This window comes from Bos mutus, chromosome 20 (assembly GCF_027580195.1).
Source record: "Bos mutus isolate GX-2022 chromosome 20, NWIPB_WYAK_1.1, whole genome shotgun sequence".
Lineage (NCBI taxonomy): Eukaryota > Metazoa > Chordata > Mammalia > Artiodactyla > Bovidae > Bos > Bos mutus.
In genome coordinates, this window is record NC_091636.1 from 169,424 (window position 1) to 1,278,588 (window position 1,109,165).

General features: G+C 44.9%; 2 protein-coding genes, 1 long non-coding RNA gene and 1 other non-coding gene across 9 annotated transcripts; 1 reads left to right on the top strand and 3 right to left on the bottom strand.

Moving 5' to 3' along the window:
• Window positions 1-12,861: 12,861 nt before the first annotated feature.
• SLIT3 (slit guidance ligand 3) lies at window positions 12,862-730,656 on the bottom strand. Its single transcript, XM_070357383.1, has 36 exons — window positions 730,018-730,656; window positions 674,736-674,807; window positions 665,393-665,464; window positions 598,377-598,448; window positions 257,340-257,411; window positions 211,341-211,412; window positions 186,684-186,755; window positions 179,213-179,376; window positions 169,374-169,515; window positions 156,160-156,231; window positions 150,044-150,115; window positions 146,352-146,423; window positions 130,755-130,898; window positions 129,176-129,339; window positions 117,634-117,784; window positions 116,367-116,441; window positions 108,934-109,077; window positions 107,922-108,065; window positions 104,656-104,819; window positions 103,368-103,500; window positions 80,136-80,204; window positions 78,149-78,220; window positions 77,277-77,348; window positions 67,686-67,757; window positions 65,170-65,333; window positions 63,028-63,152; window positions 55,356-55,453; window positions 51,376-51,515; window positions 49,130-49,223; window positions 41,967-42,104; window positions 40,231-40,471; window positions 38,118-38,248; window positions 22,446-22,600; window positions 21,529-21,814; window positions 20,079-20,287; window positions 12,862-17,482 (listed from the first exon to the last, which is right to left on the bottom strand). Exons 1-36 carry the CDS (start codon window positions 730,212-730,214, stop codon window positions 17,247-17,249), a joined length of 4,572 nt encoding a protein of 1,523 aa, XP_070213484.1. The 5' UTR covers window positions 730,215-730,656; the 3' UTR covers window positions 12,862-17,246.
• On the bottom strand, window positions 119,346-119,418 carry TRNAW-CCA (transfer RNA tryptophan (anticodon CCA)). The gene has a single exon. It is a non-coding gene; the product is annotated as a tRNA-Trp (tRNA).
• Window positions 730,657-777,234: 46,578 nt separating the features above from the next.
• LOC138984236 (uncharacterized) lies at window positions 777,235-1,042,073 on the bottom strand. Its single transcript, XR_011461505.1, has 4 exons — window positions 1,041,986-1,042,073; window positions 1,040,318-1,040,364; window positions 967,782-967,859; window positions 777,235-777,456 (listed from the first exon to the last, which is right to left on the bottom strand). It is a non-coding gene; the product is annotated as an uncharacterized lncRNA (long non-coding RNA).
• A 52-nt stretch (window positions 1,042,074-1,042,125) lies between these two features.
• Window positions 1,042,126-1,075,326, top strand: SPDL1 (spindle apparatus coiled-coil protein 1). Of its 6 annotated transcripts, XM_070357387.1 has the most exons (12): window positions 1,042,126-1,042,281; window positions 1,050,489-1,050,664; window positions 1,052,201-1,052,377; window positions 1,056,473-1,056,664; window positions 1,058,983-1,059,132; window positions 1,059,233-1,059,331; window positions 1,059,408-1,059,518; window positions 1,061,644-1,061,784; window positions 1,067,441-1,067,544; window positions 1,068,357-1,068,544; window positions 1,071,846-1,072,188; window positions 1,074,592-1,075,326. In XM_070357387.1, exons 2-12 carry the CDS (start codon window positions 1,050,506-1,050,508, stop codon window positions 1,074,737-1,074,739), a joined length of 1,812 nt encoding a protein of 603 aa, XP_070213488.1. In that variant the 5' UTR covers window positions 1,042,126-1,042,281; window positions 1,050,489-1,050,505; the 3' UTR covers window positions 1,074,740-1,075,326. The 6 variants fall into 6 exon arrangements, with proteins under 6 accessions (XP_070213488.1, XP_070213489.1, XP_070213485.1 ...); XM_070357388.1 differs by lacking the exon at window positions 1,056,473-1,056,664; XM_070357384.1 differs by lacking the exon at window positions 1,074,592-1,075,326 and having other exon boundaries at window positions 1,071,846-1,073,483.
• The last annotated feature ends 33,839 nt before the right edge of the window (window positions 1,075,327-1,109,165 follow it).

Sequence of the window (1,109,165 nt, forward strand, 5' to 3'; positions counted from 1 at the left end):
TTTGGTATCTCTGATTTTCTTGAAGAGATCTCTCGTCTTTCCCATTCTGTTGTTTTCCTCTATTTCTTTGCACTGATCGCTGAAGAAGGCTTTCTTATATTACTTCATTTTGTTCCTCTTCTGAGGTTTTACATTGTTCCTTCATCTGGAACCTCTGCCACTTCATTTTGTCTAAGTTTCTATCTGTATTTTTATGTATCTAATAGGTTAGTTACATTTTCCAACCTTGTAAAAATGGCCTTCTGTAGGAGACATTCTATGCATCCCAGCATTGCACTGCCCCCTAATCACCAAAGCTGTATGCTACAGATGTTCCCCCATAAAGTCTGCATGGGTCCTTCTCTAGTGTCAGGCTGACTATGTGGGTGATGTGATAGGCTTTGCTGGCCCCCAGCCTGCTTGGACGCCAGGCCCTGCCTTCTGCAGTGGCTGCTGGTTAGTAGTACATGATCACCTGGCAGTTGACTGCAGAAACCCAGGGCCCAGGGGCTAGTGCTGGCTCCCTGGTGGGTGGAGTCAATGTCCAGAAGGCTCGAGGGCTGTTGCCCACCCAGTCCTAGGGTTTGTGCTAGACTGTTGACAGGCAGAGCTGTGTCCTGGAGTCTGACTTTGGGGCCCAGTGATCCCAGGACCCAGTGTCAGATTGCTGGTGTGGGTGTTCCGATATAGGTGGTTTGGCATGTCTAGGATGTTCTGAAGCATATGTTGACCTGTCAGTGGGCAGGGATGAGGCCCAGCTGGTCCCAGGGAAGGGTCTGGCCTGCTATGGTAACCTGGTCTCCAGGCTGCGGGGTTGTGCTTTCCTTGCACCTGGTGCCTCCCCCGGTGGGTGAGGCTGGTCTAGAGGCTAATGCAGGCTGAAGCCTGCCCATTGGTGAGTTGAGTTGGGTCTTGGCCCTCTAGTGAATAGGGCTGTGCGTTCAGAAAGTCTTTAGGCATCCTGTTGCTGATGGGTGGGGATATAAATAATTAGTTATTTGGCCTGAGATATCCCAGCACTGGCACCTACACACTGTTGTGTGGGGCTAGGTCTTGGCACTAAAGAGCTAGAGTGAGGATTCCACAATGTTGCCCACACATACCAGGGTCCATGAGATAGAAGGCGCTCCAAAGTATGGCTGCCACCAGTGTCTGTCCCCAGGGCGAGCCACAGCCACTCGCTGCCTCTCTGGGGGACTCTACAAGACCAGCAGATGGCTGTCTCCTATCAAATTATTGCTTTTGCCCTAGGTCTTGTGTGTGTGAGATTTTTGTGCATCCTTTAAGAGTGAAGTCTATTTCCCGCTGTCCTTTTGGGACTCCCAAAGCTTTGCTCTCCATCAAAGTCAATTGCTTTGTTGGCTTGTCTTCCTGGCTCAAGACCCCCAGGCTCAGGAGCCTGACATGGGTCTCAGAATTCACTGCTGTGGGGGAACCTGTCTAATATAATTATTCTCCAGTTTTTGGGCCACCCACCCATACCACCCAGGGGGTATGGGACTTCATTGTATTGTGAGCCCCTCCCTCCTACCTGTCTCATTGTGGTTCTTTCTTTATGTCTCTAGTTGTAGAAGTTCTTTTTTGGTAGGTTCTGCAAATACTTGTGATTTTGGTGTGCCCATGAGAGGAAGCAAGCTCAGTCAGGGTCTTCATACTCTGCCATCTTAGCTGATCTCTGACTACGTTTTCAAAAAGTGGTTTCTCCAATTTTCTTTTTAAACAGACATTCTTTTTTTTGGTAATTTTTTATAACCATGTTATTTTAATAAGCTCATAATTAGACATTCTTTTAAAATATGTTTCTTTATTTTTAATGGAAGGATAATTAAAAATTGTGTTGTTTTCTGCCATACATTAACATGGATCAGTCATAGGTATACATATGTCCCCTCCCTCGAGTGCCTCCCTCCCACCTCCCACCCCATCGCATCCCTCCAGGTTGTCACAGAGCCCTGAGTCATTCAGTCCCATTGGCTATCTATTTTATTTATATTAGTGTATATGTTTCCATGCTACTCTCTCCATTAGTCCCACCCTCTCCTTCCTACCACCCTCCCTGTGTCCATAAGTCTGTTCTCTATGTCTGCATCTGCATTGCTGCCCTGCAAATTAGCTCATCAGTACCGTCTTTCTTGATTCCATATATATGTGTTAATGTATGATATTTGTCTTTCTGACTTACTTCACTCTGTATAATAGGCTCTGGGTTCATCTTTCTCATTAGCACTGACTCATTCATGTTCCTTTCCATGGCTGAGTAATATTTCATTGTATATATATATACTACAGCTTCTTTATCCATTCATCTGTCGATGGACATCTAGGTTACTTCCATGTCCTAGCTATTGTAAACTGTGCTGCAATGAACATTGGAGTACATGTGACTTTTTCAGTTTTGGTTTTCTCAGGATATGTGCCCAGTGGTGGGATTGTTGGGCCACATGGTAGTTTTATTCCTAGTTTTTTAAGGACTCTCCGTACTGTCTTCTCTAGTGGCTATATTAGTTTACATTCCCACCAACAGTGTAAGAGGGTTCCCTTTTCTCCACACCCTCTCCAGCATTTATTGTTTATATATTTTTTTAATGATGGCCATTCTGACCAGGGTGAGGTGATAATCTCATTGTAGTTTTGTTTTGCATTTCTCTAATAATGAGTGATGTTGAGCATTTTTTCATGTGTTTACTAGCCATCTATATGTATGTCTTCTTTGGAGAAATGTTTAAGGCCTTTGCTCACTTTTTATTAGGTTGTTTGTTTTTCTGGCTTTGAGTTGCTAAAGCTGCTTGTATATTTTGGAAATTAATCCTTTGTCAATTGTTTTATTTGCTCTTATTGTCTTCTGGAGAAGGCAATGGCACCCCACTCCAGTACTCTTGCCTGGAAAATCCATGGACAGAGGAGCCTGGTAGGCTGCCGTCCACGGGGTCGCTAAGAGTCTGGCACAACTGAGTGACTTCACTTTCACTTTTCACTTTCCACTTGCATTCATTGGAGAAGGAAATGGCAACCCACTCCAGTGTTCTTGGGGAGAATCCCAGGGGCGGGGAAGTCTAGTGGGCTGCCGTCTATGGGGTCGCACAGAGTCGGACACGACTGAAGCGACTTAGCAGCAGCAGCAGTAGCAGCATTGTCTTCCATTCTGAGAGCTGTCTTTTTACCTTGTTTATAGTTTCCTTTGCTGTGCAAATGCCTTTAAGTTTAATTAGGTCCAACTTGTTTATTTTTGTTTTTATTTCCATTACTCTTGGAGGTGGATCATAGATCTTTCTGTGATTTATGTCAGAGAGTGTTCTGCCTATGTTTTCCTCTAAGAGTTTATGGTTTCTGATCTTACATTTAGGTCTTTAATCCATTTTGACTTTATCTTTGTGTATGGTTTTAGGAAGCATTGTCATTTCATTCTTTTATATGTAGCTGCTCAGTTTCCCCAGCATCACTTACTGAAGAGACTATCTTTGTCCCATGGATATACTTGCCTCCTTTGTCAAAGGTAAGGAAACCATAGGTTTGTGGGTTAATCTCTGGACTTTCTATCTTGCTTCATTGGCTTATATTTCTTTTTCTGTGCCAATACTATACTATCTTGATGACTGTAGGATTGAGGTGTAGTCTGAAGTCAGGAAAGTTGATTTCTTGAGCTCCATTCTTCTTTCTCAAGTTTGCTTGGGCTCTTTGGGGTCTTTTGTGTTTTCATACTAAGTGTGAATTTTTTTTTGTTCTAGTTCGGTGAAAAATGCCATTGATAATTTGATAGGGATAGCACTGAATCTGTAGATTGTATTTGGCAGTATAGTCATTTTCACAGTATTGATTCATCTAACCCAAGGACATGAAATATCTCTCTGTTTTGTTGTCTTTGATTTCTCTCATCAGTGTCTTATAGCTTTCTGCATATACCTCTGTTGTCTCCTTAGGGAGGTTCATTCCTAAGTATTTTGTTCTTTTTGTTGCAGTGGTAAATGGTATTAATTCCTTAATGTCTCTTTCTAATTCTTTGTTGTTAGTGTATAGGAATGCAAATGATTTCTGTGTATGGATTTTGTATTCTGCAACTTTACTAAATTTATAAATTTACTGATGAGCTCTAGTTGTTTCTGATAGTATCTTTAGGGTTTTCTATGTGTAGTATCATGTCATCTACAAACAGTGAGAGTTTTACTTCTTTTCCAACCTGCATTTCTTTTATTTTTCTTCTCTGATTGCTATAGCTAGGACTTCCAAAACTATGTTGAATTATAGTGTCGAGAGTGGGCACCCTTCAGGCATTCTTTTTTAAAAAGTAATTTATCTTATTTATTTTTGGTTGTTCTGGGTCTTCTTTGCTGCGGGTGGGCTCTCTCTAGTTTCAGTGAGTGAAGGCTACTCTGTTGTGGTCCATGGGCTTCTCACTGCAGTGGCTTCTCTCGTGGAGCACAGGCTCTAGGTGAACAGCGTCAAGAGTTGTGGCCCGTGGGCTTAGATGCTCCTCAGCATGTGGAATTGAACCTGTGTCCCTTGCATCAGCAGCCAGATTCCTATCTACTGCACCACCAGGGAAGTCTGGTTTCTCCAAATTTTAATGTTGTTTCAATTAAGAAAAAAAATTAGACAAACCAAACAAAGCATGTCTATAGACCATTCTCAGTCTGTGGATTCCTGATTTTCCAGTTCTAAGAGTCATTGCTGTGAAGATCTGATTGACCCAGTTGATTCAGTGTATAAGCTGCTGATAAGATATGTGGTGATTCTTTTTCACACTGAGGATCAGTTAAACCATAAATAAAACTGAAGGTGGTGTTAGCTATACACCTAACATACAGTAGACTACCATCATTTAATGCTAGTTTATGAAAGGTGCTTTGCTTACATTATCTCATCTATTCCCTACAACAACCGTGCAAGACAGGACTATATATTTTTGTGGCTTCCAGTAGTTCAGAGCGTCAGTGTCACAAAGGGGAGGATTGTAGTTAGCATCTGGATTCAGGCTGATTGGAAGCCGCATCTTCAGGCAACAGCTTTTAAAGTATGCTCATATACCTTTTTCAGGGAAGACTGGAAGACTGACATTTCTGTCCAATCCCTGTGCACTGAGCCCTGCAGTGATGGCCAGTTGAGAACTGCTTCTTACTTTGCTACCGTTTTGTTTAACCCATGCACACAAGCACCATTTGCCAGCAGAGCTGGGCTGTCAAGGGGTATTTACTCTTGGTGGCAGCCCCAAAAACCAGGGTCCTGGGCATATGCTAACTTCTTTCTTGGAGTCACCAATGATCTGGGGCGGAGCATAAGGAGAATACTGAAGATGGCACCTGCCAGGTCTCCTGGGTCTTTGGAGAGGGCTGTAGTCAGGTCCTTGATGCCTGTTTAAAGAAAAGCCTCCCCTCAGTTTCTGACTATGGATGTAAGCCAATAGGCCTCTTCCAAAGAAATGCCAGAGTTATGTTTCAGTCTGCTGGCTCTGCACAGTGTCCTGGGGTCAGGGTAGCCAGAAAAGAACTGTTGTTATTTTTGTGATGATCCCGTAGGACCCATGGATGTGAGCCCTGGCTGGCCACCAGACCTAGGTAGAGTAAGTCCCCTGTGTACAAACCTTCAAGTTATCAACTTGATGCAAACATGCATTCTTTCGTCAGGTGTGAGTGAAATTTCATTTTGCCCTCCATCTCCTATTTCTGATGGTCCTTCGGCTCTACCGTCTCCGACCTCCTCTCCCTCTTCCGGTCAGTAACTCTTCTTGCCTGTTCACTCAATGCCAGCCCCTGTATGCCAGCTGTTATACTGTACTACTGTACTGTACTATAAGATTAAAAATGTTTATTTTTGTGTTTGTTTGTCATGTATTATCTATGTGAAAAGTACTATAAACCTGTTACAGTACAGTGCTATACAGCTGATTGTGTTAGTTGGGTACTTAGACTAACTTTGTTGGACTTATGAACAAATTGAACTTACAAATACAGTCTTGGAATGGAACTGGTTCATATGTAGGGGACTTACTCTAATTTAAAAACTAAGGAATGTCCCTTGGGCAGCAGCTCCTAGAACTGGGACACTAGATGTATGGACAAACTCCTTTCTGGGAGATGCTGGGAGGATGACAGAGGAAGAACACAAAGATAGCACCTGTCCCTCTGAGGCTTCTATATAGGATTGTGGTTGGTCCTTAGACATGTGTTCAATCAGAAGCCTGCCCCTCTGTCTGCAGCTATAAAGATAAACTCATAGGAGCTTTTCCCAGAACGACTGGGCACCTCCATCTGTTGCCTTGTGTTTTGGTCTCGGGTGTGGCTGGTGAAGAACTCTCTCTCTCTCTCTGTTTCAGTCCTGTGGGACTCACAAACACAAGCCCTGCTGGCCTCCAGAACCAGCTCATCAAGGGGTGTTCCCTGGGTGGCAGCAGCAAAAATCGGGCTGCCAGCTGAGTGCACAAGCTCCTTTCCAGGAGATGCCAGCAACCTGGAGTGAGGAAGAGGGAAAATCCAAATATGGCTTTGTTTTTGGAGACTATTCTAGTAGGTCCCTAGATGTGTGTTAAATTCGATGCTTTCCCCTCAGGCTGCAGCTTTTTAATTTTATTTTTGTAATTAAAATTCTTTTTCAAATTAATTTTTTATTTTTGGGTGTGCTGGGTCTTCATTGCTGTGTGTGGGCTTCCTCTGGTTAGGGTGAGTGGGGACTGCTCTTTGTTGTGGTTCATGGGCTTCTCACTGTGGTGGCTTCTTTTGTTTCAGGGCATAGGCTCTAGGCGCATGGGCTTCAGTGGTTACAGCATGTGGGCTCAATAGTTGTGGCACTTGGACTTTCATTGACCATGGCATGTGGAATCTTCTCAGACCAGGGATCAAACACATGTCCCCTACACTGGCAGGTATTTATTATCCATTACACCACCAGGGAAATCCCCAACTTTTAAAAATAAACAAATAGGCCTCTTTCACAGAAAGATAGCACTTTGTACCCGTGGCCTTTGTACCACTGACTTTCTCATTTTGCCACAGCCTCATTGGTCTTGAGGACACAAACCTCACTGGCTTTTCAAAGCTAGATGTTTTGGGGTCGTGTACGTCAGGTGCAGATCTTAAAAGCTGGAGTCCCAGATGTAGGCTTCAAGCCCTTTGCTTTTGATGGAGAAGCTCAGGGTTGTGAGTTCCCTCCTGATTGTGGATCACCACATGGGGTGTGGGGTTTATGGTGAGATTTGATGTGAGATGACGTTTTTGACATAGGATGGCCATGATATTCTTTAGACTCCACAGAAAACTGGTTAAATGAAATTTGTTTTTCCTTTGAAACTGCAAAACTGGCTCTTTTTGCATAAGCAATTAAAAACATCTAACTTGTCAAAAAAGGCCTGCCTAGAAAAAGCTTCCCTGGTGGCTCAGATGGTAAAGAATCTGCCTGCAATGTGGGAGACTTGAGTTTGATCCCTGGGTTGGGAAGATCCCCTGGAGGAGGGCATGGCAACCCACTCCAACATTCTTGCCTGGAGAATCCCCATAGACAGAAGAGCCTGGCAGGCTACCGTCCATGGGGTTGCAAAGAGTCAGACGTGACTGAACAGCACAGCACAGAGTATTTTTAATTTCAGAGTTTGTGTTATTCATCTCTCATCTCTGTTTGCTTTGTCTTTATTTCTTCTATGTCCTTGGTAAGTGTGTTAACTGTGTTTCTTGCATTTTCTCCATTCTGTTTTCAAGGCTTCTGAACATCTTTACTATCATTATTCTGAATTCTTTTTCAGGTAGATTGCTTATTTCCTCTTCGTTTATTTGGTCTTGGTTTCTACCTTGTTCTTTCATTTGTGCTGTATTTCTCTGTCTTTTCATTTTTTTTCCCCCCAAACTTACTCTGTTTGAGGTCTCCTTTTCCCAGCCTTTAGGGTTGTATTCCTTCTTCCTTTTGGTTTTTTGCCCTTGGAGGGAAAGGTTGGTTCATTGGTTTGTGTTGACTTCTTGTTAAAGGGTGAGCTATGCCTGCATTCTAATAGAAGGAGATGAGGTTTTTTTTTCTTTTTCATCTGATGGGCAGGGCTGTGTGAAGCTGTATATTTTGGAGTCTGTGGGACTCCTGTCTGTTGATGATTGTTTTTGTGTTTTTGTCCAGCTTGTTGTTTGGATAAAGTGTCCTGGAGTGGATGCTGTCAATAGCTGGGTGATACTAGGCTTTGTGTACAAGTGTCAAAGTTCTCAGTAATCAATATCCCCTCGGGTTAGGAGTTATTTGGCAGTCTGGGATCTTGGACTTAATGTTCCCACGTCAATGATTCAGGTGTGATCCTTGGTCAGGAGATCGGGGCTCCATAAGTCATTTGTTTTGGCATCAAAGGGGGTTAAAGCAAACATACCAAGACAAAAAGCAAAATGTGACATGAAATAAAAGATGAACCCAGATAGATGGTAAATACAAGATCAGACAGGTAATTATAGAAATAATGCACACACTTCCACACACACAGATATAACCAAGGTATTCTAAAGAACAGAGTACAGGAGATTGATTTGGTGAGCAAAGGAAATCAAAATTGATGTCCACCAATTAAAAGCAGAGCTAACGAATGCTCAATATGGAAAACAGAGACTGAGCAGAGTGCCAACTGGAGAAAAAAAAAAAGAAAAGAGGGAGAAAAGGAAAGGGTGGAAGAGAAGGTGAAAAAAAAATGAGAGAAAAAAAGAAAAATAGAAAGGCAAAGATAAATAGATATATGTAAAAAAGATTTATATATATTCAGGAATAGCTACAGCCAGTAAAGAACTATAAAAGCAGTCAAACATAACAAAAACAAAATAAAAGAAATTACAAAGGAAAAAATTCTTAATAAAAGGAAAATGCCACAGCACTGCAAAAGGTTAATGCCAAGGTAGAAACATGTAAGGGGTGTAAACAGTGTGATTTAAAAGAGAAGAAAAAAGAAAGTTCTCGCGATCATAATTCTCCTTGGTTGTGGAGTCTGCCCTGGGGACGGGTTTGGATTAGTGTCCTGTGGTGTTTTCCTGGTTGGGGGAGCTTGTGCCTGTGTTCTGGTTGGTGGAGTGGATCTCATCTCTGAAGGGCAGCACAGTGTCCAGTAGTAGGTTTGGGCTGTCTGTGGGTTCGGCATGTCCATGGGCAGCCCTCCTGGCTCCGCAGTGGTGAGCACGTCTGTTTCTGCAGCTGCGTCGGGGCGGCCCTCTCAGCATACCCTCACTGCATCCGCCCCCTGTCCCTGGGATCTTTGCTGGTGCTTCTGTCCCTGGTCGAGTCCTGCACTGCAGGCCGAAGCTTGCTGCTGCTGCTGCTGCTAAGTCACTTCAGTCGTGTCCGACTCTGTGCGACCCCATAGATGGCAGCCCACCAGGCTCCGCCGTCCCTGGGATTCTCCAGGCAAGAACACTGGAGTGGGTTGCCATTTCCTTCTCCAATGCATGAAAGTGAAAAGTGAAAGTGAAGTCACCCAGTCGTGTCCGACTGTTAGCGACCCCATGGACTGCAGCCTACCAGCCTCCTCCATCCATGGGATTTTCCAGGCAAGAGTACTGGAGTGGGGTGCCATTGCCTTCTCCGGAAGCTTGCTAGGTGGGGGCTTTGTGTGGATCTTTTCTCAGCTCCCCAGCCCTGCCCTCTGTGTCATGGAGACTTGTGTGGGTCTCCCTCAACACCCTGAGCTCGTCCTCTGTGTTGCGGGGCTTGTGCGCTCCTCTCTCCGCGCCGTGGGGCTTCTGTGTGTCTTTCTGGGTTCTCCAAGCCTGCCATCTGGTTGGGGTCATGGTCTGTGAGCTGCTTATAGGTTGAGAAGTGCAGCTTTCTCTGTTTTCTGCCCTCTGGGTCCCTGCTCTGCCACAACAGCTAAGATTCTGCAGCTCCCCACTTAGTCCCACCTATGAGGGAGCCTCCCAGTGCACCGGGCCTCTTCCTTCTGCGCAGCTCCCCCACCCCCTGGGGGCACAGGCTCCGTCCTGGAGTTCTCGGTCTCTTCCCTTTTTGTGTCTCCATCCTCTCTCCAACCTCATTCCAGGGAGCTTAGCCTGCCCTCCTGGAGGCCTAGGGTCTTCTGCTGTCGCCTAGAGGTTGCTTTGAAGGAGTTGTTCCATATCTTGATGAGTTTTGATGTATTTGTGGGGAGGTTGACGATCTCCCTCTCTTACTCCTCCATCATCTTCTTCCACCTTCAAATGTTGCGTTTTAAGCCAGCTTTTTCACCCCTCCTTTTTCATTTTCATCTAGAGGCTCTCTAGTTCCTCTTTGCTTTTTGCCATTAAGGTGGTGTCATCTGCATGCCTGAGTTTGTTATTTCTTCCTGCAATCTTAATTCCAGCTTGTACTTCATCCAGCTCAGCGTTTTGCATGGTGTATTCTACATAAAAGTTAGATAAGCAGGGTGACAGTATACAGCCTCAATGTACTCCTTTCCCAATTTTTAACCAGTTTCTTGTTTCATATGCAGTTTTAACTGTTGCTTCTTGACCTGCATACAGGTTTCACAGGAGGCAGGTAAGGTGGTCTGGTATTCCCATCTCTTTCAGAATTTTCATTTTCCATAGTTTGTTGTGATCCACACAGTCAAAGGGCTTCCCTCATAGCTCAGTTGGTAAAGAATACACCTTTTCTGAATCCAGCTTGAACATCTGGAAGTTCTTGGTTCATGTACTGTTGAACCCTAGCTTGGAGAATTTTGAGCAATGCTTTGCTAGCATGGGAGATGAGTGCAATTGTGTGGTAGATTGAACATTCTTTGGCATTGCCCTTCTTTGGGGTTGGAATGAAACTGAACTTTTCCAGTCCTTCGGCCACTGCTGAGTTTTCCAAATTTGCTGGCATATTGAGTGCAGCACTTTGACAGCATCACCTTTCAGGATTTGAGATAGCTCAGCTGGGATTCCCCATCCCCCATCAATAATGACGTTATAAATGCAAGTATGATCATCAGCCTGCTATGTGTTCTGACAGAGAGACCATCCTCCCCTGAAGAGGCCACTATTTGTATCTATTTAGCACTCCTACATCCTTCCTTTCTCCATGATTCCAGCCAACTGTTCAGTGAAGGATCCAATTAGTCCAAGCCAGGGTTTCTCAGTCTTAGGACTACTGATATGTTGGGCAGGATAATTCTCAATTGTGGAGGCTGTGCTGTGCATTTTAGGATGTTGAACAGCATTTATGACCTCCACCCGCTCTGTGCCAGTGGCACCCCCTGCCCTGGTCACACAATCTAAATGTGTCTAGACATCTCCAAATGTCTCCTGGCGGGGGTGGGGTGGGGGTGCAGGCAGAGTCCTTCCCAGTTGAGAAGATCTGCAATGGATGGATACAAACGGGAACTTGAGAGGAAATAGATCTATCAGTTCCAAACCTGGAAGGAAGGGCTCTTTGTTTTAAGCATGGAAAATGGAGGCTGTGGGCTCCTGACCAGCAGCTCCTCCTGGCAGGGATGCCCAGGATGTGTGACTGTGTGTGTGTGTGTGTGTGTGTGTGTGAGGCTGTGTGACTATGTGTGTGTGTGCCAGGCTGTGTGACACAGTGTGTGTGTGAGTCAGGCTATGTGACATGATTTGTGTGTTTTGGGCTGTGTGACAGTGCATGCCACACAAAACCTACCTCCTCCCCATCCCCCACCCCCACTCCCAATTTCTTTCTTTCATGCTGAGAGGTGGGACGCTCATGTCAAAGGTGTGTTGATGGGGGCTCAGAGCACCTGGCCTGTGCAGCTCTCTCTTGCTCAGGAAATAGCAGGCAAAGGAGTGCCTGGGTTATTTGCTGATGCTTGGTGAATCTGCTGCCCACCAGAGTCTTTTTCCCAGTGGGGTTCGTCACAGGGGAGATAAAAGCCATCTTCCAGGGAAGTGAAGGTGACCTGCATCCAGCCAGTGGTGGCCTCCAGACCCTTGGCATTTCTCATTCAGAGAGGCCCTGGGCCCCCAAGGAAGCCTCTTGGCTGGAAGCCGAGGGTGGGGTCTGCCCCCTCCCCTCACTCACTAGTCCTCTCCTAGTGCTCTCTTGCTCATGGCATCAGCTCTGGCCTCCTAAGGATCTTGGGCTATCCACCTCCCTCAAATGAGACCTGTGTGAGGGCAGACAGGTAGGGAGGGCTGCAGGGCTAGGCTTCTTCTGTTTCTTCTTTACCCCACCCTGGGTTCACATTCTTCAGAGAGGCCTTCCTCAAATTCGCTGTGTAAAGTACCCACCAGCTAATGTGCCAGCCCATCTCTACTTTTTAAATATTATCTGATGTTTCCTTTGGTTGATTTCTTGTTTTATATGTTTATTTATTTACTTGTTTGCTTGCACTGAGTCTTAGTTGTAGCATGTGGGATCTTTGATCTTTAGTTGTGGCTTGCAAACTTTTAGTTGTGGGATGTGGGATCTCGTTCCCTGACCAGGGACTGAACCTGGACTCCATGCGTTGGGAGCTCAGCGTCTTAGCCACTGGACCACCAGGGAACTCTCTTTTTGATTGTTGATTGACACTCAGTTGAAAGTTAAGCTCCAGGAGAGGAAGGAATTTGTCTTGGTCATCTTTGTAGTCCTTACTGCCTAGATCAGAACCTGGCACAAAGCAGATCTTCAGTAACTGCTTATGGAAGAAATGATGAAAGGAGGGGATTTAATTAATTGGAGTGCCCGGGAGGAAATCTTCCTTCATATCATGTTCTCTGTGCTGGAGTGGCTTCCTCTTCTGTGACCCTTGGCATCCAGTATGTGAGCACACGCCCTGCAGACCCTATGCCATGTGGCCATGTGTTCGGTTTTCTCTTCCATATCTCTGGGGAACTCTGGATCCATTTTTCCCACGTCATGGTGCAAGAAGCCAATTTTTTTCACTTATTCCACACCAGACTTGCCCCAACCATGAATGCAGTAATCTTTGCCCCAGGGAGTGCGAAGGTCAGGAGTAAAAATAAAACACACATCACAGAGGAGGGCTAAGCTTCTGGTATTCACAAGAGCATCTGATGGCTCTCTTATCCATTTATTTTAATGATATCAGCATATGACAGTCTGTTGAAAAAAAAGCACATTATTTATCCCGTACTGGTGAAGTAGCCCTATTACATTGTTTTTAAAAAAAAAAATCTTAAAAGTTTTCTTTTTAGAAACTTATTGAGTTAGAGAAATAAGCTTTGCCAAATGCCCCATTCTGTCTTTGCTGGCCCTGCTAGCTGGCATCTCTCGTCAACTTTCCCCAAGTGTTTCCTATGGCACTGTCTAACCCAGACTGGGAAGCGTGGTTAAGCGTTACCAAACCAGACCATGCCCCAGCTTGCAGACCACCTGAGGACACTGGGAGACGGCTGTGAGGGAAAGTGCAGACACTTTCCTGGCCACTAATTGGAGAGTGTTTCAGGCTTTGCGCTGCCTGGATGCCCCTGGGGAGTCGCAGGAAGAACTTTAGCCTGGGTAGTCTCTACCTGCCCCTGGTGTTGATTTCCTGGATGACCTTGGTCTCTGGTCTAGAAGTGCCATTGCTCTGATTATCGGTGTTCTAGCCACCAAGGGCCCCTATGGGTTCCTCCCACTCTGATATCTGGGATCCTTTGTTTTTGGGGGCAGATCCACTTATGCCAGGGGCTTCTCTCCTAGCAAAGGCAGTGGCTGGCTGCTCAGCCTAAGGGTTTTTAGTCTGTTGATAGCTTTGTATCTGGCGAAGGGCAAGGTTGGCTCAGTTCCCATTCTGGCCACCTCTATGTTCCTGAGGGTTGTCCTGGGGATTTTCGCCTCTTTCCCTGGCCCTCCGGGATCTCCCTCCCTTTCCTTGCCTCTTTCCCACTTTTCCTCCTCTCTGTCATCTTTCTGAAGTTTCAGACTCAGTTTCTTTTCAATGAAATTGAAAAGGCAAAGCCATCTTGTCTAAAGGGCCTTTTGGCATGTCATTAATAGCAACAACAACAGTAATAATAACAGTAGCATCTTACATTTAAAGTCTTTAGTTTATACTTTACAAAGAACTTTTAAGTACATTCTCTCATTAGGGTCCCTTGGTTGAGTTAAAAAGGGACGTTTCCTTCCATTCCCCGAGCCCTGCTCAGGGGGGAAACAGCCTGAGCTGCTGCTTCTGTGCATGTGTGCATCCTCACACACAAGCATTGAACCACTGAATGTGCAGGTTAACTGAATTGCTTCTGCCCCATGGGACTTTCTAGAATTTGCCTGCTCCACTAAGAGTTTTAACCTCCATTTGTTAGAGAAACTTCATTTGGAGAGAATTTTCTTAATGGTACTGAGTTTGGCATTTCATAAAGTCAGGGCTTCCAAAATTGAGGAGGGAAGGCTCAAAATCGCCCCCCACCCCAGCAGCCGCCCTGAGAGAATCTTGTCCTTTTGGCTGTCTTGGCTGACTGTGACTGATTAGGTATTGGTCCCAGGGGGTGGCTGGCAGAGAAAGGCCTCAGAATGCTTAGGGCAGATGAAGGGAAAGCTGTGAGCTTGGCGAGTCCTCTGAGAAAGTCAGGGACTCTGGGTGGGGCTCTCAAGATGGCGAGCTGGGTGGGCTTTGTGCTGGGTGGGGAGAGCTGGGTAGGAATGTCGGTGGCAGAATAAGGCTCAGGACCACCTGCATGCATGAGGAGGGCTGGGAGTGTGTGGGGTTGGGAGGGGTACTGGGGAGACCCCTCCCAGGGCAGAGCTTCTGAACCACCACAGGGACTTTGTGACCCATTTGGAAATGAGTGTTGTCTAGCCTCAATAAACCAAAGTCAGCAACTAGGGGGAACCCCAAGGCCATTTTGGGTGGCAAAGCCCTGTCTTCTTCTCCCAGACCTTTCTCTACTTTGCCACCAGCTCTTTTCCTAAAACAGAGCTTGTTCTACTTCCCCTGCTCAAAAACCTGCTGGAGCCCTGTGGTCTAGCCTGCTACACGTGGCTTTTTGTGGTTAAACTCCTGCCTTCCTGTCTTCCCCATTTACCCCTGCCCCCCAGTATGCAGCCACACTCCTACCACTCCAGATCTCTGACTGCCCCCAAACATGCCAGGTCTTTTCACATTTCCCTGCTTTTTAACAGAGAATCATGGAAATTTCAACTCCCTTCCCTGTGTCCTGGCAAACTCCTATTCATTCTTGAAGACTCAAGATTCGGAAATTCCTTACTCTGGACAGCTACTTCCATATACTAAAGCAATTATCTATTTCCATGATTGTTTCTGCCTCAAACTGTAGAATCCTTAGAAGCAGGACCTGTCTCCTTCCCATGAAGAGAAAGTCCTGGAGTCAGGCTGGGCCTAAATCCCGGCTCTGTAATTTACTAGGCATCTGTTCTTGTGCAAGTTAACTTTTCCATGATTCAATTTGTTGAACTGTAAGATGGGTTAGCAGTGTCTTTACTACAGAGTTGTTTAGAGAATTAAATGTATATTATATGTTAATATATATAAATTAGAGTGGTACCTGATGTATAATGTAGGAAGCACTAAGCCAACCTAGCCATTAATACGTAAAACAGTCATCATAAGGTACAGTAAGTACCTGGAACATGATGTATATTATATACACAAATTTTAAAGAAAATGCCCCATCTTATCCCTCTCTCCTCTTCATCATCTCTTCTTTGTTCTCTTTCTCCCTCAGTCCCCCTTCCTTCCCACTCCTCCTCCCTCCTCCTATTTTTCTTCCATCCTCCTTTCTTTTCTCTCCCCTTGGACTCTTTGAGCCTTCGGCTTGCAAGAACCTCGAGGCTCTTCTGGGGATGCTCAGTGCTGACGGTCCACTGCACTCCGCTCTCTCTTCCCTGATGCTTCTGCAGGGGAGGCTCCTGGGGGAGGCAGCGATGGTTGTGGGCCCAGAGGCTGGTGTGAGTGGCTGGCCCCTGGGCCGTCTGGCCTGATGGGGGTGGGAGGGGGTGGACAGGGATGGGGCAGGGACAAGTCTCCTTCAGCAGTCTGTGCTGAGTGGGCTGGCCTTGCTCACACTCCCTGATACGTAAGTCTCTCAGTCTAGAGTCTTTCTGGATATTAAGGAAGCAAAACGAGAACAGGAAAAATACCAGAAAAAACTGACTTTCTCTTCCTGGAAGGGCTTCTCTGACGACTTTAGCTGCCTGATCCTCCTGCATTTATGCTACTCTGGAGACGGAAACCAGAGTTTAGAGTTTGGGCTTTGGTCTTCCACTTATCATAGATGAGGCATAAGGTGAATTACTGGGGTAAAAGAGGCCTCAGTTTCCTCATCTATGAAACAGGAATACGTTCTCAGGGGCAGGGGATATGTGGACAGAGTAGGGTGCATTATGGCTATGCGTGGAAAAGTGTTGCAGATGGGCACGGCGTCTTTGTCATAAAGATAACGACCTGTAGGATGAGGTCTCAGAGGCCTATCTGTCCCATGGCAGGAGCCTTCCAGAACTTTCCAGAGCTGTGGGCAGGCTTGGCCCCTGACCCTCCTCATTCCCAGGAGCCCTGGCTGCCTGTTCTCCTGATTTTGCCTTCCAATATGAGGTGACCGAGGGAGGAGAGTGGCTCAGAACTTCCAGAGGAAGGGCCAGGGCTAGGGCCCGAGGAGACAGGTGAGCACCGTGCCCCTGGGGGAGCCACAGGGGGACTGCCTTTCTGGGGACAGGCAGGAGAAGGGGTTCTATTTTCAGATTTGGCCAAACAGGCTCAGACTAAGCCTGTGGCAGATTCAGACAGTCCCAGAATGGAGTCAAGGGCAGCCAGGAAGGGGCGGGGCTGTGAGCTCTGACCCTGCAGGACCCAGGGCTCAGCGGTTTTTCCTGGAAGAAGTGCACACCCTGGGCCTCAACCACCAGGGCTGAAAAGCTGGGTGCTTCCAGGGAAGGAAGAAAAGTCAGTAAAGGTCAGAAGAAACAAAGGAAAATCTCTTCCTTTACTGTCTTCCTCTTCTCATTCTGTTTCCTGAGCTCCGTAAGCAGGTCCTCCTTTCTGCCAACACAATAGTGTTACCTAAACATTTAAGCCTCCTCCTTCTGCCTCAGTCAGGCTGTCACTTCTTTGTGTTCATCCTTTTGTTTTAAAACATTTTTATTAGTTCTTTTTTCCCTTAAAACTTTTAACAGCTGTTTATAAAAACATGACAATTACACAACATGGAACAAAAAATCTGGTAAAAATAACTCACTATATGGTACATATACTCAGACGGTGTGATATATTTATATAATAAAAGATGAAAATAGTCACTTTCCATAATAAAAATAAGTTCTATTTTTTGTTTATTTTACAATATACTTAATATTCTTTTCTTCTTTTGCTTCCTCTCCGGTTCCCACTTCTTCACTCCAGGCCTCGCAGGCGGGAGACCGGTGGCCGTCCCCATCCGCCCAGCCGGAGCCCAGGAGGCAGAGCGGGTGCAGGGGCCTTAGGAACACGGGCGGCAGCCGCACTCTAAGTGTCTCTCCAGCTCTTCCACGAACGAGGAGCCGTCTGTGCACTGAAAGACGTACTTCCGCCGCTTGCTGCGGGTGGGCTGGCAGCACTGGGGCCCGCAGCCCCCACGACACTCCATGACAGGTATCTTGGAGGCCGTGGCACATGATGCATAACCCTTCTGGCGGCGGATCACCTCTCGGACCACCTCTCCGAGGCAAGGCGTTTCTGCAGAGGGCACAAGAGGCAAGGACACGGCATTGGTGGTGCAGGTGGCGGGCCAGGGTAGGCTGCTCCAAAACACTTGTGGTCTGAGGACCATATGTACTTATACATTCTCTCCTCCTTCCATCCATCTGTCCACCCGTTATCCCAGAGGTCCCCAACCTTTTTGGCACTAGGGACCAGTTTCACGGAGGACAATTTTTCTATGGATGGGGTAGGTAGGGAGATGGTTTTAGTTTTGCCCGCTGCTCACCTCCTGCTGTGCCTGGTTCCTAACACGCCACAAACCATCCTGTCCATGGCGCAGGGGTTAGGAACCTCTCCATTAACCCGTCTATTTCATGAAAGCTTAGTGGCTTTTCTATGCCAGGCTGTGTGTGTGCGTGCGTGCTCAGTTGCTCAGTCGTGTCCAACTCTTTGTAACCCCATGGACTGTAGCCTTCCAGGCTCTTCTGTCCATAGGATTCTCCAGGCAGGAATATGGAGTGGGTTGCCCTACCCTCCTCCAGGGGATCTTTCTGACCCAGGGATCAGACGCTTCCTGCAGTGGCCGGCAGATTCTTTACCACTAGCGCCCAGTGTAAACTAAGCCCTGAGGATATAAAAGTGACAAGATCAGGCTTGGTCCCTTCCTTCAGGGAACTTAAAGACCAAAGTAGATGTGGCAAGTTGGTGGACTGAGGGCTCAACCCCATCTCACACCCCATCCCACACATGTTGATTGCACCATAGGTGCTTAACAACCAAATTAAATGCCAACATAAAAAAACCCCTGAATATTTCATCTAAACGTTGGGATATCTGGTTTCTTTGAAAACCAAGGGGTCTGGGAAGCCAAGCCTGCATCCCTGCATGGCAGTGATGGGCTGAAGCTGAGAGCTTTAGACAGGACAGGAGATATCCAGTTTGCCCCAGTCCTCACTATTCACAGTAGCCTGTCTCCACTGGTGTAGAGTCTAGACACTATATAGTCATTTAAATACATATATTTGTAATGATCAACTGAGCTGAAGAAACAGGACAGGTTTACACAAAATACTTAGTAAAGGAGCCTGACTAGCCTAGGGGCCAGATATTGTCTTTCTGGGAAGTGATGCTGGAGTTGAGGTGTGAAAGAGGAAGAGGAGTCAATGAGCCCGAGGGTATGCGTGTGAGCTTTTGTACAAGTTGTAGAAATGAGAGGCGGGAACCCCGAGGATCTGCTTAATCCTCTGGTTCCTGACCCAGCTTCTCACCTTGACCCTGCTGCTGTCCTCAGTCCACTGGGAGGGCATGTGGAGCAAGGCAGTGAAAAAGGGAATAATGCACCTTGGCCACACGGGGTCTTCGGCCTCTCGGCCTTGGACCAGTCCCTTGCCATCCCGACCCTCAGTTTCCTTGTCTGGAAAATAGTGACACATTTCCTGGTCCTTCCCGCCTCTTCATGGGCTCTTATGAGCATCAGAGGGATTGTGAGTGCATTTTAAAGCTTTAGGTGGTTAATGTGATGTCATGTGAATTTTGTTAAGCTTGATGTAGTTTTTCAAAATTATGAGATTGTTAAAAGGATAGAAAAGAGACTCATGATCACAGGTGTGTGTGATGTGGGGAGGGGTGGAACGCAAACTCCGCACACTGGGCCATTGAGTTGAAGGGCACAGGGGTGCTGTTTGTATTGTTCTGGCAACTTTTCTGGTAGATCTGAAATTATTTCAAAATACATTATTTAACAAAGTTAGTTAAGAATGGTATTTTAACAAGGTATAAAATGTGAAAGAGTCCTCTAGTGGGGGGTGACCCGCCTGGGATTCTGGTGACAGGGAGGGAAACAAAGACTCAGGTTCCGTGTCAGAGAAAAACCTCCAAGAGGAGACAGAACCATTTCAACTGTAACATAATTTCAACTTTGTTTTTTTGATTAACGCACTAAAGGGGCCACTAAGGGAGGTAAGTAATTTAATGTTTTCAAAATGGGATCAGACCAAGGAGCTGTCTTCTGTTGACCCAATAATGGCAGGAGGATTGGAAGGACACTGCAGAGCAACAGCTGAAATATTAGTGTGTGTAAGAGTCACCACGGGCTCTTATTAAAATGCAGGTTCTGATTCGAAAGGTCTGGGCAGGACCTGGGCGTCTGCATTGCTAATAAGTTCCCCGGTGAGCCAGTGGTGCTGCTTAGAGGGCTACGCTAGCAGCTCAAGGGCTGGCAACTGGAACAGGATAAAGGGAGGGGAGAGGGGAAAAAGGGTGACCAGACAGCTCACCTAGTCCTGGCTGTTTGTTAGACAGTTTCAGTTTGGGTCCCTCAAGGTTGCCAAGCTGTTTCTGAATCTTTGACCTACAGGAACCATGTGGGATAGAGCACGTTTAGTGCAGTTCTGAACTGCTATGTTCTGGTGCTAATTTATTATGCAGCAATGGATAGCTCATACAGGAAGGTACAGCGTTGCTCCCATATTCAAAGTGAAGGAATCTGAGGCTCAGTAGGTGACTCAGTGAGGGTCGCGCAGCCTCTAAGTGGCGCAGCTAGACCTGGAACTCAGGCCGCGGGATGAAGGTGGAGTCTGACCCTGACCCCTGCATCCCTCTGAGGCCCCTCCCCTGCGCACACTGGACCCACCTTGTTCACAGTGCTCCCCACTAAAGCCAGGCCGGCACAGGCAGTAGGGCTCCCCTCGATCTGAGACGTGGCACTGTCCCTGGTGACATTTGAAGGTTGAGCAGGCGCTGTTGGAGTCATTCTTCTGGTCGCACAAGGCCCCTCCATAGCCTTCGGTGCACCTGCACACGTAGGAGGTTCCGGATGCCACACACTTCCCCTGGATGCAGCTGGGGGCAGAGGTAAGGGTGAGAGGGGAACCAGGCAGGCAGAGCAGCTGCAGGCTTTCTCTGTCCACCCCAGCCACTCCCGGGCTCGGACCAGGGGTCTTGGAGCCGCGATCCTAGGCCTGCTCCATCACATGGTCCGCCCTCTGCCAGCCCAGTGGCCCAGTATCAATCAGCTGGAGCTCGTGAGTATCACCGAAGACCACTGTCAGCTGTGAGTGCAACAAGGCTGGCTTATTGGCTGTTTCATACCCAGACATCAGAGCCCACCAGTCTTGGTGGCAAGTCACTGCTCAGAGAAACCTAAGCAGTCTCCAACCAGTTTAACTGTTCTGCCATCTTAACTGTTAACATGACTATTCCTACCACTACCACCAGCTACCACCTGCCCTGTGTCAGGCATTAGAGCACGTACTTTACCCCCAACATCAGTCTTATTTTCTACCATCGCCTCTCCTCTATATACCTGTGCAGTAGACAGTCTTATCTACATCTCACAGAGGACAAAGTGATGCCACAGCCTGGGTTCTTAATCATGCTGCAGCATTCTCCCTACTGGGATGATGTTCAGAGCCAGGCTTCATTGTGGACATATTCACTGTAGAGTCAAACATGCACACACACTTCAGAGCGACCCAGGAGACCCTGCCCCCTTCCAGCTGTCCTTCGCTTCCTATTCACAATATCAAGTCCCAGCTTGCTCAGCCACGCCAGTTACCAGGCATGGCTCCAATGTTGGTTTCGGTTGATTCAGATCTCTGAACACTGAGGACGCTGGACGTCTTAGGTTTGGTACAAGGTCCGACACATCGTAGGCCCTCAGTATTTGAATGCATAATGAATGCCAGAGCTAGGCCATGATTCATCTCTGTCTGGCTATACACCCCTGGTGCCTGCATGGGGGGGCACTGCTGAGAGGCGAGCTGAGTTGGGGCTGAAATGCACCCACCTGCCATGGCATGTGTGCACTGGTGCCCCATTCCACTTGGCTCGGAGGCACGTGGGGGCTGCTGCAACTCTAGGCAGGCTCTGACGGTCATTTGACAATCACTTTTCAGCCAGGCCCTTGCACACTGACATCCCTTCTGAGCAAAACCTGCTCTTTGTGTAAGTGCCTGACCTTCTGAGCAGCCCCCCACAGGTCCTGCCTACAGTCTGACTGCAGTCCTTCCAGCTTCCATCTGTGCTCACTTCCTGCTGGGGCGGGGGTGACGGGGGAGCGGGGAGGGCGCGAGAACACAGACCTGTGGCCAAGGCAGGGGTCGCGGGCCTCCTGGTCGCACAGCGGGCCGGTCCAGCCCGGGTGGCACTCACACACCACGCTGTCCTTCTCCACGGCTCGGCACAGGCCGTGCCTGCACACGCTGCAGGACTTGCAGCCCGGCGAGACGCCCAGGGCCTGTGGGGGGAGGGCCTTGAAGTCCTGGAGCTCGTTGTTGATGCGCACCTCGTGGATGCAGCCGTGGAAACCACCCAGCGGCCGGTCCATGCCCTGGCGCAAGGCTGAGAGGCCGGTGGAGGTGGGGATGCCTGCGGGAGGGGCACCAGACGGCAACCTGAAGACCCGCCCTGCCCACCCTGCACGCCCACATCCCAGCCCTCGGAGGTGGACTCTTGGGGACAAGCCTTGGGAATCTCAGTGTTGAACAGCCTACTCTGGTCCTTTTTGGGTTTTTTTGGTACATAACCCTTTGAGAACTACGAGCGCAAGGCTGTGCTTCAGGCCCAGGCTCTGCCAGGCTGGTCGCTTCTTCTCTCTTTGGCCTTTGAATGCCCTTAATTTTAAACATGCTCCTCCATACACATCAGCTGAGCCTCAAAGCATCAGAGGAGGTGGCAGAGCCGAGGTGAGCCTGCATATTGGAGGGCCTGCACCCTGTCTGCATCTCCTCCCTCCCCATTTCATCTTCACCTTCTCCCAGCCCCTGAACAACTTGTAGTTTCTCAGAAGGAGCCCTGCCCTCTCTCCTTTTCTCTTCTCTTCCCCATGACCTGGCTAACTGTTCACCCTTTAGGAAGCAGCTTGGCCATCACTTCCTGCAGGAAGCCTCCCTTAATTGGCTTTGACAGTGGGTGCTGAGATGAGAGTTGTGAGCCCCACCAGTGGGCCTGGGTGTGGGCACCAGAGTACAAGGGACAGGTGGGAGGAGATGGGGTTTACCTCCAAGGTATAGGGGGCTGTTGATGCTCACTGCTGGCTGCTTCTGGAGCTTTCCCAGGCTTTTGGGGGCTCCTTTGTCCACCACCAGGTTCAGGGTCTGGTTTAGCATCACTAGCTCCACGCTGTGAAACTGCCCGTCATTCACAGTCTCCACGCTGGGCAGGAGAGAAGGGAGAGAGACAGAAAGTTTGCTGAATGCCTTCCACAGCCTGTACCATGTGTGAACTTGACTGGGATTCCTTGTGTTTTATCTTGGAGTAATTCCAAACAACATAAATCACAAAGATAAAAACAGTACATAGAATTCTTAATACCTGTTACACCTATAGCTTCTCCACTTATTCATTTCATCTGTCTTATCTATCTATATAGATATACCTCAGAGATAATGCAGGTTCAGTTCCAGATCACCTCAGTAAAGTGAGTCACTTTTCTAGTTTCCCAGTGCATATAAAAGTTAGGTTTATTAAATACTCCATTAAGTGTCAATAGCATTTTGTCTAAAAAGCAATGTACATACCCTAAAAATACTTTATTGCCAAAAAATGCTGTCACTTGAGCCTACAGGGAGTCAATTTTTGCAGTAATAACATCAAACATCACTGATCACCATAACAAATACAAAAGTGAAAAAGGTTGAATAGTGTTAGAATCACCAAAATATGACACATAGGCATGAAGTGAGCAACTGCTGGAAAAATGGCACCAATAGACTTGCTCAACACAGGGCTGCCACAAACCTTCAATTTGTAAACAATATAATATCTGTGAAGCACAACAGAGCAAAGTGCAACAAAACGAGGGGTGCCTTTAAGGGTATTGAATCAGTTATCAAAAACTTCCCAACAAATAGAAGTCTAGGGCCAGATGGCTTCATAAATGAATTCTACCAAAAAAATTCGTTTTACTTTTTTTCTACCAAACATTTAAAGAAGACTTAATAACAATCCTTCTCAAACTCTTCCAAAAGTAGAATAGGAATGAATACTTCCAAGCTCTTTTTACAAGGCCCGCATCACCCTGATACTGAAAAACAGGAATACCATAAAAAATGAAAATTACAGGCCAATATCCCTGATGAAAACAGATGCAAACATTCTTAATAAAATATTAGCAAACCTAATTCAACAGTACATTGAAAGGATCAGACACCATGATCAAGTGGATCCATCAGTGTGATATACCACATTAACAAGGATCAGAATCAAGTAATCAGCTCAATAAATGCAGAAAAAGAACTTGACAAAATTCAACCATCTATTTCTGATAAAAACCCTCAACAAGTGGGTGTAGAGGGAACATTCCTCAACATAACAAAGGCCACACATGGCAAACCCACAACTAACATTATACTTAGTAGTGAAAAGCGGAAAGCTTTTCCTTTAAAATTGGAAACAAAACAAGGACGTCCGCTCTCACCACTTATATTCAACATAGTATTGGAAGTCCCAGCCTGAGCAACTAAGAAAGAAATAAAAAAGGTATGAAAAAAAGTGAAAGTAAAAGCCGCACAGTCTGTCCAACTCTTGGAGATCTCATGGACTGCAGCCTGCCCAGCTCCTCTGTCCATGGGATTCTCCAGACAAGAGTCCTGGAGTGGGTTGCCATTTCCTTCTCCAGGGGATCTTCCTGACCCAGGGATCGAACCCAGGTCTACTGCATTGCAGGAGGTTCTTTACCAACTGAGCCACTAGGGAAGCCCCAAAAGGTATACATATCACAAAGAAGTAGAACTGTCATTACTTGCAATGAGATGATATATACAGAAACATCTAAAGTTTCCACTGAAAAACTGTCAGAACTAACAAATTCAATGAAGTTGCTAGACATAAAACTATAAACATCAGTTGCATTACTCCACTTACATCAATGGACAGATCATCCAGACAGAAAATAGGGAAACACAGGCCTTAAATGACACATTTAGACTAGATAGACCTAATTCATACCTATAGAGAGTTCCATCCAAAAGCAGAACACCACACATTCTTCTCAAGTGCACATGGAACATTCTCCAGGATAGATCACATGCTGGGCCACAAAGCAAGCTTTGGTAAATTTAAGAAAACTGAAATCATATCAAGCATCTTTTCTGACCACAACACAGTGAGATTAGAAACCAACGGTAAGGCGAAACTGCAAAAAACCCCACAAATACATGAAGGCTAAACAATAAGCTACTAAACAACCAATGGATCACTGAAGAAATCAGAAAGGAAATAAAAAATGCTTAAAGACAAATGAAAATGAAAGCATGACTCTCCAAAACCTCTGAGATGCAGCAAAAGCAATTTCGCTTTTATAGGGACGTTCATAGCAATACAAGCCTACCTCAGGAAACAAGAAAAAACTCAAACAACCTAACTATATACCTAAAGCAACTAGAGAAAGAAGAACAAACAAAATCCAAGCTTAACAGAAGGAAAAAAAATCAAAGAGCAGAACAAACGAAAAAAAAAGAAGAAGAAGAAAAGAAAATACAAAAGATCAATGAAGCTAAAAGCTGGTCTTTGAAAAGATAAACAAAATTGATAAATCTTGAGGAAAACTCATCAAGAGAAAAAGGGAGAGGGCCTAAATCAGTAAAATCAGAAATGTAAAAGGAGAACTTAAAACCAACACTGCAGAAATACAAAACACCATAAGAGACCACTATAGGCAGCAGTGTGCCAGTAAACGGACAGCCTAGAAGAGATGGACAAAAACTTAGAGAGGACAACCTTCCAAGATTGAACAAGGAAGAAATAGATGATGTGAGCATACCAGTTATAAATGCTTAACTTGTATCTGTGATTAAAAGACTCCCAATAGGGACTTGCCTGATGGTCTAATGGTTAAGAATCTGCTTCCCAATGCAGGTGACATGGGTTTGATCCCTGATCAGGGAACTAAGATCCCACATTCTGCTGACTAAACCCATGCACCACAGCTACTGAAGTCCATATGCCTAGAACCTGTGCTCTGCGACAAGAGAAGCCACTGCAATGAGAAGCTTGCACATTGCAAAGAAGAGTAGCCCCCACTCTCTACAACCAGAGAAAACCCATGCAGCCAAAAACAAGGTTTTTTAAAAAACTCCCAACAAACAAAAGTCCAGGACCAGATGGCTTCGTAGGAGAATTCCATCAAACGTTTAGAGAAGAGCTAACACATATCCTTCTGAAACGATTCTAAAAACTTGCAGAGGAAGGAGCGCTTGCAAACTCATTTTGTGAAGCCACTATCAACCCAATACCAAAACCAGACAAAGATATCACAAAAAAGAAAATCGCAATCAGATCACTGATGAGCATAGACACAAAAAATTCTTAAGAAAAATTAGCAAACCAAATCCAACAATACCTTAAAAAGATCATATACTATGATCAAGTGGGATTTATTTCAGGGATGCAAGGATTTTTTAATATTTGCAAGTCAGCTGATACACTATATTAACAAATTGAGGGAAAAAACCATATGGTCATCCCAATAGATTTGAAGCTTCTGACAAAATTCAGTATCCATTTATGATAAAAGCTTTCTAGAAAGTGGGCATAGAGGGAACCAACCTCAATATTGCAAAGGCATGTGTCACAAACCCACAGCTAATATCATATTCAACAGTGAAAAGCTGAAAGCATTTCCTCTAAGATCAGAACAAGATAAGGGAAGTCCACTCTCACCACTTTCATTCAACATAGTTCTGGAAGTCCTAGTCACAGCAATCAGGAAAGAAAAAGAAATTGAATGTGTCTTTTTGAATTAAGATTTTAAAACATATATATGAATCAAATATATAATAGAAACAGATCTGCAGACACAGGAAACAAACTGACGGTTACCAAAGGGGAAAGGGGGGTGGGGACAAATTAGGAGTTTGAGGTTAATGCATGTACCCCAATATTCATTGCAGCAGTATTCACAGTAGCCAGGACATGGAGCAACCTAGATGCCCGTTGCCAGATGAAGGGGTAAAGAACATGTGGTACATATATTCAATGAACTGTTACTCAGCCATACAAAAGAACAAAATCGGGTCATCTGTAGTGATGTGGCTGGACCCAGAGTCTGTCACACAGAGTGAATAAGTCAGAAAGAGAAAAATATCACAAAGGAACGCATATATATAGAATCTAGCAAAACGGTACAGATGAACCTATATGCAGGGCAGGAATAGAGATGTAGATGTAGAAAACAGGTGGACATGGGGATTAGAGGAGGGTGGGATGAACTGGGAGAGCAGCTGACATATATACACTACAACGTGTAAAACAGATAGCTAGTGGGAAGTTCCTGTCGGCACAAGGAGCTCAGCCCGGAGATCTGTGATGACTCAGTGGGGTGGGTTGGGGGTGGGCGGGAGAGAGGCTCAAGAGGGAGGGGATACATATATATGTATAGATGATTCACTTCATTGTACAGCAGAAACCAACACAACATTGTAAAGCAATTACACTCCAAAAATAAGATCTAAACAGATATTTCTTCATAAAAGATTTACAAATGGCCAACAGATATACAAGATGCCCAACACTGCTAATTATTAGAGAAGTGCAAATCAAAACCACAATGAGGTATTATGTCACACTGGTCAGAATGGCCATCATCAAAAAGTCTACAAATAATATAATAAATGCTGGAGAGGGTTTGGAGAAAAGGGGACCCTCATACACTGCCAGTGGGAATGTAAATTGGTATAGCTATTATGGAGAACAGTATGGTAGTTCCATAAAAAACTAGAAACAGAGTTACCATATGATATTGGAATCCCACTCCTGGGCATATATCCAGAGAAAACCATACTTCAAAAAGATATTTGCACCCCAATGTTCACTGCAGCACTACTTACAATAGCCAAGACATGAAACAACCCAAATGTCCATCAATAGATGTGGTACGCATATACTACAATACTACTCAGCCATAAAAAATGAAATAATGCCATTTGCAGCAACATTGATGGACCTAGAGATTATCACACAAAGTGAAGTAAATCAGAGAAAGCCAAATATCATACGATATCATTCATATGTAGGAGCAACAAAATAATACAAATGAACTTATTGACAAAACAGAAATAGAGTCACAGACGTGTTACGAAAGGGGAAAAGTGGAGGGAGGGATAAATTAGGAGTCTGAGAGTAACATAAACACATTACTATATATAAAATAGATAAACAACAAGGACCTACTGGATAGCATGGGGAGCTATACTCAGTCTTTTGTAATCACCTACATGGGACGAGAATCTGAAAAAGAATATATACATAAATACTCTGCTGTACACCGGAAACTAACGTAACACTGTAAACTATATTCAACTATACTTCAATTAAAAAAAAGTTTCATTTCTATACAGTAATAATTTCTATCAGAGAAATTAAGAAGGGGAGGAATAAGATGAGAGTTTGGGACTGACATATAAACACTACTATACATTTCCCAGTAGTCATGTATGGGTGTGAGAGTTGGACTGTGAAGAAGGCTGAGCGCTGAAGAATTGATGCTTTTGAACTGTGGTATTGGAGAAGACTCTTGAGAGTCCCTTGGACTGCAAGGAGATCCAACCAGTCCATTCTGAAGGAGATCAGTCCTGGGATTTCTTTGGAAGGAATGATGCTAAAGCTGAAACTCTAATACTTTGGCCACCTCATGCGAAGAGTTGACTCATTGGAAAAGACTCTGATGCTGGGAGGGATTGGGGGCAGGAGGAAAAGGGGACGACAGAGGATGAGATGGCTGGATGGCATCACTGACTCGATGGACGTGAGTCTGGGTGAACTCTGGAAGTTGGTGATGGACAGGGAGGCCTGGCGTGCTTCAATTCATGGGGTCGCAAAGAGTCGGACACGACTGAACGACTGATCTGATCTGATACATGAAATAGATAACTGATAAGAATCTACTGTACAGCATGGAGAATTCTACACAATACTCTGTAATGACCTATATGGGAATAGAATCCAAAAAGAGTGGATACATCTATAACTGACTCACACTGTTGTACAGCAGAAACTAACAGAACATTGTCAGTCAACTATATGCCAATAAAAATTAATTTAAAAAAGAAAGAGAAATAAGAAAACAATCCCATTTACATTGCATCAAAAAGAATAAAATACCTAGGAAAAAAATAATTAAGGAAGTAAAACACCTGTACACTCAAAACTGCAAGACACTGATGAAAGAAACTGAAGACGACAAAAATAAATAGAAAGATGCTCAGTGCTCAGGGACTGGAAGAATTAATATTGCTAAAATGTCCATACTACCCAAAGTAATCTACAGATACAATGCAATCTCTACCAAAATTCCAATGGCATTTTTCACAGAAATCGAGTAGTCATCGAATTTATATGATACCATAAAGGACTGTGAATAGCCAAAGCAATCTTGAGGAAGAAAAGGCTGGAGCCATCGCTCTTCCGGATTTGAAACTGTATTACAAAACCATAGTAATCAAGATAGTAAGATATTGGCATAAAAACAGACACATCAATAAATGGAACTGAGAGGGTAACAGGCAGGAAGGCCAGTGGTCTCCAAACGGAGGAAATAGGCTATAAGTGTCAGACGTTTTTTTTCTCTCTCTTAAGCGGCAGGAGGAAACAAACTAGGGTGTTTTTTTTTTCCCCTTCTCTATACAAATTTACGGAGACGGCAATGGCACCCCACTCCAGTACTCTTGCCTGGAAAAATCCCATGGGCGGAGGAGCCTGGTGTGCTGCAGTCCATGGGGTTGCTGAGTCAGGCACGACTGAGCCACTTCACTTTCACTTTTCACTTTCATGCATTGGAGAAGGAAATGGCAACCCACTCTAGTGTTCTTGCCTGGAGAATCCCAGGGACAGAGGAGCCTGGTGGGCCGCCGTCTATGGGGTCGTACAGAGTCGGACACGACTGAAGTGACTTAGCAGCAGCAGCAGCAGCATACAAATTTAGGGGGCTTCCCTGGTGGCTCTTAAAATACTGTGTTGTCATAATGACACCTGGTTCCACCTGAATTTACTTTTTCTCAAATCTTGAGTTAACCAATGCATTTTTCATATGGAAATGTTTGTCTTAAGCTATGCTAATGTACCACGAATTTACCCCAGTCTCTGTCTTCAAGTCAGTTCCGCCTAATGGCTCAGAACCGACTTGACAAACCAGTATGTTATACTCAAACACTGTTCCCCTAATCTATGTAAATTAAACTATTTGTATGGTAATCTGCCTTTCTACAAGACTCAAGTCAATCATTTTACAGCCCGGGATGACTCCTCTGGTGCCAAGATTATCCCAAAATACATCTTATGGGTGAGGGGCCTGGTGCCATTCTCTGAGTTTTAAGACATTCCTTTCTTTCATTCACAGACTGCTAGTGACTATATAACATCCAGCTAAAAACTAGCAGGCAGGTATTCTTTCTGCCCCCTTCTGATGTCTATGTCAGAAGCTTTCTCTATCTCCTTTAAACTTTAATAAAACTTTATTACACAAAAGCTCTGAGCGATCAAGCCTCGTCTCTGGCCCCGAATTGAATTCTCCTCTGGAGGCCAAGAATCCCGGCGTCCTTTTGTGGTTCAGCAACAACTTTTCAGAACTAAACGGAAAGTCCAGAAATAAACTCATGCACATGTGGTCAATGAATTTCCAAAAGAGGAACCACCAATATAAAATGGGGAAAGGACCGTCTCTTTGACAAATGGTGCTAAGAAGAGTGGGCAGTCACATACAAACGTATGCAACTGCACCACTGTCTTACACCATACACAAAAATTAACTCAAAATGGATTAAAGACTCAAACATAAAACCTGAAACGTAAAACCCCTAGACGAGCACAAAGGTGGTGATCTCCTTGACATCATCTCGGTGATGATTCTCTGGATTTGACACCAAGAGCACAAGAAACAAAAAATAAATGAGACCACATCACGGTGAAAAGCTTCTGGGCAGCAAAGGAAATCATCACACAATGAAAAGTCAACCTACTGAAATGGGAGAAAATATTTGTAAATCATATATTTGATAAGGGGTTAATATCTAAAATATACAAAGAACGCATACATCTCAATAGCAAAACCCCAAACAATCTGATTTAAAAATGGGCAAGATATTTGATATTTGGCAAATATTAGTTTTGCCAAATATCAAATATTCATTTTGATATTTGGCAAAACTAATACAATTATGAAAGTTTAAAAATAAAATAAAAAAAAAAAAAAAAAATAAAAAATAAAAATGGGCAAGAAATCTGAATAAACAGTTTCCCAAAGAATACATACATATGTCCAACATGCACATGAGAAGGTGTTCAGCATCACTAATTGTTGGGGAAATATAAACAACAACCACAACAATACGTCGCCTCACACTCGTTGGAATGGCTAGTATAAAAAGACAGATCACAAGAGTTCATGTGGACTAAAGGGGACGCTTGTGCATTATTAGAATATAAATTGGTGCAGCTACTATGGAAAACAGTATAAAGGTTCTTCAAATAGTTACAACTACCATATGATCCAGCAGGTCCACTTTGAGATATTTATTTGAAAGAGACAAAAATTCTTGTGAAATATCTATGCTCTCACATCCACTGCAACGTTATTTACAGTAGCCAAGACATGGAAGCAACCTAAATGTCTATTGATGGATGAACGGATAAATGTGGTGTATGTATGTGCAGTGTAATATTATTCAGCCATGAGACAGAAGGTCACACACTTACTGTACAGCACATGGAACTCTGCCCAGGGTTATGTGGCAGCCTGGATGGGAGGGGGGTTTGGGGGACAGTGGCTACATGTATATGTATGGCTGAGCTCCTTTGCTATTCACCTGAAATTATCACAACATTGTTAATTGTCTATATCCCCAATACAAAGGGCTTCCCTTGTGGCTCAGCTGGTAAAGAATCTGCCTATAATGCGGGAGACCTGGGTTAGATCCCTGGGTTGGGAAGATCCCCTGGAGAAGGGAAAGGCTACCCACTCCAGTATTCTGGCCTGGAGAATTCCATGGACTGTATAGTCTATGGGGTCGCAAAGAGTCAGACACAACTGAGCGACTTTCACTTTCACTTCCCAATACAAAATAAAAAGTTAAAAAAAGAAGATCATACAATACGACCTAACTTATATATGGAATCTAAAACAAAGCAAAGTGAAAAAAACCTGAGCTTGCAGATCCAGAGAGAAGTCTGGTTGTTACCAGGGGTGGGGGATGGGTGGGTGACCATGGAAGTGGGTCAGGAGGTACATCCTTCCAGTTACAAGCTAAGTAAGTCCGGGGGTACTATGTACAGCATGGTGACTATGGTTAATAATATTCTATTTTTGGAAGTTGCTAAGAGAGTAAGCCTTAAAATTTCTCATCATAAAGTTAAAAGAATTATAACTAGGTGTGGTGATGAATCTTAACTAGACACATCGTGGTGATCATTTTACAATATATACAAATATCAAATCATTATGTTGTACACCTGAAACAATATAATGCTATATGTTATATATAACATATATGTGATGTTAATATCTCAATTAAAAAAAAAAAAGTAAGGATTCACTCCAAATCAAACCTCCCATAACCTTGCCTGTGCCAGTAGGTACTCATCGGTTAATACGCAGCCTTCCTGCCCATCCTAACCACGGTCTCCTGGAAATAATGCCTGAAGCTGGTGGTTTTCAAACAGTGGGTCCCTGAAGGTTTGGGATTGGCAGTGCCGCAGGTTCTGATTTTTTGGCACCACCTTGTGAATCACAATGGTTCCATTTCTACTTCTTTTTTTTAAATCGTGGACTTTGAAGTAAAACACAGATGGGAAAAATGGCTCTGCTGCTACAAAAGATGAGAAAAAAATTGGAAAAAAACAAAGCCAAACCCCAAACAACTTGCTGTGAACTCTAAAAGAGAAAATCCTACTATGGGTCCGAGGCCCAGTGAGTAGTTTCCTGGTCATCTATTTAGGAATTTCAGAGGAGAAAGGGGCTCTGACATTCTTCCTCATTATCCACCAAGCCCACTGAAACACCACGGAGTAGGAGGTGGGAAGCCCTGGCCGCATCAGAGCCAGGCTGGGAGGTTCCTGTCGGGACTGGCATGAGAACTTGTGTCGGCAAAGAGGGGCCCGTAGCGCTCTCTCCGTTTAGTAAAAGTTGTGGCGGGGAGACGGGAAGAGGAGAAAGCTTGTGTTGAGTGGTTAACTATGCTAAAGCACTCGCATTGTCTCATTTAACCCTAACACTTGTACACGGGATGTACAATTTTTCTCCATTTTAGAAGTGAGACCTAAGGCTCAGAGATCGAAGGTGTCCAGATTGAAATCTTAAAGTGTGGGTGGTGGAAGCAGGACTCAAATCCAAGTTCCCAAGGCACAGGACTGTACACCACAGTGGGTGAACGGTCATCCCTCTTCTGTGCTGGAAGCATGCACCTGGATGCCCAGGCATGGCCACTAGGTGGCGACAGAGCCTCACAAAGAATTCCTGGTGCTCCAGCTAGGCAGCAGCCTGAGACCTCAGCCTGCACTATAGCAACCCTGGGCTCCCAGACCATCAGAGCGGGACCACATGCTGTCTCTTGGCCCACCTTTCTCCCTAGCATGTTGGAGAGGGGGTTCTGATAGGCTGGTCTGGCTTCGAGTCCCAGCTCTGCCACTTACTGGCCTCTGGGCCAAGACTTCATCTGAGCATCAAAGTTCTCACCTCTAAAACTGGGGTGATGACGCTCGCCTGGGGCCTGCAGTGAGGACTGGATGAGATAAAGACTTGGCAGTGGATGGGTCTGTGGTAATTAAGACTGGAGGGAGCACGCACTGGTCACCAAAGAGGGATCTCAGGGGCTGTTCTAAACTTGGAATTCCCGTGGAAACCCTGAATTGCTAGCTTCTTTTGAGACTCTGGGGCTTCCCTGGTGGCTCAGAGGTGAAAGCGTCTGCCTGCAATGTGGGAGACCTGGGTTCGATCCCTGGGTCAGGAAGATCCCCTGGAGAAGGAAATGGCAACCCACTCCAGTATTCTTGCCTGGAGAATCCCTTGGATGGAGGAGCCTGGTGGGCTATAGTCCACGGGGTCGCAAAGACAGGACTGAGCGACTTCACTAAGTAACTCTGAGCCTCTGCCTCCCCACACAGCTGCATCTGTTGGCACTGTGCCCTCCGGGCTACCACGGTCTCCAACACTGCCTGCTGGGACCCGCTTCCCCCAAGTCTGTCGCCTTACAGGTCCCTTGGACCTTGCATGCAGGTGAGTCTGCTCCTCAGACAAGTCTTAGAACAGAGGAATAGTGCAGTCCGCCTCCATTCTGGGGCAGGGGGGACTTGGGTGGGTTTTTGTAGCTTGGGTATTATGTATCTGGGCCTGGAACAGAAATCTCTCTACTTGCAACTTCAGCTGGGAACCTGCACGGAACCCAGCTGCTCTGGGCCTGTACTTCCCTAATACGGTCTGCAGCTGCCCCCTCCCGGATCAGATCAGCTGTGGTTTGCCTTCCTGTGAGGAGGCTTGAGGAGCCACGGCAACCCACTCCTGCATTCTTGCCTGGAGAATCCCCATGGACAGAGAAGCCTGGTAGGCTGCAGCCCATGGGGTTGCAAAGAGTCAGGACACGATTGAAGCAACTTAGTGGGCCCTGGCTCTGAGGCTGAGCAGGTCAGAGTTTACTGCTGTGACTCGGGGGAGGAGATCTTTCTGAGGCTGGTATGGCTTCCCGGTTCCATCAGCTGCTGTTCAGCTCCTCCCAGCCTGGCTTGCATGCATACAGATGGGGTCTCCCCTTCCCCAGAGTCTCCTTGTTTCTCAGCCTGTGGAAACACTCATCAGCCATAGCTCATGTCTCAGCTCAGACATCACCTTCTCCTCCAGGGAGCCTTCCCTAGTTCTCTAAGCAGAATCAACTGTCTGTTCCTTCTTCATTGTCCCTACAGCAGGCACTGGTGTCTCCTGTGAGACCTTTTTTATCCTGCTCCTACAACACTTGCTTATTTACACATCTGCCTTCCTCCCTGGACTGTGTTCTTCTGAACACTGTGGCTCCAACCCCTAGCACAGGTCCAAGGTGAGGTACTGTAAGCAGCTTTTGGCAGGAAAGAGCTCCCTGCAGGAGGCTCTTGTGTCTTTTCACTAACCTTACATCAGGCACCCCCATGCTCTACTCATCTCTACTCAGATCTTTGGATTGCACAATACTTTGCCTGATCTGTTCTTTCTATAGATCAAAGTAGAACAAATGAGTAAGTAATTAACAGATGACCAGATCTCTTCCCCAGCTTCCCCTTTAGTCATCTCACAGACAAACTCTGTGAGCAAGACAGCGTCTAAAGAAGAGTCACAAGAAGTTGACAGGTCTGCAGAGTGGGAGAGGTGACGACTCTGAGTCCCTGTCTCAGTGATTAACTCAGACTTCTTCTCTTTCCTCTTTAAAAGCTTTCATGGCAGTACAGAATCTTCGGAGGTGGTTTCTGGGGGACACTGAGTCCACCATCTCCCCAGATTGCCAGCATTCTGATTAAAAGCAACTTCCCTTTCTATCAACATTTGCCTTTCTCTTGAGTTGAATCAGTCAGACCTGATTCAGTAACAGTGCCTGAGAGATGTTCCTGAGTGAATGCACTACTGGGGAAAAACCAGGGCTACCTAGAGAAAAGTATTTGGAAGTACAGCCACTTATGTTTTGGCCACACCTCATGGCATATGGGATCTTAGATCCCCGACCAGGGATCAAACCTATGTCCCTTGCACAGGAAGCATGGAGTCTTAACCACTGGACTGCTGGGGAAGTTCCAGCAAAACCATTTTTTAATACGAGATTCTTAGAGTCTTGGGCCTTTAGGATTGGGGGTTGAAGGGCACAAAATATGTCACCAGACTTGGCATGAGGATCCTGGCAGGGACATTATTTACTTGGTTCCTCCCAGAGGTAAGAAAAGGGCCCTGGGGTCTCCCAAGGGCCACGTGCTAACTCTCGCCTGACTCCCTGACAAGCGAGTAGCCATTCTATGGGTTCCTGATTCATGCCTGATTCATTCCTGCCCTAAGACACCAGCAGAGTATTCCAAATTTGTATCAACAGCACACCACTTGACCAAACCAGCAGCTGACCTCAGTGTGGGAAGGGCAGTGGAGTCCCTACGCTTTGGACCAGCCCAGCCACTCCGCAGTCTGGCTGTCACCTTCTGTCCTGCCCCGTCCGTGTACAGGCCCCCAGGAACACACCTGGAGGGACGCAGGGCTGTCATCCGCAGTACACGGGCGAATGTCGCGGAGACATGGGAGAACTCAGCCGCACCTAGATGCGTCAGACACTTCAGGCTCTGGTCAGGCAGCCCTGGACCTGGTCTCTGTCCCTTGGACTTCACCCATGGCCAGCGGCCCCAGGAACACAGACGGTGGCAGCCCCTGGCTCCAGGGAACTCTGAGGCCACTGGGACGTTCACTGAACCTGCTGGCCAAACCTGCCTGGTCTCCTCTCCAGCCACCCCCTCTGCTGTGACTCTTCATGGCCACTGCCTTTTCATGGTCCCTCAGGCTGGTGGCTGCTGTTCTCCCAGCCTGCTGGCCCACTGCTTTCCCTGCTCACACACCTTCTTCAGGACCCACTGCAAATGGCTCCCCCTCCAGGAAGCCTTCATGGGTAAGCAAGCACTTCTCAGTATCTCCTACAGGTTCCTTAAAACTGGTGGCTGGGTCGGACCCCAGAGAGCTTCAGGCTTGGGTTGGCAGGTCCAGGCTGGGGTCTGAAAATGTGCATTTCTGACAAGCTTCCAGCTCTGCAGCTGCTCTGGGACTTTACCTCAAGAACGACTGCTTTGGGACTTCCCTGGTGGTGATCCAGTGGTTAAGAATCTGCCTTACCAGTGCAGGGACACGGGTTCAATCCTGGGTCCAGGAAGATCCCACAAGCTGCAGGACAACTACTCCAGTGCACCGCAACCACTGAGCCCGCACCGTAGAGCCCACAGGCCCTGATTACTGAAGCCCACAGGCCTAGAGGCTGCGCGCCACAAGAGAAGTCCCTGCTCTCCACCACGGGGAAAGCCTGTGCGTAGCAACAAAGATGGGGCACAACCAAAAATAAAAGCAAATACATAAATCTTAAAAGAAAAAATCCGCCTTGCAATGCGAGGGACACAGGTTCGATCCCTGGTTGGGGGGCTGTGATCCCACATGTCATGGGGCAACGAAGCCCCAGCTCTGCAACTGCTGAGCACAGGCGCCGGAACGAAATATCCCACCTGACACAGCGAAGATCCCACACGCCACAACCGAGACCTACACAGCCAAACAATACACGCTGCTAAGTCGCTTCAGTCGTGTCCGACTCTGTGCGACCCCAGAGACGGCAGCCCACCAGGCTCCCCTGGCCCTGGGATTCTCCAGGCAAGACCACTGGAGTAGGTTGCCATTTCCTTCTCCAATGCAGGAAAGTGAAAAGTGAAAGTGAAGTTGCTCAGTCGTGTCCGACTCCTAGAGACCCCATGGACTGCAGCCCACCAGGCTCCTCCGTCCATGGGATTTTCCAGGGAAGAGTACTGGAGTGGGGTGCCATTGCCTTCTCCAAACAAATACATAAGTTTTTAAAAAAGAACCACTGGTTTGTGCCGATGGTTTTCAGCTGGGATTCGTGGGAGGTGGGCTGGGGCCTCCGTGAGGGTGTGTGTGAAGGAGGAGACTGCTCCTCCAGCTCTGCAGGGTGGCTGTGCTCCTGTGTGTTTAGCATGATTGAATTCCACGTGAAGTTTTGATTGAAGAAAGGATTTAGTTACTGGGAAAAACGTTGCCCTTCACTCATCGCGACCAGACGTGCTCTTGCTTCCAGAGGGGAAGGGCCGGGCTCTGGATGGGATTTGCTCTTACATTTTGTGCTTTCTCCAAGGAACGGCTCTCCTTCCACGGGGAGGTTTTATGTGATTTTAAGTGTAACACAGACAAACATGTCTCGTTTGAGTAGTTCCTTTTATACCTATTATAAAAATATTTGTAACTAAAATAGTTTTTAAATGTTCCTAGTTGAGAATTCATTTGACTGAGGAAAAAAATATAGCATGGCGAACTAGCAGAGCTGTAATGTCACAGATGCTATCACTCAGGAGGAAGCTAAGTTTAAAAAGTGAGCAGATTTAAAGCTGATGTAAGGGAGGGCATTAAGTAATAGCCCAGCTAACATACAGATAATGTAAAAATCAGGGTGATGGTTGGAAAGACTGAAGTTTAGGAAATACTGTCCTTTAGAACAGTTTGAAAGTCACTTAAGGAGAAGTCCTGCTCTCTCCATGCTCTGGAATTTCTTCCCCTTGAGTTCCAAGCTCATCTCGCCCTGTTTTCTTTCTTAAACTAATCAAAGATTGGGATGACATTTTTAAAAGGGCATCTCATTAAGCAGCCTCGTCTCCATTGGAGCAGAGGCTCCTGCCCAGGAGCCAGCTGGCCATTTATCTTATGGTAATGAGGTGTCATCTCCCCGTGGGTCTGCCTTCCTCCCTTCCTCCAAGACCGCCTCTCTGGCTCCCACCCGCCACTCTGTGACTGTGTGTGTGTGTGTATGACTGTGTGACTGTGTGACTGTGTGTGTGTGTGTGTGTGTGTGTGTTGGAGGTGGGGAGTGGGGAGAAGCAGAACCAGAGCCTCTGGCAGCTTCTCACAGTGCTGGATGCAGGCTGGAAGGTGCTGGGGTGGGGGGCGCTCGTGCAGCGGGGGCGGGACTGTGGTCCTCACCTGTACACTGTGGTCGGCGGCGAGCTCAGGCTGTCGTAGACGAGCCTCACGTGGCCCTGGTACAGCTCCAGTGCCAGGGGGTCGTTGTCCCCCTTGTAGAGGAGGATGCCGTTGTCCTTGTCCGTGGCCACCTGGAGGGAGGCATGAGAGTCAGGGCCGCCCCGAGGCACCCCCCCACCCCCAGAGCCCTCTTTCAGGTGGCATATCCTGAACAAACCCTGGGTCTGAAATCATGTCCTTGTTTCCTCTTCCATCTAGTCTGTGTATTTCCATAAGGAAGGCCTGTGCCTAATACTCAAGCAAATGCTGATTGATCAATTCCAAATACTTATGGGGTATTCAATATGCGTGGCTATTGTTTTTATGTTGTGTGTGTGTGTGTGTAAGTGAACACATATTTAAAAATGCCAGGAACCATGAGCTCTGATCTAGCCTCTCGGGGCCTTCATCTCTTTGTATATAGTAATAATTATAAACAAAAGACTAACCACTACTATTTAATTCAGTGTTGACTATGAACTCAGGAATTTTTTAAAACACCAGTGTCTGGGCTTCACCCCAAACCGATTACATGCAAATCTCTAGAGGTGAGACCCAGGCAAAGATAAGGTGCCCCGGGAGATTCTAATGTGTTGCCAAGGCTGAGAAGCCCTGGTTTCAGAAGCCGCTGCTCAGAGGGCATGTTCACCAGGCACTGGGCTCAGGGCTGGGCTCTCAGCCAGCCAGTCAGTGCCCACTGCCGGGCACAGGGGCAGTGGAGAGAGGGGGTGTGGGGCAGCTGGTTGGATAGAACACTGGGGTGTTTGGGGCCCGGGGCCCCATTAGTTGGGATGTAATGCTTGGGTCTCTGGGTGAGTAGCACTAAGGGAGGAAGGTAGGAGGGCAATGAAGTGACCGGGACAAGGGATGATGGCACCCAGAGCTTCTGTCCTGTACGTGCCAGTGGTCCACCCCCATCTCAGAGGCCTGCTTATGGACTGGAGGCTCCGCGAGGTGAGGCCATGGGAACATCTGTGCATCTCTGCAGCCCCAGTCTCTAGAATGGTACCTGGCAGGTATAGATGGCCAGTGGATCTTTGTTGAATGAATATTTTTCTCCATAAGCTTAAACCCAGGCTAGTGTAACCATAGCCAGAAGGAAGAAGGGGCCTCGGTGGATGCCACATGGCAGGGCTGCTAACTGGCCTGCACCCTCTAGCTGTGCCTCTGGGTTCCCACTGCTCACCAAGCCTGCTCTCTAGGCAGAGTCCTGCTCTATGTCATGTGCGTGCATGCTCAGTCAGCTGCGTCTGACTCTTTGTGATCCCGTGGACGGTAGCCCGCCAGGCTCCTCTGTCCATTGGATTCTCCAGGCAAGAATACTGGAGTGGGTTATCATGCCCCCTCTTCTCCAGGGGATCTTCCCAACTGAGGGATCAAACCCACATCTCTTACATTTCCTGCATTGGCAGGTGAGTTCTTTACCACGAGTGCCATCTGGGTCTCTCGATACCATATCCCTTGCCTTCCCCTCTGCCCCCAACAGCACTGACAGCATCTGGAAATGTGGTTTGGAAGAACTACTCAGATCCACAGGTTAAGGAGCCTGACAGAAGTTAGTTGGAAAAGAATCTAGTTCACACTGAACAGTTTCCTGCTCCCTGAAAGATGCCCTGCTCCCTCCTGCCTCTGGGCCTTTGCACATGCTGATCTCCCAGGCTCGAATGCACCCCTCTTCACCCTGCATCATCAGCCCTTCCACCCTTCTCCATGCCAACTCCTACTCATCCTTCAGACCTCAGCTTAGTTATCATTGCCTCTGGGAAGCCTTCCCTGATTCTTCCAGGCAGGCTGGGATCACAGCCCCACCTGCATGCTCCCACATCACCAAGGGTTATCATTGACAATTTTCTTGTTCTCCTGCCCTGGGCAAGGGGCTTGGCTGTCTTATCCCCCACTGAATCCCCACTGCCTGCTTGGCACATAGTAGTTGAATGACTGTTCCCTAGAGGAGTCAGGAGCTGTCTGTAGAAGCCATGGAGTTGGCCAGTACCCCCCACCCCAGCTGTTTCCAGAACAGTCAGAGCTTAGCGGCAGGTCAGGGTCCTTCCAGGCTGAGTCGGGCGGGGCGCACCTGCAGAGAGATGTTGGCCTGGGGCCGGACCTTGGCTGAGGCCAGCTCCACGTAGGAGTCCTTGCCCACGAAGTTGACGGTGATGAGCTTCTCGCACCTCGGGCCGGCAAAGCCGGGGGGGCAGCGGCAGGTGGGCTCCTGCTGCACCACAATGCACTGGGCCCCATTCTGGCACTCGTACTGGTCACAGGGGCTGGTCTGCAGCAGGACCATGGGCGGGGGGTGCTCACAGTGGAGCCCACTGGGAGGGCAGAGAGGACGGTGGGGAGAGAGGACAGGGGAAGGTGAGAGGAGACGCCAGGTCATTGAGGCCAAAGAGCTGCCTGGGGAGAGGGTGGCATGAAAGGGAATGGGGACTGGTTCCAGCCCTGCCAGAGATGGGGGGAGGCCGGTGCCTTCTCTAAGCCACAGATTTCCCACTTTTAAAATAATGCGGTTGGACTAGAGTGCAGGTCCTCAGTTTCTGTGTCATCAGAATCACCTGCGATACATTTGCTAACGGTGCAGACTCTCTTCGAGCCATGAATGAGCGGATAAGCAGCATGGCATGTGCACACTATGCAACACTATTCAGCCTTGAAAAGGAAGGGCATTCTGAAGTATGTGACAATACGGATGGACCTTGAGATGACATTGAGCCAAAGCAGCAGTTACAACGAGACAAACGCTGTCTGATTCCATATGAATGGAGGTACTGATTCCATATGAATGAGGTACTCAGAGGGGTCAAACTCATGGAAACAGAAAGTAGAGTGGTGACTGCTGGGGCTAGAGAAGGAGGAATTGGGAGGTACAGTTTCAGTTGGAGAAATAAAAAGATTTCTGGAGACGGACGGTGGTGATAGCCGCACAGCAATCAATGTACTCACTGTACATTTAAAAACGCTCAAGATGGTACATTTTGTGTTATGTGCATTTTGCCACAATTAAAAACATTTTTTTTTAAAGTGTGGGTTTCCAGCTCCTTCTCCCCACCCCTGATTCTCATTTCATAGCCCTGAGGTGGGGCCCTGAAATTTATATTTTCATAAGCCTCGCTTGCAAAGGGCCTCAGTCAGCCTTTGGAACCAACTGCCTTGAGAACTCATGGTTCCCTCCAGGCTCATGTTCTCAGTCCATGACCAGGGCTCATCTGCACAGTTGGCTCTATGCTTCCATGAGACCTGACATGTATACAGAACACATCCCCCAGGCTGATCCCCTTGACTGCAGTCCCCGGCCTCCCCTCCGGGACCCCCTGTGCCCTTCCCTTCTGGTCAGAGCTGGAGCTGCCACCCATACACTGCGTCCATACACCCCACAGACATCTGACCACCTGGCCAGCGCCTCCTGTCTCCCTTTTCTCACCCGGCTTCAGGGACTCCCCAAAATCCTCCCATCCACCTCCATTTTCCTGCCACTAGGGAATCCATAATGGTTTATTCTCCAGCTTAGAGAGAAGATCCTGCCAGTGTGACCATATGGCTACCTCCACCGTGCAAGCTGGGCTCGAAAATGGTATCATCTTTCGTTACATGGCATCATGCCCAAGTTTGACTCTAAGTCCAGCTGCCACAGGGTTGCCCTGGGTACCTCCTTTTTCCATCTACAACACGGGGTTAACAATGTCTGCTCTGGGACTTGGGGGCGTGAGGAAGGTTTGGGAAATAAAGACACCATGGAGATGAAGGGCTAGGGTCGCCTGGGCCCCCCAACCCCCACCCTCTGCCGCCTGCCCGGCAGCCCCTCAGCCCTACCTGAAGCCCTGGGGGCAGACGCACGTGTAGCCATTGACCGCGTCCACACACTGGGCCCCGTGGCGGCACCGGTGGGCGGCGCAGTCATCATCGTCCACCTCGCAGAGCTTCCCGCTGTAGCCAGGGGGGCATTCGCACCTGCAACACGTCAGAGCGAGGCTGCTCCAGGCCCGGCCAGCTTCCAGGCAGCCTCTCCTGTATCTCCCTGTGTCCTCAAGGCCCCTCAGCCCCCACGAGCTCCCCAAAGCCCGGCCACAGCCTGTGAGTCGGTGTCCGCCTGGTTTACACGGGCACCTTAGAAACTAGTTCCATGAAGACAGTGGTAGATCCCAGTCAAAACCTTGTCAGCTGCTGGCTGGGGGGCTCACGTTGTGGTCAGACAGGTTTTGGCTCGGATCTGCCACTGTCTATGTAGAACTGGTATTCAGCCTAGCCCTCCTTCGCGCACCTCTCACAGAGCACCTTGCTGAGGTCTCTCAGCACCCGGTGAGGGAGGGTCTGTCCCCTCCAGGATCAGGAGCAGACCTGGGCTCTGGGAGAGCGGACTGGACTTCCCCGAGGCCCCCCAGCATAACGATGTTTCGTCTATGCATACGTGTGTCAGATGCTCTTCTCCATGTGTCTGCTACTAGGTGCCTGTTTCAGTGTCTCCACCCATAAATGTGGCTGACGATCAGTACCTTCACCTCTTACAGCGGCTTAAGAAACTAAGTGATCCACTCTGTGCGGGGCACTAGATCCACACTGAATAAACAGCGTGATATGCAGAAGGAGCTGATAAGGATGGTGAAGAAATGATGCTCTCGGCACTGCCTTTGATTCTTCTCTATTGTTTATTCATTTTCTCCCCCAGAGATTCAGGCTGATATAAGAACTGGGATAGATAAAGAAGATGTGGTACAGATATGCAATGAAACGTTACTCAGCCATGAAAAGGAACGAAATTGGGTCATTTGGAGAGATGTGAATGGACCTAGAGTCTGTCATAAAGAGTGAAGTAGAAGGAGAAAACCAAATATTATGTATTAATGTGTACATGTGGAATCTAGAAAAGGGGTGAAGATGAACTTATTTGAATCTAGAAAAGGGCCAGAATAAAGGCGCAGACGTGAGAACAGACGTGTGGACACAGTGGGGGAGAGAAGCACTGACATACATGCACCTCCGTGTGTGAGACAGTTGCTAGCGGGGAGCTGGGGTGCAGCACAGGAGCTCAGCCTGGTACTCTGTGATGGCTCAGATGGGTGGGACTGGGTGGGGTGGGAGGGAGGAAAGTGAAAGCAGAAACCAACACATTGTAAAGCAATTATACTCAAAAAAAAAAAAAAAAAAAGAAAGAAAGAAAGGAAAGAAAAAACAACACTAAGCTGGAAAAAAAAGAGAGAGAAGGGTGAATCCCTTTGCTTTCGATAGATGCCTCTGGTCTCCAGGGGAGAGTATGGAGCTGTGGTTCAACCCAGGCCTTGCGGGCCTGCCCCGCCTCTCCCAGAGGAGCATGGTGTCGGCAGCTCCATGGTGTCCCTGCAGGCCCAGGCTTCAACCTGGCCAGAGGCAGTTGCTATGGCCAGCCTCCCTGAACATGGGCCAGAAACATGCATCTCTGGGCTCCTCTGTCTGAGGTGACAGTGTGTCAAAGTCCCAGCAAGAAACAGACCACAGGTACCACCTTACTCACAGGGGCTCAAGCACACACACAGGCACTTACGAACACAGATCCTTCCTAGCTCCTCTCCCTCCTGCAGGGCCTTCAGCCTGCACACCTCTCTGGGGTCCCTGGCTGAATTTTACTGGGCAGACTATGAAAAATAAACACAGCCTGTGCAAGTCAGAGGAGGAAGCTGGTACAGAGGAAGGTGTGCAATAGGTGGTGAGGTAGGAAGTGAGACCTTGGAACACTTACATGATGAAGGAGCCCGACTGGGGAAGCATCAGGACAAAGGGATGGTCCTCCCTCCCTACTCTCCTTGCTCCACCCGCTCTAGGATGGAGAGAAGTGGGCTGGAATCGCAAGTAGATCCTGATGCTGCTGGGGTTGCTGCGTGCTGTGGATTCGTGGTATGGTATGATACTCAGGGGACCTGGGTGTCCCTGGAGCCAGCAAGTTCTAGAATTTGAGGACTTACTGGGCCTGCGCCCAAAAGCTGTGACATCTCTAAGATCTGACCTGTTCACCTTTACTTATATGATGGATACATTTGAAACACGTGACCTACTGCTGCACCAGCAAGTGCAAACTTTCACACCTTTGCCCCCACCTCATCCTAGTCTTTGAAAGCGTCATCCTGGGGATGACTTTGTGGGAGTGCATGCTGCATATACTGCAGGCCAGGCCTCTGCGAGGGTTAAACCTGGCCCCGGTAGGTATATGTGCCTGTGTCTCCTGAATTCTATGTACCTGCAGAGCAACTCAAGCTGTATGAGCTTCTCCGAGGCAACAACAGCTACTCACTACTTACAGGGGCAAACCCAGCCTGGTAAGCACAGAGTTCAGGGCTGCTGAAGTCTTTAGGAGGAATGAGGGAAGCCATGCTCCCTTGCAGATGAAGCAGTAGAGGTCTGGAGGCAGATGTGTTTATGGCCTTCTTTTCTTTCCAATGCTACAGCCCTCTCTACACGTGTGCTTCCTAAACAAAACCCCCAGAGTCTTGTAAAAGTAGAGCTTCTGATTCAGGGAGTCTGGGTGGGGCCTGGGAATGAGCATTCCCAATAAGCTCCCATGGGATGCTGACACTGCTGGTTCATGGACCTCATCTCTAATGGCAAGGATCCCTACAACATTTCTTTATTGGCTAAAGACAAGCAACTGGTGGTATACCCTGCATTCCGTGTTTTCAAATGTTTTGCCTTTTTTTCCTAAAGCATAAGGTTAATGCCATTTTGATACGCATTTAACCTACTGATTCTGACACAGAGGAGTAACCAAGTGACATCCTTGGTTTCAGGACATCAGGAGTCTCCAGACTGAGCTAAGGAATCAGTCAGACCTGGGTCAGCTCTCATCCCCTTCCACGCACACGTGTCGGCCGCTTGCTCCACCTCGCTGTGCTTCAGCCCACACAGAAAGTGGTAACAGTTTCTACATCCTAAGGGTGCTGAGTGTCAAACGTGGTCATACCCAGTGCCTGACACAGAGGGAGTGCTGGCCACCGCCATCTCTGTTTCTGGTTCTGTTGCTTTCAGGGTGTAGTGGCAGTTACTTTCAGGCCTTCAGTATATTATTTCAGCGTTCACGTCACAGGTACTGATATAGTCCTCTCTGCTTTGTTGAGTTGAGGCCTCATTAGAACAGCATATAAGGAAATCCCCAAGGATAAACACCTTCAAACTTGGGCAAAGGCTGCAGGGACTGCGCGTCTCTTTTGTTAGTGTCCCTGTGGCCCGCCTGGGGATGTGAGTCATTATGGTGATGGTGGGGGGTGGGGGGGGCATTGTGGGATAAAGTGAAAAATGTTGCACTGGGAGAAGGGGCTTTTGATTTAAATGCATCTTAATTCAAAAAAAATCAACATTATTGAGTTGGCCTGTAGACTTCATCAAGATTCTAAGAGACACTGTGCATAAATATATTATCTCAAGATTTTGAAAGCTAGACTGGTTTCTTTCTATTCTATTTTGTCCTTGAACTCAAGGAGGTCTTGGTTACAGTACAGAGAGTTTCCAGGGACAGGGAGCAGAGAATCAAGGTCTGTGGTCCTAACTCCCTAGCACCCCAGCCCCAGTCCAGCACCCTGGACCACTTCTGACCAGCCTCCATGCTCGCTGTGCTCATCCAAGCCAGCCTCCTCTGAGCCTGTTGTCCACTTGGCTGGGAACACCACTGATGTCCTTCCGTCCATGGATATTCTACCCAGTCTTCCTAGCTCAGCGACCACCACTACCCCTTCCTAGGCATACCCAAAGCACTCTGCCTGTCAGTCCAGCCGCCGCAGCTTTGGGTTCAAGTCTGTGCTTTAAGCCTCTCCTCCCAGCCCTTTGCTCGCCCCTCAGTTAAAGAGCAGCCCTGGTCTGAGGTCTGATCCTGGAGTGGGAGAAGCAGGGCCAGGCGGCAGAGGCATCGCTCGCTCTTCCTCACGCTTAGGTAACTGGTTACCCGAGAACGTATTGGCACATCTCGAGGGGACACAGCCGGCAAGGCAAACCTGAAGGGCCTCAGCTTCCTCTGTTCCCTCTGAGGCCAGAGCCCTGCACTCCTCTTAACATTTTCCTGGTCACGGGCTCTAGGCTTCATATGTCCAGATAGAAAAGGAAAACTCAAGCAGGCCTGCTCATGGCCCTCGGTCACCCTTACGTACATAGACTCTGCCCGCCTGCAGGGCCCTGCTTCTCTCAGCCCATCCCAATGCCACCCATTCTTTGGTGGTCACCTCCAGTCTCACCTCCTAGAGTAGAGGGCTTCCCTCTCTACTCCAGGAGGTTCTTCCCCCTCCTCAGAATGCAAGCAGCACCCAGGGCCCGAAACTAGGGCCCCAGGAATTCCTTCTTTTCAAACCTCTGTGTGGTGTCAAATTTCCCTCCCCCAGGTCCATGGCAAGAGCCTCAGATGGAGGAAATAAGAAACCTCCTACACTACCCACCACCCTCACTGCAATGAGGATTTGGGGACTGCGGTGGGTTGGCGGGAGGACAGCAACTGGAACCCATCGTTATTACGTTCTAGGATTCCAAGAGTTTACAAGTTCAAGTTTTGGAGAATCCATGAATCTAAGAGTCCACAGTTCTAAGACCCTGTGATCTCATGATGTCGGGTGCTTTCTAAGATCATGGGTTTGCATGAAGTCCTGAGCTTGCAGTACAGAATCAGAGTCTCAACACCCCCAGGTCTGAGAACTCTCTGCCACGTGGCTGAGAGCTGAACAGACTCTGAGTGGTGACAGCTCCTGGGGACATCTAGACCACAGTCTGAGCTTGTGTCCTGAAGCGGCTGGGGATGCCACTGGGGACAGGCTGGGCAGAATTCTCTTTCAAGGCTCGTGAGCACAGGCACCGAGCTCCAGACCCACATCCCTTATCTCTGCAGGTGGCTGTGAGGGTCACGTTGGGTGTCTTTGCTGAGGGCTTGTCTGGGGTTCCCCCACAGCTGCTCTGGTCTCTGTCAGATCCCCCAACCCTGATTCCTTGGTGTCAGAGGACCCCACTTTCCCCACTCAGTGCAGACAGAGCCTACCGGAAGGAGGGGAGGTAGGTGTGTGGTCAGGGATAGGACAGTGCTCTTGACCAAAGGGTTCTGAGCTGTCCCTCCCAATATCAGAAAATCCCAAGACCTGAAAGCCAGGATCTTCTCCAGAAGAGGCAACGGCACACTTTCACAAAGGAGTGTGGAGGGAGGAGGTGGGGACAGTGCCCAGGAGTCCCCAGGGGCGCCCTTCGGTCTGCAGGCTCTAGAGCTGCTGTCTCCTCCTGAGGCAGCCTCTTGTGTTCCCTTAGAACAGCCCGAGCGTGCCCCTGCTCCCCCGGAGACGCTACCCCAGCGGCCACGTTGCCGGGCCCGTCAGAGCCCACAGCCTGCCTCCTCCTTGCCCACCCCCACCACGCGCAGGCACACAAGCTGGCGGACTTGCTGGAGCCAGGGGGCAGGGCGGGCTGCATCTGGGGAGTGGCACCAGATGCCCTCTGGCCTCTGCTTCCTCTGTGGGGTGGCTCCACCGCACTAGCTCTGGAAAGAAAAGATGTGGTGACAGCAACGTCGTTTTCATTTCCCAGAATAATGGAAATAAAAGCAAAAATAATAAATGGGACCTACTTAACCTCAAAAGCTTTTGTACAGAAAAGGAAACAATAAACAAAACAAAAAGACAACACACAGATTGGGAGAAAATACTTGCAAATGATGTGACTGAGAAGGGACTGGTCTCTAAAATTTACAAACAGCTTATGATACTCAATAGCATCAAAACAAAACAATCCACTCAAAAAACGGGCAGAAGACCTGAAGAGACATTTCTCTAAAGAGGACACATGTGTCCACAGGCACGTGAAAAGATGTTCACCATCACTAGTTATTAGAGGAACGCAAATCAAAACCATAATGAGATACCACCTCACACCAGTCAGAATGGCTAGCATCAAAAAATCCACAAACAATAACTGCTGAAGGTGATGTGGAGAGAAGGGAACCCTCTTGCAATGTTAGCCGGAATGTAGGCTGGTACAGCCACTATAGAGAACAGTATGAAGGTTCCGTAAAAAATTAAAAATAGAGCTACCATATGAACCTGAAATCCCACTCCTGGGCATATATCCAGAGAACTGGCCCTAAAAGATACACGAAGCCCAATGCTGACTGAAGCACTGTTTACAACAGCCAAGACATGGAAACAAGCTAAAAGTCCACCGGCAGAGGAATGGATAAAGAAGACGTGTTACATATACCATGGGATATTATTCAGCCGTTAAAAAGAGTGACATAAGGCTATTTGCAGCAACATGGATAAACCTAGAGAATGCCATACTGAGTGAAGTGAGTCAGACAGAGAAGGATAAATATCATGTGCCATCTGTCATATGTGGAATCTAAAAAGAAATGATACAAATGAACTTATAAAACAGAGACTCTCAGACTTAGAAAACGAGCTCGTGGTTGTCACGGGGAAGGGACAGGACTTTGGGAATACACAGGCTATATTTACAAAGGATAACCAACAAGGACTGCTGCAGACCACATGGCGCTCTGCTCACTGTTAGCGTCAGCCTGGACGGGAGGGGAATCTGGGAGAATGGATACACGTGCGCGTATGACTGAGTCCCGTCACTGTTCACCTGAGACTATCACAACATTGTTAATTAGCCGCTTTTGGCGTTAAAATAAAGAAATGCATAGAACTCAAGCGTTCTAACAGGAAAAAGAAAAAGAAAACATGTGCTGAGAGGGAGGGACGGAGGAAAGAGAAGGAAGACTAGGGAGGGGTCAGAGAAAGGGGCTTGCTCGCTCTCTCAAGACAGGAGAGAACAGGGAGGGCAGACACAGAGACTCATAAAGAAAGACACGGACAAAGAGAGAATTAGACCGTGACTAGTCAGAGGTACAGAAAAGCACATGCTAGCAAACTAACAGAAAAAGAGAGAGTGAAAAAAAAATATGGAAAGAACCCCAGAGCTTCTGCCGCAAACCCAGGCTACTGGAGCCAAATCCTCGGGACCTGGTGCCAGTCATGAATGAGCCTCACCTGAATCCTCTGTCCAGGGAGATGCACTTGGCCTCATGCTGACAGAGGTTCATCCCCGGCACACAGTGGTCAATGACCTCGTCGCACAGCTCACCTGGTGGGGCGGGTAGAGAGCCCAGGCGTCAGGGAGGAGACAGGGGGATGCCCCGGCTAGAAGGTCAGGTTCATCCAGTCCCTGGTCAGGAGCCTGCCATTTATTCTCTAGGCATCTCCTTTCTTCTGCACCTCTGTCTCAATTTCCCTGGCAGTGACCACAAGAAGACCCCAGGACCTCTCTTGGGCACTGTTAGAGCTTTGCCATTTGGCTGTTTCACTTGATTATCCAGGGGCTGCAGTAGCCGAAATCACCCCTGACTTGGTGAAAGTCGCTCAGTTGTGTCTGACTCTTTGCAACCCCATGGACTATTCAGCCCATGGAATTCTCCAGGCCAGAATACTGGAGTGGGTAGCTGTTTTCTTCTCCAGGGGATCTTCCCAACTGAGGGGCTGAACCCAGGTCTCCCGCACTGCGGGCGGATTCTTTGCTGCCTGAGCCACCGGGAAGCCCACCCCTGACTGTGGGCTGTGCTTATCTGTCTTTCATTCTACACTCATTTATGGAGCCCCTCCTGTGTGGTAGCACTCTGCCAGGGGCCAGGGACACCGCAGTGATCCAGTCCCAACCTCCCCCGTGGTGTGTGTGTGTTGGGTTGGGGGAGCAGATCTACAAATAACCAGGCAATTATAACACACAGCTGTCAGCGAAATGATGGGAAAACCTGTGGAAACTCAGGGGTTTCCTGGAGGGGCAGCCAGGGCTTAGCAGTGCAGTCCACCTGTTACAGATAAGTAAGCCCCGTGGGTTTTCTCAGAGAAGAAAATATGGAAAGAATTTGAAGTTCTGGTCTCTGGCTACATCCCCTTTGAAATTCACAGGGCCAGAAAAATGCCAAACAGGTCATAAATACCCAAAGATATAAGGCCTGCCGATAAGCCCTGGAAAACTCACACCACCAGAAAGCAGAATGTGGGAGGTCAGACAGGCCTGCAGGGGTCAGGTTCCTGGAAGACACACCACTGATAACTTCCTTGCATTCCACCCAGTCAGGCCACGTGCAGAGTGATGGAGAGAAACAAGCTTGCAGCCAGAGCGGCGTGGGGCAGGTGTGCCCGGGGCAGGGTGAAGGAGGGTCCGAGGGTGGCTAGGTGGAAAAGTGTGGCAGACACAGCCCCAGAGTTGGCTCTCTGCTGTGGTGGGGGCAAGCGGACCCCACCCTGCCTTCACCGTGTCCCCAGCCTCTCGAGACCACAGAGGGTGCCTGTGTGCCTTCTCAGCCTCTTCTGCTTCTTCTCCATCCGTGACACTGAGAGAAGTGTATTCTCTGTGGGACACTTCCGACATTTTCTGGCACAGACAAAACCTCGATGTCCCATTCTCAGGAACAAAGTACAAAGAGTCAGAACTGCATCCTGGTCAATGGAAGAGCAGGCAGGAAACTGCCTTCATAAGTGTTTGCTCGGCAACCTCCCCGACCCCCTGTCCATTCTCCCACCATCAGTTCAGACCTGAATGAAGCATGAGTGCAAGGCAAGTACCTCTCAGTTGGCCTCAGACACCACTGGGGAGCCCAGGGCTCCCGAAGGAGGGGATGAACATGAACTAAATGAACAGAGAGCTGAAAGCCGGGGACCTGATCAAAGTGGGGAGGAGTGAGTGATTTGTGGGGGTGGGTGGGGGAGGGGTAGACAAACTAAGGGAGAGGGTCTTTGGGAAGCCCCTCAGGGCATATTATGGGTTTTTTTTTTTTTTTGGATTCAAGTCTTTGTCCAGAGCGGGAAAGAAGATGGAGTTTTTGGAAGAAGCCTAGAAAGTGGTGGGCTTCCCAGGGGGTGCAGTGGTAAAGAACCTGCTGGCCAACGCAGGAGACGCAAGAGACGCCGGTTTGATCCCTGGGTGGGGCAGATCCCTGGAGGAGGAAATGGCCACCCACTCCAGTATTCTTGCCTAGAGAGTCCCACGGACAGAAGCTGGCAGGCTACAGTCTGTGGGGTCTGCAGAGTCAGACTTGGCCGAGCACACATTGGTCTCCTCTAATGCACGCCAAGCCCACCCAGGCCCGCACGGCAGCCTGCCCCAGGGCGTCGGGAGCACCCAGGCCCCGCACGGCAGCCTGCCCCTGGGCGTCGGGGACTCACGCCAAGCCCACGCAGGCCCGCACGGCAGCCCGCCCCTGGGCGTCGGGGGCACCCGGGCGTCGGGGGCTCACCCGTGTAGTTTGGCGGGCACACACACACGTAGTTGTTGACCCCGTCCACACAGGTGGCGTTGTTCTCGCAGTCGTTGTCCTCGCAGTCGTCTGCGTTGATCTCACACCGCTGCCCCTCGAAGCCCAGAGGGCAGGAGCAGCTTTGGGGATGCGTGGGTGGGGTCAAGGGTCAGGGAGCGGCAGAGGGGAAGGCGGGGGTGGGAAATACAGTCAGTCAGGTTTCTCCTCTGGCTGGGAGTCCGAGGCCGTTCTTGGGGCACACAAGGCCTGGAGTTCTGAGCAGGAAGACCTTTAGGAGCCTTAGGGGCATTTCTGATAGCCCCCTGCCTCCAGTCTCTCCTGGCCCTGGGTGGCTGCCTTGCCTGGGGGCAATCCTACGGCAATGCCTCCTTCAGGGCTCCCCCAGCTGGCAGTGGTAGAGCTTTAACTCTTGTCTTCTAAGCGACCCTTCAGCTATGTTCTATGCCTAGTCTCTTTTGTAGACAGAGAGAGAAACAGCGTAACAAACTCTACTTTTTTTTGTGACTCAAGGGCAGCTTTTTAATCCGGAGCAGGAGCAGGACTTAGTGGCTAAGATCAGGCTTTGCAACCAGGTTTCCTGGGTTAAATTTCGTATCTGTTTCATCATCTGTTGACTGGTGGTACTACCTACCTCCAGGGTGGTTGTAGGCATTAAATGAGATTATACAAGGAAACACTTAGAGGGGTACACAACACAGTAAACCATGTCAGCTAGATTTTGTTCTAGACAAAACCACACACGTCCTTAACCTTCCCTCAGGGACACTGTTCCTTCTCATACATCCCTGCTACTTCTGAGCCCCCTCCTGCTTCTGGAAGATGAGGGAGTCGGGTGGGAGGACACCTTTCCTGCCAACGCTTTCTGGTTAAAAACACCATAGACCAGCATGACACAATTCCTTAACGTGTCCCTGCAGTGTTAAACCTCTTGGATATAAACCTCATTCCCTCTCCTCTGCCTGGCCTTGGCCACAGCCCCAGGGTCAGGCTGCACTGCCCGATAATAAGTCAGAAAAAAAATCAGTCAATATTGATGAAGGCTGGGCAGATGACAAGGGGTGAGGGGAGTTGAGAGGGTGCAGGTGGAAGATGAGAGTCTGATTAAATGAAATTAAATGAACGATGCAGGAATCTCACTCTTCCTGTGGGCCACCCCCCTCATCAGAGACCAGGGTCCTGTGTTCCAGCTCAGACCAAGAATCCCAGGCCTCTCTCCATTTGAAACTAAACTAATAGAAAGTGGATTTTTGTGGTCTTATTTTTTTTGTTGTTGTTTTTTCCCTGCACCATGTGGCTTGTGGGCTCTTAGTTCCCTGACCAGGGATCGAACCCAGGTCCATGGCAATGAAAGCCCAAGTCTTAGTCACTGGACCACCAGGGAATTCCCTTAGAATCCAAATTAACATCCTTTTTTCTATGACCTGAAAAGTGGGTCACATTTTCTACAAAAGGCAGGCAGAAGGATTCTTGGGTCTGAGCTCTTCAACTCTTCATGGAGCAAAATAAATGACTCTAACTCCTTTCTTTTTTCTTCTTCTTCTTTTTTCTCTTAGGGACCCTGGGCATTCATGAAGAAGGTCATTTCTTCAGAGCCACACGGGGGCGGGTTTCCGAAGATCTTAAACCATAGCGTTGTCTATTTTCCTGATATGAGTTATTTTCCTCTGACTCTCCCCGGAGAGCACTTAGGACTCTTAGGACTGCGTGAAAGTGGGGTAAGAAGGGGCTGGTTCAGGGAGCGGAGGTTGCTCATGGACTGGACCAAGGGTGGAAACGAGGTTAAAGTCTCTTTTGTCCTCACCGGAAACCTGGTGGGAGGTGGGGGGAGGAAGGAGGAGGGGATGTCAAAGATATCTCAAGAGCAATGTGTTAGCTGTGTGGACAGACAGCAAGTCACGCCTGTCCAGCCAACCCTGCCAGCCTTTGCCTGTTTTGTGAGCAGACAGTCAAAGCGTCAAGACTGGAGAAGCATCTGGATTAAGAGGTAGGTGATGCTTCCAGAATTCTGACTAGTCAGAGGCATCATGGATTGAATTGTGTCCCCTCAAAAAGATATGTTGACATCTTAACCCCCCTCCCCCGAGCCTCGGAATGTGACCTCATTGGGAAACAGAGTCATTGCAGCTGTCATGAGCTAACTGAAGATGAATTGACATTGGAGTGGCGTGGGCGCCTAATCTCACATGACTGGTGTCCTTATAAGAAGCCGGTCATGTGGACACAGACCCAGGGAGAAGCCTGTGTATGCAGCTGAAGGCAGAGACTAGAGTGACACAGCTGCAGGTCAAGAAACACCAGAAACTGCCAGCAACCATCAGCAGCTAGAAGGCGAGAGAGGAGCCCCCGCTGGGTTTCAGGGGGGTGTGCCCCTACTGCCTGAGCCGTGTGAGAAGCCATGCTTTGGTTCCAGGCCCTTGAGCCTGTGGTCCTCTGTTATGGCAACTCTAGGTCACTGAATAGAGGGACACGGGAGCAAAGCCACCTGACAGGGGCCCTCCCTGTGCCAGCCTACCAGGTGCTGCCCTGGGTGGTGGGGTGAGGTGGGGGATCCCACACAAGCTATGCCATCCCAGGATGAGGGCCTCATTGCCTGAGCCCTGCATCCCATTTTCCAAATCCTGTAGGTCTGGGCTGTTTTCCTTGAAAATTAAGTCCTAAACAATCCAGTTCATTTGGATTTCCTCGGTGATGGAGAGTGCAGACAGACCTTCCGCATCCCTGCAAAGAGGGCAGTGACACCTGCAGGGGCGCCCCTGCCTCTTGCGGACGACGACGTGGGTCCCGGGGCTGCGGGTGGGGATGGGGCCAGGCTCCCCAGGCCTGGAGGAGTGCTTCCTGACTGAGGCCACGTGGCCACTGCTGCGCGAGCTCTGGGTGGCTTCTCACGTCCACTCTCAGTGGGGGAGAGTTTGGCCCGCTGCAGGCAGGAAGATGAGCTCTGCCTTGAATTTCGCTTTTCCAGAGTTGAGTTTGATGGGGCTGACTTGGCAGATGGCTATGTGGGCGGCTGTCTTCCCCAGGGAGAACCCGGAGCCCAGAAGCTGAATTTCTTCCACAGACCACATAGTAACCCAGCCAGGGGGCCTGTGGTTGTTCATTGTTTGTGCCCTGAGTGCTCCGACCTCCTCACACAGCACAGCACCCAGTGCCCCTTCCTTTGCTGCCTGGCCCCCTGGCTCTTTGGGGGTGCCCCATGGGCCCGCTCCCCCTGATCTGCTCTTGCCAGGGTAGGGCCCAGGGAATGGCATCAGCAGGCAGCAAGGGGTGGGTGGGAAGCAGGAAGGGGCCAGAGGTTTGGCAGAGGCCCAGAGGGCCAGCTCCAAAGACAGGGATGAGAAAAATATCTAAGTGGCTTTTACCTTTTTTCTTCCTGAGCTCTTAATGCCAGGGAGGAAACAGGCAGGGTTGGAAGACTCAGGAATGAGTGTCAGGATATGTGACCCAGAGCAAATCAATCTCCGTGCCTCAGTTTCCCCATCTATTAAACGGGGACAGGAACTACCTGTACTGGATACGGTCCTTGGGAGGATTTAAATGAGATTTAGAGTTAAGTGCCCGGCACATATGAAAACGTAATCAACACAGGAAAGAATAGTGGAATTTCCAGGCCGGCAGGTTTTTTGAGCTATTGATTATCCTATCCTGCTCTGACTTCAGCCAGCAACTGTAGCTTCCCTTGGAGACCTCCTGGCTCTGGAGACAGACTCCCTGAATTCAGATGCCAGTCTGAACACTTTCTGTGCAACTGCAGACGAACAATTTATCCCTTTGATGCCCTAACTTCCTTATCTGTACAAGAGGGATAGCAGTAGCTGCCTTATAGGGAAGGCAAAGCCTTAAAGTCCTTCATATCGAGGGCTGGGTGGAGTGCAGCCACAGGAGGCGTGGAGCTGGGTTTCCTCCGCCTGCCGCAGAGTCGCGGGGCAGACTGAGGAGGGAGGCCCAGGGCAAGCTGTTACCTGAACCCACCCTTGTGGGTCTCGCTCAGGTGGCAGGTGCCTCCGTGCAGACAGGGGTTCTGAATGCAGGTGTTCATGGGCACGGTGCAGTCTCTGCCCTGAGGAGAAAGAGAGAAGCACATGGTGAGGGAGGCTCTCCACGGCCGCCGTGAAGAGGAGGCCCTGTGGGCTCCCAGCTCCCTCTGGGATGAGGGCGGGGGAGGTCGCCTGGGGCTCTGGGACCAGCGAGCTGGCTGTGTGCCCTGGGGAAAGCCCAAGGGAGGCCCTGCCTTGGGTCGCTCCATGGTGCGTGGCGCGGGGAGGAGCGCCGAGCTCAGGACCGTGGCCCCCAGCCTCACTATTGCCCAGACTTCAGCCCCTCCCCACCGTCCTAACCCACAGGCCGAGAGCAGGGTCTCTGGAGCCAGGAAGAGCTGGTTCACCTCCCAGCTTCACCTCTTCCTAGTTGGCTGACCTTTACTTTGTATTCGCTTTTTAACTTCTACACGCCTACCTCATAGAGCTGTTACCAGAGTTGACTAGATCTTTCCATAAGGAAGTCCTTAAAATATTACATAACACATCTAGCACATAGTAGGCACTCTATAAATGCCAGTAGGTGATATTACCACTAACCTCACTGAGGCATAACTGTAATCTACAACTTGGAGGGTAGACTATGGCTGAAGTGCAGACCTTGGCCCCCAAAAGTGACAAGCTTGTCTCTGATTGGTCCAGACGTGAGCATGGGTGTTGCTATTTGCTCTTAAGTTCTGCGGGTGGTCCTGATGGTAGGCTACCCCAAGACCCCCTGTGAGAGAAATTTGGGGCAGAGTGGGATTCCTTTGTACCAGGCACCCTGAAGGGGATGTGAGCTAAGAAGGTGCCCACTGTGTGCAGGTGGGGGGAGCATGCCAAGGAGGAGGACAGTGAGGGCAAGGCACCGCAGAGCCAGGCCTCCGTCCCAGGGAGTCGCCCCCGGCTTGGCCCTCTGCCACCAGCTTCTCCCGTGGCACCGACAGACCAGCACTGCACCCAGGTTTTTGCAGCCAGTTCCCTGGACGACCTGCGTGATCCTGGGGGGGAGGCCTGCTGTGTTTGCTTCTGGTCTGTGGGCTCAGTGTGGGCGCGGGGCCATCATGGGCGCCCTCCCACCGCCACACCACCTGCTCACCATCTGCCCGAGAAAACCCTCCTTCCCGCTCTGCCACTGCTGCCCGCGCCCGCAACGAGAGGCACTGGGCTTCCTGGCTGGACCCTGCTGTGCTCTGCCTTCTCCCACTGCCTCAGCGCTGCAGCCTCAGGTCCCGCCTCCAGCAGCCGGAAGGCAGGGCTGCGTCTGTCCACTGCTTTTCGAGCCTGGCACAGTTAAAGGGCCCGTCAGAGGTTTCTCGGAGGGGAGGAGATCTGGGGTGCAATCTGGGCTTATCCTAAACCAGAGCAACATGAGATCCCTTTTGGCAAGCCCATGTGTCGATGGAAACTGCAGTGCTCATTCTCACTCCCATATTCGGAGTACGGTTTCTGTTCCAGGACTCATGCTGAGTTTCACATTCACAATGGTGTATAATGTTCATAACACCCCTACCATATGGGTGTGGTTGTTATTACCCTCATTCTTACTGAGAGGGAAGATGGACTTGGAAAGTGAGGCAATATGTCCACCATCGCACAGCAGTATGTGGAACCAGCACAACTGAACCCAGACATCCAGTCCAAAGCCAATTTTGGGAACTGCTTGCTGGGTGCTTACTCTGCCTCTCTCAAAGCACAGGCTCCGCAGGTACACAGATCTGAGCGCACATGCTGGTCTGGCTGCTGCTGCTAAATTGAGGAAATTACCAGTTCTCTCTGAGACTTGTTTTCATTATCTGTAAAATGGCAGTAATAATACCTATTGTATGGATTTAACAAATGATTAGAAATCACACTCATCTAAGGCACCTGACCCTGGCAGGTAACATAGCTCTATAAATAAGAGCTATTCAGATACAGATCATGATGATTATGGGGGTCTGAGATAGATTTTTGGGTCTCCCTGGTGAGTCAGATGGTAAAGAATCCACCTGCCATGCAGGAGACCTGAGTTCACTCCCTGGGCTGGGAAGATCCCCTGGAGAGGGGAATGGCACCCCACTCCAGCATTCTTGCCTGGAGAATCCCATGGACAGAGGAGCCTGGAGGGCTGCAGTCCCTGGGGTCGCAAAGGGTAGGACACCACCTAGCGCCTGAACAGCAACAGCAGCGAAATAGTCCAGGTATGTGTTGTGTGTGTGTCTGCGTCTGTGTGTCGGTGGATAAATGGGCCTGGAGTGCAGGACACGAGAACCCTGAGCAGGTCAAGGCGCGGCCTCCCTGCTCCCTGCCTGGGCCAGTGTCTTTGCTCTGGGGACTTGCAAGTACCCGGGCTCCGGGGGATTCCTCCCCTGGGGTGCGGGCAGGGGTGGAGGTGGTGTCTCCTCTAGCCCCAGATGCCACAAGGCACCAGAATCCAGGAAGCAGAGCCTGCATTCGGTAATGTGGTGCCTGGGCCCACAGGTGGGGCTTTCTGTCATTCACAGGCTCTTCAGAAACAATCACCATTGTTAGCACCTGGCCAGTTAGCGTAGTTCCACGCTCTTGAGCCTCATTTTGCTCAACCCACTAGATCTGTAATGCTCCTTGGTTGTCTCCTGTGACCCCCTCCCTATGGCGTGTGTGTGTGGCAGAGGGGGGACTGGGACTTGGCCAGGCCTTCTAGGTTCCTTTACAGGACCTTGGAAACAGCTAACCCCACTGGGATCCTGTTTCTGAGACGGGACCAGCGGGGTGGCTCTAAGACCTTCCTACTCCAAGTGTGGTCCTTGGACTACCAGCCTGGTGGCCCCAGGAAGCTTGTTAGACATGCACAGCCTCAGACCCAGTCTCAGATCTAATGAACCAGAGCCTGCACTTTAACAAGGTCTGCAGGTAGTTCCTGCACACCTTAAAGTGTGAGAAGCACTGTTCTGAGACACTGGACATATGTGCGTGAAGCTAAATGGCTGCAAAAAATCAGCCAAAATTTCAATTTTATGTTCTCAAATCTTAGAATCATGGTAAGAGTTACGCTTTGTTAAGTGTCTACTGAATGCTGGTACTGAGGGAGGCCAAGACACGTGTGGCCCCTTTTAATCCTTACAACAGCTCTGCAGTCAGTATGGTTATTCCCATTTACAGGTGATAAAAGTGGGGCTACAGACAGTCAGTTACTAGTGGAGGGCTTAGTATAGTCTCTGCAGCAAGAGAGAGCTGGGTTCTGGGTTTAGTGAATGTGCCCCCGGGGTGTGTGAGCTTGGGTATGTTTTCCAATTTTTCTGAAACCTCGGTTTTCTCATCTATCAAAAGAGATCGTCCTTCTTTTGGAGGAGTATTAAGTGAGATAATGTACTTCAATTGCTTCTCAGGGACCTGGCATTATAACAGATGCACAGTATTAAGTGAGATAATGTACTTCAGTTGCTTCTCAGGGACCTGGCATTATAACAGATGCACAGTAGCTGCTACTAAACATTCAGCCGTGGCTGCCATGCTCTTTCTACAATACTGTGGCTTCTCAAGGTCACTCACTAGTCACTGGGAACATGGAGATCTCTGGGAACAGCTAGATAAATGCTTGAACTTTGAGCTGCATTTTGCAGCTGTCTGGTAACTGTTGTCATCTTAGCAATTCACCCAGAATTACTGTGCCAATCACTCTACTGGCAGAAAGGACAGGCGTAACCAAAAAGAGTGTGATCAGTATGCGGTTAAGGGACCCCTCTGGTTCAGCCTGCTGCATTTCACTGTTGAGGAGCCTGAAATGGGCGGGGAGGAGAACCAGAGCTGTCCAAGGTCATGTCAGGTAGAGGCAGGCTCCAGAGGGTCCCAGTGGGTTCTTTTTACCACCACCCTGTGTATCTCCCTGTCCTGGAGATTTAGGCAGGTTATAAATGGCCAGGGACCCTCATCTGCAGCCCCTGCTGTCATGGTGCTTGCCAATGGACAGTGAATGCACTGGCAGAGGGCATGGATTCTGGAACCAGTTGATTTTGAGCTTTGAATCCTGGCTTGCTCACCTCCTGTGTCCTGTTTCCTCAACTGTAAAATGAGGGTCACTTTAGGACTGGCTTCCTAAGGCTTTAATGAGGACTATGCAAATCAAAAGACGCTTACTCCTTAGAAGGAAAAGTTATGACCAACCTAAATAGCATATTCAAAAGCAGAGACATTACTTTGCCAACAAAGGTCCGTCTAGTCAAGGCTATGGTTTTTCCTGTGGTCATGCATGGATGTGAGAATTGGACTGTGAAGAAGGCTGAGCACCGAAGAATTGATGCTTTTGAACTGTGGTGTTGGAGAAGATTCTTGAGAGTCCCTTGGACTGCAAGGAGATCCAACTAGTCCATTCTGAAGGAGATCAGCCCTGGGCTTTCTTTGGAAGGAATGATGCTGAAGTTGAAACTCCAGTACTTTGGCCACCTCATGCGAAGAGCTGACTCATTGGAAAAGACTCTGATGCTGGGAGGGATTGGGGGCAGGAGGAGAAGGGAACGACAGAGGATGAGATGGCTGGATGGCATCACCAACTCTATGGACATGAGTTTGAGTGAACTCCGGGAGTTGGTGATGGACAGGGAAGCCTGGCGTGCTGCGATTCATGGGTTCTCAAAGAGTCAGACACGACTGAGCGACTGAACTGAGCTGAACTGAACTGATGCAGGATAATGCATGCAGCTTGTTTGGGATGCTGCCAGCAGTCAGTAAGCACTCAGTAAATGCCAGCTGCTAACAGTACTGTCATGGCTACCACCACCACTACCACCATCATGCTATCACCAGAATCATCACCACCACCAGCACCATAAGCAGTAGCAGCAGCAATGTACTCTATACCTGCCTGGGCCCTTCAACTTCCTAAACATCAAAATCTCTGTTCAAATTCTTCCAAAATCGACAAGATGTTCAGGATCTTATAAGCAAAACCCAAACACATAGCAGTATCCTGCAGGAACCCCAGGGGTGCACTCCCTGCTCTGACACCGAGGGCCAGGCAAGCTTCACATTGTCCTCAAGTGTGATGGGAAGAAGCCTGGGGCTTTGAACCTGGCTCCAGTGCTGTCAGACTCAGGCCAACTTTAAAGTGAGGGAAGTGAGACTCAAGAGTGTGACGTAGTTATCTTTAACATAGGGATGACACCACCCACCTCACAAGGTGATTATAAACAGCAGAGGAAGGAATAAATGCATGAGGTCCAGGTGCTTGGTGCATAGTCGATGCTTAAAAAGATGACTATGCATGTACAGAACGGGGGATGTATAAATATACATGTCACAGCTCTAGGAAAGCAGCAGACACTCCTTGGGAGTTCAGTGTCACAGACTGAGAATCCTCGGTGAAATCACCTGTTCCCGACAGCCACCACCCTGGCATTAGGGACCGGCATGTAGGGTGAAGGTAAAAGGCAGCCATATATCAGCTCTTGAGTACTTACTGAATGCTGGGTACTGTTCTAGGTACACTGTGTGTGTTACTGTACATCTGATTCTCACAGAAAGACTTTGGGACGGGTCCTATCCTAGTGTGCAGATGGGAAGCCTGGGGTTATCACCACACAACTAGGAAATGACGAAGCCGGGATCCACACCTGCTGAGCAGGGTAAATCCATAGCCTGCGTTTTCTCCACTGAACATAAGGGAATTTGAGGATCCAGGTCTCTGGAGCATGTCTGCTTAACTTCTCGTCTTCCCCGACAATATGTATACATATGTGGTGCAGTGGTAAAGAACCTGCCTGCCAACGAAGGAGACATAAGATACATGGGTTTGATCCCTGGGTTGGGAAGATCCCCTGGAGGAGGGCATGGTAACCCACCCCAGTCTTCTTGCCTGAAAAATTCAGTGGACAGAGGAGCCTGGCAGGCTACAGTCTATGGGGTCACAAAGAGCTGGACATGACTGAGTGACTAAGCACATGTATGCTGCTGCTACTGCGGCTAAGTCACTTCAGTCGTGTCCGACTCTGTGTGACCCCATAGATGGCAGCCCATCAGGCTCCTCCGTCCCTGGGATTCTCCAGGCAAGAACACTGGAGTGGGTGCCATTGCCTTCTCCGAAGCACATGTATATAAGTATGTATATGTGTGTGGGGCGGGGGGGCATGAGTCTGGGACCACCCTGAGTTTGAGGTCCTGGAGTTGGCTGCACAACTGGGCGACTGAGCACACATATGTAAGTGTGTGTGTGTCTGGGACCACCTTATGTGCATATGTGTGTGTCTGGGATCACCTTGTATATGTGTGTATGTGTGTGTGTGTGTCTGGGGTTGGCTGCCTGGGCAGGGAGGGCCGTCTGCCCAGCTTCAAAGAAATCCTTTGGCTGTCTTATCTCAAGCCCATAGATGGCACTCTGACACTGTCTACCGGAGGCATGGATACAGCAGAGAAAGTCACCCCGGAGGCCTGCTGCCCAGAGCCAGTCTGCCTGTCAAGCTTGTCACCATACCCACAGACCCCCGTGGGGACAGAAGACCAGGGCTGCCAGCTCCTCCCACTCAGCTCGGACCAGGTGTGGGCATCAGATGGGCTGGGCACGTCTACAGACTCTTGGCTCGCCTAGAGCCTTCTGATGGGGGCCCTGGGATGCTGGAATCTGGGAAGCTGGCAGTGTTGTGGGGAAGAGGACCCAGTCATGGCTTTGCTGGCCTCTGTGAGGCATGCTGAAGGGCTTAGTTATCCAGGAAACCCTCCAGGGGAAAGGGGGCGGGCTCAGGAATCATGTAGCCCTGGGTCCTAACCCAACTCTACTGCTTACAAGCTTGGGACATTGAGTCAAGCCCTTTCAACAAGTCTGAGGCTCAGTTTCCATGTCTGTAAAATGAGAATTCATAAATCCTTCCTCACAGAGGAAAAGATTAATAAAGTGCCAAGCGGAGTGCGTAGGACCTTTTCCATTTTCTCCAGAGATTAATGTGCTCTAGATATGGCAGGGAGAGGAGGAAGGAGGCAAGGGTTATTCTGGAATTAGCCTGGGTCTCCAGGGAGGACAGGAGAGCTGGAATGTCCATCCCCGGCTTGGCTGAGCTGAGCCTGTCAACAGGGAAGGCTGGCTTGGCAGCCTGTAGGCCTGTTAATCCCCATCCCTGAACCTCCTCAAGCTGGAACCAGTGCTAAAGCAGAGAGGGGTCAGGGGTGGGGGAGACTCAGGAGTCCCCCTGTAAGGAAGTCAGGATGGTGGTGGGTTCAAGGGATGTCTCTCATTGGAGGCAAATTAGCTCTTGAGACAATCTGCCCACGTTCGAGCAAGAAAATACAAGTATTACATTTCCTCCTGCATCACGATCAAGACTACAGGGGCCCTCCACTGCACAGCACAGGGGTCTCTGCTCACCGTTATGTACCAGCCTGGATGGGAGGGGGGTTTGGGGGAGAATGGATACACGTATATGTATGGGTGAGTCCCTTTGCTGCTCACCTGAAATTATCACATTGTTAATTGGCTATACCCCTATACAAAATAAAAAGTTTAAACTTTGGAGAAAAAAATACCACTGGGAAGGCCCCACCAGTTCCGGGGTTTGCTGACAACACGGCTTCAGGGTGCGCTGTAAAGTGGACTTATGCACTGCCCTTGGAGAAGGGGTGGTCAGCGGGGTGCAGCGCCCCAGCGGCCGGAAGGTGGGGGCGGCCTGCGTACCTTGTAGCCTTGGGGGCAGGCGCAGCGGTGTCCCTCCACCGGGTCCTGGCTGCATGTGCCGTTGTTCTTGCACGGGCTGGAGAGGCAGGGGTCACACTTGGCCACGATGCCGATGTCCACTGGCCCTGGTGGCAAACCACAGAGAGTTGGCGGGCGGGCCCTGTAGGCTCACTGCCACCCCTCCCTTCTCTGCCCTGGCTCCCTCCTCGGTCAGCCACAGGCTCTCCTCATCTGTCCAGATGGCGGCTGGCCCTCTCCAGCCAGCGCATCCAGTCCAGCTAGAGTCCCATTAATTCAGTCATCGTCCAGAGAGGAAAAAAGTCACAGCGGGACATCATTCAGAAGCACTTCTCAGTCAAATCAATTACTGTAATTAGCCTGATCCGATTTTGGTGCTAATCTGCAAACAATGCACCATAATTAGAAACCCCTTGTGTATCTTTTTATATTCAGGAAGCTCCAGGCCCAGGCTCCACTGGGACCTCCCATTCCTCCTTCCCCAAACACCTCTCCCCACGGAATAGTCTGTGCCAGGCTAAAGAGGGCACAGATCCTGGGCCAAAGGCACACATAGGAAGTCCTCCTTACAGAGCCCTTGAGTCAGCAGGAAGAGGTAAGAAATGGCCCTGGAAGACACAGCAACGGTGCTGACGGTGGCCAACTGGGCTTAAGTATATTTTGCATCCATGACAGTTTCAACCATGCCCTGTTCTCCTTGGCTATCAGGGCTGGAAGCAGGGAGGTCATGTCCCTGCACAGAGCTTTCAACAGGGGCTGTGCTGCCACTGCTGCCAGCGTTGATAGAACCCTGGATAGTCACGCCGTGTTTCATGTCAGGACTTTCAGTTATCCTGGGGTGACAGTCATCAGTTTGGAGACTGGGTTGAGATTGACCCCAGGGTGAGTCTGACCATCTGTGGGCGGAGTGAACAGAATGGCCTGACTGAGAACCAGTGCCAGTTGGCTCAATCTTGGCTTCACTGAAGAACAGGGACATTGTCTGTTCTTGGGACAGTGTGTTCCAGGGACATAATGAAGTTTTAGAGGTAAAGTTTATCTGTAAATCGAAATAAACATTGCGACCTTAGGATATAAGCAAAGGACTTTAACAAACAAATCTGTAGTACAAATGGAAAGTAAGTTTTTGAAAAAAAAAAAAAAAAGTCCCCCTATAACCAAAGGCAAAATATAAAGGTATATAATATTTTACCTGTTGAATTAGCAATAATTACAAAATAAGATAAAATAATGCAAGGGTCTGATGAAAAATGTACTCCAACGATGCTCCTGGGAGTGAAAATTGATTACAACCCTTTCTGGAAATCAATTTGGCAATAAATGTGAAGACCTTTGTAATGATCGTATACTTTGGCTCAGTAATTTCTGTTCTCTGAATCTTATCTAAGGATGTAATTTTAAAGAGAGACAGACTTTTATGCAGCCATGGTAAGGGAAAAAATGGGAAATACTCTAAAAGTTCAAACTCAGAAACTGGCTGAAGTTCCTGTGGAGTTATGGTGGAGTGGTACAGCTTGGTGATCAAGACCATGCTCTGGGATCAGAAAGACCTGGGGTTCTCTTAGCTGTGTAATCTTGGGAAGTCAACCAACCTCAGTAAGTCTCAGGTTTCTCATTTTGGGGAATTAAATGACTCCGTGGAAAGTGAGAATTAAATGAATAATACATGAAAAACTGCTTAACAGAATGCCTGCCACCGAATAAGAACCTAGCAGTAGTTTGTTATGATAACCATGCAGTCCATCAAAATCTCATGAGATCAAAGTATGCTATAGTAAAACGGGAAAATGCTTATGCTCTAAGAATGTTGGGTTAAAAATTAAGGTTAAAGATTTTCCCAGCTATGCAAAAATAGGTAGAGTAAGAAGTCAACGAGGAATACATAGAAACAGCAGCAAGGGACTCAGGGGGACGAAGGACAAATGGACACGTAGGTGCAGGTCTACATTGGTTTCAGCATCTGAGTCTTTGTGTGGCCCATGGAAGAAATGGGACAATGGTTTTAGAAGTCACACTTGTTGAGATGCCTAGCTCTGACGGGCTGTTGGAGACAGAGCAGACCCTGCGGAGGCAGGCGGGGGGAGGTGCATGCAGAGATGGGTGGAGGGGTGAGTCAGCACCTACCTTTGCACTGGAAGCGGTGGGTGGGCGTGGTGAGCAGGAGCCGGTCAGCCATGGGCTCAGGGCTACTGCAGCGGGCGATGCCAGGCTCCTTGTACCCAGCTTTCACCCACTCTGACAGCCAACGGAGGCTGCAGTCACAGTGGAGCGGGTTGGTTCCCAGTGCCCTAGGAGGCAGAGCAGCAAATCAGGGTCCCCTGCCCAGCCTGGCCCATAGGCTCCAAAATCCCTTGAAAAAGTAGACTATTTAGACTTTGCCTAGATTGGGGGTGTCCAACAGGAGGACCAGCAAAGACATTATTCCCACTGGGGTGAGGTCATGACTCCAGACTCTATCTCCAATTCCCGAAGATATTCCAACCCCACAGAAGCTCCTCCGCTCTCTGAGGCGTGGTCTCACCTACCCTGGTGAGATACCATCCTCAACTCATCCCCAATTCCAGCCCCTCTGGGAGGCTTCCTGGGCCTTCTGCCAATGACTACCTGACTCTCTTGCCCCACTAAAAAGTGCACTAGAGGATGTACTCAGAGAGAAGGTTTTGATACCCAGCAACCTAGGAATCAGCTTCAGACCACCAAAAGGGGCTCAGAGGATGCCAGCTTCAAATATGCTGCATTGGCTAGTGACTGTTTTGAGTTGAAGGCACTTAAGAAACATGAGATGCTGTTTCTGCCTAAAAGCAGATCATATTTCCTATGAGAAAGGACCCCCCTGCACTAGAAAGAAAAGAACATTCTTATCACCAGAGACTGGGAGTTGACACCAGAATGGATCTGTACAAATAAACCTACTAAAATATTTCCTAGTCACTGTCCCATGACTTACTGCCTCTCACCCAGGCCCCTCTGTCTTGTCACGTGGGTGCATGGTAACTTAGCTGTGTCTGACTCTTTGCGACACCTTGGACTATAGCCCATCAGGCTCCTCTGTCCATAGGAATTTCCAGGCAAGAATACTGGGTGGGTTCCCAGGCCCTCCTCCAGGGGATCTTCCCAACCCAGGGAGCGAATCCCCATCTCTTGCATCTCCTGCACTGGCAGGTGGATTCTTTACCACTGAGCCACCAGGGAAGCCCTTAGCCCCACACTGTATCATTCTTTCTGTAAAAACAAATACAGGAATTCCCTGGTGATCCACTGGTTAGGGCTCTGCATTCTCACTGCTGTGGGCCCAGGGTCCATCTCCAGCTGGGCAACTATAAAACTAAAAATCCCACAAACTGCACAGCACGGACAAGAAAAAAATCAAAAACAGATAACGTCTATCAACTTTGGGGCTCAATGGTATCTTTGGATTTTCAATTTCCTTTTGAAGACTCCCATGTACACATAAAAATATTAAATGATTTGTATGCTTTTCTCCTGTTAATGTGTCTTATGTCAGGCTGGCCACAGAACCAAAGAGGGTATAAGGAAATTTTTCCTCCCCTAAACCACTCAGCTTTAAAATGCAGGGGAGGGATGCCTCCAAAGAAAGACACCTCCAGTGCAGATACCTCCAAAGTGCTGTCTGGGAAGAAAACACGAAAACTTCCACTGAGTTTTAATCATAGCCTTTCCTGGGCTTCCCTGATAGCTCAGTTGGTAAAGAATCCGCCTGCAATGCAGAGACCCTGGTTTGATTCCTGGGTTGGGAAGATCTGCTGGAGAAGGGACAGGCTACCCACTCCAGTATTCTTGGGCTTCCCTTGTGGCTCAACTGGTAAAGAATCCGCCTGTAATGTGGGAGACCTGGGTTTGAGCCCTGGGTTGGGAAGTTTCCGTGGAGAAGGGAAAGGCTACCCACTCCAGTATTTGGGCCTGGAGAATTCCATGGACTATATAGTCCATGGGGTTGCAAAGAGTCAGACACGACTGAGTGACTTTCACTTTTAATTTTCTAGTTTTTGAATATTTTATAATATGCATGTATAATATATCAGTATTGTAGTATATATGCACAATATGAAAATAATTAAATATACAGAGAGTCGATATACAAACTCAAACATGTGCACTGGGAGAGATATGCAATACCTAATATTCAGGGGCCTCAGTATCCCTGTGTGAAATGGGAGGGGCTACCTGCTACTGGGCTCGGAGAGCATCTGTGTTTTGGCATCAAGGCAAACCTGGATTGAACCAGGTCTTTGCCACCTACTAGCTGCGCAACCCCTGGGCCAAGTCTTCAGCTTTCTTAACTTCAGTTTCACCATGTCTCATAATGGGATAAAAATGCCTTATTTGCTGTAAGAAATACATGAGATAATTCATTTAAAGTGTTGAGCACATAGTAAGAGTTTTATGTGCACTCTTATTAAACATTTATATTGTTTACATAATTGATGCTGATGCCCATGAAGGCATCTGAAGCTGGGAACACACAAGGTACTCAGCGTGGGTATGTTTCTGTAAATAAAACATGCTCCATACATACGGGAAGAATCACGCTGCAGTGGTAACAGTGACCCTATCACCCCTGGCATTACAGTCTTTTCTGTTTTGAGTGATGCATGAGGGGGAGAAACAGGGCTACTTACAGATGGGAAAGAGATGTCAGGTCATTGAAGGAGCCTTCGGGAACACTGGAGATGTCGTTGCCGTGGAGGGTGCTGAAGCAGAAGCACAGGTCAGAAGGTCAGCCTGCAGCAGGAGCTTTGAACTCACTACCCTCTCCTGGTGTCCCAGGCTGGCTAGTCACGCCTCTGAGCACACAGAGCCCCACCACCAGCAGCAGGAGGGGGCATCTCCTTTAAGTCACGAGCATGCATGCTTCTGCACCCAGCTCAGAAGCAGGAATGCAGTGGGTAGAGGGTTTGGGAAAGACCAAGATGGATTAGACGTGGGATGGAATCAGAAATCAGTCCCTTTCAGCTGTGGAACACTGGGTGAGTTATTTTCCTTTTCGGAGCCTCCATTTTTACACCTGAAAAATGGAGAGAGAGAGAGCGATCTAAAGAAGACATTGGAGTTTCAGAGATAATGGGAAGAACTGTGGTTGAGATGGGACGTTCTGGAGCTGAGCTGCTTGTATTCAAACTCTGACTCTGCCACCTACCAGCTGTATGACTGTGGGCACAGTTACTCACGCTCTCTGTGCCGTGGTTTCCGACTGTAAAATGGGAATGAAAGAAAGTAAGGAGATTTGGCATAGCAGGTAGCTGTGGGTGCATGAGTCCATGTGGAGCCTGGCATTTTCTAAGTACTAAATGGTTAACCATTATTAATATTCATAAAAGGTCTTGAACAATGTCTGGTAGAGATCACAAAACTGGTTCCCTTCATATTTACCTAGAGAGATTTAAGGGAGATTGAGAAATGCTATCAATCCCAGCTCAGGAGACAGAAGGAAGGGCTGTATATTTAACTTATTTAACTTATATGCAGAGTACATCATGAGAAAAAATGGGCTTGATGAAGCACAAGCTGGAATCAAGATTGCCGGGAGAAATATCAATAACCTCAGATATGCAGATGACACCACCCTTATGGCAGAATGCAAAGAAGAACTAAGGAGCCTCTTGATGAAAGTGAAAGAGGAGAGTGAAAAATTTGGCTTAAAACTCAGCATCCAAAAAACAAAATCATGGCATCTGGTCCCATCATTTCATGGCAAATCGATGGGGAAACAGTGGAAACAGTGACAGACTTTATTTTGGGGGGCTCCAAAATCACTGCAGATGGTAACTGCAGCCATGAAATTAAAAGACGCTTGCTCCTTGGAAGAAAAGCTAGGATCAACCTAGACGGCATATTAAAAAGCAGAGACATTACTTTTTCAACAAAGGTCCATCTAGTCAAAGCTATGGTTTTTCCATTAGTCATGTATGGATGTGAGAGTTGGACTTAAAGAAAGCTGAGCACTGAAGAATTGAACTGTGGTGTTGGATAAGACTCTTAAGAGTCCCTTGGACTGCAAGGAGATCAAACCAGTCAATCCCAAAGGAAATCAGTCCTGAATATACATTGGAAAGACTGCTGCTGAAGTTGAAACTCCAAATCTTTGGCTACCTGATGCGAAGAACTGACTAACTGGAAAAGATCCTGATGCTGGGAAAGATTGACGGCAGGAGGAGAAGGGGATGACAGAGGATGTGATGGTTGGATGGCATCACCGACATGATGGACTTGAGTTTGAGCAAGCTCCAAGAGTTGGTGATGGACAGGGACGCCTGGCGTGCTGCATCCATGGGGTCACAAAGAGTCAGACACCACTGAGCGACTGAACTGAACTGAGAACTGCTGTCAACCCCAGCTGAGGAGACAGAGGGAAGGGGGCACTCGGCCCCTGGAGAGACTCCCTGGAGCTGGACATTCATCTTTATGGGAAAGGGTTTGGCATCAACCACACACATATGTGGGTCTCACTCTTACGTGCATCATCTGACAGTGTGTCTGAGGGGCCAGGCAACCTGCTTGGCATTAAACACACCTCTGTCCACTCTGTGGTGCAGTAACTGGGAGCTATTCTCACCTGCAGGGTGGGGACACACACTGAGCTTTTAATAAATTCCGGAGAACAGGTCTGTGAAAAAGCTGAAGGAACATGGTTTTGCTGCTCAAGTAACAACACGAGTGAATCCCCAATTCATGGGCTGTCTCCCCATGGAGGGATGCATCATCCACTGCAAAGAAAAAAATCCCCATGCTGATGACTCACTTAGGGTCTGGCCTGGGAAACGCAAGGTGGAGGATATTCACAGAAACTCCAAGGTTTCCTTAGTGACTGCTGGGCACCATCCCCTGGGCTGTGAAGGGAGCCCTAGTTTAATGAAGGGGTGATTAACATTGACTGTGGAAGTGTAAACAGGATAATAACTTAAGAACCTGCTCTTTTGTTTTCCTGTTAGCTGATGTTAGCCTGCCCTGGGTCTTCAGCTGGAATATAGATGTGAGCTTAATTACACTTAATAACAAGTAAAGCATCTTGAGCTGACTGAGCACTGGGGCTAATACACATGCATGTTTCTGAACCCCATTCCCAGAAATTCTGATTCCGTGGATTCTGCGTTTCTAACACGCTCCCAGGTGATGCTGCTGCCCTGGTCCTCCGGACCACACGTGGTTGTCCTGGGTTGCTCTCCTCATTACCATAAGCCCCTTCCCCTCCACCCCTGGTCTCCCTGAGTAGTGGTCCTCGATGCTTGGGCAGCCAGGAGAACAGGATGAAAGTGCCCAGTCCTCTAACCAGTGTTCGTGCTAGCTTCTCACCTTCCTGGATAAGAAGGGGCTGAAGCACTGCCTCACACATTTATCAGTATCATTTAGTCTCTAATCCATGTGGTCACTTATGAATCAGAGTGGCTCCCGACTGCTATTAACTTGGATGACTTCATGGCTGCTTGCTGTTTGCAAGCAAATGCACCCAACCCCATTGTTAATCATTTCCGAATGCGGCTTGGGCCCCTGGAGAGGCACAAAGCTCTAATTTAAAAACACCAAATGACCCAAAGGCAGCTTTGGTCCTGTGACTCCTGCAAGTCACACTCCCATTTATTATGAGCTGAGCCGCTGAGATCTCTATAAACGGCCATGCAATGGGGCTGTAATTTACTGGGATGATGCTAAAGAAATCTGCCCACGCTGCAGGTTCTGGCTTCTGGTTTGGCCCCCAAAGAAGGACTCTCGCATGTCCAGTCACCCTCTTAAAGGATGCCAGGGGAGAGGGACCAATGCACCCTCCTGGGAAGCACTTTTCTCTCTTCTTTTCCCTTATACCTCACGGAGGTGGGGAGGGCAGGGAGAGGGTGATGCGGCAAGCAGCTCTGAACTGCATGACTCATCTTCAAGTGCCTGGTACTCCCTTTTTCCACCTGACTCTCAGGTGGTGTTCAAGCAGCCTAGGGAACTCCAGGATGCACGTGAGAACATCATGAGAGCAGCAGGAGGGCGTAACCATGCCCTGTCAGTTCTCGGTTGCCTGAACCTGGATCTGAATAAGTAGGTGATGCTCACGGCTTGTACAATAGGTGACATGAACTGCCCTTGTCCTAAACGTGGGATGGGGTGGGTGAATTCTCTTTTGAGCAAACTAGGCAACTCCCAGGTGACCTGGGGGCTGTCTAGAGCCAGAAAACATGGGTTCAAATCCTCATTCTGATAATCAACGCCTGTGTAACTTAGACAACTGATGTATTCTTTCTGTGCCTCCGTTTTCTCATCTCTAAAACGGAGGAGTTCTTAATATCTACTTCCCTGGTGGCTCAGTGATAAAGAATCTGCCTGCAACACAGGAGACACAGGTTTGATCCCTGGGTTGGGAAGATCCCCTGGAGGAGGAAATGGCAACCCACTCCAGTATTCTTGCCTGGAGAACCTCATGGACAGAGGAGCCTGGAGGGCTACAGCCTACAGCGTTGCAAAAGAGCTGGACATGACTTAGCGACTAAACAATTTGTAGTAGATACTTTTTTGGGGTATGGGTTGATCGACATCAAGCACCTCTTTTCTGTTGACAGCTCCTCCCTCTTCCATGGGGACTCACCCCACCCCACCTCTGAGTCCAAGCGGTTTGGCCTTGTGGGCAGAGCTATGGGCCAGGTCTGCCCAATCAGAGTCATGGTGATTGCTCTGAGGTTGAGCATGTGACCTAAGCAAGTCAATGAGAGACATTTCTGGGGTTTTCCTTGGAATTATGAGGACAGAGGCAGTTTCAGTCTGTGAGGCAGAGAGAGGCGCATTTCTGACAGTACCCCCGGGGTACTGGCATCCAGCCCTAGAACCTAATACCTACTATTGCATTTTTCAGTTCCCTGCATTGATACAGTCTCTATTTCTGTCTAAGGTAGTTTGAACTGGTTGTCTTTGCCTTCATTTGGGAAGGGATCTCATACACTGCTTCCTAAGCTAGGTATTTACGGATGGTTCAGCTGATGCAGGGCAGGCACGCGGTGAGCCCTCCCTCGCATCAGCCAGGATTACTGCAAACACTCTCCCAACTCCTCCCTTCCCTGTTCCGGGACACACTGGGGCCATTCTTCTCAAGGCATTACTCACCCAGGGTGGAAGCCTGAAGCCTTGCAGCCTATTGTTCCCAAGGGGCCCCACGTGGGGTTCCAGCAGACACGGTGACTTCTGGCAGAGCGCCCCAGGTGCCTTACCTCTCTGCCCATATCTTTCATGCCACCCCACTCTTTAATTCTTATCCCAGCCCTCTCTGGGTAGGAAAAAAAAATCTATTTTTAAAGAGGCCACATACCCTCCCCTGCCCCCAGTCTTCAAGAACAGTCTGAATTGCGAGGCAATAAAAATCGATGATAACCAGGACTTCCTGGTGGTCCAGTGGCTAAGATGCCGTGCTCCCAATGTAGGGGGCCCGGGCTTGATCCCTGGTCAGGGAACTAGATCCCACATGCTGTGACCAAAGATTCCACACACCACAACTAAGACCCCGTGTGGCCAAATAAATAAATAGATGGTAACCTACAATGGAGCAGGATGGAAGGTGGTGGACAGAGCACTAGGCTAGAAGCCAGGAGACACGGGTTCCAGCCTTGGTCCTGCTCCCACCTTATAACAGTCAGCAGTCTCCACCCCTGCCCCCATCCCCAGAAGCCACATTCCAGCTGTGCATGGAGCTTCCTGTATACACTCCTCACACACATGCCCTTCCTGACTTCCAGGCTTGTCCAGAGAATTTATATTTCTCCTGCCTAGAATGTTCTTTACTCCATCCCGATTTAGGTGACTCCTTCTGACATTTCAGACTCAGCCTTCAGGACAGAAGTTAACAGCAGTGATTCAGACAGCAAACAGTCTTGGGTTCAAATCCCAACTTGACTCTCCTGGTTCTGTCACTTTGGAAAAGCTACTCAATCTTGCCAAGCCTGTGTTTCCTCATCTGGAAAATGTGGATAACAGTGGAACATTCTTCCTAGAGTTGATGGGAAGAGTGAATATGATGATGTAACAGAAGCATCTAGCCCAGTGTGCAGTGCATAGTCAGGGTTAAGTAAATGTCAGCAGTGAGAACTGTTTTTAAATCAGAAAGTCTCGCTGGTGACCAGCACTGGCTGCGTGCCTCTCTCGTACTCCTGTGGCTCTTTTACAGGCATCACCCAGCGCTGCAGTTGCTCTGCTTCCCCTTTAGACTATGTGTTCTCTGAAAGCATAAACTGCTCCCTTCACTATTTCCACCCCCTTCCTCCCAGTGTTTAGCATAGCATTAACTCACAGAGGGCATTCAGGAAAGAATGAATAAATGAATGAACTTGAGCAAGGCATCCAACATTTCTGAATCTGTCTCCTTGTCTTATAAATGAACGGTTTGGACAGGATAATTTCTGAGACTCACTCCTGATTTCTAAAACTCATAATTAAACTTATTTTTTTTTTTTTTGTGGCACCAAAAAGGGCCAAACTAGGACCATGGTTTGAAGGTCACAAGGAGTCACCTTTTGGCTCTCCAGGACTGTCTGATATTTAATATCTGGTCACCAGCCGGGGGCTTCCCTGGTGGTCCAGTCGTTAAGACTGCACACTTCTACTGCAGGGGGCAAAGGGAACTAAGATCCCACATGTCACATGGCCAAAAGCTAGGAATATGGTTGTCTGGGAAGGGAGTGAGTTCTTGGTCTCCGAGGGTAATCAAGCAGAGGGCAAATGGGGCCCTTCCCAGAGATGTTGCACGGAGGGTCCATACAGTGACCTGACAGGGAAGAACAGCCCTGGGTGCATGCGCAGCAAGCACAGGGACCTACTTCAGGGACAGGAGCTAAAAATACAGAGGATGATGAATGACAATAGCCCGCTCGCTCCCTCACAAGCCCACACTGACACAGTCCTCCCGGCGCTGAATCCAGGTGGCCCTCCTGCGACTGGGGATGACAGCTGGGACCACACGCACGCATGTGGCTCGGCGTGGGGCAAAGATCAGGGAACAGGCGGATCCCCAAGGTCTAGAATGTCTGGGGGGAAGTTCTCTTCCAGCTATTTTTAGATTAGGAGTCAGGTAGGAAAAGCATATTTTCACACAGTATTTTGTACTCCAAAGCTCCTTGACCAACATACTATCTGAAATATATTCATATCCACCTGCCAACACACACACAAACTCCGTCTCTCACCTCGCCTCTCTCTCTCCCCTCTCTCATAAATGTCAGGTCTTTCTTCCTGCTTTCCAGAACACTTTTTGGCCTTTTTCTATAGCTAGACCTTACCACTCATCCTCCTCCTTCATCCCAAACTGCCAGTATCCCTGGGTCTCGGATCATTTCTGAAATTTTAATCAAATTAATGAAATCCTTTAGATATGAAAAAGGAATATACAAATGTCCACAAGCAGCTACTGATACTACAATTACTTATTTTAAAAACCCTATCTGGGACTTCCCTGGTGGCACAATAGATAAGAATCCATCTGCCAAGGCAGGGGACACAGATTTGATACCTAGTCTGGGAAGATTCCACGTGCCTTGGAGCAACTAAGCCTGTGCACCACAACTTCTGAGCCCTCACTCTAGAGTCTGTGAGCTGCAACTGCTGAGCCCATGTGCTGCAGCTACTGGAGCCTGTGCCCCCTAGAGCCCGGAAATGACTCGATGTTACCGAGTTAGCCTTCGATGGTTCTCTTCATTCACCCATGCTCCGGTATAGTCCTGTGTGGTTATCAACATTTATCAGTTATAATTGTAACATATACACAAATTAGGTTTATTTTTTCACATAATACTGTATAGTAAACAGGCTCCCACTCTGCTCTCTAGTTTTCCTCTTTACCTCTTTTAATAATTGTACTTCATCGACCGGTTGCACCATGCTTTCCTTATATTCCCACTGTGGCCCTTCTGAGTAATATTTAAAATTTAGGTTAAAAATAACAGTGCAACTAAGATCTTAAGGCAGAGAACCTTTCTCTCTTTTTGGATTTTTTTTTGTAAAAAATTCCTAGGTGCCCAATTACTGCAAGAAAGGATACAAATATTGTAAAAGAAATGTAGCCCATAAACATTTAATTTTTCCTGCTTTGGCCCTTATGCAGACGGTTGCTCCCCACTGAGGTAGGCAGTTTGGATGAGAGCCTCTAAGATCCCCGTTTCTGTACGAGAGCCCATCATTCTAAAATGATGCTGCGAAAAGCCTACGCGTTCTGAATTCAAGAGGCAAGCATAAGTGTGTTGGACGTGTCTGTGGACTCCTGGTGAACCAACGACAGCTCTGGTCCTGGGATGACACCAACGAGGTGCTGAGGAAGCAGGAAATCCTGGGCAGGGGGTGCTGTGCACCCCACCACCCTGGTTGACAGACAGATGGACACGTTAAGCTGCCCCAACTAGAATGGCTCTAATTATGAACACATGTACACAGACCCCACTGAGATGGTGGGTTCCACCCCTGGCAGCCCATCTATGCCCAGAAGTAGAAGACTGGTGGTGGTAGGGGGGTCAATAAGCTGGGATTGAGGGGTGGTGGGGGAGCAGGTCCAGCCGTAGCCCCGGCCAGTGAGACAAGCCCAATTGTATTCAAGTTGAAACAGGGAAATGGTTTTGCTGATGTTTGTATTCTCCAGTTCCCTTGAGAAGCTGGATAATAAATAAGTGACAATAACAGATTGCACACTGTCAGCTCGGGTACTTTTTTGCCCCTAGAGAATTGATCTTTAATAACAGCACAGATGACATGTGGTGGGACTTGTCGCTGACACGGGTGTTTTGTGGGCCTCAATAAATCACATCAGCTTGGACGCTCATGAACGGACCCACTTGTTGGGTGCTGTCTGCTGACCATTACTGGGTCCTGGGAAGGATCCTGGGGCTCTGAGTCAGAAGGCTTGATTCTGCAACCTCCTGATCGCTGAATTTTGGTCCAGTGATGTTACCAATCAGGGCCTCAGTTTTCCTGTCTTTAAAATGGATATAATTCCCTCACTCTCACAACATTGTTTGCAGAAGATTCCGTGAGGCAATGACCACAAAAAGTCCTGTAAAATATGGCTCTGACTATTATAGTTGTAATAGTCCAAAAGGGTAAGAAGTTGATAGGTTTGGGAGCAGAGTGTTTGGCATCTCTCTTCTCACAGGAACATCATTCAAAGGATCCTCCCTTGCCAAGAAAACAGGTGCAACATGGCAAAGCACAAAAATCAGGTGGCAGTGAGGTGCCACTCCTGCTGTTGCAAGTGTTGATGTGAAAACAGCCATAACAAATGCATATAAAGTGTTTCTCATGGACAGAGCTGTGCTGAGTGCTTTACACACAGTATCTCATTTAATCCTCATAAGACTGTGAGGCAATTGCCCTCATTACCTGATTTCATGGATGAGAAGACACACATCTGGGGAGGGGCAGAGCCATGCCTGGAAACCAAGGGACCCTATGGCCATCTTGCTTTTGCTCAGAGGTCACCTGCCTCAGCTGGCTGTCCCCTACCCGTGCATAGCCCGGCCAGGCTACGGAGCTAAGTGGGGGGAGGCGGGGCGTTGGTGTGGAGGCTGCTGACTGCAAAGCTCAGTTCAAAGGAGCGAGACTGCTCAGCCCTGCAAGGACACAGAGGGGAAGCTGGGAGGGCCAGGTCTCTCCATTTTCCAAGAGCGTATATAGAAGTCAGAATTGATAGGAAAAAACTTCATGATATTTCAATGTTAACAACTGATTAAAACTTTGAAGAACTCTGTGAGTCGACTCCATTCCAAACAGACAGCTGTGTGTGCATGGGTCCTGGCCTCTGGCTCCCAACTTGGGCTCTCTGAGGCAGGAGCTCAGTTTCCTTGTGGAGGTTTGCATTGTTAACATGGCCCTTCTGAAGCCAAGGGGACCGACTGTGAAATAATGACCATCAGAAGAGAGGCCGAGTGCTGCCTACTGGGCTCTGCTGGGATGCGGAGTATAATCACACGTAACTACAGATCCTAATCCTCGCAAGGGAGGTGCTACGGATCCCGTTTTGCACATAAAGAAGTAGGAACTCAAGAGGGGTTAGTGATGTGCGCCAGGTTGCTCAAGAGGAAGTGGGCTGGAACCAGGAACGACTGACTCCTAAGCATGAGCTCTCTCTGCCCCATGGCACAAATTTTGAGTGTTGGGTGGGGAGGGACGTGGGCTTTGAGTAAAGGCAAGCAGGGAATAGGAGTGCTCAGTCCCGTCTGCCGTTACCAGCGAAGTGTAAGTCAAAGGCGGCTCACTGGGGTACTCACAGCACTCGGAGGGACCGCAGCCCGTTGAAGGAGTGGACGGGGATGCACCGCAGCCGGTTGTAGCTCAGGATCCTGTGGAAAAGGACACACAGGCTCTGCTGGTCCCTCCTAGTCTCAGCTATTGGCGCATGCATGAGTCCACACTGTGCACCAGCCAAAGCAAACGGTTTCTTTACCTTCTCCAATTTAATAAACTGGCAGAAAGCACCCTGAGGATAAGGGGAGAGAAACATCCCCTGCCACTCCAGGAAGCTCATGGTTTCATCTCCCCATTTCCTCAGAGGCTCCTTAGCAGGTTGGCTCCCTGGCCAACTTTGCTGTCATCTCCCTCTATTGTCAAATGGTGAGTGCTCACAGTGCACAGAGCTAATGGGCAATAAATGGGTCTGAAAGTGAAGTTGCTCAATCGTGTCTGACTCTTTGCGACCCCGTGGACTGTGGCCTACCAGGCTCCTCCGTCCATGGGATTTTCCAGGCAAGAATACTGGAGTGGGTTGCCATTTCCTTCTCTAGGAGATCTTCCCGACCCAGGGATTGAACCCAGGTCTCCCACATGGTAGGCAGACGCTTTACTGTCTGAGCCATGAGGGAAGTCCAAATGGGTCTGAGCAAAATATAATTGAGTAGGGAAAATTCACAAATCACAGAAGGTATTGCAGATATGAACTTCAGAAGCAATTAGGGGCCAACCCCTTTCTACCTGCCCACAGTTATGACCTGTGTTACTTCCCTTCTGATGATGAAGGTCTGCCCTGTGCTGGGTCAGCCACCGTCCTGAGGGTCACTGGAGCAGAGCACATAAGCCTGAGGGACAGGGGAAGGACACACTTTGTGCCAAGCCCATGTTAAACACAGTAGCTCTCTGTACTCACAGGGTGGAGAGGTGAGACATGTTGCTGAAGGTGTAGTTGGTCAGCATGCCGATGCTGTTGTTGCTCAGGTCACTAGGAAAAGAAAACAGAAGGGTCACATTGTACTGTTAGTTGCGTGTGAAGGGGGTCTTCACACTTCCACTCATGCACATGTGCCTCCCAAGCATCCATCTATTCATTCATTCACCCACTCACCCATCTCTCCATCCACCCATCTTCCCACCTCATCCCATGTTTATCCACCCATCCATCCATCTACCTGTCCATCTGTCTATCCACTTATCTTCCAATCCATCCATGTATCCAGCCATCCATCCATTCCTCCATCTTCCTATATGTCCATCAGTCCATCTGTCCATTAGCTCATCCATCCATGTGTCCATCTGCCCATTCATCCACCCATCTGCCCATCTGTCTGTCCACCCATCTGCTCATTCACTGAGCTGTCCATCAGTCCAACCTTCTGTCTGCCTATCCATCCATCTGCCCAACCCATCCATCCACTCATCTATGCATCCTCCCATCTGTCCATCAGCCCGTCCATCCATCAGCCCGTCCATCCATCAGCCCATTCGTCTGTCCATCTACCTGTCCACTTCTCTGCCCATCTGCCCATCCATCCATCTATCCACCCATCCATCTATTCACCTATCCACTCATTAGTACAAATGTTCATTTTTAATTGAAGATTTATTCAATCAGTCATTCAAGCAACTGCCATTTATTCATTCATCCATTTATACAGCTGTCTACTCATCAGATTTATTCTACCAGCAAAACATAACACACAAGATAACAATTTCTTCTTGTTCTAGAGCTTTTTATTCCCCTTGATCAATTCTTGCTTTCACAGTCCCTCCACCTTCCCTCTCTCCCAGCATTCATTTTTTCCCATCTTATCACATTCTTTCTTAGAGGGAATGAAGTTGGTGGGAGTGTGATCCTCTGCCAACTACAAGCTCCAGCTTCTCACCAGGGATACATATCCAGAGCAGCGGTTTTCAGCATCAGCTGTACATTAGCATCACCTGGGGAGTTTTATGTCCTCCGAGACCTGAGTTTCATGGCCAGATATTCTGATTTAATTAGTCCAGGGTGGGCTTGAGCATCAGTATTTAAAACAAAACCTAAAGTATTGTGATGATTCCTATAATCTGCTGAAGTCCAGGGCCATTGCTCCAGGGCTCCCTGCCCCCTTAGCACATGGGGCATCTTTCAACTACCACTTGCCCAAGGATCCCGCTTGCCCTCCTGGCAAGGCAGTGAGGCTGCTGAGAGACAAAGCTCATGGACCAGCCAGCTTCCCGAGCCTCACTCATGCCTAGCAGCCCTGCTCCTCACTCAGGGGTTTTCCTGGGTTTTGGCAGACTTGGAGACAGTGGCAACTCCCACCTGAAGGAATCTCAATTTGAACTATCTCCCTGGGTCGAGAAGATGCCCTGGAGAAGGAAATGGCAACCCACTCCAGTATTCTTGCCTGGAAAATCCCATGGACAGAGGAGCCTGAAGGGCTACAGTCCATGAAGTCACAAAAGAGATAGACATGATTTAGCGACTATACAACAAACACCTTAGAACATTCACTGAGTAACTAAAGAAGTAGGAAGAAGAAAAGGCAAATTTATGCTTTTGGCCATCCTGAGTGCAGCCACTGCTTGCAAGAAACTGAAGACTAAGGGATCTCAGGAATTTAACTGGGAGCCTGGAAGGTCAGAGGCTCCGAAGGCAAGGAGGGAGGTGATGCGGGTGGCTACCGAGGCTGGGCTCTGGGTGCTTCTGTGCGCAGTCCTCACTGGGTGAGGCCCAGCCTATCTGGTTGGCCTGTTCTTCCTAGCTGTCTCCTGCTGTTCCAACCAGGGGTAGAAGGGCAGGAATGCCCCAACGGCTGCAGTGCCATCCTCCCCTTCCTCCGCACCCATTTCTTAAGCTCCCCTAGGAGAGAAAACTAAACATCCCACTGATGTCCCACTGGTGTGGGGCTCCTTACATGAGTGTCAGATGTCGGAAGCTGGATAGCTCCTTGGGCACGGCTGTTAAGTGGTTTCCTTCCAGGTACCTGAAAGAGAGGTGCAGAGTCATGCTGGGCAAAGAGATGCCTGCTGTGATTTCCCAGGCTGGACTGGGTCTCTGTTTTGCTCTCTCATAGTTATTTCCCACCCACTTCAAAGCACAGACTACATTTGTCATCTAATATTTATTTGCATGATTGTTCAACTAAGGATGCTTTTCCACTGGGCTGCTAACCTCCATGATGGCAGGGCTCTTGTCTAGATCTCTTCAAGAAAATGAGAGATAACAAGGGAACATTTCATGCAAAGAAGGACACAATAAAGGACAGAAATGGTATGGATCTAACAGAAGCAGAAGATATTAAGAAGAGGTGGCAAGAATACACAGAAGAACTGTACAAAAAAGATCTTCGCGACCCAGATAATCACAATGGTGATCACCAACCTAGAGCCAGACATCCTGGAATGTGAAGTCAACTGGGCCTTAGGAAGCATCACTATGAACAAAGCTAGTGGACGTGATGGAATTCCAGTTGAGCTGCTTCAAATCCTGAAAGATGATGCTGTGAAAGTGCTGCACTCAATACACCAGCAAATTTGGAAAATTCAGCAGATGCCACAGGACTGGAAAAGGTCAGTTTTCATTCCAATCCCAAAGAAAGGCAATGCCAAATAATGTTCAAACTACCACACAATTGCAAGGATCTCACACGCTAGCAAAGTAATGCTCAAAATTCTCCAAGCCAGGCTTCAGCAATACGTAAACCGTGAACTTTAAGCTGGATTTAGAAAAGGCAGAGGAACCAGAGATCAAATTGCCAACATCCGCTGGATCATCGAAAAAGCAACAGAGTTCCAGAAAAACATCTATTTCTGCTTTATTGACTATGCCAAAGCATTTGATTGTGTGGACCACAACAAACTCTGGAAAACTCTTAAAGAGATGGGAATACCAGACCACCTGACCTGCCTCTTGGGAAATCTGTATGCAGGTCAGTAAGCAACAGTTAGAACTGGACATGGAACAACAGACTGGTTCCAAATAGGAAAAGGAGTACATCAAGGCTGTATATTGTCATCCTGCTTATTTAACTTATATGCAGAGTACATCATGAGAAATGCTGGGCTGGAAGGAGCACAAGCTGGAATCAAGATTTCCAGGAGCAATATCAGTAATCTCAGATATGCAGATGACACCACCCTTATGGCAGAAAGAGAAGAATAACTAAAGAGCCTCTTGATGAAAGTGAAAGAGGAGAGTGAAAAAGTTGGCTTAAAGCTCAACATTCAGAAGACTGAGATCATGGCATCTTGTCCCATCACTTCATGGCAAATAGATCGGGAAACAGTGGAAAGAGTGACAGACTATTTCCTTGGCTCCAAAATCACTGCAGATGGTGACTGCAGCCATGAAATTAAAAGACGCTTACTCCTTGGAGGAAAAGTTATGACCAACCTAGACAGCATATTAAAAAGCAGAGACATTACTTTGTCAACAAAGGTCTGTCTAGATAAAGCTATGGTTTCTCCAGTTGTCATGTGTGGATGTGAGAGTTTGGACTGTGAAGAAAGCTGAGCACCAAAGAATTGATGCTTTTGAACTGTGGTGTTGGAGAAGACTCTTGAGAGTCCCTTGGACTGCAAGGAGATCCAACCAGTCCATTCTGAAGGAGATCAGTCCTGAATATTCATTGGAAGGAATGATGCTGAAGCTGAAACTCCAGTACTTTGGCCACCTGATGCGAAGAGTTGACTCATTGGAAAAGACCCTGATGCTGGGAAAGATTGAGAGCAGGAAGAAGGGGATGACAGAGGATGAGATGGTTGGATGGCATCACCGACTCAATGGACATGAGTTTGAGTGGACTCCGGGAGTTGGCGATGGACAGGGAGGCCTGGTGTGCTGCGGTTCATGGGGTTGCAAAGAGTCGGACACGACTGAGCAACTGAACTGGACTGGACTGGAGGCCCCAGACAGTATACAGAGCGGCACACAGTAGGTGTTCAAGAAATCATTTGTTGAATAAAGCATGCACATTGGACCTGGCCCTCACAATACCCTTACGTGGCAGGGATTTACAGATTCTGACAGAAGTTCAGAGAGGTCACAACGTGAGCAATGGCTGAGCCAGGACTTGAACCCAGGCCTCTCTGACTCCAGTCTTTACCACAGTTCCCTCTGGCCTCTACTTAGCTACTGGAGGGTGTGGAGAGCTGAGTCAGGATTCACTTTCAGAACCCTAATTCCATGTTGAGCATCTCTGATGTGCATCTCAAAACTGAGGGAACAGGCATGTACCTGAAACCCTGGGCATGGTCCGCAGCAGGATGACCACACAGGAAGGGCCAGGGTTCAGAATGAGGGTGCATCAACAGGAGACTCCTCTTGGACAGACAGAGGCTGAGCCTAGACCTGCCTGGACTTTGGGGTCCTGTCCCACCCTGCTCATCAGACACAAGAGTGTGGCTGAAGACAGAGAAGGCAGTCTTGTTTGAGGATGAATCACAAAGGGCCCACGTACCCTCACACTACCCTTGAGAGGGGACGTGGGCCAATTCATTCATTCCCACCCTTGCTGTAAACCCTTTTCCTTGAGATTCCTGCTGCTTTAAGGACAAAATAGCAAAACTTTTCAGGTGGTTTTTAATGCCTGCTCTGATCTCTTTGCAGCCAAATATGGAGAAGCTCTATACAGTCAACAAAAACAAGACCTGGAGCTGACTGTGGCTCAAATCATGAACTCCTTATTGCCAAATTCAGATTTAAATTGAAGAAAGTAGGGAAAATCACTAGACAATTCAGGTATGACCTAAATCAAATCCCTTATGATTATACAGTGGAAGTGAGAAATTGATTTAAGGGCCTAGATCTGATAGATAGAGTGCCTGATGAACTATGGACTGAGTTTTGTGACACTGTACAGGAGACAGGGATCAAGATCATCCTCATGGAAAAGAAATGCAAAAAAGCAAAATGGCTTTACAAATAGCTGTGGGGAGGCCTTACAAATAGCTGTGAAAAGAAGAGAAGTGAAAAGCAAAGGAGAAAAGGAAAGATATAAGCATCTGAATGCAGAGTTCCAAAGAATAGCAAGAAGAGATAAGAAAGCCTTCTTCAGCGATCAATGCAAAGAAATAGACGAAAACAACAGAATGGGAAAGACTAGAGATCTCTTCAAGAAAATGAGAGATACCAAGGGAACATTTCATGCAAAGATGGGCTCGATAAAGGACAGAAATGGTATGGACCCAACAGAAGCAGAAGATATTAAGAAGAGGTGGCAAGAATACACAGAAGAACTGTACAAAAAAGATCTTCATGACCCAGATAATCACGATGGTGTGATCACTGACCTAGAGCCAGACATCCTGGAATGTGAAGTCAACTGGGCCTTAGAAAGCATCACTACGAACAAAGCTAGTGGACGTGATGGAATTCCAGTTGAGCTATTTCAAATCCTAAAAGATGATGCTGTTAAAGTGCTGCACTCAATATACCAGCAAATTTGGAAAACTCAGCAGATGCCACAGGACTGGAAAAGGTCAGTTTTCATTCTAATCCCAAAGAAAGGCAATGCCAAAGAATGTCAAACTACCACACAATTGCACTCATCTCACATGCTAGCATTAAAGTAATGCTCAAAATTCTCCAAGCCAGGCTTTAGCAATACGTGAACTGTGAACTTCCAGATGATCAAGCTGGTTTTAGAAAAGGCAGAGGAACCAGAGATCAAATTGCCAACATCTGCTGGATCATGGAAAAAGCAAGAGAGTTCCAGAAAAAAATCTGTTTCTGCTTTATTGACTAGCCAAAGCCTTTGACTGTGTGGATCACAATCAACTGTGGACAATTCTTCAAGAGATGGGAATACCAGACCACCTGACCTGCCTCTTGAGATATTTGTATGCAGGTCAGGAAGCAACAGTTAGAACTGGACATGGAACAACAGACTGGTTCCAAATAGGAAAAGGAGTACATCAAGGCTGTATATGATCACCCTGCTTATTTAACTTCTATGCAGAGTACATCATGAGAAACGCTGGGCTGGAAGAAGCACAAGCTGGAATCAAGATTGCTGGGAGAAATATCAATAACCTCAGACATGCAGATGACACCACCCTTATGGCAGAAAGTGAAGAGGAACTAAAGAGCCTCTTGATGAAAGTGAAAGAGGAGGGTGAAAAAGTTGGCTTAAAGCTCAACATTCAGAAAACTAAGATCATGGCATCTGGTCCCATCACTTCATAGCAAATAGATGGGGAAACAGTGGAAACAGTCTCAGACTTTATTTTTGGGGGCTCCAAAATCATTGCAGATGGTGACTGTAGCCATGAAATTAAAAGACGCTTACTCCTTGGAAGGGAAGTTATGACCAATCTAGATAGCATTTTCAAAAGCAGAGACATTACTTTGCCGACAAAGGTTCGTCTAGTCAAGGCTATGGTTTTTCCAGTAGTCATGTATGGATGTGAAAGTTGGACTATAAAGAAAGCAGAGCACCGAAGATTTGATGCTTTTGAACTGTGGCATTGGAGAAGACTCTTGAGAGTCCCTTGGACTGCAAGGAGATCCAACCAGTCCATTCTGCAGGAGATCAGTCCTGGGTGTTCTTTGGAAGGACTGATGCTAAAGCTGAAACTCTAGTACTTTGGCCACCTCATGTAAGGAGTTGACTCATTGGAAAAGACTCTGATGCTGGGAGGGATTGGGGGCAGGAGGAGAAGGGGACGACAGAGGATGAGATGGCTGGATGGCATCACTGACTCGATGGACGTGAGTCTGGGAGTTGGTGATGGACAGGGAGGCCTGGCGTGCTGTGATTCATGGGGTTGCAGAGAGTCTGACACAACTGAGCGACTGAACTGAACTGACTGAACCGATCTCCTGGGTGAGTTTCCCTTGATATAAAGCTCTCAGTTTTTTTTCTTCTCTCATTAATACCTCCAGCTGTTGCTGTTCACTGATGCTCTGCCTGCCTTGGGCTCCATGAAGGTAAACATTGTGTCTATCTTTTTCTAGACCAGGACTTCTCAACTTGCAGTGTACACGTAAATCACCTGGCATCTTCCTAAAAGGCAGATTCTGATTGGGTAAGTCTCCCATCAGGTTGGAGAGTCTGCGTTTCTGATAGGCTCCTGGGAGATGGCGGAACTCCTGGTCTACAGACCACATCTTGAGTAATGAGGTGCTAGCACGCTGCCAGGCTTCCAGTAGACCCATCACAAAATGAATGAATGGGACAAAATAGGGTAAAACAGGTACAGGTGAGTTTGTCAATGCTTCCCAGGTAGCTCAGTGGGTAAAGAATCCACCTGCAATGCTGGAGATGCAGGGGACACAGGATCAATCCCTGGGTCAGGAAGATCCCCTGCAGGGAGGGCATGGCAACCCACTCCAGTATTTTTGCCTGGAGAACCCCATGGACAGAAAAGCCTGGTGGGCTATGGTCCACGGGGTCACAAATAGCTGGAGACAACTGAGCAAGCAGCATGCACATGCCGGTTTGTCAATGACCAAATGGGGCTTAGCTTTTAGGACAAGTTGAAATGGGTAGTACCATAATTTAAGGCCAAGTGACTTTATCCCCCTGACTGGCCCCAAGGGATCCTCACAGCACAGAACACTAGGGAGGGCCCCACATGGTCTCTGGTCGCCACGGCATGTTGGGTTAATGTCCCTTTGATCCTCAGTTTCTGCTGTGTATCTATTCTGTGCTGAGAACTCCACTAGATGCTGGGGAGATACAAACATGAACCAGACCCCATTTCTGCCTCTGGAAGCTTGCCCATCTGCTTAAAATTCAGCCCCCCACACACGCCCCCCCCCACACACACGTGTGCACATGCACACACACATTTAGATTCTGCCCTCAGGCAGAGGAGCTAAGACAAACGTATTCACTGATGTCGTTATTTATTCAGGCAGAAATATTTACTGGGAAACTGAAATGTACCAGGTACTGTATATACTGGGGAATAAGGCTGAGGTGGTGCCTGTTTTCTGGCATTTAAAAATTTAACATGTGTATGGGGTCATGGAAGAGGTGAAGGGGTTGAAGGAGAGACAGAAAGACACACACACACACAAAGTAATGAATATTACAAGCTGCAATGTGTGCTCTAAAGGAAAGGAACAAGATGCTACGGTAGAGAATGCCGCCGGCTTATTGCAGAAAGACGCAGCCAAGGATGTGGTGCCCACGGGAGCGTAAAGCCTGGGGAGGGCCCTGAAGCTGAAGGGAAGAAGGTGGGGGAGGACAGTCTGCGGTGGGGCAGATCACAAGGCAGTCAGTTCATCCACCTGTCAGAACAGCCGCTACCAAACAGGCCAGGGACTTCCTCGGTGGCCTAGTGGTTAAGAATCCTTCTGCCAGTGCAGGGGACATGGGTTCAGTCTCTGGTGCTGGAAGATTCCACATACCACAGGGCAACGAAGCCCGTGTGCCACAACTGCTGAGCTGAAGCACTGCAATGACTGAGAGCTCTTCGCCTGTGCTCTGCAACAAGAGCAGCCACGGCAGTAAGTCTGTGCACCGCAGCCAGAGAACAGCTCCTGTGTGCCGCAACCAGAGAAAACCTATACACGGCAACAAAGACCCGGAGCAGTCAAAAATTAATTAATTAAAAATTGTAAAAAAAAAAAAAAGTCAAGAAACAACAAGGGTCAGAAAGGATGTGGAGAACAGGGGTCACTCGTGTGTGCCCAGTTGCTCAGTTGTATCCAGCTCTTTGCCATCCCATGGACTGTAGCATGCCAGCTTTCTCTGTTCATGGGATTTTTCCACTCAAGAACACTGGAGTGAGTTGCTGTTTCCTTCTCAAATGGATCTTCCCCACCCAGGGATCAAACCTAAATCTCCTGCATTATCAGGCAGGTACTTTACCATTGAGCCAAATTAAAAATAGAATTACCATACGTTCAGCAACTCCACTTCTGAGTAGTTATTGAAAGAAAAGAGAAACACTGATTTGAAAAGATACGGGTATCGATGGGCACAGCTACCTTCTTTACCACAGCGAAGACACGGAAGCAAATTAGGTGTCCACTGACTGGTTATGGATGAAGCAGAGGGGGTATGCATACACAAGGGATACTGCTGCTGCTGCTGCTAAGTCGCTTCAGTCGTGTCCGACTCTGTGAGACCCCATAGACGGCAGCCCACCAGGCTCTGCCGTCCCTGGGATTCTCCAGGCAAGAACACTGGAGTGGGTTGCCATTTCCTTCTCCAATGCGTGAAAGTGAAAAGTGAAAGTGAAGTCACTCAGTCGTGTCCGACTCTTCGTGACCCCATGGACTGCAGCCCACCAGCTCCTCCATCCATGGGATTTTCCAGGCAAGAGTACTGGAGTGGGGTGCCATCGCCTTCTCCGCAAGGGCTAGTACTCAACCATAAAAGGGTGAAATTCTGCCATCTGAGCAGCATGGATGGCCCCAATAGATATTATGTGATTAAAAGAAGTCAGACAGAGAAGGCCAAAAACTATGATTTCACTTAAATGTGGGATCTAAAAACCCAAACAAAGAAAACAGAAACAGACTCAGAGATGCAGAGAACTGGTGGCTGCCAGAGGGGAGGAAGCTAGATGAAGTAAGCGAAGGGGCTTAGGGGACATGCATTTCTGACTATAAACAAAAAGTCACGGGAAGGAGATGCACAGCATAAAGAACATAGTCAATAATATTGTATATGAGGATGGACGGTAAGTGGCCTTACTGGGGTGATCATTTCATAATGTATAAAAATACCGAATCACTGTGGTATACACCTGAAACTAATACAGTATGTTAATTATCACTCAATTAAAAAAAAAAAATCCAAGCCTGGGACTTCCCCGATGGTTCAGTGGTTAGTACTCCACATTCCCTTTGGGGAAGAATGGATACGTGGACATGTGTGACTGAGTCCCTTTGCTGTTCACCTGAAGCTATCACAGCATTGTTAATCGGCTCTACCCTAAAGCAAAATAAAAAGTTTATATAAAAAGAAACTCCAGACTCAGATCAAGCAGAGGGCTCAGGTTCGATCCCTGGTCGGGGATCTAGATCCCACATGCCACAGTGAAGATACTGTGTGCTGCAATGAAGACCCAGCGCGGCCAAGAAACAAAACGTAAAACCACCCTCCACCCCAGACAGGAGCCCCGAGGTGGCTACAGAGAGACGCCTGAGAGTCCAGTCAATCTGAAAGGAAATCAGTCCTGAATAGTCTTTGGAAGGACTGATGCTGAAGCTGAAACTCCAATACTTTGGCCACCTGATGCAAAGAGCTGACTCATCTGAAAGGACCCTGATGCTGGCAAAGATTGAGGGCAGGAGGAGAAGGGGACGACAGAGGATGAGATGGTCGGATGGCATCACCGACTCGATGGACATGGGTTTGGGTGGACTCTGGGAGCTGGTGATGGACAGGGAGGCCTGGCATGCTGCAGTCCATGAGGTTGCAAAGAGTCGGACATGACTGAGCGACTGAACTGACTGACTGAAGACAGTTAAAATCCAAAGTGCAAGGAGACACCATGATTGCAGACAGGTGCAGGGGCTGGTATTTGGGGAAACTTCCCGAATGCCTCTTCCCCAGCATCACCTGCAAGGCATTTACAGTCTGTGGACACTGACCCTGCCCCTCATCAGGTGATGGCAGCGGAGAGGCAGGCAGGTGAGATGAGGCTTCCAGCTTTCTCTGCGGGGCAGGGCGGCTGTGGGGTGGTGGGATCCCGGGGTCTGCTCACGCTGAAGGAGGGGAGACAGGCTGCACTGGGCCACCCCCGCTCCCCTGCAGGAAGTGTTTTGTGGATAGTGTGGCACAGAGGGAAGCTGGGAGGCAGGAGCTGGGCAAGTGAGCAAGGCTGCTGCAGGCGCTGGGCCAGAGGCCGTCTCTGCGGGAGGGAGACCAATGAGCCCTCAGGGAGGGCGAGGCTGGGGGGAGTCTGGCCTCGCCTGGCAGTGATCTCCCACCCTCTTCTTCAGCTCATTCTCTCACTCTCTTCAGTTGTTTTGCTATAATTACTTAGCAAACTCGAGGCATCTAAGATGAAACCCAGACTAAGATACCCAAATACTCCAAGCCTCCTTGCTGGGGTCTTTACAGTAGGCCCTGGGGCTGGCACATTGGAGGGTGGGCCTATGGCTTGGGTTTGCTGTGTGGCTCCCGGAAAATTACTTAACCTGTGTTATCTTGTCACAGGTAACACAGTGACAAGACTAACAAAACCGAAACAAACCTCACCAGCATTTGCTGAGATGTGCACCACAGTGCTTTGGGATAGAGACTCTGGTCTATTATCTCATTTGTCCTCTGAAGCTGGGGGTGTGAATGTGTGTCTTGCTGGGTACTTTTGTCCATTTTGTTGGTGAGAACACGAAGGCTCAGAGAGGTGAGCAGGAGGTGCAGAAACCAGGATCTGCTGGACTCTGGAGCCTGAGAAGTTGCACTACGTACTTGACCTCTCCACTCTGTCCTCTTATTTTCAGTTTTGGCCACCTCAGCCCAACAGGCTATGTTCGGCCTGATAACACTGGTCAGCTCGGTCAGCGGCCCTGGTGGCGTCCGTACGCTGCATGAAGCGGGGTTTTGCCAATTTTGTTTCCCGCTATATCCCATAGCGTAGTGTTCAGCTCATGGTACAGCCTCCAATATTTGTTGAATGAATGAATGTAGAGGAAAGGCTGTTGATAGGACCATAGTCAAGGAATGCCCTGAGCCCAGCCCATTTCGGTGGGTAGGGCAGGCCACGCTCCATAAACACGTGCATCTGCCAAACAGCTGAATAAACACATGAACGACCACTGGGATCTGGGGGTGCCAACAGTACCCTCACCTGTCAGAGAGAGGTTCAGGACCCTGCAGGATGGGCAACATGACAGATGATGCTGGGCCCTGGAGCCCACCACGCCTGGCCCCTGGGTTCCAGCCTGGCTCTGGGCAGGACTGTGTTGATTGTTTCAGCCTCTCTCCCTGCAAAATGTCCTCTGTCTCCCATAGCTTGTTGGAGAAGAGCTACCCAACTTAGCCCAAATCCTGCAAAGCCTTCTATGGTCTGTCCTGTGTCAGTCAGGATTCTCCAGAGAAAGTGACCAATAGGGAATATGACCATATTATATGCACACATACACATACGTGGAGGGAGAGGGGGATGAGAGAAGTTATTTTAAGGAAGGTCAGGCAAGCAGACTTAAAGCAGGATTTTTATGCTATAATCTTGAGGCAGAATTCCCTCCTTTCCAGAAAACCTCAGTTTTCCTTTCTTAAGGCCTTCAGCTGATTTTGTGAGGCCCACCTCCACATTAGAAAAATAAGAATGGCATTAAAACATGTATAATATCATATAAGAAACAAATTGCCAGTCCAGGTTCGATGCAGGATACAGGAAGCTTGGGCCTGGTGCACTGGGATGACCCAGAGGGATGGTACGGGGAGGGAGGTGGGAGGGGGGTTCAGGATGGGGAACACGTGTACACCCGTGGTGGATGCATGTTGATGTATGGAAAAACCAATACAATATTGTAAAGTAAAAATAATAATAATAATAATAATAATAAAATTTAAAAAAAGAAAAATAACCTCCTTTACGTACAAAGTACACTGATTGTAGATGTTGATTGTATCTACAAACTGTCTTCATAGCACCATCTAGCTCATGTTTGCTCAAACAACTAGGCAGCGCAGCCTGGCCAAATTAACACATGAAATTCACCCCTGTAGCCCCTGCCTGCCTCTCTGGTTCACCTTACAGCAAACTCTTTGACCTCTGGTTTGACCTCTGCTGACCTCAGCCCTCCTGGAACACCCCCTGCTCTGTCTGGTGGGGCAGTCAGGTCTTCGCACCTGCTGGTCCCTCTTCTCCCCCCGTCTGGTGAATTCACACTGCCGCTAAGACCGCGGCTCAAGCACTGCTTCCCTGACACCACCCAGCACCCCCACGCTGACTGGCATTGTCCTTTGGTTGACTGTGAAGATGGGGGCAGAACGCTGTCTCTTTCGCTCACTGCAGTGTCCCGCATGCTGGCAGACAACAGTAGATGCTCAGGAAACCTCGTCTATGTGATGAAGACCCCAGAACTCCCAAGGCGTCACTGCAGTTGGCACTGTGGAGCTGAGTGGGAGCTGTGAGGGAGCTGTTTTAAGTACAGAATATCCCTGGTGATCTGGCACTGAGGCTCAGAAGATGCAGAATCAAAAGGTTTCCCTTAAGAAATGCAGATGCGGTTGTGTGGGAAAGCACTCTTTGTAGCAAGCCCTTCATGAACACTCTGAACTCCAAAGTTGCCTGTAGCCTGCAGCCTGGGCCCCAGAGGGACCCTTTAGAAGACTGCACTCTTGCCCTGCCAGCCTTAGAACTACCAGAGCATTTCCAGCGGGTCAACCTCTGCATTGATCTGCATTTAAATGCTCTGTTTCAGCCCCAGCACTAGCGAAAGCACACATCTGCCGCGCATGAAAATCCGCACGGAGCTCTGTCAAATGGATGGTTCCCCATCTCTACTCTGAGCTTTGTGGTGCTGATAAGGGCTCCTCGGAGAACTCTCGGACCTACCGAATCACGGTGGAGGATGAGGAAGGCGGCCACCTTCCAGGAACCCCAACTCTAGACCAGGAGTCCATAGGGGCCCTCTGAGTGAGCACAGGCAACTCAGGAGTCAGGAAGCTGAGGCTCATATCTTGGCTCCACTAGCTAATAGCTGTGTGACCTTGGACAATTTACTTACCCTCTGTGAGTTTGTGTCGCCTCATCTGTAAAATGGGGTTGATAACTATTTCACCTTGAAATGACTATGATGATTAGATGAGAGTTTTTGTGGAAAGCCTTGGAGCAGTGCCTGGCTCCAATACCTTTGAATTGTTCAGTACATTTTGAACATATAGAGAAGAAGATAGAAGTGTTAGCTGCTCAGTTGTGTCCAACTCTTTGCAACCCCATAGACTGTAACCTGCCAGGTTCCTTTGTCCATGGAATTCTTCAGGCTAGAATACTGAGTGGGTAGCCATTTCCTCCTCCAGGAAATCCTCCTGACCCAGGGATTGAACCCAGGTCTCCCGCACTGCAAGCAGATTCTCTACCATCTGATTACATATGTATATACCTCACCTCTCCGAGCTTGCATTTCACCTGTTTCCACATGCAGATACATTCATACACACATACATACACACGTCTGTCTCCCCGTCCGACAATACATTTGATTACTGAAAGATAGATAATGATCCTCTGGCTGCCTATTCTCCAGAGTCTGCTTCCAGAGTAATATTTCTAAAATGAGAATCATATCATGTCACTTTCCTGTTTAAAAATTGCTCCTTGGCTCTCGCGTTTCTCCTGGGATAAAGAGGCAGCCCTCCACACAGTCTACAAGCATGCACACGGCCCTGCTCAAGTTTCCAGGACGCACCAACCCCTGAACCACTCTGTCTGCGGCATCTCTTGGTCTTCTCAGTTTCTTGCTTTTAAGATCTTTCCTCCTTGGGGGTCTTCATGGAACACTTTCTTCCCACTGCTTCCTGTCCTTTGCTTTCCTGGGAAACGCTACCCCCATACCTGAAAGCCTGATTCACTGGGGAGCTTCGGCACTGTTTCTCTGCCCGCTGCTAAGTTTCTGACATCAGGGGTCTTATCCGTCGTGGAAGCTGCTGTGTTCCCAGCTTCCGCAGTGGGATCTGGCATGAGAAACTCCACGACCACGTGACTGAGCAAAGGGGGCTTGCTCAGGCCTCCCTCAGTCCCCCCCTCAGATGGCCGTGCCTGCCTGCCGGCTGAGAAGCATCTTCTCCTGCAGTCATCTGCTGAGGTCTCCTCCGGGCCAGGGTCTGTGCCAGGACTCCTGCGTGCCGCTGTGCCCACAGCCAGTCTGCTCTCCAAAGATGCGGTCAGCTCCCTCCAGCTGGCTGTAGGCAATTTCTGCCCCTCTTGCTGGGCCAAATAAAGGCAAGGACACAGTCAGAGTTGAGCAGCTGCTTTAGAAAGTGCTCAGAGGAACCTGCCCAGGACAGGGGGTCACAGAAAGCAGCAGCCTCTTCTTGGGCAGCAGCTGGCGTTGCTAGCGCAGGTCCAGCTGTCAGGACGGACCCAGCTGGAATCACTGACAGGTCCCTACTGCCTCACAGCGGGAGTGCTGTGCCTGCCCTCTCCCTGCTTGAATGCAGGTGGCAGGTCCCCAGGAGACTGTGGCTATCTTCTGCAAATGCCCAATAAGCTGGGCCACTGGGCTGGGCACACAGGGACCTGTGCTTCTGCTACACAGGAGTACAGTGGCTCAAGGATGGGTCTGTGGATCAGACAGACCTGGACCTGTGTTTGTGTTCTGCTGCTTCTTGGCAGCATCATTTCACAAAATTATTCAGGGACTTCCCTAGCGGTCCAATGGCCAAGATGCTGTGCTCCTAATGCAGGGGGCCTGGGTTCCATCCCTGGTTGGGGAACTAGATCCCACGTGCTGCCACTAAGAGTCCTCATGTGGCAATGAAGTTCCTGCGTCCTGCAACTAAGATTCAGCACAGCCAAATTAGAAAAACAGAAAAAGCAAGAAATTATTCAGCCCTGCTGTGTCTCAGTTACCTCATCCGCAAAATGGAAATAAGTCCTACATGCTGCCTTGTCGGACTATGGGGAGGATTAAACGAGATCACATCTGAAAAGATCTGGCACAAGTAAAGCTCTATAAATGACAGCCCTGGTGGATTTTACACAGTCAGGGCATTTTCCCTTGCTTTCCTAATGGTTTCAGTGGGCAAAACTTCCTGGATTCCTCCCTGGTCCAAAGCACATCTGTCCACGCTACTCATCTGTGCTCACCACTTGGCTCCTCCTCCTCCTTTTTTTTTTTTTTTTTTGTTTTGGCCATACCATGCAGCACTTGGGATCTTAGTTCCCTGACCGGGGATTGAAACTGCGCCCCCTGCATTGGAAGGTGGATTCTTAGCCACTGGACCGCCATGCCATGGAAGTCCCTTTTCTCCTGGTTTTGCATGCATATCCATTACCTAATTAGGTTGGAGATGAGGAGAAAGTTTCACCTGAGCTACCTGCTGTACCCCAGACCCCCATCCTCTAACCCCTCGGAGTTGACCAGTGCTGGGCTAGGTCCTTCAATCAATGCATTCTTGTCATCGCCTCCTGCTACATTCACTCCCTAAGAGCTGTGTCTTAGCCCTGTGCCCTCCTGGTTGAGCTCCAGCCCTTTTAAGTCTCCTGTCAGTGTGTGTGTGCGTGTGCGTGTGTGTGCGTGCGTGTGCTTCTGTACTGCTGTCCTGCTTCCCATGATCCCTCAGATCCCATCTCCCTATAGAAATCCTTTCTTTCCACAGTTGAGATGGGGAGGTAGATCATCCCTCCCTTCCTCTCTCTGTGGGATGTCAGTGGTAGGACACCAAGAAAAAAATCAGGTCCTCCTACCAAAATTATTAACAACACTTCCTTGATACTGACCAGGAGTGGACCATGCACGAACTCCCTCTACCAGCACTAGATTCCCATCCTCCTCTCTAGCCCTTAGGAAGATGTAGGCTTGCAAAGTTTGTTTCCAGAACCAAGAAGGCCTGATGTTAGTAACATTCCCGTAAGTGGAAGCAAGCCGATTTTAGGTATAAGTTTTCTCAGACTGGTAAGTCTGAGTCTAAAAAGTTCATGGATGGAGTAACAAAAATTTCTGAAGCCAATGAGTCTCCACCTTTGCAGAGAGTATTTGAGTCAGTGACCTTGGCAGCTCAGATGCCCCACGCTTGTTTCTGCTATGCTTGTTTGTTTTCGGCAGCACCGCGTGGCTTGTGGGATTTTAGTTCTCAAATCAGGGACTGAACCTGGGCTCTGGCAGTGAAAGCACCAAGTCCTAACCACTGGCCTGCCGGGAAATTTCCCTGCTCTACTTTTAATAAGACTTCTCAGGAGTGCTTTTAAATCAGGAACTCCATGCTGACTTCTAATGGGTGGCTGTCTGTATTCTTTGCCTGATAGTATGTAACAAGCTGAGTGGTTCTTAAAGTGCAGTCCCTAGACGCCTATGTGGATCCTGCTTCAGGGGTCTATGAGGCTAAAACAACTTCTGCGATAAGATTAAAACATTGTTTTCCTTTTATGTTGTGTGAGTAAAAGTGTTGGCACCTCAGGATGAACTAAGGCAGCAGCACCCAATGATATTAGTAGTCACTAATCTACACCTCCGGAGGTGGTGATGGACAGGGAGGCCTGGCGTGCTGCGATTCATGGGGTCGCAAAGAGTCGGACACGACTGAGCGACTGAACTGAACTGATTCTACACCTCCACGCCATTTGAAGGTCAAAAAACAAGGCCAGTTTCACTTAAGAATGCCCTTTTGGAAGCAGTAAAAAGTTATTAATTGAATTAAACCTCGACTTGCGCACACAACGTCTTAGTGCTCTCTGTGGCCACATGGGAGGTGTGCCTGAGGCCCTTCTGGGCTACAGGAAGGACAGTAGTTTTCTGGGCTACAGGAAGGACATTAGTGGTCTTGAGGAAAAGCACCTGGGAAACTGAGTTACAAGCAGAACTGCTTTTTTATTCTTTCATAAAACACCATTTTAACTTAAACGAATTACTAGCAAACAGATGATTCAGAGTTGGGTATTTAGTAGACAGTTTCTTGACAATGAAGAGAGTGAGCCTGGCACTTCAGGTAGAACAACTGACAAGACTTTGTAGAAGATGAGAAAATCTGAGCTTCCACATGAAAATTAAAAATTTAGAAAGCTTGTAACTGCCACCCAGGACTTAAGAGGGTCCCCTTAATTCAAGACTTTCCTGATGAGGTCAGGGATGACCATTAATGGCTATCACATTTTTTTTTTTATTGTATAATGCCATGTGTCAACATTGAGAAAAATCTGCAAAACTGAGCAAAGCAATATTTTCCAAATGACCAGTGTGTTATAAGAACATGAATCAGGGGGAAAGTCACATTCAAAATGCAAGACAGATCAGTGGATTTTAAAGTAAAAGTATAAAGAGCCCATTGATATGGTTTCAAGTTTCACACTACAACCAGCCTTTAAGAAATGACCACCATGTACTGGGTACATGTAAACCAATGAAGTTAGAACACACCCTCACCCCGTACACAAAAATAAACTCAGAATGGCTTACAGGCTTACATATAAGACAAGACACCGCCAAACTCCTAAAAGAGACCACAGGCAAAACATTCCCTGATATAGATTGTACCAATGTTTTCTCAGGTCTGTCTCCCAAGGCAATAGAAATAAGAACAAAAATAAACAAATGGGATCTAATCAAATTTATAAACTTTTGCACAGCAAAGGAAACCACAAACAAAACGAAAAGACAACCTAAGGACTGGGAGAAAATAATGGGGAGAAGATATTTGCAAATGATGTGAATGACAAGGACTTAATTTCCAAAATATACAAACAGTTCCTATATTTCAATAGCAAAAACGCAAACAACTCAATTGAAATATGGACAGAAGACCTAAATAGACATTTCTCCAAAGAGGATACAAAGATGGCCGAGAGACGCATGTAAAGATGTCCATCACCTCTAATTGTTAGAGAAATGCAAATCAAAACTACAATGAGTTACCACCTCACACGAGTCAGAATGGCCATCAGTAAAAAGTCTGTAAATAATGAATGCTAGAGAGGGTGTGGTGGAGAAGGCGATGGCACCCCACTCCAGTACTCTTGCCTGGAAAATCCCATGGACGGAGGAGCCTGGAAGGCTGCAGTCCAAGCGGTCGCTGAGGTTCGGACACGACTGAAGTAACTTAGCAGCAGCAGCAGCACAGAGGGTGTGGAGAAAAGGGAGCCCTCCTACACTGTTGTGGGAATGTGAATTGGTACAGCCAGTGCTGCTGCTGCTGCCAAGTCGCTTCAGTCGTGTCCGACTCTGTGCAACCCCATGGACGGCCTCCAACCAGGCTCCTCTGTCCCTGGGATTCTCCAGGCAAGAACACTGGAGTGGGTTCTCATTTCCTTCTCCAATGCATGAAAGTGAAAAGTGAAAGTGAAGTTGCTCAGTTGTGTCCGACTCTTAGCGACGCCATGGACTGCAGCCCACCAGGCTCCTCTGTCCATGGGATTTTCCAGGCAAGAGTACTGGAGTGGGGTGCCACTGCCTACTCCGGGTGCAGCCACTATGAACAACAGTATGGAGTTTCCTCAGAAAACTAAAAATAGAATTACCAGCAATCCCACTCCTGGGCATATACCCAGACAAAACTATAATTCAAAAAGATACATGCTTCTGTGTTCATAGCAGGACTATTTACAATAGCCAAGGCATGGAGACAGCCTAAGTGTCCACTGACAGATGAATGGATAATGAAGATGTGGCACATATATCCAATGGATTACTACTCAGTCATTCAAAGGAATGAAACCACGCCACCTGCAGCAGCATGGATGAACCTAGAGATTACCACACTGAGTGAAGTCACAAGAGAGAGACAAACGCCATGTGATGTCACTTATACATGGGATCTAAAATAGTACACGGAAGAACATGTCTATGACACAGAAACAGACGCACAGGCACAGAGAACAGATTCGTGGGTGCCCAGGGGGGCGTGGGGAAGAGAAGGAATATGAGGTTGGCATTAGCAGATGCAGACTAGTATAAATGGACTGGATAAGAACAAGGCCCTACTATGTAGCATAGGAAACTATATTCAATATCTTGTGATAACCATAATGGAAAAGAATATGAAAAAGAATATATATATATGTATATATAACTGAATCACTTTGATGTACAGTAAAACTGAGCGACTTCACTTTCACTTTTCACTTTCATGCATTGGAGAAGGAAATGGCAACCCACTCCAGTGTTCTTGCCTGGAGAATCCCAGGGACGGGGGAGCCTGGTGGACTGCTGTCTATGGGGTCGCACAGAGTCGGACACGACTGAAGCGACTTAGCAGCAACAGAAATTAACACAACACTGTAATCAACTATGCTTCAATGAAATTCAAAAGAAAAAACAAATGACTACTATGCTGTTTTGATATATTATCAGAGAAGAATGTTCACAATTATTTGAGAAAGCTACCAAAATTCTTTTTCTAACTACACATCTGTGTGAAGTCAGATTTTCTTCTTATAGTTCACCCAGAACATATCACAACAGAGTGAATGCTGAAGCAGATATAATAATCCAGTTTCTTCTATGACATTTATAAAACATAATGTCATTCCTCACAATGAAATTTCTTTTAGTTTGTTTTCACAAAAGTATGCTTTTTATAGAAACATGTGATGGTATATTGTCATTTTTAAATGAAATTAAAATAAATATTTTAAAATATAATTTAAACTACAACTACTCAGTTGTAGTTTCCAATATGGTACATATCAATAGATAAAACCCACATAGAAACACTGGTTCTTAGAGTCCCGGAGGCTTCTACAAAATGGAAAGGGGTCTTGATGGCGGTGAAGAATCTGCTTGCCAAGGCAGGAGAGGTGGATTTGATCCCTGGGTTGGGAAGATCCCCTGGAGGAGGAAAAGGCAACCCACTCCAGTATTCTTGCCTGGGAAATCCCATGGACAGAAAAGCAGTGGCCACAGGACTGGAAAAGGTCAGTTTTCATTCTAATCCCAAAGAAAGGCAATGCCAAAGAATGCTCAAACTACTGCACAACTGCACTCATCTCACACGCTAGTAAAGTAATGCTCAAAATTCTCTAAGCCAGGCTTTAGCAATACATGAACCGTGAACTTCCAGATGATCAAGCTGGTTTTAGAAAAGGCAGAGGAACCAGAGATCATATTGCCAACATCTGCTGGATCATTGAAAAAGCAAGAGAGTTCCAGAAAAACATCTATTTCTGCTTTATTGACTATGCCAAAGCCTTTCACTGTGTGGATCACAATAAACTGTGGACAATTCTTCAAGAGATGGGACTACCAGACCACCTGACCTGCCTCTTGAGAAACTTATATGCAGGTCAGGAAGCAACAGTTAGAACTGGACATGGAACAATAGACTGGTTCCAAATAGGGAAAGGAGTATGTCAAGGCTGCAATATTGTCACCCTGCTTATTTAACTTATATGCAGAGTACATCATGAGAAACACTGGGCTGGAAGAAGCACAAGCTGGAATCAAGATTGCAGGAGAAATACCAATAACCTCAGATATGCAGATGACACCACCCTTATGGCAGAAAGTGAAGAGGAACTAAAAAGTCTCTTGATGAAAGTGAAAGAGGAGAGTGAAAAAGTTGGCTTAAAGCTCAACATTCAGAAAACTGAGATCATGGGATCTGGTCCCATCACTTCATGGGAAATAGATGGGGAAACAGTGGAAACAATGTCAGACTTTATTTTTTGGGCTCCAAAATCACTGCAGATGGTGACTGCAGCCATGAAATTAAAAGATGCTTACTCCTTGGAAGGAAAGTTATGACCAACCTAGATAGCATATTCAAAAGCAGAGACATTACTTTGCCAACAAAGGTCCGTCTAGTCAAGGCTATGGTTTTTCCAGTAGTCATGTATGGATGTGAGAGTTGGACTGTGAAGAAAGCTGAGCGCGGAAGAATTGACGCTTTTGAACTGTGGTGTTGGAGAAGACTCTTGAGAGTCCCTTGGACTGCAAGGAGATCCAACCAGTCCACTCTAAAGGAGATCAGTCCTGGGTGTTCTTTGGAAGGAATGATGCTAAAGCTGAAACTCCAGTACTTTGGCACCTCATGTAAAGAGTTGACTCATTGGAAAAGACTCTGATGTTGGGAGGGATTGGGGGCAGGAGGAGAAGGGGACGACAGAGGATGAGATGGCTGGATGGCATCACTGACTTGATGGACCTGAGTCTGGGTGAACTCCGGGAGTTGGTGATGGACAGGGAGGCCTGGCGTGCTGTGATTCATAGGGTCGCAAAGAGTCGGACACGACAGTGACTGATCTGAACTGATGTACAATAGTGTATTAGTTTCAGGTGTACAACACAGTGATTCAACATTATAGCTTCAGTTCAGTTCAGTCACTCAGTCGTGTCTGACTCTTTGCTACCCCATGGACTGCAGCACGCCAGGCCTCCCGGTCCATCACCAACTCCTGGAGTTTACTCAAACTCATGTCCATTGAGTCAGTGATGCCATAGCTTACACTTCATTTAAAGTTATGATAAACTGTCGGCTATATTCCCTGTGCTGTACAGTATATGCTCGTAACTTCCTTATTTTGCACATAGTAGCTTGTGCCTCTGAAGCCCCTTCCCCCACCTGGCCCCTTCCCTGCTTTTCTCTCCCCAGCGGTGACCACCAGTCTGTTCTCTGTATGTGTGAGTCTGCTTCTGTTCTGTTACATACGTATACATTCGTTTTGATTTTTAGATTCTACATACAAGTGAGCTCATACGCTATTGTTTTTCTCTGACTTCCTTCACTAAGCATAACACCCTTCACGTCCATTCACACTGTTGCAAACGGCCTATTTCAACGACAACGTGGGGGCACTGAATGAACAGGTGCGGGTGGGGCAGAGAGGCCTCTGTTTAGCCCGACTCACCCAAGAGGAGAGGACAGAGGAGACCCACAGAGAGCAGGGCCATGGGGTGCCTGCCCTGCTCTCTTGTGCTGGTTGCAGACTCCTACACTGTGACCTTTGGAGAAACACTGTATAACTTGTTTTTTTCTCCTTCTCAGTGAATTAAGCTTAATTTTGTTTTGTAAGTTGGCAGCTCTGCCCAATATAACTAAAGATGCCGAGGGAGCTGAAAAGCCAACCTTGGAAACACTGACTCTGGACTCAGCCAATGTCCCTGACAAGAGCCCTCCGAGCCCCGGTGTTCTGGGCCTGTCAGCTTTCCCTTTCTCTGGAGGTTGTTCCCCTGCCTCCCCTCCCCACTCCTCCCTAGACACTCTCCTTCCCCTCCAGGAGATGGCTGGTGACAGAGGTGAGGTCTGCCCTCATTGGCGAGCTTTGGATCCCACGTCTGGCAGAGAGCAGTGCCGTCATTTCCAAAGCAGGAAATCAGGTCTCCTCCCAAAGCTCTCAAGTTTATAATTACGACCAATTATGTTTGTTATTTCAATCTCTGTTTCATGAGCTTTTGGGGAAAAACATTTGAGGGCCTGTTTTCATGGCATTTTCTTCTCTTTGACATGTGCTACTTGGCACTTAATTGGCTCAGGGAGGAGGCGTAAACCTGGCTCATTTTCTGCAGCCCCCACCCCCCAAGTAGCCCAGCCAGGAAAGCATGGAGCTCTCCCCATTGCTCATGTGCATCTCCAAGGGTGCTTCCCAGGTGGCACAACGGTAAAGAACCGGCTGGCCAATGCAGGAGATGCAAGAGACGCAGATTTGATCCCTGGGTTGGGAAGATACCCTGGAGTCGAAAATGGCAGCCCACTGCAGTATTCTGGCATGGAAAGTCCCGTGGACAGAGGAGCCTGGCGGGCTACGGTCAAAGAGTCGGACACAACTGAGCGACTGAACATGCGCACACACACATCTCCACAGGCACATCCCCTGCCCAAACCCAGGACTGACACAGGCTTTCTGTGACTATCCCAACCTTCCTCCATTGGGCTGGCAGCGCAGGGACAGTCTCACTGAGTCTCAGGACATGCCAGGAGCCACAACACACACAGGAACCGCTCAGCTACTCTAGAGCAGTGCACACTCAGGCTCCACCCCGCGAGGCGCTGGCAGAACCCAGCAGAGAAACATCCCCCCAAGGGCATTTGCTAAGCTCAGCCTCAGGACCGGGTGTGCCTGGGGCCCCGGGCAGGGACAGCCAGCCTGACCTGTGGGTGGTACAGTGGCCCCAGAGGGCCCGCTGGGCTTCCACCAGCCCTCTCCAGCTCTGCCTACCCGCCACGATGGCCTCAGCTCGGGCAGCCCCCCTTCTCTTTATCGGCCCCTTCCCCTTTAGAGTCCAGCTCCAGCCCCTATCCTTACCTCCCATCCCCAGAGCAGCTTTCTCCAATCTTCACATCCAAGTCAAATCTCCCTACTTTTGGATGTCATAAGAATCTGGTTCCTCTTCTTTGTAGCACTTTTCATGGTTGTCACGTCACATGTGTGTCTGAGATGACTGAGCAAATGTCAACCTTCCCCATGAAACCAGGAGCCACGCGGGTAGGGGTCACATCTGTTTCATGCACCATCACCTCCTTGGTGTGAGGAGAGTACCTGACACACGAGGTACCCAGCAAACATGCATGGAGGCAATGACGAAGGGATGGGAGACAGCACGAGGCTGCCGTGTCCATCCCGCAGGGGCTGCCCGCCCGGCCGTGCCCGCGCTGCGACGTGGCCATGCCCGCGAGGCCTTCCTGCCTGTGAGACCCTTTCAGCTTCCCGGGGGGCAGACAGAAGGCTTTTTCCCACAATAGTAAAACCCTTCATGAGGGGAACGGTCTCGCTTTCATTTAACTGGGAGCTTCTGACGAAGGAGCAACCCCCAGAGACTTAGTGTCAGGAGGTGGGGTGTAGAGTAAGAAGGCTCCTGGGTGGAGACTGAGCGGAACTCAGAACTAAGATTTCCTCTGTAAAATGGGTGGTTTTAAGTTAAAATAGGACCATATTCGAAGATGTGCTTGCTAAGCCGTAATGCCTGCTGGGCTGTGTTTTGACCATTACGTGCTATTTCTGGGGTCAGACTGAGAAATTGTGGGGGGTTGTGACCAAAAAGAAGAATGAGCACCGAAGAACTGATGCTTTCAAACTGTGGTGCCAGAGAAGCTCGTGAGAGTCCCTTGGACAGCAAGGAGATCAAACTAGTCAATCCTAAAGGAAATCAACCTTGAATATTCACTGGAAGGACTGATGATGAAGCTAAAGCTCCAATACTTTGGCCATCGTGAAGATGTGAAGAGCTGACTCACTGGAAAAGACCCTGATGCTGGAAAAGATAGAAGGCAGGAGGAGAAGGGGACGATAGACGATGAGATGGTTGGAAGCCATCACCGATTCCGTGGACATGAACTTGGGCAAACTCCGAGGGATGGAGGCCTGGCGTGCTGCAGTCCATACGGCTGAGAAGAGTTGGACACGACTTAGTGACTCAACAACAACTACAGAGTGCAGAGCAGGGGCCTAGGGGTGTCAGAGAACACGAGACAATAGCCCTCCCACTTGTATTCTAGAGGGTCGTCACCGCCAGGCAGAGGTTTGGGCGGGAGAGCTTCCTGTGCCACGTGCAGGATGCCGCCTGACCCTGGCCAAGGCTCCCGCTTTGCGGGGATGCCTTCGGGGAGGGCATCTCCAGGTCGTCGTGGTGGCAGGGTACTCACAGCTCCGTCACGTCCTTGGGGATGCCTTTGGGAAGGGCACGGAGCCCCCGGTTGCTGCAGCGCACCACCGTCTCCACACAGGTGCACTGCTCGGGGCAGCGCGGACCCAGCTGGCAGCTGCTCTCATCGTTGCCTGCGGAGAGCCGGCAGTGAGCGAGGCAGGAGAGGGCCCCGCCTGCCCGGGTGAGCTCAGCCCGCTCCCTGACCCAGCTGCTAATATGACAGGGGAGCCTTCAGCTTTGAGCCAGAACGGGATAAGGAGCTTGCTGGTCTCCTCCATGGCTGAAGGGAAAGGAGAGGCGCCTGGGTTGGGAAATAGGGTTGTCTATCTTCCCCCATGTTTATCATAAAACAAAGATGCTAAAAACTCGATTAACCAGATACTAGAAAGGGAAGCGGTCACTGTTAACCAGTTCAGGAGTAAGCCAAATGGGGACTTCCCTGGCAGGCCCGTGGTTAGGACTCCGTGTTTCTACTGCAGGGGCGTGGGTCAGACCCCTGGTAGGGTGACCAAAGGAGTAAGCCAAGCTGACCGAAGGGGTGGTCCTGGTGGGGTGGGCCTGTGTCCTCCTGTTCTCCACATCTTCCACTACACAATCCCCCTGGGGTGGTGACTGTGTCCCCAGCCCCCGTTATACCTGAACTTCTGTTAATTTACAAACCAGGTTGTCCATCTCTAGTTACCTAAAGTTGACCCAGTAAAAACTGTGCTGGCCTGAATTTATGCAAAGAAACATGTGTCTAATCCTAACGCTCAAAGCCTTGGATCTGCAGGTGTGTACTGCCTAGCCCAGGACAGGAATTTCCCAGAAGCTCATCTGGAAATCTGTTTCTCATGAGCACCTGCTCTGAGCCTCATGAGGATACAGGCAGGAAAATCAAGCCAGGGCTCCCTGTTCAGCTGTGTAGGTGGCGTACTGCTCAAAGGTGCCCCATCACCCAACGGGCACCAAACTCGCTGTGGATACAGCAGATTAGGATATGTGGTTCAAGAGTGTCTTCAGAGATGGCCACAAAGTATCTTGCTTTAACAAAAGCAGTATCTTACAACAGATTTCTAACTGATGGAAGCCTTAAGGTCTTCCTTAAGAGGAACTGTTTTTAATTTGCATGATGGAGCTGTGTGGGCCAGCAAGCAGGCCTGCAGAGTCCTTCGGAGCTCCGGCTGCCCACCGAGGGCAGAGGAGACTCAGGTTTAAGGGGTCCTGACCTGCAGTTACCCCTGCCCGCGCCTCCCGTTTCTCCTCGCTTCCTTGCCTGGCCCGGCCCTGCCCCCAAGCGTCCTCACCGTCACAGGTGAAGTCCTGGATGGCCACGTCCTGGATGGGAATCTCTTTGAGGAAGAAGGGCTTCTGGCACCGGGGGTTCCCGCTGACTATCCGTCTCTTCCTCAGCCACTTCCCGAGCCAGGCCAGGTGGCAGTTGCAGTTGAAGGGGTTGGATAGCAGGTTTCTGGGAGGAGAAAAGGGCCCCCTCTGAGTGCTCAGCATCTCTCCTGGTCCCAGGGGGGTTGGTCCTGGGATCCAGGTCTGCAAGCCTAGAACCTGGCTCTCCAGAAAGGTCTGCTTCCAGTGCAAGGGAATGAGGAAAGAGGAAGAAAGTCTGGAAAAGGAAGCCAGACCCTCTTCTACATCCCAGGGGCGGTCTTTGCAAGGATCTTATGCTAGACCTCTGCTGACAGACAGGACCCCATCCCTGCCATGCCCTCCCTTGTTCAATGGGCTCTACCTGTGTGAGCCGACTCAATTTCTCACACTCAGAGCCTTCACTCAAAGCTGCTCCTCCAGTCTGGAATGAAGTTCTTTACCGTGTGCCTGGCTGGCCCTCAGCTTAAATGACCCCTCCCCAAAGAAGCCCTGGGCTTCCCAGGAGGTGGGAGTGATAAAGAATGCATCTACAACGCAGGAGATGTGGGTTTGATCCCTGGGTTTGGAAGATCCCCAGGTTTGGAAGATCCCCTGAAGGAGAACATGGCAACCCACTCCAGTACTCTTGCCTGGGAAATCCCATGGACAGAGGAGCCTAGTGGGCTACAGTCCATGGGGTCGCACAGAGTCAGACACGACTGAAGCGACTTGGCAGTAGCAACAGCAGCAGCCCTGTTCTGTTCTCGCTTTAGTCGCCCGCAGTTCCTCCACAGCACACGTCGGAGCTGCTAACGCCTCCCTCCTCAGACTCGCTGTGAGGAGGGACCAGGCCTGTCCTCCTGCTCTGAGCCTCGGGAACCAGCAGGGTGTCAGCACGGGCACTGGACACATATCCGTCAGATGCGATGATGGACGGATACGGGAGTTTCCCAGAGGGCTGGAATGGGGCCGAGTGCTTTATAAACCCATTCTCTTATTCAGACTTGTCATAGCAACCCTAGGAAGGATGTGACATGATTCCCACTTCACAAATGAGGGACACAGAGCGTAGGAAGGTTGAAGAACAGGGCCAGAGAGCCCACGAGGGGCTGTGGTTTGACATGGCAGTTGAGGGCTTGGGAGTCCTTCCTGGGGTCGACTCCGGCTCTGAGAGTCAGCAACTGTGAGAAGGCGGCTAAGTTCCTCCTCCTGATGGAGTCTGTTCCCTACATGCTCTGTGGCTCTAGCCCTCTGGGTTTTGGATTCCCAGGGTGGAGGCATCCAGGAGAGGTAAGAAGTGGGCTGAGATAAACCGACCCACCCATACTGCTAGTTCCTTACCCATTGTCCTCCATGCTGATGTCACTCATTCATTCAACTCATCCACTTGTTCAGCAATTATATAAAGGTGGGACTTCCCTGGTGGCTCAGATGGTAAAGCATCTGCCTATGATGCCGGAGACCTGGGTTCAATCCCTGGGTCAGGAAGATCCCCTGGAGAAGGCAATGGCAACCCACTCCTGTACTCTTGCAGGGAAAATTCCATAGACGGAGGAGCCTGGTAGGCCCCAGTTCACGGGGTTGCAAAGAGTTGGACACAACTGAGCGACTTCACTTTCACTTTCTTTCACTGAGTGCCAGGCTCAGATGTACGCAGTGGGGATAGAGCAGTGAACAAAACAGTCATGTATCCCTGTTCTTCTTCCTTCTGGAACTTATATTCCAGCTGATGGGAGGCAGATACTTTCTAATTAAGAATACTGGAGTGGGTAGCCATTACCTTTTCCAAGGGATCTTCCCGATCCAGGGATTGAACCCGTGTCTCCTGCATTGCAGGTAGATTCTTTACCCTCAGAGCCGCCAGGGAAGCCCAACAGCAAAAAGTGTAGTATGTTAGGGAATGGTCAGTGATATGGAAAACAACTAGAAAAGCCGGGCTGGAAGAACTGGGGGAGAGGCAGAGGTGGAATGGGCTGAGGCAACTGACACTGGAGCCAACGAAGGGAGGAGGGGAGGGAGCGGGAGAAGGGCTTTGCAGGCAGTGGGTGCAGCCGTGCAGAGTTCTCAGGGGGGAGTGGCCTGGGGCATGCACATAACAGGAAGGCTGATGGGGCTGAGGGACTCGATGCAGTGGGGCCTTTAGCACATTCTGGAACTTTGGCTTTTATTCCCAGCGAGGTCAGTGTCTGGGATCATGAACATGGGCAGCAGCTACAGGAGATGCAGAAATAGCTTTCGCTTCTGTCTACCAAAGGGTCTTTGGAGAAAAGAAGAGAGGGATAAAAAAGCGAGCAACTAAGGGTAACAGAGCCACACGGAAATATGATGGACAGCCATAAAAGCTGACACACGCTGAGCACTTTCCCTATCTCAGGCCCCTGCTGTGCACTTTGCAAAGATTCAGGCCTCAAAACAATCCCATGAGGATTATGAGAAGTGACGGCAAAAGCACAGAGAGGTGAAGTAACTTTTCCAAGGTCACACATCTAACACGAGGTACAGCTAGGATTTGAAGCCAGAAAACTTGGCTCTAGAGCCCAAAGTTTTCACCATTATTCTAGGCAGCCTCCCTTAGCAATGCAGTGAATTTTGTGGGCAGGAACACTCGTCCAGAGAGCTAGACTCTAACTGGTTCTGATATACATTTAAGCAGTCAGTGACATTGCTTAAAAAAATCCCCACTGGCCTGCTTAAAACCTTTGCTGGATTCCTAACATGCTCTGGTTAGAAACCGAACGGCCCACGGCTGTCCTGCAGCCTGGCCCTGGCCCCCCCTCCAGCCTTGCCCGCTGTGTGTGACCACGTTAGGCACTGCTCGTCCTGCATCTCTGCCCTGCTTTAACCCAGGGCCTTTGCACATGCTCTTCCCAGTGAAGGAATGCACTTTCCACTTTCTTGAACAAGCTAATTCGCCCTCACCTTCCAGAACATAGCTCCAGTGTTCCTTGACAAGGCCCATGTTAGGTTTTCATATCACTGTGGGCCTCTATTCTGTGGCAGCTCGCTATGCTCTGAGCTCCAGGAAGCGGGGCCCACGTCTGTGCCTCCTTAGCATTTAATGGTGCCTGGCACATGGAGGGAGCCTGATACATGTTTAAGTTGACAGATGGAGAGATGACTTTGGGTCAAAGACAGTCAGGCGCTGAGAGGGCAGAGGGCTGCCGGAGAGGTACCCAGAGTGAGTGTGCGGTGGGTCCAGGGGACTTACATGGTAGACAGAGAGACAAGCGTGGTGAAGGCTCCAGGGGTGATGGTGGTGATCCGATTGTCATAGAGAGAGAGCAGCCTCACTGAGCTCAGGCCAGCAAAGGTGTCATTGCTCACACAGCTGATCAGGTTACTTCTCAGCATCCTGCAGGGAGAGGGGTGCAGGGAGCAAGCACAGGTGTCATCTCTTCCCTCCCATCCTTTCCGTGTGTGTGTGTCTGTGAGTGTAGGGTGCCCCTTTCTCCTGCCCCACGGGTGTGTGTGTGAGTGTGGGGTGCTCTTTTTGCCAACTCCATGCTCAGACCTGTCACGATGCTGAGGTCTGCCATGGCTGGACCTGGGGCTGCCTGTAAATGTGTGCGCACATTCTTGGCTGCGGATGCTTTACTTATAGTAGAAGCAGGTGTCACGTGTGTATACGTATACACATGCGTATTGTATGGTGGTTAGTGTATGTGTGGATATTTTGGGGAGGGGCGGAGAATCAAGACGTGGCTCTGGACATCAGTTTGTGTGCTGATACACACATGCCTGTTTGTGTATGTGTTTATCTGCGTGTTGCATGTATGTCTCTATGTCATTTTATGTACGTGTGTCACGCCTATGTTTGTGTAAATGTGTGCCTGTTTCGGGTATGAATCTGCATATGAGGCAAGTGTGTGTGTGTGTTGGGGGTGCGTGCTAAGTTCTTTCCCGTTCAGGGCTGGGAAATGCCTGACATCTCTCTGGCGAAAGGAAGCAAAGGATTCTGCCGCCCAGGCCGGCCCCACCCGCCCCCGCCAGGCCAGCCCTCACTGGCCCCTCCCTGCCTCCCCAGCCCCCCTCCGTGGGCCCAGGCCTCCTGCCCCCCAGCCCCCTCCGGCCTGGGCCCAGGGCCCTGCCCCCAGCCCTCCCTCCGGCCGTGGCCCAGGCCCCTCCCTGCCTCCCCAGCCCCTCCCTCCGGCCGTGGCCCAGGCCCCTCCCTGCCTCCCCAGCCCCTCCCTCCGGCTGTGGCCCAGGCCCCAGGGACTCACAAGGTCTTGAGGCCGCTGAGGCCGCGGAACGCGCGCCCGTGCGCCGTCTCCAGCTGGTTCCCCGTCAGCACCAGCTCCTGCACGCTGGCCGCGCCATCAAAAGCGCCCTCTTTCACCTCCTTGATTCTGTTGTTACTCAAGTTTCTGGAGGGAGGGACAGGATGGGTCAGGACTCAGGGCGGGGACGCCAGTTCTGCAGCCACGTGGTGACTGTGGGGAGCCCCCAGGACTGAGGACTGCCTCGGGGAGGCTCCATCTTGGGCTTTCTGACCTTCAGTCTTCAGCACCCGTGCCCCAGGAAGCAGGGAGCCCAGACCCACATGGGGTGGGTGGGGAGGTTACCTTCGTGGAACAGACTGTGTAGTGTTTGAAGTCTTTCAGTACAATTCTCCTTTCTGTGCCCTGCGGACTGGCAGATTTAAAATGGTTCTCAAACTTATTTTCCCTCTTTAAAAGATCCTCTCACTAAGTAGTGATGCTCAAGAGGAGAGCAGGAGAAAAATTCCAAACGTGCCTACTCTCTATGGGGGTGAGGCATTTGTAGAACCTTCCGCTCTTCATCATGTGAGATTCCCGATATAAACGGACCCTTTCTAGTTACTACTTCTTGCGCACTTATTATGTACTAGGCACCATGCGAGGGCTTTGGCCAACAGAATCACATCAGATCCTCAAAACAACAGCCATCAGATGGATATTATTTTTATCATTGTCTTGTTTTATGGATGAGGTGACTGAGATTCAGAGAGGTTAGGTACCTTGCTCACAGTCACACAGCTGAGAGCGCTGGGATTGAAGCCCAGGGTTTTAAGCACATAGAAAAGCCTCCAGTGAACTGCTTTTCCTAACTGGATATTCCTTTGGAGATGTGGGTGCCCACCCCTTCTATCAGGGCTCTGAAGGATTCAGGGTTTGGGACGCCGTGTTTTCCTAACTGGGCTCAGTCCTATTAAACCACTTCCGATTCCACTTTGGAGCTCAGACAGCAGGCTCTTCCCTGCCAGGGCCAACACCACATGGCAGGCTGTATGGGAGAGCTGAGTGGCAGGCAGGTGCCGTAGAGCTGTAGGTGCTGTGAGGGGCAGGGGGTCCCCACAGACCACTCAAATGCTCAGGCCTGAACAGCAGCCCTGGCTGGCTGCCTGGAATGGAAAGGGATGGGTTTAAAGGAGCCAAATGAAGAATCCAGCCTCCTCCGCAAACAGCCTGGGGGACCTTATTCTATGACCGGGAGCCTCGTAGGTGGACGTGGAGTTGCTGACTGGCTGAGTGCCTTGAGCTTATTAGAACCAAGGGCTCATGAGAGAGACAGCTGGCCCACTGTCTTGCTGGACGCACTGAGGCCCAGGGCAGGGAGGGCACTGCTCCTGGGCCCAGAGCACCGAAGGGTAGATAGCACTCCATGCGTCCCTGGTACTACTGCTCCTCTCAAGAGCCCTCCTCGCGGAGCCTGGGGCGGACTCACGGCCCCCCACCCTATAGGGATGTGTGAGTGCAAGCTAAGTCGCTCTGTTGTGTCCGACTCTTTTCGACACTATGGACCGTGGCCGGCCTCTGCCCATGGGATTCTTCAGACAAGGATACAGCAGTGGGTAGCCATGCCTCCTCCAGGGAATCTTCCCGACCCAGGGGTTGAACCCGCATCTCTTTTGTCTCCTGCACTGGCAGGCGGGGTCTTTACCACAGACCACCTGGGAAGTCCCATGGGGATGGTTCAGGGCAACTGAATTTCACCTGGGCACCCCGGGGCTCAGTGCAGGCTGCTTGCCCCCTTCGCACGTAGGCCCTGGGTTTGCCAGGGGTGGCAGTGCCCACAGCCATGCGCAGGCGTCAAGGAAACAGTTCCCACCATGGCAGCATCTGCTTCCTCCGTGCTCCCAGTCAAGGCCTTCCTCACTTCCCCTCTTCCATCCTGCTGAGAAAACAGGTTCCAGTGCGCCTCTAACCCCTCCCCCAAGATCTGAGCCAGCTGGGAGATTCTCAGACTAGATTTTTGCTCCCTGCCTGACTCTTCTGAAACTCAGCTGGATTCCTTATAAATCCTGGCAGTCTTGGTCCACAGGAACACGGAAGTGAAAGTCACACACAGGGGAGACTTCAAATTACCCCCAAATTTGACATGGGAGGAGAGAGAAAGGCTCTCCCAGCAGCTATAACTCATCCAAATGCTGGAGCTTCTCCTCCAGCTCGAGAGAGTTAGGTTTCTTGGGGAACTGAAGCAGACGGGGCGGGCAGTGGAGATGAATTTGGGCAGCTAGCAAGCGGGAGGTTCCTGCTTCCTGACGTTTGTTTCTTTAAATGAGCAGAATTAATATCACGCTACTGTAAGGTTTGCGAATTGGATTTCCTCAGGTTGGGAGAATGGAAAACATAAGGGCAAAAAAGGAGGATAGAATTTTCCAAAAGACCTGGATGCTGCCCTCTCTCCATCCAGGCAGCTTGGGCTGAGGGACAGAGACAGAGCAACGCAGGGCAAGTGCCGCAGTCAGCCAGTGCCTCAGGGCTTTGTAAGAGCTCCATCTTCCCTGGTGGCCCAGACAGTAAAGAGTCTACCCCCAAGGTGGGAGACCGAGATTCGATCCCTGGGTCAGGAAGGTCCCCTGGAGAAGGACATGGCTACCCACTACAACATTCTTGCCTGGGAAATACCATGGACAGAGGAGCCTGGCGGGTTACAGTCCATAGGGTCGTAAACCCTGTTGTAAAGTCCAGTCCTCCGTGGAAAAGCAGTAGGGAGAGTGCTACGTGGATTTTTCTGGAAGCTGAGTATGCCGGGTCATGATTGAGCAGTACATTGGCACTGTGCTGGGTTGGTGAGGTCCTGTCCACCTCCTTAGGGATGTCTCCCTTCTCCTGATGTGGAAATTCTACTTCAAGCTGGGGTTACAAGCTCAAATGTCCCAGGGCCCAGGCAAGTGATGTAAAGTTAGAAACAAGCCCTGTGGGGACAGCGATGATCAAGAAAGCATGTGCCCCAGCTAAGGGGGCAGCCACTCCTCAACTCAGCTCAACTGGAGCCATTTGGGAACATGGGCTGTTTTGCCAGATCTTCTGGTTTCCCAAAGGATGCTAGAAATCCACATTTATTTTTCTGTGGAAACTCTTGATTTTTAAAAGAGGGTGTGCATATATGCTAAGTCACTTCAGTTGTGTCCAACTCTTTGCGACCCTATGGACAGTAGCCTGCCAACCTCCTCTGTCCATGTGATTCTCCAGGCAAGAATACTGGAGTGGGTAGCCACGTCCTCCTCCAGGGGATCTTCCCAATCCAGGGATTGAACCCATGTCTCTAGCATCTCCTGCACTGTCAGGCATGATCTTTACCACCAGCACCACCTGGGAAGCCTAGCAATTACTTCTTATTAAAAACACAATCAGCACCACCAAGTCCACCCATGGGGAACTGATTTTGGCTAGAGGGGTGCTGGTTTCAGTCTCTGCTTGAGATGTCCCTTCAGTGTAAGAACTGACCTGAAATTCAGTGTAAGAACTGACCTGAAATTCATCTGAGAGAAGCCGTGACCCTGCTCGGAAGGGGAGGTCACTTGAAAAGCTTCTTTGAGTTTCCACAGTCCTGATAACCCTTGTGGGGAACAGCTCACAGCTTTTCTTTGCATCCCTTAGCACAAGTGATCCTTATGAAATCTCATTTTCCCCACAAGATAGGAGAGGACACGGAGGTTCAGAATAGTTTGGAAAGGCACAGCAGAGTCCAAAGTCCTGGCTCTGTGTCGATGGTCCTTTGCCCTCATGCCCTGTCAGGATGCTCCCGTCCAGACCGTAACCTGAGGGCACTGGTCCCACAGACCTTGGGGAAGCCAAGCAGACTCAGTCACAGACACAGCTGGCTGCAGCCACTCTGATGGGCAGAATTCTAGCTGACCCATAGCCTCATCGGGGTGTAGGGGTGATGATGGGTCCCAGCAAATGAGGTCTGTTTACTTAAAAAGAGCTGCCATCAGGACTTGCCTGGTGATCCAGTGGTTAAGACTCCACACTCTTAATGCAAGGGGCCTGGGTTTGATTCCTCATCAGGGAACTAGATTCTATATGCTGCAACTAGGAGTTCTCAGGCCTCAACTAAAGATCCTACTATTACTACTACTACTAAGTCGCTTCAGTCGTATCCGACTCTATGCGACCCCACAGACGGCAGGCAGCCCACCAGACTCCCCTGTCCCTGGGATTCTCCAGGCAAGAACACTGGAGTGGGTTCTCATTTCCTTCTCCAATGCATGAAAGTGAAAAGTGAAAGTGAAGTTGCTCAGTCGTGTCCAACTCTTCGCGACCCCATGGACTGCAGCCCACCAGGCTCCTCTGTCCATGGGATTTTCCAGGCAGGAGTACTGGAGTGGGGTGCATTGCCTTCTCCAGAAGCTCCTACAGGCCTCGACTAAAAGGCCCCATGCACCACAACTAAGATCCAAAGAAAAGGAAAGAAAATACCCATCACATAAGCTTTGTTCAGCAAGACTTCTATGCTATTGGTTATGAGTGCAATAAATAAATAAAGTAAAATAAGGGTCACCATCAGGTTATATGAAATAAGCGGTTGCAGCTGGTAGTCTTTGGGGCCAGATCTGCCCGACTGGGACATTCGCTTGGTTGGCTGGCACTTACACGTACATGGATTTAGGCCCACACGCATGCACACACGGGCGTTTCCTGCCTTGAGACAGTGCTCGCGTACATGGAGTTAGGCCCACACGCATGAACACACGGGCATTTCCTGCCTTGAGACAGTGCTCGCGTACATGGAGTTAGGCCCACACGCATGCGCACACGGGCATTTCCTGCCTTGAGACAGTGCTCGCAATCCCAGCTGACCTGCACTGTTACCACTCTTGGCTCCCGGCTTGATTTGTAAACTTGGACAAGTTTCTTTCTGTGTTTCAGCTTCCTCGTTTGGGAAATGAAGCAATCTCAAAGCTGTTGTGTTTCTCCCATGAGGGGTAAACACATGAATATCAGTACAGTTTGGCACAGAGTACAGTGATTGGTAACTGCGATCGGCCATTATTATCATTGTTGCCTTGCACCCACCGCCTTTTCACAGGGGGTCTTAAGTACTCGAGTTTGCAACGCCTGTTTTAACCATGTGCTCCAGGTCACTCAACCCAGATGTCCTCTTTCTGTCTCCCAGCACCTTCTCACCACAGTCCCATGGACAGAGGACATGTCTTTCCCCTTATCTTTTACACTTCTTTTTTAAAAATTAGTTTTTATTGGAGTATAGTTGCTTTACAACGTTATGTTCATTTCTGCTGTACAGCAAAGTGAATCAGCTCAACGTATATATATATCCCCTCTTTTTTTGCATTTAGGTCACCACAGAATACTGAGAAGAGTTCTTTGTGCTATACAGCAGGTTCTCATTAGTTAACTATTTTATACATAGCAGCCTCACACTTCTGATCCTCATCATAACTTACAAGGAAACTGGATTTATTTCTATTATGTAAATAAATACATTAAAGTACAGAAAGGCTAAGGGTATTCCTGGAGTGACATAGCAGGGGAGGGGCAGTTGAACTCAGAACAAATGCAGGTCTGCCTGCTCTTCCCCTACACCTGGATTTCTGGCTGTTCTCAGGAAGGGAATATTTGGCAGCCCCAACCCTCCTCCCAGCATGGGAAATGCCAGGATGAGCTGTGTGCCACCTGTCTCCTCTGATGAGAGCTCGGCTCACATGAAGCCACAGTCCCCACCCCTCCCTTTTGCTGCTTGGACACTGAGGCTGTGCCGTGTCTTGTGGTACGTAAACTCTTTGTTGCAGTATGTGGGATCTAGTTCTGCGAGCAGGGATCGAACCTGGGTCCCCAGTATTGGGAGCACGCAGTCTTAGCCACAAGACGAGCAGGAAGTTTGGGGTTGAATTTGAAAGGACATGTCCTGGCAAGCGATGGGTGATGTCTGTGCTGCGTTCCTGAAGCTAGAGGCGGGCCTGACCACCCGGACAGCCACGGTCCTCCCCAGGACCCGCGTGAGCCCTCCCTCCTCTGCCCCTTCAGCTCCTGTGCTCGCCACTGCTCCCAGTCAGAGGGCGGTCCTGAAGCCATGTGGTGCAACTGCAGGCAGGGAGGGAGGGACAGAGCCTGACCGGCTCTGATGGGACTCAGATGCTGCGCAGGGCAGGAAAAGGCTCTTTCCTTCTTCCTGAAGGGGACTGATGTGATGGGTGGAGAGCAACGTAAAATAAGGGTTACAATTAGTTCTCATTATTCATTGTGCTTCAGTTCTACAAAGTCACTAGGCAACATGAATTAGTGAATGCTAAACCATCGCTTCTAGGGGAAATTGAGGGTTAGGTCCCTGTGAGCCCCTGGTCATGATATTTTTGTTAGTCAATCAATACATAACCTTGCTTGATGCGTGTTTCTGTTTAAAGACTATTGTTGATTTGTTTACACTGTACTCACAACCAATAGTACTATAAGTCTCGCCTGAACAAAGCTTATGTAACAAGTATTTTCTCCGTAAAGCACACAGCCCTTCTGGACTATGCTTTAGGTCCATTTTAAACAGTGAAATCACCTACAAAAGCACAAATATGCAAAAAAATGTGGCACGAAATACATTGTGGATTGGACACTTGTTTACAGTCTGGGAGCTGAAACAAGAACTCAGAGCGTGGCCTTGTTCTGTTTCAGCTGAGGGCATGCATGTAGGTGACTCAAATTTTTTGCTGCTCTGTGTTTAGGAAGACCATGAAAACACCTGAGTATGGATTTTGAGATTACAAATAAATGTTAGCAAATACAGGGTCTGTGAATAATGAGGCTATGACCGTATTTCTTTTCTTCCAGAGGCAGACCCAAACTCGGGCTGGGAGATGTGGAGGATGTGGTGCAGGTGGGGAGCAGGGTCAAGGAGAAGGGAATTAGATGGTGAAGGGGTCCCTGTCCATGCCGGCACGTCTACTGGGGTACCTGGGGAAGGGAAGGCGGGGGGAGTGCGTCCAGCTGTGTACCAGTGTGATTACAGATGGAGGAGGTGAGGCAGCTGGTGTTTCTGCTCCAATGGGTCACACCCACATGGAGGCCTTTAGAGTCTATCTAAAAGCAGACCTTCCAACTGTCATCTCATAAAAATTACTACAGCCCATGGGGTTGCAAAGAGTCAGACATGACAGCGACTAACACATGCAGCCTAGGTCCCCTTATCTCACTGCTGGTGCTCAGTAGAGTGCCTCCCACCAGCCCTTGGGCGTAGAGGATGAGTGTGGAGTAGGGGGCAGGGATGAGCAGAGGGGAGAGGGGCTGAGGCTCAGGGCTTGTGGAGAACGCATGCTCTGGCTCTGCATGGCCCTGTCTCAGTGTCCTGCTTCCTGGGTGTGACAGGGGAAACTGAGATGGGCCAGAGCAGAGGGAGATGAAGGCACCGCTGCCCCGATGCTCTGCTCCAGTCTACCAAGGTCCTGAGGCTGACTTACATTTTCCGCAGGTTGGGCAACTTCTTGAAGATGCCAGTGGCCTCAAGAACAGATATCTCATTGTCGTTTAGTCGCCTGTGTGGAAAGCAAGCGAATGAGGGGGTGAGTGAGCTGTGGAAGGGACACCTCCCCCACCGGCCCCCCATCCTCCCAGGCCTTCAGCTGAGCTGACGCCCAGACCTCACTCAGCCCAGGTCCATAGCACCGCAGAAACCGTCTGTGTGACTCCTTAGCACAGGGCACCCAGCAGTGAGAGGAGGGGTGTGCGAAGGGCGGGAAGGGAGGCCAGGCTCCTCTGAGTGGAGGAGCCCCTGTGATAGGGCCTGTGCAACTTGCTGAACACTCAGCACTTGAACAATCAAGGGCCAGAGATTTGCCTTCATTTTGTAGGGATACCAATGGCCACTTAAACTTCCTGGGAGGGCTCCCCAGATTCTTCCAACTCTGCAAGCCACTCAGCGCTTTCCAGACCACGTCCCTCTGCTAAGGGCAGCTCAGGGACTCCACGCTGAATGTTCATACAAACCCAGGGAGAGCAGGAGACAAAGAAAGGCCCTACTGTGATTTGTAAAGTCAAAGAACATAATAACAACAACAACCATTTACACAGGGCTTACTCCATGCGCACATTCAAGATGAAGCCTGTGCTCATCTCCTCTCACCTCATCTTTCTCACCCCTGTGGGAGGGAGGTATCATCACCTCCATTTTACAGCTCAGGATCTGGCACTCAGATCTAAGAAGCAACTTGCGCAATCTCAGGAGAACTGGAAAAGGCAGGAGTCAGGCCCAGGTGTGTCAGCCCCCACCGCTGCACCCTCGTCACCCCGCGCTGGAATTTTGAGCTCTCTCACTTCTGGGTAAACGCCTCTTTATTAGCAGAGATAGCTGGAGGCTCAGATACACCTGATGGTTCTTGCTGTTTTCTCACTTCAGGTCGTATCCATCTTTCTGGTTATGTTGTAAGCATCCTAAGGGCCAGGAAGGGTGATCTGCCTTATTCATGTGGAAATGGGTGGGCCTGGCAGTGCCTGGCTCCCAGCGAGTGTTCAGAGAATCTTTGTAGAATGAATGAACGGTTTTTATTTGCAAGTAAACAGTCCCCAGTGGAGGCGTGAGGGTCTGCACTCAGATGGGAAGTAGCAGACAGCAAGGAGCACCCGGGTGACTGAGCTGAGGGGGTCGCCTCTAGAAGCCCACCCCTGCCCTGGCTGGCTCAGGGAGATGGGTGTGGGGACGTGCGGGGGTCCTGCCCCCGTAGCACTCACAGGTCGGTGACGTATTCGGGGAGGTGGCTGGGGATGCGGGCCAGCTTCTGGTTGGAGCAGTCCACGATGGTGCCCTCGCAGCGGCACCTGTCCGGGCACACGAGGTCCATGAAGCACTCGCTGCTGAACCTGCTGCGGTAATCCTCCGAGCCTGGGGGGCCAAAGAGGGGCGTCAGCATCACCAGCCCGGGCCGGGGCAGGGCTGTGGGGACGGGGGACATGGATGGGGGTGGGTTGTCCAGGGCCAGAGGCAGCGCTGCCCTCAGGTTATGGGCGCCCGGCCGTGCCTCCCGCCCCTCAGCCTCCAGGCTGCTTGCTTCCCTTTGGTCTTTGTGATTCAACACTTTCAGGTCTAACAGCACAAGCTCTATGAGTTCTTAAGCTTCCGTGGGTCACACAGACCTTTTTCCACATCGGGAATTTGGTGTACAATTTAGGGGTGTCTTAGTCCGTGATGCCCACCATCTATGGACCCTCTAAATACATTCTGAAGACATTTTGAAGGGGTTTTGATGAAAGCTATACCAAGGGTGGGAATGAGGTCAGGGAAGCGGGTAACAGACTCAGCTGTCTTCAGGGACAAAGCAGGGACTGAACGATAAAGGGGCCCAGCACACGGCAATCAATACCACTGACACGCGATTTTATTATTGGGAAGTAATCATGAGAGTCGGGGTACTGGGGAATTGATGCCTGCTGCCCTAATGCTTGGGAATTTGGCTCAGGGTTGCCTGACAATTCTTTAAAAAAAATACTGGTAATGAATTCATACTTAAAACACTGTGAAATCAAGCACAACTCTTGTGAGGGTTAAATGTACCTGCTGCCTTTGAAAGGAAGCTCTGTTTAACTACAGTCAAAAGCCACTTACAATAAGCTAAAAGTAGTTGGAGCTAAGATTAATGTTTGGAATTGAGTTTTTCTTGAGGTTGCACAGCGATGGTAACAGGGCCAGTGATGCACTGTCTTGAGACATGCCCTTAGGAGCTGCTTTAATGATCAGAAATGATCCCCTGGCACCTGGGCGAACCTCTGTAAGACCACAAATCTTGCCTGAGATAAAAGGGAAGTTCTGATTCTCCTATCAGACATGAGCCAGCTGATTGGGGTTGAGTCTCTTATTTTCACCTTCAACATATCATCAGCACAATGACAGGCACAAGAGCTTGGCTCACATTTGTCCAGTGCATAAATGGGGTGTCGGCACATAAACTGTCCACAGTGCTTCAGGGAATGGGAATGTCACTTATTTGGCTAGCTGAGGTGGGCCTTCGCCAACTTACGTATATTAGTAGTAGAATGGGGCACCTGCAGTACAGAGATTTGGGCAGTAGAGGGCGCAGGTTTGCCCAGACTTCGCTACTTAAACCTCAATCTCTCTGCCTGTAAAATGGGAATTATATAGTTGCCCCTATCTCACAGGGGTTGTCATGAAGATTCAAGGAAGATCAAGATGGTGGAGAGCTTCTGGGAAAGGGTCAAAAGGGTCCAGAGTTCTACAGATGTTTGTGATTCTGTTTCTTTTTTCCCCTAGGACGTAGTGGAGCATGTGACATGTCGGAGGCCATTACCATCAGCATGTGAAGTGAAGTCGCTCAGTCGTGTCCGACTCTCTGCGACCCCGTGGACTGTAGCCTGCCAGGCTCCCCTGTCCACGGGATTCTCCAGGAAAGAATACTGGAGTGGGTTACCATTTCCTTCTCCAGGGGATCTTCCCGACCCAGGGATCGAACCCTGGGTCTCCTGCATTGGAGGCAGACGCTTTAACCTCTGAGCCACCAGGGAAGCCCAATCAGCATAGCGAGTGATAATAGCTGACACGTATGGAGCATGAATCACGAGCCGGGCACTATTCTGGGCACTTCAAACAGATGACTCCATTAAATCCGTCCCACACTCTGGGACTATTACAACTCCATGTTACAGATGAGGACACTGAGGGCTGCAGGTCATTCAGGACGTGGCAGAGAAACAAACCCAGGCAGACTGCCGCCAGGGTCTGTGTGACTAATACCATGCTTACTGCAGATCTGCTTTTGGACAAACCTTAACCTCAGTCCTGCGAATGGTAATACGGTCAAGTGGAGGTGAACTGAATGGCATTTTCTGCCAGCGGGCTTTGGGGAGACAGGAGGAAGGAAATGTCTCCACTGACTGCTTTATTTTTCACTCCTCAAATTTTCTGCCCATGGTAATGCCTGATTAGGGAGAGACTGGGGAGGGGGGTGGTCTCTGATTCTGAAGGGACATCATCTACCTAAAACAGAAGGTCAAGGCTTGGACCTATTTCCTTTCCCTCTCCGCTCCTTCCCCATCCACCTCCTTCACCCCATTTCATCCCAGGCTTGTATAAGCAAAATTCATGCAGGTATCCCCGGTTATTTGGATGGCTTCCTGGTCCAATGTATTATGCAAATCTCTTGCCCTTGGCTTGCCAGCAGCCATCCCACTGAATAACTCTGACCTGGGCCATTTTCTCCCAGACACATCAGTGTGCTGAGTCTTGGGTAAATCGCATCGTGCAGACCCTGCCGAATGACAGCGCTCTCTTATTCCCTGACAGGGGTTCCCCACAGTCGTAAAGAAGCTTTTCGTGTATTTTTCCTTGAGAGGGTGTCTACAGTGGGATCCTTGCAAATGGAGGAGCCCTGTATGATCAAAGCCAGAAAGACAGGAGGGAGGACAGTTTGCTCGCCAACACAATGAGCCTGAAGATGTGCACGGCTGGGCCGCAGCCAGGGACAGCCACTGATTAAATGCGTTTTCGTTTTAATCAAGGTGAGAGCATGTGTGGTTAGCGGGAATCGCTCTCTGTAGTATACTTAGACTACAACTGGCCGACCTCTGCAATGGAGCCGCCGACCCATTTTAATGAAATGATTTTGCAATTAGATTCGATAGACTAATATGTTCTTCCCAACATTTTTTCCCCTGCTGTTTTTGTTATTGCCCTGGTTTATAATAACGAGGGGGTCGGAGTGTGATATTTTCTATGAGCGGGAGCCAGAAATGTTAATAACGGTGTACGCCCGAGACCGAAAGGGTGCGTGCCCCAGCCAGGGCCAGCCTGAAATGCCACCTCCATCACTTCATATTTCATTACCCAAATTACCCAGGGTTTCTCAGAGCCATTTGTTATGCCTAATGTTCATAACTACCCAAAAGTATTTTTAACTTTTCTAGAGCTTTAAAAGTCAATTTCAATCTCCATGCATATTCGTCACTGACAGAAATACTTAGTAGGAGAGGAGTAACTTAAATAGGCTGTCATTTCTTCTCTTTGGGAGAGTTCAGAGAGGAGAGATCTCAGAGGATTTGAAGAAGGGCCATAAAACTAGACCCTGGCTGAAACGGGCTCTTGGGGGAACTGACATCAACTGGCATTTCACCAGCTTCTGCCCCCGGAGCCCTCCTCCCCCTTGGCAGGCAGTTCAGAACGACGACACTTGGAACATGAGCACAGAGAAACTCTAAGAGACCAGGGGAGTGGAATGCACAGCAATGTGACTTTATTATGAACCCCTGCCCTGCCGCCACTTCCCAGGAGAGAATGTGTGCCACGCTGGCATGGTTTGGGCCTGGGGCAGGTGAGGAGCCAGAGCTCCCACTCTTTGGACGGACTCAGCTCTGAGGCTGGCGCTGGGCCCAGGGTGGCTGCTGTCACGAACAGTCTGCATTCCGCACCATCCTCTGGGCAATGAGTTTGTTGAACAGAAGTCATGGATGCACCATTATCAGAGGACCAAGGAAAGGCCAACGCACAGAACTATCCTCTTCTAGCTCCCTAAGGTGGGTGGGATGAAAGAAGGAAAGGAGCAGAAAGAGGAACTAGGGGGAGCAGGAGGCTTGCTGGGGCTCTTCGGCTTGAAAGGACAAGCAGAGGTCAGAGGTAATGAATGGAATCAAGAGAACATTGCTAGGCATACAGTTATCCACTCATGGGCAGAGGCTGGGGGACCAGATATCAGTTGCCTGGTCACCAGGAAACACCAACTGTTCACCAGGAACTTGGAGACTGGTTGGGCAGACAGCTGTCCTAGTGAGCTCTGCCCCTCAGAGTCAGACATGAGTCAGCCATCTGCCTGGCAGCAGAGGGAAATGGCCACAGCCTGCAGCTGGGTACTTCCTGGTCATAGTCAGCTGAGGGCCAGGAAAACTCGGCATGCCCCCTCTGTTCAGAGGGAAAGGGAGTTTCTCTGGGCCCGAGGACTTGTTCTGTTCCAAATGGGTCTTGGTATGGTATTCATGCTAGAGAGGAGGAGCCGTGTAAACAGGGGTGTTTGCTCTCTTTCTTGCTCAAGCCTTTTGCGGTTAACAGAAGGAAGCTTGAAAGGGGGTGTTAAAAGATTTTTTCAATATCCTATCAAGTCAAGTCAATGTCTTTTTGATTTTGTAATTCAAGGCAAAGGGCCTTGTTCATAGCTGGGAAGTCTGAGGATTACAGCTGTAAACAGCATTCATGTTGGAATCTGATGACCCTGGGCAAGTGAGTTGACCTCTCTGTGCCTCAATATAAAAAAAAAAACTGTTAGTCACTCAGTCGTATCCAACTCATGTGACCCCTGTAGCCTGCCAGGCTCCTCTGTCCATGAGATTCTCCAGGCAAGAATACTGGAGTGGGTAGCCATTCCTTTCTCTAGGGGATACTTATCTGCAAAATGGGATTTATAGGGCTGTTGTGAAGACTGAACAAGGTGATGATGTAAAATAGCTCAGCACTGGGTCTAGTGTAAGCACTCAACCCATAGTAAAGGAATCCAGATTTAAACAGGATTCTCCATGGCTCAGCAATGCTGGGCCCTGGATCTGGGGGGTAACTTGAGAGAGAGAGAAGACAGTAAGAGCCGCACATTGCCACAGGAGCCCAGAGCTCAGCTCCTGGCTCAAGCCAGAGCCGTCTCGCATGTGGGCCAGGATACAGACTGCAGGGTATGAACCAACACCACCATCTTCTGGTTATGCTGGGTCTAGGGTTTATCAAGAAATAAACAGGATGGGAGGCCCCAAGACCCCTCTCTTTATTATCAGAGGCAGGAGGGTCTACATGGTAGTCAACTAGAACCACTGAGCAGCCCAGCACTTTGGTCTCATGTTAACTGTGCTTGACAACTCAAGGAAAACAGCCTGGACCTTAGGTTGTGAGGGGACCAGGGTCAAAGTCCTCATGAGGAGCGGGGTCAGTTCCAGGAGAAGCCTCAGGCTACACCCAGTGTCTCAGACTCACGGATGTTTCATCATTCTCATGCTCACATTAATTCCTAATGCTCCTGGTAAAGATGGTGGGTGAGGGGTGGGTCACCACCAGTATGACATTGGGGTTAAACCAGTTGAGAAGATGACCTTGGTCTGGGGCTCTTCGATGAAGCAAATGGCATATGCCTTGGGTATACATTTTCCCTTCAAACGGAAGAAGAAAAGCAGTGGTCTCAGACCTAAAGACCTTCTTCCCCTTGGCTGGCACTTGGACTAGACTTGGGGAAGAGCGACTCCCTTGTGACAGAGACATGGAGGCAGATCTGGGCTCGCCCCGCCCCGGTGGGCTTCTGCAGCCCCCCTTTCAGCCCGGATCTGCTAGCTGGAGGGGGAGGGGCACTCTGTGTCCCTCTCTGAGTCCTTCGCGACTGCTCCCCGCCCCTGGACCCCCGCCCATGGTGAGGCTGGCCCGGGAGAGGTGGGTCTGGCGGAGGCGGGTGCGGTGCTCCAGAGCAGAGAAGAGGTGTCCGGCGTGGCGGGCCATGCTGCAGGAGAGCGCGGTGCTTTCCGCGGTGCTTGACAGAACCATGTTCCGTTTCCATCGTTCCACCACATGGTTAGATCAAGCACAAAGGAAAGCCCCGCGGCGACTGGTCAGAGTCAAGGTCAGGAAGCAGCGTCAGAGAGAGGACAGGAGCGCTCAGAGGAAGCAGCGTGGAGCAGCGGAAGGCAGAGCAGGCCCCCACCGAGGGTGATTAGTACCGGGGGCGGGATTCCGCAGGAACACGTCCAGAGACCGGGAGCTGCTGCCCTCTCGCCCCGCCCACAGGGGAGACAGGAGGAAGGGAGGAGAACCGACGGGAGGCCACTGGACACTCCTAACTCCGGAGTTTCCGGGCAGGACACATCCTTCCCAAGGGAACTAAGACCGCACACATCTGTGATCACGTCACAGGCCTGAACTGAGACTCTGCACCCCACTCAATCATCTTCTCTGTTCTCTGCTGCCGCGGCCCGCCCCTTGGCCGGGTGCCTCTGTAACCTGTTCCCCTGGCACCTTCAGTAAAGACACAGGCCATGCTTCCCAGTGGTCCGGCAGAGCTGCGATGCTCTTCTTTAGTACAAGTCCCTCTGCCGTCTCCTCAGTATCCTTCAAGGCCCCAGAAGCTCTCTGGCGTACGGACCTTCATCCCAGATCACTCGGGTGTGGCACGGAGACACGGTGTGTGTTCCCAGCAGGGGGAGTCAGGGCCAATCCGGGGCCTTGGGTCTGGGGCTGAGAAACCCACAGTCCAACCATTATGGCGGGGTGCCTCTCTCAGACGGAGAGAAGGAAAGGAAGTGCGAGGTACCAGACTCGAGGGTCCTTCCTGATTTCCTCCTTGACTGTGAATCAGGAAGTGGGTTGGAGAGACCAACAACCAATCGTTTTGTTTGCCATGGCCCAGATGAGGGTGCTCAGCCTTTATACCCTTGTCTGCACTGGATTGGGGGTGGTGTTCATGAACTCCCGCCCAAGCCACAGGGAGGAGAGGCGTGCATCCTGAAGAGACCAGAGTCAGGGCTAGGTGACTGGGACCCTCTGTGTCCTGCCCTCTGACAGGAGGGACAGGGTCACTGTTCCTCCACAGTATGATTGTAGGAAAGATGGCGGCAATATCTTGACAGCGTAGAGGTTATCTGCATTGACTGACTGGTTAGTCCAAGTCACTCTACAGCTCCGCACCTGGTTCCGCCTCTTGCTAAGCCCTCTCTGACTGGCTGGAGTTGGCCACTGTCATTTAGACTCAGCTCTGCTTTTGTCCCTCCCTCTCCCCTCCGCCAGTCAGGCAGAGCTCTGCAAACACTCTGGTCTGAGGATTTCATACTCAAGTTTGATCAGGCCCTCAGTGCCCAAGAAGGGAAAACCCATCCGTTCACGCCCCTGCCCCCAAGCCTTAAAATCTCCTTCTGCTTCTCCTCCCAGACACAGCTGGGAAGCCAGACACCCAGCCTAAGGAGGGCCTCTATGCTTTGCAACAGCAGCCCTCAGATTGGTTTGGTTTGATTCTCTTTGGTTTCCCTCAACAGAAGGAAATGGAGGGACCCAGGAGAAAAGTAATCAAGAATCTTCTCAACATTAGAAGGCCTAGGTTACAGATCTTGTCCTGAGAATGCTGTTATTTGTTTAGTTGCTCAGTCGTGTCTGACTCTTTGCGACCTGATGCACTATAGCCCGCCAGGTTCCTCTGTCCAAGGGATTTCTAAAGCAAGAATACTGGGATGGGTTGCCATTTCCTCCTCCAGGGGATCTTCCTGACCCAGGGATCGAACCCGCATCTCTACACTGGCAGGCAGATTCTCTACCGCTGCGCTATCCTGAGAGTCCTACTCTGTAATCTCAGATAAGACTTTCCGCTGCTGGCTTCAGCTCTCTAGCATGGCCTGAATGGCCCCCAGGGGCTCCAAAGCTCTGTGGTGCCCGGAGAAGTGTCCTGCTCTGTGCCATTTCTGCACAGACAAGGACACAGAGGATGCCACTCTGTACTTTTCACCAGGAGTTTCTTGCCCACTGAATCTCCACACACAAAGTGGAGGAGGCAGGTCAGAAGACAGACAGCATTTTCCAACCTCCAAATGCTCCCCTGAGGATGGGCGTGGGGTCTCAGGCAGCCAGACGGTGCCTTCTGAAGACTTAATCTGATGGTCAGATTACTGCAGCAGGCAGCACTCACCTCTAACCCGATCTTGCTGCCTCGGGCATCGGATGTGGCTGATGGAGGCAGACACAGGGCAGCTGGGAAGCCAGACGGCCCAGCCTAAGGAGGGGCTTTATGCATTGCAATAGCAGCCCTCAAATTGGCTCCTAATTACATCAGCTGTTTTTGCAATGGGGGTGCTTTTAGGGGAAAGTAAAATGCAGACTTGTTATCTGTCAAATTCAGTACATATCACCTGCCCCTCCCTTCTTTCTTCTTGAGCTTCCAGGCAACAGAGCTTCAGAGCCACGGCTGCTGCGTCCCTCAAGGCTGAGCATGTCTGGGTCCCAGTGTCTCTCAAAGCCAAGGCCTTCGGAGTTCACCAGGACCTAGCTTTCTCAGCCTCTCTTGTCTGTAGCTGTCAGGATTACCACTGCTCTTTCTCTATCTTTATAGGAATCATCTTTCTGCTTAGTATTGATGAACAAAAATATTTTAGACAAGGTGAGTCAAAAAACCCTGTCCCTTTCTCCTATTTCTTTTTTTTAATTAAAAATATTTTTTTCAGTAGTTGTGGCTCCTGGGCTTTAGAGCGCAGGCTCAGGAGTCATGGCTCCCAGGCTCAGTTTCTCCGAGACACATGGGATCTTCCTGGATCAGGGATAGAACCCATGTCTTCCGCATCAGCAGGTAGATTCTTACCCCTGAGCCACCAGGGAAGCCCTCCCTAATTGTTCCTTTTCAAAAGTCCCAATCATTCCTACCCCACATAGGAAAAGAAGCCAGGGTTCCTCACAGCGGTCCCCAAGCTTTTTGGCACCGGGGACTGGTTTCATGGAAGACAGTTTTCCCACTGACTGGGACAGGGTGGATGATTCCAGGATGATTCAAGGGCATCACATGTATTGTGCACTTTATTTCTAATCTAATGCTGCTGCTGGTCTGACAGGAGGTACAGGTCTGCGACCTGGAAGTTGGGGACCCCTGTGTCCAGTGTGAACGCAGGTAGCTGGTGGCAGAGCTAGAGTTAGAACTAAGCTCTACTGTTTCTAGGTCTGCTGGCTGATTCCTCTTTCTCCTAATTAGTTCTGTCTGTACCTCATCCCCAGTCCCAGCCTACAGTCATTCTGAGCCAATGGCTGACCCCTGGGCTGGTTCCACCCTGCTCTATGCCCCAGGGTCTTGGGGTCAATCAGGATGTTGAGATCAGGACCGGACCCCCGTGAGACTGAGGGATTGGGGTGGGTAGACCACACCCTGCCTCCTTGGCATCTTATCACCCCTCTTCTTGGGCACAACTGCTTGTCAGAGCTAATTAGCTCAGCCCTGGCTAGACATGGGTAGGAACAGAGTGGGTGGGAGGGATGAAGGGCGTAAGTCATGAGGAAGGGGCCTGGGGAAAAGATGGCTGTGCCTCAGGGCGCAGAGACAGAGAGCACACTCCCCCCGACTCGCTGAGGGCCCCAAGGAAGGACCTAAGGAAGGAGTTCAGGGCCTGGGGCTGGGGCCACAGGCTGGGGAAGGTAGTCACCGCAGCAGTGGGGCCTCCTTCCCAAAGGCCCTGCCCTGCCACGTGCTCCACGGTGTGGCGGGGCGAGCCAGCCCTGGGTTCAAGCCTGCCCCTACCGTTCGCTTGCTGTGATCATGGCCTGCCCCTTCACCTCTGAGCACTCAGCGCCTGCTGCTGCAGCAAGGGGACCGCTCTTGCTGCTTTTGAGGGAGGAGACAGATGGGCCCCTGGGCTGGACACCTGATGTTTGTCAAGCAGAGTAAAATCGAAGCTTTATTCTCACCTAGACACATCAAGGACAAAGCTAGTGGCAGAAGCTGAGCTCTGCTAAAGAAAAGAGATTAAGTGCCCAGTCCTGAGGTCAAGGAGGACTGCCCTGTCTGCACATGCACAGGAAGGTTCCTTTGGGGTCAAAAATGGAGGGGGCACCACCCCATAATTAGTGTGGATACCCATCCATAGACCTCTGTGGAGGGATCCATCTAGGCAAAAATTTGCACACACATCTTGGTCCAAGAATGAGTCCGGTGTAGAGAAAGAAACAAGATAATGAGCCAAAGGTAAACAAAGACCTGGAAAGACTGTCTGATATAAGTGATTTAAATCCTTTCTTTACTTAGCTCCTCACTCAGGACACCTGCACTCCTTTCTGGGTATGTATTTCTGTCTTGCTTCCAACTTAAATAAATAAACTGTTTCTCTGTGTGTTCTCCCATATGTTGTGCTGTCTCTAATAATAAACTTTGTACCTGTTTTGCAGTTTTTACCTCCTTGAAACAGTTTTGCTTTCAAACTGGGGTAAGAATCAGGGAACTTGGCTTCTGGATGCTAGCCCCTGGCGGACTGGCAAGTAGGTTCAATCCCTGGACAGGGAAATAAAATCCTGCTTCAAGACCCCTGTCCCTCTGAGAACAATCTCACCTGACTCCTGGAAGAAGCAAGCCCAACGAGGAGCCCTGAGCACAGTGCTCCTCAGGGGTGAGAGACTGCTCTGTAATCAACACTTATTCTGGGGAAGACAAACTGAGATCAGTGTCTCAGACTGCCACAGAGTCCTTGGGGTCCCTCCAAGCCCTCTCGAGGTATTGGCTTCTGCTGAAAAAAATAAGACAGCCCAAGTTTATCATTCTGGAGACACAGACTGAAGAATCTGACTTAGAGGATAAGAACAACAAGAAGAGGCGGAGGCTGGCCTGCTGCTCTCCTCCTGGCGACTAGGATCCATGCCGGCTTTCTCCCCAGGAAAACCCACCTACACACGGTGCTCAGGTAGGGGAAGAAGACCGGTTCTTGATGACACACAGATGGCCAGGGTTGGCTTCACCCCTCCTCACCACGTCATACTATCAACATCTCACCACTGGGAGCACAGAGCAGCTTGGTGATTTTTTTTTTTCTTCAGTAGCAAACAGCAGAAATGACAGCCATTTCTAACTGCCTGTTCATCCAGCTCGTGGGTCAAGGAGAACAAGTTCTGTCTCCAAGATGAACTGAGAACTCGCCTGCCACTCACCCCCTGCTTCATTTCCAGGTACAGCAGGGAGGAAGGTTTCTAGAGAGAGCTTGAAAACTAGAGAGCAAGGCTGTGCTTTCTTCCTGAGCAACACTCTCTGTGGTTCTCTCCAGGATCAGTAAGCACCCGTCTAGGGTGGAGGGGAGAGCAGACATGTCTGTGAAACCTACACTCTGGGTTAAGGGCTGTTCCGAAGGTGGCTTTCGAGGGCAAGAGGAAGCCCCCAGGACTGCATGTTTCCCGCAGCCTGGCCTGGGGTAGATTTAATTTCTCTATCTGCCACTTGGGGAGCATGGTTAGGAAACTAAAAGCTGAGGAAGTCAATCATATCCTCTAAGAGCACATGTGTCCAAGCTGCCTCATGGCCTCGCTTCCACCTGGCTCTGGAGATCTGTGGCTGCCTGGGTTCTGTCTCTCCAAAACCGCGCCCCTCCTCCCCCCAGTGCTTGTATTGTGTGTGTGTGTTTTATTTTAAATCCATAAGCTAATTGGTTTTCTGCAGGGCTAACTGAATTTCCCCAATTTAATTTGCAGAGATGCTCCCCAGGAGCCATTACAGCATGCGATGTCCTCCAGATTGGATTATCGGCCTCTCCGGGGCTGCTGTACTGAGTCGGAAGGTGGGGCCCAGCCCCGTAACCTGATTACCTGAGCAGCGGAACTTCTTGCTCTTGATCTGGCTGATGCGCTTGTTGGCCAGCCGGCGTGGGCTGCTGCAGCGGGCCCCGCTGGTCTCAATGGGGTTGTCCTGCAGGTAGTCAGCCAGCCACCTCAAGTGGCAGTCGCACACGAACGGGTTTTGGGCCAAGTGGCTGCGAGAGGGACAGGAGTTCATTAGGGGGGCCCTTGGGGCTCGGTTCCGCCACCGCCCCCCTGGCACAGGCGCTGACAGTACAGCTCCAGGCTCCCGCCCTCAGTGCCCCAGGAGGCCTCGGGGGGTGCCGGGGCTGCTAAGACAAGACCTCCAGACAAGACCTGGATGGGGGCCTGAGGCCTGCTGTTGGCAAAAGCCAGTCAAGGTGCAGCTGGCACCCAGTCTGGGGCATCAGCCTTCCAAACCCTCCCCACCTGGGGCAGGACCCAGGTCTCGAACCTCACCCATGACACTGCTGACGGGCATAGTAAGTTGCAGGCTTAGGGTTTATGCGGAGAGCAGACTGAATTTTGTTTTCCAAGCTCAGGAACACCCAGTGCATAAAGCAGCTGGTGTGGCATCGGGCACAGGGCGGCTGTTCCATTTACAGTAGCAGGTTTTGCTGTTATTATCCTCAGCATCATGGGGGCGTCAGCCCAGTGGGCTCACTGAGAAAACCCTCCACAGCGCCGCACAGTGCTTAGCACGCAGTTGGGCTTCAGTGTGCGACAGCTGTCCTTACTTTCTGTGGCTCCTGTCTCTGGCTCCAGGGGCAGTGAGTGCTAGATGACTCAAAAGGCCTCCAGAAACCCCCAGGATCGCGGTCAGGCCTGGCGCTGGGGCGAAGGTCTAAGCTGAGGGGTGTAGCCATCGGAAACACAGGCTGAGATCTGTCCTCAGGTGTCATCTGTCTAATGGAACTGTTTATGAACATCTGATATTCTTGCCTGGAGAATTCCGTGGGTGGAGGAGTCTGGTGGGCTGTGGTCCATAGGGTCGCAAACAGTCAGACATGACTAAAGCAACCTAGCATGCACGTATGCCATGCTTGGAAGTGAGGAACTCCTCTCAAAAGAGGGAGGTGAAATACCCCTGCATTCTGGTACGAGGTGCCTGTCCCAGAGACTTGGCTTTGTGGTGTGGACAGGGACAGGTATTAGTGGGCAGGAATGAGTTTTCAGCAGAGACAGAGCCTGCTCAGAGAGAATATAGCACCCAGAGTGGTTAAGACAGCAGGTGAACCAGCCACTTGGGCTGGATTCAAATCCTGCTGCTTAGTAGCTGTGCAACCTTGAATAAGTTACCTCACCTCTCTGTGCCTTGGTTTCCTAACAAAAATGGGGCATCATAGTAGCACCTACCTCCTAGGGTTGCTGTGAGGCTTAGTGGTTTGGATACAGGGAAGCCATCCCGTGGGGCAGCGAGCATGGCGTGAGTGCTCAGGACAGGCCCTCTAGCACTGTGACTGGTGCTCTGCTCGGGCTGCAGGCTCCGGGGCTCCTCTGGGACGTGCCCGCTCTGCCTGGGTTGTGAGTGCTCTCTGGGACCGCCGGCGGCGGCCTGGGCCTGTGCTGGCACTCCTGACATACTCACAGTGTCTGGATGGCCTGCAGAGGGGCAAAGAGCCCCTTGCTGATGGTCTGCAGCTTGTTGTCATACAGGGAGAGCAGGCTGAGGCTCTGCAGGTCCTGGAACGTGTTCACCCGCAGGCAGTTGATCTTGTTGGCATTGAGGAGGCTGCAGACAGAAGAGAGGCCACTGACTGCCTCATCCCGGTGAGGCCTGCGGAGCAGGGGCGGGGCTGCTGGCCTCCCAGAACCCTCCTGACGGCCAGGCCCCCCCACCAGAGAAAGAGGGGACCTGCGGGCCTCCGGCCGCGCGATCTCCTACCACACCCGGGCACTGGCAGCCACGCAGCACGGACGCCGTGTGGCACATCAGCCCCTTGAGCCTTCCCCTGCACCCACGCCCTTGGAGGAAGACTGGAAATCGCACCCTGCGTGTTCCACTTTCTACTGTAGAAGGCAGAGCCTCCAGGTCTCAAAAAAAAGAAAGAAAGAAAGAAATCTTTGGCACAATTGCTTGTAAGCTGTAGCTGACTAAGAGGTAATTTTGATTCAGAAAATTCCTCAGAATTCTTCTGGATCACTGATCCCATTGGGAACCTGCTGAAAGCCGTAGGTCATCCTCCCAGAAAAAATTCAGCCACAGGAAGGCATGAGTGCACACACACACGCAGTCTCAGTCTCACACACACAAACACGGAAGGAGCCCTCGCGATTCTGCAAATACGCCACGAGCTTTGGTCCAGGCCTTCTGAACATACTCTCTACCCCTTTCATCTGGAGACTCCTCCTCCTCCTCTGTATCTCAGCTCAGATGCCACCCCCTCAGACAGGCCTACCCTGACCACCTCATTTCCAGTGCAGCCCCACGACTGCCCGTCATAACCCCCGTTTACTCCCCTCACAGCCCTTCTCTCAACTTGTGATCAGAAGATATTTGCCTCCTACTCAAGACAGTACACAAATGATATATACTTTATTCTTGCCTTTATTCCTAGTACTTAGCCCAAGCATTTATTAGGAAATACACCTGGCTCCAGCTCTGACTCCAGGGGATCACACTCATCTAAGGTGACACCCATCCCCCAGGGTCAGCCTTCCTATCCACGAGGGCTGTGGCTTTAATTCTTCAGAACCCTGCCCCCACCAAAAACAAAGCTGTAAAAGAAAGCTTTCTGGCGAAAGGCTGGCCCAGCGAGAGTGAAGCCTTGAGGGTTACAGGAGTGTTTCCAGGATGTGGCTGCCAAGGCAAGCACTTTGGGTCCTAAAAACCCTTTATGATCCTAGACTGATGAGCTGTGCCCTTCAAACTCATGTGAAACTATTTCTATTTCTCACTTGCTCTTGAATGAAAGTGAGGGGCTACTAAACTAACCAGCAAAAATCTTGAATTATAAAATTTTCTCTTTTTAACACTGGCTCAGAGCTTCCCTCCCAGGGAAGGACCCGAGAGATACATCATGGCTGGCTTGCCTCTAGAGTTCCTGGTGCCAAGGTCCACAAGACTGGAGTTGGTAACGGAGGGACTGCCATGGGAGCTCAGCCATCCATGCCACCTCTCCATGGCTGCAGCTCTGTCCTCACAGGGGCCCCTGAGCATCCTGTGCGAGGTAGGCAGCTGCGCTGGTGACAAGAGGAAGCACTGCCTGTTTAATCTGGCTAATGATGGGCAGGGGTCCCAAGGGTTCACACAGGTGGCCTCCTGCCTCTAAGTGGAACAAAAAGCTCACGTTATTAGAAGACTTTTCACGTTTTCCAACGTGCTTTCCTGACATCCTGTTATTCTCACAGTCACCTGGGCAGAGGGGCAGAGCCAGCCTCACATGTTAAAGGCGAAGAAACTGAGGCTGAGAGTTGGGGGAGAGAGAGGGGAGTTGTGCAACGTCATGCATTTCCAAGGAGTATGCTGGAAGCAGTTATGGTGACTGAGGTCTCTGGAGGATTTCCTTCTTCTTTATGAGTGCTTTATCTACCCTGCCCATATGTCTATCCCTTTGCAGCATTTTCCCCCCAAGAATATCCTATGCTTTGTATATTAAATTTTACTCAAAGTCACTCCATTTGTCGGTGGCAGGAGGCGGGGGGGCATTCCAAGGAAGATGCTATGGAACAGAGAAACAGGGAGAAAAGAGAGAGAGCCCAATAGGGCTAAACCCCTATGAGTCAGGAATAGATGCTTCACACAACTATTTTTTGGTTTTCTTGTTAAAAAGAAAAATAAAGTAAATGGTAAATGATTTGTTCCAAAGCTGGATATTCAGGGCCTTTTGAGGGAAAAACTGAATGAGGTAAAGAGACCAGGTCTGAGGTGCTATCTCATGACCTAAGGACAGACCCTCTCTGCAGCATCCTGCAACATGCCACATGCAACTCTTTTCATCCAGCCCTCCCAGTGTGCTGAAGGTGGGGACAAAGCTACCCTGAGGTGTCACCTCATACCAGTCAGAATGGCCATCATTAAAAAGTCTATGAATAGTAAATGCTGGAGAGAGTGTGGAGAAGAGGGCACCTGCCTACACTGTTGGTTGGGAGCATAAATTGGTGCAGCAACTATGGGGAACAGCATGTAGGGTCCTCAAAAATCTAAAAATAGAACTACCATATGATCCAGCAATCCCACTCCTGGACATATGTCCAGACAAAACTTGAAAAGATGCATGCCCCTTAATGTTCATGAGGCATTCTTTACAACAGCCAACACATGGAAGCAACCTAAATGTGCATCAGCAGATGAATGGATAAAGAAGATGTGGAATACACATATATGTACACAGTGAAATATTACTCAGTCATAAAAAGAAGGAAGCAATGCCATTTGTAGCAAGATGGATGGACCCAACGGTGATCATACTAAGTGACGTTAGTCGGACAGAGAAAGATAAAAACATGATATTACTTACATGTGCAATCTAAAATATATACAAATGAACTTATTTACAAGACAGAAACAGACCCACAGCAGAGAGAGCAAATTCATGGTTATAAAAAGAGAAAGCGGGGTGTGGACTGATAAATTAAGAGTTTGGGAATAGCAGATACCAACTACTGTATATAAAACAGATAAACAGCAAGGTCCTACCACATAGCACAGGGAACTATATTCAATATTTTGTAACAACTTATAATGGAAAAGAATATGAAAAAGACCATATGTACATACACACATACATATGCACAGACATGTGTGACTGAATCGCTCTGCTGGACGACAGAAACAAACACAACACTGTAAACTAACTATACTTTAATTTAAAAAATCTGGATATTTCTGTCTGTCTCTCTCTGCCACACACACAGACCATAAAAGATTTTTATTTTCTCCTGGAAAAAACCCAAAACAGCTCTCCTAGTCACACTGGGTCTCCGGGAGGCGGTCACGGAGCAGCTGCTCTCTGTAGATAAGACCTGTGCTCCGTGGGCCACCATCCTCACCGTTCCCTACTGCTTGCCCCTCTCAAGGGGACTGATGCCGAAGCTGAAGCTCTGAGACTCTGGCCACGTGATGTGAAGAGCCAACTCATTGGAAAAGACCCTGATGCTGGGAAAGACTGAACGCAGAAAAAGAGGAAGGCAGAGGATGAGATGGTTACATAGCATCATGGACTCAATGGACATGAATTTGAGCAAACTCTGGGAGATAGTGGAGGACAGAGGAGTCGGGCGTGCTGCAGTCCATGGGGTCTCAAAGAGCTGGACATGACTTAGCAGCTGAACAATAACAGCAACAACAACTCAAGCTTATTCTCCCTACCTTGTCTGAGTGCTGCTGCTGCTAAGTCACTTCAGTCGTGTCCAACTCTGTGTGACCCCATAGACGGCAGCCCACCAGGCTCCCCCGTCCCTGGGATTCTCCAGGCAAGAACACTGGAGTGGGTTGCCATTTCCTTCTCCAATGCATGAAAGTGAAGAGTGAAAGTGAAGTCGCTCAGTCGTGTCCGACCCTCAGTGACCCCATGGATTGCAGCCTACCAGGCTCCTCCATCCACGGGATTTTCCAGGCAAGAGTACTGGAGTGGGGTGCCATTGCCTTCTCTGACCTTGTCTGAGTAGGAACTGAAATTTGAGACCTGAGGGCACATTCACAAAGACAAACTGCAGAACTGGGTTCTGGGGAATGCTAGACACCAGATAGGGAGGGTGGCCACGGGGAGAGTGGAGTGGCGTTCCGATCCGCCTTGAAAGGGCATCCAGATCGCAGGCCACTCTGGCAACGCTCCTCACCCATCAGGACTATCGAGGCTTCTTGTTTTGATCCAGATGCTTTCTTGTTCCCCTTTGCTCCTAGACCTCTCAGCATGGGATGCTATCGCAAAGATGGAAGGCATCAAAACAACCCAGGCTGGCACGATTATGAGGCAAAGATAGCGCGAGCAGCAGGAGCAGAAAGAAACACAAAAGGGCAGCGCCTCGGGGTCACTTATTCTCCCCAGGAATGCTTGGCTCCCTAAGGCAAGACACATAGGTGCAGGGAGAGATAAAGCTAAGCTGCTTATCCAGATTTAGATGCCCAGGACCGCCTCACTGATTCCCAGCACCGGCAGCATCCAACAGCCTGTCCTTCTGTCCTGTCTCCTCTGGGAGGAAGGTTGGCAGCTACTCAGCTCAGTCTGGCTTCCATAAAAGGATCTCTCAGCTATCTGGTACAAGAGGACAAGAGCTGCAGGGGAATTAAAAAAAAAAAACAACAAACACCCTAAAAACACTAAATAAAAAAACCCCACTCTATGATGGAGCAAAGAGACAGTAACTAACTATTTGAAATAGGGTTCAGCAATTCTGTAAGAAGTTCGGAACACAAGCCTTCTTCCTCTTTCAATGGAGGGATTGATTCTGTCCCCATTCATCCCCCTTTGAGGAGCAGTGGTATAACGGCTGTGCGAATTAATAATAATGTAGCATTGTCTCGAGAGACTGCAGCTTTGTGAGCAGCCCTGTGTGAAAGGTTTTCCAAAGCGCTTTTCATGTAGTGTCTCCTTTCACCCTCACAGTAGCACTGCGATTGTCCTCATTTGGGGGATGAAGAAATTGAGGGTCAGAACGGTGGTGGATTTAACCAAGGTGATAGTGCAGCTCCAGTCTACCTGAGTGCAAAGTTCATCTCTCACCCACCACATGGAGAGAAAAATCCGTATTCTGCCCCTGTCCTTGGTGGAAGGTATTCCCTGTCCCTGGGGAGCTATTTTTGCCAGCTTGGGAACCGACCTGGGCACGCTTCAGGTTGATGGAGGTCTGGCTGGGTCTGGAAGACTGCTTGCCTCTTGGCTGTGAAGAGGCATCAGGAGTCCCGCTGGCTCTTAGGGAGTGCCCAGCACCAGGTGGGTGGGATGGGATGCCCTCTGAAATGCTCACTAAACCTCCATGGGCACGATGGCAGGCTCTTCCTTGAGTGGCCTGCACCTGTGCAAAGCAGGGTCTCAACCTTCAGAGCCCACTGACTAAATGCTGACTGGGGAGCTGGTATGCTTGGCCCTGTACTCCCCTCAGCCTGGGTTCTCACATGAGGCAGACCAGGGGAGAGCGAGGAAGCAGAGACAACAGCTTCCCTTACGCAAGATGGGACGCTCTGGTCCACCTCGCACAAGAGACAGCCTGGTACTCAGGGTCCAAACTTTGATCCCCAACTAGGTCTCAGCTTGACGGCCTGGTGGATCCAGTGAAGGGGAAGGGAGGTATATTCTGTTCATAAATATTTCCCCGGAAGCAGATCCAACCATCTATCGGGGCCATCTGCTCCCAGACCCACCTCCCAAAGGAAACTCAGAGGCCATATAAACAGAAAAGATATGGAGGTTGGTGGGGAGGAGGGTTTGAGAGGATCCTGTCAGGTGAACCTGGGGCCACATGACCTAACAGGTAATAAACACTGTGTGTGGCCGGCGCTCTCCCAGCCCTTTACAAATAATAACTTGCTGAATCTCCCGACAGCCTCAAGAGGTAAGTGCCCCTCCGTCCGACAGATGATACCTCTGGCACACGCAAAGTGTAAGTATCTTTGACTAAACTGGCACAACTAGTAAGTGGTAGGTCGAGATCTGGATCCATGCTACTTTAGTTCAAAGACTTTGCTGCTATTCCGACTGTGGGAAGTGCCTGCAGCTTCTGGGAGGAGGTGGAAGTTGGTTTTTTGTAGCTACTCCCATTGGCTTAGAGATGATTCTACAATGAAATGAAAGCACAGAGCCATGCTCCCCTCAGAGGAGATCAAGGAGAGTGGAGCACGCACACATCCCCTTCTAAATTTATGTCTAACCGTTAGCTCTGTGAGGCACTCTGCTACCCCGCTCTTCACCGAGCATTTTCAGCTTCCACATATGTTCCATGTCAAGAGGTATTAGCACTCAGCCCATTGACTAACCAACCTAACAATGCTGCTGAGAGATTATCCTTTCCAGAAGTTGTTGCCTTCAGAAAAAGCAAAGTGGGCAACAGAATCCATGGAGAGTGTCAGAGCTGGAGCCTGGGGTGGAGAAAGGTGGAATAAAATATCCAGACTCCTGGGTCTGGGCTGAGGAAGGGCCCCTGCCTCCAGGCCTGCTGCAGGATCAGGCCTTGCTCGACCGGAAGAATCCCAGGGGCTTCCATCACTCACAGCAGCTTGTAGCCTCCTCCACTCAGGGTCCAGGTAACAGGAGGAGATGGGCCACAGAAGGGAAGAGAGGTTCACCCTGACCCCCACCCCCAGTCTCCCAAAAGAGGCCACAAGTTCGGGGTTCACTTGGCAGCAGCTGTTCTTTCTCATGACTGGCTCTGCTCCCGTCTCTGGCTACAGGGGCAGTAATGGGACAGAGGGCCACTAAGGCCCCCTTTCTAGCTACTGCCCTTGCCCACATCCCCCACTCCATTAAGATTCCCCCGAGCTTACAGCCTTAGCCACGAGGTTGGGAAAACACCAACATCTGGAGTCAGGTTTAATGATAAATTGCATCAAAATCACCTTGGCAACGCCAGTGGTTCACACATTGATTCAGTGGCCTGAGCTCTCATTTGAATGATATTTATATTCTCCACATCTGCCCACAGGTCTGCGGAAGACAGCAGTTTAAGGCTCTTCCTCCTACTTACACTGTGTTTGTCTGCACATGCCAAAAGCATAATGCAAACCCCGATGCACAAGGTGTTCTTAGGAAACTGATGTCAAGAAAGAGGGTAGCGGCCACGTTCTGGAGAGTAAGTGAAGCCCTCCCGGGAAAGACCACGGGACAGGAGGATGAGCCCAGCTTCCTGCCAGGAACTTGGGTGCTTCATGGAACCTCCTTTTCTTAAGTGAGGCTGAGGGGGGCGCGTGGTCAGCTTCTGTTTCATAAACACTCAGATGTTTATCATGCTATGGAGGGGAAAGATGGTACCGACAACCTCAGGGCATAACCGTTTCTCTGCCTCCTCCAGTAGGGGAATCATTGTTCAAGAATAGGTTACGGGGTACATGCCCAGTGGTGGGATTGCTGGGTCATCTCTGTATGTGGCTGGACCTAGAGCCTGTCATACAGAATGAAGTAAGTCAGAAAGAAAAAAACAAATACTGCGTCTTAATGCATATAAATGGAATCTAGAAAAAATAGTACAGATGAACCTATTTCCAGGGCAGGAAAAGAGATGCAGACATAGAGAATGGAGATGTGGACACAGTGGGGGCAAGAGAGGGTGGGGAGAATTGGGAGATTAGAACTGACACGTCTACGTGTACGCATGCTAAGTCACTGTAGTCACGTCCGAGCTTTAGTCCTGTCCAACTCTGCGACCTTATGAACTGCAGCCCTCCAGGCTTCTCTGTCCAAGGGATTCTCCAGGTGGGAATCCTTGAGTGGGTTGTCATACCCTCCTCCAGGGGATCTTTGCAACTCAGGGATCAAATCCGCGTCTCCTGCATTGGCAGGTGGGTTCTTTACCGCTGAGCCACCTGGGAAGCCCCGGACATGTATACACTGCACGACCACAATAGACAGCTAGTGCGACGCTGCTAAAAGGCACAGAGAGCTCAGCCCCTGTGGGATGCGATAACCTGGAGGGGTGTGACGGCGTGGGTGGGAGTGAGGTTCAAAAGGGAGGGGACATATGTACACCTACAGCTGATTCACTTCACTGCACAGCAGAAACTAACACAACATTGTAAAGCAATTTTATTCCAATAAAAAAAGGAATGGGTTGCAAAGGCTCTGTTATGAAAGCACACTCACTGTGTGTCCCTGTGAGTATTTCCCACTATTAAGCACTGGCATAAACTATTAGTGAGGATGCCAATTAGGGGAGCCATTCTGGACCCCTGATTAAGCTGCAGTATTTAGAGTTGACCCCTTTGTATCTTCTCTTTTAAATTTTTTCCTTTAGAATTAACCCTCTGCCATCCTGAAACTCTTTATTTACTAAGTGCAATAAGGGCCACTCTTGTCTTAGAATAAACATGCTCTCATCCCTCCCATATGAAATATGAGGGATTTATTTTGACCTTTGGTAACCTCCTGAGGCTTCCCAGGTGGCTCAGTGGGTAAAGAACCTGCCTGCAATGCAAGAGACACTGGAGATGCGGGTTCAATCCCTAGATTGGGAAGATCCTCTGGAGGAGGAAATGGCAACCCACTCTAGGATTCTTTCCTGGGAAATCCCATGGACAAAGAAGCCTGGCGGATTACAGTCCATGGGGTCCCAAAGAGTCACAAGACTGAGCATGCATGCAAGGCAACCAGAGGGAAGCTGAGATACTGACAAATCAGACAAGGGAGCCAGCACCTGCTCTCAGGAGATGGAGGGCTTGTGTGAGCTGGCTTGCTCCTTTCTTCCCCAACAGCTACTAGGGTCACATTTGCCTATCTGATTGCTACCTGGTTCTGAATCAGTCCTTTAAGAGGGATAAGCCCTTTAACAAGGATAAACCATCCACTCAATGACCAAAGCATGGAATGATTCCAGAATTTAAGTCTCCCTAAGAGACTCAGCTTCCCTTAGGAAGCTCCAGATACACAAGAGAGGGAAGAATTCCTCCCTCAAGAATGCATGACAAGGCTTCCCTGATGACTCAGTGGTAAAGAATCCGCCTGCCAATGCAGAAGTCACGGGTTCAATCCCTGATCCAAGAAGATTCCACATGCTTCGCAGCAACCAAGCAACCGTGGGACACAACTACTAAACCCATGTGCCGCAGCTACTGAAGCCATGTGCCCTAGAGCCTGTGCTCTGCAACGAGAGAAGCCTGTGCACCACACCTAGAGAAAGCCTGTGTGCAGCAAGGAAGACCCAGAGCAGCCAAAACCAATGCATGACACGGGCTTTCCTGGCTAAGACTCCACACTCCCAATGAAGGAGGCCTGGGTTTGATCTCTGGTCATGCTGGAGAAGACTCCTGAGAGTCCCTTGGACAGCAAGGAGATCAAACGAGTCATTCCTAAAGGAAATCAGTCTTGAATATTCACTGGAAGGACTGATGCTGAAGCTCCAATACTTTGGCCACCTGATGTGAAGAGTTAACTCATTGGAAAAGACCCTGATGCTGGCAGATTGAAGGCAGGAGGAGAAGGGGGCACCAGAGGACAAGATGGTTGATGGCATCACTGACTCAATGGACATGAGTTTGAGCAAACTCTGGGAGATAGTGAAGGACAGGAAAGCCTGGCGTGCTGCAGCCCATGGGGTCACAAAGAGTGGGACACAGCTTAGCAGCTGATCAACAATAACAGGGAACTAGGCTACTAGGAGTTCGTATGCCACAACTAAAGATCCCACGTGCCTCAGTGAGGTTCTGCACTTGGCAACAAAGATCTCGCTGCAACGAAGACCTGGTGCAGACAAGTAAATTTTAAAAAATAGTAATAATAAAAGGAATGCATTACAAAGTAAGTCTGCTTCTACTTCTGGAGAGAATTCTCATCATCTCACCTCAGCCCAGTCTTTAAAAACAAGCAGCTTCTTGATTGTCCTCTCACTGAGTTCAGGGCAAACTCTAGTGGGGATGAGGACAGTGAGCTCGAGGAAGTGCCACAGGAGATAGTGGGCCCCTGATTTAGACTGAGGCTAACAAGAGGAGCTGAGTAACTATCAGTTCCATGGTACTTCCTCCTTGGCTTGAGCCAGTGAGGAATTCTTGTTTCGTGTATCACCAAACTAGCTCTGCAGATTGACCCATGACTGGGTCAGACGCAGATGTCTGGCAGGGACTCCACGTTCAGAGTGCTTGGGTTCCAATGCTCCATCATTTACACACTGAGAGACAATGGCCAAGCTACCTACATCATCAGTTGCTGAGTTTCTACATCTGTAAAATGAGCCTCTCAACAATACCTTCCTCTTGGCATGGTTGTAAAGGTTAGATGAGGTGATGTACATGAAATTGCTTAGCACAGGTTCTGGAGCATATTAAGTCTTCAATAAATGTTATTAGCAGCAGTAGCTATACTAGTGAAATAGCTGGTGAGGGAAAGTGAGCTATAGGGAGTTAAGTTTTGCTCACTGCCCTGTAATTGGCAGGTTGCTTGGAAAACTCCAAGACCCTTCAATGGCCTTGTCTGCCTTCCAAGGAAATCAAACAACAGGCGCCTGGGTTGCCTTAACTCCTCCCAGCCCCAAGACGGTCTGGCTTGGGTTAAGACCTCCTGGAGCAGGTTTAACATCGACTGGAGCCAGGATTTATGTGAAAGCTTCCACCTCAAATGACTGCCCACCCCACCTGAGTGTCTCTCCCATGTGTGCCATGCAATCAGTGAGCACTAACTGAATGCACTGACCCCCGGAGAGCTGTAACACTGCAGCCTGATACCGCCCATGCAAGGAAGAAGTGATGGCTCTGGAGACATGCTCGCTGCTTGCTTCCCTGCGTTAGACAGGGCCAACTGCTGAGCTGCAAAGTCACAAATCTGGGGGCATTTTGGCTGGACACACACTCAGGCTCACAATCTCCAGGAGCCCAGGAACCAGGGTGGGCAGGGGAATGGTGAAGATCTAAGCCTTCACACTAAAGTTTCCAGTGATAAAGAGGGTGGATGGAGCCTTGGAGAAGAGGACAGGTCACTTCTCAGGTGATCAGAGTTGGGAGTGCACATCCAGCGGCATGTCCTGTCCTAACCGTGATTCTGAGATGTCTCCATGTGGGAAGTTTCAGTTTCCTGCAGCTTACAATGGAATCTCTCAACACGCTTCTTGCCCAACTGGGCCCCTGACTTGCATCCTAGCAGCCTGTCTCAAGGAAGAAAGCTGGCAGATTCGTTCATACCCTCAAAGATCATAAGGGTTGTTCGAACTAAACAACAAATGTGTGTTTAGACTTACAGATGTAAGTCTGTACTTCTAAGTCTGTAGTCAGTATTTATGCAGATGGAAGTCTGCAGGAACTGAACCTTTTAGGATTAATTACGGGGAGACATACTATTTTCAAACACGTGAAGAATATGAGAATAGCCTTTTCTGAGTTTTGCAGAAGCCATGACTGAAGTTTAGTACAAGAAATAGCTGGAGCCCCTTTGCCGTCCACCTGAAACTATCACAACATTGTTAATCAATTATACTCCAATATAAAACGCAAAGTTAAAAAAAGAGAAAGCACTTCCTGACCTTTTCAGTAAGCCGAATTCACCACAGAAACCATCAGCACAAGAGCAGCAGGGTTTGTGCCAGTGTGTGTGGGACAGGATTCTACACCAGCTGGGACAGAAGCTGTCCGGGAAGCGCTAAAAATTTTGGAACTCCAGCTAAAGGAGGTGACTCTTTCGAGGCTGACACCCAGAAGACAGGGTACTGGACTTGTGGTCCCTTCCCAGGACTGCTGAAGCTTGTTCATGGAGACCTGTTGGCTGCAGCCTCTGAGAAGCCCTGACGACTGAGTTTCCCGTTAGTGTTGGCCATCTGCCCGAAGCAACAGGGCATGAAGATGACCCGGGAGGGATGGGTACCTAACAGGCTGGCCTAGTGTAGTAGGGTGGCTGAAAAGTTTGGGGACACGGGGAAAGAGGGGATGGGCAGGCAGGACAACCAGCTACAACACACCTGCTTTATTATGGGCTGAGTACAAACTCTGCTTATTGTAATACAGTGGGCTGGTCATGGAACTAGAGCGGCTGTCTCTTGTTTGCTGCTGCTAAGTCGCTTTAGTCATGTCTGACTCTGTGTGACCCCATAGACGGCAGCCCACCAGGCTCCCCCATCCCTGGGATTCTCCAGGCAAGAACACTGGAGTGGGCTGCCATTTCCTTCTCCAATGCAGGAAAGTGAAAAGTGAAAGTGAAGTCGCTCAGTCGTGTCCGACTCAGCGACCCCACGGACTGCAGCCTACCAGGCTCCTCCATCCATGGGATTTTCCAGGCAAGAGTACTGGAGTGGGGTGCCATTGCCTTCTCTGATCTCTTGTTTACAGCCATCTTTTTACCCTAATTTGATGTGTACAACATGAAAAGTACAGGCACATGGGAATTTATAAAGAAGTGCCAGCTATATTTAAAATGGTTAACCAATAAGGTCGTGCTATATAGCACAGAGAACTCTGCTCATTGTTATGTGGCAGCCTGCTTTGAAAGGGAGTTTGGGGGAGAACGGATACATCTGTTTGTAAGGCTGAGTTCCTTTGTTGTCCACCTGAAGCTATCACAACATTGTTAATCAGCTAGACCCCAATATAAAACAAAAAGGTTTTTGTTTGCTTTTTTTAAGTGCCAGAAAGGAAACATCCAAGATCATTTTGGGCGACAGAGACAGCTTGGCTTTTTGCTGTTGTTTTTCAGTCACTAAGCTGTGTTTGACTCTTCGTGATCCCTGTGATCTCTGGACTGGTACTGCCAGGCTTCCCTGTCTTTCATTATCTCCTGGAGTTTGCTCAAACTCATGTCCGTTGAGTCAGTGATGCCATCCAACCATCTCATCCTCTGTCGCCCCTTTCTCCTCCTGCTCTCAACCTTTCCCAGCATCAGGGTCTTTTCCAATGAGCTGGCTCTTCACATCAGATGGCCAAAGTAATGGAGCTTCAGCTTCAGCATCAGTTCTTCCAACGAATATAGTTGCTTTGTGATGCGACCATAGTTTGAGAGATGGAGAGAGAAGAAAAAACAAAACCCTTGCAGAAAGCTTTCAAGTCAAAGGAAAGGAAATTTCTCAGACTAGCAGGGTGTTCTAATCAGAGCCTTATCGGAATGTCTCCAGTCTAACAAGGAGAAAGCCAATCTACCGAGGGCGGAATGCTACATTAGATCCAATCAGAATCTGCTTTCTAATTGTTCAACACCAGGTCAGAGCCCAGTGACAGCTACAGTTGCTGGTTCTTTCTGGAAAGTGAGGAACTTGAGTTGTGTCAACTCTTGGTCTCAAGGGAAGGGAAAAGCTTTGTCTTCACTCCCAGATATTCAGCTCCATCAGCTCAAAATAATGAGACACAACCAGAGTTTTTTCCTGGCCCATGCAAAGCTCTAGTCATCTTACGACTGCTGTCAGCTGGGAGCTGGAATCTATTTCCTTTTTTAAAAAACATGCATTCAGGACTTCCTTGATGGTCCAGTGGTTAAGAATCTGCTTTCCAATGCAGGGGACGGGGGTTTGATCCATGATCAGGGAACTAAGACCCCACATGCTGTGGGGCAACCAAGCTCAGGCGCCACGACCAGAGAGAAGCCTACACACTGCAACGAAACTCCTTAGTGCTGCACCCGAGAGCTGACACAGCCGGATAAAACAGCAGATACATAAACAGAGCGAACGGCAAGAAACACGGCCCCCGAGCGTGCATTTATGATACTGTTGCTGTATGCCCTGCACCGTGCTAGGCACTTTGATGCGTGCTATGCTTCTCCCTAATGCCTACAAGGGCATATAGCATTCAACAATCAAAACATGACTGTTACAGGATATCTACCCCAGCCCAGTGAAACACGACACCTCCGAATCTCCCTCTAGGCCATCCTATTGTTGTCTTCTGGCAGGGGATTAATAGGTACAGTCAACTGGCCTTCTGGTGGCAGTTATACCTTACATTTTCTTTGCTCCAAGCAAAGAATACCATCTGTGAAACCCCCCAGCTCACTGCAGAGCCCTGACATGTCCTTCTAACAAATAGCCACAAAGGCCCACCGAGGGCTGCGACCCTTGAACACTGATAGGTACACAGAGCCACACAGAGAGAGACAGACACAGAGACAGAGGTGTGCAGGGCTGGACAAAGAGGAAGCAGAGAAAAAGACACTGAATTTTCTTTCTCTGGCTTTCCTCTTCACTGAAACAAGCCTTCCCGGTGCTGTGATGGATGTCCTGTCTGAAAACTAGCTGGCCACCTCATCTAGGCGTGATTCATGTGCTGCTACTGTGTGAGGAGACTCTGTCCAGGGCTGAGTCTTACAGGGCACAGAAAGGGTAGAGAGCAGAGATGTGGGAAGAAAAGGCTAAAGGAAAAGCCTCACTTCCTTTTTCTTGAAGAGTCCTGGGCGTCCCCGTGTGAGACGCACTGTGGACCTTCTTCCGTCCACCCTTGTTCCTGACTGCCCACCCATCCGGAGATAAAACTTGACTACGTTGTCAGCAAGCTCGTGACGGAGCTTCACTTAACAGCACACAGGAGGCAGGAAGGGCCCAGGCTGCTTCTGTAAGGGGCCTGCGACTCGGAGGTGATTGTACAAGGGAGCATGTATGAGTGCGTGTGCGCACGCGCACACACACACACACACTCACACACACACTCATCTGTACTCAGATGCATGCCTCTGGTAACATACATCTTGTGGTATTCAGAGGTGTGGGGGCCTTCTGAGCCACAGGACCATGTAAGCTCTTCTCCAGCTTCCACACCCATTTTCTGTATGATTGAGGGCAAGTCATTTACCTCTCTGAAACTTGGTACTGTCCATTGCTAACAGGATACTCAAGATCATTTCCTAATACCAATAGGAATTATGATGTGCAGACATGGATGTGTACACACACACTTCCCACACCCACAGTACATGCGTGTAGATGCTACGGCTACCTGATCACAAACCAGGGATAATTCTAGCCTGATCATAAAATCTTAAAATACAAGATGAGCTAAATTCCTTTCCTTGTCTCTCCACATCAGAGTTCACTTACTTTCTTCAAACATTTAAGCTCAAATGACCAGAATGAAATAAAAGCAAATAAATAATCCCAGAGCTTAAAATTTGAGGCAAGAAATCCTCCTTTAAATTAAATAAACACTTCCCCCCTCAGCCATATCTTTCCCAGATAGAGTCACAACAGTGACTGATTATGCTCCTAATTATTTCACAGACCCACCCCTACCTCCTTCAAGGTCACATGTCTACCGTCAGCTCTGTTTCAGCTTTAGTATTGGAATACAGTGTATGAACATTTTAGTTCCCTAAATTCTGAGCATTATCGCGGATTTGACTCTGGCTTAATTTCTAGCCCCCCAAGCCTGAGGGTGGTGATTCTTGCTCGGGTCAGGCTCCCAAGCTGCCTCACCTAGCTTGTTCACACTGACTTTAGCCTTCCTCTGCCAACTCCCCAGCTCTATTTCCACCAACATGAGGCGGTGGAGGTGAGGGCTGGACAGCTCAAAACAATTTCTTTTTTCTATTTAATGAGCACAAAGTCAAAAGACGAACTCTACAGAGCATGGCTCAAAGTTTGCAAAAAAGAGCCTGTTAACAGTTCTAGAGACAATATTAGTGACAAAGTTCCTACTCACAGCAGCTGCAGGGACACCAGCCCATCAAATAGTCCCTTGGGAATCTCCGTGATCTTGTTCCCATAGAGCACCCTGGAAAAGAGCAGAGGGGACAGTGGTCACTGCGGATGAGAGGTCACTGTCACCCCTTCACGCAGGAGGTCACCACCTCGGCCCACTCCGGTGGGATCTCAGCATCGCCTTCCCCAGCCTGCCTCTTCCCTCCTCCTCACCAGTGAGACAGGGGGCTCGCGCCTCTGAGGCTGGAGGGGCAGGCCGCCTGAGAGGTGAGGAGGAAAGGACTCCATCCTCATCTCCTCCTGGGCAGCCCCACTCAATAAGTAATCCACAATAGCAAGACACGATCCCTTTGTGGTGTCTCCCGGAGCTGCTAATATGACTCACACCCTGGCAATAAATAAGACATGTGGGAAGCCAGCCAGCCCTGTGTTTTCTTGTCTTCAATGGGTATTGATCAGGCTGAGCCCAGCCTACAGAATGTTTCCTTTTAATATCCTGTTCCATCCTAAGGAATTCCTGAACTGAGTCCTTTAATCATCCATCTAGACAGGGCTTTGGATATCTGGGGTCCTACCCAGATGGCTCAAGGACTGCTGAGTCAAGGACCGGCTCTTTGGAAAAACTAGGGAGCAAGGAACTGTTATTGCAGTAATAGCAGCTTCTATATTCCAGCCTCTTTTTCCCATTCTCTGAGCTCCAGGAACCAAGGAATTCTTTTTACCCTTCTGTCTTCCAGCCTCGGAGTCCCTCACACTGGGTCTCCTATTTAAGGGCTGGTCTCTGGTGACTTCTGACGCACCAGAAGTGTGGGGAAGAAGTCTCCTGAGTCTGGCTCTTCCGTAGACACTGCTGGCTTCTCTTCTCTCATCCGTGGCACAGACTTTGATGATCTCTTGAGTCCAGCCTCCTCTGAGATGGAGGGAACTTAGCTAAGAAAGATCTTTTAAAAAAATGTTTCCCTCTTGAGGCCTGGAGCACACTGAATTAAGTCAAGATTTGATTCCCACTCAGATTGCAAATCCAGGCTGTGACGTGTCTTTGAGGAGGCAAAATATTAGGATGAGGAAATGGTAAATGGAAGTGATAAACCCACCCCCATTTTCCAGACACCACCAGGAGAGAGTAAGTGTCCCGCTCAGCCTGCGGGTGTGTTTCATTAATGTTTCAACAAATTAATGACTAAATAAAAGTCAGCATGATGGCTCAGGCTCCCATTTGTAATTCATATGACTGTCTCACTGCTCACTGTGGCAAATGCAGTGCCATCACCGTCTGCTCGGCTTGGCAGATGGCAGAACCTCCAGTGCAGCAGGGGCTGGTGGGATGACGGGCAGGGTGGGGAAAGGGGGTCCTTGAATCACAGGTCCACGTGGGGTGTGCCTAAGCCTCAGTGGGTCGAAGCCACTCTGGTGGCTGAGGGGGGCTTCTGGGCATAGACGTGTCTGCCTGTATCCTCAGCTCTTTCCTGGACTTCCCTTCCCACCTTTCGGATCTGGCCTTAAACAACTCATCCTTGGAAGGTTCTCTTGAATATCTCAGTCAACATTTTCTGTCTTTCTGCATTTGATTTTTTTAAAATTAAGTAACAATTTACATACAGTAAATTTACATACATACAGATAGATTTTCTATCACCTATTTTTTTATTACCTCACCCCTTTTCATTATGTCACGTTACATTATTACATATTTATTCATTTTAAACATTTTCTGTGTCTCCTCTACAGCCCCCTTTAATAGATGAATAGATCCCATGTGTGTGATGACATCATGTGGACTGTTCACGGCTGGCTCCCTAGAGCTGAAAACTGAACAGGATCTAACACGGTGAACGCCTGTTTGAGAGAACAGTGCACAGGTATGGGGTAAGGCCTTCTTGCCCTTTGCTTTGGCCGCTCCTCACTCTGGGCAGGGGGTGTTGTTCTTCGAAGCCCCTTGAGGCCAAGACTTGCCTGTCCAGTCACGGCCACTTTCTCAGAGCCTGTGAGGCTGTTCAGCATGTGGTAAGCGTCTGTTGAATGGATGATGCGTGTGCTGGGGATGAGAGCACTTCATTTAAACAATGCCCTGATGGAGTTCAGAATTGGCTAGTGGCATGCCAGTTTCCCATTGGGCAACCAGATTGTGAATTTCTTTTCCTGTAAGACAGGAAGCGTCTCACGGTCCTCAGCGGGCTCCCAGACCCCGGCAAAGGGAAAGCAGCCGGGGACAGGAGGGTGGGGGCAGGGAGAGGATCCTGGTGGCAGACGGCCACTCTCCCTCCTCCTCTGTGATCTTCAGCACAATAAGCAGACACTAATCTTACGCACAATCCTGTCTTTGATATCCCAACCAGATGTTCTACCTGATAAATGAAACTAATTTACTTCGCCAGCAGCAGGCAACAGCTGAATCAAGAGACCTCCCTGTCTCCAGCCCCTTCCCAGCGGGATAGGGCCAGGTGGGGGAAAATGTGTATCTTGTTACCTGCCCACTCATCAATTAAACAAATAGGTTGCACAGAGAGACAAAGCACGGACAGCTTGCCTCTGAGCATCCTTTCCCCTGCCAAGTAGGGCAGGTCACCAAATAATACAAATATCAACTGATGACACCTTAGCTGTATCTTGTACTTTTCACGTTATCTCAGGATGCAGTATAGATGGGGATCAAGAGCATGGTTCTGGAGTCAGACTGCTTGTGTCTAAATCCTGCCTTTCTCACTTGTTACTGTGGACTCTGGATATCCAAAGTTACATTGGTTTATTCAACATGTCTTTTTTTTTTTTTTTGCACAATCACTACATGCCAGGTACTGTTTGAGGTACCAGAGATTCAGCCAGGATCAAAAGAGACAAAAGCCTCTGTTTGTGTGGAGTTTAGATGACCCAGTTTTTAGATGAACTATCAAAGACAGATGAGGACAGGTTTCCTATTTTAGGTCCTTGTGAGGATGAAGTTTGCAAGCCTCCTAGAAGAGTACCAGGTACACAGTAAGTGCTCACTAAGTACTGCCAGGGATTGTCGGGACTGCAGTCATGAACGCATTTCAGGCAGGAGAGGTGCCACTGTGCCATTTTGCCTGTGAGGGAACATGCACACCAGAGGCAAGTGATGGTCCTTGTGCCACAGGGCAAGTCTCCGGCAGGGTCAGAACAAAGCTCTATGCCTTCCTGCCCCAGAGGGTCTCTGAGCCCCTGGTAGGCACAGCTTTGGTTCCATCCAAGAGCCTGCTTTCAGGTTTCAAAATCAAAGAAAGGCTTATAGGATGGGGTTGATGCATTCTCAGAACAATAGCCATGAGATTGGTTTGGAGAAAAAGCCTTAAAATCAGAGGAAGAAAATGAGATACTCCCTAGACAAGGCCACATGCATGGAAAACATGGCACATGGTACTAATCATACATTACAATCCTCTCTCTTCATCTCCCCGGACAGTGCTGCCGAGGTGGGGGAATGCAGTTGGAGGAGAAGATGCATTCGAATTAGAAGCCAATAACTGGGAAGGCTGCTGGGCACTTAATCAATAAAAATAATGCATTTGGGTTGTAGAAATATTCCCCAAGATCAATTTCCCCTGAAGAAATATTTGTTTCTTTTACCAGGTTGCCACAAGTGCGTAAGGGAACATAAAACCTTGATAAACACCGCCTGGAAAATATGAATGCATCCCTCTCCCACTCCCACCCCACATGCCTCTGCTCCCCACTTACAGTGACGTGAGCGACTTCAGACCCTGGAAGGCATCTGGAGCAATGTCTGAGATCTGATTCTTGCTGATGTCTCTGAAAAATTAACAGGGAAGTCTGAGAACACAGCTCAAAGGTATAATATGGCCATATCTGAGGGGTGGACCAAGCATTGCAGGTATGCAAAATGGTGAGGATGAATTCATCAATTTATTTATTTATAGTGCGAGAGCAGGTCTTAAAGATCATTCAATTCAAATGCCTCATGATACAATGCGCTATATATGTGTATCCCTCTTCTTGGCTTTCAAAGCACGCTTACTCGTGGCATCTTGACTTTGACATACGGCCATGCACATGGCAGCCTTCGCTCTGCAGGTGGGAAATGGCACCCAGTTCGATGAGGGCCTTATTGTAGGTTGCAGAACCAGGCAATTATAGCATAAAGGAAGCAAAAGCCAGCTTCGCCCAAACATAGCCCAGGGTTCCTGTGAGCCTCACCTTCTTGTGTAATGTCTTGGCAAATGCTTATTTTTCTCCCCCAAAGTCCTGAGTCATTTTGCCTCCCCAGCGACTTCTCCCTGACCTGAATGGAGGTTTTGAGCAGTGACTGCAGTCTCTGTCTGGTTCAGTGCATCTTCAGCCGTGTGGTATAAAGACATCATGAGAGCCTCACGGTGACTTTCAGACATGTGATTGACACTGGCAATACTCCTTGGACGGAAGCAAGCCCAGGGTGGTGAAGACCAGAAACAATGTGAGTGAGAAGGATGCTGTGTGTTAGAAGCAGCTAACCCAGCCTTGGGGCATTGGGATCTCCCCGATCGGGAGGTTGCTCACTCCGCAGTACCCCAGTGACTTCCGAACACCCACATCTAGTTCTCACTAACGACATTTCCCTGAGTGCAGAGATGTCTCTTAGGAGTCATTAGCTCAGAGACAGCCTCTGGGCTCCTGTCCCTGGATGTGGAGATGCTCCAATTTCCAGCTACAATGAACTCTGGTGCCTCTTCTTTAACAAAATAAATCAATGGGTCTTTGCTTTTGTGAAAAAGAGGGGAAGTTGGGGGCCTTGGAGGGTCAACAAGGAGGAGATGGGAATATTGAGAAGAAAGCATGTCTAAGCAACTGCTTCCAGCGAGGTCAGACGCCCGGCTCTCCTAGCCTCTTAAGTGCATTCCTTGAGCCTGTTTCTCTACTCCTTCTGCATGTGTGTGCTAAGACACTTCGGTTGTGTCCGACTCTTTGCAACGCTATGGACTGTAGCCTGCTAGGCTCCTCTGTCCATGGGATTCTCCAGGCAAAGAACACTGGAGCTGTTTGCCTATTATCTCCTCCAGGGGATCTTCCTGACCCAGGGATTGAACCCCTGTCTCTTATGTCTCCTGCATTGGCAGGCGGGTTCTTTACCACTAGCACCACTTGGGAAACTAGCCTTCAGAAGGGCTGCCCGACAACTTGCGCTTAGGTCTCTGCTCCCTTCGCTCCCTGTTTCCATGGCTTGTGAGTTGAAAGCTACTTCTCAGGTTAACGTTTCTTAGCACAGCTGGTGGGCTTATCCCTTGAGCAGGAGAGAGCGCCTCTAACAAATCCACAGATTGTGCTCGCAAACTCATCAGCTTATACCAGGCTTTTCTTCAGAGCTCTTTTTTTGTATAAGGGTCTTAACAAGCAAATGCCCCAGATTACCCTAATCTTGCTGGGCCTCAGTATGGCTGCCTAGTAAGGCACTTCAGGCAAGTGCACAGTCTGTACTTAGATCATTCCAGTGAGAAAGCCTGTTTTGTTTGGTGATTTTTTTTTTTTTTGGTGACATTCCTAGTGGGATGTCCCTTCAAGGTCCTGAGCCCTTTACCATGTGAGAGAAAATTCTGTGACCAGTGGGGAAGCCCTCTTTAGCCTTGTCAGTGCAAATTAGTTTTAAGTTCACAACTAAACTTCTGGAAGCATTTTTCTCTAAGGACAAGGTGAGATGTCTCATGATTTGAAGATGCTGGGGAGTAGACCTGGGATTGCTCCCCCCGCCCCCACAGTGGCTCAGCTGGTAAAGAACTTGCTGGCTAATGCAGGAGACGCAAGAAATTTTGGTTCGATCCCTGGGTCAGAAGATTCCCTGGAGGAGGGCATGGCAACCCATTCCAGTGTTCTTGCCTGGAAAATTCCATGGACAGAGGAGCCTGGTGGGCTACAGTCTGTAGGGTCGCAAAGAGTCGGACATGACTGAGTGCTCAGGCATGCATGCACGCAGACACTGGAGAAGTGATAGTTTAGCTGGGAACTGACTGTGGTGGTTCTTAATTCTGTAGGAAGGAAATAAGCAGCCATGGGGGGTAAAGGACCAGGAGTGATAAGTGATCAGACACAGCGATTTGGGCACAGAACTGGCATCTCCAGTCTCCTTTCTATTTCATCGAGTTGGGTGCAGAGGGTGGTGGCCCTGGACAGGAAGGCAGCCTAGGAAGGTTGAGTGCCCACCCATCTCCACGCCTGACCCCCCCCCTCCCCCAGTCCACATCAGGTGGTCCCAGAGCTGATTCCTGGTGTCTGGGTCACCCTTGACTAGTGGTTCTCAAACCCCATTAGAAGTTTATTAAAATGCACCCACAAGGGCTCCCCTGATGGTTCAGTGGTTAAGACTCCATGCTTCCAATGCAGGGAGCCCAGGTTTGATCCCTGGTTGGGGCACTAAGATCCCACATGCCACGAAGTGAAGCTAAAAGATTAAAAAAAAAAAATTAAACACACCCATAGAAAGTCTGATTTGGCCAGCTGGGGAACTGGGGTTAGAAACCTGCATACATAACAAATCTCCAGGTGATTCCAAGGCAGGTGGTCCCTGAGTTGTACTTGAGATCAGTATTTCAGAATATGGTTAGTCTCAAACCTACCCCAGTCCCCTGGATGATGGAGAAGAAGTGGCCTTTGCAAGCTGTTCAGAACAGAGGTGGTAATTTCCAATGCTGATGAGGGTCAAGTGGGGAATATGAGCTTAAAACACTAGAAGTTGGTGGAACTTGTGGAATATTGCTCTGCCTAAGAGCATGGGAGGGAAAGAACTCAACATCTTGAAGGTGTGGCCTTTAAGTGTCAGTGCTCCCGCTTAACCAGCCCTGTAAGACTGGCATCCTCCCTAATCCCTCCTACTCTTTATTTTCTTGGGCTCCAAAATTACTGTGGATGGTGAGCACAGCCATGAAATTAAAAGATGCTTGCTCCTTGGAAGAAATGCTATGACAAACCCAGACAGCATATTAAAAGACAGAGACATCATTTTGCCAACAAAGGTCTGTATAGTCAAAACTATGGTTTTTCCCAGTAGTCATGTATGAATTGAGGGTTGGACCATAAAAAAGGCAGAGCACTAGAGAACTGATGCTTTCAAACTGTGGTGCTGGAGTAGACTCTTGAGAGTCCCATGGACAGCAAGGAGATTCAACCAGTCAATCCTAAAGGAAATCAAAAAAAAAAAAAAAAAATCCTAAAGGAAATCAACCCTGAATATTCATTGGAGGGACTGATGCTGAAGTTGAACTTCCAATACTGTGGCCACCTGATGCGAGAGCCAACTCATTGGGAAAAAACCCTGATGCTGGAGTCTTTTCCTCTCCTGACGAGGGTAGGAGGAGAAGGGGGCAACAGAGGATGAGATGGTTGATGGCATCACTGACTCAACAGATGTGAGTTTGAGCAAAGTCTGGGAGATAGTGAAGGATAGGGAAGCCTGGCATGCTGTAGCCCGTGGGGTCGCAAAGAGTCAGACATGACTGAGTGAGTGAACCACAGAACAACCTTTATACTAGATTTTACCTGGAAATACTTTTTTTACACTAAGCTGACCACTTGAAATTCATTCTATTCAGGGACAAAGCCATTCTATCAGGAAAACTTTTATTTTGTCATTGGAATGGAGATAAGAAGAGGATGTGGTTCATTCATTGTTGGAGGAAAACATCCTGTGAGATAGTAGAGATAAACTGGTCACATATTCCTGGGAGGAATTCACCCTCTGTGTTTTAAAATCTGTTTTCTCCAGGGACCCTACATCTCCCAAGCCCTTGCACTTCAGTCTAGATTTCTGACGTTAGTCAGAAAAAATTTTAAGTGCTCTCTCTTTCCTACCACCATCCTCTTGGGAAGGAAAAAAAGAGCATCATAGTAAATATCAATAGCATCAAAATGATCAAAAATGAAATTCACTCCCCAGGTCATAACTGAGAAGGTCTTATGAATTTTGAATGCACAGATCGTGGCAGTTCTAAGCGGATGGAGAAAGGGCAGTAAAACATAGCCATGTTCTAAATTACCTGGACTTCACAAAAAATTAGAGTAGTCACTTAAATCATGCAAGAGATAGAGGTTGGGGCAGTGAATGAATTTGTCATTTTTCACTGAAATTACTATCTGGCTGCATAATCAAGCTGGGCTTTAAAAATGAATTGGGAGGGTGGGGATGGAAAATGAGCTGGGAAAGCAGGGAGACCGGGAGATGAATGGCCTAAGATTTTAAATATTAAGGCCTATATTTATACAGCCCCTGCAACAGGAATGCTGCCTAGTGGGGGGAAGGAGAATGTGCTCAGGGCTGGCACATTATATTGGTTTCTACTTCTGGAACTATACCAGGAGAAAATCTTGTTTGGTTTGGATTTCCAGGGAGATGGGAAGTTGGTTTCCTGATATCTGAGGGTAAAGCCTGACAATGCCACTGTTTCTCAGGGGTGTTTATTTTTAACATAAAAGGAGCCAGCAGACACTTAACCTCTTTAATGTAGGCCCTCCTACTCAAGGGAGACTGATGAATCAGCCTGCGGTGGAAGGGAACAAAACCAAGCCCATGCCTATTTCTACCTGCTCTCTCTCCTTCCTTTGTCAGGGCAGAGAAGGAAGCAAACGCAATGAAAATAGCATCGTGATTACTGGGCTATCATAAATGATTTTTTAGGTTGGAAAAGGGATGAGAGCCCCCTCCCAGGTTCTTCGTGTGTATGATGGCAATGGTTGCGGATGTGTCTGAGTGCTACTAGCCTCCCTTCAGAGTGCCCCACTCTGACGGACTCACAGAGAAGTGCTCATGGCAGTCGTGTGAAGGGGAGGGGCGGTGCTGATGACGTTGCCACGATGGTGGGGATGAGGGCAATGAGGCTCAGATGCTGTGAGTCACGCTGGTGTCACCAGGTCCTGGTAGGATGTTGTGATGGCATAATACTGGATGTGGTGGTAATGGCAATGATTCGGATCATCACAGCTGAGTGTGATGATCTAACCTTCTTATCTTACTTAGAAAGATTAGAAAGTCCTGACCATGGGTCTAAAGGGTCCATAGGACCTGGCCCTTACCTACCTTTCCTGCACAATCTCCGCCACTTTCCTTTTCATTCACTCCATTCTGCCTCACTATTGTGCAAACCATCCTGAGAACTCATCTAGACTCCCTCCCTTCCTTCCTTCAGGTCACCCACACACAGAGGGTTTCATGGGCCAACCCTCCTGGGGATGGCCTCTCCATGACTCCCTTCCTTTCTTTTATTTTATTCCATAAGATGGTACAGAAAACCCCAAACGAACTTTTTGGCCAACCCAATAGTTTCTAGTACTGATCAATTTCTGATATTTGCCCTCCCACTCGAATGTGTAAGCACCATCAGAGCAGACTTCATCTTAGTGTCTTCTACCCATAGATGCCAGCACAGCTCTCTACACCCAGTGGACACCTGCTAAGCATTTGTCAGCTGAATGTGTGCATGGTGGTACGGGTGTTGGTGATGGTGCTGTGGGATGATACGGAGTCACTGTCACATCTCTACTGAAGCGCCTACTTGAGGTCCACATCCCCAAAGCCAGAGGGCAGTAAAGAGTGAGATGGGACCTTGTTTAGGCCAATGCAGTCCCACCTCCTACCCAGATAACTTTACCGCATTGTAGCTGGAGACGCCTAAGCTCTGAGATGCCTGAACCCATACACCTCCCCATCTGAAGGCAACACTCAGGCCGTACCTCCCAGTCTTGGGAGACATTCCAGGCCTAACACTGAGCTCTCCCGAGCATGGTCATGCAGCTCCTTATCTGGGGAGATTGCCCACTATACCTATGACCCCCCAAACTGAAAAGATCTGGCGTCCTTTCTCGCTGGGGAGACTCACATGCGCTTCAGTTTCTTGTACTGGGTGAAGGCTCCGGCTGGGATGGATTTGATGGAGTTCTGTTCCAGGCGTCTGGGAAACAGAGCAGAGAAGAGTCGATCAGCCATTTATTAATCAACCAGTGGTTGCCGGGGGCCTTGAGAACAGGATGGTTTCTCCCATCAATGGCACACCTTCTTGGACAAGAGAGACTCGGTAAACGCTGTCCAAAAGCCAGAGACTCATGTTCTGGTGTCTGGGAGTGCCCAGCCCAGGGTCTAACTCCCCTGGGAGAAAGCTAGGAAAGATGACTTCTCCTTGAGCACATTTGGTTCTTGCTGATGACAAGCTGTCTTTGGGAAGCAGTTGTCATCTTCAGGAAAGGTTGTAGGAAGTAACCAGAGGGCTGAAAAAGCCAAAGCGATAAAGAGAAGGATGAGCAGAGAGAGATGGACAGATAGCATTGCCTGTCTATGCTGGAAGCAAGTCACCATTCAGTTAAAACCTCAAGTACCCTACTGCTGGCATGCTGCACAGGCAGACATGACCAAGGCTGACTTCAGTTCTGGGCTTTTCTTTTCTTATTGGAGGTATAATTGACATAGAACTTAATATTAATTTCAGGTGTACACCTAATGATTCAATATTTGTTTCTGGGTTTTTAACTGGCTGTTCTAATATGATGGAGTCTACCAGTCTTTAAGCTCCCAGCCTGACATTCCCCAAACTGGCTCCTGGACATCTGGAGGGCCCCAGGGGCCCAGAATGGACCATTCCCCTGGGGCGGCTGCTGCTGCAGTCTGTGGCTTTACTGTCTTACAGACTTTGCTGAAATGCTTCCTCCTCTATTACTCTAGAAAGAACAAGAGAAGCTGCAGGCTCAGGGTCCACAGGTTCCTCGGAAGAGAAGGAGCGTAGGGAGTGAGCATGCTTCTCCGTCCTTTATTCTTTCATCTCTCAAATGACTTCCCGTCACCAAGAACAGGTGTGGTGGGAAACGGGCATGAGCGGGAGGCAGGGCCGTCTATTAGAGGTGATGAATGAGGGCCTGGCCCAGGCTGAGGACTCAGCATCTCCTCCTCATCCATCTCCCGTCTCTCCGAGGTGCGGATCTTTTCATCACCTCCTCATTTGGCATGGATGAGCCCCCAACCCTTCGCTGGGAAGACACACAAAAAGATATGTGTGTGTGTGGAGGGGAAGGCTGGGGGAAGCAGAAGGAAGAGACAGGAGGAGCTGGCTCCCTTGGAGGCTACGTCTAGAGGAAGCACATTTCTGGCTGGGATGAACCCATTCATCTTGAAGAGTAATCCCCACTGCGGAAAAGGGGAGACAGTCATATTAATTCGTGCCCCTGCAATCTCGTCTTCAGTGGGGGAAAGAGAGTATTTGTTACTGGAGTCACTAATGGAGCAGTTTGCCAGCGATTTTCCCATTTCAAACAACATCTTAGCTGCTAATGTGGAATGGTTAGTCAGGCCTACCCATAACACAGACAAATCACTCTCCAGGCGGAAGGAAGCGGGTGAGGGGTGGGGGCGGAGAATGAGGAAGGGCGGGTGAGAGGAGAGAAGAGCATCAGGACAGATCATTCCTGGCTGCCGGATGAATCAAGTCTACAAATGAGACTGCCACAGTCTATTAAGAGAGCCTTTGTGGGGCTGGAGCGGGCGGGGGTGTGCTCTGCTGGGCTCGTGGGCACAGGATGGCTGGACAGGGGCCTGGTTGGCTTACAGTGAGCCAAAAAGCATGCCACGAGGTTGCAGAGGCTGCGAGCTACAGGATACAGCCACCCACAGAGGCGGCAGATCTGGGCAGGCCGCCTTGACTGAGAGGGTCCAAGGACATTCTCATCTTCCAGCTGAGCAGAGTTTAGGAATTTCTCAGCCAAGGCAGCAACTCTGTGGACCACTGGGGTGGCCAGTCGGGTGGCAAATGCTCTCCAGGAATCCTGGGATTCACCTGCCACTTTGGCAGGGGGCTGGGGGCTGGAGGATGCCTCTGGAGAGAACCACTCACTGTAATGATGGCAACCCCTTCCACTCCTGCAAGAGGACCCACCGCTCCCGGCTGAGGCCAGGAGCACATGCAAGTCAGGTCAGCCGGCTGCCTGCGCAGAGTGTAAGAAATAACGTCCACCTTAGTGAGGGGTGCCAGAGCTAAGATTTTATTGCTAATATAACAAGAAGAGCTGTCCTTTATGGAATCGAGTTGGTTTACGTCTGTTTCTCTCTTTGAGTCCTTACACTGTGCAGGCAAGCTGTGTTGGTCCTATTTTGTGGATGAGGAAAATAAAACCTACAGGGACCCAATAGCCTATCCAGGGCGACAGAGCCTTAAGAGCAGAGATGGCATCTTTCTTTTTCTACCCAGTGGAGGCTCTGCCTTCTCTGAAAACATGGAGGAACTGAGGCCCAGGGACCAAGGTAGCTTTCCCAAAGTCCCAGAAAAGTTTAAGCGGTGAGGATCCCAGTTGTCATCCAGAGACATCATGTACCCTCTGAAGTAGGTATTTTGTCAAAAAGGCTGTAGAAGTTGAGGGAAGGTGGAATATAGATGTGTGTGTGTGTGTGTGTGTGTGTGTGTGTGTGTGTGTGTGTATGGGGATTTCCCTGGTGGCTCAAATGGGCTGGATCCTTGGGTTGGGAAAAGTGTGTGTGTGTGTATATATATATATATATGCGTGTGTGTGTTTATAAAATGTATGCAGAGTGCAAAGGTGTGACGTTGAACAAAGAACAAAGAATTCTGATCTTAGTCTGTTAACCCTGGCTGGGACGTTGCTGTGTATCCTGTACTCTTTACCCTTGCACACTCTGGGGAGGGTCTTTATCTCTGCAGTCTCTCTGCCTCTTACGCTGCTGTGGGTACCAGCTGGACATCCAACGCCTTATAGAGTGCCAAGGCCAGGACATGATGTGGGTTAGCCTTGCCTCAGGGGGCTCCAGAGTTGGTCAGTGTACTTCAGATGTAAAGTTAAAGCCAGGGTGAGAATGATAACAACAGTAAGAGCTAATATGTATCAGCCTGTACTTATTAAGTCAGGCATCGGGCTAAGAGCTGTGCACAGGTTGGTCTAAATATTTACACCTCCTGGAGGCAGGTCCTATTCCTTATCACTGTTCACACTTTAAACATGAGAACATTGAGGCTCAGAGAGTTTAAGTCACTAGTTCAAGTTCACAAAGCCAGGAAAAGCTACAGCTGGGACTCAGACTCACGTTCATCCAATTGGAAAGCCTGCACTCTCAGTCACCAGTTTGCTGAATACCATTTGCAGCGAGGCATCGCCATTCCTTTAGTACTGCCTGTTCATCCTCAGGAAAACGGCCCCTCGGTCAAGGGGGGAATTCTGGGGGGTGTGTGTGCCCCGCGGCCACAGGCTCTACACGGTAGGTGCCCTCTGGTGGGTTTTACACAGCTTGGAACAAGCATGCAAAGGTCCATGCTCCCGTGACAAAAATTCAGTGTGACGGACAAAGAGAAGCATGAACATTAGCAAAAACTGTCACATTTGGGATGTCTGAAGCCAGCGGCTGTCTTCAGTCTCTCTTAACTGGCACGTGTGTCTTTCTTTGGCAAACATTCTTCAGGCTGCAAACTGATTTAATAGAACTAGCATAAAAACAAACATACAAATCAAACATCTGAGCATCTTCCGGCACCAGAAACAATGGGAACATCTGATGGGGATTTCAGCCATTTGTGCGCTGTATTGATTTGCCCTAGTTCCTCGGTGCTTCCTTAATGATCTGTCATTTGCAAACACTCAGCTGAGCACAATACATTTCTCGCAACACAGAAGTCAACGTGATGCCAGAGGGATTGGCAGGGACACAGCCAGAGCAGGGCCATGGCAGCAAGTCACCTGATAAAGAGGTTTTGGAGCTGGGTTAGAGCATTGGCTGCGATGATGATGGACAGCTACCATCTACTGAGGGCCTGCTGTACGTCACACGCCGTCCTCTGCACACTGGCTCGTTGTGTTCCTTCAACAGTGCTACAAAGCAAGTCGTATTATGAAAGTAGAAACAGCATGGGACTCCCCTGGTGGTCCAGTGGTCAAGAATCTGCCTTGTAACGCCGGGGGATGCGGGTTTTACCCCTGGGTGGGGAACTAAGATCCCACAGGCCACAGAGCAACCAAGCCTGCACGCCCCAACCAGTGAGCCCGTGTGCCACAATGAAAGACCCTGCATGTCACAGCTAAGGTCCAGCGAAGCCAAATTAACAAATAAATTAAACAGATATTAAAAAATAACAACAAAGATGAAGCATGTGGGCATATGTGGCATGAGTCATTCCTAACCAACTGTGCAGAGTTCCTGGCATTCCCTACAGAAACCAGAGGTGCCGACACAGGGTCAGGTTTGCCCTTATTATGATGCATATTCTCAGACGCCTCTAACAGAGAAACCTTTGTCATCAATGCTGAAAAAAAAATGAGAACTTGAAACTAAAGCCTTCTATCACGTCACATATGTGACACGAGAATCAGCTTTTCCCTTTCGGATTCCATTTAGTAGTTTTCAAACACTGTGCTAATTTCCCACACAAGTATGCTATTTAACCCTCATGGAGAATCTCTAGTGGGGATGATGAGCCCCACTTTGCAAAGATGGGAACTGAGAGAACCCTGAGCTGTTAAGCGTGCGTGTGCGCTAAGTTGCACAGTTGTGTCTGACTTTCTGTGACCCCATGGACTGTAGCCCTTCAGGCTCCTCTGTCCACAGGATTTCCCAGGCAAGAATACTGGTTGCCATTTTCTCCTCCAGGGATCTTCCCAACCCAGGAATTAAACCCGCATCTCCTGCATCTTCTTGCTTTGGCAGGTGGATTCTTTACCACTGAGCCACCTGAGAAGCCCTGAGCTGTTAAGACAGGTACCCAAAGAGCCAGAAGCAAGATTCAAACCCCAGGACTGGACTTCCCTCATGGTCCAGTGGTTGAGAATCTGCCTGCCAATGCAGGGGATCCAGGTTTGATTCCCAGTCTGGGACGATTCCACATGCCAAGGAGCAACTAAGCCTGTGTGCTGAAAATATTGATCCCTCACTCTAGAGCCCTCTAAGCCACAACTACTAAGCCCATGTGCTGCAGCTACTGAAGCCCACATTCCTTAAAGGCCATGCTCGCGACAAGAGAAGCCGCCACAATGAAAAGCCTGTACACCACAACTAGAGAGCTAGCACCTGCTTGCTGCAACTAGGGAAAGTCCTTGCAAAGCAACAAAGACCCAGCGCATCCAAATATAAAGAAATAAAATAAAAAACACCCCGGGGCTATTTATCTCAAGGCTCTGTTCTTAATTATTCTGCTGCCTGATTGGCTTCCCCTTTATTCCGCCTGTCCCCACCCACCCCATCCCCCTCCTTCCACATGGCAGTCCCCCAGAAACCCAGTGTCCTCAGAACGTTGAAGAATCCAAGATGTTGGTGATGCCCAGAGTCCTCTAACCCTTTTGTTCTGCTGGCTGCTTTTTAAAAAATTTCTCTAAAAATCTCCCTGGTGACCAGTGTTGTAGACACACACTTGCTTTGTTAAGCAGATAAACCACTGTTTATCTCTCCACTGTGGATAGACAATAGGGCCGAGGTGAGGCCAGGTGCAGAGTGGGGCTACCTTTCTCCCTAGATGCCCTGATTTATGAGTTGGCATCTGAGTCCATCCACAACCTTTCTCTGGGCTTGGTGGTAAAACAATCTGCCTGCAAATGCAGGAGACATGGGTTTGATCCATGGGTTGGAAAGATCTCCCAGAGGAGGAAATGGCAACCACTCTAGCACTCTTGCCTGGAAAATCCCATGGACAGAGGAGCCTGGCAGGCTACAGTCCATGGGGTTGCAAAGAACTGGACATGACTTAGCAACTGAACGACAATAATCTTTCTTGAGAAGCTGAATTTATTTGTTAGAGCTGAGGGCATGAGACAGGAATGACACTAAGTGGGGTAAAAGAGTAAAAATGGAAGGAGATGGGACAGAGATGAAGAAGGAGCTCTAGGTACTGAGAGTCCCTCTCAATCCTTGAGGACCTAGGAGGGTGGAATAAGGACCACAGAACGAAGACCGTGTGGGCCTCTCGCTCTTCCCAGAATCATCCCTGCTGGAGGCTGGAGTGGGTTCAGAGAAACGACAGGGAGCAGCTCAGTTTCGAGGAAAATCTGCAGTGAACTGTCTCGCTGTGGGTTCTCTGAAAGAAAGCTATTTTTAGAGGAATTGGCTCTGCTATGTGGGGAGACCAGCGCACACTGTGAACTGCTCTGGCTTTGAAAAACAACCGGAAAGAGTCTGCCAGGTTGCTCCGCATGAGAGACAGCCCTTCCGTCCCCCAAATGCTGGGGAGTGCAGATCCTTCCCAAGGTTTAAGAGCATCACGACCAGCTCAAGACTGGGCAGATAGGGAACAGAGAACTGGATGTAGTGCAAATTATCCCGAAGGAGAAGGAGATATCTGGGTTATACGAGTGGCCAAGGACGTAAGACGGAATTTTTTTTCTTATTTGGCTACGCCAAGGTCTCAGTTGCAGCATGTGGGATCTAGTTCCCTGACCAGGGATTGAACCCAGGTTGCCTACTCTGGGAGCACAGAGTCTTGCCACTGAACCACCAGGGAAGTTCTGAGGTGAATTCTTTTTTTTTTTTTTTTTCTGAGGTGAAATTCTTGATGGTAAGAAGAGGAGCTACATTCAGATGCCTTTGGATGATGAAGCAGACACTTCCTGTGCATCTTGGGGTGCATGGTATGATGTCCACTCTCTGCTCCTTCTTTCCCATCTTTCGACCTCTCCCATCTTCTGGTCTCTCATTGATTAAGAATATGAATTTTAACTGCTCTAAAGACAGGTCAGCACACAGATCTCCAGCAACAGGCTTTGTTGCCTCAAGGAACAAACAGGTTTCCTCTGCAAAGTTCTCTCAGTATCCAGTCAGAGAGCCTTGCCTCAACTGCTTTGATGTTTCAGCTTCATTTTATCATGAGGAGAAAGAGTAAAGCATACAAGAGAAGTCCCAGGCAATCTGTCTGGTGGGTCATGGGTGCTGGGTTAGCAGGGGCAGCCTTATTTCCATGTCTGCATATATTTGCATGAAAATGAGCTACTGCCAGCCTCAATTCATAATGCAAGTGGCTAGCCTAGTTTTTTAACCTATTCTCTCTACCATAATCTTCAAAGAACTGAACGAGCTTTAGGGAGGAATCTAATGCAGGTAATTCCAGCTCCTGTGATGTGGTTCCCAACCTCTCTTACCATGGCTAAGATAAAAGTGGTGGAAGTAGTAGCTGCAGTTATAGCAAAATCATGCCAGTCACTGCTAACACGGTATATCTTATGTGCCAGACCCAGTGCTAAGCATTTGATAGCATATATTCATCTAACTTTCACATGAACCATTAAGAAGATACCACTAGCCTCTACATTTTCAGTTGAGTAAACCAAGATGCAGAAATGTTATTTGTCAATGGTTAAAAGGCAGGGAAGAGCTAAAATGTGGGTCTGTCTGAATCCACAGTCTACAGTCTTAAGAACATGCTTGTTGTTTCTGGCTGCTTATTTTTAGAGGTACTCTAGCTAAGATGGCCATTTCCAGGTTTCTAGATTTCATGGGTGAATTTGATCCAGATGACCATTACATCTACTACTGTGGGCAAGAATCCCTTAGAAGAAATGGAGTAGCCCTCACAGTCAACAACCCAATATGCAGTACTTGGGTGCAATCTCAAAAATGTCAAAATGATCTCTGTTCGTTTCCAAGGCAAACCATTCCATATCACAGTAATCCAAGCCTATGCCCCAACCACTAATGCTGAAGAAGCTGAAGTTGAACGATTCTATGATGACCTACAAGACCTTCTAGAACTAACACCAAAATAAGATGTCCTTTTCATCATAGGGGACTGGAATGCAAAGTAGGAAGTCAAGAAATACATGGAGTACCAGACAAGTTTGGCCTTAGAGTACAAAATCAAGCAAGGCAAAGACTAACAGAGTTTTGCCAAAAGAACACACCAGTCATAGCAAACATGATCTTCCAACCACACATGAGACGATTCTACACGTGGACATCACCAGATGGTCAATACAGAAATCAGGCTGTTTATATCCTTTTCAGCCAGCCGAAGATGGAGAAGCTCTATACAGTCAGCAAAAACAAGACTGGGAGCTGACTGTGGCTCAGATCATAAACTCCTTATTGCCAAATTCAGAATTAAATTGAAGAAAGTGAGGAGAACCACTAGGCCATTCAGCTATGACCTAAATCATATCCTTTATGATTATATAGTGGGAGTAAAGATAGATTCAAGGGATTAGATCTGATAGAGTGCCAAAAGAATTATGGATGGAGGTTCATAACATTGTATAGGAGGTGGTAATCAAAACCATCCCCAAGGAGAAAAAATGCAAAAAAACAAAATGGTTGTCTGAGGAGGCCTTACAAACAGTTAAGAAGAGAAGCTAAAGGCAAAGGAGAAAAGGAAAAATACATCCATCTGAATGCAAAGTTCCAAAGAATAGCAAGGAGAGATAAGAAAACCTTCCTAAGTGATCAATACAAAGAAACAGAGGAAAACAATAGAATTGGAAGGACTAGAGATCTCTTCAAGAAAATTAGAGATACTAAAGGAACATTTCATGCAAAGATGGGCTTACAAAGGACAGAAATGGTATGGACCTAACAGAAGCAGAATATATTAAGAAGAGGTGGCCAGAACACAGAAGAGCTATCCAAAAAAGATCTTAATGACCCAGATAACCACAATGGTGTGATCACTAACCTAGAACCAGATATCCTGCAGGGCAAAGTCAAGTGGGCCTTAGGAAGCATCATTACGAACAAAGCTAGTGGAGGTGATGGAATTCCAGTTGAGCTATTTGAAATCCTAACAGATGATGCTGTGAAAGTGCTGCACTCAATATGCCAGCAAATTTGGAAAACTCAGCAGTGGCCACAGGACTGGAAAAGGTCAGTTTTCATTCCAATCCCAAAGAAAGGCAATGCCAAAGAATGTTCAAATTATCGCACAATTGCACTCATCTCTCATGCTAGCAAAGTAATGCTCAAAATTCTCCAACCTAGGCTTCAACAGTAAGTGAACTGAGGACTTACAGATGTTCAAGGTGGATTTAGAAAAGGCAGAGGAACCAGAGATCAAATTGCCAACATTCGTTGGTTCATAGAAAAAGCAAGAGAGTTCCAGAAAAACATCTATTTCTCCTTTATTAACTAAGCTAAAGCCTTTGTCTGTGTGGATCACAACAAACTGCGGAAAATTATTAGAGAGATAGAAAACTAGACAACCTTGAGAAACCTGTAAGGAGGTCAAGAAGCAGCAGTTAGAACTGGTCATGGAACAACAGACTGGTTCCAAACTGGGAGTACGTCAAGGCTGTATACTGTCACCCTGCTTATTTAAGTTATATGCAGAGTACATCATGAGAAACGCTGGGTTGGATGAAGCCCAAGCTGGAATCAAGATTGCTGGGAGAAATATCAATAACCTCAGATATGCAGATGACACCACTCTAATGGCAGAAAGCAAAGAGGAACTAAAGAGCCTCTTAATGAAAGTGAAAGAGGAGAGTGAAGAAGCTGGCTTAAAACTCAACATTCAAAAAACGAAGATCATGGCATCTGGTTCCATCACTTCATAGCAAATAGATGGGGAAACAATGGAAACACTGACAGACTTTATTTTCTTGGGCTCCAAAATCACTGCAGATGGTGACTGCAGCCATGAAATTAAAAGACACTTGCTCCTTGGAAGAAAAGCTATGACCAACCTAGACAGCATATTAAAAAGTAAAGCCAATACTTTGCCAATAAAGGTCCATCTAGTTAAAGCTATGGTTTTACCAGTAGTCATGTATGGATCTGAGAGTTGGACCATGAAAAAAGTGAGTGCCAAAGAACTGATGCTTTTGAACTATGGTGTTGGAGAAGACTGTTGAGAGTCTCTTGGACAGCAAGGAGATCAAACAAGTCAATCCTAAATGATATCAACTCTGAATATTCATTGGAAGGACTGATGCTGAAGCTGAAGCCCCAACACTTTGGCCATGTGATGTGAAGAACTGACTCATTATAAAAGATCCTGATGCTGGGAAAGATTGAAGGCAGGAGGAGAAGGAGATGACAGAGGATGAGATGGTTGGATGGCATCACCGTCAATGGACATGAGTTTGAACAAGCTCCGGGAGATGGTGAAGGACAGGAAAGTCTGGCGTGCTGCAGTCCATGGGGTTGTGAAGAGTTGGACATGACTTACTGACTGAACTGAACTGAACTGTGATGATTTAGACCTCTTATTTACTCAATTAAGGCAATTTCTGTGTGTCTATTATACATACTATTTATATACAGACATATATTTATAATTATATAATAATCACACATATAATTAAACACATTTCTATTAGACACACATATTCTTCTTTGAGTGCCCATCATTTTATAAAATGAAGAATATTTTTGACAATAATGGTAATGGAATAAGGAAGTCTAGAATGTTAAAATAAAAGATGCTTCTTTAAATGGAATCTTTTTGCTCAATGGAAAAATATCACATTGTTCTTGTTATTTTTAATTTACCTCACTTAAGGAAAAACTCAGTAATAATCAGACAGGCTTTCAGAAATAACTAGTCTAGCCTGTCCATGTTCCTTTTAAAATTCAATGTTCGGGTGTGAGCCCAATGGCCTAGGTATGGTCTGGCTCCATGGGCTTCCCCTCCAATGTGGATGTCTGTGATTTCTCTCCTTCATATGCCTGATCTGTGAGCCTGTAGAGCCTGAGCTGGAAGTGTAGGCACATGGAGCAGGAAAGGAGGGTGAGCAGGCCTGAGCTCCTGAACCAGGGCTGTTGTGGGGGTCAATGGTTGCAGCGTGATTATTAGACTGGCCTTTTCCATCATGCTATGGTTTGAGACCTGGCCAAGGGAAGCTCTGTGGCTGCCAAAGAGAAAAGATAAAACCCGGCAGATGGAAGGGGAAAGAAGTGAGGCAGTGCAGAGACAAGAATGTTCAATGTGAATCTGAACTGAGGCATGAATTGGCAGGAATTCTGTCTTGACATCCACCTTTGGAGGATCAGAGTCCTACTCTGGCCTGGATGGAAGACGAGGGGCGGGCTCCTGTAACGAGGAGCACAGGGTGAACCAGGTGGAGAAGGAGACCTGGCTGACAAGGGAAGTGGAAAGATCACGGGTGCAGAAAAGGATAGAAGAGGGCAGGGGAATGGATCAGGAGAGGCAGAGAGGCTGGGAGGGGCCGAGAGGGACAGGTGGTGAGGTCTACGTGAGGCCCGTGGAAGGAAGGGTTCTCCAAGGCTGGGCAATGGACCACGAGGAGTGAAGGCACATCCCAGTGAAGCACAAAGGGAAGTCACTGTTGTTCTTGCTGAAAGAAGACTGAGTCAAGGGGGGGGAAGGCACAGGAGGTACAGATGCCAGGCCAAACCCACCCTTGGCTAACGCGTTCCTGCCCTCAGGAAGGGTGTGGAGGCACAGATCCACTGGGGCTGGGTGAGAATGTTTCAAAGGGAATCAGAGAAAAGTTAGCAAAGCAGATGAAGAAAGAAGAAACTAAGGCCCCCGTGTTGTAAGCTAGATGTTTCTTCTCGTCTCAGTGGGTGAAACCAAAGTCCCTAAAATGCACCATGATCTGGCCCCTCATGACCCCTCCGACCTCAACCACTAACACTCTCCCTTGTGCTTACTCCACTCCAGCCACACTGGCCTTCTGGTATACCTGGTACAGCCCTACCTCAAGGCCTTTGCACACACTGTCCTCTCTATGGGCAACACTCTCCTCCAGATAGCCACTTGCTTTTTCTCGCTTACTTCTTTGCTTTTCTCCACAGAACCTCCCATCTTCTACCATATTATCTGACTTACTTTGGTTTGTTTACTGGTCGTTGCTCTCTTCTCTCCACGGCAATGCAAGCACCATAAGGGCAGAAACTTGGTCTGTTTTGTTCATTGCTGCTCCCTAATCACAGATTACCATTGGACCACAGTGGGCTCACAAAAGATGTTTGTTGAATGAATCCGTGAATGAATGAAAGGTCAACTTGGTCACCCACTGGAGTGCACTGGCAATAGAAGGGTGTACGTAAGAGGAGAAACAGGTGGCAGAAGAGGGGAAAAGGAGAAGGAGCGGGAAGGAGGGGGAGTAGGGGGAGCCGAGGTGTAGCAGAGAGGTGAGGGAAATGTGTACCATATCTTTTATTTGGAGGGATTTTTTCTAATGACGTTTTCAGTGAGAGGGGTTCCATCTAACCAATGTTTAATAAAGCCATCTAAAAGTAAAGGTGAATATGTTATCAGTTATTGTCATGTAAGGAGTGATCTTGAGGTCAGTGTTCATTGACCTTCTAATCCAGAATGAGACACTGGCCATTTTTTAACATATGAGAGAAGAGTCGACAAGATTGAGCTACATGGACAAATGAATTTTCTTGGAATTTTGGACATCAGTGCACACACAGACACACACAAACTTGTCTTGTTACCTAAAGGCCTAATCTGGATGACGATAATCTGATTCAGAATGATGAAAAGCTCAGTCTCTTGCTCTATAACAGTACCTATAAAATTAGTGCATTATTCATATACTTTGTACCACCACCATTTTATGGAAGACTTGCCCTTGTGTCAAGGGCTGTATTAAGTGCTTTCCATGTGGTATTTCATTCACTTTTCATGACCTGTTGAGTAATACTATAATTATCACATTACTATAAGAAAACTGGAGATGAAAAAGAGCAATTATTTTGCCACAATTATACAGCCAGTGCATGGTAGAATTAGGATATAATCACAGAGAGACTTTAGGGTAGGGAATGGTGAACCTTTACTGTAAAGGACCAGATGGAAGATACATTAGGCTTCGTGGGGCATAAGTTCCTTTGTCATTGCTACTCAATAATGCCCAACAAGAACAGCCATACGTAATATGTAAATGAATGGGTGTGGCTGTGTTCCAATAAAACTTTATTTACAAAAATAGGTGGTGGACATATTTTGTCTACGGGTTGTCATGTGCTGACTGTGCTTGAGAGTCTATGCTTTTGACCCCTGAGCTGTAATACCTGGGAAAGTGTGGGAGGAGGGCAAAGAGATGGCTGAGCATTTTCAACAGTCAGCTCTAACAGCCCAACATGCTGCCAGTCTGCGGGGATTGGCCGAGACCACGAGGTGAACTCACCAGGGACAGATGGTGGCAGGCAGGCACTTACATTTCAACGATGCCCTCTGGCAAGTTGGCGGGAATCTCTGTCAGGCCCTTCCCTCGACAGTCCACGATGTTATTACTGCAAGTGCAGGCTGAAGGGCAGGAGATGGAGTTGGCATTGCAGGCTGGAGGCTCTGAGTGGGGGCCTGTGGGGTCAGAACACAGTGGTCAACTCATGTCAGTGTGAGGAGCTCCCTGGGCTTCTGTGATCCTTAACCAGCTTCCCAAGAAGGCAGCGCTACCTCATCACCTACCTGAAAAATGATCGCCAGCTGACATCACCCCTCATCTGGGAGTCACAGGTGCTACTGGCTAAATATTCAGCCAGGAGGAGATAGCCTGACCTTGACCTATTTCTGGATTCTTCCACCTGCTCTGTCATCTGATCGTGCCAGCTCTTCAGTCACAGAGTTGCTCTCAGAGTCAACTGCACATGGAAATACACCACTGGAATGCACAGCACATACCCGGGGACTGCTTTTTCAGGGGCCCAGAGTCTGAATGGCACCCCGAGGTTTTGATCTTTTATCTGGGGCTTGGCTACTGAGTTTAGATACACTTTCATTCCTTTCTCAAACCCAAGTGGGAGGAGAAAAGGTGCCATTTGGGGCACTAATGGCCGAATGTCATCAACAGCAACATTCAAGGCCTGTTCAAATAGCGTTTCTGTCCAGAGATCACGCAAATAAAACTTATCTCATGAGAGAAAAAGGTGAACAAGTTACTCCACATTTTGGGGCCTTAATTTTGCTTGAGGTGAGAACCCATGTGAATGTAATGCAAAGTGGTAAAAAAAGAAAAGAAAATGGTATGGAAGGTGCTTCCCTGGGGGTCCAGTGGTTAAGACTCTGTGCTTCCAACGCAAGACCAGGGAACCAAGATCCCACATCCAGTGAGGTGTAGCCAAAAAATTAAAAAAAGAAAGAAAGAAAGAAAGAAAGCCAAGTGAAAATAAACATACACACTGGCAAACTAACTCAAGATTCAGAGAGTCATAAGAATCTTAATCAGTTTCTCTGGTGGTCACATCAAATCACTAACAGAAGTAAATTCCAATTTAAAAGACGGTGTATAAGTTTTCGTATTATGACTGTTTCTGCAAAGTGAAGTAAGACTCTCAAACCTGTGGTTAGTTTCTCAAATGTGGACAGGATGGTCCAAAGGGTAAATTCAACCCAATGGGCTCCTCAGGACCTTACCACCCAGGGATCCAGCCAACAGGGACAGTTTCAGTGTCTTTTCAGGCCCCCCTCTCAGAGCAAAGGGCCATTGGCTGAGAGCAGATTCAGACCAACTCTGCAAATATCCTCACTGTTCAGACATGGACTATCTGGTCGGGGGCTCTTGGCCAAAGATAAAAGGTGAAACATGGAAAATGTCTGTAGAGAAAGATGATTTTGGTTTGGCCCCTGTTCACTGCAGAAGCTGAGGCTGGGAAGCCAGAGCAAGTCTAGCCACAGATGTTGAATCGGAGGACGGACTGGGCCCGGGGCCAGTCCTTGTTCAGACATTGAATGAGCCTTCCAGTGGAAGGCCCCCCACTGCATTCAACAGTCCCTGTACCTGGGGGCGGTCCTTCTTCAAGACTCAAATCGATGCCTGTGGCTCACTTAGGAACATTTGCTTTGCTAGAAAGTGCTAACTCAGTGACCAAAGCTTCTTACTTCCCTTGGCTTCACTTTCACACACACACACACACACAATTTCAAAACATCCTCTTAGATGGAACATTCAAGAAAATATTCTTGTGTAGGGTACAAGGACTTCAAACTCTCCAGTATCACACTGGTGGATCTAACAGAGACCATGGACAATGCCAGTGAGATGACAATGTACATTAAAATCCCCAAGTGAAGCATTCCCTTAGAGAGCGAGGTGGTGCTGGCTTTGTTCCAAACTGGTAAAGTCTTTACACTTCTGAGAAAATGACAAACCCAGAGGGCTGGCCTGTAAGAAACTCAGGTCAGGAATGAGATTATCGTGGCCAAAAGTGTGGGCTCTGAAGTCGCATGGGCTCAATTTGAACCCTGATTCTATACTATTATCCTTAAGTCCTCCTGTCTCAGTTTTCCCCATCTTTAAAATGGGCGAAAACAACAAACCTTACTTCATAGCATGGCTTTGTTGTGAAGGTGAAATTAATGCATGTGAGGTATTTAGAAGAGTTTGTGGAACACAGAGCTCAGCCGTGTTATTTGTTATTGTTATTAACAATGGGTCTGGCTCGGCCACAAATTGTCTGCAGGATGTTGGGGGAGTCACACACCCACGCTGAACTTTTCTGCTGCCATCTCAGTGAACAAGAAGCCCCGACTGCACCACTGACACCCTTCTGAGTCTAAAGGTCAACCACTGCTCTTCAGACAAATGGGAGCAGGAGGACTAGAAACCTGACCGCCTCCCTCCTCTGCTCCCTCTCTTTGCAGCTGGCAAAGAAGATCTATTGTGGGCAGGGCTCTCGTCCCCTCACCCACATCCTCCCAGGGAGGCACAGAGCAGGAAGGCTTCAGATGTCAGGGCTTCTGAAGTGCAGTGGTGCCCAGCAGAGAAAACCGCCATGCCTGGCCCTCCACATCAAGGGGCTCGGGCGCCTGGCCAGCCAGGGAGACGCGCCACGCCCTGCCCCTTCCTGGAGGGCAAGTGTCAGGGGCTGCATGGAGCGCCCTGAGCCTGAGCACTTGCCTTTCCATCCACTGAGGCACAGGGTCTCTGGCGGCCGTGCCTCTTTTGATCTGTCAAACTGTGATGTAGAGGGGGTGTGTCAGAAAAGATGGAAGAAAGACATTATGTTCTGGTACTCCTATGGGCAGAAGGAGGTTCTGAAATGGAGTTTCTTCAAAGGGACCCCTTCTGACTTGTAGGCTGAAATGAATTCTGTTTAAAGCAGATCCAGACTGCAGCCTTGAGTCCCTCTGTAAACAAGCTGGGTGTTTCATGGGGTGGCTCTGATTCGGAAGAAAGGCTGTGCTGCATTGTAAGGGATGTTGTCAAGGCAAAAAAGCCTTTGAAAAGATTCCTTAACCAGGTCAGTAACAACACCTTTAATTACACAGAGGGAAACACTGGTAATTATAGCCTCTGTCAGCATCCTGGGCTGGCAGCTCCCCAGCCAGGTATTCACACGTGGTGAGGGTGCTCCCCTCTTGTAACAAAACACGGTCTAAGCCAGGCTTGAAAGATGAGTTCACTTTCCCTGCAAACACTTCCCCTGAGTCAATGCTGGAGGGGACCAAGCCCATTTCCCTTTGGGTCTCTGAATCCTGTGCTGGCAGGAGTCTCTCCCTTAGGCCTTGTGTCTCTGGACAGATGGATGTTAAATTCTACAAGGGCAGCAACCTTTTCCACCTTCTTCACGATTACATCTTCAGTGCCTAGAATAGGGCCCAATACAAGTCAATAAACACACCTTAGGTGAGGGAGAGGATGAATCCATGAATGAAATTGGCTCAGAAGCCTTAGAGAGGTGGGGCCTGAATGTCACCAAGCTCTGGAAGGACCCTAGGGGCAGGCTCCCTGAGTTCCGAGTGCCCTGGGCTCTTGTCCATAGGATCAGTCCCAGCGTGGGGAGACGAGCGGCTCTGGGGAAACAGGACACTCAGGCTGACGCGCAGGTCGTCTTAATCACATTGAAGGCCACTGGTCTGGTCTCCTGAGGCCCCATCTGAGCCGAGACCCCCGCGCGGATCAGCAGGGACGTCCAGGCCCTGCGCCAAGCTCTGTCTGCAAAGCCACCCCTCCCAGCCTTTCCTGTCCACACACACGGAGGCCAAAGAGAGTGGTGCAGGGGACAGTCGATTTCCAAGGGGGACTAAGCGCGGAAGCACCTACCTCTCTACGCAGCAAAATCTATGACTACAGGCTAGGAAGCAGAAAGGAATGGGAACAGAGTTTTAACACTGGGATAGGAGTGTGTACAGATCTTCAATGGGAGGGTCTCTCTAGGTATGCGCCTGCTCCATGCACATGTGTCCCCATTGCATGATGTGTTCTCTGGGGACCCATGAGTCCTCAGGGTCCTCGAGCGAGCCTGCTGATGGGTACCACCCCCTTCCCTCCCTGGCACAGCAAAGGCCTTAAATCAGAGCATAGTGATGGACTAGCGGGTAGACCTTCTGTCACCTACTCTCTAAGACATCCTCTCATAAACTTAGCAGTGCACAGGGACTTGCTCTTCCTTTCCTCGTTTGAAAGTGAGTGCCCGGGCTCCTCTGCTCTTGGACCTCTTTCAGGCCCAGCGTGAACACGCTACTGCCCTGGGGTGGAAGGATGTGCTCATCAGAGCAGGCAGACGGGCATGCGGCCCAGGTGCCTGCCTCTGCTCTGGGGTACCATCTCACCTTTCCTCAATCACTACCAAAGCTCGAGAATTGCAATAAGGAGTCAAAGCTACCTCAGAGGTACTTCAACGAGGGAGCTGAGATGTCCAGCCTTCAGAGATCTCCTAAGACTACCGGCCTGTGGTCCAGTGTCTGGAGGGAAGGCAGGGCAGAGCTCGGGGGGAACAGACACGTTGGCCCTTCCTGATCTTACTGGTCATCAAGGGAGCTGCTTCCCAGCCCTGGGAGCCCTCATCGAGGGAGAGGGCAAGAATGCGTTCCCAGCTAGAACTCTCACAGGGTGAGAGCCTGTGGGTATACCCGCATGGACACTGCACAAATTCTCCTCCCTCTACTGACTACAAGCTGCCCTCCAGTTCTACAGGAGAGGAAAAATGGAGACGTGACCAGGGCAGTGATCAGCGTTGACTCCTGCTCAGCGCTCACCGCATTTTTGTTCTTCTCCTTGTTGGCAAATGAAGGTGATCATCATCCTAAAAGCCCAGATGAGTGGGGCTGAAGTCACTGAACTTCAGATCCAGAGAGGGCCATGGAGATGGGGTAAAAACAGAAGTCTTGAGAGAGGAGCATGCGTGCCCAGGGACACAGTTGTGCCATTCTCCCAAGAGTAGCTAACGTTGGCGGGGTACTACCTATGCGCTGCCTTAAGTGCTTTGGATGTGTCATCTCACTTGACCCTCATAAAACCCCTGATGTAGGGACTTCAGTGGTGGTCCAGCGGTTAAGACTCCACGCTGCCAATGCAGGGGACTTGGGTTCTATCCCTGGTCAGGGAACTGAGATCCCACATGCTGCACAGTATGGCCAGGAGATTAAAAAAATTAAACTAAAAACAAAAAAATACCCTGACATAGATCCATTATGTTTATTCCCATAATAGAAGGGCTCTTCTACCATCTCCTCTGCCAAGAAGACACCCACCATGCTTTTCTATTGCCCTGAAACAGAAAACTTCGAAGTCCTGAAATCTTGGGCGGCAGGAAGAGAAGGCTCAGGGGCAAGACTCAGACTGTGTCAGCCACACTGGAGACTGCTTGACATGCTTGTGTTAGAGCCGGGTTTCTTTCTGTCTGTCTTTAAAAAGAACTTCACCCAGTAGAATGAATATAGTTGGAAAATCCAATGGCCTGGTGAGCGTGTAGAAATAAATTAATTCCAGTATTCAAATTAAGCATCCCTGTTGCCCTCTGGCCTTTCAAAAGCCAACAACAGACTGAATGACAATGGGACTCAAGCAATTATGATGAGAATATAAATGAACGTGATTTAAATACCAGAGGCATGATCATTTGGGGAATGACTAAATAAACCTAATAATCTCATTCCTGCAATGTCCAATTATGGTGTTTTAATTAAAACCTCCTAAGGAGATGGGCGGCTAGTCATGGCTTACCTTAATTATCTTTATACTTAGTAACTAGTCTCAAATTTTAAAAAAAAGGAAGTAGAAGGAGAAAGTTTCTCGTTTCCAAGGAGACACACCTATTTCATTTTAATAATAACTGAGGAAGAGTTTGTTGAGAGGCTGTTAGGAACCAGCAGTGCTCTAGGTGATGGGGCACCTGGAAAAAGTAAGACATGGCCCTTTATTACTAGAGACAGGATCGATCTTCATGAAGAGATATCTCACATTCAAAGACACATTAACAGGTTCAAAGATGCTCAGAGGATGGTGGGAAGGGTTAACTAGGGAGTTTTGGATCCACATATACACACTACTATATTTAAAACGGGTAACCAACAAGGAGCTACTGTACAGCACAGGGAACTCTGCCCAACGTTAAGCGAAGCCTGGATGGGAGGGGACTTTGGGGGAGAATGGACGCACGTGAATGTACGGCGGACCGGCTCGGCTGTGCGCCTGAAGCTGTCACGTTGTTAACTGGTCAAACTCCAGTTTAAAATAAAAAGTTTTAAAAAGATGTTCAGAGGAAAGAGATAATTAACTCAAGAGGTCAAATATTTAGCTAATACCCTTGACCATATTAAGGCACCAGGAAACTGACACAAGGAAGAGAAAACCTAGAGTTTAAACTCCAAAATAAGCCCTTTACGTAAGGATGGGAAACAAAATTCAGCAACTTGCAACTCACATGAGCCTAAACATGGCCAAAGCAGAACCTTTTCTCCGATCTATCGTATGAACTCATAAAGTCCATTCAGGAACTCTTCCCGTCCTATGGCCCTAAGCTTTCTCTTAAAACAAGGGAAATTAACAGACAAATCCTTTCAGCAAGAGCGAAAGGAGACCAAGCAGTCCCACTGTATATCATAGAAAATCATTAATAATAAATAAAATAGCCTCCCACCCTTGTGAAAGAGTCCCAGTTGTCTCCCCAGGGGAGTAAACTAAACGCCTTTGATTGAAGGGGACCGTTGACAGAGGAGATGAATTTTACCCAAGTGTGCTGCTAGCAAATTTCTGGGTTAACTGGCATCATAAGAAGCCTGTAGCCAGGGCTTCTGGGGAGAAGAGGCTGGGCTCCAGACAGCCAGATTTAATTCAGAGGGAGCTATCAGGGACTCGGGCAGGCAGGGCCCTCGCAGGCTGAGAGAGATAAAGCTCGTTTCTGTCTCTGGGGTCCTGTGTCAGGAGAATTTTTTGATACCGCATAGGGGCGCAGGGAGCTTTCTCTTAGGCTGCCTGGGGAGGGACCTCTGGTGATGAACACTCAGAGGGACGGCCTAATTGCTGCCCTAAGCCTTCTCTCTCCTCAGCAGACGACTTCATTTTTTTAAAGAAGTGTTCACGCCCCTTCTTTCTTGACGGAAGTCCGTCTCTTGCGGGTTATGGGAGGAACAGCTTGGAAGAGGCAGAAACCCTGGTGGTTTTGCAGCTTTAAACAACCGCCATCAGGTCTGTCCCAGACCGCCTCCTTCAGATGCCGTGCTGGGCTCTGCCGTGGGGCGGGCCTGCCCCCTCAGAGGTGGGCTTCACTTCACAGGGCTCGAGTTATGGTGGCAGGTACATAAGAACAGCCCATCTCTTTGACCTCCTGCATGTACACAGGCTGAGCCTTGCTCCACACTGCTTCCCCTAGCACCCCCCTTTTTTTAACAGTCTCACCAACTACCTTGAATCATTATTAAAGATATAATACTTTTTGGAGGGGCTGTTCCTCCTGAGCCCCACTAATGAGATGCTTCATTCATCATGATGTTCAACTCACCAGTTCCCCTGGCCATTGTATCTGATTGACTTTTCAGAAAGTAACCCAGCACAGCATCCTGTTTTTAATTCTTCAGAACCTGGGAAAAACATCTAAAAAATCCCCCATGCATAGGGGCTCCAATGTGTCACTCCCCTAAATTTATACTATGAGCGAGAAGGTAGAGTACAATAGCCTATTCATGTCTGGAGTCTGTGGATTAAATTCTCATGTCCTTAAAAGACACTTGGCTTTGTATTAAGAAGCTATAGGACCATCACAGCAATAAACAAGATTGCTATAAGCAGGGGATGTGATAAAGGTAACAGTCACCTATATAACTATTAACCCACCTGTGAGTCCATCCTAAAGGAAATCAGTCCTGAATATTCATTGGAAGGACTGATGCTGAAGCTGAAGCTCCAATACTTAAGCCACCTGATGCGAAGAACTGACTGCTTGGAAAAAATCCTGATGCTGGGAAAGACTGAAGGCAGGAGGAGAAGGGGATGACAGAGGATGAGAGGGTTGGATGGCATCACCGACTCAATAGACATGAGTTTGAGCCAACTCCAGGAGTTGGTGGACAGGGAAGCTTGGTGTCCATGGGTTACAAAGAGTTGGACACGACTGAGCAACTGGACTGAACTGAAATCCAGCCTTTTCAGAGGAGGGAGACTTGGGGCAGCAGCACCCTCGGGATCCAGGAGGATCAGCCTTCCCGCCCTGGGTTTTGGGTCCTGACTGCTGCTGGGTAAGCAACGTCTCGGCACTTCTCTGATGGGAAGGTGCTTTTGTGACGAAGTGTACTCGTGTTGGTGCATAGCTTTAAACTTGGCACCCACCTATAATGATGTGCTTTACCATTTTCCCTAATTAGTTTTTCTCACTAGCTCTTAGATGACTCCTGCACTCTATAATTATTTCTTTCACTGGCACTTATGCTGATATTGTACCCTTTGCCTAATAATTACTGTAATTACAGTCACTATATTTGAGTTTGGTGCCTGTGTGATAAACGGTTTTATTATGTGTTTGATGGAAAGTGATTTCTAAGTGGGTGTCTATAGGAAATTGTTGAGGTACTGCTCAGAGACATGTTAAAATGTTTTTGGATAATAAGGAATTTGATGAAGCTGTAACATGACAGGGGAAAGCAGCAGAGTGTGAAGTTAAATTCAAGGGAAATTCCTACATATGGCAAATGCAGCCTAAGAGCCAGAGAGGACCAGCCTGTACTCCTGGCCACTTGCGGTCCCTAACATGTAGTCGGCTTCTGTACTGAGAAAGCTCCTTTTTCCTTATTTCTGCTCAGTGTTACGCGGCAGCCTGGATGGAAGCAGGGGACTAGGGGAGAATGGAAACATGCACATGTATGGCTGAGTCCCTTCACTGTTCACCCGAAACTATCACAACATTGCTAATTGGCTAGATCCCAATACGAAAAGTTTTTGGTGTTGAAAAAAATTAAAAAAAAGTTTCTTTTTCTACACATCAGCACTCCAAGATCAGCCTTTAGAAGCCACTGGACCCAATTGCAGGACTGAGCTCCTGAATTTCAGGAATACCTCTTTGGGGATCTCTCCAACTGAATACTCTCTGTTTTTGAGGCAATCAAGAGATTAGCTCTACATCCTTGTCACTGGAAAAGGGAAGACTTGATGGGATTGGAGAATGTCAATGAAAGTAAAAACAAATGAGCAAATAACGTTTAGGACCCAAGGCAAAGGTAACCTCCTCTGAGAAGCATTTCTCAGGTCACTCAGTCACCTCGCACCCTGGGGACCTAGGCTGCCTTCAGTTACGCTCTGTTTTTTGTCCTATTACACTTCAATTACCCACAGATCAAACTCTTGTGTTTGTTCGGCACATTCTGTGGGCCCACTAAACTCTAATAATTAAGCTCCACTCATTAGCTCTCACCAAGTGCTGTGTATCATGCTTACTGCTTCATATGATTATTTCATTGGATCCTCCCACCCGTCCCTTGAGTTATAGATGACGATTATTTCCATTTGGCAGACATGCAGCAACTTACCAAAGTCACACACCACTAAGGGACAGAGCTAAGATTTCCAAGCAAGCAGATTTGGAAATAGCCTCCTTTAGCCTGGGCTTAGGAATGCATTTGGCCAATGTTAAAGGACCTAACGAATGTTAGCTTCTCAGGACTGATGGACTCTGAGGCTTAACAGAAAGGGATCCATGAGTTCCTTCAGTAAGAGCTTCTTTCCTGGCACACCTGGAGGCACACTAGAGTGCTCCACACCAAGCTCTGGGCATGTGTTCATGGCTGAGATGGGCTCACAGGTGGGCGAGTGGCAGGACAGGAGGGGAGGGGAGCCACGCCATCTCACCTGGGCACACGTACTCCTTCTTCTGCACGTCTGCCACGTTGAAGCCCCGCAGGTGCACAGGAGCCATGCAGAGAGTGAACGGGCCGACGGTCCGCCGCTGTCGCAGCCAGTCCGAGAGCCAGGCCAGGTGGCAGTCACAGTACAGGTGGTTGGAGTGGAGGCGCCTGGGGGCGGGGGAGAGGGGGAAGAGGCTGTCACCACAGGAAGTGGGGAGGCTGCCTCTGGCAGAACAGGGTGCCGAGCCTCCACGCTCCTTTGCCCAGCATGACCATCCTCGGGATCCCAGGGAAGAACTGCCCTCTGCACTGCGAACTGCCACAGCAGCCTCAACCCTCCTATTGCTAAGCCACGAATGACACTCATCTTCTCGTGCCAGCCACATCCAATGGTGGCCTTCAGGGTTCTGAGCAATTTCCATTTCTTAATAGTAATTCCACCCTTTCATTTCCACCAGGGAAAGCCTCAGCATATAGGAGAGGGAGGGTGGCGTTACCACACTGACAATCCTGATTCAGGTCCAAATTCCAAAAGGGTGACTGGGTGCAAATGTCGGTACTTTAGCTAACTTGAGTTACAGATGGCTTGCAACAGCTTCCTCATGGCCATGCCCTAGTCTATAGTGAATTGTGGCCAAGATTTGCCACAATCTTTTCTCTCCCTCCTTCATTTCCACTCTAAATCTCTTTAATGGACCCCCTTCAGAATGTCACGCTGGGCTTCCCTGGTAGCTCAGCTGGTAAAGAATCCACCTGCAACATAGGAGACCCTAGTTTGATTCCTGGGTTGGGAAGATCCGCTGGAGAAGGGCAAGGCTAGCCACTTCAGTATTCTGGCCTGGAGAATTCCAAGGACTGTATAGTCCATGGGGTCGCAAAGAGTCAGACACGCCTGAGTGACTTTCACTTTTCCTGTCACACTGGTGAGCCTAAAACACGACTGTGTGCACTAGCCAGGGTAAGCAGGTCACAAAGAGAAGGGGGCTTTCTGAAGAAAGCATCTTCTCTCCATCCTCCTATTTAAATAAGGTATTATGCATACAGACTCCTGCAAACCAGAGCAATCTCTCCGGAGCGCCTTTTATCGCCTTCCCAAGTTCAATTCCACCCGGTGTATTTGCTCTTCTAACTGCTTCCGGGCTTCTGAAAAGGCTTTCCATTTGTTTTCAGGACTCTTGGGCTTTCTCCCTCTAGTAGCTATAATTTCAGGTCGATTTCTCATTCTGGACTAAGATTCCTGAGAGGGATCTGCAGAGTCCACATCTGAGGGGAACCCCAATTGGTTAAGTGGAATTTCATTTCCACTGACTGGAGGGCAACCTAAGGATAGCCAGGGCTTCTAAAGGTTCTTCCCAAGGTTCTGTATCAGGGGTTTCCAGTGTCCACATTCCCTACCAACCTCGGTCATTACAAGTAGCCCGCGGGTGAGTTCTAGTCACGACAGTTCATCATATACTTGGCTTTCTGATGTCAATTTCAATGCCCCATCCTGCACATGCTAATCAGCCACCCATATCTTGGGGTTTTTGAGTACTCTGTGTTATGCCAGTTAATACTGCATGGCAGCCCAAAGCAGTTGGCTCGGGCTACATCCGTGCCTGATGTGGAGAGAGCTGAAGGGCTCTTGACCACACTCCACTTAGTACAAGGTCAACACTGCTAAACATTGGCTGAGTGCAGCTCATCTATGCTGCCTGCAGGCAGAGACTCCCTGCCACTGCATGGGTGCAAACCTTGGGCAAGCCAGGGCCACTGAGGAACTCGGCAGCCTCAGGGTGGGGCCCCCAGATCCCACTGTATCCGACTGACTAAATGAACCCATATCCCACCCAGAATATAATTTTTTTTGCTGAAAAATATTTGAATTTTTTTTTACAATTTTGTTTAAAAGTGATGAATTGTGATGTTATAATTTTCTTTTCATACTTCAGAGCCAATACTTTAAGGTCAAAGTCAGTTGCGCGAGGACAGAGACTGTGCCTATAATGGGCCCAGAGCAAATCTCACTTCTGAGCATCAGGTCCTGATGCTGTGGAAGTGAGCCTGGCTTCCTCGTAGGCTGGCACTCCAGGAGAGAGGGACAACAGGAGGGAAGGGGGAGGGGAGGAAAAACCCTAAGCTTGGGGGAAGGACCTCAGCGCTAAGGAAAGCAAGACATATGTGTATTCAACAAAGATGACTCCACTTTGTGCCAAGGACAGAGCAGAGCCTGGTGAAAGACCTAGAGTTGGTTATTCTTTCCTAAAGAGCATGAAGGGGAGAAGGGAATCCCTTTTCTGCACTGGGACCTGTTGGGAAATTGCAGCATGAGGGAAAATGATCTGTCTCCTGACCCATCAGTGAGCTGTTGAGAGAGAGAGGAATGGCCAGGAATACACCACCAGCTCTAAAGGCTACCTATGAAAATGGTGATGGTGGAACAGCTCTTGGTGACAAGGTGGAGCAGAGGTGGGCTACACTGGCACACATAGGCTGAGGCACCAGAGGTTTTTTTGTGTGTGCCTTTCAATGAATTTGGCTTTTACTGGGAAAGGCGGTTGCCCTCTTTGGCGCTGAGGTATGGAAGGTAAGGAAACAAGGTGGATCAATGCAAACAAATTCCCATCAGTTCCAATGAGAAGGAAGAGATCAATGAAACAACACAAATGAGATTTAGGTAAGTCAGATCCTTATTGAGCTGATAAATTTCTGGGATAATCAAAATGTCAGAGGTTTTCCTTTTGGAAGATTATATTAGGCTGTTTCTTCCTGAATCCCCACTGGCCAGTCCTAAGCCACTTGTCTTCTTAAGCCAGCTATAGATGGCCCTTACCCTTTTGTCTGTTTCTGTAGGAATTTCTCCTCTCCCAAGTAGGAACATGGAAAAGCGGAGACCCAAACTGTCTTTGAAGCCATATGAAGGCCCTTGTCAAAAGCCGAGGGGCATGGACGGGCTCAGGCCTCCCCTCTTGGAATTTTACCTGCCTGGAGAGCTAAGCTGAGCTGAGTCTTTCAAGATGCCTTTTACGTCACGTTTGGGAGATCCAATTGAGCAATATCATCCCAAACACTAATATTAAAAGAAAAGAATAATCATGATGATCTTGAAACTTGAGCCCAGACACGGCCAGGAGTATTCTTAATTTTCTTGAGTGAGGAAAGAAATGATTTTGATTACTTTCAGTAACTTTTGTGATGGTGATGATATAGGGGAGAGTGGCCTCCTGTGGCCCTTCAGCAACGTGAGAGCTCAGGTCTCCCCTTTCTCAACTCACCTGATGCCCTTCTGCTTTTGTTCCTAGAGCTTAGCTCTAGGAGGTCAGCTTCTGAGAAGAGCTCAGCTTCTGAGGTCAAAGTGTTGGAATCCGACATGGGCTCTGTGCTTTTTTGAGTTTGACCGTGGGCAGTGATTTAACCCTGGTTCTCGGTGTTACCAGGCTTCCCACATGATGCTAGTGGTAAAGAATCCGCCCGCCAATGCAAGAGACGTAAGAGACACAGGTTTGATTCCTTGGTTGGGAGGATCCCCTGGAGGAGGGCGTGGCAACCCACTCCAGTATTTGTGACTGGAGAATCCCATGGACAGAGGAGCCTGGTGGGCTATAGTCCATAGGGTCGCAAAGAGTCAGATATGACTAAAGTGACTGAGCACGCAAGCATGCATGCTCAGCGTTATCATCTATAAAATGGGAATATTAATGGTGCCTTCTTCCTAGAGCTGTTGTGAGGGTCAAAATGATCCACGAAAAGTGCTTAGGGATTTCCCTGGTGGTCCAGTGGTTAAGACTCCACGCTGCTAATGCAGGGATTGTGGGTTTGATCCCTGGTCAGGCAACTAGGATCCTGCATGCTATGCAGTGTGGCCAAAAGATTAAAAAACAAAAGTGCTTAGCGCTCAATTTGGGATACCATAAACTCATGAAGACATATTTGCTATTATTATTCTTACTGTACGGAGACTAGCTCCAGACTTCAGGCTCTTCTCAACCCAAGGTCCTGCCTGTACAAGGTTATCACCTCTTATCCACCAGAGCATCAAGGCAGCTAGATGGTTCCTGCCACTTGCTCTGTGGTCTCTTCCTGATGGAAACGCCATATTGCATGTTGGCAAAACCACCTTTACAGGAGATAAGGTGAATGAATACAAATGCCAATTTGTAGAAGGTGCCTTTTAGCCACAGACGCTAAATTAAATTTCCAGCAAATCCTTTTAGAGAGGGTCAGTGTTCATTTTCTATAAAATGTGGCTTTCTGAATTCAATATAAAAGCTTTCCTTTAGAAATCCCATTTATGACTTCCTTCCTCTCCCCTCTTCCCTCCTTCTTCACCACCAGCACACCCCCCCCCCATCCCCACCACGCTTTAATTACAGTGAAGGGGGATTAGTCAGCTCAGGTCTCCAGGGAGTTCTTTGCAGAGCCATCTCTGAAATTAAACTAAAGAGAAAATGGCAGCAGGCAGGGAGCAAAGAGAGCAGACGAGATTGATTGATTGATCTGAGCTCATCAGATGAGTGTTCAGGACCACAGGAAAGTATGACCACAGAAACAAGCAGAAGAAACTCTCCCGCCCCTCCCCAGCACCTACAACACCCACACAGAGCGCCCAACATCCAGACCTGGCCGGCTTCCCTGCCTCCCAGGGCCCCTCCCGGCTCTGACTGATTTTCCCACAAAAAAGTAACAGGAGAGGGAGTGGACATCTCAGAGGAGCAGCCCACAGGAGCTGGGCTGCTGGTTTCTGCAGGTGAAAGCCGTATTTCTTCTACTCAACCCACTGTCTGGGGAGATGCACTCCAAGGCTCACTTCCGCTTCCCGGCCGGAAGCCCCAGGCCATGCTCCATCTGTGGCTCACTCGTGGTTTGCTGTGGACTCCGAAGAGGCCTTGGAAGACCCCATGGTTTCTCCGGCATCATTCCCTTTTAAAAGGGAAGGAAGAGGATAGATTTTCTTGACTGAATTCTGCCATCCCAGGAGGGATCAAAGGAAGAAGCGGGGCACCATGATGGAACCTGAGCTCGGAGCCCCCTTCATATTGGGTGGCCAAAAAGTTCATGTGGAGTTTTCGTAAGATGGCATGGAAAAACTTGAATGAACTTTTTGGCTAACCCAATACTAAAAGGTCAGTGTTCATTCCAATCCCAAAGAAAGGCAATACCAAAGAATGCTCAAACTATCACACAATTGCACTCATCTCAAAAGCTAGTAAAGTAATGCTCAAAATTCTCCAAGCCAGGCTTCAGCAATACATGAACCGTCAACTTCCAGATGTTCAAGCTGGTTTTAGATAAGGCAGAGGAGCCAGAGGTCAGATTGCCAACATCTACTGGATCATTGAAAAAGCAAGAGAGTTCGAGAAACACATCTATTTCTGCTTTATTGACTGTGCCAAAGCCTTTGACTGTGTGGATCACAATGAACTGTGGAAAATTCTGAAAGACATGGGAATACAAGACCACCTGACCTGCCTCTTGAGAAATCTGTATGCAGCTTCAGGAAGCAACAGTTAGAATTGGACATGGAACAATAGACTGGTTCCAAATAGGGAAAGGAGTACGCCAAGGCTGTATATTGTCACCCTGCTTATTTAACTTATATGCAGAGTACATCAGGAGAAACACTGGGCTGGAAGAAGCACAAGCTAGAATCAAGATTGCTGGGAGAAATATCAATAACCTCAGATATGCAGATGACACCACTCTTTTGGCAGAAAGTGAAGAAGAACTAAAGAGCCTCTTGATGAAAGTGAAAGAGGAGAGTGAAAAAGTTGGCTTAAAGCTCAACATTCAGAAAACTAAGATCATGGCATCTGGTCCCATCACTTCATGGCAAATAGATGGGGAAACAGTGGAAACAGTGGCTGACTTTATTTTTGGGGGCTCCAAAATCACTGCAGATGGTGACTGCAGCCATGAAATTAAAAGACGCTTACTCCTTGGAAGGAAAGTTATGACCAACCTAGATAGCATATTCAAAAGCAGAGACGTTACTTTGTCAACAAAGGTCCGTCTAGTCAAGGCTATGGTTTTTCCAGTAGTCATGTATGGATGTGAGAGTTGGACTGTGAAGAAAGCTGAGCACCAAAGAATTGATGCTTTTGAACAACTGTGGTGTTGGAGAAGACTCTTGAGAGTCCCTTGGACTGCAAGGAGATCCAACCAGTCCATCCTAAAGAAGATCAGTCCTGGGTGTTCATTGGAAGGACTTATGTTGAAGCTGAAACTCCAGTACTTTGGCCACCTGATGCAAAGAGCTGGCTCATTTGAAAAGACCCTGATGCTGAGAAAGATTGAGGGCAGGAGGAGAAGGGGGAGACAGAGGATGAGATGGTTGGATGACATCACCAACTCGATGGACATGAGTTTGGGTAAACTCTGGGAGTTGGTGATGGACAGGGAGGCCTGGCGTGCTGCGGTTCATGGGGTTGCAAAGAGTCGGACACGACCAAGCGACTGAACTGAATACTAGCTAGTATTTGTTGCCTGGACACCATGACTCTCGGGGCTGACTCTCCTCTACTCCTGTGATGTAAATTCTGCTGAGGCTCCATCAACAGAAGAAAAGCATCAAGTACCAATCTCTTAGATCAGCAGAGTCCATTTGCAGAGAAACTTTCAAAAGAGTTTCTGGCTCAGTGAGGGGACCTTCCCAGGTAATAAAGGCACTAGACATGTTCTCGGTATGGGCTGTTAAGTGGGGATTTGCTTCTTGAGTACGTACTTTGGAGGGCTTGAGCCCACCCAACTCATTACAGATAAAGCATAACTGCATTCTGATACCAGAATATCATCCAGGGAGCAGGAAAGCATGGTGGGTGGGGACTAGGAGGATGGGGTGAAGGAGGAGATAAGACTCCCTCTCCTCCATTGATCAGTGTGCATGTGTGTGTGCTCAAAATTGCTAAGTCATGTCTGACTCTCTGTGATCCCATAACTGTAGCTCTCTGTCCATGGGGTTCTCCAGGCAAGAATACTGGAGTGGCTTGCCATTTCCTCCCCAGGGGATCTTCCTGACTCAGGAATGGAATCCATGTCTCCTGTGTCTCCTGCATTGGCAGGCAGGTTCTTTGCCACTGAGCCATCTGGGAAGCCCCCACCAGTCCCAGAGGGGAAAACAGTCGTAACCCTTGACAGTACAATAGAACGGCCAACAGTACAGGGCATGAGCTAAACAAATGATGAACCATCACACCTCTATTCTAATGGCAGCGTAACACTAACAAACTTTTCCAACCAGTGAGAAAACACAAAGATTTCCCCAGTCAAGGAAGATTCCCAGGGTGAAGAGAAATGAGCCGGCCCAGAGCAAGAAGGTGGAGAACCATGCATGCTCCGTGACCCTCCCCCAACACTAACACACCACTTAGTCAATAGCAGAGGGAGGAGGCATTTGGATGCAGGAACCGGGGGCAGTTTTACAAGCAGCCGAGAGTGCTGCCCCATGGGCCTCCTAAGGGCGGGAGCAGGTGGGGGAGGAAGCAGGGACCTCTACTCACAAGGTTCGAATCTTCGGCATGTGGTTGAAGCTGGTGACCAGGATGCGGCTGATGTTGTTGTTGTTGAGGGTGCTGCGGACAGAGAGGAGAAACATGTCAACAAAGGAGCATCATGGGAGGTGCCAGGATGCTTATGGATGGTGGGGGAAGGATGGATATGACTGCAAGAGGGACCATCCCTCAGCAGCCATGTGTCAAGCAGCAACCAGTGGATGGGGCTCCAGATGAGACGAGAATCTCTGTTTCCTTTTTACAGGTGGATCCCTCCTCCCCTCTGCTGCCCTCTTGGTACTTACTACCTGGAACAATAAGGCTGCCCTTGTGAAATCCTGTTGTGAGGGTTTCATTACAACGTCACTAATTCCCACAACTATAATACAAAACCAATTAAATATTGTCCTCATTTCAGAGAGAAGGAACCAGATACACAACACCTTGCTCAGTTACACATAACCCTACAGGGCAGCCTTTAACCTTGCATTATAGATGGGGGTCCTGAGCTTCAGAGAAGTGAAATCATGCTTCCAAGGATACACAGCTGTTAAGCTGTGGACACTGGATCTGAACCCAGCACTGTTTTTTAAAAAACGTATTTTTAATTGGAGGATAACTGCTTTACAATGTTGTGTTGGCTTCTACCATACACCAGCGTGAATCAGCCAAGGGTGTGCATAGTCTCCTCCCTCTTGAAGCTCCCTCCCACCTCCTCCTCCTCCATCCCAGCCCTCTAGGTTGACACAGAGCCCTGGTTTGAGCTCCCTGCCTCACACAGCAAATTTCCGCTGGCTGTCTATTTTACTACGGTAATGTAGATGTTTCCACGCTACTCTCTAAATTCACCCCGCCGTCTCCTTGCCCCACATGGCCCAAAAGTCTCTTCTCTATGGCTGTGTCTCCACTGCTGCTCTGCAAATAGGCTCATCAATACCATCTTCTAGATTCCAAACATATGTGTTAGTACACGATGTTTTTCTTTCTGACTTATTTCACTCTGTATAATAGGCTCTAGGTTCATCCACCTCATTAAAACTGGCTTAAGTGTGTTTCTTTTTATGGCTGAGTAATATCCCACCATATATATGTACCACAGCTTCTTTATCCATTCATCTGCCAATGGCCATCTAGGTTACTTCCCCACCCTAGCTATTGTAAATGGTGCTGCAATGAACCATTGTGAGTACATGTGTTTTTTTCAATTATGGTTTTCTCAGGGTACATGCCGAGTGGGATTGTTGGGTTAATGGTACTTTTATTCCCAGGTTTAAAGGAATCTGCATACTGCTCTCCATAGTGGCTGTATCAATTTACATTCCCGCCAATAGTGCAAGAGTGAACCCTGCACTATCTTGCTCCAAACTCCTTGCTCTGCCCATTACACACACTGCCTCACAAGATGCTATGTGGAGAGGTTATTTTACGAGTAGTTTCCAGGCATCTTCTGACTCTTCAAGCACATCCTAAGTGAGCCTGTGAGCTCTGTGGGGACGGGGATTAAGTCTCTCTCTTGCGAAGCCCCACGACCATGGATGGGGACTCCTCTGGTATCTTGGTGCATGGGGGAAAAGGGAAGAGAGGGATGTGAGCTCCATCAATGGAACAAAATGAAATAGAATGAAATCAGGCTATAGGTAACTATAGTCCAAGGCTTACCCTTCTAGAAGGACTTACTATGGGAGCCCAGGGAAGCATGGCAAAGGAAATGGCAACCCATTCCAGTATTCTTGCCTGGAAATCTCATGGACAGAGGAGTCTGATGAGCTATAGTCCATGGGGTTGCACAAAGTCAGACACAACTTAACAACTAAACCACCACCATCACAGGGAAGCATGGCAGCCAAGGAAGCCATCACGTGGCTGGAGGTGGAACGTGATGGAGCAGGAGGGCCTTTCTGGGTCAGTGAGTTGAGTGGCTATGCAGACAGAAGCAACCATCTGTGGAAAGACTGGACCTAGCTCTCAGCTCTCTGACCCACACCTCCCTCACTCTGGATCCCAAAGAGCAGGAGTTGGATCCAGCCCATGGTACACTCCTTGGTGACGGACCCTTGTTCCTGGGCTCCTCCAAGGTCACATCAGATACCCCCTCTCATCAGCCCCACTCCTCTTACGCTCTCATGGGACCCCACTGGCCCAGGAAGCAGCCTTCCCTGGAAAGGCTTCACTGGTTAAATGGACTTCTTTTGCCCTTGGCTCTTGATGAATACGTTATCTTACTCTTAGAATACCCTCTAACATTTTCCATCTTGTGTGTTACCACAGTCCATACATGGTTCAGATTGAGTCACATATACCCTAGTTGTGTGGTCTTGGGCAGATTATCACCATCACTTAGCCATAGACTCTTCACTGGCAGAAGAGGGCAGGCAATGGTATCTACCTCACAGGCTGGTGAAAGGCTTAGCAGACAGTATGTGCTTGGTAGGTGGAGGCTACCATTTAACTGACTGGTGGAGAGAACCTAGCCCTGTCGTGGTCATTCCTGTTTCCCTCACCCAACCCCAGACCCCAAGGGAATATAAACAGAGCTTTATCCTGCACACAGAGGCCCCTGTGCCCACCCCACCCAAGGGGTCTGCACAGATGCCTTCTCCCCTGGGGACCCTAGTCCACAGCAGGATTCCGGGGACCACATCCCCTTCGACCCAGGCTATTTCTCAAGGCCTTTGGCCAATAAGACCCAGAGGAAATCTATTTACACAAAGGCACAGAACCTAATACGTTTTCCTCCCTCCCCTCATATTTCTTCTGCACCTACTGGCATTCTTCTGGCATTCTTTCAGGCATTTGGTATTATGATAAAGTGGAATCAACCCAATTTACATTGCCAGCTTCAGCCCACTCAGGGAATTCATTAATGCATCAATTCTGACACCTGGCATTTTATGATCTTGAACCTATTCTGCTGCCTGTGGCTTATCTTTTCTATAGATGTGTGTGTGTGTGTTGGGGGTGTGTGAATCCATCCTATTTTCATCCACCCAGGAGATGTTCAGAATACGTCATCAGATAGGGCGCAAGAACTTGTCACTCCCATCAGACCAGGCCGTCCTGCCTTGACAGGGAGCTTCCCCGGAGTGAGGGTCATGCTTCCTATCCCACCCCTTCTCCAGCAGATTAGGAATGCCTCCGGGGTGGAAGCAATGCCTTCATCTTTCTTCTATCCATCCCAGAGTTCCAGGCTCCACACCTGGGGGAGACCTAATTAGAATCGTTGACTCACTAATCAGACAAAAATCTGTGTCCCCCTTATCTCTCAAAAGCAAAGAGCTCAAGAAGCCTTTGCAGAAAAGAGGCTGCCTTCCAAACATGCCCAGACACTCGACATCAGACTGAGTTCACAGCCAGCCCTAATTTAGCTGAATATACAGTGCAGTTATACACAGGACTTGGATTGTAACTGCATCCGGCAGGCGTCCGGCAGTGATGACTTATTAATGTATTACTACACTGATATTTAAATGTGAGCCGTAATGAGGGCAATAAAACATTTATGATAATAGCAATTATTCCAGAACTAAAATGACTAAACACAGTATTCAGACTTCCATGATTTGCTGGCCCAGGGACCTCAGAGGGTTGGTAACCTCTTGGACGTGGTTCTCCATGGAAGCTACAGTTTCTTTTTCCCTAATAAGCCCAGATTTATTTGATTTCCAATCTTGGTGGCTTTTGCCCATGCAGGCAGCACTCTCTGGTTCTTGTGCTTAGGTCCAGCAGCTGGCATTTGATGAAGGTGGCGTTATCATAACCCTGATGCAGAGGAGCAGAGTGGGGGCGTGTGTGTGCTCAGTCGCTCAGTTGTGTCCGACTCTTTGTGACTCCACGGCCTGTAGCCCACCAGCCTCCTCTGTTCTTGGGATTTTTCAGACAAGAATACTGGAGTGGGTTACCATTTCCTCCTCCAGGGGATCTTCCTGACCCAGGGATCGAACTCGTGTCTCCTGCATTGGCAGATGGATTTGTTACCACTGTGCCATCTGGGGAGCCCAAGAGTGGGTGAGCATGGCCTCAAAGGCAAAGCCTTTGTTAAGATTCTGACTCTCCTACTTACAAGCTGTGCAACCATGAATAAATTTTCTTAATCTTACTAGGTTTCCTCCCATTTAACATGCAGAAACTAGCAGCATTGATCTCATCGAGCTTTGTTGGTGGTTCAAGGAGATGGTTCTAATAATTGCCAACATTAACCAAGAGCTTATTGTAGGCCAGGCAGGTATTGGGTTGTGGGTTCTACTTGTACCATCTCACTTAATTCCTACAACCACCCGATGAGGCAGGCACTTTCTGTCATCTCCATGTCAAGGATGAGGCAAGTAGTGGTATCAGAACTTGACTCCAGAAATGATGCCCGTCTTCATTGTCTATTGCTGCTGTAACAGATTACCACACTTTCTACAGTTTAAAGCAACACAGACTTATCTCATACAGTCTAGAGATCAGAAGTCTGAAATGGGTTCATGGGACTGTGTTTCTTCTGGAGGGCTTTGAGGAGAATTCATTTCCTTGTCTTCTGCAGCCTGTGAAAGTGAAAGTTGCTCAGTCGTGTCTGGCTCTTTGCGACCCCAAGGACTACACAGTCCATGGAATTTTCCAGGCCAGAATACTGGAGTGGGTATCCTTTCCCTTCTCCAGGGGATCTTCCCAACCCAGGTATCGAACCCAGGTCTCCCTCACTGCAGGCGGATTCTTTACCAGCTGAGCCACAAGGGAAACCCAAGAATACTGGAGTGGGTAACCTATCCCTTCTCCAGGGTATCTTCCCGACCCAAGAATTGAACCAGGATCTCCTGCATTGCAGGCAGATTCTTATCCCTTGGCTCCTGGTTCCTTCCTTGTATCACTCCACCCTCTTGCTTCTGTTGTCACACCTCCTACTGTTCACTGCAATGTCCTGCCTCTTAAGAGGACCTGTCTGATGACATTTAGAGCCTGACAGGATAATCCAGCTCAGGATTCTTGGCCATATTTTCCAAGTTCCATTTGGCACATAAGTTCCTGGGATGAGAACACGGGACACTTTTGAGGGGACATTATCCAGCTAGCTATCATGACCTTGAAATTAGGCATGGAAAGTATACGCACACTGGCTTGTAGGCAATAATCAGTAACTATTAGCTATTATTTTTGTAGCCTGGGATTCCCTGATAGCTCAGTTGGTAAAGAATCCACCTACAGTGCAGGAGACCCCGGTTCGATTCCTGGGTTGGGAAGATCTGTTGGAGAAGGGATAGGCTACCCATTCCAGTATTCTTGGGCTTCCCTTGTGGCTCAATTGGTAACGAATTGCAATGTGGGAGCCCTGGGTTCAATCCCTGGGTGGGGAAGATCCCCTGGAGAAGGGAAAGGCTACCCACTCCAGTATTCTGGCCTGGAGAACTCCATGGACCAGTCCATGGGGTCGCAAAGAGTCAGACATGACTGAGCGACTTTCACGCTTTTGGTAACCTGTGTTTGGTCTTTTATGGTTTACTATGTACTTTCACATTCATCTTATTTGGTACTTGAAGCACTCTGCAGTTGAAATTATTATTCCCATCTTACCAGTGAGCAATTGGAGGCTACAAGAGATAAGAGACTTGCCCGGCACAGCAACAAGCTCCATGAGGATTCAGGACTGACTATTTCTTCTTTACATCACAATTTCTCCCAGCTTTCCCACTGCCTTCTGTTTTCAGGGCTAGTTTGCTTCTCCAGCAAAGACAGTCTCTGCCATCTCCCCTGAGGGACCCAAAGCTAGAATTCACTGCACAAGTCTACTATCGCCTCCTATTCTAGAAACCTTCTTGGAAATGAACCACAGAAAACATAAATGGTTTGATCTGACAAGGACCCGCCTGGACCCCCATTATATGATTGCCCACACTTAACCTATGGTGACCTCATCAGCCTCATCTTACTTACTTCCATCTCCTGGAAGAGTATTGCTAGTTCTAGAATGTAGCTTTAACCTCACTGCTCTGTTCTTATTGAGAAAATATGCTTTACCCTAAGTTGCCCCAGTTGGAAATTTTTCTCTAGGTGTGTGTTAGTTGTTCAGTCATGTCTGACTCTTGTGACACAATGGACTATAGCCTACCAGGCTCCTCTGGCCATGGGCTTCTCTAGGCAAGAACACTGGAGTGGGTAGCCATTCCCATCTCCAGGTAAATGCTGTCAATTCATTTGGTGTCAGGTTTCAAGCTCAAGTGCAGGGTCACATCAATTCTACGAAACTTCAGGACTGGCCCGGTCTCCCCTTTTTGCATCCTGACTAATTATTGAGTGGGCATTAGAGTATGAACCAGAAATAAGGCAATTTCCCTCCACTGGATCTAAAAGACAGTTGGTCCATCCAACTCGCATTTCTCTCTTATAAAGCCCTTGCTTGCCAAGCCCTGTATGCACAGTGTCTCTACTGAGCTTTAGCTGTGCTCTCTCCAGCCTCTCTTCTGTCGTAGTTGGAGCACCTAGGCCACACTAAAGTCACCTGTTTGGACAAGGCTCCTTCTGCCAATGGATCTCTCTTGCTTGTGAGAACTACAAAGGGAGCATTAAACATTTTTTCCAGGGACTTCCCTGGCAGACCAGTAGTTAAGACCCCCAAGGCAGGGAGTGTGGGTTCAAGCCCTGCTCAGGGAGCTAACATCCCACATGCCTCATGGGCAAAAAATAAAAACATAAAATACTAGCAGTATGGTAACAAATTCAATAAAGATTTAAAAAAACAAAACTTTTTTCCCAGGTCACTAGGAGATTTGCACACTTACTACTGCTTCTATTATTGTTGGTTAGCCACTAAGTCGTGTCTGACTCTATGCTACCCTGTGGATTGTATCCTGCCAGGCTCCTCTGTCCGTGGGATTTTCCAAGCAAGAATACTCAAGTGGGTGCCATTCTCTTCTCCAGGGGAATTCCTGATCAAACTTGGGTCTCCTGCATTGGCAGATGGATTCTTTACCACTGAGCCTGCAGGGAAGCCCTATAGTACAGGTTGCGCTAGTGGTAAAGAACCCACCTGCCAATGCAGGAGATGCAAGAGACACGGGTTTGATCCCTGGGTGGGGAAGATCCCCTGGAGGAGGGCATGGCAATCCACTCCAGTATTCTTGTCTAGAGAATTCCATGGACAGAGGAGCCTGGCGGGCTACAGTCCATAGGGTTGCAAAGCGTAGGGTATGACTGAGCAACTAACACAACACACCCTCACAAAGTCCGCGTTTGCCTGGGTTCCTCAGCTAGATACCGGGGCACTTCAGCAATGCAGGGGCTCCGAGGCACGATGTATGTATGAAGCAGTGGTACACACACCGGTCTGTTCCAGGGCTTGGTGAATCGCTACCTACAGGCCCATCTAATGCCACCTGCGTTTGTAAATACGGGTCTATCCATTTGTTTATTCACGTCTATGGCTTTCACATTACAGCAGCTTAGTTTCGACAGAGACCATATGGCCTAAAAGCCTAAAATATTTACTAATTGGCTTTTTATAAACCATGTTTGCTGCCCTCTGGCTGCTTGAAAACTGGGCAGTTCTGGTCCTGTCTTCGCCAAAGACTAGCGGTGATAAGTAAGATGTCACATAACTGCTTGGTGGGAAGAGGGGGGTGAGGTCAATGCCTTTCAGGTCTCAAAAACAAAAACTATAAAACAGCGGTAGGAAAGTCCCAGTGGCAAATGGTAGGGCTGGGATTCAAAAGCAAGGAGTCTAGGTGGTTCAGTGGCTAAGACTCCCTTGCTCCCAACGCAGGGGGCGTGAGTTCAATCCCTGGTCGGGGAACTAGATACCACATGTGCAACTAAAGGTCCTGCACGCCAGGATGAAGATCGAGGATTCTGACGGCTGCAACTAAGACCTGGTGCAGCTGTTAAAAAAAAAAAAGTGCCAGCAGAGTTGGTTTCTGGTGCTGCATCTCTTCGAGCAAAAACAAAAGCAAACATAAGCAAACATAAGCAGGCAGCCTCACCCTAGATCTACGCTTCTCCCTTCCCCCCCACGATCCTACCTGGAAGCTGGGTCGCAGTACTCCCAGAGCCTGCAATGCTGTGATGGAATCAGAGCCTAGAAGACCTTTTACAAGAGACAGAGTGGGGAGATCCACCTCTGGGTGGGCATGCAATGAACCTGGACAGTGGTTCTCCAAGTGTGGCCCCTGGGCTTGCAGCGTCATCTGGGAACTTGTTGCTGCTGCTGCTGCTAAGCCGCTTCAGTCGTGTCCGACTCTGTGCGATCCCAGAGATGGCAGCCCACCAGGCTCCCCTGTCCCTGGGATTCTCCAGGCAAGAACATTGGAGTGGGTTGCCACTTCCTTCTCCAATGCATGAAAGTGAAAAGTGAGAGTGAAGTTGCTTAGTCGTGCCCGACTCTTAGCAACCCCATGGACTACAGCCTACCAGGCTCTTCTGTCCATGGGATTTTCCAGGCAAGAGTACTGGAGTGGGGTGCCATTGCCTTCTCCGGGAACTTGTTAGAGATGCATATGTTCAGGCCCTGCCCCAGCCTCCTGAATCAGAAACTCTGGGGAAGGCCCAGCTTTGTGTGTTTCAATGACCAAGAGGATTCTTACATAAGCTCCAGTTGTAGAACCAGTGAACTAGGGGAAAGGCTAAGGACAGAGCCTTGACCTGAGTGTGGAGGGCAGCCTGTGGCTGCCCTGGGCCCAAAGGCCTCACGTGTGGACAGCATGAGGGAGCTGGGCCTCTTCCTGTTTAGGAGGAAGTCCAAGTTCTGAAATAGTATGCAGCCCTCAACGGAGGTGGCTGTGATCACTCTTAGAGAGGTCCAACTTGATTTTTGTCCCTGGCTTCCCACTGGTCTCTGCTGGGTGCTAAAATGTGGCTCTCCCAGCGTCACGAAAGATAGCAATCTTTGATCTGGAGGAGCTCAGTCCAGCTGCAGCCACACCACCCTGGCAATTTCTTAATAAGGCTGACATTTACCTCTGTCTCCTCTGATCAGGCCATTGCTTTATCAAGCTGTGCTTTCCTGGCTCTGGGTGTAATCTGCATGTTGTGTGTCCATAATACTATGTAATTGGCTCTAATGCAGCAGTATTAACTGCAAGCATGTACTACATAATTTCAGGATCAGGCATCCACAGTAAGTACCAAGCTTTCTAGGGTGCTCCTGGAAACCCTCCTCTTCCCCTCTGCACAGGTGATCCAGAATCCTAGAGTCAGACAGATCCTCTTGGTAGCTTTGTCCATTCATCTCCTGTCTCGGGGCAGGTTGACTTCTTACGTCTAGATAAATAAGGTGGCTCCCTCATTAAGGAAGGGCTTCTCTGGTGGCTCAGCAGTAAAGAACCCACCCCTGCAATGCAGGAGCTTCAGGAGACTCAGGTTCGATCCCTTGGTTTGGAAGATCCCCTGAAGGAGGGCATGGCAACCAACTCCAGTATTCTTGTTGGAGAATCTACGGACAGAGGAACCTGGTGGGCTACAGTCCACAGGGTCGGAAAGAGTCAGACGACTGAAGCAACTTAGTATCTGTGCACGTACTCCTTAAGGATCCCTAGGAAGAAGAATTTTGGTGGGTCAGCAGCAGCCATAGCTATGGTCACAGGACATCTTTTTTAAGTGACCCTTGAGATTCCTTGACTTGTACTTACCAAGGTGGGAGCCCAGCAGCCAGCACTCTAAGCCCGGAAGATGTAACTACTTCTTACAGGGCCTACATTGAACTCACAGGGACAGGCACAACCAAGGTAGGCAGAATCATTTCCTAAAGAGCAGCTGAGTGCAAACACATAGAGGATCTAAAGCAGCCTCAGTTTCACCCCTCTCTCCTTGCCTGAGCCAGAAAGAGGAAAGATGTGAGCCCCCTAGAGCCTCCTTTTGTGGCCCACGTGCTACTGGAACCCCTCTGTGCTCTTCATGCCCCACGCCAGCTGTTCAGATATTTCTGCACAGGGTATGGCCACAATGTTTGCACCCACTGGGGGGCGCACACTGGGCCTACAGAGGTTGACAGAGGCATTCCCAAGCCTCTCCCCCCAGCCTAGGGTCCCTCTCCAACTGCACTGACTCAATCACTTTGTTTGTTTCTTTGTTTTCAGTTTGTTTTTTGGCTGTGTCACATGGCAGGTGTGATCTTCGTTCCATGACTAGGAATTGAACCCAAGTCCCCTGGATTGGAAGCACAGAGTCTTCATCACTGGGCCACCAGGAAAGTCCCAGGCTCAGTCATTTTTGAATGAAGCTCCTTAACTGTTTTCCTCCTATCAAGTCTGAACTTGCCTTTCTCCACCAGCTACCCACTGCTCTGATTTGGCTAGAGGCTCTGGGAAATTCCAGAAATCAAGAAGAATATTATAACACATCATTTGAAAAATCTAAATTGATGTTACAGATTCCCCCATGAACATTCTGCTTTCCTCCAATGAGCTGGACTAGTAAAGGATATTGCTTTGAGGTGAGCTTCCAAAGATCTTTCAATAAAGATGTCCACAATAACAGCAATACTGATGTTACTGATCATGTTTTTGCTCTGTGCACACATTATCTCATTTAATTCTCCCAACAATCTGAGATCCTCTTGCCATTTCCATTTTGGATCCTAAAAAGATCAATGAACTCTACCTGATCATGTTAAGTATGGAGTTGTAGAGCCAATATTCAAATCCAGGAAAGCGTCACACCAGACCAGACTGTATTTTTCATCATTACACAAAACTGCCTCTTACAGGATTGTCTTCGACAGACATCAGCCATCCAATTTCCCCTGCTGTCCCGAGGAGGAGATGAATCATACGTGTTAGTGGTAAACTCAGTCCTTCCTGGCTTCAATGTGGCAGGGACTTTGGTGTTTGACTTGCTATCAAGGCTGCTCATAGCAACAGCATCACCTAACTCTCCTCTGGTCCAAGGAAAACAGTAGTAGGGGCTTCAGAGTGTGTCTGCACGCATGCTAAGTCGCTTCAGTCGTGTCCGACTCTTTGCGATCTTACGGACCATACCTTGCCAGGCTCCTCTGTCCATGGGATTCTTTAGGCAAGAATACTGGAGTGGGTTGCCATTTTCCTCTCCAGGGGATCTTCCCAACCCAGGGATCAAACCTGCGTCTCCTGCATTGGCAGGCATGTTCTTTACCACCAGCACGACTTGGGAAGCCCAGAGGCTACAGAGAAGAGAGGAGAATCATGGCTCAACAGCTTCCAAGGCTCAGGCTTGGCTGACAAGTCTAAGTGTTGCTAAAAGTCACCCTGACTGTTGGATTGGCTAACAGATTTTTCAGAGCACCCTGAAGAACCAAGAGACCAGTCCTGCTCCTTGAGCAAAGCTCATCCTTGGTCTGCTAGGAGCAGACAAGGAGTCTCTGAGGGCAGATGGGGCAGGAGGAATGAGAGATGGAGGGAGAGAGAAGAGGGATGAGGGTAAGAAGCTATCTTGCTTATGGTACCTTCTCTCCTGGACTATCCTGGGTGCTGCCTATTAGTGACTTCCTTCGTCTCCCTGCGGACCGTTTAAATTAAAGCTCATAACCATTGTGTGGGCATATAATGAAAACAACTGATGCTGCACTGATTAGTCCATTACTCTCAACTGTTAGAAAACATAATGACCTCACAAGGGGCCTTATTCACTGACGTATAGCAGTCGGGCTCTCATTTGACACCTCAAATTAGCAGCCAAAGCAATAACAGCTGGGGTTTTTGTCTCAATATTTGTACCCGACTCTAAAGTGATTTGGCACCGGGCGAGCGTTATTTTTAAACACAGAGCTCTCACAGCCAAGTAACATTTTAAATGGTCTCCAGGTGTCATGTAAAACCTACAAAAATAAATAAAAACAATCAGCTTCCAATTAGGGCTTTTGATGATAGGGGTTCCTTAACAAAAGGGCTTGTCTTTGGTTCTGGCTTCATTATATATTCATGTTACGACAGCAGAAACTCATCTCCTTCTACCCAGCGGAGCCTCGGTGTTAAAAGGAAGAAAAAGATGCCAGTAAAATAAATAGAAAAAGTGGGAGAGCAAAAGAGAAAGACGAGTCTTCGAATCCCACCACTGCTCAATCAGATGCTGGTGGTATAAGTAATCGGGATGCTCCGGTGTTTTTGGTTCCTGAATTCTGAAGAACTCCTTACTCATTTATTGAGATCACCATGGATCCCGCCTCGTGGTGATGCAGAATGATTCAACTGCCGCCCAGTGACCTAGCGAATTGTAAAATGTGCCTTAAACGACCCTGGGAATGAGATGGCCCTAGTCCCCTAATTCTGTTTCATCATCTATAAACTGGGAACCGGGACCATTAATCTTGTCTACTACATTATTTAGAAACGCCACAGTTTCCGGTGTGCAAGATATCTGTGGGGGTGAAGAAATGACCTCCAACTTACATAACTGGACAGGTGAGTTTGTAGCTGAGAAGGAGAGAAGCAGACAATTCCACCTCAGCTGCATTTGAGCAGGGACAGGAAGAAGGGGCAAAGCCTTCAATACCTATGAATGTGTACAGTAAGAGACATGTACACTCAGAGAAAGCAGAGGGCGCATCTGGTTTACCCCTCCCGCCTGCTCCCCACCCCCACCCACGGCGCTGTGTAGGCAGGACCTAGCTCTGTGTTTGGTACCAAAAAGGACTCAAGTATTTACTGAAGGAATGGATGAGTTTCCAAATGCGAAGGATCATGCTTTTGGCATCTTTTGGTAAAAAAATAAATCTCCACTCTAAACAGCCTTCTGGGCTGACCCCAGAGTACAAAGTCAGCTGCCTACAGGAGCAAGGCTTGACATCGGAGGAAGGGGACTGTACGGGACCGTGTAAACGCAACTTTTCTACCCAGGGCCATCACTTCTCATCTCCAAGGACTGCCGCCATGCTGGGAAGTGGGTGCAGCGCTGCCAGTAAGCCAGACATCTAGAATTTTTATATGAAATCTCCTTATTCCTTGGTCCATATTGATGACCAACTCTCCTTAAGGAACAAAAGTCACAAATGAAACATACCTGGGGGCTGGTGCAGGGGCCAGTTTTCAGTCTCTGAACCAAACAGATTACTTCAACAATTTGAATCAAACATATATTTAACACCTAAAGATCACATATGGGCTATATAAATCAATCAATCTGTCAATGTATTTTTAACGGCATCATGGTACTGTGTGATTAAAGCCTTCTTCCTATACTGCATTTCCGGTAGGGCAGTCACTAGCTAAGACACACTCCAGGAACCTACTATTTTGAAACCAACTATCTTTAAATGGTTGAAACTTATTCAGTGCTCCCTCCTCCACCCACCGCTATCCTCACTGAGGATAATTTACACTGTGAGCTATTTGGGCTCAAAGATGGGTAGGGGTCACTGATGCTGACTCACAGGGCCCCGGGCATGCCCGCTAGCTGGGATCATAATGCAGAATTTGATGTCTCCCTAGGCTGCCCTCTGACCAGGGTGGTCATCTCCCAAGCACTGGCTGTAGGACTGGAAGACCCTAGAAAGGGAGGGTGTGGTCCCCATGTTGAAGGTAAAATGTTCCCTCTGGCAAAATGCTGGAGATTAAGGGATGATGGGATGGACAGGACATACTGGCTGGCTCCACTAATTTTTGTTTCCTGCCTGCTAAAAATAGAGAAAGCGCTTCTTGGATAGATGGCAACACACTGCATGAGATAAGAGTCAACAGACCCCATTTTCTGGCCTGGTTCTTCTGTGAAACTTTCTCATGGCTGTGGGCAAGCTGCTTAACCATTCTGGGGTGTTTCCCCCACCCCACCCCCCCACCCCCTCTTCAAATGAAGTGGTAGGACCAGCTGACCTCCAAGGTCTTTGCAGCCTACAGTTCCACTCTCCAATTTACTTCGGCTGATTCTGGGTCTACAATGGTATTTCTGGAATGGGAATAGATTTCTAGAAGGCAGTGGGAAGGACTGTGGATACCCAGAACTGTCCAGATCTGCCTAAAGACAGGACATCTGGCCAAACTCTGAAAGTCATAACCAGCCCCCACTGTGCAGCATTTGAAAACATATAGTTGCATGGGTCGGGGCAGAGGTGTCGGTTCCTTTTCTTTGTCTCTCTATGCAGATACCAGGCTCAACTTTTGCAGGGTTAATGGGCTTGCCTGTCACATCTCCACTTATGTATGGAGCAGGGATGAGTCTGGAGTGATTTTCCTATCCAGTTGACTTTGCGGAAGTCACTTGAAGAGTGGAGAGAAGAGAATAACTGGGATCCAGGAACTAATTCACGCAGAGAGGGTTTTGCTTTGGTGGGAGTCAGTTTTCATAACCATACTCCTGGGTTTCAGTGAAAATGGGTCTTTTAGGGGTATAAGATCCAGATGTTTAAATTAAGAACCAGCAAGGGCAGAGTGGGGGGGGTGGGGGAAGAGGGAAGTGGTAGATATTTCAAAGTATCTAGCTTCAGAAACGGAGAAGGCAACGGCACCCCACTCCAGTACTCTTGCCTGGAAAATCCCATGGATGGAGGAGCCTGGTGGGCTGCCGTCTATGGGGTCGCACAGAGTCGGACACGACTGAAGTGACTTAGCAGCAGCAGCAGCAGCAGCTTCAGAAAATACACCCTTTAACCATTCTGCTTATTAATGGATGTGAAATGGCTCCAGGGGTTCGAGTCAGGCAGGCAGGAAAACATGCATGGTGGGAGCTATGCAGATCTGCAGAGGGCATGCCCTGTCCAAATGCAGTTCTTGCCACTCAGCTTCAAGCCTGCACTCTTCGATAAGGTAGCCACAAGCTAAATTTGGCAATTTAAATTGAAATCAAGGAAAATCAAGTGAAGCTAAACACTTAGCTTCTCGGTTGCACTAGCCACATTGCAAGTGCTCAAGAGTCACATGTGGCTAGTGGCTACCTACTGGACAGCTCAGATATGGAGCAATTCTTTCATCACAGAGGGTCCTTTAGGGGACAATGCTGCTTCAGACCATCACAGCCACATGTCCACCCAGGGTGGATGCAGCTTCTAAATATTCAAGGGAAACTGAAATTATTTCAATAAAATTACCCAAGATTTAAGTGTTGGGAACTAATTCCATTTTTCTTTAAACATTGGAAAGACCAAAAAAAAAAAAAAAAGAAAAAATAAGAAAGCTCACATTAGCAGGTCTGATTCAGCCAATGAATAAAATAGAGCTGATAGGTGGGATCCTTAAAAGACAATGGGTGCTCCAGAGCTTTTCTACAGTGAATCCAAATCTGGTCTTAGAGAAACAGGACCATTATTCCCTCCATCCCCGCTCCTCACCATCCGTTACTCGTAAGTGCCTTCAAAAATAGGAAACGAAAGCTCAGTACAAGGTAAAAACTGAGAGAGAGCTCTGATTCTCCACTACTCTGTGTCCTTGTCTTCTCCATGCCCTCCTCCCCTCCACAAACTGACAGGAGGGATCAATTTCCTGCTTGGCTCTTAGAACCCAGTTCTGTAGAGTAACGGACCCTCAGCCATAGGGAAGCCAAGCCATCCAATATTTTTCACACCCTGGGTGGAAGTGGTAGCATCAGTCATAGGCAAGTTCAACTCTACAAGGGGACTCAAAAGCTAATAAGCAGAAAGATACTAAAGATGCTCAAACACTGGCTACCAAAGCCACTGTTGGCAGCTGGGACATGGAGGAAGCTCAGAGTCTGAGCATCCACACGGGAGCACCTTTTCAAGACAGAGGCAAAGCTCTGTTTGGGGAGAGAACTGACTCCTAAGTGTATCTGGCAGCTCTGAGGCATTCCCCCACCAGCCACTTGCTACTGAGAGAAAAGCCTCTGGAATCTTTTTTCAAAAATGCAAAGGTATTTTCCCATTTTGTTTTAGATGGGACAAAGCAAACCAAAAGGCTGCTCCCAAACTTGGTTTGTCAAACCAGAATATTAGCTCCAAGACCTGGTGGCTGCATTACACAGGGACATAGAGACTGTCCTCACTCCCCAAGGACAGAGAGACTTCCGTTACCGGATTCCACCGAAGCGCTGCTCACAGAAGATGCTGACATTGGGGGTCCTGCTGACTCAGAACCTCCGTGGGTGAAGAATGGCTCAATGATCTTCACTATAGACTCTTAACTCAGGAACGAACACCACGACACTTTAAATTCAGACACTAGACTAGCCTTTAGTGAACAGGAAAATGAAGTAAAGTGGAAACCACAAGAACTCCTCAGATTCTGGTTACTTTTAAAGTGCTGTTTATTTAAATGGAAAATATTGTCTCTACATTTCAAAGAAAGGGTCACTGTTTCCTTAGTCTTATGTTCTCAAAACCAAGCTTGTCATTTTAAGAGCTTGACTATGATCCAGGTCCCAGGCTGGGTGAAGTGCATTTATGGGAAACCCAGTTCCCTTCCTAATACCCTGGGGGTTGAATAGAAGTTACCAATGTTTTCATCAGGGTACAATTTTAATCCTGATTGCCTCCACAAATCACAATTTGCAGCACAATACCAAAAAATCATATTCCGGAGATTTTTAAGACTTTCATTAAGTGATGACAGTTCTATATTCAAAGCTATGTCATGACTAAACACCGTGATTCCTAAGGCTGTTGAAACAAGTGTTTGCATCTCCCAGAGAAACCCAGGTGAAATAGTTTGCAAATAAAAGAAAATGAATCTTGTCTCTGTTAGCACCAATTTTCACTGTGGCTCTAATTTTGTTCATTAGTAAAAAGAAAAAAAAAAGGGGGGGGAACCCCACTTAGCTAAAGGACTAGAAAACCAAAGGTAATGAAGAAATGTGTGCTGTTTCAGAAAAAAATACTATTGAACACACTGTTCAACATCGAAAATAATTCTGGGACAACCACAATCTTAGTTCCGTTCAGGACACAGGTAAAACAGAGACTCTAGAGACTGGGGCGGGTAAGCTTCAAATTCAGTTAATTACAACTGGCCCTCTGCATCCATGGGTGATGCATTTTGGGTTTAACCAACAGTGTACTGATCCGGGGATCTGGGATCCACAGGATAAGGCACCAGGGGATACAGACAGCCGATTGTAATTTCAACTCAATTTGATTCCATGAACTTTAACTGACCACCAGGCTTGTGCAAGGCAGTGAACAGTATAGGAATATCCTCCAACTATGATTTTTATGAGTGTCCTGATGGGGTATCTGTTAGACACACACCTGAGGTTATCTCCTTTAATCCCTAGCCTAAGGATTGTTATTAATGCTTCTCTTTTGAAAGGAAATGAACCCCAAACCACTTAACTTGGGTGGAGCTGATTTGGCAACCAGTCGGGTGGGAGGACTGAAATGCCCCCCAACCCCACCCCAGAAGAGCAGCCTTTTCCTCCCGCCTCCTTGTCTGGGCAGTCTCATGTAATGGGATGTGGTGCTGAATAAAGTGATGTCATAGGTTCGGATCTGAGCACCCTAGGAGTCAACTTCTCAAAACGAAAGTCTGCAGTTCCTGAATTATTCTGGGCTACAGAGAATAACCTCACTAATACACATAACTGCTTCTCTTGTATGTGTGCTCTGGGATGTATTTTTTAACTCTAATTTCTTGTGTGTAGCAGAACAATTAAGTGCAGGGGGTTTGATACTGGAAGAATAATTCCCTTCTTGTACTTGTTCACATCACCCTGGGACAAGTTGTTCAACTTCTCTAAGCCTCAGTTTCCTCACTGGTAAAATGAGGAGATTACCAAGATCTACCTTGGAAGGCTGTAGAGAGGGGTTATGTAAGATGCTGCATTATAATGTTTTATCACAGTGCCTGGAAGGTAGCAGGTGTTAGAACATGGAGACTATCATGGTAATTATAGCAGCTATAATGCCTAATAATTCCTGTGCTACCCTTTCATTATACAATGCATCAGCATATTATTATTATTCGTTCATCAGAGCATCTGTCCACACCCAGAGGAAGCTCTTTGGAAGTGGAGGACACACCACCACTTGCATTAAGTTATGGGTTTTCAGAATTGGACCAACCATGTCCAGAGATGTCCCAACACCCAGTGCCCAGCACCCCTCGGCCAGGACCACCACCCTCTGCTAGGAGAGTGAGCACATCCTGATCTGAGTATCAGGACTACTCAGATTTCTTTTACTGTCTTCTTCTTATATCAAAAAAAGGACTTTCTTTCTGTATCTACAAGTAGGGCTCAGGGTCAGGCAACGTCATATTTGCCCAGAGGTGGCCAAATTAGGACTGCACTAAAAGTCTAGTTAATTCCCATCATTGCGTTAACTCTTTTCTTTAAAGGGAGCTCATTACCCAGGCTAAAAGACTCTCATTTCTCTAACGGGAGCTCATTACCTGGGCTGACGCTGGGCTCTAGGGAGCAAGGAATAGAGTGGGAGGCTTTCCTCTCTTGCTTCTCATGCTGTGTGCGCATGTGCATGCTAGGTCGCTTCAGTCGTGTCCAGCTCTTTGCGACCCTACGGACTGTCGTCCACCAGGCTCTTCTGTCCACGGGATTCTCCAGGCAAGAACACTGGAGTGGACTGCCACGTGTTCCTCTGGGGATATTCCCGACCCGGGACTGAACTCATATCTCTTATGACTCCTGCATCGGCAGGCAGGTACTTTACCACTAGTGCCACCTGAGAAGCCTGTATAAACCCAATTACAACTGCTTTACAATCAAAGGGGATCTGGAAGCAAGTTCAACTCCTGAGAAGAACTTCCTGGCAGATGAGGCATGAGGCATCCCAGCTGGCTTCCGAGGCGCCCTTGTTCAGTCTGGGAGTCCTGGACTCCCCATCACTTACTCTGTCTGTGCTTGTCTGATCAGCAATTCTGATAAGCTCTCACCTTTAGTTTGATCCACCAAAGCACCTGGTCATTTAAAGCTTTACTGTCCTTGGCATCTGGCACAATGCTGGCACATATCCTTGCTTTTTGGATGGATTAAAGCAGGGGCGTGTAGGTAACTGAAATGGGGGGAGGTCAACAGGAAAGTGGAGGCTATACACACCCCATCTAAGGAGGGTATGTGCTTTTCAGTCTCAACTGATTGTCACAATGCAGATGTCCAGGCCAGAGTTGCCAATGCTTCTGCTTCACCGAAGTCCAAAGCTGGAATTCTGGACGTTTACAAAAAATTGCATCAATTTTCAATATGAAATGCTAATTTAAAATGGTAAAAACACTCTTAGGATGAAAAAGAAAACCTCATTTGTGACCAAAATGTAGTCTGTCATCTAGTTTGCAACCTTTGGTTTCAAGAGAGTTGATTAGCAGATTGTGGGAGGGAAAACTTCAGTCCATGATAGAATCAAAGAATGATTCTGCTTTCAGCTCTGCTAAATGGGGCTTCCCTGGTGGCTCAAACGGTAAAGAATCTGCCTGCAATGCAGGAGACCCAGGTTCGATCCCTGGGTTAGGAAGATTCCCCTGGAGAAGGAAATGGCAACCCACTCGAGTATTCTTGCCTGGAGACTTCCATGGACAGAGGAGACTATAGTCCATGTGGTCACAAAGAGTCAGATAGGACTGAGCGACTAACACTTTTACTTTTCACTTCAATCTGCTACGTAATATAAAACATTTAATGATAGGGTTTGAAAAGACAACTGTGCCTAGGATCCCCAGACTTACCAGAGGAGTTCTTCTGTATAGCTGAATTTCTTGGGGGTGCCTACTGTGAGCAAAGAACATGGAATCAGGGGTCCGGAGACCCAGGTTCTAGTTCTTTGCTACTGCCAAGTTGCTGTTGCCCTGGACAAGCCAAGGTAAGGGCTAGGACTAGGGGGAGGGAAGTGGGGCGCCCAAGGTAAAAATGTTAGAAGGCATGGGCCTCACTCTAGTCCTGATCCTGCTCTCAGCCTCCCCGTGCCTTATCTCAACAGTAAGAGGTCATCCTGGAGACACCGAAGGTCTTTGCAGAGCCAGCCTGTGATGATATCACTGAACTTCCAAAATTGGTAAGTGACAGAAAGGCGAACGAGGCTTTCAAGACAGCACACACTGGTTATCGAAAGACCTGTCAGATCGATGTGAGATTTGGCCAGTACAAGTGCTTTATCAAGGGCAGACCACTCACTGAAAGTGTCTTGGGGATGCGTTCCTAGCATTTTGGCAGCGTATCTACCAAACTTCTGATCTGCTACGTTTGTCTTCTGGCTAGGAGACAATGTCTGAGAATCTTTTCTCCCATAGTACTGTTGAAAAAAATTTAAATATTTGATTAGCTAGGTTGTTTTTTGTTTCATTTTCCCCTACTCATTTTTTTTTCCATTCAATATTTTTTCTGATTTTTTTTTTTATATAAGATGGCACGTAGGGCAGAGAGGAGCCTGGTAAAACTGGTGACATGCCTGGCTGTCCTCAGCCTAGCTGGCGGGGGTCTAGACACCCAGGCTTAGAGTCCCTCCAGAAATGATTCCTGGCCAGCCAGGGAAACGCGGTCTTGGCATATTCGACTGTGGTTTACAGACGCCTTACCCAGAGAAAACTGAAAACCGAGGACGTGAACCGCCAAGTGTACAAACCCGCAGAAATTAGCGGTCTATGATTTGGGTAACAGAAGGGCGTCTAAAGGCGAGGTAACAGAAAGTGAGGTCCCTCAACTAAGAAACGGAGCAGGAGCGAGGGCCAAAATCGATCGGTGACGCCCAGCAGTGAGGAGAAGTTGTCTCTGGGACTCAAATGTAAGTCAGTGAAAGAGCAGGATGGTTTTTTCCCCTGTGAAGTTGAGTTACCTTCAGCTTTATGGGGACCCATCCCTGGGTAAAGGGAATGACAATCTCAGAAGCTGTGGGAGGCTCCGGAGTTCTCCTCAGCAGGACCCTGAGGCCCTGGGAGCTCCCCGAGACCAGCTCTCGGGGCCAGTTCAGACCACCGAGGCACACGCTGGCCCTGCCTCAGCGGGCCAACACCCGAGAGCCGTAGTAACACATATTCTGCTGCTTGCTAGTTAGGCGGTTACTTGGCTGGCTCTGAAATAGGTACCCTCTGTGAAAAAGAAGGCGACAGTAAGTTTGATGGAGGGGTGGTGAGAATGCAGAGAGATAACGGATATAAGCACCACCTTCAGTGTCGGTCCCAGGTGGCTTAGCAGTAAAGAACCCGCCTGCCAGTGCAGGAGACGGGGGTTCGATCTCTGGGTCAGGAAGATCCCCTGGAGAAGGAAATGGTGACCCACCCTGGTATTCGTGCCTGGAGAATCCCATGGACAGAGGAGCCTGGCGGGCTACAGTCCATGGGTCGCACAGAGTCGGACACGACTGAGCGACTCAACCACAACCACCAGTAACCACACACTGAACGCCAGCTATCATCACTCGCCTTAGGGTGCCTTCTCCCTCCCCTTCCTGGCTGCCTGAGAAGGAGAGGCCGGGGGCTCTCTTCCTTTGTGTACCGTACTCTGCGCTGGACATCCCCCACTGGGCATGAGTCAAAAATGAGGCTGAGGTGCACAGATTTCAGTCTTTCCAAAAGCTTGTACAGTTCCTTACTCCTCACCGCTAGGGGTTCCTGCCTAGACTCACCCTTTATGTTCAGTGCAACCAACCTCAGCCTGGATGGAAAGAAGTTTTATGGCATTTCCATCCACAGAAAGGATGGAATAATAGGGTGATCCTGTGTGAAATATTTTCAATACTAGTTTTTGTCCCTAAACTTGAGTTAATTTTAAGAGAGATTTCTTTGAGGTAATGGGGACTCTTTCCTTATTTTATACTTTATTCTGCCTCACGTTGGAGAGAAAACATACACGAAATACTATATCTCGTCTTCTTTTATTTCCCCATACCACATGGCATGTGGAAACTTCTTTTCCCAACCAGGGATTGAACCCATGGCCCATGCAGTGGAAGTGCAGAGTCTTAACCACTAGACTGCCAGGGAAGTCGCTATATTTTGTCTTCTTGATTTGCAGGCTTTAAAAGCTTTAGATACTTAGAGATGGCCTTTGTGGGGAGGGTGTGTTTTGCATTTCCCTCCCCGTCCCCCGATGTCTCGGTCTCTCTCTGAAGGATTTATTAAGTTAATATATGATGCCCTCACTTAGCTCCTATTTATTATTAATACTTTATTGTCAAGTTTCTTTATAGTGCCTAAGTTGTGATTACAGAGAAATATTATAAAATGTCAATGTGAAGATGAGATTTGGAAGGTCTGGGGGTGGGGCAGGGAGGGTCTTTAAATGGAGATGTCAGCTCCAGCCAATTTCAGTATGCTCACCATGAAGATGGATGGTTCCAAAGCTATGTGCCTCTGCTGGAAATTAAAAACCCATGGAATACCTGATTATGATTAATTTTAAGTACTTAGCCATGTGAAGCCAAATGACAGTCTCTTTAAAACAAAGCTATTGATCTAGCTTTGTTTAGAATTGAGAAGATAAACTAATCAGATCCTTTGAGCTCTTTACAATGATGGGGAGAGAGAACTTTTTTTTTTCATAGTGAGTTTTTAAGCTTCAAGTTGTGGTGTATCTGGATAAAAAATACATATACATCATGAATATTATATATATATGCACACACACATATATATATATATACATATATATATATAAAATCAGAGTAGACAGGACAGTTCAATTCTGTCCTGGACAGGGGTTTGATGGAGATGAGGGCATGGTGGGAAGAAAGTTAGGGAAGTGGAGGGGACCCCAGGTGACTCAGATGGTAAAGGATCTACCCGCAATTCAGGAGACCTGGGTTTGACCCCTGGGTTGGGAAGATCTCCTGGAGAAGGGAACGGCTACCCACTCCAGTATTCTTGCCTGGAGAATTCCATGGACAGAGGAGCCTGATGGGCTACAGTCCGTGGGGTCGCAAAGAGTCAGACACGACTGAGTGACTACTAGAAATCCTATGTAGTATAGAGGGCATCTCTTAAAGTTTAGGAAACAGAGAGGTAGAATAACTTGGCCAAAGGGACACCACACCCAGGACTCCACACCCAGGGGTGTCTGATTAAAGCTTCTCACTCCCCCCAGACAGCATTCCTGGTGAGGCAAGACGACACCCCGCCAAGCCAAGAGCACTGACATGTGGACTGTCAGGTCATCACAGCTGTTTTGTGGCAGCTAGCCACTTCCATTTCTTGGTCCCTTCCCAGGGAATTTTCTCCTCCTTCTCAAGAAGAAGGTGATATGCTCCCAGCAGCCCTTTCTACAGAAGCTTTTTTTTGCAGTCAGGGAAAATCGCGCCTACCCTTCTCAGCTCCAGCCTCTTGATAAGAGGAGTCCTGGGTTACTAAATTTGGGCTGGCATCCTTTCCCAAGCAGACACGCATTTGGTGCTGGTTCCGGGGTCAGAGTTTGGGTGAGGAGAGACCATCCATCTTAGGAATGACAACCTGACCGACCTCCTGGCTGTGGGTCCTGCCTTTTCTGTACGGGGATTCTCGGCTTTCATCCGATCTCCAGCAGCTTGCAGCATCAGCATCCCCTTGATTTCCCGTGATTCCTCTTGGAATCACCTTCCTTTCACACAGTGTGGAGAGGGTGTCTCCAACCCACTGTTGCTGCCTGTGGGGCCAGGTGAAAAGGAAGGTGGGCCTCCCCTTGTGGACAAAGGGACATTTTAATGTACTCATTCATTCATTTGTTTGACATTTATTCATTCTTCTGGAAGTCAGAGATATGTAACCTGGTGACCATGTGATTTTTTTTTTTTTTAAATTTTCAGGGGAGTGTACCTTGCCCTTATCATTCTGGCTAGAACTGTACCATCAAAATTATTTTTAGAAGCAAGCAATTACAGAAATTGGAAAGGGGAAGTCCCTCCACGATACGGCAACCACCCCCTTCATTTTCCAAGTGAGAGAACGGAGGCTGCAAACACAGACGGCACTTGCCCAAGGTCACACGGCTAATTGAGGGGCCGCGCTGGGGCTGAATCACACGTCTCCCAGCGCAAGTTCTGCTAGGCTTGGTCACCTTCCTCTTCAGGTTTCCCCAAGTCAGAGACAGCTGGAGGTGTAGTTTGGGGCGGGGGAGAACAATCAGAAGGTTTTCTTACACAATCCAATTTTAGTCTGAATGACCCGGGGATGACTCCTAGCTGACTCTCCCCCTGGAAATCAGGTTTCCTTAGCTAGACCCATTTGAAAATCCAGAACACATGAAGACAGCTACACGTTTTTCCTAGACAGGGTATACAAGGTGGTCTTCCGGGGAGGGGTTCATCTCCTCTCATCTTCTCCTTCACCTCCCAGCCCCTGTCACTTTAAGGTTACTGCTTAAAGTTTGGATTTAAACCTGAGATGGGATCACAGGAGCCACGGCCATGACTGGACTTTACTAGCTGTCTGGCACTCCGCCTGGTTCTCTGCCAAGGTCCCTTTCTGATTCTGGGTGATTCCAGCCTCGACCCCGCAGCGCTAGCTCTCCCTCATCTCCCAGACCTGTAACCTGCTCTCTAAGCCCACACTCAGATGCTCCCTGAATGCTCCGGCAGGCACTGGGGGTCTACTCTAGCCCATCTGTTTCATCCAGCAACAAATATCGTGGGAGCATCGGGGGAGAAAGGACTCAATCGAGACTTAATTAACAGGAACCCCAGTTTGTGGGAGGTGAGAAATCACACTTTGCTGCCCGCAAACACTTTGACCAAGGTGAGCTGGAGGGATCTCCCAGTTCCCAATTTTAATAGCACTGCAGCAAAAGACACAGAAACGCATCCACACGGACCCCTGGGCACACACACTCCCCCTGTCTCTTCCTCACCCGGACGGACACTCACACACATACACACACACACACACACACACACACACACACGCACACCAGGCAGCAATCGCAGAATCAACTCACAGGATCTCCAAGTCACGCAGCGCTCGGAAGGCTCCATCTTCAATGCAGCTGATGTGGTTGTTGTCCAGTTGCCTGTGGAAAAGCAAGGGGAGAGCATGAAGGGCTGAGCGGGGGCCGTGCGTGAGCCGGCCGGGCGTCCCCGGTCCCCGAGCACCGGCCCCTCCACCCTCGCGGCTCTGCTCGCCCGCCAGGAGCTCGTGCAGAGCCAGCCTGTCTGCCACGCTGCTGTCTCTCCTCTCTGACTGTCTGAGGGAACTACACAGACGAGCGCACCAAAGGCTGTCAGGTCTCAGTAAATATTAATTGCGCATTTTTTTTTTAGGCAGAAGGGAGTAATTTCATTACATTAGGGCATCCAATCCATTACGAGCTCTTACCGTCATGTCACTGAAACAATTTCATTAAGCTAAAGGCCTGTAAATCATTGGAGGTCACTGCTCTGCCCTCGGTGACCTCCCAGAATGCTTTCTTCCCCCTCGCTCCCTCTCCCTGTCTCCCTTTTACTGGAAGTTGCAGTCTTCCGCTCTGACACAGTGCTAAATCTTTAGGCTTTATCTGCCCAAGAGCAGTGAGGGTGCATGGGGAATATACCAATTCCAAATTAGACTCAACTAATCTAATTTTATAGTCTTTTTATTATTCTAAGCACCAAATGTCTGTGGTGGTTTGATGCCTCTGTGCTTTGTTATGGGGCCCATCTGGTAGGTCATTCTATTGAAGCAGCCTCTGACTAAATACAGATTCCCTCAAACTGCATCAAGCATCATCGACATTAAAGAAACTCATTGATGGAAGCGTTCCTGATGGGGGGAAAAAAGGACTATCGTTATCACTTTAAAGATGTACCACTTAAATTTAAATTGGGGAGAATTAAATGCACCTATTTGGGGACTTTTTTTCTTATTTCCCTTTCCATCTTTTGAGCCTGAAAGCCCTGTCTTTTAAAAAGACGCCTTGACTAATATACATTCCAGTTGGGGACTAAGGTTATTCTAGTTGAGCGATAACAAATAGATACCGCTATCTCAAATCAAAATATGCCTGATGTGTAAGTCAGGAGATTGATCATGACCACACTTCAACTTAAATATCATCTATTATATATATTAAAAAACTCATTTAATTAAAAACTATTTTATACAGAAAATAGTGATTATCACCATACTGTCTTAAATTTTGTGTGTGGAACACACCACGGTCTTTGGAGGAGGAGGAGCAGTAGAAAGAAGTCTAGCTTTGGTGACAAATTCTTGTCTAGACTCCTATTTCTTTCTTTTGTCTCAGACAGAATCAGTCCTCTCAGGTGGAGGGTTCTCTGGCTGCTGGAATTTACACCTGAAACTTGAGCTTGTCTTGCGCCAAGACAACTCTCTGCAGAAGATATGTCAGAGCTGCGTTTGGTAGCCCTCTTGGAGTTTTTATATTCTGCTGAAGGAAGGTGGAATTACAATTATAATCCTGTTATCATTGGAAAAAAATATATAGATGTAGGATTGCATAAATGCACATGAATGAAATATGTACAATCAAAGTGATGGAGTGCATCAGAGCAGATGGGCTCTGCTGCGGTCCCATGGGGAATTGAGTCATCTCAAAAGACGCTCAGGATACAACACACTAAGCATTTAGAATGAAAGAAGCAGCAAGAAATGGGGGTCTCAAGAAGCAGAACCACTCCGTAAGTTGATGAATTCCACATCTAGCCTTCAAAGTCCTTGCTGATGCCAACTCATGCGTTATCTCTGAGTAGTTCCTGCTACCCCAGGTTCTTCCCGAGCCTTTCTTAACCAGAGTTTAGAGAGTGGCCTTTTTGTAGATTTCCCGTAAGTGTTGGAGCCACTGATTCCCCGCAGAAGTTCTATTAAGGCAGTCTAGTACTACTGTCCAACTTCTAGATTTATCATCTGTTTAAAAGGGTCGATGAATCAACAATTTCTGCCCTGCTACAAGGCCACCAAACCTTACCAAGCAGAAATGCAGTGGAGTTGGCATTTGGCTCCCAGAAATTGTTCAATGAACGTGCTGAATTCGGCAAAAACGGGACCATCCACCTAAGTAGAAAAGTCTCTAAATCATCACATTGGGAAGTCTGGGGTAGTGCAGAGAGATGGCCATTTGTGGTGCACCTGCTTTTGTATAGGCATGTTAGAGAGGTCCTGGCTATTAGAATATTGTTTATTTGCTGGATTTTGGAAGCGTTTTCTATTCCTTTTCTTTACGAGAGTGCCAGAAACCAACCAGAATACTCTAAATGTACAGCATTTTACATGGAAAGAATGCAACGTTCCGGGGAGGAAAAAACTCATAGAAAGGAGAAAAAAAGAGAAGTGGTTGAATGAAATGAGAAAGGGTAGAAGGAAAGGATATGTGCAAAAGATTTTAAAAATCCACTACTCAGTCTCCCATCAGGGTTCTGCCGCTCAGGATACAGAGCAGTGGCGACCAAGAGTTGCTGAGAGGGTCCTGCTCATTTTAAGGCTAAAAGCAGAGATGTCTAGTACGCTATCAATTACATGCTGTTTAAATAGTTTTCAGTGGGTGGCACAAGTCAACACCTTGTTGTGTATTAGTAATGGGGAAAACTGAACTTTAATATAAGCATCTCTGTGGGTATATTTTATAGAGTGTGTTGGAAGCCATGAAATGTATCAAAATTTAAAATATTTATGCTGAAATGTGCTTTTCTAGAAGACATTTATTATAATCTAGACTGTCTCCTTTCATTCTAGTCACAGATAAACAGTATCCCCGCTTTGGTAGTAAAGAGTTCTTCCCAAGATGTATTGTTCATTTTGAAAGTCTACGGGGTAAATGCCTGAGAGGGTCTTGTCAGGCAAATGTAAACCCGAGTTATTCACTTCCCAACAATCACATCTGCATGGCACTGAGCCTCAGAGTGTTCATGATACGCTCGTTAATTATCTGCAATCAATTCTTATATTTCCTGCAAATAAGCTAGATCCGTAAAACAAAGTAAATACACACTCGGTCCCGACAAGGTGTCATTTTCTTTCTAAATTACATCTCAGACACATACAACTTAGTCCTGAAGCACAGAAGGGAGGTGAAATAAACGCAAATGTGGCATCTTTCTGTGGGTATTGGGAGAGAAGTGAAATTAGGCACACAGAGACCTTCCAGAGCTAAGGATAAAACGTCTGACTTAGCAGTTTGCCTCCAGGGGTGGACAGAGGCTGCCGACTTGTGTTCTAAGCTTTCTGGTCAAAGGTCCATATAGCGCCTTTGAAGACTCATTCAAAGGTCCTCTAAGGACAAATCAGAAAGCCAAGCACCCCCTCCACACTCTGTTTACTCAAGAATCAGGTGCAAAAGGAACTCCGGGAATGGGAGCACTGAGAACCTGGCCGTCTGAAAGCACCTGGCGGCTCTCTTTCTAGTCTGCCTCGGCAGTGAGAGGTGTGTCTGGCCCTGCTACGGACCCTGACTGCCTGCCGCACAAAATAACCGACCCCAGTGCCCAGCCTAGTGCCAGGGGCTTCACAGCTGTCGCCTATGGTTGTAGGATGAGTCCTTCCAGCGCCACTGTGGCAGGGCTGAGCTCAAAAATATGTGGACGGAAGCTCTAAGCCATAAGCCGCGTGGTTCTGGCTGCGGCCCTGTGGCCCCATCACTAATGACAATGGAGCGGTCCTTCAGGAGCACAGGGTGAGAGGCGGCCTTTCTGCCTCACACATCTCCACTAGCGAGCGTCTGGGGAGTCTGCTTGGAGTGAAGGGAGATTTCCACAGGCGCAGAGTGAGGCTGAGGGGCAGAAAGGCAGTGGGTGGAGGCGGCTCTCACTGTCCTCTGCTTTATACAGAATACTTAATGTGATTTACACTCCCCCACCTGTGAATCAGGCAAGAAGCCCCCAAACATTCATGATATTAAATTAACTGCTCTAATTTCCCTGGGCAGCTCCGATTTCAGCAAATAATGTGAGTTGCTAACATGATACCAAAGTCTGTTTAGAAAGGAATCCTCAGACAAGAACTAAAGGCAGATACCCCAAGAGGAGCTTTTTGACTACTGTATTTTTATACTCTGAGAATATAAACAAGTCAGAAAGGAAAGTCAGCATGAGTGAGGACTTAATCTCCACAAACAGCAGACAGGGAGAGTGGGCTTTTCACTCTTTCCATTTGTAAGCATAGTATTATCACAATTCATCTCTTTCGATTGCAATTTCAAATTTCATAATTGAAGCAGGATGGAAAATATTTTTGTGGCTCAAAAATGAAAAGAAGCATATCTAAATCCTTTTAAAAGGGTTTTAAAAAAACTGATTACAATTTTGAACCATCTACCGATCTCTCAACCACCACCATCACACAACAAGAAATGAAAGAAAATTTCATGATTTCAATGATACATTTGAGACTCTGTGAGGAATACCTTGAAAGTAGAAATCTCCAGAAACAGGTTTTTGGAGAGCTGGAAGAAAAGAATTCCCAACTAGTTATCTAGATGCAGTGTCTACACTCTATACTCCAGAGTACACCTACCCAGATGTTCACCTCTCATCCAGATGTTCTGGGGACCCAGCATCTCAGCCCGGGGACGGTTAAACTTAGCCTCAGGGCACTGCCAGTCTGGGCCTCAAATCCAGCTGCAGTGCCTTGCTCTAGGACTGCAGCTAGAGTTGCTGCAGTCCTTCTGATGCTAAATGGGCAAAGTAGCTGAAGTTTAGCACCCTCTGCAGTTAAACAGTTTGGTAATTTCCAAGCAAAACTATCTACATGAAATGTGTGAAATAAAGAAATGGAAGGACTTCTGCACGAAATTTGCAAGGGAAGCCTAATAAGAAATTCAAAGCAAGTCTGTGGTCTCGGAATCCAGCTAATGAACTTATAGTTAAAGATCCTGTTAGAGCAACTGAGTATTATTAGATGTTCACACTGTATTAGGGACTGGGATAGAGAATGAAGTGTGAGATACCCTTTGAAAGTATCTGGAAGGTTACCTGCGGTGCTTACATTTCAACTATCTTAAAATGTATAAGAGAATTCTAAAAACTATAGATGTGCTCCAATATATACATATTCAAAGTGTATTTCTACACCAAGGAGAAATAGAATTTTGCAACTATGAAAAGAAAATAAAAGAAAAACCCTGGGGAAACCCCTGTTTTCTTAAAACAATCCAGAAGACAAAACACAAAGTAGCTTTGACTGGCTCTTCTTTTTCTCGCCAGCATTCAATTGTCCTTTAAGAAGAAAACAAGAAATCTAGTGGCATTTCTGAAGGTTGTTTTATATGACAGTTTAACATTCTAAAAAAATCATTATTGAAAAACATAGAAGTATTTGTCTTCTGCTGGTAGGGTCTTCAAAAGAAAAAAAATAAAGCTCAAGGTTATTTTAACTGGCAAAAGGAAAAAAATTGCGTTCAAAAGAAATGCAGACACTTCATATAATTGAACACTGGTCACACTCTGTAGGCAAATCGAACACTTGATCCAAGCCACAGTCTGCTAATGAATTGTCACTGTCTCTCATCATTAAGGAGCTACTGTAATTCTGCATTAAAACAACATCTCAAATGAGCAAAAGGAGGTTTATCTATTATTTTGCACATTTTGTACACTTGTCCACCAGACCCAAGAATACATGCATATAGATTTGTTTACTGATCTATGAATTATTTATGTATCCACAGAGATTCCTATATATAGAACTGACAACTTTATGCCTATTTCTCCTACATAATAATTACATGCACTGTCTCCCTATTGTATACATATAAATGCAAAAGTATATTATAAAACAGGTAAAGTAAGTGGTATTGACTTCTGAAATTCAATGTGCCTGCATCCGTCATACTTACAGAGTAATTTAGATAATTAGGTGATTGTCAGCATTCCCAAACCTCAATCAACCAAACCCACTTTGCAAAGGACACAGTCTTAGGTTAATTAAGCTCTCTGATCAGAACATTCTGCCTAGAATGTAGTTAAAAACTGAAGCATGAATCTGTTTTGCCAAGTAGCGTTATGCATACTTTGCCACATGGCTAGCGTAATACCTTTTATTTAGTATATATCATATTGCTGTTTGACATATGCAACTTCTCAGCAGGAAAATAACTGCATCCACTCCAGTAGATGCTCCCGAACTCAAGCTCTGCAATAATGCCAACCCAGATGATGGATTAGCACCAAAGCAGCATGCCAGACCTTGGAGAATAAAGGCGTGTTTTACACATCGCTGGGAAATATCAATAACTCCACTTCTGTGTTTACACAGTTTCCGGTTTGTTGGGGATTTGGCAAATGAACTTGTGCAGAAAAATGCAGGGGTGGGGGTGGTTAGAAATCCCTGCAAATTAATTTAGCAGGAAGGATGGTTGTCAGGAAGACGCTGAGCTCTCGTTTATTTTGGACAAGTTTCAGAAACAGATTTCTGGCTTTTCTAGATAAATAAAACAATAACAAAAACCACGCAGATAAAGGGCAAATCAAACGAACACACCCCCTATTCATAATGAGAGAACTTCTTTTCTTTCTAAGCAACTTTTAGACCAAGGGACAGAGGAAGTTTGGCTATTGTTGTAAAATGAGCTCTCTTGTTTTGAGGCCTGCTTCACATCCAGCCTTTCTTCTGTCAACCTGATGTGAAGACTAAAGCTCTTTAGAGCTAGGATGTGCAACTTAAACACGTTTGCCCGGAACTTCCCTGTTTAAGTATGGAGACTTCTGAGACTGCTCTAGGAAACTCTTCTGTCCCAGGCGCTGTATTAAACCTCTGGTGCTGACTCTGTTGGAAACATTTATTCTCAGCACCAGTTTACTTAAATCCTATAATGTCTGTTGTTTCACAAACTCAGCTTTCAGTTACATCAACTCTAAAAGGCTCCTTACTGCAGCTACTGTAAAACGGGCTGCTCCTTTAAACACTCCTGCAACTAGGCTAATGGGAGCCCTCAAAGTGGCTGATACATTCTAATGTGATTCTTAACTTTGCTCATCAGGAATTATTGATAAAATTTCTTTGTAAGAAGCATCCTTGCTGATGTCATGAATACTCAGAGGCCAAACAAATAAAAGGCTATCTCCATAGTGATGGGGGCAGGTTTGTGGTTTCCTTAGTTACACTCTTGAGTGATAACCATCTGGGGTTCCTCCCTGGCAGAGGGGAAAGGGAGTTAGAACCTGGAAAGATGAAATGTGCTTTTGTTAACAGGCCTGAGAGTTATCTCCCACATCTCTGTGTTTGACTTTTTTTTAAATCAACCAGTACAAACTGTAGTGAGTTTTAAAATTTTTTTCATCCTTGTGGGGTTTTGGAAATTTTCCCTTTGGACTCTGGAGAGAAACTATTTCAGCCGTGAGAATATGACCCGTATGCGCAGCCAGAGCAGAGAATTTCTTCTAAGCCCGAAGCGGCTGCGGGCTTCAGAGCCCAGACAGGATGCTGGTTTTCATTCAAATACAGGAGTCCTAAGCAACACTCCTCTGGGCTGAAGTTGAGGATCTCTTGGCCCCCATCACAGGAGGGCAGGGGTGGCTTCCTAAGACTTCAAAAAGATCTCGGTTTCCCTTTAAAAAAATCACATGGATCTCTCATGTAGAAATTAAAAAAACTGTCTTGAATTCATTCACCTTTCCAACCCATATTAACTACTAACTTCTGGGAACTCTCAGTATTTGCTATGTGTCTTTTTCATAAAATGGAAGACTAGGGCTCTTGTAAATCTCTGGCATGTGAATAAGGAGTCACATCAGCCCCCGGGGACCTTGAGTCTCAAGGTTTTGGGTTTGCTTGGGGCTTGCTACTCCTTTCTTCTGTCCTGTTTCTCCCTCTTGGAATGGGACCCTCTGTCCTCTACCTGTCCCACCATTGTGTTTTGGAAGCAGATATATATGTGATTTCACAGGTTCACAGCTTTTGCCTCAGAATGACCCAATAGCTCGAGTCCCACCCATATCTGATTTAGGTGATATTTAGAGGAGACTTTAGACCCCAGTTCGATTCCTGGGTTGGGAAGATCCACTAGAGAAGGGATAGGCTCCCCACTCCAGTATTCTTGGGCTCCCCTGGTGGCTCAGCTGTTAAAGAATCCACCTGCAATGAGGGAAACCTGGGTTGGATCCCTGGGTTGGGAAGATCCCCTGGAGAAGGGCAAGGCTACCCACTCCAGTATTCTGGCCTGGAGAATTCCATGGACTGTATCATTCATGGGGTCACAAAGAGTTGGACACAATTGAATGACTTTCACTGGACTTCAGACTTTTAAGTTGAGGCTGGACTGAGTGTGGATCTACTGGGATGGAATGAATGTATTTAGCATGTGAGAAGGATGTGAATTTGGGGGATCAGGGGCAGAATACTATAGACTGAATGTGTCCTTCCACCAAATTCATATATTGAGGCTTATCCCCCAAAGAGACTAGGAGGAGGGACCTTTGAGAGGTGATTAGGACATGAAGGCAGAACTCTCATGGATGGGATAAACGTCTTTATAAAAGAAGCCCTAGAAAGCTTCCTTGCCTTGCATTGTGTGACCGTATACCAAATAGACAGCTATTTAGGAAGCAGGACCCCAGCACACACAGAATCTGCTGGCACCTTGATCTGGGACTTACCAGCCTGCAGAACCGTGAGAAACACACATCTACTATTTATAAGCCACCCAGTTTATGACATTTTTGTTACAGGAGCCTGAACAGACTATGCACCGTCCATGCACCCAAGTCTCAACTTCCTCTTCTGTGAAATGGAGATAACATTTAACCTGAAAGGAAATTTCCAGTATGAAAATGATGAAATGTATGCACTCTGAAAATGTGGCCTTGCTTAATTTTCTTTGCTTTGAAATAAATAATATTAAATATAAGAATTTGACTCACATAATCTCTAAAGGCTCTTTCAGCTCGGAAGATGTGCAGCCTGAGGTCAATTTCTTATGAGATTTTTAAAGAAAAAGTTCCTGCTCATCTTACTCAGATCCTGCTGTGATTTGAGCTTATCTCTTTATCCCTTCTTCCATCCCAGACCAAAGAATCTATTATTGAGATATTCAATATATTCTTTCTGGACTGAGGGCAGCAGTTCAGACTCACATGCTCTTTGTACTTCTCCAGCTGATATGAGATTGAAATACAAGAAGCCATCAAAACCCTGCATGGAAGACAACACAAAATTTTCTCTCACCAGGACAATGATATCCATATGTACAGCTCCCATAGGCATGAACCACTAAGGAGGGTAATTACAAAATTTAACCTAATTTTTGTGTGGCCATTTGCAGTTAATAAACAATCAGCTAATGTCTGGAGCACCTAAACTAGTGAAATCCATACCATCATCTATGGGGTATCATTTCTTCATCTTAATATTCCTTCATCTGTACACAAATGTTGAACAACTCCCTGTGGCCTATGCTGTAAACTGTTACAACAACAATCCAACCACAATAATTGTTGCACAGAGTACATATTCACATTTATTAGGCATTAAGTATTGGGCTGAGCATCTTCAATATGTTCATTAAGTTGGGTCTTACAACATTAGTACTCCAATTTTACAGAAAAGGCAACTAAGGATGAGTTCCAGCTCTCAGCTTGGCTTTGAATCCAGATCAGTCCATTGCCCACAGTGACTGCAGGCGATGCTGCTTTTTTTGTACACGGCCCAAACTTCTTAGCATGGCACTGCCCACCTCACCTCTGCACCAGAGAAGAGTACCACACACTCACTCATGCTAGTCCTTTTCCTCTCCTCTGGGAAATCCCTTCCCCTCCATCAAGGCCCCCCTCAAAGCTCACATCCTCTATGAAACTTTCCTGTGCAAACTCAGCCAAAATGAACCACCCTCTCCAAAACCTCCATTAAATTGCTTATTTCACATCAGTAGAACTAGCTGCAAACATAGAAGGAAATCAAGGTTCAGAGAGGTTATGTAGCATTTTCAAGGCCACTCAGTGAATGCATTGAAGAATCAGGTTCATACCTGTCTCCCTGCCTGGGAGCCTGAGGTTTCATCCTACTGGTATGCTGCCTCTCTCTGACTTTTGGTGTGGAGGGACAGGGAGCCTGTTATGACTTAACTCACTCATCTTTGCATAGAAAGAGGCTGGTGAGAAATGTCAAGGTTGGTCTCAGCATGTCACTGGGTCCCAGTTGCTTTCACTGGCTTGCAAGCATTCTGACCCAGAAGATGGGAGGTGAGGGCAGTACAGTCCCCTCACCTCCCCTGTGTGTGTCTGAATTAGATTACCTGGGAGTCCCAGGCCAATCGACTTTTTAGCAGCATTGGGGAAAGCAGGCTGATTTTAGCTCCAGTTTCTGGGAATAATGAGGAGGGACCTCCACCCTAAGGAGATTGCCACCATTCCAGGTCACCTACTGAGATGGATGGGCAGCCTCCTGACAAGGCTGGCAGTTTAGAGCTTCTCGAGCAGGGGCAAGGCACATCCAGAGAAATGGCTCTTCTTGCTCCAGGCAAGTGGCCAATTACACAGATTTTAATCAGTCTTTCCAGGGCCTGACCTTCCCCAGTGTGACGCAGGTCTGTCTTCTAAAGGTATACATGCCACAGGTCCTGAAAGAACTAGGTAGCCCTCAGCAGGTCGTGTACTTGGATGTACGGGGTCAGTGGCCATTAGCGAGGCATCACTCAAAGATATCTTTGTGGCAGCAGAAGCCAATTAAAATGTGTCTTGTAAGCTCAGTGTAAGGGGATATCAAGGTCTGTGTAATTAACTGTTGAAAAAAGGGGCATCAAAACTCAGCAACATGGGCAATGCTGATAACTACGTTCAATTCAGCAAATGCACAGAACTGAAATACTCTAGGAAAAGGCCAGCTTCTTTTTCTAAACTAGGACTTGTAATGAATAATGGATGCCTGGATTCACTGGCAACAGGACAGCAGGGGCAGGATCTGTCTTGCTCACAACTGCACCTTCTTCACAGCACCTGGCACATAGGAAGTACCTGGTGCAAAACCCTAGGGGGTCACAATGAGGTACTGCTTTACCCCCACTAGGATAACTAGACTCCAAAAAGATGGAAAGCAAGTGCTGGCAAGGATGTGGAGAAATGGGGACCCTCCTACATGGCTGGAGGGAATGTAAAATGGTACAGCCACTCTAAAAGACAGTTTGATGGTTTCTCAAAAGTTTGAACATAGAATTACCCAAAGATCCAGCAACTCTACTCTGAGGGATATACTTAAAAAAACAGAAAACAGTGTTCAAACAAAAATTTGTACACAAATGTGCATCAGTTCAGTTCAGTTCAGTCGCTCAGTCGTGTCCGACTCTTTGCGAGCCCATGAATTGCAGCACGCCAGGCCTCCCTGTCCATCACCAACTCCCGGAGTTCACTCAGACTCACGTCTATCGAGTCAGTGATGTCATCCAGCCATCTCATTCTCTGTCGTCCCCTTCTCCTCCTGCCCCCAATCCCTCCCAGCATCAGAGTCTTTTCCAATGAGTCAACTCTTTGCATGAGGTGGCCAAAGTACTGGAGTTTCAGCTTTAGCATCATTCCTTCCAAAGAAATCCCAGGGCTGGTCTCCTTCATGTTCATAGGACTATTTATAATAGCCCAAAGGCAGAAACAATTCAAACACAGCCAATGGATGAATGAAGAAACAAACTGTGGTACATCCATACAATGGAATATTATTCAGTCGTTAAAAAGGAATGAATCCTGATCATACTACAACATGATGAACCTTGAAAACAAAGGGTCAGACAAAAAAGGACCTGTGTTGTATGACTCCATTTATGTGAAATATCCAGAACCTATAATCTACAGAAACAGCAAACGGATTAACAGCTGCTGGAGACTGGGGGTGAGGGAGGGATGGGAGGGGCTGCTTAATGGGCACAGGGTGTCCTCTGGGGGGATAAGAACGCTGTAGGTCAAAATGATGGCTGTGCAACACTGTGGGCGTACTAAATGCCGCTGAACTGCATACTCTAAGATGGTGAAGTCTATGTTATATGAATTTCACATTTAAAAAAATTAAAACGAGGAGCTTTCTGAGGGCATCCCATTGCGAGAGCAATTCCCCTGTAACAACATCACAGGAAAAGGCAGGGAAACCTAGGACCAGGTCTTACATTGGGCACAATCAGGCAGGAAACCCAATTCGGCTTGATGTGGAAAAAACGTATCTTGGCATTTGTAGAGCAATGAGAAAGATGGAAAGAAACAAGGCGGGGGGCGGAGGGGGGCGGTGGTTGGGGAATTATTTGCAGCAAATTTTAAAACTCTCTCCTGGCTGGCTTTGGGCACACTACCAGTCACTCTACACTTAGGAAAAAATAAAATTGGTTTAAGCAAGAGAATGAGGATCCTAAACTTGATGGAAAGGGCCAAAATCACCTTCTCTATTCTCAAGGCAAATATAAAATGCTGGGGGATTAGCCACTATTTTGTATTTTCCACACCACTGCTCTCTCCTCTCCGTGGGTAGCCAGCATAGATAACTCGGTAGATTGTGTCTGCATTTCAGAAGCCGAGTTCCTCACTTTGTTTTCACCCTTCTCGGGACTGGTTCTCTGGGTTCCCTCTCTGAGAAGGCTGGAAAAGAGGCCTTGGGCTTTCCTTCGAGGCAGAGACAATAGCGCCTCTCACTAGAAACCCTTCCCTGGCTGGGCGTCTGGTCTGTGTGGGCTGTGGGAGCCCTCAGGCGAGGTTTGTGGGCAGAGTAAGGATGGAGGCCAGCTGACAAAGGTGAGTCATCTTCCTGCCTGCTGGGCTCCGAATTCCCACAGGACTCTGCGCAGCCACACTGCTCTCACTGAGCTGGATAAATCCAAAAAAATTTGGATTAGAAAGAAGAGGCCAGAAAAACAAAAGAGAGAAAGAGCCAGAAGCCAGAGGGGTCCTTGTGAGATGGTTCCCACCTGGGTACTTAGGTGAAAGCCAGGTTAACCAACAAGCATCCATGTCCGGATCCACTGTTTCTGACTTTCTGTTGTGGCTACTTTAGTTTAGCTGGCCATACCCAGCCTGATGGCTCAGCAGGTAAAGAGTCTGCCTGCAACGCAGGAGACACAGGAGATGCAGGTTCGATCCCTGGGTCAGAAGAGCCCCTGGAGTAGGAAATGGCAAGCCTCTCCAGTATTCTTGCCTGGAAATCCCATGGACAGAGGACCCTGGTGGTTTACAGTCCACGGGGTTGCAGAGTTGTACACAACTGAGTGACTAAACACACACACACACACACACACACACACACACGCACAGCCTCAAAGAAGTTTCTAATTCCTCTCCTGATTCCAGGAAAAAGAAATGAGGACATGCTCCCACTTCAGAACTAAGGATAAGAAACACCACACTGGGTGGGGTGGGGGGAGGCACACTGGTTCTCTTTTTCTCATTTGCCAGTAGTACAGTTTTATCTAAGACACTGTGGTTTAGTGGGGAAAATAAAAACAATTTGCTTGGGAAGCAGAAGACAAGGATCTCTGACCTTGCTGAGTCGTGGTCTAACTTCTGTAGGCTAAAATTTCCCTGTCAGTCAAAGACATAAAATAGATGATTTCTATGCGCGCCTCATGAGCAGACATTCAGGGCTGCAGAATATTATTCCAGCCTCTGGATCCTCACATGAGGACTTCCTTATTTTGTTGTTATACTATCCAAGGAGTGAGATTTGATTTTAATGCAGTATGTCGAGAATGCAAATATGAGTTTCTTCTTGTCTGGAACAGTTAAAGACAGGAAACTTTCAAAGCACTAGAGATCTGAACAGTAGGTTGGGGGAAAAATACAAAAATGAATGAAACGTGCTATCAACTTCTTCCAAACTGCTCATGGGACCCCACCAAGCTCAGACGCCCTCACCAGTGCCTATGGGGTAGAGATTTGTGGAGCACATTGCAGATAAGACAAGTCCAGCTCTCTCAGGCTTCTGGATGCTTCTGGGGTTAGCAATAAGGGGTTAGGCTCCTTTTGCTTCATCTCCTTGAAGTGTACCCTTTTAGAAACAGTATTTCTTCCCATTAGTCACAGAGGTGATTTTTGTTGTTGTTTTTAAAACTTTTTTTTTTTTAATGTAGACCATTTTTAAGGTCTTTATTCAATTTTGTTACAATATTATTTCTGTTTTATGTTTTGGTTTTTTGGCTGTGAGACAGGTGGGATGTTAGGTCCCCAACCAAGGGCTGAACCCACTGCACCCCCTGCATTGGAAGGTCAAATCTTAACTTCTGGATCACCAGGGAAGTCCCAGAAATGACTTTTGAAAAGCACTGAATAATTTTTCAGTGGCATCAGAAAATGAAGGCTAGTCACCCACATCTCACAGGGGGCCGACACAATGTAGAACACAGCCTCTGAATGCAGAAGGGAGAAAACCACCCTGGGGCGATACCCTCAAGTTGAGTAGATTTATGGAGAAGCTGCTGGGAGGAGCCAGGGCAGAGAAGGAGCCTTCTAGGGTTTTCCCACGATTTGTCAGTAAAGTACATTAACAATGGGAATGCTTACCCCCAGAAACAAACTTGGGATTGGCACTGCTCTTTCTGGCAAGTTCACTCTATTTTTATATCCTAGACTGAGCAACTTCACTTTCCCTTTTCATTTTCATGCATTGGAGAAGGAAATGGCAACCCACTCCAGTGTTCTTGCCTGGAGAATCCCAGGGACGGGGGAGCCTGGTGGACTGCTGTCTATGGGGTCGCACAGAGTCGGACACGACTGAAGCGACTTAGCAGCAGCTTGGGGCAATGGCAACCCACTCCAGGACTCTTGCCTGGAAAATCCCATGGACGGGGGAGCCTGGTGGGCTGCAGTCCATGGGGTCGCTAGGATTCGGACACGGCTGAGTGACTTCCCTTTCACTTTTTACTTTCATGCATTGGAGAAGGAAATGGCAACCCACTCCAGTATTCTTGCCTGGAGAATCCCAGGGACAGAGGAGCCTAGTGGGCTGCGTCTGTGGGGTCGCACAGAGTCGGACACGACTGAAGCGGCAGCTAAATGTTAGTTCCCTCACAGCCCTTGAAATTTCAAGCGCTATTTTTCCAGCCTCTCGCACTCTCCCTGCGGAGCATGCTCCTCTCCGTGCATGAAGTCCCCGGAAGCAGCCCGTCACGCATCGGGCGCCCAGAGCGCCGAGCTCCCGCATCTGCCGCTGTCCTCGGAGCCCGAGCCCGGCAGGCACAAACGCAGCAGCCTGCGTCTCCCTATGTCGCCTAAGTTCTTCCATTCTTTTTGTTTTCCCCTTAAGAAATTCGTTTTCAAAAAAAAAAAAAGAAATTCGTTTTCAAATTCACCATCCCAGGTTCCAACTTCCCATCCTGGGTTCTGAACATCCTGTCCCAGGCACCCACATCCTCAGCAGAGGACACAGCACATTTTCACCCCAGTACTCTGGTTCCTTTACCCCCGGCCAGACTGGATTCAGGGGTTCGAGATTCATTTGTGAACTGTAGAACGGGGGTGACCCCTGCCACAAACGAGTCTCCTCTAGACAGAGGGCAAATGAAACTGGAGATGGGCTGAGCCCAGCGGTCCTGGCACAATGAAGGGTGCCATCTCTCAGGACTCGAAAACAGAAACGTCGGAACCCATCTGATCAGAGGAAAGGGTTGGGTAGGGTTACTCAGAGCTAACATTTCCTTTGTCTGTGATGGATAGCCACTTTCGAACTATTTCCTTCCTGAGTTTTCCTTTGGTCAGTGTCGCGGGGGAAACGGGGGGTGGAGGAATGGGGTCTATTTCGGTCACAATGTTCTATGGACCTCTCCAAGAAGAGTGCAGGGCTAGAATTGTGTCTGTACAAAAGGTTTGCATTAACTGTAATGAAGCAAATGACAAAATCAATAAAGCGGGAATTGTGCGGCTGTCATAAAGATGATGTAAATCCAGGGTTCACGATGGTTATGAAGCTATTTAGAATTGTAATTAAAACCAGCACCATTTTTTTTCAAGATAAAAGCCCCTTTGACAACCATAAATGCAAGCTACAGGAAATTTTCAACAAATATATTCAAAATTAATGTATGGCACAAAGATGGCATAAATTAACGGTGGATAATCCATAAGCCCAGGCTTCGGAATGTAAGAGCACTGAGTAAAGAGATTTCGATTTTGCATTTGGTTTTCAAGCGATGTGGTTTTCAATTTTAATCAAGTTAAAGCTTGACAGAGCACTTAGAAACTCTGAATGAATGGCATATTTCTGACAACTACTTTTCAATGAGACTGAAAATGCTGTCTCTGTATTTGTACAACTTGAGATCTGACAGCATTTGCTATTTTATGCATCCCAGATATTTCAGAGGAGAATCTAAGGTGTGGGGGGGTGTGTAGGAGGAGATGACCTTCTTGTTTCATTCAGGAGTGGGAGTGGATGAAGTGGGGGAGGCACAGGATGGGAGGTCCAGTCTTTTGGTACTGATGAGCTATCTTCCTTGGAGTTTCTTTTGAGTCCTGATTAGAAACTGTAACACTGAGATGTCTTGGGAAACATCCACCTACCTACCTATCTATTCACCTAACTTCAGAGCATCACTGCTTGCTTTTAGGTCATGGACAATATACCCTACTATGGCCTTCAGCCCCGCTGAAGGAGATTCTAGCCCTCTGGGTGATTTTAAGAGTCACTGAATATCAGTGTTGGGAGCAATCTCAGAGATCATCAGGTCCAAGTCTGTCATTTTTAACAGAAGAGGAAAGTGAGGATTAGAGAGAGAAAGAAATACTTAAAATCGTAGGATAGCATTAGGCAGTGTACTCCGGACCTGATCAAGAACCCCTCAGGTCACACTATTTGGAGCGGAAGGAGTGACATATGCTAAGTCAGTGAAAAACTAAGACAGAAAATGGTGATTAAATTGCATTGTCAAGTCTGAAGTGCCACTAGAATTCAGATATGCTTGATTCTTTCAATCTACTTGGGGCTTCAAGTGTGGTAAGGAGGTGGTTGGAGGAGAGAGTAGGTAGGAACTGAGGAATCCCAGTGATTGAGGGGTGTATTCATGTTCTTTGCTTTTTCTGTATTTTATGATGACTTGACATCTTAAGGGGTCTTGAGACTTTAGGGAGAGGCTGCCCCTCCCAGAGCTAGTTAAGTCCTTCAGATAATGAACAATTGACCAGTGAGCCCATCTTTCACATACAAACCAAATGGTCCCCAAGTACCTTCTTTGCCTAATTCTCACACACTGAGCCAGTATCAGTGTGTGAGTCACTCAGTCATGTTGGACTCCTCGTGACCCGTGGACCACAGCCCACCAGGCTCCTCTGTCCATATGATTCTCCAGGCAAGAATACTGGAGTGGGTTGCCACTCCCTTCTGCTGGCCTTCTTCCCGACCTAGGGATCAAACAATATTTCCCCTCCCTAAATCACCCCAGGACCTGGTGCCAGGCTAACAGGATAGTCCCTCTGCCCCAAGGCCTGAAATTATTCAGACTGGCTGATCCCAAGCTGTTTACAGAGTTCTGCTTGACTTTCCCAGGAATCCTCAATACAGTCTGCGATCCTTCCCTCTTACTTCTGCCTCCTGCTCTGGTGCTTCCTGGTGTGGCCCTGCGTGGCATGGTGTGCCTCACATTTCTAGGAGAGCTCTGAGGAATGATGAATTTTTCTTTCAATGGCATTGACCTCCCTGTGTTATCACTCAGTCACCTTTATAAATTAAGACCCAGACATAGGTTTAAGGGACCCAGGTTTGGGTTAAAACTCAGGTGCACTCTCTGAATGATCCTAGACAGGTTTAATCACATTTAAAAAAATATTGTAGTTTTATTGGAGTATAGTTGATTTACAGTGTTGTGTAGTTTCAGATGTCCTGCGAAATGATCCAGTTACACACATACACATATATTCATCCTGTTTTAGATTCTTTTCTCACATAGGTTATCACAGAATACTGAGTAGACTTCCCTGTGCTATACAGTAGGTCTTTGTTGGTTATCTACCTTATATACATGGTATAATCACTGTATTTTTAAAAGGAGAAGTGTGGACTGTATTTTCTTCAAGTTCTTTCTAGCTTCGTAAGTCTACGACTCTAAGTAGAGCCACCTGAATTCCAAGTCCTTTGTTCAACAGGTAGCGAGGCGGGCTGCTGTAGACGAAAGGCAAAGCTAGCCAAATCACTTAGTATAAAAGCACAGCTCACGCGTGTCTCAGTAGGAGAATAGGCAAAGAAAGGAATTCATTTTAGGAACTCTAATTGCATTAAGGAGCTGATTCTAGCAAATAGTCTTGGATGATAGTCTACTCTGATGCCTCGTCCACGGTGATGGATAATCCAGCAGAGAGGCGCACACCCACAGCTCCATTATCCTGGTTGACAGCAGGTCCCCAAACTGCACAAGGGCTATCTCAATTGCCAGAAAGGTGCGGATTTGGGGAAGCTGCTTCACAATGGACCCAAAAGAAAGCCGAATGCCAGCCTTCACTTTTAAATGACCCGAGAAGTGTAAAGAGATCCCAGGAAAGTTTGATTCAAACCATTCAACCTCTGGGACATGCACTAAGAAAATCCCTCAAAATTCAAAGCAGTAACTCCTTCCTTGGGAACCTTGGGGTTTTTGCGTTTAGGGCAAAGATGGGCCTTTGTTTTTTAACAATAGCACCAGGAGCTGTAGTGAGAGTATCACTTAATGGGCTTCAGGAGATAAAACTAGGAGAGACGGCCTTCTCTTTTGAGAGCATAGAGCAGGCCCATTCCTAAAGTAGAGTTAAAGTTTAGAGTCTTGGCTTGTGTTCTGTGTGTTCTCTGTGTTCCCTCTAGCTGGGTAAGGCTGACTCACAGCTGAAGGGATCTCTTGGGATATCTGAAGTAAGGCATGGGCAGTAAAGGCAGATTAAAGGAAATGAGGGGAGGGAGAGCCTGTTTGAGGGCATTTTTGGAAAGCCCCTTTTGCTTGGACTCCTGTGAAATGTCTTAAATTTTGAGTGCAAAAAACTCCAGAAATTGATGGTAGTTAACTGGGGTTTTATTGTCTGGCAGGGCTGTCTTACTCTATTATGCTGGGTTGAATCACCAGCACCTAGCCACGCCCTCCTTCGCATTCATTTCTCCCTTGTCTATAACTCCTAAAGATCATCTAACAGAAAGCAGGCTTTTATCTGCTTCATTGTCTGGCTTGGGTAACAGTGTGTGCCGGGAACGAAGGAAAAAAATGCCACACAGGAAGCACCCATGTTACGAGCCCCAGAGCATTCACAGACCCGAATTAAATAGGGGCTGCTCACAGCAGCACAAAGTCTGTTTTGCCTGACAAATGAGTAACAACTCAATGTCTGTATCTTCCCAGTGAACCAATGCACTGGTTCATCTCAGTGACCACACAGGGCATACTGTGAATTTGGGTGTGGAGTCTTATTTGAGAAAGACTCAAGCCAACATCTTCAGGCTTGTGAGCCGAATGTGCTTAAGTAGACAAAAATGATATTCAGCCAGTGATCTAATTGACATTTTACTTGGGCAAGAAAACTGAGGCCGGCCCAACGGCAGGCAAATTCATTTTCCAAAGGTCATGGGGTTGGCTGCTGGTGATTTGTTGTTGAAAGATATCTCAGGGCTGGTCAAGGCCACAATCAGAGATGCCAGTGGAATACAAATAATTCCTCTCATTCAAAACTGGCAGCCAGGACCATGGGTCAATGTGGTTGTACTTATGCAAATAGTAATGATCACAGTTTCCAGTTACAGAGGGTCAGCGGTGACAGAGACAGGCAGCCTGCGGCATGACCGGCTCAGAGTCCTTGTGAGTCCTTGTTCAGGAAAATACACTCTGGTATCTTGTCCCAGAGAATTGAGTGAAATGGAAGTACTCCCGTTCTTTGGGCTGAGATCAGATGGATTTCGTTAAGGCGCAGAAACATTTTTGGTATGTAAATATACGCACAAGATAAGGAAAGTCCAGAGAGCCTCAAAGAGTCCAGAGAAACAAGCAGCAGCCTCTCCCGCCCCCTCCCCTCCAGTTTTGTACTTTGTAGTAATTACTTTTAGAGTTTTCTATAAATTTGTCCACAGAGATTTCACATATCTAAAAGTCTGTGAGAACAAATAGTAGCATGGTGGTTGTGGCAGTTTAGTCGCTAAGTCGTGCTGAACCCTTGAGACCTCATGGACTGTGGCCTGCCAGGCTCCTCTGTCCATGGGATTCCTCAGGCAAGAATGCTGGAGTGGGTTGCCATTTCCTTCTCCAGAACAGAAGCATACTGTCCTAAAAAGTGCAAATGGCGAAAACTTGCACTGATCCTCCTGCCTCTTGTGTGCTCATGAATCAGCTTTGGATGCTGTCCTGTGTCATATAGAGAGATCAGTCTCCAACAGACGAGTGAATAAAGAAGATACGGTATATGTATGCGTATTTATACAACAGAGTATTACTCAGCCACAAAAAAGAATGAAGTAATGCCATCTGTAGCACTATGGATGGGCCTAGAGACCATCATACCAAGTGAAGTAAGCCAGACAAAGACAGACATCGTCATGTCACTTACATGGGGAATCTAAACGCAAACGACAAACGACACACGAAGTTATTTACAAAACAGAAAGAGACCTGCGTGCGTGCGCACTAAATCGCCTTCGTTGTGTCTGACTCTTTTGCCACCCTACGGACTGTAGCCCTCCAGACTCCTTACAGACACAGAAGACAAATTTATGGTTACCAAAGGGGAAAGGGGGTGGGGGACGGAAAAATTAGGAATTGGGGATTAACAGATACACACTGCTATATACAGTAGATAAACAGCATGGACCTCCTGGGTAGCACTGCGAACTATATTCAGTATCTCGTTATAATCTACAGTGGAAAAGAATCTGAAAAAGAATATGTATATTCTTATATATACATATACATATAATTGAATCACTTTGTTGTATACCTGAAACACTGTAAATCAACTATACTTGACAAAAAAATTAAAAACTTGGAAAAGAATCTGAAAAGAATATGTTCTTATATATACATGTATATATATATATATATGTACATATAATTGAATCACTTTGTTGTATACCTGAACCATAAATCAACTATACTTGAAAAAATTAAAAACTCATTTCCTAAATTACAGTAGCACTTTTTAAGTGTTTAATAGCCATACATGGCTAGCAGCTACCATTATTCTGTGCTAATATAAAACACTTCTGTTATTACAGGACATTCCACTGGACAGTGTCCGTCTAGATAATCACAAGCAGCAGCACTAGGAGCATCAGATTAGACCAGCCCTGAAGCCTGCCACACCTCTGGACTCCAGATACGTGAGCCAGTAAATGCCACTGTGGTTTGAGCCGAGGTGAACTTAGTGTTCAGCTCCTTCTAGCTGGGAGCATCCTAGCTGGCTAGACAATCAAGCTGTTTAAATATTAAAAATTAAGACATTTCATGTACCAAATAAAACTGGCTCTCTCATATGACAGCTCCCATTATTCTGTTTGGCTCTTTATTAATTAAAATGTTTTAAATTAAAATATAGTTGATTTTCAGTGTTATGTTAATTACTGCTATATAGCAAAGTGATTCAGTTTTATACACACACACACACACACACACACATATATATATATATAAATTCTTTTTTAAAATATTCTTTTCATCATGGTTTATCATATGTCTGGCCCTTTGGTAAGCACTAAAAGTTTTGGTCAATTAATAAAGGAATGATTACATAAATTAAAAAATCAGTCTCATTGCTCTTAACTACGCTTCAATAGTCCAGTAAATGACACACCATGATTTATTTAACTAGAGTCCTACTAAAAGGTTTTTAGGTGGCTCCTGAGACATTTTCTATACAAATGATATTGACCTATAAATCTTTCGGGGACTTGCATAAGTTTACCTTTAAAATAAATTCATAAAATTCAAACAGATGGATTGAGGAGTGTATGTATTTTCAATTTTGATAGCTGCTGTCCGATTGCTTGTTGGGGGGATTATACCAAGTGACACTCTCACCATCAGTGTAAAATACTGCCCACACCTTTGCCATTCAGTGTCCTACGAACTCTTACCAAGCACTCAAGGAATGTCTCTAATCATATCTAAATTTCCTGGGAAGAAGTTGGATGCACAGGCCTGGCATTAAATGGTCATGGCTAAAATACATTGATTAAGGCTTTCTCTGCCACCTTATGTGAGCTTCCTAAAACAATGCAAGCAGGGCAGGTTTTCTCTACTCTGGTCTTTGTTGCTGTCACTTTTAAGTAATGTTGTTCATTGTAGAAATACTAAAAGCCAGACAAAGCTAAAAAAATAAAACCGTTCAGGTATATACTCAAGAGAAACGGAAATGTAAGTGAATGTTCATGCATCTTGGTTCACAGTAACCAAAACTTGGAGACAACCCAAGTGCCCAACAACAGGGGAATGGAGAACTGTGCTGTCATATATCCACACCACGGAGTATTACTTAGTGATCAAAACCGATAGACAACACAAGGTGAATTTCAAAGTATTACGCTGGGTGAAAGAAGCTGGATACACAGCACACTGTGTGAGTCCATTTATATGAACTAACTGTCGAGATAACACAGAAAGAAAACAAACCAGCGGTTGCTAAGTCTGAGCGGGGGAGGGAGTTGGGGCTACAGACACAAAGCGTACTTCGAGTGGCGATCACGTCACAGTGTACTTAGAGAAGCGCACCGAGCTCTGCAGCTTAAATGCGTGCATTTTTTGTTAGTATTTTTTTCTTATTGACGCGTAGTTGACTGTATTAAAACATTTTTGTGAACTCTTAAGGGTTACTTTTTATTTGCAGTTATTACAATATATTTGCTATAGTCCCCTTGTTGCACGGCACATCCTCGAGCCTGTCTTACCCCCAGAAGTGTATACTTCCCACTCTTCCGCACCTACATCGCCCCCGTCTCTCCACTGGTAACCACTGGTTTGTTCTCTGCCAGTCTGCTGCTTTTTTGTCACATTCACTAGTTTTTGTACCTTTTAGATTCCATACACAAGTGATATCACACAATACTTGTCCTTTTCTGAGTCACCTCACTTAGCATAATGCCTCCCAAGTCCATCCATGCAAATAGAAGATTTTCATTCTTTTCATGGCTGAATAGTATTCCACTGTGTATGTATACACACACACTGTATACATATACTCATACGTACATAGTGTATGAACACTGGAGGGCAAGAATACTGGATGGGCTGCCGTGCCCTCCTCCAGCGTTCTTCCCGACCCAGGAACTGAACGCACGTCTCTTGCGTCTCCCGACTACCTGGGGGGCTCTTTACCCCTAGTGCCACCTGGGCAGTCTGTATGTACACACACAGACACACAGGCCACATCTTGATCCATTCATCTGTTGATGGACACTTAGGTTCCTTCCATATCCTGGCAAGTGTAAATAATGCTGCCATGAACACTGGGGTGCATGTATCTTTTCAAATCAGTGTCTTTGTTTTTGGGATATATACCCAGGAGTGGAACTGCTGGGTCATATGGTAGCTCCGTTTTTAGCTTTTTGAGAAACCTCCATGCTGTTTTCCATGCTGGTTGCATGAATTTACATTCCTACCAACAGTTTAGGAGGGTTCCCTTTTCTCCACATCCTTACCAACATTTGTTATTTGTGTTCTTTTTGATGATAGTCTAAAATGGGTGCATTTTATGGTAGGCAGATTATACTTTGATAAAATAGCCTCTTGATTTATGTCCTTCTAACTTTACTTCCCATGCAAATATATACATATATAAAACTATAATCACACTTTTTAAAATGTACCTTCTATTTTATTTTTTTAATTAAATTGAGATATATATGTCTTGGTAATTTGATTAAAAAAAAAACCTTTATGATACATTGGCTGGATTCTTTACTAGTTTAATTCCTCATCTCAAACAGAAATAAGTAGTCAATTTCACCTTCCCTCCCAGCCCAGCATTAGGTGAAAAATCATCCTGGCAGAGTAACCAAGCTTGAGGAAGCACGACAAATTTCAACATCTCCTGTTTGAGATGTCTCTCTCCTTCTTTCTACAAGATGTGTGGACTAAACTGGCCTCAGGCAGATGGCAACCCTCGCACTGCCCACCAGGGTCAGGTTTCACGGTGCAGTGCAGTCAGCAGAAACCAAAAGCTGGGCCAGACTTCTCCACAGCTGGCAGGACGTTCATAGCGAGAAACTGAAAAAGGCTGCAGAGAAAACCAGAGACCCTGCACCCTCCACTATCTGGGGAAACAAAAGCCTCAAAGGAACTGAAAGGGAGGCTTTGTTCTCTGGCTTTGCTCCAGAGGAGGCTCTCCCAGGTCCTCCAGTGAACACTCCAATGCACCCTCAGGATAGGGAAACTCCTCCAACCACAGCCTTCCAAGGGTTGGCAAATTTAGGACAACAAAGGCTGAGGCTTTGGACACAAAGGGAGTCAATACAAGTCACAATCCCGGCCTCTCTCATCCTCAAGGCACAAAGAGAAAGTCCAACATCACAAAAGAGGTGTGCCTAGCCTCATGTGTGGGTAGGTCCCCCATCATCTTCTGTTAATCCTCCATAGCCTTCTAACCATCATTTTAATTTGGATGGATTTCCCACAGTTGTTTTAAGAATAGTTAACAGTTTGAGTCACATTAACATAGGTTCAAATTTCAGCAATGCTGTGTGATCTTGGCAAACTACCTACCCAACCTTGCTGAGTGTACATTTGTTCATCTTTAAAAGAAGGATATCCCCACGAACCTCATTGGATTGTTATAATAATTCAATGAGATCATAATAATTAACATTTAAAGTGCTTGCTCTGTGTGCTCACTGCTTTACAAGTACGAAAGTGTTCATTCACTCAGTCATGTATGATTCTTTGCAATCCGATGGGACTGTAGCTGCCAGGGTCTTCTGTCCATGGAATTTTCCAGGCAAGAATACTGGAATGGATTGCCATTCCCTTCTCCAGGGGATCTTCCTGACCCAGGGATCGAACCTGGGTCTCCCACATTGCAGGCAGATTTTTTACTATCTGAGCCACCAAGGAAGCCCCCACTACTTTACAAACATTACCTGACTTAAGTATTACCTGTAGTCTCCATGAAAAATGAAACAAGCTTGAGAAGTCAACCACTTGCTCAGGACAGTAAGGAGAGCTGGGACTCACACAAAGATTTCTTTAACTTCAGTGCAGAACTTTATTCAGCATGTCAGTGGCTCTCAAACATACTGAATTAGCTGAAGAGTGAATTAAAAATTTAGATTCTTGGGCCTTGACTGGAAACTGATTCACTCGGTCATTAATAGGGCTCAGGAATCTGCTTTCTTGATAAGGTCAGGAGATTTAGAAGCAGGTGGTTTTCAAACCACACTTGGAAACATTGCACATGGCTATATTGAAACAACATGATTATTACCTTACAATGATTACTTAAAAACAAAAGGAGAGACATTCCAGGGTGGGTCAGCACTAGAGGAAGGAAAGGGACTATAGGATTTGTGAGCTCTGGTCATTTCTCAAAGAACACAGGATCAATGACAGGGTCAAGATGGCACAGGAGATGGAAGGGGCACAGAGATAGATGTGCATGAATTGAGTAAACAGTCTATCTAAATAAATAACGGTGACTCAAGCTAGAGAATGCGCTGGTCCCAGGAGATTTGGAGGCTTTGGGATGCTTCAGTGAAGATGACTGCTGGGGTGTGACTTTGAAAGAAGCAGAGCAAAGGCATTCACTTCAGGAACGGGCCAGGGAGATGCTCTGATGCAGCAAACCCACTTCCTGGCAGAGTATAGGGTTTGGCCTCAAAACATGATGGGAGGTGGCCAAAGGGGAAATTCAAGTTCAGAGTCAGGACTCTGCTTAGTGCAATGAGCAACAGCCCATGCAATATGGTGTCAGGAGTTTACACTCGCACATTTGTCCCTCTTTAGCCATCTTAATTGTCACCACCAGAGCCCCTCTTTCAGGGCCCTTGAAGACAGGTGGATTTTAACTGGTTTGAGAAATCACGGCAGCATGACCTGCCAGCACATTAGCAAGGATTAGATTATTAAAACAGGGGGCTTCAGGACAAACCACCAGAACCCTTTGCTTGCTTCCAGTCCTGTGGCCAGTTCACCGGTGGTGGGGGAGGGGAACTTTAGCCTGTGGTTGACTCTGGCCCACGGATGGTGTGCTCTGCCCTGCCCAGTGTGGATGCGCAGTGTTTAGAAAAGATTTTGTGTTTAGATGCCAACAGTCCAGAATCAGATGATTTCACACAGAAATCTAAATTTCTTGCTTCTTTCAGAAAAATGAAAAACAATTGTTGATTCCGGGCCTCTGTGCATCCGCTGGAGAGGACCAGCTTAGATGAAGCCCACGTTCTCCAGGGAGCAGGTTCCCACCACCTCCTGCTGCTCCTTACACAGAACTCAGGCTGCGTTCAACTGTCCTTTGTCAACTCATGGGGTCTAAGTTTATAACCCATTATTGAAGGGTTTTATCTTCAATATACTGGATCAGAGAAAATCCCCAAGCCCACCAGATCACACCCTCCAAACCCTCCCTTCCCTTCCAACATTGCAGGCCAATAACACAACTGTGAAATAATCTCTTTGCATCCATGAAAGTGGAAAGATGTGCGGGGGTTAGGGTTCAGAATATTAATATGTACTAAGCATCTGCTTTGTGCCACGCTCTACCTTAAATCCTTTCCCCTCATAATCTCATTCAACTTTCACATGAAAGTGTGTGCCTGGTGGACTAGTGGCTAAGACTCTGTGCTCCCAAGGCAGGGGTCCCTGGTTTGATCCGCAGTCAGGAAACTAGATTCCACATGCTACGGCTAAAGACTGTGGATACTACAACAAAGATCGAAGGTCCTGTGTGCTGCAACTAAGATTTGACACAACCAAATAAATATTTTTAAAGTGTATGGCTTGGTTAAGGGTAAATCATCTTCATTTGATTGAGAAGGTGATGGAGGCGCAGGAAGCAGCAGCAGTGCCCAACCAGCAGAGCATAAAGAAGAAACCCCAGCTATTGTACCAGAGACTGGGGTCTTCCCAGGGTAAGAGGTGGGTTGCTAACTCCTCCTTTAAGATGGCTCTACAGCTATTGTACCAGAGACTGCTATCTTCCCAGGGTAAGAGGTGGGTTGCTAACTCCTCCTTTAAGACGGCTCTACACAGCAATGGGATGCTCTGGAAGCTAGTAATTAGGACTAGAGAAGCAGGCCTGCTGGGACAGGCGGGCACACGGCACACCGAAGAGGGAAGCTGCCATTCAGCTCCACTCTATTGCTGTCAGACAGGGCTGAGTACTACATTTTTCCAGAGGAGCTGGAAATACAGATTTTTTTTTTAAATGCACAAAAAGAGGAAATGCAATCTTTCTGGATATGGGATTTGGGCCACAGCTTTTGATCTTCATGACATGCTCCTCTAAGCTTTTAGTCAGTATTTCATACTGGTTACAGGATCTAGATTTAAACTCTCTGGGTTCAAATCCCAGCTCAGCCACTTGCTGTCTGCATGTGACTGTGGCTAAAGCCCTTCCCTGTACTTCAGGTTTATCATCTGTAAACTGGTGACAGTAATCCTATTGTCATAAGGTTTAAACGGGACCAGTTCAGTTCAGTCGCTCAGTCGTGTCCGACTCTTTGCGACCCCATGGACTGCAGCACGCCAGGCCTCCCTGTCCATCACCAACTCCCGGAGTTTACTCAAACTCATCTCTATTAGGTCGGTGATGCCATCCACCATCTCATCCCCTATTGTCCCCCTCTCCTGCCGCCTTCAATCTTTCCCAGAATCAGGGTCTTTTCAAATGAGTCAGCTCTTCAAATCAGGTGGTCAAAGTATTGGAATTTCAGCTTCAACATTAGTCCTTCCAATGAAAACCCAGGACTGATCTCCTTTAGAATGGACGGGTTGGATCTCCTTGCAGTCCAAGGGACTCTCAAGAGTCTTCTCCAACACCACAGTTCAAAAGCATCAATTCTTCGGCGCTCAGCTTTCTTTATAGTCCAACTCTCACATCCATACATGACCACTGGAAAAACCATAGCTTTGACTAGACGGACCTTTGTTGGCAAAGTAATGTCTCTGCTTTTTAATATGCTGTCTAGGCTGGTCATAGCTTTTCTTCCAAGGAGTAAGTGTTTTTAATTTCATGGCTACAGTCACCATCTGCAGTGATTTTGGAGCCCAAAAAAATAAAGTCTGTCACTGTTTCCACTGTTTCCCCATCTATTTCCCATAAAGTGATGGGACCAGATGCCATGATATTCGTTTTCTGAATGTTGAGCTTTAAGCCAACTTTTTCACTCTCCTCTTTCACTTTCACCAAGAGGCTCTTTAGTTCCTCTTCACTGTCTGCCATAAGGGTGGTGTCATCTGCATATCTGAGGTTATTGATATTTCTCCCAGCAATCTTGATTCCAGCTTGTGCTTCTTCCAGCCCAGCGTTTCTCATGATGTACTCTGCATATAAGTTAAATAAGCAGGGTGACAATATACAGCCTTGACGTACTCCTTTTCCTATTTGGAACCAGTCTGTTGTTCCATGTCCAATTCTAACTGTTGCTTCCTGACCTGCATACAGATTTCTCAAGAGGCAGGTCAGGTGGTTTGGTATTCCCATCTCTTTCAGAATTTTCCACAGTCTGCTGTGATCCACACAGTCAAAGGCTGTGGTATAGTCAATAAAGCAGAAATAGATGTGTTCCTGGAACTCTCTTGCTTTTCCGATGATCCACTGGATGTTGGCAATTTGATCTCTGGTTCCTCTGCCTTTTCTAAAACTAGCTTGAACATCAGGAAGTTCACATTTCATATATTGTTCAAGCCTGGCTTGGAGAATTTTGAGCATTATTTACTAGTGTATGAGATGAGTGCAATTGTGCAGTAGCTTGAGCATTCTTTGGAATTGCCTTTCTTTGGGATTGGAATGAAAACTGACCTTTTCCAGTCCTGTGGCCACTGCTGAGTTTTCCAAATTTGCTGGCATATTGAGTGCAGCACTTTCACAGCATCATCTTTTAGGATTTGAAATAGCTCAACTGGAATTCCATCACATCCACTAGCTTTGTTCCTAGTGATGCTTTCTAAGGCCCACTTGACTTCACATTCCAGGATGTCTGGCTCTAGGTTAGCAATCACACCGTTGTGATTATCTGGGTCGTGAAGATCTTTTTGGTACAGTTCTTCTGTGTATTCTTGCCACCTCTTCTTAATATCTTCTGCTTCTGTTGGGTCCATACCATTTCTGTCCTTTACTGAGCCCATCTTTGCATGAAATGTTCCCTTGGTATCTCTAATTTTCTTGAAGAGATCTCTAGTCTTTCCCATTCTGTTGTTTTCCTCTATTTCTTTGCACAACCACTGAGGAAGGCTTTCTTATCTCCTTGCTATTCTTTGGAACTCTGCATTCAGATGGGTATATCTTTCCTTTTTCTTTTGCTTTTCACTTCTCTTCTTTTCACAGCTATTTGTAAGGCCTCCTCAGACACCCATTTTGCTTTTTTGCATTTCTTTTTCTTGGGGATGGTCTTGATTCCTGTCTCCTGTACAATGTCATGAACCTCTGTCCATAGTTCATCAGGCACTCTGTGTATCAGATCTAGTCCCTTAAATCTATTTCTCACTTTCACTGTATAATCATAAGGGATTTGATTTAGGTCATACCTGAATGGTCTAGTGGTTTTCCCTACTTTCTTGAATTTCAGTCTGAATTTGGCAATAAGGAGTTCATGATCTGAGCCACAGTCAGCTCCGGGTCATGTTTTTGCTGACTGTATAGAGCTTCTCCATCTTTGGCTGCCAAGAATATAATCAATCTGATTTCGGTGTTGACCATCTGGTGATGTTCATGTGCAGAGTCTTCTCTTGTGTTGTTGGAAGAGGGTGTTTGCTATGACCAATGCGTTCTCCTGGCAAAACTCTACTAGCCTTTGCCCTGCTTCATTCTGTACTCCAAGGCCAAGTTTACCTGTTAGTCCAGGTGTTTCTTGACTTCCTCCTTTTGCATTACAGTCCCCTACAATGAAAAGGACATCTTTTTTGGGGTGTTAGTTCTAGAAGGTTGTAGCTCTTCCTAGAACTGGTCAACTTCAGCTTCTTTGGCATTCTGGTAGGGGCATAGACTTGGATTACTGTGATACTGAATGGTTTGCCTTGGAAACGAACAGAGATCATTCTGTCATTTTTGAGATTACAGCCAAGTACTGCATTTCGGGACCCTTTTGTTGACCATGATGGCTACTCCATTTCTTCTAATGGATTCTTGCCTACAGTCGTAGATATAATTGTCATCTGAGTTAAATTCACCCATTCTAGTCCATTTTAGTTTGCTGATTCCTAAAATGTCAACATTCACTTGTGCCATCTCCTGTTTGACCACTTCCAATTTGCCTTGATTCATGGAGCTAACATTCCAGGTTCCTATGCAATATTGCTCTTTACAGGACCGGACCTTGCTTCCATCACCAGTCTCATCCACAATTGGGTATTGTTTTTGCTTTGGCTCCATCTCTTCATTCTTTCTGGAATTATTTCTCCACTGATCTCCAGTAGCATACTGGGCACCTACCAACCTGGGGAGTTCATCTTTCAGCGTCCTATCTTTTTGCCTTTCTATACTGTTCATGGGGTTCTCAAGGCAAGAATACTGAAGTGGTTTGCCATTCCTTTCTCCAGTGGACAATGTTTTGTCAGACCTCTCCATCATGATGGTGTCTGGTACATGGTCAGGGCTCTATAAGAACTTATTACCTACTAAGAAGAATGTGTATCTGTGCAGAGTTACTCCTTCTTTCTTGAGAAAGCCTCTGTTTATTCTGAGGTTCAGGGGTACATAGGAGCATTTTGTGTAGTCTGGGCTTTAGAGGGATTTCAGAACAAATACTCCATGACTGTCTCCAAGAAATGCTATTGCCTCTAAGAGCAGAAAAAGAAGTTCAAACTTCCATAATAAAATGCTAATTAGCTATAAAATTCCAGAACTGCTCCTGGACCATGCACCGTGGAAACCCAGACTTACTCACCGGAACTTCCTTGTCTGGCTAAGGTAGTTTTCCTGGCAGGCCTACTACTTGAGAGCCAGGCATCAGCATTTAGAAGAATTTAGGTTTGCCATTGTGCCTGGAGACTGGTTATAGAGAGATTTAAAGGAGGGTGTTAACAATGGCAAATAATAGCTGTCGCTTTAAATGGACACATTGTAACGCACTGCCCATTTACAGAGCAGAATCCAGTGGCAGGCAACCAAGTGCTTCACTCACGCATGGCAGGCGCTGTGCATATGGATTTGTCAGCTTCAGGACAAGGCGCTCTGAAACATCAGCTCCTATAGAAAAGGGCTCGATCCGCAAGCAGTGTCAAGGCTATCTCAGGCTCTGAACACCGGGCCCACACCCTGCACCAACAACCTCCTTATCTACCCAACGAATAATTTTTGAGCACTGTGGCTGACAAGTCTTCCCCACTGAGTCAGTAAGAGCTCCCTTTCCTGAACCGGCCATTTCCTTGAGACACAAAGCGTCATCTGGGGCAGCGAGCAGAACGCCAGATGGTGCAGGAAAGTTGGTTGAACTCAGATTTGCTGCAGAGATCACTAGCCAGCCCTAAGGATGTCGGAAAGATTCTAGAGCCCCTCAGCTTCATTCCAGAAAATATCTCTCAAAGGTGAGCCCAGCCCAGACCTCAACCTTAACATCCAAATTCTGGGCATCAAGACCCGCTGTCAATCTGACTCCTCTTTTCTGCTGTCCCTCACCAAAGCCTGGCTTCTTGACTCTGCTCCTGAGTTCTGTCTTGATAACAATAAAGCTCTGCTCCTCTCTGATAGAAGGTGGTCTTAAAGAATCATCACACTAAACAATCTGACCTAAAAAGACTGTCTGTCTAGCCCCAGTGATTTTTTAAGCATTTTTTAAAAAAAAAAAAAGAAAAGGACTCTTCATTCCACCAAAGTCTCTTTATGAAGCTTACTGTCTAAAAGAGACAATTTTAAACATTATCCTTATTGGAAAACTACTTTTTATCTGTCGGCTCTTGGAGTACTAGAGTTTCTCAGTACACACACTGAAATCCACTGATCATGACGTGTCCATGACTTATTTTAACAAATGTGAAAACTGAGACCAAGAGGTTAAGTGGCGCCCTGAGGGCAGTGTTAGTACTGGTTTCCTATTGCTGCCAGAACAAATTACCCCAAATTTAGCGGTTTACAACAAACAAAACAAACGTATTTTCTTAGCATTCTGGAGGTCAGAAGTTCTAGATCAGTTTCACTGGGCACGTGTCAAGGCATAAGCAAGGCTATATTCCTCCTGGAGGCTTTAGGGGACAGTCTGTTTCCTTGCACCCTCCAGGATTATTAGGTGGGTCCACATTCCTTGCGGGGCTTGCGGGATTAGGTGGGCTTCCCTTCTAGCTCAGTTGGTAAAGAATCCGCCTGCAATGTGGGAGACCTGGGTTTGATCCCTGGGTTGGGAAGATCCCCTGGAGAAGGGAAAGGCTACCCACTCCAGTATTCTGGCCTGGAGAATTCCATGGACTGTATAGTCCATGGGGTCGCAAGGAGTCAGACATGACCAAGCGACTTTCACTTCACATTCCTTTCCCCACATGGTCTCTTCTTCCTCTGCTTCCAGCTCATATCTTCCTTCTTTCAAAGAACCTTCTGATTACACCAGGCCTACTGAAGAGCTGACTCAGTGGAAAAGACCCTGATGCTGAGAAAGACTGAAGCCAAAAGGAGAAGGGGGCTGCTGAGGATGAGATGGTTAGATGGCAATGACCGACTCAATGGACATGAATTTGAGCAAACTCCGGGGATAGTGGAGGACAGAGAAGCCTGGTGTGCTGCAGCCCATGCGGACACAAAGAGCTGGACACAACCTAGTGACTAAACAACAAATTGAAATAATCCGGGATAATCCGTCTACCTCAACATCCTTAATTTCATCACATCTGCAAAGTCCCTTTTGCTGATAGGGTACACGGTCACATATTTCAGGGAATAGGATGTGCACCTTTGTTGGGGTGGGGGTCATTATTCAGCCTATCTCACATAGGCAGCAGTTAACAGCAGAGCTGTGACCAACCCTGGACTTCCTGGGCTCTTGATGGGGACTGGGGGAGGGAATGGGGTGAGGAAGATACATCTTTTTATCTGAACTATCTTGTTCCTGGTCTATTACAAGCCATAAACCAGAACAGGGCAGCCCCACTGGAAGGAAGAAGAGAAGGTGTGATGAAGTTAAAATTTTCAGAGTTAGGGTTATTTTGGGAGCAGAATATCATAAATATGAGCTTTGTTTCTGAGTATGTAGGTTCCTCTGTCCATGGAATTCTCCAGGCAAGAACACTGGAGTGGGTTGCCATTCCCTTTTCCAGGAGATCTTCCAGACCCAAGAATCGAACCCGAGTCTCCTGCACTGCAGGCAGATTCTTTCCCATCTGAGCCACCAGGGAAGTCCCATGTAATTATCTAGGAAGGGAAGATTTAGTCTGTTAGATGTGATGCTGCTGCTGCTGCTAAGTTACTTCAGTCGTGTCCGACTCTGTGCGACCCCATAGACAGCAGCCCACCAGGCTTCCCCGTCCCTGGGATTCTCCAGGCAAGAGTACTGGAGTGGGTTGCCATTTCCTTCTCCAATGCATGAAAGTGAAGAGTGAAAGTGAAGTCGCTCAGTCGTGTTCAACTCTGTGCGACCCCATGGACTGCAGCCTTCCAGGCTCCTCTGTCCATGGGATTTTCCAGGCAAGAGTACTGGAGTGGGGTGCCATTGCCTTCTCCGGTTAGATGTGATAATCTCAGCCAAATTAACTCTCAGAGATGGAATAAGGGCAGAAGTATTATTAATCTTCATAGCAATACCATGATGACAGCAATATTATTTCCACTTAACATATGGGGAAACTGAGGCTAAGAAAGAGATAATTTGCTTAAGATCACATAGGTGATAAAAGTTAGAGTTTGTTTGATTCCAGGCAGTCTAATTCAGGAACCTGAACACTTGACCATCTAAACATTCTCAGAGTTGATGTGGTTTATACTGAGACTCAGGCATGGGCAGGTTCTTTGAATCACAGATCTTCTCTGAAGGAGAAGAAACTGTCACCTTCCTGGCTTAGGCTATGAGATTTTTCCTGCTGGTTTGCTCTGTGGCACTTAAACTTGCCAGGTGTCCCTACCTTCTCTCCAAGAAGAAAAAAAGATGATTCATGTTGTTGACTCTGAAAAACTGAATAAACATAAGCTATTGTGAAGGGCTATAAACGGTGAAGGGATTTACCTGTACATTTAAAAGCTCACCCTTCTCTGCTTGGCAGAATAGCAGGAGGAGGGCATTTCCAGGGCAGTGAGACTCTTCCGTGTGTTACTACCATGGTGGACACCAGTCATTATACATTTGCCCAAACCCACTAAGTGAGCCCTAAGGTGAAACACGGCTCTTAGTGAAAATGTTCAGTATTGGTTCAGCAACTGTGACAAACGTACCGCACACTCAGGCAAGGTGTTAACAGCAGAGACTGTGTGAGGGGCAGGCAGGGGGCACATGGGAACTCTACTTCCCACTCGCTGCTTCCATGAACCTAAAACTGCTCTTCAAAGATAAATTAAATTTTTTCTACGAATTAAAAAAAAAAGAATTCATACTTTTAGACAATCTCAATGGTCTTCTCAGAAATATTTTCCCAGTGGTGAGCATCACAGCTTGCTCCTGCCTGGGGTCGTGGCTGGTGCTGGAGACCACAAATGCTCTTCCGAGGCTCCCCACTGAACTGTGCCTGCTGCTTCCTACAGGCCATCACCTTGTGCTTGTCAAGTCTCAGCGCTTTTCCTAGCTAACCCCTCAAAAACACTTCAGACTTGTCCTAGATTTGCCGCTGACTAGCCTGGTTGCCTTGAGAGAGTTTCTGAATTTCTTTGAGCCTTAACTTCCCCACCTATATCTAGAAGCTAATAAAACTTTCCCTAATGATCTGGCTGGGCTGTTGCATTAATTAAACAAGATAATACCAACGAAGGCTCTGGGCAAACCACAAAGTAGCAGTGTTCACATATTTAAGACACAGAGTTTCCCCACTTTACACCTCACTGGTATTTTCCCCATTTTAGCTTGCGAGCCTGAGGCTCGGAAACATAAGTTACCTGTTCAAAGTCACATAAGTCATAGCAGCAAATCGAGAATTAAACACAAATATCAAGTCTGACCCCATAACTCATACTTTTTTTTTTCTGACTTTTTATTTTGTATTGGGATATAGTGGATAACAATGTTGTGATAGCTTCAGGCGAAGGGAATCGGTCATACCAATACATGTATCCATTCTCCCCCAAACTCCCCTCCCACCCAGGCTGCCACATAACACTGATAGAGCTCCCTATGCTACACAACTCACACTGCTAATCACTCCACTACAGTGACTGTGCTACACAACTCACACTGCTAATCACTCCACTACAGTGACTGTGCTACACAACTCACACTGCTAATCACTCCACTACAGTGACTGTGCTACACAACTCACACTGCTAATCACTCCACTACAGTGACTGTGCTACACAACTCACACTGCTAATCACTCCACTACAGTGACTGTGCTACACAACTCACACTGCTAATCACTCCGCTACAGTGACTGTGCTACACAACTCACACTGCTAATCACTCCGCTACAGTGACTGTGCTACACAACTCACACTGCTAATCACTCCGCTACAGTGACTGTGCTACACAACTCACACTGCTAATCACTCCGCTACAGCGACTGACTGTGCTACACAACTCACACTGCTAATCACTCCGCTACAGCGACTGTGCTACACAACTCACACTGCTAATCACTCCGCTACAGTGACTGTGCTACACAACTCACACTGCTAATCACTCCGCTACAGTGACTGTGCTACACAACTCACACTGCTAATCACTCCGCTACAGTGACTGTGCTACACAACTCACACTGCTAATCACTCCGCTACAGTGACTGTGCTACACAACTCACACTGCTAATCACTCCGCTACAGCGACTGTGCTACACAACTCACACTGCTAATCACTCCGCTACAGCGACTGTGCTACACAACTCACACTGCTAATCACTCCACTACAGCGACTGTGCTACACAACTCACACTGCTAATCACTCCACTACAGCGACTGTGCTACACAACTCACACTGCTAATCACTCCACTACAGCGACTGTGCTACACAACTCACACTGCTAATCACTCCACTACAGCGACTGTGCTACACAACTCACACTGCTAATCACTCCACTACAGCGACTGTGCTACACAACTCACACTGCTAATCACTCCACTACAGCGACTGTGCTACACAACTCACACTGCTAATCACTCCACTACAGCGACTGTGCTACACAACTCACACTGCTAATCACTCCACTACAGCGACTGTGCTACACAACTCACACTGCTAATCACTCCACTACAGCGACTGTGCTACACAACTCACACTGCTAATCACTCCGCTACAGTGACTGTGCTACACAACTCACACTGCTAATCACTCCACTACAGTGACTGTGCTACACAACTCACACTGCTAATCACTCCACTACAGTGACTGTGCTACACAACTCACACTGCTAATCACTCCACTACAGTGACTGTGCTACACAACTCACACTGCTAATCACTCCACTACAGCGACTGTGCTACACAACTCACACTGCTAATCACTCCACTACAGTGACTGTGCTACACAACTCACACTGCTAATCACTCCACTACAGTGACTGTGCTACACAACTCACACTGCTAATCACTCCACTACAGTGACTGTGCTACACAACTCACACTTCTAATCACTCCACTACAGTGACCCCAAATGAGCTAAAGAATCAGGACAGCAATACGTGCTAGAGTCTCAAAGTGTGGTCGCCACTGTAATAGTCATCTTCCCTCTTCTTAAGGCCCTTTGGTTTCCCTTTGGATCTACAAGTCTCCAGGCAAAAGCTCGGTCCAACAGTGAATGCCTCATAGGACTGCTCAGCCCTGCTCAGAGGGGCCCAGAATCACTGCAGCTTCTTGCCAGCCTGCAGGAAAAGATGTGTCTAGTTCACATGCTTGTTGTAAACCCCGTTTGCTGTGCATTTAGTGCTCAGAGAAGTTAAATATCTGTGATGCTTTTTTAAAAAAGAATTTGGCCTACAAATAAAAATACCCCAGATGAGAAATTTTAGTGCTGGATCCAGAATAAGAGTCTCTATTATCCTGAAAAAAAAAAGAAGCCTTCTCTGGCTGATTCTTACACCTTTGCTTTTATCCTTCTTTGTTCCAAGATATAGTCATGCTCTTTCGCTCAGGGTTTTAGCAGTCCTCTAAGTGTTGGCATCTCTTTGTTCTGAAAGTCACTCACTTATTCATTGTTTATTGAGCATCTACTATGAACCAGGCATGAAACTAACTCAAATAAAACAGTGGGTAAGACAGATTCTGCTTCAACCTCTACATAGCTTGCAGGCTGTTGGAGCAGAAAGACGACTCAGAAGGCAGTTAGAACTTAGGATGGGGGGTTATGTGAAATATCTAATGCCCAACGGAGGACCTCTAACACAATCTATAAAATGATGTAATCTTGGCCTAGAAGGGATTCTATGTGTTGCCTGTAGAACTTCCAGTTCTAGATACAACTTCTGGGAAGTGGCACTTACCACCACCCTGCTTTTGTATAAAGTGAAACTGAAAGTTGCTCAGTTGTATCCAACTCTTTGCAACCCGATAGACTCTACAGTCCATGGAATTCTCCAGGCCAGAACACTGGAGTGGGTAGCCTTTCCCTTCTCCAGGGGATCTTCCCAACCCAGGGATCGAACCCAGGTCTCCCACATTACAGGCAGATTATTTACCTCTGAGCCACAAGGGAAGCCCAAGAATACTGAAGTGTGTAGCCTATCCCTTCTCCAGCGGATCTTCCTGACCCAGGAATCGAAACGGGGTCTCCAGCACTGCAGGAGGATTCTTTAACAACTGAGCTATCAGGGAAGCCCGCCTTTGGATAACACTGTATCATATCTTAAATAAACTGGTAAATAAGACTCCTTTAGTCTGGAGCAGATATGATACACTTTGGATAACACTGTATCATATCTTCTCCAGACTAAAGGAGTCTAATTTGCCAGTTTATTTTACTATTGGCCTTGTTTCAGAGGATTTACTTTAATAAATCAGCTGGTATTTATTGAGCACTTACATTGTTGGCCCTGGGAGCAGAGGGAGCAGAATGCTCTGGGGGAGAATGTATCATATTGTATACACTCTTTGTACACCTGTTGGTCTCCTTCTGTGATGCTGCTGCTGCTAAGTCGCTTCAGTCATGTCCGACTCTGTGCGACCCCATAGATGGCAGCCCACCAGGCTCCCCATTCCTGGGATTCTCCAGGCAAGAACACGGGAGTGGGTTGCCATTTCCTTCTCCAATGCATGAAAGTGAAAAGTGAAAGTCAAGTCGCTCAGTCGGGTCTGACTCTTCGCGACCCCATGGACTGCAGCCCACCAGGCTCCTCCACCCATGGGATTTACCAGGCAAGAGTACCAGAGTGGGGTCATCTTTTTCTTTCCAGGACTTGCTTTGGATCTGGTGAGGGTAAGGGCTCCATGGTGGTTTGTGGAAGGAGGAAGGGGAAAATGGAAGAGCTGTAAGAAAGAAGGAAGGAGGGGAGGAAGGAGTAAGGGAGGGGAGGGGAGGGCAGGGAGGAGGAAAGAGAGGGAGGAGGCAGGCGGGCTGCTGGGATTCTTTTCTTCAGACAGCTTATTTGGGTAGCACTTAGCATCCTGGGGTGCAGTCCAACTTCCTCCAGCAGCACCTCTGAACCTGACACACACAGCCAGGAATGCAAAGGAGAGGCTAGGAACCTGCTGCATCTGGGGAAGGTGATGCTTCGGCATCTGCTTGCCCCCTGTGAGCAGATTTTCCCAATTCTCCCTTCCAAGAGGCAACAGGCTTCCATCAGGAGAGGCAGGCACCAGTCCTGTCCTCTGTCTCCACCCACTAAGCCCTGGTGACAGGCGCTTGGTTCACTGTCCAGTCTGCCCGTGGGCCTGCCAGCTTTCTCCCACTGCTCTCTGCAGGTTGCTCCTGCCTCTTTAGGTCCACTTTGCCTGCTTGAATTCAGGACCATAAGCTTTCAACAAGTCTTCTCACCGGCCAGCCCGACTTCAGTCTCTGCTTCTCACCCTCCCCACCGACACCAGAGCGGTCTTTTTGAAATGAAAATCTGCTTATGCTGCTCATCTACTAGAACCTTTTCAGTGGCTCCCCCTTGCTGTTGCTGTACTGATCAGGCATTCAAGGTCCTCCCTGACCCCCACTCCTCCATATTCTGCTCCCCTCCCTGCTATCCTCATCTCTCTTCACTGTTCCTCTTGCTCACTGTGCATCAGCCATGAATCTCTGACAAAACTCAGCTCTTTCACACACTTCTGTCCCTTTGCACAGGTGGGTAATTTTTCATATGCTGTTCCTTCGGCCTAGAATGCCCTTCCACTGGGTAAACTCCTACTCATCCTTCAAGACCCAACTCATGTCACTTCCTGAGTGAAGCCAGAATCAGGTTTGCTTCCCACATCTTTGTTCTTACCTCCAACAGAGTCCTGGCCCCTGTCCTGAACCCACTGATTTACTAGTTTGCCTCCTCATCACACTGTGAGTTCTCTTTCTATAATATTATTTTCATATTAAGTATTTCAACAATTGTGCATGATTTCTTATATGTAGTAGGCAAAGTGCAAACACTTGAAAAATGAAAGAACAAACACATCCATTTGATATATTTTTAGTCAGTCTCTTTCTCTGCTGTGAGCGGTTTAGGCACTGGGGATTCCACCGTGATGGAGACGGGCAGGGCTCCCACGGGGACATGTTCACTGGGCAGGGCTCCCGCGGGCACATGTTCACTGTGTCTGACATCAGAGACAGGGTGACAAGTAGAGGAGGAGGGTCATTTCAGAGGGCAATGCATGCTCTTAATAAATATAACTGGGTAGTAGGCTAGAGAGCAAGGGCAGTGGGGGCTGGAGAGCTGCTCCAGATGGGTAAAATAAGGCCACTCTAGGAGGTGTGATGTCTGAGCTTAGACTTAAACCATCTGAAGGAGCCGACTGTGTGGAGTTCTGAGGGTTTAGCCTACCACAAAAAGGGAGCAGCAAGTGCAAAGGTCCAGTGCAGAAAGAAGCTCAGGCTGTGTGTGAGAAGCACCAGATGAGCGAGAGAGGACCCAGACAACGCAGTCTTACAGGGCACGGCCAACAGCATGAACTCTGTACCAGGTGCAGCGATGAGTGAACTGAGCTGAGATGAGCAGACAGAGATGCCACCAACCGATGGACGGCCCCTGCCCCTCCCTCACACAAGATTACTGCCTGCTCATGGGGCCGAGACAGCCCTCATTAATCTCAGGAAGCGGGAGGGCAGACTCGGGCAGTGCAGCAACTCAGACTAACTAGGGAACACAAAGGCCGCCTGCCCAGCTTTGTTTTGAAAGCGTCAATTCCAAATTCTGCTAGCTGGCAGAGACAGGGGTTATTGATTTTCCCTTCTGGAATGCATGTCCTACAGAGTCCTCGCAAATAGAAACTGAAAAACAGAGGAAAACATAACTGCTGAGAAAGATAGAGCAAGGGGACATTTTTAAAAAACAATCTATGCTGGTTTTGTCTTTTTCTTATTACGCTTTGCTGGATTGTGGCTTGTCATCTCTCTTTTTGTTCCAATTCATTTTCTCCCTTATTTCTATGTCTTACGATTCTCTCTCTCTCTCTTCTCTCTTTCCCCCCTCTTTTCCCTCTCTGGGTCTTCACTGATCCCTACCATGGTATTTGCATATTGAAGGCAGAGAACATTGGCATGTCAAATATTGGTCTCTCTACAGGTCGGTATGCCTGAATGCCTCTTTTGCCAGAGCAATCTATCCATCTTATTGTCTCTATTTATTTATTTATTGTGTGTTAAAGATGAAGATTCTACTTTTAAAATTTTATTATTATTTTCTAAAACTTTTTATTGGAGTTTTTGAAGCGACTGAGCACACAGGCACAGTTGTTTTATAATGGTATTGTGTTAGTTTCTACTGTACAGCAAGGCGAATCAGCTATACATATACAAATATCCCCTCTTATTTCAATTTCCTCCACATTTAAGTCATCAGAGCACCGAGTAGCGTCCCTCATGCTATACAGCAGGTTCTCATTAGTTATCTTGGTATCAGAGTGAAAGTGTCAGTTGCTCTGTCACGTCTGACTGTTTGCAACTCCATGGACTGGAGCCTGCCAGACTCCTCTGTCCATGGAATTCTCCAGGCCAGAATACTGGAGTGGGTAGCTGTTCCCTTCTCCAGGGGATCTTTCCATCCCAGGGATTGAACCCAGGTCTCTCCCATTGCAGGCAGATTCTTTACTGTCTAAGCCATCAGGGAAGCCCCTGATGATCTTATTTACAAGGCAGAAATAGAGACACAGACACAGAGAACAAGCTATGGATACCAAGGGGGAAGGGGAGGATGGGAGGAACTGGGAAGTTGGGACTGACATATATACACTGTTGATACTACGTATAAAATAGACAACTAATGAGAACATCGTCTCTCTTTAAATAGAGAACCTCTCCTCTCCCAGGCAGGCGCTGTAGCAGGATCAGCCCATAAAACCAGCTTTGAGTAATTGCATAGAGGGATATCCCCAGCTAATCGCATTCTTTCTTTTCTCCAGAGAAGCAGGAAGCAAATCCGGGCTTCCTTCTGCTGCCCGGGTCGGGGCAGGGCACTAAATCCCCCCAGCACCAGCATGACACCAGTGGCTCCTCATCCCCACCAGGTTCAAACATCCCCACGGTCCTTTCAGCTCTGATGAATCAGGCCTCTGCTTGCCAGCAGCCCCGTGGGTTACTTTCCTTCCTCTTTCTGCTGGTGGGGCTGAGTGGGGAGCAAGCTGGCTAGACAGAAATGTCCATGGACTGAGTCCAGAAGATGGGTGGGTAAGTACTAAGTGCAGAGGCCTAGGCCCAACGGGGTCTGCTGACTGTTACTAAATTAAATGCAACACATTAACTGAAACTCAGTTTTGTCATCTGGAAAATGCGGGTAACACAGTCTCTTCCTTCTTGAAGGGAAATGTCAGGACAAGCGAAGAAAATCCACATCAAGACTACAAAATCATAAACCACAAATAGCCAATCCCTGATTTTCTCCTCTTAATAGTATCATGAATCGACAGCCTGATACTACAATAATTTATCATCTCCTATTTTGCTTAAGTAATAGTAGAAGACTGTTACGCTCCCTGGCAGGTGGTTCTCAGATCGATGGCAGGGATATACGTTCCCGAGGTTTAAAATTTGCTCTTTGTCATTCACAAGAGAGACAATCTACAACTGGGTGATTGAGGTGTGGCTGAGTAGGGTGTTCCCTTAACAGGTTTTATACAAACAATTTTTACAAACTGTCTCCTATTTCACATGTAGTGATGCATATTTAAATGTACAACTACAGCCATCAACCTTTATTCAGATGCTTCCTTCTTGACCTTGCTCCACAGCTTGGGTCCTATATCTTCAATTGCGTGCCTGCATGCGTGAGTGTTCAGTCATGTCCAGCTCTTTGTGACCCCATGGACTGTAGCCTGCCAGGCTTCTCTGTCCATGGGATTTCCCAGGCAAGAATACTGGAGTGGGTTGCTATTTCTCCAGGGGATCCTCCAGACTCAGATGGAAGCCGTGTCTCCTGCACCGGCAGGCAGGTTCTTTATCACCGTGCCACCTGGGAAGCCCCTTGCCTCTAATTACCTACACTTCATTTTCTCTTAAGGCTAGAAGATGATTGAGTTTTACACCCTCTGAGTTAAACCAGAGATGCAGCTGTGACCACAGACCAAAGTCAGAGAACCAGCAGGAACAGGGTGGGAGGGCAAGTTCACCAATTTCCTAATGCACAAAAGATGCTCTGCCCACACCGTGGAAGACTTGACACTACTTTACACTGAACTCAGCATCTTCCAGCCTCGATCTTCCTCCTGATCTTTCGATCTCTGTGGAATAGGAGCTCCAAGAAGGCAGAGCCCACAGGTACATATCTTACTTCCTGCGTTTTCCCCTAGAACTGGCATTTAGTAGGAGCTCAGAAAACATCTGAGGCTGCATGTATGGATGACTATCAGAACTTGCCATCACTCTCTGTGTCATCTAAATATGGAATGCATCCTTTCCCTCTTCTTTTCCTCAGTCTAATAACTCACCAATTGTCAGCCCTGCTGCCTTGGTTCTCCCTGGCATCTTACTGTGGGACTCCTCCTTTCAGTCCTGCCTGAGAGCCTCATCTCCACGTCCCCTCTCCTCCTTCCACTTCTCCTGTCCGAGGTTCCTCTTCCAGAGTGAATGTTTCCATCATGACCTCTTTCAGGTCGGAAGCTCTCCACCTTCTCAGTACCTAGCTAAAGTGCATGCTCCTTGCAGGCAAGGCTCGCCACCACCTGGCCCCACCTCTCTTTCTGACCTGCTCACCTATTATTCTGGCGCATAATCTCCCTACTCTGCACACAATATTTGCCCGTTCACTCTGTGCATTCCAATCAGGATTCCAGGCTCAGCGCAAGTCTTTACAATTATAACCACACTACAGCGCTCATTCTGACCTGATCACCTGTGACTCTGGCTCATGATCCCCCCACTCTCACGAGACGGCTCAGCTTGTGTCCCTTGACACCCAACTTGTATAGGCTTGCCTCCCCACTCTGCACACACCATTTGTCTGTGCGCTCTGTGAATTCCATCGTCACTCTGTCTGGGCTCAGTGAAAAGCTTCACAAAGACAACAGAAGACAGCGGTAACATTAACTACAACTTTCTAAGCACCTTCCAAATGCCAAGCAAAGTACTGTATTATATTCAAACACGTTATTCCATTTACCTTCACAAAAGCCCTGGAGGTGAAGTACAATTCTCATCCTCCTCTCACAGCGTAGAAATCAAGGCTCAGAGCGTCAAACACTGTACCCTGGGGTCACAGAGTCAGTACGGGAAACAGCTGGGTATCAGGCACATGTCTAGCAGATAACCAGAGTCATGGTTCTATCTTTTAGGTGACACTGCCTAAAGCTAGTGTTCTTCTTCGAGCTCTGACAGTCCTTCATAACGCATGGCCACTGGTCAGCGGATTTTCCTGTGGGCTGTTAAAACTCTTGACGTTCTCTCAGATGCACGCTTCTTGTCCCCAGTTACATCATAAGTCACCTGAGACCATGACTCATACTTCTGGGCCTTAGAGGTCCTAGTCCCCCAAAGCATGCTGACTGATCAGAAGCATTAAGTAATCAACCTCTTGCGCTTTGTTGGTTAATTCATCCTTTAAGCAGTGAGTTTATTTGCCTCCCCTGTTCCCTAGACCCTTGCTGTTCAGGATGCACATCCGGGTGGAAAAGGAGGCCCTGTCCATAGTGCTTGAGTTTGCAGACTCTTAACACCTTCTGCTCCTGAGGCCTGTGTGAAATCAGAGACAGTACAGGGAACAGCAACAATAAACCCTCAAACCCCAGCAACTACTGAGGATGACTCTAAGAATGAATCACTTTGCTGAGAGTCAAAAATGTGGTTAGTAATTACACAGTCCTGCTTATCCATCACCATGATTTACTTTTATTAACTGGCTCATTTAAAAGCACAGCCATGACACAGGATAGATATATCCCTTTCTGTATGTAAGATGTTGATTGGGGGCTCAACAATCAGGAAGGTGGTTGACTCTGAGTTAGTCACTGTTCTCTGGTCCTCAGTTTTCTCACTGACCTGGGAAATTTAGGGATCTGATCCCTTCCTGCTTTTCTGGGACGCTGTTCAACACCACCTCTTTTGTGCTCCGTCTTGAGTCACAGTCTCCACAGTCTTTGTCTGCTCTTCCCAGCCCTTCTCTGCTGCTGGGCAGATGAAGCAGTGGGCAGCCTCCTACCTGGAGCCCCTTGCACAGTCCTCTCTGGCCCTTGCCCCCTTCACTCCAGATGCCTGTGCCCTCTGGTGTGCTTTGCATATTAAACACCTAAAGCTTTCTGCTCAGTTCTCAGCAAAGGGGAGGCAGATAGCCTATATTGGGAAGCCATCATCAGCTTTCTGGCACACCGAAGTCCCTGCAGTCCTTATAGGGAAACGTCAGAGCTACAGTAGTTTTTTTTTTTTTAAATCTCCTTCAAGACTTTTCAAGTTGGAGACAAGCCTGTGCAGGAGGCCAGTGGGCAGAAACGCCCCCTCTGTGCCCCTCTCCAAACTCAGGTTCTGAGCACATGGGCTCAGGAGGGCAGGCAGAAAACTCCAAAGGCACACTCCTGGTGAAGGAAGGGCCCAGGGGCCATGATTAGCGGCAAACAGTGGGGGCCAGGCAAGAAGCTACAAAAATCATTTGGCAAGTTCAAAAGCAGGGTGATGGAACAGTTCTGCACCAGTTGCAGTAACAGGCAAGGGAATCCTAAAATGACATAGACCTGCCCGTGCGCACATGTGTGCACACAGACACACGGGAGTGCAGAAAGGGTACACAGACCGGTCCACTACTTTTGAAACTTCCTATGAATCAATACTTATTTCAAGATAAAAAATGAAGAAAAGCCCCAAGCGCCTAGTGCAGTAGGTCTGGCTATGTCGCCCCAGGATCCTGGCACACAAGGCCTGATGCTCCCTCATAAGATCCTGTTTAACAACAGTGAGATCTTCACCATCACGATCTTCAGCATCATCAAGGCTCCCACTTGCTGAACACGTTGAGGCACTCAGCATGAAAAGCATTTTCTCATTTGCACCAACACCCCACCAGGCCATCACCCCCGTTTTACAGAAGGTAATGAGCTTGGGAGAAGCTGCGTTGAGCCTCAGGCCACAGGGCTGCTGTGGAACAGGAGTGGGACTGGGGTCTGGGACTCTATATTGATGCTTGGGGACGAATGATCAAAGAAGAGCTGCCTCGGCATTCTGGAAACCACTTAAGCACACCCCTCAATCTGTCCCAAAGGCAGCTGGCCGGAGGCAGCTCCAGGCGCGGGATGCTGCCTGCCTGTCCCGTGGTGCTCACCCCGCCTTTGCCCAGAAAGCCCGTCTGCAGCAAAGCAACAGAAACATCACTTACAGGTTCTTCACGTCGGCGATGCCGCGGAACGCCTTCCTCGGGATTCCCAGGATCTGGTTTTCGCTCAGATCTCTAAACAAGAAGAGAAGAGGCACAGGCGTTAAGGACCCAGCCAGGCTTTATCTGCATCTCATTATGATAACAAAACCCCTCTGGTGGCTGCGTCTGCGGTCAGGAGTGTTTGGGGAACTGTTTAGTTTCAGGCCCCAGGCTGGGAGCAGCCCTCACATTGTTCTTCTGGTGATGGCCTTGCTGAAATGGTTCGCAGGCGGCCGGCTGCCTCCAGGGCGGGCTCTGTGGGTGGTCTCGCACCTCCAGGCCACGAGCCAAGCGTGGGTTATTTGTTGCACACTGCACCCAATTCTGTTTTGCCACCTCCCTGAGATGACCCCTTCCTCCCCTCCCCCATGGCGCACCTCCCCCAGGGCAGGGTCAACCCCTCTCCCTCTCCCGTCTTCTCAGGGACTCTGCCTTTGTCATCTGAGATGGGAATGCAGCCTGGCCATCCAGATTTTCTGACGTGGGGGGAGATGCCATCTCTGCTTTTCTGGGGCTCCGGAGAGACTCGGGGTGGGGGGGCCTCCTGGATTGTCTTAGGGATAGGTATGATGGATTCAAGTTGCATTTCCACAAACCCACCCAAAATAGGGGTTCTACTGCACTTCATGTAGTATTTAGCAGCGTATCATGCTGTTTTGAGCAGGGAGGGGAAAGGGACAAAGTTCGGGTCTCAAAGCTGCTCAGAAACAAGTCTGTATCAGCGTCCTCTTTAAGAATCCCCAAAGCCTCAATTTCCTTTCCTGAGACCCATGCGTTTGTTTTGGTTCTCACGGCCTTCCAGTTTTCTTTTTTGCTGGACCAAATATATGCACCTGTTTTCATTCATACCCCAAAGCTTGCTTGGGGTCTTAGTGAGTAATCAAGCATATATTTGTGTATCAATCATGTCTATATATACAAGTATGTATCTTCCTTATTTTGAAAAGAACACAATAACTTTCAGATATTAAGGTAAAAAATGTCCTACCCAGACACAACCACTGTTACCAATTAGGAGGAATATATATATATATTTCACCAATATGATCTCATAGTATATAGTCTGCTATAACACTTTCCCCCACTATATTGAGAACATCTGTTTCTGTCATTAACAGTATGCCAATGCCAACATTTCTTAATGGCCGTACATCATCTGATTCTACAGATGGCTATGATCCTCTGCTGTTAAGTATTTATTTATTTGTCATTTAAGGCAACCCTGGGATGAATTTTCCCAGTGCCCACACATTTTGAGGACACTTGTTTGGCTACCTCCTTGATATAAAGTCGTATGAGGAGATGTACTGGGTCACAGGGAAAATGTCTTAAATTGCCATGCTGTCCTAGAGGCAGCTGGACATTCCTATGCTGATTTTCCATGGGCACCTAATCCAAAGCTATGCTGCTGTTGCTGCTGCTAAGTCGCTTCAGTCGGGTCTGACTCTGTGCAACCTCAGAGACGGCAGCCCACCAGGCTCCCCCATCCCTGGGATTCTCCAGGCAAGAACACTGGAGTGGGTTGCCATTTCCTTCTCCAATGCATGGAAGTGAAAAGTGAAAGTGAAGTCGCTCAGTCGTGTCTGACCCCTGGCAACCCCATGGACTGCAGCCTTCCAGGCTCCTCCATCCATGGGATTTTCCAGGCAACAGTACTGGAGTGGGGTGCCATTGCCTTCTCCGAATCCAAAGCTATAGATGATTCCAAATATATTTGGAAAGAGAAGTCAGACCACCATCCTCCACTAAAACCTGGGCCCTCTAAATTAACCATGTTGCCAGGAGCAAGAGGAAACCTAGGAAGCAGGAGAGAGGTGTCCCTTTTCTGCTCTCATCTGCTGAGCTGAGTTGCCCTACTCTGAGCGGTGGGCCAAACTCAAGATCCATGGAGACGCAGGCCACTATTAGGCCCTGAGGCCAGGTCTGGTGTTGGGGTCAGGTGCAGAGACAAACACAGAGGGAAGTCTTGGGGCTGAGTAACAGGGTGCTCCCAGTCTCGAATCCAGTTTCCTCTGCCTGCAACTGATGTCAGTCAATTCAGATGCAGAGTGCGCCCCGCTGCAGGCTCCCCAGGCTGGGCCTGATTCAATGAGCAGGGCTCCAGCCTGCAGTCTGGGCGCTGAACAAAGCCCATGACAACAGCAGAGGTCAGGCAGTGTCACCAAGGCCACTCCCCTGCTCTCCATCAGCCTTCAAGAGAAGGGGGCCCAGGTCCTGTCATCCGACTCAGGCAATTTCCACCAGGCATCTGGGCTGAACCTGAGGCTCCTGCAGCCACAAAGGGCCCAGTCTTTTCTGCCAAGTGGAGGCTGGTCTCCAGGACAGTGAGCCCCTGCCCGCTTCTCTCTCAGACTTGGCTGCTGCCTTTGGCCGCTCTGGGAAAGCGCTCAGGCCACATTTTTGGCAAACAGCTAATGATCAAAATCAGGGGCAGGTGGAGGAAACAGGAGAGAGGTTTAGAATGGTCAGCTCTAAGCACACTTGAAAGCCAGATGAAGTGGTACATAGTCCAATAATGCCTTCACCCTTTGGGTTTACTTACCCCGGTATACTAAACCAATAACAATTGTATGCGTATTCTGGTTTGCAGTACAGTGGGATGAAGAGAGGACAGTCTTATTTAAGCACAAAAATCTGGTGGAGGTGCCGGGCAATCTCCCATGAAAGTGGTCACACAGACAAAATCCTGCACTGGGATGGGACGGCCACGTGGGTTTCCGTTCACTTTTCTCTTGCTGTAAACACACCCAGTCTTGCTCCTACTTTCAGAAGCCCCATTTAAAGCACTGCTCTTGCCACCTCCTTGCCATGCCTTCCTCTTGCCACAATTTGAGCAAAACTGTAGATGGTAGGGAATTTATCTGTTCCCCATGACAATCTGCTTGTAAATTTTATTAATTTTATTTTCCATGGAGCCTCTTTTCTCTGGCTACCGGTACCACTGCCATTTATCTGCAGGACTGTATATTGATTTTATAAATACCTCTAGTGGGCTGACAAACTGGCAGCTTTAATGGTGTTACTGATGGGGTGTGGAGGAGGGTTCAGGGCTGCTTGCTCCATTTTCGGTAACTGTCCCTTCACAATTATCTTGGGGCCTTTGTGAGGGTTCCTAATAGTGTGTTTATCTCAGCGTGATGCCAGAGCATGGAGCTATTGTTAAGTACTATCTTTGAGAGAGACAAGAGCCACCATTTTCGCCTGACACTTAGATAAAAATAACAAAGTCTATCCGGGGTGCTCAGAGCGTAGTTCTGGCCAGTTGCTTGTCGGGGGTTAGTGCTTCCCCCTTCCTGCGGAGATGCTCAAAAGTGGCCAGCGAAACAACCCTAGAGGAAAGGAAGAGGTTGGACTAGGGTGAGAGAGAATTGAGCTGGGGTTTTCTGGGGCAATAAAAGAAGATGACCGGTAGGAAAGGCTTTCTTGGTTGGAAAGTGGGGCTACAGATTGGAATGCCTTTTTAAATAATTAGGACTCAGAAGGGAGAACTGCATTAGCTAAAGTGCATTTTCCTGCTTCCGGAAAATGATTAACCAACTGATTATTCCATTCCAAAACACCAAACCAAAGAGGACTTATTAAGGAGACAGTAAGTCAAACAGGAGTTGGCAAGAACCAATAGATCCCCCTTCCAGCCAGCACTCCCCCCGCTCCCCGCCCCCGCGCCTTTTTAATTTACTAAAATGCTTTGGACACAGATTAACTTTCTTCGCAAATTTATTATTGTTTCATCTACCTTGAAATGGGAAATGCAGACACTTTGATAAATGGATTGAAAGGTTGTCTAGTTTCAGTGGCGCTTTTGAAATGCTTCCCGGGGCTCTCCCTGCAATGTCAGGCATGCTTTGTTCTCAGAGCAGCGGTGAATGACAGTCCCCACCTTCAGCCCACCCCTGCCTCCCCATGTTTACCAGGCAAGGCAAGACGCAGGAAAATGCTCTCCTCTCTGCTCCGGTGGGGACAAAGTGTTTGTCCTGATCACCTTCAGGCTACGAGGAAGTCCTGTCTGTGTTAAATGGCAGTTTATGGGGGTGGGGGAGATTCGCTCCTGGAGGCCGATCTCCAATTACTCCCAAGTTTCAGGACACGGTTTGGAAGCTCCTCAACCATGGGAAATTCTTGTGTCTGAAGTGATAGAGCCACTTATTAGCTGTATGATCACAAAAACTACTGAAATGCTCCATGCCTCAGTTTCCCCTTACTGATCTCCTACAGATTAACACTGAGGATGAAATGAGTTGGTATGTGTATACTTTGCACAGTGCCTGGAACCCCGGAGGCATTCAGTGAAAGGCTGCATTTATTTCTTGAACTGTCCCCATTCCGTCCTGGATTTACAGTGCTGAAAATGTCCCTTTTCACCAACCTCAGGACATATGCCTACAACTCCGCAAAGAATAGAACACGTAAACATCGTTACTATTCTTTTCATAAAATCTGAGGGAGATCAAACTTCCTCTCGGGCTTTCCTGGTGATCCAGTGGTTAACAATCTGCCTGCCAATGCAGGGGACACAGGTTCCATCTCCAGTCCGTGAAGATCCCACACGCTGCAAAGCAAGTAACCCTGAGCACTGCAACTACGGAAGCCCGTGTGCCCCGGGCCTGTGGTCCGCAGCAAGGGAAGGCGCTGAGGGAGAAGCCTGCGCACTGAGCTAGAGGGTAGCCCTGGATCACCGCAACTACAGAAAACCCAGCACAGCCAAGGGTAAAAATAAACAAATAAATGATTTTAAAACTTCCTCTCATCTATCATCTAGATAGCTGTATCCATATTTGACTCTAGATTCTTTTGGATAAAACAGGAGCGTTTGATTCAGGAAGAAAGGAGTATCTTAGAGGGGGCTCTTTCAGAAGCAGATGCTTGCTCCAGTGATGGATTTACAAAGTACTCCTGGGAGAGACAAATAAGGGATGGAGAAAATTGGATGGAGAAGGAAATAAAGGACAGTCAGGTAGAGTGCTGGCTTTGGCCCAATGCCCTGGGAGCTCCAGTCTCTAACCAAGGGTGCTGGGTCTTCATAGCCCAGCATTAGACAGTCCTTGTTCGACCACCCAGGAGAAATGTGAATTCCCTGGTTTGCCTGCTCTCCGTAAGTCTGGATGAAGGGACTCCAGCAGCTCAAGGACAGATTGCTGAAGAAGTTCCCAGCCATGAGGTTCAGCAGCAAAGTCCAAAGAAGCAGGAGATGGGAGCTGATGTTGGTAAAGGGAACCCAAGGGATTCAAACCAAAGCGCTTCATATGAAGGCTTCAACGTTAGTTTTTCTAAATCAGGAAGTTCTCAGAAGATTTAAAAAATCACCCCAAGATGACATATCCAGGATCAGGGGTCAAGAGGCCATGAGGGGAAGCTAATTGAGGAAAAAAAAAAAAAAACCTGCAGCAACCCAATCTGGCACCTTCTTTGTCTATTTCCCCAAACCCTTTGCACTGAGACCAATCAAGGGCCTTTTTTAAAAAATAAATATATATAATATATATATATATATATATATATATATATATATATCCATCAACTCTTGATTAGCCAAACTAAAAGAGGGTATGATCTAAAAGCATTTATATTTAGAACCTTCATTGGACTGGGGGTCAGGATTCTCTTTGGCCCAAGACTGTACTAAAATTACTTTCCTAGTCACTCACACTGCCTAGCAGAAAGAAATAATCCCATTGGTGTAGTAGATATCAACCCAAACTCATTTCATTTCTGACGGATAATCCATGAATCTAAAATTTCTCGGACTCTCAATGTTATCATCCTGTACAAAGCTGAACCTTCCTCCCCTACCCCCAACTCCTAAAATATAGTAAATGTGATGCATCACTCTGCTCTAGGAGCTAAAGAGAGAGGTTCTGCTTTGCTTACCTTGTTTTATACAGTAGGAGGGACAAATATGCAGGAAAAATTATTCCCAGGGGATTTTTACAATGTGGGCTTCAGGGGGGGATTTATCTTAAAAGGTAAATCTCTTGTGCAGGCAATTTATCTTAATAAGCAAGATTATACATTTGCAGTTGGGTCACTGTCAAAACCAAATGAGCCCCAAACATAGGTCCCAGCTAAGATGGAGAAACAGTGGAAACAGTGACAGACTTTATTTTGGGGAGTTCCAAAATCACTGCAGATAGTGACTGCTGCCATGAAATTAAAAGACACTTGCCCCTTGGAAGAAAAGCTATGATCAACCTAGTGAGCATATTAAAAGGCAGAGACATTACTTTGCCAACAAAGGTCCGTCTAGTCAAAGTTATGGTTTTTCTAGTAGTCTTGTATGGATGTGAGAGTTGGACTATAAAGAAAGCTGAGCATTGAAGAATTGATGCTTTTGAACTGTGGTGTTGGAAAAGACTCTTGAGAGTCCCTTGGACTGCAAGGAGATCCAACCAGTCCATCCTAAAGGAAATCAGTCCTGAATAATCACTGGAGGGACTGATGCTGAAACTCCAATACTTTGGCCACCTGATGCGAAGAACTGACTCACTTGAAAAGACCCTAATGCTGGGAAAGACTGAAGGCAGGAGGAGAAGGGGACAACAGAGGACGAGATGGTTGGATGGCATCACTGATTCAAGGGACATGAGTTTAAGTAAACTCCGGGAGTTGATGATGGACAGGGAGGCCTGGCATGCTGCAGTCCCTGGGGTCGCAACGAGCTGGACACGACTGAGCGACTAAACTGAACTGATGAAGTCCTGATAGGTCCAGCTGAGTGTCTGGTCAATAGCATTCTTTGTCTGAGAGAGATTACAGTAGAATACCTGAATCGTTTCCTGAAGGAAACGCCACCGATCTCAGAGATCCAGAGACTCAAAGTATCAGTGGGGGACCATCGCCACCTCCCCAACAACAACGATTTCCCACGGCTCCAGCTGGGTTTCTGATATTTCACTGCAGCAGGGTTGACGTTGCCTGCTCCCTTGATGTTAAAAAGTTACAGAATGAAGCACTTCAATGAGAGTTCCTTCCTTTCTGCCTTCTCTGGACAAGTTCATTAGAAAAGTTCTAGCATTCAGACACTTAAGATTGGTGGGGATTAAATGACTGTTCAGATTTTTATTCCACTCAACAGAAAGTGAGTTGAGCACCTACTGTGTGCTGCACTACTGAGACCCAGAAGTGAACAGAACCAGGTTTCTCTTCTCCTGGAACGTGCATCTTATTGATCACAGATACAAATAAACAGACTCCTTCATATATAGGAATATAAAAACCTAGACACTTCAAAACATAAGCTGCAATTTCACTGTTTTCTTTTTTTCCTTTTCAACAAGTAGAAAGCCTGTATCTAAATTCACACTGTAAGATTGTTGCTAACCACCAAGGAAAATAATTCACAGTTTTGTTTTCCTCAAAGTTCAAAATCTTTTTAGGTTTTAGGGGGGGAAAAAGGGAAAGATGCCAATCTGAACTGGGACTTGCAGAGATGCAGATTTGTTTAATCAAGTACTTTGGATTTGTCTTTTAAAGTGGACAGTTGGATAAAAATCAGGATAGTTTGAAAATGTTATTAACAGGGCAGCTGTCCCCACAGTAGGGCTCACTGCCTACCTGATCAGAATTTACTGATGATGCTTTGAAAAAAATATATAGACCCCTGTATTTAAAAATAATGTAGATATGATAATAGCATTATGTTTTCAATGTTTTTATGTGTTATTTTTTTTCTTTCACTTATGTCTTTATCTTTGAGAGGTACATACTGAAATAATTAAGGATGAAATGATAATGTCTGAGTTTTACTTCAAAACAATATAGGAGAGGAAGAACTGGGTAGAGAGATTGATAAAACAAGATTGGCCATAAGTTAATACTTATTAGAGCTCAGTGATGGGTATTAAGGGGGTTTGTTTATAATCCATGCTTGACTTTTACACAAGGGTAAAATTTTCCATAATAAAAAAAAAATTTAAGACTGATTCCTGGGACCCATCCCAGATCTACTGAATCAGAAGCCTTGAGGATGATTTCTGGACACTTTGAACAAGTTTATGAACATGGGTAGGATAATTAGTGTATCTGATTAGGTGCCAAGTTCATATTCTAGCTGTGTGTCTTTAAGAGTATTAATTTAATCCTTTAAGCTTCAATTTGTACTTCTTTGAAATTAGGATAAGCATCATAGATAATGGACAAGCAAGTGCTGTCTATATTCTAGGCAGGATATAAATGCAAATCACTATCTTTATTTTATCAGCATGGAGTTAACAGAGCATCCTACTTCTTTACATATCTAGTCTGCTTAGGGAAAATCTTGGGTCCAAGATGCAAAGTCTCAGGTGTAGGCTTGCTGGTGTTGGGCAAAATGATCATGGGATACGTAGGTAGATGGGTAGGTAGGTAGCTAGATTGATCAATAGATAGATGGGTGGATGGGTAGGAGGGTAGATGGATGGATGGATGGATGGATGGATGGGTAGGTGGGTAGATGGACGGATGGATGGATGAGTAGGTAGGTTGGTAGATAGGTAGATAGATGGTAGATAGACAGATGGATAGATAGGTAGGTAAGTAGATGAAAGGAGGGTTGAATGGATGGGTAGGTAAATGGATAGGTAATATTCAGATGGATAGATGGAGGGAGAGCGTCTCCTCACAGGAGGAGGCTGTGGCAGATAGAGTGACAACATCTAACCTGTATTTTAGAAATCCACTCAGGGGCCCAGTTTGGAGGCTGACCCAGAAGGGACTAAGAGTCCCCGGGTGACTCCACCTCTCCCAGGATCCCAGAGGTCTGGCAGAGGTAAACCAAGTTCTTTGTCCCTCCCAAACCCTCAGGTGAGGCTCTGCCTGAGTGAGACGCGACATTCCTGGTGGAGCCTCACAGATGAGGAGTTTCCCACAGATTTCTAAGAGAGCTGCAATCTAAGAGAGAAGTCACTGGAGGGCAGGGAGTGAGCAGAAGGGCATGGCCAGGCTGAGAGGCAGATCTAGAGCCACGACGGCCGATGCAGCCTGGTGTTTGAGCACAGCGGAACTCAAGGACCCTCTGAGGGGCCGAGGGCTATAAGCTGCTACAAAAGCCTGCAAATGGAATTGGGGTTCTTGGTTTGCTCTGAGTAGTAGAGGCACCCCTTCTCTTTCTGGGCTGATGTTCTAGAGACCACAGACTAATGCATTCAGGTTTCCCAGGTTAAAGCAAATAAGTAAAGCAAAAGATTGTTATGGACAATCGTAACAGTGAGGAGGTAGGCTGGGGGAATGCAGGGCCCATTTAAATTAATTTCCCCCAAGGTTTATTCTCTGTGCTTGCCAACAGAACACTCCAAGGACTGAAGGGTGCAGAGGCCAGTATCCTTCCAAAGAAAGTGAAAGTATTAGCTCAGCTGTGTCCAACTCTTTGTGACCCCATGGACTGTAATCCTCTGTCCATGGACTTCTCCAGGCAAGAATTCTGGAGTGGTTGCCATTCCCTTCTCCAGGGGATCTTTCCGACCCAGGGATCAAACTCAGGTCTCCTGCATTGCAGGCAAATTTTTTACTGTCTGAGCTACCAGGGGAGCCTGCCCCTTCAGAGAAGACCTGCTAATTCTAGAGCAGTTCTGTCTTATCCAAGTATCATATGAGCCACTGGTGCAACTACATTCTCTCAGGGATTTTTCTGGCGATCCAGCGGGTAAAACATCGCCTTCCAGGGCAGGGGTGCAGGTTTGATCCCTGGTCAGGGAACTAAGATCCCATATGCTTCAAGGCCACAAAAACCAAAACATAAAAGAGAAACTACACTGTAATAAACTCAACAAAGACTTTAAAAATGATTCACGTTAAAAAAAAAAAAACTTTAAAAATATTTCTCTTAGCTGCATCAAAAGCAATCAGTTGAGATGAATATTAATAAAGTATTTCACTTAACCTGACATATCCAAGACATAATCATTTCAATAAGAAAATAAATTAGTGAGATACTTTACATTCGTTTTTCATACCAAGTCTCTGGAATCTGTGTATTTTAAATCCATGTCAATTCGAGCCAGCCATCCCGTAAGTGCCTGATTGCCACATGTGGCTGATGCCTATTGTATCAGTCTGTTCTAGGGCAAAGCTAGGAGCTGGATGCTAGAGTGATGTGTCCATTCATTGCCAAGAGAGAAAGAGCCTTCCATGTAGGAGTCAATCTAAAGGAGCCCAATGGAGGGTTGCTGGGTGGTGAGGGAAGGTTGAGTTATCAATGGGAAATGTGGAAAGGAGCCAGTCAAGACAGAAACCTCTGGATTCAGGGAAGCAAGTCATGAGTTGAAATATTCCAGTCATTCAATCATCCCTTCTAGGAGCAGAGAACCTCCTTCCAGTCGTGGGGTTTAATTTGCCTTTCCCAACCACTACCCTTCTAGGGCTGAAAGGATAAAACTAACACTTCCAGTCCAAATAGCACATGTATACCTGTGATGGATTCATTTTGATATTTGGTAAAACTAATACAATTATGTAAAGTTTAAAAATAAAATAAAATTAAAAAAAAAAAAGAAGCTTTCTTCACTGAACTGTCATATGTAACTCCAACGAAGGCTCTTTGTGTTCATGATGTAGCATTATAACTGATTGATCATCTCCAGATAGTGGTGCAGAGGCTTAGCTTCTCAACAGTTTACTAATCCCTGGGATTATCACAATTTACCGACAAAACAGTTACTTCGGTGTGTTTGGGGAGCTCTTATTGTCAGCCAAATTGAGCCTTCTGTTCTGGCCTTCCTTGTGTCACTGAATGATCAAGGAAATATTACCAGGATTCCGATTACTGGCATCTGACTTGAGTTTATGCGTTCATCACCAACGAACCCTTCAGGGAGTAAAACTGTGATTCAGGTATTCTTATATCACGTGCAAAAACCTGGTGCTGAAAATAATCTGACTGTAAGGACCTAATGATGTTAGTCGTTCAGTTGTATCTCACTCCTTGCAACCCCATGGACTGTAGCCTGCTAGGCTCCTCCACCCATGAAATTCTCCAGGCAGGAATACTGGAGTGGGTAGCCATCCCATTCTCCAGGGGATCTTCCCAATCCAGGGACTGAGCCTGGGTCTCCTGTACTGCAGGCAGATTCTTTACCGTCTGAGCTGCTGTACCTGAGATAGTCCCTTGCCAACTGTTTTCCGTTCAATGAAATGTTTTGGTTTGATTTGTCAATCTTGGCTGGGGTGGGAAGAGCGGTCCACTTGGTTCAAAAAGATGGAGACTGGTGTTTTCTAATTTTCCTTTGTTTGAAGCTGTGCATCTGCCCAGTGGAGTTTGGGAAAGGGAGCCCATTTCTGTGCAATCCATCCTCCTCTCCGTGAGACATGCTGTTCCCACTCCCTCCTTCCCCTCTGCCCCTCTCTCTTGGCAGCCCTCCGAGGCTTTCATCCCTAATTTGATTGTTGTAGCTGAAACTGTCAATCTGAAATCCAGTAGCATGTCTAATGCTGGCTGGACAAGGGGAATGCAGGAGGAGTCGAGGGGGAGGCAAATTCATCTTGCGAAGTAGCTTTATGTAAATCGATCCTTTGGCCGAACGCTGGAGCCAAGCATTTGCTGATTAATTGGAGAAGCGTCCTTGTTCCTGAGTCTTCTTTAGAGCGATGGCACAAATTGAGTCTGCTCTTCTTCACAAAGACATTCCCACGCCAAAAAGCCTTTGCAATTAGGAGATGAAACCTTGGGAGCGAGGGGGAGGTGGCAGGGGTGGGGGGAACGTTTATGGAATTGTTCTGAAATGAAGTGCGTGCACTAGGTCTGCTTCGTGATCAACTGCTGACCTGAGTACCCTCGTTTGCCTCTCAGACGGTGGCCTGACAGCCTAAGTTCTGAGGCAGAACACCCCATAGGTGAAGATCTGCTTGTGCAATAATTAGCAAAAACCAAGAGGGTGGCTCGTGTGCCTTCTACATGTGTTTTTCTTGTGGATTCCAAATATATCTGTTCAGTTACTGCTCAGATCCGTTTCTGTTGGTGTCAAGAAGGATGGAGTGAATCTGTGATTGATCAAATCCCTCTTTCATACCTTCTAAACTTTTCTGGAAAAAGAAAGCCCCAGCAAGATGTTACCTCATCCTCCAATGTGATCCTTTTAACTCTGTCCTGGAGCACTGTCTGGGGCTTCCTAGGTGGCCTGCCAATGCAGGAGACACAAGAGATGTAGGTTCGATCCCTGGGTCAGGAAGATCTCCTGGAGGAGAGCATGGCTTTGCACTCCACTATTCTTACCTGGAGAATCCCATGGACAGAGGAGCCTGGGGCTACAGTCCATAGAGTTGGAAGAGTCAGACATAACTGAAGCGACTAAGCGTGGACACGCATGCAGGGCATTGTTTAACTTGCCTATACCAAACCTTCTCTACCCCATCGATGATGTTTATACTGGAATGTGCCTTCAGAAACTCGGCCTCGCTCCAGAGAGACACAAAGCCTTCAGGACATTTGATATAGAAGAGAAAAGCAGGAGTAACATTTGTTCCTATGTAGATTTGATGTTGGTACATAGTGGAAAACCTCAAGAGATGATTGATATTTGGTCTCGGTTGCAGAGTGCTCATTTAAAATACTGAATTATGTGCAAACCACATTTTACATAGAAATGTATCTCAAATAGTTCCCATTTGTGTTCTCTTCCATTAGAGGTCATTTCTATGTAAAACCATCAAAATTGCCTTTATAGGTCATGTCCATTTGACGGCCTCTAAACCTTCAGTTCAGACGGTAAAGCGTCTGCCTGCAGTGCGGGAGACCTGGGTTCGATCCCTGGGTGGGGAAGATCCCCTGGAGAAGGCAATGGCAACCCACTCCAGTGTTCTTGCCTGGAGAATCCCATGGACGGAGGAGCCTGGGGGGCTACAGTCCATGGGGTCGCAAAGAGTCGGACACGACGCAGCGACTTCACTCACTCACTCACTCATACCAAAAAGCTAATGACAAATGAGCAGGCTGCACACAGGTTAAGTGAGCGTGGATCTGGAAAGATTGCTTATGACTGCTAACCCATGCGCTGATGAGAGGTGGAGCTGGCCAGGTCACATGGTCTCTGCTACTGACCCCTCACTAAGTTATCGGCTTCATGTGGCCCAGGACGTCTGCTGAGCATGAGGCCTGATGCATAGCTTAAAAAATACCTGTCAAATGGATAAAAGAAAAAGCTAAAAAGATTTCATGGCATTACCTGGTCCAAGGGTGACTGAGAATAAACCTCCAGCTATGAGGAATTTTTTTTTCCAAGTCCAGGTTGTCCATTTAAATGAGAAAGAGCTCTGGACTCCTCCTTGACCCTTCCGCCTCTCCCTTCCTGGTGGAGTGTCATGTGTGTGAACTGATACAGTTAAAATAGGCTTGCATCCTATGGAGTCACAGGTGAAGTGTCCAATTCAGAAGGGTTTAGTGAGCTGCGCTGAAGAGTGGGATGAGCAGTTATATGGGAAGATAGGCTATGCAGATGAATAATTAGCCTTTGGGGGACAGAGTTTAAACCTGGCCCGCGAGGGTACAGCAGTTTTGGAAAATGGATTTGATCTGGAAAGGGGCTGTGTGCCTGACAATCTTTCATCTCCCCATTTCTTATTTCTGGCACTTGTGGAGACTAAGATGATATAAGACAATGAAACTCCAGCTAGAGAAGGAGACACTTTGAGCATCAAGTGGCGGGAGATGTCAGGAGGGGATGACTGGCAGTGAGGAAGTGTTGATTATCTTTGTGATAATCTGTTCTGGGATCAATCTCCTCACCACCAAATTGTCTGAAAGATCTGGAAATCCTCACGGAGGCTGAGGATTAGCAGAAGCCAAGTCAGGGGTGAGAGCAGAGGAAGCGGAGGTGGGAAGGAGAGGGGCAACCTGGAGCGAGACGTGACTGTGTTCGGGGAGCAGCTGAAGCCCCTTTCCCATGTCTATCCCTTGTAACCTTAAATGTTCAACTTGATGATGAGGAAGGATTCTTTGAACACATTCTCCTCTGCATGCTCTGGGGGCTTTCCTGATGACTCAGATGGTAAAGAAGCCATCTGCAATGAGAGACCTGGGTTCAACCCCTGGGTTGGGAAGATCCCCTGGAGCAGGGCACAGCAACCCACTCCAGTCTTCTTGCCTGGAGAATCCCCATGGACAGAGGAGCCTGGCGGGCTACAGTCCACGGGGTCAAAAAGGGTCGACACGAATGAGCAACTAAGCACAGCACACTGGAGGCTCTGTGTGTGCTGCGTCCTAAGACTAACATTTTATGGCTGAACAATTTCTCCTTAAGGGGATAGAGCACGGGTGTTACCCTCTGTGACCCATCTTGTCTTCTTTTTCTTTTTAAAATATTCATTTACTTTTGCCTGTGCTGGGTCTTCGTTGCTGCACAGACTTTTTCTCTCACTGTGGCAACTGGGGGCCACGCTCCAGTTGTGCTTGGGCTTCTCATTGTGGTGGGTTCTCTTCTTGCAGAGCATGGGATCTAGGTGTGGTGCATGGGCTCAGTTGCTCCATGGCATGCGTATTTTCCTGTATTAGGGACTGAACCCATGTCTCCTGGATCAGCAGGCAGATTCTTTACCACTGAACCACCAGGAAGCCCCATCCTGTCTTCTTAAAGACCTAGGAGGTGGCAGGGGCTGCAGCTGGCTCTGCCTTAAGCTGCAGCTGCCCAGAGGCTGGAATTTGGAATTCAGCACTGCAGCTCAAGGATACATGGCTTGTATACGCCTGTTCTTTCTTGTAACTTTTCAGAACCCCATCAAACAAGTGAAATCTCAAAAGTGAAGGTGAGATGCCATCCTGGGGGCCATCTGCTGATAAAATCAATGTGGTTTCAGAAAGGCTCAAAATTATCTCCTGCAGAAGCAGGAAAAGCAATTCAGTAAGAGCTCAGCACTCTGGGTTGCGAAGCCAGCTCTGGAAACCAGTGTCGGATGGAGTCTACAGCAGTTTAAGGCATTCGCCTATGCTAATACTATACAAGGACATTTCTCATCATGACCCCTGTGCTATTTATTGTTCCACTCAAAGCAATTACAGATATTGCTAATAACTCACACCTGTGGGTGTCCTGGTATTGATGAAAGCAGAACAGATGCTGTTCTCTGGCTTATTTATGTAAAAATGGATGCAGTTCAATAGATTTACACCAAGTTTGAAGTTAACACTAATATTTAATCCCAGACCTGCTTCTGGCTATTTAGCTTGAAAGGCACCAGATGAGGGATGCAAGTGAGGGGAGAGCCCAGCGAAGCACAAAGATGAAATTAATTTGTGCAGAGCGTGAGACTGCCGCCACTAGTCTCGTGCCAGATGCAACAACCTCCCCTGTCCCAGGCGAAGAGGACAGGATTTCCATGGTAAGAGGTGGGGCAGGGAGAAGGGAGAGAGGGGACACATCTCCCTGGCCCCTCTGAGACTGTGCATTGATTGCAGCCTGAGTTATACTTTTCCGGACAATCAACTCCGTTCCCAGCATATGTGAGCCCAGAAGTCCTGCATACAGTCAAGGCCCCAGGAGACAGTGAAGTACTATATCAAACGCATGGCTCAGGAGCCTGGAAGACCCTGGAGTGAATACCAGCTTTGCCTCTGGCTAGCTCTGTGACTTTGTATGAGTAATTACCTTGTCTGAGCCTCAGTCTCCTCATCTATAAAATGGGGATAATGAAAACACTTGTGTCAGGGGATTATTACAAAATGGATAATGAGTTCAGAGCATCATGTTATGTGGCTTATCATAAGCACTTAAGTATTCATCACTATGAGTGCTGCCTACATCTGTTCAAGTCTTCAATCAAACACTCTGAATAGAAGACAAGAAAATCCCTGCCTCTCTGTCCCACAAAATATCACATAGAAACTCTAAAATTGTAAAACAGCAACTCAAGGTCAAGTTTAATATCAAAGGAAGCAAAATTGGGTTCCACTCAGCCTGCTGTGTCTCAAAGCTTCCGCAGGTCCTGCAGGGAGACTTGACCTCTTGGAATCTCCCAGGCTCCCCTGATGATGGAGAGGGTGGGTGGGGTATAGAGAGAGACACATAAGTTAAAGCTGCACAACTCTCTAACCCCTGCGGAAGCTGGCTGGACATGGTCTGCAGTCACTGCCGTGCCGGGGAGAAGGCAGCAGGAGACTTCTATCAAGAAGGAGAAGAAGGGCAGCCAGAAGGCAGCTGGTGCTCCAGCAGGGAGGAGTAGGGAGATCACAGCCCCGGCAGCCTTCAGACTGGGAAGCAGCCTCAACATGACACCGTTCTGGGCTGAGAGCAGACTGCTGATCCAGCCACATGTACGCGGACTCAGAACAAGCCAAAGTAGTTCTCCGTCTTCCCGAGGAAGCTGGGGGCTTGTGTGAGCTCCCAAGGGGTCCAGAGCCATGTGGGGAATGGCCCTCAGAGGAAAGCCTGAGATGGGGCAAGGTGGGGAGTCCAGCTGACTTTGCTACTAAAGCAAATTTCTGGCTGTGGTTAGTCTCCGGAGAACAGACTCCTCGCCGTCCCGGGGCTTACATTTCAATGAAGGGTCACCATTAGTAGGATGACTATGATGTTCCCAGGGAGTCAGGTGCTGCAGGTCAGAGCTAAGTAAATGAGGAGACACGGTCCCTGGAAGACGCCATGGCACAGCAAGTATGATGTCACCTCTTAGGAAAGCTCGGTCCCCTGAGGAGACAGAGCCGGCTGCTCCAGGAAAGACTGCTTTCCTATCCCAAAGTGAAGGAGGCTGCTTGAGGATTGAGGGGTGGAACCAGAGAGGCAGCCTCTGTCATGCTGGTGTGGAAACTGTTGGAGGCTCTACCTCAGTGAATGAAAGACCACCTTTAGAGTCAACGGTTGGGCAGGAGAACCCACGCATAGCGAGATAGAGACAGATGTACGTATTTATGTGTGGATGGATGGGTGGATAAATTGTGAGCCAGAGACACAGGACAGAGGGAAAGAGAGAAAGACTGGCAGGCAGAGAGACAAAAACCAAGAGGGACAGAGGAAGAGAGCGACACAGTGAGACAGAGTAAAACTAGAGAAAACAAAAGGAAAAGAAAGCCAGAGAGAAACACATAAGCACAGAGACAGTCATCGCATGGAAGAGACCCTGAGAGGCAGAGACGCACAGAGGAAGAGGGCTGCATGGGTGTGAGGCCAAGAGACGCAGGATGCAGACAGGTCCACACACAAAAGGAGAGACACAGAAAGACGGGCTGGGAGAGCTAGAGACGACAGAACGAGAGGAAGAGGCTCAGTGGAGGCCCCCAAAGCTTGTGAGGCTGAACGTGAGCCTGCTCTCCAAAAGACCAAGGGTTTGGGCTTTCCCACGACCTGGGGGCCCAGAACGGGCAGAGGTGTGAGGGCTCCCCACAGCAGACTGCGAGGTTGCTCCAGGACAAGGAGTGTTCTCCTCCTTGTCTGGACCCTGCCCTGGGCTCAGGTCTCGGCCCTCCAGGACAAACCCTCCTCTTCACCCCAGGAAAGGAGCGCCCCAGGCCAGGGCGAGCGGCTGCTGGCTTTCTCTGAAGCTCTCAGCTCCAGGAGGCCCAGGGCTTCCTGTCTCCCTCACCTCCGGAAGCCAGACTGGAGGTTCTGGCAGGGAAAACTTGCAGGGGTTTCAAACTTTTTACATGACAAAGCGAGTTTTTAAAAGCCCCATAAAATTTCAAGGCACATACTTAATGTTCAAATGGCAGAATATATCGATCCCTGCCCATCCTCTAGTATCTTAAGTTTACCCAGAGGACCGTTTTATTTAATTAACTTGGTGCTTTATTAATATAAATATTCTCCTATTGATCATAAGAGGGCTTGACAGGCACTCACGCTGGGTATACATCACCTCCCCTCCGAGCAACGCCACTTAGAGGACTAGCTGGCTCTGAATCAAGGAGAGTGGCAGGAAGTGGTCCCCTGGGATGTCAGTTGCAGATGAATCTACAGCACTTTTATGGAAGGAGACTTTTTTTTTTAAGATCCAGCTCCTCACTTCTCTTAAAGTAGAAAGCATATGGAAATGAGATATGAAAATGGTCTTGGCTTACATGTATCAATTAAGCATGTCAATACCTTAATTAAATCGCTCAGCTTAATGAGATTTATACCAATGAGTATGTTTTATAGTTATAATAGCTTTTTTGGCCACTGTTCAAAATGTCAAATAAATTGTGAAAAGGGGATTTTTAAAAAGACATAATTGACATTCTGAACCAAAGCCAGTTTTTTTCCCCCTCCCTTCTTTCCCCTTTATTCATGTAATTTTGGAGAATATATATAAAGTAATGGACCTTATAATGGATTGGGTTTTTAAAAGTCTTTTTTATCCTTCAATTCTAATCCGTCTTATCAACTTTTCTAAGCCTCAGATCACTGAAACTATGAATGCCCCTCACTTTTTTCTGGCCCTCTGGAGCTTGCCTTTTAATAATCTATAACTGAAGCTCACCATCATACATACAGGAAAAAAAAAAAACATACTCTCTGCCCTGATGAACAAAACCCCAAACAAAACAGGGTATAAGGTTAAAAGGCCTTATGATGTGAGGTTATTACCAAAACATCAGAACATCTGGATAAAAAGTATTCTTAATCTCTTATGAAAAATCATATTTTCTCTAACTTATAAGGCAAAGAAAGTCAAGGTTCTGCCTCCCTTCTCCTTAGATTCTTTTTCTCTCTAAGCTTTTCTAAATCATTTCTTAATTTACTTTTGTATATAACCATGACCTACTTCCTTAAGGACAGAAAACCAGGAGAAGACCTTCTAGACATGGGCACACACACACTCTAAAGGGAGGTGAAATGATCGGGGAAATTTGCTTCCGGTCGCGGATTCCTCCCAGTAAGTCATAGGCAGAATGAGCGAAGTTGTGAGCATTGCCATGTAGGTTCAAGGTTATTACAAAAGCCATGATTGCAAACAAGAGAATGAAAGAAAAACAATATACACGATTTGGGGGCACTTGTCTGAAATGCCATGGACAGAGTGGGCTACAGTTCGTGGGGTCGCAAAGAGTCGGACATGACTGAATGACTGAGCACGCACGCACGTCTGAAATGCACAAGTGCATCTCGAGTCATGGTCCAGTCCTCCAGTCCTGAGATCTCAGCCAGGCCACGGGTTGAACACTGCCCTAGAGCAGGCTGACTGGAGGCAGGATGATCCCTCCTGAGGTTCTGGCCTTTGAGGACCATGTCTGTGGCCTCTCAGCCTTTCACAGTCAATCCCCTCCCAATTCCCGGGGAAGAATGGTACCAAACAGAGGCTCCAGAGGCAAGCAAGAACCAGGTAGGTCCTCCCATTCTGATTCCTTTCGCTGACAAGATCTGGCCGAGATTTGCAGAAAAGACCAAAAACAGCAACCATTACTGGATACTATTCAGAATAAAGCATCTTTGCTCAGAACCCATGAAAATTTTGGAGCCAAAACATCCAATCTTCTTGGTTTACAGATGGCAAAACTGAGGACCCCAAAGAGAAAGGATTTGCCCAAAGTCACACTGTTTGAGGCAAGTACACAGGACCCCGACTCTGAGGACAGGGGCCCTGGCCTTCTCGCGGGTTGTCTCTGCTCACTATCCACGGGACAGGACGGGAGGGAGGGCTGGGTCCAGCAGTTCTCATCTGTCTGGTTGCTGGGGAGCATCCTGGCTCATCTAACTACCTGGCAGGGGCCCTCCCTCCTCTGCTCTCTCTGCAACAGAGCTTTCCTAATGCTCTGCCTGCATTTAAAATGGGTAGTCTTTCCAGATCCATCCGTCCATCCAACCAACACTTGTGGAGCATTTACTGTATGCTAGACATGGTGCCAGGCACAGGGGAAGAGAAGGTGAACTAGTTCTCTGTTCCTGTAGCTTACAGACTTTTCGGGAAGACAAACATGAGCAAATAATAGTACAGAGGAGCATTTGTGATTTAAACCCTATAAACACAAGATGCTTGTATGATAGGAACACGTAGAATAAGAGAGCTCAATCCAGAGAAGATGGCTAGAGGAAGTGAAGCTTGGATGGGAACACAAAGCATGCAGAGAATGACGCGGGGAAGAGTGCTCACGGGTGTGGGCTGGTGCAGTGGTTCTCAGAGTCTGGTCTCTGGACCCGCAGCACTAATATCATCTGGGAACCTGTTAGAAATGCAAATTCTTGGATGGAATCCCAGATGTTCTAAATTAGAATCTTGGAGGGGAATAGCTACCTGTGGGTTTTTCTCCCCTCCAGGGAAATAATTTTTTATTTTAGTGTAAATTTAAAAACATACATGAAAGTAGAGAGTGTAGTATAATAAACATCAATTTCACCAATGATCAATATTTTGCTAATTGGATCTTAGTTCCCTGACCAGGGATCAAACCCAGACCCATGGCAGTGAAAGCCGTGAGTTTTAACCACTACACCACCAGGGAATTCCCTCTTTGGAGGGTTTTAAAAGCATCTTAGACATCATGTCATTTTGTTTATGTATAAACATATTTCAGTATACAATTCTAGCCAGTAAGGACTTTTCCTGCAGCTATCTAGCAATTATTTCACCTAACAAAATTAACAGTCCTTATTGTTCGGCTGGCATGCTGAAGTCCATGGGGTCGCAGAGAGTCTAACATGACTGGGCAGCTGAACAACTACGATTGCTTGCAGTCAAGGTTTAAACAAAGCCCAGGCACTGCATGTGAGCCACCCGTGTTTTAAACAAGTCCTCTGGATGATGCTAATGCCCGTGGGAATCTGAGACCCACTGATAAAGAGCATGCTGGGAAAGAGAACGTGTGGTGAGGATGCTGAGATGATAAGCATGAGGCATGTGTGATTTGAGAAGCTGAGAAAGGTGAGTGTGGCTACATTGGGGCAGCTAGAGAGTAGTGGCTGAGAGGGGACTGGTTGGGAAAATAGGAGGGGATGGCAGATGGGATCAAGTTTGGACACGATCCGAGGACAAGGAAAGCCACTGAAGGGTTTTAATCAGGGGAGAGGAAAGTTCATTGAATGTTGATGAGAACTCTCAAACGAAACCAGCAGAGCAACAGGAATAGGCCTTCCTTCTGCTGATTTGGAAAGCCAATTAAAAAATAACTGATATTTTAACGAATTCACATTTACATGTAAATTTTCATTTAAAAAGCCACAGGCTGTCACTCTCTCACCATATGCTTCTTCTCCATTCTGTTCTCCACAGTGACGAACAAGCCCCGAGTCTCCACATGCACCAAGTGGGGCAGGAGAAGAACAAAGAACTCAGAGGCAGCGGGCTTCTCTGGGAGTGGGAACTGCGGGCCTCTGGAAACCCTGAGTGTTTGCTTCATTATGTTTTCCCAGTCAGGGCTTTACTTGTTTCAGCATTTTCAGAAGAGTTACAGACTTATCTGCACCTGACTGACTCCTGATGGTGAAAGGACCCTGATGCTGGGGAAGATTGAAGGCAGGAGGAGAAGGGGATGACAGACTGACTCGATGGACATGAGTCTGAGCAAGCTCCGGGAGTTGGTGACGGATGCGAAGCCTGGCATGCTGCAGTCATGGGGTCACAAAGAGTCGGACACGACTGAGCGACTGAACTGAACTGAGCTAGCATTTCATTAGAAGAAGGAGCAGAGTCCTATTCTCCAGACCAGAGGTGAAGGCTTTACCCCATAATCCAATGTCACAGAAAACCAGGGCAGGACCCCAGGATTGCTTGCTTTTTATTCTAGCTGCCCAGGAGAAAAGAGTGCACGTGTTGGGGGGAAAGGGGACATGGAATGAATGACTTAAGGGTTAAAGGGCCTTCGGGCCTGGCCCCACTGCTGTGCATGCGTGACTGGAGCACACTGCCTTCCTTCTGGCCCTTCAAGGTTCCGCCGCAACCTTGCCTCACCTCCCTGTCCTCACTCCTGACCCCAACTCTATGCTAGCTACCCCTTCCTACTCTCCACAGACATCAGTCATGGTGCTTCTCCCAGCATCTAGTTCAGTGGGTTCTGAATGATTCTTTAAATGCAGATCGTTTTGCTGAGTAGATGTTTGCCTAGTGCCCTGATGTACAAACAGATCTCACTGGAGCTTCTCTGACTGCAGTGGTGGGTGACAGGGGATCCTGGAGGGACAAACACCCATGGCCTCAGTTTGAATATCACCATCCCCTTCAGTTTATTCCGGAAGAGGCGGTGTCATAAGCATCAATGTCTGTGTGGGGCGCTCAGCAGAGGGAGCCTCGACACACCTACCTTTCCTGTTCTGCCGTCTCTCACTCCATCTCCAGAAACTTAGGAATGTCTGGAGCCTGGGAAACTACTCTCCGTGAAGACTCGGTGTTGCCCGCACTTGCTTGTGTGTGTGTGTGGTCAGTTGCTCAGTCGTGTCTGAGTCTTCTGTGACTCCCTGGACTGTAGCCCACCAGGCTCCTCTATCCATGGGATTTCCCACGCAAGAATACTGGAGTGGGTGCCATTGCCTCTCCAGGGGATCTTCCTGATCCAGGTATCGGGCTTGGGTCTCTCGAGTCTCCTGCATAGGCAGGTGGATTTTTTACCACTAGCACCACCTGGGAGGGCGCTGTGCTTGCTTACTAGTAACTAACTAGTTCTAGGTGAGAACCACACATTCTTGAAAAAGAAAAACTACTATTTTATTTTTCTCCTGACCTTTCCTGCTCAGTTTGCATGGGGTAGAAGACTAGGGAGAAGATGAACAGAGAAAACAATCCCAAAGAGCCTAATTCTCCATTCCTGATCATCCGTCTCTGTGCATTTACAGCTGCGAATCAGAACTTCCCTCAGAGAGAAAGTGATGGAATTTTAAACCTTCTGACTCTTATCTCCTCTGAGGGGGTTAATCCAGAAAACTTTACTTTAGAAATAATAATAACTGATAATAATCCCTCATGCACACTTAACCAGCATTGGCCACGTTACTGTAGTCTTCCTAGTATTTCTGCATACGCTTCAATTTCTCTTTCCTATCAGAACACAGGAAACAGCTCCCAGACATCACTGCAAAATGCTAATTCCAGTTTTGGGGGCAGGCATAATGGCAGGAGGGTGAATTGCCATGGAGATAATACGTTGTGACAGACACGTGTGCATAATTAGAGGAACCCATAACAAAAGGGATCATGCCACTGGTCTCTGGAAAGGGCAGTTTTTCTGTGCCACCATTTTAGCATCACAGGGGTGCCCTGGGCTGGCACAGAAGTTCGCGATAATTTTGAATTTCCTCAGGGTTAAACTTTGATAAGCTTCTTTGAAAAAAAGAGAGATTTCCAAACCCTGCCCATTGACAGGAATGCAGCTATCAGGCATCATGAAATACTAGGAGTCATGGCTTAGATCTGCACTCATTCAGAGAAATGAACATTTGATGAACACCTACTATGTGCTCACTTCAGTTCTGAAAACGATGATGACCCAGGGGATTTTATACACAAGATCACAGTTCAAACACTAGGCAGCTTGCTCAAGGGCACACAGCAAAGAGGAGCTGAAATTGCACATGTCTGTCCTGACTTCCGGAGGAGGCAGTGGCACCCTACTCCAGTACTCCTGCCTCGAAAATCCCATGGACGGAGGAGCCTGGAAGGCTGCAGTCCATGGGGTCGCTGAGGGTTGGACATGACTGAGTGACTTCACTTTCACTTTTCACTTTCATGCATTGGAGAAGGAAATGGCAACCCATTCCGGTGTTCTTGCCTAGAGAATCCCAGGGACGGGGGAGCCTGGTGGGCTGCCGTCTATGGGGTCGCATGGAGTTACTTAGCAGCAGCAGTCCTGACTTCAGAACCTTGTTCTGACCTCGATAGACCATAGCACTTCCTGGAGGAGCCGGGTTCACCACCCATCCTGCCCAGCCCCACCTCTTCCCCAACATCAGCCAGTTAGAAAGGATACACTCAGGTACCCATGAACACAGAGATCATGTCTAGACTTTTAGCTTTGGCTTTAATGAGGTTCTGGGGATAAAAGAAGTTGAAAGAGCAGTCTCTTTTGAGAAGATTTTGTCTAATGAGCCATCCATGTCATGTGGCATAAATTTGGGCCTAGAGGTTGGTTTCTGGGTAAGTTCTTGGTTGAGGTACTGAGTGTTAGACAGGAAAGCACTAAGATGGGGAGAGAGCCGGAGAAATGTGAGGGCCCTGGGGAATTCCCTGGTGGTCCAGTGGTTAGGACTTGGTTCTTTCACTTCTCTGGCCTGGGTTCAATCCCTAGTCCAGGAACCAAGATTCCACAAGTCTAGCAGTGCAGCCAAAAAAAAAAAAAAAAAAAAAACCCAGAAATACAAGGGCCTTATAAGAACTCAGCTAGAGGGTTAGAAACAGCAAGCCCAGAACTTTAATTATCAGCAAGTCCTAATTTCTGCCTCACGTCCCTCAGAGTCTGTAGAAATCAGGTTATCCATGTGTTCTCTCATAAGGAAAGGACCACATTCCCTGCCCTACCTTACCCCTATGTTTTGATGTTCAAGAAAGGAAAGAAGAATCAGAAACAACTCTTAACATACCATACCATGTTGATATACTTAAAAGTGCAGAAAGCATGAAAACGGCCGGAGTACATTAAAACTAATGACCAGTTTGGTAAAACCCCACATTGCCTTGGCACTGCCCATTGTCTCCAGCAATAAAGAAACATCACAGGCAATTTATTGGGAGTTATTTTCAAATGAATTGCATTTGCCAAGAAGAGCACATTTAGCATTTGGTGATTCATACATGGTAAACATTATCATTCTGGTGAAGAACTTCGGATAAGTGAGATTTAGAGCCCAGGGGATAAATAAAACCTGAGAGTTTAAGTTTAATTAATATTTAAAAACACACGCTCATGTGTTCGTGCACGGTGATGGATCTGGATAAAAGTGCATCAGGAAAGTTTCGTCTGGATCTCAAACTGTAACAGGGATTATCTCTAGAATGAGGAATGGAATTGGGAAGAGGGTAAAGCGGAATTGTCCATGTTTTTTACCAATAAAAACAGAGGAATAATGTGGCAAAAAAATACATGTTATAACTTGATATTTCTGTATTTTAAATGATGTTTCCATATTTAAGTGATTTTTGTAACAAAGTATTCACAAGTTGTTTGTGTGTACTTGAAAGTTCAATTTAAAGGGAGTGATTTCACTTTCGAGAGCACCTTTTTACTGCCTTTGGAAATAAGGTAAGTGATTTTTTTATACTTTCTCACCAAGTGGTTTAGCTCCTGTGCTCCAAGTGGCTGATGTCAGCCCCACCAAGTGCTGTGTCCACGCAGAAGCAGAGCTGTGGGTCAGCTCGGCTCGGGGACCTCGGCTCTAGGACCTCACACTAAAGGCAGATTATGGGAACACAAACACTGCTGTTCTTTCTCCTCATTCGTGTGACTGGTTTATCAGGATGTAAATTTATCTACAGCCTCCCAGTTGGAAAACCTTTCTTTCTTATTTTCCTCCGCACCTGATGCACAAAGATGCAACATTTCTCTTTTGAAAGCTCTTTTACAGTTATATAGGGAACAGGAAACGATGTCTTGAATATGTCGCTAATCAGAAGGCAAGTTATTGAACCATATCAAAGTGTGATCATGTAGACGCAAAGAAAAGGCCAGGAAGGTAGCATGAAAGCAGATGAAGCAGCATCAGTAGTGAGCTGAGGGCTGGGAAAAAATGAGTAACTTTTCTTCTCTTTGAGGATTGGTCAGTACTCTTGCCTGGAAAATCCCATGGACGGAGGAGCCTGGTAGGCTGCTGTCCATGGGGTCACTAAGAGTCAGACACGACTGAGCGACTTCACTTTCACTTTTCACCTTCACGCATTGGAGAAGGAAATGGCAACCCACTCCAGTGTTCTTGCCTGGAGAATGCCAGGGACGGGAGAGCCTGGTGGGCTGCCATCTATGGAGTCGCACAGAGTCGGACACGACTGAAATGACTTAGCAGCAGCAGCAGCAGCATGGCCAATTTTGGTCCATAATTTTAATGAGGTACTATACTTACACTAAAGAAATGTATGTATTATTTTTAAAGAGCAAAATATATAGAATAAAGACATTTTAGAAAATACAGGAAGGTAGAAGCAATTACCTGTAATCCTTCTACTTGGGATAGCCCCTGAAAACACTCCACGTATTTCTTCCAGTCTGTCGTCTATGGATCCTCTGCTTGTGTTTATATACATACATATGTAAGTGAATATATAAACAAACATGCATATCGAGAGAAAGAGATGGAAGAGAAAGAGAAAGGCTTATCTTAGAAAGGCTTATACTCTTCCTTTTTCACTCAACATCACATTGCAACCAGAGAGGGCTATGTATACAGAGAGGTAGACAGAGAGAGGCTTTTCATCACACACCCTTTTTATCATTCGTATTTTGAACCATTAAAATGTACTGCCTATCTTAAAAGAGACTGATTCCATATTTTATTAAGCATTTTCCCACGCTACCGCATTTCGTGTACTCATCCTTTTAAGTGACTGCATTATCCTCTTTGCAAACATTCTGGAAGGGACCGTGACCACGGCAGTCACTCGTCAGTCACCCCTCGGTCCTCCCGACCTTCTCACACCCTTGCCTGAGCTCTCCTCAAATCTGCGCGAGAAGCATGTGGTCCACAGCTCGGTCTGCGGAGATGGAGGGCAGGTTTCCAGCAGAGCTGATGTCACTCTGTGGAAACGACGCCTGATGTCAAGAAGGATGAGAGGTGCAGCAGAGAAACACCGAAGAGCCTGAATGAGTAGTGTCTCCAATTCCCAGACTTCTCATGACTGTACTGCTGAAGCGAGAGGGGGCAGAGTGCTGCGGATGCTCTTAAGGTGGCTCCAGGGGACTTCTTCCTCTTTCGACAAGGGATTTTAGAACACCTATCATCAGGGTAACAAACTGTGCAAGGAAATACGGCAAGGACATGCACTAAAAAGGAGAAATTCTGAAGACTGGCAAACATGGCTTATTTTTACAGATCCTTATCCTGAAATAGTATAAAAAAGCAGGCCAGATAAAGTTCACTGCCATTTTTCTAAGCATGATTATTCTCTAGCACATATTAAGAATGATAAATGTTTTCAAGCTCTATTTCAAATAAAAATGTTTCTGATGTAAGACCTATGGAGGAACAGTCATTTCTGTGTAAGAAAACTCCCCAGGAAGACAAGTAACACCTACCTATCCCCTGCTTCTCAGGTGGCTCAGTGGTAAAGAATCTCTCTGACAAGCAGAGACGCAGGGGAGATGCAGGTTTGATCCCTGGGTCGGGAAATGGCAATCTACTCCAGTATTTCTGCCGGGAAAACCCCACGGACAGGAAAGCCTGGCAGGTTACAGTCCATGGGGTTGCAAAGACTCATTCACAACTTAGCAACTGAACAACAAACCTATCCCCTACATTGACGTTCAACCTCCCTTACAGACTAGATACAGTGGTGACATGGAAACCACATCAGGCTGCTCACCCTGTCTCCTTGCCTTTTCTCCCAATACACTTGTGGGCTTCTCTACACAAACTTGTATCGTACACAAGAGAATCTGTCCTAGTGTGTGCCACACACGCATATGTGAATGTGTGTGTGTGCTTAGTCATGTCTGATTCTTTGTGACCCCATGGGCTGTAGCCCGCCCGGCTGCCCTGTCCATGGATACAGAGCATCCAAGACAGCAAGGGTCCCTCCCAGAGTGTCCTTGCACAGATGACCAATACTTAGGGCACAGTTTTATTTCTTGGGGATTCTCCCTTTGCCTACAGCAGCTGTTGCAAACTAACATTTCATTTGGCTTGTGCATCCATAAAAATTAAAAAAAAAAAAAAACTCAGCCACTATTTTAAAACTGGGAAATTTGTATAAATAAACATCTGGATTTGGGGCTACTCTTGAAAACTCCAAAGCCATCATTTGACCCTCTGTCCCGTGCACGGAGCCCATCAGCAGCTGCTCTTAGAGGAGGGGGCAGACCATTTCTGTTTCAAGCTCAGCATCATCCATGGAAGTCCCCACTGCCTCCTAACCTTGAGGCCCCTGTGTCCTCTGCCATTCGTTATTGGGCTTACATTGTTGTTTCTCTGATAGTGGAGAAATAATTTTATTATGCCTGCCCATTTCACTCAATTATCCCATACTTTACTTGAAGGTATTTGTGTTGTAACCCCCTGGTCTAGAGTTTTGAGAATATGACCTCAAGATTTATTCAGGAGCTATAAACAATAAGAAACACAGAATAAAACCATGCCTTCTGCTCCATGCCACCACCACCACCCCCGCCCCCCGACTGTGACCATTCTTCTAATTCCTGGCATTAAAACCGGGTTTCTGGTCTGGCTTTGGGCACATTCTAAGGGACTGAAGTTCATGAGGCAAGACTTCAGACCTGTCTACCTCGACTGTGTTGTACTTTCCAGCCTTTCCTCAAAGAAGACCAGCCTTCCCCTTTGCACGATCTGCTCTAAATCCATTAACTTAATTTGTTACAAATGTGCAGCATTCCCTTTCTTGTTATAAACATGGACAGATAGGTGCATGATTTCAAAGCTGAGAGAAGAACATAATCAAATGAGTTTGTGCAGAACCGAACCATCTGGGCTGAAAACAAGCTTCTCAAAATAACTGTTTTCTCCCCTTGGTGGGGGATCACATTAGAGTACTTAGCTCCTTGGCTGGTTCAGCCTAGCTATGCAGATGAAGCCTGTTTATTTACACAGTAATGAAACTAAAGGTTTGCTCTCACTACGCCCAACCATCACAGAGAAATCACCCTCCACACTGAAACATCGAAATGAGCAGAAGCTCCACATTACATTAGCTTACTCCAGTTGTTTAAAGGAATATTTTATCCATAGACACACATACACTCACGTTTAGATAGTCACTTTTGCACATTCATATGTTGACACATTTACACACATACATACATATTGGGCCACGCATCACGGATGGATTAAACCGTCACACGAACCTTGCAAAGTCAGATGGTCATAACAAGTGGATCTTTATACTTAATCAAAGTGACCTCTGTAAATAGAACCTCTTTTGAAACAGCTTATGTTTTGTATTCTTCAGAAGGACATCTGGAGCCCTACCAATGAGACCGGGAGAAGACACAACCCTCATCCCTCTTTTGGAAAGAAAACACTAACAAAACTCCTAGACTCTGGGAAATGGAGAGTGCAGCCTGATATTTTTGCACCAGGAAAAACAGCAAAAGCAGAAAAAGCTTGTGTTTAAAATCAAGTAGCTTCTCTATTGGGAGAGGGCAATGGCACCCCACTCCAGTAGGTGCCTGGAGAATCCCAGGGATGGAGGAGCCTGGTGGGCTGCAGCCCATGGAGTCTCGAAGAGTCGGACACGACTGAGTGACTTCACTTTCACTTTTCACTTTCATGCATTGGAGAAGGAAATGGCAACCCACTCCAGTGTTCTTGCCTGGAGAATCCCAGGGACGGGGGAGCCTGGTGGGGCTGCCGTCTCTGGGGTCGCACAGAGTCGGACACGACTGAAGCGACTTAGCAGCAGCAGCAGCGGCTTCACTATTGGTCTGATGAAAGCCTGCCTCTTCTCTCTGGTCCTGTCTCTCAAATCAGCCTGATTTTGCAAGACAGATACTGCACATTAATTAAATACCAAATAATTACTGAAAACATTTGTGAAGAATAATTGTCTATGTAACAGATATATGTATGTTAGACTGCAGTGCCTACGTTTGAATAATTTACTGGGTATCTGAACTGTAGTAGCTCTCCGATTAAGTTTCACCCTTTTCTTTACAATCTCCAGTTGCTGGTATAACTCATGCATGTGGGAGAACAGCTGCATTGTGGATTTAAACTTATTTTCTCTCTCTTCTCATTACTTCCCAATGAGTAAGTATGCTTTTAATGAAGAGTCTCTGAATAGAAATAGGATTTTGCAAAATCTAAATTAAATGAATGGCTTAGAAACTTTTTTTTTTTGTAAAACAGTCTCACTACATGTAAGTTTGTTAGAATTGTAAAATACACGCATCCTAGCAATAAGTAGGGGTTACTAAATAAGCACCTTCTGGCTACCATTCTAAATAATTCCAGCCCTGATTTCAGAATGAAGGAGGTTTACATTAGGTGGCATATTTAACATCAGGATGATAGTGGGAAAAGCCAGTCATTTAGAGCACAGCACAGTCATTTAGATTCAGGTTCAAGTCTGAGCTCCATCCCTTTTTAGAGAAACCTTTTCTGTTTCTGGGTCTTAACTCTCTTGTCTCAGAGAGGATTCTATTATAATAATGTTTTAAAACTGCCTGATACCTGGAGTGCACAATGTAGGCTGTAGTGGATCCGCTTTTTGAATTGACCTTCATTCATACAACAACCATTACCATTTATCAAGCACTTAGTACACATGTTTCTTCACCTTCTTCCCATTTAACTGACAAGAAGACCAAGGATCCAAGAGGTCAAGGAGGCCTTGTGTCACACAGCTGAGAAGCAGGAGAGCCAGTACTGCAGCCAGGTCGTCTGACTTTGAAGTCAGCCCCCTTTGCTACACGCTGCCTCTGCCTTTCCACTCTCTTAGTTCCCCGACCAGGGATTCTGACTGCAAGATCAGTTCCCTGACTGCAAGGTAGATTCTTAACCCGTGGACCGCCAGGGAGATCCCTGCTCTTTATCTCTGTGATTTCTCTCTCTCTGCCCATACATATCCAGAGGTAGGGAAGTCTCGGTATGTACTATGCACAAATTGACCACAGAATGTACATTATAATCTTTAATCCTTATAATGTCTCTACAATCTATTCTACACATTTTACAAATGAAGGCGCTAGGTCTCATATATTTGCCTATGTGGCCTCAGCAAGTAGCCAAGTTGGATGTAAACCCATGGCCCGCCAAACAAAAGCCTTTGAAACTTCTGCATGGCTCCCCTGGTACTCACTCACTTTCAGTTCCAGTGCTCTGGTCCTGCCCACCCTCTCCCTTCTCCGTGTGCCCATCCAGCCTGGATGCAGCTATTATAGTTGATGTGGCTTAGGGATTCCAGCCTCCCTGCCCAGCTCCGGATAGGAGATTCTCTTCTGTGTTCAGAAGCACCCAGAGGCTAGAAGCCAAGATCAGCATTTAATTCCAGACTGGCTGCTACTTTTGGAGTCATTTGAGGTCTACTGGTCTTTTCTCCCTAATGGTAGCAAGCTCCTTACCATTGCCTGCTCCTCCCCCACTGGAGGGGCTTCCCTGGTGGCTCAGACAGTAAAGAATCTGCCTGCAATGCAGGAAACCCAGGTTCGATCCCTGGGTTGGGAAGATCCCCTGGAGAAAGGAATGGCTACCCACTCAAGTATTCTTGCCTGGAGAATTCCACAAACAGAGGAGCCTGTTGGGCTACAGTCCATGGGGTCGCAAAGAGTCAGACGTGACTGAGTGACTGACACTTTCTCTTTCACCCACTGCATCCTGCTCAGTGCCTAGCAGTCACCTCGGAGCTCAGTACACATGCACAGTAATGCAGCTGGTGGCTGCTGGGCTGAGAAGCATCACTGTCCATTTATTCAGCAACCGAAAGACCGGACTTTTAAAACTGCATCCTCAGTTTTCCCCTATATTAAATTTATAGGCAAATTTGAACGTTCAAATTTGCCTATAAACTTAATATTTAACAAGTTAATATATGTCCATGGTGTTAAAAAATAATGATATAAAATAAAAAGTAAAATCAGTATCCTTCCCCAATTACTCTGACCTCTGGTCTCTTCCTCTAAAAATCTTAATATTCTCTTGTGTATTTTTCTTGGCATTATTTAAAATAGGCACAAATTTAAAACAAACAGGCAGAAATTTCAAACAATTAAACAGGCACAAATACATCAGATCAGATCAGATCAGATCAGTCGCTCAGTCGTGTCCGACTCTTTGCAACCCCATGAATCGCAGCACGCCAGGCCTCCCTGTCCATTACCAACTCCCTGAGTTCACTGAGACTCACGTCCATCGAGTCAGTGATGCCATCCAGCCATCTCATCCTCTGTCGTCCCCTTCTCCTCCTGCCCCCAATCCCTCCCAGCATCAGAGTCTTTTCCAATGAGTCAACTCTTTGCATGAGGTGGCCAAAGTACTGGAGTTTCAGCTTTAGCATCATTCCTTCCAAAGAAATCCCAGGGCTGATCTCCTTCAGAATGGACTGGTTGGATCTCCTTGCAGTCCAAGGGACTCTCAAGAGTCTTCTCCAACACCACAGTTCAAAAGCATCAATTCTTTGGCGCTCAGCCTTCCTCAGTCCAACTCTCACATCCATACATGACCACAGGAAAAACCATAGCCTTGACTAGACGAACCTTTGTTGGCCAAGTAATGTCTCTGCTTTTGAATATGCTATCTAGGTTGGTCATAATACTGTTCTACATTTTTTTTTTTAACTTAACAGTGCCTTTTACACTTAACGGTACTTTTCCCATATCTGCACATGCAGATCTAGCTAACTCTTTTAAATGACCACATACTCATTCCTTTACAGATGGATGTGCCAATAAACTATTAACTGGTCCCCTATTGAAGACTGGTTCCAATGTTCTGTGGGGACAGTGAACTTTAAGACCCAAATTTCTTGGAATATTTTGTGAATATATCTGTTAGAAAAATTCCTAGCATCACAACTGCTGGGTCTAAAAGGGTCAATGCACTGAAAATTTTGACAAATATTGCCCAAGGGGGTCTCCAAAGAGGCTGCACTAATTCTATTTATTTTGAGTAGCTCACATTGACTCTCTAGGTCACTGTCCCCAAGGAGGGCCCTTCCTATTGGCCTGGGAAGCATCAGAATCTGCCCAGGGTTTGGGAAAAATTAAATCACGGTCAGAGATCCAGTGTCGGCAGTACTGAATTGTCATCTGCATGAAGAGAACGCAGAGTGCAGACTGAAAGGGTGCCTTCCACTAGCTGCTGCCCTGTTCCTTAGACTTGCTGGGAGCAGCCTCCTGGCAGCTGAGGGTGAGCACAGTGGTCCTCCTGCGGGGGAGGAAAGGTGGCTTCCGGTGTCAACTCCCCCCTCACTTGGCCCTTTCACCCTCCGCCAGGTCCTGCTCCTCTCTGTACTTTAATTTCCTTGCTTATAATGTAAGACAGATTCAGGATCACAAACTCAAGTAACAGGGATGAAGCACCAGCACTCAGTAGCTGGTGGGGAAGGTGACCCCTCCGGGAGCACACGCCTGCCTAAGGACTGAGCCAGATTCCATGCCAAAGAGCCCTGGGGACGAACTTATGACCCATGGTTGCTAGATCCCCCAATGTCTCTTATGCAACATTTCCAGATTTCTTTTTCTAGACTTTTAAATGCTAGAAACAGATTTAAAATCGTAAAAATTCTATTTGATACTTAATATTAAAAATCCATGAGTTCACAATTGTACTCAATAAGAAAAAGTAAAAAAAAAGAAAAACAAGAAAATAAAGTTTGTCACCACTGAACAACTCTATTCTGAAAACTGGAATTTAAAAAGAATGAAACCTTTATCTAGTCTTTTCTCTAGGAACTGCATTTCAGGGTAACCAAATGGCCTGGGTTCTGAGTTTTTCTTTATGTATGTTTTACCAACAGATTTAAACAGAATGGCAGACAAAAGTTATTTTGCAACCTCCAGTTAAATAACTGATCTGGGCAACAGTCATCAATGACTGCTAAAATCATTAAGTTATAACTTGACTTAGGGTGCCAAATTACTATTAGTATGGGTAGAAAAACAACTTTCCAAAGAGAGATCAGATTGTAACTATCTGATCAGACCTTAGCATGAGAACAGTTAAACCATGTTAGGTGTGTCCTGAGATACAGGGTCACTCAGAGTATTCTTGTCAAAAATTTAAACCTGAATTTAACCAAGTCTAATTAACTGGTGGCTAGAAACATGGGGTGTAGAGAAACAGGTTAAACTACAGCATGGAGAAACCATTAAAAAAAAAAAATCCAGAAAGTGGGGCATGCATCGGGACTTGACTTCTTCAAGTCAGCGGCATGAGAAAAAAAAAAGGAAAAAGTGGAGACTCGTCCAGATTAAAAACAGAAAAAAAAAAAACAAACAAAACCCAGAGAGTAATGTTTTAAACCAGCGCCATCTGATGTAAATACATGAGCCCTCATGCCAGCCACAAATGTAATTTTACATTTTCTAGTAGTTGCAGTAAAAAATAAAAAGAAACACATTTTAAGCGTATTTAATAATAAATTTTATTATACCAAACATAACCAAAATACTATAACTTCAACATAGAGTCAACATAAAATTGTTCATGAGATATTTTTACATTCTTTTTCCAGTACCATCTTTGAAGTCCCATGTATATTTCACACTTACATCTGAATTCAGCACATCTGAATTTGAACCAGCCATGTTTCAAATTCTCATTGACCATGTGTGGCCAGAGGCTACCGCAGGGAGCAGCACAATTCTATCTAGACTGAAAGAGGCGTAACAAGTAAATGTGATGCATGAACTGTGTGTGGTCTGCAGTTTGAACAAACCAATTGTTGAAAAATATTTTGGGGATAATTGGAAGACTTGTAATATGGACTAGACATCAAATGATATTAAGGAATTATTATTCACTTTCTTAGGTATGATAACAGTGCTGTAATTATATAAGAATACATTTTTACTTTAGGTGTACTGAAATATCTCAGTAAACTGTCACAGTGTCTATAATTTACTTTAAAATACATGGGCAAGAAAATAATAACCACCCACAGAGAGCAAAATATTCACAAATGTTAAATCTAGGTGATACCTATATGGGGGAATTTCAGTGGGTCAGGAAGCAGGAAGATCCCCTGGAGGAGGAAATAACAACCCACGCCAGCATTCTTGCCTGGGAAATCCCAGGGACAGAAGAGCCTGGAGACCTGCAGCCCATGGAATCTCGAGTAGGACACAACTGGGCCACTAAACAAGGAAAACAACTGAAATGATCTTTACGATCTTTTCTAGATGGGAAATTTAGGATGCCAGTTACATCTCTGCCTTTGAATTTCATTGCACAGGGCAAAAAGTACATACAGCAAGCGAGGAACTCTCACTTGAACAGGGTTTTTCTCCTCTCCTCTTCAGGGAAAACCTAGGAGAACCTACATACAGCTGGAGGAGGCTGTCTGCCGAGCCTGCTCCACAGAGCTCAGCGGAGGGAGCAGGACCTGGAAAGTCAGGTCCCAGCTGAGCTGGAGCCAGAGAGGAGGGGCCCTCCAGGCGCCCAGCCCGCCACTTACCGGACTCCAGGCAGGACGCATCTACACCGCCCTTCATTAGCGCTAATGGAACTTCAAGGTCAATGACCGGTCAGAAATACCAGCCCTAAATTAAGTGTATCTGAGGCTCCTTGCCCAGAGGATTTTTTTCTTTCTTTTTTCTTAAAAACTAAGTTGCTTGGGAGATAGGGGAGTGTCAAAAATACAGTTAACCTTTCAACAGGAAAACGTTATCAATTCTATTGATTTAGATCATAACTCGCTTCCACTTAACTGATCAAAAAGGACTGCCAGTTTTAGAAACAATGCATTTCTCAGTCTCAGGAAGTTTTTTTCCTTTCCGTCTCCCACCCATCCCCCACCCCCAACTCTCTTTTTCTAGGCAACGTTTGTCTCGGCTCCCTTGGGAAGCCTCCTGCAGGAGATGGACTTGGGGCTGGCTAGATGGCTGACATCACCAAAATGCCGCCCATCTCGCCAGTGGTGCTTTCTATTATTGATAGAGGCTTCTCTGCCTGTCATCTCTCCCCTTTCTCCTTCTAACAGCTGGAAATATCCCTGCAATCCTTGTCATGCAACATGACTAATATGCTCAGCTTCAGAGGTACAAAGGAGATGGAAATAAATGAAGGGATCACTAAATAGGAGTTTTTCTATCTCTCTGGTGGGAGGATGAGTAACTAGGAGCAGACAACCACGAACGTCACTGCATAATAATCAGGTTGAGAGCTTGAGGGACTCTGAAAGAATCTGACATCAATACCTTATCTAAGGTCAGTTGTACAGTGAGATTAGGTTCCAGTAATTCCTAGCTAAGTCCTGGTGTTATCACGCCATGAGGCTTTCAAGCCAGGGTTTAGCAGTTCCCAGTCCCCCCCACTCAGCTCTGGGATGTTGTGTCTTGGCTGTATACATCAGCTCGTTTCCCCGCCTACGTCTGATGTGTGTGTGGCACTACCATAGAGGAAAGAACTGGTCTGACAAAAATCAAAGTCCTATATTTGTTTTGTATAGATATTCCGTGTTGAAGAATCCCCACCAGAACTCCAAACAAAGCACATCTTGCTGCAAACAGGAATGATGATTTTTTTTTTTTTTTTTTTTACAGAATTCTGTCTTTATTGAAGAAAGCTGGCCACAGCCCTTCCCCCGTGCCCTCATGGCTCCCTGCCAGCCTTCTCTCCAAATCCGGAAGTCTGTTGTAAGGTCTCCTGTTTCCCATCAAAAGAGAGAAACTTGGCATTGCTTTTATGTCCACGTTGTCTCTAGAAGCACACCTTCTGATATGGAAGGTTTTGGTGTATTCAAATCTAATTCCTCTTTGGAGAAGTCAAGGAAACCTTTGCAGCACTATTGTGTAATTCTTTTATTTCCCAGGCTGAAAGAGTTAGCTTTATCAAGCTAATACAATCTTGTCTCCCAAGACAAACTCTGCCTTTAAACAATCTGTGAATAAATAGCTGAGCTTTCCTCCAAGTCTCTTTCCATTCATCTCGGCAGAGGAATGAGGGAATATGGATTATCGTTTTGGTTACAAATGTATTTCAATCTAGAGAAAGATCTACAAAGGGCTAGAGACACCTCTATAAATTTAAACAGTCTCTAGTTAGTCCTGAAGAGTTAAATCCTCCCACCCTTTCTTTTTAAAAACATCCTGGTACCTCAAAGATGTTATATTAGACAGATGTCACATTTATATAATAAACAGCAATGCCAAATCTAATGAATTAAAGGAAAAGAGAACCACATGCTGAGATTTTCAGATGAAATCAGATGAATCAGGGGAGAAAAACGAAGCTGCATTTAAAAACGACTTAGTCCAAAATTCAAGGTGTGAAAAGGCTCACAGCAGGGGAAAGCTCACCTGTGCATTGCATTCATCTTACATTTATATGCATTTCTGCCCAATGTCCTGACTTGAGCAAAAGAAAAAGAAATTTAAAGGGTCCCTGGAGCGAGTAGGACTTTGGTAAAGGAAGCTCGTATATTAGTTGTCACTGAAGGCCTCAGCCATGTTGTCAACGGCTGCACTAAGGTGAAGGTTTTTAGAAGATATTTTATAAAAGGTTTGCAAACTCGATTTATGTTTCCAACCACTTACTTGCACTTGTCATTAATTATGATCGGGTGGAAGAATTCAGCTCTCAAGGTTTGGATATGGGGACGGATGTGTGGCCACAGCCTCCCACAGCATCAGCATGGTCGTGCACGTCCAGGCCTGAGCCTGGGTGGTTCTTCTTATCTGTGGATTAGGAGACGTCACTGCCTCCGTGGTGCACTCAAGGTTACACACAGAAGACAAAGCCCGGCTTTTTGTCCAGCTCAAAGAACTCTGGCTTTAATTTGTGCCCGTTTCACTTTTTGTCTTAAACATGTTCTACAGAGGGGTTCACGGCTTCTGCCCCTGGTCCGGGAAGATGCCCCAGGGCAACTAAGCCCACGTACCACAACTACTGAGCCTGTGCCCCTGAGCCCATGCTCCTCAACAAGAGGAGCCACCGCGGTGAGGAGCCCACGCACGGCAGCTGAGAGTAGCCCCCTTCACAGCAACTGGAGATAGCCTGCTTGCAGCAACAAAAAGGAAGTGCAGTCATGAGTAAATAAATAACTATTCTGCAGACACATCAACACCCTTCTCAAAACAGAAATCAAAACACCTTCCTAGAACCACTTGGTAATACCTAACCAAATAGAAAATGCTTGTACTCTTGGCTCAGCCATTCCAGTCCTAGAGGTTCATCCTATAGATAACTTAGAGGAAGGGCTTTCCAGGTGGCGCAGTGGTAAAGAATCCGCCTGCCAAGCAAGAGACTCGAGTTCAACCCCTGGGTTGGAAAGATCCCCTGGAGAAGGAAATGGCAACCCACTCCAGTATTCTTGCCTGGATAATCCAATGGACAGAGGAGCCTGACAGGCTATAGACCATGGGGTTGCAAGAGTCAGACGTGACTGAGTGACAAACAACAGCTTAGAATAATTTGCAAAGATATACGCACAAAGATGTTTACTGCAGCACGGTTGTATCAACATACAGAAATAATTTAAATCTCTATCAGTGCTTACCTAGTGACTGTTAAAACTGAATTCTAGCTCATCCTGACAACAGAATGCGAAGCAATTTATAAAAAATGAGCTATGTTCTTACATGGAAACATAGCTATGGTATATTGTTAGATGAGACAGCAAACTTCAAAACAGTATACAGACTGATTCCATTTGATCATGCATAGAAAGATTCTAGAAACCGAGACCCAAGCTTCTAATAATGGTTACCTCTGTAGGGAGGAAGTCAGGAGAGGATAGGGACTTCTGTGTTCTAAGATTAGGTAGTATGTGATTTTGGACTTCCTTGGCGGTCCAGTGGTTGGGAATCTGAGCTACCACTTCAGGGGGCATGGGTTCTACCCCTGGTTGGCGAACTAACATCCCACATGCTGTTTGTGTTGTCAAGTAAAAAAAATAAATAAAACTACAATTAAAAAAAAAAAGACCCTGCTTTAAAAATATATATAATTTTTTAAAAACAAAGAACATTGTTTTTATAATTAAAAACAAACAAAAAAGCCCTTATCTAATAAAGATAAATTGAATCACAGTTTAGACTTTCCCAGATTAAATACAACCAAGGGCTTTAATTTTTCAATCCTAATAATAGTAATAATAATAATAACGTTATATTTTGGATTTTACACATTTATTATTTAATGTTACTTCCTGGTTGGGGAACTAAGACCCCATATGCTGTGTGGTGCAGCCAAACAAATAAAATAAATAAAACTACAATTTAAAAAAATGACCTTCTGCTTTAAAAAAAATGCACTTTTCTAAAAAAACAAAGAACATTGTTTTTATAATTAAAAACAAACAAGAAAGCCCCTTATCTAATAAAGATAGATCAAATTACACTTTAGACTTTTCTTTTCCAGGTTAAATACAACCAAGTGCTTTAATTTGTCAGCCCTAACAACAGTAATAATAATAGTAACAGATATGTTGGATTCTGCACATTTATTATTTAAGGTTCCTTCCTCCCTGATAAACAGTGGGAACGCACAAGCAGAAACCTTCTTCCATGCTGCAGCTTGGTGTGTGTGCGTGTTCGTCACTCAGTCGTGTCCGACTCTTTGTGACCCCGTAGACTGTAGCCCACCAGGCTCCTCTCTCCATGGGGTTCTCCAGGCAAGGACAGTGGAGTGGGTCGTCTTTTCCTCCTCCAGGGGATCTTTCCAACCCAGGGACTGAACCCAGGTCTCCTGCATTGCAAGCGGACTCTTCACAACCTGAGCCACAAGGGCTGACGTACACTCAATTCAGTATTATGCAATACTCAATTCAGTATTATGCAATATGCTTTCTTCTACTGAAGGCCTTGCTTTGAGGACAGTCAGTGTCAATGATCAGCACGCAGTATGTGGTTCCAAGTGGTTACAATCAAGTGCAGTTTCAGCTGCTACTACATGGAAGTGACTGTCGTTTTTGTCCAGGAAGGATGTCCTGCACCTTGCGTTCTCTCTATAACACTGACCTTGATTCTGGAAGATAAGGGACTTTTGGTGATCTGGTCCCTTTCAGGGAGAATTCCAGAAGAGGACAATAAACCCTACAAAGTAAGGGTGTCAGCCTCGCCTGCAGGGAATGTATATGTACTTATTCGATTACTTTGGTTTTTATTTGGGAATCAAACACTTCAGCCAGCTGGAGCCTCCGGCGCCTTCATGCCAGTCCTCCACCCCAACTCCCACCGCCAGGGTCTGTCGAAATCCTCTATCTGTGACCCTCACCGGTTGCTAACTTCCCCTCTCCAGGATTCCTCAGTCTTACAGAATCACAACAGCTTCACATGCCCGGGCCAAATCTTCGGAGAACAAGAGCAACAACTTAACTAGAGACAGGGAGGATAATTTCAGGATGAATTATTCACCGGTGAAACGATCAGGGCTGCACGGAGAGGATACAGCAGCCTGCTGTGGGTCTGCATCTCACCAAGACCCTTACTCAGTTTAAATATGTCTTTTCAACCCTTGTGAATCGAGTGCATGTATTGGCATTCAGGGAGCTTCTGCACTGATTCCAAAACTGCTGCCTTCCTGCTCCATCTTCCAGTTCAAGCTTATGTCTCTGGGCGTGGGTGAAGTCCCTTCTTTTAAAATCCTCTTTTTTAAGTCCGTTTCTCTGTTTCTGCCCCTGTCTCTCTCCTTTTTTGGCTTATTTAAATTAAGTCTCCCCTGACCATTGGAAAAAAATAGGAATCACAAACACCACCCACTCATGCTGCACTCACTGACACATTAAATAAAAGCTATCCGTGTAAAAACCCATGCACATCACTCATTCATTCATTTATAGCCTTTGAAATAACTGCAATCCCACCATCATGACACAGTGTTACCCTCCTTCGATGGCGAGTAATATAGCAGAATGGCTGAATGCAGAGGTTCAGGGGTCGGATCACTAGAGTCTGAATCCCAGGTCTCTGATTTAAAATCCTAATCCCCCCCCCTCAAAATCTGTGTATTTCAACACCACCTGTCACCTGACTCTTGGAAGGAAAAATGACAGGGAACCTCAGTCTAAGAGGGTATTTTGCCCTGAACCTGATCATGCTCAGAAAAACAGCTTTTCTTTTTCTTGTTCTTCCCTCTGTAATCTTCTGGAAAACTCTCACAGTCCCACACTCTTCATGTTCCAAACTTCCCTTAATGCTTCCACTCAGAGACGCACACACAGGGGCTCATCCATTCAGCTCACGTGCGAGATGAAGGGGGTGATTTTATGTAGTAAAGATATATGGGATGAGCCAACCTCAAGTTCACATCATTAAAGCATTTCTCTGTTGGCAACATTTTTACAAGCCTCTCACAGCTATATGTTTAATTAAAATAAAAGGGTGATATACATCACTGCACCAAGTCCTTGCTGATGTAGAGGAAGAGAAGGGAAAAAAAATGAGTACATTAGTTCTACTTTATTAAAAGAGTTATTTCAGCATGACATCTCAAATAAAGACTAGCCATTAGCAAAATTAAAAATTACATGAAGTTGATTTTGGGAAATGCACCCATTAGTGCCCTCCTGCCTCTGACTGCATCTCCTCTGGTCCTGCCCAGCTCTAAACTGCCTACCCACCCCACTCCGGTGGCTTTCTTGATCTTCAGCTCCCAAATCTGATTATCATAACTGAATGACAAGCAGAAGGAAAACTGTTCGTTTATAAATTCTGCCTAATACTTCCTTAAGTTAAATAAGAAAAAACTTAGTCTTTTTGAGCACCTACTATGTGCTGGACACTATTTTAAGCTTTATTCATAAATGCTTGCTTAATTATTTAAACCACTCTTAGGGTCTGTAGGGGGACTTCCCTGGTGGCTCAGATGGTAAAGAGTCTACTGGCAATGTAGGAGACCGGGGTTTGATCCCTGGGTCGGGAAGATCCCTGGAGAAGGGAGTGCCAGCCTGAACAATCCCATGGACAGAGGAGCCTGGCGGACTTCAGTCCATGAGGTTGCAAAGAGTCAGACACAACTAAGCAACTATCACTTTTAACACTAGGGGACTGGGGAAAAGAAGGCCATATTTACTGCACACTTGCCACTTTCTAAATGCTGATGTGAGTTTTCTCTGTATATGCTCATACCGACTCTGCAAAATTAATGAAATGAACCCCATTTCACAGATGAGAAAACTGAGACTTTGAGAAGCTAAGTAACTTGCCCCATGCTGCAGTGTTACTAAGTCAAGTGCAAGATTTCAAACTGAGGCCTTCCTCTTTGCAAACAAGATCAACCCAATACAGAACACAGTAGGAAGAGGGTGGGAACCAACGTGAGTAAAAATCTGCAGAGATCTCCATAAAAAATGCCACGAAAAGACTCATCACCGACAGTTGCTGCTGCTGCTGCTACTGAGTCACTTCAGTCTTGTCCGACTCCGTGCGACCCCATAGACGGCAGCCCACCAGGCTCCCCCGTCCCTGGGATTCTCCAGGCAAGAACACTGGAGTGGGTTGCCATTTCCTTCAATGTATGAGTGAAAAGTGAAAGTGAAGTCGCTCAGTCGTTTCTGACTCTTCACAACCCCATGGTCTGCAGCCTACCAGGCTCCTCCGTCCATGGGATTTTCTAGGCAAGAGTACTAGAGTGGGGTGCCATCGCCTTCTCCGATCAACAATTGCTAGAGAAACGCAAAGCCAAACTAAAGTGAGGTACCACCTCAAACTAGTTGAAAAGGCACAGGGAAGCCTGGTGTGCTGCGATTCATGGGGTCGCAAAGAGTCGGACACGACTGAGCAACTGAACTGAACTGAACTGAAAAGGTCTACAAATAACAAATGCTGGAGAGAGTGTGGAGACAAGGGAGCCCGCCTACAGTCTGGGTAGGAATGGAAACAGGGGCAGCCACTATGGAGAACAGTACAGAAGTTCCTCAGAAACCTAAAAATAGAGTTGCCATATGATTGAGCAATCCCACTCTTGGGATATACCTAGACAAAAATATAATTTGAAAAGATACATGCACCCCAGTGCTCCTAGCAGCACTGTTCATAATAGTCCGGACAAGGGAACCCAAGTGCTCATAGACAGATGAATGGATAAAGAAGACGTGGCAGTACGTACAGTGGAGTGCTCCTCAGCTATACAGAAGAATGAAATACTGCCATTTAAAGCAGGACGGACGGACCTAGAGATTATCATAAGTCAGACACAGAAAAGCAAATGCCACATACTATCACTTACTGTGGTATCTGAAAAAATGACACAGATGGAGGACCTGTCTACAGAAACAGACTCACAGACACAGAGAACATTGTGGTTGCCAAGGCGGGAGGGGGAGGGGGGAAAAGGACTGGGAGTTTGGGATGAGCTGTTGCAAACTATTATATACAGGATGGATAAATAACAAGGTCCTACCACATAGCACAGTGAACTACATTCACTATCCTGCGATAAACCATAAAGAAAAAAATATGAAAAAGAACATATATGCATAATTGAATCTCTTTGCTGTACAGCAGAAATTAACACAATATTATAAATCAGATGTATGTCAATAAAACTATTTTAAAAGTCTGCAGATGTAGGAGTGTGCATGGTACATTTGAAGAGGGTGAGGGGATTAACCAAGGCCAACTCATCCTGAAAGGCAAGACAGAGAGGCCATGGTCACAAAGACGGGCTGGGCTGTAACTGCAGATGTTGGAAGACTGGGTTAAGGCTGTGAGCTTCAGCCTGGAGGCGGTGGGCACCCATCATAGGTTTGCAGGCTGCCTCACTAAAAAAGCACTTTATGACACTTGATCAGCGAGTGATGTATAAACCGATTACAGGGGATGCTGGTAAGGAGTCTGGGCTCGACTGGAGGGGCCACTGAGAATTAATAAGAAACTGTGGGCACTGCTTGATTAAGGCAGCTTTTGCTGTCCTAATTCAGGAACTGAGCTGTTTCAGACAAATACTGTGTGATACCCTTACCACCTGAACATGTTGTATCAGAAGTCTCGTTATTTGAACTAGGAATGCAGCAGATGTGGAAAGCGAGGATATTTGCATTTAAGAAGCGCTGAGTTGCTGAATTGACAGATCAGGTGCTTAACGAGATAAGAGCAGGACTTGTAGGAAAAAAGGAATCAAGCATGATTCCAGTCTGGAGTCTTCACAACTGGGACAGCGACAGAGAACCCACAAATGGAGGAAAGATGCCGGGCCTGAGAATGTTTTGAAGAAACGGTTTGCTTTAGCGCATCATTAAATGGAAGAGAAAAAGAAGGCTGAGCAAAATGACCCCCAGAGCATTCTATAAGTCAGAGCCCTGGGTGTCAGTCTTGATGTTTCCGTCTCCTTCTTTTAAAAAAAAAAACAAAAGTATAGTTGATTATAATGATGTGTTAGTTTCAGGAATACAGCAAAATGATTCAGTTATACAGATACATTTATTCCCCGGTGGCCCAGTGGTAAAGAACCCACCTGCCAATGCAGGAAATGCAAGAGACTTGGTTCGATCCTTGAGTTGGGAAGATCCCCTGGAGGAGGAAATGGTAACCTGCTTCAGTATGCTTGCGTGAAAAATTCCATGGACAGAGGAGCCTGGTGGGCTATCGTCCATGGGGGTGCAAAGAGTCAGACATGACTGAGCGACTGTGAACACACACACATCTATTCTTTTTCAGATTCTCTTCTATTATGGGTGATTACAAGACATTGAATATAGTTTCCTGTGCTATACGGGAGGTCCTTGTTTACACATTTGCTATATAGTAGTGTGTATCCACGGAGAAGGCAATGGCACCCCACTCCAGGGTTCTTGCCTGGAAAATCCCATGGACGGAGGAGCCTGGTAGGCTGCAGTCCATGGGGTCGCTAAGAGTCGGACACGACTGAGCGACTTCACTTTCACTTTTCACTTTCATACATTGGAGAAGGAAATGGAAACCCACTCCAGTGTTCTTGCCTGGAGAATCCCAGAGACGGGGGAGCCTGGTTGGCTGCCGTCTATAGGGGTCGCACAGAGTCGGACATGACTGACGTGACCTAGCAGCAGCAGCAGCAGTGTGTATCCGATAATCCCAAACTCCTAGATTATCCTTCCTCCTCCCCATTTTCCCCTTTGGTAACCGAAAGTTTGCCTTCTATGTCTATGACTCTGTTTCTGTTTTGTAAGTAAGATCATACGTATATCCATCTAATCACCAAGTTCTATTATCTTTACTTCCAAATATCTGTGCCATCCATCTCTCTGTGTCCACCAGCAGCATCCTCACCTAAGCCATTCACACCTCTTCCTGGGCTGCTTAGATCCCTCTGCTCCCTCCAATCAACTCTCGACCCTGAAATCAAAGGGCTCATTTAGAAACATAAATATGATTAAGCAACCCCCTTACTAAATATCTTTTAAGGCTTCTCCGTGTCCTTAGGCTAGGTCCTGCATCAGCAAACTATGGCCTGTGGGCTGAATCTAGCCTGCTGCCTAAATAAAATGTATTGGAGCACAACCACACTCATTCATTCATGCACTGTCTGTGGCTGCTTTTTTTTGCCACGATATCAGAGTAGAGGAGTTATAACAGAGATTGTCTGGCCCTTTACAGAAAAAGTTTGCCAATCACTGGAATAGATCAGAGTCCTTAACATGGTCCATCAGGCCCAGCATGATCTCCTCATCTCCTACTTCTCCACTCTCTCTTTGCACCAGTGATCCCCTTGCTCTTGGTACTTCAGTCATTCTGTCCAACTTCCAAAAGCTAACAAGGCCACAGAGCATCCCGGCTCCCTGTGCTTCTGGGGAACAGGCCTTTTGGACCAAGGGAACTCCTAGCTCTGGTCTTCACTGGCTTCCTTGTCCTCTGTCCTGCTTCTCTTCTCCCTGTGAACTTGGGTCTACTACCCTCCATCTCTCCCAATGCTTCCTCTTTAAACCCTCCTTTAAGGAAAGAAGCCCAAATCAACTGCAGCACCTCATTTCAACTCAAGCTGGTATGATGAAGGCAGGGATATTTTCGTTCATGAGTCTTACTTCTAAATGAGAAAGTCTTTTCCCTTTTTCGAAACCTTCCAGAGATCAATGAGCATGTGGGAGGACTCAGCAGAGTGGAGGAAAAAGGTAGAAAACTCCCTTCCTTGCATCCCTAGGACCCCATCTAGAGCAAAGCAGTGGCCTCCTCCACCAAGGTGAAGATCAGCCTCAATCTCAGATTCAGGGTCAGCCAGTTTTTACTGTGTATCTTCTAGGAGCCAGGAATGGTGGTAGGAAAATTTGCTTGCTATTTTGTGTTGTCCTCCTAAATCCGTAAACTAGTCTGGGACTGGTTGCAGGTAATAGGAGCCACTTCTAGAGAGCTTAAGCAGGAAGACCAACAGTTCTGTAAGCGTTTATCACTTTTGTAGCAAATGGGATTAGATGTTTACAAACTTGTTGGGTGTGCTTGAGGAGAAGGCTCCAGGATGTGCTTCGGGAGTAGCTTGCAGAACTGATCAGCCAGGGGAGCTACCTCTATGCAGAAGCAGGACGCAGCTGACCCTACTGTTGCTTCCAGAATCAGACCCTCTTGGCTGCCATGTGGGGATTTGAAGACTAGATACAGAGCCACTGGCTCCATAGCCAAGCCCCGACTGCACGGGCCCACACCGACAAGGCGGATCCTTGGCAAGCCTCGTTTCTTCCTATCTAACTGGGTTCTAGATTCCGGTTTTGTACACACGCATCAGATAGCAGATAATAAATCACCCCTAGAGCCCAGCTGCAGGAGAGTCTGGGAATGGTCATTTTTAGTTCTTTCCATCTCTTACAGGATAGGAAAGTATACAACGAAGTTGCTGGGATGGATGTTGAGTGAGGCAGATTAAAGTCTCTGTCGACAGTAAGAAAAAAAAAAGGTGGAGGTTGTTTCCAAGGGTCCAAGAGTGATGTGTTTAGTCTCAAAGTCAAGTCCAGGCGTGCCAACTCCAAGCGCCTTACTTTTCTAATACAGGAAAAGCAAATGTCATGTGTTACACTCAAAGGCAGTAACAGAATGAGACTTAGGCTTCTTACTGGCCAAAATGATGCATTTCAGAGCGCAGCTAGCTGCTAAGAAACTGATACATAGGCAGCTGACAAAGGTCAGCCCTTGAACCCAGATGGGTAGGATCTGGAATCTCTACCAGTTTTTCCAGCAATTAACCATTCAGAAAATGACATGCGCAGGAAATGGTTCATCCCCCAGTGTGCCCAATGGCAACAATGCTTTTCTCCAGGAGCATGACTCAGAATTCAAGATCATCACAAAACTACAAGCCATAGTTCCCAAAGAGCCGAAAGTCTAAGTGCATCCACCAAACTGGAAGAGAAGGATGAGTATGAGGTCCTGAGAGGAAACCCATTTCTCTAGGAGGGAACATGAGAAAAAGTGAATGTGTTAGTCACTCAGTTGTGTCCGACTCTTTGCGGCTCCATGGACTGTAGCCCACTGGGCTCCCAGGTCTGCATCGCAGGTGGATTCTTTACCATCTAAGCCAGACACAGAAAGACAAGCACTGTATGGTTCCACAGATGTGAGGCATTTGGGTCGTCAAGTTCACAGAGACATAAAGCAAAGTGGTGGTTGCCAGGGTTTGGGGAAAATGGCTATTTAACAAGTACAAAGTTTAAGTTTATACGATGAAAAGAGTTCTGAGGATATACTCAACCCTATTGAATGGTACACTTCAAAATAGTTAAGATGTTCAGCTTTATGTTGTGTGTCTTGTACAACAATTAAGAAAATATATGAAGTGCAAGTCACTTGGTGAGCATTCAATGCCTTAAACCAAAGGGCTCCAACCTGTGGTTGTAGCTTGTCCCCCAGCTGCTTCTTGCAGTGAACTCTACTGGCCACTCCTGAGTTCACCACGCCCTTCCACATCTCCGGGCCTCTGCTCACACTGTCCCCTGGACCTGGAGTGTCCACATGTTTGCCAGAGAGCCACCTACTTCCTCTCCCGACTTCTCCCAGAGTTTAGCCTCACAGTCCGTCTTGACTGTGGCCCATAGGACCCTTTGCTGTTGTGCCTGTGAACCAAGTGCCCCCTTGCACCCTGTTCTACGCTCACACGGGCCCTTCTTCCAGTTCCTGATACACTCAAGTTCCTTCTCGCCTCAGTCTTAGTCCCGCCCGCTTCCTTCTGGTCAGGACACCCTGTGTCGCCTTTCCTGTGGCCGGCATTTTCTCATCAGCATGTCTCAGCTTCACTCTCCAGAGACACCTCCTCTGACCAGTCCACACAGAGGCACCCCCACACCTCCCCCCCCCCCACCATCCTGTAGCTCTTTTCCTTCACGGCTCTTGTCAAAACTTCCACTGGCATCACACGCTTCCCTGACCATTAGGAATTTGCCTACAAAAACGTAAGCTCCCTGCCCTTAGGCACTCTGTGCCCTGCAGCACTAGCGTCCCTACTAACGGTGGTGGAGATACCACCATCAGGTCTGGCTCCAGTGTCCTTCCTCTTGGGTGCCTGTCCCAGTGACCCTGCCAGAATGAATCCTTCTTTTACCTGGTTTGGTCTGCACTTTCCTCAGCAGCTAACTCATCACCTATCATATCATGTTACTGGCAGCGTGGCTGTGGCTACTTCTCACAACGGATGGAGAGCGGCAAGCCAGGGGTCATAAATTATAACAGTGATGTTCCCAGAATCCAGCAGAGTGCCTGGCAAATAGGTGTTCAGTAAAAGGTTTGTTTTATGTGGCATTTTCCAAGCTTTCATCATTTTTTTCACCTTCAAGATTTCTGTCATATTTACTTACATTTCCCTTTAAATTAGCTCACAATTTAAAAATTATTTAAAGAGGAGAAACAGTCATACCAGTAAAATCAAGGGTTTCCTGTGCTCATGTATTTTTCTCTATTATACACTAAGTTAATAATAATAATTTTTTTTAATGTACACCTCAATAACGTTGACTATCATTCTTGGGAAAACACTGGTTTAAAGGATGAGCACTTTGATTCTGTGCCACTCTGCAGTCCCTCCACGGTCTCCAGAAAAGACTGGATTTGGGCCGAGCCCAGGAAAGCAGGCGTCAGAGGCTGCCGTGTCCATTGCGTCTGTCCGCCTTTCTTTCCTCTGCTCAGACACCTGGCCACAGGCCGCTTCTCGCCCCCATGTGCGTGCTCAAGTCTTTCTGGAGGAGGAAACGCCAAACATGATTTAAAAATCTCTTGCATTTGACATTCTACATTCTCCTTTGGAGGATTTCTTCCTTTTTTTTTTTTTTTTTTAACATTTAAACAGTAAGGACTGAATCTAATTAATATTTTAGGTACTAACTTTACTTAAAATAGAACTTGAAGAGCCAAAGCACTATCGTACCTACTTTCTCTTCATAACTTCTCAGGAAGGAAGTGGGAAATGGGCGATATTTTATGGACAGAGAGAGGGATCCAGGCTGAGGTCAACAGGGTGTCCCTGCCCAAAGTCTTTGGGCTGGTCAAGGGTGCACACCTTTGACTCTCTGCATAAGACTAATGTTCCCGGTACATTAGATGTCATCGGCCTGGATCCAATAGTAAATAATAATAAATTGTTCATCAAAATACTAAGTAGTGATAATGATAATATAATAGCTAATGCTTGGGGAGTGTTTATTTTCACAAGGTACTGTTCTAATAACCTATTCAAAGCTAACAAAGACCCTGAGAGTTAGGTACTCTTGTTTTTTTAAATTTTTTATTTTATACAGGGGTATAGCCAATTAACCGTGCTGTAACAGTTTCAGGTGAACAGCAAAAGGACTCAGCCATACATATGTCCGTGCTCCCCCTAATCCGCCTCCCCAGTCCAGGCTACCACATAACATTGAGCAGAGCTCCTTATGCTGTACATTAGGTCCTTGTTGATTATCCAGGTTAAATGCAACAGTGTGTACATGTTGATTCCAAATTCCCCAGCTGTCCCCCCTCATCCTTCCCCTAGGTCCTCTTATTGTCCCCTCTGTATAGATGTGGAAATGAAGGCATAGAGATTAGGTCACCCACTCAAGGTTACACATGCTTGCCCACCCACCCAATCTCCTGCAACAATAATATCAAGCACTGTCACCACTGTGACTGTTGCTATCATGGCAACAGCTCACATTTATGGAGGGCTTACCTTGAGCCAAATGCTGTGTTAAACATTTTACACGACGGAAATCATTTGATCATCACGATAATCCTATAAGTAGGTGCTACCATGACCTACTCATGAGGAAACAACCTCAGAGTGGTTAACTGACCTACCCAAAGCTGTGTTGAGCAGTGGCAGAGGCAAGGTCAGAGCCAGGTGTGCTCTGGATGAATGAGGGTCAGAGAGGAGCAGAGAGGGAAGATTCTGCATGACTGGAAATGAAGCTTCCTGGGATTAAAACTTCCCCCAGTTTCCCTGGAGCGAGAGCTGGCTCTACTACCTGGAAGGTTATTTATCTGAAGTCTACCTAAGAAGTCTATTTGTGCATGAACAGATGAAGCCTGGCTTTGTGGGGAGCTGGGGAGACTGTCCGATAGTTCACGGAACCCTTGGACTGTCATGGAAAGAAGTTGCTCTACTGGGTTGGCCAAAAACTTCATTCGGGTTTTTCCACATTATGTGACTGAAAACTGGAATGAACATTTTGGCCAACTCAATAAAATACGGAGGCTTCCCTAGTGGCTCAGATGGTAAAGAATCCACCGGCAATACAGGAGACCCAGGTTCAATCACAGGGTCAGGAAGATCCCCTGGAGATGGGGATGGCTATCCACTCCAGCTTTCTTGCCTGGAGAATTCCATGGGCAGAGGAGCCTGGCGGGCTACAGGCCATGGGGTTGCAGAGAGTCGGACACGACTGAGCAGCTACCCCCGCCACTGACCGATATAATAGAACATGGACCACTGGGGAGTGGCTGAGGCTGGCCTCCATGCAAGGAAGACGCAGCCTCCTCACCCAGGCTTTGTCCCTGGAGACCACACCCCCCAGTGTCTACACTGCAGGCAGGTGGGTGTGGAGGAGACACGGTGAGCCCAGCGACCGGCAGCACCAGTTACCCACAGGACAGAAGTGAGGTCCCAGTCAGGGTCACACCGGTGGGGCAAGGGGCCCCCTGGAGTCACTGGGAGAAAGAAGTGACATACGAATTTCTGGGCACCCCTCAGATGAACCAGAACCTGCAGGAGCAAGGACTCTCAGCTTTGAAAACCCATGGCTGCAATTTGCCTAAAGAAAAGGTGGCTAAAAACGAGGTGAGAACCATCCATTGCATGAAGGGCTATCAGTGTGGAGGAGATGAAAACCTCTAAAATTTCCTCTTAAAAAAAAAAAAAAAAATTCTTCTATACAGTCCTGCAGGCTTCCCAGATGGCTCACCTGCAAATGCAGGAAATGCAGGCTTTGATCCCTGGGTTGGGAAGATCTCCTGGAGAAGGGACTGGCAACCTGCTCCAGTATTCTTGCTTGAAAAATTCAATGGACAGAGGAGCCTGGTAGTTCATGGGGTCACAAAGAGTCAGACACGACTGAGCCAGAGAAATAGGTACACGTTTCAGCAAACAGTAAAATGGCAAACACCTCTGGAGGTCGAATGCACTGTTGTTTGGGGCTCTGAGGTCAGGCAAGCTGACTTCCACTGGGCCCCCTGTCACTTCTGGCCATGTGACTTCGAGCCAGTGGCCCAAACCTCTCACAGCCTCAGTATCCTTATCTGCATGTGTGCGTGCATGCTAAGTCGCTTCAGTTGTGTCTGACTCTGTGAGACGCCATGGACTGCAGGCCACCAGGCTTCTCTGCCCATGGGATCCCCCAGGCTAGAATATCGGGATGGACTGCCATGCTGTCCTCCAGGGGATCTTCCTGGCCCGGGGATGGAGCCTGTGTCTCTAAGTCTACCTGCCGTGGCAGGCGGGTTCCTTACCACTACTGCCACTCGCCGCAGTGGAGTAAACTGGCCCTGCTGTCTTAGAGTTGTCGGGGGCTATAAGGGGGCAGAGCTCGGAGACAGCCGAGCTTAGCCTGGCACACAGTACACACTCAATGGGCACAACCCTCGGGGCTGTAACTACTGCTGTTGTGACTGACGAGGAAGTCTGCAGCTCCGCCCTCCTCTCCTCAGGTCTAGAAACAGAGCCCTGGGTAGCATCAGCAGCTGACAACTGCAGCTCAGTTCACATGAGAAGCTGAGCTCCAGATCTGGAAAGTCTCAAATCAGGAGTCCCCTGGAGGCCTGACCCACCCAGAACAACCCCTGGTCCTGTTTCCTGGTGCCACATGCCATGAGCGATGTGCCTCCTGGTCAATAACTTGTGGGCTTTTGGGTCCAGGAAAGATGTAACATCTTCTGTCAGAGGATAAACGATGAAATCCACAGGGAGCCTGCAAAGCCTCCTGGAATCTCCCAGGTTGAGCATGGCTCTGCCTCCCTCGCTGCAAATGCCATCTCCTGCCCAGACTGCTGACAGCCAGCCTGGGCCTGATGCCCTCCATGCCCATGGCAGGGACAGCCTGGAAAACCCTCGCTAATTGTCACTGGTGTTGCCCATGATTCGCCAGGAAGAAACACAGGCATCAATTAAATTCCCCAGAGCAAGTCAGAGCAGCAGCTGAAAAGGTGCCCCCTGAAAGAGAAAGACCACACTTAATTTCATTTTGCCTTTGCTTATATTGTGTATGGAGTTTAGACTGTGTCTTACTTGATAATTTCCTTTTCTGGAAAAACAAATAGATGGAGGATTTGAAATAACAAATGATTACTTGATTGACTAACTGATTCATCCACCCATCATTCATCCATGCATCCATCCTGCCAATATTATTGTACATCTATTATGTGCCAGACATTGCGTTAGGATCTGAGGATACAGGAATGAGCAGAATAAATACATGGTCCCTGGCAGGACTGAGCTTAAGATCAAAGTGGAAAAATCAACTGAAGCCTAAGACTGATCTGCCCCTCCACAAAAACCTCAAGTCTCCAGTTCAGCATTCTGAAGGAAGTTCTCTCTGAGAAGGAAAGGCAGTGTGTCTGTGAGCATGTAACAAGGGGCTGGGTAGGGGGCGCTGGATGGTTAGGGATCTCAGATTAGGATCTCATGATCTCATGATCTCATGATCGCAGGCCCAGCCTCCTGCCTTTAGCAGCTCTGTCCTGACACTGCCCTGAGTGGATGTACGTGAATAAAGCAGAATGAAGACATGTGGGTGGCAAGTTCAGGGCACGGGAGTCTGTTAGCACACACTGCTGTGCAGGGAGAATTGCCCAGGGCATGCTGGCCTGAGATGACTCCCGAAGGTTCCCCTCCCAACATGTGCTTTAATAGCTTCTTGGAGAGGTTTTCACCGTGTACCGAAGCATTGGAGCCCGACTTAAAAATGTTCCTTGACACTTCTACTCTGAGCCACTGACCTGCAGGGGAGGGAACCCTTCCTGTCTGCCAGGCCTGTAGCCATCAAAGTGATTCTGGTAGGATGGTGCTGCTTTCAAATACAGCAGAGTTGGGACCAGACGTTATCACTGAGGACCACAGATGGGTGAAAGAGGGGAGGCTGCCCCCTGCAGGGGAGCATGGTTGCCATATGGTAGCAGTTCTCCGGCTGGTGGGCAGGACCTGTTGGGACCATTTCTCCCAATTTGACCCCCCAATCACATCTCTCTGCCCCATTCCTGACACTTTTCTTTTTGGTAGAAGGTATCACCAATTTGGGCTCCCCTGCCTGCCAATGCAGAGGTGCAAACGATATGAGTTTGATCCCTGGGTTGGGTAGAGCCCCTGGAAGAAGGGGCTCTCCAGTACTCCAGTACTCTTGCCTGGAGAATTCTATGGACAGAGGAGCCTGGCAGGCTATAGCCCCACAGGGTTGCAAAGAGTCAGACATGACTGTATAACTTGGCATGCACACACATGCATCATCAATTTACAAGTTATTCTTCTGGACCAGATAAGAAGGAGAGAAAGGGGATGAGGAGGAAAAGACATATGCATGGGGTTCTTCTTTGTACATCTCTTCCTGGGTCCCTCACACAAGGAGGCAGAAAGATGGTAGTTTATACCTTTTTTTTTTTTCTTATTTTGGTTGGCAACATTTCTTGCAGATAGCAAAGCCGTAATGTACTCATATGTCAATCAGTCAACAAGCATGACGTGGGTATGGGCCTGCCCGGGGACACTCTGTGGGGCGGCACTGCGAGTCATCCACGAACTTGGAGAGAAAGAGCACTGGAGTCAGATCCCAGCTCCTTCACACATATCCAGTTGTGTGACTCAGACCAGTTCTCACCTCTCACCATATCTGTAAGATGGGGAAGCCTGTCTCCTAGGGGTACTGTGAGAACTCACGAGGTCCTGCATGGTTAAACCAGTCCCACATGTGTGAAGACTTCATTCAGCAGCACAGACCACCAGCTGCGTAGCACCCCCTAGAGTGCAACAGGCATAACCTTACGTGGGAGTCTGGTCCTCACCAAGAGCGCACACACTAGGAACTGTTATAATAAGAGCGGATCCTTGTCTTCAGAAGCTGGCCTTCCATATGAATAATGGCATCAGGCTTACCAGGCAAAGTGGGAGAGCTGCCAGCTTCCAGAGATGACAACACTTACTGTCCACAGATACAGAGAAGCTCACAGACAGGAGGAAAAGCAGCATCAGCAACGATTCAAGGCATGGATGGGCAGGGCTGTGAGACAGAGCCACCGTGCTGGAGCGGAGGGTATTTAATCATCACTAGCGCATTACAAAGGACTTCCCAGTCTGTTAAGTGCTTCGGACCAGCATCTCTGCTAATTCTTGCAATTATAAAAGGAGGCAAGAAGCGTGATTGCCTTTTTAGGGATGATAAAATCGAGGCTTTGAAGAGCTGTGTCCCTTCCCCTAGAGAGCATAATTAGAGAGTTCGGGAGCCAGGACTTGGGTCCAGTGGCTCAAACGCATCCATGTGGGTAAAGTGTCAGAGAGAAAACGACAAGATAATCTGGGGCCAGGACCTGAAGGTCAGCAAAGGCCCAGTGGGACAGCTGGGATTATGCTGAATAAGCAGTGAGAGGGAAGAAAGGTTTTTCAACAGAAGAATGACATGAGAGATGTTTCTAGAGGATGCACTGGGCCAGGATGGGCTGAATGGTGTGCGCAGTAGGGAGAGAGCCAAGGAGGAATTTGTACTTTGTTTATTATTCTGGGCTTCCCAGGTGGCGCTAGTGGTAAAGAACCTGCCTGCCAATGCAGGAGACTTAGGAGACTCGGGTTTGATCCCTGGGTGGGGAAGATCCCCTGGAGGAGGGCATGGCAACCCACTCCAGCATTTTTGCCAGGAGAATCCCATGGACAGAGGAGCCTGGGGGGCTACAGACCATGGGGTCATAGAGAGTCAGCCGTGACTGCACCCGATGTTTCCTGAGCATGGTGCTGAGCTCCGAGGCCTGCTTGATTCCCTCCCTTTCTGACTCCACTCTTCCAGGCAGCAGGGACTCTGGAGTACTGACCAGTCCAGAACCGCAGTACTCCTGATCGAGGGAGGGGCTCAGTTTGCCTCCCAAAAGCACAGCGGGACTTCAGCTCTGTTATCCTCTAAAGAGACCCACATGCCAACGTGGGCAAGGCCTTCCAGCACATGGTGTAGGGCTCATCATCTTCAAAAGCTTCCAGGAGGAATAATTAACCTATTGGAACCTCCCGCTTGAGGGGAGAGAAGAGAGCAGAGCAGACGGCCCCCTCAAGCCTGCTCCCCCTTCCCGAGGGTTGCGATTCAGCTTAAAGGCGTGCTTTTCAAAGATCTCCTCCCAGTTCCCATTTTCTCTGTACAGAGTGCAACTACAGGAGAGAAGTAGTTCACTCATGCAATCATTCATTCAGCCCATCATTACTGAGCCTACTGTGGGGAGAAACAGAGGTTCTCTGAGAAACAAACAGAGGTGTGCAATGGTGTCTGCGTTCAGGAGACGCCAGGCTGGTGGGAGAGAAGGGCTGATCCCACACTGCAATGACAGGAAAACAGGAGGCTGCAGGAGCGCCAGGCTGAGGGGGAGGCTTTCTGCTAGCACTGGCGTTCAAGCTCAGTCTTTAAAGAAGAGCAAAGTCAGCCTCCGAAACCAGGCCAGCATAGTTAGGAGGGCAGAGAGCCCGTGCAGAGAACTGGAGGCAAGAGAGCCCGTTTGCAGATCTAAAACAATGACAGCGAATAACGGCTAATTATTTTTAGGCTCCCCAGGTCGGTCAGTGGGAAAGAATCCACCTGCCAACACAGGAGATGCAGGCTTGATTCCTATATCAGCAAGAGCTCCTGGAGGAGGAAACGGCAACCCACTCCAGTATTCTGGCCTGGGAAATCCCATGGACAGAGGAGCCTGGCCGGCTATAGTCCATGGGATCACGGAGTTGGACATGACTGAGTGACTGACCACACACAGAAGAAATTATTCTTAAGCTCTTACTGTGGGTCATGTGCTATGCCAAATACATTATACAATTATCTCATATATCTTTAAGTGCCAAACAACAGAAAAGAATAATAAGTTTGTGAAGATCAATTTTGCCCCCATTTTGCAGATGAGACGTTAAGACTCAAAGAGGGTAGCTAACTTGCCTGAGGTGACCAGTTAAAATACGGTGAAGTCGGTTATGATTGCTAGGGCAGGAAGGATGAGGGGAAGGAGAGTTAGGGAGTTTGGGATGGACATATACACATTGCTATATTTAAAATGGATAACCAATACTGTACAGCACAGGGAACTCTGCTCAATGTTATGTAGCAGCCTGGACAGGAGGGTAGTTAGGAAGAGAATGGATACACGTGTATGTATGGCTGAGTCCCTCTGCGGTCCACCTGAAACTGTCACAACAGTTAATTGGCTATATTCCAATATAAAATAAAAAATTTTTTAATGTGGTGAAGTTGGTATTCAGATGCAGGTTATCTCCCTCTGGGTCCGAAATGGAAGAACCACACTGTGCCTTCAGGGCCTCGCTGGTCACACCCCCACCAGGAAGCCTTCCCTGACTTCATCAGCCTGCAGGGATTATCTGCTCCTATCCTGGTTAGCTTTAGCAGCATTCCTTCCAAAGAACACCCAGGACTGGTCTCCTTTAGGATGGACTGGTTGGATCTTCTTGCAGTCCAAGGGACGATCAAGAGTCTTCTCCAATGGGCAGGAGGAGAAGGGGACAACAGAGGATGAGATGGCTGGATGGCATCACCGACTCAATGGATGTGAGTCTGCGTGAACTCCGGGAGTTGGTGATGGACAGGGAGGCCTGGCGTGTTGCGATTCATGGGGTCGCAAAGAGTCGGACACGACTGAGTGACTGACTGAACTGAACTGAACTGACTGATCCTGGTTAGCTCTGGATTCCTTCTTATCTCCACCATGAGAGAGCCCTTCCCCAAAGACAGGGCTGCAGCCTCCACTCTTGCTTTGGCTTGTTTGTTTACTCTATGGTTTTAATTCTCCCACAGCACCTGAAGGTATATTTGTTGACTAACCATTCTTTTGTCTCAGGGTCATACTGATGAAATGATCTTTTAAAATGGAAAACCTGGTGGGTCTACCCCTGCCTCTAACCCCTGGCTGAAAGGAAGTCTGAGTGTGTTTCAGCTTTCATGGTGTTTTCATAAGTACACAGGGATATCAGGTTATGATGAAGAGTAAGGAAAGAGAGCTTCAGCACAAATCATGACATTCTGTTCTGAGCTCCCAGGGCCCTGGAGAAAGTCAGAGAAATCCCATCACAGCGCTCACAGACCCTGTGGTGTGGTTTCTTTGAGAAGCATCCTTTGTATTTGTGTCTGATTTTTGTTTAAAGAATATTCTTTCCAAGATGGCAAACATTAAAAAAGCAAATCTGTTTGTATTTGTCTGGCAGCTAAAAAAACACATCAGACTAAAAGCAAATTTCAAACAAATGGAATGAATCTGGCCTAGCAAATAAAGGCTCTGGAATCCCATAGTTACAATTAGTTTCCCCAACACAATTAGGGATGCTTAGCCTAGGGAGGACTACATGGATGGGAAATTAGTAAACTGGAAAAAGAAGAGTCTAACATAAGCGATCCTCTGGCACCAAGATACTGGATTCCATTACTTATAGATGGGAAATCAACAGCCATCAGGCTAAGACCAAAGATGGGGCAGCTTATTCAAAGGCCCCTTCTGGACCACAGCCTTCCACTCAAAACAGGTGGTCATTGCAAAGACCCCTCAAGCTATAGCATCCACCCAGAAAGTGTTAGTATTCCCCAGGACAGAAGAAATTAACTTTGTGAGCAGTTTAGTTTATATTGGAATAACAAAGACATAGCTTTCCTAGCCCCACGACTACCTATAATGGCTGGCTCCAAGGCTCAGATCCTCAGTGGATCCAGCGTGGTGCTTAGTAAAAGGAGCAGGCTTTGAAATCATTGTCACTTAGTCAATGAACACACATTTATTGAGCACCTACTAGGCTCCTGACCCATCATAGGAACTGGGGCTACAGTGGTGAAGATTCAGTGTCATCCTGCTCTCCTGGAGCTTCCAGTTTGGTGAAGGTACCTGGAGGTGAAACACCTATACAGGGAGCTCTTTAATGAAGACTGAGGTCAGTGCTGTGGAAGTGAGTTTATTACACTCAGAGGTGTATATGGGAGCAAAGCTGCAGTCACAGAAGCCTTCTTGGAGGAAGGGACATTCAAGTTGGGGTTTGAAGAATGAGCAGGACTCAACCAGGTGGAGTCAGGGAAGAAGATCCTGTGGTGCTATGGCACAGGAAGGAGTCCACACACTGGAGGGACAGGGAGAAGGCTGGTGTGTCCGAAGTGCAGGGGCTGTGGGGTGAGCGTGGTGATGATGCTGGGCCTTGGAGGCCACGTCGGAGGACTTCCATTTACCCTAAGAGAATGGAGGAAACCATTACAGTGCTTAAAGCAGGAGAGTGAGGGGATGAGAGGTACAGTTTGGAAGAGAGATGCCAGTTCCATGGAGGATGAGCTAGACAGGGACAAGACTGCAGGAGGAGGTATTTAGGAGGCAGCAGTCCAACTAGCCCAGTGAGATACGGGGCTGGGTGAGGGGAGGCGGCATCCAGGATGCCGTCACGTTGTGCAGCTGGATGGTGGGCTCCGCACTCCTTGCGCCTGGGACGCCAGAGGTGACTGGACTGGGGAGGAATATCACAGACAAGGGTGAGGATCCCAGGTGACAGCTCAAGGACAGCTCACCAGCCGTATGACCGCGCGTGAGTCAGGCACCCCATGTTTTCTTTTTTGAAAAATACCAACAGCTCTTATTTTAAAAAAGGATTAGAATAAACATTGACGTCCCCTGGGAATATATCTGGTTAAAGCTATAATTCAAAAAAATACATGCGGCCCTATGTTCATAGCAGCACTTATTCACAATAACCAAGACGTGGAAACAAAGTGCCCATTCACAGATGAATGGATAAAGAAGATGTGACACACACACACACACACACATGCGCGCACACGCACACACACGAACACACGCACGCACACGAACACACGCATGCACACGCACACACGCGCACACGCACACACATGCACACACACGCACACATGGATACTACTCAGCCATAGAAAAGACTGAAATGATGTCATTTGCAGCAACATAGATGGATCTAGAGATTATCATACCAAGCGAAGTAAGTCAGAGAAAGACAACTATCATATGATATCAAATATCATGATACTGCTTATATGTGGAACCTGAAATGTGACAAATGAAACATATCTATGAAACAGAAGCCGACTCACAGGCACAGAGAACAGGCTTGTGGGTGTCGAGGGGGAGGGGAAGGATTGGGATCAACAGATGCAAACTATTACGTATGGAGCAGATAAACAACAGGTCCTGCTATATAGCACAGGGAACTATATTCAGTGTCCTGTAAGAAACCACAGTAGAAAAGAATATGAAAAATAATATACATATGTGTACAACTGAATCCCTTCACTGCACAGCAGAAGTTAACGCAACATTGTTATCAACTATACTCCAACATAATGCACTTTAAAAAATAATAAACTCTGGTGTCCAGCACAGCGGCAAATGTATAAAAGATCCTAACAAATGATAGCAGTTATGACCATGAGTATTTTTTCCAGAAGCAAACCATCAGATTTCCATCAACTGCCTGATCACAAATAACTCAGATGGCAATTCTGACTCCTAGAATGCAAGTGTACCATGTGGACATAATCCTGGGGGATTCCAGTCACATCAGAGACGCTGTAGGTCTGTGTATTTATCACACTTTCCTCCTCAGAGTACGGCAATAGACCCTTGTTCTAATAAACCAAAACATTACAGCAATTTTCTGACGTGCTGGTAAACTATCCGGAGGAAGGGTAAATTTTTCTCGTTCACACAATTTGCCGCGGCTCTGTCCACGATCACAGCACATGAGGTGTATTCTGGTTAAAACTAGGCAGAAAAGCATCGGACATTTTTGTTGGCATTTAATGGTCAGTAAGGATGGATTGTAGCACCTTTTACAGAGAATGTTGGATTCTGATCTAAGACATTAGTGTGTGAGAGAAGGGGCATTTAACAGGAAATGGTGAGACATGCATCTGTAGCGCTCAGCACGTTGCCTGGTCCCCCTTACCTGACGACTGCGTGGTGGCATGACTGTATGGCTGCTAATCTGGTATTTTTGTGTTTTGTCACAAACCTCGATATCTGAGTGCTGTAATTCACAAGAACCCCTTTTCAGGGCATTTGGACACTATGATCTGATTTTTAATCTCCTATCTTTATTCTGCTCTGTCCCTTTCTCTATATAATAATTGGAGCAGACAACAATCTACCCTAATGTGGAAGACAAAGAGACTTGTTCAAAATGGAAGATGTGCTACGCCTCCAGATCCGCTGTGGGACAATGATGTGAAAAAAAAGGTCCTTCTTCACTGGGTGTAAAAAACCCTGCAGACACACAGGAAGCGGGAACCTGGTGGGGAGGGAGGCAAGTGACCCAAGGCAGACAAATCAGCAGCAGGCCAGGTAGAGGCAGCTGGGCCACAAGCCTCAGCTGGCTGCAGGTAGGGTTGGTTAGAGGGGTCGTCAGGGGTCACGCTGGGCCTGGGGACATTTCACCATGGGAAGCCACCATCTTCTGGTCCCCAAATTGCTCATTAAAACAGAAAGCAGGGAAGAGCACTGATGTGTACCTGGTTTAGGAATTTCAGCTAGAATGCTGTCTGGTGAGCATCCGAGGAATACAGGAAACTTGTGGATTCTTGCACTTCAGAAGTTTGGAATTTTTGCTAATTCAGAAGGGCTTAAGATGATCTGAGTTTATTCTATGAAGAAAGCCTTGGTGAAACAATTTACTGCTGCAGAACTAGTAGAGACCAAGTCACGGAAAAACCAAGCCGTTCAAAGCACATCAGACCGGGACTTCCCTTGTGGCCTAGTGGCTAAGACTGCATGCGCCCAGTGCGGGGGCCTGGGTTCAGTCCGCGGTTAGGGAACTAGACCCTACGTGCCGCAACTAAGACCCCACATGCCGCAACTAAGACCCGAGACATCGAAATAGATAAAATAAAAGTTAAAAAAAAAAAAAACAACACAGAGCATAATTGGACAGATTTAAGCACTTTTTTTCTGTAAAGCAAGTTGGCTCAAGCATCTCTATTGGTCACTATTTTGCTCTAGGATATATATAATTTCTAAATGCGGTGAAATTGATCTTTTAAAATAAATGTTCTATAATCAAGAGTTTTCATGGATGCACATTACAGGCATACCTCAGAGAAATTGTGGGTTCAGTTCCAGACCTCTGCCATCAAGTGAATATTGCAATGAAGCAAGTCACACACAGTTTTTGGTTTCCCAGTGCACATAAAAGTTATGTTTAAACTATACTGCTGTCTGTGTGCATATATGCTAAGTCGCTTCAGTCGTGTCCAACTCTTTCTGACCCCATAGACTGTAGCCCGCCAGACTCCTCTGTACATGGGATTCTCCAGGCAAGAATCCTGGAATGGGTTGCCATGCTCTCCTCCAGGGGATCTTCCTGACCCAGGGATTGAACCCATGTCTCCTGTGGTTCTTGCATTGCAGGCGGATTCTTTACAGCTGGGCCACTGGGGAAGGCCATACTACAGTCTACTAAGTACATAATAGCATTATGTCTAAAACAACAATATACATACCTTAATTAAAAATACTTCATTACTGAAAACCGATAACCCTCATCTGAGTTCTTAGGGTGTCATAAACTTTTTGCTGGTGAAGAGTTTGAAACATTTCAAGAATTAACCAGAATGGGACAAGGAGGCATGGAGTGAGCAAATGCTGTTGGGAATGGTGCCAAAAGCTCAATTCAGGGTTACATAAACCTCCAATTTGTAAAAGATGCAGTAGCTTTGAAGTGCAGTAAAATGGGGTAGACCAGTATCTGCACTTATGCCAGGCACTTTGGTGTACAAAATCAAGAGTAACATTTAAGACCATGTTTAGTCATTAGCATTATCACTATTGTTAGCCATAAGAATATCACCTGCCAAGACCATGTTTTGTTATTAGCATTATCACTATTGTTAGCCATAAGAATATCACCCGCCATTTATGAAACACGTTCCTTGCACTTGGCACTGTTTTTCTGTTAAAGATGTTTTAAATATTACTTAATTTAACTGTATTATCCTATTTTTAATCCTTATTTTGCAAATGAGAAAATCGAAATTAGGGGTTAAGTTAAATAGCCATGGTTACTACCCAAGTAGTAACCATGAGATGGGATTTAAAACTGAACTGGATTAACTCTGGAGCTGTATTCTCAGGAGATGGAAGTACAGTGGGGGAGGATGAGACAAAAGCTAAATTAGACTGTCAGGCAATAAAGGACAAGTGTCAAATGCGATGCAGGTAATAAATGCTAACAAAGGCTAATAGCTCTCGGTGAGTGCCACGGGCTGGTTTGGTAATAATAGGGTTGTTCTGTTCAAGTCTTCATCTTGAAAAAGTATGATGGCTGCTCAGGGCTTAAAAGAAAAAGAACACTTCAATGATGGAATGCTTCTGGCTGGTGCTTCCACAGGTTTGTCATATTGAATGCCAGATGTCACCGGTCTTTCATGCAGAGTGGTGATTCCTGAGAACGTAGGTGATTTCCCACTGCCACAAATCAATGGTTAAGAAGAACCACATCCTTCGATGTATTTACCACTATTTAAATTCAAATGACATAACTGATAGCAAAGAAGGGGGGGAAAAAAAACCCAGGATCTCCTAGACATATAAAGTTATAAAGTATTTTTATCATCTCTGTTTAAAAAAAAAATGGAAGCAAGTCTTCAGATTCTTTTACAGCCTGGCCTATTTTGCAAACACCAACCATCCTATTAAGGGTATCAACAATACAAGGATGATTTAGTCCCAACCTGGAGATTGGAAATAAACTACTAGGCAGGTTGCATTAAATCAATCCTGAAATGAATCTTCCAGCTATCAAATCTGGGCTTTTCAGGACAGTTTTATTTGCTAATAAGCCTAATAAATTGAAAGCTGCCAAGTGTTGTCATGAGACATGTACCTTGAAAAGTATAAATGATGTGAAAATGCGAGTTTGCAGCAGACTCGGCAAAAGACAGGGCTGGGAGCAGGACTGGGCCCTGTGTGGCAGGGAAGCTCCGGTCGGTCTGCCGGTGCTCCATACAGAACCACTCGGGGCTCCCCCAGGACTTGTCACTCCCAAGTGAGTGACGGCAGCAAGCGAAACACAAGCTTCTCCCACTAGAGCGAACTAGCCCACACGGCTGGACAGTTAAAAGCTCGCGAATGCTAACTTGTGGAAATCTTTGAAAGATGATATTCTTGTTTCAGCCTGTACTTTGTCTGCTTGTTTGTTTCTCATTATTTTGACTGGAAGCCTTTTGAATCACCAGGAATTTGTCTACAATCTAATTTTCTTCCACTTTTTCGGGACCCCCACAAAGTTGGAGATGGATGCTTTTCTCATTCCCCATCTCTACCCAGTTTTCTAATGAATTCTGATCAATCTGTGACTGAAATTGAAGACATTAGGCACACTCATCTCTCTGCAGGAAGAACAGCAGGAAAGTGAGAGCTGGGTTCAACCTCTGGCTCCTACGTTAGGTGATTTCATCCTTCTGAGACTTGATTTCCTCAGCTATCTATCAGGAGTGAGAAGTCCTGCTACATACGGTTGTTTCTAACATTAAGTGGGATATTCTCTCTTTTTTCTTTATTTTTAAAAACCTTTTTATTTTATATTGGCATATAGCCGATTAACAACGCTGTGATAGTTTCAGGCGGGCAGCAAGGGGACTCAGCCGCACGTACGCGTGGACCCATTCTCCCGAATGGGATATTCTTCATAAAGTGTTCACGTGACTGCTTGGCACATAGTAAGTGCTCAGTAAACTATAGCAGGTACTGTTTCTACCTTGTACCTACGTACTGATGCCCAACAGGGGACACAGTTCTCCTTACTGCAACTTTGAAGGCTTATTCCTAAGGGAGAAATCTAAATCCACTCTCTGACTTGCCTCTTTCAAGTAAATGAGTAAATAGGTTCAATTTTTCACATGAATATTCTTTCCTGTCCCAGCACAGGGATCATAAAAGGGCGTAGAACTTGGAGCTGGCTAAATTGAGGGCCAAGTGCCAGGTCTCCTCAGGTGGGCTACAGAGCTCCTCTGAAACATAACTTTCCTCATCTATACAATGCAAGGAATAAAAATGCCTATCTTGTGATGTTTGTCAGAGTCTAATAGGGTTATTTATTTAGAAAGAGTCTGCAAGTTGTTGAGTTTTTGGCCTGTTTGTAATGTCTTCTTTCAGCATCTAGCGCTGGGCCTGGTATATAGAGCAAGCAGTTATTTGAGAGGTGGTCAATTTTCCCTCCAATCCAGAATATCTGCATCATTTTTCAGAGTAAGTAGTTGGTGTGTGGAGGGGCGAAAGGGGAAAGGGCTAGTTCCAGGGAGACCACATGACCCAGGCTGGCCAAGCTGAATAAGTGCACCCCCCAGCAGCAGTTACTGCTTCAGGGATGGGCACATGACCAAGACAGACCCAATCAGAATAAGTTTTAGAACTTTTATAAAACTCTAGGGAGAAAAAAATTCTCTTTTTTTTTTTTTTTTCTGCCGAACTCCATGCTAAAGTGATGAATGTGGAACTACTGGGATCTACCTTGCAGGAAAAAGTTCAACGACATTACTGAACTACTAGATCCAGCCTTGCCTAAAGCCCTTGCATTTTTAGTTTAGAAGCCAAGAAATTTCCTTTTCTTTCTTTCAAAAGTCATTTTAAATACGGGTTCGACTGCTTACAAATGAGAATCCTGACTATACTTCAACAGTCTATATTTGTTTTATTTGTCTGCTGTTTTAAAACCTTGGTCTGTACACTAGATGTGAAATCGGGGATGAACATGCGTAGAGCATATTGTATCTACGTGTATTTCTTTTGAGGAAGTAAGGGTATACAGACTCATTGGTCTGCAGCAATCTAGATTTCTACTTACGCACACACCTTGCTTTCCTGGAAAGTAGACTTCTGCCTTAATCTTTACTGTAATTGTCCTCTGAATATATTAATTTCCTAAATCTAAAGTTTTCTTGATCATTCCACATTCTCCTTGACCTTCTGTGGGTGTCTTGAATTCTTGATCACCAACTGAGGCCATAAGATGTTATCAGACTGGTTGATGTTGCTGCGGCTCTCAAAGGCCTCTGGAGTTTTGTAGGGTCACCAGAGTCTATGATCAGAAGGCTGGAGAGATGTCATCTTGCTAGTCAATTCTTGACTCTCTGTGGTGGCTGGCTGGTGGTCAGTGTTGAGATGTGTCGGAAGCCCTAACCCACAGCAAGTAGAGAACTGGTGCTGGTCTATCAGCAATGTCTGCAATGGGCTTAAGAAGGGGAAGAGAGGCCACTGCTGACCCTGACAGACATCAGGAGCTCAGATTTACCGACTTAGAGCTGTAACTCTTACCAGTTTACCAGAGCAGTTTGGGGCCCAAAAAAACTGTCATTAAGTGAAATTATAAGAGACTGGTCATTGACATCTTTCCCTTAATTCTAAGATCTATGTCTCTGAACCCAGGATCTTCAGAAGGAACTTGGGCATTTACTCCAGGAAAATGCAGTGATTCTTAGAGGAGGACAGACTCTAGTTGAACACGCCAGAAGAGCGGTTTGGGGTAACACCCAAAGGACAGCTCCATCTCGTGTTCCACGTGCAAAATCTTTCTGAGCTTGGAAAGAAGAAGAAAGCATCTAGTAACTAAATCAGTTGTTCAAAACTGACATCTACATCCCATGGCACGTAGTGGAAGAAAAGAAAAACCAACTGGGTTAATTCAAATATTCAACTGCCATGAGCTGAACATATACATACTTTGTGTTTAAAAAACATACATAAACTGAGTTCACATGTGTTTGTAGAATGCTAGGCTAGGGATAGCAACTGTGAGTGGTAACCTAAGTTCTGGGACCATCTATCTGGGTGACCATGGATTAACCTCTCTTGAGTCTCAGTTTCATTACCTGAAAAGTCATTATAATAACGCAATTTACCCCAAAGCGCTGCCGTGTGGGTTAAACGAGGAATGTGGAAGTGCTTTGTAAACCAGGAAACATTATGCAAATGCAAGGTATTATGTGGGCACACACTCTTTATATGTGCACATGTACGCAAAGCTGATGAATAACACATGAGCTCTGTGAGTTTCAGATCCACTCTGATCAATAATCTCACCTCCATGCTCACACAGAACATTAGTGACAAACATCTTGGATTGGTGCTTTGACAATGACTACAATGGCACTGAAGAATAGTGTTGAAAAAGGAAAACAAACAGGAAATTGTTAACCGTGGCTTTAAGCCATCAGCTCTATCCGAACAAAACTCCTTGGCGAATCCCTAAGCAGTAATTCAATAAACAAAGCCATTCACTCAGTTTTACCCCAAAGTCCTTGGTGGCCTAGCAGTGCACATTCTGAAGGTTCACTTTGTTATGCACAGTCCCCATCCTTGGACTAATCTTTTTATAATGAACCTAATCCAGTTAGAACTCCCTGGAATGGCCACATGTCAACATAATTGGATAACGGTCTGAGATTTTGTAATTATTCCTACTCTTCAAGCAGAGCTGGTTTGAGTCTGCCCATCCCCTCCTCTGAGCACTGACAACCGTTCCCAGCAATAAAGCTCACACTGAGGGGGGAGACCATCAGATGAGCTCTGTCCTGGAGGGCCAGGGTTTTTGCAGGAGGAAATGGGGAGAGAGCAGTGGAGAGTCAGCTGCTCTGGGTAGACAATCTGTCTCTCTTAATAGGCTGCTCCTTGCAATAAAGAAACGCAGACTTCAAAAGGCGTAGGTGTCTCTGCACCACAGGGAAGAACAATTAACCCAGTTGAGAAAATGGTTTCGAACAATCTTGCAGCTGCTTGGGCACTGTGTCCCTCCTCATTTTCCCATTTAGCTGATTTACCTTTCCCCTACCGAAGCACACCGCGCTCACCTCTGTTCTCCCCAGTGCCCTGAGATACAAAGACACAGAGCCTCTTTGGGGGCACCAGTCCCAGAACACTCTGAAAGCAGAAGTACGGGCTGAGTTGTGATTATGGAATGATGACGCCATAGTGATCACAATCACTCTAAAGGGGTAACTTTCCAGTTTTGTTCCTTGAATGTCTGTGGGTCAAAATCATGAGCAATTCTGGGCTTCCCAAGCCATTTTGAAGGGGGTCTTGATGATTCTTTAACATCAAATGGGACTCTTCTGTGTATCCCTCACTTCCCCTGAGCTGAGAGTGTCAGCTTAACTGTAATAAGCCTATTTCAATACTTCAAAGGGTCTCTAACTAAAGTCATCTAAAGGATGCTGATGAAGTAGAGATGAGCATCAGACCCCTAACTGGGAAAGATCTGTGATGATAGAGGGAAGAAGAGCTCCCCAAAACACCCCCCCACCCCCGTCCACACCTGGTACTTCTCTCCAGCTCAGCAGATTTGCAACACTGGTGTTTAATTTGTGCAAAGTGAATGGGAACCCAGTAAACCTGGCAACTCCTGAGAAGAGAGTGAGACTGTGATGAAGCTAGCCACCTGATCCAGAGTCACACCATATTGGCAGGTATCAGGGAGTCATCTTAATAACTCACAAGCATGCAATCTCATTCTTGGGAAGGAGACCCAAAGGAGATCAAAGGCTTCCTGACTGGCAGCCCCCATTAGGGCAGGAGAAAGGCTGAGAGACGCTGGCCTCCCTCTGAGGGTCCACGCCTCTCCTCTCCCACCGGGGCTGCAGCCCCTCCGGGGAGCCCAGTCCGTATTTCCTTTTCACGGGTTCGAGGTCTATTTTCAGTTACTTCAAATCTATCAACACTGAGAGAGGGAAAAAAAATCCCCTGACCGTTTTACAGATTAACTCGGGTGCTTCCTCCTAACATGGGGATCAAAACACATGTTTGGTATGTGTTTTGGTAAAGAAGCAGCTGGTGACTTAAAAAACTCAAACCAAGTAAAGAAAAGAAGAGGGCACTGGTTCTGTTAGGCCTGGGCCAGGCCACTCTTCAATTTCTTCTAATCTTTGCTGTGTGTGTTGTGTGCACAATATTATCCGAGAAAAAGGATAACATTCTCACTTCTTTTTCCCCCTTTTTCACACTAAACTGTAGGCTCCTTGAGGAGTAGCTGGGAAAATAATAGTTGCTGAGATGCCACTGGGCCCTTCCCAGGGGCCAGCCCCTCTGCTAAGCACTTGCCGTTTCTTTGAATCCTCACCATGACCCTCATGACCTGGCTATAAATTGTCCCTCAGAAATGCCAGCTGCACGCATGGATGAAAGCTGTACCAGTCTGCTCACAGCCATGGCAGTGGGAAGAGAAGCATCCTTTTGGGTTACACCTAAATCTCCATGCAGGTGTCAGAGCAAAGAAATCCTCCAACTGAACCAGGTTCTTAGGAAAGAAATCGTGTTTTCTGTGGGATCTGCCTCCCCATTCACTTTGCTCCATCTCACTTCTTTCTTTTAATTGTTAAAATGTGTTTATTTGGGGCTGTGTGGGGTCTTTGTTGCTGCTTGAGGCTTTCTCTGGTTGTAGCCAGCGGGGGCTACTCTAAAGGTGTGGGGCGTGGGCTCCTCATTGCAGTGGTTTCTCTTGCTGCAGAGCACTGGCCTAGAGCACACAGGCTCAATAGCTGGTGGTGGCGCATGGAAAAAATACTAATGATTGTGTGTGTGTGTGTGTGTGTTAGTTGCTCAGTCATGTCCAACTCTTGTGACCCCATGGACTATAGCCCATCAGGCTCCTCTGTCCATGGGGATTCTCCAGGCAAGAACACTAGAGTGGGTTGCCATTTCCTTCTCCAGGGGATCTTCTTGACCCAGGGATCAAATGCATGTCTCCTGCATTGGCAGGCAGATTCTTTACCTGCTGAGCCACCAGGGAAGCCCCGCTAATCTCTGCACTAGTATTCGATTGGATTGGAGACAAGATTTTCCTCCCAGGCTAAGGCCTTGGGAGATTCTTTGCTAAACTTCTTGTTATAATGATAGCTGCACTATATATATTAAGTTTTATGTACACTATGCCCATTTAATTCTTACAGAGCTGAGAGGAGTCCCATTCAAGGCAGGTGATGAACCAGAAGCTTGGAGACGTGAGACAGTTTGGCCAAATACTCCTGGCTGTTTAGAGGAAGGCCAGGTTTGGGTTTGACCCATGCACATGCTGGCCTGGAAGCCTCTCCCTTGGCTTCTGACTTGGCGAGCTCTGCCCTGAGAGCCTCGAGGAAGAGGGGCGGGGGCTCGGCTGAGCCCAGTTCTCTCAGCTACCCCAGCCTCTCTGCACTAGAGAACCATTCCACCTCAGGCCTCGTGGGACTAGAGGGCCTTGGTGTCACCACAGGCGCTATCGTGGGGCAGCAAGGTCTGCTGGGACTCTGAGCGCCCCCCTTCCCAAACGCCTGCTCATAGGGTCTGGTCCTCCCTCTTCCTACTGGGCCTCCCCACCAGGAGCAGCTGCTTCCAGGAGGGTTCCTTATGGTCCTGGAAGTCTCCCCAGCCTTGTTCACATAGCACAACAGTGACATCCAGGGGAGAGGCTGGGTGATGGCAAGCACCACCTGGCCCCAGCTTTTTCCATAGGTTTCAGACTGAGTTACAAGCACACAGACCTTGACTCATCAGAGGCTGGGCGTCTGGGGGTCTGCGGGTCAGCACGCCTCTGCGGCTTGCCCTAGGGTCTTTCTACACAGACTACCTGCCTCTCCCACCCTCTCGCTCCGCCTCACCTTCAGCCTTTGCGCAGTGACTCCAGAGTTCAGGGAAGGTGTCTTTAACTTGACTAAGTCGGACATGTAGCAGCTCCCCCCACCCCTCAAACACACCTCCATGCATGAAGTCTTTTATCAGCACCATCTGATAGAGAATGAGCTCAGTCCTTTCCTCTAAGAGAAACATTTTCACAAGCGACAGGCAAATGTGCTGGGTGTCTTATGACGACTCTTATGTCTCTATTGTTGTGTGGTTCATATTCAATGCGTTGCTCCCTATGGCTTGATCTGCACTATAAAGAGTAAAGGTTGTCTATGGAAACAAGAAACAGTCACCGCACATAGAGAATGAGACCCTAAACACAACACACACGTGTATACACACAGCACACACACACAGCACACACACATACACACACCGAGAGAGAGAGAGGGAGAGGGAGAGAGAGGGAGAGAAACATGCAAGCATTTAACCATCTAAACAGACACCAGGGCAATATAAACACAAGAGCTGAAAGAGAAATGCAACGAGAGAACACAGATCCTTGCCTCTACGGGGCCACTCTCTGAGGAGCATTTGGGCTGGTGTCTGCCCATCACAGTCCACGGCCCATGGGTGTCGTCTCCGCAGAGCGCACTCGGGATGCTCCCTGAATCCCGCAGGCATCACAGGGAGAGCTGCTGCCTGCAGCCTGGGCTTTGGGACTTCTCTCCTACAGGCCCCCGCTCGCTACCTGCTTTGGCCAGGAGGTGGCAGGGCAGAGATGCTGCCCAAGACTGAGGCCCAAAGAGGTAGCAGAAAAGGGAAGCCAGACTGAGAGGCTCAGCCCTGGTCCTTTGTGCCCTGCAGCCCTGCCCCGGGAAGGAGTAGGGTCGCCGCCCGTCCAGGCCAAGTGAAGCCTCAGCCCATCACTGCTACTCTTCTAGCCTGTCAGGTTTGGTGAAACCCGTCTTCAAGTGTCTGCCCTGTGTCCAGGGGTAGGAACAGGGTGAAGGCCCCAGGTCTGGGCAATAGGGAAGGAGCCTGGAAGGCAGATTTGCATCATCCTGGGAGGAAGGCAGCAGGGAAAGAAGACTGGAAACTGCTGCTCGAGGGAGGGTGGTGAGGGCCCGCTCAGCCGCCTCCCTTTCTCTTCTCCGCCAGCCGGATGGTCCACCTGAGCAGCACGCCTGCCTTGTCCAGGGCCTTACCCAGTGCCGGGCACAGGTGCTCGACCACCATGAGAATCATAGTTATGACTACACGAGGCGCTGGGGCTGCTGAGAGGAGAATCAGAGAGGGGAGGAGCTCAGTTTGGAGCAGGTTGTGGTTTAGTCGCTCAGCGGTGTCCGACTCTGTGTGACCCCATGAACTATAGCCCACCAGGCTCTTGCGTCCATGGGATTCTCCAAGCAAGAATACTGGAGTGAGTTGCCATTTCCTTCTCCAGGGCGTCTTCCTGACCCAGAGTCTCCTGCACTGGCAGGTGGATACTTTACTGACTAAGCCACCAGGATATCCTGGAGCATGCAGGGATTAGATGCAAATAGAGTTCAGGGCCAGACCCGTGGAGACTGTGGAAGGACGCATGGCTACGGTGGCAGATTTCTCTCAGTTCCTGAGAGCCCTGGTTGCGAGGACTGGGTGATGTTTTTGCAGGTTTAGGTGGTGGAGTACCCCGCCTCTGGAGAGTTTTGAGAAAAGAAGACTGACAGAAAAGGTTCAGTGGATTGATTCGCTGTAAGACGCGGTGATGAGAGTTTCCTTTTTCCATCAGAAGATATTTTTTTCTTGCCTGTTCTTGTTCTAGAGACAAAATCTAACCTGAGCCTGACACAGACAACATATAAAAGGAACGAGTCTGGCTGAGCATGGACAGGGCCAGAGCTTGGCTACTTGGACCAAGCCCCGGTTGTCCTTACCTCCTCAAAGGCACTGTGTGGAGACCTCAGGGCTCTGCTGGCAGAGGTCTGGCAACTTGGCGAGGACGGATCGTCAGGGCCGAGAGTCTGATCCTAACCGTGCTCCACTGGGTCAGTGTCACGCCCATCTTCCTGACTCTCAAGGGAGGGGTGTGGACTGGGCCTGCAGCTCCCTGACCGTTCTTCAGAGGCCTTATGTCCCACATCTCTGGGATCAGAACGTCCCGGGGCAGCAGAGAAGTACATGTACTTCTCATAAATGTGCTTGGGGACTCTGATGATCCGGACTGGGAGCCCCTGGACAAGCTGACCTCTGAGGTTCTCCCCACTTGCCTGGACTTGAGGCTCTGCAGTCGTGCCTTTAAACTGGAACAAATCTGACTGGGTTTGGGTCAGCAATGCTTCCCTCCCAAAAACATATCCACAGAGCAGAGGCCTCAGGCGGTCCAGGCAGTCACAGGAGCTGCTCAGCACCTCCACGGACATTGCAGGAGGAACCACATGGTGCGAAATACAAAGCAATGGGGTCGACGAGCAAGGCTCGGGTCTGTAGTGTGTCAGCCACATGCGGCTCCGTCAAACGCCAGTCCCTGGAACACGTCACAGGGGTGCTCTCGCGCTTACTACAGCAGCACATTATCTGGAGAATATTCCCTTTGAGAATCCTCCAAAATCATGTGCCATGGCTGTATACACATGAGGCAAAAGATAGCTGACTACACTGGATAAAAAAAGTTCAAAAGCAAAATGCTGAAGTGGAGGAGAATCTTTGTTAAAGTTAGGTAGATAAGTCAATATGTAAGGCAAATTCACAGCTATTTAAAATTGCCCTGGAAAATTCCTTAAATCACCCATAAAACACTGCATTGGACAGCTCTGTGGATACAGCTCTGTATAGGAGCTCTGTATATATGTACATGTTCATATATAAAGCAGGGCAGGAAAACTTTTTCTTAAAGGGCCAGATGGTCAACATTTCAGGCTTTGTGGATCATACAAACTCTGTCACAACTATCTGATTCTCCTGTTGTAGTTAAGAAAGCAGCCAGAGTCACACAAATAAATAAACATGGCTGTGTTGCGATAAAACTTTATTAACAAAAACAGGCAGTGGGCCAGACTTGGCCCTTGGGTCAATTTTCCAGGCCAGAGTTTGTCATCCTCTGGTATGCAATATAAAAAAAAGAGAAGGACCTAGTTCACAAAAAACTACCTGTCCCAAAACTATTGTAGAGCGTTGTGGGGTTGGGGAGAGGAGCGCATTCGTGTTTTCCACCTTCGGCTCACTGGGGAGCACGCTGAGTGGAATGACAGGTGAAATCACCCCATATTAAGTGACGTATTTGCCTCTCACTGCTGAGCACACAGAGTTGATTTCATGTTGATTTTTACTCTTCATAACTTAATATAGAAATGCAAAAACAGCATGCCTCTTTATTATTTTTTTTTCTCATTTCAATGAGTTATATTGCATCCCAGAGGGTTAGACTAGGGTACATCTAAATGGGTGGCAGCGAAGGGAACTATGAAAAGTCAGGTTCTGTCCCCTTATCTAGAAAGATGGGAGTCATCAGGAGGAATACCAGCCCCTGGGGAGGGCAGCTATTGGTCTGGGAGAGGGGAGTCAAGGTCTTCTTACGGCCAATCTTTGGCAAGAGAATAGCTCCACTCTGTTTGTAAAGGTCAAAGTGCAAAAGTTCTTGCGAAAGGCTTACACATACTTGGCAGAGTATTAATATTTAAGGCAGGGTGACTTAATGTCAACACTGGTTAAAGAAAGAGGTAATTCCCAGCTGTGAACAGTGCTTATTAAGAAAAATGTCATTTCAGGCATTAGGAAGGAACTCCATCTTTAGATGGAAAAGTCCAAGCAATAAGCCCTTGGCTCACTCCTGAGAGAAGGGAGCCCTCTCTGTGATGAGCGGGTTCTGCTGACCAGAAGTCTGACCCCTAGTCTGGCCTGATGCGTCACTCTGTCTGCCCCCACAAAACCATCTCACGAAGAGAGACCTCTACCAAAGAGAGATGCAGAGCCAAGAACGAAGAGACCCCCGACTTAAGTTCACAGGCTCACAGGGCTCTTCCAGACAGGGGAAAGCGTGGCAGAGCCCTGACACACCTGGCTGCAAGGCCCCGGCCACTGCTCCCCGCCACCCGGTTTCCAGGCTCAACTCCAGGAGACCCACCTTGCCCCGCTGCTCAAGCCTGTCTTGAATATTCTGGTGTTTCTCAAAGCAGTCGGAAGGAGCTCCACAGAGCTGTGACATAGATTTAATGAGAAATAGTCCCCCAAAGTTCCCAAGTGCTATGGGTTATAAATGTGGCCATGAATCATGGGACTGCCTGTAATATTTTATCAGTGGTGTTGGAAAACCACCTCTAATAAACTTGGGGGAAGATGGATCACCTTTCTGAAAAAGCAAAAAAGGGATGTTGGAGGCATAATATATGCAAAGAGCAGGTTCTGATCACCTCTGGTTAAGAGGCAAGGCCTCGCTTCCTGCTCCTTCTGGCATCTCCAGCCCTCCAGCTGTGTGAGCTTTATTACTGGAGCTCAGTGTACACCTCAGGCTGGCTGTGGGCACCAGCGTCACACCTGGTATTACTACCCCAGGTGGCTGCCTTCCTCCCCGCCCCACCCCCCGCCCCGGCTCCTTCACCCTCAGAACTTCCCACAGACATTTCTCCTACAATCTCGAAGGCCTGAGGGCCGACAGTGTGGGGAGCAGGAGGAAGAGAAGGAGGAAGAGGAAGACAGAGAGAATGGGGAGGAAAAAGAGAAGGAATGGAAGAAAGAGAAGCAAGGGAGGGAGGATAGGGAGGAAGGAAAAAATGAGACCAGAAGGGCAAAGTAAATATTACAAGAAAAAAGGAAAGATGAGAAAAAGAATAATGAGAAAAAAAGTGGGACTTCTCAGGTGGTCCAGTGGTTAAGAATCCACCTGCCAACACAGGGGCCACTTGCTTGATCCCTGGTCCAGGAAGATTCCACACGCCACAGGCCAGCGTGGGGAACTACTCAGCGCCACAACTGCTGAGTCCTAGAGCACGCACTCCACCGAAAGAGCAGTCGCTGCAACAAGAAACCCAGGCGCCGCTGAGTCCTAGAGCACGCACTCCACCGCAGGAGCAGTCGCCGCAACGAGAAAGCCACACGCCGCGGTGAGGAGCAGCCCACACTCACTGTAACTAGAGAAAGCCTGCCCTGCGAGCAGCGACGAAGACCCAGAGCAGCCGTAAGCATAAGGAAATGAACATTCTGGAGACACATCAACTTCTTCAAACATCAGCTTCTTAAAACAGAAATCAAAACACCCGCCTAGGACCCCCTGGCAATACCTACCCAAAGAGAAAATGCTCACCCTCTTTGCCTAGCCATTCCAGCCCTGAGGTTTATTCTATAGATAACTCAGAGTAAGGCCTTCCCATGTGGCACGGTGGTAAAGAATCTGCCCGCCAAGCAGGAAATCTGGGTTCGATCCCTGGTTCAGGAATATCCCTGGAGAAGGAAATGGCAGTCCACTCCAGTATTCTGGCCTGGAGAATTCCATGGACAGAGGAACCTGGCAGGCTACAGTCAGTCCATTGTGTCACAAAGAGTCAGACATGACTAAGCGATTAACACACACGATCATTAGTATTTTTTTCATGCGCCACCACCAGCTATTGAGCCTGTGTGCTCTAGGCCGGTGCTCTGCAGCAAGAGAAACCACTGCAATGAGAAGCCCAGGCTCTACAGCTGGAGAGTAGCCCCCGCTCGCCACAACCAGAGAAAGCCTCAAGCAGCCACAAAGACCCCGCCCAGCCCCAAATAAACACATTTTAACAATTAAAAGAAAAAAGTGAGATGGAGCAAAGTGAATGGGGAGGCAGATCCCACAGAAAACACGATTTCTTTCCTAAGAACCTGGTTCAGTTGGAGGATTTCTTTGCTCTGACACCTGCATGGAGATTTAGGTGTAACCCAAAAGGATGCTTCTCTTCCCACTGCCATGGCTGTGAGCAGACTGGTACAGCTTTCATCCATGCGTGCAGCTGGCATTTCTGAGGGACAATTTATAGCCAGGTCATGAGGGTCATGGTGAGGATTCAAAGAAACGGCAAGTGCTTAGCAGAGGGGCTGGCCCCTGGGAAGGGCCCAGTGGCATCTCAGCAACTATTATTTTCCCAGCTACTCCTCAAGGAGCCTACAGTTTAGTGTGAAAAAGGGGGAAAAAGAAGTGAGAATGTTATCTTTTTTCTTGGCCCGCGTCTATGCATGCCCAGTCAGAATCAGAAACAAACTCAGCCTGTTTTCATCTGTAAAATGAAGAGTTGCAGTAGTTAAATGAGACACTCAGTGCAAACCTCTAAGCAGGTCTCCACGTACATAAGTATAACCTGTTATCACTGACTTCAGGCCCAGTGCCCGCCCAGAATAGGTGCTCGGCATCACCCCACACGAGGGATGCAGGCACTGCATGTTCGCCCACGCCCACACTCTCTTCTGGGCCCCCTAACTGGCTCTCGGCTTGGGGAATTGGGGCCACAGAATCAAACATCCACTGTGCACAAAGAGCCATCCTGCATAAATATTTATTTGCCCTTCAAAAATATTTTCCCTGCTTCTGCCAGCTGAGAACCAAAGAAATGCTCTCTTCAAGCACCCGTGTTGACGATGTCTACAACGCAGCCATAACGGGCCCCAAATAGGTTTTTCCTGTGGAGCTGGGAGCTGAGAAAATTTGGCTTCAAAGGTGTCATTTCTGCTCCAGGGAAACAGGTGTCACTCCAGAGTCCAACAATTCCCTGAACACGGTTTGATTCTCCACGAGCAAACAAAGGAAGGAGGGATTTGGGGACGGTGGGAGAAGACTTTGGCCACTGCTTCTCCAAAGGAGTTCACCTCGGGCAGAATATCTGACCCCTGGACTCTAACTGCTCATCCGTAAACTAGGAAGGAAAGCCCCGTTACTTTGCAGGACTAAAAGCAGGACAGATAATGGACATGAAGTAAGAGACCCGAATCTGGCACATAAGGCTCTCTCCATAAATGTTGGCTATTGGAGAAGACTCTTGAGAGTCCCTTGGACTGCAAGGAGATCCACCCAGTCCATTCTAAAGGAGCTCAGTCCTGGGTGTTCATTGGAAGGACTGATGTTGAAACTGAAACTCCAATACTTTGGCCACCTGATGCGAAGAGCTGACTCATTTGAAAAGACCCTGATGCTGGGAAAGATTGAGGGCAGGAGGAGAAGGGGACGACAGAGGATGAGATGGTTGGATGGCATCACCGACTCAATGGACATGGGTTTGGGTGGACTCTGGAAGTTGTGATGGACAGGGAGGCCTGGTATGCTGTGGTTCCGCCTGCCAAAGCAAGAGACTTGGGTTTGATGCCTGGGTTGAGAGGATCCCCTGGAGAAGGGAATGGCAACGCACTCCAGTATTCTTGCCTGGTGAACCCCATGGACAGAGGAGCCTGCCAGGCTCCAGTCTGTGGGGTCACAAAAAGTCGGACATGGCTGAGCAACTAAACAAGGACAACAGCCAGGGTATGTCACCTGCATTCCGCAGATGAAAAGAGCAGGGTTTGCAGACAGGATATGACCTTTCCAAGGGCGTTTGGAGCCAAGGTCCTCTGTCTCCTAAGTCTAAGAACTCAAGGAGTTCAAAGCCCACTCATTAGCAGGGCCCAGGTAGGTCAGACAGAAGAGCGAAATAGTCAGAGAAAGCCATTATTTGGTAAAATGGAGAGTCAGGGCTTGCTTACAGGGGCAGCGCTTCCGAGTATTGCCATAGAAGAATGTGGACCACTGTGGCTAGGTCTTCTGATTGCCAAGCAAATCAGATACTCTGGATTTCTAATGACAATAACTTAAAAAAAAATCACATGCATTTGTCAGATGTCCTGAGGCCCTCCCGGTTCCTGCCCCCACCCCTCATCTCTGTCTCTAGGGACTTCAGAATGTCTCTAGGGGTTCTGGAGGAAACCCTGTTCCCCAGCCACGCTCCTCCAGACACCGGTGGCTCTCCTGGCCTCCCCCACGGTGGGTCCAGCTCACCAGGTGTTTCCTATTGACTTTTGATGTGCAGGTTTTAACAAGAGCAATTTATAAGTTTGACATTGTCAGTGGTGGTCTGAACGGCTTCTCAGACTAATACAAAGGCTGCCAGAACCCATTAGCAAATCAATCGGGCAGTGTGGCATTTCTGAAAAGAAAATTATTTTTCTGTTTCTGCAGGTTAGACAGCACTGCTCCCTGGAGACTTCCTCCAGAGGGAGTCTGGGTGGCGGCTTTCTCTAAGTCACGAATACTAACGGTCAGGACTGAACTGCTTCCTCCACACACATTCCCCCCACCCCCTACCCCATCAGCCTCAAGCCTGTTTACTAGTTTGGATTGAAGGAGTTTATTCAGCCCCTTCTGGGTGTCAAGCTGTTCTAGGCCCTGAGAAATGCATTTGAACATGAGCTCAGAACCTGTGGCCTGACTGTACCGGTAGACTGACCGTGGGGCCAGATGGGCTGGGGAGTGCAAGGGACAAGCTTGGGGAAAATCACCACTGGACCGACCCCCCAACCTTTGTGGGGCCCAGAAAGGACACCAAGCTTTGGGCCTCTGCTGAAGAGAACAGGGTAGGAGTCGGGATTATAGAGGCTGTGTGTCAAGGTGAAGGAGGGAGATGAGACCAGACCGAGCAAGGAAGGACACCAGCAAGAAGAAACCACTAATGATTGGTCTGTTTAAATTTTGTTTTGTGACCTGTGATGGAAGCTTCTTTCCTGCCCCTTTATCTCTTCCAATAAATCCTATGGGAATGTCTCCAGGTGTGGCTAAGATGTCAGGTTTGGGTATATGACTCCTGCTGAATCTGCTCCTAATTTGCTCAAGAAGCAACAGAAACCAGCCCGTGAACATCTGGCTTATTTCCACACCAGCAGAACAGCAGGGCCGGGGATGTGCTCTGGGCCAGCACACACTCTGGAGGCAGCCCCACCACGCACGTGGGCACCAAGCCTCACCAGCCAGAGGGCAGAGTTGAGATAGCACTTGTCCAGGGATCTGGAGGCCTGAGTTCTAATCTGCCTCTTGCATCAGCTAGCCTGTGACCTCACACAGGTTCTGTCTGACCCCGCACTTCAGCCTGCGTGTGTGCGTAGTTGCTAAGTCGTGTCCAACTCTGCAACCCCATGGACTGTAGCCTGGCAGGTTCCTCTGTTTATGGGATTTCCCAGGCAAGAGTATTGGAGTGGGTTGCCATTTCCTCCTCCAGGGCATCTTCTCAACCCAGGGACTGAACCCGGATCTCTTGCATCTTCTGCACTGGCAGGTGGATTCTTGACCACTGAGTCACCTGGGAAGCCCAGACCTCAGTTTACCCACCCATAAATGAAGGAATTGACCTATATCTTGGAGAAGCTACAGTCCCTCTCACGAAATAGCATTGTAAAGTGATTAGCCTCCAATTAAAATTAAAAGAAAAGAATAGCTTCCCAGCTCTGACACACGAAAGGCTCTGTGTTAGTTAATATGACTGGAGGCCAAATCCATATAAGACAGTACCCCCACAGGTGAAAACCACCCTGGACAGGTCACTATTCTACACTGCTTGCAACTGTGTGGGATAAAGTGTCAGTAAGTGGAAAAGGAAGTAAACAATTAGGTTTGCTTTAACAATGGAAAACAGAAGCCCCACCCTTGGCTGTACGAGTAGGTGATCTCTCTGGAATGGAACCTGAGGTGTGGGAACCAGGAACCCCTCCTAAAGATGTGGACAGAGGGAGCTGGAGTCTAGAGGACATGGCTGCTTAGTTCTCCTGCAGCCCCCAGGCCTCAGCTGCCCTGGGCCTGGGAGTTGGCCTGGAGCTGCTTCTCCTCCATTGAGCTCAGACATGAAGGACCCCAGCTGTGGCCTCCCAGCAATAATGAAGATGTCTGGCCTTAGTGAGAAGCCCATCCTTCCAGGTACTAACAACAGCGCACATTTATCGAGTGCTCCGTCTGTGCCTGGCACCATGATAGACGCTTGAACCGTCACAATCCAATGAGGTAGGAACTAGTCTCACTCTGATTTTAGGGATAAGGGAGCTAAGGCACAGAGAGGTGATGGAACTTGGCTAAGGTGACGCTCGGGCAGAAGTCAGGGCCAGGACTCAGTCCCAGGCAGTCAGCTCCCAAGCCCTTCACTTTAGCCACATTGAGTACTGTTCCCTAACAGGGCCTGTGGCTCTAGAGAGAGTCAGGGACTCCGCTGCATGTTCTCTACACTCTTCTTTAAATAAGTGTCTTCCCAGAGAAAGACAAATATCCTATGATATCGCTTATGTGTGGGATCTGAAAAAAAAAAAAAGATAGATAAACCTCTTCACAAAACAGAAATGGATCCACAGTCATAGCAAACAAACTTATGGTTATCAAAGGGGAAGGGCGGTGGTGGCACTCAGTCGTGTCCAGCTCTTTGCGACCCCATGGACTGTAGCCCACCAGACTCCTCTGTCCGTGGAATTCTCCAGGCAAGAATATTGGAGAGGGCTTCCATTTCCTTTTCCAAAAGGGGAAAGGGGTGAGGGATAACCTAGGAGGTTGGGGTTAACATACACACACTACTACAGATAAAATAAATAACCAACAAGGTTGGTATGGCACAGGGAACTCTACTCAGTATTTTGTAATAACCTATAAGGGAAAAGAATCTGAAAAAGAACACACACACAAACACCAACACACACATGCAACTGAATCACTGTGCTGTACACCCGCAACTAACACAACATCGTAAACCAACTACACGTCAGGAAAAAGCGAGTGTCTTCCCTGCTGGATTACACTCTAGGAGAGCAGGGGCCAGGTCTTACTTATTCACCACCGTGCCTGCGGTGCCCAGCAAGCACGGGGCATGTAGGAACGCTCAGTGAGTCTCTGGTTTGCAGATGCATACATAAAATCCAGCAGGTGAGACATAAGGAGCAATGCTTCCTCTCTAGAACTTTACGCTTTACAAAAACAAAAAGGAGGGAAAGCGTTAGTCGCTCAGTCGTGTCTGATTCTTTATGACTCCGTGGAGTGTAGCCCACCAGGCTCCTCTGTTTATGGACTCCTCCAGGGAAAAATACTGGAGTCGTTAGCCATTCCCTCCTCCAGGGGATCTTCCAGACCCGGGGATCGAACCTATGTCTCCAGCATTGCAGGCAGATTCTTTACCGTCTGAGACACCAGGGAAGCTGTTAAATGTCCACTTATTGGGAAGTCCCTGGTGGAACAGTAGCTAAGACTCCAGTGCAGGGGCCCCGGGTTCAACCCCTGCTCAGGGAACTAGACCCCACGTGCTGCAACTAGGAGCTCACATGCTGCACCCAAAGACCCTGCACGGCACAGCTAAGACTCGACACAAACAAACAAGTACATATTTTTTAAATGCCCACTTATTTGCTAGATACTGTGTGGAATACTTTACATGATTGGTTTCTTTAAATGTCATAACAACCAAGGGAGGTACAACTTCATTCTTCCTTACATATGGGGGAAATTCAGGCCCAGGGAGCTTAAATAAATTGCTCCAAATGATGTAGGCTTAAATGCTAGATCTGGGATTCAAACTCAAGACTATTTGACTCCAGAACAATCCATGACTGTGTGTCACTGAGTCCAAACTTAAACCAGTCCTGGTTAAAGATATCTTCTTAGGCTTGGATGATTTGGTTTGAGAGAAAATAAAGAATCACTATCTCGTGCAATGTAAATAACATAAAACTGAGTGAGTATCAGAAGCTGTGGATTTTAAGCTTGGCACCTTTACTAAATTAGGAACTCTCTCCCCTGTCTGGGACCATCTGTAAAATGAGGAGTCTTGAGCAAAGGATCAGTAAAGAACCTCTCCCTTTTATTGGTTTATGACTCAAAGGAAGAAACAGAGCCCAGAAGAGAGCCAGGAGATGCAGCGGTCATTTTAGGGAGGGGTCCCCAACCTGCAGGATCTGATGCCTGATTATCTGCAGTGGAGCTGATATAAGAATAATAATAATAACAATAGAAATAAAGTGTACAACAAATGCAATGCACTTGAATCATACTGAAACCATCCCCTGACCCTGGTTGGTAGAAAAATTTTCTCCCATGAAACTGGTCCATGCTGCCAAAAAAACCATCCCCTGACCTTGGTTGGTGGAAGAATTGTCTCCCACGAAATTGGTCCCTGCTGCCAAAAGACCACTAGTCTTGGGGATTTGGGAGGGGTGATTTCTCTCTAGTCCGCTGGAGGTGGTGATGAACAGGACAGCAATGAGAAGGTAGTTAAGTTGCCCTTACATTTTTTTTCTGTTTGTTTTTCCAATTTGCCATCCTGCCTGAACCTTGCAAGCCTTCAAAGTCCTTGAGACAGTTACTAGCTCAATGTCAGGAAGTGGTGGCTGCTTCCTCAGCATTCCAGATAATGCTAAGATTTTAAGAGAGAGTCGATGATACAAAGCCAAGTTATGACTGTTGGAAGGAAAATACCCGAGCGTCTCACAAGGATTTGCAGTAGTCATAGAACCAGAAAATATTAATAAAGTCAGAGCCTGAGGGCACCAGGAGATAGGAACTAGGAGCTCAAAGAGATGTTTTATTTGGCCCAAAAGGTACTTTAATAATAAAATGGTATAATAAAATAATAAAACACCAAATATCCAGATTTTCTTAGGGAAAAAAGGAAAATCTGAGAAGTGTGGGCCTGCATTCTCACCTGGTAAATACTGGATAGACCTGAATTGGGTAAGAATCTTGTTTTAACAGAAGTAAAGGAAAACCCAAGCCAAATACCTGAAAAGCCAGAGGGAGATTAGAAGGCAAGGATGATTAGATTTAGAGCCTAATAGAGTCATCAGTGACCCTGTTTCTTTCTGCTTCTCCATTCTTTTTTCTAAGATATTAGCTTCCTCTTAAGGCTGGCTTCCCTTCTGGGGGCAAAACGGTGGTTATAGTTCTAGACATTATTGCATTCTCTAGAACTGAGAGGGAACCAGCCTTCATGTGTCTCAGATTTTCCAGCAAAGACCCCTGAGCTTTCGACTGACTGGGCCACTTTGAACCAATTCCTGTGGCTTTGGGAGTACCATCTGTGGGTTGGCGTAAACCTGGATGACCTGAAACAGTTGAAATACTGAAACAGCAAGGTGTATAGGATTCTTGCGATTAGTTTCTACCAGCCAAGGGCACAGTGTGTGGCTGGGGTGGGGGTGGGGGTCCCACCCTAGTGCCTGTTACCCAGCGTGGGAAGGGCAGGATTGATGTTGGAAAGACAGCCTCGTTGTTCCCAGACACTGCTGTCCCCCTCATGGGGTATCTGCTCTCCAGTTCACCATGCTCCCCACCAGTCTCCAGTGTCTGACACCTGACTCATTTTAGCCATGCTTTCCGGGTACTGGACAATGAGTCTAATTAGTGCCCTCCTCCCCTCAATTAAATGAGAGAACATGTATATGCTTAGAAGCACACACAAGGTAAGTGTTGAGTTGGCATCATTTTACAAATGGGAAATCAAGGCTCAGGAACCTGGGACATGCTCCACAGTTGCAGGTTACACCTTGGGAGTTAGTTGCAAACGGCATGGCTGAGCCAAGGAGACAGCCCAGGGAATTCATGCTGTCCACGTGGTGGCAAGCTTGATATGGAAGGACAGAATCAATCCCACTCAGGAGTTAACTTTCAGTCCATGTATAGATGGAAAGTGATGGAGATACCAAGCAATGTAGTTTTGATGAGCAGAGGCAGCCTTCAACATATACAGGGCTGAGGGAAATTCCTGTTTTTGAGGTGACATCCAGCAGTTTTTTTTCTGCTGAGGACAAGGCTGAACTAACACAAGCTGGGTAAAAAGCTCCTAAACTGGTTTGTAATAGCATCCAGGTTCCCACCTCTAAGCAGTCCTGGGAGGTCTTGGTTTGAATGTGGGTGTTTACTGAGCTGAACTGCATAGAAACCCATGAATGCCACTCCATGGTTTGACAGTAGTCAGCAAAATTACAAATCAATGTATCATGGACATAGAACAGGTAAGTTTCTAGGATGATATTAGGTCATGAAAGGTGGGCAAAGGGACCCCACCCTCTAGAAGATGCTGGGCATGCCTGGAGTGGAAAGGGGCACTGGAGCTGGTTGGGGTGAACAATGAGATTGGAGAGGAGGAGCCCAAGAGGGAAGGGGAAGAGGTTCTGGAGCTCAGTTTCCTGAGGTTAGTTTAGTTTCCTTTTTTTTTTTTTTAAAGGGCACTGCACTCAGGAAAGATGGTGCACTGAGACGGGGACAGGCAGTACAGCTTATGGTAAGAATCTGTCCTAAGGACGAACAATTGGGCTATAAAGATGTATGGTAATCTAATGAACCTTTGACTTGAAAACCTTTAGTTTCTCACCTGTACCATGAGGAGTCAGTGGATAATCTTATCATATCTTCTTTCCTTCAAAAACTCCTCATTCCAAAAAGAATTGTCACCACTCCCTGCCCCACCCCCTTTCACTGTTTAAAATGCCCAGTTAGGGACCAATGCATCTTTGATTGGATAAAAGCCCTGGCAGAAGGGAAACCTGCAGGTAACAGGCTAATTATTGTAATTACTCAGGTTTCCACTGCAAGAGCAATTAGCTCCCCACCCCCAAAGTCACTCATTCATTATAAAGGTACTGTATTTAGTTTCAACATGTACTAGACACCACTGTCGTGCAAAGATAAACAAACAGACAAAACAAAAATAGAATCAATACAAAAACATAGACCCAGCCCTGTTTCTTGCCCCAGGACAGATGAAGGCGGGAATGGAAAATGAAAACCAAGATTAACCAAAGGTTAATCAAGTAATACAAGGAAATATTTAACTATAAGAGTAATAAGTACTTTAAAAGAGAAACAAAGGGTGTTTAGGGATATAGAGAAGAGAAAGTGGACTTACTTAGGAGGCTGTGTATTTGAGCTGAAAACAAAGTGATGAGGTAATAAGGGAACAGAGTTTTCATGCAGAGAACAGTGTGGACAAAAGTTTATAGCAGAGGAGGCAGGATGGGCTAGTAGAACTGATAACAAGTTCAGGGATGTTGGAGAAAAATGCAAGATGATTCTTGGGGAAGAAAACGTCAAAGGCCTAACTATGCGGGTATTTTGTACTATGTTGGGAAAGTTTGCCTTTATCTTAAGAGCCATAGGGCACTATTTAAGGTAGGCGTTCGTATGTGTATACACGGCTTCCCAGGTGGTTCAGTGGTAAAGAATCCGCCTGCCAATGCAGAAGCTGCGGGTTCAACCCCTGGGTCAGGAGGATCCTCTAGAGGGGGAATACTGGCAACACACTCCAGTATTCTTGCCTGGAAAATCCCATGGACAGAGGAGCCTGGCGGGCTACGGTCCACAGGGTCACAGTGTCGGACATGACTTAGTGACAAAATCAACAAATAACAACGATGCTTTATCTGTATATGCACTTGTATGCCAGAGAGACGGGCAGAAGGCGGCTCTGGGTGGGGATGGGGTCAGGGAAGTGTGATGAGGCCGCAATAGCCAGTGAGTCTTCTGAGACCTCCAGGGCCCAGGACTGTGGTCTCACGGCTGTTTTACTGGGTAGAACTACAGATTCCAATGCTCTAGAATCTTCAGCTGTCCACCTGCTCAACTTCTGCCCCAACCAGGAACCTCTGGCCAGTTTCGCTACCCATGGGGAATTTCAGTAGGGTTCAGGGCGTCTCTTCAGGGGCTAGTTATGATGGAGACAGCTTCCGGATGCAGGAAATACATGCATTCTGCTCTTCAGATAGGACCAGATGATGAAATTCTGCCTTGGAAATCAAACAGTGCACACACACACACACACACACACACACACACACATACAATGGTTCCCTGCAAATCTGTCAGAAACCTGTTCCTTGGACAAATGATGATTTATGGGAGGCTGCTCCGTTTCCCGCCTTTCTCTTGCTCTGTTTTAGGAGAATAAATCCAGACCATGTGTTTTTGCTTAGCCTGACACATTCCAAGCAAACCTTCTGCTTTCCATGTACTGGTGAAAGGTCCTCTCTTAAGAAGTAGAAGGAAAAAAAGAAAAAGAAAAAGCAAGCCCCTCTGCCCCCATCTCCCCTGGGTGGCTAGAGGAGAGGCCTGTTAGCCACACACTGGGAGTCCCAGGGAAGCCCCAGGGCAGCCTGAGCCACTGCTTTCAAGGCCAGATGCTAGAGTACGCCAACAGACGCCCCCTGCATTTCATAGGAACACCCCACTTCGGGCATGAAGGGCGCTGGGGGGTATGAAAGGTGCCCCAGTGGCCTTTCAGATCCTCAGACTCATCAAGCACCTTCCCTCCTCTGACCTGCAGCTCTCACCGCCTGACACCCCCACTTCACATCACTGAGCCCTCACCTCTCTCAGGACTCGGCCTAGGTGACACCTCTGCTGAGCTGCCTTCCCTCGAAGACTACTGTGTCCAAAGGAGGGCCCCCATCGCTTCTCTCTCAGGGCCCTGTTTCTTCTAGGGCCGTGACCACCTACGGGAATTATCATAGTTAGTTCTTACTTGTTTTCACATCTTTCTTTCATTTGGCCAGCGATAGGCAAACCGTTGTATCCAATCCACTGCCTGTTTTTGTAAATAAAATTATATTGGGACACAGCCACTTATGCTCACTTCACAGACTGTCCAGGGCAGCTTTCATCACACGTGGCAGAGGGCAGAGTGGAGTTGCTGTGCCAAAAACCATACGGCACAACAAATGAACTTACCTACAGAACAGAAACAGATTCACAGGCTTAGAAAACAAACTTACGGTTATCAAAAAAGAAAAGAGGGGAGCGATAAATTAGGAGGTTGAGATTAACATATACATACTACTCTACATAAAATGATCAACAAGGACCTACTCTATAGCACAGGAAACTCTACTCAATAACCTGTAATAACCTATATGGGAAAAGAATCTGAAAAAGAATAGATACATTTATACGTATGACTGAATCACGTTGCTGTACACCTGAAATTAACACCACATTGTAAAGCAACAAAAGAGAAAGAAAGACCACATGGCTTTCTAAGTCTAAAATATTTACTCTCTGGCTCATTACAGTAAACGTTTCGTGACCTTGGTATTAAAGAAAGCAAACTTCATGAAGGCAGAAACTAAAAAAGCTTGTCTTTTTAAAAATCGGTGTTTGGCCCACAACTGGCACGTGAAAAGTATTTGTTGAAAGACCCTTGCAAATGTTAGGCTGAGTAACAAGAGGGGACCTGCATCTTTAAACCTCAGAATCTTGTTGCTGTCACTGCAGAAAGTATAAGGCTTGCCTTGTACTTAGTTTGGAGTTGAAAACCTGGAGAAGATAACTTTTGTCTCATAACATAGTATCCTTAGAAAAGACAAAAAGGTACAGTTTTAAGAGAGAGAGAGAGAGAGAAAAAAAAACACAACCCACAAACTCAATTTTAAAAGACCAACAGAGACATAAATATTAACAATTCTGATTTATGAGACCACCGAGGGTTGTCCCTCATTACAATAGCAAACTCGAGGAAGGCAGCTTGAAAGGAGAGAAATACAAGCGGCTGATAAAAGCGGGGGTGGGGGTGGGGGTGGGAATTCACTAACTTGGTTTTTCTCCAAGTGGGCAAAGACTTCCTACTGATAAAAAGAGAGTGTTTGTGCAAATCTTAATTTGATAAAGCATTTGGGAAAATACTTTGTAAGCACAACCAATATTTTTAAAGTCGCTGTTATGGGAAAATATTAGGAACAGTTTCACTAGACTCAGTGATGGAATACTCTGAGAACTATAATTTGATCAGAGACATCCAATGTGGGTTTATATAACGAAGTGTTTAATACCTAGCCTGTTGGAAATAAGTTTCCTTGATCAATTACTACAGTGAGAGATAAGAGAGAGGCAGATATTTACATGCACTTCCCAAAAGCCTGGGGCATCGTTTCATGTACCGTCAGCTGGCCAGTAAGACACATGAGATAATGCCAGGAGACTGCTGCATGCATAATGCCCCACACTAACTCACTTCATTTTTCAAGCTGAACAAAAAGTATGAAGTCAGGTGAACTGAGTGAACTTGACTATCTATAAGTAAAGCAAATGCTGAAAAACTGTAAAATCACTCAGTTCAACACAGCCAACCTTCTGAGACTGCTGGCCACCTAGTGGGACTCATTTCAAAGCTTTTGGTCCAAATGGAATGGTGGCAGAGATGTCACACAAGCTAGGACGGATGTGGAAGGAATAGCATCCAATCTGTGTTGTCAGGAGCTGAGCCGCCTGGAGATCAACAAAGAGGGACCTCTGTCCCGTTTAAGGCACATCTGCTCTCCATCACCCGCACGCCGCAAAGCACATGTCCCTTAACACATCTCTAGCGCAGAAGGCTCTAAAAGCTAGGTATCAGTGATGAGTCCCAAACAAGCCTGGGGATCAACTGGGTCCGGAGCCAGGACCACGGTGAGGACGGTGGAGGGGCCAGCACACTATTCAAGGAGGCGGCTCCTCCCAGGTGCCGAGCCTACACCTACGCGTCCCCCAGAGTGGGTGGGGGCCCGCTCCTTACATGGTGAGCAGTGGGCATCGCGCTTGCCCTACCCTACTCCAGGCTCTCACCTTGTGTTCTCAGAACAACTGAGCCCAGATGGATCGCTCTCACAAGAAGAGAAATGGCGATTTCCTTCATTCAGAGTGTTGTGAAAGGGAAAAAAAATCTTAAAATGCTAAATATCTATTAAAGATAATATGGTAAGAACAAAATCAAGACATAAGCTCATTCTCCCAACGTTTAGGAGATAAGTAACACATTAATTAGGGATGAAAATACGATCACTCTAACAATGAAAGTCCCTTGAAGTAAACCTGAAGCAGGAAGATGACGTTTGAGACCATAATAGCTAAGCAGGCAGCACTGATAGGGTAGTTCTCTTTTGACTCTTGAACATGAACGTAATATAGCTATGAAATACTTAATTATTGATACTTTGCCCATTCTAGACAGTCCCCAAATATCTAGCTGGGACTCGCATTGCATCTTGACCGATGTTAAGTTAGTTCAGGAAAAGATGATGCGTTCTGCCTGTTGGAGCATGGTCCCTGTGGGTCCCTTGTTGGTGACCCCAAACAAGCGTTGTGCCAAGAGCACTCTGACAGAGCAGTGTTGCAAACTGATAAGACACGGCAACTCCGAGCACAGGCCGGATGCTTCTCTGTCACTCACCAGCCCTGCCACCTAACAGTTCATTGTCTTTTTCAGGGCAGACCTTCCGACTGATTCTGACTGGGTGGTTCTGGCTTCTAGGTAAACAGCTCAGCCATCCCAACTCGAATGTCCTGGGGACTTCCCTAGGGGTCCAGTGGCTAAGACTCCACTCTCCCAATGCAGGGGACCGGGTTCAATCCCTGATCAGGGAACCAGATCTCACATGCTGCAACTAAGGTTCAAATGCTGGAACTAAGGATCCTGCATGCTGCAACTAAGACTTGGCACAGCCAAAAAAAAATAAGATGGAAAATATAGTTTGAAAAGCTATTAAAGGAAGAGAATGTCCCGCGGTGCATCTGCCTTCCCCACGGTGAGCTCCCCAGCTCCCTCCTCTGCCTCCCCTCTCACTCGTGCGCTGAGGGAGACAAGGTCGGCTTTCTCAGTCACCCACTGGTGAGGGCTCAGCACCAGGGATCGCAACGAGGACAAGCAAGCAGGAGCCTGTGTTTCCTTCACCAGAGGCAGGCCTGAGTTTACACCTACTCTACGTCATGTGCAGAAACGCCTGGAGAGATGCTATATTGATTATGAGATACAATTGTGAATTTTATTACCTTCTGGGAACAAATAAAAGCAAGAAAACATAAAAGCAAAAGTTTTGTGCCAGATGTAAGAACTAAACGCTACGGTTATCTGATTAGCATTAGAGACATGTGCTTTGAATGCGAAACACTTGTAAGTCTCCCCAGGTGAGCTCTCCATTTTCTCTGCACCATTGATGTCAGACTTTTATACGCCTGCTCTCCTCAAATGGGACCCAGATGAAGTTCGGTCTCTTGCTGGAAGACACTGAGGTGCTGGGCAGATTTGTTTTAAAGCCAGGGTGATTTTTTGAAGAGGAAGATGACACTCGGGGACCTTGCTTGGAATCACCAAGAAGCAGGAGGCCAGAGAGGGCAGAGGCAGGCAGTGGTAGCGGTCTCTTTCCCCACGCCACTAGGGGCCTGCTACCTGTGTGCATCCTCTTTAAGGTGTCAGTTCTGATGCAGGAAGCTGGTGTTTGATTCTACATATGAAACCTGACAAGGAGAGGACCTCCCAGTCACCACCACGGCCCAGATGTTAAATACATTTGTTTACATGTCCTCTGATTTCTCCAAATCCACCTCCAGGGAACCCAAATGTCCCGGATGACTAAACCTGTTCTGCCTGAAGAGTGCTGGGGAAGGGGGGGTGGGGCTTCTAGCGAGAGTTAGGTCGTGGTATTCTTTCAAGACTCTTAAATTTAACAACATCAACTACTTTTTTTTAATGATACTCTGTGAAAGAGAGCATGGGGAGAGACAGATGCTTGCCCTCACTTCTGGAAGGAATATAAACGGGTAATGCCTTTCAGTTGGGCAATTTGGCAATATATCTCCAAGGCTCTTCCTGTGTGCCTAACCTTTTATTTAGCAAGTCTACGTGTAAGGAAATTGTCTGAAAAAGGCACAAAAAATTATATGTAAAGGCTATTCATTGGAGCTCATTTGATGACGGAAGAAACGGGAAACCACCTACACTTCCCAGCTGTAGGAGCTGGATGTCAGGGCCCACCAGTACAATGGAAGGCCAACGGTCGTATAAAAGGAGGGGGTTTTTCAGAAATCTGGACAAAGGCTTGGGACTTCCCAGGTGGCGCTAGTGGTAAAGAACCCACGTGCCCATGAAGGAGACACAAGAGATGCGGGTTCAATCCCTGGGTCGGAAAGATCCCCTGGAAGCGGGTATGGCAGCCCACTCCAGTATTCTTGCCTGGAAAATCCCATGGACAGAGAAGCTTGGCAGGCTACCATCCATAGGGTCGCAAAGAGTCAGACACAACTGAAGTGACTTAGCACGTACTCAGACAAATGTTCTGTATATATTTTTAAGTGAAAAGGGGGTTTCCAAGGAGTATGCACAGTGCAATTTAATGCTATAAATATAAATTATAAATGTGTGTGTGGTATGTGAGTAAGAGAGAAGAAGGACTGGAGGAAAATTGCACCAAAATGCTCATAGCATATGTGTCAATTATTTTTATATTTTGGCTTCTCTGCAATTTTTCTGCAGTGAATATATAACACTTGCATAGTAACTAAAAAACAACAAAAAAATCCTCATTCCTTTGGCACCCCCATCTCAAATCTTTGAGGTTTTTTTCCTGACCTTATTGCTCCTGTCTTCTCTCTCATAGCTCTGCTGCTGAGATATTTGACATGGTCAGCTTTCCTCTGCAGGAAGGATAATGCGTTCGTTTCCCCCTTCGCTTCTTCCCGTGGAAAAGATGAGGTCTGCACTCTTAGACCCTCTCACACCTCCTGCTAGCGTCTCTGCGCTGGCACGGGATTCTCTTCCCAAACTCTGCTCACCTGCTCTGGCAGGTTTTCAAATTCCTTCCTCACCACATTCCCCAAGCCTTGGAAAAGAGAGTGGGTTTTGAAGATTTCTCGCTACCCTCCTCCCTAAACATAAAGAATTATTGATCTCTCCCTGCCCACTAAATATGGCATTCGTTCTCTTACGGCCTGTCTCCTCCTCTCCTTGCCCAGTGGAGCTGGGGCTATGTCTCATCACCATCGTTATCAGCGAGCTTTCTCACTCTCTGCTTCCCCCCATGCCCTCACTCTGCCGTTACTCTTCTTGCGTCTCCCAACACAACCTGTAAATCTTCTTCTTTGCCTCTCCCTGTTAACCTGGAATTTCAAACTCATCTCTTTCCAAATACGGCTGGTCTGGGAGCTCCAGTCTCTGCACTTGGCCGGCAGCAGGCTCTCATTCCTGTCGTCACCCTGGCAGACACCGGCCTTCACTGCCAGCATTGGCCATAGCATCCCTGGAAACTTCCAAAGGTATCTTTGTACTTGGCTCTGCTGGGTGTACTACAAAGGAAAATTTTCTGCAGACCTAATTGTAGACTCTTTTGAAGTACTTGTCTTCAAGGAGCATAAAATCTCATTGGGGAGATAAGACATAAAGCGGAACTCACTCATCTGTAGCAATGCAGCTCCCACCGCCCCTGTCAACCCAAACTACTTTCCTAAGGCTAGGGTGACTCCCATGCTTACCACATCTGGCCCTGCTCTCACACGGTCTGGGCTATGTACCTCTGCAGATCTTTGCCCTATTGATCATGATCTCCTATGTGAAACTCAGGAAATTTACAGGCTTCTACTCAGCCCACCTTAGATTTGTCTCGGCTCTGACTCCTTCTAGCTGTTTGACCTTGGGCAAATCACTCTACCTCTCTGATCTTCATCTATAAAATGATAACAATGTGTACCCTGTTCTGATGTGTTTAGAGGCCGAAGATAACCTAGTTGGAATCTGTAACTGGGGCTTTGCTTTCCTGGTCTAGAGAACTTTGAGAAAATAACCCAGAGCATATTTTCTTTTCAGGAAACATTAAACTTGAAATAATAATAATAATAATCATTAATCATTAAGATGCAGTCGCTTTCATCCCAGCCAGTGGAGAAAACAAAGCCATTCGAGGAATAAATGAAAGAACTGTTGTTGCAGTTTTGTGTTTTGGTTTATCTTACTCCCCTGAGCAGACTCTTCTGTTTTCTCTTTAAACAGACACAGCGGAAGCAGTTAAATGAGCTCAGCCTGAATACAGACAAGCAGGGAGTCAGTTTTGGGTTGTGATGAATAAACTATACAGAGGGTTTGGGCTTTTATTTTCTCCTCGGTGGATGTGTTATACCTTGAGCCACTGACCGCCCAGGCGCCAGGGTTTAACTGGACAAAAATAGACACGGCTCCCCCAGGCAGCCTGCGGCGTAGGCGGCTGTGCCGTTGGCGTCTGCATCACCCCCGGCAGCGAGCGTGGCCGGCTTGTTTTGCTTCCCTCCTGTTCAGGGCAACACCAGCAGGAAGAGAGCCTCCCCGCTCAGGTCGCCCTGAGCATAGCCAGCCAGCCCGCCTCAAGAAAAGCAGCCGATGGCGCTGCCCTGCTCCATTTAGCTGATTGACTCAAACACATCTAGATGGTTTTCTGACACGTTAGGTGTTGACAGCTTGATTAATGGAAAGGAGTCTCCCTAAATGTGTCTGTGACAGGTGCAGTTTCCATGAACCTTGCTTTTCTTCCCCAAAACTGCCCTAGCTCCTGGGGATGAAGAAAGGTGTGTTTAGTTCAGGTTCTCTTTGGGGTCCTCGAAACAACATTTCTCATTGTGATGGAAGATTAGTTAACAGTCTTTTTTTTTCCCTTGCCATCCTTCCCTTGAAAAACAAGACCTCCTCAAAAAAACACCCCAAAACAAAAAAACAAATTCTTCTGAATGGAACTCTGTAAGAAAACCCAGAAACAGAATCTTTGCAGAGTCCAGTGCTAAGCTGACGTCGGTCTACAAATTACATTGCTTACAGATGTCCCAGCAAGTTATAGCCTTTTTTTCAGGTTATCTCAAACTCACTCTTGCACCCTCATCTGTTATTTTCTATGTGGTTTTTTAACCCCAACTCCTAAACCAGAAGTACTCTTCTTTAAAACAAAAATAATAATAATAATTAAAAGTTGAGATGGGAAAGGAGTTTGGGGGAGAATGGATAAAATATATATGTAGGTTGCTGTTCACCTGAAATTGTTACAACAGTGTTAATTGGCTATATTCCAATAAAAAGTAAAATATTTTTAAAAAGCCAACTGTCACCACTTAACCACTTCCTGGCTATGTGACTTTAGGAAGGTTACATTACCTCTCCAGGCTTCAGTTCCCTCACCTGCAAAATGCAGAGTTGATTATTCAGCAACTATCTATTGAATACTTCTTTTGTGTTAGGCATTTCTTAGGCGTCACATGTGTGCTCATGAATTATGAATCACAGTCAAACAAGCCCCTTGCATTAAAAGAGCTCGTATGCTGGTAGATAATTACAGGGCCCACCTCCTTTATTCATTTAGCCAACAACCACTAAATATCTTCTACAAGCCAGACACCACTCTAGATGCTGGTGAGTCAACGATTAAAAAGGCAAGTTTCCTGCTCTCATGAAGCTTACGTATGTACAGAAATCCTGTGGGGACAGACTGAGATAAAGCCAGGAGAGGTGCTCAGTCAGTGCCGGCCTGTTGCAAACACGCACTGTGTGGTATTGCTGTTGTTCAGTCGCTAAGTCGTGTCTGACGCTTTGTGACCCCATAGACTGCAGCATGCCAGGCTCCTCTGTCCTCCGCCATCTCCTGGAGTTTGCTTAAATTCATGTTCATTGAGTCGATGATGCTATCCAGCCATCTCATCCTCTGCCACCCTCTTCTCCTTCTGCCTTCAATCTTTCCCAGCATCAGGGTGTTTCCCAATGAGTACATTCTTTGCATCAGGTGGCCAAAGTATTGGAGCTTCAGCTTCAGCATCAGTCCTTCCAGTGAATATTCAGGGTTGATTTCCTTTAGGATTGACAGGTTTGATCTCCTTGCTATCCAAGGGACTCTCAAGGGTCTTCTCCAAAACCACACTTCAAAAGCATCAATTCTTTGGTGCTCAGCCTTCTTTGTGGTCCAACTCTCACATCCATATATGACTATTGGAAAAACCATAGCTTTCACTAGATGGACATTTTTCAGCAAAGTGATGTCTGTGCTTTTGAATATGCTGTCTAGGTTGGTCATAGCTTTCCTTCCAAGGAGCAAGCGTCTTTTAATTTCATGGCTGAATCACCATCCACAGTGACTTTGGACCCAAGAAAATAAAGTCTGTCACTGCTCTCACTTTTCCCTCTTCTATCTGAGGGGCAAAAATGAAGTGATGGGACTGGACGCCATGATCTTAGTTGTATAGTGACCCTCAGTTTTCTCGTGACCCTCCGTATGGTGACCCTTGCTCTGATCACCAGCGTGTTCACTACTGCCACATGTGAATCACTTTTGATCACAGAGCAGTTAATCTGGACACAGGGCTCTCACGTTCTACATCTGCCTTGGACACCTATGGGGCTGGGAAAGTTCAGCCTGTGAAGGTAGCTGCAGGGACCGGAAAGTCACTTCTTCCATGCCCATCTACGTGGTTATAACTAATGCGAGTCAAAATAGATTGGAGTTTCTCTTGTCCTTGACAATCCTATCCCTCCCCATCCCTAACCTAGGACCACAGACTTTATAACTGCATCTCAAGGTCAAATTTCAACTTCAACATCCATTTTCCTGCTGCCTAGGATATCTATTTGCAATTGCTAAGAAGTGGATTTTATTTTTAATAAAAAGAAAAGTGTTCAATAAATACCTATGGAAATGAAGGCATGAGAAAAGTGTTCAAATGCTCACAGAAAGTGAGTCGAAAATCAGGGCATCCCAGAGTCCTCTGCTCCCTAGACACCTCTGCTATGAAGCTCTTCTTTACCCTGAGGAGTACCTTCAGAGAGCCCCCTTCCACCTTCCCTTCCACGTTCCCTCTCCTGAGAATCTTCCACGGGTAACACACTGTCCAAGGTTCCAGGACATCTCAAGGAATAAGAGAATTGAATCTCTGACCTTTTGGACTTATAGTTAGGGACATAGTGAACAAATACGACTACAGATAAATAGGCTGAAAAGAATAACTGCAGATTAAGATAGGTGTTGGGCTTCCCGGGTGGCTCAGCTGGTAAAGAATCTGCCTGCAATGCAGGAGACCTGGGTTCGATCCCTGGGTTGGGAAGATCCCCTGGAGAATGGAAAGGCTACCCACTCCAGTATTCTGGCCTGGATAATTCCATGGACTGTATAGTCCATGGGGTCGCAGAGTCAGACACGACTGAGCGACTTTCACATACACACCAAGATAGGTATTCTATAGGAAGCAATCCTGGCGATGGCGGAGAAAGTATGTAGGGATGGCCATATCGGATGGGCTTCCAGGAAGTTTCTCTGAAGAGGTGGTGACCCTTGAGCTGAGACCTGAAGTAGGAGAAAGGATCCAGTGGCAAGAAGACCTAAAAGGGCATTTCTGGCAGAGGAGAGCACAGGTGTTCTCCCAGTGGAGCAGGAAAGGAGTGAGCGAGAAGCTGAGAATGGTCTAGGCTGAGTCTGCGCAGGGAAGGAGGAGCCAGGGCACACATGACCTGAGGGGCCAGCTGAGGACTTCAATCTGACCTGCCTTGCTGGATGGACTGGTGGGACAGAAATCAGAGCATTTCCAGAAGAATGCCTCTTAGGTTTTTGCCTGGAGCAGCTAGGTAGATTATGGCAGACCCTTTCTCTAGGTCTGCTGTAGGGCAATGCTGGTGAAGATGCTCCAGGCTTCCCTGGGGGCTCGGTGATAAAGAACCCGCCTGCCAATGCAGGAGATGCAGTTCAATTCCTGGTCAGAAAGATCCCCTGGAGGAGGAAATGGCAACCCACTCCCGTATTCTTGCGTGGGAAATCCCATGGACAAAGGAGCCTGGTGGGCTACAGTTCACGGGGTCACAAGAGTCAGACACAACTGAGTGCGAGCGTGGGTGAAGATGCCCTAGGTCTGTGCTTGGGTCTCAGTTTCCCTCCTGTTAACTGAGTGCCCTTCTGAGAAGGACCATCACCTCTGTTGGCCAGTTTCCTTGCTTGTAAAAGTGGTGTAACAGCACCTCCCTTTAGGAACGCTGTAGGGGCTGAGCCACAGGGTGCTTTGTGAAGCACCCAGTACGCAACGTACTTACGACAAGGGTTTTCCCTGAGGTCGGTTCCTGTCTCTTCCCTTTGCTGTCTGCTGGACTCATACCTGTGTCTGCCTGCTTTGGCTCTGGGTTTGCTTGTGTGCTGGGTGTGAGCAGCATGCAACATCTCACTCACACTTCAGGGCAGCTGTTGTCACTCTGTTCTCTCCTCCCATCTACGGGGTCAAATGCATTCTTTCCCAAGTCCTTCCTTCCTCTCCAAGCCGTGCCACAAATGTCCCCCACAAGTATTTTTAAGTTCCCTTCTCTAGGTGTAATTTCCTGGTAAAAGCGGAGATTAACAAGTGTTTGGCGGAGCTGAGATGCTGGCAGTGATGGGCATATTTTCCTTAGATGACCTCTGAAATTCTTTCCAACTTAAGAAGGCTAAGCTCCAGCGGAACATAGATTTTGGGTATTGTCTCTATAGAGCCCAAAGGAATGAAGGGACACAAACTAGTCCCTTCTGTCCTGTTTCCACGCCTGTCAAGAACATGACTACAGTCTTCTAATTGTTGGCTTCTGATTCACTATCAGAAGCAAAAATATCTAGAATAACTTTTTTCCCTCTGATTCACTAAAAATTTTTAAACAGTATTATTGAGACATAATTCATATACCTTAAAATTCACCCATTTAAAGCATACAATTCAATAGTTTTTAATATATTCACAAATAAGTACAACTATCAGTATAATCAATTTATAGTTTTCATTGCCTCAAAAAGAAACCTCATATTCTTTAGCTAATACCCCATCCCCCTATCTCCGTCACTAAACAGTCAATAATCTACTATTTTTTCTCTTTAGATTTCCTAATTCTGGATTTTCATGTGAATTGAATCATGGTGTTAGGAACTATGCTAAGTATATCTCATCAAATGTTCATACCACTGGCTTGAGATAGGTACGTTTTTATCCCTGGTTTACAGATGAGGAACCTGGGCTTATAGAATCCAAATAATGTAAGAAGAAAGAGAAACTCCTAGATATCAACCAGAAGAGATATGTTTCTCTTCTTAGGAAACAAACATGAAAGACATAGAGTGATTCTGAAATTTTTTTCTTCCAAAGGGTCATAAGATATCTGTGACACTAAGATACCATCTCCCACAATTTTATATTCATTCTTCCAAAAAAAGAAATATATTTGCCCTTATAGTTTGCATCCAAAGCCACCTACCTGTTCTCTAATAACTCTAATATACAGGAAAATATTGCTACAAAGACTACAAAAACAAATATATGCATCAATACATACAGACTTTATGTTTATCCCATAACCCTGACAAAACTATGGTCTTGGTGGCCCACTTTCTACAGAGTTATACATAAAGTAGTTGCACAATCACAGGTGTTTCAAAGAGAATTCTAATATTTACTTGAACCTCTAAAAGGAAGACTTTTCAGACACTCCTTCTCATGATCTCTATGGGTCATGTACATTCCTCATGGAAGCCTGCACACTCTTTGCTGACACACCCCATGCCTCAGTCAATCTTGCCATGTTAGGGTTGCCTTTCAGATACTGTCTCTCTACTTGTTCTCCAGATTTACATCATAAGAAATATAGCAATTAGGTTGGTCTAAATGGGACTTTCCTTTGGAGAACAGGATTCAGGAGAGGCAGCAGGGGATGGGGGAGCAGAAAAAACTAAGGGGGCAGAGAAGGAGAGAGTGGGTACATATAATTACATTTCTTTTACAGTGCATTCATTCTCCACTTTATTTTTTCATTAGCAAAAATGGGAAAATTCTGACTTGCTTAAAGGGTCCCACCCAGATCACACAACTAATAGATTTTCATGAAAGGCAACTGTGAACATGATCAGCAGAATATTAAAATGAATAATTTACCTAGTTTTGACTAGAATGTAAATGACTGACATTACATGGATAGCTGATTTTCATTATTTGCAGATTCCAACTTTATAAAATTCTCCTACTTGTGAAAATTTATCTGTAACCCCAACAATCAATCTTCACCATGCTTTCGAGTTCATTTATGGACATGTGCAGACAGGGAAAATCCTGAGTTGCCCAGTGAACAGGCTCCCAGGTCAGGCCAGACAAGGCCACAGTCCACCTTCTTGTCTCAGGTCTCACAGAGACGGCTGGAGGCGGGGAGTCTGGGGGCAGGGCTGGGCCCCGCAAGATCGGCTCTCAGGCCAATTGGATGGAGTCGAATCCCAACTTTGGCATCGCTCTAGTAGAGTGGCCTCAAGCAATCCACTTACTACTTCTGCACCTTGTTTTTCCTTTCATAAAATAGAGGGAACCAAATCTACCAGGATGATCGGCTTCTAGGAATTAAGATGATGTTTTATGGGAGTTGCGTGCGTTTCTGCGTGTGTGCGCATTTTCCCCTAGGGGCAATGATTCAGTATTCACTAATTCATGTTTGAGGTGACTTTATAATCTATAACTATTGTGAATAATACGAATTGACTGTATATATTGGTTTCATGGCCCTGGGGTGAGTTGGATCATGAAAAGGAATCTACACTCAATCTTGGAAACTAGCAGAGAGCTGAGTATTCTGCTTAGGACTCATCTGCCCAGAACTGGTAAACTCAGATCTTTGTCTGTTTCTCTAAAACATCACAAAAACTTAGACATGGGAGACCTCAGACTTTAAAGATCATCTATCTCTTTTCTTTCTTTTTTGTCTTACCATGGACCCTTTATTTAAATGCAATCTGACATGAAACCCTTAATATATAAATCAGATAAAAGTAAAGGTATATCCTTGCATGCAGGGACCCAGGGGAACCTGGAGTCTTGACAGCTAGAAATTTCCTCATCTACTTTCTCCCTTTTCAGCTCCTGAAAGGGTCCCAGGGGCATGTGCAGAGAACCTGATCAGTGTATGTGAAGATCACAAATTTAGCCCAACAGCCACATGGCCTGTTTGAGTAAACTCGGTCTCCAAGAGGTAATTCCGTAAAAGTATACATTTTCAAAGTCCTAAATAGTAAGGCCTTCAAGTTTTGTAAGATGGTACCACCCCGCCCCATCTTTGATCTCTCTGGGTACCAAAGAGTCTACCAAGACTTGCCTCTAATTCACCTCTGGTATCGCCAACACACATGGCTTCTAGAAAATCGTAAGGAAGGATTTTTCTTGGTTCACAAGGAGGACATCAAAAATATTAGCTGATTTCAACCCTAAAATAGGAATATTCAACACTTACAAATAAATTTTGGCCATCTGTAATCTATTTCAACAATATCAAGGGGGAAAGGTGGTATTTCTAGTTCACAGGGCTTTCATGGAAAATACAGATAATTACAAAGTCATAACTATAAAAGTATCTCATTCTCCTCTACTTTGGGATACTTTAAATCATACATTAAAAAAAGGATGGAATCTAGCTATTTATTCGCCTACTTACCCATCTAAATACTTTCACTGAGTTTGTTCTAAAGTTTGGAAAATTACTATCCAGAGGGGTCAAGTGTCTCGTTCAAGGTCACACAACTAGTTCGTAGTGGAGCGAGACCCAATTTGAGGTCGCCTGCTTTTTGGTTCACTACCCTCTAGATTCTTTTTATTTTTACTGAAGTCACCTCTGTAAGCACATTGGACTTAGAAAACAGAACTCCATCGCTCAGCAAAAAGAGAAAAATCCATCATCGGTCTAGATCAGGCTAGATCTTGGCCTTGAGTATTCCCGGGAAGGCTGGATCTCAAATGAAAACAGAATTTAGAAAGGTAAGTCCCTGGGACTTCCCTGGTGGTCGAGTGGTTAAGGGTCCGTGCTCTCGGTGTAGGGGGTGCGGGTTTGAGCCCTGCTTGGGGAACTAAGATCCTCCATGCTGCACAGAATAGCAAAAAAAAATAAAAATAAAAATAAAAATAAATAAATAAAAACATAAAATTAAAAAAATAAACACAAAAAGGTAAGATCGTTTTTTGGGCTTTTGAGTTTTGAAGGGAGCACATTCTGGAGATTTACGAGTGATTTAAGGGATTTTCAAGGGCTCATATGATTAATACTGTTGACTTTAGAATCAAATGTTTACATTTAGTGGGCTGCATTGTATTCCCCTCCCCAATATTAATAGTTCCACTTAAAGATCCTGCTGGACTCTGGAATCACAGGAGGACAGAGGAGAGGTAGCTCTTTAAAAACAGCAGTTGAAAATGTGGTCATCTCTATCTGTAGGGAGGGGCTGTCACCCACTTATTTCTGTCCTGGGCCCTCTGCCTGACAGACTAAGGCTCAGCCAAGCTAATCTCTCCTCTGCCAAGGTCCCCTGGCTGCCCAGCTCCCGGGAGTCCCATCCCAGCTTCGGCAGGGGCTTTAGGAAATCCCCAGAGGAGGGGGCTCTGGTGTCCCACCCGCTAACACACTCTTAGCCTTTTCCTATGAGGATGGGGGAAAAGTGGCAGTGCCCCTTGTAGGAATCCTGCTCCATTTCTGAGTCTTCCCTCTTGGCCTCAGGGGGCTGGTCTTGAGGGTGGAGGGCCATTCTCTTTCCAAGTTTGGCCACCCATCCCCAAGGTGTCCTTAGGCTGGTGCTCTGGTCAGGTATAAAAGTCACATCAAGCAGAAATGCTGGTACATGGAGGAAGGGACCTCCTGGGCAAAGGACTTCTGAGTGCCTGGTAGATGATGTCCAGCCCGCTCCTCTTCAGCCTACACAGACAGATGAGGAGCAAAGGGAGTGGGTGTAAGACACACCTCGCTGGCCAGGGAAGCCCTGTGCAGGCCCAGTCTCTCCAGTGCCTGGGGTAGGAACCAAGACCAGGCTCTGCCCAGTCAGCTCTGGTTCTAAAGTCCTACTTCTGCTAAAACAGACCAGTTTATGGATCATCTGGCTGATACGACATGAGCCACTCCTGGCGTGTACCACATCAGCCCAGCCAGAAAACCCAGCCTCTTCTGCATTTATGAGCATCACACTCACTTACCCAGGCACACAGACACACATGGACACGAACAGACGAGACACACACAGACACACAAACACAGACATGCACAGCATCTGTATATGATACAGACCAATGGGAAGGCTATGGAGATGGAGGAAGACTTAAAAATGAATTTTAAGCATCTCTGTTCTTAAAAAAATTCAGCCACCGTTCTCTGCAAGGCTCTACTTCCTGTTCTCCCCTGGAGTCTCCCCTTTGTTTCCCTCTCTTGAAAAGAGTCCTCCCGAAAGCTGTTCTTCCCCTGTGCTGTGCTGTGCTAAGTCGCTTCAGTCATATCCAAATCTTTGCAAACCGTATGGACTGTAGCCCGCCAGGCTTCTCTGTCCATGGGATTCTTCAGGCAAGAATACTAGAGTGGATTGCTATGCCCTCCTCCAGGGGATCTTCCCGACCCAGGGATCGAACCCTCCTCTCTTGCCTCTCCTGCATTGGCAGGCAGGTTCTTTACCACTTAGCGCCACCTGAGAAGCCCGTTCTTCCCCACCTGCTCCCATTTCATTAGTCAGGACGATTAACTCGGCCAAATCCCCACCTCCAAGGGGCAGTCCTCCTTTTGCAATGTGTGCAGACCTCTGGGTGGGACTCCCGTTCATTCCACTTCCACAAGCAGAAGGCATCAGGACGCAGATGAACTTCTACAATGGGTTCTGCCCCTTTAAAAGCCAAAGCATCTAGGGTTGATTTTCATTTTACCAGCAATAAATATCTCTCCGTAAACCACCCACTTACCCCTACCCTTACCCTGGCCTAGTAACTTCGTGACCTCAGGGCCCAGAGCAATGTGAACCATTGTGGGCAGCAGGTGCCAGCCATGATTCTAGGGGCCCTTCATTCATTATCCCACTCAGTCCTCAGTGCCTTACAAAGCAGGCACCATCACCATCTCCTTTTCTTGTTGCTTACCCTCTGAGGCAGGTCTGACTCTCTTGCGATGCCATGGACTGTAGCCCACCAGCCGCCTCTGGTGGGATTTCCCAGGTAAGAGACACTGCAGTGCGTTGCGATTTCCTTCTCCAGGGGATCTTTCCAACCAAGGGACTGAACCCATGTCTCCTGCACTGGCAGGTGCGTTCTTTACCACTGAGTCACCTGGGAAGCCCCTACCTCCTTTTCCAGGGAGGAAACAGGATCAGAGAGAATTCATGACTTGCTTAAGGTTGCAGAGCTAAGGATAGTCCTCAGGACTCATCTTCCTGACTCTTCTGTGATGCTCTTTAATGCAGGTCACTGCTTCTACTGTCCCCTTCATGACTGCCGAACCAAACTTCCTGGGAAACTGAGGACTGAATTCCCAGGGGTGCAGAGAAAGTAATGAAGGGGCCCCATAGGCTGTGCATTTCACTGCCTCGTCACTGCTAGCGAGCCTTTGCAACCTCAGAAAATGCAGCATTCCACGCTAACCAATCATCTGAAATTCCTGCAATAAATGAAAAAATAAACACACAGCTGAGGATATAACTCAGCTAACCTCACGCCCAAATGAGGCTGATTCCAGATAGAAAGCAGATTTTCATATTTACTGTATGTGACAGCTGGAGGAATTACATGAATCATCTGTCTATCTCCATCGTCTCGTTCCTCCTGTGCTGTATGTATCTATCCCTGGGGTTGTCTGTCTTCCCATTCCAGGAAGACAGATCAGGGTACTTTCAATTATTAATTCCATGTTTAGATCACAGTAACACCAGTTCCAGTTCAGTGACCTGCAGTTCCTATTGATTTAAGTGATGAATTATCTACACCGCAATGTATTATTAACTTTATTTTGTCTCTTATTCCTTCTGCATTCATGCATCAAAATAATAAAGCACCATTCACAGGCTAAAAGGGCCTGTTTCCTTTCTCACATTTCCCAGAAGGGCGAAACCAACGCACACCAGGGAGGTAATTACGGAGAGCTGGGGATGGGACTGGGTATTTATTTTGCCTGTGAATTATTTATCTCAGCTGTGAATTTGGGGGGCGGGGGAGACTGCAGAACAGGGATTTTGTGTAGTGGCAGGGGTCTGAATGGGGTACAAAGAGGCGCAGGAAGAAAGTTAATGAAGACAAGTGAAAAATGGAACCTTGAAGATTCCAAGGAATCAAAGTAAGTTCAGCTCCAAAGGTCAAGGTTTAGGAGTCTGTCTGTCCCGATACTGACAGGAGGATGGGTGTGGGTGTGATGACGGTGGAACCCTGAAGGGACAGAGGCAGAAGAGAACATCACCCGTCTCTTGCAAAGCCTGTGCACTGCCATAGCAAGACCTACGGGGCAAGGTTAGACCCCAGTGCCAGAGAGAATCACGAATGTTTGGCTGAACTTTGCTGATTTTCGGCGGCTTACCAGCACCTTCCTCTTTTTGGGATAACAGTACACTGACGTATCACATGCTGAGGAATTGCTTTTCCCTGCCTACAGTCTGGTAGGTCAATGAATCAAGATGCCCTACCAATCCCTGGCCAAGCTGGGCCACTGAGTTTCTCCCTCCATGGCCTTTAAATTCTATATAGGCAAAGGGGCCAAAAAGCTGAATGCAGTTGACACCAATCCACTAGCACTGACGTCTAGGTACAACCACTGAAAGATGGCTGCCCTCAAGACCCTCTGAAGCTGATCAGTGTCAGTCTTTGTAAACCCCGTTTTTCAACCATGTCTTTGAGATGTCCACCCTATATGCTTTTCAAACATCCTCTTTAGATTAAATAGATTTGTTTCGTTGCTGGCTAAACAGTCAAAGGACTTGGCCCTATCTGCAGAGTCACTGATCTCTGAGAGATGGGAAAAGGAAGATGCTGGAGACAAGTCTGCCTCTCACACGATCAAGCAACAATTTTGTAAGGATGGACAGGCAGGCAGGAAGTGAAAACATTCCCCTGTTCACTTTTTCATTCAAGCTGAACCCAACCTTCCAGCCTCCAGGATTCCTGTTGGAGTGACTCCCAAAGTCAGAAGGGCTGGAGAGACACCCCACCTGGCAACCCCGCCTATAAGGAAGAGCTCAGTGTGGGCTGCCTGGGGTCAAACCCAGAGAGTAAGGAGTGACATGCCAAGACCTCCCAGCTTGAAAGGGGAGGGGAGGAGGCTGAATGCGTAAAGGTTTCCCTGTGCAGACAATCGGAGGATTACCTGGGTCCCATTCCTAACTCGATGGCGCTCAGAGACAGTAGGAAGGGGCCTCACCCAGGGCTGCTCTGTGACTCACAGCTCTCTAGGCAGCCTTGGTATGGAAACAGATGTCCTGACGGTTTCGTTGCAGTTCCCAGTTGCCACCCCTCTGGCCTTCCTCTCCGGTTCTCCCCCCGGCTTCCCTCTCCCACGTGAAGTGCACTGAACCTGTAGCAGGTACTGTCTGGTTCCGCCCGTCAGCCCAGCGCCTTGCGAGAACCAGAGCACGGCTGGCAAGGCCAGAGATAGGAGTTCTTTCTCTTTCCCGAACTTCACCAAATAAGGAGAAGAGGAGCAGAAAACCACCGTGATTAGATTATATGGAAGAGGGTCAAAGATTAAAAATCCACTGCCTCTCATTATTAGAGGCGGGATGACAGATTCAGACCAGAGCACAAGAGAAAATACATTATTTCAAAACAGGATATGAAACCCAGTCCCAGGCGATTAGTCTCTGTTAAGTAAATTTACTATCTAATCTTTTAACTGTCTCCCGAAATTGCCGGGCCAAGGCTCCCTCCCTCCTCCTGGTTAGAAGCTCAACCTGGGGCGGTGCAGTCAGCTGCCCCGAGCTCCATCAGCATGCCAATGGAACTGGGACTCATCTCTGGGGGGGCGGGGAGGAAGGGGTTAGAAGCGAAACACACCTCCTGATAAAAACAGGATGTGCGCTCCACAGACCAGCCCAGCCAGAGGAAGGACTGGGACCAGGGCCGCGACACTGTCCTGCGTTTGGTTTCTGAGCCAGGCTCATCAACCAGGAGACTATTCTTCTACATCACTGTTGGGCTCATTTCGGGAAAACGAGACTCCCCTCTTTCCACGCAGCCCAGAGGGGACCGCATGCCAAGGAATCCCACGCTCCCAGAACTGTTCTCAAACCAGATCAACCTTCAGAGCCTTGATTTTAAATGAAAGCTGCTTTGCGGGCCAAATACCGCAGGCTTGTGCTGGGCCCGAGAGCGCTGGATGTGCGCTTGGAAGCCAGACGGTCCCCTGCACCATCCGAGTGGCGAGGAAACAAAGAGAAAACACGACGCAGTGAAAACCAGGCTCTGTTTCCCAAAATCTCTCTTGGCTTTGCTGCCGCGGGCAGCTCAGAGAGGCACAGGACCTCAGGCCCAACGCAACGCCTTCCGTCCTCTATTTACCAAAAGGAACTCATTTTTTTTCTTTTTTTGTCTCTGGGCTTCACTATTTTCTCATCGTCTGTTTAGTCTAAAAGGCTGAACTATCGCACAAAGAAAGTTCTCTCCAAGAATGAGTTTTCCAGAGAAGGCTCTTCAGACTAGGCCAGTGTGTGCTGCGGAGAATGGGGCATGTGTTAACAGGAGGGGGAGGGGGTGGAGCTGGACTCCAGGGAGGACTCCCGAGGAGGTGCTCTGTTTGTGTGATTTATCCTTTCTGGAAAATCCAAACATACAAATGTGTCTGCTGCAAGGCAAGGGCAGACGGGGGACACAGGCTCCCAACCAAAGCTAACCGCACACCGCTCACCTCCCCCCGGGACCCTTGTCAATTTTAACCTTTGTAGGTTTCAATGAAAACAGATCAAAGAGAGGTACCCGTCCTTTAGCTTGGGATCGGCAAGCATCATCCCTCTCTCTCCTCAGCCCTCAGCACGCCTCACGCGGAACCCTGGACGGGAGAGACCTGGCAGAAAGGTTTCCCTCAGTTCCTGGGTCTCAGAGCCTGACACTGTCACCTTGTCCATCAACGAGGCAGAAACACCCAACTCTGAGCCCCTGAACTTCTAGAGAATGGGACACAACCCTCAGGAGAACCCAAGCTCGTTCCCTCTAGGACCTGTCTGTTCACATTCGATTCTGTTCCCGTTGTAGAACAGCTGAGACCAGTCCTGCGTGCCTCTCTCCCCAGCATAAGTTGGACTGTGGAACAATGCCCCAGGTATGAGGCTGTGTGACAGCTGATGGAGACGGCAGACAGAGCTAAGAACCTGTGCTCACTCAGACATCATCTGTCCAAGGGCAGGGCCGCTTCCTAGGAACTGTGCTCAGGGCTTTGAAACACGTGATTTTAGCTGAGCTTCAAGACAGTCCTACGGAGTTAACACTTTTACTTTCCTCCGTTATTTGGCTTCCCAGGTAGCTCTAGTAGTAAAGAATTGCCTTGCAATGCAGGAGATACAAGAGACCTGGGTTTGATCCATGGGTTGGGAAGATCTCCTGGAGTAGGAAATGGCAACCTACTCCAGGATTCTTGCCTGGAAAATCCCATGGACAGAGGAGCATGGTGGGCTACAGTCCATGGGGTCGCAAAAAGTCGGACACGATTGAGTAACTAACACTTTGCTTTTTGTTATATGGAGGCAACTGAAGCTCAGAGAGTGTCAGTCCTGAACATAGGTTACCCGGCAGAGCGAGGGTTATGACCAAGGCCAGTCCTTCTCCACAGTCCAAGGTCTTGTCTCTCCATGTTCACTTGTCCAATATGACAAGGCTTCAGGAAGGCCCCGAATTGTCCATGCCCTTTGATCCAGTGCTTACAAGGCTACAGACTTCACTTAAGAAAATAATCATGAAGGCAGACAAAATGTATTTGCAAGGATGTTCAGTAACACTATTTCAGGAGAAACTGGGGTGTGGGGAAATATGCTGTGTGCTGTGCTTAGTCGCTCAGCTGTGTCTGACTCTGCAACTCCATGGACTGTAGCCATGGGATTCTCCAGGCAAGAAGACTGGAGTGGGTTGCCATACCCACCTCCAGGGGATCTTCCCAACCCAGGGATCAAACCCAGGTCTCCCGAATTGCAGGCAGATTCTTTACCAGCTGAGCCACCAGGAAGCCCAGGGGGAAATATGGTATTGGTTAAATAAAGTATTAGGTTGGCCAAAAAGTTTATTTGGGTTTTTCTGTACCATTTTATGGAAAACCCAAACATTTTGGCCAACTCAATACTTTATTTATTACTTTATTTATCCATACGAGAGAATTTATTATTTATTTATCCACACAGTAGAATATGGCATAGTCATTAAATCATTAGGCTAGATTATTTAATGACATGGGAATGATTATAATGTCAAGTGAAAAAAACAGATAGTTTAATCACATGTCCATTGATAAAGTAATGGATAGATTCATTTTGATATAGTCATACTATGATATTATATTGCCATACAATGGGATTCCCTGGTGGCTCAGATGGTAAAGAATCTGCCTGCAATTTGGGAGACCTGGTTTCGTTCCCTGGGTCAGAAATATCCCCTGGAGAAGGGCATGGCAACCCACTCCAGTATGCTTGCTTGGAGATTCCCATGGTCAGAGGAGCCTGGCGCGCTACAGTCCATGGGGTTGCAAAAAGTCAGACACAACTGAGCAACTAACACACACACATACAATGGCATACTTCAATGCTATGGAAAAGAATGACTGAGTTCCAGACAAACACTGAGTTAGAAGAATCTCTTCTTTCTGCTAATTTGCACTTTACCTCCAAACACACTATTTTTTAAATAAGAATAAACCATTAAAGACTACTTTCAATAGTCACGTGTAAGGCACTCTTTTTAGAAACTGACTCGATACATGATTTTGTTCAGTGTGTGACAAAGATATGTATGAGCAAGGTGACTTTTGTCTATCAATATGCTTGCAGTCTGAATCATACGTGGGCTGATTCCTCAGTGTGTACTGGGCTCTCTGTGGGTACTGGGCTCACTGTGGAATGTACTGGGGTCTTGCTTACAGAGATTTGACTCTGCAACAGGTCAGACCTTGGGAAGTGGAAAGATCTGAGGGAGGTAGGGATCAAATCAGGAGGGAGACAGGGCAGAGGAGACAAAGAACTGTGCAAAGGCTTGAGGCTTCAGAGGAGCTGGGGAGCATCTTCCACTCTCAAGAACAGAAGCGCCAATGCTTACGGCAGACAGTCCATACACAGATCCTCCCTCAAGCCCATCAGAGAACAAGGAAAGCCTCAGGTGGCAGGGCCAAAAGCAGAGAGCAGGCCTCACCGTCTGGCCCGGTTCCCAACACACTCCCTGACCGTAACCATTGCAGACGGAGATGAACAGGCTGCCCGGCACCCCGCCCCTCCCCCGCCCACCCTCTGCTGTAACAACCAGAAGTCTTAATTTCTTCTTTGATCAATAACTCCATGCCTGAATTCTAAAGATATATCATCTGCTCTCACTTTCCTCTGATAAATGGTTTACATCAATGTCAGGCACATTATTCCTAGAGCCCTGGATTACTGTATCAGAGGCATCTAGTTCCCCAAGAAGCTTCTAGGGCCCTGGATATTTAAGGGCACTGAGGGTTGGAGCCAAGACTGGAGCCCCATTAACTTTCAAGTGATCACAGCCAGTCCATGAAGAGTTGATTACTGGCCTCTGAAGATACAAACACAGATGCTGAGAATAAGTGACTCAGAAACTTTTATAACAATTTGACATTGCCACATTCTAGGACCTGACATTAATCACCTTCACATACCCTTTCCATAACCAATATGCACAGTGTTGCAACTATTTCCCCCTTTTCTAATTATGTTTATTTGGATTATATTTTTTTTCAAATGTCATTCTATGCCTGCTTCATAATTACACATTTGGGCCTCTATTTTCTATGTCTCTTTCATTTTTCCAGTAAGTCATTTTTATTATATTTTACAAATGTATTAGTAGATAGGTTGGAGGTTTTCCTTTTAAAAGAAAAAGGCCAGCTCCACAGATAGCTTGAGAACCACTAGGGAGGTATGGGTTCAGTCCTCTTAGCTTTTTTGATTAATGGACATAATCAAGAGTCGAACAGAGCTGGCATTTGGGGTAGAGCTTCATCTTGGAGTAGAATTGCAGCTGGGTGGCAACTCGAAGGATCATCAGCATCTTCTGAGAATCTCTTTGGACAAGGCTGCTGGGAAGGTCAACGGACCAAGAGACTTCTGGAGCGTAATCTCCTTATTTTGTGCTGAGGAACTTCTGGTTATTAATATCCTTTTTTTAAACACAGTAATTATCCCCACTGCACTCTGCCTTCTTGCAATTTCATTCAAACTTTCTGGTTTGCATAATTGTGCCCAGCAACATTAAAGTTTTTATTTAAAATAACCTCTGCTACAAGAAAATGTATATAAAAATGGGAGGGGAGGATAAAATATTGTTTGTAGCTTCAAATTCCTTGCTCAGCTTCTTTTGAGAAAGAACAATCATGTATTTTTAGCCATACTATCAAAGCCAGGGAATAAGCCACAGTGCAAGTTGAGAACTGGACATACTGCTGTCCTAGAGACCTGGTGAATTGATGATTCCGTCTCATGTGACATTTCCATCTGCATTTGAGATGGATTTGAATGTCAAAAGGCTAAGTCAGACTTCCTGATATCTACTGGCCCCAGAAAACTCAGCGATCAAAACAATAAAATGCCCCTTGCTTTGTAGGGATCTCTCAAGACTTATCCCCCAGGTAAATTCCCCAAGATTACCTAAAGCCAGGGATTTCCCTGTCTGGTGCCAATTTATCTTTTCACATAAATCAATAGCAGGCTAGAGCTCAGGTTTTCTCTGCCTAAGCCCTGCAATCCTTTCCCCTAGGACGGGAGCAAATATCTTCTTCATCAGAAGTTTTGCAGATGCTGAGCGGGGCTTTGATGGTGCCCTGTTTCTGTGAGGCTAACATTCTCTGGGGAGGTGGCATAGGATGGTGGGGAAAGGAGAGGCCTGAGAGCCTTTCCCAGCCCCATGACCTTTCAGTTGTGGGCCCTGAGGGAAATCTCGTAACTTCTCTTTGCCTCAGTCTCCTCATCTGTGAAATGGGGAACATGACTCCTAAAGTTACTATAAAAACTTGCAAAGTACTTAGCACAGTACCTAGCACACAGCAAATATTAGCTGTGATAGCCATTTAATTACTTAACAGGGTCTAAGCTACTTTCTGCTTAGGAAATGTGGGGCTGGAAAAGACTCTTGGGAGTCCCTTGGACTGCAAGGAGATCAAACCAGTCAATCCTAAAGGAAATCGACCTGGAATATTCATTGGAAGGACTGTTGCTGAAACTGAAGCTCTAATGCTTGGGCCTTGGGCCACCTGATGTGGAGAGCTGAGTCATTGGAAAAGACTTTCCCTTGATGCTGGGAAAGACTGAAGGCAGGAGGAGAAGAGGGTGGCAGAGGATAGGATGGTTAGATAGCATCACTGACTCAATGGACATGAATTTGAGCAAACTGCCAGAGATATTGAAGGACAGAGGAGCCTGGTGTGCTGCAGTCCATGGGGTCACAAAGAGTCTGACACGACTTAGCAACTGAACGACAACAAAGCTACTTCCAGAAGGTATTATAATGTGCATCATATGGACAGAAAAGAAAATTTTTCCTTTCTCAAAAGACCTCAAATCCCCAAATTTGAGTCTTGGATCAAAACTATATTAGAAGCAGACTTCCTGGTGATCCAGTGGTTACGAGTCCTCCTGCCGATGTAGGGGACATGTGTTCGATCCCTGGTCTGGGAAGATTTCACATGCCTTGGGGCAACTAAACTACTGAGCCCAGGCATCCTAGAGCCAGTGCTCTGCAACAAGATAAGACACCACAATTAGAAGCCTGTGTGCTGCAACTGGAGAGTAGCCCCCGCTTGCTGGAACTAGAGAATAAAGAGATAAAGAAACTGCATTAAAAGCTTACTACCACATTAAAAGGAGACTGAGAAAGAAAGAAAAAAGATGGAGAATTTGTTAGGAAAAACAATGGATAAAAGGAGAGCAAACCATTAGAAATATACTTGGGTCAAATCAGTGTATCTCTTGACTTTGAACCCAGGTGGCACTGCTGGTAAAGCATCTGCCTGCCAATTCAGGAGACATAAGAGATGAGGGCTCAAACCCTGGGTAGGGAAGATTCCTGGAGGAGGAAATGGGAGGCACTCCAGTGTTCTTGCCTGGAGAATTGCCGTGGGCAGGGGAGCCTGGTGGGTTACAGCCTATAGGGTTGCAAAAGAGTCGGATACGACTGAAGCGATGTAGCCGGCATGCACCAAAAAGTTTAACAATAATAATAGTAGAACTTGAAACGATCTCAAGGGAGGAGGGCAACAGATAAATACCAAGTAACTCGAAAATCCAGGTGAACATACGCAGGGCAAAAACCCAGCGTCGAGACTGGCTGGGTTGTCAGGGTCTGAGGCAGAATGCCTCAAATTGCATCGCCCTCTTTAACAAGGAAACTGGTTATTCAGTCTGAATTTCCTAAATGAGAACCAGCTACTCCATCTGAATCGCCCAAATTCAATTAAGTCACCTGGCGTGCTTCCTGTCCGTTCTCTCTTCGTCTTTTAACCAAGATGGCCTCTGATCATCATGGAGAGAGGGCGGCCTGGAAGTCTGCAGAAGGCCAGCAACAGGAGAGCGCTCTTAGAGGCTCCAGGAAAGAGCCAGGAGTCCTGCACGGGGCCTTGAGACCCCTTGCTGGGAAAACGTCAGGCTAATTCTGCAAACCTCTTGCCTGCCTCGCTTTTCCAGGGGGAGGGGTCCCATTGATAAGGTTTTCTATCCCTTCATGGATTATTTCTAGAATACCAAGGACAGTAACTAGAAGATGAGGCTGACTTTCAGTTATGTGCTGGTAAGATGTGAGTCATACGGCAGTGGTCCCTGATCTTTTCGGCACCAGGGGCTGGTTTCGTGGAAGACAATTTTTCATGAACCGGGGTTTGGGGTGGGGGGATGGTTTCAGGCTTCAAGTGCATTGAATTTATTATGTACTTTACTTCTATTTTTATTATCTCAGCTCCACTTCAGATCATCAGGCATTGGATCCTGGGGGCTGGGGACGCCTGCGTTACAGGGGAAATATTGTATGGAACAAAAGAACATCTCAAACCCCCGTAGACGTAGCAACCTAGACAGAGGGCTTGTCAACGGGAAGCTTGCTGTCTCCACCCCCCAACCCCACCCTCTGAACCACGAGGTCACAATAGGACCAGTTCTGCACTTCAAGTGCCTGGATAATTTTAATAAAAAACACTAAGAAATAAATGATCCAGAAACATCACACATAGGAGAGAAATGCCAAGAGGAAAGCAACCAGAAACCCTGAAGGAGGCGTCTAAAGCTTTCAGATCTTTTCACAGAATTGACTCGACCTTCCGGTGCCTTCCCTACTGGCTGTGACTTCCTTAAGGCCAGGGGTCTTCAGCCCCTGGGGCCCCACACCCCACAGGAGGAGTTCAATTCCTGGGCAGGGAACTGCAGCCTGAATTCACTTGCACTCTCAGCCACCAGCTCAGGAGTCACGACCCAATTCCCTCGAGAGCTGCCATCTGGGCTGGGCCAGGGAGAGGCCACTCTGGTCTCCAAGGTTACTCTGCCCATTTCTTCCCCTGGATTCCACAAGGTCTTAGGAAGGAGAACGAGATTGAACTTTACCCCTTCTCTCCTTTGTGGTCAGCAGTCTTCCTAAACTGAAGAGCAAGACCAGGGTGGTGGGATCTGCTGATGGATGGCTTAGCTTTCTCGTATCCCTTTCCCTGTTTCTTTATTTTATTGCAACAGCCCCCCTTTTTGTTGGCAGAGTCAGTCTTCCCCACATTTTAGTTCGTGTGTATGGGTGGGCAGAGCAAGGCCCTAGGTTGAGCCAATCGGAGCTTCTTGCTTCTCCAGACCCCTGACCTAGCTGGACCAGTGGGAGGGGTGTGTTTGCCAGAATGCTGGAACAAAAGGCAAAGGCTCGTACTGATATTCTTTTCTGCTCAACTGGAACCTGAGGGATGTGGGCTCTGGAGCTGTGGTGACCATTCTTCCATAGTAAGGGGCTGTCAACAGATGGAGTCAATGCCAAGAAAATCAGGGCAGAGGGAAACCAGGTGGAGAGAGAGAGACCCCGAGTGTGGCAGTTGAATCTGAACCCCTGATTAAATCACCTTGTAGGTGTCCTGCGTGTGCTGAGTCGCTCAGCCATGTCTGACTTTTTGAGACGCTGTGGACTGTAGCCCATCAGGCTCCTCTGTCCATGGGATTCTCCAGGCAAGGATGCTGGAGTGTGCTGCCAATTCCTTCTCCAGGGGATCTTCATGACCCGGGAATCAAACCTGAGTCTCCTTCACTGCAGGCGGATCCTTTACCGTCTGGACCACCAGGGAAGCCTGTGCAGGGTGTTCTACTTCTGGACTTTTCACATCCATGAGGTAATCATCTTTTTTTTTTTAAAAAATAAACTGCAGCTGACTTTTCCTAAACATTTGTAACTGCAAGACACCTAACCAATATAATGAAGCTTTTCAAAATGAGCTGACCAATTTCACAAAGAAAACACTCTTTTCACATTCTTTGTACAAGATGCTGTCACAAAGCCTTCCCTATAAAGCACCTATTAATACAGTCAGTTTAGGAAATGAGAATACTTCTCTCTCCAGCTCAGTTCATTCACGTCTCCTCTTACATTTTATCCTCACCATTTCCTTCTACAAGGCTAGATGCTATTAGGTTTCCATGGTTACAGCAACAGTGGTGATGCCCGTACAGCAGATGAGGCAGCTGAGGCCAAGAGAGGTGAAGGAACTTGCCTGAGGTCAATGGGTCTGTGAAGGGGTCCACCCTCAGCCTTTCCTGGGGATATGGATAAGGGGCTGTCAGCACTTGGATGGTGGGGTCCTTTCCTCTCTGGCTGCATGGTCCTCCTCTCCCCCTGGGAGTACAAAGGCAGCTCTCTGCTCACACTGATAGTTGGAGGGAGAGGCTTTCAGCAGATTCATCAGCTGTAACATTCTTTTTTTTAAATTATAAATTTATTTATTTTAATTGGAGGCTAATTATTTTACAATATTGTATTGGTTCTGCCATACATCAACATGAGTCCGCCACGGGTGAACACGTGTTACCCATCCTGAACCCCCCTCCAACCTCCCTCCCCGTACCATCCCTCTGGCCCATCCCAGTGCACCAGCCCCAATCATCCTGTATCCTGCATTGAACCTGGATGGGTGATTCATTTCACATATGATATTATACATCTTTCAATGCCATTCTCCCAAATCATCCCCCGCTCTCCCACAGAGTCCAACAGACTGTTCTGTATATCTGTGTCTCTTTTGCTGTCTCGCATACAGGGTTATTGTTACCATCTTTCTAAATTCCATATATATGTGTTAGTATACTGTATTGGTGTTTTTCTTTCTGGCTTACTTCACTCTGTATAATAGGCTCCAGTTTCATCCACCTCATTAGAACTGATTCAAATGTATTCTTTTTAATGGCTGAGTAATACTCCATTGTGTATATGTACCACAGCTTTCTTATCCATTCTTCTGATGGACATCTAGGTTGCTTCCATGGCCTGGCTATTATAAACAGTGCTGTGATGAACATTGGGATACATGTGTCTCTTTCAATTCTGGTTTCCTCGGTGTGTATGCCCAACAGTGGGATTTCTGGGTCATAACGCAGTTCTGTTTCCAGTTTTTTAAGGAAACTCCACACTGTTCTCCATAGTGGCTGTACTAGTTTGCATTCCCACCAACAGTGTAAGGGGGTTCCCTTTTCTCCACACCCTCCCCAGCATTTATTGCTTGTAGACTTTTGGATAGCAGCCATTCTGACTGGCATGAAATGGTACCTCATTGTGGTTTTGATTTGCATTTCTCTGATAATGAGTGATGTTACTGAGTCCAAGCTCTGTTTGCTGTGCGACAAGCCAGTGAATCCGAAACAAGGGGTTGAGGCAAGGAAGAGACTTTGTTCCGAGAGCCAGTTGACCAAAAGATGCCAAGCTAGTGCCTCAAAATAACCATCTTCTTGGGGTCTGGATGTCAGGTTGTTTTACAGATCAAGGATGGGGGAGGTGAGGAAGCAAAGTAAAAAGGTCATTAATCTTGCAAACATCTCCTAGAATGGCAAGCCTCGGGCAGGGCATGTGTTAATTTCTTCCTTCCTGCCATCTACAGGTGGACAGGGTTCTGAATAAAGGCACTTTAGTTTAATAGTCAGGCAGCGGGGCATTCTGCCATTCTGTGTTATGATGGTAATAACAAAAGCAACAAAAAGCAAGTCAAAGAAGCAGTTCCAACCTGGAGTCAGAATTGGCTTCTCCGCAACAGTTCAGGTCTCCATCTCAGTGCCCAGTGCCCTGCCCTGCCTCTCCCCTGCACAAACTCTCCTTTATCACTTTTGTGACTGTGGCTCAGGCCCTCCACACCCACGCCAGTTCTGTTTTCCTCTAACAGCAAATACGTCGATGTTTAGCACAGGCTCTGAGTCAGAAGGACCCGGGTTCCACTTGTGGCTCTCATTTATCCATACGACCCCGGTTAAGTAACAACCTCTCTAAGGCTCCGTTTCCTCACTGAAAAAGTGGGAATCATAATAATACAGACCTCACGGGGTTTTTGCAAAATAGGGAGATATATATAAGTCCATCAGCACAGGTCTAATGAACAACAGTAAGCATGCCCTCCTCCAGGGGATCTGCCCAACCGAGGCATGGAACTTGTGTCTCTTATGTATCCTGCACTCACAAGGCGGTTCTTTAGCACTAGAGCCACCTGGGAAGCCCAACCATTGTTACTAGCAGCTAATACTCACTGAGCATGGACACTGCCAGCACACTACTTCATGCTCACTAGGCTGTAGCTTGTTCTGTTGATCTGACTCCTATCGTCTCAAAGGCTGCTTTCTGTCATGCCTTACTCCTCAATCCTTCATCCTGACAGTCTGGTTCTCTCTTCCCTTCTACCCTGGATTCCACTGCGTTTGACATCAGAGCCATTTGATGGCTTCCTTTCATTCTGTATGTGAGCTTCTCCCACATATTCAGGATGACCACTCGTATGCTCATCTCACCTCTAGGAGAGCCAAGTGGTCAAGGTCATGCCATCCTGGTTTCAAACTTCAGCTTTTGGTTGTGTCACCTTAAAAAAAGTGACAGCCTCTCAGTCTCAGTGTCCTCATCTGTAAACAGTGATCAGTCAGTTCAGTTGTTCAGTTGTGTCTGACTCTTTGTGACCCCAGGGACTGCAGCATGCCAGGCTTCCCTGTCCATCACCAACTCCTGCAGCCTGCTCAAACTCATGTCCATTGACTCGGTGATGCCATCCAACCATCTCATCCTCTGCCATTCCCTTCTCCTCTTGCCTTCAATCTTCCCCAGCATCAGGATCTTTTCCAGTGAGTCAGTTCTTTGCATCAGGTGGCCAAAGATTTGGAGTTTCAGCTTTAGCATCAGTCATTCCAATGAATATTCAGGACTGATTTCCTTTAGGATTGACTAGTTTGATCTCCTTGCAGTCCAAAGGACTCTCAAGAGTCTTCTCCAACACCACAGTTCAAAAGCATCAATTCTTTGGCACTCAGCTTTCTTTATAGTCCAACTCTCACACCCATACATGACTATTGGGAAAACCATAGCTTTGACTAGATGGACCAAAGTAATGTCTCTGCTTTTTAATATGCTGTCTAGGTTGGTCATAGCTTTTCTTCCAAGGATCAAGCATCTTTTAATTTCATGGCTGCAGTCACCATCTGCAGTGATTTTGGCATCCCCCCAAAATAAAACCTCTCACTCTTTCCACTGTCTCCCCATCTATTTACCATGAAGTGATGGGACCCGATGCCATGATCTTAGTTTTCTGAATGTTGAGTTTTAAGCCAACTTTTTCACTCTCCTCTTTCATCAAGAGGCTCTTTAGTTCTTCTTCACTTTCTGCCATAAGGGTGATGTCACCTGTATATCTGAGGTTACTGATACTTCTCCTGGAAATCTTGATTCCAGCTTGTGCTTCATCCAGCCTGGCATTTTGCATAATGTACTCTGCATATAAGTTAAATAAGCAGGTGACAATATACAGCCTTGATGCATCCTTTCCCGATTTGGAACCAATCTGTTGTTCCATGTCCAGTTCTAACTGTTGCTTCTTGACTTGCATACAGATTTCTCAAGAGGCAGGTCAGGTGGTCTGGTATTCCCATCTCTTTCAGAATTTTCCACAGTTTGTTGTGATCCACACAGTCAAAAGCTTTGGTATAGTCAATAAAGCAGAAGTAGGTGTTTTTCTGTAACTCTCTTGCTTTTTCAACGATCCAACGGATGTTTGGGCTTTGCTTGTGGCTCAGTTGGTAAAGAATCCAACTGCAATGCCAGAGACCTGGGTTCAATCCCTGGGTTGGGAAGATCCCCTGGAGAAGGGAAAGGCTACTCACTCCAGTATTCTTGCCTGGAGAATTCCATGGACTGTATAGTCCATGGGGTCGCAAAGAGTTGGATATGACAGAGCGACTTTCATTTTCACTTTCACTTTCAGTGGATGTTGGCAATTTGATCTCTGGTTCCTCTGCCTTTTCTAAATCCAGTTTGAACATCTGGAAGTTCATGGTTCACTTACTGTTGAAGCCTGGCTTGAATGTTAGGTGTTAGAATTTTGAGCATTACTTTGCTAGTGTGTGAGATGAGTGCAATTGTGCAGTAGTTTGAATACTTTTTGGCATTGCCCTTCTTAGGGATTGGAATGAAAGCTGACCTTTTCTAGTCCTGTGGCCACTGCTGAGTTTTCCAAATTTGCTGGCATATTGAGTGCACCTCTTTCATAGCATCATCTTTTAGGATTTTAAATAACTGGACTGGAATTCCATTACCTCCACTAGCTTTGTTCATAGTGATGCTTCCTAAGGCCCACTTGACTTTGCATTCCAGGATGTCTACCTCTAGTTGGGTGATCACACGATCGTGGTTGTCTGGGTCATGAAGATCTTTTTTGTATAGTTCTTCTGTGTATTGTTGCCACCTCATCTCAATATCTTCTGCTTCTGTTAAAAACGGTGATAATAATAACAATCCCTACCTCTCAGGCTTTCTGGGAACAGTTTAGGAGATGCTGCCTGCAAAGTGCTAAGCATCTTTGTCACGTGCACACAGCATGCTCTCCTAGTGGTCATCTAATTGCAGTCTTCGCCTCGCAGCACTTGGTTTGCTACCTCTCACCAGGTAGGAGCTGAATTGATTTTAACCCAAAGGCATTTCCTTCTCTGTGGTTACCTGCGCTTGCCCACATTCCCCCTTATGGCCACAGGGTGGCAGCATATCCATTTATAGAGGAAGTTTCTATCAGCGCAGTGAGGTATGACGCTCTATTCGGGGATACAGAGATGGGTTTTGTTTTGTTTTTGTTTTTTTTCCTGGTGACTGAGGGGACAGGGATGGACTGAACATCCTCACAAGCTCCTGCTTAAATTCTCTGTGAGCTTATGATTCACAACAGCCCGAAGCAGCAACAGTGAATAAAGGTATCAACCAAAGTTGAAGGTGTTATCTTTTGAGGACTGAGGTTGGCACCTACCCGCTCATTGCCTCCACAGGCTCCATCAGGGCCCGATGGACTCAGAAACCCCTTTAGGCTGGACTTTCCCATCGACGTCTATTTTAAAGTGTGACAGAGGGCACAGTAAGTGCACTCAGGGTCACAGTTTGGTCCACAACTTTCCTGGTTTTTAAACAAAAAGTTCCGTGCCCTCGGGGTGCCCCGCCCAGCAAATGGGGACAGTGGGTCTCTCCAGGGCCCCTCTCTGGCACATTGCTCCTCTAACTCCAGGACCCAGTTTTCCTTTTTTCCCCCTCAATGACCTGGGCGTATCATTTGCCTTAGAATTCTATAATTGTAAACTTGGAAGGGATCCCTGACAACGTTTGGTCTCCCGACGATGGGGAGGATAGGGAGGGTGGGGTGGGCCTGCACAGGTCCCCGACTGGGCTGGCAAGGACTGACTCAGAAACTCGGGTCTCATCCACAGCTCCTTCCACGGGCTTGCCGTCCGCTTGGAGCCACGGGATACAGAAGGAGGGGTGTCTAGCTTCCTGGCCACTCTCTCAGAATAGCTTCTGGAAAACAGCAATCCAGGGCGGGACGCACCCAGGGAGACTGGAAGATGTAACTTACAGCAAACTTCACCCCAGAGGCTTAAGGGTATAATTCACACGTTCCTCAACAGGCCCAAGTCCTCTACGCGGGGAGGAGCTGCAAGGTAACTTGTATGAAGCCCTCACAGACCTTGCTTTGGTAGGCTGGAGGAGGATTATCTAGCAGATTCCCCTCCGAGGCCAGCAGGGCAAGAATTGAGCCTTGAAAGCCTCCTGGATTTTGCCTCCAGGGAAAAGAATGCACTAGCTTTCTCCTGGAATCTATTTGGCACACTCCATCACAGCCGTGCCAGCCGTTTGCCCTCCTTGTTCACTTCAGAAAGCCAAATTTTCTGGATTTATTTTCATTAACAAATCCCACTGAAGCAAACTCCTGCTCTCCACGTTATCACACGTTTACATCTCCACCGTCTCAGCTCTGGCACTAAATTGATTTGCCTCAGAGACACACACTGAATTCAACTTTTTCTTATTAGAAAGCTTAAGCTGAATGCAGGAAAGCTTTGCAAAACAGGATAGAAAGAATGCCTCTTTTGCAGAGCCACGAAGATCAGGCAAATCCATTCATGATTGAAGATGGTAAGTATACATCTTTAAGACATGATCTTTTGTGGTTGTTTTGGTGAAAAAAAAATCTCATGAAATAAAATTCTTATTGGTGACAAAATCTTTCAGAAGTTACTTTTCCAAAACAAAGTTTGCAGGGAATGAAAGCATCTACACGAGGAAAGAGCATGTGCTCAGTTGCCCAGTCCCGTCCGATTCTTTGTGACCCCAGGGACTGTATTCCACCAGTCTCCTCCATGCATGGAATTCTCCAGGCAACAATACTAGAGTGGGTTGTCATTTCCTTCCCCAGGGGATCTTCCTGACTCAGGGATCGAACCTGTGTCTCCTGCATTGGCAAGCAGATTCTTTACCACTGAGCCACCTGGGAAGCCCCAAGGAAGGAACACACCCAAGCAACTCTTGTACAACACAGAAGAGGAATTTCAAACTCAGGTTTAGTTCCTACTTGAAAGGAATCTGCTAAGAACACAGTAGAGAGACTTTTAGCAAATCTCCTGTATGATTTTGCCACACTTCTCTCTCTCCCCAGGGTCACTGAAAAGGCGTGCTCAACCAGGGGAAGGCTGTGGGGACAAGTCACAGCTAACTTCTCAGCACTGAGTATAATTCTGAAAGTTCTATGGTGAGCTAGCTGAACCCTAAAATCGCTAGGGAAGTCTGAGTTGTAACCAACACCAGCAAAAACGGAAGAGGCAGATACAAACTCACGCAAAGTCATCAGGCAAAAGACCTGGAAAAGGAAGGGATTCTTGATGCCCGCTGCTGCTGCTGCTAAGTCGCTTCAGTCGTGTCCGACTCTGTGCGACCCCATAGACGGCAGCCCACCAGGCTCCCCCGTCCCTGGGATTCTCCAGGCAAGAACACTGGAGTCGGTTGCCATTGCCTTCTCCAATGCATGAAAGTGAAAAGTGAAAGTGAAGTCGCTCAGTCGTGCGGACTCTTCTCGACCCCATGGACTGCAGCCTACCAGGCTCCTCCGTCCATGGGATTCTCCAGGCAAGAGCACTGGAGTGGGGTGCCACTGCCTTCTCCGTCGATGCCCGCAGGGCTCTGCTGAAATGAGAGGACTGAGAGAAGCGGTGAAAGAGCAGGTCTTCAGCTGGGTGGTCAGCAGTTTCACCCCAGGGACGCCAGACCTGGTGGCGGTGGTTTAGTCACTAAGTCACGTACCAACTTTTGTGACCTGCTTGTAGCTTGCCAGGCTCCTCTGTCCATGGGATTTCCCAGGCCAGTAGAGGGTCCACGAATAAGTTATTTGCCTGTCTGATATTCTTTGCCGCCACAAGGCACAGTATGTGGAATCTCAGTTCCCTGAACCCATGGCCTCTGCACTGGAAGTGTGGAGTCTTAACCACTGGACTACGAGGGAAGTCCCTCACCTGCTTGATTTTTGATTTCCTGGAAGAGATGAGGTCAGGGTCAAGGCCCTCTGAAATCCCTTTTGTCTCTAACAGTTAAGTGGATAAACATGTAGCTGGCACACAACAGTCAAGAGGTAAAACTGAAGAGACAAGGAAGACCAGACGGACATCCTGAACATCCCGTGGCCGCCTCTCCCACTCCGCATGCAGGTTCAGAGCCCGGTGCTGAGTTACCGTTTGCCGAGCAAGCCGCGGATCCTCAGCACCTTCCCCTACAGACGTGGAGGAGATGGGCTGGCCCAGAGCAGAGTCCCAACAAACAGAAAAGTGCGTCTGTGGGCCACCGGGGACCAGGAAGGACGGAACAGGGCAAGAAACGCCAGCCCCAGCTCCGCACCGGCCAAGGGAAGCCTTCGTTTTCATACTGGATGCTTTTGTTTTGTTTTCTCTTAATTCAAATCCCGTGGAGTCCTGTCTTTCCTCCTTCACTTTTCTAGCTAGTCTTCATCTCTCCTCATCCCTTCTGCCATGGCCTGGCAGCCTCAGGAGCATGATCTTTATTACATTTGATGACAACCAACAACTTGAAAACGCTGATGCCCCTGTCCCAGCCAAGAGCCTGAACAGCATGGGTCGGTCCAAAAGCAGGTCAGGGGACCTCCGGACAGGCTCCCTCTCCGGTGGATCAGTGCTTTTGTCAGCTAACAGGCTCTGAGGAGTCTTTAGGAAAACAAACCCTTCAGTTCTGCTTAGAGAAAGCTAATGTGGGAACGAGCACTGATACGGGTGTCTCTCATCTACTGACTGTTTGCTAATAAATGCCTTGTGCTAATAAGCATGCATTTGCATGGTCTTCTTTCATTTGCCACCTTGTGAGATGGGCACTACCAGCTTTATTCCGCAAATGGGGACAGTGAAGCTCAGAGAGGTCAAGGAATTCATGAAAAATCACACAGCCAGCAACTGGAACAGCCGAGACTGGAACCCAGACCTTTTTTCTAGCAAAACATGTGTCATTACTAAACACTCTATTCAAGTGCCTGCTTTCCAAAAGAATCTCTGAGTGAACTAATGACGGTGGGTATTTATGTGAGTGGTTACTATGTGCCAGGGACTGAGCTGAGTCTTCTCTCATCCTTCCAAAGGACTTTTATAGAACAGGTGCTATTCAGATTTCCATTCCAGAGCTGAAAAAACAGAGGTTCAGAGGGTTCAAAAGGAAGAAGCGGTAGGGCCAGGATTTGAACAACTGCACAAATCCGGCTCCGAGGCCCCACCCACCTGGCAGGGAAGGGAGCCGAGGACCACAGCCCCAGCTCTGGGTGGAACCTGCGTCCCCGGCACTGCGAACCATCCTGGCCACCTTGCCTTCTGGTTCCAGCAGCAAACCTGCAGCCGGTTTGGGGGAAACACAGAGCCACGGTGGTCTCTCCAGAGAATCAGGAAAAAATTGCTCCTCCTCCTCTGATTTCGCCTGGGACTCTGTGGAGGTCCTCTTCAGTCTTTGGAGTAGGCAGATGTTTATAAGCGCCTGCCTGTCCTGGAAACCTGAGAGGAGAAAGCCCCTTTCTCAGAGGGGCCACCCCGCCCAGCCCTCCCTGACTAACCCAGCGTGCTCCCGCGGCCCCCACCCCGCAGGTCCCCTCTCAACGCGCCTTTGCCCTTCTCAGGGGAGCGGGGGTGGGGTGGCACTGCTCTGCAGACCCTTTCGGGGCCTGGGAGGCCCTTGGCTGGCAGACACTCATCTTTTATTTGAAAGCAAAGCAAACAGCAATATAAAAGGCCCCATATAAGAACTCAGTGTGCAAGCAGGACCCACCTCTGGCAAATTTCTCTAATTTTCCTGAAAACATGCATTTTACCTTTTGGCCCAAAGCCATGGCTTTTGCCTCTGGACTTGCCCCCTCCCCCACCCCTCTTGGGGCCACCATTCAGTGGTTGAGAAGCTGCCCCCTGCAGAAAAGAATGACCCCCGGCATTTCCTTCAGAGGGACGGCCACAGATCTTTCAACCTTGCTCCCTTTCCGGCCAGAGTCCATGGAAGGAACTCCCACACAGTGTGAGGTGACCTTATGAATTAGGAGCAGGGGGCTCCGCTGCAGAGGCAAGGACCCCCAACTTCATCCAAAAGGGAAGAAAGAATTATGATGACTTGGAATCCTGAAGAATTCTGCTGAGGTTTGCTTTCACTTTTTATAAGGGCTAATTAAGCCGGATTTGTAAATGGGGTTTTATTTATTTTTTCCTGTGGATATAATTATAGCTTGAATCCTGTGGATAGAACCTCTAAATCAGTCAGAGGTCTTCAAACTTTTTTTTAAAAAAGCAGTGTAATCTTCTGTCCATGAAGCGGTATGCAGAACCACCACATAAAGAACAGATGAAAACAGAAGTTCCAGAGTGGAGGTGGAAGGCCTGTGGCCTTGGCCTCTGGGCTTCCGTTTCTCTGCCCTTTCTTTTCCTCTGGACCCCTGACCCCCGCCTCACTCCTTGACGCAGTCCAGGGAACCCCAGGGTTCCGAGGGGTGCAGTTTGAGAAACACTGCTCTCCACGCACAAAGACTCCCCGGAGTGTATCTTGTAGCGGCTGCCTGCCTCCCGGGATTACTGAACACAGAAGGACTGCAGCTTCAGAACCGCATGTCACTAGCATTTCCATCTCACGGGGTTGAGACAGTGTCCGCCTAGTACTAGCACATCTCAGTAGGTATTAGCCAAGGCGCTCAACTGGCAGAACAATGACCACCAAAGCGCAACATGAGCCTCAGAGAGTTCTCTGGATTGCCAAGGGTACAAGGATGCGGGACTTGCCCCGAGCCTCTCAGGGAGGGTCAGCCCCTCGGGCTTCAGTAGAGGGTGTTTGGGCGCCGGGAAACCCACGTGGGTCTGCCAGACCCCAGAGGAGAACAGTCCTTCTGGGCTCACTTAGCTTCAGCTCTGACATTTCGAGATTTATCTCCCTCCTCCAAGTGAAAATACACATTTCCTCTCCTCCTACAGGAAGGAGGAAACCTGAGATGTCTGCCAAGTGCAGAATGGCCAAGTGCTCGGGCTCCGTGCTCCGGTCCAGGCTTTTGGGTCAAGAAAGAGCTGGATGCACTGGCCCACATGGGGCGCCCACCCGTGAGGGTCTTATCCTTGCAAAAGCTGGAAAAGCAGAGACTCCTTCCTGCAATACTTCTGAAGCAGGCAGAGCAGACAGGAACCCAGCGCGCAGGTGGGAAGGAGGCAGTCTGAGGTGAAAGGTCAGGGAACAAAATCCCCAGTGGGTGCTCCCTCTCCTCCAGCTCACAGCGCCCTTATGACCTGCTCTGAACATGCTGTTGTCATAGAAATACTGGTACTTCCATTTCTGGTGGAAATGCTTTTCCACCTCCTCCAATGGATGGCAAAGGGTTTTCATTTTCTGACATACTTTCTAAGTACCCAGGGGGAGAAAATCCTGACTAAATGATGAAAGTCAGAAAATGTAAACCAGAAAAAGTGATGTGTGACATGGAAAGCCACTGCCTGCTCTTGGGCTGTGCCTGTCTTCCGTGGGGCACCGATTTCAGAGCCATGTAAGAACAGGATCAAGTGGTCCTGTGTCTTCCCATTCTGACAAAGCCCTTGGATTCCTCTTGACTTCATGGTTTAATATAAATAAACCAAAACCAAAACCAAATTTATGGGATGGAAATTTCTAGCGGCCACTGATGCAGGGTTTCTAGAGTTAGCTGGGACTGAAGGGTGCCTGGGATCGCACTGGGGGATGCGGAAGAGAAACCAGAGGCGGGGGCTCGCGTTCCCACCTCACCGGCTCCTGTGCAGCTTTGGGAAGAGACAAAGGAGAAGGAAAGCACTTTGGCTGTCTGCAGACAACCTGGTCCCAGAGACGCTGGAGTGGGAAGGCTCCAGAACTCTACGGTCGGGAAATTCCATGACCCTGAGGAACACAGGGGGCAAACGGGATCCTGGGTACTGGGAGGGGTGTGATGACTCTGGAACCCCTCTTCAGCAGGGGACCCTGACCTCCGCGATCTATGCCTGATGGCCTGAGGTGGAGCTGGTGTCACAATAATAGAAATAAAGTGCACGATAAATGTAACGCACGTGAATCTTCCTGAAACATCCTCCCTCCCCTCTTCATGGAAAAATTATCTTCCACAAAAATGGTCCATGGTGCCAAAATGGCTGGGCACCACTGCTCATCAGGACTTTCTGGGATGTATAACAAATCAAAAGGCATCTTCCAGATTCCGGCAGAAAAAGAGCCCTAACCTTTAAATCACGCTCCACCTTCATTTCCATACTACTGTACCTAGAACTTGCTTGCACACTATAACGTCACAAAGCACCATCCCAGGATTCAGTGATCTGTCCATCTCCATCTCATGTCACTCCCAACAAGATTATTTATTTACACACCCACACAACCCCCTCCTTGCCTCTAAGATGAACAGCCCCTCCATCCTCCGGTCAAAATGGTGATGAACAGATATAATAACATTTAACATTATTAAATGCCTCATCATGTGTTGGGCTTTCTACTTTGTACATGTCTTATTTAATGCTTATAACAATCCTAGGAAGTTAGGAGCTATTATTCACTCCATTTTTACACGAGGGAACGGAGGCCCAGAGGAACTGGTGTTCTGCTCAAGATCACAAAGTTGGTAGGGGAGAGATAGAGGCAAGATCCAAACGAATCTTTCCTAAGAGCCCCATCTTTTAGGCACAGCCCTCAACCGCAGCACGCACACTGCATCTTAGGATTCTTATAGTGCAACCAAGCAAATTGACATGGTAACACACACAGAGTTTTCCAGCACACACACAGCAGGAAAGTGATCCCAGAGGAACTCTTCAGGGCTGGGCTAAAAGGAGGGCAAGGCGGTGTGGACAGGACAGGGAAAACTGACCACTTGGATCATCCAACAGAATGGAGCCTCCGAAAGTCACTTGCTCTCCTATCAAACTGATTACGTTTCTCGTTCCTAACTGTGACACGCATCATGGTTTGCACAGCTAATACTAAGTCTGTCTTCTCTGGGAACTCAATGATTAAGTGATAAAAATCAATGATTTGAATTGTATTAAGGGGATAAGGAGGGAGAAAAACCTGGCTAATGTACTGTCAGAAAATTGAGAATTATCAATGTCAAGAAGGCTCTTCCCCTGAGGGGACCCACTTGACACATTGGCAAAATAAATGACTCTCATTCGTCAGATGGAAACAGTTCCAATGGACTGGGAACCTGTGGTCTCCACTGGCGGCCTCCTTTGCACCCCACCACCTCCTGCCCTTCTTTGTGGCATAACTGCTTACCTGGCAAGCCAGTATCAAGCTGGCACCTGCCAACTCTGCACACAGACCAGTTCCCGGATAACAAGGGTCAGAACACGATGGACATCCGGGCCTCTGTTCTCATGCAAAGCTGGAGAACTAGGGTTCATTATCAGGAGAAAGAGTGCCATTGAGCCCAATTCCTCCAGCAGTGGCTATCTTTCTAGGCTCCTCTTGACCAACCATAAGCCCCCTCACGACCTGCCTCCCCCACACTCAGCTGGTGGCTGTCAACATCATTAACGTGCACGAAGGCACTCAGTGTTTTACAGCCTCTGCTGGGAAACAAGCCAAGGGGACTTGCACCTGCCTCCTGAGGTGAGCGGGCTGAGCAGCGGTGAGCTGATGTAGAGGACAAGTCAGCCTGTGGTCTGGGGTCTGTGGGCTTCCCTGGTGGCTCGGACAGTAAAGAATCCGCCTGCAGCGCGGGAGACGTGGGTTCAATCCCTGGGTTGGGAAGATCCCCTGGGGAGGGCATGGCAACCCATTCCAGTATTCTTGTCTGGAGAATCCCCATGGACAGAGGAGCCTGGTGGGCTACAGTCCACGGGGTCACAAAGAGTCAGACATGATTGAGTGACTAAGTACAGCACACACAGCTGGTCAAGTTTAGGATCCTTCTGGCTATTTCAGGACCAGCAGGTGACGGGACAAGCTGGTCATCCTCACAGGTGGAGGCAAGGTTAGAGAGGGAGGAAGGGACCAAGATCTCTCCGAGTATAAGGACTAAGGTCCCTCCATCTCCTGGCTCTGCCTGCTTCTGTCCCAGTGGAACTCAACCTTCTGCCTCACACCCCAGGGATCTGACACCTCTCAGCTCCTTCCCTCAGAGTGACACCTGCAGTCTCTAGGACACAGGCCTGGGAGCCAGGCCCCTGAGAGCGCACGTTATGATCTGGGAAAAGCTGTGCTGGGCACCTCTTGAACAGACATAGTTCAAGGTGGGAGCTGTGCCTGGGGTCCAAGGTCTGGGAGGGACCTTGCCCCTTACCGTGTCTCAGAAAGGGGGCCCCAGGAGGCACAGCTGTGTGGCTTGTCCAGAAGCCTTGCCGAAAATTCCCTTTTCCAGCAAAACTTAGGGAGAGCCAAGCTGCTGTATCCCGAGGGGCCGCGGCGGGTCAGGGCAGGAGGTCAGGCTTAGAGCTGCTTCTGGGCAGCTTGCACACCTCTGACTCTGCTGGGAGGGTGCTGGGAGAAAGGACCCACAGAATGATTGACGTGGCACTTCCAGTCAGCGTGGTAAGATGGGCACTTGGGGTCAAAACCAGGTTTATGGGAACGGTACTTCCTCTACACCTGAATATGTCCAGGGCATCTCCCACCCACCTGTGGCCCCTTATCTTTGGTATCTATAAAAGACCAGGGGCTCTCGCCTTCATCTAATCACCTAATCATCTAATCACCTGAATTTGGGACCAGTTTCTTCATATTCATTCATTCTCTCTCCCTCCCCTCCCCACCTCCTGTTCGTATTCAAAACCAGGTGGAAGCCGTCAGTAATAAATTCCTGGAATCACTTGGGACATAGGACGTTCCAGTCTCACAGAGTTCCAAGAAGGAAAGTCATCCAGATTGTCTCTGGAATAAAATGTCAGCAGAAAATGTATTTTAAGAATAAAATGCTCTGTCATGCTTTAAAGTGGCACATCCCTTCATCCTTTCCTTAGCTTTAGAAAGTACAACCACTTCCAAAATGCTTTCATAAGGCTCTATGCAAGATCACAGATATCTTAGTTAATAATTAAATCCACTTTCTTTCCTAGTTCTAATGTGGTGTACCAGAATTTTATACCACCTCGTGTTCTAGTGAACACTGCAGCTCGTAAGTGAGCGATGCCAGTGGACAGTAAGAGGCTGAGCGCAGAGCAGCATTCTCACAGCGAAGTCCCTGGACCAGGGGCGTCAGTGTCCCCTGGGAACTTGCTATTAATGGAAACGCAAATTCTTGGACTCCCAGCTGAGAGCCACAGAATCAGAAACTGGGAGGCGGTGGGCCAGCCACAAGGGTTTCCGTGAGTTGCCTGGGGGACGCTGAGCAAACTTTTAAGTCTGAGAACCTCTGGTGAGGGACTCAGGACCCCTGGTTCTGGAGTCCAACAGACCTGGGTTTGAATTCCAGACCTTTAGTCACTAGGCTGTTCATCTCATGTCACTGCTTTCATCGCTCTTAGCCTGATTTTCTGACCTAATAGCAGGAATAATAATTCCCATCTCATAGATTGTCAAATCAAGGGAAATAGGACAGCTATCCAGAGCCTGGTGTGGGTATTTTAGGGGTGCTTCCTGGAAACTCATCACAACCCCATCCCTTCCACGTTCCAGACCAGCGTCATCAAGCAAATGGAGATCAGACTCTTGGCTTTATGACTGATACAGCTCCTTTAATAAAGGACGTGACTCAGGGGCATGGCCACCCAACCACTAGACTTTCTAAGTGCCGCTTCCCAGGACTCCTGGAAAATGCCTCTGGGTGAGGAGTGGGCGGGCGCAGGGTAACCTGAACCACTGCCTCACGCTGTCAAGCCTGGAGGCACGGACAGAGCAGGCAACGAAGGACAGGCTCCACAGACCCAGGGCCAGCACACGCTGAGGCCCGCTTGTGAGCGGGAGGACTTATACAGAAGGGGACTTGTGGGGCTCAGTGCTCTTGGACTCCGAGACCTTGTAGCCTGGGGCCTGGAGAAGTGAGTGGAGGGGTGTGTAGACAGCCTGCAGGCTTCCTGATGTTGCCTGTCGAGGCCTGGATGCTCCAGCGCCTCTATGGAACCTCTGTGGAAATAGGAGTTGAGGGTGGAGAGGGTAAAGCATTCCTCATCATTTGCAAAAATCGGTGCTCAATAAATGCTGTGATCATTATGGAGAAGTGACACAATATTTCCATATTGCTACAAGGAAAAAAAATGGTAACATGGCATGCTTTCTAGCAGGTGAACACCAACAGTCAACACACAGGGAGAGCCAAGTGTGGGCGAGGCGTGTATTTACCCATTGATTATTATGAATACAATTGATTACTGCATTCTTCAATGAATGAATCCACTAACTCATACAACTCCGCTACGGTGTGTATGTATTTTTCACATCAGTTTTACATTGGAGGTAACTGAGGCACAAGATGCTGAAGCAGTTACCAAATGACAAATGAGTGTGTGTGTGTGTGTGTGTGTGTGTTAGTTGCTTCAGTCGTGTCCAACTCTTTGTGACCCTATGGACTGCAGCAGGGGACCCCAAGGTCAAGTCCAGGGGCTCTGCCTGCAGGGCCCCTGCCTCTCGTTACGGTGCTGTAAACAGCTAGGGAAAGGCTGTGTGTGCTCTGAAACATGTGTGTGACTTGCTTTAAAAAGATTAGTTAAGAACACAAAAGCTATAGAAGTTATTAATAAGACCTTTTCCAGAACTGAAAAGTTCTTTCAATTGCATTAATACTGAAGTCTGCAATTCAGAATTATACCAAGAGTAAAACAATAATAAGCTATTTGTATTGTAGGCTGAAAAGAATGAGAATCAGAGAGTAGATCTGCAGCAATCTTCTGAGGATGGCAGAAAAATAGACATTCAACTGTGCCTTCAGATTCGCAATCAGGTTGATGGAGACAAATAGCCCCAGGTCACTCACCTTAAAACCTAAACAAAGAAACGAGCAGTCGGCCAACCAGAGAATTTAGAGACTCGAGACAGTTCTCCATGACAGGTCAACCTGGGGTATCCGCTAATGCACATTAGTGACGTCTCCTCTATGTACATACAGTTGGGAAGGTCCCCTGGAGGAGGAGATGGCAGCCTGCTTCAGCATTCCTGCCTGGAGAATCCCATGGACAGAGGAGCCTGGAGGGCTACAGTCCACGGGGTCGCAAACAGTCGGACAGGACTGAGCGACTAATACTTTTACTTTATACTACAATTCAGAATTATACCAAGAGAAAAACAATAAAGGGATCACAGACAATATTCAACAATCAAAAAACAAGAACAACAACAAAAATCTTTAGGTAAGAACTAATAACAGAAACTTGATGGTATTAGAAGTGAGATGATTCAGATGATATGAGAGTCAAACATTAAAGGCCTGGTGAGTGCCAGCTGCACTAAAGAATGGCCAGGCATTATCTTAATACAAACACAGCCATGGAAAGAAAGATACCCACCTGCCAGTTATGACAACCTCGTGCATACTGGAAGCCTTTGACAAACACTCACCGACCGACTGCTCAATAACAATCCTGAGAAACTGCTTCAGTTCCAGTTCTAAAGCTTTTCTTGAATAACTTCCCTGACTAATCTGCCGTTTGTTTAACCCTTTTTAGTGAATTCTGCGCTGACTGCACAAGGTCCCCCTAAGAAATCTCTATGTCAGAGGCATATAAATAACACCATTCAATTGAAAAAAATGCTTTTCTGCAAGTACATCGTATTTTTCACATTTCAAGCCACTCACCTTTTTCTAAATGCTTTGCTATTTTTTTCATTGACGTGTAGCTGATTTACAATATTGTGTTATTTTCATGTATACAGCATAGTGAGTCAGGTTTTTTTGAAGATTATATTCCATTATAGGTTATGACAAAATATTGAATATACTTACCTGTATTACACAGTATTTTGCTTATCTATTTTAGGTACAGTAGACTGTATCTGTTAATCTCATGCTCCTAATTTACACCCCGCCCCACCTTTGGTAACCATGTTTCTTCTCTGTCTACGAGTCTGTTCATTATCAGATTCATTTATATTATTTTTTAGGTTCCACATATAAGTGATATCATGTAGTACTTGTCTTTCTCTGACTCATTTTACTATAAATGCTTTGCTAGTTTTTAATGAAGTCTGAGGGGAATAAAATGAAAAAGTCTCAGCCAACATTTTGCAAGTTCGTCACAACTGGTGCCACTCTGTCACTAATTTTTCGAACCTGTATCTTCTCTATATGATCCTGAGAAAATAAAAAGCTCTCAAACTAGCCCTCTTGACTAATTTTCAATCACCCACACCTACTAAATCATTAAAAATCCACCTTCTCTTTGAAATAAAGGGATAGTCTCCCCTCAACTCTTTCAAATTTGGCCTTAAAGAGTAAGATAAAAACGCAAAATAATTATAAGAGGTACTGCACATTTGCTGCTTATATCTTTTTTTTTTCCTCTTCAAGTGTTTACAATGGGGCATTTCAACTTGTTATGAGTGGGAATGAGAAAGTGAAATAGACTAGAAACAGAGCAATTTCATTTTTCTGTCAGCATCTCCTGACAGGCCAAAGATAAACCTCATAAACTGTGAAAAATGAACAGTTCTTGGTTTTGATAACCTAAGCCGGGAGGAGGACCGAGGAGCTCCTATCTCTGAAACCCAGGGGTTTATCTCACTTGTTTTTCAATGATTAATCCCAAACTTATCCTATTTCGTCAACAACGTCAAGGAGCCCAAAGGGAAGTTTTAGACCCCTGGCTCCAGCTCCTCTCTGTGTCCAGGCTTACTGGTGCCAAATGAAGTGGTAATTAACCCAAAGTCCCCCCTTCCTGACATGCAGACTTGCAAGGCAACAACAGCCCAGGGAGGGAAGACCCCAGTGGGAACTGCCAACAGCAGATTTGTAGAGGGTGAGGGCTCCAGAGAGGAATGAGCAGGACAGGATGCAGAGACAATTGCACCAGCAAAAGCAGCGAGGCAGAAAGGAGCATGGAATGTGAGTGGGAGCTGGGGAGGACCGTGCAAACAACGGTCTGGCAGGAGAGAAGAGCTTCCAAAGTGGAAACAGCAGAGAGAACGTCAGGTAGAAGGCTGGGCTTGAAAATCCAGTTGAAGGAGTTTGGGGGTAATGTGGTGGCCATAGGGAGCCATCACGTGTTCTAGAGCAGGGGAGTTTCATGATCTGAGTGGGCATCAGGAGGACAATGGTGTCCAGGCAGCTGATGGAAGAGGTGAGGGTCAGGGCGTCTAATTTAGGAACATTTCAGTAATTGGGGCAGGAAGTGAAGAGGGCTAGATTCAAACTTTCCTCATGGCCCAGTGGTTAGGAACCCGCCTGCCAATGCAGGGGACATGGGTTTGATCCCTGATCCGGGAAGATTCCACATGCCACAGGGCAACTAAGCCTGTGGGCCACAACTGCTGAAGCCCCTGCACCCTAGAGGCTGAGCTCCGCAGCAAGAAAAGCCACCACGGTGAGAAGCCCGCACCGCAGCAGCGAGCAGCCCCTGCCCCCTAGAGAAGTGCTGTGCACAGAGACAGACTCAAGCAGCCAGAAGTAACTACGTAAAGAGACATGTTTAAAAGAAGGCTGAGTTCTCCCGGGTTTTTCCCCTTGATTCAAGTATTTCCCTATTCAGAACTAGTGACTTCTGCCATAGATGCATACAACTTACGCCACTATAGACTTAACTCCTTTTATCCTTATCCACTTGACGTCTAGGTTTACTTATATAATCTGTTTTAGCCTCACCTTGATCTGTAGTATCTGTGAAATCATAAACTTGACATATGAGTTGACGTTTTTCTAACGCACGTGAAAACAAGCCCATGGTTAGTAAAGTAAGAAGTTGGTCTGTGTTGCACCTCAAGCCCCCTCAAACCACTATGGGGCAGATATGCTTTGAAGAAAGTCGCCTTAGTTCACGGGTTCTTAAGCTTACTGAGGTCACAGACCTCTTTGGTTACCTACTAAAACCCACAGACCCCTTCCCAGAAAACTGAGAGTCTGCCTGCACACACACGATTTTGTACATCATTTCTGACTGTCATTGTCCCTTGGGTTAAAACCCTCGTGACTTATCCGGGGCTGGCAGAATGTGAACCTCAGCTTCCCAGCAGGCCAGGTTACTTGGCAAATCTTCCCAGAGCTCACTGTGGCTTTGGAGCCCTTCCAGGAGCTTGCAATATCTTCTGGGGGGTGTCTGAGGCCCTCAGTTTCTAGAATGTTCTGAAGCCAAAGCCACTGCTAATGGCTCCTCAGACACCCTTGCTCTCTTCTGAGGCTCCAAGCAGACAGTTGCCACAAGGAGACTCTGATCTTCATGGGCCTGCACCACCCCAGACCCCAGGGTTAACCTGGACACGGCTGGGCTGGCCCCAGGGAGGTGGGCTGAGCCGTTCCTTTCGGTTCCCCAGCCTGTTGCTGAGAGAAGCATTCGGTCTCACCCATGGCCTGTGATTGCTCTGTCAAATCAATTCGAGAGACTATAAAGATATAAGAGCTGAACAGCACCAGCAGGAGACTCCATTTTTTTTCCTGGAAGGCTTTTTGCCAGATAAAACAAGACTAAATATGAAATGGCTTCATATTCCAAGCATGAACTAATGTTGGGGTTGCGGCTGATAAGTAAAGAACAGCTAAACAGGCTTTGACACTATGACTCTGCAGAGGGCAACGCTCTCCCTGGAAGTGGGGGTGTGGGGATTTATCGGGACTGTTGGGGAGAGAGCTGTCTGGAAGAGGTTCCTCCCTCATAAAAAACCCAGGCCCCTGCTGACCGATTCTCACATTAGGAAAACATTGGTAAATCATCAGCATAATCCAAGAATTATTCCCTTCCTCGGCGCTGAGCACCAGGGCCCTTCTTTTCTTATCTGGTTCTAATTTTCTTCATGGATGCTGCTCCTAATTCATTAATTGAAAGGATTTTTGGCTAGAAGCCCATGACCCTCCTGGAACAAAAAACATAAAATCGTAGGGGCTGATCTTCTGTGGGTCTAAGAGAAGCCAAAGTGGATGGGGCTGGTTGCTTTGGGGTCCCTGCTGGGTTCGGTTTGGACCCCTGAAGCACAGGTGTAGGGAAATGGCTGCCTGGAGATCTTCCCTAGCCAGGGAACCATGGTACATCACTAGCTTTCTGAATGTCCCCTGGAGAACATACATGATCATATAAGGCTTTTAAGATCAACCGTAATAGACACCCAACAATTTGTTTTTCTTTGGCTGCTTTTACTGTCCCCTCTGGATCTTCCTATAATGCTGGGTCTGATACTACTCAGCATGACAAGGAGGTAAGAGAAGGAGCTTTGGGGTCTAACAACGGACCTGAATCAAAATATGCCTCCATGCCTTCCTCACTGTGTGGCTTTGGGCATGTGGATTAATCCCTCTGGGCTTCAGTTTCTGTGAAAGCTCAAGAAATCGAGTAACTGCATTACAGAACGGCTATGAGGCTTGCATGAGATGATGCATGTGAAATAGATCGGCGAGCTCTTGGTACATGGTAGCTCTCAACAAACAGTAAGAATCACCACCACCACCACCACCACCATCACCAGTGTCTTCCCTGATGACCTGGGCCGGGTTGAAAGAGAACAAAGACGTGGGGTTCAACTCAACTCAGTGTCATTTAGAGTGGATTTGCCAATGGCATTCGTGACGGTACCAGGACGTACAGTCCCCAGTCTCACCCTTGCGCTGGATACGCAGGATGTGGGAGACGACATGGCTGTCATGTTCCTCCATTCATTTACTCCCTCGCTCAACAAATATGGTACCTACTGTGTTCCAGACACTCCCCTAGGGTGGTAGATACAGCTATACGCTGGACAGACATAAGCCTTGTCCTGAGGGGTATAGTCCCTCCGCCTCTCAGCTGTAACACAGCGCAGGATGCCGCAAAGGCAGCCCTTACCAATCGAGGTTAGTTTCACCACCGAATGGCAGCACACAGACGTGTCTGGGGCCACAGCAACTCCACCCAAAATGCCCACAGGAAATTCAACAGATGCTTTTGCTGACATCTCCTCAATACCAGGTACTGCACTAGTCCCGGGAACGCCTTGGTGGACAAAGCAGGCCCAGGCCCAGATCCTGAGGTGAGGGCCGTTGTCTAAGCAGAGGGAGACGGCAGCCAAGAAAACAGTCGCGCTACCAGTGGCAAGGCCTGGTCTGCAAGGCAGCTGCTGCGTCACTGAATCTCAAAGCCATACAGCACTGCACTCACCAGGCAGGTCATCTTCTGAAGCCGGGTACATACTTAACTTTAAACCAACTCTGCATGCTCTGGTCACCTATTTCATTTAGAGGATAATCACAAAAGTAAAGAAACCAAAAGACTCACAGATACAGAGAAGAAATTAGTGGTTACCAGTGGTGGGAGGAGCAGGGGAGTAAGGGGTGTAAGCTACCTGGCGTATGATCGGCTCGAGGATGCGTTACACACAGAGAAACATAGCCAGCATTTTGCAATAATTGTAAATGGAAAGTAACCTTTCAAATTGTATAAAAAGTTTTTAAAAATCTAATAAAAAATAATGACAGCAAAGATTACTTTTGCCACTGAAGAGGCGGGCTAGCAGTTAAGAGTGTGAGGGCGCCGGCCTTGGATCCTGCTGTCCATCTGGCTGCTCCCTACTCCTCACAGCACAGCCCCCGCGGGATCCATTAGGAATCCACCCCCCGCTCTTTCTCACCAGCCCCAAACCTCCCACACTAGCACATAAGCTGTGGTCTGGGACTAAGAGGGTTTTGTTTTTTAAACAGTTAAATCTTTCATTGCAGACCAATTAAAATTTAAAGACTCTCTCTCCTCCCCCCAACCTCTCTCTCCCTCCCTCTTTCACACACACACACACACACACACACACACACACTCACACACACACTTCCACCTCTCTGAGCACAAAGAGCTGAAGATAGCCTGGTGTTTACTATTAGAAACAGGATTTGAAAACCCACTGAGAGAAATCCTGGCTCTTCACCTCCGCTTGTCTTTTTCCTGCTCAAACTTTTCCTGAATGAGAGATTGCTCCACCAGGAACTCTGAGTGTCCACCCGCAAAGCAGCCTGTGGGTGGAGGATGCAGCCCATCTCCCTGGCCCCCGAGGCTGTCTGGCAGAGCGTGAGCAGGCACCTGCGGTGTCCACGAAGTGGCGGAGCGCCCGGCAGGCCAGGCGTCTGCTGTCCCCCTGCCCTGCCCGCCCCACCCCCCAGCGTCTGCCTGCATGTCTCCCTGGCCTCCTCGTCTATCATCACACGTCACTGGCAGTACCAGGGAACCCTTCCTGATCATCCAGGAGGAAGGGGAAGTGCATTAAGCTACCCTTCTAGCCCCAACCTCATTCCACATGGTCTCCTGTTCTCAAAGCAATGGACTTTTAAAATAAGATCAGGTAGAGAAGCTAGAGAAGGTCTCACACACACACACGTTTTACTTTCAGAGCTCTCGGGTTCCCCGTGGCATCTCTTGCTAGAATTCTCAGTCAGGGAAGTCACCCTTTGGTATTAATTTGGACATAAAATTTCCCTCATCTCCCATTCCCCCTCTTGCCTTAGAAGGTCCCAAACAGTGACCTCCTTGGAGGCAGTCGGCCTGAGGCTCTGGTGCTGGGCTTCATGGGGTCCCATCCTGGGGAACTGGCCACTTTCCTGAGGATTAGTGGGTGGCGAGCAGTCATCCCGTCATGATCCTGGGTGTACACTCCCAGCTCTGGACGGTTCGTGGTGAAGTGATGAAAACTTTGTCTTTCTCCTGGCTAAAGACCGTATAAGGACAGATCAAGATTGAAAGGCAAAAACAACATCCATTCTTGGTGATGGAAAGAAATCATCTCTGGCAGGATGTGAGTTAGAGAAAAGTCTGGGCCCCATGGAAAAAGGGATCTTGAGACTCCTATAAAACAAGGCAAATGGGGTGACTCATCTCAGGGTCAGGGTGTAATCTGTGCTGTGGAGCTGTGAGGCTGGAAGCAGCCAAGAGAAAGGAGAGCAGATGCTCCTAGTCAAGGGGGCTGGGTTCTCTGGCCACACAGGGGAACACGGAGACTTGGGAAGAGGCCAGAGAAATTCAATGAACAAGTGGTCCTGGCCAGGCCCACCACTTCACTAAGGAAGAAGGGCTCCCTGCTCAGCTACTGACATCCACTGTAGGTCTAGACCAGGTACCTGGTCCGTTGAGGTCTCGCTGTGCGTGTGCTAAGTCGCTTCAGTCATGTCCCACTCTTTGAGATCCCATGGATTGTAGCCGGTCAGGCTCCTCAGTCCAAGGAATTCTCCACGCAAGAATACTGGAGTGTGTTGCCATACCCTTCTCCAGGGGACATTCGCAACTCAGGGATCGAACCCACATCTCCTGTGTCTCTTGCATTAGCAGGTGGGTTCTTTACCACCAGTGCCGCCTGGGAAGCTCTGACGTCTCTGTGTGTTGGACGCTCCGCAACCCCACGGGCTCCCTTACACTGCACTGGCAGGCCGGCTCTTTATCTCTAGCGTCACCTGGGAAGCACCCTAAGTTTCAGTGTCCCCCTTTAAATTTGGAAATCTTCCTGCCCTTCCTTTGCCTCACAGATGGGTGATTCCGAAAGCACTAACGGCAGGCTTTCACTGCGCCCTCAGCATACACCAGGGGCTGTGCACGCATGTTTCACGAGACTCTCGCACCAAGACCCGGGGAGCTTAATGCATGAGCTAACCACTTGCCTTTCACTAACAAGGATGCTGACATTCAGAGACGAGCTAACTTGTCTGAGGTGACGATACTGATAAGTGGTCAAGTCAGGGTGTGAGCAAAGGCAGATGGCCTTTCTGCATCCCTGGTAACATTTCAATGTGAACACACTTTACTGCTCTTTTTAGAAGAAACCAGCAAAGGTAAATGAGGAGAGAGAGCGTGATTGCCTTGGAACAGAAAGCGAGTGTAAGAGATCCTCCAAAGGCGTCAAAACAGAACAGCGTCCTCCTCCCCTTGAAAACTACATTCCACGTCGTGTGCTCCCCGTTACCTTCGGAGATCCTCAGCCTGTTAATTCACTTTCCAGACCCTGTGTAGATGTGTCTCTGGGTGATCGTAACTCGGGTGAGTCAGCTGACAAAGTCTGCGAGCGCTCGGAAAGATGTCATTAGTTGGAAATGGTGCCGAGTGTCACACAGGGAGTCTGTTTGCAAACACCGTCCTCTCCCCTCGTCGAAGAGCCGCGCTCCATGTGTCCATGGGCTGCTTCCCACGCTGCCTCTCTGCGCTGGCTGCTCCAGCCCGCCCAGCCTGTGCCACGAAGGGTAGCCAACAGGAACCCACAGCAGTGCCGTCGCTCTGCTGCTGTCACGAAGGGCAGCCCACTTTCCCGAGGATCCAGATGGGGACAGCCCTGCCAGATCCCACACTGCACTAAGCTTGAAGCCACCAAGACACGTTCAACAAACACTCACTGAGCCCTATTTCAGGTCAGATAGCAGACATGATAAAGCAGGGTGCTTATCGCCCCAGGCCAAATGTTAAATGTAGGGCAGGAAAAGACCAGCAAAGAAGCACCATATTATAAGCTGTCATTAAATACATACTAAATGAGCACCATTTTAACTGTGGCTGGAACATACTTTGAACTATTCATTTGTATTTATTTCTCATCAATTTTCTCCTTTCCTCTGGTCCTTTCTCAAGCAAGTAGTCAATCAGCTTTGTCTTCATTCCCTTAGAAACGGTAGGGTACAAGCTGCCTACAAGACTATCTCACGTCAATATTCCAAAACCTGAGGCTCAGAGTTGGTTCAGCAGGATTTATGGAGGAGGAGGTAATAGAGGATTGGGAGGAAGAAGCAAAGTGAACTGGAGAAAGCCAAGGTCGAGAGCAGCTTCCACCCAGAATACAAAGAAATGTCCCTGGGTTTGTGGGGAGGTAGGGCAAGTATGAGAGGGAGAAGGGGTGAGAGAAGCAGAGAGAGGGAGAGGGAGAGAAGAGAGACACTGACCCTAGGTTAGGACCACTGAGGGCTCAGGCAAAGAGGACTCAGCCTCTCTACTCCTGCCTAGCGAGGCCCCAATGAGCAATGGCTGTGTCACATCTCTAGGTTAATGCAGCACCAAAGGTGATTCTGTAAAAACAATTCTCCTGTTGCCCATGTGACTATAGAGAGCTGCCACCCTACAGAAGCAATAAGATGCGCCCCAAAGGTCACTTGCTTGGCTTCTGCTTACTTTGATGCTGCACAAGTCCCTAGAGCTGTGGCCCAGACTGAGCTGCGGCCCAAGCAACTCCTACCAGTTTCCTGGTGGCCTAAAGGGATAGTGCTAAGGTTGCCAGACACTATACAGGACGCCTCGTATTGGGGGTCCTATATTTTATTTACTAAGCGAGGAAACCCTAGATTGGGATGGACAATTGAAATTAAGGTGATAGAAACAATGTGGATGAAAATGTATACCAGAATTTGCAGAACTGATTGTGTGGATTGAGAGACACACCTGTTTGAACACAATGCCTTTTTTTTTTTTTTTTTACAGTGCTTTAATTTTTATTCCCAGGTGGCTCTAATGGTAAAGAATCCGCCTGCCAATGCAAAAGACTCAGGTTCGATCCCTGGGCCAGAAGATGCCCTGGAGTAGGAAATGGCAACCCACTCCAGTTTTTTCGCCTAGAGAATCCCATGGACAAGGAAGCCTGGCAGGCTCCAGTCCGTGGGGTCACAAAGAGTCGGACATGACTCAGCACACACATACACACTGCAGACCCCAGAGGGGACAAGGCTGAGGCATGATTGTCCAGCAAACTTAAGACAGCCACTGCCAGTGGTGGGGAGAGGCCTCTGTCAGAGCTCCGGTGTCTGCACATCCTAAAAGCTCTCCTTGGGAGAAGGCAATGGCACCCCACTCCAGTACTCTTGCCTGGAAAATCCCATGGATGGAGGAGCCTGGTAGGCTGCAGTCCATAGGGTCGATAGAGTCGGACATGACTGAGCAACTTCACTTTCACTTTTCACTTTCATGCAATGGGGAAGGAAATGGCAACCCACTCCAGTGTTCTTGCCTGGAGAATCCCAGGGACGGGGGAGCCTGGTGGGCTGCCATCTATGGGGTCGCACAGAGTCGGACATGACTGAAGTGACTCAGCAGCAGTAGCAGCAGCAAAAGTTCTCCTTATGGACAGCAGGTCAGAGGGAAGGGAAAAATGCAACCAGACTTGAAAAGTTGTCTGGTGCTGCTGTCAGCAAATGGACTGCAGCTGTTTTTGCCATTTCAAAAGCTGGTGCTCCCGCTTTTTAAAAAGTATGTTGTAGGAAATAAAGAATAGGATTGTGGGGAAGCCCCCTACCACCACCCACTTTGATAAAAATTTCATTTTTCACTCTACATAAGAGACTTTAAGGGCAGGGAATTTTCTTTTCTTTTTCTTTTTGAAGTGTTGAAATATAAGGAACCAGTTTTATTTTCATTTTTTATTCATTGTACTTATATTTAAAAAAAATTTAAATTGGAGTATAGTTGCTTTACAATGTTGTGTTAATTTCTGCTGTATAGCAATGTGAATCAGCTATATGTATACATAAGTGTGCGTTGCTAAATCACTTCAGTCGCATCTGACTCTTTGTGACCCTATGGACTGTAGCTTGCCAGGCTCCTCTGTCCATGGGATTCGTGTTTCTTTCATCTCCTGCATTGGCAGGCAGGTTCTTTACCACTAGCCCACCTGGGGGGCTCATGTATACACATATCCCCCCACTTTAAGCCTCCATCCCTCTCACTCCCCTATTCCATCCCTCTGGTCATCACAGAGGACCGAGCTGAGCTCCCTGGGCTACACAGCAAATCCCTGCTGGCTGGCTGTCTCACACATGGTGATGTATATGATTCAGTGCTACCCTCTCAATTCATCCTATCGTCTCCTCCCCTGTGTCCGCAAGTCCGTTCTCTATGTCTACATTTCTATTACTGTCCTGCAAATTATTCTTTGTACTTTGGTATGTTGTAAATATTATTTATTATCCACTAAATACAAACAACAGTAACTCTTCACTATGAGTGGAAGCCATTTCGGGAGTGTGAGAAAAGGGCATCTTCTAGGTTGGGACATGAGAAAAGGATTTTGATGATCACCAAAACACTCCTTACAGATGTCTGCTTTGCTAAGTTTCCAACACAAAATGAAGTGGAGCTCTGCACCTGATAACTGCATTTGAGCCTCTCTTTCGAAGGTCTCACTGACGGCAGCCCGTGGCCTGGGACACATCGTCTAAGGAGCCGGAGCCCACACTGCGTCCGTGTCAGGACTCAGTCGCCGTAGCTGGGCAGGTGAGTCCTGCTCAGAGCTCCTTCTCATCAGCCCAGCTCAGCACTGAACTCAGCCCAGGATCTCAAGTTCCCTTCCTCCGCCTGGGGCTGGTGACTTTTAAACATGGAGGCTCTGCTAAGCACTGGGATTTCATTAAGGGCCCCGTTAAAATTTACTAGAGTTAAATAAAGAAAAGACCCAGCCTTGGAAATTATTCTTCAGCCGTGTCTCTCCCTCTCCTCGCTTCCCACCCCAAGCCTCAATCCCACTTATTCACCCATTAGATGGCCAGCAATTGAGCTAATTCTGGAAAGATGCCCATATCGAATGTCTTTAGAAATCACTTCAGAAAATGAAGTGATTTCTTTAGGAAGGCAGGTCACCTCTTCCCATCTGGCTTACTCTGGCAGAGCTGGGCACCTTCACAAGGAGACAGTGAAATAAAGCCGTATCAGACGAGGATACATCCTGGCCATTGCCTTGCTTTCTGGATGACCCTGGGCTTGCTTCTTAACCTCTCTGAGTCTCACTCTCTGCATCCGTAAGATGGGAAGAGTGCTATGAAGTGTTGTATAGCACGTTAAGACGTTAGACCAAACAATGCGTGTCAGCCGCTTAACCCAGCGTCTAGCACTCAGCCAGTGCCGGAAGCGGGAGCCACGGACAGGGGTCTTCCAAGGGCACCACCTGCCTTTCTTGTCACACTGGTGCAGCTTGTGTTAAGAGAAGCTTTGCCAGGTGCATGGGGGAGCTAAGGAGAGGGGAAAATGTGTTCACACTCCTGGAGTCAAAAGTTGTCCCATCCTTCTGTGATGTCATAATCGGAGCTGCAGCCTACAGATCTGAAGTCTGACAACCCCCACAGCCAGTCGTCACCACCCACACACTTTTCAACACCCTCTCGCACGTAACACCTGGGGCCTCTGCTTCCATCCCACCATTTCATGAGCCTGTCCAACTCAGGGTCCTTTTTCAGCATCACAAGGGCAGCCAGTATCTGCAAGAGGTAAGCACACTGGGCCCCCCAGGAACTGAGACAGGAAACCCCTTCCTGGAGAAGCTGAAACTGAGCAAGATGGGATACAGGCAGGGGCATCTCTTTGGTTTCGTAATTAAAACTGAAACTCGATCCCCCCGCTCAGGGAGACCTGGCCACAGGCTTCATCTTTCAAAGCACTACCTGGACGCTTATTAAGGGCCCACTTGCCCCCAAGATTGGGTTACTTCACTTTCAGCAGCTGCTTGACCTCTCCCCACCGCCGGCGCCAAGGTGAAGACTCACCTGAAATTAAGCCCGAGCTACACAGGTAGCCCTCGGCAGCCAGGGCCAGAGGCAGCTCCTTGGTAGACCAATCATTTCTGAGGAAGTTTGGCTCCTGCTTATTCGGGCTCTGCCCGAAGGTCCTTCCAAAGCTCCAGAGTCACATACCTCTCGTCTCTTCTGCACATTTTCCCTTCCTATGTTCTCACACTGCTTACCTCAGAGCATCTCATTTTTTGATTTACTTGTTTACCTTTGCTCGCTCCCCTTTGACCGTCAGCTCCAATGGAAAAGAAACTCTGCTTGCCTTATTCATGCTATAAGCCCAGCGTGTGTCGGTTTTTGCATTGAGTAGATAAAGGAAAAGAGTAAAAGGTTTATCAAATGCCACACAAAGGGCTTCCCTGTTGGTCCAGTGGGTAAGAGTCTTCCTGCCAATGTAGGGAACATGGGTTCCACCCCTGTGTGGGGAAGAACCCATATGCTGTGAAGTCATTAGGCCGGCATACCACGACAGAAACCACTGCTATGAGAAGCCCACGGGCCACAGCCAGCAAGCAGCCCCCGCTCATCGCAGTGAGAGAAAAGACCCAGCACAGCCAAAAATAAATTGTAAAAATTAAAAAAAAAATTGATATGTCATACAAAAACCAAGAGGTCTGCCTGTAATGGGGCTTGGAGTACAGAGAATGTTCTGTGAAGGAAGGAAGGACAGACACGTTCTTTCCCTCTTGATGTCCCCAAGCTTTATGACACACTCGTGCACCGACCACATTCTTTATAACATCATACACAAGGGCTGAGCAATTCAAGATCATTTGATCTGAAGTATTGCCTGCTGCTGTTCATCATCCTTAGTGACTCACTTGCTATATCTAGTGAAATTTCTGAACCAGTGTGGATACCTAAGTACATGGAGTTGGAAAGTCAATACAAATTTGATGTGAGCCAAGAAACCTAAGTGTGGGTGGAGGAGAGAGGATGGTGAGATAGGGGAGAGGAAAAATAACAGGAATAGTCAGGGCTGCCCTTTGGCTGAAGCCTAAGGCAAATAAATGAAATAGGACAGGCCGAGACTCCAGTCTAGCTTGCTTCCCTCTCGTAGACACGCCTTCTGGTCTTTGCTTCTCTGAGCTGGGCGACAGTGAGCTCCATACACAGTGATTTCCATACACAGGGATGCAGAGAAAGAAGAGAAGCTGGGCAGAGAAGTGGCAGCCATGTCTGCAGGAGGATTAAGAAGCAACCTCAGAAGGCTTCGGTGGCTGCAGGCTCCAGGACAACACTTCCAGGAAGGCCAAAAGCAACGGATGTGTGATGAGGGCTGCACATCCATTCAGAAGTAAATTGCAAAACCCGTAACTGAACAAAAACAGAGCAGCACCCTCCACAAGCTGTTCTATTTGACCCGGTGTCAACTTTCTCTGTGTTATGAATGAACAAAACGGGAGGGGCTCTGCCCGTCGCCCCCGCCACCCCGTCTCGAGAACTGTCGCCGTCTGCCCAGTCCAGGGCAGCTGTTCTTATACTCAGGATGGAACCCTCCTTCCAGGGCAGGTTCAGGGTATGTTTCTGGTGACCCTGAATCAGCTGAAGAGCTCCTGCAGGTGTGTGTTTGATACTCTGTGGACCTCTGTGAAGGAACTCTGGATTTCTTAGTTCTAGAAACCAGTTAGCAGTGGGGTTCCAAAAGCCAGAGTTTGGTAATATGCATGCATGCTCCATGCATAGACAGGCGGAAGCAAAGTCACCCCTGCTAACTCTCCAAAAATGGTACATAATCTCTAGCTGTGTAACTTTGTTACAAAAACCTCTCTGGAACTTCCTAATGTTTTTGATGAAATTAAGACACTGATCAATCTAAGAATCTTCGAGTTTAAAATTTTTACACTTCTAGATAACCAAAAGGACCTACTGTATAGCGCATGGAACTCTGCTCAGTATTCTGTAATAACCTAAATGGGAAAAGAACTGGAAAAAGAACAGAAACATGTATATGTATAACTGAATCATCTTGCTTTCCACCTGAAACTGACATGACATTGTTAATCAACTATACTCCAATATAAAAATTTTTTTAAAATTCTATATTTATATAATAAATATTACTCAATGCTTTTTCTTTCTCTCTCCCTTGCTTTTTCTGTCCCTCCTCCTGCTTTTCTTCTTTCTTCCATCTTGGCCAAGTCCCTTTCATCTGCCTCACAAGGGCTAGTGACCCCCCAAACAGCCAGCAAATTAGCAGTTGTATTCACAAGGTTTGGAGTAGCTGATGTTCCAAGATTATGATTCAACTATTGAGTTCTGAGGCTCTAAAACAAAATCCCCAAGTCTCCTGTTGAGCACAAGTAAGAAAAAACCAGCCAGTCAGCAAGCAAAGGTCTCCTGATTGAGTCCTGGGGGTGCACACAATGAACACAGCTACCGCACCATGAAGTTTGGTCTAACGCAGAAACGTGTGTATACAGAAAAGCAATATTTCTGCTGCAGGAATGAGATAGTAGTAGACATGTATGGATGTGAGAGTTAGACCATAAAGAAGGCTGAACACTGAAGAACTGATGCTTCTGAGCTGTGGTGTTGGAGAAGACTCTTGAGAGTCCCTTGGACTGCAAGGAGATCCACCCAGTCCATCTTAAAGGAAGTCAATTCTGAATATTCATTAGAAGGACTGATGCTGAAGCTCTAATACTTTGGCCACCTGATGCGAAGAGCCAACTCATTAGAAAAGACCCTGCTGCTGGGAAAGACTGAAGGCAGGAGGAGAAGGAGGCAACAGAGGACGAAATGGTTGGATGACATCACTGACTCAATGGACGTGAGCTTGAGCAAGCTCCAGGAGATAGTGAAGGACAAGGAAGCCTGGCATGCTGCATTCCATGGGGTGGTAAGGAGTTGGACACGACTGAGCTACTGAGCATACAAGACATCATACTGATTACAGGAGGAGTGAATTTTACGCATCCAGAAGGCTTTCCAAGGAGAAGGCACAGTAATGTGGGAGTTGGTGGTGGTGGAATAGTCACTAAGTCGTGTCCAACTCTTACAGCCCCATGGACTATAGCTCACCAGGCTCCTCTGGCCACGGGATTTCCCAGGCAGGAACACTGGAGTGGGTTGCCTTTACTCTCCAGGGGATCTTCCTGATCCAGGGATTGAACCCAGGTCTCAGTGGGTTCTGCACAGCAGTCAGACTCTTTACCAAATGAGCCAACAGGGAGTCCAGTGTGGAAGTTTAGCAAACCATAATTAATATTATTCTTCATTAAGTGCATCTATTTCTATATATTGAAAAATTACTTCATTTAGGATGAGCCCATCCATTTAAAAATATATATATATATATATATATATATAATACACATGATTATCATTTACTGAGCACTGCCTGCTATGAACTGTGCTAATAAGCTCCTCATACACATATCATTCAACCCACATAAAACAGGAGATGGATGTCGGCACAGTGTTAACAGCATGTTAATAGTCAGATTCTATCTTTCTCTATGCCTCAATTTTTTTTATCTGTGAAATGAGACAAATAATAGAATACACCTCAGAGCGTTGGTGTGATTTTTTAATTAAAAGTTTCATAAAGCCCTTACTGCAATGTTAGGAATGTGGCAAATGTCCCATAAACAGTATTTATTGATAACCTTGATCTCTCAGATGTTAAAGAATCTGCCTGCAATGCAGGAGACCCTGGCTTGATCCCTGGGTTGACAAGATCCCCTGGGGAAGGGAATGGCAACCCTCTCCAGTATTCTTGCCTTGAGAATCCCATGGACAGAGGAGCCTGGTGGGCTACAGTCCAGGGGGTTGCAAAGAGATGGACACGATGAGTGGCTAACACTTAACATCCTTTTCCCAAATATAACTTGAGAGCAAAAGTGATGTGTCTGAGGTTGAACTAGCTCTGAGTATATCACCATACTCTGCTGTCTCTCGGATGTCAACTGCCAAACTCAAGTGTGCTCGATGGCAACTGCTTCAGTGTTCCAGTAAACTTGGCATGCTCTGTGTGATCTGTCCTGCAATCTACCTTTAAACGTCACTATTCTCACACATACCTTGGGAAGGTCATGCGTACTTGTGGCATATATGGTCAGGCCTTAATAAGAGTTAGAGATGCCTATGGTCTCTAAGGTGCATCAGGCTTTTTCCTGCATCACCTGTGATTCCTCCTCACCTAGCCCCAATTCTGAACTCTTCTGGAACATTCTCTTTTGCTCTCTGTTAATGATCCAGGCAGTGAGAGTCCCCATATCAGGCACCGGAAGTCACCAACACAGAAAAGTCAGGAGAGCCAAGATCAGTGGCATGGAGTCAGGCTGGAAAGGCAGAGAGCGGGAAATGTTGGAAGCTTTTAAGGAGAGTAAAACAGCCACCTTGACAGGTTGGGGGGATGTATGTAACACTCACACCAGCCCTCGTTTGCAGCAGGGCTGGAAAGGACAGGCCAAACTGCGCGCCTTCTGCAGCAAGCTCCTCCAAGTCAGCTGAATGCTTCCCAAGAGACTGCCGAGCAACGGGGCCAAATTCCTGCAGAAGTGGATGACCTCAAAAGTGTCCGCTGCTGTGGGAACTCTAGGAAGGGTGGCATATCAGTATGGATAACTGTATGATATCAGTATAATAACCTATGAGGAAGTCCTAAAGGAATTCTGTCTATAACAAAAATGAAAGAAGAGAAAAGTCTGAGGAATGGCTTAGTGACTTCAGGCAGCTCCAAAGTTTCATTTTGGTTTCCTTGCTCCTGTGAGGGGAAGCCAGAGGAAGTAATCCGGAGCCACTGAGGATCAAAGGAAAGGGAAAATGGACTTAAGTTGGAGGAAAATTCGAGTTGGGCAAAACAAAGTGTGTTTTGAAAGTAAGGCTGATAAGATGGCTAGATTTCACTGCTGAGGTTATGGTTCTACTCATAAATCTTCCAACCACCCCACCTCCAAAAAAAAAAAAAAAAAAAAACACCAATCCTGACTCCTGGAATCCTGTATGTTTCCTCATTATACCAGTTGTCCCAGCTGTGTCTGCACCATTTATACTAACTATCAGGTCACCTGGAAAGCTTATGTGAATGCAAGTTCTCAGGCCTCACCCCAGTTTCCAGAGTCAGAATGGGATGCCCCATGACCCACAGGCTCTCAAGGTGATTGCTACATACAGCGTTGCTGTTGAGAGGCCCCTACTTGCATTAGAGGCATGGGCCACTGCAAGGTGCCCTTGACCTTGAATTTGCTGAATGTATATATCTTACCAAACTCATCAGAGAGTTGCTGGAAAGAGCACTGAAATAAAACTACCGTTGCCTTCTCTGAGGTAATGGGTTGCTCTTTGGCTAGAACACCATCTTGAGCCCAAGCTACTGAGCAGAAGCACAGGCTTCGGCCACCCCTGTCTACAGACAGACAGCTGAATGGGGGCTGCTGGGATTTACCTATGAGGGATCAGAAGAAATTTCAGGGCAAATAGCAATCCCTAGATGTCAGATATGAGTAGAGGACTGTCATCCTCTCCAAGAGAAAGAAATCTCAGAGCCATTTATCTTCCCCCTCTTACCTCTGAGTTGAGTGGTGAACTGCCCAAACACGTATTGATTTGCTCTTCACTCTTGAATGCTTTGCAGTCCTCTCGCTAAGGAAATCGGAAACACCCCCACCCGTTCTGACGATTAGGCGATAGGCTAATTCTAGGGGAGAGCAGGGGGTGGAAGGCAGCTTTCTTTTCCCTTCTATTTCCACTTTGGAAGATGAACCTGGTGGCTGGTGCATGGGACTCCCTTCCTGGGCACTCCCAAGGTGACGTTCTACAGGCGTGTTTTTCCCTCTCCCTCTCTGGGGTGCCTAGTACCATGCAATTCTGACACTTGGCCATGCTTGCCTCTCCCAGGCTACTCTGCCTCTGCACACTCTGAGCTGCTGTGTGACGGGACTGGGGGAGGGAAGCTGGTGGCCAGAGACAATGGGTGCGCCCAGCTCTGAGCTGCACTGTGGGGAGGGGGAGATGTGACAGGGCATCATGAGCCAGCAACGGCCAGCTGCGTCACCTCATTCCCCACAGCCACAGATCCCCCTCACCAGCACAGACACGGTCCCCTGTCAGATCTGGGGGCTGCCATTTTTGAGAGGAGGGAAGCAAGTGATGGGAAGCTGCCTGCCAGCCATGCTGTGCTTGGACGGCTTGACCCTCAGCTCCTTGTTCCTCATCCCGTTGTGGGTCATGCCAAGCACTGCTGTTATTCAGTCACCGAGTCACGTCCAACTCTTCTGGGACCCCATGGACTGCAGCCCACCAGGCTCCTCTGTCCATGGTATTTGCCAGGCAAGAATATTGGAGCAGGTTGCCATTTGCTCCTCCAAGGGATCTTCCTGACCCAGGGATCGAACCCACGTCTCCTGTATGGGCAGGGGGATTCTATACCACTGAGTCACCAGTAAAGTCCCATGCCAAACACAATTTGTCAACACATGTAAAAAAAAAATTAGAAAGACCTATCAGATCACCCCCATCATCGTGCATTCTGATAGCTTTCTTGAAGGAAAAAGAAAACTCGGGCTTAGTGAGATCAGTGGGTTTGTGCCTGCCCTGCTCTGCACTTTCCATGTACTCTGTAGGCTCGTAGCTGGTTATATCCACAAGAGTCAGAAAAACAAATGCTTTAGTGGTATTCAGCAAACTGTGATCACCAACCTTTTGGTTAAAACCAGCTGGGGAAGCATGTTGCAAATGCAGATTCCATGGATCCACCCCAAAGATACTAAGGGTGGAATACTGAAACGTACATTTTTAAGAAACTTTCTCTTCATGGTTCTCACTCCTCTTTGTCAAAGCATAGCTGAAAACGTTTCTCTTTTATGAAAAGATTTAATAAGTCATCCAAGTCCTTTTCTATCTTCTTAATCCATTTTCTTTTGGTATCTCCAGGACTCTGAGAAAACACACGTACTTTTTTCCAATTCTTTGCAGATAGCTTAAAATGTCCCATTCTGCGATTTGCTTGGGAACAGGGTTTCCCTGGTCTGGAGCGGGCTGGCTGGCCCACTGCTTGCTTCTGAGATAAAGTGTTGCTGGAACAGCCATGCATTTTGTTTGCATAGTGTTTACGGCCGCGTTTACGCCGCAACGGCAGAGGTGAATATCTGCAACAGAGACAAAATGGCCTGGAAAGGCTAAAAATTTACTTCCATAAAAAATAGCTCGCCAAATGCTGGTTTACAAGAGTGGCAGCTGTTCAACAAACTCATTTCCCCGTCTTCCCGGGGACATAGCTAGACGACATTTCCCAGCCTCCTTTGCAGTTAGGCATGGTCATGTGACCGAGTTCCAGTAAGGCGATGTGAGAAGAAACTCTGAGTCTGGCCTGGCCCTCAAAAATCTCCCACAATTGACCCTCCAGGCTGCAGATAAGCCTAACCTTGAACCTAGGATACTACCTGCTAAAGGTGGTAGAGCCTCATGATGGAGTTTGGGTCTTTCTCTCAAGACTTGGAGGCCAGCCCCTCGCTCATTAGGAAAAGCCACTTTGAATTGTACATGAGAGAGAAATGAACCTCAGTTTGAGTCTTTATGCATTATAGTATATTTATTTGTTGCAACAGCCCAATTTAACTTAAACTCAGAGGCACCTTCATTAGGCTACCAGCTGGAGAGAGTTAAACAGTAAGCTGTTTTCCTTATCCAGAATGCCCTTAGCATCTCCAGAAGCATGGATGGGAAGTAAGGACCTCTTCTGTGTATAAGAGAAAGAGAAGGGTGGATGGAGAGGCAGAGAAGGGAGTGGTTATGGAAATCAGTTTTGTCCAAAGTGCCTGCTCCCATCCAATACCACCAGCATAATGAGCTGGTCCTCCCCACTGATGACAGGTAGACACCCTACCATAGACAGGGATGGAGGAGACACGCCCCTCTTTCCAGGAAATAACTATTTCCAGGGGAGTTGGAACAGTCTGGCTTTGGGGTCAGAATCCTATAGAAAGATATAGGAGAAAGAGTTTTGAATAAGGTGTGGCTTATTCAAAACTTGGCTCTCAAATCTTTCCTGCAAAAATGAGTTGTGTAGCTTCAGGCAAGCTACCGCCCCTTTCAAGCTATGACTTCCTCATTTAGATGTCTGTATCTTCGAATGTCAGAATCAGGGGCTGCCCTGGTGGTCCAGTGACTGAGACTCCGTGCTCCCAAATCAGAGGCCAATTTCCAACCCTGGTCAGGGAACTACATCCCACATGCTGCAACTAAGATCTGCTGTAGTCAAATATAAATAAAATAAAATAAAAAGAATGTCCTAATCAGACTGGATTTTAGATAGGACCAGCTCAGTGGTTTCCAAGGCAAGTCCCAAGAACCCCTGTTATCCTTCAGAGGGGCCTCCCTAATCTTCAACTATGTTGAAGGGATGCACAATTGGTAGATTCTGGACTGCCCACTGATTCAACTAGCACAACACAACTTTTTATTGATAATGGGGTAGTGTCTTGAAGTGAGAACTGATGTATTTCACGCTGCACCCTCTAAGATATGAATAACTTCTTCTTTAAAAGTAGACAGGACATATTCCACCCTTGCCTTAGGCATGAATGATCCCAGCACATGATAGAGAAGAAAGACATGAATTCTTGGCTGATAAGTTAGCAAACTCTAGACCTGTGCTGTCCAGCAGAGTAACTGCTAGCCATAGGTGGCTACTTGAATCTAAGTCAGTTAAATTAAATATTCAAGGACTTCCCTGGTGGCTCAGTGGTTAAGAATCCACCTTGTGACGCACGGGACTGAGGTTTGATCCCTGGTCTGGGAAGGCTGCACATGACGGGGCAACTAAGCCCACGACTCCTGAGTCCACGCACCCTAGCGTCCGCCCTACGCACCCTAGCGTCCGCGCTCTGCACCCTAGCGTCCGCGCCACGCACCCTAGAGTCCACGCCACGCACCCTAGAGTCCGCACTATGCACCCTAGACTCCGCGCTACGCACCAAGAGAAGCCACCGCAATGAGAAGCCTGAGCACCACGAGAGAGTGGCCTCCGCTCGCTGCAGCTAGAGAGGGCCCGCATGCAGCAACACAGACTCGGCGCACCCAAAATAAACAAACAAAATTTAGCAAATTAAATATTCGATTCATTGGATACATCAGTCACATGGAGCTGTGGTTACCACAGTGGACATTTCTGCCATAACAAAGTTTTGTTGAACAGCGCTGATCTAAACCCTATATGTACTCACAGTATCCTTGATTACTCAGAATTAGTAACCTCCCTTTCCCAAAGTTTCTCCAGCTGGGGAATATAGTAAAAGTATGGTGTAGGGGGTCAAGACACAGACGGGCACCTGGGAGAGACCCTTTCTTGACACCTCTCTGCTAAGCACCAGGACTACAAGTGGGCACCAGGAAGGGGATGGCAGAAGCTGAGGTCTGAGCAGACGTCTGTGCTTCCACCGCGGAGACCCGGGATGGGCGGGGCGCAAGGCAAGGCCTCTCAGAATTCCCTCGGCTCAAAGGTTACCTATGTATGACAGGTAACCTACATGGTATGTTACACTGTTGGTGTTGTTTAATCGCTAAGCTGTGTCCGACTCTTTGCGACCCCATGGACTGTAGCCTGCCAGGCTTCTCTGTCCATGGGATTTCCCAGGCAAGAACACTGGAGTGGGCTGTCATGTCCTTCTCTGGGGACTCAAACCTGGGTATCCCGCATTGAAGGTGGATTCTTTACAGCTGAGCATACAGGGAGGCCCCAATATGATACACAGAATTTTTGAAATGATAAAATTCTAAAAATAAAGAACAGATTAGTAGTTGAGTTTAGAGAAGAGATGGGTGTGGAGGAGTGACTTTCAAAGGGTAACAAGAGGGATTCTTGTGATGATACTGTTCTGTATCTTGACTGTATCAATGTCAATATTCTGGCTGGGATGCTGTGAGGTAGTGTTGCGAGAGGTTACCATTCTGCAGGGAGGGTAAATGGTGAATGAGATCTCTCTGTATTACTTCTTACAACTGCATAAGAATCTACATTTATCTCAAAATAAAAGGTTTTATTTTCAGATGTTTTAAAAGAAAAGAATTTCCTAGGCTCTGTTTTGTGTAGGAGCACTAGATGAGTAATGGATTCATGGTAGTATAAGCAGCCTTGCCTGAAAGACAGCCTTTGTGAGTTTCCCAGAGCCTCTGAAGAGCAGGGATGTAGAATAACTTCTTGTGTCCTGGAGAATTACAGGGAAGACGCAAGTTGTGTGGGAAAGGGTTCTCTCGTTGAATGCAAGGTGGAGGGACTTCAGTAGAAACAAACTTCACTTCCTTCCCGGTGCTGGGCACCATTTGAACACCCTGGAACTTGGATGCAGCCCTGGGCAATGGGGCAGAGGGACCCAGAGCACCTGAAATTTAATTTTTGTGGAAAGTAGGAACTGATCATGTGTGAGAAACTGCCATATACACTGATGTCTGCAGGCTGAGTTTATCTCTACTATGCATTTCTTATGTGTGCCTTCTGTGCCCCAGAAAACAATGAAAGGTTGAGAAATTAGTTAAGCCAGTGATCTATTTCTTGTACCTGAAAGCGTCTTACTGGATACAGTGGGGTTTGAGGTTAACAGGCAGATACAGAAAGTGGTTTCAGGCCCCTCACTGTTATAGACGAAACGGTGGGTGTGTGGAGGTGACAGAATTCTCCAGTTTGGGTCTTGCCACCCCTCCTCAGGGGAGGGACAGTCACAATCCAAGTAAACAACAGAGGGTATGCTCTGAGCGTAAACACAGATGCACTGAGACAACACACGTTCCAGCCTGAAGTCCGGCTACGTTCCGCAGGAGAACGAGCAAACTGAACAGGCAGCGTCACCTTCTCGGTTAAAGCTCGGCATCATCTACACCTCGAGTGATGCCCATTCTATAACCACGCTCTCTGCGTGTAAGAAGATGCCCACAGAACTGGAAGCTCTAACTGCTGTTATCCAAGCATGCTCTCCCTCTGAGTGTTCCTGAATAATTTCTTTAAAGAAATGTATTTATTTGGCTGCAGGCTTTAGTTGTGGCACATGGAATCTTCAGCTGCAGCGTGTGGGATCAAGTGCCCTGACCAGAGGCTGATCCTGGGCACCCTGCCCTGGGAGCGAGCAGCCTTGGCCACTGGATCACCAAGGAAGTCCCCTGAATAATTTCTTCATCAAGTTATTCATGGCCACATTTCTACCACGCTGGATGCCCATCTTTTAGTGAGGAGCTGCATGAATGTCCAGATGCAGAGAACTACGTACCGGGCAAACAAGCCAAAGGAGGCCTCGGGAGGGGCGGATGTGACTCTCCTGTGAGGCCCTTGTGCTGGTACCCCAACAGTGAGCTCCCCCCACGGATATGCCTGAGGCGGTGCTTACTCCACCACTGTGAAAAGTGGTTTGTTCTTCATTTAAAAATAACCAGTTGTGTTCTTTTAGGAGCATATTTGAAAAATAGGGCTCATGGAATTTTCACTTAAAGAAGATTATAAGACTAAAGATTCTCAGAGGCCCTTATCATCTGCCTTAGAGACAGTTCTAGACCTCTGAGCTGCAGGCGGTTAGCACTGAGAAGAGGCTCAGATAAACCGCCCCCAAAGGCTTCTATGAATCTAGTCTAAGCGCATAGGGAGATTATCAGTCCCTCTCGCTTTCTCTCTCTCTGCACTCCCTTCTCACTCCTTTCCTAATTTAACCCCAGTTCTCTGATCTCCCCGCTTTCCCTATCTCCCTGCTCTCACTGTTGTTCAGTTGCTAAGTCATGTCCGACTCTTTTCGACTCCATGGACTGCTACACGCCAAGCTTCCTGGTCCTTCACCATCTCCCGGAGTTTGCTCAAACTCATGTCCACTGAGTCAGTGAGGCTGTCTAACCATCTCATCTTCTGCTGCCCCCTTCTCCTCTTGCTTTCAATCTTTGCCAGCAACAGGGTCTTTTCCAGTGAGTTGGCTCTTCACATTAGGTGGCCAAAGTATTGGAGCTTCAGTATCAGTCCTTTCATTGAATATTCAGGGTTGATTTCCTTTAGGATTGACTGATTTGATCTCCTTGCAGTCCAGGGGACTCTCAAGAGTCTTCTCCAAGACCACTATTGTCTATAATCCTCACCTGCCCTTCTTCTCTGGCCTAAACCCTTAGGCTCCCCCATCAAACTGAAGGCCTTGCCTGCAAGATGCATGCAGAGCTAATGTTTGGATGGTTTAAGTATGTGAAATGATGGCTCAGAAGTTGGGGTTTCTTCCTGTGCTTTTACCCATCTCTCCAGATAGATGGGAGCAGGTCTCACAGGGCAGGTGCATATTCAGTAAGGGATGAAGGACTCCATCCAAGGAAGAGGAAAGAACTGTTTCTCTCCCCATGGAAACATTCACATCCTGAAGTTGCATAATTTGATTCTGCCCGCAGTCACAGCCCAAATTGTGGACCTCGTGCATAGTATTTTATTTATCTTCAACCCCCAACTTTGGGGTAGGAACAGTAATTCTCTTTTTATAAATAACCAACAGGAGGACAAGAAACGGGAAGTATATGAGCAGTCTCCTGGCTGGTAAGCTCTCAGCTAGGTGCTGGGTGTGACTGTGTCCCCGGAAGATGCCGGGACGGCCAGTGTACTGGAGGAGGTGGAGGAGCATTCGAGGGGGATGTGATGAAAGCTCGCATTTCTTGAGCATTGTCTGTGTGCCTTGTCTCCTGTCAGCTGGGCTGAGATTCAGTTGAAATTTGAGTTGGAGTGCTTTTCTGATTAACTGTACTCCCCCCAACACGAGCAGGCACACATGCTCTAATGTCAAGAGGCAAACTTCTACTGGGGACTGAAAATCCAAAACCCCTCCTTGAGGAGGTTGGGTGTACTTTTCCTGCTGAAAGTTGCCCGACAGTGTGAGAGTTATCAGGTTGGGAAGGCCACAATTCTGCTCCAGGTCCTGTTGCTGCTTCTGTTTCCAGAGCAACAGCACAGACTTGGGTGAACATAAGAGTTATCAGATTTGGACAGGGTGGCGAGCGGCAGTGTTTGTTGGAGGGATCGGAGTGTGACACAAGAAGCCTGGGCTCCGTGCCTTGCCAGGCTGTCACAATGTACCGCATCCTCCAGGAGCAAACCGCTAACAGCCCAGAATCAACAGCCCCGCTCATATTTCAAGAGGGGCAGAGTAAAGGAGAAAAAGAGACAGCACAGAGACAAAAAAAGACACCAAGGCCTAGGTTTCAGCCTCCAACAACTCCTGTCGAAGCATCCTCAGCCCCGGCCGCAGGACTAGAGGACAACGCTGGGACTCCTGATGTCTCCAGACTCTGCCAAATCTCACCAAAGTAGGAGGCAATTTGTGAAATTTTAATTGCTTCTCATCAGGATACTTCATTATTCTTTATTATTGAGGCTGGCATTTTTTTTTTTTTAAGTACAGGTGTGAAGGGAAGTGTGAGTCAGAGCAAAGTGTTGAAAGTTTCAGAATGCAATCCAGTCTTAGGACTTCCCTGGTGCTCTAGTGGCTAAGAATCAGCCTTCTGATGCAGAGGATGTGGGTTTGATCCCTGGTCAGGGAACTAAGGGAACGTGCCCAACTAGAGAAGCCTGTGCGCTGCAACAGAAGATCTCGCATGCGGAAAATCAATTTTCTAGAAAATTCAATGCAGTGTCTTCTGCTGGACCAAGATCAGAGAAGGAGGTTTGGATATGATTCTGGAGTCAGGTGGAGAGTTAACAGAGGGAATTAAAAAAATGTCCTTGAAGAAATACCATATGATGTTTATGCTTAGATGTTTAGATTCCACATGTCCCTCACATGTGGAATCCAAAAAGAAAAAGGTACAAAAAAACTTACTTACAAAACAGAGACTCGTGGACTTAGAAAATGAACTTACATTGCTGGGGCGAAGGGATATTTAAGGAATTTGGCTGCTATATTCAAAATGGAAGACCAACAAGGACCTCCTATATAACACATGGAACTCGATTCAGTGTCCTGCGGCAGCTTCAGTCGGGGGTGTCAGGGGCGGGGAGGTATTCAGAGAGAATGAACGCATGCATATGTACGGCCGAGTCCTTTCACTGTTCACCTGGAACCCTCACAACACTGTTAATCGGCCATGTGCTCAGTGGCTTGTCATGTCCGACTCTCTGCAACCCCATGGACTGTAGCCCGACAGACTCCTCTGTCCGTGGGGATTCTCCAGGCAAGAATACTGGAGTGGGTTGCCATGCCCTCCTCCAGGGGATCTTCTTGACCCAGGAATCGATCGGGGGAGGAGGGTTTCTTCTGCATTGCAGGCAGATTCTTTACCAGTTGAGCTACCAGGGAAGCCCTAATTGGTTATACCCCAATACAAAACAAAAATTTTAAAGTTTGAAAAAAAAATGTCCATGAATCCACCTGGAATCTTAAATGACCACTCAAGGAAGAAAAAAGGGTGAATTCAGAAATGGTTCCAACCTAGTAACGGAAGCAGCAACTTGGACCCCTGAGTTCCTGGCTCATTCCGGAAGGTCCTCCAACATCTCTGCCCCGGGTGGGTTTTGTAGATTTGATGGGCAAGAGACCAATCCAAGTGGTCAAAACAGGAAGCAGAGAGACTCAAAACCATGTCCTTGGCATAGACAGTACATTCTTCTCTCTTCTCTTCTGTTTTATAGTCTTTCTTTTCTCATAAGTTCCTTTTGCAGGAGGGATTGTAGAGAATCCAGGAGACTCATCCCATATTGGGTAGAGACCAGGCATACAGGAATCCTGGACTTACGTCTTTGTGGTAAAGAATCCAAGAGATGGTGATATCAACTCTCTTCTTCATAGTGAGGGAAGCACACAGCTCTTGGGGCCTCCCAGAGTCAAGGGATGCAAATAATTCAACAAATGGTTTAATAGGAATGCTGTCAGAAATAGAATTTCCAATACCATCACTATGGTGACAGCTCATAAAAAAAAAAAAATCTGAATCTAAAAGCTGCCTTAATTTGGCTGCTTTAATAATAAATAGGGCTCCCGGGGCCTGCACTCTGTATTAATTCAGTATTGCCCCTCACTTCCCCCCGGCTCCACCTTCATACCTGCCTGGTTACCAGCACAGCTACTGCCACCTGGGACTCACCAGGATGTACTTAAGCCCATTTACTTCAAGGGGAGAGGGTCACGCCCTGAATCCCCAAATCCCCAGCCTGCCACCTTTCTCTGTGCCCTTGCTAGCATTCATTAGCCTTTGACTCTGGGTTTACTGGTTGTCCAAAGTAACTTCACAGACAGGACATTGACAGAAATGGCTCCAAGACCCATGTTGTGGTGACTCCAGGGAGACAGTGCTCACAGGGGAGGAGTCTAGAACATCCTGATGGACTGACCCAGGAATGGGCATTCGTGATTTCCTTCTGTTCTAAGGGGAATGAGCAGCCCAATTTTCATCTTAAAAGCTGAATTGTGCTAAGTCTCAAAGGAACCCTGAAACAGACAATGTATATGCTCTGCCATTTCTAGGAGAACTGTAATCTAAGCCAGTGTGAAGTCTTCAAGAAGCAAGGCCAAGAAGGGGACTGAGCACCAAGCTGTAAGTGCATGAATGTTGGCCGAGTCTTTGTAGAGACAAGCAAGCATCAGGAGCTACCTGCCCACTGCTGTGGATGGGTGACTCCTGATGCAACCACACAGTAGAACACTGTGCAAGACTATGACACACAAACAGCCAGCGCTCTACGGCTGCTGGTGTAGGAAAAAGGCAATGACTTACTGTTAGCAAAACATCAGGTTCCAAATAAGTGCCATTCCATTTAAAGTGTAATTTATGTGTATATGTACCCAAGAGGGCTGTGCATAACAAAATGCTAATGGCTGTTCATCTCTGGCTGTTTCTTTTTAAAATCTTTATATAATTTTACTGCCTATACCAAAGCTTTATGCAATGAACTTGTATTAATGTTATAATCAGGGGAAAAAAAAAAACACACAGAATCCTCAAGCTCTTTTTAGATCAGCCTTTCCAGAATAAAGGGCAGGGAGCAGGTCTCTGCTGGACCAGGCACTGTGGTGGGAGGCAAAATTAAAGGACCATGGGGTCCTTGCCTTCAAGAGGCTTGAAGTCTAAATGAGGGGGAAACGAGAAATAACTACGAAGGCACAAAGCTTTAGGAGATGAGCTTGGATCAAACTCACAAAGATGGTGATGTTGGGTAATATTCAGGAAGGGGACAGGCGTAGTTTGGCGGTGAGAAGGAAGAGACCGCTGAGGTCCGTACCTGAGTGGATGTGACACATACTGAGCTGCTGATCTGCCTTGAGGTCCAGTTACCCCATGTGAGAGTGGGGTTAACAGCAGAAGAGGCGCCACTCACAGCAACACGGACGGACCTAGAGAGTGTCATACTGAGTGAAGCTAGTCAGACAGAGAAGGAGCAACATCGTATGCCATCCCTTATACGTGGATGGACCTAGAGAGTGTCATACTGAGTGAAGCCAGTCAGACAGAGAAGGAGCAACATCGTATGCCATCCCTTATACGTGGATGGACCTAGAGGGTGTCATACTGAGTGAAGCCAGTCAGACAGAGAAGGAGCAACATCGTATGCCATCCCTTATATGTGGCATCTAAAAAGAAATGATACGAATGAACTTACAAAACAGAGACTCACAGACTTAGAGAACACCTTTATGGTTGCCAGGGGAAAGGATATTGGGAAAGGATAGTTAGGGAGTTTGGGATGGACATGTACATACTGCTATGTTTAAAATGGATAACCAACAAGGTCAATGTTATGTGGCAGCCTGGATAGGAGGGAGTTCGGGGGAGAATGGACATACGTATATATATGACTGAGTCCCTTTGCTGTGCACCTGAAGCCATCACGACACTGTTAACTGGCTATATTACAGGACAAAGGAAACATTTTTTTATTTTTTTAAGAAAGTAGAAGAGACTCTATGTTAGAGGGTGACTGTGAAGTTTAGATGAGGCAAAGACATGAGGTACCCGCAGGAGGGACATTTAGGAACTGCCGACTACCATTAGGACTTGACTATCATTTTTACCAAGGGCTCGATGGGAAAGTGAGTGTGGGAGCAGCTTTGGGTAGAAGAAACACCACCCTTTCCTATAGCATCTCTTGGATGGGCCCAGGCATCTGCCTTCCGAAAAACATCCTTCCTTTAGCTTAAGTGTTTAAATAAGTTTTTCAATTAAACGGCACTCATTTTCCCACGTGGGAAGTCTGGCCCACGCGTCCCAGCAGGATGCAGCTTTTCTTGTAGTGCTTAATCTGCTGGTCCCTTAATCTGTTGATGAAGTCAATCAATGGTGTGCTCCCCTCCTAAGCAAATGATCTGCGCGACTACAATCAAAAGGCACCCTTAATCTGACTCCTTCTCACTCAGCTCTCCCCTAAACCCACATGTCATTTCATTCCTCCTTTCCCCTCCTGAAAGTAATCAGCCTGGTCCAATTTGCTTGTATAAACAAGAGGGCGAGGCGGGGGGACGTCAGTTGGCCATGGCGGTTCTGCTTTTTATACATCCCTCTGCCTTGTTTTCCTGAGACCTTTCAATAGAGGCAGACTTGGAGGAGAGTTATATTAAACAGTTTGACTCCAAACCTAAACAGCCCCTGAAGCATTAGTGGTTCAAAGATCTCCTGGTGCATTTATGAAAAGCCATTGATCTGGGAAAAGGTGTTAGCGGACTTGAAATGCACTAAGAAAACTCCTTTGCTGGCAGGAGGCAGAGTGGTTTTCATTAAGAAACTGCCCTTTATCTCGTCACATTACTGACCTGCCCAGGCCAAGATGGGCTACTTCCCCTTGAACGGAGGCTGCCTCTGGTTAGAAACGCCGATAAGAAAGTGTTCGTTTTTCAGACAGACACAAAGGACAGAAGTGGCTTGCTCTCCTGAGCTTGGACCCCAAACCTCCTTTAAATTCTAAGTTTGGGAACCACCTCTGATGCCTAAAAGCCTTGAAAATACCACGGGTCACTTCTGCAACATTTGGTTCTTAGGAAAAAATACTGTAGAATTCTGGAACTTCAGAGCTCACGGAACTTGAAATAGCACCCAGAATAGGATCCATTCTTTACTTGGGGCCGTGTACGCCGGGGGACCATTTGTCAGCTTTAGGACACTGTCCTGCCCTTGAGTGCACTCTCAGTCTGTCCGAGTAGCCTGCCAGGCTCCTCTGTCCATGGAATCCTCTCGGCAAGAACACTGGAGTGGGTTGCCCTGTCCTTCTCCCGGGTTCCCAACCCAGTGATCAAACCCTCATCTCTTGCATCTCCTGTATTGGCAGGTAGGTTCTTTCCCAGCTGAGCCACAGGGAAGCCCAGTGTAGGTGCCCTCAAATCCCCATGCTATGACTTATGACTGGGGTGACCCAGGATGAATCCCATCCTGTCTCTGTCATGAGTCCCTCCCCTAGAAATTGGACATTATAACCTTGCAGAGTGTTGCAAAGATTAAATATAGTAATACATGTAAGTGCTTTCTTTGCACAGAGCCTGGCACATAGTTAGCACCCTATAAATGATTACTGCTTGTTATTTCTACATTATCATTATTTAGGCAAACTACAGTTTGTAAACAGCATTTCCTGTGTGCACGTGTGCATTTCCCTGGCAAGCGGTCCATACATTCCGCTTTCATTCTTTTCTCTAAAGAGGAAGAACCACTAATCTCACTAGACTAATCCCTTCTTTTAAAATCCTGCCTCGGGGTTTAAAGTGATTTTTCCACATCATGTGGTAAGCCAGATGCAAGGCCACAGCTAAAACCCCAAAACTTTGGACTCACTCTCCAGTGCTTGGCAAAGTTCTGGAAACATTAGCAAAGTAGTCCAGGTCTTCCTCTGCCTTGCAGAGATGTAATCTGTAGATAAATGTGGAATAGGATTCGAGCACATACTGGTGGCCTCAAGGCAGAGGGGGAATGATCAGCGGTCTCGAACTGTGATGTCTGTGGAGTTGCCAAAACACACACGAGTAATCACCAGAAGCAGAGTGAGTGCAAAGCAGACAAAAGATGGGTGGCAGCCACCAGGAAGAGCCTGCCCCACTGCCCAAGTCCTTTCGTATTTCCTGTGCCACAGCCAAGCACACATCCATCCATCCATAAGCTTTATAAAATTCAATGCATGCCTATTTGATGTCGGAAATGAATAATTTTTCATTTCTGAGTGATCGTATCTCCACGCCCAAGGAGACCCAGCCCCCAGAACTTTGAGATGTGCATTCTCTTTTCTTTGACCAGATTAAAACAGGGATCCCCAACTGCCAGGGCTCATGGCGTGTTAGGAACCAGGGAGCACAGCCGTGTGGGGGCGAGCAAGCGGAGCTTCATCTGTATTGACAGCTTCTCCCCATCACTCACGTTACCAGCTGAGCTCCACCTCCGTCAGATCAGCGGCAGCATCTGATTCTCATAGGAGCGTGACCCCTACTGTGAACTGCGCATGCGAGGGATCTAGGTTGCAAACTCCTTAGGAGAATCTAATACCTGATGATCTGAGGTGGAGCTGAGGCGGTGATGCTAGTGCTGGGGAGCAGCTGCAAATACAGATTACCATTAGCACAATAAGTGTAGCAGGCGTGACTCATCCTGAAACTGTCCCTCTGCCACTCAGTGTGAAAACTGTCTCCCACGAAACTGGTCCCTAGCACTAAAAAGGCTGGGGACCACTGCTTGAAAATACTTTGATATTTCCCTAGTTCTGTGATATTCAGAGCGTGTCTCAGAAGCCCCACCATCAGTGTTACTGGGAAACTTGCCAGAAACACAAGCTTGGGGGACCTCCTTAGGCCCAGCGAATCAGAGACTCAGGCTTGGACCCAGAGACATGTTTGCACAGGGTCTGCAGGGAATTCTTAGGCACATCCGACTTTGAGAACTGCTAATTTTAGTCGCGGTATGATAGAGAAACCTAGCAAGGAAAGAGGGCTTGCAAAAACCTTCAAAACCTGAGTCCCTGGAATACTTTTCCTTCGGTATGAAATAAATTGGAACTAGCTTAGTAATCTGGTTTCTCTTGTGTTTTGCAAACAAGAGCTCTTGGAGGGAAGTGGAAAATAAATTTCAAGGCCTTTCATCTCAGTTACAATGACATGTTCATTTTAGCACTGGGTGGGGAGGGAGGGAGGAGAGAAGGGCCAGCGGTTAGGCTTTTGGAGGAAAATACACAATTCCAATGGAATCCACTGTAATTTAGGGGCAATTAGCGTCTGCACATTCTCCATCCACGAGCCTCCATTAATCCAGTTAATCCTTATCTTCTAATCAAAAACAAACATCTTTGAGTGTACTTGGGATCCTTTTAACACTTTCTGCACACCTGGATGGTGTCCTCAGCCTTATAATCCAGAGCTTTTTGAAGCCACTTCAGCTCCTGGAAAGGAGGGAACAACCACCATTGTGGCGGGGTCCTGCCAGCCCCTTAGTGAGCCTGTTCCAGGATGCACCTCTGCCTGGAGCACACATGCTCCGGCTAAACCTGCCCAGTTCCTGCCATCATTCAAGTCAGTCTTGCTGTTTCGGGCAGCCCTCCCTGAGAACTCCTGACTGCCCTTTGGTTAAATTAGGCAAGTGCCTGGATCATATAAATGCCTTCACTAAGGCATTTGGCTGTTTCCAAAGGCCTTACCCTGTGGCTGTTTCATTTGATCCTGCAAACCACCATAATGTCATTACCATTCTCCACTTCCCCACCCACACCCACTCCCTGCAGTTTACAGATGGGGGCCACTGAGGTTTCCAAGGGTTACATGACCCATCAAACTCCCACAGTTAGTAACTGGATGACAAGGTAGGTTCAAACCCAGGTCTCCTGATCTGCAGATGAAGATCTTCCTGCTATAGAACACTGTGTCTTTCTGACCACCCACCTAAATCCATAAAGCTAATGAATTATACAGTCATTCTTTCACTCTGTTTATGTCTTTGGAATGTCTTTGTATCTATGAACATCAGGGTATCTTCCTTCATTTAAAAGCCCTTAAGGAGAAGAAGATGTCATATATGTGTAACTGGGGCTCAAATAATAATGTAAAATGCTTCTACCTATTCAAAATGTTTGCATTAATCTTATCCTGTCTACAAAATAGCCCAATGAATTAAGTAGGATGAGTAATATTATACCTATTTTAATGGTAAGAAAAACAAAGTTTGGTCAATAAAAGCAACTTACTGACTCAGAAGTAGAAAGTAGCATCGATGGGAAGAGAATGCTGATTTTCGATTTCTGGGGCTGTGTTTATCTACTGGATGTGTGGTTTTGAATTTGTGTTCCTGAGAGCCCTAGGGTTCCTATGTGCTGCCTCAGGAACTTCTGGGGAAGTCACAGAGAGGCAGGGCTTTGGGTATTGTGCAAAGTAAAAACCATGAAAGTGTTAGTCATTCAACTGTGTCTAACTCTTTGCGACCCAATGGACTATAGCCCGCTAGGCTCCTCTGTCCATGCGATTTTCTGGGCAAGAATATGTGAGTTGGTAGCCATTCCCTTCTCCGGGGGATCTTCCCAACTTAAGGATCGAACCCAGGTATCCTGTGTTGCTGGCATATTCTTTACCATCTGAGCCACCAGGCAACTCTCACTGGGCATAGCACTTGAGAGTTAACTTAGAATACTCCTTCCCTTAAAAAGCAGCTGGGAACCACTGGCAGTTTCTCCTTTCCAATATAGTAGCTGTGAGGTGCAGACAGCAGCGTCAGGATAATACAGTGGCAGGTGGCCTTGATCAGTCCCCAGATCCTTGCAGGCACTTTGTCCTGGCCTGCTCTCCATGTAGGCAGTGAAAACTTACCCTGTCCTCAGAGGGGAAGCCACCTATGTGCCTTTCCTACTCGGTTAGTTAACTCAGCAATATTTGTTGAGCAGCCACTATGCACTTACTTCTGTGCTGAGACATTCTAGTCTGAGAAAAATACGGGATGATTCCACCTCTGCCTTCATGTAGCAACATATCAATAAGCAGTTCTGAGTCACAATAAGAGCCACGAAGGAAAGATCTGTCTGCTGCAGGAAAGAGGGACAAGGAGGGGTCTCATCCCACTAGGAGGTAAGGAGTTCCACTCCTTGGAGGTAGCACTGAAGCTCGGTTTTCAGTAAGGTGGAGAGGGAGGACACTGCTGTCACATTAACAGGGTTGTCTAGACAATACGAAGCGACAAGTGTGCTGGCTTGTTTGGGGACTCGAAAAGAGATGAGGCTGGCTGACCCCACGAGCAGGATCAGAAAAGTGGGGCTTGGAATTGACTCAAAGTGGCAGCCACTGCAGAGATTTATGTATGGAGTGTCACAATGAGTGGGCACATTTTCAAAGATGATTTGGCTACTGCCGGGAGAACCAAAACTGGGGTCGGTCAAGAGTAGAAGGGAAGACATCTGGGAGGAGGTTACTATAAGGTGGTTTTCCTTTATTTGTGACCGAACCAGCCCAATTTCTGATTATGTAACATATAACGTTCTTGAGTTCAGCGCAAGTTATCAGAAAGGAAATTCACCATCACAGCATCAAGGGTGCCCTTGAGGGACTTTATAATTTAAGGTGGAAGAGAGAGCAGACAACAGGAAGTATAGAAGAGCAGTAGTGGTGAAGAGAGTAAGAGTTCTACCCTGGGTGGAGAACCCTGGGTAGAGGTGACAGGATTCGCGTTCCGTACCACCACGACTTAGCTGTGGAAGGCGGGACCGGCGATTTAACTGCATCACCCCCCTGAGGCCTCGTTTTTCCTATCTGTGACAAGGGCCTAAAACCCAACCTCAGCACATTATTAGGAAGCCCAATTAATAATATAAGTGCACGTGCTCTGTAAACAGCAAAGCATTATTCAAACACAGGATGTCATTACCATTAACCATGTCAATATATAAAGTAAGTATAATTACAGTTCTGAGTAAATATGGAATAACATTTTTATCCTGGATTGTGCCCTGAAAGTAAATTACCAGAAAGTAAGAACTTTGTGTCCTTAGATTAGTTATGTGTCACTGGATTTCATTAATCTACTTTATTTTTTCAAATGCTGAAAGTGAAAGTGAAGTCGCTCAGTCACGTCCGACTCTTTGTGACCCCGTGGACTGCAGTCCACCAGGTTCCTCCATCCGTGGGATTTTCCAGGCAAGAATACTGGAGCGGGTTGCCATTTCCTTCTCCAAGGGATCTTCCCGACCCAGGAATTGAACCTGGGTCTCCCTCATTGTAGGCAGACACATTACTGTTTGAGCCACCAGGGAAGAAATTTGTACAATTACTGAATAAAATAACTTTATTCTTTCAAAGTATCAAATTGACTCAGAATTATAATCACATTTGTTTCATACATTCCCCACGCTTTAGTCATTTACGTATCAAAGTCACATTTTTTACCATCAGTGTGTAAATATTAACTTGATATTTTATTCAATGTGAATTGATATATATTCCTGTTTTTAAAAGAAATTTTAGCCTAAAGAATACTACCTATGAAATCACAGGGTTGCTAATGCTAGTTATACTTTTTTTCTAATTTGCACTAAAATAGTTGGAGGACGGGACTTCCCTGGGTGTCCAGTGGTTAAGACTCAGCAATTCCAATGTAGGGGGTGCAGGTTCAATCCCTGGTTGGGGAACTAAGATCCAGCATGTCATATGGTGTGACCAAAAAGTGAAAATTAAAAAAAAAAATAAGTTGTAGAACTGTTAACATACCAATAATCTAAACTATCTAATAGGATCTCACATAACACCCTCCCTGCTTCCCCCTTCCCCTGTAAATGCTATATTAGGAAACAATAGCTTATACCATTCATATCCCTGGGAGCTTTTCACTGTCAAAATTAACGAGGCCTTCCACTGGCCTAGTGGTTCTTAACATTAACATCACCTGGAGAACTTTAGAAATTCTTGATATCCAGCTGGGCTGCAGATCAATTAAATCATCTCCAGGCATGGGATTCAAGCCTTGGTATTGTTCAAAGGTCCCCAGGATGATCGTTATATGAACCCAGGTTGAGAAGCACGGACCCAGATTCCTGGATACTTTCCAGGACTGCCTAGGACTCCTAAGATCGGACAGACACTGAGGACAGATAGGGAGAGCCTGCAATAGTGGAGTCAACCCAGTAACAAGGGAGCCATCTGGATAAGCAGCAATGGCTGTGCTGTAGTTACTAGCAATACAGAGGTAACATTAATTGAAGGCTGATGCTGCAACACTTTGACTACCTGATGTGAAAAAGCAGGCTCATAGGAAAAGACCCTGAAGCTGGGAAAGACTGAAGGCAAAAAGAGAAGGCAGCAGCAGAGGATGAGATGGTTATATAACATCAGCGACTCAATGGACATGAACTTGAGCAAACTCTGCGAGACAGTGGAGGACAGAGGAGCCTGGCATGCTGCAGTCCACGGGGTCACAAAGAGGCAGACATGACGTAAGGACTGAACAGCAACAAAGAAAACTATGTCAGTTACTCTTCTGAGTACTTTATAAGAATTAGTTCTTTTAATCCTCATAGCAACACTGCAAAGGCAGCACCATAATGATCTACTTCCAAGATGAGGCATCCAAGGTCCAGAGACGTGTAGTAACTTGTCCAAGATCACACAGTAGGTATGTGGTAGAGCTGGAATGGAAGGTTCCTTGAAGGCATGCCTCAATTTTCCATCCTTTTTTGGCTTCCTATTGAAACATGTACCTTAGCGCCTGGAATCCTATTATATAAATGCCAGGATCTCTTTTCTCTGTGCCATTTTATTAGACTTATTTCCTCTAACTTTACAGAAGAGCACAATTTATCGATGTGAAAATAAAGAACTGTAGACAGTGTACTATTTCTCGTGTCTTATAATCCCAACTACATGTGTAGTCTTGTGAAAGTCCCATAACTTCTCTTGGACATGGCTTTCCTCATGTGAGTTGCAGAAATAAACACTTCTGCCTTGTAGCCATTAATGCTGGAAGAAGGTGAGGCATGCCAAGTGTTGGATCCCCACGGCTCCTTGCCCTGGAGGAAGCTCCTCCCAGGAGTTGGGGTGGGAGACGAAGGATGGCTTCCAGCAGCCCCAGAAGTCGCTTTGCTTCTTTGTAGGATCCAGTTACACCCAACAGCCTTAGGTCTGAATGAACTTGACTACATCAGCACACCCACAGGATCTTTGAGTCTAGCTAGCTTGGTTTTGAAAGTCCAGCCACAGGCAGGTGAGACGAGCCTGCTGTTTTCTGAAAGAGAGATGAAGACCCCTCCCTTCCGTAAGCAGCAGAGTTCACTTCACAGATGAAAAATCGACAGTGAAATCGGATGTTTTTCAGGCTCAAAACAAAGCAGTGGAAAGTCTACTTAACCCTCTCCCTCCATAAAGGACATCGAAACACACAGTGTTTAATTTCCAAATTTGGCAACGTTCTTTTTAAGGCAAATGTTAAGTGGGGATTAGAGGCACACTGGGCTATGTAACTCTATCCTCAGCCCTTTCATTGTTAATAACAGTGTTTTTTTTTTTTTTCTGGTGGCATTTGTGTAGAGATGTAGGAAAAACCAAAGTCTTATGTAAATGAGAGTTGACACACACTGATACACCAAGCGCCAGACCTGAGGTCTTAATTACACAAGAGTCTAGATGTCAGAGTGAATGTGGCTTATTGACATGCAGAGGTTTCACTCAGTCTTGAGCTGGGCGACCTTCATCCAGGAGCAGGGAGAAAAGTGTGGTTTCCCATTACTCAGGGCCACGCTCACAAACGGTGAAGGGCTGAGGCCATGCCTAGGAGCTTTTCTGGGTGGAATATACCCTTACACCCGAGAGCCACACCTGCTTCTGGTGGTTACAAGCAAAGCAAGGAATTCTCAGTTGTTTCCAGCTGTGCTCTACGATGCTGCTAACTGGCTGAGGGTTCCTAATAGCCAAAGCATATAATGGCATCTCCTCCGGCCCCCTCGCCCTCTTAGCCTGTCTCCCCCTTTCATAGCAGCCATGGCATCTGAACAGGGCCATGGACATGCCTTCATTTCAACAACGAACGCTCCTGTGAGATGCATAAGAGCATCAGTAGGCTTCCCCAGTGGCTCAGTGGTAAATAATCTGCCTGTAATGTAGGAGATGGAGGAGATGTGGATTTGATCCCTGGGTTGGGAAGATCCTGTGGAGAAGGAAATGGTAACCCACTCCAGTATTCCTGCCTGGGAAATCCCATGGATAGAAGAGCCTGGTAGGTTACAGTCCATGACATCTCAAAGAGTTGGACACAACTGAGCGCACACACGCAGGCACGTTTTAGGAATATGAAACCTGCAAAGTCAATAAGTGATGAGCATGTATGTTGCTGAAGATGAGGTCGCCGGGGGCAGCGCACTCACACAAGTTGTTCACGTGAACGAGAATCTAGTGAGGGTTATACCTCCTGGCCACGGCTCTTTTCACGAGCTGACATTACGGCCGTCATCCCAGGGGGTACCGGCTGTGTTTGTAGAAGGAGAGAAGACCACATTCAGGCTTGGGCATAACCAAACAGTTCTCAGTGGTTAGTGTCTTGGCCTTGAAATGGAAAAACAATACACCTTTTACCTCTGCCGTGCTAATTAAAATGTCAGGATGGAGCCCCAGCACTGATGCGATGCATGACATGAGGAGGTCCTGTGTAATCCGACATGTTCTACATGCACATCAAAGCCCCGTCAGGGATAACGGAGAGGGACAGTCTGTGCATTTGCGCTGCAGGCTGACACATAACTCTGTCTGGCTTCATTCACAGGCCCTCGCTCACCGGGAAATTAAGCCATCAGGCCGCCGGGTGAGAGGGACACAGCAGACCCTGACCGGAGGCCCGGGATGCAGAGAAAGTCACGACAGATCCGCCTGCTCAGGGAAGAAGAGTTTTCAGACCGCTGCCGCACCGTGACCTCATCCTCCTGTGGGCTTTGGGGGCAAGTGCTCTCCCAGTCACTGATATGGCACTGGGTCATTTATGATGGCCTTATGACACTGTTTTTCACTATTGTGTTTACACTCTTGTTAAACAACTTTGTGTAATCGTCTCTTCTCACTCCAAATAAACCTTAGCCCCTGGAAGGCAAAAAGGAGCTCGTGTCTGTCCTAGCAAGTTTCTCCAGCGCTTCTGTGAAGGGGAACCATTTGTTTTGTTTTGGTTTGGTTTTTGCAATCTATCACACACCCAAACTTTTCCAGACTACAATAAAAATGAAGTATTAGAAAAATAAACATGGGCACGGAGGGCTCAGCAGTGTCAAATTCTTGTAAATATGTCTAAATGCTTAGGCTTCATTTCTGTACGCATCCTATTCCTGACTAGTAACCCAGTTTGCCAACTGGTACACATCTGTGGACCAGACTTCAAGTAGCGCTAAACCAGGAAACCCTGGACTGCTTGGAACAAGGTGGTACATCCGATATATCTCAGAAGGTAACAGCTGATTGAACGTGGATGTATTATATCACATATATAAATATATTATCTATATACATATATGATACAATCATTCTAATACAGCCATATGCAAATACAGTCAAATTACCCTTTACGCCCTATACATACTAAAGATAGGACTACAAGATGGAGAGCCGTACCTCAGAAAAAGAAAGCATAAGTGGGAGATCCACTTGACGGAAAAGCGCGTTTGAAAGGGGAATTACGCCGAGCAGTGTCTGCCCTGCGCTGTGCTCTACACTCTCTTCTCCCAAGTTCTCTATGGATGATGTGCATTCACCTCGCACTCAAGGGGCAGTGATGCTCACTGAAGATAAGTGACTCACCAAGGTCAGCTCTATAGGGATGGAAATTGGATTCAAACGCACGACTGTCTGTCTCCACAGTCTGTGTTCTTTCCGTGGTGATGTCATGGGTTATATCACAGAGGGTACCAAGAGGATGGATGCTGTCCCACCACCACCTCCAAGCAAAGGGGGCTTTAAAATAGTCACCGATGGGCTGGCCTCGGCAGGTTTCAAGTGAGAGTGAGTCTACTGTTGGGCTTCCAGGACATTTACTTCTTCCCAACAGAAAGACCTAGACCCCTTCTTCCTCTAGAGATTGAAGCATCAAGATACGACGGCTGAATATGGATGGACCTAGAGACTGTCATGCTGAGTGAAGTAAGTCAGAGAAGAAGAAATATCATGACATCCCTTATAAATAGAATCTAAAAAGAAAGGATACACATGAACTTATTTACAAAATAAGAAACAGACTCACAGACTGAATGAACTTATGCTTGCCAGGGGGGAAGAACTGGGGGAAGAGAATGTTAGGGAGTTTGGGATCGATGTGTACACACTGCCATGTTTAAAACGGACAACCATCAAGGTCTTACTGTGCAGCACAGGGAACCCTGCTCAATGTTATGTGGCAGGCTGGATGGGAGGGGAGTTTGGGGGAGAATGGATACACGTAAATGTATGGCTGAGTCCCTTTTCTGTCCACTGAAAGGACCACAACACTGTTAATCAGCTATCAGTTCAGTTCAGTCGCTCACTCCTGTCTGACTCTTTGCGACCCCATGAATCACAGCATGCCAGGCCTCCCTGTCCATCACCAACTCCTGGAGTTCACCCAGACTCACGTCCATTGAGTTGGTGATGCCATCCAGCCATCTTATCCTCTGTCATCCCCTTCTCCTCCTGCCCCAAATCCCTCCCAGCATCAGAGTCTTTACCAATGAGTCAACTCTTTGCATGAGGTGCCAAAGTACTGGAGTTTCAGCTTTAGCATCATTCCTTCCAAAGAAATCCCAGGGCTGATCTCCTTCAGAATGGACTGGTTGGATCTCCTTGCAGTCCAAGGGACTCTCAAGAGTCTTCTCCAACACCACAGTTCAAAAGCATCAATTCTTCGGTGCTCAGCCTTCTTCACAGTCCAACTCTCACATCCATACATGACCACTGGAAAAACCATAGCCTTGACTAGACGAACCTTTGTTGGCAAAGTAATGTCTCTGCTTTTCAATATGCTATCTATGTTGGTCATAACTTTCCTTCCAAGGAGTAAGCGTCTTTTAATTTCATGGCTGCAATCACCATCAACAGTGATTTTGGAGCCCCAAAAAATAAAGTCTGACACTGTTTCCACTGTTTCCCCATCTATTTCCCATGAAGTGATGGGACCGGATGCCATGATCTTCGTTTTCTGAATGTTGAGCTTTAAGCCAACTTTTTACTCTCCACTTTCACTTTCATCAAGAGGCTTTTGAGTTCTTCTTCACTTTCTGCCATAAGGGTGGTGTCATCTGCATATCTGAGGTTATTGATATTTCTCCTGGCAATCTTGATTCCACCTTGTGTTTCTTCCAGTCCAGCATTTCTCATGATGTACTCTGTATATACGTTAAATAAGCAGGGTGACAATATACAGCCTTAACATACTCCTTTTCCTATTTGGAACCAGTCTGTTGTTCCATGTCCAGTTCTAACTGTTGCTTTCTGACCTGCATACAAATTTCTCAAGAGGTAGATCAGGTGGTCTGGTATTCCCATCTCTTTCAGAATTTTCCACAGTTTATTGTGATCCACACAGTCAAAGGCTTTGGCATAGTCAATAAAGCAGAAATAGATGTTTTTCTGGAATTCTATTGCTTTTTCCATGATCCAGTGGATGTTGGCAATTTGATCTCTGGAATGTGAAGTCAAGTGGGCCTTAGAAAGCATCACTACGAACAAAGCTAGTGGAGGTGATGGAATTCCAGTTGAGCTATTTCAAATCCTGAAAGATGATGCTGTGAAAGTGCTGCACTCAATATGCCCGCAAATTTGGAAAACTCAGCAGTGGCCACAGGACTGGAAAAGGCAGTTTTCATTCCAACCCCAAAGAAAGGCAATGCCAAAGAATGCTCAAACTACCACACAATTGCACTCATCTCACACGCTAGTAATCAGCTATACTCCAATATAAAAATACAAAGTTTAAAAAAAAATACAAATTTTAAAATGTTTAGAAAAAGATATGATGACTAAGACGTGTTACAGCCACCTAAGACCCAATTAAGGGCCAATGCTCGGAGAAGGCAATGGCACCCCATTTCAGTACTCTTGCCTGGAAAATCCCATGGACAGAGGAGCCTGGAAGGCTGCAGTCCATGGGGTCACTAAGGGTCTGTACGACTTCACTTTCACTTTCACTTTTCACTTTCATGCATTGGAGAAGGAAATGGCAACCCACTCCAGTGTTCTTGCCTGGAGAATCCCAGGGATGGCAGAGCCTGGTGGGCTGCCATCTATGGGGTCGCACAGAGTCGGACATGACTGAAGTGACTTAGCAATAGCAGTAGCAGCTCTAAGTAGGACAAAGCAGCAAGAGAGCCAGAGAGGCATGACAACCTCCTGCATCTGGGGTGCATGCGTGCGTGCCAAGCTGCTCAGTCTGACACTTTGGGAGCCCATGGACTGCAGCTCACCAGGCTCTTCTGTCCAAGAATACTGGAGTAGGTTGCCACGTCCTCCTCCAGGGGATCTTCCGGACCCAGGGATCAAACCCACATCTCCTGCGTTGCAGGTGGATTCTTTACCGCTGAGTCACAGGGGAAGCCGTCTGCATCTGGGTTGTCTCCCACCAAAGACTCAACATGTGAGCTACTTATTAATCCATTCCTTATACAACTAATTCCAGTGGGGCTTTTCCACTGCAGTCCTGGACCCCTGTCTCATGCAGCCTTTTAAAACAACAACAGGACACTGAGCTTCACACTGTCCCTTTTTTAAAAAAGCCGATGTTTGCTCCGCACTGTTGGGCCAGAATTTGAAAAGAAACCATCATCTAATTTATGGCAGAAACATACATTTTTCAAACCACCCTTTGAAATGAAATGTAGTTGCCTTGAAGGCATCATAAAAAGTTTAACTTGGGATTAAAAAAAAAACAAAAACAAAAACAAAAAAGAAATGAAAGAAAACCCACAACAAGTAACATAATGCTTTCTGACTACATCCAGGGTTTCGTTTAACTTCCAGGACACAGTGCATCAAGGCATATATAATCATAGCCCTTCAGCTCCGTTTAGGAATTCCCCTGCTCTTTCCTGCATGTTTACACAACTTTAATGCTTTTCTATATTGGCTCAATAAAGCATTTTTCTATTGAGATGGCATTGCTCATCTGTATTTATCCCACAGTGAGGAGGCTGAGCTCTCTGAGCAGTCCATTTTGGTAACTGCAGAGCTAATAAATTGTGAATAAACAGCTCAAATATTTCTCAGGAAATAAAACTGGAAAGCAGAGGCCTTTGCTTCAACTACCTAAGACAGTCTTGCATATTTAGAGATTAAGGCTGAGGTGAGGCTTTCTTCTTTCAGCTGAACCTCATCCCCCCTGCCCTTGACAACTTAATTTCCTGTCTTCTTTGGGAGACGGACGGATGAATACTTAGTGTAGAACATGATTGTGATTAAGCTTCCAAATGTATCTTCATCTGGATTCCAGCTGGTGAGGCATCTCAATTACTCCTCCATCCCCCATGGAACTGTCTTATTGATGTAGCAAACTTTGCATGATGGCACTGGATTAAAAATCTCCCAGGACTCCCCAAAACTTCTGACCTGAATCAATTATCCCTTAATAAAGAGAAAAAGGAGGTCTTGTGCATACACTGTGACCTGAAGAATCCCACCAATAGGCATCACTTGCTGACTAGCCACCTTCAAAGAATGAGAATGTGTCTTACAGGCAAGCTCTTTTCTCTGACTTTCCACCTTTGCAAATGATGATCGATGCCTTAATGTGAGGCTGATAAACTGATGGCGGTGGTGATTAATAGGTGTACTGTCAATACGACACAAAGAGGGTTGCAAAACCTTCAGTTGCCCAGAATTTCTTTCCTGAACCAATATTTCATATTCGTCACTCTTTCCATGATTCCTGATAGCATTATGCCCGAACTGAATTACAGAAATACGGTATCATTCTCTGAATCTGTTCTGAATATCTTGGGTATGTACGTACTATTTTTCAGTATCATTTCCTTTGAGAAATTTGCATTTGCTGAGCCATGTATAGGCCATGTATAGGCTGTGTGCAAAGCACTGGGCATAGGTCTGTAAGCAAGACATAGATCCAGAGCAAGTTCCCTATTCTCAGGGCACACAGTGGAGTGGGCGACAGGCATGCACACAGACAGTCACAACTCGGTGAGAACAGCGCTGGAGGAAGCCGAGGACGAGATTCAGCAGGGACACACAGGGGTGGCATCTGCCTAGACTCAGGAGGACAGCAGAGAAGGGTTTGCAGAGCTTCCCTTCTTCTCCCTTCCACCTAAGTGGCCTCAACACTTAGACAAAGCCTTTGACACCAGAGGACAGCATCTGCCCTTTTTTCTTTCCTTTCTCCCTCACTCCCTCTTTCCATCGCTTTCTATAAAAGTAAAGGTCAGACACTTTTCAATTCTTGCACTTACAATCTAACATATGGGAAAGAAGAGCAGGCTAAAAGGTGTTTTTTCTTTTTTTTCTTGCCATGTATATAAGTGACTTTAGATGATTAAATGCTATACCCAACATCTCACAAATTGTATGGTTCCCATTGCAGTTCAGAGAATGGGGTAATCTGTGTGGATTAGAGTATTCAGGAGATGCTTAAGAAGATGAGGAACTAACACAACATTGTAAAGCAATTACACTCCAATTAAAAAAATTTTAATGTGATATGTAACACAGGGATTCAAGATTACAGGAAAAAAAAAGAAACGGGGCTGAGCTTGCTTTCTAAGACATGCTAACAGTGGGGTCAGTACTTCCTCCTTCCATTAGGCAAAATCTGCATTTCCAGCAAGCAGAATAGAAGGTAGATCCTCTTAGGAACCCAAGTGGGCCCACAGAGAATTCTAAGACCCCTGTCCAGGAGGAAGAGGGAAAAAAATAAGGTATAGATCTGATTCCTCATTCAAATCTTGCAGTGCTGAAGAAGGCACTTCTCTCCCGAGAGGGAAGCTTGCTCCCCTCCTTGCCTTCTTGGTTGAGTGTCTGTGTGTATGTTGCTCATACACAGCGCGGTAAGGGGGAACACAAGGCAAAGGAAGCTGAAGGAAGAATAGCAGTCGCAAAGTGGGACAGGCTAGCTCACAGGGCCCCTTGGAGAATTTTCAGTCTCTCTAGAATCACTCTCGGAGAAGGCAATGGCACCCCACTCCAGTACTCTTGCCTGGAAAATCCCATGGATGGAGGAGCCTGGTAGGCTGTAGTCCATGGGGTTGCTGAGAGTCGGACACGACTGAGCGACTTCACTTTCACTTTTCACTGTCATGCATTGGAGAAGGGAATGGCAACCCACTCCAGTGTTCTTGCCTGGAGAATCCCAGGGACGGGGGAGCCTGGTGGGCTGCCGTCTATGGGGTCCCACAGAGTCGGACATGACTGAAGCGACTTAGCAGCAGCAGCAGCAGAATCACTCTCCCACATGATGACCAAAGAGAAAATAGAGCTCCTCAAATACCTTCATACGGAGACGGTTAAAACAAATCACCCTACACATGGAAAAATTCTCAGAAACTAGGAGAGGCTGGAGTGGTAGCCTGAAGCACTATAAACTCATGAAAAATTAATTCAGTCCTCAAAGTCAGCACGAGTCAGGACTTTACTACACAACGAAAAGTTCTCAGTGGCATTATTAAAAAGACTGGAGTGACCAACTAATTTCAAAGGCCCCACTCTCGGCATTAGAAGTTATCAAAGACAGATGTGCTAAAAAGTTTCCCTCTATCAAATTCAGTGCCCATCAGCTCTCCCGGGGTTAGAATTGAGATCCTTGTTATGATTGCAGCACTTCTGTTTTCATTTTAACATAAAGGCTTTTGCGAGATTTCCCTTTCAAAGCACGATGGAGAATAAGATTAGTGAGATCAGTCTTTTTCTCCCAGGAACCAGTACCTCCTTGAATCCAGAGACCCTGAAACTGCACACGCAGCCCAGTCACATGGAGGGAAGGTACTGTTTGTCTGCCACACCAGCATCTGCCAGCCTTAGAAACTGTGACATTTTTCAAACAGAGGCAGGAGACGGAGGCTTCAGGCTCTAGACAAGTGTGTCCCATGGTCAGAAATCCTGCTATCCAAAATAAAATGTACACAAAACCAGATAAAACTAGAAGTGATTCGTCCCATTTACAAGCAGGACTCACCACGGGGTTCCTTGAACATCACGGTTCATTGTCCACAAAACAAAACTAAAAAGGACTCCTAAGTGTCTAAAGATGCATCTATTGTACTACTAACCACCAATGGGTTCCCTTTCTTGAATGTCTACTATTTATGTGACTGTCCTTGACACTTTACGTAAGTAGTCTCATCTACTTCTCAAAACAGCCCTGTGACCAACATAGCAGAACCTCATTTTATTCTAGGGAAAAATGAATCCTTGCCAGAGGTCATACAGCTAGAGCTGAGTTGGAATTCAAACCAAAGTCTGTTTTGCTTTGCACTCCACTGTTTTGATCTTCTTCAGAGTCAGACGCACGGGTCATACTCTAAAGCCTCATTAATTTGGGCTGGCTGAGACACATGGCAGCGTAAATCTGCTGGAAAAGTCTGAATTACAAAATATGCACAGATAGTCCACAAGCGTACCCCAGGAACTGGCGATTTCAATCTTTGCTGGAGATCCTTCAGGACTTACTCTAATAAGAAGGACTATTTATAAGTCATAATTCCAACACATCACTAAAATAGATGAAAATACTTTGTTGCCTTAATTTGGTTTAGTCTAACTTGATAACATGCATATTAATCTCTTTTGAAGACACTTTACACCAGCTATTTCCAAGAGATCACAAATTCTTGAATACCAAGTCAAATGTGACTATGCTTTACATTTAAATTCTTCCAAACCAAGGTTTGTGAACAAATCATCAGTCTCTTGGTTTAGAAATAAAGAGAAGCAAGAGGTTACAAATGAAAACCATGAGCTCCTGCTCTTCTCTCTCCACTGCCTGGGCAGGAAGGGTGGCTGGTTTAAGAGGGAGTAGCTATCTCTGTCTTATGAAATTCAGGCCTTACATTGAGCAAAGAATGTGAGGAAAAGAGTTCTGGATCTTTGGAGGACATGTGAACTGGGAGCTCAAGATTGGGATGAGGCAGACTCAGGCCAGGTTAACAGAAAGAATGATACAACTATGAGACATACAAGATACTAAAAATTGTCCACCATCTTTCAGAATTTTAGGAAAAATTCTGGATCCTACTTGGGAGGGAACTATGGTGATAAGAGTGACTGGTAGAGAGAAGCAGAAAAAGCCTAGAGTGACCAAATTAATACACATAAGAAACAGCACCATTTCCCATCGAGTAGGCACTATAACGGAGATACAGGTGTATCTATAAGCTGTGCTGTGCTCTCAGTCATGTCCGACTCTTTTCAAACCCATGGACTGTAGCCTGCCAGGATCCTCTGTCCATGGGGATCCTCCAGGCAAGAATACTGGAGTGGATTGCCATGCCCTCCTCCAGGGGATCTTCCCAACCCAGGGACTGAACCCAGGTCTCCTGCACTTCAGGTGAATTCTTTACCATCTGAGCCACCAGATAAGCCCATATGTGTATATATACATATATTTCCATAATAAATGTTGGCAAGGATATGGAGAGACCAGAGCCCTCGTGCATTGTTGGTATGGGTATAAGTGGCACAACTACTGTGGAAAATACTCGGGCAGTTCCTCAAAACATTAAATACAGAATTACCATATGACCTAGTAACCTCACACCCAGATATAAACCAACGACAAGGGAAAACATACATCCACACAAAACCTTAAACAAAAATGTTCATTATTAGGAGCCAAAAGCTAGAAACAACCAAATGCCCATTCAATGATGAATGGAAGAAAAAATACGGTAGACATACAGTGGGATATTATTTAGCCATAAAAAAGGAATGTAGTAGTCATCGGCTACAGCATAAATGAATCTTGGAAACATGCTAGGTAACAGAAGTCAGACTACTACACGATTCCACATAGTCAATTACTACACGATTCCATGTATATAAAATGCCCTCCAAAGGAAAATCCACGGGGATAAAAAGTACATGAGTGGTTACCAGGGCTCTGGAGAGAGGAACAGGGGAAGTGACTGCTAATGGGCAGTGGGCTTCTCTTCGAGGTGATGGACATGCTCTGGAATTAGATCCTTGTGATGGCAGCACAACAGTCCTAAAACTGAATTCTGTACTTTATGGTAAAGAATACTATGCTATTTGAATCTGAAAGAAAGGAAAGTTACCAACTGGGAAGAGAACAGGTCAAAGCGCTGGTGCTGTAACAGTTTTTCAGTTCGATGTACTGAAGAGTCCAGCTGTGTGTTCTGGAAGGAGGCTACTTTTTGCAGCCTCCTTCAACCACAGCCAGTAAGCATCACTTCCTTAGCTCCCTACTGCACAAGCTTATCTTTTCCAGAGAGGCAGTCCTGTCCATCACAGCGAGGGAAGGACTCCTCCATGGTTTGGAGTTGAGTCACTGGGTCACACTAAGGTTTCAGCTGGGTCAGCAGTTCATAGAGTCTCCTCACTCCATGTCAAACAGCTGTGGCTGGACACGTGCATGAGAAGGCCAAGTTCTCCCTGAGGAAAAGCTTCTGGGAGCTGTGCATTTTATTTCTAAGAATTTCAAGTATTCAGCAGCAGTGGGCACTTGTAAAATTTCCAAGGCACCTGACTTGGGTTTTAGACTATTTCTGACAGCAACAGAGGATGAGAGTGCATTCTTATGTATCTCATCATGCTGAGCAGACATAAATTCAAGACGGGGGTGAGAAGGGAGGTGATGGTGAGAGAGGGCGACTCCTGGGGACCTGGACCAATGGGTGGCAGCCTGGAGCTGTGGGGGAGATGATCCTCTCCAAAGTGTAAGTTGGGTGCAGCTTAACTACTTCCTCACTGCCCGCGCTTTTCCTCACCTCCGGGAAAGTTCACTTGGTTGCTGCTTCAACAAGCAGTGCAGCTTACAAGACGACCTCCTCACTGCCTGGGCTTTCCCTCACCTCCAGGAAAGTTCGTTTGGTTGCTGCTTCAACAAGCCGCAAAAGAGAATTATTAATATCACTTTTAGATTTTCCCATATATAGTCCAGGCAGAAGAAGAAGGACTGATATAAAGTGATGAACTCTGTAGAAGTGCTGATGTTCTAAGACCTGGGCACTCCTCTACACACCTCCAAGAACACTGCCTGACACAGGGTGGAGCTCGATGAATGTACTGCATGGCAGTGAGTAAAGGGATGAATGAACGCACGCGTGAATATGTGCCTTTTCAGCGTTTCTATGAGCTGGCTGGGCCTCCCAGGTGGCTCAGTGGTGAAGAGTCCATGTGACAATTTAGGAGACACGGGTTTGGTCCCTGGGTCAGAAAGATTAAATGGCAACCCATTTAATCTTGTATGGGAAATCCCATGGACAGAGGAGCCTGGCAAACTACAATCCACTGGGTCACAACAGAGTCAGACAGGACTCAGTGACTAAACACCAAAAGCGTCCTAGCTCCTTTACTAGGTTTCTAACTCAGTATCATGTTTCCAGCGCAGAGAGGTGTTAAGTAACTCACCCAAAGTCACACAGCTTGTGAACAGCTGATTCAGGATCCAAATCGCAGCAAGCGCACAGGAGGCACACTGCCTCACCAGAGCGAGGAGCGGCCCTGTTCCTCGTTCCCACGGCAGCCAGTGCTCACCTCCATTTTGGTGTCTACATAGCACACTGCAAGGTCCTGCCCTCTTTTCTGTCATCCCTGACTATAATGCGAGGTCTGAGAGGAAGGGACTAAATGCGCTTTGCTCATTGCTATGTCCCTGGTGATACAGTCCTCAATACATCACTTCATATAGACATACTGACTTAACAAACGGGAATGAATTGATGAGTTGGACTTATATAGACTGAGCAGAGAAGGCAGAATATGAGCAGGCTGTGATGGGCAGAGAAGTGGAAGGCGGTGTAGAGAGGGACACCCTGCCCCCAGGGTATCTTGTTTGTGTATTTCGTCACAGGTAAAGTGGTGGTATTGCTGAAAGGGGCTGTAACTTGCCAGGGATCTCAAGGCAAATTAGGGGGCACCAGGGTTTGGCAGGGGAACATCTGTACTGCACATTGTGAGTGTCAGATGAAAGGCGTGCATAGAAAAGCAAAGATCACAGCATCACTTCTGCAGAAATGAAACATTCCCAAATTAATACAAGGAGGGAGGTGAGGCTCTCAGAATCAGAGAGACTGCAGAGGGTCCTGGCTCACTTCGATGCTGCTTTCAAAGTAAGTAGGCAAGTGGGTAAAAGTAAGACACAAGAGGCAACGGTGTACAGCCTACTTGAAACTACGGCAGATCCACAACCTCACAGGTATGCCCTGGGGCGATCAGAGTTGAGAGGTGGACGGCACATTTAGGAAAGCATAAAGAAAGCCATGGAAGGCTTGGGAATCACTTTCTCCTTGCCCTTCACCCCAAATACATTCTTGTGAGCACCGGAATCTGCTTAGCAGCGAGCAACAGTGCCCCCGTCATGCAGGGAGGCTCATGCGTCCTCTCCATCTCTCTCCATCGCTAAACCCTGTTCTTGCAAGAATTACAGTATTATGAGCCCCATGTGTGTAAAATTAAAAACAAAAGTGATTTCTTCTTAGAGATAATTCTCCTGCCCCCCTTTTCTCCACCCTCCCCCACCTTCTTTTTTCCCTGCCCCCTCCCCAGGCCAAAACCCCTACTTAGCAGCTGGGTGCCTGTCCCATACCGCCAAAAACACCATTTGCTTTCGATATTCTGGGCTTTGCCACAGGGGTTCTACTCTGGCCAGAGTCAAGACACACTAATTCCAACATTATTTTTACTGGCAACTTCAGTTCTTTAAGGAGGATTCAAGTTCTATTTGTAGATTGGGGTGGGAGGCAGGGAACCACAACAATGCATAGTTTAAAAAATATACCTCTCCACCTGGATGTCCTGTGGGCATCTCAGACTCCACACGCCCCACACTGACTCCAGACCACCTCCTCAAGCCACCTCTTTGTCCTTTTGCTGGTAAACAATACCCCCATTCCTGCTCTCTCCCTTTTTAAATGTCTCCACGTCCTGTGGATTTTTCAGTTGAAATGTCTCTTCAATCCAACCCTTCCTTCATCTCTGTGACTATCTGGCTTAACATAAGGCCCTGTCTATATAGGGGTCTTTGCCTTCAACAGCCTCCAAAGGTCTTCCCAGCATGAATCTAATCATCTTTCCACTTAGCCTCATATCCATTTTCCATGATGATTCCGTCAATCCAATTGGTCTGACCGAATTACGCCGTCACCCCTTGAATAGATGTGTGTGTTCCTGTTTTTGGATCCTGACACACAAGACTGTTTCTTTCTGTGTTGGGAGACTTGCCCTGCTCACTCCCCTGGTTGCTCTGGCCCCTGTGCTACGGCAGTCCAGCACACAGCGCTGTGGCGGTCCTTGGCTGGTGGTGCCGCAAGGATGCACTGTGTGGCCACACCCTCTCCCTGGGTGTGAGTGACTTGAGAACAGGATCAGGTTACAGCAACTTAGCAGAGTATCTACTAAGTGTTTGTGGAGGAAGAAAGTAGCAGGGAGGAAGCAAGGAAAGAAGGAGAGACGAGGGAGCCCCGATGGTCCAATGGTTAAGAATCTGCCTGTCAATGCAGGGAACGTGGGTCCACATACCGCACAGCAGCTCAGCCTGTATGCCACAACTCTTAAGCCCACCAGCCGCAACCATGGAGCCCGGGAGTCACGACGACTGAAGCCCGGGGACCCTTAGAACCGTGCTCTGCAACAAGAGAAGCCCCCACAGTGAGAGGCCCGTGCACCTCAACGAAGAGCAGCCCCAGCTTGCCACAGCTGGAGAGAGCCTGCGCTCAGCAGGGCAGACCCAGCACAGCCAAGAATGAATAAAAAAAAAAGGCCAACTTCTGCTCCATCACTGCTTTCAAGATCCATACACTATCCCTCAAACTCATTTAGTTTCTTTGAATGTCCCCCAAAGCACAGACTTTACAGCAGACAAAGGTGTGAATATTCGCACTCTGTCCACAGTGGCCTTGGACTTAACGTCTCAAAGCCTCAGGTTCCTCCTCCTTAAGCAGGGAATCATTAGCTCTCTACAAACACTTGCCTAAACATTTGACTGTGGGATAAGGTAAAAACATTCTGATAACAGAACCAGGGATTTGGTAAGCATTCAATTATTGAGTTTTAATGATTATTGCTTATATTGTCCTTGGGGATTTCTACTCAATACAGCTCCTCAAACTATAAGACCGTCTCTGCCCTGGTGAAGCTGGTAGTGTGTGTGTTGGCAGATGTGGCGGGGGGGGTGGGCGGGGGCAGGTAGGTTAAAGATGAGAGGTTTTCTTAAACCAGACTTCTTGTAACTTAAGCATCACCATAGATAAGACCAGTCACAGCAATACTTATTTGGTTTGCCTACAGGCTTCTACTGTTGCTGCCAAGGATTCAACACTGCTTGTATTTTTTAGCTTTGAATATAAAAAGTGAGGTCAGATCTGAGTTCTAATAGAGTACTGTACATGAAATTCCATAGTATTTTTGTTCAGATAGCAATCATATTAAGTGGTTATAGTTATCACTTTTATCCTGTCTCTGCAGGTGGCATGAAATTCTTCTGGAAGGAATCACAGTCTGGAAAAGGGAACCCAGGTCCCTTGCCCCAGTGGTTTGGCTGCTTGGAAAAATATTCCAGCTACTTGACATACTATTTTTGAAATCTGGAGCATCAGATTTGACTGAGCCAAGAACAGGCCAGAGCTTGGAGCCCTTGGAAGCTGAGTAATGCCCTGACCAGTGGAGCGCGGAACCTTTTAAAACCGAAGTATAGTTGCTGTACAATATTTTATAAGTTACAGGTGTACAACATAGTGATTTACAATTTGTAAAGATTCTTCTCCATTTACACTCACTATAAAATATTGGCTATATTCCCTGTTCTACAATACTCCTTGTAAGCTTATTTTATACCTAATAGTTTGTACATGTAACTTACCCACCCCTATGTTGCCCTCCCCTCACCACCGGTACCCCCTAGTGTGTTCTCTTTATCTGTAAGTCTGCTTCTTTTTTGTTATATTCACTAGTTTGTTGTATTTTTTAGACTGCACATATAAGTTGATATCATACGGGATTTGTCTTTCTCTGTCTGACTTATTTCACTTGGCATAATAACCTCGACATCCGCCCATATTGCCGCAAACAGCAAAATTTCACTTTTTAATGGTTGAATAGTATTCCATTGAACATATATATATATACCTAAGAGTCCATCAACAGATGAGTGGATAATGAAAAGCCAGCTTGACTGAACACAGAGGACAGTCAGATGACATTCTTACGAAAGCCAACAGCCTGTAAGAGGGCTGCTGAAATTGCTATGGAAAGAGGAGACATTCCTATGTGAGTCAATACCTGTGTCACATGAGCTTTCTCAGGATATATGAAAATGTTCGGAGCTGCAAAATATATAAGCCCCAATATATAAGCAAAATTATAAAAGCATAACATGCATTCCAAATTTTGTCTTTTCCTGTTAAGGATTTAATACCTGAACTATATGACAAGATTAGATGATCCTGGCATATGATAATCTTAAATTAATGTAAAACCAACAACAAAAAAGCTATTCCTAAATAGGTAAGTGATGTTTTTGATTATTATAAGTAGGTTTCAGTTATCCTTCAAATGCACACTTAGACACTGTTATCTCATTGTTTACAATAAAGAATACTAAAAAAAGTGCTTTAATTGTTCTGCAAATTTATGCTATTTAAAGTGTGATATACTTATAATTTACTATGTTTGCTATGATGGGAGTGTGGGACTCCTCCAGACGTAAGAGCTCTTAGGGTTTCTCAGGCCCTCAGTGCAGGTCAGCAGGGATCAGTGTACGTATTTACTGTATTACTGTGTTTACAAAGGTGCTGCTTTGTTTGACTTTTGGTTTCCTATGTAATTAACACCTCCTCTGGCCCTCAGAAAAGCTATATAAGCAAGAAAAACCAACAAGCAACAGAAATGGAGAAGTGAAGCGGATAATCCAAAGGGTAGAGAGACTGTAATCTTTCAAATGATCACGAAAGGACGTATTAGAAGCGCTTGTCAGCCCCCAGGAAGTCCAGTCTAGGGAGCCAGACTCTGCAGGAAAGCTGGGAGGTTCCTCCCTCAGCGGCAAGGAGCCACGTTGGGAAACAGAGGCTGGCACTCGGGGTCGACACAGGCAGCGTGCTTCAATCTGTCAGAGGGAACCCTAAATTCAGAAGCGGGTGCAAGAGAAACAAAACAACAGTGTTTCAGTAGATCTCAGGGTGGGGGTGTGCTGGTGTTTTTATTTGCTGTCTTTGGCTCCACTGTGGTCAAGAAATCTGCTGGGAGCATATGTTCTTTACCAGGGAGGTGGCAGCCTTGCCATGTCAGGCGTGGATGCTGGTTTCCTGGCATCGTTGAGCCCTGCATTCCTTCTTGGCTATTTCCTTTTCTCCCCATTCTTCCCTTATATAAATGACACGGCTCCAGGAGAGATAAAAGAAGAGGTGTGTGAGTAGAAAAGCATCGTCTCCAGGCAGTGGACTAAACACATCGGCAGACCCCGGGTGTGCTGGGCCACAGTGCTTAATGTCCAGGGCTCCTTCACCACCCTTCTCACTTACGGCCCAAACCTAAATAAAGGAGAGCTATTCAACACGTAGTTATATCTCTCACATACACTCACCCAAAGCTCTTTCTAGAAAGAGCCTTATTTGCCCATTATCCATTATTCTGGGTTTGTCCAAAACAAAAATCTCACTGCATTTCTTCTTATCACCTTTGATCCTGTGCATCCATCCACTCATCCATCCATCTGTCAATCCATTCATCCATTCATCTATCCATCCACCCATCTTTCCAATAATTATTGTTTGTGACCAGCTTTCCAAGCACAAAGCTGGCCCATATTTCTTTGAAATCATTAGGTCTGTGCCAACATAGTTCATTCATTCAACAGCTATCTGTTCAGTATCTGTGAAATACCAAGCTCTCTGGTAGGCTATCAGAATGTGGTGATCAGCCAGACTGCCACTGTGTCTGTCTTAATAAAATTTACAGTCAAATAAAATAGATTTAAGGGACTAGATCTCATAAGTTGCCTGATGAACTATGGATGGAGGTTCTTGACATTGTACAGGAGACAGGGATCAAGACGATCCCCATGGAAGAGAAATGCAGAAGAGCAAAATGGCTGTCTGGGGAGGCCTTACAAACAGCTGTGAAAAGAAGAGAAGTGAAAAGCAAAGGAGAAAAGGAAAGATATAAGCATCTGAATGCAGAGTTCCAAAGAATAGCAAGGAGAGATAAGAAAGCCTTCCTCAGCGATCAATGCAAAGAAATAGAGGAAAACAACACAATGGGAAAGACTAGAGATCTCTTCAAGAAAATTAGAGATACCAAGGGAACATTTCATGCAAAGATGGGCACGATAAAGGACAGAAATGGTATGGACCTAATAGAAGCAGAAGACATTAAGAAGAGGTGGCACAAATACACAGAAGAACTGTACAAAAAAGATCTTCATGACCAAGATAATCATGATGGTGTGATCACTCACCTAGAGCCAGACATTCTGGAATGTGAAGTCAAGTGGGCTTTAGAAAGCATCACGATGAACAAAGCTAGTGGAGGTGATGGAATTCCAGTTGAGCTATTTCAAATCCTGAAAGATGATGCTGTGAAAGTGCTGCACTCAATATGCCAGCACATTTGGAAAACTCAGCAGTGGCCACAGGACTGGAAAAGGTCTGTTTCCATTCCAATCCCAAATAAAGGCAATGCCAAAGAATGCTCAAACTACCACACAATTGCACTCATCTCACACACTAGTAAAGTAATGCTCAAAATTCTCCAAGCCAGGCTTCAGCAATATGTGAACCATGAACCTCCAGATATTCAAGCTGGTTTTAGAAAAGGCAGAGGAACCAGAGATCAAATTGCCAACATCTGCTGGATCATGGAAAAAGCAAGAGAGTTCCAGAAAAACATCTATTTCTGCTTTATTGACTATGCCAAAGCCTTTGACTGTGTGGATCACAATAAACTGTGGAAAATTCTGAAAGAGATGGGAATACCAGACCACCTGATCTGCCTCTTGAGAAATCTGTATGCGGGTCAGAAAGCAACAGTTAGAACTGGACATGGAACAACAGACTGGTTCCAAATAGGAAAAGGAGTACGTCAAGGCTGTATATTGTCACCCTGCTTATTTAACTTATATGCAGAGTACATCATGGGAAGCACTGGGCTGGAAGAAACACAAGCTGGAATCAAGATTGCCGGGAGAAATATCAATAACCTCAGATATGCAGATGACACCACCCTTATGGCAGAAAGTGAAGAGGAACTCAAAAGCCTCATGATGAAAGTGAAAGAGGAGAGTGAAAAAGTTGGCTTAAAGCTCAACATTCAGAAAACAAAGATCATGGCATCTAGTCCCATCACTTCATGGGAAATAGATGGGGAAACAGTGGAAACAGTGTCAGACTTTATTTTGGGGGCTCCAAAATCACTGTTGATGGTGATTGCAGCCATGAAATTAAAAGACGCTTACTCCTTGGAAGGAAAGTTATGACCAACATAGATAGCATATTGAAAAGCAGAGACATTACTTTGCCAATAAAGGTCTGTCTAGTCAAGGCTATGGTTTTTCCAGTGGTCATGTATGGATGTGAGAGTTGGACTGTGAAGAAAGCCTAGAGCCGAAGAATTGATGCTTTTGAACTGTGGTGTTGGAGAAGACTCTTGAGGGTCCCTTGGACTGCAAGGAGATCCAACCAGTCCATTCTAAAGAAGATCAGTCCTGGGTGTTCTTTGGAAGGACTGATGCTACAGCTGAAACTCCAGTACTTTGGCCACCTCATGCGAAGAGTTGACTCATTGGAAAAGACTCTGATGCTGGGAGGGATTTGGGGCAGGAGGAGAAGGGGACGACAGAGGATGAGATGGCTGGATGGCATCACCAACTCGATGCACATAAGTTTGGGTGAACTCCGGGAGTTGGTGATGGACAGGGAGGCCTGGCGTGCTGCGATTCATGGGGTCGCAAAGAGTCGGACATGACTGAGCTACTGAACTGAACTGAACTGAAAGGGCCAATTAATGTTAGGATTTGCCTAACCACTGACCTCTTTGAACTGGAAACTGTGCAGCCTATAATATTAATAGCATTTTTTCTCAGTTACATAACCGTGCTCATATTGAGTTTGATGCCAACTGTAGTGCTCAGATTTTCTCTCTCACTAGGAGGAATACACAGAGTGAAGGGGATGCCACTGGCATCACAGTCAGATCACATCCACCGCTTCTAGAAGTTTTCATGTACCTGACACATAACAGACAGAAATACACGTTGAATGAATCTGTTGGTTTTATTTCTTTTATGTTTCATTTTAGAGTCAGCATCGTTCCAGCCCTCTACTATCTTTATGAAGCCTGGTTTGTTATCTGACATAACCTTTCTCTTACTTGCTTTAAAAAAAAAAAAATCTGAAAAGACCACAAGGAAGCCATCAAGATCTGCATTCAAATCATTGGGAAAAAATATGGAAAAGTGAAATCTGGCTATACCAGAAAGTTCATGTCAACTTTTGAACTTGTCAGAACTAATCAAGAGTAGACTTTGTGGGTCCTTTAGAACAGGAAAGGAAAGGGAAACCAAACATTCATGGGGTCAATTTAGATTCATGAAAAAATAGAAAGGAATAAAAATGAAAGCCAACAGAATTAACGTTAGTTTGATGCAAAAATAAATCACCACTAAAAAAAAAGATCTCTAGCCCATTTTCCCCCCTCTACAAGACACTGTGAGGCTGTATGTGCACCGTGCTAAGTCATATATAAAATAGTAAATCAGAGCTGTGGTTGCCATGTCTCAATCTCTATTTAAGTTTCCTCCTGCCCAGGAGTGACTCCAAGAAGGAAATGAATTCTCAGTGGGGGATCCTGTAGCTGATTAGCTTTTACCTTCCAGAGGAGATGTCAATCATGTTAATTGGAATCAATAGACAGCTGTTGGGGGGGCAGGGTAATTAAGCAAGTCATAAAGGGTAGAATTAGAGTTCCCTCTAAAAATTAAAAGGGATTCCACTGTTTGCTAACATTCTAAGCCACTCTGGCTACCTAAGACTTATTCTGATTTAAACTTACTGATCAAAGAGAGGCCAACTTTTGTGCAGAGGGAAGAAGGGCACATGCTCATCCTGTGGGAAGGAGAAAAATCAACTGTTTGGCAGTGAACTTCCACAGCACACCAAGGGGAGATCTCCACGTGTGGCTTTTGAGCTTATGAGCCAGGCTGTTCTATAGAGCTGGGGTGGGATGGGGGAGGTGGGGGAGGTGGGGAGAGAGAAAGAGAGAGCGAGCTTAGACACTAGTCCTCTGGGCTCTTGTCCTTTTCAAGCTGTTGTCCCCTAAGCAACCTACAGAATCCACCCTCTGTGACCCCGGTCTTCCCAGAGGGTGGCGCAAAGAAAACCTCACAGGAGCAGAAGGGGCGAAGGCACACCAACAGCACCTTCCACTGACCGGACATCCTCAGGCCTCTTCAGAAAGACGCCTCCCTGCCAGACACTGTCTGCGCAAAAATGCATGTGCATTTTTATGCCTCCTTCAAAACTTGAAAGGGAATTCACATCCCACCACCAGCACCCCTCCCTCCCCCTGTGTGCGCACGCACACACACACACACACACACACACACACACGCCACCCATTTGCTTAAAGACAAAGAAGGGCTCCTTCACCCACATGGCAACATGAAAAGAAAATGAAATTCTGTCCCAGGGCTTGTGAGTTTTTTTTTTTTTCCTTCCTTTTCCTGAGTCAATGAATGCCAGATGTTCTCACAAAAACGTCTTCATATCTTCAGGACAGCCTGAGAGCGTACTATTTATTATTGCTCAGAGGTCAAGAGGCCATAACAGATTTATAAGAAGGCTGTGGTCGCCTTTGTGTCTCCTATACTTAGGAGTTCTACAAGGCAAGAGTCAAAGATGGCTCTTCTCGCTATACACTTGACTTCCTCAGGGCCAATTTGCTGGGTCAGATTAAGAGCAGAGGTGCCTTCCCTGCCTCAGGCAAAAGCATGTCAAAGCCAGCGAAGCTGTATCAGACTTTCCAACTGTCAGAAGAACTAAGGGAGGGAAAACATCCAAAAGAATACAGAGTGTGAGGGCCATTAAGTCCATCTGTCAACGATCTGCAAAATGTGGGTGGGTCACACTCTTTTTGGCCTTGACCTGGCAATGTCTCAGCCCCAATAAGCCATCGCAAGGTTGAGGTCTTCCAAGGTTGAATCGGGTGCGAAGAAGAAGGAAGGTAGATTTCATTTTGCACAAACCAACCCAAGCTTCCTCCCAGACCACTGCTGAAATACTGTATCACTGACTCAATGGACATGAGTTTGAGTAAACTCTGAGAGATAGTGAAGGACAGGGAAGCCTGGCGTGCTGCAGTCCATGGGGTTGCAAAGAGTTGACTACAACTGTGAGTGAACAGCAACAACAAAATTCACATGTTGGAACCTAATGTTCGATGCAGAGACATCACTTTGCTGACAAAGGTCTATATAGTCAAATCTATGGTTTTTCCAGTAGTCATGTACGGATGTGAGAGCTGGACCATAAAGAAGGCTGAGCACCAAAGAACTGATGCTTTTGAATTGTGGTGCTGGAGAAGACTCTTGAGAGTCCCTTGGACAGCAAGGAGATCAAACCAGTCAATCCTAAAGGAAATCAGTCCTGAATATTCACTGGAAGGACTGTTGGTGAATCTGAAGCTCCAGGACTTTGGCCACCTGACGTGAAGAGCCAACTCACTGGAAAAGACCCTGATGCTGGGAAAGACTGAAGCCAAAGGGAGAAGGGGTAGCAGAGGATGAAATGGTCAGATAGCATCACCGACTCAATGAGCATGAATTTGAGCAAACTCCAAGAGATAGTGGAGGACAGAGGAGCCTGGTGTGCTGCGGTCCATGGAGTTACAAATAGTCGGACACAACTTAGCGATGGAACAACAATAACGCTCAACGTAATGGTATTAGGAGTTGGGGAAGTGTGTAAGCTGCCAGGATAGTGCCCTCATGAGCGGGATCAACGTTGTACAGGGAGTCCACAGAGTTCTCCAGTCCTCCTTCTGCCACGTGAGGATATAAGGAAAGCTCAGCTATCTGCAACCTGGAAGAGGGTTCTCAGCAGACACTAAATCTGGACTTCTCAGCCTTCAGACTTGTGAGAAATAAATTTCTATGGTTTATAAGCCACTAAGAATTTATGCTATTTTGTTACTAAGATAACCCAGGGCCTATGAATGTGTACATATTTCAAAGTGGGGTCTTTGAAGATCAAATCAGCGTGAAGTCATTAACATGGGCCTTAGTCCAACATGACATAAGACAGGGAGAAAAGGAGAAGATGACAGTGTAAAGACGGAGGCAGAGACTGAAGTAACACTGCCCAAGCCAAGGAGCACACCTGGAGGAGTCAAGGGAGGGTGCCTCGCCAGAGCCTCCACGGGAACCTGGCCTTAGCCACACCTCGGCTTTGGGATCCTGTCCTCCACAACTATGAGAGGGTCAGTTTCTGTTTTAAGCCACCCATTTGGTCATAATTTGTTACATTAGGCTTAAGAAACTGTGGCAGTCCCCTAGTCCAGCCCCAAGGGTCTTTTAAGACCAGTGTTTTCTTCCTCTGACACATCCTCTCCACTGGGGCCAAAGTTTGCTAAAAGTTCGTAGTTTTTTCAAGATAAAGTCCAAACTTCTACATTATAAAGGTCTTTCATAATCTAGCCCTTATCACCACTCTAGCTCCTACTTCTCTTTCATGGGAATCCTTTACTCCAGCCATACAGGAGGATGTCTGCCAGGCTCTCATGGACCTCTTTTTAAAAAATACTTATTTATTTGGCTGCATCGAGTTTTAGTAGTTTCAGCATGCAGGCTAAGTTGTCCCATGGGATCTGTTTCCCGACCAGGGATAGAACTCACGTGCCCTGCGTTGCAGGGCGGACTCCACCACTGGACCCCCGGGGAAGTCCTTCTCTTGGACTTCTTGCGATTCGCTTTTCTCTGCTAAGAACACCGGAACCCCTTGTTTGCCTAATTCCTACCTGTCCTCTCAGTTACAGTTCAAGGTTTATCTCCTTTTGAAATCCCTTCTTTGAAACCCCTGACCTAGAGGTCCATTTTCTGTGTTCATGACACATACCTCTGTTATTTTCTTATCATGTTGAACAAATATCATGGAGTTCTCTAGATCGTGAATTCTTTGAAGTCAGCGTCTGCCTGGTGGCCCCAGGACCTGGCATACAGGCTAGAAATAGTCGGGTAGCAGTCCCCAACCTTTCTGGCACCAGGGACTGGTTTCATGGAAGACAATTTCTCTGCAGACTGGGGGTAGGGGATGGTTTTGGTTTTGCCCACCACTCTCCTTCTGCCGTGTGGTTTGACTTCTAACAGGTCATGGGTTGGTACCAGCCCGTGGCCTAGGGGTTAGGGATCCCTGTAGTAGGGAATCACTACATGTCTGTTGAACAAATAAATTTAAAAAAATGAAAGACTGAATCTCTGATACATTTCAATATGGTCATTTCTCAACTGGTAAAGGGAACTGTCGGGTTGGTGGTGGGGAGGAGGCATCGGTCCTGCCATCACACTCATGAAGAGGCTCACCGTGAGCCAAGCAGCACTAAGCATGGGGACGCACCGTGAGAAGACAGAGTCCTTGCTTCCCAGAGCCCTTCATTGCAGGGGGATGGCTAACAGCTGAGTAAATGAGTATATTTCAGGTAGAGATACATCTAAGAGAAATAAAACGGGGTAATTGCTAAGAAATAAAACCGGGTAATAGCATCTATTTCGGAGGAGGTGACATTTGACATTAGACTTGAATAATGTGCCAAGTGAAAAGCTGGACAGAAGTTGAGCAAAGGCCCAAAGGCAGGGAGAGCTTGGCCTGTTCAAGTAATAGCAAGAGGGTGAGAAGAGGCTGCAGCTTAGGGAGCGCACTGGGCAGAGGTGCAGGAAGAAGTCGGAGGCCAGAGCTGCAGGGCGTTATCCACAACGGCGTGAACTTGGGATCCTCTACAGATACCGTGGGCCACGAGTGGAGCTGGGCTTCAGCAGAGGCAAGGTGTGATCTGACCTAGGTTCTCAGGAGACTGCTCTGCCTTCTCCCTGGATATAGATAGTAGAGGGCAGAGTGGAGTGAAAGAGACTGCTTAGGCAGCTTTCGTGGTCATCCAGGTGGGAGCTGAAGGGGGCCTGGAGTGGGGGTGTCCCATGTTTTCTCCTCAGGTAAGGCTATTGCACAGAAACAGATCTGAGTAGGTCGTGGGGCCTTTGCTAAAGCAGCAGGAGCCTAGCTTTCTCCTGGGCCCAGCAGATGAAAAGAAGGGTCCTACTGCATTCTGAGGCCTTGTGGATTCTGGGCTGAGCAGGCTTTCCAGAGAGCGGGGTGGAGGTCAAAAGATTCCTTGATTATGAAGCCGGTTTTTGTTTTCTGCATTCCATTAAATGCATATGCTTTTACACACTTACATAAGCATGTGTTTCCTTCCCAAACCATCTTCAGGGAGGCCCAGGGGCGACTGCCTTGTCTTTTCAGTGTAGGCTGTTGAGTGAGCTTGCTATCACATTGCCATCAATAGAGAGGTCTGACTTACAAATTATTTACTGCTTAATATGGATGATTGGCCACCTCCCAGATAGTCAGAGCAAGCAGTCTTAAAAAAAAATGAATCTCACAGTGACTTCAGCATTAACTGCCATTAACCATTGCCATTAGCTATTAACCTGGCTTCCAGGATCTGTGTCTATTTGAGGCAGAATTCCTGCAGTTCTTGCAGCTGCTGATTTCATGGTTTCTACTTTATAATCACTCTAAGGGACAGGGGAGCAGATTGGCAGAGCTGAGGGTACCCTGTGACTGACTTCACAGCCCCGACAAGGGGAAGGGTACCCTAGCAGGGGAGGAGGGATGGTGCCCAGAAGGAGGGCTCAACCGAGAGTAAATACACCCACATGCTCTTCTCAGCTGTGCTGCCCACAAGCGGTGTGACCTTGACGGGTCTCTTCACCTCGCTGAGCCCCCGTTTTCTCAGCTGTCCCCATGATGATAAGAATGTAGTAAGTGAAATGGTGAGCATGTGCTCAGTTGCTTAGTACTGTCTGACTCTTTGCATCCCCGTGGACTATAGCCCACCAGGCTGCTCTGTCTATGGAATTTTCCAGGCAAGAATACTGGAGTGGGTTGCCATTTCCTCCTCCAGGGGATCTTCCTGACCCAGGGATCGGACCTGTGTTTCCTGTATCTCCTGCAGTGACAGGTGGATTCTTTACCACTGAGCCATCTGGGAAGCCAAGTGAAAAGGTATTAATATCTAAAAAAGAATTCCTGATACATTTTCCTCTTTTTGGTAAGATTCTATCACTGCATCCTATTGATAACACGCCATGAAAGCCATATTGATGTTTGGTATTCCAGGAACAAAATGGGCAGCTACCACCTGTAACCTGGGGAAGGTGAGAAGGAAGATAAGGCAGAGTGGTGAGTTCTCATCTATCAGGAAATGAAAAGAATGCTCTTCTGGACACTACAGGAGAAATTCAGAGGATAAGACTTGAGGGTGGGATTGGCGGGAAGATGTTGTTACCCTGTAACCTGAAGCTGAGGTCTAGAAGGATGTGTCAAGGAGTATAACCCCAGACAGTCAGTGAAGGGGCTGAGGACAGGGGTTCATTTCCTTTCTCTCCCCTTTTCCAGGTGGAGACTGCCTTGCCGAGTGCTCTGGCACCAGCTTGGAGCAGCTCCGGTGGTATTGTGGGCTTAGGCAAAGAGAACCAAGAAATCGAGCCCTGAGAGAGGAAAAGCAGAGTCTGAAAAGTACACGTGACCCCGGGACAGGGGCTGAGAAAGGCGGCGAAAAGTAGGAAGCTGGTGGTTCCATCAGGAGGTCATTATGTGGAGGTGATAGGATCCCTTAGCAAGAAGCAGAGGGAGGACGAAGGCAGGGGCTGCAGGGGGAACATGCTGGAGACACAGAGAAGCTACAGAAGGTAGGTGGATCCCAGGTTCAGGGAGCGGGTGGAGTTATCGTGACGCCCCACTGTGCTGAGAGAGGACGCCACAGGTTTCATCTGCCATGGGTATTAGCAATGGGCATCAGGAGACCCAGGGAGATGGTGCCGGCACACGGATATAAGGGCCTTACCTCCACCCATGCTGTGAGAGGTATGTAAGCTTCCCTCTGTGCCCCAAATGGATGGTTTTCCTTTCTGTTAGAAAAGTTAGGGATCATACCCTTTTGGCAGAATGGGGGCTTGAAATCAAGATGAGATTGGCTATAGAAAATAATGTCACCTTGTCTGTTGCCCTACTGTGTGCTGAATGAAGGTGACTCTTTGTGACCCCACGGACTATAGCCCGCCAGGCTCCTCTGTCCATGTAATTCTCCAGGCAAGAATACTGGAGTGGGTAGCCATTCTGTTCTCCAGGGGATCTTCTTAACCCAGGAATTGAACCTGGGTCTCCTGTATTACAGGCAGATTCTTTACTGTCTGAGCCAGCAGGGAAGCCTAAGATCAGCCCTATTCCGTAAGGTACAAAGAGTGGAATTTCCCTCAGCGTCAAATGAGCACTGTAGCTGTTGTAGCACTGCCCTGCTTGCACATGCTAGGTCTACTCATTAACCTGCTTCTCAAGTATTCTGCCTGTCAAAAGGCCTCCCCTCTCAGGTGGCTTCTCCGGACCCTGTGACATCCACCGCATTCATGGGATGGGGCAAAATACAGAGGCTTATATACTCACACCTTCCCAGGTGGCAAGAGTGGTGAGCAATCTGCACACGCTGTTCTTACACTAGGTATTCATCGCCTTTCTCTCCACTGGCATTCCAGTGCAGTGATACAGGATAATAATAGCAAGATTTTTTAAGTGCTTTCTACCTGCCAGGCCCTGTACTAGGTATTTCAAAAGTATTACATAGTGTACTTAACACTACAGCAAGCCTGCCAAGTGGTATTAGGGCCTCATTTTACCAGGATGTCAGGCCATTCAGCAAACTGCACCATCAGGAAGCAGAAAAGCAGGAGTTTGAACCCAGCGCTGACTGTCCCAGATCCCTTTCTCTAGTCCTCCACTGTACTGCAGGAGTCTCAGAATGGGTGGCCCGTAAGCTTCCTTTAGCCCACAGATGTACGCAACATGCCCAGCACATCATCAAAACCATTGCAGCACTATTTACAATAGGCAGGACTCAGAGGCAGCCTAAGTGCCCGCCGATAGAGGGATGGACGAAGAAGGTGTGGTGCGTATTCAGTGGAAGATTACTCAGCCAGAAAAAGGAATGGATCTGAGTCATTGGTGCAGATGTGGATGGACACAGAGTCTGTCATACAGAGTGAAGTAAGTCAGAAAGAGGAAAACAAATATTGTATATTAACATATGTATGAAGAATCTAGAAAAAATGGTACAGATGAACCTAGTTGCAGGGCAGGAACAGAGTCTCAGACACAGATAACAGACATGTGGACACGGGGGCACAGGGAGGGTGGGATATTAGGTTTGACATAAATATACTATCATGTGTGAAACAAATGGCCAGTGGGAACTTGCTGTCTATAACACAGGGGCTCAGCTTGGTGCTCTGTGAAGACCTACAAGGGTGGGATGTGGGTGGGGTAGGAGGTAGGCTCAAGAGGGAGAGGATATATGTATACACATAGCTGGTTCAATTCAGTGCGCAGCAGAAACTAACCCAACATTGTAAAGCAACTATACTCAACAAAACATTTCAATTAAAAAATTTAAAAAAAACACAACACTTTTTAAAAGTCAGTCTCCGACACTGTAAAGATGGGAGATTTTACCTTTAAAGACCTATATTTCTATGGGTACCAGGGGAGAAAGCAGAGCAGGGTGGAGGGGGATAAACTGGGAGACTGGGATTAACATATACATACTAATATACATAAAATAGATAATTAATAAGGACCTACTATAAAGCACAGCAAACTTCTCAGTACTCTGTAATGATCTATATGGGGAAATAAATCTAAAAAAGAGTGGATATATGTATATGTTTCATATATATATATATATAGTTTCACAGCAGAAACTAACAAAACATTAAAAATAAAGAAAGATAGCGCTAAGTCATGTCCAGCTCTTGTGATCCCATGAACTGTAGCCTGCGAGGCTCCTCTATCCATGGGATTCGCCAGGCAAGAATAATGGAGTGGGTTTCTATTTCCTTCTCCAGGAGAACTTCCCAACCAACCCAGGAACTGAACCCAAGTCTCCTGTATTGCAGGCAGATGCTTTACTGACTGAGCTACATGGGAAGCCCTTGAAAATAAACTATACTCCAATAATACTCAAAGGCAGAAATTTAATTTTTTTTAAATTTTACTGAAAATCAGCTTACTCAAATTGTTTTTCTTTAAATTTCTGCCTTCAGTTCAGTTCAGTTCAGTTGCTCAGTTGTGTCTGACTCTTTGCGACCCCATGGCTTCCCTGTCCATCACTAACTCCTGAAGCTTGCTCAAACTTATGTCCATCGAGTTGGTGATGCCACCCAACCATCTCATCCTCTGCCATCCCCTTCCCCTCCTGCCTTCAAAGCACTACGGTCTTTTTCAATGAGTTAGTTGTTCACATGAGATGGCCAAAGCTTTGGAGTTTCAGCTTCAGCATCAGTCCTTCCAATGAATATTCAGTCCATCCTTTAGGATGGACTGGTTGGATCTCCTTGCAGTCCAAGGGACTCTCAAGAGTCTTCTCCAACGCTGCAGTTCAAAAGCATCAACTCTTCTGTACTCAGCTTTCTTTATAGTCCAACTCTAACATCCAAACATGACTACTGGAAAAACCATAGCTCTGACTAGATGTATCTTTGTTGGCAAAGTAATGTCTCTGCTTTTTAATATGCTGTCTAGGTTGGTCATAGCTTTTCTTCCAAGGAGCAAATGTCTTTTAATTTCATGGCTGCAGTCACCATCTGCAGTGATTTTTGAGCTCAAGAAAATTAGTCTCTCACTGTTTCCATTGTTTCCCCATTTATTTGCCATGAAGTAATGGGACCAGATGCCATGATCTTAGTTTACTGAATTTTGAGTTTTAAGCCAACTTTCTTACTCCTCTCTTTCACTTTCATCAAGAGGCTCTTTAGCTCTTCACTTTTTGCCATAAGGGTGTTATGCATATTTGAAGTTATTGATATTTTTCCTAGTAATCTTGATTCCAGCTTGTGCTTCATCCAGCCCTGCATTTCACATGATGTACTCTGCATATAAGTTAAATAAGCAGGGTGACAATATACAGCCTTGACGTACTCCTTTCCTGATTTGGAACCAGTCTGCTGTTCCATGTCCGGTTCTAATTCTTGCTTCTTGACCTGCATACAGATTTGTCAGGAGGCAGGTAAAGTGGTCTGGTATTCCCATCTCTTTCAGAATTTTCCACAGTTTGTGGTGATCCACACAGTCAAAGGCTTTGGCATAGTCAATAAAGCAGATGTTTTTCTGGAACTCTCTTGCTTTTTCAATGATCCAACAGATGTTGGCAATTTGACTTCTGGTTCCTCTGCCTTTTCTAAATCCAGCTTGAACATCTAGAAGTTCATGATTCATGTATTGTTGGCCTGGACAATTTTGAGCACTACTTCACTAGTGTGTGGGATGAGTGCAATTATGTGGTAGTTTGAACATTCTTTGGCATTGCCTTTCTTTGGGATTGGAATGAAAACAGACTTTTTCCAGTCCTGTGGCCACTGCTGAGTTTTCTAAATTTGCTGGCATATTGAGTGCACCTCTTTTACAGCATCATCTTTTAGGATTTGAAGTAGCTCAACTGGAATTCCATCATCTCCACTAGCATTGTTCATAGAGATGCTTCCTAAGGCCCACTTGACTTCACATTCGAGGATGTCTGGCTCTAGGTGAGTGATTACACCACCGTGGTTATCTGGGTCATGAAAATCTTTTTTGTATAGTTCTTCTGTGTATTGTTGCCACCTCTTCTTAATATCTGCTTCTGTTAGGTCCATACCATTTCTGCCCTTTATTAAGCCTATCTTTGCATGAAATGTTCCCTTGATATCTCTAATTTTCTTAAAGAGATCTCTAGTCTTGACTTACAAAAATTAAAAGACTGAGTACACAGGCCCCACATGACCATGGGCCTAGCAGGCAGGAATCGAGGAGTAGTTGACTTCCCTTTGACAGAAGACAGACTCACAGGAGACTGCTGGCCATTGGGTGACCTGCCCAGCCCCACAGGCTCGTGGATTCTCTAGCCCTGTGTGTGTCGCTTAATGTCACCACCACCTTGGGTACAAGTGCAGCATGAGCACCACCTGCCAGGCTCTGGATCGGGACTCCACAGTCTCTGTATTCTGGTCTCCCGCTCTCCACTGCACCCAATGATGCAGCCTCCTCTTCTGCTCTTCAGCCAGACTCCAGCCTGAGGCTGTCCAGAAGCACAGGCGCAGGCAGAGAGAAACCTCGGAGCACAGGATGAGATAGTGCTCATCGGGCTTTGTGAGGCACTGACCCCAACCTGGGTCTGACCTACGTGAGGCCTGGATTAGAAAACCCAAGGCTGGGACTTCCCTGGAGGTCTAGTGGTTAAGACCTTGCCTTCCAGTCCAGGGGGTGGGGGCTCAATCCTGGTCAGGGGGCTGAGATCCCACATGCCTTGTGCCCCCAAAACCAAAACATAAAAAACAGAAACAATACTATAACAAATTCAGTAAAGACTAAAAAATGGCCCACATTAAAAAAAAAAAAATAGAAAGAAAGAGACAAGGAAGGAAAGAAAGACTAAGAGGAAGGAAGGAAGGAAGGAAGGACGGAAGAAAGCCAGCCGGCCAGCCCGAGGCTGTCTAAGTGCTGCTGGGAAAACCACAGCCCCTCCCCTGCGCACTGATGAGGAAATACCCATCTGTCCTGAGGAGGAGCTGCAGAGGTGCCCCCAGGGACACAGCCAGGGACTGTGGGCTCAAGTCCTGCCCAGCCACTTCTTCCTCAGGTATCTTACGCAACCCTTCACCTCTCTACACCCCCATCTCCTTACTTGCAAACTGGGGGTAGTAACAGAGGCCACCTCGCTGGGAGGCTGGGAGTCCCAGTGAAGTCATGCATTGGCATCGGATGTGGGATAAACATTAAATAAACAGAAGCCACTCTTACCATTTTCTCGTTCGTGTTTCCTTCCTGAATGTCTTAGAAGGATTTTCAACTCAGCCCAGGGAGGAGCATGCCCCTTTACAAGGGTGTGGATGCCGTGTGCCCTCAGCAGTGTTTGGGGGCGTTCTCTCAGAATTCTGATCCAGCGTGGGGGTGGGGAGAGCGCAGCTCTGAAGTGCTGTTTCCCATCTGCTGTGCACAGGACTGGACGTTGATGGATGACACGCACTGGACGAGAATCTGAGTCTGCTTGACCCTCAGTTGTGTATTTGTTCTGCATAATTCTCACCCCTAACTATAAATGCCATTCCGCCTAGAAGCCTACGTCCCTGCAGTTGACTCCCCACTGTCTGCCCCGTAGTCCTGACTGCAGAGAGCATCCTGTGAACCACACAAGCTGAGGGTGATGGACAGATGATCCTGTGTAGCATTAGATGCTCTGTTCCACCTTCATTTAAATGTATCCCTGAACCTCAGCCAGGAGCTAGGAAGGACTAGGCTGGCCATGTTTCTGTCCTACAGGCCTTTAACAGTATACAAGAAACCCTGAGCACTCAGAATAGAAAGACTTTAAAGAAAGCATCAACAAGATGCGACCAGCCCTTCCTGGGAAAATACTGGAACATCATTCATCTAGGGTCATGATTTGGGCTTAAGAAACAGTCCCCTTCTACTCCAGCTGGAGACCAGTGTCAGGATGACAGAATTGTCCCTCACCCCAATCCCTCCACTCTCTGGGGCCAGAAAGGTGCCTGGTGAGGCTGAGTCAATCCCTGTACAGTGGGGAAGATGGGGGAGTCAGAACCTAGGTTACTCTGGACAGAACTCCAGGCAGTTCATTTCACAGACCCCTACCAGTCATCCTTCCAGTTAGGGTCTTCATTGCTGGAAGAACCCCCTCCCACACACACACCCCTTTACTCAGTGCTCAGCGATGCTTTAGGGCTTCCCTGGTGGCTCAGAGATACAGAATTCACCTGCAGGAGACCCGGGCTTGATCCCTGGGTCACAAAGATCCCCTGCAGAAGGAAATGGCAACCTACCCCAGTATTCTTGCCTGGGAAATCCCATGGACAGAGGAGCCTGGCGGGGTACAGTCTATAGGGTCTCAGGGTTGCAAAGAGTTGGACACGACTTAGTGACTAAACAACAGCAGCAGCAATGCTTTAGCAACCCCATGACCACTCATCGAGCTTATACAGATGCCTAGGAATAGACTTCGGAGAAGGCAATGGCACCCCACTCTAGTGCTCTTGCCTGGAAAATCCCGTAGACGGAGGAACCTGGCAGGCTACAGTCCGTGGGGTCGCAAAGAGTCGGACGTGACTGAGAGACTTCACTTCTTTAGGGATAGACTTCGGTATCTGGTTTAATCCTCTTCCTTTCATGGTGTAGGCAACAATTCACCACCTTCACGTCCCCACCTCGGCCCTGAACCGCCTGACCTGCGCCTGTGTCTGATTTCATCTGCCTCCATCCCCTCCCCACCCGCTGTGCTCTGGGTGCACTTTCCTCCTCTCTGCCCCTTGAACGTGATAAGCCCCTTCCCGCCCCTGTTACCAGCCATCCTACTGTGCCTTTTAATCATGATTTAGTATGTTTTGAAAACACTTCATTTACTCATCTTTGGGTCTTCTGGTCTGCCCTTCCCCGAGACAAAGTAAATTCCCTGAGAACAGAGACCATACAGCGAGGGTTTGTCGCCCGTGAGTCTCTGGGCACACAGTCAGGCATAACAGAGTTCTTATTACCCTCATCTTCCCAGTAATGTTCCCTCACCGCCTTAACCATGCGGAGAGGTTCTCAACATAGCCAGGGAGGAGAAAGGTCTTTAAGAGGAGAGAAAAAGAAAGAGAGAGGCTCTGAGTGTGAACCTCTTCAAAATCAAGCATTGGCTAAGATGTTCCTTACATTTTGAAATGGAAACTTTGTCTGAACTGTTTAAAATGCACCTGTTGGACTGTCTGCCAAACTTAAATGTGATGCTTGGACAAATTAGCACATTGGCAGCTGCAGACACCCAGAGGAGGGGGGTTTGGAATCCTAAACGCCAACTGTGCCCCAGCACAGCTGTATACAGAGGACCATGAACTGCCATGGAGCCAGATGTGGGCCCTTGCCAGTCAGCTCTGCGTCCTCCAAGGTCACCTCATTCCATCTCCTCTTAGAGGACTGCTCCTCTGGATGAGCTCCATCTCTGGAAGGAGGGGGTTGCAGATCGCTTCCCCACCAGGAGAAGATGATGCCCCTCAGTACTTCTTCCCCTAAATGTCTCTGTTCCTTCCGTCCTCCCACGCTCTCTTAATCCTTTGGTGGCTGACGGAAGGAGTAGGGACAGACTTGTCAGGACCAAGGCTCCCAAACACCTCCACGTGCCACTGGCTTCTGGATGCTCTCTCCTGGTTTTTACACACTGCTGGTGATGACGAGCTCCCCAGTCCACTCCACCTGTGGCCACAAGTGACTTCCTCCCATGCGTGAGAAAGAGAGTGATCCGAGTGGAAGTTTTATGTGTGTGATGTAGACACCATAAATCAGGGCCCTGGCAGTATTTAAATCTGTGAAATGCAAAGGCAATTTAAATAACAAGCCAGCCACGCACGCAGGTGGCCCCTGCCTAAAGAATGTTCATCTCACGCTAACAGCTTGCACATTTATATTATGGTACTAGAAGCAGCAAGCAGAGAGAGAGAAAGGTGTTAACAACTACTGCAAAATATTTCTTTAAGGATACATTTCCTCCATTTCCTCTCAATATAAATCCTGACAACACAAATGCAGTATTTATCCATGAAATCATGTATCAGGGAGGACTGCTTTTAATTTATGGAATGATTTGAAAAGGCTGTCCTTTAATCTATACCGGGAGTAGCTGCTTAATGTGATGTAATTAGCAGGGTAAATTATTTTCATAAGGGAAAGGTTTAAGCACGAAACCAGTCCATTACAAATGAACACCTTTCCATTCTGCTTGGTGCCAGGAAAGTGGATTCTGTTGTTCTTCTTTAAACAGATACATAGATGCACATTCTTGGGTATGAAAAATCAAACAACTTTTATGATTCACTTGTGACTTCCTGGAAGGACCCTAACTGAAGTGGGAAGGGGAGACAGGGGCACAGAACAGACAATCTTTGCCTGCTCCAACATTTCTTGGCTCTTGCCCCTCGATGCTTCAGGTGGCTGAAATAGGAATTTGCCTTCTCTGTTTTAGTCCAATAATAGCAATGGTGGTCACATTAATAACTGCCCACTATGTGTGAGGCCCTCTAATATGCAAGCATTTTTAGACACATGAGCTGATTTGCTACTCATAAGACCAGCAGATACATTATCTTTCTTTTTAACAAAAAAAAGAAAACGTAGATGGAACCTGAGGCCAGAGAGGTGAAACGGCTCATTTTCAGTTACAGAGCTAGAAAGGGACCCAAGCAAGATCTGCATGCAGGTCCTCTGCCCCCAGACCCCACATACGTCTAATGCCCGACCGCCTGTTTGCTGAGTGTCACTACAGGCTGTGCATGGCTGCAACTGGAAGAAAAGCAGGTTCTCCCCTCGCTGCATGGTGTCTGTCCTGAGAAGCTGCGTTTCTTTCAACAGCAATATTCTAGGGATGTGCTGCTGCTGAATCCTTCTGGACACTGCACATACACTCCCAGAGTGTGACAGCTCTAAGGGGCTCATTTCAATCTCTTGATTTTAAAGATGGAGAAATAAAGGTTCCAGAGGGCTTTTCCCCGGCAGTTTTGAGACTAAAACCTGGCCTACATGGCTCACCTTGACCATATGAGCTTTGAGCTTTCACTTCTACTATTTAGTTTTATCCTTGAAAGTTTCCCTTTGAGGCAGCTGTGGAAATTGCTACTGTTGTTCTTGAAGAACGGGGAGCCCCGAAGAGCCAAGGTCATATGGTTAGACTGTTGTATGTAGTACTGACAGGAAGGGTCAGCGCTGGGCCTGTAGCAAAAGTCGCTCAGTCACATCTGACTCTTTGTGGCCCCATGGACTATACAGTCCATAGAACTCTCCAGGCCAGAATGCTGGAGTGGGTAGCCCATCCCTTCTCCAGGGCATCTTCCTGATCCAGGAAACAAACCGGGGTCTCCTGCATTGCAGGCAGATTCTTTACCAACTGAGCTATCAGGGAAGCCCACCTGCAGATTGTACCCGAAGTGCTCCAAGAGGATCCTTAGAGAGTCCCAGGTATTCAAGAGAAATAAGATGAACGTCTCTCTTGAGCTAGCTCCAAACGCAGTCGTGTCATCTCCAGGATGAGCAGACAACATTCAGCGCCGACCTTGGAGCAGCTGCTCTTTACAGTGTTTCAAAGATGCTGGAATCAAAACCAATGGAAGAAACGCTCCCTCCTCTGTCCCAGACGGCTAATGCAGAAGCTGACGCGCAGAGCAGGGTCCAAGGCTCTCGGCGGGGTCTCCAGCCCCTCCCTCCACTGGGGTGGCCCCTCTGAAGTGCTTGCAGAGTTGAGCCAGTGTCCTGGTATCCCCAGAAGTTCTAAGCCCACGTCCCTCAGGAATGAATTAGAGGAGCCTGAGCACCACAGCGATTCTCTTTCTGACTTGACATTTGTCTTGACCTTTGACCTGACCACATCGGACATCCCACTTATTGCTAGGGCATGTGGAGGCCAAGTCGTCCTCCCCAAGGTGCCCTTGAGTCCTGGGAGCACTTCTATTCCCACAGCACTGTGGGTCAGGAGGAGGGGGTGATATCTGCAAATTCCCAAGAGGGCCCAGCCCATGGGAGCTGGAAGACCTTCTAACATAGCATGTACCCATCTCTGCTCATGCCCTCAGCAGAGTGACAGAGAGAGGTTGAGGGAGGTCCCAAGGGTTACATCAAGGCTACTTGAAAATGACATGTTACAGCAGAAAACCCGACACTGCAGTCCGTTAAGTGATGAGAATGATAATAATGGCATCTCTCAAAGGTACCATCTTTGTGCACTGTGTTTTATAAGCTTTATCGCACTGGCTACTAGACAACACTTTGTGAGATAGGGGTCATTATCCCACTTGGAAGATGAGAAAACTACAGCTCAGAGAGGTGAGGCAACATAGCCTAAGTTCACGAAGCTAGCAAATGGCAGTCAGGACTGAAACGTGGTCTAACTTTAAGGACACACATGACCCCAGAATTGGCAATAAATTGTTAAATATTTTTGGGTAGTCTGGAAGGTGCTGTGCACACTTTGCTAGACTTGGATGCAGTGGTACCATTACACTTTCCCTAACACCAAACCCAGAGGTCACGCTATCCCCGCTTTGGCATGCAGCAACATAGCCATTCAGTTCCTTTTTATTTTTGGTAAAGTAGCATATTCTGAGCCCCTCAAAAGATAACCACATCAGTGTTAACATCACAACACAAAATGCAGAAAGGACAAGAAGAGACAACTCACAAAATAAATGCAAATGACCAAAACATGCATGAAGAAACATTCAAAGTTTCAACCTGAATTGTATGGAAAGAAAACAAGCTCAAATTAAATCAATTACTGTTCTCTGGGCCTTGAAACCTAGAAAAGAAGATTAATCATAAACATGATAATTCTCACTGCAGAGAACATTAATACAGACATTAAAATTCTCCATTCCCTTTGACCGACATCTAAAATTTCTGTTCAAGGAAGTAATCAAGTATATTTCAAAAAGGATATTAATTGCAGTGTTACTTATAATAATATAAGCTTAAAAGTAATTCAAACATTCAACAATTGGCAGAGATTAATAATTTATGGCACATCTATTTAATGACATACTTTGCAGCCCTTAAAAAGTGATTTGGTAGAAGATGGTTTAGTGACATGGGAAAATGTTCATGATATATTGCTAAGGCAACAACATGAAGCCATTTCTGAAGAAAAAAAAAGAAAAAGAAAGCAGAGATAAATATATCCCTATAAAAATATAAGAAGAACAAACATGTGATATTAATAGTGAAACAAATGCTGGCTGTTATTCTGCTCCTTCAAGGCATTTTCAAAAATTTCCACAGTGACCACACCTTTGTTTTTCAAATACACATATTTTTAGAAGGTAAAGACTAAACAGCGACCGCAGTCATGAAATGAAAAGACGCTCGCTCCTTGGAAGGAAAGCCATGACAAACCTAGAAAACATATTATAAAGCAGAGACATCACTTTGCCAACAAAGATCCGTATTGTCAGAGCTATGGATTTCCCAGTAGACATGTATGGATTCAAGAGTTGGATATAACGAAGGCTAGGTGCCAAAGAATTGATGCTTTCAAACTGTGGTCCTGGAGAAGACTCTTGAGAGTCCTTTGGACTGCAAGGAGATCAAACTAGTCAATCCTAGAGGAAATCAACCCTGAATATTCATTGGAAGGACTGTTACTAAAAGACTGAAGGCAAAAGGAGATGTTATGTTACATAGCATCATTGACTCAATGGATATGCGTTTGAGCAAACTCCCGGAGACAGTGAAGGACAGAGGAGCCTGGTGTGCTGCAGTTCATGGGTTCCCAAAGAGTTGGACATGACTTAGAGACTGAACAATAAGAACAAAGAATGAAGACTGATTACCCTACATAGGCAATGAGGTTCCCCACATAATAGACAGGGACAACTCATTCTCCTCTGCCCATCTGAGGAGAAAGAGCCAGCACGTAGAGGGAGGATGCTGCAAGTTTCAATCCACAGCCCAATGGCCGATGCAGACGAACCTTTGAGTCCGCCATTTGCAAATTCACATAGCTCCAGTTAGCTGGGCTTCCCAACTTACACCTCAACTAGAGATCAAAATATGCCCAGGGAAATATTCCAATTGGGTTAATTGGGTTAGCTTCCAGAAGCCTCTTTCATCAAGAAGAAGGCCGTGGAGGTGTTATGGGCAGCACTCCATAAAACCCAAAGACAGGAGCTCTGAGAGATAGTGCTGTCTGTTCACAGTACTTTCCCGTGTCTGCAGGCACCCCAGCCTCCAAAACAAAACAGCAGGTCTGTTGTGTGCTGCAGAGAAAAAGATTGAGGCTGAGGCCAGCCACAGCACGGCTAACACACAGGGCACTGAACTAGACTGGAGCACTTGAGGGAAATTATTTAGTTATGATCATTATTAGCTGCTTTTAATCACAATAATGAACTAATACAGCAGTACTTATGCCTGGGAAAGTCAAAGAGGATCCATTAAAAATCTAATTAAAAGCCAGTCCTTAAGAAGAATCATGGCTTATTTATCTCTCTATTAGGTAATATAAACTAGTGGACTGTGCAGCCTGGAAATTTTCCACCAGCAGAGCTGGTAAGGACTATTCCCTATTCAGCTATAAAAGTACAATAAATTCTGCTTTAAGGGAACTCTCACTATGCTTTAAGACAAGAAACAATAAAGGAGGAAAAAAGAGAGGGAAACAGAAAGAAATGTTAATAATGTTTCTTCCTTTATATTTTGCCATCTTCTCAAAAAGGGGGTGATAGTCTTTGGAAATTAGACTGGGGTTAATAACTCTTTACTATGGGTCAGGCACTGAGTTGGTGCTGAGGTAAAGAGACTAAAGTAGAAGGAAAATAAGGCAGGCCCTGAGATGAAACCTGAGGTAAAGTCAGATATCGATCATCCAAGGGACTTGTTTAAGTGAGTTGTAAGTTATACTCTGAGCTTCCTAGCAGCCAACTCAAAGAGAGATACAAAAGGTCAAAAGGTAGCAATCATTCTATAGGGTACTTCTGGGCCACCAAGGGCTGAATGGGATTTCTTTGGTGAGTTTCCAAAACACAGCACTCCCAACAATACCGTCAGAGGGGCAATACCCTGGCAAGTTTCACAGGTCGTGCCCACATGAAGCTCCTGGTATCTTACAACATCTGCTGTTAAGCAGCAGTCACTCTACAAATGTCTAAAGCAACAAGGTCCAAATACTTAGATGTTCAGTGAGACAGGCAAGCGAGGACCCTGGATGGCAGAGCGTACCTGGGCACGTGCACTCGTGCGCAACACACACGGCCCGCCAGGCTGGAGAAGCCTCACCAGAGTGCTTTTACTCTATTTATTATGGGGAAATGCCTGTTAAACATCTAAACCGGAAAAGCCTCAAAAGAACAGTGCAGAATCCTTTTCTTACAATCTCAAAGGAAAAGATTACCTTCTGAAATAGCAGTGGCTCAGGGACAGTTCGATTTCGATTAACAAGCTTATTGAGTTTGTTTCATAACATACAGGAGAAGTGGAGAAGTGGATAGGCAGACACTCTTTCAAGCAGTGCTAGTGGTAAAGAGCGTGCCCGCCGACGCAGGAGACGTGGGTCAGTCCCTGAGTCAAGAAGATCCCTGGAGGAGGGCACGGCAACCCGCTCCAGTATTCTTGCCTGGAGAATCCCATGGACAGAGGAGCCTGGCAGGCTACGGTCCATTGACTTGCAAAGAGTCGAGACACGACTGAAGCGACTTAGCATGCATGCATGCAGAAAGTGCTGCCATGGAGTAGAAGGCATGGGTGAGAAATAACAGGAGCGGCAGTTACCCTTTGCTGACTGGTGAGATATGGACTATACACTTTTTGACAATTGTCTCAATGAATCCTCACCATCACCTTACAGGGAGTGACAATTTCTATCCCCCATGGACAGAAGAGGTACATAGCAAGAGGTGTGAGCAACAGGGGCCTACTGCAGGCACAGGGAGCTCTACTCGATACTCTGTAACAGCCTATGTGGGAAAAGAATCTGATGCAGCTAAACATAGCTGGATCACTTTGCTGTACACCTGAAGCTAACACAGCATTCTAAACAACTCTACTCCAATCATTTTTTTTTTTTTTTTCAAAAGAGGCATATAGATCCTTGGAGTCAGAGATGGAAGGTGAATGCAGCCCCAGCTCCAGAGACCACCCATCATGGCGGGGACTGTCTTCCAGATGCCGCTACAAGAACGAGGGGCAGAGGAGTGATCAGCAGCCCACAGGGGGTGGGTGAGAAGAGGCATGGCCACGGAGGGCCCAGAGGGCACAGGCAGGAGGTGTGCGACCACAGTCAGCGGGTGATCGGTGACAGTGGCGGCTCATTCAGGCCCCACTGGCTCCACTGGCTGCTTTTAGCGTTTACCACGTACCAGGTTCCCTGCAGTTCACCAGAGAAACAGCCTGTGCTCACAGTTCCTGAGCAGCACAGACTGTGGGAGAGACCCCAGAGGGCTGGGAAACCCGGGAGGGAGATATCTAACTACTGTTGGAGGCTGAGCATAGGCTCCATGTGGTAAGATTATTACAGGCAGAGGCAACATAGCATGGAAAACGTGTGGCCTCTTTGGGTTTGGCGATAGGAGAAGGTGGACGAGGGGAGGAGCAGGGAAAGGGTGTGGGGGCAGACACACGGAGAGGCGGCGTGAAGTGAGAAGAAGGGGAGGGGAGCACAGAGGGCGCGCAATGCGCGAGGACAGAGAGGCGAGCAGGGGCCAGTCTAGTCCAGGCAAGAGTGGGCTATATTCTGAGAGCAGTGGGGAATTCTCACAGATTTCGAGAAAACTAAGTCAAGGTCAAATTCTAGAAGAGTCACTCCACCTGGGTGCACAGGAGGCATGGGAAGGTGGGATGCAGACAGGTCGGGTGGAAGGGCATGGGATGTGCATGAGGGCAGCAGCAGTTGGAAGAGAAAAGGCGGGGAAAGGAAAAGAGAGCGTAGGGAGGCAGACAGTCTTACCAGACGCTGGGTAAGAGGAAAGATGCAGCGGGTTCCTAGGGAGCTGGCTGAAGGCAACACAGCAGAGAGGGGGCTTCAGGAGTTCCAACGGGGCAATATTCGGGGGCTTGTGATGCATTCATTCAGATGGCGCATCTGGGAGGCAGTGCCCAGGGGAGTAGTCCATGAGATGGGCTGAAGAGGCTGCAGTGGGAGAGCCTGGTCCCCGTCACTCTGCAGCCTTGCCAATCTCGAACCCTGCTCTGGCCCACATGAAAAGAAATTTTTGATCACCGGCCGTTCTATATCAAGTCTAAACTCAGGTTGCCTCCTGTCACTGACCATATGTTGCAAAGAGGATGAAAATTTGAAGTTTCGGCTAAAACTCTCACCAGGGAAAAGCAAAAGGCAAACCTGAACTAATTGCTGCACTGGTTGAGGTGCCCTTTAGGAAGAAGCCTGAACTTTGTTGGCATGTTATCGGTATTTCCATCAGGAAGTATTTCAACCAGCTAATGTTTGCCAACTGGGAGGGCCAAGTGTTCGGTTCAGCATCAGGGTTTCTGTGCTAACCTGACCTTCTAAGGTATTTAAAGATGCAAAGGCCAGATTCATCACTTGAGTTCCCACACCCATCGCCTGAATGCCATCATGCTAGGTCTCCCAACACGCGTCCAGACTTGCTTTCTACTTTTTCCTCCAAGAGAAGCCTAATGCCCTAGCTTCTGAACTGACCTTACAAACTTTCTGGAATCCCATACTACTGAGGCCCCTTCAGCATCATTAACCCCTTCCGTAAAAAGACGCATGCAGAGCAGTTAGGTACTTGGGCTCAGGAGCCAGCCTGCTGGGTTTGAATCTTGCCTTCAGGATTCCTTGGGCAAGCTACTTCACCACCTTAAGCCTCAGTTTCCTCATGTGTAAAATGCAGCTTGGAAGGGACATTGGCTTACAGGGAGGCTAATAGGAGATGTGTCTTGAGACTATGCTTATCCCTGGTGGTGGCAAATGGGGAGTTCTTGATACATGTGGTCATTATGATCCAAAAGTCTTTGTTACTGAATCAAGTCTTTGTTACTGAATCGCATAGAAGGTGCTGGGTTAGGTTCAGTCCCTGATAGGGGCCCATGTCGCTGACACAAAACCAGGGGATGTGCTTGTCTTCCTTCTTTTTTATAAGCAGAAGCAACAGATAAAACCATTTCTACACAATCGAAGAAGTAGCAGCAGGAGAAATCCAGAGTTTAATTCAATTCTCTTATTTTGCGTAACACAAGAGAGGAGAAAGAGACTTCAAGGAAAAGGATGTTCATAAAACACTGATTGTTGTGGAGGGCACAGAGTGACAGGACTGTGCCAGGGAAGGGCATGTGAGGAGGGCTTTGCCCACTCTGGAAGTTTCCTCAAGCTTAAGGCATCCCTTTAGGACCTTCCGTGCCCTTTGATGGCGAGTCAGCGCCGGGGCTGAGCCGAGGATCCAGGATTGCGACTATGCCCTTTGATGGCGAGTCAGCGCCGGGGCTGAGCCGAGGATCCAGGATTGCGACTGTCCTTTGAGGAGTCAGTTGAGCGAGGATCCAGGATTGCGACTGTGCCCTTTGATGGCGAGTCAGTGCCGGGGCTGAGCCGAGGATCCAGGATTGCGACTGTGCCCTTTGATGGCGAGTCAGTGCCGGGGCTGAGCCGAGGATCCAGGATTGCGACTGTGCCCTTTGATGGCGAGTCAGTGCCGGGGCTGAGCCGAGGATCCAGGAGTGCCTTTGATGGCGGCTGGGCTGAGGATCCAGGATTGCGACTGTGCCCTTTGATGGCGAGTCAGTGCCGGGGCTGAGCCGAGGATCCAGGATTGTGACTGTGCCCTTTGATGGCGAGTCAGTGCCGGGGCTGAGCGGAGGATCCAGGATTGTGACTGTGCCCTTTGATGGCGAGTCAGTGCCGGGGCTGAGCCGAGGATCCAGGATTGCGACTGCAACTGAAACTGCCCACCTTGTCTCTTTCCAGCATGAAGGCCTTGTGTTCTTGAGTTACCACCATGACTGGCTTGGGCTCTCATCCAGGGAACAGCTACCCTGACTTCTCGGCTCCTTGTGTGAACGGTCGGGAGGGTGGGTGGGATGGGGCAGGTGGGGGAGAGGTACAGGGTCGTGATGGCTAGAAAAGGAAGGGGAGGTGCAGGCGCAGGCTCTCAGAATGCCTTGGGAAGGGACAGAAGCTTTCCTTTTGATGTTTCTTGGGTCTAAGCTGGCTTGAGTTGGGACTAGAACAATAGTTCAGTTTTGATTTCCAAAGAGTTCTTTATTAACAGGTATGAGAAACGTTACCCCCAGATTCCAGAAACCAGGGAGGGGAGAGGAAGATGGCGCCCTCGTGAACGTGCTATACCCAGACAGAGGGGACATTGGTGGTGCTAGCAGGGTGGTGGTAGGTCCAGACAGGAGCCAGAGGGTAACGGTAAACATGAACAATGAGAGCATGACCGAGAGCTGCCATCTGACCACGTGCTAAGTGTTTGACGTGCATCATCCTCTTTCGTCCTGACTGCATCCTGGGCAGGCTGCGTCCAGCCCCGGGGCTGTCGAGCACTGTGCTCTACCTCCAACACAGAGGGATCTCCAGACAAGGAGAGAGACGATCACCCTGGCCCTGCATCAGGGGACAGGAAGCCTGAGATCAGCCCTCTTCTGTTGCTGTGCGACCTTGGAGAGGTCGCGGAAGCTTTCTGAACCCCACTCACCTCCGTCATCTAGCAAACAAGCTTGGTAAATGTCTGCTGGCCCTTGAGAGGAGCACATGACTTAAGGCAGGTGCGTCTGTGTATAAAATCATCTCTTCCACTAGTCATATCAGGTCTCTCCAGCTCCAAAGGGGCTGTGGTGAAAGGTGAGTACAAATGATGATGCGACTTCCTGGAGGCTAAAGAGTCCCCGATAGATCAAACAGAGCCACTGCGCTGGGTCTAGCTTGTCTAGAGAGGCTTCATCATCCTGACACAGCACCCAGGGAGAGAGTTAGGGATGTTTCTAGACTTCAGGGGTCAGTCCAGAGCCACGGGGTACTAGCCAGGGAAGACAGAACTCAGACCAGATCATCTACACAGCTGGCTCAGTGGCCAGAAGAATCCCTCAGGCAACCTCACACCCAGCCCTGGTCTGAGCTTTGGGAGGTTCTTTCTGCTGCCTCTGGCCATGCTCAGCCTCCAGCACCCTCCCCCTTGCTTAGCAGGCCTGTGTTCCCAGCAGGCCCAAATGATGCAGTAAAGGGCACCGGCCACTTGCTGAAATGCCAGCAGCTTCCGCGGGAGACACCAGCCTACCTGGAACACACTTGTGGCTTCAGGTGGCCATAGGGCTCATCCAGTAATTACAGCACATTCATTAAACATTTATGGGTAAATGTTCGTGCCTTGCAGGAAGCAGGGAGAGCACTGGAAATTTATCCTTCAGACTGGACGCTTCACATCCCATTGTGAGGCTTTTATCTTTACGCTCCTTTTCCTACACTGTTCCCTCCCCTCCCCCGTCACTTGGTTTCTCATTGGGGCTGGGCAGGGGGGGGGGAACTCAATTCCTTAGCTGTCTGGTCCTTCCGGAAGCACCAACACACTAAAAGGGGGTGAGGCTTGTATACTCACCAGTCACCACCATGCAGAAGCTTAACACACCCCTTCCTTCCAATATGTGGAGAATTCTCTGAATTCTGAGTCTTGGGATGAAAAGCCTGTTTCTATAGCAAAACCAGACAGTGCCAGACACTTGCTTCCTAGGTGCCCCGGGAGGAATAACAGAGACAGACCATTGAGACTCTACCAAGCAGAGCAGATCCACAGGCAAAGGAGGAGTGGGTTCCTCAAAGAAAGGGAATCTGGAGGAATCCTTTTCAGAGGTTGGGCAAGAGGGGTTTCTGGGGTGGTGGCAGCCGGAGAGGGCAGTGGTGTGCACCATAAACCTCCGGAGCTCAGTGAAGGTAGCAGTGTTTTCCTCAAGGGCAAGTATCCAGGGTAACCTGGGATGTTATTCCTGAGTAGGGGGTCTCCAGGTCACGTTTTCCATCTCTCTCTGAGCAAGTCTGTAGGCCATCCAGTATCATTTTTTTAAGCCTTTGTTGAACTTATTGCAATACTGCTTCTGCTTTTTATGTTTTGGTTTTCTGGCCACCAGCATGTGGGATCTTAGCTCTCTGACCGGGGAGCGAACCTGCGCCCCTGCAGCGGAGGGCAAAGTCCCAACTGGGCCACCAGGCAAGTTCCTAGCTAATACCGTTTATAATGCATTTCTCTTCTGCTCAAATGAGCTAAATACGATTTTGTAGCTTGAAGCCAGGAATGACACAAATAATGCTAGTAATAACATTCCCATAAAATTTGTATTTTCACATTCCAGATACCGTCCCGAAGTTTTTCATATAATAGCTCATTTACTCCTAAAACAGTCTATGAAGTAAGTGCTGTGAGCAGCCCTGTCTTCTGGTGGAAGAAGCAGCTGGAGAGGCAGGTAACACAGGTCTCAAGCGTCACTCCTTCCTGTGACCATCTCCTAAGGAGCAGGCTTAAGAACGCAATCCAGAATTCAAGTTCTCGTGCTTGGAGGTCCTAACTCTGGTTCCTGTGTGTTTGGACCTGTGAGGGGCCTTCTTTAAGGGGAAGAGTTTACACCTTCCTAGGCTTCCCAGGTCGTGCTAGTGGTAAAGAATCTGCCTGCCAATGCAGGAGACGCGAATTCAATCCCTGGGTCAGGAAGATCTCCTGAAGAAGGAAATGGCAACCCACTCCAGTCTTCTTGCCCGGAGAATTCCATGGACAGAGGAGCCTGGCGGGCTACAGTCCGTGGGGTCACAAAGAGTCAGACACGACCGAGTGCGCACACATACACACCTTTACATCTTCAAGTGTCCTCTGCAGTGAGGCTGAAATTTCTCCCAGATGGACCAAACTGTGGCCCTTTCCCTTGGTCGGTCTTCCTACAAACAACGGAGCCAGGGTCCAGAGTGGGTCAAGCCCCCAGAGCAGCTTGAATACAGAACCACCTGAGGGGTCTGGAGCCCTGGGGGGAGTTGGCTGCTGGAGGACAGACGGTGTTCTCTGGACACATCACTGCTGACCTCAATCACCACCCCATGGTTGTATTAATTAGGCGAAGAGCTCTGCATACCGAGCTGTTCTCACATATGGAGGAGGTTTATAACGCAGGAAACCCACCACTAAAGGCCACCTGTTGAGCCAGAGAGTCAGATATAAACACAATACATCATGGTGAGGCTCTGCTAATGGCTGGGTCATGAGTCGTCACCTGGGAATGACTGATGGTTTTCTCTCTGCTCTAATTTTGGACCAGTCACTTCGAGGATGATGGCTGGGTTTGACATTTCAGTCGTCTTCTCTCTTTCCATGAGGAAGTCTAAAGTAATCATGAGTCCAGTGGGAAAGGGAGGGTGGAGGGGATCTGCCGGTGCCAGATTTTTATATTTATTTTTCTTGAACCAACTACAATAAGAGCATACTTGGGGAATAAAGTCTTCTGCGTGGGGGCGGGGGTGAGGGTTGGTGAGGACCTGGAGCTTTCTCTGTTGGTCTGTTTTTGGTGCTGCTGGTTTACATGTGTCTAAATCCTGGCAAATAATAAAAGCCATTTCCTCAAATCCGGGGGATAGAAGGCATTTTGTTAAGAGATTTTCCCTTCTAAAACTCCAGAGTGTAAGTGTTTGCCTAAATTCAAGCTATGCTAGAGTGGGCTATTTAAAGGCTTTCTTTGCAGACCCTCCCACACAAATCTGTGATTGGTTGACTGAGCTTGGTTCATGCCCAGAAACACTCTAGAGAGAAGCACAGGAGACAGGTTCCTATGTACAGACAGAGTGATCAAGCGGAAAACGATTAATGACAGTATTCTTTTCAGGATTCCCACTGCCTTTCATGCAAAGCCCTACCTGATCTGGCTCTTTTCTGCTTCTCTCTTTGATTTCATCCAGTACTTTCTCCGGCCACGCTCCTTTGCTTTTCATGTTCCTAACAGGCCAAACTAGTGCTCCCTTGCTTTGCCATCCTCGATTTCCTTCCTGGAGAGCTCTCATCTCACAAGAAGGTGTGATCACCCTCCCAGGTGGGGCTGGCTCTTCCTTCCTGGCATTTAGAACCTTGCTCCTCAAAGTTTGGTCTAGCCCACAACAAAGCATGCCAGCATTCCTGGGAAGTTGTCAGAAATGTAAAGTCTTAGCCCCACTCAGCCCTTTGAATCAGAATCTGCATTTTTAACAAGGTTTCCCAGGGGATTCCCTCCAAGTCAAAGCATGAGAGCGCTGAACCAGAACTCAGTTTGAAGGTCACCTCCTTCCTGTCACCCTGGACACCTTCTCTGACCATCGCAGCCTCCTAAGCAGGGTTCCTCCCACTCCTAACCACCTCCTCCAAAGTTTGTTCTCTGCACAGAACTTAATAAAACTTGACATGTCCACTTTACTTTCAGTCTGTCTTTATGGTTGTAGTCTCTGAAGCCTCGGTGGGACCAAGAAATTGTTTGTTTGGTTCATCTGAGTGTTCTCCAAGCCAAGATCAATGCCTGATGCATGACTGGAGTAGGTATTCAATAACTTTTTTTTCCCTAAATGAATTATTTTATTCTTTTCAACTTTATAGAGGTATAGACAAAAATCATCAGATATAAGGTATAATCATCATGATTTGATACACGTATATACTGTAAAAAGTTTCCCTCATCTAGTTAATTAATGCATCCATCACTCACACATATCTATTTTTCAATAACAATTCTAGAATGAATGGATAAGTCAATCAATCAATTAACTGTGACTACAAGATGCACCCTCCCAACCCTCCCTCTCTATGGATGGATCAATTGATCTACCTATCTAGTCTGTCTCTGGGGGGGTCTTAATTCAACAAATCCCACCAGAAAAGTGAAGGGAAGGGCATCAGGATCTCGGGGTGAGGTGATAGCTCCACCCGCTCTTTGTGTACCTGCAGTGTGGAGAGAGGTGCCCTAGGAAGGCTCCTTACCAAAGCTGAGCCCCATTTTACCCTGGGAGAAAGGTCCTTGCAGGAGATACACCACCAAGGGCAGGGCCCGCAGAGGAGGTTTCATTCAGGACAGAGCAGGCCCATGCTGGCTTTGGTGCTCAGTGGGTCCGACCCTGGCTGCAGGCAGGGAGTTGCAAATGAATTACAGGAAAGAAGAAAAACTGAGTTTCTCCAGTAGTTTACGAAGAGTGCTATTCAAAGGCCAAAGGCATCAAGGGTCCTTTTTAGACTGAAGGAGATCAGAGAGACCATGTATTAGGGCCAGGGTGTGTTCAGGGGGCTATGATTATTACCCAGCACTGGCCTTTGGGGGGCATTCAATGAATTTAAGCTAGATGGACAGTACTACAGGCCCACCCTGCAGGGAAGCGCCGCCAGATGGGCTCTCGCTTTTCTGCCCTCCCACCTCCACTGTCGTCACCGCCTCTCTCTCTCTCCTACCTCCCCTTCCTTTCTCATTTATCTCTCTCCCCACTTCTCTCCTCAGCTTGCTAAAACCTCTTTTCATACAATATATGTAGGAAAGAAACAGCCAAAAGTTAGTTTTTTCCTGCTCTCATACTTACTCCAAGAGGGGAGAGAGGGCAGAATAAATTTGTCTTGCAAGCCTATGAGAAGTAGAGGACATAGTAGAACTCAATCCATGGAAATCCCAGTCTTTGGGTATTCAAGAATAGGTTGGAGAATACTGCAATTAACATTTCCCAAGAAAATTCTTTTTAATTTCAGGGACTTGAGAAAAGCTAATCAGAAATAGAATCTAGTTCACTTCACTCAGTACAGGATGTGATAGACAGTCAATGAAATAAACTGAACTGATGGATTTTGGGAAAACTAAGTACTTAGACGGAGAAGGCAATGGCACCCCACTCCAGTACTCTTGCTTGGAAAATCCCATGGACAGAGGAGCCTGGTAGGCTGCAATCCATGGGGTTGCTAAGAGTCAGACACGACTGAGCGACTTCACTTTCACCTTTCACTTTCATGCATTGGAGAAGGAAATGGCAACCCACTCCTGTGTTTTTGCCTGGAGAATCCGAGGGACGGCTGAGCCTGGCGGGCTGCCGTCTATGGGGTCGCACAGAGTCGGACATGACTGAAGCAACTTAGCAGCAGCAGCAGCAGCAGCAAGTACTTAGAAAATAATAAAAATGTACCCCAATTTTACACTACCCTCATCAAGGAGAAAGGCATGTGCAGGCAAATATATCAAAAAGTCAAGAGTGGATTATCTCCTGATGTGCTTATAGGTGTTCTTTTCTACCTTTTCCAAAATTTTCAAAATGAATGCCCACAACTTCCTCAATTCTTAAAAAGAAAATGCCATTATAAAATATTAAATATTATTTTTTTAAATAGCAACACTTTCCAGGTATACTCTTTTCACACTGTGTCTCTCTGGACACACAGCCAGTTTGCCACCTGGGCCAGTTGACAAAGGCAGCCTTCACTGCCAGCCTGCACAGGGTCACGACAGCCAGTGGTCTGTGAAGCGCAGACTCTGGGAAACATCATGTAACTTTGGGGACACGGTCTGGGGCCCCACGTTCACTGTGCACCCCCTGACCCCTGGGGAATGTATCCCAGACACATATCACCCTCTCTGGACCCCAACCACTTGCTGCTTCACCTGAGTCATATCAAGTTACAAAGAAGGTTGAGCGATTAGGTGACGTCCAAGTGCAATGACTTCTCAGGCCCGAGTCCAGCCAGTTCTAACTGGCCTAAAGCAGTGAGAACAGGTTGGATTTTGAAATAAAAACTCCAAGCTCCTCCTTTTCTCTCCTTTTGCGTTCCCTGCTTCGTGCTCTGCTTCTTTCTGGTTTCTCTGCTTCTCTTATCCTCTCTGCCTTCAGATCTCATGGCATTTTGTATCCCAGGCATGCCAGCAAGTCTGGGCACTGTGGTCACAGATGTATTGGGTTGGCCAAAAAGTTGGTTTGGGTTTTTCCATAAGAGGGTATAGAAAAATCCAAACTAACTTTCTGGCCAACCCAATGTCTCTCTGGAGACACAACGTTTTCACTCCCATCCTGCAGACGAGGAATCTAGACTCAGGTCATATGGCCAAGGGGAAATCACAGACCTAGGGGGTGAGAAAAGGCTGGCCTCTTCCAAATCCAGGAGTCCTCCTTTCCCCACCTCTCCGTTTCCTTCTCTACTTTTTCTCCAGCATCCCCTTCCCATCACTTTCCTTTCTTTATCCCTCCTCTTTTTAAGGAGCACATCTAAGGTGAGAAAAGAAAAAAATAAACATACAATGGAAATAAACCAAGCTTGGCTTTCAGACATGGTATCCCAATAAATAATTTCAATAACTCAGTAGGACAAGTAGTATGCATTCGTTCAAATACTTACTGAATACTAACAGCACAGAAAACATCACAAATATGACACTCAACGTGAAATAAGTTAAAAAAGGATACAATCCCTACCCTCAAGTCACTTACAGTTCAGTAGATACTCCCATTATCATTTGTATTCAAAAGATAAAGAAACTGAGTCTTGGAAAAATTTATTAGTCTTCTCAATGGCTTAGTTCAAACCCAGAACCCTCCTTTTTGACCCCAGATTTCAAGCTTGCTATTGGCACCAGAAAGACTCCTCTGTCCATGGGATTCTCCAGGCAAGAATACGGGAGTGGGTTGCCATGCCCTCCTCCAGGGGATCTTCCCAGGGATCGAACTCATGTCTCTTGTGTCTCCTGCACTGGTAGGCAGGTTCTTTACCATTAGCGCCATCTGGGAAGCCCACAGAATTCTGGGGCATATGAAAAAAATCATAGCCTCCCAGAATCAACCTTCATCTTTAACTCTTCAAACAGAAAAAACAAAAACAAAAGACAAAACAGAGAGCCAGAGGGACAGAGGTGGGAGGAAAGACACAAAAGCAGATGCTTGGCCCTCAGCCCTCTGTATCCCGAGGCAATGACTCACTGATGAACTCCTTTTTTTTCCATCTGGGAACGAACACACTTCCGGGGGCCCAAGGCTTTCAGGCCAGGGTTTGCCCGGGTAGCTGTGTAAACCAGAGAATGAGAGAGTGAGGAGTGTCATCATGTACCTGCCTCCTTTCAGCTGTTTTGTTTTCAGATTTCACAGCCTCTTGCTAAACAAAGAAGCTTTTACCTACTTCTCATCCGGGGTCTCTGACAGAGAGAATTTCAGTTCTTTCAATGGAAAGGAAGACTCCCACTGACCGGCCAGAGAGAGCAGGGTCAGGGACGGGATCCCCAGCTTTGGGACCCCACGAGAAGATGCTGCTGCTGCTGAGGATAAAGACGGTGAGAGCGCTGAGCATTTGTTGAGCATCTATACGCCAAACACTATGCCAGGTGCTTCTACAAACAGTGAGAGTTCGTTGCTCAGTTGTGTCTGACTTTGCCATCTGACGGACTGAAGCCCATCAGGCTCCTCTGTCCATGGGACTTCCCAGGCAAGGATACTGGAGTGGGTTGCCATTGCTTCCTCCAGGGGACCTTCCTGACCCAGAGACTAAACCCGGGTCTCCTGCACTGCAGGCAGATTCTTTAACACCTGAGCCACCACGGAAGCTTTTACATATAGGATCTCATTTAACTCACATGAAATGATTCTGTGAGGTAGATACCATCAACATGCCCAGGTAAAGGCAAGGAGCCTGTGCTGGGAGACATAACATGCCTAAGATCCCCCGTGGGTCAGTGACGGAACCAGGCCTTGATCCCAGGCTCTCTGGTCCCCAGACCTGTACAGGCACATCTGTTATTACTCCCCACTGAAAGCTACAGAGCCCGTGGCAGACACTCAGTCAATGTTAGTTTCCTCCTTATTATGGTAAAACACCTCTGGGGAGGCTGTTCTCATAAACCTTGCCCCCTTGACCCATCAGCCACTCTATACTTTACCATGCAGCCAACTCTGCGATCAGGAAAGGAGACCTTTGCAGGGTCTATCCCGCATTCCTGGTGCTGCTGGTGAGCCCTCAGTCCTCAGCTGGCGGCCCCCAAAGGGCACCTTGGTGCCGCTGGCATTCCCTGCTATGACTCCTGCTATGACCAGATTCCCGGGTGATTCGCAAGCCCATGAACATTTAAGAACCACTGCTCTAGACAGCATTTGTGCTTGGCTTCTCTGAACAACCATTTATCATATTTCAGAGCTTGAAAGAAAGAAAGAAAACAAAAACATAAAAAGTCAGGCACCCTGCAGGAGCTGACAGGATAGCCTCTGACCTGTGGCTCAGGACGGGAATGACTGAACTGCCGGCTCTGCGGCTGCACACACACCCCTTGCTCCCTCCCCCTCGACTGTGCGGACTTGGAAATGGCCTGGGGAGGTGGGGGAGGACTGGACAGACACGAAGGCTCTGCACAAGTCACCGAGGACCCGGGCCAAGCTTGGTCGGCCAGGTGCCTGCCACTTACAAGAAAACAATTTTCCCAGGCTGAACTCTAGCGCTGAGCACCCCCTGTACGGGTAGATGCCTTTCTCTTTCATTAAACAAGGGCAGGGGGCGCACGGCAGGGTAGAAAGGAGTCTGGGAGGGGAGGAGAGGAGGAGGGTTTCACGCTGGTACAGGCAGGGGGCTGGCTGGGTCTCCACCTCCCAGCCTGGGCCAAATGGAGCCAGAGAGACCCGCAGGTTCATAACTCATCTTAATGAAGGGCCTCAGTAAACCTGCCATGCCCTTGGGTTTCGGCAGGAAGCTTCCAGCCATTTTGCTGACACTTGTCCCCAAATGTGCAGGTGCTAACGGGCTCTTTCCTCCTGGGGTTTTTATGGCATAGTTTGGATCAACTGGAGGCTTCAGAACTTTCTCTCATCAGTGCCTCTGAGGAGTGGGGGATGCAGAGCTGACAGGCCTGCTCTGGGAAGGTCCCAGAAGCCACGAGAAGCTCCTCTACTCAATAGCACATGCCCCGCTCAGCCGAGAGCTAGTGGAGGTAGTGGTGGTGGGTATAGCAGGCTGGATGGAACGACTTATACCCACAGCAGCTCAGAACACTTCAGATTTACCAGAAATTGGCTCAAGACCACCTGCTGCACTGTGCTCTTTTTTACACACGCGGTGCCACTGCTCATGATAATACACGTACGCATCATAGGTTTCCAGCTGAAGAAACTGAAGCTCAGAGGGGCTGAGTGATCTGCCCAAGGCCGCACAGCTGGAGAGTTGCAGAGCCAGCGTCAGAGCCCATGCCAGTCTGACTCCAGTCCCCACACCACAATACTGAGTGAGTACTGCATGAGGTAAAATAGATTCAACTTCTCTTTTAACCTAAACAACTCCCTGCAAAGTCCTTATAATTAACATACTTTGCACATGTGGAAGACAGAGCTCAGATAGGCATCAGGATTTGCAGACACTAATGAAGGAAGTGTCCTTAGCCAGAACTCTGCAGCCTGTGACCTTCCCAGCAAACCGGTCTATGAATGCAAACCTACCCTAAACTAACTACTGATTTCCATGGTTTAGTTTAAAGTTCTCAAACTTTTCTAGCTTTGTTTCTATTTTATCCTCCACTCCCAAGGAAGCTCACAGACACTGAAGATACAGGGCTTGTAGACTATGCTCAGATTTGTTTTTAAATCTTCAGAACCTACAGTTTGAGCTTTTGGCCAACTATTGAGTTACGATAATGATGAAATAGATTTTTTAGAATATAGTATGCTTCACCTACGGAGAAGGCGATGGCACCCCACTCCAGTACTCTTGCCTGGAAAATCCCACGGATGGAGGAGCCTGGTAGACTGCAGCCCATGGGGTCACGAAGAGTCAGACACGACTGAGTGACTTCACTTTCACTTTTCACTTTCATGCACTCGAGAAGGAAATGACAACCCACTCCAGTGTTCTTGCCTGGAGAATCCCAGGGATGGCAGAGCCTGGTGGGCTGCCGCCTACGGGGTCGCACAGAGTCGGACACGACTGAAGTGACTTAGCAACAGCAGCAGCAGCAGCATGCTTCACCTATTTCCAAAAGAGAATGAGAAAACCTATTTTTAAAAATAACACACAAGCCTCCTCTGCCACACTGTGAGCTCAAGGTTGGATGTCTGTCTCTTGATGTGCTGTATTCTGCCCCTTTGACCCCAAGGCACAGGGCTTTGAAAAAGTGTGTGTGTGACAAAATTATGTGAAGAATGGGAGAAATGACTGTACCAGGGCTAAGAGTTACCACAATTTGCCATTTAATCAGTTCAGAATATCCTGGCAACCCTGGAAGAAAGTGAAGAAATGACAGGAAGTTAGTTAACACTTTTTCCCCCTGTAAGAACCACAGGTTCCTTTTCACTTCAGATCGGTGCCTTCATCAGCAATTGTACACAGCTTCCTAGCCCTTTTGGCTAAGTTTATCCCTGCTCCCTCCTTGTTTCAATAACATCATTCACAGGTCATTGATAAATGTGCTCCCACCAGTTCAACTGAACTCATCCATTTTTTCTTCCAGCTCCAGAGAAAATGAAGTGATTGCAGAATCAGATAATCTGATCTTTGTGAATGACTACCATATGTGACATAATGTTTCCAAAATCAGAATTTTATTCCTCTGCACGCATGTCTATCTGGGAATCAATTAGTTACCTCAGAGGGGGAATGGGACACATGAAGGCCCCAAACAAAACTAACTTCATTGTTGATTCTACTTCCATATATATTATGTGCATTTGGTTTCAAATACATATGGTTATCTGAATACACATGTGAAATCCATTGATGGGCAGAAGGACACATATCTATTCCTTTAAGAGAACAGATTCTTATGTAAAGAGTCTGTGGGTTAACTGGGCCCTGAAAGCTTGACATATCTAACACCCCCTCTCTCTGCAAAGCACAGGCATCTGAAGATGAAACACTGGGCTGAAAAGAGATCCGCCAATCCACGATTAGCACTCTCCAGCTGCAGTGTCGAATGCCATCAACATGCCTTAGTTAAACTTAACACAATCCCACACTGATGAGATCCGGGGCTGCAAACTGGCAAACAGGAAGCTGTCCCTGTGACCTGCTCTTCAAAGGAGTGCCTCTCTGGTGTGTTTGCCAGTTCAGGGTTTAATTAGCCATTTCTCTACTCAATCTGGGCTCAGCAGGGAGGTCTACACCTTCAGGGCTGCAGCTGGCCTCTGCGAAGCACAGGGCACCGCTCAGAGCTCTGTCCACCAGAGGCCTGGCACGCCAGCCCCTCCAGGGATTCCTCCTCCCCCTTCCCAATGTTTAGGGGCCCCAGGGGAGACCTGGAATTCTTCTAGTCTGCCAGGCAACTAAAGAGAGGGAACTCATTAGAGGTACAGAAAATACCCACCTGGAGCAGAACTGTCCATCCTGTTAACTTTGCTTGACTCCCTGAATAACTATCCCCCCAGCCCTCTCAAGGTTCTGCATCTCCTGGGATTTTACTCTCTTCTCTGGGAGAACAGTCAGCTCCTTACCAGTGTCAACATGTTCAGACCTGGCATTTGTTCTTTTCAAAAGTGTATCCATTTTGGTATAAGAATCAAAAGAATTCAGATCCTCAAATCTTTTGTTTCAATTGTGTGTGTGTGTGTGTGTGTGTGTGTGTGTGTGTGTAAAAGACGCTTGCTCCTTGGAAGAAAAGCTATGACAAACCTAGACAGCATATTAAAAAGCAGAGATGTTACTTTACCAACAAAGATACATCTAGTCAAAGCTATGGTTTTTCCAGTAGTCATGTATGGATGTGAGAGTTGGACTATAAAGAAAGCTGAGTGCCAAAAAACTGATGCTTTTGAACTGTGGTGTTGGATAAGACTTTTGAGAGTCCCTTGGGCTGCAAGGAGATCCAACCAGTCCATCCTAAAGGAAATCAATCCTGAATATTCATTGGAAGGATTGATGCTGAAGCTGAAACTCTAAATCTTTGGCCAGCTGATGCGAAGAACTGACTCATTTGAAGAGACCCTGATGCTTGGGAAAGATTGAAGGCGGGAGGAGAAGGGGATGTCAGAGGATGAGATGGTTGGATGGCATCACTGACTCAATGGACATGAGTTTGAGCAAGCTCTAGGAGTTGGTGATGGACAGGGAAACCTGGCATGCTGCAGTCCATGGGGTCACAAAGAGTCGGACACAACTGAGCAACTGAACTGAAGTGTGTGTGTGTGTGTGTGTGTGTGTGTGTGTAGGAGCAGAGGTGTATATGAGTAACTCTTTCACAATATAATATCAGAGTCTACAAAACTACAGTGCAATCTACCCTCAGCCACACCTTGCTGGTTCACTCTAACACTCTGTTGGTGTTGAGTCACTTAATTCTGCCTGACTCACTGTGACACCATGGACTGCAGCGCACCAGGCTCCCCGGCCCTGCACCATCTCCTGGAGCTGCTCAAACCCATGCCCACTGAGTCGGTGACGCCATCCAGCCATCTCATCCTCTGCCGTCCCCTTCTCCTCCTGCCCTCAATCTTTCCCAGCATCAGGGTCTTTTCCAATGAGTCTACTCTTCGCACCAAGTGCCCGAAGTGTTGGAACTTCAACTTCAGCATCAGTCCTTCAGCATCAGGGCTGATTTCCTTTAGGATTGACTGGTTTGATGTCCTTGAGGTGACAGATTTTATTTTCTTGGGCTCTAACACTACCAAGGGGAAACAAAAAAGGTGGCTTACATTTTTAAATCATGCTATTTCACACACAAAAATTCAGTTTCCAGTTTCCTTAAAAAACAAAAAACCAGAAGGTGATAGGAAGCTGGGCCCACACCTTTTTGCATGACAAACACTGCCTGGAGGGAGCCCCTTTCAGAAGGCCGGCCACTGCATTTGGTTGGTGGTGGTGGGAGGGGGTTGTGTCTCTGAAATCAAAGTTGGCCCAGTTGGATTCCACGGGGAGGAAGGGGCCCCTTTTCCTAATTTACTGGAAGGTTTCCTATGGGCTAGAGGAAACCCAGTCCCCTCCACTAGCCACCTGACCAACTTCACCCACGCAGGTTACTTTCTTTTCCCAGCAGGAGTGTCTAATCCCCATTACAGACCACAAGGACTTACAGCTCTAAACTTTATACAAGTTCACAGCACCAATCCATACATTAGATTTCTACCCAGGCTTTAGGAGAAAATTCTTTCTGGGTTGCTATCCAAGTCCAATCTTTTCTAGACCCCATGTTGCTGGCTTTCTCTGATTCAGCACCCCTCCTTCTGCTCCAGCTTCCCTGCTTCCCTGGGTCCTGGAAAAACACAAAACCTGACTCTTGGAGCCAGAGCAGGTCAGCTGGAAACACATGTGGCTTATTATACCACCGAGTTATAAAGAGTAAGACTGGCTGGTCCAATTTCTCTGTGGAACAGCCTGCTGTCTCTGAGGCTGTCAACAACCTTGGGCCTCTGCTTTTATGACATCTTCTGACCCAGTGAGCAGACCTGGGCAGTAAAATGCAAATCATTTCGACAGTCAATTAATCCCACTGAAATCTCTTCAACTAACACAGCAGTAAAAGAGTAGGGGGCAAGGGGAGGGGAGAAGTTTTTCTCTCTTGTCTTTTTCTACTCAGATATAACCTACAAAACTTAAAGGACTTTTAATTGTCCACATCCACCCCAATCCCCCAAATCCAGGCCACATGGATGGCTGTTTAAGCCTTAATGAAAATCAACGAAACGGAAACCAGAAGCCGGTTGCTGCTGTGAGTTACCACTGCCTGGTGTCCACACCCAAACCGAACACTGCCTACGCAGCTCAGCAAGAGGGCTCACAGTCTTAAAGAGACCAGCCAGTGGGGTGCAATGCCTACCCCAGTCCTAATGCTGATCCATCCCCTCCCTGGTTTCTGGAATAATGGAAGGCCCATGAGTTCATGAAAACTCCCTCTGTAATTTTCTCAGCGGACGGAGAGTGCTGAAGCCACAGCGGAAATGACATGGGCACTGACTGACAAGCAGCACCATCTTGCCCCTCTTGTTTCTAAGCTGGTCCAGCGTTGGCGTCTTTGACCCTCATCTGACTCAGCCACAGAGTGCCAGCCCACAACCCCCAGCCCAGGGAGTCCGCATCAGCCCAAACTTAACTCCATGGGTGCTCCTCGTTTCCCAGAGGCCTTGATTTGAGGTGGCCAGCATCCTCAGCAGAAACGCCAACCCTCCCGCCCAAGAGCCAACAGTGTTTCCACTCTCAGTCACGGGGTGGCCTTCAAAAAGCATGAGCATCCTATATCATCGATTTTTATTCTCCTGAGAGAATGGCCAAGGCCAAGGAGCACAAACACCTTTTTTTCCAAGAGCTTAGAGGTTACACAGGCCAGCTGCCCCATTTACACAAAAAAAGAGCAGAAGTGACTTGCAGGAGGGCATAGAGCTAGGATCGGAATCCAAGCATCCACAGTCACTATTCAAGTTCTAAAATTAGGTTGGCATCTCCCCAGTCCCTTCCCATTCTCTTTAATCTCCTACCATCTATCTTGTTTTTCCAGGTCACTTACAGGGGGTGGGGCATCCCTGGTTTCTGAGAAGGTGGGGAAACAAAGGCAAGAGGGCAGAAGTGCCCCTAGATGCCAACATCCACGCCTCTCTGCATTAGACGGTCCCACTGCTGTTCTCAAGGTGACAGTCCCTGGATTCTTTAACAAAGGACAATGGTTTGAGATAAGGTGGGAACTAAGCAGCCCTCTCTCCTTTATTGTGCATGTGTGTGGTGGGTCGGGGGTGTCTGGTACTGGTGAGAGAAGTCTGTCCTTCCTCCTAAGTTGTTCTCATCTCAGCCAGGAGCTACATCGTGCTTCAGAAGCCTTGGAAGACACCGCACATGTTACGAAGGGTCCAGTAAGGACTTTGTAAAATGCTGAGGTCCACGTTGCCCTGTGTGTGTGTATGTGTGTGCTCAGCGGCTCAGTCATGTCTGACTCTTTGCGACCCCATAGACTGTAGCTCACCAGGCTCCTCTATCCATGGGATTCTCCAGGCAAGAACACTGAAGTGAGTTGCCATTTCCTTCTCCAGGAGAACTTCTCAACCTAGGGACTGAAGCCGTGTCTCCTGTATTCGCAGGTAGATTCTTTGCCACTGCCAACCTGGTTTCCCGTCGATTTTTTTTTCTTAAAATAGTTGTTCTTTGCCTCCACCACCACAGCAATAATTACAACAACAACAACGGGCATTGGAAGAGCTGACCCAAAGAGAATCACAGCATGAACCTAGCATTTTTGAAGAAGGTATGCACCTGCAAGCCACCAGAAGTGAGGAGTACAGAGGAAGTGATAATCACACCACAAACAAGGCATGGGGAAGGGGTCTCCCCAAAGTCAGATGGTGAGCACTGGCTGCTAAGCCTGCTTATGCATAGAACTCTCCAGGGAGCTGTGGAGACTACAGATGTCAGGCCCCTTCTCAGAAATACTGAAACTGGGTCCTCAGAGATGGGGCCAGAGAAACTGTCTTTTGAGCAAAAGTGTCTAGAATTCTCCGGTGGCCAGCCCCAGTCTCCGGGCCCGAACACAAGTGCTAAGGCACCTTGGATCCCTTCTCCTTCCTTCACTCTGGCTATTCATCATTGAGTTCCAGGGCTTCTTGGGAGGTGGCAGGCCCCTCTGTAGCTAGAAACTTCTTCCTGGTGTCTGGATCCCAGGATTCTCTCACGTGGCCTCTACGTCCAGTATGTGCTACGTCATCACCTGAGAAGAAAACTCATTGCTCAAACCCTACAGTTGGGTCGGGGGAGTGACGTGGGATCTGTCCCTGACCTTCTGTGGCTCAGCCGGGCCCTGCCTTAGGCAGCTTCCAGCCTGGATTACATTCTTCTCCCTTCTAAGGACACAATATCATGGACTCCTCTTCCCACACCCAATTGCCACAAGATCCTGCATGATGCACTTCTGCTTTTCCTTTCTGCCCTCCCAGGAAGCCCTTTACTTGAGATGTTGGTGTTCCAGTCACATGCATCTTCTTTCAGACCTCAGATGGCTCCCTCCTGCATCAGGGCTTGTGCGTATGTCTTGGTCTCCCTCTGGAATATCTCAGTTGGGACATCTCCTAACTGCACTCTCTACAAGGAGCCCTCATGACCCTCCACCCTGGGCTGGATATCCCACCATTACATTTTTCTAAAGCTCTCTTACTTCCCTTTCATACACTGACTGCTGTTTGTTATCATGCATTTAACTGGATGGTTAGTTAATTAGGGTCTACATTTTCCATTCAACTAAGTGTTCCAAAGAGGCCGGATCTGCCTGGCTGGTTCACCACTGCAGCTCTTGGCACAACAGTCCTAGACTATTCCATTCTTCAAATCCCAGCTTGGACTTGGCACTGGTCAGGGGGCTACCCGGAAAACTGAAACAACCTCAAGCGCTTCCTACAGAGAGAATTTCATGCAGGGGAAATGCTGTGCAGGTGACAGAGGAGCTGGGAGCCCAACAGATGACGCTGAGCTATTTCACAGCAACAGTGGAAGCTGTTCCCAAGCCTAGGCTGGAGGCCCAAAGGGAGCAAGATTATGTTACCAGAGCCCAAGGGCCCATCTGGGAGGAAACGCAATGGCCAAGGAGACACACATACTACCAAAGAGGCTATTCGGAAAAAGCTTCTCCTTCCCTCCCGTTCTGCTCCTCCAACATCTCCAACGAATGACTCCTTGAGAGAATTCAGATGGAAGCCAGTTGACACAGGAACCACAGCCTTCAGGGGCTTTCCCCCTCCCCAAGACACAGAGTAGATCAGGAAGGGAACTGGGTCTGAGGGCAAAGGGGCCCTAAGACCAGAGGTCTCTAATTCTTCTAGGAACCCTCTCTTGCCCCCATTCTAGGCTGGACTAGGGAGTTTGGTAGGCCAAAAAATTCCCTCCCTGAAAATATATTTATTTCCTAACCCCTAATCCCTGGCCACAGGACTGGAAAAGGTCAGTTTTCATTCCAATCCCAAAGAAAGGCAATGCAAAAGAATGCTCAAACTACAGCACAATTGCACTCATCTCACACGCTAGTAAAGTGATGCTTAAAATTCTCCAAGCCAGGCTTCAGTAATACGTGAACCATGAACTTCCATATGTTCAAGCTGGTTTTAGAAAAGGCAGAGGAACCAGAGATCAAATTGCCAACATCCGCTGGATCATGGAAAAAGCAAGAGAGTTCCAGAAAAACATTTATTTCTGCTTTATTGGCAATGCCAAAGCCTTTGAATGTGTGGATCACAATAAACTGTGGAAAATGCTGAACGAGATGGGAATACCAGACCACCTGACCTGCCTCTTGAGAAACCTGTATGCAGGTCAGGAAGCAACGTTAGAACTGGACATGGAACAACAGACTGGTTCCAAGTAGGAAAAGGAGTATGTCAAGGCTATATACTGTCACCCTGCTTATTTAACTTTTATGCAGAGTACATCATGAGAAATGCTGGACTGGAAGAAGCACAAGCTGGAATCAAGATTTCTGGGAGAAATATCAATCACCACAGATATGCAGATGACACAACCCTTATGGCAGAAAGTGAAGAAGAACTAAAGAGCCTCTTGATGAAAGTAAAAGAGGAGAGTGAAAAAGTTGGCTTAAAGCTCAACATTCAGAAAACGAAGATCATGGCATCTGGTCCCATCACTTCATGGGAAATAGATGGGGAAACAGTGGAAAGAGTGGCTGACTTTATTTTGGGGGGCTCCAAAATCACTGTTGATGGTGATTGCAGCCATGAAATTAAAAGATGCTTACTCCTTGGAAGGAAAGTTATGACCAACCTGGACAGCATATTAAAAAGCAGAGACATTACTTTGCAAAAAAGGTCTGTCTAGTCAAGGCTATGGTTTTTCCAGTGGTCATGTATGGATGTGAGAGTTGGACTATAAAGAAAGCTGAGTGCCGAAGAGTTGATGCTTTTGAACTGTGGTGTTGGAGAAGACTCTTGAGAGTCCCTTGGACTGCAAGGAGATCCAACCAGTCCATCCTTAAGGAGATCAGTCCTGGCTGTTCATTGGAAGGACTGATGTTGAAGCTGAAACTCCAATACTTTGGCCACCTGATGAGAAGAGTTGACTCACTGGAAAAGACCCTGATGCTGGGAAAGATTGAGGGCAGAAGGAGAAGGGGACGACAGAGGATGAGATGGCTGGATGGCATCACTGACTCGGTGGACCCGAGTTTGCCGGGAGTTGGCAGTGGACAGGGAGGCCTGGTGTGCTGTGGTTCATGGGGTTGCAAAGAGTTGGACATGACTGAGCAACTGAACTGAACTGAAATCCCTGGAGCCTCTGAATGTTTCCTTATATGGCAAACTTACCTGTGCAAACAAATGTGATTAAATTAAAGATCTCAAGAGGAGGAGCTTATCCTGGATGTTCTGGATGGACCCTAAAAGCCATCATAAATATCCTCATGAGAGAGAGGACGGATACATACACAGAAGACAAGGTGATGTGAAGACAAGATGAAGACAGAGACGGAAATGAGGAAGCCACAAACCAAGGCATGCAGGCAGCCACCAGAAGCTGGAGAGACAAGGAACAAATTCTCTCCTGGAGCCTCTAGAGGGAGTGCAGTCCTACCAGCACCGTGATTTTAGGCTTCTGGCCTCCAGAACTAGGACAGAATGCACTTCTGCTGCTTTAAGCTACATTGTATTTGCTACAGCAGCTACAGGAAACGAATACAGTTCCCCTCAGTTGTGTTCCCACAACAACACCCCCTGATTACCCAGTAGCTCACTGTCCCTTTGCACTACAGCAGCCCATTCCATTGTTTTATCTGTCCAACTAGACTGACCTCTTTGAGGGAGGTCTATGTCATGGGTGGTTATTTCTTCAGTTCCCCGCATGTGCAAAGTCACTTCAGTCGTGTCCAGCTCTTTGCATCCCTATGGACTATAGCCCGCAAGGCTCCTCTGTCCATGGGATTCTCCAGGCAAAAATACTGGAGTGGGTTGTCACGCCCTTCTCCAGGTGATCTTCCCCACCCAGGGATTCAGCCTGCGTCTCTTACATCTGCACTGGCAGGCGGGTTCTTTTCCACCAGCCCCACCTGGGAAGCCCTGGTCTCTGCATAATGACTGGCATATGATGGATGCTAAGTACATATTATTGAATTAAATTCAGGTTTAAGCCACATCTGATCTTTGATCTCTTATTTGGGAGAATATTACCCAAACGAAGAGGTTAACATATTCTAACATTTCCAGCAAACCTGTCAGACTCTAAATTTCAGGCCGCATAATCCAGTCCCCACCTCCCAGGGCCCCGCAAGGGATACCCTCAGCTTCAGGTGGCAGGAAGCAGTCTTCCAATGGCAGCTGTGTTCCCACTCTGCCTACCTATCCAACCCAAGGTCCACGAAAGTGATGGTGAGCCATTGGGGGAAAAATGCTCTTTTATCCAGCTTTTTCAGAGAAGGCAATGGCAACCCACTCCAGCACTCTTGCCCGGAAAATCCCATGGGTGGAGAAGCCTGGTAGGCTGCAGTCCATGGGGTCGCTAAGAGTCAGACTTGACCGAGGGACTTCACTTTCACTTTTCAGTTTCATGTATTGGAGAAGGAAATGGCAACCCACTCCAGTACTCTTGCCTGGAGAATCCCAAGGACAGGGGAGCCTGGTGAGATGCTGTCTATGGGGTCGCACAGAGTCGGACACAACTAAAGCGACTTAGCAGCAGCAGCAGCATCCAGCTTTTTTCTTGAGTCATTCAACTCACAGCCTTGGGCCAGGTCAAAAGTTTCTTTGGAGATCCCCTGTGTTAACAAGCTGGAAGCCAAACAGCACAGTGTGGTATAGCTTTTTTCTGCGTAGTTAATTAACGAGGGGATAAGCTACCTTGACAATCACTGGAGCAAACAGCCTCGCTGTGCATTTGTCAAGAGGGATGGGATTAGTTTCCAGGGAGACAATAGGGAAATGACAAGGGGGGAGGCTGGATGGGGCCCTGGCTTCCTTGGCGCTGCTCCCGACCGGCTCTCCGCCTGCCCACAGTGCAGAGCGGACTGTGCACAGCCTTGCGCTGATAATTATATGATTAATTATATGATAATTAGTTGTCACTCAGTGCTATGGACGGCGTCAGAGTCTGCTCAACGGCGGCCTGAGACAGGTGAAGGGCTTTCTGGAAAGCACACTGCCTGAAGCTGACAGCCCAAGGAGGTGACGTGTTCCAGGGAAATCACTGAGTGACCCGGGGGAGTGACTCAGAGGTGGGCAGGGCTGGTCAGGTCATGGGTTCTGGCTAACCCACAAGGGAGAGGAGGTGAGGTGTGGCGGTTGCTAAGGGCCAAGGAAGAGGAAGAGGGACCACAGTGGACCTGTGCTATTTTAAGTTATTTTCTTCTACTCCATTTCTCTCTACTTCATTCCACTGCCTTCCATTCCACTATTTTTTTGCTGCCCAAAGACTCAGGGGGAGGTGTAGTCTGCCTTCCACCTAGAAGCCAAAATGGCCAGATCACTTCCCAGCCCCCCTGCAGCAGGATGTAGACACGCGATGCTGGGGCGAGCACCCAAAGCGCAACGAGCTGTTGCACAGCCTGCAAGAGGAGGACGCTGGAGCCACTGGACACACGAAGCAGGCCGGGCCAGTTGGACACCCCTGCCTGGGCATTTTGAGTCTGAACTTTCTAACGAAGAAGCAGTGTCAGTCAGCACACAGAATTCTCGCAGGGCACATAGCAGAGGACACTTCTGGGGCAGCAGCACCAGGACAAGACTGTGTCCGGGACAGCACCCGGGGCTGCGCTAGTCTCCCCTGCATCCGGCCCTCTGCAGTGCTGGGGCATGACTGCCCTTGCTCCCAGATCGGTCCTCAGCCCCAGGTATCTTCAGATCTTGAGCTACGCTGCAACTCACTTGGTTTATTTTCTCAATCAATCTGCTGTTCAGCTGGTGTGGACTTCTGTTTCTTTGAAATATTCACCCAGCCTCACTCAGAGTGTCTAGTGCTTTATTTCTAAGTGGTTGGAGAAAAGTTTGCCCTGTTTTTTTCCAGAGGTCTGATTTTCATTCTTTTTTTCCTGTCACAGCATAAGCGGTTGGATATATCCATCAGGCCTCTTTGAGGTGCGAGTGACAGAAACTGGTTTAAGCATAATGGGGTTTACTGATACGTGTGAAGGAGGGGAGCGAAGAGGACCCAGGCACAGAAGGAAGCAGTGTCAAGGACGTCTCTCTCCTGCTTTCCTCTTTTCCTGGCTTCGTTCTTAGGCAGGTTCTGCTTGTGGAATGGACTCCAGCTCCTCCAGGCTTACATCCTATCAGCTTAACAGTGTCAGTAGAAAAAAATAAAGACGATTTTCCTAAAAAGTTCAGCACAATCTTGGGCAAACTTGGCTCACCTGTCCATTTGAACCTATGGCTCAGGTTGGGCACGGTGAGGGGCAGAGGCAGACCTGCCTGGGCTAGACTGTGCCACGGGGTCCACTGGAGATGCCTGTCTCCCCTCTACTTCCTCAGCCTGAGAACTAAAGCCTTACAGCAGAGTAACTCACGTTTTTAAAATTTTACTCATTTATAATTAACGTATTATTAGTAGAATTTGGCAATGGCACCCCACTCCAGTACTCTTGCCTGGAAAATCCCACGGATGAAGGAGCATGGTAGGCTAGGGTCCATGGGGTCACTAAGAGTTGGACTTAACAGAGCGACTTCACTGTCACTTTTCCCTTTCATGCATTGGAGAAGGAAATGGCAACCCACTCCAGTGTTCTTGCCTGGAGAATCCCAGGGACGGGGGAGCCTGGTGGGCTGCTGTCTATGGGGTTGCAGGACTGAATCGACTTAGCAGCAGCCGCAGCAGTAGAATTTAGTTGCTTCCTTATAAGCTGTGCCAGATAGAAGAGAGACTGTCTGTTTTATTTTAAACTTTGTATTTTGTATTGGAGTATAGCCAAACAATGTTATGATAGCTTCAGGTGAGCAGCGAAGGGACTCAGCCATCCATGGATGTGTATACATGCATTCTCCGTCAACTCCTCTCCCAGTCAGGGTGTCGCTTAACACTGAGCAGAGTTCCTTGTGCTATACACCCTGTGTGTGTGTGTGTGTGTGTGTGTAGACTGCAGTGCAAGTGAATAAGGGTGACCTTATTCTAAGTGTGTATGTGCCCAGTCGTGTCCAACTCTGCAACCGCACAGACTGTACCTGCCAGGCTCCTCTATCCAAGGAATTTTCCAGGCAAGAATACTGGAGTGGGTTGCCATTTCCCTCTCCAGACCTTACCCTAAGGATAGCTTTAAGTTAGCTTTCATTTATTAATTTTGAAGGTAGGTGAAAATCTATTATTATTTAAAACAAAGTGCTAATAATAGAAGCAAAAACTACCACATACAACCAGTAGCCAATGTTTACGGACATCTCTTTTCCCAGAATAATTCTAAGCTCTTCCTGTCAACTCACATCATAGTCCTAATATACTGTGAAGTAGGTATCCTTATGAATCCTATTTTATAGATGATGAAACTGAAGAACAGAAACATAAAGGACCTGGCCCAAGATTACACAGCTAATAAATGTTGGAGCCATGACTGGAGTCCAGTAAATCTGTATTCTATATTCTTGAAAGTCACTCAGTCGTGTCCAACCCTTTGCGACCCCCTGGACTACACAGTCCATGGAATTCTCCAGGCCAGAACACTGGAGTAGGTAGCCTGTCCCTTCTCCAGGGGATCTTCTCAACCCAGGAATCGAACCCAGGTCTCCTGCATTGCAGGCGGATTCTTTCCCAGCTGAGCTACCAGGGAAGCCCAAATGTAAATATACCCATACCTAAACTTAGTTGCATGCTAAGCTGCTTTAGTTGTGTCTGATTCTTTGCGACCCTATGGACTGTAGCCTGTGAGACTCCTCTGTTAATGGGATGCTCTAGGCAAGAATACCGGAGTGGGTTGCCATGCCCTCCTCCAGGGATCTTCATGACCCAGGGGTCAAACGCATGTCTCCTACATCCCCTGCACCGGCAGGCGGGTTCTCCACCACTGGTGCAGCCTGGGAAGCCCCCATATTCTTACCACTATGCGGAACTTCCTCCACTCATTAACCTAACAATATCCAAAAGAGCCCAGTGAGGTGGGCATTATTACTATTCTTACAAATGATGACACTAAGCCTCAGGAGGCAACACCAGTTGGCTCCACTGGTGGCTCAGATGGTAAAGAATCTGCCTGCAATGCAGGAGATCTGGGTTTGATCGTTGGGTTGGAAAGATCCCCTGGAGAAGGGAATGGCTTCCCACTCCAGTATTCTTGCCTGGAGAACTCCATGGACAGAGGAGTTGGGCAGGCTACAGTCCACGGGGTCACAAAGAGTCGGACACAACCGAGCAACTGACACTTTAACTTCACGGAGCTAGTTCTGGCTTAGGGCCAGAATTCAAAGCCACTGTCCTTAACCAGCTCCCAGCACACCGTCAAACAGGGGAAAAACAGCATGTTCACACCCCACAGTATAGAATCATTGCTTTAGAATAGAGGCTAACAAGCTGTGGTTCATGGGCCAAACCTGGCTTGACACTGTCTTTATGAATAAAGCTTTACCGGAATACAACCATCCCCATTCATCTAGGTGCCATCTAGACTGCTTTGTGGTCACACAGCGGAACTGGACAGAGACCACAAACCCTAAAATTCTGAAATATCTGTTATCTGACTCTTTACCAAAGCAACCTTGCTGCCCCAGGAAGACCCAGGATGGCTCGTGACATACTGGTTCCATCAAACACCGCACAGACCACCACAGGGTGGAGGCAAGCAGCAAGGAATGACAGCTTCCCTCATCCCAGAGATGAAGCCTGAGAATCAGCTCTGTAGCTTTGAAATGTTAGTTCCCTGCCCCACTTCCTGTCTCTGCCCTGTGCTCCTGGCCAGGGCACACCCTTGTCTTACACAAGAGCCCAGACCCGGCCACCTACTCAGTTTCTCCTTGTCTATTGCATAACTACTGCTCATCCCAAGAAGCTCACGGAAATTCTTCTCCAACTGGGTGGATTTCCCAATGTTAAAACTATGAATGCAGAGTCATCTGGCCCCAAACCACATCTGACTGGCACTTGTACATTTTTTTTTGCCACCATCTCAGAAACGGGTTTTTATTTTTTTAATCCTAATGTTAAAAGGCAAATCCAATTGCCCATTCAGTTCTATGAAGCTCCAAGAAACAGAATACATCTTCTGGGTCCCTCCTGCTAGAACATAATCTGAAGAAACTAAAACATTAAAAGGGGGAAACGGGCACTTCTCTGGTGATCCATTGGCTAAGACTCCACACTCCCAGTGCAAGGGGCTCCAGGCTCAAACCCTGGTCGGGGAGCTAGATCCCACATGCAACTAAAGGTTCCTCATGTTGCAGTGAAGCTTGAAGATCCCAAGGGCTGCAGTAAGACCCGCTGCCGCCAAACAAATGAATAAACAATGAACACTTCTAACAAGGTGGCGGGGGAGGGACTGATGAGCGCAAAAGCCACGCCCTCGTCTGACAGGTCAGAGGGCCTCCAGGGCCCTGTCTGGCCTCTTCCCACCTGCCATAGCATCAGATGTAACACTCTAATCCCCTATGTGGCCTCTGCTGTGATGAATGGCGTCCCCTGGTGCTAACTGTCTGTTTCCCTGCCGCAGCCCTCCCCTTCTCCTGACTGTCATGGGCCCACATCCGTCACTGTCCTCACTGCCCAGGGACAGTGGTGCCTTCCAGCCCCCACTCTTTTGCTCCTGTGGTCCCTCTGGCATCACGTTCCTGCCCATCGTTCCACATATTGGAGTCACACCCATCCGTCAGTGTTCTGCCCAAGTGTCTTACATTTTATAGACAACGCTTTCCCGATCAATCTTACGTACACCAGAAATACAGGAATGAATTCTCCTGGTCATAACATAGAAGCGTTACAAATAGGCCTGACATCTACTGACAAAAGACAGCAAGCTCTCTTTCTCCTAGAAAGCAAGGGCTACTATCTGTGTGCTGCTGATTTTTCCAGAGTCATTTCTATGCATCTGTATACTTACATACAAACCAGTAGAAAATTATGTTTTCTATGTGTATGAAAAACATACACAATTATGTTTTGCATGTTTTATACCAATGGTAACTTCTCTGCTTTCCTTCACTAGATAGTCCCTACTGGAGACTTTTCCACATGACTCAAAAGCGACAGAATGCATTCTTTTTACCTGCCACAGTATAAGTACAGGATTGCTCTTCTGATTGACATTTCGAGTGTTTCCAACTATTTGAGAGCAAAATAATGATGTTATAAACATCTTTGTCTATGCCTCCTTAAGTACTTGTGTGTTTCTCCAGTGTAGATTATATATTATTTATTGTTTTCTAATTGCTTAGAGCTGCTGCTGCTGCTGCTGCTAAGTCACTTCAGTCGTGTCCGACTCTGTGCGACCCCATAGATGGCAGCCCACCAGGCTCCCCCGTCCCTGGGATTCTCCAGGCAAGAACATTGGAGTGGGTTGCCATTTCCTTCTCCAATGCATAAAAAGTGAAAAGTGAAAGTGAAGTCGCTCAGTCGGGTCCGACTCTTAGCGACCCCATGGACTGCAGCCTACCAGGCTCCTCCATCCATGGGATTTTCCAGGCAAGAGTACTGGAGTGGGGTGCCATTGCCTTCTCCGATTGCTTAGAGCAGTGGGCAGCTAATGCTGTTTTGTAAAGGGCCAGGAAGTAACTATTTCAGGCTTTGCAAGCCATAAGGTCCTTGTCATAATACTCAACTCTGCCCTGTGGTTTGAAACTGGCCACAGACAATACATAAATGAACAGCTGTGGCCTTGACCTAATAAAACTTTACTTACAAAAACAGCCAGTGGGCAGATTTGGCTCACAGGTGTAGTTGGCTGTCCTTTGGTTTAGAGTTCATAACATCAGTGGTGTTTTAAGGGTATTTTTAGGCTATCACACCAATGTGCCAATGGTTACTAACATTTATGGAGTCCCTCAGACACATGATGCCCATTACACATGCTTTGTCTGGATTATCTCATTTAATCCAAGCTCAGTGATGTTAACTACTAACTCTTTATAAAGTCACAAAGCTGGTAACTGATAGAGCTGGGCTTCCTATTCAAGTGGCATGACTCCACAGCTTGTGTTTGTCTTCCTACTCTTAAAGGGAGAAGATGTAGCTGGGGCACAGGTCAAAACAGCTAATCAGTAATTTAAGTCCCAGATGGCTCTGATAACTTAAGCATCTGATGGTTTGGGGTGACCATTTCCCAAGGAATATGCACATTCTTTTTATCTAAAATCTCAGGTCATTTCAGAGAGCTCCTGACTGCCACCCATGAGCCCCAGATTCAGATTCCTTGTTCTAGAACAGAGTGGCTAGGTACACACCCCGCGTTCTCCTGGCAGTGGGCATCATCCGCCTTCTCCTGGCAGTGGGCATCACGCCCTGCTTACAGGGTTGACGCACTGTAACTCTTAACTATTTTCTTTGAGTGGAAAGTAAAAGTGTTAGTTGCTCTGTCACGTCCAACTCTTTGCAACTCCATGGACTGTAGCTTGCCAGGCTCCTCTGTCCATGGAATTCTCTAGGCAAGAATACTGGAGTGGGTAGCCATTCCCTTCTCCAGGGGATCTTTTCAACACAGGGATCGAACCTGGGTCTCCTGCACTGTAGGCAGATTCTTTACCATCTGAGTCACTAGGGAAGCCTTTTGAATGGAGGTCCTCACTTATTTTTCCTACTTGGTCCAGTAAGTTTGAGAAATGGCAATAAGGCTGATCTGTGTTTCCCTCACTGAAGATGAAAAAAGGCTGGATGCACAAATAGATAGGTGGGTAGGAGGATGGAGGGGAGGGAATGAAGGGAGGGGAGAAGGGAGAAAACAGAAGGGAAGGAAGGAGGAAGTGAAGAAGGAAGGAGGGATGAGAGAAGGAGAAAATTAATTGCCTGTTAAGTGCACACGTCCGCTTAACATTGCATTTACCCAGTATGTGTTCATCTCTTGGGGATACTTCAGGGAACTAGACTATCGGGGCAGACAACCAGGGAGATGCTTACTCTCCAAGAAGAGCAACTTTGGGAGAATGTGATCTTAGCAGTCGGGGGCAGGCTGGCCATTAGGGGTTCTGGGGGGAAGTGGTCAGGGCGGGTGGCAGTCGCGGGCATGCTGCCAGTTGCCCCTGGGGTTTCACAGCTTGCTCTTGGGCCCCTGAAGTTTCCCCAGTGCTGTTCCTCCTTATTTCATCTGACTGTTAGCTCCAAACCCGGATCCACAACCGGGAGGATCAAGCTCCTGTTCATGTCAGCGGGAAAGTCGAGCCCTGCCAAGGACTGAGCCGTTAAAAATGTAAGTGGGGAACTCCCAAGGGGCCCGAACCAGGAACCATTCAAAATGTTTTCTTCCCTTTCAAAAAAGGTAATATACTTGACAAGTGCTTATTCTCGGTTTGGGGAAAACCTGTCAGAGGGATGCCCAGAGCAAAGGAAAACTTTGAGTCTGGGCCAGCTGCCCGTATACCTTCACGATGGTTATCACTGGGCCCCACTTGGTTTTATTTCTTTTGGAAAGCTGCTTTCTTCTCACCCTGGGTATTTCACAGCTTGGGGTTCATTATTCAGTCACAAGTTACTCCAGAAAGAACTTCCCTTTCCAAGAAACCAAGTGACCAAGTATCTTTCCTTCTGCAAAAAGAACCTCATCTTTTTATTTTAACTCAGGCAGCCCCTGCCCAAACCATCCCCATGTACCCAATAGGCACGCACATACACCCTACAAAGTGGTCAGTAAGCACACACAATCTCAGGCACACTTTTGGCTTGACTGTGAATCCATTCATAGCAGAGGCAGAAGCTTTTGTTCCCTCTAAGCCTAGAGGCTCCACAGAGACTATTATTATGACAGTAAATCAGAATCTGAATAAAGGCTGGTAGGCAGGGAGGATTCTGTCCATCATTGGATTCACCACCTATTATTCCACAGGTCACATGACTCTAGTTCTAGATATTTACAGCTCTGATCATTCCAGAAAGGGAGACGTCACATACAATTACGAAGACATGAAGTAGCTCAGCAAATGAACACAGCCGTGAGAGTGGGTGACGCTGACGCACCACCTACGAGCATACCCTATGATATGCGAGTTATGTGTGGATTGCTTCTGACAAAGATGTCATTGGAAACCCTAGCCTTCTACTTGGCTGCGGAGCTCACTACAATGGGGCAATTGTGCAGGCCCAAGAGCAGGAGTCACATTTTCCCAACTTGTTTGTATTTTTCCCTCCCAAAGGGGCATTTCTTGAGAAGTCAGAGGAATTCAGCTGATTACATCTGCAGCATGGCCACATTCCAGGGAGTGGGAGTTTCACACACCTGGGTAGTCAGGAGAAGGCCAGAGCCCGGGACTGAGGTCACAGCTCGGGTGTCTGCCCCTCCAAGCAGCATGAAAGCTCGGCCTGCTCTCCACAGCCCGGCAAAGGTTTCACAAAGCCACTGCCTCTGCTTGAGATGATTCCACTTCACAGGGCTGTTGCAGGGATAAAGGAAAGAATAGCAAGAAAGTGCTTTGTAGGACTTCCCTGGAAGCCCAGTGGTTAAGACACTGTGCTTCCAATGCAAGGGGTGTGGCTTCGATCCCTGGTCAGAGAACGAAGATCCCACCTGCCACACAGTAAAGTCAAAACAAGACCATGATAAGCACATAAGACGCTTCACAATGGTGTAAGGGAGTCAGGAAAGTGTTCTCTCACGGGCACAGGAGAGTAACGTAGCTCAACAAATGATGTGTGAGGTCTGTTTTGATCTTGGCTTGGTCCCTCTCCCCTGAGGGTGGGAGAAGAGGGAAACAAAGACACCAAAATCGTGATCCCATAACCTGCATCATGACATCTGACTCAGAGCTTCCACCCCTAAACCCATGGTAGAGGGAAGGCTTGAGGAGACGCTGAGCCACCGCTTCTCCCAGTTCTCCTGTGGCTAATTCCACGTGCCCCTGTCCTCACCAGCGGTCAGGGGTGCCTCCAGGTTGAGAAGCAGGCCACCCATCAGTGCTGTCCACGGTTATTGGCAGATGACTAGCTGATACACAGAAATCCCATTTATCAACGAAGCCTGCAGGCAAGAAGATGCTGGTTGCTGCCTCTCCAAATGTCCTCCTGTTTTCAAAACAAACAGCCCTGCATGGGAGCCAGAGTGAAAGTTGACAGTGGAAGTCCTCCTCCCCGGGTCTCATCAGTTAGCCAGTTTTGATTTCTGTCTGTTTTGACAAAGGAGAAGTGAGTATCCAGCATTCAGTCTCATCCCAAGTCTCATGGATGTCTTAAATTACTGTTTTCACTTTGATGGTCTTCAGGAGCAAAGAAAAACTGGTTGTCGCCTTCCACGAGGAAAGCTACGAACATGAACATCGGGGGGCAATGAGACCTTTGATCCGCCGTACAATGTTTAGTCCAGGAAAAAGAGCCCACAGATGTCCCACCCAACATCACTACTGAGCTCTGGAACGGTCTCTCGTCACAGGATAGGACTTGGGCAAAATCAGGAGGCAAGTGAACTTTGCTTTCAATGTTCTAGTACCTTCTATACCTCTTATCAAGGAAACTTGCTCTTGGGGAAGATTCCAGAACTCATTCACATTAAAATGTGATGAGAGATTAAATTCTTATCCCATACATACCCAGTGAGGTAGGAATCTAAGCTTCAAGTACTAGAATGGAAGTCTCAGATTTCAGGAATCTGCCATGGAGACTACCTGGTCACCTTGTCTCCACCGTCTCTACAATACAGCTGGAGTGATTCTTCTAAAATGAAATTCTTTTGTCATTTCTTTGCTAAAACCCCTCAATGGTCTTGAATCATTTTCAAAAAAATTGATCCTGATGATCTCGCCTCTCCTTACCTCTCTGGTCTCAACCTGAGTGTTATCCTGTGCTCCAGCTATGGCAGACTGTCCTCTAAATCCACTCTGCTTCTGTTACCACAGGGCCTTTGCATATGCTACTCCCCCCGTTGAGAGTGTCTTTCATTTCCTTCCCACCTGTCTAAACTTCTACTCAATCTCCAAGACTCCCCCTTATCAGTGGCCTCCCTCAACACCCTCTCTACTACAGACCAGATAGCTCCAGAGAACCTGACTAAACCTCTGTCCATGCAGCATGGCAGCTTTCTACTTACACGTCTTTCTTCTCCAACAGACGGTGCGCTCTTTATGTGAAGCGACCCATGTCTCACTCACCTTAACCCTGCCTCCTACCACTGAATATTGACATATGGATGGATCCTACATTCTGAAAGGTAGCCAACTTTCCCAGTATGCCTCAAAACATTTCTCCATGGACTATGTGGAGCTGCATATAAAAGTGAGACTGTGTGTCAGGATGGGAGTGAGAGCAGGAGATCACATGCCCTGTCAATCTGATGGGGACAGTTGAAATCACCTCCAACCAAATTTTAACTATTGATTACTTTTCAAAGATCCTGGATATTTGGGTTGTTTTTTTTAACATGGAAACATGTAGACAAGCATACACACACACATGTGTGCGCCTTCACAGACAAACACACCACTGAGAGCCAAATTTGGGCCTTATGTCATGCATTAGGTTCTCCAGAGAAATGGAACCAATTGTGACTGTGTAAATAAAATGTATATAACATATATTATACATATATAATATACATATATATATATATATATAGAGAGAGAGAGAGAGAGAGGGGGAGAGAGAGAGAGAACACTTTATGATATGGAGTCTGACAAGTCTGAAATGTACAGAGCTGCTGTCTCACGTAAAGATCAGTAGGCCACTGCAGACCCAGGAAGAACCAATGTCCCAGTTAGAAGGCCACTGGGCAAGAGAATTCTCAGAAGAAGTTCAACCCTTTTGTCCTATTCAAGCCTTCAACTGATTGGATGAGTCTCACCACACTAAGGAGGGCAATCTGCTTCACTCAGTCTACTGATTTAAATGTCATTTTCATCCTAAAACACCCTGACAGAAACACCCAGAGTAACGTTTGAGCAAAATCTGAGCACCTCGTAGCCTGGTCAAGTTGATAAATAAAACTAACCATAAAAGGACACTTCCACTGCAAATCGGTAAATTCCAAACATGCTTTATCCCTTAGAAAAATCCTTTTCTTCCTCAACTTGAATCTTCCCCACCACTCTTACATGACAGTGAACATGGTAAATACTGATGAATAGTAGCAGTCACATTTTTATGTGATTATTACACCCAGATGGTGACCGCAGCCATGGAATTAAAAGACGCTTACTCCTTGGAAGGAAAGTTATGACCAACCTAGACAGCATATTAAAAAGCAGAGACAGTACTTTGTCAACAAAGGTCCGTAGTCAAGGCTGTGGTTTTCCCAGCGGTCATGTATGGATGTGAGAGTTGGACTATAAAGAAAGCTGAGTGCTGAAGAATTGATGCTTTTGAACTGTGGTGTTGGAGAAGACTCTTGAGAGTCCCTTGGACAGCAAGGAGATCCAACCAGTCCATCCTAAAGGAGATCAGTCCTGGGTGTTCATTGGAAGGACTGATGTTGAAGCTGAAACTCCAATACTTTGGCCACCTCATGCAAAGAGCTGACTCATTTGAAAAGACCTGAAGCTGGCAAAGATTGAGGGCAGGAAAAGAAGGGGACGACAGAGGATGAGGTTGTTGGATGGCATCACCAACTCAGTGAACATGGGTTTGGGTGGACTCCGGGAGTTGGTGACAGACAGGGAGGCCTGGCGTGCTGCAGTTCATGGGGTTGCAAAGAGTTGGACACGACTGAGCGACTGAACTGAACTGAACACCCAATCTCTATTCATAGCACTTTGTATACATTATTCATTGAGTCTCCATAGCAATAGTGTGAAATAGGTACTATTATTCTTCTTGCCCTTTCACAGAGATGGAATGTGAGGAGCAAAGAGAAAGTTGGATAATACAATTAAAGTCACATAACTCCTAAATAGAGAAGGCGGCATTTGAACTTAAGGAGTAGAATTTCTTCCCAGCATGTTATGTAAAACAAACTAAGCCTGTTCTATTGGAGGTGGAGGTGTAGCCCCTTCCTTCAAGCAATGGCTCTGGAGTTGTAGCCCTGGCTCAGGTGATCTGCAGAGACTGTGATGAACACCAACCTGATCATATATGACACTGTGGTCCCCAGTACAAGGAAGGTCAGCTCCACCTGGTGAGCTCTGAAAGCAAGTGGCTGCCAGTATCCTGAGCTGTCCCCTGGGCCAGGGCCAGGAATGTATGTGGAGGGTGAGACCCTCTTTCCCACTCTGGGCCATTCCACTTCCATTTGAAAAATGCAGGGATTAAATTACATACCTCAAAGCCCCTGACCCAGGGCCCCTGTGCTGTGACAGAGGGGGAGGGTCAGCCCCTTTTCTAGGCCCGGACAGAAGGGCTTCCTGCCTGCACGACAGGAGCTATCTGCAAGCATGGCCTGGCACCCTGCCCCTCTGGGCAGGGCAGGCCTACACAGGTCTGGGGCTGCCCACACTGCCCGGAAGCCTCAGCTCCCACCCTCTGTCTCTGACAGCAGGCAGGGCAGCAAGACCAAGGAGCGAGGGAGTTGGCGTGCATCCTGCCCCTGCCACCAGGGTGGACCTGCCGCCTGGTGCTCAGAGTTGGGGTTTCCTCCAGACCGGTCTGTGAACCCCGCAGTCACTCGTTAGCAGGGCTGGCTACAACTTGTCAGGGATCCTATTTCTCCTGAATCCAGTTCCAAAAACAATATGGGGCCTGATATATTAGCCCTGATTAAATTGGCCCACAACATGTTTTTCACTTAATTCACCTATTTTTCTTCTTGCCTCTCCTCTGGGCTCCACCCCTCGCAGCTCCATTTGGAAATAACCCCACATTTGACCCCAAGGTGAGTCCCTTTGCCGAGAAGAAGCCAAAAACCGTGAAGTCATCTGCCTCTTGTGCATTTTACAGCTAAGCCTCAAAGAGGGGAAATGCCCAAAGAGTAGATGCATGAAGAATAAATAAGCCCACACAGAAATGCCAGGGAAGAGGTGGTATATGCTCAGCTCAATCACGTGGTCCAATTTCCTCTTGTATATTTTTCTGACATCTCTGCATAGGGTAATTCTGATGAGGTTTTCATCTGTCAAATGGAAAGGCTTTTAAAACTAACAGCAGATTTCACACAGGGGCCCTATTTAATCTTAAATCAAAGGCCCATTGAATGCGACGAGGAACTTCACATGAACACGTGGACCTGTGGGCCACCTTCTCTGCCGTCACTGAGCGCGCACATTCATTCCATTCCGGGGCCATGCTCAGACATTTATCACCTTCTCCTGGTCAGGAGCTCCAGTGAGTTTTCCTCCTATTCTGGTGGGTGGACTTCATGAACCCATTCAACTTCTTTGCCCAGTTCTCCTGGCAACCAGGGAGACATCTGGGAGCCAACCATGGACGGCCCACCTTGGTGTGGTGGTGAAAAATCAGCGCTCCAAGGAACACTCCCAGGAGAAAACAGGAAGAAGCTCAGAGTCCAGTACTCTGTGTCTGGCCTTCTGATGTGTGCGCCTCTTGACCGGGTACAACATTCTGAAAGCAACACGCACAAGACTTTAATGTCAAGAGAAGAATTAGTATCTCAGAAAAGCCTCAAGTACGACCACATGTAATTGTTTTATAGATGCTGGCACAGGTTCAGGGAAGAATGGGTTTTTAATACCAAATCTTTCCATTTCTCTTTGTTTCCCTGTGATTTGTGGGCTCTGTGAGTGGCAGGTTTCTGGCAGATCCGCAATTTCGATTTCCCCTTTGTTTTTTCACGCTCATGAAGTTCAAGCTTTCTTTCCTTTCCTTTTCTTTTTCCATGCATCACAAATACTATTTAATGGGGGTGGGGTTGTTTTCTCCCCACGGGAGGCACATCATTTGGTTAAACCACACATAAACTTTACCTCTCTCCAAAGAAACATTAGCGATTCTAATGCATGTATATGTACATGCTCACACAGACTGAGAAGGCACTCCTTTTCCCTTTTAAACCAAGGAAAATCCGTAGAACAACTTCTTGCCCCATCTTGGTCCTCATGGAAAAGCAATTTTCAGGCAAAGGAATGCAGGAGGGCTATACTCAACTGTGTTGCGAAAGTCTTCCCCTGACCCCTACAAAGGCACGTTGAGTGTTACTGAGGTTTAGGGAATGCCTTCCAGAGGGGGAAGGCAATCTCGGGGGGCTCAAGCCTGTGAAGATAAAACTCCCCTATCAAATAATGCCCTCAAAGGCCATTCCTCAGATTAGCCAGCATGCTCTAGAGCAGAGGGAAGGAGAAAGAACAGGATTCAGAAATGAGTGGCTTTGGGTTGTTGATGTTCAGTTGCTCAGTCATGTCCGACTCTTTGTGACCCCATGTACTGCAGCACACCAGGCTTCCCTGGCCTTCACTATCTCCTGGAGTTCGCTCAAATTCATGTTCATTGAATTGGAAATGCCATCCAACCATGTCATCCTCTGCCGCCCGCTGTGAAAGTGAAAGTGTTAGCTGCTTAGTCGTGTTTGACTGTCTGTGACCCCATGGACTGCAGCCTGCCAGGCTCTTCTGTCCATGGAATTCTCCAGGCAAGAATACTGGAGTGGGCTGCCATTTCCTTCAGGGGATCGTCCTGAAACAAGGATCAAACCTGGGTCTCCTGCATCGCAGGCGAATTCTTTATTGTTTGAGCCACCAGGGAAGCCGCCCTCTGTAACAAGACGCAAAAGCCAAGGATCCCCTTTAAAACATATTGTTTCAAAAAAAAAAAAAAATCCCTCCATCTGCAACACAGAGGGCAGACCACAGAATGACCAGTGACTGCTGCGGTATTCTGAGTGACGGATGCTGAGGGTCGAGGCCAAGGGTGCGGACGGGGAGGAGAGGTGGGGAGCTCCATGAAGATTTCGATCCAGTGGGCCCTTCCTCAGCACCACCAGCGCAAAGTGGGTCCTTCCGATATGACCATCTTGGCACAGTCACTGCAATGTCACAATTGTTGTATCAATGTGCAACACACCGTTTCACAAATAAATTGCCAGGACTGAGTGCAACCATCATCTTATCCCTGATCCTTTGCTATCTCTGGCCTCTCCATTCTGTCTCAGTCCTGAGCTTTCCCCAGCCCCGACGCTCCTGCACTTGCCCGTGCCCGCTCCCCACTTTCCTGCAGCGGCTGAGGCATCATCACCAAGCAGACAATTTCCTGGCCCGATTTCTAGGACATTTCAAAATGACTCAGGGTCAAAAGCACCAGGCCAAAATATTTCCCACCACTGTGTAAAACTTCAAAAGAAGCAGAAGTCCTTCAGCTTTTGCAGATAAACCCTCCAAAGACAGAGCTGGGGAGATGCCAGTCCTGGGCAGAAAGCGGTCTCCAGAACCTTTATTAATCCCAGCTTCCCCGGGCCTTCCAAGGTCAGGCACATCTCGAGATGAGCCACAGGATCAGGTGAGACTCTGCCAAGAGTATCCGAGGAGGCAGCACCTGCCCGCCCCCTCCATCGGGGCCGCCTGCTCTGTGCAGGAAGTGGTCCCTGCTGGGCGCGCTCACAGCCACTTCAGCCAGGCCTTCGTTCGCTCCTCATTAGCACTGAGCAGGGCACATCGCCTCTGCCTCCTCACCACGGCCCATATGCTCTTCGTGGCTACTGGGGGAGGTGAAAGAGCCTGTCCCTGTTCCTCTTTTTTCATAGATCAACCCTACAGTTACATTCCCCCAGCTCAGGCTTTTATTCCCAAAGCCAAGATGTGAGGAGGTTGTGCAGAAGAGAAAATCAGGCTTCCTCTCTCCCTTTAGAAATCCAAGTGCACTTGCTGAGTTTACTGACTTTCCTTAGCGCTGTGGCCTGCATACTCCCCGGGTTCTCAGAGCTGAAACACTGGCCTCTCGTTCCAAGTAGATGGGACTCTGACATTTCTGAACACTCAGGGAAAAAATGTTATTATTCTAAGCTGTCTGCCTCGCACGTGGTAAGATGACTGGCTGGATTTCTGCATGGAGCTAACCTCTCCCAATGGGTGAGAGCCCCAGAGGGGAGGTAGGGTGGGGGCTCTTCAGAATGCTGTGTGAGGCCCTGGCACGTGGGGTCACAAGGAGCCTGGGAACAGGGAGCACGGCCCCGCACCCTCTCTGCTGGCGTCTGGCTGCCTGTCTTCAGACTGAGCACAAACCACCACCCAGCTCTCTGCTCTCCAACCCGACTGGCCGTGGGAGCTCCCCACGCTCTCTCCCACTCCAGGGCCTTTGCCCTCTGCCTGGATTACTGTTCTAACTGCCTCTTCTCATGTCCTGGCTTGACTCACTTTTCTTCCTCCTTTTAATTTCAGCTTCAGAGCCTCTGAAGCAGGGGTACCTTCTCTGACCTCGCCCACCTGCTCAGATGCTGCCCCCAAGGGCTCTGTCACCACCATGCTCTGCTCGCTCTTAACATTTATTACAAATGGAGCCGCACGTCATCTCCACTTACGTGTGTAGTTCACATCTGTCTCCTGCACTAGACTATAAGCTCGCCAAGGGTGTTTTCACCCCAGGGCACCCAGTAGGCACCCAACGAACACTTGTGGAATAAGTGAATGGAAACACATATTACCATATGTAAAATAGACAGCCAGATGGGAATGTGCTGTATGACTCAGGGAACTCAATCTAGGGTTCGGTAACAACCTAGAGGGGTGGGATGGGGAGGGAAGTGGAAGGGAGGTTCAAGTGGGAGGGGAAATGGGCAAACCCATGGCTGATTCATGCTGATGTTTGGTAGAAACAAACACGATACTGTGAAGCAATTATCCTTCAACTAAAAATAAATAAATATAAAAACAGTTAAAAAAAACTAATTAATTTTAACAATTTCTCCAGATGGAAAGCAAGGACGGGGGCTCCCCATCCAGACGGCAGGGGGCTCTGAAAGAGAAGGGCCTGCAGGGTCAGGACCTGCACTCGAGTCCTGCCCCGACAGCTGGGTACTAGCATTGCTGCCTGTGCTGTCTGTTTCTGTTGCTGTTTAGTTGCTGAGTCCTGTCTGACTCTTTGCAACCCCATGGACTGCAGCACGCCAGGCCTCCCTGTCCATCACCAACTCTTGAAGCTCACTCAAACTCACATCCACTGAGTCAGTGGTGCCGTCCAAACATCTCATCCTCTGTTGCCCCTGCCCTTTCTCCTCCTGCCCTCACTCTTTCCCAGGATCAGGCTTCCCTGGGGGGAAGACCAAACAAAGGCCTCCCATCACTGGTCTGGAGTCAGGAGGGATTCTTCAGAACGATGTCCCTCAAGGCTAGGGGAGGAGCTGGGTGGAGAAGTGGCAGAGGCAGAAGAAGGGCACCAGGTCCCGGAGGGTCTGGCTCAGTCACCGTAAGAATGAGACATGGTGGCTTCAATTGCTAGGGATGCCTGGGCATTGCGACCCCTGCCCTGACACCTGGAGGGCTGGCTAAACCCACAGCTGGCCAAGGGCCCTGCCTAACACTCTGGGCGAATGCTGCTGCTAAGTCACTTCAGTTGTGTCCGACTCTGTGCGACCTCATAGACGGCAGCCCACCAGGCTCCGCCGTCCCTGGGATTCTCCAGGCAAGAACACTGGAGTGGGTTGCCATTGCCTTCTCCCTGGGGGAATGGAGTAGCCTTTTGGGAGAGAGCAAGACTGGCAAATTGCTTGCCTGTGATTACATTCAGTTATGCAAGACTCCATCTCAGTGGACAGGAAAGAGGTGCTCCTTGCTGGAGTGATGGGTCCAGGCACGTTGGGGAGACCCCATGGGCAGAACCGTGGGAAATCCCAAGGACAGGGTGGCAGCCTCTGGCCAACAGCCAGCAAAGAGCAGGACCTTCAGTCCTCCAACCACAGAGAAGTGAATTCCTCCAACAACCTGCAGGAGCTGAGAGGCGGATTCTTCCCCGATCAGGCCAGATGAAAATGCAGTTTAGCCAACAGCTTGACTGTAGCGCTGTGAGATCCTGAGCAGAGGTCCCAGCCAAGCTGCCCAGACCCCAACCCCAGACTGTGAGACAGCAAGTGCTGTTTTGAATCAGCAAGTCTAAAGTAATTTGCTACACAAACATAGAAAAGTAACACAGCTACCAGGACTTGAATTACACTGTTCCTCTATCTGGAAAGGTGGGACCAAGAGACTCTTACGAGACAAGGTTTAGGTACCACTTCCTCCAGGATTCTCACTCTCCTCTCACCTTGGGAGTCTGTCATCTGTGCTCCTACAAATCATAGACTCTAGATTTTTATATTTTCAGTCGCTGAGCTCCTCAAGGGGAGAGGCTCTGTCTGTCTTTCCATTTCCTTTCCTCTCTTTTCCTTACCTTTGGCAGAGCTCACAGAGGGCCAGGCAGTGAGCTACCTGCCAGGATGCAGAGACAAAAACATTGGCAGCCTAGAGATCGTGTCTCATGGAGTACCTGATCTAATAACAAAGAGACACATCAATACCAGAATCACACACTTAAGCTTGTGGCTAAGCACCAGGGTGGTGCTAAAAAGGCAGTAACGGTTGATGTGACCTAGTGGGCAAGTTCAGGGAAGGATTCCTGAGAAAGGGATGCTTAGGAGGCTATATGAAGGACAAATAGGAACTGAACAGGCAGAGGCGAGGTAAGGAATGGCTTAGGCAGAGGAACACTTTACATAAAGGTCTTGTAGAGGAAAGGTGCTCAGCAAGTTTGAACAAGTCAGGCAAGACCAGAAGGCTGCGGCCCAGAGAAGGTGAAGGCAGGTGGGGACGAGGAAGTGGATTGGTCCCCAGAACAGACCCCGCAGAACACCACAGACCATGTTAGAGTTTAGCCTTGACCCACTGGGTGTGCACTGGAGGATTTCAGATACGAGAGTGACATGATCTGATGTAATGCCTGCGTGCTCGGTCGCTCAGTCATACCTGACTCTTTGCGACCCCATGGACCGTAGCCCACCAGGCTCCTTTGTCCACGGGATTTCTCAGGCAAGAATACTGGAGTGGGTTGCTATTTTCTCCTCCAGGGGAATCTTCCCAACCCAGGGATGAAACCCCGTGTCTCCTGCACTGCAGGTGGATTCTTTACCACTGCGCCACCTTGGAAGTCCGTGCGCTGATGTAAACTGCAAGAACTCATCTGAGATGTGGACAGTCAGCACAGGATAAGGGTTTGAGGATGGGGACGGGGTGCTTTGCAAGAATGACTGTGGGGAAACCAGTTGCAATAGTTCAGGTGAGCGATCATGGGGTTTTGTTTTAGGGGCTGAACTATATCCCCCATGACTGGGGGTCCTCACTCCCCAGGACCTGCGACTGTGACCTTATCTGGAAACAGGATCTTTGCAGACAATCAAAATAAGATGAGGTCATGAGGATGGACTCAAATCCAACCCAATTGCCCCAAAAAGAGAATGTGAACCTAGAGACAGACATGCACAGAGAAAAAATGATGTGAAGACACAGAGACACACTGTCTACAAGCCAAGGGGCGCCTGAGGCTAACAGAAGCCAGGGGAGGGGCCAGGCCGGGTTTTCCCTCCCAGCGCTGGAAGGGAACCAGCCCCGGGACACTGCCATCTCGGATTTCTAGCCTCCAGCTGTGAGACAATAAATTTCTGTTATTTTATGTCACCCAATATGTGGAACTTTGTTTAGGGCAGCTCCAGCAAACTAAGACCCTTGGTTTAGGTGAGGAGTCAGCAAACTTCTGTAAAGATCCAGGGAGTACAGGCTTTGGCTTTAGGAGTCACACTGTCCCTGCAGAAATGACTCAGCTGAGCTGAAATAACGTGAAGGCAGCCTGTAGGCAGCAGGTAAATACTGGGCATGACCCTGTGATTTCCTAAAATAGGCAGCAGGCTGGAGCACAGTTCTGGACTCTGGGTCTAGGTGAGAGTGGTACAGATGGAAAGAAGAGGATGGCGTGGGACATACCAGGGCTATGTTGAGAGTCTAGTTTGGACTGGACACCAGCGAGGTGCTGGGCAAATGCTGAACTGTTGGGCTGAACTCCCGCTGTGCTGGTGGGTCACTCTGTCCAAGTGGGGTGGAGGGGTGGGGACCGGGGGTCAATAGATGCTTTCGGCTCCAGCATCCTGGTGTCTGGTACCAGGGGTGGTTGGATGGATGAAGCTTTCTGTCTGTGCCTAGTGTGGCTTGTTACAAAGTAAGTTTCCCTGCCCAAAGGCTCAGCGTGGGTTGGAGAGGCACGGGTCTGTGCATAGTAGCTCCTTTTGTCCAGACACAAGACACAATGCAGTCCTTGCTCAGTGACCGCGTCCTGATGCTGGGATAATGGTGGTGACAGTGAGTGACAGCCTGGCTGAAGGTCCTTGCATTTGGTGGAAACAGCTCAGCTTTGGAGTCTGAAATCCTGGCTTTGCTCCTTGTTAGCTGCCTGACCTTGGGCCAGTTACTGAACTGAACTCTCTGAGTCTCTCTATTTTCATCCATTTGGGAAGAGAAAGCACAGTGCTGGGCACATCCTAGAACTTCATTGCACTTTAGGGTCTGTTCCTCTCTTAGGAGAACTCTGAGGTTCAAAGCCTGCATTGCATTCACTCCTTGTGTGAGTGACTTCACCTCAGTGTTCTCATCTGCACAGTGGGAACAATGGCAGCTATGCCCAATCTTTTCTGGTTGCCCCACCCCACCCTCCGCTCTTCTCTGAGCTTTGGGGAGGCTGGTTCCACGGAAGACATCATCAGCTTCCCTTGCCCTCTGGTTCCACTTGGTGTGGCCAGGGGTATCAGGGGCAGCAGGACGGAGGTCAGGGCACTTATCCTCTGGCTCCTGTGTGTGGGCTGTGGCTTGGCAGGGCCGAGTTCCTCTACCTCCAGCCACAGCTCCTGCTGGATGACCCTTCTCCCATGTGTTCTCACCTCGTTCTGGTGACCACTGCTCCTGCTCAGCCCTCAGGTCTGTGGGTGGAGGAACTTCCTGTGGTTGCTGCTAACACTGTGCTGAACCTCATCACTCCTTGGCACCTATAACCATCTGTGTCTTTGTAAACATCCTCTTCCCTAAGCCCTAAGCCTTTTAAACTTATTTTTAACTGTGGTAAAATACACATGACATAAAATTTACCATTTAACCATTTTAAGAGTACAAATTAGTGGCATTAAATATACTCACACTGTTGTACAACCATCACCACCACCCGTCTCTAGAACTCTTTCCACCTTGCAAAACTGAAAGGTGGAAAATTCATCAAGCACCTCCCCAGCCCTCTAGTCCTTGCAGCCATCCTTCTACTTTCTGTCTCTACATTTTCTACTCCAGGTACCTCATGTAAGTGGAAGCAGGCAGTATTTGTCTTTTGTGACTGGCTTATTTCACTTAGTGTCATTATCCTTAAGGTTATCTATGTTGTAGCATGTGTCGGCATCTCTTTCCTTTTTAAAGATGAATACTATTCTATTGCCTGGTGGAGGGCATGGCAACCCACCCACTCTGGTATTCTTGCCTGGAGAATCCCATGGACAAGAGAAGGAGGGCTACAGTCCATGGGGCTGCAAACAGCCAGACACTACTGAAGTGATTTAGCATGACGCACACACTACTCTATTGTATGTATACACCGTATTTTGCTTAACGACTCATCTGTTGATGAACATGTGGGTGGCTTCTACACTTTGGCTATTGTGGAAAATGCTACTATGAATACGGAGGTGCAGATACCCTTAAGCCCTGTTTAATTGTCCCTTTGAGGGTGCCATTGGATTCCTCCCAAGACACTCAGTGATACATAATATACATTTGGGATCATCGTGTCATTTTGAGTCATTAAGGTAATACGTGCAAAGTGCTTAGGTCAGCGCCTGACACTGGGCTGCACACAGTGAGAACCCACTGCTGCTGCTAAGAAGGCTTCTCTGCGTGGCAGAGGCTGGGTGGCAGCACCTCTTCATTTTCAGTGCCAGCAAACCACCTCCCCCAGCCTACTTAGGCTGGGGCCATGAACCCGCCTTCCAGAGCATGGACTGTGACTGGGGTGCGGCATCCCCCTCCTAAGCCTGGCCCATCAAAACCCCCCCAGCCAACCCTTCACGCACCCCCTTTCTGTGAGGCAGACATCCACCTGCGGGACGATCCTGGATCCCATGTGTTTAAGGCAGCAGCGCTGCCACCAGTCTGGGTCCCTCCATGGCTGGAGCCAAGGTAGGTGCTGCTGCTAAGTCACTTCAGTTGTGTCCGATTCTGTGCGACCCCATAGACGGCAGCTCACCAGGCTCCCCCGTCCTTGGGATTCTCCAGGCAAGAACACTGGAGTGGGTTGCCATTTCCTTCTCCGATGTGTGAAAGTGAAAAGTGAAAGTGAAGTCGCTCAGTCGTGTCCGACCCTTAGCGACCCCACGGACTGCAGCCCACCAGGCTCCTCCATCCATGGGATTTTCCAGGCAGGAGTACTGGAGTGGGTTGCCATTGCCTTCTCTGAAGGTAGCTGCTAGAATTCAATTATTATCCATGATTTACAGATGAAAAATCAGGAGATGTGGTAACATTCCCAACAAGTAGCAGAACCTAACCTAGAGTGGGACCTTGGCCCAGGGCCCACACTCCTAAAGCCCCCTCTGCATGCTCTCTGTTTCAAACTTAGGAATAAGGCTTGGCAATTACATTTTCCTCTTCCCAGACAACCCCCAGACCCAGTCTAAACTCAGGCTTGCCAAGGTGGAAATCCAGGGAGCTAACCACTGCACCACAAGGCCGAGGTGATCATGGGACATTTCAATTTACTGTAGTTCATTCCAGTGGGGCATGCGGGGCCAGAGGGAAGCACATCAGCACTTGCAGTGGCCTTGGCCCCTCTGTCCTGTTCTCTGGTGTTTTCTCTGAAAGCCCAAGGCTTGCTCTAACCACTCAGTAAGTAGGCTGAAGAAAGAAGGGTGTTCCCAAGATCCACGGCAGCAAAGTCGGGATTACCCGCTGACATTACAGCTGGCAGCCTCTGGCTGCTGGCACCCTTTAAAAGAGAACATGATGGCAATTTTCCAGCTAAACTCTCCCAATTAGGCAGTTAGAGAAATACTATCCACCCTAGGATCAAGCTGATGAAATGGAGGAGGCAGGGCTTGGGAGGAAGGGTGCTAATCTGTGTGTGTTGGATCGCACGGCCCAGAGCATGCATTTCCAGGGTGTTCATGGGGAGGGATGAGCTGCCCGGGGCAAAACGGGTGATCTGTCCCCCTCTGCCACTGGAAGGGCCCCACTTTCTTGAGTTAGGAGCACAGAACAGTCCCCCAAATCCCAACACTCTCCCAGCTCTGGTCTGGACTGAGTGGGCAAAGAGGGCACAGAGTGGACTGACATAAAGTTAGAGCAGAGGGAGGCCTCTCTGCAACACCCCAGTGAGACTCAAGGTAGGGGTGGGGAAACTGAGGCACGGCAAGAGCAGAACTCCTGATCATTTCCCCACTGTGATCCTCTGAGTCCCAAAGCTCTCTCATTTACTGAGCCTTCCTGAAGTGCAGGCATTTTATATCCATGATCACATTTTATTTTATTTTTTTTCTAATTTTATTTTATTTTTAAACTTTACATAATTGTATTAGTTTTGCCAAATACCAAAATGAATCCGCCACAGGTATACATGTGTTCCCCATCCTGAACCCTCCTCCCTCCTCCCTCCCCATACCATCCCTCTGGGTCGTCCCAGTGCACTAGCCCCAAGCATCCAGTATTGTGCATCGAACCTGGCCTGGCAACTCGTTTCTTACATGATATTTTACTTGTTTCAATGCCATTCTCCCAAATCTTCCCACCCTCTCCCTCTCCCACAGAGTCCATAAGACTGTTCTATACATCAGTGTCTCTTTTGCTGTCTCGTACACCGGGTTATTGTTACCATCTTTCTAAATTCCATATATATGCGTTAGTATACTGTATTTATGTTGGGAGGTGGGCGCTCCCAATCTCCCCTATTTACACTGGAGGAAACGGGGATTTACTCAGATTTACAGAAGCAGACCTGGGGTTCCACACGCAGACTGAGCCAAATGTTCAACCCCACAGAAAGGCTCTAGGTTTCATCACCAGATCTCTATTCATCAATACGTGCCTATTTAATGATTATAAGGATAACGATGACAACAGTGCATTCAGCATCATGCCAAGTGCCTAACCCAGAATATCAGATTTAATCATGACAGCTATTGCTGTGACATGAGTCATCACTCCCCACTTTGCAAATGAGGAAACTGGACCAGAGAGAAGAAGGGACTTTCCCAGGGTTGCACACTACGGTGGGGCTCAAGCTCTAACCCTGCTGACTCAGTCCAGCGCCCCTGACCTCCAGTGGCAGCCCACTTCGACACTGGAAAAGGCCTTCTCAGCACAGCAGGCACAGTGCACCCTGCAGAGAGGCAGAGAGTAGTCTCCACGTTTAGGACAGGTATCCTGTAAAGTGATGAGAAATAAACTTCCAGTCTGCAAGTGCTAAAGGAGCAAAGACAAAGACAGACAGACAGACAGACAGACTGGGTGCTGGGGCTGTCAGGGATGCTCTGTGACAGACGAGGATGTGAATGGAGCACCACTGCAGGGCAGCGCAGCCAAGGGAGGTCTTCTGCACAAGCCTGTGATGAGGAGGGGCCTGAGGGGCCAGGAGCTCTCTGTCTGCTTTCCACAGAAGCAGTGTGGGACCTGAGGCCAGAAAGATGAGTTGAGACTTGAGATCAGGCTGCGTAGGGATCTGGATGTCAGGTACAAAGTCAGGACCTTACTCTGGGGAAATAGGGAGTTATTGAGTGTTTGAGGGCGAGGAGCCAAGATTTCTCTTCAAGATGAACAACCTGTTACGGTGTTCAGAGTGGATCTGAGGAGGGAAAGACTAGAAGCCTGAAAACATGATAATGGAATGGAGAGGGAATTATCAAGGCCATTCTGACAAAACATGGTGGCTGACTGCAAAAATATAGGCAACTGGAGATTTTATCATCACTGATAAGAGGACAGTTCATGTACACAGTCTTTCTGTTAATTACACTTCTTTTGGCCACAAATATTTCTTCCCCTTTAACAAAAGATTGAGGTCGGAGTGAGAGCCAGGCTAATCAAGCCTACATTACGAAAAGAGTCTCCAACTGCTTGGCACCAGAGCTAGAGAAAAGTCCTCAAGCATGAAACAGCCTCCTGCTCTCCAATTCCCACGCAATCATGGCCTAGTTGTTTATAGGGAATCTACTAAAAAGCAAGGGGTCGCTGATTTGTTGAGGTTTCCCTGGGCTGGCCTCAAAGTCCATGCAGCCTTTTCGATGCACATAACCCTTCAGGGAGGGCTGCGTTCTCAAGGCTCCTTCATGCCCACAACATGCGGGATGGGCCGGGCCCTCAGCCAACCAGGAGCCGCCTTCGGCCCGGGGGCAGCAAGGTCTTCCGTGAAAGGCTGGGAGGGACCGTCTTGCCGGGTGAAGCAGCAACAGCATGGAAGGGAAACGCACATACATGTATGTCCCTGCGTGGTCCTGGGGCACCAGTAAAGATAAAGAAAACACTACTTCACCAACCGCCAGCATACGTAACTTTACAACAGACTTACAGTCTATAAAAATGCAGCTCTGTGCCCGGCGTGCTGGGAGAGCCAAACCGGAAGTGGGAGGGCAGAGATCTCACGAAATTACTTCCTGGATATAGATCCCCATCACCGGGCCATTCACAGCAATTACCCTCTCCAGCGCCCTGCACCCCGCCCTCCTCTGCCCCCATACCTTTGCCAGCCCTACTTTGCCCATAATTTTGAAAGTCAGGGATACGTTTCATGGGGACTTGGCTCAAGTCTGCCAGGAAAAGCAAATCTGGGCCAGAACTAGTAGAATTTAGACATGATGGCAGAGCCAAGCTGCTGCCAACCCGAACTTCACCTCAAATTTGATGTGGGAAGGAGGGACGGAGGGTTTCTAGGCACTCGTGGGTGGTGTGCACCAGAAATCTGTTCGTTTAAAAGCTGTCACCCAAGCCACAGCCAAGGTAAGGGTTCACATTCCCTGGTGGCTGACAAATGGTATTCCAGGGCACCCAAAGGTCTCTGTTCTCAAGAGGAGAAATCGCTCATTCTCCTATGTAAGGTGATCGCTAAACATTGCCAGTGACTTCAGAAATAGATCTAATAGATTTGGAAACACTAGGTTTCTGGAGTTTGGAAGCACAGTTCTCTTTCTTGGGCTTTTAAATGGCATTTGAGAAACTTCTAGGTTGTTTTCCAAGCACAAGTTGACATAACAAGGAAAAGATATGGCTTTGATATGGGCCCAAAAGAGTGTTGGTGGTCTTTGATTCTACCGTGTATGCTTTCCACCTCAATGTTTTTAAAATGTGTTCCTTTCCAATATATACGTATAATAGAGCCTTCCTTTCCACAATAATTCATATTAGACAGGTTGTGTGATACAATTAATGAAGTCTTAAATAGAAGCAAATTTGGAAAACTCAGCAGTGGCCACAGGACTGGAATAGGTCAATTTTCATTCCAATCCCAAAGAAAGGCAATGCCAAAGAATGCTCAAACTACCGCACAATTGCACTCATCTCACACTCTAGTAAAGTAATGCTCAAAATTCTTCTAGCCAGGCTTCAGCAATATGTGAACTGTGAACTTCCTGATTTTCAAGCTGGTTTTAGAAAAGGCAGAGGAACCAGAGATCAAATTGCCAACATTCGCTGGATCATGGAAAAAGCAAGAGACTTCCAGAAAAACATCTATTTCTGCTTTCTTGACCACGCCAAAGCCTTTGACTGTGTGGATCACAATAAACTGTAGAAAATTCTGAAAGACATGGGAATACCAGACCACCTGATCTGCCTCTTGAGAAATTTGTATGCAGGTCAGAAAGCAACAGTTAGAACTGGACATGAACAACCGACTGGTTCCAAATAGGAAAAGGAGTACGTCAAGGCTGTATATTGTCACCCTGCTTATTTAACTTCTATGCAGAGTACATCATGAGAAACGCTGGACTGGAAGAAACACAAGCTGGAATCAAGATTGCTGGGAGACATATCAATAACCTCAGATATGCAGATGACACCACCCTTATGGTAGAAAGTGAAGAGGAACTAAAAAGCCTCTTGATGAAAGTGAAAGTGGAGAGTGAAGAAGTTGGCTTAAAGCTCAACATTCAGAAAACAAAGATCATGGCATCTGGTCCCATCACTTCATGGGGAAATAGATGGGGAAACAGTGGAAACAGTGTCAGACTTTATTTTTGGGGGCTCCAAAATCGCTGCAGATGGTGACTGCAGCCATGAAATTAAAAGACACTTACTCCTTGGAAGGAAAGTTATGACCAAACTAGATAGCATATTCAAAAGCAGAGACATTACTTTGCCAACAAGGCTGTCTAGTCAAGGCTATGGTTTTTCCTGTGGTCATGCATGGATGTGAGAGTTGGACTGTGAAGAAAGCTAAGCACTGAAGAATTGAGGCTTTTGAACTGTGGTGTTGGAGAAGACTCTTGAGAGTCCCTTGGACTGCAAGGAGATCCAACCAGTCCATTCTGAAGATCAGCCCTGGGTGTTCTTTGGAAGGAATGATGCTAAAGCTGAAACTCCAGTACTTTGGCCACCTGATGCGAACAGTTGACTCATTGGAAAAGACTCTGATGCTGGGAGGGACTGGGGGCAGGAGGAGAAGGGGACGACAGAGGATGAGATGGCTCGATGGCATCACTGACTCGATGGACATGAGTCTGGGTGAACTCCAGGAGCTGGTGATGGACAGGGAGGCCTGGTGTGCTGCAGTTCATGGGGTCGCAAAGAGTCAGACACGACTGAGCAACAAAACTGAACTGAACTGAAACAGACATTTGTATGCTGGGGAGGAGCGTTTGGCAGACGGCACTAAGACCAAGGATCGAACTCTGAGTTTGCCACTCCTGGGACAAAGCCTGAAGTGGCCGCTGGCTTAAATGCTCCCTTCAGTCTTCGAGGATTCCCTGAACCTTTGAAATAGCCTTTGAAAGACCAGGTAAAATCAAAAAGTGGAAAGAAAATCTGCAATTAGAAATTTTGTCCTGCTCTTCTTGAACTCCTAGGCAGAATCAGGCCACACCAGGCTGTCAACCCAGGAGATGGGGGGGCTCCATCTATGTTGTAAGTTAAAGGTGTAAGATACGGCCTCCCAGGTGGTCTGCTGTGAACCTCTAGAGAAGAGGTGGCCCAGGGATGCAGATGGTACATAGGTCCAGGGCGCTTAGGACTTTGGCCATCACTAGGAGATGAAACTTAGCAGTTGCTGCAAGGAGTAGGTGTGTTATTTGGCGCCTGAAGGAACCTCTTTATGTGCCAACCTGCCACTCTGATAGTGACCCACTCTGAGAATAGGGAACACTAGCCACCTTTTTTTTTTTTTGCCTGAATGGCATTTATGACATTCTTTGGTTTGTTTCTGTCTCAGAATACACTCCACAGTGCTAAAGTCCCAGAAAGAGACTGGGGCTTTACGAATCTTTAAAAACAATTTCAGTGGTCTCAGTTTTTAAATGATCATTTATGAGCACTTACCATGTACCAGGCACCATGCTAAACTATCCTACAGAGATGATTATATTTTTTCCACTGTTAAAATCTTCCCTAGCTCCCACGACCAGTTAGCACTGAACCTCATATCTGAACCCAAGTCTGTCCAGATCCAAAATCATGATATTTGGACTGCCTGTGCAGCTATTAAAAGCATCAAAGCCAATTCACATGGATGTCAAAGACTCTGGTGGACTCAGAGCAAAGACCTTGAATTCCACCAGGACAGCCTTCTTCACCCTTGCCTAGGTATCTTGCAGATGACCCTCAGAAACTACCCATACTAAATCTCACCCAGGAACATTTCCCCTATGACCATATATGACTCCCTTAGGAAGCTGCATCCACCATAAAACGATTTTCCAATCTTCATGAAGGTCTGATAAAGGGACCTGCACCTGGCATAAAACCCAGCTATGCTGTTAATGACTTGACAGTGTTATCGGGCTGATTAATGCTGCCATTGTTTAGAACAATGATTAACTGGGCAGGAAGGACCCAGGGGAATGAAACAGTGCCTCATCAATTTTGAAGGAATTGCCAAGTGATGTTTATTTCATGAAAATTGGAGGGAACTAAAAGCATAACCATTCTTCCTTGACACTGACATTCCACCAGGTGGGCAGCGGGAGCAGTCAGAGCCCATTCATATCCTATTTCAGGTGGATGGTCAGCTAACACTTATGCAGGCAAAGCAGGAAAGGGATGGAAGGATTTGTCTTTGACAGCCATGGTGTGCTGCCTCTGTGACTCTCCTCTCTTCCTTCCAATCTTAACATCCACTTTCTCAAGAGTGGTTCACCTGAGTTGCTAAATAAATAATTAGCATTAAGTAATTTCCTTGTTCATCTGACTTGGATGGTTTTCTTGCAGCATTGCCAAGTGAAAATAGCTCTTAATTATGTCAATTCACAAAACCACACCAAAGACAACTTTATCAGAATATTTGTTTGCCACACTATTTAAAGAAAGAAAAAAATTAGGTAACTGATGGAGGGGGGCAATACAATCCTTTGTCATCATAAAGCTCTTCATATATGCACCACTTGTCAGTTCCAAATGCAGAGTTGGATCTGCCTGTTTGAAACCCTACTCTATGTGGGGAACATAACAGAACCAAGAAAGATATCTTCTGAAGTAGGAATGTAGAGAGTGTCTCACCTTTCCTCCCTTTTAAAAAAGACTTAATTTGCTCTTTCAAGAAACATAACTGATCACAGCCATAAAATCAGAGTGCTCAGCTTGGGGATAATGGTGTAAGACAGAAGATGGAGTCAGCTTGGGGATAATGGTGTAAGACAGAAGATGGAGAAGCAACGAGACCCACTTTTGCAGCCTTGCCCATCTCCCTCATGTAGGTGGTCTGGGAACACATGCTTTGCGGAAATCCTGTGGGGGAGAAGCAACTTCAGCCTAGCGCCACCTAACAGAGTTCCAGCCCTGGCCCAGTGACAGAGAGAAGGTGATCTGACAACAGAAACAAGCAGTGAGACTCAAACACAATAGTGCTGCTTTGAAGAAGGAACAAGGGGCATAAGCCAAGGGATGCAGGCCGGCTCTAGAACCTAGGACGTGGCTTTCTCCTTCGAGCCTCCAGAAGGAGTGTGGTCCTACAGATCTTGATTTCAGCCCAGTGAAACCCGTTTCAGACTACTGACCTCCAGAACTGTAGGATGATAAATTTGTGTTGCTTCATGCCGCTACATTTATAGTAATGTGTTAAAGCAGCAACAAGAAATTAATACATGTGCTCCAAGACTTTTCCTTCATTGCAGGCATACATGCCCTGCGCCCACTGCCACAGTGACATCTCGCTGCGCTTAGCTTCCCACTGGTCTTTTTCTACCATCGTCTTGGTTTACCTGCCTCTAACCTACCACCCACAACCCAACATCCAGCTTGTCCTCTTCTTCCTGTTTTAGTGCTGTTGTTTGAGTTGGATCCTAATGTTTTGATTTTAGGATTGATACGGGATCTTATCTCATAATTCTAGCTTTCATTTCCTGGGAGTCTAATATGAGATCTCTTACTTCTTATAATTTCTCACTACATGAAACATACTCTATTTCTCTCCATACTGCAATAAGGAAGCTAGAGAGGTGTTAACTTGCCCACATTTACAGCTACTAAGCGGTAGAGCCAGATTGTAATCCAGACCTGTCCAAATCCAAAGGTGTGCTCTCCAGGACTCTTCAGTGCAGTCATGCTCCTGAACCCCTTCTATGGGCAATCCCAGGAGCTTTGGCACAGAGCCACATCTCTTAACCCCAACAGCTCAGAATAACTTTAGGAATTCCCAAATCTACACCTTTCTGATAACAGTTGAAACTGATTTAATCTCTACTTGATCTCATTCAAGAGACAGCAAGATTGAACCCAAGTTCTACAGTAACGTAGTTTGTATAGCTTTAGACTCATCGACCACAGAGACGCAAAGAAACCCCCTCCAACCCTGTTCCTTGCAGACTTGTGTCTACTGTCTGTGCCTCAAACATCTGACTCTCTCAACAGAGAGACTCTCCTGTGACCTTCGATGGTGTGGCTACCCCAACTGCTGACTGACACTAAGGCTGTCCTATCCTGTCCTGTTCAGCCTTCAGGACTGAAAGGGCTTGGCTTTCACAGTTCAGGGCGTCATTCATGTCTCTAGTCCTTTCTGCTCCGTGTTTACATTTGGAGGCTATTCTATGAGGTGAACAAAATCTCATCATGAACATGTTTATTCTGTGAGGTGAACACAGTCTCATCACAACATTTTTTAAAATCTAACTAGAGATATGTCTAGAGACATTTATTCTGCAAAGAGAAAGGGAAAAACAGTCAACACTTCTTTCGGGTTTGAAGGCTTTTCCTTGTCAGTGGTTTTCCTTTCGGGCAGCCTTAGCTAGTCGTTCTGTTCACAGTCCATGGGTTTTATAGCAGGAAGTTCCCTAGTGACAGCCTGGCAACACGAAGGACGATGCTGAGCCTCAGGTTATCCCTGAGTCACGCAGACTCCTAGTTCAGTGCTTTTGCTTCTCCCCTTGGCTCCCAGTCACCACCGGATACTCCAGTCCTACTGGCTTCTCAGAGAATTCAAGGGCTGCTCATTAGCCTGGGACACGCCCTCTGCTTACTATATGCCAGCTCCTTTAAACATCCCTCAAAATGCGCGGGTGACTTCTTCTTGCTTTTTATTGAGCTGAGAGTGGGGAGCTGACCAGCTTGGCCCCAGACTGCCTTGCAGATAATGCTGCTTCTAATTTCTGCCTCACTCGCAGCAGGGCCTACGTTTAGGTGCTTTCAGATAGGAGGGTGTTCAGAAATAGAACTCAAAGTGAGGCTGTCACAGGGTCAGTGGGAGTGCAATTAGATATTATTACACACATAAACTACACAAGCCAAGGTCTCAGACCACGCTTTCAAGAGGAGAAACCCAGAATGACTACTGAGTTCATAAAACTGTCATTATTCCAACCCTGACACTAAAACGAGGCTGCCCCAGGAAAAGCCTTGAGCTCTAGTACCCAGCCTCCTCCTGGCTCATCCCAGCTCTTCTCTAACTTGAGGAAAGAACGCTGGGAGCTATTTAGTTCCAATATTTCATGCCTATTGGGTATCTCATGTGACTAAGTGCTCTCTCTGGTAAGGTACCTCAGTATCTTCACAAATGCCTATAATAAAGGTGAGACCTTACAAAGAAAGGTGGATGGGCAGGAGGCTGAAGGAATGTGACCGTCTTCCGCCCCAGAGCAGCCACAGGATCACAGTGTCCCTTTGTTTAGGCTACTGGTGACACCGTCACCACCTCCTGGAATAATGAAAGTTGCCTGTAACCTACTGGCATCTGGGCGTTAACTTGGGTCTTTCATTGTTCAGTGTCTATTACAGACATTCCAAAGTCAAATATTCTTTCACCTCTCCCAATCCATTCTCATCCCTAGGAAATGAGATTTTAAGCACATAAAAGGATAGTTACAAGACCAAAAGAAAGCAGTCCTTTAGGAGAACCTTTGAACTTTGCCTATCCCTACAGAAAGCCATTTCTAAACTCTGAACCTGAGTGTAAGGAATCCTGCTACTCTTAGATTGGGAAATAATTCCCTTTTATCATACAATATGGTGATTATGTGCATGTATGCATGCTAAGTCACTTCAGTTGTGTCCAACTCTTTGCGACCCTATGGACCATAGCCCATCGGGTTCCTCTGTCCATGGGATTCTCCAGGCAAGAATACTGGAGTGGGTTGCCATGCCTTCTTCCAGGGGCTCTTCCCAACCCAAGGATTGAACCTGCATCTCGTAAGCCTCCTGCATTGGCAGGCAGGCTCTTTACCACTAGCGCCACCTGGGAAGCCCACAGTAATTATATGAGATGGCTAAAATGGTTAACAGTGGGCACACACACAGAGCAGAGCTGCTGCAAGAAAATCCATTGTCACTGTATGAATTCAAAAAAGGCACCCTTCTGGGCAGATAAATTAGAAAAAGGCTCCTTTTCCTTTGGGAAGGCGCAGCCCAGGGATGGTTTTGCAAGTAGATCAAGAGACAGATTTCCAACCCCACTTACCCTTTCTAAACCAGCACCGGTGCAGTGCACAATCTGCCCCACCGTACAGATCAACCCTAGAGAAGAGTGTAGTCAAGGATATGGAATATGAACATAGGTAGAAATTGCTAGAACTAGAGTGATTGTGTCATTAGAGAAAAGGGAAAAGTTTAGAAAACAGAAAAACCACAAAAGAAAAATAATCACTGGTAACATTACCTTGAGAAATGATGACTATTTAAATCTTTGATGTACTTCTTTCCACTTTCCCTTTTCAAATGCATATATCTAAAGAACATCAACATGGAAATGTTCTGTGCATACTGTTTAAGGCCTTTGCTTTTTGCCTACTATATCCTGCCTATCTTTGCATGTGAGCTAAGATATAACCCTGGTGTCACTTGTAAGGAGATCAAAGCAGTCAACCCTAAATGAAATCAACTCTGAATATTGATTGGAAGGGCTAAGGCTAAAGTTCCAATACTTTGGCCACTTGATGCAAGGAGCCGACTCATTAGAAAAGACTCTGATGCTGGGAAAGATTCAGGACAGGGGGAGAAGGGGACGACAGAGGACAAGATGGTTGGATGGCATCACTGACTCAATGGACATGAGTCTGAGCAAGCAATGGGAGATGGTGAAGGGCAGGGAAGCCTGGCATGCTGCAGTCCATGGGGTCACAGTTGCAAAGAGCTGGACATGACTGAGCAACTGAACAGCAACAGATCACTTGTAACAGCAATGCAGCATCTCTTGAACTGTAATGCATTCGTTGGACCTGTGGCTGGAACTTCAGATTAACTAGTTCTCTCTTTTTTCCACATTGTTTTAAAAAAATATTATTTTCCATTATGGTTTATCACATGATATTGAATATAATTCCCTATGCTATATGGTAGGACCTTGTTGTTTATCTCTTAATTCCTGTCTTAGCCACCTGCTTGCCATGAAAAGCCTTCCGGCTACAAACAGAAGCAAAGAAACTGCCAAGCATCACAGTTAGGATAGAGCTGTGTCTGGCTAACAGTAAGGGCTGGGAAGCACCCTTCTTTGGGAGAATATACCCAGGGCAAGCTAGGTTCTCACAGCTCATTTCTGACTTGTAGTGAAGGTTTCCCTCACCTCCCACCAGTCACTTCGCCTCCACCACAGGCACATTCCTGGCTTCCACGCTCACTGAGTCAGATGCCATTGTCAGAATTCATTGACAAGCAGCAGCTGGCTGGAACTCAGACAGCTTGTTTGCACCCTCTTCCTACACTACAGCCCCTTCCACCTTGTTTTTTCCCCAAAGTAGAGAGAGGATGGGTAAGAATGTGACTTCCATTTGTTCCCGGGCACCATCAAATTCCTGCCAACAGATGCATTCCTCCCATACCTGTCCATCAGCTTGAGGAACAAGGCCTGAGAACAGAGGCTCACATTTCCTGAGCAAAGTTCTTTATCTTTCCTTAGGTAGAGATGAAACCAGTTTGCTAAGAGATGAAATAGGCTTCTAGCCCGTCTGCTGGAAGAGCACATCAGTTGGGGGCCCAGATTTCACACTCCTCAGGGACTTCCATGTTGGTGAGCTTGCTTCTGAGCTCAGCTCATGACCACAGGTTTGCATGGGGACCCACAGAGAGAAATTCAACGGGAGACGCTCCATTTACCAGGGAAGATGGGTGGCAGAGGCCACGCCAGATTCCAGCTTGCCAGCGCACACCGTTTGACCTCAAAACATCTTATAGGAGTATCTTCCCATGCAAAATCCTGTGATAAATGTTTATTTTAAAAATCATCCACTTTGAACATCCTATTTAAGTTCTGAAGTGACAGGGGCTTGAAAAAACTTAAAAGCAAATGTATATATATAAAAAAGAGAGGGAGAGGATCGTGGGGGAAGGAGACAAGAAGAGGAAGGTGAGGAGAGAAGGGGAGAGGAGAGACTGCAAGATACAAGACCTCAGCCATGGAGCACCATCACATTGCTCAAGGTCACACAGAGTAAAGTAAAAAAGAGAAAAGCATTGCATATTAACACATATATGTGGAGTCTAGACATGTGGAAAATGGTACAGATAATCTGATTTGCAAAACAGAAATAGAGACACAGACACAGAGAACAAACATATGGAGGCCAAGGGACAAAAGTGGGGGTGGGGGTGGGGGTTAATTAGGATATTGGGATTGACGTATATACACTATTGATACTATGTGTAAAACAGGTAACTAATAAGAACCAACTGTACAACTCAGGGAACTCTGCTTAATTCTGTGGTGACCTAGATGGGAGGGAAATCCAAAAGAGAGGGGATATATGCAATATGTATGGCTGATTCACTTTGCTGTACAATAGAAACTAACACAGCATTGCAAAGCAACTATAATCCAATAAATATTAATTTAAAAAATAAATAAAATATTCAATAATCTTCAGGACCTCTTTCCTCTCTCATTACCTATTAACAAAAATGTCAACATAAGAGAAATGACAGGCTCACAGCCAAGGGACTCTAGTGGTGACATCGTAAGGAGCAGAGCCTGAGCTGGCTGCCCCTCAGAGATGACATCATGGTTTACACGGAGCACAGGCTCTCCGCAGCAGCTCTGCTCAGAGATACAGGCTTTGCTCTCTTGACACGGTGATATCAAGCACTCGAGGCACTGCGGGCAAGGGCCAAAGCTGGAGATGTATGGACCTGCCAGTGTGTCTAGAGCTTTCCTCTGATGAGGCTGGGGAGGCAGGCCCTGAGTCCGAATTGAGTCTTCAGGTGACACGGAAGTGAAAGTGAAACGCGCTCAGTCATGTTCTACTCTTTGTCACCCTGTGGACTATACAGTCCATGGACTTCTCCAGGCCAGAATACTGGAGTGGGTAGACTTTCACTTCTTCAGGGTATCATCCAACTCAGGGATCAAACTCCAGTCTCCCACATTGCAGGCAGATTCTTTACCAGCTGAGCCACACATTGCCAGAGGTCAGTCACAGATGGGGACTACTTCAAGCCTTGCCCTTGGTGGCCCAGATTTTTCTCCTCAGCTTAACCCACATGATCCATTAGTCACCCTTTACCAAGATCCACTGGGAGGCATCAGGACTTCATGATCCACATAATTACAATGAAAGGTCTGCACTGGCTTCAATAATTCAAATGATCTGGACAAAATATTTCCCAGACAATGGACCGTGGCTTCATCATCAGTTCTAGCTGTGATTTACTTCTGTTGGCCTCAGTCATAGGCTGCTAAGAGATGGACATTTGTTCCTCCAATCATATCAGGAAGCCATTTTAAGATGGTACTTCTTACACCCAGACAGCATCACAAAAAAGGAAACAGCCAAATGAAAACCCCGTGTATGAAGTTAAGATGACCAATGAGGAGTATCGGAAGGGGAGAGTCATGAAATTGAGGGCTTTACTTTTCAATGCAGAAAATAATACAACAGGCATCATCCTTTAAATCACTGGAGAAGTCCTCCAGATGGCACTTCCCAATGGGGTCAGAAATCCAAGTGCATTTTAGTTACTAAAAGGAGACAGCAGCAGCAAGGCCTATGAACATCAGCCTTCTAACCAAAATGGTTTGCTCATGCACAGATAAAAGATGGTAGTTTGTATTCTGGGCTCAAATCAAATGTCTCTCAAATCTAATGTGCAGTGACCACCCTCCTCTAGAATCAGAAGAGCTTAGTAAGAAAAACAGAACCGGAAGTAAAGAGTCACAAACCATCAAGCCTCTGCTGAAAGAGATGCTTTCAAAAAGGGTCTATCTAACTCTTTTCTCAATCAAATCAGGGTCTTCCTGAATCAAATGCTGCTCTGGACATGAGAGCAGGACCTTGAGCCTTGCTCAGCATCTGGTAGAGTGTCTGACACCTGGACTTACGTCAGTGAGTGAACGTACACATGAATGATGAATAAATGAATGAAGAAGATCTTGAGCTATTCTGGCAAACATAGTTGTTTTTTTCTTTCTCTTTTTTGGTTGCACCATGTGGCTTGTGGGATCTTAGTTCCTCAACCAGGGACTGAACCCTGGCGCTCGGCAATTAAAGCCTAGGGTCCTAACCACTGGACACCCAGGGAGTTCCCTAAGTCAGTATGTGTGAGTCCAGAGAGCAAGCAGTGATACAGGACAAAGTTAAACTAATACAGTCATGGTGGAGAATTCTGACAGAATGTGGTCCACTGGAGAAGGGAATGGCAAACCACTTCAGTATTCTTGCCTTGGGAACCCCATGAACAGTATGAAAAGGCAAAAAGACAAGGCACTGAAAGAGGAACTCCCCAGGTCGGTAGGTGCCCAATATGCTACTGGAGATCAGTGGAGAAATAACTCCAGAAAGAACGAAGAGACGGAGTCAAAGCAAAGCAGTTGTGGATGTGACTATTGATGGAAGCAAGGTCTGAGGCTATAAAGAGCAATATTGTATAGGAACCTGGAATGTTAAGTCCATGAATCAAGGCAAATTGCAAGTGGTCAAACAGGTGATGGCAAGAGTGAATGCCAACATTTTAGGAATAATCGAACTAAAATGGACTGGAATGGGTGAATTTAACTCAGATGACCATTATATCTACTACTGTGGGCAAGAATCCCTTAGAAGAAATGGAGTAGCCATCATAGTCCACAAAAGAGTCTGAAATGCAGTACTTGGGTGCAATCTCAGAAAAGACAGAATGATCTCTGTTCATTTCCAAGGCAAACCATTCAATATCACAATGGTTTTCCAAGGCAAACCATTCAAACCATTCAATCAATATACAAGACCTTTTAGAACTAACACCCCAAAAAGATGTCCTTTTCATTACAGGGGACTGGAATACAAACATAGGAAGTCAAGAAACACCTGGAGTAACAGGCAAATTTGGCCTTGGAGTACAGAATGAAGCAGGTCAAAGGCTAATAAAGTTTGCCAAGAGAACGCACTGGTCATAGCAAACACCCTCTTCCAACAACACAAGAGAAGACTCCAAACATGGACATCACCAAATGCCCAACACTGAAATCAGATTGATTGTATTCTTTGCAGCCAAAGATGGAGAAGCTCTATATAGTCAGCAAAAACAAGAAGGGGAGCTGACTGTGGCTCAGATCATAAACTCCTTATTGCCAAATTCAGACTTAAATTGAACAAAGTAGGGAAAACCACTAGACCATTCAGGTATGACCTAGATCAAATGCCTTACGATTATACAGTAGAAGTGAGAAATAGATTTAAGGGACTAGATCTGATAGACAGAGTGCCTGAATAACTATGGATGGAGGTTCGTGATATTGTACAGGAGAAAGGGATCTAGACCATCCCCAAGAAAAAGAAATGTAAAAAAGCAAAATGGCTGTCTGAGGAGACCTTACAAAGAGCTGTGAAAAGAAGAGAAGTGAAAGGTAAAGGAGAAAAGGAAAAATATACCCATTTGAATGCAGATTTCCAAAGAATAGCAAGGAGACATAAGAAAGTCTTAATCAGTGATTAGTGCCAAGAAATAGAGGAAAACAATAGAATGGGAAAGACTAGAGACCTCTTCAAGAAAATTAGAGATACCAAAGGAACATTTCATGCAAAGATGGGCACAATGAAGGACAGAAATGGTATGGACCTACCTGAAGCAGAAGATGTTAAGAAGAGGTGGCAAGAATACACAGAAGAACTGTACAAAAAAGAGCTTCATGACCCAGATAATCATGATGGTGTGATCACTCACCTAGAGCCAGACATCCTGGAATGGGAAGTCAAGTCGGCCTTAGGAAGCATCACTATAAACAAAGCTAGTGGAGGTGATGGAATTCCAGTTGAGCTATTTCAAATTCTAAAAGATGATGTTTTCAAAGTGCTGCACCCAACATGCCAGCAAATCCAGAAAACTCAGCAGTGGCCACAGGACTGGAAAAGGTCAGTTTTCATTTCAATCCCAAAGAAAAGCAATGCCAAAGAATGCTCAAACATTTTTTTACCACACAATTGCACTCATCTCACACACTAGTAAAGTAATGCTCAAAATTCTCCAAGCCAGGCTTCAACAATACTTGAACCATGAACTTCCAGATGTTCAAGCTGGATTTAGAAAAGGCAGAGGAACCAGACATCAAATTGCCAACATCCGCTGGATCATCGAAGAAACAAGAGAGTTCCAGAAAAACATCTATTTCTGCTTTGCTGACTATGCCAAAGCCTTTGACTGTGTGGATCACAATAAACTGTGGACAATTCTGAAACAGATAGGAATACCAGACCTCCTGACCTGCCTCTTGAGAAATGTGTATGCAGGTCAGGAAGCAACAGTTAGAACTGGACATGGAATAACAGACTGGTTCCAAATAGGAAAAGAAGTACGTCAAGGCTGTATATTGTCACCCTGCTTATTTAACTTATATGCTGAGTACATCATGCAAAATGCCAAGCTGGATCTTCATCAAGCTGGAATCAAGATTGCTGGCAGAATAACCAGCAGATATGCAGATGACACCATCCTTATGGCAGAAAGTGAAGAGAACTAAAGAGACTCTTGATGAAAGTGAAAGAGGAAAGTGAAAAAGTTGACTTAAAGCTCAACATTCAGAAAATGAAGATCATGGTATCCGGTCCCATCACTTCATGGGAAATAGATGGGGAAACAGTAGCAGACAATTTTTTTTGGCTCCAAAATCACTGCAGATGGTGACTGTAGCCATGAAATTAAAAGACACTTACTCCTTGGAAGGAAAGTTATGACCAACCTAGATAGCATATTCAAAAGCAGAGACATTACTTTGTCAACAAAGGTCCGTCTAGTCAAGGCTATGGTTTTTCCAGTAGTCATGTATGCATGTGAGAGTTGGACTATAAAGAAAGCTGAGCACCAAAGAACTGATGCTTTTGAACTGTGGTGTTGGAGAAGACTCTTGGGAGTCCCTTGGACTGCAAGGAGATCCAACCAGTCCATCCTAAAGGAGATCAATCCTGGGTGATCATTAGAAGGACTGATGTTGAAGATGAAACTCCAATACTTGGCCACCTGATGTGAAGAGCTGACTCATTGGAAAAGACCCTGATGCTGGGAAAGATTGAAGGTGGGAAGAAAAGGGGATGAGAGGATGAGATGGTTGGATGGCATCACCGGCTCAATGGACACGAGTTTGAGTAACTCTGGGAGTTGGTGACAGACAGGGAGGCCTGGCATGCTGCAGTACATGGGGTCGCAAAGAGTCAGACATGACTGAGCGACTGAACTGAACTGAAACTAATATAGCATTATTACCTGGGTTCCATTGAGCTCTAATAAGATGAGCTCCGCCATCCCAAAATGTATAAAAAATGTTAGAAATGCTGATAATAACTTAATTACCCCACTTCTAGGATCCTATTTTATAGAAATAACCTAATATATAAGGGAAGGAGAGCTCTATTTTAAAAAAAGGTTTTTCTCAGCATGAAAAGTAACCATATATATTATAGAATGATTAAGTGAAATAAAGTTATTTAAATAAGAAATTATTATGTATTTGTCAGTTACTTAAAAGAATCAGTAAAATGTTTATGATGGCATTATATAAAAATATTAAAGCATATATAATGTATTCTGAGAAAGAAAGCATAAATATGTAGAAGGAAATAAGTAAAAGATAAACAATAATCCTCTTTGGGAAGTGGGGGATGAATAAATTACATTCAGTGCTGCTTTCTGAAAAATTCCAAAAATTTTACAGTTAATGTTTATCATTTTTTTTAATAATGGGGGATGAAATATAGCATATATTTTGCATATAAATTTTAAATATATTTAAAAATAAAAGAAATTTTAACTATAAATAAATAAATATAAAATAAAATATAAATTTAAAACATAAAGTGCCATAAACATTGAACTTCTAAGAAAGTATCTGGCTCAAGATTTGACCCTGTCTGTGCTCTTCCATCCTATAGATTAAAAAATCTTTAAACCAGAAATTTGGATATCACTTCAAAGAGCTCCCTGATACCTCCACATCACTAGCCAACATGGACCGTGGGTCTAGCAAACGTGATGATTAAATTCTCTTTTGTGACTGTATCACAGAACCCAGACAAAGGAAGCTCACTCCTATCCCTTGTCACTGAAGAAGGGTTTCTCCTTGGTGCCATCAGAGCAAGGACTGATGCTGGAGAGACTGATTCCGTTCATAGGAAAGGCGGCGTTGAGGGAAATGGGATGGCATCACATTGTGGCTGCAAGGCACTGGAACTGCCATTGAAGACTGGTAGGCAGGAGGGTATAACTCCTCCATAGCCTGCTTGGCTTCCAAGACCTACCAGCTGCCATGCTCGGCAAGCGTCTGGCCCCTCCCGTCTCAAGACAACGCGTCACTCGCCTGTCTCCCTGTGCCCCTGCATCAGGCCAAAGTGCCAAAAAGCTGTCCCTTCTGATGTGCTGAAACGGCGACTTTTCTCCACTGCCAGGACGCACCAAACTCTACTCTCAGGTGAGCTGCTTATGGCTCTCTAAATTCTTGATGCTGCCTCATTTGGACATCTGTGATAAACTACATGGAATCAAGGCCTCAGTACACTGATTGTAAAGGTCATGAAAAACAAGGGAAGACTGAGAAGCCGTCATATCAGAGGAATTTGAGATGACGATTTACTGCAACGTGGTGCCCTGGACAGGCTCTTAGAACAGGAAGGGCATGAATGGGAAACCGGTGGCATTCAAATAGTGTGGAATTTGATTAACAGTTAGAGACAGATGTCAGTTTCTTAGTTTTGACAAGTATACCATAGTACAATGGGGCTTCCCTGGTGGCTCAGACAGTAAAGCGTCTGCCTGCAATGTGGGGACCCAGGTTCAGTTCCTGGGTTGGGAAGATCCCCTGGAGAAGGAAATGGCAATCCACTCCAGCACTCTTGCCTGGAAAATCCCATGGATGGAGGAGCCTGATAGGCTACAGTCCATGGAGTCACAAAGAGCCGGACACGACTGAGCGACTTCACTTTCACTATAATAATTAATTTAGTTAATAATATTAACTATTACCCATATTTAATAATGGGTAATGGTAATATGTTCATAATAACTGGATGGGGGTGTATAGATATTCATTGCACTATCTTAGAAACTTTTTTGTAAATCTAAAATTATTGCAAAATAAAAATTAATTTTTAAAAGAATCAAGGCCTCCAAAGAAGATAAAGAAGACGGATGGTAACTATTGTCTCACTGATGCTAAATTCACCAGAAATCCAGTGAAAGTGGAGTTTGGAACTGGAATGAGGCGATTTGATTCAAAACCTCCTGTTCTTTTCAGTGGGAGCCAAGATAAGTCACTTAAATTCAGAGAATTTCAATTTCATCTGTAAAATGTGAATAACAGCACCTGTTGGATAGATGTGTAGCAAGTACCATGGGAAGTAAGCATCATGAGGGAGGGAGGTGGTTCATCCCCTGCTAAATCCCTTGTGCCTAAAACAGTCCCTGGCAGAAAGTAGCTACCTGACTAACATGTGTTATGTGAGTGAATGCATGCAAAGGGTTCAAAATGGCATCGCATTTCAATACACTGCTGGCATTCATGGCAAGATCAAAACCTTACTCATCCTGCTGAAAATAACCTGAAACATACGGGAAAGACAAATGCATTATATGAAAACAGAACACTATGAAGCAGTTAAAATAAATAAACTAGATTGAGATGAATCACCAGGACTGGAGTTCAACATACTGTTGAACAAAAATGTAAGTTGCAGAACTATATACATGGTATGATACTACTTAAGTAAAACGTTTGAAGATATACTAAGGGTTGCCATGTTCAGTTCATAGACAGTGATTTACATGGTGAAAAAAGTGGAGAAACACAGGCCAGAAAGGTTTACTAAGTGTGTGGCAGTGGTCATCTCAGGGAAAGGGCAGAGGGCTGAGGACAGGTCACCACTCATCCCTTAGTGAGGCACAGCCCGGCCACAGCAGTGAAGACCTGCCTCCCAAACAGTGTGACCACCGACGACTCCAAGGTTGAGGTTAGCTGGCCTGTCAGCCACACTGGCTGCTACTGTGTTGTTCAGTTGCTAAATAACACACAAAGACAGACCGGTTAAAACAGCATAATTTAGGGAAGTCTGTCATAGGATGACTGGTTGTAAACTGCATGCTTGCAATTGGTTGGCAGGGTGTTTCTCAAAGTGTTTCCTAAACCAGCAGCATCCACATAGCCCGGGAACAAAATGCAAATTCTCAGATTCCCTCTCAAAGCCACTGAGTTCCGACTTCTGGGGGTGGGGGCCCGAAACAGGTTTTCTACTCCAGTACTCTTGCCTGGAGAATCCTGTAGATGGAGGAACTTGGTGGGCTGCTGTCCATAGGGTCACACAGAGTCGGACACGACTGAGGCGACTTAGCATGCATGCATGCATTGGAGAAGGAAATGGCAACCCACTCCAGTATTCTTGCCTGGAGAATCCCAGGGACGGCGGAGACTGGTGGGCTGCCGTCTATAGGGTCGCACAGAGTCGGACAGGACTGAAGCGACTTAGCAGCAGCAGCAGGGAGCCCTGCAGGTGATTCTGTTGCCCACTCCAAGGGAGAACCCCTAGACTAGTAGGGTCTGCCAAGAAGGGTTCTTGTGTGGCCTAGCCTTGATTAAAAGTCCCTTCATCTCAGACTTAGCTTATCTCTTAAAATATGGACTAGATACAAATGATCTCTAAATTCTTTCCCAATTCTAAAAGTTTATACATGCATGCATGCTAAGTCGATTTAGTCAAGTCTGACTATGTGCAACCTTATGGACTGTAGCCTGCCAAGCTCTTCAGTCCTTGGGATTCTCCAGTCAAGAACTCTGGAGTGGGATGCCATGCCCTCATCCAGGGGATCTTCTCTACCCAGGGATCAGACCTGGCGTCTCTTATGTCTCCTGTGGAGACAGGTGGGTTCTTTACTACCAGTGCCACCTGGGAAGCCCTTACAACAATACACCGACCTACATAAAATTAAAAGGTTAACTTTTAATAACTACTTTCTTTCTTACCTTGGAGAATGTGGTAACAGAGAATTACTGTCTATGTTTCTTACTGTCCTCCCCCTCAGCTGGTTCTGGCCTAGCTACCCCCAAACCATCCATACTCCACTCCCCCTTGCCTTCTTCTACTACTGAGACTATAAAGCTAAATGAAACACACTCTCTCTCCACTTTGCTCGCAGCGAGGTACGCCCACAGGGAACGGTTCTGGCCAACGCGATATGAGTAGAAGAGTGTCGCTTCCTAAATACAGAACATGGTCCAGAGGGAAGGAGGTCCTTTATGGCGTCACCTCAGTGGAGATAGAAGGATGGAGGTGGCCCAGGATGAGAGAAGGGACCTGGGCCTTTGATATCACCCAGGACAGCTGCATCAGCTCTGCTCTATCTCCTTCAGGACTCAAAAGCCTCCATTGTTTAAACCACAGCAGGGCTTTTCTATCACTGCGTGTGTGTGACTTGTTTCTGATTGATGTCCCCCATGTGTCTAGCTCTAAGGAACGCCTTAGATGTTAGGTGTCCCTGCGGTCATAACAGGGAGAAGGAAGAGGAGCAGGGGAAGAGGAAGAAATAAAGAAGTAGAACAGAGAGGGTTAAAGAGAGGATGGGGGGCTTCCCTGGTGGTCCAGTGGATAAGAATTCGCCTGCCAATGCAGGGGACACAGGTTCGATCCCTGGCCTGGGAAGATTCCATGTGCTGCAGAGCAACTAAACCAGGGTGCTCCAGAGCCCACAAACCTCAGCTACTGAGCCCACATACCACAGTCGCTGAAGCCCGCGCACCTAGGGCCTGGGCTCTGCGACAGCAAAAGTCACCGCAGCGAGAAGCCCACAGTGAAGAGGAGCCCCGACCGCCACAACTAGAGAAAGCCCGCACGCAGCAGGGAAGATCCAGAGCGGCCAAAAATAAACAGATTTAATAAACACATGTTACATTTAACCAACCAACAAATAAATACAAAGAATACCTTAATTAAATTAAAAAATAAAGAGAGGATGGGCTCACTGAGGGTAATAAAGAGAGGATCGGGTGCCTGAAAGGAGAAAGTTTTAAGCACATGTGTAAAGTGAATAAAAAGGCCTGGAAGAGAGGAAAAAAGAAGGCATGCCAAACCTGTATTTATACAAGAAACTTTATTATAGCCATTAAAACATGGGTTTGATGTGCTGCTTATACATATTTTAATGCACATTAAAATGAATACATGACTATTAAAGTAAAAAAATATATATTAGTCCATGTGCCACTAACAATCATCTCATGAACCAGGACAGGCCCACCTGGTGCTCACAGGGAGCTCTGACTTATGCAGATTCCTGGCCAGAGGGTTTGCGGCTTCGGGTCTGAAACTGCACAGGTAAGGTGGTAAGATTCAAGTCAAAGGTTGCTTGAACGGGGCAGGCACCAGTTCGTCTCAAAGAGCACATTCTTAACCACGTTGAAGGTCTTTAGGTCTAACCTTTATTTCCCTAAGGTGCACCAAATTTCTTGGCTGACCCCAGGTAAAATATAGGAAAATACAATGAACACAGAGATAGAAATGGCTCCTGCTCTAGCCGTGGGAGAGCTCCCCTGATCTCTAACCCCCACGGGACATTCATTTTATACCCAGAGCAGGGTTGCATGGGTGTGTTTCAATGCATCTTTGCTGCATGTTGAGATACAGAGTCTTGTAGCAAGGCACATTTTAAAAAAATTCCTTTTGGTGTTCTGGTTGCTTTCAAACCATTCCTTTCTTTCTTGTGGCAATGTCTCACAATGCCTCTTCTCTTTTCAACTACCTCCCTCCAACAGAGACACACACAGCCCTCTCCTGTTCAGGGTGAGCCCATTACGGACACACAAGTCAAGATGACAGGCCAGCAGGAGCTGCTGCCGTGTGTCTCATCTTCCTTTCCACCCCCTTATTCCCTGAAGAGATGGCGCATTTCTGCTCTTCCCCAGTCCCCAGCCCTCAGGCCCATATCTGCAGCTATGGTCAGGCACTTGGTCAGACAGGGCTCGATGACCTTGTCAAGTACCCACCAAAGAGCACCCCGCAGCCTCAGTCCATCTGCGGCCTTGGAACCTTAGTGGGGAGCCCACCTGTGCCACCTTCCTGTGAATGTCAAGTCAGAGCCTGTTTGTCTACCGCCCACAGCTGCTGAGCTGTGTCACCTATATGCACGGGCCACGGGAGTCAGCTTGCCAGCCGTCTCCATGGAGAGGGGCGGAGGTCACCAGAGAAGCCACTGAGAGATGTGCCAACATATCAGAGATGCTCAAGGTTGACAGGGATCACTTTCCTTTCTCAAAGTGGGAGGGGAAAAAAAAACCCATATAATCTTTATAGTAGGAGCTGGATGGAGGGGGAGGGAGAGGCAGAACGGGAGGGCGAGAATGACATCTGTGTCAACTGTTTATTTTGGTGACTGCAAGTCGCAGGCAACTGGGCTGAGCTGAGCTGTCATGGAAACACAATTCCGTTGCAGATGACGAGTTGGCATAAAGACAGTGTAGGTGGGAAAGAGGTACGGGGAAACCAAACTACCTGTCACACGGGCGGAGGGAGGACGAGAACCTACCCTCACACACTCTCCTCGTAATTAAATGTCAGATGTATACAATGCAGTAAAATAATTAGCATGGCATAATTACCGTTCAGATGGACTCCCTCATATATGCCAAACACATTGCTGTACTAGAGCACAAGCTGTTAAAACAAATTGAGTTACTTAATTTTTACATGTGGCAGCCTGTTTTATCATTTCCTCAGATGCAAATGCTTCATTAATGATGCGGTCCTTCTGGGTGCTCAAGGCTCCGGGCTACTGCAAAGACAGAGCCTTTGGTCTCCCTGCGGAGGCCGTGCAGACGAAAATCCACGCACCTTCCTCTTCCACACGTGCCCCCTCCAATCTCGTCTCCACAGAGTAGCCCAGAGGATATTTGAAAGCCATAAATCAGATCGTGTCACATGCCTGCTTGAAGACCGTCCAGTGGCTCCCACTTAGATAAAGGCCAGAGGCCTTCTGGAGGGAGCTTCCTGACCGTCGCAGGCCTCTCTCTTCCCGTCACTGTGCTCCAGCCACACTCGTTTTCTTTCTCTTCTTTGACCCAAGGTCAAAGGGCTAGTATTGTTTCTATGTTTCTGGTGGTTTCTATGCTATTTTCTGTTCTGTTAGTCTTAACAACAATTGACAAGGAATAGATAGGCACCCACAGGCTAAAGGAACACTGAGGCAGCCCACACCCACATTTTGCAGAGGAGAAGGCAGAGGCACAGCGGAAGGAAAGTGACTTCCACTCCCGTTGCTCAAAACACGTGCCGCCTGCTCTGCCATCTCCTGCCCTCACTGTCTCCCATCCCTCCAGAGCTGCCTAATTCTCTTAAATTTTGCATCTTCAGGGAGACTTCTCCTAACCAACCTACAAAAAGTAGGTCCTGGCCCTCTCCGCCCCTCCCACCAGCCTCCTCTAGAACTCTCCGTGGGCTTTCTCCATAGCATTAATCCCATTTAATACCATCATTTTATACTGATATATCAGTCTGTGTTTTTGTTTAATGTCCACCTCTCCCACAAGGTTCTAAGCATCCGGTCGGCAGAGAGACCACACCTGTTTTGCTCACTCGGGGCACTGAAAATGCCTAAGGGAGTTCCTCGCAGGTAAGAGCTGTTCAATAAATCTAACCAGATGTAGTGTGATCCTGGGTAAGTCACTTTCCTTCCGCTGTGCCTCTGCCTTCTCCTCTGCAAGATGCGGGTGTGGGCTGCCTCAGTGTTCCTTCAGCCTGTGGGTGCGTATCTATTCCTTGTCCATTGTTGTTAAGACTATCAGAACAGGAAATAGCATAGAGACCACCAGAAACATAGAAACAATACTTGCCCTCACCACCAGTGATTTCAGGAAGGTAAGTACTGTTTCATGGCACTCTTTCTGTATTGATATGTATTTGTTTACTGAGCCATGGGACAAAGTGTAAAAATAGTACACATAGCCATTTCTGTGGGGCACAGGCAAGAAACATCAAAATGTCCTCAAAACCTGGAGGCTGGAAAAGAGCTGGATTAAACAAACTCTGAGATTCCCCAGTTGCCTCTCATCCTTGGATTTCTTGGATCCCTCTTCCCACTCCCCGCTGACTGCTTCGCTTGAGCTGGGAGGGTCTTCTAAACGGGACAGAAGATCTCTTTGCTCCCAGTGACTGAGAAGAGGCTTGAGGCAATGACCGTGGTCCCTGGGAAAGCATGGCTCAGTCAGCCCTGCCTTTACCACATCACCAGTGCCATATTCCACATCCCCAATAGGGAAAGACAAACGTCCTTCTCAACCCTGCTCCTCCGGGCACAGTCTCCTAATCAAAAGGACATGGCCCAGGATGCCACACAGGGAGAATCAGAAATCAAGTTAACTCTCCATTTTTCCTACCCCTTGGCAAAGAGCTCACATCCGTGCCTGGACATCACAGTCAGAACCCAGTCCCTGGGGAAGAGGATCCTTTTCCCAGAGCACTTCCCCAACAAAGCAGACTTCTCAGGAGTTTACACTGATTAGGGATAATTAGAGAAAACAGCACGAAATAGGAGCTGGAAATAGCAGTGGTGAACTGAAACACTTCTAAACAAATCTTCCCAGCGTCCCTTCTAGAATGCACAGCACCAAGCCCGGTCCACCCTCTGCTCCGGCCAGAGTGGAGGGGTCTTGGCTGGAACTTTGCTCTGCCCTGTGTCACCAGATGATCACATGACCACCTTTACCCTGAGGTAGCAGGAAGTGGCAGTCCAACCATGGGTCCAACTGGACCATGTGTCAACCGTGCTGCGGGGGTGGGGAGGATTGCCAATCTGACCATTTTGGAGTTAAACTTGGTGATCCTTGGCTCCTCACTTCAACTCCTAAAAATCTGCCTAACCCCTGAGTCTGGGTCTTGGCTGAAGTTCCCCATCTGGAGAACGGGCCATGGTATTTTTCTGGTTAGAAGGAGGTGTGTGTGTGTGTGTGTGTGCGCGCGCATGTATGTGTGTACCCATGCACACATGTGTCTATATTTTTATATACACATGAATATATACGTGCATATATACATACCTACATGTGTATGTATATATCTACATTACACGGGGCTTCCCTGGTTGACTCAGATGGTAAAGAATCCACCTGCAATGCAGGACATCTGGGATCATCCCTGGATTGGTAAGATCCTTTGGAGGAGAAAACAGCAGCCCACTCCAATATTCTTGCTGAGAAAATCCCATGGACAGAGGAGCCTGGCGGGCTACAGTCCATGGCGTCGAAAGAGGCAGACATGACTGAACGACTAACACATTACAAGGATTATATACATAATGTATGAGAATTGAGCCATCACTGCCTGAGACTCAATCCTGAGGATCCAACACTCCCTTTTTCTTTTAGGCTTTTGCACCTCAGATCTGAATTCTTCACCGAAGGCTATGATTATTCATGTCATGTGGCTCCTGGCTTCCTGAGAGCTTCTCCTCGTCAGGTCTGCAGGTTACCTGGCTTTAGGTGATGGGGCCTTTCAAGAGCACAGGAGCCAATTTCACCTCGCCCAGCCCTACAGGTGGACAGGAACTTAACAGGACAACACTTACTCATAGGATTGATTCCAATGTGCATCCTCCTGTCTTCTCTCTTTCTTGCACACTCTCTCTCTCTCACACACACACACACACACACACACACACAGCAAAACAGACTGCTTGAAAGTGGGAGGCAGAAGCAGGGTATCTATTTCTGGCAAGCTCCCCGAGGAGGCCTCGGGGACTGGTAACTTGCTCCCCCTCCCCTTCTCCAATCTATCCAAGACTCTCCTCTCATGAGCCCACCCTGGATCTGGACCACCCTCTCTGCTCAGTTCCTGGCCAGGATACCCTCCTTTTCCTGACTTGCTCCCCCCCAGCCCCGTATCCTAATCAGCCCCTAGCTGCGGCAGCTCTGGCTCCAGGAGCCCCGGGGTTTGACAGCTCTGGTCACTTTTACTGCCTCACTGGTGCTGTGCAGCACCACGCCGTGCTCCCATCCAGAAGCCCATGCAGACCAGCTGTCCTGATTTGCCCAGGACTGAGGGGGCTCCCGGGGTGTGAGACTTGCAGTGTCCAAACGTGGAGGACAAGGATGAAAAAGCAGGATGAGCTGCTCCCACTGCAGAGGCCTAAATTTTGGGCTCACCCCTTGGGCTCCTCTCATCTTCTTTCCAGGTCTCCTGAGCTCATCTCTCACCTTTCTCCAGTTTACTGGTTCCTCCCCGGCCCTTGCTTGGACACATGAGTTATCAAGGGAGGGAGTGTAAGTCAAGCAAGTCCAAAGGTTCTAGAGAGAGATGCCTGGGTTTGACTCCTGCCTCCACACAGCTGGAGGCCAATTACACAAAATACTCTAGGCCTCAGCTTCCTCATCTGCAAAATGGGCCTATTGATTACACCTACAGTAGCAAATGGGGCCCCAGCCACTTTCCCTTTCCTGTCCCCCAGTGGCTGTAAGACTTGGCTGCTAATATGGGAGTATGGGAGTGGCTCTCCCAGAAATGCGGGGAAGGCATGCCTCACCCTCTGCAGGAGGTGTGAGTTCCAGCTTGTGACAGACAGAGAGGACAGCCCCCTTGCCTCCAGTGACAGCAAACCTGGGGTTCCCTGCGCAAGCCAGCACCGCCAGGGGGTCAGGCTGAGGCAGATGTTTCCTGCAGCCACGACTATCCTTGGCTTCCTCCCCTATTCTAGCCTGCTTCCTTCTCTTAGAGTTCGCTCCTGGAGCACATCCGCATCCAATCACTTGTAAAAGAATGCTGAGCTCGGGCTCTGCTTCTCTGGGGCATGACCCAAGACACCTGCCTTACTAAATCGCTGCAATTTTTTAATGTGACCGTGCACATAAAATGCTGAGGCCAGAGCAAGGCACCTAGTAAGACCCCAACTGCAGCTGCGCTGTCCTGTCCCCTGGAGCTACAGGCCTGGCCTCTTCTCCTCACTGTGCGCCGCAGTTGCCATCTCGTGCCCCTGTGCATGACGCACTGCAGGGACACACCTAGGGTCAGCCAAGTGCCAGGGGCCCAGCTGTTACCCAGCCCCTGACTTCAACTCCAGAACGTGTTTCCGAATGGAAATGGCCTAAAGTAACAGAGTGCGGGGGTTGGGGGGGATTGTTCTAATTTTCAAAGTAACCATTTGCAAGCCTCAGTGGTATGACAAGTAAGTAGCTTCTCAATGATCCACTGACACGGTTGAGAACCGCTGTGTCCCATCTCGGCCCCCACTGTCCCAGCCCTTCCTGGGGGAAGCCCCGCCCCAGCAGCAGCCCCATTGGTTTGGGTTGGTTTAGATGCTCAGTCGAGTCTGACTCTTTGCAACCCCATGGCACCCCACTCTAGTACTCTTGCCTGGAAAATCCCATGGACAGAGGAGCCTGGTAGGCTGCAGTCCATGGGGTTGCTGAGAGTCAGACACGACTGAGTGACTTCACTTTCACTTTTCACTTTCATGCATTGGAGAAGGAAATGGCAACCCACTCCAGTGTTCTTGCCTGGAGAGTCCCAGGGACAGGGAGCCTGGTGGGCTGCCGTCTATCGGGTCGCACAGAGTCGGACACGACTGAAGCGACTTGGCAGCTTGGCAGGACTGCAGCCCGCCAGGCTCCTCTGTCCATGGGATTCTCCAGTCAAGAACACTGGAGTGGGTTGTTATTTCCTTCCCCAGGGAATCTTCCCGACTCAGGGGTCTAACCTCTTCTCCCCTTCTCAGATTATTTACCAACTAGGCCACCAGGCAAACCCAGCATCAGGTCTAAATCTTCTTTAAATCTGCCTCCCAGAGAGATCTCTGACAGAAGGGCCCCCTCTCGTTTTCCACTGGATAGCCTGTCCAGGTACAAGTTTTCTCCCTGGTGCTCCTGCCTTTGATGTAGGGCACTTCAATTAAAACCCCAAAACTGGATGTAGGACGTTCCCTGTGTAGCCGGCACTACCCTGTCAGGAGAGAGACAGAAGAAACCACAGAAGTAGACAGTTCAGTCCTTATCCTCAAGACACTGAGGGCAGGCAGAAGGATCCAAGAACCACCAGACGTTGATTCAAAGAGAAAAACTGTAATGAACAAGACCCAGCATCTCTAGCACTCGCTATGCACGAGGTGCTCTGTTACCTGTTTTGCTAACCCTCGCGGCTCTTCCGTCCTCCTCCTCCTCACTTCCCAGAGGACATCCGAATGAGAGGTGCGGAGCTCACCCAGGGTGTGTGTCTCCCCAGCGAGCACAGCATGCCGCCCAGGCAGCCCGAATCTGGCCCACGCTCGCAGCTGCGAAGCCCTAGTCCTCCCAGAGCAGCCCGCCCCGAGGGGCTTCCAACCAGCTGTGACAATGTGGGTGCCAGGACCAGAATTCTGGCAGGGCCGGGCTGGGTGAAGGGGGGAGTGAAACATGCCAGGAAACAGGGAGTGACGGGGACAGTGTGAAGCCCTGACAGCGTCACACAGGGCCAAGCTGTGAGACAAAGCGCCTGGGAAAAGCAGGGCTCCTTCTCCCTGGCCCTTGTCAGCAGCCAGTCACCCCTGCAACCCTGCCGGAACAAGGAAGAATGATGCGAGAGAAGGCCATCTATCTGCTGGCATTCTGGGGACGTGCTCTGCACCAAGTACCCTCCCAAGGAAATCCTGATGTACTAGCCACAGTCAAACCCTGTGAGTACAGCAAGCACGCCTCCGCGGGGGAGTGGCAGCCGGCTCGCTGCCACCTCCCGCAGCCCCGTCCTGCCTACGCAGGAGTCCGCAGGGCCCGTGAGCAGGGCTGGTTGGGGGTCATGAGACCCTCACATCCCCCTGGTGATAGGAGGGTGGCACTGGCAGTCCAGAGGTGGAGCCAGGGTCTGTTCAGCAAGGTCTCCCTCCGGGGACTACTACCAGATCCTCCTGCAGCCTTCAGGGTTGTGCAGATTAGGTTGGGAGCAGGGATCAGGAAACATGGAGCTTGAGAGCTGTGATAACGAGCGAAGGTCTAAGTGGAAAGCCTGCATTGAGTTCTGCTTGGTTACGGATCACAGAGCACTTATTTATACTGATACACATATAGTAACGAAACCAGAAGCCCGTTTTGCCTCCTTTCCTTGTTATTTCCTCCACTACTGAAAGGTCAAACTGGAACTTTGTTTCTTTGATTTAAAAGGGAAATATTTAGTGAATTGGATCTGAAAATGCCAGAGCCAGAAGGGATCCCACCACTTCATCCAAACTCTGGTTTCAATGATGAAAAGACCAAAATCCAGGCAGGTGGGCCTGCCCAAGGTCCCAGCTAGCAGAGGACGCCTGGAATACGACCCAGGCTTCTGACTCAGGTGGCATTAACTCCTACATATAACCCTGGCCTCTCGCCCACCACCCCCACCCTCAAATATCACTGCCAGTTTTCAGTGGTGGCCAGCGTGTCTTCTCAGCTGTGTGTGAGCACAAGGGCTGGGGCGGGGAGGCGGTGTGTGGAGAGCTACGGTCGGGGGAAGCCAGCGGGTGGAGTGTGTGGGCACCTCTAGGCATGCCAGACAATCCTGTGTGAAGGAAGCCTGGGCGTGCCCAGCTGGTATTTAGTAAGGATGTCAGACATGCAGGAACAATCCTAGGAGCCCACACTTACTAGCTGGAAGTTGCTTCTGGGAGCATTGTGTCAAGAATGGTCCTGAGGCATCTTCTAGGCTCTGTGAGAATGTTTTGTGATCTGTTGGTGATGTTGGCTGTGGGCAGAGGGGACAGTCTCAAAAATACACCAGTCATTTGCCAACCCTTCCTTTATGTATAAGCATAGTGATGATGGAATTTCCTTGGTGGCTCAGACAGTATAGAATCTGTCTGCAATGAAGGTGACCTGGGTTCGATCCCTGGGTAGGGAAGATTTCCTGGAGAAGGGAATGGCTACCCACCGCAGTATTCTGGCCTGTTGAACTCCATGGACAGAGAAGCCTGGCGGGCTAGGGTCCAAGGGGTTGCAAAGAGTCAGATATGACTGAGTAACACACACATAGTGATGATGCTTGAGGCTGTGATCTTTCTTTCCCAAGAAACCCTTCTGGTCCCTCCAAGGAGAAAATGGGCCACTCTATAGAAAATGCCAAGTACATAGGGGAGCTTAATAAATACACTCACTAGGAGAAAGGGAGGGAGGGAAGGCTGGAGACACAATATCCCTGGCAGCTCCTGGAGTTTTCCTGCCTTTAAGTATTCCACCTTCATTCCTGGACTTCTCTTCTCCTTGGCAAGGCTGCTATGGGGAGACCCCAAAGAACTGCTCCATCCAGTGGGGACCAAACTTTACTTAGAAACTCCTGAAGCACTAGTAGGTCTTCGGCAAGAAATTTACAGCCTGTTCAGCCACAGAGACCTTGATGGTCCCCCTTCCTTCCTTCCAAGAGTGAACCTGCACCCAGAGGCCACCGCCACCTGGAGCTCCAGCAACCACAAAGACCAGAAGGAAGGAGGTGAGGGCAACGGGGAGAGAGAGGAGGCTGTTCCCCCAGGGTTCTAGGAAGGTACTGCCTACCACAAGCTGGATCACTTCTGAGGATGGGGCCGACTGGAAGAATCACAGAAAACGTAAGCTGAACTATGCTCAACTCAAAAACTCAGTGGTTCCCCACGGCCTTCTAAGTCAAGTATGAAACCCGCTGCACCATCCTGTCCTTGAATCTACCTACTCTTCTTTGTGTCATCTTAATGCCCTCTGCAAACTGGCCCTTTCACAATATCTTATGCAATCTCAATTTTTTCCCTTTGCTATGAATTTGATTCATGTTTTTTTTCTTCCTGTTTGCTCTTGAAATGCTCAGAATCGGACCCATTCTTAAAGACTCACCTCCATGCCACATACGCCAGGAAGCCTTCAGTACTCCCTTGAGTTGCATGCTGTGTGCATGCAGCTTTTTATGTGTCTCTCACACACACACACACACCAATAAAAATAGGCTTAAGTCTACCCTAATTCCATCTCCCCAATCACAGAACTGTACCCAAAGATATGCCTGCTATATTGTCAAATTTAAAAAATGTAAAACACTAAAAAAAAAAAAAAAAATCCACTGCCACAAAGCTGATTTAAAAATCTTAACTTCCTCCACCCCACCCTCCTTCCCTTGGAAAAGGTTTTGTCCAGACCGCAGAGGCCTTTAAACATTTTTTAATAAAGTCAGGTCATGAGTGTGCATGATTCTGCGGTGTGTGCCCATCCATTGCATATTCACTGCAAACAGAAACTAAACTTGACCAGTTAACTTTATTTATACTCTGGATGGAGACTTCTCTTTTAATAAAACAGAACCCGTTAAGGATTATAAACAAACAGTGTTTTATGAACTAAAACTGCAGTGTACTAGTCACTCAAGGGCAAATCTGTGCTCTGGGAGGCTCAGCCAGCTATAAATAAAGATAAGGCCCCGCCAGGCATGGGCCTGGGCAGAGTAATTGCTGACTCCATAATCAGTCTCTCCCCTCCTCCTTCAGGCCCACAAATCACTTGGGCGTTGGGTCACTGCCCACTGGATTCAGCCCAGCGACAGAGAGAAATGGCAAAGCAGTTCATTAGCTCCGAGACTGAGTGTAAACTGGGACTCGTAAAACGTCTAGGTCCCGAGTCAAATGACACAGCGCTAATCCTCGAAGCCACTGAGGAGTCTGATCACGAGGACCCAGGGGAGCCTGCACTGTACTCATCGGGGGCGTCTCTGCTACAACACCCTCCCTCTCGGGAAGAACCCGCACACGCACTCCCAGCCCTCTACCACACAGCGGGGACCATCCATCATCCCAGATCAGATCCCAGGCTCTACCCTTAGGCCCCGTGACGGGCACGTGTGCATGCAGAGCCAGTGAGCACCCACCCTGGGAACTGTGCGTCCACCCTGCGAAGAGGACATCCCTTCCCAGGTTGGTCACAGGGCGGAAGAACAGGTCGCTGGCATTTCTAGAGACCATCTTTCTGCTACATGGAGAAAGCCCACCCACAGTGAAAATACCCTGTACGACACCACAGTGATGGACGCCTGTCACTGTACGTTTGTCCAAACCCGTAGGCTGTGCACCACTGAGAGACGCTTAATCGAAACTGCAGGCTTGGAGTAATTACGATGAGTCAGTGCAGCTTCGTCACGGGCACAAGCGCCCTGCTCTGGTGGGGAATGCTGGCCGGGGTAGGGCCACACACGTGCAGGACGAGGGCGCGTGGGCAAGCTTTGTGGCTTCCTTTCAACTCTGCTGTAAACCTAAAACTGCTCTGAAGACAATAAAGTCTTGGGAGAAAGACAAGAAAAAGATAAAAGTTCGTCCCAGAGAGAACATAGCTGAGTTGCAGAAAGAAAGAGAGCAAAAGAGGATGAGCCCTAACGGCGCGTAAGCCCTCCATTTTTCTATGAGCTGTGTTTCTGCCACTTTATCCTTAAGCGTCCTTATTGACACTCTTCTCTGCAACTACACCTGCCAGGTGTCAGACGCAGGACTGAGCACTCAGTACTGACTGCTGCCATTGTTACGGCGCGTTCACAGCTTGCTAAGAGCAGTTTTTCGGACTGTCTTTTCTAATCCAAACACTACCAGTGAGGTTGATGTGCTCACCTTCATTTTGCGGATGTAGAAACTGAAGCTTAGAGAGGTTAAGCACCTTCCTCAAGGCCGTGTGGTCAGTGGTTGACACAGCCAAGACTTAAACTCAATCCAACACCAAAGCCCATGCCTTAACCCCCGCCCTACGGTGTTGCAGTACGGTTCCAGTTTTGCTTGCTTGAGCGACATGTATATGTACACGCTCCCATGTGCGATGGGGGTGGTGTGAGCAGTGAAGGGACAGGGAGGGGAGGGGCAAGAAGAGGGGATGAGAGAGAGAGAGAGAGAACTGACCACAGGCAGGATCGCCAGGGTACGTGGAAAACACGGGGAGAGAGCATAGGCATATCAAAGCAGAAGGCCTGACCTCTCACACTGCCAGCACGAAACAGTGTCATGAAGTTGAGGACTGTGGTCCCAGCCTTGACTCTCTGGTATAAGGAAAACCCCGAGTGCCTGGTAGGATCTCAATAAACTCGGCTGCACAGTCACAAAGCTACTCTCTCACTTTATGCTCACAGTGCTGTTGTGGTACAGACAGGAGAAGGCAGCACCACCTTTATTTCATGGATGGGAAAACTGAGGTCCATCCAGCTGCCCAGCCTCTGCCTGATGTGTGTAGCACTCGCCTCCTTCACCTCTGTGTTCCAGTCCACTGACTATATTTTCTGTTTTGTTTTTATCTTTTTGGCTGCACCACGCAGTTTGTGAAATCTTGGTTCTTAGTTCTCCAACTAGGGATTGAACCCAGGCCCTCAGCAGGGGAAGCACAGAGTCCTGACCGTTGGACCGCCAGGGAAGACCCAATATTCTGCTCTTTGAAAGCGTCTCCCTCGCCCTTGTCACAGAGCCCTGGACCAGAACATTCCCTCCCTCCCACATGGGCTAACCTGAGTTCCTCTCCCGATCGCAGCTCAGAGTCCCTTTCTTGGGGTCCTCTTCCTTGACCACATTGATGCCACAGGTTTATGATCCCCTTTTCTTGCGTGGCATGTTTCAATGATTCTCATTCTGTAGTTGGGTTATTATTTCACTAACATCCAGCTGGCCCATCTGACTATAAACCTCTGAAGACACAGAACACGCCTGTGCTCACCATTTCATCCCAAGAGTCTAGTGAAGTGTCTAGAATGTCCTTAATGAACATTTGATGGAAGAGGAGTGAATGAATGTGTGTCCAGGATGACACAGGGATTAAAGTGCCCCTAGGACTTCCCTGGTGGTCCAGGATCAAGAACACACCTGCCAATGCAGGGGACACAGTTTCAACCCTGCTCTGGGAAGATTCCACGTGCTGCAGAGCGACTAAACCCACGCATCACAACTACTGAGCCGCAGTGCCCTGGAGCCTGCGCTCTGCAGGAAGAGAAGCCTCTGCACTGAGAAACCCGAGCCCTACAACTCGAGAGTAGCCCCGGCTGCTGCAACGAGAAAAAAGCTCACGTGCAGCGATGAAGACCCAGTGCAACCAAAAATAAGTAAATAAAGATAATTTTTAACAAGTGCAAAACCAATACAATATTGTAAAGTAAAAAAAAAAAAAAGAAGAATAAAAAAGGAGTTTAATGCAAAAAAAAAAAAGTGCCCCTAACATGTAGAATCCTAAAGTGGCAGAGGGATGGTCTGGTCTCTTTGGAAAGCCACATACCGAACCTGGCCCAAGCCTTCTGGTCGACCTCTATGGCAAGAGAAGATCCACCGGCTAAAACATCAAAAACAAAGACCTGTGAGATACCAAGTCTTGCAACCTGGGCAGATATAGGAAGCTCATCACACATCCAACCCTGTGAGAGCAGAGGCAGTCGTGACCGGGGGCAAGAAACACCCGAGAAGGAAAACGCTGCCTGCCTGGAACACAAGCTGCTCCCCTCCCTCCTTCTGAATCGGCCAGGGAGCACCTTTTACATCCAGCTGATTATGTTTAACCACGGGCTTTTGTCCTCGCCTTATAATTACTGCCTTTTTAAACCCAGTGGCAAAATTAATTGCCCCTTAATAAAGCAGGGTAGCAATTAAAGGCAGCGAACCTTGTGAGGAAGGAGAAACACATTTGTTCGAGGTGTATCGTCAGGAGACCGACTTCGGAGGCATCATCATTACGTTTGTAATTATTTTCCAAGGCTACGTGACACCTCCTTAGACCCGATTGGAACTGCCAGGCTCTGGAGAAACCCATTGTTCCTTCAGAGTTAATTAGAGTCCAATTTGGAGCTTCCTGTCTCCTGTACTCAAGAGGAAATACAATTTATTACCTCTCGATGCCCCCTGAGGTCCGCTGAGGATAAGTGGCCTTCCCTCTGGCCCGTCACATGGCTCCTAAGGCAGGGATGTGCAGACGCTGGAAGGGCCCACAGCGCGGGCTGAGCTGAGTTTCTCCACATAAAAGGAAGCACACATGCCTTCTCAGCCTCGTGACTCGGGCAGCCGCAAGGAAACTCTTTGTAACCAAGCGGCCAGGCCACGTTGGTTGCGTTTCCTATCACCCTTTAGAAGAGCTAAGGTCCTTAGATTAGACAGTTGGGAAGCTGAGAGGTTTAAACCTGCATGCTCTGAGATGGTGCGTCTTTGGCATTCTCTAGGCTCTGGAATAATGTTCATGTCTCAAAGTTGAAGATGACAGTGACAACCACAGAATCACCTAACACACGCCGAGGACCTACTGCACGCCAGGCCCTTCGGCTCTTAGGCCAACTGTGCCAGCAATGCACTGTCCCTCAGCTTTACAGCACAGAGAAGCTCAGGCGCAGAGCAACCAGGCACTCTTCCAAAGGCACAAGGCTAGATGGCAGAGCCAGAACCCACACTTCCAGCTAGGACTGCAAACATGCTCCTTCTTGGAAAATAAATGACTAGTAAGAAAAAAATAAAACATAAAAAACCTATTCCTTCTTGAGCACAGGCTGGTGGTGGCATTGAAAGTTAACAATGATGCAGTGTATGGCCCATGGTCCTGCTAACTAAGGGCAGTTTCCATCTTTAGGACAAGGGGATCTAGGGCCGGAGGGAGCCTGGTGTGTGTCAGGATTCCACCAGCTGCAGGGCTTTCATCACTTCATTTCCCCTGGCTCTGGTGTGGTGACAATGGCTTGATGTTCAAGGCCCCCCGCAAGCCAGCTGGCCCCAGCCATCCTCCTGCCCATCATGTAACTCCTCTCCCACTCGTCTCAGATCACCCCAGCCCCTCCTGCGTGATGCTCTTCCTGTCTGTCCCCACATTTGTAAGTTCTTCCAAACCCAAGTGGTGCACTCCCGTGTCTCATGACATCTTTGCCAAAAGCCCAGCTCACAGAGACTCCTTCCTCCTTGAAACAGCTACAGTCCTGAGTTTTTTCAAATTTCACATAAATTTGCCAAGCTGGTATGCAGATATGCATATATGTATGAATGTGTATTGTAAAAGGAAATGGCAACCCATTGCAGAATTCCTATCTGAAGAATCCCATGGACAGGGGAGCCTGGAGAGCTACAGTCCATGGGATCGCAGAGTTGGACATGACTGAAGTGACTTAGCACGCACACGTGTGTGTGTGTGTGTGTGTGTGTGTATGTATTTTATTTACTTACTTTTTACTTTTTTTTTAAAGACCTTTTTTTTTGACGACCATTTTTTAAAGTTTTCGTTGAATTTGTTACACTTTGGCTTCTGTTTTATGTCTTGGGTTTGCAGCCACAGGGTATGTATGATTTCAGCTCCCCAACCAGAGACCACACCTGCACCCCTTGCACCAGAAGGCGAAGTCTTACCTACGGGACCCCCAGGGAAGGCCCTATTTACATGTTTCTTTAACACACGATTCTAGCACATTATCTTGTTGTGCAGTAGAATCCCTGGGCCACCACCTACCAGCTAGGTGACCTTGGGCAAGTTACTTAATTCTTTGTGCCTTAGTTTCCCGGTCTGTAAAACGGAACTAATGACTGTGCCTATCTCAAAGAGTTGTTTGAAGTCAGCAGAGGGGAACCACTCAGACTACTGTCTGCTCAGAGTCAGTGCTCAGTACTTGGCCGTGCGCATCTTCTGACATTATAGCTTCTTGAGGATGGAACTGAGTCTGATGCTCATTTACGACTATGCCCTGCAAGCATGTATCTGTGTGGACTAAGTTCGAGAGAGCCTGCCCTCTGCACTTGTCTTTCTAGTCTTTGCGCTTTCTAACCTGGTACGTTTGGAGGTGTCAGGGTGGGCGTGTGGAGAGACGCAGAACCTCCTGCTTCTTTGTGGATAATGTCTGGTCCAGTCTGCCCCACGTCCAGTATCCTCAGGCTTTGGACATCTAAACACTGGAGCCTTCCTGATGCTGACTCACCAGTTTTTGCAGCATGGTCAAGCAGAGCTGGGCGCCTTTCCCTCTTCCTCCATGTCCTCCCTGCCCCTTCCCCCATAACAGGGCTAGTGCCCTGCATTTCTAAAGCCAGAAGGAAGCCTCTGTACTCCCTGGAGAAAGATGCTAAGCTGATACATCCCTATCTATTTTTGCAGGCCAGAGTGAAACAAGAAGAGATATGGGCCGGCAGCTTTGGGAGCCAGCCGTCAGATCTCTTTGCACCCAGAGTCCTGTCTCTGCTGCTCCTTCCACGTGGCTCCAAGCTCCAGGCACTTCCAGAGCCTTCCAAGCCTTGGTCCACTATTCCCGCTCATGTTCAGGGTCAGGACTGTTCAGGTAAGTTTTGATGGTGGTGGAAAACCCATACGGGTTTTGAAAAATGGAGGTGGCCCCAGCAGCCAGCGGTGGGCCTGAGTTTAACCAATTTAACTCTGCAAACCGCTCCAGCTACACACATGCTTGGGCTGCTGCTCGGCTTCTCTTTAAAAGGCCGGAGATGAAATAAAAATGAATGATGACAAAATGTCCACACGGGTAGGAAAACAGAATAGCTTGAAAGCTCCAGGGCAGGAACTGACACAATTTAATTAACTATTTGGAATAAACATGTTTGGTGCCGTTAGCAGAGCTGTTTGTTTGCCTTCACAAAATAATGCTCTTAGTAAGTCTGAGACTAAACCTTCGAGAGATTAATTAAATGCAACACCTTTATTTGAAATGTTAGGAATGGCCAAGAGAGCATAATGTTTTCTTTGCACATTGTTCAGTGGCTGTTGTCGTCGTACATAAATAGTTCCCGACCTCTGTTACGTGTTGTTAAAAAATTGTCACTAATTGTGATTTGGCATTGGCACCCTATATAAAATACTTATTTCTTAAATAGTCTAATAAATGCTTAACAAGGAAATAGGATGGATCAAGCTTAAACCGTGACGGAGTGGAACTGACACATTTAATTACATCCTGGAAGTCCTAAGTTGCTCTCTAAGGCAGATCAATGATGTTTGTGACTAACAGTGTCATTTAAAAAAATCAAAATGCTCATAATACCTGCCACTTACTGAAAAGTTACTACTATGCCAGATGTCAGTGCACATCTACTATTCAGAGGACCTTTAGAGGAATATCAGATTCCCATTTTATAGAGGAGAAAACTGAGGTCAGAAAGGTTACATGATCTGCCAAAAGCTAAACAGTCAGTAGGTGGAAGATGCTGCGATTTGAAGCTAGATCTCTCTGACTCTGTCGTTCATGACCACAAGCCATCGAATCCCTAAAACAGAAGAACATAGCTTTGGAAATCCCAATCACACACTAATTGCATGACAAATTAAAAGGAAGTGACACTAACACATTTTATTTGATTGCTCAGAGGAGGGCATTTTGTACTCAATGATGGTTTGGGGATAAAATCATTGTAAATGGCCTCATTAGGAAAAGATATAGCTTAACCTCACAAAGGAACACGACACGGGCTTTTTTTCATCATGTGGTAAGATTTCTTTATTAACTCCAGCTCCAAAATTCTGTTCTTATCATCTGCAGTGCAGTCTGGCTTTTCCCTCTTAAAGAGTTCTGCAATGATTGACTTCAGGCTTGTTAGTCAATCAGTGGAGACCCAGACTCCGGAGACCCCTGGTGCACCCTCCAGTGCTGTCAGCACAAGTCCAGGGAATCCAAGAAGCCAGGACCTAAGAGGGGCCGCTATTTTCATTGCTTTCGCTTGTGCCCATAAAAGCAAAGTGGGGCAAGATATTGCACAACTTGAAAGATCAGGGGCATAAATAATGTAAAATGATCTTAAAAATCTGGTAATGCAATTGTGTCCCAAACTAGGAAGGTCTTAAGGTACTCCCTTAACAATTAAATTCCAACAGATTCTTCCCCCCTGAGTCAGGAATGATGGATGTCAGATGATCCCACTTCAATAGGAATCTGAGCTGTAGGTACAATGAGTACCACTCAGCACTGGACGGCCACAGATGCTGGACAGGACTCCCTACTGCAGTCGAGCTCTCTGTATGCCAGGGACAGTGCCAAGTACTTTAACTGAGTATCTCATTTCATGCTTGTTTCACATTCCTGTTTTACAGATGATGAAATTGAGGCTCTGAGAGAAAAAGGAACTTACCCAGAATCATGCAGCCAGTGAGTGGGATTCTAACCCTGGAAATTAGACAGCACACCAGGCTCTTCTCCATTACATTTTGGTTTGCAATTAGATATTGCAAATATTCCTTATGCAAGCAACAAATAAACAAATAATTGGTTTCCTTTACAAAGTTGTCTGCAAATTAGCAAGGGCTTTTCTGATTTTCCCCTCATATCCTGTTGTACTGAGGATCTGGGAGTTAATTACTGCACCAGACACTCCTCAGCAGAGATGAACATCAGGGCCCTTGCCTTGTGTGTCTGCCCTACGATCTGGTCCAGGCAAGCCTGCAAATGGCTAATGAGGTTAAATATACAGTAAGACAAAGCTGTGAGGCTGTGCAGGTTTCTCAGGGACAAGAGGAAGACACCTGGGTCTAAACAGTAGTCTAAATAAGGAAAGAGAAATAGTCTCTGTTCCAGGCTGAGATCAAGGAACAATTTCCCATACTACTTCACAAATGTGCGTACATGTACACACACACACACACCTCTTTATCACACACACACACTTTTTTTCTCACACACATCACATAGGGATATAAGGATTTGGGGTGGAGTAGTCACTGTCACCTCTTTGTCAGGAGGTACCAAGATACAGATACAAGATACAGCATATTAAAGAGCAGAGACATCACTTTGCTGACAAAGGTCTGTAAAGTCAAAGCTATGGTTTTTCCAGTAGTCATGTATGGGTGTGAGAGTTGGACTATAAAGAAGGCTGAGCACCGAGGAACTGATGGTTTCAAACTGTGGTGCTGGAGAAGACTCCTGAGAGTCCCTTGGACAGCAAGGAGATCAAACCTGTTGATCCTAAAGGATATCAACCCTGAATATTTGTTGGAAGGACTGATGCTGAAGCTGAAGTTCCAATTCTTTGTCCACCTGATGTGAAGAGCCGATTCATTGGAAAAGACTCTGATGCTGGGAAAGACTGAGGACAGGAGGAGAATGGGGAGGCAGAGGATGAGAAGACTGGATGGCATCACCGACTCTATGGATATGAATTTGAGCAAACTCGAGGAGACAGTGAAGGACAGGGAAGTCTGGTCTGCTGCAGTCCATGGGGTCACAAAGAGTCAGACATGAACAACAATGAGAGAGAGGTAGAAAGTGAGAGGACTGACCTGGGAGCCAGGTAACTCGGCTTCCGTTCTTGGGCATTACTAAAGCATTGTGACCTTGAACAGGAGTTTCCATCTGAACAAGAGACGTCCTATATACCCATCTCCAGAGGACCTGGAGATGTAGAGCAACTTCCAGATACCACTCTGTAAATAACCTGTCATTCTTAGAGGACTCCCGTAGCATGTGGCTTTGGGGATCGGCAATTTGAACTCATGCCAGAGGTGCTGGAAACATCTACTGAAATTGAGGCCCCCACAGCTCGGAGGAACCAAACTCAAACCTTTATCTCCCGTAAGAGAGACAAGCCTGAAGCATTTGCAGCTGGGCTTCTCGGTGTGAGGGGCGTGGCAGTGGACAACACCTTGGGACTCGGAAGGCAGGCGGGCCAGGAATTAGGGCAGGGAGTGAAGGGGAAAGGCAAAGTGTAAAAGGCTGGGGTCAGTGCTTTCAGAGGAAGCAGCAGTCCCCTCCTGCTTCCCACTGAGCCAGTGGCTCCTGGCCTGACCCAGCCCATCTCCCCTAGCACAGCAGGTGGCTATTTCATTAAATGCACCATTCACACCCAGGCCTGCCTGGGACTGCATTCCCTCCACGGTGCATGGCCCTGCTTCCCCCTTTTACTGGGATCAAACCTCCTGCCTTCTTTCTGAGACTTTCCTGAGCTCTGTCCACTGCACCACGGGGCCTCAGTTCTCATGGCCCCATCGCACTGAAGGTATGACAACCACTCCAAAGCTTGGAGTAACAGCTTTGGTGGGAGGAAAGTCGGTGCTGGGACAACTCTCCTGTCAGGACCCACCTGAGCTTCCTCTGCAGCGCACAGAGCATGTAGTGTCTGAGGAACTCTGTCATCACAGGCAGAAGTGGGGCTGGCCAGGAGTTCACTTGGCATCAGGGGCACACTTCTTGGGAAATTTATTTAGCTGGATGACCAGGTCATTTGGAACTAATTTTTTCCAGGTCCCCATTAAAAGCAAGCCAGGGACTTCCCTGGGGGTTCAGTGGTTAAGAATCCAACTGCCAACGCAGGGGATATCGATTCCATCCCTGGTCCTGGAGGACAACATGTGCAGCAGAGCAACTCCGCCCACGGCTCCTGAAGCCCATGTGCCTAGAGCCCGCGCTCCACGACACGAGAGGCCTGAACCTGGAGAGAAGCACCCACTCACCGCAACTAGAGAAAGCCCACAGGCAGCAACAAAGACCCAGCACATCCAAAAATAAGGAAAATAAAGAGCCAGCTAGAGAGCTCAGGGTAAGATACTCTTGTCTGCTCCTTCTCCCTTCAAAGGGCTGGCTGTCCTCACAGGGCATGTGGGCATGTGGGCATGTGGCTCCATGGTAAGGAAAAAAAATGAGAAAGAGGCAGAAGAGCAAGGTGGTTAGGGTATGGAATGGACTTGGGAGCTGCCCAGATCTGGGTTCCAATCCTGTCCCCGGCACTTACAAGCTTAATGACCTTGTTCTGTCCTTCTGTGCCTTAGTTTTCCATTCTATCAAATGGGCATAATCAGAGCCTCTCCCAGGCTGTTGTTGGAAAAGCAAAGAAGATAAAAACATGTATGACACTCAGTGCAAGATGAAATCTCAAAGCTGTCACTACCATGATGATGAGCATCATCACCACCATCATTATTACTGAAAGGTCAGCAGACAACGGTCCCCTTGGTCAGGCAACACCGGGCTGGGGGAGGCCATGTGACGGGGGTATAAAGAGGCCCAGGTTTGGAGTCAGAGGCTTGGCTGGAATGCCTGCTCTGGGACTTACAGCACACTTCCAGGGCACGCTCATGTAAATTGGGCAAATTCAAGTATGTGCATTTGTTACAAAGAAGAAGAGAAGTCAACCACTGAAATTTCTACCTGCCCCGCTGCTCACTCAGAAGGCAGACACCCTGGGAGCAGGAGTGTGGAAGGGGAGATGCAAGCCTGTGGCTTTCCTGGTGTCTCAGCTCCTCCGCACTCCCCATGTATGTGCATCTCAGCAGGCCGGGGACTGAGAAACTCTTTTTATTTTTTCATAAAACATGCCCTCAAAATGAAAGTCAACTACTTCAGCTGGCACTCCACTGAAGAAACTGATCGCTTCCAACTCTGGAGAGCAAACTGGGTGGACACAGCTCTTGGGGTTGGGAGCGGTTTGTGTTATTTTTCAGGGTCATTTTTATGAGACTGTTTTCTTGCTGACAGAGTGTATGAGCTGACAGTCTCCTGCTGAGCCGCAAGGACACAGGTCAAGCACCTCAAGACCCTCATCAGAAGTCGTGGTGGTGAGTCTGGGGCCGATCAGTGGGTCCAGTGCTGATAAAGACGTGAACTCTGTCCACGTGCTTTGCGAACCACATTCAGAAACATGGGGATAGTTATTTTCTTCCCTGTCCCTTTCAGCATCCCAGTCCCAGGGGGTGGGAGGTGGGGGTGGGTGGCTAGGATTCCACCATCCCCTGCAGGTCATATTCTCACAGCATAACAACAGAACTCCCACCCCAACCCCAGGGAGCAGCTAGGGGGCCTCCCCAAATTAGTTATTAGCCTGGTTTAGCTCCAAGCCATTTGCAGCTCCTGGTCTCCAGAAAGGTGGCACTTTCCCTTTTTCAGGTTAAAAGCATTCTAAAAATACCTTCAGAAGGCTCTGAGGTCCCACAGCCTTCCCTGCTCTGGTTTTAATCCAGTTCACATCTCCTGTCGCATGTGTGTGGATAAGACATCACTTTTGCTCATGCAGGCCAGGTTTCTGAATGCACAGCTGAAGACTGATAAGTTGCTTCAATTCAAGTTACATGGCCATCCCCTCACTCCACCTGGGCTCAGAAGAGGGCAGGAGGATGCCCAAGACACTGCTTAGACTCAGGGCAAGATTCCAGTCTTTGGCAAATGGACAAACAATGATTTTTCTCTCCCTGAACAATCTCTAAAGTCCAAAAACTTTGTTTCCAGCTTCCAGACTTTACAAAGCAATGGAAATTATATCAGGCAATTTACAGGTCCCTTTGTAGAACCTCCAGCCTCTCAACAGATATGATACCCTGTAAACTGTGGCAGAGACAGTGTTTCATTTGAGTGAGCGGCTAGGTGGTATCGCGGCACCCCTGCAGTCTCCCTGTCTCCACCAACAGACTGTCAGACAACATCGAGATAGTTGGCATTTTGTTTGTTTGTTTTGAAATGCCCAGGCCTGGGTTTTCTCTGGCTCCAGGACAGGCTGTGTGTCAGGCACAGCGTGCTTGCATTCTCCCTGGGGGCTTGTCCCAAATCAATACTAGTTAATTATCACTTGGGCAGAGACGATCTTGGGATCTCTGCTCACAGGTTGGGAAGCCCCATCATCAACATAGCATCGACTCTGACACTAAACCTGATACATTAGCTCAACTTTTGCCTTCGGTCTCCACCTTGGCCTCCTGTTCTGGTTGTTGGTTTCAGGTGTTTTCCTCTGACCTAAACCTACTGAGGTGAGCAACATGACTCCTGAGTCCCTTCACTTGCAGGGGCCGCCTCTGAACCCGACCCACCCAGCTGAAGTCTTGACGAGGTCCCTTGATGCCGCCAGCCTTTCCAAGTCCCTGGGAACACAGACTCCTGATTCTCCATCCCTGAGTTCTGCTCCTATCACTTCTACTCCACCACCCTATGCTGACAACTCTTTGGCATTGTCTATGTTACCTACACAGCCATAGTCTCCATGTCCTGGGGTCTGCTGCCTGCCAGACATCCAGATGAGCCTGACTTTGCCCCTTCTGCCTAGTCCTAGGGTTCTAGGTCCAGCCCCTGCCTGCCCATCTCATATGATTTCTGGGAATGGGGCCGTGAGCAGGTGACAGAGGACGCAGAGGCTCCAGGGTTAGACTGTTGGCTTCAAACCCCAGCCCCAGAGCATCGCTGGCTGAGCAACTCTGAACATGTTCCTCAGTCACTCTGCGCCTCAGTTCCTTCATTATAAAGTCAAGGTAGCCCCATGGAGTTTCGAGGGAGTTAAATCTGATATAATCTGATTATAAATGATAGCAAGGTGCCTGGTAACTTTCAAGAACACAATAAATATCAGCTATTGTATTAATCAAGTGGTCTGTCGACTTTCAGGTATTCTAAAATTTATCTTGAAATCTGGAGCAAACTGAGAATGAGGATTAGGAAAATGAGCATGATTTGTGGGAATGTTCTTTTTGAACGTGTAAGCTCAGCAAGGCTTTTCCAAATAACCTTCAAAACAAGCCCACAGCAAGCCATCTTTTGACCATATCTTTTGGCAAAGAGAATGGTTTACTTACTTAGGAACATTAACAGAGGAAGTCATCTAAAAATCAGCTCTGAGAATCCAATAGGAAGAGAAAGCTAGAAACAGACATTTGACCGACCAGCTTTAGAAAAGACTTGGTTAAAGCCCCTCCAACAAGCAGCTGCAGTTTTGGTGGCCTAGCGTCCGTGGCTGGAGTTTGAGCTGATCAGACCTGTGTCTGTGAGTCAGATAACGACCAGTTTACAGAGTGTATCCACATATTTGCCCTGACAAAAGGACAATGCGCTCAAATCTTCCCTATCAACACGGTCAGCTTTCGACATTCCTGCTCAGACAAAGCGAGACTGTTCCAAGCAGTGTCAACACCTCGGTGTCTGCGACAGATAGCATCAGAGCCATTTCTCCTGGCTCAGGTCACGTTTATGTGATGCAACATCACAAACAATTTGGATCTGAAATTAATGTACTGAAAACTCCAATGCCCCATAAGCTACTACAAGTACAAACCTTCTTTCTGTCCTTGGAAAAATCAAGTGACCGGAGCAAACGGCCCCTCAGTGAGCAAGGATCTCAATTCTAATGTGGATCCAGGGCTACAACTGAGAGAAGGTGAGAAGAGGATATACACCTTGGTGGGCACATCAGTGGAATGAGCCTGCATCCCCATGTAACGTGGGGGCCTTGACTCTTTGGAAGAAACCTAAGGCAGAGTTCTGGGATTTTCCTGTTCCTTTAAGGATTTACAGGGGACATGGATCCAAGATAACACTCCCCAACTTCTTAAGTGACAGAGGCAAGTTGTGGCTGCCTTTTCTGAAAACACAGAGCTGGACACAGATAGGGAGAGAGTTTGCTTGTGCACTTTGGTTAGAGGAACATTTTCTCTACAAAGTTATGAAATGCTGAATCTTGTCTCAGACAGTACTTCCTACAAGATGTCTCCCCAGGACACTAGTCTCCAGCAATGTTCCATCATAAAATGGATCCATCACATGTATATGTATGGCTGAGTCCCTTTGCTGTCCACCTGAAACTATCACATTGTTAATCAGCTATACTTCAGTACAAAATAAAAAGTTAAAAATATAAAATAAATTGTAAGAAGAAAAAAAAAATAGATGCCTTTTTAAAACAGTTACGATGTGCCAGGACCTATGCTAAGTTACTTTCATTAATCCCAGTCATAATGTTTTTATATAAAATGAGATTCTATATACTTTCTGTTGAAGCAAAATATGCTTTGAGCTCAATGAATTTTCACAAACTAAGCACACACATGTCACCAGCACCGACGTCAAGAAACCAAGCATGGCCAGTGCCCCAAGTCCATCTTGGTGGTCCTTTCCAGTTACTGCACCTACCTAAGGGGAAACACTGTTCCAAGGCCCGACAGTAAAGATTTGTTTTCTTGGTTTCTGTGCTCTATACAAACGGATATTTACTGGGAAAATAAGTAAATAAAAAGGATCCATGACTGGGTGAACATGGCAAACAATGCAGATGTTCCAACCCACGTCAGCACATTAAAGGTTCTTAGAAGTCCCACAGTAAAGAAATGCATTTAACTTATTTTAACCTAGAATTTCTCAAATGTTTTTGGCTACAGCACTTTTTAATTTACTAGCCTCTAGAAGCTTCAGGAAATAGTCTGAGAAATGGCAGACTTATAAGCCGTCCAGTTCACTCTTCTGACTGCTAAAGAGAAAAACAATGACTCTCACTCCAGCTCATTCCCTCCTGACAAGGAGTGAGAAATAGATGTGCTGGTAAAGGAAAGACTTTGAAAACATGGTTTCCTCTAAGACGGCTATCCTGCAGACAGCCATGAAGTGCAAGTGTACACACACACACACTCAAGGCCTGACTACATCTCATTTCATGATCCTTAAGGCTCCAACTGAGGACACCCTGATTGTCTCCCATCCCCAAAGGCTACTCTGACAAGTGCCTTGCTCAGTACATCAACAGTCTTCCTGCCCCAGCAGCCTGGTCCTGGGATCAGCAGGAGGAAGGGCATTCCCAAGCTGTGGAGATGGAAAGAGGGCAGCTTTCATTAAGAGTTCAGTGGAAAGCATCTTCCATTTCTTTTCTAATGGGCACCAGGCACAATCTTTAAGAATAATCACTAGGGGATTCAGAAAGGATTTATAAATGAGTAAACCATAGCTCAGGTCAACTAGCTCATGTCTGCCTTGTCAGAAACATAAAGGTCCCTGATGATGCTTAGAAAGCCATCATAGAGGACTTCTGCTTCTAGGAAGGTGGAATAGACAGTTTTCCTTATTTCTTCCACTGACTTTCATTTAAAGCCTTCAACATGATATGAAACAAGTATCAGAAGACTCTAACAGATATGGAGAAGAAGGCAGCCTGGCTCAGGATCTGGAACCCAAAAAATGACATGATGGTAAGTTCCTTGGGTTTTCTTTTTGCCTCCCCTATCCCAGAGCAGCAGCCCCAGTAGATCAATGGGGACAGAACAAAAAAGCCTGTTGCCTTAGCCAAAGGAGCAGAAAAGAGGCAGCCTGGTAAGCAGAAAACTTCTAGACAATAACTGCTCTACTCCAGCCAAATCTGTGGCTTCATCTCTATGAGCACTGGCTGAATGGGGAAGCTTCTGCCCTAATCAGCCTGACAAGGCATCCCAACCCCAACACAGATACTGCCTTGCTGAGGCAGTATCTGTGAAGGCCAAGTTATCTCTGAGTGGTAATGAAATCCTTCACCACAATGTCAGTGGAGATCATGTGAAGGGCCTGGTCTTCTAGACTCAGCTGTTGACAGGTAACAAGGTGTCTCTTCTAACAATCTAACCACTAGGGTGGTATCAGGGGAGTCTTGGGGAAGCTCAGTATTTTCACCACTGCCCAGAGATAATGAGGGCACCTCTGCCCCTCTGTGGTGTTGGGGAAGCCACATGGGGAGCAGTAATAAGTCACTCTTGCCCATCAGCCAGGTGGTATCAACAGAGGGCTAGAGAGAGTAGAATTCTCACTGTCATCCAGCCATAACAAGGAGATCTCTCTCCCAGCAATCAATGGGGAATTAGAAATTTCACCTCTGGCAATAACAAGACAGTGCCACTCCCTTCCACTGTCAGAGGAGTGTCAGGAGCCAGATAAAACAGAAGAGTTAAACAGAGTTCCATTACACAATACCTAAAGTGTTCGGTTTCAACAGAAAAACCATCCAGTGTACCGTAAACAAGGAAAGCCACAACTTAAATTTAAAAAGACAATCAAAAGGTGCCAATGCTGATGTGAATTTTTAAAGCAGCCACCATAAAAACGCTTCCATGAGGAATAAAGAATATGCTTGGCACAAATAACAAACCTAGAAAGTCTCAGTACAGAGACTGAAGATGAAAGAAGAATTAAATGGAAGTTTCACAACTGAAAAATACAATAATCAAAATAAAAAAACTCAATGGGGGTGCTCACAGCAGAATGGAATGAAAAGAAGAAAGACTGAGTAAGCTTGAGGACAGGACAACAGAAAGACCTAATCTGAACAAGAGAGAGAAAACAGACTGAAAAGAAATGGGCAGTGCCTCGGAGATCCAACATTGGTCGTCACTGGGAGACGGGGAAGGAAAAAGGCAATAGAGCTGTACTTGAGGAAATAACAGCTGAAAATGTCCCAGATTTGGAAGAGAAGATTGCAAATGCAAGAAGGTGAGCACTCAAACAGGAGAAACCCAAATAAATGTGTGTTATAGCTAAAGTTTTGAAAACTAAAAATAAAACAAACAAACAAAAACCTTATCTATAGGGGAAAACAATTCAAATAACAGCAGATTTCTCATCAGAAACCATGACGTTCAGAAGTAAATGACAAAATTTTTTTCAAGACCTAGAAAAAAAAAAAAAAGAACTGTTGTCCTAAATTCTATATAGCAAAAGCATCCTTCAGAATGAAAGGGAAATCAAGACATTCTCAGATGAAAGACTAGGAGAATCTGTCACAGTAGATTTATCTTTAAAAATGGCTAAAAGAAATCCTCTAAATAGAAAAGAAATGAACATCAGAAAAGACAAAGAACAATGGAGGAGGGCAAAAATATGAGTAAATTTATTTCCCTTATCCTGTTAAGGTTTCTAAATTTTGTTTGTGGCTGAAGCAAAAATTATATCACTGCTTGGTGTGGTTCTTCCTGTACAGAAAGGAAATATTTAAGACAATTACATTTTAAATTGTGGAGGGTAAAGGGACATAAATGGAGGTTAAGTTTTCTACACGTCACTCAAACTGGCAAATTGCCAAAACCAGTGATAATAATGTGCTAAGTATAATATATATAACATAATATCTAGAGAAACTAGTAAAAAAACCGTACAAAAAGAGACATTCAAAAACAGTATACATGAATCAAAATGGAATTCTCTAAAAATGATCATATAACCTACAAAAAGACTGGAGGAAAAAAGAAAACTGAGAAACAAAAACCAGATCACACAGAAAACAGAGTATAAAACAGCCAACTCAACGTACCAATAACTGCATTAAATGTAAATGGTCTAAATATACTGATTAAAAGACAGAGATCTTTGGATTTTTTTTTTTTTTTTTAAAGCACGATCCACCATAAGCTAATAGGATGTGAGCAAAAATTTTACGTAACTACTTTCCTTAAAAGGCAGCTGGTACATGTCCTTTTCCTTTCTTGGGTTTGCTTCCATTTGGCCTGTTGGAAAATGTATGTGATGCTGCCACACAAACTTAGACTGCTGGGGTAAGGTCATAGCACAGGAATAACAGAAGCCAAAGTTAAAGCAACCTGGCTCTCTGAGTGCTTGTTTGAACAGATGCGACACCAACTCTGGACCTCCTCTCCATGAATTCTTAGTTCACAGACGAATAAATCTCTACTTGTTTAAACCCTGATACCATGTGGTTTTATATTCATTGCAGTTAAACATAATCCTCACTGACACCAAAGAGCTGTACTTACTGAGAGCTTGCGCCAAGCCCTTCACAAAGATTATTCTACTGATTTGAGGAGGAAGGTGGTCAAGTTAACACATTACATCTGCCCAGTGCAAACCTGTTTAGTGCAACTCTAGGGCCTAGGCTGCTGATCTCAAAAGTGTGCTTTGAAACCCAGTGAAATCCTCCCAAAAAGAGGCTTGGCTGAAAGATTTCCTTCCATAGTCACACAAAACCATGATGGACTCAGAGAAAGTTTTTATTCATCAGGCATTTTGAAAAAGCTGGCTGAGATTCTCTTTGAATCCATTATCCCCTCGGACATAATCAATCTATTAATCAATCAACCCCCATTTCATTCAACAAACATTTATAAGGGCTGAATGGTGCCAGGCCCTGAGATAAGCCAGGAGAATGAATCAAGTGACACAAACCTATTCCTCCAGGGGTCCCCATTATGGCACTGAATTCATATACTCTGAAAGTTAGATGTTTCCACATCTCGTTGCTTAGCTCCAAGCCTAAGATATCAAACGAGGAGACTATAGGGGTTCATGGGTGAAGTCAATTCTCCCAGAAATCCTGCTGTTCCATTCCATCTACACTTTTGAGAATTCAGGTCAATTTTTCCCTTTCATGGCAATGGAGACTTTGATGTCTCACCTTGCTGAGAGGAGAACAAAGGGCAGAAATGCCTCAGAAAGGGTGGCCAAAAAAGCCTTGAGATCATGCCAAGCCCCAGCAGCATGGCTTGGTCTTTCCTCTGTGTTCCCTTTCCTCTATGTTCCCCGGAATGAAAAGTGGATTTTTGTAGCTCCTTCTCACTCCCACGTCTCCACCCAGCTCTCGGCTCCTGGCAGTGCCAGCACTCACATCCAGGGATAACAGTCAAAATCACCTCCTTCTTCTTTGACAATAAAATACAGCAACCATTTGGCATCCCAGTGGTGCCCTGGTCTCCTGACCCCTGGCTGGGTCCCAGGGGATTTGTGGTCGGCTGCTAATCAGAGTCCCAGCCATAGCCATTTCCCATGACATAGCTGGAATTCTCGCACTGCCTGCCCCGTCGGCTCGGCTCCAGTTACCCGGCCAGGCTGGAACTGTCTGCTCCCCTCCCACCCTGTCCATCACTGCCCCTTCCTATGGCTGTGCCTCTCACCCGCCCGCTGGTCAGACTCCTGAGGCTCTCAGTGGGGAAGCTGAAAACCTCTCTCCCCTTTTATTAGTGACCCGCAACCCACCTCCTAACTCCTGCAGCCCACAAGGCTTCTTTCAAGCACCCTCCTCTTGAGCAATGATAAACCCCAGTGCCAGAGAAGTTTAAAGAGATACAGCCAAACTGATATCAAGAAAGGAGGTCGTGTGTGATTTTCAAGCTGTGGTCATAAAACAGTTGTTTTACTTTGTCATTTCTAGTTAATATGCCTACAAACTAGAAAATCAGCCTCTCTGCCCTTTGGGAGGGCTCATTCTTAGCCTAAGAGCAAGAAGGAATGTTTGTCAGCCACAACACAGCACTGTACACTGTGGAGACTGAGGGCATGGATTCTCCAGCCAGGCTGCCCGGGGTGGAGCCCAGCTCCTCGGAGTTAGGGAGGGGCTTGTAGGCAGGTCACAGAACCTCTCGGCCTCAGTCACCTCTCTGGACAATGAAGAAAATAAGAGAACCACCTCCCAGGCTTGTCATGGTTACTAGATGATTTCATGTTTGTTTCACAGGACAGGAAGAGCCATGTCTGCTTTGGTAAAGAAATTCGATGTTTCTGTGATAGTCTGTTTGTTTTCGCAACAGCTTGATGAGGTTATCATTCTGTTTAAAGAAAACTCTATTGGATGTGACACAGTTGTAGAAACTTGCCTGTGGTCAGACAGTAAGTAGTGGTTGAGCTGAGACTTGAACTTGGGTTGTATTTCCTGTTATGACAGTGTTTCTGAGTGAGTCCCAGACCACCTAGGAGTTTAGTAGAAATGCAAATTACCCAGTCCCACCCAGAGCTCCCAACTCAAGACCTCAAGGGGTGGGTCCAAAGATGTTTTAACCAGTCCTTGGAAGGACTGATGCTGAAGCTCAAGTTCAATCTCCAATACTTTGGACATCTGATGCGAAGAGCCGACTCATTGGAAAAGATCCTGATGCTGGGAAAGATAGAGGACAAGAGAAACAGGGGCAATAGAGGATGAGATAGTTGGATGGCATCACTGACTCAATGGACATGAGTCTGAGCAAACTCTGGGAGATAGTGAAGGACAGGGACGCCTGGTATGCTGCAGTCCACAGCGTCGCAAAGAGTGGGACACAACTTAGCGATTGAACAACTGGGAGGACATGATACCAAAAGGTTGGGATGAACTGTCACCACCTTCCTGCAGAGCATGAGCCAGGCCTCCCATCTTTTCTACCTCCTGGTAACTGGCACAAAGTGAGAGCCAGCTGCACACTCACCTCTCAAACAACACACAGAAACACAGGTCTTCTATGTGAACGGTGTTGTCCTAGACACCAGGAGGACAAAAGAAATGTGAATGCCTTGCCTGAAGAAAAAATAATTATGTGCCTGCAGATAATTCATTAATTATCAAGTTCAAATGAGGATGTGCACAAAGTTAGCCAACAACATAGACCATAAAAGGAGTCAAAATCCTCAGCATTCCAAGGTTGCAGGGGGTCAAACAGAGCTAAGTGCCGATCCTGGCTTCCATTCTCATCAGCTGGAACTTCAGTGAAGTCATGTGACTTTGCTGTGCCCGACTTCTTGACCCTCCTTGTGCGGCTGTTCTCAGGATGAGATTGAGGTGACCGTCCTATGCGGTGCATGGCACATAGTGCGGGATCAGTCACTGAGCGGCTGGAGTCCCTGCTGAGATCTCTCACCAGACGATACGGGCTTCATCATCAAACCACGACAGAAAGGTAAGGTGGGGTGGGGAGACAGCACCGAGGGAGGAAGACAGACAGGAACGGGGCTTGAGAACTTGATTTCAAGCAAGATGACCGTCTCACAGATGAACACAAGGGAAAAGGAGAAAACGGTGCCACTGATCCTGAAAAGGGAGACTGAGAGGCTCCCCAGGCTGACAGTCAGTAGACCAGGTCACTCTTGTTGCACAGCTTTCACCTTGACGTGCAGACTCCACACAGGGAACCAAAGCTGCACTCAAAATCCCACAGAACCGTGGCCTCAGACACAGGGTTTCTGAGTAGGCCCAGTTTAATCACCAGGAGTCAGGAATGGAGTTGTAGATATCTATGGCTGTTCCTTTTAATCTGGATATTTCTTGTAGGAACATCTGAAATAACTTACATACTGAGAAAAGTAACTGAAAAAAAAATTGAAATTCTGATTTCCCACATTTTCTTCCTGTTCTAGAGGCCTAAACCTTCATCAAAGTGATTAAACAGCATGGGCTATTAGCTCAGTGGTGTGTGCATGCTTAGTCATGACCGACTCTTTGCGACCCCATGGACTGTAACCCACCAGGCTCCTCTGTACATGGGATTTCTCTGGCAAGAAATACTGGAGCAGGTTGCCATTTCCTACTCCAGAGGATCTTCCTGACCCAGAGATCAAACTTGCATTTCTTGCATCTCCTCCATAGGCAGGAGGATTCTTTACCACCTGTGTCAAAGGGCAAAACAGTCTGGAAACTTCATTTTACCTTGGCCTCAGGCATACGTGGACATACCAAAGATGTTCAGCAACCATCTCCTGGACCACAGAAGAAAGGGGACACACTCACTCCCATCCTCTTCCAATCTTGTGACTTGCAGGCTAGTTTTCCTTTCAAATTCACCGTGGCCAACTCCTTAGACCTAGGCCCTGTTAGTTCCTTTGGGGCCTGGGCAGAAGTGGTGCTGGTGGGCCTGGCTGAGGGCAGCTCGGGGGCAGATAGCAGAGTGAACCAGAAGATCATGGGAGACGGGCACTGGGCCCACCTCAGCATGAGCTCGGACAGCACCCAGCTCCCCCCAAACCTCACCCCAGTGATTTATGTTCTGGGAGGATTTTAGCAAATCAAGATGTTTTGGCTGCTCCTTTTCAAGGCCAGGGTAAAGCAACCCAAGACATCTCAACACGACCACATTTTTGAAAGCCTAGTCTATTGTTTTAGAATTTCCCTTGAAGGTCCTCTAAGTACCACCCTCAGACTCCCCACCAAGACCAGTAAATACGAGTCAATGGGAGGGAAAATGTGATCTGAAATATTTCCTTGAATTTATTTCCCTTGGAGACTGCTTCACTTCCCAAGTCCCACTCTGGAGGTGGGGGACGGGGGAGTCAGGACCGCAAAACCTTTTCCCGAAGAAGCGGCAGAGTCTGTGGTTCCCTTCTGCTGACTGTTTCGGTACAGATGATCTCTGTGGCTTCAGGGTGTGCTTCCACTCTGGGTGGGATGTTAAAGGGACTGGCTGGCTGCCGCGTTACTCAGCCCCAAAGTGTATGCCACTAGGGGCAAATTTGGCTTCTGCATTTTCCCTTCCTTCCTGGGCTGTGCTCTCCTGTCTGTGAGTCAGCCTTCTCTGGGGCTGCACCAGCCAAACCCTCCGGGCCCTGGCTCTGCTGGATCAGGAGCAGCTGTCTGGGTTGGGGGCAATGACCGTGCCCTTCCCTGCTGCTGCGCAAAGCCATTGTTCTCTGGGCCCAGGGCTGCTTTTATCCCTGGCATTCCTGTGATCGGGATTATCGGATCTGGGCCTGTCTCACTGGGTTGCTTTCTACTTCACTTAACTGCAAGCCCTGTCCTCTGGTTTCCCATGCACGGCCCGCCACTCCAACCTGGCACCCCCAAGGCCTCACACATGGACAAAGGTGGGGGTCAGGAAAACCATGACGATGCTGTCTCACAGGACACTGAGGTGCCAGCCCCTGCAGGGCACTCATGGTCCTGCCTCTCAGGGCCAGTCACAGCCCCAGCTGCATCTTGGTTTCCCACATCTCAACCAGCGGTGACAGCAGTGATAACCTGTGTCCTCCTTGGCCTGGGGGAGGATTAAGGAAGGCAACACACAGATGCAAAGCAATTGCAGAATGCCTGGCAGTAACTTCTGGGGAAACAGGAGATCCCTTTACCCTTTCTAAACTAGATGGGCAGCCAGGAGCACCTGCCTTACCTACCCCACAGCACAGGGCTGCTGGAAGGAATAAGTCATGCAAAATATGCAAATATATGGAAAATCTCCAAAGGCTATAGGTTTAAAGAAACACTATCATGATCCACGTACATGTGATGAGTCTTGGCTTGAGCCCAGAGAGGTCCCATTGTACACTGTCTGTCAATGGATCAGAGGAAGTTCTGGGGCCTCCCTTTCTGCGTATCTTGAAAACATCTCTGAAAGTCAAAAATACGGGTGTGGTAGTGCCTTTGTTGCGTTGTCTGCTGAATGTAAAAACAGCTACCATTCACTGGGCATGTACTACGTGCGAGGGACTCTTCTAAGTGCTTTACGCATCCCACGACTGCATCTCATCCACACAACCTCATCCACTCACTCACTCGCTCGCTCAGCCCCTAGTGCTCTTCCGCAGACATCACACGTCTCTCTCTCACCTTCCTCCAGGTGTCACTCAAAAGTCACTTTCTCAGCAAGCGCTCCTCTGGCTACCTTTAAAATGAGTCTTTACTAGAGTACAGATGCTTTACAGTGTTAATTTCTGCTACCAAGCAAAGTGGAGCATCTGCTCATATACATATATCTGCTCTTTTTTGGATTTCCTTCTCATTCAGGTCGCCACAGAGCGCCGGGCAGGGTTCCTCTGGCTACTGTACGTAACGTTCACCTTGCCGCTGGGAAACGTCTTTGCTGTGTATTCTTTGTAGCCGGTATCACTATCCAGCGGATCAGCTGTTTTGTTTGTTCAGCTTGTTCATCTTGTGCGTCCTCCACTAGTATGGGCTCCCTCAGGTCTCACACTTTTCCGTTTCCTTCCCAGCTATGTCCCCATAACCCGGAACAGAGCAGAGTCTGAGTGTCCAGCTCAGAGTGTACACCCAACAGACATTTGTATCCCATTCCAGTATTCTTGTCTGGAAAATTCCACGGACAGAGGAGCCTAGCGGGCTTCAGGCTACGGGATCGCAAAGAGTCAGGCGGGACTGAGCACACACACACAAGGCTCTTTCACAAATAAAGAAACTGAGGCACAGGGAGGTTAAGCAATTTGCCCAAGTTCACACAGTAAAGATCAAAGCCCGGTTTCAATGCCAGAAACCACGCTCTGTATTCTTTGCCCTTTCCATCTAAGGTTTGGGTCTGCCCTAACACTACTGGTTTTCATCCTTTTTCTTCTCCCTCTCCTCCTCTTCTAGGGTCACTGCTTTTGTATTTAGTTTTCTTTTCCATGGAGACCAATGACTCCCCCAAAGACTGCTTCATGCTGAGATACAGACTCATTTGCTGACACATGTTCTTAATGAGAAAACTGCTGCCTGGTAAATGATTCACTCGGTGTATTCATGCTCAGATGCTTCATTTAGCAGGGGACACCTCGAGGTAAACGATCACGGCATTGTTGCTGCAGGACCATGGAGATCTTTTTGAGCAACAGGGCTGGGAGATAAAGTGGCGGACCTAGCCTGGATCCCTATCCACACAGCGCTGTCTGAACCCTGGACCTTATTACATCATAGCTGTGGGATCTTGGTCAAGCCAGCTTACTTCTCCTGGCAGTGAACAGAAGCAAGGGCTGGAGCACGGTAGGCGCTTCAACACAAATGTCATTTCCGTGCCTTCCTCTGGCCCCCACTCCATCACTGCCTCTCCTGAGGCTGCCTGCCCATCTTTTCCAGTGTCTGCTTTACTTCAGGATCAGCACTGAAAGTACATGTGAGAGAAACTTGGGAGTGGTAGAAATGGGAAAAATGATGCTTCCTATCCAGAAACGTCTGTGTATGTCTCCACAGCCCTTAGAGCAGAGGTCCCCACCCTTTTTGGCACCAGGAACCAGTTTCATGGAAGACAATTTTTCAGTGGACCGGGGGACAGGGGCGATTTCGGGATGGTTCAGCTGCATTACATTTATGCTGCTGCTGGTCTGACAGGAGGTGGGGCTCAGGGAATAACTCGAGCGATGGGGAGCTGCTGTAAACACAGATGAAGACACGTTCACTCACCCACCACTCATCTGCTGTGTGGCCCATTTCCTAACAGGCCACGGACCAGCACCTGCTTGCGGCCCAGGGGTTGGGGACCCCTGCCTTAGACAATCGGCGATATTCTCCAAAGTGACTTTCCTACCTCCCTTCCCCAACCCCGTGTTAAGAACAATGATGCTGGAATGCTTACTTGGTTCTAGGTTCTGTTCTACATGCTCACGTGCATTAACTCATTTCACATCCACAGCAATCCTGTGAACCCAGCACCATCATCATGCCCGTTTCACAGGTGACAAAGTCGAGAGACCCTAAGAGGTTAAATAATCTGCTGAGGTAAGTAGCAGAGGGTTCTAACCCAGGCAGTCTGGCTCTTGGCATTGGTCCCCCTACTCTGCACCTCGCCCCTGCCCTCCCCCACCCCAGCATCCTGGACCTGCTAACCCCAGGGTGATGCCAAGGATGCTAATGAGAGAGTGAAGCGGGAGGAGGGGCAGGGCTGGCGGAACTCTGGAAAGTGCTCTGGCCTAGGGGGAGGGGAGCCCACAGCTCCTTTGGAACACTACCTGAGAATTCCTAACCTCTCCACAGTGGGGATCTGAACTTTAATGTTCTGCTGAGGTTTCTGGCAATGCAGATAGGCAGCAACGAGGGAATTTCCTGTGGGAGCCCCTTTTCATCTTTTTAAGCATCTCTCCTATCCCATAGGTCAACAGAACCCAGATCCCTCACATCCTCCTGGGACACTCTTTCTGAGCCAGGTCAGCCCCTTCCTACAACCTCACGGCACTGAAAACAGTTTCCAGAGAGTAGGCTGCATGTCTTCAAAACTATGACTTAGGACTTATTTCCAAAATTCTTCACACAAATTGTTCTTAATTAGGAAAAAAAAAATAACTTTTTAGAAAAGAATAAATAGGCAATCATCTTATTTTCTATTGTTCTAAGATTACGGAGTCTCAGAGCCCTGGGACTGCTCAATAATCTGGTAAATTCTCTGCCTTAGAGCCTTTGACGGAGGAAAATGTGCTCCACGGAGGCAGATGATAAAAATAGCAAACATTACGGAGACAGTGTTAATTAAACGCTGCGCAATGTGCTAGCAGCTTTAAAGACATCATCTCATTTAATTTTTACACAACTCTACCAAGGAGGTGTTAATATCACTACTTTCAAACAAAAGAAAACAAAATTGAACCTCTGGGAAAGGAAGGAACTTGGCCATGGAACTCAAAGTGAGGATTCAAACAGGTCTGCCTGGTTTTTAACCTCCAGTCACTCAAGTTATGCAGACCCCCTGCCTTCCAGCTCTCACCTATAAGCATGCTTCTAACAGCTGACAGCCCACGTCTGACCTGCCTTCATCCTCAGAGGAACAACAGGAAATGGAAACGGAAGGCAAGTTGTACAGAAGCTCCTTGGACCTGGGATGTGGCCCCTGGTTAGAGAGCTTGCTGGGACAGAGAGTCACTCAGCTCTACACCGCCCCTTGCCCCACCACAGCGCTGGGGGACCTCTCACTAATCATTCAAGATTCTTCCCAAATCTCATGACCCTGGAGCACTGTCAACGCAGAGGGGGCTCCTTTTTCAACTCATAGGACTAATAGAAACCTACAGTTGTCTCTGGTTTCTGGGCTGTTTCCTCATCTGTAACACGGGGAACATGAACTCCCTCGGGACAGCTGTATGTAGGGAATGTCCTGCTGGTCACCATCCTGGGTCCGTGCCTTCTGAGCGCAGCATATCCCAGGGTGTCTTTCTGAGTTTGGATGGGCCTCAGTGCTTTTCAACATATTACCCTGGGCACCATTTATCTAATCACGGCTGGCATTCAAGATGTAATCAATTTGCCATGCCTAAACTAGGGGATCTCAAAGGGCCCTTCCAGATTAATATATCATTTCATGGTATGTCTACACACAAAGTGCATAAAAGCACACATTTTTCTGGAAGAAATAATGGAGTCAGTTTTCAATGATGTAATTCATGAAAATAAATTAGCTGACTTCTCCATGAGAAGGTCCTGAGCCCGGGGAACCTAGAGATGTCAAATGATAGAGAATGGAAGACATTTTCATGGTGCAGAAAATTAGAGAGGGGATCCCTGGCAATAGAAGCCTCCTGACCACAAATTGTTCCCTATCAGAGAGCCGCTGCCCGGTTCAGGAGGTAATTAGCACTCCCCAGATCACTCGACAGCAACGGCATCACCAAGGCCTGGACACAGAGGCGCCTAAACTTAAGAGAGAAGCCGTGTCACCACAAAAACAGGGCCATGACTGAGGGATGCCAGGATGCAATGAAGTAACTGCTTCAGTTAAAAACAGACCTCCTCATTTCTCTAAAGCCCCTATTTGCAAAGCCCCATGAGGCAGAGGAGCTTCAAGGCCTGGTCTTGACTATGTGATGCCAGAGGCCGCGTGGACTAGGCACGGAGACCGAGTCTAGCTCTCCTCCTGGGTGGAAGGAAGCCTGTGATGTGGGGCGGGTGGCTCCAGCCCTTCCTCAGAGAGGGAATGCACATTCCTGAAGGATGTTCAGCTGGGCTCTATTCTTCCTGGTTACACCCAGGTGACAGGATCTGGTCTTGGGGGCCAGAGGTGGCAGACGTGCTGCGAGTCCACAGACTGCATGAACACCCGCTTCGGAAAGGCTCCTGCTGCCTCCCTGCCCTGGCCTTCAGGGTCCCAACAAGAGCATCTGAGGACTGCCAGATGGTTGCTAGGCAACCTATTCTATGGATAGAGATCAGGACGCCTGCTTGCCCACTTCTCAGGGGTGAAAGGACTGTGCAAACCACCAAAGAATGGTCCAGTAGAGTCTATGACAATTTCCAAACCCAACACAGGAAAAAGGAGCCCTGCTGGGGGACCACTCTGCATCCAGGGTTGTGAAGAAGGGGTCTGCCAGCCGGCCCCCATCATCACTGACCTATCGGTCCCCTGGCCTTGGGGGCCTCAGTCACTTCCGTGCACTACTGCTGGGAATGAAGAAGGTCTGACCCCCAAATTTAAGGTTATGAAGGTTATGAAAATAAATGAGTAGGGTCTATGCAGGGCAGTGAGGGTGATGGAAATGTTAGCAAATTGGGGGAAACGCACTCCTTGAAAAGAGCACCAAGACTCAGCTCTAAGGACTATTACTCTATGGAAATTGGGGCCCAGTGCTGCAGCTGCTTTGGAAGGGAGAACAATTAGTCTGTATTCTTACATGAAATCTCTGAATTTTTAAATATAATCAACTCATAGTTTTCAAACAATGCAGACCAAACACCATACACGTGCAGGCAGGATTCCACCCCCCACCACCCCACCCCGAGAGAGGGCCACATTTAAATCTCTTTAAATGAAAGGGTAGTTGCCAGCACAAGAGTAAGCATGATATTTCCATGTCCTTGACTTTTTTTTTTTTTTTTGGCCAATCAGCTGGTTCAATTAAACAGACAAGTAAATTAACCAACTACTCTGTGCCACTGACCCCAGCAAACAACATGATCCTCACAACATGGTTGAGAGAAAAGGGCAGAAACAGAGAGAGTGTCCTGTTTAATAACAGCAGAGATGAAGAGCTGTCCATGGAACCATGCCAACGATATCACTAAACGTGTCCTCCACGTGGTCCTGATGCTCAGGCTAAGGAACTGGGGGGATCAATGTGGGGTGAGGCTGCCATAGAGTCTTCACTGAATGGGGAGGAATTGAGGCTTAAGGATTAGATAAAAGAAAGCCACGGAGATTTACTGAGCATCAGGCCACGTGCTAAATGCTTTATACAGGATTGCTTCATTTAATGTTCACAATTCCAACTTACAACTCACTCTGAAGGCACTGCCTTTAGCTTTGGAAAGGCCTTGGAAGAGAAGGCAGGGCATCACAGGCAGGAACAATGGGCCTGAGCAACAGCAGGGAGGTAGTAAGAGGTCAAACAAGCCTGCGAGCCAGAGGGGACAGGAGAGCCTGAGTGTGACAGGCAGGTTTCCTGGTGTCCCTGAGCTTCTGCAGGTGTCTGACGCCACGATGCCAGGGGTGGCTACAGCCCTGAGGCTTGTGCAGCACCCTTGATCTGAAGCCTCAGGAAAGAGATTTTAGCTGAGGGAAGGGATCCACACAGGAGGGACAAGGGTCAGACCACAGTCCTGAGGAACAGAGAGCCAGAATGTGGAAAGGTCCCTGTCCCCAGGCCGGAATGCAGCCCACCAAGAGAAGGCATGAATATTCATCATTTTGGGGGAAGCTGCTGAGTATTCGTAGGCATTCAGCTCCTTGGACTCCGCTGGGAAGAATTCACCCCACCCCCGGAGAGGAAGTGGTGGGGGTAGGGTGGGGATGTTGGATTCAGGCAGAGATCTGGATTCCAACTACCCACCCAGAATGCCTAAGTGGCCTACAGCTATTCTCTGCTCTTGGAGCCAAAGGAATCCCCTTAAGACAGAGTCACAGAGGGAGTGTTGAAGGTGCTGGGTGGAGAGAAGGGGGAGAGGAGCAGGGAGTGTAGGATGGGAGTGAAAAGCTACCTTTCCTTTAGACAAAGCTTCGAGCAGCAGCTATGATGTTCAGAAAGCTGCCGTTACAATGCTTCTTGACCTCAGTAAGAGGAAGTGTTCAGAGTGGGACCCTGCCACTGTATCAGAACCAATAAGAAGGCTCTCAAGGGCCAAGTTGAGATTATAATTAAATGGGGCATAAGAATCACCAACCTGGACTGACCAACATTTGGTCCATTTTCATCAAAGGGTTCCCGCTGGAAATACTAAATTGCCCTCAGATAATTCTTGCAGGGTCTTTTTATGCACTCATTAACCTAATTTTTTAAAAGTTCTAAGCTCATATTTTCTCAACACCAGTCCTATAAAACCCAAGTCCCACCCAATGTGCCATGAATCCTGATTCCACAGTCAAAAATATCTGGGGCACTATCTGTGTACAAATTTTTGCCTCTTGGAAATTTCCAATGGATATTAACATGATAAAGGCTCTGAGAAGTCCTACAGTCAAAAAACTTTCCATACTGCCTTTAGCACAGTATTTCCCAGACATGTTTGACCAGGGTGCTTCTTTCTGAACATCTATTAAGATGGAACATATTTGGGAAATGCACCTCGAGATGTGAAGTGGATGTTCAGATCTTCCACCTCAAATACTTCAAAGATAATGAATTCCATAAAATCAACAGCTGCTCTCTGGCACTACTTCCCATTTGTTACGGGTTTAATGTTTGTGTTTCTCTCAAAATTCATAAGTTGAAGTCCTAATCTTCAATGTATGTGGAGGTGGGACCTTTGGGAGGTAATTAGGTTTAAATAGGTCATGGTGGGTGGTCGTCAAGTTGGGATTAGTGCACTTATTAGAAAAGAACAGAGCTCTCATTCTCTCCCTCCCTCTCTCTCCCACCTCCCCCTCTCTCCTACCCTCCCTCCATTTCTCTCTCTCTCCCTCCCTCTCTATCTCCCCCCACCCCTCCCCGTCTCTCTCGCTCTCTCTCCCTCCCTCCCTCTCTCCTGTTCTCCCTCCATTTCTCATCCTCATGCAAGGGTACCTCATGGAGATGGCCTTTTGCAAGCCAGGCAATGGCACCCCACTCCAGTACTCTTGCCTGGAGAATCCTATGGACGGAGGAGCCTGGTAGGCTGCAGTCCATGGGGCCGCTAAGAGTCGGACACGACTGAGCGACTTCACTTTCACTTTTCACTTTCATGCATTGGAGAAGGAAATGGCAACCCACTCCAGTGTTCTTGCCTTGAGAGTCCCAGGGACGGGGGAGCCTGGTGGGCTGCCATCTATGGGGTTGCACAGAGTCGGACATGACTGAAGTGACTTAGCAGCAGCAGCAGCAGCAAGAGTTCTCACCAGAACCCAACAGTGCTGGCACCCTGATCTCATACTTACCAGTCTCCAGAACTGTAAGAAATAAATGTTTGTTATTTAAGCCACCAATGTACAGGGTTTTGCTATAGCAGCTTCCACTAAGACACCATTTATTCAGTTTTTCCATTAAAAAATATTTTAGCCCTGCACTAAACCCTGCTAATAAAAAATAAAAACACAATTCCCAACTCACAAGCAGCTCACAGTCTGGTGGGAAAGGCAGACAAAACATCAGCTTTGGAGTTGGCATGGTTAGTGCTCAAATGGCAGGGGCCCAGAGGCAGCCTTTCTAACAAATAAAACTAGCATCAGCAGGGAAGGCTTCCTGGAGGAAGATAAACAAGAGCTGACTTTTAGACCGCAGGATGTGAGCAAAGCCTTCCAGGTACGACTAAGAAGGCACAAAGATGCAGAGAAAACAAATCATGGTGCATCCCTGAAATGCCAAAGGCTAGCTACGGCAAGAGTGAGCAAAGACGTGGGCCAGAGTCAGAGCTGGGGAGGGAGGCAGAGGTGCAGTCAGGAATCCCATCAAGTCCTCTCTGTTCTCCTAATATCCTGTCATGTTTCCAGGATCTGGAAACAAAGGCATGGGCATTCTAAGTTTGCATCCCTTCTCCCATTATTTTCCCAGCCTATGAATTCTAATGTTCACCCTTCATCAGCCTTGATGTCACCTCAATCTGGCTTTATTTTTTTTTTTAAGCTCCCTTGGGTCATTCCTGGTGATAGCTGCAGATGATTTTTCCCTGTTTTAGGGAGGACCTGGGAATGAAATTGCAAGGCATTCTAGGCATGACTGCTGTCTTGAAGCAGCCTAGCTAGTATCTGGAACAGGAGGCGGGCTGCGATCTTCAGAATGCATCCTAATCAGAGCTCCTCCTGGCTGAGGCATGCTGGCTCTAGTCTCTGGATGCCTAGAATCCACTCTGCTTTTTTCCAGTATGTGACCCAGACTGGGTTAATCAGAGCTCCTAGAATCTGGCCACAATGACCAGTCCAAAGAAGGGCACATGGCTCTAGCCAGACCCAACAGGAGTCCTGCCCTGAGAATCTTCTGGAACGAACAACAGGGAAGACTCTTGGTTCTCTGACCGCAAAGCTGTAAGGACATTGTGCCAGTCTGCCAGAGCTCCGTCAGAAGGGGACATGAGGGATGAAGCTACGAGACAGAGAGATGTGAGATGACGTTTGGAGAGTGACAGCCAGCCAGCGGGCTCTGGTCCTGGTGGCCTTTAACACCAGCCCGATATCATGACTTTGTGTTCTCATCACTGACGCTTGCTTGGTTTTTCCTTATTCCACTTTGCTTCAAGTTTCTGTCTGTGGTAACCTTGAGAGTCCCCAAAAGCCAGGTTCCTCGAGGGAGGAAGTGGTCAGATCCCAAGAAGCCACATACAGCCCCTGGCATGATTTCTAGAATTCTCTGGAGACAGTTGGGATGTCATCAGAAAGAAGTGAAGACAGTATCTCTTCTTCACAGTGTGATGACAGATCCTCTGGGGTGGAGTGTATAATAAATAAGCTCCAGAATTGGAAAGGAGAGGGTTCTGATCTCGTTTCCATCTCTTCTTAACTCTGAGACCTTCAGTCCTTTAAATCCTTTCCCTCAGCGCAAATGCAGATGACTAACACCCACCTCACAGGGTTGGGAGGAGGACATAAAGACGCTGGAGAAAGGCCTTGCCCAGCACAGAGTACAGCACCAAACACGTGAATTTTCTTTTCTTTTTCTCGCTCTCTTCTTTTAAAGCCTCCTGCCTGTCTCTCGCGTTCAGTCGACGCCTCTCTCTCCACTTGGGCTGTTTCGCAGTCTTCAGCGCGCTTCTTTATTTTTTGCTTTAGTTGTGCCTCGCATAGCGTGTGGGATCTCAGTTCCCGACCAGGGTTGGAAACTACGTCCCCTGCAGTAGAGTGCAGAGTCTTAACCACTGGACCACGAGGGAAGTCCCTGTTAATTCTCTTGTGTTTTTAATTCTGCTCTGGAAGCCTAACTCATCAGCACATCACAGTCCATGCCAGCTCCAGGCGAGGAGGAGCCAGAACCAAGAGCCTTTACAGCCCGAGCAAAGGAGAAGCGGCAGCTGGCCCTCACTTGTCCTACCTGCCTATTTCCACATCTCTTTCTGCTTTCTACTGCCTCAGCAAAGAAAAATGAATTGCAAAAAAAAAAAAATTCTTCCTCTAAAATGTAACTTTCCCTGATGCATGTGATGCTAATACCTTTTGCTCTCTTTACACCTTTTGATGGTCCTTTCTCCCTGGCTGGGTTCATAACGGCACAACCACTGATACACGGATAAATGTACATCCATCTTAGATGGAAAATGCCTCCAAGGGAGACGTTGGGTCTGCACATTCTACTCCCTACAGAGCTCAGCAATACATCAGAGACAATCATGGCAGTGACAGTAAAGCTCGAGTTTGTGTCTTATCAGCTATGGGAAGAATTAAGAAAATGGAGAGGAATACACTGAGCTCTTACTATGAGTCAGAAAATAGGATCATGCTGAAAATATATCATCACCCTCGACTGTTTCTACAACCCTGGCTGTTATATCCTTTCAAATATTGGACACTGAAGGTCAGAAAAGAACAATCATGTATGCACATGGCACGGCTGGTCCATGATACTCTGACTATGTGTGTGGCTGCCTCACTTCCCACCTCTAGTACATGGACTGATTACGGGGGCAGGCAGATGGGGTTCTCAGCTCCACCACTGACATGTTAGCTTGAGCAAATTATTTATCATCACTGAGTTTATTTCCTCTTCAGTAAATGCCCATCTCACAAGATGATGCTGAAGATCAAATGAGATCATAAAGATGGTCTATTCTGGCCACCTGATGTGAAGAGCCCACTCACTGGAAAATACCCTGATGCTGGGAAAGATTGAGGGCAGAAGGAGAAGGGGGTGACAGAGGATGAGATGGTTGGATGGCATTACCGACTCAATGGACATGAGTTTGAGCAAACCCTGGGAGACAGGGAAGGAAAGGGAAGCCTGGTGTGCTGTGGTCTACAGGGTTGAAAAGAGTCAGACACGACTTGGAGACTGAACAAAAACAACAATGGAGGTAATAGGGTTTAGGGCAATGCCTGCTACTTTCTAAACACCTAACAAATGGTAGCTGCTGTGACATGGCTGTGCTACTTACCATTATTCCACTACACCTAGCCTTTTCAGGTTCAGAGAGTAAACAAGAGGTGCTTTTGCTTCTGTTTTCCACCCGAGATTTCTGCAGCTACACTGGTGATATCTGTGGGCCCCTCACTTTGCCCGCACTCACGGTAGGAGTGCAGGGTGTCTGGATCTGGCTTGAGGCTGCCCCAAAGCCAAGAGAACTGCTCCCAGAGAGCGCAAGAGCTAAGGCTCCCCTTCCACCCTGCCTGCCGCAGAGTTGGTGGCGTCCACCTCCCCCATGAGGATGCCATATGGACCCTGTTTTCCCTCCGGCAATCAGCATTGCACTGGCAACGCAGACCATGAAATAAGCTCTTTATCACCCAGGCCTTTTTCTCTTGAGCTTTCTCTTGCTGCCTGACAAACAACTGTTAGGTTTCCCAACACAACAAAACACTCCTGGGTCCACTCCAACAGCCACCCCACAAAAAGTGAGGATGCAAGAAAACAAGACCCCCCTCATTTCTTGAGCTTTCCACATTTCTTGTGACTTGGGTGCTCACATGTTCCCTTTCAACAGCCTTCTGCAGAGAGAGGCAAAGCCGAGAAAAACCCTCTCCCAGTGCCAACGCCTTCATCCTTCTTTTTTGCTAAGAGGCAACAAGGCTAAGGTGAAAGAAGACAGAACTTGGAGCCACACAGGCAAGGTATGAATCCCAGTCCTGAAACTTCCTTACCGAATGACCTTGGGCAAAACACTTCACCTTTCAGAGTCTCAGTGTTTTCTTCAGCCAAATGGGTTCATAATCCCTACTAAGCCATACAACTGTTGAGAGAAGCCACGTGAATAGATGCAGAAGCACTGCAGAGCAAGTGATAACCATACTGTGGCCATCACACTTCCTTACCATGGAGCTGAACTGTCTGAAAAAAGAAAGCTACGGGGAGTGATCTAAATCAATCTCTCCATCTCCATATAAAACATTTGTCGGAAGGTTCTTCTTTTGGCAAAGCAAGGATCAGCAACCTTTTTCTGTGAAGGGCCACATTATAAATATTTTTGGCTTTGAGGGCCATACAGTTTCCTGCCAAGAACTAAGGCCCTCTGCCACTGGAGCACAGATAGGGCTACGGCCACAGAGAGTATGAAAGTGAGTGGCTGTAGCTGTGTGCCAATAAAACTTTATTTACAATAGCAGGTGGCAGCGGGCTGGAGGGAGCTGCAGACTGAGGTTTGCCCACATTGGCCATAGCTGTTTAGAATTGGGACCTGGGGAAAAGCATCTGCCTTGCCAAGCAAACCGGAATGTGTTCAGAGAGTCAGAGCCCATGCCAGCCACCAGAATTCCCTCTCTGCCTCTGAGACACTGGAGGTGTAGATTTATGAGCATGGCAATTTGTTTCACATAATTCTGTCCATAATTACACCAGCAGCCATTAGGTAAATGATTTGGCCCTTTCCCCTGAGTAATATTTCCCCCACTGAAATAAATGGAGGGTGTACTTCTCTCCCATAAGTTAAGCATATTATTTGCCTCATCACACAAGGCAAATGCAGCAGCTCTGAGCTATTAGTCTATCACTGCAGTGATCAGACGGCCAGGAGCCAGAAGTAATTTACAACAGGGAAGTAAACAGGGCCCCAGATAAATAAATAAGAGGCCCGGGCTGGTCTGGGGCCTGAAAAGATTAAGTAAGGAGAATATCTAGCGAGAGATTTAGTGCTAAGTGAGCTAGGACCGGAGCAGCCTCCTATAGAGAGAAATCAAATTATATCACTGAAAAGAGATATTACTGAAGCCCCTCATGCTGAGATGGGAAATCAGCACTCCTTGGGAGGGGAGGGTTGCCATCATTAGCACAGCAACTGGGGATTCCACACTGAAGTCTGGCTAATTAAGTGCAGGTAAATGCTTACAGATGACAGGTAAGCAGGGTGCAGTGTTCACGCCCACCAAGAAAACCCGGTCAGTTCCCCAGCAGCTGCTGGCTTATAAGTAACAGGCTGGGGGCTTTTTTCTTAAATGATCAACCTCCTTACACGGGATGGGTCCTCAGAAGTAACTAGCTGCAATGGGGAAAAAGTGATGCTGAAGTGGATACCAAGCTGACTCTGGGTTTTTAACTTCTGAAATTCTTAAAAGGAGATGGAGATTCAGACGCACTGTGCTGGTTGCCCCTGGGAGGGCTGCAAGGTCTGAGAAGCAGCCCTCATCCATCACCCCCCACCCTCTAAGAGGACTTCCTCTTCACTTCCTTTTGATGGTGCCCTTCCAACGCCAGGGTGGAAACCTTAGGGGGTCAGTCTCTACATCTCCCTCTTGTCTGCCTATTCTGTTGATTCATTTCCTGCAATGACTCTCAAGTGAGGTTGAGTCTTTGGATTCCCTTCCTCAAGTATGTCATGACAATTACCACATACTCGCAACAACCCTTTCACAGGTAAGAACTGCTCATCCTTACTTGGATGAGCAAATCTATCACCAAGATCACCTCTCTCAAGTGGATATCTTTGCTCTTAAAAGAGAAACGGCTACCCAGGCAGGCTGACCTCTGGAAACCCCTATCCTTAATTCCTAGTAAATCAATGGTCCTTCTTCCATGATTTCTCTTCTCTGCCACTTACTGACAAATCATGGCAAAGGTAGGAATGTATCTTGCTTGGGCTGTGCCCACAGCCCCGGACTAGGAATCCCAGGACTGGGGTTTGTGAGTTCCATACTGCACTGTGCCGCAGTTTCTCCAGCTGCAAAAACAAAGGCCTATTTCTAGAAGTTCTAGAAAAGCCATCCAGCCCTGGGGTTCTGGGAAGATGATGCTCTTGCCTCCTGAGGGGTTGCTGTAGAGACAAGGGTTGACATAGAGCGTGGTACAGAACGGAGGGGCACGTGTGTGATCAGAAATTCTTCCAGCTGCCTTGGGGAGCAACCAAAAAAGACAAAAACAAACCAGAGATCAATTTTCCCCCAAAGATTCCTACTTTCGCTCCTTCTTTCCCTTGCCCCTTCACTGAGTCTTTATCTTTACCGCCTCTGTTCCATGTTTACTATTTGGTGGTTGGTGCTCTTTCTCCTCCCTCCCTCTCCTTCTCACTCTTGCGGTTCTTCCTTCCTCTCCATCCTATGATTCCATCCCCCATTCATCTAAGGGAGAGACACCTCCTCTTTTCCCCATAACATGGAATGAAGGGTAGTAAGTGGGGCTCTCTTCTCATCAAGGCAGCAGTACAGCAAGTCTGGAAGGCCTGCCTTCCCAGGGCAGCACTGGTAAATGCCCATTGTTAATGGATGCCAGGTTTGCAGAAAGGAGAAGAGACAGGTGGGGCAGAGGCCTGGGTAAGGGAAAAGGGGAACAAACAGTAGGCTGGCGCTGTAGCTATGCCAGTCAGAAACCCTAGAGAGAGTCCGTTTAGAAAACGTTAATATTTTGATGTTCCAGTGTGGTTCTGGTTCAATTATTTCGGAAGACATGGTTGACTTCAGGTTTGGACTAATTCACCAGATGTCTTTCAAACAACCTCTGGTTTAGATCTCAAAAAAATAATTGGAGGTTTAGGTCAATGCTCAGTAAATGAGTGTGATCTATTCTTTTTTCATACTAAGATTGGGGCTTGTTTTGAGCCCCCACAGGTCTCAAAGGCTTTCTGGAAAGCCTTCACTGAGCTAAGGCTTCCAATAGCTAGACGATTCCTTTCAATGTCCATTAGAAGTAAAAAAAAAAAAAAAAAAAAAATCAGTGAGGCCTGAAGATGAAGCAAACACAATTTATCTTTTCATTTCATTGTGTCACAGAATATTATTCCCAGATCTTTGAAATAAGCATCAAAAAATAACATTCCCTCCCCAGCTTTCAGTCCCGGACATTGGCTCACATCTGCCAGCAGAGGAGCCCAGCATGAGCTCTTTCTCTCTCTTTGGTGGAAGTCTGAATCCCACCCTAGTGGCCCTTGAAGTCAGCTCACACCTGTGCTGCAAGGCATATCTGTGTGTGGATGGGCTCGTCCCAGGACGGCCCTCTCAGGACCCCAGGATAGAGTCCTTCTACTTTTTAAACCCAAGTAATTTGTCTTGCAAAGAGTAAAATAAACAGAGTCTAAAAACCAAGAGAAGAAGTCCAGTGTGTTAGTCTTATCCTCACTCTTATGTATGTGCAATATTATCGAGTGTGTGTCTATGTCCGTGAGTGCATATATGTAGCTCAGTCATGTCCAACTCTTTGCAACCCTGTGGACTGTAGCTCACCAGGCTCCTTTGTCCATGAGATCCTCCAGGCAAGAATACTGGAGAGGGTTGCCATGCCCTTCTCCAGGGGATCTTCCTGACCCAGGGATCGAACCCAGGTCTCCTCCTTTGCAGGTGGATTCTTTACTGTAAAGCTACCAGGGAAACCATATATGTACACATATGCTATTAAATATTATTTGGGACTTTTTCAGAGCTATGAGCAGACAGTGCCAGTCTGGAGCAGAAGGTGCCTTTGATCATGTGCTGAGAGCAAAAACCAGACTGTGAAAAGCCCAAGTTCCTTTTCTCATTCACTCCTTTATAGCACACTTTTGCAGTGCCCGCTCCATGTTAGGTGCAGTGGTAGCCAATTACAGAGTCAACAAGACAGACAAATCCCAGCCCTCAGGAAGCTTCCAATCTCCTGGGGGAAACACAAGCAGAAAGTAAATAATAAATGGACAGAAGAACTTTGGGTAGTGATAAGTGTTATGAAGAAAACAAAACCAGGTCATGTTATAGACAGTGGCTAGTAAGGAAGGGATGCTACTGTGGGCAGGGTGATCAGGGAAGGGTCTCTAAGGGAGTGCACAGGCCAAGGCCACGATCTGAGAAAGGGATGGGAGTGTGGGAGCACCAGGAAGAAGGCTCGGAGGCTGCAGTGCGGTGGAAGTGGGAAGCGTGTCCTAGGATGGCACTAAGAAGAACGGGGGCCAGGTTGTGATGTGGGAGCTTGGCGTTATTCTTAGGAGGATATGAAGTCATTGAAGGTTTTATTGGGGGAATGAAATCTGATTGGACTGAAAACAGTCACGGTAACTGTCGAATGGATGATGGACAAGCAGGAAACATGAGTAGAAGCAGGAGGATTTAGTGGGGAGGTCCTTGCAGTCATCTCATGGAGAAAGGATGGTGGCACGTACTTGGGTGATGACAACAGACGACACAGAGTGACAGGCTCTACCCAGCTGTCCCACCACACCTATCAGTGACTCCACACTCAGGGAAAAACGGGCAAGTACAGTACTTCCTGGGCAACAAGTCTCACTGCTGCTGCTTTTCAACCTCATTAGGCCTAATGATAGCCCATCCTTCACTCTCATTTACGCAAAGGAAGTGCCACGTATGGGGCAAGAGGATCTGCCGAGAGCGCCGTTAGCAGCGGAAGCCATGACAATTATTTCCCAAGATAATGCTGTCCAGTGGCTGAGCCCTCGGGAACGAGTGGGCGACAAAGCTCTGCTTTGTGTTGTAACGTGGAGTGACCATCCCTGCAGGTCTTGGGGAGAAGCCTGGCCCAGGCACATCTCTTCCAGGGAACAGAGGAGCTCTCTCTGGAGGCCAGAAAACATTTACACTAATAATTTACTGTCTCTGACACAGATCTGCCACTACCATCTCTGTGCACCAAAAACACCAATTATATTAGCCAAGGAGACAAAGTGTCTCCTGTTCCACCAGCGCGGCTGCTGTCCTGACCTCTGGTATCTCCTCAGAGCGTTGCTCAATAATGTGAGCTCATTTAAAAGGCAGTATCGTGCACTAAAGTGGAATTATATCTGTGTTCTGATTCTGCAGTCTGTAAGGGATCTTCATTTATCTGTCTGAGATTCTTATACAGAGAGAAGGTTTCACTGTGTCTGTGTGTGGTGTTGACGGGTATGTGCATTTGCTTTTGAAATAAAAGGGGGAGTGGAGGAGGAGATATAAATACACAGGAAGGAGATGATTGGGCCGTGATATTAATAACATGGATGACCCAGCCTTTCTTTCTCTATTGCTACCATTGATTTTCGTTTTTTAAAAATTATTAAAGTTAGGGTGCTCTTTCTGAGCATCCTGATCTATGGCTCAGTTCAGTTCAGTCACTCAGTCGTGTCCGACTCTTTGCGACCCCATGAATCGCAGCACGCCAGGCCTCCCTGTCCATCACCAACTCCCGGAGTTCAACCAGACTCACGTCCATCGAGTCGGTAATGCCATCCAGCCATCTCATCCTCTGTCGTCCACTTCTCCTCCTGCCCCCAATCCTTCCCAGCATCTGAGTCTTTTCCAATGAGTCAACTCTTCACATCAGGTGGCCAAAGTATTGGAGTTTCAGCTTTAGCATCAGTCCTTCCAATGAACACCCAGGGCTGATCTCCTTCAGAATGGACTGGTTGGATCTCCTTGCAGTCCAAGGGACTCTCAAGAGTCTTCTCCAACACCACAGTTCAAAAGCATCAATTCTTTGGCGCTCAGCTTTCATCACAGTCCAACTCTCACATCCATACATGACCACGGGAAAAACCAGAGCCTTGACTAGACGAACCTTTGTTGGCAAGGTAATATCTCTGCTTTTCAATATGCTATCTAGGTTGGTCATAACTTTCCTTCCAAGGAGTAAGCGTCTTTTAATTTCATGGCTGCAATCACCATCTGCAGTGATTTTGGAGCCCAAAAAAATAAAGTCTGACACTGTTTCCACTGTTTCCCCATCTATTTCCCATGAAGTGATAGGACCAGATGCCATGATCTTCGTTTTCTGAATGTTGAGCTTTAAGCCAACTTCTTCACTCTCCACTTTCACTTTCATCAAGAGGCTTTTTAGTTCCTCTTCACTTTCTGCCCTAAGGGTGATGTCATCTGCATATGGCTCAGAGTTTCCTAAATTCCAAATTCAATGAAATTGAGATGGAGGGAATCAGTTCTTGGCTACCCTTTTATCCTCTTAGAAATGCAGTTTTCTCCCTTAGACAGAGCATCCTGACCTCTCAAAGTCAAGATGCTTCCTCCCCACTGAGAGAAATGTTGGCATGTATATTTTAATCAAAAGCTGGTCCAGAGCCCTAGACATGCCAATGAGAGCCCAAACTATCAGCTGCCTAGCTGAACCCTCTGCTTCACCAACCATGGGGAGGACTTTGGGCTACACAACGGGCAGCACAGATCAAGACAAATCCAGACTTCCAAGCAGGCTACATCACCACAAGCAGGGTGAGGAGAATTAGAGAAGGAATGATGGAAATAAAGGAACATCATGAATAAAACATTAAAATATTATTCTAAACCATGAATCAAAAACTCAGGCCCAGCACACCACATTCAGGCAAGGAGCGTGAAATTTACTTAAACTTCTCCATTTCTGTTTGGTTTGGACAGTACCGTGTTATCATAGTTTTGCTGTTGTTAATACTGTGTCAACACTTTCATTACAAGCTTTAGGCTCCAGGATTTGTAAATGGACTGCAAACTTTACAAATGGAAACTGTTGCTCAAAGTCCAGGATCCCTAGGACAACCAGGAGAAAGTCACTATTACAGACTTTTGTGTATGTGTATAATTCAAAATTAGGCTAGAATTTGGGACATCAAATTAAAATGCTATTTGTCCCCTGGAGGGATTCCCAAGTGGTGGTTGAAAATGAGAAATGATCAGACCCTTTAGAAAGGTTTCCGTTGATACTGAATGTGATTCGAGAACAAACAGGTCAAGATTATGAGACAGGGGTACACACCATCATTTAGGGACTTGGAGAATGTGTGCCTGGGGTCTTCTCACGTCAACAAGGCTGATATATTTCGATATGCAGTGTGATACTTCCCTGACATGTCAAGTCCCCTGAGAGTTCTAACCCTAGAGAAGGAGGAACGCGTCCAAAGGTACGGGTGAAGGCTGGCCTCGGATTGTCATCTTCAGGAAAGGGCTACATTGCCACCCACCCTTTAACCCTCTTAGAAATGCAGTGTTCTCCCTTAGAGCATTCTGACCTCTCAAGGTCAAGATGCTTCCTCCCCACTGGGAGAAATGTTGGCATGTATATTTTAATCAAAAGCTGGTCCAGAGCCCTAGACATGCCAATGAGAGGCCAAACTATCAGCTGCCTAGCCAAACCCTCTGCTTAGCCGACCATGGGGAGGAGGACTTTGGGCTACACAACAGGCAGCGCTGATCATCATGGTCTCTACGAGCACCCTTGGCTTTGTCCATACAGCCTGGCCAAGCCTGGCCAACCCCACCACATGCCACAGGGTGCTGAGAACAGCACATGTTCTTCTGCAGAAAGTTTCCAACTGTGCAGGTGGGTCCCGGCCAAGGAAGCCTGAGAGGAGCCAGGTGGCGAACAGCCCGTGATCAAACCCTCAGGGCTAAGATGAGACATGTCTGCATTCTGGACTCAGCATCCCAACAACCAGCGCGTGGTGGTGACACAGGCAGTGGGTGCTCAGCGGATGCTTGAACTGTCCCTGGTAAAACAGTCTTTTCTCCGCCTGGGAACTGAGCAAGAATGTCCCCCGTAGGGAACTGACCATGTGCCAGGGATCAGCCTGGGAGTTTGATTTTTCTATTTTCCTACAGATGGACCAAGGCTTTTGGCTTTGCAAGAACTCAACCTCTTCTTGCCATCAGTTGTTTCATGCTCACCAGCTCACCAGCTGAGCGAAGATTCATGAGGTCTCCTAAGTCCTTACCCATGTAACCCTCTCTCCCTTCACTCTTCCTTTTCCTGTAGCAATTCAGTTGGCCCCCAGGGTTCCAACTATCACCAGGGTCCAGTGCTTTTCATCACAGGTTGGTCTGACTTCCTCCAAGCGTGCCTCTTCCCATCCTGACCCATGGCCTCACTCTCAAATGTTAACCCTTTCCATACATCCTCGGAAAAGCATCTTGGAACCCCTACTAAGTAGCCCAGCAAAAACCTTTACCTTCGAACCAAAGAAAATACTAAATCCATGAAGTCACTTAAGCTATGCTTCCAAAGAGAGGGAAACTCAAAATGTTTTATACAGCAACCTATAAGAAACTCATTTTGTGGGATGTTTCACATTCCAGCCCATGCTTATTCCCCCATATATCCCTGCCAGTAATATCAACCAGATGTGGCAAAGAAGTCTGTGCAGAATTGTAAAAATTACAAGCATATTCTGTAATTCCAAAGCATTGTAAAGTCACAGCTTGGTTTTCTTTCTTAAAAAAAGAAATGTAAAAACTTTCCAAGCTGGCAGAATGTACTCAAATACAAGTATTGCCTGATCACTTTAGAAGATTCTCCTGCTGGCCCAAAGAGCTAAAGAATTGGAAAACGTAAAACCTCACTCTATCTCTGATAAATTGAGGGAACTTAGAAAGGTACTTGCAAACATGCATTTAAGTCTATAAACTCTTCTCTTTTAATGTTTCAAGGCTTAATATCCTAGATCTGAGATACGAGCATAGGTTCATATATGCTCACATGAGCATAAAAGTGCAAACCCCGAGTCTTGAAAGCTTCAGAGTTCCATGACTGCTCTCTTATTCTCCTCTCCCCCTACCACCCACCTATCGTCTTTTTCAAGATGTATTTCAGCGCCAGCAGCACAAAAACAGAAAAATACATAGAACTGGGGGTCAGAACAACCTGGGTTTATTCCTGGTGAGTTAGCTAAACTCATGCCTCAGTTTCATCATCTGTGTAGTGGGCACAAACACACCTACCTTGAAGGAAGGCCAAAGATGGCAAATGCATAAGGTGTGTAGCACACAGTAGGTGCTTATGAAATGTTTGGTGCCTTCTCTACTTCCCAACCTATAAAATAATAGGGCTGTACTATTTCAGTGTTTCCCAAAATATGCCCCATGGGTGGGTGACCTACACCAAAATCATCTACTTACAGAGTCAAATCCTTAGGTTCATTCCAGATCTAATGAACTAGAGTCCTTGAGGACAAGGCCCGGGAATCAACATTTTAACTAGGACCTCAAAGGATTTTTTTTCTATAGGCCAATCTAAGAACCACTGCAATCTGGATCCTTGCTCTGCAAAGTGTAGTCAAGCAGAAATGCAGAGTCCTAGGGCCCACCCCAGAGCTGCAGAACCAGAGTCCACATTTTAACCAGATTCCCAGGTATTCAGATATGCAGTCAAGGTTGAAAAATGCTGGTCCAGATAACTTTTACTTCTAGCCCTTTTATTCAATAGGATGAGTCTATAAGGCAATTCAAAGTATTATCCTTACAATCAACTGTGTGAACAAGGCCAAAGGCTTCTGTGCTCAGTTGGATAAAGTCTCAGTGAAGGGAGAATAGAAACCTTGCCTGACTTCTTTCCCTCGCTCCAGCTTCAGGCACTACAGTGAATGCGACTCACACAAAACAGAAACCCCAAGAGTGCCAGGGTACCCACTGCAATCCATTATCTGTCCACATGCAGACTAAAGCTAAACCCGTCTTCAAGCTCGCGATGAAGCCTGTCGTAAAGCGAGAGGAAGGCTGGCCTTGCCCCAGCGCTCGGGGGTTGGGGGGTGCTGGAGGAGGAAGCAGAGTTCCAGTGGGCGAGGATTCTTTCCCTGAGACTGAGGTGGCCGTGCCCCTGGAAAAAGTGACCCCGTGTCTGCGATGGTGAGGCTGGCCTCACCGTCTGCCCCTGGCCTCTGAAGGCCGGGCCAGCCCAGAAGCGGGACAGGTCTCCTGGACCCAGCTCCAGGCAGGCCGTCTCTGAGGCCCCCTCCCCCGACGGACTGGCTTTCCCCTCATCCTGTTACCATTTTACCACATCAGATAACAACTCTGCTGGAAAACTGAGTAGTGTGGGTTTTGTTTTCTCCACTGGTTTTTCACTTTTATAGCGCCGTTTCACATCAGTGCAGAGTTTTATGGAGACACACATTGCATGTACTTATGTTTTAAAGGTTAGTGCAGAATTGGAAGACTCAGGTGGCTGCGAAAGGATCTCCGAGAAGCAGAAGGTAGAGGCACAGCATTCCAGTCATCCAACAAATGTGGGCTCACGAGGGCTTCAGGGATATGCAAGAGCTGCAGCACTGGCTGAGCCTCTATCAGGCCGCGCCGGCACTTCAGCTGTAACTTCTTATAACTCTAGGGTGGAAATGGTGGTGAGGATGTGCGCTCTGGGCTCGGGCAAGCCTGAGTTTGAATTTTAGCTTTGCCAGTGACCTTGAGCAAGCTGTCCAAATCTCCAGGACCCTGTCTATTTATCTCTAAACTGGGGATAATGGAGTATCTAACCTCCTAAACCTGAGAATGGTGGTGGTGGTTTAATCGCTAAGTTGTGTCTGACTCTCGGACACAACTGAGCGACTTCATTTTCACTTTTCTCTTTCATGCATTGGAGAAGGAAATGGCAACCCACTCCAGTGTTCTTGCCTGGAGAATCTCAGGGACGGGGGAGCCTGGTGGGCTGCCGTCTATGGGGTCGCACAGAGTCGGACACGACTCAAGCGACTTAGCAGCAGCAGCAGCAGTGTCTGACTCTTGAGACCGAAAGGACTGTACCCCACCAGGCTCCTCTGTCCATTCTACAGGCAAGAGTACTAGAGAGGGTTGTCATTGCCTTCTCCAGGGGATCTTCCAGATCGAAGGACTGAATCTTGCATTGCAACCAGATTCTTTACCGACTGAGCCACCAAGGAAGAGAAGCTACCTGAAAGCAGATCGCAGAGAGATTCACAGTAAATATGCAGAAAACACTTGGGATCTATTATGTGCTGATGTGTTCATTCATTTGTTCAAGTTCCTGCCCCCAGGACTTAAATGAGGCTCTATTTGGAGACTGGGTCTTTAATGAGTTCACTAAGTGTGGCCCTAAGACAACGCGAGTAGTGTCCTTGTGACAGAAGGACGGGACCTCACGGGCGAGCGTGAACAAGACAACAGCAGCAGAAGCACAGGAAGAAGACCATCAGCTGCAAGGCAAGAAGAGAGGCCTCCGGAAACCAGCCCTGCCAGTACTCAGATCTGAAACTTCCAGGCTGTAAGCTGTGAGGAAACAAATTTCTGTTATTTAAGCCATCTGGTCTGAGGCACTTTATTGTCACAGCCCCAGCAAACTAAGACAGGAGCTCTGACTAGTATCCCTGTTGTCTAGCTAATCAACCAGAGACTAAGATAGTTGAGGTCACTTGCCCAGGGTCAGTCAGCAGAGGGTGGGATCCAAACCCAAGTCTGGGCAGTTCCCTGACTTTTTCCTGCACTATTGGACTGCTTCAAAGAAATCCCACATGCCACAGCTAAGACCCCAGGCAGTCAAATAAATAAATATGTAAAGAAAAAAAAAAAAAGAAAGAAACACTAGATCACTTAGCAAAGCACAAATGCAGAAGCGCAGCTTCTGGTTTGTTTGGGGCTATGGGCATGGAGCTTCCCAGGTGGTACGGTGGAGCCCACCTGCCAACGCAGGAGACGCAAGAGAAGCAGGTTCAGTCCCTGGGTGGGGAAGATCCCCTGGAGGAGAGCTTGGCAATCCATTCCAGTATTCTTGCCTGGAGAATCCCACGGTCAGAGGAGCCTGGTGGACTGCAGTCCATGGGGTCGCAAAGAGCTGGGCATGACTGAGCCTGCACACAGCACGGATATGCGTGGCTGTGTGACTGGGGCGGAACATGGTAATATGAAGGAGAGGTACAAGCCAGCAGAAAGCGACAGTGGAGGGGATGGCTCGCTCGCTGCAAGTAAGCTCCTTGAAAACTGAGGTCTCACAACTCTGGGAGGGGGCAGCAGCCCAGTGACCTGGGGCAAAGTTGGCTGTCCACGTTTCATATTGTTTTCAGCTGCCTGGCAATCAACTCCCTGAGTCTTGCAACTCCACTGACCCAAGTGAGCGACAGCAGTTTAACCCCAGCGGCATTTTTTTCAAATCCACCAAATACTTTGCAGGACTGTGTGGAGAATAACTGGGGGCCTCTGTCCTGCTGCTAGTGCAGCTGCTTCTTCAGTCAGGCTTTAAACCACTATCAGCTACGTAACGAACTCTTCTGCCATGAATCCAGGAGAATGGAGCAGAAGGACCCCAGGGGTCTGCTCAGCCTCAGCTGGCAAAGTCAAACTCTTAAAAAGCAGTTGGGAAACTCCGTGTCCCCTTCAAAGCTCCCTAATCTGGGGAAAGGCAGACAGCTTTTAATTACTGTTTTCATCTTGTCTTTTGCTTCTCTGAAGGAATTTCTGGCAACATTAACCACTTAACTTCCAAATAACCAGAAACTTCACTCCTTCCCGCAGTATACAGGTAAAAGAGAAAGCTGGAAGGAGAGGCACGAAAGGAGAAATCAGTAACCTACAGACCATATAACAAGCTGTGCTCCATCCCAACCTCTCTGAATCAGGCCCGGAGAGGTGAAGTAACATGCCTAAGGTCACACAGCTTGTGGGTGGCAGAGCCAGTGCGAGGGTCGGGATTGTCCCACTCCTGGTACCTCCCTCAACCCTCCTCTGTTTCAGAGCCTAGACTCTTTGCCAGATTCTCAACTGTTGACATCAGAGATGCCAAAGCCCCAGCATATGCACCATTCCTATCAGTTAGCCGGCAAAAGCTAACCATGGCTATTTTCACTGAGCGCTTTCTGTGCGCTCTATTCAATGCTAAAGGCTGTCCCTGGGCTATTTACAAGTATATTACAAACCCCTGGAGAAAGAGGTTCTATTATAGTCTATTTTACTGATCAACAACATGAGACCAGAGAGGTTAAGTATTAATAATTTGCCCATAGTCTCATTACAAGTAATTGGGCAGCTCTTTAACACTTTTCCTTCACTGCCATCTCCTAAGATCAGCTGTGGGTCAGGAGTGAGAGAAAAGAAAGAGCAGAAATACAGCTCTGACATCTGAAAATCTTATAATCTACCTCAGGATTCAGTCAGTTCAGTCACTCAGTTGTGTCTGACTCTTTGCGACCCCATGGACTGCAGCACGCCAGGCCTCCCTGTCCATCATCAACTCCCAGAGTTTACTCAAACTCATGCCCATTGAGTCGGTGATGCCATCCAACCATCTCATCCTCTGTCGTCTCTTCTCCTCCTGCCCTCAATCTTTCCCAGCATCAACGTCTTTTCCAAGGAGTCAGTTCTTTGCATCAGGTGGCCAAAGTATTGGAGTTTCAGCTTTAGCATCAGTCCTTCCAATGAATATTCAGGACTGATTTCCTTTAGGATGGACTAGTTGGATCTCCTTGCAGTCCAAGGGACTCTTAAGAGGCAGTTTCCCCCTCAGTCAGTCTCTCTCATCAGGAAGCTTCCATAAGCCTCTTATCCTCCTCCATCAGAGGGCAGAAAGACTGAAAACCTCAGGATTAGAGTGAGCTAATATTTACTGAGTGCCCAAGGTAGGACAGAGACCTTGCTGGGTGTTCTACAGACCACAATGGTATTACCTAAGCCTCAGGGCACTTCTGCGTTCTAGGATGCTGTGGCTCATGCTCTGTGTACCGAAGGACAGAGTGAGCGTAGACACAGCACTACTACACACACACACCAAGGGATCTGATGGTGCTGCATCTGAGGGGTGTGGGTAACCAGCCAAGGTCTGATAAAAACTCTCATTTTTAGCATGACTTCAGCTCCCCACAATAGTTAGCACAGCAGTGTAGCATGAGAGAAATACTCTGCAGCAACATGTATGAGCTCTGCTCCCCATTCCAGTGTATCCTGGTTGTACAACTACACAGAGAGTACTTAGGTAGGTCAGACAATCCTTCTGAGCTTCAGAAGTAGATTTAATAATGATTCTCTTTGCAGAATTGCTGTGAAGGCTGAAATCTGCACGCTCAGGTAGAATCAAAAGAGCTGCTGCTGCTTATAAATATGATATACAGACAAGTAGTTTAAAATCCGAGCCTTAGTTTCCTCATCTATAAAATGGGCGTATTGAGGCAGAGAGCTAATTGTAGGAGAATGAACTCACAGTCTTCGGAGTCAGATTACCCGCATTTGGTTCCTGGCTCAGTCACTGAGGAAGTGTATGATGCTGGGCAAGTCCTTGGACCTCTCTGAGCCCCAGTTCACGTCTGTGGAAAAGCAGTCACAGTCCCTACACCCACACCGTCATCAGGCGCCTCAAACGAGGTACGTGCAAAGCATCAGAGGAGCACCTGGGACGCAGCGTTTGCTGCTGTCATTACCTTGAAGTGTTATTGTGAAAATCCAAGCCATTCAGTGGAAGCGCAGGGAACTGCACAGACTAGATGCTCAACAAACTTGTAGACATCAGATGTGTTTAAGTTCGGGGGTCTCTCGCTCTGTCTTCTGATAACAGAATTACTCTTTTCTTTGGGAAATCCATTCCCAGGACCCACACCATCATCGCCAAAAAACTGGTTAATCGGAGGACATCATCTCACTAGCCACAGTCACCTGCTCAGAGTTGGAGGTGTGACCAAGGTAAGCAACTGACTCTCAGTTCTTTTTTGCATGTCTGTCGTCAGTGACACCCTCTCCACCCTGGTTGCTAGGTTACTTCCCTCTGAGTCTCCTGCTGCTGTCTGCCATCCCGTGCACACTTCCAAGGGCTGGAGGGAGTGAGATGAAGTCCTGATGACACCACCATGCCCCTGGATCCAGAGGTTTCTAAACCCAGTCACAGGGGCTTCCCTGGTAGCTCAGTGATAAAGAGTCTGCCTGCCAATGCAGAAGACACAGGCTCGAACCCTGACTGGGAAGATCCCACATGACCCAGAGCAACTAAGCTTGTGCACCACAACTGTTGAGCCTGTGCTCTAGAGACTGCAAGCCAAGACGACAGACCTGCATGCCCCAGAGCCTGTGCGCCACAACAAAGAAACCTACTGCCATGAGGAGCCTGCACACTGCAGCCAGAGAGTAGCCCCTACTGGCCGCAACTAAGGAAAAGCCTGTTCAGCTGTGAAGATCCAGCACAACCAAAAATAAATACATAGAATTATTCAAGAAAATAAAAATAATACATAAAGCCAGCCAACCATAGCAACCACTGGCCTTCTCACGCACGTGAACTGATGCACTTCCCCTTTGGGTTAGACTGATCTTAGTCACACTTCTGTCACTGCTGCTGCTAAGTCGCTTCAGTCATGTCTGACTCTGTGCGACCCCATAGACGGCAGCCCACCAGACTCCCCCGTCCCTGGGATTCTCCAGGCAAGAACACTGGAGTGGGTTGCCATTTCCTTCCCCAGTGCATGAAAGTGAAAAGTGAAAGTGAAGTCACTCAGTCGTGTCTGACTCAGCGACCCCATGGACTGCAGCCTACCGGGCTCCTCTGTCTGTGGGATTTTCCAGGCAGAAGCACTGGAGTGGGTGCCATGGCCTTCTCCGCGTCTGTCACTGGTTAGTAGCAATATTAGAATAACACTGGTTCCCAATGAATAACATTTCCCTTTCCCATCACTACATGTCTTAAAATATGACCATAGCTTTTCCAAAAGGTGTTTTTTAGATAATCATTGAATATGAAGCAGTTTTTGTCTACGGATCTAGTAAGAGAAGGTGTGTTGAATTGCTGCTTAAACCTCATGGCAGGCTGTGGAGGAGACAGCCACCCAGCAGCCCCATTTAGCATTCCTTGGAAAATGGCTCGCTGCGTCTATTGAGATTCAGTGCTCTTTTAAAACAGAGCCAGTGGCATATGTATACACACTCATGATTGCACATTTATTGATTTCTAATTTGCACCCTGCTTACTTCCAAAAAGGCCCTGGAGTGGCTGACAAAATAAGACAAAGACACAAGAGGGCCATTAAGAAAAATCAAAGACCAAGCCCAGAGAGAAAAAGGGATTGCTGATTATAGCCAAAACCCAGGTTAATAAAGCTGCTTCAATGAAAAATATATACATTTAGCTCTCAGCTCTTTGGCAGCTATTCAGAGAGTGTCCTGAAGGGGTGGGTACAGGGCATCCTTCATGTCTGCAGCTCTACACCCAGCACAGAGGCCAGGCACCTGGGAGAAGCTTCCTGAATGAATGATGGATAAAAGATTCAAAGCTCCCTGAGTGCACTGCTCATAACCTAAGGCCTGTATCATCTATCCACCCACTCCTGAGTGCCTCTGTGTGTCACACTGGGCCTGGCCAGGAGCCTGGAGAGGAATGGACCTTTCCAACCGCTGCTCTCTGGCTTGAAGCAAAAGCTCCATGTAACAGATCACAGCTCTGATGGCAGCTCCTCGTCTCTTCAAGCCTCCCATGAAAGGAGATTAGAAACAAGTTGTGAAGATGGGAGTTGCAGGAGTAACAATAGTTATCTACGCTGATTATGTGTGCAGAGCACTTTAAACCCAGAAAATGCAGGCACAGCGTAATCTCTTTGGGTTCAGAGAGCTCCTTGGTGAGGTACATGAACGGAAGAGGGGGCCTCTCATCATTTCCTGATGAGGACACAGGCACAGACGACCTGTGGCTCTCCCGACCTCTCTCAGTCAGAAAGCAGCCATGAGGCCGCCACACTGGACTCCCCACGCCCCTGTGCTGCCTGGCTGGGCCTGCACCCTGCATCTCAGAGACCTGTTACCACAGCCTGAAAGGCCTCCTCTGCCCAGATCAAGATCAGCTCCGCCTAAAATGGGCATCCGCTGATGTCTTCGCGGAGCAGGAACCCACCCCTCCCCCAACCTCCTGCAGCAGCGGGACCCTCAGACCCCACCTGCTCAAAGCTGCCCGGCAGCCCGGCCCCACAGGCACCTTCTGTTTGCTGGAAAGTGATGCTGAGAGCCCAGGTGGACGGCACACAGTCTGTACGGTTTAGTTAAAGGCAGGCTGAAAGGCACAAGGTAGGGCTGGCTGGAGAGTCGGCTATTAAGCGAGTGTTTAAGGAAAGAACTCTCCAGGGAAGGGGAAGGGAAAAACCAGAGTGGTTTCCCCATCTGCCCATTTGGTACTGCTTATTCAGCTCTGCCAGATACACACTGCACTTCATCCGCCCTCACATCCATCAAGGTGGATAAAGAGTGGAACAGTGGAAGGGAGGCGTACTCTTTCCCACATTTAGTACAGTCAGTCGGGTGGACTGAGCAAGAGAAAGGGAGTGCCAGCCAGAGAAGACTGTGACAAAGTCCAGGTGCACCCAAGAGAAGGCAAGCAAGACCACCGTAGCACTGAGTGACTATAGTCTCTCGCTGTGCGTACAGACAGAGATACAATTTCCTAATTCAGAACTCATTCTTAAGTGCACATGCAAACATGTGTTTCATATTTCCCAATTTATCCCGGAGCCTACATGCACCAGTGGACCGCATGCGTAGGTATTAACATGGCCATTGGAATGGGAATGGTGGCCACCATGCAGAAACCTCTCCAGTAACGTCACAGTCCTCCCAGCCACGTTGTAAATCTTGCTGCCTGATTGCTAAGCAGCCAGACACTTGTTGCTCCAACCAGAAAGTTAAGCCTTGGGCAAGCAATTCACCCCATAATATACACTAGTCACCACCAGTAGGACTTTCAGATACAGTCCTGAAGCTATTCACTGTCGGCAATCAGCACTTGCCTAACACCCCCAGTCCATGAATCACACTTTCCATCCGGATGTGTTTCTCCAGTTCTTGAGTATCCAAACTCTCATGCTAAATAAATACACAAAGACATCTCCAAGTCTCCCCGCTTCATTATATCCTGGACCATCCCAAAGAGAAAGCAAAATTCAAGGTTTTTCTTCCTTTCCCACACAAATCACAGACCTCCAGATCCAGAGTTCCCGGACGGGCAGTGGGAGGAAGCAGGCACAGGGCAGGAACCCTTCTAGCCAGCAAGGAGGTGAGGTTGACAGGTTTAATCCAAACCACTGCCCTCCGAGACTGTCTTGTGTGAACCAACTCACCTCCAAGCCCCCCTCGGGGCATTTCCCTGAGGTACATTCAGACCCAGGTGAAAGGATGGATTTCCTCCCTCCATGTAAAGGAGACACGCACTAGCCTAAGTCCACAGCTCTCACCGGCCACTTCAGTGACTCTCTGAAGGAAGGGAGCAGAAAAGGTGGGCTGGAGGGGAGCACAGGGACCCCCGTGCTGAATCCGGACTCCGGATGCCCACACGTGCGGACTCACTGCCACGCTCCACGTGGTCAGGGCTCCCTGCGCTAAGGCAGCCACATCCTCTGCATCAGCAAATGCAGGCAAGACCCAAGGCAGAGAAAGCAAGTTCACTCTACTCACAGTCTGGTGAGCTTCAGGTTGCTCTGGAAAAGCAGCTCTGGGAGGACCTGCAGCTTATTCTTGTTCAGGCGCCTGAAAGGGGAAAAGAAAAAGAAAATGAAGAGATGTCAAGAGGACAGGAAACGGGATCAAGGGTAGTCACAGACCCTCCTCAATCAATCCATCAACAGGTCTTAAAGGCTTCTAGATCTTTCATCATGGGATGCTCAGCACGTGGAAGGCATATTCTATCTTGCAAAATGTGGAGTCCGGTGGGGGATAAAAGGCAAAGGTGCATGGAGAGCAGGAACACAATGTGCTTGCTGTCTCTCCCCCGTCCCGAGCCTCAGAGAGACGACACTCAGTGAGGACAACAACATTCTTTCCCAGGAACCTCAGACAGGCTTTTGAACTCGTCTCACCAATTGCCTGCTCTAAGTAGCTATTGCCAGCTGACGGGACGGGCACGTGAAATGGGTCCCTAAAAATAAATAAAATGCCAGAGAGAATATTCCAGATTCTAAATGGGTGGTGGGGGCGGGGAGGACCGACAGCCCCCATTATAGGAGCAGAGAAGAGAGTGGGCACATCACCGTGGGTTCAAGGGCCAAAATGGGCCCTCGGTACTTTTGCCTTTGTGGGCACCTTCCTCTATTTAAAAAATTAAATATTATATTGTATAACTATGAAAGTGAAAGTCGCTCAGTTGTGTCTGACTCTTTGCTACCCAGTGGACTATACAGTCCATGGAATTCTCCAGGCCAGAATACTGGAATGTGCACCCATTCCCTCTCCAGGGGATCTTCCCAACCCAGGAATCAAACCAGGGTCTCCTACATTGCAGGTGGATTCTTTACCAACTGAGCTATCAGGGAAGCCCATTGTATAACTATGCTGGTATTAAAACAAATACATTAAGATTATATAACATCTACTTGACCTAAACACTCACTTTTTTTCTTTTAATTTTCAAAGAAATTAAACCATCTTCATGGGTCCCTTAAAAGCGATGTTGGCCCTGGGTGCTGTCCCCACGGTGCCCAACAGGGAAGCCGGCCACTGTCTAGGTGGGCAGTGGGGCGGAAGGCCAGTCCAGGAGGGACAGCCCATGGCAGATGGCAGCAGCAGACCCAGACTCTGTCCTGAGAATGGTCCACGCTAAAACCCACAGCAAAGAAGGCCACCTGAGCTTCCAAGGGATGGTGAGTCACTGCTGCTGCCCCCATGAAGGCTGCTTTCCCGGGAGTGTGAGGCCAGAAGGGAAAGCCTGCCCCATGCTTGGGGCTTCCCAGATGACGCTAGTGCAGGAGACGTAAGAGACTCGGGTTCGATCCCTGGGTCGGGAAGATCCTCTGGAGGATCCTCTGGAGGAGGGCATGGCAAGCCACTCCAGTATTCTTGCCTGGAGAATCTCATGGACAGAGGAGCCTGGCAGTTTATAGTCCATGGAGTCACAAAGAGTAGGACACGACTGAAGTGACCTGGCATGCAGGCACACTCCATGCTCACCCCCAGGCCTCTCTATCCAAATCTCATTGGGTTCAGTTCAGTCGCTCATTCGTGTCTGACTCTTTGTGACCCCATGGACTGTAGCACGCCAGGCTTCCCTGTCCATCACCAACTCCCAGAGTTTACTCAAACTCATGTGTATCAAGTCGGTGATGCCATCCAACCATCTCATCCTCTGACATCCCCTTCTCCTCCTGCCTTTAATCTTTCCCAGCATCAGGGTCTTTTCCAGTGAGTCAGTTCTTCATATCAGGTGGTCAAAGTATTAGAGTTTCAGCTTCAGCATCAGTCCTTCCAGTGGATATTCAGGATTGATTTCCTTTAGGATTGACTGGTTGCATCTCCTTGCTGCCCAAGGGACTCTCAAGAGTCTTCTCCAACACCACAGTTCAAAAGCATCAATTCTTCTTCACTCAACTTTCTTTATAGTCGAACTCTCACATCCATACGTGACTACTGGAAAAACCATAGCTTTGACTAGATGGACCTTTGACAGCAAATGTCATTATGCAGCCTAATCACTGAAGCCCAAACCAGTGTCCCCAGATCTCCTCAGAGTCCTCAGATTCTTACTCCCAAGAGTCTCCCAGTGCAAAGACCAGTTTACAGATGGCTGAACCTCTCTGCTTAAACTATGCGTGTTTGGCTATGTGGAATAACCATGTTATTCCATCTTAGAGCTAAGTGAACTGAAGAGAAGAAAAGGTGAACTTCCCAGCCTCTGGCCCCAAAGCCCACACTCTCATAGTGCTCCAAGCAGCTATGGTTCCGGGGGGTGGGCTGGGGGTGGGGGTAGGATATTGTTATTTGCCCTTTTTTATTCCAGGTCAACAGATAAAACCTGAGAGGCACAGGACACCAGAAGGGAGTTTACAAGGGCAAAGCATGTGGGGGAGAAGCATTTACGACCTCAAGGAATGAGGTTCTGGTGAGAAGCGTGTGGCTCAGCCCTGAAGGGGTGCACACCGAGTGCAGGCAAGTGTGGACCAAGCACACTCTGCTGGTGACACTGTTGACTGGAAGGAAGCCAGAGGGAAGGCTGGCAAGTGGGGCAAGTGAGCTCAAGCTCCCTGCCCCACCTCACTCCCTGTGCTCTTTCCATTTTTAAAAACAGAGCTTATAAGAAAAGCCTTAACATAGAACTGACCATCTTAACCATTTTTAAGCGAAGTATGTTCACATCGTCGTGCAACAGATCCCCGGAGCTTTACCATCATGCGGAGCCGAAGCCTGTGCGCGTGAGAAGACAGCACCGCACCGCCCCTCGCCGTGTCCCTGGCGGCCCCATCCTGCTGTACTTGCTGTCTCATCACTCCCAGTACCTGCTCTGTGTGCTGCTGTCACTAAAGTGGGGGGAACGGGGGCGCCCCAGAGGACAGGACGGGGAGAGGGGGTCTACCCCTTGTTTACGGCAGCTCCCGCACAGCCAGTGGTAACTGAGCGTGTGTGCGTGTATGCTCTGTGACCCCAAGGACTGCAGCCTGTCAGACCCCTCTGTCTGTGATAAGCCACTTTCTTATATGGATTCTTATGGGGAAGAATCCCTTAGAAGAAACGGAGTAGCCCTCACAGTCAGCAAAAGAGTCTGAAATGCGGTACTTGGATGCAATCTCAAAAATGACAGAATGATCTCTGTTCATTTCTAAGACAAACCATTCAATATCACAGTAATCCAAGTCTATGCCCCAATCAAAATGCTGAAGGAGCTGAAGTTGAACGGTTCTATGAAGACCTACAAGACCTTGTAGAAGTAACACCCAAAAAAGATGTCCTTTTCATTAGAGGGGACTGGAATGCAAAAGCAGGAAGTCAGGAGATACCTGGAGTAAAGGCAAATTTGGCTTTGGAGTACAAAATGAAGCAGGGCAAAGGCTAACAGAGTTTTGCCAAGAGAATGCACTGGTCACAGCAAACACCCTCTTCCAAAAACATAAGAGAAGACTCTACACATGGACATCACCAGACGGTCAACACTGAAATCAGATTGATTATATTCTTTGCTGCCAAATATGGAGAAGCTCTATACAGGCGGCAAATACAAGAATGGGAGCTGACTGTGGCTCAGATCATGAACTCCTTATTGCCAAATTCAGACTTAAGTTGAAGAAAGCAGGGAAAACCATTAGACCATTCAGGTATGACCTAACTCAAATCCCTTATGATTATACAGTGGAAATGACAAACAGATTCAAGGGATTAGATCTGATAGAGAGTGCCTGAAGAACTATGGACAGAGGTTCGTGACACTGTACAGGAGGCAGTGATCAAGACCATTCCCAAGAAAAAGAAGTGTAAAAAGGCAAAATGGTTGTCTGAGGAGGCCTTACAAATAGCTGAGAGAAGGAGAGAAGCTAAAGGCAAAGGAGAAAAGGAAAGATATACCCATTTAAATACACAGTACCAAAGAATAGCAAGGAGAGATAAGAAAGCCTTAATTGGTGATCAATGCAAAGAATAGAGAAAAACATTAGAATGGGAAAAATTAGAGATCTCTTCAAGAAAATTAGAAATACCAAGGGAACATTTCATGCAAAGATGGGCTCAATAAAGGACAGAAATGGTAGGGACCTAACAGAAGCAGAAGATATTAAGAAGAGGTGGCAAGAATACACAGAAGAACTGTACAAAAAAGAGCTTCATGACCCAGATAATCACAGTGGTGTGATCACTCACCTACAGCCAGATATCCTGGAATGTGAAGTCAAGTCGGCCTTAGGAAGCATCACTACGAACAATGCTAGTGGAGGTGATGGAATTCCAGTTGAGCTATTTCATATCCTAAAAGATGATGCTTTGAAAGTGCTGCATTCAATATGCCAGCAAATTTGGAAAACTCAGCAGTGGCCACAGGACTGAGAAAGGTCAGTTTTCATTCCAATTCCAAAGGAAGGCAATGTCAAAGAATGCTCAAACTACCGCACAATTGCACTCATCTCACATGCTAGCAAAGTAATGCTCAACATTCTCTAAGCCAGGCTTCAACAGTACGTGAACCATGAACTTTCAGATGTGCAACCTGGATTTAGACAAGGTAGAGAAACCAGAGATCAAATTGCCAACATCCGCTGGATCATCAAAAAAGCAAGAATTCCAGAAAAACATCTACTTCTGCTTTACTGACTACACCAAAGCCTTTGACTGTGTGGCTCACAACACACTGTGGAAAATTCTTCAAGACATGGGAATACCAGATCACCTGACCTGCCTCCTGAGAAATCTGTATGCAGGTCAAGAAGCAACAGTTAGAACTGGACATGGAACAACAGATTGGTTCCAAATAGGAAAAGGAGTATATTGTCAAGGTTGTATATTGTCACCCTGTTTATTTAACTTATATGCAGAGTACATCATATGAAATGCTGGGCTGGATGAAGCACAAACTGGAATCAAGATTACTGGGAGAAATATCAATAACCTCAGATATACAGATGACACAACCCTTATGGCAGAAAGCGAAGAAGAACTAAAGAGCCTCTTGATGAAAGAGAAAGAGGAGAACGAAAAAGCTGGCTTAAATTCAACATTCAGAGAACTAACATCATGGCATACGGTCCCATCACTTCATGGCAAATAGATGGGAAACAATGGAAACAGTGACAGACTTTATTTTGGGGGGCTCCAAAATCACTGCAGCCATGAAATTAAAAGACACTTGCTCCTTGGGAGAAAAGCTATGACCAAACTAGACAGCATATTAAAAAGCAGAGACACTACTTTGCTAACAAAGGTCCATCTAATCAAAGCTCTGTTTTTTCCAGTAGTCATGTCTGGATGTGAAAGCTGGACTATGAAGAAAGCTGAGCAAAGAAAAAATTGATGCTTTTGAACTGTGGTGTTGGAGAAGACTCTTGAGAGTCTCTTGGACTGCAAGGAGACCAACACCAGTCAATACTAAAGGAAATTAGTACTGAATATCCACTAGAAGGACTGATGCTGAAGCTGAAACTTCAATACTTTGGCCACCTGATGCGAAGAGCTGACTCATTGGAAAAGACCTAGCTGCTGGGAAAGGTTGAAGGCTGGAGGAGAAGGGGACGACAGAGGATGAGACGGTTGGATGGCGTCATCAACTCAATGGACATGAGTTTGAACAAGCTCCAGGAGATGGTGATGGACAGGGAAGCCTGGTGTGCCACAGTCCATGGGGTTGAAAAGAGTCAGACATAACTGAGCCACTGAACTGAACTGAACACGGAAGAGCACTGGTCCCGGAGAAGGTGTGGTGCTTTGACTCTGGGATCAGCCAGACTAGGTTCAGGTCTGGCTGTATTGTGTTCTTGCCATAGGACCTTGGGGAAGTTACCTCGCTACTTAAGCCTCAGTTTTCCACCTGCAAAATAACTCTACTCAGTAGGTTAGAGTAAATCTTGACACAGTGTAAGTAAAAGCATCTAGCACTGCGGTGAGCGCATGGCATCATCGAAATGAGCTGTAAGTAAAAGCATCTAGCACTGCAGTGAGCGCACGGCATCATCGAAATGAGCTGCTTTATAACTCTGTGTGAGACACTGCACTACATGCTGGAAGGGTAGGATCTGGGGTAGTGCAGCTCAGAGACTGGGGTCATTACCACCAGCGTCTTATGGATAAAGGATATCAAGGAACTTCCCTGGTGGCCCAGTGGTTAAGAATCCACCTGCCAATGCACAGGACACAGGTTTGATCCCTGCTCGAGGAAGACTCCACATGCTACCAGACACCTAAGCCCATGAGCTGCAAAAAGAAAAGCCCCTGCAGCGAAAAGCCCACACACTGCGACTTGAGAGCAGCCCCGACTTTAAGCACCTAGAGTAAGCCTGCACGCAGTCAACAATAAATAAACAGAAAGACTCTGTGGACTTCTCCAGGCCAGAATACTGGAGTGGGTAGCCCTCCCCTTCTCCAGGGGATCTTCCCAATCCAGGGTTCAAACTCAGGTCTCCCACATTGCAGGCGGATTATTTACCAGCTGAGCCACCAGGGAAGCCCAAGAATACTGCAGTGAGTAGCTTATCCCTTCTCCAGCGAATCTTCCCAACCCAGCTATCCCGAAGCGAGGACTCCTCCATTGCAGGCAGATTCTTTATCAGCTGGGCTACCAGGGAAGCCAGACAGATAGATAGATAAAGGATGTCAACAAATGGAGAGGTGAAGCCCATTCTGCAAGGCCACTGTGATAGGAAATCGCGGAGGCAGGATGTTGACCCCAGAGGTCTGCCTCCAGAGCCTGGTTCTAAACCACTGGGGTTACTGGAAGCCTCTCTATCAGTAACAGCTCCCTTCCCCCAACTCCCACCGTTTTCTCCCCTTCTTGTCTTTTTGGCTCTGCTTCCTTTCATCCAGGGTGGCCACCTCCTCCGCCCCTGCCCAGACCACCATCCGCCCTGAGGACACTTCCCTCCCTGAGAAGGATGCTCTTGGGTCCCCGAGGCCAGCAGTGGGCCTCCAGGTAGGTCTGTCTGGAACCCTCCTCTACATCCACAGCTGCACAAAGCCTGGTGAGAGTTACACCCAGACAGCCAATGCTCCCATCCAGGCAAAAGTCCTGAAATCTGGCCCACCACAGCCTGCAGTAAGGAGGGTATTGAGTGTGCTCAAAGCTCAAAACCAGAGTTGAAGCTAAAAATAAAACCAGCTTGGCTCTGAGGCTCCAGGAAGGGAAGGAATCATTTTCAGTTCTTTGCTGGTATTTGCAGCCGGACAAAAATAAAAACACAACCAAATTTAGCCAATTGTGTGCTGCCTGCTGCTTCGTAAACCCTGAATGAGGATTCCAGGGCTGTTGGGCTGGGCTCTCCTTCCTTTAAAAGCCTCAGGGTCTTTCTGCTTTGGCTTGGGCGGGCCGCACGCCGTTTCTCTGTTATCGAGGGGCGCTTGATACATTTCTAGTTCATCCCATCCTGGGATTTATTCATTCTTATTTAGAGATCCGAGTTGGTCCGAAAGGTCTTACTTGAAGAGCTGATGAAGCCTCCAGGCTGCATAAGGTGCACTTCTCACGTGGCTGCTTTAAGAGCAGCTCCTGAACAGGAAAATGAACAGAGGGAAACAGGTCTTTCTCCTGCCAGAGGGACAGATAAGCGCTGGGCTGCAGACAGCGGCTATTGGCCTCCGTGCCCTCCATCACTCACGCCATCTGCTGCTCTGTCACCTGGATCCAGAGGTAGAAATCTGCCACAGTTCAAATTGGAAATAAACCTGTGATGCCTGCATGGAAAAAAGGACCGAATGGGACCCGCATGAGGGCAGGCCTGAGGAGGTCAACAGACAAGACATGGGCCTGGCCAGTGATAAGTCAAGTCCACCTGGATGTCTTCTCTTCCTCTAAGATCAACTCTCCTTTTCAGCTTTCCTGCTGGAACAGTCGGAGCATCAGGGTCAAGAAGTCCACGGGCTGCCAGCTGCAAGGTCATTCTGTTTTTCAGCCTGAACTGTGAAGCCCCAAGAGACAGAGTCTTGGCTTTGTGGTATCACTGATGGCTTCTTGGAGGAACCTGGGCCTAAGATCTAATTAGAGATTTTTTCCACCTTATTGAATTCTTTCATTTGTCTGTCCATTAAACCCATCCAACCACTAATTTATCCATTCACAAAACCACCCTCTACCCCTATGTCTGTCCATCCATCCAATCCATCTATCCACCCATCCATCTTCCCAGCCATTTTTCAATATGAACATACAAAGATGATTAAGATACGGTCCCTTCCTGTATCTGCATGAATAAGATGTAGATGAAGAAGGATGTCAGATGCTAGCGAAGGAGACTGACATGGAAACAAAACTCTGTAGCACGATCTTGTGAGCAAAGCTATCGTGGGGGCACAAGGAGGAGCAGCTAACCCAGACCTGGGACAGGAAGGCTTCCTGAAGAAACTGGTCTGGAGTTTTTGTTTACTTGTTTGCCTGTTTGAAGCATAATTTTGACTCTTCAGGAGACAGGGACAACGGGTTCTAGGCTTTGAGAGCAGTATGTGCATGGAGGGCCAGGAGACTGAAGAGCAACCTTTGGGAAGCAGGGCTGCACTGCAGGGACTAGATGGCTCGAGAGACACAAGTGGTGACGCTCTAGGGCTAAGCAGAGGCCATACCAGTGAGGGTTCCTGCGGATCATGAGAAAGGACTTGGGCTTGGCTGTGTATTCAGAGTCAGGGGGAGCCACAGACGGAGTCTGAGCAAGGGAATGACCATCTGTTTTGGATTTTAACAAGTTCTCTTGAGCAGTACGGAGAAGGCAATGGCACCCCACTCCAGTACTCTTGCCTGGAAAATCCCATGGATGGAGGAGCCTGGTAGGCTGCAGTCCATGAGGTCTCTAAGAGTCGGACACGACTGAGCGACTTCACTTTCACTTTTCACTTTCATGCATTGGAGAAGGAAATGGCAACCCACTCCAGTGTTCTTGGCTGGAAATGGACTCCAGTGTTCTTGGCTGGAGAATCCCAGGGACGGGGGAGCCTGGTGGGCTGCCGTCTATGGGGTCGCACAGAGTCGGACATGACTGAAGTGACTTAGCAGCAGCAGCTTGAGTAGCAGTAAGTCTGGTTTGAAAGAGGGTGGAATCAGAAGCAAGGCGAGCAATTAAGAGGGCTCCTGAGTAATTGCTGTGGCTGTGTGAGGCCCTGGGGAAGGGGAGGAGTCACACTGGAGCGGAGGAGCAAGATCTGAGGTCTCAACCATGGGGTTTTGTGAGTAAATGCCTATGAGGGGTACAGGAGTGAAGGGGTTAAAGTGGCCCCAGGGGCTCCCACTTGGGTAACTGATTAATCAAAACGACCAATTAGTGCTAAAAAAAATAGAGATGAGAGGACCATCACACAGAAGGGACTGTGTTCAGATTCAGGATTTCTAAACTACTGGGATCCCTCAAATACTTTTGACAGCTAGTGGCAGTAGCTGGTAATAACACTAAGACCACGAGTCAGGCACTGTACGAGGGGCTTCCCATGTCCAGTCCATTTAACTCCCCACAGAATAACTTCAAGAATAGTACTAGTGGTCACCCTATAATAATGAAAACAAGGGCCTAAGACGGTTAAGCCACCTGCCCAGAGCCAAACTCAGTCAAAATGACGGTGATGGACTTGAACACAGATGTGTGTACTTGGTCTCTCAGTTGTGTCCGATTCTTTTTGATCCTTTGGACTGTAGCCCGTCAGGCTCGTATGTCCAGGGGATTTTCCAGACAAGGATACTGGAGTGGGTTGCCATTTCCTCCTCCAGGGGATCGTCCTGAGCCAGGGATTAAACCCACATTTACCTAATGCCAAACCTGTGCTCTTAACTACCATGGATAATGATGGTATTTAATTTAGCCCTCATTATAGACTATCATGACTTATTACCTCGTGTGTGGGTCTCATCTTCCCATTAAGTTCTAAAGGTCCTTAAGTGGTAAATATGTCTAATGTCTGCTCAGTGACCCACTGTGAGCCAACACAACCCCAGGGATACAAGGGAGCTTTTAGTAAGGGCCTCTTGAATTTCATGAATAAGTCATAAACTGGGAATGGTCAATTCAGGGAACCTGAAAAATCAATAGCTTTTCTAGGCTGGGTGAAGGGAATCATCCTGTTTGCAGGTAAACAAGACTCCCAGAAGATCTAATTGCTTGAGTCTGTCTGCTTCCAGAATCTTCTTGGAGACTCAGCTTCCAAAGTCAGCTGCCTCACTACTGACCTACTGGGCAGAAAGGCAGGAGAGGAAGGGGCCAGGGCAGCCTCTTAGTGGGTGCAGGATAGATGAGAGGCCTCCAGGCCAGAAGGAAGCTGGCTCAGCAGCCACAGGATGCCTCCCGTTTCTTTGAGAGGTGTGGAATGTTCAGCTGCTCAGCTGAGGCCCGAGGGAGGAAGGAAGTCAGTGTGCTAATTCCCAAAGGTCACAAGACTGTTGGCTTTAGTAATGAAATCAATTGAATCCCGTTCTCCAGGCACTTTCCTAGGCAGGCTGGATGGTTTCCAGGTCTTGTGGTGTTTTCAAAAACACCAACAAGGGCCAAAGTGGCTTTGCTATTTGGAGCAGAAGCTCCAGGCCTCCCCCAGTGGAGGGGGAGACATCCTGGCAGAACCTACAAGAAGGGCAAAACCCACGAGAAGGGCAGAACCAAATTCAGAGGCCTCAAACCCCAACTTGGAGGTGGCACTCTCATCCATGAGGATGTACAGATGTCACTCTATATATCAGGGGAACTCCTCAGCAGAGTCAAGAGCAGAGAAGCCTGAATAGGGCTTGTTTACACAGATATTCACTGTAGCCACTGATGGCCTCATATTTTCTTGGTTTCCTCACCTGCCCACCACATCAAGTTCAGGTTTTTTCTTGCTATGCAGATTTCATAATGCAAATTGGATGTAACCAGATCAGTTCAGCAAGAAACCTGAACTGTGCTGACTGCTGGCTTATAGCCCTGTTGGGATCAGAGAGGGTCCCTGCACTGCTGCTGCTGCCGCTAAGTCGATTCAGTCGTGTCCGACTCTCTGCGATCCCATAGACGGCAGCCCACCAGGCTCCCCGTCCCTGGGATTCTCCAGGCAAGAACACTGGAGTGGGTTGCCATTTCCTTCTCCAATGCATGAAAGTGAAAAGTCAAAGTGAAGTCGCTCAGTCGTTCCCAACTCTTCGTGACCCCACGGACTGGAGCCTACCGGGCTCCTCCGTCCATGGGATTTTCCAGGCAGGAGTACTGGAGTGGGGTGCCACGTCCCTGCACACCTAAGAGGAAAGCCTGCTGGCCGCCCGTTTCAACACCCAGGAGCCACTTTGGTTAGTGACTGGCTGTTCTCTGCCACTGGGATTTCCGTCTTTTTTAATAATGTCTTTCTCTAAAAAGACATTCTGCGTGGGGGGTGGGGTGGGGTGGACAGGTGGGTAGCAGCTTTATTGCGCTCTAACAGGGCTTCCTTTTTAATAGCACTCCTGGACCAAGCCACAATTTAATTTCATGGTTTGGAAGCCAGTTGACCTGTATCTTGTCTTCCATGGAATTCAGCATTTGCTCAATGACATTTAGGTTGACTTCTGTCTGTCAGTTTTGAAAATGTGTTCTTTTTAGTAGGTAACTTCAAAATGTCCTAATAGCAATTAAAAACCTTTACTTTTGACATTTCTGTAAGAGAAACAACTTTGTCATCGTAGTCTAAAACTCTTGCCCTAAGCAGTTTTTTCCCCACTGAGTTAAGAGAATCCTTTTTTAAAAAAAATAGCTTTAAGTTTATTTTAGGAACACAATTATTATGTAATAGCAAAACTTGAACCTTGTGAGATACCCAAGAAGGCATCTGTGATGGGCTTTGCCTAGTACTGCAAATGCTCACTAAATGGCAGCTGTTACTGCCACTGTGGAGAACGCGATGGCACCCCACTCCAGTACTCCTGCCTGGAAAATCCCATGGACAGAGGAGCCCAGTAGGCTCCAGTCCGTGGGGTCGCGAAGAGTTGGGAACGACCGAGCGACTTCTCTTTGACTTTTCACTTTCATGCATTGGAGAAGGACATGGCAACCCACTCCAGTGTTCTTGCCTGGAGAATCCCAGGGACGGTGAGCCTGGTGGGCTGCCATCTATGGGGCTGCACAGAGTTGGACACGACTGAAGAGACTTAGCAGCAGCAGCAGCACGGCCACTGTTGTTTTTATTATTATCATTCCTAGATACCCCAGGAGGTCAGAAATAGGGGAGATTTATTTCTCCTTCATAGATGACTGTATTGGTCAGCAAAGCCATTAATAGTAACAAATGAACTCCAAAATCTCATTGCATTAACACAACAGACATGGATTTCACACTCACATAAAAACTTGCTTCATCTTGTAGAGAACACAGAATGGTGGGGAGGAGTGGGAGGGAGGAGCTACAACAGGTCTTCAGTTCCTTGACCTCCTAGTAACTAACATCACTTCTCTCAGTCTGTTGGCCAGAACTAGTCACATGGCCACACCTAACCGCAAAAGAAGACAGGAAATCTACAGGGACACTGGGTGTTTGGTGAGAACTATCACTATAACCAACTCATCTTGGAATCAAAGCGACAATAATGATCTCTTTATCTTGTTGTTCTTCCTTCTTTCCTTTTTTGCTATCAATGCCAGGCCCTTACAGTGTGCTAAGTACAGTGGGAGGTGCTTAAATGCATTATCTTACTTCATCCTTAAAGCGACACTGTTATTATCTGTATCTTACACAAGGAAACTGAGGGACAGAGAGGTTATGGAGCTTGTCTAAACTCACACAGCTGATAAGGTTTCGACAGAAGTCTCTCTGACACCAAAACCGGTGTCAGAATCCCTTCACCATTCTGCTTCCTTAACTCTTTGGTTCTTGGTTGACCAGAAGGCCTCCCAACAATTCTAGCAAAGAGCCAGTAACAAGGAGTTGTTGTTTCTCAGTCACTAAGTCATGTCCAACTTTTTGATACTTCATGGTCTGCAGCACGCCAGGCTCCCCTATCCTCTGCTATCACCTAGAGTTTGCTCAAACTTATGTCCATTGAATTGATGATGCCATCCAACTATCTCATCCTCTGTCATCCCCTTTTCCTCCGGTCCTCAATCCTTCCCAGTATCAGAGTCTTTTCCAATGAGTTGGCTATTCACATTAGGTGGCCAAAATATTGGCACTTCAACCTCAGCATCAGTCCTTCCAGTAAATACACAGAGTATTGACTCATTTTGCATTTGCAGGAGAAAATGAGTCAAAGCAGACTAGGAAACTAACCCTGTGGTCCTTGGCCTTATTGTCCAAGGCCTCTGGTTTCAGAAGAAGGCTCTGAGGGTCCCAGCAAACCACTGCCCCCAGGCCAGGGAGGGAGGAGAAACCTGAGCTGTCCCAGTCAGTTAGTTCAGTTACTCAGTCGTGTCCGACTCTGTGACCCCATGAATCGCAGCACACAAGGCCTCCCTGTCCATCACCAACTCCCGGAGTTCACTCAAACTCATGTCCATCGAGTTAGTGATGCCATCCAGCCATCTCATCCTCTGTTGTCCACTTCTCCTCCTGCCCCCAATCCCTCCCAGCATCAGAGTCTTTTCCAATGAGTCAACTCTTCGCATGAGGTGGCCAAAGGACTGGAGTTTCAGCTTTAGCATCAGTCCTTCCAATGAACACCCAGGACTCATCTCCTTTAGGATGGACTGGTTGGATCTCCTTGCAGTCCAGGGGACTCTCAAGAGTCTTCTCCAACACCACAGTTCAAAAGCATCAATTCTTCGGCGCTCAGCTTTTTTCACAGTCCAACTCTCACACCCATACACGACCACTGGAAAAACCATAGCCTTGACTAGATGGATCTTTGTTGGCAAAGTAATGTCTCTGCTTTTGAATATGCTATCTAGGTTGGTCATAACTTTCCTTCCAAGGAGTAAGCATCTATTAATTTCATGGCTGCAATCACCATCAACAGTGATTTTGGAGCCCCAAAAAATAAAGTCTGACACTGTTTCCACTGTTTCCCCATCTATTTCCCATGAAGTGATGGGACCAGATGCCATGATCTTCATTTTCTGAATGTTGAGCTTTAAGTCAACTTTTTCACTCTCCTCTTTCACTTTCATCAAGAAGCTTTTTAGTTCCTCTTCACTTTCTGCCATAAGGGTGGTGTCATCTGCATATCTGAGGTTATTGATACTTCTCCCAGCGATCTTGATTCCAGCTTGTGCTTCTTCCAGCCCAGCATTTCTCATGATGTACTCTGCATATAAGTTAAATAAGCAGGGTGACAATATACAGCCTTGACATACTCCTTTTCCTATTTGGAACCAGTCTATTGTTCCATGTCCAGTTCTAACTGTTGCTTCCTGACTTGCATACAGGTTTCTCAAGAGGCAGGTCAGGTAGGCTGGTATTCCCATCTCTTTCAGAATTTTCCACAGTTTATTGTGATCCACACAAAGGCTTTGGCATAGTCAATAAAGCAGAAATAGATGTTTTTCTGGAATTCTCTTGCTTTTTCCATGATCCAGCAGATGTTGGCAATTTATCTCTGGTTCCTCTGCCTTTTCTAAAACCAGCTTGTACATCTGGAAGTTCATGGTTGATGTATTACTGAAGTCTGGCTTGGAGAATTTTGAGCATTACTTTACTAGCGTGTGCTGCTGCTACTGCTGCTGCTAAGTCGCTTCAGTGGCATCCGACCCTGTGTGACGCCATAGACAGCAACCCACCAGGCTCTGCCGTCCCTGGGATTCTCTAGGCAAGAACACTGGAGTGGGTTGCCATTTCCTTCTCCAATGCATGAAAGTGAAAAGTCAAAGTGAAGTTGCTCAGTCATGTCTGACCCTCAGCGACCCCATGGACTGCAGCCTTCCAGGCTCCTCCGTCCATGGGATTTTCCAGGCAAGAGTACCGGAGTGGGGTGCCATTGCCTTCTCCATTACTAGCGTGTGAGATGAGTGCAATTGTGTGGTAGTTTGAGCATTCTTTGGCATTGCCTTTCTTTGGGATTGGAATGAAAACTGACCTTTTCCAGTCCTGTGGTCACTGCTGAGTTTTCCAAATTTGCTGGCATATTGAGTGCAGCACTTTCACAGCATCATCTTTCAGGATTTGAAATAGCTCAACTGGAATTCCATCACCACCACTAGCTTTGTCCATGTATGCTTATTTCACGTTCAGATCTAAAAGGGTCTGTCCCTTCAGACACCCCCCAAGGGCATTCTCAGCTCCCTGTCTGTCCTTGTGGGTGACTCTGTCCTAAGACATCTGTCCAGCTCTAGACAGCCCTGGGGCTTGCCCAGGATTCAATACTCCAGTATGAAAAGTAAACAGGCACAAAGACCCTAAAACAACCCTTTTTGAACTTTCTGGCACTCCACCTTGGACCAATTTTCCTCCAATAACACGGTTGTTAAGGACAAAGCAGAATCCATCAGTGGCCTGAGTCTGACTTGCCTTTGACCCCTGTCCCAGCTGCTGCCATGTGCCCAAATACCGCTGTCTCCAGAAGACCCTGATTTCAGGAGAAAATGGGGAAGGTGGGGGTGGGGGAGGTGGGGGCGGGGACGGGAGGTGGGAGTGGGAAAGAAGGGCAGGAGTCTGGATCTGCAGCAGTGGATACTCCTGGCTCTGCAGAGAAGCGGCCAAGGGCTCAGAGGGTTATCTTATCCCAGGGTGACAGCCCACAAGGCTTAAGTCATATCTGCCTAGAACCATGCAGGGAACTCCAAGGGTCTGTGAACAAAAAGGCTGCTTCATCTAGGATTAAAGTCATGAGCAGAGGTTTCTGGGGATCTGCCAGCAGCAGACTGGACATGGAACTATATCAGTAAAACGGAGGGCTCAGACGCTAGGAAAAGATGTCAAGAGTGAGAGAAAATGCATACTTACACGTGCATATGAACACTCACACGCGCGTGCGCGCGCACACACACACACAACATACACTGTAGACGTAATGCACATGCAATGAACCAAGTCATGCACATCCCTAGAGCTGGACAGATCCATTCCAGACAGCCAGACCCCTCAGCAGTGGCCAGAGCTCAGATCCCCTTAGCGATCTCTTCAACCCCATTTTATAATGGGGCCCACGGGGCAGGCAGCTCCCCAGACAGTAGAATCGCTCCTTCACCCCTTCTGAGAAACTCCAGTCTTGCATCTTCCCCTGTCTCAGGGTTTCTGCACATGCTCCTCCCTTCTCTGGGAACTCTCTTTACCCTCTACCAAGGGGGTGGCTGCAGAGGTGTTAAGATGAAAACATTTGAAGGTGAAACTGACAGGCTTTGCTGATGGATTGGAGGTAAAGCTTGGGAGAGGAGAATGAAGGATGATGCCAAGGTTTTGGCCTGTGCATCTGAAGGTTTGATCTGTTGTTACCCGAGAGAGAGGAAGACTGTGGGTAGGGCAGGTGTGGCAAGGGGCCAGATTTGGACATGTTAAATTTGATAGGCCTATAAATATCCATGTGGAGAAACCCAATAGACAATTGGATATGTAAATCTGGGCTTCGGGGATAATACCAAAATGGAGATGTATTAATAGACTGTATTTAAGTACAGGAACCAAGGCCACCATGAAAGATGAAAAAAAGAAGGGAAGAGGATCTAGGACTGAGTCCTGGGCCACACCATCCATTAGAGACTGAGGGAGGAGGAAGCAGTGCAGTGTGGTAGGAGGAGAAGGTGGAACTGCAGAAGCCACATGAACAAGCCTTCCAAGGATGGAGGGGGGAAGGAGGGAGAGGGGGGAGAGGGAGGGAGGCACCAGTCCGTCAAACGCAGGCAAGAGGCAGAGGCAGAGGAGGACAGCATGGACCCGGCAAGACGGTGGCTTGAAAGGGCCGCGTGGTATAGATTTAGGCGTGAACTATAAACAGCAGTGGTTCAAGAAAGGGTGGGAGGAGGAAAAATCAAGGGAAAACAATAATTTGCTACAAAGGGGAACAGAAAATGGGTTGAGGGGAAAGGAAGTCAAGAAAGGTTTTCTTTTTATTTTTTAAGATGGGACAAATTACAACATACTCCTATGCTGAAGAGAATGATTTGATAACTTAAAGATGCAGGGGATGAGGGGGAAATTTTTAGTGTGAGGCTCTGAATAGACAACAGAGAAGATTCCAGTGCACGTGCGATGGCAATGGCAGAGGCAAAGACCTGACATCTGTGGCAAGAACAGACCAGGCGGAGGTTAGAGGACCGTGCAGGGCAGGTCTGGTGCTAAGAGTCTGTGGAAGATGAGACTGGGAAGGCAGCGGAGGAGATGTGCTTACAGAATTAGGAAAACGGGCCATGACATCTCTAGTGGTTAAGGAAGTAAGGGAGGTCACTACAGCCTGAGGGTTTGTGTCCCCTCCTCACCCAGATTTGTATGCTGAGATCCTAACCCCCAAGATGACAGCATTAGGAGGTGGGGTCTTGGAAATCTGACAGGGATATGAGAGTAGAGGCTTCATGAAGGGGATCAGTGCATTTATCAAAGAAGAGGTTCCAGGGAATTCCCTGGTGTCCAGTGGCTAAGAGTCCACGCTCCCACTGCAGGGGGCCTGGATTCGACCCCTGGTCAGGGAACTAGGTCCCATACGCTGCAAATAAGAGTTCACACGCCACAAGTAAAGATGCTGCGTACTGCAGTGCACATGCATGATCTCGGCCTTCCAGAACTGTGAGAAATAAGACTGTTGCTGATAAGCTACCCAGTCTCTGATGTGTTATTACAGCTGTCTGAACAGACTAGGGCAGTGGGACAGTGAGAAGATGAGGGATCCAGTGAATTTTGGGCCACGAGCATCAGGCACTCATGGACAGGGCCCCAGGAACTGGGACCTAGGGAAGCCGGGCTCTGGTCTGAGCTCTGCCCCTATGAGCTGTGTGACTGTGTGAACCACAGCCCTGCTCTGAGGCTGTGTTTCTACATCAACACAATTTTGGGTTGGAGGAGATGATTCCTAAGATCCTCATTCTATTCTCCTTATTCTGAGAGCTTGTTGAGGATACTTGGATTCTAAGTCCAGTTCTCAATAAGCTGAGTATCCTTTGGGGTTGAACCTCTCTCTTTTTCTTGGTTTCTTCCTGTGAAAGTGGGAATAATGATCTTGATTAGAATACCCATTTGTAGATGAAATGCCCCCAAGAAGAGGGTCTTGGTCTGTTTTGTTGAAACCAGGTAACTGGAGGGTTGGAATTGCAATAGCACAAATGAAACACGTTTGCCACAGCGCTTGAAAGAGGGTCCTGAAACTTACCTGGTGGCCCAGTGGCTAAGACTCTGCACTCCCAACGCAGGGGGCATGGTTTCAACCCCTGGCCAGGGAGCCAGATCCTGCATGCCACAACTAAGACTTCCTATGCCACAGTAACCATCCCATGTGCCTCAACGAAGACCGAAGACGGTCCTGCATGCCGCAGCTAAGACCTGGGGCGGCCAAATAAATAACCAAGATAAATGCTGTAGACAGAAAGAGAGAGAGAGAGGGTGCTGAGAGGAAGGAGCGGAGGCCCAGTCCCTCTGAACTGCACGGGGGGGTGAGGGGCCTGCAAGGGCAGTTTCAGAACTGAGTGAAGGTGAGGGTCCCCATGCCACACAGGGCACCAGAGAGAGGTTTCTACGGCAATAAAACAAGGCTGCTAGAAAACAACAACAAAGAGGGCAGAAGGTCCTCAGAGACTAACTCTCTCTTGTGTGTTCTGCCTGGGAATGAATATGAGAGAGCTGTGATGGGTAGGCAAGGAAGACTGAGAATTTCTTAGAAGTGAGTGTTGTTCTGTAAAAACGCTCCACAAAGACATTCAGCATGCCTTGAGCAGCTGGTAGCCAATGTTGAGCCATTTCTACTACCAATTAAGAGGAAAATACTTTAGGTAGCTATGGGATTCCCTCCCACACTAAAAATCCCCAAAACAATGTAGCAAAGTTCCTTCTACATAGGATAGCAGGAGCACCACTCACCACAGATTTTCCACGTTCTCTCTGGATTATTCTAGGCCCTTCACCTGGGTCTCCAACCCCTTCAACCCACAGGTAGGAAAATGACAGATGCAAATTGAAGGAGAAATACTCAAGCTGGTAGATGTCACCAAGGGCAGGTACAACTCAGCACAAATTTTCTAGAAGGGCACTGTTTAAAATGATTCTGTTTGAACCCGTTGACCTTTTCTTTTGTTTTGGAAAAGTTCGAAGTGAAAAAAAAAAAGGAAAGAAAAAGAAAAAAGAGGCCTGACAGCACACGATGCAAACATTCCTAGCTTGTGAATGACAAATTTCCCTTTCATTTCTGTTCTAAACACTTGCACTTGGCAAGATCTGTTAATGACGGTGAGTTTCTCTGTGTGTTTATCTGCATATCTAGATATATGTTTACATATCTAGCAACAAAAAAAGATCTTTTAAGCCCTCCCAGGCATGAGCCAAGGAATGTTGAGTAATTATCTGTGACCAATTTTCATCTATAACTAATTAGAATTTTACTTTCTCATAGCATTTCCTTTCTGGTTAAAGTCCAAGTTTTTTTTTTTTTTTTTCCCTTTCTTCTTCCTTTTTTTTTTTCCTAGAAAAGGTAGAAACCTGGACATTTAAAAACTATGGGGTAGAAAGGGAACAGGGTGAAAGGGGAAAGGGGGTACTTTGCAGATTGCATTATTGCTTTGATCGGATTGAATCTCCTTTGACTATCCTCCTCCCCACTTTCTTACAATGCTTTTTCAGCCTGAGAAGGGTTTCTCAACCCTCTGGCTATTGCATTTGAACTGAAGTCTGCAGAATAGTTTAAGAGCCCCTGATCACCTCTCTCACTCCCACCTCGGGCGAGCAGTCCCCCTTCCCAACCACGGCTTTGAGATCCCATCCAAACTTGTTGGCGTCTCAAACTGAATCCCAGATGTTCACTTAGTGAGAAATAATGAATGGTCCAAGCTGTGGACTGAACCAGTGATCCTCACAAATAGACTCCAGGTGTGTTGGCATCTGGACTGCTATCTCTCTTTTTCTTCTTCACACACACACACACACACACACACACACGATACCAGTTCCATCCTGCATAGAATTTGACACCATTAGCAGATGCAGAGCTGATATAGAGTGGACAGGACTAGGTACCTAACATGCACTGCATCTTTCCTTTCATTTATGAGCAAAGGTTAAGGTCTCCTACATAGCTCCAGCTGCCTTCAGTTATCAAAATCATGATGCATTTGCTGTTCAAAATCAGCTCAGGGCTAAAACAGCTTAGAATTGCTACCTTATCCTAATTGTCACCAATTTTCCCTGTCAACCACAACCACGTCCTGTATTTCATTGGCAACTCATCTAACTTCAAACTTAAGAAGCACCTACTGTTTATCTACCTGAGGCAAGCAATTATGGGGAAGGAAAAAGAGAGAAGTCAAGATCTCTGCCCTCAAAGAACACATAGTCCTGCTAAAACAGCAAAGTTCCAAGTTACTTTAATTCAAAAATTGATTGAGAAATTCAATGTTTACCAAGTGCCTATTCTATGTCATGCTCTGAGAAACAAATGCCAGCAAGATCCACTTCTTAAGGAGCTTACAGTCAGTCCAGTGGGCAAGGGAGATAAGTACATTGATGACCACGGGCATGTGACATGTGCTGTGGAAGAAGGACACACGGCAAGCTGTGGGAGGAGTCTTCACAGCCTCATAGCGGAGGCAATGCTTGATTAGCATCTTGAAAGGAGAGAAGAAATGGACCAGGGGATGAAAGACAGAGAAAGGGCAGAGAACAAGCCCAGTCAAAGACACTACAGAGGAACACCATGGGAACAGCACTTGTTTTAACGTGCAGAGTGAAGGATGAGGAGCCCCTGCAGGGTGAGTGATGGAGAGACACTAGGCAGGAGCAAGCGATGTGAGGTTTGGGGGCACTGGTGGGCCAAGCTGGTGAGACTAGTACCTGTGAAATGATGAGAAAAGCATGAGCGGGCGATGGGTTGTAAGTGAAGAAGGAAGTGAGAGCCAGCTAACTAGGAGAAAGGGGATTTATGGAGGAGGCACGGACCTTGAAGGATAGACAGGCAGAGAGAAAGGGGCAGAGTCTTCTAGGCTCCGAGGGCGGTCTAAGCAAGGCTATGGGCAAACGCTCTGCCATGACAGGTGCACAGAGAGGAGACCATCATGGTCCCTGCAATGGAAATATGTAGAGATGAGAGTGAAGGTTAGACAGGTGGGATGAAGCAGCAGGGGCTGAGAGGCCAGTGGGTCCCTGAGAGCAATTATCATATCTCTAGTGACTTTAGAGGGCAAACACACAAGCATGTTTATATTAATCGGCATATATTTTTATGTTTTCAGAAAAATGTACAATTTTCTCACGGTGACTACAATTTAAGGTGAGGCTAGGGAAAAAAAAGTAAGTTGACTTAAAGTGAAGTGAACGAAATATTAAATAATAATAGTACAGGTGTTATACAGACTGACCAAAACCATGAAGAAGGTACAGAAATTACTGGCATGTGAGGACCCTGTTGCTAAATGACTGGGCACTGACGTTTTTTGAGCAGGATGGGTGTAAAGAGACCTTGCAGGAAGAACACTCAGGCAGGCGCATGCAAAATGTGATGTGGGGGAGAAATAAGAGTTGGTTGAAGAAAAACATGAAGGAGACTATTGTGTGAGGCAGTATGTGAGCCTAAGGGGACCTGAGTTAGGAATGGATGAGAGAAACAGAAAGATGACAAGCGAAACTTGATGACAGCGGGTGATGGTATTGGGACAGAGAGGACGTGGAAAGTCGGTTTTTCGTCTACTGTCCCTCCTCCATTCTAGAATCTTCCACCCCAGACTCTGGCTGAGTGTCTCTGCAGGATCTCCCATTCAAGTGAGCAGTTGGGCTTGGCCAGGTACCTTGATTTGGCCAATAGAAGGCTGGTGGGTGTGGTGTGAGCAGAGGCTTAAAATGTGCTTCTGTGACTTGGCTGGACCTCGTCTCTTCTTCCTTCTGCCATGAGAGAAATATGTCTCTGGGAGCCACAAAGCCAAGAACGAGAAATCACAGGAAAGACTCTGAACCCAATCTACAGCCCGAATCCAAGCCCTGCTGAGATCAGCTGCAATCAGCCAAACCCAGCCAAACCATGACCTGTTAGTGAAGAAAATGTTTATTTTTGGTGACCACTGAGATTCTGGGGTGGTTAGGACAGAAGGGAAAACCGACAAATGCAGAGGGGAGGAGGTGCATTCAGATTTGCAGTAGTCTCCCGCCTGGACTCCTGGTTCTCCCTGGTTCTCCGACAGCCTGCTCTCTGCCAGCAGCCACCGTGATCCTTTCACAGTTCTCACTAACCAAGGCAATCCTTTGCTCGAGCCCTTCAGTGGCTCCCAGCTCACTCAGAGTGAAGGTCAACATCCTTGTGATGGGTCACTGCCCATGCTTGTTCTGTCCACACCCTTTTCCCTGCACCCCCCAGTCTTGACCTCCTTCCATTTCTTACTTGCTGCCTCTGCTCCAGCCACAAGGCCTCCCTTGCTGCTCTTGGGACTTCTCATGGTACACCCTCCCTGGAGGCTTTTCTTGCTTTTCTCTTCCTAAGAAACACTTCCTTCAGATATCCAAGTAGCTAACATCTTCAACTCTTGTCTTAAAGCAGTGGAATGAATGACATGAATCACTCTGAAAAGACTCAACACACACGCACACATGCTCAATTAACTATAATGCAGCATTAGTACAAAAAACACATGTAAAATACCATGGCACTGAAAAGTTGAGAGCAATTACTCCTTTGTTTGGGTGTGATTTGCTGGTGAGGGGAAACTGCACTGAGGGGTTACTACTTGAGTGGGGTCTTGAAGGGGTTTCTTTAAAGGACCAGACGGGGATGCCGTGCAGCCAGAGCACGACACAGGCACCTGCCATGGACCGTCCACAGCTCCCGAGGACTCAGCACTGACAGCACGCCCAGCAGCGCGCCACGTGCTTTCTACGCATTGTCCCACCTGATCCTCACAGCGCCTCTGGAGAGAAAGCACTGCTCTTCATTCACAGAGGCGGAACCAACGCACAGGGAGGTAAAGTAGCCTGCCAAGGTCACACTGGACTTCCCCAGTGGCTCACTGGTAAAGTATCCGCCTGCTATGCAGGAAGACACAGGAGATTCGGGTTAGATCCCTGGGTTGGGAAGATCCCCTGGTGAAGGACACAGTGGCTACACACTCCAGTATTCTTTTTTTTTTTTTTTTTCACTCCAGTGTTCTTGCCTCGAGTATCCCACAGATTGAGGAGCCTGGCGGGCTACAGTCCATATAGGGTCACAAAGAGTCGGATGTGACTGAATGACTTAAGCACACACAAGGCCACGCTGTTACTGACACCAGGTAGCAGAGCCAGACTCCTGGCTCCAAAGCACATGCTCTTCACCCTGGCCGCGCCCAGTGCACTGGGAGGGCCAGGTCCCAGGATACACAGGGAAGAGGATGGACCACAGCCAAATGTGCTAGGAACACCACTCAGGCTTGGTCAAGGGCTCTGCAAGGGCCATTTAGGGAGTGTGAAGCTTGCTTTTTGGTCATGAGAAAAGCCACTGTGGGTTTTTAAGCTGATAAGGGCTATAATGAGAACTGTGTTCTGATGGTGACTCTAGAATTGATGTGTAAGATACAATGGAGGAGAAACCACTAAAGGTTTCCATGGTGAGGAAGAGGAGAGAGGGGGAAGGCAAGATCCAGGACCTCTGGTTCGTCACAGTGCCTGGCGTACAACAGGTATCCAAAAATGACTGGTTAAATAAACATCTCATAGTTGTCTTCGTTGGCTTCTGCTGGATGTAGACTCTGAAATAAGGGTTCCACTGTGAGAGGTTTATTTAGGAACCTATGTCCAGGGGCGTCTGGAGCTCAGTCTCTCGGGGGCAGCTGTGCGAGTCAGTGCAAAACACACCCTCAGAGTCATTCCTGGAGGACAGCAAGGGACTTGGATGTCCACAGACCAGCTCAGTTGGTGGTTGAGGGTCGCTGCTGGGGAGTGTTAATTTCCTGGCACCAGGGCATCGGAAACATGTCCCTTGGAGAAGGAGAGGTGGGCACAGGGGTGTGGATGGAAAGCCCCAGGGCACACTGACCATCAGGCACGTACAGATGGAGATAAATAGGGCTTGCTATAAAATCAATCTGGGGCCAAAATGGGAAGAGTGGAAACTGGACTGTGAAACTTATCTCCCCATGGGCATGTCCAACATGGGTACAGTCACCTTCCTGCACCCCAAACTTGCTCCTGCCCATGTGGTCCGCATCTCAGGCCGTGACCCTCTTGACACTTTGCTCCTTTTCACCTGACACTCACCATGCACAATCAATAGCTATGTGCTTTGAGCACTGCCTCTTAAATATACCTCCAAAGCACTCTCTTCTCCTGACTCCACTACTATCTGTAACTCAGGCTCCCGTGCTTGCCCCCTGCATTACTGAAATGGGCTCCCCACTGCCTTCCTGCCTCCAGTCTTGATCCCCACTCCCAGTCAGCTCTTACATTCAGCCTCCTTATTCCAGGTGGACTGACCTCCTTATAATACGAGGCTAATTATGTTGTTCTCCTGCTGAAAAGTTTTTAACAACACTCTGTGTGTTTGTGCTAAGTCTTCAGTTGTGTCCAGTTCTTTGTGACCCTAAGGACCGCCAGGCTCCTCTGTCCATGGGACTCTCCAGGCAAGGATACTGGAGTAGGTTACCATGCCCTTCTCCAGGTTATCTTCCTGGCCCAGGGATCGAACCAGCATCTCTTACATCTTCTACATTGGCAGGCAGGTTCTTCACTGCTAGTGCTGCCTGGGAAGCCCAACTTCCCTCAGAAAACCATCAAAATTTCTTCCTCTCTGTGAAGCTCCATGTCACCTGCCCTCTGTCCCTCCAGTTATGATGAATTTTATTCAGTTCCTGAACATACCCTGCTCTCTCTTACCTCTGAGCCTTTGCTAATGTTGTTCTCTCAACCTGGAACACTTTACCCTTCTCCTCTATTTCATTAACACCTCTTCAGCCTCCAGGTCTCAGCAGAGTGGGCATCTCTTCTAAGTAGCCTGTCCAATCCTATTTTCTAATGTATATAATCCTCTGATTATTTTACTATAGTACAATTTCCTACTGAGGTGCCTCTTTCAATAGAAAGTGAGAGCCACACTGAAAGGTCTCTCCAAATTAGGTTCGGCAAATATTTTCTACAAAGAGCTAGATGATAATCACTTTAGGCTTTGCAGACTCTGCTGTCTAACACAGCTCCACAGTTTTACCAGTATAGCCTAATGCAGCCATACACAATACATAAATGAATGAGCATGGCTGTGTTCCGATAAAACTTTATTTACAAAAACAAGCACTGAGCCAGATTTCTCCCAGGGGGCCCTGGTTTGCCATTTTCTACCCTAGATCCTCACTGTATCTCTGGGCCTCGAACAGTGCCTCACACATCAGAAAAGTGAAACTCAAAGTGTTAGTTACTCAGTCGTGTCTGGCTCTTTGCCACTCCATGGACTGTAGCCCACCAGGCTCCTCTTCCCATGGAATTCTCCAATCAAGAATACTAGAGTTGGTGGCCATTCCCTTCTTCAGGGGATCTTCATGACCAGGGATCAAACCCTAGTCTCCCACATGGCAGGCAGACTCTCTACCATCTGAGCCACCAGGGAAGCCTCACACATCAGAGGGGCTCAAGAAAAATTTCTTGACTAAAGAAGGAATGATTGACGGAATGCAAATAAATAAACAGTACATTTCAAGGGATAAACTAATTGAACTTAAAAAACTTCTTTGCTGTAATCAACTCATGTGTTAGGAACTGAATTTTCTTGTTTCTTCATATCTAAACCTTTGCTTGGAAAATCATAACCAAATTTATGGAGTACCACTCATTCAAACACTTAACAGTTAATCTATTTATTTTATCCTCAAAATAACCCTAGGAACTGTGAACTATTATCTTCAACTTACATAAAAGGAAATCTCTCTGAGGCTTCCTCTAAGATGGGGCCCTGTTTTGCCTTTGGCGGACCCCCCCTTCCCTAAAGACCCTCACTGATGCCTATAATCTAGCCCCTTGGTTGGGCTTCTTCCCCAGGCCTTTGTGGTTTGCCTGAATCTCTCTCTCTCTTTTGCTCATTCTGCCATGCACTCAGCCTGAGCTTGGTGCTGGTTTAGTCGCTCAGTTGTGTCTGACTCTTGCAATCCCATGGACTGTAGCCCACCAAGCTCTTCTTCCATGGGTCTCTAGGCAAGAACACTGGAGTGGGTTGCCATTCCCTTCTCCAGGGCTTGGACATCCCTAATTCTGATCACCTGCCTGCCTGACCCTCGACTTCCCTTGCCCACAGTCTCTAGTCTGACCCTCTTTCCTCTTTCCCAAGGGTTTATCTCTGCTCTGGGCCCCACTGACCCGCTGAGCTCCATTCTATCATTTTGTTCCCTCTCCCACCTTTTTTCTGCTCTCCAAGGACGTTCTAACACTAGCACAACATGCTTCAAAGGCCAGTGCACAACTGATTGTATCTAGAACTTGAAAAGTGTGAGAAAAACCCAAGCGATGAGAAATGCTCTGATAGAAGCAGTAGCGAGCTCAGCGGTCCTCCTACCGAGATGTGGCCAATTACCGAAAACGCTTCCCTCGGCTGAAAAGCTCATCACTGAATCAGACTCAGGAAGAACATACTGTAACGTTAAACCCCAGAGGGTCGCTCTTCGCTCCAAGGCCCTGATCTCATCTGTAATCCTTCAATGGTTATCTGAAGTATGTTCCCCGTGAGGATTTAAGGGCTCCCAACAAAAGCAGATCCCAGGTTGAGAAGCAGAAGGAAGAAGTCCTTTGAGTCTGAATTTGTCTTTTCTTCCCTTTTCTGGACATGGGTCTCTGCCTCTCACCCTGCACTCAGCAGCCCACAGTGCTGGTCTGAATCTGAATTATGAGCCGATGGGTAGCGCCTTGGTGGTATGCACAGCTCGGATGTTAATTGCTCATTAGCCATCTATGTGCACTGTGCCTGGGGCGAGACAAGAGAAAGACTGTGAGCTGCCGATACCTGGGAGTCCAGCTACCGACACACGTGGAAACCATCCAGGGAGACCTCAGGTTCAGTCCGCAGCTTGGCCACATATTTATTTCTCACTAAAATAACATCTGGCTTTCATTTTTTGGTGACAACTCATTTGGACAAGACCTTGAGTAGGTTAAAAAAATTTAGGCTTTCCACCCCTCCCCCAGACTTGAAGAGCTAAACTTTGTTTAAGCTCTTTCGTGAGCCACTGGTGTGAGTAAAGAATCGGTGTGGGGGCTGAGAGCTGGGTGTAAACAAGGGGCTGTTTGTTTCTTCCTGTGAAAAGACGATGACGCTGAGGAGTTCACACACTACCCACTTGGGTGCAGGGCAGAGTTCTTGAGGAGAATATACAGCAATTACATGAAAGTCCCAGCCAAAGTCCCAGCCCACAGAGAAAGTCCTTGGCAGCTTTAGGGCTTGACTCCAGGGCCAAGGCATTTGGGACCCCAGTGGAGCATGACTGGGTTTGGGGAGCATGTTTGAGTTGTGCGGGGAGCCTGGAGAATGTGATACACAGCCTCAAACACTCTGTGGGTCCTGTGAAGAGCTGGTGGCCCTGGCTGCTACAGCCTGTGGGGCCTGGGGGTCCCCACCACAATGCAAGTTCCATGAGGTCAGGACATGACCTCTCTTGTTCTTAACTGCATCCTCGACCCCTAGCAGAGTACCTGCTTGAAGTAGGTACTTACCAGTGTTTGTTGAACAAAAGAACGAATGACATAATACACAGGTGTTGTTGTGATTCCAGCTCCTACCTATGGCCACATCTCTTTCAAACTACAAGTGTTTCCTCCTGAGAGATGGGAGGTGGCCAGCCATTGATGTGGTAAAGAAACTTCCTTGAGACAAGATAAGGCCCTTAATGACTGTAACCTCCAGAGCAGAGATGGAATGGGAGCTCCTGCTGTGTGGCTCTCCAGCTGGGTCATTTCTGAGGAAGAAATGGGTGGGACTGCATAGGAAGTGCGTCACTGGCATGACATATCCAAACTTGAAGTTCAGTGTAGCACCCACCACGTGCAGAACATGGTGCCAGGTGCTTTGGAGACTTCAAAGAAGAAGAAATGATAGTGTTTGCCCTTGAACTCTCACAGGCCCATGCTCTTTTCTACTACAGACCATTTGTACGTGCTGCTTGTATACCTGCAAGGGTGCCCTTCATGCCTCCCATATTCTTTCAAGTAGCTCCAGATTTTGCTCAATGGTGACTACATCTGGAAAGCACTCCTTGATCCAGACCCACAAGACTAGGTCAGATCCCCCCACTACGCCTTTAGGCAACCATGCCTAGCACTTACCATAGCTGTAGTCTCCCACGGATTTTTTGGTGATTTTCATTAACAGCTCTCTCCTGCTACACTGCACTGTCCACTAGCCCCATGTGGTTTTTTACATTAATGAAACAAAATTAAAACTTCAGGAATCTAAAAAAAGATACAAATGAACTTATTTATGAAATAGACATAGACCCACAGACATAGAAAACAAGTGTAAACCCAGATCAGATCAGTCGCTCAGTCGTGTCCGACTCTTTGTGACCCCATGAATTGCAGCATGCCAGGCCTCCCTGTCCATCACCAACTCCCAGAGTTCACCCAGACTCACGTCCATCGAGTCAGTGATGCCATCCAGCCATCTCATCCTCTGTCGTCCCCCTTCTCCTCCTGCCCCAATCCCTCCCAGCATCAGAGTCTTTTCCAATGAGTCAACTCTTCACATCAGGTGGCCAAAGTACTGGAGTTTCAGCTTTAGCATCATTCCTTCCAAAGAAATCCCAGGGCTGATCTCCTTCAGAATGGACTGGTTGGATCTCCTTGCAGTCCAGGGGACTCTCAAGAGTCTTCTCCAACACCACAGTTCAAAAGCATCAATTCTTTGGCACTCAGCCTTCTTCACAGTCCAACTCTCACATCCATACATGACCACAGGAAAAACCATAGCCTTGACTAGACGAACCTTTGTTGGCAAAGTAATGTCTCTGTTTTTCAATATGCTATCTAGGATGGTCATAACTTTCCTTCCAAGGAGTAAGCATCTTTTAATTTCATGGCTGCAATCACCATCTGCAGTGATTTTGGAGCCCAGAAAAATAAAGTCTGACACTGTTTCCACTGTTTCCCCATCTATTTCCCGTGAAGTGATGGGACCAGATGCCATGATCTTCGTTTTCTGAATGTTGAGCTTTAAGCCAACTTTTTCACTCTCCTCTTTCACTTTCATCAAGAGGCTTTTTAGTTCCTCTTCATTTTCTGTCACAAGGGTGGTGTCATCTGCATATCTGAGGTTATTGATATTTCTCCCGGCAGTCTTGATTCCAGCTTGTGTTTCTTCTAGTCCAGCGTTTCTCATGATGTACTCTGCATAGAAGTTAAATAAGCAGGGTGACAATATACAGCCTTGACGTACTCCTTTTCCTATTTGGAACCAGTCTGTTGTTCCATGTCAAGTTCTAACTGTTGCTTCCTGACCTGCATACAAATTTCTCAAGAGGCAGATTAAGTGGTCTGGTATTCCCATCTCTTTCAGAATTGTCCACAGTTTATTGTGATCCACACAGTCAAAGGCTTTGGCATAGTCAATAAAGCAGAAATAGATGTTTTTCTGGAACTCTCGTGCTTTTTCCATGATCCAGCAGATGTTGGCAATTTGATCTCTGGTTCCTCTGCCTTTTCTAAAACCAGCTTGAACATCAGGAAGTTCACGGTTCACATATTGCTGAAGCCTGGCTTGGAGAATTTTGAGCATTACTTTACTAGCGTGTGAGATGAGTCCAATTGTGTGGTAGTTTGAGCATTCTTTGGCATTGCCTTTCTTTGGGATTGGAATGAAAACTGAACTTTTCTAGTCCTGTGGCCACTGCTGAGTTTTCCAAATTTGCTGGCATATTGAGTGCAGCACTTTCACAGCATCATCTTTCAGGATTTGAAATAGCTCAACTGGAATTCCATCACCTCCACTAGCTTTGTTCATCGTGATGCTTTCTAAGGCCCACTTGACTTCACATTCCAGGATGTCTGCCTCTAGGTGAGTGATCACACCATCGTGATTATCTGGGTCATGAAGATCTTTTTTGTACAGTTCTTCTGTGTATTCTTGCCACCTCTTCTTAATATCTTCTGCTTCTGTTAGGTCCATACCATTTCTGTCCTTTATTGAGCCCATCTTTGCATGAAATGTTCCTTTGGTATCTCTAATTTTCTTGAAGAGATCTCTAGTCTTTCCCATTCTGTTGTTTTCCCATTCTGTTGTTTTTCTGTTGTAAACCCAGAAAAAACTATAATTCAAAAAGATAAATGAACTGCTATGTTCATAGCAATGCTATTTACAGTAAGTAAGACATGGGGACAACCTAAATGTCCATCAACAGATGAAAAGATAAAGAAGATGTGGTACATATATGCAACGGAATATTACTCAGCCATAAAAAGGAATGGAACTGAGTCATTTGTAGTGATGTGGATGAACCTAGAGCATGTCTTACAGAGTGAAATAAGTCAGACAGAGAAAGATAAATACCATATGATATCACTTATATGTGTAATCTAAAAAAGTGATAGAAATGAAGTTCTTTAAAAACAGAAATGGACTCACAGACTTTTAAACCAAACTTATGGTTACCAAAGGGAAAGGGGTGGAGGGATAAATTAGGAGTTTGGGATTAACATATATACACTACTATATATAAAAGAGATAACCAACAAGGACCTACTGTTTAGCACAGGGAACTATACTCAATATTTTGTAATAATTTATAAGGGAAAAGAACCTGAAAAAGAATATATATATATACACACACACATACATATATATACACACACACACAGATATATATATAAATCACTGTGCTGTACACCTAAAACTAATACAACATGCTGTAAATAAACTATATTTTAATAAAAATATAGTCACTCAGCTACATTAGTGACATTCTAAGTGCTCAATAGCACTGACATACTGTGGTGCTGGTGAAGACTCTTGGGAGTCCGTTGAACTGAAGGAGATCCAACCAGGCCATTCTAAAGGAGATCAGTCCTGGGTGTTCTTTGGAAGGATTGACGCTAAAGCTGAAACTCCAATACTTTGGCCACCTGATGTAAAGAGATGACTCATTGGAAAAGATTCTGATGCTGGGAGGGATTTGGGGGCAGGAGGAGAAGGGGATGACAGAGGATGAGATGGCTGGATGGCATCACTAACTCAATGGATGCGAGTCTGGGTGAACTCCGGGAGTTGGTGATGGACAGGGAGGCCTGGCGTGCTGCGATTCATGGGGTCGCAAAGAGTCGGACACGACTGAGCAACTGAACTGAACTGAAATGAACTGAATAGTGGCTAACGGCTATCACACTGGACAGTAAAGAGAAGATCTTCATGGCCGCAGGACGCTGTACTGGGCACTGCTGTGCTAGACTGTACACTGTGTGAAGACAGTTACTGCCTCCCTCAGACACCACCACGGGGAGCACAGTGCCTACCACATAATAAGTGCTCATGAAGGATTTGCCAAATGAGTGAGGAAACTTACAATTGAGCAACAGAGGTAGACTTGTAAACAAAAACAGCAGGCAGCATGATTCAGTGCTACGTGGGAGCCCAGAAGACAAGGGTACTGTGGACCAGCTGTTCTTACAGGTAAAAACTTAGCAGAAGAGCCAACATGTGTGTTGGGCTTTGAAGACTGGGTAGGAGAAGAGGCTCTGGAGAAGCGGCAGGCTGTAATAAACAGCACAAGAAAAGAGCACTCACGTAGGATCATGGGATCAGAAAAAGCAAGTCATGCCTGGGAAAAGCAACGATCCATGACTGTTTGGAATCAAAGTGTTGGATAACCTTCATTCAAGGTTTTGGATGCTTAGGAACCTGGATTTAATCCTCATGCAATTTCAGGTAAGATTATTTTCCATCTACTATGTGCCAGGGCCTAGTGCTACATACATGAGCTGTCTGATATTTGCAGCATCCTCGTGGGGTAGGTACAATAATGATCCTTGTTCACAGATGAGAAAACTAAGGGCCATATGGGTCATACGGTTTAAATAACCTGCTAAAGGTCACAAGGCTAACACGTGGCAACCGTGTGACTACTGAAATGATGTCCCGTACATGGAGGGAGTACGGCTGCCTCTCTCTCTCCGCTGTGTTACCAGCGCTTAGCACTGTGCTGGCTGGCTAAGCTGGTAACGAGTCCACCTGCAGTGCAGGAGACACACTGCACTGCAGGTGCAGGAGGGTTCGATCCCTAGGTCGGGCCAGGGGCCCCCTGGAGCAGAAGATCGCAGCCCACTCCAGTACTCTCGCCTGGGAAACCCCACGGACAGAGGAGCCTGGTGGGCTGCTACCCGCAGGGTCACAGAGAGTCGGACAGGACTGCACGCAGCACGGTGCCGGGACACACTAGAGAGTAACGGTAGCTTTTCAACAAATCAGTGATCAGACCTGTTTGATGGCAATGCCTCTAACTATAGTGGAGGCTGAGAGAAAGGAGAGCATTGCAATACTGCAGTATCACAGAGGGCTTAGGAGTGACATTGTTAGCTTAGGTTCTCTGGGTTCAGGCCTGGAGCCAAAACTTACTCTCTGGGTGACCTGGAGCGAATCTCTGAACCCTTTTGACAACCATCAGACTAAAGGCAATAATAAAACCCGTTCAGTGGACAGTGGTGAGAGCTTAATGAAGTAGATCCTTCATATATCAGCTATCAAATAAATAATGGCCTATGTTATGAAGAGGTGACTTTGTCCATTTCCCTTCAGTTTTGGAGGGCATGGATGTCAGCGGTATTACACAGGTTGAATCAATTTTGGACTTAACAACCAAAGGAAAGCTGGGGCTAAGGAAGAAGTCAAAGATGCCTGAAAGGACTTATCCTGGGAAGAATGAAAGGCTCAATGAGACCACGATCAGAAATGGGAAGCACGAGAAGAGAAAGAGGCTCAGGTTCAAAATAAAGGTCAGGTGGCATCTCTTTGACCCAAAACCCAGGAAACCAGCAGAGGCTAGGAAGACAGACACCTCCAGGACTGCAGAGGGGCCCTCTCTCTTAGTCGAGTAGTATGGATTTAAAACAGAAGGGATGGTTTCAGGATGGGTCAAGTGCATTACACTTATTGTGCACTTTATTTCTATTATTATCACATCAGCTCCACCTCAGATCATCAGGCATTAGATCCTGGAGGTGGGAGACCTCTGCCCTAAAGCCTCGCAGGACTTACTGCCTCACCTGCTGAAACCCACACATAACCCCACCTTTGCCACGAGTGGTGAGCCGATGGCTGCCAGGCAACCATGCAATAGGTCAACCCTTAGGCCCAGCAAAACAAGACAGAACACACCAAGCTGAGGCTGTGCAGCTTCCTGGTTTGATGCCTTGTCACTCAAAGCATGGCTTCCCAAGGTAGCTCAGCTGGAAAAAAATCTGCCTGCAACGCAGGAGACCCTGGTTCGATTTCTGGGTCGGAAAGCTCCCCTGGAGAAGGGATAGGCTACCCACTCCAGTATTCTTCGGTTTCCCTGGTGGCTCAGATGGTAAAGAATCTGCCTGCAATGCAGGAGACCTGGGTTCGATCCCTGGGTTAGGACGATCCCCTAGAGAAGGGTATGGCAACCCATTCCAGTATTCTTGCCTGGAGAATCCCCACGGACAGAGGAGCCTGGCAGACTACAGTCCATGGGGTCGCAAAGAGTCAGACAAGACTACGTGACTAAGCACAGCGCTCAAAGCAACAGCAAGCAACAGCATCACCTAGGAACTTGTGAAAATGCAGCGTCGCAGGCCCCGGACCTGCAGACCCCACCCCCAGGCCCCAGACCTGCAGACCCCACCCCCAGGCCCCAGACCTGCAGGCCCCACCCCCAGGCCCCAGACCTGCAGACCCCACCTCAAGGTCCCAGACTTGCAGACCCCACCCCACCCCCACCCACCAGCCACACCCCCAGTATCTGGTGAGAACACTAAGGTCTGAGGGCTTAGAGCTCTGCAGACTGATGCCTACATTCTGGTTCTGCACTCACTAGATCTGAGACCTTAAGAGGAGTGATTTAATATCCCCAGGCCTCCATGTCCTCATCTAGGCAAAGGGGAAAAACAATCAAGCTGACTCATCAAGTGGTTCTGAGGCTGACCCAAGAATACACATATGGAAGTGGTTAGCACAGAGCTTATAACTGGTTAGTGCCCAATTAATGCCAGGTTATTAAAAACCCAGCACCCAAGACAGAAGGCAGAATGACGATCCAATCGGCCATTCTTTAGGTAACAAGATGTTCTCTGAGGAATGAATTGGGAAAGCTAAGATGAACCTCCCCACAAGCCAGCCACCCTCCCCAGATGCATGTATTTATCACTCACCCTGCAGAGCACTTGAACTAGATCAGGCCCATCTTCTTGGACTTACAGTTCACGACAGACAAGATTAGGCCCCAAGCCAACATAAATATTGGAATGGGCCCTGAATTCCTCTCCTGAGTAGATCAGCAAACACGCGAGGGCCGCTAGAGGACACATTCCCCAGGGACACAGGCAGATAGGAATCAGGTCAACCTCAGGCCCTGCCCAGCAGAGGTTTATGGGCAGAGGAACAGAAAGACCACAGGGGTTGGCCTAACCCACTTCAGCCCAGACCACAGGCTGACAACAGAGGCAGAATAAGGTTTCGGAAGAACACAGCAACATTACCTGACCTTTCTGGAGTGTTTACCAGCAGTGTGGTAAAAGCTTTATAGGTTTTAACTAATCAAATCCTCTGGATAACACTGTTAGGTACAGACCATTATTAATCTCATTTTACAGATGACAAAAGTGAGGATCAGGTTGGTAGATACAAATTATTCATGTAGAATGGATAAATAATAAGGTCCTACTGTATAGCACAGGAAACTATATCCAATCTCCTGGAATAAACCATAATGGAAAAGAATATTTTTTAAAAATGTCTATTTGTGTATAGTTGAGTCACTTTGCTATACAGCAGAGATTTGCCAACAAAGGTCTGCATAGTCAAAGCTATGTTTTTTCCAGTAGTCACATACAGATGTGAGAGTTGGATCATAAAGAAGGCTGAGCGCTGAAGAATAGATGCTTTCCAGCTGCGGTGCCAGAGAAGACTCTTGAGAGTCCCTTGGACAGCAAGGAGATCAAGCCAGTCAATCAAGTAAATCAACCCTGAATATTTATTGGAAGGACTGATGCTGAAGCTGATGCTCCAATACTTTGGCCATCTGATGCAAAGAGCTGACTCACTGGAAAAGACCTGATGTTGGGAAAGATTGAGGGCATGAGAAGGGGGCAGCAGAGGATGAGATGGTTGGATAGCATCACCAACTCAATGGACATGAGTTTGAGCAAACTCCAGGAGATGGTGGAGGACAAGGAAGCCTGATGGACTACAGTCCATGGGGTCAAAAAGAGTTGGACATGACTTAGCAAATGAACAACAAAGAGACTGGCAAAGCATTGTACATCAGCTGGACTTCAATAAAAATTAAAAAATTTTTAAATATTAAAAAGCAACTGAGGCTCAGAGAACTTCAGTTACTTGTTATATAACTTAACACACCACTAGTATATGGCAGGATCAGGATTCTGGTTGGGGTGCAGAATGCACCTCTCACCTCAACTGTGACTTAACTGATCTTTTGCTCTCCTGCTCTCTGTTCATCCTGTATGGTCAGGAGCAGTCTGCACTGCCCAGAGGAGGGTAGTCTGGCTGAGACATGCATCAAGGGGCTACCCTACTGGGGTGGGATGGATTCTAGACCCACCTGGGGGAGAGCTTCTCAGCTTAGCCTCAGCTACAAGCAAGTGGTGACACTTTCTGGGACACCTTTATTGCAACATGGAGATTAAATATGGAATCACAGAAGCAGCACAAAGACAGGCATTTGTCACGAAAGCATGCGATTACAGGTGAGCAATCATTAAGTGGTTCTTCCTCTGTTGTTCTCTGGAGTCTTTTGAGGCCTCGAGTTGGCAAGAAGTCTCTAGCGGCGGAGACTCGCTATCTCTGTGTGCAGACAAATGTCAAGGCAAACACAGAGGCCGTGGTCTCTGTGCCGGGCCACGGTCTGCTCGCTCGCAGCTCACACAGCAGACGGCCAATCAGGACGAGCCTGGGCTCCTGTCCCAGCCCCTGGGGCTCCTGCCATCTCCCAGCTCCCCTCCTCAGAACTGGCACCATTTAGACTGCAGAGTCTGCAGCTTCACGGCTTTCTCCTTCGGCTCTGGCCCTGTCCTTCGAGCCCCATGCTGCTCCATGGGGATGCTGACAGCGGGGGAGGCTAGACACGTGTGGGGGCAGAGAGCAGATGGAAATCTCTGGACCCTCCCCTCAATTTTGCTGTGATCCTAGAACTACTCTAAAAATAGTCTTAGTTATTGTTTTAAATCTAAAGAATGATTTTCAAATGGTTAAGAAAAGATCTTGGATGTGTGGCAGGCCTGGGATGATAATTTTTTTGGTATGAGACCTTCTGGCTTCCTTCAACCACACCAAATAAACGATTATCTTCTCCATCTACAGATAAAGCTCTGACTGGTGCAGGGGATCTCTCTTTCTCTCTCTCTCTTTTACACACACACACACACACTTTTATAAGTTTGTATAAGAATACTGTCTGGAAGCATATAAAGAAATAAGACAATGGTTACATTTGGGAAGGGGCATCAGCAACCAGGAAAAGCAGTGACCCTTGGGCTTTACTGACTTCTTATCCTTAATCATCTTATATATCACGACTACGCTAGTACCTGATACTTTCAATTCCAACAATAATCAATAACAACAATAAAACACATGGGTTTGGGAGAGAAATATGGTCATGTCATGTGCCCACTCTCTAAACTGCCTCTTCAGACCCAAGCCTTCTTCCAAATCACACTGCACACAAAGCAGTGTCAACAGTGGGGAACAGCCAGGGCCCCGCAGGCCAGACCCACTGCACCCCTCAACCCGTCACCCACAACTTCCTGCTCCCAATCTGTGTGTTGATCAACAGATCTGACTCACTTGAAAAGACTGAAGGCAAAAGGAAAAGGGGGAGGAAGAAGATAAGATGGTTAGACAGCATCTCCAATTCAATAGACATGAACTTGAGCAACCTCCAGGAGACAGTGAAGGACAGAGGAGCCTGGCGTGCTGCAGTCCATGGGTCGCAAAGAGTCGGACACGACTTAGCAACTGAACAACAAGAACTGGTTTCTTGGGACAAAGGACTTTGCCCATGATACACCCTCAGGCTTTGCCCTTGTGCTGACTCCTGAGATCCCAAACCCAAGGGGACCCCCCCAAGAGGGGTCAGGACACGAGAACTCACTTTCCCTATCAAAGATGCCTCAGTGCTGGGTCCACACTCCTTGTGAAACCAAACATGAATGCTCTGTGACCCTAAGTGCAGAAGTGAACCTGTGTCCTATCAGGGTTGACCACCCTGGCTCTCAGAGACCAAAGAGAGCTGCATGACTGACTCAGAGCACACGTGGCTCAGGACAGGAGCACTCCCTTCCGGCTCGGCTGCTTCTCCCCATTCACCAGGCCATCACTACGTGTGCGCCAACAAACAGGAGGCATCGCGGACACAGGGTATCGCTGCTCAGGGCTGCCAGAGCTACAACAGGAAGACCACTTAGAAAATCATGAAGCCCACACATAAGTCATCGCAGAGGTGCCAAGACAGGCTAGCCACTGTACTCAACAGCCTTACACATCTGAATGGGTTTTTTAAAGCTCCTCAGAGGGGCATGTGATGGGGGCGGGGGCAGTGGCAGGCCATGGGCTGTCACTAGCCCATCACATCAGTGGCCCCGAGCTTCCAGACATCCTTCTCCCTCTGTCCTTCCCTCCTCTGATGTCTAGCCAGCAGGCCACGGTGCTGCATCTGCCTTCTGCCACGCCCCCAGCAACCCCTCTCAACACCAAGGCAGAGTGATCTGGATGTGCAGAATCTAACAGGCAGCTTGTTTCTCCCCACTGAAGGGCCTCTGCATCCTGACTGTCAAGGTTGCAGGGAGGTGCTCTCCATGTCAGTGTGACTCCTGCCTGGACAGCGGGCAGGGCATGAGGACATGTGTGAGAGCGGCTTCATTACAACCCCATCATGGCTCGGCCGCACAGTGAGCCGTGCAAGCTAATGACCAGGTATTGTCAAACTCTCAAAAGCCCTTGGCTTACCTCCTTGAATAGTAAACTGACTTGCTTCCTTGGAGATGCATATTTAAATTCATCTAGGATATCAGCCTTTGAGATTCTAATCACTCATGGACCACCTAGTTATCATTTCTAGGTCTCATCTCCATTATTATTTAATTAATATATCAATATTTCTATAAGTTAACTTACCTTTTCAATTTTATTTAACTGCCTGCTTCTTTATCCTTCTAAGCAAAACTACCCATAAGGCCATGGATTTGAAGAGGTATTTATCTAACACACATCACAAGAAAATCCATGAAAATGAAAATTAAAATGTTATGTCTGTCACACCTTGGCACTCGTGGAAGGAAAATAATCATTCAGAAATCAAAAGACTCCACTGTGTCTTCAATTCTATTTCCCACCATTGTAGCAAAGACTCCAGCACACAGTAAGTGCTCATAGTGATTTGCTTATCAGAATTGATCTCAGATGCCACTTGATCAGACTTGTCAGGATGTGAAAAATATTTGTGTGTGTGTATGTATGTGTGTGTGTGTGTGTATGTGTGTATGTTCCAGAACCTCAGCAAATTATTTCCCTGATTTCTAGGCCTTGAGACTAGAAAACAAAGAAAGAAAGAAAAAAAACACTTTAGCCCTGAACTTCTTGGTTCAATTAGAAGGGTCTAGGGAAACTGACAAGTTCATGCCATAACTTATTCTTAGCAAAACAAGAAAGCACTCAGGGAAGTGGAGCTTGCAAAAAAATGATGCAGGACTTTGCTTTAAGTGTCTTTAGGAGAAAGAATAAGGATGTCTGCAGACCCAAGTCCCCGAAGAGAAGGGGGTGGCAGAGGATGAGATAGTTGGATGGCATTACCCACTTAATGGACATGAAAATTTGATCAAACTCCAGGAGAGAGGGAAGGAGAAGGAAGCCTAGCATGCTGCAGTTCATAGATATTTAGCGACTGAACAATAACAACATGTAGAGTTGGTATACGCATGGCAATCCACATGGGTGGACGTGAGCGCTTCAGTCATTCTCATCCATAAGCGTGAAAGACCACAGTAAAGCCCCGAGCCCACACTTGATCAAAGCTGGTTCTTAACCAAAATGGCCAAGGCATGGGTGTTCATGCAACAGACCTGCATGGGAAGGTCTGCTTCTCACCAGAGAAACAGAATTGTGCATGGAAAATTCCAGACCATAGTTCAAAGGGGCATGGTGACCCAATAAATTTAGTTGCATGGGTTATTAAAGGCAACTATAAATTGAGCCTGAGGTTCCTCACCCCACCCCCTGTGCTTTTCCCACAGCTGAAACACATGTTAAAGTGGAGAAAGTTCCCAGGGAGGCCTGGTGCCTGCTCTGAGTCTATCTGTGAGATGCTCCAGGATGAGGGATGCCTCTGTAAATGGTCTTGCTGCTGATGTGCTGACCCCAGGAACCCTGGCCTGGAATCCCTGATGAAAGCCGCGGAGTGGGGCCTCTTGGACCGCCAGGTAAAGAACCCAGCAGTAATTGAATCTGCAGCCAGCTGGAACTGGGAACATTTCCTTTCACTGGCTGGTCGTCACACCTAATCTCAGCAGAGAAGCCCCACTGGAGAGTGAATAATTCCTGCGCTCTTCCTCTGTGGGGTTTAGCAACGTAGGTGTCCTGCCAAGTCAAACAACAGTGACAGAGACGTGTCTTCGGGGATTAGTGCAAATCGGACTCTTACCTGCAGAAGAGGCTCAGGGATTTAGCTCTGCTCAGCCCTATTCTGCAACCTGTGTGATCTCAGGGTCAGAAAATAAAGTAAAAAGGCAGAGCTCAGCATTTAGAAAGCACTGCACAGGGAGTAGCATACACCGTTTCTCTTTTATTTCTTCTTCGGCTTTTCAAGAGAGACCTTTGGAGATAAAAAAAGATTTTGAAATTCCAAAATGATGTACAGAGCGGGTCCTTGTCAAATAAATCAACCAAGAAAAATAAAACCAGCAGAGAGGTTTCTTTTTTTCCAGGGCTGACTCAGAGATCCATTTCTGTAGCAATGCCTGTGTATGCATCTCCCAGGCAGGGATATCTAGGAGGAAAGGGGGCGGTTGCAGAGAAGAGGGGAAGCTAAGAGATTAAGAGCCCAGTTTACCAGGTTCAAAGAACAAGTGGGCTTTGGACTTTGTAACTACATCTTTACTACTTAGGATTTTAAGAAGATGCACAAGATCAGGTGATATTTGCTTTGGAGGCCACGAGAGCTGCTTTCTAATCCTGCCTCCACTTATCATGTATTGAGACTTTGGTCAAATCACTTAACCTCTCTGGACCCCTGTTTCTTTGCTAGAAATGGGAGGACAGCATTACTTTGTAGGGTTACAGTAAATATTAAATAAGGCAATGTATGGGAATCTCCTGGCAGGCCAGTGGTTAGGACTCCCTGCTTTCACTGCAGAAGCATGGGTTCAATCCTTGATCAGGGAACTAAGATTCTGCATGCCATACAGTGTGGCCAAAAAAAAAAAAAAAGATGACACATAAGAGGATATCACTATAGAAATTAGATAGTATATAAAAAATTACTATGATTGAAAATTACCCAGCTTACCAATGTATTACAATTATTACTACTTCACCTAGCTTCAATTTTTTTAAGTGGAAGGCACCATCATTCTAACAAGTGATCATTCTATCACTCAAAATGTATGTTTTATTTTATTTTATATAACTTGAATCTCAACTTTAAAAATCACTGCTAAGAAGAACGGGTATTCAATGAAACATGCTGCTGAGCATCCAACACATGTTCCCAGAATACCTACTACATGTGCTGGGTTTTCCATCCCTGCCAGGGGAGAGGCGAAGGCAGTTCCAGACTCTTCAGGTGCTTCGTAAATGGGCTCCTCACTGGGACAAGTGAATGGCCTCAAAACACAAAGACTATGACACGGAAATCAAGGAAGTTCTAGACGTACGGCACTCCCACTGGTGGTGGGGTAGAAGGGAGCCCAGCAGAACCTATCCAGCTGGAGGGGGAAGGGAAGTGGCTGAGGTAACCTGAGCAGCCTCCGTCTGGCCACACCTCTATAGCATCCTACCTGGGTTTCAAAGCACAGGCATCACCAGTGACTCACAGGTGACTCACTCACACGACCAATGTTCCCAGCGCAGACTCTGCCCGGACACGAAGGCAGGCGCCAGTGATACCAAGTGGAGCGCAGCCCCAAGCTTCCCATCTCAGGGATGCAGAGTCTAGTGAGGAGGACAACGTCAACACAGCATCACTAACAAAAGCATACACACAGACAGACGGGGAGCAAAGGGTCAGAGTGCTGGAAGAATGTGTGCGAGAAAAATGTAACAGCCTGGGGAGAAGGGAGCACACAGAAGGTGTCCCTGGGGAAGTGACCTTATCACTGGAGCTGAAGAGCGAACGGTGGCCACTTGGTAAGGAGGGGAGAGGAAGAGAGGCCAGGGAGGCAGGGTGGGGCCACGCCTTATGGTCCTGAGGACCACGATGAGGAGCCGAGGTTGACTCTAAGAGCCAAAGGAGGCTGAGGAAGGATTTTCAGCATGGTCTGTAGTTCAGAACTTCACTCTGGCTTGCCCTAGTGTGAATACTTCCCCTGGCGCCTGAGTGGAAACAGACAGGTAAAACGGGAGGGCTGTGGTCCTCCAAGTAAAAGATGCTGACGGCCAAGGTGAGTTCTGGGACGGTGCGGATGGAACAAGGTGGGGAACAAGAGACCTCAGGCAGAGGCAGCTCCCCCCGCCCCCGTGCCCCTCACGCTCCGTGTGTCCCCTCCAGGCCCTGTCACCCCGCTACAGAGGGGTCCTGTGCAAGCCCCACACCCACCTGCTAACCACTCACAGCTGGGCTCGGGGTGCTCCAGAGGTACAGAGCTGGGTCAACCCCCAAGTTCCTACAGGGTGGGCTCAATGGGAGACAGCCGTTGGGAGGCAGGGTGGACTCCTCTTCAGCCTCTGTCTTCTTCCTGCCCTCTCCCACCCCTCCCCATCCACCATGGCATGGGAAACGAAGTGGCCTTATCACCACTGCTCACCTATTCAATCCTCAGTACCAAACCCAAAACCCACGGAGACCTGGAACACTTGCTTCGGTTAGAGCTTTGGTTCAGGCACCAGTCCCTGCTCTGTGGGACAGAAAGCAAGTGATTCACCTTCCTGGAACTCCCTGTTCTCATCTGTAAAATACTGATAATAACCCTTGCCCTGCAGGCTAGCTTGGAGGATACAGTCAGACAATATCTGTAAAGCACCAAGTGCTGGGTCTGCTGAGTAGGTGTTTAATAAATGTTATTGCTATTCATTATTCTGAGGGTGAGGTTAAGGCCAAAAATCAAAAATGCCAGTCATTCTCCTCAGTTCCTTTTTTCACTTTGTCACAACCTATTGAGGTGGTAATGGTGCATCTCAAGATACTCAAAGCTTCAAGCGAGATTCATCTTCATTTTTTGCTAAGATCCAAGCCTAAATTCTCTCTGGTATTACACAAAGTAGAGGCTGGAAGGGGCATTTTAACATGAGATGGATACTGAGACTGGAGGAGTGGCAGGGACTTTATTTGAACTCACGTCCCCAGGCTTTGCATTGTTAGTCCTATCACTACAGCGTCCACCCTGTACAAAGTAGGGACCAGCTTGGGAAAGGGTGGGGCCAGGGCAAGCAGTAGCAAGTCTATGAGAAGACAGGTAAATGAGGGACACGGAGCCCACTGGGGAGATGAAGTATCCGCACCAGTGATGGGGGTGGCTGCCAGCATGCACGAGACCCAGACTTGAGCACTCGTGAGTGAGGGGAGAGCCGAACCATCCATCCTGAACATCCAAGTTTCCATCCAACTTGTTTTCATTCTTAAAAGACTCTGTAACTAAATTTTGCCACTTAAATCTGATCATAATGATGATGATGTAATTAGCAGTTCAGGTAGAGTAAGCACTTCCTTTGTTTTGAGTCAGATGCTTTGTTAGACACAAGGCTGCCATTATTTCATTTAATCCTCTCAATAATTTAGGCAGGTAATTCTATTACCCTCTTTTCCAGATGAGAGATTCAGGCACTTGCCTCAGGCTACACAGCTGGCCAGTGAAGAACCTGAAATTCACAGCGTGTAGCCCAAGGATACAGCCTGTGCTCCTAATTGCTAAACCAATCTCCAATGAAAAAGGGCATTTTTGCAATCCAACCTGGGTAGCACTCTGCAGTTCTACAGAGGGCTGCAGTCTCAAATTTATCTCATTTGATCCCATAGAAACAATGTCATGGTACATGCCCAGATTCCCAATGAGGAATCTGATGGTACACTTTCCCAGAAATGACCACAAGTGCCCTACTTAATCAATTACAAATGGTATATTTGTACACTGTATGTTAGAAAGTTCTCTAGTGTGTACATAGATCAAACAAATACAGCAGTATTTGAGGGGCTTTGAGGAAACAGCTGGGAGAACCTTGGGGAGAAGGTCTGAGGCTAGAGCCAGGGACAGCCCCCAAGACAAGGGAGTGGCCACTTAAGAGAGATTTCCTAAATGACAGGAGCAGGAGAATGTGCTCTGAAAACACAAAAGCTGTCAGGGAGTGAAATTACTCAGTAACAGGGAGTAACGACGGCCAAACAGAAACTCTCTAAGTAAAGACACGGGTGTAGCTGCAGAGACTTCTGACGATTTGAAACACCATTAAGCAAAGGTATCCTGGGACTATTCCTTTTTTTTTTTTTAATACATTTGTTTAGCCTATCAATCTCCTTCCAGTACTCACATCTCAAAGATAAATTCTTCAACTACATATATTTAATGTGTGCCTGTTCCGTGCTGTTTGGAATTTGGGCCACAAAAAATAAACTAGAACACTCAATGTATAACTTTTTTTAAAAAAGGAAAACATCCTAGAATGTCGTTCTTTGTTTTACCATTCAAAAGCTCCTAGGGAACTTCCTAGTTAGAACCTTAATTACAGAAATTCTCATTTGTATTACATGATTTATATAACCCTGTCTTTCCAAGAGAATAAAATTCAGGTTTTGAAGCACCTCTCAAAACAATTTATTCTTCTCCTCTGACTAACTGCTTTGGCCAGCGATCGTAAATTTATACCACATTATGCCAAAGCAAAAACACTCTAATAACTTAATCAAACATTTAAAATCCAGCTCACAGCCATATAATATACAGAAGCCGTTCTCTCAGCTTTCTCGTTAAAGGTCAATTACCATTTTTATTCTGAACCTCCACATCTTGGAGAAGCCACATACACACACAAAGACAGGAAGACATAAGCATTTTGAGATTCAAAACTTGGCTTAACATATTTCCAGACTTAGAGCACTTCTCCTTGCTACACTTTGAAATGAGAAAATTGATCCTTCAGATATGTTTTTAAAATTCTAGTCAAACAGTATGATGTCAAGAAGGAGAATACAACAAATGAAACTGAAGTATTGGTTCTTAGATTCTCAAAGCATTCAGGGGAAGAGGTGGGCACAGCGGTAAACTGTGATGTGGCTGTGGCCCTACGAGAACAGCGTGATAGAAAAGAAGGGTAGTAACTGCCATTGTTTTGTCTGTTTGCCTGTTTAGAGTGCTCGACAATGCCCTCACTCCTATCAGACCGAAAATACTATTCAACTCACTTCTTAGATGGAAAAAAAAAAAAAGCTTTGACAACTTTTGAGGACAGACCAAGGACAGGAAGGAGACGTGGTGTTTTTGGCTTGGGGTATATGACCTCAGGGTGTCAAAAAGTCAATGAGTGAAACTGCAGGCATTTGGCTCACTTGGTCAAATGGTTCTCTTTCTTAATTCATGACTCTTGGCCTCTGAGGATGATGAAGAGAAGAAAGAGAAGGAAGGTCCAGGAGGATGACTGAAGGTGGCCAAACACCATGTGAAACGTTTCAGCTAGATAACGTCACAAGACCCCGGTGAAGTGGGTTAATGGAGTCATGTGACTTATGCATTTAACCTGTGAGTGAACCAAAGTGTAAAGTGAAAGTCGCTCAGTCGTGTCCAACTCTTTGCAACCCCATGGACTATACAGTTCATGGAATTCTCCAGGCCAGAATACTGGAGTGAGGAGCAGTTCGCTTTTCCAGGGATCTTCCAAACCAGGGACCAAACCCAGGTCTCCTGCATTGCAGGTGGATTCTTTACCAGCTGAGCCACCAGGGAAGCCCAACCAAAGTGCAGCCACTCAGCAAAAATTAAAGAAGGTGAAAAGTATAAGGTGCAGAAGGTCCTACCAGCCATTCTTCTCAATGAACCTGTGCTACCAAATGACCCTGAATGAGAGATGTGAACAACCTCTCAGTCCTCATGGCATGCTCACAGTCAGCCCATTTTTGGTGATGAGGATTCCAGAAGTCAATCATATTTCTCAGTATAAAATGGTCCCTAAGTGTCTTGTTTTTGAACGAGAGAACCATCAATACTTCTGCATATTTTCCATTTTGATATTTCACACCAACTTAAGCTCCTGTTTAAAAGGCAACTCTAATCAACAATGATGATCTCCAATTCACAGATGGTATTAGAGCTATTAAGAGACGTTCTCAAGGCCCATAGCCGCCAAGTGAAATGCAAAGACTGACCCAGGTTCAAATCCAGATCTATCCTAACTCTAGAGCCCATACTCCTCAGCTCATAATCATTAGGCTAAGTGTCCACCACACATTCACTCTAACTAAATTAGCAGATGAAGGGCCTGTGTAAACTTCCAGAGAGCAGATAACTCACCCTGACTGACGCCAGATGCATCACTCTTTGCCAAACTGGTGGTCATGATGTATTACTGTTGCTGTTTAATCACCAAGTCGTGTTCGACTCCTTGTGACCCCATGGACTGTAGCCTGCCAGGCTCCTCTGTCCATGGGATATCCCAGGCAAGAATGCTGGAGTAGGTTGCCATTTCCTTCTTCAGGAGATCTTCCTGACCCAGGGATCAAACCTGTGTCTCCTGCATTGGTAGGCAAATTCTTTACCACTAAGCCACCAGGGAAGCCGGTCATGTTGTATACTCCTATGTGATTTTTAAGTCTTGGTTCAAGTGATGCCTCCTTGGTAAAGCTTTCCCTGACCTCTCCAATAATTGGTCACTTCCTTTATACTCTTGAACCTTCAATATTTGCCATGTTCAAAGACACAAGTGTACAGATTTGCCTTCCTAGTGGACTATAAGCTCCTTGAGGACAAAGGTTTCCTTGTACTCTTCTCAAAAACTCTAGTATTAACAAACTAGCGCATCAAAGAAGCTCAGGAAATGCTTGTTACATGAAACTGTCTAATAACAAGATGAAAAATATGCCTGCAGGCTCCCTCTGGAAGTGGCTGGCTGCAGTGGGGTAGGTGGTAGAAGAAGTTGCTGAAAGGAAATATGAAAGTCTTTGTCTTAGAGATTCCCCAGGACCACATAAGCAGTCTTTTTTTTTTTTTTACTTCCATCCTGTTTAGAGACTGAAGTGAAACGCCTATGAGCACTTGTGACAAGCCAGATACGATCCTGAATTCTTTGCGTGCATGCTATTTAGTTTTCTGCAACAGCCCTATGAGGCACATATACAGATGTTTTATAAATGAGGCACCTAAGGCTCAAAGAGGTTCATTCATTTGTCCAAGGTCAGACATTGTGTACATGTGAGCCAGCAGGTGAGGGCTCAGCTTCCTTCCTGCTTGGCTGTACTTTCTTTCTCTGTAGCTACTGAAACTCCTGCCATCACTAGCTCTATATTCCTAAGTCTTGTTCTCTATGGATCCAGCCCCATCTTTCACTATATGACAATCGGAAAGGGTTAAGTTTAGGTCTTCCAACAACCTTCTCCTCTTCTGCCTTAGACTGTTAATGCATACTCAGTCACTCAGTCGTGTCTGACTCTTTGCCACCCCACGGACTATAGCCTGCCAGGCTCCTCTGTCCATAGGATTTCCCAGGCAAGACTATTGGAGTAGGTTGCCATTTCCTCCTCCAGGGAATCTTCCTGACCCAAGGATCGAACCCATGATTCCTGCATCAGCAAGTGGATTCTTTAACACAGAGCCACCTGAGAAACTCCAGACCTTTTAATCCAACTAGAGAAAAGGGAGCTTGGTGGAGGGGATCAAGCTGGGCCGGGTGACAAAGGCAGACCAAGGGTCTTGCCTGGGCCTTCGAACAGCTCTGAAAATCTTCACTGGGCTTTTTCTTTCCCCCTACTTCCTTAGTCTTATAGCTTCCCCCCAGACTGTCTTTAATTCTTAAGGAGACAATGGAGAAAACATTCTGAGATGGAAGTTTTGGGTTTGTTTTTTAATAAGGAATAATAACATAAACCAATCAAAAATCTGTCAACAGTGGTCTTTCTGTTGTTGGCAGCTTATACCCACACAGACACTGGGTTGTTTTTTTTTTTTCTTTTTAAGGACGTAGAGTGATTTAAGTGTTGACACCGCAGGCAATACATTTCACAAAGAAAACTCTGTCCATAATTCTGAGTTAATAACAATGCTCAGGCTTTGATGTTGCTACAAATGAGGCCAAATGAAGAAAAAGCCATATTCATGGGCAGTTTGAGGGTCTGGCCTATAAATGATAAGCTCAAGGGACATAATGTGTTGGTGATGGTAGGAAAAGCAGGGGTCTATCTACAAGGAACAAAACAGTTCTTGCAGTAATTTCTATATTTTTTTTCCTACACCTATGCATTTAAAAATATAATCTAATTATTTAATTCATATCTGATTGAATGTGAAATCTAGGTTAGAGCTAAGGGCACCATTTCTGTTTTGCTCTTTGGAAAAACTGAACTAATACCAAGGCAACTCAAGCCCTTAAACACTGCATGCTGGATTAACATTTCATGGAAGTCAAATTGTTCTCTGGTCTGTTTCCTTGTCTGCAAAATGAAAAAACTGAATAATACAATATCTCAATCTCTTTCCAGTTTGTGGCCGTGATTTTTTTTTTTTCCCCTAGCTCCTGAATTCAGAATAGTCCTGGATTCAAATCTCAAGTACGGCAAGTTACTTTAACTTTCTGAGCTTCAGATATTTTTCCTTTGTGAAAAGGACATGATTATTAAAAAAAAATACATTAAAACTTTTCCTTATCAATAAAATGTTAAAAATACAAAAAAGGAGAAATGTGTTTTGAGTGTTCATACGCTTATCACTTAAATTCAACAGTTGTTTTCAATTTGCTATATTTGATTTTGCCTGTCTTCTTTACCAAACCGTTTTAAATTACCAATATCAGGGCACTGGGTCCCTATATTCTTCAGATGCACCCCGCCCCTCCAAATTAAGGAGATCCTCTTATTTAACTAGGGTACCATTATCATGCTTAGTAAGATTAATAATTCCCTAACATTAACCGACACCCAGTCCACTTTCAGATTTCTCCATTTGTCCCCAAATTTCATTTTATACATTATTTTCTACAAGCCAGATTTCAATTAAGAGCCATGCACTTAAAGTTCGATCTTACACACCTGTCTCCAAACTCTGTTTTTAAAATAATTTTTGAAGTGTAATATATTTCTAGGGAAGTGCACAAATCAAAACCGTGTGGCCTGAAGCATTTTCACCATGTGAAGAGCTCCATAAAACCTCTACCCAGATCTAGAAACAGAGGATGATATACTTCAGAAACCCCCTAAAGTCTCCTTCCATTTACAACCCTTCAAGGATAAATACTTGGAGAAGGCAATGGCACCCCACTCCAGTACTCTTGCCTGGAAAATCCTATGGATGGAGGAGGCTGGTGGGCTGCAGTCCATGGGATCGCTAAGGGTTGGACCCGATTGAGCGACTTCACTTTGACTTTTCACTTTCATGCATTGGAGAAGGAAATGGCAACCCACTCCAGTGTTCTTACCTGGAGAATCCCAGGGACGGGGGAGCCTGGTGGGCTGCCGTCTATGGGGTCGCACAGAGTTGGACACGACTGAAGTGACTTAGCAGCAGCAGCAACGATAAATACTACAGCAATTTTTAATACCATAGATTGCTTTTGCCTGTCTTGAAGAATACATAAATGGAATCAAGTAATATCTACTACGTTCTGCCTTTGTCACTCATTCCGTTTCTGAGCTTTTCCATGTGGTCCCACGTAGCAGTCTTTTTCTGTGCTGTTTCCATTCTCCATCAGTCTATCTGATGGTATGACCGTATCTCAGTTGATTTTTTTTTTCTCATGTGGGTGAGCTTTTGGTTTGTTTCCAGTCCGGGGCTACTACAAATAGTCCTGCTATGAATATTCCTATGTACGTCTTTTTGTGGGATGTAAATCCAGGAGTGGGACTGCTGGGTCATGGGGTATGTGTATCTTCTGCTGGAGCTGCCAAAGAGTTTTCTGGAGTAACTGCATCGAGTCCCACAGCAGTATATGACGGATGCAGGCTGTTTCACGTCATTCTAAGTGTTCCTACACCATTCTGCTGAGTGTGTGACGTACATCACTGTGCTTTATCTTCCATTTCTCTGAAGATTGATGACACATTGGGCATTTTTTCATATGACCACTGGTCATTCAGACATCATCTTTTTTTGAAGCACCTGTTTGAAACTCTTAACCACTTTTCTACAGTCATTTTTCCTTTTCTTGCCGGTTTGCAGAAATTCTTTACATATTCTCAATGTAAGTTTTGTCAGTTACATGCACTGTCAATCTTTAACCACTCTGACATGTCTTTTTCACTCAACTAGTGAGGTGTTTTGATGAATAAAAGTTATGTATTGTAATGTAGTCCAAGTTATCTACTTTTTTCTTGTAAATTTAGTGCATTCTGTATCCTGCTTAAGAAGTACCACAGCCATGAAGACAGCCTACATTACATTCTACAAGTGTTATTATATGATTTTACCTTTCACGTATAACTGATTTTTGTGAATGTTATGAGCTAGAGGGCAAGACAATTTGCTTTCCATATCCAACTAATCTATCACAATTTATTAGCTCATCCATTCCAAGCGGCTCCACAGTCCCATCTTTGTTACAAAGCAAGTACCTTCTGTTCCTGGGTCTTCGATCTGTCTTGGCTCTCCTCGGCCAACTGCATTTTCATATAAACTTTAGAATCATTTTCACAGTTTCCACAACAACATGTTAGCAATGGAACTGCCCTAAATCTATATATCAATTGGGAGAGAACTGTCATCCCTGAGATATTGAGTTTTCCAATCTGTGAACATAATGTATTGCTCTATAAATTTGAGTCATCTTTCATTTTTTCCAGTAATGTTTGCTATTTTCAGTGTTAAGGCCTCACACATCTTTCATTAGATTTATTCCTGGGCAGTTGATATTTTTTGATGTTGCTATATACATTACTTTAAAAATTTCCTCATTATTTGTTGTTGGTATATAGACGTTACACTGATTTTTGGTACACTGATATTGTGTCTAGTGACCTGAGGAATTCACTTAGGAATCCTGATAGTCTATCTGTAGATTATTTTGCATTTTCTATGTATTTAATCATGTCATTGATACTTTTCTATTCTAATCCTTATACCTACCTATTCTTTCTCTTTTCATCCACCTTTCCTTCTTCTTCTTTTTGGATTTCCAATACAATGTTAAATGGGAGTCATGACAAAAGATGTCTCTCAGAAGGAATGCTTTAAATAGTTCACAATTAACTATGATGCTTGATTTAGGATTTTTTTTAAAAGAAATTCCATTTTATTCTTATTATTCTAAATACTTTAAAATCATGAATTGGTGTTGAATTTCATTAAATACTTCCTTCTGTATCTACGGAGATGAAATGACTTTTTTCATCTACTCTGTTAATGGGATGAAATACATTGCTGTTTCTGAACTAACAGAAATTTACCTCTTGTTCGTGTTACAGCCGCACGCATGTCAACAGGGACTCGGAATTCTTTCACTTTGTGTCTCTGCCTCCTTCAAGTTCTTGGAGTCCTGTCAATTTAGCCAGAATAGAGGAAGAGGGCCAGGATGCAGGGTCACAGAGAGCAGAGCACTTCCACTCTGATTCCATGGAATTCCAAGCTGCAGAGACAAGTCTCCACTTAACTTCGAGGAGTTTGGGAAGTACAGATGTATCTGTCCTTATGCCAACACCTCTCCAGTTTTTCGGTTGTATGAAACCTGCTCTCTGGGAGATTTCTTAAGAAGGGCTCCATGAAAAACACAATGTCTGAGTTCCTAAATGCTCACAACAGTTTTCCTGTAGTCATTACTTTTGAATATATGTAGGGCTATGGTTCACATTTTACAAAATTTCTGCTTCACAGTTTATTTCCTTAAAAATTATTCAACTGTATTCTGGCTTTGGTGTCAAAAATATACTAGCAATCTGATTTTCGTTTCCATTATAAGTATCTAATTAATTGAATGCTTAAAGATTTTTTTCCTATATACCCTGAGATAGCTATGATTCAAAAAAACACACATACCCCAATGTTCATTGCAGCACTATTTACAATAGCTAGGACATGGAAGCAACCTAGATGTCCATTGACAGATGAATGGATAAAAAAGAGGTGGCACATATATGTAATGGAATATTACTCACCCATAAAAAGGGACAAATTTGAGTCAGTTGAAGTGAGGTGGATGAACCTAGAGCCTGTTATAGAGAGTGAAGTAAGTCAGAAAGAGAAAAATATCATATATTAACACATATATATGGAGTCTAGAAAAAAATGGTACTTTTTTCTACAAAAAAAAGAAAAAAATCTATTTACATGGCAGGAATAAAGACACAGACATAGAGAACAGACTTTTAGGCACAGTGTTGGAGGGAGAGGATGGGACGAATTGAGAGCGTGGTAATGACATATGTGCACTACCATGTGTGAAACAGACAGCTAGTGAAAGCCACTGGGGAGCGCGGCGCAGGGGGCGCGGCGCAGTGATCACCCAGAGGGGTGGGTGGGGCGGCAGCGGGACGAGTCTTGGGAGGGCGGGGATACATGTATACTTATGGTTGATTCTAGGCGTTGTACGGCAGAAACCAACACGGCATTGTAAAGCAATCATCCTCCAACCAAAAACAGATTTTTTTAAAAATAAAATATAATGAATGCAGAAGATACAAAATAGTTTTATTAGTTTTAAACTATATTTAGTTTATATGTAAAGTATAGTTTTAAACCTGCAGGGACTATTTTCCAGGCATTTGGTTTCCTTTCAGTATGTACCTTCAAATCATCTTTTATTTCAAAAAAATGTTAATTACTATTAGTTTTATTTTGTTCCATTGCTTTAGTTTTCTTCCTCAGAGGTTCATATTGTAAGTGTATTAGAACGTCTTTGACTGACTTCTGTATTTATTACTGTTCCTTAAATCCTTTTTACTTTCCTATTTGTTTCTTATTGATTTTAAAAAATACTTCTTTACATTTTCCTTTTCTCTTAAAGTATTATCCATTACATGTATCTTCTCTTGAATTCCATGTAGGTGAGTACTGTTCAGTCGCTCAGTTGTGTCCGACTCTCTGCGACCCCATGGACTGCAGCACGCTAGGCTTCTCTGACCTTCAACATCTGCATGAATGGATTTTTGGTGTAAAACAGTAAGATTTATTTTCCTCATGAATCTGTAATTCAAGCAGGGTTTGGCCTAGTCAACTTAAAAGAAAATAATAAATGTTTTATATTAGAACAGATTTAGGTTTATCTGGTGGCTCAGACAGCAAAAAATCTGCCTCCAGTGCAAGAGACCTGGGTTCAATCCCTGGGTCAGGAAGATCCCCTGGAGAAGGGAATGGCTACCCACTCCAGTATTCTTGCCTGGAGAACTCTATGATCAGAGGAGCCTGGTGGGCTACAGTCCATGGGGTCAGACACAACTGAGTGACTAACATCTTCAGTTTTTTCAAAAGTTGAGAAGGTAGTACAGAGCAATTTCATATACCTCATTTCTAGTTTCCTCTATTATTGACATCTTACATTCCTATAGTACATTGGACAAAACAAACTTATACCGATACATTATTATTAACTAAAGTCAATACTTCATTAAGGGTCCCTTGGTTTCCACTTCTGTGGCTTTTCTTGCTTAGGATGCCATCCAGGTAGCCTCCATGACATTTAGTCGTGTACTCATCAGTGCCTTTGGCTGTGAAAGTTCCTGACTTCTTTTTGATGACCTTGACAGCATTGTATTCACATGTTTTAGAATAGCCCCCAAGTGAGATTTGTCTCCTGTTTTTCTCATTAGACTGGAGTGATGGGTTTCTGAGATGAAAATCACAGATGTAAACTGCTATTTTTATTATATCATATCAAAGACACATACTATCAACATGACATCACTTTTGATATGGACCTCAATCACCTTGCTAAGGGAGTATGCCATATTTCTCACTATAAAATTACTATTCCCCACCCCTGTCTTCTCATACTTTTTTGAAGGAAGTCACTGTGGAAAGCCCACACTTAAGAAGTGAAGAGTTACACTCCACCTCCTTGAGGGCAGAAAACCTACATAAATTACTTAGAATTCTTCTGTGTGGGCAATCTCTCCTCATATGTTTATTTATCCAATCATTTATCTATATTACTATGAACTCATGGATATTTATTTTATACTTTGGTTATAATCTAATGCTAATTTATTTTATTGGTCAGATTACCCATACTTCCTGTCCATCTGTATCAGCTGAAAGTATCTATCAACATATTAGGTTAAACATTTGTTCACACTGATGTCTCCAATTCTAATCCGTTACTACATGGATCATTACAGCCTTCCCCATTGCTTGTCTATAAACACTCATTTCAACAGTGAGAAACCTGCCCCACCATCCCTTGTTTAATTCCAACATACATGTGTCAACCACAAATTGGCACTTGCCCTGGGTGCTTGCCATCTCCCTCTACAAGGATTAAATTATGTGCTGCTGCAGCTGCTGACCTTCAGCAACCCAATAAGGAGTTCAGGGTGGAGAGCAGAAATAAGGCACTCTGTGCTCAGAGAAAAACTGGCAGAACAGGTCTTCAAACAGTTAGGTATGCTCAGGAGCTGATTATATGAGCCCAATTCTTGTATCTCTCCTTCATGGTGATGACTGTTTCTCATGACTAGCAGAAGCTCCATGAGACCAGGAGAAACCTTCTAAAAAATAAATGTGCTTGATTGCATGTATTCCCCCTTTACCGAAATCACATATATACTGTCCTTCCCCCCATCTCTTTGGAGTAATTTCTCAGAGCCATCTGAGGTGCTATCCCCCGCACTGCAGTCCTCATATTGCCCCAAATAAAACTTAACTCATGACTCTCACATTATGCATTTTTAAAGTCAACACATTTTTTGTAATGATTCCAGAATTGTTCACCCATACACCTGTGGGAAATAACTCTGTTGACTAGGGTACAGTTCTTGTGTGCTATTTTTTTTTTCTTTTTACTGTAGTCTCACAGAGTCCACTCATTTCAAATCTACTTGCTGTTGTTCAGTGCTAAGCCATGTCCCACTCTTTGTGAGCCCATGAACTGCAGTGCACCAGGCTTCCCTGTCCTTCTCTGTCTTCCAGAGTTTGTTCAAACTCATGTCCATTGAGTCAGTGAGGCCATTCAACCATCTCATCTTCTGTTGCCCCCTTTTCCTGCCTTCAATCTTTCCCAGCATCAGAGTATTTTCCAGTGAGTCAGCTCTTCCCATCAGGTGGCCAAAATACTGGAGCTTCAGCAATAGTCCTTCCAGTGAATATTCAGGATTTATTTCTTTTAGGATTGACTGGTCCTTAGAAAAGGCAGAGGAACTACAGATCAAATTGCCAACATCTGTTGGATCATAGAAAAAGTAAGGGAATTAAAAAAAGAAAAGTGTACTTCTGCTTCATTGACTATGCGAAAGCCTTTGTGTAGATCACAATAAACTGAGGAAAATCTATTTGTGTCAGCACCTTCTCCCCCATCACATTCAGTGAGGTTGATTTACACGTTCATCACAGTGTGCACCCTACCATGGGATCCTCCAGTTTCCTAAGTGATATTTTTAATTTGCACGCATTAAGGTTCACTCATTTGTTTACATTTATTTGGCTCTGCTGGGTCTTAGTTGTGACGTGGTATGCGGGATCTTCGATCTTCATCGTAGCACGTAAGAACTTTAATTACAGCATGGCAACTCTTAGTTGCAGCATGTGGAATCTAGTTCCCCGACTAGGGATTGAACCCAGGCCCCCTGCATTGGGAAAAGAAGTCTTAGCCACTGGACCACCAGGGAAGGCCCATGGTTCACTCTCTGTGCTCTCAAATTCTATGGGTTTTGATCAATGCCTGTGTCGTGCATCCACCATCTCAGGATCACACAGCATAGTTTCCCCATCCGCAGCCTCCACTCTCCCATGCTTCACCTATTCGACCCTCCACCCTCTCCTTAAGCCCCTAGCAACCACTGATACAGACTGCAAGATACAGTTCTGTTTAACTTTTTAAGAAATTGCTAAACTGTCCTCCAAAGTGACTGTACCATTCTGCTTTACCACCAGTAATACACAAGAGTCTCTTGTGCACTAATCAGTAGTGTCAGTTTTCAGTATTGTGGCCATTCTAGTAGGTGTGCAATGGTACCTTATTGTCTAATTTGCATTACCCCAATGAAAAATGAATGTTCAGGATGTTTTTACTGCTTATTTTCCATCTGCATATCTTTGGTATAGTGGCTCTTCAAATCTTTTGCTCAGTCTTTCTTGTTGGTGGGTAGGAGTGTGTTTTCTTACTGCTGAGTTTTGAAAGTTCTTTGTATATTCTGTATGTTGTTGTTGTTGTTGTTTAATTGCTAAGTCATGTCCAACTCTTTGGTACCCAATGGACTGTAGCCTACCAGGCTCCTCTGTCCATGGAATTCTCCAGGCAATAATATTGGAGTGGGTTGCCATGTCCTCCTCAGAGGATCTTCCTAACCCAGGGATCAAACCCACAGGAGATCCTGTGGCTCTTGCATTGGCAGGCAGAATTTCGACCACTTAGCCACCAGGGAAGCTCTTTATATTCTGTATACAAGTCCTTTATTAGATACATGCTTTGCAAAAATTTTCTCCCAGTCTGTGATTCATCTCTTCATTTTTGTAATAATTCTTTCTCAGAGCAGAAGTTTTTAATTTTAAAAATGTTCAACTGATCAATCTTTTTCTTACATGTATCATATTGAAAAATTCATCCTCAAACCCAAGTCATGCAGATATTTTCTCTCGTGTCTTCTTCTAGAAGTTATATGATTCTACATTTAGGTCTCTGATCCATTTTGAATTAATGTTGCGTAAGATATAAGGTTTCTGTCTATGTTCTGTTTTCTGCATATCAACATCGAATTGTCCCAGCACCATTTGTTGAAAAGACTATTTTTTCCTCCTGTCTTTGCACCTTTGTCAAAAATCATCTATTTTTGAATAGGTCTATTTCTTGGCTATGTATTCTGTTCCATTAATTTATACATCTCATATTTCACAAGTACCATGCTGTCTTGATTAGTGAAGCTTTATAGTAACTCTTGAAATTGGATAGTGTAATTCTTCTAAGTTTGTTCTTCTTCAGTACTGGCAGTATTTACTTTGAAATGACTTATTTTATTTCTAAATCGTTTCTTGAGTTCATTGCCCTTCTTTTCAAATCCTACTCTAATCATCTAAGTTTTAAAAGTTCAGATTTATGTTGTTCTTTTACAGTTTATAAGATCTTAAATTTGTGTAGCTAGTTTTGAACTATTTCCTATTATAGTTTTCATCTGTTTTGTGGGTACCTCTTTCTCGCATGTTTTCACTGTTTCTAAAGAGATTATTATGTTTCTTATTCTTCATTTTTCTTATAAAAATTTTTGTATGAGCTTCAATCATAATCCTCTTGGTTGCATACTCCTTACATGAAAGAAGTTCCCTGTAGTTTTATGAGGGAGGGGTGGGAAGTGATAGCTTTTTAGCTTTAAGAGTCTAGAGACTTCATTTTTGGGTTTTTTGGTTGCTGTTTTTTTTTTTGTTTGTTTTGTGTGTATGTGTTTTTTGTTTTTGTTTGTTTTTGTTTTGTTAAACTAATGAAAAACATGGCCTTATATTTTCTAAGATCTGCCTCTTCTGGTGATTTCTAACACTTTCATCACAAAGGTCTCTCTTCATTTCTGCTATTGCTCCTGTTCTGACTGACTACTCGCAAAAGCTTCTTATCAACGTTAGGCCCTTCTTTGGAAAAGAGCCTTGTTTTTATTAGTTTGAAGAGTTTTTAGGACCCAGAATACTCCAAGTACTATCAGTCATTATCACATTGTGATTCCTTTGTACTTATCATGAATTGGATTTAATCAAACTTCCTTCTAAATTGGCAACTTTTCTCAGTTTGATCTGGAAAAGGTCAGTTTTCATTCCAATCCCTAAGAAAGGCAATGCCAAAGAATGTTGAAACTACCGCACAATTGCACTCATCTCACACGCTAGTAAAGTAATGCTGAAAATTCTCCGAGCCAGGCTTCAACAATACATGAACTGTGAACTTCCAGATGTTCAAGCTGGTTAAAGAAAAGGCAGAGGAACCAGAGATCAAATTGCCAACATCTGCTGGATCATGGAAAAAGCAAGAGAGTTCCAGAAAAACATCTATTTCTGCTTTATTGACTATGCCAAAGCCTTTGACTGTGTGGATCACAACACACTGTCGAAAATTCTTATAGAGATGGGTCTGGTAAGACCACCTGACCTGCCTCTTGAGAAATCTGTATGCAGGTCAGGAAGCAACAGTTAGAACTGGACATGGAACAATGGACTGTTTCCAAATAGCAAAAGTACTACGTCAAGGCTGTATATTGTCACCCTGCTTATTCAACTTCTATGCAGAGTACATCATGAGAAATGCTGGACTGGAGGAAGCACAAGCTGGAATCAAGATTGCTGGGAGAAGTATCAATAACCTCAGATATGCAGATGACACCACCCTTATGGCAGAAAGTGAAGAAGAACTAAAGAGCCTCTTGATGAAAGTGAAAGAGGAGAGTGAAAACGTTGGCTTAAAGCTCAACATTTAGAAAACAAAGATCATGGCATCTGGTCCCATCATTTCATGGGAAATAGATGGGGAAACAGTGGAAACAGTGGCAGACTTTATTTCTGGGGGCTCCAAAATCACTAGATGGTGACTGCAGCCATGCAATTAAAAGACACTTACTCCTTGGAAGGAAAGTTATGACCAACCTAGACAGCGTATTAAATAGCAGAGACATTACTTTGTCAACAAAGATCCATCTAGTCAGGCTCTGGTTTTTCCAGTAGTCATGTATGGATGTGAGATTTGGACTATAAAGAAAGCTGAGTGCCGAAGGATTGATGCTTTTGAACTCTGGTGTTGGAGAAAACTCTTGAGAGTGCCTTGGACTGCAAGGAGATCCAACCAGTCCATCCTAAAGGAAATCAGTCCTGACTGTTCATTGGAAGGACTGATGTTGAAGCTGGAAACCCCAATACTTTGGCCACCTGATGCAAAGAACTGACTCCTTGGAAAAGACCCTGACTTATTTGAAAAGACCCTGATGATGGGAAAGATTGTAGGTGAGAGGAGAAGGGAACGACAGAGGATGAGATGGTTGGATGGCATCACCAACTCAATGGACTTGAGTTTGAGTAAACTCCAGGAGTTGGTGATGGACAGGGAGGCCTGGCGTGCTGCAGTCCATGGGGTCACAAAGAGTCAGACACGATTGAGCGACTGAACTGAACTGAACTTAGTTTGATCACTGTGTTTTCCAGGGAGTATGTATTGGTAATTTTAGGAATCTCCTGTTCTCAAGTTCTTCTTTCTACTTTCTCCCACACAGCTGAGACAACACAACAGTATTGGGTACTGAAACACACACCTAGGGAAGTGGGTGTTTACTGGGATATTTTGTCAACAAGTTTTATTGTAGATGTTGTCTGTGTGTCTTTGCTTTTGTTATCCTAGTTGTTCAGCATGTTTTGAAGGGAGGAATGTTCAAATGTTTAACTAACCTTGCCTTCCTTGAATAAGCCAAACTTGGCTATAATATATCCTTTTTGGGTATTGCCAAATTCATTTCACTAATATTTTGTTAGGAAATTCAGATAAATACTCATGAAATATGCTGTATGCAATCCATACTTTTATATTTTCTCTTGAAATGCTTTGTTGGGTTTTGCTATAAAGGTTATGCTCTCCAAATGACTAAAGTTGATTTTCTTTATAAAATGGGTTTATGTTAAATTGATACTATTTATTTCTTAAAACTTTGGTACAATTTACTGATGAAGCCATGTGAGCTTAGACAGTTCTTAGGGAAATATTTAGATTAAATTAAGGGCTTATTTCATTTAATTTAAATTAAAGGTTTATTTCATTTAAATTAAAGGTTTAATTAGATTTTCAGTCCAATTCAGTTCAGTCGGTCAGTCATGTCTGACTCTTTGAGACCCCATGAATCACAGCACGCCAGGCCTCCCTGTCCATCACCAACTCCCGGAGTTCACTCAAACTCTCGTCCTTCGAGTCGGTGATGCCATCTAGCCATCTCATCCTCTGTCGTCCCCTTCTCCTTCTGCCCCCAATCCCTCCCAGCATCAGAGTCTTTTCCAATGAGGCAACTCTTCTCATGAGGTGGCCAAAGTACTGGAGTTTCAGCTTCAGCATCAGTCCTTCCAAAGAATACCCAGGGCTGATCTCCTTTAGAATGGACTGGTTGGATCTCCTTGTGGTAGGGTTATGTATATTTTCTACTTCTTGTTTTAGTTTTTAATTTCACTTAATCTCTAAAATCCTTGAAATAAAGTTCTTCAAAATTTGCTCTATCATTTTAATCTTTGAAAATCTGTACTCATGTCCCTCATTTTACCCTGCATATCAGTAATTTAGTCTTCCTTCTGTTTTGCTTTCTAATAAGCCTTGTTGGTTTTTATCATTTTTTCAGGAATGAAAGGCTGCTTTTTAAGGCTTTCTGCGCCACACGCCCCTGCGTCACACGCCTCTGCGCCACACGCCCCTGCGCCACACGCCCCTGCGTCACACGCCCCTGCGCCACACGCCTCTGCGTCACACGCCTCTGCTATCGCTCATTTTCTCCCTTCTGCTTTCTCCAGCTCCTTGTGTGCTCACAGCACTCAGTCATGTCCGACTCTTTGTGACCCCGTGGACTGTGGCCCACCAGGCTTCTCCGTCCATGGAATTTTCTAGGCAAGAATACTGGAGTGGTTTGCCATTTCCTATTCCAGGGCATCTTCCCAACCCAGGGATCAAACCTGTGTCTCTCTGCATCCTGCATTGGCAGGCAGATTCTTTACCACAGGGAAAGGGAGATGCTCCTTACATCTTAATAAAGGTATTTTAATAAAGATTTTAATCTTACTTCATTTTAAATAGGTACTATACATAAATCAAATAATATACTTAAAGGCTATACATTTTCCTCTAGGCATGACTTTGGCTGCAATCCATACTTTGTGATATACTGGATGTTTATTAACATTCTAAAAAATATATCTTCCAATGTCCATCGAAATGTTTTTTGACTCACAGATTATTTACAGGAATATCATTCAGTTTCTAAATATTTTGAAAATTTCTACTTACTGTTTTTTTGTTGTTGTTGATTTCTGTATTTCTACTGTGGTCAGAGAAAATGCTCCTTATGATTTTATACTTTGATAATTGTTGAGATCTGCTTTCCAGACCAGTATTTCATAAAAGTTCTACACGAACCTGAATAAATGGTTATTCTACACTTCCTGGTTGCATTGTTCTCTTTGTTTCAAGTAGGTCAGGTTTATAAACCTTGTATTTAAAATATTCTATACTGTTACTAACAATTTTCTCTGCCTGTTCATCAATTAAAGGACCTTATCTTAAATGATTAGAAACTTGTCTCTTTATCCATTTAGTTTTGTCAATATTTGTTTTCTGTATTTTCAGAATATGGATTTAATATACACTATACATGGAACAGGAGAAGGCAGTGGCACCCCATTCCAGTACTCTTGCCTGGAAAATCCATGGATGGAGGAGCCTGGAAGGCTGCAGTCCATGGAGTCGCGAAGAGTTGGACACGACTGAGCGACTTCACTTTCACTTTTCACTTCATGCATTGGAGAAGGAAATGGCAACCCACTCCAGTGTTCTTGCCTGGAGAATCCCAGGGACGGGGGAGCCTGGTGGGCTGCCGTCTGTGGGGTCGCACAGAGTTGGACACGACTGAAGCAACTTAGCACTTAGCATATATGGAACAACAGAGTGGTTCAAAACTGGGAAAAGAGTACATCAAGGCTGTATATTGTCACCCTGCTTATTTAACTTATATGCAGAGTACATTATGCGAAATGCCGGGCTGGATGAAGCACAGCTAGAATCAAGATTGCCAGGAGAAATATCAATAACCTCAGACAAGGCAGAAAGCAAAGAGAAACTAAAGAGCCTCTTGATGAAGGTGAAAGAGGAGAGTGAAAAATTTGGCTTAAAACTCAACATTTATAAAACTAAGATCATGGCATGCAGTCCCATCACTTCATGGCAAATAGATGGGGGAAAAAGCGGAAACAGTGACAGATGTTATTTTCCTGGACTCCAAAATCACTGTGGATGGTGACTGCAGTCACAAAATTAAAAGACGCTTGCTCCTTGAAAGAAAAGTTATGACCAACCTGCTGCTGCTGCTGCTAAATCGCTTCAATCGTGTCCGACTCTGTGCGACCCCATAGATGGCAGCCCACCAGACTCTGCCGTCCCTGGGATTCTGCAGGCAAGAACACTGGAATGGGTTGCCATTTCCTTCTCTAATGCATGAAAGTGAAAAGTGAAAGTGAAGTCACTCAGTCGTGTCTGACTCTTCAGGACCCCATGGACTGCAACCTACCAGGCTCCTCCATCCATGGGATTTTCTAGGCAAGAGTACTGGAGTGGGTTGCCATTACCTTCTCCGGACCAACCTAGACAGCATATTAAAATGCAGAGACATCACTTTACCTACCAAGGTCTATATAGTCAAAGCTATGGCTTTTCTAGTAGTCAGGTATGGATGTGAGAGTTAGACCACAAAGAAGGCTGAGCACCAAAGAATGGATGCTTTCGAACTGTGGTGCTGGAGAAGACTCTTAAGAGTCTCTTGGACAGCAAGATCAAACCATTCCATCCTAAAGGAAATCAGTCCTGAATATTCATTGGAAGGACTGATGCTGGACCTGCAACACTTTGGCCACCTGATGCAAAGAGCCAACTTATTGGGAAAGATCCTGATGCTGGGAAAGACTGACAGCAAGAGGAGAACAAGGTGATAGATGATGAGGTGGTTGGATGGCCTCACTAACTCACTGGGCATGAGGTTGAGCAAACTCCTGGAAATAGTAAAGGACAGGGAAGTCCGGCTTGCTATATAGTTCACGGGGTCGCAAAGAAGTGGAACACAACTTAGAGAGTGACAACCACTCACACACACATGCATACTACACGTAACAGTATGTCCAGTGCAGGTCTGCTGCGCCTTCCTGATTGATTCACTCCTTTATCATTATGAAACATCCCTCTTTACCTCCATTCATGTTTCTTGTTGTGAAGTTCATTTCATCTGTGTTAACTTAGCCACCTCAGCCTTCTACTGGTTAGTGTCCTCACAGGGTCATTGTCTATCCTTTCACTTTCACTTTTCTCTCTCTTTTTGCCTAATGTTCCTCTTTTAGAAGAATCACATAATTATTGTTTTCTTTTAATCCATCCTGACAATCTGTGTCTTTTAAAGTATTAATCATTGTCATACAAAATAATCATGATATATTTGTATTTAAATACATCATCTTAATATTTGTTTTCTTTGTCTCATTTTATTCTGTGTCCCTTTTTCTTTCCCTTTATCCCTTATTTGAATTAGCAACATTTTTTGGTATCATTTCTCCCCCTACTAAGTTATATTTTTTTAACTATCCTTTTTAATAGCTATCTTACAGATTATAATATGCATCCTTCATTTAATAAAGCAATAAACATCAGCACCACTATCACTTTCTGCATAATTCAAAGATCTTCAAACACTTAAACACCATTGACCTTCCCAATTTTTGTACTACTTTTTCTACCCTAAGCTTCTTCTAACGTAGAACAGTCAAATCCCATCTCCTTCATAACACTGACTTTTTGAACAGATCAGGGCAGTTATCTTGTAGAATGTTCACAGGATTTACTTGTTTTCTCCTGGGTTTATTTAAAAACTTGCTCCCCTATCCTGTATACTTCCTCAAAATCAGAAGCAAGCTCTAGCTATTAGATTTAGAATAAGCATATTTAGTCAATGCTTTGAATTTTATATTTTTTCACATCAGGAATGTGATCATTCTAACCTCGTAATGTTATATGGATTAAATGAGATGGCCTATATCATTACTAAAATGGCATCTGATGCATAACAGGGAAAGAAGAGAGATTCTCAACCTCAGCAGTAACAACATTTTGGGCTGGGTAATTCTTTGTTCTGGGAGCTGTTCTATACATTGTAGGTTGTTCAGCAGAACTCCTGACTTCTAGTCATTATATGTTGTCAGCATCCTGCAGTTGTAATAAGGAAGGACGTCTCCAGACATCACCAGGGGTCCTCTGGCAGGAAAAACTGGTCCCAGTTCAAAACCACTGTATTTGATGAGTAAGCACTACAAGTGTTTACTATTAGTATCATGCTTTGCACAAGGCTTTGAGAGTAACAGTTAGATGGAATGCAATTCCTCATTCAACATACTCATAGTTTTGGGGATAGACAATCAGGCAAATAAGAAATTGAAATATGGCATAAAGGCTATGATACGGGCCAACATGTGTAGTCATGAGGGAAGGAGCACCTCACTGAATCTGGGCAAGGGTCTTCATGGAGAAAGAGAGAATTCCTCTCCGCAGAGACCTGAAGGATAGAATTCTCTCCCTTTTCCCCATAATCCCTGAAAGAGATGACACCAATAATGACCATCTCAAATGAAAATAAACATTACAAAAATGTTACAATTTTCAGCCTCCTTTTTAGAGTATGATCCATAAAGATTATTCTACTATGAAATACAGAGACAGAGGTAAATTAAGCCAGCAGTTGGGAAGATCCCCTGGAGAAGGGAATGGAAATCCACTTCAGTGGATTCCAAGTATTCTTGCAGGAAAATCCCACGGACACCAGAAGAGCCTGGTGGGCTACAGCCCATTAGGTCACAAAGAGTCGGACATGACTGAGCAACGAACACTTGACTTTCACTTCCTTTCAAAGACTAGGGATGCGATGGCACAAGCAGCCATCTGCCTCTTTCGTTATTAACAGCAAATACACTGGGGGCAGACTGGACATCCCAAACCCAATCATCACTAGTCAAGACGCACTAGCCATCTCTCTCTCTCTCTTTCTCACACACACACACACACACACCCCGATGCTGAAAGGCCTTCAGTAAGGGAGCCTGTCCAGCTGTGCATACTAGTCCAGCTGCCTCTACTTCCACTCTTCCCCTTGACCAAGTGTTTTTCCACTCACTTGCAACAGAAGTCAGAGATGATCTGCTGTTCGCTAAGCCTGTTTCTCCTACTTACAGCACGTATAGCTCAACAGTTTTCTCAGCCTCCCCTGTGGCCATGTGGCTGAGTTTCAACCCAAGGCATCTAACAGCAGAAGTAATATGTAGTCTTTCCAGTTCTTTCCCATGTAAACCTCCCACTCGCAGTCCTCCCTACTGTTTTCCCGGCCAGTGGCTTGATGCAGACAAATAATGGTACCTCAGAAGCCAAGATTTAGAAATGGCAGAGTGGAGAAGCAGAAGGAGTCCTTGTCTCGAAGTCTCCCCTTGGAGGAGCAAAGCCCAGCAACCAGGAATGCCCACACTGGGTTTGCTATGAATGAGAAGTAAACTTCCACCCTGTAAAGCTGTGAAATTTGAGTGTTTATCTAGTACAACAGCTAGATGACCTTCCTAATACAGCAGAGGAGAGAAACAGCCAGGCTTACCCTACAACTGGAATCCTCTTAGTCCCCCAGACATGCAAGATATTTCAGCCATACTCACCAAGCCAAAGAAAAGTGCCTTTTTCTAGACTATTCCACCGATATTCCCCAGAGTTCAGTGGGTATGTGAGAGGCTGTTTGCAGGGCCATTGCTAAAGATCACACTTCATCTCATGTCTGCAGCACAGAAATATGAAAGGAGGTGGGCTTTGATGTCAGACAGATGTGGCTTTGAATCTTGGCTCCCTCTCGCAATTCTTTGGCTTCATCGCCCTCAGCCTCTGTTTCTTCATCTACACAATGAGGGTAATCACACCTCACAGGAATTTTGTGGGGATACAATAACAGATAGTATGTAATGTACTGGCCCAATTCCCAGAGTGTCCAAAGTACTCTATTAGTTCCTTCCCAGCAACCATGAAATTAATGAATTGGGAATTTATTTACACTTCTAATCAGAAGAATAAGCAAGAAGTGGCCTCAGGACAAAGGATTTTGTATTTATTCATCCATATAAACGTTGAGTACTTCATACAAAGGAAGCAAGTTCAACAAATATTTTATTTTTTTCCTTGGTCTAAATAAGGAGAAGAGTTAAAGTTTTAAGAAATGAAGCCCTGGTGGCTACGACAGTAGAGAATTTGTCTGGAATGCAGGAGACCTGCGTTTGATCCCTGGGTCAGGAAGATGCCCTGGAGAAGGGAATGGCAACTCACTCCAGTATTCTTGCCAGGAGAATTCCATGGACAGAAGAGGTGGTGAGCTACAGTCCATGGGGTCACAAAGAGTTGGACACAACTGAGCGACTAACACTGTCACTGTCAAAGGTATAAACAGTGGCAACATTCTTTTTTTTTTTTTTTAATCTATTTTCCCTTGTAAGAAATTAATGTCCTATTTTCAAACCAACAACAGTGGAACATATGTTGACCTTTGACCTGGAAGGAAAACAATGAATGAGACAGTTCATACCACAGAGTGGGGAGTAAGGATTTTGCTGGGTAATGTCCCTTCCCTTCCTCAGGTCACCCCACATAGAATGACTCCAAGGGAAAAGAAGGCAAATCACAAAGCTAACCAGTTGTTGGCAGGCCCATCGCTAGAGACAAGACAGGTAAATTGGGAACATCCTTCCAGGTAAGTTGGAGGAGCAGTGAGCTGCTACAGCCTCGCCCCCTGAATGAAGGAGGCTGAAATATCAGGTCAACCGGGATACAGAAGGAAGCGTAGAAAGAGCCGCCCACCAGCGCGACTGAGTGCTCTTGGGGACAATCCCCTCTCCAACGGCACAAAGCAAATATCCAGATGCTATGAGCTGCCAGATGTGATTAACCAAGGAAAGGTGAGGCTGCCCACTCAACTATCTGAGGAGACTCCTCATCATGGTGACCCAAGAGTTTTCTGCAAAAGCATTAACAGAACAAATGGAGGCTCCATCCATCTCCCATCTCCACTCCCTTTCATTCTCTCCCTCTGACAGAGTCAGAACAGTGGGCTATTTTTAAACCACTGGCAACACAATCTCTCCTGGAAGTATGGGGGCTTCCTGACATGGGCTGATGCTCCCTCAGAGGAGGCGCAGTCCCACCCCGCCTGTCCGTCTTCTCCCAGGTTAGTGGGACAGAGAGGCCTGAAAGACAGGGCCTGAGGAGGGAGCCTGCCCCCCCTGCACAGGAATAGGGAGCATCTGATGCTGGTTTCCACGGCAGGGATAACCAACTGTGGTTATCCCACACATATATTCAACAAACTTCTTCACCCACTAGAGGGAAGGCTGAGGCTTGGGCAGGAACCAGCCCCACGCACAGCTACCCAGAGACAGCTCAAGGCCGGGAGGCAGAAAAACAAGCTCCAGATGCCAATTCTAGCATCTTTTAAAGAAAAAAAAGATTAAGTGGATCTCAGTGTCTCTTTAACAGGCATCCAATATGCTCTAAATATAATAGCAAACATTTTATTAAACATTGGAGCGTCTTTTTTTTTTTTTTTTTTTCCTTAGAGAGGCCACAATGAAGCCAATTTACAAACAAATAAGGCTTTTCAAGAAAGGGGGCTGTGTGTACTTACAATCGCTCCAGCTGCTTCAGATCCTGGAAGGCACCTCTCTCGATGACGCTGACCTGGTTGTCTTCCAGATGCCTAGAACCAAAGAGGTAGCATTGGTCAAGGAAGAACGAGGCTCACGGATTCTCGTACAAGGCTTAGGGCCATGTGGGCATGGTCACTCAGCCCCTCCCGTGACCCTCTGATGCCCACCCCTCCCCCGCAGCCGGGATCAGTCTGGTGGGACAAGATACTTCACATCCCAGCTTGGTGCCACGGTAACCAGGGTTTCGCCGCCTGCACACTTCTACCTGACAGATTGGTTTCCATGCCTCTATTTTAAGAATGTTCTCAGCAAATGTCCTCCCCTCTCTAAGCACTGCAGGATGTTATACAGAAAAAGAAGAGGTAAAAGCTGCTTCTTATAAAAAAAAAAAGCCACACATATATTCAGCATCTCTTCCCTCGGAGCTCCCTCCTCCGAAGATTCAAAAATACTTCATTGAAAGGGCTTTCTCTGCTCACTTCGTCTCTGGGTCACCTCGAAGAAAGGCTGAAGCTACCGTTGGGTGTGCCTCCCTGTGCCAGGAAGTCCACCTGCCCCGGGCCCGTCTGCTCCCAACGTGAAGGCGATGGTCACAAAAGCTAGGTCTCCCCAGTCACGAACTCTACCCATCTCCAAAGCCCTTCAAGCAGATGATTAAAAGTTTGATTCATGCATGTGGCATATCCTGAGAATTGAATGTACAATGAAACATTTGTTCCCCTAAACTTAAAAAAAAAAAAAAGCAGCTTAAAATGAATTAGCTGAACAGTAGGGAAGAGAAGAGATGAGGCTGCAGTTTCCATCCACAGCTGCCCCTGGTGGTCGAATGGGACTTCGCCAGGATGCAATTGTGGCTGAAGATGTTTCTTTGGAAGGTGAGAGATTTCAAAGGGCTGTATGTTCCTCTGGATGAGGCAGAAGGAGAGGCGCCCTGAGGCACCTGAAGGAGAAGCAGAAGGAAGGAAGAATAGCCTTGGAGAAGCTTGGTTTTCACTTCAAAAATGACTCCATGCATGCCAGCCCTCCACCTCTGAGATATTTCATAACCCTCTGCACTTCTCAGGCTTAACACTCAGGGCTTTGTGTTTATTTCCAAGTAATCTTCCTCACAATGCCTAAGAACAAAGAAGGTAAGGTCTGCCGTTCATCTTCACAGTCCCAGCCCTAACACAGGTTCCCAGCACAGCAGCCACTTCACAGACTTAGTGTATGAATAAAACACTCAAGAGGACCTTGGGCACACACTGATTTTACATCAAAGAGAAGGCTAGTCCAGGACACATGAAGTTTCTGACTACCAGAGTGATGGAGCTATTTGCTTTGGGTTCAATGATATTTTACATGTTTGTGAAATTGTTGCAAACAATTAAAATTCAGGATAGCATACACACATATACACACCCTACAAAAGAAACCCTTTTAGGAAAATCAGCTTATATTTTCCAATTTGAACAGCTGGGGCTTCCCTTGTAGCTCAGCTGGTAAAGAATCCGCCTGCAATGCAGGAGACCCCAGTTTGATTCCTGGGTTGGGGAAGATCCCCTGGAGAAGGGATCAGCTACCCACTCCAGTATTCCTTGGCTTCCCTGGTGGTTCAGACTGTAAAGAATCTGCCTGCAATGCAGGAGACCTGGGTTTGATCCCTGGGTTGGGAAGATCCCCTGGAAAAGGGAAAGGCTACCACTCCAGTATTCTTGCATGGAGAATCCCCAAGGACAGAGGAGCCTAGCGGGCTACAGTCCATGAGGTCACAAACAGTCAGACACAACTGAGTGACAAAGCACAGCACAGCACACGAACAGCTGGCCAGAATCCTCATCCACTGGGATTCACACATTGATGTTATTCCTGACCCTGTAGGCTGGCCTCATATAGGCTCCTTGCTTAAAATGCATGGGCTCCAAGGAGTAGAAAGGCTAAGCTTAGACTCGTCTGAGGAGAAATTATGCATATAATGCCACATGGTATGCTCTCCCTCCCAGTCTGGTGTGCTTCTCAAATTTGGTTGAGAATCCCTTTCCAGCTTTTTCACTAACTGACGGTGTGATACTGGACTGTCTAGTCAACCTCTCAGAGACCCAGCTTCCTCATTTGTAAAATCACACACACACACAAAGTCCTTGTGAGATTAAAAGTGGAAAAAGTGTATAAATGATCTTGCCCAGGATCTGGAGTACAATCAGAGGCTTAATAAATGTTCTTTTCCTTCCCTTCTCTTTCTTTCCCATCCTGCCACACGGCAAGGAGGGCCTTGGAATACTAATAGACTCACTAGCGCCTCTTGCTAAACGGGGACCAGTGCAGTGTGAGTTACCGAGGGTTTGTCCAGCTGGGCTTTTACTGTCAATCAATCCATCACCGAGTCTGCTGTCACTACCTCTCAGTCGTTACAAGGAGCAACACTAAGGTGGCTGAGTGTCACGTTCCCTCAGGGTTTCTAAAGGAGTCTAACTCCAACCTCCCATGAGGAATCTCTTAGTTCTGTCCTAATTACTCTAACACTACCAGTTTATTTCAGAAAGGGAACTAGAAGAGACGGTTGGATACCTACCCCTTCTCCTCCCTGGTCACGCCCTAGCAGGCTCAGTTTTACAGTAAGTTCTCTACACACAAACCTTCAAGTTGTAAACTTTCAAACATGCGGACATGTGTTCGTATGTCCAGTCACACGAGGCGGGAGTGAAACGGCAGCGTGCCCTCCACCTCCTGCTGCCGATGGTCCTCCAGCTCTACCATCCCCCTCCTCTCCCTCTTCCCGTAACTCTTCTTGCTCGTTCACCTGATGCCAGTCGCTGTATGCCAGATGCTGCACTGTACACTGTGCTTTTCAAGGAGTATACTGTAAGATTAAACATGTTTTCTTTATTTTTTGTCTGTCATGTATTATTTGTGTGAAAACTATTATAAACCTATTACAGTGCAGTACTATATAGCTGATTCTGTTAGTTGGGTACCTAGACCAACTTTGTTGGTGTGTGCTAGGCCACTTCAGTTGTGTCCAACTCTGCCACCCTACGGACTATAGCCCACCAGGCACCTCTGTCCATGGGATTCTCCAGGCAAGAGCACTGGAGTGGGTTGCCATGCCCTCCTCCAGGGCATCTTCCCAGTCCACAGATTGAAGCTGAGTGTCTACCTCTCCTGCACTGGCAGGCGGGTTCTTTTTCTTTTCATTTACTTGGCTGTGCTGGGTCTTAGTTACGGCATGTGGCATATGGGATCTAGTTCCCTGACCAGGGATCGAACCCGGGCTACCAGCATTGGGAGTGCAGAGTCTCGGCCACTGACCAGGGAAGTCCCAGCAAGCAGGTTCTTTATCACCAGCACCACCTGGGAAGCACAAGCAGGGCTTACAAACGTGCTCTTGGAACAGAACTTGTTCTTATGTAGGGGAGTGGATAACTCACTTGGAGAAGGAAATGGCAACCCACTCCAGTGTTCTTGCCCAGTGAATCCCAGGGACGGGACAGCCTGGTGGGCTGCCGTCTATGGGGTCACACAGAGTCGGACATGACTGAAGCGACTTAGCAGCGGCAGCAGCAAACTTACTATACTGTCTTCATCGAGAAGCGTCCTTGACTCTGGGTTACCTATGGGGTTCAGCCAGAGGAAGGAGATGAGTGGCTGGAAGAAGAGTGAGGGAGGTGGGGAGATTGATTCCAACTCCCCCTCAGCCAGATCATTCCAAGTTGACTGTGTTTCTCTACCTAAGAGCCCAAGTGCTAACTGGCAGTCCTTCCTTTGCGGGGCTCAGGTAACCACTTCCTCCCACTGTTCCTTGAGGCTCAAAGGATGCTAGTGATGGCTGCTAGCCCCAGGGAGCTGCACCAACTCATCCTGGTTTCTCTTAACCTCACCCACAATTTTGCAAACAAATCTTCATTGATCTCTCCTCCTGTGTCCTCCTGGGATCCTGAGTGGTAAGGTAGTTTGGGCCTCTTCTGGACCTTCTTCCTAGACCTTTCAGGATCCAGCCTAGTACCTGGTTTTTAAAGGCTCAATAAATAACCAAGGTGTGATGAATCAATGAATCACTGAAGGAGTGTGCTGCGAACCTCCCGCCTAGACTTCCAGGCAGTTGAGGAGAGCGCACTAACCGTTGCTATCACTCTCATTTCCCTGACCAGCTACAGGAGCCAGGGGATCCAGGCAAGGCTGGACACCCAGAAGGGCTGACTGTGGCTTGAATCTGTTCTGAATAAGAGGGACACGGGTTGTGTTCATCTCCGGCTCTTTCGGCATTGTTATCTTTTTAGTTTTAACATTGGATCAGAATCGGAAATCGCCCCCACGTGATGATGGCGGGGGTGGAGTTTAACTATTTTATTAACCCCATTTGGGATAAAGCCGGTTCCCACATTGTGGGCATAGCAGAGCTCTTGCAACAGACTACTAAGAAAGAGAATATAATTGATAACACCAGAAGAGACCTTTGCCTATTCCCGCCCCTTGGAGGAAACAACTGTTATAGGCAATGCTTGTATCTTCTCCTTGAACATACTTTTTTGGGGAAAATTGCCTCTAGATGAAGCCAAAGTTCCCCAATCTCCATTTTATCTGCTTTCGTCCATTCACCTGCACTCTATTAACAGTTCTGCATGGAAATGGATGGTAGGCTCAAATTATTCAGACGATTGAGTCTTTTCTGGCTCACAATAAACTGTAAATAAGAAACAGATACAGGGAATATGCCAAGGTGTGATGAAAGTTTTTCAAAAAAGATAGTTGTCTAGGTTACTCAGCTAAAAAGAATAGATTGAGAGGAAATATGGTTTAAACGTCAGGATATTTTATTGGTGTGAGTTAGAAAACATTTCAGCTATTCCACGCAGCAGATTCTTTCACACTAATAAAGGGCCACTTGAATGGATTGTCTTTGAGCTGCTAAGGAAGATAATGAAACACAGTGCATTAACAGAGTCTACGAGGTGAGGGGAGGGGGGATTTTGGCACAGCTTATCAAAATAAGAAGAATGTACCAATTAACTGCAAAGATAAACTGTGGTCAAAGGAAACTTGTAGACCATCCAGAGGATATTAATATGATCTTTTGTGATTATTTTAAACTTTCTATTTGCAGACAGCAGATATGGAAATTGGAATTTTTATTACATCTTTCTGATGTAATGGTAAGAAAATCAAAGCGTTATTTTTTACTTTGTTAGAAAAATGAAGCATTAGCTGTGATTTCTGACTTGTATGAAAGGAAATCTCCCACAGATGCAAGAGAAAGAAATGGAAAAAATAGAGGAATGTCTCTTCTTTAAGCTGGTAAATGATCTGGAATCAGCAGTTTACTGCCTATATCTCTAATAAAAATCACCTTAACACTGAGCCATGAAACTCCCCCACCTTTATCCCAATCTCAATTCTGATCCACACACTTGTCAGAGCTGCCAGTCATTTGACAGACACATGACTGCTTGGGGCAAAAGAAAGACTTGGCAGAGGGTAGGGCCTTCCCCCCCGGGGATGGTGGGAGGACGGTATACTGGCCCAAGACCAGAGAACATGTGGAGGGAGCAGCACCTGCTAGCTGGAGGCCCAGTGCTTGGGTCCCAGCACCCCGTCCCCTGGTGCTCGGGGGAGCTCGGCTCAGTCACCTGCATGCCAGTGCTGCATTTATAAATGGCTAGGCTATTACCTTGCTGGTTTCCCGAACTTTCTATAACATAAACGAACAGAGGCACTGCATGGAGGTTAGAAAGCACACATTCTGGCTTCTGAGTCCCCCTCCTTCCGTTCCCTGCTCTGCAGAGTTGGGACCACTTAAGCTATCTGTGCCTCTGTTTCCTCTGGGCAGATAAGCATTAGTAACTATGTAACAGAGCTTAGTCTGTGGAAGGCATCATAGATACAACAGTTATTATCATCATCATATTTACTTCTCAATCAGGAAAACATGAAAAAACAATGCAAGTGATGTTCCACAGGCTTCAGTGAGAATAAACAGACTGTTTACGAATACATCAAAACCATAAGGTATTACGAGGGTTAGGACTTCTAACTACTTATGAGTCAAACTGTATGTTCCCCAAATTCATATGTTGAAGACTTAATTTCCAATAAATCAGAATGTGGCCTTATTTGGATACAGGGTCTTTACTGAGTAGTCAAGTTAAAATGAGGTCATTACATGATTGCCCTGGCGGTCCAGTGGTTAGGACTCCGTGCTTCCAAGGCAGGGGGCATGGCGTGGCCAATGGGCCAAAGAACTAAATAAACATTTCTCCAAAGAAGACATACAGATGGCTAACAAACACATGAAAAGATGCTCAACATCACTCATTGTCAGAGAAATGCAAATCAAAACCACTATGAGGTACCATTTCATGCCAGTCAGAATGGCTGCCATCCATAAGTCTACAAGCAATAAATGCTGGAGAGGGTGTGGAGAAAAGGGAACCCTCTTACACTGTTGGTGGGAATGCAAACTAGTACAGCCACTATGGAGAACAGTGTGGAGATTCCTTAAAAAACTGGAAATAGAACTGCCTTATGATCCAGCAATCCCACTGCTGGGCATACACACTGAGGAAACCAGAAGGGAAAGAGACACGTGTACCCCAATGTTCATCGCAGCACTGTTTATAATAGCCAGGACATGGAAGCAACCTAGATGTCCATCAGCAGATGAATGGATAAGAAAGCTGTGGTACATATACACAATGGAGTATTACTCAGCCATTAAAAAGAATACATTTGAATCAGTTCTAATGAGATGGATGAAACTGGAACCTATTATACAGAGTGAAGTAAGCCAGAAAGAAAAACACCAATACAGTATACTAACACATATATATGGAATTTAGAAAGATGGTAACAATAACCCTGTGTAAGAGACAGCAGAAGAGACACTGATGTATAGATCAGTCTTATGGACTCTGTGGGAGAGGGAGAGGGTGGGGAGATTTGGGAGAATAGCATTGAAACCTGTATAATATCATGTATGAAACGAGTCCCCAGTCCAGGTTTGATGCACGGTACTGGATGCTTGGGGCTGGTGCACTGGGACGACCCAGAGGGAGGGTGGGGGTGGGGGGAGGAGGAGGAGGGTTCGGGATGGGGAACACGGGTATACCTGTGGCGGATTCATTTCGATGTTTGGCAAAACTAATACAATATTGTAAAGTTTAAAAATAAAATAAAATTAAAAAAAAAAAAAGTTAGGTCATTAGGATGAACCCTAATCCAATCTGACAAGTATCCTTATACAAAGGAGAAATTTGGCCACAGAGATAGACATGCATAAAGGGAAGACAATGTGGAGAGACCTGGAAACAACTGTCTCAAAGCCAGAAAACTCCTGAGGCCACCAGACGTTACAAGAGAGGCCACACTAGACCCTTCCTCCACAGTCCATGACAGAAGCTTACTCTGCCAGCACCTTGATTCTGGACTTCTCATCTCCAGAAATGTGAGACCGTAAACTTCTGTTGTTTAAGTCACCTAGTATATGGTGCTTCCCTGGTGGCTCAGACAGTAAAGAATCTGCCTGCAATGCAGGAGACATGGATTCGATCCCTGAGTCGGGAAGATCCCCTGGAGAAGGGCATGGCAACCCACTCCAGTATTCTTGCCTGGAGAGTCCCACGGACAGAGGAGACTGGAGGGCTACAGTCTATGGGGTTGCAAAGAGTGGGGCATGACTGACAGACTTTGTAACAGCAGCCCTCAAAAACTAATACACTATTCACTCCCTAGTTTACAGACAAGAAAACTGAGGCCCAGAAGCGTACAGTGATCTGCTCAAGGTCACGTGGGTAGTAAATTCCAAGTCAGGACCAGAACCTACTATTTCTGGCCTGCAGAATAAAATGCACTGTATTAAGGGCTGGTAGTAAAAAGAACGAGGTGGCTTTAGATACCAAGACTTTAGCTACAACTTCTAGTAAAAATCTGCCAGTAAAGATTCCAGGACATAACAAACATCAGGCTGCACTCTTGGTCTGGAACCTCACTTACAGGTCAAAATCACCTTCTGAGTCAGGAAGGAAAGAGGTCCAATGGCTCTTCTCTGGTACTTCTGATCATCTGAGATCCATCAGTGGACATGCATTTAGGTAGCTTCTTATCATTCATATTTAGGGGTGGGTGAAAGTGTCCGACATGCAGCAATGAGGCCTAACATTTCTTGCTTCCCCGCTGCACCAGTGCCCATCTCAAGTCTTCCTACCTGTCTGTGCAGCAGCACGTGTTCAGTAAGTGCCCTGACCCTGTCTGACTCCCCACTCCTTCCTCCCCTTCTCTCCATTAAGCAACAAGATAAATAACTTTTGTCCAGACTGATGGTTTTTTTTTCTTTTCAGCATGAAAAATTTACAAATCTATTGCAGGAAAGCCCAGAAAGCATTTAATAAAACAGAAAGCTTTGTTGAATTATCCTAACAAAATGTCCAATTTAAAATTAGTGTAATACTCTTACATAAAATAATAATTGGTCTTACATCAAGTAACAGAACAGTAAAAAAATGCCCACTTTAATAAGATGATGATAAAAGACATGAGATAAGGAGGTTAATATATGGTCGGCCTTCTTCTGTTTATCACTGGACAATGTATTCAACGAAACGGAAGTCCTAGGATAAGTTTTGAGAGCCTATTCTTCTATGTGCAGATATTATCAGTTGTTGAAATTCATGTAGTAAGTTGAAGTTTTATGGCTACATTATAGCTATTTTTGGATCAACAACATTCTGGTTATACTGTATTAATTATTCTAAAAATATCAAAATAAGAACAGTTGTTGATTAATTCTAATTTACTCACAATTTCCTTAAATCTACTTAAAAGTCAATGAATTCTTACTTTTTCCATTCTCTATGCACCCGTTACATTTTTTTTCCTTTTTTCGGGAGGAGCTCATGTTTCTTTTTAGTACTTCCCTTTTTCCAGGTGTCGTGCTAAAGAGGTATGTGTTGTTCCACTTAGTCCTCGCAACTTCAGAACATAGACAAGGGTTTGCTCTTTAATGCACAGGCTGGAGAAGACATCATAACCTCTACAGAAGGGAAGCATGGTGAGCCAACATGACCCTGCTGCCATCCTAAAAGCTGGGCACGACGGTTTATTCACGGATCGCCTTCTGTTTTCCCTGTCACTAGAACAGACTCCTTCCACCAGTCTAGTCCAGCCCACAGCACAGACACAGAACGAGACAGCTGAGGAAGGAAACCCGGGTATGCAACGCAGGGCGTTCTGCTGCAGAAGGCTGAGTTCTAGTTGCCCAGCGCTGGAAGGTGTGATGTCAGGGCAGTGGGACATTTCACGAGGCTGAAGAGCTGAGGGTGAAAATGCACTGGAGAGCCTCATGCTACTTACAAGACGCGGAGGTTCTTAAGTCCAGCAAAATCCGTCTTGGTGATCCTAGTGATATTATTTCTGTCCAGGTCACTGCAATAGAGAACAAATTTGGGTCAGTTTTTTGCAGGTTACAGTTATGGTCGATTTAACCCAGACTGGCTCAGGCTGGAGGAAGGCACTTTCAATGATTAATGATATTCCCTAGAGCATGCCCAACCAGGCTGAAGGACACTGTATGGAGTAAGCTAGCCATTATGTACTCTTGCCTGGAAAATCCCATGGACGGAGGATCCTGGTAGACTGCAGTCCACAGGGTCGCTAAGAGTTGGACACGACGGAGCGACTTCACTTTCACTTTTCACTTTCATGCATTGGAGAAGGAAATGGCAACCCACTCCAGTGTTCTTGCCTGGAGAATCCCAGGGACGGGGGAGCCTGGTGGACTGCCGTCTATGGGTCGCACAGAGCCGGGCACGACTGAAGCGACTTAGGAGCAGCAGCAGCCATTATGTATGCAGTAGAGCCTGGTATGTTCAGCGGCCTGGCTTCTGTTGCCCCTTCTTCAGATAACAAATTTTTCTTTGGAAGCTTCCCGGCCCTGATATAATATAAGTGAGGCTGATCCCTCTTCCCAGCTCTAAGGATGGGCACTTGATCCAGGCCAGGCTTACAAGCATATTAACTCCCTGTGACCACAGTAACTGTTTCAGAAGTACATGTGTGACTCAAATTCCCAATAGCTTTCTCTCCACTGTAGCTGCCAGAAGCCATTGAGCTGTACCATGAAGAGAGAACTTTCCAGATGCAGATGAAAAGAGCCTGGTTCCTGGTGCTTATCCTGTGAGTAGCTGGATCCACCCATGCCTGATACCAGATTCCTCTGTATTTTGAGATTATGTGAGCCAATCTATCTTTTCTCCCTTATATTTTGTCCTAAATCAGTTTGAACTGAATTTTCTATCACCTGAAATCAAAAGAATCTTGACTACTTTGGTACCCATCCAGGTACTTGCTGATTTGCCAGCTAATCTGCAGACTCTCTGAGGGCAAAGACCATATCTCATTTAACTCCATAACCCAACATAGCAGAACATATGCCTGGCAAAAGTAATCTCAAACAACAGGTAAAGACAGCTACATGGACTACTCTGGCCCCAGCTTGTAGGCTGAAGGTCCTGAAAAAGGTCCCAAAGAGAAGAATGTACCATGGAAGAGCTCCAAGCATTATGTAGTATTGGTGTCAGGGAGGAGGCGGCCCCTTAGGTGGCAGAAAACCAAGATTAGGGAAAAGTCAAAGTCAAGAATGAACCTGTTAACAATTGTATAAATATCGTGTCCACTAAAATTATCTAAGAAGATAGGATTTTTTTAAAAAAGACCATGGATAATATGTTACAGTTCTTAATAATGAAGCCTGAGCAATTAATTCTTATTTACCATGCCTTACTGATGAGAAACTTTTCAGGATTTTGGCCAAGTTGGAATCTCAACAAGGTATTTATAAATTGGCTTTGCATCCCTCCAGAACACTCAGGTACTGAGAAGCCATTTTCCCAGTGGCAGATCCCATCCATACATTCATGAATTCTTTTTTTCTCCTAGTCAGGTTCTAAATCTTGCTATTATGCCTCAGAAAGACCAGTGAGTTCTCAAGTTGCATAAAGTGACAAGGGAAACAATTTTCATATTCTAGCACTTTGTATAAGGAAAAATCAAGTTTGAGGAGGGATTACTCTTCTAATTTAAAGAATCATGTGCTGTGCTATGCTTAGTCCTTCAATCATGTCCGATTCTTTGTGACTGTAGCCCGCCAGGCTCCTCTGTTCAAGGGATTCTTCAGGCAAGAATACTGGAGTGTGTTGCCATGCCCTCCTCCAGGGTATCTTCCCAACCCAAGGATCGAACCCAGGTCTCCCACATTGCAGGTTCTTTACCATCTAAGCCACCACAGAAGCCCACTGAAATAAAAATGAAATGACTCCTTAGGCCACCTCCCTGGGGAACCACCTCCCTCCCTCATCCAGCTTTCCTCTATCTAAAGTAACAATCATTTAGGCCATTACAGAATATTGAGCATAGTTCCCTGTGCTATACAGAAGGTCTTTGCTGGTTATCTATTTTATTTTACATTTTTATGGTTATCTATTTTCAGTTCAGTTCAGTCACTCAGTCGTGTCCGACTGTTTGCAATCCCAAGGACTGCAGCATGCCAGGCCTCCCGGTCCATCACCAACTCCCGGAGCCTGCTCAAACCCATGTCCATTGAGTCGGTGACGCCATCCAACCATCTCATCCTCTACCACCCCCTTCTCCTCCTGCCTTCAATCTTTTCCAGCATCAGGGTCTTTTCCATGAGTCAATTCTTTGCATCAGGTGGCCAAAGTACTGGAGCTTCAGCTTCAGGATCAGTCCTTCCAAGGAATAATCAGGATTGATTTACTTTATGATTGACTGGTTTAAATATCCTGAATATTCCTTGGAAGGACCGACGCTGAAGCTGAAGCACCAATACTTTGGCCAACTGATGCGAAGAGCCAACTCATTGGAAAAGACCCTGATGCTGGGAAGGACTGAAGGAGGGAGGAGAAAGGGATGACAGAAGATGAGATGGTTGGATGGCATTACCAACTCAATGGACAGAAGTTTGAGCAAACTCTGGGAGATAGTGAAGGACAGGGAAGCCTGGTGTGCTGCAGTTCATAGGGTCGCAGAGACAGACATGACTGAAAACAACAAATTTAAATACAGTAATGTGTATACATTACTTCCAGCCCCTCCTCTGAGAAAAGTAAAGTAACAAAGTTTGTTCTTAAATAGCTTGTGATGGAGAAAGGCTGTATTTAGACTTTTCAGACTAAGCTGAGGCTCGCCAAGGAAGAGCAAGAGTTACACAGGGAAATAAAGAATAGTTGTTCGTGCGAGGACTGGACACTAGCACACAGACATGAGGGTGTGCTCATCATCACCCAGAGTTCCTTCTTCCCTCCCATCTCAATTGAATGGGTGCCTGGGGACCGTGACCACTGTGAATATGGCAGTGCAACCAAGGCTTTAATTACCAGGACACAGCATGGCATCTCAGCAGCCTGCGTTACTGGCTGTGGCACTGGTATTTCCAATGAACATTTATTTATGAAGGGGCACAAAGTGTGTGGCTGAAATGCTGAGGACTTGGGGACAAGAGTTCAGGTGGGGACTGTGGGGTTGGCTCAGGCACAGAGTCAGTGCCTGGGAGGCCAAGCTTCAGAGGGAAGCAACCATGAGTTTGAATGCCTGTACTGCCATGTACTAAGTGACTTATAGGCAGTTCATGTCATCTCCAAGGCTCAGTTTCTCCATCAACAAAATGAGGGGGACAGTCTCAACCTCAAGAGTTTTCATGATGGTTAAATGAGATGATGCACACACAGTGCTTATGAGGCACTTGTTAAATACTCAATCCTGAAACCTGTCGGTACTATAATTAGTTGAATCACATCCCCCAACCCTCCCATTCTCTCAGCCTCCCCCAACAAACTTCCACTCTGAAATTTCAGCACACCGAGAGCAGAGGACTGTCCCAGCCCAAATTATGTGCCTTAGAGATGAATCCTGGGATTGCCCAAGAGACTCTGCTGGTGTGCTCTTTTCCATTAGGGGAAAAGTGGGGTGCACTTTATGGCTAATAAATCTTAACAGAAAGACAGGACCCAGAGTGGTCCCCTCCAGCTGCCCCTCCCTTGCAGCCTGCCTATGACACCTAATTCTCTGGTATCTGGCTGCAGACAGAGGGTAGGGAGAGAGCTGAGTGGTTCATCTGCCCCCAGCACTCTACCCTGCCTAATGCACACACTTCCACAGGTCAGACAGCACACAGGCTTGAGGAGGCACAGGTCAGGGTTCAAGTCTCTCTCCCATTCCCCACTCCGAGCTACATGAGTTTGAGTACCTTACTTAAACTCTCTGAGCCTCCACGTTTTATGTAACCCTCTCCTACTTGCAACTTCCCCAGTGGCTCAGTGGTAAAGAATCCACCTGTAACACAGGAGCCTCAGGAGACATGGATTCGATCCCTGGGTAGGGAAGATCCCTTGGAGGAGGGCATGGCAACTCACTCCAGTATTCTTGCCTGGAGAATCCCATGGACAGTGGAGCCTGGGAGGCTCTACAGTCCATGGGCTCACAAAGAGTTGGACACGACTAAAGCAACTTAGCACATAAGCATGCTCCTACTTGAAGATCTCAAAACTGTGAGGAGGACAGAGCCTGGACTACCAGCTTCTTGGCTGAAAATGGGAACGAAGGAAACTGATGCTGAGAAAAGGCTGCCCTGCCTCATATGCTCGTTCCGTCCTCAGCCCGCTCATCCCAGGCCAGGCTCCTCTGGACCTTCAGCCATATGTCTCAGCCTTCAGCTTTGTTCTTTGAGGAAATCAGTCTACTTTAGCCCAGTATGAGTTCTGGACCATGTGCAGGATGAATGATCCCATCTGGGATGATGCTAGATGGGGACACCATTACAGTGTCTAGATGGGAGATGGGGAAGTGGGGCCTTCTCAAAACACGTCTACAAAGAGTTTCTTTGATACACTTGCCTTCAAGAGATGAAGTCTATGCCCCCTTGCCTTGAACCTGAGCAGGCCTTTGTGACTGTGTAGGCAAACAGGACTATGGCAGGAGCGATGCTGCAGAACTTCTGAGCTAGATCAGAAGAGGCAGTAAGTGACTGACTGGCTCCTTCTCTGAGCACTTGCATTAGAGCCTGAGATGCCGTGTGAGAAGATCAGAAGACCCGGAGTCCCCACTGGTGAGATCATGTGAGGGGACCAGAGAGACAGAGAGATCTCTGTGGAGCCCCGGCTGGTCCAGCCCTGGCTGTTTTGAGTCTTTCCTGCTTAAAGGTCAGATGTGTTAAGTGCAGACACCTCTGAGATTCCAGCCCAGCTACCACCTGACTGTAACTTATGAGAAACTCAGATCACCCAGCTGAACCATTCCTGAACTCCGAGTCATAGAAACCATAAGAGACAATACTAAAGCAAGTGTGTATCTTAAGCCATTATGTTTTAGAGTTACTCATTTTGCAACTATAGAGAGATGGAAGAGAAATATTTAATGTATGAATATTTAATTGACCATAAAAAATGGAACTCCATTTACATGACTTTCAATGGTGTGTCCTTTTGGAGACTTGCCTGTCATTCTTGAGATCCTTGGTCCTGTCATCGTGGCCAGTCATGGCTTAGAAGGGCCAAAGGCACATGTCGTTCTAGGGATGAGGTAAGAACTGGCCCTTCTCTCAGGCTCTGAGAAGTAAAGGCTGCATGATTAGGGTTGCCCATCTCTCTAAGTGGGGCTTAGGATGCCATGGGAATCATCATGGTATTATATTAGCAATCAAAAAATGTCATTGCCATTCATTGAACACTGGGGCACAGACTGGGAAGTCATTCACCAGGCCATTTTCCTACGTCTGATGCATACAGACAGGCCTCATTTCACAGCTTCCCATGCAGGTAGGTGTAACCATGTGACTGCAATTTCATCACTATTACATGAGTGAAAGGGTTAACTGCTCAGTTGTGTCTGACTCTTTGTGACCCCGTGGACTAATAGCCCACCAGGCTCCTCAGTCCATGGGATTCTCCAGGCAACAATACTGGAGTAAGTGTCACATGAACAGAAGTAATATATGCCACTTTTAGGCCTGATCCATAAAACCTCCCACCTCCACATTCTTTATTTTTCCTCATCTTGGACTAGATTCAATCGATCCAGTGGAGAACTCCAAGTGTGGCAAACAGCAAAAAGCCCAAGACCCTGAAGAACTGCGGAACACAGACTTTTCTCCCGTCCCTCCGTTTACCCACATTAGATTCAGACATGTTCAAGAAATAACTCTTAAGTGAATGAAACTTTGGGACTTAGAGTCAGGAGCTTTTTATTCTTTGTATTTCCTTCTCTTTGCAACAGTTCTGGAAGGTATGAACTACTACCTTCAGTAGACAAAATACTAAAGATTAGCTTTAAAAAGAGCTGATATTTGTTGAGCCAAACAATGCACCAAGCTTCCCTGGCAGCTCAGAGGGTAAAGCGTCTGCCTACAATGCGGGAGACCCGGGTTCGATCCCTGGGTCCGGAAGATCCCCTGGAGAAGGAAATGGCAACCCACTCCAGTACTCTTGTCTGAAAATCCCATGGACTGAGAAGCCTGGTAGGCTACAGTCCATGGGGTCGCAAAGAGTCGGACACGACTCAGCAACTTCACTTCACTTCAATCCAGTCAGCAATCATACGTAGTAGGTACATTTACTATCCCACTTTTCACATGATAAAGCACCCTAGCTTAGAAGATTTTATCCATAAATTAACTTTCCACAAGGTCAAACAAGCAGTAAGTGGCAAGGCTGGGATTTGAACCCAGGCTCCCTGAAAGCAGAGATCATGTTTTTAACCATCACATCATGCTGCCCAACTCCAACTAGGATCTAAGCATTTTCTACTTCATCAGGGTGTGTGTGTGTTCAGTCACATCCAACTCTTTGAAATCCTATGGACTGTAGTCTGCCATGCTCCTCTGTCCGTGGGACTATCCATGCAGGAATACTGGAGAGGGCTGCCATTTACTTCTCCAGGGGATCTTCCTGACCCAGAGACTGAACCTGCGTCTCTTGCATCTCCTGTGTTGGCAGGCAGATTCTTTACCAATTACACCACCAAGAAAAACTAATGACTAAATAAACAGAACAGAACAGAATTTATCATCACACGTCTTAAGGAAAGTGAAGGGATACCCCTAGTGGATTTGCTGCTCCCCACTCCAGCCAAGACGGTGCACACTTTTATCCCATCTTCCCCTGAGACCTGAGCTGGTGGGAGTGCTGAGCCCCCTTGCAAACTACAGGGGGACATGCGTTCTTGCTGCTCTTGCCCACGTCTGGTTTCTACCGTGTTCCGCATCACCCACCATGTTGCTTTTCTACTTAGGCATCACCACGGTAAACCCTTGCATTGTTGCTCCCCACCCCCGTCAGTGACTCATAAAGCCGTGCTGTGACTTGGAGCTCTATGCTGCTTCTCACATCTGTTTGACACCTTGGGTGGGGTGGAGAGGAAGAGTAATTCAGAACAACACTGGAAAGAATGAAACAGTAATGTTCTAGGGCAGACCACTGTCCTTATCTTGGCACGTGTACATCCATCCTTCTTTTGATTAACCCTGTGGCATTCTTGCAGCACTTTCTTTTTGTCATTTGGGGGATGAAGAAAGGAGCAAAACCCAACCCCAGCACAGGGGTGGAGAAACAGGGCTTCAGCTGTAAATTCAGGAGAGGAGCGTTTGAGTCCTCGCTTTCTCACTTCCGGGCTATGTGACTTTGAGAAAGTCACTTGACCTTACTGGGCCTCAGTTGTTGGTACTGTTGTTGAGACGTTTATAAAGTATGACCCAAAGTGCCAGCTCTACAGGGTTACTATGAGATTCAAGAGACAAAGTATGTGAGGAAGTGCTTTCTACACAGTATTTGGAGTGGTTAAGTTTTCATCCACACCATCGACGGGTCGGAGAGGATGCAGAGGTATAGGTTAGGACTGGCTTCACCAAAGATGTTCATCTGTGATGGTGAAGCATACAGAATCAGAGAATACACCATCAGTTCAGACCAGACTTTAAGACTACCAGCCCTCAGTATGGGCTTCCCAGGTGGCTCAGGGGTAACGAACTTGCCTGACAATGCAGGCGATGTTGTTCAATCCCTGGGTTGGAAAGATCCCCTGGAGGAAAAAATGGCAACCCACTCCGGGATTCTTGCCCAGGAAATCCCGTGGACAGAGAAGCTTGGCAGGCTACAGTTCACAGGGTCACAAAGGGCTAGACACCGCTGAGGGACAGAGCACGCACACGGGCGAGCATGCTGTCTGCGTGATCAGGACACGCACAGTGCCGCCTTCTGCGTGCCAGGAGAGAAAATAAGGCCTCAACACAGGGCAAGCGTGTAAGCGCCACCCTACAACAGAGCGGCTCCCCATCACAGGGGCACACAAGTGGAGATCAGCTGTTGACTCGTGTTGGAAATGATGCCCAGAGGGTATCTGTGATGGGTAGGAAGCAAGACTCAAGATCTAGAATGCCCTGACAATTTGGAGACCTATAATTCTATTTGGGGGTCCAGAACCAAGTGGGCTTAAAAGTTATGCCTTGGTCCTTGTCTTTAGAGAGCTTGCAGTCTAGCTTAGGAGACGGACTAAGACTTATGAGATACATAGAGAATGATGTAAGAATATGAAAAACTAAATGTTGAGAGATGTAATCTATTCATAGATTCTGTGGAGAGTGGGCAATCAGAGATCTGAGGGAACTGTTAGAGCAGGAACTCAGAGAGAAGACCCCTGGAGCAGACGGGGATGGAGTGTATTGGGGGTTGGGCACATGGTGACAGCAGGGGCCATGACGGGGGCCACAGAGAAGTGGAAGGTCTGAGGCCAGAGAGGGCCCATAGGCCCACGAGCCTTCAGAGGGGTGATGCGCTCACATCGAGACCCATGGCCCAGACTCCCCTGGTGGTCCAGTGGTTGAAAATCCACCTGCTGATGCTAGGGACAAGGGTTCCACTGTGGTCCAGGAAAACCCCACATGCCGTGGCACAGCTATGCCAGTGAAACCCACCTGCCAATGCTAGGGACACGGGTTCCACCCCTCGTCCAGGAAAATCCCACATGCCGTGGCACAGCTATGCCAGTGAAATCTACAAGCTGATGCTAGGGACATGGGTTCCACCCCAGTCCAGGAAAACCCCACATGCCGTGGCACAGCTATGCCAGTGAAATCCACCTGCTGATGCCATGGACACGGGTTCTACCGTGGTCCAGGAAAACCCCACATGCCGTGGCACAGCTATGCCACTGTGCCACAACTACTGAGGCCCACACTCTAGAGCCTGCGAGCCGCAGCTACTGAGGCCCCCTCGTTCTAGAGCACGTGCTCTGCAACAAGAGAAGTCCCCATAGTGAGAAGGCCACACACTGCAACTAGAGAAATCCTGTGTGTAACAACAAAGACCCAGGGTAACCAAAAATTAAAAAAAAAAAAAAATCCCATAGCCCGATCTGGGGACTCCTGCTCAGGACAGAGTAGGAGGGGCTAGAATTAAGATGTTCCTTACCTAGGCTGAACCCCTGTTTACAACCAGAAAAAAGAGGGTCTAACAAAGCCAGAAGAAGCTGGCGAGGGAGCTCCGGCCTCAGCTTGCGATTCACCTCTCTCTGCACTGGGAGGCTGGCCTTATTGGACCATGCTGCAGGGCTGGCCCCTGGGCTCTCACCTCTCTTTGAGTTAAGTTGAGCAGGAGCTGGGAGAAAGGGAGCAGAGAGAAGGAGGGCATTCATCCTCCTGGTGGGCACCCTGAGAGGTCATGCAGGTTAGCTAGCATCACCACCAAAGGTCACAGCTCCTCCTCACGACTGACCACTTCCTGCCCCAGAACATGCTGCCTCCTCTCCTCTGAGAGGCTCCATCACCTCTAGTCTTGCTTCCCTGAGCCGCAGCCACACCTCTGAAATAGTCGCTTATGATGCTTTCGAACTGTGGTTCTGGAGAAGACTCTTGAGAGTCCTTTGGAATACAGAGATCAAACCAGTCAATCCTAAAGGAAATCAGTCCTGAATATTTATTAGAAGGACTGATGCTGAAGCTGAAGCCTCAATAGTTTGGCCTCCTGATGCGAAGAGCTGGCTCACTGGAAAAGACCCTGATGCTGGGAAAGGCATCAATTCAACTTTGTTTCCTAGCATGAAAGCGCTGTAAAATACACAAACTAAGGGGTGTGGCTGTGCTCCAATAAAACTTTATTTACAAAACAGGGTGAAGGCTGGATTTGGCCTAGAGGTTGCAGTGTACAGACTCCTGCTCCAGACGGTGCCAAAGGTGTAAGTAAAGGCTTATGGGAGAGTATAGAAGAAGGAGGACTGAGTAATCAGGTTTTCAGGGTCAAGAGAGGTTTCCATGAAAAAGTAACATTTTAATTGAGACCTCAAGAATGACTTGATCATGGCCAGTTTGGTTGGTACAGGAATATGTCAGAGGGAGAAAAGAGGATTCCAATAAAAGAAACAGCATATAAAACTCCCAAGGCATTGCCTCAGGATAACCACAAGCAGATTTGTTTAGCTGTTACTTTTGGCATGTTGCAGGGGAAAGCGGGACATTCCTTCTTTTCCCTCATTTCGACATTACTTACTTCCTCCCTCTGTCTTTCTCCTTCTCCTTCCTTTCTCCCTCCAGTATGCCTTTATTAAACGCCTACTCTGAACCTGGCTCTGTGCTGGTGGCTAGGGATAGAGTATTGAACAACAAAGAAGCTCCTTTCAGGAGCTCTGTGACTCGGAAACTGTGTGCCTCAGACTGGGACTTGAACCCTCATGGCCAAGACGAAACCAAAACCCACAGCCTTCCAACTGAGATCACACACCTGGTCTCAGGATGTAATGAAGCTCAGGTTTTGATGTCTCATCCCAGAAAGAATTCAGTGGGAGACAAAGTGATAGGTAAGAAGTGAATTTATTTAGAGAGAAACACCATCCACAGAGTATTGTTATTATTGTTGTTTAGACTATGCCAAAGCCTTTGACTGTGTGGATCACAATAAACTGTGGAAAATTCTGAAAGAGATGGGAATACCAGACCACCTGACCTGCCTCTTGAGAAACCTGTATGCAGGTCAGGAAGCAACAGTTAGAACTGGACATGGAACAACATACTAGTTCCAAATAGGAAAAGGAGTATGTCAAGGCTGTATATTGTCACCCTGCTTATTTAACTTATATGCAGAGTACATCATGAGAAATGCCGGGCTGGAAGAAGCACAAGCTGGAATCAAGATTGCCAGGAGAAATATCAATAACCTCAGATATGCAGATGACACCACCCTTGTGGCAGAAAGTGAAGAGGAACTAAAAAGCCTCTTGATGAAAGAGGAGAGTGAAAAAGTTGGCTTAAAGCTCAACATTCAGAAAACAAAGATCATGGCATCCGGTCCCATCACTTCATGGGAAATAGATGTGGAAACAGTTGAAACAGTGTCAGACTTTATTTTTGGGGGCTCCAAAATCACTGAAATTAAAAGATGCTTACTCCTTGGAAGAAAAGTTATGACCAACCTAGATAGCATATTCAAAAGCAGAGACATTACTTTGCCAACAAACGTCCGTCTAGTCAAGGCTATGGTTTTTCCTGTGGTCATGTATGGATGTGAGAATTGGACTGTGAAGAAAGCTGAGCGCCGAAGAATTGATGTTTTTGAACTGTGGTGTTGGAGAAGACTCTTGAGAGTCCCTTGGACTGCAAGGAGATCAGTCCTGGGTGTTCTTTGGAAGGAATGATGCTAAAGCTGAATCTCCAGTATTTTGGCCACTTCATGTGAAGAGTTGACTCACTGGAAAAGACTCTGATGCTGGGAGGGATTGGGGGCAGGAGGAGAAGGGGACGACAGAGGATGAGATGGCTGGATGGCATCACTGACTCAATGCACATGAGTTTGAGTGAACTCTGGGAGATGGTAATGGACAGGGAGGCCTGGCGTGCTGCGATTCATGGGGTTGCAGAGTCCAACACGACTGAGAGACTGAACTGAACTGAACTGAGTCACTAAATCATGTCCGACTCGGCGACCCCATGGACTGCAGCACACCAGGCTTCCCTGTCCTTCACTATCTATCGCAGTTTGCTCAGACTCATGTCCATTGATTCAGTGATGCCATCCAGCCACCTCATTCTCTGCCACCCTCTTCAGAGACAGCAGTGCCAAGATAGGGGATGGTTAGTTTTTCTGGACTAGGTAATTTCATAGGCTAATGAGTAGGAGAATTATTCCAACTATTTTGGGGAACAAGGAGGGGACTTTTAGGAATTGTCCACTTTCTGGTCTTTAGTGGTTAGCCTTAGAATGGTCATCGTGCTGGTGGGTGTGTCATTTAGCTGGCTGATGTATTACTATGTACATATACTGAGGTTCAAGGTCTGGTGGATGTCGATTTGACCATCTTGTCTGCCGTCTTGGACCTATTTGGTTTTAATCAGTTTATGTCACATGGGCTTCCCTGGTGGCTCAGTGGTAAAGAATCCACTTGCCAGTGCAGGAGATGTGGGTCTGATCCCTGGGTTGGGAAGATCCCCCTGGAGAAGGAAACGGCAATCCACTCCAACACTCTTGCCTGGGAAATCCCAGACAGAGGAGCCTGGAAGGGCTATGGTGTATGGAGTCACAAAGAGTCAGGCACGATCCAGGGACTAAAAAACAGCAACAGTTTACGTCATGTGCTCGGGCTGGGTCATTCTTCTAAGTCTGTGCCCTGCTCCCCTCCCTCCCGTTTCAACTCCTGCATGACTCCTGCTGTCACTTTCATTCTCTTGGAGGGTGTGAGAGACAGCTTCTAGGGCACCTCCACGCTCAGTGCCCCTTGGTGTTAGCAACTTTGTGTAATCCCCTCTTGGTGAGCATGGACAGGACCTGACGGCTTGCTTCTCACCAATATAATACTGCAAACGGGACAGGAGGTCACCACTGTGATTACCTTACATGTGCTGTGTTGCCTATGTCCCAGGGGGCCCATTCTCACACTACCTGTGATGAAGCAAGCAGCATGTTAGGGAGGTCAGTCAGGTGAGGGACGGAAGACAGCCCTACAACATCCAGTGAGGAACCGAGGACAACCAGCAAGAGCTCAGAGAGCCCTGTCTAACGGGATGCAAGGGACTCAGTTCTGCCAACAACCTCAGGAGTCTAGAAGTGGGTCCGTCCAGTTGAGCCTTCAGAGGAGATGACAACCCCAACCAACAGCTGAATTGCAGCTTTGTGAGACCCTGAAGCAGAGACCCCCCCAGCTAATGCAAGGTAATAAATGGGAGCCGTTAAAGCTTCAAATTTGTGCAGTATTAGAAAACTCACACAGTGCAACACAGGCAACCACAAACAAACAACAGAACTACAGGCTGTGGGGAAATAACCAGGAAAGTGTGCCAGGGTGAGGTGGAGAAAGGGAGGCGGGGGGAAGCAGGCACCAGCTAAGGTGACCAGGAGGAGTCCCTCTTACACGGACAGATTTGGTCCAAGAAAAACAAAAAGAAGCAGGCAGATGACGGCACAGGCTAAAGGCAAGATTGCCAAGAGGAGGGACAGAAGCACCGCACACTGTGACCACAGAAAGCATCTGCAGAGTCTGGGGGACAGACAGGAGGCCCAGGTAACTGCAGCAGAACGCCCCAAACGGGACTCTGGGGGACAGACAGGAGGCCCAGGTAACTGCAGCAGGATGCCCCAAACGGGACTCTGGGGGACAGACAGGAGGCCCAGGTAACTGCAGCAGAACGCCCCAAACGGGACTCTGGGGGACAGACAGGAGGCCCAAGTAACTGCAACAGAACGCCCCAAACGGGACTCTGGGGGACAGACAGGAGGCCCAGGTAACTGCAGCAGGATGCCCCAAACGGGACTCTGGGTGACAGACAGAAGGCCCAGGTAACTGCAGCAGGATGCCCCAAACGGGACTCTGGGGGACAGACAGGAGGCCCAGGTAACTGCAGCAGGATGCCCCAGATGGGACAGCAAGGGAGGGTCACCCAGACAATGGACATCCACAGGCAGACTTCAGGCCCTCAGCAATCAGAACCACAGAGGGGTCAGGCAGGAGATGATCTGATGTAACAGCCCTCATTCTCTCCCTGACATCAAACCTGCTCCCTGCAGCCAGTTAGTCTCCCCAAAATTCCAGCTTCTTTCCAGATGCAAGAGCCTGGAAGCCAGGTGGGTCTCATCACCCTTTCAGCCTACCTCATTTAATTCTTTTTCTTTTTTAAAAAATTTTTATTGGAGTATAGTTGATCCACAACATTGTGTTAGTTTCTGCTACACAGTGAAGTGAACCAGTTACACACGCACCCTTATCCACTCTTTTTTAGATGCTTTTCCCATATCAGCCATTACTGAGTATTTTCTTTTTTAATTTATTTCTTTGACTGTGGCGGTCTTAGCTGCAGCACTCAAACTCTCAGGTGCAGCATGTGGGATCTACTTCCCTGACGAGATATCGAACCCAGGCGCCTCTGTATTGGGAGCGTGGAGTCTTAGCCACTGGACCACAGGCGAGTCCCCATCTGTAATGAGGAGCATTCAGAAGAGTTCCCTGTGCTATACAGTAGGTCCTCGTTAGTTATCTATTTTATATATGTGGTGCTGCTTTAGTCGCTAGGTCGTGTCTGACTCCATGGTGACCCCATGGAATGTAGCCCACCAGGCTCCTCTGTCCATCGAATTTCCCAGGCAAGAAATACTGGAGTAGGGCGCCATTTCCATCTCCATTATTAATATATATAATGATGTGAGTGTGTCAATCCCAATCTCCCAGTTTATCCCTCCCCCTACCTCTCATGTCCACCTGGTAATTGTAAGCCTGTTACTTCTTTCAGCCCACAGACACTGACCGAGCTCCCATCAGATCAGGAACCATGCTGGGTGCTCCACCGACACCTATGTCCCTGTCATTTGCTGGCCTCGAAAGCCCTCTCCTCATCCAAATCCTATTATTCTGTTACAGGTTGAACTGTGGTCCCCATGAGATGCGCTGAAGTCCTGTCTCCCAGCGCTCATGAATGTGGTTTTATTTGGAAATCGGGCTTTGGTTGATGTAATGAGATTAAACGAGGCCATGAGGGTGGGCCTTCACCCAATATGACTGGAGTCCTTATAAGAGGAAGAGACAGGGAGGACACGTGATGACAGAGGCAGAGGCTGGAGTAACGCAGCTGCGAGCCAAGGACCACCAAGGAGTGCCAGCCACCACTAGAGCTGGGGAGAGGCAAGGAAGGGCTCTGCACAGACAAGAGGGCGGCAAAGACTCTCCCTACAGACTGCAGAGCAAGCACAGCCCTCCCGGTCCCTTGATTTCAGACTTTTGCCCGCACAACCGTGACAGAATGTATTTCTGTTGTGTGAAGCCACCCAGTCTGTGGCATTTAGTTACAGCAATTCCAGGACCCCAAAACACCCTCACTGCAGGCTTGGAGAAGCCTCTCATCCCTGCCCTGTGCAGGGCTCCCAGCCACTCCATCCCATGCTGACCTGTCCTTGCTTTGGACTTGTGCCTCATTCAGCCTCTGCTCAGCTCATTCTGGTCTTTCATCACACTCCCTCCCACCTCGTGTGCTGCTGGCGGATTCCTGTATGTTTGCCTCTTCTCCCACAGCAGTGTGAAGTTCTGTGGGAGCCGGGACCGCAGACTGTATCCTCCCACCCTCTTCTTCCTAGACCCCTCGAGTGAAGTGAGGCCTCTGGGAGACGTTCAGAGAGATGTACGCTAGTTTTCCTTGGATCCTGGGGTGAAGAGTTTTTTTTGTTTTTTAAACATTTCACACTTTGCTCATTAGTACTGTCAATGTTTTCCACAGTAAATATGTATTACTAATATACCCTCTCTTCCCTCAAAAAAAAAAAAAAAAAAAAACTGCCAACAGTGACCCAGTTGAAATAAGACTCTCCCCATAGCTACAGGGACCAGCTGGTGTTAGCTGCTCAGTTGTGTTGACTCTGCAAACCCATGGATTGTAGCCCGCCAGGCTCCTCTGTCCATGGAATTCTCCAGGCAAGAATACTGGAGTGGGTAGCCATTCTCTTCTCTAGGGGATTTTTTTTGAACCAGGAATTGAACCTGGGTCTCCTGCATTGCAGGCAGACTCTCAGTAAAGTTAAAGCTGTTCGAGACTCTGGAAAACTGGCCAAAGGAAAATGTTCCTTGAAAAGCCCAAGGGCAGTTCTTGGGAGCTGCTCAGACTGCCCTGCCTTAATGAGTGTCTCTCTTTCTTTGCTTTCTCTCCCAGTCTAAAGGACCTAATGCCATCCATCCGTCTTCAACAATGGAAGAGAAAAAACAGCATGTGTTCCAGAACTGTCAAATTACCATCTCACCAGGCCACAGACAGCCGTGTTCCCCCACAGAACACCCATCACAGAGTTCCTACCTCCTGCCTTAGCTCTCCCGACTCGCACAACAGGAGGCATCATTCAATTATTCTCCAACTTTTTGCACTACATTCAGATCAGTTATAACCACATACAAGTTTAAAAACACATACACACATTCAGGAGAGAAATGGCTGAATCTGATTTAGAAAACTGGCTTCACGCTACCTCAGTTGTTTGGGAACTAAGCCTCCCTGGGCTAAATGTCTGGCTTGGCAACACTCCTGCATATATAATTTTACACCTGCAGAACTTTGCAGCCAGTGCCGTGCAGACAGCTACCTGCAGGGAGGAGAGCGGGCCAGACAGAGGGGCAGCCTGGATGCTCAGATGTGGTGGAGGATATGGTGGCAGATGCAGTGGTGGTGAGGGTCTGTGGGGAGAAGGGAGGAGCATAGGGGCTCCTCTGTCCTCTCCCTGCAGCAGTAGGGCTCCCTGCAACCCCTGTTTGCTCTGCTCAGCTTCACCTCCAGCAGGAAGAGGCATACCTGGGGCATCGCCAGCTCTTTGTTGGAGGCAGTCGAGTAGAAGCTGCAAACAGGCAGCCCACGGGCCTAACCGGCCCATAGACATGTTTATTCTGGTCCTCAATATGACTTAACGTTTGTCACTCAAACGCCAACTGGAGATCATTTCATACACAGATCTGGAATTCTGGCTTGTCTCCCCCAACTCAGGTGATGTGACAACCCTGGGCTTTCGTGGCCCCTGGAAACTGGAGCTAAAAGACAACTGCCCGTTTTGGATAAGGACAAGTGCTCCGATATTCTTCAGTCCGGTTCATCTGCTTCCCTCGTCTGTGTCACCTGCCTGGTCCCTACCGGCACATGAGTTTAAGATCCCTGCTCCACAGGCTAGTGCTTAAGAAAGCAGGCCCTGGCACCAGTCTGGGCTCAGATCTACCAGAGAGCAATGTGATTTCAGGCAAGCTACTGAACCCACTCCTAAGCTCCTGCTGCCTCATCTGTAAAATGGGTACAATGATAGTACCCAGCTCCAAGGATGTTGTGAGGATTTAATGAGCTGATAAAGTGATTCTAGCATAGGATTTGTCAAATAGTAAGTACTCAATAAGCAACCATCACCATCAATTTGATGATTATTATTCATGTAAAATGTGAGCACAAGTAAGATGCAGAAAGGGAGGCGGGTGGGACCTGGTGATTAATCAACCTCTAAGAAGCACTTGATCTAACCCCTAGCTCTTCCCCTGGTTTTCCTAGTCCACCCAGACACATCACCCTTCCACAAAGCATCCACAGACATACCTCTCCATCCACAACACACACCCAGACGCTCCAAACCTCACTCTCAAAAAATAAATCCTTCCTGAATTATTCCTGTGATGACTTCAGGCAACTTGATCCAGTCTAAGCAGTAACCACCAGGAGTCGACTATCAACCCAAAGGGTTACTTATGTCCCACTTTATCATGCCCAGAATTCTCAAACTCTTCCCAGAAGATCTGTTCTCAAAACCCTTCCCCACACTGTACAGGAGAGCATATGAAAAAAATGACTCTGCAACTCCCTGGGAGAAACAGACATCTCAGAAGAGACCGAGGTCAGCCTTGGAAAATGTGGCAGAAAATGGTGGGTACATAGGATGTCAGGGACAGTGTTCTGTGTTAATGAAACAATTTCATATTCTTCCTAGGGAAACATAGGATGAAATTTCCCAGCACCCTCTGTACTATGTGGGGACCACGTGACTGATTTCTGATTAAAGGAATGTGGATGGAAGTGACAGATGCCAATTGTGGGCAAGTCCATAAAACATTCTGCACAACATCACACTCACTTCCCTTCTCATGTCTTCCTGACATGTGTAAGCCACATGTCAAAATGCTGGTGTTCCAAGATGGAAGGAGCCCAGGCTCCCAAGTGACTGGAATACAGGCCACCCAGCCACTATCCAGATATGAAGAAGTGATAGCATTTTCTTACGTCTTACCACTGATATATCTGGACTTTTTGTTCCTGCAGCACAGCCCTGTCTGTGCAGGCTGATATGGTAATACGGTAGAGTGGGAAAGAACATCTAGAAGACCTTCCTGCCTCCATGCTCTGTTTCTAACTCTGAGTAAGACCTTGGAAAAGCTACTTCCTCCAATTTTGTTCTCATTGTTCAGTCACTCAGTCCTGTCCAACTCTTTGCAACCCCATGGACTGCAGCATACCAAGCTTCCCTGTCCTGCTCTATCTCCTGGATTTTGTTCAAACTCATGACCATTGAGTTGATGACGCCATCAACCATCTCATCCTCTGTCATCCCCTTCTCCTTCTGCCCTCAATGTTTCCCAGCATCACAGTCTTTTCTAGTGAGTTAGCTTTTCACATCAGGTGGCCAAAGTATTAGAGCTTCAGGATCAGTCCTTCCAAAGAATATTCATTGATTTCCTTTAGTAAATGGTCTGATCTGGTCTGATCTCCTTGCTATCTAAGGGACTCTCAAGAGTCTTCTCCAACACCACAGTTCAAAAGCATCAATTCTTCAGTGCTCAGCCTTCTTTATGGTCCAACTCTCACATCTATACATGACTACTGGAAAAATCACAGCTTTGACTTTACAGACCTTTGTCCACAAAGTAATGTCTCTGCTTTTTAATACACTCTCTAGGTTGGTAATGGGAGAAGGCAATGGCACCCCACTCCAGTACTGTTGCCCGGAAAATCCCATGGATGGAGGAGCCTGGTGGGCTGCAGTCCATGGGGTTGCTAAGAGTCAGACACGACTGAGTGACTTCACTTTCACTTTCCACTTTCATGCATTGGAGAAGGAAATGGCAACCCACTCCAGTGTTCTTGCCTGGAGAATCCCATGGACAGAGAAGCCTGGTAGGCTGCAGTCCATGGGGTCGCACAGAGTCAGGCACGACTGAAGCGACTTGGCAGCAGGCAGGCAGCAGGTTGGTAATAGGTTTTATTCCAAGGAGCAAATGCCTTTTAATTTCATGGCTGCAGTCACTGTCTGCAGTGACTTTGGAATCCAAGAAGATAAAGTCTGTCACTGTTTCCATTGTTTCCCCATCTATCGGCCATGAAGCAACGGGTGCCATGATCTTAGTTTTTTGAATCTGAGTTTTAAGTTTTAAAAGGGGGTAAATAAACTGATTGATCTCCCCAGGGTCAGACTCTCACAGACCCTGAATTATCCCCCAGGATAATTTTCAAAGGCTCTGAACTTCCTTAACACATATTACCTTAAATTATGCTTTTCTTTTTTTTCTTTTTAAAGAAGGCAGCCTAAGTTCCAGGCAACAGAAGTACAAAAGCTGCAGCCAGCCCCTATTAGAGTCTAAATAAATATCTGAAGCATGAGTAATTATTATGCAAGAGCCAGCATGTATTGGATGTTCAGCACGTGCCAAGTATTCATATTCAGTGCCTTTTGTAATCCTCATAACCAGCCTACAAAATCAATGTCATTATTAGTCCCATTTTATGGATGAACAAATGGAGGGACAGGAATACTGAAACCCTCATCTATGGTCACAAGCTGATAAATACCAAACACCAAACAGATATTTACATACAGGCAGTCAGGTGTCAGTGTCTGAGAAGTTAGCAATCAATTTATGATAAATAAATTCTGTGTGTCCCGAAGAGCAGAACACAAATTAAAATGATCTTGTCAGAGAATTTTCATAATGAATCCCTTCATTTTAGCTCAACCAATAGACTCCAACTCCATGAGAATCAGGGTCATATTTTATTTGTGTCTGAATCCCCAGGGTTCAGCACAATGTCTGGCAGATAAAAGGCACAGATAAACATCTGCTGAATGACTGAATGATCAAAACTTAAGCTCTTTATCGGCAGTTTTAATTGAGCTGCATTTGCCCTTCGTTGACAATGGCCTGAGGTTGAAAGTGGATGTTCATATTTCATTTATAGCAGTGAATGTAGACATGAGTTAGAATGACCACATAGTTCATCACCCAAACTTGAATGCTTTTGTGAGTCAATGGGGATGCCGTTAATAATAATATCAATAAAACACGAAAAAAAGTTGGGATGATCCTGAGCAAATCAACATAATACTCATACTTGCTACAGCCAAAAACTACCCATGACAGAGGTGAAAGACAAAGGAAGTGCTCATAAGGGGCCTGGCTGCCCGGGTGCTTCTCTTCTGAAGGAGCCCCATTTCCGGTCCACCTGGGCCACCGTACACTTCGGAATCTATGCCATTTGCAAGATGCAGTTAAGTGTCATTCTCTAAACGATCCACCTTGCCAAGCCTGATCAGCCACAGAATACACACATGATTCACTTCTAAAAGAGGTGCAATAATCGCTTTAAGAAAACAGGAAGGATCACCCCAAGGAATGCAATGATTGCTCCACGAATATAAACATGGATTGCACTGGAACAGACTACATACTTTGTATAAACACTAATAAAGTGAGTTCAGGCTGAGCTGTGACTTTAAAGGAAATTCTTCCCCATAAACATGTCCTGCCATGCCCTAATAACTCTTTAATTTGATGCACATTTGGGAAGGATGATGCGAAGTAATCATAGAATAATGTTAAGGTCTGTTGTGAAGGAGGAGTGGGAGGGACTGTGATGCAACCTGGAGCTAACGCCATCCACCAGAGAGCTGGCCCCATTGCTCACTTCACATATGGAGGGAATCTGCTGAGTGACACAGGAAATCAGAGACAGGCCTTTGCAGGGTCAGCACAAGAGAGTTCTGGGTGTCACCTGATGGTGCCATATGAGACCATACAGGATGCCTAGCTCGTGGATTTCTGGCCTGCCCTCTCTTGCTGGAGACAAGTGACTCTTCCACTTGCCTGTGGACTCCCCATTGCCGAGACAAGGCTCTTCAAATTTCAACTAGACTCTCAGTTCCTTAAGAGCACAGAACACTTGCTCCACATCTGGGCACCACCCACAGGGCTGGCACCGCCCCTGTGTGAAGACAGAACAGTCATTGATAACAACCAGACCCGGAGCTGCAGCACTGGGGCCCATAACCTGGTTCCATACTGACTAATGGTGCAGTTTGGGCAAGACACTCTTCTCATCTGCAAAATGCAAGACACACTTGCTCAACCTCAGAGGCTTTCAAGATGATTAAATGATGTATTGTAAGAGAGACATGTTTGTTTTAGTCCCTCAGTCATCCTACTCTTTTTGCAACCCTATGGACTGAAGCCCACCAGTCTCCTCTGTCCATGAGATTCTCCAGGTAAGAATACTGGAGTGGGTTGCCATTCCCCTGCTCCAGGGCATCTTCCTGGCCCAGGGATCAAACCCACATCTCCTGCATTGACAGACGGATTCTTTACCACTGAGCCACTTGGGAAGCCCATTGTAAGAGAAAGGGCTTTGTAAATTAAAAAGTTGTACTAATGTAGGAAATTATTATTGCTGGGAAATAATAACAATAATAATAAATGCAGTTCTGTCATTCATTGAGTTCTCATGATGTATCAGGCACTGTTCATCTCCTCTAAGTCCTCGTAGATACTTTCATTATCTGCATTTCACAGGAAACTGAGGTCCTGAGAGGCTGAGTAACTTGCCCCCATTAACATCTCCTAAATATTAGCTACTGGATCTCCAGGTGGCACAGTGGTAAAGAACCTGCCTACCAATGCAGGAGACATGGATTCAATCCACATCTTCCCTAGGTAGGGAAGATCCCCTGAAGAAGGAAATGCAACCCGCTCTAGTATTTTTGCCTGGAGAAGTCCATGGACAGAGGAGCTTGGCAGTCTAGAGTCTGTGGAGTTGCAAAGAGTGGAACAGGGCTGAGAGACCGAGTACACACAAACACAAGTACTATCCACAGGCAAGAAAACTGGAGGATGGGGTTGGGTTGTTGGGGCTCCATGCTCTTTGTTTCCAGATCTCGTGAAAAACTGGAGGAACTGAATCTGTCTACTTTATTATAAGCAACAAGAGGGCAAAGGCTGGGTGGTAGTCCCATCCACGTCTCCAGAATCCAGCAAAGAGCAAGGGAGTTAAGGCTTTTCAATCAAATGACTGCAATCTCTCCCTCTCCCAGCTAATCCTGTGCTGCCATTTCGGTCATGTCTGACTTTTTGCGACCCTATGGACTGTAGACCACCAGGCTCTTTTGTCCAGGGGATTCTCCAGGCAAGAATACTGGAATGGGTTGCCATTTCCTCCTCCAGAGGATCTTCCTGACCCAGGTTTTAAACCTGCATCTCTTACATCTTTGCTGCCTGCTTTGGCAGGCAAGTTCTTTACCACCAGCACCACCCGGGAAGCCCAATTTTATGTATATACCAACTCTCAGCGCCCATACCCAGCAGCATTTGGCCAAACACACAGCTGATTTTTCATCCACACATGTGGCACACGCCCCTCAATCCATCAAGGTTCTCCACCTCCACCAAGATGAGAGGCCTCAGCCTTATTGCTGGCTGCCTGGAATTGTAGCCCAAATAGCCAGTCCACCATGGTGCTCCCCCATACCCACCAGGCATACTCCTAGCACCATGCCTTTGCTCAGGGAGGTCTCCATCCATAATCCTCTCTCCCACGGGCCAGAATGAACTGTGGCTGATGGAAGCTGGGCTGGGAAGTGGAAGAGGAGCTGGAAGAAGAGGATGTCTTTATAGTGAGACACTGGGCCCAGGATGGGCCCCCCAATCTTGTTCAGGCAGGAGCCACTCTCCCCCATCTGGTGCTGATAAAGTGCCAAGGGGGGGAGAGAAGGGCCCTGCACATCCAGACCCAAGGGAGGCAAACCTCCCTTTCATCATTCATGAAACCATATCTTGCTTATTATGACAATTTTTAAAACTTCTCTGATTATTCCTTTGAGAATCCAATTTGTTTCCTTTGTAAAGAGGAAACAATTCTCTTCTCTGTTAGGGAGGTGGGGACATTCCATTTATCTTTGGGGGAAATCTGTTTCCTATTACAAATCACGTTCTGTAGGTCTATTTGCAAAGAATAAATCCCTCCACTTTATGTCGAAAAAAACTTCTCTCTTCACTCTCCTACAAACATTCGGGAAGGGACCCTTGTGACAGTGACTGCATTTCCATCCCATGCTTTCAAAAGGGAAACTTTTTACTCCTGCTCTGAAAACCAGCAGTATCCCTGAGTCATCCATCGTACCTGGGAGAGCTTACCTTGGCGTCACTCAATTAGCATTTGTGGATGGAGACAGAGCTAGGGCTGAGAGTGACCCTAGGGAGGCACAGATTAAAAGTCAGTCTGTAACTCCCCGCAGCCCTGCCCTCTAGGACGCATGTCCCACAGGACAAAGCGAGCCCTCAACTTATTTTTGTTATGGCTCATGAGCTAAGAATGGCTTTTATATTTTTAAATAGTTGGAAAAAATCAAAAGAAGATAATATTTCACGACACATAAAAATATATATGAAATTCAAATTTCAGAACCCATAAATACAGTTTTCTTGGAACAGAGCCACGCTCATCTATTTATAGATGGCCATGGCAGCTCCCACGCCGTAAGGGCAGTTGAATAGTTGAGAGCAGGAGTATATCGTCCCCAGAGCCTAGATATTTACTAGGTGGTCCTCTGCAGAAAAGGGCTTCACTGGTGAAGCAGTGGTAAAGAAAAAGCAGGAGACGCGGGGCTGGTCCCTGGGTCGGGAAGATCCCCTGGAGAAGGAAATGGCAACCCACTCCAGTATTCTTGCCCAGGAAATCCCAAGGACAGAGGAGCCTGGTGGGCACAGTCCACGGGGTTGCAAAGAATCAGACACAACTTAGCAACTAAACAACAAATGGTTGAAAACAAGGAGACGGAGTGTTATGATGGAATGCATGTGCCCTTCACAAATGCATATGCTGAAGCCCAGCCCCCATGTGATGGTGCTTGGAGGTGGGGCATTTGGGGAAAAGGAGTGTTATGGCGGAATGCGTGTGCCCTTCAAAAATGCATGTGCTGGAGCCCAGCCTCCACATGATGGTGCTTGGAGGTGGGGCATTTGGAGGGCAACTTGGCTTAGAAGAGGTCACGTGGGTGGAGCCCCCATGATGGGACATGTGCCCTTAGAAGAGGACAAAGAGACAGCAGAGCATGCTGTCCACCACCGGAGGACACAGAGAGAAAGTGGCCAGCTGCAGGCCGGGAAGAGGGCCCTCGCCATAATTCAACCACGCCGTCACCAGAGTCTTGGGTTTCTGGCCTCCACAACTATCAGAAAGAAATGTTGTTTAAACCACCCAGTCTGGTATTTTGTTACAGCAGCCTGACCTAAGACAGACAGTCATCACAATAACAAGAAGGACGGAAACCACCCAACATTAACATGGAAGGTGATGCATAATGGTTAAGTGTGGGCACTGGGGTCATATTGACACTTACTCTGTACTTGGTACACTGACCTAGCGATATAACTCTGGAGAATTCAACTGTCTGTGCCTCCACTTTCCTGTCTGTAAAGTGGGGATAATCTGTGTCCTCCTTCTTGGATTGGGTTGGGAATTAAGCAAGTTTATTCACATCAAGAGGACAGAACAATATCTCCTTGCTCTTATTATGACCAGTTCTGTGACTCACACAACAGGGGGCACTGTCCTGGAGTAGACAGTGAGAAATGCACCCCTGAGACATATAATGACCCAAGAGTTCAGCAACAGGATTGCTCTGCTTATAGCCAATATTACAAGAACGCCTGAATAGAGTTTTGAGGAAAGAAGGGGAGCAGACAACTCCATTCCAGATGGAGTGGGCAGGCTGGCACAGCATTCACTCTTTCATTTTGAAAGAGACCCAAGAAGGTAAAGTTAGATAAGCGGTGGGGCCTCCGGCCCGGACCCCTAACCTCTAGCCTGTCTCTCTCCCAGCCCACAGTCCCTGCTCGCTCATCCTGGGGCGGGTCCCCAACACCCATTCCCGCGACTACACCTTGCTCCCAGTCCCTCAAACTCTCAGGCTGTGGGCTATTTTAAGCCCAAATTAAAGACTCCTCTCTCCTGAACGGCTGCAATTTCAGTCTGTGGTTTGTTCCCTGACGTGGCTTGGGGCCATGGAGGCACTGCAAGGGGGTAAATCGTTTTAGGAAGGAGGCAGGCGACTTCGCAAGAACCACTCACTGCAATGCACTCTCCGTGGAAAACATGGGCACATAAATGGACAAAGAAAAACAGCAATGAAAGAGCCCTATAAAGCTGTGTAAGGGTGCTAAAAGCAGCACTCCGTAAGAAGAGATGAAGCCTTGGGAGCTAGGCAGGCCTTGGGATCCCAGAGAAAGGGATCTGCCACTCTAAAACCACGAGCTCAAGCCTGTGTGTTTCTTTGTCATCTCTGAGCCTGATACAGACCTCAATCTAGACACCCTTCATAGGTTCAGTGGCACAGGGGGCACAGCTGCGGAAGCTGAGAGCACAGGCAAAGCCTTCAGGGCCACCCTCAGCTCACCCCAGTGGATCTGGGTCCCAGTCTAGCGGTGTGTGCAAAGGAGCACAGTGCTGGAGAAGGCGGGCAGGTGAGGACAGAGGGAGACCCAAAGGAGATTGGATGGGGGAGGACAGACGCCCACCAAGCTGTCCCAGTCAGAATTATCTAAGACGGAGGAAGCAAAGACTAGAGCGGTCAGGACCTGGACCCTGCTCCCTGCCCCTCCTGTTCCTACAGGGCCAGAGGCGCCTTCCAGTCACACCCGGAGGGCAGAGTCACAGCGCTGCGTGCCTGGTCCCACTGACAGCATCGTCAGACGCCCCCAAACCCCCCCACCGGTCCGGGTCAAGTCCCAGTTTGGCTAGTTGCACTCTGCAGGTTTTCCCTGACGCTCAGTCCACGTGGCCTCCTCGTGCGGTGTTTGCAGATGAAGCTGGCTCCACAAGAGGACCTCTCCAGAACCACGAGTCTGTCCTGGGCTCTGGGTTTCCAGACCCCTCACACAGCCCGTGGCCCCTCAGCTAAGTGCTCGCCACCTCCAGTGGCTAAAGAGGCTGTGACACTGGCTGCCCACCACAGTCCCAAAGTCCCACTGCACAGACCCTGTTCCGTTTGCTTGGCAAAGAGTTTTAAAAAGCACCTTTTGGCTGGGTATGAGGCCCCTATCAGCCCCCTTCACTCCTACGGCTCTACAGGCAGCCCAACTCACCCATGTCTAGGACCTCCCTGGCCCAAGCAGTACACTGGATTTGACTCCAGACTCCAGAATGACTGAATGCTCGCCCACCTAACGTAGACTCCCAGGCCAGCGTCCCTGGCCTCGCTCTGGTGTCCAGCCCAGTGTATCACCCAGCGCTACCTCTCAAACAACGGTGGGTGAGCCGAATGTAGTGACGTGATGGCATCTTCAACACACAGTTTCTGAGGCCACATGAGAAGAGAAAAAGGAAGGGAATGAGAATTACTCACCCAACCATCTCTCCGGGAGACAGGATCCTGCTGGTCTGCTGAACGCACAGGGACAAATCGATGCAAATGACTATAGGTGAGCCAAGCCTTGGCTCCAATAAAATTGAGACCAGCTGGCATTTCTGAATCCCCTGGTCCCCAGGGGCCCGGGCTGAGTGCACACCAGTAAGCCCCAGCCCTTTCCCCTCTCCCTTCCTGTCATGCCTGATTACACCAGGGGTGTGCGAGTCAAGCAGCCTGCGGGGTGGGGCTCAGGCACGGTCTTTCCCGTTGCTCTCAGCCAGCGCCTAGAGCTCAGGCCGCTGTGTGCACCTCAGTCAGGAAACCCAAGAACAAACTCAGCGCTGGGGCGCACGATGCCAAACGCTAAGCCGCATACCTAGGCCCCTGGGAGGACGTCCCCTTCTGCGCCGAGGGGAACAAACGGGCCTTGCAACAGCCACACCACCTGCACTCAGCCTTGAAACAGAGCCCCGTCCGCCAGGGAGCACGGTGACCAGCAGTCGACCGAAGGTGGCCCGGAAAGGGGAGCAGGCCCGCTGCTCGGGGCTCTCACGGGCCCCCTGGCATGGCCAAGCTTTCACCCGAGGCTTGACTTCCAACCCTGGAGTCAGAGATGCATACCCGGTGCCACTCACTGAGGCCTGCCTAGCCCTGCCCTTCACCGCACAGGTGTGAGCCCAGAAGCACGCAGGTGAGGAGGGTGCCATTTTCTCTGAATGGCCCCAGAGAAAAGCACGCAGCCAACGGCTGGGCAGCACATTAGAATCACCTGGGGAGCGTTACAAGCCCTGCTGCCCAGGCCACGCTTCAGAGCAATGAAATCAGAATCTCCAGGAATAGGCATCAGGCATATCCATCATCTTAGAGCACCCCCACTGATTCCATTGTGCAGCCAGGATTGAGAATCATTGCTGCTGGTGCACTGAAAGCCCTGGAAAATTCTATCCACCAACCTATGCTTTGAGGCTGAGCTTCCACACTGAAACTGGGCCCAAGATATCAGGCAGACCCTCAGGCTATTGGCCGTAAAGCCATAGAGACTGGCGATATTCATTCAACAAACACTACTCAGCATCAAATATATACCAGCCCCTCTTCTAGGGATCTAGAGATTGTTTTAAGAGTTGTACTCCCAGATCAACTGGCTTGGAGTTTGAGTCTTAAGAATGTTGGTCTCTGAATCACTAACCAACCAGCTAATATTTACGTAACACCCCGTGTACGCAAGGTTCTGCAAAAGGTGCTAAAAAGTATAAGGTGAAATTCCTGATCCCTGTGAGTTTAAACCCTAAATGGCAAAGCCTAATAATTTGTACATTTAGAAATAAAAACAGAACAAGATATACAAAGGAAAAATGACTGTGCGATTGAACAATTTAAAATAACAAATACATACCTAGCAATGACTTTGTGTCGGGCACTGTGTAATTATAGAGCACAATTTGTTCTGTCAACAAAGAATCCCTGCCCTGAAAGGACTTGGCCTAGAGCAGTGGTTCCCAGAGCAGGGTCCCCCAGTTGGGAGCGTCAGCCTCACGTGGGTATTTGTTAGAAATGCACGTTCTTGGGCTTCATCCCAACCTACTGAATCAGCAACTCTGAGGCGAGGCCAATCAATCTGTGTTTTAACAAGGCTTCTAGGCGATTCTGATGCATGTTCACCTAGAAGACTAATTAATGTTATATGAGTTGGAAAAGCAAAGACATCTTCTTGGGTCTAGAATTGGTGAAGTGCTCAAAGGATTTGAATCCAGGGTCTGGCATAATCTGGACACCTTAAGCAACAGCTTTAACCTCCTTAGGGCCTTTGTTTCATCAGCTGTGAAGCAGTGATAAGCATGAAGAGGACACTGGACAATGCGTAAATGTCACCAGGATGTGCCTGGGGCCTAATAAATACTCAATAAATGATCTCCAGCCCTAGTAGTCATGATACAAAGCAGCTGGTCCGCAAAATGAATGTTGACGGAAAGAATGAAAGGATGAACTAATCAAAGAATGACTGATGGGGAACGAGCTTGGCAAACTTAGAAAAGCAACAAAGAATGAGGACCCCACTCATTGGGCAAATGCAGAGATGTCCAAGACAGGACAACGGCTTCTGAGACTGAGTGGTCAGAACACACGGTACATCTTGAGACAGCCATCTCCTGGCTTAGCCTCCAACATGACCCCAAGGAAGGGGTGTTTTACAACAGCACGTGAGCTCTGGCATCAGATGTCTGGGTGCCAGTCCTTACTAGGTGAGTGGTCCTGGGTGTGTCATTTAACCCCAGAGAGCCTCAGTTTGGGCTTCCCTGGTGGTGTAGTGGTAAAGAATCCACCTGCCAAGGAGATGTGAGAGACATGGGTTTGATCCCTGGGTGGGGAAGATCCCCTGGAGAAGGAAGTGGCAACCACTTCAGTATTCTTGCTGGGAAAACTCCATGGACAGAGGAGCCTGGCTGGCTACAGTCCAGGGGGAATGCAAAGAGTGGGACACAACTGAGCACACACACACAAGCCTCAGATTGCATATGTGTGGCACAGTGGTAAAGAATCTACCTGCTAATGAAGGAGGCAAAAGAGACCCAGGTTCTATTCCTGGGTCAGGAAGACTCCCTGGAGGAGGATGTGGCAACCCACTCCAATATTCTTGCCGGAAGATTCCCATGGACAGAGGAGTCTGAAGGACACGATGAGCACACACATGCACACAAGTCTCAGTTTTCTCTTCTAAAAATGGGTATAATGTCAACATCACAGAGTTGGGATGAGACTTGAGCATGATCATGTATGTAAAGCAGCTTGGGGCATAAATACAGCAACTGATCTCTACACATTAGCTCTCTGTATCACGGCACGGAGCTGGGTGCTGCCGTGACCCCTGATAAATTAAGGCTGTCGGGGATTTGTCAAGCAGACCAGCAGTGGCACGCTCCAGCACCAGATCCACACGGCACAAAGTGGCTGCTGGTCTCTCCATCAGAGCAAGAGCTGCCATGGAGTGGGCAGCGGCCTACCTGCAGGCCGTGTGCAAATGCTCCTCATGTAGAGGTGCCTGACGCGGGAACCCTGGGGCAGAGGTGTCCATCACTGTGCCCGTTCTGCAGACTGGGGGACTGATGTTGAGTGACTCACCGAAGTGAAATGACTATCGAGTGTCAAAGCCTGGGTTCAAATTTAGCCCTAATTCAACCCCCTGGTCATCATGTTACTGAGAAATAACCCCCAGATTTCCCCCAGAGGCTGTCTGTGGGGAAGACCCTTCCAAGTGGGGTTCTGCCAGTGGCAGTGGCAGAGGAAGTGCGCCAGGCTCCTTCACGGCACCACTGTGTCACACTGCACATCAGAGGGGATGGGGCTGAGAACTCTGAGTCTGGAAGAGGGAAGTCACAAGTGGGCTGGAGACAGGCTCGCCACAGGAGGATCTCCCTGCAGGAGATCAGGTCTGGATTCCCAGGCTTCTCCTCACTTACTAATGATTCAGCGGGTGTACTGCATGTCTGTGTGTCTACTTGTGTATTGGTGGGGGGAGAGCTGTCAGAGGGGAGGGGAGGCAGGAGACTTTCCTTTCCCATCCAAAAAGGGTTACCTAAGCCTGGAAACAGCAGGAGAACTGAATGCAATGCACAATTCATGTCAGCCTTTAGAAATCATTTTCTTTTAAAAGAAGCATTTTGGCCCATGAAACAACACAGCAAGACGGATCTCTTTTATCTCCTCCCAGGTCTATTTCCTTAAATGCCAAATTGTGATCTTTTTTCTTTCTCCCAGATACCAGCTGTCAAGGAGATCCTTAGACTCACAAACGCCATTCCTGAGGATTTGAACTGTGTCATGAATGAATGGAGGGGAGAGTGGATGGCCTCTTGTCTTCCTGTGAGAGCATCTAGCCGAGATTCCTCAAGTTCAATACCAACTTCCTCCTCTCACTCCTTGTGGTTCAACTGGTCCAAAGAGCTCCCTGGACACTCTCAACCAGAACAAACAAGGCACAGGCTGGTGAGGATTCTGAGTTTTTATAACAATTATTAATAATTCACACTCCCTCAAACCTTATGTTTACCTGCCATGGGCCATGTTACCTTCAGCTGACCTCACCTGCCAAAAATATCACTGCATTTTCACATGTATCATCTCAGTGTTCCACAGTTGCCATGGCAGTAAAATATACACTCAACTGCCTCACTGCCATTTCCGACTACAAATGGAATTAGTCTGTTCCCAGTTTGGTTTAGAAAACAGAAAAAGAAAGAAATATGCATCTACTATGTGCCAGGCCCTGTGCTAGGCATAAGGCCTGGGTGCTGAGGGGAATAAGAAAGGGATTTCTGTAAGATGCCGTTCCTTTACAAACAGACTTTTTCTTTCTCTTGTGATGAGACCATTTTCATTACACTGCAGTAAAGTATATATAAAACTTCCCATTTTAACCATTCAGTAGCATAAGTACACTTAACAATGACGCACAACTATCTTATCATATGGCTTCCCTAGTGGCTCAGAGGTTAAAGCGTCTGCCTGCAATGCAGGAGACCTGCGTTCGATCCCTGGGTCAGGAAGATCCCCTGGAGAAGGAAATGGCAACCCACTCCAGTATTCTTGCCTGGAAAATCCCATGGATGGAGGAGCCTGGGGGCTACAGTCCACAGGGTCACAAAGAGTTGGACACGACTGAGTGACTTCACTTTCCAAAAATTTTTCATCAACCCAAACAGACACTCTGTACACATTAAGCACTAATTTCTATTCTCCACTCCCATGAGCCTCTAATAACCTCTAATCTACTTGCTGTCTATAAATTTGCCTATTCTGGACATTTCATATGAGTGGAATCACATGATATTTGTCTTTTTGTTTCTGATTTACTTTGCTTAACATAATGTTTTCAAGGTTCATCCTGGTCGTAGCATGTATCAGAACTCCACTCCTTTTTAAGGCTGAATAACTTTCCATTGTATGTATGTATTTCATCTGTTGATGAACACAAGTTATTTCCACCTCTTGGATACTGTAAATAATGCTGCAATACCTGTTTCAGTCCCTGCTTTCATTTCTTTTGAGTATGCATGCATGCATGCCAAGTCTTCAGTCATGTCTGACTCTTTGTGACCCTATGGACTGTAGCCTACCAGACTGCTCTGTCCATGGGATTCTCCAGGCAAGAATACCAGAGTGGGCTGCCATGCACTTCTTCAGAGGATCTTCCCGACCCAAGGATCAAACCCACATCTCCTGCTGCTCCTGCACCGCAGGTGGATTCTTTACCACTGAGCCACCAGGGAAGACCAAGAACACTGGAATGGATAGCCTATCCCTTCTCCAGGGGAATCTTCTTGACCCAAGAATCGAACTGGGGTCTCCTGCATTGCAAGCGGATTCTTTACTGCTGAGTCAAACTACTCAAAAGTAGGCTAGATATGGCAAATCTGTGTTTCACTTTCTGAGGAACTGCCATATTGCTTTACACAAAAGGTGTATCATTTTGCATTGTATTCTCATTTCTTCACATCCTCGCCAGTACTTGTGATTTTCTGAGTTCTTGGTTTTTGTTTAATTGTTTTGACTAAAGCCATTATGCAGGTTACGTTTTGGTAAGAGAAAGCTGGTGAGGTAAGAAATGGTTCGCTCAGCAGGGCACACAGGGGCACATGGGTGCGCCCAGTGCAGCTGTGCTGGACGAATGAACGAAAGGCTCTCCTGGCAACAGCACCGTCTCACCCCCTTGGACCTGACGTCCGGGACAACTCTCCCAGTGACGCAATGTGGAACTGGCACAAAAAAGTACAGCTTCACAAAGGAGATCCAGGCAGCGACTGAGACCACGACCATCTCAGGGCTTTCATTCAGGGACCACCTGAACCACCTTTCTGCAATTCTTTTTTACACCTGCTGCTAAGTCACTTCAGTTGTGTCCGACTCTGTGTGACCCCATAGACAGCAGCCCACCAGGCTCCCCTGACCCTGGGATTCTCCAGGCAAGAACACTGGAGTGGGTTGCCATTTCCTTCTCCAATGCATGAAAGTGAAAGGGAAGTCGCTCAGTCGTGTCCAACTCTTCGCGACCCCATGGACTGCAGCCCACCAGGCTCCTCCGTCCATGGGATTTTCCAGGCAAGAGTACTGGAGTGGGGTGCCATCGCCTTCTCCTCTTTTTCACACCTAGGAATCAGTAAAACCTGCTGCTTTAGAATCGGGGAAGCCTACTAAGTGGAAACTCAAAAGTAAGAAGTCTATAGGCTGTAGAGAAGGGTGGCTAAGAAATCAAAACTACGAGTCAAACTGACTGGCCTGAATTACGGCTCCACCATTGACACATAGGTTACCATGGCAAGCTATCTATCCTCTGTGCCTCAGGACCTAATCTTATTCTTGTGAAGATGAAGTGAATAAGAAATCGATGTATGAAACAGGGGACTCAAAGCTGGTGCACTGGGACAACCCAGAAGGATCGGATGGGGAGGGAGGTGGGAGGGGGTTTCCAGACAGGGGGACACGTGTACACCCATGGCTGATTCATGCCAATGTATGGCAAACACCACCACAATACTGTAAAGTAATTAGCCTCCAATTAAATTGATTAATTTTTAAAAAAAGAAACACTGTGCACAGTGCCTGACGCATGTGAGGTCTCAATAAAAGTCAGCTTTTCTTGTCACTATGAAGCCCCAGTATCAGTGCACAGACCCCCAAAACCCCACCCCCTTCAGGCACTTCCTCCGATCCCCAAGATCCCTGGGGAGACAGAATGGCTTCCCCCAGGATGAGGGCCAACTTAGTCTCCTCACGATTTTCCAGGCTGACTGGAAAATGAAAGTGTTAGTCACTCAGTCGAGTCCGACTCCACAGAGTCAGGCAAGAGTACTGGAGTGGGTTGCCATTCCCTTTTCCAGGGGGTCTTCCCGGCCCAGAGATCCAACCTGGAAGGACAGCCAGTGCCCACCCAGGGGCGCTGCCAGGGCACCCAGGGACTGGAGACGAGGGGTTCTGCCTGCGTCTTCTCTGCTGGGGCCACCGACTCCCCTGAGCTCCTTGGGCGAGAGAGCAGGGTCATGAGCACAGCGCTCCTGCAGAGACCTAGAACCACAGCTCAAGAGGTCAGAAAGCACACTCCTTGCATTAAAACCCACAGTTAGGAACTGGAGGTGGGCAGAGTTTCCAAAGACAAGGCTGACTGACAAGCCGCAATTCAGTAAGAACAGCAAGGGGGGCTGTTCCGTGAGGACCCGAGAGCAAACACCGAGAAAGGAGCTAGGAGGCTGGGGGGGTGGTGTGCGTGCCGGCAGCCCCGTAACTCTTGCGTGTCTGAAAGGCCACGGCACTCAGCCTGGATTGGCAGCAGGCTCTGTACTACACTGAAGCATGCTGAAAATACCAAAGTCCCATGGAATAAAGTATAGCTCCTGGGTCCAAAACCTCACCTGTACCCTAAAAGTTTTATTGTGTATGAACACTCTCAAGTCAAAAGCCAAGTCCCCTGGGGGTGGGGTGGAAGGAGTGAGACAGGAGGACTCAGCAGGTCCGTCACCAGGCGATAAATGGGTATGACTCGCTGAGCACTGTGCTGGATGCTTTCCATGCACGGGTGTGATGGTACTGGGTGCGGCAGCACCCACCGTGAGGAGGGAAAGGCACCCTCTCCTCCTCCGTCCATTTTGTGGTTCACAGATAGGAACTTCCTGAGGAAGCCGAGAGAAGGGGAAATTGCTGTGACTGGTGTAGCATATATTAGGACGAATTCTATAAAATCACTACTCTTCAACCTTTCCTAGAACAAAAATACCAACTCCATAGGGTTTGACCTAGAATACATTTATGTTCTTGTTGTTCAGAAGCTCAGTTGTGTCCAACTGTTTACAACCCCATGAACTGCAGCACGCCAGGCTTCCCTGTCCTTCACCATCACCCAGAGCTTGCTCAAACTCATGTCCCTTCAGTCTGTGATGCCATCCACCCATCTCATCCTCTGTCGTCCCCTTCTCCTCCTGCCTTCAATCTTTCCCAGCATCGGGGTCTTTTCTAATCAGTGGCTCTTTGCATCAGGTATCCAAAGTATTGGAGCTTTTGCTTCAGCATCAGTCCTTCCAATGAATATTTAGGATTGATTTCCTTTAGGATTGAGTGGTTTGAGCTCCTTGCATTCCATTTTATATATATATATTATATATATATATATAATGACTATATTATATATACTTATTATATTATATATAATTTGTATATTAATCATATCATACACAAATGTCCTGTTTTATTGACTGATTATATAATGTTATCTACACATTACATCAGATGCATGAGACAGAGTGCTTAGTGGTTGAGTACGTGGACTCTGGGCTCAGGCTGCCTGGGAAACCTGCCTCTACCACATACTAGCTTCGGGACAGAGTAAATCATGTATCCTCTCAGTGCCTTTGTTCTTCACCTACAAACCGAGCTAACGATAGGACTGTTGTGAACAGTAAGAAAGCACGAGTCAGTGCTAGAACGGTGCCTGGCACTCGCTACTCACTAGCTGTCACTGCACCTGCTTTTGGTCGCTAGTGCCCTTCTACAGCCCTTGGCAATAGGCAATGCCACCTTGATTTCACAAGGAGAAAACCCAGACTTAGAGACTTCTGGGACTGCACATCCTGTAAGAATGTGGCACAAATCAAACTCAGGTCTTTCTTCTGAGTCCCAAGCCCTGCTGTTCTTGTAAAGCTGCCAGTCTCTCTGAGCCTTCATTTGGTGAAAAGAGAGGTTGGATCAGCTGATTTTATGATTTTTTCCAGCATCCTTATATATCAAAGTAACAGCAGGGGAAAAAAAAAAAAAAAACAGGATCATATACTTTCAATTCCACTGAATTCAGTATCCTTAGCCATGTGGCCAGAAGCTTTCTCTATTTAGGGTTCCATTTTTTCCTTTTTTTTCTATTTCTTTCCTTAGTCCTCAGTACATTTCCTAATTAATCACTCCCACTTAATTTCCTAAAGCAATCACATCCTCCCCGCAGGCAAGCGGCCTCGTCTCAGGCAGAAGCACACTCACCAGCTGGCCCCACAGCTACGTGGGAGTGTGCGAGCAGCTTTTGGACACAGACCAAAGAGTGGCACAGACACAGGAAAGACGCAGCTTGGGAGCTACACTCAGAGGACAGTCTTCCCATCTCAGGGACATGCGGGTTTCCTGGTGAGCAGAAGGACACTAGATGTGATCCTCCAAGGAAACCCTGAGGTGCAGAAGATCCGGCCGGAGCATCCCGGGATGCAGGGAGACTGCTGGTGGCTGCTTTGTGATGCCAGGCAGGGCGATGCTGGCAAGGTAGGAAGGCTTAGGTTCCAGATAAGCTTTGATGCTTATCTGTTGTATGAATTTGGACCAGCGCTTTCCTTTGGGTGAGCCTCAGCTTTCCCATCTTTAAAATGAAAATAGTAATATATGCCAACTCTGTGTAGTATAAGGAAGGAGCCACAGATATGACAGCCTAGAGGAGCCTGGCAGATGACATCAATGAGGGAAGCTGGGCTGAGAAAAGAAAAGTAATGATGCCAAATGACAGCGGACACACAGTCTCAGCACTGGAGTCACAATAGGGAGCGGTCAGACTGTGCGGAAAGCCAGACAGGCCTCATCTAAACGCTAGTCAACCACTGCCCTAGAGCCAAGCTGACCCCCTGCTACAAACATTTCCAATTTTTTTTAAGAAGGAAGACAGAAATAGATTTTTATATGAATTCACTCAATCTTGAAATGTTGATAAGCAATTGATACTAGGGCTTCTCTAGTGTCAGTTGGTGGGGCTCAGGGGAAAAGAATTAGCCTGCCAATGCAGGGGACATGGGTTCCATCCCTGGTCCAGGAAGAGCCCGCATGTCACGGAGCAACTAAGCCCACGCACCGCAACTACTGAGCCCACGTGCCTGGACCCCGTGCTCTGCACCAAGGGAAAGCACTGCAGTGAGAAGCCCGATCAATACATACATCTTAGAAAAAGAAAACAGACACCGACACTAAAGAACACCAATATATGAGTCAATATCACATGAGCCAAGCATGGCGCTTTGGAGGGCTGGTTCTGTCCACTGGCCACCGGCTTGCAAATCCTGTCAATGTGAAGCTTTAAGGGAGACAATGTAACACATCAAGCGCTTAGCTGTGCCTGTGACACAGAACAAACCCTCAGGAAAGGGCAGGTGTGGGCGCTATTACTGTTACACTGACTTCTCTGCAACTCAGACCCCACTCCTGACAGTGACACGCAAGGCTCACGGCCGTCTGAGCACATCCCCGAGTGCGCTACGGAGGTGGACCACCGTGCACACACGGATGCTTTATGAACACAGACACACGTCACTGAGATGGGGAGGGCAGCAGTTCTCCACCAGAAGGGATCCAGTCCCCCAGGCGACATCCAGCAATGTCTGGAGACACTTTTTGGTTGTCAGACTAGGGAGGGGTGCTTCTGCAGTCCAGCCAGTAGAGGTCAGGGATGATGCTAAACACTGTAAAATGAACAGGACAGCCCACAGTGACAAGAAGGTATCCCACTCAAAATGTCAACAGTACTGAGGCAGAGAAGCCCTGGGGAGATGGACATTTTCCCTTTGCATCCTCTTTGCAGAAAAGACTTTATAAAGTAGTGAAAGTGCTAATCGTTCAGTCATGTCCCATTCTTTGCGACCCCGTGGACTGTTGTAGCCTGCCAGGCTTCTCTGTCTGTGGAATTCTCCAGGCAAGAATACTGGAGTGAGTAGCCATTCCCTTCTCCAGGGGATCTTCCTGACTCAGGGATCAAACCTGGGTCTTCTGCATTGCAAGCAGGTTCTTCTATCATCTGAGCCGCCAGAGAAGCCCCTTATAAAGACAGAGGTTTGGAAGTTTCTAGAAGGCAAGACGTGGGGGAGGCTGTGGGGGAGGAGCTAAGGGGGCAGCAGACAGGAGAAACAGCGCACAGATACATAGACGGTATCTCCTCCAAGAGTTTCAAGGCCCTGCTTTCACTTTGCTTCCTATAGATTCTTTTCATCCTTGTCTAAATAACAGTCACATCGATATATTTCCTTAAAAGATACTGTTGAAGCTGCACCAGCTAGATAATAGGATCCGGGGAAACTGAGAACTTGAGAGCTAAACTGCTTGAGGCAAGGTCATGCTGCAGGTTGCAGGGCAGACCTGGGAAAGAATCCTCTTGGGTCTTAATCCAGGTCCCTTGGGAAGACATCATTCCATTCTGCTGTTGCCATAGTAATTACAAATCAATTTCATCTATCCATTAAAGCAGTTAGTCCATAGAATGTTCTCAGAAAGCATTGTTGAACTCGCCCTAGTTATTCCATGGATATGAAAGTAATCACATTTTTGTATATTCTATAATTCTGGCTACACTGACGATTGGCCTTCACCTCAAGTGGTATAAATAATCAGGGTTATATTGCACCATGGTTGTCATGCATTGCTATGACTACTCCAAACAAAGAAAACTGTGCTAGAAGCAAAAGCAAGTGATTCGAGCTCACCTTAAGAAGGAAAGGAGAGTGACTTTTATCAATCCCTAGATAAAGCTACCTAACTTGGGGAGATAGTGAAGGACAGGGAAGACTGGCACACTGCAGTCCAGGAGGTTGCAAAGAGTCAGACACAACTTAGCGACTGAATAACAGCAACATAATGCTAAGTGTTTTACATAACTTATCTCATTTAGTATTCTCTATAATTGGGAACTTCTCTTTAGGTCAGTTTTCTGAAACACTGCTGTACATCAGAAATACCTGGGAACTTTACAAAAATCACAACATCCAGGAAGCACCTCAAAATCATTAAAACAGAATCACTAGAGATGGAATTCAAGGATCAGTAATTTTTAAATCTCCCCAGGTGATTCCAACACACAACCAAGTCAGAGAATCTGAATTTCAAGACTCATTACCGTTATTTTACAATGATGCTGACATCCTAAGAGCAAAGTGAACTTGCCTAAGGGCGCCCAGCTGGTGAATGGTAATACTGTGATTCAAACCGGAGTCTGCCTTTCTCCAAATGCCAGGCATAATCTTTCTCATTATGCCACTTTCTCCCCAAAGTTTGCTGTCTGTGGCTTTCTCAGTTAGAGTTATTTGGTTGTAAGTTTGTAATCTTCAGCAGAAGGGGATTCACTGGAAGGCATAAGGGTCTTCTGGAGCCAATGGGAATCTTAAAATCAGGTCTGAGGAAGGGAAAGCAGGGATGTTTGGTCCCTGCACAAGTACTTAGATGATATGGCAAGACATCTTGTCCAATTCTTTGTCCCTCTGGTTCAGATTCCAGTTCCAGGAGAAAGTCCCAGACAGACCTGACTTGGGCTATGAGCCGATCCCTTGACTTGGAGAAGGGAAGGTCCCTGATTACAAATCCACCAGACTGTATCCCATGGGGGCAAAAGACGACATTCTTCTAGGAAGCGAGGCTGAATCCTCGGCAGCCACAACACAAGCCTCCTCTGATCAAGGGGATGGAGGGACTTACAAAAGCATGAAGACAGAGACCCTCTCACAGGTGCACTATGAACCTTAAGAGCATGCGTGTGTGCGTGCTCAGTCACTCAGTCGTGTCCGACTCTGTGTGACCCCATGGACTATAGTCTGCCAGGCTCATCTGTCCATGGGATTCTCCAGGCAAGAATATTGCAATGGTTTACCATTGCCTCCTCCAGGGGATCTTCCAGACCCAGGGATCCAACCCACACCTTCTGCATTGGCAGGCAGATTCTTTACCACTGAGCCACCTGCGAAGTCCATGAACCTCAACTGGAACACAGCAAAAACCCAGTTCATGTAATTGTTGAAACAGATAGGGTCATTCAGAATAAAATTGCCACCCAGAAAAATGACTGTGAATGGCTTCAAAATCATTTGCAAAATATTGTGAGTTTGTGCATTTTTCTAAGAACAAGGTCAATTTATTTGATCAGATTATCTAGAATTATTTTTAAAAGGCTTTTAGGAGATCTTAGGGAAGAAAAGGAGAAGCTCTTGACTGAGCTCAGATCCCAGAAACTACCTGGAAAAATTAAGCCTTATGTCCTTGCTTGGCACCACACAGACACGGCTGGCAGAATCCACCAATCTTGAGCCAGGAAAACAGTGCTTTTTAAAAATACAACAACAAAGACAGACACAGGTAAGAGCCAGCATGTTTGCCCACAGTCACACAGCAGTGGGCTTCCCTGGTGCTCAGACAGTCAAGAATCTACCTGCAATGCGGGAGACCTGGGTTGGATCCCTGGGTTGGAAAGATCCCCCGAGAAGGAAATGGCCATCCACTCCAGTACTCTTTCCTGGAGAATTCCATGGACAGAGGAGCCTGGTCCTGCAGTCCATGGTCTGCAGGGTCTCAGGAGTCGGATGTGACTGAGTGACTGACACTACTACTGTGCACAATAGTAAGAAAGAGTCTAGATCCAACAGGAAAAAGAACTGAGTGGTTATTCCAGAAAAAATGGTTATTACTGGAGGAAGGCAGGGGGCGCTCTGGGGTCAAAAGCAAAAGGTCAGTTGCGGAAGTATTTAAACAGAGCACTGTCCCTCAGTTTAGTTCAGTTCAGTCACTCAGTCATGTCCAACTCTTTGCAACTCCATGGACTGTAGTACGCCAGGCTTCCCTGTCCATCACCAACTCCCAGAGCCTACTTCAAGTCATGTCCATCGCGTCAGTGATGCCATCCAACCATCTCATCCTCTGTCATCCCCTTCTCTTCCTCCTAGCTGGCACTGTCCCTAGCTGGCTCCTTACCAAAACAGGACCAGCTCTCTATCCCATAAGGGTATCCTCCCAGATCTAAACATCAAAAGGCCCTAGAATGCAGGGACTTGGAAAACGAGGCTATTGTGTAATTAAATATATAATGTTCAATGCATAAATTTGTGGATGATTCAATATACAAACAAGAGAACTACAACTGTTAGCTGCAGCTGCCCAATTTATAGGTACTACGTGTTAAGTCTCTACTAAGTGTCAGGGACTGAGCTAAAAGCTTTAGCTGATGAATTTCTCATCCTCACAATAAGCCTAAAAGGTATTTACCATTATACCCATTTTACAGACGAGGCTCCTAGGACTCCACATAATAGAAGGACTTGTCTATCGCTACAGGACAACAAGCAGTGGACTTGAAACCAGAGCTGCCAGCTTGAGCATCTATGTGCTTGCTGCAGTGCCAGGATGCCTCACAATGCCCATTAGCATCAACTACATGTTGGGCATTTTGCTAATTCTTATAACAGTCCTTGAAATAGCTATTATTGTCTTCTTTTTTTTTTTTTTTTTTGATAAGAAAATTGAGTCTAGAAAGACCATTATTGATAATTTGACAAAAGGCACATTTTTAGCCCAAGTTTTTTTAAATCCAAATCTCTTTGGCTTTAAAAGCTGAGGGACTTTCCACCAAACCTCCTGCCTATCTAATTCAATTTGATTTTTAAAAATGCATTGACTTCATTTTATTTTCACGAGCATTGTACTTAACCCATAGAGAAACGCAGCCTCTGCCCTCAAGAAGCTTTTAATCTTGTTAGGATATTATTTACAAGGTATGGAAAATAACCATGAGAACTATATGACTATTAGGTTTTATAAACATGGCCACAGGTTCTTTGAGACTTCTTCCTTCCAGAAGGAAGGTTCCTCCTCTTTAACCTGGGCTAGTATGCAGTTGTATACAGCAATAGAATACACCAAAGGGACACTATGTTACTTCTAAGGCTAGTTTATAGAAAATCATGTAGCTCCTGGGTTATTTACTGACCCAAGGGTTCTTAGAGTTCTGAGCCTCTATATAAGAAGTTAGATCACTCTAAGGCCCTCATGCTTCAGGGAAGCTCAAGCCACATCGAGGGGTTACACACGGGCACTTTAGTCAACAATCCCCATAGAGCCGTCTTCAAGTTAAACCACCTGGGTGCCAGACATATGGGTGAACAGCCTGAAGATGATTTTAGTATCCACCCATTCAAGTGTCCCATAGTCATTCCCTTCTCTCTATGACATGTCACACATCTGGAAGCAGAGATGAGCCATCCTACAGAACCATGTCCCACACCCTGACCCAAAGAATCAGGGACCATAATAAAATGGCCATGGCTTTAGTTTTGGCAGTGGTTTGTAAATCAACCATGCATGCCTGCTTAGTTGCTCAGTCATGTCCGACTCTGGGATCCCATGGACTGAGGCCCACCAGGCTCCTCTGTCTGTGAGATTCTCCAGACAGGAATACTGGAGGGGGTTGCCATTCCCTTCTACAGGGGATCTTCCCGACCCAGTGATCAAACCTCAGTCTCCTGCACAGCAGGCAGATTCTTTACCTTCTGAACCACTAGGGAACTTCGAATCAGCCATAAGTAATCAGAATAATGGCTTTTAAAGTGGTTATTCAAGACCAGGCACGTCCTCTAAGCTTGGCACGTAACACCTTATTTGATCCTCCCGCAGCCCAAGGACACAGGTGACTACTGAAGAACATGCCCAAGACTGCTTAGCTAGTTCAAGCCCCGGCCGCACCAACTCCAGCGTCAGTACTGTGAGCTGCTCTGCTATAGAGGGAGGGACATTCTGCCTGTGCAGTCTACAAAGCCCAGAGCCAGTCAGTTTTCAGAAACACCGACTGCTTTTTTTGACACGAAACATCTTTTTCTTTCTTAATTTCAGAAGGCTTCCTGGGGAACTGAGCTAATTATCTGAGCCTTAATCAAGGACCAGCCACTCCCTGAAGCAGCTGTTCTGGCCTCTCGATTGCCTCTCGAAAGTCCCTGGGATTGGTTACTTGTTGGCTCAGGTCTAAACCCCAAATCCCAGCCAGAGAAGTGAAGATGTATAGGGTCGAAGGGATCCTTGGAGATCTGCCAGCCTCCTCCCTCTGTCCCCTTAAAAGATGAGGAAACTGAGGCCCAGAGAGGTCAAGTGACTTGTCCAAGGTCACACAGTATGTCAGAGGTACAGCCAGGTCTCCAAATTCCCAGGCAAACATTCTTTCCACCACACCATGCTGCAGTTGCTAAAAATTCCCCAGAGCTGCCTCCCTCAGCCCTCCGCTTGACAAAGCTGTTTCCCCCCACACCCCCACACAACTACACACAGTCACATTTGGCAAGAGGTGCTATCAGCCCCACTCTGCTCATGAAACGCCGTTTTGCAATGGGGCCTCCTTGTTCGTTAGCAACACAGACAAAGGAAACTGTAGCGCAGTCTTCTCAGAAGGGGATGCCTCTTGTTTTAAAGACGGGAAGAGGGCTTCCTGGCTGAATATGGCTCGAATCAGCATGCAACTCCAGTCGGGAAAAAACCTAGAGGAGAAGATTTTGGTCTTTGCAAAATTTCTAGAACATATAAGGAAGGCACATGGCAGGAAGAAGCGTAAGGGAAGTGTCTCAGTGTTAAAATGAGCGCCTGAACAGAGTAAACAGCAGACTGGTTACCATCCCGTGGCATGAAGTAATTAGAAGGGGGCGGGGGGAGCCTTAGACATTAAAACCTCCCATGAAGTAACTGGCCTTCCCATTTTGGATTTTTTCTCTAGTCCTGGTTCCCAGCTGTTTGTTTGTTTTTTTGCCTTCAATCTGGGATCGTCCTATCAGATCAGATCAGATCAGTTGCTCAGTCGTGTCCGACTCTTTGCAACCCCATGAATCGCAGCACACCAGGCCTCCCTATCCATCACCAACTCCTGGAGTTCACTCAGACTCACGTCCATTGAGTCAGTGATGCCATCCAGCCATCTCACCCTCTGTCGTCCCCTTCTCCTCCTGCCCCCTACCTATACCTATACCTTAATCAAGCTCCTTTGTTCCTCTCCCCTTGGGTTCCACAATACTCCTTATTTATTTACGACTAGATTTGGTCCTTTCTGTCTCCCTGGTTTCTCAGATTGGCAAAGGCTTCCTACAGCTCTGAGTGATCATTGAGCACCAAATGCTGTGATTGAGGCTGAAATGAAAGCAGGACAGACTTCTCATGAGGGCAGCTCACACCACAAAGCTGGGGTCCCCTCCGATTGCAGTTCTGAGACACGTATCTGTCCGGGTGGGTTGAGATCAGTGGCAAGCGGGTAGACCAGATGATCTCCAGAGCTACTTGCAAAGCTTGAAAGCCTCCTGGCTAGAGAAGGGAATGAGGGGGAGGGACAGAACCAAGTTCCATGGCAGAAATTCAGGACTTGTAAGCTGGCAGCAGATGGAGAGGAAAGCGCCAGTTTCTAGCAGGAGGAGATGTACTGCATACATTTCTCAGGGCTACTGCAAGCCCCAGGTCTTCCCTTCCAAAGGATCAGCTGAACGGTGCCCAGGAACCACACAGTCAGCCACATGTACAGGCACAAACTGAGTTTTCCAAAAAAGAAACTGGCCCAAATGGAAGTTCTCAGACCCTTCCCCTCAAAGCTGTCTTCCACATCAACTACCCCACTCCCAGGCAAACCTGTCCAAAGAGCAACCTGTGGTCCAAAGCCCGCTTCCTCATTCTCCCCTGGGGAAACTCCTGCCTGCTTTGTTACACCTCAGAGAGAAGACTGGGGGGAATCAGCACCAGGGAAGCCATGTCCAGTGGTCTAGTTACAGCTGGGGCAGCCCAGGAGAGGCAGCTGGCCCCCCAAAGGAGGCCCTGTGCTCCTCATGGCCCCAAATGCTGCTGTGCTGTGTGTCAGTGTTTATGAAATGCTTCTCAAATAAGGTCAGTGTTCCACGCAGAGTCAGGACTCTAATAAAATGCAGAACTTGTGCTGTTTGCCAGCTAGCTGTGGAGGCATACTTGAATTCTTTCTCGGATACAGTTGTTCTCATATTAATATTTTCCCCATGCGTTTGTTTTTTTTCAAATTCTACTTGTACTTTTTTTTTTTATGATGTGTGAGTTTTCCTACATATTGTACCCACTAACAGGGATGAGTGGGGCTTGCTTTCACCAGTGGTTCCTGAAGGCTTGATGTCTCTTCCTTCATTTTCCCCATCACCCCATAAATCTCTTCCTCTCTGAACCTAGCATGGTGGCTTTCACCTTGTCAGTCACCTGGTGGGTAAGCTCAGCCCAGATTGAGTTCCATATTATTTTGAGCTGTTCTGGTTATGAGGATATTTCACTTGCTTTAGCCATCATTCTATACCGCTGAGCTGTGCTGTGCTCAGTCGTGTCCAACTCTTTGTGACCCCCTGGACTTCAGCCCGCCAGGCTCCGTGGGGTTCTCCAGGCAAGAGTACTGGAATGGGTTGCCACTTCCTTCTCCAGAGGATCTTTCCAACCCAGGGACTGAACCCACGTCTCTTGCATCTCCAGCATCGCAGGCAGAGTCTTTTACCATCTTACCACCTGGGAAGCCCCAGTCATCATTGTTCAGTTCAGTTCAGTCACTCAGTCATGTCTGACTCTTTGCAACCCCATGGACTGCAGCACACCAGGCCTCCCTGTCCAGCACCAACTCCTGGAGCTTACTCAAACTCATGTCCATTGAGTTGGTGATGCCATCCAACCATCTCAACCTCTGTCATCCCCTTCTCCTCCCACCTTCAATCTTTTCCAGCATCAGCACTCAATAAATAGCTCCCTTAACTGACTCCATCTTTCAAGGAGCCCCTTACGTGGTTCTACTTTCTTGAGACCGCTGGTTAGTAATTACTCAGATGAAAAGTTCTCTCAACTCCACCTGGCTGGGTTACTGGTATTGGTATGAGGCTCTATTTGCATTTGTAAAAGATGCATCTTGATAAATGAAAAGGATAAGCCCAGGCAAAATTCAAAAACATGGGTGACCCTGAGCAAGTCCTTTGAATTCGCTGTTTCCTCACCTATAAATATAAGATGCTAAGATGAATCCTGATCATCTTTTAGATGCAGGATTTAGCTGATAAAGCTCTTGTGGGCGGCATCAGTAAGTCATTGCCACGGCACTAGATTTAGGAGACATTTGCAGACATTTGATCTCATTCAAACTCTGCATCAGTGCCATGATTGAAGTGTTATTCCCACCATTCTAAAGGTTACAGATGAGACAATTAAGACTCCAAAAGATACTCCTGTAAGTTTCTGCAGTTAAAAAAATGGATGGAAACCAGGTTTCTCCCTAGGTCTTTTTCCTCATTAAAGGTTATATCAAACTGTACTCTCCATTGGTTTCACATTAACGCCTCTTCGAAACCTCATATATAAAACACTTTCTACCTACATTACAGAGCTTGGCAGAGGTGCAGGGGAGCAACAGAATATCAGAAAGCGCTAGATGATCCAGAAACTTTCATAACACATTTCTGAGCAGAACAGCTCACCAATGAAATCATCATTGCTGAGTTTTCCAATCACAGAAGAAGCCGCTCTATTCTCTGCTTGGGTTGCATGGAGTGTAGGAGCATGTTGCAGTCATCATTCACAGAGGTCAGCCCCAGAGGACCTCTCCCCACCACCCTGGGCATTATGAAGGACTTCGGGTGGCCCTGAAGATGAAGTCTCAGGCTGTCTTCAGGACACAGCCACGGACTGGCAGTCTCCAGTCTGCAACTAAGGTCCAGGCCACAAAGATCCTCCTGAAATACAATCTGAGGAACTGAGGTTTAGATGGTCGAAGTCCAAATTCAGTACTAGGCAATGGAGAGCTACCTGCAGGGCAGGACTGGGTAAGAAGCCAAGCTTGGAAGGGTCAAGGCGGGGACCAGGAGAAATACACAAGATGCACACACCTGTGGCCAAGCCCACAAATCTCAGATGAGAAGAGACCACAGACACACTATGCAGACAGACCTGAGCTGGGGTATCTACTAACTGAGGGCAGGGGAGCAAGGAGGGGGTACGCCAGGAGCAGACAGAAATTAGGGAGGCTGAGAAATGCAAGAGGGAGTCAAGGTGGGTGGTTCAGTGTGCTGGCAGACTTTCAGGAACCACACTCCACGCTGTTGCCAAAGTGCAGAATGAATCAGGGGTCAGGAACTCAGACTGGCATTTCGGACAAGAGAAGAGGAATCTGAGCCCACACAAGCAGTGATAAAACCATGAAAAGTGAAGCTGCGTTCACTCCAGCGAGGCTGCATCTTATACACATCCTGTACCAGCAGGACCCAACCTCAGGTGGCAGGAGTCCAGAGATCACGGCTGAAAGAAGGCGAGTGGTACCACCAGCTAGAAGGAAAGACAATCCCTGGCAAGAGCTAGGCAGATACTCATGGGGGAAAACGCCCGCCAAGAAGGCTCATCAGGGGACTCCCCTGGTGGTCCAGCGGTTAAGACTTTGCCTTCCACTGCAGGGGTACAGGTTCAGACCCTGGTCAGAGAGCTAATAGCTCATATGCCTTGCAGCCAAAAATCCAAGACAAAACAAACAAATAAAAAAAGCAGAAGCAATATTGTAACAAACTCAATAAAGACTTTAAAAAAAATGGCCCACATTAAAAAAAAAAATAAAGCCACATTAGAATGTTCTTGGAGGGTTATTCCCCTCAAATCTAAAATAAAAAATCATAGTAATTAGCCACATAATCATGGTGATATTTTCCCTAAGACTGGGTTTAGTCCTAAACACCCTAAATGCCCCCATTAGATAAAACTTTCTTAAGAGCAGCCCCTATCATGTTAAATGGGGCTCAGGCCCTCTTTGGTTTCTTATAATTGTGAACTCTGTGAATCTAAACTACATTCCTATTTCTAGCCATGGGAACCCACTTCTCCAATTCAAACATCACCTTTTAATATGTCCCCAAGGTGGACAGGCTAGCTCTTTTGCCAGGTGGCCAGAACATAGCATCAGAACCCCTCTCAGGATACCTTGCATCAATAGGTTCTCTGATTCAATAGAATCTTGCTTTTTTCCCCTTCTGGTCATTCTTTGAGAACTAGGTTTGGAAGAATGGACAAGGGTGTGCTAACTTAACTTGGGGAAGGGATAACGTGACCAGTGGTGGGAGCGCAGACTGGAGACCAGCCTGCCTGGACAAACCCTGGCTCCACACCTCCCACCTGGGGAAGGGCCCTCTCCATCTCTGTTTCCTTGTCTGTAAAACGGGGACACACGGAGTTCCTGTTTGGCATGACGGGTTGAAGACTGAGTCTATGCACGTCAAGAGTGAGAGCAGCACCAGGCCCAAACCCCAGGAACGGGCGCAGTGGAGATGGAGAGCACCACTGCCACGGCCATCAGTGTTTATGGAGGCTTCAGGAGCACCTGGGCACTCAGTCCTCTGTGCCGCGTCCTGCATCACATTCGTCCACCCACTTTCCAAGCAAATGGGCTCCATACCAGTGGGCACCCCAGATAGTCAAAGAAATCACTTTGAGAAACGGAGGTTCTCAGATGGGCCATGCTGCTGAAAAGAAGGGCCTGATTTCTCAGGCTAGAATATTTCACAGGAGAGAATACACCTACACACACCTACACACACGCACACACCCCACATCGTAGGCTGATGGGGCTTCTGGCACCAAACTTGACAGAAAAAGGATGAAGCAAAAGTCATGAAGGAAAAGGCTACAAGAAACCAAGAGTATAGAGAAAATTCAACACAAGGGGGAAATTAAACATTAATAGGAAATCATTCCAGAGAAAATACGAACAATAGAACTCCAGGGAAAGAAGATGCTACAGGCCAATAAGACCTCAAGATTTGTATCTACCCCAGCCAGGAAGAACAGGACAATGTACTTGTGTAATCTACACCCCAGACCATAGAAAGATGTGGGAAAAAACCGAGAGAATGTTGCTGACTGTATTGACAACCTGGATAAAGATCTATAGGGCAAGCTCACTAAAACCGCAGAGGGAATGAGGAGAGGAGTGGCTAATATGCCGGAAGGAAATTAAACAGAGAAACGTTCCTGAAAAGCTGATGAAATGAAACTATTTGCCAAAATTTAATTAGGATAAATGCAAAGTGTTGGACTTAGATGCCAAAAGTCAAGCGCACAAGTCGAGGATGGGAGAAAGTAAGGTGAACAGCACGGAGGTCTGGGGAGACCCTGGGGAGACAGTGACAAGCAGGGTCCAAACGAGCCGAGCCAGGGGCGGGGCTGAGCCGGGCGAAGAGGCCCCTGCAGCAGGCCCTGCCAGGAGGCAAGACAGCGAGGGACTGGAAGGCCTCATTCAAACCAGTGAGAGGCAAAGAGGACTGGGATCTAGTCAAAGGAAGAAAACTATGAAAGGAGAGAGTGCTTGTCTCAAAGTCTAACACGCACAGAATAGCTGAGGTAATTATAAAAGTTTATGGAAGAAGAGAGAAGCCTTGGGCAGGCGGGTGTGGAGAAACTCAACAGCAGTAAGATGTCTGAAATCCTATCATTTGGGAAAGGATTCTGCTTGCTCTGTGTAATAATAAGTAATGGGAGATGGGTCCAACCCCCAAACAAAGAAAAATTTTTTCTTAGAACTGCTTTTAAAAATGGAATAAATTGCCTTGGGAAGAACTGAGGGCCTCACCACTAAATGTAATCAAACAAAGAAGGACCACCTTCCCCCAAATTACGCTGGTGGAAGACCAATCTGCACATGGTCGAAACTTGGACAAGAGGACCTCTTTCAACCTCGACAATCAATATTTTTCCAAATCAGGCTTTATCTTGAGTGTGCTCCAGAATGAAGACTATAGTCAATAAGAATTGTGATAAGCATGATAATAGGTGTATTCGTGGAGGATGCACTGGGATTCATGCAGTCTATACACACCTGATACAGCGTCCCGTTTAAGGGGACGATTATCATTCCCATTTTATAAGCGAAGACACTGAGGTGACCCAGCTAGTTAAACAGTGAACCAGGACTGGAGTCCCATCTGGCTCGGAAATCCACACCTCTGCTCACAGAAGTATTCCGTTCCCACTTCCCAATCTGCTCAGTACTGAGGATCTTTCATCACACACTCTTGACACTGTTTCTGGGGGAATGGCTGGACAAGCGCGGTGCCAGCAACAGAACCACGAAGACCACAGAGGGTGGGAAGGAAAGCGGAGCTTCGGCAGACTGGAGCGAGCGGTACTTTCACAATGCAGTCTAGGTCTCCCAGCAGAGTTCTCCCCATCTGAGTAAGACGGATTTAAATTTAAGTCTGGAGAATAATGAATAATCGGGAGCCTCAAAAAACTCAACACCAGAAACCACAGCAGGGCACCCTCGGATCTACTCTATCCAGAATTAGTAGTGCTTCAGAAAATCTCTCAGGAAAAAAAAAAATATGCCTTGTTTTTGTTTGTTTTTTGTTTTTCCAGCAGTTATAGAAAGGGTTACGACCACCTTACATAACAAGGGTGGAGCATGCTAGTAAATACAGCTGTTTCAAGTAAAAGCAGTAACAGAGGCAGACAAGGGAAGTCAGTAAAAGTAGGTATTTAGGCAAAGACAGAAGGAATAAGCATTGAAGAAATAAAGTCAGGGCCAAAAATTCCACATGTAAATCCAACCCCCTCAAAATAAATAAATAAAATGCATTCTTTATTTAAATATTCCACAGAGCAGCACGCCCATGGAAAAGATATGAACCACTTCAACCGTAATCTCATTTTTAAGAAACAGAGGCCAACCTGGGCTTAGCTGGGGAGGAGAGGGAGGGAACCGGGCACGAAGGGATTGGGCACAGCCTATGTGCAGGCAGGGGACTTGCCCCGACAGGCACACTTCGAGTGGGCATCTCAAAACTTCCAGCTGGATGAGGCCCGAGATGAAGAAATGGAAATAACCACTGTGGTCACAATCATTAAGAGTTTGTGGAGGCCTACGTGCCAGGTACTGTGTTAAGCACTTCCGGTACCTTATTTCATTTCACTGTCCCCCAAAGGAATACTGACTCTGTGCCCTGTACAGATAAGGAATGGTAGTTGGAAAAGCAACATGCTGGGCACTGTGCCGAGTGCTTCACATGGATGCCTTGGGCCACATGCATAGCATTCCGACAGGGGCCAGTGTAAGCGCCATCCCTGTACACAGGTGTGGAAATATGGTACAAAGGGATGAAAGAGATGGCAGCCCAGAGGAGTGGGGTGACCTGTCCCAAGTGCAACAGCAAAGATGGAGCAGAGCCAGAACAGAGCTGTCTGTCTCCAGAGACCAGGCCTGAACCAGGAGGCACGGGGCTCTGGAATCATCTTGCATCACCCACATAGTGCCAAAGACTCCCCAGCTCTCAGACCTGTTGTTCTCCTTTCCAGGGGAGAAACAAGTCAATGACAACAAAGGGAACTGGAGAGAAACAAAGTAGCGAATATGCAGAAATAAACAAGGCCCAGCTCAAGCGCAGAAGCAAAACTTAATAGTGAACCTACAAACACATGGATTAATACAAGCAGAGCAGCAATCAAAAACCACAGAGTGGAGGATAATGCTGATGAGCTTCTGATTAAAAAGTCCTACAGTTTAAGTGATCGGGATTTCTAGCTCTTTTCATGGGCATGTGCACAGTAGGAGTTTTGCAAGATTGCTTAGCAACGCCTGGCAACCAGACTCCAGAAAGGATCACTCCTTGGTAACTCTAGTAAAGCAATAATTTTAGCTCATGAAAGCTAAATTTTAGAAACCCTTAATAACTCATATAATAGGTTACTAGTAAGAAGCCTGCAGCCATACATAAAAATGCAAATCTATAACCACTCAGCTTTCACTTGTATGAACCAAAGAAAGACGTGTACTTTTGTGATTCATCATTAATTTATTTAATACACACTTGCTGAAAACCTACTATGTGCCAGACTCTGTTCTATGCTATGAGAAAGAGGCCCTTGACAGTTCACCAGTGAACTATAGGCTATACATAAAAAAACATGGGCTGGACTAGAATCCTACTTTTAGGAAAATGAGGCCCAGAGAAGGAAAGCAATCCATTCTAAGTTGCACAGCACCCTACAGGATATTTTCAGCTGCTTATGTCCCACTCAGATTCAGCAGGAAAACACTGCTCCCCTGAAAAGGTCACATTCCCATGATTGGTCCACAGAGGCCCCAGGATCCACCAGTTTGCCTCTGAGCTGGCCTGGAGGGCTGGGAGTACCAGGATGCAGGGCCTGGCTGTTGAGCATCTTGGAAAGTCTCCCACTTGACCTCAGGACCTCTGTGGTCAAGTAAGGGAAAGCCTATGACACGGTGTCGGTTTTTATTGGACCCAACCACCGGCGAAGCTTGCCGTCATCTGGAGTGATGGAGAAAATTAAGTTACCACATTCTCACGTTTCAGCCTTTAGCCCGTATTCCTTCACAAACAGGAAATGTTTATTTAAATACAGCAGTCTCCAGCATGTTCCAGAGCCAAGTGAACAACCAAAGATGTCCACTCTTGCCCCCTCCACTGTCCAGGCCACCACCTCGCCGTGGGTGAGGAGCGGGCCTCCGCCTGCCTGGGCAGGACGGGGCGGAGGGGCCCTGCGTGAGAGTTCATTTTCATCTGTCTCCTCCTTTTCTGGGCCAAGATTGTGGTTGGAGAAGAAGTACATCTGTGGGCTCCTTTTGTACTCAGAAGGGTAAAGGCAGCATCTGTTTACTCTGTGCTCCATGGTAAATGTTTTGTTTCAGGCACCACCATTCACTTCCTCTCCCCTCATCCTCTATCTCTGCTCCATGGATAATAAATTACACTGAATTCTCCTCTGCGTTTATTTTGCTTTCTTGTGGGTGTCACCTCCCCACTGAAGGGAAAAAAAATTTGTCAGTAGTTTATAAACGGCAGAGAGTTTCTCCACGAGATGTGCTGGCATTATGGAGAGTATGCTAGAACACAGACCCCTAGCTCACAGATACCAGCTTAATTATGAACAACTTAACAGGCCCCATTCCAGGCCTGAAGCAAAGTCCAAATCGTGACTGCATTATCCTCATGTACGTTTCCCTTAAAGGCATGCCATGGGTGGACACGGTCACAACACCAGAGCAACAACCACACACACACACCCCTTCATAAAAGGCTCTTTGGGAGACAGAATAGCAGGAATGCAGAAGGGAGAAAATGCTTCCTCTTTGTTATAAAATGCAATGTAAACATCTGAGATCAGAAAATGGCTTTTAGGAAGGTCCCGAGCATCTAGGGGTAGCGCTGACAAAAGTTGTTGTCGTTCCTGTTTAGTCGTTCAGTTGTGTTTGACTCTTTGCGATCCTGTGAACTGTAGCCCACCAGGCTCCTCTGTCCGTGGGATTTTCCAGGCAACAATGTTGGAGTGGATCGCCATTTCCTTCTCCAGGGGATCTTCCTGACCCAGGAATCAAACCCCAGTCAGATTTTTTACCACTGAGCCACCAAGGGAAGCCCCACTGACAAAACTTAGCCACACGAAAAAATGAGCCTTGAGAAGTTGAAAGCACTCACTAAAGGAAAGTTCCTTCTTCCATCCTTTGATTACATTCTTGAAGTTGGATTACTGGTTTTCCTCTGTATATGCCATGATTTTATATACAGTTACTGGAATGCAGTGGACGCTCAAGTTATGTTTGTTGAATGAATGAAGGGAAGAATGAATGAAAAATTCCTCCCTAAAGAAATCCTTAGCATAACTCAGAAATTCCACCCCCTCCCCCCAAGAGTATGCAGAACTGAAATGTTACATGTGAGCTGACAGAGAGGGTGTGGGATGATGAAGGACTATTGGAACTGTTGTTGGGAGGCTGTGCCTAATCCTTGCAGTAACTCTGACCCAGCCTGCCTGTAAAACCTGTCCCCATCCCCCACCCCGAGGAGGAAAGAGACTAGATGAAAAGCCAGCCTTGGCAACCACCTCACCCTAATGCAAGCCCAGCAAACGAGACATCAATGACCAGAACCAAAGGAGATGAGATTCACACATTCCAAAGCATCTCCTACTCTGCCAATGCCTGCTGGTGGCCATGATGGCAGAGGCCCATGGGAATGCCCAGGACTCCAGTCTCTACCCAGTTTCTTCAATTACAGAGCAGATGGGCAGACCCCAGTTGCCTGGGTCTCCTGGGGGAGGCAGTGCAGTGGCATGCTGGCTGCAGAGCTGTGCCTGCAGCTTTTGAGGACTTCCTACATGCCACAAATAGAGGGGCCTACTCTCCTTGTTGTCTCAAACACGCCACATGATTTTAAATATCAAAGAGGCCCCAAAGAGGAGCGCTAATGTCAAAGCAAGTGAATGTTCGCAGAGCGCACCTGAAGCAGCAGTAACAGTTGCCTATTCTAAGACCCCAGCCCAAGGAGAGCCCTCCCAGGACCATCTATTTACAGATCTTGGTCCAAGTTGACCCTTGTTCCAAGGATGTCCAGCAGAGGGGTAAGGGGTGTACACTTGGGAGCCAGATATACTCGAATTCAAACACTTAACTAGATACTACATGACCTTGAGCCAATGACAAAAAGGCTTTAACAGTTAAGTGGAATGATAAGCATTACCTTTGTAACTAATAAGAGGGTTGTAGAGATTCAGTAAGGTAACACATGTAAACAAACTGAGGCACACAAAGCATTCGCTAAACATTAGCTACAGTTGGCTACAGTTATTATTTCACTCACTCATGTGGTTGGCCCCGGTGTGAGGAGGGAGGTGACTTTAAGTTTATCAGTTATAGGTTTCCAAAAACACCACTAAAACAAGTTTTTCACTGGCATGGTAGAATATAATGTCTGAATTCAGTCGTGGAAGCCTGGATTCTGGCCCTTTTATTGCCACCAACTTGCTGTGTGACCTTAGGCGAGTCATTTCACATTTCCAAGCTACATTTTCCACGTGTATGCATGAAGGTTCAGTTCTACCCTCCTCTAGAACTGTATGGTTCACCCCCCACAGAATAATCACTGCACTTGGAAAAAAAAAATGTTTTGAGCCAAAGCAAAGCAGGAAAAAGGAAGGCAATTCTACTGAGTCTCTGCTCTGGGACACACAAAGAGTAGGCAGCAGAGAATGAAGTGGCAGGAGGTGATTAACAGGAATAACACACTCTAAGACAATCCATCTTAGTCTCTTGCCACTCTCCTCCAGACTAAATCGGGGAAGGCAGAATCTCAAAGACCCCTGCGCCTACTCTAAGACACGCGGGGAAGGGGCAGTGGGAGAACCAAGACCCGCAGGAAGCTACCAGCTAGAGCAAACCCTCGCCCACTTCTGGGCTGTGTTCCCAGTCCCTTCCAACCCCCCTCCACCATTTCTCCTTCCTTCTTCACTCCTGACTGCAGGCTAGAAACAGCCCACCCCAGTCCAAGTTTTGAAATTGGTCCGAGGATCAAAATGATAAATGTTTCCAAAACGTTGACATATGAAAAGTAAATATTTGGTTGCACAATTGGGGTTAAAACGAGGGTCAATCCACCCCACTCTCCAAGCGCCTCTCCTCTTGCTGCCAAGCCCAGGATCCGAGGTTGAGTGCGGTTTGTAAGATTATAGCGCTCGCTCTCATTTAAAGGGCTGTCAGCATTTCCATTCTCCGGCCCCGTTCGGAGAGGCATTTATAACCGAGCCATAAAAAATTCACCGGGGCTGCAACTTGGCTTCTCGGAGGCTGCGCTCCAGGCAGGGCGGGTTTTGCAAGCACCCACTCTGAAATGGTTTGGTTCCTAAGAAGTTAGACCTTCAGACACACTCTCAACTTTCCTTGCAAGGGCAGCCAGAGAGCGGCTGGCCCATGCTGATCTCCGAGCTGGTCACAGTCTCTGGAGTCCGCTCTCCTAGTCCCCGTGCCTTGCAGCCCCATCACCCTTCCGCTTTCTTCTTCCCTCCCTCTTCAAATAGCGCGGGCCCCTTCCTCTCACCCTAAGACCTCACCGTAAGACCTCCCTGGCTGCAGTGTCATCTCCTCCCTTTCCTTCCGCCAGCATTCTCCTTGGAAACTGTCAGCTGGCCCTGCGTCTGGAACCCTTCACCCCTGGAGGCACTGCTCTTCGCTCATCACAGGGGGCCTCAAGCCCTCTTTCCTTAGACCTGTCCAAAGCCACAGACCCCCAACTTAGAGGGTGGAGGATCCGATCCAGGAGATGGGGAAGGCAGAGACTGCAACCAACGCGACCAAGGGAAAAGGAAGGCTCTGGCGCGCCTGGGGCCCCTTCTGTGGGACCCAGGTGGGTGGCCCGGGTGGGGTAGGGCGGGGCGGGGGTACTCACAGGCGCTCGGCGTTGCGGGGGATGCCCCGGGGAACAGCCCGGAGGCCCAGCCCATGGCAGTCCACGCTGGCGGCGGAGCAGGTACACTTGGTGGGGCAGGCGGCAGCGGGGGGCCCGCTCAGAACACTCGCCAACGCCAAGGCCAGCATCAGGCGGGCGCGCACGGCGGCGCCGGCCCCCGTCCGCCCGGGGGCCATAGTGTGCAGGGGCCCGCGCCCGGAGGAGGCTACCTCGGCAGGGCAAGACGCGTGGAGCCCGCGGAGATGCGCTAAAAGCACGGACGGCCTGGGGAGCGGGCAGCGGAGTTAGCGCGGAGGAGGAGCGAGCTCGGCGCTCAGGCGCACGGGGCGCGGGCGGAGCGGGGCGCGCCGGGAGGCGGCGGCGGCAGCAGCTCCATCGGCGGGGCCGGCGCTGCCCCGCTGCGCATCGCTCGGAGTGCCCAGGTGCCGAGCGCCCCCTGGCCCCACCGGACCGCGGCCCGGGGCGCGGGCCGGGTCGGAAACCTGGGGAGAGCGCAGTGGGGCGCGGCGCCCGGAGCGGTCCGGCTTGGGGCCGGGCTCGGGAGCGCGGCGGCGACGGCGGCTGGGGCACGGGGCGGCTGGGTGAGCTGGCCGGCGCTCGCTCTCTCCATTCACTGAGCGGGGCAGACACCGGAGACGCGGGGCCCACCCCTCCCGCCCCCCCAAAAACGCCAGCTCCGCCTCCCATTGGCTGCGCCGCGCGTCATGTCGACTAAGTTGGGAACTTTGCTGGAGCGACCGGGGAGCACGAAGGGAGGAGGCCACAGAGGAGTGAGAAGGAACCGGGCGGGAAGAGGGACTCGCTCGGCCAGCAGGGCCCCAGAATTGAGGCTTATTCACTCTAGGGAGCCAAGGACTGAACAGGCTGGTGATACATTTTCTTTATTCCAGCACTGAGCTAGGCATGCTACTTACAGTTTTCTCTGTCCCAACATCGTCCCGCAAGAGGGAATTTGTAGACCCCTATTTTATAGATTAGAAACTCAGAGCTCAGAGAAGTGAAGTGACTTGCCTGAAGTCACACAGCCACTGGGGACCCCAAACCGTGGCCCTCTCATTCACCATGTTTTACTTCACAGTCCATCAAAACTGCAGCCCTGCCTCATCTACAAAGATCCTCAAAGATCCTGCCTGATCTTGGCCAAGATCCACTTCTTCCTGAAGGACCTGTTGCATTGACACGACTGCCCTCCACGGTCACAAGTGTCAGAAAACGGCCACCTGAGTTGTTCAGGTCACTGTCCGTAAGCCCTACTTGGAAGCATTGCTTCTTTGCCCAGCCCCAACACTGGCTGTGCTGCTAAGAGTAGTGATGGCTGGGCCATGAACCCCTAGATTGAGAGTGCTGGGTTCCTAGGCCTTGAGCTTCTGTTTCCTGACCAGGTGACTTTGGGTCAGCCATGTCACCTGAACCTTGGTTTCCTCAAAGCAAGGAGGCCACATCACTGTCTGGGCCCCCCTCCCTGGGTTGTCTGGGCCATCAAAGAAGAGAAAGTGTGATTTTCAAAACATTCATTGCATGCAAGGCAACCCTTTGGCCTCTAGTGCCTTCCTCTCCCAGTGCCCGCTCTAAATTGGCCAGGTCTGAGCTTTTCCAGATGCCCCGGGGAGGGCATGTGTTAGGGGCTCCATAAATACTTGTTGGAATGATTTTGTTTGTTTGTTTGGAGGGAGAGGGCAGGAACTGGAGGAAGCATTGCCCAGACTTCCTTGAGGTCTGCTCACAGTGAAAACATCTGAATGAGCCTTTGCATATATACACATTCATACACACACACACTCATACCTGCAAATACACCAATGCCTACACACACCATCACACATATCATCACACACATCCACTTGTATTCAAACATGCTTCCACATACTCTTACACATTCACAGTCATATAACACATGTGTGCATCATGCTCCCACATACCCTGTGCCAGCAACAACTATTCTCCTGACATTCTTCCATTTTCTTTCCTATAAATGCTACTCTGATTCCTTCTACTGCATTTTCCTTCAAGGGAACTTTCAACTGCTTGGACTATAGCCTATGAATATACAGCAGAGGTGCAGATTTTATTTTGTTGTATTTAGCAGATTTTCAAAGTTTTAGCCCCGGGCACCCAATTGTATGTACATGTACACACACATGCACTTATGCACACACTCCAGCCCCTCCATCATTCATAAACACATTAGGTGCAATTTACTGCTGTTATTCTTGGGAGCAGCTTTCAGCACAGATGCTGTTGTCATCGCCCTCTGGTGGCCATAGACGGTCGACGGGTGACTTCAGCATTTAAGAACTCTAAACATCCTTTCCTCTGAAGCTTTCCTCCAAACCTTGAACCAATTTAGTACCAGGACTGAGGCAGATGAGAGAACTGGGCAAAGGCCCAAGGGCACACAAGTGTCTCAGACTGTCTGGAAAAGAAAGGAGTAGGGGTTTCTTTGTTTTCTCAAATGCATACTAGAGCGTGTTTTGCAATCCCTTCAGGCTGGGCTCTAAGCACAGTATATGTGTGTGTGAGTGAGTGTGTGTGTGTGTGTGTGTGTGTGTGCTGGGCTGGGCTGGGCTCTAAGCACAGTATGTGTGTGTGTGTGTGTGTGTGTGTGTGCTGGGCTCTAAGCACAGTATATGTGTATGTGAGTGTGAACGTGTGTGTGTGTGTTGGGGTGGGTGGGGTGTTTTCCATTTAAGCTGCTGGGAGGGGAGTTCATGAGCCTGACTAGATCTTTAAGTGACTTTATAGGCATTCAAGTTTGCTCTTCCCTGGGAGAGTGACCTTAGAACAGAGCCCGGAGTCAATCAACCCCAAGAAAGGGGAAGTGGGAGAAATAGGAGGTACACAGGACACTGGCTACCCAGAACCATGGAGTGTGTAGGCTGGAACAACCGTAGACATCATTTAATCCACTATCTCTGTGTTCTGAAGATTGCTGCTTCCACATGTTTTTTCAAGGGCGGAAGTTTCCTTGGACAAAAATAAAGTAAGGAGTGCTACTCACTTTCACCTCTCCTGGTGATGGCATCACTGATAAGTATATTAAAGAGTATTTAAGAATCCTAAAATAAAATGGTTTAAAGTTTATTCAATTCAAGGGACTTCTCTAGTGATTCAGTGGCTAAGACTCTGTTCTCTGAAAACAGGGGCACAGGTTCAATCCTTGGTCAGGGAAGTAGATCCTGCATGCCACAACTAAGAGTCTGCAGCCACATGAAAAAGAGCCCACGTGCTGCAGCTCAGACCCAGCAACCAAATAAATATAAATAAATAGATATTGTTTAAGTAGTGTTAAATTCAGTTTCCCAGTATCACTGGCCCTTTTGCATGTAAACTTAATATTCTTTTGAAACTTTTGGAGAACCCCCAATAAAATTCAACCCTTATATCTAATAACATGGAAATTAAGTCTCAGAGAGGGAAAGGCACCAGTACAAGGTCACGCAGTGCATCGATAAGCCAGCCAGAGCCAGATCCCAGGCTCCTCATGCCCAGTATGGGGCTCCACCCACTCCCCCGCTCCACTGATTCCAAGGAATCTGCAGAATGTGTCAGCCTTCCCATGGAAGAATTACTCTGTGTAAAGAAGTCTAAGTCCTTATGAGGTCAGGGTATTGGGTAGGACTTTATGTCTAAGTTCCAGAGATGACTTTTATACTCTGTGGAATGATTTTCAGACTGCTACACAAGTCTCTGGGGATTTTTGGATCTTTTTTCAAATCAAAAAAATGTTCCCTTTACTTTTCCGTAGCCTTCTCAAAAGCAAACTATCCACCCATTCCCCCAGGAAAAGCCACCTCAGACTTTCTCTTCCAACCTGTTTTCTGTCTCAATATAAGGCCATTTTAATGATAGCAGGTTTTCTGGTTGCAGCAATAACTAACTGAAGTAAAGAAATGAATTTTTAAGAAGGTTTTGGGGTAACGTAAAAATGTAAGGAACAAATTAAAGAGGGGGGTTTCAAAAAAGACAAGAACCAGGGCAAGAACTAGGTGCCAAGCACCTAAGATTTCCAAACAGCCAGGAAGAAGAGATTGGTTGGCCTGCTGACATCACATGATCACCCCCTTGGTCAAAGAAGACAAGAGCTCATGGGTGAGGGTCCTTTGCAAACTACACTCAGCTAGGCAGGTAGAAGTGGTGCAGTCAAAGGAGACTCAGGGAGCTGTTCGCTAAAAATGTAGGGGAAGGCAAACAGAACCAAAGCCTCTTGTCTCTGCCTCACACCACAGCCATTCAGTTCCTGAGCCCTGTTAATTCTCCCCATGATTATTTTCTGAATCTGTCCCCTCTTCATCTTTGGTGCTCCTATCATTGTTCCCGGTTATGAAAACCAGCTTTCATATGGCCCTTGTTCACATTGGCCCCCGTATCAGTTCTCTAATTTTGTTTGTCCCTCCCACTCCCAATCCATCTTTTGCTCTGATGATCAAGGGACCTTTCTAGCAAATCTGACAGTGCAATCTTGAACTTTGAAATAGACTTCTGTCTTTGCCACCTCATCTCCCACCACTCCCCCACACCCTCCCAACACCCCTCCTGGAACATTCTACCCTGCTCTTCCCTATCTGGGTCTCCCAGAGTCGGTTTAACTGTTGATTTCTCCAGGACATCTTGCTGAGCCAGACTATTAGATTCTCTAGGGCAGTCACCATATATAATCCATTTGTTCCAACATTTTAATATAAAAATTTTCAAACATTCAGAGATGGCTAATCCATTTTTGCATGCTTGATGCCTAGAGGTACAAATAAATCTTTGATGACTGATGAATGAATAAATGAACGGATCCATGAATGAATGATCCTCCCAATCTTCCTATTCTCCCGTCATAGTTTTACTTATTTTAATTAACACTGCTTGATCTTTGGAGGAGGAAGAGGTTACATTCTTCTAGAATTCCTGGGAGGTTTCTTTCTAACTATATATATTCTCTCTCACTCTGATACATTTTCTCCTGCTCCGTTAAAACTTAACGTTTATGCTGGCCATTGTGTAATGGATTGTCCACATGGTTCTCTGCCCACTGTCTCCCGATTCTGTTACCGAGGAAGCTGGCCTTGATGGGCTACATCACCTGCACACTCTTGGGTCTGGTCGTGCGGGGAACTAGCAGGATACAAGAGACCTGGAGGAGAGCAGGCAGGACTTCCTCCACAAGGGCTTCAGTCTGGCTGTGGCTGCCTTCCTCTATCAAAGGTCACAATTCACGGCTTCTGATCTGTCTTCTAATTTCTAGTGCCATCCCCTTGCCTCTTTGGGGATGAGAGTAAGAATAGCTGCCTGTTATCCTAAACCTGACAGTTCCCATCCCCTGTTGATTCCTTAACCCTTGCCTTGCTTTTCTAAATAATCCCCTTATTAAACTGTCTTCAGTTACTCCTTTGAGTTATGTCATCCATGTCCTACCAGGGACCCTGAAAGGAACACACTGTTCACCAAAGCAGATAGATCTCTGAAGAGCAGCTGAGCAGGGAGGGGAGGGAGAGACAATGAGACCCCCACTTTGACATTAAGACTGTTATCCCCATTAAACCCAAAGAACATGAACAGGGTTAAGGAAAGATACCTTGTTTCCAATGCAAAGTCTTCTTTCTCTCTTCTCTGAGAAAGCAGGACCAGTAAGGCCTTATTGACAGTTAATCTATTGTCTCCCCAAGAAGCAGGATCCATTCTGACAAGATAAATACCTCATTTTAAAATAATATATTTTGGAGAAGAAGATAAAGAAACAGAATCTTCCAAAATCCAGGTATACCTATAGTGGATAACTGTTACTCTTTACTCCAACTATTGTGATTGTGGCTCAGAACTTTCTTGTTCTTACATAATCTTATTGCCCTCAAGACTGATTTTTTAGGGGTTCAGCAAATGACTGAAATGAGCAAATCAGAGTCTTTCCTAGGATTTTTGTAACTAGAACTGGAGAAAGAGACCTAGTTCCTCTGTGATTACAAAGCTGGAGCACGTGATGAACACGAGTAAGTGGTCATGCTTTCAGTTGTGTGGCTCAAGCCGCTATAACGGAATGGATCAGAACCATTTTCTAGAAGGGTAAATGGCATCTAGCTTAATTTAAGCAATCAAACAACCGATTATTGGGACCTTCCTACATGCCTAAGAGAAGACACAGACCACAGCTGCCAGCAATCCAGTTAGGAAGACAAAATTAAGATATATGAAAGAAAAGAAAAGATATGGCATACAATTAAATGCTAATTGGTATGGGTCATATAGTCATTGCTATGAAAATTCTAAAGAGGAAGAAAGCGCTTCAAGCTGAATCAGGAGGGCTGAGGGATACCATTTGGCTTTGGAAGGATGCATATATTTGATGAAATCAACAACAGGGAAAAGAGTCTTTGCGTTGAGGGAAGCAAAGGCAAGAAGGCAGAAATAGTATAGTGTGTGGGGTTGGTGAGAGGGCTCTGGGAACGTGGTGTATGAGGGTTTGGGGACATATTTCTACTGATCTGAGACAAAATTTGCGAGAAAGAACTTGGATGCCTGATTTGCCTTTGGAGGGGGCTTGGTCACCTTGCCAGAGAAGCTGGAGGACGCTGTGTAGAGACAGTGACTCTGACTTTGAGCAATGGTACAGATTGGAATCCCCAGAAGGGAACCTTTAATGTGACTCCAGGTCAACTTTGCCCTGGTCTGAGAGGAGGCCAGATGATCTGGGGTGCTTTTGTTTCCCTGAATTGTTGCATTTAGATGGTGAGTCAGCCAGAGTGATGCCCTGAGCGGCCTGGCAGGTTGGTGAGTTCAGTCAGTTGCCTCTTCAAACTATCAATGAAGATTTGTCTCATATTTGAGCAAAGCAAAAACTGTCACTGGGGAAATGGCTCTCCAGTCTGAGGAGTATTAATCACCTAATTAACCAGAACACCTGCTCATAAAACTTATCCCACCCAGGGAACCAAATTAAACAAAGCACGAGGATGTGCCGCACGGACTTGGTGGTGACATCTGCATCTTTGGCTGGCCTCCTTGGGCACTGGGGCTCATGAAACTCTCTAGCCAGCTGTTGGGTTTGCAGAAACTTTGAGAATACTAGCTTTGTTTAGCAAATAGTAATCAGTACAAACAGAGAAACTCTTCTTGCAACTTACCTGGAATCATGGATGTCCCTAATGAACTAGGTACTATTCTGAATATTTTGCATATACTAACTATATAATCTTCACGGTAACCGACTGAAGTCCCCTGCTGTAGCAGAGACTGGCTCCATGCTCACAGATCAGATCCAGTTTCTTTTCCCTGGACACACAGGAAGACTATATTTCCCAGTTTCCTTTGCAGTTACATGGGGGCCATGTGCCTCATTCTGACCAAATAGAATGTGTGCAAAAGTAATGCATACCATTTGCACAGCTGGTCTTTGGAATCTCTTATATAACCAGGTAAGACTTCCTTCTGACTGTTAGCTGGGTATAATAGAGGGGATTCAATGAAGGATCCCAAAGTATCACTGAGAGAGTAGTAGAGCCACAAAAAAGAAGACACTGGAGTCCCTAAATTACCACATAGAAAATAGTGATCAAACACTCTGTAACATGAGAAAAACTTACACTCTTACTCAGATCTTGGGGTTGTTTATTTCATCCATTAGCATTAATTACCCAGGCTGAAACACCAATGCAATCTTGGCAACTTTGTTTGCACAATCACACAGGACCAATCTTAGGGAAAGCTACTACCTGTGTGTGTTACAGTTTCAAAAACAACAGGGAATTCCTCCCATCCTGAAATCATGTTTTATTCTGTTAGCTCATAGATAAAATGCTTTTTAATAAACACCCTCATTATCTGCATTTTCTTTCTTATTCATATAACATATCTTTGCTGAGTATGTTCAAGGTACAGGTAATATTAATCATCTTATAGTGAAGACAAAGTAAACATAAAGTCTTGTATGGGCAACAGATATAAATCAATTAAACAAGAAAGTAGATAACTACAGATTACAAGATGTTAGGAAGAGAAGTAATAAGGTGACATGATAAAGACCAACTGAAGTTAACAGATGTTCCAAAAAGTGGTTAGGGAAAGAGACTCAAAAGACAAGAAGAGTCTTGCTATGATATAATAAGTTATGGAGTAGGGCAGGTCACTATCCCAAGAGACGAAATAGAACACATGAAGGCCCTGCAGTATGGCATGACTGGTTGGAGGAAAAAAAAAAAGGCACTATGGTTAGATCCCAGAGCATGAGGGAGACCTGTTCTGGGAAGATCAGAGTTATTTCTCCCTCACTGTTGCATTGACCCCAGTCTATGCAAATTACAACAAGTGAGCTTACCTCTGTCACTTGTGTGTATGATGAGAAACGTAAGCTCTTAGATTAACCTGATCTGATACAGAATCTATTTTAGTTCCAGGGGTATTTATATACAACTGCTAGTCGCTCAGTTCTGTCCGACTCTTTGCGACCCCATAGACTGTAGCCCACTGGGCTCCTCTGTCCATGGCATTCTCCAGGCAAGAATACTGGAGTGGGTAGCCATTCCCTTCTCCGGGGGATCTTCCTCATCCAGGGATTGAACCCTGGTCTGCATTGCAGGCATATTTTTTGCTGTCTGAACCACCAGGGAAGCCCCAGGGGCTGATAAAAGGCAAATTAGTTAAGGGAACTGTATTAAAGCTATCCGCATAGGCAACATCATATTTTCCCACAGTCTTTAGGTTTTTTGATCCTGCTGGTAGGCAGGGAGGAGACATGAAGAAGACCACCAGGGTAGGAGATTAAAGCCCTTCTAACCTACGCTTTGAGTCAGCACTCTTTGACTGAATTCTCACTCCTGGGGAAGGCATGTAAAATATTTTATTGTACAAATATCTGTTTTGCCAAGTTTAGCTAGCAGCACCATCATCTCCTCAAATGGCCAGACCAAAAACCTAAACGTCATCTTCAACTCCTTCCTATTTTCCCTCTTAATTCAATCCATCCATCAGCTCACCAAAACCTCTCAGTTCCTCAACTAAAGTCTTGGTGAGATCCTACCCCCAACACTATCTCCTTGGCTGCCTTCAAGAAGCCTCTCTGGCTTCTCACTCAGGCCCTTCAACCAGCTCTCCTATTCAATTCCTCAGTCACACTCCAGAGCTTAGAGGCATTTCCATTACTTAGAGACTAAAGGCTAAGGTATACACATGGTAAAGAAGGGTCTTTATTAACTAACCTTTACACTGCCTTTTTATCTTGCTTCAGTTCAGTTCAGTTCAGTCGCTCAGTCATGTCTGACTCTTTGCCACCCCATGGACTGCAGCATGCCAGGCTTGTCCCTGTCCATCACCAACCCCCAGAGCTTGCTCAAACTCATGTCCATCGAGTCGGTGATGCCATCCAGCCGTCTCATCCTCTGTAGTCCCCTTCTCCTCCCGCCTTCAATCTTTCCCAGCATCAAGGTCTTTTCCAAATCAGTCAGTTCTTCGCATCAGGTGGCCAAAGTATTGGAGTTTCAGCATCAGTCCTTACAATGAGTATTCAGGACTGATTTCCTTTAGGATGGACTGGTTGGATCTCCTTGCAGCCCAAGGGACTCTCAAGAGTCTTCTCCAACACAGTTCAAAAGCATCAATTCTTCTGTGCTCAGCATTCTTTATAGTCCAACTTTCACATCCATATATGACTACTGGAGAAACCACAGCTTTGACTAGACAGAGCTTTGCTGGCAAAGTAATGTCTTTGCTTTTTAATATGCTGTCTAGTTTGGTCATAGGTTTTCTTCCAAGGAGCAATCGTCTTTTAATTTCATGGCTGCAGTCACCATCTGCAGTAATTTGGGAGCCCAAGAAAATAAAGCCTCTCACTGTTTCCATTGTTTCTCCATCAATTTGCCATGAACTTAGTTTTCTGAATGTTGAATTTTAAGCCAACTTTTTCACTTTCCTCTTTCCCTTTCATCAAGAGGTTCTTTAGTTCTTCTTCAATTTCTGCCATAAGGGTGATGTCATCTGCATATTTGAGGTTATTGATATTTCTCCCTGCAATCTTGATTCCAGCTTGTGTTTCATCCAGCCTGGCATTTCTCATGATGTACTCTGCATATAAATTAAATAAGCAGGGTGACAATATACAGTCTTGATGTACTCCTTTCCCAGTCTGGAACCAGTCTGTTGTTCCATGTCCAGTTCTAACTGTTGCTTCTTGACCTGCATACAGGTTTCTCAGGAGGCAGGTAAGGTGGTCTGGTATTCCTATCTCTTGAAGAATTTTCCACAGTTTATTGTGATCCATCCATACAGTCAAAGGCTTTGGCATAGTCAATAAAGCAGAAGTAGATGATTTTCTGAAACTCTCTTGCTTTTTCTATGATTCAACGGATGTTGGCAATTTGATCTCTGGTTTGTCTGCCTTTTCCAAATCCAGTTTGAATATCTGGGAGTTCACAGTTTGTGTACTGTTGAAGCCTGGCTTGGAGAATTTTGAGCATTATTTTGTTAGTGTGTGAGATGAGTGCAATTGTGCTGTAGTCTGAACATTCTTTGGCATTGCCTTCCTTCACAAATCCCCATTCCCACCTGAGGCTGAGCCATAGAAAATTAATGTCCCCTGACTGCACTGAAGTATTTGCCATTTGTCATCTTATCTCATGCTCTTCCTTCTTTCTGCAATTCCCTTGCCCACCTCTTCCCTTTGGTGAAATTTTCCTGGTCCTTCTTCATGCAACTCAAGCCTCACCACCTCTGTGAAATATTTTATACTGGAAGGAGGAGAAGGGGGTGGCAGAGGATGAGATGGTTGGATGGCATCACCAACTCAATGGACATGAGTTAGAACAAACTCTGGGAGAGAGTGAACGACAGGGAAACCTGGTGTGCTGCAGTCCATGCAGTCACAAAGAGTTGGACATGATTTAGTGACTGAACAACAATAACAAATATTAGAGACGTCTTCATTTGATCTCTGGCTATAGAAATTTCTATTACTGTAGACCTTACTCTAATGTAATTTTCTCTTTACACTTCTCCCTTCATCCCCAGTTAGACTGTGAGTCCCTCGAGAGATGGAATGTGATTGACTAAACTCCTTGAGAGAGTTATGTACCCTCAGTGGTGTGTCTGAATCCTCTTTACCATTCTTTCTTCAATCCATCTCTTTCAGAATTTCTTCCCAATATTCTACTGAAACTGACCTCCCCATTCTTCTAGTTACTTAAGCCAAAATTCTTTGAATCATCCTTCCCTGCTCTCTTTGTTTTATACTCAACATCCAAACAATCAGCAAATCCTGTTTATTGTTTCTTCAAGTCCAGAATTCTACCATTTTGCTTCATGTCTACTGTTCCTACAAGTGACTGTCACGTCTGGCCTGGATTATAGTAATAGCCTCCTACATCCTAGCTTCCATCATTCTCTAATGTAATTAACTTCTAACCCATCATTCTCATAATGTTAAAATATGTGTAAGATCATATCCCTCTTCTAATCCAAAGCTTCTAGCAATGATGCAGTAACAGGAACTGGATTTATCCTCCCTTCTTAAACACATAGAAAACTGGGCACAATGTATGAAAAAAATGATTTTAAACACTGGAAAATTGGAAGTGCATGACTGTGCTCCCTGAAATGAGAAACAAATGAGATGAGTTGTACAAGTTTGCTCTCACTGCCTAGAGACATTTTCCAAGCTGAAGTACAGGGAGAAGAACTAAGCATTCTCTCTAAGTTGAAGAGACAAAGATTAGAGAGGCCAGTGAGTCTTGAGTTGTGAGACTGTACACTTGATAAGTAGTTGCTCAACAGAAGAGACTTTCTGATTCTAAGAATCTACATAGAGGCTCCTCTGAGTTTCTGGCTGAGAGTTTGTAAGAGAGGACTATATGAGGCTGATGGAACCACCAGAGAGCAGTAGAATAACCCTAATTCCTACAGTTCACACTGGAATTCAGTGTTTCCACTGGCCACAGTGAAAGTCCCTCATAATACACAGGCCACTTGGTAAAAACCTCAGAAGAGCATTGATTTAATAATAGAGCTAGCAACACTACAAAGAGGATGTACCTATTAAAAGCTTAAAACAAATCTCAAAAGAATTCAACTGAGTTCATATAACTTAACTGTGAGATAGGATAACATTCCACACTCTTGAAAAAAAATATACAACATGAGCACTCAACAATGTCAATTTCACAAAGACTGGCATTGTGCTCTGTTGTGTCTGACTCTTTGTGACCCCATGGACTGTAGCTCACCAGGCTCCTCTATCTGTGGGATGGTCCAGGTAAGAATACTAGAGTGGATTGCCATTTTCTCTTCCAGGGGATCTTCCTTACCCAGGAACTGAAGTTGAGTCTCCTGTATTGCAGGCAGTTTTTTTTTTTTTTTTTTTTTTACCACTGTGCCACCTAGGAACCCGTTCAGAATGATTGTCATCTAATAAAAAGTCATCAGGAACACAAAAAAGCCTGAAAATATAATTTATAAAAGAGAAAAAAGTAAAATAGAAGCAAACCCAGAAATGGTAGCAATGATAAAATTAACAGACAATGATGTTAAAATAGCTATTATAAACACACTTGAAATTTAAAAGAAGTAGAAAAAAAAATGAAGATACAGAGAGAATCATATGGAATTTCTAGGGCTATAAAATACAATATCTAAAATGAAAGGCATTGGAGGGATTAACAACAGGTAAAATCCAGAAAAAGAACTTGCATCCAGGATTTTTTTTAAATTGTACTGCTTCATAATTAAAAGACAAACAGCCAAATTAAAGATAAGGAAAAATCTTAAGAGATACTTCATTAAAGAAGATATAGAAAGAGATAGGTGCAAAAAATCATTCAGTTCAGTTCAGTCGCTCAGCCATGTCTGACTCTTTGTGACCCCATGAATCGCAGCACACAAGGCCTGCCTGTCCATCACCAACTCCCGGAGTTCAATCTGACTCATGTCCATCGAGTCAGTGATGGCATCCAGCCATCTCATCCTCTGTTATCCCCTTCTCTTCCTGCCCCCAATCCCTCCCAGCATCAGGGTCTTTTCCAATGAGTCAACTAATCGCATGAGGTGGCCAAAGTACTGGAGTTTCAGCTTTAGCATCATTCCTTCCAAAGAAATCCCAGGGCTGATCTCCTTCAGGATGGACTGGTTGGATCTCCTTGCAGTCCAAGGGACTCTCAAGAGTCTTCTCCAACACCACAGTTCAGAAGCATCAATTCTTCGGCACTCAGCCTTCTTCACAGTCCAACTCTCACATCCATAAATGACCACTGGAAAAACCATAGCTTTGACTAGACAGACCTTTGTTGGCAAAGTAATGTCTCTGCTTTTCAATATGCTAAAAATCATTAGTCATAAATAAATGCCAGTTTAAATTTAAAGCTACCACTATATAGCCACTAGAATGGCCAAAACCAAAAAGTATGAAATTACTAAGCTTTGATGAGGATATAGAGAAACTGGACCCCTATTCATTGCTAGTAGGGATAAAAATGGTATATATGCTTTGGAAAACAGTTTGGCAGTTTCTTAAAAATTAAACACATATACTTATCATCATATATAGGACTCAGTAATTTTACTTCTAAGTGCTTGCCCAAGAAAAAGGAAAAGATATATCTATAAGAAAACCTGTATAGTGATATTATTCATAACAGCCAAAAATTGAAACTCTGTGTATATCCACCAGTTGATGGCTGGATAAAAAAACTAAAAATAATATATTCATACAATGGAATACTACTCAACAATTTAAATAAATTAAAAGAAATTCCTGATACATGCAGTCATACATATGAAACTCAAAAACACATAAGGGATTTGATTTAGGTCATACCTGAATGGCTGAGTGATTTTTCCTACTTTCTTCAATTTAAGCCTGAATTTTGCAATAAGGAGCTCATGATCTGAGCAACAGTCAGCTCCAGGTCTTGTTTTTGCTGACTGTATACTTCTCCATCTTTGGCTGCAAAGAATATAATCAATAGGATTTCTATATTTATCATCTGGTCATGTCCATGTGTAAAGTCATCTCTTGGGTTGTTGGAAAAAGAGTGTTGTCCATGACCAGTGACTTCTCTTGACAAAACTGTTAGCCTTTGTCCTGCTTCATTCTGTACTCCAGGGCCAAACTTGCCTGTTATTCCAGGTATCTTTTGACTTCCTACTTTTGCATTTCTAATCCCCTATGATGAAAAGGACATCTTTTTTTTTTTTTTTTTTTGATGTTAGTTCTACAAGGTATTGTAGGTCTTCATAGAACCAGTAATCTTCAACTTCTTTGCCATCAGTGGTTGGGGCATAGACTTGGATTACTTTGATGTTCAATGGTTTGCCTTGGAAATGAATTGATATCATTCTGTCACTTTTGAAATTGTACCCAGGTACTGCTTCAGCAATACGTGAACTGTGAACTTCCAGATGTTCAAGCTGGTTTTAGAAAAGGCAGAGGAACCAGAGATCAAATTGCCAACATCCCCTGGATCATAGAAAAAGCAAGAGAGTTCCAGAAAAACATCTATTTCTGCTTTGTTGACTATGCCAAAGCCTTTGACTGTGTGGATCACAATAAACTGTGGAAAATTCTGAAGGAGATGGAATACCAGATCACCTGACCTGCCTCTTGAGAAACCTATATGCAGGTAAGGAAGCAACAGTTAGAACTGGACATGGAACAACAGACTGGCTCCAAATAGGAAAAGGAGTACGTCAAGGCTGTATATTGTCATCCTGCTTATTTAACTTAAATGCAGAGTACATCATGAGAAACGCTGGGCTGGAAGAAGCACAAGCTGGAATCAAGATTGCCGGGAGAAATATCAATAACCTCATATACGCAGATGACACCACCCTTATGGCAGAAAGTGAAGAGGAACTAAAAATCCTCTTGATGAAAGTGAAAGAGGAGAGTGAAAAAGTTGGCTTAAAGCTCAACATTTAGAAAACGAAGATCATGGCATCCGGTCCCATCACTTCATGGGAAATAGATAGGTAAACAGTGAAAACAGTGTCAGACTTTATTTTGGGGGGCTCCAAAATCACTTCAGATGGCGATTGCAGCCATGAAATTAAAAGACGCTTACTCCTTTGAAGGAAAGTTATGACCAACCTAGATAGCAATTGAAAAGCAGAGACATTACTTTGCCAACTAAGGTCCATCTAGTCAAGGCTATGTATGGATGTGAGAGTTGGACTGTGAAGAAAGCTGAGCGCCGAAGAATTTATGCTTTTGAACTGTGGTGTTGGAGAAGACTCTTGAGAGTCCCTTGGACTGCAAGGATATAAAACCAGTCCATTCTAAAGGAGATCAGTCCTGGGTGTTCATTGGAAGGACTGATGCTGAGGCTGAAACTCCAGTACTTTGGCCACCTCATGCAAAGAGTTGACTCATTGGAAAAGACCCTGATGTTGGGAGGGATTGGAGGCAGGAGGAGAAGGGGACAACAGAGGATGAGATGGCTGGATGGCATCACTGACTTGATGTACATGAGTTTGGGTGAACTCCAGGAGTTGGTGATGGACAGGGAGGCCTGGCATGCTGCGATTCATGGGGTCGCAAAGAGTCGGACACGACTGAGTGACTGAACTGAACTCAACTGCATTTCAGACTCTTTAGTATAATAGCATTAAAAACATTAACTATTTAGATGCAAAAGACTGAAATGCTGACAATGACAAATGTTGATGACAGAAACCAAGACAATCTTATAAATGGATAGATACAACTGTGCTCATGGATTGGAAAATTTAGACATCAATTTATCTCAAATTGATTTACACATTCAATGCAATCCCAATCAATATCCTAGCATGACTTTTTTGTGTAGAAATTGACAGGGAAATTCTAAAATTTATATTGAAAAGCAAAGGAACTAAAATCACTGAAATAGGTAATTCTGAATAAGAAGAATATAGTTGGAGTAGTCACATTACCCACTTGAAGACTTACTATAAAGACAGAGTAATCAAGATGGTGTAGTGTTGACTAAAAGAGAGACACAGATCAAGGGAATAAAATCAAGAGTTCAGAAATAGACCACACATATATATGGTTATTGATTTTCAACCAAAGTGCCAGAGTAAGTCAGTATGTAAAAGATAATCTTTTCAGCAATGGGTGCTGGAACTATTGGCCATTTATATGCTAGATAAATAAATAACCTCGACCTTTTTTTGCACAATATATATAAAATTAACTTGAAATGGTCTGTATCTAAATTTCAGCGTTACACATATAAAAACTTCTATAAGATATAGGAGAAAATCTTTTTGATTTTAAGTTAGGCAAAGATTTCTTAAATAAGCCACAGAGAGCACAGACCATAACAGAAGAGAATTGGTAACTGAACTAAATCAAAAGTCATCTCTTCTTTGAAAGATATTAAGAAAATTAAAGATAAGTGACATATATCTGATAATGGCTTTGTGTTCAGAATATTAAAAAAACCTCTCAAAATTCAGTAAGACAAGGAAACTAATAAAAAATGGGTAAAAGATTGAACATCAGATCAGATCAGAGATCAGATCAGTCGCTCAGTTGTGTCCGACTCTTTGCGACCCCATGAATCCCAGCACGCCAGGCCTCCCTGTCCATCACCAACTCCCGGAGTTCACTCAGACTCACATTCATCGAGTCGGTGATGTCATCAAGCCATCTCATCCTCTGTCGTCCCCTTTTCCTCCTGCCCCCAATCCCTCCCAGCATCAGAGTCTTTTCCAATGAGTCAACTCTTCGCATGAGGTGGCCAAAGGACTGGAGTTTCAGCTTTAGCATCAGTCCTTCCAAAGAAATCCCAGGGCTGATCTCCTTCAGAATGGACTGGTTGGATCTCCTTGCAGTCCAAGGGACTCTCAAGAGTCTTCTCCAACACCACAGTTCAAAAGCATCAATTCTTCGGCGCTCAGCCTTCCTCACAGTCCAACTCTCACATCCATACATGACCACAGGAAAAACCATAGCCTTGACTAGATGAACCTTTGTTGGCATACCCTTTACCAAAGAAGGCATATAGATGGTAAATAAACATTTGAAAAGAAACTAAACATCACTAGTCATCAGAGAAACTGCAATTAAAATCATAGTGAGAAACCACTACCTACTCACTGACTAAAATTAAAAAGTGCCATTGAGAATGTAGGGCACCTGGAGGCCTCATACACATTAGTGATGGGGATGTGAAAGGTTAAAGTCTTTAGCAGTTTCTAGTAATGCTATCTGGAGAGGGCAATGGCACCCCACTCCAGTACTGTTGCCTGGAAAATCCCATGGATGGAGGAGCCTGGTAGGCTGCAGTCCATGAGGTCGCTAAGAGTTGAACACGACTGAGCGACTTCACTTTCACTTTTCACTTTCATGCATTGGAGAAGGAAATGGCAACCCACTCCAGTGTTCTTGCCTGGAGAATCCCAGGAATGGGGGAGCCTGTTGGGCTGCCATCTATGGGGTTGCACGGAGTCGGACACGACTGAAGTGACTTAGCAGCAGCAGCAGCAGCAGTAATGTTATCAATTCACTTACTATGTGACCCAGAACCCACACTTCTAGTATTTTAACCAAGAAAATTGATAACCCATGTCCACAAAAAAACCTGTTTACAGATATTTGTAGAAGTTTTATTTATAATAATCACATAATAGAAGCAACCCAAATGCTCATCAACTGCTGAATGGACAACCAAAGCTGGGAAAGATTGAAGGCAGGAGGAGAAGTGGATGACAGAGGACAAGATGGTTGGATGGCATCACTGAATCCATGGACATGTGTTTGAGCAAGCTCTGGGAGATGGTGAAGGACAGGGAAGCTTGATGCGCTGCAGTCCACAGGGTCACAAAGAGTCAGACACAACTGAGTGACTGAACAATAACAAATGTAATGGAATACAACTTAGTATAAAAATAAAGCGTCAATATAAGCAACAAAGATGAATTTTAGAAGCATTAGTGAAAGAAAGTATAAAACATACATACTCTATAATTACATTTATATGACATAAAAATCAAAAAAACATATCTAAAAACAGATTGATCATTGGTTGCTAGGGACTGGCTGTGGGAGGAGTTGATTAACTACAAAAAGACAGACGGAAACATTTTGCAGAAGCTGGCAGGCTACAGTCCATGAGATTGCAGAGTCGGACATGACTGAGGCTGTGTGCACACACACACACACACACACACACACACACAGGAGGTATCAGGGTTCTGACATAAAGCAGTGGGACTTGTATTTTCATAGCTGACATAATTATACCCCGAGTAACTGGATCCATTTTGTGTTTCTTCCCTTTTGTTTCCCATGAAGTGGGGTTACTCCTTCACTTGGCCTCAGAACTCAGCCTGCGGTTTACCTCCTATTACAACTCTAACAGGGATTCTTGTTGCTTACCCTTAGTATCTACTGCCTTCACAGACATCTTCAATTGTCCTGATGGATCAGTTGCTAGTCTATTATTTCAATTGGAGACATATTCTCTAAACCTACCTAGAGCTGAATTTTATAAACCAGACCTATCTGTAAACTGTAGCACTGTTATCATTATTTTGCTTTTTAATAATAATCATGACAGTAATAATAATGATGATAACGTAGCAACAGTACCATTAATTGGCAATTGGGCCTAAGACAGTGCTAAATACTTATAACAATCCTCATGACTTTCAGTAACACAGGTTTGGCCATCATTTTACAGTGAAGAATTAGGACACAGGCATCTCAGTGGCTTTGCCTTGGCCTTAAAGCCTGTGAATGGTAGATCTGAACTCCAGCACAGGTTTGACTCCAAAACCTGCATTTTCTCCCCTGGCTAAGAAGGCCCAAGAGCTCACCTTGCCTGTCGGCCAGGACATATTGGCACAGAAAATAATTTAGGTCAAGTTTTTGGAAAGAGTGAAAGAAATAAGATTTCCAAAAAATATTCAGCAAAATTTTCCTCTTAATCAGGCCACTGACAACATTTAGATATTCTCTTTAATTAAAACAGGGCCACTCACCAGACAATTGCCAGGGCCACTCACCAGACAATTGCTTTTCCTGGATGACTGCTGATAGGCAAATCCTGGTGGCAGGTTGGTGATTATGCACCTCACCTATTTGACTGCTTACTTATATCTGACGCATGGCAGACATCACTGATCAAGCATAGCAATCTCCACCACAGAGGCCTTAGGTGTCTTCATAATCCTTCTCATTGTTCTGCTGAGAGCGATGAAAAGGATTCTAGCAACTGATTACCAGTGATAGGTAAGGTAAGAAGCGTTTGCCTTCCCGTCCTGGCTCAGCTTGTTCCGCACGTGTGTTGACTCTTCCCTTCCACGGGTAAAAACACATATACGGTGACAGATGAATTGCAAAGGTATCATCTAGCAACAAGTCTGCTTTGAAGTCTCCCTCCTGAGAGGTCATATTCATAGATATCTACAGCTGCTCTTAAGATCTGTCAGCCCTAGAACACCAAGGCAGCAACCTCAGCAATCAGAGAAGTGGGTGATAATTTAACCAGCCCTGAAAAGGATAAAATCTAGAGCAGTGGTTCTTAGCCCCAACTACACACCAAAAAGCCTCAGGGAGCCTTTAAATGATACAGATTCCCAAACACTATTTTAGACTAATTAATTTCACATCTAGACACATATGCTAAAGAACTGAGCAGTTCCAGATCTAAGAGCATACATGGGAAAAGACACCAATGAGAGCATTGCTTAAAAGTGCAAATTATTGGGCAAACCTAAAGGCCTACCAAAATAATGGATAATAAATTGTGATTATACATACAGTGCAAAAGATGCAACTAAGTCAATGAAAGCATTGTGTATGTATCAACATGAATACCCTACTAAAACACAAGTGGAAAATGAAGTTCAAAAATACATGAAGTATTATGTCATTTATATAAAACTTGAAACAAGCAAATTCAATACTGCAGCTCAAATGTCATATGTTTCTTATGGATATATTCATGTGAAAAAATTAATTAGAAAATCAATAGTTATGTAAACACTAAATTCTGGATAGTAGTCACCTATGGAGAATAAGAGAGGACAATGGGATAAGGCACTTCGACCCTATCTGTAATATATTATTTCTTAAGAAAGTTTTAAAACAAATATGGCTAAATATTAAGAACTAGCAAGGGTGAAGAGTCAGTTCAGGAGTGTTTTGTAAACAACTTTGTAAAGCAACTACATTCCAAATAAAATTAATTTTAAAAGAGTGTTTTGTATCATTTTTAAGCTTTTATATATGCCTAAGTATATGAATATAAAAATTAAGATCTAAATAGACGTTTCTCCAAAGAAAACATACAGATGGCCAAGAGGCACATTGAAAGATGCTCAACATCACTAATTATTAGAGAAATGCAAATCAAAACTACAATGAGGTATTACCAGACACCAGTCAGAAATGGCCATCATCAAAAAATCTACAATAAATACTGGAGAGGAAGTGGAGAAAAGGGAACCCTCCTACACTGTTGGTGGCAATGTAAATTGGTAGAGTCACTATGGAGAACAGTATAGAGGTTCCTTAAAAAACTAAAATTAGAGCTACCATATGACCCATCAGGGCTTCCCAGGTGGTGCTAATGGTAAAGAACCCATCTGCCAATGCAAGAGACATAAGAGATGTGGGTTCGGTGCCTGGGTCAGGACGATTTCCCTGGAGGAGGGCACGGCAGCTCACTCCAGTATTCTTGCCTTGAGAATCTCATGGACAGAGGAGACTGGAGGCTTACAGCCCACCGAGTCACACATGACTGAAGCAACTGAGTACCCATGCATACATGATCCAGCAATCCCACTCCTGGGCATATATTCAGAGAAAATCATTATTCGAAAAGATACATGTATTCCAATGTTCATTGCAGGACTAGCTTCAAAAAACAGGACATGGAAGCAACCTACATGTCCATCAATGGAGGAAAGAATAAAGAAGACGTGATACATATATAAAACTATTATTCAGCCATAAATGAACAATAATGCCATTTGTGACATGGACGGACCTATAGATTGTCATACCAAGTAAGCCGGACAGAGAAAGACAAATATATGGTATTGTTTATATGTAGAACCTTTAAAAAATGGGACAAATGCACCCACTTACAAGACAGAAAGAGAGTCACAGATATAGAAAACAAACTTACGGTTACCAGGGGACAACGGAGGAGGAATAAACTGGAAGATTGAGATTGACATATACATACTCCTATGTATACAATAGATAACTAATGAGAACCTACTGTAGCACAGGGAACTCTGTTTAGTACTCTGTAAGGACATATATGGGAAAGGAATCTAAAAGTGATAATGTACATGTATAACTATTCACTTTCAGCAGAAACTAACACAATATTGTAAATTAACTATACTCCAATAAAAACTAATTAAAAGATAATACAATTTTTTTTCTGCCATTAAGATCATCCAATGAAATCATCCAATGAAAAATCATTAGCATGGAGCTTTATAACTGGTACTCAGTAATCAGTCATTAAATTATAGATTTATAAGCTCATTAATTATGCTCAAATACACTCAAAGACATTCAAAATAATAAAGTTTAATAACACAGTTGAAGCAATTAAAATATCCGATTAAAACTGTTGTGTAAAATATAATAGTTTAATTTACATGAGTGGGCACATGAAAAAATATTCACCCACTGAAATGATGGTTTGTGAAGATTAACCTTATGGAAAATACTTAATATATAATGTTAAATGAAAAAAAAACCTATGTAATACTGGTTATATATGTGATATCTAATTATAAGGAGATTGGAGCAAAAGTCAGCATAAAAAAGCAAAACAACAAGGAGAATGGTAGAATGACGAGTGATTTACTTCCCTTCTCTATTTGTAACTTTTTCCTAATTTCTTATGATTAAAATAGTTAAGATATCAAAGTGAGTTCATACTTTCTTAGGTAGACGCTAAAGAAAAAGGCACCACGTGATTCCTGTTGCCAGAATCTTAGAGAGAAGTGGATGCACACGCTGATGTGTAGATCTGATGATGGCAGCTACGAGCTTCTGAACGTTGGCTTTTGATTCAGTATGGCCAACTCTTTTAAAATCTGTGCAATTTATAAATTCTTGTCCCCACTATAACTGAGGCTCAAAGATATATGTGACTTTCACATCCTCTTTCTCCTCAAACCGCAAAAGGAGACTCTCTCCTTCTCTCTCTCCCACTCCCTTTCTCCCTACTCCTTCTCCTCCTTCCCCTGTCCCCTAGTCTGTCTCTGAACTGGCTCCCAGATCACTGAGAAAACCGAAGCAATCACAAGAACTCTTCTCCTTTCCTAGATGCTATCACCACAGCTGCCACCTGCTACCACTTGCATCCACAGACTTCTCTCTGCCTTCTCACCTGTGTGAACCATCCACGTTCCCCTCTAAAGCGAAACCCTTCCATCTGTGCCCCAGATCCCACTCCACTCTCTTCCATGATCATTCTAGCAATCTCTCCTCTCCTATGTAAATAAATTTCTCTACTGGGCTTTCTTTCCATCATAAACATGTGCTGTATTCTCTCCCATTAAAAAGAGAACATTCTTCTTATCTCACTTCAGAATCCATCACCAATCTTGCTCCACTTTGAACAGAAGTTTTCTCTGTAGGCAGTCACCAGAGCTCCCCATCCAGAACTCCACTAAAAAAACCCTGACCAAGGTTGACAATGACATCGATGTGTTGCTGAACCAATGGTCAATTCTAAGTTCTTGCCTTGACCTATTTCACACAGCTGCTCACTCTCTTTTAATACTTTCTTCCACTAAACTCTGTTGCTTTTCTTCCTTCCTAGATGAATAAACTGCTTCAGTATTCTTTCCTTATTCCTATTCTCCCCAATCTCTTCATGTTTAAATGTTTCAGAACTCCGTATTTGGATCTCTTCCTTTCTTTATCTTTACTAATTTTTCAGTGATCTTATCTGGTTTCAAGACTTTAAACACCATCTGTATACTGATGGCTCTTAAATTTATATCTTTATGCCAGACTCCAGATTTGTACATATGATTGCCTATCTTACATTTCCACTTGGCTGTTTAATGGAAATCTCAAACTTAACACATTCAAAATTGAATTCCTTGTCTTTCCCCTAAAACTTTCTGTTTGCTGCTTTGCTCATCTCAGCAGATGGAAACCGCATCCTTGAAGTCTCTCAGCCCCCAAACTTTGGAATCCTCCCTGGCTCCTTTCCTTTTTACCCCTCAAATTTAGTATGTCAGGAAATCCTGTTAGTTCTGTTTTCAAAATACTTTCAGGCCACTTCTTACCACTCCACAACCTTTCTCCAAGTCATGAAGATACTTGTCTTTGACTCCTGCAACCATCCCTTAACTGGGCTGTTTCTATTATCCCTTCCTACAACATTCCAGTGACGCCCTATTCCACTCAAAGCCAAAGTCCTTACAATGTCTTAAGCTTTACATGGTCTGCAGGCACCCCATGACATCCAGACCTCCTTCCCTATTATTGTCCCCTTCATTTATTCCACTCCAGCCCTACTGACTTCTTTTCTGTTCATTGAATATGCTAGGCACCCTTCTGCCTTGACTTTCTCCAGATTTTCCCTCAACCTAGGGCAAACTTCCCTAAGATATCTACTTGTGTCCCACTCTCATCTCCTTCAAGTCTTTGCTGATATATGACCAATCAATGATCATGTTACTTAACATAACAATCTCCACCTCCATCCCCAACACTAGCTCCTCCTTACCCTGCTTTATTTTTCCCCTCTTTTGCTGAGCATTTATCTATTTTTGTATCATATAAGGCATTTGCTTTTCTTGTTTATTATTTATAGACTATCTCCTGTGCTAGAATGTGAGCTTCTTAAAGAATGGTCCCTTTATTTTGCTTAGTGATATGTCCCACTCATCTCACAAGCTAGTAAAGTAACGCTCAAAATTCTCCAAGCCAGTCTTCAGCAATACGTGAACCGTGAACTTCCAGATGTTCAAGCTGGTTTTAGAAAAGGCAGAGGAACCAGAGATCAAATTGCCAACATCCGCTGGATCATGGAAAAAGCAAGAGAGTTCCAGGAAAACATCTATTTCTGCTTTATTGACTATGCCAAAGCCTTTGACTGTGTGGATCACAATAAACTGTGGAAAATTCTGAAAGAGATGGGAATACCAGACCACCTGACCTGCCTCTTGAGAAACCTGTATGCAGGTCAGGAAGCAACAGTTAGAACTGGACATGGAACAACAGACTGGTTCCAAATAGGAAAAGGAGTACATCAAGACTGTATATTGTCACCCTGCTATTTAACTTCTATGCAGAGTATCTCATGAGAAACGCTGGGCTGGAAGAAGCACAAGCTGGAATCAAGATTGCCGGGAGAAATATCAATAACCTCAGATATGCAGATGACACCACCATTATGGCAGAAAATGAAGAGGAACTAAAAAGCCTCTTGATGAAAGTGAAAGTGGAGAGTGAAAAGTTGGCTTAAAGCTCAACATTCAGGAAACAAAGATCATGGCATCCGGTCCCATCACTTCATGGGAAATAGATGGGGAAACAGTGGAAACAGTGTCAGACTTTATCTTGGGGGGCTCCAAAATCACTGCAGATGGTGACTGCAGCCATGAAATTAAAAGACACTTACTCCTTGGAAGGAAAGTTATGACCAACCTAGATAGCATATTCAAAAGCAGAGACATTACTTTGCCAACAAAGGTCCATCTAGTCAAGGCTATGGTTTTTCCAGTGGTCATATATGGATGTGAGAGTTGAACTGTGAAGAAAGCTGAGTGTGGAAGAATTTATGCTTTTGAACTATGGTGTTGGAGAAGACTCTTGAGAGTCCCTTGGACTGCAAGGAGATCCAACCAGTCCATTCTGAAGGAGATCAGCCCTGGGATTTCTTTGGAAGGAATGATGCTAAAGCTGAAACTCCAGTCCTTTGGCCACCTCATGCGAAGAGTTGATTCATTGGAAAAGACTCTGATGCTGGGAGGAATTTGGGGCAGGTAGAGAAGGGGACAACAGAGGATGAGATGGCTGGATGGCATCACTGACTCGATGCACGTGAGTCTGGGTGAACTCTGGGAGTTGGTGATGGACAGGGAGGCCTGGTGTGCTGCGATTCATGGGGTCGCAAAGAATCAGACATGACTGAGTAACTGAACTGAACTGAACTGACTGATGTCCCAGTGCTAAGAACAGAACCTATACCAATGGAAAATAAGCACGTGAAAGGATACAAATTAAAATGATAACAAAATATCATTACACACCGATTAGAAAGGAAAAGGGGGATAATACAAAGTGCTGGTGAGGGTGTGGAACAACTAGAACTCTCACACATTGGTAATATTAATGCAAAATTGTACAACCACTTTAGAAAACCATCCGTTAACTCATATAGTTAAATATACACTCACCATATATGATCCAGCAGTTCCATTACCCTAAAGAAATGAAAGCATGTATTTACACAAAACTTTGTATGCAGATATTTGTAACAACTTTGTTCATAAATGCCAAACACTGGAAACAACCCAAATGCCTTTCAACTGGTGGTTAGGAAAATAAGTAGTATTGCATTTTTTCAATGGAATACTGCTGCTGCTGCTGCTAAGTCACTTCAGTCGTGTCCGACTCTGTGCGACCCCATAGACGGCAGCCCACCAGGCTCCCCTGTCCCTGGGATTCTCCAGGCAAGAACACTGGAGTGGGTTGCCATTTCCTTTTCCAATGCATGAAAGTGAAAGGTCAAAGTGAAGTCACCCAGTCCTGTCCGACTCTTTGTGACCCCATGGACTGCAGCCCACCAGGCTCCTCCATCCAGGAGATTTTTCAGGCAACAGTACTGGAGTGGGATGCCATTGCCTTCTCCTCAATGGAATACGACTCAGCAATAATAAATGAACTATACTTACATACAACAGCTTAGATGAATCTCAAAATACATTATATTGAGAAAAGTTAGAAAAGGCTACATTCTATATAGTTCCATTTATATAATATTCTGGAAAATAAAAAATACAGAGATGGAAGACATATCAGTGGTTTCCATAGACTGGAGTGGAAGCAGGGTTGACCACAAAGGGGAATGAGGGAATTTTTTTTTTTTTTGTGGGAATCATTCTATATTTTGACTATAGCATAGATTGCTTGACTGTATACATCTGTCAAATCTCATTTTGCACAGTGTAAAAGAATTTTGCCCAGTGTAAACTATACTTAATACACCTGAGTAAAAAAGGAAAAATCTAGATTTACTGTTGTTACTTCTTCAGCACTTTGAAATTATGATTTCACTGCCTTTCATCCTTTGTTGTTGTTATGATAAATAGTATCTTTTGGCTTAACTACAATATATCAAGAGATGTGTTTATTTTCATTTATGTTTACCCTTTGCTTTCTAAGTCTGAGAAGTTACATCTTTTATTAAGTCTGGAAATTTTTAAGTATTATCTCTTTGAATGTTTTACCTCCTATGCTCTATACTCTCTCTTTATGTAGTATCTATTACAGATAAATTTGACCCTTTTAATTCTTACATTCATTTTTATTAATATGTTTTCATATTATTTCCTATAGTGGCATTCTGGAGAAGTTCTTCAGATTTATTTCTCAACTTTCAGTGCTCACCTCAGTTTTGTCTGATCTGTAATTTTTGTAACCAATCCATTGCCTTCTCAGGAACAAGACAATGGTGCCCATTCCCATCACTACTATTCAACATAGTTTTGGAAGTTTTGGCCATAGCAATCAGAGCAGAAAAAGAAATGAAATCCAGATTGGAAAAGAAGAAGTAAATCTCTCACTGTTTGCAGATGACATGATCCTCTACATAGAAAACCCTGAAGACTCCACCAGAAAATTACTAGAGCTAATCAATGAATATAGTAAAGTTGCAGGATGTAAAATTAACACACAGAAATCCCTTGCATTCCTATACACTAACAATGAGAAAACAGAAAGAGAAATTAAGGAAACAATTCCATTCAGCATTGCAACGAAAAGAATAAAATACTTAGGAATATATCTACCTAAAGAAACAAAAGACCTATATATAGAAAACTATAAAACACTGGTGAAAGAAATCAAAGAGGACACAAATAGATGGAGAAATATACTGTGTTCATGGATCGGAAGAATCAATATAGTGAAAATGAGTATACTACCCAAAGCAATGGAGAAGGCAATGGCACCCCACTCCAGTACTCTTGCCTGGAAAATCCCATGGGCGGAGGAGCCTGGTGGGCTGCAATCCATGGGGTTGCGAAGAGTCCGACACGACTGAGTGACTTCGCTTTCCCTTTTCACTTTCATGCATTGGAGAAGAAAGTGGCCACCCACTCCAGTGTTCTTGCCTGGAGAATCCCAGGGACGGGGGAGCTGGTGGGCTGCCTCCTATGGGGTCACACAGAGTTGGACACGACTGAAGTGACTTAGCAGCAGCAGCAGCAGCACCCAAAGCAATCTATAGATTCAATGCAATCCCTATCAAGCTACCAACGGTATTTTTCACAGAACTAGAACAAATAATTTCACAATTTATATGGAAATACAAAAAGCCTCAAATAGCCAAAGCAATCTTGAGAAAGAAGAATGGAACTGGAGGAATCAACCTACTTGACTTCAGGCTCTGCTACAAAGCCACAGTCATCAAGACAGCATGGTACTGGCAAAAAGACAGAAATATAGATCAATGGAACAAAATACAAAGCCCAGAGATAAATCCATGCACCTATGGACACCTTATCTTTGACAAAGGAAGCAAGAATATACATTGGAGAAAAGACAATCTCTTTAACACGTGGTGCTGGGAAAACTGGTCAACCTCTTGTAAAAGAATGAAACTAGAACACTTTCTAACACCATACACAAAAATAAAACTCAAAATGGATTAAAGATCTAAACATAAGACCAGAAACTATTAAACTCCTAGAGGAAAACATATGCAAAACACTCTCCGACATAAATCACAGCAGGATCCTCTATGACCCACCTCCCAGAATATTGGAAATAAAAGCAAAAATAAACAAATGGGACCTAATTAAAATTAAAAGCTTCTGCACAACAAAGGAAACTATAAGCAAGGTGAGAAGACAGCCTTCAGAATTGGAGAAAATAATAGCAAATGAAGCAACTGACAAAGAATTAATCTCAAAAATATACAAGCAACTCCTGCAGCTCAATTCCAGAAAAATAAAAGACCCAATCAAAAAGTGGGCCAAAGAACTAAACAGACATTTCTCCAAAGAAGGCATACAGATGGCTAACAAACACATGAAAAGATGCTCAACATCACTCATTAGCAGACAAATGCAAATCAAAACCACAATGAGATTCCATTTCACGCCAATCAGAATGGCTGCAATCCAAAAGTCTACAAGCAATAAATGCTGGAGAGGGTGTGGAGAAAAGGGAACCCTCTTACACTGTTGGTGGGAATGCAAACTAGTACAGCCACTATAGAGAACAGTGTGGGGATTCCTTAAAAAACTGGAAATAGAACTGCCATATGACCCAGCAATCCCACTGCTGGGCATACACACCGAGGAAACCAGAATCGAAAGAGACACGTGTACCCCAATGTTCATCGCAGCACTGTTTATAATAGCCAGGCCATGAAAGCAACCTAGATGTCCATCAGCAGATGAATGGATAAGAAAGCTGTGGTACATATACACAATGGAATATTACTCAGCCATTAAAAAGAATGCATTTGAATCAGTTCTAATGAGGTGGATGAAACTGGAGCCTATTACACAGAGTGAAGTAAGCCAGAAAGAAAAACACCAAAACAGTATACTAACACATATATATGGAATTTAGAAAGAAGGTAACAATAACCCTGTATGCGAGACAGCAAAAGAGACACAGATGTATAGAACAGTCTTTTGGACTCTGTGGGAGAGGGCAAGGGTGGAATGATAAAGGAGAATGGCATTGAAACATGTAAAATATCATATGTGTAATGAATCACCAGTCCAGGTTTGATCCACGATACAGGGTGCTTGGGGCTGGTGCACTGGAATGACCCAGAGGGATAGGATGGGGAGGGAAGGGGAAGGGGGGTTCAGGATGGGGAACACGTGTACATCCGTGGCAGATTCATGTTGATGTATGGCAAAACCAATACAATATTGTAATGTAAAATTAATTAATTAATTTAAAAATAAATTTTAAAAAATAATAAAAAATTTTTTAAAATAAAATTAAAGTTTATTGTAATATAAAATACACAATTATACATAAATCATAAATGTCAACTCAAATAATTTTCACAAACCAAACACACTGTGAAACCAACTCCCAGAACAAGAAATTAAGTATTGCTAGCAGCAGCACCCCAGAGACCCCCCTTCACATTGCTTCTCAGCCACCAGATCCCCAGCCAAGGAAACCACAATTTTAACACCATAGATTAGTTTTACTCATCTTGAACTTAATTATAAATGGAATTTTCAATCTGAAATCTCTTGGCTTCTTTTATTCAACATCATGTTTGTGAGAGTCATCATATTGTTGTGTGTCGCATTCATGTCTCACTGTGGTTTAGGATCAGTTGTCTTAAGACATTACATGTGATCTATTTATGTACATGTGGGTAGTTTCCTAGTTGAGTCGGTTATGAATAAGACTGTATGTACATTCTTGTACATATTTCTGCCTTTCTGTTGAGTATACATTTAGGAGTAGAATTACTGTGTCATAGGATAGATAAGTTTTCTCTTGATTCTGTGACAAATTGCCACAAACTTAATGGTTTAAGATAACAAATTTAGTAACTTACAGTTTATATCAGAAATCTAACATGAATCTCACTGAGCTAAGATGAAGGTTTAAGTTTAGAAGGCAATGGATTGGCAGGGCTGTCTCTCTTTCTGGAGGCTCTGGGAAATAATCCATTTCCTTGTCTTTTCCAACATCTAGAGACCACCTGCTTTCTTTGGCTCACGTGCCTCCACCAGTAACTTTGATTCAAATCCTTCTCATTCTTTCATTTGGTTCTCTCTTATGATTTCCTCTTCCACTTTTAAGGACCCTTGTGATTACACTGGGAATGCCCAGATAGTCTCCCTATTTTAAGGTCAGGTGATTTGTAACCTTAATTCTGTCTACAAACTTAATTCCTCTTTGCCATATAACCTAACATATTCACAGGTCCTTGAGAGTAAGACATGGACATCTTTGGGGAGCCATATTTTGCCTATCACACAGGGTATGCATATGTTCAGTTTTATTTTACTATGTAATAAGTTTTTTAAAGAAGCTATTAACTTACACTCCCACAGCAGTGGAGGAAAGTTCTAGTTGTTTGATATATTTGCAAACACATTATTTTTTATTTTATTCATTTTGGTGGCATTGTACTGGTATCACACTTAAGTTTTAATTTGTATTTCCTCAATGGCTAATGATCTGAGCCACAGTCAGCTCCTGGTCTTGTTTTTGCTGACTGTATAGAGCTTCTCCATCTTTGGCTGCAAAGAATAAAATGAATCTGATTTCGGTGTTGACCATTGGGTGATGTCCATGTGTAGAGTCTTCTCTTGTGTTGTTGGAAAAGGGGGTTTGCTATGACCAGTGCGTTCTCTTGGCAAAACGCTATTAGCCTTTGCCCTGCTTCATGCCATATTCCAAGGCCAAATTTGCCTGTTACCCCAGGTGTCTCTTGACTTCCTACTTTAATTCCTTATGATTATACAGTGGAAGTGAGAAATAGATTTAAGGACCTAGATCTGATAGATAGAGTGCCTGATGGACTATGGACTGAGGTTCATGACATTGTACAGGAGACAGGGATCAAGACCATCCCCATGGAAAAGAAATGCAAAAAAGCAAAATGGCTATCTGGGGAGGCCTTACAAATAGCTGTGAAAAGAAGAGAAGCAAAAAACAAAGCAATAAAGAAAAGATATAAGCATCTGAATGTAGAGTTCCAAAGAATAGCAAGGAGAGATAAGAAAGCCTTCCTCAGCGATCAGTGCAAAGAAATAGAGGAAAACAACAGAATGGGAAAGACTAGAGATCTCTTCAAGAAAATTAGAGATATCAAGGGAACATTTCATGCAAAGATGGGCTCAGTAAAGGACAGAAATGGTATGGACCTAACAGAAGCAGAAGATATTAAGAAGAGGTGGAAAGAATACACAGAAGAACTGTACAGAAAAGATCTTCATGACCAAGATAATCACAATGGTGTGATCACTGACCTAGAACCAGACATTATGGAATGTGAAGTCAAGTGGGCCTTAGAAAGCATCTCTATGAACAAAGCTAGTGGAGGTGATGGAATTCCAGGTGAGCTATTTCAAATCTGGAAGATGATGCTGTGAAAGTGCTGCACTCAATATGCCAGCAAATTTGGAAAACTCAGCAGTGGCCACAGGACTGGAAAGGTCAGTTTTCATTCCAATCCCAAAGAAAGGCAATGCCAAAGAATGCTAAAACTACTGCACAATAGCACTCATCTCACATGCTAGTAAAGTAATGCTCAAAATTCAACAAGCCAGGCTTCAGCAATACATGAACCATGGACTTCTAGGTGTTCAAGCTGGTTTTAGAAAAGGCAGAGGAACCAGAGATCAAATTACCAACATCCGCTGGATCATGGAAAAAGCAAGAGAGTTCCAGAAAAACATCTATTTCTGCTTTATTGACTATGCCAAAGCCTTTGACTGTGTGGATCACAATAAACTGCGGAAAATTCTGAAAGAGATGGGAATACCAGACCACCTGACCTGCCTCTTGAGAAACCTGTATGCAGGTCAGGAAGCAACAGTTAGAACTGGACTTGGAACAACAGACTGGTTCCAAATAGAAAAAGGAGTACATCAAGGCTGTATATTGTCACCCTGCTTATTTAACTTATATGCAGAGTACACCATGAGAAACGCTGGGCTGGAAGAAGCACAAGCTGGAATCAAGATTGCCGGGAGAAGTCTCAATAACCTCAGATATGCAGATGACACCACCCTTATGGCAGAAAGTGAAGAGGGACTAAAAAGCCTCCTGATGAAAGTGAAAGAGGAGAGTGAAAAAGTTGGCTTAAAGCTCAACATTCAGAAAATGAAGATCATGGCATCCGGTCCCATCACTTCATGGGAAATAGATGGGGAAACAGTGGAAACAGTGTCAGACTTTATCTTGGGGGGCTCCAAAATCACTGCAGATGGTGACTGCAGCCATGAAATTAAAAGACACTTACTCCTTGGAATGAAAGTTATGACCAACCTAGATAGCATATTCAAAAGCAGAGACATTACTTTGCCAACAAAGGTCCGTCTAGTCAAGGCTATGGTTTTTCCTGTGGTCATGTATGGATGTGAAAGTTGGACTGAAGAAAGCTGAGCACCGAAGAATTGACGCTTTTGAACTGTGGTGTTTGAGAAGACTCTTGAGAGTCCCTTGGACTGCAAGGTGTTCCAACCGGTCCATTCTAAAGGAGATCAGTCCTGGGTGTTGTTTGGAAGGACAGATGCTAAAGCTGAAACTCCAGTACTTTGGCCACCTCATGAGAAGAGTTGACTCATTGGAAAAGACTCTGATGCTGGGAGGGATTGGCGGCAGGAGGAGAAGGGGATGACAGGATGAGATGGCTGGATGGCATCACTGACTCGATGCATGTGAGTCTGGGTGAACTCTGGGAGTTGGTGATGGACAGGGAGGCCTGGCATGCTGCGATTCATGGGGTCACAAAGAGTCGAACACGACTGAGTGACTGAACTGAACTGAATGGCTAATGATGTTGAGCATCTTTTTCAGTGGTAACTGGCCTTTGGAAGGCTTCTTTTCTCAAGTTCTTATTTGAGTCTTTTGGTCAACTTTTTATTGGGATTACATCTTTATTGCTAATCTATCTGTGAATAAAGTTCTAGCAATAGATTTCCTTAGGTATTATGGATGTTTTGGTATTATGGATGTGCTATGTACTCAGATGCTCAGTTGTGTCCAACTCTTTGAGATCCCATAGATTACAGACTACAAGGCTCCTCTGTCCATGTGATTCTCCCAGCAAGAATACTGGCAATCCTTTGTCAGATATATATACTATAAATACCTTTTCCCACTCTATGGCTTGTCTTATCACTTTCATAGTGGTATCTTTTGATAAACAGAAGTTTCTAATTCTAACAGTCCAACTCTTTTCTTTTGTTATTATTTTATGGTTATTCCATATAAGAAATTTGGCCTGAAAATATTCTTCAGTGTTCTCATTTATAAACTTTATTTTCTTAATTATTTATAATATATCTGGAATTTTTCTATAATGTGAGGTATAAATAAAAATTCAATTTTCTCATATGGATATCCAATTGATAAAAAATTAATCTCTTAAAAAGATTTAACTTCCTATTGCAATTCAGTTTCACCTTTGTCAAAAAATGAGTAAATATATGTGAGGTGTGTGTGTCTTTTACTGATTTTTCAATTTGAAATGCAATTCTCATTTTAAAAGATTTGCTCATTTATTTTTCAAGAAGTTTTTAAAAAATTTCCCAGTGTACCCTTTATTTCTATAAATGATACTTCAAGTATTCAAAATGCACTTTTTAATATTATCTCTAACATATAGTTCTATTATTTCTGACTTTAGGACCATTAATTCTTGAGTTATTTCTGCTGTTTCCCTCACAGTGGGCTGCCTCCCTGTGTAGTTTTAATTTTTGTATGAGAACTTTTCAGTGAGCTGTCTACGTCTGTATTTGTATATAAGAGACACACAACATGAGTTTTGGCTTAACACATAAAAGCTTATTTTTCTTCTCACGCAAAGTCTGCAGCTGCCTTCCAAGCAGTGTGATCCAGCCATCCAGCTGTTTCCATCTAGTGGCAAAACTATCTCAAGATGCAGCTGCCACTGTCACCAAGAAACAAAGAGGAAGAGCAGGAGACCTCATGCCTTCTCTTCCATGCCTCAGCTCAGAGGTGACCTGCGTCACTTCCACTCAGTGGAACTGCCTAGAAATAATCCATTGGTCCTAACTAACTGCAAGCGGCCTAGAAATTACAAGGGAGCACACGACTATCTGGTGAGCAATAAATGCCTCTGCTTTTAAATAACCAAGGGCAACAACTCAAAAGGGCCATTCAGTCATTGCATCCAGTTCAAACCCCATCAGATCTAGACATGGTTCCTCTTTGTCTTGAGGTCTGTGACCCAAAGAGGTAATATCCTCTCCTTTTCTAACACAATGGTAGAACTGCAGCAGGATAACTTCAGTGAATGCCTTCATTCAGGAAGGGGTGGGGAGGGGTTTAACAGCCAATGGTCTGAAATGGCACTGTGTAAATTGTGAGGCTCCACTTCAGTGAGAATGGGAACTTATTGTTTTGTATCCTTAGGAATGTTCTGTAGTATCCAGTTCTTGGAAGCCTCAGTTTCTAGTTAATGGTGTCTGCTGACTATCTGTCATGACAGACTACTTTCTACTGTGTTTTGTAATTTTTGTTTGTGAGCTGATGAGCAGTAGGGATTTATGAGTGTGGTAGTCAGTCCCGTGTTCCCCAAGTTATGAAAATGTTTCTGCATAGTACCTCAGGGGATTATTCAGTCCAGGACTGCTTTTTTAAAAACTTGAATTTCTCAGTTGGAGTTTTATCATGAAATACTAATAAACTTAGACTCATGCTCACCCAAGCACAGGTCTGGGGATTTTTCATGAAAAATTTCTGACTGCTCTGAACCACAAAGCATTTAGTTGAAGCCTTTCTTGTCCCCTTCCCAGATCATTTCCCAACTCTCTTCCTCAGAGGTAACTGGTATTGTGAAAATGGTTTGTATCCTTCTCATTCATGTATTTATACTTTTGTTCTTGTTGTTTAATCACTAAGTTATGTCCAACTCTTTTGCAACCCTGTGGATTGTAGTCCACCAGGCTCCTCTGTTCATCAGATTTCCCACCCAAGAATACTGGAGTGGATTGCCATTTTCTTCTGCAGCAGATCTTCCTGACCCAGGAATAGAACCTGTGTCTCCTGCATTGGCAGGCAGATACTTTACCACTGAGACATCAGGGGAGCCATTTACACTTTTACTGTGTGTCTAAAAATAGTCAATAGTATTGATCTGTAGTTTAAAATTTATAATAATGGCATCATATTGTGGTTATTCACTGCAACTTGTTTTTCTCTCAGTAAACATATTTTCAAGATTTAAATATGCTGAAAAGGGCTTCGCTGGTGGCTCAGTGGTGAAGACTTCCACCAGTGCAGAAGACAGGTTTGATCCCTGGTCTGGGAGGATCCCACATGCCGCAGAGCAACTAAGCCCATGCACCACAACTATTGAGCCTATGATCTGGAGTCTGGGAGCCACAACTACTGAAGCCCATGTGCCCTAGAGTCTGTGCTCTGCAACAAGAGAAGCCACTGCAGTGAGAAGCCTGTACGCCACAACTAGAGACTAGACCCCACTGCCACAACTAGAGAAAAGCCCACACAGCAGTGAAGACCTGAGACAGCCAAAAATAGACAAATAAAACTAAAAATTAAATGGAAAAATTTTAAAGTTGCTGATGAAGATCAAGTTTTTTGGTTTTAATTGCTATATAGTAATCTACTTTAAATAAAATTTCAAAAACTCAACACTTTTCCATTTTTCTATTAATGAAAAAAAATAAGGTTGTTTCCAATTCAATTATTGCTGCATGAATATTCTTTGTTCATTTTCATGGAAGTGTACTTGGGTTACATATTTGATATGGAATTACTGGGTCATAGGATCTGGCTATCTTTATTAAGTACTAATAAATTGCTCTCCTAAATGGTTATGCCAATTTAAAGTCACAAGCATTTTGATAGAAAATATGATGTTGGCTTTTCAATATTTAAGTCAAAACTTGATTTTGTTAGATCTTTTAATTTTTTCCATATGACAGATATAAAATTTTATCTCATTGCAGTATTAATTTGCTGTTAGAAGATTATCATGAGGTTGACCTTTATTTCACAATTACCAGCTTTTCAGGTTTATTCTGTGAAGTATTCCATTTTCTACTATGATTTAATCTGTCGTCTGTTGATTTATAAGGAAGTTTTATATTTTTTGGATGTAATCCTTTGTCAGCTCTGTGAATTTTAAGTGTTTTCTTCTTGTCTGTGGCTTGGAAATCTTCCTTAGAGTCCTAAGAAAACTTTACCTGGTTGAGATGTCTGGAGTCTGTATGTTCAAATGTCTTGTTCATGCCTTTTCACCTTACTGCAGTGTGTCAGGGATACCATATGAGTAGGTGATATTTCCATGTTCCTTGGGACCTGTGTAGACACTGCTCTTGAAGCTGAATTGATTTTTCTCATCAACTTGCGTTTGTGGGACCCTTGGCTGCCAGCAGGATCCAGGTCACCCTAGACTGGTCACTGTAAACTCCTGGAGCCATTTCACCTGATGCCACCTGAGTGAGAGCTTAAAAGACTAGCAACCTAAAGAAAATGATAATCTGGGCAATAGTCATTGCAGTCAGGAAAATACTTCCTATAAGCCTTCAACAGACAAGAAGTGGTGCTGACAGTCAGGATCACTGAAGAGGAAGCTTTTAATCTGACCTGAAAATCATATAAGCTATCAGAACCATTGCACAAGGTTTCTGCTACAACTTGTAATATTTAACTTAGAGGCAGTGTCACAGAAGCAGGGCAACAATTTGTGTTACAGCTACCCCACATGCGATCTATCTCTTGTGTGTGTAAGCTCAGTCACTCAGTCGTGTCCAACTCTTTGTGACCCCATGGACTCTAGACCACTAGGCTCCTTTTGTCCATGGAATTTTCCAGGCAAGAATACTGGAGCAGGTTGCCATTCCTATTCCAGGAGATCTTCCCGACCAGCTCTCTCTTGTTTGTTATTTAAAGAACACTGGAGGGACTTCCCTGGTGGCCCAGTGGTTAAGAACCGCCTGCCAGTGCAGGGGACGTGGGTTGATCCCTGGTCTGGGAAGGTCTTACATGCTGAGGAACAACTAAGGCCCTGCACCACGACTACTGAGCCAGGGCTCTAGAGCCAGCGCGCTGCAACTGCTGAGCCCACACGCCTAGAACCCAAGCTCTGCAACAACGAAGCCACTGCAGTGAGAGGACCGCACCATGAAGAGTAGCCCCACCTGCCGCAGCTGGAGAAAGTCTGCTCGCAGCAACAGAGATCCAGCACAGCCAATCATAAGTAAATAAATAAACAAACCCATAGTTTTTTTAAAGTGAAGGAAAAAAAGAATGCTGGAGAGGCTTATCTGTGTACCCCCAGGCAAGTGTTACCTTCTCTCGAAAACTCATTGTCTCTACAGACAAAATTAGAAAAAGGGATTTGGTACCTAACATTTTATCATTTTCTTCTGACTGGCTTGGTCCCATGCAATTTCTAACACCAGGAATACTCCTTTGGTTTAGCTGTGAATCTCAAACTTTGGCCACTCAGTGCTATAATGGAAATTTTTCCACAATGTCTGCATCACAGCTCCAAATAGCCACCTAAAATGCAAATTCTCATTCTTTATCATAAGTTTTCATGTGGTTTTTTCAGTCTACTTCACATTATATGTGAATTTATTTTAATGAACAAAATGATGCATTTGAAATTTAATTTTCAAGTAAGTTGAAGCTCTAGGAAGAGATGTTTATGTTGTGACTTTGAATAGCCCCTAGTTCATTTGTAAAAACATCCATGCAGCTGTGGTTCCTGCAGCAAAGGTTCCTTCTAGCCATATGTCTACTACTCTTCAAACACATAAGAGAAGACTTCAGTCACATGGTCTCTTTGCTGTCCTTTGAGCTTGCTATTCTATTTCTTACCTAAAGATCTTTATTTATGTCAAGTCACTTTCCAATTTAGCATACTTAATCCTCCTTCTGCTAATTTTTCTGAGAACTAGAAGGCTCTGACTCTTGGATAAGGTTTCTCAAGCCCACGGAGCTTGACCTCAGAGCTCACCGTCTTTTACTGTTGGTTCCTCAATTGAACACATTTACCCTAACTGGACTGCACTTTCCTCAAGGTCGGTCTATGTCTCAGAACTCTGCATCTCTCTTAGACCTCATTAGAACTACACTTTCTAGTAGAAAGCATTGAAGATTTTACATTCTGTGAATGTTTGTAGACAAAGATGAAATCATCCTCATAAAAAGAAGAAAAAGGAGGCAGAGGGGAGGAGGAAGAGGTCTCAGTCCATTCTGCTGCTGGAACAAAGTACCACAGACTGGGTAACATACAAACACACACACAAACAGAAGGTTTTTTTTTTTTTCACAGTTCTGGAGGCTAAGATGTCCAAGTTCAAGGCATCAGCATGGTTGCGCTCTGGTCAAGGCTCTCTTCCTGGTTGACAGCTGTCCCTTTCTCGCCATGTCCTCACACGATGAACAGGGCAAGGAAACTCTGTGAAAACCCTGTGATAGCAGCATTAATCCCAGCCACGATAAGGTCCTCCAAAAGGCCCCACCTACTAATACTACACACTGGGCACTAGGACTTCAACAGAATCTTGAGGGGATGCCAGCACTCCAAGAAGCTAGCGTTGAGGGCTGATGGCATGCAGGCACTATGCAAACACAAACACTATAACAGTCTTTACCACACTGCTGTGAAGTGCTGACAGGTATCACTGATGCCCACATTCTGTAGACAGGAAAGCTAGGGCTCGTAGAGGCTAAAAACTCACCAAAATTCACATCACTGTGAGAGAGCTATAATGCTGGTCCCTAACTCCCTGATCAGTTCAGTTCAGTTCAGTTGCTCAGTCATGTCCTACTGTTTGTGACCCCATGGACTGCATCACTCCAGGCTTCCCTGTCTGTCACCAAAACCCAGAGCTTGCTCAAACTCATGTCTTTTAAGTTGGTGATGCCATCAAACCATCTCACCCTCTGTCATCTCTCCTGCCTTCAATCTTTCCCAGCATCAGGGTCTTTTCCAGTGAGTCAGTTCTTCACATCAGGTGGCCAAAATATTGGAGTTTCAGCTTCAGCATCAGTTCTTCCAATGAATATTCAGGACTAATTTCCTTTAGGATGGACTGGTTGGATCTCCTTGCAGTCCAAGGGACTCTCAAGAGTCTTCTCCAATACCTCAGTTCAAAAGCATCAATTCTTCTGTGCTCAGCTTTCTTTATAGTCCAACTCTCACATCCATACATGACTACTGCAAAAACTATAGCTTTGACTAGATGGATCTTTGTTGACAAAGTAATGTCTCTGCTTTTTAATATGCTGTCTAGGTTGATCATAGCTTTCCTTCCAAGGAGCAAGTGTCTTAATTTCATGGCTACAGTCACCATCTGCAGTGACTTAGGAGCCCCCAAAATTAAAGTCTCCCATTGTTTCCATTGTTTCCCCATCTATTTGCCAAGAAGTGATGGGACCAGATGCCATGAACTTAGTTTTCTGAATGTTGAGTTATAAGCCAACTTGTTCATTCTCCTCTTTCACTTTCATCAAGAGGCTCTTTAGTTCTTCACTTTCTGCCATAAGGGTGGTGTCATCTGCATAGCTGAGGTTATTGATGTTTCTCCTAGAAATCTTGATTCCAGCTTGTGCTTTTAGGAAGCATCCCTATGAACTCCCTGATGGTGGTCCTTATGTTCTTAACTATTAAGGGGGAAAAGAATGGGAACAAAAGTCAGACCAATTTAACATGGTTTGGGGTGATTGGTGAAAGTAGTGACACAAGAAGACATCAGCTGGGCTCAGGAGTGGGAGGCAGCGTGCTTTCTAGTAGAAGAAACTAGCCCTTTCTTGCAAAAAGTAGGTGATTTCTGCTAGAATTGTCCTAATGAAGTCCAGGAGAGACAGAGAGGTCTGAGGGTCAGACTTGATCTTGAGAAGCATGCAGTCCAGTTAAGGACACATGTGAAGAAAAAAATAAAGCTAACAACATAGGGTGATGTTCCAGGCTCAAATGGGCATTGCTGAGTGGCAAGAAGGCCCCAGTGATTGGGAGGAGGGCAGAGGATAGAGCACAGAGAACATAAATTCCCAGAGAACCTATTTCCTTTCTTCTAGTTGACCCCTCACAGAAACCAAACTCTCGCCCAGCCTGTCAGTCTGATACCACGCCTGGCCACAGCAATCATGCCTGCTCAGCATTCCCACAGATGGATATCGTTTTCCAGAATAGAGTGTGGAAAGCGATATTTTTCTTCCTTCATGATAACATCCCCACAATTAGGGGGGGGAAAGCCAGAAACTGATATTTTACAAGGTCACGCTTCATTTTCCCTGACTTGGTGCAGCTTCATTTCTATGAAGCCAGTGTGAACTCTGGAGGCTGAGTATCTGGTGGAGTCTGTGCCCTCAAGAGTCTGCTGAGTCTTTCACAGAATCTCCGTAAGTGGAAGAATGTAAAATTGTGCAGAGAAATGCTTTAACATGCAACCAGTCAGCGAGGATTTGTCAGATCAGCGAAGGCCAATTCTGAGTGTTCCCTGCTGGGTTTCCTTACACCCTGGGACACTCAGATGAACCATCTATTAAGAATATTTTCCAAAGTCATTTGTGTTAGATTATAGGCTATAAACTGCTTATTGTTGCCCTTCTGCCATAAATATAAAGCAATTATTTTTAATGCAAACAGCTGCTGGGCTGGCCTCTCCAAGATGCTCTGCCCAGGGACTCATGTTTGGCTGTCTTCTCCTTCATCAAGTGCATTTCTGATTGTTTTTCTGCTTTGTGGCATACCACACATATGGTAGTATTGGGGGTGGGTATGAATTTTCCTTCCAGAGCTCTGTTTGGGCACAGAGTTTCTAAAAATATCCAAAAGGAATTGAAGGTGCAGAGGGGCAATTTAAGTTGTACGAAATCTGATGACTCAAACCCTTATTACAACCTCTAATTTCTTAAAATGATCTTGGAAGCACCAACCCATTTTTCCTAACCTCCAGCAATAAGATTTGGGGTTTTGGGTTATACATATTGATTCAAAAATTCTTTATGGAAGGTCTGCAATGTACCAGGGCATCATGCTAGATATTGAAGATACAAATGTGAACCAAAATTGACATGGTGCCTGATCCCCTGACTCTTCCTCTTCCCCTAGCTTTACTGAGGTAGAGTGAACAAATAAAATAAGATATTTAAAGTCTATAATGTGGTGATTTGATATACTGGGCTGGCCAAAAGTGTTGTTTTTTCTGTAAGATGGCTCTAGTAGTGCCTAGTTGTCTTCAACTCCATTTGAAATAATTTTGTTAGACTGTACTGTGACAGCTGTCATTCCAGTATGCATCTAAAAACAAAAAACTTATCAAAATTGGTGAATTTTTGTGTAACCATTTTAATATTGAAAATGGAAGAAAACAAGCATTTTCAGCATATTATGCTTTATTATTTCAATAAAGGTAAAAACATAACTGAAATGCAAAAAGAATCTGTGCAATGTGTGGAGAAGGTGTTGTGACACATTGAACATGTCAAGAGTGGTGCAAACTTTCATGCTGGATGATGTTCCATGGTCAGGGAGACCAGTTGAAGTTGATAGCAATCAAATCAAGACATTAATTGAGAACACTCAATGTTATACCACATGGGAGATAGCTGACATATTAAAACTATCCAAATGAAGTGCTGAAAATCATTTGTACCAGCTTGGCTGTTAATCACTTTGATGTTTGGGTTCCACATAAGTTAAGTGAAAAAAACCTTCTTGACCATATTTCTGCATGTGATTCTCTACTTAAATGTAATGAAAATGTTCTACTTTTAAAACAAATTGTGATGGGCATTGAAAAGAGGATACTGTACAATAATGTGGAATGGAAGAGATAGTGGGGTAAATGAAATGAACAACCACCAACCACACCAAAGGCTCTTCATCCAAAGAGGGTGATGCTGTATAGATGGTGGGATTGGAAAGGAATCCTCTATTATGAGCCTTCCGGAAAACCAAACAATTTATTCCAACAAGTACTGCTCCCAATTAGACCAACTGAAAGCAGCACTCTATGAAAAGCATCCAGAATTAGGCAACAGAAAATGCTTAATCTCCCATCAGGATGACAGGACTACATGTTTCTTTGAAGACCAGGCAAAAACTGTTACAGCTCGGCTGGGAAGTTCTGATTCACCCGCCATCTTCACCAGACATTGCACAATAAGATGTCTATTTACTTCAGTCTTAGCGAAATTCTCTTAATGGAAAAAATTCCACTTCCCTGGAAAGCACCTGGAACAGTTTTTGCTCAAAAAGATAAAAAGTTTTGGGAAGATGGAATTATGAAGTTGCTTGAAAAATGGCAGAAGGTAGTGGAACAAAATGGTGAATATGTTATTCAATAAAGTTCTTGGTGAAAATGAAAAACAGGTCTTTTATTTTTACTTAAAAACTGAAGGAATTTTTGGGCCAACCCAATACATGTACCTTGTGAAAGGGTTTCCCCCATCACGTTAATTAACACATCCATCACCTCACGTGTTCATCCCCCACCCTTTTGAAGGGGATGAGAACATTCAGTTCTACTCTCTTAGCAAATTTCAACTATACCAAACGGTGTTATCAACTAGAGTCACCATGTGATGCGTTAGCTCTTCAGACTTTATTCATCTTATAGCTAAAAGTTTGTACCCTTTTACCAACTCAATTTCTTCCACCACCTTCTGAAAACAACTTTCAACTTTTTATGTCAATCCCATTCCTCTTATAGCCTAGTAGGGGAGAGAGACTATCAAATTACTGTATAAATTGTGATCCGAGGTATGAAGGAAAATTAAAGAACTAAAAAAATGCCGAATCTAGTGATTCATGGCAATTCTTCTAAGAAAGCAGTGCTTGAGTTGATGGTAAAGTGGAGTCAACTCTGCTAGGGAAGGGAGGGAATAAGGATGAGATTTCCAGGAAGACATTAGCTCAGCTCAACTCAGTCGCTCAGTTGTGTCTGACTCTGCGACCCCATGGACTGCAGCACGCCAGGCCTCCCTGTCCGTCACCAACTCCTGCAGTTTACTCACACTCATGTCCATTGAGTCGGTGATGCCATCCAACTATCTCATCCTGTCATCCCCTTTTCCTCCTGCCTTCAATCTTTCCCAACATCAGGGTCTTTTCAAATGAGTCAGCTCTTCACATCAGGTGGCCAAAGTATTGGAGTTTCAGCTTTAGCATCAGTCCTTCCAATGAATATTCAGGACTAATTTCCTTTAGGATGGACTGGTTGGATCTCCTTGCAGTCCAAGGGACTCTCAAGAGTCTTCTCCAACACCACAGTTCAAAAGTATCAATTCTTCAGTGCTCAGCTTTCTTTATAGTCCAACCCTCACATCCATACATGACCACTGGAAAAACCATAGCCTTAACTAAATGGACCTTTGTTGGCAAAGTAATGTCTCTGCTTTTTAATATGCTGTCTAGGTTGGTCATAACTTTTCTTCCAAGGAGTTAAGTGTCTTTTTATTTCATGGCTGCAGTCACCATCTGCAGTGATTTTGGAGCCCTCCAAAATAAAGTCAGCCACTGTTTCCACTGTTTCTCCATCTATTTGCCATGAAGTGATGGGACCGGATGCCATGGTCTTAGTTTTCTGAATGTTGAGCTTTAAGACAGGAAGACATAGAGGCACAGTAAAGGCAAGGAGGTAGGATGAGCATTAAAGGAACTGAATTAAGGCCTGGGCACCCGATTCAGAGAGGGAGACAAACAGCACAGTGCGGCTGAGAGGGGGCAGGGGTCAAGTCCAGCAAGACTGTGAGGGCCTTGTGAAGAGGAGCTTGGGATCCATCCTGAGACCAGTAGGAGGCCATTGGAAATCACAGCTATAATCACTAAGTTGTGTCTGACTCTTTTCAACCCCACAGTCTGCAGCACACCAGCCTTTCCTGTCCTTCACTGTCTCCCAGAGTTTGCAAATTTAGTGACTGAACAAAGTTATCATCAATACTTTGCTTAAGTATGGTTCATGGAAACCAGAAGTTTCCTCCTGAGGCCCTAATAGCTGTAGCTTCCAATGACCTCCTACTGATCTCAGGATGGAGCCCAAGCTCCTCTTCACAAGGCCCTCACAATCTTGCTGGACTTGACCCCTGCCCCCTCTCAGCCGCACTGTGCTCTTTGTCTCCCTCTCTGTATCAGGTGCCCAGGCCTTAATTCAGTTCTTTTAATGCTCATCCTACCTCCTCACTTTAATGTGTCTTTATGTCTTCCTGGAAATCTCGTCCTCATTCCCTCCCTTCCCTACCAGAGTTGACTCCACTTTACCATCAACTCAAATTGGGGCTTCCCTGATAGTTCAATCGGTAAAGAATCTGCCTACAATGCAGAAGACCCTTGTTCGATTCCTGGGTCAGGAAGATCCCCTGGGGAATGGATGGATTACCCACTCCAGTATTCTTGGGCTTCCCTTGTGGCTCAGCAGGTAAAGGATCTGCCTGCAATGAGGGAGACCTGGATTCAATCCCTGGGTCGGGAAGATCACCTGGAGAAGAGACTGGCTTACCCACTTCAGTATTCTGGCTGGGAGAATTCCATGGACTATACAGTCCATGGGGTAGCAGAGTCAGACACAACTGAGCAGCTTTCACTTTCACTTTCACGTCCATTGAATCAGTGATGCCATCCAACCACCTCAGCCTCTTCCTCCATTCTCCTCCTGCCCTCAAACTTTCCCAGCATCAGGGTCATTTGTAATGAATCATCTCTTTGCATCAGGCGTAAAGTACTGGAGCTTTAGCTCCAGGACCAGCCCTTCCAATAAATATTCAGGCTTGATTTCCTTTAGGATTGTTTGGTTTGATCTCCTTGCTGTCCAAGAGACCCTCAAGAGTCTTTTCTAGCACCACAATTAGAAATATCAATTCTTCAGCACTCAGCCTTCTTTATGGTCCAACTCTCACATCTGAACATGAGTACTGGAAAAACCATAGCTTTGACTGTACAGACCTTTGTTGGCAAAGGAACGTCTCTGCATTTTAATATGCTGTCTAAGTTTGTCATAGTTTTTTTCCAAGGAGCAAGAGACTTTTAATTTTGTGGCTGCAGCAATTTTGGAAACCAAGAAAATAAAATCTGTCACTGTTTCCACTTTTCCCCCATCTATTTGCCATGAAATGATGGGACTTGATGCCTTGATATTAGTTTTCTGAATGTTGAGTTTTAAGCCAGCTTTTTACTCTTCTTTTTCACTCTCATCAAGAGGTTCTTTGGTTCATCTTTACTTTCTTCCATTAGAGTGGTATCATCCCCAAATATGAGGTTGTTTATATTTTTCCCAGCAATCTTAATTCCAGCTTGTGACTCATCCAGCCTGGCATTTTGCATGGTGTAATTACAGAAGAAATACTTTAATGGGTTTTGTGGAGTTAAAGGAACCAAGGAAGGGTGTTGAGGTACTCAAGCAAAGTAACGTGGAGAAGCCACGATGACCTTCAGGTCTGAGGAGGTAGGGAGGGAAGTCATGAGAGGCAGAGCCAGGAAGGAGAGTCACTATGTAGGACGACATGGGAAGTCACAGCAAACAGCAGGAACTGCGACACTCCAGGGGGAATACACACTTCAAATGCCCCCATCTCTTGCTCTCCAGTCCCCTGCTGGATCCTTCACTGGCTGAACTCCAACAGGATACAGAAAGCCAAAGAAATCCATTGAGATTAGCAACCCAAAAAGGTAGAGAGAGGGGAAAGTGGAGAATAACCAGCCCTGAAGGCTTTTAGCCTGTGAGTACATGATCAGATCTGTGTTACAAAATAGATTATTCTGATTGCCCTGCAGAGGACCAATGGGCACAGATTAAGAGCAAGAGGACCCATGAAGAGGCATCAGCAGTAATCAAGAGAATACCAACAACAGTGCCCAAGCCAGAGTGCTGACCAAACAGATGGGTAGGAGTGGGCACGCTTGGAGGTTCCTAACATGGAAGAGCTTGGCCATGACTAGAAGGAACTTGTGCAGCCTTCAGATCACACCCGTCCATTGTAGTGAGATCGCTGAGGCTCTAAAAATATTAATAGAAGGAACATGAGCCAGAGGCAGAGTTTTTCCCCATCCCTCCACCACACTGCTCCATCAACATACTCTGCTTGAATCAGACCCTGATCCTTCACTTTTAATCTCCAGGACAAATTCCATCCTTCTCTAGGGCCCCTAAGGGTCACTGTGGCAATATCCATTCTCAGAACCTTGACTTTACCTACCCGACTGCAGTTTCTCGACTCCACGTTCTTCTTGCTGGGGAGACCTGAACGTTAGTGGTGCTGTACAGCTGAGTTCACCTTGATGCTGGATCAGAGTAAACAAGGTGTGCTAGAGAAGCAAAGCACAGCCTCTTTTCACCTTTATTTCTAACAGCAAACAATCACTGAATGCTTACTCTATGCTGGGCAACATTCAAATCCCACAACCATACATGGAGATGCATATATTATCATTCCTTTACAAATGAGCCAACTGAGGCTCACACAGATTAAACAACTTGCCCAAGATCCACAGCTGGTAGCTGGAAACACCCGGATTCAAAGCCAGGTCTCCCTGCCTCTAGGCGTCTATTTACCTCTCACCTACCTGGCACACCACTCTACTAGGCTCTCTTGTTTAGGGCATTGGTATTGATAGATTTCAAGGCATCAGAGAGTAGGAACTGGCAAACAGTCATAGATGACAACCCTCAATCCTGTGTGTACATGCTATTCTTCACATCAAGAGGAGTCACCCATTTCCCTCACCTTGAATTTGGGCTGGGCTCAGTGCATTTGTTTTAACCAGCTGAAGTCTGGAGTTTCTGTGGCCATATCACAAAACGTCTTGCAATTTTCTCTTCAGATGCTCCCTCTTAGGGGCCTGCTGCCATGCTTTAAGGAGTCCAAGCCACATGGAGAGGTCATGTGTAGACACTTCAGGTGCAGCCTCAGCTGAGCTCTAAGCAAAAAGCCAAAAATAAATGCAACCCAGGTGAGTGTGCTTAGACATCAAAACCAGTTGAGTCTTCAGATGACTGTAGCCTGAGACACCATCTGACTATATCCACCCATGAGAAATCTAAGCAAAAACCACCTGCCAGGTACGCTCAAGAACTATGAGAGACAATTCATGCACTATATTAATAAAGTGCATGAATCCACTTAATTTAGGGGTGGTTTATTATGTATTCATGGATAGTTAGAACAAAGGGTAAGGTCTCTGACCTCATGAAAATAATATTTAGACAAATGGAACATAAGCATGCCACACGCATTCCCTCTCCCACAAAGCTGTTAATGAGGAGCACCCCCCACCTCTTTCCTGGAAGCTTGTCCTTCTCTGCCAAAATCTGGACCCTCTGGTTCTTAAGCCCAGCCTCCCTCTTAGTCTGCAGGGGTTTACCTGCCTGGGGATGCCTCGGTGTACAGTAAGAGACCCAGAAGGGCAAGATGGGGTGTGTCTTGGCTCACAGTTCTTTGCCTTCCACTCCCTCCCAGCTTATGGCCATACAGGTTCTCCACCAATATGAAGTGCGGAGATGGAACAGATGCTAGGAGCCACAGGACTCAGACGAGAAGGAGGCAAACCAGGGTGAAGTGGAAGACAGAGGGGGCCTTGCAGGAAAGCCTTCATCCTAGAAGAGAAAAAAAAAAAATCCGTAAATTATTTTAACCCAGGACTAGATTTAAGTCAGCTTCTAACAAGTTTTCTCAGTTTCAGCATCAATGACATTTTGAACTAGATAAGTCTTTGTTGTGGGGGCTGTTATGTGCAGTCTAGGATGTTTAACAGCATCTCTGACCTCCATGGGCTTCCCAGGTGGTGGTAGTGATAAAGAACACGCCCACCAATGCATGAGACATAGAAATGCAGGCTCGATCCCTGGATTGGGAAGATCCCCAGAGGAGGACCTGGCAACCCACTCCAGCATTCTTGCCTGGAGAATCCAACGGACAGAGGAGCCTGGGGGGCTACAGTCCACGGGGTTGCAAAGAATCGAACACAACTGAAACAAGTTAGCAGCGTGCACACCGGCCGCTACCAACCAGATGCTGGTAGCATGCGCCCCTCCCCGAGGTTGTCACAACCAAAAATGTCTCCAGACATTGCCACACGTCTTGGGGGTAGGAGTGGTGGGAAATGGCAAAACTGCCCCTGATTGAAAACCACTGCTCCTCCCTTCCTTCTCTGACGATTTTTTCCTCTTGGATCTGAGAGAACCCCATGACAGCCACAGCGGTCCTTCACCCTGCCAGGTGCCTATCATTGCAGCACCCCCCTCACCTATCTCCCCCAGGCTCCCCACTCCCTGGTCTGCCCCCCTACCCCAGCCAGATGGCCTTCAAGCTCTATGGAGGGCATCTTATAGACATGCTGTGGTACTGCAGGCTGAGTCCATCCCACACTCCAGGCTAAGGATGATACAACCCTAAGCCACTAGGCAGCTGTCTAGCACACCAGTTAATAGGGGATACTGAAATGTCACTGGAATAAAACTACAGCAGGGAGCTGGTTAACTCAGCTCTCCACACATGACTGCTGACAAAACTGGTGACACCTAAATTAGTTTGGTTGCAATTAAACCCTGGGCACTGTTGCCAGTCTATCTGTGCTGATATTTTTGTGGCAAGTACATGCAATTTACATGGACAAGGCCTCCCCACTAACTTTGAGACTGGCCCCCCAAGAGTTCCCGTTAACAATCCAGTCTACTGAAATTCTGAAACTGAAGAATTCACGATACTGCATGTACTCTTTCCTGGAGATGATTTATTAGAATTACTTCATTTTTTTGGTATTTTTTAATATAAATTTATTAATTTTAATTGGAGGGTAATTACTTTACAATATTGTATTGGTTTTGTGATATATCAACATGAATCCACCACGGGTGTACATGTATTCCCCATCCTGAACCCCCTCCCACCTCTCTCCCCATACCATCCCTCTGGGTCATCCCAGTGCACCAGCCCCGAGCACCCTGTCTCACACATCGAACCTGGACTGGTGATTCGTTTCACATATGATAATATACATGTTTCAATGCCATTCTCCCAAATCATCCCACCCTTGCCCTCTCCCACAGAGTCCAAAAGACTGTTCTTTACATCTATGTCTCTTTTGCTGTTTTGCATACAGGGTTATCGTTACCATCTTTCTAAATTCCATATATATGCGTTAGTATACTGTATTGGTGTTTTTCTTTCTGGCTTACTTCACTCTGTATAATAGGCTCCAGTTTCATCCACCTCATTAGAACTGATTCAAATGTATTCTTTTTAATGGCTGAAAAATACTCCATTGTGTATATGTACCACAGCTTTCTTATCTATCCGTCTTCTGATGGACATCTAGGTTGCTTCCATGTCCTGGCTATTATAAACAGTGCTGCAATGAAAATTGGGGTACACGTGTCTCTTTCAATTCTGGTTTCCTCAGTGTGTATGCCCAGCAGTGGGATTGCTGGGTCATGTGGCAGTTCTATTTCTAGTTTTTTAAGGAATCTCCACACTGTTCTCCATAGTGGCTGTACTGGCACAAAGACAGAAATATAGATCAATGGAACAAAATAGAAAGCCCAGAGATAAATCCACGCACCTATGGACACCTTATCTTTGACAAAGGAGGCAAGAATATACAATGAAGAAAAGACAATCTCTTTAACAAATGGTGCTGGGAAAACTGGTCAACCACTTGTAAAAGAATGAAACTAGAACACTTTCTAACACCATACACAAAAATAAACTCAAAATGGATTAAAGATCTAAATGTGAGACCAGAAACTATAAAACTCCTAGAGGATAATATAGGCAAAACACTCTCCAACATAAATCACAGCAGGATCCTCTATGACCCACCTCCCAGAATATTGGAAATAAAAGCAAAAATAAACAAATGGGACGTAATTAAAATTAAAAGCTTCTGGACAACAAAGGAAACTATAAGCAAGGTGAAAAGACAGCTTTCAGAATGGGAGAAAATAATAGCAAATGAAGCAACTGACAAAGAATTAATCTCAAAAATATATAAGCAACTCCTGTAGCTCAACTCCAGAAAAATAAACGACCCAATCAAAAAATAAGCCAAAGAACTAAACAGACATTTCTCCAAAGAAGACATACAGATGGCTAACAAACACATGAAAAGATGCTCAACATCACCATTATCAGAGAAATGCAAATCAAAACCACAATGAGGTCCCATTTCATGCCAGTCAGAATGGCTGCGATCCAAAAGTCTATAAGCAATAAATGCTGGAGAGGGTATGGAGAAAAGGGAACCTTCTTATACTATTGGTGGGAATGCAAACTAGAATAACTTCATTTTAAAAGTTCAATATGCCTCTCAAGAAACTGTCTAGTTCAGAAAATCCCATGCAATATGTACATGGAATATAAATCTTTAGTTTCAACATAAAAAGCATTTAATTTTTATTTTTTCATTCCTACTAAATGTTGAACAGACATGTAAAAACAGGTAGGGTTAAAAGGCCCCCAAATTACTCACCTGGCATGTCTCTGTCTAACCAGTGTGTGGATGGAAGGTGAAGAGGCAGAAACCCTGAGAAATTATGCTGGAAAAGAACGTACTGGTCATAGCAAACACCCTCTTTCAAGGGTGTTTGTAGAGAAGACTCTACACATGGACATCACCAGATGGCCAACACTGAAATTAGATTATATTCTTTGTAGCCAAAGATGGAGAAGCTCTATACAGTCAGCAAAAACAAGACTGGGAGCTGACTGTGGCTCAGATCATGAACTCCTTATTGCCAAATTCAGACTTAAATTGAAGAAAGTAGGGAAAACCACTAGACCATTCAGGTATGACTTAAATCAAATCCCTTATGATTATACAGTGGAAATGAGAAATAGATTTAAGGGACTAGATCTGATAGACAGAGTGCCTGATGAACTATGGACGGAGGTTCATGACACTGTACAGGAGACAGGGATCAAGACCATCCCCAAGAAAAAGAAATGCAAAAAAGCAAAATAGCTGTCTGAGGAGGCCTTACAAATAGCTGAGAAAAGAAGAGAATCAAAAAGCAAAGGAGAAAAGGAAAGATATACCCATTTGAATGCAGAGTTCCAAAGATAGCTATGAGAGACAAGAAAGCCTCCCTCAGTGATCAGTGCAAAGAAACAGAGGAAAACAATAGAATGGGAAGCACTAGAGATCTCTTCAAAAAAATAAGAGATACCAAGGGAACATTTTATGCAAAGATGGGCACAATAAAGGACAGAAATGGTATGGACCTAACAGAAGCAGAAGATATTAAGAAGAGGTGGCAAAAATACACAGAAGAACTGTACAAAAAAGATCTTTATGACCCAGATAATCACGATGGTGTGATCACTCACCTAAAGCCAGACATCCTGGAACGTGAAGTCAAGTGGGCCTTAGGAAGCACCACTACGAACAGAGCTAGTGGAGGTGATGGAATTCCAGTTGAGCTATTTCAAATCCTAAAAGATGATGCTGTTAAAGTGCTGCACTCAATATGTTAGCAAATTTGGAAAACTCAGCAGTGGCCACAGGACAGTTTTCATTCCAATCCCAAAGAAAGGCAGTGCCAAAGAATGCTCAAACTACCGCACAATTGCACTCATCTCACACACTACTAAAGTAATGCTCAAAATTCTTCAAGCCAGGCTTCAGCAATACGTGAACCATGAACTTCCAGATGTTCAAGCTGGTTTTAGAAAAGGCAGAGGAACCAGAGATCAAATTTCCAACATCCGCTGGATCATGGAAAAAGCAAGAGAGTTCCAGAAAAATATCTATTTCTGCTTTATTCACTATGCCAATGCCTTTGACTGTGTGGATCACAATAAACTGTGGAAAAATCTGAAAGAGATGGGAATACCAGACCACCTGACCTGCCTCTTGAGAAATCTGTATACAGGTCAGGAAGCAACAGTTAGAACTGGACATGGAACAACAGATTGGTTTCAAATAGGAAAGGGAGTACCTCAAGGCTGTATATTGTCACCCTGCTTATTTAACTTATATGCAGAGTATCTCATGAGAAACACTGGGCTGGATGAAGCACAAGCTGAAATCAAGATTCAGTCCAGTTCAGTTCAATTACTCAGTCATGTAAGGGTGGTGTCATCAAGATTGCTGGGAGAAATATCAGTAACCTCATATATGCATATGACACCACCCTTATGGCAGAAAGCGAAGAAGAACTAAATACTATCATGATGAAAGTGAAAGAGGAGAGTAAAAAAGTTGGCTTAGAGCTCAACATTCAGAAAACTAAGATCATGACATCTGGTCCCATTACTTCATGGCAAATAGATGGAGAAACAGTGGAAACAGTGGCAGACTTTACTTTTTTCAGCTCTAAAATCACTGCAGATGATGACTGCAGCCATGAAATTAAAAGACTCCTTGGAAGGAAAGTTATGACCAACCTAGGCAGCATATTAAAAAGCAGAGACATTACCTTGCCAAAAAAGCTCCGTCTCGTCAAGGCTATGGTTTTTCCAGTAGTCATGTATGGATGTGAGAGTTGGACTATAAAGAAAGCTGGGCACAGAAGAATTGATGCTTTTGAGCTGTGGTGTTGGAGAAGACTCTTGAGAGTCCCTTGAACTGCAAGGAGATCCAACCAGTCCATTCTAAAGGAGATCAGTCCTGAGTAATCATTGGAAGGATTGATGTTGAAGCTGAAACTCCAATACTTTGGCCACCTGATGTGAAGAGCTGACTCATTTGAAAAGACCCTGATATTGGGAAAGATTGAAGGCAGGAGGAGAAGGGGACGACAGAGTATCAGATGGTTGGATGGCATCACTGACTCAATGGACATGAGTTTGTGTAAACCACTGGAGTTGGTGTTTAACAAGGAAGCCTAGTGTGCTGCAGTCCATGGGGTCTCAAAGAGTTGGACATGACTGAGAGACTGAACTGAACTGATGATGATGTAACCATTAGCAGGGAAATCTAAGAGCTGGGAAAGATACTTACCCTTCTACAACTGATACTGTGATATAGCTGAGACAATGAAATTAATTTTTTTCAGCAATACTGATTGAGGGACTTCCCTGGTGGTCCAACAGTTATGAATCTAGCTTCCAATACAGGAGCTATGGGTTTGATTCCTGATCCAGGAGCTAAGATTCCATCTGCCGTTAGGCAGCCAAGCCCATGCACCACTGTGCACACTGGAACCTGCACGGCGCATGCCAAAACAAAGACCATGTTGTTGTGTGCATGACACAACTAAGAGAGGACACAGCAAAGAAATAAATACCAAAAAAAAAAGGAAAGTCTCCTCCCTGCGCAGTTTCCTCCCTGAAAACATTTAAAAAAGAAAAAGAAAGAAATACTGATTGAGTACCTTATGCGTTGTCAGAAATTGTTCCAGAGGTTAGAACAATAAGTAGACATATCTGGAGCTGTTCAAGAATGAAGAACTACAAATATGCAGGTATAAACCACAGAGAGTTAGATTTAGATTTGAAATATGTAAATATATTTAAATATCTAAATATCTAAAACATTTTCAATAATTCTGCTACATATCACATTCCGCTGTGTTTCCCAATCTTTTGCTCACATGGCTGTTGTCCCATGAATCATGTTGTATTCCAATGAGTTATTTATGGATTTATTTCCCCCTGGTAGTTTGCAAAATCCCCAAGGACTGGGAACGTGTGTGTTAATTCACTAATTAAAAAAATTTTAATCACTCATATGTTTATTCATCACTCATCACTCACATATTTATTCAACAAAGGCTTTCTGAGTACTTTGTCTGCACCTGCTGCTGGTATCTGGGGAGGCCAAGATAACTAAGACACGGTATCTGTCCTACAGGAGCTCAAAGAAAATTAGGGAGAAAGATGAAGAGACATCAATACAGCCTTGAATGGTGTATGCTGTTGTTGAGGTATTTACTGAGAAGAGCAGAAGCATCAGGAGGGAATATCCAACTCTGCTGAGGCAATGGGGGTGAAGGAATTCATCACAGAATGGAAGACAAGGAGAACTTGTCCAGGATTTTATCCCTGGTTTCCAGCACACAACAGTTCCTCTATGCAAAATGAATGAATGAATAAATGAAGATGCATAAACAGAATGTAACTGAGAACATTTTGTCCCAATCAGCATCTACTGCCCTTCATTTTGGTAACATCATCTCACTCCTCACTCCAGAAATGGATCCATGGCCCAGGCCTTGACAATTAATGAACAGGTTCTGGTCAGTGAATGGTTCAGGAGTGTGGACACAATTGAACTTGGTCCTGTGAGCCTCATCTCAGGACTTGGTTGAGCAGTGGGAGGACAGAATCTCTCTGCTGACCTGTAAGAATGTCAGTCTGGGGACTCTGGGGTATCTTGGTTGAGAAAAATATCCTGGAGAATGAAGTTGCATAGCGGAAGAAGGACTGAGAAATTGAATCTTGATGACATTGTTTTACCTCTTGGGTCCAGAAATGCAGTTAGTGGGTCTATCCTTTTCTGTTCTTTGGGTAATCACTAAACTAACATTTTTGAGAGGAGGTGAGGCCAGTTTAAACCAGTTTGAGTTGGCTTTTCTATTACTTGCAACCAAATGTGCCTTGACTAACAGAGACAAACAACATCAATAGTAAAATTGCTTCAAAAAGTGTTGAGTTCCCCATTTCCAAAATGGTTCATGAAAAAAATCAAGGTAAGTCTATCAGAACAGGAAATGCTTTATTATTAGCGACCCCTAAGCCACATTTAGCCTTGCTGATTGAAATTTGTGTCTGTTACCTGAAGCAGAGAATGCGTGCAAACAAAAGAAAGGCGGTGGACACCGAGAATCTGCACCCTACCATCAGTCAGATTGCTCAGCAGGCTTTTCATAAAGGCTTGATATGTTTAACTGAAAGGACTACTTTATGACTATTTATTTTCTCCATTTTTGGTGAGTGACAAGACTGACCTAAACAAGAGAGAACAGACACATCAAAAATTTCGTTAAAAAGAATTAACAAGTGTGCAGGTGGGTTCAGAGAAAATGATGTGGCCTCTGAGACATGGCAGCTGAGAAAGGGATTTCTCTTTTTCCTCTAGTCCCTACATGCACCATCTAAGAAAGGAATTATTATCAAAGTCCAGAGTCCTTCTAGCTCCTTAACAAACACAAACATCCTTACCACAGCGCCAACCTTGGCAGGAACCAGAGGAGAAAGTGCCCACTGCCCCCACTCCCTGGGGTTTGAGTCAAGAGGTCAAGAAATCTGTGCAACACGTCTGGGGCAGACACGTAATGAGGCAAAGCCTAGAACTGGAGAAGATGTGTTTTATGAAACAGAAATACAAATAAATAGCTGACACCAGAAGACAGACTGTCTCCTGACTGTTTAGAAACCACTGGATTCTGGTTCTATTTATAAAGATGATATGTTCCACAGAACCAGTTTTCCCTGTGACTAATCGAGGCCAAAGAACCAACATATTCCAGACGCATGTGGAAAGGGATTGAGATATGGGTTCAGGGTTTCGACCTCTTTAATGAACTCATTGTGGCTCTGGGTCAGGACACGCGCAGAGTGTTTTTGAATGTTTCACTCTCAATAACTGGGACAGACATTGATGCCTAGCCTTCCTCTAGATTCCAGCCTCTCTCCCCTGCCTGTCAGTCTCATCCTTCCACTTGCCTGCCTGCCTGCCCCCACTGCCCGCTTTCCACTCCCTCTAAGTGTAAGAAACTCCTGGCTACTCCGGAAGCACGGGTTTTGGTTTCATGCTTTGTTGATAACTGGCTATTCAACATCGGGCATCTTATTTAATCCCTCTGGACCCCAGTTTCTTCTTCTGCAAAATGAGCTTAGATAAGTGTTTACCCAGTTCATGCTTCTCAAAATATGAAGAACTAGGGTACATGTTTGGATGTTAACAACCCTGAAATATATTGCAACAAAGAATCATATTTAGGGGACTTCCTGATGGTCCAGTGGTTAAGAATCTGCCTTGCAATGCAGGGGACATGGAGCAACTAAGTCTGCACATGGCAACTGGGAGTCTGCATGTCACAACTAGAGATTCTGCACTCTGCAAAGAAAGACCCTGTATGACGAACCAAAGATCCCTCGTGCCACAGTTAAGACCCCATGCAGCCAAAGAAATAAATATTTCTTAAAAGAATCATGTTTAACTTTGTTTTACCAAGCATGACTTCAATTCATTTGAGAACAAAATCTTTAAAAAAGTAATGTTTAGCTACATCTTGCTATTCTATGGTATACACATTGAAAAATTCTGGTTGTGGCCAATGCTTTGGTTCTCTAAATCTTCTTTCCACTATCTTTCTCTTAAGAAAGACTGGGAACAAAAACTATACTTCCCAGACTTCCTTGTAGCTCAGGTTCTACTTTAGGATTACATCCTATCAATCAGATATACTCAGGTTAGATGGGAAAGATATTTTCATTTCCCGCCCAAACTCTTTTCTAAAGCCTGGCTCAACTCTAGGAGGCTTTTATGTTGTCTCTCATGGCTATACCTTCTCTTGGGCAAAGAGCTTGTATGTCATGCAGCAATTCCAGACAGAGAGATACTTATTAAGAAGTTGGAATGGTAACCATGATGCCCTATGGCTCCTCTGGTAGCCACTATGAGGCTGGATTGAGCTGTGCACACACTGTCCCCCTTCAACATTCAGTTCAGTTCAGTTCAGTCGCTCAGTCATGTCTGACTCTTTGCAACCCCATGAACTGTAGCACGCCAGGCTTCCCCGCCATCACCAACTCCCGGAGTTCACTCAAACTCATGTCCATCGAGTTGGTGATGCCATCCAGCCATCTCATCCTCTGTCGTCCCCTTCTCCTCCTGCCCCCAATCCTTTCCAGCATCAGAGTCTTTTCCAATGAGTCAACTCTTCGCATGAGGTGGCCAAAGTACTGGACTTTCAGCTTTAGCATCAGTCCTTCCAAAGAATATCCAGGGCTGATCTCCTTCAGAATGGACTGGTTGGATCTCCTTGCAGTCCAAGGGACTCTCAAGAGTCTTCTCCAACACCACAGTTTAAAAGCATCAATTCTTTGGCGCTCAGCTTTCTTCACAGTCCAACTCTCACATCCATACATGACCACTGGAAAAACCATAGCCTTGACCAACCCTGATGTTAATTTCATAGGGATGACTATGTTTCCCATAACATTCCAGAAGCACCTTAAATGCTGCTCCAGTTAAAGAAGACAGCTCTAATGACTTTAGTAAGCAACCTTGGGAAGGACAAATAACCACCCTATCTCTTTGATTCTCTAGTCTAAAATCAACAAAGCACCATTTTCCCGGAATGCCAGTACTTTAGACAAATAGCAGACCCTGCAATGCAGTGAGTTTTAGAACTGAGTTTTTAAAGTGGGTGTCAGATACTAAAAAAGTTAATCCTGACCTTGACTCCATGAAGGTTAGACACTGGAAGTTAGATTCACTAGAGCATGGGCTAAAGGGAACCTCTGGATCATTGGCCCTCTGGCAAAACTGTGAAGTGATTAAAACTTGTTTTTTTCTTCTTACAAATGAGAAAAATTTGGTTTTCCAAACTTAGCACCAGAAACCTGTTCACACTTTCCTCTGCCCTCTAGAATTGTGCAGGGTTTTAATTCTGTTCTCCTTCTCAGGGCATGGAAAAATAGTAAGCTCATGTATCCTGGGGCTGCGGTTTCAACCCTGGCTGCTCATCAATCCTGGATAGCTTTGGGGAGCATAGATGCCAGGGCCCCACAGCTAGAAACCCAACTCAGTTGGTCTTGGATGGGGCCCAGGTAGACTGACTACTCCAAAGCTCCCACAGGTTGAGAACCACCAGAGTACTGTTACCTAGAAACACTTCTTCAAAGAGAATCATGGAAGAGGTTCCAGGGATGAACTAATCTTGCTTCACTCCTACTCAAAGATTTCATAAAGTAGGTCACTGCCACTCACTTTTACTTGCAAACTTCAAGCTAGCCAAATGGGAAGTGGGCTCTTGCCATAAATAAGCTCACAAAATCTTGCATTAATGCCAAGGTTAGTTTAATATGGAGCTTCTGTCTAGTAGCTGGTGCCATGTTCTGGAAATTCTGTGCCCTCTGGCTTCATTGTGATCGATTATCCCACCATGAAAACCGCAGAAGCTGGTTTCATCCTCCATCTGGTGTCATGTTCCTCGTCCACCAGGATCAAATAGTGACAAGCTCATGGACTTAGAGTCAGATCTTATTCAAGTCTTGACCCCACCACATTGTTTTTCAGGATACCTTGAGAAAGATATAATGAGTCTTGATTTCTTTATCTCTTCATCTGTAGAGTAGGGAGGACATCACCTACTTTCTCAGTTTAGGGTTTGACACATAGTACTTCTCTGATGGCTCAGAGGATACAGCATCTGCCTGCAATGCAGGAGACCTGGGTTCAATCCCTGGGTTGGGAAGATCCCGTGCAGAAGGAAATGGCAACCCACTCCAGTATTCTTGCCTGGAGAATCCCATGGACAGAGGAGCCTGGCAGGCTACAATCCACGGGGTCGCAGAGTCGGACATGACTGAGTGACTTCACTTTCACTTTTCACTTCCCTGGTGGCTCAGCGGTAAAGAATCCGCCTGCCAATGCAAGAGACACAGATTCGATCCCTGGTTGGGAAGATCCCCTGGAGGAGGAAATGGCAACCCACTCCAATATTCTTCCTGAGAAATCCCATGGACAGAGGAACCTGATGGGCTACAGTCCATGGGGTCATAAAGAACTGGACAGGACTGAGCGACTGAGCACAAGCACAGGCACAGACAATTGTGAAGTCCCTTTCCCCTCAGTTTCACTGCTTACCTGCGCTTACTTCCACCTCTACTGTTGATGCGACCAGTAACCCAAAGGTAGGATTTGAGATATTAGTAGGAAGATGTTTTAGGAACAGCAAAACCTTTGTGTTGCAATTGAGATTACAGCCTACTGGTCTCCACTTACTCCGTCTTAGTCCTGTCATAAGAGGTCCTACCAAGGCATTCAGGTCAGTGATATAATGAGGAAAACTAATGAACCTGGTGGACAGAGTGATCTGAAGAAGCTCTCTGACAGTCACTTGCAGAAGACTGAAAAATAAACCCGGAGACCTGGAAAGGGTAAACTACCAGATGTCCAACTAGGAAGCAGAAATCCTGGTTAGAGTCTGTTTCAAACCACAGAATCTGAATTTTGGGAAGAAAGCATTAAAAACAATAAATTACTCCAAATGGCAAATTTAGGATTCAACTGCCTCAAACTGCAACAACTTAGGCACTTGTAAAAGAGAAATATTCCAGATGGCAAAGTGGAAGGATGAATTATAGAGAAGGAAGTGGCTAATATCCTGTGTAAGACTTTGAAGCAAGGCAAAGAGAGAGCCTTTCTTAAAGGAGCAGGCTGGTGTATCTAAGAGACAGAAATAGGGTACCATTCTCTCAGGGTCAACTGGCCCCACTGGCCAGCCCTGAATACTCAGGGCTCAGGTTTGATTTCAAAATGTCTTCTGTCTTCCAAGAGATTCTGGAATATTAGCCCCGGTGGCCTCAAGGAGGCATCTGGAGTGACTGCTTAACATATATAGAACTTTGACATGGTCCATCCGGTATCACTGCTTTATTCAGGGTTCCACGAGCCTAGGTAGGGTGTCAGATTGTTTCTTGTCCCTTTTCATCTTGTCTCTCTCTTTATACAAGGTCACACCAGCCCTGGAATCAAGGTGATTGAATCTGAACAGGTGAGAGGAAGACAGCTGAAGGAATTTAGCTACACCCTGGTCAAAGGGTTTTAGTTCTGGCTTTTCAAAATGTAGCCTTTAGGCTACAGGATTTGATTACATGATGCTTCTGTGTTACCTGGGAGATTATTGGAATCATTATTGGAAATATGAGAAATTTTGAATCTACCAAATCAAAACCCTCATTTTAATGTGATTCAGAGGTGTTCCAAATGCATGTTAAAATTTGAGAAGCAATGTTATATGAGATTTTATAGGCAAAAGAGTTATGTAGTCCCACAAAGATCCCTTTATTCATCAGAAAGGACATTTCCCATTGAGGTTGTTTAATATTTTCAACAACACTGCACTTCATCGAGTCTCTAAGATCCTAATAGCACTGAGTGCGTGCTAAGTTGCTTCAGTTGTGTCCAACTCTGTGACCCTGTGGACCACCAAGGCCTTAACCTCATGTTACTAAAAGAGCTTTCCATCTGAAGTTGGGTCTTTAAACAAAGGACCATCCAGTGCTCAATCTTAGCCTCAGATCAGATCAGATCAGTCGCTCAGTCGTGTCTGACTCTTTGTGACCCCATGAATTGCAGCATGCCAGGCCTCCCTGTCCATCACCAACTCCCGGAGTTCACTCAGACTCACGTCCATCGAGTCAGTGATGCCATCCAGCCATCTCATCCTCTGTCGTCCCCTTCTCCTCCTGCCCCCAATCCCTCCCAGCATCAGAGTCTTTTCCAATGAGTCAACTCTTCGCATGAGGTGGCCAAAGTACTGGAGTTTCAGCTTTAGCATCATTCCTTCCAAAGAAATTCGAGGGCTGATCTCCTTCAGAATGGACTGGTTGGATCTCCTTACAGTCCAAGGGATTCTCAAGAGTCTTCTCAAACACCACAGTTCAAAAGCATCAATTCTTCAGTGCTCAGCTTTCTTCACAGTCCAACTCTCACATCCATACATGACCACAGGAAAAACCATAGCCTTGACTAGACGAACCTTTGTTGGCAAAGTAATGTCTCTGCTTTTGAATATGCTATCTAGGTTGGTCATAACTTTCATTCCAAGGAGTAAGCATCTTTTAATTTCATGGCTGCAGTCACCATCTGCAGTGATTTTGAAGCCCAGAAAAATAAAGTCTGACACTGTTTCCACTGTTTCCCCATCTATTTCCCATGAAGCAATGGGACCAGATGCCATGATCTTCGTTTTCTGAATGTTGAGCTTTAAGCCAACTTTTTCACTCTCCACTTTCACTTTCATCAAGAGGCTTTTTAGTTCCTCTTCACTTTCTGCCATAAGGGTGGTGTCATCTGCATATCTGAGGTTATTGATATTTCTCCCGGCAATCTTGATTCCAGCTTGTGTTTCTTCCAGCCCAGCGTTTCTCATGATGTACTCTGCATATAAGTTAAATAAACAGGGTGACAATATACAGCCTTGACGAACTCCTTTTCCTATTTGGAACCAGTCTGTTGTTCCATGTCCAGTTCTAACTGTTGCTTCCTGACCTGCATACAAATTTCTCAAGAGGCAGATCAAGTGGTCTGGTATTCCCATCTCTTTCAGAATTTTCCACAGTTTATTGTGATCCACACAGTCAAAGGCATTGGCCTAGTCAATAAAGCAGAAATAGATGTTTTTCTGGAACTCTCTTGCTTTTTCGATGATCCAGCAGATGTTGGCAGTTTGATCTCTGGTTCCTCTGCCTTTTCTAAAACCAGCTTGAACATCAGGAAGTTCACAGTTCACATATTGCTGAAGCCTGTCTTGGAGAATTTTGAGCATTACTTTACTAGCGTGTGAGATGAGTGCAATTGTGCGGTAGTTTGAGCATTCTTTGGCATTGCCTTTCTTTGGGATTGGAATGAAAACTGACCTTTTACAGTTCTATGGCCACTGCTGAGTTTTCCAAATGTGCTGGCATATTGAGTGCAGCACTTTCACGGCATCATCTTTCAGGATTTGGAATAGCTCTACTGGAATTCCATCACCTCCACTAGCTTTGTTCATAGTGATGCTTTCTAAGGCCCATTTGACTTCACATTACAGGATGTCTGGCTCTAGGTCAGTGATCACACGATCGTGATTATCTGGGTGGTGAAGATCTTTTTTGTACAGTTCTTCTGTGTATTTTTGCCACCTCTTCTTAATATCTTCTGCTTCTGTTAGGTCCATACCATTTCTGTCCTTTATCGAGCCCATCGTTGCATGAAATGTTCCTTTGGTATCTCTGATTTTCTTGAAGAGATCCCTAGTCTTTCCCATTCTGCTGTTTTCCTCTATTTCTTTGCATTGATCGCTGAAGAAGGCTTTCTTATCTCTTCTTGCTATTCTTTGGAACTCTGCATTCAGATGTTTATATCTTTCCTTTTCTCCTTTGCTTTTCGCTTCTCTTCTCTTCACAGCTGTTTGTAAGGCCCCCCAGACAGCCATTTTGCTTTTTTGCATTTCTTTTCCATGGGGATGGTCTTGATCCCTGTCTCCTGTACAATGTCACGAACCTCATTCCATGGTTCATCAGGCACTCTATCTATCAGATCTAGGCCCTTAAATCTATTTCTCACTTCCACTGTATAATCATAAGGGATTTGATTTAGGTCATACATGAATGGTCTAGTGGTTTTCCCTACTTTCTTCAATTTCAGTCTGAATTTGGCAATAAGGAGTTCATGATCTGAGCCACAGTCAGCTCCTGGTCTTGTTTTTGCTGACTGTATAGAGCTTCTCCATCTTTGGCTGCAAAGAATATAATCAATCTGATTTCAGTGTTGACCATCTGGTGATGTCCATGTATAGAGTCTTTTCTTGTGTTGTTGGAAGAGGGTGTTTGTTACGACCAGTGCATTTTCTTGGCAAAACTCTATTAGTCTTTGCCCTGCTTCATTCTGTACTCCAAGGCCAAATTTGCCTGTTACTCCAGCTGTTTTTGGACTTCTTACTTTTGCATTCCAGTCCCCTATAATGAAAAGGACATCTTTTTTGGGTGTTAGTTCTAAAAGGTCTTGTAGGTCTTCATAGAACCATTCAACTTCAGTTTCTTCAGCGTTACTGGTTGGGGCATAGACTTGGATTACTGTGATATTGAATGGTTTGCCTTGGAAACGAACAGAGATCATTCTGTCATTTTTGAGATTGCATCCAAGTATTGCATTTCGGACTCTTTTGTTGACCATGATGGGCACTCCATTTCTTCTGAGAGACTCTTGCTGCAGTAGTAGTTATAATGGTCATCTGAGTTAAATTCACCCACTCCAGTCCGTTTCAGTTCACTGATTCCTAGAATGTCGACATTTACTCTTGCCATGTCTTGTTTGACCACTTCCAATTTGCCTTGATTCATGGACCTGACATTCCAGGTTCCTATGCAATATTGCTCTTTTCAGCATTGGACCTTGCTTCTATCACCAGTCACATCCACAGCTGGGTATTCTTTTTGCTTTGGCTCCATCCCTTCATTCTATCTGGAGTTATTTCTCCACTTATCTCCAGTAGCAGATTGGGCACCTAGTGACCTGGGGAGTTTCTCTTTCAGTATCCTATCATTTTGCCTTTTCATACTGTTCATGGGGTTCTCAAGGCAAGAATACTGAAGTGGTTTTCCATTCCCTTCTCCAGTGGGCCACATTCTGTCAGATCTCTCCACCATGACCCGCCCATCTTGGGTTGCCCCACAGGCATGGCTTAGTTTCATTGAGTTAGAGAAGGCTGTGGTCCTAGTGTGATTAGATTGACTAGTTTTCTGTGAGTATGGCTTCAGTGTGTTTGCCCTCTGATGCCCTCTTGCAACACCTACTGTCTTACTTGGGTTTCTCTTACCTTGGGCATGGGATATCTCTTCACGGCTGCTCCAGCAGAGCGCAGCCATTGCTCAGCCTCAATTACTCCATTCTATTGTTTCTCTCCCTTTTTTCACATGACAATCCACCCCCAGCATAAAAGTCAGATAAAACTCTCTATCACTTTCCTATCAAAATTTAAAAAATTCAGATTCCTTACTGCATTCTTCAAGGCCCCTCATGGCCTGGCACCTGACTATATCTTAGATTTTATTTCTTGTCCTTTCTGCTCAAGCCACTCTGGTCTTCTTTCTTTCTGGAACACACCAAGCTCATTTCCAGCTCCAGGCATTTCCAGTCATTGTTTCTTCTGTGAGAATTGTTCCTTCCTTATATCTTATCAGTGCTGACTCCTCGTCATTTAGCATGAATACTCTTTAGCTAGAAGGACCAATCCTGCCACTCTATCTGAAATCTCACACCCTTCATTCATTTCTATCACATCCTATGTGATTTTCCTCACTGTACTTCATGTTACCCGGTGTTCTCTTGTTTATATTTACTACCCCTGTAGATCAAACAGTAAAGAATCTGCCTGCAATGCAGGAGACCAGGGTTTGATCCCTGGGTGGGGAAGATCCTCTGGAGGGGGGAATGGCAAGCCACTTCAGTATTCTTTCCTAAAAAATCCCATGGACAGAGGAGCCTGTTGGGCTACAGCCTGTGGAGTTGCAAAGAGTCGGACACGACTGAGCAACTAACACACACCACACACACCACATACAAACTTTAGAAGAGCAGGAAACAAGTCCTTCTTACTGATTGCTACATCCCAAGTGCTTGACAGAGTATTTACTCAATGAACTTTTAGTGAATGATAGTGCTAGCATGAAATCACTGACTTTTCAATTACCTGTGTGTTACTACTCTTCCTGCCCTAACCTCTCCATTCATGCCCACAGATAACTCAGAAGGGCTCAAATGGCAGAGGCTGAGTTAATCATGCTTTAGATCTGGGTCACAGAATCGAGATAGGTCATGTTGGGGTCACTTCAGAGATGTATAGTACTTCAATTCAATATAGTTCTGTAAACCCTTATTAACTGCCTGCCCATGTACAAGACACTGTGAAATATAACAGGGAATATAAGTTCCTGACCTGAAAAGCCTCTCGTTAATCAGACAGACAAGTAGGTAAGCTAGTAATTTTCGTACAATATGAAAAGTCCCATAGCCCTTGTAAGTTCAGGTTATAGACATACAAAGAAAAAGCAACAGTTTAACTCCATATGAGGAGAATTAGTAAGAATTTAAAATAAATGATGTCTAATTTGGGTTTTAAGGCACAACTAGGATTTTGCCTGAGGCACATCAAGGCAAAAGGCATTCCAGGGAGGCAAAATGGCATGTACAAAGGTAAAGAAACAAGAAAGGGAATTGGAGAGACTGCAAATAGTTTGGTGATGCTGAAGTTCCAGGTGCACAGTTTGGGCAGGCAGAGGAAAGAGGCTGGGGAAGGAGTCAGGAGTTTGTAATAATACATCTTTTTAAGGTACTGGCCCTCCTTTACATTTGAGGTCAGATGCAAATATCTCAAACTGATTTTAGCCCAAAAGAGTCAGCGGTGAATTTAGCTGAGCGCATGTTGCAACCTCCAGCCCTCCTCCGTGCTCCCTTTGGGCACCAGGAGTGCCATACCCGGCAATCTCAAAAGCTCCCACATGCTGGACCCATTAGGCACTGCATGCTCTGCTGTCTGAGTCATTTCCCCCTCTGCCAATCGTGGCAGAGCCCAGAGGAACTCTCCACTAATTGAATTTGAGATGACTCACTTCAAACCAAGGACTTGAAACTCGAAAACCTCAGCAACAATATCTTGGCAATAAGACTCTTGGTTCATATTGTCCAGCTTGTGTGAGGAGCCAGGGAAAGAGAGGGGCTAGAGCAGGGGTATGCAGGGGGAGGGCATTACAAGCAGGGACTTTGGGTGTTCTCAAAGAGCTGCAAAGACAAGAGCACCCACTGCATGTCATTCCTTGAGATCCAACCATTTCCCAAGAGCCAAAAAATGACACTCAAACATGTTTTGTTTGGTATACTGCATTTTGTGTATAATATTTTATGCAATATTTACAAGTAAGGAGATTGCACATTCAATTCTAGATTTCTGGATTCTCTCAATGGTTTTTGAAAGACCTGAGTAACACACTGCACATGAAGGGTGGGTGCCCTTTATATGGACTGTGTGCTCCTCAGGCTTCATGGTCCTCACCCTAATGTTTACATTCTGGTGCTCCTGTGCTCATCCCAGAATGCTTCAGTAAACTGGTTTACTGAAGCTTTTTAGACCCTCTGGACATTTGAGTTTGCAACCCCTCTTCTGAAGCCATCACCAAGAGGACAAACTCTCATGACATTTTTGGTAACAGGAATGGACCTCAAAATATTAACACTGGAAAATTTCACCTGTTCAAGGCTCAGGAATTTTTAGAAAATACAATAACAGGGCATGAAGATGACCAATATCTGCCTGCACTTCTCTCCTAGCAGATTCATGGTATTCAAATTTGAGGCTGGGGTTATATATTTTTATTGTCTTATTGTTTCTCAGGGACGGGGAGCCTGGTGGGCTGCCATCTATGGGGTCACACAGAGTCGGACACGACTGAAGGGAGTTAGCATAGCATTGTTTCTCAACATAATTACATCATGGTTTGTATTTAACTTGTACCCAATAGTAAGGAATGCAACGGCATTATTGCTCTAGGTCTTGTGTGTCTGGTATCCTCCCCCAGGAAACCTGACACCCAGGATATGGCATCTTTTGCCCTTTTCCCCATCATTTATGTTTTAATGCTCTCCTTCCTTCCATCCATATTCATCTGCCTGCTCTTTCAAGAAGCATTCCATGATGACCCAAGGAACATTAGTTTTTCTACTTTCCATTCAAAATTAGTACTTAGTTATTTTAAAATTTTTCATTTATTTACTTATTTGGGCTGTGCCGGGTCTTTGTTGCTTCTCAGGCTTCTCTCTAGTCGCAGTGAGCAGAGGCTTCTGTGTGGTTGCAGTGCCTGGGCTTCTCACTGCGATGGCTTCTTTTGCTGTGGAGCACAGGCTCTAGGGTTTGTTAGCTAGCACTCAGGCTTCAGTAGTTGAAACTTAAAAGCAATAGAGCCCAGGCTCAGTAGTTTTGGTGTGCATGCTCAGTTGTGTCCAACTCTTTCAGACCCCATAGACTGTAGCCTGCCAGACTCTTCTGTCCACGGAATTTTCCAGGCAAGGATACTGGAGTGAGTTGTCGTTTCCTTCTCCAGAGGGTCTTCCTGACCCAGGGATCAAATCCATGTCTCTTGTACCTCCTGCAGGGGAATTCTTTACTCTTGCACCAGCTGGTAAGCCCAGTACTTGTTTGTGTTATGTAACTGAACTTTTGTTTCCTTCATGGAAGAAAAGAATATCCACTTCTTAAGATCACTATGTACGTTATGTCCGGACAGGGTGAAGATGACAATTGCACATACTTACAATCAATTGCTCTATGCCAGGAGGATTTCCCTGGTGGCTTAGACAGTAAGGAATTCCCCTGCAATGCAGGAAACCATGATTTAATCCTGAGTCGGGAAGATCCTCTGGAGAAGGGAATGGCTACGCACTCCTATATTTTTGCCTAGAGAATTTCATGGACAGAGGAGCCTGGTGGGCTACAGTACACTGGGTCACAAAGAGTTGGACACAACTGACTAGCTAAAACTAACTATATGCCAGGAACTCTTTCAAGTGCTTTGTATATGTTGATTTATTTAATCATCACACCCATCACTTCATGGGAAATAGATGGGGAAACAGTGGAAACAGTGTCAGACTTTATTTTGGGGGGCTCCAAAATCACTGCAGATGGTGACTGCAGCCATGAAACTAAAAGACGCTTATTCCTTGGAAGGAAAGTTATGACCAACCTAGATAGCATATTCAAAAGCAGAGACATTATTTTGCCAACAAAGGTCTGTCTAGTCAAGGCTGTGGTTTTTCCAGTGGTGGTATATGGATGTGAGAGTTGGACTGTGAAGAAAGCTGAGCACCAAAGAAGTGATGCTTTTGAACTGTGGTGTTGGAGAAGACTCTTGAGAGTCCCTTGGACTGCAAGGAGATCCAACCAGTCCATTCTAAAGGAGATCAGCCCTGGGTGTTCTTTGGAAGGACTGATGCTAAAGCTGAAACTCCAATACTTTGGCCACCTCATGCAAAGAGTTAACTCATTGGAAAAGACATTGATGCTGGGAGGGATTTGGGGCAGGAGGAGAAGGGGACGACAGAGGATGAGATGGCTGGATGGCATCACTGACTCAATGGACGTGAGTCTGAGTGAACTCCGGGAGTTGGTGATGGACAGGGAGGCCTGGCGTGCTGCAATTCATGGGGTTGCAAAGAGTCGGACATGACTGAGTGACTGAACTGAACTGAACTCAACTCAACTGACATTGCTGCTAATATAAAGTAGGCACTCATATAAACCCCATTTTACAGATTAAGATGCTCAAGCACAATAGGTTAAGTAACTTGCTCAAGGTCACCCAGCTAACAAGTGCTGAAGATAAGCTTCAAATCTCAGAATCCATGGCCCTAAACCTAGCATCTACAGCCCTAAGCACTAGGTAACACTGCCTTCCTTCTGAAGTGAGGTCTACGATATACAGTAGAGTCCTTTGTGTTCAAGACTATAAATTGTCCTCCATCATCTATTCTTACCAGAGATATTTTGTCTCTCTTACCATAGATATTTTTAGTCATTTGCAGCCAGATTGAATCCTACCAGCTTTCAAATCATGATTTGACTAGCTGAAGAGAAATGTGGAGGGAAGAGTCTCAAATAACATAAGCAAAACTGGAGAGGTGGGATCCTTATCCTCTTTCTTTAGGCAGGAAAATCTTCAGGCAAAGAAATCTTTTGAAAAATAGCTTATCAGTAGATCCCTCTAAAAGCTCTTTGCCTTATAGAAGAAGCAAACAGCCAGCATAGATGCAAACTGACCCTGAAACCAAGAAAAAACTTGAAACTATCAGAATGGAAATGGCATTGATTTTCCTTTCATTGTTTTTGGATATTGATCCATTCTGAATTCTATCACTATCTTACTTGTACAACTTGATAGATTTGGTTTTTCATCTGTAAAATGAAGGGTTGGAAAATGGCAACAGATTTGCTTTTGTAGGCCATATCCAATTGATTCGTTGCTCTTGCCTGGAGCATTATAAGTCATTAGCGGTATTTGACCAGCACTGTCTGCCTTTGGTGGCTTTCCAGGTGGCACTGTTAGGGGAAGCACACTGACTGAAACTGCCACCCCGGCCAGGCACCATAGTAACCATTTGCACGAGTTGCTTTACGACAGGAGGTCCTGGTAAGGAACATGGAACTAAGAAGCATCCACCAACCGGAAGAGTTCAGGAAAGGTCAAAAGGAGACACCACATGTCTGACCACCTCCCAGAATCCTTCTCTCTGGCATCCATCTTGGCTGAACAAGACGTGCACCAGCAGGAAGGACTCTGAGTCAGAATGATTGGCTAAAGACAACCCTGAAACTAAGCCCATCACCATAAAACCCGAGACTGCAAGCCATGTGACAGAGCTGTTCTCCTGGGTTCCCTTACCCTACTGCTCTCCACCCGGGTGCCCTTTCCCAATAAAATCTCTTGCTTGGTCAGCACATGTGTCTCCTTGGACAATTCACTTCCGAGTGTTAGACAAGAGCCCAGTTTCAGGCCCTGGAAGGGGTCCCCCTTCCTCCAGTAGCACTAGTGGTAAAGAATCTGCCTGCCAATGCAGGAGACATAAGAGATGCAGGTTCAATTCCTGGTTCAGGAAGATCCCCTGGAGAAGGAAATGGCAATCCATTCTAGTATTCTTGCCTGGAGAATCCCGATGACAGAAGCCTGGCAGGCTACAGTCCATACGGTTGCAAAGAATCAGACACAACTAAAGTGACTTAGCGGTCACATACACATGTATGCCTTGGAGAGAAGTGTGTGTCAGTATATTGGCCAAGAATTTGATTCCCTGGATTAGATGATTCTCTAGGCTCCTACACAATTTTATGTTCAAGTAAAAATGGAAAGCCCTGAAAGGAGAAAAAGAGTATAACAAAGCAAGAGATATGAATAAGATTTTTAAAAGTGGATTGTGAGGAAACAAAGTATAAATGTTGAATTACCAATTATGCCAGAGGCAGTAAAGAGCAAGCTTAATATTAAGGGAAATCAAATCAGTAATGCGATAGACAAACGTAAAATTAGTGCTGAGAAAAAAAACCAAAGTAAGAAGTGAGACAGAAAGGGCAACATAAGGGATCTTTGTGGTGATGAACCGGTTTTGTGTTTTGACTGTGATAGTGGAAAAATAGACCAATGCATTTAATAAAATTACATAAAATTAAGTACACCCACACCCACATGTACACAAAGACATCCACAAATGAGTACAACTGAAATTGGGGATATCTGAATTAGATTGGTGAGTATAAGTGTCAATATTCTGTTTATAATGTTATATTGCATTTTTATAAGATATTATCATGGGAGAAAACTGAATAAAAAGTACACTAGATCTCTCTGTATTATTTCTTACAATTGCATGTGAACCTACAATGATCTCAATATAAAAGTTAATTCAAAGAAAAGATCAAAGCTATAAAGACATAAAAGGAGAATTAGAGATAAGAGAATATATAAACAGACAAATAGTGTTATAAAATAGAACTAGGTGCAATGATCAAAGTAAAAATAGATTAAAATGTTTTATGCTGAAAAAAATGTCAATTTTCACAGATTTAAAAGACTCACCAAAATCTAGACATAATGAAAGAAAGGAGACTGATTCTTAAACATGTGTCAAACTCCCCACATTATAATTGCAGCTGAAAATGAAAGCCAGATGAAGTAGCTAGGAATCAAGAGCTTGTAAACGGCCCTTGGACAACAGAGAAAGCTCACAGGAGAGGGGTGCTGATGAGCTGCGGTCCCGGTGACTTATTGTGGGGATTCCAGTTCACCTGAAAGTCGTGGACTGGTGACAAACCTGGAAACACTACTGAATCACACATGCTGTGGGACTTGCACGGAGAGGAGGATTAACATTCCCTACCGTCCTGAATGACTCCTACCATTCATAAGCAATTTATTGAAAGACAACAGGACAACTTTCACAGTTACTATTAAGATGCAGATCTAGGTACAAATAAGACTTAATGATCCCTATACTTGCCCTTGGAAACATTTCTTTACCCTTAATGCTGTGCATTCAGTCAATGGACAGTTATGGACACATGGCAGGCAGAAGGCACTGACAGTGTACAATAATAGAGAAACAGGCATGGCCCTTACCCCAAGCAGCCCACCAGAGATGAGCATGCAACACCAACAATAATGACTACACTTCATTAAGTGTTATCTGCATTCCAGACACTGTACAGATCAGATCAGTCGCTCAGTCATGTCCGACTCTTTGCGACCCCATGAATCCCAGCATGCCAGGCCTCCCTGTCCATCACCAACTCCCGGAGTTCACTCAGACTCATGTCCATCGAGTCAGTGATGCCATCCAGCCATCTCATCCTCTGTCGTCCCCTTCTCCTCTTGCCCCCAATCCCTCCCAGCATCAGAGTCTTTTCCAATGAGTCAAATCTTCGCATGAGGTGGCCAAAGTACTGGACTTTCAGCTTTAGCATCATTCCTTCCAAAGAAATCCCAGGGCTGATCTCCTTTAGAATGGACTGGTTGGATCTCCTTGCAGTCCAAGGGACTCTCAAGAGTCTTCTCCAACACCACAGTTCAAAAGCATCAATTCTTTGGTGCTCAGCCTTCTTCACAGTCCAACTCTCACATCCATACATGACCACAGGAAAAACCATAGCCTTGACTAGATGAACCTTTGTTGGCAAAGTAATGTCTCTGCTTTTGAATATGCTATCTAGGTTGGTCATAACTTTCCTTCCAAGGAGTAAGCATCTTTTAATTTCATGGCTGCAGTCACCATCTGTAGTGATTTTGGAGCCCAGAAAAATAAAGTCTGACACTGTTTCCACTGTTTCCCCATCTATTTCCCATGAAGTGATGGGACCGGATGCCATGATCTTCGTTTTCTGATGTTGAGCTTTAAGCCAACTTTTTCACTCTCCACTTTCACCTTCATCAAGAGACTTTTGAGTTCCTCTTCACTTTCTGCCATAAGGGTGGTGTCATCTGCATATATGAGGTTATTGATATTTCTCCCGGCAATCTTGATTCCAGCTTGTGTTTCTTCCACTCCAGCGTTTCTCATGATGTACTCTGCATATGAGTTAAATAAACAGGGTGACAATATACAGCCTTGACGAACTCCTTTTCCTATTTGGAACCAGTCTGTTGTTCCATGTCCAGTTCTAACTGTTGCTTCCTGACCTGCATACAAATTTCTCAAGAGGCAGATCAGGTAGTCTGGTATTCCCATCTCTTTCAGAATTTTCCACAGTTTATTGTGATCCACACAGTCAAAGGCTTTGGCATAGTCAATAAAGCAATAGATGTTTTTCTGGAACTCTCTTGCTTTTTCCATGATCCAGCGGATGTTGGCAATTTGATCTCTGGTTCAAGTACTTTATATATTATTTAATTTAATGATCTCAATAATTTCGTTGAAGGTAGAACTGGGATTTTATGTTTGTGTCACCCAAAGACTGCTATTTTCTAAGTTTACTGCCCATCATTTTTCAAGATGAAGGTCAAATCATAAAGCCACTATTAAATATATCTTCTATAAACCTGTACAGATTCATCATTTGTTCATCAAAAAATAATTATTAGCACCATCTTTGTACCAGGATCTACGCTAGGTCCTGCGATACAATGATGAGAAAAACAGACAGGAATCCATCTTTAAGGAGCTTAAGTTTAATGGAGAAAACTGCTGCTGCTGCTAAGTCACTTTAGTCATGTCCGACTCTGTGCGACCCCAGAGACGGCAGCCCACCAGGCTCCCCCCTCCCTGGGATTCTCCAGGCAAGAACACTGGAGTGGGTTGCCATTTCTTTCTCCAATGCATGAAAGTAAAAAGTCAAAGTGAAGTCGCTCAGCCGTGTCCAACTCTTCGCGACCCTATGGACTGCAGCCTACCAGGCTCCTCCCTCCATGGGATTTTCCAGGCAAGAGTACTGGAGTGGGGTACCAGGGGAAAACTGGTATTACTCAAATATTGAAATGAATGGATATGTTTCCGTGTCTATGGCAAGGCTATAGGGAAATATATTTGTTGCTTTGAGAGTATATAAGGAAACAATTTCAACTGATAAGGAAATTAGGAGGGTTTCTCCAAAGAAGTCACCCTTTAAGAAGATCAGAAGAGGGATTGAGTTATCTGGTTGAAGAATGAAAGGAAGGCACTCCAAGAAGAGGAAAAGCATGGGGAAAAACACTGTGTTGGGAAGAGGCATGACAATATGATCCATTAAAAGAGGGCCACTGTGGAGACAGTGAAGCAGTGTGGTACAAGGTAAGGATGGAAACTTAGGAAGGTCCAGGACATTCTAAACTTTAGGGCCTGTGAAAGTAGTTTTACCTTTATCCTGAAAACAAGAGAAAGCATTGGAAGAGTTTAGAAAGGGAGTGATAGGGACATGATGAGTTTTGAATTTTCAATCAATTCATTTTTTTCTTTTGTATTCTGTAGCCAAAGCTGTTAGTGTGACCATTTCAATTATATTCTGCCTTATACTGCTTTCTGTAACATAAATAATAAAATGTCATCTCCCCAGCTAGAAGGGAGATATCCGGAAGCTTGGGGTCATTTCTTAAACCATATTTAATGGATTTAAGACATTCAAATGTATGTTTATCAGTGAACTCCACTAAAAAAGAGAAAACATGACCAATTAAACATGCCGATAATTAAAAACAGCATCTCTATTCCAAAGATGTGAAAATGTGGGAAAAACTGTGCATTTTTAACTTGATGAAATATTGTACTTCCTTTGACTCTCTCACAGTGCCTAGTACAAGCCTGTCATAAGTGGAGTGCACAGAGTGCTAGACTTCAAATGAGGCATCTGAGTTTGCAACTGTTCCTGCCATGTATCTGAACAAGAAGGATATTTTGCCCACTCCTCTATAAAATGACTGTGTGATCCCTGAGGTTCCTCCCAGACCCACATCTTCTCTGTGCAACAACTGCCTGCCAACAGCCCTAGGAAGGTGACCTAGGGCTTTCCTCTGCTGAAAGAGGGCCTGGCTGTGAGCTGTAGGAGCCCCTACACCTCTCCATGTGGAAGGTGGTAGGGAATGTGCCTAGAAGCCACAGAACTCTGATTAGAGACAGAGAACTGAAGGCTGGAGATGCCTAGTGATCAAGGAAACTTTCTGTGGGTCTCATGTTAACCAGAGGTAGGAGCAAATTATTGATTGTGTTATGGATTGAATTGTGCTACCCCCCAACCCACCCAAACATAAAGTCCTAACCTCCAGTATCTGCTGATGGGACCTTATTTGGAAATAAGGTCTTTGCAGATGATTGAGTTGAGATGAGGTTATTAGGCTAGGTCCCCTAATCCTATATGACTGAGTTCTTATGAAAAAGAGATATTTGGACATAGAGACAGACATGTGCAAAGGGAAGCAATATGAAGACAGATGAGGAACATCATCTCCAAGCCAAGGAACATCTGAGGCTGCCAGAAGCCAGGGGAGATATGAAACAGTCCTCGAAAGGTGCCAACTCTGCTGACACATCGATTTTCTATTTCTGGTCCCCAGATTTTGTTTCAGCAGCCCTAGAAAACTACTCTAGGATTGTATTACTGCAGTGATCCAGGGTCTTTCATTTCCTATCCTCCTTTGATTCTGAGAGGGTAGTAGATGATCACAGACCAGGGGGCAGCAACATGTGAAATCCTTAAAAGAGTAAACTGTTCTCAACATGCTTCCATCTCTGCCTTCCACACCAGACAACGCCTCTGGCCTCAGGTACCAACACCTCATTCTGCCTTCTCATAGCCAAAAATACCTCTGAAGCCCTGTAAATATTACTCTCTCAACCTGAATTCCATTCTGCATCTTTCTCTCTCATTTGCCTTTATCTCATATGTGTTTTTGCATTTGGCACAAGAAAGGGATGAGGGATTTTGTAGCAGAGGTGATGAATTTTGTGGGTGTTGACATATAAATTTCTAATGGGTGAAACACCTGTCAGTGTGGAAGACATTACTTTCAGGAGCCATTCTGGTGAGCTGAGAGGACGTGTAACATTTGGTTTTGAAGGTTGGGATGATCAGATTTCCTCCATTCAAAATCCACTCTCCTACATTCTGAATCAATAGTCTCTTTGTAAATTGAAGCCTTCTAGGTTGAATCCAACCTCAGTCCCAACAATTTACAGAACCATATCCATTAATGCTTAATAAATGGTTGCCCCCAAGACTCTGCTCTAAACTGGCCCCTGTCCCCAGGTCTACAGGGATAGAAGGTTGACCTGGAAAATGCTTAAGATCCTTGTCCCTACTAGCTCTAAGATGTAGTGATGCTAGAACTTCTTTCTTCTTATGTAATCTTCACTCATAGCCCCTTGTCTTTTACAGCCATTTTCTCTTCAACTTTCCCAAGCTTTCTCTTTTCATCAGATCAGATCAGATCAGTTGCTCAGTCGTGTCTGACTCTTTGCAACCCCATGAATCGCAGCATGCCAGGCCTCCCTGTCCATCACCAACTCCCAGAGTTCACTCAGACTCACATCCATCGAGTCAGTGATGCCATCCAGCCATTTCATCCTCTGTCGTCCCCTTCTCCTCTTGCCCCCAATCCCTCCCAGCATCAGAGTCTTTTCCAATGAGTCAACTCTTCGCATGAGGTGGCCAAAGTATTGGAGTTTCAGCTTTAGCGTCATTCCTTCCAAAGAAATCCCAGGGCTGATCTCCTTCAGAATGGACTGGTTGGATCTCCTTGCAGTCCAGGGGACTCTCAAGAGTCTTCTCCAACACCACAGTTCAAAAGCATCAATTCTTCAGTGCTCAGCCTTCTTCACAGTCCAACTCTCACATCCATACATGACCACAGGAAAAACCATAGCCTTGACTAGACAAACTTTTGTTGGCAAAGTAATGTCTCTGCTTTTGAATATGCTATCTAGGTTGGTCATAACTTTCCTTCCAAGGAGTAAGCGTCTTTTAATTTCATGGCTGCAGTCACCATCTGTAGTGATTTTGGAGCCCAGAAAAATAAAGTCTGACACTGTTTCCACTGTTTCCCCATCTATTTCCCATGAAGTGATGGGACCGGATGCCATGATCTTTGTTTTCTGAATGTTGAGATTTAAGCCAACTTTTTCACTCTCCTCTTTCACCTTCATCAAGAGGCTTTTGAGTTCCTCTTCACTTTCTGCCATAAGGGTGGTGTCATCTGCATATCTGAGGTTATTGATATTTCTCCCGGCAATCTTGATTCCAGCTTGTGTTTCTTCTCTTTTCATACCTGCCCTTAAACTGTGCCTAGAAATGGGAACGAGATTGAAATTCAAATTTATTGCAATATCTAGTGTAGAAGAGTGGCACTAATGATTATTATTTAGAGTTTTCACTTCTTGAGACCTCACTGTGTGCCTGAGTTGATGATTTGTTTCATAAGCACTTTTTTTTTAACCCTTCCTATCCCTGGGTTGGGAAGATTCCCTGGAGAAGAAAATGGCAGCCCACTCTAGTATTTCTGCCTGGAGAATCCCATGGACAGAGGAGCCTGGCCAGCTATGGTTCATGGGGTCTCAGAGTTGGACATGATTGAAACAACTTAGTATGCACGCACATAAGCCTATCAAGTAGGTATGAATACGAATCCATTTTTAAAATGAAGACTGAGGCTCACAGAGATTAAAAAAACTTTTCTAAAATCAGATAGGAAGAGATAGAAGTGGAAATCAAACTTAGGTACAGCCAGGAGTCCATGCTTTTAATCACTTTGTTATATTGACTTCTCATGTCTGGAAATTAAAATGCCTTTGTTTATGGTTTAGGAAAACCTTCCATCATGGAACTTGAATTAGTTCTGAAAATTAGGATAGAATTATGAAAATGCAGTTTTAACATTTGAAGACACCTTAGAGATTTTCTTGTCTTTCCCTCACTTAACAAATAAAGAATCTGGAGGATTTCATGGACAAAAATACTTGCCAACAGATAAACATTTACAAAGCTTTGCACTAAATCCAGATCTCCAGACTCTTAAGCCATGGCACAGGGAAGAAGAGAAACATGTCCTAATCCTTGTATTAGTGTTTTCAAACCGACGCACGCATCAGCATTATCTTGTAGGGTAGTTAAAACACAGATGGCTGGGTCTCATCCAAGGGTTTCTGTTTGATCCAAGGTCTGAACCCGGGCCTGAGAATTTTCATTTTTAAGTTCTCATTTGATGTTTCTGGGGAAAAATCAGTTCTTTAAACTCAGAAGATGCTGCTTGATTAGGTAAGCAGGTGTCTTACTGTGGTCATTGAGTAAGAACTACACACTAATATGATGGTTCTTGGGACTTCCCTGGTGGCTCAGCAGTAAAGAATCCCTCTTCAATGCAGGAGACTGCCTGCAATGCAGAAGATGCAGGTTCAATCCCTGAGTCAGGAAGATCCTCTGGAGAAGGAAATGGCAACCCACTACAGTAGTTTTGCCTGGGACATCCCATGGACAGAGGAACCTGGTGGGATACAGTCCATGTGGTCACAAAGAGTTGGACATAACTTAGTGACTAAACCACCACCACCATGATGGTTCTTATCCTTGACTGAACATTGGAGTCACCTGGGGAGATTTGAAAACCCACCACAGAGTTTGATTTAATTGGTTTTATGGATGGGCTGTGCATTGAATATTTTATACTCCCTGAAATACTTCTTAAGTGCAATCAGAACTGAGAACCTCTGTCTTAATACTCACTGATTGTGAGTTTATATAAACTCTTGATACTTTGGTTTTCTCATCTATTTAAAGAGAATAACAATGGTACTGTGATTTTTATGAGTATTATATGAATTAATAAATTAAAAAATTTAGAAATACTCCTGGCATTTAGTAAATATTTTATAAAAGTTGGCTGTTGCAATTATCATTGTAGTTGTAATTAGTGTCTTCTTTCCACTTTCCCTTCTTTCTACATGTTGTAATTTTCACGGACTATTTTACATGTGGGCAAGACTTTAAGTCTTTTCTAGAACAGGCTATATTAAAGTCATGAAAATTAAATGGGGCCACCTGGCCCCCATCAGCTTCATCTTACATATTTTCGCCATCCTCCTTGTCCAAGAAAAGCAAAACAAAACCAGAAGCTGCTCCATTGTTTCAGTTTTGTGTAGTGCAATCAGGAGGTAAAGATTTTTCTTTAGACTGAAATTCCAAAGCCCTTGTTGAAAATCAATTAACCATTAATATGACAGTTTTACTTTGTGACTCTCAATTCCATTCCACATAGTTATATGTCTCTCCTTATGTGGTACCTCAATATCTTGTTGATCAAGATATCTTATAGTTTTGTACTAAGTTTTTAATTAGAAAGTGTGTGTCCACTAAGATTCTTTTTCAAGATTGTTCTGGCTATTCTTATTCTCTTGCACTTCCATATGAATTTTAGAATCAGCGTGTCAATTTCTGAAAAGATGCAAACTGGGATTTAAATAGTGATTGCATTGAATCTATCAATCAAGTTGGGGCATATTGCTATAGTAAAAATTATTAAGTAAACCTTCTGATTCATGAACATGGTATCTCTTTCCATTTAACTCTCTGATTTCTTCCATCAATCTTTCGTAGTTTTCAGACTATAGGTTTTGCGGTTTTGGTTAAATTAATTCTTAAGTACCTTATTTTTTATTCTTTTTGATGCCAATATCAATGCAAAGGCAAAGGACAAAAGGAAAGATATACCATCTGAATGCAGAATTCCAAAGAATAGCAAGGAGAGACGAGAAAGCCCTCCTAAGTGATCAGTGCAAGGAAATAGAGGAAAACAACAGAATGGCAAAGACTATAGAGATCTCTTCAAGAAAATTAGAAGGGAATATTTTCTCTTCAAGAAAATACCAAGGGAACATTTCATGCAAAGACAGGCACAATAAAGGACAGAAATGGTATGGACCTAACAGAAGCAGAAGATATTAAGAAGAGGTGGCAAGAATACACAGAAGAACTATACAAAAAAGATCTTATGACCCAGATAATCACAATGGTGTGATCACTCACCTAGAGCCAGACATCCTGGTATGCGAAGTCAAGTGGGCCTTAGGAAGCATCACTATAAACAAAGCTAGTGGAAGTGATGGTATCCCAGTTGAACTATTTCAAATCCAAAAAGATGATGCTGTGAAAGTGCTGCACTCAATATGCCAGCACATTTGGAAAACTCACCAGTGGCTACATGACTGGAGAAGGTCAGTTTTCATTCCAATCTCAAAGAAAGGCAATGCCATAGAATATTCAAACTACCACACAATTGCACTCATCTCGCATACTAACAAAGTAATGCTCAAAATTCTCCAAGCCAGGCTTAAGTAGTATGTGAACTGAGAACTTCCAGATGTTTAAGCTGGATTAGAAAAGGCAGACAAACCAAAGATCAAATTGCCAACATCTGCTGGATCACAGAAAAAGCAAGAGGGTTGCAGAAAAAGCAAGAGAGTTCCAGAAAAACATCTACTTCTGCTTTATTGACTACATCAAGCCTTTGACTGTATGGATCACAAGAGACTGTGGAAAATTCTTCAAGAGATGGGAATATCAGACCACCTGACCTGTCTCCTGACAAATCTATGCAGGTCAAGAATCAACAGTTTGAATGGGACATGGAACAACAGACTTGTCCCAAATTGGGAAAGGAGTACGTCAAGACTGTATGTTGTCACCTTGCTTATTTAACTTATATGCAGAGTACATCATGCAAAATGCCAGGCTGGATGAAGCACAAGCTGGAATCAAGATTTCTGGGAGAAATATCAATGACTTCAGATATATAGATGACACCACCCTTATGGCAGAAAGTGAAGGGAAACTAAAAAACCTCTTGATAAAAGTGAAAGAGGGGAGTCAAAAAGCTGGCTTAAAACTCAGCATTCAAAAAACTAAGATCATGGCATCGGTCCCATCACTTCATGGCACATAAATGAGGAAACAATGGAAACAGTAACAGGCTTTATCTTCTTGGACTCCAAAATCACTGCAGATGTTGACTGCAGCCATGAAATTAAAAGACATTTGCTGCTTGGAAGAAAAGCTATGACCAACGTAGACAGTATATTAAAAAGCAGAGACATTACTTTGCCAATGAAGGCTATGGTTTTTCCAATAGTCATGTATGGATGTACGAGTTGAACCATAAACAAGGCTGAGCACCAAGAATTGGTGCTTTTGAATAGTGGTATTGGAGAAACCTTTTGAGAGCCCTTTGGACTGCAAGGAGATCAAACAAGTCAATCCAAAAGGAAATCAGCCCTGAATATTTATTGGAACTACTGATGCTGAAGCTCCAATATTTTGCCCACCTGATATGAAGGGCCAACTCATTAGAAAAGACTCTGATACTGAGAATGATTGAAGGCAGGAGGATAAGGGAATGAGAGAGGATGAGGTGGTTGGATGACATCAGTAACTCAATGGACATGAGTTTGAGCAAGGTCTAGGAGATGGTGAAGGAGAGGGAGGCCTGGCATGCTGCAGTCCATGGGGTTGCAAAGAGTCAGACATGACTGAGCAACTGAACAACGATATCAGTGGATTGTTTTCTTAATTTCATTTTCAGATTGTTTATTACTAGTGTATAGAAATACAATTTATTTTTATATACTGATCATGTGTCCTACATACTTACTGAATTCATTTATTATTCTAATAGATTTTTAGTGAATTCTATAGGATTTTCTATATAGAAAATCACACCATTTGCAAATAGAGATAGCTTAAGCATTGCTGTATTAATATCAAATTAACTATGTGTTTTTCACAGATGGTATCTATCAGGTTGATAAGGTCCCCTTCTTTTTCTATTTTGTTTAGTGCTTTAGAAGGGGTACTGGATTTTGTCAAATGATTTTTCTGCATCTTTTGGAATAACTATGTGAGTTTTATTACTTATTGTGATATGGTATGCTACACTGATATTCAGAGGTTAAACTAGCTTCACATTTTTTAGTATATTGAGGCCCTTACTAAAAATAACAAAACAAAACTTGTTGTCATAAAAAATTTTAAACACATAAAAAGTGGAGACAATAATATACTGCATCCTCAACTTTATTATCAACTCCAGAGCCAATCTGGTTCATCTATATTCCTTACTTCACTTTGCCACATTTTATTAATTTTGAAGGCAATCTCAGCAGTTATATTTTTCATCTGTTAGTGTTAATGTATGTACCTCAAAAGTGTATGGCTTCAAAAAAGGCAGTCATTATATCATATTTAAAAGCAATAGTTCTTCAATATCATAAAATATCCAGTTAGTGAACAAATTTTTCTAGTTATTTCATTATCTTTTAAAATACTCAAGACTCATGACCAAAAACAGTCTGTATTTTAAAATCGATTCATGTGTCCCTTAAATCTCATTTAACTTAATGGATCACCCCTCCATCTCCCTCCATCTATTTTTTTGCATGAAGAAATTATATAATCTATCTGATAATGCTTGCCACAGTCTGGATATCATCAATTTCATGCCCATGGCATAGTTTCACATGTTCCTCTGTACCTTGTATTTATTTCCCATAAATTTCCAGTTAGATTTAGAGACTTGATCATACTCAAGTTTGATTTTCTGGCAGTAATACATGACAGGTAATGCTGTGGGTTTCCAGTAGGAGACATATACCTGATTGCCTTAATTTTTGTTATGTCAGTAGCTATTATTATTTAGTTTGTAATTTCATTAAGAGTTTCAAAATAGCATTTCAATTCTTCCTCTGATTCTAAGTAACATTTTCACTTCCTTCAAGATAAAGGAAGAAAATAAGGGTGTTTGATGGGGTGGAATGAGACTTATTAGAAGGAACTCTAGAGGTGTTTCTAGGAACCAAGGCTTCATGAAGGACTACCCCAGTCTTAGAGTCTATCAGGCAATATGGAGCTTCTCTCTCTCATCTCTCTCCTCAGGATTGACCCATTCCTCTTCACTTAATTTATTTGGCTTTTTCATAACCAAATATGGTTCCTAACTATATTTCTACAATTTACAGAGATATTTCAATGTCAGATTTCCTGGCTGGTATCCGAGGCATGCTGCAGTCCATGGGGTGGCAGAGTCAGACACGACTGAGCGACTGAAAAAACAAATCTGATTAGTCCAGACTGGGCCAATTAGCTACGATCATTTGGACAGTAAAAGTATGGTTCTTAGAGAAGAAGTGCATGCATGTATATTCAAAAATATTGGTTATTGGTATCTCCTGGTCTCATGTCTACCCATGACTTCAAACCACCATTTTTATATATTGGTGAATCTCCTTCTCCTCTCTTCCATCAAATGAACTTCAGACTCTAATATAAATTTACCAACTAAAATATCCCCTTAGAAATCCCAGATTTTAACACGTCAAAGACTGAACTCATCATCTTACCTCCACAAACTTTATCCTTCCTCTTTATGCCCTACCTTCATGAAAGGAACTTGTAATCAATAAAGTGAATCATGTAAAAAATAAAATAAAATGTGAGAATCTCACTACACTTTTCCCTATAATCCTTTCTTTCCATCTTATTCACCTAGTCACCGAAGACTCTAATTCAGTCTGCTTTACTAATGGTCACTGCTTTAGTCACTATCCCTTGCTTCTAACCTTGATTATTGCTTTCGTTCTTAATGGGGCTCTCTGTGTTTCAGATGGCCCTTTCCCCATTTGTCTTCCACAGTCTCATAATATCCATCTTCCTAAAACACAGTTTTAATCATTTCACTTTGCTGATTAAATTCTATCAATAGGCCACTGTAGCTTACAGGGTAAAGAATTCAAACTCCCTATCTTAGCAACCAAAATTGGTCACCATCTGGCTTCTGACCACTTCTCCAGCTTTGCCCCCCCATCACTCCCTCACAGTAAAAATATTGTCTAGTCATCCAGAAGTATTTGCAGTTTCCCAAATTTGACAAGTTACTTCATGCTTCTCTTCTTGCTTTCCCTCAGCTATTTCCACTATCTGGTGTCCTTTCACCTTTTCATCCAACTAATAGCTGGTGGCTCTTCAAAACTCAACTAAGAAGTTGGCTTTTCATCTTTCATGAGAAACATCCTTGGGTACATGTTTAGCTGGGCTTTTCATCAGCAGCACTTTAGCTCAGTGCGCAGCATAGAGGAAGTATTTATACACATTTGTAATATAACTAAATTGAAAAACTGTAGTTAAGTCTTTGGGCAAAAGTGCCTGAGCTTAACAGCAGCTTCATTTTTCAGACATTCTGGGCAATGACTATTTCCCTGCACCTTAGTTGCCATAGGAGTCCCTGCAACCTCCTCTGATGGGTTCTCTTGGTTCAGTGTATCTCAGTGCATGGACCACAGCCCAGCAGGCACCAGCCAGACAGCTCTGAGAGTAAGCACTGCTCCTGGGTACCAGTGCATGCATAAGGAGACCAGGCAGGCAGGAGAGTGAGAAGACTGGGAATCTTCAAGTAGCACAATGAGGGTCCCCTTGTTTGATTATAAAAAATTCCAAAAATCAAAGACCAGTATTTTGGGATTTAAAGGGTTACATCTTTACCAGGAATGAGGCCTTTGCTGATTACCTGTAGCCCACACTAATCACTTTTTGATCACCTAGGACATTTCTCTCTGTTTCTGTTATTTATTTTAATTACCTGACTACATTTTGTGTAATTTGTTACCTATTGCCTAGTTACTTTGAGTTTCATGTAGCATTTAGGGCAGAATAAAAAAGGCTCACACACAAAAGAACAGGATATCCTTGAAGTTTCTCAGAGGGAGAAGTGCCAAAAAACCTGGAAAAGGATACGTGTCTTGATGTTTTTAAGAAAGAAGGGGTGATTCGAAAACTTATGAACTTACTGCCCCTAAAATTTAAGAAACTAGCAAAAAGAAAAGTTCAAAGGTGATTTGTGAGTACTGTATACATAAAAAGGTGAACTTGTAATCACCTAGAGGCAACCATTATGGTCAACAAAAGAGTCTGAAATGCAGTACTTGGATGCAATCTCAAAAACGAAAGAATGATCTTTGTTCGTTTTCAAGGCAAACCATTCAATGTCACAGTAATTTAAGTCTATGCCCCAACCAGTAACGCTGAAGAAGCTGAAGCTGAACGGTTCTATGAAGACCTATAAGACCTTTTAGAACTAACACCCAAAAAAGATGTCCTTTTCATTATAGGGGACTGGAATGCAATAGTAGGAAGTCAAGAAACACCTGGAGTAACAGGCAAATTTGGCCTTGGAATACGGAATGAAGCAGGGCAAAGACTAATAGAGTTTTGTCAAGAAAATGCACTGGTCATAGCAAACACTCTCTTCCAACAACACAAGAGAAGACTCTATACATGGACATCACCAGATGGCCAACACTGAAATCAGATTGATTATATTCTTTGTAGCCAAAGATGGAGAAGCTCTATACAGTCAGCAAAAACAAGACCAGGAGCTGACTGTGGCTCAGACCATGAACTCCTTATTGCCAAATTCAGACTAAAATTGAAGAAAATAGGGAAAACCACTAGACCATTCATGTATGACCTAAATCAAATCCCTTATGAGTATACAGTGGAAGTGAGAAATAGATTTAAGGGACTAGATCTGATAGATAGAGTGCCTGATGAACTATGGACGGAGTTTCATGACATTGTACAGGAGACAGGGATAAAGACCAACCCCATGGAAAAGAAATGCAAAAAAGCAAAATGGCTGTCTGGGGAGGCCTTACAAATAGCTGTTAAAAGAAGAGAAGCAAAAAGCAAAGGAGAAAAAGAAAGATATAAGCATCTGAATGCAGAGTTCCAAAGAATAGCAAGGAGAGATAAGAAAGCCTTCCTCAGCAATCAAGGCAAAGAAAAGAGGAAAACAAAAGAATGGGAAAGACTAGAGATCTCTTCAAGAAAATTAGAGATATGAAGGGAACATTTCATGCAAAGATGGGCTCGATAAAGGACAGAAATGGTATGGACCTAACAGAAGCATAAGATATTAAGAGGTGGCAAAATACACAGAAGAATTGTACAAAAAAGATCTTCATGACCAAGATAATCACGATGGTGTGATCACTGACCTAGAGCCAGACATCCTGGAATGTGAAGTCAAGTGGGCCTTAGAAAGCATCACTACAAACAGAGCTAGTGGAGGTGATGGAATTCCAGTTGAGCTATTTCAAATCCTGAAAGATGATGCTGTGAAAGTGCTGCACTCAATATGCCAGCAAATTTGAAAAACTCAGCAGTGGCCACAGGACTGGAAAAGGTCAGTTTTCATTCCAATTGCAAAGAAAGGCAATGCCAAAGAATGTCAAACTACCGTACAATTGCACTCATCTCATACGCTAGTAAAGTAATGCTCAAAATTCAACAAGCCAGGCTTCAGCAATACGTGAACCCTGAACTTCCAAATGTTCAAGGATTTAGAAAAGGCAGAGGAACCAGAGATCAGATTGCCAACATCCCTGGATCATGGAAAAAGCAAGAGAGTTCCAGAAAAACATCTATTTCTGCTTTATTGACTAGGCCAAAGCCTTTGACTGTGTGGATCACAATAAACTGTGGAAAATTCTTCAAGACATGGGAATACCAGACCACCTGACCTGCTTCTTGAGAAACCTATATGCAGGTCAGGAAACAACAGTTAGAACTGGACATGGAACAACAGACTGGTTCCAAATAGGAAAGGCTGTATATTGTCACCCTGCTTATTTAACTCATATGCAGAGTACATCATGAGAAACGCCGGGCTGGAAGAAACACAAGCTGGAATCAAGATTGCCGGGAGACATCTCAATAACCTCAGATATGCAGATGACACCACCTTAGGGCAGAAAGTGAAGAGGAACTCAAAAGCCTCTTGATGAAAGTCAAAGAGGAGAGTGAAAAAGTTGGCTTAAAGCTCAACATTCAGAAAACAAAGATCATGGCATCTAGTCCCATCACTTCATGGGAAATAGATGGGGAAACAGTGGAAACAGTGTCAGACTTTATTTTGGGGGCTCCAAAATCACTACAGATGGTGACTGCAGCCATGAAATTAAAAGACGCTTACTCCTTGGAAGGAAAGTTATGACCAACCTAGATAGCATATTCAAAAGCAGAGACATTACTTTGCCAACAAAGGTCCGTCTAGTCAAGGCTATGGTTTTTCCAGTGGTCATGTATGGATGTGAGAGTTGGACTGCGAAGAAGGCTGAGCGCCAAATTGATGCTTTTGAACTGTGGTGTTGGAGAAGGCTCTTGAGAGACCCTTGGACTGCAAGGAGATCCAACCAGTCCATTCTGAAGGAGATCAGCCCTGGGATTTCTTTGGAAGGACTGATGCTAAAGCTGAAAGTCCAGTACTTTGGCCACCTCATGCGAAGAGTTGACTCATTGGAAAAGACTCTGATGCTGGGAGGGATTTGGGGCAGGAGGAGAAGGGGAGGACAGAGGATGAGATGGCTGGATGGCATCATGGACTCGGTGGACGTGAGTCTGAGTAAACTCCGGGAGTTGGTGATGGACAGGGAGGCCTGGCGTGCTGCAATTCATGGGGTCGCAAAGAGTCGGACATGACTAAGTGACTGAACTGAACTGAGAGGCCACTTGAGTTCACTGAGGACAAATTATGCCAAATGAACCTACTGTTTTCCCAGTAGAATTTCTAATTGGTAAACAAAAGTATAAGAACAATTCAAAGCAGGGTTTTATAATACAAAACACTTTTCACATGTTATCTTAGTGAAATACCACGGAATTAAGGAAAGACGATGGATTTTTTTAGCACAACAAATATGAGTTTGAATCTTGGTGCTGCTTCTCTGAGCGTTTTTTCTTCATCTGTGTAGTATCTTTAAAATATATACAATAGGACTTCCCTGGTGGTACAGTGAATGGGAATCTACCTGGCAATGCAAGGGGCACGGGTTTGATCCCTGATCTGGGAAGATTCCACATGCCATGAAGCAACTAAGCCCATGCACCACAACTACTGAGCCCACGTGCTGCAACTACTGGAGCCTGTGCATCTAGAGCCTGTACTCTGCAACAAGAGAAGCCACCTCAGTGAGAAACCCATGCACTGCAACGAGAAGCAGCCCCTGCTCGCTGCACCTAGAGAAGGCCCATGAGCAGGAATGAAGACCCAATGCAACCAGAAAGTAAGAATCCACCTGTAATGCAGGAGCCACAGGAGATGTGGGTTCCATCCCTGGGTTAGGAAGATCCCCTGAAGGAGAGTATAACCGACTCCAGAATCCCATGGGCGGAGGAGCCTGGCAGGAGGCTACATTCTATAGTGTCGCAAAGAGTCAGACATGACTGAAATGACTTAGCACAGAATTAAAAAAAAATACACACACACACACAAGAATGAAAGATAACCTATGTTCCAAGTCCAGGTACTGAAATACAACAATATCTGCATTTTATGGAGAATTTATTCTGGTTATCACCATTCTTAATTCTCTAGTAAGCACCAAGGAACATACTAGAGTTGTTTTCTGCAAATGAGAATATCAAAATTAAGTCTGAGTAATTTCCTACAAGACACCCAAAAAGTGTGTTAAAGATTTGATTCGTGTTCTTTGCTATCCTCTTTCTCCTATATGGTTTGGGGCAGTGAGATAACCTTCTAATTTCCTCATTTTGCATGCACAGTGTTTGTGAAATGGCAAAAAAACTAAGAGTTAGGTGGCATTAGAGCATGGAGAGCTTATAGCTGTTAGATCAGTCAGATCTCCTTAATGTTAATCAAAATCTACCTGGATGGACGTGTGCTGTCTTTCACCTCACAGAGCTCTAGCTTGACCTATCCTCTTTAACAATTTAATTTAAGCAAATAAAGTGCATTCTGATTAAGTCAGTAATTACTGTAATAAGTAGTTAATATGCAGGATATATAAATTGAGATTTATTATAAAGGAAATACATAAAAACTGGTCACAGACTTTTGGACTTCGTGGGAGAAGGTGAGGGTGGGATGATTTGAGAGATTTACATTGAAACATGTATATTATCATATGTGAAATAGATCACCAGTCCAGGTTTGATGCATGAGACAGGGTGCTCAGGGCTGGTGCACTGGGATTACCCTGAGGGACTGGATGGGGAGGGAGGTGGGAGGAGGGTTCAGGATGGGGCCCACATGTATACCCATAGCTGATTCATGTCAACGTATGGCAAAAACCACTACAATATAATTAATTTTTTAAAAAATTTAAAAAACTGGTCAAAATAATGAGACTAATTTTACCAGAGACCAAGAGAAAAATCCTATAATAATGATCAAAAAAATTAAACTTCATCAGTATGGAATTGGAGAGACATGGCTTAACAGCAGCAAATGTAAAACAACCTCATGATTTAAGCTGATTACAAGCTTAATATGAATCAGCAGTATGGCAAATCTACCACTTAATCTTTTTGTTGCATTCAAAGAAACTTATCACACACAATGAAGATGATATTCTCAACGTGTTTGGGGATGGTCAATTTGTTCCTGGAGTTGCACATTTAAATTTTCACAGCATATTTTGAAAAACACCTTGGCCAGCTGAAGGCAAGCTGGAAAATATTCCAAGGATGTTGAAAGTTGTTTAATACCTTATTTCAAGAAATGCTGTGGAGACACTGGAAACTGTCCACACTGGTGGAAAGAAAACCTATGGGAGACACTATAATAAAAGATACAAGAAAGATACAAGAGGAAAGATTTGACTTAGTCTGTGTAGATCCAAAAAGTGAACCAAAGACCTTGAAAGGCAGACATCTTTTAAGGCAAATGAATGAAAGTGAATGATAATGAAGTGTACTATTTAGCAAGCACAGAGCTAATATGTATCCTATATACTTTATTTCTCATGAAAGCCCTTTGAGTGTTGAATAGCAAGCACTACTATTTCTATTGTATGGATTAAAAAAATTCAAGTTTAGAAAAATTCAAACAAAAGGTCCTAAAATAAATGAGTAAGTTCTTATGCAGGGTTATATCTTCATAATCCTATGTTGTAGGTATTATTTCAGTTACAAGAGAACCTGAAGTTACTAAATTACTAAAGGCCAAAGGTGACTACATACTGGAACTGGCTTAATAAGCATCTAGTTTGTGCTGGAACTGGGCAATACACTTTTAAATTTTTTTTGAAAGCAGCTATTTGCCTTCACAGTTTTTGTTTTTAATTTTGATGCAGTGGGTCTTAGTTGTGACATGCAAGATCTTTGTTGCCTCATGTAGGATATTTTTTTGCAATGTGACACACAGACTCTCTAGTTGCCATGTGTGGACTTAGCTTCTCCTTGGTATGTGGGATTCTAGTTTCTGACCAGGGGTCAAACCCACATTCCTTGCATTGCAAGGTGGATTCTTAACCACTAAGCTACCAGGGAAGTCCCTGGGCAATACATTCTATAAGCACAATTAATTTTCATACAATAATGGTTTTTGCAATGGCTATCATTATTCCCATCTTAGATAAGGAAATGGAGGCATAGATATAGTGACTTGCTCAAGATCATAAGCCACAGAGATGAGATCAGAACTCAGGTCCATGGGAGTTAACCACTGCACTATGCTGCCTCTCTGAGAAGCACGAAGAATTTTCTAACAAAAATTCTTTAAGAGTCAGTCAGTGAAGTGGTCCAAGTAGAGGCTGATGGTCCCTATGTGAGGATAATCCGTAGACTGAGATGCCTGGGTAATCCAAGGTTTTATAACTGTATCAAATTTGCTTTTCAGATTAATTCTTCACAGAGTGTGCTAAACACCAAGTAGATGCTCGGTAAGAAGTTGTTGACTTGCATGGAATAGAGTCCACTCTCAGGAAGGGGACCCCTTAGTGCCTTGCTGTGGGAGTTGTGGCTTTGCAAGTGAACTCTCTAGCTATTTGTGTCAAGGCTGAATTAGAGGGAGGCAGGCTTCCAAGCATAGCTAGCAATTACAGTCCAACCCACAAATTCATGCACTGGACCGGCTGCTTGCATGGGAAGAAGGAAGGAGGCACCTTCAAGGGGACAGTGGAATAATGTGGGGGCAGCTGTGGGCGCCAGCCCTGGAGCTGTGGCCACAAGAACAGGCTGGACAGCTGGCCTCAGTCTCGATTTGGATTAAGATGCTTGTTCTGCTCTGCCTCCCAGGCCTCACCCTTCCTGCCTCAAGGGGTGTCCACTCTAGTGTCTGAAGAGGTGATTAACTGGAGACAGACTCAGATCCAGTCAAGAAGTATTCTTGGACTTAGATTCACTTTGGGAGTGAAAGATACCCTCCCGGTGGTACTTCATAGAAATTCCCTTCTCTTGCCACTTATATAGTTTAAAGGTCATGATCCATGAAAAAATATGAACTGAATGCATGCACACTGAGCATATGTCTGAGCACAGATTTAACTGGAGCTGTAAAATGGTATTGTAGGGAGAATATGTAACCTAAGTTTTGACTGGAGAGAGGGGGGTTCCCTCGGACCAAATGTTCTCAGAAAAAGATACACAGATTATCTGCTTGGCTTTTGATGGAAGATAAAAAGTCCTCTTGGTCAATGGCCACCCCACTAGTTTATTAGAAATAACCTGAAGATGGCAGAGGAATAGGATGAGGACACCACTTTCTCCCCCACAAATTCATTGAAAGATCATTTGAACGCAGAGCAAATTCCACAAAACAACTTCTGAATGCTGGCGGAGGACACCAGGCACCCAGAAAGGCAGACCACTCTCTTCAAAAGGAGGTAGGGCAAAATATAAAAGATAAAAAGAGAGACAAAAGAGTTAGGGATGAAGACCCATCCTGGGGAGGGAGTCATGAAGGAGGAGAAGTTTCCAAACACCAGGAAACCCTCTCACCGGAGGGTCTGTTGGGAGTTTTGGAATCTCGGAGGGCAACATAACCGGGAGGAAAAAAAAAATCCCACAGATTACACACCTAGCCGCGTCTTCCAGCAAAGAGGTAGCCCAGACACTTGCATCCGCCAGCAGTGAGCAGGGGCTGTACAGAGAGGAACAGGCTGCTTTCTTAGGGTGAGGACTGGGCCTGAATGCCCTGAGGACAGTCTAAGGGAGCTAACGTGAGACAGCAACCCAAACTGTGGGTAGCCAGAGAGAGAAAAAAAAAGAGAACTTTCCCAAGAAAAGCTCTGAGGCACAGCCTGGCCCACTCATACAACAAAGGAGAGGAGAGCTAGCCGGCTGTGGACTAGCCCCTCCCCTCACCAGAGAGACAGGCGGGCAACAGCCATAGCCGGAAGGCGAGGGGCAATCTCGGCCCCAGAGATGGCATCCTCCACCAAACTGTGAGCAGGCTCCCAGTTACTAACCAAGTCTTCCTGGGATACTGGACAGTTGACATCCACCAGGAGGGTAGCAAAGATCAGCTCCCCAGAGGAGACACATGGCACATCTGAGACGGTGCTCTCATGGCGCATTCAAGAAACCAAGGGCCTGGGACCGGGGAGGTGATAAGATGCACCGCCCAGCTGGGAAAGTGAGCTCGCCAAGCACCTGGTCACCTGAGCTGCTTGGACCTGGGAAGGGCACAAAACACGGGCCCAGCCAAGTTTGTGCTTTTGTGGAGTACCCAAGAACCTGAACCTGAATGGCTTAGACCTGTGAAGTGCATGCAACCCAGGGCCCACTTTAGACAGTTCCCCTACAGAGCAACATGGAGCCTAAGCAGTGTAGACTGGGAAAGCACACATGCTGTGAGCGGGGACAAGTGTGGCTCAGACACTGTGAGCACTCCCCACACACACCAGTGATATTTGTTTGCAGTGTTTCTCCCTCCCCAGAGCATAACTGAACAAGTTAGCCTAAATATGTGACCACCTTTGCCCCCTTGTGTCAGGGCAGAAATTAGACACTGAAGAGACTTGCAAACAGAGGAAGCCAAAATAAACAAAGAAGAGGGAACTGCTCTGGAAGTGACACGTGTAACAGATTAAAACCCTGTAGTTAGCACTGACTACATTGGAAGGGGCCTATAGACTGTGAGAAGAAGTATAAGGTGGAACAAGGAACTATCTGAAACTGAACTGATCCGACACTGCCCTCAATAGCTCCAGAGAAATACCTAGAGATATTTTACTATTATCATTTTTATTTATTTTTTTTATTTTTAAGTTCTTTATTACTCCTTTAATTTTCATTTTTATAACCTATTACCTTACAAAAAATACCCTATTTTTAAGGCAAATTTCATATATATATTTTTTTTCAAAATTTTTGTGATTTTTTTTTGCTTTTTTAATATTGTATTTTTGAGAGTCTAACCTCTACTCTAGATTTTTAATCTTTGCTTTTTGATTTTTGTTATCAACTTTATACCTTTAAGAGTCCAATCTTCAGTACCCATTTTTACTTAGGAGTATGATTACTGGCTTTATTGCTCTCTCCCCCTTTTTTGACTCTCCTTTTTCTCCCCCAGGTGACCTCTATCTCCTCCCTCCCTCTTCTCTTCTCTACCCAACTCCATGAATCTTTTTGGATGTTCTGGGCTGTGGAGAACACTTGGGGAACTGATTACTGGATAGATCTGTCTCTCTCCTTTTGCCTCCCCCTCTTCTCCTCCTGGTCACCTCTATCTCCTTCCTCCCTCTTCTCTTCTCTATGTAACTCCCTGAGCCTCTCTGAATGTTCCAGACTGTGGAGAGCACATAGGGAATTGATTACTGGCTGGACTGCTCTCTCTGCTTTTGATTCCCCCTCTTTTCCTCCTGGTCACCTCTATCTCCCTCCTCCCTCTTCTCTTCTCCATGTAATTCTGTGAACCTCTCTGGGTGTCCCTCACTGTGGAGAATCTTTTCACCATTAACCTAGATGTTTTATCATTGGTGCTGTATGGATGGAGAAGTCTTGAGACTACTGTAAGAATAAGGCTGAAAGCCAGAGGCAGGAGGCTTAAATCCAAAACTTGAGAACTCCAGAAAACTCCTGACTCCAGGGAACATTAATCAACAAGAGCTCATCCAAAGCCTCCATACCTACACTGAAACCAAGCTCCACCCAAGAGCCAACAAGTTTCAGAGCAAGACATACCAAGCTAATTCTCCAACAACGCAGGAACATAAACCTGAGCATTAAAATACAGGCAGCCAAAAGTCACACCAGACCCACAGACCCCTCAAAACTCACTACTGGACACTTTCATTGCACTCCAGAGAGAGGAGATCCAGCTCCACCAACCAGAACACCGGCACAAGCTTCCCTAACTAGGAAACCTTGACAAACCACTTATCCAACCCCACCCACATGGAGGAACCTCCACAATAAAGAGGAACCACAAACTACCAGCATACAGAAAGGCCACCCCAAACACAGCAATCTAAACAAAATGAAAAGGCAGAGAAATATTCAGCAGGTAAAGGAACATAATAAATGCCCACCAAACTAAGCAAAAGAGGAGGAGATAGGGAGTCTACCTGAAAAGAATTCAGAATAATGATAGCAAAAATGATCCAAAATCTTGGAAACAAAAATGGAGTTACAGATAAATAGTCTGGAGACAAGGATTGAGAAGATGCAACAAATGTTTAACAAGGACCTAGAAGAAACAAAAAAGAGTCAATCAATAATGAATAATGCAATAACTGAGATCAAAAACACTCTGGAGGGAACCAACAGTAGGATAACTAAGGCAGAAGACAGGATAAGTGAGGTGGAAGATAGAATGGTGGAAATAAATGAAGCAGAGAGGAAAAAAGAATTAAAGAAATGAGGATAACCTCAGAGACCTCTGGGACAATGTCAAACGCCTCAACATTCGAATCATAGGAGTTCCAGAAGAAGAAGAAGACCAAAAAAAAAAAAAAAGGAGGGGGGCATGAGAAAATACTTGAGGAGATAATAGTTAAAAACTTTCCTAAAATGGGGAAGGAAATAGTCACCCAAATCCAAGAAACCCAGAAAGTCCCAAACAGAATAAACCCAAGGCAAAACACCCCAAGACACATATTAATCAAATTAACGAAGATCAAACAAAAAGAGCAAATATTAAAAGCAGCAAGGGAAAAACAACAAATAATACACAAGGGGATTCCCATAAGGATAACAGCTGAAATTTCAATAGAAACTCTTCAGGCCAGAAGGGAATGGCAAGACATACTTAAAATGATGAAAGAGAAAAACCTACAACCCAGATTACTGTACCCAGCAAGGATCTCATTCAAATATGAAGGAGAAATCAAAAGCTTTACAGACAAGCAAAAGCTGAGAGAATTCAGCACCACCAAACCAGCTCTTCAACAAATGCTAAAGGATTTTCTCTAGACAGGAAACACAGAAAAGGTGTATAAACTCGAACCCAAAACAACAAAGTAAAGGGCAACGGGATCATACTTATCAATAATTACCTTAAATGTAAATGGGTTGGACGCCCCAACCAAAAGACAAAGACTGGCTGAATGGATACAAAAACAAGACCCCTATATATGCTGTCTACAAGAGACTCACCTCAAACCTAGGAACATATACAGACTGAAAGTGAAGGGCTGGAAAAAGATATTCCACACAAATGGAGACCAAAAGAAAGCAGAAGTAGCAATACTCATATCAGTTAAAACAGACTTTGAAATAAAGGCCGTGAAGAGAGACAAAGAAGGTACATTACACAATGATCAAATGATCAATCCAAGAAGATATAACATTTATAAATATATATGCACCCAACATAGGAGCACCGCAATATGTAAGGCAAATGCTAACAAGTATGAGAGGGGAAATTAATGGTAACACAATAATAGTAGGAGACTTTAATACTCCACTCACATCTATGGATAGATCAACTCAGCAGAAAATTAGCAAGGAAACACAAACCTTAAATGATACAATGGACCAGTTAGACCTAATTGCTATCTATAGGACATTTCACCCCAAAACAATGAATTTCACCTTTTTCTCAAGTCACATGGAACCTTCTCCAGGATAGATCACATCCTGGGCCATAAATCTAGCCTTGGTAAATTCAAAAAAACTGAAATCATTCCAGCATCTTTTCTGATCACAATGCGGTAAAATTAGATGTCAACTACAGAGAAGAAAAAAAAAAAAAAAAAAACTATTAAAAATAAAAACATATGGAGGCCAAACAACATGCTTCTGAATAACCAACAAATCACAGAATAAATCAAAAAAGAAATCAAAATATGCATAGAAATGAATGAAAATGAAAACACAACAACCCAAAACTATGGGACTCAGTAAAAGCAGTGCTAAGGGGAAGGTTTATAGCAATACAAGCTTACCTCAAGAAACAACAGAAAAATCAAATAAATAACCTAACTCTATACCTAAAGCAACTACAAAAAGAAGAAATGAAGAACCGCAGGGTTAGTAGAAGGAAAGAAATCATAAAAATTAGGGCAGAAATAAATGCAAATAAACAAAACAGACCATAGCAAAAATCAACAAAGCTAAAAGCTGGTTCTTTGAGAAGATAAAATTGATGGACCATTAGCCAAACTCATCAAGAAAAAAAGAGAGAAGAATCAAATTTAAAAAATTAGTACTGAAAATGGAGAAATCACAACAGACAACACAGAGATACACAGGATCATAAGAGACTACTATCAGCAACTATATGCCAATAAAATGGACAACTTGGAAGAAATGGACAAATTCTTAGACAAGTAGAACTTTCCAAAAGTGCATCAGGAAGAAACAGAAAATCTTAACAGACCCATCACAAGCATGGAAATCAAAACTGTAATCAGAAATCTTCCAACAAACAGCTTCACAGCTGAATTCTACCAAAAATTGAGAGACGAGCTAACACCTATCCTACTCAAACTCTTCCAGAAAATTGCAGAGGAAGGTAAACTTCCAAACTCATTCTATGAGGCCGCCATCACCCTAATACCAAAACCTGAGCAAGATGCCAAAAAAAAAAAAGAAAAGAAAAAGAAAACTACAGGCCAGTATCACTGATGAACACAGATGCAAAAATCCTTAACAAAATTCTAGCAAACAAAATCCAACAACATATTAAAAAGATCATACATCATGACCAAGTGGGCTTTATCCCAGGGATGCAAGGGTTCTTCAACATTCACAAATCAATCAATGTGACACACCACATTAACAAATTGAAAGATAAAAACCACATGATCATCACAATAGATGCAGAGAAAGCCTTTGACAAATTCAACATCCATTTATGATAAAAACCCTCCAGAAAGTAGGCATAGAAGGAACATACCTCAACATAATAAAAGCTATATATGACCAACCCACAGCAACCATAATCCTCAATGGTGAAAAACTGAAAGTGTTTGCCCTAAAATCAGGAACAAGACAAGGGTGCCCACTCTCACCACTACTACTCAGCATAGTGTTGGAAGTTTTAGCCACAGCAATCAGAGCAGAAAAAGAAATAAAAGGAATCCAGATTGGAAAAGAAGAAGTAAAACTCTCACTGTTTGACATGATCCTCTACACAGAAAACCCTAAAGACTCGATCAGAGAATTACTAGAGCTAATCAATGAACATAGTAAAGTTGAAGAATATAAAATTAACAACACACAGAAATCCCTTGTATTCCTATGCACTAACAATGAGAACAGAAAGAGAAATTAAGGAAACAATTCCATTCACCATAGCAACGAAAAGAATAAAATACTTAATGATATATCTATCTAAAGAAACAAAAGACCTATATATAGAAAACTATAAAATACTGGTGAAAGAAATCAAAGAGGACACAAATAGATGGAGAAATACACCATGTTCACAGATCGGAAGAATCAATATAGTGAAAATGAGTATACTACCCAAAGCAAACTATAGATTCAATCCAATCCCTATGAAGCTACCAATGGTATTTTTCAGAGAACTAGAACAAATAATTTCACAATTTGTATGGGAATACAGAAAGCCTCGAATAGCCAAAGCAATATTGAGAAAGAAGAATGGAACTGGAGGAATCAATCTGCTTGACTTCAGACTATACTACAAAGATACAGTCATGAAAACAGTATGGTACTGGCACAAAGGCAGAAAAATAGATCAATGGAACAAAATAGAAAGCCCAGAGACAAATCCATGCACCTATGGACACCTTATCTTTGACAAAGGAGGCAAGAATATACAATAGAGAAAAGACAATCTCTTTAACACGTGGTGCTGGGAAAACTGGTCAACCACTTGTAAAAGAATGAAACTAGAACACTTTCTAACACCATACACAAAAATAAACTCAAAATGGATTAAAGATCTCAACATAAGACCAGAAACTATTAAACTCCTAGAGGAAAACATAGTTAAAACACTCTCTGACATAAATCACAGCAGGATCCTCTATGACCCACCTCCCAGAGTTATATAAATAAAAGCAAAAATAAACAAATGGGATCTAATTAAAATTAAAAGCTTTTGCACAATGAAGGAAATTATAATCAAAGTGAAAAGACAACCTTCAGAATGGGAGAAAATAATAGCAAATGAAGCAACTGACAAAGAATTAATCTCAAAAATATACAAGCAGCTCCTGCAGCTCAATTCCAGAAAAATAAACAACCCAATCAAAAAAATGGGCCAAAGAATTAAACAGACATTTCTCCAAAGAAGATATACAGATGGCTAACAAACACATGAAAAGATGCTCAACACCACTCATTACCAGAGAAATGCAAATCAAAACCACAATGAGGTACCATCACACACTAGTCAGAATGGCTGCTATCCAAAAGTCTACTAACAATAAATGCTGGAGAGGGTGCAGAGAAAAGGGAACCCTCTTACACTGTTGGTGGGAAAGCAAACTAGTACAGCCACTATGGAGAGCAGTGTGGAGATTGCTGAAAATATTGGAAATAGATCTGCCATATGACCCAGTAATCTCACTGTTGAGCATACACACCGAGGAAACCAGAATTGAAAGAGACACGTGTACCCCAGTGTTCATCATAGCACTGTTTACAATAGCTAGGACATGGAAGTAACCTAGATGTCCATTGGTAGATGAATGGATAAGAAAGCTGTGGTATGGAATATTACTCAGCTATTAAAAATAATGCATTTGAATCAGTTCTAATGAGGTGGATAAAACTGAAGCCTATTATACAGAGTGAAGTAAGTAAGAAAGAAAAACACCAATACAGTATATTAATGAATATATATGGAATTTAGAAAGATGGTAACGATGACCCTTTGAGTGAACTCCAGGAGTTGCTGATGGATAGGGAGGCCTGGCGTGCTGCAATTCATGGGGTTGCAAAGAGTCAGACACAACTGAGCGACTGAACTGAACTGAACTGAACAATGACCCTATATGCAAGACAGCAAAAGAGACACAGATGTAAAGAACAGACTTTCGGACTCTGTGGGAGAAGGTGAGGACGGGATGATTTGACAGAATAGCATTTAAACATGTATATTATCATATGTGAAATAGATTGCCAGTCCAGGTTTGATGCATGAGACAGAGTGCTCAGGGCTGGTGCACTGGGATGACCCTGAGAGATGGGATGGGGAGGGAGGTGGGAGGAGGGTTCAGGATGGGGAACACATGTAAACCCATGGCTGATTGTCAATGTATGGCAAAAACCACTACAATATTATAAAGTAATTAGCCTCCAAGTAAAATAAATAAATTTTTAAAAAAGGAAAAAAAGAAAGTGAACTTGGAAAAAATAAAACGAAATAACCCTTCCTTAGACATCCTGGAATGTGAAGTCAACTGGGCCTTAGGAAGCATCACTACGAACAAAGCTAGTGGAGGTGATGGAATTCCAGTTGCGATATTTCAAATCCTGAAAGATGATGCTGTGAAAGTGCTGCACTCAATGTGTCAGCACTTTCACATGTCCAAGCTCATTTTAGAAAAGGCAGAGGAACCAGAGATCAAACTGCCAACATCTGCTGGATCATCGAAAAAGCAAGAGAGTTCCAGAAAAACATCTATTTCTGCTTTATTGACTATGCCAAAGCCTTTGACTGTGTGGATCACAATAAACTGTGGAAAATTCTTCAAGAGATGGGAATACCAGACCACCTGACCTGCCTCTTAAGAAACCTATATGCAGGTTAGGAAGAAACAGTTAGAACTGGACATGGAACAACAGACTGGTTCCAAATAGGAAAAGGAGTACATCAAGGCTGTATATTGTCACCCTGTTTATTTAACTTATATGCAGAGTACATCATGAGAAATGCCGGGCTGGAAGAAGCACAAGCTGGAATCAAGATTGCCGGGAGAAATACCAATAACCTCAGATATGCAGATGACACCACCCTTATGGCAGAAAGTGAAGAGGAACTCAAAAGCCTCTTGATGAAAGTGAAAGAGGAGAGTGGAAAAAGTTGGCTTAAGGCTCAACATTCAGAAAATGAAGATCATGGCATCTGGTCCCATCGCTTCATGGGAAATAGATGGGGAAACAGTGGAAACAGTGTCAGACTTTATTTTTTTAGGCTCCAAAATCACTGCAGATGGTGACTGTAGCCATGAAATTAAAAGACACTTACTCCTTGGAAGGAAAGTTACGACCAACCTAGTTAGCATATTCAAAAGCAAAGACATTACTTTGCCAACAAAGGTCCGTCTAGTCAAGGCTATGGTTTTCCCTGTGGTCATGTATGGATGTGAGAGTTGGACTGTGAAGAAAGCTGAGCGCTGAAGAATTGATGCTTTTGAACTGTGGTGTTGGAGAAGACTCTTGAGAGTCCCTTGGGCTGCAAATAGATCCAACCAGTCCATCCTAAAGGATATGAGTCTTGGGTGTTCATTGGAAGGACTGACGCTGAATCTGAAATTCCAATACTTTGGCCACCTCATGCGAAGAGTTGACTCATTGGAAAAGACCCTGATGCTGGGAGGGATTGGAGGCAGGAAGAGAAGGGGACGAGAGAGGATGAGATGGCTGGATGGCATCACCCACTCGATGGACGTGAGTTTGAGTGAACTCCGGGAGTTGGTGAAGGACAGGGAGGCCTGGCGTGCTGCGGTTCATGGGGTCGCAAAGAGTCGGACACGACTGAGCAACTGAACTGAATTGAACTGAGGCTAAAGCTAGGTTCTCAAACATTTTGGTCTCAAGTCCCATTAACACTCTTAAAAATAATTTAGGGTCCCAAAGAGCTTTTGTTTATGTGATATATACCTGTCAATACTTATCATAGTGAAATTAACTGAGACATTTTTAGAATAATAATTCATTAATTCCTTTAAAGTAATAATAAACCATTATAGGTCAATACAATTTTCTTCCTTAAAAATTTTTTTCTAAAACAAAAATATTTTGTGAGAAGAATGTCACTGCTTTATATTTTTGAAAATCTCTTTAATGTCTGGCTTAATGGAAGGCAGCTGTATTTTAAGATCTGCTTCTGCTTTCAATCTCTTGTGATATTTTGTTTGGGTTGAAGGTTATGATGAAAATCCCACCTCACACAGTCTGTACTTGGGAAAGAGAGGAGTATTTCAATAACCGTTTTAGATAACTGTAGTGGTTCTTTTTTTTTTTTTTAACCATACAAAAACAGATCAGTTGCAGAGTAGAACCTGACTTCATATCAGTGAGCTTTTCATACTCTATTATATTAAAATCCATGCACTTTGAATACATGTTTTACCCATTCATGGTTTTGAAATATCATAATTAATCACTTGAATAATACTGATTCACTGAGTTATACAGATCTTCCAAATACTGATACATTACATTCAACAGTATTTTAAAAATCTCACATCTATTAATATTTCCACTGATCTTACCAGAAAAAACTTGAAATATTGGGAACTTGTGAGATAAAAATTTTTCAAAATTCTAATTTTCACTTGAAAGTTCAAATGTTATCATTGACATTGGATACTGTTATTTGTTTCCCCTGAAGTGACAGACTCACTTTGTTCATTTTTTGAGAAAATGCCTGCCAAATACTCAAGTTTGAATAACCAGTTCATCTGTCAATCATTTTTTTCAGGAATAAATGGTTTTCCATGGAAAAAGCAGCTAGTTCAGTTCACAGCTCCAACAATCACATGAGTGCTTAGCCTTGAGAATTTGGTATGCAGCAAAAGTGTTTTATGGGTGCTTCTCATCTTGTCGCAGGAAATATTAAGCATATGTATACTCAAGGATTGAGATTTTAATAAAAGTAACAATACTCACTCCTCCATCATAAATATTCTTAAGAAACCTCCTTTTTTCCTGTGAGTGTGTGGTGTGGAAGAAGGCAATGACAGTGGGACATCACTGCCCCAATTTGTTCTAAAGGGCCAGCAGTTATGTCCACAGTTGATTTTGTACCCTCAATGCAAATGTGAACTTGGTGAGAATGCAGATAATATCTTAGTATTATTTTTGAACATCATTTGACTTTGAGGATCTTCGGAAAGTTTCTTAGGGACCCCAAAGGCCCATGTACTTCACTTTGTTGGGCTGAAGCATCAAAAGACCTTATTAAAATGCAACCATCACCTGGGAGGGATGGGTAGAAAAACATACTCTTGGCGGTCACTGCCAGCACTGTGTGGACGCAGTAGAGTTCAGCAAGTGTGACCTTCAACTTTAGGAGTCAGATAAATCTGGGAAAGAATACCAGATCCCACACTCTGCAGTTCTGTAAATCATGCAATAAAAGGTCCTGGTTTTTTCTTCTGTAAATGGAGATAATAATCCCAAACCCTTCAGTGTGTTAAAAGTGTTTAATATGACAATTAAGTACCTAATGCATGAAGTGAAGTGAAAGTGTTAGTCACTCAGTTGTGTCTGACTCTTTGTGGCCCCATTGACTATAAGCCCACCAGGTTCCTCTGTCCATGGAATTCTCCAGGCAAGAATACTGGAGAGGGTAGCCATTCCCTTGTCCAGGGGACCTTCACGACCCAGGGGATCTTTGCCACCCAGGAATCAAACCTGGGTTTGCTGCATTGCAGGCAGATTCTTGAGCCACCAGGGAAGCCCCAAGGATACTAGAGTGGGTAGCCATAGTATATACTTAGTAAATGTTGGTATAGTAGTATATACTGAATAAAAGTTAGCTGACTTTATAAGCTATATTCTTAATAACTTAGTAATAATGAAATAAAAGATGGCTAAGTTTTTATGGACTTGGGGAACAGAAAACTACCTGGGGGCTTCAGGGCAGGAAATTTTTGAGTGTCAGTCAAGAGTGGGCATCTAGAGGGTGCATAGAAAAGAGGCAGAAAGGACTAAAGACAGCCTTCACTTTTTCATTCGTCATTCAAGTATATGATGACCACCTACAGCAGGCTGACTCCAATTCTGTACTAAGAAAAGCCACCAAGTAATGACAACAACTGGTACCGTGGGCAGGATGTGGTGTTCAAGTCAGGAACCTTGGCTTTTGGTCCAAGTTTTGTACTAGCTGTGTCACTGAGGGCATGCCCTTTAAATCCTCTGAAATTTGTTTTCCCTATTTGCAAAATAGGAAAGATAATAAATGCTTCACTGTGATGTTTCAACAAATAAGTGTAAACATTTGGTTAAAGCAGTCTTTAATCATTTTGGTGCCTGTGGTTTTTGAAGTGACTCACCTTTTAATGTTTTGAAAAGCTTTGGAGAAAGGAAAAAGGAGTCCCTCCATCCCTAGTATCTTTGACTCTAAACTGTAATAAAAACACCTGTCTACTTTTGAGGGGTCTTAGAATATACAGTCGGAGAAGGTGATGGCACCCCACTCCAGTACTCTTGCCTGGAAAATCCCACGGATGGAGGAGCCTGGTAGGCTGCAGTCCATGGGGTTGCGAAGAGTCAGATGCGACTGAGCGACTTCACTTTCACTTTTCACTTTCATGGATGGGAGAAGGAAATGGCAACCCACTCCAGTGGTCTTGCCTGGAGAATCCCAGGGATGGGGGAGACTGGTGGGCTGCCATCTATGGGGTCACACAGAGTCGGACACGACTGAAGTGACTTAGCAGTAGCAGCAGCAATATATACAGTGTCAATATAGCTAGTATATGGCACATGGTATCATTATTGCTCCACAAATAGCAGCTATTATTTATAATTTTGTAGTGAGACAGAGATACCTCCATGGAAGCTGGCACATAATAAGCCTAGAAAATAAACGATAAGGACTTTTAGCATAATATCAGCAGTGACTTAATATTGATAGAATGAAAGGTCTGATTCTCATTTAGAGACTCATTATGTGGCCAAACAACAATGGGAACATCTTCTTACCTTCCTATCACCACTCTCGAGATCCAACCTACCTTTAAGCAGCATTGAACACATAGGGGTTGTATAAATGATAAATTGTGTTGGTCTGAGCAAATGATTAGGTAGAGCCTTAGCGGGGGGTAAGGAGTGGAGTATGGAGAAAACAAAGGATCTGAAAGGATAAAGAATTTTTGAGAGCAGAGAGATAGATCAGCTTCCATGAAAAGATGTGAAGTATCTCTGCTGACACTGGGGGATGCTACATGGAGCACCCCAGGATTCTATAGCGAGCACCCTAGGCCTCAGTGAACCTAAAGAAGGAGAAAATAGCACAGTAGAAAATAGTAGAGGTCTTTTCTACTCTCTGCTTCATAACAGAATGTGTATAAGATAGGAAATATCACCAAATTCATACTGAACATTCTGTATATCTCCTTGGAGTTTGATAGGCTGGCAGTTAATCTCCTTGGTTGTGGGCTATATTTTATATTTTAAAAAATATAAACAATATTTACTAAGTGTCAGGAATTAATGCAATTCACACATATTTTTCTTGTAATCCCAATAAATTAGAATGAGATAAATTAAATGAATTATGCCCATTTCATAGATAAAGAAACTGAGGCAAAGTAATTTGCCTAAACTATTTCATCAATAAGGGGCAGATTCTCAGGAGTCAGAGTATCAAACTCCAGAGTTCAGCCTCCTAATCATACAGATCTGCCATTATTAAGAAAGTAAATGTGGGATACAATTATTTTGATGCTGATAACTCAATGGTGATGTAATGACGATAAGGAGGAGGAAGGTGCCCATTGTCAAAGTAATCTTTATACTACATGATAAGACTAGCAGACTGTAAACAATGACTGTAATTTTTTTTTTTTTTAAGAAAAGTATTACGTTTTAACTTCCAGTTTAACCTCCTGAAGGATTGTCTGAAGTCTGCACAAGGGTCAGTGGAACAGGAAAGTAAGAGAAAAGCCAGAAAGCTTATGAATATGTCCTTCCCCTGTCCAATCCCCATTTTTAATGCCTCACCCCTCCCCAAACTCCTTGCAGAACTTAAGAAGGCTTGCAAAGTTGTTGCCACTGAAGCACCTAGAAATGGATGGAGCCTCAAGCTTCAGGAACCATTCATCTCCTACTTGAAAATAAACCTCCACAGGACTGCAGAAGAGAGATGCGGATTACATTTCCTTAGGGGCTGCTTAGCATGAAATGAATTCTTGGAGGAGATCTGACAGTGTTGTTCACATGATCCCCTGTAACCAAATAGCCACCAGAAACCCTCTTTATTATGTTCACCTCTCAAAGTATTCTCTTGTCCAAAAACACCACCCAGGGAGTGTTATGGACTACCTGTTAGGTTCCAGTCAACACGGTACTGAAGTTGCCTTTCCTGGCTTGATCAGTGGGCTTACGAAGGGAGAAACAGCCCAGGAAGATCATCTCAGCTTAAACAAGGGAGCCTCCTTTCAACCAACCTATGAATTTCTCAGTCCTGGTTGCAAGTTAGAATCACTTGAAGCATCTTTTAAAATATGCCTAGAGCCCAGGTTGTACTACAGTCACACTCAACTGGACTGCTAGAGAGGAAGGTCTGCACATCATTCTTTTATGAAAGCACTCCATGTGCTTTTTTTTTATGATGCCTAGGTTGACTGTTGCTGAAATAGGGGTTCACAATTTCCTTCTACACAGCCAGGACTATTGTCTAGGCTTCCTGGTCTCATTAGAAGGCTTCCTGCTAGAAGTGCCATCCCAGTACAATGAAAACAACCCAGGCTTTGGCGTTCTGGGTCCAAACATTCTGATTCAAGTAGTTACTAATACTGTACAATTTAAGGCAGCATGTTTGTTGAGTGCAAGGAGCACAACAGAAAGAGATTAGACACAGAATCTAACTTGAAGTCAAAGAAGCTGGGGTTGAGTCCAAGCTCTTCCAGTCATTAGCTATGTGACCTTGCATCTAGATCTCTTCATCTGTAAAATGAGTATATTAATGCCTCTCTTGCAGTGGAGTGTTTTTGAGATTATAAATTCTCTAACTAAACTATTTAGTATAGGTCTAGGCACATGGTAGCTATTATTATAAGGACTTTTCCAGCAGGTGGGATCTTCAGTCTCCACTGTGGCATGTGGGATCTGGTTCCCTGACCAGGGATCCAACCCAGGCTTCCTGCATTGGGAGTGCAGTCTTAGCCTCTGGATCACCAGGGAAGCCATATGAAGACCTTAGAATCTCATGCTTAATTTACCCCAAGGCAACCTAATATTAAGCCAGAACCAGGCCTGTAGGAGATGAGATTTCTAAGAAGAGGTTGGGGGTAGGCAGTGACTACAACTGAGAAACCATATAGAACATTTTAATTACTGTGATCATTATGCTAATTTATGTTGAATAGGGACAGTCCTATTTATACTTTGAGAAGACCACTCTGGCTGCTGTGTGAAGAATAGGTTGAGAATGATAAGACTGAAAGCATGGGACTGGTTGGGAGGCTGCTGCAGTTTTGTTAAAAGATGATGGAAGTTCACAGTAAGGCAGTGGAAGGAGAGATGTAAGGACATAATCTCTAGATTATGAATCTCGTAATGAGACAAATTTTGAAAGCAGCAGGGAGAGGGCATGTAGATTTACTGGACATGGGAGGTAAGAGCAACAGGGAGATCTGCGTGACTCCAGGTTTCTGATATGGACTTCTGGGTGAAATGTGGGTCTACCTACCAAGATGGGAGAGGTGGAAGAAGGATTTCAGAGGACACTGAAAGTTGAATTTTAGTCATGTGAACTTTGAGATTCATGTATCATTCAAGTTGTGAAAAGATACAGATGGTTAGGTGTAAGGGTATGAAACTCCAAAGAGAGAACTGGTCAGGTGATATATATTTAAGAATCATCTTCATAGAAATGGTGCGAATTTATGAGTGGCCAAGCTTACATAGGTGAGAATATAATGTGAACACAAAAGCAAAGAAAAGGGACCCAGGGTGGATTCTTGCAGAAAAGAAGCTTGCTGTGTTTCCTAGTAGAGTGTAGATTCCTTGAGGCCAGGAATATTCCTTACTCACTCCCAGGTTCCTAGTGTGTGACGCACAGTAGGCACTTACTGAATGCTGGATGAATCTATTGATCATTCAATGAATTAGTGGAAGAGGTGATGTCCCAAGAAGTGCCTCAGTTCTGATGTTCTAGAATCTGTGTATGTTTTCCATAAAGTAGCAGTAGAAAGTTTTGGAAGGCAAGCTCAGCCCCTGAGGAAATATGAGGGCTCTTAATCATCCAGAGAATTCTTACTACTGTAACTCCATAGCTCCCACTGTTTTTTCCCTGAGGAAGTTATTTGATGTTCAGGCCTCCACATAAACAGGTATTTAAGGCATTAAAGAGAACAAAATTGTTTAGTTTAATTACATGCTTTCAACCAATTGGTTCTATTTAATGAGGTTCATCTCCTGAGACACTTTAATCAAGACGCAAAATAATCCTCTCTGAAAGGGACTGACATTTCCACAGAGACCACGATGGGGCCAGTTCATCTCTGATAGCTGTCACCCCCTGCATCTCCCTGGTAACCTCTTCATGCCCCCTCTGAGCCTTTGCCTCTCTCCTCTTTAAAATTCAGTGAACGCTCCCATTACTTCCTGTGCATCTCTGGCTCCCACAAAGGAAAAAGAAGCAATTTCTCTTCTAGGCTTCCTTGAAAAAAACTGACCAAGCACCTGGTTTAGATTTGCCAATAACAGCATTTTAAAGACCCAAAAGGAATCTATTGAGGCACCCTGCAAAAACAAAACAAAAATTAAAGAGAGAAATGTTCCAGCTGGTCTCTTTTCTCCTACTTCTCCACGTGAGAGGGCTGCGAGAAGAGTGCAGTTGTTACGGACACTAGGTTTCCAGCCAACCTGAGTTGGTAACTCACTCTCCTGCTCCTTAGTTGTGTCTCCTTGAGGACACTGCTTCAGCTCTCCACACCTTAGTATCCTCATCAATAAAATGAGGGGGAATATAGTCACCTGTAGTCTAGGGTTTTAGAGAGTTAGAAATGAGATAATACATATCTGGTAGTCCAGTGGTTAAGCGTGCAAATGCAGGGGACACAGGCTCAATCCCTGGTCCAGGAAGATCCTACATGCCATGGGGCAACTAAGCCTATGCACCACAACTGCTGAGCCTACGCTCTGGAGCCCCCAGCCCACAGCTGCTGAGCCCATATGCCACAACTACTGAAGCCCATTGCCCTGGAATCCATGCTCTGCAGCAAGAGAAGTCACCACGATGAGAAGCCCACCCACTGCCACAGAAAGAAGTCCTGGCTTGCCACAGCTAGAGGAAGCCCATATGTAGCCAAAAATACATAAATAAATAAAAATTCAAAAAGAGAAAATAACAAGACTGATAAAAAAATATAATAATAATAGATACAAAGCGCAGTACCTGGCCCAAAATAAGTACGTAGGAAATACACACTAGCATAACTGAATGAATCCCAGATTTCTCGATCCTTGAAGCCATAGGTTATAAATGCAACTTCAATTTAGCATTCTAGGGAACTCCTAAACTGTCTACAGTAATGATGACTGGTGGACCAAAATTGGGGCTTTCCCAAGTTGTTATTATCACTCTGGATCATTCTGATTGCTTTCTTATGCTTTGAAAAGTCCAAATCACATCCTGATATCCATAAGCAATCAAATGTAGATTAAAGAGTATGCCTGTGACATTAATAGAACTATCCCCAGGTACGTGCAGATTAAAAAAACACGTTCATCATTCAAAATGAGAGTCATACACCAGGGGGTCTGCATCCCATCCCTGGTGTGGAATACCTGCTGGAGTAACAACTGAAGATTCTACTGGTGCATGAACATGAAAGTGAAGTCACTCAGTCGTGTCCGACTCTTTGCGACCCCATGGCTGTGGCCTACCACGCTCCTTCATCCATGGGATTTTCCAGGCGAGAGTACTGGAGTGGGTTGCCATTTCCTTCTCCAGAGGATCTTCCCAACGCAGGGATCAAAGCCAGGTCTCCCACATTGTAGGCAGACGCTTTACCGCTTTACCGTCTGAGCCACCAGGGAAGTCACTGGTGCATACATATGTAAATTAAATCTCTAGCTGGCTGAAACACCTTGAGGGAGAAGAAATAACAGACACCGTGTTATTCATGTCTGGCATTTAAACTACATGCAGGCCCTATCTAGGCACCATTCTGAAATTCTATCAGGTACAGTTTTTACATTACTAGAGTTATTTTCTCAGACCTCAGCATGTTCCATCTGGGAGCTCTATTCCGGGAGAGTTATTAACAAGTAAAGCTTGTTTAATGAGGATATCTAGAAGACAGAAGAAGAGTTGAAAATGTGTTGTAAGTATGTAGCAGGGGCCCTTTTAGGAAGATAATTGTGTTGTTTAGAAACATTTTTTGATAAATAGCTTTGGTGTGGAAGATAAGACCCTTTGGGCATAACTTGGAAGGAGAGAGCTCTGTATAAGTAATGAGCAGGAATTTAAATATCGTTAGAGAAAAAGAGTAGGAAGTGGGTAGAGTAAGGAAGAGAGGGGAGTTAGGGGCAATATACTAGAAAACAGAGTCCAAGGAAGAGGGGGAGCAAATAATAAATTCCAAGGGGCATAATGGATAAGAGATTTGAAGAAATAGATTGTCAAATATTTATTTTCAAATTGTTTATGTTCAGCAGTGAAAATTGCCTCTCTTGTCACCATCGATAAACTCATCATGCACCCAAATGCAACATGTGAGTTAGGTTAAGGATTCAAGAGGATGAGTTCATGCCAAGATCATGGTTGGGTAGAAAAATGAGGAAATCCAAGGCAAAGGAACATAAATGAAGCAGAGGTCTGTGGAATTAAGAGCTCAAAGCCAGAGGTCACCTTAAGAACATAAATCCCCAGGAATTCTACAGAAACCTTGGGTTAGGCCTTGGATTTCCCACAGGATGTGGGATGGGAGGCTCTAACCAATTTTATTTAAATCTCAAAGGACAGATTGTCCTGAATTGACATCTGGTTTATATGAGGAACACTGGAAGTTACTGGGCATATCTGGCTTGAAATGAGAGGTACCAAGCAGGTCTCTGAGCTGTAGTGCAACATCTGCAAGAAGGCTCAAGCAAAATAAGACAAAATGAAAAGCAAAAACATATTGTATGCACTTCCAGAAGGCAGAATCAGAGTTAATGCCCTAAATTTATGGATCATTTGCCTTAATACAAAGGAAAAAATTCCTAAGTATGAGAGTTTTTCAACAATAGAGTAGATAATCTTGTGAAAATGGTGAATTAGTTGTCGTCCCTCTTTGGAGGTACCCTAATAAAAGGATTCCTTTAATGAGTCCAGCTGAATTAGGTGACATCTAAAGTCCTTTTTTTACTCTAAGATTTACATACTTACATTTTAACAATACTTACTGGGCGCCGATACTGTACCTGGCATTGTGTTAGGTACTTAATACAATTATGATCAAAATAATCCACTCAAGGAAAAAAACAATTCAATAGATTCTACAATTCTAGGAAATGTGTTTGCTTATATAAGCAACTAATAATATTGAGTGCCTTCTATTACCAGGCATATTTCATAATTACCTTATCAAATCTTTCCATCAAGGCTAATTACTGTTTATCATTTTGCAGATTTAAAACATAAAGTCAGAAAGGTTAGTAAGAACTTAATACAGGACTACAAATGATTAATTAAACTCTTCTTGCATCCATTCTTCATGAGCATAGCAATAACATTCAATGCTTAGAGTTCTTGTGGTGATCATAGTGAGTTAAAGTGCTTAGTAATTCAAGTCAGTGAATATAATAACAATTTTGTTACTGTCATTATTGCACGGCTTTCAGTAGTAGATCTGAAAGTGGAATACAGGCCTGCTACTTTCAAAATGCCTTGGCCTCACATAGAATGGGGCAAGATGAGCAGTGAAGGGAGCTTGATGCCCTTTATTTCTCTTAAACAGGAAAATAAAAGCCATTAGAGCCATAGGATATGGGAGAACAGGTAACTGAATCTTCAAACTGGTATCATCTCATTTCAAGTGTCAGTAAACTTGACAGTCACTCCTGCCAATAGGGAACTCATAGCAAAAAGATATCCAGATGCCAGCAAAAAGATTTCCAGAGGAGGAAATTAAATTACCCCATAGATGTCATGAACTTTTGTTCATTCTATATTTTACAATATTGATGCAATGGCTTACCTCTCATACAGACCAAATAATCTTAGAGAGCATTAAGTAGATAAAGACTGGAAAGACCAATGGGGTTCATTTTCCAGTCAGATATGGAAGATGAACCATAAACAAGATAAAAAATACTAACCAATATTCCTTCCATAACCAATGGATAATTGCTTGAACTGTTTAAGAAGCAGAAATGGGTTTTAATTATTTTTTTAATGGTTTCTGTCCACCACTTTCTGATTATATTAGCAACAGAGGTAAGCCTTGACTGTAAAAATATTTTCTTTTTCTCTACATACTTTGAAGTTCTCATCAGCATGCTCATTGCATGATTCTTTTCCCTCCTGCCAGAGACATTTAATAGCTGCTGCACAGGTGTAACAATTAATAAGACATAGTCCTTATCAATAACATAATGCAAATAATAGCTATTTTAATTGAGAGTTAATTATATGCCATATGTTTTGCTAAATAGTTTATTTATACATCATTTCGGTCTCAAAAGGGGCTTCCCTTTTGAGGAATTGGTAAAGAATCCGCCTGCAATGCAGGAGACCCCAGTTCGATTCCTGGGTCTGGAAGATCCCCTGGAGAAGGGATAGGCTAACCACTGCAGTATTCTTGGGTTTCCCTTGTGGCTCAGCTGGTAAATAATCCACCTGCAATGCAGGAGACCTGGGTTTGATCCTTGGGCTGGGAAGATCCCCTGGAGAAGGGAAAAGCTACCCACTCCAGTATTCTGGCCTAAAGAATTCCATGGACTACATAGACCATGGGGTCGCAGAGCAGACACAATTGAGCAACTTTCACTTTCACTTTGGGTCTCAAAACAATAACACATGATGATTGTTTATGGACTGTATAGGTGAAGCAATAAAGTCTTGAGTAATGGTAGATTAGGTAGTTCAGGCTGATCTTCCTGCTGAGGACAATCTGCAAAATGTTAGTAGAAATATGTAAAGTATCTTCCCCTATAAACATCACACAATAATCAAGTTAGAGTGGAATTACTAGGTAAAAATCTGAGAGAAAGTAGGTATACAGAAAAGTGAGTCTGTGTCTGGTTCCCCCAGAGGATACTTACTCATGCAACACAAGTGGAAGAGAATCTAAGCAGCACTTTTTATAGCATGATACAGGTTTAGGGAGACAAAAGTCCCAGCTTGCTAAGCTTAGGGGTTCTAAGAAAACATCTTACACTAAGGACTGTAACCTGAGAGGACTAGATCCCAGAAACCATGAGGAAATCACATTCACATGGAATAGTTTTAAATCATCTGTGTGGCCCAGAAAAACTTCAAGCCTGAAAATCAGATTCAGATAATCCTATGTTGCTAGTACTCCCAGACACCTGGGAAAAGGAAATATGAATCCTCTCTGGGTAAAGACAACAGTATGATAGTCACTGGACTTCCCAGATGGTACAGTGGTCCACTTGCCAATGCAGGAGACACAGGAGATGGGAGTTCGATCCTTAGATCAGGAAGATCCCCTAGAGGAGGAAATGACAATCAACTCCAGTAATCTTGCCTGAAAAATTCCATGGACAGAGGAGCCTGGCAGGCTATAGTCCATGGGGTTGCAAAGAGTTGGAGATAACTGAGCAACTGAGAATGCATGTATAATAGTCATCATATTATTTTTGGAAATTAATCTTTGTATACAATAGCCAGCACACAGTCAACAATAACTAGGACAAGAGAAGATACGACAACATAAAAGAAAATCAGTATAAATAATGTAAAAGTTGTTCAGTCATGTCCGACTTTTTGTGGATCAATATTTTCATCAATTCTGGGCCACTCTCAATGATTATACCTTCTTTCCTATTTTTTCTTTTCTCCTTCTAGTTGCCTCTGCCTCTTTAGTTACAAGTACGTTAGACTTCCTGGTTGTTCCTGCTATCCTACTTATTCTCCAGGCCAGAATTCTGGAGAGGGTAGCCTTTCCCTTCTCCAGAGGATCTTCCCTATCCAGGGATCAAACCCAGGTCTCCCACATTGCAGGCAGATTCTTTACCAGCTGGGCCACTAGGGAAGCCCAAGAATACTAGAATACATGAGAGAGTAGCCTTTCCCTTCTTCAGTGGATCTTTCCAACCAAGGAATTGAACTGGGGTTTCCTGCATTGCAGGCAGATTCTTTACCAACTGAGCAATCAGGGAAGCCCAGGAAAAACTTAAACAGACCACACGTGCTCTAAATAATGGAAATTCTGAGCACAGATTGTGAAAACAATTAGCTTATTATTTTTATAAATATAAAAATTGACCTTGTTTTTTTAGCAAAGAACCAGAAATTATTAAAGCTAACTTTGAAGATTTAGAAAATAACTAGAAACTCTAGAATTAAAAAAGTACTAGCTGGTTGGATTCAACAGTTTATTAACAGAGTTGAAGAGAAGATAGATAAACTGAAAGAAAGGTCAGAAGAAGCTATTCAGAAAATGTCATGGGGAGAAGTGTTAGTTGCTCAGTTGTGTCTGACTTTATGCGACCCCATGGACTGTAGCCCACCAGGCTCCTCGGTCCATGGGATTTTCCAGGCAAGAATACTGGAGTGGGTTGCTATTTCCTTCTCCAGGGGATCTTCCCAACCCAGGGATTGAACCTACGTCTCTTGCCTGTCCTGCATTGGCAGGTGGATTGTTTACCACCAGCACCACCTGGGAAGCTTCATGGGTAGAAAAATGCATACAGAGTAAGCAGGATAGCAGGACACAACAAGGAAGTCTAACCTGTAACTGAAGAGGCAGAGGCATTAGAAGGAGAAAAGAAACAAATGGGAAAGAAGGTATAATAATCGAGAATGGTCCCAAATTGATGAAAATACTGATCCACAGATTTGAGATAACCTAATGAATCCGAAGCATAATATAAAAATAAATCCATACCTAAATACGGAGAAGGTAATGGCACCCCACTCCAGTACTCTTGCCTGGAAAATCCCATGGATGGAGGAGCCTGGTAGGCTGCAGTCCATGGGGCCGCTAAGAGTCAGGCACGACTGAGCGACTTCACTTTCACTTTTCACTTTCATGCATTGGAGAAGGAAATGGCAACTCACTCCAGTGTTCTTGCCTGGAAAATCCCAGGGGTGGCGGAGCCTGGTGGGCTGCCGTCTATGGGGTCACACAGAGTCGGACACGGCTGAAGTGACTTAGAGAGATACCTAAATATCATACTGAAGTTTTTAAGAAGGAAACATTCCATAAAGTATCCAAAGGAGAATACAGATAACCTTCAAAGGAGCAGCAATAAGTGTGACAGACGGTGGTTTCCCTGGTGGCTTAATAGTGAAGAGCACCTGCCAATGGAGGGGACTCGGGTTCCATCTCCCATCTGGGAAGATCCCACATGCTGTGAAGCAGCTAAGATCATGCGCCATAACTGCTGAGCCTATACCCTCGAGACCATAAGCTGCAGCTACTGAAGTCTGTGTGTCCTGGAGTTTATGCTCTGCAACAAGAGAAGTCACTGCAATGAGAAGTCTGCACACAGCAGCTAGAGAGTAGACACCACCCTCTGCAACCAGACAAAAGACCAAGAAGCAGTGAAGACCCAACACAGCCACAGAAAAAAGAAGAGTGACAGATAGTGTTCAGTATCAATAGCAGAAGCCAGCAGAGAGTGGAACGGCAGCCTTTCATTTGCTCTATAAAAATAATCACATCATAGAAATTATACCAAGCAAGAATATTCTTCAAGAATAAGTGAGACAGGGATTCTGAAAAGACAGCTGTTGTGGCAATGGTTGTTTCTCAGTCTCTCTAAATCACCCCATAAGAAACACACAGAACAGCTAAGATACCAAAACCAATATCTACAACAAGAAATAGAGGTTAAAGTAGCCGAATGTCCTCAAATACAAATGATTCAGATGAACAACTACTAGGCCCATACGATGTCAGCAAGTATGTGAGAAAGAGCAGAGGGAAGCAACAAGGCGTGTGCTTGCTCTAAAATGAGAAACAAAATACTCAAGGTTATTCTCTAAGAAGTGTGAGTCCAATTTGAATCTGGGGAGATGAAATTGGGAGGGATTTTTTAAACTTCTTTTTTAAAACTTTTATTGATTTCTTGTTTACCTTTTGCTGTGCTGGGTCTGTGGTGCTGCACGCAGTCTTTCTCCAGTTGTGATGAGTGGGGGCAGCTCTCCAGATGCGCCTTCTGGGCTTCTCACTGTGGTGCTTCTCTTGTGGAGCTTGGACTCGAGGCATGCGGGCTTCAGTAGTCGAGGCTCATGAGCTCCAGAGTGTGGGCTCAGTAGCTGTGGTACATGGGTTTAGTTGTTCCACGGCTTGTCTGATCTTTTACGACCAGGGATCAAACCAGTGTCCCCTGTATTGCAAGGCAGATTCTTAACCACTGAACCACCAGGAAATTCCCAGGAGGATTTTTTCATATTACAATTTATAAATGAGGATCTGTGGTAAAGCTTGAATGAATGGAGAAGTTATGGCCCTACAAATTCTCAAAATTAATCATCTCAAGTTTCCTTCCAGGATGAAACCCCACAATGGAGTGTAATGCTTGGAAATAAAATTTAAATTGACTAGGATAGAATCAGTAGGAGCAATAAAAACAGAGAAGAGCTACATAAATGTGGAATAGGGGGAAAAGTCAGAAGGTCTCATAAAATATAGGGGCATATCTTTTCTTTTTACTTTATTTTTAAATTTTTTAATTAGAGGATAATTGCTTTACAATGTTGTGTTGGTTTCTGCCATATATCAACATGAATCAGCCATAAGTACACACATGTTCCCTCCCTCTCGAACCTCCCTTTCATCCCCCACCTCACCTACACCCTTCTAGGTCATCTTCTAGAGCGCCAGGTTAAGCTTCCTGTGTCATCAGCAACCTTCCACTATCTATTTTACATATGGTACTGTGTATGTTTCAATGCTGCTGCTGCTAAGTCGCTTCAGTCGTGTCCGACTCTGTGCGACCCCACAGATAGGCAGCCCACCAGCCTCCCCTGTCCCTGGGATTCTCCAGGCAAGAACCTTTTCCCTCCCCTGCTGGGCCTACAACTCTGTTTCCTATTCCTGCCCTGCAAATAGGTTCATTAGTAACATTTTTCTCAATTCCATGTGCATGCTCAGTTGTGTTTGATTCTTTGCAATCCCAAGGACTGTAGCCTGCCAGGCTCCTCTGTTCATGGAACTTTTCAGGCAAGAATACTAGAGCTGGTTGTTATTTCCTCCTCCAGGGGATCTTCCCGATGCAGGGACTGAACTTGTGTCTCCAGTGCTCCTGCACTGGCAGGAAAATTCTGAAAGCTGAGCTGTCAGGGAAGCAGATTCCCTAGATTTCATATATATGGATTAATATACGATATTTGCTTTTCTGACTTACTTCACTCTGTTTAATAGGATCTAGGTTCATCTACCTCACTAGAACTGACTCAAATTTGTTTTTTTATGGCTGAGTAATAGTCATAACTTCACAGTAATACAAATCTATGCCCCAACCAGTAATTCTAATGAAGCTGAAGTTGAATGGTTCTATGAAGACCTACAAAACCTTCTAGAACTAACACCCCCAAAAGATGTCCTTTTCATTATAAGGGACTGGAATGTAAAAGTAGGAAGTCAAGAGATACCTGGAGTAACAGGCAAATTTGGCCTTGGAGTACACAATGAAGCAGGGTAAAGGTTAACAGAGTTTTGCCAAGAGAACGCACTGGTCACAGCAAACACCCTCTTTCAACAACACAAGAGAAGACTCTATACATGGACATCATCAGATGGTCAATACCGAAATCAGATGATTATGCTTTTTGCAGTCAAAGATGGAGAAGCTCTATACAGTCAGCAAAAACAAGACCAGGACTGGCTGTCTCAGATCATGAGCTCCTTATTGCCAAATTTAGACTTAAATTGAAGAAAGCAGGGAAAACCACTAGACCATTCAGGTATGACCTAACTCAAATCCCTTACAATTATACAGTGGAAGTGACAAATAGATAGAAGGGATTAGATCTGATAGAGAGAGTGCCTGAAGAACTATGGACAGAGGTTCATCACATTGCACAAGAGGCAGTGATCAAGACCATCTCCAAGAAAAAGAAATGCAAAAAGGCAAAATGGTTGTCTAACGAGGCCCTACAAATAGCTGAGAAAAGAAGAGAAGCTAAAGGCAAAGAAGAAAAGGAAAGATATACCCATTTGAATGCAGAGTTCCAAAGAACAGCTATGAGAGACAAGAAAGCCTCCCTCAGTGATCAGTGCAAAGAAATAGAGGAAAACAATAGAATGGGAAAGACTAGAGATCTAAGAAAATCAGAGATATCAAGTGAGCATTTCATGCAAAGATGGGCACAATAAAGGACAGAAATGGTATGGACCTAACAGAAGCAGAAGGTATTAAGAGGAGGTGGCAAGAATACACAGAAGAAGGTACAAAAAGATCTTCATGAACCAAATAACCACCCAGATCACTCACCTAAAGCCAGACACCCTGAAATGCAAAGTCAAGTGGGCCTTAGGATGTATTACTATGAACAAAGCTAGTGGAGGTGATAGAATTCCAGTTGAGCTATTTCAAATCCTAAAAGATGATGCTGGTAAAGCGGTGCACTCAACATGCCAGCAACTTTGGAAAACTCAGCAGTGGCCACAGGACTGGAAAAGGTCAGCTTTCATTCCAATCCCAAAGAAAGGTAATGCCAAAGAATGCTCAAACTACCGCACAATTGCACTCATCTCACACGCTAGCAAAGTAATGCTCAAAATTCTCCAAGCCAGGCTTTAACAGTACATGAACCATGAACTTCCAGATGTTCAAGCTGGATTTAGAAAAGGCAGAGGAACCAGAGATCAAATTGCCAACATCTGCTGGATCACACAAAAAGTAAGAGAATTCCAGAAAGACATCTGTTTTATTGACTATGCCAAAGTCTTTGACTGTGTGCTGCTGCTGCTGCTAAGTCGCTTCAGTCGTGTCCGACTCTGTGTGACCCCATAGACGGCAGCCCACCAGGCTCCCCCGTCCCTGGGATTCTCCAGGCAAGAATACTGGAGTGGGGTGCCATTGCCTTCTCTGCTTTGACTGTGTAGATTACAACAAACAGTGGGAAATTCTTATAGAGGTGGTAATACCAGACCACGTTACCTGCCTCCTGATAAATCTGTGTGCAGGTCAAGAAGCAACAATTAAAACCAAACATGGAACAATGGACCGGTTCCAAATAAGGAAAGGAGTACATCAAGGCTGTATACTGTCACCCTGCTGAATGCCTGGCTGGATGAAGCACAAGCTGAGATCAAGATTGCTGGGTAAAATACCAATAACCTCAGATATGCAGATGATACCACCCTTATGGCAGAAAGGAAAGAAGAACTAAAGAGCCTCTTGATGAAAATGAAAGAGGAGAGTGAAAAAGTTGGCTTTAAAATCAACATTCAGAAAACTAACTCATGGCACCTTATCCCATCACTTCAAGGCAAACAGATGGGGAAACAATGGAAACAGCGATAGACTTTATTTTCTTGGGCTCCAAAAATCGCTGCAGATGGTGATTTCTGCTGTGAAATTAAAAGACACTTGCTTCTTGGAAGAAAAGTTATGTCCAACCTAGACAGCACACTGAAAAGCAGAGACATTACTTTGCCAACAAAGGTCCGTCTAGTCAAAGCTATGGTTTTTCCAGTAGTCATGAGTGGATGTGAGAGTTGGAATATAAAGACAGTTGAGCATCAAAGAATTGATGGTTTTGAACTGTATGTTGGAGAAGACTCTTGACAGTCCCTTGGACTTCAAGGAGATCCAACCAGTCAATCCTAAAGGAATACAGTCCTGAATATTCATTGGAAGGACTGATGCTGAAGCTGAAGCTCCAATACTTTGGCTACCTGATGTGAAGAACTGACTCGTTAGAAAAGACCCTGATCCTGGGAAAGACTGAAGGCAGGAGAAGGGGACAACAGAGGATCAGATGGTTGGATGGCATCACCAACTCGATGGACATGAGTTTGAGTAAACTCCGGGAGTTTATGTTGGACAGGGAAGCCTGGCTTGCCTCAGTCCATGGGGTCACAAAGAGTCGGACACGACTGAGTGACTGAACTGACTGATCACAACTTCTTTACCCATTCATTTTTCAGTGGACTTCAAAGCTGATTGCATATCCTGGGTATTGTACACAGTGCTGCAAAGAACACTGGGGTACATGAGTCTTTTTTAATTACAGTTTTCTCAGGGTAATTATGCCAAGGAGTGAGGTTGCAGGGTCATATGGCAGCTTTATTTTTTTTTTTTTTTTAAGGAATCTTGATACTGATCTCCATAATGGCTGTACCAACTTATATTATCACCAACGGTGCAAGAGGATTCTCTTTTCTCTACATCCTCTCCAGCATTTATTGTTTGTAGATTTTTTGATGATGGCCACCAGTCAGAGGCTTCCCATGTGGCTCAGTGGGTAAAGAATCCACCTACAACGCAGGAGATGAAGGCAGACGTGGGTTCAGTCCCCAAGTTGAGAAGATCCCCTGTAGGAGGGCATGGCAATCCACTCCAGTATTCTTGCCTGGAGAATTCCACAGACAGAGGAGCCTGGAGGGCTACAGTCCATAGGGTTGCAAAGAGTTGGACACAACTGAAGCGAATGAGCACACACACTCATACCAGTCAGAACAGCCATCATCAAAAGGCATATCTTTCTGACATGTTAGAAAAACCAGGAAGGAGGAGCTCTTGAGTAACAAACCTAGAAAAAACTATCTTCCTTCCCTAAAAGTTCCAAAATACGAATTTCACACGTAAATAAAATGAAAGGAACTTTGATCACTGTTCATTTGAAATTCTGATTAAAAAAATAAAGAGCAGAATAACATCCCTCTAGACACTGAAACTACCCTAGAAAGATATGTGCACAGATAAAGATTGCAATACATCAAACAAGACTAAAAGATTTTAAGAAAATCAACAAAGATATAACAGAATAGCATACATCAGAAATTTTAAAACTAAAAAAAGTGATGGAATTCAGAGAAAGAGAAAGGAAAGGAAAGCAAATGTATTTCAGAAATGAAGATTAAACTCTAAAGAACTTGGGGGTAAACAAAATAAGTAATGCCTTAAGAAAACTAGATGGTTCAGTAGTTAAGAATCTGTCTTCCAATGCAGGGGATGTGGGTTCGATCCCTGGTCAGGGAACTAAGATTCTACAAGCCACAGGGTAACAAAGCCTGTGCATTCTGCAGCCCACATGCCACAACTAGAGAGCCTGTCAGTACACTGAAGATACCGACTGAGTGCTGCAACTAAGACCTGACACAGCCAAATAAATAAAAAAGTATTAAAACAAAAAGAAAACTAGAAGATAAAAAGGAGAAATGAAAAGACAAAGATCATTTGAGAGAAAATTCCAAGGCTTTCTGGGTGGCTGAGTGGTAAAGAAATCCGCCTGTGATGCAGAACATGCAGGAGATGCAGGTTTAATCCCTGGGTTGGGAAGATCCCCTGGAGGAGGAAAATGCAACCCACTCCAGTATTCTTGCCTGGGAAATCCCATGAACAGAGGAGCCTGGCGGGCCATGGTCCAAGGGTTGCACGGAGTTGGATAGAACTGAAGCGACTGAGCACACATGCAGGCAAATTTCCATGAATGTATACTTATAATTTCTTATTTAAAAAAGTAAATCAAAGCAGTAGAAAAATGTTTAACCATAATTCAAGAAAACTTTGTGGAAATTAAAAAAAAGTAAGACATTAAAGTACAAATTGATAGGACATACTGCTTAGCTTGATAAATTAAACCAGAATGCTGCTGCTGCTTCTGCTGCTAAGTCACTTCAGTCGTGTCCGACTCTGTGCGACCCCAGAGACGGCAGCCCACAAGGCTTCCCCATCCCTGGGATTCTCCAGGAAAGAACACTGGAGTGGGTTGCCATTTCCTTCTCCAATGCATGAAAGTGAAAAGTGAAAGTGAAGTCGCTCAGTCGTGTCCGACTCTAGCGACCCCATGGACTGCAGCCCACCAGGCTCCTCCATCCATGGGCTTTTCCAGGCAAAAGTACTGGAGTGGGATGCCATTGGCTTCTCCATAAACCAGAATAGCCAATACCAAATATACTCTAGAAAAACAATAAAACTTTACCGAGGTAGAAAAATTCTACATTGGCTATCCAGAAAAAATCACCAAATCATTTACACACACACACACACAAAATATATATATATATAATATATATATATATATATAAAAATTTGACTTTGCAAGAGCTATACTTTGTCAGAAGACAATTCTGTAATATATTTAAAATTCCCATGGAGGGTACTATGAGTTGATTATTTATCTAATCAAACTATCCTTCAAAGATAAAAGCTCAAACCATAAACATGTAAGAATATTATCCTCTTTAGTACTTTTCACAGAAAGTACTAGATGAGAGGCTTCAGACAACCAAAATAAGTTGTCTGAGGTAGTATATGTTATTGACAAAACAATTAGAATCGATCAATAACTTCTGTCATCAGAAAAAAAAAGAGGCAAATAGTTATTTTGTGCCTCTTGATGAAAGGGCTCCCTACCATGTCTGAATAGTAAGGGCTCAATATCAAATAACTGAATCTGCAGTTCAATAGAAAATAAGTCCCTTAACTACCAATTCATGAAAAATATAAGGAAGGAGGAATGTCTTAAGTGAAACTTCACAGATGCTATCAGTAAAACTACATTTATGGGGAAACTCTATCAGAAAAATGATGCCACTTTCAAAACGTAAGTTGTAAGAAAAAAACGAGATGGACAGAACTATTGGTTCTCCATAGCACCTGTAACTATAGGTTCAGTTCAGTCTCTCAGACCTGTCTGATTTTTTGCGACTCCATGGACTGCAGTACACCAGGCTTAACTCCTGGAGCTTGCTCAAACTCATGTCCATCAAGTTGGTGATCCCATCCAACCATCTTCATCCTGTTTCATCCCCTTCTCTTCCTGCCATCAATCCTTCCCAGCATCAGGATCTTTTCCAATAAGTCAGTTCTTCACATAAGATGGCCAAAGTATTGGAGCTTCAGTTTCAGCATCAGTCCTTCCAATGAATATTCAGGACTGATTTCCTTTAGGATTGGAAATCAGTTGGATCTGGTTGGATCTCCTTGTAGTCCAAGGGACTGTCAAGAGTCTTCTCCACCACCACAGTTCAAAACCATCAATTCTTCAGCACCTAGCTTTCCTTATGGTCCAACCCTCACATCCATACACGACTACTGGAAAAACCATAGCTTTGACTAGACAGACCTTTGTTGGCAAAGTAATGTCGCCACTTTTTAATATGCTGTCTAGTTTGGTCATAGCTTTTCTTCCAAGGAGCAGTAGTCATTTAATTTCATGGCAGAAGTCAACACCTGCAGTGATTTTGGAGCCCTTAAAGTCTTTCACTGTTTCCATTGTTTCCCCATCTATCTGCCATGAAGTGATGGGACTGATAACATGATCTTAGTTTTCTGAATGCTGAGTTCTAAGCCAGTTTTTTCACTCTCCTCTTTCACTTTCATCAAGAGGCTCTTCAGTTTCTCTTCACTTTCTGCCACAAGGATGGTATCAATTGCATATCTGAGGTTATTGATATTTCTCCCAGAAATCTTGATTCCAGCTTGTGCTTCGTTCAGCCTGGCATTTCACATGATGTACTCTGTATATAAGTTAAATAAACAGGTTGACAATATACAGCCTTGATGTACTCCTTTTCCTATTTGGAACCAGTCCATTGTTCCATGTTCAGTTCTAGTTGTTGCTTCTTGACCTGCATACAGATTTGTCAGGAGGCAGGTAAGGTGGTCTGGTAATCCCATTTCTTGAAGAATTTTCCACAGTTTGTTGTGATCTACACAGTCAAAGACTTTGGCGTAGTCAATAAAGCAGAAGTAGATGTTTTTTCTGGAACTGTCTTGTTTTTTCTATGATCCAACAGATGTTGGCAATTTGATCTCTGTTTCCTCTGCCTTTTCTAAATCCAGCTTGAACATCTGGAATTTCATGGTTCATGTACTGTTGAAGCCTGGCTTGGAGAATTTTGAGCATTACTTTGCTGGCATGTGAGATGAGTGCAATTGTGTGATAGTTTGAACATTCTTTGGCATTGCTTTTCTTTGGGATTGGAATGAAAACTGACATTTTCCAGTCCTGTGGCCACTGCTGAGTGTAACTATAGGTTTCAGTAATTTAAAATCTTATTGAGCAATAATTACCATGTATTGACTTTAATGGGATCCTGATTCAAACAAACAAACTGGAAAAAAAAATTTTAGGATTAAATACAGTCATTTTCAGACCAAGATAAAACCAATAGACTTTGCTGCCAGTGGACCTGCACTAAAGAAAATAGTAGAAGATGTTCTTCAGACAGAAGAAAAATGAGGTCTGGGAAGAAACAAAGAAAAATTAAAATGGTAAATATAGGAAATAATCTAAATGAAATGACTAAGCAAACTAAAATTAACAAGATTGATATATAAAATAAATTGCATTTCCAAATTCAAGTGGCAGTTGGAAAATAAATTTTATCTATTTTATATTAGATCCAAAAAGTCAAATTCCTAAGAATGAATCTAACAAAATCTGTAAGACCTTTTCATAGAATACTCAAAATATAATGAAAAAAGATTTTAAGTACAAAATAGAGATACATTGATTGTTAATTAGAACACTCATTATCACACAAGTATTCAATTCTCCAGCTTGATTTTTGCCTTAAAAATAAATCTCAAAACCTTTTCTGGTGAATTTTTCAATATGATTTAAAAATATAAATAGAAATGCAAATTACAAAAAATAGCAAAGACAACTTAAAGAAGGAAAACAAGGTGGAAAGACTTGCTCTATTGGATATTAAGATTTATTATAAAGTTACCATAATTAAGGTAATCTCTACTTGTATCAAGTTAGACAAACAGACTGATGACTCATAATAAAAGCAGATCTACACAATAAATGGGAATTTGATTTATGCTAAAAATTTCAGAGAAGTAGGGGAAGGATGGTCTTTTCAATAAATTTTGCTGAGATGATTCAGTATGCATATGGGAAAACTAGATTTGACTCAATCAAAAAATTAACAAAAAAACAATTCTAGGTGGATTATAGACTAAATATGAAAAGTGAACAATAACATTTTAGATTATAATAAAGGAGATTATCTTTATAACTGGTTTGAGATAGAAATTCTTAAATGTGACATAATAAACACTAGGATGATAACTTTGACCACATTAATATTAAGAACTTTATTTCCTCAAAATGTACCATTAAGCAAGTAAAAAGGTATTTTCACACAGAGTGTGACACATATTAGCAAAACACATAACTCACAAAGGACTCATATCCAGGGCGTATAAAGAATTCTAACAAATGGATAAAAATAAAACAGGCAATCCAGCAGAAAAACAGGCAAAGAAAGAAATGGAAAATAGAGGAGACTGTAACAAGTCCTTTGCAAAAGAGAAAATTAAAATAATCCAAAAACATAAGGAAAGGTATACAACCTATCTATCATCAAGAAAAGGCAAATTAAAACCAAGGTGAAATATTACAACTTACCTATCCAAATAGCTAAAACTAAAAGATGGACACTATCAAGTGTTCGTAAAGATGGAAAGTGATGGAAAGTGTGAAGTGACACACCTTGGGAACACTTCTGCATTATCTACAAAATTTAGAGATAATACATGCCTGTGACCCAGCAATTCTGAAACTCATACACATATGCTCCACAAGACATGGATAAAAAAGTTTGTAGCAGCATACAGTCATGGCCCCAAATTGGGAATATCCCAAATGTCCATCACAAGTAGCATGGCTATTTAAACTGTAGTATATTGGAATACTAGGCAGTAAAAAACATGAGTGAATTACAGCCACATACAACAAGGTGACTGAGTCACACAAATGTCATACTGAGGAAGAGAAACCATGCAAAAAATAATACAGACTAGAGATTTCCATTTTAACATTCAAGCCATAGTATTCACATGGTAAATCTAAAGAAATGTAAAAAAGTTATCATCATATAATTCATCATATGATTAATCGCTACATCACCCTGCGACTGTAGTTATATTTAGGGGAGAGGAACGAAGTGTGATGACAGAAGGCCACAGAGAGGGCTTCCAAAGTCTATGTTGTGCACTGACTGGTATGACCTGGGGGTGTCCACTTTATAGGAATTCATTAAACTGGATATTTAATGATTTCTATATGTTCTCTTTCACAACATTCAGTTTTAAAAGAAGTTTTAAATGAAGACAGGAAATCAAGGCACAGAGATTTTGAGTTTTCCAAGGCGGGATGCCCATCAACTCAAGACAGCCCTGGTGTCCCTGATTCCAAAACTTAGGCTCTTAAGCACTATCTATGTCAATCATCATCAAGTAAAGGACATCAGGTATATCTGTAATACAAAAAAGAAATAAACAGTGATAGAAGAGAGATAGAGAATCAAATTGAGGAAGATATGTCCAGTCCAGCTATTAGAACAAGTTTCATGGAAGTGACATAACCTGTAAGTAAGTAAGTAAGTAAGTGTTAGTCGCTCAATCGTGCCCAACTTTGCGACCCCAAGGACTACAGCCCACCAAGCTCCTCTGTCCATGAGATTTTCCAGCCAAGGATACTAGAGTGGGTTTCCATTTCCTTCTCCAGGGGATCTTCCCAATCCAGGGATTGAACCTGGGTCTCCTGCACTGCAGGCAGATTCTTTACTGACTGAGCTACAAGGGAGGCCCTGTACTAAGTCTAAAAGATCAAGACCTTGGGGGTTCTAAAAGCTTCTGGACCTAGACGGACAGATATGGTGCCAATGCTGCATTATGATCATGAGACACAGGCTCTTTGACCCTTTTTGAAATGAAGTGAAGTCACAGTTTAGAACAAGAGGCCTGAAGAACAACTATCTCAGACCCAAGTGCCCAAGTTCACAAACAGGAAATCATAGCTTCCAGGAGTAAACTTTAAAGGATTCACAGTTACAAAATCATTCTCATCAAACACAGCTTAATGAGTTTAATGAATGAGCACATACAGATTAAATTTCTCCTGCAAACGTGCAGATGGGCTCAAAAAGCAAGAGGGAAAACACATGAGAAGTATCTCTAGAGAACTGATCAAATCTTGTGGGACTAGAGGGAGGAGTCTAGGAGCTTAATTCCATCTGAAAACAAATCTACATGTCCCCAGCCCAGCTTCCTTCCCCTGTCCCATTCTCAGTGTGATCCTCCATCCTAAACCACATTTCTTCACAGAAGCCAGAAGCTTCTGCAACAGCTTCCATCTGGTGCACAGAGAAGTGACTCACAGCAATAAACACAAAGAAGAAAGAAGCCCTTCCTGAATAAAAGGGTAGGAACAGAAGCAGGACTGGCATGAAGCACTCAACTCTCCTATCTACGAAGTGAGTAAAGCAATGCCAACAACCTAAAAGTGCCATGCCTCCTCTCCACACTCCCTCTCACACGTGGCAGTGTCTTCACTGCATCTGACAGCAAGACAATCCAGAGTCACTCACTAGGTCCCGTCTTTCCGGGCAGGCAAAGACATGGCGCAATTTTCAGAAACTTCCTCAATGTGCCCTGAACTGAGCACACTTGGGCCTGCCTCCTGTGAAAGGAAACACTGCCTAGAAGTCACACAGTGCAGCTGGATTGGAGGGTCGCATCTCAAATTTCCTTCGTCATCAGATCCCTGGGCACTTCTGGATCTGCTGGTCTCTTAAACAGTCTCTGAACCTCTTTTCAAATTATGGAGCATTTAAGAATGGTCAGCTCTGTCGGGTTCTGCAAATCTGATAGGTGGTGCAGACATGATCCTGAACCGGTGCCCACTTCTTGGGAAGCAGTCTAGCAGGAGAGACAGCGACCTTAATACCAAAGACCACTTAGGTGGATCAGGATGACAATGGAGAGAGATTAAAAGATACTAGGAGGACGGATAAATTCTACTTGGTGGGCCAGGGGCTGTATCCTAGAAGAGATATTGGTATTTGAACTGGATTTTGAAGAATGATTTGGTACCTACAAAGAAGAAAGGGGAAGGGCCAATCAGACAGAGGTACAGAACATCCAAAGACGTGGAGTACTAATATGAATAGTCATCCCAATTCTCATCTGAATTCCAAGTGTTAAGCCTAATACTAATATTCCATTTATTGAGGATTACTATGACTTAGGTGTTGCACCGAGCTCTTTACTGTAATTGTTTCATTTAAATCCTATAAAACCCTACCAAGTATCTATTATTATTATTATTATTCCCATTCACAGATAATGGCCTGTGGTTGGAGAATTCACACTGCTGATATTTGAGAAAACCTAGATAGTGAAGCACACATTCGGCTATTAGGTTACACTGTTCTTTGGGAGGTAGGCATTCTAACTGAGAATAGAAGTAATCCAACTTGTAGAGTCTTTCTGTTTCTCATGGGACACCAAAGACAATATAAATGTGTGAATGGCTCTTTAAATGGAAACCTGTACTTGTTAAGCAATTCTTCCTTGTAGAAATGAACCAAAGACAGGTGTATAAAATCATGCTGTGCATGAATAAAATGAACAGAGATAGGTTTATGCAATCCTAGAAAACTAGACCTCAAGGGGTCAGATCAGTAACAGCTGAATTGCTTTACAAAGCAGAGAGGAATCTTCTTCAGCTTTTGAATATACCTAGAAATAGCAGCCACACCAAACGACTTAGTAGAGCTAACTCCAAAAATATCCATAAAACATACAAGCATGTTCTACATCCATGAAGGAATGAGACTGGGAAAGGCAGACTTCAGAGAATTCCATAAAACAAGGCTGTCTCATCAATTCAGGATATTTATACACATTCTCTTATTAATAGCCATTAACAGCAAGAGTGATAATAGTAGCCACTGCTTATTGGGAGCCAACAGTATACCGAGGAAGGCCTGCCTCAGCTCATTGACTGACCTTTCCATATCTTTTTTCTTTTTGGAGCTATTTCTCGACTCTTCTCCAGTAGCATATTGGGCACCTACCAACCTGGGGAGTTCATCTTTCAATGTCATATGTTTTTGCCTTTTCATACTGTTCATGGGGTTCTCAAGGCAAGAATACTGAAGTGGTTTGCCATTCCCTTCTCCAGTGGACCACATTCTGTCAGATCTCTCCACCATGACTGGTCTGCCTTGGGTGGCGCTACATGGCATGGCTCATAGTTTCACTGAGTTAGACAAGGCTGTGGTCCATGTGATCAGTTTGGTTAGTTTTCTGTGATTATGGTTTTCATTCTGCCTGCCCTCTGATGGATAAGGATAAGAGCCTTATGAAAGCTTCCTGATGGGAGACACTGACTTTGGGGGAAACTGGGTCTTCTTCTGATGGGTGGGGCCATGTTCAGTAAATCTTTAATCCAATTTCCTGTTGATGGGTGGGACTGTGTTCCCCTTTAATCCAATTTTCTGTTGATGGGTGGGGCTGTTGTTTAGGGGTAATGAAGATAATCCTTCAAAAGGATTTGTGCATGCACTGTTGTATTCAGTGCCCCTGACCCTGCAGCAGGCCACTGTTGACTCACACCTCTGCCGGAGACTCCTGGACACTCAGAGGTAAGTCTGGCTCAGTCTCTTGTGGGCACACTGCTCCTTTCTCCTGGCTCCTGATGTGCACAAGGTTTTGTTTGTGCCCTCCAAGAGTCTGTTTCCCCAGTCCTATTTAAGTTCTTTAATCAAATCCCACTAGCCTCCAAAGACAAATTCCCTGGGGGTTCTCAGTCCCTTTGCCAGATCGCCAGGTTGGGTAATCTGTGTGGGGTCCTAGAACTTTTTAACAATGTGAGAATTTCTTTGGTATAATTGTTCTGCAGTTTTTGGGGTCATCTGCTCTGCAGCTCTATGATGTGGCTAATGGTGACAACTGCCAGATCAACTTCAAGAGGAGTTGTAATGCTTATTGCCCTAGCAGGAGTACACATTTATGAAGAAGCACTGCTGAAAAAGTTGATTAGCAGCCACCGTGTCTTGGGTCCTCTGGATGACTTGTAGTCTATGACCCTCCACTCAGTGCTCCAATGCCGCTGGGTGCCAGGGACCCACCAGCCAGGTCTTTCCCAGCCCCTGCACACTGACTCCAGAGACTGTCGCATGTTACCATGGCCCACAACAAGGAGCCCAAAGGTGACTCATTGATGCTTTTGAACTGTGGTTTGGAGAAGACTCTCGACAGTCCCTTGGACTGTAAGGAGATCAAACCAGTCAATCCTAAAGAAAATCAGTCCTGAATATTCATTGGAAGGACTGATGCTGGAGCTGAAGCTCCAATACTTTGGCCATCTGATGTGATGAACTGACTCACTGGAAAAGACCCTGATGCTGGGAAAGATTGAAGGCAGGAGGAGAAGGGGACAACAGAAGATGAGATGGTTCGATGGCATCATGGACTCGATGGACATGAGCTTAAGCAAGCTCCAGGAGTTGGTGATGGATAGGGACACCTGGCATACTGCAGTCCATGGGGTCACAAAAAGTCAGACATGACTGAGCAACTGAACTGAACTGACCTTTCCACCAATCCTATGGGTTGTTTTAAAAGGTCCCACAGTCACTTCAAGTAGAGACAAGAGAGCTCAAGTTCTGCACTCCTAGACTTTGAATCTTACTCTTTTCACCTCAGTGTTAAGGAAAAGCATTAGAACAGAAAGTGTGTCCTGGAGATAATCAACAGCCTTGGCCCGCAGGGATTCCAGGAAGCTGAGCTGGGAGCCAACAGAGACCTTACACAGATGCCCCGCATCTGTTGCTTTGTGGGTGTCAGCACAGAGAGCATTTACTCCACAATCCATGGAGGAATTTGAATGAAATTCCTCATAGGATTCCCAACCCATTTCCAAAGCATCTTAGAAGAATGGGAGACTCTTTAGAGTGCTCTGCATGCCTGGAATCTTACAAGGCCATGAGCTGACCTAATCAGACAAAGCTGATACTTGACTGCAGTAGGGAGATGCTCACAAGTTTGTCATTAGGCAGGGAGCAGCTGGAATTACTTATGAAACCATTCTTTGTGACAAAGATAGACAAAAAAAGAGAATCCCTTTCTAGACTCCTCACTGAGGCACACTGACTTACTCTGGGAATGTTTGGAAGGAAGAGGAACTTGGTTCCTCTGGTACTGTTCCTGGGCCCATCTCCAGAAGTGAAGGGAGTGAAGACAAGGCCAAACAGGTCACAGAGAAGACTCCAACTTCCCAGAACCTTGCATTGAGATGAATGGGAAGCTCTGCTTTCTGTGGCAACATTTTCTTGCTGACTCCAAAGATTGTAGAAATAGGTTATGACCTCTGACCTCCTTAAAGAATCTCTTGAACCTCCATGACCTTGGTTGGGAATTCTTCTTCTGCATATCAGGGTCACCTCCACTTACCTCTATTATAGCAAATTTGTATCAATCAGCAGCTCAAGCCATTAGTCAAACTGTTTGAGCTCAAATCCTAGCTGTGTTATTTATTATGTTGCCTTGGATAAGTTGCTTAATAAAGTTTGCCTCAATAAAGTTTGTTGAATTAAAGGGGACTTCATTCATTCACTTATTCTTAGTAAAAGATAACAATACTAAATTTATTTAAGAAATGTACAAATAATAGAAATGTGACAGCAACCCAGGGCAGGACATATCTTCCTTCTCTCCCCAACCATGTGGGGACTGGCCTGGGAGAAAGGTTTCATTTTAAAATGCCAGAAAAGTCACAACTGCAAATCTACAGTCAACCTAGATGAAGGTTTTGATTCTTGAAGATTGTTTCTATATAGAAGAAATCTTCTTTGTAAATCTTTCCCTTTTCTGTAAAATAGAAACATCTCCCTTTCCAAAATATTTGAGACAACAGCTTCCCTCCCTGTTAGGTCCCTCTCCATCCCTTGCCAAGGAAGAAGGAATGGTTTGACTCATGAGCTGGAAGTCAGAATAGAACTTGCAAGGCTAGGCCCCTGACGGGCTGATTGTCTGGGACCTGCCCACAGAGAATGAGTGTTCTCTGCACCACCTGAGGTCCTGTGAAAGGTAGACTCACTTGATCATGCTCACCTCCTTGCATATTGTTGGGCACATAAGTCTAGTTTTAGGTGGAAAGGAGGAAGCCCATTCTCAATAGGTCATACAGTTGGAGTCTTGATTATTCTCTGCCCTCTGTATCTACTTCCCAAGTGGTTCTAAAGTTAAGGGGGGAGACTGAAGAATGGCTTCTCTAAAACACCAACATTCCCACTCAAGGAACTAATGTGTTCACCATTCAAAATCCAGGGGAGATGCCTGGGGAGAAAGGTGAAGAATTCTGGAGCTACTAGTGCAAGAACAGTCAAATTTCAAGGTAGATCTCCTTCTAAAAGTAATCAGTAATATAAAGTACAAAATTTAGTCTTCTTCTAATGCTGAGTTTTATTCAAGCATTAATGTATCAATCAGGGCCCCAGAGGCACACTCATTGAGGATTTATTTAGGAAAGAACTAAGGGCAAAGCTGTGGGTGGCATATAGGGGAGTATTCCCAAGTCACCTCCTCCTCACCTTTCATTCCCTTTCTCTCCTTAAATTTGGGACAAATCTGGTAAATGATGCCAGAAAATGTGGCTGAGTCTACTTCCTCCTTCAATAGATATGGCAAGGTCTACAGAGTAGACCCTGAATGTATTAATTACACAATCTGTGTGACCAGGGATGGCCAGTTTGCCTGAAAAGAGCAAAGTACTCTGAGAGTAGCATAAGGAGGCAGAAAGAGAAGGAAGACCATACCAAGGGCCTGATATAGGTAACTCACCCATTAGTAGGTGGCCCAGTGGATATTCTTTGTTCCACCAATTGATAGCAGCACTGTCTTGGGAAGGACATAGTGTGTATGTGGAGACTGGGACAGAGATCCAGTTTCTTCCCCTCTGGACTTAAGTAGAATTGTGAAAGGAGAGGAGCGAAAATTTCCTTCCCCATATAAGGGCCTTTCCTCAGTCTTGGATACCCCCAAATAATTCTACTCTATTTGAGAATGACCTATTCCAGAAAGAATAATTCACCAAAGTTAAAAGTGACTGACTAGGTTTTGTATAGGAGAGGAAGGATGTATTTACATAAGTGTACATACTCTATCTATGAACATAGCCTGAGACAGAGAATTCTGGTACAGAAAGACAAGTCCTCATTCCTTGTACTCACAGAAACACTAAATGGGATGAGGGAAGAAAAGAAAGAAAAAGGAACTTTGCAACAGGATACAGCCTGGATATCCTCCCCTGTCACTTCAGGAGAGAACCTGTCTACCCCTCTCAGACATGTCACTTAATCTGTATGTAAAAGATCTCTGGAGAAATGATATCACAATTTCACTTGAAAACTTCTTCTCCAAGCTCCTGACAGGAAGTTCTTCCAGTTGTTCCCCATGTCAATGGGAATCCATTTCCTCTCTACAGGCCCTAGGACAAACTTTATTAAGTCATTCATCACCTTTGATTTCTGTCACTAAGTAACCATAATCTAGTGGAATTTCCTTATATCATGACTGTGAATAATTAATTAACTTCTCTTGAGAGCTCTGAAGAACTTTGATAAGGTTAAGTGATGGTATCCAGAGTCAATCTTGTCTAATTTTAGGTCTAATGCTTGCAAAGAAATAGAGGAAAAAAATAGAATGGGAAAGACTACAGATCTCTTCAAGAAAATTAGAGATACCAAGGAACATTTCATGCAAAGACAGACACAATAAAGGACAGAAATGGTATAGACCTAACAGAAGCAGAAGATACTAAGAAGAGGTGACAAGAATACACAGAAGAACTGTACACAAAAAGATTTTCATGACCCAGATAACCACGATGGTGTGATCACTCCCAGAGCCAGACATCCTGGAATGAGAAGTCAAGTGGGCCTTAGGAATCATCACTACGAACAAAGCTAGTGGAGGTGACAGAATTCCAGTTGAGCTATTTCTAATCCTAAAAGATGATGCCCTGAAAGTGCTGCATTCAATATATCAGCAAATTTGGAAAAATCAGCAGTGGCCACAGGACTGGAAAAGGTCAGTTTTCATTCCAATTCCAAAGAAGGGCAAGGCCAAAGAATGTTCAAACTATCACACAATTGCACTCATCTCACATGCTAGCAAAGTAATGCTCAAAATTCTCCAAGCCAGGCTTCAACAGTACATGAACCATGAGCTTCCAGATGTTCAGAATGCATTTAGAAAAGGCAGAGGAACCAGAGACCAAATTGCCAACATCCACTGGATCATAGAAAAAGGAAGAGAATTCCAGAAAAGCATCTACTTCTGCTTTATTGATTATGCCAAAGCCTTTGACTGTGTAGATCACAACAAACTGTGGAAAATTCTTAAAGAGATGGGAATACCAGACCACCTTATGCACCTCCTGAGGAACCTACATGCGTGTCAACAAACAACAGTTAGAACCAGACATGGAAAAACAGACTGGTTCCAAATAGGGAAAGGAGTACGTCAAAGCCGTATATTGTCACCCTGCTTATTTAACTTGTATGCAGAGTACATCATGAGAAATGCTGGGCTGGATGAAGCACAAGCTGGAATCAAGATTGCTGGGAGAAATATCAATAACCTCAGAAACGTAGACAACACCACCCTATGGCAGAAAGGGAAGAGGAACTGAAAAGCCTCTTGATGAAAGTGAAGGAGAAGAGTAAAAAAGCTGGCTTAAAATTCAATATTCAAAAAATGAAGATCATGGCATCCAGTCCCATCACTTCATGGCAAATAGATAGGAGAACAATGGAAACCATGACAGTCTTTATCTTCTTGGGCTCCAAAATCACTGCAGACAGTGACTACAGCCATGAAATTAAAAGATGTTTGCTCCTTGGAAGAAAAGTTATGACCAACCTAGACAGAATATTAAAAATCAGAGACCTTATGTTGTTGACAAAGGTCTGTCTCATCAAAGCTATGGTTTTTCCAGTAGTTATGTATGGATGTGAGAGTTGGACCAAAAAGAAAGCTGAGCACCAATGAATTGATGCTTTTGAACTGTACGTTGGAGAAGACTCTTGAGAGTCCCATGGACTGCAAGGAGATCCAACCAGTCAATCCAAAAGGAAATCAGTCCTGAATATTAACTGGAAGGACTGATGCTAAAGCTGACACTCCAATACTTTGGCTACTCCAATACTTTATGTGAAGAACTGACTCATTGGGAAAGACCCTGATGCTGGGAAAGATTGAAGGCAGGAGGAGAACGGGACGACAGAGGATAGATGGCTGGATGGCATCACTGACTTGATAGACATGAGTTAGAGCAAGCTCTGGGAGTTGGTGATGGACAGCGATGCCTGGAAAGCTGCAGTTCATGAGGTCTCAAAGAGTTGGACACGACTGAGCGACTGAACTGAACTGAATGCTTGCCTACTTCACATTAAGAGAAGCTGCTGTCCCTGCTTATATGTATATGTCTGGACTAGTTTCTCATATAAAAAAATATCTAGAAATCCATATTTTAGGTGAATCATTCACTCTGTTATACTATGTGTGGCCTGCTAACTTGTTGAATCACTCAGATTATCACCAAGTCGGGCCTTGCAAACTTGTGACCAATATATTCCTTCCAATCACTTCAATGAACCCTTGTAGCATTGGATTTTTGCAGACAAATACTGAATCACTGCCATGCCTTCACGCATCAGCATCACTATTTGAAAATGACATAGTGTCTTTGATACAGGAGATGGGCCTCTGAAAAGCCAGGAATGTAAGAATTCTTGTAAACCAGAATTAACTTTCCATATGTATTGTCAATCACATTTTAGAAATCCTCAGTTTCTGATTTATTGTGGTCAGTCTTGGGTTTATCTCCAAATTCCCACCCCATCCCTAGATGGATAGTAAATTTTATGGACAATAACAATAAAATCCCAAATTTCATGGAACTATTGATGGCCTCCATTTAAGAGATTATTTTCATAAAGGAAACCTTTAGGCATAAGAGGTGAAAATAGGACTCTCCTGTTATAGTGATTCCCATATTTTTGGAACAGCCTAGAATATTTTAGATATTGATAGGATCATCAACATTGTAGTGTGCCAAGTTAGATATTATTTAAAATTTTAAAATAAGTATCATATAGAATCATCATTACTTCATAATAGGGGGTACATTTTGAACACCAAAATGTAAGAAAGCTATAATCTTACACTGAATTAAGAAACAGTTGGCCATAGTGCACTGATTTTTAAATAGATTTTAAACTCTTTTAAGTGCTGAAAAATTGTATGATATATTTTAATCTGATGTTATTTTGCATGTAATTAATTTTGGTACAGATGTGGTCAAGTTAGGAATATACCTGAGGGATATATTCACCTGTGGGACACAAAGTAGAGCTCATTCAAGTTTTGCTTTTATCATAAATGTTGTCTAAAATCCAGGTTGATATAGGCAGAAAGACAGAAAGTGAGAAAGTGTTAGTCCCTCAGCTGCATCCAACTCTTTGCAACCCTATGGACTATAGCCCGCCAGGCTCCTCTGTCCATGGGATTCTCCAGGCAAGAATACTGGAGTGTGTTGCCCTTTCCTTCTCCAGGGGATCTTCCCAATCCAGGGATTGAACTCATGTCTCCTACATTGCAGGCAGATTCTTTAGCATCTGAGCCACCAGGGAAGCCCTGATAGAGGTATATGGGCCCAAGTGGAAACAATATACCTATTAATACCATTTCTTTCAATAAAGACTGTGGAAGGTTGAATTGTGTTCCCACAGAGATATGCTGAAATCTCAACTCCCAGTACCTGTGAATATAAACTTAATTGGAAATAGTTTTGCAGATGTAATCAAGTTAACATGAGGTCATACTGGATTAGGGTGGTCCCTAGTCCAGCGATTCATATTTTTATAAGAGAAAGGAGAGCAGCACAGAGACACAGAGAAAAATACAGAGGGAAGATGGCCATGTGAGGATGGAGGCAAGTCAAGGAATGCCAGGGATTGCTAGGAACCACCAGAAGCTAGGAAGAGGAGAGGAAGGGTGTTTCTCCAGAAGTTTCAGAAGCATGGTCCTGTCAACACTTTAATTTTGGACTTTTGGTCTCAAAAACTGTGAGACAATAAATTTCTATTGTTTCAAGCTGCCACTTTACAGTTCCTCTCCTCCAGTTCCGGGCTCTGCTTTCTTTTTACATGTGTAAGGAAAGATCAAGGGAGGATACCAAGACCTAGACATCACAGGCTGTAGGAAAGCGTGCCCCGTTCAGCAGTCGCTTGCGTGGGGACAGCACATTTTGTCACAGATGAACACTGGTCATCAGAGTTTTCACAACTGATAAAAAAACTAAAAAACACCCTTGACAAAGTAGCAAGAATGTTGCCCATTCATGTGTTCTCATCATCCTATAATAGGTTTTCTTAAAGGCAAAGTTACCCTTGGACTGAAGCATCCGATTGACCAGAAAGGCTCTTCTTGAAGACAAAACCTAAATGTTCAAGACTGAGGAGCAAACTCCTAGGCCTTTGGCCTTCCAAGTAAAGAATTAGATTCCTCTGTCTTCCAGGCTCTTCAGCTAAGTCTATTAAACCAGAGTTTCCCGCAAGACAGCTGTCCCCACTGGGTCTCTAGGGGAACCACTGTCCAGGCCACTCAAAGCAGTTAGATAAACCTATGAGAGTGGTTCTTAAACCAAATACAAGAGGCCCCATCTGAGTTTGCCCTCCTGCACTGCTGTTTGTGAGCCTGGTGAGAGCAATGCCCTCCCATTGGCTCCTGGGTTATGGAATGTATTTAAAATGCCTGGTTCAAAACCCTCACCCACCTCTCTCAAATTTGACAACTCTTTAACCATTATTGATAGAAAGGATACAGATGTTCAGCCCTTTTCTTAATGAGGGGAGTGTTTCTTTAGAAGAAGGGGGAGAATTGGCTTTTTTTCTTCTTTCTCTTTTTTTCAGACACATATTTTATCTTTATGTTTGTATCAAGAACTGCCAAGAGACGCATCTGGTCCCCAAATCAAGAATCTCACACTCCTCCTCCCAACTGACAGTTTTCCAAGTGCCTTTCTTTGTGATCTCTGCCCAAATAAGCTGTAGGCAGAACTCACTGGACAAATGACCCACACCTTGTAGAAAAAAAAAAAAAAAAAGAATCACTTTCTCACCAATGCCAGGAAGAATGGCATCGATGACATTTTTCAGGACACCCCTCTCCCCAACCCTTTTACTTTTTGTGTGTAGTTCATTTTCTGATTAATATTTTCAGCAGCTAGAGCAAATGCCAGTTTAATTAAATTCCCACACTACCCCCACTCCGTTATCCAATTAGTGGGTTCACTGGCTCCTCAACAACCTTCAGCGTCTGCGTTTTCGTGAATGCTCAGTTGCTTCTGGCCTTGCCAAAAAAGTCTGTTACATATTAAGTTATAATAAGATATAGGCAATTATAGTAGCAGCAGGACAAATAGATTTGTATGGTTCATTACAAGGGATTTCTGGAACATACGTAGTGGAAATAGACTTTCTGGGGCAGAGCATATTTTGGAGGAAAAATACATTTAAGAGTGGGGGTTGCTAGTAGAAGAAATCATTATGAGTTTCTATAAGAAAGTTCTGGGTACAAGGAAATCCTATCACCCCAGTAGCTCTCTGTTACTTAGCTGAGTGATGTTTCAACATATAACCACAAACAGAAGTGAAAGATAAAAGGATTTCCCATGGTAAATGGGTGGGACCTGTTTTTCATTCTTAGAAAGAGTAATGCCATTGTTGTGGCACTGAAATAGACAAAATCAGCAAGAGGAAGAAAGTAATTACTGGAGGAGCATCTGACACATGTGCCATGCACTTTGCACACATTACTTCATTTAAAACTCATGACTACCCTGAGAGATATTATTAGAGATACGAAAATGACAATTTCACAGAGTTTTAATAGCAACTGTTTTATGAAATAAAATCGAGGCTCAAAAAGCAATAACCACTCAAGGTCACCCAGGATCTGTCTCACTCCAAAGACTGTGCTATTTCCATAACACTATTCCTGGGTCAATGTATAAAGTGGAGGGGGAGACTTTCTGCCTGTAATAATAATTCTAGAAATACCAGAGAAGTCCCTCCCTTAGGTTAATTACTGTATTAGACAATGAACATCACTCAATATACATTAGGTTATGCCTGACATTTAGTAAGTTTTGATAACAGAGTGAAGCGATGGTATTCCACTCAAAGGGTGAGAAAAGGGTTTCCTTAATGGGGATGAAAATGTGCTTAAAGGAATGACGGAATAGATTAGAATTAGTTGCATTCACAATTTTGTCTAAGTAGACTCTGAAGCAGACCACGTTAATGCCACAGCTCTACCTCAAGGACATTAAAATGTCCCAAATTGGGAAATATGGTATCTTCCTATATCCTAAGAGCTGGACTTGGAAAGAACCTTGAGAAATCTTGTTCCTCCTGTCACCCAATTTATCCCTAAACCAGAAGAACTGTTTTATCTTAAAAACTTTCAAGGATGGTGGTTCTCCAGCAGTTTTCTACTTTCCATATAGAGAAGTATTTTTAACCAACACCACTCTGCAGAATCCATTTTATGATTCCCAGGATAAATTCAAGGCATTCTGCCTAATTCGTCAGCCTAGATTGGAAAATGGGGTTGAAAAATCCCATATAAGTAAATACTTCATGAATTTATATGGGCTGAAGTCACTGAGCCCAGAATATTATCAAGCTCCCCAGAGACACCACAGCAGCATGTGAAAATGGCTTTAAAGAGATGTGCCAAGTTGTTGACCTCTTCCCTTTGAGAAACAAGGGTGGGAATGGGAGATTTAGAGCTGGTCACTGGGATGGGAAGAGAACTGGACTGAACAAAACAAGCATACCCAATTTAGAGTGAAGGTTAGCTGAACCTGCAGGTGCCAGCAGCTAACCGAGGACGGAAACAGTTGTGAAGTGGTGTGAAGGTCAGCAGTGCTTCTCGTCTGAATGGCACTGCCACCTGTGTGTGCTCAGTTACTCAGTTGTATCTGACTCTCTGCAACCCCATGGACTGTAGCCTGCCAAGGCTCCTCTGTCCATGGAAATTTTCAGGCAAGAATACTGGAGTGGGTTGCCATTTCCTATTCCTGGGGATCTTCCTGACTCAGGGATCAAACCCTCGACTCTTGCATCTGCTGCACCGGCAGTTGGATTCTTTACCACTAGAGCTACCTGAGAAGCCCAAAGGTCGGGTTGCTGCTTTGGCCCAGAAACCAAACCCAGGTCAACTGCTTGGAAGGCAGCTATGTTCATCCCTCTAACACCAACAAAGCACAAGTTGTGTTTAGTTGCTAAGTTCTATATAACTCTTTGCAACCCTATGCACTGAAGCCCACCAGACTCCTCTGTCCATGGGGTTTCCCAGGCAAGAATACTGGAGTGGATTGTATTTCCTTCTCCAGGGGATCTTCTCGACCCAGGGATAGAACCCATGTCTTTTGCATTGCAGGTGGATTCTTTACTGCTGAGCCACAAGGGAAGCCCCTTGGTGGTGTCAAAATGGTCCCTCTGGTTATCTTATGTGTTCTGTGTGTCCACTTTCGCTGGCCTCTGAGTTGGCTTTTCCTCGCAGGGAAGCATCATGGTGCAGTGGTGAATGCTGAATTTGGAATCCTGGGAAGTGAGTTTCATCTGTCTCTGCTTTTATGTACTTGTTTTTAATCAAAACAAGCAGAAAACTTCCAAAACTTGGAAGTCTTTATTTCCTTATCTCCAAAATGAGAGGTTCTGAATTCATGACCACATGCTCTTTTTTTTTTTTTTAATTGACGTATGATTGACATACAACATCCCATCGGTTTCAGGTGCACAATGTAACGATTCAACATTTGCATACACTGCAAAGTGATCATCACAACGAGTCTAGTTACCATCTGTCACCATATGAAGTCACATAATTTTTTTCATGTGATGAGAGCAACTTGCAAATTTCATACTATAATATTACTGACTATGATAGCTCATAGTTGAGCTATTGGTGTCCCTGATAGCTCAGTTGGTAAAGAATCCGCCTGCAATGCAGGAGACCTCAGTTCGATTCCTGGGTTGGGAAGATCTGCTGGAGATGGGATAGGCTACCCACTCCAGTATTCTTGGGCTTCCCTTGTGGCTCAGCCGGCAAAGAATCCGCCTGCAATGTGGGAGACCTCAGTTCGATCCCTGGGTTGGGAAGATCTCCTGGAGAAGGGAAAGGCTACCCACTCCAGTATTCTAGCCTGGAGAATTCCACAGACTGTATAGTCTATGGGGTCACAAAGAGTCAGACACGACTGAGCGGCTTTCACTACTATCACTATAGTTACCAGGCTGCATATTACATCTCAATGAGTTATTAATTTCATAATGGAGGTTTGTACCCCTTGAACTCCTTCACGCATTTTGCCTACCCCTCAAACTCTCTCCCTCTAGCAACCACCAATCTGTTCTTCATATCCATGAGTTTTGTTTGGCTTGTTCATTTATTTTTTAGATTCTGTGTATAAGTGAAATCATATGGTATCTGTCTTTCTCTGACTTATCTCACTTTGCTTTATATACTCAAAATCTATCCCTGTTATTACAAATGGCAAGATTTCTTTTTTATGGCTGAATAGTATTCCACTGTATATACATATACAACATTTTCTTTATCCATTTATCTATTGATGGACACTTAGGCTGTTTCCATATCTTGGCTGTTGTAAATAATGCTGCACTGAACATAGGGGTTCATATTTCTTTTCAAATTATCATTTTCATTTTTTTCAAATATTTAGAATTTCTTCAAATAAATTCAGAAGTGGAATTGCTTTATCATATGGTAGTGCTTTTTAAAAAATTTTTTGAGGTATCTCCATACTGTTTTTCATAGTATTTGCACCAATTCACAGTCCTACCAATAGTGCACAAGGGTTCCTTTTTCTCCAAATCCTTGCCAACACTTGTTATTTCTTGTCCTTTTGATAACAGCCACTCTCACAGGTGTGAGGTGATATCTCACTGTGGTTTTGATTTGCATCTTCTTGTGATTAGTGAGCCTGAACATCTTTTCATGTGCCTGTGCCTGTTAGCCATCAGTATGTTTTCTTTGGAAAAATGTCTGTTCAGGTCCCTGCCCATTTTTAAAATGTATTATCATTTTTGTTGTTGTTGTTGTTGAGCTATGTTTGTGCTTTCTGTTTTTGTATATTAATCCCTTATCAGATATATGATTTGGAAATATCTTCTCTCATTCTGTAGAATCCTTTTAAACTTTGTTGGTTGTTTCCTTTGCTGTGCAAAATCTTTTTAGTTTGATGTAGCAACTCAGTGGTAAAGAATCTGCTTGCAATGCAAGAACCACAGGAGATGCTGGTTCAACCCCTGGGTGGGAAAGATCCCCTGCAGGAGAGCATGGCAACCCCTTCCAGTATTCTTGCCTGGAGAATCCCGTGGACAGAGGAGCATGGTGAGCTACGGTCCTTAGGGTCACAGAGAGTCAGACATGACTGAAGTGACTGAACACAGCACAGTGCTATATATTACTGCTTTTGGAATCAGATCCAAAAAATACTGCCAAATGAGACAAGCTTATTGCCCATGGTTTCTTCTTGAAGTTTTACAGTTCCAAATCTTACAGTCAACCCTTTAATTCATTTTGAGTTAATTTTTGTGTATGGTATAAGATAGTAGTCCAGTTTCATTCTTTTGCACATAGCTGCTGACTAGTTTCCCAAATACCATTTACTGAAGTGACTTCCTTTTCCCATTGTATATTCCTGCCACTTTTGTTGTAAGTTAATTAGTCATATACGTGTGGGCTTTTTTCTGGGCTCTCTACTCTGTTCTATTGATCTATGTGTCTGTTTTTGTGCCAATACCATACCATTTTGATTATTCTAGCTTTGTAATATAGTTTTAAATCTGGGTACATGGTACTTCTAATTTTGTTCTTCTTTCTCAATACTACTTTGCTATTCAAGATCCTTTGTTGTTCCATACAAACTAGAATTGTTTGCTCTATCTCCATGAAAAATGTCACTGGACTTTTGATAGAGATTGCAATGAATCTCTAGGTTGCTTTGGGTATAGATATTTTTACAATATTATTTCTTCCAATTAGTGAGTATTGCTTTCTTTCCATTCATGTATGTCTTTAATTTCTTTCATCAATGCCTTATCATTTTTGGTATATAGCTTTTTCATCTCCTTTATTAAATTTATACCTAAGGATTTTATTCTTTTAATGAAATTATAAATGATATTATCTTTAAATTTTTTCTTTCTGATAGTTCATTGTTAGTGTTAAAAATGCAACAGATTTTTATATGTTGAGTTTTTTACCTTTCAACTTTACTGAATTCTTTTTATTAGTTCTGTCAGTTTTTTGGTGGAGTGTTTAGAGTTTTCTATATACAAAAATCATGTCAACTGTAAACTGTGACAGATTTACTCCTTCACAATTCAGATGTTTTTTATTCCCTTTTCCTGCCTAGTTGTTCTGACTAGGACTTCTAGCACTTGTTGATTTAAGTGGCAAGATTGGCCATTCTGTTTTTGTTCCTGATCTTAACAGAAATTCTGTAAGCTTTTCATCAGAGTATGATGTTAGCTGTAGGCTTGTCATACATGGCCTTTATTATATTGATGTACTTTCCATCTATCCCCATTTTATTAAGAATTTTATCATAAATATGTGTTAAATTTTCTCAAAAACTTTTTCTGCATTTATTGAAATGATCATATAATGTATATTCTTCATTTTGTTAATATGGTATATCATGTTGATTAATTTGCAGATATTGAACCATCCTTCCATCTCTGGAATAAGTTCTACTTGATCCCAGTGTATGATCCATTTAATACACTATTGAATTCAATCTGTTAATATTTTGTTGGAATTTTTGCTTCTGTGTTTATTAGAGACATTGTTCTATAATTTTATTTTTTTGTGGTGTCCTTGTCTGGTTTTGACATGACAGTAATGCTGGGATCACAAAAATGAGTTTGGGAATGTCCCCTCCTCTTCAATTATTTGGAAGGGTTTGAGAAGGAAAGGTATTAAAACATTGACTGTTTAGTAGTGAAGTCATCTGATCTGGACTTTTCTTTGTTGAGAGTTTTTTTATTATTACTAATCTTATTTTATTATTAATAATCCTTTTATTAAGGATTTAATATCCTTACTAGTGATCAACCTATTTTGTTTCTATTTCTTCACTGATTTCGTCTTATAAGATTGCACATTTCTAGAAATTTATCCACTTCTTCTAGGCTGTCTGATTAGTTGATATATAATTATTCATAGAAATCTCTTATGATCCTTTTTATTTGTATCAGTTGTAATTTCTCATTCATTTTTTATTTTATTTGAGCCCTTTATTTTTTTTCCTTAGTGAATCTAGTTAAAGGGTTATCATTTTTTTTTAACTTTTCAAAGAACCAGCTAGTATTTTCACTGATCTTTTGTATTGTCTTTTAGTCTTTTTTTCATTTATTTTCACTCTGATCTTTATAATTTCCTTCCTTCAACTAGCTTTGGATCTCATTTGTTCTCCTTTTTCTAGTTCCTTTGGGTGTAAAGTTAGATTGTTTATTTGAGATTTTTCTGGTTTATTGAGGTAGGCCTGTATCTTTATAAAATTCCCTCTTAAAACTGCTTCTGTTGCATGCTACAGATTTTGGTATGTTGTACTTCCTATTTTAAAATTTCTCTTGATTTCTTCATCAGCTCGTTGGTTGTTCAGTAGCATGTTGTTTAATCTCCATATATATGTTAATTACCAGTTTTCTTTCTAGCTTCATATCATTGTGGTTGGAAAAGTTGCTTGATATAATTTCAATCTTCTTAAATTTATTGACACTTGTGGCTTAGCATATAATCTATCCTAGAAATGTTCCATATGCACTTGAGAAGAATGTGTATTCTGCTGCGTTTGGATGGAATGCTCTGTATATATTAAGTCCATTGGAGTAATGTGTCATTTAAGATCAGTCTTTTCTTATTGATTTTTTGTCTAAATGACCAATCCGTTGAATTAGTGAGAGCCACATGCTCTTTTTAAGTGCTAAGGCACAGGTGTGTATTCAATAAGTCACAAACAACAAAGGCCAAGATTAAATGCCTCAGGTTCATAGAGGCTGTCCTAATAGAATTATATGGCAAATTTAAGAGCTCCAATATGGATGTGAAGCATAAGATAAAGGATCTGGAACTGACCTCTCCAGACTTTTGGTCCCTTTATAGTGGTGCTACTTATTTATTAAGTCCCATGGGGAAAGGCAAGGCAAAAACAAGGAAAGTACAAGTTATGTCTTCTAAAGTGACTGTCACAGGCATAAACCCTAAAAAGAAGACAAGCCTGGGGTGCTGTTTAGTGCCACTGGGATCCAGTTGAATCTGGCCTTAACTAATAGTACAGGAGCTGAACAAGCAATTCATACACTGTCCAGTAAAGCTATAGACCAAACAGAGTGCTCCATCAAGAATCTGAAATTTTTGAAATGGATGATTAATTCACAGAAACTTAAAAGATCATCATGGAAAAAACTCTCAAAAGGCCAGAAGCAGCAGTCAGGACAGATCATAAGCAAACTAAAGTTATGAGGAAGCATACACTATGGGTAAGCTAATGAATGGTCCTAGAGTAAGTGGTCTCCACATATGGCCCTCTCAGTCAACCAGTCATCTCGGTATTCATGTTTTTATACTCGCCTTGAATATAGCCTGACCCTGTAACCAGTCAAATATGGTAGAAATGACACAGTGTGGTTTCTAAGGATAGGCCATTTGAAGTCTTGCAGCTTCCACCTGGGTCTCTTGGAATGCTGGCTCTTGAGGTGCTATTAGAAAACACAGATGCCATGCAAAAAGAAATCCAAGGCACATGGGGAGGCCACATAGAGTTTAGTCAACAGCCTCAGCTGAACTGCTAGTGTCAACAGCCAGCATCGAGCACCATCCACGTGAGTGAGTCACTTTGGAGATTCAGCCCAGTTAAGCATTTAGGTCACTCTAGCTCAGGTATCCGATTAAGACTACACAAAACATCTCTGGTAAGAACTGTAGAGTATGGTCAACTCACAGAACTATGACACATGATGATAACTGTCATTTTGAGCCACTAAGTTTTAGAGTGGTTTGTTGTATACCAATAGATAACCACAGCAGGCCCATAGGGAAGAGGCAGATGGGCAAATGGAAGTACAGTCTTCAAGAGAGGTATTGGCTCCCAGAGCTGCCTTGGTGTCTAAGACTTCAAATCTTCAGCAGAGCCACATTTACCTTCAAAATAACATTCTTTTATCTGAAGCAACTTGAAATCTGTTTTCCTCATAAAATAATCCAACAAACAAACTAAAATCCAACTGGAAAGACTAAAATAGATACATAGTGATAGTTTAGGACAGTGGTTTCAGAAGCTAGTTCATGAATAAATACTTATGCTAAGAAGGTTTTCACAGACCTGCAATAAAATGAGAAAGATAAAGACATGTAGTTTTTGTTCACTAACCTAAATTTATTCAAGCTAATAAAGGGAAATAGATCTATTCATAGAATCTGAAATGTGAAGTAGGATAGAATCAAAACCCCACCACCCAAACATTAATCATCAAATTCTTCATCATCAGTTCAGTTCAGGTGAGTTGCTCAGTCGTGTCCGACTCTCTGCGACCCCGTGAATCGCAGCTTGCCAGGCCTCCCTGTCCATCACCAACTCCCGGAGTTTACTCAAACTCTTGTCCATCAAGTCGGTGATGCCATCCAGCCATCTCATCCTCTGTCGTCCCCTTCTCCTCCTGCCCCCAATCTCTCCCAGCATCAGAGTCTTTTCCAATGAGTCAACTCTTCTCATCAGGTGGCCAAAGTATTGGAGTTTCAGCTTTAGCATCAGTCCTTCCAAAGAAAACCCAGGACTGATCTCCTTTAGAATGGACTGGTTGGATCTCCTTGCAGTCCAAGGGACTCTCGAGAGTCTTCTCCAACACCACAGTTCAAAAGCATCAATTCTTCAGCACTCAGCCTTCTTCACAGTCCAACTCTCACATCCACACGTGACCACTGGAAAAACCACAGCCCTGACTAGACGGACCTTTGTTGGCAAAGTAATGTCTCTGCTTTTGAATATGCTATCTAGGTTGGTCATAACTTTCCTTCTAAGGAGTAAGCGTCTTTTAATTTCATGGCTGCAGTCGCCATCTGTAGTGATTTTGGAGCCCAGAAAAATAAAGTCTGACACTGTTTCTACTGTTTCCCCATCTATTTCCCATGAAGTGATGGAACCAGATGCCATGATCTTCGTTTTCTGAATGTTGAGCTTTAAGCCAACTTTTTCATTCTCCTCTTTCACTTTCATCAAGAGGCTTTTGAGTTCCTCTTCACTTTCTGCCATAAGGGTGGTGTCATCTGCATATCTGAGGTTATTTATATTTCTCCCGGCAATCTTGATTCCAGCTTGTGCTTCTTCCAGCCCAGTGTTTCCCATGATGTACTCTGCATATAAGTTAAATAAGCAGGGTGACAATATACAGCCTTGACGTACTCCTTTTCCCATCATCAAAAGATGGCAAAATCCATATCTTGCATTTGCTCTCCTCCCAAGGTCTGTTTTTCCCCACAAGTCTCAGGACTGTAAAGGTTGGGAATTGCTTTTACCTTTCCTTCTTGATCAACCTGCACTTCTCTTAGGGAAAGGTGGTTCTAGACCTCCCATCTCCTCTGCGTCATGTCCTTCTTCCCTATCCCAGAGATCAACAGCAGGAACTAGGAGAGGGGCCATCAGAAGTACAAACATTTAGGGAATGTGGGAGGGTGCATACCTTCTGTCAGATTCAGTAAAAGAAGCCCTCAATATAAAATAGGTGGGACAATCTATTATTTCTCAATGCCTTGGTCTTGCTTTAACTCAGCTTCTAAATCTATATTAAGTTAAAAAAAAATGGACAAAATCTTTTCAATAAGATGCCTTTTCCTCCCTAGCCCTCTAATGTTGTGTATAGAGTAAATTATAATTCAGATAGTTTAATGATCATTGCTACAAGTCATGTTACTTTTCTATACACAGAAAAGGGAAGTCCTTCCACAGACTCCACCTCTCCCGAGGTAACAGAGGAGCAGTGGGTGAGCAGGGACCAGGGCCATGGCATTCCCTACCAGCCTCCTGCTCAGGTAGGAGATCAAAGCTTGGGCAGACAGCCAGGTGATCTTGATTTGCATCGTGAAAGTCACCTGTCCAGCTTTGTGCCTGAGGCAAAGAGATCAAAGCTGGAAGGTTAGCTGGGGGCAGGGAGGAAATAAAATATTGATTTAATGATATGCAGGATAATTTTCCTCCATCCACCTTTTCAGTAATGAAAGTGGGGTTGAGAAGTGACAATTATTCATGCTCCTTCCATGAGCTCACATTATGGCTCCCATTTGCCCTGCCAGATGGGTCTCATATAGCTTTGCCCAGAAAAGGAAGAACAGGAGAGAAATGAAGACTGAAAAATGTGGTACAATCAGACAGTTTCCCAAGCACCACTACCACCTCTGTGGAGGTATTCATTCTATAAGGAGTAGGTTTTGAATTCTTTCAGTCCCAGTTCAAAAATATTCACACGCAGAAGCTCAAAATCTAAAACATACAAAAGAGCATATGTCATTCTTAAAAAGAAGTAGGGAGAGGGGTTTACTCTGGAGCCCCCATCTTTCCACAGGGGACAAATGGAAAATGACTGTTTCAATTCTGGGCATTTCTGCTGCTGAAATGATCTGAAGTTCACTACACTTGAGCTGGGCTTTGATGAAGTGGGCAGGGTAGAGGGGACGGGTAGATGAAAATAAGAAGGGATATCAAGCTTGGTGGCAAGCTGAACTAAAAGAGCAGCTTATGGATATATTTCCTAGCTGGGAAGGAGACAGGGGCAAGAGACATATTGATTGTGAGGTCTTTGGGGAATTCTGCATCTGAAATGCCTGCTGAAGATGACGTCACTAACCCTCATCAGGGGCCAGGCTCCGGGGAGCTGTGGCTCACCAGAGAAGTGGCTCGAGTTTCTGGGTAAGAGGAGCCAAGGCCTCTTTGGCCCTGGCTGCAGAGTGTGGGCGGGCAAGGGAAGATTTAAGGATTAAGTGGTGAAAATGTTAAGTGAACACAAGCTACTTATTCATTGTCTAGATCTTAAAATCTTTCAGCTTTTTTTTTTTATTGCAACACCCAAGAACAGCTTATGTATTCCCCTCATATGTCTAAACATACAGTACGAGTTGTGTAAAACTAAAAGCTGCCCCATCTCCCCGTGACACATCCAGCAGTGCCATCTGCCGTGCCGTCTCCGCTCGAACCTCCCCACTCGTCTCAGTGTCTGTCCTTTCACGCCTTTGTCGTGAGCAATGTCTTGAGCACATGGCTTCTGTCCCCAGAGGACCTTTCTACCTTCTCTACAGTAAATACTGTCACGGAGGGCAAGGAATTTTGGAGTTCTGGGTTCAAATTCTGACTCCTCTGCTTATAGTCCACGTGACGTTGGGCAAGTCATTGCAACTCTCTGAGCCTCAGCTTCTTTATAAAATAGAGTCAGGATGAAAACAGAGAACAGATAGGTGGCATGTGCTTGTGGAGAGTTGCTGTTTTCTTGGCAAATGCTGACTCCATTCATCAGTATGCAGTTCTGAGAATCTCCAGTGACTGGGACTCCTTCCTTCCATGCAAGGCTCTGTGTTATTGACAGAAAGTTTTCTTTTATATTACAGCAAAACTTTCTTCCACCAGCAGATGCTGAGTAATGCGCATCTGCACTTCTAGTCAAGGAAAATGTTCTGTACAAGTCATGCTGAGATAGAGGATCTGCTGCTCCAGTGCATCTGACTCCCCCTTCCCCATGGTGGACTCACAGCAGAGCCAGGAGGATGACATTCACCTTCTCTGGGCTCCATGTGGATCCAAGTAGAGGAGGACAAAGCCTCAAAGCCCTCTGTCCCATTCTCTGGATCCAGCAAATCCTATCCCCACTAGTGCAGCAGCCCAGTGCTGTTCAAGCCCAGTTATTCCTAACACCCTTCACCTAGGCCCAAATGTCCTTTCTTTGTCAAGAGCCCACCATAAAGCATCCGGAGCTCTGAATGTAAATCAGGTATCTTGGTTGGTAGAATCTCACTTTGGGGGTGAGAAAAAAGAGCTCTAAAGAGACATTGAAAATTGTTTCTGATCCAGACCCCTTATGGGCTTCAAACTCACAGGGGCCTCAGGTGAGGGTCCTCAGGTGGATGGGACAGAATGTTCCAGTGAGCAGGAAATGGGAGACAAGAGAAGTCGGTAACATTTAGGACATCTCTGTACCTTAGCCCAAGTTCAGCAAGGGGAAGAGCTGGAACATCTATGAAACTAGACAAAGAAAGAGCTTCAGTATGAGATGACTCTGCATATATTTACCACTCAGAGGAATTTTCCTGGTTATAATTGCTCCTGAGAGCCCCCTACTGGATTGCAGGTTCACCAGATATTTTCAACAAGCCACCAGCTTCAAAACACCTGAGCCACACAAAGACATCATTCATTCATTCACAAATATCTATTGCAAGTCTAGAAATCTCTAGGCACTGTTCTAAATCCTAGAGATAACAGTTAAGAAAAAAGACAGTAATTTCTGCCTTTGCGTTTACATTCTAGTGAGGCATTCTTTGTTTGGCTAAAGCACAATACCATATTGAGATTCAAGATCAGGATTCACAAACCCAATTCCTCTAGAGCCTGGAAGGGTAACAGACATGGGCAGAGTGATCTAGCTGCAAGACAACAGGGAGTGCGGGGGACTCTGGAGACTAGAGGTCTCATACACTATCTAAAGGACGAAGCTGCCATTTGGTTTCAGACAACTGTTTCCATACAACAATACAATCTCACTGCTTCCAGATCTGCTTTGTCAGCAGAAGCCAAAGGTCTAGATTTCTGTGAAATTCTCCAATTTTTAAAATCTGGAAAAAAAAATTAAAGTCATCTGTCAGATTCTATGTGAAAGACATCTGCGCTTGATGTCTACTGGGATCAGTGGAAATTCAGGAGTGGAGTAGATTAATTAAAACTTGGAGTCAGAACGACCCAGCCTCAAACACTGCCAGTGTTGCAGGGTTACTTTTTAAAGTCAGGTTACTTAGACTCCTTAAGTCTCAACTTTACCATATAGAATATGAATAAAACCATGGAAAGGTTACACTAAGCAATAAATGATAGGTGTGTGGCACCCATGCCTGGTACATATAAGAGCACAATAAATGTTACTTACTATAACTGTCAGGGTCATGACAGGACACAGAAGCACTTTCAAATGTTTCAACTGAAGGCGTTTAATTATTATATTTATGGAGGCATAGACACGGTTTAGGGAAAAATGCATAAGGTCTGATAAAGCACCCAGAGTAGAAATATTAATTTCAGGGAGCCATTACCACCTCTGGCCTGAAGGAACAAAGAAATAAAAATTACCAGATCCCACTGAAAGATGGGCCTGGGGAAGGACCTTTGGCAGGAGCCGTGGCCCTAAATGAATATCAGCCTTGCCAGAACTTCAGTGAGGAAGGGAGGGAGGAGAGAAGAATAACCACCCCATAGTCTCTCCTCAATTACCTTGTCTCTCATTGGCCAAAACAATCTTAAGCCAGAAGGTAAGATGGCCTATGGGGTGCAGTCTGCAGAGCTCAGTCTCCCAGGCACAGGCAAGGGTAGAAAAGAGCAGAATGTGAATCAGCAGATCTGGAAGAACACACGGTTGTTCTTTACTTCCCCTTGAGGTGTACTGGCCCATTTTTTTTCAATCACTACAGTTTAGTGGAAAATATTCTAGTGGAGCTCTCTTCTCTCTAATTGAAAATGCTCACAAATCTGAACTTGTCAAGTAAACCAAGAAGAAATACCCAAAAAGCAATTTTCTGGAAAAGACTAGTGCATCTACACTGAGTTCCCCAGTGGGCTGTGTGTAGAGCTAAATTCATAGTTGGTTTAAGCCATTAATCATGCCTCCTTTTCTATACAGGCCACTGGGATAGGAGGTGTGCCAACAGAGGACGGAGTAAGTGAGGAGAGGAAGGTAGGGGAAAGGCAGGCTACCTTGCTCTTATCGCCACCTTGGGCAGGAAGTGGGTGGCTAAGTAGGAAAAGGGATGATTGGGAGAAGCCACATCTGAAGTGATGCTTTAAAAAATATCACTCAGCACATGTTAGACTGCAAGTAACTGAAAGCTGACTAGTACAACCGAACAAGCCCAGAGGTATGGCAGTGATCAAGTGAGGTTTGGGCAGATCTGTGGTTCTGGGTCCTGCCTTCTTTCACATGATGGTCTGGCAGGGAAGACTATAGCAGTCTCAGGACTCACATCCAGACGTGACAGTGTTTAGGAGGAAGAAGAACTGACTTCTGGTATCTCAGCCAGAGAAGAATGGTCTTTTCCAGATGGACCTGGCAAACGTCACATTTCAAGAGCCCAAACTAAGTCATTTGCCCATTCTTGAATCAATTCTTATGTCCATGAAAATACCACATGATGACTGGCTTACAGATAGACTACCAGAAACAATTTCTATAGCAACAAGGGTGGGTGATATTACTCTGATGGAGTGACAATTTTCTCAGTTCTGTCTTGGAAGGTACATAATGAGTACTATTTAGAGGCACTGAAGAGACATGAGGTGGATGTACTAGGAGACAAGATCATCCATCACGTACACTAGATTCCTTCCTTAGGCTCGGCTCTCCTGATGAATCCCATAAGAACAATCACCACATTTTAGTGCCTTTTAAAAACAAAGGTTTGTTTCTCATTCATGTGATTTATCCACTGGGAGGGCTGGCTAGGAGCTTTGCTCCACGTCTCCCCTCTCAGAGACACAGGCAGATGGCTGAACCTCTACCATCCAGAATATTGCAATGGCAGGGGGAAAAACAATGATTTCACACTGTCTCATAAGTACGCCTCTGGAAGTGGCACACATCAGTTCTACTTGCATGTCAATGAACAAAGCAAGTCACACAGTCACTTCTAACTTTAAGGCAGTAGGCAAGTGAAATTTGACCTTATGCCTGGAAGGAGGAGAATGGACCTATTTGTGAGTGTGCCTAGTAACCCCCACACAAGGCTGGCAAGAGTTAGGTGAGATGGACACTCGCAGGCATCCTGGCAGCAGTGCAGATCAGCATGGATTTCCTGAAAAGCAAATTGTGAAGATGTGTGTTCTTCATGGAATCTTCTCTTGGGAAGTAGAGAAGTAAACAAAGATTCTGAACACAAGGGTATGTTAAAGCACCCACTGTGCATACAAACAAACAAAAACCAAATAATTGGATTGTCCATCAGCAGGTAATAGTTAAATAAATCAAAGTATAGCCATATGATGGTTAATTCTCTAATGTTTCAAAATGTTGCTTTTGAAGAGTGTTTAATGACATGCGAATAGGAGCATATTAAGTAGAAGTTAAGTGAATGATAAAAAATAGTACTTTACAAATTAATATGAAATTAAAGTACAAAGAAGAAAGACAAAGGAAGCACACGAAGTATTAATGATGTCTATCTCTAAGTGAATGCTATTGTCTTCTTTGTTTTTCTCTATTTCTTTAGTTCTCTATACAAATATGCAAATATAATTTAGTAATCAGGAAAAAAGATTATTAACATATATAATCATGACAATTTCTACAATACTAGAAATTGAAAACATCTAAACTCCATCAACAGAGAGCTGGTTAAATGAGTTATAGTTCTGTCAAATAATAGATGATGAAACACTTAAAAATTAAGATATATTTGATCTGTTATGGAACATTTGCTAATATATATTTAGAAAAGAAGCAAGGTACAGAATATTAAATACAATACACTGCAGTTGTATAAATATGCACACACACATACACATTTTTGAAAAGAATGCACAATAAAACTGGTAAGAGTGGTTGCCTTTGGGTGGGGAAAGCTAGGAGACTGGAATGCGGATTTATAACCATGGAAGGGAAACTTTCAACTCTAAGTCTTTTACATTATTCGATTTTTTAAAACCATGTGAGTCCATTATATATCTTGAGTTGTTTTACAAACAAATAATAAACAAATAAATCAGATCCTGGCTCCTGCAGACACATCATAACTACTGTTGCCTTCCCTGCCCTTTTCTGTCCTTAGACAATTTCCCTCGATGCCTCAGTCCTAGGTTGGGCCACAGCTACAGCTTAACAAGGCTTAGAACTTGAGAATGGATTTCACTGATCTTTCTGCCATTCTGAGCATGAATAACAGAGCACTCCCCAAGGAGGGCTGACTCAGGCACAGGGAACATGTGATCCTTCACGTGGGTTATAGACATCTGGCACTCTTCCCAGGAACCCGTCTACTAGAAACACAAAGGCCTTTACGTGGCTGATAGTGAACATTTCCTGCAAACAGCTGACATCTTGAGCCCAGAACTTTGTATCTGCCCAGGGATATTTAATTCTTGGGAGTTACTTATAACCATGGATACTGAACTGGACCAATCACTGTGGACAATCTCAGGGTCAAACGTTCTGAAGAGAGTCTCCAATGCTGATGTAGAGAATTTCGTTTTCAGCTCCCCAGAACAAGAGAATGGCTTCTTCTAATTCTATGTCCCAGGACAAGTGTGATGAGAGGACAGTTAGATGTAGAAAAGAGTTTGCTCTTAAACCTTATTCTTAAATTGGATACTACAGTTCTCTAGGCTTCTGCCACACAGACCTTCTTCTCCCAGTACCTCCAGCAGCATATGTTCCCTCCTCCCCATCTTTTCTGGGAACTGTCTGTGATAAATGTTACTTAGGTAGCAAATCTCCAGTCCAGGTAAACAGAACTGAAGAAGGATTTCTGCTCCTGTGTAGTTTACATTCAAGTGTTCAAGCACCAATAATAATCAAAATTCAAAATATAAATTCAGTATGACACAAGCACTAGAGAGTTAAATAAAGCAGAGATATGAATGGGGAGTGCCAGAGCGAGGCCTCATCCCCAAGGTGGAGCTTGAGTGGAGACTGAAAGCAGCAGGAAGGGAGCCATGTGGACATCAGGGAGAGCATGCTCCAAGGGAAGTGGCTAAATTTTACCTCTGCTTCAGCAGAAGACAAGCAGACAGCCAGCTGAATGCAGGAATAATGGTTTTAAATTTCTGCACTTAAAAGTCTCAAAACTTATGTTCAAGATCTGAATAGTCATAATAATAACATAATAATCACAGAAATAATCTAACTATCCAACAGCAGATATAGCATGGTATGAACACTACATGGATTATGATCCTGATAATATCCATTTCTAAAAATGGATAATATTTAATAAGATGAGGAAATACACTCCAGCAAAATGTCCTATGGGTAAAGAATACAACATTACATTCTAGCTTGTCTTGATCACTGTCATAAACTAGTTTAGCACCCCAGTGCTTGGTACATAGTGGATACGTAATAAATAGTAATAAATACCTGTTGATTAAATTAATCATTGAATTTAAGCATGATGGGAAAACAACTAGAGAGAACATATCATTTACAGCTATTGGTCCTCCATGATGGAATTCTTGATAAGTTTCTGTGGTTTCCAAATTTTCTACAATGAAAAAAATTATTGCTTATTTTTTAAGGATTCAAGCATATAAGATCATACCTGAGCCCCTCCTTCAGGGACAAATTTGGCTACACTTGCCCTGAGATACCTAGTTGCTAAAAAAACAGAGATTTCTTTACCTAGCCTAAAATTTCTACCATCAGCAACCTTCTTGAGGAGGCATTATCTAAGAACTTCCACTTATCTAATACATATTTGGGGTTCAGAAAAAGTACTACACTTTATATTAGGTGTTTTCAGTTGTAGCTGCATGTTAGCATAACCTGAAGACCAGATAAATTATATTTTTGGAGTAGGACTGAGGTATGAGTATTTTTTAAAGCTCCTCAGGGAGTTTGTCCTTGGAGTACAAAATAAAGCAGGTCAAAGGCTAACAGAGGTTTGCCAAGAGAACTCATTGATCATAGAAAACACCCTCTTCCAACAACACAAGAGACAACTCTACATATGGACATCACTAGATGGTCAATACAGAAATCAGATTGACTGTATTCTTTGCAACTGAAGGTGGAGGAACTCTATACAGTCAGAAAAAGCAAGATCAGAAGCGGACTGTGGCTCAGATCATGAACTTTTTATTGCAAAAGTCAGACTTAGATTGAAGAGAGTAGAGAAAACCACTAGACCATTCAGATATTACCTAAATCAAATCTTTTATAATTATACAGTGGCAAATAGATTCAAAGGATTAGATCTGATAGAGTGCCGGAAGAACTACGGATGGAGATTTGTAACACTGTACAGGAGGTAGTGATCAAAACCATCTCCAAGAAAAAGAAATGCAAAAAGGCAAAATGGTTGTCTGAGGATGCCTTATAAACAGTTAAGAAGAGAAGCTAAAGGCAAAGGGGAAAAGGAAAGATATACCCATATGAATGCAGAGTTCCAATGAATAGCAAGGAGAGATAAGAAAACCTCCTTCAGTGAAAAATGCAAAGAAATAGAAAACAACAGAATGAGCAAGACTAGAGATCTCTTTCAGAAAATTAGAGATACCAAGAGAATATTTCAAGCAAAGATGGGCACAATAAGGACAGAAATGGTATAGACCTAAAAGAAGCAGAAGATATTAAGAAGAGGTGGCAGGAAGGAATACACAGAACTGTACAAAAAAAAGTCTTACTGATCTGGATAACCATGGTGGTATGATCACTCACCTAGAGCCCCAGACATCCTGCAATATGAAGTCAAGTGGGCCTTAGGAAGCATCACTATGAACAAAGCTAGTGGAGGTGATGGAATTCCACTTGAGCTATTTCAAATCCTAAAAGATGATGCTGTGAAAGTGCTGCACTCAATATGCCAGCAAATTTGGAAAAATCAGCAGTGACCACAGGACTGGAAAAAGTCAGTTTTCATTCCAATCCCAAAGAAAGGCAATGCCAAAGAATGTTCAAACTACCACACAATTGCACTTATTTCACATGCTAGCAAGGTAATGCTCAAAATCCTTTAAGCAAGGCTTCAATAGTATGTGAACTGAGAAATTCCAGATGTACAAGCTGGATTTAGAAAAGGCAGATGAACCAGACATCAAATTGCCAACACTGTTGGATCATCGAAAAAGCAAGAGAGCTCCAGAAAAACATCTACTTTTGGTCATGGACTACACTAAAGCCTCTGACTGTGTGGATCACAACATACTGTGGAAAATTCTGAAAGAGATGGGAATACCAGACCACCTTACCTGCCTCCTGAGAAATCTGTATGCAGGTCAAGAAGCAACAGTTAGAACCAGACATAGAACAGACTTTTTCCAAATTGGGAAGGAGTATGTCAAAGCTGTATACTGTTACCCTGCTTATTTAACTTTTATGCAGAGTACATCATGAGAAACGCCAGACTGGATGAAGCACAAGTTGGAATCAAGACTGCCATGAGAAATACCAATAACCTTAAATATGCAGATGACTCCATGTTATGGCAGAAAGCATAGAGGAACTACAGAGCTTCTTGATGAAGCTGAAAGAGGAGAGTGAAAAAGCTGGCTTAAAGCTCAACATTCAGGAAACTAAGATCATGGCATCCAGTCTCATCACTTCATGGCAAATAGATGGGGAAACAATGGAAACAGTGACAGACTTTTTTTTCTTGGGCTCCAAAATTGCAGCAGATGGTGACTGCAGCCGTGAAATTAAAAGACACTTGTTCCTTGGAAGAAAAGCTATGAAAAACCTAGACAGCATATTAAAAAGCAGAGACATCACTTTGCCAACAAAGGTTTATATAGTCAAAGCTTTGGTTTTTCCAGTAGTCATGCACAGATATGAGAGTTGGCCCATAAAGAAGGCTGAACACCAAGAAACTGATGCTTTTAAAATGTAGTGCTGGATAAGACTCTTGAGAGTCCCTTGGACAGCAAGGAGATAAAACCAGTCACTCCTAAAGGAAATCAGTCCTGAATACATTGGAAGCTGAAGCTCTACTACTTTGGCCACCTGATGTGAAGAGCTGGAAAATAAGCAGGGTAACAGTATACATCATTTGTCATGAAGTGATGAGACTGGATGCCATGATCTTGGTTTCCTGAATGTTGAGCTTTAAGCCAGCTTTTTCACCCTGATGCTGGCAAAGATTGAAAGCAAGAAGAGAAAGGGATGCCAGAGGATGAGACAGTTGGATGGCATCACCAATTCAATGGACATGAGTTTGAGTAACCTCCAGGAGACAGTGAAGGAACAGGGATGGCTGGCACACTGCAGTCCATAGGGTCGCACAGAGTCTGTCAGGACTGAGCGACTGAATAACAACAAAGCTCCCCGATTTCAATATGCAGCCAGGGTTTAAAATGACTATTCCATATATGTCTTATTTTATCCTCTTAAGTATTTCAATCTGCATTGTATAGATGAAGAAATGATGCTTAAAGAGACAAAGGTCAGTTTGCCCAAGGCCATATGCTAGGAAGGAGAAGGAAATGGCAACCCACTCCAGCATTCTTACCTGGAGAATCCCAGGGATGGAGGAGCCTGGTGGGCTGCCATCTATGGGGTCGCACAGAGTCAGGAAGTAGAATAGCAGGTGATTTAAATCAACTGCAGACCACTTGGTCTGATATTTTTACTTGAAGCAACTACCACGCAGAAAGGGCACTGGAAGAACTTACTTCAAGGCACAGGTTGGCTCCTGCTAAGTCAGTACCCAATCTGAGGCCTCTGTACCCTGCTTGGAACTCTTCCAACTACTCCTTGTCACTGAGAAAGGAAAGATAACAGAGGGTGTGTGCATGTCCACATGTGTGCACAGGCACATGCGCAAGTGCACACACACACACACACGCACTTAATTGTGAGTTTCTTTTCTGCCCCAGATTCAGTCAGAATTACAAGTTTGGAAAAGAGACTTTTCCAAAGAAGATATATGAGTAGTCAACAGGTACATGAAAAGATGCTCAACATCCCTAGACATTAAGGAAATACAAATTAAAAACCACAAGAAGATATCACTTCATGCCCATTAGAATGTCCATCATCCAAAAGATGTATGTGCATGGTAAGTCACTTCAGTTTTGTCCAACTTTTTGCAAACCTATGGACTATAGCCTGCCAGACTGTGCATGGGATTCTCCAGGCAAGAATACTGGAGTGGGTTGTCATGCCCTCCTTCAGCGGATTTTCCCAACCTAGGGATTGAACCCATGTCTCTAAAATCTATTGCATTGGCAAGCAGGCTCTTTACCACTAGTGCCACCTGGGAAGCCTCATTGAAAAGAAGAGAGATGATCAATTTTGGCATGAATGTGGAGAAAAGAGCATTTGTGCACTGTTGGTGGGATTGTACATTGGTACAGTTACTGTGGAAAACAGTATGGGAGTTCCACAAAAAATTAACAATAGAACTACCATAATACCCAGCAACTCTACTTTTGGGAACATAACCAAAGGAAACAAAAACACTAACTCAAAAATACATCTGCACTTCCACATTCATGGCAGCGTTATTTACGATAGCCAAGACTTGGAAACAACCTAAGTATACAGCAGTGGGTAAATGGGTGAAGAAGTGGTGACACACACACACACACGAATATTGTATATAGAGAGAATATTGAATATAATATGTGTGTGTGTGTGTATATATATATATATATACAATAGAATATGATTCAGCCATAAACAAATGAGGGAATCCTGCCATTTGCAACAACATGGGTGGATCTTAAGGACATTATACTAAATGAAATAAGTCAGACAGATAAAGACAAATACTGTATAAACTCACTCACATGTGGAATTAAAAAAATGACCAAAATTATAGAAAAAAATAAGATTTGTGGTTAACAAACATGGGAAGTAGGGGGAGGAGGAATTGGAGGAAGGTGGTTAAAAGTTGGAAAATTCAAGTTTTAGGATGGTGGCTCAGACGGTAAAGCGTCTGCCTACAATGCGGAAGATCTGGGTTCAATCTCTGGATTGGGAAGATTTCCTGGAGAAGGAAACGGCACCCCACTCCAGTACTCTTGCCTGGAAAATCCCATGGACGGAGGAGCCTGGTGGGCTGCAGTCCATGGGGTTGCTAAGAGTCGGGCACGACTGAGTGACTTCCCTTTTACTTTCCTTTCAAGTACTAGGGATACAGTGTACAACATGAAGATTATAGTTAACATTGCTATATGTTATATATATACATATAGGAAAGTTATAAAGCAAGTAGATTCTAAAAATTCTCATCACAAGGAGAATTTTTTTTCTTTTCTTTTTATTGTATCTATATAAGATGATGGATGGTAACTAAACCTATTGTTTTAATCATTTCACAATATATGTAACCAAACCATCATATTGTATACCTTAAACTTTTACAGTTGTACACATCAATTATTTCTCAATAAAACTAGAAAGAAAAGAGTTCTAGGTTTGGTCCCAGCTAGTTCCACCTTGCTAAGATGCAGGGGCTTCCCTTTCATGCCAATCCACAGCCTCTAGGAATGCAGAGTTCACTCAAGGATGCATGTGAATTTAAATGAGGGCTGTCTGCATGGGGTGATTGGTTGGGGGCTGAACAAAGTCTTAAGCACACACAACTGTTACTTGATTATTAGGGCCCATCTGCTAATGGGTGGTCATCCCCACTGGCTGGCAGTGACAAAGATACGTGGGTGCTCTTAGATGTCATTTGCATCTTCTGGTGAATGCAGCTGCCCTGTTCATCAGTCTCACGTGGTTGGGTCTCATTCCTTTTTCCTCAGCCTAACTGCCTTTTATCTAGTCATAGGTAGGAAAACAGTCCATAATTATTCACTGCAATTGTCCTTCTGTTTCTCCTTTTGAGAACTGTTGGAATGGGTTTGTGGCCTCTGTTTCTTGGTTCTGCAGTGGATGACTCATGCCATCTGTCAGGAACAGGGTGGAGGGGGACAGGGCTTCTGGGTCATGTTCATCACGTCCTATTGATTCCAGGGGCAGAGCAAACATGGAGAGGACACCAAGATGACTGATAAAGCAATGTGTCCCTGAGTCAAAGACAACAGGTCAATGTAGGCTTTAAAATGTGTCTTTTTTGCCTCTGGGTGAATGCACGTGGAAGTGAAGTGGGTGTTATTAATATTCCTGCAGCTATTATCTCAGCTTTAGTCTACCTATATTAAAACTTAAAAGAAATCTCCTGGCCAGAAGCCTGGCCCTCTAATAATTGATTTCCTTTTCAGGCAGGCCAAAGAATTCCCTTAAAGGGCTGCATAAACCACCAGGCACACAATAGCACAAACGCAAAAAGGTCACCTCGGACTGGGCCAAGATGGTGAATGCCAATGAGCTGGAGCTCCCTGAAACCTTACTTATGCAGGTCAGAACTCGCCATCAGGCTCAAGCCTTTGCCTCTACAGCCCAAGCTGATTTGAACTGAAAGGGTTTGCCTCACTGAGAGATCCCTTCAGAATCGTTCACATGGGAACCTGTTCATTCATGGTTCTCAATCTGCTAAAAGCTCTGGCTAGGCCCTTTTGAAAGCTAACTTTTTTTTTTTGGTATATAACCATTTACAGATTTTGTTTTCCCCTCCTAATATGAGTAAAAACAATAAAGGGAGGCTCATGAAATTGCAGAATCATGGACCACAGCTCTCTCTGCCCTTTCTATAGGCACACCTTCTCAACTTCATGCAGGAGCCCAATTCTTCACTTTTCTAGGCTTTCTTCCCAGAGTAAACTTCAAAAAAATAGGAACATAAAGATTTACCTGTCAACAGGTCTATTGAATACCCTGAGAATCTCACTGGAGTAGGAGGCCCAACACCCCCTAAACATTAATCTCTCCATCCCAGTTCTATTTCATTGGCTTAAGTCAGTTGAGAAGGTGGTTTTCTGCTAAAATGCACATCTTTTACTAAAGGCACAAAGGTTCTGCTCCTGGTTAGGAATCAGCATTTCTCAGGAAGTTTGTGGTGTGTACAGAGACTTCCTGCACTCAAATCCAGGTTCCAGCACTTACTAATTATGTGAACTTGGCCTGTTCTTGAACTTCCCTTGTACAGCCTCAGAGTCCCCATAAGTAAAATGGAAGCTTACATAGTAATATCTACCTCACAGAGTATTGTATGGTTTAATCAGGTCAATCCTTGTAAAGTGCTCAAAACAGTGCCTGCCACATAGTGTTCAACAAATGTACTTATTTTACTCCCTAGGAGTAAGGTTTGATCAGGAGGGGCACTTAGGCAGAATGCGACCCTGCTGTGGAAAAGTGACAGAGAAGAGGGTGGGAAAAGACACAGAAAAAGAAAACTTAAGGCACCAAAATCCAAATGTCATCTTGAAACTGTACTCCTAATATCTCTTGAAGATGGGTACACTGAGTCAGGTAGAGACACAGAAACACAGGCCCCAGTACAAGGATGATATAGCACGGACAGGGTGCTAAAGAATGTGAGCAGCAGAAACAACACTTGGCACTCTTGAGGGGTTAAACTTGCATTAAAATTCTAAGTATAATGAATGCTTCTATAGAAGTTTGGAAGAATACAAACAAAAAATATTTAAATCAATATTTCTACTATCCACTGACCATTTTGATGTATTTCATTCTAATCTTTTTCTTCCTGCAGAATTTATATACCTAAAATGTATTCTATCCTCTCTATAACCAATTTTAACAATAAAATATACAATAAATAAATTAAATATGGGATCATATTTTAAACTTCTTTTTCCCCACTTAATACAGTTTGAGTACTTTCCCCTCATTAAATATGGCTTTTAATGGCTACATTATATTCCATCATATGGATTCATTTATTCAATTCACTATAAATATTTGGGTTGTTTCTAATTCTTTTAGTATTATAAATCATGCAACAATGAGCATCTGTACACATAAATCTTTATGTGCATGTCTGGTAACTTCCTTAGGATAAATTCCTAGAAGTGGAATTGTTGGACAAAGAGTTATACTACTTTTGAAAGACCTTCATACATATTGCCTTCTTTCTTGCTGTGAAAGTACATGCACAGGAATGGCACAGCTATAATGCAAGCACCCTTTCTTCCTTCCACTACTTTCCTGCTTTGGCTGAATATTTCTCATCTTTGTATACTCAGCCCAAAGCCCAAGCATCACCACCCCTGGGAAGCCTTTTACTCTCCCACCCTTTGGATGCAAGCCCCCACTTTTTTTCTCCCATAGCCCTCGCCCTTTACTCAAATATATATATGATTTGGCGTACTGGATTGTACTTGCTGATTTACATGTATGTCTACCTGGCTGGACTAAAAACACCTTAAGGGCAATCTCCATAGTTCTGGCATCCCGCATGTAATAGATGCTGAATAAATTGATGGAGTCAGTGAAGAGCAAGCATTGGGTGGGCTGGTGTTCTGTAGGGGCACATGGGCTCTTCTCTGCTCACACAGGCCTCCTCCATCATGACCTCTGTGGGTATTGTGATCCCCAGGAACATTCCCAGCCCTTCTTCTGACCTCTAAACCAGTGAAAATGCTGACTTGGGGACTACTGTTATACCTCTCACAGAAGGTTTATCTACACACAGGATTAAGGGAAATAACCTACAAGGCTTGTTTAATAGAAGCCAAGACCCTTGACAGTAATGACCGCTGGTCCGAGGTGTCAGAGGAAAAGGGCCTTGAACAGCTCTCAGCAGCCCATTAATAGGATCATAAGCTCTGACTCTTGCTTGGAAAATTCCATGGACTGAGGAGCCTGGTAGGCTACAATCCATGGGGTCGCAGAGAGTCGGACACGACTGAGCAACTTCACTTTCACTTTCACAAGCTCTTAAAGTTGAATGGAAACTAAGAGTATATTGGATTACCATCAACATACCAATAATACTTATACCACAGAATTGTTATAAGGACTAAAGAGTGGCATACGTTAAGTCCTAGTAAATATCTGGTATATCATATGTGTTCAACAAAAGGGATTCATACATTCATTAATTCAATCATTCATTTAGCTAATATTTACTGAATGCCTGTTACATGCTGTTATGGACTGAATTGTGTTGTCATCTCCTAAATTTATATGTTGATGCTCTAACTTCAGTGTGACTATATTTGAAAACAGGGCCATTAGGGAGGTAATCAGGTTAAATGAAGTCATAAGGGTAGAGCCATAATCTGACAGGACTGGTGTTCTTAAAAGAAGAGGAAGAGACACCAGAGCGTGCTCTTCTTCTCTGCACATACAGAGGAAAGTCCACTTGAGGACACAGCCAGAAGGAAGCCATCTACAAGCCATGAAGAGAGGCCTCACCAGAAAACAATCCTTGCACACCTTGATCTTAAACATAAAGCCTCCAAAAGTATGAGAAAATAAGTGTTATGATTATGCCCTCAGTCTGTGGCATCTTGTTACAGCAGCCTGAGTAGACTAATGCGTGTGCCACCACCCGCCAGCTGTATGTGGTAGTGATTACACCCAGGGTAAACTGTGCTGGGAAAGTAGAAAAAGACACCTGGGGTAAAAATGCAAGAATATCATGTGGATCATTAAGGGGTCTCCATTTTCCCATAATTCAAGGATACTTTCCAGCTCCAAGTTGAAAAGCCATCCATTCATTAGTTCTACAAATTGCCACCTTTTGAACACTGTGGACCAGTTCTGTGACCAGCACAAAAATGTGTGAGAAGGCAGCTTCTTGTTGTCTGAGAAAGAGTGAGCACTTGGAAGGCAGACAGACTCCAGTTTAAATCTGAGACCTGTCACTTACTAGATCTGGGTCTTGGGAAAGTCACTGTACTTCTCTTAGTCTTAGTTTCCTCACGTCTAGAATGGGGTTGCTTGTATGGACTTAACAGAGGCAGAAGATATTAAGAGGTGGCAAGAATACACAGAAGAACTATACGAAAAAGATCTTCACAACCCAGATAATCACGATGATGTGACCACTCACCTAGAGCCAGACATCCTGGAATGCGAAGTCAAGTGGGCCTTAGGAAGCATCACTACGAACAAAGCTAGTGCAGGTGATGAATTCCAGTTGAGCCATTTCAAATCCTAAAAGATGATGCTGTGAAAGTGCTGCACTCAATATGTCAGCAAATTTGGAAAACTCAGCAGATGCCACAGGACTGGAAAAGGTCAGTTTTCATTCCAATCCCAAAGAAAGCCAATGCCAAAGAATGCTCAAACTACTGCACAACTGCACTCATCTCACACACTAGTAAATTAATGCTCAAAATTCTTTAAGCCAGGCTTCAACAGTACATGAACCCTGAACTTTCAGATGTTCAAGTTGAATTTAGAAAAGCCAGAGGAAACAGAGATCAAGTTACCAACATCTGTTGGATCATCAAAAAAGCAAGAGAGTTCCAGGAAAACATCTACTTCTGCTTTATTGACTATGCCAAAGCCTTTGACTGTGGGGATCACAACACACTGTGGAAAATTCTGAAAGACATGGGAATACCAGACCACCTGACATGCCTCTTGAGAAATCTGTATGGAGGTCAGGAAGCAACAGTTAGAACTGGACATGGAACAACAGACTGGTTTCAAATAGGAAAAGGAGTACGTCAAGACTGTATATTGTTACCCTGCTTATTTAACTTATACGCAGAGTATATCATAAGAAACACTGGGCTTGAAGAAGCACAAGCTGGAATCAAGATTGCTGAGAGAAATATCAATAACCTCAGATATGCAGATGACACCACCCTTATGGCTGAAAAATGAAGAAGAACAAAAAAAACTCTTAATGAAAGGGAAAGAGGAGAGTGAAAAAGTTGGATTAAAGCTCAACATTCAGAAAACTAAGATCATGGCATCTGGTCCCATCACTTCATGGGAAATAGATGTGGAAACAGTGGAAACAGTGACAGACTTTATTTTGGGGGGCTCCAAAATCACTGTAGATGGTGACTGCAGCCATGAAATTAAAAGACGCTTACTCCTTGGAAGGAAAGTTATGACCAACCTAGATAGCATATTCAAAAGCAACAAGGTCCTTCTAGTCAAAGCTATGGTTTTTCCAGGACTGTGAAGAAGGCTGAGCACCGAAGAATTGATGCTTTTGATCTGTGGTGTTGGAGAAGACTCCTGAAAGTCCCAAGGACTGCAAGGAGATCCAATCAGTCCATCCTAAAGGAAACTGGTCCTGAATATTCATTGGAAGGACTGATGCTGAAGCTGAAACTCCAACTTTGGCCACCTGACATGAAGAACTGACTCATTTGAAAGGACCCTGATGCTGGGAAAGATTGAAGGCAGGAGGAGAAGGGGACGACAGAGGATGAGATGGTTGGATGGCATCACTGACTCAATGGACATGAGTTTGAGTAAACTCTGGGAGTTGGTGCTGGATAGGGAGGCCTGGTGTGCTGCAGTCCATGGGATCACAGAGCCGGACACAACTGAGTGACTGAACTGACTAATTGACTGACTTGTATACACCTTTGTAGTAAGCATTTTAATGATCCCCAAATATGACCCCAGTGTCTGTGATATGTCACCTTACATGATGAAAGGGACTTTGCAGATGTGATTACGGTTAAGAGTCTTGAGAGGAAGAGATTAGCCTGCATTATCATTATGGAGGGTGGGGTAATAATTGGAAGGGGAGGGTCAATCTAATCATATCAATCCTTAAAAGCAGAGAAATTTTCTTGGCTATTGTCTGAGACTGAGTGCAGCAATGGAAGCCTTCCAGAGATAACAGCATGAGGACCTAAACTACTACTGGAGGCTTTGAAAGTGGAGTAAGGGGCTATAAACCAAAGAATGTAGGCTGTCTCTGGAAAGGAAAAGACAGTGTAACAAGATTCTCTCCTGGAGCCTCAAGAAAGGAGTACATCCCTGTCCACCCCTTGATTTCAGTTCTTGAGATCCTGTTGGACTTCTGATCTACAAAATGTAAAGATCAATTTGTGTTTTTGTAACCCAGTACATTTATAGTACTTTGCTACAGCAGCTATAGGAAACTCAGACAAGTTTATATGATTGTTCTAAGTTTTAGAAGACAGCATGTGCTTGTCACCTAAGAGGACCACCACACAGGCTCATTCATGGTCCTCTAAAGTGGGGCAGGAGATCTTTACTGAAAATAAATGCTGTTTATATTCAAATGTCTTTAAAAAGGGGAGCAAATAAAAGTAAGCCTGTCTCTTAACTACAGGCCTGTATCCCTTCTCCACTCACTTCTTCTCATTATTTATTTTCATCAGCAGCAGCTAGCTGGCAGAGACTCCTCTCCCTATGGCCAACCAAGGACCTGGCTGACAATCCCAAATGGTCTCCATCTTCCTGTCTGGTGACATGTCTTCTCCCCTCACCCCACTGAAAGCAGACTCCCTAATGGTTTTTTTTTTAATGTGTGGCACACACACGGGTCTATGTCATACACAGGCTTGGCTCCAAATTTGGTTGCTGCCATTTCCTGGTGGTATGTCCTTGGGCAACCACTACACCTCTTAGAATCCTAGATTTCTTATTCAAGAATTAAAGGTAACTCCTTTATATGGTTGGTCAGAGCAGGAAAAGAGAGACGTTTGCAAATTGCTTAAAACAGTACTTGTCACATAGAAGTTGTCAGTAAATGGATTAATTTATCCAAAATATATAAAAAGAGAATAAATATGTTTGAATAGACACACATAAAAATGTTTACTGATATTAAATATAATATCATATAAAATATCTTGAATACATAAACATGTAACTATGTATATACAAATACACATACATAAACATACATACTACACACTACATAAGACCTACAAATTTTTCCCAGTCCAATTCAGACAAGACAGGCAAGATAGGTCATTTTAAGATAATGCAACCAGGACAATGGTTTGGTGGGAAGTGGCGGGGGGAGATGCAACTAGTCCAGTTTGTGTGGCTGAGGAAGGCTTCTGAGTAAAGTCACTTCTAAGCCGAACCCTTCAGGATTAACAAAAACTGGTAGGTAAAAGAGGAAATAAATTTTACATGAAGATAAACAATCAAGCACAAAGGTTTAACATAGGGAGAACACACAGAAATCAAGAAATGAGCACAATTTAATATTATACAGTTGAAAAGAAGAGGAAGTGTAAGTAAATTACTTATAGATGCAATTATTATGTTTAGGTTTATTTCCATATTATTGTTAGACGTGTCAGACAAAAAATACCTTTGCTTTAGTGTACAGCCTATTCCTCTCTCCCACCTGCTAAGGAGAATTCTGGTTGCCATTCAACCCTGTCCTGAGACTTTACGGGAAGATTGAGGTAATCAGTGGAGTAGAGAAATGCTGAAAAAAGTAGAGAATAATTTACCACAAGAGATGAGAATCTAAGGGAAGGGAAAAATTGGTGAAAAGGGGTGGAAGTCCTCCAGATTTTTTGTTTCCTAAGAAGCTGTAGTAAAGATTTAAGTTAGTTTCAATTTCCCCAACTATTAGTTCTTTGAATTTGATTCCATGCCAAGAGCAGATTTTGTGGGACCCTGGTTTTATACAGCTTTCACATACACATATAAATCCGAATCTTTTCTAGCCAGACTTATTTATTGTTCCTTCAAAATACCTATCTCTAACCCTTTACTTATTCCCTGCCTGGAATGCTTTCCTATTTATCTAAATCCCTCTCATTCTTCAAGGCCTGGCTTAGGCTCCCTGTGCTCCATAAAAGCTGTCCAAGCACAGAGGAATTCCCCTTTGATGAATTTAATGCATTTGTTGTCTGAATTGCAGACTTTAGTGCTTATCTCCCAAAAAATCTTCACCAAACATCTTCACCAAAACATCAAAAGACAATATAGAAGAAAATGCATCACCCCTTAAGATCACTGCCCTAAAGGAGCAATTATTTATACACAATCCCTTCCAATCCTTAATTACGGGTATAGATAATCAGCAATATTGCAACCGTGGTAGGAATTTTTATTTCATCTCTTAACTTTCTGCCTTACAGAAAGTTTAGAGTGCTTGTTCCCTCTACTTTTCTGGCTTTTACATAGCATAGGAGCTTATAAATTTGTAATTTAAAATCTGTGGTAAAGAGCAGTGTCTAAAATAGAGAAGATGCTCAATAAATGTTCATTACTCCTTTTGAGTAGGGCATGGCAACCACTCTGGTATTCTTGCCTGGAGACTCCCATGGACAGAGGACAGCCTGGTGGGCTACAGTCCATAGGGTCGCACAGTCAAATACGACTGAAGCAACTTAGCAAGCACCAGGTACTCCCTTTGAGCAGCTTAACATTCCTGAAAGAAGGACTGTATTATTTTTTCCTTGTTTTCCTTTTTTTTTTTTCTCTCTCCCAACAACTTAACAAAGGTCACAAACTCAAGCACTTCTAGGAGTCAAGCAGATTTTGTAAATGAATAAAATAAGCTGGGTGTAGGATGATATGGACAAATTTTATAACATGCTGGAGTGGTATTGCCAGCATGCTAGAGCCAACTGTTTTATTGTTAGGACTTTTGCAAGCCTGGTTAAACAAAGCTTTCATCAACTAAACACTCAATTAAATTACATTAAAAACAAAGGGAATACACACTCAAAATTTACCACTTGCTAATTATTTTACTAAAAAGTGCTTTTACCTATGCTTTTGAGGTGGTTTTGTTGCAGAGAAGAAAGCCAACTCTGACTCCATGTTGTAACGGTTTCTTAGACTTGCTTTTAGATTTTGTTACTATAATCATACAGAATGGCCTGGCTCAGAGAATCCCGCCCCTCTGCCTTTCTGTTAAAGTGCCTTTGTTCAGAGCCCTGTCTACCTGTAGGTGGCAGGAAGGAAGAAATTAACACATCCCCTGCCTGGGGCTTGTCATTCTAGGAGAAGCTTGCAAGATTAATGGCCTTTTCACTTTGCTTCCTCAGTTCACTTCAGTTCAGTCCTCAGTCGTGGTCGGACTCTGCGACCCCAGGGACTGCAGCATGCCAAGCTTCTTCCTCACATCCCCCTCTCTATGAAAGAACCTAGTACCCAGACCCCAATAAGATGGTTATTTTGAGGCACTAGCCTGCCATCTTCTCAGTCAGCCAGCCACCTGAAAAAGTCTCCTCCTGGCCTCAACCCCTCATCGTTTAGATTCATTGGCTTCTCGTGCAGCAAGCAGAGCAATCTTGGACTCGATAACAGTTTGTGGAAATGTTACACTGTGTGTCCCTGAATATCTCTTCCCAATTCCTTGTTTAGTGATGTCAAGTTGAAATTGGCTATGGGGGGAGCTTAGACAGTACAGAAATTACCAAATGCTACAAATCAGGACTTGGTTTATCGTGGGGTTTTTTAAAAATTATTTTTAGAATTAATTATTTTTGGCTGTGTAACAAAATTAATTATTTTGTTGCTGCATGAGGGTTTTCTCTAGCTGGGGGGAACGGAGGCCATTCTTCGTTGTGGTGCTTGGGCTTCTCATTGCAGTGGTACACAGAAGAACTGTACAAAGAAGATCTTCACGACCCAGACAATCACGATGGTGTGATCACTCACCTAGAGCCAGACATCCTGGAATGTGAAGTCAAGTGGGCCTTAGAAAGCATCACTACGAACAAAGCTAGTGGAGGTGATGGAATTCCAGTTGAGCTATTCCAAATCCTGAAAGATGATGCTGTGAAAGTGCTGCACTCAATATGCCAGCAGATTTGGAAAACTCAGCAGTGGCCACAGGACTGGAAAAGGTCAGTTTTCATTCCAATCCCAACGAAAGGCAATGCCAAAGAATGCTCAAACTACCGCACAATTGCACTCATCTCACATGCTAGTAAAGTAATGCTCAAAATTCTCCAACCCAGGCGTCAGTAGTACGTGAACCATGAACTTCCTGACGTTCAAGCTGGTTTTAGAAAAGGAAGAGGAACCAGAGATCAAATTGCCAACATCCGCTGGATCATGGAAAAAGCAAGAGAGTTCCAGGAAAACATCTATTTCTGCTTTATTGACTATGCCAACGCCTTTGACTGTGTGGATCACAATAAACTGTAGAAAATTCTGAAAGAGATGGGAATACCAGACCACCTGATCTGCCTCTTGAGAAATCTGTATGCAGGTCAGGAAGCAATAGTTAGAACTGGACATGGAACAACAGACTGGTTCCAAATAGGAAAAGGAGTTCGTCAAGGCTGTATATTGTCACCCTGTTTATTTAACTTATATGCAGAGTACATCATGAGAAACGCCGGGCTGGAAGAAACACAAGCTGGAATCAAGATTGCCGGGAGAAATATCAATAACCTCAGATATGCAGATGACACCACCCTTAGGGCAGAAAGTGAAGAGGAACTAAAAAGCCTCTTGATGAAAGTGAAAGTGGAGAGTGAAAAAGTTGGCTTAAAGCTCAACATTCAGAAAACGAAGATCATGGCATCTGGTCCCATCACTTCATGGGAAATAGATGGGGAAACAGTGGAAACAGTGTCAGACTTTATTTTTCTGGGCTTCAAAATCACTGCAGATGGTGACTACAGCCATGAAATTAAAAGATGCTTACTCCTTGGAAGGAAAGTTATGACCAACCTAGATAGCATATTCAAAAGCAGAGACATTACTTTGCCAACAAAGGTCCGTCTAGTCAAGGCTGTGGTTTTTCCTGTGGTCGTGTATGGATGTGAGAGTTGCACTGTGAAGATGGCTGAGCACCAAAGAATTGATGCTTTTGAACTGTGGTGTTGGAGAAGACTCTTGAGAGTCCCTTCGACTGCAAGGAGATCCAACCAGTCCATTCTGAAGGAGATCAGCCCTGGGATTTCTTTGGAAGGAATGATGCTAAAGCTGAAACTCCAGTACTTTGGCCACCTGATGAGAAGAGTTGACTCATTGGAAAAGACTCTGATGCTGGGAGGGATTGGGGGCAAGAGGAGAAGGGGACGACAGAGGATGAGATGGCTGGATGGCATCACTGACTCAATGGACGTGAGTCTGAGTGAACTGCGGGAGTTGGTGATGGACAGGGAGGCCTGGCATGCTACGATTCATGGGGTCGCAAAGAGTCGGACACGACTGAGCGACTTCACATACACACATATATGCATACCTTATTAATTTTTGGAGAGCTGGTCATTAAATATTCATCAGCAAACCTCTGGAGACACTGAGATGGGGATAAACCATTCCTTGAGAATGCATGCAAATTAAAAACACTGTCTTTCCAAACAAAACATCTTCACCCTACGCTCCTCCAGCTGCCATTTTGCTGTATAAAACCTAGGACCCATCAAGGTCAGAATCCATTTGAACAATAACAGCAAAGTTCACACTATTAAGAAAACAATCCTCTCCAAAACAGCTAAACGCAAACAACTGAAATAATCTTGCTGCTTAAAGGCTAAGTTAAAAAGAACAAAGAAGGAAGATCATTCCTCCCTAACCCCACACCCTCTGTTTGAGCCTCATCCAACCATCTGGACTACTGTGCACCACGCCCATCTCCACCCAACTACCCATTCAAGCTGAGGAGGCATCTCTGGGTGCCATTAGGCCCCAACAAACAGGACTCATAACCATAAGCAGATAGCATTCCCATTCTTGCCAGAGTGGTGTTCATCTTGTGAAGACTGATGCAGTTGGCAAGCCTGCTTAATTGTGTTTTTGCCGCTATTCTGACTGGAAGCCACCTGGACCTTGTTTTGGACAGTCGTGGGGCCCAAGATAGCCCTGGAATGAAGAGTCCCTCTGAATCAACCTGGTTAAATGCACAAAAACCAAGAAGCATGCCAATGAGGCAACATCCTTAGACTGTCTCATCCCCAGAAAGGCAGATAGGCAAGGGCAGAAAAGAAGGCAAGCTGGGCCTCTGGTCCAGATGCCTGTAGAGAGCCAGGGGCTCCAGACAGACCGGGTTTCCACATTCCAAAGCTTAGCTCAGCTCCCACTTGGTTCTCTTGCCACACACTTGCTTTGTGTTAGTAACTAGGGAGAATCAACAAACTTCAGTGATTTTATGGATAGTATCTGTCTGTTTCTCCCCCTTCAGAATAAGCAAAGAAACAATAGGAAGAAAAAAAGAACAGAATCTTTAACTTGGTGTAACTGCAGTATTAAAAACTCCCATGGATACATTCTCAACTCTAAAACTATGTCCTAGGCCAGCATTTCCCAAAGTGTGTTCAAACAGATGTTTATGGAAAAATGAGGGGAGAATTCCATGGTCAAATAAGTTTGGCTATTGCAAGTTTAAAGTTTTAATTAAATTTCTTTGCAGCAGAACTTCTCAGAGCCTTTCAATATGCAGATGTCCAGATCTGTTTACTGGAGTAAAGTTCACCACATTTTACAAATCTGTTTGAGTCAAGAACCCCCCTTTTCATGGAGTATCTTACAGAACCAGGGTTCCGTGGTGGAGATTCTACAAAGCTCTTAGGCTCCAACCATTTTTCAATAGCTTCTTATTAATCAGCTGATACATTTCCATTACTTTATTCATCTACTCTCTTCTCTCCTCAGCTATTAAAGGACTTCTCTTTCTTCAAGGCCCTTTGGGTACTTTCAGAGTGAGTGAGTGAGTAAGTGATAGTCACTCAGTCATGTCCGATTCTTTGCAATCCCATGGACTGTAGCCCACCAGGTTCTTCCACCCATGGGATTTTCCAGGCAAGAATACTGGACTGGGTTGCCATTTCCTTCTCCAGGGGATCTTCCCAATCCGGGAATTGAACCCAGGTCTCCCGCACTGCAGGCAGACTGTCCATATTTTGTTCAGAGAAGACTGTCTTGGTTAGAGTCTTATTATCATTACCACGAGCTCCTGGAAAGCCGTAGGGCTTAGTGGTGAGGATCTGGATTAAAAGCTATGTGGCATGGAGTCAAGGTCTTTCCCCCAAGTGGCTTTAATCTGTCTACTTTACCTTTTAGAGGCTCACTTTCCTTTTATGTAAAATGGGAATAATAATATTTTTGTCACAGACTCATGGTAAGGTCATATGAAAGGGTTTCATAAAAGAGTTATCAAAAAATGAAACTGAAAAATAATCATTAGCCTAATTTTCCCCAAATTTCTCTGGCCATAAGCATCACTTAGGGCATTTATTAAAAAGAGAGGTTTGTCTCAGGAGTTTGGTTCCATTTTGGACAGGACCTAGAATCTATGATTTTATCAAGCATCTTAGGTTATTTTTACCATCATAAGAATTTAGAAGGTACTGAATTGTCTAAAGAAACAAGAAATGAATGGTGAATTTAACAGTGAAAGTTAGATAATTGGGCGATGTTTGGTTGGGGGTTAGCTGGTGAAGTGAAACAATGCAAGGCTCCTCCTACTTATCACACTATGTAGGTGTGTATATGTTCCTTTGCTGGGCAACACACTCCAAAAAATATATTAAGTATCCTACTGGTCAAAATTTAGGGGCTTTCCTAGTGGTTCAGTAGTAAAGAACCCACCTGCATATGGACATGTTGGTTCGATCCCTGGGGTGGGAAGATTCCCTGGAGAAGGAAATGGCAAACCACTCCAGTATTCTTGCCTGGGAAATCTCATGGACAGAGGAGCCTGGCAGGCTACAGTTCATGGGGTCGCAAAGAGACAGACAAAACTTAATGACTAAACACACACATACACACACACAGCTCTGATTAGCGCTTTATTTGAATCTTGAGTCTTATTTTCAAAAAATCAATTATAATCTTAGATCATAATAAATATTCATTCTTTCTGGGCACAAGAGAGGTGTCAGAAAATACACACACACACACACACACACACACACATCTCTGTACTAGCTGATGCCACATTTAGCATCATCAACCCTTAACATAATTTTTGAAATGCTCGTGAATGAAAAAAAAAAAAAAATCTCTGAAATAATCTTTCTGTTTGTGTGTATTCTTTATGCCGCCTGCATCCAGAAACAGGGATTACTTAAAGATTTTATTTCTTCAGTGGAGAAGTAAGGGAATAAAAACAATATTTGCTTTATTAAAAATAAAACAAACACTCCAAACAGAAACTCATTATTTCTAGAAAATCCCCTCTCATGTTTAACCACCAAGGAAGCCTCTACTGCAACTGATTTCTTGAAAAAGTCCAAATCAAAGCAAGGAAAATCTTGTAGCCATTAGCCTGTAATCTCTATGAATCACCAATTTGTTTTTGCATGACTTTTCCTGCATTCCTTCTATCTTCTGTAGTTTATTTTGTTCAATGTTTTCAGCAACAGCTTTGCCAAGCCCCAGAGTATAGAAGCCATCCAAGTGGGGATGTGTGTTTCCCACTCCATAAGCTGCTTGCGCTCATGTGACAAGGCATGCAGCTGACTACCCACCCATCCCATTCTTCCCTGTGTCGTTACAGACACAGACAGGAAACAACCAGACCTAGACACTCATGGAATCAGGCCCCAAACAGTCAAGGATGCCATGAGCAAATTCTGAGCATTAGGATTCTTTCTTTCCTATTACTCAGAGCGTATCTTTTAGAGAGGAAGGCCTTTAAGGAAAAAAAGAAACAGCAGTTGTGACCAGTTGGCAGTGGCCACGTTGTGGCTTAGTTAGTGCAATAAATAGTTTACTTTAACTTAGCTCCAGCTTACCCAGTCTCTCCCTCTTCCACTCCTATACACAAACAATCCACTTCTCATTTACAAATATTACGTATCTGCATATATAACCGCAGTCTATCTCGCTAAATAGATATTTATTTCTCTTTCTGCCCAACATGGGGAACCAGTATAAAAGTAAGTTAACCAGATCAACCTCTTTCAGTATATTAAGTAGATTGGTATTTCTGAATCTACTTTGGTGGTAACAGCAGGGTGGGTATCTAATTTACTCACTCAACCATCCATTCATTCCTTTATTCATTGAGTAAATATCATCAGGTGTCTATTCTGTGGCACACAGGTATTGGGGTAGGCACGGGGGTACAGTGGTGAATAAAACACATGAATTCCATGCCCTGGTAAAATGTATTGTCTAATGGAGAGATAGATATTAAACAAATGATTACACATATGAAAAATTTTAATTCTAATAAAGGCTGCCAGGAGTAAAGGGCCTTATCAAGGTTAATTCAAGAAGAGCTGAGAACCATACACATGGAATGTCCAAAGCAGACAAATCTGGACAGAGGGTGGGAAAAGCACACTAGTGGCTGCCCAGGCTTGACCGAGGGCACCTGAAGGGCACAGCATGATGCTTAAGTGGAGTGGGATGTCTTTTTTCAGTTCAGTTCAGTTCACTTGCTCAGTCGTGTCCAACTCTTTGCGACTCCATGGAATGCAGCACACCAAGCTTCCCTGTGCATCACCAACTCCTGGAGCTTGTTCAAACCATGTCCATTGAGTCGGTGATGCCATCCGACCATCTCATCCTCTGTTGTCCCCTTCTCCTCCTGCCTTCAATCTTTCCCAGCATCAGGGTCTTTTCAAATGAGTCAGGTCTTCACATCAGGTAGCCAAAGATTGGAGTTTCAGCTTCAGCATCAGTCCTTCTAATGAATATTCAGGACTGATTTCCTTTAGGATGGACTGGTGGATTTCCTTTAGGATCTCCTTGCAGTTCAAGGGACTCTCAAGAGTCTTCTCCAACACCACAGTTCAAAAGCATCAATTTTTTGGTGCTCGGCTTTCTTTATAGTCCAACTCTCACACCCATACATGGCTACTGGAAAAACCATAGCTTTGACTAGACGGACCTTTGCTGGTAAAGTAGTCTTTTTTAGGTAATAAAAATGTTCTAAAATTGACCGTGGTGATGGATGCACAATTCTGTGTATATACTCAAAATTTCGAATCCCTCTTTCTCCATGCACCACTACTTTCTTGGGAGCTAGATTCATTCTGAGGGAGTATGTCTACCAGCAGCAACTGGTGTTTATTCTACTAACCTAGCAACTCAACAACAGCGAGTACATTTACCTTCTAGGTCCTGCCCAGACCTAAGGAGATCTTAATTGGTCTGACTTGGTAACATGTATCTAACTTTGCATCCATCACTGGTTGGGGGAATATGGTGCCAGAGTGGGTACATGCCTAACCCAGGAGGTGGAGTCAGCTCTACCAGAACCTTGTACTCTCAGGATGGAGGAAGAGATGGTTCTTTCACCAAGAAAAAGCAGGAGCAGCCCATCCTGAGGTGATCTGCTCACTGTCTCATACATCTTTGGAATAAAGGTTTCAATACTGAGGGACCATAGCCCTTCAGGATACAGACTCACTACATTACAACTGTTGCATTCCACCTGCAATTGTTGAATTGCTTTGCAGTGTCACACAGATACCCTCAAAATTTGCAGCTCTTGATAGGTTATATTATTTAATTGAATGCAACAACTTCCCTTGTGGCTCAGACAGTAAAGAGTCTACTTGCAATGAGGGAGACCTGGGTTTGAGGGTTTGATCCCTGGGTTGGGAAGATCCCCTGGAGAAGGGAATGGCTACCCACTCCAGTATTCGGGCCTGGAGAATTCCACGCACTGTATAATTCATGGGGTCGCAAAGAGTTGGACACGACTGAGGAACTTTAACTTTTCTTCAACAACAGCAAAACCTAGTCATTAACTGAGTAAGATTTAAAAAGTTACTATATTTGTAAATTGACTTATACAAACATTCAATTCACGTTAATAACTAATTTGCATTAAGGCCTTTGGCTTATATCAGGTTTCTGGGAATCCTGAAGCTCCAATTGGTAGTAATAAAAAATAGCCAACTACCATACATCCTGGGATATTTCCACTAAGAAGTGTAGAGGAATTATAGGCAACATCTTTATCTGCTAATTACTATCATGAAATTTGCTTTGGGCTTCCCTGGTGACTGAGATGGCAAAGAATCTTCCTGCAATGCAAAAGACCGGGGTTCAATCCCCGGGTCAGGAAGATCCCTTGGAGAAGGAAATGGCAACCCACCCCAATATTTTTGCCTGGATAATTCTATGGACAGAGGAGCCTGGCAGGCTATAGCCCATAGGATTGCAAAATCAACAGTAAGAAAATGTAAACACACAAAGATGTCAAAGGCATGGCCACAGGGTCTCACTGCTCTCTCATACACAAGCATCACGAGCTGGTCATGGGGCTTGTGCCTACTGTTATCCAATGTGGCCTCAGGGTCCTCCTCAGCTCAATGCTGAGGAACCACAGTCAACCAAAGGTAGTTAGAAACCAGGATGATCTGTGTGATCTTGGAAGAGTTTTTTAATCTTATTAATACTAAGCCTTAGTTAACCTGCTTATACCTATAAAATGCACTTGTGCTTGACAAAAAGTAGTTATAATCATGACAATGATGATGATGATTGCCTTCAGAAGATACCTAAATATAAATGCCTCCAAAGTGTTTCTCCAGAGATTAGTGGTGAGGAGGGCAGCATAAGTGATTCCCTTTCTTGGTTTATTTCAGATTCTCTCAGTGTACTGGAAAGAGGGTTCTGAGTTACTATAGAATGTTTACTTCACACATCTTCAAGATGAGAACTTCCAGATGAAAAACTACACATTTTATAAGACGTCATGGAGGGATATACTCTCCATTCTGTCCCACAGTGTCCTTTATACAATGAGTCATGTGATAAATGCTCAAGCTTGGTTCCAGGAAAAAGTTTGTCTCTACAGAAAAATGTGTATGTTTTCCATTGTCAGAAAACCAAAACTAAGCAACCCAACATGTTTTCACTTTGCCTTCACTGCCAGGAAGCTCTTGCCAAAAATGTATTACCCAATTGTTATAATTATCCCTGATCAGGTGCCTAAAGACATCAACTCCTTTTGAGTCCCTCAGATATTCCAAGTTTTCTTGGTTCCTTAAATGTTTTATTTTATACTGATTGAAATTGCAAGCTTCTGTAATCCCGCTGGAAGAGTTGGGTCACCTGATCATTTAAACTCTCTTTCAACTATTAAATTCTAAGAAATTTTCAATAAAATTCAATCATCAAAGCAAAAATGATTAGCTCTAAGTAAGACATATGGTCTCTGGCTCCAAAACAAACGGGAAAGAGATGAAGGGATTTCAAATGTCTTAGGAACCTACTGTAGGTTAAGTAGTTACATCCATAACTGGTATTTCAGATATACTCATTAGCCTGTGGGTACAAATGTGGCCAGGCTGCCATTCATAATCACATCTGCAGCTCAGAGTCCCCATATTATCACTCCATATTACAGAGGAAGAATCTAGGCTCAGACAGGTTAATTTTATCTGCCCAAGATCACAAAGCTAGTATCAGAGTTGAAACTCAAAGCCACATCTGCTGTGTTTTTTCCATGACATACCTGTGTGAAATGGATTGCAGAACATGCCTTTCCTGTTCCTCTAATTTTGTCAGTATCTATTTCCCAAAGCTACAATAGACCGTTTCTATTATAACACTTCCAAAATCAACCTCTCACTCTGACAAATGCCAAAGACAGCAACCAACAGCTTAAAAATCAGACTCCCAGTCTCTTATCTAGCCCAGAGTAGCAAGGAAGGAAGGACTCATTGGGCAGATTTGAAACCAAGATAGAATTTGGAGGTTTTTACTTTTTAGTGTTGCTATCTTTTATGAACATTCTAATAGAAATATAGTTCGTGAAAAGTATAAAGCATATACATACATACATATATATATGCATACATAGATAAGATTATTGACTTTATTGGAGGATGAGAAAGATAATGGATTTGGGGGATTTTGTATTTCTTAAAGTAAGATTAAGAAGCTCTATAATAATACTTTCTCTTTATGAGAGAAAGAAAGGTTTCCTCCTTCTACATCATCTGTGTGACTGAATTTCCCCCAGGTGGAGTGGGGTGAGGAGGCTAGAAATATTATGAGAGTTACAGAATAAAAAAATTTTTTTTTAGGAGAGGAGCATGTTATCTGAATATTGTGCTAGGTTCTAGCCTTCTGGCACTGCAGCCCCCTTGACTACTTAGAAAAGGGCCAACAGTATCTTCAAGCTCCTGGGAATGTGCCTGGAGGGGGCCTGGCTAGGCTGGGTGTTCCAGTGTGTACTCTCCCCTAACCTATCACTAGAAGACATAGACTAAGGCATCTCACACTGCCAGGAATGTTTATTTCTCCAGAATCACAGAATTTAAGAGGCTGAAAACACCCTGAAGACCAAGTCACTATTTTTAATATTTATTTTTAAGCTACAGAACCCTTTGTGTTATATATATAAACATAACAAGCTGAAAAAATATTGTCTTGACATTTGACATCTTAATACCTCTTAGGGAGGAAACTATCATTGTTTGGAAAATACCTTGGTAAATGACTTGGCTGTGACATCAGCATGATACGACATACTTGGGATATGACATCAGCAGGAGCCAAGACCTCAGAGGAAAAAGAAGACAAACTATTCTGGGTAAGAATAGAGAGGACTCATGAGTAAATTTTTGTTTTTGCTCCTGAATGGGAGGAGGACAGGTTATGAGGAGCAAAAGGAATGGAGAAGGAAATGAGAGGAATCAGAAATTAAAATAACAATAGCCTAATTTTCTTTTCTTTTTCTTTCTTTCCATCCTTCCTTCTTTTTCTTCTTTTCTTCATCTATCTATAGTATCTGGCCACGTTCTAATCATCTTGGTTATATTAACTTATTTTGTCCTCAAATCAATATTGTAAGTAGATATTCTTATAGTCCTCATTTTAAATATGAGAAACTAGGCACAGAAAGTGTACATAACTTCCTCAGATGCTATAACTAGTAAATATGGAGCAGGCAGGGAGTAGGTGAAATGGCATCTTAAAAATAAACATGTCTGCTATTCCATATGAAGTTAATTTTCTTTCCTGCAAAATAAAACTTTTTCAGTTTCCTGAACCCCACCCCAGCCCCTACCAAAAGTGTCTATTGTAAAGTCTATAAATATTTTGGGTGATTGAGATAGCTTCTAATGGAATTCAAAGAAACAATCAAGTTCCATGATTGGGCACAGTGTAATTTCAAGGGGTGATGCAGCAACCTGGGAGACAGAGAAGATTCCCACCTCCAGGAATTCAACAAAGCTTGGGCAGGGTTCTGTACTTTGGAACTGGTGGATTTTAGGCAATCTAGCCTGATCTAAGAGGACAAGGAACATGCAAATGACATCTGGGAACATCAGTAGAAACAGCACTCCACGGGCTGAAACTGTCTAGGGGGGGCGGCGGGGTGGGGCAGTGCTCTGCCAGGACGGCCTCCCTCTTGCTCCATCAGCAGCCGGGAGGTCATCACACAGACTGTCAGACTTCACAGACTTAGAACTTCTCTCTCACTGATGAACAAACTGAGAAGAACCCTACACCCTAAGAGACTGGAGGCTGGATTCTGATTAATTCTGCCCTGACCTGTTTTTTTTAAAACCAAGTCAACAGTATTTAAAATGGAGAGATTTGGGAACTTCCTTAGTCGTCCAGGGGTTAAAAATCCACCTTCCAATGCCAGGGACATGGGTTCAATCCCAGGTAAGGGGACAAAGATCCCACATGCCACAGGGCAACTAAGCTTGTGCACCACAACTAGAGAGCCAGTTCTAGAGTCTGCATCACCACAACTACAGAGCCCTCAGGCTCTAGAGCCCACACTCAACAACAAAAGAAGCCTGTGCAGCACAGTGAGGACCTAGCACAGACAAAATTTTAAAAAGTAACAATGAATAAAATGGGAGGATTCTGCATTTTGTTGTTGTTCGGTCTCTCAGTCATGTCCGACTCCTTGTGACTCCACGGACTACAGCACACCAGTCTTCCCTGTCCTTCACTATCTCCCAGAGTTTCCTCAAATTCATGTCCATTTAGTCAGTGATGCTATCCAACCATCTCATCCTCTGTGGTCCCCTTCTCTTCCAGCCTTCAATCTTTCCCAGCATCAAGGTCTTTTCCAGTGAGTCGGCTCTTTGCAACAAGTGGCCAAAGTAATGGAGCTTCAGCTTCAGCATCAGTCCTTCCAGTAAATATTCAGGACTGATTTCCTTTAGGATGGACTGGTTGGATCTCTTTATGGTCCAAGAGACTCTTAAAAGTCTTCTCCAACATCTTAGTTCGAAACCATCAATTCTTCGGCACTTAGCCATCCTTATGGTCCAACTCTCACATCCATACATAACTACCAGAAATATCATAGCTTTGACTATATAGACATTTGTCAGCAAAGTAATGTCTCTGCTTTTTAATATGCTGTCTAGGTTGGTCATATCTTTTCATCCAAGGAGTAAGTGTCTTTTAATTTCATGGCTGTAGTCACCATCTGCAGTGATTTTGGAGTCCAAGAAAAGAAAGTCTGTCACTGTTTCCATTGTTTCCCCATCTATTTGCCATGAAGTTATGTGACCACATACCATGATCATCATATATTGAATGTTGAGTTTTAAGCCAGCTTTTTCACTCTCCTCTTTCACTTTCATCAAGAGACTCTTTAGTTCCTCTTTGCTTTTGGGCATAAGGGTGGTATCATCTGCATATCTAAATTTATATTTCTTCCAGCAATCTTGATTCCAGCTGTACTTCATCCAGTCTGGCATTTTGCATGATGTACTCTGCATAATTTAAATAAGCAGGGTAACAATATACAGCCTTGATGTATTCCTTTCCCAATTTGGAACCAGTCCATTGTTCAATATCTATTTCTAACTGTTGCTTCTTGACCTGCATACAGGTTTCTCAGGAGGCAGGTAAGGTGGTCTGGTATTCCCATTTCTTGAAGAATTTTCCAGTTTCTTGTGATCTACATGGTTAAAGGCGGTAGTGTAGTCAATGAAGTAGAAGTAGATGTTTTTCTGGAATTCTCTTGCTTTTTCCATGACCCAACAGATGTTGGCAATTTGATCGCTGGTTCATCTGCCTTTCTAAATCCAGCTGTACATCTGGAAGCTCTTGGTTCACATACTATTGAAGTCTAGCTTGAAGGATTTTGAGCATTACCTTGCTAGCATGTGAAATGAGTGTAACTGTGTGGTAGTTTGAACCTTCTTTGGCATTGTCTTTCTTTGGGATTGGAATGAAAACTGACCTTTTCCAGTCCTGTGGCCACTGCTGAGTTTTCCAAATTTGCTGGCATATTGAGTGCAGCACTTTAACTGCATCATCTTTTAGGATCTGAAATAGCTCAGCTGGAATTCATACCTTCACTAGCTTTGTTCATAATGATGCTGCCTAAGGCCCGCTTGACTTCGCATTCCAGGATGTCTGGCTCTAGGTGAGTGATTACACTATGGTGGTTATCCGGGTCATTAAGACCTCTTTTTGTACAGTTCTTCTGTGTATTCTTGTCACCTCTTCTTACTATCTTCTATTTCTGTTAGGTCCATATCATTTCTGTCCTTTATCGTGTCCATCTTTTCATGAAATATTCCCTTGGTATCTCTAATTTCCTGAAGAGATCTCCAGTCTTTCCCTTTGTATTGTTTTCCTGTATTTCTTTGCATTGTTCACTCAGGAACGTTTTCTCATCTCTCCTTGCTATTCTTTGGAAATCTACATTCACATGGGTATATCTTTCCTTTTCTCCTTTGCCTTTCACTTCTCTTCTTTTCTCAGCTATTTGTAAGGCCTCCTCAGACAGCCATTTTGTCTTTTGCATTTCTTTTTCTTGGGGATGGTTTTGATCACCACTTTCTGTACAATGTTATGAACCTCCATCCATAGTTCTTCAGTCACTCTATCAGATCTAATCCCTTTGTATTCTGGCTGTAAAGAATGTAATCAGTCTGATTTTGGTAGGTATTGACCATCTGGTGATGTCCATGTGTAATGTTGTCTCTCATGTTGTTGGAAGAGGGTGCTTGCTATGATCAGTGTGTTCTCTTGGCAAAACTCTGTTAGCCTTTGCTCTGCTTCATTTTGTACTACAAGGCCATACTTGCCTGGTACTCCAGTCAAGGTATCTCTTGACTTCCTACTTTTGCATTCCAGTCCCCTATAATGAGAAGGACATCTATTTTGTTGTTATTTCTAGAAGGTGTTGTAGGTTTTCATAAAACTGTTCAGCTTCAGCTTCTTCGGCCTTATTGGTTGGGGCATAAACTTGGATTACTGAATGGTTTGCCTTGTAAACAAATCGAGATCATTCTGTCATTTTTGAGACTGCACCAAAGATCTGCATTTCAGACTCTTGTTGACTATGAGGGAGGGCTACTCCATTTCTTCTAAGGGACTCTTGTCCACAGTAGTAGATATAATGGTCATCTGAATTAAATTCTCCCATTCCCATTCATTTTAGTTCATTGATTCCTAAAATGTTGATGTTCACCCTTGCCATCTTCTGTTTGACCACTTCCAATTTACCTCGATTCACAGACCTGACATTCCAGATTTCTATGCAATATTATTCATTACAGCATTGGACTTTACTTTCACCACCAGACATATCCACAACTGGGAGTTTCTGCTTTGGCTCAGCCTCTTCATTCCTTTTGGACCCATTTCTCTGCTCTTCTCTAGTAGCGTATTGGGCACCTACAGACCTGGTAAGTTCATCCTTCAGTGTCATATCTTTTTGTCTTTTCACACTGTTCATGGGGTTCTCAAGGTAAGAATGCTGAAGTGGTTTGCTGTTCCCTTCTCCAGGGATTTTGCATCTTACAGGTCAGGATTTTGTCTTGCTCCAGTGGAAGACAGCACAGCTTTTCAAATTTTCAAAACAAGCAGGAAATTTTGCATCTTACAGGCAGGTCAGGATTTCCTGCTTGTCTTGAAAATCTGGAAAACTGTGCTGTCTTTCAGCAGAACAACACTTCACCATAGGTGGGGCTCACCACTCTTGTGCAAGGGGCAAGAAATTTCCAGAGTGACATGAAATTTCCTGCCTGCTTTGTCCATTTACTACCTGATCAAGTGCTGTATCTGTAGCTCCTAGAGCACACAAACAACAGTGTGGTTCAACACAGACTTGAATTCAAACCCCTGGCTTCCCCTTTCAGGGTTTTACTCTATCATAGAGATCAGGGTCCAGCACAAAGCTTTTCTTCCCAATGTGTTCTGATGTTTGGCACATCAGAAGAACTCAATACATACTTCTTAAGTCATGGACAGATGGATGGATGAAAGCTCATAGTGGCCAACGAGGAGGAGGTATACCCTATTTCTCCTCATATCACTACTGCCATCACCAAACAGCCTCACACACAGGCAAGTGGCCCTGTTGACTTTGCCCCTTTAGAAAGAATCTGCCAGATGCAACTATTAATACTTTATCAAGGCCTGAAGCTCCCTACTTATGGAAGAAATACACCACCCCTTCTTCTTAAGTATCAACCATTCTAGTCAGTTGCCAGTGTCATGCTTCTCAGATTGGGGACCTGAAGAGGACGACCAACCCAAACCCAAAGCAAGGGTGTGGAAAACTCAGAGAGTCTTCAAAAGATGGTTGGGGCCCAAGGAATCTCATGCTGAGTCATCATGATAAACCCCAGATCCCAAGGCACAGCCTGCACAGCTTTGCTGTTGGCTGGGTGGTATTTTAAGCCTTAATTATTATTCTGTTTTATACTTGCAGCCTCAGAGTCTTTCTATTAAAGTGCTTTCAAATGTTTGGGAAGTCAGTTGCATTCAAGTTTATCCTCTCACTGTTTGGTTGACAGGAACTATTTGTAAACGGAGCACCCTGCCAGTTACCAGCATTTATTTGCAGTTATATCACAAATGTTTTTGAAACTTGTGTTTATCTATAATTTGACACATCAAGAGGACTTTTGCTCTTGGCCCAAGCCCCTGCCAAAGTAAATGGTGATGTGTTAAAGTTACTTTCATCAGACCTTCACACACCTAATGGCTGACTCTCACATCTCCCTCGCATCAGGGTTACCCAAACTGATATTAAGAGAGCAATTGAACACATATGTGACAAATTGGAGAGCCCGAGTAAGAGAAAAGGGGGTGGGGGGGCAAGCTCTGCTTGGAGTAATGTTCTAAATAAAGGGCTGTTTTCAGAGAAGCTGGCTCTGACATTCACAAAGGCAATTTGGCAAAAGACGGGGTTACTCTCTCATCCACCTCTGCACTGATTATGATGATTGCTCTTTGCTCTGTTGCTAAACACAGAGGAAGACATGTCGGCACCCGAAGGCATCTGTTTCACTCGGCTTGCTTACCCACCATTTCAGTTAAGCCCTGGGAAATCCTATCTTGGCTCATTTGTGGAGAAAAGCTCTCCATTGGAAAGATAAATGCTTTTTGTGATGGATTTTGAAAATCATAGTACTTCATAGCTGGAAGGAGACCCTCAGAGATGATCTAGTCCAAATCCCAGCTTATCTAATTCATGTATTCATTCAACAAGTATTTGCCAAGCTCCTTCCACATGCCAAGCACCATTCAACTTGATAGGGAAACACTGTGAACAAAACAGACAAGGCTCATCTTTCATGGAGCAAGCAAACAAACAGCCTAATTGCTGGGAGTCTTAGTTTCTATGAAGAAGACAAAAATAGGATAATGTAATAAAGAGTGATTGAAGAAGTGGTCCTTTCAATAGGCAGAGCTGGAGAGGAGATAATATTGGAGTTGAGATTAAGTGTTAAGAAACTGGTCAAGCAAAGATCTTTGGGAAGGCAGAGGAAAGTGTAACAGCAGAGTCTCTGGGAGAGAACAGGTTTTGTGTGTTGCAGAACAGAAAGTTGGCCATGCTACAGAACTTACCAGGTAAGGTCAGAGAGGAGCAGGGACCAGGCTGTGTGGGGCTCTAGAGATGACGAGGAGGAGGAGGAGTAAAGGGACCCGCTGCATGTCCCTCACAGAGTACAGATCTTTCCACCCCATTCAGAACTTCTTTACCCAACACATTTTGTCTCTAAAACAAAAGCCACCATCCTTTCTCTGATATTTTCCCACAAGATATATGCTCTAGGAGTCACAAGATATGGGAAAATCTGTCTTGGCACAAGACAGAGAGATTAATCCAGGAATAAATATGTCATTCTCATAATGAAAATCACTTTTGATAAAAATGATTTCTCAGCCTGAGTTGTTTTATGTGCTTGTTTCTTCATATGCTTTTTTTTTTTTTTTTGAAAAGAAAATCTCCATTTCCACATTTCTCAAAATCCGCCAATTTGTGAATCATCTTTGGAACTCATGCTATATCTGTGTCCCATCTTTACTATTTTCTATTTAATAATCTTGTTTAAACTGACTTACTATTCTATACTTTCTCCTCCTGCTCCAATGGATAATATCCATAAAATTACAAGTTTGATATGCTATCTAGTTTTTTATTTCATTACACATAAAATAATTTCATTTTTAAAGTTTAAAAGTTCTGACTTTTGTACCATCTAAAACCATACCCTATGGGTAAAAATTTTAGTAAAAAACACCCATTTTCTGTATCCAATAAGGGCATGCTGTCTTAGAAGGTAAGTGATATAGGCATTCCCTTTCTGTTTCTATCTTTTATTTTTGTCCCTGACACAAACATTTATGCCAGCTTCCAGCTGCTGATCTGTTCTCAGTGGTGGAATACACAAAATCTCCAGAATGTTTTACTTCTGAAAATCTTAGGATTCCTAGATGACAGTAAGTAATACAACCATCAGCTCTTTTCAACTCTCTTGGAAAGTAGGACGGGGGGAAGACAGCAATCCCCTCCAGGAAGCCCCTTTCAAGTGGCAGAGGCACAGGCATGCCATGGACCCACGACAGCAAAACACATCCATAGGCAATATTTGCTAAAACCAAGCACATTTTTAAAATCTTTACTTAAATCTTTACTTTAAAAATATTTACATAAGTAAAGAAAATAATATAGTGAGCACTCCTGCACCCATCACCTACTTTCAAGAATCAATTCATGGCCAACCTTGTTTCCTCTTTACTCACACCCTATACTCATATGGTTTCCTCTCCAGTGAATTATGGTGAGGCAAGTCACAGACACTGTTTTGCTTTTGTTTTTGTTGTTCAGCCGCTGAATTGTGTCCAACTCTTTGAGACCCTATGGACTGCAGTGCACCAGGCTTCTCTGTCCATCACTATCTTCCAGAGTTTGCTCAAATTCATGTCCATTGAGTCAGTGGTACCATTCAACCATCTCATCTTCTGTCACCCCCTTCTCCTCTTGCCCTCAATTTTTCCCATTATCAGGGTCTTTTCCAATGAGTCAGCTGTTGGCATCAGGTGGCCAAAGTACTGGAGTTTCAGCTTCAGCATCAGTCCTTCCAATGAATATTCAGGATTGATTTCCTTTAGGATTGACTGGTTGGATCTCCTTGCTGCCCAAGGGACTCTTCAAGAGTCTTCTCCAGCACCACAGTTCAAAAGCATAAGTTTTTCCATGTTCACCATTCTTCATGGTACAACTCTCACATCCATACATGACTACCAGGAAAACCATAGCTTTGACTAGACGGACACTTGTTGGCAAAGTGACGTCTCTGCTTTTTAAAACACTGTCTAGGTTTGACATAGTTATTTTTCCAAGGAGCAAGCATCTTTTAATTTCATGGCTGTAGTCACCATCTGCTTTGATTTTGGAGCCTAAGAAAATGAAATTTGACACTGTTCCCACATTTTCCTTATCTATTTGCCAGAAGTGATAGGACCAGATGCCACAATCTTAATTTTTTGAATACTGAGTTTTAAGCCAGCTTTTCACTCTCCTCTTTCAGTTTCATCAAGACATCCTTTATTTTCTCTTCACTTTATGCCATTAAAGTGGTATCATCTGCATATCTGAGGTTGCTGATATTTCTCCCTGCAATCTTGATTCCAGCTTGTGATTCATCTAGTCTGGTGTTTCACATGATATACTCTGCATATAAGTTAAATAAGCAGGGTGACAGTATACAGCCTTGATGTACTCCTTTCCCAATTTTGAACCAGTCCATTGTTCCAAGTCTGTTTCTAACTGTTGCTTCTTGTCCTGCATACAGGTTTCTTAGGAGACAAGTAAGGTGGTCTGGTATTCCCATCTCTTTAAGAATATTCCATAGTTTGTTGTGATCCACACAGTCAAAGGCTTTTAGCATAGTCAATGAAGCAGATATTTTTTGGAATTCCTTTGCTTTTTCTATGATCCCGCATATGTTGGCAATTTAATCTCTGGTTCCTCTGCCTTTTCTAAAAGAAAAAATTTTACTTTATCTGAAAATATTTCAGTATGTGCCTTTAAAAGGAGTCTTATTTTGACTATAATCACAATACTAGTAATTATACAGCAGAATTAACAATTATTTAAATATCAAATAAATGGCTAGTGTTGAAAACATAATTTTGTATAGTTGTTTTGTTCAAATCAAGACCCAAACAAGATCTACACCATCTGACTGGTATAGTTCAAAAGTCATTTAAAATCAGTAACACATCCCCCCACCTTACTTCCTCTAGCCTTTATTTTGCAACTTTTTTCCAGTGAAAGAAACCAGATCATCGTCCCAAAGAATTTCTCGCATTCTGGATCTTTTCTGATTGCATCCTTGGACTGTGTGTAACATATTCCTCTGTCCTCCAATTGTTCCACAAATTGGTGTTTAACTCCACAGCTGTTCTGTCCAAAACAGCAGCCACCCTTCATGTGCCTGTTGAGTGCCTGAAATGTAGTAGTCTGAATGGAGAGGTTCTCTAAGTGTAAAATATGCACCAGATTTCAAGACAGTACAGAAAAGGTAAAATATTTCATTAATAATGTTTACATGTTGAAACAACAGCATTTGTTTATATTAGGGCTGAATAAAATATATTATTAAAATTAATTTCTACCTGTTCCTTTTTATTTATTAATGTGCCAATGAGAGAAAATTTAATTACATATGTGGCTTACAAATTTCACATAGTCAATGTTGTGCTAGAGACTTGGTCAAGTTCAGATTTGCTCTTTCAGTGAGAATATTCCGTATACTACAACAAGGTACACAGAAAGACTGGTTACCTCGTTTTTTGTGGTAAAATTGATCAGTACAGTTGGCGTGATCCATCCATTCTAAAACTGCCTATCAGCCCCTCACCTAACAGTTTTAGCAGCAATTGATAACTATGCCAAAGCCTCTGACTGTGTGGATCACAATAAACTGTGGAAAATTCAGAAAGAGATGGGGATACCAGACCACCTGACCTGCCTCTTGAGAAACCTATATGCAGGTCAGGAAGCGACAGTTAGACCTGGACATGGAACAACAGACTGGTTCCAAATAGGAAAAGGAGTATGTCAAGGCCGTATATTGTCATCCTGCTTATTTAACTTATATGCAGAGTACATCATGAGAAACGCCGGGCTGGAAGAAGCACAAGCTGGAATCAAGATTGCCGGGAGAAATATCAATAACCTCAGATATGCAGATGACACCACCCTTATGGCAGAAAGTGAAGAGGAACTAAAAAGCCTCCTGATGAAAGTGAAAGAGGAGAGTGAAAAAGTTGGCTTAAAGCTCAACATTCAGAAAACAAAGATCATGGCATCTGGTCCCATCACTTCATGGGAAATAGATGGGGAAACAGTGGAAAGGGTGTCAGACTTTATTTTTTGGGGTTCCAAAATCACTGCAGATGGTGACTGCAGCCATGAAATTAAAAGACGCTTACTCCTCGGAAGAGAAGTTATGACCAATCTAGATAGCATATTGAAAAGCAGAGACATTATTTTGCCAGCAAAGGTCCGTCTAGTCAAGGCTATGGTTTTTCCAGTGGTCATGTATGGATGTGAGAGTTGGACTGTGATGAAAGCTGAGCGCCGAAGAAAGAATTGATGCTTTTGAACTGTGGTGTTGGAGAAGACTCTTGAGAGTCCCTTGGACTGCAAGGAGATCCAACCAGTCCATTCTGAAAGAGATCAGCCCTGGGTGTTCTCTGGAAGGAATGATGCTAAAGCTGAAACTTCAGTACTTTGGCCACCTCATGTGAAGAGTTGACACACTGGAAAAGACTCTGATGTTGGGAGGGATTGGGGGCAGGAGGAAAAGGAGACAACAGAGGATGAGATGGCTGGATGGCATTACGGACTCAATGGACATGAGTCTGAGTGAACTCTGGGAGTTGGTGATGGTGGGAGGCCTGGCGTGCTGCGATTCATGAGGTCGCAAAGAGTCGGACACTACTGAGTGACTGAACTGAACTGAACTGAACTGATAACTATTATCTTAATCGAAGTTTCTCCCCTCAGCATTAGTGGCACTTCAGGCAGGATAATTCTTGGTTGGGGCTGTCCTGTGCATCGTAGGATGAACAGCAGCATCCCCAGTCCCTGCCTACTAGCATCTCTCCTGCCTCCAGTGGTAACAAAGACACTGCCAAATATGCCCTGCGGGGCAAAATCACCTTCCCTACCATCCCACCCTCACCCCGATTTAAAATCTCTGGTCTAGAGCCCGTATCTCAGTGGGACCAAATACAAATTCAACCTTTTCAGTGAAGCCTTCCCATAAAGCTATCTTCCTATAACCCAAAAGCAACACCTTCAACTCTGTATTTCCCTAGTACTCTGTGGCTATCTGGAAGGATTTACTGCATTATTTTACAATTGTTTTGGTCTCTTTCCTTCTGTAGAATGTAAGCTCCTCAGGGCAACCTTCACACCTTTGTATTCCTACTATCCAGAAAATGTCTGAATGTGGGGCTCAATGGATGAAATACCAAGTAAAAGCAAGAGGCAAGAACCTCCAAGTTCCCTGATTCCATTAAAAAGAAAATTCTGACTGCTGGTCTGACTGCTCAGGAGCCAGTTCTGAAGTTTGCCTATGAGAAGGCCCTTGTGTCGAATGTACTGTTTGTGAGAAGAAGCGTGGAGTCAGGCCTGCCATTATAATTGAGAATTTACTCATTTGTTCAAGAAACATACTGAGCACCAACCACTAGACAAACATTTTTCTCAAAATTTGAGATATGTGAAGAACAAGCCAAAAAAGTTCTTCTCTGAAAAAGCTATATCCTAATGGTAGGGGGATGTGCCTGGAGGTCAATAAACAAATACATAAATAGGGACTTCTCTGGTGATCCAGAGGTTAAGACTCCGAGTTTCCACTGCAGGAGCTATGGGCTGGATCCCTGGTTGGGGAACTAAGATCCCAGCAATCAACAACACATTTGTTGTGTACTATCAACACATAAATACACAGAAAAACATGATAATCTCAATTTTGAATTATAAATATATAAAGAAAATAAACAACATTATATGATAAAGAGAGTACAAGAGGGATGGTACGGGGGAGGGAGGAGGGAGGGGGTTTAGGATGGGGAACACATGTATACCTGTATGGATTCATGCTGATGTATAGCAAAACCAATACAATATTGTAATTAACCTCCAATTAAAATAAATAAATTTATATTAAAAAAAAAAAGATCCCAAAGAGCCAAAGCTACAAAGTATAGTATAAAGAAATAAAGTCAGTATCTTATAAAAATTTTAAATGGAGTATAATCTGTAAAAATATTAAATTGCTACGGTATACACATGAAACTAATAATAATATTGTAAATCAACTATACATCAATTTTTTAATAAAATAAAAACTTTAAACTAAAAAAAAAAAAAAAAAAGTACAGGGGGGAAGCAATTATTTTTAGACAGAGAACAATGAGATAGAGAAAGTCATGAGCAAAACAGGGAAGGGAATTCCAGGTAGAAGAAAGAGCAAATGCCAGGACTCTGCAATAGAAAAGAGCCAGATGTGCTCAAATAATAGATTGTGGGTCAGGGTTACTGGAGCATATTGAAAGGGACATGTGGAACAAGGCAGTTCAGAAGCATGGGTGGAGTGAAGGCTATGGCCAAGTTTTGGACTTTATTCTTAAAACGAGAAGGTATTGAATAGCTTAAAAATAGACATGAAAGTATATAATTTACATTTTTTAAAAATAGCTTTACTGAGATATAATCCACATACTGTAAAATTCATCCTTTTTAAAGTGTACAGTTTAGCAGTTTCCAGTATGCTCCAGAGCTGTGCAATCATCACCACTATCTGATTTTAGAACATTTTCATTACCTCATAAAAGAAACCCCACTCCCCATTCTCTCCTACCCCCAGACCCTGACAACTACTGATCTACCTTCTCTGTGGATTTGCTTATTCTGTATATTTCATGTAAATGAAAACACAATATGTGGCCTTTTGTGTTGGTTTCTTTCACTTAGCATACAGTTTTCAGAGTTCATCCAGGTTATGACATGTATCAGTAGTTCATTCCTTTTCGAAAAGTTTTTTAGACTTATTTTATTTATTTGGCTGTGCTGAGTCTTAGTTGTGGAACATGGGGGCTTCTCTCTAGTTGCAGTGTGTGGGATTCTCTTGTTGCAGAGAAAGTCGTGGCTTATTTGCCCCCCAGCATGTGGGATCTTAAGTTCCCTGACCATGGATCAAAAGTGCATCCCCTGCATCGGAAGGCATATTCTTAACCACTGGACCACCCAGGGAAGTACCAGGACTTCGTTATTTTTTTTATGGCTGAATAATAATGCATTCTATGAATATACTACTTTTATTTATCCATTCATCTGTTGATGGATATTTGCGTTGTTTAAGCTTTTTGTTTGGAGAAGGCAATGGCACCCCACTCCAGTACTCTTGCATGGAAAATCCCATGGGCGGAGGAGCCTGGTGGGCTGCAGTCCATGGGGTCGCGAAGAGTTGGACACGACTGAGTGACTTCACTTTCACTTTTCACTTTCATACATTGGAGAAGGAAATGGCAACCCACTCCAGTGTTCTTGCCTGGAGAACCCCAGGGACGGGGGAGCCTAGTGGGCTGCCATCTATGGGGTCGCACAGAGTCGGACACGACTGAAGTGACTTAGCAGTAGCAGTAGCAGTTGCAGTAACCTTTTTGTTATTATGAAAAATGCTACTGTCAACCTTCATATAAAAGTTTTTGTGTGGATATAACTATCTGTTCTCTTGAACATATAACTAAGAATGGAATTATTGAGTCCTATGGTAACTCTATGTTTAACTTTTTAAGAAATTGCCTATGATCCCACTTCATCTTTTGCATTTTTCCAAAATGGCTAAACAATTTTTCAATCCCACCAGCAATATATGGTTTGCCTCCACATCCTCGCCAACACCTGTCATTGTTGTCTTTTTTTTTTAGCCATTTGAGTGGGATAAAGGACATTGTGATTTTGATTTGCATTTCATAATTACTAATGATTTGGGCATCATTCCATGTATTTATTGGCCATTTTTATATCCTCTTTGAGAAAAATGTCCATTCAAATACTTTGCCCATTTGTAATTGGGTTTTCTGGGTTTTTTTGTTTATTTTTTTTTTTTGAGTTAGAAGAGTTCTTTATATTTTCTAGATACAAAATCCTTTACTGGATATATAACTTGCAAGTATTCCTCGCTGCCTTTTCACTTTCTTGATGGTATCCTTTGAAGTATAAAAGTTTTAAATTTTGATGAAATCTATTTACTTATTTTTCTTTTGTCCCTTGTACTTTTGTTGTTATACCTAATAAGGCTTTGTCTAACCCAAGGTCATAAATATTTACTCCTGTATTTTCTTCCAAGAGTTCATTGTTCTAGCTCTTACATTTAGGCCTATGATCCACTTAAATTAATTTTTGTACATGATGTGAGAAAGGGGGCACCACCTCATCTTTTGCATATACATATCTACTTGTTGACACCATTGGTTGAAAAGATTTTTCTTTTCCCATTGAATGGTTTTGGCACCATTGTCAAGAATCAGTTGACGATAAATGTGAGGGTTTATTTATGGATTTTCAATCGTTTCCCTATGTCAGTCTTACGCCAGTGCCACATGGTCTAGATTGCTGTAGACTTGTAGTAAGTTTTGAAATTGAGAAATGTGAGTCCCCCACTTTTGGTCCTCCTTTTCAAGATAATTTTGGCTATCCTTGTTCTCTTATGTTTCCACAAGAATTTTAGGATCAGCTTTTCAATTTCTGAAAAGAAGACAATCAGAATTTTAGTAGAAATAGTGTTGAATCTGAAGATTAATTTGTGGAATAGTCTCATCATTAAGTCTTTTAAACCAAGAAAATAGGATGATTTCCCATTTCTTTATGTCTTCTTTAATCTCTTTCAACAATGTTTTGTGTTTTTCAGTATGCACGTCTTGCAATTCTTTTGTTAAGATTATTTTAAAGTATTGTATTTTATTCTTTTTGATGCTGTTGCAAATGGAACTTTAACCATTTCATTTTGGATGGCTCATTAGTGTACAGAAATATGACTGATTGTCATGTATTGATCTCATACCCACAACCTTGCTGAATTCATTTATTAATTCTGACAGCATGTGTGTGTGTGCCCTCCCCTTTTTTTCTTCTAACTGCCTTGGTTAGAGTCTCTATAACAGTCCTCAACAGGAGTGAAAAGAGCAGACATATTTCTCTTGTGCATGACCTTAGGGGTAAAGTTTTAAGTCTCTCACTATTAGGTATGACTTAGAAGTGTGTATTTTACAGATGTCCTTTATCAGGCTGAAGGAGTTACCTTCGATTCCTACTTTGTCAGTTATTTTTATCATGAAAGGATATAGTGTTTTGTCAATGGCTTTTTGGACTCAATAGTATTACCATATGTGTTTTTGTCATTTATTCCATTAATATGATGTATCACATTGATTGACTTTAATATGTTGATTCAACTTTGTTTTTGCATTCTTGGGACAAGTCCCATTTGGTCATGGAGTATAATCCTTTAAATATGTTGCTACATGCAGTGTGCTAGTATTTTGTTAAGGATCTTTGCATTTATATTCATAAGGGATATTGGTCTACGGTTTTCTTGTGATGCTTTTGATTTTGGTATCAGAGTAATAGTGGTTTCATAGAACATATTAGGCAGTGTTCCCTCTTCTGTTTTCTTAGAAGAGTTTTTGCAAAGGATTACTATTCTTTTTTAGACATCTGGTAGGTTTCAACAGTGAAGCCATCTGGGCCTGAACTTCTCTTTGTGCCAAGATTGTTTTTATATTACTAATTCATTCTATTTACTTATTATAGGTCTGTTCAGATTGTCTATTTCGTCTTGAGTCAGTTTTGGTAGCTTGTGTCTTTTAAGAATTTGTCCATTTTTCCTATGTTATTTAATTTCTAAGTATACAGCAGTTCACACTGTTGTCTTACAATGCTTTTTTATTTCTGTAAGTTCAGCAGTGATATCCTTTCTTTTTCTCCCGTATTGAGTAATTTGAGTCTTTTTTTTTTTTTTCTCCCTTGTTTGGTCTTGGTAAATGTTTGTCAATTTTATTGATCTTTGAGAATAAACTTTTGGTTTCAGAAAGTTTTCTCTGTTTTTAATTTTTTCATTATCTTCCACATTCATCTGAATTATTTTCTTTCTTCTTCTAACTTTGGATTTAGTTTGCTCTTCTTTTTGTAGTTGCTCAAAGTGGCAGTTTTTGTTGTTTAGTCTCTTAGTCGTGTCCAACTCTTTGCAACCTCATGGACTGCAAAACACCAGGTTTCCTTGTCCTTCACCATCTCCTGAAGCTTGCTCAAACTCATGTCCATTGAGTCGGTGATGCCATCTAACCATCTCATCCTCTGTCATTCCCTTCTCCTCCTGCCTTCAATTTTTCCCAGCATCAGGGTCTTTTCCAATGAGTCAGCTCTTTACATCACGTGGCCAAAGTACTGGAGCTTCAGCTTCAGCATCAGCCCTTCCAATGAATATTCAGGACTGATTTCCTTTTGGATGGACTGGTTTGATCTCCTTGCAGTCCAAGAGACTCTCAAGAGTCTTCTCCAACACCACAGTTCAAAAGCATCAATTTCTTTGGCGCTCAGCCTTCTTTATGGCCCAACTCTCACAGCCATACATGACTAATGGATAAACCATAGCTTTGACCAGAGAGCCCTTTGTCAGCAAAGTAATGTCTCTGCTCTTTAATATGCTGCCTAGGTTTGTCATAGCTTTCCTTCCAAGAAGCAAGTGTCCATTGTTTCTCCATCTATTTGCCATGAAGTGATGGGATTGGATGCCAAGATCGTTTGTTTTTTAATATTAAGTTTCTTTTTTTTTTTAATTTTATTTTATTTTTAAACTTTACATAATTGTATTAGTTTTGCCAAATATCAAAATGAATCTGCCACAGGTATACATGTGTTCCCCATCCTGAACCCTCCTCCTTCCTCCCTCCCCATACCATCCCTCTGGGTTGTCCCAGTGCACTAGCCCCAAGCATCCAGTATCGTGCATCGAACCTGGACTGGCAACTCGTTTCTTATATGATATTTTACATGTTTCAACGTCATTCTCCCAAATCTTCCCACCCTCTCCCTCTCCCACAGAGTCCATAAGACTGTTCTATACATCAGTGTCTCTTTTGCTGTCTCGTACACCGGGTTATTGTTACCATCTTTCTAAATTCCATATATATGCGTTAGTATACTGTATTGGTGTTTTCCCTTCTGGCTTACTTCACTCTGTATAATAGGTTCCAGTTTCATCCACCTCATTAGAACTGATTCAAATGTATTCTTTTTAATGGCTGAGTAATACTCCATTGTGTATATGTACCATAGCTTTCTTTTTTTTGTTTTTTTAATTTTACTTTATTTTTAAACTTTACATAATTGTATTAGTTTTGCCAAATACCAAAATGAATCCATCACAGGTATACATGTGCTCCCCATCCTGAACCCTCCTCCCTCCTCCCTCCCCATACCATCCCTCTGGGTCATCCCAGTGCACTAGCCCCAAGCATCCAGTATCGTGCATCGAACCTGGACAGGCATCTCGTTTCATACCTGATATTTTACATGTTTCAATGCCATTCTCCCAAATATTCCCACCCTCTCCCTCTCCCACAGAGTCCATAAGACTGTTCCATACATCAGTGTCTCTTTTGCTGTCTCATACACAGGGTTATTATCATCTTTCTAAATTCCATATATATGCATTAGTATACTGTATTGGTGTTTATCCTTCTGGCTTACTTCACTCTGTATAACAGGCTCCACTTTCATCCACCTCATTAGAACTGATTCAAATGAATTCTTTTTAATGGCTGAGTAATACTCCATTGTGTATATGTACCACTGCTTTCTTATCCATTCATCTGCTGATGGACATCTAGGTTGCTTCCATGTCCTGGCTATTATAAACAGTGCTGCGATGAACATTGGGGTACACGTGTCTCTTTCCCTTCTGGTTTCCTCAGTGTGTATGCCCAGCAGTGGGATTGCTGGATCATAAGGCAGTTCTATTTCCAGTTTTTAAGCAATCCTCCACACTGTTCTCCATAGTAGCTGTACTAGTTTGCATTCCCACCAACAGTGTAAGAGGGTTCCCTTTTCTCCACACCCTCTCCAGCATTTATTATTTGTAGACTTTTGGATCGCAGCCATTCTGACTGGTGTGAAATGGTACCTCATAGTGGTTTTGATTTGCATTTCTCTGATAATGAGTGATGTTGAGCATCTTTTCATGTGTTTGTTAGCCATCTGTACGTCTTCTTTGGAGAAATGACTATTTAGTTCTTTGGCCCATTTTTTGATTGGGTCATTTATTTTTCTGGAGTTGAGCTGTGGGAGTTGTTTGTATATTTTTGAGATTAGTTGTTTGTCAGTTGCTTAATTTGCTATTATTTTCTCCCATTCTGAAGGCTGTCTTTTCACCTTGCTAATAGTTTCCTTTGATGTGCAGAAGCTTTTAAGGTTAATTAGGTCCCATTTGTTTATTTTTGCTTTTATTTCCAATATTCTGGGAGGTGGGTCATAGAGGATCCTGCTGTGATGTATGTCAGAGAGTGTTTTGCCTATGTTCTCCTCTAGGAGTTTTATAGTTTTTGGTCTTACGTTTAGATCTTTAATCCATTTTGAGTTTATTTTTGTGTATGGTGTTAGGAAGTTTCAAGCCAGCTTTTTCAATTCTTTTTTTACTTTCATTGAGAGGCTCTCTAGTTGTTCTTCACTTTCTGCCATCAAAAAGCGATGTCATTTGTGTATCTGAGGTTACTGATATTTCTCCCAGCAATCTTGATTCCAGCTTGTGCTTCATCCAGTCCAGCATTTCTCATGATGTACTCTGCATATAAGTTAAATAAGCAAGGTGACAATATACAGCCTTGACGTACTCCTTTCCCAATCTGGAAGCAGTCTGTTGTTCCACGTCCAGTTCTAACTGTTGCTTCTTGACCTGCATATGGATTTCTCAGGAGGCAGGTAAGATGGTCTGGTATTCCCATCTCTTTCAGAATTTTCCACAGTTTGTTGTGATCCCCACAGTCAAAGGCTTTGGCATAGTCAATAAAGCAGAAGTAGATGTTTTCCAGGAACTCTCTTGCTTTTTCTATGATCCAATAGATGTTGGCAATTTGATCTCTGGCTCGTCTTATCTTTTCTAAATCCAGCTTGAACATCTGGAAGTTCTTGGTTCACGTACTGTTGAAGCCTAGCTTGCAGAATTTTGAGTGGCAGTTTAGGATATTGATTTAATAAATTTTTTTAATATAAGAGGTTACAGGTAAATTTCTAACTAAGCCTTTTCACTTTATCCCATAAATTTTAGAATGCTTAGTTTTCATTTTCATTAATCTCAAAGTCTTTTCTTATTTCTTTTGTGATTTCTTCTCTGACCCATTTGTTATTTGCACATATTTGTGAATTCTCCAAATTTCTTTCTGTTAATCATTTCTAACTTTATTCTGTCATAGTCTGAGAACATACTTTGCATGTTTTGAATCCTTCTAACCTTTTGTGGCTTGTTTTGTGGCTTAAAGTATGGTTTATCCTAGAAGATGCTTCATGTTGCTTGAGAAGAATGTCTATTCTACAGTTGTTGAGTGCTCTAGAGATATTTGTTACATCTCATTAGTTTTCAGTATTATTCAAATGTTTTATTTCCTTTGAGTTTTTGTGTTTAGTTCAGTTCAGTTCAGTTCAGTCACTCAGTCGTGTCCAACTCTTTGTGACCCCATGAACCACAGCACGCCAGGCCTCCCTGTCCATCACCAACTGCTGGAGTCTACCCAAACCCATGTCCATTGTGTCGGTGATGCCATCCAACCACTTCATCCTCTGTCATCCCCTTTTCCTCCTGCCCTCAATCTTTCCCAGCATCAGGGTCTGCTAGGATTCCCATTAGTGTATATTGGTAGACTTGCTGTTTCCTACAAGTTTCTGAGGCTCTGCTCCTTTTTAAAATTATTTTGCCTTTCTGTTCCTAAAAATAGTTAATCGATGTATCTTCAAGTTTGCTGATTCTTTCTTTTGCTAATTGAAATATGCTCTTGAGTTCCTTTAGTGAATTTTTCATTTCATTATTGTATTTTTTAATTCTGGAACTTTTATTTTTTATATTAATTTCTGTCTTTATATTGCTAATAATTTTGGAAATATCACTTTCATACTTTTTACATGAGCCCCTTTATTTATTTAAACTTTTTACAATAGCTGATTTAATAAGCCTAATGTCTGAGATTTCTTGGGGATAGTTTGTATTGACTTCTTTTTTTTTTTCTTGTGCTTGAGCTGCACTTACCCATTTCTTTACAATATTATGACTTTGTGGAAAGCTGAACATTTAAAATAATATATAATGCTGAAAATCAGATCCTACTCTCCTCCAAGAGTTTGTATTGTTGCTGTTCATTTAGTTACATTTCACAACTAATTGTGTGAAGTTGTATTCTTTATTGTGCAGGACTGCTGAAGGCTCTGCTTGATTAGCTTAGTGTTCAACTAATGAATGGACAGAGATTTCCTTAAATGCATTAAAACAACGTCTCTCAGCCTTCATCAGAGGTTCTGTGTGTTTGCTGGGGCTTTCTGTTAACACTCCAACAGGCAGTTGACAACTCTACCTTAGCCTTCACTTACTGATTGTGTGCAGATCAAGGTGAGACAAAGGTGTTACTGGGATCTTCTCATGCCTTTCCTGGGCATGTACATTGTGCTATATACATGTATGGCCTTCCAGATTCCCAGAAATATGTCATAGCTTTTAAAATTCCCCTTTGACATCTCCTTTCACAGTTTTTCTTTAAAGATTTTTGGCCATCAGTCTCTTGTTAGCTTCAACTGATAGTGCTACCATAGGTAGCTGTGATTTCAAAAAATTGCCATTGACTGTTTTTGACAAATTCCCTAGGGATAGAGTTGCTCACAGAAAGCAGAGCTCTGCATCAGATAAATATAATCACTAAGATTGGAGCATTTCTTATATTTTTTGGACATTTTAAAAATATTCAGGTTTACTGTGATATAGTCACATACAATAAAATCTATTCCCTTTGTTTTTTGTTGACATATAGTTGATACACAAAGTTGTGTTAGTTTCAGGTGTACAGCAAAGTAATTCAGACAAACATACATATATATAGGCTTCCCCAGTGGCTCAGTGGTAAAGAATCTGCATGCAATGCAGGAGATGGAGACAAGGGTTCAATCCCTGGGTCAGGAATATCCCCTGGAGGAGGTCCTGGAAACCTACTCCAGTATTCTTGCCTGGAGAATCCCATGGACAGAGGAGCCTGGTGGGCTACAGTCCATAGGGTTGCAAAGAGTCGGACACGACTAAAGCAACTGAGTGCATGCGTGCGCACATGAATGCGCACACACACACACACACATACACGAACATGTATCTTTCTGAATTTGAGTTTTCTCCTGCTAAATGTTCAGGAATGGGATGGAGAAAAGACTCAAAGTAAAAAGGGATGAGGTACATGGAAACCCCAAAAGAGAATGCCTAGTTCTCTGTGTGGTTGTGGCCTTTACTTAGCTGGGGATGTTACTCACTTACCAAGTAAGTTACTACACTTACTTAGGTGGAGGGGACTATCAAGAATTCTAATTTCATCATGTGGGAAACCTTTTAGGTTAAGAAGAATTATGCTTCCTATACAGCAAGCTATCAGAACTAACACACTTCAAAATGTAAATTTATTCATCCTTTTTCATGGATGCTCAGAGTTTCCCACACAAATATTGATTTCTACATGTTCAACAAAATGCCACCACCAGGCAGGTCTACCATGGACTGTATATCTGTGGGCAGAGTCCTCTAAGTCGAGTATTCATCTTCTCCCCCTTGTACTGACAAGTTGAACAGGAGACACTTTGCTTTGCCAGCCTTCAACTTAAGACAGAACCTAATTGTCTCCTGGATTTGATCAGAGAGGGTCTTTGGAAAGTTTAACAGGTCAGAATGAACTTGATTGCCAGACAGAAACCAGCATGCCAAAAATAAAGCATTAACCAAAGCCAAAAAAACAGTGTTGGCTGAGGCATGACTTGGTATGGGGCTCTAGGTATTTTGAACAGCCGGGTTTGATGGAAGCAATTAGGAACAGCAGTAATTGCCTGTCAGGCAACATTGCCATTTGCTGAGGACAGAGCTGATACTTTTAGACACAAAGGCTGTTGGGCCTCCATTGTAGCCTTTCATACTTTTGGAGACTGTCTTCTGGTTTCCATTACAATGAAGCTCAAGCTGCCGACCCCATTAAAGTGTCAAGGTGGGAGGGAAACAAGGTCTTGAAAAGAGTCTTTCAAGGCTATTGCCATGGTTGGTTTTATTTAAAGAGTAAGGTTCCCATACACACTTATTTTACCTTTTCTTTCCCTTAAGTGATGAAAGCACCAAGTCCCTTAGCCCTATCACCAAGGAGCTGAGGAGCTGAAGATTTTGTTCTCTGTGCAGCAGGGCTATAGTCAGGTCCAATCTGTTTCCTTCTGTTCCTCCCTATACGTAGAATATGGAGTTCAGGTGCCCCAGAGCAACTTTTCTGCACAAGTCCTTTAACCAGTGACTCTCAACCATTCACACAGTTTTAAAAACCCAATTCCACAACTAGAAATGCTGTGGTAATCTGGAATTCCCCTTTCCCTCCTCTCTTCAGAAATACTCGATCATAAGCAGCTATTCTTTCATCAGATTATTTTCAAATTCAGAGCCAAGTAAAAAAGAAAAGTATCCAGCCTCAGGGCTAGAAAGGATTGCAGTAATACATGTAATGTGTTCTTAGGAAGTATAGGCTTGCTAGTAAAGAGGCAACCTTAAGCTCCCTAGTGAATAAGTAAAATGTCCAGGCACATTCACAGGCAGTATAAGCATTGCCAATATTAGAGTCACTCTTTACTTTGGAGAATGTAATTGAAACAAACCAAAAGAGAAACACTGATCTGGAAGCCTGGAAACTTGGGTCTCATCATAGTATTTACCTTTACAACCAGGACCTAAAAGATTACCTGGTACTTAGCAGGCACTTGGCAGATACATGCTGTTTAGATTATTTTTTTGAATCTCAGAGTACTAATCAGCAATATGGGGCTATACTAGTTTTCCAAGGTTTCCATAACAAAGTATGACAAACTAGGTGGCTCAAAATGACAGAAATTTTTCTCTCTCAATTCTGGAAGACAGAAGTCCAATACTAGGATGACAGTAGGTCCATGTTCCAACTGAAGTCTGCAGGGGAGAATTCATCCTTGCCTCTTCCTAGCTTCTGGTGGTGGCTGTCAGATCTGGCTATTTCTTGGCTTGGCTTATAGCTGCATCACTCCAATCTCTGGCTCTGTTGTTACATGGCATTCTCTCTGTGTTTTCTTTTTCCTCTTTTTGTAAGGACACCAGTCATGGATTAAGGATCCACCCGCTATGGTATGAGCTCATCTTAACTAATTACATCTGCAACAATCCTATTTCCAAAGAAGTTCACACTCTGAGGTGCTGCTGGTTAGGACTTCAACATATCTTCTGCAGGGACACAATTCAACTCATTACAGGGATAATTCATGTTGTCTAATCCATCTCAGCATTTGTTATGAGGACTCAGTAGGATAATGCATGGGAAAAGTCTTTAAAATTACAAATTATTATTCACATACCTGGAAGAGTTTCTTCCCCTTACTATTTACTGTGAGGATGCAGTAATATTACATGAAACTTAAACTGTCAGCTTTAATACTTCATAGGTCATTACCAGTATGCTCACCTGCACTGCAGGAGACATGGGTTTGATCCCTGGGTCAGGAAGATCCCCTAGAGTAGGAAATGGCAACCCACTCCAGTATTCTTACCTGGGAAATCCCATGGACAGAGGATCCTGGTGGGCCACAGTCCATAGGGTCACAAGAGTTGGACCTGACTTAGTGACTAAACCACCACCAGCACTAACACACAAACTCCACTTTAGACTGTGAAGTCGCCAGAGAAAGAGCTACTATCCCTATTCTAGAGGTGAAAAAACTGAGACATTAAATTAAATGATATAATCAAAGGCACATGGTCTGAGAGCGAAAGAATTGCTACTATATGTCAGGGTGTCAGCCTCCTGGTTGTGATACTTTTTAGCTCAGCATAATGCTAGGATGACAATTCCTCCTGGGAGCTTTCATTTTCTCAACATTTGGTAGCCTGCTGCAGAGAACCAGAGTTCATTACCTGATCAACCAAAACTTGAGGTATTATGAAACTTCTGTTCAACTGGATCTCTCTCTCTGTACTGTGGTGCTGGAAGTGCAATGCAGGGAAGAGAGAAGGGAATGGTAAAAAAAAAAAAAGGATGAGGGTAAGGAGTAATTACAATGAGTAGGTGAACTCACAACTCAGCCAACAAGGCATGAATTAAGTGTGGTGTATAGGATAATTAGCAGCCATTTAGTGCAGGAAAATTGCTACCAGCTGTTCAAAACCCAAGACTGTGGGACTGATCTGTAAATGGTTATCTGAATAAGCAGGCAGACAGCTAAAACATGAAGCTGTGCCCCAGGTCCGAAAGGCTGTGTTTTGTTTTCCAGAGAAAGCCTTGTCCTAGATGAATCCATTATGCTTATTAATTACTGTTAATGCAAACTTAATGGCCTGACCAAAGGCTCCCAGAGAACACTGGGTCATAGATCTGTGGGGAATTAGACCAATAAAGGGGAAAACAGGAACGTCAGAGGCTTGAAATCCACAGACTATTCTCAATATGGACCTCCAACATTTTTCATGAGAGCCCAGTCAACAAACACAATCTTATCCATCAAATGCCTGTTCCTCATTTCCCTCTGCCTACCTCTCAGCAGATTAGTGTAAGCACTATTCCAAACAGTCTGAGACCTACCTTCAATTTAGCACCCAAATGCAGTTGATTTACTTGGGAACCTACAGAATAACAGCTACAAAATATAGGCATAAAATATACAAGATGACCCTAGAATGTCTTATCATGCCTGAAAGCAAGGGCACTGTCAAAGACTATGAAAGTCAAGTCAGAAGGTCAAAAGTCAGCTCAAAGAGGCTACTGCTGCTGCTGCTAAGTCACTTCAGTTGTGTCCAACTCTTCGTTCATGGGGTTGCAAAGAGTCAAGACACGACTAGGCATGCACATATGCAACAACATAAAAAGAGAGACAAAAGGATGTTTATTCCTCCTGATAAAACAACACATCACTACCTGTAAAAGATCCTTGTAAAAAGTCACACTAGATCAAACTTCTAGAGCTAAATACCAATTTAAGGAAATGCAAAGAACATAGAAACATGTCAAATGCTACTACAGGCATGCAATCAGAAAAATCCAGGATGTGGGAAATTCCACAGGACAAATTATTTGGCTTCTTCAACAAATAAATTATAGTGAAAGGAAAAAATAGGGAAGGGAAACTGTGACTGATTGAATTCTTGGCCTCTGTTATTCACCCCTTTCTACATTCACACCCAAGCCATGCCCTACTGTGGGAAGAGAGCACCTCTTTGCCTTTGAATCTAAGTTTGGCATTGAGAAGTGCTTAAATAAAAGAATTCAGTAAAAGTGACAGTGAAAGCTCTGGTCTAAGGCCTTAAGAGGGCTCTTAGGTTTCCACTCAATCTCTTACACTCCAGCTCTTGCCTTGGGAAGAGTTTCCCCCCTTCAGCCTGGACAGTGAGCACATCAATGGCAATAGCAATGGACTGACAACAGGAAGCCACAGTCCAATATTCTAGACAAGATGTACAACCCCGAGAAGGGAAAAGCATCCTCTCCACTCCTACTCACAACATGATCTGCCACCACAACCACAGCTATGACTACATTACATTTCCTGACTTCTCTAAAGATGGAGTGAACCCTGAAGAAAGCGATTAAAGAACAAGAAAGAAAGAGTGAAATATCTCATTCAAATACACTTAAAATAATTTTTAGTTTCCAATCTAATCTATCTAGTTACCAAAGTTAGTAAAATACATCCATGAACTGACCCCTGTGACAGAAGCTTTTATTATTGTGGCAAAGAAAAATAGAACATGTCTTCATCGTCACAGGTTAAAATATTTATATAGAATGTCTCTGGATAGAGACATAAATGGGTAGAGATGAATATGAATATTTCTTATATGCAACTCTCCTGCAAGAAGGTCAACTGCTTTTGAACTTGGGATATTAGTTCAGGTTCCAAGTTTGAGCTCCTTCCCTGTAAGAAGTCCTGAGGAAACAAGTTGCTCCATGTCAGCAACCTGGCAGGACCTTGGGATCCAAATGTTGGGAGTCAGGGGGATCAATACACTTTAATCAAAAAGGCAGATGTGCTCAGTTGAATCCTTTAACTTTTAAGGTCAGAATTTATTGTGGAAATTTTGTAGTCTGGAGCAAGATGGGGAACATAAGAAAAGATTCTCTGCTATAGGTCTTCACTTTCTTGCCAGAGAAAACCAACTGGGAGAAACATTAAAAGAACAGGGCCACACTTGAACCACCAACCCAACAGCCCCCAGAGTCACTTCAATTAGTAGTTTATCTAGAAGTTGTTAAGTTATGTGATGGTCTCTCCCATCCCAGGAACTTCAGAGCTTATAAACCATGGAAGGTCATGAGTTCCAAACATGGCTTTAGCAATCTCAGGTCCCATGTGTTCTTCCAGAACCTTGCCACTCCCCATCAAGAAGTAGAATCTATTTTCCCTCCCTTGGGTTGAGCAAGACATTATGGCTAATTTGATGAATATAATTCAGTGGAAGTGACACTGTGTGACTGAGCTGTGGTATTAGTCTTGTCTTGTCCTTGGACCGGGATTTACACCATCAGCTCCCCTGGTTCATAGGGCTTCAGACTCAGATTGGAATTACACGTCTGGTTTTCTGGGTCTCCAGCCTGAGATAGCAGCTTATGGGACTTCTCAGTCTCCATCATCTTTCTCCCTCTCTCACTAAACACACACGCACACATCCTTTTTGTTCTGTTTACCTGGAGAATCTTACTAATACAAGTATTTATTGAGCAATTACTAAATGTAAATCCAATGCTCTAAACACGAATGATCTCATTTAATCTTCATATCAGGGACTTCCCTGGCGGTCCAGTGGTGAAGACTATGCACTTTCAACATAGGGACTTGTGTTCAATCCCTGGTTGGAGAACTAAGATTCCACATGCTGTGAGGTGTGGCCAAAAAAAAAAAAAAAAACACCCAGAAATAATCTTCACACCCAACTGGAGATAGAAACTATTTTCTCTTTCACATTTTACACATGAGAAAACTGAGAAACAGGGGTTAAGCTATTTGCCAAGTTCACAAAGCCAGTTAACTAGCAGAGCAGGGGTTCAAACAGACCAGTTCAGGTGCCACACTCTGGAATTTCTTTAGGTGGCCTTTTAAATCTCAGATACTTTCATCTAGAAAAAACAACAACAGACAGCTTGGGTTAACAAAAGTAGTTTTAAATGCAACTTATTTCATGTAAATGTGTTTGAATTTCTCCATGACTGTTCTTGACTGCATCCTGGCCTAGACACTAGACCTAATTAATCATCTCTTTGGGTCCCCTTATTCTTTGTGGCAGCTACAATCCCCTTCTAGACACAAAACCTTCAAGTCCTGCCCTAAGAGGAAAGCCAGGGGAGAAAAGGAGGGGTCTTGTTCCTGTTTGAATCAATTGTTTACTTAACCCTGTGGCTGAATTATAAACAGTTTGTTGGTTTTTTTTTTTTTTTTTTTAAGGCTAAGGAGAGTTAAATTGGTTCAACGTAATGACTTAGAAGGGAGAGGGCTAAAGTCTGTCTGGGATTTCAAATGTGCAGGAATGTGTTCATCCTTTTTCCATATGTTTTGGCTTTTCTTTCATACTATATTAAAAGTAGCTATGAAGAAGGGGAAGAATGAGAGAGGTAGAAGAGGAGATGGAGATGAATATGAGGGGAGAGGGAGAAAAATGAAGGAGGAGGAAAAGAAGGAAGCAGTTCCAGACACATTGCCCAACCCTTTAGAGATTCTAAATATAAAGTTCACGTTTGTTATACCTGGGGAAGAAGCTGATAGTCTCAGTTAAGGCAGCACTGAAATATTCACATTACACTGAAATTACTGAAAGACTTGCAAACCAGTTGGTTAATACCCATTGCTCCCAGCCTCCTGAGTGCTCCACTGTCACACTTCCTATGATGGAGACCTCCACACCACCTAGCAACCAAAGGGCAAACTTGATACTGCAGAGGGCTCTTGGGACCCGCTCCATTACTGAGGTGGCACTGCCCGATCTTCCTGCCTATTAGTGTTAGTCACAAAGTTGTGTCTGACTCTTTGTGACCCCATGAATTTAGCCCACCAGCTCCTCTGTCCATTAAATTCTCCAGGCAAGAATACTAGAATGGGTAGCAATCCCTTCTCCAGGGGATCTTCCCAACCCAGGGATAGAACCCATGTCTCCTCCACTGCAGGTGGATTCTTTACCGTCTGAGTCACCAGGGAAGCCTCTTCCTGCCTACAGTTTGTTAAATATTTTAACTATCATTTCTGGACAGAAATACCTATCCTGCAGCCTTGGAATCAGGTTGTTATTATCTTAAGTTTTCCTTGCTTTGTTCACCTTTGACTGTCCCTGGCTGAGCATCCAATGGTCTGAGACCACCAGTAACCTGGTCAATTTGGATGTCACCAGTCAACTTGCCTTTGGCCATCTGCTCAAGACAAACAAAGCCAGATGAAAGGTGTGCCATCTTGAAACTGGGGATGGAAGTCATTTAGAAACTGAGAGAGTAGGAAATGGAAACGGCTCTATAAAGTTCTCAGGGTAAGAAGAAAAACCAGAGGCTTTCTAGTTCAAATAACATAAATGCATACAATGACTCCCTGTTCAGGGTGCTAGACAGTTCACGTGATATTCCACAGTTTGTAAAATGCTTTCACATCCATGATCTCACCTGATCATCATGACAAATCTTTCAGTAGGCAGGACAGGGGTAATGGTTCCCGTTTCACAGAAAAGGAGATATAAATCCAGAGACCTGATGGGACATGCAAAGGTCCTAGAGCTAAGTTTTGAACTGTGATGTGTAGATGCCAAGTCCAGCCCTCCATGGTGCCTTCTTAGTGACAAGCAGCAGCTGCTGCTGCTGCTGCTACTAAATCACTTTAGTAGTGTCTGACTCTGTGTGACCCCATAGACGGCAGCCCAATAGGCTCCCCCGGCCCTAGGATTCTCCAGGCAAGAACACTGGAGTGGGTTGCCATTTCCTTCTCCAATGTATGAAAATGAAAAGTGAAAGTGAAGTCGCTTAGTCACTCAGTCCGGTTGCTCTTAGCGACCCCATGGACTGCAGCCTACCAGGCTCCTCCGTCCATGGGATTTTCCAGGCAAGAGTACTAGAGTGGGTTGCCATTGCCTTCTCTGGTGACAAGCAGGGAAGTACCCAAAAACATCAAGTTGAGTCTGACATCAATAAAAATCTCTGGGTTTTTATAAGCACGTTACTCAGCTTGATTCTACTTTTCCTTCATTGCTTGTGTGTCCTGAATGATAACCATGTGAGGACATCAGACAACACATTGCTGCCTACATTTTAAAATGAGGAAATGGGATCCCAAGGACATTCAGTGATTGACAAGGCCACACACACTGGGTGACAGCACAGCCAGGCTAGGGTGTCAACGTTCTGAATCCTTCTCCAGTGCTCATCATCACCCTGTACCACCCACTGCTGTACACACACCTCATGCCCTTCCAAACAAGGAAGGAGACAGTTTGGGTAAAGAAAATACTGAATGATCAGCCACTGATTCTCCAGCGTTATGGGAACGCAGATGATCTACAACATGAAATAACCAAGAAGAATTTATCATTTAAGAACACGCTCTTAGGTAGGAAATCTACCTCTTCCATTATCCTGTGTTCTGCTTCCAATGAAAAGTAAGAAAGGAGGCTAAAAAAATGAATGCTTACTGCTTCCACTACATTATCTTATCTAACCATGATAACAACTGTTACGCAAGAATACTATCATCCACTTCTATCTACTTCACATGAATGAGGAAATAGGTTCTGAGGCATTTGTTCGGTCGTACAGGCAAGAATTTGCCTTCCCAAATACTCATGAACTTTGTAAGGAAGTGCCCCTTTAACATGATCCAGCTTTGCCATTAGAAGGGACGAGTATGAATTCTGGTTCCACTTCTCAGCTCTGTGTGATCCAGAACCAGTTATTATCTTATTCCCTGAAATTGTTTCTTCATTTATAAATACTGCAGGTAATATACCCTCTTCTCAAGAAGGTTAAGAGGATTAATAGCAATAGCTAACATGTGTTGAGTGTCTGCTGCATGCTAGGTGCTATTTTACACTCTTTCCATTTATTATCTCCATCAACTGCTCTGAACATCTCTATGGGATTGGGCACTACTTTTCAGCCCCATTCTCCAGGTGAGAAATCTGAAGCCCAAAGCATTTAAGGGACACCTCCAAGTTAGGAGGTGGAAGGGCTAGTATTTTAAGTCAAGGAGTCTGATTCCACAGTCTAAGACATAATAAGAGCTCAATAAACAGTGTCTGTTTCATCGTTAGGACTGGTAGTTGAGGTGAGTGTGAAATGAGCAAGTCACTGAGACCAACCTACACAATAGCTTAAATTACCCACCTAAGGTGCATAGATGGGAAAAAGTCAAGGAACCCTTCACGGACACAGAGGTAGCGTAAGCATTGACAGGTTTTAAATTACTTGATGGAGGCCTCAGAGAGAAAGAGGTCACCTGCTCCACCTCCTAGCACACACAGGGTCCCACCTCATCTGTGGAGGGTTTGGGGCTCCCAGGCCTTGTCTCTTCTCTAGGCTTGGGTAGGAGGATGATCTCAAGGAAGGGAGCATGGGTTTTAGAAACATTCAGAAGACAGAAGAGTCTGATTGTTAAAGAACAAAACACTTTAAATAAATAAACTGAAGGCTATATGGACATAGTTATACAAACACACACAGGCTTTTCACAATTTTTCTTTTATCTTTCACATACTTCGCAAACACTCTCCTTGCAGCTGGCAAGCTGTTCCTCATTTTCCCACTCAGCTGAATGCCAACTGTCCCACTCCCACCCCCACCCCCAGTCTCTCATAACAGCTTAAGCTTCCAAGAGACAGCTTGACTCAAAATGCCATCCAGTCTTATGCCAGAGGGAGGACTAAGACTTGTCCAGCAGGAAGGGACAGAAAAGACAACAGCCAGAACCACCGTCCCAGTAGAACTGTAAGAACATGAGCACCTGCAGGGCATTTCTGCCCAAAGGTGGGCCTGCAACCTCTGAAGATTACTAGCCTATCAGTGAGTATGCCATGGGGCAAAAGGGTCTTTAGTATAAGTTTCTGGCCTCAACTTATGTTAAAAGTTAAATGTATGAGACAAATCAAGCAATTCATGTTACTTGTCTGTATCTTGTTTTTCCTCTTTTAATGGTGTATCATAAGTACCTCACTTTGTCCTAAATTTCACTCCTATTTTAGGAAACCTCAGAAACTCAAGGGGGAATGACCCTGAAAATCTGAAAGCTCTCCGACTTACTTTTCTTGGATTCAGATTCCTATGTCACCTGTCAATTTTGTCTATAATGTATTTACTTCTGTCCCAATTGTGTCACCTGAAGCCACATTCAATTGTAAAAAAAAAAATTGAGAAATTTAAGTGTGATGCTCTTAAATGGGAATTGTGCTTCCATTTATACAAAATAATTTTAAAATCATTTGTGTGTGTGTGACTGAATAAGCATGAAAGTGCATGAAAAAATACATATCAGGTCATTAAAATTGTTTATGTGGGGTGAGGAAGTACAGACAAAGAAGGGAGGCAAGTATCTTTCATAACAATTTTTGCTTTTTGTATAATAATGTTTTTGCATGATAACTTTTACTTATATGCTTTTCCAGTTTTTAGGAGCTACCCACATTCCTTGGCTGGTGTCCCCCTTCTCTATCTCCAAAGCCAGCAATGACTCCGTGGGGCCTTTTTCACATCATATCACTTTGACACTGACAGTGACTCAATGTACACACTGAAGGATGCTGGTGACTACATTGGGCCCGCCTGAATAATTTAAAATTATCTTCCCATTTTAAGGTCAGATGATCAATAACCTTAGTTCTATCTGCTTCTTTCATTCCCATTTGTCATGTAACCTAACATTTCACAGGTTTTGGAGATTAGGATGTGGACATTTTTGAGGGCTCTACCTACCACAAATTATGATCCCATTTATGCAAATATAGATATATATAAAATAACAAATGGTAGATGGTCATCAAGATGACAGTGGTTATCTCAGGCAGTAAAGGTCAGTTCTCTTTTTTTTTCCTCAAATTTTAAGTAGTGTGTTATCGTTTAAATATTTGTAAATTTATGTACAGAGAAGAGCAAAAAAGCTAGTTTCATTGGTGAAAATGATCAAAATGATCTGAACTCCCTCAAATATCATAGAGCTGGGCCCTGGATGGGGAGAGAAGTCCAGCCTCAGAGGAACTTTGTAACCATTGAAGCTCCCCTATCAAACCTCCTTCTTCTGTACACAATAGGAGATACTGAGCCAAGGCAATAGTAGGACTCCCATCTGGTATTGTAATAATCCAATCCGAGTGATCCAAAGCCAGGCAGAATATGCAGACGGATGGATGTGCAGAAAGCAACTTTCAGTGGCTCCACAGGAGCAGGGGATGGTAGGGAGAGTATGAAGGCAACTCTGAGGGTCTTAGAACATACATCTCAAAGGAAGCCGCTTGCCCCTCCTTCCCCTTCAGCCCACTGCAAAACGTCTGCTCATTTTCATCACCCTCCAGCTGTCTCTTTCCATACCCTGGGTCACTCTCACACACACCCCTTTCAACTTCTCCATTTCCTCGTCTCAGAGGGTTAGAACACTGCTTCTTTAAGAGCATCCTCCATCCATTAATTCTTGCTCCAGAAGACAATATGTGACATCAGCACTCCCCATATCATGAGATATTTATCAGGTGTGCAGTGAAACATATCACTCAGTGGTCAAAACATAGGAAAACAGGACAAAAACAAAATTCTTTTTTTTTTCCCCTCTGCAGGACACCCCACAGCCCTTAATGCTATAATGAGCATAATGTGCTATCATGTGCACTACAATGCTCCAGGAGGTGGCTCTCGTAAGCAGTTAATCCACCTAAATGTTCAATCATGTTATTGAAACATTAACTGATAAAACTAGTTGGATAAAATCCAACTGATGTGTTGGAAAACAGCATCAAAACATTTCCATATGGGACTTTCCTGGTGATCCAGTGGTTAAAAATCCACTTGCAAAGAGGAGAAAAGGGTTCAATATCTGATCAAGGAAATAAGATTCCACATGCCTTGGAGCAAATAAGCCCCCATGCCACAATTAGAGAGAAGCCCACATCCCTCAGTGAAAGATCCTGCATGCCTCAATGAAGATCCTGTGTGTTACAACTAAGACTTGACAGAGCCAAAAAAAAAAAAAAATTATGTATGATGGTAGAGCATGATTAGGTAAACCTAATCAGGGAGCCAGAGAGAGCCCAAGAGACCATCTAGTAAGCACAACTTTATTTTGAAGCTGAATAAAGGAACAGAAAGGGCAAGTGATTTGTCTTAAGTCACATAGCTAGTTAATGGCAAAGATGGAAATCTCTTTGCAGTGTACCACCTTACTCACTATTTTATGTTCAAGTTACCTCTACCACACATAGAAAAGAGGCACACTTCATGAATCAGATCTGATGCAGATCACAAATTACCCCTGGATACTGTAAGCCTTATGTAAGTTGGTGTAATGTCTTTTTACCTCTTAAAGATATTTTAGACATTACAGTCAAAATGACTTGGGTATTTTGCTTTGTGAATGTGGTGAGAAAACAGGCATGTAGAACTGTAATGCCCCTTAATGGTTTCTTCATTACACATGGGACAAGAATTTCATCCACGGTAATACAGATAATGATTACTGGATATTTGAAAACTGCTTTGTTGAGGTTTAATTGACATACAAGAAACTAAACATAATTAATAAAGTACACACTTACAATTTGATAAGTTTTCACCCATGAAATTCTTATTGTAAGGTGATAAAGAATCTTATCACAGTGATAAAGAATCCACCTGCCAATGTAGGAGGTGCAGGAGACTTGGGTTCAATCCCTGAGTTGGGAAGATCCCTTGGAGAGGAAATGGCAACCCACTCCAGTATTCTTGCCGGGATAACCCCATGGACAGAGAAGGCTGATGGGCTACAGTCCCTAGGGCTGCAAAGAACTGGACATGACTGAATGACTTATCACACACATATCCATTACCCCCAAATATTTCTTCATGCTCCACTGTCATTCTGCTTTGTCTCCTGCTCCCACTCCCCACCCCCAGCAACCATTGATCTGTTTTCTATCACTACAGATTAGTTTGCATTTTCAGCAATTTTATATAAATGGAAACATACAAACTACTTCAGTTTTGATTTGGCTTCTTTTACTTGGCATAATTTTTCTGAATTATATCCATATTGTTGCTGGCATCAGTTGTTTATTCCCATCTATTGCCAAGCAGTATTCCACTATATGTATACATCACAATTTGTTTATCCAGTCACCTATTGATGAACTTTTGGGTTACTTCCAGTTTGGGACTATTACAAATAAAGCAGTTATGAACATTCATTTACAAAACTTCATATGGGCATATACTTTCTTTTCTCTTGGGTAAAAACCTAAGAACTGAATGACTGGATAACATGTTAGGGGTATATTTAAAGCACCATCTAATGTACCAACAACGTGCCACATCTTTTTTCTAAAGGGACAGTACCATTTTATGCACCCAACAGGAGTGTGTGAGAATTCTAATTCCTCTACATCCTCACCAGCAAAGGGCAAAGTTACTCTTACTAATTTCAGTCATTCTAATAATAATTATGAATTTAATTTTCATTTCTTTAATTACTAATAATATTGAACAAATTTTCATATACTTATGATTTCAGTGCTTTCTTTGATGAAATATAATTTCAAATCTTCACCTATTTTTTAAATGGGTGATTTTTTTCTCATAATAGAGCTAGAAGAATTCTTTATATACTCTGAATACATATATATGCTTTGCAAATATTTTCTACAAGTTTGTGACTTGTTTTTATTCTCTTAGTATATTTCAAAACACAGAAGATTTTTTTTAGCGTTGATGAAGTCAAATTTATCAAGTAGCAGCTTTTATTATAATGTCTTTGTCATGGTTTGGAATTAGGATAATGCTGGCACCAAAGAATGAGTAGGAAAGTATTTCCTCCTCTTCATTTTTCTAGAAGAGTTTATATAAAATTGGCATTATTTCTTCCTCAAATATTAGGTGAAGTTCACCAGTGAAACCATCTGGGTCTTGATGGCTTCTTTGTGGATAGACTTTTAATTACAAATTCAATTTCTAAAATAGACTTAAGCTACTCAGCTTATCTATTTCTTCTTGAATGAGCTTTGGTAGTTTGTATCTTTCAAGAAAACTTGTCCAGTGTATGTAAGTTGTTCAATTTATAGGCATAAAGTTGTTCATAATCTCTCCCTTATTATTCTTTTAATATCTGTGAATCTGTAATGGTATTATCTCAATGGTTCCTGATTTTGGTAATGTGTGTGTTCTCTCTCTGTCCTCAGCAGTTTGGATATACTTGATCAATTTTAATTATCTAAGAGAACTAGCTCTTATTTCATTGGTTTTCTCCATTTTTTGGTTTTATATCTCATTTATTTTTGCTTTAGTCTTTATTACTTCCTTTCTATGCTGAGTTTGCTTTTAATTTGCTCTTCTTTTTTCACATTTCTTATGGAAAAAGTGAGTGCATTGATTTGAGACCTTTTTCTTTTCCGGAACAGTCATCTCTCACTATATTTCTCCTAAGTATCATTCCACAAATGTTGATATGGTGTGTTTTCATTTTCACACTGTTCAAAATACTTTCTAATTTCTCTTTTTATTCAGAAGAGTATTATTTAGTTTCTAAATATTTGGAGGCTTTCTACACATCTTTCCAGGACGGATTTATAATTTAATTTCACTGTAGATAGAGAACATACTTTGCCTGACTTTAATGCTTTTAAATTATTGAAACTAGTTTTAAAACCTAGAATATGGTATATCTTAATAAATGTGCTGGATACACTTGAAAAACATGTACATTTTACCATTGCAGGGGTGGTGGAATAGGTGGAGTATTTTACAAATGTCAGGACAAGTTGGTTAGTAGGATCGTCCAAGTCTACTGCATTGTTGTTGACTTTCTGTCTGCTCATTGAGATGGACTTATTTCTCTCAGTATAATTGTTTTTCTTTTTATTTTCTCTTCTAAGTTCTATCAGTTTTTCTTCATGTATTATGCTGCTGCTACTGCTGCTGCTAAGTCGCTTCAGTCGTGTCCAACTCTGCGCGACCCCATAGATGGCAGCCCACCAGGCTCCCCGGTCCCTGGGATTCTCCAGGCAAGAACACTGTAGTGGGTTGCCATTTCCTTCTCCAGTGCATGGAAGTGAAAACTGAAAATGAAGTCGCTCAGTCGTGTCTGACTCTTAGCGACCCCGTGGACTGCAGCCTACCAGACTCCTCCATCCATGGGATTTTCCAGGCAAGAGTACTGGAGTGGGGTGCCATTGCCTTCTCCGTTCATGTATTATAAAGCCCTCTTATTAAGGGGCTTTATTTATCTAGGGTTGTTATGTCCTCTTAATAAATTGGACCCTTTATCACCAGGAAATGACCATTTTATCTCTGGTAGAGCTATTTTCTCTAAATGCTTCTTTGCCTAAAGTTAATATAGTCACTCAGTTAGTTTTAAAAAATATTTATCTATTTGGCTGTCTCGGGTCTTAGTTGCAGAACGTGGGATCCTCATTGCATCATGCGGGAACTTTTGTTGTAGTGTGCAGATTCCGGTTTTGGCGCAAGGTCTCCAGAGCACACACACTCAATAATTGTGGCATGCAGGCCTTCTAGTTGTAGTAAGTGGGCTTAGTTGCTCCACGGCATGTGGGATCTGGTAATGATCAGGTTTGATCATTCCCTGATCAGGGATCAAACCTGCATCCCCTGCATTGCAAGGTAGATTCTTCACCACTAAACCACCAGAGAAGCCCTGTGATTAGTTTTTGATTAGAGTCAGCAAATAATATTTTTCCAAACCTTTTACCTGTAATCTTTTTGCCTTCATATTTATTTAGTTTTTTCTAGCTTTTATTTATTTTAATTGGAGGCTATTACTTTACAATATTGTAGTGGTTTTTGCCATACATTGACATGAATCAGCCTTGGGTTTACATGTGTTCCCCATCTTGAACCCCACCCTCACCCCCCTTCCCATCCCATCCCTTTGGGTCATCCCAGTGCAACAGCCCTGAGCACCTGTCTCATGCATCAATATATTTAAACTGTGTTTTTTTGTAGACAACATCTAGTTGTTTTTTTTTTATCAAACCTGAAAATCTCTGACTTTCAAATGGGGTTTTTAGACCATTTACAACTAATGTGATTATTGATATGGCTAGGCTTAAGTCTATCATCTTGCTACTTGTTTCATATCAGTCTCCTTTGTTCTTCATTCTCTTTTACCTCTTTTTCTGTGTTATTTTGAATTAATAACTTCTATTATTTCATCTTTTTACTGGCTTATTAGCTCTCTTTTCATTTTACTGGTTGCTTTAGGTTTGTAATATACATCTGTAACTTATTAAACTCTAGCTTCAAGTGATTTTTATAACACTTTATATGTAAGACCTTAAAATATTATACTTCATTTTTGTCCTTTCAGGACTTTTGCCATTTTTGTCATACATTTTTACCTACACCTATGAAATAAAGCCTAGGACACATTAATATTATCATTATTAAATAATTTTTGTTTTAGAAACATTTACTTTATAAGAAAAAATTATACATGTAACCATATAGTACCATATCTGGTGCTTTTCATGCCTTTGTATAGAAATTTCCATTTAGAAGCATTTTCATTCTGTCTAAAGAATTTCCTTTAACATTACACTAACTTTTTTGTGGCACAAGTGTTCTGGTGATGAGTTCTTTTCTTGCTGTTTTTTTCTTCATATGTGAAACTGTCTTTACTCATCTTTAGTTTGAAAAATATTTTCATTGGGAATACACTTCTGACTTTATAGGTTATTTATTTTTCCCTTTTAGTACTTAGATTGTTCCACTGCCTTTATGATTAAATTATTTCCAATGAGAAATCTGCTGTCATATTTTTGTTTCTTTGTATGGAATGTGCTTTTCTCTACCTACTTTTGATATTTCATCATTAGTTTTGAGCAATTTCATTATGGTGTGCCATAATGTAGTTTCCTGAATATTTTTTGTGCTTGGGGTTCATGACAGTTTGTGATATCTGGGTTTTTATCAAAATTGGAAAATTTTCAGCCATTAATTATTTTAAAAAATATTCCCTCCACCTCTTGAGGACTTAAAGTACTTGTATGTTACGTTACTTGTACTTTTCTTATAACTCACTGATATTCTTTCTTTCTTTTTTTTTTTTTTTCTGTTTCATTTTGGAGCATTTCTATATATTCAACTTCACCAGTATTTTCTTTTGCAATATCTAATCTGGTATTAATCCTATCCAGTGTAGTTTCATCTCAAACATTGCACTTTTCATCTCTAAAAATTTGAGTTGGCTCCTTTTCATGATTCTAATCATATGTTCAATCTTTCCTCTAAATTTGTGAGTATATGGAATACAATCATAATAATGTTTTAATATCTTTGTCTACTATTATTGAAGATGTCATCTTCAGATTTCTAAGTTCTCTTTCTGTGCAGTTCTCTCTCCAGTATTCTGTCCTATGAACCCTAGCTACCTTGGGCTCTACTCTCTAATTCATCTCTTCAACTCATGGAGTCCACCAGGCACTGGCAATGTTGCCTCTGTGCTTCAGCCTAGAAATTCCCTCAAGGTAGTAGCTGGGGCAATTTTAGGGCTTACCTCAATTATTCCTATCCTATGTGGATCACTGTTATTTTCTGCTTAATGTCCAGTATCTTGAAAATTGTTGTTTTACAATATTTTTCTATTTTATTTATTTATTTTTCATGCAGAAGAGTGAATCTGGTCCCTTTTACTCTACATTAAGTAAACATAGAAGTCCCCGATTATAACATTTTGATAAGACTTCCTTGGTTTTTCACTAGCTTTGCTTTATTCTCTCTTTAAAACTGGATATTTGCATCCTCATCCTTCTTTCTCTGGGGGAATCTCATCCCAAAGTTTCAAGTAAACAGACATTGCTGCTACTGCTGCTGCTAAGTCGCTTCAGTCCTGTCCGACTCTGTGCGACCCCTTAGACGGCAGCCCACCAGGCTCCCCTGTCTCTGGGATTCTCCAGGCAAGAACACTGGAGTGGGTTGCCATTTCCTTCTCCAATGCATGAAAGTGAAAAGTGAAGTCGCTCAGTCGTGTCCAACTCTTAGCGACCCCATGGACTGCAGCCCACCAGGCTCCTCCATCCATGGGATTTTCCAGGCAAGAGTACTGGAGTTGGGTGCCACTGCCTTCTCCAGCATTAATGAATCCCAAATTCTGTAATCACCTCAGTCCATTCTCCTAATTTCTAGATCTAACTACCCAATGGCTTACTGGTTATCTTTTTCTAGATGTCCCATAAGTTGCATGAGCTCAACATATACAAAATAAATAGCCCCCTCCTACATGCTCCTATCAACTCTTTATTTAAATCTCTTTGTAGCATTCATCATACAGCTCCTTGACACTAAAAAGCTTCTCAATAAATATGCTGAATTAAATTGAATCCCACAGATAAGGGGATCTGTCAGAGGCAGTGAAGACAAATAGTCTAAGCTAAAATCTATCACACTAAACAGGGTCTGGTCCTTCTCTCTGAAACAATGGATTGGGAAGCAGAGCCAGTCTGGGGTGCTGGCTGACTTTCCATCTCTGTTAACTGTGAAGGAGATAACTGGGATAAGCAAGGATGGAAAATTAAGAGGAAAGAATGGAAGGAAGCCAACTTCCTAGGCTCCAAAATGCTAAACACTGCCTCTTAGAACTGTGTCCAAGTTAACTACTCATATTGCTCCCTTCTGTGCTGAATATACCAAATTCATTATACATTGCTTTTTAAAGTGTTCTTGAGTCACTTTATGTGAAGATGCTTCTTTTCACCAATCATATTATAAATTTCAACTAGACATAACAACACTTATTTCCCCAGTAACTTTGAGAGACTTTAAGAACAAGGACCATGCCTCTTTATCATAATAAATGCATCTCAATAATAAGGACCATGACTCTATTTTCCCCCAGGAGAAAGATAATGCATAAAAATATTGTTTATCTATACAAAAAGTAGAGATACAGGACTACTTTGGGGTCTGAAGTCCACATCTGGTCGTAAACCTCATTTTCACACATTCCCTATCCATGCTATAGCCATGGTCCAATCATACTCAGAATCTGGGCTATTTCACTTTGGCAAACCAACTTCAGCTCGCCTAAAGCTTGTTTTCCAGGGAAATCCTGGCACAGCTTTTCTGGATGCAGACTTCCTGGCATGTTTTTCTGTCTTTAGGGAAAGTTCTCAGCATATTCTGCCTCTGTTCAAACTGGCTGGGTGGAGTTAAAGTTAACAAGAGATTTGAAGAGTAGGCCAGGCAGGTGTGAGGGCCTCTTCCAGCCATCCAAATAATAGACAATCTTTTCAATTATTTTGGCTGGTGCCCATGTCTTGTTCCTCTCAGAGAGGAGGCTGGGATGGCTCAGCACTCCAAATTCCAAGACCCAATGTTACAGAGAGTGTAAAATAATTAGACCTGCCTTAGAAGACTATTGTTATAAAGAACAGTCCAACTTCTCAGCAACCACACTTAACTCACATTCTGTTCTAATAAAGTTTAATAAAAATGTCCAAACTGAAGATGGAAGGCCAAGAAGTTTAAAATAAAGATTAAAAAATGATGTTTGGTAAACTAAAACAAACATGGGATATCATTACTTGCCTAAATTAACAATTTTTTTAACTGATAATAGCCAGTTATTGGCAAAAGTATGAAAAAAAAACAGTAATTCTCCCATACTTTAGGTAGAAATTTTTAAAGGGCATTTTGGAAGTATCTATCAAAATTTACTATAACTATGCTTTTCAACTCAGCAACTCCAGTTTCAATTATCTGTTCTTGAGAATTACATTCTCATGTACACAAAAATACACACTCAAGGATGCTCAATTCAGTATAAATTTTTCCTTTTTTAAACAAAAATTATTTATTTTAATTGGAGGCTAATCACTTTACAAGATTGTAGTGGTTTTTGCTATACATTGATATAAATCAGGCATAGGTATACATGTGTTCCCCATCCTGAACCCCCCTCCCAGCTCCCTCCCCATCCCATCCCTCAGGGTTGTCCCAGTGCACTGGCTCTGAGTGCCCTGTTTCATGCATCAAACTTGGACTACTGATCTATTTCACATGTAGTAATATAAATGTATCAATGCTATTCTCTCAAATCATCCCACCCTCGACTTCTCCAAAAGAGTCCAAAAGTCTGTTCTTTATATCTGTGTCTCTTTTGCTGTCTTGCATATAGTGTCATCATTACCATCTTTCTAAATTCCATATACAAAAATTCAGCCTAATTTTTTAATATTCAAAAGTTATAATCTAAATCCTCATTAGTAAGAGTAAGGGAAAATTATTCCATATATCCACATTATGAAACACTATACCACAACTCAAAAGAATAAAGAGTCTCTCTGTATTATGACATTTTCTGAGAAATGCTGTTAAATAACAAAAACCATTACAAGATAATATGGATAGATGATCACATTCATGCAAAAAGTAAACAAACCTCGGAACTCTATGTCTAAGTTTATACAAAATACACTTCTACAAGGCAGCACATCAAACTATTCATAGTATTAATGCTGGGACTCCAAGAAAGTGAGTGAATAGGGAACAGTGAGAAACGGGCAAAGAGAGATTTTTAAATTTTATTTTATACTTGCTTTAAAATTTAATAAAAAGGAACATTAATGAAAACTCCATGTCTATATACATCATCTCTGGAAGTGAGGAGAATTCAGATCCTTCTCAGAGGAAATGTTTTTCTAGTCTGACCATGTGGTAGAATTACTTGAGGAATTAAAAAAAAAATTGTCTCAACTCAGTCTCTGTAGGAAGTAGAATGCTGAGACTTTATTTAGGTGGTACAATCATAGGACAGTGAAGGTGAAGAGATAAGAAAAGTGGGCAAAGAGATACAAATTAATGTTATACAGTATTTCTTTTTGATGCTTACACTTCACAAAAAGTACTGACAATACAGAGCAGTTGCTCAATAGGACTTCTCCAGATATGTAGGGAGCAGCTACACCTCAGAACAGTCGACAGAAGAGAGAAGGAGGGGGAACCCAGACCCCTCCATTAGCCAAGATTTGCCTCATGGTTAGGTGCCTCCCCTTACCATCAAGCCCAAGATTTCTGGGAGAAATATCAATAACCTCAGATACTCAGATATGCAGAGGATACCACCCTTATTGCAGAAAGTGAAAAAAAAAATTAAAGAGCCTCTTGATGAAGGTGAAAGAAGAGAATGAAAAAGCTGGCTTAAAACAACATTCAAAAAATGAAGATCATGGCATTCAGTCCCATTACTTCATGGCAAATAGATGGGGAAACAATGGAAACTGTGATAGACTATTTTCTTGGGCTCCAAAATCACTGCAGATGGTGACTGCAGCCATGAAATTAAAAGACACTCGCTCCTTGGAAGAAAAGCTATGACAAGCCTAGACAGCATATTAAAAAACAGAGACCTTACTTTGCCAACAAAGGTCCATCTAGTCAAAGCTTTGGTTTTTTCACTAGACATGTGTGGATGTGAGAGTTGTACCATAAAGAAAGCTGAGCACTGAAGAATTGATGCTCTTTAACTCTAGGGTTGGAGAAGACTTTTGAGAGTGCCTTGGATTGCAAGGAGATCAAACCAGTCAATCCTAAAAGAAATCAACCCTCAATATTCATTGGAAGGACTGATGGCTGAAGCCAAAGCTCCAATACTTTGGCCACCTGATGTGAAGAGCCAACTCATTAGAAAAGACCCTAATGCTGGGAAAGATTGAAGGCAGGAGGAGAAGGGAATGACAGACAATGAGATAGTTGGATGGCATCACTGATTCAATGGATATGAATTTGAGCAAGCTCTGGGAGATGATGAATAATAAGGAAGCCTGGCATGCTGCTGTCCATGGGGTCGCAGAGTCGGCATGACTGAGCAATTGAACAACAACAATCATCCAGCCCATGGCTACTTCAAAAAGTCATATCCCATGCCCTGAGGTTTGGCATTTTATACAAATCTACATAAAAAGAGAATAGACTTTGCAATAGCTGGAACTCAGCATATGGGTCATGAGATTCTTGCTCTTGGGATTTTATCTTGAGTGCCAGCCAGGGCAGGGGAGGTGGGAGTTGAAGAGATGGAGGTGGTGTGGGTGGGGTGTTCTGCAAGGATCTAGCAAAGATAAAAGTGGTACAACAAGGTCGGAGAGGCAAGAGCCTTCAGAAAGTTGAAGGAGATTAAGAAAAACTAAGATGGTAGATAAAAGCTTCTGCCCACTGTAATTCTATGGACTACATAGAATTACAACCTATGAACTACAACCCTATGAACTACAGCCCGCCAGGCTCCTCTGTCCATGGAATTCTCCAGGCAAGAATACTGGAGTGGGTTGCAATGCCCATCCAGGGGATCAAACCCATGTCTCCTGCTCTGAGGCAGATTCTTTACCATCTGAGCCTTTTAACCCTACTTATGACTAAGAAAATCAGAATGTCTGTAGACTTATATTATTTTAAAGTCTCCCTTGGTTATTTGAATATTCACCCAGCACTGAGAACCACTGCTCTAAAGCATCTATCAAAACAAACTTCCTGGAGCAAATTTCATATCACGGTGGCCTAATTTTTTTTTTTTTTTCCTTGCAACTAAAAAATAACAAAACTACCTAGATGGACATCTTGAGAGCCACTGTGCTTCAGAAGTTTAAGTTATTTCAGAGTAGTATTTCAGAATCTTCCAGTATTTCTGGAAGATACAAACATTTCATGACCTTGACTTCCTATAAGTGAAAAGGCCGCAGAAGTTCTTGATGCAAAACAATACACTTTTCCATTAGGTTGTATTTAAACAGCAATTTTACAAAGGGTAGGGAGAAACAGCAGGTTCCTCAGCTGCCCTAAATAGGTTTTGTTTGAAAAAGAATAATCAGTTCACTGCCTTGGATTTGGAGGGCACATCCTTCCTCAAAATGAACAATGTCACATTTTATTTTCTCCATATAAATTGTGCTCTAACCATGTGCATCCAGATGAAACCAAAACATGAATAAAGTGATTTCCTGGACTTTTCCTAGATATATATTTCTTGGTACAAACCTCCGTCTTTTACATTTGTACTCAGTCTATTGCATGCTGGTTTCTATATGGATAAAGAGGAAGAAACTGCTCTGAAAAGAAGTTAAATATTGCAGTCAAATGCAGCTTTATTAGATAGCCTGATATTATTTGAATGCCTTTGCCCCTCATTCCATTTCCCCACTCCCAGCTGCCCCTTTGTCAGTTCAGCAATTAGAGTAAAACTTATCACAAGTGATGATGAACCTACCAAGAATAAAATATATATGGAGTATCTTGAGAGATACGGCATTTAGATATATTCCTTTTGCTATCTGGTCACTATTTTCCCCATCTACAAATGAAGGAGTAGGCCTTGATAACGTCTTCAGTCCTTTCAGTTCCGATATTTTACATTTCTAAATTCTTGGACCATTTACCATATGAATCTGTCAACATACACACTTGGCTGTGAATTCTGCCCACAAATTTTCCAAAGATTTAGTGGTCAAGAAAAATTATCTCAAAATAAAATAATCAAAATGTCTATTTAAAACAGGCGTGCATATTGGCTGCATTATATGTTGCAAAACAATATAGAAAAATGTAGAACCTTCCTCTGGGAACTTACAATTCACTCTCTGTTATCAGCAGAGATAGAGGGAAAGGCAGTAATGACAAGAGAACCCAGATGTTGAAAAATGTATGCCAAGTAAATGTTTTAGAGTATATATTATGGTTTGGGGATTTTGAAGATTATTATTTATTGATGATAATCATGAACTAAATATGGATACATTTTTTAAAATGACAAATAATAATGATGACCCAGTTATTTATATCTAAAGCATCTCTTTCAGTCTGTCTATACAAATCAGCCAAAAAGTTTGTGAGATCTGCAATTTAGATTCATTGAGTGTTAGGAAGGCTTTCTACAGAATATGCATGTGAGGATCATTATTCCTGCACTTTTTATTTCATGTTCTCATAAGACCATTTGTTTCTCCTTTTTGGTAATTTAAAAAAATCACTGGTAAAGATATTTAATAACTATCATTCCCAATGGGTTATGAGAATCATGAGAACAGAGGTAAATGGTCTTATTTGCCTCTGGTTTCTCTGCAAACAGCACAGGGTCATGTATATAATGAATACCCATAAATATCTGTTACATCATTGTGTGAATAAGTCAATGAACAGATTATATCTACTTTCAGAAAAAGATTTGAGGTGGCTCACTATTAAGTATATGCTGACCATTTTAAGAAGGACATTGGATCAACAGCCTTGTAATGGTGCAGAAGGGGACTATAATTTGACCAGAACACTTGCCTAAAGATACTTACTGCTATTAAACACAAAATTTTAAGTCTGGGATATCTGGCAATTAAGTTATAAAAAGTAAACATCATTATGACCATATAAAAGAAGCATAGTGTTCTCTGCCTAAAGAGAAGAGCATGAAATCAGGACTCTTTTTATAAGTATCTTGAGGAATAACGACCAACATAATGGAAACATCTTCACTCACTTCATCTGAATGCAAAGCACACCAGTTATTCGGGCATCCAACAGACAGCCTGCCTTGACACACATTTTTCCCAGGTGAGTTGTGTTTGGCAAGCATTCCTTTAGCCTGTTTAGGGTTCTGTTCAATGCAAATCATTCTGATCCATGGCCTTTTTGTTGGGAATATTCTCAAGGACACTGAAATCAAGTAAGTGCTTTTCTGTGAAATGAGAGAGAACATTTTAAGGCTTTTGTGTCAAGTCAGAGGAAATTTTCATCATTTCTCTCAGCACATTATTGAAATTCAAATGTCCATTTTCAAATGTTTCACAAATGGCAATAACCACAAATAGGCTCATCCATAACTAGAATCACTCCAGTGCTCAAGGGCCCTACTGTCAAGATCTTCTTTCAGGGTAGTTTAAGCAGCTCTGAGTAAAATGGAACTCTGCTTTGACGAATTGTTTAATACAGTTTTAGGTAGATTCATGAGTGGGAGAAAACATATTAGTTTTAATAGAGTACATGGTGGCACAGAGGAAAACTTCAATATTATTACTGCATGTGTAATTTTATTCAGTCCAGTCTTTCTTTAACCATGGGACATGAAGATTATTTCCACCGTACAGATAAACTCACACATACATATTAAGCAACTGCCCAGGGTCACAGAACAAGTAGGTGACGTATTAGTACTTTCAAGTCCAACTATTTGAAACTACAAATTCTAAGCCTTTTTGTTACAAAATTCTTGCCTCCAAGAAATACAAGGTCTATTGTTTTTGAAATCCCTGAGTACCTGGCATGAATAACTTGGAAGACGAAAAATACTGCCTTTGACTATGAAGCATAGTTAACCCTTTAACAAATGACTCATTTTCCAAGCACATTTCGTAGTGCTGGAAAACAGTAGAAATTTCTGGTGATGTGTGCCATGTCTCCACTTAGAAGAGCCTATTGATATGCATCAGTAAGGATGATTTTTGTTGCAAGTAATGTAAGTCCCAATTTAAAGTATCCTCAATAATAAAGAGGGTATGGACTATCTGGTAGATAACTACAGAGTTGGGGTTAGAGTTAATTCAGCATCTCAGCAATATCATCATGGCAGGGGCTCTGCCATCTTCAGCATGGTTGATAATATGCCTATCACATTTATAATAATAATACTTGTTGAACTCCTATCATGTTCTTCTGCTGCTGCTAAGTCGCTTCAGTCATGTCCGACTCTGTGCGACCCCATAGACGGCAGCCCACCAGGCCCCCACGTCCCTGGGATTCTCCAGGCAAGAACACTGGAGTGGGTTGCCATTTCCTTCTCCAATGCATGAAAATGAAAAGTGAAAGTGAAGTCACTCAGTTGTGCCTGACTCTTAGCAACCCCATGGACTGCAGCCTACCAGGCTCCTCCGTCCATAGGATTTTCCAGGCAAGAGTACTGGAGTGGGGTGCCATCGCCTTCTCCAATAATGTTCTGCTGCTGCTGCTGCTAAGTCGCTTCAGTCCTGTCCGACTCTGTGCGACCTCATAGATGGCAGCCCACCAGGCTCCCCCGTTCCTGGGATTCTCCAGGCAAGAACACTGGAGTGGGTTGCCATTTCCTTCTCCAATGCATGAAAGTGAAAAGTGAAAGTGAAGACGCCCAGTTGTGTCTGACTCAGTGACCCCATGGACTGCAGCCTACCAGGCTCCTCCGCCCATGGGATTTTCCAGGCAAGAGTACTGGAGTGGGGTGCCATCGCCTTCTCCAATCATGTTCTAGACAGTTCTAAATGTTATACAAGCATTTCAACTCAATTGATTCTCTCAGCACTCCTATAAGATACCACTGTATTGAAATAGATAAAGGCCCTTTATGGACATAAGATAGCTGCAACAATGACAAATATCAAAGTGGACAAAATGACAACCAGGAATAAAGAAGGATGTTGTCTCCCATATGCTCTTCTTTCCAGAAGCCACTGAGCAGACTTTCTCCAAGGTTCCATACTCAAACTAATCACCAGCAAGAGGAATGAAAATTATCACAATTATCTTGAACAAATTATGACTCACATAAGTTCCTCTGGAGTGGAGGCCACCCCACACCCGATTTCTTCAAGCACATGGCCACCAAGGGAGGTGACACCCAAACGAAAGCTGGACTCAGATGCTATGACCAACTTCTTCATCTCCACCTGGATAGGGAACATCCTTAGACACCTTCAGAGCTGACAGGTTCCTCATAAAAGATGGGCACACTGGATATATCTAGAGGTCCTGTTCCTTGGTAAATACTAGAAGTAATCTGCTTGAGCAATTGTAGAAGTTCTAAAGAAAGCCAGGATCTGAGTTTTAACAAAAAAAGTATGAGCTCTTTCAGGAGACAAAAGTCAAGGTCTGAGTTTCACCAGTACAGCATGACTTGAAGTAATACCATTTGGAGTTTACAGAGGTGAGGAAAGAAGCCCCAGTGTGACTGTAAAGCGTGCTGCAGAACAGGAAACATTCCTGGTGGGCGACATCATGCTGTATTAGGTAGATTTACTACATATCCCTGCCACCATGCCTCCAGCAATGGCAGAACTCCCTCAATCTGCACTAAGATGCATGTATGTTTTTGTGTAGCAGCTAAAAATATGTGCATCTTCAGAGAGAGCAGGTACGTGGGTAAATGTGTGTAGAAATTTCCCCAAAACTGCAGGTGCCTTATTGCTGACTCGATCGTATCCCCTTAAAATTTGTATGTTCAAACTCAAACACCCCGTACCTCAGAATGTGATTCTATCTAGAGATAGGCCTCTAAAGAGGTAATTAAGATAAAATGAGGCCAGATTTCTTACAAGAGGAGGAGGATGGAACACAGAAACAATGACTGAGAAAAGACCTTGTGAACAAGCGGGAGCAGACATCCATTCACAAGCCTCAGAATGAAACCTCTGAGAAACCTCAGAATGAAATCACCCTTGCCAACGTCTTGATATTAGACTAGCCTACAGAACTGTGAGAAAATAAATTTCTACTGCTTAAGCCATTTAGTCTGTGATATTTGTGAGGGCAGCCCTAGCAAACTAACACACCTATCAGTTTGTACAAGATAAAAGCGTATACAAAATACATCATATATGGAATGTTGGCTTTTTACAAATGACTGGTTCTTCCTTAAATCTTTCCTCCTAAACATATTTCAGAATGAAAGATAATGTAGTTGAGTAATAGCCGTTTGACTGGTTTAGCTATTTTAACTGAATCAGATAAACTCTGCAGCCAATTGGGAGTGTTGTGCAAAAACTAATATTTTAAACAGCCCTAATATGTGACCCAGACAATATCTTTCCTCCTAAGCTCTGACTCTTGAATCTATGAAAACATTCTGGTCACCGACAAGGACGTAAAACCTACCTCCTCCTCCCACAAAGAAATTAGAGATTCCACTGGAGAGATGAGAGGTTAGGTGGAAACTAGTTTAATTATTCCGCAAAGAATATATCAAAACTTTCTTTTAGCCTTTCTATTCTCCCTTACATCTTTTCTAAAGATTGACAGCTTTGGAAGTCATCTCTCTTTTGCTTCCCTAACACCACTCATGCTGAAGGTTCACCTACTCTGGATGCCCCCAGAAAAGCCAAATCCCCAATTCCCTCTTCCCTACTTAGCAGCAAAACTTTTCTCTCTTCCTCTGAAAACCTGGATGCCGGATGATAATACCAAGGCCCTGAGACTCCAAAGTGAATTTATCAGTGCATTTTCTCAAAAAAGCCAATGTTTCATTATAAGAAGTTCTGATACCAGCTGTTGAGATAATAAAATTATTTTCCTATCTTTACTCATAAAAAAAAATAAAAAGATAGCAAATAAAAGAAAATGTAGCTGAATACAAGATACTCCAATTTCCTTGTGTCAGAGAAGAAAGAGGCTTGTGTTTTGTGGTCTAAATAACAAGGACAAGCCTAGAAAACAAAAATAAGCAAAATCACATAGCTGTGCCTAAGGGTCAGCTAATCCCATTTCCAGAGACAGAAAAAAACATTGCTGTTTTCCTTTTGAATTAACATTAACTTACATTGCAAGCGCACACGCGCACACACACACACACTTTATATTTAGAAATGTTTTAGCCATGACTTCTCTGCAGGGGTAAGTGCCTTAATTTCCTGCAAATCATTGTTAAGTGTCTAGACAGGAGAAGTGGAAGCAAAGATAAGAGATCCTGAATTTCAACAGAGGGCCATCAAGCTAAATCCAACTCAGCTGTGCTTTTTCACTTGGCAACAAGTGATAACCCTGATAGCCACATTATCTTCCCTGTTGCCTTTGACTTCTGATAAGAAAGAGGAAAGTGGGAAACAATGATGAGCTTTAATGATAAACACCCCTGGCCATGCATTTTCCTCGGTCTTTTACAGTTAACTGAACTTCAGAGGAATCCCAAACCCTACAGGTCTGTCTGGTATCTGGAGAGGTCTATGAGCATTTGAAGCTACAGATTAAGATGAACAATACTTTAAAGGGTTTATGACTTGTTTAGTGCCTTAATTTTAAATATATTAAAGTCAATCAAAGTCAATCAAACATGCTTTGCAGAAATTCCTAAAGTCTAAATATACTTTGTGAAAGAAGGTTTTGCAGTGTCTTAATCTTTAAGAACTGGGCATGACCTCAGAAGTCAGGATCATCCTATACACATATATTAAATTCACTGTGAGAATACCTGAGATCAGTATAAAAGTTTCTTCTCTTGGAAAGATTCAGAGAATACCTTCCCTAAGGACCCAATCTTTGACTCTGTTACATGAACATACAATTTGTCCAATCCAATCCTCATTCAATCATACATTCATCAACCCCTTCCTTGGGTGTCTTAATGAATGGGGTAGGGGTTAAGTGGGTGGGTAGTGGAGTAAAAACTAAGTGGAGTTTTTACTTAGATAAAATTTAGAATAAATGATTCCACTATCCACCCTAGTTTAGAACTCTGTGAATCATTACTGTTCACTAGCTATGTGAATCTGAGCAAGTTATTTAGCCTCTTCTGCCTCAGTTTTCCTATCTGTAAAACAGGGATACTGACAAGTCTTATCTCTCAGGATTGCTGTGAGGGTTAGAGAGTTATAGTTGCAAAACACTTAGGATAGCATTCTGCATATAGTAATGAAGTTTAATTATCACTATTTTAAGTTCAAAATAGCACTCTTTAATCAAAAGAGGAAAAGATGAAAATAATTTTGTAGGGATGATGGCAAAGAAGAGAAATTCACCAACTACCTAATTTAAGAAATAAGAAAACACAGTGGTACATAGTTTATTTCTAGGACTTGTCTAGATATTAATATAATTATAATAAGCTTCAGCAGTAACTTGCACTAACTTAGGTAAAACATAGACCAAATAATGAAACAGTCTGGTTTGAAGGATGGTACTAGTCCAAAGAAAAGAGGTCACTATGGACTGAAGGGGCCAGACAAGACTTCATGGAGGAGGCGTGACATTTCCTGGGCCGTGTTGAATAAGCAGGATATGGATGAGCAGCTGGAGAGTTTACTGAGGGAACAGCATTAAAATCAGAGAAGTGGGAACCACTGTGACACAGGCTGCACCGTATTATTTTTATCAGTCAGTCGAGGAAGAAGACTTGCCATCATCCTCATTCTCTGCCTTACAGCTTAAAGGCAGAACTCGGCACAAGGTCCAGGCTGCCTCTAAGGTCCTCCTTTCCAGTAGATCTTATACAATCTACCCCAACTCAACCTGCTTTCAACACCACTGCCTTCTTGTCTCTACGCTTTTCCTAACCATCAGTGTCCATCTCAATTTCAACTATATCCCCATTCTTTTCAGGTAAAACCAAATTTCTTAGTCCAATACTCAATGCCCTTTACAATCTGACTCTAAATTGCCTTTGGTTGCATCCCCCAGTATAGTGTGAACTCCGTGCGTCCATTTAATATGTGGATTTTTTCAACGGTAAATACTATAGAACTACACAATCTCAGGCTGGTTGAATCTGAGAATGCAGAGCTATGGATACAGAGGAACTGGGGATACAGAGGAAGTGAAGTGCATATATAGAGGGCCAGCTATAAGTTATATGCAGATTTCTGACTACACAGACATGGTTGTTTGCCCCTAAGCCTAGAGTTTTTCAAGGGCCAGCTATATACCTTGCCCCTTTTTTTTTCTCACAATTCTTCCATCTAGTCTTTCTTTCACACTTCTGTCAAACTCTGATATAAATTTACCTCCATTCTCTTCCTAACCATCTTATAATTATTATATCTGTGCATAATTTGTGAACTTTCTGGATCTTTGCCAATTTTCTAATTCAGTTAAATTTTTCGCTGACTTTCCAATCTCTTCACTAACTTCCTTAACCACCACATTTTCTCTCTCATGCCCACAGAACACATCTGTTCCATTTACCAAGCAAGCAAATTTGCAGTATTCTTTCAGCTAGAATTTTATATTATTATTTAAATTGGTGTTGGTGGGTTAGTCACTAAGTTGTGTCCAACTCTTGTGACCCTATGGACTATAGCCCACCAGGCTCCTCTGTCCATAAGATTTCCCAGGCAAGAATACTGGAGTGGGTTGCCATTTCCTTCTCCAGGGGATCTTCCTGATGCAGGGATCTTCCCAACCCATGGGTCGAACCCGGGTCTCCTGCATTGCGGGTGGTCTCCTGCATTGTGGGTGGTCTCCTACATTGCAAGTGGATTCTTTACCAACTGAGATAGCATCACTGACTCAAGGGACTCAATGGACATGAGTTTGAGCAAACTCCAGGAGATAGTGAAAGACAGGGAAGGCTGGCATGCTGTAGTCCAGTCCAGTTCAGTTCAGTTCAGTTGCTCAGTCATGTCTGACTCTTTGCAACCCCATGGACTGTAGCACACCAGGCTTCCCTGTCCATCACCAACTCCTGGAGCTTACTCAAACTCATGTCCATTGAGTCAGTGATGCCATCCAAACATCTCATCCTCTGTCATCTCCCTCTCCTCCTGCCTTCAATCTTTCCCAGCATCAGGGTCTTTTCCAATGAGTCAGTTCTTTGCATCAGGTGGCCAAAGTACTGGAGTCTCAGCTTCAGTATCAGTCCTTCCAGTGAATATTCAGGACTGATTTTCTTTTGGATGGACTGGTTGGATCTCCTTGCAGTCCAAGGGACTCTCAAGAGTCTTCCCCAACACCACAGTTCAAAAGCATCAATTCTTCGGCACTCATCTTTCTTTATAGTCCAACTCTCACATCCATACATGACTACTAGAAAAACCATAGCTTTGACTAGATGGACTTTTGTTGGCAAAGTAATGTCTCTGCTTTTTAAAACACTGTCTAGGTTGGTCATAAGTCTTCTTCCAAGGAGCAAGAATCTTTTAATTTCATGGCTGCAGTCACCATCTGCAGTGATTTCGGAGTCCAAAAAAATAAAGTCTCTCACTGTTTCCATTATTTTCCTATCTATCTGCCATGAAGTGATGGGACCGGATGCCATGATCTTCGTTTTCTGAATGTTGAGTTTTAAGCCAATGTTTTCACTCTCCTCTTTCACTTTCATCAAGAGGCTCTTTAGTTCTTCACTTTCTGCCATAAGGATGATGTCATCTGCATATGTGAGGTTATTGATATTTCTCCTGGCAATCTTGATTCCCACTTGTGCTTCATCCAGTCTGGTACATCTGCATGATGTACTCTGCATATAAGTTAAATAAGTAGGGTGACAATATACAGCCTTGACATACTCCTTTCCAGATTTGGAACCAGTTTGCTGCAGTCCATGGGGCTCCAAAGACTTGGACACAATGTAGTTTTACTGAGCAACAGCATTTCAGTCGGAGGGTCTTAGCTTCCAATCTGGGTAGTAGGTTCCTTCAAATCGTAACTTGTATCTGACTCTTCTTGCGAGCACAGTAGTTGATTAACCACTAGAGATGACAAGAACCTGGAAGGTCAATTTACAAGACTAACTTATTAAACTACCCAAATAAGGACAAGAAAAGCATAAGGAAAAAGAATAACAGTTCAAGATTGGTAGGTTATAGATAAGGTTCCCTGGAAAATATACCATGAGATGCTGAGGTTTTTATTGCTGGTGTTCTGTTTTATTGTTGTTGTTGCTTTTGTTCTGAAACTTGTACTCAGGAAATTACTACTCTTGGCTCAATACCCCTGGGACATGAGGAACAAGGGTGAAGGATGACGCCTGGACAGAGGAAAGAGTGAGAGGTTAAACTGTGCTGCACCTGTAAGAGGATCTTCAGTCAAGTTCATGGGGAGCTCTGGACTGGGATGGCCACTGAAGCAAAAGGGCCAAGTCTTGGTACATCCACTTAGACCACTCTTTGAATGTGTACTGGATCTCTGAACATGTACTGGAGCTGAGGGAAGGTAATAACTTTGAGCAAGGCTATTCTTGGCAATTCCTGGGGAGGGATGCTGCTGTGAGCTGTCAGGAGCCAACACTCCTTGGCTTGGTCCTAAAGGCAGAGCCTGGTGCTTTACCACAGTATTCGCCACTGTGTTGGGTAAGATGATAGCATGAGGTGCTGGCCTTCTCACTTCCACCTCTGTGCCTGCCACTCAGCTCTGCCTGGGATTGTTCTGTTCTCTGGCTGTTATTTCCTACATGCCTGACCTGACTAACCATGTTCATCTGCAGATCAAAAATCAAGTCCTTAATAAGTCCTCTCTTTCTGGCAGTTTTTTCTTCCACTTATCACAAAGAAAATCGCAAACTGTTTATTTACTGGCCTGGCAACTAATCAGTGTCCAAATCATCAGCATTCGCTCTGGAATTAATAAGGAACTATTCCATCAGATGTCTTCTAGAATCTCAAGTGAAGGGCCTCTCTAGAGATTGAGCTTTCACTGGATCTGTTCTAGCTGAAACTGATAGGATAGCCTGAAGTTTTAGCCCTTCCCAGAAACAGCAGCTGACCAAACACAGAAATATCACAAAGCCAACAAGGAAGCGCTTGTGTGAGAAAAACTGGCTTAGCAAAGGGAAACAAGGAGACAGTCTGCACTAACGTGCTGATCCGTGACCGCCTCGAAGAGCTGACGGTTTTCACTTGGGTGGCCCTTCCTCCAATCCATCACCCCGACACTGCCACTTCTCATATTTACATCTTTTGTTATTGATGATAATGACGGTGATGATATGAGAAATTTAACAAATACAGAAAAAAAAACAAGAATAATGAAACAAACATTTAGGTGTCCGCATCCCAAAATTCACTATTGTTAACTTTTTGCTATATTTTCTTCTGTTTTTTTAAATTAAAAAAAAGTTATAGGTATAATTAAAATTATCTCTTTTGCTACTTTCCATAGTCAAAATCATGATTTTTAATGTGCATCTTTCCTGCTTATTTTTAATAATTTTAAATGCATATGTTAGTATCCATGAAAGTGCAAAACACTGTCATGCATGATTTTCAAGTTGACATCAATGGTATACTATATTGCACTTTGCTCTTCTTCATTAACTTTTTTTGAGAATTTTTCATATCACTTTATACAGATTTAGTTCATTTTTAACTGCTTATGATAGTTCATCTAAGAATCACGTTACAATTGATTTATTTGTCCTTATACTGATGACCACTGAAGTAGTTTTCAAGCTTCTCCTTTTTGTGCATTTTTTTTCTGACTTCCTTGACAGCTCAGAATGAATGAAAGGTCTTTTTTTTTTTTTCAATTTCTTGCTGAGATTGACCAGGCCTCCAGAGAAGAATTCCTGCTATATCTTTGTTCTTTGCCCTTCTCCCTCAGTCCTGACAAATACCAGGTGCTGGTTTCAAGAATTCTCATTGTTTTCTGAGTTGGTTCTGCCAATAGTTTTCAATCCTAGCCAGACCTAAGGAACAGATTATAGAAGTGATGACTATGGGCAAAATTAATACAGTTCACTGGGCCTCAAATAAAATTGGAGTTACCTCTGGAAATTTATCCCAAGAAAATAATTCAAAGAAGAAAAGTCATCTATACACATGAAGATTTTCATTATAAAACTGTTTTTAAGATTTATTTACTTATTTTGGTTGCACTGGGTCTTGGTTGCTTTGCACAGGCCTTCTCTAGTTGCAGCGAGTAGGGGCTACTCCTTGCTAGGGTGCATGGGCTTCTTATTGTGGTGGCTTCTCTTCCTGTGGAGCAGGCTTCAGTAATCGCAGCACATGGGCTCAGTAGTTGCAGCATGCTGGCTCAGCAGCTGTGGTGCATGGGCTTTGTTGCCCCATGGGTGACACGTGGAATCTTCCTGGATCAGTGATTGAACTTGTGTCCCCTGCACTGGAAGGTGGACTCTTATTCACTGTGCCACCAGGGAAGTCTTATAAAACTGTTTTTCATAGGAAAATATGAAAAATAATCAAAATAGTCAATAATGCATATCCTTATATAAATCATGGCATATTGACTCAATAGAGTATTATTCATTCTTTTACAATGATGATTCTGAAAACTCCATATTACATGGGATAAGTGAAATTGCTCTATCTAACTCAAAATAGTTGAATATCAGCACTTTCACATGATCCAAACTAAGACTAACAGAGAAGGACAGATGATGGTATAACAGCTACAAAATGTATAAAGCCCAGGTGGCCCAGTAGGTATGGAATCTGCCTGCAATGCAGGAAACACAGGAGATGCAGCTTTGATCCCTGGGTAGGGAAGATCCCCTGGAGGAGGAAATGGCAACCCACTCCAATATTGTTGCCCAGAAAATCCCATGGACAGGGGAGCTTGGTAAGCTACAATCCAAAGGGTTGCAAAGAGTCAGACACGACTGAGTGACTAAGCACACATGCAAAATTACATCTACAGTACGTGCAAATATACCTGCATTTGGATAAGAACTTGAAAGAAGCACAACAAATTAAAAATGGTTATACTGAGGAAGGAGAGTGGAAGAGAACTAAAATTTATTAAACTTACATATGCAAGACCTTATCTATATTATTATTTTAACAAACACACAGGAAGCCTTTATTATTCCCATCTATAGATGGGGAAGAGCTTCCCTGATAGCTCACCTGGTAAAGAATCCTCCTGTAATCATAACACCTCAGTTCAATTCCTAGGTCACGAAGTTCCCCTGGAGAAGGGATAGGCTACCCAATCCAGTATTTTTGGGCTTCCCTGGTGGCTCAGTCAGTAAAGAATCCACCTGCAATGTGGGAGACCTGGGTTTGATCCCTGGGTTGGGAAGATCCCTGGAGGAGGGCATGGCAACCCACTCCGGTATTCTTGCCTGGAGAATCCCCAGGGACAGAAGAGCCTGATGGGCTTCAGTCCATGGAGTCACAAAGAATGGGACAAAAATGAATGACTAAGCACAGCACAGTACATAGATGGGGGAATGGTGGTTAAGAGTTATTAAGTAAGTAGTTTAGTGTCAAGTCGATCGGAGAAGGCAACGGCACCCCACTCCAGTACTCTTGCATGGAAAATCCCATGGACGGAGGAGCCTGGAAGGCTGCAGTCCATGGGGTCGCTAAGAGTCGGACACGACTGAGCAACTTCACTGTCACTTTTCACTTTCATGCATTGGAGAAGGAAATGGCAACCCACTCCAGTGTTCTTGCCTGGAGAATCCCAGGGATGGCGGAGCCTGGTGGGCTGCCGTCTCTGAGGTCGCACAGAGTCGGACACGACTGAAGCGACTTAGCAGCAGCAGCAGTTTGGTGTCAAGTCGATAGTCCTAGAGCTAGAATCTGTATCCAGGCCTCTTCCACTCCAAAGCCTGTGCTCTACCCATATTCCTCTCTGGATGAAAGAACATCCTTTCTTTATAGTTCTCGTATTATTGTTTGTATAAGTATAAATTCAAATTAAAAATTCCCAAAGATTGTGAGGATAAGGAAGACAGGTTAGAAAACATCTCTCCCTGGTCCCAACTGATCTAGAGAGATAGGGCACCTACTAGAATCATTCTTTGATCTTCTAAGCTTGCCCTTAGGGTTCCTGGTATAGAACAGTCGCTGCTGGTAAGAGGGTGACAATCAACAGACAAAGCCAATTGAGTTGGGAATGGGATAAGCCATGTACTGCCTAAGGCCACTTGATCAAAGCTCTTGAACAAAGAGACCTCAACTATTATATGAAGCTGTTGAGAGTAAGCTGAAAACCATTTGCAGGCATGTGGGTGTTCTCAAGGAGACGCTTCCAAATTCCAGCCCCAGTCAAGTAACAGAGGGACGCTAGGCTGGGAGTCAGGACTCCTGGGGCCCCTAATACAGCTCCTGAGCAGATGTGTACCCCTGGGCAAGTCACCCAGGTGCCCAGTTCTATCGGACGCAACATGAAAGGGCTTGACTCTTCCAGCACTAAGTGCTTCTCTGGCTCTTTCTTCCTATCCGGAAAGAAGAGTTCCACAGTCCACTACCTGGAGAAATCGTTATGTCAGATGTCTGAAGGAAGTGCTTATTCCTCTTAACCTTCACCCTTTCAGAAAAGGGGGGACCTTCCACCAACAATTCTGTTCTTCTGTCCACCGACTCCCGTCATCATCACCTCCCTCTCTAGGGAGTTCCCAGAAAGGCTGTATCCTGGGTCTAGTGCATGGAAATACTCTGCTATAAAGGTGGCATGCAGGCGCCACCAACTCTCAGTGCAGCCCACCTGCCAGCAAGTAGGCAGGGCTGCACTTTATGCTCCTGCTCTCAGGCAGAAAGCATATCAGGTCAGGCTGCAGCTCTGCCTCCAATGGAAAACCTAGAGACACAGACGTTCTGTCTGGCAGTTACCATCTACAGCCCTCCAGGTAACCGGCTGGCTAAACAGACCCCAGAGTTTAAACTTGGGGTGTGGGGAAGAGGAAGAAGCATGATGCCCCATTATAATATCAAGATCAGTCTGTATATTCCAGCAGTTTCAGTGGGGCCAAACTGGGGGTTCATAAGCTGATCCTGGAATTTGATCTTCCTCAAGTTCCTTGTATCTGTTTGCCACTGCTTGAAAAAAAAAAAAAAAAGGTTAATTTGCATCCCAAAACCTCAAATACAGAACCAAAATCTGGAAGAAAAACCAGCTCAGGATCAGGCATAACCTCCTCATCAAACTGTTAGTGTGAAAATGAGAGAATGAAGGGATCAGAAGAGAGATGGGAGAAAAGTGGATGGCAGAACTGAAGCAAAATTATACAATTAAGCTCTGGGAGAAAGAGAGCTAAATTAAAAATAAGAATGCCAAACTGAACTTCAGGGTCTCAGGAGAGACCGAGATATGGGTCAGTAAACCAAAGACCAGCCAGGGATGTGTTCTGGTTCCCAGAGCACCAGTACACAAGTAAACAGACTGGGGGTAAGAGCTATAACTTTGTTTATGGGGCTGCGCTGGGAAGTGGGAGGGCAGGATGGACAGGTGCCTATACACCCTTGCACCTGAAATCAAATGCCACCATCACCAGACTGTAGACAAAGCTAAACCATATACGCCCTCAGGTTTTCAAAGAGCAGAACAGATATCGTAATAGCAACAACAGGGTTGTTGGGAGCATTTAATGAGATAATCCATGTAAATTCCTAGCACACCTAGTGCTCTGAAAACACCATGGTCCCCTCCTATCACTAGATGGTAGGTTCCAAGAGGCCAGGAGCCATAACTCGATTTGCTAATTGGTGGATCCCCAAAGCCTAACATAGTATCTCAGAGAATATTTACTATTGGTGCTGACACTATGGTATTAGAGAAGAGACTGGAAGAAACATTAGTTCCCTCTTCATCCTCCCCAGATCACTTTCCCCCTCATTGAAGCAAGCTAAATACATAGCAGAGGGACAGCAGTGAATTTCCCCTACTACTTCAGGAATCACCACTGTAGAGGCAAATGGAAGCCAATCTAAACTAACCCAGCTGAAGTCTCGGTCTGACTCTCATTCCCCAGACAGGGCCAGCAAGGCAGCATACTACACACTGCCTTTATTTGACTGATATGATTTGATCTGATTAATTCTATTCCATTTGATTGATTTTCAAATCCCTTTCTTATTTTCACTCCAAGTTCCCCAAAATGCAAGCGAGAGAGAACAACCACATTCTAGGAGACAAACTTTAATATTAGAATAAGTGCATTCACTTGGTTGAGAGGGGCTGGAGAAGAGGCCTCTATTGGAATAAAGACTAAAAGAAGAAATGCTTTTTCCAATTTAGATAACTTACTTTTTTGAGAAGAAAATTTATCCACTTTCTTATATCCAGACTAAACAGTTGGCGATGAGGGGTTTTGGTTCTGGACTCCTGCCAATTAGAAGGAAAATTTAGTATTATTTGTGGTAGAACAGAGCTAGTACCCTGATTAAATTCCCATTATCATTTAGGACCTGGATTCTAGGTAGGCGACATACAAACTCTTGACTATTCACACTAATTCACTATCTTGTAGCCCCCCAGTTGCCATGATCACACAAAGACTTTGGTGGCCAGGACCCAGGTGACCACCTCCAGGCTGGCGTAGCATCAGGAGCATCTTGGATGATTAACAGATGTTCAGTCAAGTTTAAACATTGAGGTTGTCTGTCTAGACAGCTAGTCAAACTTCTTCACATGTCCCAAGAGCCCTGCCCTGACTCTCCCTGGCTCCAGCTGTGGGGATGATTGACATTTTGGACCTCTTAGAGACATACACTTTCTAAACATGAGTCTTGAAGTGAGGGAATGGGGAACTGAATGAGGACTGCAGGGCCCCACTAGTGAAGGAACTTGTTTCAAACTCCTCAGCCTGCGGCTGAATATGACCTCGAGCCTCGGTCTGTGGACACTAAGACCAGTGCTGTTCCCATTAAATGACATGAATATTGATAAATATCTTACCTTTTCCTCACACTTAACAAAGTCTGTGAAAACAGAATTTAATAATCCACTTCTGCATCTGCCAGTGGGCATTACAGGCACTTACAGGTTTCTACCCTTTAGAAGCACACATTTTTAAAATGTCAACAACTGTCCAGGAGGCAGTTCAGTTCAGTTCAGTCGCTCAGTCTTGTCCGACTCTAAGCGAACCCATGAATCGCAGCACGCCAGGCCTCCCTGTCCATCACCAACTCCCGGAGTTCATTCAGACTCATGTCCATTGAGTCAGTGATGCCATCCAGCCATCTCATCCTCTGTCGTCCCCTTCTCCTCCTGCCCCCAATCCCTCCCGGCATCAGAGTCTTTTCCAATGAGTCAACTCTTCGCATGAGGTGGCCAAAGTACTGGAGTTTCAGCTTCAGCATCATTCCTTCCAAAGAAATCCCAGGGCTGATCTCCTTCAGAAAGGACTGGTTGGATCTCCTTGCAGTCCAAGGGACTCTCAAGAGTCTTCTCCAACACCACAGTTCAAAAGCATCAATTCTTCGGCGCTCAGCCTTCTTCACAGTGCAACTCTCACATCCATACACGAGCACAGGAAAAACCACAGCCTTGACTAGACGGACCTTTGTTGGCAAAGTAATGTCTCTGCTTTTGAATATGCTATCTAGGTTGGTCATAACTTTCCTGCCAAGGAGTAAGCGTCTTTTAATTTCATGGCTGCAGTCACCATCTGCAGTGATTTTGGAGCCCCAAAAAATAAAATCTGACACTGTTTCCACTGTTTCCCCATCTATTTCCCATGAAGTGATGGGACCAGATGCCATGATCTTTGTTTTCTGAATGTTGAGCTTTAAGCCAACTTTTTCACTCTCCACTTTCACTTTCATCAAGAGGCTTTTTAGTTCCTCTTCACTTTCTACCATAAGGGTGGTGTCATCTGCATATCTGAGGTTACTGATATGTCTCCCAGCAATCTTGATTCCAGCTTGTGTTTCTTCCAGTCCAGAGTTTCTCATGATGTTCTCTGCATATAAGTTAAATAGCAGGGTGATAATAGACAGCCTTGACATACTCCTTTTCCTATTTGGAACCAGTCTGTTGTTCCATGTCCAGTTCTAACTGTTGCTTCCTGACCTGCATACAGATTTCTCAAGAGGCAGGTCAGGTGGTCTGCCTCTTGAGAAATTCTTTCAGAATTTTCCACAGTTTATTGTGATCCACACAGTCAAAGGCTTTGGCATAGTCAATAAAGCAGAAATAGATGTTTTTCTGGAACTCTCTTGCTTTTTCCATGATCCAGCGGATGTTGGCAATCTGATCTCTGGTTCCTCTGCCTTTTCTAAAACCAGCTTGAAAATCTGGAAGTTCATGGTTCATGTATTGCTGAAGCCTGGCTTGGAGAATTTTGAGCATTACTTTACTACCATGTGAGATGAGTGCAATTGTGCGGTAGTTTGAGCATTCTTTGGCATTGCCTTTCTTTGGGATTGAAATGAAAACTGACCTTTTCCAGTTCTGAGGCCACTGCTGAGTTTTCCAAATGTGCTGGCATATTGAGTGCAGCACTTTCACAACATCATCTTTCAGGATTTGAAATAGCTCAACTGGAATTCCATCACCTCCACTAGCTTTGTTTGTAGTGATGCTTTCTAAGGCCCACTTGACCTCACATTCCAGGATGTCTGGCTCTAGGTGAGTGATCACACCATCGTGATTATCTGGGTCGTGAAGATCTTTTTTGTACAGTTCTTCTGTGTATTCTTGCCACCTCTTCTTAATATCTTCTGCTTCTGTTAGGTCCATACCATTTCTGTCCTTTATCGAACCCATCTTTGCATGAAATGTCCCCTTGGTATCTCTAATTTTCCTGAAGAGATCTCTAATCTTTCCCATTCTGTTGCTTTCCTCTATTTCTTTGCATTGATTGCTGAGGAAGGCTTTCTTATCTCTTCTTGCTATTTATTCTTTGGAACTCTGCATTCAGATGCTTATATCTTTCCTTTTCTCCTTTGCTTTTCACTTCTCTTCTTTTCACAGCTATTTGTAAGGAGGCAGTTAGCTTCAAGCATATGAAAATAATAATGCTGGGAAAGACTGAAGGCAAAAGGAGAAGGGGACAACAGAGGATAAGATGGTTAGATAGCATCATCCGCTCAATGGACATGAATTTGAGCCAACTCCAGGAGATAGTGGAGGACAGAGGAGCCTGGCATACTGCAGTCCATGGGGTCAGAAAGAGTCAAACACAAATTAGGGACAGAACAACAACAGTATGAATATAAATTCTGTATTAGTTAGTGAGGGCTACTGTAACAAAGTTTCACAGACTGCATGGCTTAAACAATACAAGTTAGTATCTCATAGTTCTGGAGACTAGAAGTTCAAGGTGTTATCTGGGTAAGGCTGATTTTTTCTGGGGGCTGTGAGGGAAGGATCTGTTTCAGGCCTCTCTTCTTGTTAGTAGATGGTTGTCTTCTACGTCTCTTCACATCATCTTCCCACCATGCATACATGTCTGTGTGTTCAAATGGTCCCATTTTATAAAGACATCAGTCATACTGGATTAGGAGCCACACTTAGTAAAAGACCCTATCTCCAAATCGCAACACATTCTGAGGTACTAGGGGTTAAGACTTCAGCGTAAATTCAAGGGGGAACACAACTGAACCAATAACAAACTCTAAATCAGTTTTTCCCAAATTTTGACTATTTGTGTATGTATCATCACATACCTTTGCTATATTCATATACCATCTATACAATTAACCCCTTAAGACTTAAAAATCAACCTGGCTTAGCAAAATAGATTTATTGTAAAAGGTAACTTGATCTCTTATATAAATAATAAACCAATGCTTCTCTACTATACATTAAAACTATTATTATGATTAAAAAGTTCACATACCACCCTGCCTGGTGGGCTTCAGTCCATGGGGTCACAAAGAGTTGGACACAACTCAGTGACTAAGCACACACGCATGCGTAGCACTTAACATTTTCTCACATACCACCATTCGTAGGCATATCATACTTGAAGTAACATCATACGTGAAGTAACACAAATCCAAATGGCTTGTGAGTGGGTTTGCGTATGTTCAATGTGAGTTGAGGTTTTGTGGGTATTTATTAAATAAGACAAATCTCATTTAAGAGGCAATAGTTCTGCAACTCCAAATCAATTCTTGGTATCTTCCAGCCTCAGAGAAACAGTCCATCTAATTTTCTGTATGGTAAAGTTCCAAGAAAATCCTAAAATGGGAAAACAGGATCGGGGTCTCTAGGAATTTGACTGCTGCAAGTGACACATAGAAGAGCTGCAGAATAATTTTGAAAAGATAAATTAGGGTGGGATCATGTACCTTCCACCCTGCAGCTCATTGGCTATATGGTTTCTGAATGAATTATTGAAACTTCTGCTGTGAAAGGCTTGGAGTGGAGTAAGTTGATTTTAAGGGAAGTAGTGGGGAAGTATATCATCCCATAGTCTTCCCAGTTCATGTCCTAGACATTAGATCACAAGAAAAATTCTCTAGAATAGGAATAAATGGGGCCCAGGGGCCCCTCCCACTCCTATGATAGATACAACCAGTTTTCCATGGGTCTCCTTACTCCTGAGCCCTTAAGAATCTTAAAATCCTTGCCAACACAACACTCCAGGAAGCCACTGTCAACTACAGAGAGGAAAACCACAGGCCAGCTCTTTGGTTCAGGGTGCTTTCTCTGGCCTCCACAAGGGCCAGTCCTATAAAGTAATAGGAAAAGGTCTTCACCACCCTTTTCTCCCATGTTTTCTTCTTAGCCTTCAGGACTCAGTTGAAATGCATGTCTCCAAGAACACCTTTCCATAGATACATAATAAGAGATCTAAATAAATGTTTTAATGCCTCCCATTATTCTCTATATCAAAAGTTATTTGATTCCTTTATATCATTTACTATGACTTATAATTACTATTTGCTTAAGTACTTATTATTTTAATAGTCTTGCTTACATTCAAGGAATGTAAGTTCCTTGAAAGTAAGGGTTATATTGGTCTTATTCATCATTCTATCACTACCATACACTAAGCACTCAATAAATACTTCTTGAAAGAAAAATAGAAAGGAAAAATGAAAGGGGGAAAATGATAAAGCAAGGGGAGGGAAGAGAAAAGAAAGAAAAAAGGGGAGGTGGAAGAGGAGGGGAGGGGCGAAGAGAGAGTGTTCTAAGCCATTGACAATTCGCCATAATATGTAGTTGCATGTGATTGATCACCAGTTAATGTGGTGAGTGAGGTATTCCTCTCTGTGGGTCATACAGTGAAGCTACCTTTCCTCTTCTCAAAACCTTGCTTCTCAAATAGGAATATCCCCTTCTTAGAAGTACTGGCAGTGGGGGAGGAATGGGAGACTTTTGCCATCCTCTCTACTTTTCTGGTTCTCCCCTGTGAGAAGTGATTTATCTGCTTGGTGAGGTGATCAGACTCTAGCATCAAGTGTCTACCAGTTGCTGTGGTGCAGGGTAATGATTTGACTGTTTGCTTGGGCTCATTCTCCACACTTCTCTCTTGGTCCCCTGACCTCAGCAGGATGTGAGGATGGCTGTGTTCATCCATGTGACTGGCTGGTGGAGTGTCTGCTGGGCAGATCTACTTTCTTCAAGTTTATCCCAAGGTCTAGACTTGGGGGTAAAAAAATAGAACACTCACTAGACACTGTCAGGTCACATCATTCTACATTTTTACCAATTATGATTTGGATATTTTGAGCCCTATATAACTTGGATATCTATTTCTTGAAAGACTTATAACTCAGAGGGGAAAAGAGTGAATTTGATTACCCCCTCAGAAAACCTAATATGAAAAGACAAAGATATTGCATGATACCAGCTTGACTTTGCAGTACTAGAATCCTAGCTGGCAGAACATGCAGCCTTTTTTGGCAGGCTAACAAATGTTCCAAGATCACTCTTGGCATCATGCTTCCTCTCCAGACTCTTTCTAAGCTTATAATAAGAGCCCTACAACACCTAGTAGATCAGAAACATAACAGACATGGAGAGAAAAGGCCTGCGGAGCTGGGTGAGGTCATTTCAGAGGGAGCCTGGTTCACCGCAGGATGGCTTTGTATGATGAGACCCCCATTAGGATGGAGGTCAGGCCCTCTCGCAGCAGATGTCCTGTCAGATTCTGAGAATTTTAGCACAAAAGAGGAACGGTGCTGCAGTGGCTTGCTGCAGTGATTCATGGGACGTGGGAACACTTCTTGGTGGTTAGGGATTTACAAATGCTTTTAGGTATGGATACCATCCATGTCTGCAAAGATGCAGAGAGCTGTTCATACAGAAGAGTTTGCTTTTATTGTTCCAGATGTGAAACGCTCCTTTAGAGACATAAGAGAGAGACTGAGGATATTTCATAGAGAGAAGAAAGTGATTTTTAAAACAGAGGCAGGGATATTCTTTTTTAAAGGATCTACATTAATTTGTGGCATTAAGGAGCCCACAAAAAAGGAAATTTTACCCCTCTGAAACAGCTCAGTCCATGACCCACTTCACCCTCAAACCTTGCCTGATTATTGCCGAAAGTAGTGGATTCCCTGACCTCTTATCCTCATGGGACTCAGCCTGTCCCATCCCATTGGCACTTTTCATGTACTGTTTAGGGGTCAGTCTTCCCAGTTAGATTGTCAACTTTTTAAAGAAGGGAATTACATTTATGTCTTACACATCTTAATATTATCATAGCATCTAGCATCTTGTCCTAAATACATTAGAAACAAATTTAATAGTTTGAATTTTTTTATTTCTAAAAAGAGGTCACATTAATGAATTTCACATTTGCAGTGTTCCCGCCACAGGCTGGGAACTATTCTGGGGTTTGAAGCTGCCATTATGTTGTGGATAATGAAGATAAAACTAATAACACCAATATGAACAACAGTTATCATAGGTAAGAGTTATTAAGTTTTTATCACAGTAGGTCAAGCACCACTTTAAGCCTTTTACATATATTATCTCATTTAATCCTCACTGCGTCACTAGGAGGTGGTTATTACTAAGCTTATTTCTCAAGAAATAAGAACACTGAAGCGCAGAAAGAATACATGAAACAGGGTCCCTGTCCTAGAGTAGTTCACAGACTGGTGGGGAGTCAAAACGTAAAGTGGTGATGATAATATTCATAATACTAATAATACTCATAATTCGAATATACTTTTAAGTGAAAATTGGAAGACCATACATAAGAAAAAAGAAGTGTGTCAACTATATGAATAGGGTGTATATGTGTAAGCAAGAGATAAGATGAAATTAAGCATAATAAGGCATCAGAATTAGATGAATGAGTATTTCTTTTCTTCATAATGCAATGAGTATGATCCAGTGGTGTTGATTAATGTTTAACAATGAGATTTCCAGGTGTAGTCTCTGATGAATGTTGTTTGATATTTTCACTTACATTAATGAGTAAGATGAAACTGAAATAAATAATAAGAACATATGTCAAAACTTCATTTGTCTGTAAAGGATGAGTAACTTCTTTGTTAAACCAGATAATAGTTTTCAAACACTGGAAGAACATCTCATCAATTTTCTTCAGCTATTCACAATGCAAAAAGGCCACATAAACAACACACACGTTAAACCTGCATTACTGACTTTTCTCTGTCATTTTGTTACAAAGAGAAAAGGGGTTAGCAAACTACAGTCCATGGGTTCCTATTTTTATAAAGTTCATTAGCTCATTGCTTCCCCCCCACCCCATTTTAAAGGGTTATAAGGAAGAAAGAGGAGGAGAAAGAGGGAGAAGAGAAGAAAGAGGAGGGAGAAGAGGAGGAGGAAGTTATGAAGTGGAGGATGGGCAGAAAGGGGAGGAGGAAGAAGAGAAGCAACAGTAACAAAGCCTAAAATATTTATTATCTGTGTCTTTATAGAAAGAGTTTGCCAACTCTTGGACTATATAATCAACAAAACAATAAATTATGCCTTGATTTTGTAGCATTGCTGATTTCTATAGTGCAAATATTCCCTCTGTGGCTGATCTCAAGCTAACAGTACAATGCAAAGTTGAGAGGAGATGTACAGTCAGGCACCATCATACAGTATTTCCACCACATGGAAGTAATAAACATAGATTATCTCAATAGCATTGAGAATCAGAAAGTGCAGTAAAATAATTAGGGAGGGATGAGTTTTGAGTATTTATTATGTTAAAAGGTAATTTTATTTTATTGTAAATTTATAGAATTTTTTTATAATTCTTGCTTTTTAAAATTCATGAAACTTTAACAACTTCCTTTTGCAAAATAAAAGAAGCTGGCTCCAGCACACTACAGTGCGATCACAGAAGTAGCTGGTTGCCCATGATGTTAAAGCTGATGCCACAATGACCCATGTACTCCTGTAAAGTAACAAAAGTCTAACCAGCAGAACCTGCTAGTGCAGTTCAGTTCAGTCACTCAGTCATGTCCAACTCTTTGCAACCCCATGGACTGCAGTACACCAGGCTTCCCTGTCCATCACCAACTCCCAGAGCTTGCTCAAACTCATATCCATTGAGTCAGTGATGTCATCCAACCATCTCATCCTCTGTTGTCCCCTTCACCTCCCACCTTAATCTTTCCTCACTTCAGGGTCTTTTCCAATGAGTCAGTTCTTTGCATCAGGTGGACAAAGTATTGGAGTTTCAGCTTCACCATCAGTTCTTCCAATGAATATTCAGGACTGATTTCCTTTGAGAGTATCTTGTTGGATCTCCTTGCAGTCCAAGGGACTCTCAAGAGTTCTTCAACACCACAGTTCAAAAGCATCAATTCTTCGGCACTCTGCTTTCTTTATGATCCAGCTCTCATATCCATACATGACTACTGGAAAACCCATAGCTTTGACTAAACAGACCTTTGTTGGCAAAGTGTTGTCTCTGCTTTTTAATATGCTGTCTAGGTTGGTCATAGTTTTTCTTCCAAGGAGCAAGAGTCATTTAATTTCATGGCTGCAGTCACCATCTGCAGGGATTTTGGGGCCCAAGAAAGTAAAATCTATCAGTTTCCATTGTTTCCCCATTTATTTGCCATGAAGTGATGGAACCGGATGCCATGATCTTTGTTTTTTGAATGTTGTGTTTTAAGCCAGCTTTTTCACTCCCCTCTTTCTCTTTCATCAAGAGGCTCTTTAGTTCTTCTTCACTTTCTGCCATAAGGGTGGTGTCATCTGCATATCTGAGGTTATTGATATATCTCCCGGCAATCTTGATTCCACCTTGTACTTCATTCAACTCAGCATGTCACATGATATATTCTCCATATAAGTACTCTGCATATAGAACATGCTAAGAATACCCTTTATGAGGATGTTCATTACAGCCTTGTTTATAATTGTGAAAAATTAAAAATATCTAAATATCCACTGGTAGGAGAACAGATAAATAAAACATTGTATAGTTGTATTATAGAATATTTACATTGTGGAATTCCTATTATGCTACAATGGTAATGCATTATCTATCCCTACATGCATCAACATAGATAGATTTCAAAACCAAAATTGTGAAAAGGAAATGTCAGAAAAATATGTACAAATGATGCAATTTATGTTGATTAAAAACAAAGGATACAACCTGTATATTGTCTATAGCATATCAAGTGTGATAAAGGTATCAAATCATAGAGGAGAAAGATGATCCCCTAAATGTGATATTAGTTGCCTCTACAGGGTAGGACGGAGAAGGCAATGGCACCCCACTCCAGTACTCTTGCCTGGAAAATCCATGGACGGAGGAGCCTGGTAGGCTGCAGTCCATGGGGTCGCTAGAGTCGGACACGACTAAGTGACTTCACTTTCACTTTTCACTTTCATGCATTGGAGAAGGAAATGGCAACCCACTCCAGTGTTCTTGCCTGCAGAATCCCAGGGACAGGGAAGCCTGGTGGGCTGCTGCCTCTGGGGTCGCACAGAGTCAGACACGACTGAAGTGACTTAGCAGCAGCAACAGGGTAGGAAGAACAAGCCTCCCCAAAGTATCCATTATGGGTTTTAGACTGATCATTCATTGTATAGAAAATGTTTTATGTATGTGTTCCTAAACAATATGTTGTTTCATTTTGTCTTTTTTATGAACTTTTTTTTAAATTTTATTATTATTATTATTTTTTTTTACTTTACAACATTGTATTGGTTTTCCCATACATCAACATGCATCTGCCACAGGTGTACACGTGTTCCCCATCCTGAACCCCCCTCCCACCTCCCTCCCCATACCATCCCTCCGGGTCATCCCAGTGCACCAGCCCCAAGCTTCCTGTATCCTGCATTGAACCTGGACTAGCATGAACTTTATATAAATGTATACCTGATGTCATCTTCAGTGACTTTTTTCACCACATTATTGCTTCAATATGTAAACAGCTGTTTGACAAAGACTGATTGGTCTGATAATACAAGTAACCGTGAGGATTTGGAGCAACCTGAACTGTGTGTTGTAGTATAAATTATTATAAACACTTTGGAAAACAACTGGATGCTATTTTGTAATCTTGAACAAATGCACGTACTATATGCACCAACCTACCACACACTTGTACCGGAAGACACAGGCAAATGCAAAAATGTTTATAGAGCATGCTTGTAACAGCAAATACTCGAGGTGAAGTATTTTTGATCTTGGGGATTATTAATACACTGTAATTCTGAACTATGCAACACATTATTTGTTGTGGAAAAGAGATGAAAAAATAGTTTTTATCTGTCATTAATAGCGAAGTAATTTGGATTTGTTCTAGGCTAAAGTATAGCCTTTGTAATTGTATCATATATTTAGGCTGCTGCTGCTGCTGCTAAGTCGCTTCAGTCGTGTCCAACTCTGTGCGACCCCAGAGACAGCAGCCCACCAGGTTCCCCCGTCCCTGGGATTCTCCAGGCAAGAACACTGGAGTGGGTTGCCATTTCCTTCTCCAGTGCATGAGAGTGAAAAGTGTAAGTGAAATCGCTCAGTCGTGTCCGACTCTTAATGACCCCATGGACTGCAGCCAACCAGGTTCCTCCATCCATGGGATTTTCCAGGCAAGAGTACTGGAGTGGGGTGCCATATTTAGGCTAAACACTTTTAAAAAGCCAATTTCTAACTCTTAGAAGTCAATGGGATTGATGTCATCATAAATTCATAGCAAGGTCTCTGTATTCTTTTGTAATAGGTTGGAAAGGGTGGGAGAAGTGATGCTAGAGGCAGATAGAGGGGAAATGCACAGCTTTTCCCCTCTATCAGAGTTTCAGAACCCTGATCATCACCACGCCCAACCCCATCTGTCTCCATCTATTGAGCATCAAAGTTTATCTCCTCTGCAGAGAACCATGTTTGTTGAGTCTGAGAAACAATTAGATTAAATTTTTGGCACCTATTTAAAAGCATAGAAATTTTGAATTCATGTTCAACTTTGAAGGATTTCTTCCTTGGAAGAACAACTAAAAGAAATTTGAGATTTGAACTTCCCCTCCAAAAATGATTATTTTGTAAAGAAGAATAATTCTTTACAGACTCTTCCCCCCCCCCCACACACACACAGGTTTTCTTTTCAGACTCTTTAAAATGAGCCACATAAGCCCAGAATTCCAAAATCAGCTGTTTCCTCAGTGACTACTCTGTGGTTAAAATGCAACACAGAGAAAAATACATGTACAAATGTATCAAGTGTTAACAGTAGAAAAGATCTTCCAATTTGCAAAACAAAATAAAAAGCTCAGTCATTAGTGAACACCCACCTAGCTCCCATCCTTCCTCAATCCCAGCTGGCCCCAGCATGCACAAGAAGTCCCTGCGGGCAATCCTATGAGTCCACCAGAAAAGTTAACCCTGTTAAGTGTCAGAGGTTAAGTGACCTGCTCATGATCTTTGGGTGAGCGTCAGGGTCATGACAGGAACCCAGTTCTGAGGGAAATCTCTGCACCTGCTTTCCCAGCAGTTTTTACATATAGTTCTATGAATGGGAAATGCTTTGTTTGTATTTGTTGCTTTGTCTCCACTGTTCATAAAAATGCTTTGAGACCCCTTCTTTGACTTGACTTCTTGAGTGATACTGTTTGCATTTTAATCAAATGAAAAGGGGAGCACGACAGCTCACCCAATAATCCCACCATGCCATGTACAAGGAGAATACCAATTACCAGTCTTAATACCAGTTAGATATTCACCTGTCAGTAACTTCCTTCCTGATAACACTTCCTGCAGATTCTGTAGGCAGCTGGCTGGGTTCCAAGTTCCACAGAGTGGCCGTGGGAAGCTTTTCACAAACTTGGGCCCCTCCATCCCCTGCCCTCTTTGTCCCCATCCAAGCACAGCCAGAGACGTGCAGCAGTCTTCTAAGCACCAACTGTGGAGAGGCACTTGCAGGGCTTCATAAAAAATGGCAAGAGAATGCTTCTGCTCACTCTAAGGACTTCAGCTTTTTGCAAATAAATGAGAAATTCTCATTGTCCTAGAGAAGAAGATACTTACTGCCTTCCCTCTAACTCATCTCTCTCTCTCTCTCTCTCTCTCACACACACACACACACACACACATACACACACACACACACACACACTCGCAGACTGCACCTAAACAGTTCTTCAAGACGTTAATACCTTTACTCAGGTTTGACAAAACGCTGCATTCCAACAGTTTCTGTGGTTGAAAGAGAAAGACATTTCCCAAAAGGCAAAGGTACATTATCGTGGGAAAGGGAGGAAGAGGAAACTGTACCTTAGGGAACTCCTGCAAAATTCAGAGTGATGCTTTGAAGTCAGGACAAATTGATAATTTACCTCTCACTTAACCAATCTGAATATTCATTGCATTCTGATACACTACAGGTAAAGAAGTGTGTAAACTTAACAACCCATTCCAGGAGGGATGTGTGCATCACACATGGGGCAAAATCAAGGAAAGAGAAGGCTGCTACCCTAGTTCTTCAGAAGAAAGATTCTCAATACCCCCACCAGGCTGTAGCACCATACCCTCAGATGGCCCTCAAAACAAGCTGAGGAGCCTGTCCTGGGGGCTGCTCTGGGCTGTATCTCAGCACATATCCTGCATTACGTGTTGCCTTCTTTTCTCCTCACTGCTTCCAACATGCTAGTGAATTAACCAGAAGCAAAAGGGATTCAAAGCTGGTCCTTTGAGGGGAGGGAAAAGGCTGGGAGTGGATATCAAAAGGCAAAGATGGAAATAATGATGTTCTTGGGCTATAGAGAAGTACATTTGCAACTGTCTGCAGAAACATTTCTTACAGGAACCCTCAAGAAAAATTCACTGGTTGAGACTTGAGCAAGGAAGCTTTTTCCACAGAATGGGTGTCTAGGTTATTCCTGGCAAGATCTCTGTGCATGGGTAGATTCATTCTCAAAGAAAGAATGGTTCCCACAGCTCTAGATTTACAACCCATGTTGATAAACTCCTTGAAGACTGGGGTCCCAACTCTTTCATTCTCAGTGCTTCAATTCCCACATTCAGAAGAAGGTGAAAATGACTTCCTCACAGTTTTTGTGACTAAATAATATACCATCGGACAAGGCAATGGCACCCCACTCCAGTACTCTTGCCTGGAAAATCCCATGGACGGAGGAGCCTGGAAGGCTGCAGTCCATGGAATCGCTGAGGGTCGAACACAACTGAGCAACTTCACTTTCACTTTTCACTTTCATGCATTGGAGAAGGAAATGGCACCCCACTCCAGTGTTCTTGCCTGGAGAATCCCAGGGACGGGGGAGCCTGGAGGGCTGCAGTCCATGGGGTCGATAAGAGTCGGACACGACTGAGCGATTTCACTTTCACTTTTCACTTTCATGCATTGGAGAAGGAAATGGCAACCCACTCCAATGTTCTTGCCTAGAGAATCCCAGGGACGGGGGAGCCTGGTGGGCTGCCGTCTATGGGGTTGCAGAATCGGACACGACTGAAGTGACTCAGCAGTAGCAATATACCATCAGTGACAATGCTCCAAAAAAGGAGCCATGTAAATGGATCATCCGTGAGCTAGAGCAGGAGTTTTGAGTTCTGATGTCCCAGATACATCTCAGTGAACCAAGAGCAGCATCCTGTTGTGTCGAGGAGGCAGTCACCTTAAACAGCCAGCCAGACGACAGGAAGGCAAGCCTGCTTTCAGAGAATGTGCAGTAAGTGCTTCACGTCATGCTGGGCATCTTCTATCCCCCATCTCATTTAGCTGTTGCAAAACCTCTGCAAGAATACTTGTTACTATCCCTGCTTAACAGGGAGGAAACAGATGAGGAACCAGGCTGAGACTGAGAAGGTCTGTCAGGTGAAGACAGCTGGTAACGACTGCTGTTTCTGTAAGAGGTTACCAACAACAGGTGCTCACTTTCAGCCTCTCTCCCAGTGAGAGCATTTTTGTGTGCCCTAATTCTGGCCCATAAGACCTAAGCAGGATCTGCTGGGATTCTATGAAGATTGTACTCCCTAATTAAAGGTATGCAGGAGGAATCATCTCACTTTTCCTCATTGCATATCCTTATTTCTTCCTGTGACCTCTGGAATCATTAAAGCTCTTCCATGGTCATGGTGGCTCACATTATCAATTCAGAAAATGCTTGTGGGCCAGTCATGATACGGTAGTCCTTCGCCACTGAATTAACCAACAGGAAAAGCTAGCCTCTGGGTATCTCCTCGTGTTAAAAAAATGCCTTTGGCATTCCTTGGTATTTACCCAAAGGAGCAGAAAACTTAAGTCCATGTAAAAACTTACACACAGACATTTACAGCAGTTTTATTCATAATTGTCAAAACTTAGAAGAAACCATGTGTAGAATCTTTTGTGTTGCTGGAAGAGGGCATCTGCTATGACCAGTGTGTTCTCTTGGCAAAACTCTATTAGCCTTTGCCCTGCTTCAGTCTGTACTTCAAGGCCAAATTTGACTGTTACTCCAGGTGTTTCTTGACTTCCTACTTTTGCATTCCAGTCCCCTATAATGAAAAGGACATCTTTTTTGGGGTGTTAGTTCTAGAAGGTCTTGTAGATCTTCACAGAACTGTTCAGCTTCTTCAGCATTACTGGTTGGGTCATAAACTTGGATTACTGTGCTATTAAATGGTTTGTCCTGGAAATGAACAGAGATCATTCTGTCATTTTTGAGATTGCATCCAAGTATTGCATTTCAGACTCTTTTGTTGACTATGATGGCTACTCCATTTCTTCTAAGGGATTCTTGCCCACATTAGTAGATATAATGCTCATCAGAGTTAAATTTACCCATTCCAGTCCAATTTAGTTTGCTGATTCCTAAAATGTCGATGTTTACTCTTGCCATCTCCTGTTTGACCACTTCCAATTTGCCTTGATTCATGGACCTAACATTCCAGGTTCCTATGCAATATTACTCTTTACAGCACTGGACTTTGCTTCTATCTCCAGTCACATCCACAACTGGGTATTGTCTTTGCTTTGGCTCTATCTCTTTATTTTTCTGGAGTTATTTCTCCACTGATCTCCAGTAGCATATTGTGCACCTACTGACCTGGGGAATTCATCTTTCAGCTCTATACAGTAAGCAAAAACAAGACTGGGAGCTGACTATGGCTCAGATCATGAACTCCTTATTACCAAATTCAGACTTAAATTGAAGAAAGTAGGGAAAACCACTAGACCATTCAGGTATGACCTAAATCAAATCCCTTATGATTATACAGTGGAAGTAAAAAATAGATTCAAGGGATTAGATCTGAGAGACAGAGTGCCTGAGGACAGGACATTGTATAGGAGACAGGGATCAAAACCATCCCCATGGAAAAGAAATGCAAAAAAGCAAAATGGTTATTTGAGGAGGCCTTACAAATAGCTGAGAAAAGATGAGAAAAAAAAAAAAAAAAAAAACAAAGGAGAAAAGGAAAGATATACCCATTTGAATGCAGAGTTCCAAAGAATATCAAGGAGAGACAAGAAAGCCTTCCTCAGTGATCAGTGCAAAGAAATAGAGGAAAACAATACAATGAGAAAGACTAGAGATCTCTTCAAGAAAATTAGAGATACCAAGGGAACATTTCACGCAAAGATGGGCACAGAAATGGTATGGACCTAACAGAAGCAGAAGATATTAAGAAGAGGTGGCAAGAATACACAGAAGAACTATACAATAAAGATCTTCATGACCCAGATAATCATGATGATATGGTCACACCTAGAGCCAGACATGCTGGAATTCAAAGTCAAGTGGGCCTTAGAAAGCGTCACTATGAACAAAGCTAGTGGAGGTGATGGAACTCCAGTTGAGCTATTTCAAATCTAAAAAATGATGCTGGTAAAGTGCTGCACTCAACATGCCAACAAATTTGGAAAACTCAGCAGATGCCACAGGACTGGAAAAGGTCAGTTTTCATTCCAATCCCAAAGAAAGGCAATGCCATAGAATATTCAAACAACTGCACAATTGCACTCATCTCACATGCTAGTAAAGTAATGCTCAGAATTCTCCAAGCCAGGCATCAACAGTACGTGAACCATGAACTTCCAGATGTTCAAGCTGGATTTAGAAAAGGCAGATGAACCAGAGCTCAAATTGCCAACATCCGTTGGATCATAGAAAAAGCAAGAGAGTTCCAGAAAAACATCTATTTCTGCTTCATTGATTATGCCAAAGCCTTTGACTGTGTGCATTGCAACAAACTGGAAAATTCTTAGAGATATGGGAATACCAGACCACCTTACCTGCCTCCTGAGAAATTTGTATGCAGGTCAGGAAGCAACAGTTAGAATTGGACATGGAACAACAGACTGGTTCCAAATAGGGAAAGGAGTACATCCAGGCTGTATATTGTTACCCTGCTTATTTAACTTATATGCATAGTACATCATGAGAAATGCTGGACTGGCTGAAGCACAAGCTGGAAATAAGACTGCTGGGAGAAATATCAATAACCTGAGATAGGCAGATGACACCACCCTTATGGCAGAAAGTGAAGAAGAACTAAAAAGCCTCTTGATGAAAGTGAAAGAGGAGAGTGAAAATGGTGGCATAAAACTCAACATTCAGAAAACTAAGATCATGGCATCTGATCCCATAACTTCAAGGTAAATAGATGGGGAAACAATGGAAACAGTGGCTGACTTTATTTTTGGGGACTCCAAAATCATTGCAGATGGTGACACTTGCTCCTTGGAAGAAAAGTTATGATCAACCTAGACAGCATATTAAAAAGCAGAGACATTACTTTGCCAACAAAGGTCCATCTAGTCAAAGCTACGGTTTTCCCTGTTCTCATGTATGGATGTGAGAGTTGGACTATAAAGAATGCTGAGCATTAAAGAATTGATGCTTTTGAACTGTGGTGTTGGAGAAGACTCTTGAGAGTCCCTTGGACTGCAAGGAGATCAAACCAGTCCATCCTAAAGGAGATCAGTTCTGAATATTCACTGAAGGCCTAACACCGAAGCTGAAATTCCAAAACTTTGGCCACCTTATGTGAAGAACTGAGTCATTGGAAAAGACCCTGATGCTGGGAAAGATTGAAGGTGGGATGAGAAGGGGACGACAAAGGATATCAAGGTTGGATGACATCACCAACTCAATGGACATAAGTTTGAGTAAGCTCCAGGAGCTGGTGCTGGACAGGAAGGGCTGGTGTGCTGCAGCCCATGGGGTCGAAGAGTCGGACACGACTGAGTGACTGAACTGAATTGAAGAAGCAACCAAGATGTCCCTTAGTGGTGAACGAATGCATAAACTGTAGAACATTCAGACAATGTAATATTATTTAGGGTGAAAAAGTAATGAGCTATCAAGCATAAAGAGACATGGAGGAACCTTCAATGCATTTACTAAGTGAAAGAAGTCTGAAAAGGCTGCACAGTCTATGGCTCCAACTATATGATACGCTAGAAAAGGAAAAACTATGGGAACAGTGAAATACCAATGCAAGAGGTGGAGGTAGGGCAGAGGGAGGGCTATGTGGAGTACCGAGGATGTTTAGGACAGTGAAAGTATTCTGTGTGACACTATAATGGCGGGTACATGTCATTACGCATTTGTCCAAACCCAGAGAATATACAACCCTAAGCGTGAACCCCAATGTAAACTATGAAGTTTGATATAGGCATGCCAAGAGAAAGGAGGTCTCTCTTTTCCTTTGGATCTAAGTTATTAAGATTAGGACTAACTGCCATTTTTCTCACTATGTGTAAAAAACCTGGCTGAGATCATCTAGTGGGAACCAAAGCCAAGAGGTTAGAAAAAGAAAAAAACACCTTAATATCATTTGATACCCTCGATTAGATTGCTCCTGAAGTCCTTCTCTGGACTCTTCTCTGGATGATCTCAACAACATCATCCATTAATTTTTCTTTTGTGTCAATGCCAATTTGAGTTCTATTTCTGTCTCATGCTACCAAATGGATACCATCTAATTCACCCAAATCATCCAGGAGAGGTATTTTTTCATTTCTATTGTGTTGGCCAAAAAGTTCATTCTGGTTTTTCCGTAACATGTTATGGAAAAACTCAAACAAACATTTTGGCCAACCCAGTAAATGGAGGCTTGGATCAGGAAAACGTATGGAATTCCTTAGAGATAATGAAAGTCCAACCCTAGAATCTCTGACCCAAGACTCACTCGATTTGGATAAAAATTCCGATTTGAGGGACTTCCCTGGTAGTCCAGTAGATAAGACTCCACACTCCCAATGGCAGGGGCCTGGGTTTGATCCCTAGTCAGGGAATTAAGATCCTACACGCTGCACCTAGGCCTGAGCATTGCAACTACTGGGCCCAAGTGCCGCCACGAAGGGCCAGCACAGCCAAAACAAATAATAACTGAACAAGCAAATAAATAAACAAATGTGTGTGTGTGTATTCAGTTGTGCAGGACTCTGCGATCCCATGGTCTGTAGCCAGGCAGGCTGCTCTATCCACGGCATTTCCCAGGCAAGAATACTGGAGTGGGTTGCCATTTCCTTCTCCAAAATTAATCAATCAAGCACTAAAAGTAAGTTCTTTTTTTAAAATTCAGATTTTGTTTCTTCACGTTGCTGTTGTTCAGTCACTAAATCGTGTCCAACTCTCAGTGACCCTTCACATGGGAACTTCTCAAACACTGCTGTTTTTCAGAGTTTGCACTCGCTCCTGGGCTACTATGGGGTGACCTCCCCACCCAGTCAAGTCCTACCTCCAGGCCCCTACACCAACATCAGCCCACTTGGAGGTGCAGGAGGGGGCAGTGGAGCAACAGAGGCCCAGTTGGCAGTCTTGAGGGAACCCTTCCTAGCCCCTGTGCCTCATCAACTTCACAGTATACTGAGCTGATTTATGAGAAAAGGTTATTAAAGCATGTAAGAGCTCCTGCTGGAGAGAAAATTATCTGTATAAACAAAGTGTTATTACGGGAATCAGGGAAGCCACATGCGGGAAAGGTCATTAAAATAAGGAAAAACTGGCATATCAATCTCTTCTAAATCACTGAACTCGCCTGAGATAAGTTAAGTATCTTTATATCTCACATGTTTCTTTTTGATCATTAGTCTTTCCAGCTCAGAAGGAGACATTCTCAGATGCTAAACTGTTGAGCAGTTTAAATTAGAGGGAATTTCTAAGAAATAAGTTGTGAAGTTGCCTTTTTGAAGGAGGGCTCAATTAGAGACTGCCTTGTAATACAAAGCAGGCATTTGAATCTCCATAGTGTTATTTTCTCTCCCACAAATGAAAGACTAATTTTTTTCCTTTGCTTCATTTGACAAGATTTGATGTTTTCCATTCTTTTTCCTAACAAGGAGGAATGCACAAACAGTCACCCTGTATACAGTGGTGTACTTCACAAAAATGATTTTCAGGCTTCGGGTTAAGAAAACAAATCCCCTTAGTAGATTAATTTGTATTAAAAAAAATTTGAGTTAGGGCCAGATTCCTCCCATGGAAATCATATTAGTAAACAGTTGGTTCCATTAAGATGTTTTACTCAAGTTTGGTTCTCTGAGCCAGATTCCTTTGTTCTTAATGAGGGGTTTTGACAGCCCAGCTCAGACTACTGATCTATATTCTTCAAGCATGTGAGCCATATAATGAGTCCTTGATTTCTCTTTTATTCATTCTTTGGAACTTTAATTCTGGAATTCAGAGACAATAATATTATATCTAAACGTTCTCAAAAGTTTTGTTTGCAGTGTACAATTACGTGCAGTTAAGTATTGGTATAAAGATATTATGATGGCATTTCAGTCAGGGGCCCTAGCACTACCTGAATTCTTGCCTTGGGCACACCACTACTTCTTTTATAACGTTTCCAAGGGAGATATTAAACAAAGGAAGCAAAACACAGGGGCTTTAACCCCAAATGCCAAAGTAGAATTCAAGCATGCTGGGCTCAAATCCATAGAGATCTCCTGAGGCCGAGTGAGACAGGTTTGAATGGACTAGAAGCAAGTAGAAAGCCTATTCTGTCTCAACAAAGCCTGGCGAATTTGAGTGCTTATCTCTGCAAAGTTTTTAGTGCCTAAGCCTGAACTGGAATTCTTAGGATCTGGTGATGAAGAAGCATTGAAAGAGAGATGGCTAGATTCTCCCCCAGTATAGTGGGACCAGGCCAGAATATCACCCCAAAGGAGAAAAGATGAATTCTTAAATCATGTAGTGATCCACCCAAAGTGGTCCCTTTTTGCAGGTGGAGGGAAGTGGCTATAATGAAAAAGAGGAGTCAAAAACCCCTTCTCCATTTTTAGAAAACAAAATGTGAAAAATTTTTATGCCTTAGCATTGTGTATTTTAACATACAGACATATAGACTTGACTCATGTAGGAAATTCTCTCTAATTAGCATTAGTGTTGTCTTTTATATAATGCTAGACATAATTAGTCATCCAACATAATGAGCTTGGTCTGAATTTTAGTATGTACTAGAGTCCTCAATGTTGTCAAGTCACTAAGTCATGTCCAACTCTTTGTGACCCCATGGACTGCCACACACCAGCCTTCCTGTACTTCACTATCTCCTGGAGTTTGCTCAAACTCTTGTCCATTGAGCCAGTGATGCCATTCAACTATCTCATCCTTTGTCACACGGTTCTCTTCCTGAACATCTCATCCTCTGTAACCCTATTCTCCTCCCGCCCTCAATCTTTCCCAGCATCAGGGTCTTTTCCAATGAGTTGGCTCTTCTCATCAGGTGGCCAAAGTATTGCAGCTTCAGCTTCAGCATAAGTCCTTCCAATGAATATTCAGGACTGATTTCTTTTAGGATTGACTGGTTTGCTTTCCTTGCTGTCCAAGGGACTCTTCTCTAACTCCATAGTTCAAAAGCATCAATCCTTCAGTGCTTAGCCTTCTTTCCGGTCCACCTCTCACATCCATACATGACTACTGGAAAAACCATAGCTTTGACTAATTGGACCTTTGTTGGCAAAGTGATGTCTCTGCTTTTTAATATGCTGTCTAGGTTGGTCATAACTTTTCTCCTAAGGAGCAAGTGTCTTTTAATTTCATGGCTGCAGTCACCATCTGCAGTGACTTTGGAGCCCAAGAAAATAAAATCTGTCACTATTTCCACTTTTTCCCCTTCTATTTGCCATGACGTGATGGGACCATATGCCATGATCTTCGTTTTTTGAATGTTGAGTTTTAAGCCAGCTTTTTCACTCTCCTCTTTCACCTTCATCAAGAGGCTCTTTAGTTCCTCTTCATTTTCTGTCATTAGAGTGGTATCATCTGCATATCTGAGGTTGATGATATTTCTGAGGTTTGTCAAATCACAAACTGGAATAAACATTGCTGGGAGAAATACCAACAACCTCAGAGTTCTCATAGTTATACTCAAAGTCCTCCAAATATATTTAAAAGCATTCATCATTGTGCTGTCTATAATCTTTGTATCTTTTTTCTAGTATCTATATCCTAATTTCCTCCACTTTCAACCTATGTGCTTCTAGTGAAATTGACTCTAACTTTAACTCAAGAATGGGATGAATGACTTGGACCTGGCCAAAGTCCTGCATCCAGATGGCATCAGTAATCCAATCAAAGACGAACACATGGGCTTACCCAGTCCAATCAGAGTTGACCCCTGACTATTCCTTGGAAATTCTAGGATAAAGATGCTCACTTTTTTCTGATCGATTTCAACACAGAAGCATGCAGCTCCAAGAGCTGACAACAGTCACCATTCAAGCATGAGAAGAGAGCCAACAAGAATGGAGGTAACACCAAGGCAACACAGCTGAGAAATGTGTAGAGAAAAAGTAAAGTCCGGAGACAACTTTTGAGTCTTGGATCAAGTCATATCTGAAGCTGGTATGTCTTTGAATTACTTGATTTACAAGAGCCAATAACTTATTTGACATGTGTAAGACAATTTGGGTTGAATTTTTGTCTTTTGTAGACTTAAAAAATGCCATAAATGATACACATATGTGCATTTCATAAACATTACCCAGGATAAAATAACACTAGAGGATAAAGATACTTCTATAAATTCACACACTAATAATAAAATTTAGATCTAAAATGTGTGAGTACTTAACGTAGGCCAGACATTATTGTAACTTCATTCTATGTTTAACTCATTTAATTCTAACAAAAAATCCAATAAGTGAATGCTATTATTTTCCCCTTTACATATGGAAAATGTGACATAATGAAGGAAAGATGGAGCTTAAATACTAACCCAGGCAATCAGAACCCAGAGCTTGTATACATAACTACTATATTCTACTGCTAAGACCTCCCCAAAAGATACTTTCAATGCTCATCACCTATAAAGGTGTCTACTTGAGAGATGAGGGTCATTTTATGATGTAACAATCAAAAAGTGGCCTTAAGATGAATATGAAGACCCTCAAACAAAGATATACATGTATTTAATCTTCAATAAGATTTGAGCCCAAGAAGCAATTTCCATATTAAGAGAATGGCCTTAAACACCAGTCTTTTCAGTTGTGGGCACAGAAACAGGTGTTTTGAAGTCAGTCTCTCTCTGTCTCTCTCTCTCTCTGTGGAATGGCCAGTGAGGAATGGGCAGAAATCAGGATATGGAGCTGCTGCTGCTAAATCACTTCAGTCATGTCTGACTCTGTGTGACCCCATAGATGGCAGCCCACCAGGCTCCCCCGGGCCCCTGGGTTCTCCAGGCAAGAACACTGGAGTAGGTTGCCATTTCCTTCTCCAATGCATGAAAGGGGAAAGTGAAAGTGAAGTTGCTCAGTCGTGTCCAACTCCTAGCGACCCCATGGACTGCAGCCTACCAGGCTCCTCCATCCATGGGATTTTCCAGGCAAGAGTACTAGAGTGGGTTGCCACTGCCTTCTCCGAGGATATGGAGCAATGGAGTACAAAATCTATGGTTTCAATTTCCAGTTGGCTTGACAATTCTCAGGGGCAGGGGTGATAGCTCTTGATCCCTGTTATGGGCTAAATTGCTTCACCCTCTAAATTTATGTACTGAAACCCTAACCTCCAGTACTTCAGAAAAGGACTGTATTTGGAGACGGGACCTTTAAAACGGTTATTAAGTTAAAATAAAGCTGTTAGAGTGGGCTTGAGTCCAATCTGATAAGTGTCCTAATTAGAAGAGATTAGGACAAACAGACACCAAGGACACACACACAGAAAGAGGACCAAGTGAGAGGACACAGCAAGAAGACAGCCACTGCAAAGGCAAGAGAGAGGCCTTAGAGGAGACCAAACCTGCAACACCTTGGTCTCGGACTGCTAGTCTCCAGAACCATGAGAAAAATAAATTTCTATTTTTCAAGCCGCCCAGTCTATGGTATTTCATTGTGACAACTCTAGCAAACTAAGTCTCTGAGAGTTCAGGGTAAAAGATATATTCGAACACCCTGTGCGTAGCAGCTTTATATCTACCTGGGTAGAGTTTATTAAAAGCTGGGCAAACGCCATGGTTCCCAGCCAGATGGAGAACTGGAATGCTGAACAGAATGCCTAGGTAAAAGCCAAACAGTAGTGACAGACCAATGGGCCATGTTTGATGAGCAATGGATCAGATATCCAGCTTAAAATCGTAGCTCTGCTACTAACTAGCTATGTGACCCTGTGCATGTTTTTAACCACTGAGTTGCTTCATCCATAAGGATCCCTATCTCGTGGCTATTGCAAGGATTAAATGAAAAGAAGTAATATATGAAAAACAGTACAGTTACAAAGCCATTGCAAGCACTCAATAAATGGAAATCATGGGGTGGCCATGATTTTATGGATGCTGCATGCCTAGGGTTTACTCTAGTGAGAACCTGTGGCTTCCAGCCTGACTCTGCATAGATTATGGCTGGCAGGGCCAAGTCTTCTGGCCTTTTGCCTGCCTTGGTACAGACTAACTTCCCTACTGGACTGTGCTGGCAGGAGCAGAGGTTCAAGGCCCATAGCTGAACAGGTTGAGAAGCCAGAGCTAAGATTTTCCCCCATCCCCCCACAGATAGATAGTAAATCTATCCAGTAGGGTCATCTTAGAACAAAAAGGGACAATACCAGGCACAGATTCCTTTATCCTGTTTAGTACCCACTTCAAAGCACTCTGACCCCCAAGACCTCCCTTGAACATGGGTGGAAGAAAGCTCCAGAGGAGAAAATTCTCAGGATACTATGCAAGAAAAGGGTCATCATTTTGATATGTGGATGTCATTTGCCTAATAAAAAAAAAAGTTCTTGAATAATCAAAAACACACTAAAGTGTAAGCAGTAAATTAGGTCTACACATCCAAAACACCCAGACCATTGCTACAGTGAAATTAAAAACATTTTTAGTCAGTTATGATTCTAAGAAGGGAATTTTACAAAAATGAAGCTATATTTTAAAAATACTTCTTGAGATTCAGTCACATCAGAGAAGAAATATTTTTTCTTAAGATATTTTCATCAAGGATGACTTTGTTTTCTTTCTCTGCTGAATTAGAAACCCATTTACAATGCCAAACCATTAGAACAAGACCAATCCTGTTATGACAAATATCATTGCCCAGCCAATGGTCCACTCATTGCAAAATGTATTTAATAAACATTTCCAGAACCACCCAAGAATGGAAAAACTATGAATGCTATTTCCTGTTAAGGGTCTGAAGCAAGCCTAACGGGAGAACCACACAGTGTGGGGATCTCTGGGGCTGGAACTAGAGGAGTGTTTACTCAAAGCAACTCGAGGGAGCATGGCTGGAAATGGGTAGGGGAAGAGGAACCAGAATCCTAGAGAAGTCAAAACAGTCACCGGGAAAACAACCTCAGATGTTAAAATATCAACAGAAGGATGAGGCAAGGACAGAAACTGAAAGTAAGTAACAGTTTCAGCAGATATGAAACCAAAGCATCAGTGAAAGAGAAATGTGAAGTCAGAACTGGGGCTGTGAACCTTAAATACTGGCTTTCTTTGTGGGGTCACATAGATAAAAAGAGTACAGGCGTGCCTGTATGCCGCCAAGTCGCTTCAGCTGTGTCTGACTCTTTGTGACCCTATAGACTGCAGCGCACTAGATTCCTCTGTCCATGGGATTCTCCAGGCAAGAATACTGGAGTGGGCTGCCATGCCCTCCTCCAGGGGATCTTCCGGACCCAGGGATCCAACCCACATCTCAGGCCTTCTGCATCGGCAGGCTGGTTCTTTACCACTAGCACCACCTGGGAAGGCCGAAAAGAGTGCAGGACTGGACATCAACTGAAATTTATTTACCAACACACATTTTCAGGAAAATCTAATCTATGGACGAAGACACGACTATTAAATTATTGCACAAAACCATCAAAAAGTATTCTGATGTGCTGAATTTCTATAAAAGTAGAGAAATTTTTATTTTTAATACTTATGCCTACAGTAATATTACTGCAAATTTTTAGTCCTAAAAGGTACAATTAACTGACAAGTTTAAAAACAGAGTAAGTGCAAACCAGAAGTTGCAAACTGGGTATCTGCAGGCTGAGTAAAGTTGTGTTTGCCTCGCACAACATTTTATAAAATGAATGACTCGTTACTATCCTAGACTTCCCTGGGTTGGGAAGATCCCCTGGAGGAGGGCGTGGCAACCCACTCCCCGTATTCTTGCCTGGAGAATCCCATGGACGGAGCAGCCTGGTGGGCTACAGCTCTTGGGGTTGCAAAGAGTCGGACACCTGAGCAATTAAGCACAGCACAGCAGACGGTAGGACTTCCCTTCCCTGGCCTTCTTCCTACCTTATGTTTTAATGTGCATGTGACAGTGACAGCAGTGGGGACTTCCATTCTAGCTCTCTGATCTCTCATCCTGATGGGGAGGAGCTTAGGTCTGACATTCACTGGTTCTTATCTCTTAATTGGATAGAGTTACTCGATTAACAATCTGAGAGCACTATCATTCCTCTTTTTTCCATTGTTTCTCTCCTGACCAAACACTTCTGCATACCCAAGGTTTCTTCTGAGAAGAGTGGTAATTAGAAAATACATTTCAGCTTTGTTCTTCCATCAACTTTGTCAGTAATAATGTTGACATCTTGATCTCCAGCTGTCTAATTTCTGTGTCATTTCTCTACTGGTAATGAAATCAAAAGGAGATGAGAGGAGGTGTTATTAACTGGGCCCAGCGAAGTTCAAGGGATTGCTAACATATAAACATTGGAGAATTTAATATAAAGATCTAGGTTCCTGAATTTTGTTGAAAAATGGGAGATCTGGCAAGTCTGGGACCACGTCTGCACACTGTATGCATTGGCTGAAGTTGAGTAATGCATGCCACCTTTAGAAGGAGCATGAATGTTCCAGCTTGCCAGTCTCCACCACTCCATATCATCTCACACTCTGGCATTTAAATGACATCTTATCCTAGCATTTTAAGCTTATAATTTCCTACTATAACCTTACAAACTTCTTTCTTTAGAATACAGACTTTTTCTAGGTTAGTGCAATCCTGATTATCGGAAAGAATGATTAATAAAAACTTTGAGGAACACTGGTATGGAAAATCCTGTATCTGTAAGTCTGATTGTAAAGCTAAGTGTTGTGGCATTCCGGCTCTAACCTGGAACATCTACAGATCTCTGTTATTTCACTCCACACATTTCCAGTGCACGGACCTAGACCAACAATTTTCCCCTAATTTTAGATGAGACTGCACTTGCCAACTCGGAAAAATCCTTTAAGCCCAATAGCAAAGAAAATTCTCCATCTCCAGCTTATATTTGTGTCCAGACATCATAAGATTGTCTCTCTCTGGCAAAACCAAAGTAGACAATTGGGAAAATTATTGAACTAGCTCAAGCAAAACACATGTCAAATGACCCAGGTAATTTCCAGAAAGCCAATGTTTTTGCTGAATTAAAGTACTTGGAGAATTGCCCCAACCACCTGTATTGCTTAGGTCATGGAGACTGAGACTGTTTTCACAACTAAAATAACCACAGTTGAACCAGCCTTGGAAGCCCATCTCAAAAGTAGATTTTGCTGCATCACTGTGGATCAAATTACCTTTAAAACAATCAGTTGTGGGGATAGTAAAACATATTAATTTGATTGTCCTGAAGTAATTTAATCATGTTACACAGATATGACTAATATTATACTGATTCTCAATTTCATTTCATAAGATAGCAAAGTAACTAGTCAATCAATCAGCTGTCTAACCCAAATGATAATAGCGGTAACAGTTGGTTTGATATTTTTATTTAATTAACTGACTGCAATTTTGAAATTCTTTAAGATACCCTTATGATCCAGGTACAGGCTAAGATTTAGCTCCCTTAATTATTTTTTCTTTGTCTAGAACCTAGCTTTATTTCTCTTCACATACCTGTTTGGATGACTTCTAAATAAAGCTAAATTCCTCCACTGGCTTTCTTTCTGTGGGCTCTTACCTATTTGTTTTTTTGTTTGAAAATAAAGTCTCTTCTGGCTTACCTTCTGAGTATCTTTGACATTGATTTTTTTGAAAGTTAATTGTCTCTTAACTATCCATTAGTGTTTCTTACCTGAAATCCTGGCCTCCCTGACATCATTCACTTCAGAAAACACAAAGTAAATATGCCTCCAGATTTACATCAGGAACTTGAACAAGCACTACAGACTAGATTGTTTGGCTTCATGTCTTGCTATGAGTCAGAGCCAGGAGGTCCCCATTAAGGTGTATATGAATTGTGTTATTCCATGCAGAAGTTTGTCTATACCGTAAGGTTGTAAGGCTGCCAAGTTCTTCTAACAATCTCCTGGGCCAATTTTCAAAACATATCAGTATCTCATTAGAGCCTTCATTTGTAAAAAGCTTTACATTCTACTCGGCAAGCTATAGTTACACAGATATTTTGTTATAAGGTAAAGTAAAATCCATTTTAAATAAGTTTATCACTTACATTGTCTTAGTACCGCTCAGGTTGTCGCATTCATCTGGAATGAGTTGCCATAAAAAGAAGAGATAAATGCAAAGAATTATGCATGGAGTGTGCTTTGATATAGCTCAAAGTAACAGCAGGGGCATTTTCAGGGAAAAATTTGTTCTACACTCCCATCACTATTCAAAACCAGAGGAAGATCCCTCAAACTAAGTCACTTGGCAGGACAAAAACCATTCAAATAAGCTCAGATCATGAGGGAAAAAAGCAAAAGCAACAAATATTCTCTCCTCAGCTTCAAACCCCTCTCTTTTCCTCTTGCTCCTCTCCTTTAAATGAATCCCTCAAGAATTTTAGGCAAATATATTTTGAAACAGTGCTGAATCACAAAAGATTTAGTAGTTGAAGAGTTCACTGCTAGACCCCCTCGCACATCTCCTCCTTATTCTTCAAAAACCACTTCTTCAAATGATAACTTGTGAAGATGTCCCTCATCATTAGGTCATCTCTCACCCTAGTATATCACCACCTTCAAAGATAAATGACCTGGTAAGAGGATGAAACGTATCAGGGTTCAAAGCTCCCATGGATTGATGGTCCCAGCACTATAGCTGGGAGATTTCTTTCCCTGTCTTACCAAGCTCTGTGTTCTGTGCTGAAAGGACAATGATAATTTCATCGGTTCAAGAAGTGAGACATGAAGGATGGGGGCCAATAGAAATTGGACCAGGGAATATAATCATGTGTTTTCTAGGGGGGTAAAAATCAAACAAACTGAAAAAGAAACTCTGACAGCATAAAACAAAGAATTAACACTAGTCTGTTACTCCTTTAAAGAAGGTATTACTGAGGGGCCTTAAAGAAGGAATCAGACGTTCTCCACTGTCACTGAGAACAATAAAATAAAATAACACTAAATTATGGCAAGAGAAGAAAACGTTATATACCAAGCAAAACTCCATGACTGGGTAAGACTCTTCTTCCAATAGGTCTTTAAAGCTATTGGAAGTAATCGTAATAACAATAACCATAATAATTTCTTGCTTTAAGCAGGGGAGTGAATGAAATTTCTAGCAGAATCTGTGCATCATGTTCCCTGTTCTCCCCTCTATCTTTCAACCTATTTCATGAAGTCTCACTACAAACAGGTGACAAATGGCTTTGTTCTATATATTGCTCCTATCAAACACTGCCATGTTTTGTCTCTCTGTTTTTTAAAAATTGTATTGGACTATAGTTGATTTACCATGTTGCTAGCTTCAGGTGAATCAGTTCATTCACCTGGTACATGCATTCTCTCTGGTATAGATTCTCTTCCCATATAGGCCATTACAGAGTATTGAGCAGAGTTCCCTGTGCTCTACAGTAGGTCCTCATTAGTTATCTACTTTATATATAGTAGTGTGTATATGTTGATCCCAATCTCCCAATTTATCCACCCCTCCTTAACCTCACAAGTTTGTTTGCTACATCTGTAACTCAGTTTCTGTCTAACAGATAAGTTTATTTGGACCCTTTTAAAAAGATACTGCATGTAAGTGTTAGTTGCTCTGTCAGACTCTTTTGCAACTCCATGGGCTGTAGCCCACCAGGCTCCTCCATCCATGGGATTTTTCAGCCAAGAAAACTGGAGTGGGTTGCCACTTCCTTCTCCACACATATAAGCAATATCATATGATATTTGTCTTTCTCTGTCTACTTCACTCAGTATGACAATCTCTAGATCCATCCATGTTGGTGCAAATGGCATTATTTCATTCTTTTTTTATGGCTGAGTAGTATTCACTGTATATGTGCACCACAACTTCTGTATCCATTCTTCTGTTGATGGACATGTAGGTTGCTTCCATGTCCTGGCTATTGTAAATGCTGCAATGAACACTACAGTGCACATTATGGTTTTCTCTGTTTTTACACGCCTATTTCTTCTACTAGTTGTAACTTCCTTAAGGCAACAACAATTGTCCTACTCAACTTAGCAAGATTATATACTATGGAGACGTGTTATGAGAGGTTTAGTTTTTAAAGTCAACATGAAAGGTAAAACTATTATATGATCAAGTCATTCTGGGAAATCTCCTAGAAAGGGGCAATTTGGAGATCACTTTTCATTAAGTCCAACATGGCCAGGTTTCCCCTCGTGTTGGAACAGTCAGCATATCATTACATCCTTTATTGTGTGAAGCCTTTTTTTTCTACTTCTTTTCAGCTGACCATTTGGCTTGTAATGAGGACCCATATTGATTGAAAAACACATTATTAATAGTGAACACTAGACTCTCGGTATTACAAGATATTTCTCAACCACGAGAAGCACACACAATCTGACAGTGAATGAAGAAAGAGAACATGTGTATGTCTCATCTCATGCTCACTGTAGTCTGAACTCTGTCAGAAGCCATGCTAGGTGTTTCAGAGAGAGATGAGTTGATACAGGGGAACAGTTACACAGGATTAGAAGGCCGAGAGAGGGGAAAAGGTTTCTAAGATAACCCTGGTATTAGTAGCTTGGGAAGCAGCGCTACCACTCTTGGAGCTGGAAGTGTAAAAGAGCAGAAATGGTCTACCAAAACCTGGGGGCTTGCGGGGAGTGTTTCCACAGAGCAGATGCTCAGACCCCCAAGGTACCACTACTCAGACGGTCTGAGGAAGACAACACGTGACTGCTACCTGTCCTCTGATAGGAGTTCTAAGAGGAAGTATGGCACTGCTAAAGGAGTCACAGGAGAACTGATGCTAGAAATGCTGAGATTAGGTGGAGGCGGAACCTTTTATGAATGCAACAAATGAAGGGAAATTGACTACAACTGAAAACAAGAAGAATATTCCTTCTGCTTTCTTATCAACTTATAACCTCCAGCCAATGCCTCTAGTGGGCAGACCCTAACCAGAAGCCAGCCATCACAGAAGCCTGGGGAATAGCCTGCATAGTCTCAGATCCAGTATCACAGAGCAGAATGTAAAAGCTTGAGCCTAAGGTTGATGGGCAGTAGGAAAATTAATCTGAGGCACAAATTCATTGAGAGGAATAACAGGAAGAATTTTCTTTTATTATAGTTGCATTCCAATAAGTTAAGAATCAGCCTGCATTACAGAAGACCCCAGTTAGAAAGTAATTAGCCTCTAATTAAATAAACTTAAATTAAAAAAAAAAAAAAAAGATCTGCTAGAGAAGGAATAGGCTACCTACTCCAGTACTCTTGGTCTTTCCTGGTGGCTCAGCTGGTAAAGAATCTGACTGCAATGTGGGAGACCTGGGTTTGATCCCTGGGTTGGGAAAGTCCCTTGGAGAAGGGAACAGCTACCCACTTCAGTATTCTGGCCTGGAGAATTCCATGGACTGTATAGTCCATGGGGTCGGACATGACTGAGCCACTTTCACTTTCATGCATGATGCAAATTCACTTTTTCTTATAATCTCAAAGTTCATTAGTCTAATATCCTACTTGTAGTGTGTGATTAATACATATGTTGAATGGATTAATGAAAGTCTTTCTGTCTTTTTAATGCTGAGGGGATTTTTTCCAATTATTATTCCTGTTTAACTGCCACTGAAAAATGAGTCAGATAAAATATATAAGAACCTAAGGGCAAACTCTGCCACAGTTCACTGACATTGCAAATGTACCTACCCAAACAGTTCAAATGGTTTCTATCCCTGGCTATATCTCTAACTGTCCATTTCCAATTCACTATTGAAAAGTCACTACTGAAGCCACATTTGCACAGTTTAAGAGTGACACCCAGTGGCTTATAATTTAATCACATATTATAATGCATCTGGGAGTCTAATCAGTTCTCAATTATCAACATAAACAGAAAGGTGTATAATATATAAAATACATAAAACTGTAAACAGAAAATGAACCATTACATTTGTTAATACTTTGATAGATTACAGAAGTAGACTTGCTTATCTAGTTGTTGAGATTCCATATTTAAGGTTGTTTGCAATTTTCCTTTCCTGAGGAAAGGAAACGCCTGTCACAATTCTGGTGCTAACTGCTAATGGCATGAGCTGATGGGCTGGGAAGGAAAGTGGGTACAAAATAGACTGGGACTGGATTTATCAAATATTGAGCAGTTCTAGACCTGACTCTCAAAGCCAGAAGTTCATTATTTGGGGCTCCAAAGGGTATGGAAAATTCAGCCTAGATCTAGGTTAATATGTAAGGGTATCAAGGAGGGTAGTAGAGCCTGTCTGCACAGGGCTCCAGGAAGATGCAATATTTTAGAGTTGGGCAGGCTCTTCAGCTGGGGGCCCAGGGGATCAGGCTACTTAAGGAGGAGTCCCAGCTTGCAGTTGCTTTAGGGAGCCTGGGATCAGCAAAATGCCAAGGCAGCAACTGATCTTCCTCAAGATCAGAATGGAGCTCCATTCTCAGTGACATGCTGCAGGAAGCTGAAGCTGATTTCTACCTGTGGCTTGTGAAGTCAACCTCATTCTAGGGTAGACGATCTTCAAAACAAAAACAAAGCAGAAACCCCACATACGCTTTAAATTCTATTTCTTTCAATGGAATGTTTGAAGAAACCAGTAACTCCACCATAAAATCTCACACTAAATAAAATAGAAATAGAAATCTTCTCATCTATTTAGATGGAATTTAGCCTGAAAAATTCAGAATTCAGAATTCACAGTGATTGAATGGGTTCTCAGGCCTGAAGGAATTTGGCTCAGACAAGCTCCTTCCCTATTAAATAATATTTTCCAGAGGCAAGAAAAAATGTATTTACTCATAAATATATAGCAGTGAGTTCAAAGGAAATCTCGGTGGTGGCAGTAGTTAGAATTAATTCAAACACTTCTTTGATTCAGCCTGACTTGGGAGCAGGATACTAATAGCGAGTTATGAAAATGATTAGTATAGCTCATAACATCAACATATGGTAAGAGATTTGCTGCGGCTTCCTTCTATATAATCGTATCCCACAGGGAAATGGGGATATGATATTTTTATGATTACGGAGTATAAAAGAAATCTGTTCCCACAAAGTCAGCTTACCTCTCACATCAAAAAGATAAGCAGAGTTAGGCTCTCCTATGGAGACTTCTATGCCATTTTAAATATATATTTTTGGAAACTGAAAGGCAGAACTGTAGAAATTCATAGATGCTTGCAACCTCAAAATGGTCTTTTTCTCAGTGAAAATGCACTGTCATGATGACAAAGAGGATGATGATAATGATGATCTTACCTTTTATCAGGATTCTTTTTCATCCCTTTGAAAAATGGGAGCTCTCAGCAATCAAATGGAAATAATTTCAAGACCAGCCTCTTAATGATAGTGTTTTAATTATCAGAGAAAAGGGCCAAGTCTGAAACTTAATAGGAAACTAGGAGATGTACATCTTTCACCTTTTTCAATTAATCTGGCCTAACAATGACTGATTGGCCAAAAGAGTAGAAGGTAGATATTTCAATGAAGATAGAAACATATATCTTAGTGTTTTGTCTAGTTTTTTCCTCAAAAAATGCTATTTTAATAGGAAACAGATTGCGTGTCTCAAATCTAATAATCAATAAATGGAAAAATGTCAATTACCCTCTCTAGTTTATTGTCCATAGCAAGTCTGCTTTTGCATTTTGTTTATTTAACCGTGGGCATTCGCTTATCAAAAAAAAAAAAAAAAAAAAAACCACATGAGATGGAGTAAATCTGGGAAATGCTCCAGAACTTAAATGCTTTTGTGGCTTACTCTGCTTTGGCAGAGCTGGTGATAACAGAAGGCACTGTTTTCAGGAGACCCTTCAGTCCTTATCAGCTCCATCGCCATGGAGGCTCACGCGTGACTGCAGTTTACTTTACTGCACAGCTCACCAGCAGATTCTCCCTTCAGTGGGGGAGACTTGCCCTCCTGGTCCCCCAGCTCACATGCATGGGGAAGTATTTCAAGGGAGAGTCTCACAAGAATCTAGAAAGAGGTCAGAGTTATCTTTTAGGAATTGACTTTAACTCAGCGATAAGACGTTTGTATCAATGTTTGTCTTCATGGAGAATGAGAAAGATCATGATTTAAATAGGCCATTAATGGAGAGATAAAATGAAAAAAAATGTGTGTTTCTGGCTGAGGGAGTTGTATAGTGTACATAAAAATAAAAGGAGGCTCATAACTGAATTTCTTTTAAACACTTGATTTAGATTTTCTACCATCAGTTTGGGCTTCCCAGGTGATTCAGACAGTAAAGAATCCACTGCAGGAGATATAAGAGACACAGGTTTGATTCCTGGGTTGGGAAGGTCCCCTGAAGGAGGGCATGGCAACCCACTCCAGTATTCTTGCCTGGAGAATTTCATGGACAGAGGAGCTTGGTGGGCTACAGTCCAAAGGGTCGCATAGAGTCAGACACAACTGAGGCAACTTAGCATGCAGACAGGTACCATTAGTTTACCAGAGGTACAAGGAACAAAATGCAATATTTACTATTAAAAGCTTAATGGAGCATAGACTGTGTTGAGGTATAAACAGAAAGAGTATTTGTCCAGAAAGCAGAATATAAGTCTACCAACAAACACAACCAACAAGCTCAAATTCTGGCTTCTCAGAAAATTATCAGAGTAGAGGTCTTGTATAGATGTCCTCTGCTCATACTGGTATAGACCTCTCATGTAGTTCCCAAGAAAAAGAAGTTTCATGTTAAATACGACCCTGTCCTCTCGCTATCATATCCTCTGCTTACTCTGTGTCCCAGGGCACTCAGAAGTGACCCCCTGCTTCCATTTCCAGGTCTGTAAATCAAGGCAAAGATACCTGACTACTTAGACATTCCCCTCTCTGGACCCAGTTAAGGCACCCATCTAAATGAGACACTTAACATAAACATAGGACCTTGAAAAAATGACATCTGTGTTGAGTGTTCAATATTGTTCAGAAAGTGAATGTGTCAGGGGAGCAGAGACAGGTGACAAGATTAGTGAATAAAAGCAAAAAGTGAACTAGAAAATTTAGAGAAAAAAGGAATATAGGTGGATGAGACCTTTAAATTTTAAAAGGCAGAGATATTTATATTTTTGTGAGCATAAGAACAAGCATAATCCAAGAGGTCTGTTAAGCGTCCAAACAACAAAAATGACCCAAGGAGATCCCAATGACATGGAAGTGTGCTCCCTACTTACAGTCCCCTAGGCAACTGGACTTCCTCTGCATGCTGACTGCATTATTATGAGACAAGTCAAATGCAAATGAAATAAACTGGAATTTGAGGCAGAGTAACATTGTGGACTAGGCAACCTCTCCATGAGACAGATAACGGGAGGAGTTTTGCAGGGTCTATGAAGCAAAGGATGAGATCATGGTATAAAAGGATAAATAGCTTGAGAGCTCAGACATTTGTCAAATCCTGAAGATTTACCTGTCATATCTTGCTCTGAATTTGATCATGATCAGGGTCAATAATTAACCAAATACATTGGTCTCCTCTTACTTGAACTATTACACTTAAAAATGTGCTTTAAAAATGTGAACTATCATACTTTTAAATGTCTTTTTAGGACTCTATCAGCAGACATATTTGCACAGGCACACAAAGACACCTCAACTGGGGTTTTTGAATGCAGTGTCATGTAAAATAATCTAATATTGGAGTAACCTAAATGTCCATGAATACGGCAATGCTAATCATAATAAAGTATGATATACCTATACTAGGAGCAAAGAGTAATGATTGGAACATGATCTCCAAACCCAGACTGCTTGGGATCATAGCTCTGTTGCTTTCCAGCTATGTGACCCTGGCCAAATTTCTTAGCTGCTCAGTGACCGTTTCTCCTAATGGTAACAAGAAGATGAACATTTCCATTTTTGTAGAGCTATTGTTAGAATTAACTGTGATACCACTCCAAAAAGCCAGAACACTGTGTGACACATACCAGGTATTCAATTCATGTTAGCCTGATTCTTATTTTGAACACATGATTATGCAGCATTTAAAAAGAATGTGGAGTGCGAAGATGCGAAGGCTCTTGACTTGGGAGCCCGGGCAGGGGGGCGGTCTTGAAGACGCGTCCTTTGGTTTGGCCTCAGTGACGGAACTCTCCGTCTTCAACCGCTGGGCGGAAGGCGTTTGTTAGGGGCCCGGCCAAAAAAAATAAATAAATAAATAAAAAGAATGTGATCCATAAGAACAAGGCTAGCAGTATCACATACCCTGGTTTTTTAAAGAGAAAAACAAACATCATATATATGGAATCTAGAAAAGTGGTACAGATGAACCTAACTGCAGGGCAGGAATAGAGGCACAGACAGAATGAATGGACTTGTGGAGATAACAGGGGAAGGAGAGGGTGGAATGAACTGAGACAGTAGCAGTGACATACATACACTCTCATGAGTAAACAGACAGTGGGGACCTGCTGTGTGCCACAGGGAGCTCAGTTCAGCGCTCTGTTATGACCTAGATGGGTGGGATGGGGAGCGTGGGAGGAGGGCTCAAGAGAGAGAGGAAACATATGGCTGATTCACACTGCTGTACATCAAGAACTAATACAACATTGTAAAGCAATTATAGTCTAATTAAAAATGAAAAGGCACTGGGAGGGAGATATTTGCATGTCACATACCCGATAAAGTACTATATTTTAATACTCAAAATATAGAAAAAATGCATATAACTAAAAAAAAAAAACAATTTGAAAATAGGCAGATGATCTGAATAAAAATTTTTCCAAAGAAGACATACAGATGGCCAATAGGCATATGAAAGATGTCCAACATCACTATTAGGGAAAAGCAAATCAAAACTTCAATGAGCCATAACTTTATACCTGTTAGAATGACTATTACAGAAAAAATAAGGAATAACAAATGTTGAGAAGGATATGGAGAAAAGGGAACCCTCCTAACACTATTAGTGGGACTGTAAACTGGTGTATATTACGGAAAACAGTATGGAGGAGATTCCTCAAAAATTCAAGATGAGCACTATCACATGGCCTAGCTATTCCACCTCTGGGCATTTACCCAGAGAACACAAAAACGCCAAGCCACAAAAATATGTGCACCCCTGTGTTCACTGCAGCATTACTTATAATAGCCAAGATATGGAAAAAAACCTAAATGTCCATCAATGCATGAATGGATAAAGATGTAGTATACATACACAATGGAATACTACTCGGCCATAAAATAAATAAAATCCTACCATCTGTGAAGGGTATTATGCTAAGTGAAATAAGTCAGAAGGAGAAATACAAATACCATATAATTTTATTCATATGTGGAATCTAAAAAATGCCTCAACAACAACCACAAAACCAAACAACAAACTCATAAAATAAAAGCAAACTCATAGATACAGAGAGCAGATTAGTGGTTACAGAAGGGAAGAGGGACGTGGGGGTGGGTGAAATGCGTGAAAGGGGTCAACTGTATGCTGATGGATGCTAACTAGGCTTGTGGTTCTGATTACTCTGTATGTTGAGCTATAATGGTGTACACTTGAAATTTATATAATAAAAAATAATAGTCAAAAAAAGAAATAAAAAGAATAGAATACAGCTTTAATTTCTGCCATAGAAAACTCTGCAAAGTAAACTGTGAGATGAAAAAAAAAGTTGCAGAACAATATGTAAAGGGTGATTCTTAATTTTTAGTGCATACAGGCAAACACACATCTGGGTATATATAAATGCACAGAAGAAAGCATAAAAGGACCAGACAATAACAACTATCTCTAGAGAAGGAATAGGATTGGATGCAAGAAGGACCTGAAAGGAGATCGTCACTTTCTTCCTCTATGTTCTGCAGTTGACGAGCTGTTTTTACAAACACAAAATTACGTGTTACTTATGTACTTTTAAAATATATACTTTTGAAAATATAATAAGTAGACAAGTAAAGGAGCAACAAGAACAGTGAAAAACACTTTGATCAAGTCAGTGTTGGCAGTGCTTTAACCATCTGAGTTTCCAAGGACAAGGGAAGTGATCTAGCACAGGACAAGACTAAGACACGACAAGTAGGTCCTAGTGCAAAGGCCGAAGGAGGTATTCTATATATAGAGAGAGAGACTTTTTTCTCTCTTCATTCCCATTTTAAAGAAAAAAAATAGTAATAACTTAGTTGATTTTAAACCACTGATTTTTACTACCTGGAATGTAAGTCTAATGCATCCTAGGTGCAGTCTCCCAGAATGCAGATCGAACTAGAGTCCCACTCTTGTCCTAGCTATCACTCCTCCATTTGGGAATGTTGGCCTGACCAAAACAAAACAAAAAACAACAAAAAAGAAGAGATTGTGAGGGGGAAGAAAAGAGTTTTCATGATCTTTTTAAATGCTTGAGTACTAAGCTTTAGACCCTCAAACAGTTTGATGGGAATTTACCCTCTTCCTTTGGCTAGTGTGATATTAGCATAGTCATGTATAAAGTAAGCTGAGATTAGCAATGCAGCTTGACAACTGAACCAGGGTGAAATGAAATACCCAAATCACGGTGATATTTGTTTATCTGCATAACATGCCCCACTATGGCCATACCGTTTGTTTACGGAAAACATTCATTCTGACTCGTCAGTGCCCATACCTTCTTGGTTGTAAATAATTCTGAATATCATCCCTGGGAAAAACTAAGACTATGGCTCAACAAATACTTTCATGAGCAGTCTAACCAGCTGAGCTAATATCTGTAGATATTTAAAATGATAGCTTAGTCCCATAACTGCACAGCATCTTTGAATGATAGCTAACCATTAGATGGCAATAGTCTCTGTCACACACCAGATTTGATCATCTCCCCAGCCATGATGCTTTTTTCAAGTGCAGGCCTTCATTACCCAAGGGAAATTGAGCTCAGAAAAACCCCACATAAACTAAATCAATTAAAAATTGTGACCAATTTTGGGGAACAAATGTATACCTGTGGCGGATTCATTTCGATATTTGGCAAAACTAATACAATATTGTAAAGTTTAAAAATAAAATAAAATTTTAAAAAAATCATGACCAAAATTTCATAGTAAATAGCGAGGCCTAAATGTGATTGGGGGATTTACTTTACAAAATTACATTTTTAAAATGTAATTGCCTCCATTTTCATTTCTATAACTTACAAAATTTGAGTTATAACTATCTTCTAATTATTAGGATAAAGAATGAATCGCCTTTTCATTGTTTGGAAACACAAAATTTCTTTAACAAATTTTATGGGAGCATAATATAATATCCTTTGGAAAGTGGAAAGTAAAAGTCACTCAGTCGTGTCTGCCTCTTTGTGACCCCATGGACCGTAGCCCATCAGGATCCTCTGTTCATGGCATTCTCCAGGCAAGAATACTGGAGTGGGTAGCCATTTCTTTCTCCAGGGGATCTTCCTGATCCAGGGAATCAACCTGGGTTTCCTGCATTGCAGGCAGATTTGTTACTGTCTGAGTCACCAGGGAAACTTATTTCAATGCTAATTACCTGAACTGCTTTAAAAATATATATATACCTAGGGTATTTAACAATTTTTTCCAAAGGCATTTCTTAATTCCCTGATAGCTAAATCATTCCCTTCTGAAATACTACCATCTTTATCTGTTTTTTTTTTGTTTGTTTGTTTGTTTTTTTCATTTGTTAAGCAGTTTACTCAATCATATGATCTGGGAATCAAGCAGTTCTTCAAACATCATTTTCATCACTGTCATTAAATCTTGCTGCAGTACACAGAACTCTAAGATTGCACCCAAGATTCTTATCTGCTCATGAACATGTGCTATATAATTCCCTCCTTGTGAGTGTGGATGGGGACTGTAACTCTGATGGGATAGTTACTCTTGCAATTAGGTTATATTGTATGAGACTCTATCATAGCAGACAGGAGTGAGATTCTCCTGCTGGCCTTGAAGCAAGCAGCCACGTGTGAACTGCCTAAGGACGGGGACATGTGACAAGCACCTGAGGGTAGCCTCTAGGAGCTGAGAGCTCTCTCTGCTGACAACAAGCATGAAAGAAGGGACTACACCATAGGGATTATATAAATGGGGTAATAGTCTATAATTACAAGACACTGAATCCTGCCAACAACAAATGAGTTTGAAAGAAGACTCCAAGTCTCAAGAGGTCACAGTCTCAGCCAAAACTGTACTTTCAGACTCAGAAGACCCTGAGTAGAGACTCTGAGAAGACTCCTGCCTAGCATTAGAATCTCTCAATCCAAAAAAACTGACAGAACAGTTGGTGAAAAAAAGGACAGAGTAGTTGGTAAGGTGGATTAGGATACACAGACTCTACTGTTAAGAACAGATTTTTGATTGATGATAAATATGGTCTTCTCGTTACTGAATATTATATTGAAGACTTTAATTCTACAATGATCTTTACTTCCCTAAGCAACTCTGTGAGGCAAGGGACACTTGGAAAATAAAGACTCCTTGCTGGTGGTTATGATAGAATCCCTAGCCTCACAGTGCTTGATTCGCACTTTCCAGTGTTGGCAAAACAGTGTGTTTCAGGCCACTGTTCTTCCAGCCCTACTTCTTTTTCCTCTCTCACAGGTCTTGATTAAAAGGAAGCCTGTAGTAAACATCCTGCATAACAAATTCTGTCTCAGAGTCCTCAGAGTCCGTTTACCAGGAAGTCCAACCTACAAAACCAAATTTTGACAATGATGTCATCTGCAATATATTCCTGAAGATCTAATACAAACTCACACACACATATGCGTATAAGTATATATGTGTGTTTTTTTCCTCTCTCCCTGCAAATATATGGGCAGAGAGAGAAGATAAATGTGGAAAGTGTTAAAAATTAGTCTCTATTGGTAAAATATAGGTTTTCATGATACTATTTTTTCAAGTTTTCTATTGTTTTGAATTTTTTCAAAATAAAAAGAAAAGTAGACAAAGAAACAAGATGCATTAGTAACAAAAGAGACAAAAATGATACTGACAACATAAATGATGGAAGTGAGAAGACAATGAAAGTATCTCTGGAAAACAGTGAAGGGAAATAACTGTTCATTTATTACTAATAATTCAATTCCCAACAAAAATATCCTTTAAAAATGAAGGCAAAATAAAGACATTTTATATAAATAAATATTGAGGGAATTTGTCAGCAGCAGACTCATCATAAAAGAAAAAATAAAGTAAGTTATTCAAAAGTGGAAGGAAAGTGATGTCAGACTGAAGCACCAGAGAGCCATGAAGTACTATTTAAAAATAGCAGAAGCAAATATATGAATAAATATGAACTTGACAGAACAGTAATGATTTACTTCGTGGAGATACTGCAGACTTCAGTCTCCACACTTAGGTCTCTGCCTGGCCCTCTGGCAGCCCCTGGGCTTGGCTGAGCATCTAAGGACAAGGTGAACCAATGGGCGTGAGGCCAAAGGGCAGGGCCTGCATGAGGCAGCGGAGACGTCTAAGTGGCTGAGGGATCTGTCTTTGTGCCTGTAACAAATTTAAAAGCAAACTCTCAGTTATCTACTTGCAAAGGACACCATGCCGGCACAGATAAAGCACAGGAGACATGTATTGTACATTTAAATTACGAATTCAAACTCCTCAGCTAAGCAGTTTACATTGGTTTTGGGTAAGCAGCAGATTAAATTTTCCATCACTATTTTCTCTCTAGCACTGGGGAAAATAACTGATCACAGTAAAAACAACATCAGTGGTAATAAATATCAGCAGCAAAAATAAAAAAACCAAATGCTATATTTACATATACACACAATTCTTACCACAAACCAGAAAAAAGAAAAAGTAAGAGACCTGAACAGTCCAAAAATTGGTCTTTTTTTGAACAGTGAACAGGAAAGATTTAACCTCAGAGCTTTTGGGATGGGAAGCATTTTGTTTTTAAAGTCTCTTCTCTTGTCACTCATACATTTTAATATTATAGTTATTTTCCTGGAAATTACAAATATTCATTCTTACTGAGTTTAAACCTAATATCATGAGTACTTTTCCACTTCCCAAGAAACTCCAGGATGGTAGAATATTGTAAAACCATTTACTTTCTCCCTGCTTTCTTACATTCCTGCTACTGTGGTTTTACATATATATCCCATTAGCAATATTTGCCCATTTTCCTATTGAGTTGCTTTTTTTTTTTCCTATTGATCTGTGGAAACTTTTATTTTAACACTGTGGATATTAATCCTTTTTTAGTATTATATATTGCAAATATTTTCTCCCAATCTACGTTTCCTTTTGATAAAACAGCTTTATTGAGGTATAACTGACATACAATAAACTGCACATACTGAATATGTACAATTTGATGACTTCTGATATATCTATACACCTGTGAAACCATCACCACAATCAAGATACTGAACAAATACATCATCTCTCAAAGTTCCTTCGTGTCACTCTCCTGCAATACAGTCCCATCTTCAGGCACCTACTATTATGGCTCTCTGTCCGCATTTTCTAAAATTTTATATGGAAGGAATCATACAATATGTACATTCTTCTTTGCCTGGCTTTTTCACTCAGTATAGTTATTTTGAGATTTCTCTATGTTATTGCTTCATTACTTTCTATTTTTTTTCTGAGTAGTATCCCATTATACAGACATACAAAGGTATTCGCATGTTGATAGACATTTGGGTTGCTCATACTTGGTGTTAGCAGTCTTTTAAACTTTATTCATTCTAGTGGTTCTGAAGTAGTATCTCATTATACTTTGTATTTCACTAATGACTGGTGTTATTGAGTACCTTTTGTCTGCATTAACCAAAGTGTCTGCTTGCATCTTTTACTCATTTTTAATTGGATTGTTTGCCTTCTTATTATTGAACTGTTAACAGTTCTTTATATATTCTGATACAACTTCTTTATCATACAGATGCATAGTCAATATTTTTTTCCCAGTCGGTGACTTGTCTCTCAAAAAAACAATAAGATTTTTTTTTCTTTTTTCTATACATTCCAGCTTCCCTGGTAGTTCAGCTGGTAAAGAATTCACCTGCAATGCGGGAGACCTGGGTTCAATGCCTGGGTTGGGAAGATCCCCTGGAGAAGGAACGGCTACTCACTACAGTATTATTGCCTGGAGAATTCCATGGACAAAGGAGCCTGGCAGGCTATAGTCTATGGGGTTGCAAAGAGTTGGACATGACTGAGCAACTTCCACACACTTCCCAGCAACAGCAAAGCATGTTTTGAGGGTTAGTTGAGTAAATCCCAGAATCTGAGCTCAATTGTTTATGCTATTATTTGAACAAGAATAATTACTCTTCTGCATTTCTATCACTGAAGTATTTACACAACATCTCCCTAATGTCAAGTAAAATACTGCCTAGAACAGCACAAAAGGCCCTGAGTTCACTGTCATAAAATTCTTGGTTTTATGATGTCAGCCTCTCAAAAGAAGCACGGTTGTCATGTTCAAAATCTGCAACTGATTTAAAGTTCACAAGTTATCAGCTCTAATGAATAAACTGAGCTCATCCTCCATAAGACAGCCTCAGAGACTATCAGAAGGTAAAGGTTGTCTTAACTTGCTACACTAAACTTGAGGCTGCAACTGATGCTTTCAGCTAGCAATTTCCTTTGGTACAGTGTCCTTCAGATTTTCATCTCCATCAGGGACTTCATACCTGATCCACCAACTGTCCTTCTAAAGTTAGTCAGTGTCCAAAATGTACCTTCAAGACACCAACTAAACATATTTTCTCTGTGGCATCAATTGCAATAATACAACAGTAAAAAGTAATGCTCAAAACTCTCCAAGCCAGGCTTCAGCAATACATGAACCATGAACTTCCAGATGTTCAAGCTGGATTTAGAAAAGGCAGACGAACCAGAGATCAAATTGCCAACATCCATTGGATCATAGAAAAAGCAAGAGAGTTCCAGAAAAACATCTACTTCTGCTTTATTGACTATGCCAAAGCCTTTGACTGTGTGGATCACAACAAACTGTGGAAAATTCTTAAAAACATGGGAATACCAGACCACCTGACCTGATCTCTGAGAAATCTGTATGCAGGTCAGGAAGCAATGGTTAGAACTGGACATAGAACAACAGACTGGTTCCAGATTGGGAGAGGAGTACATCGAGGCTGTACGTTGTCACCCTGCCTATTTAACTTATATGCAGAGTACATCATGAGAAATGCTGGGCTGGATGAAGCACAAGCTGGAATCAAGACTGCCAGGAGAAATATCAATAACCTCACATATGCAGATGACACCACCCTTTGGCAGAAAGTGAAGAGGAACTAAAGTCTCTTGATGAAAGTGAAAGAGGAGAGTGAAAATGTTGGCTTAAAACTCAACGTTCAGAAAACTAATTCATGGCATCCAGTCCCATCACTTCATGGCAAATAGATGGGGAAACAGTGGAAACAGTGACAGTCTTTATTTTGGGCACCAAAATCACTGCAGATGGTGACTTCTGCCATGAAATTAAAAGATGATTGCTCCTTGGAAGAAAAACTATGACCAACCTTGACAGCATATTAAAAAGCAGAGACATTACTTTGCCAACAAAGGTCTGTCTAGTCAAGGCTATGGTTTTTCCTGTGGTCATGTATGGATGTGAGAGCTGGACTACAAAGAAAGCTGAGCACTTAAAAATTGATGCTTTTGAACTGTGGTGTTGGAGAAGACTCCTAAGACTTGGACTGCAAGTCTCCTTGGACTGCAAGGAGATCCAACCAGTCCATCCTAAAGGAAATCAGTCCTGAATATTCACTGGAAGGACTGATGCTGAGGCTGAAACTCCAATACTTTGGCCATCTGATGTGAAGAACTGACTCATTCGAAAAGACCCTGATGCTGGGAAAGACTGATGGTGGGAGAAGAAGGGCATGACAGAGGCTGAGATGACTGGATGGAATCATTGACTCAGTGGACATGAGTAAACTCTGGGAGTTGGTGATGGACAGAGAGGCCTGGTGTGCTTCAGTCCATGGGTTCGCAAAGAGTCAGACATGACTGAGCAACTGAACTGAACTGAAAAAGGAATCGGGAGAGAGAGCAAGAGAAAGAGAGAGACAAAAGGGAAGAATATCAGTCTCTTAAGACTGAATTCCATAAGGAAGAACAAGATGACACTGGAGGAATGATCAAAAATTCTCAAGAAGAAAATACACTTTAATGGAAGACAAAAACTCATATGTTTGTAATAATACTGAAGCAAGATAATAATGTAAAGTGTAATATTAACAAGTATGGTTTATCCTTTCTTCAGCCTTCCTTTGCTGGCACTCACTGCACACAGGATAGGTATCTATGAGCAAAAATGCAAAGAGTGACAAAAGAATTGATCTCTTAGCTTGTGAACTTTAAAAACCAAGGGCTAAGATAAGAGCAAAGTGAGTTTTTCCCTCCCTACTTTCACCTCCTCTCTATGTACTTGAACAAGGTAACAATTCTCTGAGCTGATAATCGCAATCAAAGGCGAGTAAAGATCCTTGATGACTAAATGCAGTTAGTGATCCTGAATTAGACCCTGGATTAGCTAGGGAAAAACATCTGTAAAGGACACTGAGGGGATGACTGTAAATTTTTGGACACAGAAAGTAGAAATACTAGTAAAAGTACATGACAATATTAAATTTCCAAATATGATAAGATTTAACACCTTGTTCTTGAGAGATACATGGTATTTCAGGGTTAAATGGCATGATGTAGGCAACTAACTCTTCATTGATTCAGGTAGGGGGAGTACATGTGTGTGTGTGTGTGTGTCTGTGTGTGTCTGTGTGTAGACAGAGAGATAAAGTATGTTTGTGAGTATGTGTGTATGAGTGTGAGTGTAGACAGAGAGATAATGTGAGACAGAAAGGTAACCGTTGATGTGTCTAGATAAAAATGTGGATAGATATTCATTAATCTTAACAACTTTCCTGAAGGTTGAGGTTTTCAAAATTAACATACTTTTCTGAGATAGGAGAAGAGAGACAGAATCAGAAAGGAGAGCAAAATAGTGAGGTGCTGATCAAAGATTTTTAGCAAAGGGGTGTTTGTTACAAAAGGACAAAAGATATAATACTCAGATGTGGTAGCACAGGGGACCTGTACCCCTCTTTCCATCTGGATTCCGGGAGGCAGTAGCCTTGCTTGGAGGAATAAGGTAAAGAGGGCTGTGTGGAGTGTTGAGGGCCAAGAGGATATGACAAAGCTAATCACGTTACCCATGGCAGAGCAAAGCAGCTAGGTCCACATCATTGCCAGTGCTTCAGGGGGATTTGTAAATAGCCAGCAGTGGGCTCATCTCCCTGATGCCATGATGTGGTCTGCTACTCCAGGAAGAAGGATGGAGAAAGAAACTCAACTTACTGATTTTAAACTTGGAAAAGCTGAGTATACCCACAAATGACTAATTTTGTATTTTATGTTGCTCAACAGAAACAGAATAGGGATGTGACATTGAGATGAGTATCAGTGTTAAAAAAAAAAAAGTGTACATTTCTTCTTCTTTTTTTTACTTTTTAATTTTTTTTAATTTTATTTTAAATTTACAATATTGTATTGGTTTTGCCATATATCAAAATGAATCTGCCACAGGTATACATGTGTTCCCCATCCTGAACCCTCCTCCGTCCTCCCTCCCCATACCATCCCTCTGGGTCATCCCAGTGCACCAGCCCCAAGCATCCAGTATCGTGCATCGAACCTGGACTGGCGACTCGTTTCATATATGATATTATACATATTTCAATGCCATTGTGTTCCTGTGGCCTGAGATTCTATATACCAGAACAGCAATATAACAAACAGATATTGCCTGGATATTCATAACATTTCAAACCTTGGACAGTTGTAATTTAATCTGGATCCTGTTCCCAAGAATCCTTCGCCATCAGTATTAATTGACTGGGGCAAGAAGGGAGGAGAAGGTGACTTCATATTTATGAATATCCAATATGAGGACTCAGTTTTTTGCCTTCCAGCAGCCAAATTCCTTATCTGGGAAGTCATTGTTGTTCAGCTGCTAAGTCATGTCCAACTCTGTGTGACCCCATGGACTACAGCATGTCAGGCTTCCCTGTTCTTCACTATCTCCCAGAGTTTGCTCAAACTCACGTCCATTGAGTCGGTGATGCCATCCAACCATCTCATCCTCTGTCACCCCCTTCTCCTCCTGCCCTCAAACTTTCCCAGCATCAGGGTCTCTTACAATAAGCCAGCTAACTGAGTTGGCATCAGGTAGTCAAAGTACTGGAGCTTCAGCTTCAGCATCAGTCCTTCCAATGAATCAGTCAGGGTTGATTTCCTTTAGGACTGACTGGTTGGATCTCCTTGCAGTCCAAGGGACTCTCAAGAGTTTTCTCCAGCACCACAGTTCTAAAGCACAAATTCTTCAGTACTCAGCGTTCTTTATGGTCCAACTCTCACATCCGTATATGACTACTTGAAAAACCATAGCTTTGACTATACAGACCTTTGTCAGCAAAGTGTTTGAGAAGTGCTTCGCTGTTAAAATGACACTTTTAAAGTGACAAATACCTTTTAAACAGAGCATGTGGGAAAGCTTTCTAAAATCAAAATCCAATATTAGTGATCACACAGTTGTTTCTCTAAGTTCAGGCACGGCACCTTATATACTTGTAGAATTTTGGAAGAGTTTATAGTTATAATTATCTGCTTAAATTGTGTTTTAAATGTCAGCCCTCTAAAAAATACCCAGGAATATTCCCTGTAGTCTATGTCATTAAGCTAGATTTTTACTTGGCAGCCCTCAAGGTGAGGATTCTTACAATATTAAGATAATAATCTCTTCTGTGCAGATTTTTAGTACCTTGGGAATTCAAAGATCAAGTTGCTTAGAGACCCCATGGAATTTGCAGAAAAAGCAAACTCTAATCTTGACATCTGTAATTAACGTTTATCTTACTCTGAAAATTCAGTTTGCTGGCAGCTCAGCTGCTCTTAGGAGGTGAATAATGCCCCTGCTACACCACATCCCACACGCTTTCCCCCCGAGGGCGGGTGGGGTGCTCCAGGGCTCTGCACAGGCTCTTCTCTCTTGGACACAGTTTCAGGCTCTTGTTCTTGTTATGTAGTGCTTGCAGATGCCTAGGCTTCCTTTCAGTCAAGCTCCCTGCAGGTCTCCTGAGCAAGGGTCGTGCTGGCCTGGTTTCAATGCTTTTTATACTGGGGTCTTAGAACAATGTGTACATATGCCTAGAGCACAGGATCAACTGAAGGTTGTGAAAATAACATACTAGGACATGAAATGTGAAAACATCTGTATAATCCTGGCACAATGTAAAATATATTTAGCTTTCCCTCACTAACCCAGATCATTGGCTACTTAGGCAAAGACAAGATATACAAGCCTGACCTATATGTGCACACACACACACAAATACGCACTTTATTGTGACTGATCCATGTGCTAGTTCTAACTGCTCCAATATTGTTTCCACGTATTTATATTGTAACTCTTGGGGCTGAGGTGCACATATGCTTGACTAACACATACATCAACACCATCACCAAACTGAAAAGAAAGAATCTATCTTCCATCTCATCCTTAAAAGACAATTTATTGAATTGACTAAGTAGCCAAAGTATTGATAGTCAGAGCATCATTAATTCAACCAATATTTATTGAACTCCTACTCTGGGACTGGCATCTTGGCTGAGTATGCCACAGTGAATAAGACAGAGTGGGTCCTGCTGCCTCTAATCCAACATCCTAGTTAGAAAAGGGAGAGAGAGATCAAACAAGGAGAAAAGTTAATAAAATAATGGTCAGATGCTGATAAATGCCTGAAAGAAGTTAAAATGGAGTGAGGTACCTTAGGGAGGCTGTGGGCCTGCCTCAGTTGAGGAATCAGGGAATGTTTCCTTGGGGTAACTTTTGAGCTGAGAGCTGGTTCACAAGTGTTTGGGATATGGCTCTGTCTTCAGTTTTTAGGGTCATTTTATGACTTGGCCAGGAGAAAAATATATCCTTGGTACACATTCAAATGCAGTTATTAGAATAAACATCTTATGGATAGGGTTCTATATTATGATCTTGATGTCCATCTTCTTCCTTTTTAAGCTTCATTCTAAAGTGATATTATACCACTGGAATCCACTTTGGAAATATAAGTGGCAAGTCCAGACCCATTAGCTGTGAGTGATACAGAAATCCCAAAAAGATGTTCCCTCAGAGGCTATGCTGGCCTTTCAGACAAAAATAATGAGTTCACTGTTGTGCTGGCTGCCATCGGCTTGCACATCTCAGCCTGTATCCGCGACCAAAATCATCCAACAAAATGACTCTTTAAGTGTCTATGATGAAGAACAGCTACTAACACACCCAGGCAAGCATTCTTCCACTCGTATCTTCTGCAAATCAGGGTAAAAGGCAGACATAGTTCTTGTCAGGCAGTGCATCTATTGAGATGCTATAGGACTAGTTAATAGTCTGTCATCTTGGACTTCATATGTCATATGACTTATGACATATAGGCAACAGAAACAGCCAACTCAAAGTGCTACCATGCAAAGTTCTAAAAATGATCTAAAAAATTAACCACTAGTCACATAACCTTAAGGGGCTTTCCAGATGGCTCAGTAGTAAAGAATCCACCTGCTAATGTGCTAATGTAGGAGACATAGGAGACTCAGGTTTGATCCCTGGGTCAGGAAGATCCCCCAGAGGAGGAAATGGCAACCCATTCCAGTGTTCTTGCCTGGAGAATCCCATGGACAGAGAAACCTGGCAGGCTACCGTCCATGGGGTCTCAAAGAGTTGGACACAACTGAGCACACACACATACATAACCTTATGCTAATCATTTACTTCCCATAAATATTAACTTTTTGTATGTAAAAAGAAAAATATTTAGGTGAACTCTAATTCTAAATAAATTCTAATTTTAGTTCTAATTTGTGTCTTTTAGGATTCCACGAAAATGACTCACAAATATTTCTATGCAAGGCAAGACAGAAAACATATTTAAATGCAAGAAAGAATATCTGAGCATTTTGAGCACTGTGTGTTTTGGAAATATGCTTGGTGCAACTAGAACAAGAGTCAACAGTGGCTTGAACAAATAAGGTATTCTCTTTCCAGCAAAACAAGAAGTCTGGAGGTAGGCTTTAGCTGAATTTGGTTCAGCAGCACCACCTGTTAGGGTCAGACTCTCCTTGATCTTTCCCTCACTTGTATCCTCAACTTTGCAAAACAGCTGCTACAACTGCAAAACTCATATCCTCACAACTGGCTGAACAACTTAAGTGAGAAGAGAGCTTTGCCAGTTAGACTGGATCTTTCTACCAGGAAATTAAAGAATTTGACAGAATCTCATATCGCATCCAGTACCTTTGGTCTCAAGGATCACCTGGCCAACTCTACGTACAACAGTGACTGCAAAGTGTATCCAGCATCTCCAGCCTGCAGGGTGGAGACCTCTTCAGTGACTCTTGGGCCAGCCAAGTGCCCATGTCTATTACAATCATTCCAATTTAACAACTTCATTTCCCTATGCATCTCCTTAATTATAGCTCTCAGGATAGTTATATCAATGGTTCCACTAAAATACAGATATGAAACAAACATTAAACATTGAATACATGAAATTTAGGAAGGAACTGGCTTGTAGAAAACATTAGCAGGGAAAACCAACACCATTTGAGTCAAACAGGAATGCCTCAACATGCATAAAAACTAATTATGGTTAAAGTTGGCCAATTTTAAAAAAATATCTTTTCTGACTGTAAAAGAAATATAAGCTTATTGAACAAGAAGCTTAGATTGTAAGGAATTGTAAAGGAAAAACTGAAAGTCACCTGAAAGTAACCCTGATATAATAAATTTAGTATTCGCCCCTTCAAATGTTTTTTCTAAGCATTCTACACATATTCTTCTTTCCTCACTCTATTCTTTCTGTAACTAAGCCAGCTTCTTCTGAAATCTACTTTCTTCTACTGAATATATCTTGTCCCCTTTCCACATAGTTATTGAGTTACATTCCACACATAGGGGTTAAGAGTACAGACTCAGGCCAGAATGCCTGGGTGTCATTCCCAACTCTACTATTTACCGGCTGCACAGCCTCATGCAACTAATTCAACCCTTTTGTGTCTCACTTTCCTCGACTTTAAAATGAGACAAAATAATACTATCTACACAGAAGATCGTTGTGAAAATTAAGAGTTAACCCCTATAATAAACTTAGCATAGCATCAGGCTACGTAATATGTAATATTACATAGTAAGTGCTCTGTATGATGTACTTACTATGTAATAGTAAGTATAGTATAATAGTAATTGTAATAATAATAGTAATTTTAAGTATAATAATTATTAAATATTATATGTAATATAGTAATAGTAGAGTAGTAGTAACTGTAATAGTAAGTATAATAATTATTACATATTATTATATGTAATAATTATATTACATACAATATGTAATAGTAAGTGCTCGGTAAATGTCAGTTATTTTTAATGTATGGAAATGTGCCAACTAATTTCATCATTCTGAATTGGTGAACAAGTTGTTCTAAAATATTTTATTTTATAAATGGCCCATGCATTAATATGCTTGAAGTACATCTTTGGACACATGTCCAGTGATTTTCTAAGTATACATTCTATCAAATAGAATTGTTGGGCCTGATGATATCCACATTTAAACTGTTTACGCTTATTCCCAAGCTGCCCTTCAGAAGCCTTGCTCCTGGCAGAGCAGAAGTGCTTATTTCTGTGTACAAAAGTGCTCGTTTCTCCACACCATCTCTAACACTGGATGTTAGTTTTTGCCAAACTGGTCAGGGAAAAATCTTTTTACTCCTTAAATTTGCATTTCTTTGATCAGCTAAAAAAAAAGTTTACAACTTAAAAATATTTTTAACCATTTATGTTCCTTTTGTTTCTTTAATGAATTACTTGATTATATCCTTCAAGCCTTAACTGATTTTTTTTGTAGGTATTGATTGCCCTACATGCTCTTGAAATTAAGGACTCAAGTGGCAAAAACGAGTCTGCCAATTCTCCAAACATTTCTTCTTACATTCTCAGTGCCTGCTACCAAATTTTTCTCAATTTGGAAGAAATATCTGGTCAAGAGAAATTTTCAGCTTTTCTGAGCTATATATCTCAGAAAAACCTATAAGAAGGGACACAGTCAAAAGATGAGAAAAAAAAAAACAGGAAGAAATTATTTTAAATGAGAATGAGTTATTGAATTACCTATTTGATTATTTTTAAAATTTTGATTATATTTTGATTTGTCCCAAATTGCCAGGGACAGAGGATGGAACTCTACTGTTTTACTAAGTGTTCCTGTTGTACATCTTTAGAGGGAATATAAGTCACACAAGGCAGCTTTTTCCAAAACCCTTTCCTAGGCATCACTTGGAAAGCTTAAATACTTGATTCTGGAGTTCAATCTCCATACTAATGATGAGAGTCTCTAAAGATATAGACTGAATAGTTGACTCTTTTAAAAGCTCTTCTGAGGGGATTCTTAAAAATATCAATGTTGGAAAAACTTCAGAAGATGTCAGTTTATTAAGATTACTTCATTCAATTGCTCAGCTATTCATTAAGAAGTAATTAAAATAGCTACTGAGCACCTATTGTGTACCAGTCACTGGCCTAGCGATATAGCAAATTACATGTTTTAATGGAGTTTACATTAAAACAGAGGGAGGCAAATAATAAACAAATATGTATCATTAGGCAAGGTGGTAAGTGCTATTATAAACAAAGTAAGGAGAAAGAGGGTGATGAGTGATAAAGAGTGGGTACTACTTTCTTTTTATTAATAATAAATCCCTTTTATTTATCTCTCTTATAATCAATAAAATTATTTTAATATCAGTTTGAGAGGACTTCCAATTTCTCAGTTCTCCTGAGTTTGGGCTGACTCTCTATTCTTCAGCATCTCCTTGCTTTCTTCCATCCTTGCCTATTCCTGGAGAAGGCTGGGTCTTATAGAGTATCAGTAAGGGATAGACTCAATGGCCAAAGGACTGGCCATTTCTATGATAAGATACTGAACAAACTAGTGTGAGATAAACAGCAAAGACAATAATCAGGTGGTGGTAAAATAAGAACCAAGGCAAATATTTATAGTCTGCACAAGCCTAATAAATTATCGACTACAATCTTTAAGAAAAGCACTGCCAAGTCCTGTGGAAGCATCCAGCACATTGGACAGTGCCAGCAGCAAGCTAAAGTGCAGCTGCTGAGGAGCTGCCAAGTTCTGGAACATTCTATTGCACAGAACTCATGCTAAAGGAAGATCAGGACTGGGAGTGGGAAGAATGTGCTTAAAGCTTTGAAAGGCTTTGAAACAAATCTGGTTAAACTAAGCACTGGTTAAGAAGCTTTCATACTCTAAACCTGAAATCAAGCCAGAAACTCATACCAACAATTCCTCCTCATTCATCAGTAGCTGCAACAGAACAGAAATTGAAATGATACTTGACAAACTGTCATACACAGACTCCTTGGCATTTAGAGCTGATTATCAGCCCTGGGATTCAAGTAAGGGGTCTGCTCACCCAAGGTCAGAGTTCATTAACTGTATCTACACATTATCCCCTGGAGAAGGGAATGGCTACCCACTCCAGTATTCCTGCCTGGAGAATTCCATGGAGAGAAGCCTGGTGTCAGACACGACTGAGCAACTAACATGTGCATACACACATTAACTGGTTCATGACCCCGTGATGTAAGCAAACCCTTATTTTGTGTGTGTGTGTGTGTGAGCGTGTGTAACAAGAGGGCTGTATACCCATGCATTTTTTTCCTTTGAAAATGTTCTATCAGTTACTCAAAAGAGACCATGGCCCAATATAGCTTGTTCAAGTATCAACATTCCTTGGGCCTTAAGTTGGAATATTCAGTTCAGCCATAGAAGGCTCACAGTTTGGATGAGTATCTTGAAATACTATTTCCACCCTGACCTTAACATGCTGACACTCTCCTTCAGAGTTTTAATTTTTTAAATATAAATTTATTTATTTTAATTGGAGGCTAATTATTTTACAATATTGTATTGGTTTTGCCATACATCAACATGAATCCGCCACAGGTGTACATGTGTTCCCCATTCCTGAACCCCCCTCCCACCTCCCTTCCCATACCATCCCTCTGGGTCATCCCAGTGCACCAGCCCCAAGCACCCTGTTTCATGCATCAAACCTGGACTGCCAATTCATTTCATATATGATATTATACATGTTTCAATGCCATTCTCCCAAATCATCCCACCCTCTCCCTCTCCCACAGAGTCCAAAAGACTGTTCTATATATTTGTGTCTCTTTTGCTGTCTCACATACAGGGTTATCATTACCATCTTTCTAAATTCCATATATATGCATTGCTGCTGCTGCTGCTAAGTCGCTTCAGTCGTGTTCGACTCTGTGCGACCCCATAGACAGCAGCCCACCAGGCTCCTCCGTCCATGGGATTCTCCAGGCAAGAACACTGGAGTGGGTTGCCATTTCCTCCTCCAATGCATGAAAGTGAAAAGTCAAAGTGAAGTCGCTCAGTCGTGTCCGACTCCTAGCGACCCCATGGACTGCAGCCCACCAGGCTCCTCTGTCCATGGGATTCTCCAGGCAAGAACACTGGAGTGGGTTGCCATTTCCTCCTCCAATGCATGAAAGTGAAAAGTCAAAGTGAAGTCACTCAGTCGTGTCCGACTCCTAGTGACCCCATGAACTGCAGCCTACCAGGCTCCTCCGTCCATGGGATTTTCCAGGCAAGAGTACTGGAGTGGAGTGCCACTGCCTTCTCCAATATATGTGTTAGTATACTGTATTGGTGTTTTTCTTTCTGGCTTACTTTATTCTGTATAATAGACTCCAGTTTCATCCACCTCATTAGAATTGATTCAAATGTATTCTTTTTAATGGCTGAGTAATACTCCATTGTATATATGTACCACAGCTTTCTTATCCATTCATCTGCTGATGGACATCTAGGGTGCTTCCATGTCCTGGCTATTAAAAACAGTGCTGTGATGAACATTGGGGTACACATGTCTCTTTCAATTCTGGTTTCCTCGGTGTATATGCCCAGCAGTGGGATTGCTGAGTCATACGGCAGTTCTATTTCCAGTTTTTTAAGGAATTCCCACACTGTTCTCCATAGTGGCTCTACTAGTTTGCATTCCCACCAACAGTGTAAGAGGGTTCCCTTTTCTCCACGCCCTCTCCAGCATTTATTGCTTGTAGACTTGGATCGCAGCCATTCTGACTGGCGTGAAATGGTACCTCATTGAGTTTTAAAATGTTTCCTGCCCTGTAAGTTCAGTACCCTGGTCAGGATGGTAAAAGCAACATGTTTGTTATCAGTTCAGTTCAGTTCAGTCACTCAGTCATGTCCAACTCTTTGCGACCCCATGAATCGCAGCACGCCAGGCCTCCCTGTCCATCACCAACTCCCGGAGTTCACCCAGACTCACGTCCATCAAGTCGGTGATGCCATCCAGCCATCTCATCCTCTGTCATCCCCTTCTCCTCCTGCCTCCAATCCCTCCCAGCATCAGGGTCTTTTCCAATGAGTCAACTCTTTGCATGAGGTGGCCAAAGTATTGGAGTTTCAGCCTTAGCATCAGTCCTTTCAATGAACACCCAGGACTGATCTCCTTTAGAATGGACTGGTTGGATCTCCTTGCAGTCCAAGGGACTCTCAAGAGTCTTCTCCAACATTAGGTACTTTAAAAAACACGTCATTGTGTTAGGTTATCTACTGCTGCATAATAAACTGCCCCAAACTTAACAGTGCTGTTTATTCACAATTCTGTAAGGTCAGCAACTTGGACTGGACTCAGCTGAACAATTCCTTTATCTAGGAATTCCAAGACGTAGGTTTAGAATCCCACATCATCACTTTTGCACATTCATCAGTCACAGCATGTTACAAGACCACCTCCTAATGGGAGGAGCCACAAAGGCATGTTACAAAGAAGTTGCACACAGAATTACTGCAGTCATCTTGCAAACAATCTACTGCACCTATATGCTGAAGAATTTGTGGTTAAAATAATATCATTTTTGTAATTTGCTCAAAAAGTCTCAGAAAAAAAAAAAACCTGATGGGACAATAGTTGAAACAATAATGGCAAAAAAAAAAAAAAAAAAAAAATGATCATCATTAAAACTTGATGCTGGGCACCCAGGATTACAGTTTACCCTTGAAATAGTCAGTTCTTAACGCACCAACCCCCAGTGCAGTTAAAAATCTCTGTAAAACTTTACAGTCAGCCTTCTGTATCCATGGTTCCACATCCTTGGATTCAACTAACCTCAGATGACATAACACTATAGTATGTATTTATATTAAAAATTCCATGTATAAGTGAACCCTTACAGACTCATGTTGTTCAAGGGCTCACTGTATTTATACTAGTCTCTCTAAAATTTCTTTTTGGTTCTTTCTTTGGATTTCCATCTCTCTGCTTACATTGCCCATCTGTTTTTACATGCCATCTAACTTTGTCCATGAAAGCCCTTAGCATATTAACCAGTCGTTTTAAATTCCAAGTCTGATAATTTCAACATCTCTACCGTGTCTGGTTCTGATGCTTGCTTTGTCTCTTCAAATTCTGAGGTTTGCGTTTTGTTTTGTTTTACTTTTAGTATGCCTTGTAGATTTTTCCTGATAGCCAGACACGATACACCAGGTAAAAGACACCACTGTAAGGAGGCCTTCAGTCACACGGCGGTGGGAGGAGGGGAAGTGCATGACAGACCTATGATCAGGTCTCAGTCTTTAGTGAGCCGATGTTTCTGGACTGGAAAGTTGACTGCAGGTTTTTCTCCTCGCTTAGGTGGGACAAAGTGGCCATCAGAGGCTGGAGTTGAGTATTTCCCAGCCCCAGGTGAGTCAGGCTCTGATAAAACAGGTGAGGCTCTGGTTAATTAGTTTCTCCTGAGGACAGGCCAACCAGTCCATTCTGAAGGAGATCAGCCCTGGGATTTCTTTGGAAGGAATGATGCTAAAGCTGAAACTCCAGTACTTTGGCCACCTCATGCAAAGAGTTGACTCATTGGAAAAGACTCTGATGCTGGGAGGGATTGGGGGCAGGAGGAGAAGGAGACGACAGAGGATGAGATGGCTGGATGGCATCACTGACTCGAGGGACGTGAGTCTGAGTGAACTCCGGGAGTTGGTGACGGACAGGGAGGCCTGGTATGCTGCGATTCATGGGGTTGCAAAGAGTCGGACGCGACTGATCTGATCTGATCTAATCTGAGGACAGGCCTTGTTAAAGAAGAAAAGTGCTCTGGCACATTTCATAATATGTTTCTTCCTCCTCCCCTGATAGAAGCATGAGGGGATTTTTCCTTGGTATTTACTATGGGAACCTGCTTGAGTTCCTGGAGATAAATCTCACAGTATTGTCCCCTCTCCCAAGCCGGGGTCCCCCTGGAGTTTTGAGCTCTGAGACTTGTCCCCACTGAGCCTCCAGCAATTCAGCAGTTATAGACCTGCCTGAAAGTTTCTGTTCCAGGAAGCCATGCCTCTCTGTATTCACCTTCTGTCTCTCCAATCCTGGGGGCAAAAGTTTGTCCTGTGTCCTCCCTTCTCTTACAGATCCAAGATTAGTTGTTAATTTTTCAGTTTGTTAGACTTGTTACTTGCTGTTAGGATAGGGTACAACTTCTAAGCTCCTTACATTTGCAACTGGAAATTGAAATCACAGTAGTCTCTACTTTGGTGTGTGTTTGCAATTTTTCAAATAAAAAGGTTAAAATTAAATTAACAAAACCCATGCTCTAAATTAATCCATATAATTTGCTTTTCCACTCATATATGGGGACACTGAGAGAGGGACCAGTCACTGGCCTTTGCTAAGGTGACACATTTAGTAATAATGGCTAATATTTACTAAAGACATACAATGTGCCAGCACCTTTCCAATTACACTGCATAATACATTCCCCTTAATTATCAAACACTATGCACCAGGTGGTATTATAATCTCCATTCTGAGATGAGAAACACCAAAGGGTTGCCCAGGGTGACAGAATAAGTAGAGAAAGTAGAATATAGATCCAAAACGTGTGGCTCCAAAGACTCCACTCTCAGACCACTGCCTAACAGAGAAGTAAAACTGAGATTAGAATCAAAGTTTGTCTTTCTCCATTGGCAGGACTTACCCATTCCACAGTGGCAGACTGGGACTTTGGGAACTGGGTGGTTCCCTGGTCATAATCTTTCAGTCCATTGCCTGTCCAAGTTTTTTCTCTCAAATCTATACATTGTATTGACAATATGCCTCACTCTACCAGGGATGTGACTAAACTGCATAGTTTAGGTTTTCCATCTCTTCTACTATGAACTATAATGTACCCTAAGTGCTTTAAACTATAAAGAGGACAATTTCACTCATTCACCAACTAGCATTTTAAACCGACAACCATTTGTAAAGTTATTTTCAAAAGAAGCCAAAACTTGTGGTAAAATAAAGTTCCGCTTTGAAATTTCCTAACGTCCTCAACTGCAAATGTCCTTTAGTGTACACCTGCACCATTTCAGGGTGAGAAGTAAAAAGACTCATGAGTGAGGAGGGATTTGGACTATGAAAGTTTGTTTCCAGGAATGACCTGAGAAGAAGTACAGGGAGCTGCCTGGGAGTTTTCAATTACTCTCCCTTCTAAACAGAGGCGCTTTTTGTCACTTCTAAGCACTCCCCTTTTTTGAGTCAGAGCCTCAGCTACTCAGTCTGAAGGCATGGCTTATTACTCCTAACTCAGAGGAAGTGAGAAAGTATAATTTACCAAAATACTTAGTGACAAACAGCAGGAGGGGATTTCATACCTAGGCCATGTGAAGTACTGAAGTATCCTAGGCCTTGTCTGAAGGGATCTTCCAACTCCATCAGCAGCAGGACTGCCACATCCCAACTGTAACAGGAATGTTTATAGATGCGGATTAAGGAGAGGGAGGGTGGGTGTGTGTGTGTGTGTGTGTGTGTGTGTGTGTGTTCATGCTGATTAGAAGTTAGAAGAGGTCGTAACTTATCTAGAAACATAGCAAACTTTTTAAAAGGGAGCAGTCCTTCTAAGAGTTAACTGCTGATACAAAAAGTTGATGCAATATTTTATTGATTTCAGTTTAACTTGTTTCTCTGAGGTCCTAAAATATCCTTTTGTAAACAGGCTTGTGAGTTAGTGAGAGTGGCTCAGTCGTGTCCGACTCTTTGTGATCCCATGGACTATACAGTCCACGGAATTCTCCAGGCCAGAATACTGGAGTGGGCAGAGTCCCTTCCAAAAGGGAATGAAGGGAAAGTAAGTAAAACAGTGCCAGACTCACAGACACAAAACATCGGATCTACTTGTCCACTGTATTCCCTCAAACACCCCAGCTTTGCAGAGAGGATGTCAAAGCACTGAGGATTGATCAGCACTGAGCTATGCAATGTTCTCTGATGCTTCACCTTCTTAAGAAATTGAAATACTGAGATTAAGGAACATGAGAAAGCAGAGTGAGCCATATTTAAACACTTAATGTTTTCAAAATAGAGAGTGGGACAGAGAAGACAGAGAGGCAAGCTCCTGATACCAGGCTCCTTAATTATGTGGATCTCAAACTCAATTACAAACACATAAAACAGTCAAATATTTAATAAAAAACAGTTGGAACTTGACCTCAAACACTCATAGGTGCATTGTATGGATCAAGTTTCCCAGAAACAGGAGTAGTAAAAGCAGATTATGTATAAAGAAGTATTTTCTCTCTCCATCCAAGTAAACTCTTCCCCTGGTAACTGAGCAGCTGTTGCAGTAGCCTATGGGAGAGGGGTCAGTTGCTTCCCTTTCTTTAAGCTCCCCAACACTAGACAAAGGTAAATCAAAATTTGAATTCTTCTCAGCTTTCAGAATTTCTAAGAAAATAAAAGTTCATCCCAGAAGATTGGCCTAAGTCGATCAGTTAGATACTGTGAGGGGATCGTCACTGAGGAAGCTGGAACTGCTGGATTTTTAATTTTAACATTGGTGTTATTCAGCCCGGAATGCATCCTAGGTCTCAGCCCTCAGCGCGTGTCCCTTACAATCACAGCCACCAGACATTTTTCTTTCACTGTGGGAAAGTGTCAAATCCTTTTTCTTTGTGTGCATATTTGAGTCACAGGAAATAGTCTTTACATTCCACTCTTAGGAATGAATGAGGTGTGAGAACATTCTAATTTCACAAAATGCTTCATGTCTTTATCACAGTGGATTTGCCTTTTTTATATATATATAACGGTTTAAAAATTCTAGCAATTATAAAAGTGATATAGACTCATGGAAAATTCAGAACACAGACAAGAAAAGGAAAAAAGTGGGAGAAGCTATCTAAAGTCATGCAAAGACAACTACTGGTAACATTTCCTGTTGTTTGGAAGCCTTTTTATTAAAATGTGAATTATAAATTTTTCATTACTAAGAGTCATCCTCACATTTTTAAAAAATGTATCTATGAAATGAGTTACAGTTTCATTACACATGATTCTGATAATTATAAATGTGTAGTAATGGCAACATTAATACAATTTTTGCTGTAAATAATGCTATTGCAATAAACAATAAGCAACAATGAAAGCTGAGAAATAAACCTGAAACTATCTATATAATTTTAGAAGTAATAAGGATAACATAGGGCTTCCCTGGTGGCTCAGTCGTTAAAGAAGCTGCCTGCAATACAGGAAACTTGGGTTCGATCCCTGGGTCAGGAAGATCCCCTGGAGAAGAAAATAGCAACCCACTCCAGTATTCTTGCCTGGGGAATCCCATGGACAGAGGAGCCTGGCAGGCTTCAGTTCATGGTGTCACAAGAGTTGGACATGACTTAGTGACTAAAACACCACCAAGGATAATATAAATAACATAGGCCCTGGTTAAAGTCAAAAGAAATGGGTTTAGGTTTCAGCTGGGATACTAACCTGTAGTGTATTTGAGAATAGGTTGCTTTAAGCCAAACCTGTGATAACTCTACCTGGGAATTCTGAAGGTTTCCTCTAATTGCCCAGCTGAGATTCTGTAATGGTGATGTGAAAGATCACCTTACTCTTCTTCCCTACATATAGGAAGGTGAGCACCCAGTGCACCAAAGGGGCTCTTTGAGAAAAAGGCTCATAGTAGATTCGTCTCATCAAGAACTCCAGCAAGGCCTTAGCTAAATGGAAAAGCAAGAAAGAGGTGCACAGGGCACAGAGAAGTGTACCTCTTCATTCCCACCCACACTCTGAGGATCACATGTTAGTTTCAGATGCACCAGGTAGAGGGGAGTGGGGAGGGGTGATTCAAGACTCTGGACAATAAACAGAGGCTCCTCCTCCCAGTAAAAAAGAATAGATTGCTTAACCACTCTGAAGTTCCGTTTTTTCATCTGTGAAATGAAGAGGTCAAATTTTAATCCCTAAAGTCCTTTCTTGTGTTAAGGTTTTTTGATATTAAAATAGGTGATTAACGTTAACAGTTGAGCATTTGTTTGCTGGATTTGACCTGTACTTGCAACCACCTCTGATAATCAAATTACTAATTTCTGTTTTCTACTTATAGATGAGTTCATCCAGATGATCACTTTAATTCTTTAATTTGGCAATGAAAACACTGCCAAAAAAATCAACTTGAGTTACTCTTTAGTCACAAATTCATTTGTGCTCTAAAACTAAACTGAAATAGGGCAGAAACAACTTTTAGAACTGCAGTAGCATAGTCAAGTTCTTCCCTCAAGCAAAGTTTCAGATAATCTATAACAATATTAAGAACTCCATTTGTACAAAACAGAAAATCCACAGAAGAAGCTTGAAAGACACTTGAGCAACAACATAATATAGTCTTGCCTTATACCATGGATTGCAAACTCATATAAACAGGTAATATAAATGTCTCCTTATATCTGTCTCATTTCACTGCATGAATAAACCCAATGCCAGAGTGACAGGGGCTATAGCAAACTGGAAAAAGTGTGTCCAGAAAAAGACAAAGATCTACCAGATTACTGGCAGGAGGAAAGTGAGCATAGCATAGTCAAATCTTTTGCTTTTTCAAGAGAACCTGGCAATCCAGATGTGTGTGTGTGTGTGTGTGTGTGTAAAATTCCAAGTTTATAATTTTGGCTCAAATTTGCTTTTTGTTTTCTCCCTTGCACGGTGTGGGTCAAACAGTAAAACTGTGGGCCACCAATTTGCAAACCTTCAACCTGTATAAAAAATCTGATTCCCTGCATAATCTGGAATGTACACTGCATAGACATGCTACAGAAGCAGTCAGGCAAAAAGTGGAAGGCCAAGCCAACCATCTGTGGAAGAGAGAGCTTCACCTATCTACACTGCCTTAAAGCTTAAAGAAGTTCAGCATATAAACCAAGGAGATCCATTTTGGAAGTATTTTCTCCAAATAGCTACATGTTTTCTCACCTATGAATAAAATAGCTGATGATGACTGGATTGCTCACAGGTGGATAAACATACAGCTCTCTGGTTTTCAGAGTCCTAAGATGATTTTTAATCCTTTTTAAATTAACTTGGAAAAAAGTCTTACCATCAAAATATGCAATTTACTTGAATTCAGTTTGAACAATAAAATTATTCCAAAGCCTCTGAGCACCACCCCCCTCCCCCACCTCTCTTGAGCCAGGAGAAAGGGGCCTTATGCAGAGAAATAGTCTGCTGCTTTGCTGATGTGCTTAACATCAGACCACCTGCCCCTCCCTCTTGTTCCTATAAAAACATCTGCACAAAGGGGGCCCAGCTGGCTTGCAAATATGTTCCAGGATGCAGCTTTCAGCCCCTTCCTATCACCCTTTGTCTTGGCTCCTTCTGCCAGTGTGCATTTCCCTTTTAAACATCTAATGCTTAGTGAAAAAAACCATTGTTAACAGGTTAAAAGTTAATGTGCTTCACCTGTCTCACCTCCTTCCATTAGTACACTTGGACTGGCAAAGGGGGATCTGACATACTACCTGTTGGCCTATCTCTTCCATGGAGGATATTATGAGGGGTGCTCAAGAGTTGCTCATCAAAATGTCAGACTCAAATCTGGTAAAGTCATTATAACACCTGCTTTCGGGAATTCTTGTGAAATCTCACTCCTTTTCTCTTTGTATAGAGCCTTCTGTTGGTCAAGAAATGCACCTACCTATGACTTTTATTTACAGTTCAAGGCCTATTTGGGGATGGTGAGGAGGAAAGAAATTTCATGAATCAGCTAGTGGTGAACAGTCCCAGCGGATGAAGCTGAAAGGCATCCAGACTGCTTTGGAAGCCTCTTGAGATTAGAGGGTTCTTACAAGATTGCCAGGGACTCCTGAACCTCCCATTAGTTCAGACTCAGTATGCTATGAGAACAGTTTTACCTGGAAACTATCTCAACTCCAGTCAAATATCTAATATTCAGATAGATTAAAAAGAAATAACATGAAAAACAAAAAGAAGAAGAAAAAGCAAGTCTGAAGTACCTGAAAGTCATAGAAAAAGCTCAAAATGGCAATCCTTTGAAGAATGCAGAAGCAGGGTTCCTGCAACTAAAGCATATATTCAAGTCTTCACCTCTTTCTATGCACAATGACACCCAGCCTCTTCTATACTCCTCGCCTGCTGGTCAGCCAATGACACTCTAAGTAAAAGGGAAATGTGGGTCCTCCTGGCTCACTGGGAGATCTTAAGTAGTTTTTAATTCCCAAATCACTCATGCCTTTCATCTACCACTTCTGCAGCTAGAATGGATAAGAACTAAAAGGCCATAAACCTTGAAGATTCAAAGGATGGGACCTTCCCCAAATTCAGCTGCTAATTTTTCTAAGAATGAGCCATGCTCTCCCACCAGTTAGTGTTGGTAGATGTAGTCAATATAGGACACTAGTTAAATTTAAATTTCAGAAGACAGCATTTATTGTTTAGCTGAAATAAAATATAACTGGCTGTCCTGTATTTCACCAGGTAATCTATTACCAATGGATTTAGGAAAGTGGTTGGAACTTTAGAGCCTGGTGAACTGAAAAAGAAAATTCATTCAACAAAGCAAGTGGATAGGAATTTTAATATGCATAAAGTTCTTACTGCAAGAAAAAGGCTAAAGGACCCACCTATGGCTAGCCCAGTGATTTTTTCACCACGGCTGTACGTTAGAGTCAGCTGGGGAACAGCAAAGCATTTCTGATGCTTCTACTCAGCCCTAGACCAAATGCATCAGAATGGAATACTTTAAGATGCCTCCTAATTCTAATAAGCAGTCAGATTGAGAACTATTGAGATAAAGAAGCAAGGGAGAAAAGCTGAAGAGCAGGTAGGGAGTGTGACTGTTTTAACTCAGGTTCCCAAACTTCACTGCGTATTGCCTTCTCCCTGGGGATTTTTAAAAAGCACTGATGCCTGACAGACACCCCCAGGCATTCCAATTTAATTGGTGCTGGGTAGAGACTGGGCACCCGGTGTTATAAAAGCTTCTCAGGTGTTTACATGTACAACAAAGTTTGGGGGGCATGCTTTGACACTTAAATACCTCTATTTATTAGGATGGAAGCAGCACCAATTAACTTCTGTGGGAGCAGAAATAAAATCAAATCTTTCAACTATATTTAAGAATAAATTAGATGCTACTTTTTCAACCTAGTTTTTCCATGTTGGCTGAGAAATTTAAACCCTATGAATAGTATGCTGTTTTTAAGAGCTTAACTCTGTCTGTTTATAGAATGCCTATTAATTCCTTTGCCAGGAGTTTTATAGGTAGAAGAAGGACTGTCACCCAAGACACTTTCATAACTCCCTGCCTTCAGTCATATGCAATAATACTGATTAAGTGCCAGTGTAATTCAGAAGCCATATTTATGTCCGTAAAGGTTTGCTCTATGCACAGACTGATGGATTGGCATGGGGTTGGGGAGAGTGTGATGCCAACCTCCAGACTGATTTACAAAAAGGAAAAAATAATCTGGATCTTGCTATATTCAAGAAAAGGGACATGTATTTCTCTGATCTTTCTTACAAATTGCTAAGCTCACACTGATCCCTGAAACTGTTAGTCTTCCAACATTTAAAAGGTTACTCACCCCCAGGAGATTATTCAGCCCTGATCTGACAGAAAGTGCAAGAACATTGCTTTTTAGTGCCAAACGCCAATAGATCTGAATTCCAAAGAAGCACGCTTTATGGGAGGATATGGGCCTTAACCCAGCTGGTGGGGTAATCTGAGAGCCAAGGGAAGACAGGACTGTCAGAGAGGACACCTGACAAGTTCCAGAACTTGAGCTTAGGGAAGTATTTTACAAGACTAACCAATTTATCCAAAGTAGCTGAATACTGCTGGCACGCAGCACATCACGGGGAGTGGATAGGGTTCATTTGCGATAAAGCAAGAGTCTGAGTATCCTGCCTGATAATGGAGAGGCAAGTAAGTGGTAAAACAATGATTAACGCAAAGCAAGATCACATCTAATATTAGGGCTGCCTAAGGTTTTATCACTGCAATAGGAAGAAAGGGAGCTTTTCCTATCTATATAAGGTACATAAAGCCTGAAAACCACTTTCTCATGTCTCATATTTTGAGAGAACTTTGAAAACAGAAAATTATCTTTTAAATACACATAATTAGCATTTCTTGTTACTGTGCTTTTGAGTCTTCATATATAATCAAAGAACTTTAAAGGTTACTGGAAACATACACTCCTTTTAATATTTTCTATTAAGGAAAAGGTAATAGGACAGCATGTGCCAGACGTATTTTGCAGGAAATAGATAAACCTGTCTGGGACATAATAAAATATTAGGAAAACATGAGTTTTAAAACTTTAAGTTCGTCGAGAGTAGCTTTTCCTTTAAGGAAACAACACATGAGAGTCTCGATTTACACAAAAGTGAACATTTACTTTAACCAAGGAGTCTTTGCTTTACAGGCCTCTCCAATAGGGTTATTTTATATGCCAAGTTCCCTAGTACAATTTAAAATGCTTGAATTACAGAAATTACATCAATACATAAATTCTGAATGAAGAAATATTAGTTCAAGTGAGGGACACATATCATCATAGGCAAATGCAACAATAAAAAAGTTCAGAGGGTATCAAGTATCCTATTTATTCAGTGTACTGTCTCTGTGACATGTAATCTGTTTCATGTAAACTGATTCATAAATTTTTAGCACTTTTCATTTAGGATTAAGAATAGTAATTTTAAAACAAGTTATTTGACTTTGATCTCTCAAAGAGAGTTTATAGATTCCCCATTTAAATGAATGAATTGCATTCATCAAACATGACTTTAGCAACAAGCACGTCTCAAGCACTTGCTGGGAGAAACCATAGTGAGCAAAACATATATTGGCCATTTCCATTCTGAGCAAACTTACCTTTTAGTGAGGGAAGCAGACGTAAATTACCACAAACTACTATAATTGTTTCAAAGGATAGGCACAGGGTGCTATAAACTGTACATAGAGGACATGCCTGAGGATAAAGATTCAGAACAGAGGGAGTGGCATTTGAGCTGAGATAATGCTGTTGATAATATCAGCTACTATTTACTGACTTTATGCTAAAGGTTAAAAAGTATTAGATCACTTAAACTGTACAATAAATGACTGAATTAGACACTTTAATTATCCCATTTTATATTCCAGGAAACTGAGGCCTAGAGAGGCTAAGCAGTTTCTTAAAGGCAATCAGAGGAAGTAACAGAGCCTGCAACTGAACCCAGCTGCTGACTGAAGAACATGTATTGTATTCTTAACCATTAGTCACATGGCTTCTCTAGTGAAAAAGATGAAATGGTGTTTATCTTAGTCTGCTTGGGCTGCAATAATGAAGTACCTAAACAACAGAGAATTTACTTCTCACTGTTCTGGAGGCTGGAAAGTCCAAGCTTAAGGTGCTGGCCCACTCATTTCCTGGTGAGGGCTCTCTCCCTAGTCTTCAGATGCTTCTCTCACTGTCAGTTTATAGCTTATGGTCTTTTTTGCTTTGGTGCAAAGAAAGGAGACATCTCTCTTTCTCCAACTCTTCTCATAAGAGGCTACCAATTCTATGGGATTAGGGTCTCATCCTTATGACCTTAATTAATCATAATCACCTCTAAAGGCGGTATCTCTAAACATAGTCATGTTTAGGTTAGGGTTTCAACATATGAATTTGCAAGAGACACCATTCAGTCCACAGCATGGAGTAAACTAGGTAGGAGAATGATGGGGAGTAACTATGACCTCAAAAGACTAAGAGTACAGGTTATAATAAATATGTGCATTTGCTAATCTTCTGGCTGAAACTAGCATAATAACCATCAGTTCAGTTCAGTTCAGTCTCTCAGTCGTGTCTGACTGCAACCCCATGAATCGCAGTATGCCAGGCCTCTCTGTCCATCGCCAACTCCCGGAATACACCCAAACTCACGTCCATCGAGTCGGTGATGCCATCCAGCCATCTCATCCTCTGTCGTCCCCTTCTCCTCTTGCCCCAATCCCTCCCAGCATCAGGGTCTTTTCCAATGAGTCAACTCTTTGCATGAGGTGGACAAAGTATTGGAGTTTCAGCTTCATCATCTGTCCTTCCAATAAATACCCAGGACTGATCTCCTTTAGGATGGACTGGTTGGATCTCCTTGCAGTCCAATAACCATATCTACAGACAAAATCTAATTTCTGTAACAGAAAGGCCTGTAGGACAAAATATTTTCAAAGACTGTCACCTAGTGGCAATAGGCAGGAGGTAGCTCACAGTGACTGTTACTGAGCAGGTGAAGTCAATGTATTTTGTGTGCAGTCCCAAGTTGTCCCCAAGGAATAAAATACATTAAATTGAGCATTACAACATCAAGGCAACCACCACTTCTTCCCATGCAGAAAAGTAGTGTGACAGTTTCAGGCCCTCAGAGAAAGAACAGTATTTAAACTATCCCATTTTGAGTCAGGCCAAATAAATTTGGCCTAGCAGCACAGTGAGTAATATATATCATAGCTAGTGAGTGTGTTTTATTCAGCAATGTAGATTTGGGTCACAGTGCTGGATAAAGGGTTACAACTAGCTGAGGTATGTCATAAAATAAAAGGAACAAGTGACAGACACTGGAAGATAGAAAGTCATAAGTAGAAACTACGGTTCTACAAATAGTTGCAAAAAATCAGGACGATAGATTTTTTTTATATGCATATATATCGTGAACTAACTAGAGTGGGTACTATTCTTGGAAAGTAAAAACCGTAACTGCATTTTAATTCTAACTGGCTTAGGTGTTAAAATCATCAGAAGAAGCAAGCTTAACAGGGATGTAATGATAATGTGAAGTGGTGCCAGGAAAGGGATTACTTCCAAGCTGTTTGGATCCTTATTTTCCTTTACTCTAGACTGCTGCTGCTGCTGCTGCTGCTAAGTCGCTTCAGTCGTGTCCGACTCTGTGCGACCCCATAGACAGCAGCACACCAGGCTCCCCCATCCCTGGGATTCTCTAGGCAAGAACACGGAAGTGGGTTGCCATTTTCTTCTCCAATGCATAAAAGTGAAAAGTGAAAGTGAAGTCACTCAGTCGTATCCGACCCTTAGCAACCTCATGGACTGCAGCCTACCAGGCTCCTCCGTCCATGGGATTTTCTAGGCAAGAGTACTGGAGTGGGGTGCCATTGCCTTCTCCTTCATTTAGGATAAACCTTCCTTTTGATTCAACTAAGACATTTTTCTCAGAGGAGCCATCACTAGATTCTATTCTTGGAAGTTAGTAATTTTCAATTTTAGCCTCATAAACTCCTAAATGTAGAATTAGAAGCTGACAGGTTGAAGTTGACTAGTCCATTCAAGTTTGGACATAAGTATTATTTTACTTTCTTGTTTTGGCCATACTGCACAACATGGGGGATCTGAGCCCCCCGACCAGGGATCAAACCAGTACTCCCTGCAGTGGAAGTACAGACTGCCAGGGAAGTCTCAGATATAAGTATTATTGAGTGTATTGGTAAACAATTATTATATTTCAAGTAACAGAAAACTCAGATTGAAGCTATATGAGCAAAAACTAAACAGTTCAAAGATATCTCTAGCTTCAAGAGAAGCTTGATGTAGGACCCAGGCAGCTTTTTGCCCTTCTCTATCAGCTCTGCTTTCGATTCCATTTCAAGTCAACTTAAGCTTCATGGACCTAAGATCGCACTTGGCAGCTCTAGGCTACAAAGTCTAAGTACAGAAGGGGTTAACAAAATCCAATTTTTTCCAACAGTCCCAGTGATTACCTCGTGTTATTTCACCCACTTGGATTTAGTCACATGTATATCCCTGAACCAATTATACCCAGGGGGACCCAAGAGTTGAAGGACAGGATCAATTTTAAACAGTCCACATGGCTGAAAATGGAGAGAAAGATGACTTACCCAAAGTATAATCAGAATGCTTTGGGCAGGACCAAGAAGAGGGAACTGACGCTAAAAATTCAACCAATAAATGTCCACAATATTGGGATGAGGCAGCTTTGCTATGAGTGAGGACTGCACCTATTTGTGGGGAAAGGAATGTAGCAGTAGGGCTCATGAAGAGTCGAAGCTGGTGCTACTATACAAAGCCAAGTCAACAGAGACTGCAGACTAGGCTGCAACGGTCAGTATTAACACTAAACTGTCAAACCCACCACCCAGTTCAATTACTCACTTTGATATCAAATCATCATAAGAGATCTGTGACAATTCAAATTTCCTGATATCTTTTCGGATGGGTGTTCTGTTTCTTTTGCTGGATCCTTAGTCTCCTCCTGTTCCATAGATTAGAACAATGACCAAAGTCCTGCACACAGCTCTCTCTACTCTCTCTAAACCTCTTTCTTGACTTCAGCCATTCTCCATGTGTTAATGACCACAACCTTAAGTGTAACTTCTAAAACTTCATCTTCTGGTCCATCCTATGAGTCATGGAACTTTGTAAATTGATCCAGCTCTTATTTGCAAAACTCTGTCTTGGGGTCCTGGGCTTGTTCTTCTTTTGCCCCTAGTTCTTGGGCCAAAGCTTAATAATATGAAGGAACAAGAAAATCTTAAGTTGTACTCTGAATAATAGTTTATTGTTTGGTAAATGCCCCTTCCACTAAACACTAAATACCTTGAGGGCAGAGAGTATTCACCAGTGGCACCAAAACAAACATGATCATTTAGTAAGTTCATGTCAAAATACACACAGCTTTCAGTGCAATGTAACAACTCCCTTCTACACCATTTTTGATAACCAGTCCTCTCTTTTCTACTAAGCAGTCATAGTTAAGGAATGATGGCCAGTTTACTACAGCAATCTTTCCCAGTTTTGAATAGCTATAATATTAGGAATTATACAATTAGAAATATTAGTAGTAGTATTATAAGTAATATAGCAATATTAGGACTGATTTCCAGCATCAAAATTCCCTTGCTATGCTTGATGCGTGCCTCCTCACACTTTTTTGCATGAGGAGGCAAAAATCCCATCTCTTATTACGTAAACTAAAAAGTGACAAATGCATTTATTTTCCTGACCCTTGGCATTTAGCACATGGTATGTGGACCTCACCTGGGTAGGCAGATCTGCATCTGGAACCCTGAATCTTCATTATCCAGGCAGGGAGAATCTAGAATTCATTTCACTTGTGACATCTAGTGTCCAGTGATGGTATAGGCAGCACCCTATCCAGATGGCTCCTAAAAACTGACTTTAATTTTGATATTGGTAGCGTCTATGATTTTACTAATGCTGCCTACTTCCCTAGAGTGTTTTTCTCTTCACTTAGCTCAGCCGTTTTTCAAGGCCCTACTCAAGCGCCACCTGCACGGTGAAACATTAAAGGGACACCATAAGAAAACTGACCTCTCCCTTCACACATCTTTAGTGTAGGGTATATACCATTGACATGACATTCATACATAGCCCGATGGTTATTTGAGTTTGTTTTTATTTAATCCCCTACTACATTGTGAGAATCTTCCAGAGTCGAGTGGCAATTACCATATCTCTAAATTCCTTGCATTTTGCCTAACACGTTATGGTCACTAAGGGACATGTGGACACAGGGATGAACTGGGAGAGTAGGACTGAGATATACACTACCATGTGTAAAATAGATAGCTACTGAAAAGCACAGGGAGCTCAGCTTGGTGTTCTGTGATGACCTAGAGGGTGTGGGAGGGAGGTTCAAGAATGAGGGAGTATATGTATCAGTTCAGTTCAGTTCAGTCCCTCAGTCGTGTCCGACTCTTTGCGACCCCAAGAACTGCAGCACGCCAGGCCTCCCTGTCCATCACCAACTCCCGGAGTTCACTCATACTCATGTCCATCTAGTCGGTGATGCCATCCAGCCATCTCATCCTCTGTCGTCCCCTTCTCCTCCTGCCCCCAATCCCTCCCAGCATCAGGGTCTTTTCCAATGAGTCAACTCTTCACATGAGGTGGCCAAAGTATTGGAGTTTCAGTTTCAGCATCAGTCCTTTCAATGAACACCCAGGATTGATCTCCTTTAGGATGGACTGGTTGGATCTCCTTGCAGTCCCAAGGGACTCTCGAGAGTCTTCTCCAACACCACAGTTCAAATGCATCAATTCTTCGGCACTCAGCTTTCTTCACAGTCCAACTCTCACATCCATGCATGATCACTGGAAAAACCATAGCCTTGACTAGACGGACCTTTGTTGGCAAAGTAATGTCTCTGCTTTTCAATATGCTATCTAGGTTGGTCACAACTTTTCTTCCAAGGAGTAAGCGTCTTTTAATTTCATGGCTGCAATCACCATCTGCAGTGATTTTGGAGCCCAGAAAAATAAAGTCTGACACTGTTTCCACTGTTTCCCCATCTATTTCCCATGAAGTGTTGAGACCAGATGCCATGATCTTCGTTTTCTGAATGTTGAGCTTTAAGCCAACTTTTTCACTCTCCTCTTTCACTTTCATCAAGAGGCTTTCTAGTTCCTCTTCACTTTCTGCCATAAGGGTGGTATCATCTGCATATCTGAGGTTATTGCTATTTCTCCCGGCAATCTCGATTCCAGCTTGTGCTTTTTCCAGCCCAGTGTTTCTCATGATGTACTCTGCATATAAGTTAAATAAGCAGGGTGACAATATACAGCCTTGACGTACTCCTTTTCCTATTTGGAACCAGTCTGTTGTTCCATGTTCAGTTTTAACTGTTGCTTCCTGACCTGCATACAGATTTCTCACAAGGCAGGTCAGGTGGTCAGGTATTCCCATCTCTTTCAGAATTTTCCACAGTTTATTGTGATCCACACCGTCAAAGGCTTTGGCATACATGTAGCTAATTTATGTTGGTATACAGTAAAGACTAACACAACACTGTAAAGCAATGATACTCCAATAAAAAATAATAAATAAAAGTTTAAAATATTTCCAAAATATTAAATTTGAAAGAGACATGAATGAAACATAGGCCTATGTATTCATGTAACTAAGGAGAAAAATGAAGTTCAGATACATTATAGACTACCTAATTTCAGCCAGTCATGATTGGACCAGGTTAGAATGGTATCTTCCCGAGTTCTGAGTTGAAAAATCTTTGTCAAATGAAAAGGAAAATCAGGTTTCATTTATTCAAGAACTTGGGGGGTGATGACAAATGAAGGAGTATCTGGCTAATTCAGGCCCCAAGTGCATTTGCTAGGCTATACTGTGAGCAACACAAAGGTATCACTGTTGTCAGTCTTTGAACCCAGATCAATCCTTAACTTAGTGCAGCCTATCTCAGTCACAAATAGAAGCCTGCAAAGGAAATTGAGAAGGGAAAAGCAGGGAGGTGTGGCATCCCAACACCTAAGGAGACTCAGGGAGAGCTATCAACTGTCAATTGTTGAGTGAGGGCTGAAAAATGGATTTTGCAAGATAGTACTCACTGGTCATGTTGAGAAGAGCCATTTCACTGGAGTGGTGAGACCAAAACCTAAAGTGGGGAAAAAAAAAAAAAAGAACAAAGAATAAGAAAATTAAGATAATGAGTGTAGGCTTTTTTTCCCAGGAATTTTACCAAGGGAAGCAAATAATGAGGTGGTAAGCTGACTGAGCTCGACTTGTTCCTTGTTTAGTGGCTCAGTTGTGTCTGACTCTTTGCGACCCCATGGACTGTAGCCCACCAGGCTCCTTGTCCATGGGCTTTCCCAGGCAAGAATACTGGAGTGGATTTTCATCTCATTTTCCAGGGGAATCCTCCCAACCCAGGGACTGAACCCAGGTCTCCTGCTTGGCAGACAGATTATTTATCAGTGAAACACCAGGGAAGCCCAACGAGGTCAAGGAAGGTTAGCATTATTTTTCAGATGGAAGTCATTACAGCATGTTTACTTGTTGATAGGGAAGATCCAACAGAGGGGGAAAAAATTGATGATGAAGAAGAAAGCACATATGGCCAAGTCCTCGAGTAAGCAAGAAAAAAAATGGGCTCAAAAGCATAACTTGATCTGTACTACAGTTGCTAATGGATTCAGAAGTGCTCACTAAATGTTGGCTATTATTATTCCTGATTGCTCAAAATTTTGAATAGGCATCAGGTTTAAAAAATATAAAATAATTGTTTAAAGACACACGCAAGAGCTTGGACTTTAGCAGACTTGTTCAGTCGCCCAGTCATGTCTGTTTGCGACCCCAAGGACCGCAGCCCACCAGGCCCTCCTGTTCCTCACCACCTCCTGCAGTTTGCCCAAGTTCAGGCCCATTGCATTGGTAATGCCATCCAGCCATCTCATCCTCCCGCCTTCTATCTTTCCTAGCATCAGGGACTTGTCAAATGAGTCGGCTGTTCACCTCAGGTGACCAAAAACTACTGGAGCTTCAGCTTCAGTAACTGTCCTTCCAATGAGTATTCAAGGTTGATTTCCCTTAAGATTGACTGGTTTGATCTCCTTGCTGCCCAAGGGACTCTCAGGAGTCTTCTCCAGCAGCACAGCAGGCTGCATTAATTCAAATTCTAGTCCTACCACTTGTCTAAGGTATCTTTCTTCTTGGGACTTGTTTTCCTCTGTAGAACCTCATAGGGCTTCCCAGGTGGCGCTAGAGGGAAAGAACCTGGCGGCCAATGCAGGAGACAGAAGAGACCGGGTTCCATCCCTGGGTCGGGAAGATCCCCTGGAGGAGGGCACTGGCAATCCACTCCAGTGTTCTTGCCTGGAGCATCCCATGGACAGAAGAGCCTGATGTGCTATACAGTTCATAGAGTCGCAGAGTCTTACACGACTGAGTCGATTAGCACGCACCCACCTCATAAGGCTGTTGGCGGGCTTAAATGTGATAAACTGTGTAAAATTAACTGGCACTCTGTCTTATAAACCTAACTGTGATTCTGTCTATGATGCTTTTAGGCAGTGTCACACTCAGTGAAATTTCTGGAACCCTAAAATAGCTACCACAAGGCATAGCCTTCAGGATGCACACCGGCCAACGGGCCGTTAAGCCAGCACACGAGGGAATTCCCCCGCCGCCTCGCCTTCGAGTGACACTATCCCTCCAGAAAGCACTGTCTCTAGGGAAAACGAAGACCAAAAAACCCCCAAAACATCCAGAAAACCAACCGTGAGTAAGGCTGACGCGACACACAGCTACGTTTGAGCCTGCGCCAAACCCGCCGTAGCTGGGGCGTGGCACTGTCTTGGACGTTCCTTCCCCTTTTTTCCCTTAACGCGACGCTAGGGCGGAAAGTATCGCGTGACGTGAGTTCTCGCGGGAATTGCATTCAAAAAGCCCTGGCGCTTACCCGAGCTCTTGGTGAGTGAATGGGCTGGTGATTGTGCGCTGTCGCCGTGGAGTTAACGTCGGGAATCTGAGCGCGGAGAGCTGCAGCAGCAGGGAAAAGGGTGAGGAGAGAAAGGTAGGGGCCAGGGGCCCGGAGGGAGGTGCGTATGAAGGGGGAAGCGCCGGGGCGGCGTAGAGAAGGGCTCCTGGGGAGAGGAGGGCAGGGCCTAGGAATACTTGGGGCCTGGGTCTCCGCCCAGGCTTTTAGCTGGAGCAGCTGCTTCGGCAGAACTCAGCCCTTACAGACCAAATTCCTAGCCGGCCCTAATATTCCGCTGGGCCGCTACGACTGCCCCCGGGAATTCTGCGTAAATACGGAAAGTCGGGTCCGTTGCCTGGGTCTGGGGGATAACGAACACTGGATCTGCGCTGGCTGTATGTCGGCCGGCTGTATGACACATGTGGCAGTCCGATTCGAGAAAGGCTACAAATGTAATTAAAATACACACTGGATTTTAAAGACTACACTCTGGTTGATAATATGACGACTACATGTTGAAATGATAATCTTTCGGATATATTGCGTTAAATAACGCATTGTTAAAGTGAATTTCACCACTATTTACTTTATAAAATGAACGTGGAACCTAGAAAATTGAAAATCAACGTGTCTTGTTCGCACTGTTTTTCTACTGGACAGCGCTGCTCAGACAGTTTCGTGTAGGATTCCGCTCTAGCTGCTTTTTACCCATTGCTGGTTTAATCTTAAACAAAAACCCTATTGTAACTGACCTTGGTTTATGGATGACTAAACAAGACATTGGAGAAATTGTTCAAGTTGATGCTGCCGGTCAGTACGGAAGGTGGGGTGACAACTCAAGCAATCTGATCCCCTGAGCTTCCTGTCTGCTACATGCTTTTTTCAAAGTGGTTAGGAGCACCAGGCTATGGAACGAAATCCTGTTCCCATCTCACTTAGCCACTGAGTTATCAGTGTTACCACCTGATAACCCTGGGCAAGTTACTTAACCTTTCTGTGCCTCTGTTACTTAACCTTTCAGTTTGCATCTGTGTAAAATGAGGGGTTGTTGTTCAGTCGCCAAGTAGGGTCTGACTCTTTGAGACCCCATGGAGTGCCTGCAGGCTGGCATGCTGCAGTCCATGGTTTGGGGGGAGGGGTAACCCTTTTATCTCATAGGGTTGTTGAGAGGATTCAATAAAATAATGTTTCAGTTCAGTTCAGTCACTCAGTTCATCTGACTCTTTGCAGCCCCATGGACTGCAGCACACCAGGCCTCCCTGTCCATTGCCAGCTCCCGGAGTTTACTCAAACTCATGTCCATTGAGTCGATGATGCCATCCAACAATCTCATCCTCTGTCGTCCCTTTCTCCTCCTGCCTTCAATCATTCCCAGCATCAGGGTGTTTTCAAATGAGTCAGTTCTTCGCATCAGATGGCCAAACTATTGGAGTTTCAGCCTCAGCAACAGCCCTTCCAATGAATATTCAGGACTGATTTCCTTTAAGATGGACTGGTTGGATCTCCTTGCTGTCCAGGGGACTCTCAAGGGTCTTCTCCAACACCACAGTTCAAATGAATCAATTCTTCAGCACTCAGCTTTCTTTATAGTCCAACTCTCACATCCATACATGACTACTGGAAAACCGTAGCTTTGACTAGATGGACCTTTGTTGGCAAAGTACTGCTTTTTAATATGCTGTCTAGGTTGGTCATAACTTTTCCTCCAAGGAGCAAGCATCTTTTAATTTCATGGCTGCAGTCACTATCTGCAGTGATTTTGGAGCCCCCCAAAATAAAGTCTGACACTGTTTCCACTGTTTCCCCATCTATTTGCCATGAAGTGATGGGACCAGATGCCATGATCTTCGTTTTCTGAATGTTGAGTTTTAAACCAGTGTTTTCACCCTCCTCTTTCCCTTTCATCAAGAGGCTCTTTAGTTCTTCTTCGCTTTCTGCCATAAATGTGGTGTCATCTGCATATCTGAGGTTATTGATATTTCTCCTGGCAATCTTGATTCCAGCTTGTGCTTCATCCAGTCCAGCATTTCTATGATGTACTCTGCATATAAGTTAAATAAGCATGGTGATAATATACAGACTTGACATACTCCTTTCCCTATTTGGAACCAGTCTGTTGTTCCACGTCCAGTTCTAACTGTTGCTTCCTGACCTGCGTACAGATTTCTCAAGAAGCAGGTCACATGGACTGGTATTCCCATCTCTTTAAGAATTTTCCAGAGTTTGCAGTAATAATGTTTGCAAAGCATCGAGTGCGGTATCTGGTACATATTAGCTATAGTTTTTATTCAACCCTGGCTACCTTTCTCTGCAGATTGATAGGTTACTCTTAGATGTTCATTACACCTGTTGAAAAGTCACTTCCTCAGAGAAATCTTTCTTGTCCTTATTCCCTCTGACCCTGCCCCCACGCCACCACCCAGATTGAGACTGCTGCCCTGAGTTATAGGTTCAGATAGCACCATACACCTCTCCTTCTTGCACTTAACACACTTGTAACTTTACATTATCAGTTATTTGATTTAACATCTTTCCAGTAATAGACTGTAAAATTCAAGAAGGCAGGCATATGGTCTGGTTTGAGGATCACATTGTATCCTCAGCAACAGCACAGTACCTGACACATAATAGGAATTCCAGCAAATCTTTAGAGTGAATGAGAGCTAATTTTGTGGCTGTCTTGGACATTGATGGCTGGGATATCTTGAGGCTAGTCCCATATTTTCTTCAGTAAATATTGATGCCAATAGTACATAGCTCAGGCCCATTAAGAGAATTAAATCTGATAGTGCATTTGAAGCTCTTCTGCCTGGCAAATGGTAAATCCTTAGCAAATACAAATTATTATTAACAGCTCAACAATTAATGGCTGGCTCCATCATGTACGAGCTTTGGAGAGGTCTTGCATTTTAGAGCAGTGATAGCCAGTCCTGGATAACATAGGATTCTTTTTTTTTTTTTTTTTTACCCCCCCTTCTAAAACCCTATATTTCCTCCTCCATCTTCATAGTTTACCTTCCTAATTTACTGATAAATTGAAGCAGAAGGGCACTCATGCAGACTCTGAACACTGTGTCTACATACTTATCAGTGTCTGTGTCTGTACCCATATACTTTCCTTTAATTCAGATGAAACATTCATGTACCTGCCCAGAAATCAGACCCTGCACATTCATTACTCCGTAGTTCTCCATGTCTTCTATATCATTAGTTTTTCTTTGCTTGATCTCTTCTTTGTTATACAAGCTTGCTGTTGTTTTTTCTTAAAGAGTTTTTCATCTTAAAAAAAAAAGACCCTAGTGCATCTCCAGCTACTGCTCCATTTATCTGCTCTTTGCAGCAAAACTGTGCTTGCTATCCACTGTTCTACCATTCTCTCCAATTAATTCCAGTCAGGCTTTTGCCCCAGTCTCCCCATCACAACTATTCTTGGGGTCATCTTCTAGTTGACCTCCGTGAATTTAAATCCAATGGCCAGTTCTCAGTGTTCACCTTATTTGATTTAGCATTTGGTGCAGTTTATCATCTACCTCCTTAATACATGTTTGTTTATTGAGTTCTAAGACAGCACGTGCTCTTCCTTTTCCTCCTAGCTCACTGATCGTGCTTGAGTATCCTTTGCTGTCTTCTTTTCCACCTCATAACAGGGCTCCATCCTTTGTCCTCTTCTCTTTAATTATGCTTGTACTTTGATGAACACAGAACTAAAAAATTTATGCTGCTGCTAAGTCACTTCAGTCGTGTCCGACTCTGTGTGACCCCATAGACAGCAGCCCACCAGGCTTCCCCGTCCCTGGGATTCTCCAGGCAAGAACACTGGAGTGGATTGCCATTTCCTTCTCCAATGAATGAAAGTGAAAAGTGAAAGTGAAGTCGCTCAGTTGTGTTCAACTCTTAGCGATCCCATGGACTGGAGCCTACCAGGCTCCTCCATCCATGGGATTTTCCAGGCAAGAGTACTGGAGTGGGGTGCTATTGCCTTCTCCGAGCCCCTGACATGTCTCCATATTAATTCAGGTAACATTGTGAATTACTGAGCATGGACAACACAGTACTATAGATGAACTGTGGGAGATTTAAGAAAAACTGTGTTTGTGCTCATGTTATATTGTTTCTGTCCAACATTATTTATATTCTTGTAGTGAGGACATATAAACATAAAAAAAGGTGAAGTACTCAGTCTCTTAATACACATAACAAGTGTCAAGAGTGGAACAACCATAATTTCTGGGGAGGTAAAGGCGGGAGAAATGACAGAAGAGACCAACTTGAGCCAGATATTGAATGATGGATTTAGAGGAGAGCAGAAGGCAATTTACCAATTAGCATGATCTAAGAAGGGTATAAAAAGAGCTATACTGGAGAATTTCTATTGGGGAGTAGAGGGTTAAAGGGTTAAAAAGTCAAGCTGAAGCCATATTATAAAACTGTAATGCCAGCTTTAGCAGTCTGGGCTTCATTCAACTAAAAGTTATTGGCAAATCTATTCTACTAGTTGCTCAGCCAGAAGCTTTGGAGGCCTTTTAAAATTCTCTTTCATACATCCCACATTCCATTTGTCAAAAAATCATTTTGGTTCTGCCTTCAGAATATGTGTTAAATCTCATCACCTTCTGTGGCAGCCACTCTGGTAGGACTGGCCATCTCACCTGATCTTTCTGCTTTCAACTTGCTTCCCTCCCAACTATTCAGCGTATCAGCCAAAATGATCCTTTTAAACGTATCTGTCTCTACTCCAAACTTTGCAGTGACTTCCCATTTCACCCAGAGTAGAAGCCAAAGTTTTTGTTTACAATGGCCTGAATCGAGGCAAATTGAAAGTGGTCAAACAGGAGATGGCAAGAGTGAACGTCAACATTCTAGGAATCAGCGAACTAAAATGGACTGGAATGGGTGAATTTAACTCAGATGACCATTATATCTAACTGTGGGCAGGAATCCCTTAGAAGAAATGGAGTGGCCATCATGGTCAACAGAAGAGTCCAAAATGCAGTACTTGGATGCAATCTCAAAAACGACAGAATGATCTCTGTTCGTTTCCAAGGCAAACCATTCAATATCACAGTAATCCAAGCCTATGCCCCAACCAGTAACGCTGAAGAAGCTGAAGTTGAACGGTTCTATGAAGATCTACAAGACCTTTTAGAACTAACACCCCAAAATGATGCCCTTTTCATTATAGGGGACTGGAATGCAAAAGTAGGAAGTCAAGAAACACCTGGAGTAACAGGCAAATTTGGCCTTGGAGTACAGAATGAAGCAGGGCAAAGGCTAAGAGAGTTTTGCCAAGAGAATGCACTGGTCATAACAGACACCCTCTTCCAACAACACAAGAGAAGACTCTACACATGGATATCACCAGATGGTCAACACTGAAATCAGATTGATTATATTCTTTGCAGCCAAAGATGGAGAAGCTCTATACAGTCAGCAAAAACAAGACTGGGAGCTGACTGTGGCTCAGATCATGAACTCCTTATTGCCAAATTCAGACTTAAATTGAAGAAAGTAGGGAAAACCACTAGACCATTCAGGTATGACCTAAATCCCTTATGATTATACAGTGGAAGTGAGAAATAGATTTAAGGGACTACATCGGATAGATTGCCTGATGAACTATGGACTGAGGTTCGTGACACTGTACAGGAGACAGGGATCAAGGCCATCCCAATGGAAAAGAAATGCATAAAAGCAAAATGGCTGTCTGGGGAGGCCTTGCAAATAGCTGTGAAAAGAAGAGAAGTGAAAAGCAAAGGAGAAAAGGAAAGATATAAGCATCTGAATGCAGAGTTCCAAAGAATAGCAAGAAGAGATAAGAAAGCCTTCCTCAGCGATTAATGCAAAGAAATAGAGGAAAACAACAGAATGGGGTAGACTAGAGATCTCTTCAAGAAAATTAGAGATACCAAGGGAACATTTCATGCAAAGATGGGCTCGATAAAGGACAGAAATGATATGGACCTAACAGAAGCAGAAGATATTCAGAAGAGGTGGCAAGAATACACAGAAGAACTGTACAAAAAAGATCTTCATGACCAAGATAATCACGATGGTGTGATCACTCACCTAGAGCCAGACATCCTGGAATGTGAAGTCAAGTGGGCCTTAGAAAGCATCACTATGAACAAAGCTACTGGAGGTGATGGAATTCCAGTTGAGCTATTTCAAATCCTGAAAGATGATGCTGTGAAAGTGCTGCACACAATATGTCAGCAAATTTGGAAAACTCAGCAGTGGCCACAGGACTGGAAAATGTCAGTTTTCATTCCAGTCCCAAAGAAAGGAAATGCCAAAGAATGCTCAAACTACTGCACAATTGCACTCATCTCACACGCTAGTAAAGTAACACTCAAAATTCTCCAAGCCAGGCTTCAGCAATACGTGAACCATGAACTTCCAGATGTTCAAGCTGGTTTTAGAAAAGGCAGAGGAACCAGAGATCAAATTGCCAACATCTGCTGGATCATCAAAAAAGCAAGAGAGTTCCAGAAAAACATCTATTTCTGCTTTATTGACTATGTCAAAGCCTTTGACTGTGTGGATTACAATAAACTGTGGAAAATTCTGAAAGAGATAGGAATACCAGACCACCTGACCTGCCTTCTGAGAAACCTGTATGCAGATCAGGAAGCAACAGTTAGAACTGGACATGGAACAACAGACTGGTTCCAAATAGGAAAAGGAGTACATCAAGGCTGTATATTGTCACCCTGCTTATTTAACTTCTATGCAGAGTACATCATGAGAAACACTGGAGCGGAAGAAGCACAAGCTGGAATCAAGATTGCCAGGAGAAATATCAATAACCTCAGATATGCAGATGACACCACCCTTATGGTAGAAAGTGAAGAGGAACTAAAAAGCCTCTTGATGAAGGTGAAAGAGGAGAGTGAAAAAGTTGGCTTAAAGCTCAGCATTCAAAAAACGAAGATCATGGCATCTGGTCCCATCACTTCATGGGAAATAGATGGGGAGACAGTGGAAACAGTGTCAGACTTTATTTTGGGGGGCTCCAAAATCACTGCAGATGGTGACTGCAGCCATGAAATTAAAAGACGCTTACTCCTTGGGAGAAAATTTATGACCAACCTAGATAGCATATTGAAAAGTAGAGACATTACGAACAAAGGTCCATCTAGTCAAGGCTTTTTCCATTGGTCATGTATGGATGTGAGAGTTGGACTGTGAAGAAAGCTGAGCACCGAAGAATTGATGCTTTTGAACTGTGGTGTTGGAGAGTACTCCTGAGAGTCCCTTGGACTGCAAGGAGATCCAACCAGTCCATTCTGAAGGAGATCAGCCCTGGGATTTCTTTGGAAGGAATGATGCTGAAGCTGAAACTCCAGTACTTTGGCCACCTCATGTGAAGAGTTGACTCATTGGAAACGACTCTGATGCTGGGAGGGATTGGGGGCAGGAGGAAAAGGGGGCAACAGAGAATGAGATGGCTGGATGGCATCACTGACTCGATGGACGTGAGTTTGAGTGAACTCCAGGTGTTGGTGATGGACAGGGAGGCCTGGAATGCTGCGATTCAGGGGGTCGCGAGTCAGACACGACTGAGCGACTGAACTGAACTGAACTGAGGAGCCTGGAACCAGTGGGGAAGGATGATGAGTGAGGTTGAGCTCTATATTAAATGTTTAAGTCTTTGCTTGAAACTCTAGAATGAGGTTGTTCTTTAATTACTCTAAACATGGTGTCTGTTTTGCTTGTGTTCTTATGAATAACTAGCAAAATGCTAGTGAGTCTGTTTTCAATAAAGTACATTTAATGTGGCAGATTTAATGTGTTCAGGAAGTTAACACTGTTGTGAACACTTGTGGACATGCTAGTCCTTACCTTATCAATCTTATTCAGAGGTACCTTTTTATAGTTAAATAGAAGATATGCTACTATAAAGTTTGTTGATTTCTTTTACTGTTCTCTTAACTTGGTTACCTGTATAGTGATATAATTATGAGATCATCCTACCGTAGCATTTAAGGAAGCTTAGCACACAACTGAATAGTTTCCTAATACTGCATTCCTTAGAAGCAAAATTAAATTGTATTCATCTTTTTTTTTTCTTTTTGTTCTATTTCATTTGTTCTCAAATTGGGTAACAAAGTAGTCAGACCTTACTCTTATAACAGTAATGCAAATTTGACCATTTAAAAGTCAAAGAGAAAATCTTTAATACTGTGTTTTCATGTGGCAGTGATATTGAATGTATACATACACACACAACACATTTGTATCTTTTATTAGTGACATGAAGTTTTTTGTTTAAGTTTAGATACTTTTATTTCTTCTATTTACAGTAGACAGGAAAAAAATCATGGAGTCAGATGTAATAGCAGATCTTCGATGCAAACTCAAAGAGACTGAAGAAGAGCGATGGAAAGCTGCACAGTATGGTTTACAACTAGTGGAGAGCCAGAATGAACTGCAGAATCAACTGGATAAATGCCGCAATGAAATGATGACCCTGACTGAGGTAGGACACTAGACTCCTGTTCACCGGTTTGTGCTTAGCCACTGAAGATTGCTGTTGTCCAGCAGTCATTAATATTACTAATTTAATATTTTTGTTTTCTGAAAATTTTAGGTCTAATTCCCACCCATCTACAGGGAAATGAACTAAATGAATCTCTAATATTTTTTTTTTTCTGACTCTGTGTTCTGAGTTTGAAAAATATGTTCTTTTTCTTTACTTCATATTGAATTTTAGACTTTGGTTTGTCTTGATGCTACACCAACTCCTTAGTTCTGTCCTAAGTCTAGATTTCGTAGTCCGTTGCCCACTAATGGTCATCTCAGACTTAACATAAACAGAATAGTTGATTCCTTGCCCACTAACCAAACATGCTCTTGCAGAATTCTTTACCTTACTTAGTAACTATAAAAACATTTATCCAGTTACTTGAGCCAAACATCTACAAGTTTTACTCAATATCTTTCTGTCCGTATTTCTCATATTTAATCCACTAGTAAGCTCTAAAAACTTGACCTACAGAACATCTGCTGCTCTTGTTCAGACCACCATCATCTCTCCCCTGGACTGTTATCATAGCCTCCTGATTAGGTTTCCTGTCTCCCAGATTGCCATTCACACCGTTCACTCTTTACATGTCAGCCAGATGGTCATTGAGGAGCATATAAAAGGTCATGTCACAGCTCTGCTGAGAGCACGGAGCAGCTTTCCGTTTTATTTACCACAAAAACTGAGTTCCCTACCTGGGTTTGTAGATTTCCATGTAGTCTAACCGCTTTCAACGTTTGACCTCATCTTATGAATTACTTTCCCTTGTTCTTAGCTATACTAGTCCTGCCTTACGGGCTCCACAGGAGCTCTTGCCTCTTTCTGAGTTATTTGTCCCCCACTCTCATGAGAGACATGACATGAGAGAGAGGAATTTTTTGTCTCTTGCTCACAGCTGCATCCCTAATATCTGACATGCTTTTATTAAAAGAATGAATAAATCAGTTTTACTTAGAAAATGCTCAGTAATGTATTTAAACTTTGATCTCCAAATTTAAACATAGCAGTTAAAAAAACTAATGACCACCCTTATTGTTAATTTTTTCCTTTTAAACCTAATTTTATCTTATTTTTTTTAAAGCTTGTTGAGGTTTGAACTAATGACCTTTTCTTCATTTTACTTAGAGCTACAAGTAGAGAATATTATTATCAAACCAAATAATTCTTACTAAATAAACTTAAGTGCTATTAATTTTTTTTTTCTTCCTAGCAGAGACTACTTGACTTGACAGCCATAGATCACTTTTTACTTTGACAGGACGTAGAAGCAATTACCATATGCCCAGCATGAACTTTAATTTAGTCTCAAATCACCTCTCAGGGTTTTTTTTACATTAATACTAGCTATAGTTATTCCAGATTGAACATGTGGTTGTTACTTAGAAAGCAGCAAATGTGTGAAACAGGAATGATTCAAAGATGAAAACTGCTTATGTGTGATGGCTTTAAGTTATTTTTATGTAACTGAATTATAATTGAATCTGTTTTCAGAGCTACGAACAAGAAAAATACACTCTTCAGAGAGAAGTTGAGCTCAAGAGTCGAATGTTAGAAAGTTTGAGCTCTGAATGTGAAACTATTAAACAACAACAGAAAATGCATCTGGAGCAATTAGAAGAAACACTGAGCAGAAGCCATGGGCAGGAAGTGAATGAACTGAAGAAAAAGGTTTGGGCATCTGTGTTTTGAAACAGAAGTATTTCACGCTCATGCAACCATTTGTAAACTTTAGATGATGAAAGACTTTCTTACTACCATCTGTGCAAAATAGCTGAGATGAGGGGTTCCATTATCTTAATATGAGGAGCGGAAACACTGAGAAACAGTAGTTACCTTAGTGGTTTGTTTAAATAACATTTTAGTAGTTAAATTGAATTATTTAATTTTAGCAACTGCGTATTTGTTAAGGAGTTTTAGCTCTGATCAGCATGGCCTCCTTTAGAGTGTTTAGGATACCGACCCCTTTTCAGAAAGACTAGTTTCCTAGCCTTCACTGCAGCTGGTGGTACACTTTATAATTCCGCAAAGAAACCAATAGTTTTTGGTAAATTAATGTACATTAGAGTTGTATATTTTATAACTATAAAATATATATTTTACAGTTTGTTTATTGAAGATAAACTAATACATATGATCTAGTTCATACACAACTCCTTAAGGGAGGTACCATTATTATCTCCATATAACATGAGAAAACCAATGTTTAAACAGATTGAGTAAAGTTGGACAAGATTATAGAGCTAGAGACTATCAGTCAAAATTTGGTTCTCATGTCAAAGCCTGCTTCACCGTGTTTCGTGTAGCATCTTTTAAGATTTTTATGTATCTGTACCACCTGTGCTGGTTAGTTAATTCTCATTAAATTGACTCTCTTTTAAATGTTCTCTAATTTTGAGTAACAATATCAATGAAATATATTATGTTTGAGCTGGTTATTTTTTTCCTAATATGCAATAAAATATAACTATCAAAATATGCTTTCATGCAATGCTTAGAATCATCTTGCTTACCACTCTGACAAATAATAATCCAGCTTGTCTGAAGCTACGCAGGTTGAGACACCAATAACTGATATGGATGCTTTTTTTCTTCCTCATGGATATTTTCAGTTTAGCAATAACTTTCAATACCTAAACAAAAAAGTAATGTAGGAAATATTGAGTCTAAAGTAAGGCCAGTTATAGAGATGGCTTTTTGGTAAAGACTAAATCATTCAAAAAATATTTTCAGTCTTCTTACGTTCTCAGATTACTTGTACCAATAATTAGGAGTTTTACTTGCCATCTTTCTTTCACTTATTTCTCACATTAGTCCATCAACAAGCTCTTAAGAACTTGAGCTACAAAATATCTGTATCCGCTACTCCGTAGTCCAGCTCACCATCATCTCTGCACGACTGTCCAGGTAGCCTGTTTCCTTTATCGCTGTCATGCCATTCATTTTTCACACGGTGGCAACATGGCCAGGAGTCCAGACCTACTCTGATGATGTGTAAGGATTAGTTGTGTGCTTATAAAACAAGGGACGTCACTGCCTGTTAAAAGATACGTAGCTTTGGCCAAATAGGAAACCCCAGTCCATGGGGTTGCTAAGAGTCGGACACAACTAAGTGACTTCACTTTCACTTTTCACTTTCATGCATTGGAGAAGGAAATGGCAACCCACTCCAGTGTTCTTGCCTGGAGAATCCCAGGGACAGGGGAGCCTGGTGAGCTGCCGTCTCCGGGGTCGCACAGAGTCGGACACGACTGAGGCGTCTTAGCAGCAGCAGCAGCAGTCATCTCATCATAGATTAAGTTTGGGTTATTCAGATGTTTTTCAGAAGGATATACACATTTCAACATATATCAATCAGGTGAAATTTTTATTTTACATGATAAAATTGAAAGGGGAAAAGAAATCAAAATAGAAGTCTCTTTATTTTTTAAATAGTAAGCAAATATCAGTATATATTCTAGGAATGTTGAGACCCTATTCAATGTAATTCAATATAGATGATAATGGTAACCCTGGACATCAAGTAAAAGACTTTTATTAACAAACCATTTAGTGAATGTTAGATGTGGTACTGAATGTTTTACCCACCTAATCTCGGTTGAGAGCCACACAATAACGCAGGTAGAATCATTTATAGTCTTACATTTGAGGAATGTGAGACAGGTTAAACCTCGACCTGACCCTAAAGCTTCATCCTCCTCCTGTAAGGAGGATGTGACACATATAGGCATACCTCTGAGATACTGCAGGGAAAGTTCTAGACCACTGCAGTAAAGTGAGTCACATGAATTTTTTAGTTTCCAAAGTGGTCTTTTAAAGTCATCTTTTTTTTTCATCTGTGTTGATGGCTGCTGACTCATCAGGGCAGTGGTTGCTGAAGGTTGGGTTGGCTGTGGCAATTTCTTAAAATAAGTCAACAGTATCAATTGACTCTTCCTTTCACGAGCAGTATCTCTGTAGCATCAAAGCTGTTTGGTAGCATTTTATCCACAGTAGAACTTATTTCAAAATTGGACCCAATTGTCTCAAACTCTGCTGCTGCTGCTCAGATGCTCAGTGGTGTCCAACCTTTATGCCTCAGACCACATGGACTATAGCCTGCTAGGCTCCTCTGTCCATGGGATTTCCCAGGCAAGAATACTGGAGTTGGTTGCCATTTCCTCCTCCAGGGGACCTTCCCAATTCAGGAATCAAACCCACCTACGCCTCTTCCCTCTCCTGCATTGGCAGGTGGACTCTTCACCACTAGTGCCACCCGGGAGGCCCAGTCTCAAACTCTGTCACTACGTTGTCAACTAAGTTTATGTCCTGTTCTAAGTCCTTGGTTGCCATGTCAGCAGTCTTCACAGCATCTTCACCAAGGGTGAATTCCATCTCAGAACCACTCTCTTTGCTCATCCATAAGACGCAACTCCTCATCTATTATCATTTTATCATGAAATTGCAGCAGTTAAGTAGTAAGAATTAATAGTCAAAAATTACTCCTTGATCCTGTGGGCTGCAGAGTGGATCTTGTGTTACCAGGCACAAAAACAACCTGAATCTCCCACATCTCACTTTGGTGACCAGGTGCACTCTGAGTGAGCAGTGATATTTTGAAAGGAATCTTTTTTCTGAGAAGTAGGTCTCAATAGTAGACTTTGAATATTCAGTAAACCATGTTGTAAAGAGATGTGCTCTCAGCCAGGTGTTGTCCCATTTATAGAGCACAAGCAGAGCAGATTAAATGTAATTTTTAAGGGCCCTAGGGGTTTCAGAATGGTCAGTGAGCATTGGCTGCAACTTCTTTACTTAAACTTCATGAACCAATCTCTGTTAGCGTCAAAATTTTCTTCGGCACCTTCCACCTGCCTCTCAACCATCGTAAAATTGAAGATAGTTTTATTAGACTTTGGCTTAAGGGAATGTTGTGTCTGGTTTGATCTGCTATCTAGACATCTAAAATTTTCTCCTTATCAGCACTAAACTCTTCAGCTTCCTTATCATTTGTGTGTCCACTAGAGTAGCAGTTCTAACTTCCTTGAAGAACATTTCCTGTCAGTTCACGACTTGGTTAACTGACACAAGAGGCCTGGCTTTCGGCCTGTTAGCTCTCAATAAGCCTTCCGTCACTAAGCATGATCATTTCTAGTTTTTGATTTAAAGTCAGAGGTGTGAACACTCAGAGGCCATTGTAGGGTTAGCAATTGGCCTAATTTCATATCGTTGTGTCTTGGAATAGAAAGACCCTAGGAGAGGAAGAGAGAGAGGAACGACCGTTCAGTGGAGCAGTCAGCTCCATCAATTTATCAGTTTGTCAATTCAACTCACCCTCTTACAGGAGTGTGTGGTTTGTGATGCCCCAAAGCATTTACAACAGTAACATCAAAGATCACTGATCACAGATCATTATAACAAATAAAATAATGAAAAAAGTTTGAAAGATTGTGAGAATTACCAAAATATGGCACAGAAACAAGAAGTGAGCAAATGCTATTGGACAAACTTGCTTGGCAGACTTGCTTGGCTCAGGATTGCCACCAGCTTTCCATGTCTGAAAAAAATGTAGTGTCTGGGAGGTACAATTAAGCAAAACGCAGTAAGACAAGGTATGCCTGTATTAGTTTTCCAAGACTGAAGCAATGTGACATTTTTGGAAAAGGGGTTAAATAATTTTGTTTAGTGTGATTGCCTTCCAAAATAGTTGTCCTGCAGGTACCAGAACACTTTGTACTGCAATTGTATGTTCTGATGACCTTTTACTTTTTCTTTTTTTTCTTTTTTTAGTTAGAAACACTGAAAGCTGAGTTAGATGAAGCTCGGCTAAGTGAAAAGCAGCTGAAGCACAAAGTGGATCATCAGGAGAAACTCCTTTCTAGTAAATCAAAGGAAATGCAAATGTCTGAACGTGTACATGAAAGTGTGTCTTCAGAGACACTGACTCTTCAAATTGAGCTGACCGAAATGGAAAATGTGAAGGTAGTTTTTATGGCATGTGTATTATGGAGTTTTCTCCTTTTTCTGGCTGTATATTTTTCATGTTTTTGTAATAATCCTTATGAGCTACTTTTAAGACTGAAATATTTTTTGGCCTAACTTTGATCTAATTAAAAAATAAGTTTTTAAATGGATTCCTTCAATTAAAGTAAAGCTTTAAGTTACATGATTATGTAAGGCAGACTTTACTTTTAGATTAATGGAACCTCTGGAAGAATTTAGACATTTATTCTAATCCTAGTTTGTGTCATAAAAGCCCAATATAAAAGTTGGTCCTGCAGAAGGTGCTTTGTTGTTCAGCTGCTCAGTCATGTCTGACTGTTGCGACCCCATGAACGGCAGCACCCTATTGTTTTGCCGAAAGTTTTCACTTTAGTCTCAGGTTCAAAGGATTTGTTAACAAACTAAGCCACTTGTTCTATACAAATAATACAAATATTTATTAGAGAATTATCTAGCTTACTTTCAATATAGTAACATTAAAAGAAAAGGGAAATAGAACAGAGGATACGTCAACAAATTGGGTTTTGACCAACATCCAGACTCAAACGGTGCTGAGAAATCCCGTGTCAGAGCACATCTGGAGTCCCAATTGTCCCAAGGTCCCAGGCAGCATGTCCACTACTTGGGTTAGACTTCAGAAAATTGCAGTTCAGGGTTCCTGCCTATAATCCCAGGACGAAAACTGGTATAATCATCAGTCTGACCAAATTGCAAGCCTGGTTTCATGTTAATGCTGTTTGTTTTGTCTTGTAAAACTTGGAGTGTTGTTACGCCTGGGGCTTGGTTGGCCAGGGCCCCTCCAAGGTCTCCACAGTCTCAAAATTCTTCCCCATCTTATCTGTAGTGCTGCAAGTCTTGCGCTCACAGCAGGCAGTCACTCACAGTCAGGGTAGTGTCCAGGCAGGCTAGAAGCAAGGTCAGAGGCCTGCTCTGCTTTGTCTCTGAAGCCTAAACAAGACCATTTAATTTCCTGTCCTTTTGTCCTTTTTGTCCTTCCTGACCATTTAACACCTGTCCTTCACTATCTCCCAAAGTTTTCTCAAACTCATGTCCATTGAGTCAGTAATGCCACCCATCCGTCTCATTCTCTCACTCCCTTCTCCTCCTGCCCTCAGTCTTTCCCAGCATCAAGGTCTTTTCCAGTGAGTTGGCTCTTTGTGTCAGGTGTGCAAAGTATTGGAGCTTCAGCTTCAGTTCTTCCAGTGATCTCCTTTAGGATGGACTGGTTTGATCTCCTTGCGGTCCAAGGGCCTCTCAAGAGTCTTCTCCAACACCACAGTTCAAATGAATCAATTTTTCGGCACTCAGCCTTCCTTATGGTCCATCTCTCATATCTGTACATGACTACTGGAAACCCATAGCTTCGATCGTATGGACCTCTGTTGGCAAAGTAATGTCTCTGCTTTTTAATATGCTGTTTCGGTTTGTCATAGCTTTCCTTCCAAGGGGCAAGCATCTTTTAATTTCATGGCTGCAGTCACCGTCTGCAGTGATTTTGCAGCCGAAGAAAATCTGCCACTATTTCCACATTTTCCCCATCTATTTGCCATGAAGTGATGGGACCAGATGCCATGATTTTCGTTTTTTTGAATGTTAAGTTTTAAGCCAACTTTTTCAATCTCCTTTTCACCTTTATCAGGGGGCGCTTCAGTTCCTCTTCACTTTCTGCCATTAGAGTGGTATCATCTGCATATCTGAGGTTGTTGATATTTTTCCGGCAATCTTGATTCCAGCTTGTGATTCATTCAGCCTGGCATTTCAAATGGTGTACTCTGCATATAAGTTAAATAAGCAGTGTGACAATATACAGCCATGACTTAGTAATTTTGAAATTTTAAACCCATCTATTGTTCCATGTCTAGTTCTAATTGCTGCTTCTTGACCTGCATGCAGGTTTCTCAGGAGGCAGGTAAGGTGGTCTGGTACCCCTTTCCAGAGTTTGCTGTGATCCATACAGTGGAAGTTGATATATGTGTATAATTTTTTTCATTGTAAGCTAAAATTAACTTAAAAATGAAAGTTTTAAATTCATAGAAAAGAAACAGTCTCTGGAGTCTTTTTTTGATCACTTTTTAAAAAATAATTAAAAAAATTTTTTTGAGTTTTTTTGAATTTATTTTTTATTGAAGGATAATTGCTTTACAGAATTTTGCTGTTTTCTTAATTATGCACTGTAATAATCTTTGAGTAGTTATTAGTTTTAGTTTTGAGTGTTAACCTCTGCTCATAGATAAACTGACAGCTGCTAACTGAAGGATTATTCAAGAGTTTCTTCTTTTTCAATTCCTGTTTAATAGACCACGCTCCAAGAAGAAGTGAATGAACTACAGTACAGACAAGAACAACTCGAGCTTCTTAATGCTAATTTAATGCGCCAAGTAGACCGGCTTAAAGGAGAAAAAGAAGAGCGAGAGAAAGAAGCGGTTTCTTACTATGATGCCTTAGAGGTATTGTGATTATAGTAATACCATCTTTTCCAATTTATATAAGTTGTTTTCTTGCTAATCTTATGTCAAGTAGCTGAATTGTTTTCTCTTTTGAATTTAGAAAGCTCGTGTAGTGAATCAGGACCTTCAGGTGCAGCTAGACCAGGCCCTCCAGCAAGCCTTGGACCCCAACAGTAAAGGCAATTCTTTGTTTGCAGAGGTACATAAAAATATTCCATTGATTGCATTGGCATTTCACTTAATAAAAGCATACTTAAACATGTTATATTTTGTAGGTGGAGGATCGAAGGGCAGCAATGGAACGTCAGCTTATCAGCATGAAAGTCAAGTATCAGTCACTGAAGAAGCAAAATGCATTTAATAGAGAACAGATGCAAAGAATGAAGGTAAGAATTAGTGTAAGATTTATTCAACCTTATTTTGTATCAGTATGACTTGTACAAGTAATACACTTTAACGATTATTTCTAGAACTACATGACCTTAGAAAAAAATATTTTAATTGAATGAGAGATCCCTTTTATATTTTATTTAAAAACATTCAATTCTGTGTAGATTTTAGTGGTATATGTAGCATTCATGGATTGATTGAGTTTTTAATTATTACTCACTAGCCTTGAGTTTTTAATTCTTAGTAGCCTTGCCATTAGCTCTTTCTTTGTAATGGGAAAAATCAAGTATTAAAAAATTTTTCTGTCCTGCTGTTGGCCTGGTTTCTTTCTGAGGGTAGCCCTGAAATGTCTACTTCAACTAAAGCTAGCTCTCTCACCATTCTTCAGTTCTCCCACAAAGGCTTATTAATAGACTGAAGTTTGAATTTCCTTTCCTTGCAGTTTCTCAAGTCAAGCATATCAGCCCTTTTAATATTAAGGTTTGTTGGGCGTCATTTTTGCCGAACAGCTGGTAACAGAAAAGTATGTGGAAATTAGATTCCAGTATTGTGCCAACCCTTAGACTCCTGATCTCCTGAAGTGGTAGCACTTACTAGAAGTCTGTAAGGTTTCCTGCCTCTTTTAAGGATGATGAGATTTACCAAAGAAATAGGAAAGATCAGTGATTAAACTTTGGCATCAGATAAACTTGGGATTGAATCCTAGTCTCGCTTGTTAGCTGTGTGACTTTGGACAAGTATGCTTATTTTTCAGAGCAATTAGTCACCTCATTTGTAAAATAGAGATGATAGAACTTGCCTCTTAAGAGTTGTCCTGGAGTTAAACGAAGGCATAGCAACATGCTTACATGTTTGGCAAATAGAAAAGTACTGACTTAATGGACAACAACTGTGTCTTTTATTTCTGAGGATTTCAGTTGTGTTGTCTGGTTTACCTTGGCTCTCCCCTATCTGGGAATTATTTCTTTGTAAATTTTCTCATATTTGCTCTTTGTTTAAATACATTAAAATACATTTGTTGGGCTATTGTTATTAATCTCTCACTGTTCTGCTACCCCAAACTATCTTTAGACACAGGTAGCATTCTGAATTTTGGGGGGATTGATGTGTCTAGCTTACAGTATGAAAGAGAAGAAGTGAAAGTGAAGTCACTCAGTCGTGGCTGACTCTTTGCAACCCCATGGACTGTAGCCTACCTCGCTCCTCCGTCCATGGGATTTTCCAGGCGAGAGTACTGGAGTGGGTTGCCATATCCTTCTCCAGGGGATCTTCCTGACCCAGGGATCAAACCTGGGTCTCCTGCATTGTAGGCAGATGCTTTAGCATCTGAGCCACCGGGGAAGTCCAGTATGAAGCAGGAGCAAAAAGTGGATCCTTAAAAATGTTAAAAGTAGTCTCTTACTTATAACCATAGCTGCAACTTCATATAATTGCTGTACTCAAAAATTTATTTTAACTAATTGACACTTTTTAGAACTGCAGAAATTTCCAAAGGCAGAAAGGAATGCTAGGTTTAGGTTTTAGCTAATTTCCTTCTGGTTGCTGTCCAACTCCAAGTTGAGGTGGAGTCATAATTAGGTAGGTTGATTGCTGCTCTTGAAAAAATAACTTTATATTGAAGTTTGCACCCTTTACCTTTGCTTTCCATCCTTGTCCTATGCCACAATTAAGCTACAAATGTGAGTAGCTTAATAATTTCCCCCACTGAATACTACCGAATTTCATTAAAATTTTTGAGAAGCTGCACCAGCCCCTTAATGAGAATGCTTATGGTGAGTACAGTACAGCGTCCTGCTGGGTTTCTCTACCACTTACCTGGTGACTTCTCGACCACAGCCATGCAGTTCAGCTGTGTTTCACACAAGTACAGACAATTGTTACGGACTTCAGATACCAACTCATAAGTAGTTGAAATAAGTACTAGAGAGTTATATCTGTAACTAGGCTATCTGAAATAAATATCAAATTATTAGAGTATTAAACTAGACACAGCTAATTTGTTTAGCTTCTAAAATGAAGCCAAAGTAGTATAGTACAAAGTATGAATTGTATCAAAAATATAGTTATCAGAATCTTCTCCCCCACTCAATTTTATGGGGGAGAATTTTTTTTTTCTTCTAGGTACAGATCGCTACATTGCTGCAAATGAAAGGGTCTCAAGCTGAATTTGAACAGCAGGAACGGTTGCTCGCCATGTTGGAGCAGAAGAATGGTGAAATTAAACATCTCTTAGGTGAAATTAGGAATCTGGAGAAATTTAAGGTATGTGTAAACACCTTTTAAAAATAAAACAGTTTTTTGTTTGAGTATCTTGCTACTTTTAACTTGAGTGGGTTTCTTTATTATGTAATTAATCTATAGTTTCTATTGAGATTTACCAATATTTACTTTTTTCTTCCAGTTTGTTTTTGCTTTTCAGTGGTTTGGACTACTGCTTCTTTTAATAGAGCCCCCATATTTGTTGTTGTTATTGTAAATTTTAACTCATTTATACTCAAAGCACCCATATCTTAGGTGTACAACTCAGTGAGTTTACATACACATACCCCCTTCAGTTATTACCAGCTCATGGTATAGAGTACTTCTAGCCTTCCAGAAAAGTTCTGCCATGTCCCTTTTGAGTGAGTACTCCCACCGTCTAACCTTGTACCGGCTTTACATGTTCAAATACTCTTGAACTCCATATAAATGAAACCGTTCACTACACACTCTTGCTTCTGTCTTCCACTCTACATTATGTCAATGAGATTTGTTCCTCTTGTCAAGTGTTACCAGTAATTAATTCTTTTTTGGTGCTTTCTACCTCTAATTTTTGATGAATGCAAAGTAAGCTTTTTGTCACATTGTCCAGTATTATGTGGCAGCTGGAATTCATACAAGTCTTTAGTAAACTATTTCAAAATTTTTGAAATTCAAACCTTCAGGAAAGTTGTAAAACTATTACCGCATACTCTTCACCCAGATTCCCCAGTTGTCAGTTTCACCACATTTGCATTTTTATTTTCTCTCTCTCCATGTATATACATTTTTATCTGAAACATTTGAGAGTAAGTTGCAAACCAGTTATCCCTTTACCCTTAAGTTGTTACTCAGCAGTGAAGTTTATCTTTTACATAACCATAGTACAATGATCAATCAGGAAACTTACATTGATACATAGTTTTAGCTGAGCTGCCTTTTACACTTTAGGAATTACCACTAATGTCCTTCCTGGAATACAAAAGCGACCAAATGCTTTCCTTTCTAGGGTCCAATCTGTGATCATACGTTGTATTTAATTGTCAAGTCTCTTTAAAGACTCTAAAGGCCCATATAATTAAAGTCAGGAAAGACATGACTTGGAGCAAACTCAAGGAGGAGAGGGTGGCAGTGGATGAGGCGGTTGGATGGCATCACCAGGTCAGTGGACATGACTTGGAGCAAACTCAAGGAGGTAGAGAAGAACAGGGAAGCCTGGCATGCTGCAGTACATGGGGTTGCAAAGGGTCAGGCAACCTTTCTGTTGCTCAGAACAACTGAACAGAAACAGTCTGGGACAATTCCTCAGGCTCTCTTATTTTTGATGGGAATACTCCAGGAGTAGTAGAATACTTTCTCAATATGTCACGTCAGATGGCACATGATGTCTATTTCTACTGTAACAGGTGATATTAACCTTAAATATTTCATAGGGAGTTACTTAGGCCAGGTATATCTATTTCCCCTTATACTTGAACATCCATTGATGATTCTTGCCTGAAACGTATTACTGTGATGATTGCCAAATGATAATTTCAGTTAGAATAATGAATTAGAGCTTTTCTCCTCACTTATTGATGTCATATAGTTTCATAAATTCTTATTTTATCCTATGGACTGTAATCTATAACTTCCTTATTTACTCTGTCCCAGATTTGGCCAGTGGGGGTACTTCCTTACTCTGGCACAACAAATGGAATCAACATTTCTACAAGGAACATAGGTTCCTTTAAATGAAGAAGGGCACTTAGAAACCAGAATCTGGGCACTGAATGTGCTTATTGCTACTGAAATGTCATCACTTCTGGATTCTTTTAGCAGACAGAACAGGAAGTCTATGTCCACATATTTAGTGTATTTAGGTATGTGTTATATGCATGTTTAGCAATGTTTCATGTAAACAATTTTGTGTATTACACACACATATATACACATAAACACATAATAAAACCTTGATGTCGTACTTAATAACTCCAGTTTGAGTCCAGTGCCACAGGGTTCTTTGCCTACCCCATTTTTTCCAACAGTGAAAAACCTGGCTCTTATTGTCCTCAATATATTTGCTTATTTACTCATTCTTAAAATGTATATAGTTTTGAAATTATTCATTAAAGTTCAGGATTTGTTCTTTTTGTTTTTAACTTGAGGGTATATAGTCAAAATACTATGTTCAAAGGTTTTGTTGTTGTTGTTCAGTCACGTCCAACTCTGCGACCGCATGAACTGCAGCACACCAGGCTTCCCTGTCCTTCATTATCTCCCTGAGTCTACTCAGACTCATGTGCATTGAGTCAGTGATGCCGTCCAACCATCTCATCCTCTGTCACCCTCTTCTCCTCTTGCCCTCAATCTTTCCCACCATCAGGGTCTTTTCAAATGAGTCAGTTCTTCACCTGAGGTGGCCAAAGTTATTGGAGCTTTAGCTTCAGCACCAGTTCTTCCAGTGAATATTCAGGGTTGATTTCCTTTAGATTTGACCGGTTTGATCTCCTTGCTGTCCAAGGGACCTCAACAGTCATCTCCAGCACCAAAGTTCGAAAGCATCAATTCCTTGGCTTTCAGCCTTCTTTATGGTCCAACTCTCACATTCATACATGGCTACTGGAAAAGCCTTAGCTTTAACTAAATGGACCTTAGCCGGCAGTGATGTCTCTGCTTTTTGATTCACTGTCTAGGTTTGTCATATCTTTTCTTCCAAGGAGGAAGCGTCTTTTAGTTTTGTGGCTGCAGTCACTATCTGCAGTGATTTTGGAGCCCAAAAAAATGAAGTCTGACACTGTTTCCACTGTTTATCTATTTGCCATGAAGTGATGGGACTGGATGCCTTTATCTTCATTTTTTGAATGTTGAGTTTTAAGCCAACTTTTTCACTCTCCTCTTTCACCTTCATTAAGACGCTCTTTAGTTCCTCTTCATTTTGTGCCATTAAAGTGGTATCATCTGCATATCTGAGGTTATTGATATTTCTCCCAGCAATCTTGTTTCCAGCTTGTGCTTCATCCAGCCCTGCATTTCGTATGATGTACTCTGCATACAGTTAAATAAGCAGGGTGACAATATACAGCCTTGATGTACTCCTTTCCCTATTTTGAACCAGTCCATTGTTCCACGTACAATTCTTACTGTTGTTTCTTAACTTGCATACAAGTTTCTCAGGAGACAGTTAAGGTGGTCTGATATTCCCATCTCTTCAAGAATATTCCACAGTTTGTTGTGATCCACACAGTTTGTTGTGATCCACACAGTTAAAGGATTCAGCATAGTCAATGAAGCAGAAGTAAATGTTTTGTTGGAATTGTCTTGCTTTTCCTGTGATCCAGCGAATGTTGACAATTTGATTTCTGGTTCCTTTGCCTTTTCTAAATCCAACTTGTACATCTGGAATTTCTCGGTTCGTGTACTACTGAAGCCAAGCTTGAAGGATTTTTAGCCTAATCTTGATACGATGTGAAATGAGTGCAATTGTACATGATTTGAACATTCTTCGGCATTTCCTTTCTTAGGGATTGAAATGAAAACTGACCTTTTCCAATCCTACGGCCACTGCTGAGTTTTCCAAATTTGCTGGCATATTGAGTGCTGCACTTTCCCTTACCAGTTATGAGTGTGTTGTTCATCTGAAATAATTAGGTTTTGTCCATCCTTGTTGAATTTATTTACTCTTTCCAGCATGTGAACCATTAACGTGGTCTAAAGTCAAAACTGTACTGAGTTTTGCCCGTCTCCGTTCCTTCCCCTCTGTTGACACCCACCTGTCTGGGCAGCCAGTTTGTTTCTGATTTACTCATGCCCTGTTCCTCTGTGCAAAGAGAGCAGCTTTATGTAGGCTTTATCTTCCCTTTTTATTTCTTGGACAAATGTGGCATAGCACAGATAGTCTTTTATAGTTTCCTTTTTTTTTTATTTTAACCTGGAAATCACTTCATCTAGTTTAGAGAGATCTTCCTAATTCACAGCAACAGAGGATTCTGATGAATGGGTTCTCATACATTCTCCTCTGTCTGGGTATTTAGATTATTTCCAGTATTTTGCAATTATGTACAGTGCTACAAAGTGTATTTTGCATGTATGTGTGTTTCCTTATTATTGATGTATTATCCTGAATAATTCCTACAGTACAATTGCTGAGTCAAAGTAAACTAGCACTGTATCATAGCGCTCATTTCTCTGTCACCTCACCAATAAAATGTATTATTTTAAGAAATTTTTGCTGGATTGATAGACAAGAAATGGTATCTCAGTGTAGTCTTAATTTCTATTTTTGTAATAATGAGTGAGTTTTAGCATGTTTTCATAGGTGTATTTACTTGCATGGGTATATAGAGAAACTGACGCATGTTTTCTAGTAGTGTTTGTATGGTTTCACATTTTACATTTAGAGACCTGATCTCGATTGAAGTTTATTCTTGTGTATAGGGTGAGGTATAAATCTAATTTTACCTTTTCCAAATAACTAGCCAGTTGTCCCAGCATCGTTTATTTAAAAGTCAGTCTTGATAGCAGTGATTTAATATAAGATCTTTATCATATATCAAATTTTCATATATGCTTGAGTCTGTTTCTGGATTTTCCATTCTATTTGATTGGCCTGCTTATGTGCACATCGGTGCCATACTTTTAATTTTAGAGGTTTCACAGTTACATTTTATCTGGTAGGGCTCTTCTCCCACCACAGCTTTGCTTTCTCAGCATTTTTTCTGTCCTTTCATGTCTGTTTTTCCCTATGAACATCTCGTCTAGCTCAAAAAAAAAGTTTGTTGGCATTTTTATTAGGAGTACATTGAATTTATAAATTAACTTAGGGAGCACAGATATCTATCTTCTCACTAAAGAACTAATCACAGCTTATAAATGACAAACTTTGTAAATGTTAATAATGTCAACATTCTAAATTGTAGCTATTATTATAAAATTAGCTATTGGTGTAAAATTTTAAGTTTATATAATTTTCTTTCTCTTACAAGAATTGTTGAAAGGACTGCAATTTTGGTTGAACTTGAAAAAAGGTGTATGTGGCTCACCAGTATACTCTGCACTATACTTCGAAAAGTATGGCTTTAAATTAAGGGCTTTTACCTGCAATCTCTGAATTTGTTTACATACTTTTAAGCAGATTTACATTTTTTTTCCTTAGAGAAATTGTACAGAGATTCTTTCAGAATCTCAGAAGAGCAGGCACCAAAAATAACTATACGGATTTCCACTCTTTTTCATATTTTTGTTATTTATGGCTGTTTTATAAGGTTGGAATTAAGGCTTTGGGATTGGGATGAAAACTGACCTTTTCCAGTCCTGTGGCCACTGCTGAGTTTTGCAGATTTGCTGGCATATTGAGTGCAGCACTTTCCCAGTGAGTATTTGTTTCTTCCATATTAAAAGCCAGGAGAGAGGAACCAGAGGGAGGACACAGGTGTGATTAGAAGCATAGGCTTCGGAGACAGAGCTGTGTTCAGGTTCTCTCTTGTCAGTCTACTTGCCTGTAGTATTGTGAGCCAGCTCCCTCATCTGTAACAGAGGAGTGCTCCTTCTTACACCTGCTTCAGAAAGGGAGTGAGTTACGTGGATAGTACTTAGCACAGTGCCTGGCATATGATAAGCATTCAGTAATGGTAACTGATATTAATAAACCTATGCTAACCTAATTTATTATCTAAGTAGTAAGAATTGTTGTTTTCTTTAGAGTTTATATGAAAGTATGGAATCTAAGCCTTCAGCCAACTCTGTTGCTCTGGAAGATGACACCTATTACACAGATTTACTTCAAATAAAGCTTGACAACTTAAAGTAAGTGTTGGGTGCTTAGAAAGACAGAGACTCTGTTCACTTGCTTGTAATAAGTGGTAGTAGTTTTGTCTTTACATTGCCAAAAGAAAGTTCCAGAAAAGAACAACAAAAATACCTCTGTGCAGCAAATGATATTTATTCAAGATATAATTATTACTGGTTATTGAAGAAAAATACTTTAAATGAATAATTAAATGTTTTTAGTTTTTTGTTTTTCTTAAAGCCTTTCAAATTAGCAAATATAAAGAACTTTAGAAAATGTTCTTATAACCTAATTTTTTTTAAGAATAAATATCATGTAATTTAAAACTTAAAGGAGTTTATTTATACATGTGTAATATGGAAAGTATGCCCCTCTTTGTCCATTTCCTTTGAAAAATGCATGAGATTTTTTTATTTAAAACTGCTGTTGTTAAATCTTAATTTGCTTATTCTTTCTTTGTTACTAAAAAACACCAGGGAAATATGTTTTACTAAGAGTTAAAATATATAATATAGTAAACAATTGGTGGGCTTTCCAGGTGGGTCAGTGGTAAAGAATGTGCCTGCCAATGCAGGAGACGCAAGAAATGGGGGTTTGATCCCTGGATAGGGAAGATCCTCTGGAGAAGAAAATGGCAGCCCACTCCAGTATTCTTGCCTGGGGAATCCCATGGGCAGAGGAGCCTGACAGGCTACAGTCCATGGGGTTACAAGAGAGTTGGACACAACTTAGCAACTAAACAAATAGTTTGTACTAAAAACTATGTATTTCATGTGCTATGTTAATATTCCTTGGTTCTCTCTCTCTTTTTTTTTTTTTATTAATGTAGCAAAGAAAGTGAAAGCATCAAAGGTGAATTGTCCATCCAGCGGATGAAAGCACTACTTGAGAGCCAGCGGGCTCTGGATATTGAGCGGAAACTTTTTTTAAATGAAAGGCACCTCCAGCTTTCCCAAAGTGAAAATATGAAACTGAGAGCTAAATTAGATGAGCTAAAACTGAAGTATGAACCTGAAGGTATGAATGTATCATATATTTTGTCTTTTATATCATGAGAAACTCTGAGAAATCATATCAATTTTTTTTCTTTCTACAGCTTTATGGAAACCTCATTACAAACTAATTTGTGACTTTGTATCTATATTTAATAAAATAAATGTATTGCTACAGAATTTGTAGGAAAGAGAACTGTGTATTGGATGTGCATGAATAAAATGAGTATTCCTTAACATTTGAGCCTTTTCCATTTAAGATTGCAGCATCTTATGTAATACTAAAGAGTTCAGTTTTGTTATGGCAACTGATGTTTAAGAGCTATATTCAGTTCAGTTGCTCAGTCGTGTCTGACTCTTTGCAACCCCATGAATCGCAGCATGCCAGGCCTCCCTGTCCATCACCAACTCCCGGAGTTCACTCAGACTCACGTCCATCAAGTCGGTGATGCCATCCAGCCATCTCATCCTCTGTCGTCCCCTTCTCCTCCTGCCCCCAATCCCTCCCAGCATCAGAGTCTTTTCCAATGAGTCAACTCTTTGCAAGAGCTATATTAGTTAATAGTAACTGTTCATAGAAAACCTAATATAATGGAGTCTAAGAATGTGATGGTTCTTAGGCCAAAAAAAGTTCTGTTACGTGTTCTAGGTTATAGACTTTCAGTCATTTTTGCCCCTACACCGTTCACATGCCTACAACTCTCTCTTCATCATCATTTCAGGGACAGGAGTGATTCTCAACAATAAGGGGCAGATTGTCAGCAATAATAAGGTTTCTTTATAGTTTAAAAAGGCTTCTCTTTCTCTCATCTTTTTCCCCTTCTCTGATTAATAGACTGTCCTGATTAAGAGTTATCCACTTCAAATTTCAAAGGTCTGCTGAACTAAGTAGTGCAAGCAGGAGGAAGTATAGTAAATATTGATGGTGTGGATTTCAAAGAAGCAGTGCAAGAGAAAGGAAAAATAATGATTTAAAAACAACAGTGTAGAGCAGGAACACCAGCCCCACAGTCAACTGTGGTTTCCCCAACTTAATTAATATTTTGATTCTGAAAATGAAAGAATGTTAGTTTTGGAAAACAGAAAAAGTATTAGAATGATTATTCTGTGACTGTGTATCTAGACCTGCATAGGAGATGGAATGATGTTATGTTAATCCTTATAACACACTATTGAATGTTCACTCAATTAGTGCTTTTAATTCCATTTTATACATTACAAAAACATAGATCGTGTTTTAGATTAAGTGTAAAAGCATATAGCAGTTACCACAGTGCTTTCTACTTAGCTGATCAGTAAATGATTATTATTATTCAAGCTTTAAAAAAAGTAAGAAAACAATGCTCAGAGAGGTTAAGTACTTTTCCAAGGTCACTCAGCTGCTGAGTGTTGTTAGCACCAGGATTTGTACCTGGATTGCTTGACTCTTATGCACTATATCCTTCCTAATTTCCATGCTGAAACCCCATGCAACTTTTATAATAACCCTCAGTTCAGTCAATCAGATCAGTCGCTCAGTCGTGTCCAACTCTTTGCAACCCCATGGACTGCAGCACGCCAGGCCTCCCTGTCTATCACCAACTCGTGGAGTTTACTCAAACTCATGTCCATTGAGTCAGTGATGCCATCCAACCATCTCATCCTCTGTCATCCCCTTCTTGCGCCATCAATCTTTCTCAGCATCAGGGTCTTTTCAAATGAGTCAGTTCTTTACATCAAGTGGCCAAAGTATTGGAGTTTCAGCTTCAGCATCAGTCCTTCCAATGAATATTCAGGACTAATTTCCTTTAGGATGGACTGGTTGGATCTCCTTACTGTCCAAGGGACTCTCAAGAGCCTTCTCCAACACCACAGTTCAAATGCATCAATTCTTCAGTGCTCAGCTTTCTTTATAGTCCAACTCTCACATCCGTATATGACTACTGGAAAAACCGTAGCTTTGACTAGACAGATGTTTGTTGGCAAAGTAATGTCTCTGCTTTTTAATAAGTTGTCAAGGTTTGTCATAGCTTTTCTTCCAAGGAGCAAGCATCTTTTACATGGCTAGTCACCATGTGCGGTGATTTTGGAGCCCAAAGTCTGACACTGTTTCTACTGTTTCCCCATCTATTTGCCGTGAAGTAATGGGACAAGATGCCATGATCTTAGTTTTCTGAATGTTGAGTTTTAAGCCAATGTTTTCACTCTCCTCTTTCACTGTCATCAAGAGGCTCTTTAGTTCTCGCTTTCTGCCATAAGGGTGGTGTCATCTCCATATCTGAGGTTATTGATATTTCTCCCGGCAATCATGATTCCAGCTTGTGCTTCATCCAGCCCAGCATATCTTATGAGGTACTCTGCATATAAGTTAAATAAGCGGAGTGACAATATACAGGCTTGACATACTCCTTTTCCTATTTGGAACCAGTCTGTTGTTCTATGTCCAGTTCTAACTGCTGCTTCTTGACCTGCATACAGATTTCTCAAGAGGCTGGTCAGGTATTCCCATGTCTTTAAGAATTTTCCAGAGTTTGTTGTGATCCACACAGTCAAAGGCTTTGGCATAGTCAATAAAGCAGAAGTAGATATTTTTCTGGAATTCTCTTGCTTTTTCTTGATCCAGCAGATGTTGGCAATTTGATCTATGGTTCGTCTGCCTTTTCTAAATCCAGGTTGAACATCTGGAAGTTCATAGTTCACATACTATTGAAGCCTGGCTTGGAGAATTTTGAGCATTACTTTGCTAGCATGTGAGATGAGTGCAATTGTGTGGTAGTTTGAGCATTCTTTGCCATTGCCTTTCTTTGGGATTGAAATGAAAACTGACCTTTTCCAGTCCTGTAGCCACTGCTGAGTTTTCCAAATTTGCTGGCATATTGAGTGCAGCACTTTCACAGCATCATCTTTTAGGATTCAAAATAGCTCAACTGGAATTCCATCACCTCCACTAGCTTTGTTCATAGTGATGTTTCCTAAGGCCCACTTGACTTCTAATTCCAGGTTGTCTGGCTCTAAGTGAGTGATCACACCATTGTGATTATCTGGGTCATGAAGATCTTTTTTGTATGCCTAGAAGAGAACATTTAAGTGTTCATTCGTACAGTCAAATATATTGAGGTCCCAAGGAAAAATTTATAGGCAGATAACCTTGCAAAGATATAGTTAATGGAATCCATAAAAAAGAAAGAATTAAAGACAGTGTATTTCAGTAAGGAGATGAATAGTTTCTAAAGAAACAGGCGTGGAAAACAAAGGAAAACAAATACATTTATAGCTAGTTCTACTTTATGTTGATTGTATCTTTGACATATTGACTAAATACATTTTTTAATTGTTTTTATTCTCAGAGAAAATTGAAGTGCCTGTACTCAAAAAGAGACGTGAGGTCCTGCCTGTGGATATAAGCACCCCTAATGGTGTATGTGCCACCAGTGCCGTTGGGGAAGAAGATTATAGACTATCACCACAGAAAGAGGAGGCACAATCCTGTTCTGACGGTTTGGAAGATGACAACTTGCAGCTAGAAAAGACAGTTTCTGTAAGCACATCAGGAGTCATTCTCTCTCCTTACAAAAGTCTGACCCTGGATATTCAGCCAAGAAAGGAAAAGAAGTGTGTGAAACTTACAGGAGTTCCAGCTGACTCGGAAGCCTTAAGCGAAAGAAGCAGAAACACCCCTAACTCTCCCAGGTCAGTGTCGTCTCTCCTGCAAGGCAGCGAGCAGCCCTCTCCATCTTGTCTCTATCGCTGCATGAACTGTGCTGTCTGTTTCTTAATCTATTTTCTTAGTATTGTATGCAGTATAATTCCCCAGTTTCATCTACCTACCTTCCAATTTTCTAAAACTTTAAGAAAGACTAAGATGATTTCAAGGGGAAAAGACTCCTGAATAAGGGAATTATTTTAAACAGTAGCACTTTTCTCTGTCACAAGTCTAGTACATCTCTGAATGTTTTGTTGTTTTGAATAAATGTAGTTATTTTTTTCCTGGTTCAGGAGTGACCTGAAAGAAAAATTACCTTACCTCCTAAAAGGGCTTTCCAATTAGTCTTAAGAAATTTCAGCCTTCCAAAAAACTGTTAGGTGAAATTTTTTTATGGCTTTTGAAATTGTTTATTCTAAGCCTTCAAGCATGTGCTTTAATACCTATTCTGACATTTTAAAATATCAAAGGTATTCATTTTCAATTTACACCCAAACTTCAAAGCCTCTAGTTTTTGCATAATTGAGTTTGTGACTAAAAGAGGAGGTGTCAGACATACATGTCTGTAGGAATTAACATTTTTTTAAAAATTAAAATGATAGAGGCCAGAAAGACGGTAAGAGAAAGTGAGTGGAAGGGAACGGTAGGTCCAGTGACTGAGGTTAGGGTGGTGTAAAAGCACGTTCCTGATGTGTGTAGCAGGACCAAGGATGGGCAAAAAAGAAGCGAATGAGGAAAACGGAGAAGGCGAAAAAGGGTGATAAAGATGAAGGATGTCTTTATGCAGTGGAGTGATAGTGGAGTTAAAATAAATAGATATTTTAAAAATTAACCATATTGGTATGAAAATAGTTAGCTTGGATTGTCTGCTATGAAAGGAGGTCTTTAAGGTGCTACTAGATCTTTAAGGTACTACATCAGTCTTAATGGAGACGTACAAAATAAGACATTTTACATTTTACTAAATGTAGTATTCAACAATGAAAGCATTTCAACAATATTGCAGCTTTTGTTAATTGGAGTAATGTATTACTCCATTTCTTGAATTTTTATGTAATAGCATTATAACCTATAAGTCACTTGAACTAAAAGCTTAATATTCTCAAGGAAAAGGGTACCTTTAAATGAATGCTATCTGACACACACACAGTTTCAACTAATTGTGAATTGAATTCAACAAGTTACGCTTGTGTATATGTGATTCATTGTGTATGTGTGCTTGACCATTGTATATTTCTGGAGGTGAATTTCCAGAACTGATCAATGCAAATCTTACTCTCTATGTTGTCGTCATTTCTTCTTCTGCCTTTTTTTGCTTAATAAAAATTATTCAAGCAAATGTTCAGCTACTTGTTTGACTCAAATAGCATGTTGAAATTTTTTTGTCTTGCTGCTGCTACTGCTACTGCTAAGTCGCTTCAGTCGTGTCCGACTCTGTGCGACCCCATAGATGGCAGCCCACCAGGCTCCGCCGTCCCTGGGATTCTCCAGGCAAGAACACTGGAGTGGGTTGCCATTTCCTTCTCCAGTGCATGAAAGTGAAAAGTGAAAGTGAAGTCGCTCAGTCATGTCCGACTCTTAGCGACCCCATGGACTGCAGCCCACCAGGCTCCTCCGTCCGTGGGATTTTCCGTGCAGGAGTACTGGAGTGGGGTGTCATCGCCTTCTCCTTAAACAAAAACAAAATAACAAAACGTTTGTGTGTGTGTGTGTGTGTGTGTGTGTGTGTGTGAGTCCATCTGCTAACTTCAGATGTTTCCAGCCTTTTGTCCTCTGCATGATTATCCTATGATAATATTATAATAATAAACATGGCTTCTATTAGGAGATTCACTGTTGCATGCTTTATAAATTTAATTGATGCTCTTGCTATAAAATATCTGTATAGGCCCTTTAAAATATTTCTTCATTGTTTATTTTTTCTTAAACTATTATTTTGCTAGTTGAAATTTGAGTTTTTTAATGGGATATTTAGATATCCATGCAGCCCAGGTTTCCTTGTTAGTTTTTATCTTGCATTTGCTTTTGTTGAGTCATGTTAACATTAATACAGTGCTCTAGCATTAAACATTTTTTGTTAGATATGTTTATCATGATAGGTATCATTATATTTTAATTCTTTATTCTAGACTTTGCCATGACTTTTTATCAGCCTTAAAGATATTTCTTTAGACATTTGAAAAATTAAACCTACTGATAGAAAATATTTTTAGCAAGGCAGTGATTTAGTTTTTTTTAATTGTATTGGAGTCAACTGTAATTTTTCTTCTTAAATACCTTAAAAAAAATCACCTTGTCTCATTAAGAGATCCATTATACTATAGGATTATTTCTTCTTTAATTTTTCCTGACCACATTTGAATTCAGAATGGATGCTTTAATGCCTGTAGGTTAGCTGCTGAATCAAGGCTTCAAAGAGAAGTTAAACAAGGGAAAGAAACTGCAAGCAAACTGGAAAAAGCAGCTTGTAAGAAATCATACCCTACTGTGTATGTGTCCTCCAAGTCAACTCCAGAGACCCAGTGCCCTCAGCAGTAAGAAATCATACCCTACTGTGTATGTGTCCTCCAAGTCAACTCCAGAGACCCAGTGCCCTCAGCAGTAAAGACTTTTCCTTTATGAGAATAAGGTACCACTTGCCCCAAAGATTGCTCTGAAGCTTAAAGATTGTCTTTATCTGAGGATACCTTCTTGCAGCCTATTTTCCTTCTACTCATTGTGCCAGGAACTGACATTTTCATGCTTTGACCAAACATTTAAAATGTGATTGTGATTCTAACCAGGAGAGTTCCTTAAGTGATGAACTCTGAATCACAGTGAATAGACTATTAACTGAAGGAAAGTGTTATTATAAATCTGTTGGATGCATTGTATATAGATTATTAAAGTACCTTCAGAGCCATATATACTTGAAAAGAGAATACATTATTATATTTTCCAACATTTTTATGAATATAGTTTTTCACTATGTTGTGAAAATAGAAAACTTTGTTAAAAATATATTGTAACTAGATTTTGTCAGTGTTTAAAGCAGGTATGTTCATCTTTGTATTCATCTACATGATTTAAGTTTTGTTTCGATTACATGAAAAATACAATTTTGAAATTTAAAATAAAGCTGCTATAATTTATCTCCTTTTTGTTTTTTTATTCTACATAGATTATAGTGTGTTATCAAAGATAATAAAAGAACAAAAATGAAATCAGGGATTCTTAATTCCCTGGTACATATAATTTGTATGTGTGTGTGTATATATATATATATATATGCACACACACATAATATATATTTTCAATTCTAAACTTTCCAAATAAAGGCTTTTTTCCTGTAAGTGATTATAGCCTGGTCTGTAACTTAATTTCATGTATACATTTGATGGTGTATTAGTCGAGAGAAGAGAGATTTATTTTAAGGAATTGTGTTTTGCAAATGAGGCTGACAAGTCCAGAACCTACAAAGTAGCCTCTCAGGCAGTAGACCCAAAGAAGAGCTGATGTCACAGTTAAGTCCAAAAGCTGTCTGCTGCAAAAGTTGCCATTTTTCAGGGCAGGTTAGCCTTTTTTTTAAATCCAGGGCTTCAACTAATTACATGCTCGGGCCACCCACATTCCGGAGGGAAATCTGCTTTACTCAGAGGCCACAGATTTAAGTGTTAATCTTATCCAAAAGCACACACAGAAAGGTCTAGAATGATGTTTGACAACATTTCTGGGCTTCAACCAAATTAACACATCCTTAACCATTACGTTGGGTTAATTAGATAAGTCTATTGAAATATATTGTGTGCTTCCCTGGTAGCTCAGACGATAAAGCGTCTGCCTACAATGCGGGAGACCCGGGTTCAATCCCTGGGTCAGGAAATGAATCCCCTGGAAAATGAAATGGCAACCCACTCCAGTATTCATGCCTGGAAAATCCCATCGACTGAGGAGCCTGATGAGCTACAGTCCATGGGGTCACATTGAAATATATTAGGTAAAAGGAAATTGCCTCTCCCTTCTAAATAAATCAAATAATAAACTAATTTTAATTAGTTACAAAAAGTATACTCTAAAGAAGCTACAAGTTTCATATTAAATAATATTTCTTATAAAAAGTAGCTGGAGGCACTAGAAAACAAATGATTTTAACCTGAGGATAATAATGAATGACCACCATATTCCTTGCATATTACAGAATATAGATCATTTCCTTCCAACACTGAGTTTTTGTCATGAGTTAGGTGCTAGTGGTACAAGAATAAGCCTTCAGAGCTCACAGTTTAATAGACCCATATAGATGAATAGTGGTAGTTGGTGATATTACTAGTAATCATAGTTATATCTAACATTTGAATATATCTAATGTGCCAAGCACTTGTTAAAACCCTTTCACATATTACCACATTTAACCTTTCCAACATCTCTGTGAGCTAGATATTATACCATACTGATGCTCATTTTACAGATGAGGAAATCAAGGTATCAAAGAGGTTATTTGTCCAAAATCACAGTTTAGTTCAGTCGCTCAGTCGAGTCCGACTCTGCAACTCCAAGAACCGCAGCACGCCATGCTTCCCTGTCCATCACCAGCTCCTGGAGCCCACCCAAACCCATGTCCATTGAGTCAGTGATGCCATCCAACCATCTCATCCTCTGTCATCCCCTTCTTCTTCTGCCCTCAATCTTTCCCAGCATCAGGGTCTTTTCAAATGAGTCAGCTCTTCACATCAGGTGGCCAAAGTATTGGAGTTTCAGCTTCAGCACCAGTCCTTCCAATGAACATTCAGGACTGATTTCCTTTAGCATGGACTGGTTGGATCTCCTTGCAGTCCAAGGGACTCTCAAGAGTCTTCTCCAACACCATAGTTCAAAACCATCAATTATTTGGCACTCCAAGGTTACAAGTGTTAGTAAATAATGAGACAAGAGTTGTAGACATTAAGTGTGTATAGAGTGCTATAGGAACCAAGAAGGAAAACAACAAACTGACTTGGGGCTTTTTTAATTTTCATCATTTCTAAACTGAGATGGCTTCAGAGGTTTCCTAAGCCACAGAGAATAGCATTACAAGTGGAAGAAATAGCTGTTCATCCAATAAATGTATGAAACATCTTTAATTCAGCAAACTGAAGACTGAAACGGCTGGGTATATAGGGCTTGTGAAGAAAACTGTAACAGTAAACAGGATCTGAAGAGATGGCTAGGAGCAAAACCATGAAGAGTGCAAGTTAGGGAATCTGTTTTACAAACAAAGATTTGTAAACAAAATGAGCAAGTGTGTTTGAAGGTTGAAGAATAGAGTTGACAAGAGAACCTTATCCATCCAGCTTCTGTCTTATCACCCACGGAGACTGAAACAATTCTGCTGAGTCTTGAGTCTTTTAGGAAAATGTTTTGAAAAATCGGCACACTAAATGACAAGAAAACTGAATAATCGATAGAAGCAAAGCAATTACTGAACAAATTTAAAGGGTTGAATGCTCAATTTATTTTCTGTAAAAATACTCTAGGGGCATAATGGAAAACAAATTTAGAAAAAGATAAGAATGGAGGCTGAAAAAAGCTAGTTTGGCCATTCTGTAGACCAGGTAGGAAATACAAGTGTGAACAGTGGAAGTGCAGAGTGATGGTTGGAGTTGCGATATAATTTAAAGAAGCAAAGTAGTGAAGAGTTGCTGGCAAAATAGGATGTGGTTCTCTGGGAGAAAGGAATATATCTGCTACATGTGGATTAGTTGTGCTGGTAAGAGAAAATAGGGGTGGAAGGTATTTCAATTTTGATGAACACTTTTATTCAGTTCCCTGTGGGGTGTCCAAGTTGGAGTCAAGGGAAGTGTTTGTGTATGTTTGCATGATCGAAAATAATGTTTTCCAAACCTTCATTTTTATATAGAAAATGTGAAACTAAGATAACTATTAATAATAGGCACTTTTTTCCTCATCATTAGTCAAAGGTGGCTTGAGGGTCAGATGTTTATAATCATAGCCTTGATTTATCGTTTTCACTGATTAGACATAATAAGCCCTGTGAATGGGCCTAGAACAAAGATGACAAAGTAAGTATGCTTTCTTGCCTCGAATAAAGTATCAGTGTATGTATGCATGCTAAGTTGCTTCAGTAGTGTCTGATTCTGCCACCCTATGGACTGTAGCCCACCAGGCTCTGTCCATGGGATTCTCCAGGCAAGAATACTGGAGTGGGTTGCCATGCCCTCCTTCAGGGGATCTTCCTGGCCCAGGGATCAAACCTGCTTCTGTCTCCTCCATTGGCAGGTGTATTCTTTACCACTAGCTCCACCAGGGGAGCTCCTAAGGTATTGGAAGGGTGCTAATGTTTATTGAGCTGCTAGGTAATTGGCCTGTGTTACGTCTCTCAATACTACCTAGTTTAGCATAATAGTTACTATTGTAGCATCTGTTATTAAACTGCTTGAGTTGAAATCTAAACTTATCCACATAAATGTTAGGCTTTAGCAAGTTTATGATTCAAAAAATGGTTTGTTTAGGTACTCCTTTAATTTTTTTTTATAATTATTTAAAATATGTGGGGACTTCCCTGGTGACTCAGTGATAAATAACCTACCTGCCAATGCAAAAGACAGAGAAGCCTGGCAGGCTACATTTCATGGGGTCACAAAGAGTTGGACACAACTTAGTGACTGAACAACAACTCTGGCTTCCCAGGTGGCGCTAGTCATAAAGAACCTGCCTGCAAATGCAGAAGATGTAAGAGATGTGGCTTTGATCCCAGCGTCACGAAGATCCCCTGGAGGAGGGCATGGCAACCCATTCCAGTATTCTTGCCTGGGAAATCCCATGGACAGAGGTTCCTAGCGGGCTACAGTCCATGGGAGCACAAAAGAATTGGATACGACTTAGTGACTAATGGACTTCCCTGATGGCTCAGAGGGTAAAGTGTCTGCAATGCAGGAGACCTAGGTTCTTCCCCTGAGTCAGGAAGATCCCCTGGAGAAGGAAATGGCAACCCACTCCAGTACTATTGCCTGGAAAATCCCATGGATGGAGGAGCCTGGTAGGCTACAATCCATGGGGTCACAAAGAGTCAGACACGACTGAGCGACTTCAGTTTCACTTTTCACTTTCATGCATTGGAGAAGGAAATGGCAACCCACTCCAGTGTTCTTGCCTGGAGAATCTGAGGGATGGGGGAGCTTAGTGGGCTGCCTTCTGTGGGGTCGCACAGAGTCGGACAGGACTAAAGCGACTTAGTAGCAGCAGCAGCAGCAGCTTCTATAACTGTTACCTCCTCCCACCAGGAACCATTTAAATTTCATGGTTTATTTCTCTCTCTCTCTCTCTTTTTTTTTTTTTTTTTATTTCTACATAGCAGATGTAGATAGTAGGTAGATAGAATCTCCATTCTTTTTCTTAGATAAAATAGTGGGTGACATCAGAGAAGACTTGTGGATAGGAAACAATAAAAGCCTGTCCCTCTACAAAATCTGACAATAAACTGGCAAGGATAGTCAGAACCAAATTTATATTCTGGGAAAAAAATCAAGGATTCACAGCAATAAAGTGAACTATTAATTAAGAAAAATCAGCTGAATCTGGGCATTCCAGGAAATCTCCGATGAAACACCAAGTGATCACTAAGCTAACGGAATGAAGATTTCAGTAGCTAAACACAGCAAAGAACACAGACCTTACAAAATCAGTTTAGAAAAATCATTTAAAAAGTTGGACCAATGACTACAACAAGGAGCAACAACCAACTAGGGAGGGAGGAGAATCAGGTTTCCAGCATGGTCACAGTATAGGTCTGTGTCCATGAGGTATCCCAGGCAAGAATACTGGAGTGGTTTGCCACTTTTTTCTACAGGGGATCTTCCTGACCCAGGAAGTGGGTCAAAGAGATCAACTTCCAACAAAAATCACAAGACATGGAAGAAATAAGAATATGACCCATACATAGGAAAAATGAAATTAGTAACCATCCAGGAGGAAGCTCAGACATTGGACTTGCTAGATAAAAACTTACATCAACAATTTAAAATATGCTCAAAGAACTAATGAAAGGCATGCACAAAGATCTAAAGGACCGGCAATGCCAAATAGAAACTACCAACAAAGAGAGAAAATTATTTAAAGTATGTGTGTGTTAAGTCACTTCAGTCATGTGTGACTCTGGGCAGCCCTATGGACTGTAATCAGGCTCCTCAGTCCATGGGATTCTCCAGGCAAGAATCCTGGAATGGGTTGCTGTGCCCTCCAGGGGATCTTCCCAACCCAGGGATTGACCCTTCATTTCTTTTGTCTCTTCCGTTGACAGGCAGATTCTTTATCACTAATGCCATCTGGGAAGCCAAAGTTGTTGTTCAGTCGCTGAGTCCGACTCTTTGACTCCTTGGACTGTAGCCCACCAGACTCCTCTGTCCATGAGGATTTCCAGGCAAGAAAACTGGAGTGGGTTACCATTTCTTTCTCCAAGGGATCTTCCTGGATCAAGAATCGAACCTGTGTCTCCTGCAGTGGCAGGCAGATTCTTTACCCACTGAGCTACCAGGAAAGCCTTAAAAGGAGCCAGATAAAACCTCTGGAGTTGAAGACTATAATAATGAATGAGAAACTAGAGAGATTCAACAGCAAATTTGGCCAATTAAGATTATTTAGGCTAACGAAAAGAATGAAAAAATATGAACAGAGCTTAAGAGACCTACTGACACTATAAAATATAGCAACATAGGCATAATAGGAATCCCAAAAAGAGGATAGAGAAAGGGACAAGAGCTTATTTGAGAAAAAGAAAGACATTGCAGTCCAATATCCTTGATGGTTGTTGCTGTTGTTGTTTAGTTGCTAAGTTGTATCTGACTCTTTTGGGACCCTATAGTCTGTAGCCTGCCAAATCCCCTCTGTCCATGGGATTTCCCAGGCAAGAATACTGGAGTGGGTTGCCATTTCCTTTTCCAGGGGATCTTCTCGACCCAGGGATCAAACCCACATCTCCTTCATTGGCAGGCAGATTCTTTACCACTGAGCCATAAAGGAAGCCATCCTTGATGGACATAGATGCAAAAATCCTCAACAAAATACTAACTATCAAATTCAATACATTATAAGGGTCATATAAGATGATTAAGTTGGATTTATTCCAGGGATGGGGATGGTTCAGCATCTACAAATCAGTCAGTGTACTATACCACATTAATGAAATGAAGGATGAAAATTATATGATCATCTCAATAGATGCTAAGAAAACAAAAATAAGCAAGTGGAACTATATTACATTAAAAAACTTCTACACAGCAAATGTAACCATCAACAAAATGAAAAGGCAACCTACTGAAGGAGAGAAAATATTTGCAAATCATATGTCTGATAAGGCACTGATATCCAAAACATATTAAGAAATCATACAATGACAAAAAAGAAAGCAATCTGATTAAAAAACAGAAGACCTGAACAGACATTTTCCTAAGGAAGACATACAGATGGCTGCTATGTTATTACACTTAACAACATCATCTCGACATGTGAGCTCTTTCCAGTTCCCTTCTTCCCCAGGAGTTCCCTTGCTATCACCTTCTAGATGGTGGCCCCTGACCTGTAGCCTCTGGATAGTCTTATGCTGTGAGGAACTTTCTCAGGCAGTCCTGTCCAGGTGCCATGCAGTAAAGCTTACTGTGTGTTACTGCCTTTCATGGGCTTATCTTTTTCTACTTTAGCCTCCAAATTCCCAAGATCCCTTATAAGATGAATTTACATATCAAGACATTATATAATAGGAAAAGTGTCAATCTATCAAGATGGGAGAACAATTAACAAATAGGCACCTAACAAGACAGCCTCAAAACATCTAAAGCAAAAAACCTGAATTTTGAAATTTGCCTGTGGATTCCATACAATCTCAGTGAAAATTCAAGCAGGCTTATTGTGGAAATTTAAAATGTGATTCATTAAAATGCAATGAACTGATACAACCAGAGAAACTTAAAATGAAGAATAAAGTTGGACAACATGTACTACCTGATTTTGAGAATTACTATAAAATTGTGTCAGTCTGCTTGTGGGCAGGGCTGGAGGTCAGTGGGTCCTGGGGCTGGTGCATGTCCACTAGGGGGCAGAACTGGGTTCCAGGGTCTCTGGCTACCGGGCCCTGGGGTCCCGGGCTAGTGCCTGCACATCAGGTTTTGGGGCCAAGTTCTGGATTCTCTGGTGGACAGGTCTTGGTGTGGCCATAGGCTCAGGGGCTCTTAAGGCAGCCTGCCTTCTGCCCAGCTAGTTGCTTGGCTTGAGATATCACAGTACTGCTGAGGATAAGCTAGTGGGTGGGGCTGGGTCCCAGTGCTAATGAGGTAGAGGGAAGACTCCAAAATGGCAGCCAGCATTGACTGAGCAGCTGAACTGAAGTGAATATTATGGTGCTTTTGTGGTGTACAGTGTCTGTACACCACAGACTACTACCATGGACATTCTACCAGTGTCCATCTGGTAGAATGTGTTCCCCAAAATGGCTGCCTCCAGTATCTATGTCCCCAGGTGAGCTCCAATTACCTCCTGTCTGTCCAGGAGGCCCTCGAAGATCAGCAGTGGAGTCTGACTCAGGCTCCTTTCAGATTACTGCTTCTGCCCTGGGTCCTAGAGCATGTGAGATTTTCTGTGCACCCTTTAGGAGTGGAGTCTGTTTCCCACAGCCTACTGGGTCTCTCAGAAGTAAGTCCCACTGGCCTTCAAGGCAAAAGAATTCTGCAGTCTTTTGTTCCCAGTCAAGGACCTCTGGGCCGGGGAGCCTAATGTGGGTCTCAGACCCATTCTTCCTTGGGGAGAATGTCTGCAATTGTAATTATTCTCTCTGTTTGTGCATTGTCATCCCAGATATTGGTTGTGAGTCTACCTGTACACTGCCCATTCTACCTGTCTTGTTGTGGTTCCTTCTTTATATCTTTAGTTGTAGAAGATCTTTTCTGGAAGATTCTGGTCTTTCTTATCAATGGTTGCCCTGTAAATGTTGTCATTTTGGTGTGTCCATGAGAGGAAGTGTGTTCAGGGTCTTCCTACTCTGTCATGTTATCAAGCTCCCCATTATTAAAAAGGAGATGGACTCCTTTTGCAGACTGGAAAATGAGTGGAAAAGGGCCTTCAAAGACAAAAGCACCATAATATTCAGTTCAGTTCAGTTGCTCAGTCATGTCCTACTCTTTGTAACCCCATGGACTGCAGCAGGCCAGGCCTCCCTGTCCATCGCCAACTGCCGGAGTTTACTCAAACTCATGTCCATTAAGTCAGTGATGCCATCCAACCATCTTGTTCTCTGTCATCCCCTTCTCCTCCTGCCTTCAATTTTTCCCAGCATCAGGGTCTTTTCGAATGAGTCAGTTCTTCCCATCAGGTGGCCAAAGTATTGGAGTTTCAGCTTCAGCAACAGTTCTTCCAATGAGTATTCAGGACTGATTTCCTTTAGGATGGACTGGTTGGATCTCCTTGCAGTCCAAGGGACTCTCAAGAGTCTTCCCCAACACCACAGTTCAAAAGCATCAGTTCTTCGGTGCTCAGCTTTCTTTATAGTCCAACTCTCACATCCATACATGACTACTGGGAAAACCATAGCTTTGATTAGATGGACCTTTGTTGGCAAAGTAATGTCTCTGCTTTTTACTATGCTGTCTAGATTGGTCATAACTTTTCTTCCAAGGAGCAATCGTCTTTTAATTTCAAGCCTATAATCACCATCTGCAGTGATTTTGGAGCCCAAAAAAATAAAGTCTGTCACTGTTTCCACTGTTTCCCCATCTATTTCCCATGAAGTGGTAGGACCAGATGCCATGATCTTAGTTTTCTGAATGTTGAGTTTTAAGCCAACTTTTTCACTTTCCTCTTTCACTTTCATCAAGAGGCTCTTTAGTTCTTCTTCACTTGCTGCCATAAGGGTGGTGTCATCTGCATATATGAGATTATCGGGATTTCTTCAAGCAATCTTGATTCCAGCTTGTGCTTCATCCAGCCCAGCGTTTCCCATGATGTACTCTGCATATGAGTTAAATAAGCAGGGTGACAATATACGGCCTTGACGTACTCCTTTTCCTATTTGGAACCAGTCTGTTGTTCCATGTCCAGTTCTAACTGTTGCTTCTTGACCTGCATACAGATTTCTCAAGAGGCAGGTAAGGTGGTCTGGTATTCCCATGTCTTTAAGAATTTTCCAGAGTTTGTTGTGGTCCCCACAGTCAAAGGCTTTGGCATAGTCCATAAAGCAGAAGTAGATATTTTTCTGAAACTCTCTTGCTTTTTCAATGATCCAATGGATGTTGGCAATTTGATTTCTGGTTCCTCTGCCTTTTCTACATTCAGGTTGAACAACTTGAACAACAATAATATTATTGGACTCAGAACTTCCTCCCAATTCCTCCATCACTGAGAACAAAAATTCTTTATGAAAGACTATACTTCACTGCACTGACAGAAGGGGGCACCCTTTGACTAGAACTTTGTAAAAGTACTCCAGAATTTTGATGACATAGACTAAAGCTGTAAAAATCTATTATGTGAAGGAAATGAAACAAGATCACTTCATGAACTTCATGTTCTCCCCCTCTCAAAAGCCATTTGAAGGAGAAGCAAAGTATAACACAACACTTGAAACTAAGAAAACTGATCTAGAACAGACTATTAGGGTTTTAAAATAGAGAAAAATTCTTCAGAACTCAAGCAGAAAATATCAAATAACTTACAGTGATAAGATAATACTTTCCCAAAACAGCATTCAGAAAAAAAATTTTAAGGAAAAAAAGTGTGTGAACTAAGTGTTTTATTTTCATTGAATCTATCCTTGAGGCATCAAGACCAAAGGAAAACAGTTTAAAGCATGCTAAAATTTAGTGATTTTTGTGCCTATGAACCCTCCTTGAGGATCATCCAACAAAAGATGAGTGGGGAAACTTTTGCAAAAGGACTAAAGGATTGAACAAATAACAATGTGTTGTGGATAATTAGAGACAGATTTCTCACTGTTGGGCAAAGAAGTGAAAATGAACAAAGGGGGAAGCTAGATTAATGAAAAAGGAGGCTAAAAATGAACCTGTGACCGATTGGAATTGGAGGTGTCAATATAAACTCATGATTTTGGAGAGAGAGATTTTAAAAATTAGAGTGAAGATATGCAATTACATATACACATATATATATGCAAGTACATATAATCATACACACACACATATATACACTTACACTTAAGTGTTTGTATATTTCCAAGTCTATCTGTTGAACCCTAGAAGCAATAACATCTCAGTAGCAATAAACACATGTATACATTTAGCATACAGATCTTGGTTTCTTAATGTCACTCTGCACTGATATGAACCATTTCTTTCAGAACTGGCTACTTTCAGGATTAGACTGAGAATGAATGAGATAAGCCCTAAACATCTTGTCTGAAAAAGTAGGAAAATGGTCACAGAATGATGGGGGCATCATGATGACTCCTGCTGTCTGAATCTAGGACAATTTGAGAATCAAAATAAATGATTGTCACTGAATAACTAAGTTGTTATTCTGACTCTTGCTACCCTGTGACTGTAGCCTGCCAGGTGTCTCTGCCCATAGGATTTCCCAGGCAAGAATACTGGAGTGGGTAGCCATTGTCTTCTCCAGGGGATCTTCTCGGCCCAGGGATTGAACCCGTGTCTCTTGCATTGGCAGGCAGATTCTTTAGCACTGAGCCACCAGGGAAGCCCTCAATGAATAATAGTAATGGATTACAGACTATTGTGTAAAATAGGAAATCATGAGCCCATATTGTTTTAAATAAGTGAGTAAATCCATAAATGAATACATAACGAAGGAAAAGCTTTTTCTCACAGTAGAATTCCATTTAATAAAAGTGGAAAGAATGATAGAATTTTTAAAATCTCTATTTGGTAATTATTATAATAAGTGTTTCAGTAAAGAACTGTCACTAAATGATACTAAAACTAGTGGACTAAAAGTATGATGAGTTAAAGAATATTTCTGCTTTATTGACTATGCCAAAACCTTTGACTGTGTGGTTCACAACAAACTGCGGAAAATTCTTCAGGAGATAGGAATAACAGACCACCTGACCTGCCTCCTGAGAAATCTGTATGCAGGTTAAGAAGCAACAGTTAGAACTGGACATGGAACAACAGACTGGTTCCAAATCAGGAAAGGAGTATGTCAAGGCTGTATATTGTCACTCTGCTTATTTAACTCATATGCAGAGTACATCATGAGAAATGCTTGACTGGATGAAGCACAAGCTGGAATCAAGATTGCCGGGAGAAGTATCAATAACCTCAGATATGCAGATGACACCACCCTTATGACAGAAAGTGAAGAAGAATTGAAGAGCCTCTTGATGAAAGTGAAAGAGGACAGTGAAAACTTTGGCTTAAAACTCAACATTCAGGAAACTAAGATCATGGCATCTTGTCCCATTACTTCATGGCAAATAGATGGTAAAACAGTGGAAACAGTGAGACTATTTTTGGGGGCTCCAAAATCACTGCAGATAGTGACTGTAGCCATGAAATTTAAAGACGCTTGCTCCTTGGAAGAAAAGTTATGACCAACTTCGACAGTTTATTGAAAAGCAGAGACATTGCTTTGCCAACAAAGGTCCATCTATTCAAAGCTATGGGTTGAGAGTGGACTATGAAGAAAGCTGAGTGCCGAAGAATTGATGCTTTTGAACTGTGGTGTTGGGGAAGACTCTTGAGAGTCCCTTGGACTGCAAGGAGATCCAACCAGTCCATCCTAAAGGAAATCAGTCCTGAATATTCATTGGAAGGACTGATCCTGAAGCTGAAACTCCAATACCTTGGCCACCTGATGTGAAGAACTAACTCATTGGAAAAGACCCTGATGCTAGAAGAGATTGAAGGCGGGAGGAGAAGGGGACGACAGAGGACAAGATGGTTGGATGGCATCACTGACTCAATGGACATGAGTTTGAGCAAGCTCCAGGAGTTGGTGATGGACAGGGAAGCCTGGCTTGCTGTAGTCCGTAGGATCACAAAGAGTCGGACATGACTGACTGAACTGAACTGACAGCATCTCTCCACAAATACAAAATATTTACAAGGGGAAAACTAGTAATCTTCACGTGGAAAAGTTAAAGGACATCACCCTAATCAATGATCAGTGTAAACATCACCAGGAAAGTTACTGACCCTCCCAGTTTTTCCCAACAAGGGTCCTCCTACCTGGTGTTCTAGCCAATAGAGTGAGACTGAGTTTGACTCACAAGCAAAAACAAAAAAAGTTTTCTCTTTGATCCCAGGATGAAGAGGTAGGAGCTCAAGCTCCGGAGTATGCACTCTGAGGAAAAGCCCTCAGGGGGCCGCTTCACAGCCTCAGCCTGAGGAGGGCGGGGTGGAGCTCTCGCGGGGCAGGCTGACTGGGCGCTCACCGCGCTGCAGCCGCCATCTTGGCTTGAGGCCTGCGTGGAGCACTTCTGCGCACGGTTCACGGGACTCACGTGTCTAGAGCAGCAGTGTCCAAGAACACTACAGTGTTAGATGCCCGGCTTCCATACACGGCACCCTACAGGCAAGTGAAACTAGACTAAGCCCAAGAGAACAGGTTAAACCTTATTACCTAGATTTGCTGGTGACAAACCCCTTCTCCGTCTTGTCCCGCTCCTCATTCTTGGGGGACACGAAGGTGGGGGCACGGGGAGGTGATGGCCTATCTTCTGTTACTGTTTTCTGCTGTGTTTGGGTGTAGTCGTAACCCTGGGGAGAGGAACAGAACTTCCTCCATCCACCTTTAGATACATTTGATCGTCACTGGCTTTAGTCCTAAATGTTTATATCCCTGAGTAAAAATCATCTGGAGTGTTATAGACTCTATCCTTTTGGAAACAAAGGACCAGACAATTTAAAATGTGCGGCCCAGATATCAGCAAGAGAACAATGGTTATTAAGGAGTTCAGGAAGGGTAGAAACCAAGTGAAGCTGGGGAGAGCCTGCTTCATCCTACTCCAAATTTGTTCAACTGGAGGAGGCTGGAGGGCTTCTGTTAGCCAAGTTGCTTTTCCCAATGGCCTGTAAGCACTTTCTCCAGTCAGGACACTTGCACTGACATAACAGCAACAGGATGTATTGGTGAGCACACTGACCCTCCTGGTCAGCTAACAGATAATCTAGGGCAATTTGGTGGTCAACAGATTTTTGTATGTAGTTTAAAGACCTGGCGTACTTCAAATATCAATTTTTTTCTAACAGTTTGAAGTTGAGGCCAGTGTCATGGGCACTGTCGCCACTGTGGCTGTTACCTTTATTATGGAAACTTTTTTATTTTCTTAATTTATTTTAATTTTATATTAGAGTATAGTTGACTAACAAGGATGTGTTGTTAGTCACAGGTGTACAGGAAAGTAAATCAGTTATATCCATACAAGTATACATTCTTATACAAATTGTTTTCCCATTGGGGTTATTACAGAATATTGAACTGAGTTCCCTATGCTATACACTAGGTCCTTGTTGGTTAGCTATTTTAAATATGTGTGTGCATCCAGTCACTTCTGTCATGACCCAGTGGGCTGTAGCCCACCAGACTCCTCTGTCCATGGGGTGGGAAGCCCTTTTTAAATATAGTACTGTGTATATTTGTGGACAATATGCAAATATACACAGTGTTATATATATATGTATTCATATGTATATAGTCCCCCCAGCCAGGGTCACTGGCCTCCCCCATGAGTACAGTAACCCCTGTGATTCATAGGCCTCTGGCTCTTTTGGAGCACTGTGGCTTCTTCTCATGGGTAATGGTCTGACTATAAACTTTAAGTTTGGATCTGGTCTCAAAGTTCTTATGGTAACACAGCCCCTCACCTTGGCACTGTCTAAGCATTGGGTTGCCTGGCCCCTTGTTGAATTTGAGAGCTTACCCAAGAACTTGTGTCCTCTTTGTAAGCACAGTAGCCCTGTGCCATTGGCGTGAGTCCTCAAAGGATCAGTGTCCCCTTTCCTTTATCAAACTCAAAGTGACAATGGAGAATGCTACTGCTGTGACCCCTGGAGTTTGGTGAGGAGAACGGCCCTGGTGTGGCCTCTCCGGCCTATAGAGAGGTCAAGAGGATAGCACTGCTGCTGAGTCAGCATGCAGGCCTGCTGTGGCTCCTTGTCCCTCACTGTCAGCCGGTGTCTGGTACCCTGGAAAAGCCAGCTGGAACAGCGGGCAGGCACGCGTGAGTTCATCTCTGATGCTCAGCCATGTGGCACTGTGATCATTTCAAGGGGCACAATCCAGATGACTCTGGGAGCTGCACTGTGTATACACCACACCTGGGTATTGACTGCCAGGCAGAGTGCTTTGGATTCGGCTGCTCCTCCCCTCAGGAGGGAGCTCAGAGATCAGAGGCAGTCATCCTCACCTGAACCTCTAAGTCTCTGCCATCCTCTGGCTGGAGCAAGTTGAGCCCAGAGACTATGGGATGGGTGCAGGGGAAAAGGCCATGTTCTGTCACTTCTGGGGTGCCCAGATTTGTCTTTGACACTCCCAAGTCAGTCCCCAACAAGGGTTCTCCTGCCCAGTGTCTTTGGAACCAATAGAATGAGACCAAGTTTGGTTCAGAAGCAAAGGAAGCCTTTAGTCTTTAATCGGAGAATGAGAGGTTTGAACTTGCACTACAGAACAGGGGTCCCCAACCCCTAGACCACGGACTGGTGCCTCACGTTAGATTAGAAATAAAGTGCACAACAAATGTAATGCGCTTGAACCACCCCGAAACCACCCCACCCCCAAATCTGTTTCTTCCATGAAACCTGTCCCTAGTGTCAAAAGGGTTGGGAACCACTGCAGAGAACATGTTCTCCCCAAAAGGCCATTGGTGGGGCTGCATCCTAGGGTTCTTGTCAGCGGTGGGGAGTAGCCAGAGTCCTCCTGGGCAGGTGCAGTTGTGTTGCTCAAGACAGCTCAGACTGCAGTGCTAGGCGCAGCGCCTCTGCACACTGCCTGCGTTGCTACCTTGACTTGAAGTGTCTTGCACAGCACTTCTACACACAGCTCACCAAATCCAGGTGTCAGGAATGGCAGTTTGTGCACTAGGAGCTCTAATCTGATGGGCTAGGTGCAAGACCTCTGCTGCACACAGCCCCCCACAGGCAAGTGAAACTAGACTAAGCCCAAAAGAAGAGGTTAGACTCTATCTTATCACCTAGATCCCATCTTCCTTTTCCCAGGGACCCCACTGGGTTTTTCCAGTGAAGTAACAAGACAAATTGATAGCATGTGCCTCCTGGTGTAAAGTAGTAAGGAAAGCATACATCACAATCATGATTTACTTGCCATAAATCACATAACTTGCTTCTAATCATGAGGAAATATCCTAAAGGCCTGACTGAGGGACATTCTCTTCAAAAACTGGACCATACTCTTCAAAATGCCAAGATCATGAAGGGCAAGTAAAGGTGGAGGAACTGAACCTGATTAAAAGAGACTAAGGATACATATTACAAGTGAATACAGCTTGCCATATGGGATATTCATTTGCAATAGAAAACATTAATGGGATAAGTGGCATTTGATTAGCTGATGGTATGACATTTATTAACATTTTTGTCAATGTTATTTTCTTGAATTTGATCATTGTGCTGCCTTTGGTTTTTAAGAAATTCATGGTGACATATTTAAGGAAAAAAGGCATCATGTTTTGTACCTTATACTCTAAAGGTTAAGAAGAACATGTATATACATCAAAAGGGAAATAATTAAGAAAATATTGTTAAATGTTAACATTTGGAAAATCTGGGTAAAGAATGTACTTTTTTTAAATATTCTTGAAACTTTTTTGTAAGTCTGAAATTATGTTAAAATTAGAGGTTTTAAAATGTCATTATTTGAAGATGTTATGACAGTATGTGCAAAAAAAATAAAATGCTTTGTAGACAGACTACTAAAATTGAAAACTGGATCAGTTTTTTAAAAAGCCAGTTATATCAAGTAAAAACAAATAGAAATGAAAAAAGCTCAAATTGCACTAGAAGACTCTTGAGAGTCTCTTGGACTGCAAGGAGATCCAACCAGTCCATTCTAAAGGAGATCAGTCCTGGGTGTTCTTTGGAAGGACTGGTGCTAAAGCTGAAACTCCAATACTTTGGACACCTCATGCAAAGAGTTGACTCATTGGAAAAGACCCTGATGCTGGGAGGGGGCAGGAGGAAAAGGGGACAACAGAGAATGAGATGGCTGGATGGCATCACCGACTTGATGGACATGAGTTTGGGTGAACCCCAGGAGTTGGTGATGGAGGGGGCAGGAGGAAAAGGGGACAACAGAGAATGAGATGGCTGGATGGCATCACCGACTTGATGGACATGAGTTTGGGTGAACCCCAGGAGTTGGTGATGAACAGGGAGGCCTGGCGTGCTGCAATTCGTGGGGTCACAAAGAGTCGAATACGACTGAGCGACTGAATTGAACTGAACTGAACAATAGCATAAATTTTATCATATGCCTAGAGCTAAAGTCAATGAAAAGATGTAAAAAGCGTCTACACTGAAAATGACAAAGCATCATGGAGAAAAACTAAAGATCTAAATAAATAGTGGGATCCCATAATAAAGACATCACTTCTCTCCACATTGATCTAAATATTCAACACAGTTTCAGTAAAATTCCTTGCAAGCTGTTTTTTGTCCTGGAACATGACAAGTTGATCCTAAAATTTATATGGAAGTATAAAAAGCCAAAAATATACAATAAAACTTTGAAGGAGAAGAAAGGTAGTGGACTTATACTATCAGGTACAGAGACCTGTTATAAGATCATAATCAATTCAGTGTGATAGGAATGCAAACATAGAGACATCTATCAAAGGAAGAGAATAAGAGTCCATAAACAGAGCCAGATACGTTTGCTCGTTTGGTTTGTGGCCAAAAAATGACCCCAGATACAAAGGAGAAGGGTAGACTTTTTGAAAACTGAACCTGAATCAATTTGCCTAACATACAGAGAAAAAAATAAATCTTGATCCCTATCTCTACCTACCTTACACAATGTCAGTTCTAAGTATATTGCAGATGTAAATATAAGGCAAGGTAATTTTCCTTTAAAACTCAGTCTTAAATCCAGAAATTTTGACCCCACCTCTAGTATTATTTTTAATAATAGTACTTCCTATGAGCCTTGAGAGACATCTTATTAAGAAAAAAAAAAAACAAAAAAAAAGTTAAAAAGAAATTAAAAGGAAGCACATGCAAAGAATAATTCAAAAGAGAATAAGTATGGTGAAATTTATAACCTAAAAAAAGTGATTTGTGTTATTTGAAGAGATAATTCTTTGAAACAGTGTTTCTTTGTTTGTTTTTTTTCTAGCTGGTTACAATGAATTTTTTAACATGAATAATCTGTTACTCACATTTCCTCTAGATTCTGGTTGTGAAACCTTCCATCTCCCTCATTTTAAAATACCTTCACATTGATTCTGGGCATTAAAAGTAAAGAGAAGAGAGTTGGCCTGAACTGTTTTTGCTGTGAAAACTGCCCATGAAGTTGGAGAACGTAGGAAAAACTTAGGTCAATATATTAGTTACATTTTAAAATGTTCCATAAAATTTCAGGTGAAATATTCTAAAATTTAAAGCAATGGATCTAAGTGCTGACCTGGAAAAAGAAGTATAATAACAAGGAAAATGGTATTTATTGTTTATTTTTTTAATTAACAATTAGACCCATTGTTTTAAATTTAAAGATAGCCCACCTGAAAAGCTATCAGGATAACAAAGATGTATTGAGCATGTTATTTGAGAAAGTAACCAATAACTCTTTTATTGCCATATTTATTTATTTAGGAAGACAGTGTTATTTTTAAACATTTTATTGACTAATAACTCTTGGAAATAAAATTGCATGTTTCTTGACTTTGTGACATCTTATACAATGAAACATAGTTTCAAACACTTATTAGCACTTTTCCATCTCACTTAAGAAGTAGCATGCAAATGATTTAGGATTACATTGGTCTACATTAGTTACCTCTCTTACTGGTTGGTCTTTGCTCTTTATCTTACTAATTTACCACAGATGGAGGACATCAACCTTGACAGTTATAAAATTGCTAAGCCTAGTTTCACAGTGTAGCTTTGGTAAGTAGTCATTCCTGGAAATCTAGTATCTGTTGCTTCAACCCCCTCATCAGTTCTGTTATGTTTAATACTCTGTAATGCATGACGTCCTACTTAAATTAGAGTGATTTTGTTCTCTAACTGAGCTTCCAACATGGTGATCCTTTTAGAACAAAAGCACTTTAGGTCCATTAGATTCAAATAATAAGTTCTTGGACTGGACTTTGAAAAAGAGTCATCAAAAAGAGAATAATTCTCATGGTGTACTTGAATTAAATTTTGGTGTTGTTTATGTAGTAGAACACGTGAGGGCAGTAAGTGTGTTTGGCATTTGGGATAAAGATGTATAATCATGAACTATTTCAGCTGCACAGTCCCTTCCGTACCAACACTTCGACTCCAGTGGGAACTCCAAGCCCCAGACTCTACCAGTTTTGCACTCTCCATCATGAAAGTCTTTAATTTTTCCCTTAACTTCTGTTATCCATAATTAATCACTCTCTTGATCTCTCCTCTGAATTCACCTGGAAAAATGATAAACTTCAGTTAAACCCCAGTCAGTTTCATTCCGTTAAGCTCATCCCTTATTCCAGTACTTGCTGCTCTGGCTGCACATTAGCGTCACCTGGGTATCTTTAAAAGTCTGCTAGACTCCCACCCCAGACCAGATTAATCAGAATGGGATGGGTGGTGGGGAGAGGACCTAAGTTAAGTTTTTATTTATTTATTTGGTTTTGCTGGGACTTTGTTGCAGCATGCGGGATCTTTGATCTTCATTAGCATGCAGGATCTTTACTTGTGGCATACAGACTCTTAGTTGCAGCATGTGGGATCTAGTTCCCTGACTAGGAACTGAGCCTAGACCCCTTGCACTGGGTGTGTGGTGTCTTAGCCACTCAACCTGAGTTAACTTTTAAAATGGAAGTCCCTGAGTTAAATTTTAAAAACTCCCCAGGTGATTCTAACTGTAGCCAGAGTGGTGAATCTTTGGTCTAATTTAAGTCTGTGCCCAAATGGCTGAACATGGCAGAAGAAAACCACTCAATCTTGACTTTGTCCCTTTAATCTTATGACTTGTGAGTGCTTGTTTGCAATTCTTCAAGATGACTTTCACTTAGTTTTCCTTTAATGTCTTTAATTATCTCAGCTGATGACCATTACATTTTATTAAGAAAATAATAATTAACGTTTGTTTCATGCTTATGTGCTAAATAGTAATGCTCTACATGTGTTGCTCTCAAGTATTAATTCATATAGTTCTCTCAACTCTCTGAAGTAGTTGCTGCAAAGTTGCTCCATTTTCAAGATGAGGAAACAGAAACAATCGCATAGCTAGTACTGACAGAAATTTGCCTTTGAATCCAGCCAGGCTGACTACAGAATCCGCCTGTCACCACCACACAATACTCCCTCCCATGGTATGCTGAAACAAAGTGAAAAGGACTACCTTTGTTTCCTTCTTTTGCATTTGCCCCTTAATCTGAACCTGTGCTCATGTCTTTTGCTTTCCTTGTATTTATAAAGTTGATTGTGTGCATGCCCATCTAAAAACATGCTTCCCATTCCATCTCATCTACCTGTAATGACCTCCTCTCCCTTAAACATGAGCACATTGACTCTTTATGCCGGGTTCATTTCCATAAGGCTACAAACATGCTCCAACATCTCTTCTTGCATCCCTTCAGTCTTCCAAGAAGCTAATTCCAAAACAGAACTAGATATGCAAAAATTGTAATGGAGCTTTCCTCACAGAGCTCCTGTGAGAGAAGATGGGAAGAAAATCAGAAGAGCCATCAGATCATGATGCAGGTATGACCCCTGTGAAGGTGAGAGAGAAAGAAGGAAAGAGAGACAGTGAAATGTCTTGGATTGAACTGCAACTCTAAGACAGTGTTGGTGATGCCTACCCAGCGGGGAGTCCTTAGGCTAAAGCCACTAGTCAAAGGAGTCTTATGTCATGGAGAGACATGCCTATCTTGTTCTCCCTCCACTCCTGGTCACTGGTTGTGAGAAGCCCATGGAAGAGTATAGTCTTATGATTGTGAAGAAAGATTTTCAGAACACAGAACCTGGGCCTGTAGTCAACTATGTTCTTTACAGTGGGAGATTTGGAAGGTAATGGTCACCACACCCTTTTAACTTCATTCTATGGTCTCCTCTAGCTACCACCTCATTTATTTGTTCTTCCCAGTAAAACTCTCTAAAAGATTTGCTTATACTTCCCATTCTGTTTTTTTATCTTATATTTTCTTCTTAACTAACTTCAACCAGGTTTTGTCTTTCCTCTACACTGTCTCAACAATTGTTTTCCTACTCTCCACAGTAAGAGACCATTTCTTTGGACATGTTTAGTTGTTGTTGTTTAGTTGCTAAGTCATGTCTGTCTGACTCTTTTGAGACTCCATGGACTATAGCCTGCTAGGCTCTTCTGTCCAAAATTTCCCAGGCAAGAATACTGGAGTTGGTTGCCATTTCCTTCTCCAGGGGATCTCCTCGACCCAGGGATTGAACTTGTGTCTCCTGCATTGGCAGGTGGACTCTTTACCTCTGAGCCACCAGGGAAACCTTAGTTGGACGTATGACCATGCAGAATAAAGGCTAGAAATTTCCCAAGTTGCCTTGCAATGAGGTATGGCTATGGAACCAGATATTGAGAAAAGGAACGTGAGCAGAACTGATGAGTGCTACTTGCCAGATATGTCCTCTTCTTCCCCGTCTCCCTTCCTGCAGGCTGGCATGAGGAGGTAGTGGTAAGTCATTTTGGGTCTTGCACTTAATGTTTGCAAACCTGAGGGATGGTGGGATAGCAGGAAGGATGGAGCTTGCATCCCTGATAAATTCATGGATCTGCAATGACAACTTAGAATTTATGTGATTAGAAATAGGTTTCTATCTTGTTTTCGCTAATTTTATTTTGGATCTCTGTCTTTGACTGTCTACTTATGTTTCTCTGTGGACCCATCCACTTCATAAGCAAGTCCTGCTGACACCACCTGTGAAGTATATCAAATTTGACTGTTTTGCCTTACCACTTTGACCCCATGTACCATCATTTTTCCCTGGATGCTGAAACAGCCTTAAATTGGTCTTGTTGCTTCTATTCTTGACCAATAGAGTTTGTTTTCCAGTGAGAATAGTATTCTTAAAAAAATATTATATCACCTCCCACCTAAAATCCTCCACTGACATTTGTCAGTGCCTTTCATCAAAAGACCACGAGCAACATACATATACAATAAATTGAGTTTATTGCTTGTGACCATGGGGAGCCATAGAGTCTGTCAGAAGGGACTTTGTTATAGGATTTGGGCTTATGTTGATGATAGGGTAGTATTTAAGGAAGCAAGTTTAATCCTATGATTAGATATATTAATAAATCTCATCTAAAGGTTAAAAGAATAAAATGAAGCTAAAGTTGAAACTGATTAAAAGAAAAAAGCAGCAGACACATTAACCATGATAGGGAGATAGTTGATCATGTTTATGATTTTTACAATGTCCATATTTTTCTGTGTTTCATCATGATTGCATCCTGTTTTTGTCTTTATCCATCATGGCCACAAATTAGCCTTGTCTGACGTTAATGTTCTGAGGAATTATTGGTGTTCAAATAGGTGGGGAAACAGTGTCAGACTTTATTTTGGGGGGCTCCAAAATCACTGCAGATGGTGATTGCAGCCATGAAATTAAAAGATGCTTACTCCTTAAAAGAAAAGTTATGACCAACCTAGACAGCATATTCAAAAGCAGAGACATTACTTTACCAACAAAGGTCCATCTAGTCAAGGCTATGGTTTTTCCAGTGGTCATGTATGGATGTGAAAGTTGGACTGTGAAGAAAGCTGAGTGCCGAAGAATTAATGCTTTTGAACTGTGGTGTTGGAGAAGACTCTTCAGAGTCCCTTGGACTGCAAGAAGATCCAACCAGTCCATTCTAAATGAGATCAGTCCTGGGTATTCTTTGGAAGGAATGATGCTAAAGCTGAAACTCCAATACTTTGGCCACCTCATCCGAAGAGTTGACTCGTTGGAAAAGACTCTGATGCTGGGAGGGATTGGGGGCAGGAGGAGAAGGGGACGACAGAGGATGAGATGGCTGGATGGCATCACTGACTCAGTGGATGGTGAACTCCAGGACTTGGTGATGGACAGAGAGGCCTGGCGTGCTGCAATTCATGGAGTCGCAAAGAGTCGGACATGACTGAGCGACTGAACTGAACTGAACTGAACAGACCACCACAACCTGTGAGTGCCAGGGCCTGCTTGTCTCTTTCTTACTGGCCTGTCCATTTAGAGTAAAATTCAGATTCCTTACCATGGTCTTCAAGGTACTACATGATCCAGTTCCTCCCTAATTTCCAAGCTCGTCTCCTACCACACAGTCACTACAGTCCCATAACACTGGTTCTTTCTTAATTTCTCAAATGCTTAAAGCTTGTTCTCCCCTCAGGACTTTTATATTTGTGTTCATTTCTCCCTGAAACAATCTTTTTCCAAGTGTCCTTTCTCAAATATAACTTCTTCAGTGAGCCTTTCCCTCATTCTCGCCTTTTCTACTCCCCCAAGACACTCTTTATATCATTTCTCTGTTTTATTTTCCTCATTAAACCTTATTGTGTACTTGTTGATTTTCTTCCATCCTTCATAGGCTACAGAATTCATGAGAGAAAGAATCTGGCCTGTGTCACTGACCAAAGTATACCTTTCTGCTTATCACATCGCTTTTCACATGAAGGGATCTCAATAAATGTTTGTGGAGTAAACACTCAGCTTCTAGGGCTCAGCATGGTATGCAGATGTGCACAGGACTTCTTAGGGAGGAGACATGACTGAATTGTCTGAGGCTTGGTGCCAGAGTTCAATTCAGTTGCTCAGTCATGTCCAACTCTTTGCAACCCCATGGACTGCGGCACACCAGGCTTCCCTGTTCATCACCAACTCCCGGAGCTTACTCAAACTCACGTCCATTGAGTTGGTGATGCCATCCAATCATCTCACCCTCTGTCATCCCCCTTTCTTCCTGCCTTCAATCTTTCCCAGCATCAAGGTCTTTTCCAATGAGTCAGTTTTTTACATCAGGTGGCCAAAGTTTTGGAGTTTCAGCTTGAGCTTCAGTCCTTCCAATGAATATTCAGGACTTTAGGATTTGACTGGTTTGATCTCTCTGCTGTCCAAGGAACTCTCAAGGGTCTTCTCTAACCCCACAGTTCAAAAACTTCAATTCTTCAGCGCTCAGCCTTCTTTATAGTCCAACTCTCAGATCTGTACATGACTACTGGAAAAACCATAATACAAGTGCTTATGAAGAATCTGTTGTCTCCTGTTAAGCCATATACTCGTTGTGATCTTGATTTGTCCAAGACTGAGATTATTCAAGGGCTCCTTTGGCTCTAGCAATTTGCTTTCTCCAAGAACAACCTGACTGGGTTGGTTTTCTGTCACCCAATACAAAGTCTTCTCATTGACCAGAAAAATATTAACACCTCTATTTCCAACACACTTATCAAAGGTCACAACTCAAATGCCTCTAGGAACTAGGCAGGCATCTTAAAGGATGTAAACTGTGTTTGTTTTTTTGTTTTTAATGGCAGCTTAGGAAGAACTCTTTTGACACAGATCTACATCTAGGACAATTCTTCAGATCTACATATTGAATACATGTAGACCCTCTTTCATGTTTCTTAAAACGTTTACCCTCTTGGTCTCTTTTGTTTTCTCACTTTTGATGACACATGAGTATTAGTATTTTTGTTTTGTTTTGGGTTTTTCTTTTTTGGTCTTTAATCTTAAGAAAAATGAAAGTGAAAGTCGCCCAGTCACCCGACTCTTTTCGATTCCATGGACTATATATACAGTCCATAGAATTCTCCAGGCCAGATTACTCGAGTGGCTAGCTTTTCCCTTTTCCAGGGGTTCTTTCCAATCCAGGAATCGAACCAGGGTCTCCAGCATTGCAGGCGGATTCTTTACCAACTGAGCTATCAGGGAAGGCCTACCTTAAGAAAAGTAGTAGTATAAATCTAATGATAAATGGCAATTAAGACTTGGCATCAGTATTTGGGGAAGAGAGGGAGTGCTGGGGACTGTGGCAAACTAGAGTGTAGGCTCTGACTAAAGAATAGCCACTAAAATCACCTCCAGGGCATTTCTGTCTGAAAATACAGATCCTAATTGCCAGATCTTCATATTTATTTTGAGAAAAACCAAAAGTTTAGGTGAAGCTTCTCAGTTGTTCATTGTTGGCAGTTAAAAAAAAAAATCACCGTGAGAATAAAATGTGCTTGTTAAACAAATCAGTCATCATCCAGATTTGACCTTTGGACTTCTGGGGTTGGACCTCTGTTGAATGTAGACAAGGAATCAGTCAGTGCTAATCAGATACAAACAAGGAACAGGGTTGATATCCCTGTGCACACATTGTGAGTTCTGACAGTTTCGGGACAGAAAAGGCAGTTAAAGAATCTGGATAGCAGGTCATGAGAACAGGCTGCTGCAGGTACCCAGGAGGACTGTCTGTCTGGATGAGAAGTTGGAGGTCACCAAGGATGACTTCCCTTGCCTCTCTGAAACAGTGTACTCTAGAAAGGAAGAGGGGTGGTGCTGCTGAGCACTGAGAGCACAGCTAAATGTGAGAACTTGTGGCACTTTGGGAGACTTCAAACAGCACCACGTGGCAAGGCTGCCCCTCTGTCATACCGCGTCTTGTGGTAGAGAGTGTGTGTGTGTGTGTGTGTGTGTGTGTAGAGAGTTTGTGTGTGTGTCTGCAGTACAGGGAAGTGTGGCTGCAAGAAGGGGCAGTGCAGGAGGCAGGAAGTGAAGGTGTCGCAGAGAGCTAGAATCTGACCAGGAGGGCTTTGTGCAGTGCTCTTAGGAGTTAACTAGTGTCCTAAAGGGTGTGGAGGATGCACGGAGGGATGTTAACTAGTGCCTTGACTTCTCAGTCCTACAGTTTAGACGGGTCCCCCTGGCAGCCCTGGGTAATGTTAATTAGCAGTAAGGGTTGAGGGTATTCATATTTAATGGAAGAGAGTGAATTCTTTTAAGCAGAAAACCTTTTGATTCTTCCTCATCCAACTCCCATTCCTATCTTCACTTCTAGAAATTTGACTGTTACCTTAAGGCAAAATGATTTAAACACCTCTTTATTTACAGATGGTCTTTGTTGCTGCTCCCTTTAGTGTAGCTGATTACTTCTGCGCACTCATGTCTTCTTCCCTGGAGCCTTTCTGGCCTTGATAAGGACCTAAAGTTTCCTCCTGTTACTAAAATGAAAGTACATGCTCCAAACTGTTTGAATTGCTTATAACATACTCATAGAAGCTATTTGCCATGCTGCTGCTGCTAAGTCGCTTCAGTCCTGTCCGACTCTGTGCGACCCCAGAGATGGCAGCCCACTAGGCTCCCCCGTCCCTGGGATTCTCCAGGCAAGAACACTGGACTGGGTTGCCATTTCCTTCTCCAATGCATGAAAGTGAAAAGTGAAAGTGAAGTCGCTCAGTCGTGTCCGACTCAGCGACCCCATGGACTGCAGCCTACCAGGCTCCTCCATCCATGGGATTTTCCAGGCAAGAGTACTGGAGTGGGGTGCCATTGCCTTCTCCATGACTCTATGAGTAAAACAAGAAGAGATAAATGATAGAAAATGTTATACTGTGGAGGCTGCAGTTCCCAAAGGACTTCACATAGGGGGTGCCAGTGGAGGGTGGATCGGGAGGCTCTGACACCTGCTGACTTGCCAGTTCCACCTCTGGACATCTCTCTTAGTCAGTTCAGCTGGTCAGTCATGTCCAACTTTGTGATCCCATGGACTGCAGCACACCAGGCTTCCCTGTCCATCATCAACTCCTGGAGCTTGTTCAAACTGATGCCCATCGAGTTGGTGATGCCATCCAACCATCTCATCCTCTGTCATCCACTTCTCCTCCTCCCTGTGGCTTAGAGTCAGAGGGAGGAGGAGAGGCACCCAGGGAAGGGGGCCGATCCTCTTAAACTATAGAGGACAAGCTGGAAGGTACCATCATAGTGACCCCAGTGGTGCCCAGTGAAAACTTCTCAAGGCAGGGATGGGAGGAGGGCACTTCAGGCACTGGAGGCAGTGACTTTTTGCTTGCCAAGTCACTTCAGTCCTGTTGTACTCTTTGCAACCCTATGGACCATAGCCCACCAGGCTCCTGTGTCCATGGAATTCTCCAGGTAAGAACACTGAGTGGGTTGCCATGCCCTCCTCCAAGGTATCTTCCCAACTGAGGGACTGACCCCGTGTCTCCTGTGGCTCCTGCATTGCAGGCTGATTCTTTACTTCTGAACTACTGGAGAAGCCCTGATAAACTCATATTTCAATATTTAATAATCATTACAGCCCTACCCAGTGGCTCAGTGATAAAGAATCCACCTGAAATGCAGGAGACGCAGAAGATATGGGTTTGATCCCTGGGTCAGGAAGATCTCCTAGAGGAGTACATGGCAACCCACTCCAGTATTCTTGCCTGGAGAAGTCCCATGGACAGAGGAGCCTGACACGCTAGAGTCCATGGGTTCAAAAAGAGTCGACGCGACTGAAGCAACTGAGCACGCGCACACACAGCCATACTAGTGAACTGTAACAAAATCTCAGTCCTGAATCTATGATTCTGAGAAAGCCAGACAACATAGTCTTCTCCTTCTGCTGTGCCTTAGGGAAAGAGGTTTCTGTGATCTTTCTGAACATGGGTCTGAGTCTGGATGGATGTCTTTGGTCTGCACTTGAGGCTTTGCGTGGTACTTTAGTGTGCAATATCTTGATTTCACAAAGGTAGTAAAATCTCCCAAGTTACCTAAAACCTGATACATTTATATTTTCTAGCTTATTTTGTGAGTTTGAGTTGGACACAATCGTTGGGGCTTTAAAGCATCCTAGAAGTAACATGATGAAGACATTGGAAGGAGGCAAAGAGAACTCACACGCAAGCTTCAAATGAGGGCAACCTTGGCAAGGTAGCGGTGTAGAGGAAGGGGCATATCCAAGAGATGATCATTTTGAGACAGTCATCTGCAGGGAAAGAGAGGGTGGAGTAGAGGGTGATGATACCATTTGTAGGCAGTTACAATGGTTGACAGCTATAAATAAAGACTCTCAGCCTCCTGGCCTCTGTTTACTTCTTAGCAAAAATGGGGATCATAATGGTACCTACCTCAGGCTTCCCAGGTGGTGCTAGTGGTAAAGAACGTGCCTGCCAATGCAGGAGATGGAAGAGATGCGAGTTTGATCCCTGGGTTGAGAAGATCCCCTGGAGGAGGGCATGGCTACCCACTCTGGTATTCTTGCCTGGAGAATCCCATGGACAGAGGAGCCTGGTGGGCTACAGTCCATAGGGTTGCAAAGAGTCAGACACAATTGAAGTAATTTAGAATGTATGCCCTTCATAGGGCTACTTTGAGGGTTAAATGAGATAATGTGTGTAAAGTATTAAATCAAGGATTGGCATTCAGTAAGTGTTCAATAAATGTTAGAAACTCTTTTCTTCAGGAAACTGAGGCTGAGAAAGGTTAAGTAACTTCTCCAAACTAAGCAGCTATGTAAGTGACAGAGTAGGAATTCTAGCATTTCAGTTGGAGCACAGAGTTTACTCATGTCACCTGTTACATAAATTATTAATAGAAACAATCAGAGGAGTGATAGGTCTGTGGTGTGGCTATGGTGATGAGTTTAGTTTCAGAACTGAAGACATTAATGTTGGGTGGGAAAGGGAGGTCCTGGAGGCAGTTGGACACATGAGCCTGACCCTCGGCTGGGGTCTTGCCAGGAGAAGTCCTTCTTTCCACAGTCATCTCTCAGAGTCTGTGCAATACTATAGTCATCAATAGTGCACCACCTAATTTACAGGTATGTAGCAGATGGTGCCCCACTCCAGGACTCTTGCCTGGAAAATCCCATGGACGGAGGGGCCTGGTAGGCTGCAGTCCATGGAGTCGAGAAGAGTCAGACACAACTGAGCGACTTCACTTTCACTTTTCACTTTCATGCATTGGAGAAGGAAATGGCAACCCACTCCAGTACTCTTGCCTGGAGAACCCCAGGGACAGAGGAGCCTAGTGGGCTGCCATCTCTGGGGTCACACAGAGTCAGACATGACTGATGTGACTTAGCAGCAGCAGCAGCAGATGGTATTTAATACAATTGTGTGACCAAGATAATTGTAAATTCTTTAAGTGGTTTTAGTTAGATCTTTATATTTGACCATCAATCTCTCTTGGCAAAAATTTCCCACAGTGCCATAAAATCATTATAATAAAAACTCTATGTTTCAGATAAATATAAAAGCCATATCCTAGTCAATATGAAGCTTTAAGATTTCTCTATTGGAAACCATCCCATTAAGAAGTTAATTAACCTTCATTCAAAAATAACCTACATTTCATCTCCTTGAGTTCAGTTCAGTCACTCAGTTGTGTCGAACTCTTTGTGAACCCATGAACCGCAGCACGCCAGGCCTCCCTGTCCATCACCAACTCCCGGAGTCCACCCAAACCCATGTCCATTGAGTAGGTGATGCCATCCAGCTGTCTCATCCTCTGTCATCCCCTTCTCCTGCCCTCAATCTTTCCCAGCATCAGGGTCTTTTCAAATGAGTCAGCTCTTCACATCAGGTGGCCAAAGTACTGGAGTTTCAGCTTCAACATCAGTCCTTCCAGTGATCTTCAACTACAAGCAAGTTTTCAACTCTTTTAATATGTTGAAGATTTTTGTTATTTTAACATTATTTAAAAAATCCAGATTCCCATGTCACAAACTAAATGGAGGAGAGATTTTTAATATTCCTCAAATCTCAACCTTATTTACCTTCTGGAATCACCACCTACCTTTGTTCCCCCAGCAAGTACCTTATCACACTGTTGTTATGAACTTGTCTGCATGTATATCAGAAATCTAAGATGAAAAAGCAAGCATCTTTTAGATTCCTCCAAGGGATGGCAGACAAAAAATTTGGTTCATTGACCAAATTTGATTCACCACCTGTTTTTGTATGAACTATGAACTAAGAATAGTTTTACATTTTTAAAAGATTGAAAAGAATTCAAAAGAAGAAAAATATTTCATGACGTGAAAATTATATGAAATGCAAATTCTATTGTCCAAAAATGAATAAAGTTTTACTGGAATATAGCCATGCTCATTCATTTACACACATATGTAGAGGCTTTCACACTACAATGGCAGAGTTGTGGACTTGCAACAAAGCTTGTCTATGGATGGTGCTCTCATTGCCTTGCAGTGCTGTTCAGCAGCCTGCTGACCTCAGGGATGTGGTTATCATGCCACTGTTTGAAGTGCCAAGGGTATCGCTTTACAGAAACACTGTTGTATTTTATTTACCAGCACAGTAACCATCATGTCAAAACCAACCAAACTGAACCAAAAAAAGAAGAGAAGAGTAGGATCCAAATGTCATGCTTCTAAGTCACAGTGGAGTGTGGATTATTTTGTTAAAGAATTGGACAGGAAAGCATTGGCTTTGCTGTATAGTGACACTGCAACTGTGCTAGAAGAACATGGCATAACAGAGTAAGCCCTCATCACAACATTCTCAGCTGCAAAAAAGGAGTAGCCAGAAAAATTAAAAAATTTAAACCAGAATGTCTCATAATAGCACAATTTCTCCATTCAAAATGAAGAATGAAAATGAGACTGTAACCAATGTAAGTGTCCAGGTGACTCATTTATTAACCACACAAGGAAAGACATTTATTGATGGTGAGTTGATTAAATTAGTTTTGGTTGTGGTAACAGATGAAATGTGTCTAGAGAAAATAAAATAGTTTAAGGCTATTAGCCTTTTGGTGACAGCTGTTTGAAGAGTTGATAACTTTGGGAGCAATATCAATAATCAGTTTCAAACCATGGCAAATGATCTCTAACAGTTTTCCTTGGCTCTTGATAAGTTGACCAGTACTGCACAGTTGTTTATTTGTCAAGTCCTCATGTTGAGGTTGAAGTGAATGAAGAGTAAGCTTCTGTGAATAATCTGTGTGGAAAAATTGTGGTCAAAAATATTTTCAATAAAAAGGAGGAAACACTAAATGCCGCCTGAAATAGAATCTGCTAAGATGTGTTCCAAACCTAGATAGCATATTCAAAAGCAGAGACATTACTTTGCCAACAAAGGTCCGTCTAGTCAAGGCTATGGTTTTTCCTGTGGTCATGTATGGATGTGAGAGTTGGACTGTGAAGAAGGCTGAGTGCTGAAGAATTGATGCTTTTGAACTGAGGTGTTGGAGAAGATTCTTGAGAGTCCCTTGGACTGCAAGGAGATCCAACCAGTCCATTCTGAAGGAGATCAGCCCTGGGATTTCTTTGGAAGGAATGATGCTAAAGCTGAAACTCCAGTACTTTGGCCACCTCATGCGAAGAGTTGACTCATTGGAAAAGACTCTGATGCTGGGAGGGATTGGGGGCAGGAGGAGAAGGGGATGACAGAGGATGAGATGGCTGGATGGCATCACTGACTCGATGGACGTGAGTCTGAATGAACTCTAGGAATTGGTGATGGACAGGGAGGCCTGGCGTGCTGCGATTCATGGGGTCGTGAAGAGTCGGACATGACTGAGCGACTGAACTGAACTGAAGATGTGTTTATAGCTGTTAATGAATAGGAAAAGGCTTTTTGGACAAATTTACGAAGCTTGTGAAAACATGAAGTGTTTAAAACCTTTACTAATTGATTATAATATTCATCAGAAGGTACTTTGTAGAAAATAGTTGAATATTGTGCATTATTGAACAACTTGTGACAAATGTGATCATTATCTCTTCTGGACTTAATTATTGTCTGTTTTATGAACTTTTGTCAAAAATAGAAGATGAACATTCTTACTTGTCCTATAACCTACATAGCAGTTTGATGGCTTAACAGTAGTAAGTCATCTGTGAGTTTTTGAGCTCAGGATGGCGATGGAAATTTTTCTTAGGAACAGCCCTCAACCACTATTACTGAACATCAGATGACTTGGAAAATTAGCTTTTGCTGCAGACTTCATAATGTTTCTTAATGGATTCAACCAAAATGACAGAGCAAAACAATGATTATATGCAGAACCTTGTGATAAAATCATTTTGATGACAATATTTAAATCACAAGAAACATGAAGCAGTATATAAAACTTGCTGTGATGTCAAAAATTAAAACAGAAAGTGAGATCACCATTCCTTCAAAAATTTTAATGAACATATTTTCCAGTCTCAAACTACAGTTCTAGCAATGTTTTCAGACCTTAATACAAGTATAAAAGTAATTTTTAAATCTCAAATTCATTTAACTGTGCAATTGAAGGGTTTCCATTCAGCAATTCCATATCTAGCAATATGATAAATGGTGTGCTAAAAGGCAGACATCAAGAGAATATTTAATATAATTTTATAAATGCCTTCTGAGCAATAAAAATGCTTAATAAAAGATTATGTACAGGGATTGATATCAGTGTTTGGCAGTACTTTCCTTTGAGAGTTTCAGCCAACTTCGAGAGTTAGCCAGCTATAAAATTTAAAGACCACACAATTCATACAAGACCATCCTCACTTCTCACACCAATTGCAAGTTTGGAAGAGTTCCCAAAACTACCTTCAGGGTCAATAATTCACTAACAGGACTTGCAGAACTCCCTGAAATTGTTACGTTCAGTTACCATTTGTTGTTGGTAAAGGATGGAGAGTTAATTCAGCCAAGGGGAGATATACATAGAGCAGAGTCCAGGGAAGTATTAGACATTTTTGTTGCCCTTCCACATGGAGTCAGGATGCTTTACTTTCACTGCATCAACGTGTGACAATATGTGTAGAATGTTGCCAGTGAGCAAAGCTCATCCAAACCTTGGTGTCCAGAGATTTTCTTGGGGCTCTACCATGTAGGTAAGACTTTTCCCCATGATTGCCCCTGTGGTTGATCTCAGCCTGCAGGGCAACTGACACCATGTGGCCCAAAGCCCCACTTACATATCACATTGTTGGTCTTCCTGAAATGGTCAACTTAGACCCTAAGTCATATTTTTAAATTGCCCCATGTAACCCCAGTTCCCCTGGCTAACCATGACATTCCAAGAGATCACTTCCCAGTACCTGAGGACAAATATCAGACCACATTTGGGGCAAAATTAATTCTTTACTACATACCACCTGTGGGAAGCATTTTCAATGATGAAATGTAAAATATCATTATAGATCACCATTAGCGAAGAGTTGCAGTCCATCACTAACTTTGAACTCTAATGGAGTGAAATGTGATCTAACCCACGAATTTATTTTTCTCATTACTAGACCTGTGTCACAAAAGAATGGACTCAATTACTAATGTCAGATTTTGCATTTTTAAATTGTGGAAGCTTTTTTCTCTCTTGTTGGGGATGTCCCTACATAATATCCTTGATTTTTCATCTTGGCCTGAAATGACTGCAATATTTACTATCTGATTTTTTATACCAAAAGTTTGCCAATTTCTGATGTTGAGTCCAATTTGTAATACTACTATGATGGCTAGTTTTATGAATCAACTTGATGAAACTATAGACCCTAATCATTCAACCAAACATCAGTCCAGGTGTTGTGGAAGTATTTTGTGGATGTAATTAACATCTACAACCAGTTGATTTTAAGTGAAGGAGATTATCCTCAACAATCTGAGTAGGCGGGAATGAATCAGTTCAAAGTCCTTGACTACACTTTCCTTGAATGAAGAAGAAATTCTCCCTGGATAGCAACTACAGCTCCTACCTGAGAGTTTCAGCTGACACTTCTTGGAGGTCGGTCCTCTGAATTTCAGGCTTACCTTGCCAGCTCCACACTCACACAAGCCAATTCCTTGCAATCAATCATTCAATCAAGACAACATATACATCCTACTGATTCTATTTCCCTGGTGGAATCCTGACTGACTCACTGCTCTCTATAGAAAATACTACCCAATTTGTGCTGCTAAAAAACTGAAAAGGAAATAACTTTAGATAAAATGAAATTAATAGTTTGCCGTAGCTGTCTGTCAGCTGTGATATTGCCTAATCTGTCTTATTGACTCTCTAGTGCAAGGCAGAAAGGGGTAGTGAGAGTTATGAATAAAGAAAGGAAATTCAGGGAGACTTTAATTCAATCTTATCACTGTGGATCAAAGAGAAATTTTTGCTTCTTGATAGAATCTATCCTAGTATTTCTGAGAAGTGTCTCCATTAGTCTAAGTCTAGGACTCACTTCCCAGGGCCCACTGTTGCTGGCTGTTAGAACACCCTGGACCTCCTGGCATTGTTGATAAGTTCTGTGCTTGTATATTTTCAGAGGAGAGTTTCCTGAGCTTTTATCAGATTTCCTAATGGGTCATGGCACCAAAAGGATAAAGGAAGTGACAAATAGATTCAAGGGATTAGATCTGATAGACAGAGTGCCTGAAGAACTATGGATGGAGGTTCATGACCTTGTACAGGAGACAGGGATCAAGACCATCCTCAAGGAAAAGAAATGCAAAAAGGCAAAATGGTTGTCTGAGGAAGCCTTACAGATAGCTGTGAATAGAAGAGAAGTGAAAGGCAAAGGAGAAAAGTAAAGATATATACCCATTTGAATGCAGAGTTCCAAAGAATAGCAAGAAGAGATAAGAAAGCCTTCCTCAGCGATCAATGCAAAGAAATGGAGGAATGCATTTGATCATTGCAATCAATGCAAAAGAATGGGGAAGGCTAGGGGTCTCTTCAAGAAAATTATAGGTACCAAAGGAACATTCATGCAAAGATGGGCACAATAAAGGACAGAAATGGTATGGACCTAACAGAAGTAGAAGGTATTAAGAAGAGGTGGCAAGAATACACAGAAGAACTATACAAAAAAAGATCTTCATGACCCAGAAAACCACAATGGTATGATCACTCACCTAGAGCCAGACATGCTGGAATGAGAAGTCAAGTGGGCCTTAAGA

What these genes read in the sequence shown, in the direction of transcription:
- SLIT3 (XM_070357383.1), bottom strand. Translation starts at nt 730,214, where the DNA reads ATGGCCCCCGGGCGGACGGGGGCCGGCGCCGCCGTGCGCGCCCGCCTG. An exon ending in CTGCGTGACTTGGAGATCCT is followed by an intron (nt 186,756 to 211,340) that starts GTGAGTTGATTC and finishes CTCTGTCCGCAG; the next exon opens with CACCCTCAACAACAACAACA. An exon ending in CTGACATCTCTTTCCCATCT is followed by an intron (nt 65,334 to 67,685) that starts GTAAGTAGCCCT and finishes TCTGCCTCCTAG; the next exon opens with GGCACTGGGAACCAACCCGC.
- SPDL1 (XM_070357384.1), top strand. Translation starts at nt 1,050,506, where the DNA reads ATGGAGTCAGATGTAATAGCAGATCTTCGATGCAAACTCAAAGAGACT. An exon ending in TGAATGAACTGAAGAAAAAG is followed by an intron (nt 1,052,378 to 1,056,472) that starts GTTTGGGCATCT and finishes TTCTTTTTTTAG; the next exon opens with TTAGAAACACTGAAAGCTGA. An exon ending in CTTACTATGATGCCTTAGAG is followed by an intron (nt 1,059,133 to 1,059,232) that starts GTATTGTGATTA and finishes TTTTGAATTTAG; the next exon opens with AAAGCTCGTGTAGTGAATCA.